At 43.4% G+C, this 1,002,614-nt stretch overlaps 6 protein-coding genes, 3 long non-coding RNA genes, 1 other non-coding gene and 1 pseudogene across 28 annotated transcripts; 5 read left to right on the top strand and 6 right to left on the bottom strand.

Annotated features, from left to right (window-relative positions):
• Positions 1 to 666: 666 nt before the first annotated feature.
• On the bottom strand, positions 667 to 31,778 carry FAN1 (FANCD2 and FANCI associated nuclease 1). Of its 4 annotated transcripts, XM_036076847.2 has the most exons (14): positions 31,692 to 31,778; positions 29,645 to 31,060; positions 27,337 to 27,477; positions 25,000 to 25,201; positions 19,368 to 19,601; positions 14,853 to 14,984; positions 12,965 to 13,073; positions 11,686 to 11,805; positions 8,887 to 9,051; positions 8,224 to 8,374; positions 5,237 to 5,340; positions 4,477 to 4,671; positions 3,690 to 3,818; positions 667 to 921 (listed from the first exon to the last, which is right to left on the bottom strand). In XM_036076847.2, exons 2-14 carry the CDS (start codon positions 30,897 to 30,899, stop codon positions 784 to 786), a joined length of 3,075 nt encoding a protein of 1,024 aa, XP_035932740.2. In that variant the 5' UTR covers positions 30,900 to 31,060; positions 31,692 to 31,778; the 3' UTR covers positions 667 to 783. The 4 variants fall into 4 exon arrangements, with proteins under 4 accessions (XP_035932740.2, XP_035932741.2, XP_077935110.1 ...); XM_036076848.2 differs by lacking the exon at positions 8,224 to 8,374; XM_078078983.1 differs by lacking the exons at positions 667 to 921; positions 3,690 to 3,818 and adding an exon at positions 3,838 to 4,067.
• Positions 31,779 to 36,180: 4,402 nt separating this feature from the next.
• On the bottom strand, positions 36,181 to 60,803 carry MPHOSPH10 (M-phase phosphoprotein 10). The gene is made up of 11 exons (XM_036076854.2): positions 60,668 to 60,803; positions 58,380 to 59,055; positions 57,692 to 57,846; positions 57,045 to 57,216; positions 54,413 to 54,554; positions 52,965 to 53,032; positions 50,560 to 50,697; positions 48,332 to 48,442; positions 42,898 to 43,005; positions 41,587 to 41,817; positions 36,181 to 41,189 (listed from the first exon to the last, which is right to left on the bottom strand). Exons 1-11 carry the CDS (start codon positions 60,754 to 60,756, stop codon positions 41,040 to 41,042), a joined length of 2,040 nt encoding a protein of 679 aa, XP_035932747.2. The 5' UTR covers positions 60,757 to 60,803; the 3' UTR covers positions 36,181 to 41,039.
• MCEE (methylmalonyl-CoA epimerase) lies at positions 60,787 to 96,218 on the top strand. Of its 2 annotated transcripts, none has more exons than XM_078078986.1 (3): positions 60,787 to 60,937; positions 71,478 to 71,815; positions 95,554 to 96,218. In XM_078078986.1, exons 1-3 carry the CDS (start codon positions 60,787 to 60,789, stop codon positions 95,704 to 95,706), a joined length of 642 nt encoding a protein of 213 aa, XP_077935112.1. In that variant the 3' UTR covers positions 95,707 to 96,218. The 2 variants fall into 2 exon arrangements, with proteins under 2 accessions (XP_077935112.1, XP_077935111.1); XM_078078985.1 differs by lacking the exon at positions 60,787 to 60,937 and adding an exon at positions 61,120 to 61,279.
• A 46,911-nt stretch (positions 96,219 to 143,129) lies between these two features.
• Positions 143,130 to 149,107, top strand: LOC118518696 (uncharacterized). The gene is made up of 2 exons (XR_013450314.1): positions 143,130 to 143,435; positions 146,137 to 149,107. It is a non-coding gene; the product is annotated as an uncharacterized LOC118518696 (long non-coding RNA).
• Positions 149,108 to 163,855: 14,748 nt separating this feature from the next.
• On the top strand, positions 163,856 to 409,441 carry APBA2 (amyloid beta precursor protein binding family A member 2). 6 transcript variants are annotated; one of them, XM_078078978.1, is made up of 15 exons: positions 163,856 to 163,997; positions 208,592 to 208,698; positions 283,761 to 283,814; positions 344,609 to 345,614; positions 367,446 to 367,526; positions 368,720 to 368,756; positions 383,596 to 383,741; positions 384,759 to 384,794; positions 387,974 to 388,060; positions 391,762 to 391,947; positions 395,462 to 395,641; positions 396,605 to 396,817; positions 398,098 to 398,217; positions 405,540 to 405,680; positions 408,166 to 409,441. In XM_078078978.1, the coding sequence occupies exons 4-15, from the start codon at positions 344,649 to 344,651 to the stop codon at positions 408,235 to 408,237; spliced, it is 2,265 nt and encodes a 754-aa protein (XP_077935104.1). In that variant the 5' UTR covers positions 163,856 to 163,997; positions 208,592 to 208,698; positions 283,761 to 283,814; positions 344,609 to 344,648; the 3' UTR covers positions 408,238 to 409,441. The 6 variants fall into 6 exon arrangements, with proteins under 6 accessions (XP_077935104.1, XP_077935107.1, XP_077935105.1 ...); XM_078078979.1 differs by lacking the exon at positions 163,856 to 163,997 and adding an exon at positions 164,103 to 164,121; XM_078078977.1 differs by lacking the exon at positions 163,856 to 163,997 and adding an exon at positions 164,408 to 164,557.
• A 1,038-nt stretch (positions 409,442 to 410,479) lies between these two features.
• ENTREP2 (endosomal transmembrane epsin interactor 2) lies at positions 410,480 to 883,894 on the bottom strand. 9 transcript variants are annotated; one of them, XM_078078975.1, is made up of 13 exons: positions 883,442 to 883,577; positions 732,144 to 732,236; positions 698,898 to 698,954; positions 585,265 to 585,404; positions 534,466 to 534,576; positions 479,848 to 479,982; positions 437,984 to 438,091; positions 430,108 to 430,268; positions 429,379 to 429,514; positions 421,873 to 421,948; positions 416,636 to 416,842; positions 414,866 to 414,940; positions 410,480 to 413,839 (listed from the first exon to the last, which is right to left on the bottom strand). In XM_078078975.1, the coding sequence occupies exons 5-13, from the start codon at positions 534,562 to 534,564 to the stop codon at positions 413,517 to 413,519; spliced, it is 1,320 nt and encodes a 439-aa protein (XP_077935101.1). In that variant the 5' UTR covers positions 534,565 to 534,576; positions 585,265 to 585,404; positions 698,898 to 698,954; positions 732,144 to 732,236; positions 883,442 to 883,577; the 3' UTR covers positions 410,480 to 413,516. The 9 variants fall into 9 exon arrangements, with proteins under 9 accessions (XP_077935101.1, XP_035962113.2, XP_077935102.1 ...); XM_036106220.2 differs by lacking the exons at positions 585,265 to 585,404; positions 732,144 to 732,236 and adding an exon at positions 548,186 to 548,404 and having other exon boundaries at positions 883,442 to 883,893; XM_078078976.1 differs by lacking the exon at positions 479,848 to 479,982.
• LOC144382862 (uncharacterized) lies at positions 418,470 to 420,046 on the bottom strand. Its single transcript, XR_013450310.1, has 3 exons — positions 419,468 to 420,046; positions 419,258 to 419,336; positions 418,470 to 418,648 (listed from the first exon to the last, which is right to left on the bottom strand). It is a non-coding gene; the product is annotated as an uncharacterized LOC144382862 (long non-coding RNA).
• On the bottom strand, positions 555,835 to 557,681 carry NSMCE3 (NSE3 component of SMC5/6 complex). The gene has a single exon (XM_036106232.2). It carries the CDS (start codon positions 557,043 to 557,045, stop codon positions 556,191 to 556,193), a length of 855 nt encoding a protein of 284 aa, XP_035962125.1. The 5' UTR covers positions 557,046 to 557,681; the 3' UTR covers positions 555,835 to 556,190.
• Positions 799,311 to 799,448, bottom strand: LOC118544460 (U4 spliceosomal RNA). The gene has a single exon (XR_004921599.1). It is a non-coding gene; the product is annotated as a U4 spliceosomal RNA (small nuclear RNA).
• LOC118544437 (uncharacterized) lies at positions 882,788 to 982,863 on the top strand. Of its 2 annotated transcripts, XR_013450311.1 has the most exons (3): positions 882,788 to 883,270; positions 982,069 to 982,170; positions 982,594 to 982,863. It is a non-coding gene; the product is annotated as an uncharacterized LOC118544437 (long non-coding RNA). The 2 variants fall into 2 exon arrangements; XR_004921589.2 differs by lacking the exons at positions 982,069 to 982,170; positions 982,594 to 982,863 and adding an exon at positions 912,282 to 912,546.
• On the top strand, positions 968,915 to 970,737 carry LOC118530973 (3-oxoacyl-[acyl-carrier-protein] reductase pseudogene; annotated as a pseudogene).
• Positions 982,864 to 1,002,614: the final 19,751 nt, after the last annotated feature.

The raw sequence follows: 1,002,614 nt of genomic DNA, 5'->3' as shown, positions 1-1,002,614 counted from the left end.
CACCAAGCTGGGGAGTAACATTTCCCTAAGAAGGTCTCCGAACTAGTCTGTGGGGACCGGGGTCCCCATCCCGGACTCCTGGTCCTGTAGTTCTGGTTAGTTGCCTTCCTCCCGTACACCTCCCTCAGCCTAGGGCTCTTAGGAACAGCCCTGTTGCAGGTACACCGTCTCTACAGAAAATCGCCCCTCTGGTCATGAGGGAGGGACAGTTGCCTTTGATAAAGACTGGTCATTCCTTTGATGATCTAGGCCCAATTAGTAAGAGCAAGTTAAAAGGTAAGGAATTTAATGAGAATTTGCTTTTCATTCCCAGAGAAAGAATTTCATCTGTTTGTGCCCTTCTTAGATAATCATAAAACAAGAATGTTTAACAGCTGAGTATATCCGGGCAGTATAGAAAACCTTCAATACAGGTCTCTCCACTATACTTAACTAGAGACATTGGGTATGCTACTTTTATAAAAGACCAAAAGCTGTGAAACATCCCATTTGTTTGGATTTTTTCCAGCTGTTTTGCAAGTGTAGCTTAGTAACATAGATGCATCCATTTCCTAAAATGGCCACCAAGGTTATAACCTTCTAGAAAGTTCATTACCTGCTATGTGGAATCAATGAGTACATTCAAGCCAAGACCAAGTTTTATGACACACAGACACTGTACAATGATGAGTCTTAAACTCTCAGGTTTATTACTGACCTAACAAAGTTAAATAAAATGTGATGATGCTTCATGCTTTTGAAAATCAATCCATGTGTCACCAGACACCCCCAACTCGACAGCTCTTAGGTGAGGCTTTTGCTCTTAGCTCCAACAGCAACCACGTGGCAGACTTCTACGTCGGCCCCCAACTTCTGCAGTTCATCCAACCAGAGCATTTGTTTATGTGAAAGACGATCATTGGGGCCTTTAACTTCCACCAGCTGGAATGTAAATTTTAAAGAAGTTATTTAGTATCTTACTGAAACAGAATAGCCAAGGATGCTATAGTAGTTTTCACTGACACTGCTCTACTTACATATATAAAACAAAGATACATGTATGAAGTTCACTTGAGAATTATTCTGTAGAAAGTAGGCAGTTCTTCAGAGAATTAGTAAATTGTTTCTGAATATACAGTTGAAAAATAGTTTCAAAGCATGCACTAGATTGTTGCTCCCCTGCTTAAAACGCTTTGATTACTTTCTGTTATATTTGCAGTTAAATCCAAACTTTTGCCATGACTTACAAAACTATCATCTGGACCCTGCCAACCACTCCAAAGTTCCTGAGAAAGACCAACCTCTTCCCAACCGAAGGGCCCTTCCATACGCTTGCTGTTCCCTCTGCCCAGGACACTTCTTCCTGTTCTTCACATGTCTGACTTCTTACCCTTCAATGCTCAGCTTAAATTCACCTCCTAAAGGTCCAGCACATCTCTAAGCAGGGTCCTGCTATGCTCTTCCTCCACGGCATTTATCAGAAGACAAAACTGTTCATTATGTATCAGCTCCATGAAGGCAGGAACTGTGTCAGTTTTATTCACTGCAGATTACTGAACTTCAAAATGGCAATAAAAACTATCCAGATTTTCCAAATTTGATAGAAACTACAAACCCAAAGATCAATGAACCCTAGGCACAGAAACATAACACTACACAAAGAAACATAATGAAGTTGCATAATTGGTGATAAAGGGAATATTCTAAAAGCAGCTAGAATTTTTTGAAGCCTAAAGGGAAAGACTACACATTTATCATTAAAAAACAATGCAAGCTAGAGGACAATGGACCAGTATTTCAAATTACTGAAAGGAAAAAACTATCAATATAGAATTTTTTCCTCAGAGAAAATATCTTTCAAAAGCAAAGATGAAATGAGGACTTAGACATAGAAAACCTAAATTATTCATTACTAGCAGGCCTCCATTTCAAGAAGTGTTAAATTCTTTAAGCAGGAGGACTACAGTACGTGGAAATCTGGATCTTTACAAAGGAATAACAAGCAGTAAGAATTTCTATCTAGGGGGAGACCTGGATGGCTCAGTCAGTTGAGCATCCGACTCTTGATTTCGGCTCAGGTCATGATCTCAGGGTCCTGGGATCAAGCCCTGCATCGGGCTCCGGGCTCAGCAGAGGACTGAGGATTCTCTCCCTCCCTCTCCCTCTTCCTCTACCTCTCCCACTGCCTGTGTTCTCTCTCTCTCAAACCAATCAATCTTTGGGAAAAAAAAAAAAAAGAATTTGTATCTAGGGGAGGAAAAATAATTTCTATCTATGTGAGTAATTATAAAGATTCTTAAATCAACTGTAGAAAGCAAAAAAATGTAGAATTTAGAACATATAGAAAAATGATGTATGAACAGTACAAAGGCCAAGAGAGTAGATATTAAAACATGTTTTTTATACTATACATATAATAGCATAACATCACTTGAAAGACAGGAAGCTTAAGATCTACACTGGAGCAACCACTTACAAGAATTATAGCTAACAAGTCAACAAAGGACTAGAATACAATCGTTAAAAAAAAAAAAAAGGTAGAAAAAGGTGAGAAAAGGAGAACAAGAGAGCTGAGACAAACAGAAAACAAGTATCAAGATGGTAGCTTTAAAGCCAGTCATTAATAAGCACATCAAATGTAAATGGTCCAAAAACCTAATTAAATGGCAAGAGGTTGTCAAACTGAATTAAAAAGTCAGACCCAGCTATAATGCTGCCTACAAGAAACCCATTAAAGATGAAATAAGTTAAAAGTAAGAGAAAAAGATATGTCCTGTTAGCACTAATCAAAAGAAAGCTGGAGTGGCTATTTATTAGTATCAGTTGATTTCAGAGTGGAGAACACTACCAGAAATAAAGGAGGCTCATTTCACAATGATGAAGAGATCAACTCATCAGGAGGATGTGACGGGCCTTCAAGTTTATACATCTAATCACAGAGCTTCAAAATATACGAAGCAAACTGGACAGAACTGCAAGGAGAAATACACAAGTCCACAGTTCCAGTCCGAGATGTCCCATGACCCCAGAAGTATGATCCACTAAAGAACAGAGAAGTTGGGACTTGGCCAAAATAAAAATTCCTGCTCTTCAATGAAAAGACAAGCCACAGCCTGGGATGAAATATATTTGATACAGGGCTTGTACCCAGAATTTTTTGTTTAATCTCAGCACTCAGTAATGAAAACCAACCTGGGATGGGCAGCCGGGGAAGACCAGGGTGAGGCAAGGTGGCCCTGAGCCGAGAACACATGATGAGAGCTAACTCCTGGGGAGCTCAGAGAATGGCTCCCCGTCATCTCAGCCTCCTGGTGTTCACACCTGCAGAATCCCATCCCTTGCTGGGGGGGTGGGGGGGCGCGCACTGGAATCTGTGACTTGCTCCTAACAGAATAATACGGCCAAAGTGATGGAACGTCCCTTCCGCGATCAGGTCATAAGAGCCCGACTCCCGTCTTGCTCACACTCTGGCTCTTCTCCCCAGCCTGCTCTAATGAATGAGCCACCAAGTGGCGCACTGCACGCTGGAGAGGAGAGGCCCCCACGCCAGGGGCTGCGGAGGAGCCCCCGCCAATAGCCACTGGGGAACCGTGGCCCTCGGTCCCACAGCTTTCGAGGTATTCAATCTTGCCAACAATCACGCAAGAAATGCCTGGATCAGAGCCTTTGATTAAGTTGCTAATGAAACTTTCCATTCTGGCGCAACTCACCTTACAGCGACGACTCCGGGAGTCCCACACCACCAGGTCGGGGAGGCCCCCTCGGCAGTGTCGGAAGTCCGTAGCCAGGCGCCGGCACACGCCGCTGAGGACGGGGCCGCCCAAGCAGGAAACGAGATCCTGAACGCCAAACACAGGGCTGGTTAGCCATGTCTTACGACAGAGATCCTGCAATACTTGCACGGACCACGAGACGCAGAAAACTGTAATTCCACAGAAATGGGTTCCAAGGACACCAGGGGTCATTCTGCTGCTTGGGCCACAGGGCCACTGAGCCAGCGGCCAAAACGCCCACCGGCAAGCTCTGGGAAATCAGGTTTCCTTCGCTCAGTCAGACTCCTGTCGGGTCGGCAAAGCCCTGGGGAACAGCTGAGGAAGAGGGAATTTGGGGTGAATCCTCAGGAAAAGGACAGTGATGAAGGCCAGTAGTTGCAGGGACAGGAACAGCATCCTTCCTGCTGAGGGTCACAGGCCAGGCAAAGGGAAGCTGTCAACTAAGGGGAAGAAGGCATCCCTGGGCTTATTTTGTGCCCTGACCTGGTCCCACCGGTAACAGTGGCATCCGGACTAGGGGCCTATCATCTACATAAATGTATGCATCGCACCATCACATACAGAAATACGTGTGCATATACACACACGTGCACACACGTAGGTGTGGAGACACATATATACGTGCACGCGCACACACACGTACACACACGTGTACAGATCTTGCCAAAGCAGACCCAGCACTGGGAGGGGTTGCTCTCTGACCACCTCCCGCGCGGGGTTTCACCTGAGCTTGCTGAAGAGAAGCAAAGCGATCCCAGCTGACCAGGGAAGCCACTCTGCCCTGCTGGGCCTGCCACGCGGCTGCCACCCAGGCCCGCAGGCTCTCCGCGGGCGCGCTGTGAATCCGCCGCAGCCGGGCCTCCACGGCCGGCCGCCGGCTGCTGCAGAAGCCATCCGTGCACAAGTCCAGCGGGAAGGCCTACGTCACGGGAAACAAGCCTCGTTCGGTGCCTGGACAGAACCGGTTCTTCAGAAGAACATTCCATACCCATAAAATTTGGGAACTGGCCAACCTGATTAAATCGACACATTCTTCTTCTCAGAAGGTAAGTAAAAATTATCTCAGTAATCTAACATAAAAGCAACTCATTGCCCTGGTTTGTCAGCGTCGTAACTGGTGGGAAGAGCTCCCAGGTTACAGCGGTCGTGCCCTCAGCGAGCGCGGGCACCAACACACAGGGGCGCCGGGCCCCACAGGAGGCCGGTCAAGGTCAAAGCTGAAGAAACCTACGCTACAAGTTTCGAGTGGAATGAAGGTAAAGTAGGTTCAAGATGAAAATTTAACAGATTTACATTTTAAAATCTATGAATCCGGATGTAAAATGAAAGACTATTCTAACAGACTCAGCACCACCCCCAAGGCCGTCATTGGCAGGCTTCTGATGGCCGCAGACCCACACGCACACGGGTGGGAATGAGTCACAAAGTGCAGAAGCATCTGCTCGCCTAAAAAGCACCCGCCGGGCACGGCGTAACCTGAGCACCTGGTAGGCGTTTCTGAAGACGTCTGGTATCCCATCCATGAAGATGATATCCCACAGGAGGAGGCCATACAGCGTGCTGAAGGTGGACCCTTCCCCATGAATCCCTAAGACAAAGCCAAAGCACAGGAAAATCAAGTGTTTCTGTTTTTTAAAAACCCCCACCATAACCCACTGCTTACTCAATTTGAAGGAAATAGATTTTAGTTTCAAATGCAAAAGCTGTTTTCTTGCCATTCCTAGCTCATTTGTTTACATTACATTGCTTATATACAGAAGACTCGTTTAAAAGCAAAAATCTTAGTAATTATGGGAAAACTTAAATACACATTTCAGAGCCATAAAGTAGCAGTTCTCTAACTTTAGTGAGAAATGTAAGGAACGCGTTTAAAGATAAGTAAGTAAAAGCAGATTCCCTCCTCAGGCTCCAGGGATTCAGTTTGGTGGGTGTGGGTGGGCCGAGACCCCCGCGGGTCCTCTGGTGTAGGGTCCCTTGGCCACACCCGCAGAAAGGCTTCCCAGAACAGATCTATCGGAGAAACACTAGTACCTTGGAGCCCGCGCCCTCTGACCTGGCAGGTGCTGTCTCCACCCACCTCACTGGACCTTGCGTTCCACTGCTTTGTCCTGGACAAGCGTGCCCAGTGTTTCTGAGATTTGGGCTCTTCTAGAAACCTTCCACCTCCGAGACCACCTAGCTCAGACCCCGGCCTGACACCCCATACAACTGTACTGACTGGGCCACGAGCTCCATCGACCACGCAGGTGTCCTAGCAGAGTTGAGACCAGGGGCTTGATCTCGGCTTAGCACGCAGACCTGTCTCCCAGGCAAGTGCTCTGCACTTCCACACACCTGACCGGGGATGGGGGCCATGTGGGCGCTTCTCTCCCCGCATTATGGCCTTGGCCAAAGGAGGTGCTGACCCCCACGACCCTGTCCCAATAGGCAGGCAGAAGGGCTCTTCTGGCCGGTTGGCCCTGTTCCAGTCTGTGCAAGGGCATGGTGCCGCACAGGCCCCGGAGAGCAGAGACCAGGCTGAGCCTGCACGTGTGTCCCGTACGAAAGTACACAGACCAGAGCCTGTCAGAAGCGGCACGGCCAGGCCCCCTCCGTCCTGCCTCCCTGAGGCTGTGCCTTTCGTCCCGCTCTCAGTTCTAGCCCCTTGTCCTTGCAGTCTGTCTCAGAGATGCAAAAGGACAGAGTGGGAACAACCGGAACTCACTCAGGCCTCTGGGCTGGAGCTGAGCCCTTTTCACCAGCAAGCTTTACACTGGGCTCCCGGGCTCCTGCCCAGCCAGGGGGTACTGCTGGGTCTCAATTTCCAGCCTGCTTCCTGCCCAGGAGGGCACACTGTCCACTGTCCAGGCAGGAACACTGGCAGTCAGAATTCCCGCGCTCCTAAGCGGTCTACACCATGCGTTTGTATCGGAAGTGAAATCATTTTTCGTGAGCTCCTTCTGAGTGACTCTGAAATAAACTTCTCTAAAGGGAGCTTGAGATTGCCCTTAGTCCCAAATCTCCTCTCAAAGAGACTGACAGCAAGGGTTCCACTCATTTTCACTGCATCCATTTTAATAAATGAAGAAAATATTTTATATAAAAATATTTTATACTCTGGAAATGGAATCGTCTGTCCATTTTTCAGGCTCATGGTTAAACCGAAAGCATTCCACTGTGTTCGCCTCACAGCGTGCCCGCCACACGCCCTCATATCCGCGCCCTCCACCCTCGACTGCCCAGTTTACTGTCTCCCAGTTTACTTCTCTGGGGATAGCTGCTCATTCTATTCTTTTATTTCTAACCTTTCAGGTCTGTGCTATCTCTGTCTTCACTGGGGTTTGTACTTCTTCCCTTATAGCATCTCCCTTCCCTGTGAGTAATAAAGATACCACACAGATTAATCTTAGCCGTTCTCATACTCATCGTCGTTTCATGGTCCTCATTAATCTTCTGAACGCTGACATAATACTCAAGAGAAATAATGTCCTGATTTTCACGGATTTGAAGGTATCAGAATGTTTTTAATCCTCGTGACCCTTCGGCCTGGGCAGAGGGGAGTCCTGCCTGGATGGAGGATGGGCGTGGTGGGCCCCTCCGGAGTGAGCACGCGGGCCACTGTCCGGGGTCGGCTTCTGAGGTCTGAGGGTGGGGAGGGTGGAAGGAACGCCACAGCGGGCCAGTACACGGGGCTCACTGCACCTCTCCACTTTTGTACAAAGGCATGTTCGATAGCTTCCCTAATACATAGTTTTTAAAAAGGAAGAATGGCTAGAGTGGGCCTCTCCAGAACTGCCTTGCCCTCCCCCTTCCTCTGTAATTCCTCTCTCACAGCGTTTGATTTTACTTTTTCTAGTCGGTACTACATTTCGCTAAGGACAGACTGACAAGCTCATCAGAAGGCAAATTCCCAACGTCTCCTCTTTTCCTGGGCCTCAGATAAAGCATTCATTCTCTGCAATAAAAAACGCACACAAAAGAAAACAAAAACAAAAACAAAGCACTGCTCTTTCTAGCAATTTCTCTGGTTCCTCTGGTGCTATGCCATCCCAGGACTTGGTCCTTCAATCCCCTTAAAGTTGTTAGCTGACTATGAGGCCCACTCGCTCTTTCCAGAACAGAGTGGCCCAGCTCCACGGCTCCTACCTCCTCTAACGGGCTTTGCTACCAGGCAGCCCTCCTGGGAGTCCTCTGCCCTCCCGAACTCCCAGGCCCAACATAAGCTCTCTGAGAGCAAAGCCAGTTCCACTTGCTTCTAACATCCCACCAGAAAGCGCTGCTCCTCCCAGGCCTTGGGTGGTAGATGCTGCTTCAATGGAACCTGACTACCAATGGCCTTTAGCAACTACCGTGAGTAAAACCCCTTCCCACACCCTCCCAGGTCAGCAGCATCGCCCACCGGGCCGGACGGAGAGACGGCAGCCACCCGCTGCTGCCGAACCATCCCCGGGGGCCCGGGGGCCGGCGGCCCCGGAGAAACGCCGTGCATTACCCTGGTCGAAGCCGCTGCGTCGGTAGTGGGCCAGCGCCACCTCCTCCACAGAGCACAGGACGGCGGCGGGGGCGGCGGGCCCCCCAGCCTCCAGCACAAACACGGCCTTGCCCGTCCCACGCTGCGGGCACAGCCGGCCCGTGATGGTCACCTGACAGCAGCAGGACAACATCCATCAGCCTCCCTCGAGCTGCAGTCCCTGCAAACCTGACTACCACGTCACCTTCCGACGTCCCCCCCCAAGCCACCTATTCTCAGCAGAGCGCGAGGCCACGTGACCCGTGCTCCGTGCCTGCGAGGGTGTGGACCGGCCACTGCCCCGGCCCGGGTGTGTGTGGGGGCGGGGGGGGGACACGGACCCCAAAGCTGCTCTCCAGGTGCCCTGACCAAGCAGGAGACACTGGCGAAGGCTGTGAGCTCCTGACCCAGGAGTTTTACAGGGAGTCACTCAACCCAGCGCACGAGCAGCCCAACCCCCCGGCCAGCCCAGCTTCTGACGTAGGAGGCGCTGGTGTGAAAACGGAGTCCTGTCCTACACGCGCACTAGAGTTTTCTAAGTCTACAAGAAAATGCACACAAAAAACTGTTCTTAGGCTGTTTCCATTCAGGAAGAAAACCAGCATATGCGCTGAAGTCCAAAGTGCCCAAAGGATATTGACTTACATGTTTAACATCATGCACAGTTATTTCTGGTAGCTGATGGAAGAGGTGCCTGTACTTCTGACAGCTCGGAGACTCTCTCAGGCGCAGAGCTCTCTGGTACAGTGAGAGACGGTGTCCTGTTCGGACTTCCGGATCTGCCAGCCCTTCTGTGATGCACTTGATAGCCTAGCGAAGAACACAGCCCCACATCAGCATCCTGAAAGACCTGAGGGCAGCAGCTGCTCACTGAATGTGACAGGAAACCCCTCTGTTAATTATCCAATGTCGCTAACTAGCAAATGGGCAAAGCAATACTTCCAGAGATAAAGGATACTCCTTAGATCTCATGCTGCTACATTTCTCCCTTTCTCTCTCCCTTTCTTTCTCTCTCTCTCTCTCTCTCTCTCTATTTTTAAGTAGGCTCCATACCCAACATGGGCCTTGAACTCCCCATGTGAGATCAAGAGTCGCGTGCTCTACCGACGGAGCCAGCCAGGCTGCCCCGTCATCCTGCTACTTTTAATGCTCAGGTGCACTCAGGAACCACAGAGCTGGCCCAGAGTCCTCACTTACAGGGAGAAGAATCTTGGGTTTGGAGAAGATAAATGCATTTCCTAAGGCTATTCAGAGTTGGACAAAAAAACCCAAAAGTACTGAAAATACCAGAGCATGCCACTTCACGCCTAATAGGATGACTATAATCAGAAACAAGGAAAATAGTAAGTGCTGACAAGGATGTGGGAGAAACTGGAACCCACATGCACTGCTGGCAGGAATGAAAGAATGATTCAACACTGTGAAAGTCAATGTGCGGTTCCTCAAAAAGCTCAACACAGAATTACCGCATGACCCAGCAACGCCAAATCTGGGGACATACCCAAACGAACTGAAAGCAGCGTTTTGAACAGATATTTGTACACCACGTTCATAAGCAGCATTATTCATAATAGCCAAAAGTGGAAGCGAGCCAAGTGTCCATGTTGAGATGACTGGATAGATAAAACGTGGTCTGTCCATACAATGGAATGTTATTCGCCTTGAAGAGGAAGGAAATTCTGATACTTCCTACAACGTGGATGAACCTGGAGAACAAGCTGCTGAGTGAGATAAGCCAGGGACAGGAAAGACCAAATACAGGAAATATCTAGAACAGGCAAATTCAGGCTGTAGGGGGAGGGACCAAGGAGCAATGACTAGCTGGCTACAGAGTTTCTGTTTGGAGTGATGACAAAGTCTAGAAATAGACAGTGGTGATGTTGGCACAAACACTGTGATTATAACTAATGCCACCGAATTGTTATATATTAGTTACTACAATAAGAGAATAAAAAGTAAAAACAAACAAAGAAACAAACAACACCCTGAAAATCAGTGAAAGATCCAGCCATCAAGAGCGGAATGGTCAAAGGAACCAGGAAGGGCGAAGGAGACCCGGCCCCGGCTGCTGAGCACCCTGCTGACAGATTCCTTCACCGGAGACTGATGTAAAGAAATGAACGCAGGCACCTGGGTGGCTCAGTTGGTTAAGCAACTGCCTTCGGCTCAGGTCATGATCCCAGAGTCCTGGGATCGAGTCCCGCATCGGACTCCCTGCTCAGCAGGGAGCCTGCTTCTCCCTCTGACCCTCCCCGCTCTCATGCTGTTTCTCTCTCTCTCTCTCTTTCTCTCAAATAAATAAATAAAATCTTTAAAAAAAGAAAAAGAAATGAATGGGACAGTAACAAAATGATGAAGTCTATGCGTATGGCCAGGAAGATCTTTGAGAAAAGGCTAAAAGGAATGAGGATTTTCTGTCAATCTCAAAAATATCTCAACGGCTCGTCTACCGCTGTGCGCCTGAGTCAATGCTCCTATTAGTGGAACTGTGAACAAGGGGGAAATCCAAACCCTTTCGAACTTCTATTTCAATGAAAGGTAGAGGCAGCATGAACACAGGCTTTCTCTGCGTCCGGCTGTGGGCTACCAGACGCTGTCTCTCGCTATTTCAGCCTGAGTACACACCGAGAGGCAAGGAAGCACCACACCCACCTCCAAGAAAACAGACAGCTTTCACCAGCTTGAAGCACTTTAGGTAACAAGGCACTTTTTCAATTTAAGGTAATAAAAATAGTCTGTCATATTTCCACACCCATGGTCAACTTTTCCACCTCCAAATCACCCTGATTCACTTCATGTTGCCGCTGGAAAAAAACAAAAGCTTCCAGAGCCCCAGTCCCCTGAGTTCAAGGCAAACATAAGGCTGGCAGGGAGGAACCCCAGGCAGCCACACAAAGAGCCACTGTCACCTCTGGGCTCAGCACAAGCGGCCTTCGGAGGCCCCGCCCTGCTCAGCCCTGGTGGCAACCAGGATCCTAGACTCCCAAGATCCCTGCCACGGAGAACACCAGTGCCCAGAGGAGAAGGTGGCCTGCTCAGCATTGGCCAGACAACACACTTCCCAGTGGAAGGAAACATCTTTCATCAGACTTTCTACCTGGAGGCCCCATGCAACAAATGAGTAAAATCACCATTTCCAAAACAAAAAGCACCTTCCTTGAAAGCACCTGCTGAGGACGGGGACCTCTAACTCTCCTGCTCCTGTAATTCCTAAACCCCAACACAGAGCCCACTACCAACCCATCTCCCAAATCAGTGAAAAGTCTCCTGCCCTCGTTGTAATGCTTCTGTTAGCATTTGGGGGGTTGGAAGAACACAGACAAAAGAATGTTAAAAAAAAAAAAAAATTCTCATTATACTTAGGTTTCTAAGGTATTAATAGTTGGCTATGTATTTTCACTTATGCAGAAGTTAAAGGCTCAGGTCTATCTAGTTACTGAATACCGGTTCAAGGCGTTTCAAGTGCTGGTGTAAGTTGAGTGCCAGTCTATCCCACCACCGGCCTCTGCTGTCAGGACAATACACTCTCTGGGACAAGAGGCTTTCAAGCTCCTTGACTGCTTCCTGTTCCAACAACAACAACAACAAAGAAAGTACATTACACTCATACACTCCAAAAAAAGGAACTGCATTTAGTAACCAATAAGGTTGGCAAAGTACATTTAAAAAGCCCATCTGCCATTCTATAAGGAGGCCAAGGACCCCTTTGGGGTCCATCCCTCTGGAGCAGGCCCGAGCCCCTAAGGCATCCCTACTTTTCTCCTGCCAACTGGTGAGTGAGCGTACGGAGCTCTGTGAACACTGCATGATCCTCTCTGCACAGCCAGTCAACGGATGCAGGGCTGCACACAATCAAGTTCTAGGCAGCCAAGCACTGGTCCGGGGCTGCAAGCCCACGTGCTTCTGGGAACACAGCAGGTCACAGGGCCGATGGTGTGAGGAATGGGGTGGGCAGACAGTAATGAGCAGTGTCTTCGTCCAAACACCCCACCTTAACAGGAAGACTTTCTGGTCTAGATTTATACACAAACTGTTCAGTTTTTGTGGTTCATGGATCTCTTTCAACATCTAGTGATTCCCCTCAGAAAGGGCAGCACAAACCCCCGTATACTTGCAACTGTGGGGTTCACAGACTCCCCAAAGCAATCCCATGGATCCTCTTGGGTTTCGTGGGCCCACGTCAAGAAGCCAAGTTCTGTGTATCCTCTTTGTAAAATGGCATTTTTCCATATAGAAATGTTAACATAATAAAAGTTAACTCTAGCAACCACACAATGTTTTGTATAGGGAGGGATGGGACCAAATCTCTGATTTGTGATTTTAAATTATTTCCAGGCAGACCATGCCAGTTGTCGGGCAAACACAAGCAGATGTGAGGTTTCCACCTCAGAGATTTCTGGAGACCTCCCAAGTCACATGTGGAGTCCTGACAGAGACTCAGGCTCAGGCTGCAGAGACTTAGTCTGGGGCTCCCTGCTTGGCTCCGTCCAGGACCCCCAGGCCCTGCTGGTGCATGCACAGCAACTCACGAGCAGATGAGATGGCTGGTCCTCTTCGGCCGTCTCCCCACTAACCCTGGAGACAGCAGCTGCCCACATCAAGCCTGCTTTCGTGACATTACTGTATGCTGACCAAATACGTGGAAAATGCTGATGGGCAGGCTCTCCTGCACAGCTTACCGATGACCTATCAGTAAGCCAGGGGTCGGGGCTTGTGCTCTAACCTCATACATGTGAAGTCGCTGCAATATTTCAACAGTCCGAGACAAAATCCGTGTATAAATCCACCCAACAGTAAAACAGCGCAGAAAGAGTGGTAAATTCTCATGGTATCTAAAATGAAGACGGACACCAGCAGCTTAGCAATCTGATTTATTCGTGGCAAGACAACTATAAAAAGTGACAAAGCAGATCGAATTCGTAGCTTTTAAAAAGATATATTCCAAATACCGTCAGTTGTACACAATTTTCTACACCACAAACCTGCATTCTTCTAGCCAGCCACCATTTCCTAGCGCACTCGCTGGGGTAAAGTAAGAACAACCGGAAATCTTCTAAGCTGGAGGTCAGCAAACCAAGGCCAAATCCTGGGCCCGCCAGCTGATTTTGTATGTCCTGCAGACTAAGCATGGTTTTCGCATTTTGCAATGGTTAAAATAAATGAAAAGGAGAATAACAGTCTGTGGCATGTGAAAATTATATGAAACTCAAATTTCAGTCCATAAATAGTGTTGGCATACTGCCCCTCTGGCTCGTTCACATTCCTCCTGGGGCTGCTTCTGCCCAGGGGCAGCTGAGGTCAGCAGCTGCCACAGAAGCCGACGGACGGACCAGCTGACCTTCTACGAAAGTCGTCTACCAACCTCGGGTCTACAGTCATCTAACCTCCTGGCTATGACTTCTTTTCTTTCTTTGATGAAGAAAATCACCTATTAACTTGTTTTAACCATTTGTCTTGCTGTTTGATGTGAGAAATGTTCATAAATTTACCTAACCTGTCATAAGAAAATCTTCCAGTGTACACGGATATCACAGGAGTAGCGACTCTACATTGGTTATCTCGTTTCTAGAAGGGCTTTTAAGTGAATGGCTCAATTTTCTGTGTGAATTACTGAATACTTCTAAAGGAAATATGGGCAAAATATGCAGTTATTTTTTTTTTTCCCTAACTTTAAAGGTCCTTTTCCCGGAAATGATTTTTAAGTCGTTATCATTTCTGTATGAACTTTAAATCCGAAAGGTTTTTTTGAAAGAACTATTTAATAACACAAATTTTTCTCATCCCTATGTGAAAACAAAGGAATAAAATTTCTTAATACAGAATATATTTAACATTGATCAAGCAAAAAAATAACCATGTGCTGTGTACTTGAACTTTTAAAGAAAATGTTAATTTAGTTTTCTTTTTCAGATTAACACCTACTTGAATTTCCATTGGAAGAACACATCTAGCATGGCTCTCACCACCTCTGTCCTGCTGCTGGGTTTCCCCCACATTTAAATTCAGCTGATCAGTACTCAGAGAAGACAACGTACCAAAAGACGGTGAGTTAAGGGGGTGGGGGGGGCTGCACAAAAAGGGTGAAGGGAATTAAAATGTACGGACTTTCAGTTATAAAATAAGTAAGCCATGGGGATGTAATGTACAGCATGAGGACCATAGTTAATAATACTGTATTGTATAACTGAAATTTGCTGAGAGTAGAAAAAGAATTTGTAACTATGGTGATGGATGTTAACTAGACTTACTGTGATGATCATTTTGCAAGACAGAAATATCAAATCATCATATTGTATACCTGAAACTAATATAATGTTATATGTCAATTATATCTCAATTTTAAAAAAAAAAAAGGCAAGCGAAAAGCCATTTGTCTGCTCCCATGCCTGTTGCACAGCGATCTGAGTTATAGAAAATTCACTTCAGACTTGCAGACATTTCCTTCTATGTCATACAACACTGACTATGCAAAGCAAGTGGGGAATTCAACTGCAGAGCTGATTTGACCACAGCACAAAAGGACTAAGTTCTTCATGAAGAGATTTACCTCAAGTGGTCGAAACAACTTGGTAGGTAAGTAAATTTTGACAGGTACCTGGAAAAGATCTCACCTCAAGGAAGGGTGGCTTTTCAGTTTGTTCCAATCACTTTTTGCGCACTGAGAGAGCTCGTGAGCTTCTTTCCAGTTCCCATTGGCCATCGCGGTAGAAATGTCACTCAGCATGTGTGCGGCGGCTGCGTATCTGGGGGAAAAACCCCACAGCATCTAAGTTTCAAATGTGAATGAACATTCACGTAACAAATACCACATCCTATCCTCGAGATCTACTTCTGAAGGGTGAAAGTAAAAACACAGTACTACTGCCCTGAAGTAGCCTGAAACACTGAATACAGGCCAGCCAGCTAGAAAGATAAAAACCTTCGCACCGTATTATTACATAACATGTTCCATTATATAAATGTAGTATTGACCAGCTCATCAGTTCTGATTCTTGGTACTCATTCGTTCATTCAACAATCTGGCAGCAACCCCAGAAACACGGAACTGACGGCGACATCACATTAGGGCGTAGATCTGGTAACAATCATTTGGTCAGAGAGAGCCCGGCAAATGCTGCCCAAAGAGACACTCTTTGGGAGACAGCAATGCTGAAAGGTTATGAAACCACTTAGCTGAACAAAGACAACTTCTCATTGCATCTTTAGGTACCAAAAACAAAGACATTTGCCCAAGTGACACTTTGAGTGCCTGGTCATTGTATTTTGGGCTCACACCTAAAAGAAAAGCACGAAATATCATTATGGGCAAGTGTGCTCAAAAAAGAATAAAAGAAATTGCCTCTAAATGTAAAAATTTGCTCACTAACTCTTAGATCTAATTATCTTATAAAATGCTACTGGATAATTCTAAGGTTGATAAGAAAATGCAACAGGCAGAATTGTCCGGAGGCTGGCCCAGGCCCGCAGGAGCTCCTCCATGGTCAGGAGCGGCCCCCACGCTCCCAGCCCTGTGGCCCCGACCAAGCCCCACCTTCGAGGGGCCCACTGAGACCAACCCCATCGTGCCTCATCTCCCGGTCCACCTCCAGCACCACTGGAAAGGGTTACCAGCTCTCGTCTCCTCCGCACCTCCCCGGTGCTGCTGGGAACTGCCACTTCAGCAGCCCCCCCAGTCTCCTGCCTCCTCTAAACCCCGGCTGAGAACACGGCTTCCCCCTCCCTGCCGCACCCCCAGCGCTCTCACGTGGGGGATGGCTCTTCTCACAGCCCTCCTACCCGGGGACGGTGGAGACGCCCCTTCCTCCCAGCTGCTTCCAAATCTCACTCTCCCCTTCCTGAAAGCCCCCATTCCTTGGAAGCCGGTGCTCCCTCCTTGCGGGCAGCACCCGCCTCCTGTCTTCTGTCTTGCTCTGCCTCGTGTCTCCAGCCACAAGGGCCCGAGACGTCAACGTCTGAGGATGAAGAGCACGCTCCGCTTCGAGACCTCCTGGCCCATAACCCTTTCTCCACCTCCCTTCTGCTACCCACATGCCCGCGGCCGCTCGGACCCGCTGTCTCCGAGGCACTGCATCACCCTCAAAATCCTCCCTTTGGGCATTTCATTCACTGACCTCCGCCTCCGATCCTTCCGGCTCACTTACGGCCACACTTCTCCAACTCCACCGAGAGCCACCAGCACCCCCTTCTCCAGCCATCGCGCCTCCTGTCCTGCAGGCCTCCGTGCCCTCCCCGGACGTGAATTCGCACTGGACGTCAGGCCCGCGCTCGTCACGGCGTCCATGCCGACCACTTCCTCTGAGCCCGCACCCGGCTCCCTGAACCGCGCGGACGAAAGCAACAGGGCCAGGCCGGTGGGCTTCCAGGCCTCAGGCCAGCCCTGCTCCCCTGGGGAGCCTGCCCAGCTGCCCACCCTGCGGGACCACTGAACCGTCCTTTGCCGGCCCGGCCGCACCCCCCCGCCCCCCCGGGGCAAGCTTCCCCAGCACACCTCGCCCTCTGGGACAGAGGCCACGCGAGGGGCCCTCTCGGCTTCCCGTCACGGCAGCCTCCCGCCAGTGCTCCGGACCCCAGGCCCTCCGGTCTCGCCGCGGCTCGCCCTCCTCTGGCTGTCCCCTCTTCCCTTCGGTCAGGCCCTCCTTTCCCGCCGGCTGTCAGGGCAGAGCGCACATGCACCGCGCCGCCGCCCCCTCAGACAGCAGAACAACACTGCTTGCCTCACGCTCCCCTGCGGCAGCAGCTGATTCAGGGCCAACCCCTGACTCCCCCTCCTCCCAGAACGGCTACTGTCCTCACCGTCCCCCTCCACCAGTTTCCCTGAAGCACCTCTCACCAAATCCAACGGTCTACTTCCGGCCGCACATCTACTCAGCCTCCGAGCGATGGTGGACCAGCGACCACCCCTCCCTGAGCCACTCTCCTATGGCTTCCATGTCGCACGCGCTCCTGGCCACCCCGCACCCAACTTTCCGGGCTGTCCCTGCTCTCTCCCTGACCTCTGAACGCTGGCTGCCACAGCTCAGGCCGCCTCCTCCCCCTCAGGGGTCTCTCCAGTTCCAGGGCTTCCAACACCGTCCACCTGCCGGTGACTCTCTCCAGGCTGGAGCTCCTCCCTGAGCTCCTGCCAGCAGGTCCGGTGCCAGACCTGAACGGCTAGGGGGTATCCCAAACGGCGATCCCCACCCAGTGCCCGTGCCCCTCCCGCCATCCCTCTCCTGATCCCCCGGCTCAGGGATGGTACCACCAGCCCAGTCAGAACACCAGAGCCACCCACGACTCACGCCTGTCCTCCCACTGTATCTAGTCAGAATCATAATCAAGGCTTGTCACTCCTCCTTCCAAAATAGCTCGTACATATTCACCTCGCCGCTGCCACCAGCCGGTCAAGACCTTTGCCTGGGCCACCAAGGTTAGGTCAGCCTTCTTGTGGCTTCCCTTGCTTCCTTTCACCCCCTATTCCATGGGATGCTTTTGGAAAATGTGAAACAGATCACTGGCCTGCCTAAACCTCTTCATCGGCTGCCCATTGCTCAGAGAACACCGAGTCCACTTATGGGGCTTCTGAGGCTGAGCATCCCCGGCCCTGCATTCCTGTCTAACTACTCCCTCTGGGGCTGTGGCCACACGGGTCTTCCGAGTTTCTCCACCTCAGCAAGCTCGCTCCTGCCTCAGCGCCCAGAGGCAGACACCCTACATGGCTAGCTCCCCCTCAATCCTGAGTCTCAATCCAAACGTCACCTCTCCAGGGACACTCTCTACAAAGTGGAACTTGCCCAGCCTGCGCCTCAGTCATACATGCTACAATTCTTCTGTCTTATTTTCTATCTCCCCCAGAAAACATAAACCCATGGTGGCAAAGACCCTCTCTGTTCTTGCTGCAACCCACCACCTAGGCACATAATAGGTTCCCAGCACTCAAATCAGGTATATTGAATAAATGAGGAAAAAGAAAAGACAGGATAAATTATTTCAAGTACCACTGTGGCCAGTAAGAGTTCTCAGACCAGGTATCGTATTATCAGGTATCATATAATTACCATTCTTGAAGTCAGTTAAATCCAATTTCATTTACATGTTAAGGCCCTTTGGGTAACAAAAGGAGTTTTAGTTATTATTTACAGGATACCTACTTTCTCAAAGGAATCTGGCATGGTTTATTTTTTTCTCCTAGCTCCCCACTTTTGAACTTGTCAACCATGGTTTTGTCATTCACAGAACTAAAAAGTAATCTCCCTTAGATATGCCAGTAATCAGGACAATTATAATGCTAACTAAGACATACTAAGCCATCCCCAGGGGCCAGGCTCTAAGCACTTTACATGTATTAACACAGATCTGGAGGAATATACTATTATTCTCCCCCTTCACAGATGAGGAAACTGAGGCCCAGGGTGGTTTCACAGTTCATTAGTACAGAGAGATTGGAACTTGGCTTCAGGGTACACAGTCTCATGAAGGAGAACAGCATAAAGTCACTAAAAATGAAAAGGTAAAAAGATATGAGACAACTCAAAACAGAGTAAGGACATATTCTTATTATTAGAATGTATTCCAATCAGATGGGTTTTTAAAAGAAATCCAAGTATTTTTTTCCTCTAAGACCAAACCATTCTTTACCAAAACCTACTTTTGCCAGTCAAACCAAACATTAACTGAGTCCATATACCAAAACAGACTGGTGACAATCTCTAATCAAGCATGTGCATGATTCGAGTATACACACACAAATTAGTATTAGCTTTATCTGAAGCACTATTGTTAGGAAAACATTCATCTTCAGCCTTGTTCGTGCCAACAACATATTCACAAGGCAGGTTTGTTCAAATGTCTGTATTTACAAAATGTTTCCTGCTAAAGCTATTTGGGAATATGAGCCAGGGAAAATTTTTATAGTTCTAACTCAAAACTCATTGGTTTTGGCAACCTTAATCTAAGCACATTTCTACATTCTCCTTATAGTCTCAAAAACGTATACAAGTAAGGCAGAAAGACAACAAAAAACAAAAAACTTCAAAAACTCCTTTGGCTATGGACTTAGGTTTCTACTGTAACTGGCAAGTAATAATAATGAAACCTTTTACGTACATGTAAAGTGACACAGTTATTATTACGAGCTAATATGATCTTACCTGATGAGATCGTCTCTGTCTTGGAAGATCTGGGTTTTCCGATTGATGGTGTATCTAGGAAACTCCATCCGGCCAAGACTGACCAACAGCACAGGAAAAAGCTGCCCCTGACCACCACAGGCGGCTTCCTCATCTTCCAGCGAGTCCGTCAATGTAAACAGCAGCAAGACCCGGGAGAAAACAGCTCGAGGACCTTTACAGACTCGCAGTGACTGTCCCGCCAAGCCTTTAGCTCTGAAAAATATACAGTAGAGAAATAACTTTCTGGTTTTTTTAAGAAGCATTTGGATGTTAGATTTTACAAATTATTTTCAGAAAAAATAAAGAGAAGTGGCATTCATTATTCTAAGCCTAAAGTAAATCTACCACTTCCAGCTATGTGACCCTGGAGCCTAGCTTAACCTCTTTGGGGCTCAGAGCCCACCTAGGGACATGGTGAAGATTAAATGAAATTCTATCTCCAAATGGTTTCACACATGGTTTGGCTCATAAAAGAGCAACACAGATTTACACCGGTTGTGAATGTGTAAAATACCAGGAAAACTCCCAAAAGTATTACCTGTTTGACATTAGCCATTCTCACCTCTTGACAAGTGACATCCAGATTAAGTAATAGTTCTTTATTTTAAATGTCATTATTTGGGTGCCTGGCTGGCTCAGTCGGCAGTAGAGCATGTAACTCTTGATCTTGGGGTTGTGAGTTTGAGTCCCGTGTTGGACACAGAGATTACGTAATAAAAAATTTTTTTGGAAAATATAAAATAAAACAAAATGTCATTATCAAAAGCTGTTGATCAGGTAGCATGATTTTGTGAACCAAGAAGTGGTACCAAGATTTGGTGCTGTTCTGTGATGTGCAAAGTGGTCCAGAAACATCTCCACTCCAGGGTAACCTCAGAGTAAATTCAGTTTGATTCTGGATGCCTTCGAGGTAGGCCTGGAGGTCTGAATTAAATTCAGGGCCACATGGGCCCTCCGGCTCTTGCAACTTGGATACCATCCAGAACAGGGTTTCTCAAACTTGGCACTATTGACATCCAGGCAGGATAATTCTTTGTGGGGGAGGAGGGTGCTGTCCTGTGCATTACAGGGTATTCGGCAGCATCACTGGCCTCCACTCGCTAAATGCCAGTAGTACCCACCTCCCTCTTCATCATGACAATCCAGGATGCCATGTTCCCTGGAGTGCAAAGTCACCCCCAGTTGAGAACCACTGGCCTAGTGGAAGACCTCTCTTTCCTATCCATCCCCGAAGCTATTAACCCAAAAGCAGTGCTGCATCTCTAGGCTGTTGTAGAAATTAGTGCCACCATCAGATACATGAGGGTGACAGGGGTGAGATTCCTACCACACCACTACTGAATTGAGAACCACTCATGTACAAAGACTGATACAAAGTGTCCACTTCCTCCATCTCCATTCAGAGCCCCAGGGATGCCCCAGATGGCCAAATCTCTGAGTTCAGAAGGAACTATTAAACATGGTAAGATAAACAATGATTACCTACTGGGATTAAGAAAGTATAAATAATGTGCCTTTTTCTGTTTCTTCCTAATAACACAGAGCACGGTAACAACGCACTGCCCTCCTGTGGGGCTGTCAGAGACTCGGGTTCCATTGCTAGGATCTACAACAAAATGAAGAAATAAAGTACAATCTTGAAGGGAAGTGATTTTAGCACGACTAAAATAGCCTTGAGAATCTTATGTTCCTACAAGTCCAAAGTCAGGGATAAAAAAAAAGTTAACCTTATTTCTTTTATTTCTGTTCATATGCTTAGTGCTTATGCTGAGAGAGGGCTGCTAATTTTAATGTTCACTTACTTATAAAATGTTATATAAGGATAACATAAAATACTTAAATACAATTAAAGAAAGGACTTAGACGGGGCGCCTGGGTGGCTCAGTCGTTAAGCGTCTGCCTTCAGCTCAGGTCATGATCCCAGGGTCCTGGCTGGATCAAGCCCCATATCGGGCTCCCTGCTCGACCGGAGCCCTGCTTTTCCCTCTCCCACTCCCCGTGCTTGTGTTCCCTCTCTCGCTCTCTCTCTGTGTCAAATAAATAAATAAAATCTTTTAAAAAAATTAAATAGGGGCGCCTGGGTGGCTCAGTCGGTTAAGCGTCTGCCTTCGGCTCGGGTCGTGGTCCCAGGGTCCTGGGATCGAGCCCCACATCAGGCTCCCTGCTCAGCGGGGAGTCTGCTTCTCCCTCTGCCACTCCCCTCCACTTGTGCTCTCTCTCTGGCTCGCTCTCTCTCTCTCAAATAAATAAAATCTTAAAAATAAAATAAATAAAAATAAATAAATAAAATAAAATAAAGAAAGAAAGGACTTAGAATGCAGGATACAAAATCAACGTACAGAAATCTGTTGCATTTCTATACACCAATAATGAAGCAACAGAAAGATAAATTAAGAAAACAATCTCATTTACAATTGCACCAAAAATAGGGGCGCCTGGGTGGCTCAGTCGTTAGGCATCTGCCTTCAGCTCAGGTCATGATCCCAGGGTCCTGGGATCGAGCCCCACATCGGGCTCCCTGCTCAGCGGGGAGTCCGCTTCTCCCTCTCCCACTCCCCCTGCTTGTGTCCCCTCTCCCGCTGTGTCTCTCTCTGTCAAATAAATAAAATTAAAAAAAAAAAAAAAAAAAAAAAAAAACAATTGCACCAAAAATAGTAAGATACCTAGAAATAAACCTAGGAGCGCCTGGGTGGCTCAGTCGTTAAGCATCTGCCTTCGGCTCAGGTCATGATCCCAGGGTCCTGGGATCGAGCCCCACATCAGGCTCCCTGCTCAGCGGGGAGCCTGCTTCTCCCTCTCCCACTCCCCCTGCTTGTGTTCCCTCTCTCGCTGTGTCTCTGTCAAAATAAATAAATAAAATCTTAAAAAAAAAAAGAAAAGAAAAAAAAAGACATTAAACCTAACCAAAGAGGTGAAAGACCTGTACTCTAAAAACTTAAAACGCTGATAAAAGAAACTAAAGATGACACAAAGAAATGGAAAGACATTCCATCCTCACGGAATGGAAGAACAAATATTGTTAAAATGTCTATACTACCCAAAGCAATCTGCACATTTAATGCAATCCCTGTCAAAATACTAATAGCATTTTTCACAGAACTAGAACAAACAAGCCTAAAATTTGTATGGAACCACAGAAGACCCAAAATAGCCAAGGCACAATTCCAGGCTTCAAGTTGTATTACAAAGCTGTAGTAATCAGTTATCTCTACACCCAACATGGGGCTCGAACTCACGACCCCAAGATCAAGAGTCCCATGCTCTACCAACTGAGCCAGCCAGGCTCCCACAGAGCTGCAGTCATCAAAACTGTATGGTGCTGGCACAAAAATAGACACATAGATCAATGGAACAGAACAGAAATTCCAGAAATGAACCCATAATTATATGGTCAATTAATCTTCAATAAAGTAGGAAAGAATATCCAATGGGAAAAAGTCTCTTCAACAAATGATGTTAGGAAAACTGCACAGCAACTTGCAAAAGAATGAAACTGGACCACTTCCTTACACCATACACAAAAATAAATTCAAAATAGATTCAAGACCTAAATGTGAGTCAGAAAACCATAAAAATCCTAGAGGAGAGCACAGGCAGTAACCTCTTTGACAGCAACTGTAGCGACTTCTTACTAGATATGTCTCCTAAGGCAGGGAAAAAAAAGGAAAAATAAACTATCAGGACATCAAAATAAAGTTTCTGCACAGTGAAGGAAATAATCAACAAAACTAAAAGACAACCTGTGGGATGGGAGAAGATATCTGCAAATAACATATCCAATAAAGGGTTAGTATCCAAAATATATAAAGAACTTACAAAACTCAACACCCAAAAAACAAATAATCCAATTTAAAAAATGGGCAGAAGACATGAACAGACATTTCTCCAAAGAAGACGTAGAAATGGCCAACAGACTCACCAGGAAAAGATACTCATCATCAGGGAAATGCAAATCAAAACTACAATGAGATACCACCTCACAGAATGACTGTCAGAATGACTAAAATCAAAAACATAAGAAACAGGTGTTGGCGAGGATGTGGAGAAAGGGGAAACCTCTTGCACTGTTGGTGGGAATGCAAAGTGGTGCAGCCACTCTGGAAAACAGTATGGAGGTTCCTCAAAAAGTTAAAAATAGAACTATCCTATGATCCAGCAATTGCACTACTAGGTATTTACTCAAAGAATACAAAAATACTAATTCGAAGGTATACATGTACCCTGATGTTTATAACAGCTTTATTTACAATAGCCAACTTATAGAAGCAGCCCAGGTGTCCATTACCATTAACTGATGAATGGATAAAGATGTGGTAGACACACACACACACACTGGAATATTACTCAGCCATAAAAAAGAATGAAATCTTGCCATTTGCAATGACATGGATGGAGCCAGAGAATATTATGCTAAGTGAAATAAGTCAGAGAAAGACGAATTCCGTATGATTTCACTCATGCAGAATTTAAGAAACAAAACAAACAAGCAAAGGGAAAAAAGAGAGAGAGAAACCAAGAAACAGACTTAATTATAGAGAACAAACTGATGGTTACCAGAGGGGAAGGGAGTACGGGGTTGGGTTAAATAGGTGATGGGGAGTAAGGAGTACACTTGTCATGACGAGCAATGGGTGTTGTACAGAAGTGTTGAATCACTATATTATACATCTGAAGCTAATATAATACTGTATACTAACTGACTGGAATTAAAATAAACTTTAAAATAAAAAAATTTAAAAAGAAAGGACTTAGAAAACATTTAACTATAAATAATTAAAACATTTTTAAAAAATCTATGGTATAAACTTTTTGAATGTTAGTGACAATTTTCTTAATAATGCATGCCTTGTTTATACCTATGTTTTATAAAAGATTAGTATTTGGAGTATCTTCCCAATAAAGACGGGCTCTTGGCACGTAACAGCTGAAAGTTCCTTGTGCACATGCACACATATGTCTGTGTGTATATTCAGATATACACATATTAGACAAAATAAATAACACTGATATTGTTTTAAAGTGTTTTCAAAAGCATCACTCACTTCATCCTCAACAACTCCAGAACAGTGGATTCCCAAACTAAAGTTAAGATTGTTGTATTTTATAGATAATGTGAGTAGAAGAAATAAATTCTCGAAGTTTTTATATCTTTCCCCAAATTGAAACAGTTCAAGATCTTCACAAAAGCAAAAGAAACAAACCACAGTTTTTGGTAAATTTTATGTCCTAAACTGAAGAAAAGTTGCATATTAAGACTGACAGATTACACTTCAATAAAATGTTGGCTAAAATAAATATATGACCAAATATATTACCCTTAAATCCTGTAGGAATAGTAATTAAAACTGCATTTTTCTTGAGTAATAAAATATTAGAATTTACCAAATGCCTACTGCCTCCTGATTTTTCTTGGTCCTAGTATAGTATTACAAGAATTATTAATAAAAACCAAAAAGAATCCAGGCTATTGTTATAAGGCTCTTCTGCCTTCTCAATCTAACTGCAAATGAAATAAGCAATTATAATTCAAAAAATGTACCATCTGTTATCATAAATTAATCTGCACTATCAACATTTTATATGTTTTTACTGTAATAATATCCAACAAAACCTTTTTAAAATCACTGCACCGATTCCAGGCTGATTCTTGCCCCACATGCAAACTGAAGGCTGTTTGGCCAATTTGAGAAAGGTGTCCACCAGCCGCTGTTTCTGTCCGTTGGGATTCACCAAGTGGAAGGTCTTCGCCAGGGTTTTTAGTTCAGGAGCAGAAAGCAGTTCAAGCACTTCAGAGAGTTCTTGCAACTCAGACTCTGAAATGGATTTGAAAAAAAACAAAAACAAAAACAAAACCATAGTTTTAAAGATTTTACTATTTTCTAGCTCTATTTAAGAAGAATGAAGCTTATTTAGATGCAAATATAATGAAATTCTACTGTAAAATTGTAATTAGTAGAGGCACCTGGGTGGCTCCATTGTTTAAGCATCCTACTCTTGATTTCTGGCTCTGGTCATGATCTCAGGGTTGTGAGACTGAGCCCCGCATCAGGCTCTGCATTGGGCATGGAGCCTGCTTAAGATTCTCTCTCCCCCTCTCCCACTGCCTCGCCCCCCTCCCTCTCTTAAAAAGACATTGTGATTAGTTTGCCAAACCAATTATTACAGATAATGGAAAATAGGTATCTCATAAAAGTTAGAAAATAGAATTTCCCGCTAAAAAGTAAAGGAAAGTCTGAATAAAATAAAGACACATACGGATAGCTACTATGTTTTGGAAATCCTCCTAAAAAACTCACTGGTGTATTTGCTCTCTGATTACAAGGCCTCCAACCCGATCTCTCCCAAACAGGTCAGAGAGTAAACTTGACCATCAGCTCTCCTCCCTCCCCACAGGCTCCGGCTGGACACCCTTTCATGGGTTCACTCACTCAGCATACATCGACATGTCTGCTATTATGGGAGCCAGACACCATGCTAGACCCGGGATTCAGCTGAGTCAGACCTGGCTGGTGTCTGCCTTCAAGGCATTTACAACTTAGGGCAGCGTCTTTTTCCTCCATTCGGTAACTACTTACTGGGTGCACACTGCATACCAAGTAATGTTCGATGGCCTTGGGCACACTACAATGAACAAACCAAGTCCTGACCCACCAGGAACTCACCTCCTTGCATAACAAGCAAGTCTACGTGTCATGTGCTGGTAACTATTATAAAGAAAGACAAAACTGACGAAGGCAAAGCGAACGTGGTGGGAGGGCTGGCTATGTACGCAGGGCAGTCAGGCAAATCTCTGATGAGCTGACACAGAGCAGAGTGAGATGAAATGAGGGAGCACGTGCAGGGAGCCAGGGAGCGTGGGGCAGCAAGTATGAGGCTCGGAGAGGGGAGTGCACCGAGCACGCTGAGGAACACCAAGGGCTCTGCAGCACTGGTGGAGTGAGCAGGAAGGGCAGCAGAGCCCGGGCCCACGGCTCGTGCACATCGACGACAGGACTTGGACTTGACTGAGTGCAACAATGAGCCACTGGGGTTCTGGTTTTGTTGCTTAAAGGTCATTTAAAGGTAAGTCAAGGCTCCCCTGGGAAGCCTAGCAAACTTGTGAATTTATGAATCTGCATTAAATGCTCCAAGTCAGGTAAGGACAGAAGCTCCCAGGTGACCCTTAGGGCACTGACATGCGGGAAGCAGTGCTCCAAGCAGGGCCCCGTGTCCCGCTGCCTAGTCCCTCACATTTGAACTTCTTCAGGGCACCTCTCTGCTTTGCCCCCAGCCCCACCACCGCACCTAACCTCACCTTACTAACCGCTCTCCTCAACAAACTTCCACACAGACACCACCTGGCTTTTGCCTGATTTGCTTATTTCGGTCTAAACTGTCAGCAATTACGCAAGACTCCCATTCTCCCTCCACCTACGTTTCCAGTACAATACTGCATTCAGTATGGGTAGGTGCTCAAGGACAAGACCAGCAAGGCTACTTAACAGTCTCCTCGGCTTACATCAACGAACTTCGAAACTCTAAGAGCTCTATGTGTGTGCAGGAGGGGGTGGATGAAGCTTGCAGAGGCAGTATTAGCTGCAAGCAAACGAGCTTTATTCTATCACAAAGATGAGGTGTCTGAATGAGTCAGATTCCTGCTGGAAGGTGAGAGCTGAGAAGGAGGAGTTTCTCCGGTGGCCCACAGCCACATAGCTATCCAGAGAGGACTTTATCGTCCTAAACATGAGTCAAGAAAACAACAGTAGTCTTCATCCAGGCTAATAATGGCTTTAACATGAATAATGTGTTGTCCTAAGGTTAAAAACTCAACTAAAACAAAAACAAAAACAATTACTATTTACCAGGCACCAACCGGGAGAGGACACCATACTAGTTATCACCACTGTTCTGCAGGAACTTAGTTCTTCATGTCCTATTTTCATTTTACATTTCCTTTGACTAATCATACCTGTCTGCAGAAAGCCTGCTTGCTGCAATTCTCCAATCACAGGTGTTAGGTCAGAGGCAATCTCTTCGTATTCCAATTTATTCATCTTAATCCAGCCAAATTTACGTTGAAAAAGTCTTACATATAACTTCTGACCACTAGCTGCAATAAAGTTAAGAAAAATAGTGAAAAATCTCTCTTCTCAACACAACCAATATTCACGTTTCAAAACTGAGTTTAAAAATAAAATACATTCTATTAAAAATACACTTATGCTGAGGCACCTGGGTGGTTCAGTCGGTTAAGCATCTGACTCTTGGTTTTGGCTCAGGTCATGATTTCATGGGTCATGAGACCAAGCCCCGCATGGGGCTCCACAGAGAGTCTGCTCGAGAGTCTCTCCCTCTGCCTCTCCCCCCGTCAACACGCACACTTGTGCTCTCTCTTAAAATACATCTTAAAAAAGTAAATAAATACACTCAATGCTTGCTCAAATGATCTTCCAAGAAAATCTTTCTCTTCCTTTGGAAAATATAATTTATTTCAGATAGAAGTCCCCACGGAGACATCTCCTTGCCCTGTGTGCCTGTCACCACAGGACAGGAAGAGCATCCAGGGTGGGAAGCCCCGGGCCAGCTCTGCCACTTCTGAACTATACAAGTCTATGAACCTCACTGAGACTCCATTTTCTCTTCTGTTAAAAAAAAGGGGGGCTGGGGCAATAACACCATCTTCCCAAAGTTGGTGAAAAGATTAAACAAGATGAGGTATTCGATTATTGGTGGATCAACCACTAAAAAGTTCCAATATTGATAGTGGTTATTGGCCATTTCAAAAGTTCAAAGAACCAGGATTCCCATTTTCCAGCCACCACCGTTTTTCCTCCCTTAAAAGAAGCCCTACCCAGAATTCCAGTTATTTTGTTCTCTGCTTTCAGTTTAATATGCATGATTCTATTGTTGGCTGAAAATAATCTGAAAAGATTTTCAAAATACGTGTAGCTTTGGTAAGGCAGCCATCCCTAACTCAGTGATCTTGGTAAAGTTATTTAATTAACCTGATCACAGTTTTCCTGTTATCTGGATTATCTTTAAATTTCTACCAATTCTAAAATGCTGTAATTATACTTCTTAAATCTTCAACTTTTAAAATCCCCCTTTTTTCTTTAAAGAGGCCAACTCGATTAGCACTTATTTTCACACAGAGACATTGCAAATGATATCTGTGGGGAGCCACACACAAGAATCTACAGAACTTGCACTAGGTAAACTATTCATACTTCTCAATTATACAGAAGCACAGAGCCATGTAGTACTCGAATGCTCACACGAATGCAAGCAGCAGCCAACCAAAGATCTGTGACTTCTGTAGTTAGAAGAGTCAATGTGGTGTCATTTATGCCCATGTTCTGGTGAGGACAGCGCAAGTGGAGATGGAGGCTGTGTGGATAATTTATGCAACTGTGCCCAGAGAAGTATCACTCACATGTTAAAAAGTAATACAAAGACTGTAATTCCACTGTGTTTACTTAAAACAAAAACCCTCCTCTTGAACATTACTGGTAATATTTTTTTTTTTTAACTCAAGAGTCAGACCTGACTGCAAACTATGAGAGATCAGCGTAGCCCCCAAGTAAGCTTTTCCTACCTCAGGGGGAACTTGGCTCCATAAAGCCATCATGGCCCGTTGGATTAGCAGTGCAACAAGGGTGGCTTTTGCTCCAAATCTGCACTGTCAGCATAGAACCACCACCGGCTGCCAAGGAACTGAGCATAGACCAATATTTTTAAATGCACCAATTTAGCCTGAAAGTTTCCAATTCCTCCACACCCTGACCTTAAAAGGCAGGGCCCAGAAACCTAAAATATTATCGGAGGAAAAAAATATGCCTTAATATACCTTGGTTTGTTCTTTCCTGTATTTTACTTCATTTTTGAGAAAATGGTATGTGAAAACAATAGAACCTAAGTTAAGCTTGATTACACGCTCAGAATGCAAAGTACCCTTTTCTAAATCACTGTATTTTTTTTAACCTGGAAAAGGCTGTTTTATAACCTTCAAATATACATATAAAGGAAAAACAGCTGCTTCCATTAAAACCAAAGTACAGCTTGTAAGGAGATGATACCACAGAAGCAGACATTACCAGACACAAAATCCTGTCTCTTTTTCAAGCATATTCTTCTCAAACCTTGTAGCTGGCTGATTTCCCTGAGTATTCCCAGAGGACTCACAGAACCACACTGACTCCTTGTGGTCATTAGATTACTGGCCAAATCAGGACAGCAAATGGAAAACAAAAACTTGGAAGCACACAAGGTTAAGATACCTGATAACTGATAAAATTTAGTTACAATTTCCTGCTCATGTTCATCGAAGAGCATCCTATCCTCTTCGTTCTCAAATACAGCTTTCAGCACCACCAGGAAACTCTGAAGGTAGTAAGGATGACTTGGTGGTACTGTAATTGTTCTATCAGGAACATCACAGCTTGACCCCTCCTCCGAAGGAATTCTGCAAGTGATTTCATTCTTTAAGTCACTGTCACTTTCCAGAAGGTCCTGGATGTTACAACCTTTAGAATCATCATGTGTAGAACTATGAGATTTTGCCTCCCAATCTGACAACTGTGTTTTAGCATCTGAAGCAACAGTCATTTTTACTTCTTCACAACTACCTGCCTCACATTTTTCAACATCTTTACCATCTATTCCTGTGATAGTCTCCCACTCAAGACTGTCCTCTGAAGTAGATCTCAATGGATTCCCAGGAGTTAAATTTGGTGAAAATAACACAGAAGCGTTATCTGAGAAGGCAGGGGTGAGGGGTGATCTCCCACATTCCTGGGTAGCCTTTTGGCTTTCAGCTTCCAGTACTTTAGTGCCTTCTACAGTATGTTCAGAAGTTCTCTGTTCCTTAAGAGAGTCACAGGTAAACACGTTTTCCTTTTGAGAACTGTTCTCCAAAATTTGATCCTTGTCCTCAGTCTCTGAACACTTATCAACTGGGCTCCTAACCACTGTGGATGAGGGACTCTGTGGACTCTTACTGGCAAATTCTTCATTCTCCTTACATATTGATCTTTTAGCCTCTATGTATCTTCTGGACAATTTAGATGATAGGCTTCCCAAAGTAATGACTTTCACATTATGATGTCTCAGCTTATCTGGACTTTTGCATGCCAAGTCATTATTATTTTTAAAGTAGGGACTGGTCTGTTTTATGTCCATTTTTGCTGAATCACTTTGGTCAGGGGTTAAACTTGTCTTTGATGGTGACAACTTTTCTGGCGTTACATTTTCTAAGACAGTATTGGTTAAATTTACTGGGGACCCATTTGAATTCTCTAAGCCAACATGCCTCAGATCAACTGGGGTGATGTCATCACTGTTAGCACACTTTTCATCAAGATGCCGGTTTAAGTCGTATCTCGGCACCATTTTACTACAAATGGGGCAGGCAAGTTTAGCAGGTGGGACATTGTTAAAAAACGAAATAATAGAGTTACACTCATTTTTTTTAGTTTTACTGATTGATAAACTTCTACGAGGTTTTTTCTTCACAGGAGATTTCCCTCCGGACATAATGAGTATTAGAAAAATGGGGTGTTTCCAGTAATAAAACCCAGGATATCACTGGGGAAAGACAGCACTAGTATACTTTTACGTCCCTGACTTGAAATAATAGCAAGTGGGATTCTAATTCTATTTGACTTCATGTTTTTCATTTAGTCAATTTCTTCTTCCTACAAAATAAAACACACGTGGATTAAAAACTGTTATGAATTCAACAACGTGGGGGGGGGGGTGTAAAGTAAAACATGCAATGGCAGTATCCCTTGAGATAAGGAGGAAAATCCTGGACTTGGGACAGGGCTCTACTTCCAGGTCTACCTGCAATCTCGGTGTGACCCTTAGCCATAAAACGAGCCCAACCCTGCTCCGCAGGGATAATTTCTGAGACTTCTTACGCTCTAAAATTATCCATTTTTTTTAAAAAGGGAAAATCTAACTACTCTAGATCCCTTTTTAAAACCACTGCATCAGTAACTGTTTCCGGGCGAAGAGAATGCCTATCTATCTGCACGATCCCCAGAGTCCCTTCAGTCTCACAGGCCGGTACAGAGGAACCCTCCAAGTCGCGGGCATCTGTCAACACGCTTGGGGCGCCCAGTGCAGCTTCGGCCACCGAACTTCCGAGGCTCTGGGGAGCACGGCCGGCCCTTCCCCCTGGGGCCGCGTGCGCGCACCTGGGACGCGCACCTGGGACGCGCACCTGGGCTCCGCCACCACGCCCTCCCGTCCGCCCTTCCTCCCCCCTCCCCGTCCGGCCGCCTCTACCCGCCCGCGCGATCCCCTCGAGCCCGCAGCGCCCACCAGAAAGCCAGCCCGCGACCCCAGCGGGCCGCCCCGCGCTTCCCACCGGGCTCCGCGCGCCCAGGCATTCCCAGCCGATCCCCGCGTCTCGGCTCGGCACAGGCTCGGCAAATGGAGGCCCGAGTGATCGATCCTCCTCCCTTCCACAGTAAAGGCTTTCCCCCAGCCAGAGGGGCCGAAGCTGGCCGAGCCGTCCAGGGGGCCCCCGTGCACCCCCTCCTCCACACCTGGAGACCCCTGTACGTGCACTCGGAGGGAACCCCTGTCCCGAGACGGTGGGAAGGTGGCCTGTGGCGGGGCGCACTCAGTGTCACGGCGAAGCGGCCTCCTGCGGGCAGATGCACGCGGGGGCGCCAGTGACCACGCGCCCGCGAGTCCGCGCGGAGGGCTCTGCGCTGCGCTGAACTTTCCCGTGGATGTGCTGCCCGCCGCCTTGCTGCAGAAGATGTGACTAACCTTAGGAGCAAAGGAACAATAAAATGTAGTCAAGGAGTTAGGAGTAGTGAGTGTGGAGTAGTCATTATTCCTGGTTTTCATATGGCTTCATTGTGAAGTTATACAGTTTAGTGTATAATGCTGCTTAACAACGGAAAAATTTACCTGAAACAGAAAGTGTATCACTCAGCTCTTGAGCACTGATACCAGCTGGTTCCAGCATCCCCATGAATGATCCAGAATGCCTGAGCACAGGGGCCCCGTGTTGCCCTTTACCAGTGCTTATATCTGGGGCCAGCACGTGTAATTACTCCGTAAATACGTGTAAGATGAAGGCATGAATAAATGAGCAGGCCAAAGAGAAAAGGGACATGAATAGGGAATTCACCAACAAATATGTATTGAGTGCCTACCTCCTGTCACGTAATGTCCTTGATGCTCGAAATATGGCAGTGAACAGAATGAGGACTGGGAGAAAAATCCCTGCCTCCCCGGAGAATGCATTCTGGTGGAGGAAGACAGAGAAAAAACAAAAAAATCAACGATGTAGACAATTAAAAGACGAATACTTTGAAGAGAAAGCCAGGAACCTCAGGGGGAGGGCAGGGAGGAGGATTACAATGTGAAAGTGGTAAGAAAAGGCTTCGCTGAAGAAGGTAATCTTTGAGCAGACTTGAAGGAGGTAAAGCAGTGAATACTTGAGAGAAGGGAATTGTAAGCAGATGAAACAGCAACAGGTAGTGTTCCCTGAGGTAGAAACTTGCCTAACAAATCTAAAAACACCAAGAAGGCCGAGACAAGTCACTGGAGCAGAAGGGAAGTGAGCGAGGTAGCAGAGGGCAGATCATGTAGGGTACCAAACATTTTCTGTAAAGGGCAGGTAATAAATGTTTTAGGCTTTGCTGGCCATAGGGCCTCTGGTCACACTGCTGTAGTGTGAAAGCAGCCATAGAGGATATGTAATATGAGTGTGACTGTGTTACAATAAAACTTTATTTACAAATAGCTGACCACATTTGGCCTCTGGCTATAGTCTGCTGACATTTGATAAAAGGCCTGGCTGTTCACATGGATTTTAGCATTTACTGTGAGTGATATGGAGGAACCACTCCCCCTGTTAAGCATAGATGATGGGGAGAGATGATAGCGGCTTGGGTCAGAGGGCTAATGTTTTAGTTGTAAGAAATATCCAAGATTCTGGATACATTGAGTAGGTATAACCAACAGAATTTGCTCATGGTAGGGGCGCCTGGGTAGCTCAGTTGGTTGAGCGTCTGCCTTTGGCTCAGGTCATGATCCCAGGGTCCTGGGATGGAGCCCCGCATTGGGCTCCCTGCTCAGCGGGAAGCCTGCTTCTCCCTCTCCCTCTGCTGCTCCCCCTGCTTGTGCTCTCTATCTCTCTGTCAAATAAATAAATAAAATCTTAAAAAAAAAAAAAAAGAATTTGTTTATGGTAAAAGATGTAAGGTATGAGGGAAAGAAAAACTTTGGCCCATCAACTAGAAGGATGGAGGGGAAAAAAAATCATGAGTTCAGTTTCAGACACATGTCAGTCCACTCACAGACTGGATGGCTTACAAATAACAGAAGTTTACTTCTCACATTTCTCTTGGCTAGAAGTCCAAGATCAGGGTGCCAGCATGGTCAGGTGCTTCTTCTGGATCCCAGGCTTCTCGTTGTATCCTCACAGGGTGAAAGGGGCTAGGGAGCCCTGTAAGGTCTGTTTTATAAGAGCACAATTCCCATTCACGAGGGCTCCACTCTCATGACCTAATCACCTCTCAAAGGCCTCACCTCCTAATACCATTACATTGGGGGTTAGCATTTCAACATGAATTTGGGGCAGGAGGGGTGGGGCATACACGAACGTTCAAACCATGGCAACATGTAAGTTTGAAATGCCAATCAGACATTGTTGTGGATGAAGACACTTGAGTTCATTAATTAAATCAGGTCAGGAAATAAAAATTCGGGAATCATCAGGCTTTATATGGTATCAATATATGATACCACGGAGTAACTACAAATAGAGAATTAAAAGGTCAGGAAGACTGGACAGTGCAATAAAAAGAAGGGAGATGAGAGTGAGCCAGCAAACGAGTCTGAGAAGTTACCGGTGAGAAAGAAGGAAAAGAGCTAGCTTCCAGAAACCCAGGTGAATGATGTGTGTTGAGGATTGGGGGGGTGTCAGATGCAGCTGGAATGGACGATGAGCATTGAAGGCAACCATTAGATCTAACAATGTGGAGGGTATTTGGTACCTTTGACAAAAGCTATTGTGGAACAGTGGGATGATTGAATAGGATTCAAGAAAGATGGGGAGACAGGAATTGGAGACAATACAGGGACCCATTCAAAACCCGAGTTGGTATGAAGATTATTTTAAGCTGAAGGCATTTGGGATTCAACAGATACAGAAAGAAGCCTTCCTGGAGCTTCCCTTGTCTGACTAAAAGAAACTTCTAGGAAATCAGGCTGCCATAAATTCCCTCTTTGGGGGGGGGGAGGTGGATGGGGGTGGCTTTTATTACCAGGAAGGAGACCTAGAGAATATCTACCATAAATTCTCTCTCCAGGGAAATCTTATGGCCACAAAAATGGAAAAACTACCCCCACCTGCATGAACAACCATTATCACAAACTTTCTGATCTCCCATTTGTTCTTCTAGAAACTCATGTGCTCTTCCCCAAAGACCTTTTCTAACCCCTTCCTTTCCCTAACTTTAACCATTTATCAAGCTACTTCTTTTGTAAGCTCCCATAAGTATATGAATAATTTTTCCTGTTCATCTTCTTTTGTCAGTTTAATTCACAGGCCCCCAGGCACTAAATCTAAGAGGGCAGAGGAAAAGTTTTTCCTCTCCAACAACAGGAGGTGTAGACTTCAAGAGGTTTTGTAATGAAGGAAAGCAGAGAGGTATAGCAGAGCTAAAAGGGGAGGTGGGGCTAAGAGTTTTGTTTATTTAAGATGGGAAAAAAACCAGTATGTTTATATGCTGATAGGAACATTCAGGTAGAATGAAATCTGAAGCAGGAGAGAGAAAGGAGACTTGCTGGAGTAATATTCTTAGGTAGGTGAGGGGATGGGATACAGTTCACAAGTGAAGGGGTTGGCCAAGTAATGAAATAAATAGCATAGCACAAGAAAATCCCAAACTATTTATGGGAATGCAATAAATCCAGTCCCCAACACAGTAAATGTTGTAGGGTACTGAGGGAAATCTGACTGTTCAATAAATGGCTTTTGAGAATAGGTTACCTATGTGGAAAAATGAAATTGGATCCCTACCTCACACCAAATAAATACAAAGATTAAAAGGCTAACAAGATTAAAGTAACAATTGTGAAAAGCAAATTTCAAAACTTTTAGAATTCAGGCATTCCTCAGAGATATGGGTTTGGTTCCAGAGCACAATAAAGTATCACAATAAAGCAAATCAAATGAATTTTTTGGTTTCTCAGTGCATATAAAAATTATGTTTATACTACACTGCAGTCCATTAAGTGTGCAACAGCACTGTCTAAAAAAAAAAACTATGTATATGCCTTAATTTAAAAATACTTTATTGCTAAAAAATGCTAACCATCATCTGAGCTTTCAGCAAATCACTGATCACAGATCACCATAACAAATACAATAATGAAAAAGTTTGAAATATTGCAAAAATTACCAAAATGCGACCCAGAGACATGAAATGAGCAAATGCTGTTGGAAAAATTGTGCCTATAGACTTGCTCAACATTCACAGGGTTGCCACAAACCTTCAATTTGTAAAAACGCAGTATCCAAACAATGAATCATGGAACACTACATCAAAAACTAATGATGTAATGTATGGTGATTAACATAACATAATAAAATTACATTTAAAAAAAAACGCAGTATCTGCAAAGCACAATAAAGTAAAATACAATAACATGAGATATGCCTGCATAAGAGATAATTTTATTATCTTGAAGGGATTATAGGATTCCTTAAATAAGAGAAAAAGTGCTACCATAAAATAAGAGATTGATAAACACGACTATAGTTAAATTAAAAACTTTCTAGTAATGGCTTTGTAGCTTATATTTTATTGGGCTAAAAATCTTGCATATAACAAGTATAAACAATGTAAAAATTACAAACAATATAAAAATTACAGAAACAAATGTTTCATTACAATTTTAAATTATAAACAATTATAAAGTGTAAAAAAAAAGTCTACTTGAAAACATTGGAGAATGACCAAAAGTAGGCAGAAACTGGAGGGCCAGCAGCAAAAATAGTAACAATGCATCACAGGATTTTAACATACCTAGATGAATTATAGATGACAACAATAGCAAAAAGGATGAGATTGTAAATGTAAATATATCACTATAAAGGTCTTACATCATATATGAAGTGGTAAAATATTAACTCTAAGTAGACTGTTTTAAGTTAAGGATGCATATTGTAATTCCTAAACAACTGAAAATCAATGCAATGTAGAGCTAATACATTAAGAAAGATATTCAAGTAGAATATTAACATATTTTTTTATTTTAAAAACAGAAAAAGAGGAAGAGAAAATAATTAGAACAAAGAGAAAATAAATAGCAAAATGGTAAAACCAAGTACAACCAAACCAATAATTACATTAAATGTGCATGGACTAAAAGCTCCAATTAAAAGATAGAACCAGAGGAATCTGGGTGTCGTTGGTTAGGCATCTGACTTCAGCTCAGGTAGTGATCTCAGGCTCTCTGTTCAGCCGGGAGTCTGCTTGTCCCTCTGTCCCTCCCCCTCCCCCTGCTCGTGCTCGCTCTCTCTCTCTCTCAAATAAATAAAATCTTTAAAAATAAATAAAAGATAGAATGTGTCAGATTAGACTTAAAAAGCAATTCCTAACTATGTGATATATGTAAAAGACACAGGCAATTGGGAAGTAAGAGAATGGAAAATAACATATTATTCAAACAAATATCAAAAGAGCCATAGTATTATATTGAAAATAGACTTCAAGACAGGGAGTACTACCAGAGAAAAAGACATCATTTTACAGTCAAAAGCATCAATTTGTGAGAAAGACATAAAAAACCATAAATGGGTATATACCTGATAATAGGTCTTCAAAATGCATTAAGCAAAAACTGACACAATTATAGGAAGAGAAAAATCCACAATCATAATTAGAGATTTTAGTAAAAAAAATAAAAAATAACATAATTAGAGATTTTATATGCTTCTCTAATTGACAGAACTAAACAAAAAAAATCACTAAGGATACATAATAACTGAACAAAAATATCAAAGCTTTGGACTAACTGAAATATAGAACACTATATTCAACAACAGTAGAACACATATTTTTTCCTTTTCCTAGTGGTATAAGTTTACTAGTTCTAAAAACTACTTGTATATTCTAGGCTTGAGTAAATGAATAAATGTACTAACGATAATGGGAGCAAGATTTCTCACTGTTGGAAAAGGCATTATAAATAAGGAAAGAGTGAATACTAGAATTTAATCTGCAGGGGTATTAGATTAGAATCAGAGGTTTTGGTATGAACTCATATTTGGAATACATGTAACACACACACACCACACAACCACAATTTTCTAGCTCTGGTGAGTGGTGCTGGGGCGAAGTAGCAATGAGCACATCTGTTTGAAAATACCATTCTCCAAGAGGAACCAGGGTTCTGTGGGAAAATGGCCAATTCCAGGGAAAAGACAGGATAAGCCTGGAACATTTATTAGCCCCAGAAAATAAGGAAATGCTCAGAGAATAATGGGAACATATCAGAACTCAGAAATTAGTTTGAAGGGCCTTCCTCTGTACTGGCCCGGAACAACTGGAAAATCAAAATTCATAATAAAAGGATTAAAAAACATTGAATAATATAAAAATCAGTCAATACTGAAATAAATGAGAAGGGAAAACTTTCCTTACAGAATGCCAAGTAATAGATATAGAAGAAATTAAGTTAGAAAATCATCAATGGATGCCAAAACTGGTGAGTTTGTTGAGGAATGGGATATTCAGAGTATCAAAGTATCTCCCTGATTATTAAGTAAAAAGGAAAAGCAGTAACTTTATAGTGGGGAAACCTGGTGGTCATCACTGTAACAAACTCGAAATGTTTTCAGCAGCAGCTTCACAGAAACAAACGGATTATCCTGACCCTCTGTACTGGAGGTACTAAAGACACACCTCTGCTTTGGCTTTCCTGCCAAAAATGTACAACCTCAATCTAATCCTGAGAAAACAGACAAATCCAATTTTGTGAGACGGTCTATATAACTGGCCTGTATGCCTCAAAAATGTTAGTCAAGACAAAGAAAGGCTCAGGAATTGGAAATTCAACAGACATAACACCTAAATACAATGAGGGATCTTAGAATTACTTGATCCTGGACCAGGGGAAAAGAGCTAGAAAGGACATTATTGGGACTATTGACAAAATTTGAATATGGACTACAGATTAATAGCATCATATTGATGCTAAATTTCCTGATTTTGATCATTATACTACAGCTCTATGTTCGTGAATATTCGTATTCTTAGGAAATACATACTGAAGTATTCAGGGGAAAGGGCCACAATGTCTCTTAACTTCCTCTCAAATTGTTCAGAAGAAAACAAGGATAATAAAGCAAATGGAGCTAAATTTCCTGGAATTTTTCTGTAAAAATTATATATTTTTATTTATTTTATATGTATACATATATTTTATGTGAATTTTAAAATATTAAAAAACTAGCTAAAAATGAGACAGAGAACACACAACAAAATGCTCCATCTCATTAGCAGAGAAATATAAATTAATACCACACAGGTACATCATTTTATGTCCAGCAGAAAGGCACATTTTTTAAATCCTGCCAATGCCAAGTCTGACAAAGATATGATTAAGTGCAAGTTTGTACACCTACTTTGAAGAACAAGACAGCCTTAATCTTCTGCATTTTCTACCCAGCAATTCTATTCTAAAAGGCATTAGAGGCTAAAGCATAAGAGTGACAGTGTTTGGGAACAGGATGTTCGAAATGGCATTATTCCATATAAAACGAAACAAGTATCTTCACAAGACAGAGTAAATAAAATCATGATAGATGCATACGATATTATATGGCAGCAAAAACAAATAGCATTTTGGATGAATGAGGGAAATCAAGAGTGAAAAAGCAAGCAATAGGTGAGTGTACAGTGTTCTATTTTCCTAAAATTCAAGTACTAGTAAACAATGCATTGACTAGGGATACATGTGGTCAAATATATATGAATGTAAAGGAATGATGAACACACCGCTCAGAACCATGATTTCCTCTTTACCTCCTTACATAGTCAAGCGAAGCAGATGAAGAGCACCACTGAGTATTGCTTTGTGTTTTTGAAGATTTTTTTTTTAAGTAATCTCTACACCCAATGTAGGGCTCAAATTTAAAACCCTGAGATTTAGAGTTCCATGCTCCACCAACTAAGCCAACCAGGGGCCCTGTTGTGTGTTTTAGATAAAGGATGGTTTCTCCAACGTTACGTGATGTTTCTAATTTATAAAGAAGTAGTAGATAAATATTCCACCAGAATGAACACTTCTTAAGCACAAGAATTATTGTTTTGTTCAGTTATATCCCTGGTACCGACAATACTGCCTGGCACAGAGTAGGTATATAAAAGAATATAATCTTTAGAATGTATAAAATATTACATTAAAAAAGTGAATGAACAGATATGCCTCACCTAAAGGTGGTGGGAAAAATGAAGATAAGAGGGATTCAAACTATGCAGACATCAAACTGCCCTTTGGACAGGTAAAGTGAATCATCACTTCAGGATCAAACATTCTGATCCTGATGACTGATTATGAAAGAAAGACTCAAGGGAAAGAGAACTAAGCTCGCAGTTGAATGGGGACTGGCAAACTGAATTTAACAAGAAAGCAGGAACTCTTAGAGCCATATTAACACTCCCATCACTGTAAGGAAATGACACTTTCACTAAGGCTAGACGGAGACCCGGGGTTGCTCGAACTGTTCAGAAGACAAAGGCAAATAGTGAAGAGAACTCTCCTGAATAAAACTTCCAACAAATGACAATTCAGTACTGACTGGTGCTCCAGCTAGCCCTAGCCAGCCTGGTTCTACCCTGACGTGGCTAGCTTCTGCTTATTAGAAAGCAGAAATGCAGAAAGCACACACCCACGACCTCTTCCTGCCTGCTGACCGACCCCCGTAGATGGAAAACCAGAAGGGCTTTCCCCGCTGCTTCGGGAGAAGCTGCTCTGAGCTGTCTTAGGGCAATTCCATCAAAGCATACTATGAGTTCCTATCAGACAAAAGGCAGTTTTCTCTAGAGGCGGAGGTAGTCATGGAAGGTTCACCACACTGCCAGTCTACCTTCCTTGCTGTGTTCACCTTCTATCACGTCTAGGTTCTGCCTGCCCTCTACGCATCTGACCGTGGGTGGTACCCTAGAGCCTGAACGAAGCCTTCGTTCAGGTGGGTGGGAGATCACCTCCCAAGGGGAAGGACGGAAGGCATGTGCAGTGTTTTGTGAAAGGCTGACAGGGCAGTGGGAGAAGGACATCAGGACTCCAAAGAGTGAGGACCCCTGCTGTAGACAGCTGCCTGTGATGGGGATGGCTGGCTCCTGGGCCCTGGTCAGCCTGCAGGCCAACTCCCGCCCACCGGCCAGTGCCCTGGCTGGCCTTCACCTGCCCCAGCGAGGACACAGTGTGGAAAGGGCCTTGGGAGCTAGGTCCAGCTTCACAGAGGAAGCAGTTCAGGGCTTTCCAATGACAGTTTAGAGTTTGTCTTTTCAAAATGAGGAATTCTCAAATATCTGCCATCTATGCAAGGAAAAGTTCTCAAAAAATTTATTATAAAAGAGAACAATGACAGAATATAAGCTTACACATTAATATTTACATTATATTCAAAATATACTACAGCTTTAATTTATGAACAGAAATATCCTGTCTTTTCTTCTTTTTCTTTTCTGTTTTCTTTGCATCGCTGATTTGCATTTTTACTTGATCTTGTAATTTGGAAAAGAATGCTTGAGATGACTTTAAGGCTTTGTCTTTACCTTCATCCTGCAATTAAAAATAATAACACACTTATGCTATAAAATCTGCTTATGAGTAAAAAAAGCCAAATGATTTCAACAGTGTACAAAGTATAAAAATCCAGAAACTAAGAATAAATTATGAAAAATCACACCAGTTAGCACAGAGGTATTCTATGAGCTCTATGCTGCTGCGATGTTCTTGTAACGTTAAGGGAGGAGGGAGCGGAAGACAAGGGCTGCCAGGCCCCAGGTGCCGTGAGGGCCCAGAGTTCGGGCTGTTACCCCCGCCAGGCGCCAGTGGTCTCGCACCGTCAGGCGGGCGGTGTCGCAGGCTCTGGCCGTGGAGCTGGGTGTCACCCACTGCTTGCCACCGCCTTCCCCACGAGGGCCCCCTGCAGCGGTTTTCTTTCCTGCATCCTTACCTTTAGTAGGGAAGCGCTGCCTGTTTTGGTCAGCTGTTTTAACTTCTCAGAAGCCACTGCCTTCGTGTATTTCTCTACTTGGTCTGGGTGGTTCTTTTCAAGCAGTTTTCTCCGCTTTTCCTTCTCTTTTAGTTTCATATGCTTCTGATACTTCTTTTTCCTCCGTTCTCGTTTCTTGTCTGTAGCTGTTTTTTCAGCAGCTGTTTTTACATCTCCGGCTTTATTTTTTTCCTATTTAAGGTAACCACCAGCATACCACTTAATCCAACTTAACACAACTCGGAAATGGGAGGAGTAGCAATTCCACAGAGCATGGCCAATGGGCTATACCTATCACCAAGAGTTGAGTAAGCAGTACCCATCTGCACCCCATAGAGCTTTGGGAGCTCAGCTCTTTAAGACCTAGAATGCATTCTTTGACAAAGCAGACTCTTACAGTGGCAGTTCAGCTCCCAAACTACATCGCAAAGGCAGCCTGGAGAGCTGGTTTATCCTGCTGACAGTCCCAGAAGCAAGCCCCCTCCAGCACTTAAGACTCCAGATGGGCTTTAGGGACAACCTCGGAGCTAAGCTGCAGAGGACAGCCACTGGCTGGCAGGAGGGGCTCCCAGAAATGGAAGGGAAACATCTATCCAGGAGGATCAATGTCCTCTCTCTTCCCTCCAGCTGCCAGCTTATCCTGCCAGGGCCGTCACCTGCAAAGGCGGCAGAGGTCCTGAAGGGGTGGGTGTGGGTGCAGCAAAGCAAGTGCACAGGGACAAAGAGCTGTGCTGCCAGGCCTGCCGGGAAGATGAGACCTGGCAGAAACCACTGTTTCTGTGTGTAATGCATGAGCTCCAATGTTCATGAGCCAGGGACTGCCTACATTTGGTTACATCCAACTTCTTCTAATAACCCAAATGTTCTATTCTAGACAGTGATTCCATTGTTGATAAGCATTAAACGGATACAACAATGGGGGAAAATGCTGATATTAAAGGACTGCTAGCATATGAGCAACATAAACCATTTATTTTAACCCAACATCACTGCTAGTATTCAAATTGGATTATAACAAGATACAGACATCAGATATTTACAAGAAGCTTTTATAATAATTCTCATACCTGTACCTCATAATATCTGATTACAGAAGACTGATATTTCAATACTGTGTAATACTATTAGTTTGACTATACTTAGAAACTGCTGATACATTAGAATAAAAGCTACAAACTCCAGGATAATGACACTGAATAGAGATCTAGCTATAAACAACTAATTTATATATATATATATATATTGCTAAATGTTTCAACACTGGTTTCTTACCCTGACTTCCTCTGGGGCCAGGAGAGCTGCATCACTCACGCTCACTGGGGCTACCTCCTCCATGGTTATGGCCGGCAGATTTGACACAACTTTAATCTCTGGAACAGGCTAGAAAAGTGACAGTACGTTTAAGAGGAAGTCAGAAATAGTCCTAATATAAAATATTTATATTATGAAACTATTTTTCTTACTATCCTTACTAAAATTGACTTTACTATTATTTTTATGTAGTGGTTCATCACTTACATACAACACCCAGTGCTCATCACAACAAGTACCCTCCTTAATAGCCATCATCTATTTAGCCCACCCCCCATCCACCTCTCCTCCAGAAACCCTCAGTTTGTTCTCTATTGTTAAGGTGTGACCCTATTAATTTAAAGCATAATACATAAAATACTTTATGGAGGGGCGCCTTGGTGGTTCAGTTGGTTAAAAGTCTGACTCAGTTTTGGCTCAGGTCATGATCTCATGAGTCATGAGATTAAGTGCCGTATAGGGCTCCATGCTCCGTAGGGAGTCTGCTTGAAGATTCTCTCTCTCTGCCCCTCCCCCCATTCACTCACTCACTCTCATATAAATAAATCTTTTACAAAAGCTCTCCTAGGTTTAAAAAAAATAAAAGTTTATGGAGATTATTTAAAATGTGAGATGGTTGATAGCAAAAATCTTAAGCTAACTGAAATGATGGCAGTGTTGGTGGGCATTCCTGCTTGAGGAATCTTGGTATCTGAGTACTTGAGGGTCTTCTCTGTCTCACTGCTGCACCAAGAAGACCTATTTCTACACGTTTGCAGGACATTTCTGCCATATTCAAACACCAGTTCTTTCACCTACTGCACTAAACTATTCCCATCTGGCACGGATGTGGACATTTTCCAACAATCCTATCTAATGTTAAATAAATAGATTTTTGTGAATATTATCCTGCCTTTGGTCATAGAAGAAAGGCCAGCTATAAGAAATATATAGAAAAAGATGCAAGGAAAAATGCTTATCAGAAGAGTCAAAAACAGGCTCCTGATAAACAAATTTTCTCATTTTCCAGCTACTGAAAACCTAGCTTTACAAACAAATGTGAGATGATATAGAACTGCTTTGGAAAACTAAAACAGTATTGAAGTATATCAAACCTATTAATTGTAAAAAGGAGAAATGTTATGCAATATTAAGTGAAGAGCCTTTTTTTTTGGAAAGAAATGCCCAGGAAAGACAGAAATTAAAACAAGCTTCATACTGATCATGGTAATAACAGGACACCAGTGATTATTCACCTAACACTTACACTAATGCTCTTTGCATCTAATTCTTGCACATCTCTGAGGAGCACCAGGGGGCAGGGACAGGGGCTCTGTCACTTCAGTGGAGTAAAGGATGGAAGTGTGCCCTGGAAGGAACACAGGACTGAGGAGAGAGGGGCTCTACTGCAGAGTGTCACTGATGCCTTCACACACCCCTTTCCTTACCGCAGTCCTGGCCACATGACAATCAACTAGCAGATGTGTGCCCCAGGAAATTTCAGAGAGAACAACAATAAGTCATTCACGCAACAGGATCCTGGATTCTAACAGAAAAAAATGTCAGAGTCTGAAAGAAATAATTTCTTCCATTGGACCACTGTTTACTTATTTATTAGGAACATTGTATTCCATTCTACAATTCAAAGAGAAATACAAAGAAACTGGGAGATAGCCCAGAAAATAAAAACAACACAAAAAATGATGAATGGTCAACAGGGTTTAAGGACATCATGAAATATGAAACTGAATATGAAAAAAAAAGTTCATATTAAGGGGAACCTGTACCAAAAATTCTATATTTCTGAAGAGGAATGAGAAAGGCTTTCAAACTGGGTCATGTAGGCCCAAATACATTCCCTCCTTCTTCAATTCCCAAGGTTCCAAGGAAGGTCTGAGTACTTCCCCATGTCAGGCTCCGTGTTAGTGTGATGGACACAGCAGGGAAACAGCGGTGAACAAAACACGTTTGTGCTGGCTTGGAAACGAGTAGAGAACGATCGGCAATCGACCAATGGCGATCACAGTGCTGAGGGAAATGAATGCAGGGAGGAGGGAGATGGCATTCAACCTGACACCCCAGAGATAGGAAGGAGCCAGCCATGGAAAGAAGGAAGTACAGCCTACAAGCAGAGGAGAGCCCAGCAGGAAGGTGTGAGGAAGGGGGGCGTCCTGCCCCACTGAAGGCACTGGAAGAAGACCAGTGTGGCTGGGGGCAGAAAGCTGTGGAGACCAGAGGGGTGAGAGGGAGCCAGATCATGTGGGGCCTTGTAAAGCACAGGAAGGGATCATGTTCTTCACATCAATAACTTTTTCACAGTAAGACCTGCTGGCAAGAGGGGTTGAGAATTCCTCTCTTTTCTTCATCTATTACCTAGCCCACACTGGGCGCTTTGGTATCTAAAGATGGCTCCTGCCACCAAAAACTTACTGTCATAAATTACACCTGATTAACCAAAAACAAACAAACAAAAAGCAGGTGATAAATGCTGATTGTCTGAAAAGACAAGATACTCACACATGACAAAACAGCTAACCATCAAAGAATCAGAAGGATTTTGGTGATTACCTTTTCTGTATAGATGAAAAGTGAAGCAATTTGCCTAATTCACAAAGCTAGTTAGGGGCAGAATCAAATTCAGGTTTCTGACTTCTAGACTAGTCCCTGAAATTCATGATACCTCATTTCTAGAAAACACAAGGGACACAAAGGGGCAATAGGTGAGCAAGTACCAAAAGGATGGCACAGCATGTTTTATGGGTTCACAGAGGATAATGAGAAGGAAAGGAAGCTCTAAAAAGTATAGAAACACTGAGCCAAGCGTGGGGGAGTCAGACAGACAGACAAGGAGATCACTGGAGATCTGGGCCTGGTGCGGGGAACATGATGCAACGGGGAGAACACAAACCCAGTTAGATCCAACCCTCCCAATGTCCTAATAAGCCTTGGTTTCCTCATCTGCAAAACAGAAAGACTACTATCTGCCTTAGTGTTTTGTGGATGAAGAGTTAATGGGCACGGCCACTACCATCATCAATCCCAACTTTAGTCCTCCTCACAAGACCAACTAACTAGCAACTATCCATAGATGAGATAGCACTGGGAAAATCCCAGAACCGGAGGGTGAGGCTGAAGCAACCCTCTGGACCACAGAGACTGAGAAGGACTACATTAGAAGGGTAGGAGAGGCTATACTCTCACCATATCATCCCTCTCCCAGGCCGGCACCGTGCCCCATTGAGAGAGACCTGGCCTATGGTTTCTCCAGTGGGAAGGGAGCCCAAGGTGGCATTCCAGCTCCCCACAATTGCAGGACACTTTTGGGCAGGCCCAATCCCGTCTGTGTCACGGGGATCATGGAGGGAATCTCTGGGGCTTGACCACTGAGAATCAGACTGGGATGAAGAACAAGGGCAGGGCTTCTAGCAACTAGTGCTTGGATCTTGGCAGACTGTTGCTCCTCGCAGGAGTGTTCAAGTCGAGATCCCAGCCTGCAGCCTTGCCCATCTATAGAGCCAAGCTGGTGCTCCTGTCTGGCTCAAAGAGATATCTCCACCCCCAAGATCACTGCAGCATTATTTACAACAGCCAAGTCATGAAAACAATAGAAGTGTCCATCAACAGATGAATAAACAAAGATACTATGGTGCATATATAAATACACGCGCAGGCACGCGCAATGGAATACCATTTAGCCATAAAAAGAAGGAAATCCTGCCATTTGTGATAACACTGATGAACCCTGAGGGCATTATGCTAAGTGAGATAAGTCAAACAGAGAAAGACAAATACCGTGTGATCTTGTTAGGCAGGAAACTAGGCACGCGACAGGAGGATGGACCTTAGATGTCCTGCCAGGGCCCTGCCCAGGGACCGCCACATTCTACCCATCTAGCAGTAGATTTAGTCTTTATTTGACCTATGTCTCTAGAATAGAAATAATGTTGTGGTTGCCCACTCTTGCAGGCACTTAGAATACATTTTGGAAAGGACATGAATACCTGGCTAATTATTAATAATCCAGGCCTGTCACTCAAATGTTGCCACCCTAGGACCCTCCCAAAAGAAAAAAATGATGTAAGCCCACACCCCAGAGTTTCTGGGGCCTTTGTCTCTCTTGACTGGCCCGCTCCTCCCTTGGAGTGTATTTTAATAAAACTCTGCTCTGCTTTAAAACAGCAGGGTGACTACAGTTAACAGTATTGTATACTTCAAAGTTGTTAAGAAAGTAGATCTTAAAAGCTCTAATCATAAAAAGAAAACTACAACTATATGGGGTGATGGATATTAACTTTTTTTTTTTTTTAAGATTTTATTTATTTGAGAGAGAGAGAGAGAGAGAGGGAACACAAGCAGGGGGAGTGGGAGAGGGAGAAGCAGGCTTCCCACTGAGCAGGGAGCCCAATGTGGGGCTCAATCCCAGGACCCTGGGATCATGACCTGAGCCGAAGGCAGACACCCAACGAATGAGCCACCCAGGCGCCCCTAACTAAACTTACCGTGGTAATCATTCCCCAATATACACACCCAGGTATGCCATGCCTTTCAAAAGTTCACACTAGGCCACGTTGCTTTCACAAAAAGACCTACATTAGTACCTGTTTTTGCTAACTGACAAATATCTGAAAAGAATTTTCACTTTTATAAAAAAGTGAAAGCAAAAACAGCATTCAGCATCTGTTGTGCAGTGAGCGGCCCTGCCCAGCTCCTTCCTCAGGAACTACACTCAGCAGCTCAGCATCAACCCTCCATAGCTTTAAACAGTGTCTTTGAGCATCTGTGCTTCATCTCAATTTATTTGTGCATCCATTACGAGATTGGTCCTAAAGTATCAGAAAAGCCTAGAACAGGTTATTTTTGGGGTCTGAAAAGCTAAAAAAAAAAAAAAAAAATTCCATTTAATTAATGGTAATTGCTTTTTTGCTCTACCCCATTTAGGTTTGTGAAAGGTTTTATAGGAACATTTTGCTTTCTGGTGGTGGAGGAACCTGTATTATCAAGCCACTGTTGTACATCTTAAACTTACACAGTGTTACATGTCAATTACATCTTAATAAAATTGGGGAAAAGGGGTTAACATACATAAAGAACTTAATATGGCAAATAGCAGGTATTCAGAAAATACCAGGTACAGACATTACAAGTCCCCAGACCAACCACAGGAGGAAAATACAACTGAAGGCTGAACAACAAGAAAAGAGTGAGAAATGAAGAGACCCCGTGGCTGACTTTAGGTCTGGCAAGGGCCCATCTGGAGATCAGGGTGGATCAGAAGAGGAAGCCAGAACTGTCTAGGACTAGAAATTCCTACAGGTTTATATCCTAAAACCAAACAAAGAGCTAGCCTCACAGAAGCTCAAAGAGGAATTAAGGTCATATCTGCTCTGACTACACACAAAATTGTTAACACACTTACTGGTTTAGGGATGAAGTGAAAGTTTGAGAGGGCATCCAATTTTAAGAAGAGGGAATCCATCATCTTCTGAATTTCTTTGTGCTCTGGATTTTCTTCTTCTGCTGTTTTTTGCTTAGGAAATAAGTTCAACAACATCAGACTGAGCAGCTTAATACACACCATAGACAAAACACAAGGGTCAATAAGGGTATGTCCCCACTTCTCATCATCAAGGCTTTGGCTTCAAGACACATTACAAGGCAGAACCAAAGTTATCAATACCATGACAGTGCCAGCACCAGCCAAAGAAGCAATGTGGTGTGCATTTTAGGAGCTGCAGCAGCCCCTCCCTCTGCGATTCAGAACTTACAATTTAATCCCCTTGGTATTTACTTCTGTCAAGAACTAAGCCACTCCCACTCAGACGGCTACCATTAAAAGAAAGGGGAGCTGGGTAACAAGAGTTGGATGTTGAGGAATTGGGAACTGTTGTGCACTGTTGGGGACGATGTGAATGGTGCAGTCACAATGGAAATGAATGAGGCAGCTCCTGAGAAAGTTAAACAGAGAACTGCCATATGACCTGGCAATTCCATCCTTAGGTAAATACCCAAGAGAATTTAAAAAGAGGTTCTCAAACACATGTAAACATCTGTTCAGAGCAACATTATTCCCAACAGCCAAAAGGTAGAAACAACCCAAATGCTCACAATCCCCTTTTCCCTTTGCCCATAATGCTTATTCTAAAAGGCTACGAGTGTTTTTATTTGCTTTTTTATTAAGGCATAACAAAAACAAAACAAACCACACCAGAATGGGGAAGTGACTGGCTCTTTGCCTCCACAACCCTGATGCCAGAGATGCACTGGGGCCTGTTTCCAATGTCTGTCATCAGAGCCCACCTTCAGCCACATCTAAGCACTTGCCAGTGCTTCTTTATTTTAACTTAACTCATTTTTTTATCCTGAACATGTTGTTTGCCTCATCCCAGATAGTAATGGCTGTGAAATCATACACATACAACTAGAAGTTCATTCATGTGCTGCGTACCATCAGCTTGCTTACTACCTCCAGGATGGATACAAAACTTAGGAAAATACTCATCATCATCCCCAGATGAACTCTTAATGGAATGGCTCTAGAATTAGCCTAAATTAAGTCCATGCTCAAAAACTTGTGAACTGGGGGCGCCTGGGTGGCTCAGTTGGTTAAGCGACTGACTTCGGCTCAGGTCATGATCCTGGAGTCCCGGAATCGAGTCCCGCATCGGGCTCCCTGCTCAGCAGGGAGTCTGCTTCTCCCTCTGACCGCCCCCCCCATGCTCTCTATCTCATTCTCTCTCAAATAAATAAATAAAATCTTTAAAAAACAAAAACAAAAAAAACCTTGTGAACTGGCTGCTGAATTCTGAGACATAAATAAAACTAGTATTTACAGGGCTGGTATAGCTGTCGTGTTACATATTTAATTTTTAACTCTCATCGTTACAAAATGCTTTCTGTATTTACTGAACCCTCTCAAAGTAGCCAGGCAATGTTCAATGACATGTTCCTTCAACTACCACTTTGGGTTGCAAAGCAGCCAGGAAGAATTAATTCAAATCTTTCCAGATCTTCAACTTAACAGTGGCATCCAGGGCACTGATGGCTATTGCTGCTAAAGTGACATTAATTAATCAAATCTGGCAGGAATCTTAAATGGCTTTTGCAAATAAAAACGCCATCTCATCCCCAAGCACATACTGACCACATCCTCAATAAATCAAGTGTGAAGAAATAATTCAATCACTATACTGGTAATATAGTATTATTGGAAATACGACTTTGTCCTATTTAACCAGGTATTTTTTAAAGAATCTAAGTAAAAAGAAACAAGAATCAAAAACCAAATAACCCACCAGACCAAAAATCTGAATGAATTTCACAGATAATGTTCTATCAGTAACTTCTAAAGTATTAATAAGAACTGATTTTAAAATTGTAGGACTACTATAATAATTGCTGGAGAGTAATTAGCTGTGGAACAATTAGGTGACCAATGAATAATTGCAAAATAAGCTCTCCTACCCCCTCAAATTCAGTGGCAATATTATAACCCCTCTATCCCTAACATACTGTCTCACATTTAAATGAGGTGAACCAAGAGCTCAAGATTTATTTCATGAATTTCAGCCATCAGGGTGGAACCAGTAGAACTGATTCTCTACTTCTCTTTTTTTAATGATGGCTTTGCCTTCTGGGCTTCCTTACCTGGTTAAGTTTGATGTACTCCTGCTCATAAATTTCAGCGAGGCTCAATTTGCTCTTCTCATGGTCTAACGCTAAACGTTTTTTATATTCATATGCATCCTCTTTAGGTCTTTCTTTACGTACTACATCATCCCAAGCCTGCAATGTACAAGTTGGAAGGCACATAAATTAACAGAATCTATCATTTCATTCTAGGCTCACATAAGACTCTTCCCCTGGAATATTTATGGTCAATCCAGAGTAAGCAAATTATAGCAAAAAGTAATTAATTTCAACCTGCAAAATGACTATTCAAGTCACAAAAAAATAAGTACTAATGAAAAGCAAAGAGAGCATTACTTAAGTTTCCTTTTTGTTTTTGTTTTAAATGCATCTTTCTCCTGGTTACCAACTTTAATTCCCCATTTCCCCATCATGGTTTGTTTAAAAGTCAATACTTTTTGTTTGTCTTGTTGCATTCAAATTTAAGGATAGTCCACATATAGTATCTACCCTTCAAACTCTTCCTATTTGGAGCAAACATACACGTTTTAAAGCCATCCCTTATTGTACATGTCACACACCCTGTTTTATTCTAAGTTCACAAAATAAGATCAATTCTCTCTTTTCCCATGTGATTGATACTTATTGAACACCTCTGTAGCAGAGTGTGTAGATGCCCTGCTTCATATCCCCGGCCCATCTCTGAGTTCACCTTAGCTGCAGGGAAACCACGTCTGTACATGCTGACAGCTTCCCATCTCAAGCTGGGACTCTGCTTATCCTGCGGGTTTCTGGAATGCCAGGGGATCTTGCCTGCCTGTGCTCAAGACAGCTCTGAGGTGTCTAGCACGTAACACCTCCAGAGGCAGCTCCTGACCCGTTAAGGACTGAGTTTAGTGGATAAATATTCCAGCAGATCCATTCCCGGTGGGGTAAATCTGAGACAAATTCTACATAGATCCTCAGGGGTCCCCAGCAGGTTTCATTCCCAGTTGCCCACCATGATGGTTAATTTCACGTGTCAATTTGACCGGGTGAAGGGATGCCTAGATGGTAACACATTATATCTGAGTGTGTCTGTGTGGATGTCTCTGGAAGAGATCAGTATCTGAACTAGTAGACTGAGTAAAGAAGAAGCCTTCACTAATGCAGGTGGACATCATCCAATCTACCGAGGGCCCAAACAGAACAAAAAGTGGGAGGGAGGGTGAATCTGCTCTCTACTTGAGCTGGGACATCCATCTTCTCCAGTCCCTGGACATCACTGCTTCTAGTTTTCAGACCTTTGGACTCGGATTGGAACTTTATCACCAGCTCCCCTGGTCCTCAGGTCTTGGGACGCAGCATTCCTGGTTTTCTGCTTGCGGATGGCAAACCATGGGATTTCTCAACCTCCATCATCACATGCATCCTTTCCTTCCTCATTTGGGGTTATTGAAACACTTTTCAGTATTCGATCTTAATGTATCAATTGTGTTTTTGATTATCTTCCTATACTTTTTAAGTGGTTGCTCTAGGAATCTAAGATCAATCCTTAAACAAAAACTTTGCTAGGTTTTTTTGTTTTTAAGATTTTATTTATTCATTTGACACAGAGAGAGAGAGAGAGAGAGCACAAGCAGGGGGAGCAGCACGCAGAGGGAGAAGCAGACTCCTCGCTGAGCAGGGAGCCCAATGCAGGGCTTGATCCCAGGACCCTGGGATCATGACCTGAGCTGAAGGCAGACGCTTAACCCACTGAGCCACCCAGGTGCCCTTTTGCTAGGTTTTTAACATTTGAAAAAAAAATAAACCCTTTATTTGTCCCAGCAGATACTGTGCCTAGATGAAAGGTCCCAAGTATGACCACATCAGGTCGGAACCAGTCACCATACCTATCATCCTCCACCAGCTTCACCAGGCACCAACAGACAGGTGAACAAGGGGCAAGGAAGATCGGCAGCAGCTCTGGCCGCCCCCTTCTCCTCACGAACAAGTGCCCATCTTTCCAGAGCACTAGTGAAAGGCAGTGTCTCACACAACAAAAGCAACAACAAAAAATGAGGATAGTGTATACTTAGTAGTAGACTTCAGGGTAGATTTAGGGCTTTAAATGAAGAACTGATGGGTGCCTGGGTGGCTCAGATAGTTAAGCGTCTGCCTTTGGCTCAGGTCATGATCCCAGAGTCCTGGGATCGAGTCCCACATCGGGATCCCTGCTCCTTGGGAGCCTGCTTCTCCCTCTGCTTCTCTCTCTCTCTCTCTGTCTCTCATGAATAAATAAATAAAATCTTTAAAAAAAAATAAAAAATAAAAAATAAATGAAGAATTGATACAAACAAAATTTCTATGAAAACAAAGAAGAGTGATGGTCCCAAAAGAGTCTCATACTATTTCTAAAAATTTCAGTGAATTTTAAATTGTTAAGTTTCATTCTTACTGACCTGATCTCTTATCCTCTGCTTAATGATATCTTCCAGTTGTAGGGTGGTTTCCTCTGTGATCACAGGTGCTAAAGGAAATATAACATATACTCATTAGGTAGATATAAACTAGACCAGTGGTTCTCAAAGGGTGGTTCTTGAACCAACAGCATTAACACCTGGAAACTTGTTAGAAATGTGAATTCTTAGGCTCTATTCCACACCTACTGAATCAGAAAGTTGGGGGTGGGGGTGGAGAAGGGCCACCCTATCTGTGTTTAAGTAGCTCTTCTGATGCTCCCTCCAGTTTGAGAACCACCAAACCAGAGAGTATCTGGTAATAAGCACTAATACTTTTAGTCCATGCACCTGGGTACTCTCCCCATCTTTTTTATTCTCTCTAGAAGTGGATAAAATGGAAATTCACTTTGACTTCATAGGTACAAGAAAGAATTTGATGAGATGACCAGGGTTTCTGGTTAGAGTACACAATTTGATCGGCAGACAATGAAAGTAGGCAATGCACACAGATCACTAGCAGAAATCATTATAAATTACACATTAGGTACCCTGTAGGCACTAATTAGCATATTACTAATTGCTGGGTGAATTAATAGTACTGTGGCTATGTAAGAGAATGTCCTATTTCTTAGAAGATACATGTAAAAGTACTTAGAGGAGTGAAGAATCATGATACTGGTAAGTTACTTTCAAGTGATTCAGGGGAGAAAAGTATACACACTCAATCACATACATACCCAAGGCAGGGAAAGCAAATATATCAAAATGTTAACTGGTGAATCCAGCTCAACAGCATCTATATGTCTGCTGTACTGTTTTTTTCAACTTTTCTGTATGCTTACAAGTTTTTTTTACATTTTTTAAATTAATTTTATTATGTTAGTCACCATACATTACATCATTAGTTTTTGATGTAGTGTTCCATGAATCATTGTTTGCATATAATATCCAGTGCTCCATGCAGAACGTGCCCTCTTTAATACCCATCACCAGGCTAACCCATCCTCCCACCCCCTGCCCCTCTAAAACCCTGTTTGTTTCTCAGAGTCCATAATCTCTCATGGTTCGTCTCCCCCTCCAATTTCCCCCCCTTCATTTTTTCCTTCCTACTATCTTTGTTGTTTTTTTTTTTTAACATATAATGTATTATTTGTTTCAGAGGTACAGGTCTGTGATTCATCAGTCTTACACAATTCACAGCACTCACCATAGCACATACCCTCCCAATGTCCATCACCCAGCCACCCCATCCCTCCCACCCCCCACCACTCCAGCAACCCTCAGTTTGTTTCCTGAGATTAAGAATTCCTCATATCAGTGAGATCATATGATACTACAAGTTTTTAAAATGAAAAGTTGGGGGGAAATAAATAAAACTTCTCTATGAAATAGAACCGTAGAAAAAGCGAGTAAACACACACTTGCAGGAGCCCAGTGGGCTCACGTACCCATGCGGACTGCGTGGTCAAAGTGCAGAGTCTCCTCTAGGAGGCTGTTCTCTGGGCGCTTTTGAGCTGTCACTTCCCCTTGAAGCTGCCAAGGTTTTTTTTCCAACAACTCTTTTTCTAAAAATGCAATTTTTTCATTCATCTAAGAAAGAGAAAAAGTTATTACACATTTAGGAAACAAAATCAGGATTATAGCTAAATAAAAGCAACTAACTTTTTTTTTTTTTGACAGAGGGAGAGACAGCGAGAGAGGGAACACAAGCAAGGGGACTGGAAGAGGGAGAGTAGGCTTCCCGCTGAACAGAGAGCCTGATGCAGGGCTCAGTCCCAGGACCCTGGGATCATGACCTGAGCCGAAGGCAGACACTTTTAATGACTGAGCCGCCTAGTGCCCCTCAACTAACATCTTTAAAAGCCCAAAAACAAGAAATGCATTATTCCTCAATACGCTTGTTTTAATCTTGCCACCGTTTTATTACTAAGCCAACAGTGACCTCCTATTCCTGACACTTGAGGTGGGGTAACAAGCTGCAGATGACCCTCCTCTTTCCCTCCCTGATTTGAAATGCCATGTTTATAATATACTGAATTCCCCCAGAAGAATTTGGATAGATTTCTGGGCTCTGTTCTAATCTAATGGTCTATCTATTCACAAGCCACTATCAATTTTAATTATTAGAGCATTACAAGATTAATTTATTAGAACATTAGTAGCTGAAGGAGCCTCTTTTGACCCCACACTCCCAAATCCAAATTATCTCTAACTACTAAAAGACATCTATAATGACTTTATAGTGTACAGAATGCCAGCCTTCTCAGTCACTTTACTGAGTTCTCATATTTTTCCTAATAGCTTTCAATTCATCTGCTTAGGTTTTTCCAGTATCTTTTGCAAATATTAACGCTCACTTTAGTTTTTCTTACCTCTTATCTTTCTCTTTCGTAGTTGCACTAATACTTCTATAAGGATGTTAAAAAACAGTGGTAACGGTAATTGTGGACATTCTTATTCTTCATTTTAAAGGGGTATTTCTAGAATTTCACCACTGAGCATGACAGCACTTTCCGGCTAGATGGGTTTGTATTTCACCACAAGTGAAAATTAGGAATGGATACTGAATTTCATCAAATGTCTTTTTGACATGTAAAAGAACCATATGGTTTTCTCCTTATTCTGTTATTCTGTTAAAACCAAGAATTATAGTAATAGATTTTCTAATCCTGAATCAAGAAAATGAGGCCCATTTAGTTGTGGTGTTGTTAGTCTTTCACTGTGTTATTTTGGATATTTACATCACTATTCATAAATGAAACTGTGTGTGAGTGTTTTAATGTCAGGTTTGGGTATCATGTTATAATAGCTTCACAAAAAAAAAAGTTTGGAAGGTGTACTCTTTATATGTGGGAATTGATCAAACAACATTCAATCATGTATTTCTTGAAAGTCTGATATAATTCTCCAGTAAAACTAAACCTGCTTTTTTTCTTTTTTTTTTTTTTTTTTGAGAAGACACAGGGAGGTTAGGATACTAACTCAATGCAATTTCACATTTTCTTTCCCAATGCTGCCCACCCCCTCTTTTAAATCTTCTCTCTCTTCTAGGAACAATCTGACAATCATGGATTTAACTCATTCTCTTTTTCTAATAATTCTTTTGATATCCATGATATATCTGATTATTTGCCTAGCCTCGTTTCTAATTGTGTGATATAATTTTAATGTGGTTAAATGGCAAAGACAAATAATTGGAGCCAGGCTATATCTATTTTTGCAAATGGCACTTCATTTGTCTGAAATCATTTCATAAGGAAATAATTTTTATCAACTTTGGAAGATGTGTTTGAGATGGAATTAATTAACATTCAGACTTTGTGGAGCCATCTACAAATTATCTCAAAGAAGCAGTATCCTCATGAGCAGTTGAAACAGCTACAAAGAGAGGTTCACAGGACAGCTAATTTAAAAAAAAAAATGCCATTAGTATAAAGAAACCAGGGACAGAGGGAAAAAACAGGTTTTTACACAAATCGAAAGCCACACGTTGGGAAATACAGCACTTTTGCAAATTAGCTACCTTCCACATGGGGATTTTTATACAGTGTCTGGTAGAGAGTAGCACCAAGATTTTTGTTTTTTATTTTTTTTTAAAGATTTTATTTATTTATTTATTTGAGCAAGCAAGAAAGAGAGAGAGAGAGCACATGAGAGGGGGGAGGGTCAGAGGGAGAAGCAGACTCCCTGCTGAGCAGGGAGCCCAATACGGAACTCGATCCCGGGACTCCAGGATCATGACCTGAGCCGAAGGCAGTCGCTTAACCAACTGAGCCACCCAGGCGCCCAGATTTTTGTTTTTTAAGCATCTGCCTTCGGCTCAGGTCATGATCCCCTCCCCCATCCTGGGATCAAGCCCCGCATCGGGGTCCATGCTCAGCAGGAAGCCTGCTTCTCCCTCTGCCTGCCTGTCTGCCTACTTGTGATCTCTCTCTGTCAAATAAATAAAATCTTTTAAAAAATAAATAAATAAATAAAGGATAAGTAAGCATTCCACCAAGAACAAGAGTAGATTAGTTACCTGTGAGTTGCACAGTTCTGGTAAACATATAAAAAATTCCTTAAATTCCCAATTCTTACCTTTTCCTGTCTTTTTTCAAAAGAGGATTTAACTTCATCAGAATCTTTCTGTACATTTAAGATATTTGTATCCTCACTTTCCTCATCATCTGGCAAAGCAAAGGTCACTCTTTTCGAGGTTTCTTTATGTTGTTTACTGTCTTCACTCTCTTCAAGGTCATTATCTTCATCACTATAGTACCAAAACACTTATGAAAGGATAATACACTATTTTTCATTAGGAAAACAAAACCAATTCTCTAGAAAAGATATTCTGTATACCTTATGCAAATAGTCAGAATTCCAGTCATTCAATTAAGGAACAGAAGGTATTATTTAGGTGAAACGGAACAAAAAGTGTGCAATATATAAAAAATAAATTATTCCTCAATTTATAATACAAATGTATCTCACAATAATAACAGTATTTTTATTGGCACAAAAAGCAAACAAAAGCTCCTTGTAATAAAGGTTTGATTGCCACTGCCAGCGATATTTATCTTCATCAGATTATCTCTAAAGCCCCTTTAAACTCAGAGACTTTCTTCTGGCTACCTTGTGACTATCTGATCTTAGAGAATATAACTTCTTAGGACAAACATATTTGACAACTATGAGTACACACATATAATTGGATGGTTCTGGCTTACAGGATTCAAAATACTCACGTTTCAGAAATGCTCCCTTCTCTTTCTTCGTCAGCAATTTCTTCCTCATCTTCATTTGAACCCAGTTCATCATCATGAACACTTGCTAGTTCTTCATCACTTTCAACTGGATCAAAGAAGTCTTTGTATTTCAAGTTTCTGGAACTTTTACCTGACTAAAGTAAAAAGACTTTTCAAACTTTCAATTAAGAACAGAAGAACACATTAAATCATGCATATATGTGTATGCATATTACATACAGGGAACTGGTAACTGACAACACTACCATAAAACTGTAAGAACTACTAGACTTTAACAAACTGGAAGGAAGCATAGATTCATTTGTAACTGGTAAGACAGAGCACAATATTCCTAACTCTAAAGCTTTTAACTATAACTATTTCCAAAATATCCCTGCCTAAAGTATACAAATGCCTTCCTCTCCCTATTATTTTTAGCGTTTGGTGAGAATATGTTTGAGGGAAATTCTGAATACCTCTAACGTGTGATTATGGTTCTTATGCTACAAAACAATGTGGTAAGAAAATGATAGCTTTGGTTTAATTTTTCTAGTCCATTGTTTTCAATTGATCTAAATATTTCATTTACACCCTGGTGAGTTTTGAGGTATTTTAAACCTCTTCTCAAGAAATAGAACAAAATCTAATTTAAGGAGGTAGAAAGTCCTCTCTTCTCCCAAAACTTTACCTTAGGTTTTTGACTTCTAAGCAGTTCTCCCTCATCTTCATCGGAATCAACGTCTTCAAAAAAATCAATGTCTTCCTCTTCCTCATCATCTTTTTGTTCTTCTTCCTTTTCCATGTTTTCTAAAAAGGTCTCCATTTCAGACAGTTTGAAAAACTTATCATCTACTATGGACTTCTCTCTTGGTTTCCTAGGCACTTTGTCTTGCACCTTGCTCTGTTGCTCCAATTTGCTGATATCAAAATCAAGATCAGAATCCTCATCACTGAAAACTGGACTTTTCCTCAGATCAACTTTGCTCAAGTTTTTAGCTCTCTCATCCACTTTAGGATCATCACCACTCAGGTCAGCCACTTCCTCCTCCTCCAGATCTTGTATGAGGGCCTCCTGGCCATCAGACTCCACCTCTGAGCCATCCTCTTCACACTCCTGCTCTTCATTCTCTGGAAGAAGACTGATGTCTTTGTCTTTAATGGTTTTACTAACTGCATTCTGGAAGTACTGTAAAATTGGTTCATTTTGCAATTCTAGTTGTTGCCAAATCTGCTCATCATCAAAATTGTCTATCACCAGTTTTTTTAACGGACTTCCGTGGATCCTGTCATTCTCTAATATTTTATTAAAATCATAAAGTACTTTTGTTAACGAAGTGAAGTTTGATGCCAATTCATCTTGAATCCTATTAAGGGAGCACAAGGAGGAAGTTTAAAGAGATTTATAATTATAGGCAATAATTTCACAGCACTGTGAATTAAAAGGAAAAAGAAGCCCAACTCTTGTGCAAAATCAAACTTGAATGAAATACCAATTTTAAGTATAGATTCTGGCCCCTAAGAGTGTATTATCTTGCTAAGACGCCACACTAATATATAACTAAGTCTGTGATCTGCTATATGGATTTTAGGCAGGCAAACTATTACACACCTCTTTGCTTAAAGATATATAGTGAATCTTAGCCTTAAATGCCCAACTCTGCTATATTATATGCCACTCCATTCAGTCAGCCAATGGTTAACACTTGCTTTGGCAAGAGTGCTCAGAGAATACCTCTGAAGATGTGACATCTGAAATGAGACCTGTATATAAGGAGACAGTCTTACAAAGACCTGGAAACATATATTTCAAGCAGAAAAAACAGTGAGAACAAATTTCCTAAGATAGAAATGAACTTGGTGAGTTTGAGGAACAGAAATGCCAGCATAGCTGGAGTGTGTGAAGGAGGCAGAAGGCCAGGGAGGTAGATGGGAGCTGTATCATGCAGGGCTCAGAGGTAAGAGTTTGCTGTTTTAAATGTAAAGAGAAGCCATCAGATGATTTTAAGCAAAGGAGGAAAATGATGTAATTTACACTTTGGAAAGATGGCCAACTGAGGGAAAGGAACGAAAGTACAGTAATTAGGTTGACACAGCCATCCAGGCAAAGGATGATAAACAACTGTGCAGGGGTTAGAGCAGCAGATACTGTGACAAGCAGTCAAATTTAGAATATAGTTTGAAGATAGAACCAACAAAATTTGCTGATGAATTAGAGGTAGAAATGAGAAAAAGGAAGATATCAAGGAAGCAGCTTAGTTGAATGTCTGAACGACTGAAAAAACAGAGGTGCCAGTTACTCAGGTAGGGAAGGCAGGTGCATGTGGAAAAGATTTCAGGGAGGGCAGAGTATAAGAGAGTAAAACAGAAACAACAGGTCATTTCGGACATAAGAAATTTGAGATGCTGAGAGCGTACATGGCTGTAGCTGCTGTGCGCCTGAAGCTCAAGGGAAAGGTCGGGTATGAAACACAAATCTGAGAGCCACACTTTCATAGATCATACTTAAAGTCCTTCAACAAAATACGAAGAGCTTGTGTTGGGAAGAGAGATGAAAGTCCTAATTCTCAAGAAGCTCATCGTGGGGGGGGGGGGGATAGACAACAAATTTTATACTTTCAATAAAGTATGATGAGTAAGTAAGCACTGGGTGGTTTGGGAGCGTGTTGGAGAAAAGAGCAACCAACCTAGTGCACGCGCACCTGAAGAGTAGGGGGGTGCGTAAGACTCAATGGAAGGCTCGGGGCGTTCCTAATTGAGCTTAGTTTGGTTACTACACGACTGGGAGATCTGCACTGTACAGCATTTAACAATTTAAAATTTTTTGATAGGCTAGGGGAGCGTAACTATCTGAAATCTGAGGGAAACAGATGTACGCTTCCCTTCACCTTCCCCCTACTCCAGAATTTGCTGGGGGCCAGCAGTCCGCGCCCACGTGAGCCCCGGGCCGCACCCCGAGCCCGGATTCCGTTCACTTACGTGAGAAAGCACTCTGGCTGGCCGGTGGCTTTATCAACCTCCTTCAGACACCGCTCCAAGGTCCGTCGACGCCAGACGCGCGGGGCCATTGCTGTCTACAACTCGGGACACAGCGCCGCATGCACAGGAAAAGGGCCGCCCGGAAACCGCGCCACAAAGACGCGCCTCGCGCAACCTGGACCCTGGAGACAAAGGTTCCGCGGCGTACAGGTTCCGGACCCACCCCCTGCCAGGGCCAATGGCAGCGCAAGAACTTTCACTGGGCCATTGGTCAGTTCTAGCGCCTTTCTCTAAACTTTCTGTTTTGTATTCCTGAGGGGCCCACAGGGGTGACGCGTCCTTCGTTTAAGTTTCTGCTTTAGATGCACTGGGTGGCTTCAATACGTAAAATAAGAACAAGCCCACCCGCGGCAGCATAAGAACGCAGGAACGCTCGCCACGCCCCCTAGCCTCGTAGGCCCCGCCCCCGGCCGGTTGACCTGCCCCTCGACTGAGCTCCTTCACCCGGGTGAAGCACCTCGGGCTTCAGTGGGTCACTTCCCAAGATGGCGCGCATGTTGAAGGCGGCGGCGGCGGCGGCGGCGGTGGCGGTGGCGGCCGAGAGCGCAGTAGGTGAATACCCCGCGCGGTCGGGGCTCTTCGGGGGGCGGGGCGCGCGGGACGCGAGGCCTGGAGCTGGAGGAGGCGGCCGGTGGCCAGAGCACCTACGTCCACCGCGCTCTGTCCCCCGGTCAGCACCTTAGGCAGGAGGGATCTCCCAGGAACGCCTCAGGTTAGCGTGAGGGTTCTAGTATTCGATTCTCACAGCCGCCTTAGGAGGTGTGTGCAGTTGACCTTGCCCCTCTATATAGGTGGCCTCAGAGAGGCGAGGGACCTGCCCAAGGGGACAGACAGCAAGGCTGGGACAGAAGTAGATGAAGTAAATGGCAGAGAGACAGTGAGTGTTCATTTCCAGTACACCATAGGAGATGCGAGAAACCAGGAAAAAGGGCAAGTCCTTTAAAAAACGTAAGCTGAACTCCCAAGTACTTCCAGTATCCCTCTGGAAACACTCGGAGGTCAGTTGTGTGAAGAATACCAAGGGAGTGTTGTTTCCCTCCTGCCCTAATATGTTTATTATTCCGTATATAAACAGGAAAGACAAAGGCAGACGGATTTGGAAGGTTCCTTGAGTCCTCTACACCTCCATTAAAAAAAAAAAAAAAAGCTGGATAGACTCAGTAATGACAGAAACTCAAGTTTTCTGACTCTCAAGCCACCCACTTTCTCCTCTTTCTTTTTCCTCTTCTTCATCAGAGGGCCACTATTTCAATTAATCTGAAATTCCCTGTTAGGAAGAGTGCCGGGTGGTAATGTCTCAAGAGTTACTCCTGAACATTTGCCATAAAGCCTTCAGCTTAGAACCTTCAGAAAGTGTTCAGGGATGAACCTTTAATAATGTTAGATCGGCTTGCTAGATAGTGCTCTCTCTATTCCACCCATTCAGATTTACAGTTCTAGCCATCCGTTGAAGTCCCGTCTCCAACTAACCAGTTCTTTATTGATCACTATAGTCTTCCTTACCAGTCACAACATTTCTTATACATTTATCGTTGCAAGTCACCAGGGCTAAGTGATGAGCCACATACGAAGAAGTGCACCATAGTAGTTTTAGTTGTCTCCACACTTTATCAGTTTGAAGAGGTGATATGTATACATGAAAAAATATTAAAACAGGCTGAGCACAGCTTGTTGAAATGAATCTAATAGGTGATTCTCGAGTTTTTATAGTAACACACCCTTCTGGTCCCTCCTTCCTCTCCCTGGTAAGATACACAAGCAGCATCTTAGTTCACACACAGTTGCAAGTAACCCTTTGCAAAAAAACAAAGATAAGAAAAATAAAACAAAGAGTCATCTCTTATTATCTCTTAAAAAGCCATCTGTTAGAATGTAGATATTGTTCATAAAACATACACTGAAGATATTAAAAGTTGAAAATCAAAAGAATGGTAAAAATTTCAGAGGAAAGAGAAGATTCAACATCATGGTTTAATAACATCAACTTTGATGTCAGACAGACCTGGGCTTGAGGCCCAGCTTAGTGTGACCTTGAAGAAATTACTTAATCAGGCCTATTTTCCTTGCCTGCAAATGGGAAAAATAATATTGTCTGATGCACAGAGTTATGGTGAAGATTGAAGTGCTCACTGAACTATTACTGGTATGTCTATTTTATGGCCATGAGAACTAATAAGCAGAGCTACGCTAGCACATGATGTACTCCCACTTGAGAATTCATGATTTCACAGTTTGCTTAGGCAAGATTACAGACTTAGGCAAGCTTACAGGGCAGTATTGTTGCATAACTCTAACAATGAAATAAAGCCATGGGTCTCTACTGGTAATGAGGTCAAATCAACAAGATGGTACATGATGGTATGCCATAGGATTCAATTCTCTACTGTTGGTAAATCCCAGCAGTATGGAGAATGCCTAGAGACTAGGGAGTATCTGCATTGGGGATAATAACTAGCTTATACAGTTCTTGAAAGGCAGAATTGTTACATAGTTTCCACTTCTATATGATATTAAAAGGAGTTCTCAAAGCAATAGTCATGAGCAGTGTGGGTGAATCAGAGGGTTACTATAAACAACTAATTTTAACTTGAAAAAATTGTAAATCACTATTCTTTATCAAAAAGCAAAAGGAGAACTATGCCTATAATACCTTCCAGCAGCATTATTCCACCAGGGTGTTAGTAGTCACTAAATACTGAAATACTACCAAAGATCTTCTAAAATCACAGCCCACACTGTAAGTTTTCCAGAATAAAAGGAGACTAGTCTCCTTGTCATAAAAAGTAGTAAGTTGTGGATTGATGAAATGTTGCAGGGAATACAGAAATACTATGTGTGTCAAAACATTAATACAAGTAATCTTTAGTGTTTGAGAAAGATTTTTAATATAAGTCTGGTATCATATATAGGGTAGGTGCACGGTCAGATTTTTCCTTTAAAAGCGTAAAATATGTTAGAAATCAGAGATGCTTACATTTATAAGCAAGTTATTGATGTAACCTTTCTGTAAGTACTAATAATGATCGTTCTTGGAATTTGTTATGTACTTTGTGCCAGGTACTTTCCTAAACCCTTTATATGTATTATTCATTTTAGTCTCATGACAATTCTATGAGGTAGATATTATCTTCCTATATGAGACAAGAAAGACACAGAGAGGGTACGTAACTAGCCCAAGTTAGAGAACTGATGGTAGGGTCAAGATTTGAACCAGGGCAGCTTAACACTGGAGCCCACATTCTTAACCATAAGGCATGCTGCTTCTCATATGATACTTAGACACAAAACCTGAAAGTGAACATATAAATAATAATTTGAATATTAGAGAAGATACATTTTTATATGTGTATTTTTAGAAATACTTTTATTCAGTAGTTGATGGGGGGAAACCAAGAGGAAGGGAATGTAACTTCCAAAAAGTCATACATTTATTGCAAGAATTGAATGCTAATAAAGATACATTTTTTTTGGTAAATTGTATAGACATCTTGTCATAAGGGAAAAGTAAAATGAAAAAAGTGTATTCTAAAGGCCAGCTCTGATTTATCCTCTTGTTTTAGATGCTTGAACCTTAAATAACCCCACTTTTTCTTTTATTGTGGTTAAATATACATAACATAAAATTTGCCATTTTAACCATATTTAGGTGTACAGTTCAGTGGCATTAAATACAGTTGACCCTTGAACAACACAGGTTTGAACTGCATGGATCCAATTATACTCACAATTTTGCAGTAAAGTACTGTAGATATATTTTCTCTTATGATTTTCTTAACATTTTCTTTTCTGTAGCTTACTTTACTATAAGAATATAGCATATATATTACATATAACGTGCAAAATATGTGTTAATCAACTGTCTATGTTATCAGTAAGACTTCTGGTCAACAGTTAAGATTTTGGGTAGTTATATGTGGATTTTTGACTCTGTTGGGGGTTGGCACTCTTAACCCCCCATTTTGTTCAAGAGTCAACTGTATATTCATATTGCGCAGCCATCACCATCATCCATCTCCAGAACTTTTTCATCATCCCAACCTGAACCTCTGTACCCATTCAACAATAGCCCCCGTTGTCCTCTACCCCCAATCCGTGGTAATCATTATTCTACTTTCTATGAATTTGACTACTCCAGGTGCTGTACATATGTGGAATTATACAGTATTTGTCCTTTTGTGAGTGGCTGTTTCTCTTAGCATGTATTTAAAGTTCATCCATGTTGTACCATGTGTCAGAACTTCATTCCTTTTTAAGGTTGAATAATAGTCCATTGTATGTGTCCACAACATTTTATCTTTTCATCTGTCAGTGGACACTTAAGTTATTCCCAGATTTTGGCTATTGTGAACAATACATCTATGAACATGGATATATAAATATATCCTTGAAGCCCTATTTTCAGTTCTTTTGGCTATATACCCAGAAGTGGTATCGCTGGATAATGTGGTAATCTTATGTTATGACCCCACCTTTAAGGAACATAATACTTTACAGAAAAACAGGAGAAGCTCAGAAAAATGAATTCTATTAAGCACACACAATAAATTCCAATTTGGCTTGCAAAGGATTAACTTCATGAAAAAAGGTAGTTTTGAAAATAGAAGATGATCCTAATAGGAGACAACAGTGGTCAAGTTATAGAACTGTGAGGAGAGATTTACTTTTATAATGGAGTCATATGTAAGTGGGGTAAAAAAAACATGGTCTATTTACTGACTGTGCTGAGTAAAAAGTTATTCCTACCAGAGTTTTAAACAGGTTGAAAATATGTATATGGTGCTGTGAATCCACTGGTTGAATGCTGAAAATATATGGGCTTCTTACCAAACAACTTGAAGGCACTTCTGATGAATGGCTTTCTAAGTATATTATGTCTCCTCAAATAAGGTATACAAAAGTTCAGACTTGAAAACTTATTACATGTTCTAAAATTAGATTATGTAAAATTTCCACAGCTTTGCAAATATATAAGAAAACATTGAATTGTACACTTCAAATGAGGGAACCTTATAGTGTGGAAATTATAGGAAGACCTTATTAAAAGTGACTATTAGACCTGTTAGGAAGACCTTATTACAAGTGACTATTCACAGTTTTGTGGCACCTTATGTACAAATTTAACATAATTTCTTTTAAACAGTAAGTACCCTTAATGCATTTGAGTATAGACCCTTGCAGCTAAGCCTTTAGTTGTTTGGAGCCAGTATTGGAAAGACTGGTCTGAGATAAATACAATCTAGATGGAAGGAAATGCAATGTTATTTTTAAGTCAAGGCACTGAAAGTATTTAGTAAGAGCCAATATTGAGGGAAAGATAGGAATCAGAGTTAACACACACACCAGATTTTGTAACATATCTCTTTCTTATATATCAGATTCCTGATTTGTGGAAGTCATTTGTTTCTTAAATCTGTAGACACTCATCTTTGCAATCCTTTTGTGTTTTACACTCCTGTTTGGTTGTTTTTTGTTTTTTGTTTTTTTAAGATTTATTTATTTATTTGAGAGAGAGAGAGCAGCATGTGCAAGCAGAGAGGAGGGGCAGAGGGAGAGGGAGGGAGGAAATCCCAAGCACACTCCACGCCAAGTGCAGAGCCCACCATGGGGCTTGATCTCACCACCCTGAGATCTTGACCTGAGCCAAAATCAAGTCAGCCGCTTAACTGACTAAGCCACCCAGGCGCTCCAACACTCCTGTTTTTAAATATCTGATACATTTATTCACATATTTATACATTGTAGTTTATTGTGAAGCGATGTGGAATAGTCACAAATTACACATTATGGAGTTCAAAGTAATGTAGTTGTACCTTTCTGAGATGGGAGGCAGAGAAACCTAAAACTAGAATTGTGAATTCCTGCCAGTCAGAGGGCAACCTAATTAAAAATATCTTCTAAAAGTTGCCAAAGTCAAAGGAGAAAGTATAATTTTTTAAATGTTGACAGCAGACTTTTCAGAAATCTTTTTTATTAAGTACCTATAAGGGTCTATATCACAGTACCCCTTTATTCCATGTTTCCTGCCCCAGTTTGCTTGGTCTACAGGATTTCACTTTAGACTTTTTTTTTTTTTTAATATTTTATTTATTTATTTGACAGAGAGAGAGAGAGCAAGAGCAGGAACACAAGCAGGGGTGGGAGAGGGAGAAGCAGGCTTCCAGCGGAGCAGGGAGCCCGATGTGGGGCTCGATCCCAGGACCCTGGGGTCATGACCTGAGCTGAAGGCAGACACTTAACCCACTGAGTCACCCAGGTGCCCCCACTTTAGACTTTTAGCTAAAGTCATCCCATTGTTGTTGTCCTTGTTGTTTTAAGGTAATTCACATAACGTACCATTTTAAAATGTACAATTTAGCAGCATTTGTTACATTCACCATGTTGTGCAACCATAATCTTTATTTAATTGAAAGACTTTTTTTTTTTTTTTTAAAGATTTTATTTGACAGAGAGAGACACAGCGAGAGAGGGAACACAGCAGGGGGAGTGGGAGAGGGAGAAGCAGGCCTCCTGCGGAGCAGGGAGCCCGATGCGGGGCTCAATCCCAGGACCCTGGGATCATGACCTGAGCCGAAGGCAGACGCTTAACCAGCTGAGCCACCCAGGCGCCCCTAATTCCAAGACATTTTCATCACCCCAAAAGGAAATCTCGTGCCAGTTAAGCAGTCAATCCCCATTCCCACCTCCATCCAGCCCTTGGCAACCACTGTCCTGCTTCTTGTCTGTGGACTTACCCATTCTGGATATTTCCTATAAATGGAGTCATATAGCATATGACCTTTTATGTCTGGCTGCTGTCATTTAGCATAATGTTGTCACTTGGTATAGTGTTTTCAAGGTTCATCCATGTTGTATCATTGCTTCAAATCCACTGTATGGATAATATTCCACCGTACGAATATGAATCATTTTCCATGGCTATTGGGAATAGTGCTGTCATAAAAATTTGTGTACAAGTTTTTGTTTAAGTACATGTTTTCAATTATTTTAGGGACCTAGGAGTGGAATTTTTGAGTCACATGCTAATTGTATGTTTAACTTTCTGAGTTTTCCAAACTGTTTCATGGCAGCTCCATCATTTTACATTCTTGCCAGCAATGTACAAGGATTCCAGTTTTTCCACATCCTCATCAACACTTTTAGTTGTGGGTGTGAAGTGGTATCCTGTTGTGTTTTTGATTTGCCTTTCCCTAATGGCTATGATATTGAGTATCTTATATGCTTTTTGGCTATTTTTATCTTCTTAACCCTTTATTTTTTAAGTTTATTTATTCAGGTAATCTCTACACCCAATGGGGACCTCATGACCCCAAGATCAAGAGCCTCATGCTCTACCAACTGAGCCAGCCAGGTGCCCCTCTTAACCCTTCATTTTAAAGAATTATTGAATTCTCACCAGTATCACTGGGTTTATTTTTGTTCTATTCCAAGAGACCGAATAAGACCAATAAAGTGATATTTTTTTCTCAAGCTAGTTTACATTTCTAGAGATAAGATAAACCTGTAACCACAAAGTCTTGATTTTTACATTATATAAAGATGTATTATCTTTCTATTTTCCTAACATATAATGAAGATTTTGTGTTCCATTAAAAAGAAAAAGAACCAGTCATTCTAATAACTCTTTCCTCATGATAAAATGGTTGTGGAGAAAGGTAGACCACAGGGAGGCTTCCAATAGCATGAGTTGCTTGGGCTTCCTTTTCAGTGTCAGAGATTTTGGAATGTCCCCCAACAAACTGGAACAGTATATAAAACTTCACCTTCACTTGGACATCTTGTAATTTCTTCCTTTGATATTTCCATGTGTTCCATTGCTGGTAATAGGATGCCTGCCAAAGAACCACCAGCTAGCTGCCCCAATTCTTATAAAGATAACACTGATAAGGATGGGGCGCCTGGGTGGCTCAGTCATTAAGCGTCTGCCTTCGGCTCAGGTCATGATCTCAGGGTCCTGGGATTGAGCCCTGCATCGGGCTCCCTGCTCGGCAGGAGGCCTGCTTCTCCCTCTCCCACTCCCCCTGCTTGTGTTCCCTCTCTCGCTGTGTCTCTCTCTCTCAAATAAATAGATAAAATCTAAAAAAAAAAACAGAAAACCACTGATAAAGAGAATTCAGAAATACCTAGAATCAATATTTGATACCCTTAAGATTTCACAGAGCAAACGACTTCTTTTGATGTGCATTTTACTCTAAAGATCATTGCCCTTACCTACAATGTTTTTTTTTTTAATACAAATACGTTCTGTATTGAACTTTCATTGCAGATGCACAGATAGTAGAGATGCAAGGGAAGAACAGTTTGTTGGTGGTTAGCATTTTTTTTTTTTTAAGATTTTATTTATTTATTTGACAGAGAGAGAGAGATCACAGTAGGCAGACAGGCAGGTAGGCAGAGGGAGAGGGAGAAGCCGGCTCCCCGCTGAGCAGGGAGCCCGATGCGGGGCTTGATCCCAGGACGCTGGGATCATGACCTGAGCCAAAGGCAGATGCTTAACCGACTGAGCCACCCAGGCACCCCGGTGGTTAGCATTTTTAAAATTCACTGTCACCATGCTCTTGAGATAGTTACTTGGTCTCCACAGATTACCCTGCATACTACTCAGTTAGCAAATGATCATCATGAGAGTGGCCGAATTTATTGTGTACCCATTATGTATGTCTGGCACCATATTATATTTTTATACCAAATATCTAATCTTTACAGCAAACTTAGCAACATAGATATTTAGTGGGTAGTACCAGAATTTTTTTAAAAACTAAAATAAAATACAACAGAGTAGAAAATATCAGAGCACATCACATCTATTGAGGGTTAGGTATGCTTTTCATGAAATTTACTTTCAATTGTACATTTATGTATGTACGTACTAGTTTTGAATACACTTGAATTTCAAAATACAGTGAGTCCATAGAACTGAGCTGTGTCAACCTATTGATAATGACAACCTTTGGGTATTTCCATAATCAGTAATACAGGCTCGAGCATAGCAGAAGACTATCTTAGGCTGAATTTTGCCTTCTACTGACCTATAATGCATCACGTTTGTCAAGCAGTACCATACACTGGTTACCAATCCCAGGGGAGGACTCTAAACACTTCTCCCCGTTGTGTCTTGGTGTCAGTCTTCAAAGAAAACACAAGCAGTAGATGGAACAGTGCTTTACTTACATAGAAAGGAAACAGAGCAAGATTACCTTTAATAGTGGGTGTTGGTCCACCATTGCCAATGAGTTTCTCCCAGTGGCCATGCAGGACAGTTTACCTATGCACACTCCTCTTGTGCTGTCCCCTCTCTGCAGAGGACTGATATAACAGCGAGGACTCATGTAACACATGACGCACACACTTTAAGCTGAGACCAAAGAGCATTCATTGAGCCTGAAAGAGGGAAAGATACTCCCAGGGCAAGATGATAAGCCCTGCACAGGCCATATGGGCTCTTTATCTCTTGGTAAGGAAGTTTTCATCCTTAGGCGGTTGAGTGGGGGTTGAAAGACTACACACATGAGACTGCAGTTCCCCACAAGGTTTGTGGTCTTAAATAGTGTCACTTTAATCTCATTATCAATAATTTCAGTAAAGGGGAATTAATTATTTGTTAGCTGGAGCTCTGTGATACTAAGTACTGTTTAATGTATTTTCCATTAAGAGCTAAATCTAATTGTTTAGAATATGTGTTCTTCAATTTGCTATTTTGTACCTTTTTTTATTTTTTTTTTCAAATTTTTTTTTTTTTTAAGATTTTATTTATTTATTTGACACAGAGAGAGAGAGCCCAAGCAGGCAGAGTGGCAGGCAGAGGGAGAGGGAGAAGCAGGCTTCCCGCAGAGCAGGGAGCCTGATGCAGGGCTCGATCCCAGGACCCCAGGATCATGACCTGAGCCGAAGGCAGCCACTTAACCGACTGAGCCACCCAGGTGCCCCTGTACCTTTTTTTATTAAGTGATGTAGTTTTACAAGATTATTTTTAGACCTCATATATGTATATAGTTTTAGTTCTGGGGAGAATCTGGCTCTTAAAATCCAGTGTGTTGGGGACTGGGGAAGCAGTAATCCACAGGGAGAACACATTACAAGTCTCTTCTGTTTCTAAATGAAAGCGATTTCTTCACATTCAGAAGCAGTTCTGCTTCTAATTCTTCAAAATTACAAAAAGAAACAGTTTTTAAAAATCTGGTTTCAGAGGGAATTCTCACAAGTTTAAGGACAATCTTAATCTTTGCTTGTTTTTCTCCCAACAATGAGATATTTTCCTTAGTAATCATTCAAAAAAAAATCACATTAAAAAGCACTGTAATGGTCATGACTTTAATACGTATTACTATAAGACAAAAAAATTGGTTATAGGTAGGGAAGAAAATTACTTGTTCTCATCATTAAATGTGTGTTGTTTCACTGTCACATTCAAACTTACCTCTTGTGAAATGCAGAGAATAGCAAGTAATTCTTAATGCTGTGCATTTATCCTTTAAGTGTTATCAGTAAATAGAAATTATCATGAAAAATGCCATCTTTGTTTTAAATCTATAAAGCTCAGAATTAATTTTTTGATTCCAGACAGTTGTTTCGGAACAGAGTAATTTTGACATAGTTTTTCCATTTATCTCTCTGATTTAATTTCAGTAATTAAAACCAGAATAGGTATATAAATGATTTTTACATGTATTATGCATTTAGTTTTTTAAAAAATTAATTTTATAAATCCATTAATTCTCAAAAGAAGGATATCAATGGCTGTTCCATTTTTCAGGGCTTTATTCCAGACTTAAGACTCCAGTTCCAAAAGTAAGAACTTTTTCCACATCACAGTCCTCGCTTCAAGTGGCAGGTCCTATGTGGAACCTGGGTCGACTCAATCATGTAGCAATTGCAGTGCCAGACTTGGAAAAAGCCAAGGCATTTTATAAGAATGTTCTGGGGGCCCAGGTAAGTGAGACGGTCCCTATTCCTGAGCACGGAGTATCTGTTGTTTTTGTCAACCTGGGAAACACCAAGATGGAGCTGCTTCATCCGTTGGGAAATGACAGTCCAGTTGCAGCTTTTCTACAGAAAAACAAGGCTGGAGGAATGCATCATATCTGCATTGAGGTATTTTATTTCAATGTTTGGTGTTTCAAATTTCTCTTTTACAAAGTGTCTTTTTTTTTTTTTTTGCATTTTTAAAATTTTATTATGTTATGTTAATCACCATACATTACATCATTAGTTTTTTTAAATTTTTTTTATTGTTATGTTAATCCCCATACATTACATCATTAGTTTTAGATATAGTGTTCCATGATTCATTGTTTGTGCATAACACCCAGTGCTCCATGCAGAACGTGCCCTCCCCAATACCCATCACCAGGCTAACCCATCCTCCCACCCCCCTCCCCTCTAGAACCCTCAGTTTGTTTTTCAGAGTCCATCGTCTCTCATGGTTCTTCTCCCCCTCCGATTTCCCCCCTTTCATTCTTCCCCTCCTGCTCCATTCTTCTTCTTCTTTATTTCTTTCTTAACATATATTGCATTATTTGTTTCAGAGGTACAGATCTGAGATTCAACAGTCTTGCACAGTTCACAGCGCTTACCAGAGCACATACCCTCCCCAGTGTCCATCACCCAGTCACCCCATCCCTCCCACCCCACCCCCCACTCCAGCAACCCTCAGTTTGTTTCCTGAGATTAAGAATTCCTCATATCAGTGAGGTCATATGATACATGTCTTTCTCTGTTTGACTTATTTCGCTCAGCGTAATACCCTCCAGTTCCATCCACGTCGTTGCAAATGGCAAGATCTCATTCCTTTTGATGGCTGCATAATATTCCATTGTATATATATACCACTTCTTCTTTATCCATTCATCTGTCGATGGACATCTTGGCTCTTTCCACAGTTTGGCTATTGTGGACATTGCTGCTATAAACATTGGGATGCACGTACCCTTTCGGATCCCTACTTTTGTATCTTTGGGGTAAATACCCAGTAGTGCAATTGCTGGGTCATAGGGTAGCTCTATTTTCAACTTTTTGAGGAACCTCCATACTGTTTTCCAGAGTGGTTGCACCAGCTTGCATTCCCACCAACAGTGTAGGAGGGTTCCCCTTTCTCCGCATCCCCGCCAACATCTGTCGTTTCCTGACTTGTTAATTTTAGCCATTCTGACTGGTGTGAGGTGGTATCTCATTGAGGTTTTGATTTGGATTTCCCTGATGCCGAGCGATATTGAGCCATTTTTCATGTGTCTATTGGCCATTTGGATGTCTTCTTTGGAAAAATGTCTGTTCATGTCTTCTGCCCATTTCTTGATTGGATTCTTTGTTCTTTGGGTGTTGAGTTTGATGAGTTCTTTATAGATTTTGGATACTAGCCCTTTATCTGATAAGTCATTTGCAAATATCTTCTCCCATTCTGTTCGTTGTCTTTTGGTTTTGTTGACTGTTTCCTTTGCTTTGCAAAAGCTTTTTATCTTGATGAAGTCCCAAGAGTTCATTTTTGCCCTTGCTTCCCTTGCCTTTGGCGATGTTTCTAGGAAGAAGTTGCTGTGGCTGAGGTCGAAGAGGTTGCTGCCTGTGTTCTCCTTTAGGATTTTGATGGACTCCTGTCTCACATTGAGGTCTTTCAACCATTTGGAGTCTATTTTTGTGAGTGGTGTAAGGAAATGGTCCAGTTTCATTCTTCTGCATGTGGCTATCCAATTTTCCCAACACCATTTGTTGAAGAGACTGTCTTTTTACCACTGGACATTCTTTCCTGCTTTGTCAAAGATTAGTTGACCATATAGTTGAGGGTCCATTTCTGGGCTCTCTATTCTGTTCCATTGATCGATGTGTCTGTTTTTGTGCCAGTACCATACTGTCTTGATGATGACAGCTTTGTAGTAGAGCTGGAAGTCCGGAATTGTGATGCCGCCAGCTTTGCTTTTCTTTTTCAACATTCCTCTGGCTATGCGGGGTCTTTTCTGGTTCCATACAAATTTTAGGATTATTTGTTCCATTTCTTTGAAAAAAGTGGATGGTATTTTGATGGGGATTGCATTGAATGTGTAGATTGCTCTAGGTAGCATTGACATCTTCACAATATTTGTTCTTCCAATCCATGAGCATGCAACGTTTTTCCATTTCTTTGTGTCTTCCTCAATTTCTTTCATGAGTATTTTATAGTTTTCTGAGTACAGATCCTTTGCCTCTTTGGTTAGATTTATGCCTAGGTATCTTATGGTTTTGGGTGCAATTGTAAATGGGATCGACTCCTTAATTTCTCTTTCTTCTGTCTTGTTGTTGGTGTATAGGAATGCCACTGACTTCTGTGCATTGATTTTATATCCTGCCACTTTACTGAATTCCTGTATGAGTTCTAGCAGTTTTGGGGTGGAGTCTTTGGGATTTTCCACATAAAGTATCATATCATCTGCAAAGAGTGAGAGTTTGACTTCTTCTTTGCCGATTTGGATGCCTTTGATTTCTTTTTGTTGTCTGATTGCTGTGGCTAGGACTTCCAATACTATGTTGAATAGCAGTGGTGATAGTGGACATCCCTGCCGCATTCCTGACCTTAGTGGGAAAGCTCTCAGTTTTTCCCCATTGAGAATGATATTCGCTGTAGGCTTTTCATAGATGGCTTTTATGATATTGAGGTATGTACCCTCTATGCCTATACTCTGAAGAGTTTTGATCAAGAAAGGATGTTGTACTTTGTCAAATGCTTTTTCTGCATCTATTGAGAGGATCATATGATTCTTTTTCTTTCTTTTGTTAATGTATTGTATCACGTTGATTGATTTGCAGATGTTGAACCAACCTTGCAGCCCAGGGATAAATCCCACTTGGTCGTGGTGAATAATCCTTTTAATGTACTGTTGGATCCTATTGGCTAGTATTTTGGTGAGAATTTTTGCATCCATGTTCATCAGGATATTGGTCTGTAATTCTCCTTTTTGATGGGGTCTTTGTCTGGTTTTGGGATCAAGGTAATGCTGGCCTCATAAAATGAGTTTGGAAGTTTTCCTTCCATTTCTATTTTTTGGAACAGTTTCAGAAGAATAGGTATTAATTCTTCTTGAAATGTTTGGTAGAATTCCCCTGGGAAGCCATCTGGCCCTGGGCTTTTGTGTTTTGGGAGATTTTTGATGACTGCTTCTATTTCCTTAGTGGTTATAGGTCTGTTCAGGTTTTCTATTTCTTCCTGGTTCAGTTTTGGTAGTTGATACATCTCTAGGAATGCATCCATTTCTTCCAGGTTATCTAATTTGCTGGCATAGAGTTGCTCATAATATGTTCTTATAATTGTTTGTATTTCTTTGGTGTTGGTTGTGATTTCTCCTCTTTCATTCATGATTTTGTTGATTTGGGTCATTTCTCTTTTCTTTTTGATAAGTCTGGCCAGGGGTTTATCAATCTTGTTAATTCTTTCAAAGAACCAGCTCCTAGTTTCGTTGATCTGTTCTACTGTTCTTTTGGTTTCGATTTCATTGATTTCTGCTCTGATCTTTATTATTTCTCTTCTCCTGCTGGGTTTAGGCTTTATTTGCTGTTCTTTCTCCAGCTCCTTTAGATGTAGGGTTAGGTTGTGTACTTGAGACCTTTCTTGTTTCTTGAGAAAGGCTTGTATTGCTATATCCTTTCCTCTTAGGACTGCCTTTGCTGTATCCCAAAGATTTTGAATAGTTGTGTTTTCATTTTCATTGATTTCCATGAATTTTTTTAATTCTTCTTTAATTTCCTGGTTGACCCATTCATTCTTCAGTAGGATGCTCTTTAGCCTCCATGTATTTGAGTTCTTTCCGACTTTCCTCTTATGATTGAGTTCTAGTTTCAAAGCATTGTGGTCTGAAAATATGCAGGGAATGATCCCGATCTTTTGGTACCGGTTGAGACCTGATTTATGACCTAGGATGTGATTGATTCTGGAGAATGTTCCATGGGCACTAGAGAAGAATGTGTATTCCGTTGCTTTGGGATGGAATGTTCTGAATATGTCTGTGAAGTCCATTTGGTCCAGTGTGTCATTTAAAGTCTTTATTTCCTTGTTGATCTTTTGCTTAGACGATCTGTCCATTTCAGTGAGGGGGGTGTTAAAGTCCCCCACTATTATTGTATTGTTGTCGATGTGTTTTTTTGCTTTTGTTATTAATTGCCTTATATAATTGGCTGCTGCCATGTTAGGGGCATAGATATTTACAATTGTTAGATCTTCTTGTTGGATAGACCCTTTAAGTAGGATATAGTGTCCTTCCTCATCTCTTATTACAGTCTTTGGTTTAAAATCTAATTTGTCTGATATAAGGATTGCCACCCCAGCTTTCTTTTGGTGTCCATTAGCATGGTAAATGGTTTTCCACCCCCTCACTTTCAATCTGGGGGTGTCTTTGGTTCTAAAATGAGTCTCTTGCAGACAGCATATTGATGGGTCTTGTTTTTTAATCCAATCTGATAGCCTGTGTCTTTTGATTGGGGCATTTAGCCCATTTACATTCAGGGTAACTATTGAAAGATAGGAATTTAGTGCCATTGTATTGCCTGTAAAGTGACTGTTACTGTATATTGTTTGTGTTCCTTTCTGGTCTATGTTGGTTTTAGGCTCTCTCTTTGCTTAGAGGACCCCTTTCAAGATTTCTTGTAGGGCTGGTTTCGTGTTTGCAAATTCCTTTAGTTTTTATTTGTCCTGGAAGCTTTTTATCTCTCCTTCAATTTTCAATGACAGCCTAGCTGGATATAGTATTCTTGGCTGCATATTTTTCTCATTTAGTGCTCTGAATATGTCCTGCCAGTCCTTTCTGGACTGCCAGGTCTCTGTGGATAAGTCTGTTGCCAATCTAATGTTTCTACCATTGTAGGTTACATATCTCTTCTCCCGAGCTGCTTTCAGGATTTTCTCTTTGTCTGTGAGACTCGTAAGTTTTACTATTAGATGTCGGGGTGTTGACCTATTTTTATTGATTTTGATAGGGGTTCTCTGTGCCTCCTGGATTTTGATGCCTGTTTCCTTCCCCAAATTAGGGAAGTTCTCTGCTATAATTTGCTCCATTATACCTTCTTCCCCTCTCTCTCTTTCTTCTTCTTCTGGGATCCCAATTATTCTAATGTTGTTTCGTCTTATGGTATCGTTTATCTCTCGAATTCTGCCCTCGTGATCCAGTAGTTGTTTATCTCTCTTTTTCTCAGCTTCTTTATTTTCCAACATTTGGTCTTCTATCTCACTGATTCTCTCTTCTGCCTCATTTATCCTAGCAGTTAGCGCCCCCATATTTGATTGCACCTCATTAATAGCCTTTTTGATTTCTACTTGGTTAGATTTTAGTTCTTTTACTTCTCCAGAAAGGGTTTCTCTAATAACTTCCATGCTTTTTTCAAGCCCAGCTAGTATCTTTAAAGTGATGATTCTAAACTCTAGATCCAACATTGTACTAATGTCCGTATTGAGTAGGTCCCTGGCAGTCGGTACTACCTCTTGTTCTTTTTGTTGAGGTGATTTTTTCCGTCTTGTCATTTTGTGCAGAGGAGAATAGATTGATGAGAGAACAAAATGCTAGCAGGGTAACAACGTCCCCAGAAAGTATACTCTAAACAAATCAGAAAAGACCTGAAGCAGTGGGAAAAGAAAGGGAAAGAGAGAAAAAAGAAAAAGAAAGAAAAAAAGAAAAAAGAAAAAGATAAAGATAAAAACAAACAAAAACAGAACAAAACAAAACAAAACAAAAACAGAATGTGATCAAATATGATCAGGCTGGTTTATAGATCAGTGCCACACACTAGATTTTGGATGTATTTTGGTCTGTTAAAAGAAAGTGCCTCCCAAAATTTTAAAGAAAGAAAAACTTATATATGTACAAAAATAAGGGTTGATATGATGAAGGGATGGAATATGACTGTAAAGATGGAAATTATAAAAAATTTTATAAAAGGAATTGATAATTTGTTTGAAAAAAGAAAGAAGAGGATTTAAAAAAAAAAAAGAAAAAAGAGAGAGAATGTGATCAGGCAGGGGAGTAGAAAAAAACCATACACTAGAGATTTAGAGTGTATTTTGATCTGTTAGAAGAAACTATCTCAAAATTTTAAAGAGAGAACAACTTATATATATATGCCGAAAATACGGGTAACTACTATGAAGGGATAGAATATGACTCTAAAAATGAAAAATAAAAATGTTTTTTTAAAAAAGGGATTGATAAGATGTTGGTTGAAAAAGGGAAAAAGAAAAATTCGAAAAAAAAAAAAAGACAGTTAAAAAAATAATTAACCTTGAAAGACTAAAGAATCATGGTAAAAAAGCCATGAATTCTGTGTGCAGTATTCCCTTAGCGCAGGAGTTCTGCCGTTCTCACTGATCGGTAACCTTGGTCTTGGCTGGCTGTTCTCGCTGATCTTCTGGAGGAGGGGCCTGTTGCCATGGTTCTCAAATGTCTTTGCCGGAGGCAGAATTGCCCCGCCCTTGCCCGGGTCCGGGCTAAGTAATCTGCTCGGGTTTGCTCTCCGGAGCTTTTGTTCCCTGCAAGCTTTCTGTACAGCTTTGGAGGCGGAGAGTGAAAATGGCGGCCTCCCAGTCTCCGCCCCGGAGGAGCCGAGAACTCGGGGTCCCGTTCCTCAGCGAGCCCCCAGAGAAAAGCCGTCAGTCACTCCCGTCTTCCCGGTCTCCGGCCGCACTCCGTGCTCACCGGGCCTGTGACCGCGCGTTTCTATCTCTGGCACCCGAGCCCAGGTGGAGTCTCCAAACCCAGCAGATCCCTGCGGTGCGCTCCCGCGCCGCTCCTCCCGGGGGAAGAAGGTGAGTCTCCCCGGATCTGCCGCTTGTTGGGTCCCTGCTGGAAGCGCAGTGGCCCGACTGTGCCGCGGATCACGGTTTATGGCAACCCCGAGCTGAGAGCCCGCGCCTGGGCTCCGTCTCTGCAGCTGGCTTCCCTGCTCCGATACCTGGGAGCTCTGCCGCACTCAAGCACCCCCGGTCTTTCTGTGACCCCGAGGGTCCTGAGACCACACTGTACCGCGAGGGTTCCACCCCCACTTAGCCACCAGAGTGACGTCCCTCAGCGGAGCCGACTTCTAAAAGTTCCGATTTTGCGCTCTGTGGCTCTATCACTTGCCAGAAGCGGCCTACGGAGGCCCCTCCCCCGCCGTCTATCCTCCCGAATATCGCCTCGGATTCACTTCTCCGCACGTCCTACCTTCCAGAAAGTGGTCACTTTTCTGTTCAGAGAGTTGTTGCTATTCTTTTCTTCGATCTCCTGTTGAGTTTGTAGGTATTCAGAATGGTTTGATCCCTATCTAGCTGAATTCCTGAGAGGAGACGAAATCCAGGTCACCTACTCCTCCGCCATCTTGCTCCGCCCCTACATCATTAGTTTTTGATGTAGTGTTCCATGATTCATTGTTTGTGTATAACACCCAGTGCTCCATTCAATACGTGCCCTCTTTAATACCCATCACCAGGCTAACCCATCCCCCCAACCTCCTCCCCTCTAGAACCCTCGGTTTGTTTCTCAGAGTCCATAGTCTCTCATGGTTCATCTCCCCCTCCGATTTCCCCCCCTTCATTTTTCCCTTCCTACTATCTTCTTTTTTTTAACATATAATGTATTATTTGTTTCAGAGGTACAGGTCTGTGATTCAACAGTCTCGCACAATTCACAGCACTCACCATAGCACATACCCTCCCCAATGTCTGTCACCCAGCCACCCCATGCCTCCCACCCCCCACCAAACTGTCTTTTACTCTTTAAGACTACATATTGTCACTGTCATCAGAAACTGGTATTAAGTTCTTTAAAGGGAATGGTAATATTGGTCTTACTCAAAGATGGATCCATGGATATATTCTCTTTCCCTCTAGAAAACTAAATAATAATAATAATGTATTTTATTGAAGTCTGGATTTAACAGCCACAACAAAGGCCACCAAAGCTGGCCAAAATAGATTTTCATCTTTATTATAGTATTTATGGATTATACATAACCTCCCATGTAACAGGAATACACTGCTGCTTTCACTCTCACAAGGCAATTAGAAGAAGGTGAAAAGACTTTATAGAGTAAGAATTTCTATATACATGCTAAATTCTTATGATTATTTTCTATCCTTTAAATTCTAATAACTTGTTCCTTATTACAATAGCAATACATTTTCAATTACTGACCGTGATTTTTAAGACCTTTCAATTGCATCTGCTTACAATTCCCAAGGAAAACTTGAAATGTTAGACAAGAACATTCTCATTAGAGAGCCTGTATCTGTAGATACTCATGTTCAGATAACTGCTTTTTGTAATATCAGCAATACTAATTATGCTTCACTTTAAATTATTTTGATAGGACAATTCTTTTGATAGAAAGAATGGCATAATTAATTGGTAGGCCTCATTCCTAATCTAGAAGAGAAGGGGGTTGATTCTAGAGTGAATTCAAGGATTTATTCAGTTCATTTTGCAAATGTATTTGAGAACCTACAATGTGTACTCCACTGAGTAGTGGGATTCAGCAATGAAGAAGAAACGGACCATGCACACAGTGAGGAGGGGGCAGCTATTTAAACAGGCAAGTACACTATCCTCTGATAAAACAGAATTAATATATACGTCTTCTCCGTAACATCAATAAGGGCAGGTTGCTCCCGGCCAGCGGAGGAGGTGAGAGGGTATCACAGGGCATGAGTTGTAATGAATGTGAAGGAATTCCCCAGATCAACAAGAGGAGAAGGGTATTCCATGCAGAGGGACTAGCATATGCAAAGGAACAGTTATACTAACAGCTCCCATTGAATCCTCAGGCAGTATACCAAGTACTCAGTGTGTACTATTTTCTTTAATTTTTACAGCTACTCTATGAGCTATTCTACTCACCTTTGACAGTTAACTTGCCCATAGTCAAATTAGTAGTAAGTGGGAAGGCTGAGAGTCAAACGAGATTTGTTCTGATTCCAGGATCTGCACTATTAGCCATGGTACCACATTGCCTCCATTCTATTGGCTAAGTTTAAAATTTGAGGTGGGGAAGCCATAACATGTTAGTAGATAAACAAGCCTAATATTTAACCTTTACACCTTTTTTAGGAGGTTAATTTTGGCTGCAAGTCTTTATTTCAGTGGACTTGTCTAAGGGTTTGTCTAAGACACCCCCCAGGATGAGAAGCAGGATCATCAACCTTTGAATTGACTCTTCCCTCTCCCACACTACAGTGTCTGTGTTCCACATCAGAGAGTCCAGGCCTTCAAAGGAAGCTGCCATGTGAGTTAGAGTTCAGTTAAGTAAAGAACAGTGGAAGTTCAGTACTGTAACAGCGAATTCAAAAGTACAGATTAAAAGGGGGAAATGAAAATGTATGTCAGTATAAAATGAAGGTGTGCAATAGGAAAAGGTGTGAAAAGTTAGTTGCTAAGTTAGTATGACACCCCCTGACATTGTTCTCTGCTCTCTGTAAAAAATAAAGTGCTTAACTAGGTAGATGGATAGATGGATTTTATTTTTCTCTTCTCAGTCTAAAAGTGAGGTGTCCCAGAGGGGAGGGAAGGCAGAGAGAGCATACAAGGCAAAAGAGAGGATCTAGAAATTACACATATCACTCCTGTTCATGTCCCATTGGCCCGAGCTTCGTCACATGGTACTCTGGGCTGCAAGTGCGGGCTGTAGTCAGGCGGTTAGGTACCCTCCTAAAACTTGCACTATTGCTCTAATTAAAAGGAGGAAAAGGGGAAGGCGTATTGGAGACCGCCCATCTATGCTGCACTTGGTAATTTTGAAAAAATGGTATTGCCAGAATAGCATGACACTTTTTCTGAATGATGATATGCTCTAGGATGGAAACATAGGAGAGTTAGTGTCGCCTGCTGCCGCAGTCTATGAAATGAAGTCGTCATCACATGCAGGGGTTTGATTCCCTGACTCACCAGATAGAGCAGAATTCCTCACCTATCCTTAAACAGGACACACTTCTGTTGAACGAAGCCACTGAGATTTCAGGGTAAATTTTCTTTTTTAATGTAAAGACATATTTAATGATTCTTATAATCACAGATACAGGATTAGGGAAATAGCAAGAAATGCATGGCATATTAAACTGGGTGATTCTAGGAGAGTTTAGTAAGGGAATTCCTTATAAGACATGGGCAAAGTTTAGGTAGTCAATAGTACATGGCACAGTATCCTTAAGGCTAGCTCTGGGTTGGGATGGGGACTGTTAGAACCTCTTAAGTCTGAAGGGGCAAGTGAAGGACCATTACCAGGACCTACTGAGGGAAGTGTACTGAGCAGGTCTCTAAACAAGAATGGTGGCCTTCGTTAGAGGGAGCAAGCCAGGGAAACTGGGCAGGGCGGGGCCAGGGGACTAAATATCCCCACTTCACCCATCCCCCACCCTCCTATCTTCCTGATAGTGGACCCAGAGGAAAAGCAAGTTTTTGAATGCAGATAAACTTCCTGACACACAGAGCGTTATGAAGCAGAGTGGAACACAGCAAAGAGGGAAATCAAAGGGGCGAGTGGAAGATATCTGGCATACCTTCCATCCCATTGACTCTTCAGGGTAAATTATTTGAGCACGGTATAACCTAGTCTGTTCTGGCTAATACCACTTGGGTCTGAAATTGCCTTTTACTGAAGGTACAAAAAGTAATAGAATTGGTCAGAAAAATACTTCCTTGGTCATTACAGTTACTGTTGCCATTGATATGCATTATCCTACAACTTTGGGGTGGCAAACAACAACTATTTGATTTTGCTTAGGATTTTGTGGGCTGGGAGTTTGGGGGAGGGCTCTGCCAGGCACTTCTAACTTGGGATCTCTCATGTGCTTACAGTCAAATGCTGGCTGGGGGTACAGTCATGTGAAGGCTCGCTTCATTTGAGGTGGCGGTTGATTCCAGCCAGCAGATGGGTGCTTGGCCAGGCCTTCCAGTAGGAGCACCTGCATGTAACCTGTTCAGCTTCAACTGCTGATGGTAGTTTTAAGGATAGTTGGACTTCTTACTGGGCAGCTGGCTTCCCCCAGAGTGAGTGTCCCAGGAGAGCCAGGCGGGACCACATGGCCATTTCTGTCCCAGCCTCTGAAGTCCCACACCAGTCTCTTGGTCATACACAAGCTTTTCAGGCAGACCACCTGCAAGAGAAGAGGACATAGACCCTGCCTCTTGATGGGAGGGGCAGCAAAGAATCCATGGACAAGTGTATAGCCATCAATATACTAATGTGTTCTAAGCAAAAGGAAAATGTGGGAAACTTCTAAATGCTATAGAATGATTTTATTTTCAAAGATCCAGAAGTGGGAACCAGCAGCATTCTCATATGCATGAGGAAGTAACCTATCTGGCCTTTGTAAATATAAGGAGATTCGAGATGGGTGCTTGATAAGGTAGAAAATGATAAATATCACCTACACAGTGATATTTAAAAACCAGTGACTTTGGCTTTTCCTGTTTGGGGGATAGGCAACATTCAGAAATGTGTCTTCTGAAAATGCTCACAATCTTCTATAGCTTTATGGCTCTTAGCCACTTATTTCTTAATGCCCTTCCTTCTTTTGAAATGTTAAATACACCCCATCAGAGAAGTGACTTTCTCCTCTGTAATTATCACCAGGATACTTTATATTCTTTCCCACTTGGACCTCATATAAAACCTCTGGTTTAGCAGTGTGCCTGCTATGGGCAGACATCATAGCTTTTAGTTGACTTAACAGATTTTAGACAAAATGTACTTTTTTCTCATACGTGAATTAGTTTCTCACCAACTTATCAACAGCTTTCTGTCAAAGTTGGCTTTTGGTTTCATTTTCATGTACATGCGCACATACACACAATTCATTAACACTTTCAGCAGGGGTCTTCCAGAACTGATCCCCAACAAGTTCCCCTCTATTCTATTTGGTTCGTGTCTTTGTCTGCATTATATTGCTCATTGTTAAGTATTTTCAGTTTCACTCTGATCCTCGCTGCCTTAGGTGCTGGAGATATGTAGCTGAACAAAACACAGAGTCCCTATCTTCCTGGAGTTGTGCGTGCCTCATTTATTCACACAAGCCCTGCATTTTCCACAGAGGATTGGTGGGTGACTGACCAAAATATAGTTTATAAGATATAAAATAATGAACATAAGTAATAGTGCAAATTAGAACAAAAAAGAAGTGTAAGGCAAAATAAAACTAAAGGTAAGATTAGTGTATCTATTTGTTTTGCCCAATATCACTTTGTAGTTTCTAAAACAAGAGGGAAAATAAAGAATATTCAGAATAATTATGGCTCTTTCCCCCTTCCTTCCTTTCTCTTCTTGAACAATTCAGTATTGAAGACTTTAGGTAGGACACAGCAAAATAATTTCCGTGTTTGTGGGGAGAGCTGGAGTAGCCCAGAGCAGGGTATTGGGGCCAGAGTTGGGTAAGAAGAGCATCTGCAAGTGGGAGCTGCCTGCCATGGGAAAGCCAGGGACTGAGTAAAATGCCCATGCATGAGGAGGTCCAGCTCAGGGTGTCAGTATCTGAACAGGATGGGGTCAGGGTGTACCTGCGGGGAGACAGCTCAGCTTCAGATATCAGCATGAGAAGGGCATCAGCATGGAAGGCTAGCCCAGTGCAGGGTGAGGCTAGTGCAGCATGAGGGTGGCATCCATGTGGGTGGGAGGGGGCATCATGGAGTGTAAAAGCCTAAATAGTGTGAGGGAGGTATTAACACTGTGTGTGTGTGGGGGGGGAGGGTACCCTGCATATAGAGTCAGGACCTGAGTCCTGTGAGGAGTGTATCAGTGCAGGAGGAGATGGTGACTCAGAGTGGGGGATTGAAGCCAATGGGATGGGATGGTAAATGTTCTTGCATGAGGTGGCCTGATATGGGGAACCAGGGCCTGAGCAGGGTGAGGCAGATATCCACATGGCGTGGAAACAGGTATAGGGAATCAGAGCCCAAACAGAGCGAGAAGCATGTGTACACCTTGGGACAATTCTGTGCACAAGGTTGGGGCCCAAGCAAGGTGAGGAGGACTATTACACAGGGAGTGCCCGAACCCAAGTGGGTTAGGAGGCCTCCACACGGGGGGCCTGGTGATGTGGGGTAGTGATTGGGAGCTCAGATGGAGGGGGGAGGGGACACACGTGGTGAAGAGTACATTGCTGCGGGAAGGACAGCAGCAGGGATAAGGGCTAATTTCTTAGAGGGTTTAATTAAATAAGTATAGTGAAGATCATGGGAGTCAGGTTTGCCAGTCTGAGAAATGGCATTACAAGTACAGAAAGGATATTCGATTTCATCTAGAGGTAATCCTGCACCAGGCTGATGGGGAAAAGCGCATGATAAAAATGTTATGTAAAAAATAGGATTGGGGTGCCTGGGTGGCTCAGTGGGTTAAGTGTCTGCCTTCAGCTCAGGTCATGATCCCAGGGTCCTAGGATCGAGCTCCACGTCCAGCTCCCTGCTCAGTGGGGAGTCTGCTTGTCCCTCTCCCTCAACCCCACCCAGTTTGTGCTCTCTCTCAAATAAATAAATAAAATCTTTAAAAAATAAAAATAAAAAATAAGATTTAAAAAAGTGTAAAGAAATGCAGCAGTTTTATTTTCTGAGTAGTCCCATAGTAGAGGACTTATTTTTTTGTTTATGGTTTTGTATGTTTTATAGATCTGTTTCCATTGAGCATATATTCTTTATGAAGAAAAATTGTAAGGCTAGTAAGACAACTTATTTTTTGCATACTGGGGAATGTCTATTCTTCAACCAAAAAGGCAGAAAAGTCTGCTTTTTAAAAAGTTCCATTCTCTTTTTGGCTTTATGATAAACCCTAGGGGATAGCTAAGCTCCATGAGTGATCTGTATGTCACCAGTTCCCAAATGTGAGGGTTTCATAGAAAGATAACATTTCCAGAAAACAGAACAAAACAAAAAAAAGTAGACAGCTTAATGAGGTTTTAAACTTTGTGTTAAGGAAAAAAAATCTAAACTTCCAACTACTGCTAACATCATTTTGTAAAAGAAAATGCAAATTTACTCCAAGAAAAAATAAGAAGGAAAAGAAGAGATCCTCTTAGAATAAAAGAATCCTGTCAATTAAACAAATGTGGAAGTTGAGGTGATCTGTGCCCTTCTGACATAATTCTGAAGAATACACAAGAACCCTGTGAACCCCATGCAAAGTAACATTGTTAGGTTTGCATAATTTACTTAGTTTTTAGTTTGGGAGGGGGGGAAGACAGTTGAAACAAATATTTTATCCAGACTTTTCATTTTAACTTTAATGGGTTTATGTCAATTTGAGGATTAAATTTCATTCATTATTGATATCATTTAGGATCATTCTAATATTATATAAAATAAAAAGCCTGTATTTTTGGAAGTAGTCAAAATATGCACCATTGAAAGCACATTATTCTGTACATTACTCAGTGTAGAATTATTGAATCAATATAATTGTATACCTGAAATTAATATGTTGTATGTTAATTATACCTCAATAAAAAAAGTTTAAGTAGCACACTATTGTTCATAAAATTTGGTCACAGAGAATTACATACCTTAAGATTTTTAAAAAGATGTTACTTAGTCCAACTCCTTATCTTCAAACAAGTAAGACTGCATTGACATTTTTTAGATGAGGCAGTTCAGGATCAAAGGAGCATAAGATTTACCTGAGGATTCTGAATTCCGATTGTGACAGTCCAAACATCTTTTATTTGGAGTACTGGCACTCTTAATTTACAAATGACAGGAGAAAATCAAAATAAATTTCCAGACACAAGGTACAACCCCCACAACCACTACCACCAAAAAAAAAAAAAAAAAAAAGAAAGCCGATAAGAAGATGAAATAAATAGCCCAGATTTTCACTTAATGGCATTCAAGGTCATACAGAGCTATAAGATGCATAACTGTAATTGTACAAAGGACTGTAAAATAAAAAATTTGTAGATGGGTTATTATTGACTGTGTTATTTTTATTCCTTAGGGGGAAAGACTTAATTTCCCAAATCAAATTGCTTTGCATTTCTTATAACCTTAAAGTACATAATGCATCTACTTTCAATTCAGAAAATTAAGACAGTTTTCTTTCATTGTTTTTATTACTGCCAAGCAAAATATTAGGAGTACTTCTGAAGAATTGTAAATTTTATAGCAACACTAACAAAAGGATGAATATGGTACAAGATCTTTAAAATCAAAATCAGTAATATAGAAATAGTAACAGAAATAGAAATAGATGCTAGTGCAATGTTAATGTAGGCATCAGAGACACAGGGGTCAACTCAAAGCGCCCTGTTAAGTGTCTGTGTTAGTGTAGGCATTTTTTCAAAATATAAATCTAATTTATTAAGTCTTAGAAGTATTTCTTGAATTAAGAGATACTGAAGAGGCAGTATACTAAAAATGGAGATGCAACATCAGAATTGAAGATACTTGTACTTGGGTAGAATGTTCTGAGAATATCCATGATTATATTTAGAGTAGAAGTTACCAAAAGGGCACTTGGGAAAAAGTCATGATTCTGTTACAAATTTTTTCAAACATATAAGAAGTAGAAAAAAATGATGTAATGAACTCCCATATTCCCATCACACAGATTCAACAATTTTTAAGATCTTGGCACATTTGCTTTATTTTTTTTTTCTTAAAACTATTTAAGAATCACAACATGTCATTTCATCTTTATGTAGTTTGTGTCTCTAAAAAATTAACCATGATGACATTATCATATTGATCAAAATTAAAAATAAATCTTTTCTCACCATCTTATACACAGTACATGAGGCAAATTTATTAGCTTGATTCACAAATGTCTCTAGGTTGACTTATTCTAATCAGGACTCAAACAAGGTCCACTTATTACAAATGGTTGTTAATCTCTTTAGGTCCTTTTTAAAAAAAAAAATTATTAACCTCTTGCTAGTATAGTACATTTGTCACGATTAATGAACCAAGTTGATAAACATTATTATTACCTAAAATCTGTATTTAGATTTTCTTAGTTTTTACCCAGTGTCCTTTTTCTGTTCTAGGATCCCATCTAGGATACCACATTACATTTAGTTATCATGTCTCCTTAAGCTCCTCTTGCCTGTGACACTTTTTCAGAGTTTCCTTGTTTTTGATGACCTTGATATTTTTGAGGATTACCAGTTATTTTGTAAAAAGTCCCTCAATTGAGATTTTTCTCATGATTAGATAGACTAGGGTTATTGATTTTGGGGAGGAAGACCACAGAGGTAAAGTGTCATTCTCATCACATCACATCAAGGATACATATTATCAACATGACTTATTACTATTAATATTGACTTTTATCCCCTACCTGAGGAAATGTCATCATGTTTTTCCACTGTAAAGTTACACTTTTTTCCCCCTTCTCCATAATATAAACTTGGGAAGGAAGTCACTGTATGAGGCCAACACTGAAGGGATGGAGAGAGAGGCTCCATCTCTTTGATAATTCCATAAATTATTTGGAATTTTCCTGAATGGGAGATTTGTCTGTTCTTCCCTGTTTATTTATTTAATTATTCATTATTCAATAAGTTACTTATCCATTAAGACATTTATATCAGTGAAGATTTATAGTTATTTATACTTTGGGCTATAATCCAATACCACTTTATTTTGTTGCTCAAATTGTTCCAGCTTTGTCAAAAGGTCACTTTGGGTTGACTCCTGTGGCTCTGATGTACCCCATCTTTTTGTTTGTTTTCCTCCCACACTTCCTTATTTTCTGGCACTGCAAGATGCTCCAGACTTATTATCTATATTCCCTGCCCTAGCCTAAAACCAGACATTTCTCCAAGGAGCCCTGGTGCATTTTATTGGAGAATGGTATTAGAAACCAAGATCTGGGCTCTGGTATGCTTGTTGTTACTGGGGTGTCTGTCACTGTTAATTGGCCTTTTGAGCTAACAGAGCAAGGACATATATGTGTATATACTAGAGAGATAGATGATAGATAGATAGATAGATAGATAGATAGATAGATAGATATTTATTTATTTACATAACCAGATAGAAATTTTATGTTGTATATATAACATACTCATGAACTCATGAGTTCATACTGGTGTCTCTAACTATAACCCATTACCATGTGAACCCTGGAGCCTTCTTTGATATTCATAACTGCCCATTCCAACAGTGAGAAACTTGACTCCCAGCATCTACCATGCATTTATTTACTTGTTCAATTTCAGTATGGATATATAGTGGTTGTATTTGTTTCCTAGGGATACCGTAATAAATTACCACAAACTTGGTGGCTTAAAACAGCAGAAATTTATCTTCTTAAGTTCTAGAGCCTAGAGTCCAAAATCAAGAGGAAGAAATATGGAGGGTGAAAAAAACCGGAATAGATCATAAGAGAAATGTAGAACATGGTCAATATATATAGTTGTATAGTTGGAATCCCAGAAAAAGAGAAGAGAGAAAATAGAAAAGAAGCAATAATTGAAGAGTCTGCAAGTACACTACCAATCTGAGGTAAGACATCAACCCACAGATTCAAGAAGCTCAGCAATCCCAAGTAGGGCAAATTCAAACAAAACCATACCTAAGCACACCATGGTCAAGCTGAAAGCCAAAGATGAGAAAATCTTAAAAGCAATCAGGAAAAAAAAAAAAAAAGACAACAGAAATTATGAAATAACATAATATGTAATGACATTTTTTTAGATACTGACAAAAAACCCTGCCAATGTGGAATTCTAATTTAGCTGAGATAATGTAACAGAGGCCAGATTTATCCATTTGCCTCAAACAAACAAGCAAAATATCTAAACAAAATATATGGAATGATTTTTGGCATTGGACATCAGACGGCACAACACATTCCTGAAAGAAGGGAAGCAAGATGAGCCCTACTATTTCCCAGCTTACTGGCTGGGGAGAGTTTTGAGGCTGCAGTGCAGGAAGGGGAATCCAAGTGAGAGTTAGCAGTCTCCCTGAGTTGAGGAAATAGAAGTTGGGAGTCTGGGGAGGGCAGGGTGATTGAGTTTGCAGTATAAAGTATGGGAAAGAGAGCTGCATAGAGAGTGTTTTCTAGAGATCTGCAGTACCTCTCAGGTCTTCATCTGAATATTGAGCAATGCATGCATATGAGGAAGCTACTTGAGGTTGGGAATAGAACACTTTGAAAGGATTAGAGGGGACAATCCTTACACCAATTGGAATAGTTTGTGTTCTTACCCACCATAGTGGAAGTCCTTGTGATTTATGGGACATGGGGTAGAGTATTCAGGACTGACTTATCTGTGAGGAGAATCAGTCGTAGATTAAAGGCTGCTCTGATCCTTCAGTAAGGGAATGGGTAAATAAACTAGTACATCCAAACTGGATTATTTTCAACACTGGAAAGAAAGAAGCTATCAAGCCATGAAAAGACATGGATGAATCTTAAATATATATTACTAGTGAAAGAAGCCAGTCTGAAAAGGCTATCTACTATGTGGTTTAACTATATGACATTCTGGAAAAGGCAAAACTATGGAGATGGTAAAAAGATAAGTGGTTACCAGGGGTTGGGGATGGGGGAAAGGATGAATATGGAGAGCACAGAGGATTTTTAGGGTGGTGAAAACACCTTGTGTGATACCATAATGATAAATACATTTGTCCAAACCCATAGAATGTACAACACCAAAATGACCTTAAGGTGAACTGCACTTTGGGTGATAATGCTGTCAGTATAGGTTCATCAGTTGTAACAAATATCACACTTTGATGGGATATGTTGATAATGACAGAAGCTATGCGTTTGTGGGGGCAGGAGTTATATGTATGAAATCTTTGTACCCTTGGTCAATTTTGCTTTGAACCCAAAACTACTCTTACAAAAAGTTTAAAACAAAACAACCCGTCATCCTAGAATTTTGCAATTGATGAAACTGTCCTTCAAAAATCAAAGTGAAATGGAAACATCTTACGTTGAACAAAAATGAGAGTATTCCTGTCCAGTAGACCTGCACTACAAGAAAAACCAAAGAAATATTCAGGATGTCTTTCAGTATTCATCCCTTTAGGATAAAGGGAAATAATACCAAATGAAAACTCAGATCTTTACAAGGAAAGAAGAGCACCAGAAATAGTAAATTTGTAGGTTAAAATAAAATAACTTTCTTCTTACCTTAAATTATGTAAGAGAAAATTGACTTGAAATTTTTAAAATGTAGGGTTTATAACAGAAGAAAAACTTATGATAATAGTACAAATGAGGGGAATTGGGCAAAGGGAAGTATACTGTTGTAAGTTTCTTATATATGAAGTGGTACACTAATAAGATTAAAATGTACATTGTAAACTCTAGAACAATCGTTAAGAAAATTAAGCAAGGGATAACTAAAATATAATTAAGATAAAATTGAATAGTACAAAAATACATGTTTTTTTCCCCAAGGTTTTATTTAAATTCCAGTTAGTTAACATACAATGTAATATTAGTTTCAGGTGTAGAATTTAGTGATTCAACACTTATATACAATACCCAGTGCTCATCCCAACAAGTTGCACTCCTTAATCCCCATCACCTATTTCACCCCTCTGGTAACCATCAATTCTCTATAGTTAAGAATCTGTTTCTTGGTTTTACTCACTCTCTTTTTTTTTCTTCAAAAATACATGGTTAACCAACAGAAGTCAAGAAAGGAAGAATGAAGTATTAATGAGACAAAAAAATAAGATGATACACAAATTCAACTATATGAATGTTAATTAAATGTAAATGGATTAAACAATTAAAATGCAAAGATTATGTATCTGGATTTTTTTTTTAAACCCTCACATCTGAAAATTGAATTAAGAAAGCAATTCCATTTATAATAGCATCAAAAACAGTGAAATATTTAGGAATAAATTGAACAAGAGAACTGCGAAAATTGTACTACAAATCATTGTTGAAAGATTAAAAAGGCCTCAATAAATGGAAAGATATTCTATGTCATGCATCATATAACTATTGTTAAAAATGGCAATATTCCCTAAAATGATCTATGGAGTTAATGCAGTCCCCATCAGATTCTAGCTGGCATCTTTGTAGAAATGGACAAACTAATCCTAAAATTCATATGGAAATGCAAGGGATCCCAAATAGCCAAAGCAATCTTGAAAGAGAATAGCAAAGTTGGAGGATTTACACTTCCTGATTTCAAAACTTTATACAGTGCTACAGTAATCAAAATGGCATGGTACTAGCATAAGGATAGACATAGAAATCAGTTGAACAGAGCTAAGACTCGGACATAAATCCTCATATTTACAGTAAGTTTTCAACAGAGGTAGCAAGACCATCCAATGGGGAAAGACTAGTCTTTTCAACAGATGGCATTGGGACAGCTAGATAGCCACATGCAAAAGAATGCCTCACACCTTATGTTTTATAAGATTTAAAGATTCATTTGATGGTGGGACACAATACAGTGACACTTGGATAGATGAAAAGCAAAACTCTTTGTTCCTTAGAACTCCAAATGAGAAAAAGCTGCCCTGTAGGCCACATGGGATTGCACCTGGGGACAAAGTAACAGCAAACTGGAGCTGTAGGGGGCAGCTTAGTGGGGCAAGTGGGGTGGGGTTAGTTAGGTTTCATAGGCTCCCTTTAGATTGGCTAATTTGAATAATTCTGTGGGCTCTGGGGCATAGGGACTGTACCTGGTTGTCTGGTATCTATCTCTGGGGCAATTAGAGTGGGCACATAATGGCTCAAGAGTGTAAGGCTGATAAGGGAAATGGTTAGGATGTGGACTTTATCAGTTGCTCGAGAAGAACTGACCAGCCTCTAGCCAGGGCCTCAGAACTGGGTCAAGACAGCATTTCACTACAAAGCTGTGGTACACCATATATAAAAATTAACTCAGAATGGGTCAAAGACCTAAATGTAAGAGCTAAAGCTATAAAACTCTTCGAAAAAACAGGCATAAGTTTTCATGACCTTGAATCGAGGAATGGTTTCTTAGATATAACACCAAAAGCACAAGTAATAACACTGGGCTTCATCAGAATTAAAAAGTTTTGCGTAAAGACAGCTCACAGAATGGAAGAGAATATTTGCAAATCACATATCTGATAAGGCACATATATCCAGAGCAGTCAAAGAACTACTACAGCTTGTCTTTATCCTTAATCTTTTGTCTGCTTGATGTATGAGAGACTGAGAAATATGCATGTTCGGTTTGCTTTCTGTTTTTCAAGGCGGTACTATTAGGTACATGCAGAGTCAAGATTGTTTTGTCATCTTGGTGGATTGTTCATTTTATTTTTAGGATATATCTGTTTTTATTTATTTAGCGTATTTCACCTTAAATTTTGAAGACATGGTTGAACTGTCTCCAGATCTACTGATACCATGTGACCCACAGCTCCTACCTTAAATCTCATGGTTTCTGGCATGGCCAGCCCCTACCCTAAGACTTGGGTATGGCCAGCTCTACTTTAAGAATCAATCTGGTCAGCCTCTACCCTAAACAAAGACACTCCCCTCAGGTTACATAGATTATCTCCCAGACATTGAAGCAAGACCTCTCTTTAGACAAAGCCAATTCTTTACTAGTACACATATATGTAAGTTTATAAGTTTATTTCAGGATTTGGAGGAACATGTGCTGAACTGAGGATAATAGTTCCCTCTGGAGAGAAAAGTGATAGTGGTGGTCGTAAATGGGTACTTAACTTTATCTGGATGATTAAATTTTCATGTACTGCATAATTTTTTAATTATTTCAAAATGAAAAGACTAATTAAGACTAACTTTGGGAAAATGGAAAGAGAAGTTACATTCAATAGAATGAAATTCATTAATTATATCCAGATATGGAAAGATAAGCCATCAGGAGGAATTCTACTGTTACGAGAGTAGACCAATTATTTCAAGATACATGAAGTAACCATGATCATAGTCTGGGCATGACTTTGATATAGCTATCAAGTTTAAAATGAAACGTCAGGAATGTACAAATAGGATGTATACTATTTGAAGAAATCGTCATTTATTTATAGTAACATCTAGTATCCTCCTTATCAGTTGTTTGTCAAATTTTAGAATTTAGTTTATAATCCTTGGCTCATTGAAAATCAGATTGTATAAATATGAACAATTGTTTTTGTTTTTTTCAAAGATTTTATTCATTTATTTGACAGAGACACAGCAAGAGAGGGAACACAAGCAGGGGGAGTGGGAGAGGGCGAAGCAGGCTTCCCGCTGAGCAGGGAGCCCAATGCAGGGCTCAATCCCAGGACCCTGGGATCACGACCCGAGCTGAAGGCAGACACTTAATGATTGAGCGACCCAGGTGCCCCAATATGAACAATTGTAAATCTATATGTTGGGTACATGGGTATTATATTCTCTGTGCTTTTTTTTATGTTTAGAATGCCATTAGATTATTAAACTCCAGGGTGATTTATGACTGCCTAGGAATAGGGGATTTCATATAGCTTTCCATCCATTTACTGGGTTCTCAGTCTAAGAAGGATGACTTTTCAAGATAGAGGAGCATCATTCTTTCATCAAGTGTATAGATACAGCCACTCTGGAAAACAGTGTGGAGGTTCCTCAAAAAGTAAAAAATAAAGCTACCCTATGACCCAGCAATTGTACTACTGGACATTTACCCCAAAGATACAGATGTAGCGAAAAGAAGGGCCATATGCACCCCAATGTTCATAGCAGCAATGTCCACAATAGCCAAACTGTGGAAAGAGCCAAGATGCCCTTCAACAGACGAATGGATAAAGATACAATGGAATATTACTCAGCCATCAGAGAGGATGAATACCCAACTTTTGTATCAACATGGATAAGACTAGAGGAGATTATGCTAAGTGAAATAAGTCAAGTAGAGAAAGTCAATTATCATATGGTTTCACTTATTTGTGAAACATAAGGAATAGCATTAGGAGAAGGAAGGGAAAAATGAAGGGGGGGATTCAGAGGGGGAGACGAGCCATGAGAGACTATGTACTCTGGGAAACAAACTGAGGGTCTTAGAGGGGAGGGGGGTGGGGGGATGGGTTAGCCTGGTGATGGGTATTAAGGAGGGAACATATTGCTTGGAGCACTGGGTGTTATACACAATGAATCCTGTAACACTACATCAAAAATTAATGATGTAATGTATGGTGACTAACATAACAAAAAAAATAGATACATATTACAAATACCCATCACCTTTTCACTCTTTTGGGGGGTCTCGGAGGAACAGAAGTTATTAATTTTAATTAAATCAAATTTATCTATCTTTAAAAAAAAGTATATAGAAACACATTTGCTCCTTTCCCAGACTGCCAATAAATATGAAGAAAATAGAAATGATTTAGAAGAGAATTATAAAATTATAAATGTTTGGATTTTTTAGAATGGGAAAAAACATTTTGGTGGCAATTTCATAGTAATTTACATGAAAATATGAAGTTTTAATCTCAAAAGTAATAACTAGGTGGTTTGGCGGGTGGGAGGTTTGGGGATCCAGAGAAGCACTCCTATCTTTTGAATACCTACTATAACCTGTGTCATATGCTGCAAAGAGCTTCTGTTGTCTCATTTATATAGGCCTCATCTCTCTATTATAAATTAGGAACTCAGAGCTCTTAAGAAAAAACAATATGTGTAGTATTGCCAATAGTACAACTAAAAGAAAATATTATAAAGTGTAACAAATTTTTTAGGTTATAAGGAGAAATGTTTACTAATGGTGAAAACTCTTAAGCATTGTGGTTGCTCATCTATGAAAATTTACCAACTTCTTTTCCTTTTCTGGAAGCATTAAGCTTATTTTTGTGATGGTTTAAGAATGATTCTACCCAAAGGCAGAGGAGATGGACCTCATGAGCTTGCAAAGTTTCTTCTAGGTCTTAAGATCTTATAGTTTGGTATTTTTGTGATCTCAAAAGTGTCCTTATTTATTTCCTTTTCTCAAGGTGGATGATATAAATGCAGCTGTGATGGATTTGAAAGAGAAGAAGATTCGTAGTCTAAGTGAAGAGGCCAAAATAGGAGCACATGGAAAGCCAGTGATTTTTCTCCATCCTAAAGACTGTGGTGGTGTTCTTGTGGAATTGGAGCAAGCTTGATTTATATTTGCAAGAAACTTTAAAAATCCCCACCAAAATATACTGAAAATCCCCATTGAATTATACTCCAGCATTGAATCCTGCACTCCTTCCATCACTTAAGAGTTCACAATTAAAGGGGCACCTGACTGGCTCAGTCAGTGACTCTTTATCCCAGGGTTGTGAGTTCAAGCCTCACGTTGGGTGTGGAGATTACTTAAAAATAAAATCTTTTAAAAGAAGTTCAAAATTAAAAACTAAATTACAGGGGTGCCTGGGTGGCTCTGTCGATTAAGTTTCTGCCTTCGGCTCAGGTCATGATCCCAGGGTCCTGGGATCAGGCCCCACGTCAGGCTCCCTGCTCAGCGGGGAGTCTGTTTCTCTCTCTCCCTCTGCCCCTCCGCCCGCTTGTGCTCTCTTTCTCTCTCTCTCTCAAATAAATGGATAAAATCTTTTTTTAAAAAAAGCTAAATTACAGAAAGAGATTTTTAAAATTGTATATATGTATAATAAATATCAATATATATAATTGACATATTTGTTAATTACTTTGGTTTTTTTTCTGATTTGGAGGAATCCTTGATTATTAAATACTTAGGGAATATTATTAAAATCATAGAAATAAATTATTCTTGTCCAAAATGGGGTCATTGACTACAGTATGTTACTGTGTGAAAGAGTGTATCTGCACGCGTGCGCGTGTGTATGTGAGTTGGGGTGGAGTTAGGACAGGGCGCCTGATAGCTGCATAGCTACATATTTGGGACAGAGTGCTTTCTGAGGATGTCATGGAGAGTTTTTTACACCGACTTTAAGGTTAAGGAGTTTTGACCTCAACGTTTTTGCTCTTCTACAACAATTCTTGTTCACAGGTTCCACATGGGCAGGTATTTTGGGTGGTAGTGCTAGATACATGAATAAGAAGTTTTGTGGAAAACTTCATTTATGATCTAGTGAGTGCATAGGTAGCTGAATTTTTTTATTCTTTATTTAAATTCAGTTTAGTTAACATACTGTATTACTAGTTTCAGGGGTAGAATTTAGTGATTCATCAGTTGCATATAACACCCAGTGCTTGTGACATCAAGTGCCCTCCTTAATGCCCACCATCCAGTTACCCCACCCCCCCCAGCCACATTCCCTCCAGCAACACTGTTTGTTTCCTAGAGTTCAGCATCTCTTATGGTTTGCTTCCCTCTCTGTTTTCATCTTATTTTGTTTTTTCTTCACTTCCCATATTTTCATGTTTTGTTTCTTAAATTCCACATATGAGTGAAACCATATGATAATTGTCTTTCTCTGATTGAATTATTTCGCTTAGCATAAAACCCTCCAGTTCCATCCACATCATAGCAAACGTTAAGAGTTCATCTTTTTTGATGGCTGAGTAATATTCCATTGCATATATCTATACCACATCTTCTTTATCTATTCATTTGTTGATGGACATCTGGGCTCTTTCCATACTTTGGCTATTATGGACGTTGCTGCTATAAACATTGGGGTTCAGGTGCCCCTTCAGATCACTGTTTGTATCCTTTGGGTAAATACCTAGTAGTGCAATCGCTGGGTCATAGGGTAGCTCTATTTTTAACTTTTTGAGGAACTTCCACACTGTTTTCCAGAGTGGCTGTACCAGCTTGCATTGCCACCAGCAGTGTAAGAGGGTTCCTCTTTCTTCACATCCTTGCCAACATCTTTTGTTTCCTGAGTTGTCAATTTTAGCCATTCTGACCAGTGTGAGGTGGTATCTTACTGTGGTTTTGAGCTGTATTTCCCTGATACTGAGTGATGTTGAACATTTTTTCATGTGTCTATTGGCCATTTGTATGTCTTCTTTGGAAAAATGTGTTTGTTTCTTCTGCCCATTTCCTGACTGGATTATTTGTTTTTTGGCTGTTGAGTTTGGTAAGTTTTTTAAATAGATTTTGGATACTAAACCCCTTATCAGGTAAGTTATTTGCAAATATCTTCTCCTATTCTGTAGGTTGCCTCTTAGTTTTATTGATTGTTTCCTTTGCTGTGCAGAAGTTTTTTTTTTATCTTGATGAAGTCCCAATAGTTCATTTTTGCTTTTGTTTCCCTTGCCTCCAACGACGTGTCTAGTAAGAAGTTGCTACAGCCGAGGTCAAAGAGGTTGCTGCCTGTGTTCACCTCTAGGGTTTTGATGATTTCTTGTCTCACATTTAGGTCTTTCATCCATTTTTAATTTATTTTTGGTATGGTAAGAAAGTGGTCCAGTTTCATTCTTCTGCATGTGGCTGTCCAATTTTCCCAACACCATTTGTTGAAGAGACTGTCTTTTTCCCACTGGATATTCTTTCCTGCTTTGTTAAAGATTAGTTGACCATAAAATTGAGGGTCCATTTCTGAGTTCTCTGTTCTGTTCCATTGATCTATGTGTCTGTTTTGTGCCAGTACCATACTGTCTTGATGATGACAGCTTTGTAATAGAGCTTGAAGTCTGGAATCATGATGCTTCCAGCTTTGGTTTTCTTTTTCAACATACCTATAGTTATTTGGGGTCTTTTCTGGTTTCATACAAATTTTAGGATTGTTTGTTCCAGTTCTGTGAAAAATGTTGATATTTTGATAGGGATTACATTGAATGTGTAGATTGCTTTGGGTAGTATAGACATTTTAACATTTAACAATGTTTGTTCTTCCAATTCATGAGCATGGATGTTCTTCCAATTCTTTTTGTCCTCTTCAATTTCTTTCATAAGTGTGCTATAGTTCTCAGAGTACAGATCCTTTACCTCTTTGGTTAGGTTTGCTCCTAGGTATCTTATAGTTTCTGGTGCAGTTGTAAACAGGATCGTTTCCTTGATTTCTCTTTCTTCTGCCTCATTGTTAGTGTATAGAAATGCAACAGATCTCTGTACATTGATTTTATATCCTGTGACTTTACTAAATTCCTGTATGAGTTCTAGCAATTTTTGGGTGGAGTCTTTTGGGTTTTCTACATAGAGGATCATGTCATCTGAAAATAGAGTTTGACTTCTTTGCCAATTTGGATGCCTTTTATTTCTTTTTGTTGTCTAATTGCTGAGGCTAGGACTTCTAGTACTATGTTGAACAACAGTGGTGAGAGGAAATCCCTGTCGTGTTCCTGACCTTAGGGGAAAACCTCTCAGTTTTTCCCATTGAGGAAGATATTCGCTGTGGGTTTTTCATATATGGCTTTTGTGATATTGAGGTATGTTCCCTCTATCCCTACATGGCGGGGAGTTTTTATCAAGAAAGGATACTGTAGGGTCACCTGGGTGGCCCAGTTGGTTAAGCATCTGCCTTCAGCTCAGGTCATGATCCCAGGGTCCTGGGATTGAGCCCTGCATCAGGCTCCCTGTTCAATGAGGCGTCTGCTTCTCTTTCTCCCTCTGCCCCTCCCTTCCACTTGTGCTCTCTCTCATGCACTTGCTCTCTCAAATAAATAAATAAAATCTTTTAAAAAAGGAAAGGATGCTGTTATTTTGTTAAATGCTATTTCTACATCTATTGAGAGGCTCATATGGTTCTTGTTCTTTCTTTTATTAATGTGGTGTATCACATTGATTGATTTGTGGATGTTGAACCACCCTTGCAGCCCAGAAATAAATCCCACTTGGTTATGGTGAATAATCCTTTTAATGTACTGTTGGATCCTATTAGCTAATATCTTATTGAGAATTTTTACAACCATGTTCATAAGGGACATTGGTCTGCAATTCTCCTTTTTAGTGGGATCTTTGTCTGGTTTTGGGATCAAGGTAATGCTGGCCTCATAGAATGAGTTTGGAAGTTTTCCTTCCATTTCTATTTTTTGGAACAGTTTCAGAAGAATAGGTATTAATTCTTCTTAAATGTTTGGTAGAATTCCCCTGGGAAGCCATCCTGCCCTGGAATCTTGTTTGTTAGGAGATTTTTTATTACTGCTTTAATTTCTTTGCTGGTTATGGGTCTGTTCAGGTTTTCTATTTCTTCCTGTTTTAATTTGGGTAGTTTATGCATGTCTAGGAAGGCATCCATTTCTTCCAGATTGCCTAATTTGTTGTTATATAATTGCTCATAATATTCTCTTATAACATTTTCTATTTCTTCAGTGTTGGTTGTGATCTCTCCTCTTCGTGATTTTATTTATTTGGGTCCTTTCTCTTTTCTTTTTGTTAAGTCTGGCTAGGGGTTTATAGGTCTTATTAATTCTTTCAAAGAACCAGCTCCTAGTTTCATTGATCTGTTCTATTGGTTTTTAAAATTTCTATATCATTGATTTCTGCTTTAATCTTTATTATTTCTCTTCGGCTGGATTTAGGCTTTATAGCTCCTTTAGGTATAAAGTTTGGTTGTGTATTTGAGACTTTTCTTGTTTCTTAATAAAGGCCTATATTGCAATATACTTCCCTCTTAGGACTGCCTTTGTTGCATCCCAAAGGTTCTGAACTGTCATGTTTTCATTTTCATTCGCTTCCATGTATTTTTAAATTCTTCCTTAATTTCCTGGTTGACCCATTTATTCTTTAGTAGGATGCTCTTTAACCTCCTTCCACATTTTTTCTTGTAGTTGGCTTCAAGTTTCAAAGCATTGTGGTCTGAAAATATGCAGGGAATGATCTCATTCTTTTGGTACCAGTTGAGACCTGATTTGTGACCCAGTATGTGATGTGTTCTGGAGACTGTTCCATGTGCACTCAAGAAGAATATGTATTCTGCTGCTTTAGGATGCAGTGCTCTGAATATATCTGTTAAGTCCATCTGGTCCAGTGTGTCATTCAAAGCCCTTGTTTTCCTTGTTGATCTTCTGCTTAGATGATGTGTCCATTGCTGTGAGTGGGGTGTTAAAGTCCCCTACTCTTATTGTTATCGATGAGTTTTTTAATTTTGTTATTAATTGGTTTATATATTTAGCTGCTCCCAAGTTAGGTGCATAAATATTTACAATTGTTAGATCTTCTTGTTGGAAGACTCTTTTATTATGATATAGTGTCCTTCTTCATTTCTTATTACAGTATTTGGTTTCAAATCTAGTTCGTCTGATACAAGGATTGATACTCTATCTTTCTTTTGATGTCCATTGGCATGATAATGGTTCTCCATCCCCTCACTTTTCAATCTGGAGGTGTCTCTTTGTCTAAAATGAGTCTCTTGTAAAATTGATGTGTCTTGTTTTGCTATCCATTCTGATACCCTCTGTCTTTCGATTGGAGCTTTTAGTTCATTTACATTCAGAGTAATTACTGAAAGATATGAATTTAATGCCATTGTATTACCTGTAAGGTCGCTGTTCCTGTAGATTATCTCTGTTCCTTTCTGGTCTTTGTTACTTTTCATCTCTCTCTTCACTTAAAGGGGATCCTTTAATATTTCTTGCATGGCTCCATTAGTGTTCACAAATTCCTTTAGTTTGTTTTTGTCCTCAAAACTCTTTATCTCTCCTTCTATTCTGAATTACAGCCTTGCTGGATAAAGTATTCCTGGCTGCATATTTTTCCCATTTAGCATGCTGAATATATCATGCCAGTCCTTTCTGACATGCCAGGTCTCTGTGGACAGGTCTGCTGACAGCCTTATGTGTCTACTCTTGTAGGTTAAGGACCTCTTGTCCCGAGCTGCTTTCAGGATTTTCTCTTTATCTTTGAAATTTGCAAGCGTCACTATTATATGTTGAAGTGTTGACCTATTTTTATTGATTTTGAGGGGGGTTCTCTGTGCCTCCTGGACTTGAATGCCTGTTTTCTTCCCCAGATTAGGGAAGTTATCAGTTATAATTCGTTAAAATAGACCTTCTGTCCCTGTCTCCCTCTTCAACTTCTGGGACCCCTATTATCTGGATATTATTTCACTTTATGGAATCGCTAAGTTCTCTAAGTCTCCCTTCATGATCCGGTAGTTTCTCTCTTCCTTTCAGCTTCCGTATTTTCCATCATTTTATCTTTATCACTGACTCTTCTGCCTCATTTATCCTCACTCTTAAAGCCCCATTTGGGACTGCATCTCGGTAATAGCATTTTTAATTTCGGCCTGACTAGATTTTAGTTCTTTTATTTCTACAGTAAGGGATTCTCTAGTGTCTTCTATGCTTTTTTCAACCCCAGCTAGTATCTTTATAATTGTTGTTTTAAATTCTAGCTCAGACATCTTACTTATATCCATATTAATTTTATCCTTGGCAGTGAGTTTCTTTTGGGGTGAATTTCTCTGTTTCATCAATTTGTCCAGAAAAGAATAGAAGAGAGAAAGAGAAAATACAATAACCACAATGACAGCAGAAACAAAACAAAACAAACCAGAAAACAAAACAAAACAAAACAAGAAACAAAACAGAACAAAACAAAAAACTAGATCCTAGGTGTGTTTTGGTCTGCTTGTTAAAAGAAACTAGATCCCAAAATAAGAAAGAAAAACTTATATATATACAAAAATTAAGAAAATAAGATAAAATACAATGAAAGGAAAAATAAAACAATATGTATATATAATGTATATAAAAATAAAATTTCAAAAGAATTGAAAAAATAAGGAAATAACTGAAAAAATAATACTGAAAGACTTAAGAATAAAAAGCCCATGGGTGCTATATACTGTTGTCCCCAAGACCTGAAGCTTTGCAGCTCTCTATTATCAGTATACTTGCTGCGGGCCAGTTGTTCCTGCTGGTCTTCTCAGGGAGGGGCCTGTTGTGCTGATTCTTTGGTGCCCTTGCCCTGGTAGAATTTTGCCTCCCTTGCCGGGGGTGGGGGTGGGGGTGGGGGTGGGGGGGTGAAGAGGACGGGCTCAGTGTAAGCAGCTCCAGATTCTACTATGTGGTGCTCTTTTGCTCCCTGAAGTCTTTCAGCACTGATGGGTGGGATGAAAATGGTGGTGCCCCTGTCTCTAGCCCTGGAGCTGAAAGTTCATGGCCTCCACTCTTCGGGGAACCCTCACAGAAAAGCAGTCAATCACTCTTGTCTCCCTGATTTCCATCTGAACTCTGTGTTCACCCAGGCTGTGACCAAGCATTTTTATCTCGGGCACAAGACTGAGTTTCAAAAACCAAAGTTTACAGACTCCTTTGGCGTGAACCTGAGGTATTCCTCCTGGGGGAGGGAGGGGGGGATCTCACCATGCTTCTGCCTTTTGCTGGGCCCTGGCCAGGAGAGCAGTCGTGTGACCATGCAGTCGTTCACCGTTTATGGCAACACAAAGCAGAAAGCTGGGACCTAGACTTGCTATTTTCAGCCAACTTCCCCTCTCCCATGCCTGGGAACTCTGCTGCACTCAAGCACCCCCATTCTTCTTGTGACCTTGGGAATCCTGAAACAATGCTGTCCCACCTGGGATTCCAACCCACTCCACCACCTGAGCACCTTTAAGCCAGGGACATACCCCACTGTAGCAGACTTCTAAAAGTTTTGATTTTGCACTCCATTGCTTGTAATACTTTGTGGTAACCTTCTTAAGCAGGCTCCCTCCCCTCCACTGTATCCTCCAATATATTACCCTGGATTCAAGTCTCCACACGTCCTACCTTCCAAAAAGTGGTCACTTTTCTATTTGTAGAATTGCAGCATTTCTTTTCTCAGATTTCTGATTGATTTCACAGGTGTTCAGAATAATTTGATAACTATCTACCTATATTTGAGGGACCAGAGAAATTTAAGGTCCCCTACTCCTCTGCCATCTTAACTCCTTCCCCTCTCAATTTTTTTTTTATCAGCAGACACGGAGAGGGCAGTGAATTTGTAGGGTTATCTATCACTTCATGTGGTGGAACACCACAAATCCTAGAGGAAGATACAAAATAAATAGAAACCCATTGCCAAGAAGCTTATGGTCCAGTTGGGAAAACTACTTCATGAAATAAATGTAAATACTTAAAAAGCAACATGAATGAGTTGAAAGGAAAAGAAAAGAGAAAGGAATATAGATCTCAGAGGATGAGCTTAGTGGCATATCAGGTTAAAATATAATAGAAGTAATCAGGAGGAGTTTCAAGAATCATGGATGAGTGAAATGCATAATGTATGGGAATGTGGCTAATGTCTTCAATTCATGGATGATTGGATGTTGAGTAAATGAGTAGTTGTGTACACATTGAGCTTGTTATGGAAGACAAGTACAATCTGATTATACTTGTCACTTAAAAGCAAAAATCATAATATCTGATATGGTTGTATGTATGCAGAGGTAATATTTAAGACAACTGTAACATAAGGGAGGTGGGAAGGATAATGGGACTTAAGTAGTGATTAAGTACCTACATTCCACTTGAAGAGGTAATTGTTGACACTAGTGGACTGTGATAAACTGCATATGTATATTGTAATCCCTAGTGCAGCCACTGAAAATACTATACAAAGAATTACACTAAAATATGTAGATAAATCAAAATGGAATACTAAAGAATGCCCAAATAACCCAGTTGAAGACAGATAAAGAGAAACAGAGAAAGAAAGAAAGAAAGAAAGAAAGAAAGAAAGAAAGAAAGAAAGAAAGAAAGAAAATAATAAAATGATGAACCTACATCCTAATGTATCAATAATTACATTAAATGTAAATGGTCTAAGCATACCAATTAAACGAGATTAAGTAAATGGATAAAATACAAGACCCAGTCATATGCTATGTACAGGAAATTCACTTCAAATATAATGGTAGACAAAAAAATGAAAAATATATATACTCTGCAAATACTAATCTAAAGAAAGCTAGGGTGGCTGTAGACTTCAGAACAAAAGAAAATTGCCAGGAACAAACAGGTACATAGCATATGATAAAAGTGCCAGATCATAAGAAAACATAACAATATATGTATGTGCACCAAACAACAGAGCTGAAAAATAATATGAAGCAAGAATTGAAAACAGGACTGGAAAAAAATAGGTTAATTCACAGTTAAAATTGGGGATTTCATCACCTCTCTTGGTATTGAATAGAACCACCAAAAAAAAGTCAACAAGTACACAGAAGAATTGAACAGTACTATTAACTAATACAGGATACACATTCTTTTCCAGCATGTATGGGACATTCACCAAGATAGACCATATCTTCGGTCATAAAAAGAACATTAACATATTTTTAAAAAGTAAAACCATAAAAAAATATGCTTTGTGATCATAACTGAATTAAACTAGATATCACAGATAACAGGAAAAAATCTCCAGAAATTTGTAAATTTTACAGCAAACTTCTTTTTGTAAATTTAAATTTTAGTTAACATACAGTGCAATGTTGGCTTCAGTAGTAGAATTTAGTGATTCATCTTACCTACAATCCCCAGTGCTCATTGCAAGTGCCATCTTTAATAGCCATTACCCATCTAGCCCATCCCCACCCACCTCCACCCATCAACCCTCAGTTTGTTCTCTATTGTTAAGAGTTTCTTATTTTTTTTCCCTCTCTCCTTTTTTTCTTTTCCCCCTTCCCATATGTTCATCTGTTTTCTTCTTAAATTCCACTGATGAGTGAGATCATACGGTATTTGTCTTTCTCTGACTAACTTATTTCACTTAACATAATGCATTCTAGTTCCATCCAGGTCTTTGCAAATGGCAAGATTTCATTCTATACCACATCTTCTTTACCTATTCGTCAGTAATGAACATTTGGGCTCTCCATAGTTTGGCTATTGTTGATAATGGTCCTATAAACATCAGGATGAATGTATCCCTTCAAATATGTATTTTTGTATCCTTTGGGTAAATACCTAGTAGTGCAATTGCTGGATCATAGGATAGTTCTATTTTTTAACTTTTTGAGGAACCTCCATACCGTTTTTCAGAATGAACACAGCAAACTTCTAAATAATTAATGAGTCAAAGATGAAATCTCAGGGAAGTAAAAAACATTGAGCTAAATGCAAATACATAATCTTTTTAATAAAATTCACTTTGTGAATTTAATTCATCAATTGATAATTTAATACAATTCTGTTTTCATAAGCAGAATAAAATGTGGTAGCAAAAAAATAGTATGTGGCAATAGTTTGATAGCTTCATAGCATCCATTCATCATTTTCTCCCTAATAGAATTCTGACTCTGCTAGGTATCGATGCTTATGTGCACACCCCTCCCTTCCCACACACACACAGATAAGCCTCAGGTAGTCTTGTAGTTGGACTTAAATTACATTCCCCTTGCCAGTGATGGGTTCCATTCCCCTTGCCAATGATGGGTTCTCTAATCTGTAACACCTCATTACGTTTTTCTAAAAATTTTATTTTTTTATATTTTTTAAAGATATGGTAATATTTTATTTTAAAATACAAAAATGCTTAAATTTTCTATAAAATTATAATTGAGACTTTATATATTGGAAATTATTGATATATCTAATTCTTCTGTGTGGAACATATATGTTTTTTCCTTTTAAGGGACTTTCTTTTTAGAGCAGTTTTAGGTTCATAGTAATATTGAGCAGAAAGCACAGAGTACCCATATAACCCCTTCCTCATAAATGCATAGCCTCCCCCCACTATCAACATCTGCATAAGAATGGTACATTTGTTAAAATTAATGAACCTACCTTAACACACCATTATCACTCAAATTTATGAAATTTGTTTCATGATTGAGTTTACCTAAGGGTTTACTCTTGGTGTTAGATCTTATACGGGTTTCGACAAATATATAATGACATGTATCCATCATTATGGTATTATACAGAATACTTTCACTGTCCTGAAAGACCTCTGTGCTGTCTATTCATCCTTCCCTCCCCCCTTTTCCCTGGCAACCACTGATATTTTTTTCCGTCTCCATAGTTTTGCCTTTTTCAGAATGTCATATAAGTGGAATCATTGAGTATTTAGGGTTTTTTATTGCCTTTTTCATTTGACAGCTCATTTCTTTTCAGTGCTGAATAGTATTCCATCATCTGGATGTAATAGAGTGTATATATCCATGCACCTAGTGAAGGATATCTTGGGTACTTCCACATTTTGGAAATTATGAATAAAGCTACTATAAATATCTATGTGTAGGTTTTGGTGTGGACATATTTTTCAGCTCATTTGAGTAAATACAAAGGAACATAATTGCAGAATCTTACAGTAAGAGTACATTTACTTACTCTTAAGTATCTTTCTCTTAAGAAATCACCAAAATGTCTTCCAAAGTGGCTGTACTGGGTCCCTGTGTGGCTCAGTCAATTAAGAGGCTGCCTTCCACTCAGGTCATGATCTCGGGGTCCTGGGATTGAGCCCTGCATTGGGCTCCCTGCTAAGTGGGGAGTCTGCTTCTCCTTCTGCTCCTCCCCTCCTGCTTGTGCTCTTGCTCTCATATAAATAAATAAAATCTTTTAAAAGAACCCTAAAAACAAAGTGGCTGTACCATTTTATGTTACACTACATCCCTACAAGCATTTGGCATTGTCAATGTTCTCAATTTTGGCTATTCTAATAGGTATATAGTGAAATCTTGTTGCTTTAATTTGCATTGCCTTGAGGACATATGATGTGGAGCATCTTTTCATATGCTTATTTCCCATCTATATATTCTTGATGAGGTGTCTGTTCAGGCCTTTCCCCCATTTTCAAATTGGGTTGTTTGTTTTTTTTATTATTGAGTTTTAAGTGCTCTTTGTTTATTTTGGATAATAATCCCCTATGAGATATGCTGTTAACAACTATTTCTTTCCAGTCTGTGACTTGTCTTCTCATTCTCTTGACATTGTCTTTTGCAGAGAAGTTTTGTTTTAATAAAGTCCAGGTAATCAACTTTTCTTCAGCTTATCAATCCTTTTTTTTTTTGATGGGTCATGCCTTTGGTGTTATATCTAAAGAGGCCCCACCATGACCAAGGTCATCTAGGTGTTCTTCTATGTTATCTTTTAGGAATTTTATAGTTTTACATTTTACATTTAGGTCTATGATTCATTTTGAGTTAATTTTTGTGAAGGGTGCAAGGCCTGCACCCAGATTCTTTTTTTTTTTTTTTTGCATGTAGTTGTCCAGTTGCTACAGTTCCAGCCTGCTTTGATGAAGCGATTATCTGCTCCATTGTATCGCTTTTGCTCCTTTGTCAAAAATCATTTGACTATATTTATATCAAATGTATACTTATACATTTGATTATACTTAAGTTCCTGGGCTCTCTATTCTGTTTCGTCTCTTCTTTTACCAATACCACACTGCTTGAGTCCTACAGGTTTATAGTACATCTTAAAATCAGGTAGTGTCAGTCCTCTGGTTTTGTTCTTCAATATTGAGTTCTCTGTACTTACTCTTTTGCCTTGGCATATAAACTTTAGAATCTCTTTATTAATCTCCACAAAATAACTTGCTTGAATTTTGATTGGAATTGAATTTAATCTATAGATCAAGTTAGGAAGAACTAACATCATGACATACTGAGTTTTCTAACCACGAATATGGAATATCTCTCCATTTTTTAGGTCATCTTTAATTTCTTTCATCAGAGCTTTGTAGTTTTTTTATTACATTTTATTATTTATTATTTATTTTTATTTTATTTTACCTGTTGTTCTCTTAGTTTCTCAGATCTATGGTTTGGTGTCTGACATTAATTCAGGGAAATTCCTATAATTGTCACTTTAAATATTGCATCTATTCTATCTTTCTTTTTCTGCTATAGATCTTGTATATTTGGTAGATTTATACCAAAGTATTTCATTTTTGGTGGAGCACTAATGGAAATGGTAATGTGGGGTTTTTTAAAGACTTTATTTATTTATTTGAGAGAGAGATTGAGCATGAGCAGGGGGAAGGGGTAGAGGGAGAAGCAGGCTCCCAGCTGAGCAAGGAGCCCGATTCAGGACTCGATCCCAGGACCCCAAGGATCATGACCTGAGCCAAAGGTAGATGCTTAACTGACTGAGCCACCCAGGCACCCCCCCCATAATGTGTTTTTAATTCCAAATTCCACTTGTTCATTGCTGCTATATAGTAAGGCAATTGGCTTTTGTATATTAACCTTGTATCTTGTAACCTTGCTATAATTACTTGGTAGTTTTAGGAAGAATTCTTTGGATTTTCTACTTGGATGATTATATCATCTGTGAACAAAGACAGTTTTATTTCTTCCTTCTCAATCTGTATACTTTATTTCCTTTTCTTGTCAAATTGCATTAGCTAGAACTTCCAATACAAGTTGAAAAGGAGGGGTGAGAGGGGACATTTTTGCCATGCACCTGATCTTAGCAGGAACGCTTCAAGTTTCTAACCACCAAGTATGATGTTAGTGGTAGGGTTTTCATATTTTTTTTAAATCAATCAATTCTGCTCTCTTCGTAGTTTACCGAGATTTTTTTTTCTCTATCATGGATAGGTGTATTAGGGTTCTCCAGAGAAACAGAATAGAATATATATACATAGAGATAGACAGATAGATTGATGATGATAGATAGATAGATAGATAGATAGATAGATAGATAGATAGATAAAAGATAGATAGATGATAGATAGATAGATGATAGATAGATAGATAGATGATAGATAGATAGATAGATAGATAGATAGATAGATAGATAGATAGATAGATGATAGGAAGATTTATTGTAAGAATTGGCTCATATGGTTATAAAAGTCAAGAAGTACCAAGATCTGGTATCTGCAAGATGGAGAACCTGGAAAGACTGGAGTAATTCAGTCCCAGTCCCAGGCCTGAGAATTGGGAGGCTAATGGTATAAATTCCAGTCTGAATCTAAAAGTCCAAGACCCAGGAGTGCCAATGTCTGAGGGTTTGAGAAGATGGATGCCTCAGCTGAAGCAGAGAGTGAATTTGTCCTTCTTCTACCTTTTTATTCTGTTTGGGCCCTCAGAGGATTAGATAATGCCCACCCACCCAGGGAGAGCCATCTGTTTTATTAAGTTTACCAACCCACACAAATGCTAATCTCTTCCAAAAACACGCTCACAGACACACCCAGAAACAATGTTCATCAGCTATCTTGACTTCCCTTAGCCCAGTCTCGAGTTGACACATAAAATTAACCATCATAATGAGTGTTGGATTTTGTCAAATGCTTTTTTCCATATCTATTGATATGATCATGTGATTTTTCTTCTTTTGCCTGTTGATGTGATAGATTGCATTAATTCATTTTTGAGTATTCCTCCCTCGCATCCCTTATAACATTGCTGTCATTCATTTCATTTATATATAAGCTATAATCATCAAATATATTGTTGTTATTATTATTTTGAATAAATTGTTATCTCTTAGATCAATTAAGAATAAGAAAAATAAAAGTTTTTATTCTTACTTTTCTTATTCCTTCTCTAATACTCTTTCTTTCTTTATGTAGATCTGAGTTTCTGACCTATACAATTTTCCTTCTTTCTAAAGAACTTCTTTTAATGTTTCTTGCAAGACAAGTCAACTGGCTTCAAGTTCCCTCAATTTTTGTTTGAGAAAGCCTTTATTTCTCCTTCACTTTTGCAGGATAATTTGGCAAGCTACCAGATTCTAGTATGGTAGGGTTTTTTTTGTTTGTTTGTTTTTTCTCTTTCTCAACACTTTATATATTTCACTTCACTCTCTTGCATGGTTTCTGGGGAGAAGTCAGTTGTAATTTTTATCTTTGCTCCTTTATAGGTGTTTTTTCCTCTGGCTTCTTTCAAGAATTTTTCTTAATTTTTAATTTTCTGTAGTTTGAACATGATATGCCCAGGTGTAGTTTTTTTATTACATTTTATTATTTATTATTTATTTTTATTTTATTTTACCTGTTGTTCTCTTAGTTTCTCAGATCTATGGTTTGGTGTCTGACATTAATTCAGGGAAATTCCTATAACTGTCACTTTAAATATTGTGTCTATTCTATCTTTCTTTTTCTGTTATTCCAATTACACATATATTCTGTTCTTTTTTTTTTTTCAGTCTTTTTCTTTGCATTTCAGTTTTGGAAGTTTCTATTGATATATCCTCAAACTAAGAGATTATTTCCTCTGCCATGTCTAGTCTACCAATGAGCCATAAAGGCATTTTTTGGGGTGCCTTGGTGGCTCAGTCAGTTAGGTGTCTAACTCTTTTTTTTTTAAGATTGCATTTATTTATTTGAGAGAGAGTGAGCAAGAGAAAAAGAGAGAGAGCAGGCACATGAGAGGGGGAAGGGGCAGATGGAGAGGGAGAAGGAGGCTCCCCGCTGAGCAGGGAGCCCGATGTGGGGCTCAATCCCAGGATCCTGAGATCATGACCTGAGCCAAAGGCAGCTACCTAACTGACTGAGCCACCCAGGTGCCTCAGTTAATTGTCTAACTCTTGATCTCAGCTCAGGTCTTGATCTCAGGATCATGAGTTTGGGCCCCATGTTGGGCTCTATGCTGGATGTGGAACCCACTTTAAAAAGAGAAAAGACATTCTTTATTTCTGTTACAATGTTTTTTTTTTTTAAGATTTTATTTATTTATTTGAATGAGAGAGTGAGATATATAGAGAGAGAGCATGAACAGGGGAGGGGAAGAAGGAGAAGCAAAGCAGACTCCCTGCTGAGCAGGGAGCCTGATGAGGGGCTGGATCCCAGGACCCTGGGATCATGACCTGAGACAAAGGCAGATGCTTAACTGACTGAGGCAAACAGGTGCCTCTATAGTGTTTTTTTTTTTTAATCGCAAACATTTCTTTCTGTTTATTTCTTATAATTTCCATCTCTCTTCTTACATTGCCCATCTGTTCTTGCATGCTGTCTACTTTATTCATTAGAGTGCTTAGCATATTAATCAGAATTGTTTTAAATTCTCAGTCTGAAAATTCCAACATCTCTGACATATTTGAGTCCAGTTCTCCTGCTTGCTGCTTCTTCAAATTGTGCTTTGCCTTTTAGTATGCCTTATAATTTGTTGTTGTTGTTGAAAGCCGATTATGATGCACTGGGTAAAAGAAATTCTAATAAACAGGCCTTGTGGTGGTAAAGTGTGGAAGGAGGGGAAGGGAAGCTTTCAATAGTCCTATAATTAGGTCTTTTAGTGAGCCTGTGCCCCTGGGCTGTGAACTTCACAGTGCCTCTGGGTTCCTCCCTCTTCCCCCTTAAGTGAGACAGAATGGCTGGAGGGGGCTGGAGTTGGGTATTTTCTTTCCCCCAGGTTGGTTAGGGTCTAATAAAATACCAGTAAATTAGGATCTGGCAAAATTGTTTTCTCTTGTTAAAAAGAATAAAATGCCCTGGTGTGTTACAAAATGGGTACTTTCCCACTATCCAGGGCTATTTTTGTTTTCTTATATTCACTGAGAGAACATGGTAGAACTTCTGGAGGTAAAGCGCACAGAAGTGTGGGGTTTTTAACTCATGGACTTGTCCACACTGAGCCTCCAACAATTCATCAATTACAGTTTACATTTTCCCTGGTTCCCACAGTGGTTTCTGACTGTGGATTTCTGCTCTGGTAAGTTGTGGTTCTCAGCATCTGCCTTTCTGGGCCTCCAATTTTGGGGCCCTGGAAATGACCTCACCTCTCTAATGGCTGTAAAAAGAGTTATTAATTTTTTTTGTTTCTTTAGCTTTTCACTTGTTGTGAAGATGGAGTGGTGAATTTCAAGCTCCTTATATGCCAGACCAGAAACTGGAAGTCTACAGTTTTCAAAGACATTTTTAACTGCTGGATTATTCAGTTCTGAAATCACTCTTCTTCCTCTGAACTGCCTTTTATATGAGTTAATTAATATCCTTAGTTTTTAAGCCAGTTTGATTTGAGTTTTTTGCTACTTGTAGCTGAAAGCATCCTACTAAAGTACAATTGACCATAAAAGTGAAACAAACTAAAGCCGCCAGAACTACATGAAGAAGCTCTAATTAGTTTCAAGTATAGAAAAAAAAAGATTAAGTGTTCATAATTCATGTCAAGAATAATCCAAAAGTATATCATTGGGGAGAAAAGCTAATGGTCAAATAGATTTTAAAATATTATATTTTATCTTGTTTAACTATTTTAACAATTAGTTAGTAGTGATTGCATGACCTCGTGAGACGTTGTGAGAATGGTTTAGGGTGTAAGCCGTTTTGCTCACTACTGTGTCCCAGTGCCTCACACAATACTTTGCATTTAGTTGGTGCTCAGTAAATTGTTGAACAAATTACTTTGGTTGGTTTAACCTCTTTAGAAAGCAGTTTAATAAAATATAAAATAAGGGCTTCTTAATCCTGGTAAGTTTCCTTATAGCCCGCATGGGCAACTAAACCACGTCTTTGACCTACTTGAACTTCAAATTAGTGTTGCAGGTGCACACCTTGTTACTGTAAATGAGGGTGATGACACTAATCTCAGAGTGTTACGGTTGCGGAGTTCAGATCAAATAAGGCTCCCAGAAAAGACAAATACTTGTAAGCCGTTCCACTTGACACTTGCTTGATGGCTATCAGACGCTTCACTCTCTAGGGAATACATAAAGGCATGAGGTTTTTGAAGCAGTTTTTTCAAAGGAGTTTCAAAATATCTTGCTCCGGAGTTACTAAAACAATTACCATATCTTTCTTGCCCTTCCATGTTGAGACTTCAGAGAAAGCCAGCTGGATTAAAGATTCATAATAAACAAAATTAAGGGACAAATTAATTAACTAATGGCTCAGGAATAGTGACATGTGAAGAAGCACAAAGCGGTGACTGCCTTCACATTGCTTTCACAATGGATATAAGCCAATACCTATTGGTTTTACCAAATCTAGATGCTTATATATTTGAGTTTTCAAATTTTGCAAAAATTTGGTCACCAAAATCTGAAGAACCTGTGGGGAAGCTGGAGAAGCATTTTTTTAAAAACATTTTATTTATTTATTTATTTTTTTAAGATTTTATTTATTTATTTGAGAGAGAGAGAATGAGAGAGAGAGAGAGAGCATGAGAGAGGGGAGGGTCAGAGGGAGAAGCAGACTTCCCGCTGAGCAGGGAGCCTGATGCGGGACTCCATCCCGGGACTCCAGGATCATGACCTGAGCCGAAGGCAGTCGCTTAACCAACTGAGCCACCCAGGCGCCCTAAAAACATTTTATTTTTTAAAGTTATCTCTGTACCCAATGTGGGACTCAAACCTACAACCCTGAGATTAAGAGTCACTTCCTTCACTGACTGAGCCAGCCAGGCACCCTGGAGAAGCATTTTATTTTTTTTATTTTTATTTTTTTTTACTTTTAAAAAATTCTTTATTGTTATGTTAATCACCATACATTACAGCATTAGTTTTTGATGTAGTGTTCCATGATTCATTGTTTGTGCATAACACCCAGGGCTCCATGCAGAACGTGCCCTCTTTAATACCCATCACCAGGCTAACCCATCCTCCCACCCCCCTCCCCTCTAGAACCCTCAGTAGGTTTTTCAGAGTCCATCATCTCTCATGGTTCGTCTCCCCCTCCGATTTCCCCCCTTTCATTTTTCCCCTCCTGATATCATCTTCTTCTTTTTTTTTTTTCTTAACATATATTGCATTATTTGTTTCAGAGGTACAGATTTGTGATTCAACAGTCTTCCACAATTCACAGCGCTCACCATAGCACATGCCCTGCCCAATGTCTATCACCCAGCCACCCCATCCCTCCCAAACCCCACCACTCCAGCAACCCTCAGTTTGTTTCCTGAGATTAAGAATTCCTCATATCAGTGAGGTCATATGATACATGTCTTTCTCTGTTTGACTTATTTCGCTCAGCATAATACCCTCCAGTTCCATCCACGTCGTTGCAAATGGCAAGATCTCATTCCTTTTGATGGCTGCATAATATTCCAGTGTATATATATACCACTTCTTCTTTATCCATTCATCTGTCGATGGACATCTTGGCTCTTTCCACAGTTTGGCTATTGTGGACATTGCTGCTATAAACATCGGGGTGCATGTACCCTTTCGGATCCCTACTTTTGTATCTTTGGGGTAAATACCCAGTAGTGCAATTGCTGGGTCATAGGGTAGCTCTATTTTCAACTTTTTGAGGAACCTCCATACTGTTTTCCAGAGTGGTTGCACCAGCTTGCATTCCCACCAACAGTGTAGGAGGGTTCCCCTTTCTCCGCATCCCCGCCAACATCTGTCATTTCCTGACTTGTTAATTTTAGCCATTCTGACTGGTGTGAGGTGGTATCTCATTGAGGTTTTGATTTGGATTTCCCTGATGCCGAGCGATGTTGAGCTCTTTTTCATTTGTCTGTTGGCCATTTGGATGTCTTCTTTGGGAAAATATCTGTTCATGTCTTCTGCCCATTTCTTGATTGGATTCTTTGTTCTTTGGGTGTTGAGTTTGATAAGTTCTTTATAGATTTTGGATACTAGCCCTTTATCTGATATGTCATTTGCAAATATCTTCTCCCATTCTGTCAGTTGTCTTTTGGTTTTGTTTTGTTGACTGTTTCCTTTGCTTTGCAAAAGCTTTTTATCTTGATGAAGTCCCAATAGTTCATTTTTGCCCTTGCTTCCCTTGCCTTTGGTGATGTTTCTAGGAAGAAGTTGCTGTGGCTGAGGTCGAAGAGGTTGCTGCCTGTGTTCTCCTTTAGGATTTTGATGGACTCCTGTCTCACATTGAGGTCTTTCAACCATTTGGAGTCTATTTTTGTGTGTGGTGTAAGGAAATGGTCCAGTTGCATTCTTCTGCATGTGGCTATCCAATTTTCCCAACACCATTTGTTGAAGAGACTGTCTTTTTTCCATTGGACATTCTTTCCTGCTTTGTCAAAGATGAGTTGACCATAGAGTTGAGGGTCCATTTCTGGGCTCTCTATTCTGTTCCATTGATCAATGTGTCTGTTTTTGGGCCAGTACCATACTGTCTTGATGATGACAGCTTTGTAATACAGCTGGAAGTCCGGAATTGTGATGCCACCAGCTTTGCTTTTCTTTTCCAACATTCCTCTGGCTATGCGGGGTCTTTTCTGGTTCCATACAAATTTTATTTTATTTTTATTATTTTTTATTTTTTTTTAATTATTTTTTTTAAGATTTTGTTTATTTATTGGACAGAGAGAGACACAGCAAGAGAGGGAATACAAGTAGGGGAAGTGGGAGAGGGAGAAGCAGGCTTCCCACTGAGCAGGGAGCCCGATGCGGGGCTCGATCCCAGGACCCTGGGATCATGACCTGAGCCGAAGGCAGACGCTTAACGACTGAGCCACCCAGGCGCCCCTGGTTCCATACAAATTTTAGGATTATTTGTTCCATTTCTTTGAAAAAAGTGGATGGTATTTTGATGGAGATTGCATTGAATGTATAGATTGCTCTAGGTAGCATTGACATCTTCACAATATTTGTTCTTCCAATCCATGAGCATGGAACGTTTTTCCATTTCTTTGTGTCTTCCTCAATTTCTTTCATGAGTATTTTATAGTTTTCTGAGTACAGATCCTTTGCCTCTTTGGTTAGATTTATGCCTAGGTATCTTATGGTTTTGGGTGCAATTGTAAATGGGATCGACTCCTTAATTTCTCTTCCTTCTGTCTTGTTGTTGGTGTATAGGAGTGCCACTGACTTCTGTGCATTGATTTTCTATCCTGCCACTTGACTGAATTCCTGTATGAGTTCTAGCAGTTTTGGGGTGGAGTCTTTTGGGTTTTCCACATAAAGTATCATATCATCTGCAAAGAGTGAGAGTTTGACTTCTTCTTTGCCGATTTGGATGCCTTTGATTTCTTTTTGTTGTCTGATTGCTGTGGCTAGGACTTCTAATACTATGTTGAATAGCAGTGGTGATAGTGGACATCCCTGCCGTGTTCCTGACCTTAGGAGGAAAGCTCTCAGTTTTTCCCCATTGAGAATGATATTCGCTGTAGGCTTTTCATAGATGGCTTTTATGATATTGAGGTATGTACCCTCTATGCCTATACTCTGAAGAGTTTTGATCAAGAAAGGATGCTGTACTTTGTCAAATGCTTTTTCTGCATCTATTGAGAGGATCATATGATTCTTGTTCTTTCTTTTGTTAATGTATTGTATCACGTTGATTGATTTGCGGATGTTGAACCAACCTTGCAGCCCAGGGATAAATCCCACCTGGTCGTGGTGAATAATCCTTTTAATGTACCGTTGGATCCTATTGGCTAGTATTTTGGTGAGAATTTTTGCATCCATGTTCATCAGGGATAGGTCTGTAATTCTCCTTTTTGATGGGGTCTTTGTCTGGTTTTGGGATCAAGGTAATGGTGGCCTCATAAAATGAGTTTGGAAGTTTTCCTTCCATTTCTATTTTTTGGAACAGTTTCAGAAGAATCGGTATTAATTCTTCTTGAAATGTTTGGTAGAATTCCCCTGGGAAGCCATCTGGCCTGGGCTTTTGCTTGTTGGGAGATTTTGATGACTGCTTCAATTTCCTTAGTGGTTATAGGTCTGTTCAGGTTTTCTATTTCTTCCTGGTTCAGTTTTGGTAGTTGATACATCTCTAGGAATGCATCCATTTCTTCCAGGTTATCTAATTTGCTGGCGTAGAGTTGCTCATAATATGTTCTTAGAATTGTTTGTATTTCTTTGGTGTTGGTTGTGATCTCTCCTCTTTCATTCATGATTTTGTTGATTTGGGTCATTTCTCTTCTCTTTTTGATAAGTCTGGCCAGGGGTTTATCAATCTTGTTAATTCTTTCAAAGAACCAGCTCCTAGTTTTGTTGATCTGTTCTACTGTTCTTTTGGTTTCGATTTCATTGATTTCTGCTCTGATCTTTATTATTTCTCTTCTGCTGGGTTTAGGCTTTATTTGCTGTTCTTTCTCCAGCTCCTTTAGGTGTAGGGTTAGGTTGTGTACTTGAGACCTTTCTTGTTTCTTGAGGAAGGCTTGTATTGCTATATACTTTCCTCTTAGGACTGCCTTTCCTGCATCCCAAGGATTTTGAATAGTTGTGTTTTCATTTTCATTGGTTTCCATGAATTTTTTTAATTCTTCGTTAATTTCCTGGTTGACCCATTCATTCTTTAATAGGATGCTCTTTAGCCTCCATGTATTTGAGTTCTTTCCGACTTTCCTCTTGTGATTGAGTTCTAGTTTTAAAGCATTGTGGTCTGAAAATAGGCAGGGAATGATCCCAATCTTTTGGTACCAGTTGAGACCTGATTTATGACCTAGGATGTGATCGATTCTGGAGAATGTTCCATGGGCACTAGAGAAGAGTGTGTATTCTGTTGCTTTGGGATGGAATGTTCTGAATATGTCTGTGAAGTCCATTTGGTCCAGTGTGTCATTTAAAGTCTTTATTTCCTTGTTGATCTTTTGCTTAGACGATCTGTCCATTTCAGTGAGGGGGGTGTTAAAGTCCCCCACTATTATTGTATTGTTGTCGATGTGTTTCTTTGCTTTTGTTATCAATTGCCTTATATGATTGGCTGCTCCCATGTTAGGGGCATAGATATTTACAATTGTTAGATCTTCTTGTTGGATAGACCCTTTAAGTAGGATAGAGTGTCCTTCCTCATCTCTTATTACAGTCTTTGGTTTAAAATCTAATTTGTCTGATATAAGGATTGCCACCCCAGCTTTCTTTTGGTGTCCATTTGCATGGTAAATGGTTTTCCACCCCCTCACTTTAAATCTGGGGGTGTCTTTGGGTCTAAAATGAGTCTCTTGCAGACAGCATATCGACGGGTCTTGTTTTTTAATCCAATCTGATAGCCTGTGCCTTTTGATTGGGGCATTTAGCCCATTGACATTCAGGGTAACTATTGAAAGATAGGAATTTAGTGCCATTGTATTGCCTGTAAGGTGACTGTTACTGTATATTGTCTGTGTTCCTTTCTGGTCTATGTTGCTTTTAGGTTCTCTCTTTGCTTAAAGGACCCCTTTCAAGATTTCTTGTAGGGCTGGTTTCGTGTTTGCAAATTCCTTTAGTTTTTGTTTGTCCTGAAAGCTTTTTATCTCTCCTTCTATTTTCAATGACAGCCTAGCTGGATATAGTATTCTTGGCTGCATATTTTTCTCATTTAGTGCTCTGAATATATCCTGCCAGTCCTTTCCGGCCTGCCAGGTCTCTGTGGATAGGTCTGTTGCCAATCTAATGTTTCTACTATTGTAGGTTACATATCTCTTCTCCCGAGCTGCTTTCAGGATTTTCTCTTTGTCTCTGAGACTCGTAAGTTTTACTATTAGATGTCGGGGTGTTGACCTATTTTTATTGATTTTTGAGAGGGGTTCTCTGTGCTTCCTGGATTTTGATGCCTGTTTCCTTCCCCAAATTAGGGAAGTTCTCTGCTATAATTTGCTCCATTATACCTTCTGCCCCTCTCTCTCTCTTTCATCTTCTTCTGGGATCCCAATTATTCTAATGTTGTTTCGTCTTATGGTATTGCTTATCTCTCGAATTCTGCCCTCGTGATCCAGTAGTTGTTTATCTCTCTTTTTCTCAGCTTCTTTATTTTCCATCATTTGGTCTTCTATATCACCGATTCTTTCTTCTGCCTCATTTATCCTAGCAGTGAGCGCCCCCATATTTGATTGCACCTCATTAATAGTCTTTTTGATTTCTACTTGGTTAGATTTTAGTTCTTTTACTTCTCCAGAAAGGGTTCCTCTAATAACTTCCATGCTTTTTTCAAGCCCAGCTAGTATCCTTAAAGTGATGATTCTGAACTCTAGATCTGACATCGTAGTAATGTCCATATTGAGTAGGTCCCTGGCAGTCAGTACTACCTCTTGTTCTTTTTGTTGAGGTGATTTTTTCCATCTTGTCATTTTGTCCAGAGGAGAATAGATTAATGGGAGAACAAAATGCTAACAGGGTAACAACATCCCCAGAAAATATACTCTAAACAAATCAGAAAAGACCTGAAGCAGTGGGAAAAGAAAGGGAAAGAGAGAAAAAGAAAAAGAAAAAAAAAAAAGGAAAAGAAAAAGATAAAGATAAAAACAAACAAAAACAGAAAAAAAACAAAAAAAAAACCAGAATGTGATCAAATATGATCAGGCTGGTATATAGATCAGTGCCACACACTAGATTTTGGGTGTATTTGGTCTGTTAGAAGAAAGTGCCTCCCAAAATTTTAAAGAGAGAAAAACTTATATATGTACAAAAATAAGGGTTGATATGATGAAGGGATGGAATATGACTGTAAAGATGGAAATTATAAAAAATTTTATAAAAGGAATTGATAAGAAGTTGTTTGAAAAAAGAAAGAAGAGGATTTAAAAAAAAGAGAAAAAAAGGGAGAGAATGTGATCAGGCAGCGGAGTAGAAAAAAAACATACAATAGAGATTTAGGGTATATTTTGATCTGTTAGAAGAAACTATCTCAAAATTTTAAAGAGAGAACAACTTATATATATATGCCAAAAATACGGGTATACTATGAAGGGATAGAATATGACTCTAAAAATGAAAACTAAAAATGTTTTTTTTTAAAAAAGGGATTGATAAGATGTTGGTTGAAAAAGGGAAAAAGAAAAATTCAAAAAAAAAAAAAGACAGTTTAAAAAAAATTAACTTTGAAAGACTAAAGAATCATGGTAAAAAAGCCATGGATTCTATGTGCAGTATTCCCCTAGCGCTGGAGTTCTGCTGTTCTCATTGATCGGTAAACCTGGTCTTGGCTGGCTGTTCTCGCTGATCTTCCGGGGGAGGGGCCTGTTGCCGTGGTTCCCAAATGTCTTTGCCGGAGGCGGAATTGCCCCGCCCTTGCCGGTCCGGGCTAAGTAATCTGCTCGGGTTTGCTCTCCGGAGCTTTTGTTCCCTGCAAGCTTTCCGTACAGCTTTGGAGGCGGAGAGTGAAAATGGCGGCCTCCCAATCTCCGCCCCAGAGGAGCCGAGAACTCGGGGCCCGCTCCTCAGCGAGCCCCCAGAGAAAAGCCGTCAGTCACTCCTGTCTCCCCGGTCTCCGGCCGCACTCCGTGCTCACCCGGCCTGTGACCGAGCATTTCTATCTCTGGCACCCGACCCCGGGTGGAGTCTCCAAACCCAGCAGATCCCCGCGGTGTGCTCCCGCACCTCTCCTCCCGGGGGAAGAAGGTGAGTCTCCCCGGATCTGCCGCTTGTTGGGTCCCTGCTGGAGGAGCAGTGGCCCGACTGTGCTGCGGATCACGGTTTATAGCAACCCCGAGCTGAGAGCCCGCGCCTTGGCTCCGTCTCTGCAGCTGGCTTCCCCGCTCGGATACCTGGGAGCTCTGCCGCACTCAGGCACCCCCGGTCTTTCTGTGACCCCGAGGGTCCTGAGACCACACTGTCCCACGAGGGTTCCATCCCCCGCTTAGCCACCAGAGCGACGTCCCTCAGCGGAGCAGACTTCTAAAAGTCCCGATTTTGTGCTCCGTGGCTCTATCACTTGCCAGAAGCGGCCGACGGAGGCCCCTCCCCCGCCGTCTATCCTCCCAAATATTGCCTCGGATTCACTTCTCCGCACGTCCTACCTTCCAGAAAGTGGTCGCTTTTCTGTTTAGAGAGTTGTTGCTATTCTTTTCTTCGATCTCCTGTTGAGTTTGTAGGTGTTCAGATTGGTTTGACCCCTATCCAGCCGAATTCCTGAGAGGAGACGAAATCCAGGTCTCCTACTCCTCCGCCATCTTGCTCCGCCTCTCAGTATTTCATTTTTAAATGCTTATTGTATATAGAAAGCTACCTCTGTTTTAGTTCAAATCTTAGTTGTTTAAAAGCCAAAATATAGTCTTCATTTTTATAAATCAAGAGAATTGGCTTTTGAAAATGAGGAAGGCTGCCATGTTTTTACTAAAAGAAGCTCCTTTTGAGAATGAAGAGATAAGGAAAATAGGGTTGACCTTTGCAAGATACACAAACAAAATCCACAGGTAGCGGATATCATTGGCAATCTTTTCCAGAAAACAAACTAAGATACTGTTTTCAGATGTATAATTAAGCAGTTATCCCCGAAACGAATAGAGACTTAAGCTCAGAGTGGAAAACAGGAATGCAAACATAATTTACTAACTAAAATTTTAATTGTTTGTAACAAGGCTATGGACATAACAAGGAAGATTGAGAACAGGGAAAAGGGATGGTCAATGAGCTGGTGATTGGCAGAACCTTTCTAATCATCATCCCAGAGCATACCATCCCAGCTATGTATGCTGGGCCTTAGGGTTTATTTATTGTTGTTTTGGGGCATAAAATTAACTCTCTTGGTTGTCATTCCATGTTCATAAAACATGTCCATGCCAGCATCTAAAGTCTACATGATGAATATATTTTTCACCCATAATTAATAATATGAAGTTCTGACTCACATATCAGTTTCTATTGGTTTGGTTAATGTATGTCTGCCCCTATAAGACAGGTTCATTTAAGTTATGCCCAAATCAATCTTTTGATCTGGGCAGGCTGGGAGACAGACCAAAGTAAATGTCACTTCTAAGCCTCTTGGCAGAGAGCTGGCCTTTCGACATCAGTATCCATTGTTGCAAGATAGCCTGATATGAGCTGCAGCAAAAGACAATGGAAATGAGTTTCAACATTTCATTTGTTTTTGACTTTGAATTCATTTTATGCAATTCATTTGAAAGCAACACTACACACACACACACACACACACCCCCTGCTCCTTCCCCCACTTGTGCACTCTCTCTCTCTTTCAAATAAATAAGTGAAATCTTTTAAAGAATAAAAGTCACAGTAAATGGAAATTTAGGGTATAATAGTAAAATAGTGAAGTAATGCACATCATTAGTTCCTGTGCAATTTCCAGAGGTCAACCACACATTTATTTCTGATTTTCTTAGTAGCCAAACAACACAAGAAAACAACCGTTGCAAATTGCATGGGTTCCAGAAGATAAAACCTCACCCATAATCTAAAACAATCAGGTTTCCTAGTAGTGACACCTGAGAGAAATTTTTCTGTAGGTTCTCATAAAGAAAACACTTGACTTTATGGAAAATGTTCTCAACAGTATCCCCATGATAAATAAGGAGAAAATTTCAAACAACTATTTCCTGTAATGTCTCTCTATGCAGACTAATGGAATAATGCCAGAAGGCAGTCCAGTAAAAAGCAATTAGATGAGAAACTAAGACTCCTTAATCCATATGAAATAAAATGAACTGAGGCCTTCAGTCCTGTTGCTTGTAAACCAAAGAATATTCGTACACTCATATCATTGTGGCATTATTCACAATAGCCAAGATATAGAAACAATGCAAATGTCCATCAGCAGATGAATGGATAAAGTAGATTATATCTATATCTATATATCTTCACAATGAAATATTATTCAGCCATGAGAAAGGAGGAACTCCTGCCATCTGTGACAATATGCATGGATCTTGAGGACATTATGCTAAGTGAAATAAGTCAGACAGAGAAAGACAAATATTGTATTATATGTGGAGTCTTACAAAACTAAACTCAGAAATAGAGAGTAGAATGATGGTTACCAGGGACTGGTGGAGGAGGGAGGTTGTGGAGGAATTGGGGAAATGTTGATTGAAGGACAAACTTGCAACTAAATGATGAATAGGTTCTGGAGATCTAACGCACAGCACAGTGATTATGGTGAACAATACTGTATTACATTCTTCAAAGTTGCTAAGAGACTAGATCTTAAATGTTCTCACCACAGAAAACAAATGATAATTATGTGATGTGATGTGATGTGATAGAGATGTTAACGAATGCTATGGTGGTAAACATATTGCAAATACAAGTGTATCACATCAACACATGGTACCTCTTAAACTTACACAATTATATCTCAATAAACAAAAAGTCCAGGAGAAAATTTTACAATTTTGGGAAGAGTTAAGATGGTGGAGGAGTAGGGGGACCCCATGCTTGCCTCGTCCCTCGAGCACAGACAGATAAATATCAAATCATTCTGAACACCTAAAAAATTGATCTGAAGGACCAAGAGAATACACTGCACATCTGGAGGGAGAAAAATGACCACATCATGGACGATAGGAGCTGCAGAGAGTTGATTTGGGGGAGAAAAGAACTGTGGGTGCTGCAGAGGGAAGGGAGCCCTGATCATGAAGAAAGGAGCAAGAGAGATAGAGAAAGGGAGAGAGGGAGAGAGAGAGAGGGAATGAAAGCAGCATGAAGGGGACTGAACAAGAAAAACTTTTCCCTAAGATCATTGGCTGGGAAAAAGAGAGGGGCTGATTACCACAAGTCTTTATAAGCAGTAGAGCACAGTCTGAAGTTCTAGAATTCTGCACCAAAACCAGGGTTGTGCCTTGTGGGCTTATCAGTGCTCCTGTGGGGAAGGAGGGTGGAGGTCCGGGAGCAGACAATGTGGTTGAAGGATCCCCTGGGTCACACAGGAAGAGATAGTCTCCCTTCTTGGAGTGCATTTGAGGGAGATGGCACTGCCTTTCAGGGGACAAAAGAGCTGGTGGGCACCAACGTGCTGCCCCGCTCATTAGCATAGGAACAGAGACACTTGTTGACGGCAGGAAACCTTGGTGCCAACTTTTAGCTGCACTTTACCACAAACTCCAAACCACTATGTGGTCACACAACTGCTTTTCTAGGACAAACCAGCACTGGCCACAGCCTGGGGAGACCCTGCCCCAGAGGATCAGTGTGGGTCCACACTGTGCCAGGTCCCTAAAATTTGGAGTTTTGAAACCCAGCCATACACTTGAGATAAAACACAGGGGAACTGTGCTGCCTGGCAGGCAGACAGCTTGGACACAGTATAGGCAGGGATCTGATGGAAGCCAGGGACACAAGATGGGAGAATGTTTGCTCGCCCGTGAGGGCTTCCTGAAGAGTGGCAGGCGCAAACTCCCCTGTCCAGGAGGAGAGAGCTGGGTGATTCCACTCCCCTCATCCCACCTCCCCACCCCTCCCACCCCCCTGCCGTCAGTACTGACCAACTTCAGTGAGCAACACAGCACCCCTCAGTGGAAACTGGAGCCACTCACACCAAGCCCCATCCCCTTACACTCTGCAGGTGCATCTCCATTAGGGCAAGTCCAAGTGAGAATCAGGGCAGCAGACCCCTCCCCCAGAAGACTAACACAAACCCCTTGCATGAACCAAGTCTACTGATCATAGAGTGCTGCAAAGCTTCAGCTCTAGGGGAAATAGGATCTAGCTTCTTTTTCTTTTTTTTTTTTTAAATTTTATTTATTTATTTCAGAGCGAGAGAGAGCACGAGGGGGAGGGGCAGAGGGAGAGGGAGAAGCAGGCTCCTCATGGATCGGGGAGCCCAATGCAGGGCTCAATCCCAGGACCCTAGGATCATGACCTGAGCCGAAGGCAGTCGCTTAACTGACTGAGCCACCCAGGGACCCCAGACCTAGCTTCTTTTAACAAGCAGACCAGAATACAGCTAGTTAAAACTTGCCACACGCTGGATAAGGTCCAAACACTCCCCACTGCAGGCAAGAAGAAATTCTGCAGAGTACTGACCTGAGGGAAAGAGCAGCCAAAACAAAACAGCAGAGTGCACACTCTGAAGCACTTCCTGAAGCACCAGGCCCAAAACAGTACAGAACCTCTTCTTAATATAGCCATTACTCTCAGGAGCAGGAATATAACAGGCTATCTTAACACACACACACACACACACACACACACACACACGCACACACAGTGACCTACACAAAATGACAAGACAGAGCACCCCAAAAGAAAGAATAGGAAGAAGTCTCAGCCAAGGATTTAATCAACACAGATATAAGTAAGATGCCTGGACAGAATTTAAAACAATAATCATAAGGATACTAGCTGGACTTGAGGAAAGCATTGAAGACACTAGAGAATCCCTTACTGCAAAGATGAAAGAACTAAACTAGTCAGGCCAAAATAAAAAAAAACGCTATAACTGAGATGCAAAACTGACAAGATGCAATGACAATGAGGATGGATGAAACAGAGGAACAAATCAGTGATATAGAAGATAAAATTATGGAAAATAATGAAACTGAAAATAAGAGGGAAAGAAAAGTATTAGATTACGGATGTAGACTTAGAGAACTCAGTGACTCCTTAAAGCATAATAACATTTGTATCATAGGAGTCAAAGAAGAAGAAGAAGAAGAGAGGGGGAAAAGGGCAGAAGATTTATTTGAGCAAATTATAGCTGAAAACTTCCTAATCTGGGTAAGGAAACAGACACTGAAATCCAAGAAGCACAGAGAACTCCCATCAAAATCAACAAAAGCTGGCCGACACCAAGACATACCATAGTCAAATTCAAAAAATACACAAATAAGGCATGAATCATGAAAGCAGCAAGGGAAAAAAGTCCTTAACCTACAAGGGAAGACAAATCAGGGTTGCAGCAGATCTGTCCACAGAAACTTGGCAGGCCAGAAGAGAGTGACATGATATATTCAACATGCTGAATGAGAAAAATATGCAGCCAAGAATGCTTTATCTAGCAAGGCTGTCATTCAGAATAGAAGGAGAGATAAAGAGTTTCCCAGACAGACAAAAACTAAAGGAGTTCATGACCACTAAACCAGCCATTCAAGAAATATTAAAGGGGACCCTTTTAGTAGGAAAGACCAAAAACAACAAAGACCAGAAAGGAACAGAGAACATCACCAGAAACACCACATTTACAAGTAACACAATGGCACTAAATTCATGTCTATCAATAATCACTCTGAATGTAAATGGACTAAATGCTCCAATCAAAAGACATAGGGTATTAGAATGGTTAAAAAAAAGAACCATTGATATGCTGCTTACAAGAGACTCATTTTTTGACATAAAGACACCTGCAGATTGAAAGTGAGGGGATGGAGAGCCATCTATCATGCTAAGGGACATCAAAAGAAAGCCAGACTAGCCATACTTATATCAGACAAACTAGATTTTAAATAAAAAACTGTAAGAAGAGATGAAGAAGGGCACTATCTCATAATTAAGGGGTCTATCCTCAAGAAGATCTAACAATTTTAAATATTTATACCCCCAACTTGGGAGCACCCAAATATATAAATCAATTAATAACAAACATAAAGAAACTCATTGATAATAATACAATAATAGTAGGGAACTTTAACACCCTACTCACAGCAAATGGATAGATCATCTAAGCAGAAGATCAACAAGGAGACAAGGGTTTTGAAGGACACACTGTACCAGATGGTCTCAACAGATATACTCAGAACATTTCATCCTAAAGAAGCAAAATACACATTCTTTTCAGGTGCACATGGAACATTCTCTAGAATAGATCACATACTGGTCACAGATCAGCCCTCAACAAGTACAAAAAGTTTGAGATCATACCATGCGTATTTTCAGACCACAACACTATAAAACTTGAAGTCAGCCACAAGAAAAAATCTGGAAGGACCACAAATACATGGAAGTTAAGAGTATCCTACTAGGGGTGCCTGGGTGGCTCAGTTAGTTAAGCATCTGCCTTCAGCTCAGGTCACGATCCCAGGGTCCTGGGATCGAGCCCCACATTGGGTCCCTTGCTCAGCGGGGAGTCTGCTTCTCCCTTTCCCTCTGCCTGCTGCTCCCCTTTGCTTGTGAGTGCTCTCTCTCTCTCTGTCAAATAAATAAATAAATAAATAAATCCTAAAAAAAAAAAAAAAGAACATCCTACTAAAGAATGAATGGGTTAACCAGGAAATTAAAGAAGAAATACAAAATACATGGAAGCAAATGAAAATGAAAACATGACAGTCCACAACCTTTGAGATGCAGCAAAGGCGGTCCTAGGAGGGAAGTATATAGCAATACTGGCCAGCCTCAAGAAACAAGAAAAGTCCCAAATACACAACCTAACCTTGCATCTAAAAGAGCTAGAAAAGGAACAGCAAATAAAGCCTAAAGCCAGCAGAAGAAGGGAAATAATAAAGATTAGAGCAGAAATAAATGATATAGAAACCAAAAAATAGAACAGGTCAACAAAAGTAAGAGCTTGTTCTTTGAAAGAACTAATAAAATTGATAAACCCCTAGCCAGACTGATCAAAAAGAAAAGAGAAGGGACCCAAATAAATAAAATCATGAATGAAAGAGGGGACATCACAATCAAAACCATAGAAATACAAAAAATTATAATAAGATTAGTTGACCATATAGTAGTGGGTCCATTTCTGGGTTTTGTATTCTGTTGTACTGATCTGTGCATCGGTTTTTATGCTAGTACCATACTGTCTTGATGACTACAGCTTTATAATATAACTTGAAGTCTGGAATCATGATGCCTCCAGGTTTACTTTTCTTTTTCAGGATTGCTTTGCTATTTAGGGTCTTTTCTAGTTCCATACAAATTTTAGGATTGTTCGTTCTAGCTCTGTGAAAAATGTTGATGGTATTTAGATAGACATTGCATTAAATGTGCAGATTGCTTTGAGTAGTATGGACATTTTAACAATGTTTATTCTTCCAATCAATGAGCATGGAATGTTTTTCCATTTCTTTTTGTCCTCTTCAATTTCTTTCGTAAGTGTGCTATAGTTTTTAGAATACAGATCTTTTACCTCATTTGGTTAGGTTTATTCCTAGGTATCTTATTGTTTTGGGTGCAATTATATATGGGATCAATTCCTTGATTTATTTTTCTGCTGCTTCATTATTGGTGTATAGAAATGCAACAGATTTCTGTACATTGATTTTATATCTTGCAACTTTGCTGAATTCATGTGTTAGTTCTAGCAATTTTTTGGTAGAGTCTTCTGGGTTTTCTACCTAGAGTATCATGTCATCTGCAAATAGTGAAAGTTTGACTTCTTCCTTGATGATTTGGATGCCTTCTATTTCTTTTTGTTGTCTGATTGCTGAGGTGAAGACTTCCAATACTGTGTTAAATAACAAACTCCACTCATATGTGGAATTTAAGAAACAAAACAGATGAACCTATGGGAGGGGGAAAAAAGAGAGAAGCAAACCATAAGAGACTCATAACTATCAAGAACAAACTGAGGATTTATGGAGGGAGGTAGATGGGGGATGGCTAAATGGGTGATGAGTATAAAAGAGAGCACTTGTTATGATGAGCACTGGGTGTTACATGTAAGTGATGAATCACTAAATTCTACTCCTGAAACCAATATTATACTATTTGTTAGCTAATTAGAATTTAGATAAAAATTTGAAATAAAAAAAAGAAAATTTTACAATTAAAAAAAGTCCAGTTGTCTGTGAGGAGCTGAATCCTGCCAATGACCATCTGAGTGAGCTTAAGAAGCAATCCTCCTTCATTTGAGCCTTTAGATGAGACCCTAGCTCCAGCCAGCACCTTGATAGCAGACCTGAGATTACATTCAGATTCCTGACCCACAGAAAATCTGTGATAAGTTTGTTGCTCTAAGCTGCGGTTTTAGGGTAATCCGATACATAGATATAGGAAGCTAAGATGCAAATTAATAGAAATTGAGATGTATCCATTCTTAGGTTGTTATAAGGAATACTACAGTGAGAATCCTTGCATTTATAACATGTTTTTGTGCAAAGTATCTGAGGGTTAACTCCTGGTATTGAAATTGCAGGATCAAATAGAATGTGTAATGCTAAATGAAAAAAAATCAAAACTTGCTTATTATTATGATTATGATGAAGTTAAAATTCAATTATAATAAAAATGTATCACATATGAGGTGAGACCTCTCCACATCTACCCCAGGATAACTACTCAAAAATTTATTGTATATGCCTCCAACTATTTTTTCAAATACACATTTTAAGATATCTTTGTGGGATCTTATTATGTGAGGTTTTTTTTCTCTTAGTTCTATATCTTAAGGAGATTTTTCAATATCAGGACATGTAAAGCTATTGTATTCTTTTAAAAACAGCTTTATTATAATGTATGCAATTAAAATACAATAAATAGCATGTACTTAATTGCAATTGATAAGGTTTTTTCATTCTGGAATCAAGTCCTCCATCAAATATGTGACTTTTAAATATTTGTCTCTTAGTCCTGTGGCTTGTCTTTTGATCTTCTTAACAGTGTCTTCCATAGAGCAGAAGTTTTAAATTTTTATGAAATGCAATTTATCAATTCTTTTTTTTATGGCTCATGATTTTCTTATTAGAAATATTTGCCTAACCGAAGGTCACAAAGATTTTCTCATATGATTTCTTCTAGAATTTCTATATTTTTAAGTTTTACATCTAGGTCTATGACCCATTTGAGCTAATTTTTGTATATGGTGAAAATATGGAGTAAAGTTCATTTTTTAAAACATAGATATCCATTTATTCCAGTATTGTATCTTTTTTCCACTGAATTACCTTTGTACCTTTTTGAAAATTAATTGTCCATATATGTGTGGGCCTACTTTTACACTCTTTATTCAGTTGTATTGATCTTTTTGTCTATACGTCTATATGTTTATATATCTTTATATCTATCTTTTGTCTATAAAACCTGTCTTTTTTGTTGATTTGGTACTAAGTCTCGAAATGAAGTAATACAAAGCCTCCAACTTTATTCTTCTCTTTAAAAGTTGTTTTGACTATTGCAGTACCTTTTCCTAAAGTTTTAGAATCAGCGGTTAATTCCTACCAAAAGCCCGATAGGGCTTTGATTGGTTCATATTGACTCTATATATTAATTTGGGGAGAATCAACAGTATTGTTGACAATACCGAATCTTTTGATCTATGAATGAAGTATATCTCTCTATTTGGGTCTTCATTAATCTCTCTCAGCAATGTTTTTTTGTCAGTGTATATCTTTTATCAGATTTATCCCTAAGTATTTACTATTTTTGGTGCTATGGTACAGGTCTGTTTTATTTCAATTTCTGATTTGTTACAGGGTAATATTTGCTTCATAGAATGTGTTGGTACCCACTGTCTCCTTTTAAACTTTCTGGAAGAGTTCATAATATTTCCTTATTATCCTTTTAATATCTGTAGGACCTGTAATGATGTCACCTCTATCATTCTTGATATTTGTAATATGTGTTTTCTTTTTTCCTCATCAGTCTAATGGTTTATCAATTTTATTGATCTTTTCAAGGAACCAGCTTTGGATTTTATTGATTCTATTATTTTTCTGTTTTCTATTTCACTGACTTTCACTCTGATCATTTATTATTTCCTTGCCTCTTCTTATTTTGGGTTTAATTTGCTCTCCTTTTTCTAGTCTCTTAAGGTGGAAATTGAGTTAATTGATTTGAGACTTTTCAAATATAGGCATTTAGTAATGTACTGCTTTAGTTGTATCCCATGAGGGAAAATTATAAACTATCTAGAAACAATGAAGAGTCAGACATTCCATGCCCAAACCTATGGGACACAGTGAAAGGCTTATGTAAAAGAAACGTTATAAACTTAAATGCCTTAATAATTAAAGATGCTGAAAAATAAATATGTACTCATCTTTAAGATGGAAAACACAAAACTATATATTAATGAGAATAAGAATTAGAAAGAGGACATAATAAAAGTCCAGGGAGAATTTTTTTTTTCTAGCGAAGTATGAATTACCAGAATTAAGAAGTGAAAAACATAAATAGACCAATTTCAAATACAAGAGATTGAAATTGTGATTAAAATTTGACCATTGAAAAGTCACCAAGAACAGATGGGTTCATAACTGAATTTTATATAAACTAAAGAACAGTTAATTAACATGTTATTTAAACAAGTCCAGGAACAAGAAAATGATGAAAAGCTCTCCCAGCTCATTTTACACTGCCCTATAACTTAAATTCAAAACCTAAGAACATTGACAAAAGGAAATTATAAATGTATAAATTCTAAATAAAAAATAAGCACATAAAATCCAGGAATACATCAAAGAAAAACCAGGTGCTCTATCCGCATAATCCATTACATTTAGCATGATTAGGGTTCTGTCCAAGTGCCCCATTAAGACATTACTCCAAAGCATGCTGTGAGAAGAGTCATTAAAACTCTAATTTGATCATTGAGGGTTGGACTTCATTTGTTTTACAATTTTATCACTCTAGATACCAGAAACACAAATTTTCTTTATTGTTACTGGTTGCCCGATCCTACTTTAGTGTGAAACGTCAAAAATATACGTCCCCAAATTAGAAAATGGGCAGTTTGATCCTCCAACTTTATTTACAGCATGTGCGTTCAGTGTGCAAAGTCAGCCCTCCTCCACAATCTGCTTCTAACTTATGTTTGGGGACCACTCATGCTTCCCTGTTAATTGGGCCATCTGGGGGGCAAAGCTTTGTTATTCATTTAATGACCACAGACGATCCCTTATCATCTGTTCTTTTTTTCTTAAGCTTTCTGCTCCTGATTTCCTCTCTCAGAACTGACACAAACATGGTGTTTCTATGACCATGTGACAGAAAACTGCATTCTTTACTTAATTAGTTATTTATTTTTTAAAAACTAGCTGCTTATGTATGTATTCTATCTCCCAAATATATAACCCCACATTGTCCATACCCTCTTGGACCTGGCACCAGGCACTCTTTCACCCTCTCACTGATTCTCTTGTTAGCAAGTTAATAAGCTTTGACATGCGCTCAAGATCAATTTGTTTAAGAAAGTTTGTGACAGAAGATGTGGTAAAAGTGGGTCAAAAATAATTAGACCACACATAGTTTATTTTTTTTTATTTTTTATTTTTATTTTTTTATTGTTATGTTAATCCCCATACATTACATCATTAGTTTTAGATATAGTGTTCCAGGATTCATTGTTTGTGCATAACACCCAGTGCTCCATGCAGAACGTGCCCTCTTTAATACCCATCACCAGGCTAACCCATCCCCCCACCCCCTCCCCTCTAGAACCCTCAGTTTGTTTTTCAGAGTCCATCATCTCTCATGGTTCATCTCCCCCTCCAATTCCCCCCCTTCATTCTTCCCCTCCTGCTATCTTCTTCTTTTTTTTTTTTTTTAACATACACTGTATTATTTGTTTCAGAGGTACAGATCTGTGATTCAACAGTCTTGCACAATTCACAGCACTCACCATAGCACATACCCTCCCCAGTGTCTATCACCCAGCCACCCCATCCCTCCCACCCCAACCCCCACTCCAGCAACCCTCAGTTTGTTTCCTGAGATTAAGAATTCCTCATATCAGTGAGGTCATATGATACATGTCTTTCTCTGATTGACTTATTTCGCTCAGCATAACACCCTCCAGTTCCATCCACGTTGTTGCAAATGGCAAGATCTCATTCCTTTTGATGGCTGCATAATATTCCATTGTATATATATACCACTTCTTTATCCATTCATCTGTCGATGGACATCTTGGCTCTTTCCACAGTTTGGCTATTGTGGACATTGCTGCTATAAACATCGGGGTGCACGTACCCCTTCGGATCCCTACATTTGTATCTTTGGGGTAAATACCCAGTAGTGCAATTGCTGGGTCATAGGGTAGCTCTATTTTCAACTTTTTGAGGAACCTCCATACTGTTTTCCAGAGTGGTTGCACCAGCTTGCATTCCCACCAACAGTGTAGGAGGGTTCCCCTTTCTCTGCATCCCCGCCAACATCTGTCGTTTCCTGACTTGTTAATTTTAGCCATTCTGACTGGTGTGAGGTGGTATCTCATTGAGGTTTTGATTTGGATTTCCCTGATGCCGAGCGATGTTGAGCACTTTTTCATGTGTCTGTTGACCATTTGGATGTCTTCTTTGGAAAAGTGTCTGTTCATGTCTTCTGCCCATTTCTTGATTGGATCATTTGTTCTTTGGGTGTTGAGTTTAAGAAGTTCTTTATAGATTTTGGACACTAGCCCTTTATCTAATATGTCATTTGCAAATATCTTCTCCCATTCTGTCGGTTGTCTTTTGGTTTTGTTGACTCTTTCTTTTGCTGTGCAAAAGCTTTTTATCTTGATGAAGTCCCAATAGTTCATTTTTGCCCTTGCTTCCCTTGCCTTTGACAATGTTTCTAGGAAGAAGTTGCTGCGGCTGAGGTCGAAGAGGTTGCTGCCTGTGTTCTCCCTTAGGATTTTGATGGACTTCTGTCTCACATTGAGGTCTTTCAACCATTTTGAGTCTATTTTTGTGTGTGGTGTAAGGAAATGGTCCGAAATTCTTGTGCATGTGGCTGTCCAATTTTCCCAACACCATTTGTTGAAGAGACTGTCTTTTTGGCCTAAGGTATGTTTAATCAACAGGATTTTCTGGTAGTAGTTTGGGGGGGGGGTCAACAGTCAACAACTTTACTTGAGATTTTCATCATCATATGGGGGGTTCCTTTTGCTTCTCTTTTGTGATGGTCATACTTTAAAAATACTTTATGCTAAATCAGTTGGGAATGATTTGAGCAGCAAGTAAGAGAAAACCTAACTACAGTGGCTTAAATAAATAGAGTAAATTTCTCTGATGTAATTTGAGGTGGACATTTGCAGGCATTGGTTGAGAGGCTCCATAATGTCAGGGTCAACCATCTCTGATTCTTTCAGCCTATTCTGCATGATGAGAAGATGTCTGTGTAGCCATTCCATCTGCATGGAGAGCAGGAAGACAGAAAAAGGGGACACATAAGCAATGTCTTTCTGTTTATTAGGAAAGCCACAGAACAAGCACTCCACACTCAGCAGACCTCCTCTTTTGTCTCATTGGTCACATCTGCATCCCATGGGTCCCCCTAAAAGGAAAGAAGTCTTGGAAAGTTTGCACTCAGCTATTCAGTCTCTATCATGGTAACTCATAGTGTTATGTATTCCCTGAACTGTATTCTAAACCTTTGTGTCTTACACTCCTGTTTTCTCTACCTAGAATACACTTCACCCCATTTTTCTGCCCATAGAAATCCCCAATTGTCCTTCAAGTATTTGCTCAAATTGTATCTCATCATGAAGCTTCTCCTCAATACTCATAGTTAAAATTCATTTCTTCCAACGTACTCACAACGTACCTCTGTAAACAAGACCACTTGGCATACTCTGCTTACTGGTTCACCGTGTCTTAGGTGTTTCCCTATTAAGCAGTTCTGTTATCACCAGTGTTTCATTGTTTCATACAATGCTGCAGAGAACATCTTCTACAAATCTCCTTAGCAATATGTGTGTTTTTCTAGGGTGGACCCCTAGAGATGTCATTACTGACCATGTGAAATGGTCATACCATTTCACATTAATTTTTTTTAAATTTGAGTATAGTTGATACACAATGTTACATTATTTTCAGTGGTACAAGATACTGATTCAACTTTTCTATACATTACACCATGCTCACCACAAGTGTAGCTAACACCTATCACCATACAACACTATTACAATATCATTGACTATATTCCCTATACTGTGCCTTTTATTCCTGTGACTTATTCATCCCTTAATTGGAAGACTGTATCTCCCACTCCCCTTCACTCATTTTGCCCATTCTCCCTCTCCCTTCCCTTCTGGAAATGATCTGTTTATTCTCTGTATTTATAGGCCTGATTCTGCTTTTTGTTTGCTTGTTTATTCATTTGTTTTTGTCTTAGATTCCACTTATGAGTAGAATCTTATAGAATTTGTCTTTCTCAGCCTAATTTATTTCACTTAGCACAGAATTGAGAGCCCTATGAAATAAATCCACACTGATGTGGTCAATTAATCTATGGCAAAGAAGTCAAGAATATACTATGGGGAAAAGACAGTCTCTTCAATGAATGGTGCTGGGAAAACTGCATGTAATTTGAGGTGGACATTGCACGTGTAAAAGAATGAAACTGGACCACTTTCTAACACCATACACAAAAATAAACTCAAATTGAATTAAAGACCTAAATGTGAGACATGAAACCATTAACATCCTAGAGGAGAAGCACAGGCAGTCATTTCTCTGACATTGGCCATAGAAACATTTTTCTAGATATGTCTCCTAACATAAGAGAGACAAAAGCAAAAATAAACTATTGGGACTACATAAAATTAAAAGGTCTTTGCACAGTGAGGGAAACTACCAACAAAACAAAAAGGCAACCTACTGAATGGAAGAAGATATTTGCAAATGCCATATCAATAAGGGGTTAGTACCCAAAATACATAAAGAACTTATACAACTCACACACACACACACAAAACCAATCTGATTGAAAAATGGGCAGAGGACCTGAGTGGACATTTTTTTCAAAGTATTTCACATTTTTATTTTTAACAGATACTACAAAGTGGTCATCCTTACTTTTCCACTAGCCATTTGTAAGGGTAACTGTTTACCCAAAATCTATCAATGCTTAATCTTATCAAACTTAATTATTTTCCAATTTAATGGAGGGGAACAGTATTTATTTTTTTGTTTTAACTTGCATGTCTATGGTTGCTAGTAAGTTTGAATAACTTTCATAAGATTATTGAACACTTCAATTTTTCTTTCATTAATTGCCAGTCATGTCACTCGTCCACTTTTTGTTGGCAGGCCTTCCTTTTCTTATTGATTTGTAGCAGATTTTGTTGTTGTTGTTGTTTTGTTTTCTTCCTTTCTTTTTTCTTTTTTTTTACATGTTTGGAGCACTAATCATTGACCAGTAATGTATGTTGAAAATATTTCTCCCTTTTTTGTGATGTTATTTCCTCCATTGTGTTTTCTGTCATACTGAAGTTTTAAAGATTTTTGTAGTCAGATTTATCAGTCATTTCCTTTAAGTCGTTTTTTCTTTCTTTTTTTTTTCCATTTAGGTGTCTGGTACTAGAGGCATTCTCTTCATTTGAGTTGAATTAAGTGATATCCTTAATAAATTTAAGGGCACTCTCCTATATTTTCTTTTAATAATTTAAAATTATTTTTACTGATTTATTTTCTCTGGATTTTATTTTAAGCTATTTTTTTCTTCTTTTCTTTTAGTTCCCATACAGTTAACATACAGTGTTACAGTAATTTCAGGTGGACAATATATTTTTCCAAATGGGTGGCTAATTTTCCCAGAATCATTTACTAAATAACTAGTCCTCTCTCTACTGAATTAAACTACCCCTTCCATCACATACAAAATTTCCACATAAATGTGTATCTGATCCTGGGCGCTTTATTATTTTTTTTGTTGAACCAGCCTGTCCCAGAGCCAGTTTAACACTGCTTGATTATTCTGACACCAACTGGCAAATTCTCCCACTTTCTTATTCTTTTTCAGAATTATTTTGGTTATTCTTGAAACTGCATTCATACTTCTGAATATTAAGATAATTTGTTTCATGCAAACATCATTAGATTTTAATTGTGATTGCATTGAGTATGTAGGTTAATTTGGGGGTATTGACATCTTAACATAGTAGATGCTTCCCATCCACGAACATGGTACATCTCTCCATTTATTCAGTCATTCTTCCCCTTCATTGTCTTTTTAAAAAAATTTTTCAGTATAGTTGAAACTCAATGTCACATTAGTCTCAGGGGTACAACTTAGTGATTTGTTGCGTTTATACATCATGCTATGCTCACCACAGTGTTGTTACCATCTATCCCACAACATTGCTATTACAATGTCATTGACTATATTCCTTATGTGGTGACTTTTATTCTTGTGACTTATTCATTTCATAACAAGAGGCCTGTATCTCCCACTCCCCTTCACCCATTTTGCCCACTCCCCCACCTTCCGCCTCTCTAGCAGTCATCAGTTTGTTCTCTGTATTTATAGGTCTGATTCTGCTTTTTGTTTGTTTTTTTTTTTTGGATTTCACTTATGAGTGGAATCATATGGTATTTGTCTTGCTCAGTCTGACTTATTTCACTTAGCATAATACCCTTTAGATCCATAGATCCATCCATGTTGTCTCAAATGGCACAGTCTCATCCTTTTTTATGGCTGCATAATATTCCATGATATATCTATATATATCTTTCTCCTTATCCATTTGTCTGTTGATGGACACTTAGGTTGCCTCCATGTCTTGGCTATTGTAAATAATGCTGCAATAAACACAGGATGAATATACCATTTCAAATTAGTGTTTTCATTTTCTCTTTGGGTAAATACCCAATAGTGGAATTATTGTATCATATGGTACTTTTATTTTTAATTTTTTGAGGAACATCCATACTGTTCCCCACAGTGGCTATACCATTTACGTTCCCACCAACAGGACACAAGGGTTTCTTTTTCTCCACCTCCTCACCACCTCCTCACCTCATTATTTCATGTCTTTTTTTTTTTTTAAGATTTTATTTGTTTGATATAGAGAGACACAGCGAGAGAGGGAACACAAGCAGGGGGAGTGGGAGAGGGAGAAGCAGGCTTCCTGCTGAGCAGGGAGCCCGATGTGGGGCTTGATCCCAGGACCCTGGGATCATGACCTGAGCCAAAGACAGATGCTTAACAACTGAGCCACCCAGGCGCCCCTCATGTCATTTTTATTTCAGCCATTCTAACTGCTGTAAGGTGATATCTCATTGTATTTTTGATTTGGATTTCCCTGATGATTAGTGGTGTTGAGCATCTTTTCATGTGTCTGTTGGCCATCTGTATGTCTTCTTTGGAAAAATGCCTATTCAGGTCCTCTATTTTTTAATCAATTGTTTCGGTTTTTCTTTCTTTGTGTGTGTGTGTGTGTGTGTGTGTGTGTGTGTGTGTGTGTGTGTGTGTAGAGTTGCATAAGTTCTTTATATATTTTGGATATTAACTCCTTACCAGATATATCATTTGCAAATATCTTCTCCCATTCACTAGGTTGCCTTTTTGTTTTGTTGGTAGTTTCCTTCACTGTGCAAAACCTTTTATTTTGATGTAGTCCCAATAGTTTATTTTTATTTTTGTTTTCCTTGCCTTAAGAGACATATCTCTAGAAAAATATTTTTATGGCCAATGTCAGAGAAATGACTGCCTGTGCTTCTCCTCTAGGATGTTAATGGTTTCATGTCTCACATTTAGGTCTTTAATTCAATTTGAGTTTGTTTTTGTGTATGGTGTTAGAAAGTGGTCCAGTTTCATTCTTTTACATGTAGCTGTGCAGTTTTCCCAGCACCATTCATTGAAGAGACTATCTTTTCCCTATTGTATATTCTTGTTTTGTCATAGATTAATTGACCATATGAGTATGGTTTATTTCTGGGAGTCTCTAGTCTGTTCCATTGCTCTATTGGTCTATTTTTGTGCCAGTACCATACAGTTTTGATTACTACAGATTTGTACTGTATCTTGAAGTCTGGTATTGTGATACTTCCAGCTTTGTTCTTATTTCTCAGGACTGTTTTGGCTATTCAGTCATTCTTTTATGTCCTTCAATTAAATGTTATATTCTATTATTAATATCACCATCCTTCCTTTTTAGTTTTTTGATTAATTAAAGATGTAATATATGAAAACTTTTGATTTTTATGTTTGGTATTGTATCTGATCACCTTGCTGAATTATTTTAACAGGTTAATAGTTCCTTAGTTGGTTTTCCTAGGATGCTAGGAGGCAACCATATTGTCTGCAAATAATAATTGTTATTCACCTTCCTTTCTAACATTTATATATTATGTATTTTTCTTGTCTGACTTTATCATATAGAATAGTTATACAATGTTACTTAACAGCAGTGAAAAGAGGCATCATTGTATTATTACTAAACTTAATGCTCTTATTATTTGTTTATTAAGCATGATGCTTGCTATAGATTTTTTGTAGAATAATCAGGACAGCATTTAGCTGGATAAAAAAGAAACCTGATTCAATGACTTAAAGAAAGAAATACAGGTTTCATTTTTGTCACCTAAAATGTGCAGAGGAAGGTAGTCCAGGTCTCTTTCCAGCTTCCCAATATCATCTTTACTGTGTGGTTTTTGTTCTTACAGTCACAATATGGCTGCCATTCCTCCAGGCCTTGGGTTGCATTCCAGGTAGGAAAAGTAGGAAGAGCAAAAAGCTAAGTCGTCCTCTTTTTATCTGAAAAACATAGATTTCTCAGAAGTTTCAGGATTAGACTTCCATTTTCATCTTTTTGGCTGCAACTAGGTTATGTCACAATCCTCGGCTGCAAGCAATGAGTATTTATAACTGGGCATGTTGCTACCTCTTCCATTAATAAGGAAAAAGGGGGTAATGGATAACAAGTAAGCAACAAGTAGTATCTTCAATTATGCCCTTACCACGTTAAAAATTTCACTTTTATTCTTACTGGATGAACAGGTATGAAATCCTATTGATTTTATTTAGAGGGGCTCATATGGTTTTTAATCTTTTACTACAATTTTTTTTTAAGATTTTATTTATTTATTTGAGAGAAAGAGAGAGAGTACAAGCTGGGGGAACAGCAGAGGGAGAGGGAGAAGCAGACTCCCCACCGAGGAGGGAGCCTGATGCAGGGCTTGATCCCAGGACCCTGGGATCATGACCTGAGCCGAAGCAGACACTTAACTGACTGAGCCACCCAGGCGTCACTTAGTACAATTTTATAATGTTAAATTATCCTTAAATTTCTGGACTAAACCCTACTCTGTCATCTTATAGTATTGAAATATAATATGCATAAAGAAACATGCATACATCATAAGTTTACACTTTGAGGAACTTCACAAATTGAACTTGCCTCATAACTATCAGCCAGATTTTTTAAAAAGAACTTTATAAACACCCAGCAGACCCAGCAGTCCCTTTCATATCCTTTCCCAATCCTTTTTCCCTTTCTCCACTGCAGAGGTAACCAATACCTTAGTTGCTAATATAGTTTTTCCTAATTTTGTACTTTGTATGACTGAAATTATACAAGATGTATTAATTTGGCTCTGGCTTCTTCTTTTGGTCATAAATATATTCATGGGGTTCATCCATGTTATTGTGTGAAGCTGTAGTTAGTTTTCATACAATGAAACAAACATGCTTTCACTGTATACATATATCAAAATGTATTTATTAGTGCTACCACTGATGGACATTTAGGTTGTTTTCAGATAATGTCTATTACAAATAGTATTACCATAAACATTCTTATATATGTTTTTGGTTTTGAATAATAGGGTATGTGATCCTTCAGCTTTAGTAGGTATTGACAAATAGTTTTCAAAAAAGGCTGTGCAAGCTCATATTCCTGCCAGCAGTGTATGGCAGTTCCATTTGATTCACATCCTGGTCAACAGGTAGTATTGTTTATCTTTTACATTTTAACTGTTCAGATAAGTGAGTGTCGTTGTGGTTTTAATATATACTTTATTTATTTGTAATGAGATTGGAAATATGTTTTTCATATATTTTTAAATTATTTGAATATTCCTTTTGTGATGTGTTTGTTCAAGTCCTTTACCCAGTTTTTCTATTGGGTGTCTGCCTTTTTCTCATTTTAGGAATTCCTTATATATTTATATAATCTGGACATAACTCTTTTGCTAGAAGATATATATATATAATCTTTTCCCACTCTGTGTCTTGCCTTTTCACTTCCTTAATGATTATTTTTTGATAACAGAAGTTCTTAATTTTTAATTATAAGATTTATCTATTGCTTCCTTAATTTATAGTACTTTTTGCATCCTTCTTAAGAATTTTGTCTACCTCAAGGTTGCTGAAGTGGGGGGTGGGGTGGGAGGGATGGGGTGACTGGGTGATGGACACTGGGGAGGGTATGTGCTCTGGTAAGCGCTGTGAATTGTGCAAGACTGTTGAATCTCAGATCTGTACCTCTGAAACAAATAATGCAATAGATGTTAAGAAAGAAAAAAAGAAGAAGAAGAATGTAGCAGGAGGGGAAGAATGAAGGGGGGGGAATCGGAGGGGAAGAAGAACCATGAGAGACGATGGACTCTGAAAAACAAACTGAGGGTTCTAGAGGGGAGGGGGGTGGGAGGATGGGTTAGCCTGGTGATGGGTATTGAGGAGGGCACGTTCTGCATGGAGCACTGGGTGTTATGCACAAACAATGAATCCTGGAACACTATATCTAAAACTAATGATGTAATGTATGGGGATTAACATAACAATAAAAAAATTTAAAAAAAAAAGAATTTTGTCTACCTCAAGATCATGAAGATAACTTTTACAACAGATTCAATTATGGATCCAACTTCTTGTATAACTATGACTCTTCATCTGGGTAAGTTGTGTTTTTCATAGGATTTGTTCATTTTATCAAAAATTTCAAACATCTTTATAATATCCATTTACATTTTTAATGCCCATAATGTCTGCCAGTGATGTGCTCCTTTTCATTCTTCATATTAGAAATGTGTATTTTGTGTCTTTTTTCTTAATCAGTAGTGCTAGGGCTAATCAATTTTTTTAGTGTTTTCAAAAAAGCAAACCTTGACCTTTTAAATATTTTATTTATTTTTTGACAGAGAGAGAGAATACAAGCAGCAGGAGTGGGAGAGGGAGAAGCAGGCTTCCTGCTGAGCAGGGAGCCCAATGCAGGGTCTGATCCCAGGACCCTGGGATCAAGACCTGAGCCAAAGGTAGACAATGACTGAGCCACCCAGGCACCCCCAAACCTTGACCTTTTAAAAAAAAATCTCTTTACCATACTGTATTTTCTATGTTATTAATTTAATTAATATGCTCATGTTGATTCTCTTCTATTTTCTTTGATTTTTATCTGATTTTCAGGCTCTCATTTTTTCTAACATATACATTTAAGACCAAAAATTCACTCTGGTTATGGCTTTAGCTGCATCTCACAAATTATAATGTGTTGTATTTTCATTATTATTGACTACAAAATATTTTGTAATTTACCTTGCATCTTATTTGACAGATAGGTTATTAAAAATTATTTGCTTAATTTCCAAACATTTCATTATTGTGTGACTACATAATGTTTTTATGATTAAAACTCTTTGGAATTTGTCATGATGTGCTTAGTGACCTAGTAGGATATGATTAATTTTTATAAATGTTGCATGTGTACTTGAAAGGAATGTGTGTTCTGGATGTTCAATGTGTACCACGTATTTTAATTAGATCAAATTTGCTAAATGTATTGTTCAAAGATTCTATTACTTTACTGGTATTTTTGTCAGTTTTATCAATTACTGAGAAAGATATATTAAAATTCCCCACAGTTATCATTAATTTACTTCTTTTAGTTTTGTTAATGTTTGCTCTGTGTGTTTTAAGGCCATGTAATTAGGTATAAACAAATTTAGAATTACCATTTCTTACTAGTGGCTTCATCCTTTTATCATTATGAAATACTCTATCTTGAATAGTGATCTTTCATTAAAGATTACTTGATATTAATATAGTTACACCTGTTTTCACTTAGTCTTTGCTTGGTCAATCCAATTATTCTGTATCTGAATTTTTAACATGTCTTTTATAAGCAGAAGGTAAATAAATTTGCTTTTTTTCCTTTAAGTCCAATCCGACAATCATTTTTTAATTTGGAAAATTTATTATATAAATTTAGATAAATATGATATATATATATGTGATATATTTATGCATATATATTCCTATACTGTGGTTGAGGATTGGAGATGTCTCCTTTAGTTGAAATAGCTTTCATATTTCTGTTTCTTGGTGTTTTAATTTTTCAGAGTGATTTATAACAGGAGAAGGAGGCAGATAAATCTTAACCCCCTCCTCTTAAAACCAGCAATAAACCTTTTATGTATTATGACTTAGAGTAGTATCTCTGCAGCCATAGTCTCTCATCCCTTTTTGGCCCTAATGTTGATTTTTCTTATCATACTTGCAAAAGGTTTATTTTATTGTTTCTTTCAAATAGTATTTATAAACTCTTTTCAAATTACCCAGGTTGAGTGGATCATCAAATTCCTGTCAAGTATATAATAATTATATAAATGTATTCTATTGTTAAATTAATATATAAATATATTTTTGAAAACATTCAATATGGGAGTCTTTGTCTTGTAATAGGTGAATTTAATCCATTTATATTTACTATGATTGGACTCTTTTCTGATATCTTATTTTCTGTTTTGTATGTATTATACTTTGCCTATGTTTCTCTTTTTTTAACACTCTTTTCCTGCCCATAGCAGAAAATTGTCATGCTTTTGGGGGCTACTTGACATCTTCTTCTTTTTTTTTTTAAAGATTTTATTTATTTATTCATGAGAGACAGAGAGACAGAGAGAGGCAGAGGGAGAAGCAGGCTCCCAAGGAGCAGGGAGCCCGATGTGGGACTCGATCCCAGGACCCTGGGATCATGACCTGAGCCGAAGGCAGACGCTTAACCATCTGAGCCACCCAGGTGCCCTACTCGACATCTTCTTAAGTTTCTAAGTTTGAAGGAACTTCTTATCTTTTGAGTCCATGTCTCCTCAAGGCAGGAGCCAGAAACTCACATCTCAGCCTCCCTAGCATCCAGGTTACAAGCATGCAATCAGTCAGACTCCTTAAGATTTTATTGAAGGGAGAGAGATCAAGAAGTAAGCATTATGCAGAATCCATTATGGTCTCAGTGGTAGACATCTAGCTTCCAAGGGCTGCAGTGGTAGTAGTATGAACTATGGAGAGTGACTTGCCTATGACTAGGAGAAGTAGAAACAGGCATAGCAAGAATTATCCTGTGGTGTCCTGCAGTATAATCTGAGCACTGTTTCTGCCATCTAGCTCCTGCCATGAGTCTCTGGCCCACCTGCAGATTCTGTGATTTATCTTATGTCATTTAATAGGTTCCTTTTCTACTTCAAGTAACCAGGAGAGGTTCTGTTGTTCCTGCCCAATGAATTTTACTCCCAGCCTGTTGTTCAAAGACATTCTCCCAATTCCATCAGATCAAAATTTATTTAAATTTACTAAAGTGTTTTACTGACTTATGTGCTCACTAATATTTCTGGAATTCTATTACTTCCTCCTGGGTTCCTTTTTTTCCATGCATTATCCTTTAGTAGTTCTTTGTACAAAGATATCTGGATGAAAATTTTTCTTTTCTTTTTTTTTAAGATTTTATTTATTTATTTGACAGAGAGAGACACAGCGAGAGAGGGAATACAAGCAGGGGGAGTGGGAGAGGGAGACGCAGGCTTCCCGCTGAGCAGGGAGCCTGATGTGGGGCTTGATCCCAGGACCCTGGGATCATAACCTGAGCTGAAGGCAGACACTTAACAACTGAGCCACCCAGGCGCCCCTGGGTGGAAAATTTTCTAAGTATGCCTGAAAGTTTGTTTCATTCTCAGTCTGGAAAGATAATTTTCTGGGTTTGGAAGTCTGGGCTCAAAGTTATGCAGGTATTTTCCCTCAGCACTTTGAAACTCTTATTTATCATCTTTGTGTATCAAAGGTTGCTAATAAGAAATCTGATGTTGCCAAATTTTTATTTCTCTATAACAGTTTATAATCTACTTTTTCTCTCTGGAAGTTTTTCTCTTTTTTCTTTATCCTTGATGCGTTGAAGATTCACTGTGTGTGTCTAGGTATGTGTATGTATGTGTATGGCATGATTCTTTTCAAGTTCTGTTCAGCACCTTGCCTGTTCATCCGCTGTATTTAATTGTTAATTTCAGTAATTGCTTTTTTTCTTAATTTCCAAGGATCGAAATTGGTTCTTGTATGAGTTCCTCCTTTATTTCTCTAAGGTATATGTATTTTAAAGTTTTTTTTTTCAGATGCTCTACTATCACTATACCCTTGGTTCTTCCATTAATTGTATTGTTTTGCATTTGTGGTATAAAACTTCCTCGGTATTTGTTAATATTTGGTTCTGCACTTATCTTCTATGAGCAAATTCTCCCCAGTGTGTTCTGAGCTGTGAACGGCTCCTTGCAGGCAGCCAGCTGGAGGCATCTCCGTGCAGCCAGTATCCGTCCTGGCCTCCCGGCTACAGATGGCTACAGCCTCTCCTAGTTCCCATATGCATTTCTTTTCTTTTCTTTTCTTTCTTTCTTTTTTTTTTTTAAGAAAAACTTTACCATTTCAAATCCAAGGAAGTTCCCTCTTTTGATTTCAGTCTTAGCTATGAATTTATTGCTCTGATTTTACATATATTTTCTACCATGTCTAAAGATGTTATGTAGAAGGAAGAAATTTTAGCATGTAGTCAAGCTGCTCCCTTGAGAGTAGACACTCACGTCTAGCCCAATCTGGCACCAGACTGGAGTGGAGGTGGCAGGGGCAGGACAACATCCGGGCCTCATTAGGGGTCCTCTGTCTCATACTGGTAACAGTGTAGTGTCTTCTCTCGTGCCTACTTGGCCCTCCCTGCTGGCATCCACTGAGGTGTCTGCAACTCCTCTCTGGGCCCTGGATTTCTGGTCAAGCTCCATGTCCCAGTTCAATCTGTCATGGGTCAGGGTACCCAGCTGGGTGTGTACCATGCATCCACCAGGCCTCCAGGCCTTGTGGGGAGACATTTGGCTGTTCCCCAGGGAGTTCTGTGAGGCTGCTGCCTTAGACCTCACTGCTCAGGTAACCCCTTTACTGCCTTTAATCCACTCTTCCACATTGTGACCTGGTAACTCTCTCAGCTTGTGGTTCCCAAACTTTACTGTGCATCACAATCACATGGAGGGTGTCAAAAGATAGATTTCTGGGCCCCACACATAAGAGCTTCTGATTTTGTAGGTCTGGGGTGAAGCCCGAGATTTTCATTTCTAACCAGGTGCCAGGGGACGCTAATGCTGCGGGTTGGGAGAGCACAATTTGAGAATCATTGTCCTAGACAGAGTAGCAGAGACCTATTCTTTCTCTCTTATACACAGACCTTGGCTTAGGAAGTAGAAAAGCCAGGAATTTGACTGATGTATTCTCTGATTTTGGTGGCTTGGGGACAACTTTTACAGCTAGGGGTCTGAGCTGCAGGGTTAGGAGAAGGGTGGGGTCATGGGGTAAAAAATGACATGGATTATCATAATATCATCTGTCCAGTGTAGTTGGTATTTTAGATGATAGTCTTTTTTTTTCTCCAAGAAGATATATACATAATTGTAAACAACATTTTTTTGTTTTGGTAGTTAGTCTCTCCTCCACCTGGAATAACACACTCTAAGAACTGGATGACACCTGGAGAACATTAATATTACACACCCTGGATCAGAAGTCTCTTCAGAAGTGAAAAATTGAAGAACTTCAGATACTTCAACTGGCTTCACATGCACAGACAGGAGAAAAGCAATTTCAGGGAGCCCTGTTCACCTGCATCATTTGTCTGAGTTTATATTGAAGCAGCTACGTCCAGCTCTGAACACCGTTCCAAGTGATTCTCAGCCTCCCCCACTTTCTTCCGCACCTGATTCCTCAGCACATGGGAGAAGACCAGAGAAATAATTAACATTTTATAGATGGACTGACATATCTCTTTGCACGTGTGATTTACTCGCTTGGCATTTTAAATATGTTAAATCCAAGATACATGCTGAAATTTAAAACTCCACCAAGGTGTAGGAGTAACTAACTCGTAGCATTTAGTAAAGGAACGGAGTTAGTGGTTCTCATAGCAACAGTGGAAAACGTACTTGATCTTCCCCAACAAACCTGGCCGTCCTTCAGCATTGCCTGCCTCAGTGAAGGGCACCATCTCTGTTCGAGTCGCACAAGCCAGAGACTGAATATAAATCCTGGCACTGCGTGTCCCCAGCCAACCGGCTTCCTAAGTGCGCATGTGCGCGTGCACACACACACCGCTCACAAAGGCCTCTTTATTTAGTCTTTCAAAGAGCTCCGGGTCCATCTGCTGCACTCCCTTCCCCTTTGTTTGGGCTCCTTGCATCAGCTCTGGTCCCGCAGTCTTTCTACACTCTGGTAGCCAGAGTGTTTTTTGTTTGTTTAATTTTATTATTATTGCTATTATTATTATTACAACACACCGGTAATCATGCCCTAGCTTCTAAATGTCAAAAGAGTCTCAACCTCATGCAGAATACAGGAAGGATAACTTCAAGCCTTACTGAGATACCATTTCCCATTGATCAGATGGGCAAAGACAAAAACGTTTGATAACACTGTTGACAACTGTGGGGAAGCAGAAGCTCTTACTGTTACTGATGGCCCGGTACATTAGGAAGCCTCTATCCTGCTTTACCACTGTCGTGGTAGTTTGGCAATATTTATCAAAGTTAGGCATTTGCATACTTTTGTATTCATTTTTACAAATTTACCCTATAGGGGAAAATATTGTATGGTGATCGTTATTTGTTGTACCATTGTTCATAATAGCAAATGATTGGAAATTACCAAAGGGTTTATCAATAGGGGACAGGTTAAGGGGTACATTCGTATAATGGAATTCTATATGGCTGTGAAAAGCAATGAGGCAATTCCCTATGTATAGACATAGAATGTTTCTTAAGATAATGGTTTTGTGGGGAAAAAAACCCCACAAACAAGTTGTAGTATAGTGTTGTGAACCAATGTAGACACTTGAACAATGCCAGGGTTTGGGTGTCAACTCCTTCCTTCCCATGGGGTCAAAAATCTGTGTATAACTTTTGACTCCCCAAAAACCTAACTGCCAGTAGCCTGCTGTGGACCAGAAGCCTTACCAATAGCATAAACAATCGATTAACATATTTTGGATGTATGTATTATATATTGTGTTTTTATAATAAAGTAAGCTAGAGAAAAGGAAATGTTATTGAGGCAATCATAAGGAAAATACATTTACAGTACTGTACTATAAAAATCCACATATAAGTGGATGCATTCAGTTCAAACCCATGTTGTTAAGGGTCAACTGTATATTTGTTTGTACATGCATAAAATCTTTCTGGAAGAGTACACCGGAAACTGATAATATTAAGTAAGCTGTGGTAAAGGAGCTGAGGGTCTGTGGGGAGAGATTTTTCCTTATGTCACCTATTGTTACTTTGGAATTTTTAAAACCATGTTACATTGTTACCTACTCAAAAATTACATAAAAATTTACAAAATGTATCATGTCAGCACTTACAACATGCCTGGTATATAGTACCTCCTCCTTATTTGCTGAATGAATGAAATATACCAGCCCCCTAAGGAATATGCTCTGTATTAATGACTTTTTGCTATGTAACAGATTACCCCAAAACTTGCCCGTATAAAACAACAAACATTTATTATCCCCTGGTTTCTGTGAGTCAGGAACCCGGGCGTGGCTTAGCTGGCTGCCCCTGGTCACGGTCTCTCGTGAGGCTGTAGTTGAGCTACAGTTACCTGAAGGCTCAGCGGGGGCTGGGGCATCTGCTTGCAGGTGCTCACTTGTGGATGTTGGCAATGACCTCACCTGGGCTCCTCACCACATAGCCCACCCATAGGCTGCCTGAGTGTCCTTCCGACATGGCAGCTGGTGAACCAAGAGACAGAAAACAAGAGAAGGCATCCAAAATGGAAGCCCCAGTCTTTTTTGTAAATCAGTCTCAGAAGTGACCTCCCATCACTTCTTCTGTGTTCTGTTCACTAGAAGCAAGCCAGTGAGTCCACCCACACTCAAAGGGAGAGGAATCATAGGACATGAATCTCAAGAGATGTGGATCATCCAGGCTGTCTAAAAAAAGGCCACAGATCACATGCTCTGAGGATGTCTTTACTTATTCTTGATTAGGAAAGACTTTGATGAGGCCTAGTAGGCTTGGCCTCCCACCTACACATACCCTCCTGTCTGTCCTTCCAGCCTCTTCTTATTAAGCCTTTCTTAAATTCCTCAAACATGCTGTGTTTCTGACAGTTCTGAGGCCTTCGCACATGCTGTTCCCACTACCTGGAATGTCGACTCAACTATAAGGGAAAAACACTACCCTCTCCCACTATGAGATTTTGTAACACCATGTGTGTATCCTTCCCTCTTTTTAATTTGTAATTTTCCTTAGTTTGTGTGATTGTTGGACTAATGCCTGTCCCTCCCAGAAAGCTCTGAGAGGGCAGAGAGTGTATCTGGTTTTATTTCAATGGTTTCCCCAGTGCCTAACACTAATTACATGGTAACTACTCAATAAATATTAGGTGAATGAATTAATCCTTGTCCTTAAATTGCTCAGGGTCCCAGTAGGAAAGAGATGGTACCATCAGAAGAAATAAATGAGAAGAATTTAGGGAAAGGACTATCTACAAAGGTGGGGCAAAGGTAAGAGAAATCAACAATGTAGCACTCTGGGGCCGGCAACACTTGGAAGCTCTTAGTGCCCCAGGAGCAAGTTGAGGGATCAGTTATGGCAATCCAGTGAGACCTGCAGTTGTGGGAAAGGCCTGTGAGGTAGGAGATGTGTGGTCTTTGCTAGAAGAACATGGCCAGTTCACGGAGCTCTGGAAGGAAGAGAGCTGGGGGGAATCCACCAACATCACCCTTTTTACTCCCTCCAATGTCCTGCCAGTATCTCCCATTGAACAAACCCAACTGGAAGCTAGGGGGCCAGGGAGCCCATGGACAGCTACAGAGGTCAGCTTCCTGGGCATAGAGCAGGGCAGGAAGAGTACACAGTGAGTCCGGACGGGCAAACAAGGAGCTATCCCATGCAGCCCACTGTTTTCCCCTCCTGTCCTTTGCCTGCATGAAGAAGTCTCATCAGCTACCATATGACTGTAGGACCATGACAACTCAGTCACATTCCCCGTTGGAACCTAAAATGTTAAGCCGTGTTGTTCACGTGGGAAAGTAGAGGGGCGAGGAGAAAAGAAACAGCCGGTTAACCTAAAACATACCAGGTGCCAGGCACTGTGTTGTGCTGCAGTTGGGACACACATCTGGACTATTTCCAGACCACATCGGGGACAGCAACTGCAGGTGGAGTCACCACCAGATGAAATTTATGACAATCCGTGGTCATTTTCCAAGATCCATATGCCATCTACGCAGGCCGAAGAGGCAAATCAAACGGGGCTGTGACAGACCTCCAACCCTGCCCCTTCCAGTCTCTGTTGGTGACTGTGGTCTCTGCAGCTTCCCCGGATGCAGTGCTACTTCTGGTTTGCTATCCCGGGAGGGAAGAGCAGTTCCTTACCCCTTCTTCCTACAGCGGTCCTCATCCCATGGGTCAAGGGAGCCAATCTGGGGACTCTGCAAGGTGCCACGTAGGTCTGTTCCAATGACCTCTTCTGGAACTGGGGGGATAACTACACTGTGGGTCTGCAGGCCTGTTAGGCCCACTCTGAGTCAGACTTGGGCCCAAACTCCATTTAGCTGACCACCACGAACCCCCACTTTGACAGGGAGAGCACAGTGGCACTTTGATTTCCTAAACAATTTTTTATAACATGTCCTCAGAATTAATGTCACTGCAGAGCCAATGTCCAGAAATCTCCAAAAGGTCTTGCATTTCCCTTTTCCCACTGTATACATGACCCTAGTAAATGGCCAAAAGTCGCAGGAGGGAAGAGCATGTATTTTGGGCAATGATGCAGGGTCGTTCCTCCAGATGCTCAGTCTCCCCTTTAATCAAGAGAGTCTGGGTCTGGGAACTGGCTTCAGTCTGGAAATTTGGCTGCTATTAATTTCATTCTCCGGGGTCCATTAGCCACTGTCACGAGTTATGTGGGTCAAAGCATTCTGGTTTCCTCTGTCTTGCTTCTTATTATGACAAATACACACCCTTGTCTTTGGTTTCTTTCACTGTGGAATCCCACCATCACCAAGGACACCAGGGGGACCATCTCAGTAGTGACATTTCCCACCGTCAGACCTGGCCTACAGGAGGCCAAGCACCTTCTCTTTAAGCAAGAGAAGGCTAGTCTCCTTAGACACAAGAGGGCAGGCCCTTTCCACTAGCTGGAAACAGACTTAGACCCAGACAGACTCAAGGTTCAAGATTCTCAACTTCATCTGTGTCTACTGACGTGTTGCCTCCCAAACCTCAAGGCCATACTCCTTCCCGTGTTCGCTTAGATACCTGTCAAGTCTTTGAATTCAACTGACATTGTAATTCTGCAATATTCACATCATCTGTACTTGACTGTAGGCCGAGGTAACTCTCTGGCTATAGCACAGAAAATGGCTGAAGTTCTCTGGTTTCCTGACTGGGACATGAGCTCTAAGTTTCAACTCCAAATTTGTCATTTTCCTTCTGGAGGGGCTCTGGTGTAGTAAGAAGAGCCACCCAGCCCCACATTCCTTGAAGCCATCCTTACCACGGTTAAGGGCAGCGGTCACCTCGTCCCCCAGGGCTCTGGCTTCGGTAAGGACTTCACCCAAAGCAACCACAGGAAGGAATTTGACCAATTGTGTGCCCAGCATGGCATGGATTACTAGCACCATATTTTCCACCATCAAGGAGCTTAGCGCTGTGGTCCACACCTGAGACATGACCAGACTAACCTTAGAATCTGTCAAGGAGTGTCTGTTTCCGGGGAACATGACTAGTACTGACTGTGTTAGGATCCAGGCTAGGAAACAAAACCCACACTGGCTATTTTAAAAGAGAGATTTTATACACAACCCATGAATCATGGAACACTACATCAAAAGCTAATGATGTAATGTATGGTGATTAACATAATAAAATAACATTTTTTTAAAAAAGAGAGATTTTATATAGAATTGTTTAAACAGGTATTGGAGGACTCAGTTAGCCAACTTTAGCTGACTCTTATGTCACTTCAAACTCCAACAGCCAAATCTCAAATGAGGGCATCCATTCCAGCCCCTTCTGCCTGGCCAAGCCTCCTGGTCCATCTTTCTCAGGCTGTACCCTGAGCATCCATGCCCATGCACACTGCCCTGCTGTCTGCTCCCAGCGAGGCCCTTAGTATCAGTGTGCTGGTGGCGGGGCTCAAGCCAGTTTGCTATTGCTACAGTCCAGGCCCCAGGTCAGTGTGCAGCCCAGGAGCATTTTTAATAAATATGATTAATGTTGAACTAAATTCTCACAACCAATTTCTAAAGAAGAAACCATGACTCCGTTTTTTCAGGCGAGGAATCTCAGCCCCACCTGGAACCCCATGAACCTGAAATTTCAGGTGGGAGTTAAAAAAAAAAAATGTCAAGCAGGCAAAAACCCATCATAGGAGGATGTCTTCATTCTACAGCAATGACGATTATAATAATGACCAACGAGAATTGGCCCTTTTTACATGCTAGTCTCTGGGTTAAGAGATGTACATCTGCCACCTATTTTAACTCTTACAACAACCCCCTAAGGCAAATGATGGTATTTCCCCCATTTTACAGCTGTGGAAGCTGAAGCTGTATAGAGGAGAGTCACGTACCCAGGGTCATAGCCCAGGGCTGAGTTTTGGTGGGATCGTGGTTGCTTAACCATGATGCACACTGCTTCCTTTGAAGAGACATTTCCAAACAGTTGTGCAGTGTGGTAGGCAGAACAGTAGCCCCCCAAAAGGTGCCCACATCCTAATCTCTGGACCCTGTGAATATTTACCTTATAGGAAAAAGAGATTTTGCAGATATGGTTAAGGACCTCGAGATGGGGAGATTATCCTGGATAACCTGGGTAAGCAGAATCTAATGACTTGAGTCCTGAAAGCAGAGAACCTCTCCCACCTGTGGTCAGCAAGAGATGCAAAGACAGAAGCAGGGCCAGAGAAATAGGATTTTCTTGCCATGAAGATGGAAGAAGGAGGCTATGAGTGGTCTCTAGAAGCTGCAAAGGCAAGGCATAGATTTTCCCCTGGAGCCTCCAGAAGGAACCAGCCCTGCAAACACCTTGAATGTTAGCCTAGTGAGCTCCGTGAAGGACTTCTAGCTTACAAGATCTGTTAAAATAATCAGTGGTGTTGTTTTAAGCCACTAAGTGTGTGGTAATGTGTTACAGGTGCAATGCAAACTAATACAGGCACCCACCCCTGAAACCAAGTAGATGGCTCCAGGGAGCTTTGCTTCGAATGCTGATGGGATTCTTGTCTTCCTCCCACTGCCACATGCCCAGAAACGGCACACTGGGTATGAGTCTTGAGCAAACTTTCTCTAGAAATGGCTCAGTCATTTCCCCAAATGAGCTCAGATGTTCAGCGACATACAAACATAGATGTCCAGTGATTAAGCAGAGAAGACACCCACAATAACCAATTATTATTGTTGCTATTATTATTATTATACCATTATATACAACAGTCATTGTCTTCAGGCTGCTCTGAGGGTTTATAAAGTCTGGATATGTCCAGCTCTTCACCCACAGCAACTTCAGTAGCCCAAGGGCTGGTCTCTAGAGAGAAGTGTGGTGCAAGTTGCAGCCAGGAGCCCACAATGGTGAAGACAGTGCTAGTGATCCGACAGGAACTCTCACAGTGTCGGCTAAGCCCCGCCCTTGTACCTCTTAGGGCTGCTTGCTTCTCATGGTCAATTCACTTAACTTTGTCCTGGCTTCTTCAGGATCCTGGTTGGTCACATTATCTGAGGGAGATCTTGCCAGGGAGGGTCAACGGGATGAACTTCAGACCCACAGCTGGAGTTGGTCTTGAGGCCATAAATGATATTCAGTATCTCTCTCCATGTTATGGGCTGAACTGTGTCCCCGACCAGCATCCCCACCCTCAACCCCACCCCAAATTCATAGTCCTCAGAATCTCAGACCATGCTGTGTTTGGAGATGGGGTCTTTACAGAGGTGCTCAGGTTAAAATGAGGCTGCTAGGGTGGCCCTCATCCAATATGGCTCCTAGGGTGGGCCTCATCCAATAAGTTGTAAAAGGGGGCAACTTAGAGAGACAGATGTGGGTACGTGGAAGACAGTGTGAAGATACAGGGAGAAGGTGGCCATCTACAAGCCAAGGAGAGAGGCTTGAAACGGATTTTCCCTCATGGCCCTCAGAAAGAGCCCGCCCTACTGACACCTTGATTTTGGACTGCTGGCCTCCAGAGCCGTGAGACATTCCTGTTGTTTAAGCTGTCCAGTCTGTGGTAGTTTGCCATGGGCTCCCCAGGAAACTAGTACACACAGTTACCATTTGTCCTAAACTCCCCTCACGCTTGGCCAGCACTGCTGGCTGGGTGCTGTGCCCAGTGGGATCACCTCTATCTCTGGGGGGCTGAGCCCCTGGTTACCACACTCTCACCAGGTTATGGTGACAGTGCTGTCTAGTTAGGGTTCAAACCAGGCATGGGAGCACCCCCAATTCAAGTACAGTTCTCCTTATTCCTCTCTCAACATGGCAATTAGGGTTAATTCCCTTACAGAATGGCAGCTCTCTTCTTTACCCACTTGTCTCCTGGCACAAGGAACCCCAAATTACCAGGTAGCCCCTGTTGTTGTATGTCCAGTGAGACTGTCCTGGGTCTCCAGTGGAAAATCTCGTCCTCTCTGGCAGTGAGGACCTCTGGACCCTCAGGAGACCCACAGAACCTAAAATGGTGATGGTGGGAAGCACCAATCCCCAATGCAGGTCACTAGGAACGATAATGAGCCGGGTCATTCCTACAAGGGACCGCTGCTGGCTCCTTGGCTTGTGCACCCAGTCATTCTAAACCTGCAGTTGAAGGCGTGGGCCAGTCTGAAGAGCAGTGCCCAACCTTGCAGGATGTATCCCTAAGTTGGCAAATTAGCTGCAATGTCAGGAGGCTATTTCCACGTTCCACCAGGCCAAAAGCATCCAGTTGGTGCAAAATCTTGTAGGAACATGGATCTTATGATCATGTGCTCATTGCTCCCTATACCTCCTTCGCCATAAAGTGGGCCTCTTGGTCCGAGCTGACATGGTGGTTGATCAGAAGACATGAGTACTCAGAGACTGATTCTGATGGGAAATATTAAACCATCCCTGGAAATTATGTGACTGTCCCAATCAGGATGAATTGTTGGAATTTGCGGAACAGAAGGGGTAATCGATTTGTCTCTCTGAGGGGTGGTGACATATTTGGGGCTCGACATGGTCTCTTTTGCTGACAGGGGGACATTCAGCAGTGGCAGGGGCTAGATCAGTCTGGGTGAGAGGGAGTCCAGGCTGTTGGAACATGCATCGCCTCCCTCTCTGCCACCATGGCTGCTCTTCATGGGTCCCTTGTGCCCTCCCTGTGCTGGCTGAGGACAGACACTGGTGGACACCTCTCAGGTGAATCCCCTTGTCTACCTGCTGATGTCATGCTTCCTCTGCACTGGGTGCTGTCAGGTGGGAATTAATGTGCCACACCAAGATCCTTCCACAGCACGCCTACCCCCATAGGTCCATCTACACGTGGCCACCATGACATAGAGCTTCCGCATTTGCTCCTTGGCCCAGACCAACCAGCCAAGCCACTTACTTGTGCCCAAGTCCAACCTTGGGCCATTTCTCTCTCCATTCAAGGTGGGTGACCAGGTATGCTGTCTGAAGTCTGTCTATGGGAGGATTTTCCTTCCCCGCTGGCTTTCAGGGATGCCCTTGGGCAGGGCTTCCCTCCTTGGCTGATGGGGCCATGCCTCTACTCCAGGAGAATTGCTGAGGCTCTGAATGAAGCCATCTCTGAAGTCCTGCTTCTCTTCAAGTGACCTGGGCCAAGTCTCTGATACAGGGGAGGAGGGTTTGCTCAAATGCTGCCACGTGCCTTAACGTGGTAATTGATCAACCTGAGCTGATCGTCTTCCCTCATTTCCCTCTTACCTTTGATCCCCAGGGATTCTGCACCATTAGAGGGTCCCCTTCCACTTGGCTTCCAGTCTGATTCAACACAGGTGAGAATCTCGGGACTGCGATGCTCCAGAAGGGGAGCTGGGGGGGAAGGGCGGTTCTCGGCACTCCACTCACCTCTGCCTGGTGAGTCAGCTGTCTCCAGAGTCCCTTCCTCAGGGGCGGCCTCCTGGGGCCACTTCTGTACCCTTTTTAGGTCTGGAGCCCCAGAAGCAGAGGCTGAGATGGAGGTGCGCGCGGAGGTGACTTCTAGGGAAATGCTCCTAGGAGAGGCCCGTGAGGGGCCCCTGGGAGAAGCTGAGGAAGGACGTGTCTTCAGGTGAGTTCCCAGATCAGCTTGACCCCATGTGGGCCTGGAAGGGTTAAATACCTCTCTGGGGTTGTCCTTTTTGGAGGTAAGAGAGCTTCCATACTCCTGTACCAGTTCCTGCCCTGGAGGATGTTTCCTTCCAGGAAGGTCTAGCTCCCCAGTGGTGCGAAGGGTGGTTCTCCAAGGAGAGCGGAGGGACCCGTCTGGAAGAAAAGCCCATCGAAGCTGGCAGAGGGGCGCACGTGGGACCACGTGGCCAGCTGGGGTTGGCTGCAACATGCCTCGGGAGCATCCTAATTGCAGAGATGTATTGGTTCCCTGGGGCTGCTGTAACAAAAATCCCATGACCTGGGTGCCTTCCACAACAGAATTGCATTATCTTACAGCCCCAGAATCTGGAAGTCTGAAATGAAGGTGTTGGCAAGGGTCGGTTCCCTTTAAGGGCCATGAAGGAGAATCTCTTCCAGGCCTCCGTCCTTGCTGCTGGGGGCCTCAAGCGTGCCTTGGCTTATAGATGGTCTTCTCCCTGTGTCTTCACATCATCTTCCCTCCGTGCATGTCTGACTCTGTCCAAACACCCCCTTTCTAGATGGACATCAGTCATATTGGATTAGGGCCTACCCTAAGGATCTCATCTTCACTTGATCATCTGCCAAAACCCTATTTCCAAATAAGTCACATTCACAGGTACTAGGCGTTAGGACCTTAACATCTTTGGGGGGTGACAATTCAGACCATAATGGCTTCTAAAATATAATGTCCTAAAGTCGATCAACTACGGCCTCCCCTGGGCTCTCCCGAGCTGAGTAGCTGTGGGCATGTATCTTTACCTACTTTGCTGGCCAGGACGTGGCCTCCTAAACCCACGAAATATTCCCAAACATGCTATAGCCCTGTGGTTACCCATTTGACTGAATGGCCACAAGGCAGGCACAGAAGCTGACCCTGAGTGGCCTCATGCATCAGCTGAATGTACAGCCTCCAGTATCCAAGAGAACCGCTAACCGAATGGCCATGCAAATATATAAAGAAGCGCAAGCAGCAACAAAAGCCGTGTAGGAACATGTAGGCAGGCCAAGAAGGCTCTCCTGGAGAAAATGGAACAGCTGTCAGGCAGTGGTGGGGGGCGGCTCGCCTCTGCTGCCTGCCAGGCTCCGGGGGTGGGGGGGCCCTCCCCCCCCCAGCCCTGCACTGCCGGGAAGGCTGGGCTTTCTGCCTGGGGTTTCTTTAACGAGAGCTTCCCTGACAAAGCATCAAAGAGCCCACTCCAGAGAGAAAGGGACCCTGCTGCAAAGGAACAATGCCTCCAAGTCCTTTCTCTGGAAGCTATAAGGAGGCTCCCTGGGGTCAGTGCATTCAGTGTAAAGGGTTCTAGGACTATTTCCAAGACCGGCAGCCAGACCCAAGGAAATAGCAGGGATCCAGCCTAGGGATTGGTGCAGGGCAATGGGGGGAGGTGGAGAGTTAGGGGGATGTGGCAGGGAGGGAACTGGAGTGCAAGGCAGCCCCAAGGAGCATGAAGGTGGGCTCGATGCACTCCTTCCAGGAAGCCCTCCCCACAGCCCTTCTCACCAGGGAACCATCTACCTGTCACCTGGCCCCTAATGCAGGCGTCAAGGTTGTCATCAGGCCTTGCCCCACGAGGCCCTGGGACCTCAACCAGCAGAGCAGGAGCTCAGTCATGCTTGAGGAAGAGGAGCAGGGAGCACGCCTTGAGCCAGTTCCTCCCTCCAGCACTGGGCCTGCATTTGTACCTACATGTGGGATGGGGGGCTCTAGGCCTCTGGCTGGGGGTAGGCGACAGGGAATGGGTAACTTTTACGGATTTATAAGGTTTTTTTTTCATGTAAATAAATGGACACATTAGAAGAGAATATGGCAGGGTTTCTCAATCTCAGCACCATTGACACCTGGGCTTGGGACAAATCATTTCTTCCGTGGGGAGCTGCCCCTGCATCATAGGCTGGTTAGCCGCATCCCTGGTCTCCATCCACTAGAGGCCAGAAGCATCGGCCGCAGCTGTGACAACTCAAAATGTCTCTGGACGCTGCCAGATCATTGCAAAACCACCTGGGTTAGGCTCCCAGTTCTGATGTGGGACGGGGAAACATGGATAACCTCGTATGAACCAAGTACAGCAGGTTCGAAGACAAGGTGATCTCTGAGCCCGGAGTGAGGTCATTCAGCTTGGGGTCCTGCCCCTGGAAAAGCCACATTGTACAGTTGTCCTTGGAGCCCCCACATGGGCTCCTCCGGGCCACCCGGTGAGCCCACGCGATGTGGAAGGTCCCTGCAGAGCCTAGCACCAGTGGCCGCAAGGCCGCGCCTTACAATCACACCCCCCTGTTGACCCCGTGGTGACCCAGCATGGGTCTCTTTCCCCATTTGATAGCGGGTCCAGCCACAGAAGGCAGCTCTCTGACAACCTCCTGGAAGCTCTCCTGCAAGCTTCATGTACCCAGTTTTTAAAGTTCCTTTTAAGACGTGGCTCCAAGGGGCCGGAGGTGCTCCAGTGAGATTGGTTTTGGAACTGAAATAGGCCCTGTGGCAATAAATGCTGCTGTACTTTCCGGAATCTCACGGCTCTGTGTCTTCCTAGTACTTACTGGTACTAGCCGCACCAAATAAGTCTCATGATTCTCGTTGTATCAGACAAGACTCTTCAGGTTACAGGAGACAGAAACTCAACTCAGACTGACTTATATAACTGAGAAGTCTAGCGGCAAGGAGATCAGGCACGGCTGGATCCAGAGCTTCAAATGATGTCATTGTGGCCTACTGCCTCCTTCAGCCCTGCTTTCCTCTGGCTTAGCCTCAGTCTCCAGCAGGTCCCTGCACAGGGGGCCCTGGCGGCTCTAGGCTTGCATTATCCTTACTGCTTACAATCTCCGCGGAGAGGGTGTCTCTTTCACAGTACTTCCAGCAAAAGTCCTGGGATTAAATCTTAGGGAGAATATGGCAGGGTTTCTCTTAGGGACAATATGTGCTTGGGTCACATACCCACCCCTGAGCTAAGCCCTAGAGTCAGGGGGATAGAATATACAGATTTGGCTGGGCCCAACTCATGTGCCCATCCCGATTGTCCATCCCCTGGGAGGGGTGAGTGCGCTGGTGGCGGGCGGGCGGGGGGGGGGGCGCTTCTCCTAAGAGGAGCATAAAGGAAGGGTGGTTCCTCAGAGGAGCATCTCTGTGGCCATTACCAGAACATCTGATGGCCTCTGTGCTCAGGGAAGAGCAGAAAGGGGAGCTCCACAGCTCGGAGTCAAGGGTGTATCATCTTATCACACCACCCACCTCACAAACACCAGTGACAAATCCAGGGTACTGCCGATTTATCTTTTCTTGTTAATTGCTGATGCTCCATCTGCCTATCGGCATCCTCTTTGAGACTGCTCCTTGCTGAGGGGGTTCAGACCCCTTCCAAATGCTCAGCGGCTCCAGAACAGGTGTAGTCAGGCCTTGAAGGCAGAAGCTTTCGATACCAACAGTGAACCTTCAAGGTGGGTCCTGCTGGAGCTCTGGGCCCCTGTGGGCCCCTGCCATGATGAAGTCCCACGGTGAGCTCTGCCCCCAGTCTCTGACTATGCCTGGCCACTGCTCCCCAAACACATGCCCTCTGGACATGCCCAAAGCAGACCTCTCTAGAACTGTTAGGTTGGGTCCTGGGGTCCTGTCTGGATGCCCCTCCAGGCTTTAATCTGGGTCATCCTGGTCCCTCTGTGGCTTCCTTCATGTTGCATCTCAGAGAACAGCAGCTGGAGTCGTAGTCCTTCCCTCCCAAGAGGGCCCACCGCACGCTCAGGTGACTGTCTGCGCTGGACCGTGCTTTGTCCACCCTGCTGTCTCTGTGGCACTACCTACCTGCTGTCTGCACCTACATCCATACCTCATGGCTTCTACCAGCTCTCCTCCGCTATCTACCCTAGACAGTCTCTAGAGTAAAGAAGGTCTGCACTGTGGGCATCACCCAAAACAACAAACCTCTGCTTTTCCCAGACCCATGCCAGCACCCACACCAGGGGTCCCCACTCCAAGGTCCTGCTTGAGGGTAAAGGTCGTGCTCCATGCTCCTGCAGACTGTTCTGTGTGGTTCCCGAGGCCAAGATCTGGAGGCTCAGGAGCCAGGGATTTCATTGTTTATAATCATCTATTTATTGCTATAAAGCCTGAATTTTTTTGCAGAATCTGTGTCCTGAAATCAGTAAAAAAAAAAAAAAAAAAAAAAAATGGTATTTATTTTTTAAGAAGGTACTTTGCTTTCATGGTATTTAAAGGCATGGGGTCTTGAAAAAACCAGAGTGTGACCTGGTTGGTGAATCTTCCCACTGACTTAAATCCTGAAGGTAAGAGCGTCAAGAGATTCTCAAGGGCGGGGTGAGGAGTTAGATGACATTTCTTCTCATACGTCCTGGACCTTGGGGACTTTAGAGGCCAACTTCCTCACCTGAACAGACAAGGAAACTATACAATGGAGGCTTCAGGTGATCTACCCGAGGCCTTGTCCTGGCTGGTGCCTTAGCTGGGATGAGAATAGTGGCCCCCTGGCTCCCAGTTCAAGACACTGACTACACAAGGATGAAGGGGTGAAGAGGTAAGGAAGAAAAGCTCAAGGGCTTGGAATTAACAAGAGAGGTGAGACCCAACTTGGCCTAGCGGTAACTTTATGGGAGATGAGTTGTTCTGCCATCCCCACAGACAGGGGACATGTCCTTATCAGTCAAACCCATTTATATACTCGGCTTCAGAAGAAAAATTAATATTCTGTCATGCAGGAGTTTTATGAGGGAATGTCCTCCCCAGACGTTAAGGCAGAGCATTAGTCTTCTGCCCTATATAAGGAAGGCGTGTGTTATTTTTTAAAACAAAGTTATGGTGAGGGACACCTGGGTGGCCTAGTCAGTTAAGCATCTGCTTTTGGCTCAGGTCATGATCCCAAGGTCCTGGGATTGAGTTCTGCATTGGCTCCTTGCTCAGCAGGGAGCCTGCTTCTCCCTCTCCCTCCGCCTGCCGCTCCCCCTGCTTGATAAAAAATCTTTTAAAAAACAAAACAAAACAAAACTAAGTTATGGTAAGTGCTGAGGAATTGACAAAATTTGGGCTCCATTTTATAAATGCCTGGTAGGAAATCTGTTCTGGTGGGGAGCTTCTCTGGGCTGAAAGGGGTTGGCACCACGCCTGCAATTCATAGATACTACCACTAAGTGGCGATAGGTCGCATGGCCATGTTGTCCAAAGTTGGGGTTACTGCAGTATCCATCTTCGCTTCTGGATCAGAGTGTCTATTGTTTTCCTCCCCAGGGGAAAAGATCAGAGATTTCGGAAGTCTGTTACCCTTTAAAGGGTTAAGAACCGGGGTTATGAATGATAATTTAAGATTTTGTTTTGGGATAAATAATAATACTACTATAGCATAAATTTATATACTTCAAAAAATATATAATGAATGAAAAGTCATCCTGTCCCTCCTGCCCTAGTCACCAGTTTACTTTCCACAGACGACCAATATTTATTAGTTTCAGATGATCCTTCAGGAAAGGCTTTATGATCGTGGGCAGGCATGGCTACACTCCCTCTTTTTTCTTGTTCTCTGTCTTAGGCACACTGACACACTCCACACACCTTCTTCTCTTTGTTCTTTCTTTTAACAGTGTATCTTGCACGTTCCATGTTAATTCATCATGTTTCCTTTTTTCCTCCTCTTCTGGCTGCATATAATCTGAGTGAATGTAGCCTCACGTTTTGAACAGTCTGCTGTTCACGGATATCAAACGACACAATGGATAATTCTCATGCTATTTTTCACGTGTGTAGTATATGTGTATAAAAACGCCTAGAAACGGAATTTTTAGGTCAAAGGGCTTGTGCATTTGTAATTTCACTAGAAGTGATCTAATTTTCCACCATAGAAGTCGTACCAATTTCCACTCCCCCACAGTGTGGGACTCCGAAAGTTTCCCCTTGCCCTTGGGACATATCGTGTGTACGCCTGGGTTTCTGAGAGGTAAAAACCATGGTGTCTAGGTGTAGTTTTAATTTGCATTTCTAATTATGAATAAGGAGGATATCTTTTCAGACGTTCAAAAATCATTTGTGCTTCCTTACCTGTGAACTGTTTCATATCTTGGTCTGTTTTATTTTTTCTTCTATGGAGTTGTTCTCTTTTCTTATCTATTTTTGATAAGTATATATACTTACATATATATATAAGTACATATATATGTACTTATATATATACAAAAATGGAGCCCAAATTTTGTCAATTCCTCAGCACTTACCATAACTAATGGTCCTGAGTTGCAGATATTTTGTTCCTGATTTGTTGTTGATTTTGCTTATGATGATGATTGGCATGCGGGAAGTTTTCTGAAATCAAATTTAGCAATCTTTTATGTTGTGGCTTTTTAAGTTTCGTGGAAGACTTGGGTCTTTCTTGTTCCAAAATTCTTTCAAAACTCTCTGAATAATGACGGTTGGCCAGACTCACCAGATTTAGGAGTCCTGAGGGAGGGGGAGGCAGGCCTGTGCCTTCGACCCTGTGGACCGTGGACCTCAGCCACGACTGCTCCTGTGTGCAGGGATAGGGTCTGACCCCAGTGGTTGGCCCAGAGCTTGCCCATGGCAAGAGTGCTAGGAGAGTCGTGGAAGGGAACAGCGCGGAATTAGCCACCCGTCCATATTCACAGATGCACAAGGCTGTGCAGATCATTTCCAGGCGTAAGTGCCTGCTATCCTAAGGAACCTGACCACACTGGAGCTAGGTAAGATGAAAAGATGAATGCACCTGGATTTCATACTTGACATTTAAGGCTATGGAATTATTTCTTCCCAATTGTTTCTATCCAGTCATTGGCATTTGGGGAAAAGCTGGGGCCCAGAAGGCTAGATGAAGCTGAACTTTTTGTTGGCTAGAGGAACAGAATGCTTAAGTAGGTGGAACACAAACACGGGAGATAAGCTCACCTCCAGGGGCAAGGGGCAGTAGGTCAGGAATCTGCCCCTGGCCCGCTTTTGGGCTCTGCCTTCTCTGCCTTTGCTTGGCACTTGGGCTACAAAGCTGCCCTACTAGGACCAGTTTCCCCCTGACTGGAGGCTCTGGCTTCCTGGGCTGGCAGAGGGGACTGGGGAGTGGGAGGGAGCCCAGGGCCACGGGAAGTCCACCCCAAGTCTGCGGCTGGTGCTAGTCTGGCTCAGGATTTAGCTTTCCCCAGCCCCTTTTCCTCTGGGTCTGGGCTCTGACCCTCAGAGGAGCGGGAGAAGGGGCTCCCCCCGCCCCGGGGCCTCCTCTTTTTCCAGTGGCAATCCTCTTCAGAACTGCCCCCACCACATTTTCACCCTAATCCAGCCAAAGGACAAAAGAAAACAGAAGGCAAATAATCAGGATGTGGGGGAGGAGGCACCTGAGCCCTTGCTCTGAGCCTACAAGGCACCCCGTGCACTCATCCAGATCGAGCCCTCAGGTTACTCCATCTGCCCCAGGACCGCATGAAAGGGCCAGGGGGGTCAAACGTGACACCAGCGTCTTCAGGACAACCTTCAAGGGCTTCAGGGAGGATTATTCACACTGTGTGTGTGTGGGGGGTGTATCACCGAATCTCCTTGGGAGGTGCGTATGTATCTGGAAATGGACGAGCTTAGTTAGGGTCCTCTCCATTCAGGACGGCTAGGAGAGAGCGCGTTCGGGCGGGGCCCCAGGTAGGGGAGGTCAGCAGTGGAGGGCTCAGGTAGCACTGAGTATTAGAAACAAGAGGCTGGAGAAGACCTGGAATACAGCCCGCGACCGGGGAGCCTGCGGTCGCGGAGCCTCCCCTCCCAGATGGCGCTTCCGGAGAGACTGCGATCCCCGAGGGCTGCTCGCCTGGGGCCTCCGCACGCCGCCGCGCGGGGCCGAGCAGGGCGCGGTCGCCGCGGCCCCTCCGCGCCGCACGCGCTCCCGAGGCCGCCAGAGGGCAGCGCGGCGCCCGGGGCAGAGTGCGGCCGCGGTGGAGCTCGCGGTCACCTGTTCGACCCGCCTGAAGACCAGACCCTACGGCTCCCGATCCGGCAGGTCCGGGGCGCGCCCGGGAATCTGTGTGCTCCCCAGGGCCGGGGGCGGTCGGGGCGCCGCGGCGGCCAGAGCCCGGGCTCCGGTCCTTGTCCCCGAGCCCAGCCCCGAAGAACCCGGGCCCCAGGTGCGCCCGCCGACTGTCCAGGCGCCGGGCTCCGGGAGGGGGCTGGGCACCAACGCATCTTTGTCCTCCCTTTCTTCCCGCCGCCCGCTCTCGCCCGCGGGCGAGTTCCGACCGGCGGCTCCCGGGCGGGGGGGCGGGGAGGGGGGGCGAGGCGGGGCGGGGCGGGGGCGCGGGGCTGCCGCCGCAGGCCGGTGCGGAGAGCGCCCGGCAGCCGTGCCGCGTGCGCCCGGCAGAGGCGGCCCTGCGTGCCGTACGCCGCGTCCGGGGCGCGCCCGCCGCTATTCAGCTTCCCGGGCTCATTAGCAGTCTCGGTGTGCGGCTCGGCGCGGGCTCACAAAGAGCTGCGGCTGCGGCCCGGCGCTTGGCCTCGCGGACGGAGCCGGCGGCGGCGGGGCGGGGGCGGCCGTGCACCCGCGCGGCCCCGCGCCCGGGCCAGGTAAGCCGGGGGCCGCGGCCGCAGCCTGGGGGCGTCCGGGCCGGCGCGGAGGGGGCGGGTGGTGCCGGGGCGCGGGGCGGGGCGCAGATACTGCGGCCCGAGCGCTGCCCCCCGGAGCCGCGGTACTGCTGGGTGGCCGGGCGCCGCTGGGGTCTGGGGGCGGGGGTGGGGGACGGACCGGCGCCCCCTCGACCGGCCGGCGGGCGCGGCGAGGCCGAGCCGGAGGCTCGCGCATGCCGGGCGGGAGACGCCGCGGTGAGGGGCGACCCTGCGCGGACGGAGGGCGCTGGCCGGCGGTGGCGGCCCGCTCGGGTCCCGCCGGGCTGGCCGGGCGGCTGGTGCGTTCCGCGGCCCCGCTTGGCGCTGGCAGCAAGTCCCCGTGCAGGGCAAGTCCCGAGTTTGGGGTCGCTTCTGGGGTTCCTGCCTCCCGGGAAGGCGAGTCCCGATCTTCGCCCCCTCCCATTTCTCTTCATAATGAGAAACTCCTCAATTAAAATTTCCACCCCCTGGTTCCCCTGGGCCGCTGGCGCGGGGCTGGGGATGCGGCGCGACCCGCCACTCGCCTCGGCCCCTTCCCCGCGGCGCGCACAGCCTGACCGGGTTGCTGCTGGGGGATTGGGCCACTGATGATCCAGGCGAACATCGAGCCCCCCGCCCCCCGAGCTGGGCGGCGGGCGGCGGGCCTCGCTGTGCCGCGGCTGGGGGCCAACTTGCCCTGGGCCGGGCGCCGAGGAAGGGTCCGGAGGGCGCCGGCGAGGGGCCCGCCCTGTCTGAGCCTCGCCGCGCGTGGAGGCTGAGATTGAGCCTGCTCGTCTTAACTTAGTATTTACTTGCAGGAGGAGGACTTAATTTTTTTCAGATCTGTTCGTTTACTGACTGACAGGGGCCAGTCTCAAATCTGTGGTTAAAAACTCGCGGATGATCATGCGGACGGTGAAGTCCCCCACATTCAGGACTCTCATCCCAGCACTTCTTCCCGTGGGCTGAGTTGTCCCAGGCTTCTTCAACCTCTGGCCCCCTTTCTGGGATTCTCCCCCCCCCCAACCCCCCTCTCTTTGAGAAACCACAGCGGTTTTAGCAATAATGACTTCGGGAGTAGAAGCAGGACAACTTTTCCTAAGGTGCACATTTGAGGTACTCTGTGGCTACCCAGAGCCTCCGGGCTAGACCCTGGTGAGGTGGTGGCAGGGACTTCTCCTCCACCGTGCAGGGCACGTAGTTCTGTTTCTCAGTCCAGAGCTGCCAGGATGTCCTGCGCTGTGTCCTCACTCCAGGCTGGTCGTCTGCAGCCAGGGCTCGCTGTGTCCTCACTCCAGGCTGGTCGTCTGCAGCCGGGGCTCGAGAGGGTCTCCTGACATGGAAGCTGGTGTGACTCTGGGCGGTGTCCAGGGAGTTAGTGGACCAGCTGGAGCTTGCTGGTGGTCCCTGCACTGAGCTGGCCGCCTCTTTAGTGCTGGGGGCGAGACCCCTGGAGTGGTCTCCGGAGCTGGGCTGGGTCTGCTGATATACTAGCGATGGGGCCCTGCCAGGGTCTTCTGTGGGAGGCAGCCTGTGTCTCTCCAGACCTCTTGCCATTTGTTAGGGATCATGGTGGTGCCCCCCCCCCCCCCCCCCGCCGGCCTGCCTTTCCATCTCCAGAGTACTGGGCTTCTGCGTCAGGGAGGAGTGCAGGCTGAACCAGATGGGGTGTGTGTCTGTGTGTCTGTGTGTCTGTGTGTCTGTGTCTGAGGGGGGTAGGCGCCGTCAGGAAAGTGAAGCTGGTGGTGGTCAACTTCTTACTCTCTTCCTCCAGTGTTTCTTTCCTGCAGCACCCAAGGCCCGAGTGTGGCTCATTAATTTGTTTGCATAAGCATCCCCTGAGTGGTTATAACTCCCTCCCCCCCTTTTTATATAAAATATTAGGTTCACAGGAATAATCGGTGGGGATGGATTGTGAAATGGAGGTGTATAAATAATTCAGTCTGCCAACCAAACTAAGAAATGCTGGGTAAAAATAAAAGATAATTGTAAAAGACACCAGTCGCACCCCTGGAAATTGAGAGGGAGCGCTAAGACACCTTGATTTTTCCTAGACACAACTGAGGAACTCAGAGGAAAAACACATTGGATGGGGAGGTTAGCATCAGGCCGGGCTTTGTATGGATTGGGCGCCCTGTGCGTGCGGCCTGTCTTGGGGGAGAGACATACAGGTTCCCTCTGGGTCTCAGCTCCTCCCTGTCCTGGCTCTGTGTGCTTGAGCTGGTGACTCAACAGGTGAGGGCCTCTGGTGACACCGCAGTCTGAACTCTTGGAGAGACCTTTACTGTTAGGGGAGTCAGAGACAGCTAGGGGCAGGTGGGCACAGAGGCCCTGAGAACATCCCCAGCTGGCCTCAAGGGCCTCTGGAACAAGCGGCAGAAACCAGCATGCCTGCCTTGCAGCTTGGTCTTAGAGAAATGGAGAGAGTGTGAGAGAGCCTGGGGTGGTGGTAGCTGGGACCGTGCCAGGTGGCCGTGAGGAATGGGGATGTGTAGACACGGTCAGACAGCTCGAGCCCCAACGTAGGTCCCATCTGATGACTGCTCACCAGAAGGTGGCCCAGGTGCCTGTTGGTGGTTGGACCATGTGCCCGCAGGGAGGATTCTGTGGCTCCATCCCCCTGTCTGTGTCCCCCGCCCACTGCCTGGGTTGGGTCCAGTTCGTGCCTCCGAGGAGCCTGCTGGCAGGGCTGAGTCAGCTGGCGTGGGCTGTCTCCCATCGCCTTTCCTGAAGTCAGTTCATTCCCTCCCTGTCCTCCCCTGGACACATGAGGGAGCCCAGGGAGGACAGTAACCTCAAGTTCACAAAGCCGGGCTCTCTCCGTGGGGCTCACGGTTCCCAGTGTGCTGCGGAGCCCTCCATATTAGGAATTAGGGAATTAGGATCTCCGTGCTGGCTGTGGGGTTCTGTAAGTTGGGCTGCAGGATTTCCTCTCGGCAGGTGGGGCCCAGGCCAGGTCTGGTGTTCCTTGCTCAAGCCCTCCATGGCATCCAATGCTCACTGCACACCCACATTCCTTGGTCTTTCTCAAGTTCCCTTCCTTGCTCCCAACGACGGTCCCTTCAGGCAAACGGGATCACTGCCCAGGCTTGCCCTGGGTTGTTCACACCCTGTCCCCTTGGCCTGGGGCCCTTGTGTCCATCCTTGACGATCCCAGCTAAATGTGAACTCCTTTCCTCTTATCCCCTCATCCTCAAATTTGCCAAGCTTATGCCTGCCTCGGGGCCTTTGCACCTGCCAATCCCTCTCTTTGGCATGGCTTCCTTCCTCCAGATGTCCACCTGGCTTGCTCCCTCACTTACTTCAGTTCTCTGGTTCTGTGCCAGCTCCCTGACCCCCCTATGGTAATTAACATTACTTCCCCCCTTTTTGTTAACCCTGCTTTGTGTTTCTTTTTAGTATTTAATGTTCGAATGTCTCTTTATTGACTCTTACCACTCCAGTGTAAAGACCTTGTTCTCTTCTCTATTCCTGGCAGCTAGAACAGTGCCAGGCACCTCGTTAGACCCTCAGTGCTCCTTGGTGGAGGGATGAATGAATGAGTGAGACCCCACGAGTGGCCTTCTTCCTTTCAGCCTGGCTCCCTGCTCCTCCTTTTCCCAAGCCCCAGGGCTGGAACTAAGCTGGATTCACACTTGTATTCACGGTTGGTTGGATCCTTCCTAGAAGTCAGCACAGAACCTTGTGCTCAGTGGGCAGATAGGAGAGAGCTGTGGAATTTTACAGTGCAGGCGTGTTTTCAGATAGGCCAGGAGACAACATGGTTGGAAAGGTAATCCAGCCCAAAGAGTGGTGTCCTGATTCTTCACAGAAACCCCCTTTTGGATTTTTGGTTTGGATGGCATGTCGTCGGGCTGTCCCTGCTGCCAGAGCCCACTCTGTGTTGTCCCCTCAGTCACCTGGGATATAGAGGCGCTGGGAACGAGGCATCCTCTTGCCCAGGTTCCCTTCTTCCTCCATCTGGATGTTTCTAAACTTGTCTTGTACCTTATGTCAGACCTGGCATCTCGAGGCTCCCAGCCAGTCCACCTGCCCCATGTTTGCCAGCCTCCCGATCCTCCTGTCCGTGCTGTGGTCTCGCCGGGGAAGGCGCGCTGGTGGTATCAGGAGGAAGGCAGCGTGAGGTTGGGAAGGACAGTGGGTTTGGAGGAATGAGAGCTCCATTCAAAGAACCTGGCTCTGCCACTCATCCCTGGGGCCTTGGACAAGTCACTGGCCTTGGGAGTCTTTCTCAGCTTCTGTCCTACTGACATTATATGTCTTGCTTGCCGTTGTTTGGGGGCACATGTAACTATATATACAGTTCCCAGTATCGAACTGATGCACAATGTCATTACCACGCCTAGGGCTTTGCAGGGGGGGCCCGTGTGGCCTCCAGGCCTGTTGTGGTTTCTGCTATTTCCCTGGAAGTTTGAGGGGTCAGGTTTGGTCATTTGAACCACAGCCTTGTAAGAGAACGTAGTGTGGGCGCTTCGTAAACTCTCAAGAGCTGTTCTCATGTCAGGTGCTACATCTGCTGTTTTGTGTCTGAAGGATCAAAATTAAGAAGGGGAAAAAACACGTGGTTGAGTTTCCCGCATCTACTGACTGAGAAAATATTTTCGTCTCGTGGTATTCTGACAACTGAAACGCTCCAACATTTGAAGGTGGTTTTTCATGGAGAAACCAGCCCAGGTCAACGCACGTCGGTGGGCACTTGGGCTGGTTGAGTTCTGGTCCTCTGTGTTTGCTCTTTTAAATAATGTCCCTCGAAGCCCAAGAGGCAGATCGATTGTCTCATCTTGGCAACAAGGGGGCTGCAGCGCAGGTGGCTGGGGCTCCTGGGGCTGGCCCAGGAGCTCCCTGCAGGGCCGCGCTGGGATTTGGGCCTGAGTGGGAGAGAGCACGAGGCCCGTCTGCTCCGCCGGGCCCCCCATCCCCTTGGGGCTTTGTTCATATCATACTTGTTTTTCAACCGGGTAGGCGTGAGTAGGATTCATGACCACTCACCTGATCCACCCAGGTGTTAATTTTCAACATGTGTCTAGAGAATCTGATAGCTGGTGACCAGTGGACCTGAGCGCTGGTTGGCGGTTGGAGAGTAACGGACATGTCACAGGTGACCCAGGGTCCTACACGGGGACAGCGAGAGGGCTGGGAGCGTGCCACCCAGCAGAACAGCTAATACTGTTGGTGGGTCTGTAAAGGTGTTGTCCTTTTTGCACTTGGAGTTCACAGGGATTCCTTGCCCCTCCTGTCCCAAGCATCAGCTTTGCAGAGAGACACTGAGGTCTGAAATGCTCAGGCCCTTGTTCTGAACAAATTTGAATATGTAAATAGGAGTACAGTATTTGTATTTAGAATCCTCGGTTGGGGTATATCTATACATAATGTATACGTATTTCTATATATATAGGTATGTGTCATATGTCTACATCTATCTATTTTTTTTTAATTTGATTGGTTTTGTATTCCTGGAGTTGATTCCCCACCAAGGCAGCTCTAAATATGAATTTTTCTGAATTGTTGTATGCATCGTTAATTTAATAAAAAATATATAGTGTATCGTTTTTCTCAGTTGGTTTGATTATCACTTGTCTTGGAAAAATCCATTGTTTCAATAACAGGAGACCCATTCACTGAGTGAACGCGTGCATTTAGGGATGATGGATTTCTCAGGTCCCTCTGGCAGCAAGTGTGCGCATTGTTCAAATAAAACACAGTTTACGTTTCTCGGTCTTTTGGTGCAGTAAGTGAGCCATGTGCTCTAACATCTGTCCATATTATCCAGAGCTGGTGACAGCTGTTATGGGTGGGGTGGAGTAGGAGTAGGAGTGCGGCCTGTGTTAGGAATCAGAAGCCCGGCTCTGCCTCCCAACACCCAGCGAAGGCCCCTGTTCAGAGTTTGACTTAAAGCCTCCTAAAAGGACACACGTAGGTCTGCGCTTCCTTCCTCACCAGCCTCCTGAGTTACACGGAGTTATGAAGACGAAGCGAGATAAGGTGTGGGCGAGCGTTTTGTTACGATAAAGTGCTCGCTTAACCCAGTCACCAGGGTTAGAGAGAGAGAGAGAGAGAGAGAGAGAGAGAGTGTGTGTGTGTGTGTGTGTTTCTCCCCAGCTTGTCTGATGGGCCTCAGATACCAGGCACACCTTGGGTCCCTGACTGGTGCTGGCTGGTCCCAGCAAAGGCGGGCAGATGACTGATGGATAATTGGTCCTGGCCACGGACGGGTCCCAGCGCTGCGCACTTGGTCTGCCTGCTAGATCACGGGCCCCTGAGGCAGGCCGTGCTTGGTCGTGGCGATGGCTGTTTTCTCCAGAGAATGGTAGTGGGAGAAGCCTGACCCACGGCCCCTCCTCCATGTGACTTCCTTTGTGTACACAGACAGCGAAGATTCTGCTCGTGGCCTTTCTCTGTCCTTCGGGTGCCAGAGAGGAGCCCGCGGATGTATGGCAATGGACAGGCCACCTGCCTTTGGCTCTCACGGGGACATCTCTGAGCTGTTTCTTGGGTTGGAAAGTCGGAGAGCAGAAGCCCCTCCAGACCAAGAACTCCTGACTGTGTCTCTCCTTTGGGCTTTAACAGATTTCAGCTTCTAAATTAATTGCATTTCATTAAGTAATGGTTTTCTTCTTGATCCCAGGCTGCTCTGTGCTTAATCAGCAGTGGTGAGTGGTGCCGCTTGACTTATTGTGATGCCCTCAGACTCCGAGGCACCTCTGGCTCAACATCGACTTCTTGTGGGGAGTTGCCTTGGGGGACCCCTGGATGTGGCAGCCTTCTCCCCCACCCCTGCTAGCTCTGAGAACCCCTGCCTTAACTCTCAGTATGTGTTGCTCTTTTTACCTGTCGCGTAGGATGGCTTATGTACTGACGGACACAGCGGGGTGCTGGGCACCTAAATGGCAGCCCCTCACCCTGCCCCTGTCATTCCCCTGCTGGTCCCTTGATGACTGGGGCCTCTGCAGTGCAGACAGGTGCCTCCACTTTAGATACCCCTCAGCCCTTTGCTGAGAGCTGCATCCATCCGTCCATTCCTCCATCCACTCCACAGGTAGTTTCTGAACCCCTGCTCTGTTCTGTCTTTGCCAAGCCCCGTCTAGAGCTGGGTGAGCTCAGGAGGGAGGGAGCAGAGAGGGGCTGGTGGCGACTGTGGGGTGGCATCAGAGCCCCCGATTCTGGCTCTGGGCCCACAGACTGGAGAAGCAGTCTGGAAGGTGTGAGAAGCCTCGAGAAGCACAGACTGGAAGGTGTGAGAGCCCCAGCGTGGGTCGGGAGAGGGGCTCATGGAGGGCACATGGAGAAGGGGCTTGGGGAAGGGGCGCCGAGAGAATGCTGGGAGGGGTGCATGGGGGGAGGCATATGGGGGGTGCGGGAGCCCATGCACGGCTGAAGAAGGGCAGGGCCCAGCCTTGCACCCCTCAGAGCCATGTGGCTCCAGGGTCCTCGTTCCCTACTGTCTCATGTAGGAGGAGGCTGCTGCTGAGGTCCAGCCTTGCTGGCGCGGATGTTTAATTTTACCCTTTAGAGACTTACAGGCTTTCTAGATTAAATTGCCACTGTTCCTCTACAAAAGTGACAAAATCCGTGGCAAACCATAAATCACGTTACTAATTTGCTCGCACGGAGTTAACTTCTGCAGCTCTGCTGGCTTACTGGAAGGAGAGTCGGGCAAACAGAGGAGCCCATTTCCAGTTGTCAGCGAGCACTGGGAGACCGGGGGGGGGTGGGGGTGGGTGGGACACAGGTCACAACGCCTGGCCGCCCTGCCCGCCACGTGGCCGTCTTTGCCCTGCCTGGGCGGCCTGCTGGTCACGGCAAGGGCTCCTTGAGGCTTCCTGGCCCTCTGCAGGGAGGGGGCTGACCTGTCATGCGGAGGGAACGGGGAAGGAGGGGGAGAGAGCGGCAGCTGCTGGACAGATGTGCCATGGCTAGGCAGCCCGGTTCCAGAGGCCTCTGCAGGCTGGCCAGCTCCGAAGACGCCCTCAGACGCCTCCTGTGTGTGACCCTGACTCCAGGGCACCCACAACCCGTGTCCTCTCTTCCCCTTTTGAGGCTCGAATAGGCTGCAGTGGCTGTTCATCCTCCGGGTTATGGTGGCTCCGAAAACGTCTGTTACGGGTTGCTTTCCTTTCTGGAGAGCGGTCGGCCTGTTTTCTGCTTTGGCGCGGGGTGGGCGTGAGCACCATTCCCTCCCACGAGGCCCGTGGCCTGGCCCTTGTCACACTGACCAGTGGCCCAGGCCTGGGTGCTGGCCCACGCTTCATTCGTCACTTACTGTCAAGTGCCACGTGTGGCTTGCTAGTTGTTGGGCCAATTAGAAGCCGTGACTTGTTGAGAGCAAGCTTCATCTGATGGGGGTGATGTCTGTGTGCCGACCTTGATCCTGCCCTCGGGCCCCACAGCTGCACCAGGCAGGGAGGAGTGGGGAGGGGGGCTCTGAGCATCGCGTGCTGCCAGGACAGGGGGTCTTGGGGCTCACTCTCCTGATGGCTTTATCAAGCACCTAATACTGCACTGCAGGTCACTTTGACTGACTCCCAGAGCTGCTTTCTTCCTTTCCAGTGACAAGCCAGCCGGTGGTGTATTTAATAGCTGAGGTTCACAGTAGAAATCAAGTGGTTCCGCGGTGGCGTGGTAGCCTGTCCATGCTCATGCATGATATCCGCAGCGGGGAACACATGAGTGCCTGAGCCGAGGGACTGGCCATCACTGTCTACGGAATCAGAAGAGTGCTGTGAAATCTACACATATTTGTAGAAGTACAAATAGAGTTTACTTTCTCAGTGGCCACCCTTGAGGTGAAATTAGCTTCGGTTTCAAGGAAGTAAGTGGAGACATAAATCATCAACTTGGGACTGATTTATTTATTATTTTTATCTCACCCACCCCAATTCCCGAGGGTGGTCCTCAGGCTCTCATGCGTATTCCTTGTGGAAACTGACCAAGCTGACCTAGACCTGGAGTCCACGATGGGTGTTCGTTGTCTAGGATTCAGGTCAGCTGATCATTTGGGCACAGCGGGACCTCACATCTCAGGCCCTGATACCAAAACCTTTTTTTTTTTCCCCTCCACACACATGGGCTTAGTGGAATATATTTTAACAAATTACTCATCTTAAGATAATGCACTATATTATTAATAAGAAAAAGGCAGACAACTGGGTAGAGGAAGGGGACAAAAGACACTTCACCTAAAAAAGGTCCAATAAACATATGAAAAGATGCTTGACTCCATTAGTCAACAGGGAGATGTCAGGGGTCTCCAGAGAAACAGAATCAATAGGGTAGGGGTGTGTGTGTGTGTGTGTGTATTTATCATGAAGAATTGGCTGATGTGACGGTGGAGGCTGAGAAGTCCCAGATCTGCAAGCCGGAGCCCCAGCAAAGCTGGTGGTGTAACTCAGTCGGAGTCTCTGAGTCTAAAAGCCTGAGAACCAGGAGAGCCAGTGGTTTAAACCCCAGTGCAAGGGCAGGAGGAGCAATGAGCTGTCCCAGGAGGCAGGACTAGAGGGGTGAATTCCGCCTTCCTCTACCTTTTGCTTTTGTTCAGTCCCTCCGTGGATCAGATGATGCCCACCCATGTTGGGGAAGACCATCTACTTGACTGAGTCCACTGATTCAGATGCTAATCTCATCCAGAAACACCCAGAGACACTGTTCAATCTGGGCGCCCTGTGGGCTCGTCACTTTGACGCATCCAGTTAACCATCATGATGTGATATCATTACACACCTACCGGAATGGCTGAAGTTATCAGGAACTAGCAGGTGTTGGGGAGGATGTGGAGCAATGGGAACTGTCGCTGTTGGTTGGGGTGTCAATTTCTACAACTGGTTTGGGAAGCCGTTTCACGGCACCAACTAAAGCAAAAATTACATATACCCTCTGACCAGCAGTGTCCCTCTGAATGGAGTTGCGGGAAACAGAGCATATGGCCACTGGGCTGAAGAAGTCAGGTCCTAATCCGTGAACGTTACCTTAGATGTTAACTTCTATGCTAACTTATATGCGATTAAGGATTTTGAGATGAGATAATCCTGGGTCCTCTGGATGGGCCCTAAATGCCGACCCACGGGTCCTTCTGCGAGAGAGGCAGGGGAGATAGGAGGCAGAGGAGGAGGCTGGAACCACAGAGGCGGAGATTGGAGCAGTGTGGCCACATGTCAGGGCATGCTGCCAGCCCCAGAAAGTGGAAGAGGAGAGGAATGAGTTCTCTAGAGCCTCTGGAGGGAGCGCGGCTCCTGCCGACACCTTGATTTCTGCCCAGTGAAACTGTTGTCAGCCTTCTAGGTCCTACAATGGTGAGAGAATCAGTGCGTGTTGTTTTAAGCCACGCAGTTGTGTGGTGATTTGTTATAGCGGCCACAGGATGCTGATACAGCCGTTGAGAGGCAGACTCGCCCAGCATGCCCAGGTTTACTCCCACACGGAATGCCACAGAGCACGCCGTGAGTGGACCTTCTGTGAGCGCACGCAACAGCATGGATGAGTCTTGTCACATGCCATTGAGTGAAAAAAACCCCAGACCCCAGAGTCCCTTACTGCATGTTTCCTTCGATAGGAAGGTCAACAGGCAACTTTTATCTCTGCGGCTGGAAGTCAGGTTGCCCTTGGGAGATGGTGATTGGAGAGGGCATGGTCGGGCCTGGCCAGGCTTTTGGAGGCACTCACTGGCAACATCCCCTGTCTTGATCTGGGTGGTGTTTTGCATGGGTGAATTCCAGTTCATGATGCGAAACTCCAGTACATCTACTTCAATAAAAGCTGAAAAAAAAAACCCAAAACCCAAAAAAGAGCAGTACATCATCTTGAAATTTTCAAGGAGAACTTTCAATAGACTGACTCATGGCTTATTTTACTGCTGGAACAATAATATCAAAATCAAGATTACATTTAATGTGAGATAATGAAATTTTGCCATTCCAACAAGTGCTTGTTAATATTTAGATTCGAACTGTGTTTTCCAGATGAAATCAGAGAACGTAAACCCAAGGAGGATGCTAAGATCTATATGCATGTAATTGATAATGGATAAGTTATCTAGATGAAATGAGTTTTAATTCCTGCCTGTGAAGGGAGCTGTGCTCTTAAAACCAGACACGAACAGGCCGGGTATGTAAGGGTCAGATGCTGCGCACTTCCAGGTGAGTGGGAGGGAAACCAAAGAGCTTTGAGAAGCAAGAGTGGAGGGAAGTGGTGTGTATGAACTCTGGGTGAGGCCTGAAATCTGGGTGGAGGTCCCATGACATCGTCTGTCCATGCACCCTCCAGGCCACCTTGCCCAGCACACGGAGGTCCCCAGAAATCTCTGCTGTCTTTGCCCACACCTCTCTCTGGCCTGTTTTTCCTACCCCTTCCACCTGTGAGTTCTCTCTCATCCCTCCCAACCCCGGTCGGGCAGCCCCACAGCTGTGCTGCAAGGCTCTGTCCCTGAGACTGTCTTACACAAGCAGACAGTCTTGGTGGTCTTTTCCATGGTTTCTTCCAGGGATGCAAGGGAGGCAGCTGCTGACACGTGGCTGTGCAACCTCGGAGGTTCCATGCGCGTCCCTGGCTTCACTCTGGTGAACTGTCAGCCTTGACCGGTGCAGGGAGGCATGGTGGCTTCTTCAACATGGCCGTCCGAGGGGTGTCCCCAGACAAGGGAGGGCTGGGGGTCTGTGGGGGCCCTGGGCCCATTGGGAGCCAGCCTGGCGCAGCAGGGCCCCCCAGCACTGGTCCATGCTGATGTGATGTGTTGTGGGGGCGTCACTGAGATTTTCGGAGCAGGTTCTATGTATGTGGTGGCGTAGTTCAGGAATCTAGAAGCTTGGGTTCTGCAAGCCCCCGGCTGAGCGCTCTCTAGCTGCATCTCCTTCATCCCAGAGGGTAAGCTTTGTTCATGAAGCAGGGGAGAGAGCTGGGTGGCCCCGAACCCAACTCCTTCTCACCTCTTCATGCCCCCGTCCCCTCTGTCCTGGACCAGATGAGCTTCCTAACTATCCCTCCTTTTCCTCAGTGCTGCTGCTAAGACCTGTTCTCAGCTCTCCCTGGTATCCCCCTCCTCCCCTCTCCCTTGGTGCTATTTTCCCTCTTGGCACTCACCCTCACCTGGCCTATACTCTGAGTTTGTCTCTCGTTCTTCTGCATGGAGAGCTCCCTGAGGATGGGGGTGCTCCAGTGTCAGGGGGAGGAGCGTGGCTGGAGTTGGGGGTGGGACTGGGCCAGTAGCAGTTTTTGCCCTGGATGATTAGCGAGGGAACTGGACTCTTGCCAGAAGCATGCCCTGCCCGTGTTGGCTCGAGGACTACTCCCGGTGGCCTGGCCACCCTGGGGACAATGGCACAGCTCCGGAGCGAGCATTTCCATGTGCAGTGTGCAAAGCATCATGCTGTCATGCTGGGTTCTGGCGCACACACAAAGGAAACAGTGCCGTGAAGCCTGGGCCCTGCCCTCAGGGGGCTTTGGATTTGGTGAGTTTGTTGGGCGGGGGGGGGGGGGGGGGGGGATGTCATCGTCAATGGATAGAAGAATAAAGGGTCAAAGGGGCTCCTGCAAGGTGTGGCAGCAGGCGGAAGATGCACGCCTGAATGAGGTGGTCATTCTGATGGTGGCTCATAAAAATCAGAGCGTGCTAAGGGGGCGTGTACACCCCAGTCCCCAAGTGTAGACTATACTGGGTGATGTCCTTCCAGAGAGCACAGATGGAAGCGGAGCAGTAACTTGGCAGTGGGAAGGTCAACACCAACAGTGATGAGTCATGTTGAGTGTCAGTGTCCTTGATAGGATGGGATGGAAACGGCACTTTACCTCTGTGCTGTGTCTCCCCCAGACCCATCACTTCAGTCTAATCATTAGGAAAACGGCAGTTAAATTCCAATAGAGGAACATTCTATAAAGTACCTGCCCAGTACTCCTTAACACTGATGAATCCATAGTGTCATACAAAACGGAGACTGTCACAGCCAGGAGGAACCTGAGGAGGCACGATGACAAACTGTGATGTGTCCTGGTGGGGACCCTGGAGTAGAAGAAAGACACTGGGGAAAAACTGAAGGGATATCAAAGTGTGGACTTCAGTTAGCAGCAGTGCATTGATATTGGTTCATTAACTGTAACAAAAATGTAGAATATTAACGTAAGGTGTTCGTGATCTTACATTAATGGGAAACGGGATGTCGGGGTCTATCTATGGAAGATCTGCTAAAAAAAAAAAACCTTTTCTAAAAAGCGAAGTCTGAGCCTCGCTGTCCCTCCTCATCCAGCTCCAGACCCTCTTGGCTTTGTCATGCCTATTGGTCCTCCTCCTTTACTGAAAACTGGAGGAAAGTTCAGTTTAGAATTTGGAATATAGATTTTTGTATGCCTCACATTTCTGGGTGCTTGAAAATCACAGGTTTCTCAGGTGTGGTGGGCGTGGGTGCTGGGGACCACCCCGCGGGAGAGACGAGCCCAGCTGGGACACTCACGGGCACGTGGGCCAGGTTCCCTTGGTCTCGAGACCGCACAGCTGAGCTTCCTTCTGCTTCCTTCTTATGTGTGTGGAAAAGGAAAGCATTGACACCAAAGTGTCAATGTCCTGAGCTGCCTCCTTCCCCTGCTCAGCCCCTGGGTCGCTTATAGTTAGTGACCAGAGACCATTTTGGGGGGGGGGTAACATTGGTTGCAAGAGGCAACGTGGACCCAAGCTGATGTGTGTGCAGTTGAGGGTCCAGTGAGGAGGCAAAAGGGAGCCAAGTGTCTGTGTGGGCTGAGCTGGTGCTAAGGATTCATGGCCAACACTGAGTAGGTGGTAGAAATGGCTTTGTTCCCATAGGAAGGGCCAGCTGGCAAGGATGCTGGAAAACAGCCCCCCCCCCCCCCCCCCGGCAACTAAATGCCTGGTTTTTGGATAATTTCATGGTCCTTAAAGTACATAAGCATCACCTCCTATATTTTTGGGAGAGGCTCAGCAGAAAGTGAAAGGAGGAGCCCCACGGGGGAAGGAGAAGCCCGGTTGGGACCCCTGCTGCCCTGTAAATGGGCCCGGCCAGCCAGGATGCTGTGGTTTTTGGAGAATTGGAAGGGCCTGCCTGGGGCTCAGCCTGCTTGCCGAAGCCGAAGCCTGGCTGGGCAGTGGTGGGCGCGGCTTCCTCCGCTTGCAGCCGGAGCAGACACCTGCTTTGCAAGATGGCATGAGTCGTGAACGAGACCGTGTGTGCCCCACGTCACTGCGGGATCTGGCGCTTGGTGTGGGACAGGCGAGGCTTGGTGCTGCGGCTGGTCGGGGGGAGGGTAACTACACCTCTGGGGACCTTGTACAAGTCACGGCCCCTCACATGTCCCCAAGCCAGTGAGAGGAAGCGATTCCTGCAGGTCTTACAACTCATCTGGATTTTATGACAAGATCAAGGTGTGAACTGCATGAACCTGCTATTTTTGTGAACTCAGAAGTGGTCAAAGGCAAGCAGTTTCCTATGGTTCAGTTCAATAGTTTAGTGTTAAAGCTGTTTTTTGGCAAGAGAGAATACTCTTTATCTTAAAAGCTTTATTTTTACTTATTCCACACCTACGAATTCATTGTGTTAGGAAGTAGAGATAAGCAAACAGAAGAAACTTGAGATGCCCAGGTCTCCTTGCTGGGGGACCGTGGTTCCCTTGGGGTCTTCCCGGCTGCTTGGGCACGTGCTTGGCTGCCGACAAGCCTTCTCCTGGACTGTGTCAGGGTCCCCTTCCCCGGCCATCGGATGTTTGCACAGCATTCATGGACCTGGGCCCCCAGGCTTGGACTTAGGAGTTGTTTAGAATGTTTTTCTGCTGTGAATGATGCTGTAATAAATATTCTTGCAGCTCCTTTTTCTTTTTTTGCAGATACCCTTTTCTTTCCTTACGATACATTTCAGGTAAAAATGCTGGACGAAACGTGAAAGCCTCAGACTGACCTCCAGAAAGGTTCATTGCCCACTGACAGTGTCAGAGGGAGGGGGCTACCTTCCCTCTCTCCTTCCCGCCCATCCTCTCCCCTTTCTGTCTCTCTCTCATCCAATCCTTTCCTCCTCCTCCTTCTCTCCCCCGCTTATTCCATCCTTCCCTCTCTCTCTCCCTCCTCCTCCTTCCCCTCCCCCCATTTGATGGGACCCCATGGCGCAGCAGTCCAGGGGATAGCATTCCAGCTGCCCCTCTAGGGCCTTGTGACCCCCAGGCTCCAGGGTTTGCTTGCGGTATTTTGAGAGGAAACCAATAACTTGGGGGGGGAGCCTATATGGAGAGTTTCAGAGACTTCCTGCCGACACACAGGCGGCCAGTCAGCGTGGGGCTGATGGCTCAGGTGTGGTAGCATTTCTTCCAGGGTAGAGACATCCCTTTCCCGATCGCCCCCACCCCCCACCATGCTGGGGGCATTGGGGTGCTGGCCTCATGGGCCGGACCCAAACCCAGGGCTCACGAGCCATTATTATTTTTAAACTATCTTATTTTTTCTGGTGATTTGGCAAGTGGAGTGATGCCAAGCCCTCTCTTCCTGAACCGCCTGAGCCTGCTCCGGTGCATGTGAGTCAGATGGCTGGTTGCCACTGTGGGACTCTTGGCCTGGTGCCTTGTCCTGGAGCCGTCGGCTGCCCTGAGAATCCAAAGAAAGGCTGCTGAATCCTGCGGCCCCAGGAGGATCTTTGTCCTCCTTTTGCAGAAGCAATTGACTTGTGGATTTGCTCTGTTGAGCTGGAAGGAAGAATTTTTAAATTTCCTCTGGTTGAAGAACCTAAAATGGGACAATCTACATCAGTTCCCCAAAATTGGACTTTTAAGCAAGTTCTTGGAAAAATGGACTATTTTCTATGTGTGGGAGCAAATTCTGTGGGAGCCTTCTGGTAATGAATTTTAAAGTGCATGTCTATTAGTGTCATTCTCAAATACTGAGAGTCTTGAAAACCAGGAGCTGCCCGATCAAGGCCTGGGAGGGAGTACCCCCCGCCTCCAGGAGGGGACAGCTGGGCAAGCCCCCCTTTCTCTGCCCCAGTTCCTCTCTCCCCAGGTCAGCAGCACTGTTTGTAACCAGGGCTAAACACTCCTTCCGCCACCTCCTGAAGATCCTGAAAGACATCAGAAGGGTGAGGTGCAGTGCTGGAATGACCCTGAACTTTTTGGGGGTGTATACTGTCTGGTGGAATGCAGAGTTTGCGTGTAGTTTCATTAGCTAATGGCAAAAGAGCTAATAAGTTAAATAGATATGACATCTCTGTTTTTAAAATAGTGCCTTCTAACAATTCTCTTGTATCTCTAGAGGAGGCGAGAGCCCTTTTCTGGCAGCAGAGTTTGGGGTTGAGAAGGATCCTGGTGTCATTGACAAGGAAGGTGTCTGACGTACTCTAGATCTGGGATTCCTTTGGCATTGGTTTTCCATGAGCACATTTTTTTTTTTTTACTTAATTTTAATTTCCGATTATAAGGCTAACAGACATTCATTATAAAGAGTCAAACTTTACAGAAATACATAATGTAGAACATGAAAGCCCCGCCCCCTCCACTCCACCCCCTGCAAAGACAACCATTGTTAAATTCTGGTGCAAATTCCTCCTGTTTTTTTTTTGTTTTTTGTTTATAGAAATGTTTTACTTAAATCTTACACAAATATGTATATGTTTGTTATTTTTAATATCTTTCAATGAACCGAGATTATATTATCAGTATGATTTGTACTTAGATCTCTCCCTTCAGCAGTGCATCTCAGACATTGTGTGTCTTGTCAGTTGTGCATAATCACATTATTCTAACATTGTACGATAGTTGACTGTTGGAGAGAGAGAGCGTGTGCGCAGGGAGGGGCAGAAGGAGAGGGAGAGAGAACCTTTAGCAGACTTCTTGCTGAGCACAGAGCCTGATGTGGGGCTCGATCCCACGACCCTGAGATCATGACCTGAGCTGAAACCAAGAGTCAGACGCTTAGCCGACTGCGCCACCCGGGCGCCCCTTGACTGTTTACTTATTGACAAACTTTTGGGTTGTTCCCATTGTGCACGCACATTGGTCACACCAGAACGTGGAGTCTCACACATCTCTCCTTGCACATGTGTGAGGCTGTCTTTGTAGCGTGGGTTCCAGAGGTAGCTTTGCAGGGTGGAATGGTTGGAGCATTTCCAGTGTGAATAGGTATCCCAAGGTGCTCTCTAGAGTAGTCCTGACCATTTTAAGGGATGCCGGTCATGTGGGACAGCTGTTTCCCTGTGTCCTCGTCAACGGATGACGTCTTCGTAGTTTCACTTGGTCGTATGGGTATAAAAGTTATCACTTATTTAAAATTATGAATGAGAACAAGCTTCCTCTCGGGTGCTTCATAATAATCTGAATTGCTTCTCTTCATTTTCTTTTTTGCATCCTTGCCTTTCTGTTGACTTGTTCATCTTTTCCTTGCGGATTTATAGGCGTTCCTGGTACAGGAGGGTTATTTCACCTTCACTCTCTATGTTGCAGATACTGTCCCCCTAATGTCTTTTATTCTTCACCTTGTTTTAAAGGCATCCTTGATGGCACAAGAATGTGGACGTTTTATGTTGTCAAATCTATCAAGCTTTTCTGTGATAGCTCCTGAATTTTGTATTTGACTTCGAGAAAGGAATTCTCTGCCCTAAGTGTATATACCTACCTCCTGTATAGAGAGATTTTCTTCTCATATTGATAGTTCAGATCTTTTGACATTTACATCTTTTATTCATCTGGAATTTATTTTTAGGTATGTGAGCTGGAGATGGAAGTTTTCTCATATGCATACGGTTTTCCGACATGATGTATTAATAGCCCATCTTCGTCTCTGTTTTGAGATGAGGGTTTGTTGTGTATGAAGTTGTTGTTGTGTCCTGGGTCGTGGGGCTGTCCCGTATGTCCGGACCATCCATCCTGATTTATTGATATTCTTCTGCCAACATCTACTGTTTAAGTTACTGTGGCTTTTTGTTATGCTCTGTTACCTTAAAGGGCCGCTGCCTCTTCATTAATTCTCCTTTTTTCATGTTTTTCTAACCTTTCTCATACATTTCTTTGACTAGATAAACTTCAGAATAAGCTAAATTCATCCCAAAATCTGATTCGGATTTTGATCGGGATTGCTCTAGAGGTTTATTTGAGGGAGAAGAGACATCTTTATATTTTTTCTCATCTGGATATTTGGATTTATTCAGAAGGCCTTTTATATCCTTCACTAGTGTTTCTTTGCTTTGTTCACGTACATTTGATACATTTCCTGTTAGATGTATTCATAGGTGTTTTGTAGCCCCTGTGGCTGTTGTCAGTGGGGTTAGCCCCTCCTCCGGCCTCATTTCCCAGCTGATTCTGGTGGCTATACGGGGAAACTGTTGACTTCTGAACAGCTAGCCTGTCTACCTGGCCTAAATCTCTCTGTTGGCCTGAATGGTTGGTTAGTTCCTTCTCTTGGATTTTCTCATTGGGGGATCGTTTGCCAATGTTGACCTCTCCTTCCAGATAGACGCCTTTTTATTACTGGCTCGTTGTTGTGGGGAGTCTTGATTAGCTAGCTCTGTGAGCACCTGGGGTCTCACGGCCCCCCCCAGGATGGCCGTCTGCTTCACATCATCAGGTCAGCCCTTTCACGGGGCCCGCATGTGTTCACAGCCCCTCAGGCCACTTGCTGTGCCCTGAAGTGGGGGCAGGCTGATGGGGGATGCTGTGGGGCCCCTCCCTAGAATCGGTGCCCCCCCCCCCCGCAACAGTGGTGGCCCTGTGCATGCACAGGTTGGGGGGGAAGTGGGTGGGGAATGTAGGATATAGCCCGGGTTCTTGAAACTTCCCTCTGCAAGTGGTGGGCCAGCATATGGGAGTCTGAGTCTGGGGGAGCCCGGGGAGGTGGCTCTCAGCAGGGAAGTGTGGGCATTGGCCAAGCCAGCCCAAGGAATACCCTGTCCCAGCTGTGTCAAGAGGTGGTGCCTATGTCACAAAATTCCCACGCAGACCCTCGGGGCAGGCCCTGGAATCTGTGGTGATGGTCACTCAGGGTCACCCTTAGGAAATGAGTCCAGGCAGGGGGGAGGTGGGAGGATGGATGGTGCGAGGGGGAGGAGGTGATGAGTTGAATGCAGGATCCCCTTGGTCAAATCCCTTTGCTCAAGCCATTAAACAAAAACATCCCTTCCTCTTGTTTACACTGTAGCTTTGGCCTGGGGGCATCACTGTCCGATTCTCCGTGCTTCTTTCTGACAAATGGTAGAGAGCTGCCTTTGCAAGTTAAGGTTCCTCATTTCTTTTGCACATCATGGAATTTTTGCATTATTTTCCCCCATTTTCATGTAGAATGTTCGTGAAGGTATTGTAGCTACCAATACTTGTTCATAACATGTTTGGGGTGATGGACATTATTTCCTCGTTTTCTGAGGTAAACCAGCCACCTCGCGCCTTGGGGAGGTGGCGCTGATGCTTGGCACTTTGGGGGTTGGCGGGCACTGTGACGGGTTAAGCCCAGAGGGGACTGAGCTGCAGGGTGCGGTGGTGTGACCCACGCCGTCCTTCGGTGGTGGGCTGGGGGGGGGGCTCTGAGACTTAGGGGACAGGAGGTCCCTGCCCCCGGGGGCAGAAGTCTGCTGGAGAGGAGAGGTGGGGCCTGCCTGGATGGGTGGGCTCCAGACCTGGTGTTTTTGTTTTTTACCATCCCATCTGCCAGCAATCCGTTCTTCTTTCAGGCCCATAGACACCCCATTTCCAGCCTGTTTCTGGCTCATTTCCGCTGCTCACAGGAGGAGGCACAGCAGGAGGCTGCCTGGTTTTCCATGCAGTCTTCAAAGCTGGTGGAGGCAGAGCTAGGCCAGCCGTGTCCCAAGCCACTGGAAGAGCAACCAGCAAGAAGACCGCTCCACCTGTGGTGCGGTAGAAGTTCTGGTTAGAGGGATGGCCAGGAGGAGGGACAGGGGGTCCACTGTGGCGGGAGGGAGCTCTCAGGACATGGGATATGGAGACGCACACACACACAGATGGCAAGTCCAAGGGCCCTGGGTGTGTGACCTCTGGCACCAGGGGCTCGGTGGGTCTCCATTGTATGAGAAGGATGCATTCCCTGCTTGGCCGGACAAGAGTTCTCTTTTGTTTGAGTCCTTCCTTGCAGTTTGGGATGGGTTCTGGAATTTGTATTCTAAGCGATGGAAAAGGGGCAGGCAGCCTTTCATGATGGCGAGGTTAGCTTTGTCAGGTACCCCTGAACTGGAGAGGTGATGGTGTTAAACTCCAGTAACTCAACCCGTGCAATGTTAGTTAGGCCTTGTGTATCTAATTATATCTTGCTTGAAAGTTGGAAATCTGTAGGGTAACTTTTAGGATGCTTGATGGGGCTGAGGGGCAGCTGTGTGCGGGGCCAGGCTTAATACCTGCTTGTGTGCACCTCATTTCCTGGGAATCACTGAGGACCAGCAATTTGATTTTCAATTTTAAGCCCGATCTCCCAACAGTCAGCCTTACAGAGCAGAATGTTGAAGTGGGCTGCGATCATGGTGTTCCTAATCAGGTGGGTTTTATTTTGAAAGAGTGGACGGTGACAGCATTTCACGGTGTTCATATGCCTGCTCACAACAGCCCAGTTTGTCACAATTCTGTCCCCCACGGTGGCCTGGGCGGATCCCAGCTCATCTCTGAGGCCGCCTGCGTGCGCGGTCTCATGGACCAGCCACAGCCAGGAGGGGAGGGCAGCGGAGGGGGGCCCCAGAGCCAACTCAAGGACCCATGCGGCTTTTATTTTGCAGCATCTGGTCCAGCAGCATTTGTATTCAGGGCAGAGTTGTTTTGCTGTCTGCCTTCAGCAGGAGCAAGGCAGAGCAGTAGTACGCGGGCTTACATGATAACCAGGGACATGGGCCGGATGAGGAGGTGGGCAGGAGCCCAGGTGGGATGGAAGCTCAGGTCCCCAGGAGCCTGGCAGGGCCTGGCCCTTCTCCGCACCCAAACTTTGCTTTTGTAGGCATCAGGTCATGCTCTAAAGAGTGGTGCCCCTGCCCTGTCATTCACTTGACTGCCCACTCCCCCTCCCTGGAGCTGCCTCTCGGAACGTTCTGGAGTGAGTGAGTATCTGAGCTGTTCCTCATGGTGCTTAAGCCCCGGGCCATAAAGTCTACCTTTCCCCAGAGGAGCAGATGGCGAAGGTGTGTTTTCTATTTGAACCAACCCTGACGAGGCCTGCGGAAGTGTCAGAAAGAAAATCTCATTCTTGCCATGTGCAGAGGGGAGCCCTTTTATTTCTAAAGTCTGTTGAAAACTCTCAATGTTCTTTAAAAAAATTAACTTTGGCATCGGTAAAAAAATAACCTCTTATGTAGTTTGCAGGTGACACCCCCGACCTCTCTCAGGTGCCCCCTGAGCATGTGGCTGTGCCCCTGGCGTGGCCAGACCCCCCGGATCTTCCATATTTTCACTGGCCCCATGTCTTGCTGTGAACTGCCTGTGCTGGAGAAAAGGCAGCGCTCCCCGATTTTGATAGGAAGGTGCTCTGGGCTTCTCATGGTTCAGGGGTGTGGAGTATCTTCTCTGACTCCTGCCTCATCCTCCTATGGTAAGGCTTGCTCCCGTGTGCTTCCTGGCCAGTCATTCTACCAAGGCGTTTGTTGTTTCTTAGACAGAGGCTTCTCGTTGGGGGACCCCAGGCCTGGGGCTACTCCGCTGGCAGAGGAACATTCTGGGAGAATCAGCTGATGAGGTGCCTGATGCACATCACCCCTCTTCTGTCTTCCAATTTCCAGGATATTATCATTTTTTTTTCTTTTTAGTTTTCTAAATTGTGGTAAAATATACGTAGCACAGTTTACCATTTTAACCATTTTTTAACTGTGGAGTTCAGTGGCATTAGGTACGTCCACATTGCTGTGCACCCATCACCACCATCCGTCTCCAGAACATTTTCATCTTCCCAAATTGAAACTCTGCCCCCATCAAACAGCAACTCTGTTTTCTCCCCCCCGCCCGCCCCCACCCTGCCCCAGTCCCCGGCAACCATCATTCTACTTTCTGTCTCTATGAATGTGACAGCACTAGGAGCCTCATGTAAATGGAATCATACAGTGTGTGTCCTTTTGGGACTAGCTTTTTTTTTTTTTTTTTTTAAGGTTTTATTTATTTATTTGTGAGAGAGAGAAAACACGAATGGGGGAGAGGCAGGGGCAGAGGGAGAGGGAGAAGCAGACTCCCCGCTGAGCAGGGAGCCCAATGTAGGGCTCAATCCCAGGATCCCGGGATCATGACCTGAGCCGAAGGCAGACGCTTCACCAACTGAGCCACCCAGACGCCCCTGGGGCTGGCTTAGCATAATGTCCTCAAGGTTCGTCCATGCTGTAGCATGTGGCACGATTTCCTTCCTTTATTTTTTCCAGCTTTATCAAAGTATGATTAATAAATAAAAATTCTATATATTTGGCTTGTACAATGTGATGTGTTTTTGTGAAGTGTACACCATGATGATTTAATACATGTATGTGCTGTGAAGTGGTCACCTCAATCAAGTTAACACTTCCATCACCTCCTCTGGTTGCCTTTTTTTTTTTTTTTTGGTGATGAGAACACTTAAAGATCTACTCTCTTAGCAAATTTCAAGTATATAATACAGTATTATTAACTATAGTCACCATACTGTACATGAGGTCCCCAGAATTTTTTCATCTTTCTTTTTTTTTTTTTTTTTTTAAGAAAGGGAGAGAGAGCAAGAGAGCAGGGGGGAGCAAGGGGCAGAGGGAGAGGAAGAGAGAGAATCACAAGCAGGCTTCATGCCCAGTGCAGAGCCTGAAGTGAGGCTCGATCTCAAGATCCTGAGATCATGACCTGAGCCAAAATCAAGAGTCAGACACTTAACTGACTGAGCCACCCAGGCGCCCTCAGAATTTATTCATCTTATAACTAAAAGTCTGTGCCCTTTGGCCACCATCTTTCCCATTTCCCCTCTGCCTCCACCCCTGGTAGCCACCATTCTGTTCTTTGGTTCTATTTCAACTTTTTTTGATTCTTTGTGTGAGATCACATAGTATTTGTCTTTCTGTGCCTGGGTTATTTCACTTAGCGTAAAGTCCTCAAGATTCACCAGGTTGTTGCAAATGGCAGCATTTCCTTCTTTTATATGGCTGAGTATTTCATTGTGCATGTGTGCATGCACATGTGTGTGTTTGTGTATATCCGTTCATCCCTTGATGGACACTTAGGTTGTTTCTATATCTTGGCTATTGTGAATAGTGCTATAATGAACCTGTGAGTGCAGATATCTCTTTGAGATACTGATTTCATTTCCTTTGGATATATGCCCAGAAGTGGGACTGTTGAATCATATGGTATAGTTCTATTTGAAATATTTTGAGGAACTTCTATACAGTTTTCCATAGTGGCTGCACCAATTTACATCCCCACCAGTAGTGCACCAGGGTTCTCCTTTCTTCAAACTCTCGCCGACACTCATCTCTCATCTTTTCGGCACTAGCCATTCTAACAGGTGTGAAGTGATAGCTCACTGTGGTTTTGATTTGCATTTCTCTGATGATGAGTGATGTTAGCACCTTTTCATGTGGCTGTTGGTCATCTGTATGTCTTCATCGGAAAAACGGTCCTCTGCCCATTTTTATTTAAATCAGTTTGTTTATTTTTTGGCTGAGTTTTGTGAGTTCCTTATGTACTTAGGATTTCATTCCTTTTTAAGGCTGAGTCATATTCCACTGTAAGTATAGATCATATTTTGTTTACCCATTTATCCATCAGACATCAACAGTATGTCATGTAGCAGAAAGAACCAAAGCAACAAGCGAGGACTTGGTACTTGATTGGCCTCAGCCACTCACACCCTCTGCAGTCGCCAGAGTGTTGGCAGGAACTGGGTTGGCCAAAGTGGAACTTGCTCACTCCTGCACTGAGCAGACAAACATGGTATCCCCGTAGACGTCTGAGCCAGGTTCTGAGTGCGGAGGATGCAGATGTGAGCAGGAGCCAGATCCTGTTCTAAATGATCAGCAGAGACATACCAAATTTTTTTTTTTTTTTTAAAGATTTTATTTATTTATTTGACAGAGAGAGACAGCGAGAGAGGGAACACAAGCAGGGGGAGTGGGAGAGGGAGAAGCAGGCCTCCCGCAGAGCAGGGAGCCCGATGCGGGGCTCGATCCCAGGACCCTGGGATCATGACCTGAGCCGAAGGCAGACGCTTAACGACTGAGCCACCCAGGCGCCCCGAGACATACCAAATTAATGCCACCTCATATCTAGGGCTTTACATTTCTTTTTTTTTTCTTTTTTTGAGAAAAGAACCTACATTCATCCTGAAGGCTGCATGCTTATGGGCCATCTGAAGAATGCTTATCTGTTCCCAGAATTGGGTGGGAGCTTCTTGGAAGGACGTGTTTCTCCCGGAGCTCCTGCTGCAGATGGGAACTCCCATTATGGACTCTGTAGGAGGTACGCTGATCATGGTCAGTTGCACAAGAGCCTGGGAGGTCCTGCAAATGTCACCTCTCATGAAAGGTGTCGATGAATAGTATCTGAAGTCAATAATATATTCAGAAATAGAGTTTAAAACCATTATTTAGAGGGGTGGGAAGAGCCACCGGAAGAATTAGAATTGGAAATGATGAAAAAGGTTGGCAGTGGAGTGGGCAAGTCTGGATCAGGGAATGTGGCTTTTCATTATAAGCCCTGTCCCCATTTGATTAGTTAGTCTGAGTGAAGGAATCCTGTCCTTTCTCTAGAGCCTCGCAGCAGCCAGTGACTGGACCCATCTGTCCCCTTACCTGGTAAGGCTTAGACAGAGGTGTCTGTCCTCAGGTGGGAAGGGCGGGGGTGGGAGCCACAGTGTAAAGCATCCATCAGCACGAGGCAGGCAATGAGAGGGGCTCAGTGATTGTTGGGGTCATAGTACCTGGCACAGTCATTCCTGATGAAACCTCGGTAGTGAGCAATACAGTAAAGTGCTGCCCTGGCCAGATGTTCCTTGCATCTTGAGAGCAGCCTTATCTTGTGTCAAAGGCATGAGGACTGGGGCATTTCTAGTCCATGGAAGAGGTTGGTGAAGGAGTTTTCAATCTGGAGCATCTGGACTTTGCTTCAAGCCTCGTCATCACATCATCGGAGTTAGCTGGGAAAGACAGTGCCTACTATCCTCTTTGTTTTAATAGACTATTTGGGGAGCAGTTGTAAATTCACAGCAAAATCGAGAAAGTACAGAGATTTCCCGTATACCTTCTCTTCCCCACATATGCACAGCCTCTGCCATTGTCAACATCCCCACCGATGTGGTACATTAGTCACAGTTGGTGAACCTACATTGTCACATCATTGTCACCCACAGTCCAGAGTTCACATTGGGGGTCACTTGATGTTGTACATTCTGGGGGTTTGGATAAACGTATCATGATGTATGTCCACCATTAGAGTATCATACAGCCCAACAGAATTTGTTTCACCACCTAAAAATCTGTGTTCCTATTCATTCATCCCCATGCCCCTGTGACTCGTGGCCACCTCGATCTTTCTGCTGTCTCCATAGTTTTGCCTTTCATACAGTGTCATGCAAGTGGAATCCTACAGTATATAGCCCTTTTTGCTTGGCTTCTTTCACTTGGTGGTAGGCATTTAAAGTTCCTTCATGTCTTCTCCTGGCTTGACAGCTCATTTCTTTTTAGTGTTTAATAATACTCCATGGCCTGGGTGTACCAGAATTTATCTGTTCACCTACTGAAGGACATCTTGGTTGCTTCCAAGTTTGTCAGTTATGAAGAACACGGCTGTAAACATGCATGTGCAGGTTTTTGTGTGGTCAGAAATTTTCAACTCCTTTGGGTGAAATGCCAAAGAATGCCATTGCTAGGCCCTATGGTAAGAGTAGTATGTTCATTTTTCTCAAGAAACTGTCCAAAAAAAAAAAAAAGAAAAGAAAAGAAAAAGAAACTGTCACACTGTCTTCCAAAGAGGCTTTCCCATTTTGCAGCCCCACCAGCAATGAATGAGAGTTCCTTTTCTCCACATTCTTGTCAGCCTTTGGCCGTGTTCCAGATTTTGGCCATTCAAATAGGTACGTAGTGGTATCTCACTGTTGTTTTAATTTGCATTTCTCTGGTGACATATGATGTAGAGGATCTTTTCATATGCTTATTGACCATCTGTATATCGCCTTTGGTGAGGTGTCTGTTCACATGTTTGGCCCGTTTTATAATTGGATTGTTTGTTTTCTTATTGTTGAATTTCAAGTGTTCTTTTATATTTTGGATAACAGCCTTTTATCAGATATGTCTCTTGTAAATATTTTCTCTCAGTCTGTGGCTCGTCTTTTCATTCTTTTAACAGTGTCTTTCACAGAGCAGAAACTTTTAATTTTAATGAAGTTCAGCTTATTTATTCTTTCTCGTGTGGATTTTGCCTTTGGTGTTGTATATAAAACAAGTCATTGCCAAACACAAGGTCATCTAGATTTAGATTTTCTCCTATGTTGTCTTCTTAGAGTCTTAAAGTTTTGTGTTTGTCAGTTAGGTCTGTGACACATTTTGAATTCATTTTTATGAGGGAGGTGAAGTCTGTGTTTGGATTCACAGTTTCGCAAGCGTATGTCCAGTTCTAGTGCTATTTGTTGAAAAAACTCTATTGTATTTGCCTTTGCTTTTTTGTCCAAAATCAATTGATGATTATTATGTGGGCCGATTTCTGGGCTCTGTAGTCTGTTCCATTGATCTATTCGTCTATTCTTTTCACCACTACTGTATTGTCTTGATTACTATAGCTTTATAGCAAGTCATGAAGTCCGGTGGTGTCAATCCTCCAACTCTGTTCTTCTTTAATATTGTGTGCACCCATCATTTTCTCTTGTAAAACTTATCTCATTGCACTGCAGTGATTTGCTTTCATAGATGTCAGAACCATGGCTGGTTATTGCAATGAAGCAATTTTTCTCTTTCCATTTTTGTTATGTAGCTGCATCTGTTTGAAATTTTAGTTTTATATCAGTTCTGTCTAATAGTGTATCTGTGGGATGCCTGGGTGGCTCAGTCGGTTAAGCGTCTGCCTTCGGCTCAGGTCATGGTCCCAGGGTCCTGGGATCGAGTCCTACATCGGGCTCCTTGCTCAGCGTGGAGTCTGCTTCTCCCTCTGCCTCCTTCTCCCCCTGCTTCTCCCTCTCCCTCTGTTTGTTCTCACTCTGTCTCTGGCAAATGAATAAATAAAATCTTAAAAAAAAATAATAGTGTATCTGTTTTAGAGATTGTTTGCATTCTATTAACTGGGCTTGATATGAAATTATTTAAAAATTAGAATATTTTGAGTTTCAGGGATCATAAATCTTGATTTGGGGAAATATCCCAGTTTCACAAATGTGATTCTTTTCCAGAAAGGAGGATCACTATATGAATAACTTACATTTGCTGGTTTCCAATAAGAAACAGTGTTTCTGGTTATAAAAATGTTAAACATCTTCTAGGTTTTGCAATAAGAAAACACTGATTAAGTGTGTTAAAAAAAAAACAGCCGTAAGATGTGATTTTGATTTTGACTTCATATAAATACCTTCTGGAACAGAAGGTTCTCTGTTCATGGGTTCTGCATTTTTGGTTTGGAAACTGTGCCGCACTGAGGTCTAATCTACGAGGGAAGAGCCTGTGAGTGAATGGTTTGAGTTCTGCTGGCTGCCTCCCCACTCTTTATCTAGGGAGACTGGATCCCGGAGAAGGACAATAGCAATTAGGTCTTGTTGGGAAGAAAGAACACAGCCACCAGCCCTGGACCATTTTGCTTCCCCTGAACAAATAAGATAGCGTGGTGCTGGTGTTTGGGGCTCGCACGGGGTTGTGCGGCTGCAGCTTGCCTGCTGGCCTGCTTGGTGGAGATAAGATGCCCAGACCTATGCGGGGGTCACAGAGGGGGTTTAATTCACTGCACTTCCCTGCATTTCATTTACAGTTTGGGGGCTAATGATATTCCCTTATTCTGTCAGGAGCTGTGTATGGATTCTTTCTCTTTCTTCAATTTAATAGAGCGTTTAAATCAAAATACATCTTGCTTAAGCCATCCAGAAATGTTTCACGTTTAAAAAAAAACCAAAAAGGCATTTGCTGTGATGCTCCCCTCACCCACCCACCCCCACCCCCACACCGTGGCCGGTGGACAGTCCCCTCGATTGCTCAGAGCCCAGCTGAAAAACGTTTCTGATTATCATCAGAAAGGGAGCTCTAACAGTGCTGATTATAGATTCACTTAGCTTTCGTGATGGAAGGGTGGAAAGAGATGCTTCCTTGTTATTCCCATTCCAAGTACAGTAATGAGGCTGCGTATTTGCAGCTAGCTGCTGAAGCCAGATGTCACCAAAGTCATTTGGATTTGTAGGAAGTTGGACCATACTGCTTTAAAAGAGATTTCAAGAGCATCATCTTTGGAAATCCTATATGGCAATGAAGTGGGGGTTTTTCTTTTTTCAATCTTACTTATATAGCTGTATCTGTTTGAATTTTTCATTCCATATTCATTCTCTCGAGTAGTGTATTTGCCTGAGCTATTTTGAGTTCTATTAAATGGGCTTGATATTAAATTATTTTAAATAATTTTATTGCCACTCAGAAGACACGGAAGTATTTCTAGTGTTCGTATTTGGGTCATGGAGATGCCACTTTGCATCATTTTGTCACATGTAAGAGCCAGGCTATTTCAAGGAAGGGCCAGAGGAGAGACTTTCTATTTCTGAGAATATACTATGGATTAGGAAGCATGGCTTATTCAAAGATTTGTCCTTTTATGCTTTGAAATCTGAAACAGAGAAACTGGGGCTTCAGTGACGTGGAGATTTAGAATCTATGATGGGGTTGATTAGGCTTTTGCCTTCGTTCAGGACTGGCTTCCCCCGCCTGCCCCAGAAACCACATCCAGCCCTAGACAACGCTGTTAAGATGAGGACCTCTCTCTTTCTCTCTCAAATAAATAAGTAACATTGTAAAAATAATAATAATAAAAAAAGGGGCGGCTGGGTGGCTCAGTCGGTTAAGCATCTGCCTTCGGCTCAGGTCATGATCCCAGGGTCCTGCTTAGTGGGGAGCCTGCTTCGCCCTCTCCCGCTCCCCCTGCTTGTACTCTCTCTCTCAAATAAATAAATAAATAAATAAATAAATAAAATCTTTAAAAAAAGGAAAGGTGAAGACCTCATGCAAAGGCCCGAATCCCAAGCTGCTAGCCACTTAACTGGGCAGGAGCAGAGTGAGGGGGCTGGATGGCCGTAGCTCGGCACCCTCCAGGGGCTGCCCCTCTTTCCTCTTCGGATTCCCTAGGGGTGAAAGAAGAGCCGGGCTCATTTCTGCCAGGCACCCTCATCCAGTTATTGGGCAATCCTTTCAAACTGCAGGGATGTCAGAGGACAGACCCCTGGTCCTAATGCCTCCTGATTTTTATCCTTTGTTCCCTGGGCCTTTTACTTGAAGGTATCTTGTGTGTTTATTTACTTTAAAAATACACATTAAAAAACTTGTAAGGAAACGATTTCAAGGACACGTCACATCCATCCATGTATCCACTCATTCATGATCCGGCATATATTTACTGAGCACCTCCTGCCCAGCACCGCGGTGGGCGAGCCGGGGGCTTCCTTGCTCCATGGAGCCTGCACGCTTGTATTTAACACAGCGGCACCGTCTGGGGCAGGGACCCCTGAGTGTTGTCGTGTACCAAGCAGAATGCGTCTGCACCACAGTGTGCGCGTGTTATGTACACGGCCTGAATGCAAGAACTTCTGGGCAGCCAGAGGCTGCCTTGCGAGGCCTGCTCAATAACTGAATTGAAAGCACGGGGGTGCACCCCTCCTCATACAGCCATCCCGTTTGTGTGGGACACCAACACCTTGGCATCTGTCCACCACTTTGTCTTCACAGTAGCCTGAGGTGTGGATAAGACCCACGGTGGAGGCTGGGGACTCAGCTGGGTCAGGTGATGGAGTTACAGAAGCAGATAGCCCCGGGCAGCCCCCTCCAGGTGGGGCTCAAGTCTTTAGAACTTGAGCAGGTATGAAAATTTTAGAAAAAAATGCTACTAGTTGTGGCATAAAATCACTTCTCTTCTTTCAGTGTGTTTTGAAGCTTGGGAACCTTTCCTGCAGATTCTAATCTGGGGATGTGACATCTAGGTAAAGGCGTGGCTGTGCCCATTGGCTTTGGCCTCCTTTGTGGGGAGCCCCCCCTCCACCCTCCGGCCGGGCTTCAGTGACAGGCTGCAGGGCGGTGGGGGTGCACTTGGACCCTTGTAGAACAGAGGGTCTTAAACATCCGTGTGCGCTGGTCCTGCATAATCATGCCAGCTACGTGGTATTCCTTCCCCCGTGTGGAGGTCCTTGAGGAGAGAAACTTGAGAAGAGACTTTTGGTTTTTAGAAAATATTTTAGGTTTCCATTGTGTTTGGCCTGAGAATTACGTATAGGCTTTTTAATGATGTGAGAGTACCTCCTAATGGAGGGTGGAAAATAGTTTCCTGGCTGCCCTTCTGGGTAGCAGTGTGTGGGGTACTGCATATGAGACACAGGTGGAGCTGACAGGCGGCCCCACCGCATCCGGGGCCTCCGTCCCTGCTTTGTTGGTCCACACCCTGCGAAAGCGTCACTTCCAAGCACGATTTGTGTGAGAATGTAATTGTTATTAGGTGGCTTTAAAAGGGAAGCAGGCTTTAAAAGAACTGTTACACGGGAAGAGGTGTATGTTTGCTTTTTTGTCTAGGAAGGATCTGATATTGCCGCAGAAGTTTTCAGCAGGTTGGGGTTTTTGGGCCATCTTGCGGCAGAGTCTCTCCTCGGAGTGCTTTTGTTCTCCTGTGGGCTCCCACAAGACTAGCCCCGCATTGTGGGATTAGCTATTCTGCCCAGATTTCAGAAGGGTGGCTGTTTTGACAAGCTGCTTCTGTTCCCCGGGGCACTTTCACTCAGGGACTCTCCACCACCTGCTCCCCCTCACGGCTCAGTCCTAATGCAGGGCTCTTCCTCTGAGCTTTTGCCTGACCTCTCCCTCCCCAGAGAAGATTAGAGAAAAAAGCCTCCAGAGCACTCGGGGTCTGGCCTGACCCTCGTGAGCCCCTTCGTCAGTGCTGTTTTGGGAGGCAGAGATGCTTCTCATCCTCTCTGCCTAGAGAGTTAGCACGCCCTGAGGCCTGAGCGGGTTGGCCACGGTGTGGGGTAGGGGGTACTGAGCAGCAGCACCCCCTGTTCCCGAGCCCTGCCAGGGCTGAGCTGGTCCCTGCTGCGTGTTCGAGGCTGCCGGCCCGCCTGTCTTTCCCAGTCCTACACAGACACACCAGCCACGCCACCCACCACCCACATCCACACACGTATCGCACATACACCACGTACATACATACACCCCCACTAGCCGTACACACCACAGACGCCACACATACCAGCCATACCACCCCCCCCACACATCCATATACACCCCCCCACACACAGCACGTTAACGCATACACCCGCCACACACACTAGCACGTGAACCACTCAGGGAATGGTGCCAGATTCTCTGCTTTCCCCACAGATTGATACCCCAGCGTCTCCCACCGCTCTGGCCTAGAACATCTTGGTCCCCCAGGTCCCCGAGCCCCTGTGTTCTTCTCTCTTGGGTCACCGCCTCCCCTTGTGGTTTTGTTAACTCTGGGCTTGCCCTATGATGTGTGTGGATGTCCTGATCGTTTGGGAGCTTGGCATCTCTGCTCCGGCAGCTGTCTTCCTGAAGAGACTCAGACTCTCCTGCGCTCTTCCCTGGCATTCAGGAGCAGTGGCTCCTGCGGGAAGTCCCACCCCCTCTCTTCCCGCCCATCCTTCCCCTTCCCCTCGGTCACTTCTCTTACTGCAGACAGCTCCCTCGCTATAATGTGACATCCTGGAAGGCACAGATTGGGGGTTTCATTATGGTGGTGGTGAATAATAAATGTATTTGGGTAAAAGATTCAACCAGCACACACGTATTTAATAAATTAAAAGTGAACACCCCCTTAGCCTGCCCTGTTTCCACTCCCTTCCCCAGAGGAAACTGCTGACAAGCATTTGGTCCTTTCTGGTCTGTTCTGTATGCCTTTGCATCCATACATGAACTTGCAGATATGCATATGTTTTCTAGCTGGCTTGATGGATCTATACACATACGCCCACCCTCTAGCTGTCTTACCATTTCCACTCCACAATAGGCCGTAAGATTTCTCTCTGTCTGTACATATTCATCTACCTCTTTTAGAAAAAAATGCCTTGAAGTATTCCAGCGTGTGGACTCTGCCATAATTTATTTAACTGTTCTTCTCTTTATGGGCACTTAGGTTGTTTCCAGTTTTCAAAATGATGGCTGCAATGAAAAATCCTCATACAGACATCATTTCAGATGTATGTGAGTCCTTCTGGAAATGGCGTTGTTGGATAAAAGGATATGCAGATTTAAATTTTTGATAGGGAATGCTGAATTGCTTTTCTGAAGGGCTTCATTGGGACTCCTTCTAAAGAAATAAATTTTTTAAAAAAGAGAAAAGCAGCCAAAAAAAGTAATTCACCACCAACAGCCAAATAAAGGCGAGAACACTCTCTTAGGCCATGAACTGGGAAATGCAGTAGCCCAGAAGAGGCCAAGAACATGGGCTAAGGTTTGTATCTTTTCTGAGTTTCCTTTGTTGTCCCCACACTCCCTGCCCACCACCCCTTCCTCCCCCCCAAAAAAAGCAGTCTGTAGGGAAAGAAGATGAACAACTGAAACCCTGAGAACTTACTAACATTCCTCAATTTGGAGAGCGGGAAGCTGTGATGGCGGGCTTTGGCAGGGCCAGGGGTTGGGGGTGGGGATGCTCCTGGAGCCTAATGGCCCTCAGCAAAGTCAGGAGAGACCCGGCCTCCTGCAGGGTGCTTCCCAGGTCTGTTTGCATGCATTCTGGGAGAATCCCGGAGCTTTGTCTTCCAGTGTACCCATTAGCTCCTCGGTGGCGTCCATGCTTACATTTAGCCCTCTGAATCTCAACCATTATATTTGGAAAAAAAAAAAAAAAAATCAACAGTCTTCATGCTTTTCAGCAGTTTTAGACTTAAAGAAAAATTGAACAGAAAGTTCAGAGTTTCCATTTTCCTCCTCACTCCCAAACCCCGCTTTCCCCTATTACTCACATCTAGTGTGAATATGGCATATTAATTGGCATTGATGAGCCAATACTGATATATTATCGTTACTATTAACTAAATTCGGGTAAGGTCCCACCGAGGGGGCCTTCGCTCACCCCCAGCTCATGCCTGGCACATAGGTATTGATGAATGAGCTGGTCCCAAACATGGTGTGGGGCTGGTGGGTGAGCTGCAGCTCAAGTCCTCAGACCCTGGTTGAGTGGCCGCTCAGCCCACCTGGCCATTGGTCTCCCTGAATGAGCATCTGTCTGTGTGTGTGTCCTGGGACAGTCCTGATACTGAATCAACAACATTCCGGGGGTCGCCACTGAGCACTGTCGTAGGTGTTGCAGGTAGGGGAATATTTCATGGACCACATAGCAGGTGGGAATTGCAGGGATTTCCACCCCAGTAGGTGAGGTAGATCATGATAGGCACAGGGCAGGACAAGGGATGGGGCCTCGGGGTGAGTGGGACACCATGGAGGTCAGGCCTGGGGTGTCCAGGGAACAGCAAAGAGCCCATGAGGCAGGGGCAGAGCACGTGACCAGGAGGAAGGCCAGAGGGCCTGGAGGTCGTGAGTGGCGGCCTTTCCTGCCATCCTGAGAACTTTTACTTTGAATGGCAGTGGGCTGTTGGAGGAGGAGGTTGAGGAGAGGAGGACATGATCTGACTTATGATTTTAAAAAGTGTATAACAGCTTTACTGAGATATTCCCGTACCATAAAATTCACCCCTTTAAAGTATACGCTACAGAGGTTTTTAACATGCTCACCAGGCAATTGTCACCACCATGTAATCCCAGAACATTTCCATCACCCGTACCCCTTAGCGGGCATCTCCCATTTCCCCCTCCCTACCCCAACCACTTCAGTTTCCTTAAGCGAACATTTTATTGCAGTATAACCATCATACAGGTGTGTGCACACATCCTGGACTGAATGTTTGTGTCCCCCCAAATTTGTAGTTTAACTTAATGCCCCATCCCAGTGTTAGGAGTGGGACCTTTGGGGGTACTTAGGTCATGAGGGTGGGGTCCTCATGATGGGATTAGTGCCCTTATGAGAAGAGGCCACACAGCTCCGTGAGGATATCCACCACATGAGGACATAGCAAAAACTGGGCAGTGTGTAACCCAGAAGGGAATTCTCACTAGAACCCAGCCACACTGGTGCTATGATCTCGGATTTCTAGCCTCCAAAACTGTGAGAAATAAATTTCTGTGGATGCGCCACCCAGTCCATGGTACTCTGTTTTAGTAGCCCAAGCTAACGGAGACCCTGAGTACATAGCTGCTCCGAGTTGTGTCGAAGGACCACGCTCGCCAATAAGGTAGGGTTGAAGCAGGGAGCTCTGTGAGGAGACACAAGATCATGGAGGCCATGGCTGCCTGGGGTGGTGGGGAGGACCAGAGGAGGTGGAGTTCTGGAAGGATCTGAAGCTCAAGCCGATAATGTGTCCTGGTGGCTCACAGGTGGGGTGAGGGAGAAAGGAGTCAAGGGTGACCCCAACTGGGCAGTGAGTTGTAATCAGCTGGGAGTAGGGGAGGCTGTAGGTGGAGCTGGATCTTTTGCAGGGAAAACTTGGCCCCATTTGAACACCGCTGAGCTCAAGGTGCCTGTTAGACACGCATTGGAGGTGCTGAGAGGTGGGCAGTGAGTGTGGACTTCCAGAGAGCTCAGATGGAGTTACACGCTAGGGAGCGGTCAGTTTAGACGGGTCCCAATCCGTGGACCTGTACTAGGTGGCACATCAAAGGACAGCCCACCCAGCCACAGCTGTAAGCTACTAAAATCATGATGGGCCTAGGGTGTGGTCCAGGGGCCTTAGCTTCCTGTGCGGGCGTGGTGACCCAGCCAGAGGCCAGGGAGCAGTTTGGGGGCTCAGTACCTATTTCTAGGATTCACTTGTCTGGGGATCCCCTGGTTGGGGTAGGGAGGGGGAAATGGGAGATGCCCGCTAAGGGGTACGGGTGATGGAAATGTTTTGGGATTACATGGTGGTGATAATTGCATGGTGAGCATGTTAAAAACCTCTGTAGCGTATACTTTAAAGGGGTGAATTTTATGGTACGGGAATATCTCAGTAAAGCTGTTATACACTTTTTAAAATCATAAGTCAGATCATGTCCTCCTCTCCTCAACCTCCTCCTCCAACAGCCCACTGCCATTCAAAGTAAAAGTTCTCAGGATGGAAGTACTCAGGATGGCAATACTTCACATACTATGCAAAATTTTTAGTCCATCTGGAGCATTTTTACACAATTAGTGGCATTTCCATCATCTTACCCCATTCCATCATGCTGAGGAAATTTTTGTGATAGTCGAAGAGAAGGGTCCTTTTGGCATAAAACAAAACGATAACACTCTCAGAAGTTGACAAAGTACAAAAATATACTTAAAAGTGCTTAAATGTGGCCCCATCATCACATCCTGCGTTGAATGCTCCATATGTCCGGTGCCCAGACAGAAGGCAGGACGGGGCAGGAGAACAGAGAGGGTCTTCAGAATGTGGTCACCCCAGGGTTGGGGCCCTGGCTTCTCCCAGGACTTAGCTCTGCCACCTTGAGCAAGTCACTCACCCTTCCTCAGCCTCTCTGCGGGCCTGCTTGGGCAAGATAAGAATAGAATTCCCTCAGGGCTGTTGTGCTAACTCCCCAGGGTGCGGCTGCATACTCACTGGCTTCCCTCCTGCTGGGCACACGGGCCTGGAGTCATTCCTGGAGGGAGGACCTTCCCGGCTGTAGTTTGCTGGACAAGGGGCGGGGGCTCCCATCCGAGGACAAGGACCCTCCACCCTGGGCCAGTGGGTTGGATTGGTCCCCATCCCTCTGCCCTAAACCATTGTGTGCCCCTCTGCTCTCTCTGCGGGGGCCTGGGGCTTGCTGTCCCTCTGCTCCCCCCAGCACCCCTCTCTGAGGCACATGAGCCTTGTGGTCCATGCTTTCCAAAGTCACCATTTTGGTGCCTTTCACAGTGGATGCTGATGTTTTTTACTCCAGACACTTGACTGGGGGGCCCTGCTGCCTTCCGAGCCTGCGGAAGTACCTAATATGGCCTTTGTCACACACGCCAGAGCAGAGCACCTTCCCAGGGACAGATGTTCTTGGAACACACCTCGGTTCCCAGGACCATGTGAAAGGGGGGAGGCCATTGAGGTGGGGTGTGCTGGTGGGTTTGAGTTTTTGTGAAAGAGAGTGGGTCCCCTTCTGCCTTTGTCCTGGTCACGGGCTCCACCTGAGAGCACAGCCCTACGCCACGCCCCCACGTCTGGTCTTGCAGAGGTGGCCAGCCTAGACTTTCCTGCAAGCCAGTGCCCAGTGTGGTCCCCCAAAGCTGGGGGAGCACCCCTTTACCTGGCAGCTTGTAGCTGGGGTGGGCTCCTTCCCTTAGGACCTGTTTCCTCATCTGTATCCTGGGAGGCCCGGCCCTGCAGAGGATTGGAGCATGAGGGCGCAGGCTGGTGCTCATTTCCTAACGCAACTTGCCCCTCCTGGGAAAGGCAGGAGAAGGAGGTGCCTGTCTTTGACTGGGTTTGTCTGTCGTGGGTTCCATCAGGGAGCCTGGCTGACGGGAGTGGGCTCTTGTCATCCAGTCATGGACCTGAGCCAGGAAGGCTGTTCCAGACCCACCATTCCACACTATGATGTGATTAGTTCCTTCCATCATAGGAAGAACATTTTTTTTTTCCCCAGGAAAATTATGGTGAACCTTAGTGTTTCCCGTCTGCAGTGTTCTTCAGAAGACCTCATAGGGCTCACATTAGATCAGTAAGGAGAATTCTCAAAGAGTATTGAGGACAGAGTCATTAGACAGGTGGACTACTAAATTCTATTTCCTTTCATTATTTTGCTTAAAAATCTAGTTCTTTGGGGTGCCTGGGTGGCTCAGTTGTTAAGCGTCTGCCTTCAGCTCAGGTCATGATCCCGGGGTCCTGGGATCGAGCCCCGCATTGGGCTCCCTGCTCGGCGGGAAGCCTGCTTCTCCCTCTCCCACTTCCCCTGCTTGTGTTCCCTCTATCGCTGTGTGTGTCTCTCTGTCTGTCAAATAAATAAATAAAATCTTTAAAAAAAAAAAAAATCTAGTTCCTCTCCATCTTTTCAGGTCTGCCCTTCTCATTTCTCATTGCCCTATGTCCTAGGGCAGCCTTGAGTTGTTGGTGTTGCTTTAGAGGGGTCACGGGGCTTACTCATCCCCAGCTGGCCCTACTCTAGGCAGTTTGGTACATGTTAGTGTTCTTCCTCCTCCCAGAAGCCTGTGGAGATTTCTGAGGTCCCCCATGTTCTAGACAGGACAGGAGAAGCCCGGGGAGTTAAGTAGTTGGCTGGGGTTCTCAGGAAGCAAGCCCGGGCAGTCTGGCTCCAGATGGACTCCTAAGCCCTCCATAGTGGCCTCTGGGGGTGGTTGTGGCCAGCCGGGGGCCCAGGCCCTGTGCCCACTGCTACTGGGGGTGTGGTCAGGGCTACCAACCACAGCAAGACCTAGGGTGCGGTGTGGAGGGTCTGTGTTGCCCTCTGAGCCTCGGCAGGAGGAAAGGCTGGACCTGGTGCTTCCAGTCCTGGGCTCTCAGTAGCACTGTTTGGGGGCTTATTTGGAGGGGACATTTGGACCCAAGAAGGACTTCCTCTTCTTCCCTCTGGGCAGCTCAGAAATGTTGGAGTCTCGCCATCATCACTGTGTGAGGTGGAGAGCGGCGCTGTGTCCCCGTCAGTTTCCTGGGCCACTGGGTGTTGGCTATGGTGTGCCCATGTCCCACTTTCCTCCCGGGTGGAGGATGGACTCATTCATTCACTCCATGCATTTTTTATTGAATGTTGATTGAAAATCCCTGCTCTGATAGAGCTTGCTTTCCAGTGAGGGAAGGCAGGCCATAACCAAGGTAAATGAAAGAAATATACCACATATTACATGGTGGTAATTGCTATGGGGAGGCATAAAGCAGGGGAGGAGGCCAGGGAAGGCGAGGTGGCTGGTATTGTGGTTTTAAGTAGGGTGATCCGGGAGGGTGATATATGAACAGCAGCATGGAGGAGGGGAAGGAGGGAGCCATGTGGACAGTGAGGAGAATGGCCCGTGTAAAGGGCCTGCGGTGACATCTTTCTGGTGTGTTCGAGGAAGAGCAAGGAGGCCAGGTGGCTGGTGCTGAGGGAGCAAAGGCAGAGGTATAGAGCGAGAGGTCATGAGAGGTGGTGGAAGAGATGCATGTCAGATTGTGTAGGGCCTCAGAGACTGGTGAGGACTTACCATTGGGAAGGATCATTTGGGCTGGTGCACCAGGACTAGATTAGAAGGGGCCAGCATAGAGAGAACGAGCTGTTCGGAGCCACTGCAGTCATACAGGGGGTGGAGGCTCAGCCCAGGCATCAGTGGTCTTGGGAGAGCCATGCTAGGAGTCTGGGTTAACGTCCAAGGTGGAGCCATGGTTTCCTGAAGGGTGGGAGGATGAGGGAAGGAGAAGGGCCCAGGATGGCTCTGAGGCTTCAGCCTAAGCATCCTGAAAGAAGTAGCTATCAGTTGAGATGAGAAGGCTTTGGAGGACGATGAGAGCAAGTTCTCCATGTTCCATGCATCAGGGGACCACTCTTGGCTTCCCAGGCAGACATTAAGAGCAGCCCCTGATTCTCTGGCCCTTGGAGGTAGAGGAAACATGAAGGGCTTTTTGGACACTGACTTAGCTGTGCCAGGATACCTGCCAGGGCCGTGTGCCATTTGCCCGAGGGCTGTGAGGAGGGTATGGCTGCCTGGCCAGGTCTGGGCAGGGCAGAGCCTCAGGGCAGGACCTTCTGGCCTGCACATCTGGGGCCCAGCCCCTGGTCTGTACATTCTCATTTCTGTCCTCTCAGACCTAGGTTTTATCTTTTTGCCTTCTCAGATTCATTCTTTTACTTTTTTAAGTTGAGGTATAATTAACACATAACATTATATTACTTTCAGGTGTACAGAGCAATGGTTTGATGTTTGTATATATTGAGAAACCATCACATTAACAGCCATCACCATGCATAATTACAAAATTATTTTTCTTGTGAGGAGAGCTTTTAAGATCTACTCTCTTAGCAACTTTCAAATATGCAGTATAGTGTCATTAATTATAGTCACCATGCTCTTTATTTTACAGCTGGGGGTTTGTACCTTTTGATCCACTTCATGCATTTCCCCCACCCCGCACCCCCCACCTCTGGCATTCTGTTCTCTGCCAGTCTATTCTCTGTATCTCTCAACTCAGGGTTTTTGTTTGTTTCTTTGTTTTTTTTAGAATCCACATATAAGAGATCATATGGTGTTTGTCTTTCTCTGTCTGACTTACTTCACTTAGCATAATGCCATTAAGGTCTATCCATGTTGTTGCAAATGGCAGGATTTCCTTTTTTTTAATGGCTGAATAATAATTCTACTGTGTATATATATGCGTTTCTTTTTTTAACCATATTTTCTTTATCTATTCATCTGTCAGTGGGCATTTAGGTTGTTTCCATATCTTGGCTGTTGTAAATAATGCTGCAATGAACATGGGGGTGCAGATATGTTTTGGAATTAGTGTTTCCATTGGTCAGATAAATACCCAGAAGTGGAATCGCTGGATCTATTTTTACTTTCTTTGAAGAACTTCCCCACTGTTTTCACAGTGGCTGCACCAACTTACTTCCCACCCACAGTGCACGAGGGTTCTCTTTCCTCCACGTCCTCGCCAACACTTGTTATTTCTTGTGTTTTTGATGCTAGTCCTTCTGACAGGTGTGAGGTGATATCTCACTGTGGTTTTGAGTTACATTTCCCTGATGATGAGTGATGTGGAGGGTCTTCTTGTACCAGTTCGTCATCAGTATGTATTCTTTTTTAAATATATATTTGTAAAGATTTTATTTATCTATGTGAGAGAGAGAGTGAGAGAGAGAAAGCACAAGAGGGGTGAGGGTCAGAGGGAGAAGCAGACTCCCCGCTGAGCAGGGAGCCCGATGCGGGACTCGATCCTGGGTCTCCAGGATCATGACCTGAGTCGAAGGCAGATGCTTCGCTTAACTGACTGAGCCACCCAGGCGCCCGCCATCTGTATGCTTTCTGTCTCAGATTCTTTAGGGACCAGGTGGAGAAAGGCCTCGCTGAGCTCACTTGGGTGGTTGAGCCTGGGGAGCAGATGTGGTGGGACATCTTTTCAGTCCTCTGACTGAAAAGACAGTGGGCTGTGTGCGTGCTGGGCTGTGGGAGTGTGAGCAGCGGGCAGAGCAGGGCCGGACGGCCCAGCCCCAGCGCACAGAAGGCCTCAGGCAAGAAGTGACTCTTGCAGGTGACAAAGGTTGGAGCTGCCCCTGACCCTGGGGACAGGCCTGACCCTCTGAGCTCTGCCTTCCAGAGCTTGGCCATTTTTCTGCAGTGCAGGGGCCCAGTGTCAGTGTGGACGTGGTGGAGGTGGGCGTGGCATTGCCAGCACCGTGCCCTCCCAACAGGCCAGGTTGTCCTCTGGCAGTGTCCCCATGCCAGCCCAACCCTGGCTTGGCTGTCACAGCTGGGTCACTTCTTCCCGGTGCCCACCTCCATGCCTCCGCATATTCTTTCTGGGGTTGGGAAGGAGCCGTGGAGGGCGGCAGCTGGGAGCTGTGCATTACTCCCGGTCCATTCATGACTGTGGGGTTTATGAGTTGCTGGAGTGTTTACCACTTCCTTGTGAACCTTTTCTGGGTGAGCCTTGTGAGTGACTGAGTATAGGGTGGTCCGGGGAGGGGGAGAATGGGGAGGGACACAGTGTCACCTGGTTCCTGCCAGGGAGGATCATGGCAGCAGAGACCGGAGGTCCCCACAGATGGCTTCTGAATGGAGGGTGGATGAACAGCCAAGGAAGACTCCCTGGTTCCCAGGCAGCCACACCTCTGCCCCCGTGGAAGGCCTCTGGAGGAGGAGTGCTGCTGAGGAGCTGGCTGTATTTTTAGCCTCGGGGACACGCTGTACGTGGCAGCCTGTGGCCCATGGCAGTTAACAGGCAGGTTGGTTAAAGGCAGTTTTGCAGAGTAATTAGGCAGCTTTGGGGACTGGCAGGAGGCTTTCCATACAGAATGCAGGGCCAGGGGTCGTGGGGAGCAGGGAGAAGCCAGGGAGGAGCTTTTCTGAATAGCTTCATCAACATACCCTTTGCTGGGGGAGCTCAGTAGAGTGTCGAGCCTCTTTCTTCTCCCTGAGGGGCTCTGCATTCCTTCTGGGGGCTCCTGGATGAACCCTGCCCCTCCCAGGTTGTCCTGCACCAAACCGATATGGTAACCCCCCTCCACAGTCAGAAGCTTTTGGTGGCCCCATTTGCCTGGGGTAACACCAGCCTCTGAGCTTGGCGTTGGGCGCTCAGTATGGTTTCAGGAGCCTGTTTCCTACTTCCCTTCTGCTGTGGCCGGCCTCTGTGACCCCAGCTCAGCGCTCCCATTCAGAGTCCTTTCCCAGTCCATGTGGTGCCTTGCGTTTACCCTCCCCTTTCTTTAAGGCTGTGTTTGAGTCCCGTGTCTGTGGTTTGCTGGGTGCGGTGGCATTTGCAGTCTGTGGAACGCTGCCTTCAGGAGGCCGGGGGGGCTTCTAGAGGGAGTGGGGGATAGGGTCGGGAATGAAAGAGTGTGCTTACCGCTGAAGCTCAGGGATGCCTTTCCCAGTTGGGTTTTAAAGAATGAATAGGAGTTTGTCAGTACGATTCTGGAGGAACCAAAAAGGGAATGACTCGAACACTGGCATGAAAGGGGTGAGCTACCAGTGGCAGGGGGGCTTGGGGCGTGATGAGGGCTCAGGCCGGGGAGCCCGGCTGCCTTGCACACCGTGGTCCAGAGTCGGTGACGTGTCATGTAGTACCATGCCTCCACGCGCCTCCTTAGTGTCCCTGGCTGGAGCTGGGGGCTGGCACAGGTGTGGTTCGGCCTGTGTGGTATCTGCATGGACAGTGATGCCCCCGCCGTGGTGTTGGAGTGGGCCCATGGTGAGGGGCGTGGGGTCCGTGTTTGGACTTAGGAGGCCTTCAGCTGGGTGGCCTGTTCCGTGGCCAGGGAACAGAGCAGGTGCCATTAAAGCTTAAGGAACCTTATAAGTCATGGGGCTCAGTGCCTTCATTCAACATGGTCGGGAGACCAAGCTGCTGGTGCTGGAGGTGGGGTCTGACGCCGAATATCTCAGTGCTCCCATCCTCCTCCAAAGTAGGGAAACTGAGGCATAGGTAGGTTCCTTCGTCCTCCCAGGCTGTACGGGGCAGAGTTAGGATGTGAGCCAGGATGTCTCCCTGTAGACCGGTTCCGCGCAGAGATCTGGGCAGTGACCCACGCCGGGGTAGCACTGGTGTGCAGGCCGCAGGCTGAGTGCTGGCGTCCCCGTGTGTCAGGGAGGAAATGACGTCACTTGCACAGGGGATGGCTTGCACTGTGCACCCACGTGTGCACGTGGTCAGCCTTTCTTTAAAAAGGCTTGGTTTAGTGTATTTTGTAGAATTGCCCCATATGTATGTCACACGTGATTTTAAGATGAATAACGCAAATGCCACTGAACTCTGTATCTTGTGTCACATTTTGCTTCTTTGGAAAACAAATTGGGAACCGAACCTTGAAGAATGTGCTTCATTTCCTGTTAGAGCAAGTGAAACCTGCAATATTAATGCCGCTGGGTTTCCTGTATCTTCCTCCAAAAGGGTTAGAGAAATACATTCCCCACTCTCTTCGGCTGAGGCCTGGCTGCTGGTGGCCTCAAATCGTTAGCTCTCTGTGCTTGGTGACCTTGGGGAACGAATAGGAGGGATCACTCGAAAACTTGGAGAGACTCGAGAGACTCATAATCTACTTGCAACTCTTTGATTTTCAGAATGTTTGGCTGTTCTGCAGAACCCCAGAGTTCTGATCCCACAGTTTTGAGCCGCTTTTAACGTTTCGGTGCAGGGAGCTGTTAGCCTCTTTATTTTTTTTATTTATTTTTATTTTTTAAATTTTTTATTGTTATGTTAATCACCATACATCATTAGTTTTTGATGTAGTGTTCCACGATTCATTGTTTGTGCATAACACCCAGTGCTCCATGCAGAACGTGCCCTCTTTAATACCCATCAGCAGGCTAACCCATCCTCTCACCCCCCTCCCCTCTAGAACCCTCAGTTTGTTTTTCAGAGTCCATCATCTCTCATGGTTTGTCTCCCCCTCCGAATTCTCCCCCTTCATTCTTCCCCTCCTGCTATCTTCTTCTTTTTTGTTTTTTCTTAACATATATTGCATTATTTGTTTCAGAGGTACAGATCTGTGATTCAACAGTCTTGCACAATTCACAGTGCTCACCATAGCACATACCCTCCCCAGTGTCTATCACCCAGCCACCCCATCCCTCCCACACCACCCCCCACTCCAGCAACCCTCAGTTTGTTTCCTGAGATTAAGAATTCCTCATATTAGTGAGGTCATATGATACATGTCTTTCTCTGATTGACTTATTTCGCTCAGCATAACACCCTCTAGTTCCATCCACATCATTGCAGATGGCAGGATCTCATTCCTTTTGATGGCTGCATAATATTCCATTGTATATATATATATATATATATATATATATATATATATATATATATATATATACCACATCTTCTTTATCCATTCATCTGTTGATGGACATCTTGGCTCTTTCCACAGTTTGGCTATTGTGGACTATAAACAGGTCATGATCATGACTTGATGCGGGGCTCGATCCCAGGACCCCGGGATCATGACCTGCTATAAACATCGGGGTACACGTACCCCTTCGGATCCCTACATTTGTATCTTTGGGGTAAATACCCAGTAGTGCAATTGCTAGATCGTATGGTAGCTCCATTTTCAACTTTTTGAGGAACCTCCATACTGTTTTCCAGAGTGGTTGCACCAGCTTGCATTCCCACCAACAGTGTTAGCCTCTCTTTTTTTAACATGTGGTCCGTCGCTCAGATAGAACGCCCGTGTGTTCATAAACAAGCGGCTTGCCTGCAGCCCCCTGACACCCTATTTGTGCTCTCTTTCGTTTCAGTCTCCAGAAGATTTACACATTGCTGAATCCCGTGTGGGCACGCCAGCCTCCGAGGCCAGGACCGTCCTGCGGATGGCTGAGAGTCCTCTGGGGCCCGGCGACTCTGAGTGAGTAGGACCTGTGGTTGTCACTGCTGTGCTGTGCCCCACGTGCCATTGGCATAGACACCTCGGCTGAATGGGAGCTGGGAGAACACCAGTGCGTCCTGTTGCCCCCACCTCTCTCTCTAACAGAAGCTTAAATGCAGCTACGCTAAAATTTTTTCATCGTTTTCCTTTTTTTTTTCAAAGTTACCTTCATTTTTTTTTAAACATTTTAAAAAAGATTTTATGTATTTGAGGGAGAGAGAGCGTGAGTGAGAGAGCAGAAGCAGGGGGAGCAGCGGAGGGAGAGGGAGAAGCAGGCTCGATGCGGGGCTCGATCCCAGGACCCCGGGATCATGACCTGAGCTGAAGGCAGACGCTTAACTGAGTGAGCCACCCGGGCGCCCCATAAATTTACCTTCATTTTGTGGAGAGAGACGGGAAGGAGTACAGGATGTCCCTAGAGGACAGGTGGCCACACAGTAGACTATGTTTCCTATGACCCTGTCCATCTCCCCTGTCAGACCCACTGGGTCCCCTTCTGCTGCCCTGGTGTTCTGAGTGGCACTGTGTTGCCTCCTAGGCAGCCCCCCCTTCCTGTCAGGGTGTGGGGGGGCCAGGGGCATCCAGGGGGGTGTCTCTCCCTCGGAGTGCAGCCATCAGGGCCCCAGGATGTGGGCAGGGTCTGCCCTGCTGACCTAGCAATAACAATTCCTAAATTGTTCTGCACCCAGGCCATTGTTCTGACACAGGTGGCCAGCCTGGGGTGCCCCTCCCCAGGGTCAGCAGGTGGGGCAGGGCAGCCTGAGGTTTGGGGACCACTGTGGACAATCCACCCCACCCTCGCCCAAGTGGATTGTGCCGGGCGCCCGGGCTATGACTGAGGCATCAGACAAGGCTGTGCCTGAGGGTGTGGCACCTGCTAGGGAGTGTGTCCCCAGGCCTGTATTAGCTTCTCAGGGCTGCTGTGACAAAGTACCACCGACTGGGGTCTTAAACAACAGAGGCTTATTCTCTCACAGTTCTGGAGGCTGGAAATCCAAGATCGAGGGGGCAGTGGAGATGGCTCCTTCTGGCGACTGTGAGGGGGTTTGGTTCCAGGCCTCTCTCCATCTGCTGGTGGTTTCTGGCGTTCCTTGGCTTCTGGCGCCGTAATTCTAACCACGTGGCCTGCTGCTTGTGTCTATCTCTGAATCCAAATTTCCCCTTTATATAAGGGCACCAGTCATACTGGATTAGGGCCCACTCCAATGACCTCACCTTAACGTGATCATCTGGAGAGACCGTGTTTGCAAATAGAGTCACAAGCACAGGTCCTGAGGGTTAGGACTTGAACATTATCTTGGGGGCCATAATTCAATGCATAACACGTCCCCTTCTAGGGCAGGGCCCATCTTCCAGCTGCCTATGGGGTCTGGTCAAAGGAGCAGCCCAGCCTTCTCCTGCCAAGGGATGGGGGCATCAGCAGCAGCTGTGTAATCATCCCACATGAGCCCTTTTCGTAGCAGGGTGCCTTTGTCACTGTGCCAGGCCCTGTCCTGGGTGCTGGGGAAACTGAGGCAGTTAGGACCCAGCCCTGTGCACAGGCGTGCTTACACAGCATTCTTGGCCAGGTCCTTTCTGGCTGTGACATGACATACATCACCTGCCCTCAGCCCCCTTCACAGCCCTTGGTTCACTCTTTCAAATACTATTTTTATTTTATCAATATAATACCTATACATATTTTGAGAAGTCAAGAGTTCTGTAAGGTTTATGAAGAAAATGATAGACTCTTGGCTTCCGCCCTACTCTCCCCGTGCAACTCCTGCCCTATCCTACTCCCCATAGACGACCACTTCCAGCTTTTAGCTGTTTCTTCTGGGATTTATCTCCGTATTTGTAAAGATTATGTATGTGCTGTTATTTCTGGACTTCCTGTTGTGGTAAAGATGATTTTAACTCATAGTTTTCATTCTGTAGGGCTGCTCTATTTAACCAATATAGTTATTTCATAATTTTGGGTTAAATCCTTATAAAATGTGTATCAGTCAGGATAGACTAGACCAGGAGATAGTAATAAACATCCCCTACATCTGAGAAAATTTGGTTTCTAATTAGCAGGTATAATGTTTATTTTCATTTCCTGTTCTTTTGTTTTTGAGCAATTTCAAGACAAGATGCAGAAAGGTTGTGACCCTGTTTCCTAAAAACCAAGCCTGGGCATTCTTCGGTTTACTCTGGTTGGCTTCCCACCCTCTCTCATCCCACCAAGAATTCTTGTCCAGGTCACCAACACCTGGGATTGACAAATCCAACATGTGATTTTCTGTCATCATCCTAATTGCCCTGCAGCGTTTGGATATTGTTTCTCTCTCTCTCTCTCTGCCTTGATCTCAGTCTTAGGGGGAAAGTCTCCAGTTCTCACCATTAAATATTATGTTATCTGCATTTTTAAAAAATTGAGGTTAAATTCCCATAACATGAAATTAACCATTAACCATCTTAAAGTGTATAATTTAGTAACATTTAATGCCTTCCCAGTGTCGTGCATCCATTATACTTCTACCTTGTTCCAGGACACGTTCATCATTCCAGAAGAAAACACTCATGCTCATTAAGCAGTCTCTCCGCATTCCCTGTCACCCTTCCCCCCACCAATCATCATCCTGTTTTCAGTCTCTATGGATTTCTCTATAGTGGATGTTTCCTATAAAATTAGAAATCATACAGTATGTGATCTTTTGTGTCACAGCCTCTAGAACTGTGTGAAATAAATGTTTATAACCCAGATAGTCTGGGGTATTTTGTTATAGCAGCCCAAATGGCCTTTGATTTGGCATAATGTTTATGAGGTTCATCCGAGTTGTAGCAGGTATCAGAACTTCGTTCCTTTTTTTTTTTTTTTGTTAACATATAATGTATTATTTGTTTCAGGGGTACAGGTCTGTGATTCATCAGTCTTACACAATTCACAGCACTCACCATAGCACATACCCTCCCAATGTCCATCACCCAGCCACCCCATCCCTCCCACCCCCCACCACTCCAGCAACCCTCAGTTTGTTTCCTGAGATTAAGAGTCTCCTATGGTTTGTCTCCCTCTCTGGTTTCTTCTTGTTTCATTGTTCCCTCCCTTCCCCTATGATCCTCCATCTTTTTTCTCAAATTCCTCATATCAGTGAGATCATATGATAATAGTCTTTCTCTGATTGACTTATTTCGCTTAGCATAATACCCTCCAGTTCCATCCACGTCGTTGCAAATGGCAAGATTTCATTTTTTTGATGGCTACGTAATATTCCGTTGTATATATATACCACATCTTCTTTATCCATTCATCTGGTTGATGGGCATCTGGGCTCTTTCCATAGTTTGGCTATTGTGGACATTGCTGCTATAAATATTGGGGTGCATGTGCCCCTTTGGATCACTACATTTGATCTTTGGCGTAAATACCCAGTAATGCAATTGCTGGGTCATATGGTAGCTCTATTTTCAACTTTTTGAGGAACCTCCATACTGTTTTCCAGTGTGGCTGCACCAGCTTGCATTCCTACCAACAGTGTTAGGAGGGTTCCCCTTTCTCTGCATCCTCGTCAAATCTGTCATTTCCTGATGTTAATTTTAACCATTCTGACTGGTGTGAGGTGGTATCTCGTTGAGGTTTTGATTTGTATTTCCCTGATGCCGAGTGATGTTGAGCACTTTTTCATGTGTCTGTTGGCCATTTGTCTGTCTTCTTTGCAGAAATGTCTGTTCATGTCTTCTGCCCATTTCTTGATTGGAAGAACTTATTCCTTTTTAAGACTGAGTACTATTCCATCATATATTTCTGTACCACATCGTGTTTATCCATTCATCCGTCGATGGACATTTGTGTTGTTTTGACCTTTTGGCTATTGTGAATAATGCTGTTATGAATGCATGTGTACAGGTATTTGTTTGAATACATGTTTCCTGTTCTTTTGTGTATATACCTAGGAGTGGAATTGCTGGATGATATGGTAATTTTTGAGGAACCACCAAACTGTTTTCCACAACTACTGTATTGTTTTACATTCTCACCAGCAGTATATAAGGGTTCTGGTTTTCCTCATCCTTACCAACATTTGCTCTTCTCTTTCTTTTTTTTTTAAAGTTATGGCCAGCCATATGGGTGCGAAGTGGTATCTTATTGTGGTTTTGATTTGTATTTCCCTTTGTGAAGCTAAGGATATTTTCCTCTATTATTAATTTAGTGAGTGTTTTTTTTTTTTTAATCAGTAATTGGTGTTGGATTTTGTCAAATGCTTTTTCTGCATCAATTAATATGATCATATATTTTTCTTCTTTAGTCTTGTGTGTGATGGCTTACATTAATTGCTTTTCTCATGTTGAAGCAACATGGCATCACTGGAAGACATGTCACTTGGTTGTGGTGTATAATTCTTCTCATACATTGTTGGATTCTATTTGCTAATATTTTGTTGAGGATTTTTAAGGGTGTTCATGAGAGATACTGGTCTGTAGTTTTCTTATAATTATCTGGTTTTGATGTTAGGGTCATACTGGCTTCATAAAATAATTCAGAAAGTGTTCCTTTCTTTTCTTTTTTTTTAGAGAGAGAGCGAGTGAGCACGCATGTGTGCATGCAAGTTTGGGGGGATGGGGGGCAGAGGGAGAGAATCTCAAGCAGACTCCCCGCAGAGCAAACAGCCTGACACAGGGCTTGATCATACAACCCTGGGATCATGACCTGAGCCAGAACAAAGAGTTGAACACTTACTGACTGAGCTACCCAAGCGCCCCATTCCTTCCTTTTCTAATTTCTTTTTTTTTTTTTTCCTTTTCTAATTTCTGAAATAGATTATATGAGAATTGATATCCTACCTTCCTTAAAGATTTGATAGAATTCATGAGAGAAGTCATCTGGGCCTAGTGATTTTTTGGGGAAGGTTATTAATTATTGATTTAATTTCTTTAATACAGATAACCGTTCACTTTGTCTTTCTCATTGTTTGAGTTTGGTAGTGTATATCTTTTAAGAAATTGGTACATTTTATCTAAATTATCAAATTTGGGGGCATAGAGTTCTCTGTAGTATTCTTTCATTATGCCTTTAATGTCCATGGGATCAGTATTTCTTTCATTTCTGGTATTAGTAATCTGTGTCTTCTCTCCTTTTTCTTCTTTAGCTTGGTCAAAAAAACCCCCAGATTTTTGGTGTGTTGATTTTTTTCTATCATTTTCCTATTTTCAATTTCAGTGATTTATGCTCTTTTGCTATATTTCTTGTGCTTAATTTAGGCTTAAAATTGTTCTTCATCTTGTTTCCTAAGGTAGAAGCTTAGGTTATTGATTTTAAATCTTCTTTTCTAACAGATACGTTTAATGCGATACATATTTCTCTAAACACCGCTTTTGCTACATTCTACAAATTTTGACCAATGGTATTTTTATTTAGTTCAAAAAAATTCTAAAAATTTGTTGACATTTCCTCATTGACCCTTGTATTATTTAGAATTGTGTTGTTAGATTTTGGGTTATTTGGGGATTTCATCTATCGTCCTGTTAATTGATTTTTGGTTTAATTCCATTTTAGTCTAAGAAAATACTTTGTATGATTTCTATTAAAAAAAACTTATTAAGGTGTGTTTTTGGCCCCAAATGTGGTCTATTTCACTGCTATGATCATAATGTTTGTATTCCCCCCTCCCCCAGCCCCCTGCAAATTACTTTGTTGACGTCCTACCTCCCAAGGCTATGGTACTTGGAAGTGGGACCTTGGGAAGGTGATTAGGCAGAGCCTTCCTGATGGTATTAGTACCCTTATGAAAGAGACTTCACAGAGCTCTGCCATATGAGGATACACTGAGAAGTCTGAGCCCCGGAAAGGGACCTGCCCCTGACCATGCTGGCTCCCCGATCTTGGACTTCTAGTTCCTAGAACTGGGAGAAATAAAAGATTGTTGTTTATAAGCCTCCTAGTCTTGGTATTTTGTTATAGCAGCCCAATGGATTAAGACACTTGGGTGAATGTTCCATGCAAGCTTGAGAAGAATGTGTATTTTGCTGTTGTTGGAATATTCTATAAATGTCAATTAGATGCAGTTGATTGATAGTGCTGTTCAAGTGAACTATCCTTGTTGATTTTCTGCCTGCTTGTTATATCAGTTACTGACAGAGGATGGTGAAGTCTCCAATTATAATAGTAGATTTGTCTCTCTTTTCAATTCTATCAGTTTTTGCCTCATATATTTTAATACTCTGTTGTTAGGTGCATAACTGTTTAGGATTGTAATATCTCCGTTTTAAAATTTATATTCAAGTTAGTTAACATATAGTGTAGTATTGGTTTTAGGAGTAGAATTTAGTGATTCATCACTTACATATAACACCCAGTGCTCATCACAACAAGTACCCTCCTTAATGCCCATCATCCATCTAGCCCATCCCCCCCACCTACCTTCCCTCCAGCAACCCTCAGTTTGTTCTCTATACTTGAGTCTCTTACGGTTTGCCTCCCTCTCTGTTTTTATCTTATTTTATTTTAGGATTGTAATATATCCCTGAAGAATTGAATAGAATTATATATCATTATGTAATTGCCCACTCTCTATCCATGATGATTTTCCTTGTTCTAAAGTCTGCTGTGTCTGAAATTAATATCGGTACTCCCGATTTTTTTGATTGGCATTAGCATGGTATATCTTTCTCCATTTCTTTACTTTTAACCTAACAGAGTCTTTATATTTAAAATGGGTTTCTTGTAGACAGCATATTGTTTGGTCTGGTGTTTTTATCCACTCTGACATGGTTTCATGAGAAGTCTGCAGTTAATCTTTTCTTTGTTCCTTTCTAGATAAAATGTTTTCCCACTTCCTTCTGACTTCTTTCATGATTTTCTCTTTCTCTTTGGTTTTTTGCAGTTTGCGTAGGTATTTTTTGGTTTTGTTTTGGTTTTTGTTCTTTTTCTTTTCTTTTTTTTTTTTTTTTTAAGTATTTATTCTGTTCGGTGTTTTTTGAACCTCCTGGATCTGTGGTTTGCTGTTGGTAATTTTGGGAAAATTTTGGCCGTTATTACTGCAAATATTTTTCCTTCTCCATTATTTCTTTTGACTCCTTTTGATATTCCAGTTACATGTATGTTATATCTTGATATTGTCCCACAATTCTTGGATGCTACCCCCAACCCCCATTCTTTTTTTCTCTTTGCATTTCAGTTGGGAAAGTTTCTAATGACCTATCTTCAAGCTCACTGATTTGTTCTTCAGCCATCTTGAATCTACTGATGAGTATTATTCATTTTCAAGGGCATTCTTCATTTCTATTACAGGTTTTTTTTTTTTTTTTTTAAGGATTTTATGTATTTATTTATTTATTTAATAAAATAAAATAAAAATATTTTTATTTATTATTTATTCCAGAGAGAGAGCGAGTAGACTCCCAGCAGAGCGTGGAGCCTGATGCAGGGCTCCATCTCAGGACTCTGAGATCATGACCCAAGCCAAAACCAAGAGTTGGACGCTCAACTGACTGAGCCACCCAGGTGCCCCTATGGGTTCTTTTTAAAAAAAAATTTCTAGCATCAGGGCACCTGGGTGGCTCAGTTGGTTAAGTATCCAGCTCTTGATTTTGGCTCAGGTCATGATCTCAGGGTCGTGAGATCAAGCCCCACTTTGGGCTCTGCACTGGGCATGGAGCCTGCTCAAGATTCTCTATCTCCCTCTCCTCTCTTTCTCTCTCTCCCCGTCTCTAAAAAAACAAAAAAAAAAACCCCAAAAAACTAGCGTCTCTTTTTGATTCTTAGACTTTCCATGCCTCTGTTTACCTTACCAATCTGTTCTTCCCTGTTGTCTGTTTTTCCCATTAGAACCCTTAACATAGTAATCATAGTTATTTTAATTTCCCAGTGTGATAATTCCAAAATCATGTCATATCTGAATTTGGTCATAATGCTTGCTTTGTCTGTTTTAAATGTGGGTTTAAAATATATATATTTACATTCATTTTCATATTTATTTATTTTGTTTTCAATAAGCCATTTGTTGAAAGCCAGACGTATTCTGTTGGAAAACATGAACTGAGGTCATAAGCCTTTCGTGTGAGGGTTTATGTAAATCTCATCAGGGGTCGGGCTGTACGTCATGTCTCCTGTAGCTGTCGGTGCTGGAGGCATCAGAATCCTCCTTGGTTTTGCCTCCCCACCCTCGGCTTTGGCCTTCCCTTGGCACTGCTGGGCAGAGAATCCGCAGCTCTTCGAGCTGTCACCCACTGGTGTCCTGCTGGAGCCTTGTGTGGTGGAGAGGTGTGGGGGAGGGGAAGCATTCTGTAATCCTGGGATGAAATCTCCATCTTTAGGTGGGCCTGGGCTCCTGGGCTGGGACCTTCACCGGGGTTTCCTCTCACTTCGCTCTTCCGACCCCCTCAGGTGAGACAGGGAGGCCAGAGGGGCTGCCGTGGGCGGGCCACCCTTCGCAGGTGGCTCTGAGACAGGTTTTGGCTAAGTCTCTCCCCTTGGACAGCAGACTTTGTTATGGAGAAGGTTCTGGGTGTGTTTCTCCATGTTTACTCCCTCCTCCCTGTGCCAGAGCCAAGAGGTGTTTCTTGGTCCTTCAGATTTCAGGGGGCAGTCTGCAAACTCTGTTCACTGATGGGTCCAGGAAAAGTCACTGGTGTTCCGTTTGTCCAGGTCTTTCTGTTTGTAAGGATGCGGGTGACAACTTCCAAGCTCTGCACATGTTGGAGTGGAAACCCAGCCCTTCCCCGGCTTCCATTTTCCTCATGACTCTTGTCATCACCTGGAATTACATACTTTATTTGATAGTTCACTCATTGTTTTGCCTGTCTTCCTCATTAGAACATAAAACCCAGAAGACTGGAACTTCGTCAGTCTGTTCTCCCTCATCCCCACACCTGGAAGAGTGGCTCTTTCCGATAGCTCTCATGGTGGCGCTGGGAGCGGGCTCCCTGGGCCACAAGATTGGCCCTGCCCACACAGAAGCTGGTGGCTTTTCTCCGGTCACTTCTAAATGGCCGGCTGTTTTGCCCTCTTGCGGTGGGTGAATCTTGCACCCCACCCTTTCCCCTACATTCCCAATACTTTGTTTTGGGGATTGCAATCGTGGGCCCTCTGCACATCAAGAGAAACAAAATTACCCCCGTGCTCCATGTCTCGCTGAGGATCCGGCCGCCAGCGTCGGTTCTCACGAGCAGATTTTTAAACCATCGCCATCTGTTCTGCTCTTCATGACGAATGTAAGAAATATTGTTTTCCTGATTCCATCGGGGCAGGGGGAAAATATGGATTCCTAAAGACCACAGTTCTTGTAGAGGAAGTGTGGATCTGCCACCCACTCACTAACGATACGGTTGTTCCTGCCCCCAGTTGAGGCATTCCAAGTAAAGTTAGTTTACTGAAAGGATCATATTGGCCACTGACTTCTGTATGAAAGGAAGTTAGGAGAAGGGTGGACGTAGGGAAGTTGGTGCTGTCAAAGAACAAAAATCCAGCTGAGTGCATTAGGAAATCTAATTGTCTTCATGAAATGATTCTTGAATCAGGCAGCATGCATCCCATCTAGCAGGTAGAGGGGAGCTCTGAGGAGTTGTACAAAATTCAAGGTTTTTATAGGAAGGGGGGCGGGGCAAGGAAGTTATTAGCAAAATAAAAGAAAGGATTATCTCCGGCCTGGTCACCTTCCCTTAAGAGGAAGAGTAGGGGTTCATGCAGTATGATCTTATTTTCTTTTGGGGGATGGAGAGGGCCCTGTGACAGGTGACCTCACTGATGCTGATCAGAACATTCTTCACGGACTGGGTAGGACTCCCATTTCTGGGGGAGGTAGAAACTGCAGTTAGGTTAGATATTAAGCCCCTGTTTGGTGACTTGGCCTAAGTGATGTCATATTAGGCCTGTGGTTTTCTTTTTTAACAATGCAGAGGCCCAAAGGCTGTGTCCCTCCACCTCTCTAGGGCCTCAGTGCCCTGGGATACAGGGTGGAGATGGACTGGCAGTGAAACATTGTGGCCCCTGCTGCTGTCGGGGAAGTTTCCACAAGAAGGCCAAGTTTGGGGACTGTTTTCTGCCCTCAGAAGCTTGTGAGGTTGGCCCAGGCTGGTGGCAAGCTGGTAGGGCCAACCACAATGCTGTGGCGCTGGGTGGGCCACATCTGTGTCCGTGGCAGACCTGGGCATCCCGCCCCACGTAGGGACAGAGGCAACATTTTCTGCGGTTCTATAGGGGTTTGGGCCGAACACTTCGAAGTGCAGATGCGTACAGCCCGTGTGGAGTTTTGCAGCTGGAGGATACCAGGGAATTTTATTGGAGAAGGGTATGTCAAGTCTCCTACCCAGTGTGTGGTAATGCTGGTGTCCTCCTGAGACATCAGAGCCTGGTGCCACTGTACCCACTGCATTGAATCACCTGCATTGTGTAAGAAACGAGTGAGACATTGCTTTATTTTTACCACCACTGTCCCTCCGAACCTGCGCCATTGAACATTCAGGGAAGTCCTAGAGCTTTCTGTTTTTTCTAAGGCAGTAAGATGTTCCTCTGGTCACTTTCAGTCCCAGGAATCTCATTTCAATCGTCAAACGAGGAATCAGTGAATCTCTGGAGCTTTGTCCACGGGGCTGGAGCCTGACTGTCCTCGGAAGCTAGCAGCGGAAGGAGGGCTGTGTGTGTGTGTCCTCTGCTCTCTTCTCTTGCCTCTGTCCCTGCTAGCCAGGGTTGGGCCCCGAGAGATGGAGTATCTGGGCAGTCTGACCTAAAAGGGGCTGTTTGGCATGTTCGGGGCCCAGCAGATGTTGAGCTCTGGACTGTCCTCTTGAGGGGCACTTGTGTGGGTTTCTCCGAGATGCTCCTGCTGGGAACTTGTAACTCACACCCACAAAGCCTCGTTGGGCTGCTGCCTGTGACTGCTGCAATTGTCCCTTGCATTCGTGCCCCCCACCCCCGCCCCGGCTCCTTGGGCAGTCCTCCTGGGCTGGCCGTGCCCCCCACCCATGAGCAGTTGGCTGCTCTTCCCAGGGCACCTCCTCTTCCTCCCTTAGCGGGGGACAATTCTGGCCATGGCCTCCTGCCTGTGGATTTTCATAAGACCTATGTGCCAGCCCCCCAGATGCTGGGGATGCAGGGCCGTCATCCCAGGACCCCTGCTCCAGAGGTAGACAGAGCCGCCTGCCCCTCCTGACGAGGCACAACCCTCCAATAAAAGCTCCCCCCGCCCCACCACCCCACCTTTCTCCCGGTCTCCTGTGGGCCAGAACATTGGGAAAACTGGCTTGGGGATGTGATGAGGGGGCATCTGTCAATGGTGGATGTGGCCATGCTTGCCACCTCTGCCGGTGCTCCCACAGCTGGTGGCCTCCCAGGACAGACAGCCCCAAGTTGGTCACTCTGGAACTCCTGGACTTTCAAAGGGGGGGCGGCAAATGGGAGGTGACAATGAGGACAGAGAACTAAAGGGCACTGTGAGTCAGAGGGAGTCTCCTGCCTCCACCCAGGAAAGCAGGATGGACAAGGGGTGATCGTGTGTCCTTGTCCCCTGCCCACTGACACCTGGTGCTGCAGCCTTGGGTTCAAGCCATTGCCACACTTTCAACAGGGCGGTGCTGCTCCTTTAGTAGGCGGCTGGAGAAACACTCTCATTTTGCAGAGCTGAAAGAATGTTTCTAGAGCTTGTGCAGGGGGTCCACCTGTTTTAGGAGCGGCTTGACTCTATGAGGGTTCCAGAGGGGTTGTTTCCAGGAGTTGGGCGGCGTCGAAGGGTTAATTGGGATGTTGTTGTCTGCATTTGGCTTGGAGATGGGAAAGCTTTATGTTTATTCAAATAACAGTTAATTTAAAATTACAATTTTAGTCTTAATTGTATGTATTTGGGGATCCCATTTAAGTCTCTGGAAATAATTGCAGAGTAATATTTTGGGAAGTTATATTAAAATATATTAAAATGCACAGATGTTCGAGGAAAGAAAGGTCCCGGTGGGTGAGCCTCAGCCCCAATGGAGAGGATGCCCCGGACAGCTTCCACAGCAGGCGGAGAGGTGACTCCCTACCCCATCCTCGGTCTGGCTCTGGGCAAGGCTGCTGGTGAAGCCCCTTTAAACACAGCATCAGCCAAATCCAGCCCTCCTCCTCCAATTCGGTGCTGTCAGGTTCCAGGAAGGAGAGGCCCAGTCAGTCAGTGTCTCTGCTTCTGGGGAGGCGTCTGTGGGAAGGGAGGGGAACAACCAAGGCGGGGAGAGCAGGAGGGGTAAAAAGTGGGGCAGATCCTTAAAACTCTGAGGCCCTGTGCTTGCTGGCCATGGGGTAGGCATGAGAGGGAGCTGCTCCCATGACCAGAGCGCTGGGGGGCTGCTGACCAAGGGGGAGTGTCCCAAGGGGCCTTTGCGGCTGCCCCGTGGGCCTCTCCCCTCTGTCCTTATTGTCTTCCAGCTGTCGGTCCTGGGGCGGTCCCTGAATGCCCCCATCCTCCTGCCGTCCTACAGAGCATCCGGGCAGGGGCCCATCAGGGAGAAACGAGCCCCTCAGCACGCTCTGCAGGCAGGACCTGCTGGGTACTTCCTGCGTCTCCATGCCCTGGAGGCCTCTCCTGTGAGGGCTTTGGGCTTGACTCACAGTGACACTGGCAAAGACTTGTTTGTGGCACTTGCTGGCACAGAGGATTTTACTCCGTGCATGAATAAACCATACCCCCGAGATCCCATAAACATAAACTGGACGGGTTTCTGCGGCCCCTCAGGAACTTCTCGGCCCCAGGCTGGGCTGGGCTGGGCCACAGCACGGAGCTGTCGTCCAGTGTGCGGAGCCCCGTGAGCCTCGCCGGGCGTGGGGATGAGCCGTGACCGCATTTGGGCAGGAGGCTGCCCTTCTTGCGGGGCTGGGCGTGGGGAGACCCTGCCTCCCTGCCTCCGGCCGGCCGTTGTAAGAGCAGGAAGCCCCCTCGGTGGCAGAGAGCGGGCCTGTGAGGTGAGACCGGCAGGTGCGCTTACTGATCTTACTGTTGGAAGCCAAGTCTGCGAGCCCACAGCTTACTGGTCTGCAGTCAGGGCCGGTGGTGGGGTCTGACAGGCTGCAGGGTCAGCCCCTGGAGCCGCGTTCTCCAGTACACCCTGTCCTCTGTGCCGTGTGCCAGTTCGGCTCTGTGTGGAAGGGGGAATAGGGACAGACACAGTTCCTGCCCCCCACGGAGCCCACAGTCTGGGGTATATGATGCTGGGGCCCAACCAGGGGCGGCCCGTGGTGGGCTGGAGCCAAGGGCAGAGCGGAAGTTTCCAGGAAGATGTGATTATTCGCTGAGGCTGACAGGAGAACACGGGTCCAGGAGGAGGAGAGATGGGGGTGGCTTCCAGGCAGAGAGAGCTGCCCACGTGCAGGGACAAGGCGGAGAGTGCAGGGCTGTTGATGACTGGTCTGTAAATTCGAGGAAAGACAATTCTGGATCAGAGAGACTCGGGCAGAGGTGAGTGGAACAGGCAGCTGGTCAGACCCCTGTGGCCCCAGAAACAGAGTTAAGGAGCTCGGACTGTGCCCTAGGGCAGTGGGACCACTGCAGGCTTTTGAGCAGGGGTGGGGGGGAGACTGGACGGAGCTTGCCCTTTGTGATTCTGAATATGGGAATGGATGTGGCGGTGGCAGGTGCCCCTAGGGGCTGTGCTCACCTTTCCACAGGGGAGGACCAGGGATCAGTAATTGGCTCTGATCATGCAAAACAGGTGCCTGCCTGCTGTGTAGACCTTGTTCACGAGGGCTGGTGGCTAAAATGCTAGTCTTTCTGAGATAACAAAGAGGCAGAGTGAAGGCTGACCAGTGACCGGTGAAGTCCCCGGGGCCCAGGTGGGCGTGGTTTCTCTGGCGCCTGTGCGGGCTCTGCCTTGGCTGTGGGCCTCTTTATTGCTGGGGCTGCTGGTGGCTCAGGGCTGTCACTTGTCAACCTCAGTGCTCTATCCTCAGAGGCATCCCCAGAGCCATGGATGATAATCGTTGTAGAAGGACTACCCGTGGTGTACCTGGTAGCTTGGCTGCCCAGGGCTGTCGGCTTAGAGGTTAACTGTTAGAGAGGCCAGAAAAAGGAAGAACAATGTTAAAGCAAAGTGCACTGACTTGCCAGACCTGCTCTATGAAATAGTAGCTTTATCCTGTAACATCAGTTAGGACTAAGTTTGGCTGCGTAAAGCATAAAAGGCAACGTAATAGTATCTTTAACAAGAAAGAAGTTAATGTTTCTCTCGCTTAAAAGAAGCGCGTAGGTGGGTAGCTTCATGGGGGGGGTGGCTGGCCATGATGGACTCTTACCTCTTTTGGCTCTACTGTCTTCACACATGGCTTTCCCTGCAAAGCATCTTATGGTCCAAGGTGGTTGCAGGAGCTCCAGCCATCAGGTTTGCGTTCCAAGCAGCAGAAGGAGGAAAGGTGAGCAAAAGGGGCCTGCCCCCAAGCTGAGTAAACTGCCTTTTAAGGATCTTTCCTGGGAGTCCCTGTTGCGTTTCTTTATCTTTTTGGCCAGACACTAGTTACATGGCCCCAACTAGCTAAATGGGAGGCTGTGCAGTTCAGCTTAAAATCCAAGTTTTGTTGCCATGGAAGAGAGTGGAAATGGTTGTTGGGGAGGCAGGCAGTCCCCTCAGTCCCAGCCCCTTCCAGAAGCCTCTGCCTTATGGCATGTTCTGCTCCAAAGCCAGCCAGCCTGTTTGCTTGCCTTCTTTCTGCCTTGCCTTTCTCTGCCTCCTCTTGTATTGGCTGGTGCCCACCATGCACTAGGCACTGGGAGTCAAAGATGAATATGACAGAGAGGACTCATGGGCCTCATGGGCTCAGCTTTGGCCTGCCCTGCTGCCTGGATACTGCTCTGATTGGTTCTGCGGGGTGTCCCCAGAACTGGATGGGAGCTGAAGATCTGGACGGAATCCACTCTGTACACCTGACCAGCTCTGTGCTCATAAAGTGAGGGCAGGACTGCTTGGTCCTCCCAGGGCATGGTGAGCCCTGAGCGGATGGCAGTGCACTGTGTCCCGCACGGGTCCTGGCACACTTGATATAGCCATTATTGTTCTTATGAAAGACAAAAGCAGGTGTTTGCCATTTGTCCCCCACAGGCTGAGCTAGAAGTGGGAGAGGCAGTTCTCCTATACCGTATTTCTTTGAATTTTTATTTGGTTGATGCTTCCCTAAATCACAGGTCTCCTTAAGCAGAGCAAGAACCCTGCACAGTGGCGTGAACCCTCAGGACCCCTGCCATTGCCTCGTGGCCCTGCTGTCCTCCGAGCCATGCCTTCCTTTACCTGCCTGCTGCAGCATGAGGAGGGTGTGCAGCTCTGCCCTTTTTGTCATGTCTAACCTGCGCAGTCCTGTGGGAACGGGGAGTTGGAACCTGCAGCGCAGGGTCCAAGTAAGTGGCTTTTAAATGATCCCTGGGGGATTCTAGGGCCAGCAGAGCTGAGGGCCAGAGCATCAGCCCCTCTGGGCACAGGCAGAGGCCGTCCAGGGGTTAGTGCCAGAGGGGGGCAGTGGGGGCAGTGGCCAGTGGGGGCTGAAGTTCAAGGTTGCCGTGCAGATCCTAGTCGGGTGGAGCTCCGGCTGGAGGATTGGAGTAGACGTGGAGGAGTCAGCGGGGCCTTTTCCTCAGCTCTGGAGTCTGTCTGGCTCAGGATAGATGGAGACTCTGCCCGAGGGGCAGCCTGCACAGTGAGACTCAGCTGGTCTCACCGAGCACGCTTGTTCCTGGTGAGGGACCCCTATGTACCCAAGAGAAGAGGGCTGTTGATTTCTGTTTCGCCTAGCGTTGGGCTGTGTGAGTTCACGTTCGTTAACCATTTGTCATTGCTGCAGGGCCCATCGCCCTTAACCGGGGTATGGGACTAGGTGGAACTGCTGTTCCCAAACCTGAACGTGAAACAGACAGTGTGCATTCCGATGAGTTTTTGAGGTCCTGATTTTGTCTTGTTGCCTGCTGATTTGATTCCTTGTAGAGGAATGAAGGTTTTTGGCCTGCTGGAAATTTTTTCCTATGGAGATGTGTTTCAGTCTGGTTGAAAATAGATACAGAATTTGGTTTTGCAGTGATCCTGGCGTCTCCAATAGCTGCAGGGGTGGGTCTGTCAGAGGTGTTGGGAACCTCCCGGTGTATGCGATGTTTGATCATTTTGCATTTGCTCCTCCAGCTTTGCTCCCTGGCTCTCTTTCTGCCAGCCCTCTTATACATTTTAATTTTTGAGGAGGGCGTTTTGAGTAGAAGCTGTTGGGCTCTCAGTCTTCTGTCTGCTGCCCTGTGACCTTCCAAACCAACCCTCCTGGGAGTTGTGGGCCCCCTGCCCACCCCAGGATGCAAACCATTGGCAGGAAAAGCATCCTTGCAGAGCTGCGAGTGGAGTGCCCTGGCCCAGAGCGTGTGTGGGTATGGTGAGTGGCCAGCTCCGTGCAGGAGGCCCGCTTATCCCCCAGGAGTCGCTGACAGCTCCAGCTGAAAGATCATAATGCCCATGCATTAGGCACCAGCTGGGTGCCTGATTTCTCCATGTTCCTCTGCATGGCTCAGCTCCCCCCACAGAGGAGAGAGGGGGCTCAGAGAGTGGGTTGGAAATGGCCGGAGTTCACAGGGCCCCTGGGTGGGACTCCTGGGCTCTCCCACGGGGCTGTGCCACCCAGGGATGGACAGATGGTCCCTGAAGAAAGCAAAAGGGAAGCAGAGGGGCCTGGAAAGGGTGCAAGTTGGGAGATCTAGTGAAGATGGGTGAGAGCAGATGTGGGGGGGGGGGAGACAGGAGCCCTGAGAGAGCAGAGAGAGGACAAAGGGGCCAGAGGCAGAGACGGGCCCTGACTCATCCTTTTGGTGACTGTGGTGCCCCCTGGGAGCACCATGCCTCTTTGAGCCTCAGTTTCCCCTCCTTCCAGTTTGTGAAATGAGCACAATGGAAATTTGTTGATGCAGAAAGAGAAAGCAGTTGACAAACAGCAGAGCACTATCCAGATCTTCCTGGCTCTACGACTCCACGAGCGTGTACCCCTGTTCTTGCAAAAGACCCAGGCCTGCCTTGTCCTAGGGGGGACAGTGTCCTGCCAGCAGGGGTAGCAGAGGCGTTGCCGCAGTGAGGGGACATGGGGGTGGCCTGGGATGCAGGGCATTTCCTGTCTCCTTCCCCATCTGCGTGGGCTTGGGGGTGTCTAAGGGTGTGTGGGGAAGGTCATGTTTTGGTGCCCCCTCCTCTGCGAAAGAGCAACCCCTCCTGGCGATTTTGCCGTGGCTGAATTCACACATCACTGAATGTGTTTGGAGTGTGGCCGTGGTCACAGTTGTCAGGGTCAGATGGAGAGTGGCTGCTCTGGGAGGGCAGGGCCTGGAGGTCGGAGGCCGGCGGGAGAAAGGGCCTGCGGGGGCTGCTCACTGTCTGTCCCCGCTTCCTCCTGGCAGTGTGAAATACCCCTTTTGCCCCTTCCTACAGCACACACAGCCGACTGCTGTTGTTTCTCGTACTTTCTCAGATCTTTTATTGGGAACTTACCCATACATGTATTTCTTGTCTTTGGTTCTGTGCTTTATAAAAGGTGCTTTGGATGTTGTTGTTTTCTGTGATTTTTTTCCATTTTCTTTCTTCTAAGGAGCTGTGTTAGGTGTCCTCTGAGAAGGAGATGCCGAGGCAGGATTAAGTATGTGTGGATTTTATTGGGGGACGTGCCTGTGGGAGCCTGGGTGGGCAGGGGGAGCCATCAGACATGAAGGAGAGGTGGGCGGGTGGAAGCTTCCAGGCGTCAGTCCAAGGAAGGCAGAGCTACCTGGATACTCTTTGCACCGAAAGTGGTGATGTGGGAGTCCCGTGCCTCCCAGGGCGGGGTCTGCATTAGTGTCCCCACTGGGCTCAGCCCCTCGGAGGAGACACCAGTGTGGCATCTCAAGGGGCCAGTCACTGAGACACTGAGGATTTTGATGGATAGTCGTTTTGCTTCGCAGTCGGTTTTACAAGTACACCCTGTGGGCGGCACTGTGGTGCAGTGGTTAGGAGCGGGGGCTCTGAAGCCGCACGGCCGGGGTTCGAATCCTGACGGTGCGCCCCCTACTGGCTGCACCACCACCCCGCGGGCGGCGAGTTACGTGGCTGTGCCGTGCCTCAGTTTCTTCATCTGTAGAATAGACGTGGAGCAGGGACCTGCCCCACGGGACAGGGAGGAACGCAGGCCCGATCACACAGCGCTGCAGTGAGGTGAGTTCCGGAGCGGGGCCCAGGCAGCTGGCATCCCGGGGAGCTCGGGAGTCGTTCATCCGATGCTTTGGTGGTAACGCCTCTTGGCCTTCCCTGTGAGGATTCACGGGGGAGAGCACGTGTAAGTGGTATTGCGTGTGGTGGTGCCCGGTACAGTTTCTTGCCGGCCACCCCAGCCCTGAAGTCAGTCGAGGATTTCCCCATCGGCTTTGTCTCTCTCCCTCCTGCACCCGGTCAGACCCCGTGACACGTGTGGCCCCTGCTCCAATAAGTGACCCGTGAGGTGACCTCACCCCCAAGACCGGAGTGATCTTCCGTTGAACAGACCCGGGTGTGCAGACCAGAAGGACAGGTCCAGGCGGGCGGCCGCTCCCCCTTCCCGCCGGGCTTTCCTTCCGAGGAGAGCGGGAATGCCAGGCTCGGGTCCCCCTCGGCCCAGCCTTCAGCCTCCGTGGGGCCGTCGTGGGGCAGCCCCCGAGCGACCTCGCCGCCATCTGGGGCTTCTGTCGGAGCATGTTGGCGCTGTTTTCAACTGTCTAATTTGTAAATGCTGTGACTCACCCAAAATTACAGAGCCGAGCTAATATGGAATTAAGAATTTATAGATTTCCTTTTCCCTCATGCAGTTCCTTGAGTTTGGGGAAATTTCAGTTCAGAACGAGAGGGTCCTCTAACCAAGGCCTCAGGCGTGTTTGAGGCCTTGCCGATGCCTGGCTGGTCGGGTAGGTGACCTCTCGGGGCCTTACACTGAAGACCTGTCTTCTGCCCCTGTGCCTCAGGTTCCGGGCCCCGCAGCCCCTCCAGCTCCTAGGTGGAGGGGGTCCTAGTGCCACGGTGGTGGGAGCAGCGGACGAGCCTTCTGGAGCTTACTTGCCGCGGTCTGGTCCAGTGACCTCGGGGGGCTGGAAATGTGGGGGCCGCACAGACTATTTGATGAGCAGCCCCTGTTTGTGCACAGCACCTTCGGACTTCCAGAGAGTGCTGGTCTTGCAAACCCTCACAATGAGACCTTCTTGGCACAGGGGGTCTCGTTTGATGGGTGAGGAAGCAGAGGCTCAGCGTGGGGCTTTCAGTGCCACCTTGGGAGGTGAGAGCTCAGAGCTGCAAACATCCCAAGAGCATCCATCTGGACAGAGGTTAGCTTGTCACTTGGCACTCCTGTGAGACCGTGTCCAACCTGAGTCTGAGCTGGGGGCTCCTCTGCGGGGCGCTCGGTTCCTGCCCTGCCTCCTTCACCCCCACCATGGGTGGTGGTGACACCTTGAGCTCCCCCCACCCCTCACTTCCCATTCTAGACCCAAACACTCACAGGCTCTTTATGGGTCCCAGACAGCCCCCTTCTGCCAACCTCAGACGGCTGCTTGGGGGGTCTGGGGTGGCCCCTCATGGTACCCTGCCAGCCCCAATGCATGCTCCCTCAGCTCCCTCCATCTGCAACCAGGGCTCCCCCTCCCCCCAGTCTCCACTGCTTCTCTGGGACGTCCATACCAGCCTCCTATCCCAGCCCTTCCATGCTTCCCGCTCGGACCTACTCTTCACCCTGCAGCCAAGCGATTTTTTCAAGAAGCACAGCTGACCACTGCTCTCAGGATCAAGTGCAAACCCTTTGTCACCCTCCTCCTTCTAGACTTCAGCCCCTGCAGAACGTTTCCTCCGGTCCTCGAATTTCCCTGCAGGCCCTTGCCGGAGCTGTGCCTTCTGCCTGGGATGCCTCCCCATGTCCTCATCGCTGGTCTTTCTCTCCTGCGTGCGGCGTCTACTTCCCTTATTCCCAGGAGGCCTTGCCAGCATTGAGGATTTGGGGGTGCGATATGAAAATTTTACTTGGCAAAATAAAGGGGCAAGTGAAGTTTTCAGTGTGTGTTTATGGACGCCAGTGGCTAGAAATCTTAAAAGTAATGATCTGTACTCATTGATTTCTGTTGTGTTGCTTTCCCAAGAAGATTGATGGAGGCAGAGTGTGCTCAAGAGGGTGGCCCTTTATTTACAGGCCATCTTAAATAGAGTCGTGATAAAGAGAAGGATTCTGGGTCTACGGTGTGAGAGGTGTGAGAGGTTTTCACCTAACAAGGCTGTTGGGCTGTTGTGGCCACACTTGGTGCGATTTGTTGAAGCAGGTGGATAATGAGCTTATCGCTGTGATGCAAATGAAGAGACGCAGTTCACACTCTCCCTGCCCGTGTTTCTGCCTCATGAGCTTTGCTTGTTTAAAAAAAGCCACTGAGGATCTTGGTTTTGTTGCAGATAGGATTCCAGTTGGAAGGGAGTATGCTGGTCCCCCAAAGACGTCTGCACCCTAGCTCGGGGAGCCTGTCCGTCTGTTACTTTACATGGCAAGAGGGACTTCGCAGATGGGACTAAGTCACAGGAATGGAGACGGAGAGATATCCTGGGTTATCCAGGGGGGCCAGACACAATCATGGGGTCCTTATAAGAGAGGCTGGGAGAGTCAGAGGAGAGGTGATGGGATGGTGGAAGCAGGGATTGGGGTGATGGGCTTTGGAGATGGAAGAAGGGGCTATAAGCCAAGGAACGTAGACAGCTTCTAGAAGCTGGAAAAGGCAAGGGAACAGATTCTCCCCTAGAGCTTCCAGCAGGAACCAGCCCAGTCGACACCTGGGCTTCAACCTTGTGAGACCCTTGTGAGACCGTAGATTTGTGTCGTTTTAAGTCACCAAATTTGCGATACTTTGTTCCAGCAGACGTAGGAAACTGAGAGAGACCCACCGGCCGAGCTTTAAAGGGGCATCAAGGTTGGCCAGTTGTCCTGTCCCTACGGTGGGCTCTCATTTTGCTTAAGTCCTGGCAACATTGTCCTGCTTTTTGTAAGTGACCAGAGCTTATTTGGGGCACCAAATCTTCTTTGCCCTGCCTGGGTATACTCATACCTTTTGGGAGGTGAATGTTTTGCCTCCTTCTCTTCTGGAATGACCCACGCTGGGCCATTCGTGGCAAACAGCTGGTGAAACGAAAGGCAGCTCCCCGGGGGGATGATGAGCGGGGACCCGCGGGGGGTCCCTCAGAGCCAGCACCTGAGCTCTGCTTACCTCTGGGAAATATTTGAGGCTTGTGTATCGGCTGCATGCCGGCCACATCCGACTGTCCATCCTCATGGGCATGGCCAGGTGTGTGTGCAGGTGGGCAAGGAGAACCGAGCTGTTCTTGCGGGACAGTGCCTTCTCCCTGCTTATTCCGGAGCCAGGGCTATCAGGACGTGGTCCTCACTCTCCTGTCCTGACCTGCCACCAGCACTGGGTCCCTTGAGCTGCCTCTCAGCCTCGGGGATGCGGTGGCTGCCCTCAGCCTGGGCTCTGCAGGCTTCTTCGTTTCTTCTGACCAGCTCCACGACCGTGGCTGGGGAGTGAGGGGCCTGGTAGCCTGGCCCCTGCCATCGAGGATGGAAAGGCTTGGCTGCATGGCTGCTGTGGGACCAGACCTCCTGGCCCCGTGTCATCATCAAACGAGCCTTAAAACCAGAGCTGCTTTAGCCTCAAACACGCGCCTCCAGAGATTAAGAAAGCTCGGTGGTGAATATTGCTCAGAGCTAATGATGGATTTATTATTCAGTAACTGGGATTATACTCTAGTCTGTTTATGGGTTTTTCCTCTAAATTGCTAATGTTTGAAGTGGAAACGTTCGATGCTGATTAATGCTTCTGCTTCAAGATTTCCTTTCAGGCAACTTATTTATAAATAACGTAGCTTTTCAAGGAACACCCGCAAGTTTCAGGGATAATTAGCATGATGAGATGCACAGCCAAAGCGGGGTGCTGGAGGGCCCCGTTCTCCATGTGGGGGTACGGAAATCTGGGTCTTGCGCCGTTGGGAGAAGGGGCGTTTGCATGTGTGGATTCATTTGATTTTCAGAACAGCCCGTGCAGGAGTAGTTTGTATAGAGGAGCCTAAGGCTTGCAGAGTTCAGAATTTTTGGGGGGACGCCACTCGAAAGAGGGGGCACTGGCACTTGGGCCGAGGCCGACAGCTCTTCCAGCGTGGACGTCTCATTTCTTTGCCATCGTGGCTCCTTTTCCTTCCTCCCATCTCCCCAGCATCCCTGTTCCCTTTGACCCGTGGGGATTCTGAGTAGTTTTGAAAAAAGCATTAACATTCTTGGACCCTGAGATTGAAGACAAGTCCTCTCTCGCTCTCTTTTTCTTTTCGACAAGTTTTGGTGTGACTTTCGAGCTTCCTGCCCGGTGTACCTTCAGAATTGGGCAGATGAGGGAAAACCATCTGTCAGAGAGCAGGGAGGTCCCCGGTTTTGTCCTTCCAGGCTCCTAACTGCCCGCAACCCTGGTTGAATCTGTTTACCAGCAGCCGCTTCCGCCGACGCCTGTGCCCAGTGAGAGTGAATCACCATTTCCCTTTTCTCATTTCTGTCCCGTGTCCCTGTGTCATGGTCCTACTGCACCTGTTCTCTTATTAGAGGTAGGATGTTGTAACGGCTCATACAAGCTGTAGCCTGTGATCTGGGTTCTCAGGGGCTCATGGCACATCTGAGGATGTTCACTTCAAACTGGCAGAGGATGGGATGACGGGGGAATGACCCAAGTTACGGGGAGAATCTCGAGTCCCCTCTGTGTTGTGCAGAACCAGGCACGCAGCAGGTGCTTAGTAAATACTGCGGAGGGTGCGGCTGGGTGGCCGTGAGGTTGGCATGGGCAGGGGCAGATAAGGTCCCAGGCTGCGGAGAGCAGGTGTCACCTGGGGGTAGCCAGCGAGTCCACTTTTTATTTTTTATTTTTTTTTTTAAAGATTTTTTTATTTATTTGACAGAGAGAGGCACAGCAAGAGAGGGAACACAAGCAGGGGGAGTGGGGGAGGGAGAAGCAGGCTTCCCGTCCAGCAGGGAGACCTATGCGGGGCTCGATCCCAGAACCCTGGGATCATGACCTGAGCCGAAGGCAGACGCTTAACGACTGAGCCTCCCAGGCGCCCACGAGTCCACTTTTTAACGCTGGGGCCCAAAGGCTCTGCCTGCGAAATGGCACTTGACTTGGCTTTCGTCCGTCTTGTGTGTTGGGTTTCTTGTTCAGTGAGGAGAACAGAGGGGGAAGGGAGGAGAGGGAGTGGAGGCTGAGCAGCGTGCGGGGTGGTGTGGCCGCGTACAGACTGCCGGGTCCGGGACGCCTCGGTGGAGCTGCCACACCCACAAAGTAGTGTGGGCATGGGGGGTGCGTGCCTGTGTGTGCACGAGTGTGCGCCCGGCACAGAGGAAAGAGAAAGGAACGCTTGCAAGGAGTAGAGCTTCTCGAAGACAAGCATTCGGTGGAGGCAGCCAGTCAGAGCTGGGGCAGCTTCCGGAATAGAAGCCCCCTGAGTTTCCACAGAAGTCTTGGGGGGGCTTTGCCCGGTTTGTGGAAAGTGCGTGTGTGACCCAGCAGTCCGGCTGGGTGGCGCAGGAGAGGTGCCCGCCCTCGGTGAGGAGGCACACCTTTCCCGCTGCTTTTTGTTATTGTTTAACAAGTTTTGACTTTTGGAACAGTTTTCGTTTTATAGAAAAGTTGCACAGATAGTATAGAGTGTACCCAAGTACCCCTTGCCCCACTTCCCTTCTTCTTCTTCTTATTACAGATTTATTTATTTACTTGTTTGTTTTTAAGTAGGCTCCATGCCCACCTGGGGCTTGAACTCACAGCCCTGAGATCAAGAGTCGTAGTTCTACCGACTGAGCCAGCCAGCGCCCCACAGCCTCCCTTCTTGTTCACATCTTGCATCAGTGCAGTCCATTTGGCACATCTAAGGAACCCACACTGGTCCATCACTGCTAACTAATCTCCACAGTTTATTCTGATTTCCTTAGTTTTTACCTAATGTCCTCTTTTTTTTTTTTTTTAAGATTTTTTAATTTATATACTTGAGAGAGAGTGAGCGAGAGAGAGAAGGAGCAAGGGGAGGGCCAGAGGGAGAGGGAGAAGCAGACTCCCCGCTGAGCAGGGAGCCCAACGTGGGGCTTGATCCCACGACCCTGGGATCATGACCTGAGCCGAAGGCAGATGCTTAACCGACTGAGCCACCCAGGTGCCCTGCTGAAGTCCTCTTTGTATTCCAGGATCCCATACAGGATACCACATTATATTTAGTGATTGTGTTTCCTTAGCCTCCTCCGGTCTGTGGCCGTTTTTGGACAGTTTTGAGAAGTACCGGTCTGGTGTTCTGTAGAATGTCACAATTTGGGTTTATCTGATGTTTTTCTCATGCTTAGACTGCATAACGGGTTTTTGGAAGGAAGACCACAGAGGTCAGGTTCCCAACAAATCATCTCAGAGGTGCATCTGTCAACATGATTTATCACCATTGACCTTGGTTGACCTTGCTCACCAGGCTGAGGTGGTCTTTGCTGGGTTTCTCTGCTGTAAGGTCACCCCACCCCCTTTCCGAATTCCTCTTGGGAAGGAAGCCACCATGCACAGTCCACATTTAGGAATCGGGGAGTTAGGAGAATGTCTATGTAAGTTATTTGGAATTTTTGTGTTGGAGACTTGTCTGTTCTCCCCCATTGATTTATTTAAACATTTCTTTATATCAATATGGACTCATGGGTATTTAGATTACAGTCCTACACTATTCTGTTGCTCGGATTATTCCAGCTTTGACCAGTGGTGGCTTTTTCAGGTTGGCTCCTGTCTCCCTGACATGTCCCTATCCTTTCATTTTATGAGTTCTTCCTTCCTGCCTCAACACAATGCTCCAGGCTCATCTTGCATTTTCTGTGCCCTGGCCCTAGAATCAGCTGTTTCTCCAAGGGTCCCTGGTTCCTTTTGTTAGTTCCTTTTATGGGAGAATGTTATTAGAAACCAAGGTCTGAGTGTCGAGAGGGCTTGTTTCTACTGAGGTGCCATTGCTTCGAGCTCCTCTTATTGCACAGAGGTAGGAAATAGAGTGTGTATACTAACCTGTGTACAGCTACGTGTCTCCCCTTGCTTTTTGAATGCATTGCCAAGCCCTGGACCCGGCGTCCCGATCACCTATGAGAGCCATCCTTACATATCCCAGAGCGGAAAGGAAACGCCTAGACACGTGGCTGAATAGAGCAGGAACAAAAGGTCTACAAAAGATACAGAGAATAGTAAGAGGAACATCTGGGCACTTTCCACCCAGTGTAAGAAATAAGGTATGTGCAGTTTAAGCTGCCGTGAATGCCCCTCCCCAGTCACTCCCCCCCGGGAAACCTACAAAAGCAAAGCTACTATTTAGTATCTTGGGGCACGTTTTTATATTTTTACTCTGTATGTATGCCTAAATGATATATCTTATTGTTATGTATGTTATCAAACTCCATAAAGATGTAATTTTACTGTTTTCCTGCAACTTGAATTTTCATTAACTGAGAACTTTTATACATATTTTTCTTCTGAGCAGTCCTGAGAAACACAAGAGTAAGTGTCTCCGTGGTTCTGACAGAGAAATAGAACTTACGGCAATGATACGATTTTTTTTTGCCAACTTCAAGCAGCTAATAAAAATGGGCTCAAATTTTTATCTTCAGAGACCAAAAGTCTGTGCTCTTTGTGCTACGGAACTGTTGAAGCTCATCAGGGAGGGAAGACGAAACTGGTCTCTATGGTCACTTGGTGACTGGACGACCGAACATCTCCCTTTACCTGGAATCCCAACCTCCCTCTGGGTTTTGCAGGCTCCAGAATTTTTGATAAAATGAGGACTCGTATGGTTGGTTCAGACCCCCACCCCCTCATCACATACTTCCCTGCCAGCATCTGTGCCCGTCTCCTTCGCGTTCCTCCTGAGACTGGAAATAATATATCCGGCTCAAAGCCACCCCCTCTTTATGTTCGCGCCAGATGCCGCCCCTGGAACTTCTCTCTGCCCCCCAGCACCGTTCCCTGCTCTCTGTTGGATCCTTCTCTGCACATTCACACATGCCGCTTCTCTCTCCCATCTGAGAAAAGAGAAAAAAATTCTCTCGCTCCCACTTCCTCCTCCCGCTACTGTCCTATTTTTCTGCTTTGTTTTGCTGTAGAACTTCTGGAAAGAGTTGTCTCTGCTGGCTTTCTGCAGTTCCTCCTCTCCCATTCTCTGTTAAACCCAGTCGGGTCAGATGTTTGCCCCTTCTGCCAATACTTTTACCAACCCTACCAAAACTGTGCCCATCCAGGTCACTAAGCACCTCCCAAGTCGCCACGTCCAGCGATTACTTCTCCGTCCTTCTCTTACTTGTCCTGTCACAGCATCTGTCCTCTCCCTTCCCCAAGAAATGCTTCTCTCCTTGCCTTTCAGGGTGCCCCGTGCCTGGGATTCTTCTCACTTCACTCGGTCCCCTTACTGACCTCTGAGGGTTGGGGTATCCCTGGGACCCACCCATAGACCTCTTTCCTGCTTGATCCATACTCATACCCTTCTTGGTCTCATCCAGTCTTGTCACATTAAATCCATCCATATGCTGAAGAATTCCAAATTTGTATCTTAGCTCCAACTTTTCTCCTGAGTGCCAGACTCACATACCCAGGCCCACGCAGCGCTTCCCCTTGGAGGTCTAACGGACATCCCAGCAGAACAGGTGCCATCTGTCCCCCATCGTCCCTCCCAACACTTTCCCATCTCAGCAAATGGCACCTCCATCCTTCCAGATGCTTGGACCACAGACTCTGAGTCGACCTTGACTCCCATGTTCCTCTCAAGTAGTACATCTTAAGCTGTTCCAGAATTCCATCCCCAGGCACCACCTCCACTGCCCCAGTCATCTCCCGGCTGGATTGTGGCACTAGCCTCTAGTTTTTTCTTTCTGCCCTGTCCACACGGCTTTCTGGCCAGGTCCGTCTCTACACTGCAGCTTTGAAACTGAAATCAGGGTGATGGCTTTAAACCTTAAATCAGGTCATGACACTCCTCAATCCAGAACCCTCCAAATGCCCTGTCTCACTCAGAGTGAAAGCTGATGGCCCCCCTCAGCTGTTTCCTCTTGACTTATTTACTAAAACTCTTCCCTGCAAAAACCTAGCTGGTTAACTTTATCACCTTCTTCACATGCTGGGTCAAACATTTTCTTCTCCGTGAGGCCTCTGCAGACCACCCTGTTTAGTGCTGGTCGCCCCCTCACCAGGCGTGAGCACCTTCCATGTTAGCTCTGTAACTTCTTGGTTATTGTCTGCACCCCCTCCAGAGCAGGAGTCTGGAAGCTCAGGGGCTTGGCTGGCCTCATTTCGCCCCGGGTCCCCGGGCCTGACACACGATGTAAGAGGCAGTTGCCAGCAGGCTGCTTCAGTGACAGTCTACACTCAAGAGCAAGGGCCTGCTTCAGCCTTACAATCTGGGCCCCTCCCTTGCCTCACCCTAGTCCTGACCCTACCTGCAGCAAAGTCAGGCAACTTCGTGCCCCATCTGCCCCAGCGTCCTCAAAACCCCAGAACCAACCTTTCTTGGCTGCTTGGCCTCTGTGAGTGTCCATCCAGGGAGGGTCCCTCACCCTGGCCACCAGGGTGGCATCCGTGTGGACACTGACTGGTGGGCTTGGTTTCCTCCAGAGAGGACCAGGCCAGAGGCACAACCACTCCACTCTCCATGCTTGTCATCCACGGGGTGACTCAGTCCCTGGGCCTTCCCAGCAATACTTCTCTGTATTTGTTGCACTGAATAGCACTAGAATTGTAGGTCTTTTTCAGATATTTTTATTTTATTTTACTTTTAAGAATTTTATTTATTTGAGAGAGAGGGAATGAGAGAGAGAGCACATGAGCAGGGGGAGGGGCAGAGGGAGAGGGAGAAGCGGACTCCCCACTCAGCGGGGAGCCCGACGTGGGGCTTGATCCCGGGACCCTGGGATCATGACCTGAGCCAAAGCAGACGCTTAACTGACTGAGCCACCCAGGCGCCCCCAGACATTTTTATTTTAAATCAAATTCATTAAAATACACTTTATTTCACCACCTAGGACATCTGTACATTATAGATCTCAAAGAGAAGTTTCAGGAAACAATTTTTTACACTCATTAGAGGTGATGTATTCTGTCTAGTATTCTACTTTGTTTTGAAAATCCCCAGCAGTCTGTAAGCCAAGGCTATTTCCACCATGCTCATCATCTTACAGATGACATATCTCAGCCCTAAAGAGCTACGGGTCTAGCAAAGTTCACATCCTTTAATTTGCCAAACAGCCAAGACTAGAACCCCATCCTCAGATTCCCACCCTGTGGCTTTTTAAGGCTCTTATAATTAATTTTAATGATTGTGCCATTGTGGCTTATTTAAATTACTCCAGGAGGGAACATCAGCTCTATTAAAGAAATTTTATTGTAGCTGCCCACCTGCTCTATTCAGGGAAATGGCATCTATTGTGGGATTTCTTCTGGGTAATTAAGAGAGTCTAAGAAGCTGGTTTTATAGTCATTGATTTAACTGTAGATAACAATGAAGTTAAACAATAAAGTTGGTTTCATCTACAGGAACATATGAATGATTTGAATTAGAAAGGGTATTCACCAAAAACACTGCTCAGGCGCCTGGGGAGGCATGCCAGCCCTTGCAGGACTCTGGACAGCTCCCACATGGTGTCCCTGGGTGCGGCTGTGATGTTGGGTAGGGGTCACAGTCCCATTCCACTAGGTGTCCTTGGGACAGAAACTGGTCCCTGGGTGTAGGTGTTGATGTTGACTTTTGGCTGTTTTTGGCTATTAGACCCAGCCAGGAGCTTTGAGAAATACAGTCTTGGGCTCCACCCCAGCTCTGTTGACTCAGAGTCTACGTGTCTTAATTCAAGATACTTGGACTCCATCCACTGGGTCATGGGAGCCACTGTTTCAAATTTCTATAAATTGTAGTACAACTTAGTCCCCTTGAGCTGCTCTAACAAAATATCATAGATTGAGTGACTTATGAAAAACAAACATTTATTTCTTATGCTTGTGGAGGTTGGGAATCAGGATCATGGTGCCAGCCGACTTGGTGTTTAGTGAGGGCTTCCTGGTTCATAGACGGTGCCTTCTTGCTGTGTCGTCACATGGTGGAAGGGTGAGGGAGCTCTCTGGGGGCTCTTTTCTAAGGACCCAAATCCCATTCATGAGAGCTCCACCCTCATGACCTAATCACCTCTCAGAAGTTCCCCACTTCCTAATACTATTGTATTGGGGATTAGATTTTTCAAACATAAGAAGTTTGGGGGACACAAACCTTCAGACCATATCATATGGTCAAATATATGAAACATAAAATGTACCATTTCAGCCACTTTCAAGTATATAGTGAGTTCAGCAGCATTAATCACATTCACGTTGTTGTGTTATCATCCCCACCATCCAGCTCCAGAACTCTTTTCCTTTGCAAAACTGGAGCTCTGTGCCCATTACAAAAGAATTCCCCATTCCCTGCCTTCCCCAGCCCCTGGCAGCCACTACTGTGCGCTTTGTCCCTATGAATTTCACTATTTTAGGTACTTCATTTAAGTGGAATCACACAATTATCTTTCTGTGACTTAATTTGGTATGACGTCCTCCAGGCTCATCCATGTTATAGCATGTGTCAGAATTTCCCTCCTTTTTAAGGCTGCATAATATGCCATTTTATGAATACACCACGTTTTGTTTATCAATTCAACTGTCAGTGGACACTTGGGTTGCTTCACCCTTTTGGCTATTGTGAATAATGCTACAGTGAACAGGAGTGTACAAATATCTCTTCAGGGTCCTGCTTTTAATTCTTTTGGGTAAATACTCAGAAGAGGAGTTGCTTTTAATTTCTTGAGGAATTTCTATATGGTTTGCCATCGGTTTTACCATTTTACATTTCCAAAGTGCACAAGGGTTCCAACTTCTCCACATCCTTGCCAACACTTACTGTTTTCTGTTTTTTTGTTTCTTTGTTTTTGATGGTAGCCATTCTAGTAGGAGTGAAGTGATATCTCAGTGTGGTTTTGATTGCATTTTCCTGATGATCAGCGATGTGGAGCGTCCTCTTACATGTGGGAGCACTGTGGGGACTTTGAGCAGTTCCGTGGTGGGGAGGTGTGGAGTGCAGGTGATACTGGCCCCCCCTTGCACCCACACATCAAGCTTCCTACATGCCACTTGCGTGGATTCTGTGGGAACATGGTGTGTCCAGGATGCTGTCCCCAAGCCAGGAGGGAGCATTGTTTGTTTGTTTATGTATTTTATTATTTTTAAAGATTTATTTATTTGAGAGAGAGAGAGCATGCGAGTGGGTGGGGAGGGGCACAGGGAGAGGGAGAGAGAGAATCTCAAGCGGACTCCACACTGAGCATGGAGCCTGACATGGGGCTCGATCTCGCCACCCTGAGACCACGACCTGAGCCGAAACCGAGAGTCAGACACCTAACGGACTGTGCCATCCAGGCGCCCTGGGAGGATTGTTTATTTTGACAGGTGGTCTGCACCAAACCCACTACGTTTGCTGCAGGACTGTGTTCTCACTATTACTGGGATGAAGGCAGAGGGGCTGAGGCAGGCGGCAGAGCATTTGAAAGCCATGTCTGTGGCTGTGGGTGCCTTTGTGGGAGCGGTGGGCTTTAGTGCCCCATACTGTCTGGTATTTTCACTGCTCCTCCTCCTGGGTGCGTGGGAGGATTGTGCTTCTCCACTTCCTCAGAGTCAGAGATAACCATGTGACTTGCTTCGGCCAAGGAAATTGGAGCAGAAGTGATGGGCAGGTAGTTGCTTTAAGAGACTTTCCATGCTCTCTCTTCCTCAGTCACATCAGTCCTAGAAGCTTATGTTGAGAAAGCCTTGCCATAATGTGGTCTCTGCCCTGGAGTGGAAACCAGACCCACAGCAGAGGTTGAATGAGCCAGATAGAAGCCATTACTAAGCTTCAGCACTGTGATTTAGGAGCTCTTTGTTATAGCAGCACAGCCTAGCCTGTGCTGACTAATCGAGGAGGAACCTGCAAAGTGTTTTACATGCAAAAGTAGGTTAAGATGAAAATGTAGCCTTTGGGGTAACTCCATATGCTTCTTAGTACCCCGAGGTAATGAACCCCTCAGATGTAGCAGAGGTTTTGAGACCGCTAATGGGCCGCAGTTTCCTGTAGGTAAGTCTCTTGCTGAAGAGTTCTTTACCGGACATGAATGGTTTCATTTTGTCAGCAGCACACAGCTCTGGCTCCCAGGTGGGGCTGGGAGCTGATGGGAGCTCACTTGGGAGCAGCTCCACCTGTGTTAATGACTTCTGTGTTTTCTGGTGCTTAGCAAATCCAGAGCCAATTTTGATTTTAGGAGACAACCCCAAACTCTGTGGACCTCATTATACTTCCAAAGCAGGAGGGTCATTCTTTTTAGTAATTATTCCCACCTGTTTTTGAAAGTGGGAATGCCTTTTTAATACCAAAACATTTCCCAGACCTCTCCTCCTTGGCCACAGTCATGTTTTTAGTACCATTTTGGTCATTCAGTAACTATTCATTGAATGAATCTTTTTAAGTTTAACTTTCCATTATAGAACTTTTCAAATAGCCACAAAAGCAGAGAGAATTATATCATCAGTTCCTGTTATGTGATGAATTGTGTCCCCTCTCCCCACCCTCCAAATTCGTATGTTGAAGTCCTATCCCCCACTACCTCAGAATGTGACTGTATTGGGAGACAGGGTCTTTAAAGAGGTATGTATGTCACTATGAGGTTATTAGAATGGGCCCCAATCCAATCTGACAGGTGTCCTTATAAGAAGAGGAGATAAAGACACAGACACTCACAGAAGGAAGATGGTAACAAGACACAGGGAGAAGGTGGCCATCCACAAGCTGAGGAGAGAGGCCTCAGAAGAGACAAGCCTTGCCGACACCTTGATCTGAAACTTCCAGCCTCCGGAATTGTGAGAAAATAAATTTCTGTTGTCTAAGCCACCCAGACTTGCAATGGCAGCCTTAGCAGACTACTGCAGTCCCCACGCAACATCCTCCAGCTTCAGCATTTTCAATAAATTATCTTCCTGGGTTGCCTCTGCTGTGTCCGGAGCATGGGGCATACAGCCCAGAGTTGGAGATAGCGTCTACTCTTGTGAAGCTTACTACCTATAGGAACTGGAAAAATTCACGAGGAAAAACTGTAACTAAGAGCACTTAGAATTTTCATAACTACACAACATCTGTATACCTCAGAAACCATTGCCGGAACGGAGTACAGCCAGTCTTCAGCAGCGCTGAGGATGCAGATGAATTCTCGGAGCCTTTCAACCGTTGCGCATTCGTGGGGTCAACATTTAGGGACCAAGGCTTCAGATATTAGATGGGTTTATGGTGTAAATTGAACGAAAATGGAGGAAGTATGGTCCAAGCAGCTTTGCCCTGTCAAGCCAAACCTGTCATAGGCCACTTCTGGGAGGAAGCTGGCCCCAAGAGAAGCCAAGATGCAAACACCATTCTTATACAATAAATGAGAGGATGAGGAGTCACATTGAGAAGTGATTCACTGCTTACAGATGGATTCATCCAGCATTCCTTTAAATACCAAATCCCCTTGTACATTTAAAAATACCCAAGTTCACTGAAAAACATTATGCTGAGTGAAAGATGCCAGACACAAAAGTCTACGTATTGCACAGTTCCATTTATACGATGCTTCTAGAAGAGGCCTAATTATAGGGAAAGAAGATTGGTGGTTGCCTAGGCCTGGGGATGTAGGTGGGATTGGCTGCAGTCAGACATGGGGGTGGTGGGAACATTCTAAAACTGCATTGTGATAGTTGTGCAACTGAATACATCCACTAAAATCATTACCGCTTATAACAGGTGAATTGTGTAGTATACAAATTATACGTCCATGAAACTGTAAAAAAATAACAGTTCAGCTCTGTGGAAAATCAAGGGAGTCTTCTCGGAGGAAGTAGGCTCTGAGCTGGATGTGAAGTACTGAGTGTCTTTAAGTGAGGAAGGATGGCTGGAGGGGATTCCAGATGGAGGAGCACCATCCTGGGGGAGATGACAAGCCAATGACTGGGGTGGAAGGGAGGAGAAGCTTGTTGCAGGTGAGAACATCAGGGAATCGAAGGGATACTCAGAAATCTCAACTCTGGTTGCACATTCCAGCCACATTCCAGCCACCTGGAAAGCACAGTCGCCTGGGCCCCATTCCTGGGGGATTTGGATCTAGTTGGTCTGGGATAGATCTTAGACATTAGTTTTTTTGTGTGTTTTTTTTTTTCCAGATGTTAGTATTTAAAAAATATTTTTTGAATAAAATAATATTCTGATTATATCATTTCTTTTTCATATATTAGCCGGAATGATTTTGTAGACACCTCTCTCTCACCTCTGCACTTACCCAGGGAGACAATTCATAGAGAAAAGGCAGGGTGAACACATGATTCTTTCACTTCATTTACCAGTTTCAAAGATGATGAATGTGTTTCCCATAATCTTCCAAAGGTGATCAGTTAGTTTTTTAAAACTATCATTATGAACTCATGGACTTGAACATATTTGTAGGTTTCAAACCATTGCACTCATTAATCCTTATTGAAATTCAAATTGTTCTATCTTTAACCAATGGAGCATCTTCAACTTGGCCCTTGAGACCTTTTGATACAATCCCAGTCATTCTTGATAGCTTCCTCGCCTTTTTTTTTTTTTTTTTAATGGAGTAGTTTTATTTTTACATCCTCTCCCACCAGCTTCTTAGGTATGCATTCCTTGAATGTTCTTTTAGTGGTTGTCCTAGAGATTATGACATGCAGCCTTACTTCTAGACTATAGTGATTACAGAGTCTTCTTTTAATGAGTACTTTACTTCCTGGACAGTACAAAGACTTTTCATACAGACATCAGTATTTTTTGAGAGCTGTGCAGATCTCTGTGGCATCCAGGGTTGAATGGGTGGGATGTTAGATGGGCATTAGGTGTATTGAGGAAGTCGACAGCATGTAGGGGTAGAGAAGTCGACAGCATGTAGGGGTAGAGAAGAAGATAGGACTGAAAGTCTTCAATGAATAAGTACCAGTATGAATTTCCTAATTGGTTATCAGGTTCATATATTAAGAAATGTTTTTCTATTTTGTTTGGTGTAGCCTGATATGATGATGTGCCATTTTCAATATATAGGGCTGAGAAAGAGGAATACCCTATTGTTAGAGATGTTCCTGTCATTCAGGCACTATAGGGAGTGAAATTAAAATTATACAGCCCAGGGCTGGCAGGGGGTTTGCATTTAAGATTCTCAGCATGAGACTTTGAATGCTCACAGGCACCAGCTCTTCCCTAGATGAGGGGTCTTCCTCTGTGCCTGATGCATTATTGAGGGCCTTACCTGTGAGGTCAGTTAGTTCTTTCAGAATCTGACAGATGAGGACGTGGGGGCTTCACAAGAGCCTCCCAGGCATGTACTCAAAGCCACACAGGGGCAGGTGGCACAGCTGGGATGTGAACTTAGGTCTGTCCAACTTCTGTTTCCAACTGAAAGGGACGAGAAAGCCTGCTTCCACTTCCAAGGGTCTGGCTGAGACCAAGTTTTCACTGACAACACATTCTAACCAAATAGGCTTGTTTTAGAATATAACTTGGAAGGAAGCATTGTCTTTATTGTTATTCCTATTTTGGGAGTGCATTGATATACTTCACTTACTTTTTTATTTTGAAATAATTTTAGATTTATAGGAAGGTGCAAAGAAGTGTTCAGGGAGGTCCCACACACCCTTCACCTAATCCTCCCCAGTGTTGACATCTTGTATAAACTATAGCACAATAATAGCAAAACCAGGAAATTGACATTGGTATAAGCAATAGAACTTATTCAGAATTCACTAGTTATACATGCACAAATGTATGTGTGTGTGTGTACGTGCATAGTTTGATGCAACCACACGTGTAGCTAGCTTCTTGTGACCACCACCACAATCAAGATATTTAACTGTGTCATCACCCAAAGACTCCATCCTGCAACTCCTTTGTAGCCACACACACACACACACACACACACACACACACACACACACACACACTTGTATCATTCCTAACCCCTGGCAACCCCTAATCTGCTCTGTCCTTCATATCTGTATTATTTCATGAATGTCATGTAAAAGGAATCTTGAAGTATGTATATCTTTTTGAGATGGACTTTTAGCCCTTGGCGTAATTTCTTTGAGGTTTATCCATGTTGTTGCATGTGTCAATAGTTCATTCCTTTTTATTGCTGAGTAGTAGTCTGTGGTATGGGTGTGTCATAGTTTAACTGTTCAACCATCAAAGGACATTTAGGAGGTTTCCAGTTTGGGGCTATTATGAATAAAGCTGTGAGCATTCATGTAAAATTTCTGTATGAAATTAAGTTTTCTTTTTGAGATAAATGCCCAAGTATCTGCAATTGCTGAGTCATATGGTAAGTCTACTTTTAGTTTTAAAGGAGTTGCCAAACTATTTTCCAGAGTGGCTGTACCATTTTATATTTCCAACAGCAATGTATGAATGATCCAATTTCTCAGCATCCTTGCCAGGTGTTGTTACTGTTTTTTATTTTAGCCATTTGGATACGTGTGTAGTGCTATCTCATTGTGTTTTCTTTACATTTTTCTAATGGCTAATAATGTTGGACTTTTTTTCATGTGATTATTTGCCATCTGTTTATCTTCTTAGGTGAAGTGCCTTTCATGTCTTTTGCCCATTTTCTAATTATATTTTTCTGTTGAGTTTTGAGGGTTCTTCATATATTTTAGATTCAAGTCCTTTATTGGATATATGCTTTACATATGTTTTCTCCCAGGCTGTAATTTGTCTTTTCATTGTCTTAACATGACCTTTGGCAGGCAGAAGTTTTAAATTTTGATGAGGTCCAGTTGATCAGCTTTCCTCTTATGGATACTGCCTTTGGTATCAAGTCTAAGAATTCTTTGCCAAATCTTAGGTCTCACAGTTCTCTCCTGTGGTTTTCTTTCTAGAAGTTTTTTGGTTTATGTTTTAGATTTAAGTCCACAACACATTGTGAGTTGATTTTTGTATAATCTGTGAGGTGTAGATAAAAAAATTTTTTGGACATTTCTACATGTCCAAGCGCTCCAGCACCATTTATTGAAAAGGCTCTCTCTCATCCACTGAATTGCTTTCACTCTTTTTTCAAAAATTAGTTGTGCATATTGGAGTGGATCATTTTTTTCTGGGTTCTATATTCAGTTCTATTGATTTATTTGTCTATCCCTCTGCCAATAGCAAACAGTTATAGCTCTACAGTAAGCCTTAATATTGAGTAGAGTGATTTCTCCCACTCCATTCTTCTTTTTTCAAGAATATTTAGCTATTCTAGGGCCTTTTCCTTTCCAAATAAGTTTTAGAATAAGTTTATCTGTATCAACAAAAAACCATGCTGAGATTTTCATAGGACTTTTGCTAAACCTATAGACCAGTTTAGGACAGAGTTGACATTTTTTTTTTTTTTTTTTAATGTTGAGTTTTCCAATCCATGAACATAGTATATCTCTCCCAAGTATTTAGATCTTCCCTGATTTCTTTTTCACCAGCATTTTTAAAGTTTCATCATACACATCCTGTACATTTTAAAACATTCATTCATAGATATCTCATTATCTTTGGAGCAATTGTAAGTGGTATTGCATTTAAAAATTTTGATTTCTGTTTGTTGTCATTATATAGACATAAAATTGATGTTCATGTATTGCTCTTGTATCTTGCAGCCTCTTAGTGAATATGTTTTTCTCTCAGCACTGTGGGCTGTATCCCATAAATTTGGTATGTTGTGGGTTTTTTAAAATCCATTTCTGTGTGATTTAAATTTTCCTTTGAGATTTCCACTTTGGCCTGTGGATTATTTAGAAGTGTGTTATTTAGTTTCCAAGTATTTGGAGATTTTTCTGTAGTCTTTCTGCTACTGATTTCTAGTTTGATTCCGTTTTGGTCAGAGAAGATATTCTGCTTAATTTCAATTCCTTTGAATTTATTAAGGTTTATTTTGTGATCTAGGATATGGTCTGTCTTAGTGCATGTTTCATAGCCCTTGAAAAGAATGTGTACCATGCTGTTGTTGGGTAGAGTGGTCTGTACATGTCAATTAGATCCTAATGGTTGATGGTGTTGTTCAGTTCTTCTATATCCTTGCTGATTTCCTGTCTAGTAGTTCTTTCAGTTTCTGAGAGTTGAGATACTGAAGTTCCCAAATATCATTGTAAATTTGTCTTTTTCCTTTTGGCTAGATCAGTTTTTTCTTCATATATTTTTGAGGCTCTGCTATTTGATAAGTATACATTTAGGGATTGCTTTATGTTCTTGATAGTTGATACTTTTAATTATGTAATATACTTTTTTTTTTTTGAAATGTTGCTCATTCTTTAATGAGTAAATGTGTAAAATGAAGATTAAAACAATAATGCAGTATCACTGTTTGGCCAAAAGGTAAGAGATAAATAATATTCTACAAAAATTAAAGATGATAAGTAATGTCCTGCCTTATACAAAATGGATGGAAATAGGTACTTTTCATAAATAGGTAATAGAAGTGTACTTCTGTAAAGATTGTTGGAAGCGTAAATGGTAGTACCTAAACAATCGTAAATGTGTACTTTATTTTTACTTTTTAGTGTACATACCTTTTAAAAAATTTTTTTATTGTTATGTTAATCACCATACATTACATCATTAGTTTTTGATGTAGTGTTCCATGATTCATTGTTTGTGCATAACACCCAGTGCTCCATGCAATACGTGCCCTCTTTAATACCAATCACCAGGCTAACCCATCCTCCCACCCCCCTCCCCTCTAGAACCCTCAGTTTGTTTTTCAGAGTCCATCGTCTTTCATGGTTCGTCTCCCCCTCCGATTTCCCCCCCTTCATTCTTCCCCTCCTGCTACATTCTTCTTCTTCTTTTTTTTTTTTTTTTACATATATTGTATTTGTTTCAGAGGTACAGATCTGTGATTCAACGGTCTTGCACAATTCACAGCGCTCACCATAGCACATGCACTCCCCAATGTCTATCACCCAGCCACCCCATCCCTCCCACCACCCCCCACTCCAGCAACCCTCAGTTTGTTTCCTGAGATTAAGAATTCCTCCTATCAGTGAGGTCATATGATACATGATTCTCTGATTGACTTATTTCGCTCAGCATAACATCCTCCAGTTCGATCCACGTCGTTGCAAATGGCAAGATCTCATTCCTTTTGATGGCTGAATAATATTCCATTGTATATATGTACCACATCTTCTTTATCCATTCATCTGTCAGTGGACATCTTGGCTCTTCCTGCAGTTTGGATATTGTGGATATTGCTGCTATAAACATCGGGGTGCACGTACCCCTTCAGATCCCTACATTTCTATCTTTGGGGTAAATACCCAGTAGTGCAATTGCTGGATCATATGGTAGCTCTATTTTCAACTTTTTGAGGAACCTCCATACCATTTTCCAGAGTGGCTGCACCAGCTTGCATTCTCACCAATAGTGTAGGAGGGTTCCCCTTTCTCCGCATCCCCGCCAACATCTGTCGTTTCCTGACTTGTTAATTTTAGCCATTCTGACTGGTGTGAGGTGGTATCTCATTGAGGTTTTGATTTGGATTTCCCTGATGCCGAGCGATGTTGAGCACTTTTTCATGTGTCTGTTGACCATTTGGATGTCTTCTCTGGAAAAATGTCTGTTCATGTCTTCTGCCCATTTCTTGATTGGATCATTTGTTTTGTGGGTGTTGAGTTTAAGAAGTTCTTTATAGATTTTGGATACTAGCCCTTTATCTGATATGTCATTTGCAAATATCTTCTCCTATTCTGTCGGTTGTCTTTTGGTTTTGTTGACTGTTTCTTTTGCCGTGCAAAAGCTTTTTATCTTGATGAAGTCCCAATAGTTCATTTTTGCCCTTGCTTCCCTTGCCTTTGGCGATGGTTCTAGGAAGAAGTTGCTGCGGCTGAGGTCGAAGAGGTTGCTGCCTGTGTTCTCCCTTAGGATTTTGATGGACTCCTGTCTCACATTGAGGTCTTTCAACCATTTGGAGTCTATTTTTGTGTGTGGTGTAAAGAAATGGTCGTTTCATTCTTATGCATGTGGCTGTCCAATTTTCCCAACACCATTTGTTGAAGAGACTGTCCTTTTTCCATTGGACATTCTTTCCTGCTTTGTCAAAGATTAGTTGACCATAGAGTTGAGGGTCCATTTCTGGGCTCTCTATTCTGTTCCATTGTCTGTTTTTGTGCCAGTACCATACTGTCTTGATGATGACAGCTTTGTAATAGAGCTGGAAGTCTGGAATTGTGATGCCGCCAGCTTTGCTTTTCTTTTTCAACATTCCTCTGGCTATTCAGGGTCTTTTATGGTTCCATACAAATTTTAGGATTCTTTGTTCCATTTCTTTGAAAAAAGTGGATGGTATTTTGATGGGGATTGCATTGAATATGTAGATGGCTCTAGGTAGCATTGACATCTTCACAATATTTGTTCTTCCAATCCATGAGCATGGAACGTTTTTCCATTTCTTTGTGTCTTCCTCAATTTCTTTCATGAGTATTTTATACTTTCCTGAGTACAGATCCTTTGCCTCTTTGGTTAGATTTATTCCCAGGTATACTTATGGTTTTGGGTGCAATTGTAAATGGGATCAACTCCTTAATTTCTCTTTCTTCTGTCTCATTGTTGGTGTATAGGAATGCCACTGATTTCTGTGCATTGATTTTATATCCTGCCACTTTCCTGAATTCCTGTATGAGTTCTAGCAGTTTTGGGGTGGAGTCTTTTGGGTTTCCACATAAAGTATCATATCATCTGCAAAGAGTGAGAGTTTGACTTCTTCTTTGCCGATTTGGATGCCTGTGATTTCTTTTTGTTGTCTGATTGCTGTGGCTAGGACTTCTAATATTATGTTGAATAGCAGTGGTGATAGTGGAATCCCTGCCGTGTTCCTGACCTTAGTGGGAAAGGTCTCAGTTTTTCCCCATTGAGAATGATATTCGCTGTAGGTTTTTCATAGATGGCTTTTATGATATTGAGGTATGTACCCTCTATCTCTCTACTCTGAAGAGTTTTGATCAAGAAAGGATGCTGTACTTTGTCAAATGCTTTTTCTGCATCTATTCAGAGGATCATATGATTCTTGTTCTTTCTTTTGTTAACGTATTGTATCACGTTGATTGATTTGCGGATGTTGAACCAACCTTGCAGCCCAGGGATAAATCCCACAGGGTCATGGTGAATAATCCTTTGAATGTACTGTTGGATCCTATTGGCTGGTATTTTGGTGAGAATTTTTGCATCCATGTTCATCAAGGATATTGGTCTGTAGTTCTCCTTTTTGATGGGGTCTTTGGTTTGGGGATCAAGGTAATGGTGGTCTCATAAAACGAGTTTGGAAGTTTTCCTTCCATTTCTATTTTTTGGAACAGTTTCAGAATAGGTACTAATTCTTCTTGAAATGTTTGGTAGAATTCCCCTAGGAAGCCGTCTGGCCCTGGGCTTTTGTTTGTTGGGAGATTTTTGATGACTGCTTCAATTTCCTTAGTAGTTATCGGTCTGTTCAGGTTTTCTATTTCTTCCTGGTTCAGTTTTGGTAGTTGATACATCTCTAGGAATGGATCCATTTCTTCCAGGTTATCTAATTTGCTGGCATATAGTTGCTCATAATATGTTCTTAAAATTATTTGTATTTCTTTGGTGTTGGTTGTGATCTCTCCTCTTTCATTCATGATTTTGTTGATTTGGGTCATTTCTCTTTTCTTTTTGATAAGTCTGGCCAGGGGTTTACCAATCTTGTTAATTCTTTCGAAGAACCAGCTCCTAGTTTCGTTGATCTGTTCTACTGTTCTTTTGGTTTCTATTTCATTGATTTCTGCTCTGATCTTTATTATTCCTCTTCTCCTGCTGGGTTTAGGCTTTATTTGCTGTTCTCTCTCCAGCTCCTTTAGGTGTAGGGTTAGGTTGTATATTTGAGACCTTTCTTGTTTCTTGAGAAAGGCTTGTGTTGCTATATACTTTCCTCTTAGGACTGCCTTTGCTGTATCCCAAAGATTTTGAACAGTTGTGTTTTCATTTTCATTTGTTTTCCATGAATTTTTTTAATTCTTCTTTAATTTCCTGGTTGACCCATTCATTCTTTAATAGGATGCTCTTTAGCCTCCATGTATTTGAGTTCTTTCCGACTTTCCTCTTGTGATTGAGTTCTAGTTTCAAAGCATTGTGGTCTGAAAAGAGGCAGGGAATGATCCCAATCTTTTGGTACCGGTTGAGACCTGATTTGTGACCTAGGATGTGATCTATTCTGGAGAATGTTCCATGGGCACTAGAGAAGAATGTGTATTCTGTTGCTTTGGGATGGAATGTTCTTATATATCTGTGAAGTCCATTTGGTCCAGTGTGTCATTTAAAGTCTTTATTTCCTTGTTGATCTTTTGCTTAGATGACCTGTCCATTTCAGTGAGGGGGTTGTTAAAGTCCCCCAGTATTATTGTATTGTTGTCAATGTGTTTCTTTGCTTTTGTTATTAAATGCCTTATATAATTGGCTGCTCCCATGTTAGGGGCATAGATATTTACAATTGTTAGATCTTCTTGTTGGATAGACCCTTTAAGTAGGATTTAGTGTCCTTCCTCATCTCTTATTATAGTCTTTGGTTTAAAATCTAATTTGTCTGATACAAAGATTGCCACCCCAGCTTTCTTTTCGTGTCCATTAGCATGGTAAATGGTTTTCCACCCCCTCACTTTCAATCTGGGGGTGTCTTTGGGTCTAAAATGAGTCTCTTGCAGATAGCATATCTGGGTCTTGTTTTTTAATCCAATCTGATAGCCTGTGTCTTTTGATTGGGGCATTTAGCCCATTTACATTCAGGGTAACTATTGAAAGATATGAATTTTGCCATTGTATTGCCTGTAAGGTGACTGTTACTATATATTGTCTGTGTTCCTTTCTGGTCTATGTTGCTTTTAGGCTCTCTCTTTGCTTAGAGGACTCCTTTCAATATTTCTTGTAGGGCTGGTTCCGTGGTTGCAAATTCCTTTAGTTTTTGTTTGTCTTCTTTTTATCTCTCCTTCAATTGTCAATGACAGCCTAGCTGGATATAGTATTCTTGGCTGCATATTTTTCTCATTTAGTGCTCTGAATATATCCTGCCAATCCTTTCTGGCCTGCCAGGTCTCTATGGATAGGCCTGTTGCCAATCTAATGTTTCTACCATTGTAGGTTACATATCTCTTCTCCCGAGCTGCTTTCAGGATTTTCTCTTTATCTCTGAGACTCGTAAGTTTTACTATTAGATGTCGGGGTGTTGACCTATTTTTATTGATTTTGAGAGGGGTTCTCTGTGCCTCCTGGATTTTGATGCCTGTCTCCTTCCCCAAATTAGGGAAGTTCTCTGCTATAATTTGCTCCAATATACCTTCTGCCCCTCTCTCTCTTTCTTCTTCTTCTGGGATCCCAATTATTCTAACGTTGTTTCGTCTTATGATATCACTTATCTCTCGAATTCTGCACTTGTGATCCAGTAGTTGTTTATCTCTCTTTTTCTCAGCTTCTTTATTTTCCATCATTTGGTCTTCTATATCACTGATTCTTTCTTCTGCCTCATTTATCCTAGCAGTTAGAGCCTCCGTTTTTTATTGCACCTCATTAATAGCCTTTTTGATTTCGACTTGGTTAGGTTTTAGTTCTTTTATTTCTCCAGAAAGGGTTTCTCTAATAACTTCCATGCTTTTTTCAAGCCCAGCTAGTATCTTCAAAATCATCATTCTGAACTGAAGTTCTGACATCGTACTAATGTCCGTATTGAATAGGTCCCTGGCAGTCGGTACTGCCTCTTGTTCTTTTTGTTGAGGTGACTTTTTCCATCTTCTCATTTTGTCCAGAGGAGAATAGATTAATGAGAGAGCAAAATGGTAACAGGGTAACAACATCCCCAGAAAATATACTCTAAACAAATCAGAAAAGACCTGAAACCGGGGGAAAAGAAAGGGAAAGAAAGAAAAAAGGAAAAGAAAAAAAAAGAAAAAGAAAAAGATAAAAACAAAAACAGAACAAAACAAAAAAAACCAGAATATGATCAAATATGATCAGGCTGGTACATAGATCAGTGCCACACACTAGATTTTGGGCATATTTTGGTCTGTTAGAAGAAAGTGCCTCCCAAAATTTTAAAGAAAGAAAAACTTATATATGTACAAAAATAAGGGTTAATATGATGAAGGGATGGAATATGAATGTAAAGATGAAAATTATAAAAAAATTTATAAAAGGAATTGATAAGAAGTTGTTTGAAAAAAGAAAGAAGAGGATTTAAAAAAAAAAGGGAGAGAGTGTGATCAGGCAGGAGACTAGAACAAAGGCGAGATTTATGGTATATTTTGGTCTGTTATAAGAAACTGTGTCTCCAAATTTTAAAGAGAGAACAACTTATATATATATACCAAAAATAAGGTTAACTACAATGAAGGGATAGAATATGACTCTAAAAATGAAAAATAAAAAAGATTTTTAAAAAAGGGATTGATGTTGGTTGAAAAAGGGAAAAAGAAAAATTCAAAAAAAAATAGAAAAAGAAAAAAAAGACAGTTAAAAAAAATTAACTTTAAAGACTAAAGAATCATGGTAAAAAAGCCATGGTTTCCATGTGCAGTAGTCCCCTAGCGCTGGAGTTCTGCCGTTCTCATTGATGGGTAAACTTGGTCTTGGCTGGCTGTCCTTGCTGATCTTCTGGGGGAGGGGCCTGTTGCCATGGTTCCCAAATGTCTTTGCCGGAGGTGGAATTGCCCCGCCCTTGCCGGGTCCGGGCTAAGTAATCTGCTCGGGTTTGCTCTCGGGAGCTTTTGTTCCCTGCAAGCTTTCCGTACAGCTTTGGAGGCCGAGAGTGAAAATGGCGGCCCCCCAGTCTCTGCCCCGGAGGAGCCGAGAACTCGGGTCCCTGCTCCTCAGTGCGCCCCCAGAGAAAAGCAGTCAGTCACTCCCGTCTGCCCGGTCTCCGGCCGCACTCCGTGCTCACCCGGCCTGTGACTGCGCGTTTCTATCTCTGGCACCCGACCCCGGGTGGAGTCTCCAAACCCAGCAGATCCCTGCGGTGCACTCCCGTGCCGCTCCTCCCGGGGGAGGAAGGGGAGTCTCCCTGGTTCTGCCGCTTGTTGGGTCCCTGCTGGAGGAGCAGGGGCCCCGACTGTGCTGCGGATTACGGTTTATGGCAACCCCGAGCTGAGAGCCCGCGCCTTGGCTCCGTCTCTGCAGCCGGCTTCCCTGCTCTGATATTTGGGAGCTCCGCTGCACTCAGGCACCCCCGGTCTTTCTGTGACCCCGGGGGTCCTGAGACCACACTGTCCCATGAGGGTTCCACCCCCCGCTTAGCCACTGGAGTGACGTCCCTCAGCGGAGCCGACTTCTAAAAGTTCCAATTTTGTGCTCCGCTGCTCTATCACTTGCCAGAAGTGGCCGACGGAGGCCCCTCTCCCGCCATCGATCCTCCCAAATATCTCCTCGGATTCACTTCTCCGCACGTCCTACCTTCCAGAAAGTGGTCGCTTTTCTGTTCAGAGAGTTGTTGCTATTCTTTTCTTCGATCTCCTGTTGAGTTCGTAGGTGTTCAGAATGGTTTGATCTCTATCCAGCTGAATTCCTGAGACCAGACGAGACCCAGGTCTCCTACTCCTCCGCCATCTTGCTCCGCCGATCTGTAATATACTTCTTTGTCTTTATTAATTTTCTTTACTCAGAAGTCTATTTTTACGTGATATTATTGTAGCCACTTTCGCTTTCTCATGGCTAATGTTTGCATGGCATATCTTTTTACCATCTCTTTACTTTCAGTCTACCAGTGTTGTATATTTGAAGTAAATTTCTTGTAGATAGCATGAGTGCGTTAGGTTTTTTAAAATCACACTGCCATTGACTTTTTTTTATTTGGTATATTTAGGCCATTTGTATTTGAAGTAATTCTTGATAGGTTAGGGCTTATGTCTGTATTTTACAATTTGTTTTTTGTTTGTTCCCTCTTTTTATTCCTTTGTTTCATTTTCCTTCCCTTCCTATGGGTTACCTAAATATATTTTAGCATCCCATTGGCCATATTTATAACGTATTGTTATACTGCCATATTTATGACACATGTATTGTCAGGACTGCTGCCATGAACCTGGGTGTTCAAATATCTCTTTGAGACCCTGCTTTCAATTCTTTTGGGTATATACTCAGAAGTGGGATTGCTGGATGATATGGTAATTCTATTTTTAATATTTTGAGGAATTGCCATAGTATCTGTCCTCTTTTCCTTACAAAATATCTATTGAAGATTCTGGGATATTTGACCTATAGACTGTCCCACAGTCTTATTTTGGATGAGGCAATTCACTGTGTTCCTTCATCTTCTTTCTTCTGCTCATTGGCAGCTGGATTCAGTGCCTATGTCAGACTTAGATTTTACCTCTTTGACAAGGTTAGGGGAAGCGCATAATGTCTGTGAGTGTAGCAACTGTTGGTGCTCAACACCACTGTTACAGGATGATTTTAGCTCCCTAAAATCCATATGTTGAAGTCCTAACCCTCGGTTTCTCAGAATGTGGCTTTATTTGGATGAACAGTCTTTACGGAGGTAATCAAGGGTGAGCCCCAAATCCAATGCAACGGTGTCCTTAAAAGAAGAAGAAATTTGGACACAGACATATACAGAAGGAAGATGATGTGAAGATACAAGAATGCCATATGAGGATGAAGATGGCCATCTCCAAGCCAGGGAGAGGGGCCTGGAGCAAATCCTTCCCTCACGGCCTTCAGAAGGAACCAGCCCTGCCAGCACCTTGATCTCGGACTTTTAGCCTCCAGAACTGTAAGGCAATACATTTCTGTTGTTTAAGCCACTTAGTTTTTGGTACTTTGTTATGGCAGCTCCAGCAAACTAATATAGTCACTGGTTCTTATGTCAGTGCCTTGCTGGTCATTTTGGTTTTCTGATGCTTGCATTCCAGTAGGTCAGGAAGACCTCATGGGATGGAAATCCTCATGTCTTTGCATTTTGGTATCAGTTTGCTTATGCCTTCATACTTGAAAGGCAGTTTTTCCTGGATAGTAGATCCTTGAGTATCGTAAATATTCTGGAAGTAATTAATCATAGTTGTCAAAAAGTCTGATAATTAGGTGTCTAGGTGGCTCAGTCAGTTAAGTGTCTGCTTTCAGCTCAGGTCATGATCTTGGAGTCCTGGGATCGAGCCCCACATCGGGCTCCCTGCTCAGTGGGAAGTCTGCTTCTCCCCCTCCCTCTGCTGCTCCCCCTGCTTCTGCTCTCTCACTCTCTCTCAAATAAATAAAATAAAATCTTTAAAAAAAAAGTCTGATAATTATCTAATTTAGTTTCTCTTATGTGTCCTCATTTATTTTTATATGCTCAATGGATATTTTTTCTGTGTGTGTGTGTAGTAATTTTATTAGAGTATCTCTTGATGTTGGTCATGCTGGATCAGCATTCTCAAGTACATGGTGGGCTTTCTCAATATGTAATTTCACTTTTTTAAAAGATTTTTTATTTTTTTTGAGAGCGAGAACAGAGCAAGAGAGAGCATGAGCAGTGGAGAGGAGCAGAGGGAGAGGGAGAAGCAGGTTTCCTGCTGAGCAGGGAGCCCCATGCGGGGTTCGATCCCAGGACCCTGGGATCATGACCTGAGCTGGAGGGAAACGCTTGACTGATTGAGCCACCTAGGCACCCCACTCTTTGTTTTAAATTCCAAGAAAGTTTCCAATATTTGTTTTTTTTTCCCTTGCTTTAGTTTTTTCTTTATGAACTCTGGTTGTGGATGTGCTAGATCTTCTTTGCTTGTCTTCGGTAGCTGTCGCTTGCTCTGGAATTCTTTTTTACCTCATTTTTGGCTTTTAATACTTTCTTCCTCTTCATCTTCTATTTTGTTATGGAATTTTCTGTTCTGTTTATTTGTTCTTGCATTCCTTCTAGTGTAGTCTTAGTTTCTGAAATAATTGCTTTCTTTTAAGAGTGAAAACATGTCTAATTCTTTCTTGAGCCCTGACATCTGATTTCTGAGTATTTCTAATTTTGATTCATATTGTTTCATGTTTTTTCTTAATTTCTTTCAGTTCAGTTTGGAACAAAGTTTATGTTTTTGATCTATGTGGCATATATTTTTGGCATGCTTTTATTGCCTGAAGGGATGTTATTTTGCTCCTTGTTCTCTCCCCCTCACTTCTTTTTTTCTTATCAGGCTCTCATGTAATGGTATTTGATCATGATTTTGTTGTTGTTGTTGTTCTTTTTATGTGAAATTAGTTTTCCAGAACTAAGGAAGTAATCGAGGAGATGTGGTTCAGGAGAGCTTTTCTGTGCACATACAGCTTTGTCTTCTGTTATTTATACGCAGTGTTACATAAAAGTATGACTTCCTGAGACTCACTATTTCCTTTCCCCACTTGTACCTGGACCTTCTCTTTTCTTCGTCTCTGCGGTCTCTGTCCTGTTTAATTTTGATGCCACTCCCAGTGGGCGTCCTCCATGTGGGTCCTGAGTTGGAAGGGAGCCCTGGTTGCCTTTTGGAGAGCTCAGAGCACCTTGGTACCCACTGTGAACTCTTTATCCCTCTACCGCTGTGGACAAACACCCTTCCCAGATTCTCTGTTGGGTTTCCCTGTGAATGTCTGTTGGCTCTTCCCAGGCTCCCCTGTTGTCAGGTTTCTTAGACACCCTGCTGCTTTACTGGTTGCTTCTGCTGATGTCAAGACCCACACAGGTCTTGAGGCTGTTGGTAGTCTGTTCCCACCTGCTTGTATTTTGGGGTTTGTAGGGAAACATTGTCACCTAGTTGTGTTGTAAATGTTGTCTGTGGTTTTGGGGTTTTAATCTACAGTTGCTACATTTGTTTTACGTGGGCATTTCAGGAAATTTCAAAACCATGCTGCCGACAACACTGCCACCTCCCCATGCCCTGCTTCTAGATTTTGCTTATTGCCTGGGCTCTTGATATGATGCCGCTGAATATCTGAGCCCTTGGAGCACATCTGTTCTTTTCTGTGGTTCTGCCAATGCACTAGTTCAGATCCAAACAGCACCAGAAGGTAAATTTGGAAGGGAAGTGTGGCCCTGTCAGTTGCTGGTGGGAGAACACCTTGTGGGGGGCAAGATCCTGCAACTTTCCTTTATTTGTGTCACAGAGAAATATGATTTGGGCAAAAAAAAAAAAAAAGCAGGGGGAGAAGAGTGAGCAACATTTATGTCTACGTGGAGTGTGCGGTTCAGATGCCAAATGGCCAGTTTAGACACCATAGCAAAGGAGAGGCTGTGATGGGATGCTGGGGGGCACGGGCCCTGGGAATCTCGTCTACCCTTGTTCTAGCCAATCCCATGAATTCCTAGAGGTAACCTTGGTGAGTGGTGGTGTGGACTCCCCTGTCACCAGGCTCTGCCATGTGGCTCTGGGCAGTGCTGAATGTCTTCTTCAGCAGGTCGGTCGGGTGGGTGAATGACCCACCTGAGACTTACTCACTCTCCTGGTGGCGGCCATCCTGAGGACTATTAGTTTCTGGTTGGCCCCTTTCATTAGGTCTTTATCTCCAACAGACTTTCACATATGAGATGGAAATAGACACAGAGAGCTACAGAATGGCACTCTATTAGTCGGCCATGGCTGCTGTCACAAAGTACCACAGACCAGGGGGCTTGAACAACAGAAATGTATTGTCGTACGGTTCTGGAGTCTGGACGTCTAAGAACTTCACACAGTAAAGGAGCATAGGATACGGGGGAGGTCTGCATGGGATGGAGTTTGGTCAACATGGGTGCTGCGGGGTGAACTCCTGACAGTTCCTCACAGACCTGGGGGCTAGACTGGGTCTGAAGCATGAATGGAGAGTTGTGACTGGGACCAGGGAGTGTCTGCTGGTCGAGGAGGTGGGCACCTGTCACCTGTGTGGGGGTCTGAGCCCAGCTGTTGGTGACTCCATGTTGGCCTTGGAACACGGGTAGCCTAGTAGTATGGCAGTGACCAAGGATGAGTGTGTGTTTGTGTGCACACGGGCACATGTGTTCACACACACATGTAGTGGTGACAGGCAAAAGAAATAAGACAAGGTCATTTAAGCTTGGGTTCTGTCCTCCTAGGGAATGGGAAAACTTGGAAGGTTTGTGTACCTAGGCCTCGTATGGTAAGATTGATTTTAGGAAAGTGTCTGGAGAGCTGTGGTATTCATATCGAATCTACCTATGTTCTGATTAGTTCTGATGAGGCCTGATGAGTGGATGGATAGCCCCCTGGTGCTCCCTTAGATGGTCCTGATTATACCAAGTCAGTCCTGACTGGCAAGCTGGACCAGATCGAATCGAAGCAGGTTTTTAGTCAGTAAAGCAATTTTGACTTCATTTAAAAAATAAAAACGAAATAACTGAATATTCTTGGTGGGCCCTGAGTGTAGAGACAGAAGGAAACACAGAGTAGGGTTTGAAACCTTTACATCACAGATCAGTCTACATTCTGGCAAGCAAGGTACCAGTCATTAGTCTCCTGAGCCATGGGCTGTCCAGAAAGGGATTTCAGTGGGGAGTCCAGAGAAGGAAGGTGACCCCTAGTTTACACACCACCCAATGGGTAGATTTCCCATGTGACTGAAATGAAAAGACTAAAAATGGAAAGGAATGAACAGAGCCAAAGCTTACAAAATTCCAGGTGGGGACGGTGATGAACGCCAGTCTGAATCATTTTGTAGTTCCTGGAATGTTCCCACGTAGGTGTCTAAGCCAGAATCGGAGAGAGTGCCGCACTTCCTCACAAATCCTGTCTGAGGTGTTGCGTCTGCCAAGGAAACACCAGCATCTCTCAAGTGAGGCAAGAGTTGAGGAACCTCCTGACGGCCTGCCCAACTTTGAAAATTCGTGTGTCTCAGAAACGCACTAGAGCTTTTCCCTGCTTGTTAGAGTTGAAATGTGATTTTTGAGACCAGGTGACTTTGCCTCTTGTCTCTTCTCACGTTTTCCTGTATGTGGCAGAATAATATGAAACCCTTCCCATTATTCTGCAAAAATCAGAATCCTCCAACGCACACTACCCAGCCTGGTATGAAACAACCACAAACGCACATGCCAGTGGTTTTGAAAGTAATCCCCAGAGACACATTTTCTGATCACTGTTATTATTAGCACTACTAGTAGTTTTAAAGGAACATTTTGGAAGCACAACTTCGCTTTTTCTGTGTAGCAAAGTCTAAGCCTACAGCTTGTCGTATTTAAAGTATCTTGTAAAATCCATCCTAATGTCTTGTAATTCGCAGTTGTCAGGAAGCCTACGTCCAGAAAACTTCATACAGGATGAGGGAGAGAGAGAATGCCCTATCCTCAGTGGGGAAATGCCAAGAGTAGGTCTGACCTAGTAACTTAAGTATTGGCTGTTGAGGAAGTGAAAAAGAGGGGCTTGGAAAGTGCATGAGGTCAGAGGTTCTTCTTCTGGGAGAGGGATACATCTTGGGAAGCACAGTGCCTCCTGGAAGTGTAAAAGGAAGAAGGAATCAGCTGGAGGTAAGGAATTTAGTGAAACAACAAAGCATCAAGGAATGAAACTGAGAAAGACCAAAGAGTGGAGGGGAAGAGGGGGCAGAGGAGGAGGAGGGAAGGTAGGGAAGGAGGAGGAGAGGAGGGGGAGGGAGGGGGGAGGAGAAGGAGGAAGAGAGGGAGAGGGGAGGGAAGAGGAAAGGAGGGAGAGGGAAGGAGGGAGAGAAGGAAAACCTCTATTATTTATTAAAGAAACTATACTTCAGAGTTGTAAGAAATGAGGATATAGCTAAGCCAAGTTCTTTTTTTTTTTTCTTTTTAAAGATTTTATTTATTTGACAGAGAGAGACAGCAAGAGAGGGAACACAAGTAGGGGGAGTGGGAGAGGGAGAAGCAGGCTTCCCACTGAGCAGGGAGCCTGATGCAGGGCTCGATGCGGGGCTCGATGCGGGGCTCGATCCCAGGACCCTGGGATCATGACCTGAGCCGAAGGCAGACGCTTAACGACTGAGCCACCCAGGTGCCCCTAAGCTAAGTTCTTAAGCAAGCCACACAAATCCCTCTTACTTCCTGCACCCAACTCCCTCCCCCGCCCAGCCCATCTCCTGCTGTTGCTGGTCCAGGCAAACTGGAGAGACTAAGGAAAATAAATAAAAATTTAAACAAACCTAGAATCCATACAATGTTACTGTAAGAAAAAAAAAGAAATGAGTCACAAAATATTTAGGCATATGAAGAGTCAAGAAGTAAAGAGACGAATGCAATATAATTAACAAGCAATTGCAAATGTTAAAAACACCATGAGTCAAGAAATTCAAAAAATTAGACTGGAAATGGATAAACACCAGGGGGATATGAAGTGGGAGTTTATAAAACTAAGGAAAGGAATTTTTCTTTCTTTCTTTTTTTTTTTTCCCTAAGGAAAGGAACGGAAGAAAAAAATAAAGTTATCTCTGAAATGCGTAGTAAATTATAAGGTGTCCAAGGGGACAGGAAGTTGCCACTGAAAGTACAGTAAGCAGAGAAATGAATAGAATCAAGAAAATGACACAAATAAAGAAAGAGATGGAATACTGACCATTGGAAAAAGATCCAGCATACCTATAGTTGGAGACCCTGAGGAAGAAAAGAGAAGCAATGGAACAGAACTAAAATTAAAGCTGTAATTCAAGAAAAAATTCCTGAAACAAAATATCTGAATCTGCTTGGAAATACAGCTGGCCCTTGAACCACATGGGTTTGAACTGCATGGGTCCGCTTCTTTGTGGACTTTTTTTTTTTAAGAGAAGTACAGTACAGTACTATAAATATTAAAATTTAAAATTTTAACATTTTCTTTTCTCTGCTATGTTGTAAGAATACAGTAGATAATACAGAGAACGTACAGAATATGTGTTAATCTAAACTGCTTATGTTATCGTAAGGCTTTCCATCGGCAGTAGGCTGTTAGTCGTTTAGTTTTTGGGGAGTTAGACGTTGCATGTGGGTTTTTAGCTGTGTGGGGATCAGCACCCCTAATCTCTGCATTGTTCAGGGACCACCTGTAGTCTGCTATCATTCTGAGAATGGTCAACTCAAAATTATGCTCTAAAGCTATTAGACTTTAAAGATACATGTACCGTAAATATAAATAAAGATAAATGTGCCATCAGCTGGGCCTCCAGGCAAAACGACCAAGTAACATGACATTTTCAAGAAACTCAAGGAAGAAAATATGAGCTAAGGGTTTTATATCCAGTCAACTGTCCTTGAAGCATCAAGGTTTTAGAAAAATAGTTAAAAGATGAAAGAAGTAGAAGAATACTGTACCCACCAGCCCTATTTAAAGAATCTACCAGAATTTGTGGTGTGCTGGGGGTGGTAGAAGCGGTCTGCCCTGGATGCAGGCAATAGGAGTTGCTTCATCTGCAGATAATTTAAAAGCAATGACAAAACTGACTAAAAGCTGGTCTGCTTTTTATTATCACCATGTTCCAGCACTGTTAAAGAATGTCAGTTGAGAAATGCCCCTCCTGAAAAAAAAAATCTCTTTTTGGTCTAATGTCTACGCAATTTTTCCTGTTACTGGCATTTTAGTAATGTGCACAGGCTTCAAATGAGCACATCCGTGTTAGTTATGGTTTAATAAACATTGCTTTCTACATGGCACTGAATTTAGAGAACTCCCCCTTAGTCATCCTCTGACATACGTAGACTCAGGTACGCATGGATATTTTGAGAGTTAAGTTATAACCATTCAGAATCACTCAAGTTCCTTTCATGTACAGGCTTCTCCTGTGGGACTAGATATTCCTGCATTTAAATAGTAGATTTAGAAATAAACAATACTAGCACAGTAATAGTGAAGACAAAGAAACAGAATTTGAGTTTCTTCAATTCTGTCATTTTGTGTGACCATGTGACATCTTTATTTTGTGTTTAAAGTTGAAACAGTAAAACAGAGCATAAACTGTGAAGTGTAATACTTTCGTTTGTTAACAAAATAGTTGACACAGGAAATACTGTACTGAATTTGAATTGTAAAATGGAAATTAAAAAAAATTGTTATAAGTTAGAGATCAAGTCAAGCAAATAATGACCATTACTAGTTATTATTTGATAACTCCTACAAATATTTTTGTCGTATCGAGGGTGGAGGTGTTAAAAACGACCCCACTCTGGGTGTCAAATATATGTATGCCATGCAGTATAGGACAGATTTCATTCAGTGAAAAGATGTTTGGGGCAACTTTGGCAAAAGGACTGGTAGTGGGTATTAATATGGTTTTTAATTGCATATGTAACTGCTAAAAGGTAGGGGTAGATGTGGAAGAGTAGATATAAATGTATGTAAATTGACAAAATGGAAATAATCAGTAACAGTAATAGGTGAACGAGGGAGAAAGAAAGAAGAAAGTAGAATAAGCTCATGGATTGTCCTGCAGGTAGGAAAGTCAAAATATAGACTTTCCTAAATACCCAAAGTGGGGGAAAAACCTAAGGGAATGAAGAAAATAGACTACAAAGTGAAATACACATGGTAATTACAACACACAAAAAAATGAGAGCTGAAATTGAACACACCAGCCACACTGAGAAATTGAAGTGGATTTATTTTTTTAAATCTATTTAAAGAGTATTTACATATTTATTTATTTTTGATTCTACTTATGAGTTTATTAACACATCTTTTTTTTTTAAGTTTCAATTTAAACTCCAGTTAGTTAACATACAGTGTAATACTAGTTTCAGGTGTATGTATAGTGATTCAACACTTCCATACATCACTCGGTGCTCATCACAACAAATGCCCTCCTTACTCCCCATCACCTAGTTAACCCATCCCCCCACCGACTTCCCCTCTGGTAACCATCAGTTTGTTCTCTATAGTTAAGAGTCTGTTTCTTGGTTTGCCTCTGTCTCTCTCTTTTATCCCCTTTGCTCATGTTTTGTTTCTTAAATTCCACATAAGTCAGTCAGATGGTATTTGTCTTTATCTGACTGACTTATTTCACTTAGCATAATACTCTCTAGCTCCATCCACGTTACTGCAAATAGCAAGATTTTATTCCTTTTGATGCCTGAGTACCACCTCTTCTTTATCCATTTATCAGTTGATGGACATTTGGGCTCTTTCCATAATTTGGCTACTGTTGATAATGCTGCTATAAACATTGGGGTGCATGTATCCCTTTAGACTAGTATTTTTGTATCTTTTGGGTGAATACCTGGTAGTTGCTGGATCAGAGGGCAGATCTATTTTTAACTTTTTGAGGAACCACCATACTGTTTTCCAGAGTGGCTGTACCAGCTTGGCCTTCCCACCAACAGTGCAAGAGGGTTCCCCTTTCTCTGTATCCTCACCAACACCTGTTGTTTCTTGTGGTTTTGATTTAGCCATTTTGACTTATGTGAGGTGGTATCTCATTGTAGTTTTGATTGGCATTTCCCTGATGGTATGTGATGATGAGCATCTTTTCATGTGTCTGTTGGCCATCTGGAAGTCTTCTTTGGAGAAATATCTTTTCATGTTTTCTGCCCATTTTTTAACTGGATTACTTGTTTTTTTGCATGTTGAGTTTTATAAGTTCTTTATATATTTTGGATACCAACCCTTTATCAGATATGTCATTTGCAAATATCTTCTCCCATTCAGTAGGGTACCTTTCAGTTTTGTTGATCGTTTCCTTCACTGTGTAAGTAGATTTAATCCACCGAATAAAAGACTTTCAGATTGGTTCACACAGTGGTGCCCAGCTCTGCTGTTTAAGAAAGTCATGCCTAAAACAAAGTAATTACAAAGGCTGGAAAGGATGGGAGGTGTACAGAAACAAAGCCAGTAGAAAGAAAAAGAAATCAGGGGTTTTAATTCTGATTTCAACTGTGAAAATAAATTAAAGGAAACCTCATTAAAAATAATCTCAGGAAACAAACTGAGGGTTGCTGGAGTGGTGCGGGGGGGGCGGTGGCCGGAGGGATGGGGTGGCTGGGTGATAGACATTGGGGAGGGTATGTGCTATGGTGAGCTCTGTGAATTGTGTAAGACTGATGAATCACATACCTGTACCTCTGAAACAAATAATACATTATATGTTTAAAAAAAAAAAGACAATAGCAGGAAAGGAAAAATGAAGGGGGGGAAATCGGAGGGGGAGACGAATCATGAGAGACTATGGACTCTGAGAAACAAACTGAAGGTTCTAGAGGGGAGGGGGGTGGGGGGATGGGTTAGCCTGGTAATGGGTATTAAAGAGGGCACGTTCTGCATGGAGCACTGGGTGTTATATGCAAACAATGAATCATGGAACACTACATCAAAAACTAATGATGTAATGTATGGTGATTAACATAACATAATAAAATAAAGAATTAAATTTATTTAAAAAAGTTAGAAATTTGATTCTAAGACCTCCTTTAGGTACACCTAATATATCTGATACATTTGCAATACTTAGTTCAAAACATTTTTTCCTTTTAACATTGAGGAACCTCCTTGAAGTTGTGAAGCAGGAGATATGGACAGAAGCATACTCATTCTGGAGACCATGACAGCCCCATGTGAAGGAGACAAAGGACTATGCCCCCAACATACCAGACTTTGTACCATGATAATAGAGAATACAACTTTGTTTCCAGAATACATGGAACATTTGTGAAAGTTGACATGTATTAGGTTACAAAGAAAACTTCAGTAAGTTCTTGTAACATGGAAATGATTCAAACAAAGTTTTGTCATCACAATGCAATAAAACTAGAGGTTAACCATAAGATAAAAAACAAAAGGGCCTTTCAACTTGGAAAATCATAAGATTAAACTCTATAAATTCATCAATCTATGGGATGCACATAAAGCTGTGCCTTAAAATAAAAAAATAAATGTATGAATTAAACATCCAACTCAAAATGTTAGATAAAGCTACCAAATAATCAGAGTGAGAGCAGAATGGCAAATAAGAGTAAAGTTGGAAACTGAAAAACAAAGAAGTAATAAACAACAAAATGCTGATTTTTAGGGAAGAAAATCAAGTAGACAAACCACTATCTAACCTAATTATGGGTGGGGGGCACAAATACACAAAATAAGAAATGACTGTAGGGAAATAGTCTACAAAATAGAGCATGTAAAAAAAAATCATTAGAAGTTACTTTTTGTAATACTGTGCAAATAAATGTGAAGACCTAGATGAAAAGAGTACTTCTCTAGGAAAATGGAATTACCCAAATGGACCCCAGTAGACACATAACATTTAAACAAACCGATTTTCCTTGAAAAAAAAATAGAAAAACCTCCAAACCTATATAGCATCACAAGAGAATTCTATCAAATCTTCAAATAATGGATAATCTTAATGCTACTTAAATCATCCTAGAGCATAGGAAAAAAATGGAAACCTCAAGATCATTTGATAAAAGAAGCCAGCACACCAGTCTCACTTAGAAATCATGATGTAACATTCCTAAATAAAATGTTAGCAGAGCGAACCTTTTAAAAAATGGTTTTGGGGTGACTGGATTGCTGAATGGGGAAAATTCAGTCTTTTCTCCTGAGTATGAAAAAACCCAGCCCCCTCCTCCCCATCCCCTCCTTGTGTTCCCTTTATAGTCACACTTCTGACACCAGATGTGTGGGGTTGTTCTATACCAAGCAACTCTCTATAACACCAGCTGTGTGTCCTACACTTTAACTTCGTTCTGACACTCTCTTCCTGGAGGTCGTGTCGATCCCACAGGTTAGCAGCCCAGTCCTGAGACTTTTCCCACTCCCCTTCAGATGCCAGATATAAGTCCAGGTTATCACCTGTGCTTCTGATCCATTGGCTGTAAATCTGAGGTTCCTCTGACCTCCTCCTTGGATTAATTCATTAATCAGTTAATTTGCTAGAGTGGCTCAGAGAACTCAGGGAAATACTCATGTTTACCAGTTTATTACAGGGTATGATAAAGGATACAGATGTACATAGGGCAAGGTCTGGCAGGGTCCCGAGTCCAGGAACTTCTGTCCTCATGGAGTTGGGGTGTGTCATCCTACTGGTGTAGATGTGTTTACTGACATGGAGGCTCTCTGAACCCCATACTTTTAGGATTTTAAGGAGGCTTCCTCATGTGAACATGATGAATCATTAATTCCATCTCTAGCCCCTCTCCCTTCTCAAGAGAATGAAAATCATGCCTTATACTCTTTTGGTGACCAGCCCCCCCATCCAAGAGCCATCCAGGAACCCACCAAGAGTTCCTTCATTAGAACAAAGACACTCCTGTCACCCAGGAAATTACAAGGGTTTCAGGAGCCCTGTGTCAGAAACTGAGGTCAGAGATCAAAAGAGAACAAAAGATGTTCCTAGCACTCCTATCACTTGGGAAATGAGAAAGGTTTTAGGAGCCCCTAAGCCAGGAAACTGGGGCAGAGACCAATACATATTTTCATTATCTAACAGTAGCTATTTGGATAAAGATAAAACTTAATTGACATCTTTTATCATCTACCAGCATATATTTCAAATGGCTCTAGATAGATAGTTACCACAAGTACTGGAAGAAAATACAGATAAATTCTTTTATACATGCAGGTGAAGGAAATTATGATTCAAAATCCAAAAACAACATAAAAAAAAAGATTGATAAATTCAGTTGCATTAGGGAAAAAAAGTACTTTTCCGATGAGGGAAACACCGTAAGCAAAGTGAAAAACCAAATAATAAGCCAGGAAAAGAAAATTGCAACTTAGATCACGAACAGAACTTATTTCCCTAAAATAGAAGGAATTAATAAAAATTAAAAGGAATAGACCAAAAACCTAATTAGAAAATAGGTATACGATGTGAACAGATGGTTTACAGAGAAATAAATGCAAATGGTCTTTTAAGTGTATGGAAAGATGTTCAGCTTCTCCTGTAAGAGAAATGTAAATTAAAATTAGCCTGAGATACCATTTCTCACTGCTAAGATTGGCAAAAATCCAAGTTTGACAGCTCTGTCTGTTGGTGAGGTTGTGGAGAAGTACAAAGTGCTCCAGCCCCCAAGGGGACGGACATCCTGGACCCCAGTGGATCTGCCTTGACCCTGACTCAGCCATCCCTCCTTCATGAATTTATTTGGAAGACAACACCCCAAATAAAAATACATACTCATAGCATATGGAGACATGATATTAATAGGTCTTATTTTATGTCTTTCAATAAATTAAGAGGTATTTACTTTAAAGGTGTTGTATTTTTACGTTTGATTTGTTCCTAGGTTTCTATTTTTGGCTACTGTCTAGGTGGCGTCTCTTTGGAAATGACCTTTTGTCATAGTCGTTGAGTTGGTGTGTTGATCTGCTGTTCAGCAACCTTGCTGAGTCATTTGTAGACTCTTGGATTTTCTCCATGGACAGCATGCCCCCCCCCCAAATAATTCCAGGTGGATCTCATCCAATCCAATCCTCATTCTTTGAATTTTTTTTTTTTTCCTTATTTCTTTGGTTAGGAGTGGTGGGACATTGTTAAGCAGATGCAGTGATGCTGTGAATTTTTGTCTTACTCCTTATTCCTGTGGGGCCTTATCTAATGATCCACCATTAAATAGGGCGTTTGCTGTGGGCTAGGTGCACACTCTATTCAAGAACACCCCTTCTGCTCCTCATTTGCTAAGAGTTTTTTTTCCCTCTTTAATTATGAATGTGTGTTGAATTTTATGAAATGGTTTTTCTGCACGACTGAGATGATCTTTTCATGTGATGACTTATGTGATTGCATTAACAGCTTTTCTAATATTACAGTGACTTGGCATTCCTGGGATAAACCTTTATTTTATCATGATGTGTTTGTTTGCTTAGAAATTGCTGGGTGCACTCGGCTAATGTTTCATTTCGGAGTTTTGCATCTATGTTTATAAGTCAGTTTGGCCAAAATTTACCATTCTCATTCTGTCTCCCTTTGGCTTTAGTACAGAGGTTATTTTGGACCAATAATGTTCTGTTTTCTGGAAAGTGGTTCAGATAAGACAGATGATCTGTTCCTTGATGGTCTTGTTAAACTCACATGTAACACCTTCTTGTAGCCCTGGTGGGTTACTACTGGGTAGGTTTCTGACTTTAATAAAGTCTATTCGGAATGCAGAAGTAAACCTTGCCTCATTGGTCGGTTTCCTCTGAAACTACTGTTTTTCTTCTTCTTTGTTAGTGTGTGAGGCCACCTCAGGATTCTCCCTAACTGAATGAAGAGTCCTCTGTCACCTTGCTCCCTGTGTTGGATGCTCAAAGTGGGAGCTTCCTGATTCCATCCACTGGGATTCAGCCTCCTGCTATCCTGTGAAGGAGGTGAATGCAGGAGACGCTGGTTCATTCAGAAAACAATCACAGGGCATGCTCAGCTGCCAGGGTGCTGGGGGCTGCCTCCAGGTGCTCTGGGTGGCTTCCATCCAGCACATTGGCCCCCTGAAGCGTTCTGGAATTGGGGAAAGTGAAGCATCTTCCAGACATGCGCCTGTTCCAGCTTCCTTTCTGCTCTTGTATGTGTCAGGAACATACCCTTTTTAGAAGATGCCTTGATGTCTAGCACAGAAATGCCAAGTGGCACACAGGAAGGAGAACATTACTGACTGGCTGCCACGTGACTCTCAAACGGTCAAAAGTTGGGGCAGTTTGACCCACTTACCCATCTGTCCCGTCCTCAGTCAAGAGGCAGTAAGAACAGCTTGGGCTGTGGTCTCAGGAAGACTGTGGTTCAAATCCCAGCTCTGACACTCAGGGGCTAGGTAACTGCTCTGAGCCACATTGTCCAAAGCTGACACATAAGGAAAACAAAACAAAACAGGTCTGTCTCAAAAGGACGTGGTGAGGCCAAGCTGTGGAGGTTTTATGAAGGGCTGGTGTGCCCTGGCTCGGTGGGTTATCATCTTTCTCCCTCCCTTGGCCCCCCCTTCCCTCTCACTCAAAGGGGAGGATCCTGTCCCTCTTGAGTGTTTGCCGAGGGAAGGGGCAGGTATGCCACCCGCTTGTGCATGCCACTAACCCAGCTTGTGTTTGCCATGCTGCAGGGTGGGAGTTGTAAGCAGCGTTCACCTTCGCTGTCACAGAGAACAAGAAGACATCTGTGACTGCCTTTGTTCAGGCTGGCCTCGGGTTCTGAGCTCTGGAGTTTTCTGAAACACGACGGAGTGTCTGAACTGTGGGGAAGGGGATGCCATCCAAAGTTAATGGGGCCGGGGACAGCCATGGGGCTTCCTGCACGCCCTGGGCAGGTGGCACTCACTCCCTGGGAGTGTGCTTGGAGTATTTTAATGATGGGCCCCTCCGGCCCAGCTCTTGGGCCATGAAGCCCATTCTGAGCCCACACAAGGAAGCCATGATTGCTAATGTTCGATAAGGGAGATTCTGTCTTCCCACCTTCCTTTAAATCATAAAAGTTATTTTGGCAGCTTGTGAGATGTAACAGCATCAGCCGTGAGGATCTCTGTGGTCTCCACGTGAGGTTCGTGTCCCTTTATGAGGGTCGGCAGGCCTGTCCCATGGAATGGAGTGGCCTGTGCTTTCCTTCTCTACAACCTGAAATGTAGCAGGTGGTCGAGAGGTTTCTGCTCCCAGTAGGAGTTGGATGGCAAACACCTTGAGCCTCAGGCCTGAACTGCGTAATGGTCCAGAGTATTCGATGAGAGCAAAGGGGTGTTCACCTGACACATCAGGGGACGTTAAGATCTTAAAATCCTACAGGTCTGACCCCTTCCACCCACTGTGGCTTCACTGTGTCTGGGGCGGTAGCAGTAGTTGCAGCTTGCTAAGTTTCTAGAAGTTCGAGAGGAAAGCTCTGAGCACCTGCCAGGGTGCACTGCCCTCAACTTCCCATCCACACCTCCTGCCTGGCCCTGGGACCCCCCATTTTCAGACCAGGTCTCTGACTCCCCTCACACCTCCCTCCCCTCTCCCGATCACTTCTTGGCTCTTCCTCGGTGGGTCCTGCCCGGGCCCCAGTTTTCCTTCCACTGGCCCTCTTCTGTCATTGGCCATTCTGCTCTGCCCCCCACCCCTTATCCCTCAGCAGCAAGTGGCCCTCCCGAGCCCTGGTCCATTCCTCTCGACGGTGAGAACAAACGGTGTCTAAAGGAATTTCCTTTGGGCCTTTGTTGTGTTTGGAGTCCGTCGGCCCCTACCTCGCCAGGCGCGTGATCTTCCCGACATCATTAGATGTGCCCACCTGGTACTTTGCAGCCCGCCCGGGGGTTACAGGGCCCTGCAGCTTTGTGGGACCACCAGCCATTCTCAGGGAAGCATGGCTTCTCTGGGAGTGCAGAATGGGAAATTGAGGGGGGACTCTTCTCCTGTGGGGGAGCCCAGTATTTCTTCTTCCCGAATCCTCCTGACACCCCCTCCCGTCCCTGTGGGCAGATGACGGCGTCAAGTGTTGGTCCTCCCTTGGCGGTCTTGGGCACAATCCTGCCTTACCCCGTGAGCCCTTCCCGGGATGTCCTCTTGGAGCAGGCCTTGTGTTGTTGGTTCTGTGCATTTTTCCATCGAACACTAGTGGGTGGGTACACTCTGTGTGTCAGGGTGGCCGAGCCCACCCTCACCCCCACCCTCACGCCCAGACCCCTGGTGCCCACAGTCATGCCACCTGAGGGCCACTACACTGTCTCAGTGGCCGGGGGCCTGGGCTGGGCTCACGTGTGGCACAAGCAGGCGAGACCTGGGCAGGGCTCCCCTTCGCTCTTCAGGGTGGTGAGAGGTTTGCTCTTCATTGGCGGGGGTGGGGGGGGGCCCACCTGCTGCTTCGGCGGCCAGCATCACCTTGTGACACAGCCAAGAAAGGCAGAAAGCGAGTGGCCTGTTTGTCTCAGAAATAGGACGAGCGTGTCGCCAAGGCCTCACCCGGGAAAAGCTGGGACGCGGAAGGGGGAGACATACCCTCTCCGTGTGCTCCTCCCCTCAGGGTTTGGAGGAGCTGCACGTGGTGCTAATGTGCTGCAGAGCCGCGGGAGCAGTGGGTGACTGTCCTGGGTGACCCAGGACGGGGGGCACTGGCTGCGGTGGCGGGGTGGGCCGGGCTGGGGCCAGAGGTGGGCCAGACTCCACCAGCCCGTTTGGACACGTGGACGGGCTAGTGAGGTATAGGGACCAACTGGGTGGGGGGAGGTCTGAGGGCAGAGAGCAGGCAAGGCACTCTGATGGAGGGCAGGCAGACTCCAGAGACTTCGGGGCACAGCTCCCCAAGGTTGCTCGTGACTCTTGTGGGTTTCCAGAACCTTCAGCCTTGCTGCTGGTGGGCTTTTCCTGTGGGGCCATTGCGAAGCAGAAAGCTCTTCTGGAGCACGTTTCTCGTCCCCTGGCACTGCTCGTGCCCCAGGTGTGGGCTCCTCTCCATGTGGACGGCTGCTCTGTGGAGGCCTGTGGGGGTCACGGGCAGCTAGAAGCTGGCATCATCCAGGTCCTGGGCAGAGGCCAGACTTGCCTCTGGTCACCAGGCTTGGCTGAGCAGATGGCGTTCTTTGTGGTACAGTTTCTGGGGAGGGAGGCTCCGTGTAGGGTGAAATGAACCCAGGGTCCTCTGACCTTGTACGTTTGGCCCCAGGCTGTGACTCTGAGAAAGTCACCCACCTCTGGACTCTCGGGTCTAAAATACACAGACAGTGGGGTTGAGACATGATTTTGCTGATCCTTCCTTGGAACTTTGTATCAGAAACAAAGAAAAAGAACAGGAGAGAGAGAGACAGAAGAAGAAAGGAAGGAAGGGAAGGAAGGAAGGAAAGAAGGAAGGAAGGAAGGAAGGAAGGCAGGCAGGCAGGCAGGCAAACCAACACAGACGTAGCCAGCTGATCACCAGAGCAGTGCCTACTTATGAGGCTAATTAAGAGAACATTTCTGTCTGAAAACCGCCTTGACGTTTTCTGTAAGCACAAAAGTGTGAGCCAGGGTCAGAGCTATCTTTGAGAGAGGGAGATGGTGCAGGAATGTTAGATGTAAATTGTGCTGTTTATATTGTATGTTCGGTAGAATCCCCACTGACTGATTAGCTTGTCCTGTTGCTTTTGGAGAAGGTACAAAAGGTCTGGTTGAGTTAAATGTAGTTCCTGCTAGATTTTGATTGTGTAAGGCTTGGATATCTGACCTGTCTTCACATTTGTAAAGAATTAAGGATTTTGGGTAAATCACAATGAACACAGCCTAGGATTTTGACACAAGGCAGGACTTAATGCGGCATAACCGAGCTTTCATTCTCTTGTTCTCTGGGCTGGCAGAGTCACGTTACCTCCCTGGGCCTCAGTTTCCTCATCCATGAAGACACTTGACCTAACAGAAAACCCATCTCACGGTAATACAAACTTTTTCTCGTGTAGTTGGAACGCATGGTTTCAGGCAAGGCTTGATCTAGCAGCTTGGCCTTGTTATCGTGAGTCCAGTTTCTTTCTCACAACCCTCTCTTCTGTTATATCAGCTTCATCTCAAGGGGTTAGTAAGAATATTCTGATTGTGTATATTCCTGCTTTGGCAGTAGAGGATTTATATTTGGTTCTCCCAGTAGTCCTGTCTTAAAGAACAGTCTTGAGAAAATAAATTGATAAGGTTGGACCTAAACAAAACAGCAAATTACTATGATAAAGTGAGACTAGCAAGAGGCTTCTGACAACCACCGCCATCTGAAGGACACACTGATGATGTATTGAGAGCAAGCTTCTTTACCAGGCTGCTTGGGAACATTGCATGCCTGTCTGGGGCCAGTATCCAGCCTCCCCATAGAAGCAGAATGAGAGACCTCGGTAATCCACCGGCCTCGGTGATGAGTCCAGGTTGTAGTAATCATTAGGTAAAAATGAAATGCATCATTAAACCAAACGTGGCCTTGTATGTGGTTAAGATCCTGACATCTCAAGGTCATGGGTTTATCGGAGTTGGAGGGAAGCTGGTAAAACAGCAAGTCATTGCGTGTCGCCCACCCACGTCTCCACTCTGCAAGCTGTCTGGGGATTCGCTGGTATGGACCCTGGGGTGACCACGCTGCTTCCCACTTCCAGTGGGCTTGGGTTACCTGCCAGAGGTCTGAGGTTTGGTGGGTGTAAACATTTCTGCAGACATTTCCAGCCCAGCCACCATCTCTCTGTGTGTTTCCTTTAGCTCCTGCGTGCGGAGGGATACGCAGGGCGATCCTTGCTTGAGGAGAGCCCTGTTTTGAAAGTGAAAATCATTTCCTTGCCTTTCTTTTCTAGATGAGAGGCTATTTATTGGTGGTGTATGTGTGGGGAGTAATTGGTTTCAGTGTTGACACGGATGACACTGTTAAGGATTCCTGTCTGATACTCAGTTTGGGGGCCCATGCCTGGCAATTTTGGTTCCTTTCACCTTCTGCTGATACATTATTTTTGAGAGTCTTTTCTAGAAAACTTAAAAAATCCAAACTCACCTTTGACTTTTGTCATAGAGGCTGGTGTGTCATAGATATGGAAACCCCCTGGGTATGTGGTACTGTGAATTGGTGACCTCCAGGAGAAGTATTACCTCAGGGACTCCCTCCCCACCAGCAGCAAGTGAGGGAGCAAGCCAGGATGGGTTGGAGGGGCCGGGCCTAGGGGCAGCTCTGAGGAGGAGGTGGAGGACCCCCTCCAGGCCCCCCAAGACAGATTCCTGTCTTCTGGGACACCCGTGACTGGGGAGGGTGCAGGCCCAGGGAACGTGTAGGAAGGGGTTTCAGAGTAGTTCAGAGGGACTTTGTGATCCAAAGCACCCAAGTCATTCTGCAGCCAGCACCCCTGGGCCAGGGTCCTGCTGAGGTATAAGTGGTGCTAGGAGCCCCTTGACCTGCCCCAGGCCCCTGCCTCCCTCTGGGTTAGTGAGCTTTGTCTCTGAAAATGCCACATCCTAGGAGGGCACCCAGACTCTCATGCTCTGGTGTGAGGTGCGCTGCCGGCTCTGAAAGAATATCTGCTGGGGGCTGTGGAGGTGGCCTGGGTGGGGGTTCTGGAATCAGGGAGTGGGACCTTTCCTGTGTGCCGGGTGCTATGAATGCTGACCTGGGTCTGGGGTCCCCCCTCTGAGGGGCTCAACATGGGCGCTAAACAAGTACCTGATATGTTCCTTCTTGGGGCGCTGGGGGATGGATGGGAGAGAGAGTGGGGCCGGCCCCAGGGCAGCAGGAATTGAATGGCTTTATGACAAGAGTTGGCGTGTATTTCTCACTGAGTACCTGCTGGTACCTCATGTCAGCCTCATGGCAATCCTGTGATGGAGGTTTATGGGAGACTCTTATTATCCCCATTTCACAGCAGAGGACACTGAGGCTCAGGATCACTGAGCTATTGAGTCCTGCACCAGCACTCATCCCTAGTTCCCCTGAGTTGGCCTCTGTCTTGATTTCCTCCCAGTGAGGGCTGAGTGTTGTCCTGAAGGCCAAGGAGGGACTGAGGGAGCTTTAGGATCCTGTGAGACCTGCTCTGTTTCTTTTTCCTTTTCAGATTTTATTTTTTTATTTATGAGAGAGAGAGCGCCCAAGCAGCGAGGAGCAGCAGAGGGAGAGGGAGAAGCAGACTCCTTGCTGAGCAGGGAAGCCAGACGGACGTGGATGTGGGGGGGATCCCAGGACCTTGGGATCATGGCCTGAGCCGAACGCAGACACCTAACCGACTGAGCCACCCAGGCGCCCCCCTTCCCCCTCTCGCCTTCTCTGTGTCTGATGCAGGGCCCGAGTCTCAGAGCAGTGGGGGGAACATGCTGTGGTCACAGTTCCTAAGCAGAGGCGGGACCTGAAGTTGGGCCTTGGACTCAGGAGCCTGGCTGTCTCCCTGTCTCCTGCTGGCTCTGGCTGGGATGCCGTGTGGCCCTGGCTCTGCCGTCTCGGTAGCCGTCATCCCTGATGCTTTCCCCCGCACCACCAGCACGGCCCACGTTTCCCCTCACCCCTTCCCGTTCTCACCACGTCTTCTTCCTCCCTTTGTCGGCCAGGACCAGCCACAGAGAGGCGAGGAACGAGAACAAGCACAGGTACATCCGGATTCTCAGTGGCCACTTCCCCAAGTCAGACTCAAAAAGACGGCACTACAAGCATGGCTTGCACGCTTCTGTCCTCTCGACAGTGTTTTCTTTCCTTTTTCTTTCTTTTTTTTTAAAAAGCAGGCAAGCATGGAATATATTAAGCGTTATTGTTGCTTCAGCTGTCACTTCATAGTGAGAAAAGTGGTTGTTTCAATTAAAATGGATTTTGGACGTAGTTCTTTGAATGAGTAAATTGCAGAACATAGCACCAGTTGTGAGACGGTGGATTTAGGCTCTTAAAGAGGATTGACAATAAGTGGTCTGGAATGGTTCCGGTGGTTCTCTGGGAATCCTGATACAGCTTGGGTCTGCCAGATTTACCGGGTTCTCACTGCTTCTCCTGGATCAGTTGACCCTGACCAGCTCAGTGACTTCCAAGGAATGTACATTTGCTTTATCTGGAACCTGAAGGAGAGAGGGAGACAGACAGAGAGAGAGAGAGACGTGATGATGTCCAGATCCTGGCTTCTGGGCAACCCCGCCCTTCTCTGATGGCCTCAAGACCCGGGAGGAGTCGTTGAGGAAGAGGGCCACCCTGGGTGCTGACAGGCATCCCCCTCTCCCTGCCGGTCAGCGTCTCAGGCTCAGACACACTCTCTTAGCCTAAAAGGACTCCCTGTTTTAAATATGTTAATAGGACAAATCCTTCTGCTTCCTCTTCTCCTGCCCACATGGGGCTTTTCTACGTTCCTTATGCCCCTGAGGAGAGAAGCCATTCTCTGATCACCCAGAAGGATGAAGCCCCTTCCTATTATGTTTCCCTGTCTTCTGCTATCCACTGTTTCCAACTGTTAACCTATGTGGACCTAACTCAAGTCTTTTGGATTAAATTTTTATTATAAAATATTCGACATACAAAAAGGTAACAAGAATAATGTGCTGAACACCTGTGTGCCCACAACCCACTTAAAGTAGAGAATACTACTATGTCGGTTATCACCTTCTGTGTAACCAATTATGCCAAAACTCAGTGGCATACCTCATTATTACCTCACACATGGAGTCCGTGGGTCAGAATCTGGGAGCAGCTCGGCTGAATGATTCTGTCTCAGGGTCCACATGTGGGCGAGGGCCATAGTCATCTGAAGGCTTAACTGGGGCTGGAGGATCCACGTCCGAGATGACTTCATGTGGCTGTGGGCGGGAGACCTCAGTTCTTTTGCATGGAGCCTCTCCACAGTGCTGCTTGAGTGTCCTCACAACATGGCGGCAGCTTCCCGCAGAGTGAGTGATCCAAGAGAGAGTCTTGAGAACACTGCAGTGCCTTTTATGATCTAGTCTCCTTAGCCACACATCGTCACCTCTGCCTTACTCTGTTCACTAGACCCACGTTACTAAGCCCAGCCCACTTTCAGGGAGAGGGGAATTAGGCTCCACCTTTTGAAGGGAGTAGAAAAGAATCAGTGGACGTATTTTAAACCATCATCATTAACCAGTATAGCTGGGGCCCCTCCCTGACTGCATCCCCCCGTTTCCCATGCAGAGGTAACTACTATTAGAGTTTGGTGCGTGTTTTAATTTTCTGCATTAGTCAATATACCTATGATTTCTGCATGTCTCTAAGCATTGTGTAAATGATATCAAATTGTATGTTTTTCTTTCTGTAGCTTGCCTTTGTTTTGCCTCACTTTATATCTGCCCGTTGCATCCATGTGAAAACGTGGAGCTGTCCTTTATACCTTTTCGCTGCTGTGTGGCATTTATTGTATCTGTTCTTCATTGGCAGGTGTTCAGATGGTTTCCAGTTTCTTGCTGCTACAGACAAGGCTGTTATGAATACTCGTGTGTGTGTCTCTATGTGACCATGAGCTAGATTTGATTAGACTACTTAGCAAGAATTGGAATTGCTGTGGGATAAATGTATGAATCTTTACATTTTCTAGAAGCGGCCGAGTTGTTTTCCCAAGTGGGTCTACTAATGAATGTTTCCACCAGTGGCATGGGGGTTCCCCTTCCCCTTTTTTCCCTGATACCACTTGGTGTTGTCAGATGTTTTTAATTTTTGTTAGTCTGATTGGGTGAAAGTGGTCTCTATGGAGGGGGGGTGTCTTAATTTGCATTTCTCTGCCTGCCAGTAAGGTTGAACATCTTTTCATGTATTTATTTTCATATATTTATGTATATTTATTTTATGTATTGATTATTTTGTGAATACTGAATAATTATGCAGTATAAAGGTGTAAAATATAAAGTATAATTATTCAGCAAAAGGTTCATACCTTTTGCTCCTTGTTTTGAATTTTCTTATCGATCATTTAATCCTTCATCTGATTTATATATTATAAGTATCTTTCTCCATTTTTTCCTCCCAATGAAATTTCTTGGGCCACACTGCCAGGATTAAGTCCCAGCTCCAGAACTTCCTTATTTTTTTTTTTTTTTTAAGATTTTATTGATTTATATTTAGAGAGAGAGAGAGCACACCAGCAGGGGGAGGGGCAGAGGGAGAGGGACAAGCAGACTCCCCGCTGAGCAGGGAGCCCCACGTGGGGCTCGATCCCAGGATGCTGGGATCATGACCTGAGCCGAAGGCAGACGTTTAACTGCCCGAGCCACCCAGGTGCCCCCACCTCCAGAACTTCTTGTGTGGCCTCAGGCACACCACTTAATAACTTTTGTGTGCCTCAGTTTCCTCATCTGTAAAATGGGGGTGACAACAACCTCGCTACCTCACAGCACTGCTGTGAGGATTAAAAGGTGCACCTCTGTGAAATAGTTAGTGCCTGTCACAGTAAGCGTGACATGGGCCAGAAAGACCCTGATGTGCCCTGCATGGTCATATCAGACCGTGCACATGCATCATCACTTTGCCCAGAGCTTTCTTGAGCACCGTGTCCTCATTTGATAAGATTGGCAGGCACTGCTTCTCTCTGGCTCTCAGCCATCTAGATGACCCTCCCTTCCGCATCCCTGAGCTGCCTGAAGAGAACATGAAATCCCCGCCTCCCTCCAGGGGACGCAGCGGGGAATTGGAAGGCAGCAGACTCCTCGCAGCAAAAATAGAAGCCTCATTTGCCTGGGAGAGAATAACAATGAGGTGAGCCTGGCAGATGCAGGCTTGGAAGGCTCCTCTGAACCCTCCCCTCCATCCCTGGGGTCAGCGTAGACCTGCCTGAGCCCGCCCCACCAGCCCTTCCTTTGCCCTTCACCCTTGCCTCTTAAGACACCACTTCTGGCTGTAACGGGGACAGTCCTGGCACCGCGTTCTGATTTTCATCCCTCAGCGTTACACTGTCCTCTTGTTCCCCAGAGCCAGGCGAGAACTCCAAACAAACACAAGACTGGTTTAATATGGAGAATCATCAGAGAAATATGTCAGATGTTACAGTGTAAACACCTCGGCTAAGAAGATCCCTGGGAGCCGTGATTCTGTCCACGGAGCGCTCAAGGACAGATCTATTGAGATTACAGCGCGGCTGGATCAGGGCACCTTTAGTTTCAACCCCAACATTAATAAATTAGCTCAACACTGCTGTAAGGAACTCTCGGGTTCACTTGGTAGAGCCTCAGATGATTTTACATAAAAGCAAATGCAGAAAAAGTAAGTTGGCGATAGTGGACGTTAGAGCCAGTTTGGGTTCAAATTTTTAGGTTTTGAAATGGATCGAAATGATCCATGTCTCTACCCCCAAATCTGCCATCAGTGTGGCCTCATAGGCCCCATGGACAGGAAACAAATAATCACCTTCAAAGAACAGTCCCCATTCAGGAAACTGATCAGGGATAAATAGTCTCTGCATTGGAATCTGGAGCAGGGAGTGAGGGTCTTCCCCAACCAAGGAGTCTGGTGGTAGAATGTGACGCTTCCTCCGTGGCTGGTCACCTCCAGACTTTGAAAGATAAGCTTCCAAGAATGGAGAGTTTTGACCATTTCATTGGTAGCAGTTTGTGTGTTTCTCTTAATAATGATGTATTTTTAATAGCGTTTTTAGAAGTCCCCTTCTCAAACGAAACAGTTTTTGAAACTTTGAGACCTTTGAAGATGGATTTTTAAATCCAGTTTGTTCCCAAAACATTTGCTAAAAAGAAAGTTTCACGGTTTGAGCTCTTTATTCTAAAGATGCAGCTTTCTTCCCAGAAGGAGAAGAATAATACATACTGGTGTTTATAAATAGAGTTATTAGTGTTTGAAGACTTTACCCAGCTAGCTAGGGGACTGAGTTTTTCAGAATTTTAAGATTTTTACTTGTAAACAGCCCATTGGTGTCTACTCAAGCTGGAAGATCCCCCAACTTTCCCATCACTGCTCCCCTGGCCCCTTCCCCCATAACCTGGGCTGCATCCTTTCTGTTTATATGGCTCTGAGGACCTGGAGCCCCTCTCTGAGCCCAACCCCTGTTTCCCTACTATAATTGGTCTGTGACCAGTACTTGAAATGTTTCCTAAGGGCCCTCTTTCTTTCCCTTGGAATGACCCTGCTGTGCCCAACTGAGCACTGTCCCGGTGAGTCCTTCCCATCAGGAAACAGCAGAACCCCTGCCCCAGCCCCACGGTAAACCTGGGGGATCCACACCCCCACAAAATCCTACCGTGTGGTTCCAGCCATACCTGTGGGGACGCTGGGCTACTGATGCTGCATCCCCCAGGGGCAGCTTGGCGGAGCTATAGTACCAGGTCCCAGGAGGCCTTTTCCTGCGGCAGCTTCTCTGCCAGATGCTGACCTCTGCTGGCTGCCTGTTCCCCTCTGGGAGGCAGCGCAGTGCAGATGAGCTCCATGGCCCCCTGGGCTGGCCCATGAAGGCCACGGGAGTGTGAACTCCTATTCCAAGCTCTCCATCACGCAGAGGTACTGACAGCCCCGTGAGCGCCTGGCTTTCGGTGCCGGCTGCAGCCACCGGGCTGGTACTAGAAAGAACCACGCCCGAGCTGGGTACACGGTGCATCATTCTGGCCATGGTGCTCTGCGCAGACCCTTCCTAGCCCTATCCCAGACCCTCTGCTCAGTGTGGCCCGAGTCTTCCATCGGCAAGCATTTCACTGAATCTGGGTCCTTATTGCTCATCAAATTCTACTTATTCTACGATCCAGCCACAGCCCCAAACCCATGTGCCCAGGGCCCAGCCTCTTATAAAGCACAGGGTTGCCTATTTGCTTCCAGGAAACGTGCTTCCGCCGTGCAGGTCCCTGACCACTTGGTTAGCCTGTGAGATCAGCCTTCTGGCCTCCAGGCACACTTCCTGCCTCGGCCCTGGACACGTCCACCTCTGTCTGCCTCAGGGCCAGGCTTCCTCCCAGGGCAGCTTCCAGGCCTGGGAGCCCATCTGACTGTGAGTGTTGCCTTCGCTTTGCCAAGAAAAAGTGCTTATAAAGTCTGGTTGTGACCTGCGTGTCCCCTGGCCCAGCACCGTCCGTGCTGCAGGGCCCATCTCTTCAGCTCTGGGTGGAGGCTTGCTTGAGCTACTCTCTCAAGGCCCGTGGAAGTTCTCTTCGCCTCAGGGGCTTCCTGCCTCGGGGGCCCCCTCCCCAACCATGCAGGCCGCTAGTGGGCCCCGAGGGTGGCTTGTGGAGTTGGGGCCTCCCACCGCCTCCCCTGGCCTAATATCAAAGGTGAGCAGCAGATTTATGAACCGTCCACTCGAAGCCATGTTTCGGATTTCTGTTTGCCTCCCAAGAGCCTTTCAAAGGCTCGGTGTGATCAGAGCTCCAGTTGATTGCCAGAGATGTGCATGTTGAATAACAGAGAACCGACAGCGGCAGTTGTGGTGGGCATCCTGTGAGAAAGCTAATTAATCCTGACACCGAGTACCAGCCGCCTGCCTCGGCAACAGTAGTCGTAGGAGAGCCGAGCCGCATGGTATTTTCAAGTCAGGCAGCTGGAGGGCTGGGGGAGCAGTGTTCTCTGTGCCTGAATTCTGCTGTGGATTCAGTGGCCCAGGCGAGGGCCCGCCTTCCCTTCTGTACTGGTTCCAAGGGCCTGGGGTCTCTGGACCCCGGAGAATCCGGTCGTCAGCATGTGGACAGAAGGAGCCTTCGTGGAATCTCCCAGGTTCCTATGGCTTTGTATTTCCTGCCTCCCCTGGGAAGCTGGAATACAGGATAAGCCACCCTCCTACTCCCCCCAAATAACTTGTGGGTGGGCCAGCAACTTGGAAAGTGGAGTGTTTACATCTTATGGGGAGACCTGTGGACTTCATTGCCAGCCTGGGGCTTGATAAGGATGAGGAGATTATTCCAAAAATGGCTGTGCATTACCAGAAGAAGAGCAGGTTCTGGGATTTCTGTCCGATCACTAGTAGCCAAGAGAAACAGGGGAAGGGACCTGGCGGCCCTTGATGCCTCCAGAGAGGCTAGAAAGAGGATGGGGACGTGTGTTTGGTAGAAGTAGGAACGGCCAGGCCGTACATGGCCGAGAAGAGAAGACTGGGTTGTTCCGAAGTGTCGGTGCTTCTCTGTGTTCATTCTGGCTGCTGGAACGGGAGCAGGCTCTCCCTGGGTATCCCTGGCCAGGTGGGGGACTCAGGGCCAGCAGGGACCAGCTGACCCCCAAGGGCCTTCCCAGGGCTCTGCGCTCATGACTTTGTTGGTGTTTTGAAGGTGAACCGTCTGTCCAGAAACACAGTTCACTAAGAATAACACAACCCTGCTTTTGCCAACGCAAGCGAGGGACCCCGAGAGGGCGGGGAGAGGGCACTGCTGCATGGCCAAGAAAATTCATATTTTTCTTTGGAGGAAATGGAAAGTGGTGCTGGGTCCAAGTGGTAGGTGACCTTGCTATTGAGTTAAAATGCTGCTGGGGAAATTAGAGAAGACAAACATGAAAAGAATGCTAATGAGTAGTGGTGGACCAGAGCCCAGAGCCCTGATTCCTCCACCATCCACAAGGGGTACTTGTGTGATGCCTATAAATAGACGCTTAAAAACCGATTCTAAATTGAGTTAAGATGTGGGCCTGTTTCCTCCTATGGAAAAGCGTTATGTAAAGTGCACAGCTCTGCCCTTTTTTCCAAGGCAGCTTGAGGATTCTATGCCTTTGTGGGGAATCTGTGTGGAGCTTCTGGGGGATGCTCAGGCTACAGATGAATGAGACTCTTGTCCTTTTGAGAGACTCGCAGGCTGAGGGCAGGCAGAGGAAGAACTGTGGCTCCTTCCTCCAGGTAGAGCAATGGGGCAGGCCTCACCTCCAAGGCCGGAAAGCCCAGACTAGCTCTGAGTTTCCCCGAGGTGCTTCTGGGATGGGAGGAAATGGGTGGGCACGTGGTCATTTCCATAGGCCCACCGTGGCTCTGGGCAATGCAGGTGGCTGTGGGCCTGAGAAGGGGAGGTGAGAACATGGGGGACATGTGGGGAGAATTCTAGCCTGTGTTGGTAGTCCAGGGCTTCTGGGCTTTTCCCTGCAGTCCTCGTGGTCAAAATTGCCCAGAGCTGGAGTAGGGGATTCTGGAAGAGGACAGAGGTCTTTCTCACTGACCTGCTTGGGTCCATAGAGCCAACTTGTAACAGAGTAAGGAATTGAGGCCCTGTCTTAGGACCACTAGGGAAGTGTTCTTGCCTCTGGATGCAGCATTTAGTGTGTGCACTGACCCTGACATCACTTCTTTTTGGAGGTCCTGGGATGGTGGGGTTTGGGGGTAAAGAAGGAAATACTGTTCGATGCTAATGGGTTCCCAGGCAGTGTTTTGGGGTATTTGTGGCATTCACCTTCCCAGCCACCTTTGAGATTGATCTTACTGTCCATGCTTTACATGTGATGAAACGGGCCGATGGTGTAAAGGCATTGGAAAGGCAAGAGAAGCACCATACCTTTGGAAGAAATTGGACAACTGTGTGGATGCTGAGTTCCCCCTGAGCAGAGGCAAGCAGATTACAGATATACAAATGGCTTGGTCAGAATGAAAGCATCTTCAGCCTTCTAAGGGAGAGCCAATCCTTTTTTTAAATGTCTGGACTAGAGGCTTCTGCAGTGGGTCAGTTTGGGGTGGCAGGGAACTCCCCCAAATTCCCTGATTAAAACCCACGGTTAGAAATGTCTGTCTAGGGAAATGAGAGTGACTCTCATTAAAAGAAAGTCAACACTGGGTCCAGGTTAGACTTTTGTGATAAAGTAGAAGGCTTTGTCTGCCTGTGCCAAGAGCCAAGCCCCTAGTACCTTCCCCGAAGAATGATGTCATCCCTGTGACTTCAGACCCTGGGACCAGACTGAAGGTGAACTGTCCAGCCAGCACGGCTATTCATGAAATGCTCTTAGACCTTCTGTTCCCAGCCGATAAGGCCCCAGGGAGGAGGCTGCCATTGGTGTGGTTTTGAAAGGAACAAAGACATTCCTTTATAATGCCTTGTGTCTTTAGCCAAATTGGAGGAAGAAGAGCATTTTTCTTTTTAATTTAAATTCCAGTATAGTTAACATGCTGTTTTATATTGGGAAAAAGAGGAATTCGGATGTGATGTTTCAGACCAAGAAATCCCCCTCCTCTTGCACCACCCCAGGCTTCCCGCTCTCTGACCATCTGCTGCCCCCACCTTGAATTCCTGATCCAACCCAGGGCCTCACCTTGAGCCATGGAACACAGAATATATCAGACTTCGTCTTGAGCTTTCATCTGCAAAGCTTTCGCTGTCCAAGAGGAGTGTGAAACCTGATGGCCTCTTTTCTGTTCTCTTTGTGAACCCCCCCTTGCCCAAGAGGAAGGGTGAGGGCTGTGGACTTGGGCAGAGGAAATGCACGGTGGCCCGCTTTTCTTTCTCTTTGCTTTAATCTCTCTTCACCCCCCTCCAGCTCCCATAGGCACACCCACCTCCCTCTGAAAGTGTCCCAGAATACCGGCTCTGCACACTCGTGGGGTCAAGCTTTGTTGTGGGGAAATACATATTCATGAGGGCTTTGAGGCACTTCATTAAAATGCGGATAGTCTCTCCTTCCAGAGTGATACACAAACCATTGCTTTATTTGCCCAACACGACGTTCTTAAGGCAATAATTATGTGAGGAATGGCTAACGAAACATTTTAATTATTTGTTTCTGGTAATTTGTGATCATCTCATTAGAATTATAATCGGGTCACTTTTACAGGTAATTCAAAACCTCTCACTCATTCAAATGTCTATGCTTGGAAGGGCTCTGTATGAACACCCGTGTCTTTTTGGAAACCCAAGTAACTTCCTCTATTTCCTTCTGTTTTATTCCAGAAAGATTTCGTCACCAGAAGGTTTTGGGGGCCATTACCAAACCACTTGTTTTCGGTAAGAAATATGAGGTCGCCTTGCATGGAGTGAGGTTTTGCTTCGGACATGTGTGAAATGGAATTGTTTTACTCGAGGGATGCTACATTTCAGGTGGAACTGGGCATTTGCCACAGTTCTTTATTTCCTGGGAAGCTGTGGATGTGTGATTCAGTGGTAGTCTGTACACAGGGAGTGTGAGGCTGGGGCTTGATTCACAACCAAGGAGCCCGTGGGCACTGGGCTCTCTGCGGGGCACTAATGTTGCCTGGAATGGACCCTTCTTCCCGCCACCCCCAAAACAACAGCAACACCCCCCCCCCGAGTCCCCTCCTCACTATACTAGTGCTTCTGAAAACCATAGTTGTCACTGGATTCAGGCATTTCTTTGTGTACCTCCTACCTCGATTCCAATTTATATCAAAAATAGCTAGATAAACACTATGTACAACCTTTCACTATCAAACTCGGGCAACGTTGCGAGTCTAACTAGAAATGCACCCCCGTGAAATATCAGGACACTGAGAGGAAGAATCTAACTTGGATCAGAAAGAGCCCTTCTAAGCTGCTCAGGGATGAGGGACGGCCCGTGTTGATGTTGCCCCGCGGGTGAAGCTAGGTTGTCCTGATCCCACTGGCCCACGGTTGACACTTGGCTCGCTCTTGTCGGTAGGACCTACAGCAGCAGATTTGCACATGTCTTTGTAGCCCAGGTGCCCCCTGAGTGCCTAGTACATGGGACACTTGTAGGAGATATGTTCTGACTGAAGATGCGTAGGTGCTCTTTCTCCTGGACCAAAGATTCCCCAGTGGCTCCGTTGTGGGGATGCTGGTGTAGGAGATGGGGTATATTTGGAGAGCAGCGTGGAGAGAAGACTGTTGTTGGAGGTGAGGAAGCCGAGCCAGGAGTGGTCTCTGTGTCTTGATGCCAGAGCCAGTCTGAGCTTCTGATGGATTCTGTGGGTTTTTATGCATCCGTGGGACGGAGCACTGCTGGGCTTGGATAGGGCAGCGCCCGTGGTCAGCAATCCAGAGCGTCATATGCAGGGGAGTGTAGTGGCCTGGGGACTTCCAAAGGAGAGGAAGATTTGGGGTATCCCAGTGGGGAAGCTCTGTGCCAATTCTGAGGATAAAGATGAAGACCAGCAGGGGCAGGGTTGGGACACCGGAGCATCAAGACCTGGGTCTCAAACCACTGTCTTGCCTCTCGGATGGTAGAAGGACGCAGGGACTGCTGTTTAGGGTTACTGAAAGAGCCTTCTTTTGTAAGTCAAGGCAGCTGCGTTTATTTCAATTTCTAATGCAGCCTCTGTCCTTGGCGTAGGTAGCCCCCCACGAGCCCTGTGTTGTGCACAGGTAGAATTCACCTCCTATCGTATTGGGGGGTGTTCTTGTCATAGATGTCCTGGATGGATTCTGCGGTGGCTTTGGGGGTCGGGAGGGGGGCACATTCATAAGACATTTAAGAGTTAGAACAATTGACCCCTATCCAAGGAAGCAGAGGGTGAAATGTCAGAGGAACTGCTTGACTTGTAATACGTTTGGGCATAAGAATAAATGAGCATTTTTCTGAACTTGACCTCAGTTGTTGGTCTTTAAAGTTTATGAATTTACTTCTGTGCTCTCAGCGAGGCCTTTTCCATCCCGAGGCCTTTTGATTTTAGACTCGTAAACATTTGTCAGCCTCAAATACAGGAGGTGCGTCACCTGCCCTCAGCTGTGACAATGCTGAAGAGTTTTGGGGGAGTCTGGGAAGGGAGAAGATTTCGTGTGTAACTGGCAGCAGGGATAGCTTGTAAAGAGAGAGGTTCTTATGGGGAAGGGGTCTCATAAACTGCAGTGAAATTCTGTTTTTCTGGGAGCCCAGGTCAAAGAGCCAGTGCGGTCCATCGGTCCTCGAGGAACTGTCCACCGTGAAATTGGCTTCTTGAAGTTTATCTGAATGAAATTGGGGTTGTCATTGTCTTCTGATGGAGCCGCAGGGTAATTCTATGTGTGCCTCTAAGATATAAGGTATTTTTTTCTCCTGAGCCCAAAAAAGACCTAGTGGGATCTTTATGTATCCTGAAATCCTATTAGAGTATCAAAATCAGCTGCAATAGACAGGCCGTCTCGCTCTCTTTCAATTGCACTCACCCATCTGTGGTGTAATGGGACTGCCATTTAAGTGAATATGCTCATCACAATTCTCTACAGCTTCCCCGCAGAAAAGCATATTTCTTCTGTGAGAGAAAAGTGGCAATGAGATGGATATTTTTAAATGTCAATTATGCTAGAATGAATCTCTGTGAGGAGAGCTGCAGAGAGAAGAGACCCATGTTTATTTATTTTTTTCTACTGCAAATGAACCCTTCTGTAACACCAGAATACTAATACCCAGAGTTTGTGCCTGGCATCTCCTCACAGAATAGCTTGGTGAATATGCTTCCACTTACTGTAAAAGTTTGGGGCTGTGTTCTAATTTCCCCCCCCGGGAGAATGAAATCCTTGGCTTCACTGTCCTATGATATCAACCCTACAGGATGTGTGACTTGTAATCACAGTGGACCCTTGAATAATGGGAGGTTAGGGGTACCGACCCTCGCATAGGTGAAAATCTGCGTATAACTTTTGACTCCCTAGAAACTTAACTACTAATCACCCACTGTTGACTGGAAGCCTTACTGATAACATAAACATTTGATTAATACATATTTTTATGTTATATGTGCTATATATTGTATTCTTATAATAAGCTAGATTAAAAAAAATGTTTTTAAGAATATCATAAGGAAGAGAAACTACATTTACAGTACTGTAGTGTATTTATTTAAAAAAAATCCACATATAAGTGGACCCACACAGTTCAAACCCATGTTGTTCAAGGGCCAACTGTATATAAATTCAACTAGTGATTTCCTGAAGAAATGGTGGGAGAATTAATAAGCTATGTTTAAATCATGGGAAGTCTCAGAAAATCTGTGAAGTTAGAAGATGTTGCGTTTGTGAAAATGGTTCCCTGCCATGATGTCTGCATGCTCTTGCACGTAAAAGTGCTATGCAAAATCTGACTAAGAATGATTCTAAAGTATAAGCTCCAAAGAAGGCAGTGAAATTCCCAGCTACTAGACCTTAAAAGAAAACACAATGCTGGAATGTTAGGGGAAGCTGGCATAAGGGTGAGGTGGTAAGATTCCTGATGGAACGTTATGGTTAAGATTGTGTGATATTTGTGTAGGGAGGATGGGACAGGATAGTGAGCCTGATAGCAAACTCTCACATGCACAGGAACCCAGGAGGTGGCAGAGATATGTTATTGATCAGGTGGGAAGTGATGTAGGGCAACTGGTTGTCCACGTGGGAAAAGATAAAATGAGATCCCTACCTCACATCATACACACAAGTAGACGCCAACAGAATTAACGACAATGAAGGGAAAGGTATTAAAATGTATAGAAGAGATTTTCTGTATGCCCTTGAGGTAGGACAAGGTAAGACACACACACAGCCACAGAAAAAACTGATTAATTAAACACCAATATTAGCAACTTCTTTAAGAGCAGAGACACTATATAAAGTTTAAAGCAAATTACTACCTAGAATAAATATCTGAGATGCATTTACTGTAAGGGATTAGCATTCTGTCTGTATAAGGAACTCTTTCAAATCAATTAGGAAAAAGACAACGCAATTGAAAAAACGAGCAAATAATATGAAGAAGAAGGAAGTGGGGATGATAATGTTGGGGAAGCCTGAAGGGTGTACTCATGGATGTTTGTTATGTTACTCTCTACACTTACTCCTGCGCATTTGAGAAAGTTGATAAAAGAAGAGGGTCTATGCCACACCTCGCTGTATGCCCACACAAACCTCTCTGCTCTTGTGTTGTGTGTCCCTCTGGCAGGGTGATCTTGCTCCTACTTACTAGCTAATCCTCTAACTCAGCTGGAACTCCTGGCTTCCGACGCTCACCTTTTTATAAGTGGTTCTGCATTCGTCTCATCATTGAAATGGTTAGGACTTTTTTTTTTTTTCTTCCCAGCATTATTGAGGTATAACTGGTAAACAAAAAACAAACAAACAAACTGCACATCATGTATACAGTTTGGTGAATTTGGACATATGCATACACTCATGTTACTGTCACCACGATTCAGGTAATGAACTCATCACCTCCCCAAAGTTTCCTTGTGTCCCTTTGTTTTTTGTTTGGTTTGTAGTAAGAACACCTAACCTGAGATTACCTTCTTAAACATTTTTTGAAGTACACAGTACTTTACTGTTAACTGTGGGTGTTATGGTTCCTAGCGGTTCTCTAGAACTTAGTCGTCTTGCATAACTGAGACTTTCCACCTATTCAGCAGCTCCCCATTTCCCTCTCCCCTCAGCCCCTGGCAACCACCATTCTACTGTCTACTTCTGTACCTTTGAGGACTTTAGATATGAGAGGAATCATGCAGTATTTGTCCTTCTGTGACTGCCTTACTTCACTTGGCATAATATCCTCCATGTCCATCTGTGGTGTTGCAAATGGAAGGATTTCCTTCATTTTAAAGGCTGAATACTATTTCCTTGTACATATATACCTCATTTTCTTGATCAGTTCATCTGTTGATGGACATTTGGGTTGTTTCTGTATCTTGGCTGAACAAGCCAGGCTTTTGCACACTGCTCTGCCCTGTTGTTTCAACAGCAGCGTCTCCATGGGTCCTTTTTTTGGCTCTGTGTAGCCGATTTCTCTTCTGTGTGCTTCTCCCCATCTTGACAGACAAGGCTCATGGGCCACCCTTTCTGGGGCCTTGGTTGGACCTTTAAACCCCATGTGAGCCTGCTCGGTGCTTTCCTGCCTCGCTGCTGATCTCTCTGTGGACCTGCAAGCCCACTTGTTCTGCACCCATCACAATGTCCAGCCCAGTGCCTTGTGGATAGTAGATGTTCCAGAAGGCTGTGATCATCATGTAGCTCTGGTTTCTTGAACTTCCAGAAGCTCATTGTCCTTATCTGTAAATGGGGACTCATGGTTTTTGGGGGTGGTTGTGAGGATGAACCACATCATGGATGGAGAGTACGTGACATGTAATAATAGCTCCCCAATATTATTGGTGTCCTTCCCTGGAGAGGCACAGGGAGGTGGAGCTGGCCATTATGATTTGCTTTCAGCCTTGGTATGTGTGTCTTCAAATACTTGAAAATGCCTGCTCTGACACCTAACTTTTTTTTTTTTTTAAGTTGCACGTTAAGAGAGAAAAAATTTCATCAACACCTTTTTTAAAAGATGAAAAATGTGTTAAGAAAATAGCACGATGAGCTGCTACTAGGTTGAGCCCAACATAATTAGTGTGATTAAATTGAAGGAAGTTAGCCGTTACTGTATGTAACTTGTTATTAATGATATTCAGATCTAATTAATTAGACCCAGTTCTAATTAATTACATGAGCGTGTAAGCTGGCATTCTCAAACTGTGTTCTCTGGAGTCCCAGGAGATGTTCCTGAAAATAGTAATCCGCATTCAGAACAGGCTGGGGACACGCTGTGCGTACTGCCCCCTCTTGGAAAGTCCCAAAGCACCATAGTAAAGGCCTTTTGAAGTCCTGCAAGAAAATAACTTACTTAATTCTGTTTAACTCATCATTTTCCAAATTGATTTGGACCACATGTGCTTCTAGATACACCAGGAAATGCTAATGGGAGTCAGAACAATTTTTATACCGTAGCTCGTGCTTGGACTGGTTGACAAACAACATCTATGTTTATGGAACCGTTCCTTAAGTCTTCCAGAGGAACCCTGCGGGGGTCTCCTCTATTGTGGCAGAGCACGAGTTTTGCTTTCATGGAATCTGGAGCCGCCATAGATTCATCTCCTTTCTTGGACAAATCACTTAATGTCCTTGGGTCAGTCTGCAGGGGAAAATGGTGGTGGCCCACCGGCCCTTCATGGTGGCTCTCAAGGTGAAAGTTAGCACTTAGAAGTGCCTGGCTCGGCTCCTGGGCTGTGGAAGGGCTCCTGTGGTTGTTACCAGCCGTGGCAGAGACCCTTATTTACAAGGAAGGCCATGTCATTGACCGTATCCTGGCCTCAGGGGTCAGGGAGGGAGCACTACCCACCTCCTGGCAAGGTCTTTCTAGGAGGTGTGAAAGCGTTCACTTTCACACATCCCCGCCTGCCCCGTGTGGTTGAAAATCTGTGTATAACTTTTGACTCCCCCAAAACTTAACTACTAATAGCCTCCTGTTGACTAGAAGCCTTACCAGTAACATAAATAGTTGATTAACACATATTCTGTATGTTCTAGGTATTACATACTGTGTTCTTACAGTAAAGTAAGCTAGAGAAAAGAAGAGGTTATTAAAAAGTCCTAAAGAAGAGAAAGTACGTTTATAGTACTGTACTGTGTTTATTGAAAAAAATCTGCCTATAAATGGACCCATTCAGTTCAAACCCATGTTGTTCAAGGGCCAGCTGCAGTTGGACTGGCTTGACGGAGGAACCAGAGGATGAGGTCGCAGAGGCCAGGCTGTCCTGTGCAGTTGGCCACAGAGAATCCTGACAGGGCTTCAGCAGAGGGCTGACGCATAGGTGTCTGTGGAAAGCAGGTGGGAGGGCAAAGGCCCAGGCGCTGGAGGCTCCTCATACGGTTCCTGGGGAGAGACGACTTGTCTTGAGTAAAAGGCTGGGAGGGTCGGCGGACAAGGTGCCAGAGCCATGTGGAGGGAGCAGGAGGTGGGAGCTCAGAGGGAGAGAAGACCCTGTTTGAGGTGGAAAAAGAATGGTCCAATTCCTACTTCATGAAGGGCCACGGAGCTTTTGAGGGGGTGGAGGGTGAGGCTGAGGGGTCCGTCCCTTAGCCAGGCTGGCTGAGGCCACGGGTGGGGGTGATCTCCGGACTGCATAGGGGAGCCTGAGGAGAATGGCGGCAAAGTGGGCGGGAACCAGGAGGGAAGGGGGCTGAGGATTTTCAGTGACCAGGTGGGAGGGAGTCGCTGGAAGACCGTAAAGGATTTTTTTTAAAAGGCAGAGAAAGTGGCTGTGGGATTTTTCTTTTGCATGAACACTGACTAAGAAGGGGAGAAGAGAAAGGGGTGGGCACAGAAGGGAACAAGGTATTTTTCTGTGGAGGTGGAAAATCGATTTGTTGAGTGTAGTTCACAGATGAGGAGAGAACAGACACGGCATGTAACAGACGCAGCGAGGAGGGAAAATGGAGCCTGGGTGCCAATGAAGAGAGCTGCTTGTTTTCTGGAGGGAGCGATGGAGGAGAAGGCTCTGAGGCCTTTCTGGCCGTGACCCCTGTTCTCTCTGGGAGGCAGGAGTCAAGTCTGTGAAGAGCAGAAAGGAGTCACCACGATGGATGTACATTCAGCACCTGCATTCGTCTTTTGAACAAATGTCTCCAGTAGGTGGCAAGTGTACTTTAGGAGGGTGGATTTGACTCACCCAGCTTCTGAAAGTAGCTCCCAAAGACGACCGATCTCCACCACCATTTTGAGCCCTGAAAACGTGGAATATCTGTGTGGCCTCCCCAGGCCCTGCCTGAGGAAAACGACACTCATCGGGGTGTTTGTCTGGCTTTTTGTCTATACTCAGTCTTGACAGTCTTGACTTCGGGTCCTGTAGCAAAGTGGGGACATCGTGTGACAGGAGCGCTGGGATGTTGTTCCAGGCAGAGAGACTTGTCAGTTGCCAAGGCAAATTAGCTCCTGTGTGCGACAAAGTGAGATTTCACATCAGAAAATCCATCAGCTTCGGGGAGCAATTAGCTTAGAGATAAATCATAGCTTCTCTGTGGGGGTGGGGTGGGGTGCAAGCTGGAGTTCACACCACCCATGAAACCAAGGATTCTGTCAGGCTCTGAAAGCACCTGGTTGCCTCTGTTTTCTCTGTGAGGTGCTGTGTAGGCACTGGGCAGCCGCCTGGGTGGAAGGTACCTTGCAGATGATTTCACTTCTTCTCTCAGCACACTCCTTCCCCGCATACCTCAGATCCAGAGGCAACAGGAGTGTTCTGTGATTGAACACAGAGGTGTGCCAGACATAGGTAGGATCAGGTTTCATCAGAGCTCCTTAACCCACGTAAGTGGATGTGGTGATTTCTGTCTTACAGAGAAGATAGGCTTCTAGGCACGGTGTCGTGGGGAGGGCTGGTGGGGGAGTGTAATGGGCAGAGAGCTCAGTTTTGCCAGAGAAAAGAGTTCTGGGGATGGACGGTAGTGCTGGGCACACAACAGTGCGAATGTGCTTAATGCCACTGAACCGTACACCTAAAAACGGGCTAGATGGCAATTTGATGTTCTGTTTATTTTACCACATTTAAAAAAACAGAAGGAACACAGCACCGTATTCTTGAATGTTACTATTAAAAGCACAGGGCCGGTCACAGAGACTCTTTTTTTTTTTTTTTTTTTTTTTTTTTTTAAGATTTTATTTATTTATTTGACAGAGAGAGACACAGCGAGAGAGGGAACACAAGCAGGGGAGTGGGAGAGGGAGAAGCAGGCTTCCCGCGGAGCAGGGAGCCCGATGCGGGGCTCGATCCCAGGACCCTGGGATCATGACCTGAGCCGAAGGCAGACGCTTAACGACTGAGCCACCCAGGCGCCCCGGTCACAGAGACTCTTAACACATGTAGGTTCTACCTACGGTTATTCCTCACACCCCTGAGTTTCTGTCTTCCCGTTGTTCCGGGACTTGGTTTCCAGTCTCTCCTCTCTCCTGTTACGCTGCTCCAAATGTCCTCAAGACCGTGTCTCTGTCCTTCTCCGCTGGTCTGGCCCGGGTGGGAAGCTGTTCTCTCCGATGCTTTTATCAGGATAGAGTGTGTGTGAGAATGTGTGTGAGAGAGAGCGTGTGAGTGTATATGAGTCTTTGTGTGAGTGTATGTGTCTGTGTGTGTGTGTTTATGTGAGTGAGTCTCTGTGTGTGTGTATGTGAGTGAGTCTCTAAAAGTGTGTGTGAGTGTGTATGAGTCCAATTATGTGTCTATGTCTGAGTGTATTTGAGTGAGTGTGAGTCTGTATGAGTCTGTGAGTGTGAGTCTGTGTGTGTATGTATGTTGAGTGTGAGTCTGTGTGTGTATAAGTCTGTGTGAGTATGTGTGTGTATGTGAGTGAGTCTAAGTGTGTGTGAGTGTGTATGAGTCCGATTATGTGTCTGAGTGTACGTGAGTGTGAGTCTCTGTGTGAGTGTGTATGAGTCTGTGAGTGTGTGTGTGCATGTATGTGAGTGTGAGTCTCTGGGGGGGGTGTGTATGTCTGTGTGTGCAGGGGAAGCAGGCTGGAGCCTCCTCCCGGGTGCTGGCCATCAGAAGTGAGCCTAGCCTGGGGGCCCTCCCCAGGTGGCCTTACCCCTGTGGCATCATAGGGGAATCAGGAAGCCTGACTCACAGAAATGAGGGCAGTGTTTATAATGCCTTGACAACAAGCACTAGTGACTCAGAATGGAATCTGAAGGAAAACTTTAAAAGATGAGCCCCTGCGCATTAATATGGTGGCTTCTCTAGTCTCATCTGAATTGCATTCCTCTTCCTTCCCTATAACGGTCCACACCCCGTAATGACCACTTGGACTTCCTAACAAAGTTGACTGAAAGCGGGAGGAGGCTCTGGAGACTCACCTTTTCAGAGCCTCTGTTGTTAATTGCATAGTGTGCAGGACTGACCAGCAATATGGACCATATTATTTTTTTTCAAATAACTTTTTTATCTTGGAGTTAAACGAACAGAAAGTATAAAAATCCTAAGTGTTTATTGCCATGAATTTTCTCAAAGTGAACATGTCTGTGAAACTATCACCCCACGAAGAAAGGAGGCATCTCTAGAACCCAAGAATCCCCCCTCGCCTTCTCTCCCAGCCACATCCTCCCTTACCCAAAAGTAACCGGAATCTTATCACCAAATACTATTTTTGCTAATTCTTGAATTTTTTAATAAATGAATTTCTACAGCTTGTACTCTTGTAGCTTCTTTCACTCAATGAGGATCATTCGTGGTGTGGAGTGGGCAGTGGTTGATTGGTCTTCATTGTTATGTAGTTGTATAGTGTATAAATATACTAGAATTTACCCATTCTACTTTTGATGGAAATGTGGATCTTTTCCAGTTTTTGGTCATTACTGCTGCCGGGAACATTGATCCAGTGCACACGGTGCACATGTGATTGCATTTCTGTTGCTCTCCTTAGGGATGGAGTTGGTGGACCAGAGGGCATGGGTATGTTTATATTTTAGTGAACATTACCCATCAATTTTCTGAAGTGGTTATAACAAATTCCACCCACACCTGTAAGTGTAAGAGTTTTAGTTGTCCCACACCCCCATGTGTTGCCATTTTGATGTTGATTCTGATGGCTATAGAGTGGGATCCTGTGGTTCTAATTTGCATTTCACTGAAAACTAATGATGTGGAGTATCTTTTTTTTTAAAAAATATTTTCATTGTCCTTTTGGGTATCTTCTTTTGTCAAGTTCCTGTGTGAGTCTTTTGCTCATTTTTCTGTTGGGTTTTCTTTCTCTTTTTGCTTTGTAGGATTTCTTTTTTTCTTTTTTTAAATTTTTTATTGTTATGTTATGTAGGATTTCTTTACATGCTCAGTGCCTGATAACTTTGTTCAAGGCCAGCATTCCATATATTTTCTTAGTCTTCCTTTCTCACTTTTAGTGGTATCTTTTGGTGAAGAGAAGCCTAGTTTATGAATTGTTTCCTTTGAGATAATTGCTTCTTGTGCCCTGTTTAGGAAGTTCATGCATACCCAAGAACATGCAAACATTCTCTTTCTCCTTCTAGAAGCTTTATTGTTTGAACTTTCACTTTAAATCTACAGTCCACTTGGAGTTGATTTTTTTAATATGGCGTGAGGTAGATATCAAGATTTATTTTTCTTCCAGTGGAATAAAGCTCTGATTCCATTTTTTGGTGTTTGATGGCTGGCTGCTTTCAAACCCTGCCTCCTGCTTTTCTTTCTGCCCCACATCTGGGACAGCTGATAAGAAAGCTTGCATATAACCTTGAGTGGTAGTGCTGGGAAGTTTAAACATCATCCTCAGCCGCTGCATGCACACTCGTCTGTGGCCTCATATCCTAACCACCATGGCCACTAAGGCATTTTTGGACTGGCTTTTGTGCCTGCCATGTTCTCCCCAGAAAGACCGATGTGTGAGTAATTAATCTCTTCATACCCTCTTGATAACTGGTGCATTTACCAGTCTCAACATCCAAACCAATTTTATGTGGGGAGGTAGATCCCATCATCCATGGCATGACCACAACACACCATAATGTTCGAAATTACTGTATGTGTGTGACTCTGTTCAATTCTGCAGATTTGTTGGTCTATCCTTGTACCAATACCACCACCACCACAATGTGTTAATTACTGTGATTTTATAATAAGTATTTACTTCTGCTTGTTTTAAGTCCTTCAGTTTTATTCTTCAAGATTATCTTGCTGTATTTGGCCCTTTGTTTTCCCATATAAAATTTAGAATCATTCCGTTAATTTCTGTACAGACGCTTGCTCATAAAATCCTACTGACATTTTGATGTGAGTCCTTTGAATTATAGATTCATTAAGAGGGAGTTGATATCCTTATAATATTGTCTTCCAATCTACGAATCTGTCATTTATTTCTCTTTGAGTTTAAGTTTTCCTGATACATTTTGTAGTTTTGTATATACAACATCTTCTGTTAGATTTCTTCCAAGGTATTTGGGTATTGTTTTGTTTGCTGTTGTTATTGCTGTCATAAGTGGTTGTTTTTTTTTTTTTTTTTAATTCTGTATTATAATTGCTTTTCACGGGTATTTATAAATGTGATTGTTTCTTATATGTTTCCCTTGTATTTAGCAACTTTGTTAAATTCATTTATTACTTGTAATAATTTATTTGTAAGTTCTTTTAGATTTTCTACATGTAGAATCATGTTGCCTATGAATAATGAGAGTTTTTTTTTTTCCTTTTTGCACTGATTGCAAGCCCCAGTTCAATAATTCCCCTCTTGGGGGGAAAATCTTTCAGTATTTCACTTTGAATTAAGCTGGTTACTCTCAATTTTTTTTGTAAATAGTATTTATAAGAGTAAGAAAGTTCCCTTTTATTTCTAGTTTGCTACAGATTTATCATAAATGGGGTTTGAATTTTATCAAATACTTTTTCTGCATCTAATAAAATAATCTTTGAATATTTTCCCTTTAATTAATGTGAATTATCTGATTGATTTTTGAATATTAAACCAACCTTGCATTTCTGGACTAAATCCAACTGATTTCTGATGTGATATAATTTTTATGTATAACTCCTTTTGATTTAATAATTTTTAATAGTTTTTTTGCAACTGTGTTTAACAGTGATTTACCTGTAATTTTATTTTCCTGTAATGTCAAGGTCAGGTTTTGGTATCAAGGTAATGATGACTTTATGAAGTGATTTGGGCATTATTTCCTCTTTTTATGTTCCCTGGAAGATTTGGGGCAATACTGGTGTTTTCCTTCTTTTTTTTTTTTTTTTTAAGATTTTTTAATTTATTCATTTGAGAGAGAGAGCGCTCAAGAGCACAAGCAGGGGAAAGGGTCAGAGGGAGAGGGAGAAGCAGACTTCCCTCCAAGCAGGGAGCCCCACATCGGCTCTGATCCCAGGACTCTGATAGCATCACCTGAGCTGAAGGCAGACACCCAAATGACTGAGCCACCCAGGGGCCCTCCTTTTATCTTTTCCTTCCTTCCTTCCTTCCTCCCTCCCTTCCTCCCTCCCTTCCTCCCTCCCTTCCTTCCTTTAATGTTTAGAATAGTTCAATTGGGAAGCCAGAGGGGTTGGAAATTATTTCAGAAGTTTAATTACAGATTCAGTTTCTTTAGTAGATACAGGACCATTTGGATTTTTTTTCTTCTAGTGTCAGTTTTGCTAAGTTGTGTTTCAGGAAGCTGTGCATTTCATAAACATTGTCACAATTATTTGTGTTATTTATAATGTCCATCATTGTCTTTTATAAGTGATATCTACCTTTTCATTTCTGATACTGTAATTTTGCATGCTTCCTCTTCCTACTTCTCACTTCCACTTTTATCAGTCTTGCTAGGGATTCATAAATTTAATATTCCCGTGGGACGCCTGGGTGGCTCAGTTGGTTGAGTGCCCAACTCTTGGTCTTGGCTCAGGTCTTGATCTCAGGGTCATGAGATTGAGCCCCGCCTCAGTGAGGAGACTGCTTGAGATTCTCTTTCTCCCTCTCCCTCTGTCCCTCCCACTAAAGAGAGAGCTTGCTCTCGAATAAATAATTCTTTTTTTTTTAAAAGAAAGTAAGTGGGTATCTAGATTATTTATTTTTGCAGCCTTTTTCATTTTCTAATAAAAGAATTGAAAGTTATAAATTTCCCTGTATACCTGCTTTAGCTGTAATCTACTACTTTTAATTATTATGGTTAAAAAACACATAACAAAGAATTTGTCATTTTTAAGTGTATAGTTTAATAGTGTTAACTCTATATTCACATTGTTGTGAAACATACCCCTGAGGACTTTTTTTATCCCTCAAATCTGAAATTTTACACCCATTAAACAGTAACTTCTCTTTTCCCCTTGTCCCCAGCCCCTGGCAACCCCCATTCTACTTTCTGTCTCTCTGAATTTTACTATTCTAGGTGCCCAATGTAAGTGGGAATCATACAGTATTTGTCTTTATGACTGGCTTTTTTTAGCTTAGCATAACGTCTTCACATTTCATACATGCTGTACCATATGTCAGAATTTCCTTCCACTTTAAGGCTGAATAATATTCCATTGTATGTATATGTCACATTTTTTAAAAAAGATTTATTTATTTATTTGACAGAGAGAGATAGAGCAGGAATACAAGCAGGGGGAGTGGGAGAGGGAGAAGCAGGCTTCCCGCCTAGCAGGGAGCCCGACATGGGAGTCGATCCCAGGACCCTGGGATCATGACCTGAGCTGAAGGCAGATGCTTAACAACTGAGCCACCCAGGTGCCCCTGTGTCACATTTTCTTTATCCATTCATCCATTGATGGACATTTGGATTGCCTCCACCTTTTGGTTATTATGAAAAGTGCAGCTATGAATATGAGTATGTAACACTATTTTTTGATACGTTGTATTTTCATTAATCTGTTCAAATGTTTTTAATTTTTTTTAAAGATTCTATTTATTTATTAGAGAGTGAGAGAGCATGAGGCGGGGGGCTGGGAGTGGCAGGGGGAAAGGGAGAAGTAGGCTCCCCACTGAGCCAGGAGCCTGATGGCGGGGCTCGATCCCAGGACCCTGGGATCATGACCTGAGCTGAAGGCAGATGCTTAACTGGCTGAACCACCCAGGTGCCCCTAAATGTTTTTAATTTTTATAACTGTTTTCTTCTTTGATATGTGAGTTATTTCAAAGTGGTTAATTTCCAAATGTCTGCATATTTTCTAGGCACATTTTTGTTGTTTATTTCTTGCTTAATTATACTGTAGTTGTAAACATATCCTTTATGATTTTTAACATTTAAAAATTTGCTTAGACTCATTTTAGATTTGCCCACCATATGATTAATTTTGATAAAATTTTCTCTGTGCACTTCTGTGTAGTTTCTTGGTGCAGTAATTTACATGTATCAACAAGGAAAATTTTGGTAATTATGGTGTTCATGTCTATTTCCATTCTGACTCTTTTCTGCTTGTTATATCATTTATGAGAGAAGTGTGTTAAAGTATCCCACTGTGATTTTAGATTTGTCTTTTTATAGTTCTGTCAATTTTCCCCTTTATACATTTTGAGAGCATATGATTAAATACATATAAATTTAGAATTTAAATTTGGAATTTATGCCTAGCAGGTTGCCCTATGTTTTATTATGAATTACTTCTTTTTTCCCTTAGAAATGCCTCTTTTCCTAAAGTCTACTTTGTCTATCACTGTAACCACACCAACTTTCTTTAAACTTTTTTTTTACTTTAGAATAGTTTTAGATTTACAGAGAAGTTGAATAGATAGTAGAGAGAGAGTTCTCATGTATCCTATACCCACTCTTTCCTATTGTTAACATCTTATATTAACATGGTCCATGGCAAGCAATAAACCAGTATTAATACATTATTATTAACTACAGTTTGTCCTTCATTCAGGTTTTCTTAGTTTTTACCTAACATCCTTTTTCTGTTCCAGGCATTCCATGTAGGATACCACATTGAATTTATTTTTTTTTATTTTTTTATTTTTTTAAAGATTTTATTTACTTATTTGACAGAGTGAGAGATAGCGAGAGCAGGAACACAAGCAGGGGGAGTGGGAGAGGGAGAAGCAGGCCTCCCGCCGAGCAGGGAGCCCGATGTGGGACTCGATCCCAAGACCCTGGGATCATGACCTGAGCCGAAGGCAGACGCTTAACGACTGAGCCACCCAGGCGCCCCTACCACATTGAATTTAATCTTCATGTCTCTTAAGGCACTTTTAGATTGTGATAGCTTCTTAGACTTGCCTTGTTTAGGATGACTTTCACAGCTTTGAGGAGTACTAGTCAGGTATTTTATAGAATATGCTGCAATTTTGTCTGATATTTTTCTAATGGTTATATAGGAGTTATGGGCTGTTGGTCAAAAGATTGCCTAGGGAAAAGCACCCTTCTCATCATATCAAATCAAGGGTACATAATGTATCACTGTTATTAACCTTGATCACCTGGAAGTTATGTTGCATCTCTATGAGGGGCAGTAGCTAAGAAATTATATGGAATTATTGCACACAGATTTGTCTCTTCTCCCTCATTTATTGATATGCTCATTTATTTAATTTATGTCTGTATGGACTTGTGGATATTTATTTTATACTTCGGGTTATAATCCAGTACTATGTTATTTTGTTGTTCAGATTATTCCACCTTTCACTCTTTCCTAACATATCCAAATAATCAGACTCATGTTTCTTTTCTCCCTTCTCTCCAGGAGTTTGGCTCCTCAGGTCCTCATTGCATTAGTAGCCCTAAACTACAATGTCTTGTGTCCCCAACCTCATAAGACTGCCCAAAGTTCTGTTTAGTCCTGTCGCTTTTTTTTGTAATTGTTTATTTTTACTATCATTATTATTTTTTTCATCCTGTCGCTTCTTAACCACCACTTCCCACTTGGTTTTAAGCTTCTTGGCTCCTACTGGTTATGAATCCACAAAAATGCCTTGGTGAGAAAAGCTGCACAAAATGCTGAGATTATTTCAGTTATATTTTCTTGCTTGTCATGGGGCACCTGGGTGGCTCATTCGGTTAAGCGGCTGACCCTTGATCTCAGCTCAGGTCTTGATCTCAGGGCTGTGAGTTCAAGCCCTGCATTGGACTCCACGTTGGGCATGGAGCCTACTTAAAAAAGTTTTTTTTTTTTTCTTGCTTGTCAGGATCTCAGCCCCCCCAAGTCCTGGTTGTCTTGGCAGCTCTCTGATGTTTCCATAGAGATTTTTTTAAAATGTCATCAAGAGTTTCTGGTTGTTCTTGGTGAGTGGATTAGTCTGGCACAAGCTGGTGCGTCATAGCCAGAAGTAAGACTGATCAGGCATAATGTTTTTTGCTTTCTCCACTATGTCATGGTTAATGGTGCCCCATAATATTTGAAGACCTGGTGCTTTGCTCCCAGTCATCAAATATCCTAAGTAATGCAGATTTTATATGTCACGTAGGAAAATGAATCATTCTGTACATATCCTTTATCTATATCCTTAGTCACAAGGGCTATCAAAAAGGATGTCTGCTGACTTCTCTTCAAGGTAAGGGAAAAAAAATAATGATCTTGGAAGAAGATCGCCTTCATCATAGAAGTTTTCAATGAAAGGAACAGATGGGGAGAGCTGTGTAAAATGGGCTTTTCAGTCTTGGGGACCTAGCAACAGTGCAATTACTGATGTAGATTTTTGGTGTGATCTTAAAGAAATTAAGCCTCTCTGTATGGTTAAGAATGGATTAGTGTGAGGACATCACTTCTGAGAAGTCTGTGCCTCCCATTAGGGTATCTGGCAGTGAAAGTGTACCTTCCACTAGATCGAGTTGGATATGTAAGATCTTCCATGCATGGTCTTGCTAAACCTTGCCTCTGTCACCCCTGCACTTGGGCTGGATATTTTCCCACCCCTCCAGTTTTGTGTATCCTGTGGTTCTCCCATCCACGTGCTAACCAGGCCCGACCCTGCTTAGCTTCTGAGATCAGATGAGATCAGGCGCATTCAGGGTGGTATGGCCGTAGACTATCCTGTGGTTCTGAAGAGCAGCTGTCTTCCTTATTATCACCCACGATGGAACACAACCAAATCATTGAAAAAGTCCGCACAGATTGAGTTATCCACGAATTGATGCCATTTTAGTACGATCATTCAATTAGGCACAAATCCATCTCACTCTGTCACATCCAATTTAACATAGTTCAGTTTGACCCACAAGAACGTTGGGAAGGACGTACCATGTATCTTGCTGAAATCCGGTGCATTCTCTTTTCCGGATCTCCTTTGTGTACCTCTCTACATACCTTATCCGAGAGAGAAATGGGAGTTATTTCACAAGCAAATGGTTAGCTCTCACAATGGCTACTTTTCTTAAAGGTGATCACAAACCAACACCTTAATAAGTGCATTTTAGAACTTCGCTGTCCAGAATGGCAGCCACTAGCCACATGTGGCTATTTCTATTTAATTTAAATTAATTAAAATGAAGCATCAGTTAAAATAAAACATCAGTTTCTCAACAAACTAGCCACATTTCAGGTGCTCAAAGCCTGCTGTATTGGGCAGCACAGATAAAACACTTCTATCATTGCAGAAAGTTTTATTGAACAGCTGTTCTAAAATCTTGGTTCTAGAATCGGATTCAAGCCCACCAGTCTGCAGACTGCCCTGTCATCCTTTGACTGTTTTACAAACATCTCCATGGTGCTTTCCTGTAGACAGTCTCTCTCACCTGTCTTCTTTCTCACATTTCCTCCAAAATCGCCATCAGAAGTGACTGCTCCTCTGTTGCCCAGATCCATCTAGAAGGCGGGCCTTGGATAGCTATGGAGCACCTTTTTGGCTTTCAAGGAAGTTGCATAAAAAAATGAAACTAAGTCACGTCCAGTATTCAAGGATTTGTGCCTGATTTGTGTCTTGGTGGTGTTTATGTGACTGTCACTCTTGTTAAGATCTATATATTGCTTGTCCAGGATGCCTGTTTCTAATCAGAGAGAGGGGAGAGGCATGCTCTTGGAGAATCAGGCAAGTCATCTTATTCCTTAAGTAGATGCCATCGGGGCAGTTACAGTGAGTGAAGACCCTGTAAAGTGAGTGTCTGGGGTTCCTCATTTATGTTTTCTACAGCAACTTTAGTAGAAGAGATTTTCCTGTTTTAAAAGACAAAATGTCCCCAGCTGTCCTGGGGTGATGACCTCAACCACTAGTGGGTAGCACCTCTCCCGTCCTGTGCCTGGCTGCCGCCCCAGGATCTGCACTCACCAGTTTGGTTTGCTGGTGGATCGTAAGGAGGAGAGGGGCGGATGGAAATATCTTAGGACCCAGATCCTGGACAGCATTGTTAGTGGTAGAGCTTATTATCATATAAGGACGAAAAACTTTCTTAGTTGAGAGAAAACATTTTTTTTTTTTTTTTAAAGGAGTCATCAGGCAAGCTCAGGAAGATCCGCCCACTGTTTGGAATACTTGCTTGCTCAGTGATGTCTGCACCCAAGTAGCAGATCGTGAGTCAGGGATGTGAGGGGACAAGGGTGTAGGAAGAACTGGAAGCAGGAGCTCTGGGCTGGGAGGCAAGGACACCTGTGGTGTGACCTTAGGTCATTGCAGTACAGAGTCTTGGTTTCCTCCCCTGCCCCTTCTACTTTCATGGAATTATTGTGACGACCAGAAGCATTTATGTGCCAGAAGCTGTGTTAGACATTTTGCACGTATCTCTTTGATCCTCAGAGTACCAATGTAAGCTGGCGTTAGCCTTCATTCTAGACAAGGCGCCTGGAGCATAAAAAGCATGACTGTCGGCATGAGTGCTTAGTAAATGTTCACGCCTGTTCTTTTTTTATGGGACGATGCCTTGGTTCCTGGGTCCAGACTTTTCCTCCATAGGATCTTAGATGGGTGGGGAAGGTCTCTTAGCCTTTAGCACCTCCTAGTGATGTGGAGATGGCAATACAGCTTCTAACCTGAAGGTGGTGCATGAGAACGTGCTGCCAGTGGCCATGGGCCGTACAAAGGACTGGTTGGACTATTATGATCTAAGCTTCAAGAAAAGTGTCAATGGAGAACTGGGAACCACTGAAATGCATTTCAGAAAGAACAGTGACTCTGCGGTGCACACTGTAGCTCAGGTAATAGGCTTGGTGGGCAGAGAGAAGTGGCTCTTCTTTCTGTCCATGGGGTACCCATCCCCGATGTGCTGTTGGCTTTCAGTGTCTCCTCTTACCCTCTCTGGGCTTCTGTCTCTCCTCCCTTTCCTCTTTGCCTGTTTCTCCTCGCTCTCTGTCTCTGTTTCTCTCTCCCTGCATTCCATCTCCTAGTCTTTCTCCCACTTCCTTCACCCTTCAGACTTTAACAGGTTCTTTCTCCAGGTTATGCTTATTAAATAAATCCACAAAGAAAAAAAAATAAACAAAATAGTAATGCCATTAACAAATATAAGAAGATACTGCTCCCCAAAAATGAAAGTGGGGTGCTCCAAAAAAGAAATGATGACAGAGCAGAAAGACCTCTTGGAAATTAGAAGTAGAAGAAAGTATAAAAATATCATTATAGGAATTTAAAGATAAAGCCAGAAATATCCCAAAAAGCAGAACAGAAAGGAGATGGAAAACTACAAAAGACAAAGACGTATAGGATGAAATTAAGAGGTCCAACATCAGCTAAATGGGAATTCCAGAAAGGGAGAAAAGAAAGAGGGAAATTATCAAGGAGAAAATAAAAGGAAGTTTCTCAAAACCGAACAGAGTGCTGGGTGAATCTGCCCTGGGCTCTGATTCTCTTTCCAGCACGGTCACTGAGATGTGCCAGCTCAGGAAGCCAGAGCATCAAACTCCAAACTTTCTCACTTGTATGTAGGTAACACACCACGCTGTGCAAACACACCACAGAAACAGTTTACTCCGGGACCCAACCCCCCTTCCTCAAAAGTGCTGTGTGCCTGCTTCATTATCATCTTCTTTTGGTCAGAATGTACAGTCCTTTAGATTGGCTTTCTTGGAAAAAAACATAAGCCTGCACATTCATCAGCCAGGGAGCATTAAAAAGCACCAGTCCTGGGGGTCTGTCCCAGGCCAGTCGGATCCAGATCTCATGGAGTGGGGCCTGGGTATTGGTAGACTGATAGATAGAGACATAGATTTTAGTTCACCAGGCATTCTGATGTTCAGCCAGAGTCAAGAACCACTACTTAGCTGGGTACCATTTGGGGTGACAGTGCTGGTTCTTTCAAGAGTTGGCCTACTTACCACTTGTTGAAACCGCTCTAGAGCTTTTTAATGCACTGGGTGCTAGGGGACTCTGATCGCATTCATATGATTTTCTGTCTTTCTGCACCTTTGGCAGATTGCAGAGTGGGACTGTTGTGCTTTAAGTTTCAGGGACCAATGGGCAGGAAGGATGAGCTCCCATGTCGGGGGTGGGGGCAGGCAGTCCATCTGCCAGAGGCGTCTGTACAGCTGCAATAGGAAATACGGGAAGGAAGCAGGTCAGTCCCTCTGTGAAGAGTGGGATCCAGGAGGGGCGATCTGAGGCCGATGTAGCCAGTGAGCAGTCCCTGGCTGGGGGATGGACCGGGATCTGTGAGAGAAGCTTCAACAGAGGCCAGGAAGTTTGGTCTTTGGGCTCTGGTGAGGCCAGTCCTCCCTCTCCTTAGTGCTGGGAGAAGAGTGGAGGCCAGGAGTGGCAGGATATAGTATATCAATGGCAATATATCTACATCAATAGTAAAAAGAAGCCGTGGTTTGAGAGCAAAGAGACAGTGGGGAAGACTGGACGGCAGAGGAATGGTGAGACAGGTGGCCAGGGTCTGGGCCACCATCCGTCACTGCCTTGGGACCTGGCCTCAGCCACACCTCCTCTTGGAGCCTTGCCTTCTTCAACTGGGAAAAGAGGATCCTGACGGTCCCTGCCTAGCAAGAGCATAAATGGGCTGCTGCGTGTTGGGGGATGGGGCTACAGAGGCTGGAGCACAAGAGGCCAATTTGGTGGGTTTTTTTATCTTAGTGTTTATGGTATAACCTTCCCCCATGCAGTAGAGGTCAAGTTTGCTCTTGAACTTGCAGACTGGATAAGGCATGAAGATGGAGGGGAGAAGGAATAAGCAGAAGACCAGGGCACTCTCAAGGCTGCCCTCTTACTCACAGTGAATTGGGCAGAGAGATGCTAGGCTCTTGGTGAGAGGGCCCCAGGGTATCCCCTGCCTTATCCTCACCTCTCCCTTTACCCATCCTGTTCCCCTGGGGGCAGGGGTTATGTCGTTCTCTAAAGAAGAAGGTGGCCTTCTGCATTCCATTTTGGCTCAGGATAGTTTATTTTTGGTTAAGGATATTATAGAAAGGCCAAAATTGTTTGTATTTTCTTTGTAAAACACTTGAAGATCTGCACAACACACATGTACGTTCTTTAACAAAATTGAGATGTCACAGATAAAGCCAGGCGTTGCCTTGACCACCAACGATAGCATTCTTCTACTTCCAGAAAGAGCCACTCTTATGGGTTTAGAATGTCTCCGCCTGGATCTGTTATTGCACACTTACATAAGCATATGTGTATTTGTACAAGCATGGGGCTGTATTTTGTTTTTACATGAATGGAGGGTATCTCAGAGTTCGTGCATTGTTCTGCTACTTGAATGTCTCACTGCACCATATTTCAGAGAACTTACATACAGCACTCCCCAGGAGAGCCACCTCCTTTAGTTTAACTGCTGTGTAGGTTTCCAGTGACTACATGTACTGCATAGTGTTGCATGATCACTCTCCTGTGATGAACGTTTGGGTCGTTTTCTAACATTTGCTCTACAAGCGGTAATGTTCATGGGCTCATGTTTCTCTAGAGTGCATAGCAAGAAGTGGGATTGCAGGGTAATAGATACTATCAGGTTTCTTTCCAAAGGCTATAGAGTGGTTTTGTCCCTACAGTGAAACCAGCCCTTGATATTGTAATTTTGCAGATATAATGGGAGAAAGATCACAGTATTACTTTGTCATTTCCATGATGATTTGTGAGGTTAAGAATATTTGTATTGTCCCATGGGTCAATTCCCATTTGTCATTTTTGCTCTTTGTCTCCTACTGGGTTGTCTTTTTCCTGTCGATACGTAGGATGTGAGTGTTTGGGTCTGTGGTGTACAAGCAAACGTAACACATCCTATATATGAGTCTTTTGTCTCATATACTCCCACTATTTGTTCCAGTCTGTTAATTTGTCTTCTTTGTTTTAGGTAATTTTTTTTCTCATGCAGGTTTAAAATTCTGATATAGGAAATTTATTAGTCTTGATGATTTTTTGTTATGTTTTATTTAAGAAGGCCTTCCCTGCATGGACTGTCTTCTATTGTAGAGTCATCTCCTTTATACTGAGATCATGAGTCCATCTAGAATTTATTTGCATAAGGGGTGTGAGGCAGGGATGTCTTTTTTCCTAAATGGGTTGCAGTGATTATAGCCCATTTCCCCCCCAACGATTTGAAATGTTTCCTTTATTGCTTATTATGTCATCATAGATGTTGGGTTGTTCGAAACACTCATCGTTCCTGTTGGTTCATTTATATATTCCTATGCCAATAAAAAAAATCGTTATTTTTTTTTATATCTTTCATTGTTCTATAGTGTTTCTACAGTTGCTTCCTCTGCCACCTGGATTTTATTATTCTTATTGAGGTTCTGCTGGAATTGTGTAGATTTTATAAATTGATTTGGAGCAAATAAAAATATTTGTAACATTATTATAATATATAATTATCATTATAACATATATACATATGCTTATATATTTATATGTCTATGCTATATATAATTATATATTATTATATTATCATATTTACAATCTTATCTGTTATCTCCATAATGTATGTTTTTCATAAAAGTTTTGTACATTTTTGTTACGTTCTTTTCCTAGATGCTTTACTTTCATTGCTCTTGTGTCTGAAATCTTTTTCATTATTACATTTTCTCAGTGGTTATTGCTAATGCTTAGGAAAGCCATTGAATTTTATATGTTGAACTTGCGCCTAGCTACCCCACTAACCTTTCTTTTTAGTTCTAGTAATTGGTCAGTTGATTCTCTTGCTTTTCTCCAAAGAAAACCATATTGTCAGCAAAAAATGCCTCTTCTCAGCTTCCCACCTGTTAAGACTTTTCCTTGTGTTTGTAGCTCTGTCTGGGATTATCAGTGCAAGATGGAATAGTGACAGTGAAAGCAGACGTCCTCATCTTGTTCCTCAGGTGGGAGGGAGTGCTTTTGTTTTTTTTGTCATCAAATGTTTGCTGCTATACTTCCTTTATCAAGTTAAGGAAGTCTGCTTCTTCATCTGCTTCTTAAGGTGATTTTCAATCAAGAATGATTCATCGGATTTCATCAAGCTCTTTTTCTTTTCTTTTCTTTTTTTGGTCATGATCATATGGCATCATCTGGCATTGATAGATTTGGGGAGGAAGTGATGGTAGTGGTGAGAAGTTTTAGCTGACTGTCATAATACATTTTTACTGAACTAAAGATTTTCTAATTCACAGGAGAAGAGGAAAAAAACTATAATAAACAGGAATATTCATTGCCATATTTGCTTAGTTTTTGTTGTTGAGATTGGTCACATTTGTTCTCTCTTTTTTGCTGAAGCTTTTAAAGTAAATTATAGCCATTATTATTTGCCCATAAAAAGTCAGTATGCACTTTAAAAATAAGCACATCTTGGGTGCCTGGGTGGCTCAGTTGGTTAAGCAACTGCCTTCGGCTCAGGTCATGATCCTGGAGTCCCAGGATCGAGTCCCGCATCGGGCTCCCTGCTCAGCGGGGAGTCTGCTTCTCCCTCTGACCCTCCCCCATCTTGTGCTCTCTCTCTCTTTCATTCTCTCTCTCAAATAAATAAATAAAATCTTAAAAAAAAATAAAAATAAAAATAAGCACATCTTCCTACCTTCCATAATACCATTATCATGCTAACAAAGTTAGCATTAATTCCTTAATACCATCTCAGACTCCATCTATATTGAACATTCAGTCATCCCCAGAATGTCTTCTAGAGCTGATCTCTTTACCAGGACCCAGTCAAGGACCAGACAGCCCTTTGGGTTGTAAAGTCTCTTAAATCTTCTCTTTTAACTAGGATGCTCTCCCTGCTTTTTTTTTTTATTATTATTATTATATTTACCGATTGTAAAGACTGAACTGGACCAGTTGCTGTATATCAAGTCCCATCTTCAGCCTTTGATTGCTTTCTTGTCGTATCATTTAACTTTCTCTCCATCTCTTGTGGTTCTTGTACACTGGAACTTAGGTCCAAAAACTGGTTTATTAGTTGGTTTGTGCTGCATAACAACAGCGACAGAATCTAATTGACATGTAACAGTGAGCATTTTCTTTATGTTCACAGGCTGTGGGGCAGCTATGGCAGGTACAGGTTAAAGATCTGCTGAGGTAGCTCTGTCTTTCATCTGCTTATGCTGACACCCAAGCTGGTCTGAGACAGCCTGGTTATTCTGAGACCCAGCCCCAGGGGCTGCCTAGGGCATGCAGGGCTCATGGTGGATCCTAGGAACACAAGAACAGTAAGTGGAAAGATGAGATGGCCCTCAAGGCATAGTCTTGGAACTTGCATATTGTCACTTTGTCCACATTCCATTGGCAAGTCATATTGCCAAGCCCAATATCAATGGAGTGGGGGGTATCCTTCTGTCAGAGAGGAAGTGGTAGATGTTCATTGATAAATCTAATCTACCAAAGCATGTTTAGATTCAGATGAAAATTTCTTGGCAAGAATATTTTATAAGTGATGCTGTGTGTTTCATATTGCAACATATCACAATTCACACCTGGTATTTGGCTGTCTCACGTTGCTAATTCATCTGACTAGTTATGATTAATCACTGGGTTAAGGATGGCAGCTTGGTCTTCTGTTGCAAAGTTGTTTATTCCTCTTGAGACTTACAAGTGACCTATGAGTAGCTCTTTGGTACTGTATATATTGGGTGCTCAGTTAACCTTGCCTTACCACATGGATGATCCTGGCCTGGATCAATTAATCTGTTGGTTGCTATAAATAGGATTTCATAATTCTCTCATACCAATTTGTGTTTATTACCTGGCATTCTTCTGTAAAAATATAGATTTCTCCCATCAACTGGACCACCCTGTAATATAATTTCATTGTTTTTTAAATTATTTATTTATTTATTTTTATTTAGAGAGAGAGAGAGCACACACTAGTAATGGGGAGGGACAGAGTGAGAGGGAGAGAGAGAATTGTAAGCAGGCTCCACGATACAGGGCTTGATCTCCCTACTCCAAGATCATAACCTGAGCCCAAACCAAGAGTTGACACTTAACCGACTGAGCCACCCAGGCACTCCTTTGATAAAGTCAAAGCAGAATAAATGCTTGACTATATTCCCTTCAATTATTAATTTTCAGAACAAGAGGTTGGTATAATAGCCAATTTTATTGGGATGGTAGATTTTCTGAGGTTGAACCATCTTCCCTTTTATGATATAAACCATTTTTGGACATTGTATATTAGTCTTTTAATACTCATATTGAACATATTTGTTAAAGTTTTATTTAGAGTTTTTGTGTCTCTCTTCGTATTGGAGACTGGATTGGTTTTCCTAAAATGAGTTGCTTTAGGGATGCCTGGGTGGCTCAGTCAGTTAAGCGTCTGCCTTTGGCTCAGGTCATGATCCTGAGGTCCTGGGATCGAGTCCCACATCGGGCTCCCTGCTCAGCAGGGAGTCTGTCTCTCCCTCTGCCTGCCGCTCCCCCCCTGCTTGTGCTCTCTCTCTCTCTGACAAATAAATAAAATCTTTTAAAAAAATGAGTTTCTTTAGCTTTCTTTTTCTGGGATCTGTCTGACATGATGATCTGTTCCTTAAAAATTTATAATAAATCTCACTTTGTAAATTTATCTGGATCTGGTGCCTTTATTAAATTACACCTGTTATTTATTTTAAAATATCTTATATGGTTATTCGTGTTTTATACTTATTCAGCTAGTTGTAATTTTTGTTTTAAAGAAAATCTTCCTTTTCATTCAGTTAGATTTGTAAGTTTATCAATATAAAATTCTAAAAAGTATTTCCTTATAATTTTAAAACTTTTCTACATTTGTAATTATGGCCACCTTTTCAGTTATATTTGTTCCTTTTTTTCCTTGATCATGTTTGCTTTTGTATATATTCTTTTTATATTAAGCCAACTTTTGATGAATTTTGTCGTTTAAAATTTTTTTCTTATATTTTACTAATTTCTGCTTTCTAATCTTAAATTTTCACTTTTCCTTTCTTTAGGCTTTTTTAAAAATACTTTTGACCATCTTTCTACTTAAAAAAAAAGCAACTTTCTAGTAATTGTGTATATTTCCTATTGAGTACTAATGCGGCCACATTCCTTAACTGTGACTTCCAGTTTTTTTATTCATTTCTAAAAATGTATAATTTACCTTTTGAATAATTTTTAAACCTAAGGCATATAGTCATTGTTTTTATTGTTCTTAACTGTCCCTGTAGCAGCCTGCATCCAAACAGGAGATAGAAATCATGCCGTAGGTTAAATAGGGGGATCTTACTGTAAAGAATGATTAAGTCTTTTAAAAGAGTAACTATAAGATATTGGAAACCCTCTCTGGTACCCTAGGGTTGGGGGAGAGCACCCAAAGAAGGATAAACATGGAAGAGATCTGAGGAGGACATGCTCTCGGTGGATTAGCCACCAGGGAGCAGGGAAGCTTGTAGGCCACCCTCAAGGTGCAGGCAGGAGCAGGTGATGGGCAGCTGGTGGTGTGGGCCCACCGTGGGAGCTCAGATGCTGGCAAGGGCAGAAGGCATGTGGGGCATGCAGAAGTAATGAGTGCTTGGTGTGGGACCCTCCTGGCTCCAGGTGGCTGCATGCAGGCTGTCAGGGGCTTGCCAGCAGAGCCCATACAGGTGGCCGTGCATAGGGTCTGCAGGGGTGCTTGCTGAGGGGCACACACAGGCAGCTCTATGCACCAGGCTACACCAGGGCTTGCCAGCGTGGTCTGGCAGGTGTCTGGCTCTGTGGGGTTCTGTGTTCTGTGTGGAAAGAATAGCCAGACCACGTGTATGGGGTTCTTCCTCATGAGGACACAGCCTCTTCTTCAATCAAGGGGCCCTGTGTGTGTGAGTTGACTTACTTCAGAAATTTGAGTTTGAAACCATGATTTTCTACTTTGGCAACTCAGCTCACATATCTTGAATTCTTCCTATCATATAGATGAAGCAGTACTCCAGAAGGCTGCCTATCTGTTTCATTCCTTAGAGACACCATGACCAGTCAACCACCACCAAAGATCTTTGCAGGCCAAAGCATTCTGATTACTGACACTCTCCTGCTTTTCCTTATGGCCAACATGCCCACCTTTGCCACTTGGCCTTGGCTACTCATCATCCCCATTGCATCAGGGAGTTCATCTTGGTGGTAGCATCCCCTAGAGTCACACTGCAATCTGAGTCACATTTAATCATCATCCCCATATTAAAAACTCCTATTGGAGGAGAGGTCAATGGACATAGTAATGTACAATTCCACTAACTCTCCTAAAAAAAGGGGGGGTGTGTGAGTACTCCCTTCACTAATGTATTTATCAGTACTCTGGTGAATGGAGTATTTTCTGGGCCTTCTCATGGAACCTAGTGGAAGGGTTGAATGTGCAGGTCACACATGATAAGTCCAGTCCAACATTCCTATCCCTCTGAGGCTTTGGATTACCTCCTCCACGTCATGTTGGGGAAGCTCTGACATTTCAACTTCAGTAAATGTAGACCACCTTTGTGTCCAAGTTTCAACCAACCAAGTAAGCTGTCAGAGCCTCATCCAACTGCATGAGCTTATACATTAAATCCGGAATCCCTAGCAAGTGCCCCCGTCAGTGAATTGGACTTATTTAATGTTATATTCCACCTTCCTTTGTCTAACACCTTCAGGATTCATTCCCATACATGTTCCCCAGGTATCTGCCTATCTGTATTAGCCAGGTCTTACAATGCTTTTGGTATGAAAGCTGTTTCCTCCTAGATAGTGTGCACCTGTCCCCTGGAAGATGTTGAGATTTGTCACTAGTTATAGGTGTCATGGCAGTATGGGGGTGGTTGTGGTGAGGAGAATGAGCATCCCCTTTTGAGGCATCTACCCCAAGTAAAGCTATCATAGGTTTCCAAGTTGAGAAAGGCTGTCTCCTCGGACACCAGAGGCAAGCTACTTCTGCTGATAAGAGACCCTCAGAATAGCATTTCAAGATTGTCTGTTTCATCTAAATCCAACCAGATGTTCCCACCCAGGTCTCGGGATCTCATCCTTTCCCAATGACTGCCCTGCATGGCCCATGAGAACTTGGCAAGATTGTGAATACGGTTGTGGTTATCATTTTCAGCAGGTGCACAATTACACTTGTGTGTGATTTCTGCCAATAATAGTAATATTCCTGTGGCTACCAAAGTGAGTTCTTACAGGGCTGTCAGGGAGGCTGAGTTTCAGAGCACAACGGGCGAGAGTTACCAGACCTCAGTTTGGTATTTTCTGTCTGTAGGCAGTCAAGGGCACTCGGAAGGACCCATCCCCCATCACAGCCCGAATGGTTGTCCTTACTGCCGCCAGAGTCAAGTGTGGCAGCCACTCGAGTTCCCAAAGTACATGCTTCTGTTGCCACTTCATCTGTCAACAACCATTCTTACCTTGATTAATTGTGATGCTGCTGTAATCCATGGGTTGCTAGCATCCTACTTCCCACCAGTGGCAAGGAGTTCAGCATTGTACTCAAGGTGAAGGGCATCACCAAACCAATCCCCAAATCCCATCTTTAGGGGTCTACCTCCTGGGACCACTCCTAGGACCCATTCTGTCACAGTCTAGGTCTAATCAAGAGATAGAAACGACACATTAGGTAAAACAGGGAAAATCTAGTAAAAGGAATTACTATGTTAAAATATTAACTGTGAGATATTAGGAAACTCTGTGTGGTACCTTAGGGCTGAGCAAGAGTACTCAAGGAGGACAGTCTTGGAAGAGCTTCAGACTTTATTGGAGAAGGTGTGATTCAGCCAGCAGATAGCAGAGAAGTTCATGGGTTTAGGCAGGCCAGAGCTGGTTTGCAGTTACTGTCAAAAACAACAGGTTACCCTCTAGAGTGCATGCAGGGAGCGGGCAATCAGCAGCTGGTGGTGTGGGTGTGCAGGCCCCAGCAAGCAGGGGCAGAAGGCCTGCAGAGCGTGCAGCTCAGTATATGACCCTCCGGACGCTGAGGGAGTCCTGTAGGGGCCTGGCTGTGTAAGTCTCTGGTTTCCACATGGAAAGGGTGGCCGGACCAAGGCTGCCAGGTTACAGAAGAACTGGAGTCTGGGCCTGTGTCCTGAGCTGGAAATTGCAGAAAGCCCCATTCTTCCCGCAGGGTCCCTCCAACACCCTCCACCCAGAACGCTTACTGCTGTGCTCACTTTCAAGGAGACAAACTTGAGCGAATTCTGTTGTCCCTAACGCAGCACAGAGTGACATGTATCATTCACACGTGTCACGGTGTGTTCAGGGCTGAGAGGCAATACGCTGACAACTGACACAGGCTTTTTGTCCTGATTTCTAATTTTATCACATTGTATTCAGGGAGTAGAGGCAGTAGAAATTCTCCTTTATAGCATGTAAGACTTCCTTTGTGGCCTCATACTAACTACATAGTTTTTATTAAAACACAGTATATCTTTTTTTTTCCCCTAAACTCTGCTTTCTCTACAAAATTCTAAGTAAATCTCTGTCAAGATTGTTAATTTGTATTTAAATCTTTATGTCCATATGTCCTTTATATCCTTATGTCCTTTATATCCTAATGTTTATATCCTTACGTTCAGTTATTTTTACCTCTGTTAAGGTCTCCCAATATGAGCACGACTATTAATTTCACCTTTTATTGTAATTAGTTCCTTTGTTTATATTTTGAAGGAATGTTGTTAAGTTGATATAGGTGGGTAATGCTCTTGGTGAATTATTCCTCATTAATAAGAATTTTTCTTTTTATCCCTTTCCGTACTTTGCCGTTCATATTTATTTTGCTCGATTAATATTGCCATACCTACTTTCTTCTTGTTGGCATTCGTCTGGTGTATCTTGTGATCCACTTTTTATTTTGAGCGGTCTCGCATCGTTTTGTTTTCGGTATATTGGCGCAAGAGACGGTAAACAACTCAATGCTGTGGTCTGAATGTTTGTGTCCCCCCAAATTCAGATGTTGAAATCCCAACCCCAAATGCGATGGTGGGAGGGGGTGGGGCCTTTGGCAGGTGATTAGGTCCTGAGGGTGGAGCCCCCATGAGGGATTAGTGCCCTCAGAAAGGAGATGCCAGAGCTCCTTCACCCCGTCTGCCAGGGGAGGACACAGCGAGAAGGCACAGCCGCCTATGTGCGAACCAGGTTCTCACCAGACAGGCTGCAGGTGCCTTGATCTTCGACTTTCTAGACTCCAGAACTGTGAAAAATAAATGTTTGTAAGCCACCAGGCTATTGTATTTATGTCATAGCAGCCCGAGTGGATGAAGACATCATAGTTGGATTTTCTCAGATTATCGGAAAATCTATCTTTTTCAAACAGATGGACTAAAAGAGCGTATAAAGAGCACTCCATGAAATGCCCAGGGCTGTTGTAATAAAGTACCACGGAAGTCCAAGATCAAGGGGCTGCCGGCAGGGTTGGTTTCTTCTGAGAGCTCTTTGGTTTGCAGATGGCTGTCCCCTTCTGTCCCGTCCCGTGGCCGTACCTCTGTGCCTGTGCACGCCTGGTGTCTCTCTGGGTGTCCAGATTTATCTTCTTATGAAGACGCCGGTCACATTGGATTAGGGCCCACCCTGATGGCCCCATTTTGACTTAATTATCTCTTTAAAGGCCTTATCTCCAAATAAGATCATATTCTGAGGTGCTGAGGGTTAGAACGTCAACATACGAATTTTGGGGATACATGATTTCAGCCCAAACAAGCACATAACTAAATTTTGTGTTGCTTTTGCAGACTAATCTGAAAATTTTTTTTATTAGGTGAATTTAATCCGATGATACTGACATGTTCGGACTCTTCTTGACATTGTAGTTTGTTAATATTTTCTTATTGCTTCTGTTTTGTCTCTTTTCTACCTTTGGTTGAGTGGATTCAGGTTTCTGAGTTCCCTTTGTTTTCCCCTAATGGTTTAGAAATTATGCATTCTGTTTTTCTTAGAGATCAAAGAGAAACTTGCATTTTTGTGTTGCCATCCAGAGTTAAGGAATATGTCCTCCTGTCTAATAAAAACGACGTGGATGGAACTAGAGGGTATTATGCTGAGCAAAATAAGTCTGTCAGAGAAAGACAGTTATATGATTTCACTCATGTGGAATTTAAGAAACAAAACAGAGGAGCATAGGGGAAGGGAGGGAAAAATAAAATAAGATGAAATCAGGGAGGGAGACAAACCATAAGAGACTCTTAACTATAGGAAACAAACTAAGGGTTGCTGGAGGGGAGGGGGTTGGGGGATGGGGTAACTGGGTGATGGATATTAAGGAGGGCACGTGATGTAATGAGCACTGGGTGTTATATGCAACTGATGAATACCTGAACTCTGCATCTGAAATTAATGATACACTATATGTTAATTAATTGAATTTAAATAAAATAAATTAAAAAACATACTGGCATCCTCCTACTTCCCTCTGCTTGTCCCCTACCCTCTCCTCCTGTGTGGATATAATTCCTGATTTTAGTTCTAGAATGCCAGATTACTGAACTATTTCACAATCATCAGTTATTTATGATGAATAATTTTTCACCATCCCCCTCCCCATCACTGTGGTTCCTCTTGTACTTGTCTTTCCTCTTTGTGACAGTACTGTCAGGAATTCATATTCTGTTTGCATGCTGGATTTGTCTGCATCTTAACCTCTCATGTGAATGATAGTTTGGCCGGGTATAAATTCTGACCAATTTTCTGTTACTCACACCTTTAGAGATATTTTTCTGTTGTCTTCTTGCATTCAGTGTTGCTGATGAAAAGTCTGCTATCAATCCGATAAGCTGGCTTTTGCTTCTTTGTATGTCATCCCCACTGCTGCCTTTTGAAGCTTTTAGGATTTGTTCTTGTTCTTGCTGCCCTGAAAGTTCACCATGATGTGTGCAGCAGAACTGTTGGTTGGTCTGACATCCGTTCCCTCCACCCTTTTTCTTCCTTGCTGCCTGGCCCTAGAGATGGAGGCATGGGTAGGGTTGACTAACACTGACCTTATTCTAGTAATTCCACCTAATCACCCTGGTTTGCTCAAGGCCCCTGCTGCTGCTCAGTCTGCCACATTAGAGCAATGTAGGAGTCTTATTCACTTTTCCCAGAACTTCCTCTTTGGTGCATATATTTTGGCACACATTTCTGTCTACTTCTGAGTTATTTTAAGAAAAAGTAGTTTAGTTGCTATGGGAAGATAGGGAACTCCACAGGGCTTGGGATAGATGGAAAAGACCCAGAGATGTATATCCAAAAGTCAATATATGATACATATTACAATTTTATTTTTATAATTATGAGACTGAACCCCCAAATTATGTAGTATGGTCCTTTGAATTTTCTGGTGAATTAGTCTTAGTATATGCATGGCAAGAATTTCTGAGTTTACTAGAAGAGAGGATGAGAACCTTGATTTCTGGTAAAGACCCCTGGTTTGGTTTTGGGAAGGTCCTCCAGGAAATATCTGAAGGAGGGACCCTGTTCCTTAGAGGTGTGCCTGACATCCAAGCTTGGGGTAGCAAAGATGCTTATGACTCTGCTAGCCAGGCTACATTATTCCTGAGTTCTGAATCCCACCCAGGATGTCCACAACTACCCCAGGGGAGGTTGTAGGTAGAGGGTCTGCCATGATCAGGATGCTGTCTTGATACTGAGCAAAGGAAGTAGTGTTAACAGGAGGAGATCATGGGTAGGGGCCATCAGTATGTGGCAGAGAAGACTCTCTTTGGAAGGGCCATAGCGAGGAAGAGTGTCTAACTCCTGACAGAACAAGAAGAGGTGACACCTCCATGAGAAAAGGGGCCTTGTCTTGTTTGCTTCTGTTTGCCTAGTACTGGTGGTGGATGTGTGTTGAACAGAGTAATACTTGGGCAGTCATGATGGTTAATTTTATGTGTCACGTTGGCTAGGCTATGGTGCCCACTTGCTTGGTCAAACACCGATCTGTTGCTGTGAAAGTTTTTTTTTGTTTTGTTTTTTAACTTGTGATTAACATTTAAATCAGTAGACTTTGAAATCAGATTACTCTCCATAATGTGGGTGGGCCTCATCCAATCAGTGGAAGGCCTTAGGGTTAAAGACTGACTTGCCCTGAAGAGGATGTACTTCTGCCTCCAAACTGCCTTCAGACCCAAGACTGTACATCAACTCCTGTCAGAATTTCCAGGCTGCTGGCCTGCCCTCTACATTTCAGACTTGCCAGAATTCTGTGAGCCAGTTCCTTGAAATAAATCTCTCTCTCTGTATATATATATCCTATTGGTTCTCTTTTTCTGGAGAACCCTGACTGATGCAGCAGTTTTTTCATTTGGGGATCCATCTGGCCCTCTTACTAACTTCTGACTTGGGACAGCCTCAGATTCAGAGACAAGCCGTCTGTCTCTTGGACTCTCCATCCCCAGTGGTGGTATTGCCCATCCCCCCCAATTCTGCCTTCTACTTAGTAGTACTGACTGGCCCAGTTCTGTCCTCTGTGCTCAGTTCATACAGGACCAGGGTTCAGCAGTTGACCTCATGTGGTGCTGGGCAGTGTTCTGTGTCATTTCTATGAATCTTCCCTCTGACACCAGATCCAGAGCCCTGAGGTCGGGGAGCCTTTCTCTGTAGGCTGCTCCACCCTGCAGTGGGAATCACACAAAAGACGGGCAATACATACAGACCAATCAGAAAGACATATGCACTGAAGGTCCGGTCATAGCGTGGGCAGCATCACTCCATGGGCTGCTAGGACAAGATGGGTCAGCAAGAAGGCTGGCCTTCCTGTCCACTGTGGATTGGGAGCATTTTCCATCCTTACCCAAGCTGTACCACTTGGGGCTGGCCCCTCCTCCAAGACCATGCTGTGGGTCCCACCCCAATCTCTTAGAGTCAGCATAGCACCATGTCCGGGTGGTTGGTGCGCTTTACAGGTTGAGAAGCTCTTTGCTGGAAAACCTGCAGAAGGATGACCTGTGACCAAGGGCTTGACAAGACCTACACCTGCTGCTTGGCCCTCTCCTATTTCACAACCTTCCTGACCCGATGTTGCTGCTCCATGGTCTCTTTCCTTGATTTATGTGGTAAGACCTCTCTCCCAGCATCAGGAATGGTCTTATCAGTCTTCTTCACCTCTTTCCCTGCCCCTAAATCCATGGTTCTCAACCTGCATGAGCTTTGGATGATTGGGTGATTGGGGATGCTGGAACTTTCTAATAAATCAGAGTGTTCAGGGCCAGTGATATATATCCCTGCTGGATATATGATCTCAGTGCCTAGCCTTGATCTAGAACCGTCCTCTTCATTGTCGGTGTCACTGGCAAACCAGCTCAGCCTTCTTACCTCTTGCTGCCCACACGCTCCCTTTCAAGTGCCACCTCTGTGGAGAGGGCTGCCCCACCTGTCGTGCTGTGCCTGGGACGCCTGTCTTTCTGGGAACACCAGTGCCTGTGGGCTTGTTTCAGACCCATTACTGCCCGGGCATGCCTCAGAATGGGCATTCCTAAGGGCAAGGATTCCATCCCCAGAGCAGTTGGCCTGGGTGCCTGGCACAGGAAGTGCTGAATCCGAATTAGCAAAAGAATCAATAAATCGTTCAAGAAACCCTTTACATCATTGCCTTAGGAGATTCATTTTGTCCCAATTACATAAGTATTACAGAGAAACAGAGCTCCTAGGACACACACACACACACACACACACACAGAAGTTCCGTGATCCTCCATCTGCAAGCTGGAGACCCAGGAAGGCCAGTAGGGTAGGTTGAAGGTCTGAGAGCCAGAGACACAATGGTACAGATTCCAGCCCAAGTCTGAAGGTTTGAAGGTTTGAGAGTCAGGAGCACTGAGGGCAGAAAAAGATCCGTGTCCCAGCTCAGCGGTCAGGCAGAGAGCCAGTCCAACGTTCCTCTGCTTTTTTGTTCTGTTCAGACCTTCAATGAATGGAATGATGCCCACCCACGCTGGGGAGGGCAGTTTACCCAGTTCACCAGTTCAGATGCTAATCTCTTCTGGAAACGTCTTCACAGACATACTCAGAGAAAATGTTTACCCAGATAACTGGGCGTCCCATGGCCCAGTCAAGTTGATACAGAAAATTAACCATCACAGTGTGTTTATCGTCAGACATTTGGAAGATGCAGAAAAGCACAAAGAAGAGAATAGACTCAGTGATCATCCCAAGCTGCTTTTGAGGGAGGCCGGCAGGGGGTGGGGGAAGAGAAAGAGAGGGAGAGGAGAGCCGTATCCTATACAGTGTTCCTCCCTCTCCCCACCCTTTTTTTTTCTAGTTGACAGTTAAATCAGACACTCTGACTGCGGGGCCCTGGGTATTGGCTCATTTTATTTTATTTTATTTTTTATTTATTTGAGAGAGAGCGACAGAGCTAGTGAGAAAGCACAAGCAGGGAAGAGAGGGAGAAGCAAGCTCCCTGCTAAGCAGGGAGCTGGATGTGAGGCTCGATCCCAGGACCCCGGGATCATGACCTGAGCCGAAGGCAGACGCCCAACCGACGGAGCCACCCAGGCACCCCGGTATTGGCCCATTTAAAAAACACTACCTAGAGAACCCTAAAGTGCATCTGGGCCTGAGATCTTCTACCACTTTAAATAGCTGCACATGATCCACTGCATGGATATAACTGTTTACTTAACCCATTTGCAAATGTTTAGGATTTTTGGATGTTGTTTTGTTCTTGTTTGTTTGTTTTCCCTCCTCCTCCTGTCCTATCTCCCACGGTTAAGCTGGAAGCTCCTTGGGGGCCATGGCCTTGCCTGATGCCTGTTCTTGTTCTGTAAATGCTCTGTACAGACGGAGCTGCTTAACCAGCCACCCAGAGTTAGCCACATTCGGTGACCCTCAGGTGCCCAGGGCCACTCTCGCTTCTTTTTTTTTTCTCTTCTTTTTTTTATTGTTATGTTAATCCCCATACATTACATCATTAGTTTTAGATGTAGTGTTCCATGATTCATTGTTTGTGCATAACACCCAGTGCTCCATGCAGAACGTGCCCTCTTTAATACCCATCACCAGGCTAACCCATCCTCCCACCCCCCTCCCCTCTAGAACCCTCAGTTTGTTTTTCAGAGTCCATCATCTCTCATGGTTCGTCTACCGCTCCGATTTCCCCCCCTTCATTCTTCCCCTCCTGCTATCTTCTTCTTTTTTTTTTCTTAACATATATTGCATTATTTGTTTCAGAGGTACAGATCTGAGATTCAGCAGTCTTGCACAATTCACAGCGCTTACCATAGCACATACCCTCCCCAGTGTCTATCACCCAGCCACCCCATCCCTCCCACCCCACCCCCCACTCCAGCAACCCTCAGTTTGTTTCCTGAGATTAAGAATTCCTCATATCAGTGAGGTCATATGATACATGTCTTTCTCTGTTTGACTTATTTCGCTCAACATAATACCTTCCAGTTCCATCCATGTAGTTGCAAATAGCAAGATCTCATTCCTTTTGATGGCTGCATAATATTCCATTGTATATATATACCACCTCTTCTTTATCCATTCATCTGTTGATGGACATCTTGGCTCTTTCCACAGTTTGGGTATTGTGGACATTGCTGCTATAAACATTGGGGTGCACGTACCCTTTCGGATCCCTACTTTTGTATCTTTGGGGTAAATACCCAGTAGTGCAATTGCTGGATCATATGGTAGCTCTATTTTCAACTTTTTGAGGAACCTCCATACTGTTTTCCAGAGTGGCTGCACCAGCTTGCATTCCCACCAACAGTGTAGGAGGGTTCCCCTTTCTCCGCATCCCCGCCAACATCTGTCATTTCCTGACTTGTTAATTTTAGCCATTCTGACTGGTGTGAGGTGGTATCTCATTGAGGTTTTGATTTGGATTTCCCTGATGCCGAGCGATATTGAGCCATTTTTCATGTGTCTGTTGGCCATTTGGATGTCTTCTTTGGAAAAATGTCTGTTCATGTCTTCTGCCCATTTCTTGATTGGATTCTTTGTTCTTTGGGTGTTGAGTTTGATAAGTTCTTTATAGATTTTGGATACTAGCCCTTTATCTGATATATCATTTGCAAATATCTTCTCCCATTCTGTCGGTTGTCTTTTGGTTTTGTTGACTGTTTCCTTTGCTTTGCAAAAGCTTTTTATCTTGATGAAGTCCCAATAGTTCATTTTTGCCCTTGCTTCCCTTGCCTTTGGCGATGTTTCTAGGAAGAAGTTGCTGCGGCTGAGGTCGAAGAGGTTGCTGCCTGTGTTCTCCTTTAGGATTTGGATGGACTCCTGTCTCACATTGAGGTCTTTCAACCATTTGGAGTCTATTTTTGTGTGTGGTGTAAGGAAATGGTCCAGTTTCATTCTTCTGCATGTGGCTATCCAATTTTCCCAACACCATTTGTTGAAGAGACTGTCTTTTTTCCATTGGACATTCTTTCCTGCTTTGTCAAAGATGAGTTGACCATAGAGTTGAGGGTCCATTTCTGGGCTCTCTATTCTGTTCCACTGATCTATGTGTCTGTTTTTGTGCCAGTACCATACTGTCTTGATGATGACAGCTTTGTAATAGAGCTGGAAGTCTGGAATTGTGATGCCGCCAGCTTTGCTTTTCTTTTTCAACATTCCTCTGGCTATTCAGGGTCTTTTCTGGTTCCATACGAATTTTAGGATTATTTGTTCCATTTCTTTGAAAAAAGTGGATGGTATTTTGATGGGGATTGCATTGAATGTGTAGGTTGCTCTAGGTAGCATTGACATCTTCACAATATTTGTTCTTCCAATCCACGAGCATGGAACGTTTTTCCATTTCTTTGTGTCTTCCTCAATTTCTTTCATGAGATTTTATGGTTTTCTGAGTACAGATCCTTTGCCTCTTTGGTTAGATTTATGCCTAGGTATCTTATGGTTTTGGGTGCAATTGTAAATGGGATCGACTCCTTAATTTCTCTTTCTTCTGTCTTGTTGTTGGTGTATAGGAATGCCACTGACTTCTGTGCATTGATTTTATATCCTGCCACTTTACTGAATTCCTGTATGAGTTCTAGCAGTTTTGGGGTGGAGTCGTTGGGGTTTTCCACAGAAAGTATCATATCATCTGCAAAGAGTGAGAGTTTGACTTCTTCTTTGCCAATTTGGATGCCTTTGATTTCTTTTTGTTGTCTGATTGCTGTGGCTAGGACTTCTAATACTATGTTGAATAGCCGTGGTGATAGTGGACATCCCTGCCGCGTTCCTGACCTTAGGGGGAAAGCTCTCAGTTTTTCCCCATTGAGAATGATATTCGCTGTAGGTTTTTCATAGATGGCTTTTATGATATTGAGGTATGTACCCTCTATGCCTATACTCTGAAGAGTTTTGATCAAGAAAGGATGCTGTACTTTGTCAAATGCTTTTTCTGCATCTATTGAGAGGATCATATGATTCTGTTCTTTCTTTTATTAATGTATTGTATCCCGTTGATTGATTTGCAGATGATGAACCAACCTTGCAGCCCAGGGATAAATCCCACTTGGTTGTGGTGAATAATCCTTTTAATGTACTGTTGGATCCTATTGGCTAGTATTTTGGTGAGAATTTTTGCATCCATGTTCATCAGGGATATTGGTCTGTAGTTCTCCTTTTTGATGGGGTCTTTGTCTAGTTTTGGGATCAAGGTAATGGTGGCCTCATAAAATGAGTTTGGAAGTTTTCCTTCCATTTCTATTTTTTGGAACAGTTTCAGAAGAATAGGTATTAATTCTTCTTGAAATGTTTGGTAGAATTCCCCTGGGAAGCCATCTGGCCCTGGGCTTTTGTTTGTTGGGAGATTTTTGATGACTGCTTCAATTTCCTTAGTGGTTATAGGTCTGTTCAGGTTTTCTATTTCTTCCTGGTTCAGTTTTGGTAGTTGATACATCTCTAGGAATGCATCCATTTCTTCCAGGTTATCTAATTTGCTGGCATAGAGTTGCTCATAATATGTTCTTTTTTTTTTTTTTTTTAAAGATTTTATTTATTTATTTGACAGAGAGAGAGATAGCAAGAGCAGGAACACAAGCAGGGGGAGAGGGAGAGGGAGAAGCAGGCTTCTTGCCGAGCAGGGCGCCCGATGTGGGACTCGATCCCAGGACCCTGGGATCATGACCTGAGCTGAAGGCAGACACTTAACGACTGAGCCACCCAGGTACCCGCTCATAATATGTTCTTATAATTATTTGTATTTCTTTGGTGTTGGTTGTGATCTCTCCTCTTTCATTCATGATTTTGTTGATTTGGGTCATTTCTCTTTTCTTTTTGATAAGTCTGGCCAGGGGTTTATCAAACAGCCAGGGGTTTATCAACAGCCAGGGGCTGTTACTGTATATCCTAGTTTCATTGATCTGTTCTCCTGTTCTTTTAGTTTCTATTTCATTGATTTCTGCTCTGATCTTTATTATTTCTCTTCTCCTGCTGGGTTTAGGCTTTATTTGCTGTTCTTTCTCCAGCTCCTTTAGGTGTAGGGTTAGGTTGTGTATTTGAGACATTTCTTGTTTCTTTAGAAAGGCTTGCATTGCTATATACTTTCCTCTTAGGACTGCCTTTGCTGTATCCCAAAGATTTTGAACAGTTTTTTCATTTTCATTGGTTTCCATGAATTTTTTTAATTCTTCTTTAATTTCCTGGTTGACCCATTCATTCTTTAGTAGGGTGCTCTTTAGCCTCGATGTATTTGAGTTCTTTCTGACTTTCCTCTTGTGATTGAGTTCTAGTTTCAAAGCATTGTGGTCTGAAAATAGGCAGGGAATGATCCCAGTCTTTTGGTACCAGTTGAGACCTGATTTATGACCTAGGATGTGATGTATTCTGGAGAATGTTCCATGGGCGCTAGAGAAGAATGTGTATTCTGTTGCTTTGGGATGGAATGTTCTGAATATGTCTGTGAAGTCCATTTGGTCCAGTGTGTCATTTAAAGTCTTTATTTCCTTGTTGATCTTTTGCTTAGACGATCTGTCCATTTCAGTGAGGGGGTGTTAAAGTCCCCCACTATTATTGTATTGTTGTCGATGTGTTTCTTTGCTTTTGTTATTAATTGCCTTATATAATTGGCTGCTCCCATGTTAGGGGCATAGATATTTACAATTGTTAGATCTTCTTGTTGGATAGACCCTTTAAGTAGGATATAATATGTGTCCTTCCTCATCTCTTATTGCAGTCTTTGGTTTAAAATCTAATTTGTCTGATATAGGATTGCCACCCCAGCTTTCTTTTGGTGTCCATTAGCATGGTAAATGGTTTTCCACCCCCTCACTTTCAATCTGGGGGTGTCTTTGGGTCTAAAATGAGTCTCTTGCAGACAGCATATCGATGGGTCTTGTTTTTTAATCCAATCTGATAGCCTGTGTCTTTTGATTGGGGCATTTAGCCCATTTACATTCAGGGTAACTATTGAAAGATAGGAATTTAGTGCCATTGTATTGCCTGTAAGGTGACTGTTACTGTATATTGTCTGTGTTCTTTTCTGGTCTATGTTGCTTTTAGGCTCTCTCTTTGCTTAGAGGACCCCTTTCAAGATTTCTTGTAGGGCTGGTTTCATGTTTGCAAATTCCTTTAGTTTTTGTTTGTCCTGGAAGCTTTTTATCTCTCCTTCTATTTTTAATGACAGCCTAGCTGGATATAATATTCTTGGCTGCATATTTTTCTCATTTAGTGCTCTGAATATATCCTGCCAGTCCTTTTTGGCCTGCCAGGTCTCTGTGGATAGGTCTGTTGCCAATCTAATGTTTCTACCATTGTAGGTTACAGATCTCTTCTCCCGAGTTGCTTTCAGGATTTTCTCTTTGTCTCTGAGACTCGTAAGTTTTACTATTAGATGTCGGGGTGTTGACCTATTTTTATTGATTTTTGAGAGGGGTTCTCTGTGCTTCCTGGATTTTGATGCCTGTTTCCTTCCCCAAATTAGGGAAGTTCTCTGCTATAATTTGCTCCATTATACCTTCTGCCCCTCTCTCTCTTTCTTCTTCTTCTGGGATCCCAATTATTCTAATGCTGTTTCATCTTATGGTATTGCTTATCTCTCGAATTCTGCCTTCGTGATCCAGTAGTTGTTTATCTCTCTTTTTCTCAGCTTCTTTATTTTCCATCATTTGGTCTTCTATCTCACTGATTCTCTCTTCTGCCTCATTTATCCTAGCAGTTAGCGCCCCCATATTTGATTGCACCTCTTTAATAGCCTTTTTGATTTCGACTTGGTTAGATTTTAGTTCTTTTACTTCTCCAGAAAGGGTTTCTCTAATAACTTCCATGCTTTTTTCAAGCCCAGCTAGTATCTTTAAAGTGATGATTCTGAATTCTAGATCTGACATCGTACTAATGTCCGTATTGAGTAGGTCCCTGGCAGTCGGTACTACCTCTTGTTCTTTTTGTTGAGGTGATTTTTTCCGTCTTGTTATTTTGTCCAGAGGACAATAGATTAATGAGAGAACAAAATGCTAACAGGGTAACAACGTTCCCAGAAAATATACTGTAAACAAATCAGAGAAGACCTGAAGCAGTGGGAAAAGAAAGGGAAAGAGAGAAAAAAGAAAAAGAAAAAAAAAGGAAAAGAAAAAGATAAAGATAAAAACAAACAAAAACAGAACAAAACAAAACAAAAAAACAGAATGTGATCAAATATGATCAGGCTGGTATATAGATCAGTGCCACACACTAGATTTTGGGTGTATTTGGTCTGTTAGAAGAAAGTGCCTCCCAAAATTTTAAAGAAAGAAAAACTTATATATGTACAAAAATAAGGGTTGATATGATGAAAGGATGGAATATGACTGTAAAGATGGAAATTATAAAAAATTTTGTAAAAGGAATTGATAAGAAGTTGTTTGAAAAAAGAAAGAAGAGGATTTAAAAAAAGAGAAGAAAAAAGGGGAGAGAATGTGATTAGGCAGGGGAGTAGAAAAAAACCATACAATAGAGATTTAGGGTATATTTTGATCTGTTAGAAGAAACTATCTCAAAATTTGAAAGAGAGAACAACATATATATATATATGCCAAAAATACGGGTTACTACTATGAAGGGATAGAGCATGACTCTAAAAATGAAAAATAAAAATGTTTTTTTTAAAAAAGGGATTGTTAAGATGTTGGTTGAAAAAGGGAAAAAGAAAAATTCAAAAAAAAAAAAAAGACAGTTAAAAAAAAATTAACTTTGAAAGACTAAAGAATCACGGTGAAAAAGCCATGGATTCCATGTGCAGTATTCCCCTAGCGCTGGAGTTCTGCCGTTCTCACTGATCGGTAAACCTGGTCTTGGCTGGCTGTTCTCGCGGATCTTCTGGGGGAGGGGCCTGTTGCCATGGTTCCCAAATGTCTTTGCCGGAGGTGGAATTGCCCCGCCCTTGCCCAGTCCAGGCTAAGTAATCTGCTCGGGTTTGCTCTCGGGAGCTTTTGTTCCCTGCAAGCTTTCCGTACAACTTTGGAGGCGGAGAGTGAAAATGGCGGCCTCCCAGTCTCCGCCCCGGAGGAGCCGAGAACTCGGGTCCCCGCTCCTCAGTGAGCCCCCAGAGAAAAGCATTCAGTCACTCCCGTCTCCCCGGTCTCTGGCCGCACTCTGTGTTCACCCGGCCTGTGACTGATCATTTCTATCTCTGGCACCCGACCCCGTGTGGAGTCTCCAAACCCCGCAGATCCCTGCGGTGCGCTCCCGCACCTCTCCTCCCGGGGGAGGAAGGGGAGTCTCCCCGGATCTGCCGCTTGTTGGGTCCCTGCTGGAGGAGCAGTGGCCCAGCTGTGCCGCGGATCACGGTTTATGGCAACCCTGAGCTGAGAGCCCGCTCCTCGGCTCCGTCTCTGCAGCCGGCTTCCCCGCTCCGATACCTGGGAGCTCCGCCGCACTCAGGCACCCCCGGTCTTTCTGTGACCCTGAGGGTCTTGAGACCACACTGTCCCGCGAGGGTTCCACCCCCCACTTCGCCACCAGAGTGACGTCCCTCAGCAGAGCAGACTTCTAAAAGTCCCGATTTTGTGCTCCGCGGCTCTATCACTTGCCAGAAGCGGCCGACGGAGGCCCCTCCCCCGCCGTCTATCCTCCCGAATATCGCCTCGGATTCACTTCTCCGCACGTCCTACCTTCCAGAAAGTGGTCGCTTTTCTGTTCAGAGAGTCGTTGCTCTTCTTTTCTTCAGTCTCCTGTTGAGTTCGTAGGTGTTCAGAATGGTTTGATCCCTGTCCAGCTGAATTCCTGAGTCCAGACGAAATCCAGGTCTCCTACTGCTCCGCCATCTTGCTCCGCCCCCCCCACTCTCGCTTCTTACCAGTTGACTACAACATTGGGGGGTTCCCAGGACCCCATTAGGTTTGGGAAGTTGCTAGAATGACTCACACAACTCAGGAAAGCATTGTGCTTAACAATGACAGTTTTATTATAGCAAAAGGATGCAAGTCCAAAGCAGCCAAGGGACACACACGGGGCAAAGTCTGGGAGGGTTCCAAAACAGGTCGTGTGCTCCTCCCAGCATGGAAGTGTGGCAGTCATCACATGGTACTGCCAACAGGGGAAGCTCACCTGATAAGCTGAGGAATCCCAAGTGTTTAGAGGCTTCTTCCTGGTTACCAGGGACGCGGGCCAGCCAAGTTCTTTTATTACACACCCACTGATTGGTATCATGCTTAGCAGTTAACAGAGAATGGCTCAGGGTTCCTTTATTTAAATTTTTTATTGTTATGTTAATCCCCATACATTACATCATTAGTTTTAGATATAGTGTTCCATGATTCATTGTTTGTGCATAACACCCAGTGCTCCATGCAGAACGTGCCCTCCTCAATACCCATCACCAGGCTAACCCATCCTCCCAGCCCCCTCCCCTCTAGAACCCTCAGTTTGTTTTTCAGAGTCCATTGTCTCTCATGGTTCTTCTCACCCTCCGATCAGGGTTCCTTTAGATCTCAGGCCAGACCCAACCGCTGTGATGAAGATGATATGAAAAAAAAAAAAGCATTAAGAAGGATGTATGCATGCCATTTGTCTACCTTGAAGAGTGAAGCCTAATTAGAACTAATGCTGGTTGTGTAGGCGGCCCCTATGAACTCTTGGGGCCCAGAAGCATGAAGTCCACGTTCACAGTAATGAGGGGTGGTGGTTATCAGGAGGGCTTGGGGAGACCCAGCTTGCTGGGCACCACCCTGAGTTTCAGTCCATCTGGGGCCAAGAGGTTTCATCTCTGACAGATTCCTAGGTGATGCCCACAATGCTGGTCCAGGAGCCACACTTAGAGAACCACTGAAGTGGACCCTCTGCTGGATTTTTGCTTTGGATACTTGGCCATTGTTTTTAAACTGCAGCGACAGAATGGAAAATGTGGCTGGCATAGAGGTCGCTCCCAAGGAGGTTCTTCCTGCCCTGGTGCCTCTGCCCAGCCGCCGGCTGCATTCAGACCCTGGATCTTATGACTGGGTTGGCTTTAATGGAAACTTCTGGACTCAGGTAGAAGTTCCTGTGTGGACTGTGGCCTCAGATTGCTGAGGGTGGCAATGGGTGTTCACCTCTGGATAGGGGTGTCAGTAAAGTGTAGTTCTGGAGCCCCTGACTTCCAGGAGGGCATCTGACCCCTGTCCTGCTCTTAAAGCTTATTGTGAGGCCCCAGGCTGCCTCAGCTTGGGTGGTTAGGCGTCGCCACCTGGGGACACTGACCTTCCCTCACTGGTAGGAGCCCATGAGCCAGACAAGCAGAGCTGTGAGGGCTTGCCAGTGAAGTAGTGAACATTTTAATGGGTTGCTCTTGAGGGCTAATTAGAATAATTTTAGTAAATAGCCATCAGGTGTTGAAAAATAGGTTCATCAACAGCCCGGGAGGGCAGTTAGGTGTATTTGCCCAGATTTTGGAGGGAAAGTGTGAATCTGCTATTATCTCCAACAGGGGCCAGTTAAATGGGCGAGTGTGGCCTTGAAATCCTGTTTTCTTTTTCATGCTTAGTGAGGGAGGTGGAACTGGGGGGCGGAGAGTCCTCAGGGGCCTACTGTGATGATTGCATTAGTCCCTCTCAGATCTGGAACCTGCTAAGCTATTTTTCCTGGAAGTGATCGTGGGATCTTTACTATTGATTCCAAAGAGGTGGCCGCTGGAGGGTGGGCAGGGGACCTGGCATCTCATCAAATGTGGTGCCCCGCATTTCGTCCCAGACCAGCCGCAGCATCCTCACCTGGTGCCTGCTAGAAATGCACATTCTCAGTCCTCCCCCAGGTCTCCTGAATCGGAAGCACTGAGAGTGGGGCCCAGCACTCTGCATTTTCACAAGCCCCTATGGTAACCCCAGTGCCCTAAAGTGTGAGGCCCACTCTGCAAGGGGACTGTTGGGAAGCAAAACAGGCCAGAGATGCCATAAGAGAAGAAAAGAGGCAGGGCCTTGGAGCCCCCAAACCCAGGGCAGCTCTGGGGTATTTGTCCCCAGTTGGAGGCCAGGGCCCAGAGGCTTCTCCAGCGTTCCCCTGCCCACTTGCCCCAGCTGCACTGTCTGGGGCAGGCAAAGGGCCCCAGGAGGCTGGAGAAGTGCCCGGGGTCATTGCCAGAGGCCGCCCTGCCCCTCACTCCTGAGGCCTGACAGGTGAGCCTCTGCCCCCAGACTTCTGCATTCCCTGCCAGCCGCACATCTCTGCTTGGCCTCAGTCTCAACGACCACTGGGTATTGTTTTTTTATTTTTGTCTTGAAAAGCCACAGCCAGGGCCCTAATTTGAAAGCACCCACTGCCTCTCCCCTTACCACCCTTTTCTAGGGGAAGAAAAAGTTACTTAGGAGATAAAGGCAGCCCAGGTCTCCTGTGACAGGGATGAAAATCATCCCGCTGACTTGCTAGGAGGATGGATAAGAGCTGAGCCCAGGGGTGGTGGGGCGCTGCTCTGGAGGAATCTGGTGGGCTGCCTGTCAGCAGACCCCAGGAACTGGAGTATGAGGTGGAGCTGCCTTTTCCCCAGCAAAGGATGAGGGGCCTCCCCACTTGAAGTAGAGAGCCTGGGGGGTGGGGAGGGGGCATGGGGGTGTGGAGACCACAATGCCCTCCAGAGGAGGGGCGGCCACAGGCCCGCAGTGACCGAGCATCTTCTCTTTTGCAACACCTTCCTACTCCTGCCAAGTACTCCAGAGTTCCCTGCTTCCCACAGTGGAAACATCTGTAAAAGAGTTACACATAAATAAAGCTAAGTCATTTTAAATGAGCCAGGAGAAGCTGGCTATTTAAAGAAATCCTGTGGGAGATCTTTTATTCAGAAGATAATCATTTGACAGAGTGATTGAGTAGCCGACAATTTATATCCATTTCCGGAGCTCCGTCTCCACAGCTGGGTTTCATTTACACCCTTCCAGCCACTCTCACTGAGCCCCTTTTTCTAGGCACTGGAGGACCCCCAAACACAAGACCCAGCCCCTACCTCCACTGGCTTATGAACCGGGTGGGTGGGTAGGCACCATCTGCAGAGAGTTAAAGAATGTTCCAGAAGACCAAGCAGATGGCTTGGGGTGACTTGCCAGAAGGATGAAGCAAATGAACGATAGTGTGAGATAGTGCCTCTGAGGGGGCGGGGGGGGCGGGGTTGTTAGGACTGGGGTGGAAGCAGCGTGGGAGAGGAGGGTCTGTAGGCATCCCTTGTGGGTGAGGGCCCAGGGCAGGCAGGGAGAGGCACCTCTCTGGCCTGGTTATTTCCTGCCTGAGTTAGCTGGGACTGGGGAGGAATCAGTGCCAGAGTCAGTGGGACCCTTGACTCTCCCTGTTGGGGGACCTGTCCTTCCCCATGGATCCCCGGCTCCTACATCCTGGGTCGGGTCCGAGCTCCAGCTGCCATCTCTGGGCCAGCGGCTGAGACTCTGTGCTTTGGTCTGGGCTCCTGGCACTGTGATGGCTGGCTCTGTGCTTTCACAGCTTCTGCTCACTGCTTTCTGACCCCCTAGGACCCCCTACGTTTTGGTAGTGGTGAACTGTGGCTTCCCACAGAGCTCTTCTCTGGGCACTGCCCCCCTCAGCAGCCCTGGGGAGCTCCCTTTTCCAGCGCCAGGTGACCCAAGTTTCAGAGGGATACTTGAGAACTCACAGGGCCCCAGCTGTGGAGGAGTGCAGAGGTAGAGGAATCTAAACCACAGGTCACCCTCGCATGGTTAGCTTTGGGAAATGACTACATCTTCCCCTGATGTAGGTTAGTTTCCTATCCTGTTTACACAATGCTGAACCAAGTCAGCAAAGCTGTACTTTGAAACTTTGACAGTCCGGCATCTCAGTCCTGCGATTAGAGCCCCCAAGCCAGTGCTAAGGTATTACGTTAAATGTGGGGAAGGGAGCCCTGGACCCCCATCTGGTAGAGGGGCCTTAGAGGACACATGCACACCTGTGTGCACTTCCTAGAAGGACCTGGAGATGATCGTACCATTACTGATCAAGGTAGAGGGTGGAGGCAGGCAGATGCCCAGTCTTAAAAGTGTCTTTTGAGCATATCACCTTATTCCTTATTTCAGCTTCATGCCAGGGTGTAAAAGAAGAGAAGGCCACTATGTGTGTGTCAGGGCCTGTGCCAAAGGGCAGCATCACTTCCCTGAGGCCCAAGGGGAAGATTGCTATGAAGGACCAGGATCAGGAGAGCCCTAGAGGTTTCATGTGTTGTTAGACAAAGACGCCAAAGACGTCAGATGCTTGCAGGGGTGGGTGGTGGAGGAGAGGCTGCTTGGCCAACGCTCCAGCAACGTGAAGCTCCCATTCCCTGCACAGTTGCCCCTTTTTCTCCTGGCCCAGAGCTGCTTATCTGGAGACCGTGAAGCTTGGGGGATTATAGGATCTTCCTTGAAGGGCCATAGACCATATTTTCATTACATCCAGTTCAGTGGCTCTCAGCCTTGGCTGTATTTCGGAGTCACTGGGACAGTTCAAAATACTGATATCAGGGCCCCACCCAGAAATTCTGACCTCGTGGGACTGGGACAGGCCCAGGAACGATAGTTTTTAAAAGCTCCCCGGGGGTGATTGTAACATGCAGCTGGGCCTGAGGACCCTGGGACTGGTAGGAATTTTCAGTTTGCCTCCAGCATAACTTCTCTGCTGCTGCTGCTGCTGATAGCAGGCTGAGCCAGAATCATCGATGGCAGTTCTGTGTGTTTGATGAACAAAATAAAAATAAATAGGTTTTTACTTAATGTATCTTTCAAAATCTATGAACAGATCAATGGAGGACATTCGGGGCTGGCCAGGATTAAGTAAGCCCACTAGAGCCTACCTCTCTCATTCATTAAAACTAAAAACTCTGGACAGAATAAAAAGCAAAACCTTTGGGAGGGAGGTCAAACCTTGGATGTCAGGTAATTTGACATAATTATGAACATAGAGGTAAAAAAAGCCTCAGTAATATCTTAGCAAGGCAAATCCAGCAATACCTAAAGACAGTACATTATGGCCAAGTAGGGTTATCCCAGGAATACAAGGTTGTTTAAAAAGTCAAGCATTAGTCAATGTGTTACACAGAGTAGAGAAGAAAAACCACATGAGCATCTCAGTAGGGGTAGGAAAAGCATTTGGCGAAATTCAACATTCATTCATGATTTTGGAAAAAAAAAAAAAAGAACAGCACACAGGAATAGACGTCTTCAGTCTGAAAGAGGACATCTACAAAATATTTACAGCAAAGATCATACTGAAAGACTGAATGTTTTGCACCTGAGATCAGGAACAAGGCAAGGTCTGGTGGCTGTGGTCACTCCTAGTCAGCATTATACAGGACATCCTCACCAGTGTGGTAAGGCAAAGAAAAGAAATAAAAGGCATATAGATTGCAAAAGTGGACCTAAAACAACTCTTTTTTTAAAAGATATATTTATTTGAGAGAGAGAGAGAGAGAGAGCATGAGCAGGGGGAGGGGCAGAGGAAGAGGGAAGGAGAGAGAGAAGCAGACTCCCCGCTGAGCATGGAGCCCAACACTGGGTTTGATCTCAGACCCTGAGATCATGACCTGAGCTGAAATCAAGAGTTGGATGCTCAACCAACTCAGCCACCCAGGTGCCCCTAAAACCAACTCTTATTTGCAGACTTCATTGTTCTCTGCAAAATCCCAATGGCATCTACAAAAAGCTCCTAGAATTAATAAATGAATTTAGCAAGGTCACTATACAACAGTTATATTTCTATACTACATCAATAAAGCAATTGTGAGGAAAAAAGGACATTTACAATGCAGCAAAAAAAGAAAAATATATATAATTCTGACAAAGCATGTGCAAGATCTGTAGGCTGAAAACTGTAAATACTGATAAGAGAAATCAAAGAAGACCTAAGTAAATGGAAAGATGTATCATATTTATGCATTGGAAAATTCAGTGAAGTTCAGATGTTAATTCTCCCCAAATTGATCTATATATTAGATGCACTCCCAATCAAATTGCCAGCAAGATTTTTAAAAATAGCTATCGACAAGATGATTCTAAAATGTATATGGTGGAAAGGCAAGGAGACTTGAATAACCAACACGACAGTCAGAGTCAAGTTGGAAACACACCCCCCTGATTGCATGCTGTAGAATTCTCCAGAAGATTAAAAACAAAGGAACTCCCTTGAGTAAAGTACACATAGTCCTTAGGGATTGTATTAGTTTGCTAGGGCTGCTGTAACAAAGTAGCCCAAACTGGGTGGCATAAACAACAGAAATGTATTGTCTCAGGGGCTCCTGGGTGGCTCAGTCCTTTAAGCAGAGTTGGTTTCAGCTCAAGTCATGATCTCAGGGTGGTGAGATCAAGCCCCTGATTCTGGCTCTGTGCTCAGTGGGGAATCTGCTTCTCCCTCTGCCCCTCTCCCCACTTGCACACACTCTCTCTCTCTCAAATAAATAAATCTTAAAAAAAAAAAAAAAAAAAAAGAACTGTATTGTCTCACAGTTCTGGAGGCCAGAAGTCTGAGATTGAGGTGTTAGTGGGATTGGTTCCTTCTGGGGGCTGTGAGGGAGAATCTGTTCTGTGTTTCTCTTGTTGCTTCCGGTGCTCATCATCTTAGCATTCCCTACCTCGTAGAGCCCTGCTTTCATCTTCACATGGTGTTTTCCCTGTGTGTGCTGTCTTCAAATTTCCTCTTTTTATAAGGACATCAGTCATATTGAATTAGGGCCCACCCTAATGATCTTATTGTAATTAATTACACCTGCAATGTCAATTTCCAAACGAGGCCACATTCTGAGCCACTGGGGGTGAGGACATCAACATTTAATTTGGAAAGGGAGGGGACACAATTCAGCCCATAATGGTTTCTTTTATATCTGCACAGGGAGTGATGCATGTCTTTGGAAGTGATTAGAAAAATATGAAAACAGCTGAACAGCCAGCACAAATGAATCCATTTTTCCATCTGTATCTTGTGGTTGCTTTCTCTGGGGTGACCAATTCCTTTGTCTCAGAGGATGGATTTGGTAAAGAATGTGTTTAGAGCATCCTTCCTGGCACAAGGCCTTGGCAAATGCAGATGTTGTGCCTTTTTCTCAAGCATGTTGAGAAAAAGGTCAGTGCCAATAATTTTGTGTTGTTTAATTGCCTTCTTATCTGGACCTTTGATTTCTTTTTTTATATCTTATTTTATTAAAATTCAGTTAATTAACATATAGTATATCATTAATTTCAGATGTAGAGTTCAGGTATTCATCAGTTGTATGTAACACCCGGAGCTCATTACGACACATACCCTCCACAATGCCCATCACTCAGTTACCCCATCCCCCCACCCACCTCCCCACCAGCAACCCTCAGTTTGTTTCCTAAGTTAAGAGTCTGTTACGGTTTTTCTCCCTCTCTGATTTTGTCTTATTTTACTTTTCCCTCCCTTCCCCTATGATCCTCTATTTTGTTTCCACATATTTAAATTCCACATATGAGTGAAACCATATGATAATTGTCTTTCTCTGACTGACTTATTTCGCTTAGCATAAAACCCTCCAGTTCCATCCACATCGTTGCAAATGTTAAGATTTCATCCTTTTTGATGGCTGAGTAATATTCCAGTGTGTGTGTGTGTGTGTGTGTGTGTGTGTGTGTGTGTGTGTGTGTATACACCACATCTTCTTTATCCATTCATCTATTGATGGACAATTTGGGCTCTTTCCATAGTTTGGCTATTGTGGACATTGCTGCTATAAACATTGGGGTGTAGGTGCCCCTTCAATCACAACATTTGTATCCTTTGGGTAAATACCTGGTAGTGCAATTGCTGGGTCGTAAGGCAGCTCTATTTTTAACTTCTTGAACTCCATACTGTTTTCCCGAGTGGATGTACTAGCTTAAATTCCCACCAACAGTGTAAGAGGGTTCACCTTTCCCTGCATCCTCGTCAAAATTTGTTGTTTCCTGACTTGTTAATTTTAGCCATTCTGACTGGTGTGAGGTGGTATCTCATTGTGGCTTTGATTTGTATTTCCCTGATGCTGAGTGATGTGGAGCATTTTTTCATGTGTCTGTTGGCCATTTGCATGTCTTCTTTGGAGAAATGTCTGTTCATGTCTTCTGCCTATTTCTTGACTGGATTATTTGATTTTTGGGTGTTGAGTTTGATAAGTTCTTTATAGATCTTGGATTCTAGCCCTTTATCTGATATGTCATTTGCAAATATCTTCTCCCATTCCATAGGTTGTTTTTTGGTTTTATCAACTGTTTCCTTTGCTGTGCAAAAGTTTTTTATCTTGAAGTCCCAATAGTTCATTTTTGCTTTTGTTTCCCTTCGGAGATGTGTCTAGTAAGAATTTGCTGTGGCGAAGGTCAAAGAGGTTACTGCCTATGTTCTCCTCTAGGATTTTGATGGACTCCTGTCTCACATTTATGTCTTTCATCCATTTTGAGTCTATTTTTGTGTGTGGTGTAAGAAAATGGTCCAGTTTCATTCTTCTGCATGTGGCTGTCCAATTTTCCCAACACCATTTGTTGAAGAGACTGTCTTTTTTCCATTGGACATTCTTTCCTGCTTTGTCAAAGATGAGTTGACCATAGAGTTGAGGGTCCATTTCTGGGCTCTCTGTTCTGTTCCACTGATCTATGTGTCTGTTTTTGTGCCAGTACCATGCTGTCTTGATCACAGCTTTGTAATGTAGCTTGAAGTCAGGCATTGTGATGCCACCCGCTTTGGTTTTCTTTTTCAACTTTCCTTTGGCTATTTGGGGTCTTTTCTAGTTCCATACAAATTTAAGATTATTTATCCCAACTCTGTGAAAAATATTGATGGTATTTTGAGAGGGATTGCATTGTGGACCCTTGATTTCCTCCTGAAGGCAAGTAGGAAAAGGCGCCAACTTTGGTAAGCCACCACTATTTCCAGGAGTTCTTGTGAGTGAAAGTTCACTTCTTACAGTTAGGGGTGACTATTAAAAACAGCAAGTAGCTGCTGGCCCACAAGTAAAATATTGCCATTCATTACGACATGAATGCTGGTTTCAGGTGTAGATGCCATTGTGGGATACAAATACCAGTTCCTGGGACTTGCTGTTGGTGAAGGGCTGGCAGCATTTTTATATTGTATCTAAGGGTCAGATCATTCCCTTTTGCTCATTCTGAGATGAAGATGCAGTGGGGCAGATATGCTGGCATATTGAAAGCCCAGATGGAACAAATCATGTCCCAGGACCCCTTCAAGGGATGCTGAGACCTATGTCCTTTCTATGCAGAAATGTCCCTGGGCAGGTGTGGCTGCAGAGGGCTTGGCACTTGTCTTTTTATATGTTACTTGTCTATAGAAGTATCGTACTCAAAAATGAAGAAGGAAGAGAAGTAAATAGCATTATTGTCACTCAAAGGAAACCCTTGCTGGTGTTTTAATGTAGTTCTTCACAGTTTCTTCTATGTTTATTTGGTGGTGAATAAATTATAACAATGCATTTTATGTGATAAACTCTTTATAAATATTTTAATCGCTGCATAATTGTCTTGTGGATGTGTTGATTCTGGCTCAACTAAGACCCTGTTATGGAAGGCTTGGAGTGTGCTCAACATTTTTGCCTTTTTTTCTGCCATTTTTCAAAGAGAAGCATATCCCTCTGTGAGCTAAGCTAGGTTGTAGTGTGTTGTGTGATAATGTTGGAACTCAGCCTGGTTTTTGGAAGATTATTAATGTCCCTTCAGAGCCTGTGGTTGTCTGATCTTGCAGCAAGATACTTAATGACTTCTGTCTGGGATGCTTGGGCTGACTCTACAGTGAACTCTAGGACTGTGGAAGCCCAAATTGTGTGTGCTCAAAGCACCTACATTATATTTGAAAGAAAAAAAAAGAGTATTATCTTTACAACAGAGACCAAACTGGGATACAAGATCATGGGCCACGGCAATTTGGTTGAGTACATACCTCATTTGTATGATGACATTTTTACCTAGCCTGTAGTATGGCCACCGAATCTTTCCTTTTCATCTTGGTCTGTGTATTACTCGTGCTTCTGAGAGCTAGCTAATGCTGTTTTCCCATGCAGAAGAAAAATGTGGTTTAGAAAAAGGACACTGGGGCTCTTGATTGTTGACAATGAGCCTTTATTTCCCACATCTCATTAGGATGTTTCAGGAGCAGAGTGGTGAGCCCCGAGTCAGGGGCTGCATTTTCTATTGATTTATGTGCTGTTCTAGAATTAATTGAGTCTGGACACAGGGTCTCATTTTCAGTTTCTTGGACGCATAGCAGGTAATCGTGTTTCTTCTGTACATTTGAATTACTTTCCAGGTGGTCTGTTGTGAGGGATTTATCTTTAATATGATTAATCAGAAATAGTGAACCTCAGTATGTTTGCTCACAGGTTCGCATGCAAAGCCTCCCAGGTGCCCCCTGGGAGGGGGTGGTTAACTCTCTCTTGGCCACGGCCCTCCTGGGGCTTTTCTGAGCACCTGGACCTTGGATTGAAAGAAAGTTTAAAGGGTCCTGGATAAAAGCCCTGGAAGGGGGTAGAAGGCCTAGAGTAGATCCCCAGGGAAGCATCAGAACATTATTTATTGTACAAAAATAGGACACAATCCCCGTGTCAATAGGGAAGAGTTAGATTATGTCTATTGGGCCAGGAAATACTATGTAGCCATTAAAATCATAATTATAGAGTGTTCCTACTGCTTATTCTATTATGTTAAGAGAAAAGAGGAGAACATGGCACTGTGTTTACAGCAAGACCTCACCCATGCAAAAGAGATGTATAGAGGAGAACGGACAGAAATAGATCACAAAATAACAGTAGCCATCTGTGGACAGAATAGCTATGAGGGGGTGTCTCTTTTCTGTATCCCCTGTTAAATACACAGCAAAACAGATCATAATCCTTACCCCTGGGACGTCTTGTGTCCTCGGAAGCAGTCACCCCTCGGGTACAAAAATCTGCCCGCATTCGCTTAACAAATGATGTGCTAAGATAAGTCACGTGTCCTGCCCTCTCCAAAGGCTGGGAGTGAAGTTCTTCACAGCCTCCTACAGGGCAGCTGTCCCCTTGTCACAGCTGCACCCCCAGAAGGAGGACGCGCTGAAGTCACTGCAGATCTTCCCAGGAGATGCTGCCTGCAAGCCTTGCAGCCGGGGAAGGTGAGATTTGGCAGCTGTGTGTGGGACCTCCCTGCAGACACGAAGGGCACCGCAAAAGCTGCTTATAACTGAGGTGTTGTAAGTAAAATCCTTTATCATCAGGTGTGTTAGGGCCTTATGCTTTCAAATGCACCTTTATTGAGCTACACTGGACATTATAAACTCAGAACTCTTTCTTGGCAGGAACCACTTGGCTCCACCAATATTTTGCCCCACCTTTCCTTCTCCCCGCCCTTTGACCTCACCACACCTTCCTGGTCTGGGAAGGGTCTCCTGTTCTCTGACTAGCCCTTGTGTGCTCAGGACACCCACCTATGTCCTGCTGGCAGGGACTATAGGTGACCCAGGAGCTGGATCTTGGAAAGCGATAGGGAGAGAAGGCGGAACACGATGGCCTGGGCATCTAGGGAAGGGTCTTGTGTTTCTTGGCAAGGAGGTCACACCCATTCTGTAGTTAGTGGAAAGCCCCCGGAGGCCCTCCGAGCATCTATTTAGGGCAGGGTTTCAAGTGCAGTCCTAGAGCCTCTGACATCAGAATCACCTGCAGCTCTAGGCCTGGCTTTTGGCTCACCCTCTTGAAATCTTGGGCCCATGACTGCATGCTCCCCAGGTGGGCCTTGTATCCATCAAAATGAGTGAACCACTGCTTTGGGGGAGTAACTCTTGGCTTTCCCCAAGACCTCACCCTTCCCTGCAGTCCCACCTGGATGCACCCCTATCCCATTGCAGAGAGGCACATTATGTCCCTGGCCAGGGTCACTGTCTACCTGTGTTGGCAGAGTTCCCATATAAGGGAACATAGATTCCCCATCTAAGACATGCACCTAGTCAGGTATTCTCTCCCTTTGAATTTCATTTAAAATTTTCCTCAACTCCCTATATGTAGTAGAAAAAAACAAACGTTATAGAGTTGAGGTCTGTGTGGGTTTTTCTCCTATTTAACCCATGTCAAGCCCTGAAGGCAGGTGCTATCATTTCCAATTTACCAAGGGCAGAAGGGCATCCTTCTGTTAAATATCTTGCCCAAAGCCCGACAGTAAATGGAGGTCTGAATTGAAACAGGACCTTCTGTCTTCATCTTTAATAGGAGGGTTCTTTCTCTTATACCCAGAGTGCCCCTATAGGTTAAAGGTAATTCTGCAAACATTCAAAGACGCGGCTGCCTGCCGCCCAGGGTTCTGCTGTGGGTCCCTTCCCATCTATATCCACGGAAAAGAGAACCGAATCGGAAGGTCCGCACTATTAAACTGTAGAAAAGCCAACAATTAGCATGGTATTTAATGGTGAAAACCTTTTTAAAAATAAGATCATTCACAATGTCCAGCCAGAGCCCTATGGGAACCCGAGGCAAAAAGAAAAATCAATAATACTGATCTTGTCTTTATTTAAAGCTTCGATATTTTGTTTACCATCTATTCTTGCATTGATTTTTATTTTTTAAAGTGTTGCATTAAAACATTTGCTCTTTGGGGGGCGCCTGGGTGGCTCAGTCGGTTAAGTGTCTGACTCTTGATTTTGGCTCAGGTCAGGATCTCAGGGTAGTGAGATTGAGCCCCGTGTCGGGCTCCGCACTGGGTGTGGAGCCTGCTTAAGATTCTCTCTCTTCCTCTGCCCCTCTCCCCATCTCTCTCTTAAAAAAAAAAAAAATTCTGTTTTGATTCCTGAGTTTTTTGGTGCCTTGTTAAATTTTGTGACTGAGGTGAGTGCCATCCATGCTTCACCCTGGACCAGCCCTGGTAAGAAGTAAAGACATTTTCATTGCCATTAGGAATAAGTCAAGGATGCCCCTTTAATCACTTAACTGTGTAGTAGAAGCCCAGGGCAATGCAGCCAGACGAGGTGATCAAATGCTGAAAAGGAAAAGAACAAAATTTATCAACTAAAATCTATTAGAATTTAAAAATGGACTTTTACAAGCTCAGTATGGATTTTTTTCTATGTACCAGCAATAGCCAGGTAAATATATAATGGGAGACACACAGCCACAAAAAAAAGTAATATAATCTAAGAATAAACTCGCTATGAAGAATCCCGTAATGCTGTTGTGAAACATTTAAGACTTGAATAAATGGGGAGATATTTCTTAAGTGAGAAGACCCAGTGTTGTACATACAAAAATTTCTCATTGTAGGGGCTAGAAGGTACGGGGCGAGAATGATTTTCTGGTGAGTTGGCAGCAACTGGGTTGACCATCTAGACCTCATGGTTGACATGTGAGAAGAGAGGCTCCTCTATTTTTTTTTAAAAGATTATTTATTTATTTATTAGAGAGCACGAGAGCACAAGCAGGGGTAATGGCAGGCAGAGGAAGAAGCAGGCTCCCCACTGAGAAGGGAACCTGACTTGGGGCTCGATCCCAGGACCCTAGGATCATGACCTGAGCCAAAGGCAGATGCTTCACTGACTGAGCCACCCCTCTGTTGTCTCCCGGGTGCTCCCAGGACTCCTCTATTTTTAAAGTATGGACAGAAATGGGCTGAATCTGCTGCTTCAAGGGAAAATGTCCACACCTCCTGGAACCACAGGACTTATCATAAGTGCTTCCTCTGACACGCCCTGGGTCTGTGAGCTGCACCCCATCTCTGATACCATGAGTTCCAGATTTCCCAGGGGAGGGGCCGTTTTCCCTTTACGCAAGCAAATCTAGCCATCCTCTGGAAACCTTGATTCTTTACATTTAAAAATCTACTCTATCTGAAGAGTATATCCCTATAAGGTAGGAAGCAACTTTGTTTTCCCCTAAATGTTTAGCCCAGTGGGTTTCAAATTTTGCTCCACATTAAAAATCTTGATGCCAAGTCATGCCTCATACCAGTGAACTCGGAATGCTAGGCATTGGCCCTTGTAAAAGTCCCCCAGGTGATTGCAATGTGCAGCGAAGTTTTAGAACCACTAGGTCACCCAAGGATCCCCATACCTGCCACTGAATAGAATTTTTTTTTCCCACCTGCCTTAGGGTGACCACCCATTCTGGTTTTAGCACTAAAAGTTCTGTGTGTCGGGAAACTCCTCACTCCCAGGTGAACTACATTTTATAGATAAAACTAAGTAAACATAGATCTGTTTCTGGGCTTTCTCGTCTGTACCATTGCTGTCTGTCCAGCAACGATACCATGGCATTTTAATTACCATGACTTCAGAGTATATATATATATATATATATATATGCTTGATAAGGCAAGTTCTTCTTCATTAACTCACATTTTTAGATCTTTCTCAGCTATTTTTCACATGTGTGTTCTTCCAAGTGAACTTAGGAATTATCGGGTCAAAGTTTCCCCTATATTCTGCTGGGATTTTGGCTGGGCTAGGCTTACATTATAGATTGTTTTGGGTGACTCATTTATAGGATCAGGGACTATTCCATGTTACCGTCATGTATGTACTTTAGTCCTTGAGTCTAAGATTGGCCTAGAGGGCGTTATGTGTAGATATGGGCATACATGTGTCCATGCATGTAGATTTTGTCCCCCAAATGACAGAATTTGAATTTAAGCTGGAATTTGAAGTTAAGAGGTACTGTGTACCTGAGTTTGTTCTTTAACAAGCCTGTGGAAACCTGCAGTGTGCATGGCCTGAGGAAGTACAGAGATGCTGTAGTGTCAATGCATGTTTCGGGACTATTTTGGGGAATGTCGTTACTAGAGATTGTGTCCACAAGAAGGTGACTGCCAGGTTCCGTCAGTCAGTGTCCCGGGCATTAGCTGTCCTCTGTAAAAGTAAGAGATCTGTTGTAAAATTGTAAGTGGCTGTGGGGCAGGTCAGGGCCTTCGGTGCTTCCTCTGGGCACCTGTGTTTTAGTGAACACTGAGCACCTTGATCCCTACCTGGGAACAAATCTCTGCAATTATCCCATCAGTTTTGGGGTTTAGGGACAGGGTAACTTGTGAGGGCATTCAGCCTCTACAGGGTCCATCTCAGTGATAATATTACTGGTGTGGGGTATCTTTCTAGTCTGTGGGCTGCTCTGGAGAAGAAGCACAGTGCATCTTTCAGCATGTAGTGGTGCTATCAAGCCACAGCCGTCCATGAGCCCCTTGTAATAGGAAACTTCCTTGGACTGAATTCACATGTTGGAAGCATGTGGCTCAGCCAGTAATGGTGCTCATGAGTGTCTGGACAAATGAAATAATTATCTCCTCCATTCTTTTGGGAATATTCATAATGCTGTGACTGGCCATCTGGTAAACCCAATGTCATAGCAAAATGCGTTTTGGGCACCGCTACAAGCAAAATGCTGTGTGGGTGCTCTGGGGAGTACGGAGTACAAAGGGTTTTTAGTTTAGGACTTTTCTGGGGAGATAAGGCGGAAGAAAGAAAATGTAGAGCCTGGGCCAGACCCGCCATGAGAGCCCCTATCTCCGCTCTCCACTCTCTACTGCTGAGCCCAGATCCCATTGCTTCCACTGCCTGAATACTCCCTGAGTCACGTCTCCTCTCTCATTTCCACTGCTTTAGTTTAAGCGGTCATTTCTTTAAAAAAACTTTTTAAATTGTGATAAAACGTATGTATCGTGAAATTTACCCTTGTGACCATTTTCATGGATACAGGCTCTCACTTCTTCTCTCTCGACACAGGAATACGTTTTTAAAAATAAATGAACTATGATGCAAACAAAAACAAGACGTATGTAATGTGAAAGTACAGTTTAAAGAATAAAGCGAATAGGGGCACCTGGGTGGCTCAGTGGATTAAGTGTCTGCCTTTGGCTCAGGTCATGATCTCAGGGTTCTGGGATCGAGCCCTGCACTGACTCCCTGCTCAGTGGGGAGTCTACTTCTCCTTCTGACCCTCCCCCTTCTTGTACTTCCTCTCTCTCTCAAATAAATAAAGTCTTAAAAAAAAAAAAAAGATTAAAGCAAACACCTGGGTAAGCACTCAGCTGAAGAAATAAAACATTAACCATCTGTTTGGATATCCTCTGTGCCTCTTCCCTGATGCCAGCCCCTCACTTGCCCTAGAGCACAGGAATAGACTTTTCACTGGTCTCCCTTCCCCCAGCATCTCTTCTACGCTGGGCTCAGACAGATGAGGCTAAAAGAGAAATCCTGTGTGTCCTGCACCTGCTGAAAGTTGCCCGATGACTCTGCATGGTTTGTGGGATAAAATGCAGAGTCCTGGGTGGTGGGGGAAGGACTTCCCCAGTTTGGATGCACAGGATCTTCGCGGTGCCCCGTGATACCACGACCCACCTTCCACAAGCTGTAGCCACACCCTCTGCCCTCTCCTGAGTGCTCCCCTTCTCTCTGCGGCCAGGCAGCACTGTCCTCCCTCTGGTGTCCCCCCCTTCTCCGGTGCCCTCAGCCTGCTGAGCCTGTGAGGCTAGGGCTCAGGTTCAGCTTCTCTCTATGGTGCTCGGCCTGGACAATTCCCTGCAGAGGTGGTCACTGGGGGAATGTGGTTTGAGAGGGAGGAGGAAGGAGAGGCTTCTGTGCGCTGGGGAGGGCGAGACAAGCTGATAGGGGAGGGAACTTGAGTGGGCCTTTGGGGAACAGTGAGGATTTAGACTTGGAAGGTAGTGTACCTCCTCATCAGACCTCATCATGTCTTCTGAATGTAAGCTTCTCTCTCTCTCTCTCTCGCTTTTTTTTTTTTGAGAGCAAATAACTTGATCTGATGACTCTTTGTCTTGTTACCTTGGCTACCCAAACTGGTGAGCGTTTTTAAGAAGTCCTTAATGAGCTGGTGAGATTCTGGGAGAGAGGCAGTCATCCTGGTGAATGGCAGGTGCCTCGCCTCTGCCCCTTTCCCTCCAGCCCCGCGTGTCCTCTCTTCTCTTTGACATGGGCGTGCATGATTCACAACACGTGAGGCAGCTGCAGTGGGGATGTCGCATTGTTGGAACAGATGTGCATTACCATTGCCCTGAGACAACATGGTGGTGAAACAGTCCAGAGGGTCCCGCGGCTGGCAGCCCGTGGCCCGGCACGATTCTTGGGGTGGCCATGCTTGGCGGGGTTCTGACTGTCCTCTCCAACGTTCCTCCCCACAGTGGCTGCCTGCAGGTGACCATGGCCGTGTGAGCGTCCGCCATGGCCAACCGGAAGCGTCAGAGCACGGCGAGCAGCATGCTGGACCACAGGGCGAGGCCGGGCCCCATGCCCCATGGCCAGGAGCCCGAGAGCGAGGACACAGAGCTGCCCCTGGAGGAGTACGTGCCCAAGGGCCTGGAGCTGGCCACCCTGCGGCCCGAGAGCCCCACGCCCCCGGACCAGGGGTGCCACGACCACAGCCCTGATGGGGACTCCAGCTCTGACTACGTGAACAACACCTCCGAGGAGGAGGATTACGATGAGGGCCTCCCCGAGGAGGAGGAGGGCATCACCTACTACATCCGCTATTGCCCCGAGGACGACAGCTACCTGGAGGGCATGGACTGCAACGGGGAGGGGTACCTGGCCCACGGCACACGCCACCTGGAGACGGACGAGTGCCAGGAGGCGGTGGAGGAGTGGACAGACTCAGCAGGCCCCCACCCACACAGCCACGGGGACGAAGGCAGCCCGGACTACCGGGACGGCCACCTCCCCATCCCAGAGGATGAGGCCTCCGTCCTGGAGGCCCAGGACCAGGAAGAAGGTGTCCACTACTGCCCCAGTGAAGAGGGCTACCAGGACTACTACCCCACGGAGGCCAACGGGAACACGGGCAACGCCTCCCCCTATCGCCCGAGGCGTGGGGACGGGGACCTGGAGGACCAGGAGGAGGACATCGACCAGATCGTGGCCGAGATCAAGATGAGCCTGAGCATGACCAGCATCACTAGCGCTGGTGAGACCAGCCCTGAACATGCCCTGGTGCGGGGGCCCGAGCCGGGGCCCGGGGACTCCACGGAGGCCTGCCTGCCCGGTGAGGCCAGCCACGGCCCTAGCAGACACGAGGGAAGGCCCAAGTCACTGAACCTCCCTCCTGAGGCCAAGCACTCCGGAGACCCCCAGAGAGGCTTCAAGACCAAGTGCAGGACTCCAGAGGAGAGGCCGAAGTGGCCCCAAGAGCAGGTAGGACTCTGGCTGTCCCCGGGGAAGGGGGGATGGAGGGGCCCAGAGAGCAAAGGCATGCTCTGGTGTCACCCGTGCAGATACCAAAGCCCATAGCTCAAGTGTGCGTTTAGCTCTTCCTCTGTTCAGTTACGTAGCAGGTGTGTGGATGTTCTGGTGCCATCCAGAAGACAGCCCCCTCCCACCTCAGAGAGATTTGGTCTCTAGCCCGCTTGCCCTGGATCTGCTCATGGTTGGGGGTGGTTCTTGAGACTACCATCCCCCACTAGCTGGTTTCTTCAGGCCGACAGGACATTGGCAAGGATGTGGGGTTGCTGGGTCGTGTATAATGCTGCAGCCAGTCGTTGGATGCCCCAGTGACAAGGGACAGTGACCTGAGCACATTTCACAGGGGCCACTGTATCCCGGTGACACTCTTCTGAAAGCTCAGGGGCTGGGCATTATGGGCAATTAGCTGTAAGTAATTATTTTGAAAATAATTATTTGAAGGTTTGACAAAGTGTTGGAGAAGAAATGCATGCTAATGAGGACAGTGGATTTAAGCATAACTATATTTCCTTTTAATTATATCAAAGTGAGCATGTATTCTAATAGCTACATTTGAAAAGCTGCTTTTCAAAAAAAAAAAAAAAAGCCCCTCTGTGAATATGTAAAGAAGATGTGATTATTACACTTGCGTAAAGGAACTTCTATTTGGCCAATTCTCTGGGCAAATGAGAATGAAACACTTTTATATTTTTAAAGCCTTAATTATTATTTTTTCCCCAGAAGAGTCCTTGAGTTTAACAAATATATACATATGCTAAGAACGTGTCTTTGGGACATAAGTCATATTCACTCGCTGCTAGATTTCTGGCACTTGCTTGTTGATACCTTTTGTTCCATTTTAAAGATTATTAAATGTAAGTTGGCTTCATTTTGAGGGTGTTCCTGGCATTCGGGGCAGCTGTGCATATACACCAGGGGCTTTGGGATGTAGAGAAACCGCTGTTGCCTAGTGGATGTGGGGAGCTCCCCCCAAGGGCAGGAGGCTGTGGACCTAAGGTCTGGGCTCTAGGCCAAAGCGCTGCTGGCCCTCTTCACTTTGGCCGAGTTGGACTCATGGCCCAAGAGTGCCACAGGGGACTGATGGGGGCTGCACGGGGTGGGCGACATACTGTACCTGTTTATAGCAAATGACTCCCCTCACGAGGTTCTTGTCAAGAGAACATAATCGTTAGAGCATGAAGGGGAGGGGCCACCGAGGGGAAGGGCGGGTATCTCCTCGAAGCAAACGCTCTTATCCAAGACACTGGAAAAGCTCATTTATTTTTATTTTATTTTATTTTTTTAAAGGTTTTATTTATTTATTAGAGAGAGACAGCGAGAGAGGGAACATAAGCAGGGGGAGTGGGAGAGGGAGAAGCAGGCTTCCCGCTGAACAGGGAGCCCGATGCGGGGCTCCATCCCAGGACCCTGAGATCATGACCTGAGCTGAAGGCAGTCGCTTAACCAACTGAGCCACCCAGGCGCCCCTGGAAAAGCTCATTTAAACTGGTTAATTATTGCATAGCTTTTTTGGTTTACTCATCATTCATTTGCAAACTACTTCCCTCAAGGGGAAAGCCTGGTGATTCCCAGCTCAGGGCTGACAAGGGTTCTGGATGAACATGGGACCCGAGGACTCTGCCATGTCTGAGTGGATGTGACCTGGATCTTTACATCTCATAGACCCAAGTGACCCATTCTCCAGATGAGGAACCTTTTGAAATTTGAACCAAAAGAGCCACTATGATAGGATCATGTTGAAAGGAAGATTGTGTGAAGGAGGTGCGGTGGGAAATGGGGTAACTCCTTGCTTCAGATCACAGCCTGCCTTCCTCAAAGGAATCCCTTACTCCCCCCACCCCCACCCTACTGCCCCTGTGGGGGACAGCCAGACTATGTGGGAGCCAACAAAAGAGCGGCCTCAAATAGGCTTCCAGGGTGGATGAGTCTCTTGCTGACCTTTACCTGGGCCATCCGTGGTTAGTGTGGCATAGCCGGGGGTTAAGGCTACAGTAAAATAAAACAAAAAAAACTAAAGGAGAAAGGCCAGTACTAGCTACCTAGAGACTCCTTTCTGAAGCGCGGTCTGTGGGCCAGCAGCCTTGGCCCGACTGGATGGCCCCGCCGCAAGACCACTGAATCGACAGTCAGTAAGATGCCCCATTCACATTTGAGAGGGGATACCGCGGGAGGCTTCTGCTGGGGGAAGAATTGCATGGCATCCCTCTCCTCTCTGACACTCCTTTTAAAGCTGGAAGAGTTATGTCGTGGCCACTTGGAAGAGTATCGTGTACATTCTATTTCATCCTTGCATGAACGACGATCTCACAATGGAATCAGAAATGGGAATATGGGGAAAGTATCCGCCATGGCTCCCACGGCCCTCACAGATGAGCTCTTTTGGTGTCGCCGTGTTCCCCTTCAGACTCCAGCACTGACCATGAATAATGTATGTGGCTGTCATGGTGGTCCAGACGTAATTTTGCCATCCACCTTTTAGAACCTGACACGTTGCAAATGTTTCTCCGTGTCACCGTGTAATTTTCGTGATCATTTTTACTGGCCTTTGCATGTTCCATTCAGGCCACGTGCCATCTCATTCATTCGTCTGCACAGACCCTGCCACGGAGCGTGCAGGTTGCACGTGGCATTGTCTTTTACGCCTCAGGCCGGCATGGACATCTCTGTCCAAGTTTTCCTTCTTCTGGTTTATCACTCGAGGATAAATTCCTGTAGTGGGCATGAACGTTGACCATCTCCCCATGTTTATCTTGCCTACTTGTTTCTCCTTTTCTATGAGTGGCTGATGTGTGCCCTTTATCTTGTGGGGCCTGGATGCTTTTCTATTTCCTAGGAGCACTTGTATGCTCTAGATGTTACTTGTGGCTACAGATATTTCCTTCGCCACATTTCCTTTTGAAAAGACTCCAGTTTGCAGGTGGACCTCTCACCTGCATGAAGCTGGGGAGACCAAGAGGTCTGCACTGGGTGAGGGGAGGGCAGGATGCGAGAGAACCCAAAGGAGATAGGCTCAAGTTGCAGGAAGACGGGATGGGATGGGGGGGAACAGAGATCTGTGCATGAGTGTTTTTTAGAGAAGAACGAACTGTTTTCAAAGCAGTGCATGTTTATTGAGGGAAATTTGGAAAACAGAAGCAAAAAAAAAAAAATATATATATATATATATTTTGCCACGTGGCAGTGCCGAATTCTATCGCGGGGAGTTTTCAAATCAAAGAGGCGAGCTACCTGACAGGATTTCCCAAAGCATCCTGTTAGATGTGTTCTGTAAACAAAGCCTGGCTGATCCTTGTTATTCATGGATTCCATTATCTGTGGCTCGGCCCACTCGCTAACATTTATGTGTAAGCTTAAAATCAATACTCGTGGCAATTTTGCAAGCATTAGTGGGCATGCACAGAGAGGCAGAAACGTGAGTCACTCAACGTGCATGATCCCAGTGGAGTTCGAACAAGGAGACACACTGCCTTCTTGTCTCAGCTCTCATCTCTCATACTGCAAGCAGGCGTCCTTTGCATGATCCTTTTAGTGCCATGTTTTTTGCATTTTTGTGCTCTTTGTGGGGTGATAAAATGACCCCCAAGTGCAGTGCTGGAGTGCTGTCTAATGTTTCTAAGCACGAGAAGGCTGTGATGTGCCGTATGGAGAAAATACACTGTTAGATATTTCGTGTAGGTGTGAGTTATAGAGCTGTTGGCCATGAGTCAACAATATGGTACAGCCAGAGAGAGGAAGAGGAAATTCACCAATCTGTACACAAGGTTGCTCTGGAAAGTGCTAAAGTAATATGTGTAGTGTATGAGGAAGCATTGGAAAAGTGGCTAACTGTGGATTCACGAGATGACCTGCTAATAAAAAGAGCACAGTGAAGGCACTGTGATGAGGCTGAGAGCCCAAGAAATTTACGGTCTTATTATCCAAGGTCAGGGAAATGTGAGACTCTTTCTCAACTGGTTTTATTATAAAGAAATACTGGCTGTAATTACTTGTGAGGAATGCACATTAAATAAGGTGTCTAAATAGAAAGCACACATAAAACAATGTGATGTATTGATTGTTCAACAAAAATGATGGCCAGAGGCTTTGCAGGAACCTTATCCTGTATTTCTCCTGGGAGGTGGTTCAGTATTCATACACGTGGAGTTCACAGCCGGTTTATGGACTAGAAGTCCCACGAGCAAGGAGAACTGGCTGCATCTGATAGACAGATGAGTTTGAGAAACTTTACTGCAAAGGTTTCCCATCTCCTTGGTTGTGCATATGCCCTGGGGCGAAGTCCCATACTCTACAACAAAGACGCTTCCAGCCCTGCTTGGCCGGTGTTGCCCCTAAAATCTGGATTATCAGGCCCTTTACTCTCCATGCAGGGCCTATCAGGACAATAGACCACAGTTGCACATCTTCAGGGACAGAGGGCCGGATCACACAACTTCCTGAGGTCTCTCCCTTCACGACTCTATCCCAGGATGATTCAACATCAACCCAAAATGCTGAGGAAAGAAAAGGTGTCGCTTTTGTCACTGTTGGGATCCTGGGCTTCTGAGGAGTTAATGTTTCTTTTTCTACCATTTGTGGGAAGTCCCTGGGTGATGGCAGAGGTGACGCTGGTGTTGGTGGTCATGGCCGGAACGGTGCTCAGGCCCTCATGTGTACAATCTCAGTGAATGCTAGAACATTCGGAAGTGATAGGCACTAGGGTTACTCCCATTTCACAGATGAGGCCGTTGAGACTTACGTGGGGTAAGTACCACCCCCATGGTCAGACAGCTCAAGCAGTAAACAGTTTGTGTTGCACCAAAATTCATGCCTCTCACCACCGCCCTCTGCAGTTCTTGAAGGGCTTCTAGAAGAGCTAACGCGGACTTCCGTGGCAGGGAGTGTTTGAGTCCGCCCTCTGGTGAGTGAGGCGCTGTGTGTGAATCGGGCGGTATTCCTCCCGAGAGTGGCCATCCCTACTACTCTGTCCTCATTGACTTGGTAACCACAAGGCCTTGACGTGCTCCATGGTTCGTGGTACGTATGTCCTGACACCTGTGAGGTGACCAGTGTCCACAAGACCTCCGCGCTGTAGAATCGTCCCAACATCCTGGCTTCATGAGATCTCAGGCTGTGGATCAAAGTAGTCAAGTAGAGATGATCCACGGGCCACTTTCCATAATTTTATTGAGCTTTGTTGATGGGAAATATTTTATTTTTTACATACAGTGATGAAGAATATGTGAGTTGCATCCAGCCTAGTTCGTACTGAATATCCAGATTGCCGTTTCGGCTTCCACGTCTGCTGTGAGTGGAGGGAGGACCTCTGCGGGACTCTGGTCCCACAGCTCAGGGGTGGCAAGTCATTGGTACACCTCCTCTGAAGAGGGGCTTGCTGATCAGTGCTCCCCTGGGGTTGCTCCTCCATGTTCCTGTAAGAGCATGTTTGTTTGGCCCCCGAGATAGTGCTGCAGATCTGCGGGGTGGCCTGCGAGGGTGGGTTCTCGTACTCTCTGGGTGATGCACTGTGCATCTGGGTTTGACAAGGATGGGGTTTGATTTGGACTGATTCTTTTGGGCTCCCCATCTTTTTCATGTGTTACCATGTGACATCTCACTCGAGAAGAGGTACTCTGAAAATATCTGCTCTGTGCCCAAGAGTCCTCCTTCGCAGACATATTCCTTTGGGCTCTGGAGGTTTCTGGGGCTGCAGGCATTCCCGGTCCTGTTCCATGGCCTCTGTGGGCTGGGCGCATGTCAGGACTTCCATGGCCATCTAGTTCAAGGTGTTGGATTTCTGGTGGCCGCTATGCCCAGAACAGCTCTGCACGCTGGGACAGCACACCCAACCCCTGTTTGGATTATTGGGGGTTTTCGAAGTTTCTGTTTATCATCGGTCCAGCCAGTGCTTTCTAAAAAGAGCCCTCTGAGGGAGATGAACCATGAGGGACTATGGACTCTGAAAAACAAACTGAGGATTCTAGAGGGGAGGGGGGTGGGAGGATGGGTTAGCCTGGTGATGGGTATTAAAGCGGGCACGTTCTGCATGGAGCACTGGGTGTTATACACAAACAATGAATCGTGGAAGACTACATCAAAAACTAATGATGTAATGTATGGTGATTAACATAACATAATAAAAAATAAAAATTAAAAAAAAAAGAGCCCTCTGACAATAGAAAAAAAAAAGGAAAATCAACATATCATAGCCAACTTAATACAACAGTTAAATCGAGGCATGATACCGAGCCCAGAGACCACGTCAGACGTCCAGATGTTTATCATTGCTCCTTGTGGCGATGGCTTTGCTGTGATCTGGCATTCAGTGGAGGCTTGCTTTGTGAAGAACCTTTCGAGACTGTTATAGGAATGCTGGCACCGCATACAGAGGGAGGATGCTCAGTGCGTGGGTGACCCCGGCCCGCCTGGCTCTGTGGGCACCTGCTCGGGGCCGGCGCCTCTCACGCGGGTCCTGTTCAGCGGCATAGGAGGTGGGTATGGGTACCTGCTTTACAGTAGAGGGTACCACGCCCTGAGGGGCTGAGAGGAGTATCCTGGGATTGTTGGTTCCCGGGTAACCTCGGTCGACGTGCCGCGGGGCAGCAGGTGCTCAAAGGGATCTGCTGCTTGCACCGTGCCCGGGAGGGAGCATTCTGTCCCAACCTGGCCCTAGCTAGGACAGAGCTGGAGAAAGCCTGTGGGCAGGAGCTGAGGGCAGGAGTTCTGGGGAGACACAAGGGCATGGCCCGGTCAGGGGAAGGTCCTCACCCACCCCATGCTTCTATGGAGTGTAGGTGGCCTCTTTCTTCCCACAGCCCTGCCCCCAATTCTGCAGGCACCCCCACTCCTCTGCCCACCTGTGACATCGGGTCCTGCCTTTCTTGTGCACATGGGGAGGTGGCACGGGAGAGTTCCCAGGGACTCCTGTGCCCCTCCCCAGCCTTCTCTGTTCCCAGTGCCTTGATGGGCAGCCGTAGCACCTGCTGTAACAGATTCCTGGGGCCACCCTGAGAATCAAAATCCAGGCTGGTACGGCCTTGGCATTCTCAGCCCCTCACTTGATCTGCTCAGGCTTCCAAACTTGATTTCTCTGCGCCTGTTTGTCGAGTCAGCACAATGACCTTATTTGATTTTTATGAAGCCTCTTGAAGACATATGACCAGGGCTGGCTGTTGTTGTCATAGAGAAGCTTATTTAGCAGGAATCTGGGATTGCTTCAGCGCTTTTAAAATCTAGTTAAAGCCAGGGTCTCTAAAACACGGTTTTATTGTCCAAGAAAATCATGGAGAGCCCTTCCACTAACAATAATCTAGACAGAAATGTCCCCACCTCTAGTCCTTGAAGAGAGAGTAAGGTGCAGTGCTTAAGAGAACAGGTGCCAGAGCCGGGAAGCCTGGACCCCGTCCTGCAGACCCAGCTCCCAGTTCTGGAACATTCTGGACACGTTGTATGCACCAACAACCACCTATCCCCTGGGGCTTTGGGGAGCGGAGTTGGCATGGATCAGAGTCTGTGGTGGATGTAAGAGGCATGGAACACTCGCCCTGATGGTGATAGTGATGATTTCAAGTCTGAGGAGCCTCTTTCAGGATGTGGGGGAGGCTGCAAACAGTTTGGTCCAGGGCCAAGCTGTGCAGGGCTGGGGACACCACTGAGCAGGTTGGCATCGCTGCCTTCTGGAATGCCATCAAGGGAGGGCTGAAGCCATGAGGCAGGGTGGGAGGAGGACCAGGATGGCCAGGGACACACTGGAGACAGGGGATTGTGCGTGCAGCCCAAGTGAGACCTGACAGGGCAGGGGTGCCCTGGTTTTTCCACACTGTGTTCCTAATAGGAAATTAACCAAGAACCCCACTTTCTGGGCAGGTGAGCTGGGCTCTGGGCCACTGGTCTCTCACGAATTCCAAATGGCCATCCGAGGCACTCTCCTTAACCTGGAGTTTGTGCACATAACGCCCACCGTCCTTCAAAGCCGACTGTCCCCAGCCAGGAGGCTCAGATTCCCTAGGCTGCTGGCGTCTGCCTTCCTTCCCCAGCAGCCCATACATCTTGGCACCTGCGACGTGCCAGGCACTGGGGGTGCAAAGATTAAAAATGACATAAGCCCCCATTGCAAACCTGATTCTAGAGGGAGATAGACACACAGAGACTCCCCAGTCCAGGTGGGGCTGGGTGCCCAGGAGAGGGACTGGCTGCAGCAGGGGTGATAAGCCGAGAGGCTCTGGGACTTTGGGGGGAGGGGAGGCTTTGGGAAGTCAGGGGAGGCTGAACGTGTTGGTGCATGGGGGCTGGGATTGTGATGGGGGCTGAGAGCCCTGAAAGAGAGCAAGGGGGAGGGAGGAACATGGGATGATGATGGTGACAAGAGAGGGAGGAGGGCCATTGGTTGGGAGGGGGAAGCCAGGAGGGAGCTTAGGAGCAGGGGCATCTGGAAGGCCAAATACAGCAGGGCAGTTAGGGGAGACCTTGCTGGGAAGCCCCCGTGCAGCTCTGATGGATTGTAAGGGGAGAGGTTGACATGTGGGAACCGAAGGAGGTAAATGGGCAGTGTCTATAAGGACAAGGAGGGAGGGGCCCGAGGAGGTGCCAGCAGGAATGGAGCTTGGATACATGCAGGATGCCCAGCACGGGTGGAGCTTGAGTTGAATTGCATTGTCCTGAGTCGCACCCATTTGCCAGCGGTGTGTGTCTCGGGCAGATCTGGGGGAACAGGAGGGGTGGGTATGGGACTGAGGTGGGGAGTTGGCCCACATGTGGCTCCCATCCTCGGGGCCCCTGCAGCACCTCCCACGGTCCCTTACATGTTCCAGGGGCTTGAGACGCATCCAGCTGACGAAACTGCTCCGTCACGTGACATTGCCTAGGACGTGCAAGGCTCCGTGGAGGAATTTTTAGAAACATCTTCTGTTCAGGAAGAAAGGCCACATTACTGAACACAAGACTCAGAGATGTATAATGTCACGCATGGGGCCCTCTCCTGAGATATGACAGCATGGCAGTGGCCGCCATGGGATTGTCAACCCAAAGCCTTCAGATTGCAACCAAGGCTAATCAGTTACTTAAAAGGTCATGGGACAATCATAACAGGAGGCAAACAAAGAATACCTCCCAATCCTATATGGATAACACCACAGGCAATTCAGGAACACTAAGCACATCTCAGAAACTTCGAGAAAGGAAGTGTGGGACACAATGGCGCCCCCAGGGCTGCTGGTGGATTCCAGAACGTGCCAGGTCCAGGTCTGTTTGCTGATTCCATGGTCACACCAGAGAAGCTGGTCTCTGTCCACCTGAGACCAAGCCAAGGCCCAAACTGTTGGAGCTGAAGGATGTTTGGAACTGGGCTTACAGAATCTCATTGTTTGGCTCCTCTGGTTTCTTTTTTTTTTTTTAAAGATTTTATTTATTTATTTGAGAGAGAGAGAATGAGAGACAGAGAGCATAAGAGGGAGGAGGGCAGAGGGAGAAGCAGACTCCCCGCTGAGCAGGGAGCCCGATGCGGGACTCGATCCCGGGACTCCAGGATCATGACCTGAGCCGAAGGCAGTTGCCTAACCAACTGAGCCACCCAGGCGCCCCGCTCCTCTGGTTTCAATGAGGAACCCGTGGCCCAGGCTTGCGTCTGGTTCCTGTCTCCATTTAAGAGACATTGACTGAGATGGCCGTATGCTGTCTTCGGTGCTGATGCACTGCTGGATCTGCCCCCATGGCTGGCCGCCTTATCCTGCTGTGAGAGCAATCAGGCCATAGAGGTCAGCGAGCCTGAACTAGACTCCGGATGTGGGGTTGCTGCTCAGGAGAGAAGCTTGGGCACGTGGTAAGGTTGGAGGGATGTTGCTGTTTGGGGAGATTGCGCATTCACCCTCCTTGGTCAGCCTTCCTCTTCCTTGGTCCAGACACTTGCAAGTGGCCTCTGATTTGAGACCTGTTTGCCCTCTCTGATTTCTGATGCAGCCCTACCCCTTCCCCAACACTCCCCACTCAGCCTTTGAGTCTCTGGCTTCCCCTCAGATCAGCCCTTGGTGCCAGCAGGGAGATATCTGTTCCTAACTTTCCTTCCCAGAGCCTCTGGGTCTGCTGGCTTTGACCATTTTGCACACTGACATAGACTCACCTGTCTCAGTGTCTTTGTCAGACAGGCTTAGCCCTGGACCATGCCACACCCACGCCAGTTGTCTGGGGGTGCTTTTCGGGTCTTTTGATCACTCCTGCTGCTGCTTCCTTCTTTTTTTTTTTTTTTTTAAGATTTGTTTATCTTAGAGGAAGAGAGAGCCAGGGGGAAGGGCAGAGGGAGAGGGAGAGAGAGAATCCCAAGCATACTCCACACTGAATGCAGAGCCCAAGGCAGGACTCGATCTCACAACCTTGAGATCATGACCTGACCCGAAACCAAGAGTCATATGCTCAACCAACTGAGCCACCCAGGCGCCCCTGCTTCCTTTTTTCCTAGGTATCGAAAATAGAAGCTCTTCTCTGCTGCTTCATTCATTCATTCATTGGGACCTAAGTATATAAAGATAGCACACTAGTCCCTTAAAGAAGTATGAATGCTAAGGAGGGCACGTGTGGTGATGAGCGCAACTACTGAATCGTTGAACACCGCATCAGAAAGTCATGATGTACTATGTGCTGGCTAACTGAACATAATAAAAAAATAAAAATGGTTCAATGTGAAGATTAAAAAAAAAGAAATATGAATGTTAATCTTCAATAGAAGAGGGGAGATCTAGCCACTCGCCAGGCCTCAAAACCTGCTCCAGAAACAAGACCAATGGCAGGTCGGGGTTCTTTTTGCTGAATTGAATTGCAAATTATGAGAGACGTTGTGGAGTGAAATTGCTGCCCAGGGTTTTTCTTGCCTAATATCTCGTTAATATTTAATCTCCAGGCCTCTTTTAAATGCCAAGAAGAATGAAACATAATGAATGAACCCAAAGAATTCCAAGTCACCTAAACTATGGGCAGTTTGGCCCATATTCAGAGATCATGGCGTGGTGATTTTTTTGGTATTTGTAGGAGGATTGTTTTCTCTTCTGTGCCACAGTTATAGTGATAAAGTACAAAAGAAAAGACTTTTGGGGCACCTGGTCAGTTAACTCAGTCAAACGTCTGCTTTTGGCTCAGGTCATGATCCAGGGGTCCTGGGATCGAGCCCCACATCGGGCTCTTTGCTCAGTGGGGAGTCTGCTTCTCCCTCTCCTTCTGCCCCCTCCCCCCATCCCCCCACTCTCTCGCTCACACTCTCTCTCTCTCTCAAATAAATAAATAAAATCTTCAAAAAAATAAAAAGAGGGCTCACTTCGGCAGCACATATACAAAAAAATAAAAAGAAAAGGCTTTTACATGCTGTGGATTATTACTCAGCCTGAAAAAGGAAGGAAATCCTGACGCCTGCTACATCATGGATGCACCTTGAGGACACTACACTTCGTGAAATAAGCCAGTCCCAAAAAGACAAATCCTGTATGATTCCACTTAATATGGGTTCCTAGAGTAATTAAATTCATAGAGACAGAGAGTGGAATGCTGGCTGCCAGGGGCTGGGGAAGCGGGAATGGGGAATTAGTGTTTAATGGGTGCAGAGTTTCTGTTAGGGAAGATGAAAAGTTCTGTGGATGGATGGTGATAACGGTTGCACAACAGTGTGAATGCATTTCATGCCACTTAAACGTCCACTTAAAAAGGGTTGAAATAATAAATTTTATTTTATGTATATTTATGACAATAAGAAAAAAGAAAAGAGAAAAGGCTCTTGGCCCATTTATTGGCCTGAGCCAATTTGAATCATCTAAAATCAAGTTGAGCCAATCTGAACCCGTGTAACCAGTATCAGACAAACACACACATACATTCTGGGCCAGTCAAAACCGGTTTGGTGTAGTCACAGTAGAGATAAGCGGACCGCACTCATTTGGCCCTGTGGTCACTGGTGTGTGTGGTTACAAGGCAGTGAGTCTGCTCATCTTTAAGTAAGATAGTTGAGGTCCTACTTCGTTGGTAGCATTCAAATAAAAATGTACTGTCAAATATATCATTAAAATAACAGCTAGTTCTGGGGTGCCTGGGTGGCTCAGTTGGTTGAGCGGTTGGCTCTTGATTTCAGCTCTTGGGGTCTTGGGATGGAGCCCCATGTTGGGCTCCCCGCTCAGCGGGGAGTCTGCTTGTCCCTCTGCCCCTCCCCCTGCTTGTGCTCTCTCTCTCTCAAATAAATATATAAAAATCTTTAAAAAAAATAATAGCTAGTTCTACTCTCTGTCCTTCTCCTCAGTGTTAGGAAAACCAAATATTCTACATTATATAATCATAGAAGTTGAACAAGTGGATTTAGTAGAAGCTAACTGGGTCATTGGTATCTTCTTTACGTATTAGCTGGTTAAATGTATTTTTCAAATTATGAATCATAGGACTTTGTTTTAGTGTTTGCAGGCTTAGGCAGTTCCATTGAGTTGTTCATTACTTAGGACTAATAATATTGACTGAAACAGAGAAGTCCTCACGTTAGGAGCTGGTCATAGCAGTTCCATGTTGGGAACAGTGGCCTGTTTAGACGAGTACAAGTCCAGTATAGAAAATGCCTCTGGAAATGGAATTCTAACACTGACTTAGTATTGGTCAGTTGATTTCCTTTTGACTTATGTGCATTTGTTTCCTTCATTTTTCAGATGTCAAGCTAGCTTTCGAAGAATGTGAGTGCAGGGCTCTAGGCTGGGTGTGGGAGAGGCCTCAGGTCTCCCAGGAGAATGCAAGAGCCTGCCATAAGGCCAAGAGACTGTTCTGCTCTGGAGGGTTGCTGTCATTTAAACTCTGCTCACACGGGGCTCCTCACCTTTAAATCAGCAGGGTGGGAAAGGATGCCGGTGTTCACAGCCAACTCGTAGAACCTGTGGGAGAAGGAGCCATGTTGGCCCCCCAGCCACAGTTTTAGAAAGGGGCGGTGTAGGTTTTCTCTTTGAGAATTGAATGAAACCAAATGGAAGACTCCCTAGTTCCACAGCATGCTTTGCTTTAAGAGGTGGAACCCCCTTCTTTTCCACAATTGAATCCAAGTGTGACATCCTGGTGTGTGAGGCAGGTGACCGGGAGGGAAGAGTCTCCGTGCCATCTGGACAGCCCACCTACTTCCTTTGGCCTTTGTGTCCAAGGGGAGTGTTAGTCCTGCACAAGCTGGTGGGTGACCTTCAGCTAAACTAAAGTGAGTGTCACAGGCAGCGGTAGTATGTCTTAGATCCTTAAAGGGCTCTGGTTATTCTTTCTTTCCACATTATTTAAAAATAATTTTTAAAGATTTATTTATTAGAGAGAGAGAGCAGGGGTAGGGGCAGAGGGAGAGCGAGAGAAATCCTTAAGTGGACTCCATGTTGAGTGCAGAGCCCAACACTGGGCTCGATCCCAGGACCCTGAGATCAAGACCTGAGCTGAAGTCAAGAGTTGGATGCTTAACTGACTGAGCCACCCGGGTGCCCCATCCACATTATTGTTAAATTGTAGTGATACACACATAAAATAAAATTTACTGTGTTGACTGTTTTAATGTGTATGGTTTGGCGGCATTTGGTGCATTGTTGTGCAACCACCACTGCTTGGTTCCAGAACATTTTCATCACCCTAAAGGAAGAACCCATACTTATTAATAAACAGTCACTCCCCATTCTCCAGCCTGTGCCAAAGACAAATCTGCTTTCTCTAGATACAGATTTGCCTGTTTCTGGACATTTCCATCTAAATGGAATCATGCATTATGTGACCTTTTATGTCTGGCTTCTTTCACTTAGCATGTTGTTTTCAGGATTCACCCATGTTCTAGCATGTATCAGGACCTCATTCCTTTTCCTGGCTGAGTGATACTCCATCGAAGGGATACACCATCCTTTGTTTAGCCATTCATTTGTTAACAGACACTCAGGTTGTTTCTTCCTTTTGACTGTTATGAATAATGCTGCCATGAACGTTCGGGTACAAGATTTTGTGTAGACAGCTGTTTTCAGCTCTTTTTGGAGTGGCATTCCTGGATCACATAGGCATTCAGTGTGGAACTTCCTGAGGACTCACATACTGTTTTCCATGATGGCTCAACATTTTACATTTCCTCCAGAAATGCACTAGGGTCCTGGTTGCACTCAAATGAAAAAGATTTAACTGCCCTCAGCCTTTAATGGTTCAGCCTTGGGGCTCCCCTCTTCAGCCCCTCAGGCCGGATCACACAGGAACTGCCGTTGTTCATATGTGTATTTGATCGTTCTCTGGCTTGCCCCACCAAGGGTCTGAAGGTAGCAGGACTGCTGAACTGTGCCATGCTGGATGGGAAGCTGTCCCAGGTCAAGATCTTTGTTGTATGTGTCTTTGGGCCTCAAATGTAAGGTGCCCAGTGCCATGCAGGACACCCAGTAGATGCTTGCTTGGGACTGGTCATGTGGATGCAGCCTTTATGTGTGTGTGTGTGTGTGTGTGTGTGTGTTTGTGTGTGTGTGTGTGTGTGTTAAAGATTTTATTTATTTATTTGACAGAGAGAGACACAGCGAGAGAGGGAACACAAGCAGGGGGAGTGGGAGAGGGAGAAGTAGGCTCCCCACCGAGTAGGGAGCCCGATGTGGGGCTCGATCCCAGGACCCTGGCATCATGCCCTGAGCCGAAGGCAGGCGCTTAACAACTGAGCCACCCAGGTGCTCCTTTTGTGTGTTTTTTAATACATTTTTAAAAAATTTATTTGAGAGAGAGATTGAGAGAACGAGTGGGAGGACGGGCAGAGGGAGAAACAGACTCCCTGCAGAGCAGGGAGCCCGACGTGGGACTCGATCCAGGACCCTAGGATCATGACCTGAGCCAAAGGCAGACACTTAACTGACTGAGCCACCCGGGCACCCTGGACGCAGCCTTTGGACAGTGCTTCATAAAGGGTTGAAATGCAAAGGCCAGTTTAGGAAAATTCGCTTCTGCTCTGAAATGCTGGGCCAAGCACCCCAGGCACCAGTGAAGGACAAAGTCAAGGACATGCCAGGCAGTCCTGGTGATCAGTGGTAGGGGAGGTTTTAGCAAACCAGGTGCAGAGAACAAAGCCAGGCCCCGAGTGTGCCCCGGGGGGCTCAGTGGACGTGGCAGCATGTCAGGCCCCAGGTAGGGCTGCCAGATTTAGTAAATAACAAGAGGACACGCAGTTAAGCTTGAACTTTGGACAGATGATGCAAAATTGTTTAGTATAGATATGTTCCATGAAATATCTGGATGGTGGGTGGAGGGAATGTGGGGATAGACTCTCCTTCCCCCTCCTGTTTGCAGGCCCGCCTGGAGATGTTAAAAGATAGACTGGCTGGCTGGTTTCCCTAATGGACCTTGTCATGATTCTTTGAAGCCACAGATTGGCTTCAAAAAGATATGATCACCCCCATGGGGATGACTATTATAAGAATAAATACTTCATCCCCAAGCTCTCATTCTCCTCCAGACAAATGTCATGGGAGTGATCAGAATTCTAAGAGGGACAGAAGAAAAAGAACAATATTGTCATTTTTTTTTTTTTTTTTTAGATTTTATTTATTTATTTGACAGAGACAGACACAGCGAGAGAGGGAACACAAGCAGGGGGAGTGGGAGAGGGAGAAGCAGGCTTCCCACCGAGCAGGGAGCCCGATGCAGGGCTCGATCCCAGGACCCTGGGATCATGACCTGAGCCGAAGGCAGACGCTTAACGACTGAGCCACCCAGGCGCCCCCAATATTGTCATTTTTCTGAGCCACCTGCCTGTCAGGAGACAGGTTGAAGGGCTTGTGAAACATGTTCAGGGTGCAAGGGCAGACCTTCAGTCAGACCACGGGGGCTGATCCTCTCAGCGTGGCCACCTGTGAGCACCCGGCAGGCAGTGGGTCCCAGCTGACCCCTGCTGTGTGGGACAGAGGAAGGCATCTCTGCTGGATGACCGAAGTCTGTGGAAACGGGGCAGGAAGTGATTCCCAGAGAAGGCTGTCACCTACCTGAGTCATCTGTAAGCCTGGGATGTCTCTGACAAGGAGTCACGAATGAGGGGAGACAGCACAGTTCAGTGGGAAGGTTGTGGCTTGCCTGGCTTTGAGCTGACACTCTCCCTCCATGTGTCGCTAACATGCTTGTCATTCAGGAGAATGCTCCAGAATGTTTGGTTTTTATTACAGATGGCGTGAGTGCGGGCATGCTAGTTTGCTTTGGTTTCACGTCAAGCCATGTGGGTTATGTTGCTGTATTTTCCATTTAATCAAGCACACAAAATCCGAATTGACACTGAAAAAAAAAAAAAAAATCCTAGCTTTAGTTTCACCAACTGGAGGCAAGATCCTTATTAGAGCAATTTATTCAAATGAATATATTTTTATTGCAGGCAAATCATCCCTAGGCCTGAGCAGCTCTCTCTGGTCCTGGCATGTCGTGACCCATCTGTGCCACACATTTGTGTTCTGTTCTCAGGGCGCTGGAGAGGGGGTCCTGCCACATTTCATCCCGCCAGGTTTCACTTCACACGTCTCACTCAGCGTCTTCTCTCAGGGGATGGTTGGTGCGGCTTCCAGCCCGTGGCGCCGAGAACACCCCTCGGCACTCACCTGCTTCCCTGTTGGCTGTATCCCTGGCTGGTCTCTCTTTCTGAGGGGCAGCTGGCTACTGTACTTTGGGGAGTGCACAGAAGGATGAAATAGCATCTTCATCTCAGATACTGGGAGCCCCAAGTCCACGTGGGCCTCTACGATGTTAATTTCAGATGCTGCACCCCATGCTGCCAAGCGCACCCCCGCCTTGCCCTTGAGATGAAAATTAGAGTGCCAGATGGGCTCTCCCAAGCCCACCTCTCTGAAAACAACCCCGGCTGTTGATTATGAGACATGGTTGTCATGGTGATGAGTGGAGAAAATGCTGACACGGAGGAAAGGGTCTAGCCTGTAGAAGCTTTGGGGAGAAATTGTCATTATAAGTGGATCTGAGGCCCTGTATTGCCCATGGGGCCCCGTGCCCCGCATTCCAAGGACGGGCATGGGGGCACAGAATCCAGCCTATGCCCCCTGGCCAAGCCCTCACCCCGTGGGGGCTGCATCCCCCAGAGGGGCACCTCTTCCATTTGCCAAAGGCACCCAGTGTATGACGAGCAGCAGTCCCGACATTGCCTTTTCCCACAGTGCATCTGGCACCCTGATGAGAGTCTGTTGCCCTACATTCATGGCAGAAAATTTAGATTCCACCCCAAGCTGTAACATTTGTAGAAGCGGTGTTATCTTAGTCCGTTTGGGCTGCTATAACAAAAATACCATAGACGGGGTGGCTTATAAACAACAGACATTTATTTCTCACAGTTGTGGAGGCAGGAAGTCCAAGATCAAGGCCCCAGCAGATCTGGTGTCTGGTGAGGGGCCACTTCCTGGTTCATAGCCAGAGCCTTCTGGCTGTGTCCTCACATGGTGGAGGGGGTGAGGGAGCTCTCTGGGGTCTCTTTTGTAAGGACAGTAATCCTATTCATGAGGGTTGTATCATTACGAGCTCATCTAATCCTAATTATATCCCAAATGTCCCATCTCCTTGGAGGTTAGGCTTTGGTATATGAAATTGGTGGGAACATATCCAGTCTATAATAGGTGTCGTTGACCCGTTTTCATCTGTCGGTTGGTTGGTTTGTTTCTTTAGGGTTTTTGGAGATGACTGTTGTCCGTCTAGCTTCTAGTAAGGCAGTGCAGGCCTTCAGGAAATGAAGTCTGTGAACTCAGCCTAGGAAAAGTCACCAGACTAGAGCTCTTTCAAACAAGAGGGAAAACACATGTGCTCTAAGCAGACCTCGAAGTAACCAAGAATACAAGACAACAGAAGGTTTTCTGGGAGGACGTCGCAAATTTGGGTTTTACTTAAGGTGGATAGGAACAGCATTTGAGGTGAGAGTTCCCATTGTACTCTTTGGGAGATTTTGCCTGGTCTACCTTGGCCACAAAGGGAGGTGCAGAACCAGTGAAACAGAGGGAAGACTTAACTAGGAGGCTGGGAAAAAAACCTGGCTCCAGGAGGACCCTGGCAGGAGTCATCCCCAAGTCAGGCTCAGCCCTACAAGAAGGGGCACCGTCCGCTCACCTTGGTCAGCACGGGGTCTACTGGGATGGAGACCCCGGGTGGAACACAGTCCTCTCATCTAGGGCAGGATGGGTTCAGCTCCCAGAAGGAGGTCTAGGAAGGGCGGAGGAGCATGCTAGCAGTCCCAGACCTGCCCAAGCCCCAGAGCCCCACCTTGGAACTTACTGGGGCAGCAGGATGAAGCCAGGGCCCATGTGCATTATCTGAGAGCTCACAGGGCTTGGGGGTAGGACAGTTCTTCGGGCTTCCAGCAAAGGAAGCAGGGACCAACCAGACATCAGACCCTCCTGGGCCCCAGCGGCACCTCTGCATCCCCTCCATTCCAGGAAAGCCTCATTTCTTCTTGTAGCTTGAGTTCTGATTTCTCTTGGGAGATGGTGATGCCCTCCTTTCTTCCTCTTTGCACAATCTTCCCCATGCTTGAAGCGCAGCCCCACTTTTCCCACCTCCTTCTGAGCCATCCCTGCCCTCCCAACCCCCCCCCCCCCACTGCCTCTGAGGTGCACTAGTGTTTGTAGTCATGGAGGGGACACTCAGCTAGGAATCCTTGGTCTGCTTGGTGTCATCAGTGCCAGGAGGGTGGGCCCATGTCTCTTCATTCTTCTCTAGCCCTCCCAGAGAGATTGAAGGACATCAAGGAATACAACAGTAACAGTCTAGCCAGGGAAGAAGACCAGCAGCGACATCTTGCTATGCCACCTAGACCTGTGGGAACCAATCCGTTATTGCCAACACCTGGAGCCTCAGTCTTGTCAACTGTAAAGCAGGAGTGGAAAGAGTATAACTTACTTATTTCTAAAGAAACACGAGTGTGGTAGATATTTGTATTTATTTGTAAGTATGACTTTTCATTAATGTCATCATTATCATCATCATCATTATATTGTTACTGCTTGATAATTTATTTCCAAAAGTTCTGAAACTTCACATGATGGCTTACTTTGGGATTTGTAGAGTGATTTATCTTCTATCCTTCTATTTATCCTCTATCTTCTGGATGGCACAAGGCACCAAATAGAGATAGCTAAACTTTAAATTTTGTTAATTAAAATTTTGGTTTGATGTCCACTTTAAGAGAAGACTTGTGATGTGTCCTTGGAACATTTTGTTTTTTCTAGTAGTAGATTGACTAATTTGCATTAAACTAAGAATTCAGGTTTTTTAGAAATATGATTTTGGACATTGTTGCTGGGAATGTAAAATGGTACAGTGGCTGGAAAACAATATGGGGGTTCCTTAAAAATTAAAAATAAAATTACAGTATAATCCTGCAATTCCACTTAAGGGTGTATACCCAGAGAATTGAAACAGGAACTCTAAGAAATATTTGTACCCATGTTCAGAGCAGCATTATTCACAATAGCCAAAGGAGGAAGCAACCCAAATGTCCATCGATAGATGAATAGATAAATAAAATGTGGTATATACAAACAGTAGCATATTACTCAGTCTTAAAAAGGCAGGAAATTATGACACATGTTACAACATGGATGAACATTGAGGGCATCATGCTAAGTGAAACAAGCCAGTCACAAAAAGGTAAGATTCTACTCATATGAGGTTCCTAGAGTTGTTAAATTAACAGAGACAACCAGGGTCTGGGGGGAGAGGGTAATGGGGAATTTTGTTTAATGTTAATGTTTAATGCATACATAATTTCAGATGAGCAAGATGAAAAGAATTCTGGAGAGGGATGGTGGTGATAGTTGCAGAATGTTAATGTTCTTAATGCCACCAAACTATACACTTAAAGTGGATAAGATGGTAAATTTAATGTTATGTGTGTTTTACCACAATTAAAAAATATTAAATAATAAAATTAGAAAATCTGATTCAGAATATGAAGATGACACAAATGGTAAGACATATCATACTCATAGAATGGAAATTGATGTTGTTAAAGTGTCCATCCTACACAAAGCAATCTACAGATTCAGTGCAATCCCTATCAAAATACCAATAGCATTTTTCACAGAGCTAGAACAAATAATCCTAAAATTTGTACGTAAACACAAAAGATCCCAAATAGCCAAAGCAGTCTTGAGAAAGAAGAACAAAGCTGAGGTATCACAATCCCAGTGATCAAGATACACTACAAGGCAGTAGTAATCAAAACAGTATGGTACTGGCACAAAAATAGACACGCAGATCAATGAAACAGAATAGAAAGTCAAGAAATAAGCCCATGCTTATATGGTCAAGTAATCTATAATATAGGAGCCAAGAATATACAATGGGAGAAAGATAGTCTCTTCAGTAATGGTGCTGGGAAAACTGGATGGCTGACTATGCAAAAAAAGTGAAACTGGACCATTTTCTTATGCCATACACAAAAATAAACTCAAAATGAATTAAAGACCTAAATGTGAGACCTGGAGCCATAAAAATTCTAGAGGAGAACACAGGCAGTAATTTCTTTGGCATTGGTCATAGCAACATTTTTCCAGATACGTCTTCTGAGGCAAGGGAAACAAAAGCAAAAATAAACTGTTGGGACTTCATCAAAATGAAAAGCTTTTGCCCAGCAAAGGAAACCATCAACAAAACAAAAAGACAACCTACTGAATAGCAGAAGGTATTTACAAATGACATACGCAATAAGGAGTTAATATCTAAAATATATATAAAATTATGCAACTCAACACCAAAAGAAAAACCATATTAAAAAATGGGCAGAGACATGAATAGACACTTTTCCAAAGAAGGGCATACAGGTGGCCAACAGACACATGAAAAAATGTCCACTATCACTCAGCATCAGGGAAATACAAATCAAAACTACAATGGGAGGTATCACCTCACATGTGTCAGAATGGCTAAAGTAAAAAAGATAAGAAATAACAAGCATTGGTGAGGATGTGGAGAAAGGGAATTCTTTTGCACTGATGGTGGAAATGTAAATTGGTGCAGCCACTGTGGAAAACAGTATGGGGGGGTTCCTCAAAAAATTAAAAAATAGAACTACCATATAATTCAGTAATTCCACTGCTGGGTGTTTACCCAAAGAAAACAAAAACACTAATTTGAAAAGATATATGCACCCCCATGTTTATTGTAGCATTATTTGCAATAGCCAAGATACAGAAGCAGACCAAGTGTCCATTAATAGAAAAATGGAGAAAGAAGATGTGGCATATACACACACACACACAATGGAACATAGCTCAGCCATAAAAAAAGTATGAGATCTTGCCATTTACAACAACATGGATGGACCTGGAGGGTATTATGCTAAGTGAAATAAGCCAGACAGAGAAAGACAAATACCATATGGTTTCACTTATATGTGCAATCTAAAAGAATAGACGAACAAACAAACAAACAAAAAAACAGACTCATAAATACAGAGAACAAACTGGTGGTTTCCAGAGGGTAATGGGGGGGGTGATGGGCAAAGTAGGGGAAGGAGATTAAGGGGTACAAACATCCAGTTATAAAATAAGTCACAGAGTTGAAAAGTACAGCACAGGAATATAGTCAATAATATTGTAATAATGTTATGTGGTGACAGATGGTAAAAAAAAGAGAAAATACGACTTAAAAACATTTTATAAATATAAAAGAATACATGTTAATTGCAGAAGAGTTTAAATTATGTCTGTATGTGCACACACACATATATATACACACACATACTTACGTACACATGCATTTCATAAAATTGTATCATATTGTATCTTGGTTTATTTCTCTAACATATAAAAGCACCATCTTCATCTTTCACTTCCTGGTTTCCAGGTGTGCAATGGCTTGGAGCAGCCGAGGAAGCAGCAACGCTCTGATCTCAATGGACCCGTGGACAATAACAACACCCCAGAGGTAATTTTTTCCAAGGATAAGAGTTGTGGCCTAAGGTCCTAGTATTGGGGCTATCATGTCATCATGGCCTGCTCACCCTTTCTGCCATGTTCTCATCCCAGCCAGTGCCTTGGAAGTGGGGATTCAGTCAAGCAAAGTTGGGTGTCCCTGTAGGAGAAGGAAGAAAAGGTTCTTTCCTGCTGATTCAGGCTTATACCACTGTGTGTTCATGTGTTTCCAGTGGCGTGTGTGTGGGGTTCATTTGTGCTCCCTGGTTTGACAGAAACTCATTCTACTCCATTATCTGACAGTTATATTCTAAGTTAGGGTTACTCAACAATGGCAGCATTGACATTTGGGCCAGAACATTCTTTGTTGTGAAGGGCTGTCTTTTCCACTAAAGGATGTTTAGAAGCATCTCTTTAAGGTCGGGGACTCAGTTTCCTCTCAGCCTCCCAGCTCTCCCATGATCCTGCTGGTTTTTAAAGTTCCAGGCTTTAAGTACTGCTGGTTGTAAGAACTCATGAAATAGGTCCCTCTGGTTTTCAAAGCCGAATGTTATGGGGATTTGTCTTCCCCGTGCAGGCTCACTGGTGTGAAAATCTGTTTCTCTCCCCTCTCCAAGCACATGGCATTCCCCCTCCCTCAGACAGTTCCACAGGTCCATTTAGCTCTTGACCATGTATCTGCCCTTCCTGTCCTCTTCAGTGTGTCCTCTTGTCTGTATTTAGCTGTGGAGTTTGTTGTGCCAGTCTTGGGTGGTTTCCTGGATTACACACACTAATGTGGCTGTTATCTAGTTGTAGGCCAGAGCTGTGCCACATGACCAGTGCCCTGGACTTCAGGGTTGGCTGGAGGATCAAGTATTTGGCTTTCCAGGAAGGCAGGGGAGAATCATTGGTTGTATGGTCTCTAGGCTCCCTTCTAGGAGACATGCAAATCTTGGGGTCCCTATGTTTTAGATGATGGCCTTTTGTACCCCAAGTTTTCCCATGGGAATGGATTCCATGTGTCCTGCCTAAACACCATGGTGCCTGAATGCCATTGGTTTGCTTTCTGGAGCTGACTTCTTAGGAACATCAGACACTCAGTGGGGTTTAGCTTTTCACATACGGTACTCTTCTTAGTCTAGATGTTTCAGGCCATCTACTTACAACTGTCATGTGTTTGTTTTGTTTTCTTTTTTTTTTTTTTTTTTTCATATTTCCTAACAGACGAAGAAGGTGGCATCATTTCCAAGTTTTGTGGCTGGTAAGTGACCTTGAATTTTCTCTTAGAGAACAGTTGCATTTTTCTCTCGAAGCAAATGGTATTTTTACTTTTGGTTTTCTCCTGCAAAGCTTGTGTAGAAAGCACACCTTCGAGGTAAAAACAGTGTTACGATAAGCAAAGGTGCTCAGGCATTTGGTTGTTGGAACACTTTGTAAGCGCATATTGGTATGGAGGGGGGTGGTTCAGTTGATTATTGATCGGGTTAAAAATTGAAATGTGTGTATAAGCAACTGATTATGATCTAACACTTTTGATTAGGGTGGATATAATTGCATCCAAATACAGGCTGTTACTCCTTTATCAGACTTCATTTCCCTCCATTCTCCTGTCTTTTTTGAGGGGGTTAATATTGGATTTCAGCATTCAGTGTTGAGCCAACTTTGCACCATCTGACTAGCCTCAGGGAAGCTTGGGCTGCTCCTTTCCAAGGTCCTCCAACAACACCATAAAGAGCCTCTTAAATAGGATCTTTCTTTAGCCAGGAGGCTGTTTCCTGCTGTTGCTAGTGTTACAATAAAAAGTGTGGATTTTATTACTTCTTTCAGTAAGCTGGTAATTAATTTTTATGAGTATTTATGGGAGTAAGGTAAATCAGTCATCAGAGATAAATAACTTTACAGCCTTTCCTACCCTGGTTTTCCTTTTTAGTAAAGAGCTGACATCTAGGAAACCGAGGCCCCCAAATATCCTTTCAAGGGACTAGTTTGAATCAGGCTAACCCAATTCAAACTGGTTGAAAATGAATTGAGTGGCTCAACACAGTTTCGGCAGGTTCAACATTATATTGGCTCAGTGTTGCTCAAACTAGATTAAAAACAGTTTTGAACTGTTGGAATCCATGTTATACTGTTCAAATACACTTGAGTCCATTTTGACCAACTCAAGCAGGCTCAAATGGGTTTTGCCCAGCTGTTTACATGTGGTGCTTAATGGTTAAAACTGGATCAAACTGGTTTTCATCAGGTCACAATAGGTTATAATAATTCCAATCCAACTGGCTAGGTTTAGTTTTTTTTCAGGACCTAATGATTGGCCGGAAGAGACAGCACCCACTCCATGCCCCCATGGTAGGGTTGATTAGGTTCCTGATTCAGAGGACTCGACATCTCATAAATAGGGAAGATGCACCACTTTCCTGGGTGGTCAGAATGTCAGGATGGCGTGTACCAGTCACACCGTTCCAGTGAGGTGGGCTCTTGTGGATCCAAGCAGCTCACTTTTCAAAGTATCATGGTGTGATGTGGGTAGAACTCCCTCAAACTGCCTAGGGGAATGATTTGGACATTAGACTCCCCTGGCTCTTGAGTCAGCCCCCTAACTGGAGGGGAGGGCCATGGAGAAGGACCAGGAAGGAGTATCCATGCCTAGGTGCTCTGAGAAGTACCTCTCACTTGCAGCATTCCAGAAGACTCACTTCTCTGAACCAGCTTAGACTGTTCTAAACCAAATCAAAACAATGTCGGATGCCTCAAACCAGTTCTGATGGGTTGACCCTTGGTTTCAGCTCAGGTCATGGTTTCAGGGGCCTGGGATCGAGCCCCATGTCTGGCTTCACGCTCAGCAGGGAGTCTGCTTGAGACGCTCTCTCTTCCTCTGCCCGTCCCCCGGCTGGCTGTCTCTCTTTCTAAAAGCAATGAATAAATCTTTAAAAAAAAAAAAGAATCTCCTGTTAGGCACACCCATGGAGTGCCTAGCATTATACTCTCTAGCTCCATCTACGTCCTTGCAAATGACAAGATTTCATTCTTTATTATGGCTGAATAATATTCCTGTGTGTATATGTGTGTGTGTGTGTGTGCGTGCACTTCCTCTTCTTTATCCATTCATCAGTTGATGGACATAGTTTGGCTATTATAGATAATGCTGCTACAAACATTGGGGTACATGTATCCCCTTGAATTAGTATTTTTGTATTCTTTATGTCGGTACCCAGTAGTGCAATTGCTGGGTTGTAGAATAGTTCCATTTTTAACTTTTTGAGGAACTTCCATATTTTTCCTTTGCTAAAAAATACATTTTATTTTATTATTATTATTTTTTAGAGAATGTGAGAATGAGCACGAGTTGGGGGGAGGGACAAAAGGAGAATGAGAGAGAATCTTAAGCAGGCTCCATGCTCAGCGCAGAGCCCCACGTGGGGCTTAATCTCATGACCTGAGCCAAAATCAAGAGTCGGTCACTCAACCAACTGAGCCACCTGGGTGCCCCTCCATATTTTTACTTTGCTGAATATTTTATGTAGTCAACTGTATTCATCTTTTTCCTTTGAAATTACTAGGTTTTTGAGATTAGTATGACCTTTACACTCTTTTTTTTTTTTAAGATTTTATTTGTATATTTAGAGAGAGCATGCGGGAGTGGGGGGAGGGGCAGAGGGAGAGGGAGAGACAGCACCTCAAGCGGACTCCATGCTGAGCACGGAGCCAGTTTCAGGGCTCGATCCCATGACCCCGAGACAACGATCTGAGCTGAAATCAAGATTTGGACACTCAACCAACTGAGTCACCCAGGCACCCCAACCTTGACACTCTTACCATTATTTTTTTTCCTTCTAGAACTTTTATGATTTTATTCGATTGAGTTCCATATTTAATTTATCTGGAATTTATGTTGGTATATGGGTCCAGAAAGAATTACATTTTAAGCATTTTCTTCCAAACAGCTAACCATTTGTGCCAAAACTATTCCATGAATTCTTCCCTCTCTGATTTGAAATGCTGCCTTTATCACATAATACATTGTCATTTACACCTAGGTCTGTTTCTGGGTCTCCATTGAGGTTCCAGAACCAAGCTGCTTTATGTAACTGGGGATTTATAGTGCATTTTACTACTGGGAAGGCTAATGTCTGCCTTCTGTCACCGTCATTCCTGTTCAGAACTTCCCTGGATCCTCTTACGTATTTATTTTTCCATAGAACCTTTAGAATTAGCTTATCAGTTACACAATAAAAATTCCTATTGGCATTTTTATTTGACATGCATTACATTTATCTTTATGTTAGTGTATGGAATGGAAGAAGCCTCTATTTGAAACCCCGGTTGGGAAATCTAGGCCCTGCTAGATCTCTCTGTCTCTGGCCAACAGCCTCATAAGTGAACTTGGAAGTGGAGCCTCCCCTGTTCTAAATGGCTGCAGCCTTGGGAGAGTCCCTTGAGCCAGAAGCGCTCAGCTCAGCTGCACCTGGATCCCCCTGCCCACAGACACTGATAAATATTTCTCGTTTTCAGCTGTGAAGTTTTGGGATAATTTGTTATGCATGTATGTAGATAACTAATATCCTGTATGTTTTTAAGATAAAGCGTGTCATGATTCATACTGATTTTAAGATAAAATGCATCACGATTCATATTGTCAGGACTATAGGGTTTTTACATTCGTACCTTTTTCCTATGCTCCAAATCCCCATCCTCAAGGACACCAACGTAATTCTGCATTTGTTTTATTCCATCAATCATACAATAGTCTCAGAATAACAAGACCAAAATTACCAAGGACATATGATTATTACAGATACAATTCAAGATTCATTTGCATTGACTTTGGTCTTCAGAGGATAACCCAGGAGGGATGGACTGTCAAATTACTGTGTTTTAAAATCGTTCAGAATAGTTCTCTTCATTACCATATCACAACTGCATACACGTTTAGATGCATTTTTTTTCTTTAGGAATTTGCTTTTTCATTGAATTTTGTTTTATAATTATATAAAATACTTACATGGTTCTGAAGCCAAGTATAGAAAACAGGGTGTATGCAAAGGCGTCTAATATCTTACCCCGTTACCCCGCCTCCCAAATCCTTTCCTCCTGCTAGAGATAACCAGTTTTAACATTTCACATATTTTTAGTATCTTAGGTGAATCTTCCCCTTTTTTAGATAAATGGTAATGAGTTAAAACCCTTTTCTCCATCTTCCTTTTTTAAAAAAAGATTTTATTTATTTATTTGACACAGAGAGAGAGAGCACAAGCAGGGGGACGGTAGCAGAGGGAGAGGGAGAAACAGGTTCCCCACCAAGCAGGGAGCCCAATACTATATGGGGCTCGATCCCAGGACCCTGGTTCATGACCCGAGCCGAAGGCAGATGCTTAACCCACTGAGCCACCCAGGCGCCCTCCATCTTCCTTTTTACACTTAACACTAACCCCTGGAGATTATGCCAGCATTCTACACAATGCAGGGCAGTATGTGGAGGTGCTCTGTGCTGTTCGGACGCCCGCTGTGTAGTTGGATGTCCTCTGTGCAGGAACATTTGGATGGTTTCCAGGGTTTTGCTCTTAGAAATAGTGCTGCAGTGAGCAGCTTTATGCCTGTGCCTTTTCCTATTTTTGGCCAGTTTTTGTATTCATTCTGCTCTTTCTCCCAGGTCCAAGGTTATGCTTAGGACCTGCCTTGGGCAAATCTGTCCACTGTACTGAGCTTGGCATTGACCTTCCTTGACTCTTTCTCTTCCTCCCAGCAGCCGGTGACTTTATCTTGCTTGTTGGGTGTCTAATATTCCACACTGTGGAACTTTCAGATCCTTTCCTTCAGTGATGACCCAACCTGTCCTGCACCCCCCGGCAGGGCCTCTCCCCAGTCAATGTTCTGAGGCTCTGGTTTCTCAGACAGCATCTTCTCTTCTACAGCAGCCTCCTTATTAGGGTCGCCTTTAACAGGGGCTTCCTGGAGGCACGGCTCAGCCCACGGCAGCGTCAGCCGCCTGGCTCGGGGACAGGCTGGTGTGGTGGCCGTGGGGGGTGGCATTCAGGGCAGCTGGAGCCCTGCCAGAGCCCAGAGACCACACCCCAGATCTGCTGGTCGAAGGTCTGACCTGAGGTCCAATTTCACGACTCAGATTCATCTCCTCCTGCTTCCTCACCTACTCTTGACACACCTTCCCTTCCCTGCGCTCATTTCGGTGGCTTGCCTGGCGCGTGGCCTCGGCACTCTGCCTGCTCTGAACCCTTGCTCCCTGTCCTGTCCCCTCAGAGCTGTGGCCCCTTCTCCCAGCTGAGACCAGGTCCCGCTCTGCACTTTTGAACCTCACCCGCACTGGTGTGTGTGTTTTCTCTCCTGTATCTTCTGCTGGCTTCTGAGAGCATCTGTCCCAGCCTGCATGTGTCCATCACATGCAGCCAGCTCTCTGCTTTCCTCTTCTAAACCAGACTTTGGGAACGGTCGCTTCATTCCACGCACCTCCCCTACACGCCAAAGCCCTCTGGCTGGCTCTCTGGGATCACTGCTGGCTTCCTGGTCGCTGTGCGCCAGGAATGTGAGGGCTCCTTTCTCCTCCTGCCAGCATGGGCACCCCCTGGGCACAGGGTGCTGCAGCTCAGCAGAGCTGGGTCCTGGGACCCCTCCCCACCCAGCCGCCCCGCCCCCCCCCCCGATGATTCTTCTATGTCTGCAGCTTCACCTGGCACCGACGCATGCTTTATCAGGACCCCTGAGTCCAGCTGCCTCCTGAACTCCTTTGGAAGTCTCCCAGGTTCCTGCATCTAGACTCGCCCAGAATCCCCATCCTCAAGGCCAGCCCCCTCCCAACGTCCCCTCCCCATAGCTGCAGCTTTGTCCGTCCAGTGGTACAACCTGCTTTCCAGCACTCCTCCTGTGGAATTGAAGCTCCAGAGTGGATGGATCCAGTCTGTCGGTGTCTCTCGGGTACCATCATTGCCCTGGTCCACACCATCACCACCACCACCACCACCACCGCCACCACATCATCACTCACTCACTCACTCACTTGCTAGGATATCTGCAGTAGCCTCCCAGATGCTCTCCCTTCTTCCCCTCTGTGGTTTGCCTCTCTGCGGCCAGAGTTGCTTTCTAAAGACAGGTCGGGCCACTTCCCTGACCACTACCCTGCAATGACAGTCCATGGTGTAGCCCCAGGAGCCTCCCCTCTGACCAGCACTGTCTCTGTGGCCTCAGCTTGTTCCAAACGCTGGCCCACCCCATGCACCTGGGCAGTTTGCACATTTTGGAGCTTTTGAAAGGTGCTGTACTCTGTCACCCCAGGGCCTTTGCACCTGCTCTTGCCTGAGCCTGGAAAGCTCTCTTCTCCTTTCCCCCTGTGGTTTTTTGATTCCTTTGCATCCTTTGGTCCTCAGCTCAGAGAGCAGCTGCCCCCAGATTCTTCTCAAGGGCTGACTCCCCTGTTGCTTCTTCACTGGCGCAGTATCCTTCCTTCATGGCATTCACCATGTGCCATCCTGATGCATTTATTTGGGGACTGTGGGACTAATGTCAGCCTGTGAGCTCCATGTTTTCTGTCCTCGTGTGAGGGCTCAAAAATCCTTATTAGTACCTGAATCAGTGGCGGTGGTCTTGTGCAAAGTCATTTGACCCCATGGGAACTGTCCTTATTTATAAAATTGGATCATTGAGATCTGCTTCACGAGGTGGTTGAGGACCGAGTAGAACTAGACCTTTGTTACATGCAGAGGTCTGGTGTGTCAGGGCTGGGGGCTGTACTCAGCGACCTCTCGGATGCACACTCATACGCCCGTCTCAGCTGTGCTCTGGCTCCACCCAGCCGTCTCCCCCCGCCCCCACCACCACACAAGACATGGAGAAGCAGGCACATGTCTTGGAATTAATGAGATCACCTGGATCCAGACCACTTGTGGGAAGCCTCTGTCCACCACCCACCTTTAGGATAATTCCCCCAAAGGTGTCAGGGACAGGGGCTCCAAGGGATGACTCTGTGGGGCCTCCCACCCCTTCCCTGCTCAGAGAGGTCCGCAGGGCTGAGACTTTCTGACAGACGTTTCAAATGGAGGCTTCCTCCCGGAGGAAGGAGACTGGCGCACCCTATTCTTCATGTCCGAACTGTGCAGATACATTCTGCATGCACTGATGTTTGTACGATCTATATCACAACAAGAAAACAAAAAGGAGAGATCACTCTCTGCGGACGTAGGATCGCCTTTAAACCTGTCTTTATTCTTTTGTCGTTCTGTCTCCCTCTGGTGGTCTTGGCATAAGGTTAGTTCAAGAGTTGAGCCAAATAAGAACAGTTTATGCCCAGACATGGAGGACCAGCTGCTGTAGTATTGTCATGAAGCCGTTAGATTTTTGGTTCTGAATTTCATGATTGGAGTCGAGCGCGGTGTCTGTGAGCCTGAAATACCCGCCTCCCCACACCGACCACTCTTCTCTGCTTCCTAATAAGTGTGCAGGTGGGAGTGGGTTTGACAGGCAGGCAGGATGCTGGAGGTACCGTTTTTGTTTTGTATTGTTTCCTTTTTGAGAAAAAGAACAAGGCGGGAATGACAAGAACCTCTGGCAGAGATGGGCGGCCGAGGTGGGCATCTTTTGGAGTTGTAACAAAGACCAAATCTTCCACTGGCCTCTTCCAGGGAGCAGGCGTCCATGGGTGCTGGTGGTGGGCCCCACTGCCTGGGATGGGGTGCCCTTCACACACAGGAGTCTGTGCCCCCAGATCTGGTGGGGCTCACTCCGGGGGAGGGGGGAGTTGGGGCCAGCTTTTAATATATCTACTCAGGGACATAGATTGAAACAGGATACGAATTTCAGAAAGGTCTGGCGAGCTGCCCAAGGTCACCCTGGGAAGTGGCAAGGAGAAAGGCAAAGGACAGTGGCCTCAGAGGGTAGGAATCCATTCAAAAGGCAAGGCCTAACCTCCCACCCCCAGGGACGGGTTCCACGGACTGCCGTTCGACTCCTACCCCACAGTTAGGGTGTGAGGACCCTTGGCCGGGCCCAGGCCGTGGGTGCTGGCTGAGGGTGTGGGCGGTGTGGGCAAGCAGTTACCCAGGGCGCCTGGGACCACCCGGACTTTCCTGCAGAACACAGCGGCACCATCTACTGGTCAGTAATGGTCACTGCAGGGAGGACGGGCGGCTGTGGCCCTGCTGTGGGGTGACAATCAGCAAATCATAGGCACTTGGAACCACACTCACTGGAGAGAATGAGGCCTGAGGGGAAGATGGTGGAAGATAGTGAAAATGGACACACTTCAGTCAGAAGCCCTGAGGGGCAGGGTGGCACCTGCCTTCCCCTAGCTGGTGACAGGTGCCAGGGGGCCCGCTGTGCACACCTGGGCTGCTGATGGATGGGCAGGGAGGGGATCCTCCCTCCACGCCCCTCCCCATTCTGCAGCCATCCCCCTCCCATCCGCTACTCCCCTCCTTTGGTGCCGCCAGCCCTGGCCAGCTGGAGGGGGGTTGACCTCTCCAGAGCGAGGACAAAGGTGCCTGAGATGGAAGGGGCAGCCAGGAGTCTTGCCCTTGGGACGTGGGGCTTTGTAAAGAGCCAGCTCCGCCTGAGAAAACAGGCACTGGCCTGGCCTCTCAGCGGGCTTTGCTCCTAAGATGACAGGGGAGGGGGAAGTGCTTGTGCGCCGGAGATCAGGTTTGTCCAGAGGGGTGCTCTTCAGGTGACTGGGGTGTGTGTGTGATGCAGATTCCCAGAAGCCACTCCGGGTCCACTGAGGCAGAATTTCTCCGATGGGATTGGGGCCTCTGCAGGCTCCTTGGGCTCTGAACACGATTCCAGACACAGAGGAGCTGCTTGGGATCTTCTGTCCCTCCTTCCCTGACTTCAGCCTCAGGTGTTTTAAATGACCTGCTACCTCCCACTGCCCCACCGGGTACTGGGTTTGGAAGAGGTTTGCACCACTTTGTGCCTGCAGTGGGGGGAGTCCTCACATCGGTGATGGTGGAGGCCACCATCCAGGATGTGGCTGCCTTTGGGTCTGGTCCCTGCTTTGTCCCTTAATACCAGCATGACCGTGGCATCTCTTTGTCATCCGAGTCTCAGTGAGCTATCACGCTGCATGCCCACAGGCCATGTGAGTGCACTCACCCGCCTCGGACCGGGCTGGGACAGGACTGGGACTAAGGCAAGGAGGTGCCCTCTCTCTAAAATACTCATGAGTATTTTAATATTGCAACAAGCATTTGGGGTATCTGTGAGGGGTGGAGGGGGGAAGGGACTGTCCCTCCCAATTCTGTACTTTATATGCTTTTAGCATTTATGAAGCTCATCCTATTAATCTTAGCTTTGCGAAAACCCTGTGGAGATAGAAATCAGGAGTTCCTCTTCACCCCATTTCGCTGGTGAGTAAATTGAGGCCCCCCCCCAAAAAAGAGAGAGAAATGACTGTCCCAAGCGCACAAACCCTTTTCGAGCAGGGCAGGTGGAAGAGCTCAGACTCTGGCCATGTCCCTGGATCCCTGGGCAGGCTTTGTGGGACCCCGGAGGGCTGTCCCCACCTCCCTTCAGACATTCGGGACCCTGAGAGGGTCCCAAAAAATACACTCCTTTTCAGGTATCTCCCTTTGCATTATTTGGGTCTGTGCTCACCTTGGCTTCTGAGAGCAGCCTTCCCTTTGCATTATTTGGGTCTGTGCTCACCTTGGCTTCTGAGAGCAGCCTTCCCCTTCCTCGTCAGATCCGAATGCGTCCCTGTCCCCCTCACAGCAGGTTTGCTTCCTGCCTCTTAGTTCTCATTGTCTGAAAAGACCTTGTTGGCTTTGTTTACCCAACTCTCTGAGAGAGGGCACCTCCTTGCCGTAGTCCCAGGCCTGTCCCAGCCCCCACGGACTGTCCCTCAACATTGATGGGTGGGAGGGGGAGGGGCAGGTGCCTTCCCTCTCTACATAATTGGGAGGGACAGTCCGTTCCCCCCTCCGCCCCTCACAGATACCCCAAATGCTTGTTGCAATATTAAAATACTCATGACAGTAGTAACATGGCTTGCTGAGCCCTTCTCCGTGCCTGGTCCACTGCTAAGCTCTGGCCCTGCCCTGACTGCATCCTGCGTGGGCCCTGGGGTGAGCGGTCCCAGGGTCAGAGGCCTGGGGAGTTGCAGGCTCTGAAGTGGGGCCCCTCTCCTGGTCGGCACTTCTTGTCTTCGGTCCTCTGAGAGGCCTGCCTGCAGTCGCTCCCCCCCACGAGGGTGCAGAAGCTGGTCACAGAGCAGGGCCACACTCCGGGGGTGCACGGTGCCGGGCCCCCTGCTGCCAGGATGACCTTCCTCTGGGGTCTCAGCACGGGCTTCGGAACTCCTCTTTCTCTTGTGTTTGGGCTTGTGGTAATAGAGGGGCTCTATTCCCGTGATAATGTGAAGTGCTTGCCCGCGGAAAGCACCTCACTGTATCTGCAGGCCCTGGTGCCGTGGTGGGCACTCCGTCTCGAATCCCCAGTCGGGGCACAGGCCCAGTTCGGAGGTGTGGCTCTGTGGGGTCGGGGCCACGACCGCTGCCCCTGTGTGAGAAGCTCTGCGGACACTCACGTGTACCTACATGGGTGTGTGTGCTTGAGCATGCGTGTACGTGTGTGTGGGGGGTGAGGGCTTGTGGACCCGTGATGGACTCGGTGAGGTGAGAGGCTCTGGGAGGAGCCCTCAGAGTCTACGGCACTGAGGTCCCACCACCCCGGTACCTGCGGGTCCCACCAGAGCCAGCGCTGACTGGAGGCCAGACTGAGTGGCCTGGGAGGCTGGGTAGGCCGGGCTACAAGAGAAGGCCCCGTTATCCCACACGGCCGCTTGCTCGGACCTTTGGGGAAGGTGGCGGGGACAATGAGATGAGGAACGCTTGATCTGAACATGCATTGGAGTCATTGTGCTTTTCTGGGATGTCTTTTAAACACTGGAAGGGTGAGCTTATAAACCTGCCAGAAGCTAGGGTACCCCTGGGCCCTCCAGCCCACCTGGCCCCAGCCCCCAACCTCCACCCCCAATCCCTCCCACCACCAGCCCTCAAGCCCAAAGTTTACCCCCCACCAAGGCCCTCATGCCCCCTTCTCAAGGCCGCCTGTACCCGTCCCCTCCCTTGGCCTTCACTGAGCCCCGAGGCTGTAGAGCCCTTTGACCGCCACCCCTCTTCTGTCCCAGGCAGCCTCCTCCAGATCCAGCAATGTCAGCCGGGTGGGAAGAGCTTTCCCAGAGAAATGGATGTGGTGGGGAGACCACGCAGAGGGGCAGCTCTCCCCCTCCAGACCTAGGCCCTACTTCCTCATGTCTCTCCTCCCCAACCCAAGGCTCTTGAAAGGACCCCTTCACTTGGTTCTGGAGCAGAAGATGCTTCTTTCTTCCAGACACAGATGACAGAGTTGGGGCTGAGTGAGGGGCTTCAGACTTGGGGAAAGGCTTTGCCAGCAGACTTGGAAGTCATGGGGGTATCCATCTATGGGGGAGGGCCAGGGAGGCCCTGAGGCATCAGTGGCTTCTCGGACAGGGCTGGGGGGCTGAGGGATGGGGCCTTGGGCTTGGTTCCCTGAAGGTTTGGGAGAGGCTTCCAAAAGTGTCATCCAAGATCCCTGGAGCAAACCACCTGAGCACCCAGGAGGAAGGGGTACATCCTCTGGGTGCTGCTGGGGAGGCTGTCAGCGTCGGTGGGGAGAAAGAGGGGGGTCCCCAGGGCAGTGGTGTCATGATGGGAGGACCCCTACACCTTCCGTGGGGCATGACCTGGGGCATTCCTAAGTTGGGACCTGCCGGGGCCCGTTACTACTAACGGATTCCTTTCAAACCTCAGAATACTTGACTTTGTTCTGAAGCACTTTATAAAATTGGCTTTAGTGTAGGAGCCGTGGTGCTGGGGTGAAAGAGACGGGAGTAGACCCCGGGTGCAAGTCTGACGTGTGAGCCCCTGGGGAGGGGTCTTCAGGCAGACAGCTGAGGCTAATGGGACACACGCTATGACCAATTTCGGAGCTTTAGTGGAAAGCGCGCAGAGCTGAGGCTTGTTCCTGTGAAAGCCTAATGCACAGGTCCCCTCCCAGGCATCTCACCTTGGGCCATTTGAAGAGAGTTTGAAGAGAACTAAAGTTTCAGAGAGTAATTTAGAAAACCTGCCTCGGATCCAGGGGCGGCCAGGTGTCAGGGAAGCTGCGTGTTCACTTCTTGGGGTGACAGTCTGCTCACGGTGGGCCCCTCACTGAGCCCCCAGTGCCCGAGCAGCCTTGGGTGGGCATGTGGGCCGGAGCTGGGGCCCCAATCCCTGGGGGTCTGCTGACGTCGGGATGACAGAGCCCAGCAAAACTGCCCTTGTCCCCTCACATGTGCGTACCTCTGAACGGGAACACTGTGTTTGGGGGCTCGGGGACTCCTGCCTCTCTCCTGAAGGAATGAGAGGCCCCATGCCGTTTAGAGCAGGGGAGGCAAAAAGATCAGATTTCTGGAAGGACCCTCTCGTGGCAGCATGGGGAGTGGTCTGTGCGTAGAAGGTTCAGGTCTTAGTCTTGTTGCTCTAACAAAGCACCAGAGGCTGTGGGGTGTATAAACAGCGGAGGATGGAAGCCCCAGATCAGGGTACCCACGTGGTCGAGTTCTGGTGCGAGCCCCCTTCCGGGTGACAGACGGCCGCCGTCTCTGTGTCCACATGTGACAGAAAGCAGGCAAGGGTGCTCTCCGGGGCCCTTTTATGAGGGCACAGATCCCATTCCTGAGGGCTCTACCCCCTGACCTCCCAGCTCACCTCCCAGAGGTCATACTTCTAATACCATCCCATGGGGGGTTAGGGCTTCCGCATAGGGATTTTGGAGGGACCCAGACAGTCCATTGCAGTTCACACGGGCTAGGCGAATGCCATCCTCGGGTCCAGGATGGAAGGAGGCGGGGGTGGTGGCAGAACTGGACAGAGACACACTTGGGATAGGTTTGGTGGCAAAGCGGAGGGACAGCCCTCGGGGATGGGCTGGATACGGGGGTGAAAGCCTGTGTAGCTGGGATGGGGGTGGGGTCTGAGATGAGAAACTGGGCTCAGTGCCTGGATGGAGCTTTGCTTTGGGCATGTCGAGAGGGGGCCATCCCAGGGAGCCAGCAAGTAGGCTGTTGAGTATGTGGGGTTGGGGTTCAGAGAGCCACGGTGTCCTTTGCCAGCACCGAGTCCGCAGGATGCCCGCATTCCATGGCCTCATGGAGGAGGATGAGCCTGCAGGGAGCTGAGAAGGAACAGCCAGAAAGGGAGGAGGAGATGATGACCATAGGCCCCCCGACGTGAGGGTATGGAGGTCGCGCGTAGCGTTCGCTTCGGTGGTGTTGGAGCGGGGAGGTAGCGGCCAGGCGGGGACATGCTGAGGAAGGGGTGCAAGCCAAACAGGCAGTTCTTTCTAGACATGTGTCCTCCAGAGGGAGGAGGGAGGGGGTCCACGGGAGGCGGGGATGTGGGGAGGGAGGGGGGCTTTTGAACCCGCCTGGGGACACGGGAGGATATTTAAAAGCTGTAGGAAGACCCAGCTGATATAGGACTTGGTTCAGAGAGGGATGGGGTCGCAGGTGACCCTCCATCCCCAGCAGGGACCCACCACACGGTGAGCGGAGGTGATGCTCTGTTGAGTACAGCCAAGGGAGGGGCAGCTGGAGGTTCGAGGAGATGGGGGAAGGTATGAAATGGTGCTTGCCCAGAGGGAGAGGGGGCACTTCTCAGGGGCATCTTTCGAGGTCACCAGCAAGTTTTGAGGGCATTTTGGTCCTTGAATTTGGAATGGAACCAGTCTGCCTTGTTGGGCGGCTCTGGCTCTTTCCAGCTGCAGGCCCGCAGGTAGCAGGTGGTTGGAGTTGTGCCGAGGCCCTGGGGCCGACAGGTGGGGCGGGGAGTCGAGGGTGTTGGGCAGATGTTATGGGACTGGTGGAGAGCGGCATCCAGACTAGGCAGGTTGATGCCTTTAGCAGCAGAGTGGGTCAGAGGGGAGAACACGGAACAGCTAGATGGGGGGGGGCAGAGGGGACTGCTGGTCATGGGGACTGGGAAGCCACAGGACAGCCAGCCCTGTGGACCCTGGAGTGAGGGGGAGCCTGAGAGCCAGAGCCAAGGTCCCTCAGAAGGAAGGGTCTGGCCGAGGGGCGGGCAGGGAGAGGGAAGAAGGCAGTGACACGGAAAGGAAGGCCGAGCGATGGTCTACAGGTTCCAGACTGTGGACCCAGGGCCAAATTCTCCCAGCCACCCGGGTCCGTGCATGAGGTTTTCCCGGAGCACAGCCGTGCCTGCTCGTAGACAGATGGCCTGGGCCTGCTTTTGTCTTCTGGATGCAGAGGTGACTGGTTGCACACAGACCACAAAGCCTAAGATATTTTCCGTCTAGCTCCTCGAGGAAAGGGTTTGCTGACCTTACCTACAGCTGCCTGTCCAGGACAGGAGCCACTAACCACATGTGGCTATTTCTATGTAAATTAATTAGATTGCATAAAATTTTAAAAACTTCCTCTTGCAGTAGGCCCAGTTCAAGTACTCCAAAGCCGCACGTGGCTAGTGGTTCCCGTATTAAACCGCACCAAGCTAGAACATTCTACATCGTGGCAGAAAGTTCCACTGACAGCACTGGTCTAGAGGCAGCAGGGGAAGCAAGGACCATGTTACCCAGTGGTGTATGGGATGAGGGTATATGGGATGTGTATGGGATGTGGGGGCCCACCCAGGCGGGCATGTGACAGGACCAGAGCCCTACAGTGCAGAAATGGAAGAGAAGGCCCCAGAAGAACTAGAGGGTAGTGGGCAGTTTCTGCTCCCTGCCCTGAGTCCCAGAGGGCTCTGGGGCAGGCATGGAAATGCTGTACGGTTTGGGAAAGTGCGTCTCTGGGATTGCAGCATGTGGTTTTCACCTTGGAGGCTGAGGTGCCCTGAGTGACAATTGCCCGAGGCCCTGGAACTGTCCTCCTGAGCCATGCACGTGGACTTTTCTGGCCTGGGTGTTGATTTTGCATAGTTCCTCGCACCGCACACCGTGCGGGATGAGGGAAGGAGACTGGCCTCCTCCCTCTGCAGGCTGCAGATGGGCGATGGGTCGGCCCTTCGCCTTTGTCCCCTGTCCCCGCGGCCTTGTTCCTTTGTCCTCTGGGAGGATGCTAACTGTGCCCTCATCAGTTCCAGGGCCCTGTGAACCAGAAGACCTCATTGATGGGATCATCTTTGCTGCCAACTACCTGGGGTCCACCCAGCTGCTCTCAGAACGTAACCCTTCCAAAAACATCAGAATGATGCAGGCGCAGGAAGCTGTCAGCCGGGTCAAGGTACTGGTGGGCGTAGCACTTGGGGGAGGGGGCACTGGAGTGGGGGTGGGTGACCCGCAGCCCTCAGCACGGAGAGCAGGAAGACCTGAGGTGCCTGGCGAGGCCAAGGGCCACTTTGGCCTGTCTGGAAGAATGCTGGGGTCGGGGGCAGGGGCGGTTGGCTCGTTCACGAGGAACCACCACCCGGCCACTGGGAGTATGATTTTTAAAGGCGATTGGTCCACAGCATTCCACTCATAAAACATATTGGGATGGAGCCTCAAGTCCCATTTTGATGGTATGTGTGTCTTTGGCACCAAAGTGCTTGCAGAATGGGAAACAAATCGCACGTGTCAATTAAATTCATGACCTCAAGAAACACTCTGACGTGCTTGCTGCGCTGGGTACACACGGAATCGCCTGGTTGTGAACAGTGGGTGCAGCCGGGCAGGGGGAGGATGAGGCCAAGTCGGCAAAGCTAATGGGGTCCAGCGAGAAGGGCAGGGTGGTCCGCGGAGGTGCCCCCTCTGGGCAGGAGGGGGTCTGTGGATGCTGCCAGCCCCTGGGGCTGAGAAACCATGTCAGGCCCCTCCTCTGTCCTCATCGTGCACTGACCTCCTTTATGGAGGCACAGGGGCCTGGGGCACGAGCCCGTGGCGGCCAGGAGAAGAGAAGCGCAGAGCCCAGGGCCCTCCTGCCCCACACCCAGTCCTGCTCCTCTGCCTGAAAGCCCGGTTCTCCTCTGCAGGCCGGTGGCATCGCTCCGTCCGTCTGTCCCCAGTCTCGCCCTCGCAGATCTGGGGGGTGGTTGGTGATTCCCAGTGCTCGAGGGACGTGTGGGGGGGCTTCTTGTGGTCAGTGTGTGCTCGCTGACATGGCAGCCACCCACCCATCCTGCCCCTGCAGGGGGGCTTCCCCTGAGCACAAGGTCGGAGTCCCAGGGTGTTGACCACAAGACCAAAATAACTTGGCCGCCCTTCCTTCTCTTCCTTTCTTTCTTCCTTTATCCGTTTTTCTTTTCTCTTACATGCTGCTCAGAGGATGCAAAAGGCTGCTAAAATCAAGAAAAAAGCGGTGTGTAGGGCTGAGGGGTTTGCCTGGGTTTCTGGGCCTCGTCCTGTGCAGTTTGGTGGGGGGGCGGTCCCGTTTGTAGGAACATACATCATGTGGCAAACAGCTTTTTCCTCTTCCCTTGGTAGATAGACTTCTGAACAAAACCACAGACAAGTCTTTAAATTTTTAACCACCCACTTACAGAAGAATCTCATCATTGCCCTTTTTATAAATTTCTTGTTTAGTGTCTCCTGTGCTAGAACGTGGTTAATGCCGCGATATCACTGTTTCACGCAGACGTTTTTACGGGTGACATTTGATATGATCATGTGACACATTTAGCGCTTAGGCCTCTTGTACAAAATTAAACTGTTCTGATATTTAAAGACTCATTAAGCTTAATTTACTAAATCAGGATGATGGTGAGAAGGTCAGTTTGCCCAGGAGATGCGTTTCCCCACTGGAAAGAGTTGCTGCAGGGCGTCTGGGTGGCTCAGTCGGTTAAGCATCCGACTCTTTTTTTTTTTTTAAGATTTTTTTATTTATTTTTTGACAGAGAAAGAGACAGCAAGAGAGGGAACACAAGCATGGGGAGTGGGAGTGGGAGAGGGAGAAGCAGGCTTCTCGCTGAGCAGGGAGCCCGATGCGGGGCTCGATCACAGGACCCTAGGATCACGATCTGAGCCGAAGGCAGACGCTTAACGACTGAGCCACCCAGGCGCCCCAAGCATCTGATTCTTGATCTCAGCTCAAGTCTTGCTCTCAGGCTTGTGAGTTGAGGCCCTGCATTGGGCTCCACGCCCAGTGTGGAGCATACTTTAAAAAAAAAAAAAAAAAAGGGCAGGGGAAAGTTTCTGCAGCATGAGCCAACATTAAAAAAAAAAAATCAAGTTGACTTCCAGTCATTTATTTGTAAACCTGGTCATTTAGTAAATGCTGGGTCCTCACAATACAGGAAATCTCAAATGCTCGGGGTCAGAAGGCACTGATTTGGTGCACGCTTGTTGCTTAAACGGCAGGAGATTTAGTCCTCCATTCCCCACCTAGAACACCGTTTTCTGTCTGCGTGGCCACAGGAGCTTGTCTGGGCGCTCCCTTCCTCCTGCGGTGACACTTCTGTCCCTGTGATATTTGCTCTTTGCCCAGTGGTGTCTCCTTGGATTCCTTGAGCTGTAGGAGAGGAAGGAACTCACCCATCTCCCTCTGCCCAGTGAGCTTTCTGCTCGGCGCCTCCAGGCAGCGTAGATGGGCCTGGCTTTGCAGAGCTGTAGTTGGGGTAGGCTTCCCCCCAAGGGAGAGGGGCGCCTAGCCTGCAGTTTGCCCAGGGCACCCCTGGGCTGCCCAAGCACCGGGCAGCTGGAGCGGGGCTCTGTTGTACGCCGCAGCCCGGTCCTCAGTCTGCCATCCGGGGAGCCCAGAGGGGCCTGGAGCAGGTGCATCCAGCTCGGAACAGCCTCTGCAGCCTGCTGTAAACCTGGAGAGCTGTTCTTCCCTGCAGGCAAGGAGATGTTCGGGATCGTTGCTGAGGGCCCCCTTTCTGGTCTGCTCACATCTGGCCAGGCAAGTGCTGAGAGGAGGGTGCTTCACGAGTCTGGGACCAGGAGGAAGCAGTGTCCCCCGCACAGCTAACCTGCTGGTGACTATGGGGTCATGGCCCCCCCCATCCACAGACATGCCCACCCTCTTGCCTGGTGGCCCTCTGTTGGATTCCTGCTATTGACACTCCCCCTTTCCTCTAGCAGAGCGTATCACGGGGCAAGCTTTGCTATTCCCTGTTGCCGATCAGGTTTTGGCTTCATCTGTTCACCCCCAGTTTGAGCCCGCTCAGCTTCACGTTTGTCACTCTTCTCTCATTAAGTGCACAGGACTCGAGTTTCCTCCAGAAACTGTCACGAAAACCAAGTCCACCTGCAACTTACTTTCTTTTTTTTTTTTGCTTCTGGCCCAACCTACTTTCTCAAGCAAGAGGGTTTTGAGGAACAATCCTGTAATATATAACGTTTAAAAGCTTGTGGGCATACACTATAATCCGGTTTTTCAGATCAGAGAAAAAGTAGTTCCTCTACATTCCTGCAGACTGTTTTCAACTGGGTAATTTTGAACTCTCTTCTCTTTTAAAATCAGTTAAAAACAGTGTCACCTCATGGTGGGCTGGAAGCCCCAAAGACCTTTTCTCTTGAAAACTGAGCTGCAATACAAATTTATCAATATTATACAGGGTCTCTCTGTGACTCCGATTTCTTGAGGAATTTGTCAGCAGGGGGATTTTAGATTTCGGATTTTTTAGTGAGGAATTAAATCACAGTTTCTGCTCTTTTGAAGTGGAAGATATGCCATTGTGGGCCCCCAGTGACCATAAAGAATTTCTTACCTCAGTGGGTAAACCGGAAGAGTTTGTATCTCATTACCACTGTGCAGTAGTAATTAGGATTCCCATGGTTGTAAAAAGCAATGAAAAGCTGTCCTGGTTTAGAGCAGACCCTGAATACATAGTCCACTCAGCTTCTAGAACATTCCGTGGACACATAAGTAATGGCCATGGGATGAACACACTCCAGGAGCTGACAAAACAGGGGCGTTTGTGTGACAGCTTCTTCTGGTTTTTCCCATGTTGCTGGGAGGGCAGCACTGAGTCCTGTTGGGGTCTTGCTTCCCTTAGGGTTTTTGGAAGATCAGCATTAAGCCTGCTCGGGGGTTGACATAACTAGGACTCTTTAAATCAGAAGAAGATGCTGACGATCTAATCCATCGTCTTTGAAAATTCCTTCCCCATTTCCTGGGGATATTTGGAATCCCAAATCCCGGAAATGTATGTAGCCCGAGTACACAGACCCTGTGCCTTTGCCGAGTTTGATAAGGGTTGGCAGGCAGGCTTACTTTTTAGGGAGTGGAGGGGCTGCGCTTTGGATGCTGGGACCCAAGACCCCAGGCGTCTGGCCCCCCTCCATGCTCAGGCTTCCGGAAGCTGTCTCCTCCCTCCTTCTTCACGCCCTGTGCTAACTGCCTTTAGAACTCACTTCGCTACGGATTGTGCTGGAAGGCGGCATGCAATTTAGATTTCCCTTGGCTGCTGCAAGCTGGAGTAGCGTTTCCCTCTAGGGGCGCTCAGGGTCATTAGTAAAATTGTCAGGCCTTTGTTCAAGTTAGTTTTTTTGTTTTTTGTTTTTTTATTTGTAACAGTATCCACTGTCCTTTCTTAGAATTCGGAGGGGGATGCCCAGACTCTGACCGAAGTGGATCTCTTCATCTCCACCCAGAGGATCAAGGTGTTAAATGCGGACACACAGGTAAGCGTTTTAAAGACCGTTGTTTAAAATCATGTACTTAAGCCCCTAACTTCCCACCTCAGGGACTAGAGGAGAACGAGGTCTAGCTGCGGGAGAACTTTCCCTCTGGGAATGAGCTGAAGGGCTGTCCCCCAGGACAGTTGCTCCGGACCCCGGGTCTTGAATGAGTTGTGGTTGTAGAATCTAGAGCGAGCTGCAGGGGGCCGAGGAGCACCAGGCTGGGAAGAGAAAAGCCCGTGGTGTAGGTTTGCTGCAGCTGGGATTAAGTAGGCAAAATGAAGGGGAAGGAGCGGGGAGTCGGAAGCTGTGTGCTCACCATCAGGATTCTAGAAGGGCCTTCCTGAAACCTGTGCATGCCAGGCCTGGGGAATCGAGCGGGAGGGTGGAAATGCCGTGTGAGCCCTCGGCCCTCTGAGTGGGTGGTCTTCCAGCAGGGCTGGGGCTGTCTTAAGATTTTCTACCTGTGAACCCTGTGCTGTGGTCAGGTTCTACTCATTTTTCCTGGGCCTTCATCACTGCTGTTGGTGGAGAAGACAGATCTGTGAGGAACAAGTGAGCCGAGGAGAAGGAGGGAGGAGGCCAGGGGCATGGGCCAGAGGGAGGGAGGGGTCGGGAAGGCCTCAGGCAGTGCTGTGTCCTTGAGGTTTGCTGAGGGAGAGGGAGGCCCCACTGTCCCTGGGGTCAGACCTCCATTCCTGGGCCCGTTGGAGGACAGAGGACGGCCAGATGCCGGAGTAATGACCCCTTTGCTTCTTTGTCATCAGCAAGTAATCTGTGTGCTGACACTCCGGATGTGTGGGGACCCTATTCCCCAGTACCCATTTTGCCTGCAGGTTTTGGCACCCAGTGATCATCTTGCTTGAGTTGGTTCCAACACCGGAAGTAAAAAAATGGTGCATTTCCTAATTATCTCATGCTCTCCACTTTTATTATCAGACCTTGCCCCGTGCAGAAGACTTATTGTTTCTTTCTCTCTCTCTTCACTGTGGACCGATGAATTTTTTTTTTAACTTGTGTTTTAATTATTATCCTCATAATTCTTTTTGGCGCTCTGGTGATCCCCAGTTCGGCCAGAGACCTTTAAACTGGGTCCTGTGTGGCTTTGACATCTTCCCTTTAGTCGCTGATCACGTCCTTGCTTTCCGAGGTCGTGAGGCATTCCGAGCTCCCCTTACGCTTTCCCTGCCCCAGACCTGGAATCAGCCATTTCTTCGAGGAGCTACACACAGTTCCTTTTCGTGGGGAACAATATTACAGAAACAAAGACCTGGGTGCTGGCCATGTTCACCGTCGCAGGGGTCTCCTTGTTCCTGGGCCCTTGCAACGAACAGAGCTAGACAGTAAATGTGTTTTATTTATTTATTTATTTTTAATTTTATTGTTATGTTAATCACCATACATTACATCATTAGTTTTTGATGTAGTGTTCCATGATTCATTGTTTGTGCATAACACCCAGTGCTCCACGCAATACGTGCCCTCTTTAATACCCATCACCAGGCTAACCCATCCTCCCACCCCCCTCCCCTCTAGAACCCTCAGTTTGTTTTTCAGAGTCCATCGTCTCTCATGGTTCGTCTCCCCCTCCGATTTCCCCCCCTTCATTCTTCCCCTCCTGCTATCTTCTTCTTTTTTTTTTTTCTTAACATATATTGCATTATTTGTTTCAGAGGTACAGATCTGAGATTCAACAGTCTTGCACAATTCACAGCGCTTACCAGAACACATACCCTCCCCAGTGTCTATCACCCAGTCACCCCATCCCTCCCACCCCACCCCCCACTCCAGCAACCCTCAGTTTGTTTCCTGAGATTAAGAATTCCTCATATCAGTGAGGTCATATGATACATGTCTTTCTCTGTTTGACTTATTTCACTCAGCATAACACCCTCCAGTTCCATCCACATTGTTGCAAATGGCAAGATCTCATTCCTTTTGATGGCTGCATGATATTCCATTGTGTATATATACCACTTCTTCTTTATCCATTCATCTGTCGATGGACATCTTGGCTCTTTCCACAGTTTGGCTATTGTGGACATTGCTGCTATAAACATCAGGGTGCACGTACCCCTTCGGATCCCTACATTTGTATCTTTGGGGTAAATACCCAGTAGTGCAATTGCTGGATCATATGGTAGCTCTATTTTCAACTTTTTGAGGAACCTCCATACTGTTTTCCAGAGTGGTTGCACCAGCTTGCATTCCCACCAACAGTGTAGGAGGGTTCCCCTTTCTCTGCATCCCCGCCAACATCTGTCATTTCCTGACTTGTTAATTTTAGTCATTCTGACTAGTGTGAGGTGGTATCTCACTGAGGTTTTGATTTGGATTTCCCTGATGCCGAGCGATGTTGAGCACTTTTTCGTGTGTCTGTTGGCCATTTGGACGTCTTCTTTGGAAAAATGTCTGTTCATGTCTTCTGCCCATTTCTTGATTGGATTCTTTGTTCTTTGGGTGTTGAGTTTGATGAGTTCTTTATAGATTTTGGATACTAGCCCTTTATCTGATAAGTCATTTGCAAATATCTTCTCCCATTCTGTCAGTTGTCTTTTGGTTTTGTTAGTAAATGTGTTTTAAAATAAAGCCCAGAGTTCATACTTGTACCTCTGTCTGCAAGGAAGATGGCTGTGCCAAGGGCATGTGGCCAGAAATCAGGAAATGCCGAAGAGCCATCCTCGACGGTTCCCTGTCTGGTCCCCCATCCTGAAAAGTGGCTCTTGTGGTTTGAAACCACCCCCCTAACCTTGGCCAGGAAACAAATCAGCTCCTGGAAGACAGACGTGGGGTAATATCTGCTGTAAAAATGGATTCTGTGAGGAAGAAAAGGGGCTTCCGAGGTTGCAGAAGCAGCCAATTTTTCTTTTGTGGAAAAAGCACAAAGGCAATAAAAGACCCAACTGATGAGTTTCTCAGAGCCTTTGTGTGCAGCCTCGTTAGGTAGGGGTCATGTGCACGACGCTCTGTGGAGATTCCTGTCAGATGACAAAAGCCATCAAGAGTAATGGACCTGCCAGGAGCCGAGGGAATTGAAAGGCCACAGAGACCCATCCGTCAGTCAGGGGAGCTGCCTCAGTGTCCCCTGACCGGGGCCTGCACTGCTTGGGCTCCCTGGGAAGAACTCATCTGTGGAAAACATTGGCCTCGGAGCCTTCCTCATCTGCTAGGGAAAAGCATGTGCCTTGCAGGGAAGGGACCCTTCTCCAGAGCCACAGACCACCTCTGATCAGGTGGGAACAGGCTTCACCTGCTGACAGCCTCCCCACTCTTCCTCCAGCAGAAACCAAGAGCTCCCCCTGACGTCGTGCCTCCAAGAAGCAGCGGGAGGGTGCTGTGGGGCGAAGGTAGATTCACCTTGACTGTGCATCACTGCCCTCAAACGCTCTGTTCCCTAGAGCAGTGATTCTCAACCAGGGTAATGTTGTTCCCCATGAGGACATTTGGCAAAGGCTGGAAATACTTTTGGTGGTCACAACTTGGGAACGGGGTGATGGCTACTGACACCTACTGGCTTGAGGCCAGGGATGCCGCTAACCATCCTACAGTGTACGGAACAGCCCCTCACAAGAAAGAAAGACCCCCCCACCCCCCACCAAAGGTCATTAGTGTCAAGGCCAAGAAATCCCGGACTTGAGTGTTTTTTTGATGGCTTGTTCTCCCTAATGTTTCCTAACCTGGATCCCCCCCCCCACTCCTGACAGGAGACCATGATGGACCACGCCTTGCGCACCATCTCCTACATCGCGGACATTGGGAACATCGTAGTGCTGATGGCCAGGCGCCGCATGCCCCGGTCGGCCTCTCAGGACTGCATCGAGACCACCCCTGGGGCCCAAGAGGGAAAGAAGCAGTACAAGATGATCTGCCACGTGTTTGAGTCCGAGGACGTAAGTAACCGCGCAGGCCTGCCGCGCCCCTCCCAACGGCCCCGACTTCACCAGGGCCCCGGCGGCATCCCAGGCTCTTTGGAAGCCATGTCTCAGGTAGAAATCCTGCGCACCAACATGGATGTTTCCGGTGGAATCAGTGGGGTTTTCTTCTAACACTCGGGTTTGCAGAGATAGGGAACATAGTTTTACTTCACTTTATGAAATACGTCCTTCAGGGCTGTTCATAAATTGAACCGTAGTTAAATAGGCCAGGGGCGCTATCTGAAGAAATCCTTTAACACAATCTTTTTCTCCTAGAACAAATTACTCCCTGACTTTTCTGTGGTCAAGATGCACATTTTCACACGCCAGGCTTGCGCACAAGGAGGCAACTGTGCCCGAGGAACAGCTCTGCTTTTGCTCATGGCCATTTTCATGTTGGCATTTAAATACTCCAGACTTGCTGAGAGGCCATGAGCCCTTTGACTCTTTCCTTCAGTGGGATGAGAGCATCTTTCTGAGCCTGGAATTGGGAGAAGGGGACCAGAGAAGGGAGCAGGGGGCTGAATGGTGAGCAAAGGGGACAGTGGGCCAGGTCTCTCTGCTGCCCCCTGGTGGGCAGATCCTGCGGGTGTTGCCAAAGTAGAATTTTGAAAAGCCATCGCTTCTCCGTGAATACTTGGAAAGGGGCATTCTTGTTCACATATGGACTTGCAGGGCAGGGACCTGAAGCAGAAGGGAATGATCCCCAGATTTTTATATTTGAAGGCAGGGCTGAGGGATGGAGGTAGTCATCCTCTTGCTAAGAAGTTGAAGTCATCTAGAAGTGCTTTGAAGCGATGGTATATTGATGGGAGAAGAGAGTGTGTGCTGTGCACACACACATTCTTTTCCCCACGATCCAGATCTCCGTGGGCACCCGGATGGGCACTTCTGTGTGACTCAGGGCATGAGGATGACTTAGAGACCTGGCAGGGGGAGATGGGCCCTCGGGAATGGCTGTGAGTGATGGGCAGGGTAAGGCCAGTGGCAAAGGGTACTAGCCCCTGTGGATGGCTGCGGGCCGAGGGCTAGAGTCAGGGGTGCCGCTGTCTGGGGGTGCTGCTGCGGCCCCCCTGTTCTCCGTGCAGGGGGAGATAAGGCTGAGGGCCAGCGGAGGTGGGCGTGGGTGGGACTCTGAGTGGCCCTTGAACGAGTGAGGGAAGGACCCACCCGGTGGGGTACGGAGGGGTGGACCCTCAGAAGCTGCCCAGAGCATAGGACCTGGATGGTGGCTCCGTCCGGGGGGGCTGCTGGGGACGAGTAAGGGATCCGAGGGTCTGGTGACAGCAGACGGAACACCCGGAGAAAATGGAAGGTGGCATTAAGGATAGCAGTGGCTCTTTCTGAGACTCAGTTTCCCCCTATAAAATGGAGCTCAGGCACAGCCAGGCTGAGGCCAGCGTAGATGAGCCACACGGGCGAAAGTGCTGAGGCAAAGCAGTGCTGGGGTATGGCAGCTGCCTTTCCCCCGCCTCACCTCGTGCAGGAGGCCACCTCCGAGGGCCAAGCTGCCAATGCCCGCCCCTCTCCGAGCCCCCTGCGCTCCCCACTGCTTGCGCGGGGCTTCTGGCCTCACAGCACTGAGCACCCACAGCCCTGGCTGTGAGCTGGGGGGCAGGGGAGCCCCCTTGTCTGCAGGGCTGCCAGTGTGTGTCCCCCAGGCCAGCTGGAAGGGACACCGGGACAGAGGGTGGATGGGGAAATGGGAGACTGTCACCAGCAGTTGGGGGGGAGATGCCAAGGGCTCCTGGATTGCACCCCAAGGAACCCAAGCATGAATGGCCTCACTGTCCCCAGGAGCTCCTATGGGTTGGGGTGGGGCGCCCAGGCAGAACCCCAGGCAGAGTCCCAGGGCATCGGGCAGTGCTGCCAGGCTATCTGTGCAGGGGTGAAGGGAGCGATGCTCTCAGAACTCCTCCCTGTCAGGGGACCACAGTCAGCTGGGGACAGACCCGGCGACCTGGGGACAGCCGGCAGCAAGCTTTGGGACCACAGTGGGGCAGGGCAGGTCCTGGGGTCCCGTCCCCTGCCCCCTCCCTCTTCCGGCGTCTTCCCAAGGCCTGACTCCCAGCTTTAGCCAGGGCCCTGGCTACTGCTCCGCTGCTCCTCGGTGCACCACCTGGGCTCCCCACCCTCCAGTCCACACGTGTCCAGGCCGGGGTGTCTCCCGGTGGCCTCCGGGCACCGCAGCTCTGGCCAATCCGCCCTAAGCGGCGCGGCCAAAATGCCAAAATGCTGGTCTTGGGAGTGAGCAGGGCTTATTCCTGCCAAGTGAACATCGGCCTGTCCTTCCTGTAAACTCTTCCGGGCCCAGTGTGGGAGGGCAGTTCAATCAGACTCCATACCTATTTTGGGAAAGCCTTCCATGCTCCGGCTCTGCCTTTATCATCCAGCCCAGCCCGCTTTGGTACAGAGACATACTCATTTGTAGCACTTAAAGCATGCAGTGTGTAGAGGGAGGAAGGGATTTAGGCATTTAGGTCAAATCCTTGGTTTTACCATTTTCTGCTCCTGAGGTTTGCAGGGGGCGCCCATGCAGAAGGCCCCTTTGATGGCTGTTGGGAGGCAGGTGGCGGCAGGGGGTAGAGCAGCCCCGGGGCTCCCGCAGTCAGGGCTGGGTGGGGAGGAGGCCCTGCTGGGGGCCAGGCCCCTGGGAGCCCTGTTGCTCTCCAGGGCCACATGCTTGCCAGAGTGCTTGGCGTCCTTCCGGGAGCTCGGGACTTTAGCTCTTGCCCCTCAACCGTCCCCTGTCTGCACACTGGCTGGTGACAGGTGAAGCCTGGCAGTGACTTTCCAATGTCCAGGACCCTGCAGTGTCGGAGATTCAGTAATGTGCACACAAGTGGTTCCCTGTAGTGGAAAGAGGTGCTGTGCTCTGTGGGGTCTGTGCTGGTGTCTCCAGGTCTTGTGCTTCTCATCAGCCTCAGCCTGGAACAGCCACCCTCCCCCCACAAAAACAGCTGGACACACATGCTGCCTCCCCGGTTGACACTGGGTTCTAAGGAGACATAAATGTTGGGGAGACAACTAAGAGTCTCTGTGACCCTCCTCCAAGAACACACCTCAAGTCTACTTTTGGAGTAAGATGGGTGGAAAGAAAATACAGTAGTCACCAATTAAAACAACAAAGATAGGCTATTTAGCAAACAATTCATAATTTTCCCAGACTTTATTTGAAACTGTGCTTTGTCCTGGATGGTTGGGGATGGAAACGGCTCTGGCGGGAGCAGTCAGGACCAGGCCCTGCTGGGTACAAAGCAGCAGAGAGGCTCACCCCATGGCGGCCGACCGTGGGGTGTTGGCGGGAGGACAGCTATCACCAGAGGAGAGCCTACAGTTTCTCTCTTGTTCCTTTAAGCCCGGGCAAGGGCCCACTGCAGACTTAACGTGTGCACCCTGCGCCCAGCCCGGCCATGGCCCCTCCTCTCTGCACTGCGTGGCACGCCTGTGGTTTTGTGCTGGTCACGAGTGGGCTTCTCCCTGCCCACAGGCCCAGCTGATCGCACAGTCCATCGGCCAGGCCTTCAGCGTGGCCTACCAGGAGTTCCTGCGTGCCAACGGCATCAACCCCGAAGACCTGAGCCAGAAGGAGTACAGCGACATCATCAACACCCAGGAGATGTACAACGACGACCTCATCCACTTCTCCAACTCCGAGAACTGCAAGGAGGTGAGCCACGCGCACCGTGGGCGGGCCACGGGATGCCACGCTGCAGTGGCCTCTGCCGCCCACGCTGAGCCCCTGCAGACCGGAGCTGCCCCGCGATGCCCCAGAGCAGCTCCCTGCGAGAGGACACGAGAGCGAGCCCTCGAAGGGCCCTCATGCAGATCCCCATCCTCACAGCAGAGTGACGTGCTGCCCAGAATGTACATTTGCTCCTGCCTTCGGAGCTGAGCACTTGGGTGTGAAATGAGGTGGTGTTGTAACAAAGGAGCTGATTACAATCAGTCTTAATGACCTTGAAAATGTGCCTTTTAATGCCACTGTTATCATCTACTGGAGCTCAGCACCCAGGAGGTGTTTCTGAGAGGCATTTGAGAAGGGTCTTCAAACGGGGGACTTGGGTGTGCTGCCCAGGGGAGTTCCAAAGCTCCCAGAGGTGGAGGCCTGAGCACGGCCCAGTGTGTGCTGCTCAGGGATCTGCAGAAAGTCCTCCTAAGATACGGGAGCAGATACCCTGCAGACGACCCATACCCTGACTGCTTGTAAAGAAGTGAATGAAGGAATAATCAGACTGCTTGTTTAATGAATGAATGAATGAATGAATGAATGAATGAATGAATATGCCTGGCTTCTTGCTGAATGAATGACAGGCAGCTTTCTGAGAGAGTGACCCTTGGGGTGGATAGAAGGTAGGACTCTTCTAGATAAGAGCAAAAGCTGGGGGCAGATGTGAGCCCTGGAGTCTAACATTCTTCTCGCTTCCATGGGTTTGTGGGAGGTGAGAACAGCAGGAGCTAGGACGATGGAGCCGCTGTGCTGGGGCCTGGAGGGGTCCATGCTGGGCACGGGCGGGAGGGAGTCTGTGGTCCTGGTTCCAGCTTGGGAGCCAGAGCTGGGCGAGGCCAGGGGCTAGGCGCGCAGGCCCCTGGCCCCCATCACGGGCCCCTCTCACTGCTCATTTCCTTACAGCTGCAGCTGGAGAAGCACAAGGGCGAGATCCTGGGCGTGGTGGTGGTGGAGTCAGGCTGGGGCTCCATCCTGCCCACGGTGATCCTGGCGAATATGATGAATGGCGGCCCGGCGGCCCGCTCGGGGAAGCTGAGCATCGGGGACCAGATCATGTCCATCAACGGCACCAGCCTGGTGGGGCTGCCCCTTGCCACCTGCCAGGGCATCATCAAGGTGCACACACGGGGCCCCTGCCTTGTTTAATTCTCGCTGCCTTGTCCTTTCCCCCTTGACACGTGAGGAAACAGGTCCAGAGAGACCCAAGACCATACCATAGCACTGAAATCAGAGAAGGACCCGGGCTGCCCTTGGGGGTGAGAAGGGGACGTTTGGTTTCACTGATGCCAGTTCTGAGTGACATGGACCCCAGGCAAGGGCTGAGGACCCCCAGATGTAGGGTGACCCGGTGTGCATGGGAATTTCACAGGTTAGCACCGAGAGTCCCGTTTCCTGGGCACACGGGGAGGGGTGGGCCCCTGCATGGGTCTGAGAGCAGAGAGGCCGCTCTGACCATCTGGCCTGTGAGCTTGCAGCTTCGGGAGATGCTGAGCTGCCGGTCCCTGCTGGGGGTTCTTCACGCCTGGTTGCCCCAGCTCTAGAAGAGCCTCAGGGCAGAAAGCTCAGAGAGGCCGCTCCAAGAGGCCTAGCACAACTGTGCCTTTGCTCTGTCCAGGGTCTCCAGACAGTGGGCTCTGCCTGCTTGGGGGCCGCCCCGGGGCCTTCTGTCTGCATCCTGCCCCCAGCCCCCTGTGGCTTGTTCCCCCCTCCCCCGCTGTGGTCTTGGTGCTGGAGGACACGCCTGTCAGCCTGACAGATGAAGGGCATTCTCGGGGCCAGAGCCGGCCCAGCAGAGCATCTGCCTGACAGGTGACCGCCTGGGAAGCTGGACGGTAGACACGACAAAGGCCTCAGCCCGCGGTGCCAGAGGTTTGGTCTGCCTGGACCTCACCTCACAACCGTGGCCTGGGGCGCCCGCTGACAGTCACAGGTCGCCCTGAGGTCGCCGTTGGCTCCAGTTGGCCCAGGCTCGCTGTGGACTCTAGATCCTCTTGCTTACAGATTTTCACTGCGCCCCTCGCTCCCCGTCCCCACCCCTGCCATTAGCACGTTTTATTTTGAGGAAGGCTCCCAGCGTGGGGAGGGCCCCTCCCATGACCCTCTGAGGGCGACCCTGGTGCTGTCCCGTTGGTCACGCACCGTGTGCACAGGGCCCGGCCTCTGGCTGTGCGTGGTTCTACCTGGCTCAGACGGCACCCACCCACCGGGGTAGCCAGCCACCCGCACACGGGTCGCACGGAGGGACGTGGAGGCCGAGAGGTGGCTGACCCACCGGAGTCGTTCCCCGGCACCCAGGGCCCCTGCCCTGCCAGCTGACTCAGCCTCAGTCTGGGCCTGTGAGCTTGTGCTCGTGGGTGGCATCCAAGGCTCCCTGTGATGCCTGCCCCGTCCTGCAGGGTCTGAAGAACCAGACGCAGGTGAAGCTCAACATTGTCAGCTGTCCGCCGGTCACCACGGTCCTCATCAAGCGGCCGGACCTCAAGTACCAGCTGGGCTTCAGCGTGCAGAACGGGATCGTGAGTCTGCCCTCTCCTCCTCAGCCACCTCCACCGCGCATGTGTGGGCCTGGATGCAGGGGGCTGGCGAGGTGGGGGGGTGCTCTCCACCCCCCTGCCCCTGCAGCCGCTTCTGTCTGACGGCACAGGCCCTGGCGGGTGGGCACAGCTGGGCAGGAGCTTTGAGCATTTCCCGGGGCAGGCCTGGCCAGGGAGGGAGGGCTGGTGTGTGGCCAAGGAATGGGTCCCTCCAGCCCTGCTCGAAGCACCCTTGTCCCCGTGACGGCTGTTCCAACCACTGCAGTCTGGACACATCTGGCCAATGGCAACATCCGACTCTATGTTCAACAGATATTCACTCATTCACTCATTCATTCACCCATTCAGAGCCATCCGTGAGGTGCCTGCACTGTGTAGGCACTGAGGAAGCAGGAGGGCTTCCAGGAGGAGGTGATTCTGGGCTCGAGTGAGTGTTGGTCTGCCCAAACATCTGTGCCCGTTCCTCAGGCCAAAGCTCTCAGTTCAGAGTTCCTGCCTTTTCTTTGACCCGTGTTTAGCTGGAGTGAATCTGTTTCCTTGGTCATCCCCCGTGCAAAGGTCCCAGTGGGCAAAGACGTGGCCACGGATGGAGGACAGAAGAGGCGAGGCCAGTCACTTCCAGATTGCTTAAGCCAGCTTTGAGTATTAAAGAACTGAGGAAGAGGTTCAGTAGGTGGGAGTCGTGTCAGGGGAGGGGGGATATGGATGTCTGCCCATGAGCACAGAAGAGACACAATGGGAGAACATTCTAGAAAGACAACTGTAAATGAGTCAAAATTTTCCATGTTGCTATCTGGTACAGAAGTGTGGAGAAGTATGTGGAGCTGGGGAGAGTCCCAGGGCCATTTCTGTCCCTTCTGGGTTAGTGCGCCCTTGCCGCTTTAACAAGTGTTCTCCAAATCTCAGCATGTTAAGAGTTGGTTTCTCACTCGGGTCACAGTCCACTGGGGAGGGGTCTTTGCTCCACAGAACCACTCAGGGGCCCCGTCGTGCCCTCACCTGGCTTTTGGAGGCCCCCACTAGCTGCTCTGTGACTGGCTGGCAGCTACAGTGAGATAGGGACCCAGGTGTGGCCCTTGCCATTTCTGGCCACAGCTCACTCGCCCGCACAGGACTCAGTCCCACGCCCCACAAAACATAGGGCAGGCTGGGAAGGTGGCCATCTGGTGCCTGTGACAAAGAGGGAAAGGGTGTGGGGGCATCTAGCCAGCGTTGGCCAAACCTTCCTAGCTGTGTGACCCTGGGTGGGTCACTTCACCTCTCTGGGCTCTCCTCAAAATGTGGTTGTGAAGATTAACAGAGAAAATCCATAAAGTACATGGAGACATTTAAAGAAGGCCCCCCGGGCCTGGATTCTGCAGAGGAGAAAGGCCCTTTGGCACTTACACCCGGGCATGGGGGCCCAGCTAGGTTGTCTGCATCCCCTGGGGGACTTCTGTCCAGGTCAGTGCATCTGTCCCAGGAGCTGGCCAGGTGGTGGTGTGGCCTGGCCCTGCCCTGCCCAGCCCGTCTGCGTACGCACGTGCCCGGGGCACAAGTAGCTGCCCTAGGGGCTCTGCAAAAATAAATTGCCCGGGGTCTCTGGCTGCAGCAGCTGTGAGCACTGTGGAATGCGCACGGGCCCCATGCTCAGGGAGGCGCTAGGAGGGGCCTTCTGACCTGCCTCCTACGTGCTAAGCCCTCCCCCAGGGCCTGCCTGGGAGCCATGCTGCTCCTTCAGAAGTGCCGCCCTCCCAGGCTCCCGTGTGGGACCGTGAGCCCAGGACAAGCCCGATGCCACCCCCTCCCCAAACCCCTGCCTCTCTTCGGCTTGTCTAATTACAAGGGCCCAAGGAGGAGCGTGGCTACTCGTGAGGAGGCGACTGCCACACACAGAGGTTCAGTAACTCGCCCCGGGGCCCACAGCCAGGGAGGCCATCTGGGACTGGGGGAGAGAAGGCGGGGGACAGCGACAAGGAAGGAGCGGGGCTAAGTTAAGGCAAGCAGGAGAGGATGGGGATGCCGTCCCTGGGGAAGCAGCGGTGCAGGACAGGTGCAGGGGGTCTGAGGGGACACGTGAGCCTTCCTCGTCAGAGGCAGCGGGAAGAAGGCAGGGTGGCTGACGAGGGGGCTCTCCTGGGGAGGTGAGGGGGGGTGGCCTCTGCAGGTGGGGACGAGCACGCCGGTCCACATCAGTGGCTGCGAGGCTGAGGGCAGTGAGGAGGGCAGAGGCGCTTCTCGGAAGGTTTGGCAGGTGTGGGGATAAAGGCAGCAGCAGATCTAGGCTTTGGGGGTCTCGGAGCTGGGGGGAAATGATACCCGGTTCTGCAGACAGCATCGCCTGGGCCGTGCCTCCCGGCTCTCAGACGCCCCGACAAGAGCCCTGAGGCAGAGTGCTGGTCACTTCTTGGTGCCTCCGCCACGGGTCCAGGGTGTGTGTGCAGCTTGGAGCCTGGGGGCGACACTGGATGAGAGGCAGCGGGGGTGGGGGGCGGTCGCAGAGAGGTGGGGACTGCGGTGGTTCTTGGGACGTCTTCCCCAGTATGTGGCAGCTGGCCCCGAGAGCGCCAGGGAGGGTTTTAGATAAAGCAAGCGAATCTGCGTGGGTTCTCCTGCTGGGACGCATCCCCCCCGTGGCCCAGAAAACGGCGCAGGCGGCTGCACCGATCAGGCCCCCGGGGAGCTCGGAGGCCCTGGTCCCAGGCAGCTGCGCCCACAGCCGCTGCTCAGGCTGTGTCCCAGCAGCTTTGGGTGGCTGATGAAGGCCACAGGCTCCATCGCTCAGCGGGGGCCTCGTGGCAGTGGCAGGAGTGTGTTTGGGAGAACGTTCAGGAGGCCGGAGGGTGCTGGCTCTTCCTGACCGAGGGCTGGCTCTGGGGACACAAGAGCTAGGCTTCGCGCCTCACAGCGTGCTCAGGTCCGACCTCGGCTTCCAGCCCACTCAGCCTCCCCAGAGGGGCCTGGCCTGGTAACCGTCCCCTCCCCTGTGGTCCCCTGCCGCCTGCAATAGTGGAGTGTCCCCTGGCTGGCACCTCACTCATGACCACGGGCCTCCTTGTCCCCAGTGCCCGTGAGGCTCTCAGAGGTCCCCTTCGACCCTTGCCGAGCCCCACGTGGAGTCCTGGCTCCCGGGAGCCCCTCCACCCCGCCTGAGCAGAGCAGGGCCGGAGGGTGGCAGGTCGCCTGGCTAGGAGATGGCATTCGTTAGCTCCTGGGCACAGCCCCCGTGGTTTTCTGCCTGATCGCTGCAGAAGCTTTTCCCGTGGCAGGTGGCCGGCATCCGTGTGCAGGGTGAGTGGTCCCAGCACGGGGGCGTCTGCGGAAATCTGGGTGCTGTCACGTGAGAGGAGAGAGGGAGGGTCCTCTGCACAGCTGTTAGTGTGCACACACGTGTATGTGTGTACGTACGGGGGTGTGCACGTGCGTGTGCGCGTATTGCATACCTGTGTGTGCACACACCTGTGTGTGTGGGGGAGGTGCTAGCCGGGGCACCGGCCTCCTCCTGGAGCTTAGCGCGGCCTGTCTTTTCTCCAGAACGACAGGCCGGCGTGGCTAAGAAGCTGTGTTACGGTTTGGAATCGGCCACACTCCCTTTTCTTTCAGGCCCAGCTCTCTCCTGGGACATCTGTTTCTTCTTTTGTCTGTTTCAGTTGTGGTAAAATGAATTAACATTTACCATCTTAACCATTTTCAAGCGTCCAGTATGTTGTGCAGCCCTCTCGAGAAGTCTTCATCGTGCAAAAGGGAAACTCTGCGCCCATCAAACACCGACTCCCCATTCGTCTCTCCCAAGCCCCGTTTCTGGCAGCCACCATTGTACCTTCTGTCTCTCTGAACTTGACCACTCTAGGTGCCTCATAGACATAAGTGGAATCAGACAGTACTTGCCCTTTGGAGACTGGCCTTATTTAACTCCCAGCATAATGCTCTCAAGGTCCATCCACCTTGTAGCCCATGTCAGAATTTCATTCCTTTTCAGGGCTGACTAATATTCCCGTGTGTGACTAGACCACACTTCATTTGTCCATTCATCCATCAGTGGACATTGGGTTGCCCCCGCCTCTTGATGGTGGTGAATCATGCTGCAGTAAACATGGTGTGCAGGACTTCTGTTCTTCCAGTCTGTCTAGTTTCATCGTTGCAAATACTCCTAGGCCCCCTGGTCCATCTGTCTGGGGTGTCAGTCCATCGATCAGTTCTAGGAACCAGGAAATGAAGGCCGCCCCATGGGGAAGCTCTTCCCACAAGCTTCGGGCATCCCTGGGCAGCTGGTGTCTGCAAGGCTGGTCCAGTTAGGGAATAGCATTTTCTGTTACCATTTCAGAGAGGACGAAGGAACAGGGAGGTCAAGGAACTTGCCCCAAGGCTCCCAGCTGGGAAGCGGCAGAGCAGGGATTGGGCCTGAGGCCAGCCGTTGTGAAGAGCATGCTCACACTCCCATGGCCCATCATCAGACGCTTGTACAAGGGGCCAGGGGCCAGGGGGCGAGCGTGTGCACAGACTTCGCAGCACTTGTGAGCGGTGCAGAGGCCGATACGTTTGTATCTAAGGCCCAGGGTGTTAGTGACCAACATAAGTGTACACGGGGCCCTGCTTATGGCCTCGGTGGTGGGCCCGCTCGTCTCTCCTCTCACTAAGACTGCAGGGACTGCTGTGCCTCCCGACAATGTGGTGCCACACGGCCAAGTTCCCCTGAGTCCCTTGGAAAAGTTTGCTGACATCTGAGTTAGTCTTGCACAAGTGCTTTTTCCATTTTCAGCTCCATTACACCCAAAGTACAATGCATTAGTTTGCAGACAGGCCCCGGATGACCCAGTTAGCGCTGTTTCTAAACGGATCCTTCCTCTCTTTCCAAAACACCACCATTCAAGAAATCAAGACGTCTCCCGCGGGGAGACACCAGCCTTCTCCCCCGCAGAAGTGCACCCCGTGAGGTTGGAATGCACCCTGGTTCCTGTGGGCATGCCTCATTCAGGAAGGCCAGGACCCGTGTGTGTGTGTGTGTGTGTGTGTGTGTGCGCGTGCACACAGCCTTCTCCTCAGCATGTCCTGCTCCCCTTCTGTCCTCTCCCCCGGCCTGCCCCCCAGATTCCAGCTGGGGTCACTGCCAGGGTCCAGGTCCATCCTCCTGGTCATTCCCTCTAAAGGGGCAAAGCCGCATGTCCTGCTCCCTCTTCACTTTATTTCCCCGACTCTCGATGACTAGGGAGGAGGCTGCCAGCAGGGGTGTAACCAAGCCTGCACCTTCTGCGGACTGTCCCAGCTTCTTTGCCTGGGAGCACGCGGGGCCCTGCCTGACACTTGGGAAGGCCGGGAAGCGAGCCTGGTCACCCTGAAGCAGCTTCCTCGGGACCTTCAAAGAGCCAGTTACAGTGGGCACAAAATACCCTTAAATCGTTTGGGGGGCAGACAAGGAATAGGTTACTCCTTCCTTCTCGGATGGAGAACTGGGGCAGTCAGGTAGGCCACCGTGCTTCTCTCTGCCGGCCCCTGGTGAGCCCGTCTGAGCCGAGTGCCCGGGCTCCAGGACTGTGACCCGCTGCGCGGCAGGAGTCTGCTTGGCTGGGCGGTCGTGGCCTGGGACTGTGACCTCAGGCCGCACATATGTCTCCTACCGGGAAGACAGAGACCCCGAGGGCCGGGAGGGACCCACACGGTTGGTTGAGAAAGGCCTGTGGCATCAGTGACAAGGCAAAAATCCACAAAACAAAGGACAGATGGGAATCCTGCATATGGTGCCAGGGTCAGCCTGCGGGCAGTGGCCTTCTGAGCCTGTCTTGGCTTCAAAAGGTCCAGGTCCTGAGGGAGGGAAGGGGGGGTAGGCGAGGGGGGAGAGCCGTCCTGTCTAAGGGGAGCGTCATCCCCCAGCAGCCTTGGAAATCAGAGGCCCCGGCTGAATGAGCAGGCCTGGCCAGGGCCTGGATGTGAGGTGGCTCTGACACTGGCAGGAGTCCCGTGGGTGCAGCCGGGGGGTGTTCGCCACGAGGCACAGAGGCGGGTCCCCTTCCGTGGAATGAGAAGAGCAGTGAGGTGCACAGAAGGGCTCGGCTGTCCTGCCTGCATCGAACACCACCTGGGGCTGGGCCTCCTGCCGGCGGCCGACCCTTGACCTCTTAGGGTGCTGACCCGACTCACCCTTCCTGATTCTGGCTTGGGGTCCCCTGCCTTTTCCAGTATGAAGATGCCTTAAAAAGTGACCAAATCCTCAATGAGACAAGAGCCATAATCGCAGTGTTTTCAAATTAAGGAAACCGTAAGGACAAAGGCACCATGAATTCGGCGAGGCCTTTAGATGATGTGGGGTGGCCCCCAGGCACTCAGGGGACAGGGTCCAGCCAGCCTAGGCCACTCCTGCCTGGCTCTGGGCTGGGCCTTCCTCATTCTCCAGCATGGCTGGTGGGGTGCAGCCCTCCAGGGCTGCTGAGCTAATGCTGGGGAAGGGGCCACCGGGGTCTGGCCAGTGCTTGCCGAGGTGCCCGGGGTCAGGTGCTGGGGCAGAGTGCACCGGAGAGACCTCCGGCAGTGGGTGGGCCTTCAGAAAGCCTCACCCCCAGGGTTCCTGCTGTTGGACCTGCTTCTGCCCTTGCACTGGGTTGTTGGAAGCAGCGTGGTGGGGAGGGACGTGGCGTCCTCTCTGTTCGCTCCCACCACTGCATCTCCAGGACTTCAGCATCCCTCCTACAGAGCCATCGGGGTGCAGCCGGCCCACCTTCTCCCCTGAGCCAGCAAGTCTCGTCCTCTAGGGTCTGCCGCCATCTCCCCGTTGTGGTGGGAGAAAGGTGGGCGGGTGTCCACACCTTTCTGATGTCATGATCTTTAGTGAATTCCACACGCAGGTGGATTTCACAAACTCGGGGCCTTCATCATCATTTTCCCAAACTCTTTGTGGTTGTTGGCTCGTGAATTCATCACCTCCTTGTGAGATGGGAACAGTGACTTCTTCGCTTGTAAGAGGAGCAGATGGGGCTGGTGGAGAATCTTCCAGAATGTGCTTCCACTGTGCACACCACCAGCCCTCTCCACTCCCCTGACGCAGGAACAGAGGCTCTGGGATGGCTGGAGGCGGGGTGGGGAGGCGCAGGGAGCAGATCCCCGGAGGGCCTGCAAGGTTCTCCCACAGGCCATGCTGTTGACTTGTGTTTTTTAACCTAGTCCAAATCATGAACGTCCCCATTGGTGAGTCAGCAGATTGCATGTAGAAGCATTTGTCCCGTGGGCTTCTCCCTCTGCGTGATTCATGTCCCTGCTTCCCGCCTGGGGACTGTGGTGAGCTCCCGGCGGGTGTGGCGGGGACTTGTGTGCTGACCTGACACGTGTCTGCCTAGATCTGCAGCCTCATGCGAGGGGGCATCGCAGAGCGAGGAGGCGTCCGAGTCGGCCACCGCATCATTGAGATCAACGGGCAGAGTGTGGTGGCCACGGCCCATGAGAAGATAGTCCAGGCTCTTTCTAACTCGGTCGGAGAGGTAAGGCCGCGCCCCGTCGTCACCCTGCTGGAGTCCGACCCGGAGTCTAGGGCCCTCTGAGCCCTACATTTCCGTGCCCAACATCCGTGCCCCCGAGGGGGCTTCTAGGAGGTGCTCGGGAAAGCCACCGGCCCCTTCCCAGAAAAACCTTCCTTCTCGGGAGAGCCCGCCCTTGCTGGGACCTTGGAGCATGCCTGTGCTGGTCATGTGCTCCCACCTTGACCTCGGCCCGTCACTCCCTCTCCAAGGGGCGCTGGGCATCAGCCGAGCCGGCGGGGCTGTGTCTCTCGCCCAGGGAGTGCCGGGGACAAGGATGAGCAGAGCGGCGGGCGGCCTTTGCCTGTTCACTCGGGCTCTGTGCGGCGGACAGGAGGGCGAAGGTGGTGGCCGCCGTTTCTGGAACTGGGTCTTGCGTGCTCCTTGTGGCAGCCCTGCCCGCTGCAGGCCTCGCCCCCCAGGGCACAAGGCTCTGGGCTGGGGTTCGCCCCTCTGCCTGCTTCCTGCCATCTTCTTGCCCACGGAGCTGCTTCACCCTTTCCTGCACCGCTGGCTTTAAACTTCCTGCTTTTCTAGTTCTTTCTGGCATCCCTGCGATGCCAGCTTGAGGTGGACGAGGGTCAGAGCGGGGGGGCACAGGTTTCCCCAAGGAACTCACAAGTGAACAGGGTCATTCGGGGTGAGAAGTAAGGTGCTCAGAGTCTGCGGAACCGGGGTCCGGAAGGAGGCCTCCCCCAGTGCCAGTGTGTGTGGGTGTTAGCGGCAGTGGGGGCGTGTGAAGGGGGAGTCAGAACGAATGGGGTGAGGGTCCCCCCGGGACAAGTGCAGGAGGCTGAGGCCGCTGCAGAGGTGGGTCGGCCGAGGGGCCAGTTGCAAAGGGCATGGGTGCCCGGTGTGGGGGGGAGTCCACATTTGATTCTCGGGGCTGTGGAGGGCCCCGGGGGGCTGAGCAGAGCAGTGGCAGGCTCAGGCTCTGTGGCGGTGGGAGAGAGGGTGTGGCTTCCATCTTGTAGCCACTGCGGGTGAGCTTGGCCCCTGGGTGAGTGGGTGGGTGCTGTTTCCCAGGCGGCTTCTGGCCACATTTGCTGGGGGCCTACTCTGTGTTTTGTGAAACTGCCAGGCTGGGGGAGGAGGCCTGTTTTTCTGGAGATTGGTGGTGGCAGATGGCTGGCTCTCAAGAGGGAAGAGGGGGGCCAGGTAGGCGCCATTAGCCTCCTTTTACAAATGGCTTCAAAGAAAGGAAAATCCAATTTTCCTAAGTGGATGTTTGAAACGGCCACCCCACTGGGGTGATCAGCCTCACACCTACAAAGAAAGCAATCAGGTGGAGGAGAAATGTTTCCAAGTCTTCAGACCTGAGACGAATTGGTACTCGAAGAGACACAGAGGCAGCCGAGGGTGTGGCTGGGGGATGGAAGTGTCTGCCTGCCATCTTCCAGCATCCCTGAGCGCATGTGGGAAATCAGTCCCTGGTAGCAAGATGTGAGGCTTGGGTGGGTTTCAGATTGAGGAATGACACAGAATGTTCTCCTGATGGAAGAAGCCATGCTTCTTCACCATGGATGATGGTGGCATTAAAATCTAAATTGATCACGTAGATCCTGGTGGGGGGGGCGGCGAGCCGGGAGCATGTGACACTGTGAAAACCATCTGCACGATCGGCCCCTCTCTGGGTTGGTCAGACGGGGGCTGAGACCTGCTTGCTGGAGGAGGGGTGGCCACACCATGCCCGCCACCGCCGCCTCTTGCTGGGCACTGGGAGGGTGAGGCCCGCCGCACGCATGCCATCCAGACCTCCCAGAGCCACAAGGCCTGAGCCTGGCATAGTCCTGGGAGCAGGGTACTAAGAAGAGATCAGAGCAGCAGAAGCAGAGCCCAGCTCCTGTGCTTCCACTGGTTTAACTCTTCCTCCCAGAGCCGTCACAGGGCTGGTGGGGGGGGGGCGGAAGGCACACAAGGTCACTCTCCCTGGGGAGCCATTTTGAGCCTCACTGCTTGTGTACCCAGCCCGTTGGAGCCAGAGAGTGAGGCCAGGCTCCGAAGGCTCATTTGCTGACCCCCAAAGAATGGGGGGGGCAAGTTCTCGGACCCCAGAACACTCACGTTCCCTGGCTTCCTGGGAAGGGTTTCAGAGGCCTAGGCACCCTCAGCCTGCTCCCAGATGAGTGGGCAAACCGTAGTCACAATTAAAAGTCTGGTTTTTTGCCCCTCTGCTGTCAGCTTGAGCTGAGGGGAAAACTAGCACTTGAACGTGTGTGCAAAACCCTCTGGAGAGACGGTTGGAGAGGCCAGCTAGGAGTCTGCCGTGCCAGGAAACGCTTTCTAAACCTCCATCGAGGTGGTCATTCCTCCCTCACTGGGCAGAAAACCCTCAGGGGGGTCGCGAAGCGAGCTGGCTGCCGGAGTGTTGGATTTGCGTTGGTGGCATCAACGGGCCGCGGGAGGCCAGCGCGGGAGAGCTGGTTCAGCCCCTGTCTCTCGTTGACAGATCCACATGAAGACCATGCCTGCCGCCATGTTCAGGCTCCTCACGGGCCAGGAGACCCCGCTGTACATCTAGGCCCACCCAGCCTGCACCGCCCAGCCCGCCTGGGTTCAGAGGAGCCCGAAAGGCTGGACCCAGGACCTGACCCCTGACCCCACAGCCCGCCCAAGGACACTGGCTCCTCCGAAGGGCGTGCCCTCACCACCCACTTTTTTTTTTTTTTGGACAAAAAGGGGGGATGTCTTCATCAAAGGAGAGTCACAGGAAGCATCTCTGTAGAACAGTCACGTGTTTTGCCCATTTTGACCTGTCTTCTCGTTGCGACGGACAAGGCTGTTTCTCTGTAGCTGTGTGTGGTGTGGAGTGTGTCTTTCCTCCCTGAAGCCGTGGAGAGCGGACGTGAAGGGAGCCCCGCCAGGACAGCAAGCTCCTTCCCGGGACGGGGGGCCCTCGGGGTGCTTCGGGGGAGGGCGATCGCGCTGCTGCAGCTGCCCGGATCCCGGGGTGTGACTTGTAAGTGAAGTCCGGGAACATGTGATTGTACTGAACCAGAAGGGAGACGGTCCTGAGTTAAATAAAAGATGATGGCCACAACATGGAAACTCCATATTTATTTAGACACTATCACGGTTTTGACTTTCACTTTGACAAGCCATTCTTCAGACTTTAGGGTTTCCGGGTGACCCGCCCGCGCACCTACCGCTCCTGTCCTCACCCGAGGCTCCGAGGCTCCGAGGCTCCGCGGACTTGCGTGGGCACGCCCCCTGCTGGCCGCCTCTCCCCGCCCCCCGGGGGCGGGGCCCGCTGGCTCCTCCTCCCAGGGACACGGGGCGCAGTAGCCGCCCTCTGTTTCCAGCCTCTATACACACACACACACACACACGAGCTCCACACACACACACACACACACACACGAGCTCCCCCACCCCCCAAACGCCGAACCCACCCTGGCAGACTCTGCCACTCCGGGGGCCGCCGGTGGCGAGAGCAGGTCACTGGGCGAGCCGGGCGTCGCCGCGAGCAGTATTCGAGCGTGTAGATAAAGTGAAACGTAGTCTAGTTCGGTTCATTAGAGGTCATTGTTAACTGACGTCCTTTTGTCTGGAAGTCTCTTTTTTTGGCCCCGGCCTTGAAGAATACACTGTGACTTAAGAAGCCTTACCATGCAGTAACTAAAGCTTTAGGATTACTGTATTCAAGGAGTGACCTGTGTGTTGCATGCAGCCGACCTTAGGAAGACTCGCTAATAGCACTAATAAAGCTGAAGTCCTGACGAAAAGCGGTTTGTGTGGCTGGTTTGTTAGCGGAGGAATGGATGCCCGACTTCCCTCCACCTCGAGGCCTTACACCTGCCTCTGCAATGGTGCTGTGTTTGCTGAGAGCATCCCCTTCGGGTCTGGGGCCTTGGGGGGGCTCTTCCCGGGGAGGTCGGAGGGGTGGGTGCTCCAGCACTGGGTGTCAGGCCCGCACCCGCCCCCCCCCAGTCCCAAGGAGGAGATAGGCTGCTAACTGAATAAGGGAGAGAAGGAGCCTTGCCATTCTCCTGGTTTAAATTTCGGTGATTCCAGGAGAGGTGAGTTATATGCGTATCTGTAAAACAAAGTTGGACCATACATCCCAGTGGTGTCTGCTTACCTGGAAGGTCCTTTGTGGACTGTCACCTGGCATAGGGAGGTGGGGTGAATGTGGGCTTTGATCAGAAGGCCGGGGGTGGGGTTTGCCTCCCCCCGCGTTGGTCCGGGGAGCTTAGCCTGGTAGGACCCACCTCTGGTCTGCCCACAATCCATCTGCGCTCCAAGCTATGAGCTACTGACAAGGCCCTTCGCAGCTAGCCCGAGATGGCCCACACCCTTGGGTGACGAAAGGGAATGTCACCTGAATACAAGCTGGAGGGAAAGGGCGACAGCTCCAGAGAGCCAAGGGGTATGTCCCTGCATTGCCCAAGAGAGGGCAAGTGAACAGGCTCCGGAGACAAAAGCCATGGCTAGCAAATGACACGGGGTGCGGGGGGGGGGGTCCTACCAAATGATTCACAGAAAAAATCCAAATGAAAGACCGCTCTGAGCCAGTGGCCTGCATTCCTCCGGGAAGCCTCGGATGTCACATGCTTGGAGGGGGGCAGCTGTGGGTCAGCCCCAGCGGGCACCCGCCCTCTACCTCCCAGCCCCCAGGCCCTGCCCTTTTCTGGAACGATGTTCGGAGACACGGCTGGCCAGCCACAGGTGTCTCACTCCCTGGCGGCCGCCTGAGACCCTGGTCTTCAGAGGCACACACGGGCTCTCTGCCTCTCTGTCCCAATTAGACCCGGAGACACAGAGGCCAGAAATAGTTTTTATTAAAACACGGATCATTATGAAAACACCTTGAGGTACATTAAATAAATACAACCTTCAAGTTGTACAAACAGGTCTCCTGTGGCTTGAAAACAATTTCCTATAAATTCTGCCTAATAGCAGCATCTGTGAATCAATACAGCTGAGGGCGGCGGGGTGGGAAACATCCATTTGAAAGCAGCTTTCTGTTACATGGTTTGTTACAAGCATTCAAGCTGCGTTGTTGTCACCAGCTGAAGGAGACCTTGTGAAGGATGAGTCCCCCGCTTGTTCGCCATAGAGATGGGGTCCAGAGCTCACCCACCTCAGCGTTCTTTTGCCCCCCATGCAACTGGCAGCGTCTGGACAGGCTCTGGCCCTCACGCCGAGCTGACCCCATTTGGGTGGTGGGGAAAAGGCAGGGAGAGTGCCCAGGACCCAGGCGTGTGCAGATGGGGGGGGGGTCCCTGCAGGTGGGGGTCCCGTGCCTTAGCTTCCTGGGGCAGCCCGTGAGGCTCTGCCCTGGCCTGCTGATGCTTTATCGGGACGAGAGCAGGGAGGCGGTGCACCAGCAAGGGGGACCACATGGTCTGGGCTTGGGGTGCTTGCTGCTGGGCAGAGCAGGGTCTCGGGTACTAGAACTGGCTTGTTGCTAGCGGCTCTAACTGGCACTTCTCTCTTCCCGGGACCTTTCCCGGAAGCCGGGACCCTGGGCCCTGCTGGAGCCCACATGGGCCACCTGGGGCCCCGAGCACATGGGCAGAACGTTCTAGCTCAGTGGTATAAAACTGGGTACAGTCTCCTCACCTGCAAGATAGAGTTGCTCTGAGAGCAAATGCACAACTGAGCGTGGAAGGTGCGTGAAGGGCAGGGCTCTTGAGAACATCCAGGACTCTGGGCTTCGGTCAGAGCACCCGCTTGTACCCAGGTGGAGGCCCAGGCTGCCGCAGGAGCCCACGATGGCAGAAGAAACACTGTCCCGCTGCAGGGAGGAGAAGTGAAGGGCACAGAGCGCCAGGGCGGGCTCCCAGTGGCCGCTGTCCCCGGCTGCACAATAAAAACACTGATGGCCGAGCTCTACCCCAGAGCTGCGAGTGCGAGGGTGACGGGCTGGCCTCACTCAAATTGCAGCCACGTCGGAGAGTGCAGGCTTAGCTCCGGGGCTCGGCCCAGGGACGCTGCTATGTGCGCCCCCAAGCCCGAGTGTGGGCCCCCCACATACAGGCGAAAACCCCTGCAGCTTGCTAAGCTCTGGTTCCCACCCCAGGGATACTGAAAATGCCCGGATTCAGAAGCCATGAATGCTGTGCTGATGGGCTCAGGGGAGGCTGCTTGGAAAAACCATCAATTAACTGTACCAGCGAAGGGATTTGCTTTGGGCACGGGGAGGGATTTCAAAAGCCCTCGGCTGAGAAAAATGAGACAAGAGATTTCCCATTTTGTAGTCTGGATAAAGTGCTCATAATTCATCTCTGGGATTCTCCCGTGGAAAAGTTCTGGTTGGCATCAGAAGGCCTGATGGGTATTCTTCCAGTTGTGTCACCTCAGCCAGAGGCGAGGGGGCAATGACCAAGAACATTTACTGAAGCCAAGTGTTCAAAGCTGACCGTCACTGCAGGCTCCCCGCACCTCCGTTGCTGGGGGCTCCAGGCGTCCGGACCGCAGACCCTCCCCACCAGCCCCTTCCCAGTGCCAACGACACGACGTCCCCAGCACGTTGGCTACGGTGGGGCACAGAGCGGAGGGCAGGGCAGCCCACGGCCCCTAGACGCTGGACGCCAAGCAAGAGTGGGCAGCGGTCGGCTCCTCTCCTCGCGCTCCCCATGCCAGGCCCCTGGGCTCTCGGTTGACAGCTGTGGGTTCTGGGCTGCCCTGTTCAAGGCAGGGCCACGGCACAGGCGCTGGTGGCCACTGCTATGGATGGCAGAAGGACAGGCGTTCCCACGGCTGCAGAAAGTTCTGGAGGACCGTGCTGCTCCAGGGCCGCTGTGGGAAGTGGCTGGTGTTAATGTTGCCAGAACATGAGGGCCGGTGGGGAGGGGGTGGGGGGCCCAAGAAAGGCAAAGGCCCAAGCTGCCGCTGCAGGGAGGCGGGGCCGGCCTGCTTCCACGTACCCAGCTCGGCGGGTGCTGTGTGGAAGGATGATTTACAACCTGCGTCTTCTGCTGCCTGGCTGGGAAGGGGATGCTCTGGGTCATCAGCGACCTGCTTTCTGAGGAGGCGCGCAGATCCTGGGGTACGGGCCTCTTCCCCCAGACCTCCACCCGTCCAGGCCGTCCTGGGGAGGGCAGACACAGGGAGAACCCCCCAAAGGGGCTCCCCAAGAGTGTCTGCAGAGGAGGAGACAGCCAGAGAGACAGTGGGGAGGGTACCCCATGGAGAGGTGGCGGGGAGGGGAGGCCCAGGGGACCAGGGGACCTGGGTGGGGTGGGGGTGTCCAGCAAAGCTCCCTGCCACACCAGCTTGCTTCCCGGAGGCGGCCAGGCCACGCTGAGGTCCCCTAATGTGATTCGTAGGCACGACAGCCCTGCATCCTGCGGGCGGAGAGCTGGGCCCGGGCTGCCCTTCGTGCCAGAATTACCCATTTTCTTTCCAGGCAGCACACGATAAAGGGTAGATTATTGAGTGATACAAACCATAGAAGAAAATGGTCTCATTTTACTCGATATCCTCCTCTATCCACTAAACACTCAACTGAATCGCAGGTGGGGGACAGTCTTGCTTTTTGACGCCCTGATTTTGAAGATACTTAGCGTCTCTAGTGTCACCTGCCACTGTGTACCCAGAACGCGGGGTAGGTGCTACATGCCTGACAAAACCAAAGAGTTCGCGGTGGCCACGAGAGTCATTTTTCTCTATTAGCAGAATAGGTAGGAAGTGTCATCCCCAAGACAACTGACCGGATCCTCCTGAAGAGCGGGACGGCAGCTCGCGGCCTGGGCCACCCCGAGATCTGGGCCGCAGGCCCCTCCCCGCCAGCACAGTGGCCTCCAGCAAGGACGCACGGGCCCAGGCCCATCCGGGTCAGAACCCGTGGCCTGGTCACACCTGGTCCCGAACGCCGGCGCTGAACACGGCCTCCTCCCCGTGGGGCTCCTCAGGGGGGCCGGCCGGGCGGAAGGTGCCCACCACGTGCCGCACCTCGGGAGGGAGGGCACAGTTCGAGTGTTCCAGAAACTTAGCCACCAACACCCTGGCGTCTGCGTGGCCCTTGCTGTCCACTAGAGAGTGTGGCCGCTCTTTGCAGACCGTCTGTAAGGTCTCTGGCTTTCCCCGCGGGGTGCCTTTCCGGGGATCCGGTGGCCCAGGGGGCGAGAGCGGGCGCCGACCTGCACAGGCAGCCGCGACAGAGTGAGCTCGGGGAACTAAAAATCAAGGGAAAAGATAACATCTGAAAACAACCAAAACAAGACAAAAAGCAGCCGTTAAGTGAGTTCTTGACAAAGCAAACGCAAGCCTGCTTGGGACACACTTTCGGCTGGCATTTCCACGTCCCTGGGCTGGCGCGCTGGCGTGTCCCCGCTTCCTGGGTCCCTTCATCCCCAGTGTGGCCCGGCCCCTGTCAGCCCTGAGTTGAGCTGGGGTTATAACCTAGAGGGGCCACAGCCCCCCGGCGCTGAAGGGCTGGAGATCCGAGGGCAAAATGCGAAGCGGGTGGGGCAAGAGGGGCAGGTGCAGGTGGGGATCCCCCTTGCATTCGTCTCTCCGCTGGGGGGGGGCTTCTCGGCCTTGCTTGGCTCAGTGACCGTTGCCCTTGTGGGTCTGATGGCCTCTAGAGATGGGTCTGCCTGAAGGCCAGAGCTGGGGGTGACAGAGGGGCAATGAGGGCGCCCCCACCACATGCAGGGCTGACAGCAGCCACTGCTCACTGGCACCAGAGCTCAGAGCACCTGGGCCCTGCAGGCCAAGGCCAGGGGCACCGGCTCCCAACAGGGCCCACGGCTGCTCCGGATGACCCGAGGCACAAGCCATGGTCTGACGGTGCCGTCTCCCCAGGGACCAGATTAAGGCCTGACTTGCCCACAGCGCGTTTCCCGGTGGCCTGGCATCGTTCTGGGGGCGGTGGGGCAAGGCTGACAATTCAGCACGAGGAACTGTAAGAACCTCACACGTGAGGCCCATCTCCCCCCCCCCCCGCCCCACAGAGCGTCTCAGAAATTCGGTGAAACAAGCAGCCCCGAGCCTGTTACAGCCGCTGTCGCCTCTAACGCGTTCCCCGGAGCCAGAAGGGAAGGCAAGGCCGTTCTCTGAAAGCCCGCAGAGCTGGGGAGCCCGTGCTCCTGGCTGACACCCCGAGGCAGCCAAGGAGCGCGAGTCACCCCCGCCCCCCCACCCCCACCCCCGCCGTCTCGCAGCAGGTGTCAAAGTGCTTCAGAAAAGGAGTGTCTCACCGGTCCCCAGAGCAGCCCCGGACAGTCCTGCTTCCAGGTCCTGGCTGCAGGACGGGGTGTGTGACGAGGCATGGCCTTAATCAGAGAGAGAATCCAGTTAACAGGCGGCAGGGAAAACGGAGCTCCTGACGACAAGATCATCACCCTCCCGTGGCCGAGAACTATCTTTTTGATGCGGGGGACCCGCAGGGGGAGGCTCCTGCACTCACCCCGAGCCGAGCCGTGCGCCGTCGCACAGGGCAGTCCCAGAGCTGGCGCCCCCCACGGGGCAGGCGGCATCCCCGGGCTGGGCACAGCGCGGCGGGCCAGTGCCCCAAGGAACCCCAGTGCCCTTGGAATGCCCATCCGCCCCGAGGGTCCCCAGAGACCCCCGGGGAGGCACATGCGGGACAGTAACTGCCTCGTCTAGCTGAGGAGAGGCTGTGCCCACGGCGTGGTGCAGGGACGCAGAGAAGGCCCTGTGACAACCTGTAATCAAACCGCCGCTTCTCCTCATCCCCACCCCCAAAATGTCACGGTTTGCAGAGCCCGACTTTCCCTGCAGGGGGCAGAGGAGGCCATCAGGGGCCACAGAGCAGACACGCCTGGTGCATGGGATCGTCCCCCAGACTTGAACGGGTAATAGCCCTCACGGGGAGGACAGAAGGGCTGAGTGTGGAATCCTCCAGCACGGGTGGGGGGGCGGGTGCAGAGGAGGGTCTGAGGGAGTCCTGTCTAGTCAGCTGGCAGCTGGACGTGGGAGGGGAGGGCGGCGGGACAGAGGGATGCAGGCCAAGGAGCCCGCAGGGCCAAATCTGGCTTTTCCACCAGGAGGGCCCTTGTAGGCAATGACCTTGGCGGGTTCCTGGTTCTTTCCCGGGATACAGTTCTCCTGGGGCACGGATCCTGTGTATTTGGGGTTCAGCCAGACAAGACCACTGAGTCCAGGCCCCCAGCGGGCCTCTTCCGGGCTCTTTGGGTTCCACTGTAGGAAGTGTACACTCCGATGGCCCTGCAGGCCTAAGTGCCACCCGACCTTACAGGCAGAGACACTGCATCCTCCTCCCTCGAAACGAGCACCAGCTTCAGGGCACACAAGGCTCCCCGGGGGGCTGGCGTGAAGGGCAAGTCCCGGGCTGCTGGGCACCGCGACTGTGACGCCAGGCCCGACAGCCCAGGGAGGGCGCCGCCCCCTCCGAGTCACGTGCGGCGATCGGGACCCAAGCTCCAGGCCACACAGGGAGGGCTGCCAAGGGGGCCCGCGAGGTGCTGCTGGAAACACACCTGGGTCTGCCTGGGGCTGCTCGGCTGGAGGACACCCCGCCAACCCAGCGCTGCCACTGAGGCACAGCCATGCCTTACGTGGCCCTGGGTCCCAGCAGGCCACGAAGCAGGCACCGGCACTTCCCCCAAGTGTGGAGCCCACGCTAGTCCTGGGGAGTGAGCCACCCGCCCGACCTGAGTCCCCACGTGGGCCCCAGAGCTGGTGTGCCACCGGCAGGCTGATGTCAGGGGCTGGCCGCCCCCGGGTGGGCTCTCATCACCCCAAACCTTCCATCCCTCCTCCCCGTACTCCCCAGCCAGAAAGTAGGAAGCCTGGTGGGTGCTCAGCAGGGGCCCCTGACTGTCCACCCCTCCCTAGGGCCCTCGGGCATTAAGGCCACATTCCCAAAGTGGCCCCTGAGCACAGGTCCCAAGGCCTGGCCTTGACTCTCAGCTCACTGAGGCCTGCAGTGTCCAGGGCAGAGCAGGGCACACGCTGAGGACACGGGGGGGCTGGACCAGTCATACCTGCTACACTGGATGAGCAAGAAGTGGGGTCGCTGGTGGAGCGGGCCACACGCCTGGGTCCTGGCACCGCCCATGTGCCCTGGTCAGGGCCCTCCGGGGACTCGAGGCCAGGTGGCAGGGGCTGCGAGGCACCCACGGGGCCTTCGGGGCTCAGGCCTGGCGCAGTGGCACCCTCGGATGCCAGGAGGCTTGAACTATCTGCGGGCTCTGCAAGGCAAGGGACAGTCTTAGCACTGGTGCTGGGGCCACCGCAGAGCCACCCAAGACGGGCCCGGTGCCTGCCCGAGGGTGAGTCTCAGCCTCCTGGAGCCCTCCCAGGGGGCCCGAGCCGTCTGCCCTTCAACACCCAGTCTAGACCAACCTGTAATCCTGAGGGCATGGAAACATGGAGCACGCTTTATGGTGTAGGAGGGTTTGGGTGGACGCCAGATGATCTCCCAAGAATCATTCCAGGGGGCGTATGGGGTGCGGGGCACTTACACTCTTCACACTCCATGAGAGATTAAAAGTCAGAACCCAGCCCCATCTCCCATCCAGGGCAGGCCTTGGGGGGGTTGACGTCCAGGAAGGGGGAGGTCACAGGATGCTCGATGCCCACACAGCACACAGCCCACGCAGAGAAGGGTGCGGCTCAGAGGGGCGGTAGGGCATCCTAGCCGGGGCCTCCTGGGCCCGAGAACCTGCCTGCCACACACAGAGGGTATGGCCCAGGGCCTGGAGTGCAAGCCCTGCCCTGGTCAGGCAGGGGCGGGAGCCCGCCCGGGAGGCCTGCCTGGTTGTCCAAGCGTGGGCCAGGCCGGCAGCATCAGCACTGCCCGGGGAGTGTGTAGGCGTTCAGACCCACTGCACCAGAAACTCGGGAGTGGGAACGAGCCCCCAGGGGATTCTGCTCCCCCCCCCCCACCAAGTGTACGACCCACTGCTCTATCCCTGTGATGCTGGTCAGGTCGGGCTCCAGCCCCTCACCACTCCAAGGCTGGCCCCCTGGGGGGACGGGATCGGAATCTGTCTTAACAAGATCGCAGGGGATCTGTGTGCACGGTATTAAGGCTCAAGAACCAGTGCTCCCTCCGCTCTTTTATCCCATCACCAGACAAGGTCAGAGCTGCCTTCCATGAGGCTCCTCACCCATCAGGGGCAGATTTTTGAGGCGAAAGGCTCACCCTTTGTAAGAACCACAGCAGCCTGAACAACTCCGGGTGGGAAGCTTTGGGGTCTGTCCCTTCCATCCCTTTCCGTGGATCCTGTGGGAGGCCTCTTTGCTTCCCTCATATCTGTGTGCTTGCACTACACCGAGGGCTTTACCGGTGACCTCCCACTTAATCCTCTCGGCTCTCCCAGGCTACCACTCAGGAAACACGGCTGAGAGGCCTCAGGGGGAGAGGAGCTCGAGGCCACGGAGTGGTGGAGCCAGGTGGAAGCAGCCCACTTCTAGAGCACTCCGGCTTCAGCAGCCCTCCACTATCACCCCTGCCCTCTCCACAGACACCATGAGACAATTAGCAGTCCATCTGGATGAACCGAACCTCACGAATCACAGCAAAAAAAAAAAAAAAGAAAAATTCAGGATGATTGATCTTTTTTTTTCTTTTTTTTTTAGAGAGCGGGGAGGTAGGGGGAGGTAGGGGGAGGTAGGGAGAGGGGCAGAGGGAGAGGGAGAGAGAGAATCCTAAGCAGGCTCCACACTCAGTGCACAGCCCAACTCGGGGCTCGATCTCCCAGCCCTGAGATCATGACCTGAGCTGAAATCAAGAGTCCCAGGAGCCCCAATCCTTTTCTTTTTTAAGATACTGGAAGAATAGGCGTAGAAAATATAGGAGAATAAATCTACAACTTTGGAGTGAAGAAAGACTTTGTAAACATGACAGACACCAGAGAGGAAAAGCTTGATAAATCTGACAATAAGAAAAATCGTAAAAAACAAAAACAAACAAAAAAACACAAATTGTAAAAATTGTATGGCAAAGGCATTATTAACAGGGAGGAAGCCGAGCACAAACTGGGAAGGCGTCCCTGCAGTGGACAGAAAAGGGAGAAAATGTCTCTATTTAACAAATATTTTTCTTATAAATTCACACACACACAAAAAAAACACCCCACAAAACACTGCAAAAATGTGGGCCCCAAACTGACCTACAAGTAGGTAATAAACGTGTAAAAAGGTGCTCACACTCTATCGTGTGTGTATCGTTCACCTGCAGGGGTGATAAAGATCATCAGGAACAATGGTGTCTTGGGGTGTCATAAACACCGTTGGTGGGTACGGACACTAGCAATAAAACCCTTCCAGAACGCCATGTGGCCAACACGCCAAAACCTAAGATACCCATTTCCTTGGACTCTGCAATTTCACCCATAGGAATTGATTCTAAGGGAACGATTGGGCAAGCACTCAAAGCTGAATGCATCCATGTAGAAAAGAAACACTTCCCTGCATCCTTAGAAAACCTCAAACCAGCAAGTGGAATTATTAACTGTATCAAAATCACACAGCGGCATATTAAAATTATTCTGAATCCTATTCATCCCTGCTGATTCCTCTTGATCTCCGTTTTCTCTCTTTTTTACAGCTTTATTGCAGTATAACTGATACACAAAACCCCGCACATTTTTAATATGTACCATTTGATGAGATTGGACATAAGCATATATCCTTGATCCCAATTTGCTTAATGTCAGTGATAATCCAATGGCTGAGTTCCTCAGGGAAACAGAGTCACAGAGAGAGAAATGTGACTTAGTTCCAAATAGCTATCATTAACGGAAACTTATATAATTAGGGTAACACAACAGGGAAAGCTCATAGGCCAAGACATTCTTGTACCCCCTCACCGGCTTTTGTTGTCTGTTTACACAGCACTGATCATCCTAGTGGACTTCCAGCTTTTCACCTAACGATCACAAGCATTTTTCCTAATCAATGTAAAATGACATATTTAGCATATGTATCATATTTTCCTTGACTCTTATCAATGGACATCATTGTCCCTGTAAGTTTTTGCTCTTATGAAAAATGCAAGTTATTTTTATGCCTACGGTTTTTTTTTTTTTTTTTTTTTTTGCATTACCCCCCTAGGGCGGTTCCAGAAGTATGATCACCACATCTAACAGCATAAACATTTTTTATGGCTCTTTATCAAGATGCTTTGCCAAAGGGGTGGGTTGATTTACAAGCCGCCAGTCAGGGCTGGGTGTAGCGCCTTCCCTCTGGCCTTGCCAGCCTCCATGTCCTCATTACTATTTTATTTCAGTAACTGAAAAACAATACCAGCATCTATCCCCTTCCGGGCACCCCCCTCCCAATTCTAGAGCTCATACATGAGTCTGACAAGGTTGCAGGATACCAGATCACCCCGTACCACCGTCGGTCACGCGTACTAACAAGTGTGCAGAAACCCAAAGTAAAAACAACGCCACTTACAGCTGCTCCAAAGAAAACGAAGCTCCCAAGTATACACCTAACAAAACGTGTTCAGGATCTGTATTCTGAAAATGACAAAATGCTGATGAAAGAAGTCAAAGAAGATCCAAATCCACGGGGAGACAGACCCTCTGCAGGCTTAATGCCATTCCTGCTAAATTTCCAGCTCGAGTATTTGTGGGCACAGACAAGTGGGTTCTAAAAGGGATATGGAAACACACAGGCCATAGATGACCTAGAACAATCCTGATGAAGAGGAGCAGAAGGGAGGTGTGGCTTGCTGATGGGAAGGCTTAGCGCCGAGCGACCGGTCATCAGCACAGAGGGACTGACACGCAGACGAATGCCATGGAATACAGGGCCCAAAACTACCCCCAGGCCATTATGCCCAGCTGACTTTTGTCAAAGGTACACAAGCAACAAACAATCTGGAGCAGTTGGATATGCATAGACCAAAAAAATGACAGGGACCTCAACCTCACCCCATCCAGAAATTACCTCATGGGAGCCATCTTTTCTAAAGTGAAACCTGCTTGGCCTGCTGTCCCATGAGTGTGTCTGTCCGTTCCTCTCCATATAATCCTGCCCACTTCCAGCCTGGCCCCTCTACCCAGAGTCGGTGCTGGAAGCAGCCCTGAGCTTCCCAGTCGAGCCCAGTTAATTGCCTGGATCCTGGGCAGTGAGGAAGGCCCCTCCCGCCTGCAAGAATTCCTGACTCCCCTGTCCATCTCTACCTGCCCTGGGCTCTGGGAGCCACCAGGCTGCTTGGCCTTGCCGACCATGCTTTCCTCCAGAACGTGCGTTTTTGGGAGTGATGTGGCTGGAATGAGGAAAGGGGGCCCCATCGGCGCAAAGTCTATCATGCACTGGGTGGGTGTGGTCACCTGTGGTGGGGGACCGAGACACGCTGTGCCCTGCAGCAGTCTCTGGGAAGGCCACAGGATACCACAGCTTTTGATGGCTGCTAGGAGCCACCAAGTGAAGGACAAAGTCACTTCCAAATCGTAGAACGGCAGAGCCCAGACTCCTACAACCCAGAGGCGTCCAAGTAGGATGGCCCCTTCTTATTTCTTAGATGTTAACTAGAGTTGGGGTTGAGCCCTGGGACTGTAATGGTGGTCCTTTCTGGGACCCTTAGTTATCTCACGAGTTAGCTGACTTCCATCTCTGAATAAGCCCACCCACGTGAGTCCACCCAAGGACCCAGCCCCTACCCATTTGCTCCCTCTGTGACTAGGGGTTGTCCGCTTTCCTGACACCTCAGACGACCTCCCCACCTCTGGCTTCGTACAGCGGCTCCCACCTCACATCTGAGAGGAGACCTTCTACATTTTTCCTTCAATGTCCACCAGGATACAACTTCCAGCATCCTTCCCCCGGCCTCTCCCCCCAAAGCCAGTGGGCACAGAGGCCCGGCCTGGCTCCCTCCTGAGGCAGAAGCCCAGTGGACATGAACCTGCTACAGTTTTAGCTCCAGAAAGGGTCCATCCCAGATCGAGTCAAGCGTGTCTTCAAACCCATACCCCTCAAGTGGAGAAGAAAGGGCGCTGGGGGAGGGGGCAAGCCCCCCCGAGAGAAAGCATGAGGCCCCCCAGGTGTACTGACTTACTTGTTACTGCATGCCCCTAAGGGAGGAACTCTGGAGAACGTCTATGGTACTGAACAGCAAAGGCTATAGCAAATTCCATCCCCTTAAAGAGCAAGCAATGGAAGGAGGGCAAGGAGCAGGGAGGAGGAGAGAAGGAAATAGGAGAGGAAAGGGGACATGCTTTGGAAAATACAGACTTATTTCAAATGCCGAAAGGGGTAAGATTACCTTGTGTGCCGAAGCCAGCCGTGGCATCTGGATCCCTGGGGCTGGACTCGGTCGCCTGCTGATCCACACTCGTAAGCTACGGCAAGAAACGAGCATCGGATGGGTCATCTGTAGTTTGGAGGGGACATCACAACAGGCTCCAGAAATCAAGGCTCATGTCAGAGCTCATCTTCTAGGAAGACATGTATGTACATTTCTGCGTTTCTCCTCTAAATTTATGGGGTCAGGCTGTGAGGATGCCAAGGCCAAAGGATCACTGCCAAGGCCTAAGCCCGTCTCTCTGACCTTCTGAAAGCAGAGTGCCCAGCACTCCCCAAGAGCCCACCAGGGCCAGGAGCCAGCGACCCCGAACCCACTCACCTTCCACTTCCGGGGGCACTGCTGGGGACCAACAAAGGCCACACAGACTCCTCCAGAGTCACTGTAGGAGGTAGGACAGCCTCTGGCCTCGCTTCCAACCCCCTCCTCCCAACTGCTCTCTTCCCTGTTTCCACAGCAGGAAGAATAAAGCCACATGGAACAGACAGTCATGAGACCTGTAATGCTTTGGGCCCGCACAGCTTGCACACGGGGTGGACGTTTAAGAAACAATCTTGGCCTCCGTGAGCTCCCAGACTCCCCCAGAGCTTGCATTTGCTCCTCTTCCCTTTTGCCTTCTGCAGATGGAAGCAAGAGGTTGCTCCCAACGCTGACCTCCCTGCCTGAGCTCTGGCTCAGGGTCCATGTCCACTCGGGCCATGTGCTCGGTTGAACGTGGGCCCCATGACTCCGGGTGCACTGTCCCGTCCTGGTGCAGGGGGTAGCCATGACCACTGCATCGTGTTTGGAAGTCAGCATGCTCTTGCAGATTTCTTCTTGAATGGATCATTCTGCCCAGAGAGGCCTTTGGGAACATGGGGGCGGGGGGGGGGGGGTGGTAACACCAGACCTCCTCTGCTGGGCGGGGATGGGGTGCCTCTGCTCTCCTGCCCTGTCTCCCCCTCCCATCCTCTGCTCGCACACTCGGTTCCACCCCGGGTGACCACATCTGCTCCACTGCTCCTTTTAGGGGACAATGGCCCCACATGGGGTTCATGAATGTCATGAACACCGTACATGTGTGCCCCTGTGCTGACTCAAAAAACGATTTTTGAGTCCTTGTGTCATTTCAGAATTGCTTTGGGGACCTGCTTGCAAATAATGAGCTCTGGGGGAGGGCCGGGAAGGTGAGGCGGGCCCCTGCGGCTCGGTTCGATTCCAGCTCAGGTAATTCCATCCCTGCCTCCCTTGTCTCCCGTCACCTCACTCGGAGAGCTGATAGTCTTCTCCTCTTTCCACCAGGCTGGAGCCGTGGCAGGTTCTGGGCTGTAGCCCTCCCACCAACACACAGCGGGGGAAAGCATGCCCTCGGCGGGGACCCGCGACACGGTCTGGGGGCAAGAACGGCACCTGCGGCGAAGACCCAGAGCCGCCTAACCGTTCCCTTTGATCCCACTTATGTGTAATACTGCACACGCTATGTGCCTTCCTCAGTGCACCTGCTCCACTGCGGAGGGAACCGGGGGAGGGAGAGTCCCATGGCCACCAACGCTCACCTGCTTTTTCACTGAAATCGCTATCTGCCTACAACTGATGCTGGAAATCTGTCGAGAATATTCTGCTAAATCACACAAAAAAGAACAATGCCCTCAAGGTTCATTCCCTTCCAACACTCTTCCTGACCCTTTAAACATTTATTTATTTATTTATTTATTTTTTATTTTGCAGGCATGGGTGGCCACTTGGACACTCGAGGCCTGAAGACAAGCTCCTGGTAATAAAGAAATATAAATAAAACAAGAGAAATAAAAGGCACAGTGGGACAAGGTCAGGAGGAAATTGGATTCATTTCGTATTTTGCAGTGGTGACATTGGCTTCCCCCTGGCTCCTGGTCAAATCTGGGTTTGAGAAGAGACAGCCTCCTGGCAGCACATCCATCACATCTCGTAAGCGGGGTGGCAAGGGTTTAATTTGAATTTGGCCTTCCCTGATGGCCAAGGCCACCCTGCCACCCGAAAGCCGGGGAGGGAATAGCTGTGAGGTTCGCACGGCATTTTTGATTCCATATAAAGGCAGCGGAGAAGAGGGGAGAAGACATGTATTTGTGGCACAGAATCTAAGTTGAAATTTGAGTTTAGCAATGAAGGCTTGTAACAGCTCTTGCAGGAGAGGGCTGCTGAGAGGTGAGGCTGTGCATACGGTTTCGCGTGGGACATCCAGAGGCTGCATTTACTTAGTCCCAGACACGCTCTATTGACCAGGTGTTGTAATTAAAAAGTCCGTTGGGGGGCGCCTGGGTGGCTCAGTTGGTTAAGCGTCTGGCTCTTGATTTCGGCTCAGGTCGGGATCTCAGGGTTGTGAGATGGAGCTCCGCTTTGGGCACACTGGGCATGGTGCCTGCTTGAGATTCTCTCTCTCCTTCTCCCTCTCCCACTCCCCTGCTCGCATGCATGCACGCGCATGCTCTCTCTCAAAAAAATAAAAATAAAAAAAGTCCAGCTGGCATTGGGCAAATAATTTCCTCGTCTCCCTTTCTCTTAGGAAGCTCTGTGGCTAAGACACCCATGAAAATTCTGCCCTATTTCTGCAGTAAATTTCCCACTCCTGGGTTGGGTCAACCAGCGAGTATCAGATTTATATCAGATTGTCTTTGGGGGTAATTGTCTGCAATCCCAGATAATGTGAATTAAGATCTTAGGCTAATGCCCCAAGGCAATCTTTGAAGTGGCTTTGCTTTCCAGATTTTTAAATGTAAAGGTGATTTCATTTGAAACTATAAATTTTAACCTTGAGGACTTACGGTTGGCTGCACTTCTACCATGTCCCCTGCCTTTCTCACAATTTCTAGTCTCCTACCTCAGGCTTCCCGCCAGACAGCCACCAAATTAAAATTCCTGAGGTACCGCTGGATCATGTCAACTCCAAATGCCAAACTCTTCAAAGGCACTGCTGTAGTCCGACATCCAAGGTCATAAAATCTGTATCCAAATTATTTCCGTGAATTTCCTTCATTACCTTCAGCTCCCCAACCAGGCTCCACGCTGTCCCACCACCGCGTCTTTGCCCAGGCTGTCCCTTGATGAACTTCCCCGTTGTTCACATGCCCTCCCACTCAAACTGCCAAGGTTGAGCCCCAGAGAAGTTTCTTTGAGTCTGTCCTGTCACCATGCCAGACTGTTAGTTCCTCGAGGAGGTGACTCTGCTCAGCTCATGGTTCCGTATCCCACAGAACACGGCACAGTCTTCTGTGGTCCCTGGAACGTAAGCCTGTCATCCCCACAGGAAGATCACACTGGCAAATTCCCAGGAACTTTCTTGCTATAGAAAGGAATGCACCCCTTTCGATCCTGCCCTCCAGTTATGGTCTTGAGCCATGGGAAAGAGAAGGACGTCGCAAACGAAGTCTCCAATCCGGGAGAGTGAATGGGTCAAAGTGAATGTGCTCGGTCAAGGGGTGCTTTTTCTTCCTGCATTAAAAATCTCCCGCAGATGAGCGGCCTCCTGCCCCTGGGCCCACACAACGCATGCTCTGCTTTCCCATCAGTCTGTCTTCCTCTCTTTATCCAGGCAAGTCCTGATAGGCAATTTACATGCCTTTTGTCCACAAGGTGAAGTAATTAACCTCCCCCTCCCCCTGGGAGGAAGGATGGTGCTGTAAAGGGGGGCAGCTCCTTGCCATCTGCAGGTGGGAGGGCTGCCCCAGGGGGAGGGGGCAGCTGGCCGGTGCAGCCTTCCCTCTGTGGACGGGAATGGGTTTCATTGACTTCCAGACTCCCAGAGGTGTCTGTGGGATTGAAAAGCGCTGCCAGACGACCGGGTCAAAGAGAATGGGCCCAGCAAGGCACCAGGCCTCCCCTCCAGGGGAGAATGGAGGCAGCCCCTTCATCACCAGCTTATCCCCCTCCCAGTGGGGCCGGCCCAGAGAAAGGCCAGGTGGACCCACACTTCTTCCGCAGATCATGTTTGTCGAGGCCCTCGCAAGCCGGCCGTTTTCTGGGCCAACGCAATATGAGATGGGCTTTCTCAGCACATTTCAGGTGGGCTGGGCTAAGCTATGATGGTCGGTAGGTTAGGGGTGTTAAGGATATTTTCAAATTATGAGGGTTTCTCAGGTTTAACCCCATCATAAATCGAGGAAGATCTGTATTCCATGCTCCAGAAGAAAAGAGTTAAGCCAGCGATAAAACACTCATCAGTATCCTGGTGTGTGAGTGTGGGGTGGTGCATCCCATGTCACACCCAAATCCAGAGGCCCCTTTCCAGCATTCAGGGTCCTTGATAGGCTGGAGGGGGGCGTTCCCCATTCCCATCATCAGGACTGCTGTTGGGGGTTCTCGCCATCAGGATTGAGAAGCAAAGGGCTCTGAGAAGTCCTGCGGCTCTCCACAGGGTGGTGGAGCCAGAATCACGCATCTTCCCAGGGCATTCTCCCTTCTGGAAATGGGAGTGACGGCTCACCAAGAGAGGACAGAGAGGCAGGCCAGAGTTGGTCCCCAGCATGGAGCTGAATTCCTGTGATGGCAATTAGCAGCAGGTGGAGGAGGGGTGACAGCAGAACTCTTTCTTTTCCCCAAGGTAGCCGTGGAGAATCACACACTTCTGGGCTTGCTGGAGTCTCCAGGCCCATGTACTGCCCTGCCTCGTGCCCCTGCTGGTTACAGGGCAGAGCTGACCATCTGAGGCTGGGTCAGCCTCCCCCTCCTGCCTCCTATGGACTTCTGTCCCCGACCCTGGCTCAGCTGCTCCCCACCCCCCGGGCCCTTCCACAGCTCCTTGGTAACCCTCACGCCCCAGGCCCACAGTTCTACTAACTACCGCCTATCTTCTCTCCTCTTGGCCAAGTGTCTCACAAGAGTGATCTACTCCAGTGCCCAGTGTGTCCCTGGACCAGCAGCCCAGCAACAGCGGGAGCTGGGGCTTAGGTAGGGATGCAAATTCTCAGCAGGATCCCCCTCCCCAACTACTGACTCAGAAACTCTGGGGGGGGGGGCGCGGCTCAGCCATCTGTATCTGATCAACAAGCCCGGGATGCCCACCGGAGTCCAAAAACTGCTCACTCACACCCCTCATGTCCCATCCCCTCCTCTGGCCCATGCCGGCACCTACCCCATTGCCCCCTTGTAGCCACTCCTGCCAAGGTCAGCAGCAGTCTCTGGATGATGAGCCAAGGGGACCAGGGTCAGCCCCTCACAGCCTCTGGGCAGCGCTGGACCTATCTCTTCCCTCCCGAACCACTGTGTCTGTGAGTCCAGGCCCCCTAGGAGCCCCTTTGTGCTCTGCTCTGCAGCCTGTCCAGTTCCTCTAGCACCCCGAAGTATTGCCTCCTACCCCCTCCCGGTTCCCCAGAATTTGGTGACCACGACTGCGGCTAACCTGGATCTCTCCAAGGCCCCAAGCTATAGAAGCTGCGGATGTTCTGATGACCCTAGATTCCAATAAGCCGAGCAGGTCACCCTCTACCCATGTCATACTCCTTACAGACTCACCCTGAGCGGCTTTCTGTTTGAGGGTGTGCATGCTGCGCTGTGCCTTCTGAGCCCTGCCACTGCCACCCACTCAGCCTGAGCCCTCAGCTCACAGAGGCTCCTTGGACACCCCCAAATATGGCCTGGATGCCTCTGCCCAGTACCCTCCAGCAGGGCACAGGGCTCCCCTCAGAGTACTTATGACTCCCTTCACAGTTTCCATTCATAATACTGATTTGAGTGATTTTTATCATAAAGAGGAAAAGAAATCACTTCAGAAAGGCAGAATTCTCCACTCCGCTTTTTACAAAATTCAAGAGTAATTCAATTATTATAAGTTTAGAAATAAGATTTCAGTCACGCTTTGCCCCTCCACTAATGAATCCCACCCCCATGCCAACCCCAGGCAGCTCCCACAAGTCTGCTTCTACTGTGGACAGAAAAAAGGCCAAGAGTCCTTGGCCGAGTCCATCTGCTGTCTGCAGCCTGATAAGCTGGTCCAGGACGTTTCAGGGCAAGAGTAGGCGGAGAAGAAGGCCCAGAGGTTCAGGTGGCCAGCACCAGGGTGGGCTGGGGTGGGCCTGAGCAGTCCCGCCCAGGTGACCCTCAAGGAGAATCCTTCTTGTAAAAAACGTGTGGCCAACGTCCCACTAAGCACAGAGGTAGGCACCTCTTGCCTTTTCTTCCTGTCCCACAACCATCCGACCTGCAGAATGTGATCTCCCTTGTGGATGGGATTGTCTCCAGAGGCTTGTGGAAGCTGAGTCTGAAGAGCCATTGTGCAAAACCACTTCTCCACCCACAGAGGTCCCTTAGGGCCAGGAGCTCCTCGGTGGGTGGCCAGGAAAAGGACGGCACTGCCTCCTGGCCTTCTCATCATGTGGACCCGAGATCTCAAAGGGGCAGCGAGGACATCAGAAGGTCTGGGCCAGGTCTGAGGCCTGCACCCCTTCCTAGCAGGTGACTTGGGACGCCTATCCAAAGGTTCCATGCTGCTGAGAAGCCCAAAGGGATGTGGGTCCAGATGGGCTCGGGAGAGCACAGCGGTGCCCTTTGGATGCTCCTGGTCCTGGTTTTGCAGACTCTCCTCTGCCTAGGGCTCAGCGCCCAGAACTGGCTGCAGCCCTCATTCCTGGCAGGAATTTTTAGCTCCCCTGCATGTGCCCCTTCTCTGCTTGACTGCTGTGCTCCCCACATGTGCCCCCAGCCCTGCGACCTCACCGTAACCTGTCCTGCACTCGGGTGCTGCATGAACTTTTGAGTGTTCACACCTCTCTGCCCTGGCTTGTGGCCTTTGATATTCAGGAGTGACAACTGTGATGTTGACAACGAAGATGACAATACCATAAAAAGGGCAACTGACGTTTGCTGAATCAGAACCTACTCTGTGTCAAGTACTGTGCTGGGCCCATTCCACACATCCCATTCCATCCTGTGTGTTGGTACTATTATGATCCCCATTTTACAGATGAGGAAACCGAGAATTCACCAACGTATCCCCAGTGCATGCCCACTGTGGGTCAGGCACCCCGAGGCTGTGGGAGTGCCTGGCTCATCTGGCTCAGAGGAAGCCGGCTACACCCACCTGGTGGCTCAGGCACTTCCCTGGCCTATGGCTGCCCAGCCTCATGCAGGACCAGGGATCCAGGACTGCTCTCTCACCTCCCCAGTAGACAATGACAGAGGCATGTCACTGAAGCAGGCCAGAGTCCCCCCGGTACTCGGTTCACAGCCTGAGCTCTATCCTTGAGGGTCTCTGCTCATGGCTTTGAACCTGTACCAGCTCCTTCTGCACTGTGTCCCCAGACACACCTGCTAGCCATCAGCTCAGGTGCATCTGAGAGAAGCCAAGGGAGAGAAGCACAAACATTGGGACTGGCATCCTAGGGCCTGGGGTGGGATCTCTGCAGGTTCTACTCTCTGAGCCTGCTGCCTCCTCTCCACAAGACCAGAGAAAGAAATACAAATGCAAGGAGTGTGCCTAAGTACAGGAAACTGGCTTGTCTGGCGCCCAGGTCTCACCTGGCTGGTAGTGGTTGGGCCCACCACGGCCTCGTAGGGCGGGGGGAGTTCGGCAGGGTAGAGCAGGCCAGGACTGTTGATGGCAACATCATACAAAGTGCTGAATGGAGAGGGAGCAAAGTCCAAGTGGAGGCCCCTGAAAAGGCAGAACCATCGCATTGTCACTCCTGGGGTGGGGGAGGGGAGCCTGAACTGCTGACCTTTCTCTTAAAGGCGATCAGAAGATCATTTGTCAGGGTTTTCCCTGGTCAAATACTCATTGTGTTTGTGAAATAAAAGGCTCATTCGCTAGGCAGTTTTACCTTTTTTTGTTTTTTGTTTTTTTTCTGGAGAGATGTCGACATTTTCACTAAACTCTATGGCCCTGTCCATTAAAATTAAAATAATCATAGAGCCGATTAAATCTTTAAATTTTACAGGTCATGTTAATGACCATAACTCAGTGGCAGTTTTGCGTTTCATGAGAACATAATGGAGCCACTCTTGTGGTTTGCTTTTGTTGTTGCACGGCGGCAATACCAAGAGAAATGTTCTTTCTCTAAGCCAATGTTCTCTTTTCACTGTTCACGCTCTGCTCTCTAATCAAACATGCTCTCATGTGTTCGCTCTCCTCCGCTCAGCTGCCCCACTGAAAACGAGCGTGGCCGTTGCAAGTTCCACCTCCCCCACTGCTCCTATCTTCCATGGTGTCCATGCCAGTCACTGCCACCATAACCAGAAAAGACCCACCTGTGGGCCTCAGCTGTGGGCGTGCAGGTGTACTCTGGTGGGTAATAGGGTGGAGGTGGGAGTGGGGGGATGAATTCATCGAAATCCAGGGTCTGGTGGAGCACGGTGCCATGGGGGGTCACGCAGGCTGGGCTCGCAGAATGCGCCCTTTGTGGAAGGAACTGGAAAACAGAGAGATTCAGAGTTATTTGGGACATCTTGTGTGGCTTGTGTCTAATTAAGCTAATTACACATAAGCTTTAATGATCCATTTGGAACTTATGTAATTTAAACTGTCGGACTGTGACAGCAAAACACACACTTCAAGATGATGGCTCCATGAGGAATGCCTTGCCCCCAAAGCTTCTTTGTTAGGCTTTGTTTCTCACACTGCTACGCAGAATGCCTCCATCCTAAGGAGAAATAAAGTCTGGGAAGTCTTTAGTTCTATCCCCACCCCTAAATCTTTCTCTTCAGATTATACTACTCAAAGCCTGTGGGTCAAAAGGGTGCCTGATGTCCATGACTTAAGACTGCACTTCTGGAAGTATGTTCATGAGAAAACACCAGACCCTCAAGATGTTCCTCTCTACCCCCTCCCAAATTCCTACAGGGAAATAAATTTGGGAAATGCTACCTATTGTACTCCCTTCTTGGAGCCCTGTAATGCATGTTTGTGTGTTAAAATTCCTGAGAAGGTCTGCACCAAAAAAAAAAAATGTTTAATCCGTTAATGGAACATTTCTCATATATTTCATTATAGGTCCCTTTGGACAAATAGTATCTATACTTCTCAGTCCTAGGAAATTCATAAACTTTGTAAAACACTGCTCTGAGGGAAAAGAATCATGAGCTCCAGAACATTCTGTGGGGCAACCTTAAAACCAAGATGCTGCCTGAGCAAACTGAGGTAAAATCGTTTAAACAAAAAGAACTCTGCTTCTGCCTAGCTTTCCATTTCTGCCCATAGGAAGCACTGGCCAATAACTTCCCATCCTCTGGTCACTGCTCCCCAGAGGTTACCTGTGGCATGGAGATGTCTGAGCCATTGCTCCAGTTCCAATCAACACCTCACTGTGAGTGCCTGCAGGTGCAAGAAGAGTGTGCTACTCGAATGCTATGCTCTGGGATGCCCCACCGCATGAAGGGTGAGACAATCAACTATATACGGCAAAGCAAGGACAGTTCCACTAGTAAACAATCTCTCCAAGCACTGTGTGGGGACCTGGAGTCTACAAAGGGTTAATGAAGATGACATGTGAATGGGTCTGAAATTGGTAGGTAGGCTTGCAAGAAGGTGCTCCAGGCTCAAGAAGAACAGGTGAGCTAGTGAAAGATGTGTTTAAGAAAAGCCAATTTATATAATACTCTAGAAGTTAATTCTTAATTCTGGAGGCACTGGGGAGCTAGTGAGGGTGCTAGAGCTGGGAAGCAGTGCTATTAAAGATGTGTGGTAGGACGTACCTTCTGGCAGCTGTGCTTAGGGTAGTCTGGACTTGATAAGAGGCTGGGATGGTAGGACATTTTTGCATGAGTAAGGGTGAGGTCACGATTCTGAATATGGTCAAATGCCATGAAATCAGCATGCTCTAGACTCACAGAGAAAGAATAGTGACCATGTCTACACATGTAACACATCAGACTGAAATTGTCTCATGTGGGTTTTCTTAACACACAGAGCACGTTCCTTGCCTTTCCAGTAGGTCTGAGCCATGGCTTTGTTTAATTGTCTGAAATAGAGGTGAGTCAGTGGCTATGAGGAGGTCGAATGTGTGTCTGTCGTCCTCTGCCTTAGAAAGCTGTCAGCCCCGATGCGTATTGCACAAAGCTAAGCAGTTAGGACAAGGCCAGATGTCCTTGAGGTCTAATAGGGACATATTTTGAATGAGTCTCTTTCGGAAATTAGAAAAATCAATAACACACTCAAGCATGAAATGCAAAAGTCAAAATGCTTTCCTAGTAAATGTACAATCCCGCCAGGAATGGGAACAACAAGCATTTTCAACGAGAGAGGCGAGGCACTCCAGATGATCCTATTAGCAGGTTTAAATGCATAGATGCTGCCATACACCAGAGGTTTTTAAAAAGCTAAATGACAGCTTTAACCACTTCTGCTCTAAATGCCAGATCACCTTTCCAGTGGTGTGTTGGCTCCATCTTTAGGGAAGCAAGTCAGACTCAACTTGTTGCAAACTGAGCTTTATACCTAGGTTCCTCAGCCTTCCCAGGCAGAAGCCTGCAAGTGACACTTGACATACACCCTCCTCCCCCAGTGAGGTGGGGTCTGTCTCCAAGCCCAAGGTCACCTGCTTGGGACTCTGTTCTGAGATGCTAGGGCTGGAAGTCTGCAAACCTTGTTTCCCAGACTCCCTTGTCGGTTGGCTTCCTATTGGGCTCTGCCAACAGGGGGCGCTAGAGGGAGTCTGGAAGAAGAGAGCTACCATTCTGCTCCTTCCCCGCTCCTACTCTTGTGTTCCACCCTAAGGGGTGGAAGCTGCCTCCATGGTTGCTTATCTCTGTGTCTGTTCTCTCTTCCCAGATCCCCACTTCCCTTTCACCTGGCAACCTCCTAGTCATCCTTCAGGACCGGCAGGAATGCCTCTTGGCCAGCCCACACCCTGCCACGCTGCCTGCTCTCACGTCTGCAAATTAGTGGCCAGGCGCAAAGCCTGGGCCTGCATTGGGGTATGGTGGGTAGAAAACCGGCTCTGAATTGTCACTTCTTCCCCAGGTGGACCTCCTTGCTCTGGGCCAGTTTAGTTACGACCGTAATTCATGATGAACTATGAATGCAGGCAGGAAAACTTGCTTGTTCTATGAGAACCAAGTTGAATGCTTTGGAAAGACCTGACAAGGGAGAGCAGCTGAGCAGAAAGTTCTGCCAAGCCACGTCCTGGCAAGGCAGCTGTAAGGGAGTGGAGATGAGTCATAAAACATCCAGGGGAGCTCTGCATTCTGCTCGCTTTGCATGTCTCACTCCAATTTAAAGGAACTGAATCTGGAAACTACAGATGGTGCGATTTTCAATGAAGTTTATACAAGAAATACAACTCGGTACACTAATACGTAGACCCCCAGTCGAACAGAAGGTCTTGGCCCCAAATCAAAACCCTGGTGGACAAATGTTCATTTGCATATTTAAAGTCACAATGTTTGCAGCATATACATTTCACTGTTAGGACTGTCTGTTGTAACTAGCTTTTTAAGATTAATCAGGGGGCTGCCTGGGTGGCTCAGTCAGTTAAGCATCCATTTTCAATTTTGGCTCAGGTAAAGATCTCAAGGTTGTGAGATCCAGCCCTGCGTCAGGCTCCACGCTCAGCGTGGGTCTGCTTAAGACTTTAAAAATAAATAAATAAAATCTAAAAAAAAAGAAAAAAAAATCAGACACCCTTCGGTCCTAGTCTGATAGATAAGTAGCACCTACCACCCAGAGCTATTTCTGGTAAACCCAGACCTCAAGGAAGGTCACTGTGGGTCCAAGGAGGGACCAGCCTCTGTGAGGCGCTGGTGGGAACTGGGGTGAGCTGGAGAGGTGAAGATACTGGTGAACTTGAGTGATTCTGGGAATTCCGGGGTGGCGGGTGTTACAACCATCCCTGACCGTGGCACCCCTTGCTAGCTCCATGGATGAGCCCACCGTTAGCACATCTGTGAAAGGCTCGGCACTCCGTCTGCACTTTCTGAAGGTGTTCTACTTTACAGGGCACACGACTGGTGTTGAGAACATAAATGACAATAAAAGATGAAGTTCACAAGCAAGTGCCTAATGGAGACACATGTAATAGCAGATGATGTCCCTTAGGCTAAAGTGGCTGGCAATAAAGTTCATGGGAAGGAAAAGAGCTGAATGGAGAAATGGGGAAGATGAGATTATGCTCAAGAAATAAAACTAAAAGTGTGAGATTAGAGATACTTTGGAGGTAAAAGCTTTCTCCATTAAACTGTATCAATAAACTGAATTTTTTATGGGGATTAACATAACAATAAAAAAATTAAAAAAAAACTGAATTTTATTATCAGTTGCCTTTTGCCACTATTTCCAAAACATATTAGAGTACTCCAGCTGTATAAATTCTGATGCTAGGCATAAAGCTTTGCATCTCATGTATACATGCATTCGTGATATGAGTTCCAAAAATGGTTAATTATCCCAAGATGCCAATCCCCAGAAGGAAGGAAGGAATTGTGGGTTCCCTCCATGCCAGGCTAAGGCCCTTGCTGTGAGTCAGTCCGTGGTCTAGGGTGCCCCGTGGTCTTTGGTGCATAAATGACACCAAGAGAATTATCTTGCTTCCCGTTTCTGTGTTTTTGGAGCAGAGCTGGAACTTAAAGGTACTTGTGAAACGATGTGTGTGCAGACACCTCCTAAATTTTTAAAAATTTGTATCCCAATCCCTTATGATTGTCTCACCCACACTGAAATTGAGAGCAATATATCTAGGCACCCTCTTTCACTGAATCTTTCCAAAGCATTCATTTTTTTTATAATAGAAACAATGATCTTTTTTGCACTCATATTTCACTGGCTTCTGTAACAGTACAATATGCACTTACAAGGCAAATACCACTGGCCTAAGACTGTTTGGGGGACAGCTACAACTGTCCCTTAGGCAGCTTGTGACCCAACTGCTGGGAGCAGAGATGGCATGTGGGTGAACCACAGAGGTGGCTATGCTGTGGAGAGCAGGCAGCGCATCTTACGGGTGGGATGGAGGACCGTGGCTCTCTAGCCAGTGGGTTCAGCACAGGGGGACTAAGAGAGCTATAACTGTATGTGCAAGGAGCCTTACGTAGCGCCGTCTGCACGGGCCTAACAAAACCAAAATCAAAACCAAGAACGACTCAAGCATCCACACAGAGAAATGGCTGATGGACGTTACATTCACAGTATGGATCAGTGTAGACATGAGACATTTCTGTGTATATTGACCTAGAGGAATGTCCATGATCGTTGCAGGTTATAAAATCAAGTTGCAGAATGATATGAATGGTGTGATCCCATTTGGTTAAAAGGAAGACATAACACGGGGTGCCTGGGTGGTTCAGTTGCTTGAAGTTCAGGTCATGATCCCAGGGTCCTGGGATTGAGTCCCACATCGGGCTTCCCGCTCAGCAGCAAGTCTGCTTCTCCCTCTCCCTCTGCTCATGCTCTCTCTCTCTCAGATAAATAAATAAAATCTTTAAAACCAAAAAAGGAAGACATAGCAGAAGGAAGAAGAGAGGGAAGAATGGAGAGAAGGGAGGAAGGAGGAACAGGGAAAATAGACTATCTGTATGTGTTAATATAAACACTAAGAAATCAAGAAAGAAATGGAAGGATTCATTGCAAAGTTTCCTCAGGAGAATGAGGAGGGAGAAGGTAGCTTATTAACTTTATCTTTAAATATCTCTGTATTTTACTTGTTTCAGTGATCATATATTACTTCTTTAATTCAACAATCTAATGAAATGAAGTAAGAAAATTAAAGTCAATTACACCTGAAGAAAGCTGGAATAAAGGAAGACTTTTCTTAAAAATTAAAAAGAGCTTCTGAGGCATGCTCATGAATAAGTTGATTCCAGGTTCCATCCCTCAGGGTGAACCATGAGCCCCTGGGTCTCCCACTTCTCCTTTTCTAGGGTGCAGCCTGTGTGGCCAGCCTCATCCAGCCTCTCACCCATGTGGTAAAAGCCAACCTCCTCCACGTGGGCCACCAGGGTTTTTCAAAGCCCACGCACATGCATTATCTGATTCTTCTCTCAGCGGCCCTGTGAGGATGGCAGAGCATGAACAGTCTTGTAAAGAGCAGAGGAAACTGGGACAAATAAGCAGTGATGTGCCCAAGGTTACGCAGGGGTCCCACAAGGCGCCATGGTCATATGCCCCCAGTTCCTTTTTGGCTCCCGAGATGCTGCACGTCAGCAGCACAGCAAGGGACTTATAAGGAGAGTAGAGCCTTGTCTGGTCCCATAGCCCATGGTCACAAAGGGAAAAGGACTCGCCAGCAGGAATTTAACCGATTTCTACTTCCACACCGGGGGTTAGAAGCAAACTTACCCACAAATATTCAGCGATGGAAAAACCATGGGTTCTGATGGCGGCTATTGTCATTGTGACCACACCTTACCTCCCTATGGTGTTTTGCAGTTGACAGAGGACATCAAGGACCACGGCATGCTTGGTCATGGCTGCAGGACATTCCCAATCACAAACTAATACTCCCCCTGCATTTAAGAGTCGAATAGGTCACACTTCTTGAATGTTCACCGGGTATGCCATTCGGTCCATTTCGGAGGTGAGGAAACTGAGGCTCAGGCGGGTTCGGTGACACATCCAGAGTCACTCGCTTCATACGCAGAAGAGGTGGGACTCAGATGCAGACACGGCCAACGCCAGGCCCAGGATGGCGGGCCCGCTCGCGTGCCACACAGCGGAATGATAGCGTGAGCCTGCATCGATGTGATCATGACCGCACACACCATCACAGCTACCCTACACTGTATTCGGGTTTAGTTGCTAATTTTCATTTTAATGCTTCAAACCAGGGAATGCAAACTTTTATATTTATAGCCCCTTGGTTCTGTTAGTTTTGTCAAATTGGTATGATATTTACAGATCAATAGTAAGATCTGCAGAGGTGAGTAGAACCCCACGGTACTTAACCTTTCCTTTATACAACATGCCGGAGAAAATCACCAACATGAGGCCTCGGTGAGCGAGGCCAAAAGTTCATCACTGCTGAATAACTGCTTAATTAAATCCCTTTCAGAAAACTGCCACCTCTCCGAAAGGTCAGCCCCGGCTGTGACAGCTGTGTAGATATACACTGGGACAAAGAGGCGGGCGTTGCATATGATTAGAACCAATGAATTTTTAACATCTTGGTAATGATGCTCTCTGGCCCTGTAACTTGATGAACTGATGTATTGCCATGGGGTGGATGAGAAAGAGCAAATAAAACAGCCTACTACAGGAATAGCTTGCTTTTGCTTTCATGAGATGCATAAAACATTGAGGGGGAGGCAGGGCAGGTCTCGAAGAAGCAAAAAGAGAGACAGAGACAGAGGCAGAGACAGACAGATACACATGAAGAAGCAAAAAGAGACAGAGACAGACAGACAGACACACACACACACACACACAGATGATTCCTACCCTTAGCACTGGAGAACCATATCTTCCCATCAGTTTCTCTTTATCGTACTGACTTCAGTGGTAACATACTGAACAGTGGGCTGTGTTTCATTCACGTTGAATAATGAAGAGCCTTCATTATTTATTAAGCATGTACTTATAAACGTGTATTAATAAGTGTGTGACCCTTGCTCCTATTCTCATTTCTCCCCCTTGGGAGCGGAAGTTCTTCAACTGTAAGACTCTGGCCTGGGTGCGAGACGGGGGGAGGGGTGATCAAATGATGGCCAGCCAGTGACTCCGCCACTAGATTATGAGCTCAGGGTTAATTAGCAAATCTAAAAAGCACAGATGACCAGTTTTTCAATTTGAAAAGGACTCATTTTCTAAAAAATCTTCCTTTATTAAAAGAGAATTCTGAAGCTGGAGGAAAGCTCCTTGCCCTGGAGGTCCTGGGCCCAGAGGATGTCTAGGGCTATAGGATTGTCACTAAAATTATTCAAGAGCACACACGGGCCCATCTAGAGGGGCATGAGGGTGGCAGGACTCTGTTAACACTCAGCTCTGACAAATACCTGAAATAAATACATTAATGACACCAAATGTACAGGGCAGCATGAGGGGACTGCCAAGCACCATGGACTCTCAGGGCCTATCATCCTTGGGGCTTCTGGTTGGAAGCTAGAAGAGTCCACTCTCCATTGGTTTCAAAGTGGCTGGAGGAGAAAGGGGTCAGGCTCACCATTCTGAGTGTGCTTGGGAAGGCAGGGGCCCACTTACCATCTGCAGGACATCAGAAGAGACCATCTGCATGCAGCACATGGCTGTGGCCAACGCACACACAATGGTGGAGAGGACGTTGAGGGCACACACACTGAAGAGGAGATCCTGTGAGAGAAAAATGCAGCAGAATGTCAGTCTCATCTCGACAACCCAGATGGCAGATCCTTAGCATTTCCATCAAGGTCCAGAACGAGTGTGACCAATTGCCTTCCACTTCATGGAGGGTTTCTTTTGTAGTTTTTTGTTTGTTTGTTTTAATAATCAAAACTGGCGTTTAATATAGACACATTTGTTTATTCTTCTACAGTGCTGATCGAATTATTCTTAGATACTGAATGATGTATTTCACACTTTTGATCACTATTAGGCACTCACTGTCTAAGAAAATCTTGAAATCACTGACATTTAAGTAGGTGGGCATTCTTTATCAATTATAAAATGTAACTGAAAATTTTGAAGACTTTAGTAAAATGCCAAGTTTTTAAATTAAACTTTTTACCTTGAGGTAATGATAGATTCACAAGCAGGTGTAAGAAATAATACAGAGAAGTCCTGCAGACCCTTTGCTCAGTTTCCTCCATCTTGCAAAACTATAGTGAAATATCACGACCAGGAATGACAGTGATGCAGTCAAGATATAGAACATTTCAATCACCACAAGGATCCCCACCCCACGTTGACCTTTCAGAGACACACATACCTCTCTCCCGCCTGCTCCAGCTCAATCTCCCATTCCCAATCCCTATCAACCATTAGCCTGGTCTCCATTTTAATAATTTTGTCCTTTCAAGAACGGTATACAAGTGGTGTCATATAGCATCTAACCTTTCAAAATTGGCTTTTTTCACTCAGCGTGATTCCTTCAAGATTCATCCACACTGTTGCATGTGTCAGCAGATCATTCCTTTTTATTGTTGAGCAGTATTCCATGGTGAATGTACCACAGTTTGCTTAATCAGGCACCAGATGAGAAATATCTGGGTGGTTTTCAGTTTGGGGCTATTATAAATAAAGCTGCCATGAATGTCTGTGTTTGTGTATGGGTCTTTGTGTGAACATAAGTTTTTACTTCCCTGGGAAGAATATCCAAGAGTACAATTGCTGGGTCATATGGTAATTAAATGTTTAGTTTTATAAGAAAACTGCCACATTGTTTTTCAGAGTGGCTGAACCATTTTATGTTCCCACCAGAAATGTATGAATGATCCAGTTTCCCTGCTTCCTTGCCCACATTTGGTATCACTATTTTTATTTTAGCCATTCTGATAGGTATGTAATGATATACCAATATGGTTTTAATTTGCATTTCTTTGATGGCTAGTGCTGCTGAACATCTATTTGTGTGCTCATTTGATCTGTATATCCTCTTTGGTGAAGTGTCTGTTTGTATCTTTTGTCCATTTTCCAATAGAATCGTTCTCTTTTTTATGGAATTTTGAGAGTCCTTTATGCATTTTAGATCCTAGTCTTTTGTCAGATGTGTGATTTGCAAATATTTTCCCCCAGTCCATAGCTTGTCTTTTCATCCTCTTCACATAAGTTTTCACAGAACAAAAGTTTCGTGTTCATAAGGTCCAGCTTACCAATTTTTGCTTTTATGAATCATGCTTTGGTGTCAGGATTTTCTCTTATATTTTTTTCTAAAGTTTTTATAGTTTTATATTTTACATTTAAGTGTGTGATTCATTTTGAGGTAATTTTTGAATAAAGTGAGAGTTAGGTTGAGGTTTATTTTTGTGTTTCTAATTTCAATATTGACATGTTCGTTGCTAGATATAGAAATGTGGTTTATATTTGCATATTTATCTGGTATCTTATGACCTTGGGATTTATGTAGACAATAAGGCCATATGCAAATGTTTTATTTCTTCTTTTCCAATTTGTATGCCTTTATTTCTTTTTCTTGCCTTATAGCACTAGCTAGAATTTCAAGTATTATGAATAAGAATAAGATGAATAAGATGGTGAGAGCAGATATCTTTGGCTTGTGCTCTATCTCAGAGGGTACACTTCGTGGAGTTTTAACTGTCCAAGTACAATTCATTCCTCTTTAGGAAACTCACTCTCAAATCCATAAATAGAAAAAAATAACCATGATTCACAAAAATGACCAAAGATTTAGTATACAGGAATACCTTGGAGATATTGGAGGTTGAGTTCCAGATCATTGCAATAAAACAAATATTGCGGTAAAGTGAATCAAATGCATTTTTTTGGTTTCCCTGTGCATACAGAAGTTATGTTTGCACTATACTATAGTTTATTAAGTATGCAATAGCATTATATCTAAAAAAATGTACATACCTTAATTTTAAAATGCTGTATTGCTAAAAAGTGCTAAACATCATCTGTAATGATTTTGTAATCATTTTACTGGTGGAGGGTTTTGCCTCCCTGTTGATGTCTGATGACTAATAAGGGTGATGGTTGCTGAAAGCTGGGGTGGCTGAGGCAATTTCTTAAAATGAGACAACCAAGTACGCTGCATTGATTGATCCTTCCTTTCGTGAAAGACTTCTCTGTAGCATGTGATGCTGTTTGACAGCATTTTACCCACAGAACTTCTTTCAAAATTGGAGTCAATCAATCCTCTCAAACTCTGCCACTGCTTTATCAACTAAGTTGATGTACTATTCTAAATCCTTTGTTATCATTTCAACAATCTTCACAGCATCTTCTCTAGGAGTAGGTTCCATCTCGAGAAATCCTTTCTTTGTTCAGCCATAAAAAGCAACTCCTCCTTCATTCAAGTTTTTTCATGAGAGTGCAGCAATTCAGTCCCATCTTCAGGCTCCACTTCTAATTCTAGTTCTGTGGCTGTTTCTACCACATCTGCAGTTAGTTTCTCCACTAAGGACCTGAACCCCTCGAAGTCATCCAGGAGGGCTAAATCAGTTTCTTCCAAACTCCTGTTTATATTGATATTTTGACTTCTTCTTGTGAGTTACGAATGTTCTTAATGGCATCTAGAATGGTGAATTCTTTACAGAAGGTTTTCAATCGACTTTGTGCAGATCCATTAGAGGAATCACAATCTATGGCAGCTACATATAAGCTTATGAAATGTATTTTTTTTTTTGACTGTTCTGAAAAATACTTTTTTGTTTTATTTATTTTTTATTGTAATTCTAGTATAGTTAACATACAGTGTTATTAATTTCAGGTGTACAACACAGTGATTCAACAATTCGATACACCACCCAGTGCTTATCACGACAAGTGTCCACCTTAACCCCCATCACCTATTTCACCCATCCTCCCACCCACCACCCCTATGGTAATCATCAGTTTGTTCTCTAGAATTAAGAGTCTGTTTCTTGGTTTGTCTCTCTCTCTCTTTTTCCTTTGCTCATTTGCTTTGTTTCTTAAATTCCACATAGGAGTGAAATCACATAGCATTTGTCTTTCTCTGACTGACTCTTTTTGCTTAGCATTATACTCGTTAGCTCCATCCATGCCATCACAAATGGCAAGATTTCATTCTTTTTTATGGCTGAATAATATTCCATTGCAGATACACACACCACATCTTCTTTATCTATTCATCTATCAATGGACATTTGGGCTGCTTCCATAATTTGGCTATTGCAAATAATGCTGCTATAAACATAGGGGTAAACATAACCCTTTGTATTAGTGTTTTTGTATTTTTTGGGTAAATACCCAGTAGTGGAATTACTGGATCATTAGGTAGTTCTATTTTTAACCTTATGAGGAACCTCCATACTGTCTTCCAGAGTGGCTGCACCAGTTTGCATTCCCACCAAACGTGCAAGAGGGTTCCTTTTTCTCCACATCCTTGCCAACACTTATTGTTTCTTGTGTTTTTTATTTTAGCCATTCTGACAGGTGTGGGGTGGTACCTCACTGTGGTTTTGATTTGCATGAAATGTATTTCTTAAATAACAAGACTTGAAAGGCAAAATTACTCCTTGACTGTAGGCTGCAGGATGGATGTTGTGTTGACAGGCATGAAAACAACATTAATTTCATTGTACATCTCTATCAGAGTCAGTCTGTCTTTTGAATCTTTGAAGCCAGGCATAGACTTTTTCTCTCTAGCTATAAAAGTCCCAGATGGCATCTTCTTCCACTAGGAGGCTGTTTTGCCTATATTGAAAATCTACTGTTGAGTGTAGCCACCTTCATGAATTATCTGAGCTAGATCTTCTGGATAACTGGCTGCAGCTTCTACATCAGCACTTGCTGCTTCACTTTATACTTTTATGTTATGGAGATGGCTTCTTTCCTTAAACCTCACGAAGCAACTGCTGCTGGCTTCGAACTTTCTTTCTGCAGCTTCCTCACCTCTCTCAACCTTTGCAGAATTAAAGAGAGTTAGGGCCTGGCTCTGGATTAGGCTTTTGCTTAAGGGAATGTTATGGATGGTTTGCTGGTTTGATCTTCTATCCAGACCTCTGAAACATTCACCGTATCAGCAATAAGGCTGTTTTGCTTTCCGATCATTCGTGTGTTCACTGGAGTAGCACTTTTAATTTCCTTCAAGAACTTCTCCTTTGTATTCACAAATTGGATAACTAGTGCAAGAGGCCTAGCTTCTGGCCTATCTCAGCTTTCAACATGCCCTTTTCACTAAGCTTAATCATCTCTAGCTTTTGGGTTAAAGTGAGAGACATGCAACTTTTCCTTTACTTGAACACTTAGAGGCTGTTGTAGGGTTATTAATTGGCCTAATTTTAACATTGTTATGTCTTGGGAAACAAGGAGGTCCAAGGAGAGAAAGCCAGGGAATGGCTGGTCAGTGGAGCAGTCAGAATACATATAATATTTATCAAATAAGTTCACCCTCTTATATATGGGCATGGTTTGTGATGCCCCCAAACAATCATAATAGTAACATCAGAGATCATTGCTCACAGATCACCATAATAAATACAATAATGATGAAAGTTTGAAAGATTGTGAGGATTGCCAAAATGTGACAGAGACATGAAGTGAGCAAATGCTCTTGGAAAAATGTTGCCAATAGACTAGCTCAATGCAGGGTTGCCACAAACCTTCAATTTGTAAAAAACACAGTATCTGAGAAGTGCAATAAAATGAAGCACAATAAAACAAGGTATGCCTATAATGATATGTCCTCCAATTCAATCTTATTCATACAATCTTATTCATATAAACATGTACAAAATATTGTACATACTGAAAAAGCTATCAGGAAAAATGTATCTTTCACCTAAAGACTGTGGTACTAAAGAGGCTAGTTTTGATAATCTAATCAAGGGGTTGACAAATCCTCAAGAGGAGGTGGGAAATACTCATTTTATTTCCTCATTGAATGCTTCATATATGCATTAGGTATGTGTCCAAATGACTTTCTTATCTGGGAGCATCCCCAGTGGTTTGCTCATATATACATGAACCCATGTATTCTGATCTATACCATGCTTTAAGAAAGTTCCCCAATCTCCTGTAAATTATTGTGATCACAAAGTCTTTGTACAATCCCTTTCGCTGCTCATTTGTTCTTAAAGCTTCCTTGTAAAATAGCCAATTAGGGTGATTATGATAATATTATAGGGGACAAAGTTAACATACCGTGTTTAAACACATCCCCAAGGTTAAATCGTTCAATGACAATGTGAAGACAGAGAAGAGTCTTGTTTATAAGATTTTTTGGCAGAACTGAGCAGGGTTCAGTCTAGGGCTAATTATTCCCCACTCCTGAGGTAAGAGTGTTGTGGGCACTCTGAACAATGTGGAAACAGGTGCTACTCTCAGACCTGCACCAGACACTGTTTCTAAACCTTTTTCTGTGGTTCTTTTCTAAGACTCCAACAGTTTCTTCGTGTGCATGGGCTAATCAATATCCAGCTGAATACTCCAGGGGGATCCTCTGAGGATCCTAGAGTTCTCTCCCCTCTACTACTCTGTCCGGGAACTCTAGTCCCCAGGCTTTAGTCTCCCTAGGACTCTTAGCTCTGGGTCCCCAACTCTGGGAGTCTGCAAGGATCCTCCTGAGTTCCCCTTCCCTGCTCTGTGACCTGGAGGCTTTCAAAGCTGTAAGCTGGGGCCGCTACAGGGCTCACCTCATTTGTTGACCATATCTCAGGATCACTGTCCTTATTGCCTGATGTGTCTTCTTATTTTGTCTGTTTTGGTTTTTCTTGGCTGGGAGAGTGGGGAGTTGTTTCAGGTGGGAGACTAAATCCAGTTCCTATAATTCCATCTTGGCCAAAAGGTCTTGGTAGCTTTTTTGTTTCCATTTCCTAAGTGGTTGTAGCAGGGCTTAGACAACTGCCTTACGTATTCTGTGCAACAACATTACTGCGGCCATCTCAAGTGTCCTCCCTGCTCCTGCAGCCACTAAGGATGGAGCAGGATGGGAGCTCAATTGCGTTAAAGCACATGCACAGATGTGGTTGGAACGAGCCTAAGGAGCTTGGCTTTTATTCTCTAAGTGATGAGATACCTCTGAAGATGTGTTGATGTTGGGAAAGAGATAATGCAGCCTATTTTCACAAATGATTGAGAGAGACACCCTTTGTAGGGCCGAGCACAGAGGCCAGGATGTAACAGGTGCTCAGTAAACATGTATTGAAATGAGAGACTGGAAACATGGGGGTTACCATCTTGCCACTCCTGCAGAGGGGTGAAACCAGACACATGGAGGAAGCATGGAGACTGGGAGTCTGAGAGTGACTTTGAAGCTGAAACTAGCAGGGCATGGCCACTGGTTGGGCACAGATGGGGTTGAGGGAGAAGAATAGGTAGGAAATGATTCTGAGGCATACGTTGTGAGTGGGAGCATGATGTCAGCAATGTGCGAGGGGCCTGAGGGAAAGGGGCAGTCTTCAAAGGAGAACAACCAATGTGGTCTGGGACACGTAAAGCTGGTTGCCAGGGACCTGCCCACAGAGATGTTCATGATCAGTTGGAAAGGTGTGTCTGGAGCTCATGATGGAGGTCAGGATGGGAGATGCAGACCAGGTGTCATCCCTACAGAATCAAGATGTGCCTTCCCCTGTGGGTGCCCCTGATAAATCTGATGGCCTGGGGTTCGCTCATTTCCTTCTCCAGACCCACCAGACTGCAGGGGATTAGGGTGCTTTAGACTCCCTAAAGAGGGACTTCTTGGATGAAATTACCATTCTCACCTTAAAGATACATCAGAGAATAACCTAAGATAGTATGTACAAATCATATATATATATATATAATCTCTCAGGGGGCAATTCAAAACTAGAACCAATATAGTGACATCTCTTAATGTACCATAACCAAAAATATAATCGATACCTTAATTTTGTCCTCAATCTAAAAATTTCTATTGACCACATATTCCACTGTCATTAAAATGAATGCCCTTCCGAAAAGAACATTAATTTTGTATATACTCTCATTTGCAACCTAATAAAACTACTCACAAAAAAACAAACACAAATCACAACCTTTCTTTTGACTACGTATCATGAGGCAAATACTGTTTTATGTCTCATGGAGTGTATTCATTTGAAACACACACCAAAAAGACTTTTTTCCCTTCTTCTTCTTCCAGCTGTTTAAATGCTTGGCTTTTTTTTTTTTTTTCTAGAAATGGCACACCACCTGAAATTATGCTTATGTGTTTCTTTGGAATTCTCTTTCTGGCTTAAATAATGCCTTTACTTCTGCCCTTTGACAGCTTTATCAGAGAATCCTCCGCAAGCACTGAAATCCATGTTCTATAAAATATTTTTATAAGGTCATTCAAAATGGCAAGTGTGAAAACAAGGCAGGTCTTCACTGTGGATGCTAAGTTTTGCTGCCAGCCTTCGGGGATAGTTACTCTAATAAAATTTACCATTGTCCACAGGACATTCTATTAGTTCATTGACCAGTTTGTTTTTTTTTTTTCCTACATGTTTTTTTTCTTTCCTTGAATAAAGAAAGAGATCCCACAGGAGACCATTATCAGTCAAGGTGTAATGATGGAAGGTGAGGAAAGTCTCATAGCACAAAAACTAAGTGATGAGACCATAGCCAACAGTAATTTTGTGTGTTGTAATTCAGGGATGGGAGTTAGGCTTTATCAGAATTATCCTATTGAAACTTATTAATTACTCAATGCAGGGATGTCTGTCTTAGTGGGTCTTTCATGGCAGGAATGGGACTCAAATGTGGAAAAACAGGATGTTAGAAAAGGTGGGTGAAAGTGGTCAGGAGTATGACAAGAGAAACTATGCTTGTGGCCATCCAGCTCTGTGTTCCAGGTGGGTAGGGCCAAGCTCGGTGACTTCTGGAGCTTAGAACCTCCTGCATTAAAAACAAGGTACACTCACAATTGGATTGTTCTGCTCTGAGCATGAAGCAATTATATGAAGATTTCAAAATTCTGGACAGGTAGTTCTCATGTCACCAGCCTGAACTGAAGCATCCTCTGTAGGTCTTTTCCATCTGTCCCTCCTCTCCCAAATCCAGTGCCTGTCCAACTCAGGCCTTCGTTAACACATATGTTCCTGGACAACTTATCCCAGCTTCCCAACCACTGGCTCTCTGATCCACCCTACCTAGGGGGAGTATTTAAAAGGCTTCTCTAATTACAATTCTTTCTTATGCTTCTTTGCCTCTTGGATCCAAATGTGACTCCACTTTCAAGGTCCAGGTTGAATCTCATTTCCTTGGGTGACTTCTCCAACAGCTGATACCCCAAGGAATTTTTCCTCCTTTGAACCCACAGGGCGACCTGCACTATATATTCTTTATTGCACTGTGATGTTAGACCCTGGTCATGGACTGTTACCTGATATTTAATGCAGATCTATGTTGGGAGAGGCAATCTGCCATAGGCCCTTAACATGCCTGCAAGTTCCTGCTGGGCATGCCAAGAAGATAAGCCTTGATTGCTCTTTACTCCACCCATTTCCCAGTGTTTTGTTTGCAACGAGCAACCTTGAAGAAGAAGGTAGCATTGCCCCTAGACAAAGCATAGGCTTATTACAAATGCAGCGCATTCCCCAGGCTCAGCACTTCTCTCCCGTAATGTGGCCCACTGCATGTGCAGGCATCCATGATGGGCCTTTGGCATTGTCCCAAGAGACCTGAGGGGCACAAGGAACTGACACAAACCAACATGAAGCTCTGGCAATCGCTTTTGCCATGAGTAATAATGTCCTTTCTCTCTGAACCACGGGTCTCATGTCTTCTGCCAGAGAAGTAACAGTAAACTCTAACAGGCCACTTTGTTACCTTGAAGGCTGGTAAAAACCTTAGACCCTGCACAGTTCCTGACAATATATTTCCACCTTCATTTTGAGAGGGCAGCAAGAACAGAGCACCAGTCTTCTGTTATTGTCTATAATAGAATACCTCGTTCAAAATAAGTGACTGGTAAGCATTTGTCTGAAAATGTAGGGGATATTTCATTGTTCTCTTCTGAATTTTAGGGTTCAGACTGGAAGGAAATGATATGCTGACTTTCCAAATTTCCAACCACACACAGAGAAAAATTCACCATCACCCAAATAAATTAATGGATAAGCAAGACTCTGTACAAGAACTCTTGATGGGGGGCACCTGGGTGGCTCAGTCGGTTGAACATCTGCCTTCAGCTCAGGTCATGATCCCAGAGTCCTGGGATCAAGCGCCATGTCGGGCTCCCTGTTCAGTGGGGAGTCTGTTTCTCCCTCTCCAGCTCCCCCTGCTTGTGCACTCTCTCTCTTTGGCAAATAAATAAATAAAATCTTTAAAAAAAAGAACTTTTGATGGTAGTATGATCTGTGTGTGTGTGTGTGTGTGTGTGTGTAAAATTTGTGACTTTTATTTTCCATAAAATTTCTCAAGTGACGAGCACATCCTGGAACAGATGTCAGGCCATTTAATTTGTCTCTGTAGAAAGTAATTCTTGCAGACAGAGGTCTTCGTGGCTCACTTGAATACTGATCTTACAAAAGGAGCTAAAATTAGGCTGTCATATGGAGAAAGTAAGTGATTCATGGAGGAATGTGTGAAAGTTATTATTTCAAGATGCAAACATTCTACTTAGGATCCCTACAAATTTAAGTGAATTTTGGCCTTGCTTTGGTCTCTCAGGCACCATCAATAACACAATGCTACTAGAAAAGGACAGGTTTGCTTCTCATACAATATGTGCTGTTTGTTCAATGGCACTTTTAACTTTGAGCAAGGACTCATGAGGAGATTTACACTCTCCACGATGGTACAGAACTGCACCTTATTTGGTAATTCAAAACCTTCCTCTGCCCTCTGAAGCAACTGTTTTTAGTTTCTAGTTGGTGGATATAAATTGCTTAGCTAACTATATAAATAAATGTAATTCACAGACTAATTATTTTCTTACAATTCTATCAAATTTTAAGATCAAGGAAACAATTTGCCATGTTCCTGAAATTCAAGAAAGGGTAATCAGGTAAAAAATAAGTTTCTCTATCTGTGTGTGCATGTGTGTGTTGTGTGTGTGTGTGTGTATCACATATATGTATCTTTGTATATATATATTAATTTTTTCAAAATTTCCTTCTGATTTTCTCCTTGACCCAGTGGTTAAGAGCATGTTAGTTTCACATATTTGTGAATTTTCCTGTTTTCCTGCTGTTACTGATTTCTAATTTCATTTTATCATGGTCAGAAAAGATACTTGGTAGGATTTCAACCTTCTTAAATTTGTTAAGACTTGTTTTGTGCCCTAACATGTAATCTATCCTAGAGAATGTCCCGTGTATTCTTGTGCTGATGAATGAAAAGCTCTGTATGTGTCTATTAGGTCTATTTTGTTCAAGTCCACAGCTTCTTTATTGATTTTCTGTCTGGATGTTCTATTCATTCTTGAAAGTGGCATATTGAAGTCTACTATTATTGTTTTGCTGATTTCTCCTTTCAAATATGTCAATATTAGTTTATATACATAGGTGCTGTGATGTTGCATATATATTTACAATTGCTATATCTTCCTGTTGAATTGAACTTTATGAATGATCTTTGTCTATAAACAGTTTCTGACTTAAAGTCTACCTTGTCTCATGTAAGTATAGCCACCCCTGTTTTCTTTGGTAACCAAAGAAAACCATTTGCATGGAATATCCTTTTCCATCCCTTCACTTTGAGCCTATGTGTGTTCTTGAATCTAAAGTGAGTTTCTCATAGGCAGCACAGAGATGGATACTGGTTTTTTTATCCATTCAGCCACTCTGTATCTTTTCATTGGGGATTTAGTCCATTTAGATTTAAAGTAATTATTGATAGGAAAAGATTTACTAATGCCATTTTGTTAACTGTGTTCTGTTTGTCTTGTAGGCCTTTGTTCCTTTCTCCCTCTCATGCCATCTTCTTTTGTGTTCCAGTCTTCTGTTTTTTGTAGTGATAGGTCTTGATTCCTTTCTCTTTTTCTTTTGTTTAACTTTTATAGGTATTTTCTTTGTGGTTACTAAGAGGCTTACATAAAGTATAGTTCTAACAGTATGTATATATTTTATAAAATATATCTTTCCTATATATTCCTTTATAACATATATTTTTCCTATAAATTCTGAATTTCTAAAAACTCACTGTGATTCTAATTAGCCTCTAGCTTTAAAACAATGTCAAACAAAACATTACCTTATATTTATATGACAGAAAAAATAAGCAAGTGTTGTCAAGAAATCTTTGGAAAAGAAGAAGGGCTTTGCACATCTCAAAACGTACCATACATCTACAATCACAGAATAGTGTGGTACTGATAAGGGAACAGGAGAGCCCAGATACAGATCCTTATCAAAATGATGGCACATTATATAACTTGTGTTGGGATAATTGGCTAAAAAAAAAGAAAAAACAAGAAAAATCTGGATATGAAAAGAACAAGACAGGAAAATTCTTCCTTGTGAACCTAAATATAAAAATGCTAAGCAAATTACTGAAAAACTAAATCCAATAGCATATTAAAAAATGCATTATGAGGGGCACCTGGGTGGCTCAGTCAGGTGAGTGTCTGACTCCTGATCTCAGAGCAGGTCTTGATCTCAGAGTCATGAGATCAAGCTCTGCATTGGGCTCCACACTGGGCATGAAGCCTACTTAAAAAAAAAAAAAAAAAAAAAGGCATTATGACCAAGTTTGTTTTATTCCTCTATTATAAGGATGTTTTAACATAAGACAATCTATTAATGGAATTCACCACATTAAATGAGAAAAACCATATTTAATCTCAATAGATGCAAAACAGCAGTTGCTATTTCAACACTACTTTAAAAGCTCCTAATAAACTACAAATAGATGAATGCTCCCTTAAGTTAAGAAGCCCTACAGCAAATATCAGGAAGGAGATGGGGAAGGCTACCATTATCACTTCTATTCAACACCATATAGCAGATCTCAACCATTAGAATAAGACGCTAAAAAGAAGTAAATTGTATACAATTAGAAAAGAAGAACTGCTACTATTTCCATATGATATGATTATTTACATATAAAACTCAACAACATTTTCAAATATTTAAATTAAGTAAGATCGTTGAGCAATGATGCTGGATATAAGATCAATATGCACAGTTAATTGCATTCTCATACACCAGCAACAAAAAGGAAGAATAATTTTTTTAAAAGATATGATTTTAGGGGCACCTGGGTGGCTCAGTCAGTTGAGCATCTGACTCTTTGATTTTAGCTCAGGTCATGGTCTCAGGGTCCTGAGATTGAGCCCTGTGTCCGGCTCCGTGCTCAGCAGAGAGCCTGCTTGAGATTCTCTCTCTCCCTCTCCTTCTGCCCCGCCCCCTGCTCATGCTCTCTCTCTCTTGCTCTCTAAAAGTACCAATTAAATAAATCTTTAAAAAGAAGTATGATTTTACAATAGCAACAAAAAAATACTCAAGAATATAGAAAAATGGATGAAATGATAAATAATATGTTGAGAACTAATAAATGATGAGATAGGAAGACTCAATCTCATTAACATGTTAATTCTCTACAAATTAATTTATAAACCTAATGGAATCTCAGTAAATATTGCAACAAGGTTCTGTGTATGTATGCATAGACTGACAGGATGACTCTAAAATCCAGATGGCCTTAGAACATAAGGCCAAGAATCGCCATGGCAGACTTCCACTTAAGGTAGTGTGGTTAGCAGATTTCCTGAGATGGGGCCCTCCTGCTGCAGAACAGATTCCAAATAATGTATGGTTCTTGATGCATTGCTGACCTTGAAGAAAATAGAGGCAATCTCCAAAGACCTCATCTCCACTCCTCCTTCCAAATATAAGGACCAACTTATGAACCAAAACTGGAGCTGGAAAATGTGAGCAGAGAGCAAGGATAGGAACAGGATTGTCCTGAAGGTAACTGCTGACACCAGCACTGGGATTTGGTTCTTTGGGCTAGCAGTAAAAAGGGTCAATTGAATAGAAACTCCAGAATTAAGCTCAGACACTTGAAAGACACTAATGTGTGCAGTAGTTCCTGGCTTCTAGGAGAGGCAAAGATGAATTGTTTTTGGAGGATACAGTCCTCAATTTAGGTCCAAGGATTCCTATGCATTAAGATCAAGCAGATAGGAGTTCTCAGTCAGAAATCATCCTATATATGAGGACATGAGCCACCCACCAGTGGGAGGCATCAGAAAGAATAAACTACAAGATTTAGATTCTAAAGGACTTCAAATACCCAGAATTGTTAGAGACATGGAGTACAGAACAGCTATGTATATGTTTAAGGAAATATTAAGAAATGGAAGCACAATGAATAAAGATGACCAGAATGAACAGTAGATCTTTTTCTTTTTTGTTTTGCAGCTGGAGGTCAGCTCTTGGTTGCCTAAGCCATCTCTCCTGAGTAACAATTCTTATAAAGGTACACCTGAAACGAATTTGGACTTTATTTCTTTTATCTCCCCTTGTATGCAAAAACAGCATAATTAATCTATCATTGACTTGGAGTATGCTGATTCTTTATTAGTTTATTAAGAGTCATTATCCAGTATGCCATTGGCTTGTGAAATTCATATTATTAAACCTGCATTAAATAATTGTGCAAAGACCTGCATTAAATAATTATGCAAAAAAATGAATAGGTAGATCTAAAAATTATTTAAAAGGTTCAACAAATTTCCTTAGTTTCGGTAGGTTAAGGCAGAGGGAGGTGGATATCAAATGTAAGGACTACATATTAGCACTCATGGGAGGGAACAATAGCTTTACTTTGGGGTATATTTATAAGTTTAAATTCCTACCGGCTATCAAGACTTACTATGAAACTATAGTCATTAAGATAGTGTGGTACAAACAGAGAAAAAAAAGATTAATTCATATAAACAAAATAGTGAGCCTGGAAAAAGATGCAAGTAAATATTAGAATTTGATGCATGACAGATGGAGCAAAGAAGATTTCTGTGAAAAGAATGAACTATTCAATAACCAATGTTAAAATAATTGGCTATTCATACATCATACTCAAAAATCAATTCCATATGAATGAAGGACACAAATATGAAAGGAAAAATTAAGTAAAATAAATATATGAGAATAGCTTTATGTCTTCAAATAGGGATGGGTTTCTAAAACAAGACAAAAAACAAACCTCATACAAATCAATTAAAAAGACAAATAACCATTAGAGAAATAGGCAATAGACATGAGAGATAATTCTCAAAAAAGGAAACATAAATGATAACTATCTAAAAACATGATCTATTTCAGTAATAGCTGAGAAATCCAAATTGAGATCATAAAATACCTTTTGTATGCCTGCTAGATTGGCAAAATATATTTAAAAATGCCAAATGCTGGTGATGTGGATCAAATAAGTCTCTAACAAATTTCTGATAGGAGTAAAAACTGATACAATCACTTTGGCAAATAATTTGGCATCATCTCCTAAAGTTGAATATTTGCAACAATCCTATTCCTGAGACTATTGTAAGAAGCTCTTACCACGTGTACCATGGGATATATGCACTAGTGTTACTGACAGCAAACTGGGACCCACTCAGTGTCCTTCCACAGGGGCAGTGATGAATACATTGTGTTATGTTCACAGATAGAATGTTCCACAGCCATGAGAATGAGTGAATTACAACTACACACAACAACATGGATTAATTTTAGGAAAAAAAGTAGTAAATGCTTATACAATATGTCACCTATAAAGCTAAAGAAAAAGCAAAAACTAAACAATATTGTATATAGGCATATGTGCCTATGTGATTAAACTATAAAAAACAACAAAAGAACAAAAAGTATAAAATTCAAGATGGTAGTTCCCTTTCCTGGAGAAGGTCACAGGTAGATGCCAAGGATTGGTGATATTCTAGAGTCCCAGGTGTTCATTTTATTATTATGCATTATAATCTAAAGAATACTTACTCTATTGTTGTATCCATTATTTTTTACAATATTTTATTTATTTATTTATTTATTTATTTATTTATTTATTTGAGAGAGAGTGTGAGCAAGAGCACATGAGTGGGGGGGAGGGGCAGAGGGAGAAGCAGACTCCCCGCTGAGCAGGGAACCCGAAAGAGGGCTCGATCCCAGGACCCTGAGATCATGACCTGAGCCAAAGGTACATGCTTAACCAACTGAGCCACCCAGGCACCTCTATCGTTATCTATTATTGCATTAAAAGATACTAAATGGAAATTAAAGAAAACAAGGTGAAAGAATCTGCCCCACAAAATATCAAGCCCTCTCATAAAAGCAGAGTGATAAAAAGCAGAAAAATAGACTAAGGCTGCAGAAGAGTTCACAAAAAGAACCACATGTATATGGAAAATTGACATATGACAAATCAGTAGGAAAAGGAAAGCGTGATAAATGGTACTAGGATAATTGTTTAACCATACAGAACATTACTTACACAACCATTCCCCAATGGGAATTTAAAAAATCTAAAAAACAGAACTCTACAACAATTAGAAGAAAATGGAAGAGACTATCTTTATAACTTTGGGGAAGGAAAGTATAGTCAATCCTCATTATTTGTAAATTCTACATCTGCAAATTCATGTACTTGCTAAAATTTATTTGTAACCCCTCCAAATCACGTGCAGTGCTTTCCTGGTCATTTGAGGACATGCACATAGTGGCAAAAAAATTCAAGTTGCCTGATGAGCATGCTTCCCAGCTGAAGTTGACCAAGGACATGTTTTGCCTTCTTGTTTCAGCTCTCAACACCATAAACAAGTATCCTTTTCATGACCTACTTAGTGCCACATTTTTTGTTCATGCTTTTTGTGGGCACTTTTGCTATTTAAAATGGCCCCAAGCCTGGTGCTAGAGTGCTATCTGGCGTTTCTAAAGTGCAGCAAGGCTGTGATGTGCCTTATGGAGAAGATACGAGTGCTGGATGAGCTTCAATCAGGCATGACTTCTAGAGCTGTTGGCCTTGAGTTCAAGGTCAATGAATCCATAATATATATTAAATAGGGTGTCTTTAAACAGAAAGACAGATACAGCAGGGTTCTGTGTTGATGGGTTGATGAAAATGTTGTGACCAGAGACTCACAGGAACCTAAACCTGTATTTCCTCTAGGAGTGATGGTTCAGTATTCACTCATTCAGTGTCGAAATTACTTTATAGAATATCAGTACTGTGAATAACGAGAATCAACAGTATTTGCTAAACAAGATATAAAACGCACAATCCAGAAGGAAAAGATTGATACATATCAACTGTATTGAAATGGTAAAACTTCTATATGACAAATGACACCATTAAAAAGATTTTAAAAAAATACACACACAGAATGGGAGGATATACTTACAATACATACAAGAAAGGATCAGTATTTGGAATATGTAAGAAACTTCTAAAATGAAAGACAACTTAATATAAAAGCAACAAAAGATATGAACAAGCATGGATGAGGCAACAGGAGGGCCCTTAGCATGTGAATGTCTCACCTCCCTGCAGTCAGAAAAATGCACATGACACAGTGAGATACTGGGTTCCTCTTCATGATGGCCAAAGTAGAAGTCTTGGCGAGGACATAGAGAAATGGGGATCCTGATAGAGCACTGGTGGGAGTGCACATTAGCACGACCTAAGGTCCAGGACCCAGCAATGCCACCCCGAGGAACCCAGTATCTCATTAATAGATGCTCACACAGGAGCCCAGGGGCACATGCTTTAGGTGCATAGAGCAATGTTTTTTTAATGAAAGCATCTTTGAAAGAGGCCAAATTTCCATCAACAAGAGAAAAGATAAATAAATGTCGGTAGATCCATGTAATAGAAGACAGTAGAGCAGCAAAAATAGAGTCCTACACACCAACATGGATGCCTTTCACAAACAACATTCCACATAAGCTAAAGGTGACTGCAAAGAGAATAAACACGACTTACGTGACTCTAAAAACATGGGAGAACTAAGAGCACTGTTTAGGGACACAAATACATGCAGAACTATGATGAACTTGAACAGAGGGATGGGGGAAATGAGATGCAATTGTGGAGAGGTGCTTTTACTGAGCTGGTAACCCCTTCTTTTCTAACACATAGGACTGGCATAAGGGAATGAACTGCATCATTTTCTAGACCACTGTGTGTATCTTAACTATTGCCTAGTAAATAAAAATGTCAATAAGAAGCCCATACACTGTAGGATTACAAAGAATGAGGTCCACCTGCACACATATCTGCGTAGGCATCCATCCGTCTCTGTCAATCAGGCTCCCGGCGGTACACAGCTGGTAGAATTGAGTACTGAGTATTGAGACTAACTGAAGAAAATTTCATGAATGATCTCTGCAAACAGGTTGAGCGAACAATGAATGGCAAACCATCCAGCAACAAGCAACAACAGGGAGCTCTTAGCATCCCAGGCTGAGGATACAAAGGAAGGGAGCCATGTTAGCAGGACCCAGCAAAAGTATAGCCAAGAGAGGGGGCCCCTCCACATGAGCTGGGACTCAGGTAAAAGCCCACAGTCTGTGAGAAGGGGAGGCTGGAAACAGATGTCCTGATTTCTCTTCCTACCCTCCAATCTACTGCTGGTGCCTCTCACTAGGAAAACCCAACTAGATGCCAGAGGGATGGAGTCTGAGTGATTCGGTATATAGGGATCAGCCTTGAGCTGATAATGGAGGGAGTGGCTGGGGTAAAGAGACCAATAATCAATAACTAGCCTATCTATTATCTATTTATGTGGTATATTAATTGAAAAAAGCAAAGTGGCTAATACTATTAAGACAGCTCCTGCTCTATGTTAAAATAAATATATTTTATATATTTATAAATGAGTGTTGTGCAGAAAAAAGTGTAAAATAGAAGATAACCATTTTGATTTGTAGTTCCCTGATGCCGACTGATGTTGAGCACTTTGTTTCTCAAAAAGTTGAAAATAGAGCTACCCCATGACCCAGCAATTGCACTACTAGTATTTACCCCAAAGATAGAAATGTAGAGATCCAAAGAGGCACCTGCACCCCAGTGTTTATAGCAGCAATGTCCACAGTAGCCAAACTATGGAAAGAGCCCAGATGTCCATCAACAGATGAATGGATAAAGAAGATGTGGTATATATATATAGGATAGGGAATCTTAAAATAGATGTGTTCTTTTTTTATTAACATATAATGTATTATTTGTTTCAGAGGTACAGGTCTGTGATTCATCAGTCTTACACAGTTCACAGCGCTCACCATAGCCCTTACTCTCCCCAGTGTCCATCACCCAGCCACCCCATCCCTCCCACCCCCCACCACTCCAGCAAAGATAGAGTCCTACACACCAACATGGATGACTTTCACAAACAATATTCCACATAAGCTAAAGGTGACTACAAAGAGAATAAACACCATACACACACACACACACACACACACACACACACACACACACACACACACAGAGGAATATTATGCAGCCATCAAAAATGAAATCTTGCCATTGCAATGACGTGGATGGAACTAGAGGGTATTATGCTAACCGAAATAAGTCAATCAGAGAAAGACTATTATCATATGATCTCACTGATAGGAGGAATTTGAGAAACAAGACAGAGGATCATAGGAGAAGGGAGGGAAAAATGAAACAAGACAAAACCAGAGAGGGAGACAAACCATAAGAGACTCTTAATCTCAGGAAACAAACTGAGGGTTCCTGGAGTGGTGGGGGGTGGGAGGGATGGGGTGGCTGGGTGATAGACACTGAGGAGGGTATGTGCTATGGTGAGCGCTATGAATTGTGTAAGACTGATGAATCACAGACCTGTACCTCTGAAACAAATAATACATTATATGTTAATAAAAAAAAGAACATATCTATTTTAAGATTATCTATCTATCTATCTACCATCTATCATTCATCTATCTGTCTAGTTTTTAAAAACTTTCACAATGGTCAAATATTGCTTTTATAATAAGAAATATTCAGAGGCGCCTGGGGGGCTCAGTCGTTAAGTGTCTGCCTTCGGCTCAGGTCATGATCCCAGGGTCCTGGGATCAAGCCCCACATCAGGCTCCCTGCTTGGTGGAGCGGAGGGGAGTCTGAGTCTGCTTCTCCCTCTCTCTCTGCCCCTCCCCCCCCAGCTTGTGCTCTCTCTCTCTCACTCTTTCTCTCTCAAATAAATAAAAAAAATCTTTAAAAAAAGAGAAATATTCAGTGAGGTTCTTCTTTTAAATCAATAGAGTATTGAGGAAAAGCCCTAAAATTTACCATATAAAATTCCTCTCAGAATAATTTTGGGGGTCTGTCTTAATGCTCCACATTCAGGAGACTGCATCCAGTCAGTCCAAACGCTCTAAGTTTTCTCAAAGAAATGCCAAAGTAACAGCAAAATAGTTGACAGGGAAAAGAAAAACCAACAGATGACAAATGTTTTAAGCCAATCTTCCAGGCAATAGAAGTTTTAGTGGCAACGGTCAGTTCTAGATGTTTCATCCGCCAATATAACAACTTCAGAACAAATGCTTTGCGAAGAAAAGCAGAGGCCCTGGTAGCCGATGGCTGGTCGCTGTCTTCCTCGGACACACAGCCTCGGGCTGAGCCAAAGTTTAAAAAATGAGCGTCTGTCAAATCTGTTTGGTGGTGCCGGAAGCCTCGCTTATCCTCACATCACGTCCAGTTCTGAAGAGATTCCACTGGCAACACGAAGGTGCAAAGCCAGCGCCCAGGGGCAGGCCAATTCTTCCACGCGGGGCAGGGATGCAGCCACTCTGGGGGCACGTCCTGCGTGTGGAACCCAGTGTCCCCTCGCGGCTCCTGGTAAGCCACAGAGCAAGGGGGGTGCAGGCGGAGGCACGGACTGCCGCCATGATGAGAGAAAGCATGGCTGACCGTCTGAATAAGGGGTAAAATGGAAGCCACGGGAAACCAACCACACACGTCGTCTACACAGAGGCCACCACAGGAGCCGAGGAATCAGCCTGATCAAGGGCAGGCACGGCAGGTCCCCCCTGACAGAAGAAGAGCAAGGCCGCTTCCTTCACCCCTTCCCCTGCCAGTGCCCCGGAGGGAGTAGGACCCCAGGAGGACGGGATGGAGGTGTCCCAGGCCTCACCCCACCACTGTGAGCGTGGAGAGAGTCGAGAGAAACCAGAGAAGGGGGCACCTGACCTGCATGTGGAGTGAAGCTCTGAAGGAGACCAAACTCAATGTCAAGAGCTGAAGGTGACCAGAGGTGAGAGGAGCTGCCCAAGCACGTCACGTCAGAGAGTCCATGAGGCTGGACGCACTGATGGGTGCCCACACCCCAGCGCTCCGTCACGTGAGGGAGCTCCGCAGGGCATGGAAGCCAATGCCCTCGAAGGCGGCGCAAGGGGCGGCTCGGAGGGGGTGATTAGGTACTTACAAAATGTCTCAAGTAAAACGACAATGCGCCATGAGGTGTTTTCTGTTTTCACGTAAAATGATTTGCAAGGGAAATCTTAGAAAAGAAAAAGACCAACAACACTGCGGCTTCAGACACTACATGGTAAGCTCATCAGAAAGCCATTTAGAATCTTCTTTTGTGTGAAACCACTCCTGTGGCCTATAACCCTGACTGTGAAGGTCTGGAAGCCAATACTGACCAAGTGTACGAAAGGCCCCTGGCGCGGTGCTGCGCGGCACATTTTGGTTAACCTTGATTGACTTCCATTACCGTGCCTCATCTCCTACCGCAAAATAATTCTCCAAGGAGACAAAGAGCAGTGGAGGGTTTTCGCTCACAAAAGTACCCTTAATGCACCTCTTTTGCTTCGGAACTGAAGACCAATTAGATTTGAGCCTGCTTAAAAGAAAATCTTTTAGGAATCAATTAGTTGGCCCTATAAATCCACATAAGCACAAGGCCAGGGACCAATCTGGACTTTAGGAATTGGATCAAAACGGCAAACTGTTACTCCGTCGTTATTTACTAATTTAGTTTTGATTATGAAGGACAGAAACTGATTGAGCCATTTATTATCTGGGTGAGCACCAGACTAATCCAGCATGTGCTTGGTACCCCGCTTGTTAAAGTCCAAGGAGAGTGGCTTAACAGCCATCTGGAGGGGGTCTAGCTGAAGGGGGAGGTCAGCAATTGGGGAGATTTGGACACATAAGGACCCAGACTATGGTACTTGTTCAGAGGTCTACACCCTTGAGGAAGGGCAATGAGGTCACAACTGGTATGGGCCAGTGGAGAAGGAGAGAGAAAACAAGTGAGCGCCCCATTACCAAGGCATGACGAGCAGAGTCTGTGGGGGAAGGAAGACGGAGTGTGGAGAGGATCCTAGGAACAGGATCCTCTTGCCTTTCTACAACGTCCCTTATTCTTGCTTATCCAAAACGCCATATGCATAGTTCGTGGAGCCCAAATCCTAGCGTCATCCTTGATTCCACCTGTCCTGCACACCCAATGTCCAAACCTTCCGTGGTAGCTGGCAATACAAGGTCTACAGAAATCTGTTCTCTGCTTGTCTCCCAGCAGAGGCTTTGTCCTCCCCTCAGACTGGTGTGTGGGGGGAGCAGGGGGGATCTCCCTATTCCCCAGGGTCTGTTCCTGCTCCATGCAGTGCCCCTCCAAGAGCCTCTAGGGAACCTGCTTCCAGTCCCTCCCAGCTTAAAGTCCACGAAGGATGCCTGCCACAGCTGGACAAAATCTACGCTGCTTCCCCGGCCTGTCGCTCTCTCCATCCCCCTTTCTGCCTCACCGCCATGGCGGCGTCTTCCCGTTCCCTCCACCAGCCAGCTCCTAGGTAGCCACGACCGAAGTAAGTGAGCCAGTCATCTGTAAACATTGTGAAGCATTTCCAGGTAGTTAACACTTATAATTACCTGTATTCACGTGACTTTCTAACGTTAATTAAATTTTTAGTTGCTTTAAAATGTTCTAGAATCTCTTTTTTAGCAAGTACAGAAGCAATTGATTTTAACTATTTGTCAGTGAAAACTCTATAGTTAAAATTAATCTCTTGATAGCTGAAAGAAAAAGAAAGAAAGAAAGAAAGAAAGAAAGAAAGAAAGAAAGAAAGAAAGAAAGAAAGAAAGAAAAAGAAAGAAAGAAAGAAAAAGAAATTAAGTTCGTTCCACTCATTTAGGTGAATGGGGACATATTTAGGATTCAGAAAATATAGCAGACCTTATTTCGGGCATTATTTTAAAAGGAAAATAAGATAATCATAACCCTCAAAGAAAAACTTGCAAATGAGGGCTTGTTAAGATGGCAATTTCCTGAATAAAGACATCTACAGATATGACTTGGTTATAGGCACTGCCCCTGAGTTCTGGGATGTGTCCTCACTCCCTAGGAGAATCCCACGGGTCACTCATCACCTGTGTGTCAATGTTGATTTCGTGGAGGATGACACATCATTTCCACCCCATGTATCAAAATGACAATTCATTCCTTGCATGACAGGAGAATGGAACTGCAAGGTAACGTCACTGACATTTTATTCAGCTGGTAAGGAAGGGACAAACTGCCTTTCCCAGGAGTCTGTGGAAAACCAGAAACACCTCATACCCTGGGCCCTAAAGCTTTGCTTTGTAAACCAAGAACTTCTCTTCACAGCGTAGTTCAGAGACAGCATGTGCAACACGCTAAGGCCTTTCGCCTGGCCTGCTTGGTAAAGGGAGCTTAGGCAACACAGAATATTCTGTTCGGGGAGTATTAGCCCATATGTAAAACATGAATTTGTGGTTTATCAATTTTCACAGAATTTTTTTGAAGGCACCGAACATAAATCAGAGTGAGCAGAGTTTAGTTTTTGGTAATTTAGAAAGCAATTGGGTTTCTGGGGTGCCTGGGTGGGTCAGTCGGTTAAGCGTGCCACTCTTGATTTTGGCTCAGATTGTGATCTCGGGGTCGTGAGATCAAGCCCTGTGTCAGGCCTCATGCTAGGTGTGGAGTCTGCTTGAGATTCTCTCTCTTCCCCTCCTTCTGCCCCTCCCCCCTCAAATAAATAAATACATCTAAAAAAAAAAAAAGAAGAAAGAAATTGGTTTCTTGCTGAAGCTTGTTCTGAGCATGAGTGTTCACTGTCCCGTGGCTAAGCCACGGTCCTGGGTAGCAGATCTACCTGTCCCCTGCAGGTGGCGGTGAGAGCCAAGTGTCCAGAGCTGACTGCCTGGCCGGGAATCCTTTACGATCTGCATGACCTTGGGAAGTTGTTTCATTTCGTTGTGCCTCAGTGTCCTCATCTGTAAAATGGGAATAATGATACCCACACCTCACAGGGCTATTGTGAAGGTTAAATGAGTTCATAAATGCCAAGTGCTGAGAGCAATGCCTGGCACACAGCAAGGTTCAGTCAACACTGGCTATGATTTTTACACATGGCTGGTCACCTGAGTGCCTCCATCTGATTAAAAACACAGGTACCAGAGGATAAATTCAGCAGAGGACTTCTAGGCCTTGTCCATGAAAGCTTCAGAAAAATAGCACCAAGAATTATTAGATGGCTACCCAAGAAGACACTTCTACATTCTAAACTGATCCTATACCATTGTTCTTTTTGCTCAGTCGATGGGAAAGAATTCTGATGTTTGTCCACTTTTCATCGTTCTGCTATTTTTCTGTGTCCTGAAAATTCTGTCCCATGGCTGCTTCTTTGCCGCCCCGCCTCCCCCAGCCCTCAGCCTCGAGGTTAAGTGTGAGAGAAAGCAGTCTGATTAGAGCCCAGGCAGATCAAGATGAAGTTAAAAGGAATGGAGAGACTCGTGGGAAATACTGAATAACACGCAGAAGTAATTTAAATGATCTCATTAGCCTTTGCCTCTTGTGTACTTGGAACTATTTATAACCAGAAGTAACATTTCTGATCTGTACCTACCTGATATTCTGATATTTCTTTAAAGGTGTAGGCATGCCTCTTTTCCTATCTGGCCAGACTAGACACTTTTCCTTAAATGCCAGAAGCGTGTTTGGATTAGAACCAAGAATCACATCCTAATTCTGGAGGAGGAAGAGGACTCCATCAAGATGGGAATGACCAGGAAAACCAAGAGTAGCCGGGAGTATGAGTGGACAAATCCACCGTTGCTGTGGAGGTTTTAACACACCTGTCTCGACATGTCCAGCAGACAATTAGTGAAGACAGAGAAGAGCCAAACATGCCAGATCTAATACACCTACCAGAACCCTGTTCCCAACACAATAGGTGGGACTTTTTACAAAGATTCACCACAAACTTGGGCACAAAGCGAAGTTCAGCCAACGAACACCAAAGACACAGGCTCATCGGTTACCTGACTACAGTGCAGTTACATTTGCTATTGATTACAGAAGAGAAGCAAGAAAACCTTCCATATGTCTGCACAATTCAAAATATACTGCTAAGCCACTCAGGGATTGAAAAATAAATCAAGCATCTGCCTTCGGCTCAGGTCATGATCCTGGGGTCCTGGGATCGAGTTCCGCATCGGGCTCCCTGCTCGGCAAGAAGCCTGCTTCTCCCTCTCCTTCTGCCCCTCCCCACTGCTTGTTCTCATTCTCTCTCTCTCTCAAATAAATAAAATCTTAAAAGAAGAAAAATAAAAGAAAAATAAATCATAATGAAAATCAGAGAATCCTGGGAACTGAAGAAAAAACAATGCCGAGACATCAAAACTTGGGGTGTGCAGGTAGAGACATTAAAATCTTATGTCCTTATAGGAGAAAAGAAGACTGAAATTTATTAACAAAGCACACAACCTGGGAAGGGAACAAAAGGGAAAGGAATTTGGAAGGAAGGAATCAATGAAGATGAGAGCAGAAATGATGGAAATGTGAAAAAAGCAACAATAGGATCAATAAAACTAAAGCTTGTTCTTTGAAAAAAAAAAAACTAATAAAATGGGCAAATCTCTGGGAAGGCTGAATAACAAAAGGAAGAAAAGGAACAAATTACAAACACCAGAAATTAAGAGACATAATTATAGGCACAGTACACATGTGTCTATGACTTGAAAACCTAAACAAAATGGACAATTCTTCCAGAAAAATAAAATATACTAAGACTATCTCAAGAAGAAGGAGGAAGATGATATGAATAATAACGAAAAATCCTTAATAAAATATAAGCAAAGTGGGTTTTCATAATCACATGAAAACACTGTGACTGAGTTTTATCCCAGAAATATAAGAATTCATTAATGTAATTCACTATATCAACAGAATAAAGTTATATGTGTGACTACATATACATTCACATATATATTTATCAAATACATTAAATATATTAAAGAGTTTTAAGTCTTAGCAAACACTGAGCTTTATATCATATTGAGATAAATATGCATATATGTGTTTGTATATTCAAATGTGTATGTATGTATATAAAAACACACACATACATACTTATCTCTAGAGATGTAGCACTTGCTAAATTTTAAAACTCTTTAATGGTAAACTCTTCGCAAACTGGTAATAACCTTAACCTGGCAAACACTATTTAGTACCAGACATTTTCAACAAACATTACTGAATATATTATTGTTAATTATTGAATATATTTCCCCTAAAATCAGGAAGAAGAAAAGGATGCCTACTGCCTCAGTCTCCCCTCAACAATGTACTAGAACACAACACAGCAGTAAGAAAAAGGATGAGAACCATAAGATAATTTCAATACATGCAGAAAAAGCATTTGACAAAGTACAACATCCATTCATGATAAAAGCCCTCAACAAAGTGGATATAGAGGGAACATGCTTCAACATGACAAAGGCCATCTATGAAAAACCCACAGCTAATATCATCCTCAACGGGTTAAAACTGAGAGCTTTTCCCCTAAGGTCAGGAACAAGACAAGGATGTCCACGGTCACCATTTTTATTCAACATAGTATGGGAAGTCCGAGCTGCAGTAATCAGACAAAAAAAAGAAATAAAAAGCATCGAAGTCAGTAAGGAAGAAAGTAAAACTTTCACTGTTTGGACATGACATGATACTCTACATAGAAAACCCAGGGGCGCCTGGGTGGCTCAGTCGTTACGCGTCTGCCTTCAGCTCAGGTCATGATCTCAGGGTCCTGGGTTCAGTCCCAGGACCCCTTTGGGCTTCCTGCTCAGTGGGGAGTCTGCCTCTCTCTCTGTTCCCCCCGCCCCCTGCTCGTGTGTTCACTCTCTCTCTCTCTCTCAAGTAAATAATAAAATCTTAAGAAAAAAAAGAAAGAAAACCCAAAAGAAAACCCAAAACCAAAAAACTGCTGGAACTGATAAAAGAATTCAGTCAAGTTGCAGGATACAAAATCAATGTACAGAAATCTGTATGTTGCATTTCTATACACCAATTATAAAGCAGCAGAAAGAGAAATTAGGAAAACAATTCCATTTACAATTGCACTAAAAATAATAAGATCCCTAGGAATAAACCTAACCAAAGAGGTGAAAGATAAGTACTCTGAAAACTATGAAAACACTGATGAAAGAAATTGAAGACAACACCAAGAAATGGAAAGACATTCCATGCTCATGGATTAGAAGAACAAATATTGTTAAAATGTCTATACTACCCAAAGCAATCTACACATTTCATGCAATCCCTATCAAAATACCAACAGCATTTTTCACAGAACGAGGAAAAAAATTCCAAAATTTGTATGGAAGCACAAAAGACCCCAAACAGCCAAAGCAATCTTGAAAAAGAAAAGCAAAGCTGGAGGCATCACAATTCTGGACTTCAAGTTATATTATAAAGCTGTAGTAATCAAAACAGTATGATACTGGCACAAAAATAGACACATAGACCAATAGAACAGAATAGAAAATGCAGAAATAAACCCACAATTATATGGTCAATTAATCTTCAACAAAGCAGGAAAGAATATCCAATGGGAAAAAGTCTCTTCAACAAATGGTGCTGCGAAAACTGGACAGAAACATGCAGAAGAATGAAACTGGACCACTTCCTTACACCACACACAAAAATAAATTCAAAATGGATTAAAGACCTAAATGTGAGACCTGACCCCATAAAACGTCCTAGAAGAGAGCAGAGGCAGTAATGTCTCTGACATCGGCTATAGCAACATTTTTCTAGATATGTCTCCTGAGGCAAGGGAAACAAAAGCAAAAATAAACTATTGGGACTACATCAAAATAAAAAGCTTTTGCACAGCGAAGGAAATCATCAACAAAACTAAAATAAAACCTACTGAATGAGAGAAGACATTTGCAAATGACATATCTGATAAAGGGTTAGTATCCAAAATACATAAAGAACTTATAAAACCCAATAAACAAATAATCCAAATAAAAAATGGAAGGAAGACATGAATAGACATTTTTCTAAGGAAGACATCCAGATGGCCAACAGACAAATGAAAAGATGCTCATCATCACTCATCATCAGGGAAATGCAAATCAAAACTACAATGAGCTATCACCTCACAGAATGACTGTCAGAATGACTAAAATAAAAAAAACAAGAAACAACAGGTGTTGGCGAGGATGGGGAGAAAGGGGAACCCTCTCGCACTGCTGTTGGGAATGCAAACTGGTGCAGCCACTCTGGAGAACAGTATGGAGGTTCCTCATAAAGTTAAAAATAGAACTACACTATGATCAAAATCGTATTTACCCAAAGAATACAAAAACACTAATTCAAAGGGATACATGCACCCTTACGTTTACAGCAGCATTTTTTACAATAGCCAAGATAAAGAAGTAGCCAAGTGTCCCTCAGCTGATGAATGGATATAGAAGATGTGGTGTATATATACAATGGAATATTGCTAAGCCATCAAAAAGAACAAAATACACAGCGGAAGGATAAATAAATGGAGATATATACATAAAATGACCATTCTCACCAAATTTACCTAAAAATGCAATGCAGTTATGAACAATGTGTGTGTTGTGTGTGTGCGCGTGCGCGCAGGTGGTGAGTGAGGGGGAAGGCAAGGGGAGGCAGACAAAGGACCAAAAGGAGCCAAGACAATTATGAAGAAAAAGTGGGGGGGCTTATCCTACCAAATACAAGACTAATAAAGAAATAGCATTTAATACAATGTGGTATTGACAAGGAAATCAAGCCATACACCAATTAAAAAGAAAAGAAACCTCAGAAATAGATGTCTTCAAATATAGAAACTTGATATATGGCCATACAAATAAATGGCCACAGACTGGTACGGTTATAACTGATGATTATATGTAAAAAAATAAAATAAAATTAGATCCATATCTCATACCAAATGCATAATTAAACCCCAGGTGGATTCATGAACTAAATGTGAAAAGCCAAAGATTTCAAACTTACAGAAAAAAGATACAGGGTATTTATATGACCTCCAGAGAGGAAAACAGTTCTTAAATGCAACACAAAAAGGACACATCATTCTGGAAAATGATTTGACTGCATTAAAACTGCAAACTTCTCTCTGACAAATGCCATCCAAAACGTAACGAAATGACAAGTCACAGACTGCGTGCAAGATGTTTATGACTAAGGGTATCATTTAGAACAAAGAATAAATTGCCCAACAGGTAAACAGACAAAACAGGCAGTTCGCTGGTGAGAAACCCAAAAAGGCAATAATCATATGAAAAGTCTGAACATCAAGGATTCTTGGCAAACAGTGGATGGAGCAAGGGCACCCCTCCCATCGGCAGTAAGAGCGGGCAGGTGCAATTTCTTTGTAGAGAAGTAGGAAATGTCCTATAAAAGTGCAGGTGCACACCCCTTCCACCCTTACAGTCTGCATGCTAGCAAAAATCCAGCACATGTGCACACGTCGATCGATGAGCGCATGACTATCTCTTACTGTTTTGATAGCACCAAACTGAAAACACATTAGCGTCCATGAACATGAGACAGAGAAGCGAGATGCAGATTGTTCGGATTTTATAAACCTATGCAGAAGATTAAAAGACGGAATTTAAGCTACCTATATCCACTATCCACGTGGACAAACAGCATGATGGTGGGTGAAGATAGAAGACAGCTTGTCAAATTTAAATAAAATTTTAGTGAAGTATGGGAACATATACGACAAAACTAATCTCGGGATAGTGGCTGCCCCTGGGCACCTTCTAATTTCAGACAGAGAGAGGGGGAGCCATGCTGGGAGTTCAGCTGGGTTTATAATAATATACAATAACGTATTTCAATATATATATATATATACATATTATATATATACTATATATATACACAATATATACTATATATATACACAATATATACTATATATACAATATATATTTTATATATATACAATATTTATATACAATATTATATTGTATACAATTATATGCAATAATATATATAATTATAGTAATATACAAATAATATAATAAAATATTATAAATCTAGTAAGATTGAGCCAATCTGGGTGGCATTCACCACATTATTTTTAGACGTTTCGGTACCTTGAACTAGACTAACTTTTGCAGGGTGGAGGGGCCAACTCCCACATAAGCCAGTAGATGAACAGGACAAGGGCCTGCCTAGGACATCACTGTTTGGACAGAAATCACCCCGCGCCTGTCGCTGCCTCCTCCTAAGTGGAAAATGGTGGTGGTGGAGGAAGCACCAGATTTGGCATTAAAGACAAAATCTTGATCCACCACCGGGTAGGAGACCACAGCTCAGTCCCTGCCTGCTCTGACATGTACCTGATAAAGTCGGCCTCTCAGACCTCACTGGGGCCGGACGAAGGGTGATGGATCTAAACAGGCTGGCAAAGTGGTTCACAAAGGAGGGCTACCCAGAAGACCCCAACCAGGGCCAAATGTAAAAAGGAACACTATCACACGTTATTCCTCTGCTGGATGGTATCCTTCTCCATATGTTCTGTCCCAAGCCAAAGGCGCTCTGTCCTGGGACCCCTTCTCATCGTGCCCATCTCCATTACGGCTCCAAACGATTTTGCTCAGCCCTGCCATGATCACATTATTCCAAGTTTCTGCAACCAGTCGTCTATTGATTTCTGGATCAAATCAAATGCCCTAAACTCATCTCTGAATTCCTGCATCTTCCCATCTCTAGCTTCCCTGTCTTTGTTTTAATCCCTTTCTTCTGTCACAAAGACGTTTAACAGATGTATTGAGGTGCAACTGACATACGACAAAGCGCACATACAGTTTGATGAGTTCTGACACATGTACACACCCGTGGAGCCAGAACCACAATCGAGACAGTGAATTTATCTCCCGACCTCAAAGGTTGCCTCTGGCTTCTTCGTTATAAGTACTTTTGTGCTTTCATGTTCCCTTCGGCCATTTCTTTGTGTTCGTTCAAACGGCCTCATCATTGAATTATATTGAAAAATTTCCCATACTGCATATTTCCCTCTTCACACCCTCCTCCTCCCAGCATCCCTATATTAATTTAGAGCCCTGAAAATAACTAAAGGCTTTAGAAATAACCTCTCATCAGCGGTGGTCCCCATGCTGTCTCTTCCAGTTCTTTTATATAAATCCTGAGCGTTTCCACCAGTTTGTCCCCAGACAAGGCAATGGTGCTCCTCCTGGTGTCCCTGATTTTGTTTGGACACCAGAGTGGGACACTCTCAAGAGTGAAAATGTTGTCTATTATTACTTATTCTGCGATCGTCCCAGACAAACCAGTGTGTTGCTAGCCCTAGTCAGAACGCTGCCCTCAGATCTTGAAATCCAGGCTGGGCGACCTTCGCAGAGATCCTGCAGCCTGAGGGAGGAAGGAATTGGGCCAATATCTCTTTGTGGTGCCTTATCTGAATGTGCCGAAGACTGTGGGTCCCAGCGGGGGGGGGGGGGGGGCAGGTGCAGAGGCATCCACCTGCGTGGCACAGGACCCTGGTCCTGGAGTCTCCCTGAGAAGCTGCCTGTAATCCTGCTTACATCACAGCCGCCAAAGGACCCCAAAGGACACCATATCCCTTGGTGATGGCTCTAGAATGTCTAGGAGGCTCCAGGGCAGCAAGCTAGGTGGAACCGGAGTCGGGGGCGTGGAGTGGATCCTGATGCTGTGTTTACAAAGCACATTGCATCAGACCTTAAACATGTCTGCTGTCCATTTCAAAGAATGGGAGTGTAGCCCATAGAGATGATGGGGGTCGAAAATACCCCTTGGCACCACAACTGATTCCACATCTGCCCCACCAACCACCTCACCTTGCTCTTCAAAATTAGGGCACATTCCTAAGGTGGAGGATTGGCTTCCAGTGACTTCCCAGAAGACCACATGGAGATGATTTGTAAGCTCAGTTGTAAGCTTCGCCCCTCTATCTGTCTTTGTTTGGGCCTTACACCAAACAATTCTGAAACTTTCTAGAAAGGATGGGTTGATACCCTTCCTTAACGTCCAGTGTGATACAGGCTTTTCCCTACTGTGATGGTTAATTTTATGTGCCAGCTTGACTGGGTTAAGGCACGCCCTGAAGGCTGGTAAAACAAGGTGTGTCTGGGAGAGCGTATCCAGAAGAGATTAGCATTTGAATCAGTGGACTGAGTAAAGATGATCATCCTCACCAGCGTGGGTGGGCATCATGCAGGTCACTGAGAGCCTGAATAGAACACAACTGGGGAGGAAGGAGGAATTCGCTCTCTCTGCTTTAACCAGGACGTCAGCTTCTCCTGCCCCTGTCTGCCTCTTGAGCTTTCAAGCTCAGACCACAGCTCACACCATCGCCGCCCCAGCCCCCACCTCCCACCGAGTCTCAGGCCTTTGGACTTGGACTGAATTGTACCACGGGCTTCCCTGGCTCTCTGGCTTGCAGATGACAGACTATGGGGTAATAGATCTCCATCTCTCTGTATTTACGTCTGTATCTACGTCTCTATGCTACTGGTTCCGTCTCTCTGGAGAACTAGTACAATCTATGACTATAGGTCTTCAGTCATTTCTGTTAGGATTAGGTGGGGTATGTGTGTGGCCAAGCAGCTGTGCTCACATGATCACTGCATCCAGAGTGCTGTGTATTTGGAATTATTCAGCAAAAGAATCCGAAATATTTGTTCTCTCTTCTCACTCCGTCAGTTTCTTAGATGTCACCAATTCTGTCCTTAGAGCTAACCCACCCCCATCACATGCGTGTACCTAAAACTTTATCCATCACGCCACTCAGCAAAATAATGGCTCTCCCTTAGGACGGAGTGGAGGATTGAAAATTCTTCTATAATTTAATATTTTTATTTCCTCTCACAGTGGAAATAATAGCGTGCACTGGGAAATTGCTGTTCTGCTTGTGATTTTTCCCCACTAGATCCGGTGGGAAGAGTCTGTCTTTTATTTCCGTACATCCAGTGTCCAACTCAGGCATGAAAAAAAGAAAGGTGCTCAAAAAACTTCCTGAAGGAATGAATTCAAAACTCACTGATTTCAGAAACATTTACAGAGTATCGGTCATGCTGTGCCCTTCCCTGGAAGTCACAGTAAGCCAAAGATACCATTCTGCCTTTACTGAGCTTACTGTCTTGGGGGGGGGGGTGCAAGAATTAATAAAAAAGTTACACAAAGGCATAGTCACAATTTGTGATAGCTGTCATGTGAAGATGAAGTACAAGGAGTTATGAGAATTTAGCACAAGGGTGGCCTGGTCTAGTCTGAGGGGAAAGGCGAATGCTGCAGGGTGGGAGGAATAAGCTCATGGAAATGGGAAGGAGGAATGTTCTGGACACAGAGAGCATCGTGCACCAAGACTATGGTGCAGTGCAGAGACCCCTGTAGAGTGTCCTGGAGGCTAAAGGAGGCCCGTGTGACTGCCAGGAAGGGGAGAAGCAAGAATGTCAGAACCTGAGGCCAGAGAGAAAATAAGGACTCTGTAAGACACGCTCAAGATTGAGGTCTTTGCCCTAAAAGCAAGCGGTGACCCAATCAGTTGTGCAATTTTAACATCAGTATGTGGTGGTGTGATGCAGGGGGCAGAAAATGCACCAGGACCAGGGTGGAGAGGCATGTGATAGTTAATTTTATGCATCCACTTGGCTGACGTGGTGCTTGCAAATGGGGTCAAATACATTCTGGATGTTTCTAAGAGGGTGTTCTTGGATGAGACTAACATTTAAGTCAGTGGACTCAGAGTAAAGCAGATTGCCTTCCAAAATGTTGGTGGGCCTCATCTAATCAGGTGAAGGCCGACTGGAACAAAAGACTGACCTGCCCAGAGCAAGAAGAAATTCTGCCAGCTGATGGCCTTCAGACTTGAACTGTAACAATGGCCCTTCCCAGGGTCCCCAGCCTGCTGGCTCAGCCTGCAGATTTGGACTTGTTGGCCTCCACAGTCACCTGAGCCAATTCCTTAAGATCTCTCTCCCTCTCTGTATATATAAATTGTCTGTGTGTGTGTGTGTGTGTGTGTGTATGCATTGCTACACACATCTTGTGGTTCTGTTTCTTTGGCGCAGCCTGACGAATACTGGGGAGATTTCAGAGTTGAGGAATGAGATGGCCAGAGGAGGAAGGCTGGAGGAGTGCCGAGCAGCACAGACCAGCAGGTGAGGCTGCTGACCCTGAGTATAAGGCCTAAGCCCCAGGCCTCATGGCAAGGTCTGCTGGTCTCGTTGGTCAGGGTGCAGGCAATGAGAGAGTGCACATCACCCAGAGAGTGTGTGCCAGCCGGCCAGAGAGGTGCTAGGAAAAGACAGACAGTGCAGGAGCTCTGGGGCCCTGGTCCCTGCATCGGTGACGTGGTGGATACGGCTCAAGGACAGGGAGAAGGGCGGTATCGTGCAGTAGAGTCCAGCTGAGACTGGACAGCAGGCCCGGTGGGAGGGGAAGGTAGACAAGCTGAAGGCAACAAGGACGAGGCCGGAGAACTGGGGTGCCCTGTCAAGCCATCCTGGAAGCGGCAGGGCTCAGGGAAAAGCCCAGATCGTGTGGTGACCTTGGAGGGTGCTACTGGGCCAGCGCTGAGAAGGTGGGTTTGGAAGAAGGGGTGTTAAGAGCGTGAGATGCCAAGGTTGGGACTGCTATGAACATATCATTGAAAATACTTCTACCTCAATGTCTGAGTATCTTGGACCCTGTTTCAAATCAGCAGGGGTGGATGAGTCACTGCCCTCTTGGGTAGAATTTCTAATCTAGATGATTATTCCAGAGGCTGTTTAGTTGAACTGATGCTACACAGATCTGTGTAGACATGCCACCAAACTCAGTATTACAACCATGCAGAGGGAGTGAGACCCCTAGAATCAGAGGGTGGCAAGGCAGGCTTTCAGAGGTGTTGGAAACCAGGAGCAGACATGCCACTCAGGGACATGGTGGGCATCCCCTTCTCCATCATGAAGGGGCAGCCCTGCCAGATGTAAGTTGTGTTCAATGGCCAGGAGAACTCACTATTTTTAGACATTCCCTTACATGGGTCCCACGGTTGCTAGTGTACGTGGGATAGCACAGAGGATCCCACCTGGCCAGAGGGGCCATTAGTTCCGCTTAAGAATCCAGGGGTGAGAAGAAAGCTGTACAGAGATAGAGACATCTGTCTTACTCTGTGTAGCTGCCCACTTCCGAAGATGTCAAGGTCACGTCTAGCAGGTGCGTGTGTATGCGCACGCACGGTGCTGCACGTTGCCAGTCTGGGCTAGGAGGTTTTTGGTTTTTTTTTAAGATTTTGTTTTATTTTTTTTGACAGAGAAAAAGAGACAGCTAGAGAGGGAACACAAGCAGGGGGAGTGGGAGAGGGAGAAGCAGGCTCCAGGCTGAGCAGTGAGCCCGATGGCGGGGCTCGATCCCAGGACCCTGGGATCATGACCTGAGCCGAAGGCAGATGCTTAACGACTGAGCCACCCAGGCACCCCTGGGCTGGGAGTTTTGTCACAAAATGTTGACTCTTCACTTATGATCAGAATCATTTTTATTTCTTTAGCATGGCGAAGAACATACGGAAGAACAAAGGTTAAATGATGAGTTCATTTTCCAACTCCCTAGGTTTTTTAGGAAATGATCTTGCCTTTTTTTTTTTTTTTTAAGAGGCAAAACATCTGTAAGATAAGACAAGAAAGCACATAAACTCGGTAACTGATTTCTTGGGAAACTTTTATCTCCTTGTCCATTGATAATATTTCTTTGGGTAATTCGGTTTCCTATGGCTCAATAAATTAAATCCAGATAGATGAAGCAAGAAATAGACTTTTAACTCTGTTCTGAATTAGAATTGCATCATTATAATAAAACCATCAGGACATTCTGGGATCTAGCAAAGAATTAAAGCTGGGATGGATATCATATCAGCATATGATGAAGCATATTCCACCAGTTAATAATTCTGAGTTTTGTAACCTTTTAAAAATTCTGTTAATACTGTTCGGAAAATATGTCACAATCTTGTGCTGGGTTTGACTTGGCACAGGCGACCATTCAACTACCCAAACATCTTTTTATCATTTATTTGATGGTTTTATCTTATAAAAGCCTAGACATTATTTTATCAGGAGAGGGGATCTGTAGACTTGCTCTTTTGGTAAAAATTGCCCACCATTGTCTAATGCTTTGGAAGAGCAGATGCTGAAATCCTAAAGTTTTAGACCCTATTTACAGATCATTCATAATGGGATGCCCACAGTCAGGTCCCACCATCAGGGAGCAGAAACTGGAATCTTGGAGAACCAGACCCTCCGAGGCGCCCTGCCCACTGCTGGACTTGCTTAGGGACCAGCGAGAAGCCATCTGACCCCACTCTACCTACAGAATAGGCTGTGGGAAAACAGGACGCTCCATCCCTCTGGCTCTGCAATCCTGGGATCCCGCCATGGCACGATGGAGTTCTAGATCCCCTCTCTGTGCCCTCTGCCCCGCCCTTACCCCTGTCACGGTGGAGTAGGGAACTTTGGCAGGACGTGAGGCATCATGCTTAAGTGGCAATCAATACCCTTAAAAGAGAGGCCTGTCTGCCCCCAGGGGTTCTCTGGCTGTAGAACAAGAGAATCCAGGAGTGGGGCTGGCTGGGAAGGACAGAAAAGAGACCAAGGGAGAGGGGGCTTCCAGGCCCCCAAGCCATGGAAAACAAACTTAGGGCTGAGTAAAGCAGTGTCTGCATCATTTTCTGGATTCCAAATATATTCTTCATTAGCCAGGAAAAAGATTGGTTTCTGCTTGTTTTCCCTAATGACAGATTGTGCGTGTACAACCTTCCAGGATTAGGTGGGTAGTGGGGTAGGGGGAGGAGGGTGGCATAATGGTAAATGAGTAGTTAGACCAATCTCATTAAGTCACTATCAGTTAACTCAAACACAACTAAAATGAAAGAAGCTTTGATTCCTAAACCAATTACATGAGATTTCCCCAGCACAAACTAAGTTCATTAGATACAAAGTATGGATAATCCATAATTTAATATAGAAATTTAGGCATGGAGTATTACTAATCAGATAACTAGAGCCTCGAATCAGATTATTAAGAGACCCAGTGAACCTGCTCTAATTGCTGACCAAAAAAGAACAAGCAAGGGAAATGAATGAAAACAACATTCCCCTTTGCGCCTCCCTTGGCTAAGGTTGAGAACATCTGCAAGCTATAGGAAGGGACTCCCATGGAAATAGGCTCCATTTTACAAGAGCACCTCCCCTTCCTACCACCCATGTGTGTTCTGAGAGGTTATTTTTTTTTTTTAAGAGCTTATTTATTTATTTGAGATTGAGAGAGGGTGTGAGAGCACGAGCAGGGGGGAGGAGCAGAGGGAGAGGGAGAAGCGGACTCCCTGCAGAGCAAGGAGCCTGATGCAGGATTCGATCCCAGGACCCGGAGATCATGACCTGAGCCGAAAGCAGACGCTTAACCGACTGAGCCACCCAAGTGCCCCTGTTTGGAGAGTTTTAACGTCGAGAAACACCAGGTCCCTGCTGCAGAGCCTTTTACTGCGGGAATGTCACCAAGCACAGCCTGGCTCGAATGACTTTAAGAGTAATGAGCACATTAAAAATGACCGCACCACTAATTATAAGAAAACTAGAGAATGTGGCACTTAGACCTATATGAATCTCAGAGGAAGCAGTACCTCTCTTTATGAGAAGGAAGTATAAATTCTTAATTATGCTAAAGCCTATTTAGGTAGAGCACAACACTTAATACAGGTTAGGAATTGGCTTTTGCGCTTTGAAGTATCCATATGAGTCAGAAAAGATCTAAGAAAGATATGAAATACACTGAAAACGCCACTGTAGTTAACCAGCTAGAGACAGCTGTGGTGACAACTGGGAGCAGACAGAGAAGGTTGCTGTAATCCAGGGGCTAAAAGCAGAGACACAAGGGCTCAGGGAATAAGTGATAGAGAAGCAGAGACTTGCAAAGGAACCTGCCAAAGCTCAAGATCACATCAAAAGCAGAGCACAGAGATAACACTGCAGAAAACAGGGTAGGAACAGAGCCTTAACAGAAACTTCAGAGCAAAATAAGATGGAAAAGGAAGAGTTTAAACAATTAGAGAAAGAAAATGATAGTTATAAAAGATGGGTATAAGTGGTCCAAGAAGACTGAGGAATCACTGAACTCTACCTCTGAAACTAATGATACACTCTATGTTAATTAATTGAATTTAAATTAAAAAAAAAAATCGGTCCAAGAAATGCAGTTATCTTAAAACAAAGAGAAAAGGAAAAAAAAATCAGATTTCTAGTTCAAGGAAACTTTGCTGAAATAAAGTCAAGATGCAAACTCACTGGGCAAAAGTTTACCATGGGAAATTTGAGAAAGGTCGATCAATATCAAGATGCATCACAGTGAAGAAAATACACTTGATAATTTAAAAATATTATTGAGACCTGAACCTAAGAAACCTGTTGCCTTGCATCAGATAGAATGGGCGAGGTTAAGGTGGTAACAAGTATCCCCCAAATCTCAGTGGATTAAGACAACAAGAGTTTATTTTTCACTCATGCTACACTGCCCAGTGTGGGTGAGTTATGGGGGCTCTACCCATCATAGTCACCCAGACTGATGGTGCAGCCCCCATCTACAACTTGCAATTACCATGCCAGAAGGAACAAGAGCTCTGCACAATCTCACACTGCAGGTACTATTCAGGCTTGGAAGTGATACACATAAGTTTTGCTCACATGGCCCTAAACAACCACAAGGAGACTAGGAAGTATAACCTTACCACATAAAGGGAAGTTGGAGAGCTAGAAATATTTTTAAGCAGCACTAATGACCGCCACATATCAAAAAGGGAGAAAGCATTAGGCTGACTTTAGGTCTTTCTCTACAGCAATATTCAATATTCAATTATGGATAATGATGCAGAAAGCTAAAAAGAGCTCTGCCCCTACCATTTCAACAACCAAAACGTTGGACACTGCAAATTCACAACTTAATTTGAACCCATCAGACAGCTGAGGTCACAAGGCAACAAACCCACCGAAATTCGAAGGACACGAGAATTTCCATGTTGAGAAGCATGAGCACCTGTTCACCTGGGCAGATGGTTTAGTGGAAAAAGGTGAACAGTGTGCCAGGTCACATAGGTAATTCAGCAGAGAGAGGGAAGCTATATGGAAGAATCAGATGGCAAGACACAGTCACAGAAATGAAGGATGTCTTTGGGGCATCAGCAGGCTCAGCAGAACTGAGGGAGAAATGACCAAGTGCAGTTTATGTTGGGAATGCAAGGCTGGTTCACCATTCAAAAGTCAGTCATTGTTATTTACCATCTTAGCAAACTAAAGAAGAAAAGGTAGATGAACATCTAAGTCAATGTGGAAAAAGACTGACAAATTCAACATCCATCCATGATTAAAAAAAAAAAAAACTCTCAGAAAACAAGGAGGGGGGGGGTACTTCCATAACCTGATAATGGGCATCTATGGAAAACTTAGAGCTAACATTGTATTTAATCCCTAAAATCAGAAACAAGGCAAGGATGTATGCTCTCAGCATGTCTATCCAACATTGTACTGGAGGTTCTAGTCAGTGCAATAAGGCAGGAAAGAAAGAAAAGAAAAGAAAGAAAGAAAGAGAAAGGGAGAAAGAGGCAGGGAGGGAGGGAGGGAGGGAGGGAGGGAGGAAGGAAGGAAGGAAGGGAGAAGAGAGAGAGAGAAGAAAAGAATTAAGAGGTACCAGACTAGAAAGGAAGATATATAACTGCCTCTCTTGCATTTCACCTGACTGCCTACATAGAAAATCCAAAAGAATCTACAAAAGAGCTCCCAGAACTATTGAGTTTAACAAGATCACAGGATACAGTAACAAAAACCAAATTTCTATATATTAGCAATGAACAAGAAACAATTAAAAACTCTTAAGTACCATTAAAATAGCACCAAAAAACATGAAATACTATAAGCATAAATATTATAAAATATGTTAAACATTGTACAACACTGACGGAATATAAAAAGGCTCAAGTAAATGGAGGGCTATACCATGGATATGCCAATTCTCTCCAAATTGAGATATAGAGTCAGGGCAATCCCAGTCAAAATCCCAGCAGGATTTCTGGAGAAACTGATAAGCTGATTCCAAAATCTACATAGAAATGCAGAGGAACTAGGTTAGCCAAAACAATTTGGGAAAATAACAAACTTGGAGGTTGGCAGTAAACAGACTCTCACTTCCAATGGTCTCTCATCCTCCTGATCCCACATGAAACTCAGCTCCCCAGCCCATACACACAAGGCCATTGCTCTCCTCACAGGCCCTCAGCCGGGGAGGGGGAGAGGGGGCAGGCTGCTCACCTCACTGCTGCCACTTCCAGACGACTGGCCTCCTACCTCAATCATGAATCCTTCCTCATCTGACCCTCATGCCACCAGCTCTGACTGTGCAGAACTCTACTTAAGTTTTTTAAATAAATTCATTCAGAAGTTTGGTGTAGTCTTTCTTCTGCCTTCAACTCTTACCACCATCTTGGGCACTTCGAACATCCATGGGGACGAGCCATTTCGAGGAGACTCCCCAGCATTGACTTGAACTCTTTAAGTATCCTTCGCCTCCTTCCATTTTAGCTAGCCTCTCCCAAGTGGTTTCCTTGTCAGGGCACTAGAGCAGTGGGTCAGGAGGGACCACAAGCTCGCCAGCTCAACCTACACCTTCTTAGAGGGAGCACTGTTGTTCCAACACCACCTTCCCAGCCATAGCCACCTCCTCAGGGGACAGTCAAGCAGGTCCTGGGAGGGTCTCACTGAATGCCGGTGTGTCAAAAAGGACCCCAAGGCCTTGGGACAGCAGGTCAAATACCTCCAACCCATCAACTGAGTGAGATATGACTTAGCTGCTTAACTGCATCCACGTACTCATGCGGCCTCCAGAACTACAAGATTACCCAGGGATTTGTCCACTCTCCCAGGGGTAGTGGTTGCACTGTGATTTAATTATGATTACCTATTGCTTGTTATGTTTTTTAAACATGGAAAGAAAAGGGATCCAGATTGAAACAGTGATTTAAGAGTTGTCACAATGAGATCTCAGAGTGAGCACCGCTCACCCCTGCCCCAGGAGGGCTGTAAAAGGCCATGGCGGACCCTGAGCATGCCCCGTGACACTGTAAGAGAGAAATCATGGTTGTATGCAACATGAGGCAGCAAGACACACCTTGCAGGTAAGGGGATAGGCCCTTGAGTGCTACGATCTGGGCTCCTCGGAGCCTGCTGGATCTGTCACTCCGGAGGGCTGCTGGGACCGCTGAACTTGGCCCATTCCTCCCTGCAAAACGAGGCAGGTGCTAGGGCGCTGGGCTCAGTCCCACCTTGTACTTTAGGTGTTTTTATCTTGTATCTCTGTATGTCATTGCTTATTTGCCACTGGGTTTCACAGTGCCCTGGACCACCAGCGAGCTCACCCAGACTGAGCCGTCATTCTGGCCAGCATTTGAAAGGACACTCAGGGAGGACTAATCCCAGGAACCCAGTTCCAGAGGGCAACACTTTCCCCCTTTCTCGCCAGATTCCAGGGTGGATCTCCAGAGTCTCCAGTTCCCCACATACTATGTTCCCAAAGCACATTCTCTAGAGCTCCCTATACCATGTAAATAACAATTTTACCACCCACCAAGGATTCCTTTCACCTTGCTCGCATCCTTTTGGAAAAGTTTTCGTACACCTTTGTCCAGGGAAAAGAGAAGAACTGGGTTCATCGTTCATATGCATTTTTAAGCAGCCAATTTTGGTTTTCAGGAGTTAAAAAAAAAAAAAAACACTTGTTGGAAGAAAAAGCAAGGAACAATATAAACAACTTTCCATGTCACTTTAAAAGAAATCAGATGCTGTACACGAGAATAGATTGCCGTGGGAAATTGGAAAATGTCTTTCTCCAAATATCTTTAAAAAGGCAAAATAAATACCCATCTGTTCCCCGATGACAGAACGGCAAAAATGTTAGAAAAGCTGTAGAATGCATCACAGCCACATTTGTAAAGACCTCTTTCAACCATGCATATCCTCCTTCACATATGTCAGAGGTGGGAAAGTGGGATGGTAAAAATGGAAAAGGGGATCCAGGAAGCAACACCTTTAAAGGGAAAATCTATAATCCTATAAAACATTCTCCGGAAAGACAGTCCCTCTTGCACTGAACCTAACCAGAGGTGAGTTAAGGAGCGGAAAGACTATATGCATGAATAAAGTCACCGGAAAACGTCTGTAAATGCATGGGATGGAATGCGTGAATCAGGAGTGCCCTTGGCCGTCACCTTCAGCGTGAGCCTCACAGCGTTGCAGTCCTCCTGCAGTGGGTTCAGCTTCAGCGTCTCCCCAAGGTTGCTGCAGCCCGACGGCTGGTGCTGCCTTTCGCAGCAGACACACACCTCGACACTGTCAAACTTAATCTAGACAGAGGAACACAGACAGATCTCACAATTAAAACGGCATCCTGCCCCGGCGGGTACACTTGAGCTACACAATTCAGATCGCGTAAAAACGCACCCCGCTTCTGTTTTCTTTAAGTAATCAAGCCGAAATGATTTTTTGTGGACAAAAGCCAGGGGAAAAAAACAAAAAACAAACACACCCCAGGAGGAATAACTTCACATTCCGATTTTAAAAGCGATGAATTAAAAGGAATACATGTGGAGTGACAGGTAATTTTGGATGAGTCACAGAAGGAGATTAGAGGAAAGGAAAACTGCTCATGCTGAGGTATACATGGAGATGGGTTCTCACGGCTCTGTGCCCTGGTATGTACTGCTCCCGCGGTCAGCAGTTTCCTGACTCACTTCCTGGCCTACCAAACTCCTACTCATCCATCAGGGCCCAACTCCAGCGTCACCCTGGAAGCCTTGTCTGGTTTTCCCTCTCCGGAGCTGCTTGCCCCTCCCCTGGGCAGCGCACTCCCACCCCAGGTCTGCTGAAGACTTTTTTTTTTAATTTTTATTTTTTTAAAGATTTTATTTATTTGTCAGAGAGCGAGAGATAGGGGGAGAGAGAGAGAGAGCACAAGCAGGGGAAGCAGCAGGCAGAGGGAGAAGCAGTCTCTGTGCTGAGCAGGGAGCCCGACGCGGGGCTCGATCCCAGGACCCTGGGATCATGACCTGAGCTGAAGGCAGACGCTTAACTGACTGAGCCATCCAGGCATCCCTGCTGGACACTTCTTTTGTCCAGCTACAGTTGTGTCCTGTGTGCCCCCCGAGGACAGCCACCACAAGTCACCGTCATAGTACTGACAATGCGATGAGATGTGGCATTTCAATAAACACTGAATAAATAAAAATGTCTTGGACAATTAAAAACCATGGGAAGAAAAAAGGGAAAGTCGAGTATTTTAAAAAGCCTGGAGCCCAGGAGGAGACCTTCAGAGCGCGTGGGTCCTCCTCCCCCCACAGCCTGAAATGAAACGGTTCAGCCAGGCTGCAGAAATGAGAAATTCTGCATCCTGCCACTCACTCGGCCCTGCGCGCCCACCCTCATTTCCTCGTTCCCATTCCTAGCTGAGTCCTCCTCTGTGGCTAATTGCTATCGCATATGCACCCAACTGCTCACAAACACAGACTTCCAGAAAGAAAAAGGGACAGCCACAGGTCAAGGGCATGGTCCATGGCCAAATTTTCATCTATTTTAAACCTCTGGATAGTTTATCCCTTACCTACTTTATACTTCAATTTGCTCTTTTAATTCGATCTTCTAATGTAATGAGTGACAGGCTGGAGGAGGAGAACTGAGGGCTGGAGGCCAGCAGCAGGACGAGAGAGACGTACGACCACTGCCCCGGGCCTCGGCCACCCCACCTACGGGAGGGGGCCTGTAAAAGTCACCTTTGCCTTTCATGCTTTTAGCAATGTCTCCAGTCTCCAGAGCTGAAGTCCACAGTGAGCATGGAGCCCAGCTCAGGGGGGCCTAACAACACCCCCGTAACAACACTCCCCAGAGAAGGTGCAGGCGGCACCCACCCTGGGCGTCTGCAGGGCCAGGCTGCTCAGTACAAGTCCCTCCCACGGCTCCCCTCCTTTGCACAAGGCAGCCATGCCTGCAGACCCACAGGACACACAGAACTCGGAGCCCCAAGTGGGACAGCTGGGACTGGGCCCCTTAAGCCCGCACAACCAGATGTGTGTTCTGGGCAAGGCCCTTTCCTGCTGGCTGGCCAGGGCTGCGCTGTAGGGACACTGTTCTAGAACAGACCCCTCGGACTGCAGGTTCTTCTCCAACTAGAGATGCCATGAAATGAAGAAGTACAGGGGCGCCTGGGTGGCTCAGTTGGTTAAGTCATGATCCCAGAGTCCCGGGATCGAGCCCCGCATCGGGCTCCCGGCTCATCGGGGAGTCTGCTTCTCCCTTTGAACCTCTCCCCTCTCATGTGCTCTCTGTCTCAAAATAAATAATAAATAAAATCTTAAAAAAAAAAAAAAGAAAAGAAAAGAAGAAGTACATTTGCAAAGTACAACAGCCATTCCTCTTGTCTGGGAAACTGTTTTATGTTGGTCTCAGTCTATTGATAGTGATGCTATGGGCTAGGAATGCCTGGGGGCATTCACCTGGGCCCGTATTACCTGTGATGAGCCCCCACAGACATTATTACCCCGACTGGAGCTAAAGTTGTAGCTAATGTTGTGGTTCTTAAAATGACTGCAAGACCCTCCTCAGCAACAACCATCAGGGAACTTGGATAAAACAAAGCATATTAGTTAAAGTTCCTGGAGGGTACACAGTACACCCAGGGCCACTCAGGGATGCCACGATGGGGGGCAGTGGGGGGAGAGGCCACCTGGGGCTTTGCCTTTACTGTAGTTCAGGGTGGGTTAGGTGCCTAGGATTTCATAGGTTCATTCTTAAACCATAAGAGCAGGAATTAATTAGAGCATGGGAAGGGAAAAGCAGGGTCACACAAGAGGTCAGTTATTTGGGTCACCCAGGGCTTTCTAAGAGGGAATCTTCATGGCTGGAGTGGCCTGGCTCCTCATCTAATTTTGTGGCTTGTAACTGTAGGCAATGTGTTTATTAGAGATGGATGGCTTTGAGATGAACGCCCTGACGATCAAAAGCTTAATGTCAGGCACTTACAACTAGAGACTCTTTCCCCAGAGCCCATCCCCCCCCATCCCTCCCCACCCCCACCCCCAGTGTCCCACCTTTGCCAGGGCTCAGCTGCTCAGGGAAGCCTCCTGACAACCTCCTTAGTGCCTTCCGCCTTCCTCTGTTCTCTCCTTCCCTCGGCCCCACTCCTGGTCCCCCTCACTCTCTTCTGCTTTCTCCTCTGACCACGGCATTGACCACCTCCACACATGCCCTAGTTTATCTTTTGTTCCACCCATCAAGAGTATAAGGCAAGGAGTTGGGTCTGTCTTATTCACAGGTGCATGAAAGAACGTACAACAGCGCTGGCTGGGAGTGGCTTTCTCTCCCGATCTCTCCACCACCTGCCTGCTACCCCGGCTGGAACAATATGAGGGGTAGCCTGGTTGGCATCTTCATGAAAAGATCCCTGCTTGAAAGGAGCATCACATCGCACTGTCTACTAGCCACACTGGTCTAATTAGCTTATCATGTCACACTCTTGACTGTGAGCATAAAATAGCCTGATGCTGGAAGAGGAAGGAGGAGATAATTTGGGGGGAGCAGGCAAGGCTAGGTAAGTCTTCAATGGAGCAGAAAGGCCTCAAAAAAGATTCTCAAGGCACCCACGGCCAAGTCTGCATAAGTTTGAAATGGTGTCTCTTGTTAGATACTTAAAGTATGCCCACTCTGAGTTCAAAGCCACAGCCCAACACTTTCTTCAGAGCACACATACATTTTTCCAACTGAAGAATTAAGATTCTACAATCAGGGGAAATCTATTTAAACTACAGGAAGTACCTAGTACCTCGGGGAATGCTCAAGACCAGTCATCACCCACGTGAGTAAATGCACAGCCCAGCACTTTACTGAGACCAATACTGTCGTGGTGTGGCTGGGATTTAGTTTAATTCCAATGTAATTTAATTTTAATTCAATTTAAATGTAAAAAAAAACCAAACCCTACACAACCTTTAGAAAAAAAATACTGGGGAAAATCTTTAGGATCTAAGGCTAGGCAAAGAGTTCTTGAAGTGACACCAAAAGTGTAAGAGCAAAAATTGACTTTTGTGCTACAACTGACCCATTACGAGGATGAAAGACAAACTACAGACTATAAGAAAATATTTGCAAACCACCATATTCAACAAAACCATAGACCATGGGCGCCTGGGTGGTTCAGTAGTTAAGTGTCTGCCTTTGGCTCAGGTCATGATCCCAGGGTCCTGGGATCGAGCCCTGCATCGGGCTCCCTGCTCGGTGGGAAGCCTGCTTCTCCCTCTCCCACTCCCCCTGCTTGCGTTCCCTCTCTCTCTGTGTCTGTCAAATAAATAAATAAAATCTTAAAAAAAAACAAAACAACCCATAGACTATATATGATTTTTGTCTTTTATACTCAAAATTTTAACTGTTCTGTTTTATTGCTTGCTTAGTGTCCTATGTGCCCATCTCTAATTCACCCTCAATCTTGCCAAGAGAACTGAAAATATCCCCTGAGTATGATCCTACTCATCAGATGTTCTGTCAGCTTTATTTTCTTCTTAGAGACCATTTCATTGAGCCCCTATCTCCTGCTTCAATCTGGACTAGTCGATCTATAGGCAGTCCGGACACGCGGGTCATGTACATTCTGGGAAATCCTTCTCCCCTCATCTCAAAAGTCTCTCCCTTTCCTGGGTTAGATCCCCTCTTCTCCTGTTTCTTGACTTACTGTCTCACTGTGGGAAAGTAAGCTCCTTCAGAACTTTCCTGGCTAAAATTTAAAAGACTGAAAATCCCCGGTTTAAGCCAGGATGGGGAGCACTGGGGACCCTCATAGAAGTCTAGTGGATGTGTAAACTGACACAACCACTTTGGAGAATGGCTAGACATTATCCACTTTGTAGTAAGAAACTAAGGATGAGGTTGATATTTCTACCAACAGATACCTAATTGCTCCAATACCATTTGTTGAAAAGGCTATCTTTTCTCCATTGCTTTTGACCTTTGTCAAAAATTGACTGGGTCTATTTCTGGGTTCTCTATTTTGTTCCATTTGTCTATTTGTCTCTCTCTCTGCCTTATTACTGTGGCTATAAGACTCGAAATCAAATAAGCTGATTCCTGCCCTTCATTCTTTTTCAGAATCGTTTCTTTGCCTGGGGCAACTGGGTGGCTCAGTCAGTTAGGACCTCGGTCTCTGTGGGGCGTGGAACCTGCTTAAGACTCTCTCTCTCCCTCTCCCCCTCCCCCCACCACCCATGTTCTCTCTTTCTCTCTCTCTAAAAAAAAATTGTTCTTTTGCCTTTCCATATACATTTTAGTATAAGATTGTCTATGTCTACAAAGAAACTTGCTGGGGTTTTGATAGGAACTGCATTAAACCTGCGTATCAATTTGGGGAGAATTGGTATCTTTACTATGTTGTGTCTTCCAATTCATGAATGCAGTATGTCTCTCCATTTATTTAGAATTTGTTGATTTATTTCATCATCATTATGTAGTTTTCAGTGTATATGTTCTGTACATATTTTGTTAGATTTACATCTATGCATCTTTTAAAGATTTATTTATTTATTTGAGAGAGAGAGAGGAGGAGGAGCTCAGGGAGAGGGGGAGAGAGAGAGAATCTCAAGCAGACTCCGCACTCAGTGTGGAGCTTGAGGAGGCGCTTGATCTCACAACCCTGACATCACGACCTGAGCTGAAATCAAGACTTGATGCTTAACTGACTGAGCCACCCAGGTGCCCCTCCCTTATTATCTTTTTGATGTCTGCAGAGTCTGAAGTTATATCCCCATTTGATTTCAAACATTGGTAATCTGTGTCTTCTATCTTTTTTCCTTAGGGGAGGTTTGTCAATTTTATTGGTCTTATCAAAGTATCAGCTCCTTTTTTCATTGATCTCATCTGTTTTCCTTTTTTCAATTTCACTGAGTTGTGCCCTTATTTTTTTTTATTTCCTACTTGCTTTGGGTTGATTTTGTCCTCCTTTTCTAGTTTCTTGAGGTAGGAAATTAGGTTACTGATTTGAGACTTCTCTTTGCTTCTTATGTAAGCATCTAGTGCAACAAACTTCCCTCTCAGTATTACTTTAGCTGCATCCCACATATTTTGATATATCATGCTTTATTTTCATTCCTTTCTAAATATATTTGAATACTCCCTTGAGACTTCTTCTTTGATCCATGGATTATTTAGAAGTGTGTTGTTTAACTTCCACATGTTTAGAAATATTCCTCATAATCGTAAAGAAAACTTATAATATGGCCAGAAGTTCCATGCTAAATATGAGTAAGATGAAAAGATAACATATGGCAACCACACAAATATAGCATGAAAAGGGAAAGGGAATGAGGAAATAAAGAATCATAGCCTATAAACAGGACACCTCACTATTATAATGGTTTTAGAAAACAGAAAATCTTTTCTTCCTAATTGTTTTTTTTTTTCCCCTATAGGTAAATTATCCCATTTTTCTATGGCTGCTTCAAGATTTTTTCTTTGTCTTTAGTTTTCTTAAGTTTGACTATGATGTGTCTTGGTGCAGATTTCTTTGGGAGTATTCTGTTTGGATTTGCTCAGCTTCCTGAATTTTTTTAATGTCTTTTGCCAAATTTAGGGAGTTGTCAGCCATTATTTCTTCAAGTATTTTTCAGCCTTGCTTTTTTAATCCTTTCTTTCTGTAACTCTAATGACATGAATGTTAGACCATAAGCCACTGAGGCTCTGTTCATTTCTGTTTCCAGTTGATTTCCTCTCTGGTGTTCAATTTGGGTAATTTCTATTGTTCCATCTTCCTGTTCACTGATTCATTTCTCTTTCCCCTTATTTCTGCCACTGAGCCCAGCCACTGAGCTTTTTATTTCATTCATTTTGAATTCTAAACCTTCCCTTTGGTTCTTCTACATATCTTCTACCTCTTTGCTGAGGCTTCTTATTTATTTATTTCAGAAATGTTCATAATTCCTCATAGAGGCATTTTTATCATGTACTATAGATGAACATATGAAAGTCAAAACAATAAAACAGTGAGAAGATAAGAAAGGAGAACACCTTCATGTCCTTGGAGTAGGAAAACACTTCTTAAACATGGCTCAAAATGTGTTAATCATAAACAGATGACTGATGTATCTGACTATTTAAAATGAAGAACTTCTTTTCATCAAACAATACCCATACGAGAGTAAAAGCAGGAGATTTTTGCATCACATGTAAGTACAGAGGACTTATATCCAAAACAAACAAACAAACATAAAAAACCTCTCTAAACATTAAGAAAAAGACAAACTACCCAGTGTGAAGATGTGATAAGGAGCCCCACTGCAACAGTAATCTGAGAAACATAAATCAAAATTACAATTAGATGTCAGTTACTCCCTCACCAGAATGGCTAAAATGGAAAAATAATTACAATAGACAATACCAAGTGATAATAAGGATGTGAAACAACAGGAACTCTTGTACACTGCTGATGGGGGTGTGAAATGGGACAACTTTGGAAAACAGCTTGGTGTTACCTACTTACATTAAAGATTACTACCCAATCTCATGTGATATCCAAAAGATATTCTAATTCTAGGAACACATCCCAAAAATGCATGCAATGGTAACAAAAATCAGGAGCTAGAAAGTTCAGAGCAACATTATGCAAAATAGCCTCACACAGAAAAGTGACTGAGGTCCACCAACAGTGGAACAGACAAATGAATTATATTACACTCAAACCATGCAATATTATAAAGCAGTGAACTGCAGCTATATACCACATGAATAAATTACACAACATAAAGTTGAATGTAAGAAGCCAGACACAAAAGAAGAAATATGAAATGTTTTTGTTTAGATGAAGTCCCAAGAAACAAGTAAAATTACACTATGGTGTTCAGAGGTTCTTGCATAGTTGGTACAACTGTAAAGAAAATAAAAGATGTGAATATCCTAAAACTTAAGATGGTGATTACCCTCAGTGGAAATGGAAAGGAAGTGAATTGGGAGTGCATAAGGAGGGCCTTGGGTTATTGGGGAAGCTCTATTGCCAGATTTTAGTGGAGGTCACATGGATATTTGCCTCATGATAAACGGCTGAGCTTTATATTTTTGTTTTGTGCACTTTCTTAAATATGTTTTATATTCTCAGTGGAAAAGGTTAAAAACAAATGACTTGCTTGAAAACAAAGAAAATGCAAAACTTAAATTAGGAAAAGAACAAAACCAAATTAACAGAAAATAGGAAAAAGGAATTTAACATAAAAAGTGAAACTAATGGAATGGAAATAAAGATATTAGGATAAAGCCTAAAGATGGCTCTTGAATAGACAAAAAAACAGAAACAAAAACAAGAACAAACCCTCAAAAAAACCTCAGACAAATGCCTCATAGGATTAAAAACAAACAAAAGCCAAAGCAAACAACATTAGAAATGAGAAAGGAGCTTTAACTATAGACATGCTGGAGATTTAAAGAATATGGGAGCCTCTACAGCTGTAAATCCAAAAATCTAGAGGACATGGATGATTTCCTAGCGAAATATAAAGTACTGCACTGAGTCCAAGAGATGCAGTAAACCCAAAGTCCAATAACCATAAAAGATACTGGAAAGTCCAAAATGGTATTTCAGGCTCAGTTCATTCCAACCTTTAGTGAAAAGATAATTCCTATGTTTTAGCTAATGCTATTGATACATAAGAAAAATTGTAAACTGTGTAAATATTGGAAAGGACAGCACTGTCTTTCTCTCCAAATGATATGATTGAATATCTAAAAAAACCCTAAGAGAACATACTTAAAAACAACTGGAATTAAGATTATTTGCTACATTGAGTATAATAAATATGATACTAATAACAACAAAATAAAAATAAAAATGGCGGGGCACCTGACTGGTTTAAATAGAGGAGCATGCCATTTTTGATCTCGGGGTTGTGAGTTTGAGCCCCACGTTGGGTGTAGAGGTACTAAAAAAACAATAAATAAAACTTAAAAAAAAATAAAAATGGCAAGCATTGTACTCAAAGTTAATAGTAACAAATGCAAAATGCCTAGAAATGCATTAAACACGAAATAAATTAAACATGGAAATTAAATGACCAACGTGAAGCTATGCATAAAATGTTATTAAATAGCAAAAACTCAGGTAGAGTAGATCTGGGTCATTCTATGCAGCCACCCACCGCCATTAAGCCTTCCTCCTCGGTTTGGGGAATCCTCACGTTAGGAGTCTTCTACCTTCTCCAGAAAGGCTTTCCAGGCCTGCCTTGCTGAGAGGGAGCCCTTGAGGGAGGGCTCCACCCATGAGACACTCCTGCACAAGGCTTTGGGTGGGAGCTTGGGACACAGAGATAGGTGCTGAACTGACTCCATTCTGAAACAGGGGGCAGCACACACACACACAGAGCTTCCAGAGGAGGCAGGAGCTGAGGTTCTGGAGACAGTACCCAAAGCCTAGGATCAGCAGGGTCAGTAACATGCTACTGGTGGGGTCACAGCCCAGTGGTGATGGAGTCTTCCTCAAAGCATTCCGTAGTATAATTTGGAGCGTCGTTCCTTTCCTGGCCTTATAGCCTCCAAACTTGGTTTCTGGCCATCCTGGGGTCTCTGTGAACTCTTTGGGTTCCTTCTGGGTGAAAACTAGTTTGAGCTGGTTTCTTCCCAACTGAAAACCCTGCCTGACACATACGGCGTGACTCAGTGAAGGTACACAGCCTGCTCTTAAACGGAAAGACGCAATCTCCTAAAAACTGCCAGTTCCTTCCCAAGGAATGCACAACACATGTGCGGGCATGCCAACCAGAATCCCAGCGGAGTGGATGGAAGTGGACAAAATCATTTTCAAGATTTATAGAATAACAAATGTGTAAGAATTATCCAAAAATTTTTTTGAAAAAAAAAAGTGATAAAGGGAGGCGTGGATGTCTTGACAGATATTAGTGTTTTAATCAACACACTAAGGTCATGGCTTAAAAAGAGATAGAGAGTTCATATCTGTTGGAACTGTATGGAACAGTTTCAGAAATCACAATGATCATTTACAGGAACTTAGTATGTGGAAAACATGGCATTTCAATTCAGTAGGAAAAAGATAGTTTGCTTAATAATGGGTGCTTGCATAATAAGCTATTTATCTATAATTTTCTCAAAACAAATAAAAAGAAAATATATTTGACTAAGAATCTAAATTAAAAAAATAAAAACCCAGGAAAATGTAAAAGAATGGTTGCATAAACATGGAGTGTAGAGTCCTCTGAAAAGCAAACCAAGAATCTCAGGAAGCTATGAAATTCTCAAAATAAAAGACAGACGAGGACAAAGTCTCTGGCCAGCCAGGCCTAGAGTAGAGCAATCAATACACACACATTTTCCGCCAAGACTGCTAACCTACTAGGTTATGGGTCTGGAGCTCCCGGATACGTTTTCAGGAGGTGGGCAAAGAGTTAATAGCCCTAACAGCTTTAGGAATGAGAAAGGGAACATAAATACAAATGCAGAGGGGACTAGAAATGAGAAGGAAATGCGAAGAATAACTATGTGCCAGTAAATTTGAAAATCTAGAAAAAATAGACGATGTTCTATGAAAACGGCAATTAATAAAATTGGCAATGTGAAAAGCAAAACAAAATGGAACAACCAGGTTTACAAAAACATGGACCGACTACGAACCATAGAAGGAATCTTACAAGGTGGCACCTGAGGACATCTACGTGGCCTAAAATATGTGCCATCTTCTTTAGATGCATGGCAGGGATGAAGTCCCTCATTTCCCTGACCTGTCGATGACTCTACTAACGATTCCTAGTTCTGGAGAATTCCGGCGGGAACAGCTTGGTTCACAGGCCTGCCTTGGGGCTGAGTGAGTGCGGGGCACCAAGAATGCGCATAATGGGGAGATGTGCTGCCCGAAAGAAAGCAGGCCAAATGGCCCTCCAAAAAGGCTCATCTGGTTTGGAGTCTAATCAACTCACAAAAAGAAACCGTAAGAAATGCACCAAATGGTTGTTTCCCTTTTCTTCTTCCCACGGAACTGTATTAATGCACAGGGGTCAAGTTACACTCTGGCAAGTTCTCATCATGCCATGACCACTGGCAGGCAGGCATAACTGGGGATTCACCACTTCTGGATCTGGGAGCATTGCCTTTGGCTTTGGTGTGTCCTTCTGCTCTGATCAACTGGACAAAGTGTCCAGAGTTCTGATCTGGTCTGCTCTCCCACATCTCAAAACCCTGCAAGGAATTTGTTCACATGATCATGCCCCTACCTTGGCACAAGGACAGAAGGAGCTGATGTAAATGGCAAGACTGTTTCCTCAGGGAGAAATAGAAAGGGAGAGACGGGGCTTGGCTGGGAAGCAGAGTTTATCACGTTAAATAACCCTTCCGTGACCCCAAGGAATAGACATCAAAATAAATCTTTTCCATTGGTTGTTTCACTGAGTTTGTGATTAATCCTAAGAAAAATTCTGGAAACCTCCTGATTAGTTCTCTGACCTCAACATCATGTGTGGAAGGCTGACAGATTTATTTCGGGAGTGCCCCTCCGTGTTCGGGTCACTGGGAGCGATGCAGCCGAGGCTTTGCAAATGAAGCTGCAGTAATTTTTCATGAATCTCTTTGGAGCATTCACCAGCCAGCCGGCCCCCTTATTTATGGTCCATCAGCCTTTCAGGGAGAGAAAAGGACTTACACAACAGAGAGGGATGCCCCTGTGATTCTTTTAAGAAGCACAAATGAGACAGCTATGTGACCTTCAGACACTCCCAAAAGGAACGCAGCAGGGAAGGCTGAACCTGGTGGGGGTGGGGTGGGCGGCAGCCCACAGATCCCGGAGATGCTCAGTGGGCAGACCGTCCTTGAAGGTGACAAGCCTACTGAGACCCAGAGAAAGCAAAGCATGCAGGACAGAGTCAGACCCACTTGGGGTCCTTTCTGCTAAGGAGTGACGCAGGGCAAGCCACAGAACCTGAGCTTCCCGTTCCTGGGGTAAAAGTGCAAAGTGCAAATATTGCTAGTTGTTGTTGTTATTCATTGTATTACTTTAATTGGAGAATAGGTTTGCAAAAACCCACCCTAGTTCTGCATACTTCTAGCATTCCACCATTTTCACAGACATCCTTGTTAATATGCCAAACTCACTAACTTGGCTCACCTAGTCCTGGCCCTGCTTATTCTGAGTGACCCCTCTGTCCTGCCACATTCCTGCTGTTGGCAGTGTGGGGTTCCTAAAACACAGGCCCTGTTGATGTGAGACTAGAGAACTCTCACGCTGGTGGACACTCAGGACACTGAATGACGCGGGTCAGACCCCAGAAACGACAGGAATCATGCTACAACAATGATAAACCCTGAAAACATTATGCTGACTGAAAGAAGTCAGACACAAAAAGGCCACACAATATAGGATTCCATGAAATGGGATGTCCTCATGAAATGTCCAGCCCAGGAAAATCTAGAGAGAGATTAGTGGTTGTTTGGCACTGGGGGTGAAGGTGGGAATAAGGGTGTAAGGGGAGGGGGTGATAGCTAAAGGGTATGGGATTTTTTTTTTGTTTTTTAAGGTGATGAAAATGTTCTAAAATTGACTGTGGTGGGGCACCTGGGTGGCTCAGTTGGTTGAATGTCCGGCTCTTGGTTTCGGCTCAGGTCGTGATCTCAGGGTTGTGAGATCGAGCCCCATGTCAGGCTCTGTGCTCAACATGGGAGTCTGCTTGAGATTCTCTCTCTCCCTCTGCCTCTGCCCCTCCCTCCTGCTCTCTCTCTCTCCCAAAATAAATTTTAAAAATCATTAAAAAAATATAATTGACTGTGGTAATGGTTACACATATTGGTGGATATACCAGAAACTATTAAATTGTACACTTTAAATAAGTAAATAGTATGGTGTATGAATTATATCCCAATAAAGGGGGTTAAAAAGAGAAACAATTATCCTCACTGACTTAGCTTCAACATCCTGCCAACATGTTTAATATTCACAAGTGTGCCATGAACATAGAAAGCTTAAGACCAATAAACTCTACCTTCTCCATCACGATCTCCCCAGTGTGACGCTGCTGGGAGCTCGGCCTTAGCCAGACTCTCTGGGCTGCAGAGAGCAGACCACCCCCTTCCTTCCCAAGTATCTGAATCCATTTGCCAAAAGCAGCCCTTGCGGCCAGCACCCTTTCCCGGCCTCTTAGGCTCTTCCTTGCTCTGGAGGCTTTAGGGACTGGGACACCTGTTCCTGCCAGAGAGGCAGTGGGTTCCTGCCAGGCTTGGGGATGCAGCCAGCCAGTCACTGGGAGGGCAGGGCACCCCAGCTTCCCTTCCAAGCCAGTGACACAACCCCACTGTGCTAGCCTCTCCCAGCCTGGTCTCCCCCCAGGGGCCTACAGCCCCAGAAGGAATATTCCAGGCAAGCTGTTCCTCGGCAGGGATGGGGGTGAGAGGGGTTGGGGAAGCCTGTCCTTGCAATCATGGCTTGACATGTGACTCTGACCTTGAAAATACAGAAGCAGCTAAGTCTTCGCTGTATTTCTTTCTTTTTTTTTTTTTTTTTAAAGATTTTTATTTACTTATTTATTTGAGAGAGAGAATGAGAGAGAGAGAGAGAGAGCACATGAGAGGGGTTAGGGTCAGAAGGAGAAGCAGACTCCCTGCTGAGCAGGGAGCCCGATGTGGGACTCGATCCCGGGACTCCAAGATCATGACCTGAGCCGAAGGCAGTTGCTTAACCAACTGAGCCACCCAGGCGCCCAAGTCTTCGCTGTATTTCTTAAAATGGAAATACATTTGACATATAACAGTGTGTAAATGTAAGGTGTACAACATTGCAGCAGTAGTTTGGGTGTATCTATGACTCTGCCGCAGCAGGTCACCCACCCCGGGGAAGAGAGAAGTAAGAGATTCTGCAGATTCTTGCCAGCCAAGCAGGGAGTGCGGACAACAGCCTCATGAGACGAAGTTCCGACACGCTGTCCCATGCAGAGAAGCCAGGAAGGACCCCAGGTCTAACGCGCAGACCTGGGTACTACGGCTTGTCTGGGAATTTAAAAAGCCAGTTTCTTCCATTCTCATCAGCTTGTAAGGACTCAGACAAAAAAAGTAACAAAATCTCTGAGACCATGAACCTGGAGGAGATGCCGCAGCACACAGAACTGTGGTCCCCTCCGCAGCCCCCCACCCACATTCCAGCTGTGGACGGCTTCAGCTTTCTTGTGATTGGCTAATTTTTTTTTTTCCCAAGAGAAAAGGATCCTTTTAAAACGTATCCACATCACTTAACAATTGTTTTAGAACGTTTTTGCCGAGAGAGCAGTAAGTAATGACAATAACTATTAGTAATTAGTTATAGATTATCTTACCACTTTTTATTTCTTGGTAAATGTTTGGGATTTTAAAAATTTCACAGTCTGAATCTTGAATATTTTGAAGGAAATATGCAAAAAAAAAAAAGTCAAATAAATAGGTAGAGACATATAGATGAATTTACTCTACCCCACCTTAAGACTTTGAAAGGGGAAACACCTTTTTCATTAGTGAAGTTAATGCTTAAACCAATTTAGATCCTGTGATATACTGTAAAGATGGATTTATCCTTAGAAAAACTTTTCAAGCACGTTTTTCAAATAACCTAAAAATATGATCAGGTTAGAAATCCCTAGATTCTTAAGAAATATAAAGTGAAATTACCTGTGACCCCTACAGGCTTTAAAAACGAAAAATACAGACCAAAATGGATAGGAAAAAAAATGATTTGGGTTCATCACTAAAATAAACATTATTCTAAAGTGAAATTTTCCAATTGCTGTATCTGCTGATATATACACATGTATAATTACATTTAACTATAAGCGGACATAAAATCACTGCTTTGTGATGAATAATTGGGACTGCTACTAAGACGTGACAGTTATCCAAGTCTGTGTGAGCCAGAACTGTGTTAAGAACTTTCCGTCTCTATTATCTTTACAAATAAGGAAACTGAGGCTCAGAGAGGTTAAGTGACTTGCCTGAGGTCACAGAGCTGGTCTGGAGCCAGGACTGAATCCAGAACTTGTATTCAGAAGTCAGTACCACCCTTTCTCCACTTCCCCCGTGTCTCAGACATGCCAAATTGCTTACATTCCCGGGACAAGCTGAGACCTTTCCACTCTCGCCTTTATTACTAGTGTTCCCTCCCTGGACTGTCCCCTTCAACCAACCCCTTCCAGGAATCACATTACTCAAGGCTCAGCTCCACTGCCCTCCTTTGTGTAAACTTTCCTGATCTCGACAGTGAGATTTAAAACCTTTGTCCTCTCTTCTCCCATTTCTTAATGATAGCACTCAGTTTATTATGCTTCATGATGATAATTTAACTCTATCCTTTTTTTTCTTCCTAAAAAGCTATTGTAGAATTCTTGAGAACTGGGACTTACTTTTGTGTCCCCCCCAGAAGGGATGGCAAACACAAGACACACATCCCTTCATTTCCCTTTCTTTTGCTCTTGGAGTCCAGACACAGCCTCAGAATCCTACTTTACACACTGCTCTCAGCATTTACTACCAGATGATAGAAATTGGCACCCCAGGTGAAACCTACTTGCCATGGTAGATATGACTACAAAATAACCCAAACAAACAAACAAAAAAACCACATGCTTCCAACTGAATGTACATAAGGACACCATAAAATGTTGATGCTTAACTAAGGGAGAATTAGCTTATTCCTTAAACATGTATAGTCTACTTTGAAATGATTAAGAAATGTTGGCATATAAGGAGGCTTCCCAGTGCTCTCCTTGCCTCTGCCCAGCAGCTGGGAGAAGTGATTCTCCCCTCTGCCCCAAATTACAGTCTGGGTTTGGGGGAGGCACCAGCACACAACAGAGGTCAGATTCCTAAGCAAGTGGGACATGCATACACTCCTGGTGCAAGTGAAGATCAGCCCAAACCACTCTGGAAAACTGTTTGTCAACATCCACCAAAGCCAAACACATGTGTACCCTAGGACCCAGAAATTGCGCTTGACCAACAGACAGGCATAGGGATATTCATCAGAAGATGTGCACTGCGATATCCACAGCACCACCATCCTCAATAGCCTCTCTGGGAAGAACCCAACGTCCATCAGAAGGAGGGGAAAATAAACTGGGGTGTGTTCATACAGCGAGAAGCCAGGACTACTTGCAGTGACGTGACTGACTCCAGCAGACACATAGGATGAAAACACACTGTTCTAATGTGTGATTCTATTTATAACATGTTGAAAGCCAGGAGGCTGATGGAGGTTAAGTCAGTGGCTGCTCTTGGGGAGGGTGAGCCTCCCGAAGAAGGAAAGATGGGGACTCCTGGAGATGCTGGCCATGTCCTCTCTGCATCTGGTGCTGGTTCCCCAGGTTTGTGAAAAGTCACTGATCTGCACACGTTTGCAGTGTATCGGGGGACAGCCGCAGGGGATGGTGGGAAACCAGAAAGGAAGTTGCACCTTGACACTGTTTCCTCGGCCGGGAATATACCCGACTCCCACTATTGCCATTACTCAAACGTGAAGAATACAAAGAAAGGATCATGTGTTCCAAGTCTTGGCCAAAGCATCTCCCCAGTGGGACCGAGTACCCTGAGGCTTGAGTTCCCTGCCCCCCATGTGCAAGCATCTCTCAGGGCATCGGGCACACACTACCCACTGACACCCCATCAGGTGAAAAGCGCCCCAGGACGGCGCTGCCTCCTCCGTCCCAGAGCCACACGGGGCCCAGCACTGCCAATCTGCCCTGAACGCACGTATGCGGAGTCAGCACACAAGAAAGGTGGATGCAAAGTGTCGTTTAGGTTAATTCGGTCAGATTTTAGAGGCTTCGAAGAGGTTTTCTACTACTTATGTTTTTTATGTTTTGCACTTTCTGAGGCTCTGACATCTCGGGATCTTGTTGATCCTAGAGAGACAGCTGTTCCCAGGGCCAGCTGATACCTGAAGGAAGAGTAAACAACTTGCTTGTGAATCTGCCTTTCATATGCGAAGCAGCCACTCCGGAGCGCACACCCCCAAGCACCCTGCATCTACAGCTCACACTCCAGGCCAACATCCCTCCTGCCCTAAGTCACTCCGGGGACCACCCCCATGACCCAGAGCCTGCTGGCAAGCCCCAAGGCCGAGGCTTGACCAGTTTTCATCTAGCACCTCGAAGGTTCCCATTCGGCTTGTTCTCAGTCCCTCCAAGCTCATTAGAATTTAAATTTCCACCTTTACACTGACAGAGGTTTTTTGGTCCCTACACTGCTTTTATTAGGACATTTTACACCATCAAAGAAGCTTGGCAGTTATGGACAGATCAGTGTTTCCAAATCCCACTTTTCATATAATTAAAGTACATTAGAACACGGACACGTGGTAGAGAAAGTGCACTCAGGCTGCTGAAGGCAAAGAGCTGCCACGTTCTCGGTTTTTAACTGTGCTTTGGAACAAGCATCAAAGGGACAATGAGACAACATTAAAAAATATTCTTTTCAAACCTCAAAGCTGATGAGAATCTAGGTGGTTTTTTTAATGTGTGTGTGTGTGTGTGTGTGTGTACGTGTGTATGTGTATATAAAACATTTAAGGAAAAAGTTATCTAATTCCAGAAGATAGGACTTTTATTGTAGCTTGCATTACATTGTTAGAAAGAAAACCACAGACCCCAAATGGTGTTACTTAGGTTAATGCCCCAAGTCAATAAATCAGGGCTTCATATCTAACCTAAGGGCGGTTTCAACCTTCCCCAGAAATGGAGTTTTATTACCCAGTCAGTCCGGGAATGTTCTGGTCAGTACCAATGAGGTAACTGTCACAGGGTCCTCTCCATCCCTGCTCCCCATCCCCAAAGGAAGAGGAGGTAATCGGCATGATAAGACCCTATGCTCTTCCCCCCCAACCAAGAAAGAGAGAGTGACCACACCTGGAACAATCCTTTCTTTTCTTTTGTTATGAACTCCTCCTCCCGTTCTCCTTCCTATAAAAACCTTCCTGTTTGTACCACTCCTCAGACCCCTCCCCTCTACTTGCCAGATGGGATGATGCCCGATGATTCAAGTCAAGAATCACGTAATAAAACCAATTAGATCTTCAAATGGACTCAGCTGGATTTTGTTTTTTAACAGTCTAAATCATACAATGAAGCCTTATAACCTTCCCGGACCTTTTCGGAGGGGAGTGGGGAACCCCTCCTTGTCATTTATATCATCCGCTATGTTACCTTTATTTCAGTCTTCAGTTGTATTCTATCTATTCAAATTTTTCATCACGTGTGTGCCATCCTGATGAGAGACAGAATCAGGGAGTGTGGGAATTGGAAGGTGCCAATTGCAACCTTCCTGCCAGCCAGCAATTGTCAAACGAGAACACCACGCCAGACTCACAGTCCTCTTTGAAGGTTACCTTCATAGGACATGGCAACAATTTCTACAGTCTTGGGGATTTTTACAAGACCTTTTTGTTCAAATGACACTTTCAAGGACAGCGTCAGGTGGAAAGCTATGAATGTCTCACACTGGCCCCCCTGGGAATAGGAAAACGAGCCTGCTCTCCCTGACACGTTCTCATCACTCGAGAAGCGTGCAACTAGTCAGACACAGAGAGTCCTCCTCTGGGCGCCTCTGGTTAATTACGTAGACTTGCGTTTTCAGTCCGGTCTCGGAAATTTCATTAGTTAGCACCGCAATTAAAGCAGAGCTCCACGTGGCTGGCAGGAATGGAGAAAGGGCTGGAACAATTGGGCTGGTTAACAGGAAAATGAGGAGCATTTAGCGCTTTTCTTCCAGAGAGACCCAGACAAGAATGTTTGCAGCAGCGGTGTTTGGAATAACAGAAAAATTGGAAAGAAGCTCAATGAGGCTCTGTGGTCAAATTAACTCTGGAAATAGTGTTTTAAAGAATTAAACGGGACTCTCTCTATGCATGGCTTCCCAGAGTTTTAATAATCTAGGGTGTGTAGTGCTTTGTGTCTTCATGCAGAGAACTGCACAGAGTTGACCACATCCCTCCCCTCCTCCTTCTCCCCTGACCCCCCCCATCCATTCACATCTCAGTGACTCATGCTCAGGAGTGGCCAGGGGGCCTGCTTCCCCCCCCCCCAGGCTCCCCTGCTTTAGGGGGGCAAGTGCAGGGCCATGCGGGCTCCTTCCTGCTCCTCCCATTTGGAATCACTATTTACAGACACAAATGCCTGTCGACTAGCCTTTGTTCATTCCTAGAAGGTAACATAAGTAGCAGCCAATAAAGAACATTTTTATTAGTTTTAAATTTTTTCTGGCCTCTAACCTAATGGGGTGTGATATTCTCTTGACTTTCAGAGTCAAGTCATACATGAAAATACATCGCTCACACCGTGTGGTGTTTCTAGGTAAAACTGAAAAGACTACTACAGCACTAGACCTCAAGTTGGCTCTTAACAAATTATGCTCTGGTCGCCAATTTCAGTGGTGTGAGCCTATCCAATGGTGGGGGGCGGGTATTGGGGAAGAACCAAGGGAAGAAGGATGTGGGCAGGCTGTGGATTAGTCACCCTCGGGGCAATGGACAGTGATTTTTTTTTTTTTTTTACTTTCTTTTATTCTTGGGAGAACTCGCATAGTGTTTGAGGGCAAAATTGGGGAACTTTACATAAACATCTTATTTTCAGCTTTTCTTGAAAAGTTTCCAGTTCCAGGCTCACTGGGCCTTTGGTGGGAGCTGCTCCCTCAAGACAAGGCTCCAGGCTGGAGTGAGTCTGCATCTGGCTTCGCCCTCAGCAGCCTGTGAGTTTCTGTTTTCTCCTCTCTGGGAAGTAAGGTCCCCTCCTCCACCTGCCTTCCCTCTTCCACAATGTGTACTCCCCCTCCCACTGTCATTTCTGCCCCCATTCCCTTTGTCCTTTATGAGTGTGTTCCTTTTTTCTAACGCTTTACTGACGTGCTGGTGAGCTTCTAGAGGAAGCAGACGCAAGCCCATGGGCTGAGTAAGCTGTGTGCATGCAGTTGGGGGCTCCAAGCATGTTAGCTACCTTGAGAAAGAGCTGATTTTAATCACCATTTTTCTCCTCTAGAGCCCACGCTTCTAGTAGATATTAAAGGCCTGCTAAATACGACATTGGACCAGTACACCAGGAGGTGGAAGGGGACAGAAGGATCCCCTGAAAAGCTGGTTCTGAAGCACCTGGACCTCCAGCTCGGTCCCCAGCCCCTGCAGGGTGGCCTCAACCCTCCACACCTTGGACATCTCAGCAGAATGAAGACCCTTCTCCAGAGAAGGCACAGATGACAGAGGACCAGGGAGGGTGAAGAAGTCCCAAAGAGGATTAAGTCAAGTCTGAAGCTGCCCACTCCATCTCCCTTCCTCAAACACAGGCAGCCCCAACTGTTCACTCAGAGAACTAGTGGGGCCCAGGCCCGAGAGAAAACACCACACACGTTGACATTTGGGGGTCTCCTAAGGAGTGCTAGATGTTATATCAGAGTCCACACTGTTGGGATAGACCATGGTTAACCTTCAAGCTCTCGTTACATTTCCATGAATTATGGGAGGTAGGGCAGTGAGTCAATCCCACCCACAGCTTACCTGTATCCAGGTACAGGGATGAGGAAACATCCTAACAGGTGGCAGGAGACTGGAGAGGCGGTAGTAAGGTCACAAAGGGCCCCAGCCATGAAGTCACAGAAACAAAACCCCCAGAGGACAGGACAGTGATCTTACTACGAGGTAGGGATCAAGTCCGGTGGAGAGAAGTCTTAGGGCCCGAGCACTACGAGGTCCATGGGACACACAGCGAGGGCTGAGTTGTAAGTTCGGGGAGCCTCAGGTCCCCGTGCCTCTCTCAACCCACGAGGCTCCAGCTGCATGGCCTCCTTCCTGTTCTTCAAACTCATCTGGTCAGCCTCAGGGCCTCCTCCCTGCTGCGTGCTCCCTCTCCTGAAACCCTCCTCCCTCTGTTCCTCACTCCCATGCATTGCTCAGGCCCCAGGTCACATGTCCCATGCTCAGAGAAGCTCAGAGCTGCCTCTTCACACCTCCCCGCCTGTTTCCTTATAGCGTTTCTGTTGTTGGAAATTTCCCTGCCTATTTCCTCACAACCCTTTGTTTGATGTGTCATCCACCTGTCCTCTTGGAAGGAATGCTGCACACACGGAGGATACAGAGTCGGGACTTGTCTGTGTCATCACTGATCTGTCCCCAGCACCCAGAACGTGCCAGACACGTGGCTCAGCCTCCATAAAAATGTACTGATCCAATGGATGAAAGAGTCAATGAATGAACATGGGACAGATAAATATTTGTATGGACCCACTGCTGGCCCACGTTACACCTGTCCATTTTTATTTTGCTGAGAATGTTTTCTTTGCTAGAAAACTTCGGGGTTTGGGATCAACTTTCAAACTGCTGCTTTAGCTGGGATAAGGGCAAATTCGCCTGAAGACAAGTTAGAGCAGAATTACGTGGCTACAAGGGAAAGATACTGTGTGATCATGACACACCGCAAAGAGCCATCAAATGCTAAATTTCTTCTGAAGCTGAGAGAGGCCACGACCATTCTTGACCCCTGATTAGTAGAATAAAAGCTGCGCCTTTTGGCAATAGAGGAAACTATGAAGGAGCCCAGGCCGACAAGACCTCGAGAGGGGCTCTGTACTTTCAGCAAGTTTCCCTTCATCTTTAAAGCCAGGCATTTCCAACAGCCCCCGCCTCAGGCCCTGTCCTGTCGTAATTTATTATTCATCACGATGAAGCTAAATCAGGGTTGCCCTGGTTACTGTGGGGCTCTTCTGAGGGCTGTGGCTACATAATTGGTGTTGGCTTGGTTACTGGATGCTTTCAATTTTGAGACTTGAGTGGTGGTAATAAATGTAGCTATAAGCCTCAAGAAAAAACTCTTAACAGACTCTGGAAAGCATGAGATCATCACAGAATTAAGGTTCCAGTCCAAAATGTGCCACTGAGGGTCTCCACCCGTGGTCCTGAGAAACCCAGTGATAAAACATAAAATAACTGGCCCATAAAAATTATCAATGACTTTTTAAAAACAATAACAGACTGAATCAGGAAACTATTAATTCGATTATTTTGGCTAAGTGAATCGGGCTGTCACACACAGGATGTGAGGTTTGCTCTGAAGACCCTGCTCAGACCAGCATTCAGGGAATGTTTCCTGAGCCTGGTACTGGATCCCTTTCAAAAGAAGGAAGAGTTTTGGGGAGCAGCAGTGTGGAGGATGAACTAGAGGGAAGGTGACCTAGGAATGTGGCCTAGGGGTAGAGTTTCCAAGAAGAAAGACAATAATGCCTTGACCAGCCAGGAAAAGGACTGGAAGGTCAGAATTCACCCGCGGTCCCTTCTCAGAGGCCCAGCACCTTCGTACCTCTAACATCAGCCTGAGAATAAGGGAGAAGGATTACTAGCCTATAGAAGTCCTAAATGTGTTTGTGAGCATCTGGGGATCAGTGTCCTTTTGTCTGGAACTTGGTCTCTAAGCTGGAGCCAGCCTGGAGCAGCTGCAAGGCAGTAGAAGTAAAGGAGTGGCATATTTAGGGTGAGAGGGTCTGAGATGTTGCCCCTCAAACCTACACTCATAAGGGACACGTGGACATGAGGGGTCCCAGAATTCCTTTGTGCCCCAGGTGGTCCTGAGAAGAGATCCCTAGCAGAGGCCAGCACAGACCCTCCAGCTGGATGGGCCACGGGTCATCGTCTGTGCACCAGAAAGGGCTCGGAGGACACAAAAACGGGTGCCACTTGGCCCACCCCCACTGCTGTGGTGCTAAATCCACTCCCCCCACACCTAGATAAGACAAAAAAGGAGAAGATGAAGAGGGAAGAAGTGCCGGAGGGCTGAATACTTTCTCGAAAGCGAGTTAATCTTGGAGAGACTGTTTTAAACTGATAAAGATGAAATCACTTTGCAGGGATAAGAGTCAAATTTATTTTTCCCAAATCAGTAGACACATGCCAAGCTGAGATGCATTACAGACAATGAGGCATGCATTTTGCAGTTCTGAGGCATACTGTCAAAATTTAAACACACCACATATAATACAAGTCAATAGGAATGAGACCAAAACTCTCTCGTAAATATAAATGCACATAAATAGGCTAAGCTTGCAGTTAAGGAAAAAAAAAAACCTTGAAAATATTATGCCGAGTGAAATAAGCCAGAAACAAAAAGACAAATATTGTATGATTTAATACTAGGTACCCAGAGTAGACAAAACTGCAGAGACAGAAAGTAGAATAAGTTGGTGGCCAGACACTGCGGGAGGAAGGAACAGAGGGTTAGTGTTTAATGGGCACAGAGTTTCTGTTCAGGAGGATGAAAAAGTTCTAGAGATGGATGGTAGTGATGGTTGCACAACAATGTTAATGTATTTAATGCCCCTGAGTTATACAATTTAAAGTAATTAAAATGGCAAATTTTATGTTGTGTATTTTACTACAATAGAAAAAAAGGAGAAAGAAGACTCTCACCTTTATAAGCAAATTAATATACCATTTAGTGATTAACTCATAAGTGCAACCAAGAAGAAAAGCAAGATGCCTAAATTAGCAATGATATAGGTAAAACCTTGCACACAGAGGAACATAAGATATAAAAATATATAAAATACTATAAAATATTTATAAAATAATATTATAAACTGTTTATATTCATGACTTAAAAAATGATTCAAAGCCCAAATAGATCACAAATATGAAAAAAATACAAAAATTGACAAATAACTATCCTTCAAGTGCCACCACTCTCAGACAGTTTGGGGAATTGGTTCTTTGACAAGAGCAACAAAACTGACAAATCTCTAACAAGAAAAAAGATAAAAGGCACATATTGACATATGAAATGAAAATGGAGATATCACTACAGCCCTGCAGACATTAAAATAATGATTAGGGAATAATATGAGCTCTACATATGTAAATTTCACAATTCAAATGAAAAGAATCAACTCCTTTAAAACTGCAAACTACCACAACCGAACCAATATGATAACTTTAATAGCTTTAAACTCATAATTTTAAATCTTCCCAAAAAGAAGTCTCTAGGCCTAGATGGACCCACTGAAAAATTCTATCAAACACTTTAAGAAAAATGAACACCAATTCTACACAATCTCTTCCAGAAAAGAGAAGGGAAAACTTTGCAACTCATTTTATAGGGTCATTATTACCCTGATACCAAAACCAGGCAAAAACAACAAAACAAACAAACAAAAAGACCAATATTTCTCATGAACTTAGATGTAAAATATCCTCAACAAAACACTAGCAGACTAAATCCAAAAACTGTATGAGAATGATTATACACCATACCCAAGAAATATTTATTCTAGGTATGTAAAACTGGTTAGTATTAGAAAATCAATCAATGGGGGTGCCTGGGTGGCTCAGTCAGTTAAGTGTCTGCCTTCAGCTCAGGTCATGATCTCAGGGTCCTGAGATCAAAACCCGATTTGGGCTCCCTGCTCAGCGGGGAGTCTCCTTCTCCCTCTGTCTCTCCCCCAACTTATGCTCTCTCTCACTCTCACTCTCTCTCTCTCTCAAATAAATAAATAAAATCTCTAAGAAAAAGAAGAAAATCAATCAATGTAATCTACCATATTGATAAACTAAATAAGAAAAATCATGTGATCATATTAATTGATAAAAAAATCTGACAAAATTCAACACCTATTCATTTAAAAATCTTTCAGCAAGTTAGGAATAGAAGGAAATGATCTCACTCTAAAACACACATACACACACACACACACACACATATAAAAAAAATGTATACAAAACCCCTATAACTAACATCACATTAATGGTGGAAGGCTGAATGCTTTCCCCCTCTAAGATTGTGAACAAAGCAAATATGTCCATTCTTACCACATTTATTCCACGTAATACTAGAAATTTTAGCCAGTGCAAACAGGCAAGATAAAATGCACACAAATTGGAAGCAAATCCCAGAAAATCAAAAAAACTCCTAGAACTAAAAAATGAATTCAGCGAGGTCACAGAATATAAAATCAACACATAAAAACCAATCACAATTCCATATAGTAACAATAAATGTGCAGAACTTAAATTAAAAGCAAATGTCATTTACTAGCAATCCAAAGAGAACAAGACATTTAAATATACATTTAACAAATATACAGAGGATCTGTATGCTGAAAATTATGAAATTCTGTTGAAAAAAATCAAGAAAGGTGTAAATAAATGGAGAGATATACCACATTCATGGATTGTTAGACTCAACACAGAAAGATGTCAATTCTCTCCAAACTGCTATATAAAATTAATATAATTCCTATTAAAATCTCAGTAATATTTTTTGGAGACAGAGACAGCACATCCTAAAATTTACATGTAAATCACTGCCTATGGAGTAGCTAAAACAAAGAATAAAGAGGGAAGAATCACTCTACCCAATGTTTTTTTTTTTTTTAATTTTATTTATTTATTTGCCAGAGAGAAAGCGAGAGAGAGAAAGAGAAAGCACAAGCAGGGGGAGTGGCAGGCAGAGGGAGAAGCAGACTCCCTGCTGAGCAGGGAGCCCGATGTGGGGCTCAATCCCAGGACTCTGGGATCATGTGCTGAGCTGAAGACAGACACTTAACCGACTGAGCCACCCAGGTACCCCACACTCTACCAATGTTAAAGCTTGTTATATAGCTACAGTAACCAAGACTGTGATATTAGCAGGCAGTGTGCCCAGTGACACATAGATCAATGAGACAGAACAGAAAACATAGACATAAACCCACACAAATATTCTCAACTGATTTTTTCACATAGGTGCAAAAGCAATTTGGTGGAGGAAGGATAGTCTTTTCAATAAATGGTCTGGAGCAATCAATCATGGGCAAAATAATGAACCTTGACCTAAATTTCATACCTTATACAAAAATTGACTCAAATGGGACAATTTTTAAATTTAAAGTGTAAAAGTATAAAACTCAGGAAAGATATCGGAGAAAAGTGTTCAGACTAGTTCTTAGTCTTGACACCAAAATCATCATCTATGAAAGGAAAAAATGAACAAATTAGATCTTATAAAAATATAAACTTTTGTTCTCTAAAGAGGTTGAAGAGCCAAGTTATAGACTGGGAGAAAATATTTGCAAGCCACATATTTGGCAAAGGACTAATGTCTAAAGTATATGAGGAACTTTCAAAATTCAATAGTAAAACACAAAGAAACCAATTAGACAAAACACAAGAACATTTATTTCACTAAACCACATATAGAAATGTCAGTGAAGCACATGAAAAAATGTTCGACATCATTAGCCATCAAGGAAATGAAAAATAAGATGACAACATATCACTACATACTTACAAAAATGACTAAAAGCAAAGACAAAATTGACAACACTAAAAGCTGATGATGATGTGGAGAGACTGGATCACTCATACATTTTTGATGGGAATGTAAAATGATACAGCCACACAGGAAAACAGTTGATAGTTTCTTATAAAACTAAAAATATAATTATCACATGATACAGCAATTGCATCTTAGATATTCATCCCAGAGAAATAAAACTTATGATAGCACAAAAACGGGTATACGAATGTTCATTGCTGCTTTATTTTTTTTTAAATATTTTATTTATTTATTTGAGAGAGAGAGAATGAGAGACAGAGAGCATGAGAGGGAAGAGGGTCAGAGGGAGAAGCAGACCCCCTGCTGAGCAGGGAGCCCGATGCGGGACTCGATCCCGGGATTCCAGGATCATGACCTGAGCCGAAGGCAGTCGCTTAACCAACTGAGCCACCCAGGCGCCCTGCTGCTTTATTTATAGTAGCCAAAATCTGGAGTTAGCTCAGATGTCCTTCAACAGACAATGGTTTAACAGTCATACATATATACCATGGACTACTACCCAACAATGAAAAGAAACAGACTATTGATACACATGATAACTTGGATGAATCTCCATGGAATTGTGCTGAATTCCACACAGTATTATACTATCATTCCATTTATATAACATCTTGGAAATGACAACATTTTGGAAATAGTGGACAGACTAGTGGCTACCAGGATGGGGTGGAAAGGAAGTAGGTATGGTTATAAAGACTAGTATGAGGAATCCTTGTGGTGTTTAAATATGTGGTTCAGTATCTCGACCGTGGTGTGGATATACAAACATACACAGGTGACAAAAATGCATAAAACTTAATACACATACTCTAACACCCATACATATAGAATAATGAATACAAATAAAAATGGGGAAATTTGAATAAGATGAATTGATTCTATCAATGTCAGTATTGCTGTTGTGATATTGTTACCATTGGGGGAAACCAGAAAAAGTGTACAGACGATTTCTCTGTTATTTCTAACAACTTCATGTGAATCTACAAATTTCTTAGTAAAAATTTCAGTGGAAAAAATTGTATACTGACAATCCTAACCCTCCTCTATTTCCATTCTCGAAAGGGCATTTGCAGGTGACATTATATAGATGCTCATTGTGGAGTAGCATTAAATACAAAACAAGTCTTTGTACCCATTTTCACAGGGTTCTTGAGATTTTTCAGATGCAATATCTATAGGGAGTAAAACAAAGGATTTGTGGCTATTCTGTTTTATAGAAGTTATCTGATCAATACAGATAGACCTATTCTGCTTTCCCATTTCTAAAATGAGAGGATTAACCATGGACAATGTCTAATTTCATTCTTGCTGTATAATTCTGTGTTCATTTGACTCAATTTCCAATTTACTTGTTTACATGAAAAGTATTAATGTAGAAAAAGAAACAAGAGGAAGTTGATTTGTAATTTGCTCCTTTCTCCACACTAGCATGTATTATTTTGCTCTAAGTCTGAATGCGTTTTTAAATCCTTAACAACAAGATTTAGCCACACTTTAAAACAAAACATTTCATTTCTTTTACTATGCCCCAAAAATGCTTTGTAACAATTTAGGAGATGACTGGGTCAGGCATGGAATGAAAACATGGGTAACTGCATAACCCTTTTTGAATTACAAATGCCTACAAATAATGTTTGAGTAAGGTGCAGTACACTTTGGTATTTATTCATGGAAGAAAAGATCTGCTTTGTTTTCCACATTAATTAACTTTTTTTCTTCCCTCCTTCCCTCCCTTCCTGCTTTCCTTTTTTCCTTCCCTTCTCTTTCCTTTCTTTCTCTTTTTGGTGCCAGAATTTAGGACAAAGGAACATGAACAAAAGGGTAAATAAAATAGCTAGGCTAGAGTGGGATGTAGTAAACAGGGTGGGAGGGTGGGGGAAACAAACAAAAAAAGGTATTCGGGTAAAGAAGAAATTGTATGCTAATGAGGGGAGCAAGAAGAAAATGAATCAAATGCGAGAACTCCAGCAGAAGTGTGCTAGTAAATGTTCAACAACTGACTCTTCAGAACTGCATACATATATACACTAATTACAAATTTTAATAACACAAAGGATTTGTAACAAGCAATTTACAATAAAAATACAAAAATCCAAGGGGTGGAGCAAGATGGCGGAGGAGTAGGAGACCTGGATTTTGTCTGGTCTCAGGAATTCAGCTGGTTAGGGATCAAACCATTCTGAACACCTACGAACTCAACGGGAGATCGAAGAAAAGAATAGCAGCAACTCTGAACAGAAAAGCGACCACTTTCTGGAAGGTAGCACGTGTGGAGAAGTGAATCCGAGGCAATATTCGATATTCCGGAGGATAGACGGCGGGGGAGGGGCCTCCGTTGGCCGCTTCTGGCAAGTGATAGAGCAGCGGAGCACAAAATCGGAACTTTTAGAACTGTCTGCTCCGCTGAGGGACGTCGCTCCAGTGGCTGAGCAGGGGGTGGAACCCTCACGGGACAGTGTGGTCTCAGGACCCTCAGGGTCACAGAAAGACTGGGGGTGCCTGAGTGCGGCAGAGTTCCCAGGGATCGGAGCGGGGAAGCCGGCTGCAGAGACGGAGGCGAGGTGCGGGCTCTCAGCTCGGGGTTGCCATAGACCGTGATCCGCGGCACAGTCGGGCCACTGCTCCTCCAGCAGGGACCCAACAAGCGGCAGATCTGGGGAGACTCCCCTTACTCCCCCGGGAGGAGCGGCGCGGGAGCGCACCGCAGGGATCTGCTGGGTTTGGAGACTCCACCCGGGGTCGGGTGCCAGATAGAAAGGCGCGGTCACAGGCCGGGTGAGCACGGAGTACGGCCAGAGACCGGGGAGACAGGAGTGACTGGCGGCTTTTCTCTGGGGGCGCGCTGAGGAGCGGGACCCCGAGTTCTCGGCTCCTCCGGGGCGGAGACTGGGAGGCCGCCATTTTCACTCTCCTCCTCCAAAGCTGTACAGAAAGCTTGCAGGGAACAAAAGCTCTGGATAGCAAACCCGAGCAGATTACTTAGCCTGGATCCGGCAAGGGCGGGGCAATTCCGCCTCCGGCAAAGACATTTGGGAACCATGGCAACACGCCCCTCCCCCAGAAGATCAGCGAGAAGAGCCAGCCAAGACGAAGTTTACCGATCAATGAGAAGGGCAGAAGTCCAGTGCTAGGGGAATACAGCACATAGAATCCATGGCTTTTTCACCATGATTCTTTAGTCTTTCAAAGTTAATTTTTTTAACTCTTTTTTTTTTTTGAATTTTTCTTTTTCCCTTTTTACACCAACATCTTATCAATCCCTTTTTTAAAAAACATTTTTATTTTGCATTTTTAGAGTCATATTCTATCCCTTCATAGTAGTTACCCTTATTTTTGGCATATATATAGAAGTTGTTTTCTCTTTAAAATTTTGAGATACAGTTTCTTCTGACAGATCAAAATATACCCTAAATCTCTAGTGTATGGTTTTGTTCTACTCTCCTGCCTGATCACATTCTCTCCCTTTTTTTCTTTTTTTTTTTAATCCTCTTCTTTCTTTTTTCAAATAACTTCTTATCAATTCCTTTTATAAAATTTTTTATAATTTTCATCTTTACAGTCATATTCCATCCCTTCATCGTAATAACCCTTATTTTTGTACATATATAAGTTTTTCTTTCTTTAAAATTTTGGGAGGCACTTTCTTCTAACAGACCAAAATACACCCAAAATCTAGTGTGTGGCACTGATCTATGCACCAGCCTGATAATATTTGATCATATTCTGGTTTTTTTGTTTTGTTCTGTTTTTGTTTGTTTTTCTCTTTTTCTTTTTCTTTTTTTCTCTTTTTCTTTTTTCTTTCTTTCCCTTTCTTTTCCCCCGGCTTCAGGTCTTTTCTTATTTTTTAGAGTATATTTTCTGGGGACATTGTTACCCTGTTAGCATTTTGTTCTCTCATTAATCTATTCTCCTCTGGACAAAATGACACAATGGAAAAAGTCACCTCAACAAAAAGAACAAGAGGTAGTACAGCCAGGGACCTACTCAATACGGACATTAGTACGAAGTCAGATCTAGAGTTCAGAATCATCACTTTAAGATACTAGCTGCGCTTGAAAAAAGCATGGAAGTTATTAGAGAAACCCTTTCTGGAGAAATAAAAGAACTAAAATCTAACCAAGTCGAAATCAAAAAGGCCCTTAATGAGGTGCAATCAAAAATGGGGGCGCTAACTGCTAGGATAAATGAGGCAGAAGAGAGAATCAGTGAGATAGAAGACCAAATGATGGAAAATAAAGAAGCTGAGAAAAAGAGAGATAAACAACTACTGGATCACGAGGGCAGAATTCGAGAGATAAACAATACCATAAGACGAAACAACATTAGAATAATTGGGATCCCAGAAGAAGAAGAAAGAGAGAGAGGGGCAGAAGGTATAATGGAGCAAATTAGAGCAGAGAACTTCCCTAATTTGGGGAAGGAAACAGGCATCAAAATCCAGGAGGCACAGAGAACCCCTCTCAAAATCAATAAAATAGGTCAACACCCCGACATCTAATAGTAAAACTTACGAGTCTCAGAGACAAAGAGAAAATCCTGAAAGCAGCTCGGGAGAAGAGATCTGTAACCTACAATGGTAGAAACATTAGATTGGCAATGGACCTATCCACAGAGACCTGGCAGGCCAGAAAGGACTGGGAGGATATATTCAGAGCACTAAATGAGAAAAATATGCAGCCAAGAATACTATGTCAGCTAGGCTGTCATTGAAAATAGAAGGAGAGATAAAAAGCTTCCAGGACAATCAAAAACTAAAGGAATTTGCAAACACGAAACCAGCCCTACAAGAAATCTTGAAAGGGGTCCTCTAAGCAAAGAGAGAGCCTAAAAGCAACATAGACCAGAAAGGAACACAGACAATATACAGTAACAGTCACCTTACAGGAAATACAGTGGCACTAAATTCCTATCTTTCTTTTCTTTTTTTTAAAGATTTTTTTTTTTTTTTGACAGAGAGAGACATAGCGAGAGCAGGAACACAAGCAGGGGGAGTGGGAGAGGGAGAAGCAGGCTTCCCGCAGAGCAGGGAGCCCAATGTGGGACTCGATCCCAGGACCCTGGGATCATGACCTGAGCTGAAGGCAGACCTTAACGACTGAGCCACCCAGGCGCCCATAAATTCATATCTTTCAATAGTTACCCTGAATGTAAATGGGCTAAATGCCCCAATCAAAAGACACAGGCTATCAGATTGGATTAAAAAACAAGACCCATCGATATGCTGTCTGCAAGAGACTCATTTTAGACCCAAAGACACCTTCAGATTGAGAGTGAGGGGGTGGAAAACCATTTACCATGCTAATGGACACCAAAAGAAAGCTGGGGTGGCAATCCTTATATCAAACAAATTAGATTTTAAACCAAAGACTGTAATAAGAGATGAGGAAGGACACTATATCCTACTTAAAGGGTCCATCCAACAAGAATATCTAACAATTGTAAATATCTATGCCCCTAATATGGGAGCAGCCAATTATATAAGGCAATTAATAACAAAAGCAAAGAAACACATTGACAACAATACAATAATACTGGGGGACTTTAACACCCCCCTCACTGAAATGGACAGATCATCTAAGCAAAAGATCAACAAGGAAATAAAGACTTTAAATGACACACTGGACCAAATGGACTTCACAGACATATTCAGAACATTCCATCCCAAAGCAGCAGAATACACATTCTTCTCTAGCGCCCATGGAACATTCTCCAGAATCAATTCACATCCTAGGTCATAAGTCAGGTCTCAACTGGTACCAAAAGACTGGGATCTTTCCCTGCCTATTTTCAGACCACAATGCTTTGAAACTAGAACTCAATCACAAGAGGAAAGTCAGAAAGAACTCAAATACATGGAGGCTAAAGAGCATCCTACTAAAGAATGAATGGGTCAACCAGGAAATTAAAGAAGAATTAAAAAAAATTCATGGAAACCAATGAAAATGAAAACAAAACTGTTCAAAATCTTTGGGATGCAGCAAAAGCAGTCCTAAGAGGCAAGTATATAGCAATGCAAGCCTTTCTCAAGAAACAAGAAAGGTCTCAAGTACACAACCTAACCCTACACCTAAAGGAGCTGGAGAAAGAACAGCAAATAAAGCCTAAATCCAGCAGGAGAAGAGAAATAATAAAGATCAGAGCAGAAATCAATGAAATAGAAACCAAAAGAACAGTAGAACAGATGAATGAAACAAGGAGCTGTTTCTTTGAAAGAATTAACAAGATTGATAAACCCCTGGCCAGACTTATCAAAAAGAAAAGAGAAATGACCCAATCAACAAAATCATGAATGAAAGAGGAGAGATCACAACCAACACCAAAGAAATACAAACAATTATAAGAACATATTATGAGCAACTCTATGCCAGCAAATTAGATAATCTGGAAGAAATGGATGCATTCCTAGAGATGTATCAACTACCAAAACTGAACCAGGAAGAAATAGAAAACCTGAACAGACCTACAACCACTATGGAAATTGAAGCAGTCATCAAAAATCTCCCAAAAAACAAAAGCCCGGGCCAGATGGCTTCCCAGGGGAATTCTACCAAACATTTAAAGAAGAATTAATACCTATTCTTCTGAAACTGTTCCAAAAAATAGAAATGGAAGGAAAACTTCCAAACTCATTTTATGAGGCCACCATTACCTTGATCCCCAAACCAGACAAAGACCCCATCAAAGGGGAGAATTACAGACCAATATCCTTGATGAACATGGATCCAAAAAGTCTCACCAAAATACTAGCCAATAGGATCCAACAGTCCATTAAAAGGATTATTCACCACAACCACGTGGGATTTATCCCTGGGCTGCAAGGTTGGTTCAACATCCACAAATCAATCAACGTGATACAATACATTAACAAAAGAAAGAACAAGAATCATATGATCCTCTCAATAGATGCAGAAAAAGCATTTGACAAAGTATAGCATCCTTTCTTGATCAAAACTCTTCAGAGTATAGGCATAGAGGGCACATACCTCAATATCATAAAAGCCATCTATGAAAAACCTATAGTGAATATCATTCTCAATGGGGAAAAACTGAGAGCTTTCCCCCTAAGGTCAGGAACGCGGCAGGGATGTCCACTATCACCACTGCTATTCAACATAGTATTAGAAGTCCTAGCCACAGCAATCAGACAACAAAAAGAAATCAAAGGCATCCAAATCGGCAAAGAAGAAGTCAAACTCTCACTCTTTGCAGATGATATGATACTTTCTGTGGAAAACCCCAAAGACTCCACCCCAAAACTGCTAGAACTCATACAGGAATTCAGTAAATTGGCAGGATATAAAATCAATGCACAGAAGTCAGTGGCATTCCTATACACCAACAACAAGACAGAAGAAAGAGAAATTAAGGAGTCGATCCCATTTACAATTGAACCCAAAACCATTAAGATACCTGGGAATAAATCTGACGAGATCGGGCGCATTCAGGGTGGTATGGCTGTAGACCCTAGGAATAAATCTAACCAAAGAGGCAAAGAATCTGTACTCAGAAAACTATAAAATACTCATGAGAGAAATTGAGGAAGACCCAAAGAAATGGAAAAACGTTCCATGCTCATGGATTGGAAGAACAAATATTGTGAAGATATCAATGCTACCGAGAGCAATCTACACATTCAATGCAATCCCCATCAAAATACCATCCACTTCTTTCAAAGAAATGGAACAAATAATCCTAAAATTTGTACGGAACCAGAAAAGACTCTGAATAGCCAGAGTAATGTTGAAAAAGAAAAGCAAAGCTGGTGGCATCACAATTCCGGACTTCCAGCTCTATTACAAAGCTGTCATCATCAAGACAGTATGGTACTGGCAGAAAAATAGACACATAGATCAGTGGAACAGAATACAGAGCCCAGAAATGGACCCTCAACTCTATGGTCAACTAATCTTTGACAAAGCAGGAAAGAATGTCCAATGGAAAAAAGACAGTCTCTTCAACAAATGGTGTTGGGAAAATTGGACAGCCACATGCACAAGAATGAAACTGGACCGTTTCCTTACACCACACACAAAAATAGACTCAAAATGGTTAAAAGACCTAAATGTGAGACAGGAGTCCATCCAAATCCTAGAGGAGAACACAGGCAGCAACCTCCTCGACCTCAGCTGCAGCAACTTCTTCCTAGAAACATCGCCAAAGGCAAGGGAAGCAAGGGCAAAAATGAAGTATTGGGACTTGATCAAGATAAAAAGCTTTTGCACAGCAAAAGAAACAGTCAACAAAACCAAAAGACTACTGATAGAATGGGAGAAGAGATTTGCAAACGACATATCAGATAAAGGGCTAGTATCCAAAATCTATAAAGAACTTATCAAACTCAACACCCAAAAAACAAATAATCCAATCAAGAAATGGGCAGAAGACATGAACAGACAATTTTTCAAAGAAGACATCCAAATGGCCAACAGACACATGAAAAATGGCTCAACATCGCTCGGCATCAGGGTAATCCAAATCAAAACCTCAGTGAGATACCACCTCACACCAGTCAGAATGGCTAAAATTAACAAGTCAGGAAACGACAGATGTTGGCGGGGATGCGGAGAAAGGGGAACCCTCCTACACTGTTGGTGGGAATGCAAGCTGGTACAACCACTCTGGAAAACAGTATGGAGGTTCCTCAAAAAGTTGAAAATAGAGCTACCATACGATCCAGCAATTGCACTACTGGGTATTTACCCCAAAGATACAAATGTAGGGATCCGAAGGGGTATGTGCACCCTGATGTTTATAGCAGCAATGTCCACAATAGCCAAACTGTGGAAAGAGCCAAGATGTCCATCGACAGAAGAATGGATAAAGAAGATGTGGTATATATATATATATATATATATATATATATATATATACACAATGGAATATTATGCAGCCATCAAAAGGAATGAGATCTTGCCATTTGCAATGACGTGGATGGAACTGGAGGGTGTTATGCTGAGCGAAATAAGTCAATCAGAGAAAGACATGTATCATATGACCTCACTGATATGAGGAATTCTTAATCTCAGGAAACAAACTGAGGGTTGCTGGAGTTGGGGGTGGTGTGGGAGGGATGGGGTGGCTGGGTGATAGACACTGGGGAGGGTATGTGCTATGGTGAACGCTGTGAAGTGTTGAAGACTGTTGAATCACAGATCTGTACCTCTGAAACAAATAATGCAATATATGTTAAAAAAAGAAGAAGAAGAAGATAGCAGGAGGGGAAGAATGAAGGGGGGGAAATCGGAGGGGGAGACAAACCATGAGACAATGCACTCTGAAAAAGAAACTGAGGGTTCTAGAGGGCAGGCGGGTGGGAGGATGGGTTAGCCTGGTGGTGGGTATTAAACAGGGAACGTTCTGCATGGAGCAGTGGGTGTCATGCACAAACAATGAATCATGGAACACTACATCAAAAACTAATGATGTAATGTATGGTGATTAACATAACAATAAAAAATAAAAAAAAAGCACTGTACATTAAAAAAACACAAAAATCTACATACTATACATAACTTTAAGTATACTCTGCATACTTATATAACTATGAATTATACACCTATAACTTCAGTTTGACTTGTTATTTCTTTTTTAAAAACAGCTATCCTGAGATGTAAGTCCAATTTACCCATGTAAAGTGTACAATTCAGTGGTTTTTAGTTTATTCACAGATATGTGCAACCATCATCAGGGTCAATTTTAGATAGTTCTCATCACCACAAAAGGAAACCCTATACCCTTTAACTATCACCCTTCTTCTCCCTTACTCCAGCCCAAGGCAACCATTAATATACTGTGTCTCTATAGAGTTTCTCTCTCTCTCTCTTTTTTTTTTTTTTTTAAGATTTATTTATTTATTTGAGGGGGGAAGAGGCAGAGGTAGAAGGAAAGAGAGAATCTTAAGCAGGCTCCATACTGAGCGTGGAGCTCAATGTGGGGGCTTGATCTCATGACCCGAGATCATGACCTGAGCCAAAATCGAGAGTTGGATGCTTAACCAATTGAGCCACCCAGGTGCCCTCTATAGTTTTCTATTCTGACTTTCATAGGAGAGGAATCATACAATATGTGGTTTTGTGTGACTGGTTTCTTTTACTTAACATAATGTTTTCAAGGTCCATACATGCTAGAGCATGTTTCAGTACTTCATTCCTTTTTTATGTCTGAATAATATTCCATGCTACGGATATACCACTTTTTGTTTACCCATCTGTCTGTTGATGGACACTGCGGTTATTTTCACATTTTAGCTATTATGAACAAATGCTGCTATAAATATTTATGTACAAGTCTTTGTGTGGACATATGTTTTCATCTCTCTTAGGTATGTACCTAGGAAGGAAACTGCTAGGTCATATAGTAACTTTATGTTAATCATTTGACTCTAGGTCATATAGTAACTCTATGTTTAATCAGATTCTTTTCCAAAGCAGCTGCCTACCAACAGCATTCTCACCAGCAATGCACAATGCTTCCAATTTCCAATGAGTTCATAAGCATTCCTTCCTTTTCTATTTTTTGGAAGAGATTGTGAAGAATTGCTATTAACTCTTCTGCAAATGTTTGGTAGAAATCATCAGTGAAGCCACCTGAGCCTCTGCTACTCTTGGTGGGTAGTTTATGCTCTTCGCTTGTTATAGGTCTACTCAGATTGTCTATTTCTTCTTGATTCAATTTAGGTAGTTTGTGTGTTTCTAAAATTTGTCCATTTCATCTAAGCTATCTGATTTGTTGGTATATAATTGCTCATAGTATTCCTTTATAATCCTTATTGTGTGATAAGCTTGGTAGTTCCCCCCTTTCATTTCTGATTCTGATTCTATTAATTTAAGTCTTTTTTATTTTTTCCCCAGTCAAGTTATCTAAAGGTTTGTCAATTTTGTTCATCTTTTCAGAGAACAAACATTTGGTTTTGTTGATTTTCTCTACTGATTTCCATTTTCTTTTTCATAAATTTCTGCTCTAATCTTTATTACTTCCTTACTTCAGCTTGCTTTAGGTTTCATTTCTCCTTCTTTTTCCAGTGTTTTAATATGTAAAATTAGGTATTTATTTGGTGTCTTTCTTCTAAACATTTACGACTATAAATTTCCCTCTAAGCACTGCTTTAGCTGCATCCCCTAAGTTTTGGTATGTTATTTATTCATTTTCATTCATCCTCAAGGTTTTTCTGATTTCCCTGCTGATTTCTTCTTTTACCCAATTATAAGGAGTGTTATTTAATTTCCACATCTTTGTGAGTCTTCTTTTTTTTTTCTTTTTTGGACTATTGGTTTCTAATTTCACTCCACTGTAGTCAGAGAACATACCTTATATTATTCTGTTCTTTTAAATTTACTTAGTTTATGGTCTAGCATATGGTCTATCCCGGAGAATGTTCCATATGCAATTGAGAAGAATATAGAGTCCATTGTTGTGAGGTACAGTGTGCTATAAATATCTGTAAGGTCTATAGTGTTGTTAAATTTTCTTCTTCCTTGTTGATATTCTGTCTAGTTGTCCTATCCATCATTGAAAGGATGATATTGAAGCTTCCAACTATTATTGTTGAATCAACTGTTTCATTATGTCAGTTTTTGCTTCATGTATTTTAGTGTTCTGATACTTGGCACATACATGTTTACAACTGTCATATCTTCCTGTTGTGTAGATATTTTAATCATTATAAATTGTCCCTCTTATCTGTAGCAATTTTTGACTTGCTGTTTATTGCAAAATTCATTATCCATTTTTGTTATTCAAATAAATCAGTTTATGAATAAATGCTTGATTGGCATTTTTGTATAAGTTAACAAATACGGTGAAAGTGAAATAACAAAGACTTTTGGAACTTTACCTGAAATGAACAACTTCTTTGCTGAATCGTATAAATACTTTTGGATGTAGAAGAATATGTCATCAACCTTTTGTGCTACATTCAATGTAATGGCTATAGACAGACACAATACACTTTTATGTTAATCTGCACTACTAACGTTTTTTCCACTACCTTCTTAAATCTATACCCAGAGTTGGCAAACTATGGTCCATGGGCCAAATCCAGCCCATGGCCTGGTTTAACAGGCATGCCCATTCATTGACTTATAGTCTGTGACTGATTTTAGGTTACAATAGCAGAGCTGAATAGTTGCAATAGATACCATCTGCCCTGCAAAGTCTGAAATATTTACTATTTGTCCTTTTACCAAAAAAAAAAAAAAATCCCACAAATTAAAAAAAAACAAACAAACCTATACCTGACATAGACAATTAACAAGCTAATAAAGCCCTGATTTTTAGTCTTTGCTGATTTCCAAGATGTACCTTACTCAAATTAACACTAAAGTGCTAAATAAAATTAGCAAGAACTAAGATATTCTGATAATCTTTCTGTGTCTGATAAACTACAAATAATTACGACTTTAAAACTATGAAAGTTCAAACACATGGATGTTTAACATTCTAAATAAGCATTCCAAGAAAGAGAATTCAATGTTTTAGTAAAAGCAACATGATTAAAAAAAAAAATCTACTCCCTTCATGGCCAGTTTCCACTACCAACAAGACATCAGTGGAAGCAGAGTCCTGAGGAGAAGCACAGTAGCACATAGGATGGTTAATTTTACACATCAACTCTAGGTGCCCAGATTAAACATTATTTCTGGGTCCGTGAGGGTATTTCTGGATAGGATTAGCATTTGAATGAGGGACTCAGTAGACTGCCCTCCCCGAAGTGTGTGGACAAAGTCCAATCCACTGAAGGCCCGAATAGAACAAAAGGTGGAAGAAGGAGGAATTCGTCTCTTTCTCCCTGCCTCATTGTTGAGCTGGGACATCCTACCTCACCTTCTCTGGTCCTTGGACTTGGGGTTTACCCTGTAGGATCCCCTGCTTCTCAGGTCTTTGGACTCAGACTAAATTATACCACTGGCTTTCCTGGGTCTCCGGCTTGCAGACAATAGATCATGGGACTTCCCAGCCTCCACAATCACGTGAGCCAATTCCTCGTAACAAGTCTCTTCATATATAATAAATTTCACATATATAACAAATTAATCTCTCTTTCTGTATGCGTATGTATGTATGTATGTGTTGACCTTGAATAATGCAGGGGTTACAGGCGCCGACCCCCTGCACAGTTAGAAATCTGCATGTAACTTTTGACTCCCCCAAAACTTAACTATTAATAGCCTACCGTGGACTAAAAGACTTACCAATAACATGAACAGCTGATTAACACATATTTTGTATGTCATATGTATTATATTCTTACAATAAAGTAAGACAGAGAAAAGAAAACGTTATCATGAAAGTTTTAAGGAAGAGAGAATACATTTACAGTACTGTACTATATGAAAAAAAAAAAATCCATGTATAAATGGACCCAGGCAGTTCAAATCTGTGTGGTCTGGGGTCGACTCTATATCTCTTACTGGTTCTGCTTCTCTGGAGAAACCCATTAACATAACACATAATATAGTATTTCTACCTTAAGGATATAATGGATGTAAATAACTTTAAGATCATGCAAAGAAGAGTGTATTTATAAAAAAAGTAAGCGGTGTTTTGAGTAGAATGTACTTCATTGTGATTTATATTAGTTAATTTTTAATAATGGCTATAACCAGATCACAAAATCTGATCATTTAATAAGCCATTCTTCCAAATCAATATGAGCCCGCTCCAGCACACCCTTCCTTCAGGAGCTACTTCTGCACCCAGATGAAGGAAACAGTGCCCGACAAAATCATCATCCCTTCCGCATCTCTTAGGTGGACTTGGAAACAGGACAAGGTGCAAGTTATAATTCCCAAGTACATCATGCCTTCTTCCTTTGCTACCAAATGCTTTTCTTTCATCGCCTGCTCTCCTGGGTTCTGTGAAATATTCTTTGCTCATTACTTTAAGGAAAAGAGGCTGTCCTCTGGCTTCACCTAGCAGAAATCATGCATCATACCTGGGAGGCACTCACAGGGGAGAGGCTGAACTCAAGCTCTCCAAACAGAAATACAAACAAACAAGAAAGAAGACGGTAGTAATCTGCTTCCCATCAAAACGCTTGCCCAGGTGTCATATCTCCTGAGGCCACCTTTTATTCTGTTCTTGGGGTTATAGGTACATAACAGAAAACCTGAGCAGACACTAGAGATGTCCAATTAGTGTGCAGATAACAGGCACAGCGGGATCAGGGATAGCCAGGCTCTCCAGCTGACAAGAGTATATCGCACTGTCCCTGCGGTGTGATGAATCTAATTAAAAAGGACTTAGGGTCAGAAAAACCGTGGTGTGGTCATGGGTAAACACCACATACTCATGTTACTGTTTACTTACAGGGAAAGATACTTCTTTCAGTTACATGCTTGATGTGGCTGGAGAAGAGCTCCCATTTCTTACAAAACTACACACTGTTTTCACTTATCTTTGCTGTGACATATAAGCTATGGTTTAGGTTCCTTGAAATTCTTCTCTATACAGGAAAGGATTTCCCATGTTTTCAATGATTGACTTTGACCAAAAATAAAGGAGACATATTCTTTACCTCTACTGTCTGATGCTTTTTATCTTCTCCTTCTTTTTTAACTATAAGTATCATTCTAAAGTTAAAATGCTATGTAAAACAGAACTGTATGATTTGCCAGTGGTTACAAGTGTAGGATGACCGATTTCAGCACCTGCTAACGCTATGACTTAACTCCCAAGGTCTCAATTTCTTTACCTGTAAAGTGGAGATAAAATAGTACCTGTGACCTATTCATAGTTGTCAGGAGAAAATGAATGAACATATATAATGTGCTCAGAGCAGTGCCTTCAACATAGCAAGTGCTCAAGAAACTTAGCAATCATCACGTAGCAATTAGTACTAGCTTTGCTTTAAAATATCAAGGAACACATTTCAAGCTTATATCTAAATATATATTAAAATGAGTTAAATATATACCTTTTATGAAATTTTCCACCTAAATTTCTAGTTTCTGTGGCAATACTGAATAGGACAAATATTTTTAATCTACTCCGTACTACAGTGATGGAGATTCTGTTTGTTTTCTTCTTAAAAAAATTTGTACCTGACTACGTTTAAATTGACCAAAAACAAGGACAAAAATGCATGTTGACTCTGGTCATGTCTGTGATAGCAAAACAGTGGACATGAACTCACTGCCTCTAAGCACAGTTAAACATGGCGCACTACGGGGGAGTGCACACAGTTGCCTTTAAAAGAATGAGGGACGCCCTTCATATAGTTGACCAACATGGGGGTTACGGGTGCCAACACCTCCAACGTAGTCCAAAATCCCCAAAACGGGGAACTTTTGACTTCCCCAAAACTTCACTAGTAGGCCTACTGTTGACTGGAAGTCCTACCAATAATAGGAACAGTTGATTAACACATATTTTGCATATTATATGAATTATATATTCTGTTCTTATAATAAAATAAGCTAGAGAAAAGAAAATGTTATTAAGAAAATAATAAGGAAGAGAGTACATTTACAGTACTATATCTATTGAATAAAATCCATGTATAAGCAAACCTATTGCTGTTCAAGGGTCAATTGTGTACTTCCACAGTAATGTGTGAAATAATATCAGTGAGCAGGGAAAATGTCTAAAGTAATATCATCGAGTAGGGAAATGAGACAAAAGTAGTAAGTTTATTTAAAAAAACTAGATGAGGGGGTGCCTGGGTGGCTCAGTCGGTTAAGCGTCTGCCTTCGGCTCAGGTCATGATCTCAGGGTCCTGGGATCGAGCCCTGTAGTGAGCTCCCTACTCAATGGGGACTCTGCTTCTTCCTCTCCCTTTGCTCCTCCCCCTCCCCGCTCCTGCTCTCTCTCTCTCTCTCTCTCAACTAAATGTTTCAAAAAAACCATATGAAAAAAACTGTGCATATACATGTACACATAGATGATACATAAATATACATGCACACAAAGAGACTTGGATGCATCATAAAGTAATCACACAGGGTGGCAGGGAGTGGGAGGCAGAAAGTGAGAGGAACTTTCATTTTTATTCTAATTTATGTATTGCTTGCATCGTTTATAATAAGAACTATTAATATTTTATTTCACATTTAAAAAGGAAAACAGCATCTTCTCATTTAAGACAAAATACTTATCAACACACATAATGCATCACATTATAATGATCTGCGTTTGAAGAGCATTCTGTTATGCTTTCGTTTAAAAGCAATGTAAGAAACAACATACAGAGCTGTCAGTCTCTACGCTGTACGCTTGAAACCAATGTAACATTGTGGGCAACTACACTTCAATACAAAAGTACATTTCCTCAAAAAGCAAGAAAAGTATGAAACGAAATCCAGAACTTTTGCAGGATGAACCGAAAAAAAAAGGTCACAGGAAAAGATTTTTAAACAAAAGTCTGATGCTGTCATAATTCATTGTACAAGCAGCCTCAAATGAAACGACCGTGATGAGGCATTTTAAAAGGCTTTTGAAAGCCAACAATGCTTTTTCTTGTAATTAACCTAAAACAGCATGTTACTTAAAATCCCAAAATGATTTTTTACTTTCCTCGGGCGCTCTTAGGAAAAGAGCAACTGGGAGACATTCACTTTTTGACGACTCACTGACACACGCTCTGGGCCAGGATTGGCACCAGGCCCTGGACCCATGATAAGGCACAACCCGGATGTGGCCTTTCCCTTCTGCTGTTTGCCAAGTAGGAAATGATGGGGGAGAGGCCAGTCTCTGGAGGAAAAGGACTGCCTCTCGGATAGGGTGATCCAGGAAGGCCCCTCCGCAGATATACCACCTACCCCGGAATCTAGAGGATAAGAAGGAACCTCCCACGCAGAGGACGCAGCTCATAGGAGCAGCCCCAGGTGAGAAAGAGCCTGGAACTCCCTTGGCTGGAACAGAGTGGGGTTGGGGGACAAGGAGCACCCCAGGAAAGCTGGGGGAGGAGAGGGAGATGCCGAGGGACAGCACTGGAAGTTTGTGGGGGGAAGCGGTCGGGGAGGGAGTCATACCAGGGTAAACTCTAAGGGAGGGTGAGGGGATGTTAAGGACCATCACAGGAAGCTGTAGGAGGACACAGAAATGGGGGAGGCCTAGGGGAAGAGGGGGAAGCTGGGGCAGGGCATCACAAGAAGCTGGATGGAGGAGGAGGGAGCAGGAGGGCTCCAAAGGAACAGGAAGCAGGAAGGGCCAGATGAAAGAACTCACAGGTCACAAGGAGCGTTCTCTGCACAGCATTCCATGTGCAATGGAAAGCATATGATTGAATTTATATTTTAAGAAGCTCTTCACACAAAAATTTGTGAATGGATTTGAACCCAACACACTGAGGAAACACACACACACATGCATACATACATATACATATATATGTAGAAGACACATGCTCTCATGCAATAGTATTAGAAATAAAAAAAAATTAGTAAAAGGATAGCAAACAAAGAAAAAGAAAACCCAAAAGTCTAGGTATCTAGAAAGTTAAGAACATAAATTTAATGAGTGCTTAAACAGCAAAGCCAAAATGAAATTCTAATTTCATTGTAATTCAGTGAAACTCAATGACAGCACTGTGGACCTCTGTGACTCAACTATGACAGGTGGCAAATAAACAAATTATTCCTTGGGAAAGTAGAGGGGTTAATAAAAGAAAGCACGGTCAACGAAACAACAACTCAAAGAGTAATCTTGATTAACAAAACTAGCAGCTGGTTCTTTGAGGGAAAACAATTTTAAAAAAGATAAACTTTGAATCAAGGGAGAGGAAACATAATTTAGCATTAGAAATCAGAGAAGACATCAACCAAAGGCCTTTGAAAATAACAACAGCCTGACTGGGGTAGAAATCACGTACAATCCACCTAAGTAAAGTTGACAATTCATTGGTGGTTAGTATCTTGACAGACCTGTAGAGACACAGTCTATTTTAGGACATTTTTATCACTCCAAAAATAAATCTTTTTTTTTTTTTAAAGATTTTATTTATTTATTTGACAGAGAGAGAGATAGCGAGAGCAGGAACACAAGCGGGGGGAATGGGAGAGGAAGAAGCAGGCTTCTTGCCGAGCAGGGAGCCCGATGTGGGGCTCGATCCCAGGACCCTGGGACCAGGACCTGAGCCAAAGGCAGACGCTTAACGACTGAGCGCCACCCAGGCGCCCTCCAAAAATAAATCTTAAACTCTGCCCAAACTCCCCATTTTCCTTCATGCCCCCCAGCCCTAGGCAACCAAGAATCTACTTTCTATGTCCATATATTTGCTAAACACTTATTTTTTAATTAGAAAAGAAGATGACCTGTAGCATTATAACAATACAACAGATGAAATACACAATTTTAGAAAGATACGTACTAACAAAAATTACCCCAAACAACATAAATAACACAATGAGCCCATAAAAAAATTTAAAAGCGGCCAGATCAACTCCCCAAAATGTAACAAACTGGAGTAATTCCTAGGCTATTTCAACTGTTTCAGAAAACAGATGGAACCACATGCTTCTAAGTTCATCCCAGGCTGGCAGCATAATTCAAGTACAAAAACTGGACAAGGCTGCGAGTAAAGGTAAACTGTGGATCAATCTCATGTATGAATTTAGGCATACAACTCTTAAATAAAATATTAGCAATTTGAATGCAGAGTAATATGTATGCCTCAAAAGTACCTGGACCGAGGGAGGGCCTATTTCCATAATGCAAAGCTGGTTCAGCATTAGGAAATCTATTAATGCAAATCACTACATTAATAAACTAAAAGGGGAAAGTTGTATGATCAGCTTCACAGATGTTGAAAGACGATGATAAAATTTACATGCATTCTTGATTAAAATAAAAATCTTCGAGAGCCAGGCCAGATGGAAGCGCCGTGAGTTATTAAGGGCACCGTTCTCATAAGCTGACCGCAAACATTAGGCTAAATGGTAACTCCTCGGGTCAATCCCCTTTCACTTTCAGCCCCTTGAAAGTCAGCCATAAAACACGGTATTAAAAAGGTCTCTTATGAGTCAAACTTTTTCCCTCGTAAATCCTCATTGGGAATAACAGGTGACACAGGGTTTGGGCTGATCCAGATTGACTTGAGAAAGTGGCCTATAAAATCTGACTTCTTGGGTCCCTGCTTCCTTGGACACTACAGATCAGCGTGGAAATGCTCTGTCTGCCTCGGTCGCTCGGCAGGAGTCCACCTGATTGGGAAAGCTCTGCGTTGGCAGGCAGGCCTTGCGCCTCTGACTACGAACATGCTATACAAACTGTTGGAAAACAGGCTGTGGCTTCTCAGAGTCAGTACGTAGCCTGTGTGTCCTTGAACTTCTTCTGTGAGAGCAGTACACAGCCTGGGAGATGATGCGCAAGGGAAGCTGCTGGGCTTCCTGATGATGGGAAGATGCTCTCCCTCCCTTCTGCCCTGTCTCCTCCCCTGTGTCTTTCTACGAAGCTCAGTGGTTAGATTACAAGCCTATTTCATTGCGGGCTACTGAATGCCAACTTAAAACTGTATCACTGTAAAAAGCCAAGAAAAAATATACAAGCTATAAATATGCACATATAGGGACAACACCCTTACTTTCACAGCTATAGGGCAGTCCACCTGGACACGAAAAGGTATCTCGTAAAAATTTTAGAGTGAATAAAAAAGTTCTAGAAAACAAACAAAAATCAATGGCATTTTTGCTTCTGGAAAGATAGAGATGAACCTTTCCCTATTCCTCTAAGTACAACTAGAAAAACCCTGGACATTATGTATCAAATGTGTATTAACAGACTGGAAAGTATAAAGACAGACTGGTTAGGGACCTCAGGACCCAGGGAAGGGAACAGCAATGAGTTTCCTGGGCTTTCTTTTTGCCTCATAGATCCTATAGCTGGAGATGAAGACAGAGGACCCCCCCATCCCATCCCCCCAACTCCCACAGTGTTGAGGGAGACCACATGGAGAGCGTGGGCTTCTACCTCATCCAGCAATAGGAGGTGCCATCCCTCCTCCCCCAGGTTAAGTGGACACCACACAGCAATCATGAGGCCACCTTCCCACCCCATCTCAATATAATCCACCTGGGGAGCAGTGACGAGGCATTCCACCCTTCCTTCCCAGCCAGGCAGGTATCAGTGGAGGCCTACTGGGGAAATGACAACTCTTGTCCCCACCTAGGAGAAAATCATTAGTAGGATCTAGGGATAGGTAATTCTTACACTTAACACCCAAAGCATGATCCAAAAAAGCAAAAATGGATAAATTAGACTTCATCAAAATTTAAAGCTTTTGCTCTGTCAAAGACCCCATTAAGAAGATGAAAAGGTAAACTATAGACTGGGATTAAACATTTGCAAAGCTCATCTTCAACAAAGGACTAGTATCTAGAACATAAAGAACTCTCAAAACTCAACAGTATTAAAAAATGGGCAAAAGATGAGATATGACCAGACACTACACCAAAGAGGATATGCAGATGGCAGTGAAGCACAGTAAAGGCTGCTTGTCATCATTATTCATCAGGGAAGCACAAATTAAAACCACGAGATATCACTCCAAAGCATGAGAATGGCTCAAGTAAAAAAAAGTGCCAACCCCCCAATGCTGACGAAGATGCAGAGAAACTGGGGCTCTTGTACACTGTTGGTGGGAATGTAAAATGATATTGACATTCTGGAAAACAGCATGGCAGTGTCTCGAAAAAACTAAACACAAGCCTGTCATGCAACCCTGCAATTGTACTCCTGGACATTTATGGTGGTAGGAATGTTCTGCATCTTGACTGTTCATCAGTGTAAAGTAAACCCCATAAGCCGCTATCAATGTGGGGAAACTGGGAAAAGCTACATAGATTTCTCTGTATAATTTCTTGCAACTGTTTGCAAAGCCACCATTATCTCAAAATGAAAAGTTTAATTTAAAAAATCAATAGCTTTCCTATATTATAGCAATAAGCAATTATAAAAAATAATAAAGAAAAATACCCTTGACATTAGCATCAAAAACTGCAGACAAACTAGAAATAAAGTTAATACAAAATGTTTAAGCACTTTATGAAGAAAGTTTTAAGACTTCTTTCAAGGCATGAAAGACCTGAAAATAGGAGAGAGAGAATCCATTTCTGGATAAAAAGACTTGACCTTCATAGATCTCAATTCTTTCCCAAGGTACCTACGTTCAATTCTGCTTCTATGAAAAAAAGCTCAACCTCCCTGATGACCAGCATATGCAAATTAAAATAATGAGATTTCATTCTTCATCCTTCAGACTGGCAAACATTTTCAACATTGGTAATATCTAACGCTGGCCTGGGAGTGGGACATGCTCATTTCCACAGACTGCAGGTGGAAGTGTGTATGAATATAGCCCTTTCTGGAAGGCGGTATCTACCAAAAATTTTAATGCATTTACCCTTTGGGCCATCAATCCAAATTTGAGGAAATGTCCTACATAAATACACACAGACTTGTCCACAGATTTATTTATAAGACAATGAGCTCTAGCATTATTTATGACATTACAAGTTAGAGACCATGTAAGTGCCCTGAAGTTGGGGGCCTGTTAAATAATGTATACAGCTTGCATCCATAGAATCTAATGCAGACAGACTAGATCTGAGGCTATTTCTCAATATTACATACAGAAATTTCCATAAGGGTACATGCCAACCTGAGGTATTAAAGAGGACTTTTTATACTTCTGTAGTTTTGAAATTTTTCAATGGATATATTTCTTTGGTAGTTTGAATCATCAAATAAATAAAATAGATACATTTCTGGAAAAATATAATAAGAAAGGAAGAGAAATAGAAAATATAAAGCACTATGAATACAAATAAAAGAAATAAGAACATAATGTTACCATAGGTATTTTTAAGACTATTCAAGGCATTACTTCATATTAATAAATATGGAAAGGCCAATACAATGAAAAAAATGTTAATAATACAGACATTGTCAAAAGTTTAGAAAGAAATAGAAAAAAACTGGAATAGAAAATTATGTCAAATAATTATTTCATAAAATAGTGCTGGACCCAGAGAATTATACATTTAAGTGTCATTATCCATCAAGGAAAAGAAAATTCTTTAGATTTCATTTATTCAATTAAACGAAATTGGTTGAATTTCATAAATGAAATTATGAAAATTTGAAATTGAGAAATGAAATTATGAAATTACTATACTCATGAAACAAAGTATGGAAGGGTAGGAGAAAAATGAAAACTATAAAATTAATTGCATTTATGAATATGAAAAATCATAAATAAAATATCAGCAGATAGAATCCAGTAATATTTTCAAAGACTAAGGGGATTTCATGCTAATTATGTTCCATGTTGCTTAATCTTGAGAATCTATTAATATAATCTATCATACCAATGGATCAAAATAAAAAATATATAATCTTAATAGATGTCCAAAAAAACTTGATAAAATTTAACTTCCATTTTATTTTTAAAAGACTCTTAGTTAAATATGAATATCACCTTAACGTTACAAAATGGCTATTTGAAACCATCGCTCACCATATGTTTAAAGTAAATCATGATATTCAGGAACAAAAAGTAGACAATGAAACACCATCACTATCTAATGTTATTTTGATAATCTAAGACAAAATAACTAGATGGGATAACAAGTACAAACACTGGAAAGCAGAGACAATATTTCTTCTGACAGACTATGGATCAAAGACTCAACTGTACATTCAATGGCATATTTTATTAAATATAAATAATAAAAAATCACTGAAAGTCGTATATATATCACTAGGGGCCTCTTGCAATATAAAATAATAATTTTTGAAAATGCACCCACCAGAGCAACAAGTTATTTAAAATATCTAGCACTAAACTTAAAAGAAATATGTACGGTCCACAAGTGTATTTTTTAAAACTGTAAAAACATAATGATATTTATAGCAAAATAAACACAAGATCTATGAAATATATAAATATTAAAAAAATGAAACCCTAAAATTCTGGGAGGAAAATGGGAAAACTTTTTATAATTTTGGAGGGGGAAATGCTTTTCTAGGCAAAACATATAAGCCAGAAATCATAAGGGTAAAAATATATAAATGAATAAAAGCAATTTGAGTATATGAAATTTTCACACAAGAAAGAATACCAAAAAAGTCAAAAAATGAATGACAAACTATGAAAAAAATAAGTATCTGCCACACATATGACAATGGGCAGTTTCCTTAATATAGGAAGTATGTTTATAAATCAATTATGAATAGCAACAACCTCACAGAAAAATGGGCAGCAAAAATGAACTGGCAGTCAGCAAATAAAGAAATCACTTCTAAACAAATGTACAAGATGCTCAACTTCACTTTTAATTAAAGAAATGCAAGTTACAAATTAAGATCTAACACTTTCGTCAGATTGGCAAAGACCAAAAAAAATTCTGATGACGCACAGAAGTTTGCGTGCGTCTGGGTAACCGGGCACTGGTCTGGATAATCATGTACTGTTGGCAAGAGTCTCGTGTCCCATCTTTGGAGGTTAATTTAGGAATAACATTCTAAATGTAAAGTGCACTCTGATGCTTTGACTGAAAAGACACTCTTAGCAATTTCTTCTCACGATCTACTTGTACATTCCTCTCTGGTTGGCCCCTGTACCCTTTACAACAGGCCGGTTCCCACTGCTGCAGCCACAGCTACTCTATTTGTCGAGTAATGAACGTGCACAAAGGGTAATCTTCTCTGCCATGTTTGTTTTAGCAGAGCACTAGAAACATCCCTAACCTGTCCTTCATTAAGTGGTGGTTAAATAAATTATCCTGCATCCATCTATCCAGTGGAATTCTCTGCTGCTCTCTATTTAACAGCTGGGCAGATCTCCAAGTGCTGTTATATAAATGTCGCCAAGTTACATGGCTGGCTGACAAGAGCGATGTGAATAATGGTGTGTAGAATAGACTCCCCATGTGTGTAAAAATAATAATACACAAAATAAGCATACAAAATGTCTGGCTACCAAAAACTTTCTGGAAGGGGGTGGGAGTTTGGAATAGAAAAAAAAATATATATGCAGAGAATATGAGTTCATTTTTAATTATGTGTAGGAAAAAGAGAAACACACATACAGATACGGAAATGCACTAGATACCCTAAAGGAAAACAAAAATTGCACTTAAGGATTTATAAAAACAATTTGGAGAAACCAAAACAGACAATGCTCCTGAATGGGAAAACATGGTATTGTTAACACATCAATTCTCTCCCAAGGCAATCTATAATTTTAATGTGATTTCACTTCAATTCTCAAATCTATTCCTTTTGAGTCCTGACTCCCAAAATTTTAAACTATTCTGGAAGACTAAACTTCTAAGAATATTTTTAAAAAGTAGATTAAAGTCTGGAATAGGGGGGAGCGCCTGGTGGCTCAGTCGGTGAAGCTTCTGACTCTTGGTTTCAGCTCAGGTCATGATCTCGTGGTTGTGGGATTAAGCCTGGTGTGGGGCTCTGTGCTCAATGTGGAGTCTGCTTCAGATTCGCTCTCCCTCTCCTTCCCACTCACTCCCTCTCTCTCTCAAATAAATAAACTCTTCAAAAAACAAGTCTGGAATGGGGTGGGGGATAGGGCTTGCCCTTCCATTGTAAAATATATATATTATATGTATCTATGTCTATGTATATATAAATATACATACATATAGACTCTCTATATATAAATATATATATATAAAGTTTCTCTCTCTCTCTCTCTCTCTATATATATATATAAAGTTAAAGTAATTAAGGTAATACTGCTCTGGAATATAAATAAATAAACCTAGGAGGAGGGAGAATGAAAAGTTCAGTCATAGGCAAATAGACATAAGTATCCGTGTGTATGTGTACATACATATGATAATGTGTTGGAGTAGATATTGGTTGTTTTTTGATCATACATTTTTGCCTCCTCCTACTTCAACCCGTCCTAATAATACCTAACTTCGTTTTTGAGAATTACCTCTTGAATCACCTTGGATTCAGTGTGGCGCAACAGTTGAGATTTCTGTCTTGCCCTGACCAATCAAATATTCTCTCTCTGCGTTCTGACTCTAGAGCAAATGGACGGAGATTAAAAACCACTGGAATTGTTCACTTCTGCAGAACAATACCCTGGGGAGTTCAGGGTTCCTGCAGCAGGCCCCCACTCTGGGACAGGCTTCTGCATCTATAGGAGCCTCTCTGGCACCAAGCCGAATCTTCAGACTTCTTGCTTACTCTATAGACCCTACCGTCTTTGCAATAAATGGCCTATGGCTTTGTCAGTTTTTGTAACTTGCCATCAAAGGACTCTTAGGATTCAGGTGGCATTTCAAATCATTGGTGAAATATAAGGTTACTCAGGGAATTGTTTTAGGTAAGCTAGCTACTCATTTTGGGGAACACTTAAATTCTTTAAATGAATTCCAGAATATGAAAGAGTTAACTATATAAAAAAAGGGGAGGTAACTTGATCTTGGAAAGAATGTCTTTTTACTGGTTTCAAGATAAGGCCACAAAGGAAAACGTTCATAGATTTAAATGCACTAAAACTAAAAGGCAAATAATAATCCAGGAAGTATTTTCGACCAATACAAGCTATAGGACTCAAAACCATAAAATGTAAAGATCTCTTAAAAGTCAGTAAGATAGTTAAACCTAAAAATGTGTAAAGGCCCCAATCAATTCATAGAGGAAATATAAATTTTATACATATATATATATAGCATGTATGTATATGCACATATAAACTTATGTATGTGTAATTATAAATAAATTATATAATTGCATATATAAAGAGTTCTTACATGGGGCGCCTGGGTGGCTCAGTCGTTAAGCATCTGCCTTCAGCTCAGGTCATGATCCCAGGGTCCTGGGATGGAGCCCCGCATCGGGCTCCCTGCTCCGCGGGAAGCCTGCTTCTCCCTCTCCCACTCCCCTTGCTTGTGTTCCTGCTCTATCTCTCTGTGTCAAATAAATAAATAAAATCTTGAAAAAAAAAAAAGAGTTCTTACAAATTACTAAGATAAATACTTCTAAAAATGGGTAAAGGTTATAGTCAACTCACTGAAGAAGAAATATAAATGGTATATATATACACACACATATGATTGCATATATATGTATATATGCATGTACATATATAAACTTATGTACACACAGTTATAAATAAAGATCATTCTTGCTAATACTCAAAGAAGTTCAAATTAAAGCAATGATGTCATTTTACACCTTTCAAATTAGCATAAAATTTTAAAAGTAAGGATTTACAGTGCTGGCAAAGGGTGTAGGAAAAAAATCATTCTCATATATTGGGATTATAAATTGGTAAACTCTTTTGGAAGGCAGTATGTCAATATGTATCAAGTGCTTTAAAGATGTGGATTCCTTATGATCAAGCAAGTCTACTTTTAAGAGCTGTAAAAAGATTTTGTGTAGGGATGATGGCAACCTTCATACATGCAAAAAACAGAGATTGGTTAAATAAATAATGCTATATTCATTCATACAGAGCAGCCACTACAAATAAAGTTGTAGAAAAGAATTTAAAGCATGAAACAATGTTCACAACCAATAAAAAATTAAATCACAAACCTGCATGAAGAGTATAGCACATTTAAATGTATGTCAAATACACACATGTTTTGTATACACACATACATACATACACATCCATACCTATTATGCACAGAGAATACTGGAAGGACATAATAAGCATAATAATAAAGTGTATTTTGTTTTTTTTATTTTTCTATAGTAATTACATAACTTTTATAACAGGAAAGGAGTATACTTCTTGTGCATTTTATGAATCCTATCTTATTAAGTATCTTAGCAAAAGCTCAGGGCAGGTAATACCCACCCTTAATAGGAAAGAGAAGTAAAGCTGAGACAGGGAAGGTGATTTGTCCTAAGTCATTTAACTAGTCGGTTATAAAGTCATGACTTTGATCCTCGTTTCCTGATTCCAAATCCACAACTCTCTCTACTATTCATACTCCACCTCAACAAGTGAGTACACTGATCTCACTCGGAAATTACTGACCAAGTATGAGCCAGGGCAGAGAGATGCTTAGGATTAAGCTCTAAAGTCAGATAAATATGGATGAGTCCACGGTCCTCTATAACCAAGACGTATATGAGTGTACATGTGTACATGATGTTTGTTTAATTTACTGGTGGGGGGGGGGGCTCCTGAAGGCAGAAAGAATAAAGGAAATCATATCTACCTGTTCTATCCTTTCACAATGCTATGATCTAGGAAAACAGAGTCTGAGATTAAGACCTGGAGGGGTCAGCCTTTCGATGTGGGGCACTAGGTGTGGGCCTTCTGCTTCATCTGGACCTCCACGCACTGTCACTTCTCATCACCCCAAACACTCTCTCCCACACACAAGGCCTTGCATTGAAAAAATGGGGGTCAGAGGAAAAAATGGCCAGTCCCCTGTTGGTTGCCAGATGTTATGATATTCACAGCACCTAGTATTTAGGAATAAAGAGGCTGACTCAGTTATGGATACAAGTTGGCAAGCCACCCTCTCTGATGGTGGTGGGGCTCCAGGGTGTAGCAATTCTTAGCAGTCAGGAGCAATACTGCACCATACCCCGGATACTCTGTACATCATACAGGGATGAAGTCTGATCAATGTGGTCTAGGCCAGCAAGCTGAAGCTCTCACAGTTAGTTTCTGGAACTCAGTAGGTGTCTCTGCATTGAAACTGTGCCAACTGACACTAGTCCTTCTAGCCTGCTTAGAATCAAACTGTAGAAAGCCTCAGGCTTCCCAACAGCTGCTCTTCTGAACCCAAACGGCATGGCCACAAGAAAAGTAAGCATGGCTCTGCTACGGAGAAGCTTCAGGTAATTCAGGATAGCCCCTTGACCTCTCAGAAATAACAGCCCCAGGCCCAGCAAGTGCACAGGCAGCTCTGGAGGAGAATGGCTCTACAAGGTAGCCCTGCGTAGTCTCCAAGATAAACCAACAAATGCCAGGGTCTCACATCCAGCAGCCATGGTCCTATCGGAGGTCAAACTGTACGCCCCTTACCAAATGTGACTGCCCCACCCGGAAGCACGTATTACGGTCCCAGGAGCTAAGTCATGATAGGGAATGAAGCTTCTATCCAACAAACCACTTATTGATCCCCTACAATGTACACAGCACCCTGTCTACCATTCTCCTAGATCTAAAAGACAATCCACTTTTTGAATTGAAAAAAATGTGAACTAAATTGTTTTGATGCACCCATTATCAAGCTTGTATGTATCATGGCACTTACAATCGACTTACACAATTGATTTTTAAAAATTCAGTGGCGAGAAAAATCAATGCAACAAATGCCAAAATATAATCATTACCAAAGATATTTCCTCTAAAACAGCACTATACCGTGATCCTTAGAAATATACTTTTAGTAACTGACTTACAAGTAGGATGAGTTTTAATTTGAGATAATGCTTAGAAATGAACCAACTTAAATTCCTTATACAATTATAAAACACAAGACTAAATCCAAGGTTATAATAAAATTTATTTTTAAAATTACTTTCAGGCAAAATCAAAGCCTGTGACCTTTTTCAAAAGGTTTGCATTTCATTACTCACCAACTGACAGCCTTCTAGGGAGTTGACTAGCTGAGCATTCTGACAGGAGAGAATTGAACCAGCCAAATTCAGCATTACGCACACTGCAGAGAGCAGCATGAAAAAGGTTATCTGGAAACAAACCAAACAAAAAATGGATTATTCACTTGGAGAAGTTTGAAGGCAAAGTGATTTGGCTTTAAAAAAGCTTTCAGTTGATCAAATAATTATATGAGTAACAGTTGTATTTTTTTAAAGGATGGTATTATTTCTCAAAATTTGATTGTAAAATATTTTAGAGGCTAAACTTGAAAATACTATACATTATATACTCTCAAAATAGTTTTATATAGCCTCAAAAATAACATGTTAGAAATGACTAAAGAAAACCAACAGAAAGAAGCTTATTTATTAGAAGGCCTTTATATTTATTTTCTTATGGAAAATTTCATACCTATGCAAAACCAGAGAAGATAGTTTAATGAAGCCCCACGTACCTACCACCCAGACTCAACAACTAACTAACTCATGGGCTGTGGTGCTTCATTTATACCTTCTAGATTATTTTGCAGTATCAGACATGATATTTCATCCTTTCAGTGTATATTTCTAAAATAAGACTGTTTTTGAAAACACAACCAAAATAATGTCATCATCTCTAGAGTAATCATACACTAATATCAAATGTTCAGAGTTCACGTTTCCTTAATAATCTCAAAATTTTTTTTGTTTTTTTTATTATGTTATGTTAATCCCCATACATCATTAGTTTTTGATGTAGTGTTCCATGATTCATTATTTGCATATAACACCCAGTGCTCCATGCAGAATGTGCCCTCTTTAATACCCATCACCAGGCTAACCCATCCTCCTACTCCCCTCCCCTCTAGAACCCTCAGTTTGTTTTTCAGAGTCCATAGTCTCTCATGGTTCGTCTCGCCCTCTGATTTCCCTCCCTTCACTCTTCCCCTCCTGCTATCTTCTTCTTCTTCTTCTTTTTTTTTAAATATATAATGTATTATTTGCTTCAGAGGTACAGATCTGTGATTCAACAGTCTTGCACACTTCACAGCGCTCAACATAGCACATAACCTCCCCAATGTCTATCACCCAGTCACCCCATCCCTCCCGACCCTCACCACTCCAGCAGCCCTCCATTTGTTTCCTGAGATTAAGAATTCCTCATATCAGTGAGGTCATATGATACATGTCTTTCTCTGATTGACTTATTTCGCTCAGCATAACACCCTCTGGTTCCATCTACGTTGTTGCAAATGGCAAGATCTCATTCCTTTTGATGGCTGCATAATATTCCATTGTATATATATATATATATATATATATATATACCACTTCTTTATCCATTCATCTGTCGATGGACATCTTGGCTCTTTCCATAGTTTGGCTATTGTGAACATTGCTGCTATAAACATCGGGGTGCATGTACCCCTTTGGATCCCTACATTTGTATTTTTGGGGTAAATATCCAGTAGTGCAATTGCTGGATCGTATGGCAGCTCTATTTTCAACTTTTTGAGGAACCTCCATACTGTTTTCCAGAGTGGCTGCACCAGCTTGCATTCCCACCAACAGTGTAGGAGGGTTCCCCTTTCTCCACATCCTCACCAACATCTGTCGTTTCCTGACTTGTTAATTTTAGCCATTCTGACTGGTGTGAGGTGATATCTCATTGAGGTTTTGACTTGGATTTCCCTGATGCCAAGCGATGTTGAGCATTTTTTCATGTGTCTGTTGGCCATTTGGATGTCTTCTTTGGAAAAATGTCTGTTCATGTCTTCTGCCCATTTCTTGATTGGATCATTTGTTCTTTGGGTGTTGAGTTTGATAAGTTCTTTATAGATTTTGGATACTAGCCCTTTATCTGATACGTCATTTGCAAATATCTTCTCCCATTCTGTCGGTTGTCTTTGGTTTTGTTGACTGTTTCTTCTGCTGTGCAAAAGCTTTTTATCTTGATGAGGTCCCAATAGTTCATTTTTGCCCTTGCTTCCCTTGCCTTTGGCGATGTTTCTAGGAAGAAGTTGCTGCGGCTGAGGTCGAAGAGGTTGCTGCCTGTGTTCTCCTTTAGGATTTGGATGGATATCTGTCTCACATTTAGGTCCTTCAACCATTTTGAGTCTATTTTTGTGTATGGTGTAAGGAAATGGTCCAGTTTCATTCTTGTGCATGTGGTTGTCCAGTTTTCCCAACACCATTTGTTGAAGAGACTGTCTTTTCTCCACTGGATATTCTTTCCTGCTTTCTTGAAGATTAGTTGACCATAGAGTTGAGGGTCCATTTCTGGGCTCTCTATTCGGTTCCATTGTCTATTTTTGTGCCAGTACCATACTGTCTTGATGATGACAGCTTTGTAATAGAGCTGGAAGTCCGGAATTGTGATGCCACCAGCTTTGCTTTTCTTTTTCAACATTCCTCTGGCTATTTGGGGTCTTTTCTGGTTCCATACAAATTTTAGGATTCTTTGTTCCATTTCTTTGAAAAAAGTGGATGGCATTTTGATGGGGATTGATTTGAATGTGTAGATTGCTCTAGGTAGCATTGACATGTTCACAATATTTATTTTTCCAATCCATGAGCATGGAACGTTTTGCCATTTCTTTGTGTCTTCCTCAATTTCTTCCATGAGTATTTTATAGTTTTCTGAGTACAGATCCTTTGCCTCTTTGGTTAGATTTATTCCTAGGTATCTTATGGTTGTGGGTGCAATTGTAAATGGGATCGACTCCTTCATTTCTCTTTCTTCTGTCTTCTTGTTGGTGTATAGGAGTGCCAATGATTTCTGTGCATTGATTTTATATCCTGCCACTTTACTGAATTCCTGTATGAGTTCTAGGAGTTTGGGGGTGGAGTCTTTTGGGTTTTCCACATAAAGTATCATATCATCTGCAAAGAGTGTGAGTTTGACTTCTTCTTTGCCGATTTGGATGCCTTTTATTTCTTTTTGTTGTCTGATTGCTGTGGCTAGGACTTCTAATACTATGTTGAATAGCAGTGCTGATAGTGGACATCCCTGCCATGTTCCTCACCTTAGGGGGAAAGCGCTCAGTTTTTCCCCATTGAGAATAATATTCGCTGTGGGTTTTTCATAGATGGCTTTTATGATATTGAGGTATGTACCCTCTATGCCTATACTCTGAAGAGTTTTGATCAAGAAAGGATGCTGTGCTTTGTCAAATGCTTCTTCTGCATCTATTTTGAAGATCATATGTTTCTTGTGCTTTCTTTTAATAATGTATTGTATCACATTGATTGATTTGCGGATGTTGAACCAACCTTGCAGCCCAGGGATAAATCCCACTTGGTCGTGGTGAATAATCCATTTAATGTACTTTTGGATCCTATTGGCTAGTATTTTGGGGAGAATTTTTGCATCCATGTTCATCAAGGATATTGGTCTGTCATTCTCCATTTTAATGGGGTCTTTGTCTGGTTTGGGGATCAAGGTAATGGTGGCCTCATAAAAAGAGTTTGGAAGTTTTCCTTCCATTTCTATTTTTTGGAACAGTTTCAGAAGAATAGGTATTAATTCTTCTTGAAATGTTTGGTAGAATTCCCTTGGGAAGCCATCTGGCCCTGGGCTTTTGTTTGTTGGGAGATTTTTTGATTACTGCTTCAATTTCCTTGGTGGTTATAGGTCTGTTCAGGTTTTCTATTTCTTCCTGGTTCAGTTTTGGTAGTTGATACATCTCTAGGAATGCATCCCTTTCTTCCGGGTTATCTAATTTGCTGGCATAGAGTTGCTCATAATATGTTCTTATAATTGTTCGTATTTCTTTGGTGTTGGTTGTGATCTCTCCTCTTTCATTCATGATTTTGTTGATTTGGGTCATTTTTCTTTTTGATAAGTCTTGCCAGGGGTTTATCAATCTTGTTAATTCTTTCAAAGAACCAGCTCCTAGTTTCGTTCATCTGTTCTACTGTTCTTTTGGTTTCTATTTCATTGATTTCTGCTCTGATCTTTATTATTTCTCTTCTCCTGCTGGGTTTAGGCTTTATTTGCTGTTCTTTCTCCAGCTCCTTTAGGTGTAGGGTTAGGTTGTGTACTTGAGACCTTTCTTGTTTCTTGAGAAAGGCTTGTATTGCTATATACTTTCCTCTTAGGACTGCCTTTGCTGTATCCCAAAGATTTTGAACAGTTTTTTCGTTTTCATTTGTTTCCATGAATTTTTTTAATTCTTCTTTAATTTCCTGGTTGACCCATTCATTCTTTAGTAGGATGCTCTTTAGCCTCCATGTATTTGAGTTCTTTCCGACTTTCCTCTTGTGATTGAGTTCTAGTTTCAAAGCATTGTGGTCTGAAAATAGGCAGGGAATGATCCCAGTCTTTTGGTACTGGTTGAGACCTGATTTGTGACCTAGGATGTGATCAATTCTGGAGAATGTTCCATGGGCACTAGAGAAGAATGTGTATTCTGCTGCTTTGAGATGGAATTTTCTGAATATATCTGTGAAGTCCATTTGGTCCAGTGTGTCATTTGAAGTCTTTATTTCCTTGTTGATCTTTCACTTAGATGATCTGTCCATTTCAGTGAGGGGGCTGTTAAAGTCCCCCACTATTATTGTATTGTTGTCGATGTGTTTCTTTGCTTTTGTTATCAATTGCCTTATATAATTGGCTGCTCCCATGTTAGGGGCACAGATATTTACAATTGTTAGATCTTCTTGTCGGATAGACCCTTTAAGTAGGATATACTGTCCTTCCTCATCTCTTACCACAGTCTTTGGTTTAAAATCTAATTTGTCTGATATAAGGATTGCCACCCAGCTTTCTTTTGGTGTCCATTAGCATGGTAAATGGTTTTCCACCCCCTCACTCTCAATCTGAAGGTGTCTTTGGGTCTAAAATGAGTCTCTTGCAGACAGCATATCAATGGGTCTTGTTTTTTTATCCAATCTGATAGCCTGTGCCTTTTGATTGGGGCATTTAGCCTATTTATGTTCAGGGTAACTACTGAAAGATATGAATTTAGTGCCATTGTATTCCCTTAAGGTGGCAGTTACTGTATATCGTCTGTGCTCCTTTCTGATCTATGTTTCTTTTAGGCTCTCTCTTGGCTTAGAGGACCCCTTTCAATATTTCTTGTAGGGCTGGTTTCGTGTTTGCAAATTCCTTTAGTTTTTGTTTGTCCTGGAAGCTTTTTATCTCTCCTTCAATTTTCAATGACAGCCTAGCTGGATATAGTATTCTTGGCTGCATATTTTTCTCATTTAGTGCTCTGAATATGTCCTGCCAGTCCTTTCTGGCCTGCCAGGTCTCTGTGGATAGGTCTGTTGCCAATCTAATGTTTCTACCATTGTAGGTTACAGATCTCTTCTCCCGAACTGCTTTCAGGATTTTCTCTTTGTCTCTGAGACTTGTCAGTTTTACTATTAGATGTCGGGGTGTTGACCTATTTTTATTGATTTTGAGAGAGGTTCTCTGTGCCTCCTGGATTTTGATGCCTGTTTCCTTCCCCAAATTAGGGAAGTTCTCTGCTATAATTTGCTCCAATATACCTTCTGCCCTCCTCTCTCTTTCTTCTTCTTCTAGGATCCCAATTATTCTAATGTTGTTTCGTCTTATGGTATTGCTTATCTCTCGAATTCTGCCCTCGTGATTCAGTAGTTGTTTATCTCTCTTTTTCTCAGCTTCTTTATTTTCCAACATTTGGTCTTCTATATTGCTAATTCTCTCTTCTGCCTCATTTATCCTAGCAGTTAGCGCCCCCATTTTTATTGTACCTCATTAATAGCCTTTTTGATTTCCACTTGGTTAGGTTTTAGTTCTTTTATTTCTCCAGAAAGGGTTTCTCTAATAACTTCCATGCTTTTTTCAAGCCCAGCTAATATCTTTAAAATCATCATTCTGAACTCTAGTTCTGACATCGTACTAATGTCCGTATTGAGTAGGTCCCTGGCAGTCAGTACTGCCTCTTGTTCTTTTTGTTGAGGTGATATTTTCCGTCTTGTCATTTTGTCCAGAGGAGAAGAGATGAATGAGAGAACAAAATGCTAACAGGGTAACAACATCCCCAGAAAATATACTCTAAACAAATCAGAAAAGACCTGAAACTGGGGGAAAAGAAAGGGAAAGAAAGAAAAAAGAAAAAGAGAAAAAAAGAAAAAGAAAAAGATAAAAACAAACAAAAACAGAACAAAACAAACAAGCAGAATATGATCAAATATGATCAGACTGGTGAATAGATCAGTGCCACACACTAGATTTTGGGTGTATTTTGGTCTGTTAGAAGAAAGTGCCTCCCAAAATTTTAAAGAAAGAAAAACTTATATATGTACAAAAATAAGGGTTATTATGATGAAGGGATGGAATATGACTGTAAAGAGGAAAATTATAAAAGATTTTATAAAAGGAATTGATAAGTTGTTTGAAAAAAGAAAGAAGAGGATAAAAAAAAAGAAAAAAGGGGAGAGAATGTGATCAGGCAGGAGAGTAGAACAAAGCCATACACTAGAGATTTAGGGTATATTTTGATCTGTCAGAAGAAACTGTATCTCAAAATTTTAAAGAGAGAACAACTTATATATATATGCCAAAAATACAGGTAACTACTATGAAGGGATAGAATATGACTCTAAAAATGCAAAATAAAAATGTTTTTTACCAAAAGGATTGATAAGATGTTGGTTGAAAAAGGGAAAAAGAAAAACTCAAAAAAAAAAAAAAAGACAGTTAAAAAAATTAACTTTGAAAGACTAAAGAATCATGGGAAAAAAGCCATGGATTCTATGTGCAGTATTCCCCTAGCACTGCAGTTCTGCCATTCTCATTGATCGGTGAACTTGGTCTTGGCTGGCTGTTCTCGCTGATCTTCTGGGGGAGGGGCCTGTTGCCGTGGTTCCCAAATGTCTTTGCCGGAGGCGGAATTGCCCCGCCCTTGCCCGATCTGGACTAAGTAATCCGCTCGGGTTTGCTCTCAGGAGCTTTTGTTCCCTGCAAGCTTTCCTTTTGGAGGACGAGAGTGAAAATGGCGGCCCCCCAATCTCTGACCCAGAAGAGCCGAGAACTCGGGTCCCGCTCCTCAGTGAGCCCCTAGAGAAAAGCAGTCAGTCACTCCCGTCTCCCCGGTCTCTGGCCGCACTCCGTGCTCACCCGGTCTGTGACCGCGCCTTTCTATCTCTGGCACCCGACCCCGGGTGGAGTCTCCAAACCCAGCAGATCCCCGCGGTGTGCTCCCGCGCCGCTCCTCCTGGGGGAGGAAGGGGAGTCTCCCCGGATCTGCCGCTTGTTGGGTCCCTGCTGGAGGAGCAGTGGCCCGACTGTGCCGCGGATCACGGTTTATGGCAACCCCGAGCTGAGAGCCCGCACCTGGGCTCTGTCTCTGCAGCCGGCTTCCCTGCTCCGATCCCTGGGAGCTCTGCCGCACTCAGGCACCCCCGGTCTTCCTGTGACCCCGAGGGTCCTGAGACCACACTGTCCCGCGAGGGTTCCACCCCCCACTTCGCCACCAGAGTGACGTCCCTCAGCGGAGCAGACTTCTAAAAGTTCCGATTTTGTGCTCCGCGGCTCTATCACTTGCCAGAAGCGGCCGACGGAGGCCCCTCCCCCGCCGCCTATCCTCCCGAATATCGCCTCGGATTCACTTCTCCGCACGTCCTACCTTCCAGAAAGTGGTTGCTTTTCTGTTCAGAGAGTTGCTGCTATTCTTTTCTTCGATCTCCTGTTGAGTTCGTAGGTGTTCAGAATGGTTTGATCCCTAACCAGCTGAATTCCTGAGACCAGACGAAATCCAGGTCTCCTACTCCTCCGCCATCTTGCTCCGCCCCCTCTCAAAATTTTTTTGAATCAGTTTACACAGGATACAAAGGAGTTCCATATAGTGCAACTGATTATTTGCATCTTGGGTATTTTTTAGTTTATGGGTTTTCCCATCCATTGTAATTTTTCTTCCATGAAATTTATTGAAGAGTCCTGTTAATTTGTCCTTTACAGTTTTCTACAGTCTAAACTTTGCTGTCTCCTCCTATTAGTTAACATTTCCTCAGTCTCTAGATTTCTTGTAATATGGTGTTTACACAAAGAGGTTTGATCAAATTCAGACTAATAGAAGGCAAATAATATCTATGATGTTGGCAGCCATTTTTAATGATTGCTTAGACCATTAATTTGTTAGGGATTCCAAAATTGTTCTAGTATAACACCATCATTTCTTCTTCATTCTTTATTCCCAGGGATCAGTATATAGAACGCTTTTCCTCATCAACTGTTCTTTTTTATTTAAATTCAATTAATTAACATATATGTATTTTTGTTTCAGGGGTACAGGTCTGTGATTCATCAGTCTTATATAATACCCAGTGCTCATTACAACACATACCCTCCCCAATGTACATCACCCAGGTACCCCATCCCTCACACTCCCCTCCCTTCCAGCAACCCTCAGTTTGTTTCCTAAGATTAAGAGTCTCTTATGGTTTGTCTCCCTCTCTGGTTTTGACTTGTTTCATTTTTGGCTCTCTCTTCCCTTATGGTCCTCTGCCTTCATTAACTGTTTTTTCACCCTAGGGTCCAGTTCATATAGGAAAATCAGAATATGTGTTTGTTTCTTTGCTTATTTTCCAAATTTCAAAATAATTAGTTGACATGGTGCTAGATTTACCAAATAAACTCAGGCCTATATAGTTAGTTAATACTCTTGCTGCACCTGTATAAATAATCAGGCTAAATCTAATGAAACAAAACTTTTTCTTTTTTTTTAAAAAGAAATTTAAAAAAAGATTTTATTAATTTGAGAGAGAGAGAGCGAGAGAGACAGAGAGAGCACAAGCAGGGGAAGAGGCAGAGGAGGAGGGAGGAGACTCCCCGCTGAGCTGGGAGCCCAACATGAGGCTCGATCCCAGAACCTGGAGATCAGGACCTGAGCTGAAGGCAGATGCTTAACCATCTGAGCCACCCAGGTGCCCCGAAACAAAACTTCTTGTGATCAAGAATAATCTTTAATCCCCTCCAGTTCCATCCACGTAGATGCAAATGGTGGGTATTCATCCTTTCTGATGGCTGAGTAATATTCCATTGTATATATGAACGACATCTTTATCCATTCATCTGTTGAAGGGCATCTCAGTTCTTTCCACAGTTTGGCTATTGCGGACATTGCTGCTGTGAACATTGGGGTGCATATGGCCCTTCTTTTCACTACATCTGTATCTTTGGGTTAAATACCCAGTAGTGTAATTGCTGGGTCATAAGGCAGCTCTATTTTTAACTTTTTGAGGAACCTCCATAATGTTTTCCAAAGTGGCTGTACCAACTTGCATTCCCACCAACAGTGTAAGACGGTTCCCCTTTCTCCACAACCTCTCCAACATTTGTTGTTTCCTGACTTGTTAATTTTTGCCATTCTAACTGGTGTAGGATGGTATCTCAATGTGATTTTGATTTGAATTTCCCTGATAGCTAATGACGTTGAACATTTTTCCATGTGTCTGTTAGCCATTTGTATGTCTTCTTTGGAGAAGTGTCTGTTCATGTCTTCTGCCCATTTTTTGACTTGATTATTTGGTTTTTGGGTGTTGAGTTTGAGAAGTTCTTTATAGATCTTGGATGCCAGTGCTTTATCTGTAATGTCATTTGCAGATATCTTCTCCCATTCTGTGAGTTGCCTCTTTGTTTTGTTGACTGTTTCCTTTGCTGTGCAGAAGCTTTTTATCTTGATGAAGTCCCAAAAGTTCATTTTTGCTTTTGTTTCCCTTGCCTTTGGAAACGTGTTATGAAAGAAGTTGCTGTGGCCGATGTCGAAGAGGTTACTGCCTATGTTCTCCTCTAGGAGTTTGATGGATTCCTGTCGCACAATGAGGTCTTTCATCCATTTTCGGTTTATCTTTGTGTATGGTGTAAGAGAATGGTCGAGTTTCATTCTTCTGTATATAGCTGTCCAATTTTCCCAGCACCATTTATTGAAGAGACTTTTTTCCATTGGATATTTTTTCCTGATTTGTCAAAATAAGTCAAGTGGAGAAAGTTTTCATATGTTTCACTCATATGTGGAACATAAGGAATAGCACAGAGGACATTACAGGAAGGAAGGGAAAACTGAATGGGGGGAAATCAGAGGGAAAGACGAACCATGAGAGACTCTGGACTCTAGGAAATAATCTGAGAGTTTCAGAGGGGAGGGCGGTGGGGGAGATGGGTAGCCCGGTGATGGGCATTAAGGAGGGCAAGTGTTGTAATGAGCACTGGGTGTTATACGCAAATAATGAATCATGGATCACTACATCAAAAACTAATGATGTACTGTATGGTGATAACATAACATAATAAAAATAAATAGATAAAAGAATAATCTTTAAGATAATATGATCAAGAGGGGAGAGAGCGTCATAAAAACTTGTTAAAGACTTTCAAACAGGAAAAAAAAACCACTGGATATCCTGCCTAGTGTACCCAGGCGCCCCTGTAACTTATTTTTGATAATAGAAACATAAATGAATTTTGTTTGGTGCAATGCAATGGTTGCCACCCTATGGATGCTGACCACTTTTATATCTATTGGTAAATTTATTTCAGCATTTCTGATGACCTATGTGTGAACATTGCTTGAATTCTCCTTTGAACTGGTTGTACCATTTTACTGGTTCCCTCATTAAATAATGAGTCAAATATAATCTTTGACAGATGTTTATTAAAAAAAAAGTAGTTGGTGGGTGCCTGGATGGCTCAGTCGTTAAGCGTCTGCCTTCAGCTCGGGTCATGATCCCAGGGTCCTGGGACCAAGCCCCACATCAGGCTCCCTGCTCAGCGGGAAGCCTGCTTCTCCCTCTCCCACTCCCCCTGCTTGTGTTCCCTCTCTCGCTGTGTCTCTCTCTGTCAAATAAATAAATAAAATCTTAAAAAAAAAAAAATTAGTTGGGTCCCTAGCATCCTCCAAAGGTACTGTTTGTTTAGTGTGTGTGTGTGTGTGTGTGTGTGTGTGTGTGTGTGTGTGTGTGTTTGATTCATTATGAGCCACAAACTTAAACAAATTCCATATGTTTCAATCACTGGAGTCATTAGCAAGAGAGAGTCAATTCAAGTTGACACAACTCTAGTAGACTCTGAAAGCTTTCTTGCTTTCTAGTATGACAAGATGTTCCAAGATTGTCACACACATTCCCTGCCCCAGACCTGGAATCAGCCATTTCTCCAGTACAGCCTGGTTCCTTTCAATGAGAATGGTATTTTAGATACCACACTTTTCATGCCAAAGGTGCCCTTGCTACTTGGTCATTGTTTTCAGTACTTTCAGTTGTTAGATACAATATATCATAACATATTGATGTCTCTGATTCAAATTCAAATTCAAATTCAAAACTACAGGGTTTTTACTTAATCACCTCAACCTTATGTCCCTATTTCCTTCCAACCATGCCAGAAACCTTATTTCTCATTGCAATTATCCATCTGATTTAATCTCATGATAGCCACACAATAGTCTCAAAATAACAATACTAATACTAGCATCAAAAACATGATTATTGAAAATAGTTTAAGATTTTTATATTTCTTTCTATCCTTAGAGTACATTCTACCAAGAAAAAGTGGTCAAATTACGGTGTTTTAGGGTCACCAGGGTTCCTTTATGCATGGCTATGCTCCTGACTGGGAACCCAGATTCATTTGTTTTATTTTTTATTGTTAGGGATATTTTTTTAAATTTAGTCTTGTTTGGAATTGTGCCTATAGCCACCTTTACTTGTTTTCTAGGCATATATCTTAGATTTGCTTTATATATATATATATACATTTACTCCCATCACGTTTCTCTTTCTCTCTCAACTTGATTGTGTACTTTTGGTCTTCATGCTTTTGGTGGACAGACCACATTTAAACTTTTTTCTCTCATCTTGTCCTTTTAAAAATATTGGACATCCAACCCCTAGTTAAACCTTTATCCTAAACCACTGTAATACATTCATACATTTTGACAACGGGGGTGACAACTATACCATGGATTTGATCTTTGCCCCAAGAATGTGGCTTAATTTGCCTTTGTCTCTCCATTTTATTTTTCACTGGTTGGGGATTCAGAAGCACTTGCATATCCATACACTTCTGGATTCTCTCTATTCTATTTATCCCTGAACACATACCAGCCAAGTGTTTTCCAATTTTGTCTCTTTCCTCAAATTTTTGCTAGATGCAGCCACAGGCACCAACATTCATGCTACCAGTGTTCTGTTTTCTAACTTTAGAGTTATAGGTTCATTAGGTGTATGATCTGCTTCTTCAAGTTACCACAAAAGTCACTTTTACCAAATGCCTTTCCATTACATAACACGTTAGTTATCTTTCCAACCTCCTCTGTATCAGGGTAGGATTTCTGGATCAATTTCTGGACCAATGAGGATAGGAGAGGCTAAAAGTAACTCTAAAATCTCAGAGGCCTAACACAACAGAAGTGTATTTTTTGCTTCTGTTACATGGCCAAAACAAGTCAAGTGGGTTTTGCCCTAGGTTCACTTAGGCACTCAAGCCAATGGAAGGCTTCACTTCAGTGCTGCTCCTATCATCATCTCAGCCATGGAACTTAAAGCTCCTGCTGGAGATGTCACATGAAATATCTGTTCACATTTCATCTGCCAAAGAGGCCACATGGCCACACTCAACATCCAAAGGGATGAAGAAGTACAGTCCTACCAAATGCCCCGAAAAGGAAGAACCTGATGCACAGACCTGTACCCCTGAAACAAATAATACATTATATGTTAATAAAAAATAATATCTACCAAAAAATAAAATGAATAAATACATAAAAAAAAAGAAAGAACCTGATGATTTGTGAACATCTCTAATAGCCACAACATCCATATACTATTGCTCGTATACTATAAATCCCCTCTGTGTTACCTTATCTAAGAACATGACATATGGCTCCATTTATGTTCATGACTCTTATTTTTGTCTCCCTCCTAGACCTATTCTACCATATATGAACAACTGTCTGCTCGACATGTCCACCTGGACAGCTCAGAGGCTTCTCATACTCACTTAGCATAGAAAATCGAAATCAGGAAAATCTTCCTGAAATGCTGTCCGACTACTGGCATCACCATCCTCCTTAATTTCCCACGTTCGGGGTATGAGGTGTTTTTGACTCACTCTCCCTTACTCTGACTGCACCTAACAAATCAGCAAGTCCTGTTAATTCTATATAGAAAATCTCGCCATCCCCACTGGTGCCATTCTACAGTTTCAATGATCATCACCTGAGTCTCCATGGATGGCTTTTCTTTGTTCTTCCTGCCTCCAGTCTTGACTTCCTTGACTCTGGGACCAGAATAATCTTACTAAAATATAAATGGATTATCATGAGCAGGGATCTCTGTTTTATTCACTGATGACCAAGAGCCTAGCTAGGCAATTGATCCATATTTGTTGAATGAGTGAATGAATGAATGAATGAATGAAAGATGTCACTCCTCTGCTCAAAACTCTTCAGTAGCATCTCCTTGCCTTAATAAAACTCCTTGGTTTGAATTTTCAAGGCCCAACAAACCTTGTAAATTGCTGACCTGGTCTTTGCCTATTTCCTCAGCCTGTTTCCAGCTGTGTCTCCTGCCACACCCTCTACCATCTAGCTTCCAACTGTGTCTCCTGCCACACCCTCTACCATCTAGCCATAGTGAGTATCTTTTAATTCCTGGAATCCAAGGTTCTGTTCTATTATTTTCTTTTCCCAAAACATGCTGCTTTACCCCCTTGGTTCCTTTGCCTGATTCTTGCTCATCCCTAAGCCATCACCTGATATTGAGACCTCTTCTGAGATGCCTTCATTGACGCCTGTGGATGAGGCTGGATTCTCTGCTGTTGAAGCAGAGATTGTGTGTATCTTGGCCACAACTGCATTCTCAGCAAGTGGTCTACAGGAGGTGTTGAAAAAATGTTTACTGAATGAATATGAGGTTGTGGGGAGAAATCCATAAGCAGCAGCTGCACCATGATCAAAATGGAAATGAGTATCTGCAAGAAGCAAGGCGGAGGAAGAAACAATGTCACTGAAGATCAGCTTGACAGTTCATCAAACACTTCCTGCATATGTGCCAAGCAGAGGACAAGATGACTAAATGTCAGCTCTTATTAATAGGACTGTGCAAGTAGGGACTAATGGACCATTCATTCATTAACTCACTCAGCATATCTTGAGCCTATACCAGGAGCCAGACGCTGTAAAAAGTGGTGTGGATGCCAAAACAAATAGATGCAGACTCTCCTCTCTGGTCAAGGTCCAGTAAAATCACCCAGACTCTACTCCGACTGCCCACAATCTGGTGTATTTTAGGGAATGACTTTGACCTGGGAAAGGTCCTTTGCCTTTACATCTTCAGATATCAGTACTGCTGCAGTGTCTCTCCTAGGCCCAATTCCAAGTGTTAGCACAGAACCAAATTAGTTTGGGGACGTGGACATCAAGATACGATTCTAGTCCATAGAAAACTCTTCTACTTAGATTTCCAAAACTTTCAGATCAATCCCAAGTAAGCAATGAACACACATTCTTGGTGACTACAGAGCTTTGATATTTTGTGGTAGAATCATTTAAATTCCACTTTGATTCCATGAACTTTGGTCCTAGAATAAGGGAAAACTATTTTGAACATCTGAGACCAAGACAGAAAAATTAAGTTGTTAAACACGGATCTGTGTATTCAGGCACATTATCGGTCTAACAGTGAAAATTTTTTGAAACCAGAAAAGCTAACCAGTCCTTTAAAGTGTATCTTGTGAAACAAAATACATCACGTATTAGTAAATGAGATATTAAAGGGGTCTGAATATATAATGGGCTAAATGCAAATGCAGGGCAACACAGGGGTAAAAAAATCCAACAAATGATGGCTAGAGTTGTCATAAACTCAGTAATTTCTCATAGGAATTGGAGCCTAGGAATCAATGTCTGCTGCCTCCACACATTCCAAAACACAGTTGATCACATTTAACTACAATATATCCTATATAAGGGCAAGAAACAATGACACATTTGTTACTTTAAAAAAAATGCCTAAAATGAGAATCTAAATTGCCAAATAAGTCTTAGAGGGTACTTGTGTGGGCCTGCTATTTCCCTGTGAGAAAAACAGAAAAGCTCACAAAAGGGTACAAAATGAGACAACTACCATGAAAAGAAAAGGTTCACCAATAAACACAGTCATTGTGTTCTTCTGTTCCCATGAAAGGCCAGCTTTTTCCTTTAAGTTTCACTTCCAGCTCATCTTTAGAAATTAACCTGTTTTGCAGTCTTCAAGCTGTGTCATTATACTACTTCTAGATGGTTTGTATGTCCTTTCTTCATATGGCATAACACTTAAACCCTTTTCAAATCTGCTTCTTCCCATATAAAACAAATAAAACAGACCTAGAAATGTGTATGGAAGCTCACTATATCCCCCCTGACTACCCTTAGGGCTTGACAATTTATAACCAGAGAACAGGATTCTGATATTCAGAAACTTTGGAGTATCCCAAGGCTGGATAAACTACAACAGAGCTCCAAAATAGCCAGTCAATTTAATATCTGCTCTGTTAAATAAATGGGAAGGAAATAATGAAAAATCCCATTTTTCTCATCATGTTTTCATAATAATAGGATCCTTGCAACACTGACAATTCTCTATATAGTTATGGAATAAATGACAATGTTTTACTTACATGCTAAAAGTAAAGCTATGTGCCGATATAAACCAAGAATTTGTATTATATTAAAAACACCTAGATTCATATGAAATCTCAATGGACCCCAAATAACCAAAACTCCTGGCAAAACTGGCTCTAGGGGGATAATAAAAAAAAAAAAAAAAAGAGTGAAAGCAAAAATAGTGCTGAGAATGCAAAGGTGGATGTAAGTGAAGATGTTTATTTTTATTTATTTATTTTAAAGATTTTATTTATTTATCTAACAGAGAGATAGAGAGCACAAGTAGGCAGAGTGGCAGACAGAGGGAGAGGGAGAAGCAGGCTCTCTGCAGAGCAGGGACCCGACGCTGGCCTCGATCCCAGGACTCTGGGATCACGACCTGAGCCGAAGGCAGCCGCTTAACAACTGAGCCATCCAGGTGCCCCAAGATGTTTATTTTTAATTATGTTTAAATCAAAGGAAAATACTAAGAAAACTTGGTTAATACATCAGAAAATAGATGAAAACACTTTCTAGAAAATACAAGTAACTGAAAGTAATTTGAAGAGAAAATTCGAACATCCCATTAATGAAATAAAATCAGGAGTTAAAAACCTACCCACCAAAAATACCAGGCCCACAGCCTTTTACAGGTGGATTTCTTCAAAACCTTCAAAAACATGTAATCTTATAATATGGCAAAAGAAAAGCAACCCAACTCAGTTATGAGAATAGAACAATGTTTTCTATTTCCTGGGCAATTCAGTGCTAAAGCCATGAAGTGGAACAGAGCAAGATACATGTGGGAGGGGAGTGAAAGGCAAGGGGCCCAGGAGGGAGCTGGAGGCCCAGACATTGAAAGGTGGGTGTATCCTCAGAGAAGGGCAGTTCCTGTGGGATGTCAGCTCAGCACCGGGGAGCAAAGGGCATCCCCATGTGGGAGGGTGTAGCAGCCTCAAAAGGAGACGGGTTACTTACAGGGGGATTGATCAAATCAACATTGTAAGGATAATAGGATCTGAGTTACTCATTGTTGGAGAGAAGATAGGTACAAATATAGAGAGGGGCAGAACTAGAAGAACTGTGTGGTGTTAGAATGGAAATGATGTTATCAATGTAATCTCAGAGTTTTCAGTAGATAATAGACAGATCCAGAAAGTAAGGAAGTGCTCAGAATGATGGGGGCATGCTGAAGACACACAAGTCAGCTTAAAAAGGTTCCCACTGGCCAAATCAGGGATGATTTGAGTATCAAAAGACATAATGATAGTAAAAGATTATAACCCATGAGTCTACACAGACAAAAACAGACAATGAATAAATTGAAAATTTGGTGAGGAATATTTACAAAGTCTCAAAGTATCTCCACATAACTTATTCATTTATTACAAAGGGACTCAGACAATTTCACAGAGGAGGGGAATGGTAAAAAACAAAAACAAAACCTCTTTAGGCAAAGCGATCAAAATCACCAAACAACAGGACAAATTGAAATTTTGTGCCACTGATAGGATCCAAAAGAGAAAAACACAGCATCACTTCTATGGTATTCCTGCTGAGATGCATAACTTGAATCTGATCATGAAGCAACAGCAGACAAATTCCAACTGCAGATGTTCTACAAAATAACAGCCTGTAGTCCTCAAGTGTCGAGATCATAAAAGTCAAAGAAGGACTAAGGAACTGTTTGCAGACTGAAGGAGAATAAAGAAACATGATAACTAATGCACTCAAATAGCTCCGGGGGATAAAATTCCTTGCACTGTGCTTGCAACTTTTCTGTAAGTATGGGTATAAATAAAAAAATAAGTGTAATCTCAAAGCCAATAATGCAATACAATATAGGAAAATTAGAGGCTAATTCCCCTTATGACCAAAACCAAAATTTATAAATTTTTAGCAAATAAAAAAACAAATTGTTTTAAAATGTATCATCCACAAGAAGGATTTGCCCCAGGATTGTTAGATATCAGAAAAACCTATCAGTGTTACTAAACTTCATTAAAAAGTATACTGAATTTACAGAGCAAAAACAAAAATTTAATCACATTAGCATATTAATAAAGAACATGTTACAAATTTTAAAAAACTCTTATAATTTTTCTAAATATCTCTAAGCAAGCTAGAAACGGGGGAAATTTAAAAATACAAGTAAAGATATTTATGGGGGAAAAAAACTAAAAGCAAACATAGTTGATACAAAACCTTAAAAATGATTCCCTTTAAAATCAGGAACATCCTTGAGGCCTAGTGTGCCACTTAAAAAAAAAGAATGTATTGCAGTTCTAAGCCAATGCAAAAAGTCAAGACCAAAATAAAAGCTGTAAGAATTGAAAAGGAGAAAAACCCCTTATATTATGATGCTATAGAATTAGAATAGCATGGTATTGGCAAAGGAATAGGAAATCATATAAATCGATTTAGTCCCAGCCAAAATTCATTTATATGGGAGATGTTGTATATAATAGAGAGCATATTATAAATCACTGTGGATAAACTATGAGAAGTTGGTGCTAGGCAATCCATATAGGAAAAAAATGAAAATTATATCCATACCTCATATCATATACAAAGACGTATTAAAAACATAAATGTGAGAATCAAAAATTTTTAACACTTACTAGGATCAGGGAGACTTTTTTTTAAAGCACTACACAAAAAACATAGCCCTTAAAAATAAAACACTGATGATTTTGACACATTAAAACCAAATCATCTGTATGACCAAAAAAAAAAAAAAAAGTGATATGTGACAAGCTGTTTGCACTAGATATGACAATGGATTAATATGCAGAATATATAAAGAAATCTTACAAATCAATAAAAAATAGAAAAAGTCTAACAGATATAAAACTTGATGGCAAAAAAACCCCAAAAGATACTTAAAGTCACTAGTAAACTAGAGGTGCAAGTTAATACTACAATAAATTATCACTACATACCCACAGTAGGGCTGGAAGGGCTAATTTTTATAAGGGGGGCCAGTGAAAAAGAACTCTAAAATATTTGTAGATTGTAATTTAACACAAACTCAAGAGCAATTTGGCAATGCCCCATGATTGCTCTATTTATTTCTGACTAGAGAAACTCACATGTGCCTAAGGAAGCACTATACACTGCAGGCAAATTGCAAAAAATTGGAAAGAACCTGTCCAACCATTAGGAAATAGATAAACAAACTTACTTTTTCTCCACATGAAAGAACAACTATAAACAATAAATCAGACCTTTGTGGCTAAATGTCAGATACAAGGTGAGTTAAAACAGCAAGTGGCAAGAGTATAGTATAATGCGCCCTGTATGTCATAAAAGCTCATAAAATGCTACTATATATTGTTCATGTGTGTGTGTGTGTGTGTGTGTGTGTGTGTGTGTGTGTGTGGGAGGGGGTAAAAGCATTATATCATACAATGGAATGATATCCACAAACTTTTGACACCTCTGGGAAGGGTAAAAAGACACAGGGCTTCATCTGGCCTGTAATGTTTTACATTTTACATTTTAAAATCTTAGTAGGGGGGATGCCTGGGTGGCTCAGTTATTATGCATCTGCCTTCTGCTCAGGTCACGATCCCAGGGTCCTGGGATCGAGCCCAGCGTCCTGGGATCGAGCCCAGCATTGGGCTCCCTGCTCCACGGGAAGCCTGCTTCTCCCTCTCCTACTCCCCCTGCTTATGTTCCCTCTTTCCCTGTCTCTCTCTAATAAATAAGTAAAATCTTAAAAAAAAAAATCTCTTAGTAGGAAGAGGATGTGATTCTTGATCTCAGCATGGTGAGTACAAACCCCATGTTGGATGTAGAGATTGCTTAAAATAAATAAAAATTTTAAATAAGTAAAAAATAAAATCTGAAACAAAATGGTAATTCATTAAAGGTAAACTGTTAACATCTCTATGGAAAAGTGTGGGAGTGGGAGAAGAGATCTGCCTCAGACAACTGATCGTGGGTTCTGGGTAATGATAGTTTTCACCATACAGATGAAAATACCAGTGCTAAAACACTCCAGAAGGGAAAGCAGTTAGTGAAGTAAGGGACCAGTAAGCAGGATGCTCAATCACAAGGTAATTTATACACTGAAATAAAATGCAAACCAAGAAGCAATGCCTTCGAGGACCAATTATATCCCATTGATGAAATAAATGCAAATTCCGATTCAAGAGAATGAAATAAAACACAGTAACCTGGGGTGCCTGGGTGGCTCAGTAGGTTAAGCATCTGTCTTCAGATCGAGCCCCACATCGAGCCCCACATCAGGCTCCCTGCTCGGCGGGAGGCCTGCTTCTCCCTCTCCCACACCCCCTGCTTGTGTTCCCTCTCTGTCTCTGTCAAATAAATAAAATTAAAAAACAAAACAAAACACAGTAACCTATCACATTCTTCCATACCACTACAAACCCACCATAGACTCTTCTAGATGGCATTTAGTCCAGGGTTGATCAAATCCACATTTTTTTTTAGCTAAATTATCTCATTTAGGGTTAATTTGTAGTACCTTCTCAAACAATTATACTTATTCACCCCCTGAATAATTATTTGTTGAGTCTCTGAATATAAGCAGCATTTTGCCAGAGGCTATGGAGGAATACAATGGGAAGAGATTGGAAGCTCTTTTCTTCAGACTCATTTAATCCATGCAAAAAACTACGATATAGTTAGTTTTTCCCATCTTACAGGTAAATTGAGATTCAGAGAATTTAAAATGTACCCCAAATCACCATGCTGACATAGCATGAGCCCTAATTCAAATTCCGTTTGTCAGACAACCTCAAAACCCATACCTTTTCACTATACAGTTAGCTCTCAAGCCCAGGGGAGATCTTTTGTCTCACTGTCCTGCTCTACTTTATATGGACTATACTCACAATATACCACGAGTTACGTTTTTCCAAGCACCACACAAGAGAGTCAGGCTAGAAGACTGACATAAGTTTTGAACCAGTAACTCCTACTCTGTGATTTAGAAGTTAATGAGAGAAAACCTGAAAAAACCCCCAATACAAACTTTACGCCAGACCAAGATTAAAAAACAAATTTAAAAAGTTAAGGAACAAAGTGAACAACTAAAATCCTCCACACCAGGCATTGTACCAAGAACTTTACATATACTTCCAAAATCTAATTACCACATTATCACACATAGCATGAGTATCATCAGCTCCTTTTACAGGTGAGGAAACACCTGTATACAAATAACCTGCCTAAATTCATACAGCTAGTTACGTGAAGCGAGGATCTGAACCAGGCAGTCTGATTCCCAGGGAGGCATGGTTAATCACTAACAGTTTTATCCACTTTTTGGACCCAGTGAGAAATTTATTTTCTATTTTAGATCATGATCCAATATACACACACACATATAAAAGCAAGCCAACGTCTACAAAACACTATTTACCTTAATAATACGTAGCAAGAAAAAAATGCTTTTAAGATGCTGGTTTTGGATCATGAAATTAGTATCTCATGAACCATGACTGAAAAATGCACAATGCCTAATTGCCTCAAAGATACAGTATTTATTACAATTATAGCCACAAAAAAAGAAAGAAAAAAAAGAAAAAGCCATATGGCACTAAATGGTCACAGAGCTGAGTGATAATTATTGCTATTCGGAGAAAATACAATATGTACATTATTACTTAGACCATGCATAATGCTTATATACATGGGAAATATATAAATATAAAATAGCTGTCTTAAGGTAAAAAAGGATATGGACAATTACATTTTTTTTAATTTATAAGGTTTTTATTTTAACTTACAAACTATTAAAGAGACCAGGTAATAACCACTTCGCTTTTATTTTCTTGGCGCCAAAGCAATTTACTGATGTGTTCTTTTTTAAACACCTGTTCCAGATCACGGTACAAAGTTTTTCAATCAGTTGTATAATGGTAGCAAAATTTTTACGCCAAAATATACAACGATAAAACAAATCAAACCAACATCCCCTCCTAATATTTTTAAAAGTGAAAAGTTGGAACCAAATAACTTACATTAAAAGAGAACGTATGTTTGCAAACACATCCTAAAGCCACACACATTTAAGCGTTACGGAAATATGCTCCCTCCCACCCCTAACCCTTCACCCAGTGCCTTTGACCTTCCCCAGAAGTCCCTCTGAATCTGTCTCAGACTTCAAGAGGAGGGGGCTGGGCCACCTGTCTCCGGTCTGGCTCTGGCCTCCTCATCTGCCAAAGCCTCACAGTACTGTGCTGGCCAGTCCTTGGGGTCTTGATTATGGACTTTGGCCACAAACTTAAGAACTTTCATCTTGCTGGTTTCCAGGTTGGTTCGGGGGCCCCACTGTAATTCATAGTCTACAGGATCAGTGTGGGGTATCCGCCGGTACTCCAGGTAACGCTGCCGCACGAATTCTTCGGTAATAAGTTTCTTTGGGTCCCCAAAAACTAAATGCTTCTTTGTGGGGTACACCCCTAAGCGACGCAGGAAGTCCCAGACCTCCGTTTCCTTGATGGTATTGCCCTTCATAAAGATGAGACCTAAAACAATCATCAGGAGGCCGGTGGTGGGCGTGCCCTGATCGCCTCTCACCTCGGCATCCTCCTCCACCGGTTCCAGGGTGTTGATCAGGATGTAGGTGTTGCTTTTGGGTTCCAGTTCCACCAGCTTGTAGCCGAAGACGTACTCGAGGCGCTCGGCAGCCAGTTTAAGGAGGTCAGGGAAGATGTCCTTGTAGTCCCCGATGACGTGCTTCAGTATGTCAGTGCGCTTGATCGGGATCTTCTTCTGGTCCTTAATCAGCAAGAACTGCACCAGCTCGGCCACCTTCAGCTCCAGCTGCTGCTGGGACCTGGGCCCCACCTCCGGGGAGGCCGCGGCCCGGCGGGCGCCCTGCGACGATGCGCTCCGGGCCTCCCGGGAGCTGCCCGCCCCGCGGGAGGTGCTCGGGGCCTCCTCGGCCGCGCCGCGGCCCCAGTCCCTCTCCGCCTGGGAGCTAGGCCGGCCCCGGCTCCTCGGTTTCTGCAACATGTCCCCGGCTGCGGGAGCCCTAACGGGCGGCGGCAGCGGCGGCAGCGGCGGCGGGATCGGAGCGCGCAGCGGGAATTGTGGGTTGGCGCGCGGCACGTTTGGGCGGCCTTGGGCGGGGCCAGAGGGGGCGCGCGTTGCATCACGGAGACCGCGCCTGCGTCGGCAGAGACTGCGCGTTGCGTCGGGGGCGTCTCCCTGGCCGCGGCGCGTTGGCGGAAAGCCGCGGAGTCTTAGCGGTGGTTCTCGTTGGAACCTAAGGTGTTGTCCTCACCAAACCACCCAGACAGGGAACAGGAACCAAAACTCCTAAGCAAGTGTGCGGCTAAGCTCAGGACCACAAGGGCTCAGGCAAGTACTGCAGAAAATGAGTATTAAGAGTTCTAAAATCGCGAATATTTTTTAGATGGAGGAAACTCAAAGTCTGAATGTGGGAGAACAGTAAGGTGAGGAGGAAGGTAAGAGCGTGAAAGTGAAGTAAAAGCATTTCCTTCTACACAAAACGACGTAAAAAGAATAAAAGACCCAGATGATTTCCTAACTACGTTTGCCTTCGCCACGCCCTCCCCTCGGCTCAGGTTCAAACCCTCATAACCATTTACCACCAGTTACTTTCTCTAATGCCCCTGAGAGTTTATTAAAAACGAATGTTTGGGGGGCGCCTGGGTGGCTCAGTCGTTAAGCGTCTGCCTTCAGCTCAGGTCATGATCCCAGGGTCCTGGGATCGAGCCCCACATCGGGCTCCCTGCTCCGCGGGAAGCCTGCTTCTCCCTCTCCTACTCCCCCTGCTTGTGTTCCCTCTCTCGCTGTGTCTCTCTCTGTCAAATAAATAAATAAAATCTTTAAAAAAAAAAAAAACGAATGTTTGGTAAAAGCAACGTTGCCTTGCAAGCAAGACTCTTAACCGCGTTTTCATTCTTTCAGTATTTATCGCCTATGCATTAAACTCCCTCTGCTAGACAACCAGGACAAAACCACCACATAAAACACGTTACAGTGAGGTCTTCTTCTACCTTTCGGAAAGCACTTGCTCATGTAAACTGCCTTGGGCCCACAACCACAATTTTAGCAGAAATGGCTAAGAAGAATGCTACAAAACAGACACGTGCTCTCTCAAGAGATTCCCATCTAATTTTGGGCATCACTGATCAAGAACTGCAATAATGTGAATCTCTTAAATTTCTTAATTTTTAATATCTTAGCCTTAGGGCTCAAGAGAAAGAAAGGAGAACGCAGGGATGTCAGTCCTCATAATCTGTGATGTGTGCACTTTGTATATATATTTTTAATTGGGCAGCTCTAATAGCCAACATGAGTCATTTCATTAACTCGAACCATCTGCAGTCTGCTGCCATTACTTCTGCAGATCTTAGCAAATGCGTTCCTTTTCTATTTACTGACTTGCAGAGAAGAAACTGAATTTCCTACTTTGTCTTTTTAAAGCTGCCCAGAAAGTGGGAAAACTTCAAAGAACCAAATCAAATCGAGTTCCTCTTTAATGCAAATATAGTCAAAGGAAAGCAATTCAAAACACATTATTTGAATAATAGCATCAAAACACAACCTTATTAAAATTTCATTAAGTGCTAGTAACATGAAATTTTTGTTTGTAATTCAATATGAAAATGCAATCTGATAATGGCCCTGGAACTGCAAATCTAAATGTAAAATGATATTCCATGTTGTGATGCAAGTACGCTGAGATCTGGTACACTATGAGTAATAACTCTCTGTTCCACACAAGATCTAACAATATATCCTCAAGCATCCATCTTAATGACAGAAGCCTACTAAGAAAAACAAATAAATCATCAAGGCATTCATTTTTTTTTAACAATGAGAAAATTCATCTGCTTCATTTTCCTTACAAATTTGGACTTATGTTAAACCTCCTGCAATCAAGAATTCTGCAAAAGGTCCCTCCAGAAGGATCAGTTGTACCCTGAGTTTAAAAAAAGAAAGAAAAAGAAAGAAAAAATCAGCAACCAACAGATAACAGAGAAATGGAAAATGAGATGAAAACCATTGTCAATAATTAGGCTGCATTTTCAGTATAAATCTGCAGTGTCCTTCAGCAGCATCTTAATTCAGCAGATTGTCATACTCAAAATAGGTCAGAAAAGATACTGGTTAAAACCAGTATCTCTATACTGTGTCCAGGAGAATTCAGGTATGAAAATACAGACATAAAATAATAGTATTAGAATGAACTTTAGGCATCGTATGAAGTCATCCAGACCACCCTCCATTTTAGAATGACATGGAAAGCCATGGATGTTTGGGGAAAAACTGTCGTGATGGTGATGATGGTAATAACAACACTAACAATAATAATACATAGAAACAACAGCTGACAGTTATTACAAAGGTAACTGTGGGTCAGACTCTGTTCTAAGTGGTCTACATGGATTACTTTATTTAATCACCACGACAACCCTATGAGACCTGTTTATTAGGTTTCTCTTGTCAAAAGGAAGAAACTGAGGCACAGAGGAAAATATTAACTGTTTTGGGGTCCTTTAGCAAATAAGTGATGGATCTGGTTCTGAATTAAGATATTGTGCCTCCAGACACTGCTCTTAACCATATGTTGAAGCAGAGAGAACATAAATATGTCCTTGAAAAAGCAAAGGTATGGAGTTAGATGGACCTAGATTAGAAATCTGTGTAACATCAGGGGAGCTACTGATGCTCCTTTCTGTTTCCAGATCAACAAAATGAGATTACCGTAATCTCTCCTTATCCAGAGGGAGTACGTTCCAAGACCCTCAGTGGATGCCTAAAACTGCAGATAGACCTGAATCCTATATATACTATGTTTTTTCCTATACATGCATATATACCTATGATAAAGTTGATCAGTTAGGCATAGTCAGAGATTAAAAACAATAACCAATAATAAAGTAGCACAATTATAACAATATATGTAATGTAAAGTTATGTAAATATGGTCTTTCTCAAAATGTCACCCTTCTTATGATGTGAGATGATAAAATGCCTGCATGATGAGATAAAGTGAGGTGAATGACACAGGCACTGTGATGTAGCATTAGGCTATTATTGACCTGAGAATATGTCCGAAGGAGGATCATCTGCTTGCAGACCACGGCTGACCAAGAGTAACCGAAAGAGCAAAAAGCGAAACCACAGATAAGGGGGGACTACTATCATAACCCAGACATCAGGGAACTAATGAGATAGGTTTGCCAAGTACCTAGCACAAGGCTGGGACCGGGTAGTTGATAACAGTTTGCTTCTTTCCACAGGGTTTATGTTAAGGAAACTATCTGAGGACTCTACAAAGCTCTATGTAGAAAGATGTTTACTGAAGTGAAACATTTGTACACACAAAAATGAGAAAAAGGTCTGGAAAGAAACATATTAAGGTGCTATTAAAATTATTTTCTTTTAAAAATGAAATTCAGTGTTGATTGTCTTGCTTGGGAGATAAGTGAGAAATATATTCTCAATGATTTTAACGTCCTAGTAACACCACGCCCTAGCAGTCATACACATTCAAATTTTCAGTAAATTCAGTGTGACTTGAATATGACATTTGTGACTTTGTTCAGCCAGTGAAGTAATAAAGACAAGTGGTTTAAAAAGAAAGACATTTTCAGTTTATGTTAATGATTAATACTTTTATTACTAGACCCAAAAGAAAAAGAAGGAAAAATTCTTTGAGGCAAAATTAAGCTAGCTAGGATTTCAAATGCATTAAACAAAGAAATGCCTACCAGTTAGCACTTGCTCTTTAGATGTCTCTGAGTAATTAATTGCTTTATTTCATCTCCTTGGTAGCACATGACTGCCAACAAGCTCTAATCATCTTTATTATCTACTGGATTCTCCTCTTCATTCACTGGTATTTCTTGCAGAACCAGAGAAAGTTTTAAATTTTCTCAGCAACCTAGTGCAAAAAGCAGGTAAGGGCTTTCTGGGGGAGAAAAGCAATGATAAAAGCATGCAGCCACCATATATGAACAGCTTCACTGCCTTTTCCAGTGAAAGAAAGTGGGACAGTGTGTAGCATGTGAGCAAAGGAGCTGGAGCCGGGAAGGCAGATACTATTTTGGTGAGTAGATAGGAGGAAGAAGATTCCAGATACTTTAATGGTTGCACTAAAATCCCTTGTGTCCACTCATTCGTAACAAAGATCCATACAGGTTAAAAGACACAATAGGACTACTCGATAACACTTTGTCCCTCATGGAAGAATACTTTAAATGGCAACAGAGCTTTCCTTGGCTGGTGGAAGGGGGTAGAGAGATGCAGCTTGATGAGAGAGCTCTTCCCAAGCACTGCAGCTATTTGGCCCAGAAACACCTTCTTAGACTCTTTTCAAGAAATACAAACCTTCCAGTTATGCAGGGCCTTTTACTTATGAAAATCATTAAAATCTATTGAGTTATAAAATTACAAACACATAAGGTCTCAATAGTGGCCAATAAATTTCTTGTTTGCTTGTTTTTCCCTCTTGTTCTGCATCTTTTCCTTTTAGGAACTGCTTCTTCCAATCTCTAGGAGACCTTGGTAAGGCTCTACCTTTCTGTCCTGAGTGCATGAGATGCAGGCCAGCCACAGCAACTGGTTCAAAGTCCAGTCCACATCCTTTCAGAGGTTCACATAGGTTCTCTTTCTCCAAGCCGACAAGCTGGGTGGTGATGTAAGCCTAGCCACCTTTGCCTTTGCTTGGACATAGCCTGCCTCATGGTGAAGCCAACTCAAAGATCTAAGAGAGAAATAGTCTTAATGCTGCCATCTGAATTTCTGGATCCTGAGTTCAAGGTCAAACTCTGGGGTAAGTACTTATTGAAGCAAGTCAAATCTCCTTTTGCTTTACCTGCTTTCAGTTTGTTCTCCTTACTTGAAACTGGAAAAATTCTGGCTAAACAGTATCCAAACCCAATTAAGCAGGAGAATAAAGGGTCTAAGGAATGAGACTTGGTTTAAAGAGAATGGAGCTAGACAAAGTTAATATTACCTATAAGGTTATTGAATGTAATGAGAGGCGATCTGAATACAATTTGACATTTTTATTATTTCTTGGCATGTTCTGTGGTTGAGGAATGCACTTTTGATTTTAATTGCTGGCAATAAGGCCAAAGTAGAAATCATGAAAGACAGACTGTTCTTCCATGTGAAATGTACATATGAGCTAATCTGGTGATTTACCTCTGCAAAAAGTTTCAGACAACCTAGAACGTATTTTAAAGTATTTGTTATTCTAGAGTAGCTATGTTCTCCATATTTAACACAAAGCATTTCCCCACAGGCCACACCGTTAAAGGTGACAGAAGCCTCATTCTTTTTTTCTAGGTTTCACTTTAGCCTAGAACAGAGGTATACTCACAGGGCAAGGGCACCAAGGAGGAGAATTGACAAGGCTAATACTCAGGGGCAAGACAGATAAGTTGTTTTGAGAAAACTGAACAAACTGAAATGGATTAAGAATAAAAGAATGAGAAAGAAGTATGAAAATACTGAAGGCAGACAAGAAAAACCTTACATATATGCGTAAGTGGTGGTCCTGAAGGAGACAACAATTATAAACACAAAACCAGAAATAATACTCAGAGGTACTCTAGCGATGGCTGTAGGAATCCTGGCCAGATGGTGGGTATGCACAGACCCCATGTCTCTGATCCCCTCTCCTTCCTGGTTCCCTCCCTTGAGCTAACTCAACACCTAAGGAAGGCATGCATTCAAGGTTGGAGAGTGCACAAAGGCTATGGGTTCTCCAGAATCTGCAAAGGAGAGTGTACAAGGCTGCTTCTCCCTGAGATGCAAGTGAGAGCTTAGGTACCTGGTAAGGAGAAAGCCTGCCCCTTCCCAAGGCCTGGGAAGACCCAGGATCATGTGGTACTTGTGGGTATTCAGCTGGCAGAAACCCATGTCTCCCTTCTGAGAGAGCCTACAGCTGTCTTCTTTCTGAGGGTAATCCTTCAAGAGCCTGTCCAGGCTGCTGACTAATTGCCCTCAGAGGAAGCCTTTCCGGCAGGTCAAATGCTATCAGGCCTTGATGTTGGGAGAGGCCTTGAGCAGTTTCAACCCCTTTGAGCCTGAATTCCAAGAGGCTGCTTCATGGTGCCTCAGGAGACATGTAAACAGTGTGTTCTTTGATTCACAGTGGCTCATAAAAGCAAAGTCCGCTGTGCCAGACACTTCTGGGCCTCTCGCCACTTGCCAGCCTACTTGCCAGCAACTCTAGCAGCATGATCTGTAGAGGAAAGAAAGAAGTGCAGAACCTGGCACAGGTGAAATAAAACAGCTCATTAAAGATGATCCAAGAATTTAAAGAAGCAGTAAAATTGACAAAGAGCTACAGTGACCAAGAAAGAACACCCAAATTAATAAAATCAGGAACAAAGGAGAGGATATCACTACCAATCTTAAAAAAAATTGTAAAAGAATGCCATGAGCAATAAACAACTATGTAACAACAGATTAGATAAGTTTGGTGAAATGGAAAAGTTCCTAGAAAGTCACAGATTTCAAGAAGAAATAGAAAATATAAATAGGCCTACAATAAAGAAAGATTGAATTAGTAGTTTATAAACTTCCCACAAAGAAAAATCCAGATCCAGGTGGTTTCATTGGTGAATTCTACCAAAATTCTTTTAAAAGGAATTAAAACCAACTCTTTCAGAAAACTGAAGAACCAATTCCCAACCCATTCTGAGTCCAGTATTATCTTGATACCAAAACCAGACGATCCATTATAAGAAAACTACCAACCAACATCCCTTATGAATATTGATGCAAAAATCCTTATCAAAATAGTAGCAAATGAAATCTAACAATATGTAAAACGGATTGAAGACAATCCTTACCAAAATTCCAGCTGCATCTTTTACAGAAATTAACAGGCTGATCCTAAAATTCGTAAGGAAATTCAAGGGACCCAGAATAGCTAAAACACTTAAAAAAGAACAAAGAACTCACATTTCCTCACACTTCTACAATATGTCAAAACTGACTACAACACTAGGGTAATCAAAGCTCTGTGGTACTGTCACAAGCCCAGACCTATTGTTAGGGGCTGAATTGTGTCTCCCGCCTCCTCCTCAAATTCATAAATTTAAGTCCCAATTCCTAGGACCTCAGAATGTGACTGAATTTGGAAATAAGCTCTTTAAATGGATTAAGTTAGAATGAGGCCATTAGGGTAGGCTGCTAATCCAGTAAGACTGATGCCCTCAGAAGGACACCATCCTTCATCCCTGGAAGAAATACCAGGGACGTGTGCACGCAGAGAGAAGGCCATATGAGGACACAGTGAAAAGGCAGCTGTCTGCAAGTTAAGAAGAGAGGCTCAGGAGAAACCACACTTACCAACAGTTTGATCTTGGACTTCTAGCCTCCAGATTGTTAGAAAATAAATTTCTGTTGTTTAAGCCACCCAGTCTGTGGTATTTTGTTATGGCAGCCCTCGTAAACTGATACACATATAGAGCAATGGAGCAGAAGGGACAGTGCAAAATTAAATCCATACATCTATGGTTAACAGATTTTTTTAAAAAAGGGACCAAGATAATTCAATGGGGGTAACAACAGATGGTGCTGGATATCCACACGCAAAAGAATGGATTGAACCCTGACCTCACACCACATACAAAATTAACTCAAAGTGGATCATGGACCTAAATGTAAGAATTAAAACTATAAAACTCTTTTATTTTAAAGATTTTATTTATTTATTTGACAGAGAAAGACACAGCGATGGGAATATAAGCAGGGGGAGTGGGAGAGGGAGAAGCAGGCTCCCCACGGAGCAGGGAGCCTGACGAGGGGCACGATCCCAGGACCCTGGGATCATGACCTGAGCCGAAGGCAGATGCTTCACGACTGAGCCACCCAGGCACCCTAAAACTATAAAACTCTTAAAATGAAACATAGGAGCAAATTTCATGACCTTGGGTTTGTCAATGACCTCTTAGATAAGAGACTAAAAGCAGAGATGATAAACAAGAAGACTGATAAGTTGTACTTCATCAAAGTTAAAAACATGTGTGTGTCCAAGGATACTCAAGAAAGTGAGAAGGCAATCTACACATTCTGGGGGAAATTATTTGCAAATCATGTATCTAATAAGGGACACATATGCAGAAAATATAAACAACTCTTGGAACTTAAGAAGAAGACAAAAATCCAATTGTAAAACTGGGCAAAGGATTTGAATAGACATGTCTCCAAAGATGTAAGAATGGCTAATCACATGAAAAAATGTTGAACATAATTAGTCGTTAGGGAAATGCAAATCAAAACCATAATGATATACTACTTCAGGCTCCAGAATGGCTATAAACAAAAAAGGCAGATAATATCAAGTGTTAGCAAGGAGGCAGAGGAATTGGAAACCTCAAATATTGCTGGTGGGAATGTAAAATGGTACAGCTTCTATGGAACACAGTTTTATTGTGGGGAATGGGGAGTGACTGCTAAAGCCTATGAGATTTCTTTTTGGGGTGATTCAAAATGTGATAAAATTAGATAATGATGGTTGCATAACTCTGAAGTATGCTAAAAAACATTGTATACTTTAAACAAGTGAATTTTATGATATGTTAATTATGTATTAATAAACCTGTTTTAAAAAGAACCTGAAGAAGGCCAAGCTGAAGTCTTGAATAAGTTGCTCCTTCTGAAGTGTAATGAGATGAAACAGAAAAGAAGACTTAAGAAAACAGTAATGAAAACCATCAAATGGATGCAGTTAGGGCACCCAGACTTTCTGGATCAACAGCCACAGAAAGAATTTTTTTTTTTTTTAATTTTATTATGTTATGTTAGTCACCATACAATACATCATTAGTTTTTGATGTAGTGATCCACGATCCATTGTTTTCGTATAACACCCAGTGCTCCATGCAGTACGTGCCCTCCTTAATACCCATCACCAGGCTAACCAATCCCCCCTCCCCCCTCCCCTCTAAAACCCTGTTTGTTTCTCAGGTCCATAGTCTCTCATGGTTCATCTCTCCCTCCAATTCCCCCCGCCCATTTTTCCCTGCCTTCTCTTAATCTCCTCCATGCTATTCCTTATGTTCCACAAATAAGTGAAACCATATGATAATTGACTTTCTCTGCTTGACTTATTTCACTTAGCCTAATCTCCAGTCCCATCCATGTTGATGTAAAAGTTGGGTATTCATCTTTTCTGATGGCTGAGTAATATTCTATTGTATATATGGACCACATCTTCTTTATCCATTCATCTGTTGAAGGGCATCTCAGCTCTTTCCACAGTTTGGCTATTGCAGACATTGCTGCTATGAACATTGGGTGCATATGGCCCTTCTTTTCACTACATCTGTGTCTTTGGGGTAAATACCCAGTAGTGCAATTGCTGGGTCATAGGGTAGCTCTATTTTTAAATTTTTGAGGAACCTCCACACTGTTTTCCAAAGTGGCTGTACCAACTTGCATTCCCACCAACAGTGTAAGAGGGTTCCCCTTTCTCCACAACCTCTCCAACATTTCTTGTTTCTTTCCCTGTCCATTTTTGCCATTCTAACTGGTATAAGGTGATATCTCACTGTGGTTTTGATTTGGATTTCCCTGATGGCTAATGATGATGAACATTTTTTCATGTGTCTGTTAGCCATTTGTATATCTTCTTCAGAGAAGTGTCTGTTCATCTCCTCTGCCCACTTTTTGACTTGATTATTTGTTTTTTGGGTGTTGAGTTTGAGAAGTTCTTTATAGATTTTGGATAGCAGCCCTTTATCTGTAGTGTCATTTGCAAGTATCTTCTCCCATTCTGTGGGTTGCCTCTTTGCTTTGTTGACTGTTTCCTTTGCTGTGCAGAAGCTTTTTATCTTGATGAAGTCCCAAAAGTTCATTTTTGCTTTTGTTTCACTAGCTTTTGGAGATGTATCTTGAAAGAAGTTGCTGTGGCCGATGTCAAAGAGGTTACTGCCTATGTTCTCCTCTAGGATTTTGATGGATTCCTGTCTCACATTGAGGTCTTTCATCCACTTTGAGTTTATCTTTGTGAATGGTGTTAGAGAATGGTCGAGTTTCATTCTTCTGCATGTGACTGTCCAATTTTCCCAGCACCATTTATTGAAGAGACTGTCTTTTTTCCATTGCATGTTTTTTCCTGCTTTGTCAAAGATTATTTGACCATAGAGTTGAGAGTCCATATCTGGGTTCTCTATTCTGTTCCATTGGTCTACATGTCTGTTTTTGTGCCAGTACCATGCTGTCTTGGTGATCACAGCTTTGTAATACAGCTTGAAATGGGGGCAACGTGATGCCCCCAGCTTTGTTTTTCTTTTTCAACATCTCCTTGGCGATTCGGGGTCTTTTCTGATTCCATACAAATTTTAGGATTGTTTGTTCCAGCACTTTGAAAAATGTCATTGGAATTTTGATTGGGATGGCATGGAAGGTATAGATTGCTCTGGCTAGCATAGACATTTTAACAATGTTTATTCTTCCGATCCATGAGCATGGAATATTTTTCCATCTTTTTGTGTCTTCTTCAATTTCTTCCATGAGTGTTTTGTAGTTCCTAGAGTATAGATCCTTTACCTCTTTGGTTAGGTTTATTCCGAGGCATCTTATGGTTTTTGGTGCTATTGTAAATGGAATCGTTTCTCTAATTTCTCTTTCAACAGTTGCGTTGTTAGTGTATAAGAAAGCAACTGATTTCTGTGCATTGATTTTGTATCCTGCCACATTACTGAATTGCTGGATGAGTTCTAGTAATTTGGGGCTGGAGTCTTTTGGGTTTTCCACATAAAGTATCATGTCGTCTGCGAAAAGAGAGAGTTTGACTTCTTCTTTGCCAATTTGAATACCTTTTATTTCTTTTTGTTGTCTGATTGCTGTTGCTAGGACTTCTAGTACTATGTTGAACAATAGTGGCGAGAGTGGGCATCCTTGACGTGTTCCTGATCTTAAGGGAAAGGCTCTCAGCTTTTCCCCATTGAGGATGATATTCGCTGTGGGTTTTTCATAGATGGGTTTTATGAACTTGAGGAATGTTCCCTCTATCCCTATACTCTGAAGAGTTTTAATCAGGAAAAGATGTTGTATTTTGTCGAATGCTTTTTCTGCATCAATTGAGAGGACCATATGGTTCTTCTCCCTCCTCTTATTAATGTGTTCTATCACATTGATTGATTTGCGAATGCTGAACCACCCTTGCATCACGGGGATAAATCCCACTTGGTCGTGGTGGATGATCCTTTTAATGTATTGTTGGATCCTATTAGCTAGGATTTTGTTGAGGATTTTGGAATCCATATTCATCAGGGATATCGGTCTGAAATTCTCCTTTTTGATGGGGTCTTTGCCTGGTTGGGGGATTAAGGTAATGCTGGCCTCATAGAATGAGTTTGGAAGTTTTCCTTCTGTTTCTATTTTTTGAAACAGCTTCAGTAGAATAGGTATTATTTCTTCTTTGAATGTTTGGTAGAATTCCCCAGGGAATCCATCAGGCCCTGGACTCTTGTTTCTTGGGAGGTTTTTGATCACTGCTTCAATCTCGTTACTGGTTATTGGCCTATTCAGGTTGTCAATTTCTTCCTGTTTCAGTCTTGGCAGCTTATAGGTTTCCAGGAAGGCCTCCATTTCATCCAGATTGCTCAGTTTATTGGCATATAGTTGTAGATAAGAATTTCTAAGAATTGTTTCTATTTCCTTGGTGTTGGTCGTGATCTATCCCCTTTCATTCATAATTTTATTAATTTGGGTCCTTTCTCTCTTCTTTGGATAAGTGGTTTATCAATCTTATTAATTCTTTCAAAGAACCAACTTCTAGTTTCATTGATCTGATCTTCTGTGTTTCTGGTTTCTAATTCATTGATTTCTGCTCTAATTTTAATTATTTCTCTTCTAATGCATGGCTTAGGCGTCGTTTGTTGCTTTTTCTCTAGTTCTTTAAGGTGTAGAGTTAGTTGGTGAATTCGGGATTTTTCTATTTTTTTGAGTGAGGCTTGGATGGCTATGTATTTCCCCCTTAGGACCGCCTTTGCAGTATCCCATAGGTTTTGGACCAATGTATTTTCGTTCTCATTGATTTCCATGAATTGTTTAAGTTCTTCTTTGATTTCTTGGTTGACCCAAACATTCTTGAGCAGAGTGGTCTTTAGCTTCCAAGTGTTTGAATTTCTGCCAAATTTTTTCTTGTGATTGAGTTCCAGTTTTAAAGCACTGTGGTCTGAGAATATGCAGGGAATAATCTCAATCTTTTGGTATCAGTTGAGACCTGATTTGTGACCCAGTATATGGTCTGTTCTGGAGAAAGTTCCATGTGCGCTCGAGAAGAATGAGTATTCTGTTGTTTTAGGGTGGAATGTTCTGTAAATATCTATGAGGTCCATCTGGTCCAATGTATCATTCAAAGCTCTTGTTTCCTTGTTGATTTTGTGCTTAGATGATCTGTCCATTGCTGAGAGTGGAGTATTGAGGTCTCCTACAATTAACGTATTGTTATCAATATGACTCTTTATTTTGGTTAACAGTTGGCTTATGTAGATGGCTGCTCCCATGTTGGGGGCATAGATATTTACAATTGTTAGATCTTCTTGTTGGATACAGCCTTTAAGAATGATATAGTGTCCTTCTGTGTCTCTTATTACAGACTTTAGTTTAAAATCTAATTTGTCTGATATAAGAATTGCTACCCCAGGTTTCTTTCGAGGTCCGCTGGCATGGAAGGTGGATCTCCATCCCTTCACTTTCAGTCTGGATGTATCTTTAGGTTCAAAATGAGTCTCTTTAAGACAGCATATGGATGGGTCCTGTCTTTTTATCCAGTCTGCAACCCTGTGCCATTTTATGGGAGCGTTTAGGCCATTCACGTTGAGAGTAATTATTGAAAGATATGAATTAATTGTCATCATGTTGCCTGTGAAGACGTTGTTTTTATAGATTGTCCCTGTAAATTTCTGTTGTATATCACTCTTGGGGTCTTTCTCCTTTTATAGAACCCCCGTTAATATTTCTTGCAGGGCCAGCTTAGTGGTCACATATTCTTTCAACTTCTGCCGGTCGTGGAAGCTCTGCATCTCTCCATCCATTCTAAATGAAAGCCTTGCCGGATAAAGTATTCTTGGCTGCATGTTCTTCTCATTTAGTACCCTGAATATGTCTTGCCAGGCCTTTCTGGCTTGCCAGGTCTCTGTGGATAGGTCTGACGTTATTCTGATTTTCCTCCCTCTGTATGTAAGGAATCTCTTCCCCCTAACTGCCCTTAAGATGGTTTCCTTGGTTCTAAGATTTGCAAGTTTTACTATTACATGCCGGGGTGTTGGCCTGTTTTCCTTGATCTTGGGAGGGGTCCTCTCTACCTCTAGGACTCGAATGTTTGTTTCATTCCCCAGATTACGGAAGTTCTCAGCTACAATTTGCTCAAATACATCTTCTAGCCCTCTCTCTCTCTCCACTCCCTCCGGAATTCCAATGATTCTGACACTGGAATGCCTCATGGTGTCACTTATTTCTCTGATTCTATTTTCATGGATTCTGAGTTGTTTTTCCCTGGCCTCCTCTTTTCCCTTTTTATCTAGTATACTGTCTTCCAGATCGCTTATTCTCTCTTCTGTCTCAGTAACCTAGCTGTTAGATTATCTAGATTGGATTGGATCTCATTGATAGCATTTTTAAGTTCTGCCAATTCACCTTTCATTTCTGCCCTTAGAGACTCTATGTTGCCATTAATTGATTTCTCCATTCTAGCCGTTGTCTTCACAATTGCTAGCCTGAATTCCCCCCTCGACATCTTGGTTATATCTGCATCCATTTGTAAATCTGCAGCATAAGTCATAATCTCTGAGTCTTTTCTGTTTTGGGGGCTCCTCCTCCTAGTCATTCTGTTGATGGGTGTTTGAGAGAATGTATAGAGTCCAAATTATTGACCAGAACCCAAGCAAGATGCACCTGTTTTCTTAGGACCTTAGGGTTGCTGGCCTCTTGTTTTCCCAGCCTGTCTTCTGCGGGAGGGGCCTGCCGCGCTGTTACTCAGGCAACCCTGTTTGGGCAGAGTTGCCCTGCGCCCCTATGGAGGGGGATGGGCTCAGTGGGAATCAGTTTTGGGGGCTTTTGTTCTCTGGCGCCTTTCCCTGGTGGCTTTCCACGTCTCTTCCGTGAGTCAGAGCAGAAGAGACCATTTCCAACCCTCTGCCTCAGAGCAGAGAGACCTCAGTCTGTTCTTCAGTGAGCTCTCCAGGCCACACCATCTCCGTTTCTGTCCGTGCTGCTATAAACTGCAGCGTCCTGGGTTGTGTGCCCCTCCGCAGCGCTCCCAGTCCTGCCTCCAGGTCGGGGCACGTCTCTGCCCTTTGTGCTTCTAAAACCGCCAGCCGCTCCCAGTTCGCACACGCGACTCCGCCGCTTGGGGTCCTGTCCCGGGGACTGCAGTTCGCGTGCACGCGACTCCGCCACTTGGGGTTCTGTCCTGGGGACTGCAGTTCGCGTGTGCACAACTCCGCCGCTTGGGCTCCTGTCCCGAGGACTGCAGTTCCCGTGCGCGTGACTCCGCCGCTAGGGGTTTCCGTCTGGGAGGCTGCAGCTCGCCTGCGTGACCGTCGCTCCGGTTTCTGTGCGGGGGGCTGCGGTTCGCGTGCGCGCGACCCCGCCGGTCTGGTCCTCCACCCCGGGGGCTGCCCTAAAGTCCTTTCCCGACGCTACCGGTCTGCGAGTCTGTGCCCGTCCGCAGCGCAGGAGGCTGTCGCTCACCGGCGGTGTAGGATCCCCACGGCCAGGCACCCTCCCGCCGCCGTTTGTCCTCCGATATCTGCCCGCAGAATCACGGCTCTCCGCTTCGTACCTCAAAACCAACCACCTGCAATACTCTGTTTGTAGAGATCCAGATCTTCTTACATCTCAGGCTGGTTTCGTGGGTGCTCAGAGTGGTCTGGTAGATATCCAGCTCAATTCCGGGGACCAGTTGAAATAGGGTCCCCTACTCCTCCGCCATCTTTCCCCCCTCCCCAACAGAAAGAATTTTTAACTAAAAACTTAAACTAAAATGGAGCAGAGTCTACTGTAGAAATAATGATTTTTGCCATTATCACAAAGATGTTTGTATTTTAGGCAGTTAACAAACATCTTTATGCTACATGGTTTATGGAACACAGTTTCATCTTTCCTCTGCCACCAATTTCCTCTGGGTCCTGGAAGACCTCTCAGCCTCTTCACCCGCAGATACGCAGGGCTGAGTTAGGCAAACTCTTTCAGCTGTAAAATACTATTAATATATGAAAGAATTTTAGGGGTGCCTGGGTGGCTCAGTCAGTTGAGCATCCAACTCTTAATGTGGGCTCAGGTCATGATCTCAGGTTTGTGAGATCATGCCCCGCATCAGGCTCTGCACTGGGTGTGGTTCCTGCTTAAGATTCTCTCCCTGTCCCTTTGCACCCCCCCCCCAATAAAATACACACACACACACATACACACATACACACACACACACGAAAGAATCGTAAATCAGAAATCATAAACACATGTTGAAAAGGAAATAGAAAGCCCCTCCTGAAAATAACATTTAAAGAAACACCTGGTTCCTCATTATTAGATGTCAGTATGCTGGAGCATCCTGAGTTTCCCAGAGCATCTGCTGGTAAAACAATAAATTTCCCATCTTGGCTCTATTTTTCTTCAAGTGACACAATTCTGTGACTTCCAGGACAAGTGGAGGTCTCCATTTAAAACTACTCTGTGGGAATAGATCTTTAACGGCAGCCAAGTATCTTGAGGAAATGGGGGCTCTGCTTGTTCCTACTGCTTCCTGCCATCCATAACAGAGACCAGACAAAGGGAGGCTTCGGGGGGTTGCCTTGGCCCTTGGATATTCCTGAGAGGAGGGTAAAATCAAAAATAGGTCATAAAGTCCACTGTGCATGAATGGTGATCCAATGCTTTCAGAACTCTATCTTCCCACTCATGAGCAAGAACAAGTCCCCGTTATCTCAAAATATACCAACCTTACTGTGAAAATGGCTTCTGAATTAATCGTAGTACAATATGTATAACTTAATGCAGGATATTCACAAAAATGCAAAATCAGGTAACATCTGCAAAAGTATGTATAGGTATATTTATGATATATGACTTTAAACTAAATTCTTCTTTGTTTTACAGGCTCATTTTTTATTTCCTCATACAACCCTGAACTGAAGGCAAGATCTACTGCAATAAAAAATAAAGCAACACCCCCCTCCCCGAAAAAAAGCTGTTCAGACACATACAATGGATTAATAAGCAAGTCATATACAATGTTAGGTACACATCTGCTCCTGATTGGGCCCAACTTTGACATGGTCTCTCTTACCCTGATGTCATCGCTTTACTAAGCTATATTCCACTAAGTAAATTGAATTTAGTTCCCACAATTTCTTAATTATGACAACTAGGAACAATGAGGTTATATACAAGAACTATATAAGGATCATGAAACTTAATAAAATTTAGAGGGAAAAAATAATCTCTAGAAATGTGAGCATGATTCAGGTGAAACATATCACCTCATTGATCTTGGGGTTCTGTCCACTCATTTGGCTGACCAGATTTCCAAGTACCCCTTCTGAAAGGCTGCCCATCTGGTAGAAAAACATAATCTTACTGTAGAAGAAGAACACGAAGAACAGTGACAATAGTTTTTTCAGTTAATATAGACAAGTGAGTATTTTCAAATACTCAAGAATTGATGTAAATTATCTTTCTACCTAGAGGGAACAAGAAAGTCAGATGCTCTGTCCTTTGTACATGGGCAACCCTTTCTCTTACCCGGACTCTCTCTCACTCACCTGGACAAAAAGGTATGATCGTTGCCTTTCTTAGTATGAAAACTGTTCATGAGCAAAGCCTGTGCTCAACCAGAACTCTCACTTCTGTTCACTTGTCTCAGAGCATTAAAAGACTGATCGCTACTCTATTTCCATGAAAACTTATAAATCATTTAGGGCATATGTGACAACCCTGCTAAATAGAGAATTTGGCCACCTCGTTTGTTACAAAGTCCCTAGTTCTCTAAGAAGGTACCCTCGAAACTCAAATATGGAGGAAACTTGATATTAAAGGAAACCTCAGTCCCCTATCCTCTAAGCCCTTTCCTTGCGTGTACATGAGATGATTTGGCTGCTATGTGGAGCTTTCAGAAGCCTTGAACAAAAAAAAAAAAAGGCATTCCAGGCAATAAACAAGTTTAATTTCAATTGGACAAAAGGTACAAATAAGGCCTAGGGAAGGAAAAAACAGAGAATGGGTAAGACAGAACACACCTTTTTTATAAATACAAATATGTTAAACAGCAAACATCTATCAGTGCTGTGGTTGAGAAAGTGATTCAAGGAAGAGACAAAGCCCCCCACATAAGTGAGAATCACATGCATCTGGGAAGGAAGAACGAGCAGAGGGGAGCGTGCTGCCTACTTACATGTCCGACCCAGCTGGCTTGGCTGCAATGTTGCTTCCCGCAACCAGGAAGCCACTGTGGGAAGGACAGCCCTAAATGCATGAGAGGCAGAGGAGCTCGGTTTTCTGAAGGATTCCTGCCTCTCGAAACTGGCAACAACATCCCGTAATCTGGCTGGATAAACCAGGGCGTCTTTCTTGAGAAGCATGACTTTTTTTTTTTTTAATTCAGATTTTATTAATCCCACAGGTTTGAGAGAGGCGGTGTGGCAAAAGCAAATGTTAGCTAATTAACCGCTTCCTAGGATCCAATCAGTCATTAAAAATGTGCTTGTGAAATTTTCTTGAGTTGCTCAATTGTTTATAATTATCCAAGTGGTTCATACTACTCATGGATGTTTTCTTTTCTTTTCACATTTATTTCTAAGCAAATTACCTAATTCAGTGTGTTATAACTCTGGACATTTAAAAACTATATTGGGAAATTTCAGGCAGTAATTAATGTGGATATATCTGTTATGCTTATGCTTAATCCTTTGTGCCCAGGTGTGATTATTAGGTGCAAATTACAGAAATTCAGCCCCACTCAATTGCCACTTAATATTAACATCCATTCACATGTTCATTTGATTAATCTTACTCAAGGGTGATATTTTCTAAATTTATAAATAAATAATACAACCCACATAACAAGTGTCAAGAGTGGACATGTGACCCAGTTCTGGCCAATGAGATACTGAATATTTTGGTGGTATTGGGGGCGGTGCATCTGAGAAATGTTTACTTGCTCTCAAAAAGAGGTTCACAGGAAAAAAATTCCTCTTCTACTAGACATTTTATATCTGCATGTAATGCCTCAAGCAGTCATCTTGTGACCATGAGTAGAACTAAGCTGACACATCAAAATATTGAAACTGGTAGAATGAAAAGCTGGAGAGAATCTGGATCTTGGATGACTTCTCTAGGCTGCTGAACCAACTAACTCTGGAGCAGCCCACCTCTGAACTTGTTATTTGAGATAATTTATGTCCTTTGTCACTGAAGGTTTTGTGAATTGGGTTTTATATCACTTACAGCCCAAAGTATCCCAGCTGACATCTGTAGCCAAGAGAATCCCAACAAAGGGAATATATAGGTTGGTTGTTTAGACTTTACCTGGTGAAGCCAGGGCTCCCAGTCAGCGGCCATGTGCCAACCCCCTCCACCTAGCTCCGAGATCTATAGACATTTGAATATCAGCTTGAAATGCTGCTTAAGGTAGTGGTACAAGACTGCAAGTTGGCAGTCAGCCTCCCTCTCTATGGCAAAAAGACATTTAGATTTTATCTAGGACCTGCAAAGGGGGAGGATCTATGATTTGCCCAGATATCTAGAGTCTGTAAGTTATAAAGGCAAAATTTTCTTGGAAGTCCTGTAGATGCATCCTCATATTTCATGGATATCACCCTAGCTTGAGTGATGTCCATCAACCAGTGGTTCCTTGTGTGAGTACCCACTGAGGAGTTTACCCCCACTATACACTAGAACCTCAAAGGATATCACAAAGTTCCCACTGCTCAATTCACTCTTTCCAGCAAGGTCATTTCTCTACCTGCCTGATGGACTTGGCATTTTAGCTTCCCAAGGCCATCCTCCAGAGGACTGAATCTTCTTCAGTTCTCTGCCACTTGGCCCACTTGACCCCTAACACCCTACTCTATGTTACAAACTTGGTCCCCAGTTTTCTTGGAAAGAGAAGACAGGAAGTTATAGTCTGAGGCTCTGGAGGTTTTCAGGAGTGCCAATCTGTCCTGGTTGCCTAGACTCATACAGCACCCCCAAGTCTAGCCTTGTTTCCTATGTATAACTGTCCCTAATATGAAGATGATCTGAAGACAGCTGAGCTCTGAGAGCCCCAGGCCAGCCAGCCAGCCACATGTTCTCCTGTCTCCTGTATCCTGCTACTGATGATGCCTAGGGTGGGGGTTTGTCCAGAGGTTGACCTACTGTTGCTCCCCATGGCCTTTGATAATGGTGCATGCTTAGCACAGAAAGCCCAAATCAGTAAGACTCTATAGACCAAAGGTCAGGTAGTATGGAGAAAGGCTGCATCTCTGGAAGAGCTCAGAGTGAGAAGCAGCCATCCCAAGCCAGAGAGAGACAACCCAGGGGACCTCTGAGCAGGAGAGAGGGAGCCTGTATGGCTTACCTGAGATATTGCCCAGCTGTCTCCATTGAAAGAGAAGTTGTAGGGTGGGCCTGAAGACAATCTATCTCTATCTGATTCTGAAAATGGACACCATCCCTATACCCACCCCTCCCCCTGCCATATCTAAAGTGAGACAATGTAGTTTGCCTACCCAACTGCCCCTTCCCCAAGAGGGAAAACAGTCCCACCCTATCTGCCTCCGTTTCTTCCTATTATTCTACCATAGTCTTAAAAGGGATCCTGTCACAGCCACCAGCTGAGCCCAAACCAGCACTGGGGGACATTCTAGCAAAATGATCAGGCAAAGCAAACTCACATGCACACCTATAAGCATAGTGGTTTAAAGGAAGGAGAATGCCAAATTCCAGAACAGATGGCTACTATGGAGCAGAACTAATAGAAGAAACAGAAATAGACTATCAAATAAAAACATAATGAAAACACATAAGGAGATATTATTAGAGCACAATAAAATGCTTCTAGAATAGAATAATTCTTGTTTTTTAAATTTAAAATTCTAGCAGAAGTACTGTAAAAGAGAATGGTCCCCACTGAAGACCAAATCACTATTTTAGAAGGTTCAAGTGAAAGATGTGTCACACAGTACAGGACAAAAGTTAATGGAATAAAAATCAATCACAAGGGAAATATCAAGATATGAAGGGCAGAGCAGGAGGCAATATTATATAAATCACAGAAGTTTGGGGGAAACAAAACATATGACAGAGAATAAGCAAAGAAACTGTATCAAAGGAAATGCAACTCAAGTCTTCAGATTTGAAAGGGCTCTGGAAAGGCAGAAGTTAGACCCATCCTGCTAAAATTCTGAATTTCAAGAATAGAAAAATCGTACAAGCTTCCAGACAAAAAGAGTTAAGTTGTTTCTAGAAACAGTCAGTCTAATATCCCATTTCTCACTTGTAATCCAAAAATTCTCTACCCAGGCAAGCTATTATTACATGAATACAAAGGAGTAGATTATGGGACTTGCAGAGTGGGAAGCAGGTGTCCCAGGTGTCCTCTCTGAGACTACTCCAGTATACTCTCACCAAAGAACCAAATCAAACAAGGACCCATGGGAGGTGAGGACAGTTTAATAAGCAATAGGACAAATCTTGTAATATTTATTTTAAAATCTTAATAGACAATGATAATGTGAATGTAAATTGTACTACAGTTGTTCATAAGGATTCTTGAAGTAGAAGAAGGAAGATTTTGGTAAGAGCCTGGACCCAAACAATCTCAGCATATCCCAGGAATAAGAAGAGGCAGGAGATGGAGTGTAAAGAAAAATGATTCTAAGGGTCTCCTCCAGGTGGAATGAGGTCAAGAGGATACTGAAGATATTTTAGTGGGAGGGTGTGCTATTTATTAAGCTAATGATCTCTGTTCCAAATCCACTGCTCTCTTACGCTGGGTTTGGATCTCTGAAAGTTACGTTTTTCTTCTGTTAGATGGCTTCTTGTTGGGTTCTTCTAATAAGGGGCAATGGGGTAGCCTAAAAAGTGGGGCAAGGGGTAGGACCTGCTTCTTCCTGTTTGCTTGCTCTTCTGGTCAGTAAGGTACTAGCAATACCCCCTGCCCTGGCAGCAGCAATTGGTTCCAACCTCTTTCAACACTCCCCAAACCAGCTTCATTGTGCTCTCACACAGGTATGACCAACAGCAGGGTACATCCCTGTAGATATTAGAAGGATACAAGAATATTAATTACAATGTTCACCAATACATTTGAAAACAGATGAAATGGGCAAATTCCTAGGAAAACAACTAAACAAAACCTATACAAGAAAAATGCACAAAGTTTTAATAGTCCTGGGAACTACTGAATCTGTAATTCCAAATTTTCCCTCAAAAAAACCCCCCAAAAAACCCAACCTAGGAGACTTCACTAGTGAAATCTACTGAACACTTAAATGAGGGATAACATCAGTCTTAAATAACTGCTTCCAGAAAAGAAAAAGCGGAACTACTCCCATTGTGTTTTATAAAGAAATCATAACCTTAATATAAAAATATAAAAAATATAAAAATCTGACAAGGACATTTTGAAAAATGAAGATAAAAGGCCAATCTCCCTCACAAATATATAATCAAAAGCCCCGAACAAAACATTGACAAACAAAATCAAGAGATTCAGCATTGAGAAAGCTGAATCTACCAAAGCAAATTGGCTGAACATTCAAAAGTCAATCAAGGTGATTCACCTTATTAACAGGATAAAGGAGATCTTTCATATGGTCATCTCAAAAAAAGAAAGAAAAATCAAGGGAGAAAACTCAATATCTATTCATGATCTTATAAAATACTAACAAAACAAGAAATTCAGTAATCTGGAAATAGAAGGGAATTTATCACTACAATAATCTGCATTAAACATCCCTCTTTATTGTGAAATATTGAAAATGTTCCTTTGAGATGAGGAATAAAAGTTGTACAGATTGGAAAAAAACAAAATTGTCTTTTCTTTTTCAAATGACATGATTCTATATGTAGAAAAGTCAAAAAAATGTACAGATAAACCATTAGAATTAATAAATTATCAAAGTGGTTGGAGATAAGATTAATATGCATAAATCAGTTTCATTTCCATTTTTCAATGACAAACAGAAAATGGAATTAAAATAAATGCCATATGTGACACATTTTCCCAAAGATGGATCCCACATGCCCTTTTGTACTGTAACGTGGGTGGCTGCTTATTCCATCAAGACGTGGGGATAATTTTTCCACCCCCTCACACGTGGGCTAACTCTGTGGCTTGCTTTGAACAACAAGAGTGTGGCAGAAGTTGCAACGTGTGGATTTTGGAGCCCACGCCCGAAGAGGCCTCTTCTGCTTTTGTCCTCTTGGGGTACTCCCTTTCATAGTGCTCTCTTTGCCGTGGACAGATGCCCCACCTAGAGTAATGAATGATGACAGGAGAGGCCCAACTTCAGTGGCATCAAAGCTCTGAATATGTAAGTGAGGCCATTGGGACCGCCAAGCATCTTCCAGCCATAATCTGAACACCATCACAGGAGGGACTCCAGGCCAGACCAGCAGAATACCCATAGAGTCGTCAAGGATAATAAACTGTAGATATCTAAGCCATGACATTTTGAGGTGGTTTGTGGCACAGCAATAGATAACTGATCACTATGCATAACACTGCCAAAAAAATAAAGATAGATAAATAGATAGGATTTATAGCTAATGAAAAATATATAATACCTCTACTCAGAAATTTATAAAACAAAATATTATTGAAAGAAATTAAAGATGATCCAAATAAATATTCATAGGATGGAAAACACACTGTGGTAAAGATGTCAATTGTCTCCATATTGATTTACAGATCCACTATAATCCTATCAAAAATTCTGGCAGGGTTTCTTTGTAGAATTTGACAAGCTGACTACAAAATTTATACAAGAATGCAAAGGACTATGAATAGCCAAACAATCTTAAAGAACAACAAAGCGCTTACTTTATTGGATACCGAGATTTACTTACAAAGTTTTAGTTATTTAAGACAATGTACAGTATAGACAAAAAGACCAAAAGATCAAACAGAGAATCTAGGAAGTGACCCATAGATACAAGAACACTTCTACATCACAGGGATGATACTGCACAGCAATGAAGAAAGGACTGTCTTTTGAATAATTGGGTCTAGGTCAACAGGATTTTCATGTGGAAAAATGAAACTATATTTTTGGATTATAAAAAAATTAACTCTCAGTAAATTATAGTTCTAAATGCAAAAGGAAAAATAATAAAACTATTTAAAGATAACACAGGAAAAAATCTTTATGACCTTGAGGTAGGAACATTTTATTTTAATCTAGATACCAAAAAGATCATTATGAGATGAAAAGGCAAGGCCCTGAATGGAAGAAGATAATATGTGTGTGTATACCTATATTTGTGTGTGTATATATATCTATCTGACAAATTACAAACCTTGACAAAGGGCCTATTTCTGGAACATATATAAAGGACTCTTTAAAACAAATAAGTACCTATGACACGATGGAAAATGGGTAAGAGCTTTTATAGGTACTTCACAAAGGAGGGTATCCAAATGTCTAATAAACATATGAAAAAGCATTCAGCCTCATTAATAATTAAGGAGATGCAGAATAAAACTACAGCGAGACACCATGATTCACCCACCATATGGCTCAAAGGAAAATCACTGGCAACACCAAGTATTGCTGATAATGGTGAAAAATGGAACACTCATACTCTGCTGGGGATAATGTAAACTGGAACAACCACTGTGGAAAATTATGTGGCATTATCTACTAAAGCTGAACCCAGGCACCCCAGAATTTCACTTCTGGGTAGTGCACAAAAAGATACTTAAGTGAATGTTCATCGCAGCATTATTTACAATAGTCACCAAATTGAAATAATCTAACTGTCCATCCACAATAAAATACATAAATAAAATGTGGGACATACACACAGTGGAACACAATGCAGCAACAAGAATTAAAGAACCACATCTAAATGCACCAACATGAATCAATCTCATTCCTTCTTCATTGCTTTTGTGCCCTGCCCTCCCAGGATACAGGTACCAGAGGGACCCTCTTAAAAGCCCCTCCTCTGCTCACCATTACAGAGGTCCCGACCTTACTTAGGGTAGAAGGCAAAGTCCTTTAAATCATCCAGCAGTCTCCACACAAGCTAAACCCGCAGCTGCACGTCTAACTTCAATGCCTTTTACTTTCCCCTCATACACTCCCCTTCGGCCACACCTCTCCTTGCTGTTCCCAGAGTATGCCAAGCACGCTTCCACCTGGGGGCTTCTGTACTGGCTACTCCCTCTGCCTGGAAAGTTCTCCAACCCCTCCCCCTCCCAGGCCATGATCACACAGCTGACTCTCACCTTCAGGTCTCCAGCAACAGGAGCGCGCCTCTCAGCACTCTATTAAATAGCCCCCCATTCCTCGTATTCCTTACGTGCTTCCCGGTTTTCCTTTTTCACTCTAACACTTACCTGTTAGTGTTACCTATCATGTGACATATGATTTATTTACCTGTTTTTCCATCTCCCTGAACTAGAATAAAGCTTCATGAGAATGGGAATTTTGTCTATTTTTTTCATTGCTCTATCCCCAGCATCCAGAACATTTCCTGGCACACAGAGGTGCTCAATAAAATCCTGCTTAAGAGTGACCACACAAAAGGCGCTAAAATATTAAGTGAAGCTCTCTATGCTCAGCAGGAGCTTGTCTACCAGTGGGCCTCACTAATGGGTTCCCCTACCTCCCCAGACCTGTGATTTTCTTCTCCCCTTGGACAGTGGAGTTCTATGGAAAGGAATCCTCGTGCTTCAGCCTGAGGATGGTTGAGACTAGCAGTCAGCCCTCTGGGCGTTGCAAAGAGGGAGTCTGAGATGACAGATGGAAGTGCAGCCTCACCCTTCTCCCCCAGACCCTCACTTAATCCTATGCGACAGAGACAGTTGTGTCCCCAGAACATCCATGTGGGCAGCAGGAGCTCCAGCCTCCCTCACAGACGGGAGGAATCGTCATGTGGCCAAGTCTGGAGCAGCAGGGTTGTGTCATATCTAGTCTGAGGCACTCAACGGTCAGGGGACCGCCCTGCCTTTCTTCTCCCTAGGCAGCTATGTGGGGATCATTCATGGATGAGATGGCACAGATACAAAACAGAAGCAGTCTCAATACCTCCCTAACCGCACAGAAGAAAGCTGCCCTGAAGAGTTGCCCGGCCTGTATGAGACATTTTGTGAGCAAGAAACAAACCTTTGCTATGTTGAGCCATTGAAATTTCAAGGTCTTTTTTTGTTTGTTTGTTTTGTTACTGCAGCATAGACTAGCTCCTCCTGACTCGTTCCCATGAGGCATCGCACTCCCGCCTTAGCTGTACCTGTCACCTCTCCAGCTCTCCCTAATGTCTCTCTGGTTCAACCTCTGTCTACTCTTGGAGAGGGACAATTTCACAGCTATACAGTCTCAGCTTGGGACTCGGGGGTGGGGTGGGGTCTAACTGCTTATCATACAGATTAAACCAATCCTCCAAACACATCCCGGCCTTCAGAAACACCCACTACCTCTAATTCCTGAGACTTCAAGGCCATAAGGCACAAATTGATTCTTCCTGGCTCCACCCTCCCCCCCCCCCCCCCCCCCCCCCGGCACTCGGCAGAGTGCAGAAATGCAGAAACCGAAGCCGGTCACCATGCAACGATATGCTTTTCATCCTTGCAAAACTCTGCTGGCTTTTCCCATCTGCCTATTTCTTCTTTGTGAGTCTTTTTAAATTTTTTTAATTCCTCTCTTTTTTAAAATTTTTTTTAAGATTTTATTTATTTGAGAGACCGAGCCAGCAAGAGAGAGAGCATGAGCAGGGAGGGGAGAGGCAGGGGAGAGGGAGAGAAACAGGCTCCCCACTGAGCAGGGAGCCGAACGCAGGGCTCGATCCCAGGACGCTGGAATCATGACCTGAGCCGAAGGCAGACGCTTAACTGACTGAGTCACCCAGGAACCCCAATTTCTTCATTTTCATTTTATTGGTATTTGAGGAGGAATGTTAATAAACAATATTTATTGAATATTTACTTTGAATATTGTAGTCATTGTTAATAATAACAAAACATTTAGATTCACATAGAATTTTTTTTCTTCCCAGAAGTTCAAAGTCTTTTTAAAATGTCAGCTAAAAGAACAAAAGGAAATGTTACTATTATCTTTTGAAAACTAGACAGAGTGTAGCCCTGAGGTCTTAGAAACTATCTACCACCTAAACACTGGAACACAATCTAAGCGCCCATCCCGTGGTTTTCTGATTTTCTACTACTAGACATTACCTTGAGTGCTATAACTTATATCCCATTTTCCCCACCTTCAATAAAAAGCTCATTTGTATCACTCAAAAAATACCTAGCTGAGGCCTGACTGCAATTTTATTAGTACTTTGAGGACCTTAACAAGTTACTTCACCAATATATGAATACCAACCATCACAGGCTTTGGTTTCTAATTTCATATATGACTTTTAACATGATTAAATCACAAAACACAAAAATGTATCATAACATAATGGAGAGATATGTTTGGGGATTGGAAACTGCAGAGGTTCACCATTGTGTAGCTGGACATCTTGGTTTAAAAAGAAACAGAGTGAGGGAGGATAATGCTTCTTTCATTTCTCACTTCTCTTCCACTCTTATGTATTCTCTAGAATACATGATTATAAAAAATGCCAGATGCAGGTCAAATCCATTTGCCATGGAATACAAGATAAAAAGCAAAGTTTCCTGCTTCTCAGAACTACTTAGTATTAAAACACAATGATGATGCTTTTTCTACTGCAGTGATGCACACAGACAGAATCTGAGAGACCAGGTCTCAATGATGCTGTCACAAAACACACCAGCAGGCTGGTCTATATGATTCCCAGCACAACCACCATTGCTTATCATGATGCTTTTTCTCGATTAAGATCCTCATAAGGGGCAAACATTATTGAAGAGGACAGAAAATGGAGGTGGACATATGTATTAGGGAGGTAGGCCGTTGGGTTGTAAGTGATAGAAACCCATCTCTCCGTCCTTGGCTTTACTCTCTCCCTGGAGCGTGGCTTTCATCACACATTGGGAAGCACAAAAGTGGGCAGTGTTGAGCAGCACATTCCAAACTCTGCCAGTGGGGACAGACTGACTGTGGGACCCCCTGAGCTAAGTCCGGATATTCTGAGGAGTGGGATTCTCCAGTCTACCAGGGGCTAGTTGCCACGTCCAAATCAATACATCCATGCTGTCCTGACAGGGAGCTCTTGCAGTAACTGCAGGACAGGAAAGAGATGCTGGGTGGGAGATCTCACTGTTCCCTACAGCCTGATCTCCAGTCCCTGCCCTCCTTCATATGGTCACCAGGGAGCCCCCGCAGCCCAAGACCTCAGGCAAAAGCCTCTAGCCCAGGTGCCTGAGCCAAAGAGGATGTGCTGAATCACAGTGGAATGAGAGCCTTCTGGCGGGACAGTCAATGCAAGGAGACCAGAGCTCAGAGCCTCGGGAGCGAGGAGTAAGGACCAGGAATGAAGAAACAGGTGGAAACAGGAAGGGCAAAGCAAGACTGGCAAATCCTGGAAGCAGGTGATTGCCAGGGTTCTGGAAGTTCAAAGATGCATGTGGAATGTGGGTGCAGGCCCTAACATTTAGTGGCCAGAGCCAAGAATGAACCAACTCTGCCTTCAACCACAGCCCACACCCTGCTAATAAAGGGCAAGTATACTGAGCTGGGGTGGGGGGGAGGGGAGGAAGCCCAAGCACATAACTGTACTTGTCCTGGTGCAGCTACAGGTCAACGGTGGGAAGGAACCTGCTCTGGGCACCCACAGTGGAGAAAGGAGAACACACGTCTCTTCTGATGTGGGGACCAAGTTCACAGTACTTCAAAGGTTTGGTTGACAAATAAGGAGACTTCCACAAAACATTTCCTAGATGCAGATCCTGTCACTGTTATTTGTTACCTGGGAAACTGAACAACCACATATAAATGATTAAGGGCCAGATCTCAGAAATAAAACTTCCTTAAGTACAAAATTATATTAAAATGCTGTGACTTTTTGAAAAGGGTTCCAACAAAGTGATTGATGGAAAACATTACGCTTTTTTTTTTTTTCCCACAAGGAGACTGAATGTCTTATTTACAATTACTCAGGAAACAGCAAATGTGCCAGGGCCTTCCTATTCTTGGGGCACAGGTCAGAGCTGGCTGAGGGACGATTTCTCATCCGTGGGAGAGGAAGTCCTTCGTAACGTGGCAGCCAGCCTTCCTGCAGCTCTGGGACCTGTGAGGAAAGCAGAGAGCTGCTCAGCGGCAGGCTTCAGGCCCGCCACTCTCCCTCTCCCAAAAGTGGAGGAATGCATGGTGCCCGCCAGGTTGGAGGGGGTGGTGTATCGGCCCCCAGGTGCTGAGAGAAGGTTGCTAGAGCCAGACCCCCAGAAGGGAAAAGAGAGGGACAAGACGACAAAGCCAGTACATGAAGATCCTCAGACTTAGCTTTCATTCCCAAAGCAATGAAAAACCAACAAGGGCTCAGCCTCTATCTCGCCGGAAAAGTCAGATCGCTCAGAGTGTTAAGCTGGAGTCTCACAAGGACACTGGGGAGCAACTGGTGCTGGGATGGGACAGGGAAAGTGGCAGGGCCTCATAGAGGCTGCATTCCCCAAGACTGGGAAGATGCCAGAGAGGTGAGATCCCCAAATGGCAGAGGCCTGCAACCGTCTCCCGCCCGGCATCCTTGGAAGGAGCTGAGTACAAAGGTCAAGAACTGGACCACCAGGGGCTACAGCCTTGAGAGAGGGGCAGTCACAAACACAAGGGGCTCCCGGCAGCCCCCTCAAAGCCCCATAGGCAGCAGTGAACACCTCCCAGCCACAGCGCCCCCTCGTGGGAGCAACAGGCTGATGGTGAGGTCCACCGAGTAGGAGGAGGTGCCAGAGCCAGAAATAATTTGAGTTTAAAAAAATGTAAGAAAAGGCATATATCCAAAGGAAACAAAGTCACAATCTTGAAAAGATATCTGTATTCCCATGTTCACAGCAGTATTATTCTAAATAGCCAAGATATGTGAACAACCTAAGTGTCCACTGAGGAATGAATGGATAAAGAAATTGTGTATGTATGTATGTGTCTATGTATGTATACATAGATAATAATATTCCACAGACACAATAATATGTGTCTATGTATACATACATAGACACATACATACATACATACATATATATATAATATAAATATGCATTTATAATGGAATATTATTGAGGCATATGAAAGAAGGAAACTCCGCCATTTGGAACAACACAGATGGACCTTCAGGGCATTATGCTAAGTAAAGTAAGTAAGAAAAAGACAAACACTCACTTATATGTGGAATCTAAAAAAAAACCAAATTCATACATACAGAGAACATGTTGATGATTATCAGAGGTGGTAGAGAAGTGGGCAAAATGGGTGGAGATGGTCAAAAGGTACAAACTTCCAATTATAAGAGAAGTCAGTCTTACGGACGTAATGTAGAGCATGGTGACTCTAGGTAACAATACTGTGATGTATATTTGAAAGATGATAACAAAGTAAATCTTAAAAGTTCTCATCATAAGAAAAGAAAACCTTTTTAACTGTGTGATGGATGTTAACTAAACTTGTGGTGATCATCTCACAATATATACATACATCAAATCATCATGTTGTACATCTACAATTAACACAATGTTATACGGCAGTTATATCTCAATAAAATTGGGGGAATTTTTTTAAATTAAGGACTGTTTTAAGATGACTTTCATGGTGGAATATGTACTCAAGACAAGAGGTTTTGAATAAGGAAATATCATGAGAAGAATCTATATATATCTCATATATAAAGAACATACTGTTTATCCTACAGTAACTAATGAGCCAACCAATAGGTCTAAAGCTGGAGCTCATTCTGGGTTTTTTGCAACAGAAATCTGGTTTTATTAAAGTTATACTTCAAAATTTGTGTCCATAATGTATGTAATTATACTTAGTCAGAAAACAAAAGGCAAATACAAATTGTTGTTCCAGGTTGTATATAATCATTTTTCTACATGATATCATGATTCATATTCTCCAATTTCCTTGATTCAGTCACCATGCTAAGAAATCATTACTTTCTTAAAAGGAACTTAATATACAAAACATAAAATTTACCTCCTGTCTGTGCTCTGTCCTGTGACCCCAGCCTCCGCTTTGCCCATTCTCACTTTATACTTTTATGGTTACTCGTATTTGTTTTTTTCTCTAAAACAAGAGCCCATATTCCAAGGGGTGGGCAAGACGGTGCAGCTCCTGAGAAGAGGGCTGGGTGGGTTCAGGAGTCTCTCAGAGCTTTAGCGTGGAGTAGGGGCAAAATGGGTCCAGGTAGAAGCAAGTCCTCCCTTCTCCCTTGGTCCCTCCAAGCCTGGTCAGACTGGTCTCCTCCTCCCCAGGATAACCCAGAATCCGCTCAGCTGGGGTCACTGGGATCAGCCTCAGTTTGTAAAACAAATCCAGGATCTTCAGCAGACAGTTGCAAACCATAAAAAGGAACTCCTAATGTGATGCCAGACTTCCATAATTATGGAATTTGGAAATAAATGTTGTGTAGTTGACTTGGAGGAAAAACGATATGTATACAAATAAACATAAAAACAGGGAACATTCTAAGACAGAGTGTTCCAGAATTGACAAGACTTAAAAGTTGCTCAAAGATTCCAAAACCTTTCTTCTTTCTTGTAAGGAAAGACCCAATTTGCACCAACTCCTTTTTCCCATTTCCTGTGAAAGGCATTAAGATGGTTGGCAGGGAAAAAATGGGACGTAATTATTTTTGGCAAGCAAGATAAGGTTATAAATATGCCCATTCTGAAGCTATTGTAAGAGCTCTTCATTAATTTTTCATTCATTTGAAAATCTAATATAAAGTAGTCTGGCTGCTGATGGACTTAAACTTTATCAAGTTCCAGTGGAATTAATTCCTATTTGCCTTGAGTGCAAGCGAACTCACAGCCCCATTAAAACACGAGGGTCTGCGCTTCTCCGAGCCAGCATTTCCATACTTAAAAAAAAGTCGGTGACTGGGGGCTTTATATTTCACATTCTAAGATGGAAAAGACAGATGAAAAGCTCATCATGATAAATGAAATTGTGCGTGTGTGTGTGTGTGTGCGCGCGCGTGTGTGTCTTGGTCATCAAATGCATTTCTTAAAATGGCTTTCCTCAATTTCCAAAAAAACCACGATTTTTGTCTTTTCTTTCTCCTCTTGGGATTTTTCTGGAAAAGAAGTCTCCAGCAAACGCTGTATTATATCAGATATGTGTAGTGTGAGGATGAAGAGTGAGAACATGCACAAACTGAGCCAACATCAAAAGTGAAAAAGCACAGAGAAAATGGACAGAGGTTTATAGCTTAACTACACAAAGTTGGACACAAAGATCCCAGGGTTTCAAAAGTCCTGCTCTCCTGGAGAACTCCAGGGAGCTATAGTTTAATTGACAACCATGGCATCTTTGGCAACACCTGGAGCCACGGACTCAGACATGAAACTTAGTATAAAATGTTTAAAACTTGCCCATTTGCTAAGGGCCTGTCAATCTACTGCGAATTCGAATAACATTACAGAAAAGCAGACAGCATAGGAACAAAGCGCTCTGATGATCTGAAATTTTTGTTGATGAAAACATTAAGGACATAAGTAAAAGTCTTCTGCCTTAGCAAACAGGAAATCCTGAATGCCATCTAATCTTTATTTGATGCACCAAGACCTCACCATACTGCAAAGAAGTCCCAAAAGATTAGCAATGCTTTTCATGAATTTTGTTAAATGAAATTACTTGTTATTTTTTTATTTTTATAACAATTATTTATTATTTTAGCAATGAGCACTGCAAAGAAAAACTCCTTCACCACCAAGAAACCCTCTTGTGATGTTCTGAAGCGAAAATACGAAGAGCATGGTTAGATAATTCAAAACTCTGCAGAAAAATACTAAAAGAGAAGGTAAGATCTGCAGTGTTACCTGTGTTCCAGTCCCTCTCCCTAACACTCCCATTAGGAACAGTATCTTTTGACTCCTTCCAGAAAACTCATGATTGTATGTCTATACATATTCATGTATCCAGAAATTTATTTTTTAAATGGACAGAAACAGGGCATATTAGACTTTGTCCTGTATGTTGCTTCTTTCTTATAATAAGTCTGGGTAATTGTTCACAACAAAACATAGAGTTTTAACTTATCCTTCCCAATAATCACAGCATAATATTCCAGTTATGCTCTTTTTACCTGGTGATTCCCCACCATTGTGATTCCATGCCTCATATCCATCCATCTATCCATCCATCCATCCATCCATCCATGTGGTCAACAGATAAGATTTCTTAAGTGACTTATGATATGCCAGACTGTAGTCTAGGCTCAGGGGACACAGCAGTGAACAAAACAGACAAAATATATCTACTATCACGAAGCTTACATTCTGGTGAGAAAAGATGACAAAGAATAAAAGTAGAGTTGAGTAAGTTAATTATATAGTATATCAGAAAGTGATAAACAAAGCTGCAAAGGTAGTTAGTATCGGAGGGTACCGGGAGGGGATTCCCACTTTACAGAGGGAGGCCAGGAAAAGCCTCAAGGAGAAGACAACTGAGAAAGGTGAGTGTCCTAACCCGGTGGATATCTGGGTTATGAGGGCTCTGGCAGACGTATAAAGGCTGTGAGGCAGGAGCCTGCCTGGTGTGTTGAAGGAACAGCCAAGAAGCCAATGCGGCTGCAGCCCAATGATCCTGGAGGTGAGTGGTAGGAAGTGATACTGAAGAGGTAGCACATCCCTCCAGCCACCGAGTCTTCCCAGCAGAGGCCCCAGACATCACAGCGCAGAGACAAGTTATCCCTACTCTGTGCCCTGAGAATTCCTGACCCACAGAACCCATGAGCAGAGGAAAGTGGTCTTCCTGTTAAGGCTGGAAGAGTTTGTGTGTACCAGTAAGTAGTAGCCAAGACACCTGTACCAAGTAGGCTAACTTTTATCAGGAGTACTTGCTGAACTTTCATCACCTAATTTCCTTCATCTGTTAAGGAATCAAAAAATATTTCTTCCGTCTGTCATGGGTATAAGTCAAGTTTGCAATCCTGGGTCCAACCTTTCATGGTCATGATGTGCCATCTTTTTTGTGTGTCTCTAAGAATTTGCTTCCATGAATAAGTCTTTTCCTTTGATTTTTCCTCCTTCATTTTAGAGTTATGTTTATTAAAAATTTTAAAGGATTTTTACACTTATATTCAAGAGACAAGTGGTCCTGTAATTTTCGTTTATCATAAGGCCCTTGTTAGGTTTGGTACCAAGGTTATGCTGCCTTCATAAATGCAATGGAAAATAATCCCTCTTTTTCTATTCTTTGGAAGAGTTTGTGTACAACTGACTGAATGTCATCCTTATGTGTTGAGTAGAATTAACCCGTGAAGTCTTCTGGGCCTGAGGTTTTCTTTCAGGGAAGGTATTTAATTATGGGTTCAACTTACTTAACAGTTAATTCAAATTTTGTATTTCTTCTTGTGTCAGTTTTGGTAGGTTGTATTTTTCTAAGCATCCCTCGTTTTATCTAAAGTTTCAAATGTATTGTCATAAATTTGTTGACAATATCCTCTCATTGTCTTTTTAATGTCTGTAGGATCTTAAGCGATACCTCCTTTTCATTTCTGATATTAGTGATTTATGCCTTTGGTTTGCTTTCTTCATCAGTCTTGCCAAGGATCTACCAATTTTATGAGCGAGCAACAAATCCTCTTTTGGCCTTTATTCAGCCTTTTTACAGTATGTTGAAATTTTATTTTGTTGCTTTCTATATACTTACCTTTACTATTTCTTTATTATTTCTGCCTTACTAAATTTCCATTTTATTTGCAGTTCTTTTTCTAAATTCTTGAGAGGAATACCTAGGTCATTAATTTGCAGCATTGCTTCTTCTCTAATATATGCTTCCAAGGCTATAAATTCCCTCTAAACACAGCATTACTTCTATCTCCTTAGTTTTGATATGGTCGTTCAGTTCAAAACATTTTCTAATACTGATTATGATTTCTTCTTTGATCCACAAGCTATTCAGAAGTATAGTACTTAATTTCCAAATATACACAGCTTTTCTCGTTAGCTTTTTGTTACGTAGTTCTAGCTCAATTATATTGTTCTCAGAGACCACACTCTCAGTGTTTCTAACCTTTGACATTTGGTAAAGCTTACTTTATTGCCCTGTGTGTGGCTGATGTTCATAAATATTCTACATCTTCTGGAACCATGTGTATTCTGCTGCTGCATTCTTTTATTGTTTCAACACTGAATGTACATCCTAAGACACTACAGTTTAGTCTGTTCATTTTAAAAACTGTTACGTCTGTAGTTTCGGGTTAATTCCTTATACAGCAATAATAAAGAGGATATGACCATGCATTGGGGGAGGGGTCACAAAAGACTTCCTGGAGATGGTACCTGGGCAGTGATGTGCTCTCCACCAATGACATTATAGCAAATGTCCCTCTCTGTATTGCTTCTCCAACCCCCCTGACACACTCTCTCCTTTCGACCTCACCTCTCTACCCTCCTGTCCTTATCCTTCTTCCCCTCTCCATTCTCTCTCTCTCCCCTTTTCTCTTCCCAATCAGATAGCAATGGGAAGGGTTGTATAAACCACTCTGGATCTTTGGTAAGAAAAAAACACCTTTGATGATTACATATTACGCCCTCTGAGAAATACTCACTTCCATGGTACAGATTTATATGTGATAGACAGATATTCCCTCCCTCCTCCCAATCCTCCTAAAATGTATACTCATTTTGCGCTCATTGTGGATGGGCACCACAGGATTTCAAATGAATTCTTTAGGAAATAGCTATTTTATTTATAGCTCAGGGAACATTTAAAATCAACTACAATATAAAAACAGTGATTCTAAATAGTCTAATTGATACCTGTTTTTTATTGATGAACAGAACTAAAAGAATGGATCAACAGCCCTAAATATCTTTTGCCAAGAAGAAAATTTGCTGACAGAGACAGGTTGAACAGCTGAAAACACAGAAGTAAAGTCTATTTGTCCCACTCTTCAGAAAGTTTGCATTTTGAGATTTGGGTAAAATTGCTTATAGAACTGTCCATTCTACTTAGAATTCTTTTGGCCTCAGTTGTTCGCCAAGTGGGCCTCTCCATGGGCTGCTTGGATGTCCTCGTGACATGGCAGCAGGATTCACCTGGAGGATTCTCTCTCCGAGAGAGCAATAGTTATAAAAGACAGGATGTAGTTTGTAGTTTAAGTCATAATCAGATTTTCAATTTGTTTATTTACTCCTGTCACACAGATAAAGCATTTTAATTGAAAAAAAAAAAAAAAAAAAACAAACCTGTTATGTCTTTTTGTCTCTTTTAATCTCAATCTTCCCTTTTGGTGCAGTTCAAAATGTTCACTTCTTGCATGTTTGTCTTGTAAATAAGCAACAACAACAAAAAATAAGCAACAGGATTTAGAGACTTGATTGGACTCAGGTTCTTTCTCTTTGGTAAGATAACAGGTCATACTGTGTTCATTCATAAGAAGGCATGCCAAGTCTGGCTGCCAATGCCTAGATGCATTACTACACTGGAGGTTGCAAAGTGATGCTATTCTAATTATATTATTTCTTTCTCATTTATTAGTCTGAATTCTTTCATATGGAGATGGAACCACTTATCTACTATGATCTTTCCCTTTATTTAGTCTTCAAGAGAATAAATTGGTTCTCTAGTATCCTCTGAGAGTAGCAATTCATTTTTTTGTAAAGATCATTATAAACTCATAGACCAAAACATATTTAATATGTTTCACTCCTCTGCAATCTTACTCTTTTTGCTGTACATATTGTCCTGATTTTGGCCAGTAAAAGCTTTCCAGTTGTCTTTTGTCAATGTCTTGGGTCATTTTGGTTGTCTGAAACTTGTTCTCTCATGAATTCATCTAGTGAGTTTTGAATGTATGCTAGAAATTATCGATGTGCTACTGTTGAGAATCTGGATTTTAGTTTCTTTCTTCAGAGAGTGCTAAATTTTGTTCTAGCAGGCAGTTCATTTATTGGTGGATCAGCTCAATCCTTTTGAGCTTGTTCTTAAGATTGATTATAATGGGTCTAGAGCAGGGATTGGCAAACTTTTCCTCTATAGTAAATATTTTACACATTGTGGGTCATGTATATTCTCTGTTGCATATATTTCTTCATTGTTATTTTTTAAAAATATAATACTTTAAAATGTAAAAATTGGGTGCCTGGGTGGTTCAGTTAAGCTTCTGCCTTTGGCTCAGGTCATGATCTCAGGGTCCTGGGATCCATCCCCGTGTCAGGCTCCCTGCTCAGCAGGGAATCTGCTTCTCCCTCTTCCTCTGCCCTTCCTCCCTGCTCATTCTCTCTCTCTTTCTCTCAAATAAATAAATAAATAAAATATTTTAAAAAATAAGAAAATTAAAATGTAAAAATCATTCTTAGCTCATGGGTTGTACAAGAGGCCAAAAGACCATATTTTGCCCATGAACCATAGATTTCCAACCCATGGTCTAGAGTAGCCCTTTCTCTAGAGCTGAGGTAGACCTACTCTGAAGCCATGGCTTTTCTAGGCTGTGAGCTCAGTGCCCAGGCTGTTCAATGATGTTTGCCCATGGTTGGAACTCTTTGCCATATTGTGCAACTTCTAGAATCTGTTTAGCTCATAGCCCTCCAGCAGTTCTTCTCTGGCAGGCCTTGCAGAATCTCACCCAAGCTTAATTATTTGGCTAAATAACTGGGGACTTTTATGAAGATCTCTGGATCTCCTTCTCTGTACAGCTCTCTTCTCTCCAATATGCTGCCCTACAAACTCCTTTCATGTTAGCAGCTCTACACTCTAGTCTCTGTCCCCCAAACTCAGTGTGTGCTCTGCTTAAGCTCCATCTCTTTACACTATAGTGTGGAAAGTGCCCTGAGGCAGAAAACTAGGATGACTATAGAACTCATTTATGAATTTCTCCTTTCCAAAGGACTGTAGTTTTGTACTACTTATTATCTAATATCAGAAAACAATCACCTCATTTACCTTGTTCAGGTTTATAATTGTTTGTAGTGGAAGGATTAATTCAGTACCAGTTATTCCATCTGGTGGGAAGCAGAAGTCTTTGAGAAGACTTTTAAAGTAATGAGTTCTGAGGGGGGGGAAGATGGAGGAGGAATAGGGGACCCTATTTCAACTGGTCCCCAGAATTGAGCTGGATATCTACCAGACCACTCTGAGCACCCACAAAACCAGCCTGAGATGTAAGAAGATCTGGATCTCTACAAACAGAATATCGCAGGTGGTTGGTTTTGAGGTACAAAGTGGGGAGGTGTGATTCTGGATATCGGAGGCAGATATCGGAGGATAAATGGCAGCGGGAGGGTGCCTGGCCGTGGGGATCCTACACCGCCGGTGAGTGACAGCCTCGCGCGCTGGGGACCGGGCACAGACTCGCAGACCGGTAGCAGCGGGGAAAGGACTTTAGGGCAGCCCCCGGGGTGGAAACCCGGAGCGGCGGGGTCGCGCAGGCGAACTGGGAGCGGCTGGCGGTTTTAGAAGCACAAAGGGCAGAGACGTGCCCTGACCTGGAGGCAGGACTAGGGGCGCTGCGGAGGGGCGCACAACCCAGGACGCTGCAGTTTATAGCAGCACGGACAGAAACAGAGACAGTGTAGCCTGGAGAGCTCACTGAAGAACAGACTGCGGTCTCTCTGCTCTGAGGCAGAGGGTTGGAAACGGTCTCTTCTGCTCTGACTCGCAGAAGAGACGCGGAAAGCCGCCAGGGAAAGCCGCCAGAGAACAAAAGCCCCCAAAACTGATTCCCGCTGAGCCCATCCACCTCCACAGGGGTGCAGGGCAACTCCGCCTGAATAGGGTTGCCTGAGTAACAGCGCGGCAGGCCCCTCCCCCAGAAGACAGGCTGGGAAAACAAGAGGCCAGCAACCCTAAGGTCCCAAGAAAACAGGTGCATCTTGCTTGGGTTCTGGTCAATAATTTGGACTCTATACATTCCTTCAAACACCCATCAACAGAATGACTAGGAGGAGAAGCCCCCAAAATAGAAAAGACTCAAAGATTATGACTTATGCTGCAGATTTACAAATGGATGCAGATATAACCAAGATGTCAGAGATGGAATTCAGGCTAGCAATTGTGAAGACAATGGCTAGAATGGAGAAGTCAATTAATGGCAACATAGAGTCTCTAAGGGCAGAAATAAAAGGGGAATTGGCAGAACTTAAAAATGCTATCAATGAGATCCAATCCAATCTAGATAATCTAACACTAGGGTAACTGAGGCAGAAGAGTGAATAAGCGACCTGGAAGACAATATACTAGATAAAAAGGGAAAAGAGGAGGCCAGAGAAAAACAACTCAGAATCCATAAAAATAGAATCAGAGAAATAAGTGACACCATGAAGCATTCCAGTGTCAGAATCATTGGAATCCCGGAGGGAGTGGAGAGAGAGAGAGGGCTAGAAGATGTATTTGAGCAAATTGTAGCTGAGAACTTCCGTAATCTGGGGAATGAAACAAACATTCACATCCTAGAGGCAGAGAGGACCCCTCCCAAGATCAAGAAAAACAGGCCAACACCCCGGCATGTAATAGTAAAACTTGCAAATCTTAGAACCAAGGAAACCATCTTAAGGGCAGTTAGGGGGAAGAGATTCCTTACATACAGAGGGAGGAACATCAGAATAACGTCAGACCTATCCACAGAGACCTGGCAAGCCAGAAAGGCCTGGCAAGACATATTCAGGGTACTGAAGGAGAAGAACATGCACACAAGAATACTTTATCCGGCAAGGCTGTCATTTAGATGGATGGAGAGATGCAGAGCTTCCATGACCGGCAGAAACTGAAAGAATATGTGACCACTAAGCCATCCCTGCAAGAAATATTAAGGGGGGTTCTATAAAAGGAGAAAGAGTGATCTACAACAGATATTTACAGGGACAATCTATAAAAACAATGTCTTCACAGGCAACATGATGACAATTAATTCATATCTTTCAATAATCACTCTCAACGTGAATGGCCTAAACGCTCCCATAAAACGGCACAGGGTTGCAGATTGGATAAAAAGACAGGACCCATCCATATACTGTCTACAAGAGACTCATTTTCAACCTAAAGACACATCTAGACTGAAAGTGAAGGGACGGAGATCCACCTTCCATGCCAGCAGACCTCAAAAGAAAGCTGGGGTAGCAATTCTTATATCAGACAAATTAGATTTTAAACTAAAGTCTGTAATAAGAGACACAGAAGGACACCATATCATTCTTAAAGGGTGTATCCAACAAGAAGATCTAACAATTGTAAATATCTATGCCCCCAACATGGGAGCAGCCATCTACATAAGCCAACTGTTAACCAAAATAAAGAGTCATATTGATAACAATACGTTAATTGTAGGAGACCTCAATACTCCACTCTCAGCAATGGACAGATCATCTAAGCAGAAAATCAACAAGGAAACAAGAGCTTTGAATGATACATTGGACCAGATGGACCTCATAGATATTTACAGAACATTCCACCCTAAAACAACAGAATAGTCCTTCTTCTCGAGCGCGCATGGAACTTTCTCCAGAACAGACCACATACTGGGTCACAGATCAGGTCTCAACTGATACCAAAAGATTGAGATTATTCCCTGCATATTCTCAGACCACAATGCTTTAAAACTGGAACTCAATCAAAGAAAAAATTTGGCAGAAATTCAAACACTTGGAAGCTAAAGACCACTCTGCTCAAGAATGTTTGGGTCAACCTGGAAATCAAAGAAGAACTTAAACAATTCATGGAAATCAATGAGAACAAAAACACATCGGTTCACAACCTATGGGATACTGCAAAGGCAGTCCTAAGTGGGAAACACATAGCCGTCCAAGCCTCACTCAAAAAACAGAAAAATCCCAAATTCACCAACTAACTCTACACCTTAAAGAACTAGAGAAAAAGCAACAAACATTGCCTAAGCCACACATTAGAAGAGAAATAATTAAAATTAGAGCAGAAATCAATGAATTAGAAACCAGAAACACAGTAGATCAGATCAACGAAACTAGAAGTTGGTTCTTTGAAAGAATTAGTAAGATCGATACACCACTGGCCAGCCTTATCCAAAGAAAAGAGAAAGGACCCAAATTAATAAAATTATGAATGAAAGGGGAGAGATCACGACCAACACCAAGGAAATAGAAACAATTCTTAGAAATTCTTATCAACAACTATATGCCAATAAACTGAGCAATCTGGATGAAATGGAGGCCTTCCTGGAAACCTATAAGCTGCCAAGACTGAAACAGGAAGAAATTGACAACCTGAATAGGCCAATAACCAGTAACGAGATTGAAGCAGTGATCAAAAACCTCCCAAGAAACAAGAGTCCAGGGCCTGATGGATTCCCTGGGGAATTCTACCAAACATTCAAAGAAGAAATAATACCTATTCTACTGAAGCTGTTTCAAAAAATAGGAACAGAAGGAAAACTTCCAAACTCATTCTATGAGGCCAGCATTACCTTAATCCCCCAACCAGGCAAAGACCCCATCAAAAAGGAGAATTTCAGACCGATATCCCTGATGAATATGGATTCCAAAATCCTCAACAAAATCCTAGCTAATAGGATCCAACAATACATTAAAAGGATCATCCACCACGACCAAGTGGGATTTATCCCCGGGATGCAAGGGTGGTTCAACATTCGCAAATCAATCAATGTGATAGAACACATTAATAAGAGGAGGGAGAAGAACCATACGGTCCTCTCAATTGATGCAGAAAAAGCATTTGACAAAATACAACATCCTTTCCTGATTAAAACTCTCCAGAGTATAGGGATAGAGGGAACATTCCTCAAGTTCATAAAACCCATCTATGAAAAACCCACAGCGAATATCATCCTCAATGGGGAAAAGCTGAGAGCCTTTCCCTTAAGATCAGGAACACGTCAAGGATGCCCACTCTCGCCACTATTGTTCAACATAGTACTAGAAGTCCTAGCAACAGCAATCAGACAACAAAAAGAAATAAAAGGTATTCAAATTGGCAAAGAAGAAGTCAAACTCTCTCTTTTCGCAGACGACATGATACTTTATGTGGAAAACCCAAAAGACTCCACCCCCAAATTACTAGAACTCATCCAGCAATTCAGTAATGTGGCAGGATACAAAATCAATGCACAGAAATCAGTTGCTTTCTTATACACTAACAACGCAACTGTTGAAAGAGAAATTAGAGAAACGATTCCATTTACAATAGCACCAAAAACCATAAGATGCCTCGGAATAAACCTAACCAAAGAGGTAAAGGATCTATACTCTAGGAACTACAAAACACTCATGAAAGAAATTAAAGAAGACACAAAAAGATGGAAAAATATTCCATGCTCATGGATTGGAAGAATAAACATTGTTAAAATGTCTATGCTACCCAGAGCAATCTATACCTTCAATGCCATCCCGATCAAAATTCCAATGACATTTTTCAAAGTGCTGGAACAAACAATCCTAAAATTTGCCTGGGATCAGAAAAGACCGCGAATTGCCAAGGAAATGTTGAAAAAGAAAAACAAAGCTGGGGGCATCATGTTGCCCAGTTTCAAGCTATATTACAAAGCAGTGATCACCAAGACAGCATGGTACTGGCACAAAAACAGACATGTAGACCAATGGAACAGAATAGAGAACCCTCAACTCTATGGTCAAATAATCTTCGACAAAGCAGGAAAAAACATGCAGTGGAAAAAAGACAGTCTCTTCAATAAATGGTGCTGGGAAAATTGGACAGTCACATGCAGAAGAATGAAACTCGACCATTCTCTAACACCATTCACAAAGATAAACTCAAAGTGGATGAAAGACCTCAATGTGAGACAGGAATCCATCAAAATCCTAGAGGAGAACATAGGCAGTAACCTCTTTGACATCGGCCACAGCAACTTCTTTCAAGATACATCTCCAAAAGCTAGTGAAACAAAAGCAAAAATGAACTTTTGGGACTTCATCAAGATAAAAAGCTTCTGCACAGCAAAGGAAACAGTCAACAAAGCAAAGAGGCAACCCACAGAATGGGAGAAGGTACTTGCAAATGACACTACAGATAAAGGGCTGGTATCCAAGATCTATAAAGAACTTCTCAAACTCACACCCCAAAAACAAATAATCAAGGCAAAAAGTGGGCAGAAGATATGAAAAGACACTTCTCTGAAGAAGACATACAAATGGCTAACAGACACATGAAAAACTGTTCATCATCATTAGCCATCAGGGAAATCCAAATCAAAACCACATTGAGATACCACCTTACATCTAGTTAGAAGGGCAAAAATGGACAGGAAAAGAAACAAGAAATGTTGGAGAGGTTGTGGAGAAAGGGGAACCCTCTTACACTGTTGGTGGGAATGCAAGTTGGTACAGCCACTTTGGAAAACAGTGTGGAGGTTCCTCAGAAAGTTAAAAATAGAGCTACCCTATGATTCAGCAATTGCACTCCTGGGTTTTTACCCCAAAGACACAGATGTAGTGAAAAGAAGGGCCATATGCACCCCAATGTTCATAGCAGCAATGTCTGCAATAGCCAAACTGTGGAAAGAGCCAAGATGCCCTTCAGCAGATGAATGGATAAAGAAGATGTGGTCCATATATACAGTGGAATATTACTCAGCCATCAGAAAGGATGAATACCCAACTTTTACATCAACATGGATGGGACTGGAGGAGATTAGGCTAAGTGAAATAAGTCAAGCAGAGAAAGTCAATTATCATGGTTTCACTTATTTGTGGAACATAAAGAATAGCATGGAGGACATTAGGAGAAGAAAGGGAAAAGTGGGGGGGGGGAATTGGAGGGAGAGATGAACCATGAGAAACTATGGACTCTGAGAAACAAACAGGGTTTTAGAGGGGAGGGGGGAGGGGGGATTGGTTAGCCCGGTGATGGGTATTAAGGAGGGCACATACTGGAGCACTGGGTGTTATACGAAAACAATGGATCGTGGATCACCACATCAAAAACCAATGATGTATTGTATGGTGACTAACATAACATAATAAAATTTTTAAAAAATGAAGTAATGAGTTCTTTAAATTTTTGATAGTCTTATTTGTGAGAAATATACAGGTAGGTGATAAAAAAAAACCAATATTTTCAGCCACACAACTTTACAAATGAAGTTATACTTAAAGAATTGAACACTGCTTTTTTCCTCGATAAATGTAATACTGAAATGTCTTTTAATAATGCAAGTGGATTTCAAATCTTTTCAGAATTATTCATCTTTCCACATGATCATGGTACTGTAATTTGCAGAATGTGCTTGCCCTATGGGAGTATTTGCCCTATGGTTAGTATAGACAGCAATGAAAGGACAAATTAGCTCAAATAGCTAGAAGTATATGATACAGATGAAGACAGAATTTTGATGCTACCAACTATAGCTATACCATCCAGGAACTTGGCCTTCCTGCAACCCCACCCACCCCAAACCTTGGGACAACTGGGACACAAACTCTTCCTTCAGTTCCATGGGCCCTACACCCTCAATGAGTAGCACTGGTTCAGAGTATCATGATGGTAGAGGGAATGCTAGATGTTGTTCCTTGCAAAGACCGTGGCATGCACCTTTAGAACCAGCTTCTTCTGAGGCACCTTCAAGGAACCTAAGATATGGGAATCCACCACTCCACCCGAAGACACCTGTAACCCATTTGTGGGGCATCAGGGTTCCAAAGTATACCAGCTGTGAAAGTAGATTTGACCAATTCTCTACTAATGGATGCTTTGTTGTTTTAAGCCACCCAGTTTGTGGTACTTTATTATAGCAGACCTAGGAAACTAATACATACCCCAATCTAGTTGTTATTTTAACTGGGATTAATTACATTTATACGTTATTCTAGTGAAAACTGGTATCTTTATAGTATTGGGTATTTGTCTATTATTTAATTTTTTAAAAATCATGTTTTATGATTTTCTGTAGAGTTTCAGAGTTTTTATTTTCCTACAGGTTCATAATATTTCTTGTTAATTTTAGAACTAGGTATTTTACAGCTTTGTAAATATGTTTAAAGAGGATCTTTTTTCCCCAATATATGTTCTAAAGAGTTTGTTTTTTAAATTAAGTATCACCCTGCTTTCTACAGCATTCTCACATTTGTCATTCTGTTGAAATTGTACAGAACCTCTGAGTCACCTTTAACCTTTCTGTTTTTCTCAATCCCATATCCAAACTTTCAGGAAGTTACGCAAATCACCCTAAATCTAATGATTTCTCATCAGCCCAACTGCTACCCCGACCTGATTCAATCCACCATCATTTTGTATCTGGATTACTGTTTGTATTAACCAGAGTTCTCCAGAGAAACTGAACCAACAGGGTGTGTGTGTGTGTGTGTGTGTGTGTGTGTGTGTGTATACACAGAGAGAGACGGGGGTGTGTATACACACACACATACACACACACAGTCCAAAGGCAGTCTGCTGACAGAATTCTTTCCTGCTCAGGGGAGGTCCGTCCTTGTTCTAGTAGGGTCTTCAACTCATTGGATGAGGTCCATCACATTATGGAGGGGAATTTGCTTTACTCAAAGCCCACCAATTTAAATGTTAGTCTCTTCCAAAAAACACCTTCACAGAAACATCCAGAAAAATGTTTGACCAAATATCGGCATACCTTTGGCCCAGCCAAGTTGACACATAAATTAGCCATCGCACTGTTATTGCCTCCTCACTGGTCTTCCTTCTCCCATGCCTCCCCTGCAGCTCATCTCTACTCAGCAGCCAGAATGATCCTTTAGAAAGTTAAATCAGACCATGTCATTATCTGCTTGCACACACACCTCTCTCTCTCTCTCTCTCTCTCTGTGTATATACCTTCTAGTGGCTCCCCATTTCACACAAAGTCAAAGTCCTTCAACTTACTTAGAAGGACCTACATTTTCTTTTCTGCTCCTTTCCTCCATGACCTCATCTTCTATTCTTCCTCCCTTGCTCACTTCCTTCTCACCACAATGGACTTCTGGCTGTTTTTAGAACCTGTCACTCCCAAGGGCCTTTGCACTGACTACTCCTTCTGCCTCAGATATCCACATGGCTAACACCTTCACTTCCTCATTCCCTCACTTGGTCCAAGTATCATCTATCAGTGAGTCCTGCTGTCACCATATTAAAATACCAACCTCTCAGGGCACTTGGGTGGCTCAGTTGATTAAGCTTCTGACTCTTGATTTCGGCTCATGTCATGATCTCAGGGTCATGAGATTGAGCCCTGTGTTGAGCTCTGCACTGGGTGTGGAGCTTGCTTAAGATTCTCTCTCTCCTTCTCCCTCTGCCCCTCCCCATCCCCCTCTTTCTCTAAAAAAATAAAATAGCAACCTCTCCCCTTATCACTCTCTCAGTACTCAGTACTGTATTCTACCTATTCCTTTTTCCCTAGCATGTATCACCTAACATACAGCATTATCCTTCTGATTACTTGATACCTTCATTAGGATATCAGCTCTCTATCTGATTTGTTCACTGATGTATCTCACATGCTCAGAACAGTGTTAGTAGTTAGAAGGTACTCAATAAACAGTGGTTGAATGAATGAATAAATGAATGACATATAAAATGCAAAGATAATTTTTTTTATTAAAATTCTCTACCAGAGTTTTTGGTTCTAGTTAAGATGGGACAAGCACATTCCACCTCCTCTCTCCAACTGATTATAACTCAAAACCCTGCACAGAATATACAAAGCAACTATATTAGGACTCTAAAAAGTTAATAAGAGCAGGCAGAAGGGTAAGGAAACAGAAACTCAAAGAACCATATGGTGATGGGGTTCCCTCGTTTTTTTGTTTGTGTTTAGTTTTTATTTTTCCCCTCAGTATCCTCTGGCTTAGATTCTTCTACGTACAGACATAAAAGTTCCAAGAAAAAACTCACTCTACCTGTTCAGAGTCCTTTGGAAAGGGGCAAGGAGGGGCGACCGTTAGACAAAGTTATTTTGATTCTCCCAGGCTTTCCTGAGGACAGCGTTATGAGGAAGCTGCAGTAAGGGAGCAGGTGCTGGGGCGGTGGGCAGCGGGGAAGGTGGCAATGCTGGTCACCCTTGCAGGTGCTTCCTTCTCATCACATTGCTCTGAGGCAAATGCCGTAATGGGAAGTACATTAGAATATGGGAGGCAAAAGCCGACATTTTATAGTCAGATCACTGAAAAAAGGTGCCCTAAGAAACAGGAGAAAGCTCAAATAGCTGAAACAATTTTGAAAAAGAACAACATTATAGAGCTCAAACCACATGATCTAAAGTCTTACCATAAAGCATACAGTAATCGATACAGTGTGGGACAGCCAAAGGGTAGACACACAGATCAATGGAACAGAACAGAGAGCTCAGATATCCTTTTACACAAATGTGGACAACTGTACTCTGACAAAGGCACAGTGGCAATTCAATGGAGAAGGGTAGTCTTTTCCAAAAATGGTGCTGGGAAAATTGGGTACCTGTATGTCAAAAGATATAAACTTCAAGGTACACCTCACATCATATAAAAACTAACTCAAACTGGATCATACACTTAAATGTAATATATAAAACTAAAAACCTCTTAGAAGAAAACATAGAAGGAAATCTTAGAACCTTGGGTTAGGTAATGATCCTTAGATATAACACCAAAAGCATGATCCCTGAAAGAAAAAGTATTGACCAACTGGAAGAGAAATAACTGATAAATAAACTTTTACTCAGAGGAAGATACTGTTAAAAAAATGAAAAGACAAGCCATAGATTTGAAGGAAACACTTTCAAATCATATATCTGACAAATGACTCGCATCTAGAATATGTAAAGAAACTCCAAACACCTCACATAAAAATGAAAAAAAGTGCAGACAGTCATTTCTATGTGAAAAGATATACAGATGGCAAATAAGCACATGAAAAGATGCTGGACATCACTGGTTATTATGGAAAATGCAAATGAAAATGTATTACTACATGCACACCTACTAGAATGGCAGAACAAAGTAAATGGACTAGGCAAGTACGAGTAAGGATGCAGAGCACCTGGACTGTCACATAAGCTAGAGGGAATGCAAAATGGCACAGCCACCCTGAGAAAACAGTTTGACCATGTCTTACAAAGTTGAGCTCACCTCTGCGTATGACCCAGCAGTCCTACTCCATTGAAAGATACTAAAATGTACGTCCATACAAAAACCATAAATGAAGCTTTATTCATTATCACCAAAATGTAGAAATAATACAGTTCTTTTTAATGGGTTAAGGGATAAAGCAGCTGTGTTACATCCAGATGAATGAACAGTGCCCAATGATAAAAAGGAACAAAATTATTTATATATAACAACAGCCCGGATGAATTTGGTTTGCTGGTTTGCTGTCACATGTCAGTTCTTTTGAGATGTGGTGCAGTGAGTGCCCAGCCTGGGGCAAGTGGAGTGAGTACAGGCCAGTCATGAGAGATCCAGTGCTCAGGGTCTGAGCATTCAGCAGGCAGGAAACTGGAGTCAGGGTGACCAGGAAAATCTCTAGGACCAAGCATAGCCATCCTTGGGGAAAGAGAAGAGGGACAGAGCATGCTGGGTTTCCCAAATACAGGGCACCGGAGTGTGAACAGGTTCACTTGAATATTAAAGGAGATGGTGATCCTGTATGGCTGGAAGATTTAAGACACCAGGATAGTTCCATTTACAGAGAAGAAAGAGGTATCTTTTTTCAAGGGAAAAGTTAAATATAAGAAATTTAGAGTACCATGTGACAATGTCTTAGCTTTAATTAACTTTCAGAATTCAGCACATTTCTAAAAAGATAGACTTTCCTTTCTAATCACACTGAGCCAGTTTTTTATACTTGTCTCATATTTTTTTTCCCAAGAGCAAGTTATATCAAGGTACCTACGACCCACAGGAAAAAACTGGCAATATTCTTTTTTCTTTTTAAGTTCATCTGCCAAGAACCCAACTGTTTAAAGCAGCAGTTCTCTCTAGTTTTCTGTAACTAAATAAGAACATTAAGTTCCGAATGTATCTCTCTACTAAAACCACACAGAGCACCCTATCCTCTCTCTTATATAAAAAACACAGGATGATGACCTGATCTGGTAGAATGAAAATTTGAACAGCCACCTGTGAAGAGAGATTCAAAATGAAATAACGTTGTTAAGAGAGTCACTCAAAATAGAGTCAAAAAGAGGTTGAGGAAGTAGAGCCTATGCACCTCTCCTGTTTCAATTTCCGGAACACCGTGAACTTTTTACTTTAATCAGTTGCAACTCCACCACTTCTTGGAACACATCCTTCTACTTTGGACTGAACTAGAGATAATGTAACACCTGTTAGTTTAAACTCTGCCAGCATGGATCTTAATTCTTTCAAAACAAGTTATGTAACTTGGCGGTTTTTGCCTTTATAAACCTGCACTTCCTGCTAGCAATTTGGGCCACACTTCCGATTTCAGTGGACTTGGTGTCTCCAGGACTGTAATCCCCAAAACCCCAAATGAACACTTTGGTTGCTTTACAGCCTCCTCTCGATTGACACACCATTCAAACCAAAACCACATTGAGATACCACCCTACACCAGTTAGAATGGCAAAAGTTAACAAGGCAGGCAACAACAAATGTTGGCGAGGATGTGGAGAAAGGGGAACCCTCTTGCACTGTTGGTGGGAATGCAAGCTGGTACAGCCACTTTGGAAAACAGTATGGAGGTTCCTCAAAAAGTTAAAAATAGAGCTACCCTATGACCCAGCAATTGCACTACTAGGTATTTTTCCCAAAGATACAGATGTAGTGAAAAGAAGGGCCACATACACCCCAATGTTCATAGCAGCAATGTCCATAATAGCTAAACTGTGGAAGGAGCTGAGATGCCCTTCAACAGATGAATGGATAAAGAAGATGTGGTCTATATATACAATGGAATATTACTCAGCCACCAGAAAGGATGAATATCCACCATTTGCATCAACATAGATGTAACTGGAGGGTATTATGCTAAGTGAAATAAGCCAAGCAGAGAAAGACAGTTATCATATGGTTTCATCATATGTCAAACATAAGGAATAGCATGGAGGACAATAGGGGAAGGAAGGGAAAACCTAAGGGGGGGGGGGAATCAGAGAGGGAGACAAACCATGAGAGACTCTAGACTCCGGGAAACAAACTGAGGGTTTCAGAGGGGAGTGGGGTGGAGGGATGGGGTAACTAGGTGATGGGCATTAAGGAGGGCACATGTTGTAATGAGTACTGGGTGTTATACACAACTAATGAATCATGGAACACTACATCAAACACTAATGATGTACTGTATGGTGGCTAACTTAACACAATAAAAAATAAATAAAATTAATTAATTAATTTAAAAAATAAGTCGGGCAAAAAAGAGTTGATTTAATGTTATTTTTCAGCTACCATATCAAATCAAAATCTACTCAAATTTTTAAATAATCTGAACATACTGATCACTCTCATTACCTTCTATGATAATTATCACTTGACAGTAAAAAAAAATTAAGAATAATGTGCTGGGTGGTTCAGAGATCAGACATTTAGACACAGATCCTTCCCACTGGTGTTTATAATCCAGCTGCAAAATTGGATGAAATATAAATACAGCAAAAAAAAAAAAAAAATCAAAGGGAGAAATGAGATTTAGAAAAACAAAAACAACTTCCCTATTGCTAAAGACTGAATTGTGTCCTCCCGAAATTCCTATGTTGAAGTTCTAACCCCCCAATGTGACTGTATCTGGAGGTAGGCTTTTAGGAGATCATTAAGGTTAGGTGAGTCCTAAGGACAGGGTTCTAACCTGATAGGACTGGTGGTCTTTATAGGAAAGAGAGTGAGATCACTCTTTCTCCATATGCGTACACCAAAGAATGGCCATGTAGAGACCCAGCAAGAAGCCAGCCATCTCAAGTCAGGAAGCAGAACCCAACCAGGACTTAGAGAAAATAAATTTCAGTTGTTACATCACCCAGTCCAGTCTATGGTATTTTGTTACGGCAGCCTGAGAGCTGACTAAGATCCCTGACATTAAGAAGATTTTACTTTTATTTTTTACTTTTTTATTTTAGAAGAGAAACAATATGTTGGGTTAAATATCAACTAATGAGTAACAGTGTTTGCACATACTTCTATTATTTTTTCTGGAAGGCAAACAGTTGAAAATTAAGTAAATTTCTTCCCCCAAGATTCCTGCCTCCAGATCACATCTTTCATACACTGCCACCCCAACGATTTCCCCTAACAGGCATATGGATACTTCTGATGCTTGTTTGAAAGTGTGGGGACTTGTTGGGGTGCCTGGATAGCACAGCTGGTTAAGGGTCCAACTCTTGGTGTCAGCTCAGGTCATGATTTCAGGGTCATGAGATCGAGCCCCACATCCAGCTCTGTGCTCGGTGTGGAGTCTGCTTGAGATTTTCTCTCCCTCTCCCTCTGCCCCTCCCGCTTGTGCTCACTGTCTCTCTGTAAAATAAGTAAATAAACCTTTTTAAAAAAAGGTGTGGGGACTTGTCTTGGCATTTTCATTAGAGATGGTAAAGACTGGTCACAGGCAAAGCAGAGAGCTCTTCAAAACTCACTGTCAAAAGCTTGATGACCTAACCCCAGGCAGTAGAACATCATTCAAAGAGCACGGCCTCGGGGGCCATGTGGACCTAGCCGTGAATCCAGCTACTGTCCCTCACTAGCTGGGTGATCCTGTGCACTCACCTCATTTTTCTCTGACCCCCTCGTTCTTCATCAGTAACACAAAGGCCAGAGCCTCCTGCAGGACGGTGGGAAGGGTGAAAGACGGACGTTCATAAAGCAGCTGGGGCAGTTCCTGGCACCTAAGAGGAAGCTATTTCTACAACGACTGAATTGCGGTGGAAGACATACACTCAGAAGTCATTGATTTGAGAGTGGTAACAATGATGGTGCCCAGGGTAATTTCTTTAACAAATCTTTTCAGTTCCTATAACCCCAGTGGCTGCTCACAGGCTGTGCACTCGCCAACACTCTTCCAGCAACTGGCTTCCACGCCACAGGGTTCCCTCATTTGCTTTCACACAGAGGTGGCATCGTGCAAAAAAAACTTCAGGCTCCAGACCAGGACTCTCTGGGTGCAGATCAAGGGGATGTTGCTTGACTTCTCTGTGCCGCAGTTTCCTTGTCTAGAAACATGGTTAGTAGTAATGCCTTTCACAAAGGACAATTGTAAAGATTAAAACAGCCATACAGGTCGAGCCCGCGGTGTAAAGTGCCGGCACTCAGCGGCCCCCCATAAATGTCCACCCTGGTCTCAGCAGGTGACGGAGGGGTAGGCTGGGAGCTCACCTCAATACCCATGGGAGGCAACATCCTAGGCCCCTCATGAAATGCACAAGACAAACATTTTAAGAAATTCACCAGCACAATCCAAAAAAGGGAAGAAAAAGGCACAACATTGTATCTGAACTGGAGAGGGGCCTGGGAGACAGAAATAAGGGAAGAAACAGGAGGTTCCAAAGGCATTTGATTCCTGCCCCACCTTCAAAAGTCACCATGAGCACAGAAGGTAAATCGAGTCTTGAGCATTCTCAGTAACACCTGCAAGTCGGAAGTGACACTAACAGCACTCCAACCCCCCTGCAGTGTGAACCTGCTTCAAGCTTACGCCCTCCCGGCCGGCCGACCTAAGTCCCTTGATCTGTTGCAGAACTAACTTACTTTCCTGGAGATTTGAAGGCCACTGGCCTTGAGGAGGGAAGGACTGGACTTTCCCAGAAGATAAGATCTGACTACATTCAAGAACAGCTCCCACTGATGCCAGCAGGTCTGTTCAGCGTCATGTCGACAGACGACTCACCGCCTGGGCACCTGCTTCTCCTGCACGCAGCCCCCCTCCCTTTTCCCATGCCTTCCCCTTTAAAGGCCTCCAGCTTCCCCTACACAGGGAAGATGGTGTTTAAGACATCAGTCCAGAATCTTCCCAGGTGGTCAGCTGCCTGAAGAAAGCAATCTTTCCTTTCCCATCATCACTCGTCTCTGGAGTATTGACTTTCAAGTGGGGGGCAGCTGAACTTGAGTTCAGAACTGGTTCTCTGTTCGGTAATAATGTGAACAGAGTTGGGGGTAGGTGGCTCTAGGAAATAGCATTTTAAAATCCCTCTGGAATAGAAGCTCATACGGTGCAGCTCATGGCTCAACAAAGGAAGAAAGGGCCAAGATTGAGGGGATGGGTCAATGCACACAGGAGTGGGACCCGCCCAGGGCTCAGCCAAGGGGACATTTGATGGGGTTTCAGAAGGAAACTCAAGACTCCAGGGTCTTTGCAAGGGCAGCGCTCAGCCTGCATGGGCTCTCCCCATCCTCTCCTGGAGGCTCGGAAAAAGGCTGGCAGTCAACATCTATCTCTGACAGGGGACAATAAACCGGGGTGAAGGCTATGGGAGAGGAGTCACACACATGGGGGCCAAGGAACACAGGGACAGAGCCAATGGCATCACACGTGAGCGAGACAGAGTGTGGGCAGGTGTGTGTGCAAACAAACATCTCCAGCTACAGCAAGCAGGTAAACAAACAGAGGCAGAAGGACTGAGAAAACAGAGCCTGACAACCAGGAGGAAAACATAAACCAAGAAACAGAAGCTCCCCGCAAGTACTTCATGGAACCTAAGATCCTAATAAGAATATAAATCCAACACCAGAAGCACTCGAGGTGATAAACAGAGAGAGTGCGATTACAGGACACTGGAGACAGAACTGAGGAAACCAATTACAAAGTGAGAATTAAACCCTCACCATGGCACACCTAATAAATAATTTGAAAACAGCGAGGAACAGAGTAGACGTGAGTGAAAATCACAGTACTGGCATGGGGGGACGCGTGAGATTGCCACAGTAATTTTGTGGAGGAGGAAAGTGATATGTGATTAATTACAACGAAGGGGATCTGAATGGCATGGCGCCTGGGAGGTTGTTGTTTTTCTTTTTTTTTCCTTAACTCTAGAAACGAATGTGTCTTACCATGAAGGAGCACCGGTCTGAAGTTTAGAATTAACTTTAATCTCGCTTCAGTGTGTCTTCTGTTAATTTCAAATAAAAACAATTGTTTAAAACACACATAGTGTTATTTCCTTGTAGCTCATATCTTTTATTGCTATATGCGTGGAGAGTTTCTGAATTTATGAAATTCTAATATGAAATTTATGAAATCCTAATATGAAAAATAGATCATTTCTGGATGGTATAACTCTGTTAATGTATTGCTTTTGCTGTTATACTTTTCTGTGTTGCGTAGTTTGTTAGAAATATGCATTACTTTTGTTGTTAAAACTATAATCATTACTGTAAAAGGAAGAAAATCGTTCAACATTCCTTAGATAAGTATATATACATATACATACATATATATGTACACATACTATAGATATATATTGTTTAAGGCACTGAAGATACAAGTCAGACCAAGATCTTGCCCGGCTACAGGTAAAATCAGGGAAATCTGCAGATTCAGGAAGACACAGATTAATCCAAATGCAGCTCATTCCAGAAACATAAGAGTGATTTCACAGTAGGAAATACAGTTCCTCATGTTAATAGAGCTAAGGAGAAAAATCATACAATCATCTCTAGGATATAGCACAGATATGTAACAACAACTCAGCATCCGTTCATATGAAAAACATTCCAAAAAACCAAGAATTGAGGGAGATGATAAAGTCACACCCCAACATAATAGAAAACATATAAAATACAACATATACCTCACCTCAAAAGCCAGCATATGAATGTATGGAAGATAATTAGAGGCTTTTCTGCTAAAGTCGGCAACAGGAAAAGGGTACCTGCCATGTCCACTACTTTTTAACACTGAGTTCAAGGGATTAGCCCATTAGTTAGGCAAGAAAAATAAACTGGAGCCATAAAGTTTGTGAAAGAAGAGGTTAAAATATCTTTATTTGCAGAACATGTGATTATATATGTGGAAAACTAAAAGAATCCATGCAAAACAAGCACACCCACACAAAGAAAACTCAGTAAAAAAAAAAAAAAAAAAAAGATTGTAAAATATACAAAAATCAGTAATGTTCATTCACTCCAAAGACAAGTCAGAAAATATAATAGAGGGAAAGACCACATTTACAATAGTAAAATAGATAAAGAAGTACCATCACTGTCAACTTGACAAGAACTGTCTAAAGAAAATTGCAAAACACTCATAAAAGAAAAAAGTACTTTGAATAAATGAAAGATGTGTCGTGTTCTTGGACAAGAAGAGTCAACAGCAGAGATGTCAGTTTTCCCAAAGTTAATCTATAAATTTAATGCCATCTCAATAAAAACATCCCATCATTGTTTCCTAAAAGCCAGGCAGATTGATTATACAGTTCATTTGGAAGAACAACCAAGCAAGAATCGTTAAAGAAACCTTAGAAACGAATCAATGAGGAAGGCTAACCTACCAGATATTAAAATGTATTATAAAGCCTCTATTATCAAAACAGGCATAGTATCGGTGTGCGAATTGACAGACCAATGGAATAGAACTGAAATATCTGGAAATAGGCCTGTCTGTGGGAAACTAGGGTATGATAAAGGTGTGGTTTAAAACCACTGGGGGTAAAATGGACTTTCCAATAAGTAGTATTGATATAACCAGACAGTCATATGGAAAAGGGAAAATATATATCTGTTTCACACAAACTATATCAGGATTAATTCTAAATTGATCAGATGCTTAAGTGGAAAAGGAGAGAGAGAGAGAGAGAGGGAAGAAAGGAGAGGGAGCTTCCATTTAAGCATTAGAAAAAAATAGGGAGTTTGTTTATAAGCTACAACCCAAGAAATACTTCCTAAAAATCCAAAGCAGTAAGGGAAAAGACTAAGAAATTTAACTACATAAAAATTAAAGTCTTGGGGTGCCTGGGTGGTTCGGTCAGTTAAGCATCTGCCTTCAGCTCAGGTCATGATCTCAGGACGATCAAGCCCCTGCGTCGGGCTCCCTGCTCAGCAGGAAGTCTGCTTCTGCCTCTCCCTCTCCCTCTGCCCCTAACCCTGCTCGTGCTCTCTCTTACTCTCTCAAAAAAATAAATAAATTTAATTAAAGTCTTTACATATTAAAAAAAGCACTAGAACTAAATAAAAAAGAAAAATGATGAAAACTAGGGGAGACAGGGTAACTTGTATCATAGACAAGGGTTAAGATCCCTCACTTATCCAGCTGCAGTAACTACGCAGCTATGAAAGGCATGAGAAATACCGCTATCTTATGCTAGAGACTTATCCCCAGGATATATCATTAAGTTACAAACCAAGAGCTAAGACGGTGTTTCTGGTATGCAAATATACATGCAGGATGTGTTTAGAGTATACACACATGCATATAATTTTTAGATGAAAGTATAAAGCAAAAACCCGTAAGACTGGTTGCTATGGGGGTGGAGGTGACGTGGTGGGAGAGGAAAGAAATAGAAACTGGATAAAGGGGACAGGATGACAACTAGAATTCTCCAAAAATCCTTTCTTGTATAGATTTGACTTTGTAACAGTAAATGTTCTGTATGATCATGACACAAAATTAAATCAGAACTTAAGAAATAAATCCCTAAAATCAAAAGCAAAAGGAAATTAATCAGTATATTGGATTATATATTGTATATATCAGTATATTGGTGGCTCAACCACCACAGAGAGTGGTTTTAAAGTGGCCTTAAAATAAGTAATTTCACTGTGTCTCTCTAGTGGTATATATCCTAAGGGATAACAAGGGCTACGTGGGCTCTAGCAACCCCCTCATCAGGTCCAGCAAAAAAATAAAAGAGAAAGAGACTTAAGAGACGCAGACAGATACAGTGTGAGAAATCTGAATGTGGGATATTTTACGATAAAACAAATTACTAGTATTTATTAGGTGTGGCAATGGCTCTGTGACTTTATCATTTTGTAAAAGGAATCCTTTTCCTTTACAGATACATACATCAGTATTTTGAAATAATACGATGTCTCAGATTTGCTTTAATAATCCAGGGGACAAATGGTAGAAGCCGTCAGTAAAACAAGAATGGCCAGGGGTTGTTATAGCTGACTGATGCGTGCAAAGGGACCGATACATTATTTTCTCTACCTTTGCATATATTTGAAATTATCCACAATTAAAAGTAAAAAAGAAAAAAAAAGATGTAGGTTCAGATCCTAGCTCTTAGTCATGCAGCCAAGATTTTAAAATCTTCCTATGTTTGGGGAACCTCAGTTCCTTCATTTTTAAAAGAGGACACAAACACCTAAGTCCTAAGGCAAATTAATGGCATAATAAAGGTCTGTCATGTAGCAGGACTGAACAAAGGTTGGTTATTTTTAATATTACATAAAGATAAAACAAATAAATATGTAAGTATGACTCTGCCAAATTACTAAAAGTATTTTATTAAACACAAAATCAAAGCAGTATTGCAAAAGAATCTTCAAAAGAGAAATAAAGAATTAAACTATTTCTGTTCGATAATTACACAAAACAGCCCCTTTTTTGGTCTGTTTTTTTCTAGAATAGAATTAAATTGATGCCCGAATGTATACTCAATATTACCAAACTCAAATCCCAGGTACATACAATGGAGTTATTCTCAGTAACTAATCCAAAAAACTACATATAGCTATTGCCATAAATGATATTTAATGTGTAGGACCACAGATGCCATGCTAAGCCTGCTGTTCCTAAAACTTTGCTGACATATTTTTGCCCATTGTCCCATTAAAAAAACCACAGTAATCTGATTAGGTTAATTATAAAGCCACAGGCAAAATACTGCCCCTTTTTAAAATACCCTGGTAAATACAATAATTTAAAATGAGGAAATATTTTAATAAAAATAGGCAGGGACAGACCTCAAAGCATTAAGGAACTAGATCTGTACACTCTAGGGATTCACATTCAAAGACTCAATCAAATTTAAAGTCATCACTTATGCAAACTAGAACACGAATCTCCCATTAAAATGATCATAACTGCTGGTTTGTTAAAATGCTCAAACGCATTAGATATACCAGAGGAAAATTCAATATTAGATAATTCCAATAATGCTTCTATACTAACCCAGAAAACATGGGGTTTGACCATAAAGCAATGAGAGATGCTACAGACCCATACAAAATTTCTTACTGCTTTAGAGACTGACCCACTCAAAGAGACAGAAAGTGCCACAGCAACCAAGTCCAAAAAAGGCACACATGGGCCCAGAAAAGACATACATGGGATGGAGAGAAGAATCTTCAGCCCCGATCCACAGAAAAATATATGAGGTTGAGGTCAGATGAATACACTGGAGACCGAACCAGGTATCGTCTCCAGGATGATGCCCTGTGTGTGGCTTTTTCACTGTGGCAGTGCAAGTAATTCTGGAACCAGGTGAATTCACTAAACAGCTGGCTGCTTTTGAAAAACAGTACTGGCTGAGTTTACTGAAGGCCCACCCAAACTTGGCCCTCCAGTTAACAAGCAGCTCCTGATTCGAGGTGTAAGCGTTCTTGTTTCCAGTCAGTGGTCCGTATGTTGATGACAATTTCTCAACCACTCGTCATCTTGTTTTCCTATCAGCTGGCTTAGTGAAACAGAGGCAAACTAGTGAAAATTAGGTGAAAACCAAAGTCTGCAAATGGAATGTACTGTTTTGCCAGGGATATCTACCGTCCCACAGAGCTTTCCTCTATAAAACTGTTACCTAAGAGAAGCCAGCTTGCTAAAAATCACCTGTAAAACTAAATCCTAAAATTTAACTGTATGCCACCTGAAGTACCTATTCAATTTTTTTTTAAAGCTATGGGAAGTAAGAATACCTCATTTCTACATCTGCGCCACGTTCTCAAGCTGAGCGAGAGTTCTGCAAGGAGGGGCCGGGAAGCATTGCATTGCTCCCGTGTACACTGAAGACACTTCTCGAAAATAGTAAAAACCGCCTACCTGTCCTTTCATTTCATATGAATGGATACATGAGGTTGTGTGAGGTTTTCTCCAATTCTCAGACATCAATCGGGTATCTAACAATTCAAGTCCATTCTGACACTAACCACAGTGTAGACCCTACAGGTTCAGGACTCAGTCCTACACCACTGCCCCCACTTCAGAAGCTAGTCACAAGTCCTGGGGCCACCTGGACTTCTGGCCAGCTGGCTATAAGTCAGAGGTTCCCATAATCCCCTCCTCAGGTTCAACAATTTGCTAGGATGGCTCACAGAACCACGAAGACACTAGATATCTTCATTGCCTCACGATAAAGGATAAAACTCAGAACAGCTAAATGGAAGAAATTCATAGGGCAAATTTGGAGAGGGTGCCGGCGGGGGTAGGGAATGCGGAGCTTCCATGCCCTCTGCAGGCATACCACCTTCCCAGCATTTCCACATGTTCACCAAACCAGAAGCCTTCCAAATCCCATTATTTAGGGGTTTTAAATGAACGCACAATTAATTCAGTCATTGGTCACTGGTGACTGAACCCAATCTTCAACCGCTCGGTGCTGTCCCAAGAGGTTGGGGGAGGGTGGGGCTGAAAGTTCCAATCCTCTAATAACAGTTTGGCCTTTCTGGAGACCACCCCCACTCCTGAAGCTATCTAGAGGTCCCCAGCCAAGAGTCATCCCATCAGCATACAAAAGATACTCCTGTTACTCAGGGAATTGGAAAGGTTTTAGGTACTCGGTGCCAGGAATCAGAAACAAAGAAGAAGGGGCACCTGGGTGGCTCAGTCCGTTAAGCGGCTGCCTTCGGCTCAGGTCATGATCCCTGGGTCCTGGGATCGAGCCCCACATCGGGCTCCCTGCTCGGTGGAGAGTCTGCTTCTCCCTCTCCCTCTGCCTGCCTCTCTGCCTACTTGTGCTCTCTATCTCTCTGTCAAATAAATAAATAAAATCTAAAAAAAAAAAAAAAAAGAAACAAAGAAGAAATGCATATAGTGATTATACCACACAGATCTTCTAAGTTCTATTAACACACAGGTTTTTTCATTACAGACTAGTAAAAAAGAGTCTGGGAAAGCCTGAGCTAGACCCCTAATTTAAAGACTAACTAGTTATTTTGAACAAGAAGCTCAGACAGCCCCAGTTTCCTCTGCAGTAACACAAGGATGTTTAGATTGAATGAACTATAAGATTGCCAATTGGTGAAAAACCCTCTGAATCCCCAACTATCCAAACTAATTACTGCCATCCATTTGACAGTGGAACATGAGTTCTCCTTCACTAATTCACCTGTACCCACAAACAAGCCACTGTTAAGGAATTCATTTGGAGTAACAAAGTTCTCTTTAATTACCCAAACAGAGATGTCCAATTTCAGCTCTGACATGTAGAGCTTGAAAGTCATCACTCTCATCCTTACAACCAGAAGAAAACATAACATCTGAATATCAACAACTTTTCTTAAGCCCCTTGGGAACTTAAGGTTTCAGGACAAACTGCAACCCAGAAATCTGGAAGGTATAGTTGGAACCAGAGAGTCACAGAGGAGAACTGCTCATCTGGAGAAGCTGCTGGAGCCAGAAATGGGTAGGAACACTTAAAATGTTGATTATGACAATTGTTGGAGGCCAAGTATGATCTAGCTTGAGCATGGGGCTACAGTGTTTGGGGACCCCCACATTTTTGTGTGTTTTGCATCTAAGAACACTACCAGGTTCTCATGGTGAAGAGCCTAGAAAGTTTCCTTGTTGGTAGTGGCAGGGGGAGGGAGAGACTAATCCCTTAGTAGGTCTATCAATCATAGTGAGATATGAACAGAACCTTCTCTATAAGAAAGGACTACTCTCAGGGGTAAAAAGACTTTACCACCTGTGGGAAGGGCATTTCCTGACTCCATGCCCCTCTAGCATCCTGTTTCACCTAAAGGATGATTAAAAGTCTAAGAAACACTTAGAAAAGCCATAGCACAGGGACACTAGCCCACTAGGACACTGAAATTATTGAATATTTCCCCCCATATAAACCTTCCCATCATATGAGGAGGGTTCCAGTGTAATTACAATGGATTACAGCTAAAAGAGCTGCAAGACACAAAAAGCAGTTTTTAGGAAAGTCCAAAGAAAACAGATGAGACAAACAAAGGAGAATAGATGAATTTGAGGCCTCCGGGACCTCCAGAGAGAACAAACATTAAACAGGGCCCAAATCTCAGCCATAGGAAGATAAAATCTCACTTAAGGTCTACTTACCTCAGTTTTTATTACCCATTACAACACATTGAGCTTTCAGCAAAAAATTACACAGCATGTTAAAAGGCAAGAAAAAAAAAACAGTCTGAAGAGACAGAGAAAATAACAGAACCAGATTCCAAAATGGGAAAGATTCTGGAATTAGTAGATGGGCTAATTTAAATAACTATAACTAATATGCTAAGGGCTCCAATGGAAAAAGTGGACAACATGCAAGAACAGATGGGTAATGTAAGCAGAGAGATGGAAACTCTAAGAATCAAAGGAAATACTAGAAATCAAAAACACTGTAACAGGAATGGAGAATGCCTTTGATGGACTCATTAAAATTAGTGAGCCTGAAGATAGGTCAATAGAAATGCCTCTGATGGACTCATTAGAATTAGTGAGCCTGAAGATAAGTCAATAGAAATGTCCCAAACTGAAGTAAAAAAACAAAACCCCCAGTCCATCCTCCCCGAACAACAACAACAACAACAGCAACAACAAAAACCACAGAAAACAGAAAATCCAAGAACCATGGGACAATTTCAAAAGGTATAATATATGCAGAATACTAAAAGGAGAAGAGAGAAAGAAACATAAAAATCATCTAAAGTAATAGTGACTAAGAACTTTCAAATTTAATGACAGACCCCAAACCACAAATAAAGAAAGCTCAGAGAAGACCAAGCAGAATAAATACCAAAAAAATCTATACTTAGGCATATCATAATGAAACTGCAGAAAAACCAAAAAGAGAGAGAAAATTTTGAAAGAAGCCAGAGAAAAAATAACACCGTACCCAAAGAGGAACAAAGATGAGAATTACAGTGTACTTCCCCATCAGGACAGCAAGCATGAACAGAATGAATATTTAAAGTGGTAAAAAAACAAACAAACAAACAAAACAAAACAAAAACACCATCCTAGAATTCTTTTTTTTTTTTTTTAAGATTTTATTTATTTATTTGACAGAGAGAGACACAGCGAGAGAGGGAACACAAGCGGGGGGAGTGGGAGAAGGAGAAGCAGGCTTCCCGCAGAGCAGGGAGCCCGATGTGGGGCTCGATCCCAGGAACCTAGGATCATGACCTGAGCCGAAGGCAGACGCTTAATGACTGAGCCACCCAGGTGCCCCCATCCTAGAATTCTGCATCCAGTAAAATTATCCTTCAAAATTGAAGAAGAAATAAAGACTTTCTCTGAGAAACAAAAATGGAGAAAATTACCACCAGCAGACATACCCTAAAAAAAAAACGTTAAAAAAAGTTCTTTAGAGAGAAGGAAAATGAAATAGGTCAGCAACTCAGATTTACATAAAGAAAAGATGAACACTGAAGAAGGAATAAATGAAGGTAAAATAATTTTTTTTATTTTTCATATTCTTAATTGATCAAGAATGTAATTCCTTAAATAATAGTAACAATGTGGTGGGTGATTAAAGAGCTTGGATAAATGCAATGGCTAACAGCAAAGTCATAAAGGATGAGACAGAGAAATTGGGAACACTGTTAATAAGATATTTATGCTACGTGTGAATCAGTATAGTGTTATTTGAAGGTAGGTTTAAATTAGTTAAAAATGTATATTGAAAACTCTAGGGCAATCACTACAACAAAAATGTAAAAGAAGTATAATTAATGTACTAAAAGAGGAGATAAAATGGAACCACAAAAATATGCTTGATTAAAACCATAAGAAAAAAACAAAAAGAATAAAAATAGAAAATGTACAAACATGCTAGATATGTATTTAACTGTATTAATCCAATTATATCAGTAATCACTTTAAATGTGGATGACCCAAATACCCCAATTAAAAGACAGAGACTGTCAGAGTGGATAAAAAAGAGTCAACTATATGTTGTCTATAAAACCCACTCTCATGTTAAATGTAAAGACTCATATAGGTTATGAGAAAAAGGATGGAGAAATTTATATCATGCTATGATAATAAAAAGAAAGCTATAGTGTCAATAATAATTTCTAAGAAAACAGACTTCAGAACAGGGACAACTATCAGGGAAAAAGAGGGGCATTACCTAACAAACCAAAGGTGAATTCTGTAAGAAGACTTCACCATCTTTAATGTGTCTTCACCTAACAACATAGTGTCAGAATATAGGAGGCAAAAACTGATAGAACTGAGAGAAGAAACAGACAAACCCACTGTTGTAGTTCAAGACTTCAACACCCTCTTTTAGTAATTGATAAATCAAGCCAGCAGATAATCAGTTAAGGATATGGAAGATGTGATCCATATATACAATGGAATATTACTCAGCCATCAGAAAGGATGAAACCCAACTTTTATATCAACATGGATGGGACTGGAGGAGATTATGCTAAGTGAAATAAGTCAAGCAGAGAAAGTCAATTATCATATGGTTTCACTTATTTGTGGAACATAAGGAATAGCATGGAGGACATTAGGAGAAGGAAGGGAAAAATGAAGTGGGGGAAATCAGAGGGGGAGACGAACCATGAGAGGCTATGGACTCTGAGAAACAAACTGGGGGTTTTAGAGGGGAGGGAGGTGGGGGGATGGGTTAGCCCGGTGATGGGTATTAAGGAGGGCACATACTGCGTGGAGCACTCGGTGTTATACGAAAACAATGAATAATGGAACACTACATCAAAAACTAATGATGTACTGTATAGTGACTAACATAACGTAATAAAAAATAAAATTTTTTTAAAAAGGATGCAGTTGAACTGAACAGCACTAACAATCAATTTGATCTAAATGACATCTATAGACAACTCCACCCAACGACAACAAAATACACATTTTTTAAAAATTTTTTATTTAAACTCAATTTAATTAACATATACTATATTATTAGTTTCAGAGGTAGAATTTAGTGATTAATCAGTTGCATGTAATACCCAGTGCTCATTACTTCAAGTGCCCTCCTTAATGCCCATCACCCAATTACCCCACCTCCCCTCCAGCAACCCTCAGCTTGTTTCCTATAAAGCCTCTTATGATCTGCCTCCCTGTTTTCATCTTATTTTATTTTTCCTTCCCTTCCCCTATGTTCATCTGTTTTGTTTCTTAAATTCCACATATGAGTGAAATCATAAGTCTGACTGACTTATTTCACTTAGCATAATACCCTCTAGTTCCATCCACATTGTTGCAAATGGCAAGATTTCTTTTTGATGGCTGAGTAATATTCCATTGTATATATACCCCACATCTTCTTTATCCATTCATCTGTCAATGGACATCTGGGCTCTTTCCATATTTTGGCTACTGTGGACATTGCTGCTATAAATGTTGGGGTGCATGTGTCCCTTCGAATCACTATGTTTGTATCCTTTGGATAAATACCTAGCAGTGCAATTGCTGGGTTATAGGATAGCTCTATTTTTAACTTTTTGAGGAAGCTCCATACTGTTTTCCAGAGTGGCTGCACCAGTTTGCATTCCCACCAACAGAAGATACACATTCTTTTTAAGCTCACATGGAACATCCATCAATAAAGACCACACTGCTGGCTAAAGAACACACCTTGATAAATTTAAAAGGATAGAAATCATATAAAGTATGTCCTCAGATCACAATGGAATTAAACTAGAAATCAATAACAGAAAAATAGCTGAAAATTTATTAAATATATAGATACTTAAAACACAGTTCTAAATAATACATGGTTTAAAGAAGTCTCAAATCCTGTCATTGCAACATGGATGGACCTAGAGGGTATTATGCTAAGTGAAATACGTCAGACAGAAAAAGAAAAATACCATATGATTTCACTTATATGTAGAACCTAAAAAAAATGAACAAACAAAAACACAGAAACAGAGTCATAAAGACAGAGAACAGATTGGTAGCTGCCAGAAGAGAGGGAGATAGGGGGATGGGTGAAATGAATAAAGGGGATTAAGAAGTACAAACTTCCAGTTATAAAATAAATGTCACAGAGATGAGAAGTATAGCATAGGAAACATAGAGATACTGTAATAAAATTATATAGTGACAAATGCTAACTACACTTACTATCATGGATATTTTGTAATGTACAAAATTATTGAATCAATTTGTTGTACAATTGAAACTAATATAACATGCTATGTCAACTACAATGAAAAGACTCAATTGAAATGAAAATATATTTTGAAATAAACAAAAATGAAAATACAACTTATCAAAATCTGTCTATGTGCAGTAAAAGCAGTGTTTATGGGGAATTTATAGCATTAAGTGACTATATCAGAAAAGAAGAATGATCTAAAATCAGTAAGTTTACACCTTAAGAAATTGGAGAAAAGAGCAATTTAAGCCTAAAGCACACAGAAGAAAGGAAATAATAAAAATTAGGGTATAAATCAATGAAACTGAAAATAAGAAAACAATAGAGAAAACAGGCTGATTAAAAAAGAGAAAGAGAAGACAAAAATTACTAATATCAGAAATAAGTTAGGGGTCTCATCACTACTGATCCCATGAACATTAAACAATAATTAAAGGAATATTATGAACAATTGTATACTTACAAATCTGAGAACTTAGATGAAATTGACCAATTACTTTAAAAACACAAATTACTGGGCACCTGGGTGGCTCAGTTGATTAAGCGACTGCCTTCGGCTCAGGTCATGATCCTGGAGTCCCGGGATCGAGTCCCGCATTGGTCTCCCTTCTCAGCAGGGAGTCTGCTTCTCCCTCTGACCCTTCCCCCCTCTCATGTGCTCTCTCTCTCTCATTCTCGCTCTCTCAAATAAACAAATAAAATCTTAAAAAAAGAAACGCAAATTACCAAAACTCATACAAGAAGAAATAGACCAATCTACTAGAATAGACCTGTATCTACTAAAGAAATTGAATCAATAATTAATAATCTTACCAAGCAAGAAAGCACAAGACCCAGATGACTGCACTGGTGAATCCTATCAAACATTTAAGAAAGAAATTATATCAATTTTCTGTAATCCCTTCCACAAAATAGAAGGAGAGAAAATACTTCCTTTCAGATTCTATGAGAATTCTATGAAACCACCATTATCCTAATAACACCAGATAAACATAGTAAAGAAAGAAAAAATACAGGTCCACATCACTCATGAACATAAGTGTAAAAATTCTCAACAAAATATTAGCAAATTGAATTCAACAATGTATAAAAAGAATTATATATCTTAACCAAGGGTATTTATTTTAGGTATATGAGGCTGGTACAATATTTGAAAATCAATCAATGTAATGCACCACATCAACAGGTTAATGATGAAAAATCATATCATCATATCAATTGATGCACAAAATGCATTTGACAAAATATAAGACCCATTGACTAAAAAAAAATCTGTACAAACTAGGAATAGAAATGAACTTCTTCAACTTGATAAAGAACATCTACAAAAAATCTACAGCTAACATCATACCTAATGGTGAGAAACTCTGGACACTCTCCCCCTAAGAAAAGGAACAAAGCAAGAATAGTTTCTTTCACCACTCCTATTCAACATCATAACATAGTGATTCATCAGTAATGCAATAAGACAAAACAAAGATTAGGAAGGAAGGTCTTTTTTCGTAAATGATATGATTGTCTATGTAGAAAATCCCAAAGAGTTAAAAAAAAAAAAAAAAAAAACCCCAAAACACAAAAAAAAAACCCTCCTGAACTAATAAGTGAATATAGCAAGGTTGCTGGATACAATGTTAATGTATAAATCATCTGCTTTCCTATCTACCAGCAATGAACAACCAGAATTTGAAATTTTAAAAACTACCACTTACTATAGCACCAAAAACGGAAATACTTCAGTATAAATCTAACAAAATATGTACAAGAACTATATGCAGAAAACTAGAAAACTGATGAAGGAAGTTCAAAAATGCTCTAATTAAATGGAAAGATATTCTGTGTTGACTTGAAAACATTATTAAGATGTCAATTATTTCCAACTATATCCATAAATTCAATGCAATCCCAATTAAAATCCCAGAAAACTATTTTTTTAGGTATCAACAAACTGATACTAAAGTTTACAAGAAGGCAAAAAATCTAGAATAGCCAACACAATACTGAAGAGGAAAAAAGAAGGAAGTTGGAGGACTCACGCTACCCAAGTGATACATTTATAGTAAAGTGATCAAGACAACATGGCATTGGCAAGAGAATAGACAAATAGATGAATTTAATGCAATTGAGAGCCCAGAAATAGACCTACACAATATGGTCAACTGATTTCTGAAAACAAGCAAACGCAACTTTTGCTTGTTTTACGACTTACACCTTACACAAAAATTAAATCAAAATGGATCAGAGACCTAAATGAAAAATGCAAAACTACAAAATTCCTTTAAGAATACATGGGAGAATATCTAGGAAATCTTGGGTTTGAGGATGAGTTTTTAGATAGAACACCCAAAAGCATGATCTCCATTAAGAAAAAAAAAAAAGCTAAGTTGAACTTTAGTAAAATTTAAAACTTCTGCTCTGCAAAAGACACTGTTAAGAGAAGGAAAAGACAAGCCACAGACGGAAAGAAAATATTTACAAGACACATGTCTCTTAAAGGGCTTGTATCCAAAATGCATAAAGAAATTTAAAATGCAACAATGAGAAAACAAACAAAAAAAGACCTCAAGTTTTAAAAATGGGAAAATATCTGAACAAATACATCACCAAAGAAGATGTACAGACAGCAGATAATCATATGAAATAATGCTTAACATCATCTGTCATTAGGGAATTGCAAATTAAAATAACAATAAGATAGCACTGCACACCTATAACAATGGTTAAAATCCCCAAACTGACAATAGGAGCTCTCTCCCATTGTTGGTGGGAATGCAAAATGGTACAGCCACTTGGCGGGGAGGGAGGGGGGGTGGGATTTTAGAAGTTTCTTACAAAACTAGACATAGTCTTACCATATGATCCAGCAATCACACTCCTAGATACATGCCCAACTCATTTGAAAATATCTGCACATGAATGTTTATAGCAGCTTTATTCATAATTGCCCAAAACTGGCAGCAACCAAGATATCCTTCAGTAGGTGAACGGATAAACAAACTGGTACATCTGCACAGTGGAATATTACTTGGCAATAAAATAAATGAGCAATCAAGCCACAAAAAGATACGGATGAATCTTAAATACATATTGCTAAGTGAAAGAAGCCAGCTACTTACCATATGCTATGGTCTGAATGTTTGTTTTCCTGCAAACTCATGTTGAAATCCTAACCCCCAAAGGTGATGGTATTAGTAGATGGGGTCTTTGGGAGGTGCTTACATCATGGAAGTACAGCCCTCGTGAATGGGATTAGTACCTCATAAAGGAGGCTCCAGACAGATTCCTGGCCCTTGGGCCATGTGAGAATGAGAAGTCTGTGATCCCTGCACCAGGATCCCAGACTTCCAGCCTCTAGACTGTGAGAAATAAATTTCTGTCGTCATAAGCTACTCGGTCGGCGGTATTTTGTTATAGCAGCCTGAAAAGACTCAAACACTCCAGGATTCCAATTACACAACATTCTGGAAAAGGCAAACCTGTAGCAACAGTAAAAAGATAAGTAACTGCCAGGAGTTCAGAAGGACCAGAGACGATTGAATACATGAAGCACAGGGGACTTTTTAGGGTGGTGAAACTATTCTTAGGATACTGTAATTGTGAATACTACATACACATTTGTCAAAGTCCACCGACTGGTATAGTACAGAGAGCAAACCTTAATGTATGCAATTTTAAAAGAAGTATTTAGGAGGTTGGAAGATCCAAGGATGGAATGCAGAATGTAGCAAAACAATCTGTTTTACAAAAATACGAAACAATCTCACCAAAAGGGGTAGAGGGGAAAAGGGCTAACCTAATTCACTCTGGAAATGAGTGGGGTCTGTAAAACTAAAGGCAAAAGAGACTGTCATGTGTCTGTTGGCCATTTGTATGTCTTCTTTAGAGAAATGTCTGTTCATGTCTTCCACCCATTTCTTGACTGGATTATTTGTTTTTTGGGTGTTGAGTTTGAGAAGTTCTTTATAGATCTTGGATACTAGCCCTTTATCTGATATGTTGTTTGCAAATATCTTCTCCCATTCCGTGGGTTCCCTTTTAGTTTTGTGGACTGTTTCCTTTGCTGTGCGTTGATGAAGTCCCAATAGTTCATTTTTGCTTTTGTTTCCCTTGCCTTTAGAGACATGTCTTGCAAGAAGTTGCTGTAGCCAGTGTCGAAGAGGTTACTGCCTATGTTCCCCTCTAGGGGATTTTGATGGATTCCTGTCTCACATTGAGGTCTTTCATCCAGTTTGAGTTTTGTGTATGGTGTAAGAGAATGGTCCAATTTCATTCTTCTGCACGTGGCTGTCCAATTTTCCCAGCACCATTTACTGAAGAGACTGTCTTTTATTTCCACTGGATATTCTTTCCTGATTTGTTGAAGATTAGTTGACCATAGAGTTGAGGGTCCATTTCTGGGCACTCTCTTCTGTTCCATTGATCTATGTGTCTGTTTTTGTGCCAGTACCATGTTGTCTTGATGATCACAGCTTTGTAATATAGCTTGAAGTCAGGCATTCGGATGCCCCCAGCTTTGGTTCTCTTTTTCAACATTCCCCTGGTGATTTGGGGTCTTTTCTGGTTCCATACAAATTTTACTATTGTTTGTTCCATCTCTCTAGCCATCAGGGAAATACATATCAAAACCACAATGAGATACCACCTTACACCAGTTAGAATGGCTAAAATTAATAAGACAGGGAACAACAAATGTTGGCGAGGATGCAGAGAAAGGGGAACCCTCTTACATTGTTGGTGGGAATGCAAACTTGGACAACCACTCTGGGAAACAGTATGGAGGTTCCTCAGGAAATTAAAAATAGAGCTACCCTATGACCCAGCAATTGCATTACTAGGTATTTACCCCAAAGATACATATGGAGTGAAAAGAAGGGACACATGCACCCCAAAGTTCAAAGCAGCAATGTCCACAATAGCTAAACTATGGAAGGAGCCAAAATGTCCTTCAAAAGATGAATGGATAAAGAAGATGTGGTTCATATATACTCAGCTACCAGAAAGGATGAATACCTACCATCTGCATCATCATGAATGGAATTGGAGGGTATTATGCTGAGCAAAATAAGTCAGTCAGAGAAAGACAATTATCATATGGTTTCACTCATATGTGGAATATAAGAAACAACACAGAGAATCATAGGGGAAGGGAGGGAAAACAGAATGGGAAGAAGTCAGAGAGGGAGATAAACAATGAGAGACTCTGGACTACAGAGACTCTGTAACCCTACTAACAAACTGAGGGTTACAGAAGGGAGGGGGGTGTGGGGATGGGGTAACCGAGTGATGGGTACTAAGGAGGGCACATGTTGTGATGGGTGTTATATGCAACCAGTGAATCGCTGAACACTACATCAAAAACTAACGATGTACTCTATGTTGGCTAACTGAACATAAAGAAAGAAAGAAACTATCAGCACAGAACTCTAGTTGATAGAACTGTTTCTTGTGGGGGTACTGGTTAACAGTTTTGATACCTCTACACAAGTATACTGGAATTGAGCAATAAGTAAATAAATGGTAGATGGTGAGTGCCAGGTTTCTCACTGCTGGAGTGGGGGTAAAGGGAGGAGACTAGAAGTGAAACTAAAATATTAACAAAGGCTTGACTGTTGTACCCTAAGAAAGTTCTGCTAACCCGACTTATTTATGAGCCAATTTTGCAAAAGTGGACCAACCACTGATAAGACCAGCTGAGACTGGAGCGAACTGGGAACAATTCTTGCAGTTCACACAAAAGCGACCCAAAGTGAATCAAAGTAAGCTCTGTGAAGGCACACCTTGAGACCTACCCCTCCCCCATGCTCATCACGCTAATGCTGCCAATTTTTTTTGTACATATGATGTATGTATAAGTATGTCACTGGATGGTGCAGTGATCCCTTTCCTCTTACCTCACTTTTTTTCCAACCTCCAACCACCTGCATCCACCCTCAAGAACCACCCCTCCATGGTAAAATCCCATAAATACTCAGCTCCCCTTTTCCTCAGGGAGGGGGATTCAGGAAATTTCCTCCCATCTCCTTGTTTGGCACCCTGCAATAAAAACAATTTTCTCTTCAAAAGCTGGTATCAATGTCAAACTCACTACACATCTGGCAATGAAATCTTGTCCAGTAACAGAAGGATTCACATGGTAATGGATTAAAGTTGGAGTGGTCACTATGCACTCATGTTCAGCTTGATATAGATACCAGTGGTTACATATTGTGACATAATAATATATATTTAATCTTCATGCCAGGTCCTGGTATAGAGCTCCTAAGACTCCTATAGTGTCCTAAGTGATTACAGTGACAGGGGCATCTTTTGTTATAACATTTGGTCTCTGTCCCCAGCTCCTGAAATAGTTATATAGCATAAAGGTGAATGCGGCATTTCAATCCCTTGAGTTTTTGTCAATGAGGTGACTTTTGGGAAGCCCCTAAGAATGGGGGCTGGTTGCCAGGGCAACTGACCATGTGATTAAAGGGTTGGAACTTTCAGCCCCACCCCTGACTTCCAGAGAAGGGAAAGGGACCTGGAGGTCTAGTTCATCACTAATGGCCAATGATTTAACCAATCATGCTTAAGTAATGAAGCCTCCATAAAAAAAAATTAAACCAAAAGGATTTGGAGGGCTTCCAGGTTGCTAAATATATAGAAGTGCTGGGAGGGTGGTGTGCCTGGAGAACGCACAGAAGCTCTGTGCCCCTTACCACCTTGCCTATGCATCTCTTCCATCGGGTTGTTCCTGAGTTCTATCCCTTTATAATAAACTGGTAATCTAGTAGGTAAGATATTTTCCTGAGTTCTGTGAGCCATTCTAGCAAATTACCAGACCTGAGGAGGGGAACACGGAAGCCCTGATTTTTAGGCAGATCAGACATAAGTTGTGGGTAACCTAAGGATTCATTACTTGCAATTGGCATCTGAAGTGGGGGGTGAGATGGGGGCAGTCTTGTAGAACTGAGTCCTTGACATGTGAAATCTGCACTAACCCCAGATAATGTCAGAACTGAACTGAGGCATAGGACACCCAGTGGTGTCTGGACTGCTGGAGAATTGGTTGCTATGGGAAAACCCCACACACATTTAGTGACCAAAAGTCAAGGATTGAGAGTAAAGTGAAGAGAAACAAAAGAATATTCCTTTCACATATAGAAATATGTATAGTATGAATATACATGGGTGTTAGTATATGTCTATATATTTCTGGCTGAGAAGACCTAGACACAAAGACTCTCAGGATCAGCGAGCACATCTTACACCCTAATTTTGGTTTCTAAGACCATTCTCCAATAAAAGGGACCAGTGCTCCTTGGAGAAATAGTTGATTCTAGGCCTGGGGCAAGAAACATATAAGATGAGCCTGGAGTAATTTGTAGTGCCAGTGTATTACTTCTTTCTTACTTCCTGGCACTACTAATAATTTATATAATAATATATAACATATATATATATAATAAACTATATCTAATAATAACCTCACAATGATGTAGATGTGACAGAGAGACACAGGAACCAACTGGAACAATTTTAGCAACATAATAAACTAGCATTGGTTGATAACCCAAAGCATAAAATAAATATCTATGAATTCATGCTGATATAAGTAAAAAACCAACCAAACAAATAAATAAATATATGGGAGAAAAAAGACAAATATCCTATGCAGAAAAATTCCAAATAATTTATGTAGACAGTCCGCCCTCAAGGGCAAGGAATATCTATCCCCTCCTCAAGTGTGGGCTGTACATTGTGAGGTCCTGCCAAAGAGGACAGTATAAAAATGGAGAAAGAAAAGGATAACTTTACATGGAGAAACCTGACAATCACTCCCTCAGCCAGGTGATCAAGGTCAACACCAACAGTGATGAATCATGTTGACACAGTGTGCCCTTAATAGGATATATTGAGAACGGCATTTTCCCTCTGTGGGCTTCCTCTCCAAAGCCCATAACCCCAGTCTAACCATGAGAAAAAACATCAGACAAATCCCAATGAAGGGTCATCCTTCAAAACACCTGATGGGTATGCCTCAAAACTGTCAAGGTCATTAGAACCCAGGCAAGCCTGAGAAACTCTCAGAGCCAAGAGGCACCTAAGCAGACAGGATGACTAAATGTTATATGGTATCCTGAATGGATCCTGGAGAAGAAAAAAGGACATTAGATAAAAAGGATAGAAATCTGATGAACTGTGGACTTTAATAATAATGTGTCAATACTAGCTCATTAATCATAAAAAAAAAAAGTACACTACTAATGTCAGGTGTTACTAACGGGAAACTATGGGAATTTTTTTTTTATTTTTTTATTGTTATGTTAATCCCCATACATTACATCATTAGTTTTAGATATAGTGTTCCATGATTCATTGTTTGTGCATAACACCCAGTGCTCCATGCAGAACGAGCCCTCCTCAATACCCATCACCAGGCTAACCCATCCTCCCAACCCCCTCCCCTCTAGAACCCTCAGTTTGTTTTTCAGAGTCCATTATCTCTCATGGTTCTTCTCCCCCTCCGATTTCCCCCCCTTCATTCTTCCCCTCCTGCTACATTCTTCTTCTTCTTTTTTTCTTTCTTAACATATATTGCATTATTTGTTTCAGAGGTACAGATCTGAGATTCAACAGTCTTGCACAATTCACAGCGCTTACCAGAACACATACCCTCCCCAGTGTCCATCACCCAGTCACCCCATCCCTCCCACCCCACCCCCCACTCCAGCAACCCTCAGTTTGTTTCCTGAGATTAAGAATTCCTCATATCAGTGAGGTCATATGATACATGTCTTTCTCTGTTTGACTTATTTCGCTCAGCATAATACCCTCCAGTTCCATCCACGTCGTTGCAAATGGCAAGATCTTATTCCTTTTGATGGCTGCATAATATTCCATTGTATATATATATCACTTCTTCTTTATCCATTCATCTGTTGATGGACATCTTGGCTCTTTCCACAGTTTGGCTATTGTGGACATTGCTGCTATAAACATCGGGGTGCACGTACCCTTTCGGGTCCCTACTTTTGTATCTTTGGGGTAAATACCCAGTTGTGCAATTGCTGGATCATATGGTAGCTCTATTTTCAACTTTTTGAGGAACCTCCATACTGTTTTCCAGAGTGGCTGCACCAGCTTGCACTCCCACCAACAGTGTAGGAGGGTTCCCCTTTCTCCACATCCCCGCCAACATCTGTCATTTCCTGACTTGTTAATTTTAGCCATTCTGACTGGTGTGAGGTGGTATCTCACTGAGGTTTTGATTTGGATTTCCCTGATGCCGAGCGATATTGAACACTTTTTCATGTGTCTGTTAGCCATTTGGATGTCTTCTTTGGAAAAATGTCTGTTCATGTCTTCTGCCCATTTCTTGATTGGATTCTTTGTTCTTTGGGTGTTGAGTTTGATGAGTTCTTTATAGATTTTGGATACTAGCCCTTTATCTGATATGTCATTTGCAAATATCTTCTCCCATTCTGTCGGTTGTCTTTTGGTTTTGTTGACTGTTTCCTTTGCTTTGCAAAAGCTTTTTATCTTGATGAAGTCCCAATAGTTCATTTTTGCCCTTGCTTCCCTTGCCTTTGGCGATGTTTCTAGGAAGAAGTTGCTGCGGCTGAGGTCGAAGAGGTTGCTGCCTGTGTTCTCCTTTAGGATTTTGATGGACTCCTGTCTCACATTGAGGTCTTTCAACCATTTGGAGTCTATTTTTGTGTGTGGTGTAAGGAAATGATCCAGTTTCATTCTTGTGCATGTGGCTGTCCAATTTTCCCAACACCATTTGTTGAAGAGACTGTCTTTTTGCCATTGGACATTCTTTCCTGCTTTGTCAAAGATTAGTTGACCATAGAGTTGAGGGTCCATTTCTGGGCTCTCTATTCTGTTCCATTGATCTATGTGTCTGTTTTTGTGCCAGTACCATACTGTCTTGATGATGACAGCTTTGTAGTAGAGCTGGAAGTCTGGAATTGTGATGCCGCCAGCTTTGCTTTTCTTTTTCAACATTCCTCTGGCTATGCGGGGTCTTTTCTGGTTCCATACAAATTTTAGGATTATTTGTTCCATTTCTTTGAAGAAAGTGGATGGTATTTTGATGGGGATTGCATTGAATGTGTAGATTGCTCTAGGTAGGATTGACATCTTCACAATATTTGTTCTTCCAATCCATGAGCATGGAACGTTTTTCCATTTCTTTGTGTCTTCCTCAATTTCTTTCATGAGTATTTTATAGTTTTCTGAGTACAGATCCTTTGCCTCTTTGGTTAGATTTATTCCTAGGTATCTTATGGTTTTGGGTGCGATTGTAAATGGGATCGACTCCTTAATTTCTCTTTCTTCTGACTTGTTGTTGGTGTATAGGAGTGCCACTGACTTCTGTGCATTGATTTTATATCCTGCCACTTCGCTGAATTCCTCTATGAGTTCTAGCAGTTTTGGGGTGGAGTCTTTGGGATTTTCCACATAAAGTATCATATCATCTGCAAAGAGTGAGAGTTTGACTTCTTCTTTGCCAATTTGGATGCCTTTGATTTCTTTTTGTTGTCTGATTGCTGTGGCTAGGACTTCCAATACTATGTTGAATAGCAGTGGTGATAGTGGACATCCCTGCCGCGTTCCTGACCTTAGGGGGAAAGCTCTCAGTTTTTCCCCATTGAGAATGATATTCGCTGTAGGTTTTTCATAGATGGCTTTTATGATATTGAGGTATGTACCCTCTATCCCTATACTCTGAAGAGTTTTGATCAAGAAAGGATGCTGTACTTTGTCAAATGCTTTTTCTGCATCTATTGAGAGGATCATATGATTCTTGTTCTTTCTTTTGTTAATGTATTGTATCACGTTGATTGATTTGTGGATGTTGAACCAACCTTGCAGCCCAGGGATAAATCCGACTTGGTCGTGGTGAATAATCCTTTTAATGTACTGTTGGATCCTATTGGCTAGTATTTTGGTGAGAATTTTTGCATCCATGTTCATCAGGGATATTGGTCTGTAATTCTCCTTTTTGATGGGGTCTTTGTCTGGTTTGGGGATCAAGGTCATGCTGGCCTCATAAAATGAGTTTGGAAGTTTTCCTTCCATTTCTATTTTTTGGAACAGTTTCAGAAGGATAGGTATTAATTCTTCTTGAAATGTTTGGTAGAATTCCCCTGGGAAGCCATCTGGCCCTGGGCTTTTGTGTTTTGGGAGATTTTTGATGACTGCTTCTATTTCCTTAGTGGTTATAGGTCTGTTCAGGTTTTCTATTTCTTCCTGGTTCAGTTTTGGTAGTTGATACATCTCTAGGAATGCATCCATTACTTCCAGGTTATCTAATTTGCTGTCATATAGTTGCTCATAATGTGTTCTTAGAATTGTTTGTATTTCTTTGGTGTTGGTTGTGATCTCTCCTCTTTCATTCATGATTTTGTTGATTTGGGTCATTTCTCTTTTCTTTTTAATAAGTCTGGCCAGGGGCTTATCAATCTTGTTAATTCTTTCAAAGAACCAGCTCCTAGTTTCGTTCATCTGTTCTACTGTTCTTTTGGTTTCTATTTCATTGATTTCTGCTCTGATCTTTATTATTTCTCTTCTCCTGCTGGGTTTAGGCTTTATTTGCTGTTCTTTCTCCAGCTCCTTTAGGTGTAGGGTTAGGTTGTGTACTTGAGACCTTTCTTGTTTCTTGAGAAAGGCTTGTATTGCTATACACTTTCCTCTTAGGACTGCCTTTGCTGTATCCCAAAGATTTTGAATAGTTGTGTTTTCATTTTCATTGGTTTCCATGAATTTTTTAAATTCTTCTTTAATTTCCTGGTTGACCCATTCATTCTTCAGTAGGATGCTCTTTAGCCTCCATGTATTTGAGTTCTTTCCGACTTTCCTCTTGTGATTGAGTTCTAGTTTCAAAGCATTGTGGTCTGAAAATAGGCAGGGGATGATCCCAATCTTCTGGTACTGGTTGAGACCTGATTTATGACCTAGGATGTGATCTATTCTGGAGAATGTTCCATGGGCACTAGAGAAGAATGTGTATTCCGTTGCTTTGGGATGGAATGTTCTGAATATGTCTGTGAAGTCCATTTGGTCCAGTGTGTCATTTGAAGTCTTTATTTCCTTGTTGATCTTTTGCTTAGACGATCTGTCCATTTCAGTGAGGGGGGTGTTAAAGTCCCCCACTATTATTGTATTGTTGTCGATGTGTTTCTTTGCTTTTGTTATCAATTGCCTTATATAATTGGCTGCTCCCATGTTAGGGGCATAGATATTTACAATTGTTAGATCTTCTTGTTGGATAGACCCTTTAAGTAGGATATAGTGTCCTTCCTCATCTCTTATTACAGTCTTTGGTTTAAAATCTAATTTGTCTGATATAAGGATTGCCACCCCAGCTTTCTTTTGGTGTCCATTAGCATGGTAAATGGTTTTCCACCCCCTCACTTTCAATCTGGGGGTGTCTTTGGGTCTAAAATGAGTCTCTTGCAGACAGCATATCGATGGGTCTTGTTTTTTAATCCAATCTGATAGCCTGTGTCTTTTGATTGGGGCATTTAGCCCATTTACATTCAGGGTAACTATTGAAAAATAGGAATTCAGTGCCATTGTATTGCCTGTAAAGTGACTGTTACTGTATATTGTTTGTGTTCCTTTCTGGTCTATGTTGCTTTTAGGCTCTCTCTTTGCTTAGAGGACCCCTTTCAAGATTTCTTGTAGGGCTGGTTTCGTGTTTGCAAATTCCTTTAGTTTTTATTTGTCCTGGAAGCTTTTTATCTCTCCTTCAATTTTCAATGACAGCCTAGCTGGATATAGTATTCTTGGCTGCATACAGATCTCTTCTCCCGAGCTGCTTTCAGGATTTTCTCTTTGTCTCTGAGACTTGTCAGTTTTACTATTAGATGTCGGGGTGTTGACCTATTTTTATTGATTTGAGAGGGGTTCTCTGTGCCTCCTGGATTTTGATGCCTGTTTCCTTTTTTAAAAAAGGGATTGATAAGATGTTGGTTGAAAAAGGGAAAAAGAAAAACTCAAAAAAAAAAAAAGACAGTTAAAAAAATTAACTTTGAAAGACTAAAGAATCAAGGTAAAAAAGCCATGAATTCTATGTGCAGTATTCCCCTAGCGCTGGAGTTCTGCCGTTCTCATTGATCGGTAAACTTGGTCTTGGCTGGCTGTTCTCGCTGATCTTCTGGGGGAGGGGCCTGTTGCCGTGGTTCCCAAATGTCTTTGCTGGAGGCAAAATTGCCCCGCCCTTGCCGGTCCGGGCTAAGTAATCTGCTCGGGTTTGCTCTCCGGAGCTTTTGTTCCCTGCAAGCTTTCCGTACAGCTTTGGAGGAGGAGAGTGAAAATGGCGGCCTCCCAGTCTCCGCCCCGGCGGAGCCGAGAACTTGGGGTCCCGCTCCTCAGCGAGCCCCCAGAGAAAAGCAGTCAGTCACTCCCGTCTCCCCAGTCTCCGGCCACACTCCGCGCTCACCCGGCCTGTGACCGCGCCTTTCTATCTGGCACCCGACCCCGGGTGGAGTCTCCAAACCCAGCAGATCCCCGCGGTGCGCTCCCGCACCTCTCCTCCCGGGGGAAGAAGGTGAGTCTCCCCGGATCTGCCGCTTGTTGGGTCCCTGCTGGAGGAGCAGTGGCCCGACTGTGCCGCGGATCACGGTTTATAGCAACCCCGAGCTGAGAGCCCGCGCCTGGGCTCCGTCTCTGCAGCCGGCTTCCCTGCTCCGATACCTGGGAGCTCTGCCGCACTCAGGCACCCCCGGTCTTTCTGTGACCCCGAGGGTCCTGAGACCACACTGTCCCGCGAGGGTTCCACCCCCCACTTCGCCACCAGAGTGACATCCCTCAGCAGAGCAGACTTCTAAAAGTTCCGATTTTGTGCTCCATGGCTCTATCACTTGCCAGAAGCGGCCGACGGAGGCCCCTCCCCCGCTGTCTATCCTCCCGAATAACGCCTGGGATTCACTTCTCCGCACGTCCTACCTTCCAGAAAGTGGTCGCTTTTCTGTTCAGAGAGTTGTTGCTATTCTTTTCTTCGATCTCCTGTTGAGTTTGTAGGTGTTCAGAATGGTTTGATCCCTATCCAGCTGAATTCCTGAGAGGAGACGAAATCCAGGTCTCCTACTCCTCCGCCATCTTGCTCCGCCCCCCTCGAAACTATGGGAATTTTTATACAACCTCTGCAATTTTTCTGTAACTCTAAAATTGTTCTAAAAGATGAAGTTTATTTAAAAAATCCAGACAGCAATCATGTATCACAAAGATCTCAGTCAGCCATATCCCACTTCACTGCAGGTTGCTTTCATGAACAAACAGATGCTAGTTGCTCCAGAATCCCCAAGGGCTGGGCCCAGGGGCTGTGTCCTCACAATACACAGGGCAGGCCCGTGAGCTGTCTGCCCCGGATTCAATCCCTGAATCAAATTAATGTGCACGTGATGTGAGTTTTAGACTGTGGAAAGGGGGGTTTAACACTTCCGTGTTTGATGTAGGGACAAATAACCTTAGAGCATGATTTTCAGAAGGGCAAGGGAGGGCTTTTCAATCAGCAGCAGGTAGCCTAATGATCACCACCCCACCCCTGTGTGCCGGACAATGGGAATTCCAGGAGGAGAGAAAAGCACAAGGATACACAGGAGAGAGACCTACGAGAACTGCCAGATGGGCTGGAATGGTCCCTTGTCATGAAGGCCACAGCGCAATCCAGCAGGAGCCAGGGATTTGAGTCAGAAAAGCTGCCTGGGTTCCTGTCACGAGTCACTAGGAAGAGCAGGTGCCATCAGTGCTGGTGCTCAAGACTTGAGCTTCTGCACCATTTCATTTACACTTCTGGAAATAAACTCACCAAATGTAGCTTAAAAAGGGAGAGTCTCATCTCCCTACGTACAACTGACATAATCAGAGGGTTCCCTTGTGACATTTCAACATGTCCCATGAAGCAAGCATGCTTAATGTAAACATTGGTGCACCTACACTCAGCGATGGCATGACTGTTAATATGACAAGAATGCAAGCTGAGCTGCCAGACAGGCCACCTAGTTTTAGAGGCTCCACCTTCCCACACAAGCCAAGAAAATAAAAGCACTAGAGCTTTGAGACCCCCATGGCTGACAGTTCAGGTTCCTCGGGAGAAAGGTAGGGACCCAGCCAAGAATCTGGCTTTCCTAACCATCACACCTGTGGCATTCATTTACCTGTACAGCTGAGATCTTTGCACTGGGGAACGTCTAAGGGTAGAGAGTCTGTATTACCACCCAATACCACAATGAAATATTCTCGAAGAACTTCTCCAATGCTGTCATCTCTATTCTTCTGTAATGATTAGGTTAATATAAAAAACTAATTTGCATTTTGGAAAAATCTACTATAAAAATAAATACATATCATTCATATCTAATCACTAAAGTGTCAATCATATATGTCAATAATTTAGACATACAAGGAGATACAGTTTACTGCTCATGAGGGCAAAACTCCTGACCAAAAAAAAATGTACCTTAATAAAATTTACACCAACGCCAGCTAATGTAAGAGGTCAAAGAAAGCTGTCGGATTTCTCAGGCCATCCTCAAAGGAAAAATTGGAAGTAAACAGGAATTGTAAAAGGAAGGTGGTATAAAAATTCAGAGAATGAGGGCACCTGGGTGGCTCAGTCAGTTAAGTGGCTGCCTTCGGCTCAGGTCAGGGATCAAGTCCCACATCGGGCTCCCTGCTCAGCAGGGAGCCTGCTTCTCCCTCTGCCTGCCGCTCCCCCTGCTTGTACTCTTTCTCTCTCTGTCAAATAAATAAATAAAATCTTAAAAAAAAAATTCAGAGAATGAAATATGAAATCATGACTCCAGTGTAATTCTATAGCCATAATTTTACATGTAAACACTGAATTTAAAATGGAAAATTTGTGGTAACCTCTAGATCACTGACACTCAATTATTCATACTGGTTATTTATGGGTAGCTTCTAATGGAAGTCAATATTGGATATTTTTAAATAGGAAAACAAAAACCAGGGAATAAATTCTCATTTGGCCGGAGAGCTCTGAGAGAGTGTTTCCTGAAGGGAGGACAATGGGTTAGGTGGTCTCTCGAGTTCCCTTTCAGCCTGCGATGCTGTGACAAATGAATAGAAGTGGTAAGAAGCAAGGCTGAGTGCAGCCAAACCACACACAATAATGCTACACTTACCTAAAAACCTAATACTTGGATTTTAAGCACAAGTCTTTGCAAAATGCATTCTAATAGTGCACACAGGGAGGTAGGGTTCAGTTGGAAATGGGAGAGAAGTTCCAAAACCGCCCCTCTCAGAAAACAACCCCAATAAGCAGTCAGCCTGATGAGACTGGCAGGGGGCCAGTCACAGTGAACTGCCTCCTTAAAGGACATCACACTCCACATATAAGTGAAATCATAAGGTGTTTGGTTTTCTCTGTCTGACTTATTTCACCTAGCACAATACCCTCTAGGTCCTGCATGGAATCTAAAACAAAACAAAACAAACAAAGAAAGATAGAAATAGACCCACAGATACAGAAAACGAGGAGAGGGGGATGGGTGAAAGAGGGGAAGGGCATTAAGACTGGTACAACCTTCCAGTCATAAAATAAATAAGTCACAGGGATGAAAAGTACAATGTAAGGAACATTGTCAATAATATTATAATAACACTGTATGATGACAGATGGTGACTACACTTATCATGGTGAGCACTGAGTAATATACAGAATTATCAATTTAGTAAGTTGTACACCTTAAACTAATGTAACATTGTATGTCAACTATACTTCAGTAATACAAATATAAAGAAAAAAAGAACACCTTACTTTCTGTGCTGACACCACGTGGATGTGCAGGGCACCTGTCCTGGAGGGGAACAGTGGGGGGGACAGGGCACAGGTGCAGCCAATAGGCACTCATGTCCCACTCCTTCTAGCAGTGATGTCCCTCTTTCCTGATTTCTCTTACTTTTTAGGGATAACATTTTCCCCAAAGCTTTATCTATTTTCTCTTATTCCCAAGGACACGTAATCAAAATTATTAGTTTCTGAGGCTGTCCTACGTTATGGGTTGAATTGTGTCCCCCTAAAATTCTTGTTGACATCCTAACCTCTAATCCCTCAGGATGTGACCTTGTTTGGAAACAGGGTCATTGCAGATGTTGTGAACTCAGATGAGGGACACTAAAGTAGGATGGGCCCTAATCCTATTATGACTGGTGTCCTTACGAAAAGGGGAAATTTGGACATGGAGACAGAGGGACAATGTCATGTGAACAAGCAGCCAGATATTGGAGGGATGTGTCTACAAACCAAGGAGCACCAAAGATGGTCAGGAAACCACCAGAAGTTAGGAAAGAGGCCTGGAACACATTCTCCTTCATGACCCTGAAAAGTATCAACCCTGGGGCACCTAGGTGGCTCAGGCAGTTAAGCATCATGTCATGATCTCAGGGTCCTGGGATGGAGCCCCATGTCCAGCTCCCCGCTCAGTGGGGAGTCTGCTTCTCCCTCCCCCTCCACCTCTCCCCCCTACTCGTGGCTCACTCGCTCTCTCTCTCTCTCTCTCCCAAATAAATAAATAAAATCTTAAAAAAAAAAAAAAAAAGTATCAACCCTGCTGACACCTTGCTCTGGGTCTCCAGAGCTGTGAGATACTACATTTCTGCTGTCTAAGCCCCCTGACTCGTGGTACTTTGTTACGGGAGCCCTCCCTAGCAAAAAAATACAGACCATAACGTTAACTTTACACAGGCTGTAACGTAAGCTTTACACAGATGTTCTCACAACTTCCCTGGGATATGATAACCCAGAAAACAAGTGAAGAAGGCCCTGGGGAGACCCTATCATTGTCCTACTTCAAGGTGCCTGCACATTCCTCATGGGAGGCCCCCAGGCCCTCAACCAGAAACTAAATGACTCTCCCTAACACCTCAGAGATGTACACTGTCCACTGCAAACAGAATACGCTTTATCCTGAACGTGCATCTGAGTTTTTCAAGACGGTAAGAATTGTATAGCAGTTTCCTTTCTCACATCAATCAATTCTAAGAGGCCTGTTTCTGTCGTTAGAGGATTCTGTGGGTAAGATCATAGAGTCTCTGCTATTATGTTAAGCATTTGAACAAAATATTCAATATTAAACTAGGACTTTAAGTTGAATTTCACTTTAATTTATTAAAACACTTCAATGTTGAAATTTACACCACTTCTTCCATTCAGTAGTGGAGTGTAATTCTGGTCCCCCTGCATATGGGTGAGACTTGGTGACCTCCTTGATCATGAAACATGACAGAGGTGACATTCTGAGACACAGGAGCCTGAATCATAAGAAGCCTGGCAGCTTGCACCCAAGTCTCCTAGAAAGTTCACTGTGGGAGAAGCCAGCTACCACGTAATCAGTACAACTACCATGAGATCACCATGCTCTAAGGAAGCCCAAAGGAGCCACATGGACCACGTGAAGAGACAGGGGTGTCAGGCCAGCCCCCCTGCTCCAGCCATCCCAGCTCAGGCACCGTGCATGTATATGAGCGAAGGAGCCTTTTGAATAGTCCAGTTCCAGCAGACAGGACATGAAAAAGAATCAGGGAACCCAGCTGATAGCCAGAACCTAGTCCCCAGACCTTATGGCCCCAGTACAGCCATCCCAGCCATGTCCAGCCATGGTAAGGCTCCAGTCACTGGTAAGACAGCCCGCGGTGCCCTGCCTAAATTCCTCACTCACGCAATGGTGAACATAAGAAAAGGGTGGTTGTTTAACGCTGCTAAATTTCAAGGTGGTTTATTATGCAGTAATATTGATAACTGGGATACCCTTTCTGTGAAGTATTTTTTTCCTTTAGAACCTCTAACTGAGTTAGGTGGGTTTATCTGGAAGCTGTAGTATAACTGAAATTCCATTAAAGATGCTTTTTAATAAACAAGCGAGACTCATACGTCTTCCTATTACAGAGGACTGCACTGTCTTTGTCAAACCACACCTTATACTGTGAAGTTACCTGGTAAAACGTGTATCTCATGTTTATACCCCCCAAGAGCTGCCCGACTGAAATGGAGACTAAGACAGGATAGAAGAAGAGCCATTACAGCAACGCTTATAAGCAAAGTGTGATTCAACTTCAACGTTATAGAAATTGCAATTAAAGTGAACTTGAGGGGTCACTTACATGCTTCACACCTCTCATTTCAAGAAGACATCAGACGTGCCAAAGACAGTCTGGCCAGAGATCATGGAAAACGGGCCACAGGTCACCCACCCAGGCATTGCCTCCAGACAAGGCAGCCCCACATGACCTGAGAGATGTCTCCCCATGGTGTCTCTTCAGAGACACAGCCCCAACCCCTCTCTGCTGGTTGTCTGCCCCAGCTTTAGAGGCAAAACATCCCGCTCAGGTCTTATAAAAATATTCCTTGTTGGCACAACATAAACCCTTTTCCTATTGCCACATTCGTCTCAACTCAGACTTTCCAACCAATGATAACTGAAGTGTGGTATCTGCTTTATAGAAAACCTGCACCACACGACTTTCAACTGAACAATGAAAACCAACACTGTTTTAAAATCAAAAGTAAACAATCAATGCTCCTAGCAACTGGAATTTGCCGGCACTTTCAGGAATACTCTTCTCAAATACACAGCTACACGGTCTCCTCAGAGCCTCAGGTCAAGCCTGTGTCAGCCCCATTCCCACAGCTGGTTCCTACTGGAGCATTCTTCATATCCAGGTCTACCAGATGCCAGAGCCTGCAAGGAAAAGGTCTGGGTGGTACCAGCCTAATGCCACCCTTCCAGCAAGGCCCAGGTCCTCCCATCTGGGCAGTGCACACATCTACACGTTTCTCATCCCAACTCCACCCCAACATCTAGTTGGGCAACCTAGAGATCTCTTCCCCAGATCCTCAGGTCTGAGGCTATTTCTATAAAGCACAGTGAGGTTTCAGTTACCCTGCTGTTAGGGAAAAATGGTTTTTAAATTATGTAAGGCACGCAAAATTAGGGATTATGAATTTCCTGCAGCCTTCAAAGAGGGTATTATGTAGCTGTTAAAAAGCAAAATCAGCTGGGGCTGATTTTTCTGACCTGAAGGAACGTGCCAATGCTAAGTGGAAAGTAGAAAGCTGATGGAAACTGTGTATCATGTAAATCCATTTCCCATTAAAACAAAATCAGAGAACAGAAAACCCTCTTTGCATACCTAGGTGTAGGAAGGAGCAGAATGGTGTGGGTGGAGACTCGCAAACCTCCAACTTAGGTCAGCAAGGGAGGGTGGGTCAGAGCAAGGGGGCCTACCTGCCTCCTTGTGTAGACATTCCCCTACTGTTTGGCTGGTCACAAGGAGACTGTACTGTGCTGGTAATTTTGGAGTGTAGGGCAGAAATTGCAGAGAAATAAATAGCTATGTAGAGCAAGCAAAGAGGACCGATATATCACCTGTGGCTGAGCATCCAGACTTTGAGATTAACCCCAGGGGAGAGTAATTTAAAATCAGAGACTAGTAGTAGTTTAGATCATTGAGGGCCTTAGTTGAGCTCTTTACATACACTGTCATTCATTTTTTTTTCTTCTAAAATGTATTGCCTTAACTATTTCTAGGTGTACAGTTAAGTGGTATAAATACATTCACATTGTTGTGCAACCATCACCACCATCCATCCCCATAACTCTTTTATAAATCTTGTAAAACTGAAACCTTGTACCTATTAAATAATAACTCCCCATTCTCCCTCCCCCAGCCCCTAGCAATCATCATTCTGCTTTCTATCTTTATGGTTTTGACTACTCTAAGGACCTTATGTAAGTGGAATCATACAGTATTTGACTTTTTGTAACTGGTTCATTTTACTTAGCGTAATGTCCTCAAGGTTCATCCATGTTGTAGCAAGTGCCAGAATTTCCTTCCTTTTTAGGGCTGAGTAGTAGTCCATTGTATGTATAGATCACATTTTGCTTCTGTTCATCCACAGAAGGACACTTGGGTTGCTTTGATGTTTTAGCTATTGTGAATAAAGCTGTTAAGAAAATAGGTGTACAAATATCTCTTTGAGAACCCCACTTTCAATTCTTCAATTCTCTCAGAAGTGAGAATGCTAGATGATATGATAATTCTATATTTAATTTTTTGAGTCACCTCCATACTGTTTTCCATGGCAGCTGCACTATTTTATATTCCTACCAACAGTGCACAAGGGTTCCAATTTCTCCACATCCTGACCAACACTTGCTGTTTTCTGGGGGTTTGATAGTAGCCATCTTACTGGGTGTGAGATGGTATCTCATTGTAGTTTTGATTTGTATCTCCCTAATGATTAATGACATTGAGCATCTCTTCGTGGGCTTATTGGTCATGTGTAGATCTTCTTTGGAGAAGTGTCTATTCAGGTATTTTGCCCATTTTTGAATCAGGTTGTTGTTGTTATTGAGTTTAAGGAGTTTTCTATATATTCTGGATAGTAGTCTTTTATCAGATATATCATTTGCAAATACTTTCTCCCATCCTGTGGGTTGCCTTTTCACTCTTTGGGTAGTGTCTTTTGACATACAAAAATTCTAAATTTTCCTGGAGTCCAATTTGTCTATTTTTCTTCTGTTACCTGCGCCTTTGGTGTCGTATCTAAGAAATCATTGCCAAATCCAATGTGGTGAAGCTTTTGTCCTATGCTTTCTTTTAAGGGTTTTACATTATTTTGGTCTTACAGTTAGGTCTTTGAACCATTTTCAATTAATTTTTATATCTGGGGCAATTCCATTCTTCTGCACATGGACATGCTGTTTTCCCAGCACCATTTGTTGCAAGCTATCATTCAATTTTGACAAACACCCCATGAGGTAGGACCTAGCGCTATCCCATGTTACAGATGAGAAACCGAGGCACAGAAAGAGCAGTAATTTCCCTTAGATCCCAAGTCAATGGTAGAGCTGGGATTCTGACCCGGGCAGCCCACACCCTATGCTTTCACATAGTATGTTGTGGCACTTAATAGTTGTGTTGACTTCAAGTAAATCATTCAATGCTTTTGAGGGTCATTTTCCTCAAGTGTCAAAGGAGGATGCTAATACCCACCTCTCTGCAAGGACTCCCTGAAGTGTTACATATACAAAAACAAGGCATCTCGCCAGGTGCCTGAACAGAGGAGGTAAGGCAGAATCCCTGTTGCCACCATGTCTGTGGCTGTCATCACCCTCAGTGCAGCCTGAATCCCACGGAGACGGGACCAGCACTGCGGGCTGTGGGCAAGGGGACTGTGCGAGAGTCACAGCCCCTGTGGATCTAAAGAGTACAGAGAAGGAGGTTACGAGATGGGAAAGGGCTTAGAATGGGAGACAAGGCCAAGAAACTCGGCTGGCAGAAACTGACCACCACGATAGGGCCCGGCTGGTGAGGGCCCTGGCTCCCAGCTCAGGACGAAGAGCACAAATAAGGGACGTAGAGGCAGGACAGCCAGTGACATTTTCTTTGTGCAGGAAACGGGCGCCTCTATCTGAGAAGCCATCCAGGAGGTCTGGCTGACTCACAGCCCAGCATTCTGCTGAGCATTTGGCCCAAATGCTCCAACTGATGATGTCCTTTAATATCTGTTCAACACTTACGCAGAACAGGAAGAAACTACTTCCCTTTTAATAAAAAATGTTATGCCCTCTTGTATAATTGTCAAATAAGTTTTTTTAAAATACCATTCTCCAAATAAAACAACTCTAAGAGGCATAGTAAATGCTTAAAATTTAGATCATAAAATGAATTACTGATTCCCAGCCAACAACGCTCTCCCACTCAGTTTCAAATCATTAGCGGATTCTAACTGGGCCTCGGAGCCTGTCTCCAGCCCCGTCCTCCACATTTGGGACTTGGCCCAGGCAGGTCTTTACGTGAACATTCTGTGTCCTCAAGGGGACTGCCAACCTCAGCAGGACTGGGCCAATTCCTAATTCACCAGCTTTAGCGTGAATCCAGCACCAGCCGAAGTCTCCGTGACCAGGGCTGCATTTCTGAATTACTCCAGTGAGGTTGGGGCCTGGCACTAGATGAGGCCCCTGGCGGCTGCCCATTGTGCCCACTCCTCAATCCAGCTCCGATGTAGATGAGAGGGGGCCAGTGAGTATCGAGACCTGTGGCACCAGGCTCTCTGAGATGTTACAAGCATGAGAGCGAAGGGGGACAGTAAAGAGAAAACCAGAAGGAAAAATAAGAATGGGTTCTAATGTCTAGGGAAATGGAGATGAAACAAGTAAACAGGACTTAATGGGGACAGAGTGGGGAGTGGCAGGGGAGAGCCCCTCCAAGAGCAGGTGCTGCACAGGGACAGGCCCGCCTGTGGCTTTGGAATGTGGGGCGATCTTTGAAGTGAAGGCATAAAGGGAACCTGCGCTCTGTAACATGCGCGGCCCTTCCCCACCATATGTCGTAATAATACTTCAATCATTAGATCTGAACTAAATACAGATTTAATTTACCAAATAATATTTTAATGACAACAGCAGGAGCCCCCAGCCGTGCTCCAATTTATGCATAACTTCAAGATAAATTACATCTTTTGACTTGCAGAGAAAGACGCCTAATTAGGAAGATTTTCAAATATAAAGAACTGTCACTGTAAGGCATGTAATCTCATCACTCCGAAGTCATTCATTAACATATGAAAATGTTACCATTGCACAAACTGGCTATGGAAAACTCGGTCCTGGTATTGCCTCCAAGGTGGACCACGACAGCAAAGGTGCTGGCTTAGCCCTCTCCTAATGTCATTGGCCATGGCCATCCATCCCTTCCTTTTAGATGTAGCCACATGATGCGTATGGTTTGCCATAAAAGATTCTTTATTTCCTGTTATTATATCCTGATTTTCTAGCTGGGTATAGGTCTGAATTAGAATTGTATTGAGAGATTTAAGATTCTCTTTAAGCACTGGGGTTTAACAGGTTTTCTTAAGGGTTGCTTCAAAGTTATGGCAAGATGAAATTATTAAGAAGTCTGTCAATCAACTGCAATCATGGGGGTCCAGAGAAAGACAGTAAAATGGCCATTAATTCTTCAACCTTGCCCCAAATGAAGGCAGAATCGTGCTGTATCCAATTCAGTACATACGCCAGGTTTTGCGGTGGCATAAAGAAATACTTCATATGAAGTCAGCCTGGAGGGTCAGGAATGATGCCTCCGTGGGTTCTGTTGGATGAATAGGAGCTTGCCAACTGGACTGACTCCAGGAAAGCATTTCAGGAAGAGGTTAGCATGGGTAATACGTGGAGCCTTGAGACAAAAACACCACAAGAGGGTACTGCAGCCTGGTCAGGTGTCTGTTTGCTAATAAATTTGGTATTTTCTTCTACAGACAGTGGGGGTGGGGCACAGAAGGGCATTGAGCAGGGTGGCAAAGTGACTACGACAGTGAGGAGGATGGATCTGGAGCCAGGCAGGGGTGGTCAGAAGGCCAGTGATGGGGAGAGACTACGGAGAAGCATGCTATGTTTTCTGATCAAACGTGTTTGCAGTCTCACCGGGAAAGCTCACTCAGATCAGCTCACCCAAAACTAACCGGGACAACAGCCGTTCTAATAAAGCTAAGCCTAAGTGGGGCTTTGAGGACAACACCACACATAGAGCTGTACGATTTCTGATGGTTCTAAAACTTTTTCTTTTCTTTTTTTTTTTTTTAACAGAAAACCAGTTATTATCCTGGGAAAGCTACTATCATCCCCCGGCCCTACGTTTGTTACCTGGAATGTTGCTAATCTGATTTTTAAAATAGAAATACAAAAGCCACAGTGACGATCTGCAGTGTGGCTGCGGAAATCACATGTGCGAAGCTCCGCCGATGCACAAGTCCCAAACCCCTGCAAGGATCAGCAGCCCTGCTTCCAGATTTCCACAGTGTCAGAGCCACGGACTGTCTACTCCTATTCCTCTACATCCCCCTGCGTTTTCTTTTGACTCTATTTTTCCCTTTCCAATTAAATGCTTCCTTTCTTCATTACTCAGACTCGCCAGGCACCGTGCTGGTACGGAGCAGGTATGTGGCCACGAGCCAGCCGGAACCAGCTTCCACACCTGGGGCTGACGTTCCCGTGAAGCTGTCAGCGCCCACACATCTGGTTAGCAAGCACAGCTGGGCGGAACACTCCCAAGGAGAGGTCAAGGTGCCTTTCGCAGCCCAGGCAGTAGACCCATCTCACTCAAGCACACCTCCCTAGCTGCGGCAAAGCTGCAGCTGAAATCTAGAATTCCTCATTTCCAGCCTGGCACTTTTTCTAGCGCATTCTCTCTGCTCATTCATCTGTCTGTACGTCTGTGCCCTTGTCCATTCATTCTTTTAGCATTCGGCCAGTTATTCATCCATCAAATATACCCACAGCAGGCACTGAAGACGCGGGCCTCCTGTCCAGCTGAGCTGCAAGGTGCTGAGGCGTGAGGCATTACAGCAGGCTGATGGGTGCTGCAGTCCACCGCGAGCGCCTTGGGTGCACCTGCTGGTGAAAGCTGAGTGAGCCTGGAAGGCTCAGCGAAGGCTTCACGGAAGTGGCCCCGACCGAACTAGAGAATGAGCAGGAGTTGTCCCTTCTGCAACACGCAGTGCGGGCGGACCTGCGCCAGGCACTACACAGACCCTAGGCCTGCCCTCCCAGAAGTCACAGTCAGGAGGCAGGGAGGTGGGAAGCAAAGACGCTGCACCCTGGGACGAGGGCTCTGGAGGAAATAAACAGGCTACATGATGGGGAGGGGGCCTTCTGTGGAGGAGGTGGTAGCTCCTGGGCCCAGGGCCTGCATGAAAGGAGCCCGGGGAAGAGCATTCCAAACATAAAGAAAAACCTGGGGCGTTCCAGAACCTGGCAGGAGGCCAGCGAGGCTGGTGCACAGGGCACTGCTGGATGCAGTCAGCAGCTTGGGCAAAGCACTGCAGGCCAAGGGGAAAAGTTTGATTTTTTTTTTCTATGTGTGATGAGAAGCCACTGAAAGGTCTGAGAAGACTCACTGACAGGTTCCCATGTGTATCTTTACGGAAGCAGACTGGTCAGGCCCCCAAGCCCACAGGGGGGTTTTCCAGGTAGAAAAGGCTGCCCCTCCCTCTAGATGATGCAGCAGGTCCCAGCCTTCACCTCGTGGCCAGGGCCCTCGTGCAAGGCAGAGGGTTCCCTAATTCTGACCTCTGCATAGATTAAGGGGTGGTGACAGGAGATGAGAGCTGGAACACAAGAGAGGGCTATAAAGACCGAGATGAGAAAATGGACCACAGGTAACTTTTGAAGGAAAACCTGGCAGGATTGGATGTGCACTTGTGTGGGACGGCGAGGCAAACGATTGTTAAGTATTCCTTGCATCTTAGTTATATATTATTTTTAAGGCCCTATTAAAAGCTTTCAGTGTTACAGAAATGCTTCAGAACTGCAGGTTTTTCATCGTGCGCGTGCCCTCGTTTATCAACCTGCTCCGCTATGGAGGGACTCTTGGTTGTTTTCGGTCTTCTGCATCGCGTACAGCGTTGCCCTGAGGTACCACTTCAGGGTCCCTGATCTGGGATTCCTGATGGCAAGAGTGAATTCACCTCTGGTCGTTTAACACCGCCAAGAATTCCTTCTGGGGGCTGTACCATTTTACACTCCTATTAGCACAGTATGAGAGGACCAGTTTCCCCACAGCCTCATCAAGATTGTGGGTTTCTGCCCAATTTGAGAGGTGAAACATGCATCTCAGTGTTGTTTTAATTAGACTTTCTGTTGTCACCAGTGACGTTCACAGTATTTCCATGGGAGTAAGGTCACTTGATTCTCTCTTTTTTTTTTAATGAACTCTCTCTCCATGTCCATTTTTCTCTTGGATATCTAGTCTTTCTCTTATCAGTTTCCACAAAGAAGGAACTGTTGGTGATCTGAGTTGGAAATATTTTTCCCGGTTTGATATTTTGCTTTTGAATGTACTTGCTTTTTTATTGTTATTTATTTATTTTTAATGTAGTTGACACCCAATGTTACATCCGTTTCAGGTGTACAAGTCAGTGATTTGACAAGCTGATACATGGGGCTGTGTTCACCGCAAGCGTAGCTGCCCTCTGTCCTCTAACATCCTTATTACAATATTGTTGACCGTACTCCTTACACTCTGCCTTTTATTTCAGTGACTTACTCATTCCATAGCTGGAGGCTTGCATCTCCCTCTCCCCTTCCCCCATTTTTCCCAACCCCCCACCCCTCTCCCCTCTGGCAACCATCAGTTTGTTCTCTGTATTTGTAGGTCTGATTCTTTTTGTTTATTTGGTTTTTTTAGATTCCCTTTATGAATGGAATCATCTGGTATTTGTCTTTCTCAGTCTTTTTTTTTTTTTCACTTAGCATAATACCCTCTAGGTCTATTGTCTCAAATAGCATGATCTCATCCATTTTTATCACTGTGTAATATTCCATTGTAGATATATACCACTTCTTCTTTATCCATTCACCTATTGATGGACACTTACATTGCTTCAACATCATGCTGCAAAAAACATAGGGGTGCATATATCTTTTTGAGTTAGTATTTTTGTTTTCTCTGGGTAAATATCCTATAGGGAAATTATTGGGCCATATGGTATTTCTATTTTTAATTTTTTGAGGAACTTCCATGTTGTCTTCCAGTGGCTGCACCAATTTATGTTCCCACCAACATTGCACAAGGGTTTTTCTCCAGAACCTTGTCAACACTTGTTTCTTGTCTCCTTGATTTCAGCCATTCTAACAGGTGTGACTTCATATCTCATTGTGGTTTGGTTCGCATTTCCCTGATGATTAGCGATGTTGAGAATCTTTCCTGTGTCTGTTGGCCAACTATATATCTAAGAATAAACTTAATCAAGAAGTGAAAGACCTGTCCTCTGGAAACTATAAAACAGTAATGAAAGAAACTAAAGATGATAAAAACAAATGGAAAGATATTCCATGCTCATGGACTGGAAGAACAAGTATTGTTCAAATGTCTATACTACCCAGAGCCATCTACATATTTTATGCAGTCCCTATCAAAATACCAACGCATTTGTCACAGAACTAGAACAAATAATCCTAAAATTTATATGGAACCATAAAAGACCCCAAATAGTCAAAGTAATACTGAGAAAGAAGAACAAAGCTGAAGGTATGACAATTATGGACCTCAAGTTACATTACAAAACTGTAGTGATCAAAACAGTACGGTGCTGGCATGAAAATAGATACATAGATCAATAGAACAGAATAGAGAACCCAATAATAAACCCACAATGATGTGGTCAATTAATCTTTGACAAAGGAGGCAAGAATATGCAAACGGGAAAAAGTCTTTTCAATACATGGTGCTGGGAAAACTGGACTGCTACATGCAAAAGAATGGAACCAGACTGCTTTCTAACACCATACACAAAAATAAACTCAAAATGGATTAAAGACCTAAATGTGAGACGTGAAACCATAAAAATCCTAGAAGAGAACACAGGCAGTAATTTCTCTGACATTGGCCATAAAAACATCTTTCTAGATACATCTCCTGAGGCAAGGGAAACAAAAGCAAAAATAAACTATTGGGACTACATCAGAATAAAAAGCTTCTGCACAACAAAGCAAACAATAAAAAAAAAAAAAGACAACCTACTGAATGGCAGAAGATATGTGCAAATGATATATCCAATAATGGGTTCATATCCGAAATATATAAGAACTTATACAACTGAACACAAACAATTTGTTTAAAAAATGGGCAGAGGACCTAAATAGACATTTTCCCAAAGAAGATGTACTTGCTTTTTTGAGTCATTAATTATTTTGCCATGCAAAAGCTTGGTACTTTTATGTGGTCACATTTATATTTTAAATTTACAACATTCACATTTAAAAAATTTTATAGCTGCACAGAACACTGAGCTGGTAAAAAAGGAATGGGGAAGCTACTTGGCCCAGATTTAGAAAGATCTAAAAGTAATGTTAATCTAAATGTAATGTCAAGTGGGAATAGCAAGTGGGTATAGAGTATGCTCTGAACACGCCCGATCTCATCTGATCTCGGAAGCTAAGCAGGGTCAGGCCTGGTTAGTACTTGGATGGGAGAAAGAAGGGACAGTGTGAATCTATGTTCTTATTTGCTTATATTTTCACACAGGAATTGTGCCAGTTAATTTTACTCAGCTTGGTTAGGCTATAGCATCCCACTGTTTGGCCAAACACCAGTCTAAATGTTGTTGTGAAGGTATTATTTAGATATCATTAACATTTAAATCAGTAGGCTTTGCGTAAAGCAGATTACCCACCATAGTGTGGGTGGGCCTCATCCAATCAGCTGAAGGCCTTCAGAACAAAAACTGTGGTTCCCTGAAGTAATCCTTCTCAAGACTGCAAGATAGAAACCCTGCCTCAGTTTCCAGCCTGTTGCCTTGTGTGATTTGGTCTCAAGACTGCAACATCAACATTTAGCTGACTCTCCAGCCTGCTGATTTGTCTTCCAGATTTCAGATTTGCCAGCCCCTATAATTGCCTAAGCCAACTTCTTAAAATAAATCTCTCTCCCTCTCTCTCTCCCCCTCTCCTTATAAATATATACATACATATATATGTATATATGCATATGTGTGTGCACACACAGACACACAGACACACACTCACACACATACACAATGGTTCTGCTTCTCCAGGGAACCCTGATCATAAAGGAACACTAGCAGGTTTCCACAAGAAATGAATAAAATAATTGGGCATAGGAGGGATAGGGGAAGGGTAGACTGGAACAGGATGGAAATAGGAATCCTCAACTTAGACTTTGTTACGCTCAGGAATTCTAAACTATATAAATATATTACCTATTCAAAATAGAAAATGAAGTTTAGGACAAAATCAACTTTTGGATATAAACTAAAACAAATGCCATATAAATTAAGGGATACGTGTTATTTGCTTTGTATACATTTAAGACACACACACAAAAAGGAATTACCCAGTTTTATTCAGAAGATGAATTCCTGGGGTGCCTTGGTGGCTCAGTCGGTTAAGCATCTGCCTTTGGCTCAGGTCATGATCCCGGGGTCCTGGGATCGAGTTCTGCTTCTCCCTCTGCCCCTCCCCCTGCTCATGTTCTCTCTCTCTCATTCAAATAAATAAATAAAATATTTTTTAAAAAATAAATAAATAGAAGATGAATTCCTGAGGAAGAAGGCACTTTTTAAAGCACCAAGATATAATTCTTTTAAACGTAATGCTACATATCATATTTAAAAATACACAATATTCTAATATCTGAGAGAAGAACATGAGGTTGAGAAAGCATTGCACTTGGGGTGGGCAGACAGGGTTGCCCAGGGCTGACAGCAGCCCAGCTCAGGTCCACCATGTGTCTCTGCTTTCTGCAGGAGGGTCCCCTCTACCATGCAAGCATATGTGGCCTCCTCAAACACAAGAGAGTCGACACTCCTGGGCATAACACTCAGTGGCATCAGTTCTGAGCTCATCCTGGACAATCAAGCCCCAACTGCCCACAGTGCCAACCTTGCTACACTCTGGTAGGGATTCTTCATCCTGTCCCGCTCACTCTCCCAGCCCCTCAGGCCTGTTCCCTTGTCTTGGGCTCTGCTTTAGGGTAACCTAGAAACAATTCCAATGTGGAGAGTTCTTTGCATTCCAAGAAGATACCAAGGACCTGAGGTCCCTACTCACATGTACCCCCAGGCATGCATGCTTATTATGTCCATGTCCTGTCCAAATCCTTCAGTTGAGGCCACTGCCCATAAAACACATTCCCTAGTGAGGCAAAATAATGGTGAAAATTGACATTGATTCCTTGCCAGATATTGATCCAAGCACCTTATTAACCATTTTAATTCTCAAATTGGGAAACGGAAGCACAGAGAAAGTAACTCAGTTTCCATGGTTACCCAGCTTCTAAGCCTCAGAGTCTAGGTTCGAAATTGGGCAGGCGAGCTCTAGAGTTAGTTGGTCTTCAGGCAGAAGCTGTCCCATGGAATACCAAGATGAGAGGTGCCCCAGGCACACAGAAATCAGGAGAGAAAAGAACAGCCAGCAAAGGCAGGGAAGAAGCCAAAAGCAGAGAACGAAACCAGGCGGAAGACAAGAAAAGGAGCCAAGAGTAAAAGGTAAACAGTAAAGACAGCATGATCACCAATTCCTGATAAAACACACCAAGGGAGGGGGTCTCAGAATTGTCACCTGCTGGGCCCCTGTCAGGGTCTAGGAAAGTGCCTGGAGCTGAAGTCCAGGCTGGGCTCTGCTGCCTCCACCAGGTGCCCTGGCTTGTTCTCCCTCGCTCCTCCATGCCTCATAGAGCAGACAGAGAGAGCGACGGAGGTCAATGGGTGAGGTCTTTGGTTTCCGTTTTCTCCATAAATTAATCCTATTAAAGTCAAATAATTATATTAACTAAATTCTTTATTTTATAGAATAGTTCCACAAAAGGCATTTTTATTTAGCTTCAAACAGTCCTTTCCAGCTGACTTCCAAATTCACTATTTCACTTTCCTATTATCTTTATCATCTTCTGTATAGACCAAGATTTATGTGGCCATTATTTAGGTGTTTTGTTTTTTTTTTCCTCAAAAGATGATGTAAACTTCAGAAAATGCTCCAATTTAGTTCCATGTTAAGGATTGTTGGCCACAAATGAAAGCTAAGGCCAAACTCCAAAAGGGACCACTCATGTCTTAAAGGCAAGTTCTGGAGATGCCTGGGTGGTGCAGTCATTTGAGCATCTGATTCTTGGTTTCGGCTCAGGTCACGATCTCAGGGTCATGAGATCAAGCCCCACATCGGGCTTTGTGCTCAGTGCAGAGTCTACTGGAGATTCTCTCTCCCTCTGCCCCTCACTCTTCCTGCTTGTACACACTCTCTCTTTCAAATAAACAAATAAATCTTTTTTTTTTTTTTTTTAAGGCAAGTTCTGATGAAATCTAGTCTTTCCCCAGCTTATTAGGGCATAAATTGAAATTTTAGGCATAGGCCAAGAATTAAAACTACAGCTTCTGATTTGCTTCTAATTTGATCTCTAGTTATTTATAGGTATTTATTTATTTTGGGGGGGGTTTCTTTTGCTTTTTATATTATTATTTTTTAAATTTTATTTTATTTTATTATGTTATGTTAGTCACCATACAGTACATCATTATTTTTGATGTAGTGTTCCATAATTCACTGTTTTCGTATAACACCCAGTGCTCCATGCAGTACGTATTTAGAGACCACAGAAAAGTTTGGATTCACTTCAGAATGGCCTCTCACACACCATCATCTGAAATGCTCTTGAAAGACTCCATTTAAATACAACCTGGAATGGATCTTCCTTTGTTCTCAGACTTCTAAAAGAAGGAATCATTTCTCATCTTACATCTTACATATGGGTTCTTAATTTTGAAATTTAGATCTTTTTCACTTTTTTTCTACAGAGGGCATTGTTTTATTTTACACGCATATAAGGAAACACAAAGAGACTTAGGACTTCATCTCAAACTGAATGAGAAAAAGAAAACATCTCTGCTACAATAGAATAATTTTTACCTGAAAAATCATGGAGAAAGGAAAGTGCCAGAAGATGGACAAATTTTCAGTCACAGTGACTGAAAAAAAGGTTAAGGGCTAACTAGAACAAAGCTTCCACGTAAAGTTTGTCAACACCTAGAGGGGAGGGAAGGGGTGGCTGGGTGATAGACATTGGTGGGGAGGGTATGTGCTATGGTGAGCGCTGTGAATTGTGCAAGACTGTTGAATCTCAGATCTGTACCTCTGAAACAAATAATACATTATATGTTAAAAAAAAAAAAGAAGAAGAAGAAGAATGTAGCAGGAGGGGAAGAATGAAGGGGGGGAAATTGGAGGGGGAGATGAACCATGAGAGACGATGGACTCTGAGAAACAAACTGAGGGTTCTAGAGGAGAGGGTGGTGGGGGGATGGATTAGCCTGGTGATGGGTATTAAAGAGGGCACGTACTGCATGGAGCACCGGGTGTTATACGCAAACAATGAATCATGGAACACTACATCAAAAACTAGTGATGTAATGTATGGTGATTAACATAACATAATAAAAAAAAGTCAATGCTGGTTGATGAAGAGTAGCGTAGACTGCATGATGCACAGTTCTTTCCCTGATAGGACCTAAGTAATGCAGACAATGCATCTGGGTGGCAAAGATCAGTTGGATTTCGCATTTCTTTCTTGCAGTACAGAGCCTTGACCAAAGAATTCTATCTAGAGACCAACCTTCCTTTTACCATCACCAGTGCCTATGGGAGGCATGGAGAGTCCAGTTTAACAAATTTACAGAGAACACAACCTGAGACAAATGGGGAGTATCGTTTTATTACTGAATCAGGGTCTGAGAGGTTAATAGGCTTCACGGACTGAGAAGGAATTTATACAGGATGAAGAGCCTATCTTGTACTTGGGTTCCAAAAAAATCAACTTTAAGTTTCTGAATTCTGAATTCACTGATTCATTCCAAAAATATTGCCATGTGTCTTCAACATGCCAGGCACTGTTTTCAGTACGGAGATGCATCAGTGAATAAAACCAAAAAGTAAACTTCATGCAGTGAGAGGACAAGAAACGAAATAAATCATATAGACTATTAAAAGGTGGTAAGGGGGCGGACTGAAACACGGGAAGGGGCTAGAAGGTGGAGCAGCAATTTTAAATGGGGTTGGCCACACTGAAATAGACCAGCAGCGCTGCCACTCTCTAGGGTCAGAATGTTCTAGACTCAGGAAACAGTGAGAAAGAGTGTGGCCAGAGCTGAGTGAGCAAGGGGAGTCCAGAAAAGGGACTCAGGAGTGGGAGAGGAAGGTAGCCACAGATGTGGGGAGCTCTGGCTTCTATTCTGAGGAAATGGGGACTCTGGAGAGTTTCCAATATGAGAGCGACAGGTTTGACAGAAGGTTTGGAAGAATCCTTGTAGCTCATAAGAGTAGCTCAGTGGAAACAAGTTTCTGTGGCTTCCTTAACGTGACCCGTGACTTTACACAACCTTAAGAAAAATCCAGCCCCAACAGAAAAACCACCACAGGTCATACAGTATCCACACAAGAAGAATTCACACAACTACCAGAAGCTAGGGGAGAGACAAGAAAGGAAGGGTCCTCCCTCAGAACCTCTGGAAGGACCCAATCCTGCTCTTGGACTTCTGGCCTCCACAACTGTGAGAGAATAAATTTCTATTGTTTAAGCCACCAAGTCCGTGGTAATTTGTTATGGCCACCTTGGGAAACAAGTATAGTTTCTGTGTGGAAAAAGCAGTGTCCTGCATTATGGTTTTCCTTCCACATGAAACCTGATTTCAGGTTCTGCTTCCTGACCCAACCTTTGCTGCTAGGAAGACTCGGGCTTCTTAGGATCCCACTCCCCACAGCTACGCAGTCTCTCATCTGCCTGGAAAGAGGAAAAATTTTGTTTTAAAAAAATGTTTCCTTGAGGATTTCACAGAAAAATAAAGCAGTCAGAGTGTGAGAGAAAATTTATAACTCCCAAGGGGCCCACACATGCTTCCAGAAGGAGGAAGAAGCAGGTGACGCCACGGCCTCTGGCCTGGAAAGTGTAGCATGGGGTGAGGACAGGTATAAAGAAAAAGAGACATAGAGGCATGAAGCGGTAAGCCAGTGGGTGCAGAGGTCAGATGGAGGAAAAGATCTTAGCCGCTTACAATGGGCATAAAATTTTGGGAAAGAGGAGAGAGACTCAAACTGCATCTTTATGATTCTTTTTATGTGATGGCCTGTGTGGCCCATCGCCCACCCCAGGGACGGCCACTTTAAGGAGACTCACGATTATGATCTAATGCCATAGTCTTCATTCAAGGTTGCCACGGAGCCACCCCAAGGTTGGGCCACAAGGGACCCCAGTGATGACAGAGTGACATTTTGGAAGCTATTATCAGGAAGGGTGGGAACCTCAATCTAAAACCATCACCCTAGGTCTGAGTGAAGAGTCCATTTTCAAGGCCCACCTAATAAATTTATGTTGCAAAAGAGTGACAGCCCCGCAGACCCAAGCCATCCTGGTTATAACAAAACTGCAAAGGAAAAGAGACATCACAGGGAACACACCAATTTTGCAACCGTTTATAGGAAATTTTCAAGTGGATAAAGAGATTTTTTTTTTTTAATTTTATTATGTTATGTTAGTCACCATACAATACATCATTGGTTTTTGATGTGGTGATCCACGATCCATTGTTTTCGTATAACCCCCAGTGCTCCATGCAGTACGTGCCCTCCTTAATACCCATCACTGGGCTAACCCATCCCCCCTCCCCCGTCCCCTCTAAAACCCTGTTTGTTTCTCAGAGTCCATAGTCTCTCATGGTTCATCTCTCCCTCCAATTCCCCCCCGCCTCATTTTTCCCTTTCTTCTCCTAATGTCCTCCATGCTATTCCTTATGTTCCACAAATAAGTGAAACCATATGATAATTGACTTTCTCTGCTTGACTTATTTCACTCAGCATAATCTCCTCCAGTCCCATCCATGTTGATGTAAAAGTTGGGTATTCATCCTTTCTGATGGCTGAGTAATATTCCATTGTATATATGGACCACATCTTCTTTATCCATTCATCTGTTGAAGGGCATCTCGGCTCCTTCCACAGTTTGGCTATTGCGGACATTGCTGCTATGAACATTGGGGTGCATATGGCCCTTCTTTTCACTACATCTGTGTCTTTGGGGTAAATACCCAGGAGTGCAATTGCTGGGTCATAGAGTAGCTCTATTTTTAAATTTTTGAGGAACCTCCACACTGTTTTCCAAAGTGGCTGTACCAACTTGCATTCCCACCAACAGCTTTGTAAGAGGGTTCCCCTTTCTCCACAACCTCTCCAACATTTCTTGTTTCTTTCCCTGTCCATTTTTGCCATTCTAACTGGTGTAAGGTGGTATCTCAATGTGGTTTTGATTTGGATTTCCCTGATGGCTAATGATGATGAACATTTTTTCATGTGTCTGTTAGCCATTTGTATGTCTTCTTCAGAGAAGTGTCTTTTCATATCTTCTGCCCACTTTTTGACTTGATTATTTGTTTTTGGGGTGTTGAGTTTGAGAAGTTCTTTATAGATCTTGGATACTAGCCCTTTATCTGTAGTGTCATTTACAAATATCTTCACCCATTCTGTGGGTTGCCTCTTTGCTTTGTTGACTGTTTCCTTTGCTGTGCAGAAGCTTTTTATCTTGATGAAGTCCCAAAAGTTCATTTTTGCTTTTGTTTCACTAGCTTTTGGAGATGTATCTTGAAAGAAGTTGCTGTGGCCAATGGCAAAGAGGTTACTGCCTATGTTCTCCTCTAGGATTTTGATGGATTCCTGTCTCACATTGAGGTCTTTCATCCACTTTGAGTTTATCTTTGTGAATGGTGTTAGAGAATGGTCGAGTTTCGTTCTTCTGCATGTGGCTGTCCAATTTTCCCAGCACCATTTACTGAAGAGACTGTCTTTTTTCCATTGCATGTTTTTTCCTGCTTTGTCAAAGATTATTTGACCATAGAGTTGAGGGTCTATATCTGGGTTCTCTATTCTGTTCCATTGGTCTATATGTCTGTTTTTGTGCCAGTACCATGCTGTCTTGGTGATCACAGCTTTGTAATATAGCTTGAAATCGGGCAACGTGATGCCCCCAGCTTTGTTTTTCTTTTTCAACATTTCCTTGGTGATTCAGGGTCTTTTCTGATCCCATACAAATTTTAGGATTGTTTGTTCCAGCACTTTGAAAAATGTCATTGGAATTTTGATCGGGATGGCACTGAAGGTATAGATTGCTCTGGCTAGCATAGACATTTTAACAATGTTTATTCTTCCGATCCATGAGCATGGAATATTTTTCCATCTTTTTGTGTCTTCTGCAATTTCTTTCATGAGTGTTTTGTAGTTCCTAGAGTATAGATCCTTTACCTCTTTGGTTAGGTTTATTCCGAGGCATCTTATGGTTTTTGGTGCTATTGTAAATGGAATCGTTTCTCTAATTTCTCTTTCAACAGTTGCGTTGTTAGTGTATAAGAAAGCAACTGATTTCTGTGCATTGATTTTGTATCCTGCCACATTACTGAATTGCTGGATGAGTTCTAGTAATTTGGGGCTGGAGTCTTTTGGGTTTTCCACATAAAGTATCATGTCGTCTGCGAAAAGAGAGAGTTTGACTTCTTCTTTGCCAATTTGAATACCTTTTATTTCTTTTTGTTGTCTGATTGCTGTTGCTAGGACTTCTAGTACTATGTTGAACAATAGTGGCGAGAGTGGGCATCCTTGACGTGTTCCTGATCTTAAGGGAAAGGCTCTCAGCTTTTCCCCATTGAGGATGATATTCGCTGTGGGTTTTTCATAGATGGGTTTTATGAACTTGAGGAATGTTCCCTCTATCCCTATACTCTGAAGAGTTTTAATCAGGAAAAGATGTTGTATTTTGTCGAATGCTTTTTCTGCATCAATTGAGAGGACCATATGGTTCTTCTCCCTCCTCTTATTAATGTGTTCTATCACATTGATTGATTTGCGAATGCTGAACCACCCTTGCATCACGGGGATAAATCCCACTTGGTCGTGGTGGATGATCCTTTTAATGTATTGTTGGATCCTATTAGCTAGGATTTTGTTGAGGATTTTGGAATCCATATTCATCAGGGATATCGGTCTGAAATTCTCCTTTTTGATGGGGTCTTTGCCTGGTTGGGGGATTAAGGTAATGCTGGCCTCATAGAATGAGTTTGGAAGTTTTCCTTCTGTTTCTATTTTTTGAAACAGCTTCAGTAGAATAGGTATTATTTCTTCTTTGAATGTTTGGTAGAATTCCCCAGGGAATCCATCAGGCCCTGGACTCTTGTTTCTTGGGAGGTTTTTGATCACTGCTTCAATCTCGTTACTGGTTATTGGCCTATTCAGGTTGTCAATTTCTTCCTGTTTCAGGCTTGGCAGCTTATAGGTTTCCAGGAAGGCCTCCATTTCATCCAGATTGCTCAGTTTATTGGCATATAGTTGTTGATAATAATTTCTAATCATCGTTTCTATTTCCTTGGTGTTAGTCGTGATCTCTCCCCTTTCATTCATAATTTTATTAATTTGGGTCCTTTCTCTTTTCTTTTGGATAAGGCTGGCCAGTGGTGTATCGATCTTATTAATTCTTTCAAAGAACCAACTTCTAGTTTCGTTGATCTGATCTACTGTGTTTCTGGTTTCTAATTCATTGATTTCTGCTCTAATTTTAATTATTTATCTTCTGATGCGTGGCTTAGGCATCGTTTGTTGCTTTTTCTCTAGTTCTTTAAGGTGTAGAGTTAGTTGGTGAATTTGGGATTTTTCTATTTTTTGAGTGAGGCTTGGATGGCTATGTATTTCCCCCTTAGGACCGCCTTTGCCGTATCCCATAGGTTTTGGACCAATGTGTTTTTGTTCTCATTGATATCCATGAATTGTTTAAGTTCTTCTTTGATTTCCTGGTTGACCCAAACATTTTTTTTTTTAAAGATTTTATTTATTTATTTGACAGAGAGAGACACAGCGAGAGAGGGAACACAAGCAGGGGGAGTGGGAGAGGGAGAAGCAGGCTTCCCGCGGAGCAGGGAGCCTGATGCGGGGCTTGATCCCAGGACCCTGGGATCATGACCTGAGCCGAAGGCAGACGCTTAACGACTGAGCCACCCAGGCGCCCCATAACCCAAACATTCTTGAGCAGAGTGGTCTTTAGCTTCCAAGTGTTTGAATTTCTGCCAAATTTTTTCTTGTGATTGAGTTCCAGTTTTAGAGCATTGTGGTCTGAGAATATGCAGGGAATAATCTCAATCATTTGGTATTGGTTGAGACCTGATCTGTGACCCAGTATGTGGTCTATTCTGGAGAAAGTTCCATGCACGCTCGAGAAGAAGGACTATTCTGTTGTTTTAGGGTGGTATGTTCTGTAAATATCTATGAGGTCCATCTGGTCCAGTGTGTCATTCAAAGCTCTTGTTTCCTTGTTGATTTTCTGCTTAGATGATCTGTCCATTGCTGAGAGTGGAGTATTGAGGTCTCCTACAATTAACGTATTGTTATCAATATGACTCTTTATTTTGGTTAACAGTTGGCTTATGTAGATGGCTGCTCCCATGTTGGGGGCATAGATATTTACAATTGTTAGATCTTCTTGCTGGATACACCCTTTAAGAATGATATAGTGTCCTTCTGTGTCTCTAATTACAGACTTTAGTTTAAAATCTAATTTGTCTGATATAAGAATTGCTACCCCAGCTTTCTTTTGAGGTCCGCTGGCATGGAAGGTGGATCTCCATCCCTTCACTTTCAGTGTGGATGTATCTTTAGGTTCAAAATGAGTCTCTTGTAGGCAGCATATGGATGGGTCCTGTCTTTTTATCCAATCTGCAACCCTGTGCCGTTTTATGGGAGCCTTTAGGCCATTCATGTTGAGAGTGATTATTGAAAGATATGAATTAACTGTCATCATGTTGCCTGTGAAGACATTGTTTTTATAGATTGTCCCTGTAAATTTCTGTTGTATATCGCTCTTGGGGTCTTTCTCCTTTTATAGAACCCCCCTTAATATTTCTTGCAGGGATGGCTTAGTGGTCACATGTTCTTTCAGTTTCTGCCGGTCATGGAAGCTCTGCATCTCTCCATCCATCTAAATGACAGCCTTGCCAGATAAAGTATTCTTGTGTGCATGTTCTTCTCATTCAGTACCCTGAATATGTCTTGCCAGGCCTTTCTGGCTTGCCAGGTCTCTGTGGATAGGTCTGACGTTCTTCTGATGTTCCTCCCTTTGTACGTAAGGAATCTCTTCCCCCTAACTGCCCTTAAGATGGTTTCCTTGGTTCTAAGATTTGCAAGTTTTACTATTACATGCCAGGGTGTTGGCCTGTTTTCCTTGATCTTGGGAGGGGTCCTCTCTGCCTCTAGGACACGAATATTTGTTTCATTCCCCAGATTAGGGAAGTTCTCAGCTACGATTTGCTCAAATACATCTTCTAGTCCTCTCTCTCTCTCCACGCCCTCCGGGATTCCAATGATTCTGACATTGGAACGCCTCATGGTGTCACTTATTTCTCTGATTCTATTTTCATGGATTCTGAGTTGTTTTTCCCTGGTCTTCTCTTTTCCCTTTTTATCTATTATATTGTCTTCCAGGTCGCTTATTCATTCTTCTGCCTCACTTACCCTAGCTGTTAGATTATCTAGATTGGATTGGATCTCACGGATAGCATTTTTAAGTTCTGCCAATTCACCTTTCATTTCTGCCCTTAGAGACTCTATGTTGTCATTAATTGATTTCTCCATTCTAGCCATTGTCTTCACAATTGCTAGCCTGAATTCCATCTCTGACATCTTGGTTACATCTGCATCCATTTGTAAATCTACAGCATAAGTCATAATCTCTGAGTCTTTTCTATTTTGGGGGCTTCTCCTCCTAGTCATTCTGTTGATGGGTATTTGAGGGAATGTATAGAGTCTAAATTATTGACCAGAACCCAAGCAAGATGCACCTGTTTTCTTGGGACCTTAGGGTTGCTGGCCTCTTGTTTTCCCAGCCTGTCTTCTGCGGGAGGGGCCTGCCGCGCTGTTACTCAGGCAACCCTGTTCCGGCGGAGTTGCCCTGCGCCCCTGTGGCGGGGGATGGGCTCAGTGGGAATCCGTTTTGGGGGCTTTTGTTCTCTGGCGGCTCTCCCTGGCGGCTTTCTGCGTCTCTTCCGCGAGTCAGAGCAGAAGAGACCGTTTCCAACCCTCTGCCTCAGAGCAGAGAGACCGCAGTCTGTTCTTCAGTGAGCTCTCCAGGCCACACCGTCTCCGTTTCTGTCCGTGCTGCTATAAACTGCAGCGTCCTGGGTTGTGCGCCCCTCCGCAGCGCTCCCAGTCCTGCCTCCAGGTCGGGGCCTGTCTCTGCCCTTTGTGCTTCTTAAACCGCCAGCCGCCCCCAGATCTCATGGGCGACCCCGCTGCTCCAGGTTTCCGCCCCGGGGGCTGCCCTAAAGACCTTTCCCTGCCGTTACTGGTCTGAGAGTCTGTGCCTGTCCCCAGCGCGCGAGGCTGTCGCTCACCAGCGGTGTAGGATCCCCACGGCCAGGCACCCTCCCGCTGCCGTTTATCCTCTGATATCTGCCCGCAGAATCACAGCTCCCCGCTTCGTACCTCAAAACCAACCACCTGCGATGTTCTGTTTGTAGAGATCCAGATCTTCTTACATCTCAGGCTGGTTTCGTGGGTGCTCAGAGTGGTCTGGTAGATACCCAGCTCAATTCCGGGGACCAGCTGAAATAGGGTCCCCTACTCCTCCGCCATCCTTCCTTCTGGATAAAGAGATTTTCATGACACTCTGAAAGAAGAGTTAGTTGAGGACATCCACAGTGGTTATTTTTATACTCTCCTGCATGGAAACCCATTTTGTTTGTAATTTATGACTTCTGATTAGAATTACAATTTGTCTGTCTGATCCTTCCTAACAGACTGTAAGCTGCTTGATGCTGGGACTTCACTTAACTCATGTTTGAACCCAAGCAATGAGTAACACAGACTTTACAAGGGCTGTGATAGCGACACATCCACCCATGGTACCTGTACACCAATCAGCGGATTGCGATTAGGTTACAGGCCAGGAACAGAAATATGAGGATTAGCGTCGGGAGTCAGAGTTCTAGAAAACCAGGTCTGACACCCAGAACATCAGGAAGAGGTGCTATTAACAAAGGGGTACCAGAACCAGGGAACTGAGCCAAGATCTGGGGGCCGGCAGGAAGGATAGACTGGGGGTGGTGGTAACACTAAGTTCTATTGTTACCTAGAACAGTTCAGGGCAGAGAGCAGCTAGAAAAGTCCATGGATGCACCTTTTGCAGTTCTTTAAAACACAACCAGCTGTTGTCATCTTGGCTTTTTTGCCTCTGCCACTGGGCATTCTATGGTGTCACGACACCCCACTTGGCTGCCTCTGAGCACTCTTGACGCTTGGAATTATTTACTTGTTGCCGTTCTTGTTCAGCAGACCACTAGCTCCAGACTCTCATTTGTCCTTGCATCCTTAACACCCGCGTTCTCGCTCAGAGGCTCCTTCAAGTGAAAACACGGGTTGGGTGAATGAACAAACCAGATCCTTTTCACAGGCAAACCCCTGCACACCTACCCTGCCTCACCTGATACATAAACCCACTTCCTGGTGATACTGAGTGCAACTGGGCAGGGAAAATAATACAATTATATATAAATCTAAAGACAAGCTGGAAGGGATGCCTGGGTGGCTCAGTCAGTTAAGCGTCTGCCTTCGGCTCAGGTCATGATCCTGGGGTCCTGGGATCAAGTCCTGCATCGGGGGGTCCTTGCTCATTGGGGAGCCTGCTTCTCCCTCTGCCTGCCATTCCCCCTGCTTGTTCTCTCTCTCTCTCTCTGACAAATAAATAAAATAAAATATTTAAAGACAAGCTGGAAAACAAATGCCTCCTGAAATTTAAATGGTATAAATGAAAATAGCCCACTTTTTTTCTGTTTAATTGTGAACTAATATCTGAATTCCGATCAAATATTTTAAGGTTAGCAAACAAGATCATTCAGAAACTTAGACATAATTTGAAAGCTTTGGCTCAAATGTCTTATCAACTGCAGTTGCAATGAGCAAAAATTCATGTTGGAGTAGCGGGGCCCATGTGATGGGATAATGCGCAGCAGATCCGACTGCTCAGAGTTCTTCCCACCTGTCACAGGCAAAGCTGATGCCCCTTCGGAACCAGGCAGACTGGCTGGGGCTGCTATCTCGACTGGACCGCACTGTTTCCTTTTTCCAGACCCTTCTGAACATTCATCAGGCTTTCACATTTGGTCAGCACTACTCCTTCTGCCCTGCAAAACCTGCTTCCACCAGGAAATGCCACAGGGTGTGCTCCTTCCCACAGGGTACACAAAAAAAACCAAAATCCTATCATAATATCGCCATAGTAAATGAAGTCAACTCACTTTTATGGCCACACAATTGCAAAGACAAAACGCAAGTCAAACTGTGAAATCCAGATTAACATAGCCATTGAAAATACACAGAACAGTTTAATCAGGAAAGTATACAAACTTATATCGCAGACAAATTGGCATCAGTCATGAATACGTGAATTTTGGCTCTTTTTAAATTTCGTGCATGGGACTTATTTACATGCACACTGGCAAACCAGAATGTAAACTAACAATACAAAAGATAACACAAATTAGAAACATCCCAAGCTGCCGGATACAGGAAGAAGGCAATGTTTTTAGCTTCCTACAGTATGAAAAACTTACAGTGATAACATAATTAATTCACAGCAAGGCAAGGGGGGAGGAAATAGCACAGTAACCTAGAATAAATTACCATGAACTGTTTCCATTTTCTGCAAACACTCAAATGCGTCTTATTCCTGACCAAAGACATCTCCGTTGAATACTTCCCCACATTTGGGGATACAAACGCTGCCAACCAAGCAATAATTTATTATTTTACACAATTTTTCAAATTAAGAGACCAAACTAATTCACTCACTTTACAATATTAGGTGTGAAGATATAATGCCTGTAGTTGATGGATTAATAAATTGAGATTTAAGTATAGTATTCATGTTACAGAGGTAACCAACAGTGAAAGTAAAGACAACATACGGTCTATCATCTAGCAAACAGAAAGTCAAGGATAAATGAGCAAGAGGATACATCAAGAAATGGTAATACAGTCCTATTGCTTGGTGACATGGATGTAACCACCAGAAAAATTAAAATCAAATTATTAAAACTTCAGCCTCTGAGGAATGGAGGTAGCAGAGGCAGGGAAGAAAGGGGCAGAAGAAAGTGACCTTGCTATTAGCTTCCCTGGACCAGATTCTTTGCCTATTTTCCTACTGAATACTCTGCCTCTTATTTATTATCCTGTAGCTATTCATAATATTCTGTACAGTAACCCTTGCTTGATCACACACTTGGTATGTATCTTTACCCAGCCAGTGGCTCATCTTTTATGTTTTGTCTTTGCAATTGTGTGGCCATAAAAGTGAGTTGACTTCATTTACTATGGGGATATTATGTAAAAGTATTTTGCTGATGCACAGACCTTTTTAGTTTTAATATTTTCCTTAATGGTCTATATTTTCTTTATGTTTTTTGTCATTCTACTTTTCAAATTTAAGTCTCAAGTCTATATGGAATTTGCTTTCAGACCTTGTATGAGGCAGGGTCTCATACCGTTCCTCATCTTTTTTCACACGGACGTCCAGTGGTACATGTAGCTTTTATTGAATAGTTGTTCATCCTTGTCCAGCCAATTTAAATAACATCATTTCTGTGATAAATCAACTTCCAATATTCATGGGTCTGTTTCTGGGCTTATTATTCTGTTCCCCTGATGTATTTGATTATCTCTATACTAATACCACACCACTTTATTTTTTTTTTAGATTTTATTTAAATTCAAGTTAGTTAACATATAGTGTATTATTAGTTTACCACACTACTTTAATTATTATGGTTTCAAAATTAATCTCAATATCTGGTAGATCCACTTGCTAGATCCACTCCAAAATTCACTTGGCTATTTTGGGATCTTTACTGTTCTATATGAATTATGGGAGCAGCTTAGTTTTAAAAAAAGCTCTCTGAGATTCTGATAGGAACTGCACCTAATTTATGGGTTGATTTTAGAAGGTCTGCCATCTTTAGGACACCAAACTTCCCTGCCTGTCACATGTTCTTTCTTCATTTAATTAGGTAATTCATAGTAAATGAAGTCAACTCACTTTTATGGCCACACAATTGCAAAGACAAAACGCAAGTCAGACTGTGAAATCCAGATTAACATAGCCATTGAAAATACACAGAACAGTTTAATCAGGAAAGTATACAAACTTATATCGCAGACAAATTGGCATCAGTCATGAATACGTGAATTTTGGCTCTTTTTACATTTCGTGCATGGGACTTATTTACATGCACACTGGCAAACCAGAATGTAAACTAACAATACAAAAGATAACACAAATTAGAAACATCCCAAGCTGTTCTTGATCATCCCAAGATCATATCTTACCTTCTTATTGGTTCTAACAGTTTGTACATTTTCTACGCAGACAAACAAGCTGTGAATAAAGATAATTATGTTTTTTTCTTCCTTTCTTATTCCTATACTTCTGATTTATTCTTTTCTTGCCTAATTGCATTGGCTAGAGGTGCCAGAACAAAACTGAATAACAGTGATGACAGCAGGCTTCCTGTATTGTTCCCAACTTAATTTCAAACATTTAAAAAATTTAATATGACATATACTATAGGTTATACAGCATATAGGTAGATCTATGCTAGATTAGATTAAAGGAGTTCCACTCTATCCTAGTTTTCTGTTTCTATAATAAGATTTTGATTAAAAGTTTTTGCAACTTTTATTGAGAAAAATCATATGGCTTGTCATCCTTAATTTTTAAAATTAAATAAATTGGTAGATTTTAAAAGTTAATCCAATCTTTCTTCGCTAAAATAAGCTGTGTTTAAGTTATACTGCATTTTAATATAAATTCCTAGAATCAATTTGCTATGGTTTTTTTTTTCATTTTTGCTCACTAGTGAAACTGGCTTATAATTTTCTTTTCCTCTACTTTCCTTGTCCAAGTTTTGCTATTGTTTTAAGCCAGATTAATAAAATAAGTTGAGTTATTTTCCCTCCTTTTCCTATTATGGTTTTTTTTTTAGAGTTTGCTAAAATTCACCTGTATAACCATCTAAGCCTAGTGTCCATCAGGGAAAAGGGAGATTTTGGACTCTATTTCAAGTTCTTAATAGTTATTGCTCTATTTGGTTTTTTTATTCTTTTTACATTAATTTTGGTTCTTTATATTATTTATGAAGACCATCCATTTAATTTATATTTTCAAATTATGTGTATAAGGTTGCTAATTATCATATAAAGTCTAAAATTCCTTCTTTTACATTGCTATCTTCCTTTTTTGGTTCTCTATGTTCCTTCTCTGTTTTTATCTAAATCTATAATAACAGGGATTTGTGTACTTATAACTATTTTCAAAGCATTTTGAGTTTTTTGACTGTCTCTATTGTTTCTTGGATTTCAATTTCATTACTTTTCTTTTAATCTTGAATTATTCTTTTTGTGGATTTATGCATTTACTTTGATTAATAATTACAAACAGGAATTTAAATTTATCTCTGGTGTTTATAAAGTTTGAAAACTAAACTCTGAAAAAAAATCCTAGAAGCCTCTCTTCCTCAAAAAAGGTTTGTAATACTTATTAATATACAGTAAGAGATGAGGCAACACATCAGTATTTTATTTATTTGGCTGATGTGGGAGTCTTTAGGGAGATCCATATGCTAAACTAGGCACTGAGGATATGTAAGATGAAAGTTTCACTCCAAAAAGGAAACAAAAAATTAATAGTAGTAATAACATTAACAATATCAACAGCAACTAACAGTAGTTTCATTATTTCTTATGCGCAAGGTACCGTTCTAAGTATTTCATATGAAATTAATCCTCAAATGACCCTATACGAAAGGATGAAAGGTACTATACTATTATTCCCATTTTACAGATGAAAATCCCCAGGAGTGGATAGGGTAACAACTAGCGAGTGATGGTTGTATAACACAAATGATTGTTAATAACCATGAGCACATTCAATAGAGTCTTAGTGTCTTCAATGGAAGTTGTTATGTTTTTAACAGTCATCAAAACAGATCAGGTACGTGATTAATTGCATGACATTTTTCCTGCTTATGATATCACATGTTAATGTCGTTTGGTTTTAGGAATGCAGACTTTCTCCTTCCCCTTGCTGTCTCTGCTGACTACCTTTTTCACATGGCCTCTCCTCTGTCATCCATCCAATGTATACTGTCAGCTCATTCATCATCTGACAGATTTACTAACTCACTCATCATTTTGCCATTTATGAGCCCGTCCTTTGGTGCATTCATCCTCCACACCTCGGCTGCCTCTCATTCTGACATGCCGACCGCCTGTCACTGTTCGCCAGCCAAACCAGTACTTTTCCTTGTAACCGCTATTATCTCATTTGTCAGATTATTTTATTCCTTTTTTCATATTAACTTGACTTTGAATATTTCCTAGATTTTTTTCTTTCTGTTCCTCCAGGCCAACCATTTGGTTCATTTGCTTATTATCATATGATATTACCCATCCCTTGTCATTTGACAGCTTTTTAGATTCCATTTCTCATGATACATAAACATTTAAATTCCAGCTCTTGTTTCTATTAGATGAAATCAATACAGGTTTTGCTCCGTGTAAAGTGACTTAGAATTTGCATGAGGATGACATTTATTTTTTTAATTTAATTTTATTATGTTATGTTAATCACCATACATTACATCATTAGTTTTAGATGTAGTGTTCCATGATTCATTGTTTGCATATAACACCCAGTGTTCCATGCAGTACGTGCCCTCTTTAATACCAATCACCAGACTAACCTATCCCCCCACCCCTTCCCCCCTAGAACCCTCAGTTTGTTTCTCAGAGTCCATAGTCGGATGACATTTAAATTAGCATGTATTCACAATGGCATCTGAAATCTGGAATAAAATGCCCATTTCCCTTCTATAGGAAGGAAAACCCAGGATAATCAGCAGCATTTTACAAAATACCATGCAGAAGCATTTTTAAAAATGTATTAAAATACATAATTTATTCCCCTCATTGTATAAAAATGGCAATATGCTCTCTCCTGAGAATTGAAAAAGATTCTCTATTTAATCTCCTTTGAATTGGTGCATTTGATGGTATGTACTTCAGAAAAAAAGATGGGACTAAGTATTGCCCACACAAGAGAACTAGTCATGAAGAACACATGCATACTGGACATGAGCTCCAGATGCCTGCAAACTAATGAGAGGAGCTCCTGAAGGGTCCTGCCTGGACAGACTATTTGTCTATGTTTGTATGTATGCATGCATGCATGCATGGATATATGTGTATGTGTCTGTATGTGTACATGTGTGTAATTATGTACTGTGTAGGCACATATATAAGTATGCATGGGAACACGTGTCATGTGTATGTATGCAAGCATGTGTGGGGGTTCATATGTATGTAAGCAAGTGAACGCCTACTGTGCTTCCCATGTGGAAGCCTCTGTAGTAAGTGCAGTATCTAGTACCCAGACGAAGTTTCTCATTTGGTTATTACTACAACCCTTGTAATCTAAATACCAAAGGCCGCCACATGGTCACTGGTTACTGTGTGCCTTGATGCTCACCATGAGGCAGGTTCTATCATTTTCCCCATTTGCACAATTGAGTGAGCTGAGCCTGCATGGAGAGGGAGTCATTCACCCAAGACAGGAAATCCTACTATTCCAATGGTATCAGTGGGGAGACTGAAACATAGAGGTTCAGAAACTTGCTGAAGGTCATACTGGGAATAAGAAATGGAACGTGTGCTCTTAACCATGTAATACTGCTTCCCAGTAGGAAAGATCACCTTCCTTTCAAGAATGTATAAAAAGATACACATATGTATATGCACACATGTATACAACTTAAATAAGGCCTTCCCATCAGAAGAGAATGAGGGCATGTACCAAGATACCAGGGGGGAAAGGCTAATTCTTAAATAAATATTTTAATAAAAGCAGAGAAATTCTTGGAAATTTTTTTCTTTTTTTTTAAGATTTTATTTATTTGAGAGAGAGAGAGAGAACGAGCAGGGGGAGGGAGAGGGAGAAGCAGACTCCCTGCTGAGGGGGGGCTAGATCCCAGGACCCTAAGATCATGACCTGAGCCAAAGGCAGATGCTTAACCAACTGAGCCACCCAAGCATCCCAGAAATTTTCTATAAATCTCACAACAATAAAAAGACATTGCCTCTGTGAAACACAAGCAGTTTGCACTGACAAAAAAGGAAGAGATGAGAATAGCTGGTGGCCAAAAGGAAATAAACCAAGACAAGAAGAAGCTGCACACACACACACACACACACACACACGACAGAAAAAGAGACATGCCAATTTAAACTCTGCATGGGAAACAGTAAAGAGCAGGCTGGATACTGCAAAAAAAAAAAAAAAAAAAATCAAAGTTGTTAAAAATATTTGCCATAGAGTAGCATTTAATTTTTTTTCCAATTTCGCTAGATTTTTCTGCTTGCCTCTGGATCCACTGTACACCCTGTGCTGCTACCTGGAGGTTGACCTTGATGGGCTACGTGAGCTGGGCTCCCCTGTTCTCCCAGGAGTTCAGCTATGTGAGGCACTGAGACTATAGTGAGGAGGGGAGAAAGGCTGGGGTATTTAGTCCCTCTCTGCTGGACCATTGTATCACTGACTGCATCCTTCTACCAAAGGCCACATCTCTTCTCAGGGGGTCCTTTCCCATGAATTTGCTCTTTCCAGGCTCTGGTGCTACTCCTTCCCTGTGCCCTTTGGGCCTAGGGGCAGCTATACCAGCTCTCAGCATCCCCTGATGGCTTCCCTTAGCTCTCCCCCACCTTTGTAAATAGTCTCTCATTAAATTCTACCTTACCTCATTCGACTATGTCATCTGTTTCCTGCTGGACCCTGAAGGATACTGAGTATGCAGAGCTCCAGGCATGTCCCAAAAAAGCCCCTTTATCTCTTTTATAAACTTTTGTTCTAGACAATAAATTGAGTTTTAAAGCATTCTAATTGCTTTTTTAAAAAACAGTTCAGAAACAACTGGTGAAAATAAACTTGAGAAGCACTCATGAGAATGCCAAAAAAGAAACAGACAGATAAAAATAAAGAGAGAAAAATCCCTTACTTGGAGGATATTAAAATGACCAGTAATATAAAATTCCAGAGAAGAACCCAAAACACATAATTATGTTCTCACTACAGAATGAAACTAACATTGGCTTCGGAACTTTCCTCAAATTGCTAGTGCCAGAAAAAATGATTACTCAAGAATTCTGAATCTAACCCAACTGTTCCTGTGTTGAAAGTAACAGATGGCTACTTTCGTTTATACATGGCCTGGGGGAAATATATCCCCATGTACCCAATCCAAAGAGAAGAAAGAAAATTCAGAGTACAAGAGTGCTTAAGTCAGTCATTCTATAGCCGACATGGGAGTGAAACCACTAGTTTCAATAAAGGGGTTCCCATAAAGAGAAGGCTTTACAACCTGAAGTCTAAATACAAAACGAAAATGAGAGGGGGTTTTAGATACACAAAATCAAAAATGCTAACATGCATTTTCCAAAAGGAGAAGATTTTAAAATACAGCTTCTTTGGGGGTATAATTTCTGTACAATGAAATGTTCTCTAGTTTCACAATGGTGATGGTCACCCAGGCGTTTATTTTTCTTGAAACACAAAGAACTTTGTGCTTAAAACAAGTACAAACTGTTCTATGTGAAGAGGAGATTTTATCTTTGATTTTGGTAATTTGGTAAATGTAGGATTGAGGACACTTTCACAAAATCAAAAAGTGGTCCAGAAATGAAAAGGTGAAATGTATTTTTTAAATGATATCATTTACATAGACATTTAAAAAAGTAAGGTACCAAGGATAAGTGCATCAAAAGATATCAAAGTCCCCTACAGAGAAAAATCACAGAACCCAGTTCAAAATACTTTGTAAAAGGCCTAAACAAATGGAAAGATATTGTATTTCATGGTCAGGACCACTCAATATCATAAAGATGTGCATTCTCCTTAAAATGATATACAGATATAATAAAATTCCAATAAAAATCCCAAAAAAGATACTCATGAAACTTCACCAGCTGATTCTAAAATCTCCGTGGAAGAGCAAAGGGCCAAGAACAGTCAAGATATTCCTGGAGAAATGAAGAAAGCAGAGGATCATTCCTTCTCAAAGGTACGTTATAATAGAGGAACAACAAAATGAACCAAAGGAACAGAATGGACTGCCCAGAAAACAGGACATAGAGAGAGATGGAAACATTTATGAAAAAGTTTACCAGTTCCCTGGGTAAAGAATAGGCTATGATGCTAATATACTCAGTTATCTACATTAAAAAGAGAAAGGAAAGAGAATTCCTACCTTAAAGCATACACAAAATTCAATTCCAAGTGGAATAAATGCTTGAATGTGAAAAGTAAAACTTGAGATTTTGAAGAAAAAAAATATTTATATGATCTCAAAGGTAGGAAAGGGTTTTCTTTTGTCCACCAACTTTATTGAGTTATAATGTACATAACATTGTGTAAGTTTAAGGTATGCAACATGATGATTTGATACACGTATGTACTGCAAAATGATTCCTACAACAAGCTTAGTTAACACATCCATCATCCCACATAATTACTTTTTTTGTATGTGTGTGGTAAGAACATTTAAGATCTACTCTCCTAGCAACTTTCAAATATGCAATGCAGTATTGTTGAATATGGGAATGATGCTATACATTAATTCCCCAAAACTCATTCATCTTATAACTGAAAGTTAGTACCCTTTGACCAACATCTCTTCATTTCCCCCGCATCCAGCCCTTGGCAACCATCAACCTACCCTGTTTCTATGAGTTCAGCTTTTGTAGATTCCACACATAAGTGAGATCATGCAGTGTTTGTCTCTCTCTGTATGACTTAGTTCACTTATCACAATGCCCTCAAGATTCAGCCATGTTGTCACAAATGACAGGATTTCCTTCTTTTTTATGGCTGAATAATATTCCTCTCCATGTATGCGTAAGCTATCTCTATGATATCATCCATTCATGCACACATAGATTGTTTCCACATCTTGGCTATTGTGAATAATGCTGTAGTGAAACTGGGAATACAGATAACCCTTCAAGATAGTGATTTCATTTCCTTTGGATATATATCCAGAAGAGGGATTGCTGGATCATACGGTAGTTCCATTTTTAACTTTTTAAAGAATTTTCATACTGTTTTCCATAGTGGCTGCACCAATTTACATCCCCACAGTAGTGCACAAGGGTTCCCTTTTCTCCACATCCTTACCAATACTTATCTCTTGTCTCTTTGATAACAGCCATTCTAACAGGTATGAGGTGATATCTCCTAATAGTTTTGGTTTGCATTTGCCTGATGATAATTGATGTTGAAAACATTTTCATGTACCTGTTGGCCATTTGTGTATATTCTTTGAAAAATGTCTGTTCAGGTCCTTTGTCCATTTTTAATTATATCATCTGTTTTGATTTTGAGCTATATGGGTTGCCTCTATATTTTGAATATTAACTCCTTATTAGATATACGGTTTGCTAATGTTTTCCCCCATTCCATAGGTTGTCTTTTCATTTTTTTAATTTTTTAACTGTTCATAAGCTTTTTATTTAGATGTTGCCACTTGTTTATTTTTTATTTTATTGTTTGTGTTTTTGGTCTCATATCCAAAAACTCATTGCCAAGACAATGATCTTTCTTTGTAACTATTCTACTAGGAGTTTTAAAGTTTCAGGTCTTACATTTAAGTCTTTAATCCATTTTGAGTTAATTTTCTCTTTTTTATTGAAATATAGTTAACATACAGTGTTGTATTAGTTTAGGTGTACAATATAATGATTCAACAATTCTGTACATTACTCAGTGCTCATCAAAATAAGTGTACTCTTAATACTCATTATTTCACCCATACACCCACATACCTCCCCTTTGGCAATCACCAGTTTTTCTCTGTATTTAAGAGTCTGTTTTGTTGTTGTTGTTGTTGTTGTTGATTTGTTTTGTTTCTTAAATTCCACATATAAGTGAAATCATATAGTATTTGTCTTTCTCAGCCGGACTTATTTCACTTAGCATTATATGCTCTAGGTCCATTCATGTTGTTGCAAATGGCAAGATCTCCTTCATTTTTATAGCTGAGTAATACTTATTTGTGTATATATATATATATATATATATATATACCACATTTTCTTTGTCCATTCATCTATTGATGGACACTCGGGTTGCTTCCATATCTTGGCTATTGTAAATAATGCTGCAATAAACACAAGGTGCATATATCTTTTGGAGTTACTGTTTTTGTTTTCTCTAGGTAATACCCAATAGTGAAATTATTGGATCATATAGTACTTCTATTTTTAATTTTTTGAGAATCCCCCATATTGTTTTCCACCAATGGAAAATTGGTTGCCCCAATTTGTATTCCCACCAACAATACATGAGAGTTCCCTTTTCTCCACATCCAACACTTTTTATTTCTTGTCTTTTTAATTCTAGCCATCCTGACAGGTATAAGGTGATATCTCATTGTAGTTTTGATTTGCATTTCCCTGATGATTAGTGATATTGAGCATCTTTTCATGTGTCTGTTCGCCATTTGTATGTCTTCTTTGAAGAAATATTCGTTTATGTCCTCTGCCCATTTTTTAATCAGATTATTTGTTTTTTGGTGTTGACATTTTGAGTTAATTTTCTGAGTGGTATAAGATAAAGGACCAATTTATTTCTTTTGCATGTAAATATGCAGTTCTCCCAAACCATTTATTAAAGAGACTGTCCTTTCTTCAGTGAACATTCTTGGTTCTTCTGTCAAATATTAGTTGACCATATATTCATGGGTTTATTTCTGGGCTCTCAACTCTGTTCTATTGGTCTGTGTCTATTTTTATGACAATACCATACTGTTCTGATTACTATAGTTTTGTAATGTAGTTTGAAATCAGGAAGTATAAGGCCTCCAGCTTTGTTCCTTCTCAGGATTGCTTTCGTTATTCAGGGTCTTTTGTGGTTTCACACAAATTTTAGGAATGTATTTTCTGTCTGTGAGAAAAACCATTGGAATTTTCATAGGGATTTCAATGAATCTCTAGATGGCTTTGGGTAGTATGGCCATTTTAATATTTATTCTTCTAATGAACATGGGATATCTTTCTACTTCTTCAATTTTTTTCATCAATGTCTTCTAGTTTTCAGTGTACAAATCTTTCACCTCCTTAAATAGATTCCTAAATATTTTATTATTTTTGATGTTACCATAAATGAGATTGTCTTCTTTATTTCTTTTTCAAATAGGTCATCATTAGTGTATACAAACAACTGACTTTTATATGTTGATTTTGTGTTGTGAAACTTTACTGGATTTATTTTTTAGTTCTAACAGTATTTTGATGGAGTCATTTGAACCTTCTACATAAAAGATCATGTCATCTGCAAACAGATACAATTGTACATCTTCCTTTCTGATTTGGATGCCTTTTATTTCTTTTTCTTGTGTAATTACTCTGGCTAACACTTCTAGTCCTATGCCCAATAGAAGTGGTGAGAGTGGGTACTCTTGCCTTGTTCCTGATCACAGAGGAAAAGTTTCCAACCTTTTATCACTGAGTATGTTAGCTGTGGGCTTGTCATATATGGCATTTATTATGTTGGGATACAGTCCTTCTATTTCCAATTTGTTTATCATGAAAGGATATTGAATTTTGTCAAATGTATTTTCTGCATCTATTGGGATGATCACATGATATTTACCTTGCATTCTGTTAATTTGGTGTATCACATTTATTCATCTGCTTATGTTGAACCATCCTTGTATTCCAGGGATAAATCCCACTTGATCATGGTGTATGATACTTTTTTTTTATTACTCCAATTTTACAATTCATTTATTCAATCAGAAAACTGAGGGGGCACAGAGGTAAAGAATTTGCCTGAGGTCCCACAGCTTGCAGATAGAGGGAAAAATTCATACTTTTAATGTGCTGTTGAATTTGGTTTGCTAGATTTTATTAAGAATTTTTACATCTATATGGATCAGGAACACTGACATGTTTTTTCTTACAGTGTCCTTATGTTGCTTTAGTATCAGGGTAATGCTGGCCTTGTAAAATCAGTTTGGGAGTGTTCCCTCCTTCAATTTTTTGGAAAGAGTTTGGGAAGGATCAGCATTAGTTCTTCTTAAATGTTTGGTAGTATTCACCAGGGAAACCATCTGGCCCTGGGTTTTTCTTTGTTGAGAAATTTTTCATAAATGATTCAATCTCCTTACTTGTTAATCTCTGTTCAGATTTTGCTTTTTGTCATGATGCAATCTTGATAGGTTGTATGTTTCTAAAATTTTATACATTTCTTCTAGGTTATTCAATTTGCTGACAGATAATTGTTCATAGTATTCTCTTAAGATCCTTTGTATTTCTGTGGTATCAGTTGTAATGTCTCCTTATTCATTTCTGATTTCATTTATTCTCACTTTTTTCTCAGTTTGTCTAGCTAAAGATTTGTCAATTTTATTTATCTTTTCAAAAAAGCTCTTACCTTCACTGATTTTTTCTAATGTTTCCTTGTCTCTATTTCATTTATTTCTGCTCTGATCTTTCTTATTTCCCTCCTTCTGTAAACTTTGGGTTTATTTTGTTCTTTTTTTAGTTCCTTATGGTGTAAAGTTAGGTTATTTATTTGAGATATTTCCTTTTTTTCATGTAGGGTATTATCACTATAAACTTCCCACCTGGAACTGCTTTTTTTAATTTCCCACAAGTTTTTACATGTTGTGTTTCCATTTTCATTTATTTCAAGATTTTTTTGATATCCTGTGTGAGTTTTCTTTTGACCCACTGATTGTTCAGGAATGTGTTGTTTAATTTCCACATACTTATGAATTTTCCAGTTTTCCTCCTGCTATTAATTTCTAGTTTCATGCTATGGTGATCAGAAAAAATATATGGTATAATTTCAATCTTCTGAAATTTGCAAAGACTTGTTTTGTGACCTTATATATGGTCTATCTTGGATAATATTCCCCTATGCACTTAGTAGAATGTGAATTCTGTTGCTGTTGGATGAAATATTCTGTATATGTCTTTAGGTCCATTTGGTCTAAAGTATAGTTCAAGTCCAGTGCTTCCTTATTGATTTTCTGTCTGAATGATCTATCCGTTGTTGAAATTTAGGTACTGAAATCCCCCACTATATCTGTATTATTTTCTATTTCTTCCTTTAGACCTGTAGACTTAGTATTTGCTTTATATATATGCTCTAATGATGGGTACATATATATTTACAATTGTTATATCTTAATGAGTTGACCCCTTTTTTTATATAATGACCTTCTTTGTCTCCTGTGACAGTTTTTGACTTAAAGTCTACTTTGTCTGCTGCAAGTATAGCTACCTCTGCTCCCTTGGTTTCCAGTTGCATGAAATATCACTTTCCATCCCTTCATTTTCAGCCTATGTGTATCTTTAATCCTAAAATGAGTTTCTTATACGCAGCATAAAGTGGAGTTTTGCTTTTTTATCCATTAACCACTCTATGCCTTTTAATTGGAGATTTTAATATATTTAAAGTAATTATTCATAGGTAAGAATTTACTAATGCCAACTTACTGTTTTTTGGCTGTTTTGTAGTTCCTTTGTTCCTTTTTTCCTGTCTTGTCTTCCTTTGTGAACTGATGATTTTCCATAGTGGTATGCTTTGATCCCTTTGATCTCTCTCTTTTTTAAAAGATTTGTTTATTCATTTTAGAGAGAGAGTGAGTGCGTAAGAGCAGGGGAAGGGGGAGAGAGAGAGGGAGAGAAGCAAACTCCCCACTGAGTGTGGAGCCCAACACAGGGCTCAATCTCACAACCCTGAGATTATGACCTGAGCCAAAATCAAGTGTAGTACACTTATCCAACTGAGCCACCCAGGTGCTCCTGATGCCCTTCTCTTTACCTTTTTTTGTATCTACTGTAGGTTTTTGCTTTGTGGTTACCACGAGGCTTAATAAAACATTTTATAGATATAACAGTGTGTTTTAAGCTGATAACTTAATCACATACAAAAATTCTACCCTTTTACTCCCCCCTAACATTTTATTTTTGATGTCTTTGTTTTTGATATATAACTTTTTATATTGTGTATATATTAAGAAACTGTACATACATTTATTTTTAATACTTTTGTCCTTTAACCTTTATACCAGAGTTAAGTGATTAATATTACAGTTTGGGGTACTATAAATCTGACTATATAACTGCTTTTGCCAGTGGGTTTTATACTTTCCCATGTTTTTATGTTACTAATTATTGTCCTTTCATTTCAATTTGAATAACTTCTTTCAGCATTTCATGGAAGGCAGGTCTAGAGAGAGTGAATTTCCACAAGTTTCGTTTGTCTGAGAAAGTCTTTATCTCTCCATTTCTGAGGCAAAACATTGTCAGGTAAAGTTTTCTTAGTTGGCAGTTCTCACTTTGAATATATCATCCCACTCTCTCCTGGCCTGCAAGGTTTCTGTTGAGAAATCCATTGATACAGCCTAAAGGAGGTTTCCTTGTATATGAGGAATTTTTTTCTCACTGCTTTTTAAATTCTTTGTCTTTAATTTTAGACAGTTTTATTAAAATATGCCTCAGTGAATTCTTCTTTGGATTGAAACTTTTTGGGGACTTATGGGCTTCATAAACTTGGATGTTGAAATATTTCCCCATATTTGGGAAGTTCTCAGCCATTATTTCTTTTAAAAATCTTTCTGCCTCTTTCTTCCTCTGTTTTCCTCCTGGAACCTCAAAATACATAGATTTTTCAATGGTATTCTATAATTTAAGTAGGTTATCTCCACTCTTTTTCATCCCTTTTTCTTTGTTCTCCTCTGACTGGGTAATTTCAAATGACCCATCTTCAGTTTTATAGATTCTTTCTTCTACATTATCAAGTCTGATGGTCATGCTCTCTACTGTATTTTTTTTCCATTTCATCCATACTATCCTTCAGCACTCGTATTTCTGTTTGGTTCTTTTAAAAATTATTTGTATGGGGCGTCTGGGGGCTCAGTTGTTAAGCGTCTGCCTTTGGCTCAGGTCATGATCTCAGGGTCCTGGGATTGAGTCCTGCATCGGGCTCCCTGCTGCATCTCCCTCTCCCACTCCCCCTGCTTGTGTTCCCTCTCTTGCTGTCTTGTCTCTCTCTCTCTCTGTCAAATAAATAAAATAAAATCTTTAAATAATAAATAAATTAATTAATTAATAAAAGTTATTTGTATCTGTTAAATTTCTCATTTTTTCATTGTTTTCCTGATTCTGTTAAATTATCTTTCTGTGTTATAGCTCACTGAACTTCTTAAAACAACTATTTTGGACTCTTCATCAGGCAAATCAGATCTCCATTTCTTTAAGGTCAGTTACTATAAAACTGCTGTGCTCCTTTGGTGGTGTAATGTTTCCTTGATTTTTTCATATTCTTTAAAGTCTTGAATTGCTGTCTTCATGTTTGAAGAAGCCATCACATCCTCTAGTCTTTACTGACTGGCTTCAGCAGAGAAATACCTTGTCATCCTAGAGATCCTGCGGCTTTCTCAGACCTCCTCTATGGATACACCTGTTCCAGACTTTTTGTTCCCTCTTGGAATGGGGAAAGGTAGAATTCTTGAGACTGTTTGCTTTCTCTCAATCTTGTCAAGCCAATCCAAGTGCAGAGAGCCTCCTATTTGTTTTCCCTAGGGCAGTGCTGAATGCTTAAATTTATGTGCTTTCTCCCAATCCTGGAGAGCTGGGCTGGATTTCTGCATGTACTCACTAGCTGTATGCAAAGGCTTGTACTCACCACCATGGAGGCACAGGCAGGGAGCCAGCCACAAGATGAGGGAGTTTGTAGGTGAGGCATGCAGAGTGGTGGGGGTGCCTGTAGGCCACTTTGGTGGGCTAGCTGGGGGGATCACAGGCAAGGCATCCCCTGTGGCTTGTGGGCAGTCTACGTCTATGACACAGGCAATAGGATACGTGTCCCATCGATGCCTTCTGAGAGCCCTGGCTGCTGGTCTCCCAGCCCCTTCTACCCTCCAGTCATTAGCACACCTCAGTATTCTGAGTGCGCCAGAAATAAACAGGTCTCTTTGACAGCATCCCACACAGCTGGGGATGCCAGTAGCATTCACTCACACACAGTCTCACTTTTCTCCTTGGGAGAAACCACCGGCTGAGAAAATTCTCTTGGCCCTGAGCTGTGCTGCCTTGGGGGAGGGGTGAAGCAGTTAACTTATAACCGTTCCTCTTACCCTCTTTATCACATCTAATCTTGGATAGTTTTTGCTCCAACAGTGTGCTGGAACTTCTCTGCTGGAGTCCCAGACTTCCGCAAAGGCACTCCCATCTGTGGCTGATCCTCAAAATCAGTGTTCTTTGTGGGAGAAAATGGTGGAAAACTCCTCTTCCTCCGTATTGATGATATCACTCCAGGAAAGATTTCTTAACAAATATTCCACACACATGCACAAAAATTAACCATAGTGAAAGAGATTGATAAATATAGAAAACCGTAACGAAAGTGAAATGATAAGTCAAAACCTAAACACAGATAGTTTCATACATTTAACAAAGAAATAGCCTCCAGAAGATATAATGTAAATAACTTCTAGAAATAAGTAAGAGAAAGATGAACAAAAATAAGTAAAGCACAAACTCACCTATTATAGAAGAGGAAACCCAGGGACCAATAAAGACATAAAAGTTGGCTGATTTCATCAGAAATAAGATAAATGCAAACTGAGACCATGAGATACTATGTTAAATGCACCAGACTGGCAAACTTTTTGAGTCAAGCCCTATGAAGTTCTTAAAAAAAAAAAAGTGGGACACTACTAGGTGTCTATATTGGCTGGTTTGGGAAAACCATGTGACATTATTCCATGAAAGTGAAGATATGCATTCCCCATGACCCTGTGACTCCACATCCAGGTGCATATGTCAGAGGAACTCTCAGGTATGTGAAGAGGCAGGTATTAAAATATTCACAGTAGCTCAGTTCATAATAGCAAAAAAAAAATTACATAAATAGCCCACTTGTTCCACTCCAGGAGAATAGACAAATATATTGTGATTATTCACATGATGGAATATTATACCAGCATTAAAAGTAATTGATCTAAGCTACACACACAAACATGGATGAATCCACTGATATTACGTTGAAATGAAAAAAAAAAAAAAACCCAAGTCATAGAGAGTAGGGTGTGATTCTATTTATATAAAGTTCAAAAACAATAAAAATAGTATATTATTTAGGGAAATGTACATATGTGGTAAATGAATGGCAACCCTCAAACCCCTCCTCTGAATCAGAGAGAAGGGGATGAGATGGAGAAGGTCCCGTAAGCAAGCCCCAGGGTGGGTAAATTTATGTTTCTTATGTTGACTGGTGGGGGGGGGAGTCTCTGTTGTTTGCTTCAAGGTTATACTTCATAATTTACATACACTCTGTTGTAGGTGCATATATTTTGTTCTACTAATAAATATTTCACAATTTAAAATGGAAAAGATGAGCTATATTTTAAAATGTAACTGCCAGCAGAATAAGAAACTAGCTGCTTGCCTTTTAAATGTCTGCATAGAGTAAAGCACACTGAATGGAGTGCTTTGAGAAAGAACAATAAAAATCAGAAGGATCAGGGTGCCTGGGTGGCTCAGTCGTTAAGCGTCTGCCTTCGGCTCAGTGGTCTCAGGGTCCTGGGACCGAGCCCCGCATCAGGCTCCCTGATCAGCGGGAAGCCTGCTTCTCCCTCTCCCACTCCCCCTGCTTGTTTTCCCTCTCTTATGTCTCTCTCTCTCATTCTGTCAAATAAATAAAATGTTTAAAAAAAAAATCAGAAGGACCGATGAAAAACACGTAAAAGCAGAAAGATAAAAAGAATAACTTGAAATCATTCACATATACAGAGGAGATTTCACAAGAAACAGTCACCCTGGTTTAAGCAAATTGATTTGTATTAAGAGACATACTGGAATAAAATATCACAGAGAAGTAAAATAAAAATGAGAGGCAAAGATAGCAGGCAAATCTGAACAAAAGAGAAATGAGGGTCGTGCTCTAATTTTAGACAAAGCGGAATTCAAAGGTCATAAAACATTCAATTGGGCAAGACAACTTTATATTAATAAGTGACATAATCCACAAATAATGAACACTAATATACTTAAGAACATAAAACCCAAATAGAGCAAACAGTGGTGGAAGCAAGAAATTGGCAAAAACAGAGCTCCAGTGCAAGACACTAATCTGGATCGTGGAGCAAATGGTGTTTGTGGGAAAAGAGGAGATGAGGCTAACAGCGGCTGCGAGCAGGGGCAGAACCCTGTAGTTGTCTTCTCAGTTGTGTCCCTGAATTTTCCAGGTTTTCTAGAACATGTAGCTAATACTCACATAGCATGGGGAAAAAAACTTCATCAAGATCTCTGTTTGGGAGGCGCCTGGGTGGCCTCAGTCAATTGAGCGTCTGACTCTTGATTTCGGCTCGGGTCATGATCTCAGGGTCCTGGGATCCACCTCTGCATCCAGCTCTGTGCTCAGCATGGAGTCTGCTTGGGATTCTCTTTCCCCCCTCCCTCTGCCCCTCCCTTCACTCGTGCTCTTTACCTCTCTCTGAAATAAATAAATAAAATCTTAAAAAAAGACCTGTGTTTGGTAATACCACACAATAAGAAAGGCAGGTAATGTCTTTCTTCCTCCTAAAGTCAATCTGCAAATAATCAGTGTGACTGATTTTAAAAGCTTTTGTTAGTCATTAGATAATACTGCTTATCTACAGTGCAACTTCAATTTCAATTTTTCTATCAATAGTTGAACCACACAAGATAGCAGAACCATCAAATCTGAAACCTTTGAGTTTTCTTTTCATCCCTAATCAGAATTTTTGTATTTTAATAAGAATTGGAACCTACAGAAATTTGATTTCAATGCACATACAAATCAGGGTAAAATATGTATGTTCCAATATTACTGTTACTTATTGTACAGCAAAAAAAAATTATTCAGGAATCAAAGATAAGGTCCGTGAGTAATATTCTTCATTAAGAGAGGTTGGACATTTGAAAGAAAATCTGATAACTAATAGCCTATAAGTTACAATTTTTTTTAGAGCTGGATAAGTAGAGACAGTTCCTCAGAATTGCATATTAAATTCACTTTCAATTAATATGGTTCAGCATTTTAGTCTTATGATTTGTATGCTTGGTAATACTTCCAAAATTAACTGTGCCACAGACAGACATACCACATACTTCTCAGCTGCAATAATTTTTCTAATGCTATATCTTTATAACAGTAATTGCCTTCTTTCTGAAAGACTATGCAGTTTGAATCTAGTGACACTTCATTTATTACTTTTCTTATATTAGAGCTACCTCAGCATATTAGACTTTTTTTTTTTCCTTAACGACGTTTTTCTATTAGAAGACCATGAGAGACGATGGACTCCGAAAAACAAACTGAGGGTTCTAGAGGGGAGGGGGGTGGGAGGATGGGTTAGCCTGGTGATGGGTATTAAAGAGGGCACGTTCTGCATGGAGCACTGGGTGTTATGCACAAACAATGAATCATGGAACACTATATCTAAAACTAATGATGTAATGTATGGGGATTAACATAACAATAAAAAAATTAAAAACAAAAAAAAAGAAGAAGACCATGAAGACCCCAGGGCAAAGGAAGTGCATTAGGAAAGAGAGGCATTTTAGAGGCAGCAAGAATTTCTAAGGTGGACATCAGACAATTCTTTTTTTTTTTTTTTTAAGATTTATTTATTTATTTGAGAGAGGGAGAGCACAAGTAGGGGGAGCAGCAAGCAGAGGGAGAAGCAGGCTCCCTGCTGAGCAAGGAGCCTGATGCGGGGCTCAATCCCAGGACCCTGACGCTTAACCGACTGAGCCACCCAGGCATCCCAACATCAGACAATTCTTATCAAAAACAGACCGTACAGGAGACTCTCCATTTCCTTTAACTATAGATGCTTTTGGCAAATGTCTATATACAAAAGGCTATGAAATTTGCAGGACTCATCATTAATACAGTGAGTTAAATCGCCGGCACCGCAAAACACACATTAAGTATGTTACAGGCCATGCCACTGCCACTCTCAGTTGAGGGGTCACCCTGCACCTGCTCCCTGGTCAGTTAGGACCCATCACAACACTTGGATCAGGAGACAGAGCTCCTCTTGCCCTGACAGCAGACTCTTATCTTTTCCAGACCATAAGCATCAGGTGATTGGGTCGGTATTGGAGCAAAACGAGTCAAGAGCCAGTTACTAAAGTATGACCAGGAAGCACGTCTAAGAGGCTACTCCATGGACTGGCAAGTTTGGGCAGTCATCTATCTCTAATGCTGGAAGTGCTCAAGCACAGGCTGAGGACAACTCTGAAAGCTAGAGAGATTTGAGAACCAGCTGGTGGTTCAACCACAGCCATCCCTTTCTCCCGAAAGTTTCTGCAGTTGAATTTCTCCTGGACTCTTAGGCCTTGTGCTCTTCCTGCTTCTTGGATTTTGGTGATGTTGTTCTGCTGGCTTGGCAAGGATTCCACTCTCCAATCCAGCTGCACAAATGTCACCTGTCTAATAAAGGTTGAATCCCATTCTCCCTGTAAGATGCAGTCTGATTCAACCCTAGTGGAAGCAATAGGACATAATGAAAAGAGCAGACCCTTTAGAAGTAGATGGACCTAGATTTCTCTAACCAAACTTTGGCAAGTTCTCTATCCAAACCTGTGACCTTGGCCAATTACACATTACTTTTGGAAGGAGTGTGTTCTTCACTTGTAATAGTGAACACTTGTCTTGGAGGGCTGTTATGAGCTGATACACAAAAAGCACCAGCAAAGCATCATCTCCTTTCATCTTTTGAAATAAAAATTATGTGTAATTCATTTCTTGATTAAGTTCTAACTTACAACTATTTCCTATTATCTTCTATTAAAATTTTAATACCTTTATTGCTGTTTATATTTTTCCAGCTCATACCATTTCCTCATCTAGAATCTAAACTTTTGAAGGCAAGACCATATCTTATGCTTCCTTGTTCCCAACTCAACTCACAGCTCTGCACCTTGCACAGTGTATTTTGTTATCTGGAGGACTCCTATGGCACCACTGACTCTGAGCCCCATCACTTGACAGTTCTGAAAATTACTGCTTGCTGACCATGTCCTTCATGTGTCCAGGACACACAGGATAAAGAGCTGGCTGTAAGACAGAATCAGCCCAGGGTCATACACGTGAAGGTCATCTCCTGACACACACTGGGAAACACGTAACCAAGCTTCAGTAATCAGCAGGGCAAACTCTTCTCTTCTGGAAACATCCTGAACTTTGCTGATGCCCACAACTGGGGGATACTAGATACTGGGTTTATCAACATCAAGAAATTGATCAGGGTCTGGGGAATTCAGCTATATGCAACCCATCTCACAGCATATTAACCAGTGGACATGGACTACAAGTAAACCACTCAAGCCATCGATAGACAGATATATAGAGAGAGTCTAGGACGCCATGCAGAGGCACATACTCGGACATCTGCAGCATGGAAGTATGCATGCTCCATAAGGCTCCTGAGCTCCCAAAGACCACCGCCTGTCCTCAGTACTATTCCTATGGGCCTTATGGCTCTCCAGTCTCTGCCCTCGGAGGGAGAGAGCAAAATTCCCCAGACTGGCCTGCGGACACAATTCCATCTCTCTAAAAAGATTCTCAACAGCCAGTCAGAAGCAACAACTAGGGGAAAGTCTATTACAGTTGTTTCCAGGCACAATTCAAAATGATGCATTTAATTCGTTATGCTTTTAGGCACATGACTACCTTATTAGATATCTTTGTCTACCTTGTTTTTAATTTTCCTATCCAAGCTCATTGTCTCTTGTAGAGAGTAAGTTTTATTACATTTTCAATTAAAAATGTGCCTGATGGATCAAAACAAAAGAATTTATACTGAGAAGTAAATGACTCAAGCAAATATTAAAAAAAAAAGTCATGTTTTAATAAAATTGGGTATTTTACCAATGACCGTTTTTAATTTCACTTGGCCTTGAGTGGTTTTCTTACGCTCTATTTTAATTAGTCTGTGTCAGTCTTGGTTTTCTGGTGAGACTATCTCTCCCTAATGAAATTTAATACTGTTGTAAATTTAAAGACGAGCGTATTAGTCTATCTTCATAAACAAGATAGAAGGTTTTAGGTACTTAAGCAGCTTTATTAGCAGAGTAAGAGTCTGCATTGTTTCAAAGACCTGTACAAATTTGTGCACATCTTACTTCCTTCTCCTCTTCAGCACTTAAGGAATGAAGGCTTCATCTTTAATGTAATCAAGCAAAATACATTCTCTGGAAGAGAGGTCATGATCTTGACTGTAAGAAATCCCCAAAGTGGATTTATAACGAATTTTCTGAATAAATAATGACTCCAAATACATTTACATTAAATATATTAACCTTTAGCTCACCTATATTTTTAAATAGCATATTAAAGTTATATTTGAGCTCAATTCATGAGCTTGAAAGAAAGCCCTACAGGCTTTCTATAAATCATATTAAAGGTTAAAGTGATTAAAACATTTTTTTCCACAAAATATCGCCAAACATACAAACCCATAGTGAAACTAAAGCTGAATTTCTGATGGGCACAGCAGGAAACATTTCCATTGGTACAAAAATTCAAAGACACTTTTAAAAAGAAGTTAATATATGCAGCATAAGATTTTAAGCTTTCTTATATTGGAAAATGATCGCCATAGCAATGAAAAGAGAGGGAAAAAAAAACCCACCCTAATCCAGGTTGAAGTTCATTCATCATACATTTCCAATTCCTTAGCATTTGCATGTTTCATTAAATACCACAGTTGAGAAAAAAAACAATAACAGAATTCAAGCTGAATGGAAGGGCAATGAAAGCTATTTTTTTCATCATTTATCTGTAGGTTTCCAATAAATCTGGCACTGTAAGAATCAGTCATTTATACTTGGGTATAAATATATAGGGCTGGTTTCTCTAAACTTCAGAGGAATTTTTTTTTTTTTTTTTTTAAGGAAAGCTATTTGGGTTTTTTTTAAAGATTTACTGGGGGGGGTGGGGAGGGGCAGAGGAAGATAGAGAATCTCCAGAAACTCCCCACTGAACGCGGAGCCCTACGCGGGGCTCAATCCCACGACCCTGAGATCATGACCTTAGCCAAAATCAAGAGTTGGATGCTCAATTGGATAAACCATCCAGGCACCCCTAAACTTGGGAGTAACATCTAGTAAACATCTATTAGTACCACTTCTGGGGAAGCTCCAATGAATTAAGCTCCAACAGACTGAAGATGTTCTGGCCACTGCCCAGCATAGTGGGAGAGCTAATCCCAGCTCTTGGTGCCACATATTTGGGTTTCTCAGCACTGGAATGCTCCCTGCAGCTTAAGAACCACCCAAACACCTGCTGGAATGAATGCAAAACTATGGGAGCTGGCTTTTTCGAGAAAAGAAAATATGAAAGAAAAAAAGATCTTCCTCTCTCTGGCAGCTTCTAATGAAAAGGAAATCATGAAATAATGAATTGGACATAAAAGCATTTTATTTAGTCTGATGCTGTGCTGCAGTTAAGTCTTAGCCTGACGTGCTAAGGGAGCTGAATTTATGCTTCAGTAAGCTAAAGAAAGAGGGTTTTTGTTGTTGCTAAATTTAAAGATCTCAAGTAAGCCAGCATAGCACAGTGATTAGGAGCAGATCCTCTAGGGCCCCATCGGCCTGAGCTGGTGTCCAGTCTAATGTTTACTCCCCACTCCCGTCCTGTGCCTCAGTTCCTCCTTTGGGTGGGATGGTAACAGAGGTGCCCCACTGGGGTGTCACGAGAACCAAGTGGTCAGGATACTTGAAGAGCGCCCGGTCCATAGAATATTTTACAACCATGCTCATTAGTATGGAAGCTAAACGGAAATGATGCCATGGGTCTGGACTAGTGTTTTTTTTTAAGTGCCTCAGGAGGCTCTGTTGTGCAGGCAGGGTGGAGGCTGGCCTAGAGGTTAAGAGCATGGGCATATTCCCCGGGTTTAAACCTGACCTCTGCCCCTCACGAGCTTCAAAACCTTGGGCACAACTAAACCTTGTACTCACTTCATAGAATGGTCCTTAGATGAGTGTCTGGAACATGGAGAATGACTGATAACTGTTAGTAATTACTGTTGTCATCATCATCACCATCAGCCCAGGACAAGCCTGGCCTGAGGCACCTCTGAACCTTCACAATGGATACTGAAGTTGGAAAAGCAGTTCTGCCTGGTGGAAAATCAACTTTAGTGCTCCTCTGTGAGCTCGCTGCCTCTCACAGGAGGCCTGACATAGATCCCGCCAGTCCCCACGGACCTCCTGCTTTCACAGATCCCAAAGATGGCCCTCCCATCCCAGGGCAGGTTTACACAGGTGGGGGAGGCAGGAACTATGAAGGGCTGCATGCCACCCCAGCAAGGAAACAGAAGACACCAAGCAACCAACCATACCACCGACCTACCCACATCAACACAGTCCTGCCTTTGTACATATGAACATGATAACCAAGGATGGGCTGACATTTGAGTAAAACAAATTTCCTGAAAAGCTAAGTGAGTAAAGAGGCCACCTGACCTGTGGCGGGGGGGGCGGGTAGGTGAGAATACAGAGGAGTGAGGAAACCTGATAAATAAAATTCTAAATTAATACCCCTGAAGGAGACAGCACCCATACAATGGGTGCTTCATGAAATGTGAACTTATTGCTATGAAAAAGAAGCAATTAGAGAACAAGAAGAGTTCTCTGAAAATAACATGCTGTCAAAATGAAACATTCAGCAGAAGGGTCAAATAGTAGAATGAAGGTGGCTGAGGCCCAAATTAATTATCCAGAAAATAAAACAGAGGAAATAACCCAGAAAGTAAGAAAGAAAAAGGAAAATATTAAAAAATGTAAAGAATTATTTGGCGTCAATTTAGCAGACAGAATATCCTTCTACCTACACCAAGTAGGTTAAATTCTAGAAGGCAGAGAAATATGAGAAGAGATAGAATCAAAAACTTAATGGAAGAAATTTCCCCAGAAAATTTCCCTTGAAATATCCAACAGACAACTAATCAGGTCCAGAACAATAGGTCACTATGGTGTGTTGTAACCAGATATAAGATCAACACACAATAAATCAAACAGTATCATTGTTCCAGAAATTACAACAGAAAATATATCCCCATCTCTCAAAAATATAGATATTACTTGTCCAGAATATATAAAACCAATGTAGTCACAACCAAATTCAAATCATTATCAGTATAAAACTTTACAAAGTGATTCAAAAGTTTACTGAAGAGAAAATACATGTAAGTAGCAAAATATATGAAAAAATAAAAGAGTGACTTATCATAAAGCTAGACTAATTAAAACATTGTACTGGCTTAAAAATGGACCAACAGACTCATAAAACAGAATAGAGATTAATAAACAGACCCATGTCCAGAGCAGTAGGAAGGAGGAGGACACACTTCACTTGTGAGGAGAAATATTAAACATTCAAAAATTGCTGCTGGAGAAATAATTATTCATTTGGAAAAAGTAAAGTTAGAGCTTTACGCTTCATACCACATTTTAAAGTAAGTTTGGGATCAATTACTTAAACATAAAAAGTAAAACTATAAATGTTTTGGAAATACACAGGAAAATAATTTCAGAATTGTGGGGCAAGAACAATCTTTTAAAGTAAGAAACCTTAGACACCACATAAGAAAACAAGAACAACAGAGTTTGCAAGATAAAAAGCTAACAAGTCTATATTTTTTAAAAAAGACACTTCATTAAAACTAAAAAGGCAAAGACAAACAACAGACTGGAATAAAATATTAGCCATTTAAAGCAGAAAAGAATTACTATATGAAGAAATCCCACATACCAAGGAACCAGTCTTACAGAAAATAGACAAAACAAATGAACAAGCAATTCACAAAAGAAATTCAAATGAGTAATAAAGTCCTGCTATTTGTTGGCTTTATGTCTCATCTATTCTCTGTTCCCCTTTTCTTTTTTTTTTTCTGCCTTCTTTTGGATAATTGGGTATTTTGCATGACTCCATTTTATTTCCTTTGTTGGCTTATTACCCAACTCTTCATTTTTTTTTTATTTTAGTGGTTGCTTTAGAGTTTATAGTATACATTTTAGCATATAGCACTTTGCCTTCAAGTGACAGACTTCTTCACATATCTTTTTTTTTTCTTTAAGATTTTATTTATTTATTTGACAGAGAGAGACACAGTGAGAGAGGGAACACAAGCAGGGGGAGTGGGAGAGGGAGAAGCAGACCTCCCGCGGAGCAGGGAGCCCGATGCGGGGCTCGATCCCAAGGCCCTGGGATCATGACCTGAGCCGAAGGCAGACGCTTAACAACTGAGCCACCCAGGCGCCCCTTCACATATCTTTTAAGAGCCTTACATTGTATACCTCCCCCCCCCACCTTTACACTATTTTCTTCATACATATGTTAAAAATCCCACAAAATGCTGGTGTGTTTTTCTTCATATTTCCTGTCCTGTGTGTGCATTGAGCTTCTCAGATCTGTGGGTTTATAGTTTTTATCTAATTTTCAAGATAAAATTGGCTATTATTTTTTTTTGAACTGAGATTCAACTGACATATAACATTATATATTTTTTATAAAGATTTATTTATTTATTTCAGAGAGAGAAGTGAATGAGAGAGAGAGAGGAGAGAGAGGTCACAAGGGTGGGGGTAGGAGCAGAGGGAAAGAGAAACCCAAGCGGACTCCACATTGAGCACAGAGCCTGACTCAGGGCTTGATCTCATGACCCATGAAATCATGACCTGAGCCCAAACCAAGAGTCAAACATTTAACCAATTGTGCTACCCAGGCACCCCAACATATATTATATTAGTTTCAGAGGTACAACATAATGACTTGATACAAAATGATCGCCACAATAAGTCTATTTAACGTCCATCACCACACCTTGTCACAAAACATTTTTTCTTGTGATAAGAACTTTTAAGATCTACTTTCTTATTTTTTAATATTTTTTCTGTTCATCCCCCCTCCTTTAGGGACCCCCATTCCACACAGAGGCTTCTTGAAAATCTCCCCTATAGCTCACTAATGCTCCTTTCATTTTTCACAAAATTTTTTTCTCCATCTTCTACATTTGGATAACGTCTATTGCAATGTCTTGAGTTCACTAATCTTCCCTTCTCTCTTACTTTTTTAAAAATTTATTTATTTGGGGGGGGGCGGCCTTAAGCAGACTCTCCACTGAGCATGAAGCCCAAAGCAGGGCTCATTCCCACAACCCTGAGATAATGACCTGAGCAGAAACCAAGTGTCAGATGCTTAACTGACTGAGGCACCCAGGCACCCCTCTTCTCTCTTATTGAATCTGCCATTAATCTCATCCAGTGAATCTTTTCTCTCTTATATTGAATTTTTCATCACTCAGAGTTCAAACAGGTATTTTTTTATACCTTCCTGTCTCTAGTTAACTTTTTGAACATCTGGAATACAGTTATAACTGTTTTAATGTCCCTGTCGCTCCTTCTAACATGTGGATAAGTTTTATATCAGTTTAAATTGGTTTCTTTTTCTCCTCATTTCAGGTTGTATTTTCTTGTTTCTTGGCATGCCTAGTAATCTTTGATTGAATGCCAGACATTGTGATTATTATCTTGTTGGTGCTGGATATTTTTGTACTCCTATGAACATTCTTGGACTTTATCCTAGGACACAATTAAATTAGTTGGAAATGGTCTGATTCCTTTGGATCTTGCTTTTAAGATTTGTCACTGTGCTCGCTTCAGCAGTACATATATTAAGATTTGTCACAAAGGACTGGAGTGACATGTACTCTGGGGTTAATTATTCCCCATTACTGAGGCAAGATTCTTCTAAAAGTATTCTACTCCACTGCCCGAGCAAATCATGAGGTTTTCCAGTCTGGATGGTAGGAAAGCCCTGCTTTTTTGCCTGTACTGTTCCCTCTAATGCACTCAGATGATTCTTTCCTGACCTCGGGCAGTTTCCTCATATGAAAAAGCTGATCAATATCAGCTGAATCCTCACAGGGGATCCTCTAAAGACCTCCAGAACTCTCTGTTTGTGGAGGTCTCCCCTCTTTGTCCTGTGAACTCTAGCCTCCTTTAAATCCCCAGACCTTCACCTTCTTCTGCTTAACTCAGTGAGTGTGCCAAGCTCTTCCCATGTTTCCCTTACCTGTGCTGCAGCCTGGAAACTGCCTCACAGCTGGAGGCTGGGTACAATCTTAGGACTTACTATTAATGGTAGAGGATCAAGGTAGAAGGAATATAGAGTAGAATCAGGTGAGATTTATTGCTATCCGCTAAGCAGAGATCCTGGCATTCAATGTTTAGCTGGAGGAGTTAAGAAAAGCTCAGTTTGTTCAGTTTGCTAACATATGAATCCAAAGGTGGGCTACTCCAAATGAAGTTGAAATGCCAGACTTCCTTGGTATACCGTAAGAGGAAGAGATCTAAAGGCTTAGGGAGACTGGAATAAGAATGCATTGATCCTGTAAGACTTGCTCACCTGCCCTGGAGGATCCAGGGAACACACTTCTCACCACAACTATAAGAAATCTGTGAGAGGAACTCTAACATCCTTGAAGTGCATTGTGGTAACTCTTCTCTGCAGGTCAGAAATTAGAGTGGGAATGTCTATGCTACCATCAAACTAGGTTCCCTAAATGCAATAAGGATTATGGAATTTCAGGGTGGCAGGGACCAAGTGACAGCACTTAGTCACCAAAGACCATGTGGGTATGGTTACTGAGTGGACAGTGGGGCCAAAGCAGTACTCAGAAGAGTCTGACTCACAGAGGTGCTGGTGTTGACTCCTAGAGGTTCTATTTCTTTAATTAAACCTTCACTGATACACATTCCCATCTTGGTTGATAAAATTTTGCAATAAAAGTAAACCAAAAAGCCAGACTCCTCAAATAAAAGTAAACCAAAAACCAGATTCCTCAAACAGTATAATATAAAATACAAACAGTACTTCACTCAAATTTTTTTAAAAAAAATTATACTACCTGTGATTATGTGTGAGACTAGTTCCATTATTGATAAATAAGCAATCACAAGATGTTACATTGAATCTTTCAAAAATTATTTAAATCAGAGCTATATAATCTGATTCCTAATCGTAATCCAGCATAATGTAGAACCTTTTATAGTTTAATGTAAGGAAGACGATTATCTCAATCACAGGAGACACTTCTCAAACTAGTACAAAAAAACAGAAGAGGAAGAAAAGCTTCCAAAGTCATTCTGAGGCCAGCATTACCCAGACACCAAAACCAGACAAAGACACTACAAAAAAAAAAAGAAAACTACAGGCCGATATCTCTGATGAACATAAATACAAATATCCTCAACAAATAAATACAGCAAACAGAAGCCAACAATATATTAAAAAATTATTTATCATAAAAAGGTAAGATTTATTCCAGGGATGCAAAGGTGGTTCACTATTCACAAATCAATCAATGTGATACATCACATTAACAAGAGAAAGGATAAAAACCATATAGTCATCTCAATAGATGCAGAAAAAGCATGTGAAAAAGTACAACATCCACTCATGTTAAAAACTCTCAACAAAGTAGGTTTAGAGGGAACATACCTCAACATAATAAAGGCCCTATATGAAAAACCAACAGCTAACATCATACTCAATGGTGAAAAACTAAGAGCTTTCCCTCTAATGTCAGGAACAAGACAAGGATGTCCACTCTCACCACTTTTATTCAGCATGGTACTAGAAGTCCTACCTGCAGCGATCAGACAAGAAAAAGAAATAAATGGCATCTAAATTAGTAAGGAAGAAGTAAAACTTTCACTATTTGCAGATGACATGATACTGTACGTAGAAAACCCTAAAGACTCCACCAAAAAACTACTAGAAGTGATAAATGAATTCAGTAAAGTTGTAGAATACAAATTCAATATACAGAAATATGTTGCATTTCTATATAGCAATAATGAAGTAGCAGAAAGAGAAATTAAGAAAACAAGCCCATTTACAACTGCACCAAAAATAATAAAATACCATAACCAAGGAGGTGAAAGACCTCTACTCTGAAAACTATAAAACACTGATGAAAGAAACTGAAGATGACACAAATGGGAAGTTACTCCATGCTCATGGATGAGAAAAACCAATACTGTCAAAATGTCCAGACTACCCAAAGCAATCTACAGATTTGATGCAATCTCTATCAGAATACCAACAACATTTTCACAGACCTACAACAAATAATCCTATAATTTGTATAGAACCCCAAAAGACTCCAAATAGCCAAAGGAATCCTGAGAAAGAAGAACAAAGCTGAGGTATCACAATCCCAGATTTCAAGATATACTACATAGCTGTAGTAATCAAAAGTAAAGTATGGTATGGCATAAAAATAGACACATAGATCAATGGAACAGAATAGAGAGCCCAGAAATAAACCCATGATTATATGGCCAATTAATTTGTGACAAAGGAGGTAAGAACATACAACAGGGAAAAGACAGCTTCTTCAACAAATAATGCTGAGAAAACTGCACAGCTACATACAAAAGAATGAAACTGGACTACTTTCTTATCCATACACAAAAATAAACTCAAAATGGATTAAAGACCTAACTGTGAGACCTGAAACCATAAAACTCCTCGAAGAAATCATAGTAATTTCTTTGCCATCAGCCACAGAAACATTTTTCTAGATATGTGTCCCCAGGCCATGGAAACAAGAGCAAAATTGTCTAATTTTTATTGGGACTACATCAAAATGAAAAGCTTTTGCACACTGAAGGAAATCATCAACAAAATGACAAGGCAACCTACCGAATGGGAGAAGATATTTGCAAATGATATACCTGATAAGGGGTTAATATTCAAAATATATAAAAAACTTATACATACAATTCCATAAAACTAAATAATCTGATTTAAAAATAGGCAGAGGACCAGAGAATAGAATTTTTCCAAAGAAGATATACAGACGACCAACAGACATGTGAAAAGATGCTAAACATCACTAATCATCAGGGAAATGCAAACCAAAATCACAATGAGATATCACCTTACACCCATCAGAATGGCTAGAATCAAAAAGACAAGAGATAACAAGTGTTGGGGAGGATGTACAGAAAAAGGAGCCCTTGTGCACTGTTGGTAGGAATGTAAATTGGTGCAACCACTGTGGAAAACAGTATGGATGCTCCTTAAAAAATTAAAAATAGAGTTACCATATGATCCAGTAATTCCACTACTGGGTATTTACCCAAAGGAAAAGACATATGCATCCCGATGTTTACTGCAGCATTATTTACAATAGCCAAGCTATGGAAGCTACCCAAGTGTCCATCCACAGATGAATGGATAAAGAAAAAGTTGTATATATGCACAAAGGACTATTACTCAGCCATGAAAAAGGCTGAGATCTTGCCATTTGCAACAACATGAATGGACCTTGAGCATATAATGCTAAGTGAAGTAAGTCACACTGAGAAAGACAAATGCCATATGATTTCACTCATATGTGGAATTTAAGAAACAAAACAAATGAGCAAACAAAGGGGAAAAAGACACACAAAAAACAAGACTCTTAAATATAGAGAACTGGTGGTTAGCAGAGGGGAGGTGGGGGGGTGGCTGAAACAGGTAATGGGGACTAAGACTACACTTACCATGAGCACTGAATAATGTACACAACTGTTGAATCACTCTATTGTACATCTGGAACTAATATTATATTATATAACAATTATAAATTAATATAACAATATAACCTGAAACTATATAACTAATACAAGTATAGATTAATTACACTTCAATAAAAAAAGAAAAAAAGAACCACAGTAATGCAAAAATACCTATTCTCCACTGAAATAGCTATCACCACTTTCCAGCATTATGAAAGGCTCTTATAAAATAGCAGGGCAAAAAAGTCACAGTATTTTTCTCCTCGTTCTCCCTCTGGCATCACATTCACCAGTCTGGAAGGGGCAATCTCCCTCCCCGTCCTCTCAGACATCATGCTGCCCCCTCTCCCTTGCTTTTTCCTAACAGAGGCTCCCCTCCAACATATCAATCACTCTAGGCAAAATGTATACCCCTCCTCATCCCATTCTGTCTTACAAGATCGGACTGATGAAAAGAAAGGAGATGTAGCAGAGACTAGGACAGGCCCCCACGCACCAGGCCTCCAGAGGAAAGATATTGTCAATAGGCCAGTGACAGCACCAAAACCCTGCCTTCAGCATGCCCACGCATGGCTGTCCTCACCCACCAGCCCCCCGCAGGGCGTCGGGCATGGCCATGCAGGCCCTGGATCAGCAGGGCCCAACACTGCCTCTTTCAACCACCCCAAGGGACAGACACTTTCCTTCAGAGAGAGCAACTCACTCTGGCAGGGGAGGGGTCCTTCGTGGGGACAGGGGGCTGCGGTGAGTCCCCTGGAAATGAATCAGAATAGTCACAGTGATTCCTTCAGTTTTCTACATCCAGGAAGAAGGAGACACTAACACTAAGGTAGAGGATAGAAGCAGGAGCTTGGGATAAAAGAATTATTTAAGCCAAGACTTCAAGCCATCCTAGCTGAGTCTAGAGAGTGAGTTTTTACTAACAAATCAAAAGGCTGTACTGTCACAACTGATACATTATTAAACACTACATCTGAAACTAATGATGTATTCTATGTTGGCTAACTGAATTTAAATAAAGAAAAAAGACTGTATCGTCCTGGTCAACACAAAAGAATGTTCTTATGGTAGAGACGAACAACTGTCTACCAAAATTCCTGCCCACCTCTTCATAGTATGGAGCTGCCCCTGGGAAGTGCCTGTCCAGGAAGGGACTAACTTTTCCAGCTTCCTTCCCAGCCCAATAGGGCCACATGACAGGCTCTCCCCAATGGTTTGACGTGTGAGTGATGAGGGTCACCTTTAGACCCATCCCCATTGCCTTTCCCCTTCCATTGAAATACAATGGACTCCACAGGCCTGGGGAACTGTAGAGCCCCTTCTAGAAGGAAGCAACCAGAGTCTCTGGACCTCCTGTGATGGGGAGCAGCCCATTGCCTGGAGTGCCCACTCTAGAAGAATCATGTCCTTTGGCTGTGCTTTTGGGTTCTTACCTCATGTCGTGTTAAGTCACTGAAAGTCTGGGGTTTATTACAGCACCTAGTGTTATCCTAACCCATCCCCTTACCTCCCTAAGTAAGGAAAGTGGTCAGCCGAGCTTGGGGAACCCCTTCTCTTCTACCTGGGGCTTGGGCAGAAATAAATCAATGGGAGAAAATGCTCACCACTGCCCAGAGAGTGGCCGGTCCCACACCGATGGACGGGGACTAGGGAGCAGACACTCCGAACGTTCTGCTATAGCAGCTCCAGCTGGTGCTTTATCCCTCTTTCTAGGGTGAGGCCCTAGAACACCCCATCCTACTGCTCTGACTTCCCCAGGACACACCTGAGCCACGTCCACAAGGAGTCCTGACTCCTTGTCAGCTAGAAGCTGCATAGCGTCCTTCACAGTAAAATGCCCAGCGCTGCGAGAATCTCCATCCGGGGACCAGGACCGGGGGTGGGCATGAAGAGTGGCTGGGGGATCACGGACGCCATTCCTCTCATCTTTTCACCACACACCCACCCAAACACCCACCCAAAGGAGTTGTGGCTTTTCCTTGTTCGGCAGCCAGCGTCAGAGGCCTTCCTTGGCCTATACCATGAGGGCAGGTGAGGAGGAATGGAACAGGCTGGCCCCATGTCCCCAAAGGGAACCCAAAAGCACAGCCAAAGGACATCGGACCCCACAGCTGGCGTGTCCACCACCATTTCCCTCTGCACAAAGGAGTCAGCTTCTTGACACACTAGCTGTGATTTACTTTAAAATACTCCAGCAAGGGGCTTGGATCAAACAAGACAGGCCAATGTTGATATTTGCAGAAGACAGATGGAGGGTCTACGGGGATTCATTATACTAGCGTCCCTCTTGACTTCTGTGCGTGTTGGAAACTTTCTACACAAAAAAAACATTTCTTTTTTTTTTTTTTTGCAAAGGAAATTTCTCGACAAGTCATAGGAGAAGAGGCTCACTGAATTAATGCCACTCTCTTCCCGATGCCTCCTCAGGATGCTGTGGTTACTCTCATGAGGAGGATGTGTTTACAACAGGCAGATTTGTGGGATTTTTCTACTCCCATTAATATTTAGTACATGTCATTATCTCCAAACCTAATCACTAAAGAAGAGATCTTTAAATAATTGATGCCTACAAAAGAGAAGAAAAGCCACACCATGTTTTTTTTCATTATCCATCAAAACCCAGAAAACCTCTTCGTCTGGCCCTGACATGGACACATAAATATATTAATGGACACACTGAGAGAAACACGCATACAAATCAATAGACATGAATCTGCTCGGGTACTTTCCCGATGGGAAAACTATCCTCTCTTTTCCATCTCCCATGTGGCCTGCTCCTCCCTGGCACGGGGCCACGGCAATGGGAGAAGGGGTTCCAGCGGCACCCCTGTGCTCTTCTATTCAAATAAACATCCTCCTCTGAAACTCCGAGTATCAGTCCCCAAAACACACACGCAGCTAACCTTTCTTGAACTCTGATGAAGTAGGCGCTGCTCGTGTGCTCGTGTTTACACGCCTAGCACCTATACTTACTAAAATGTCTTTGTTCCCAGCACGTCCACAGAGGACAGCGCCCAAACAGAACAAAGGAAGAGGACGCTACATGAGCATCTCCGACGGGCACTCTCCGAAGCGGAGAAGGTAGGATGCGCAGTGGTTGTTACCTATGAGCCCCTCTGCACTGGGAGGTTCCGCTTCTATAAAGGTCTGTGCCCCGCTTTCTGCAAAGAAGCCAGAATTCTCTCTGCCAGCACCTTTAAAGCACTCACACCCCCGCAGGGACCCTGCTCCCAGGCGGCCGTGGGGACAGGTGCAGACTTACCACAAGGGAGAGAGGCCTCTTCCAGGAGACCACACCGATGAGCCCCGAGAGCAGCACCTGCAAGGACAAATGGTGCGGGAAGGTAAGACTCTTTGGAAACCTTTAACGGACAATCAACATGGTCCTGCCGTCTCACCTTGAAAAAGGACTACTTCTAGAATCCGGCCCACATGCATGAGCTGGGGAGGGGGGGACACACAATGAGGCTTGTTGTGCGCCCGGACGCTCATAGCCTGCAGCGCTATGGACAGCACGCAGGCCTCCGAGACCACCAGGAGCTCCTGTGAGGTCACTTATGCTCTGCATGCATGGGCCCAGGAACAGATGCACCTGCTGAAAGAGCCTCCACTGGGCACTCCCTCCACTCTGGTCCCGTGAGTTATTTGGTTGTGTGACTTAAAAATCACAGAGAGGACTGCAAACACTACTTTGGGGAAAAGTGGAGCTCCCCCTCCCTTGCAGGTCACCTGGCCACCTGCCTTCTGCGCATGGGTGCTGGGCATGGCCGACCTGGCAGGCCCCCCTCTCTCCTTTCCCACACTTGGTCCCCCAGCCAGCTTCCCATGTCCCCAGGAGGCGGTGCCACCAGGTGAGGCCCCCAGCTTCCCACACACTGACACTGAGCTGCCGGCTCCTTTCCCAGGCCGGCCCCTGGCCTCCGCGGCCCCAGGTCCCACTGAGCATGGCCCCTCCAGGACCTCTTCTAGCAGCCACCTCCCCTCCCCCAGCTCTTCCCTGTTGCCCTAACCCCATGAGCACCCTTGTGTCTTCTGTCTCAGGAGAACCACCCCTCAGGTCCTGGCCCACAATCCCTGAGGCACACGCTGGCCACGGATCCAGACATTCCCAGTCTCCTTGGGTCCAGGCAGGGCTGACAGATCAGGGAGACACAGCTGCTCCCTCCCCACTACAATCTGGCTTCGGCCCTCACCACTTGCACACACACTTCCCAAGGTCACCGGAGGGGTCGCTGAGTGCAACACACAAGTGCAGTGATCAGTTTGAAGACCTGAGGTTAACCACATCCTCCTGTGGGAGGCCCCTCTCCACTCGGCTTTGCGTCACTCCCCAGACGTCCTCCCACCTCGCCCTTCCCTTCCGCGCCCCAAGACCTCTCCTCAGACCTTTGGCTCCTCCACCCAGTGGCTCCACTGGAGATCCATCTATCATTCGGGGTCCTCTAACATGCGCTGATTCACACGGTCCACTGGGCACCGCTCCTGGTGTCACTCTCCACCTCAACATGTCCCAAAATGCACCTGCGGTCTCTACCTCCCCAACCCAGTCTCTCTCATCACCTCTGCCTCCTACAATGGCACCCCTCCTCCCGGTCACTCAAATCCAGATCCGAGATGGTCCCGTCTCTCTCACCCCCAGCATCCAACCAGACACAGAGAGGAGGAGGCTGCAGCTGCCCTTCTGCCAGGGCAATATTCTGGGAGGCCCCACTATAATAAGTAAGGTATTTTCATAAGAGGTCTGCTGTAAAGATAAATCACCCCAACTTTCTGCTGTGCGCACGGGCCAGGCTGTCAGGTCCTGGGCTGGAGCGCTTTGGTTCATTTCCTCTGGGATTCCAAAAGGACTTGCCCAGGCCTGGGAGAAGAGTATCCTACTGAACAGACTCCCAAGGCCCCCCTGGCAACAGACTCCAGTTAACCCTCAAACACTTCTGCAGACTTAGACCCAATAGTCTCTATCAACCCGTACATCATGTTAGTCTCAGGTGGATTTCCAAACACACGTGGACCAGAGGTTCGTATAAAAGACTTCTGAACCTCATTCACACACACACACTAAAGAAACAAAATGAACCAAAGAGAGCTCAACAGGGCTCTGCTCCCAAGCATGTCACATATATATTCTTTCTTCAATGCACACATCTTGCAAACACAGTCAATATCGACAAATAGTATTTACGAACGCTTTCCCATACCCCAAATCTCTCTTCATGATGCCACCCAGCTGCAACCTGTATGGAAATCCTTGACTACTGTTCTCCTGTGTCTCTCTGCGCCCCAGTCCCTCGCGTTCTTCATCCACAATGTCTATAACCTCTCTCTTCCCTTCTATACCCAACCCACTCTCCCTCTTGTCATCTCTCCTCCCACAATGGCACCCCTCCTCCTGATCACTCAAATCCAAATTCTGGAGATGTCCCCAGCCCAGCTGGCTCTGACCCTGCCATCTCCTTAGGATATGACTTCCAAAGAGTGTCCTCTGTTTTCCCTTGACGCCAACACCAGCCTGACCCAAATAAAGCCTGGACAGAGGATGGGAAGGTACACCTCCCAGAATACATCCATTTATACTCTGCCTTCTACTTTCCCATAAAAAATTTTACCTATTCTTCAAGACATGGCCCAATGCCTTCTCATTCAGGAAGGGCCTATGAATTCATGAGTACATGGGGCCCCACTAAATCCCTAAACTACCACCAGACCTCTCGAGGCATGTTTAATGAGCTCAGACAGAACTCCTTGATCTTTTCTTCTAAGCTGAAGTTTATAAAACTATCAAATGTCTACAGTGACCAAGTTGCTTGTAACAGAAATATTACTGGAAACCCACAAACCTTCAGAGAGCAGGCATTTAAAAAACACAAAGTTAGTTAATATCACTTAAATTAGGCTACAGTAAAAATTCTTAACTTTCCTTGCCTCCATCCTACAGTTATCATTCCATGAATCCCCTCAAATAATTTTACCTCCAATAATATGGACAGTTGGCTTTACTGAAGAAAATGTTACATTTCTAAATATCATTAATAACTGTAATTACAGATGGATCCAATTCCCCAACACAAAGGAAAAAAAAAATAAAACCATCGAACTCAGTGTGGCATGCAAATCCTAAAATAATCCCTGATGACCCATGGCCTTGTCTAAAGCCCTTCCCTTGATTATCAATATGATGGGTTATCACTCCTGTGATCCTACTCAGTGACACTTACAAAGATGTTGCCCCAGGAACACTTTGCAGCCTTGTAAGACCCGGCCAGTTGACTCAGCTAGGCCATGTCCAGACTCCTGACCTAAGAAAACTCTGAATGGTGATGTGTTAAGCTATAAAGTCTGTGGTACTTTGCGACACAGCAGTAGAAAACTATTTACTGTGGACTAAATGTTTGTGTCCAGCCCAAATCCTAACCCCCAGTGTGATGGTATTTGGAGGTAAGACCTTAGGAGGTAATTAGGGTTAGATTAGGTTGTAAGGGTAGGGCCCTCATGATGGGATGAGAGGATGACAGGATAAGAAAGATCTCTCTCCATCTCTCTGTCTCTCTCCCCACATGTGCACATCATGGAAAGGCCACATGAGGACACAGTGAGGTTTTGACAGCCTGAAAGACAGGAAAGGGGTCCTCACCAGAACCCAACTCTGATCTCAAACTTCCGGCCTCCAGAACTATGAGAAAATAAATTCCTATCGGTCAAACCACTAAGTCTATGGTATTTCATTATGGCCACCCGAGCTTATTAGTACACTAATACTAATAATTAAGAGTGGAATATTGTATTCTTGTCTTCAAATGTCAACTCTCTCCCCAAGTCTCCCCAGAAGAAGCAGACTTCCCTGCCCCTCGATCTAGAAAACCAGAACACCAGAAAACCAGAAGAGGCCTCCTCTGGTCCACTTGGCACCAGAGAAGAAAGGAGAATAGACTTGCTCAGAAATGACTGGGTCTTAGTTTGAACTATTTTTTTTTTTTTTTTTTGCTCAATTCCAGCTACCGGTGAGAATTATGTTGCATGTTCTGCCACCTCAGTAATTCTGCAGGTTTATTTTGTACCACTTTGGTGAGGGACAGGGTCATGGAGCTAGTTAGCCATGAAATTACTGCATCTTATGAAACCTTTGTCCGATTTAATTTGCCAGTATCATTATTCAAAGTCCACAGTTTACACAAGAATATGAAGAAATTGAAGAGGGTCAGAGAAGAGTAACATGTAATTAAGTAGCTATGAAAGAAAAGCCAAAAAAGAATGTGAAAGTCATGATATTGCTCAGAAAGAGAGGCTTAACTTTTCGAGCACCTGCAAGTTGTTAAAAGAACACCAACCCACTTTTTTTCCTCCACTTCCCGCCCAGCCTAAATAGAGGCAAGTGATAATATTAAAAATGAGACAGAATTTCCTGCTGTTGAGGGTGATGAACGGGGACAACAGACTGCCAGGAAGTACTGGCACCTTTAGAGCCAAAGGGCTTCCTGTGTGATTGGTACTGCCGCCTGAACACAGAGGCCCGGAAGAAACTAGCTCTTTAAATCCTGTCCTCTAAGATCGAAAAGTCCTTTCATTGCCCCAAATCAAGAATTTTCTTCAGAGCTTCACTTCTGGTTCAAAGGCAAATGGTAATGCGACATTTTAGATAGGGAAGCCAGTCCTTCTAGAACACAGACTTGAAAGCCAATTCAATTATTTCACAAAACATATGGCAGGTGGGCCTAATAGCTACCGTGGTATCAATTTACCGCTAAGAAGCGAGACCTCACAACTGTCTGGAGAAAGAACTGTTGTTGCAAAAATGGAGCAAATAATATTCTGAGCTGCCTGGAATGAAGGAAGTCTGCAGAGCCCATCTCTCCAAACTTTTCAGACTCTAAACCTGTGCTATGCAAAATTCTTCCTTCTGCTTCATGGAGTAGCTGAACCTCCGACTTTATCCGACTGACATTTTCTTTTCTTTCTGGGTGGTTTTCTGTGTCTGGGTCTCCCTGGGGCCACATGGCAGGGCTGACTCCGTTATGCAAACCCTCAGCCTTCTGTGTCTATCTCAGCTCCCTTCTGGGAGACATACATGCCTTCCCATCCACCCCCCCTCCATGGCTTCTGCCTCCTTCTCTCAGAACAAGCCCTAACCCACCATTCTCTCTCCCAACCATTCACCCCCATCTGCAGTCCTGACTTTCTCCACTTCCTGCTGGAGGCTTCATCAATACATCAAACTCAAAACGTCCACAAGGAAAGCAAGCCACTCTCCTTCTCAACCTACTTCCTCCACGATAGAAAAGAATTCTGTAGCTTTCATTCTCTCATTGTATAGGAGCAAAACTAGATATTGATGGGAAACAGAGCCCCATGAAAGAAAAAAGAAGAAAACAGTAAAATGCTTTAGGATATTCCAAATAACCCATGAGTCAAAAGAAAATCCAAGTAAAATACAACACAGTCTGTTCTGAAGTGAATGTTTCTTTGATGCAAATTACTTCATATATGCTTGGTACCAAACTCATTCGTCCTGGCTCTGCCCTGTGCGATGCAGCCTTCCACCAGGGCTGTTTACTCTGAAGTTTACTCAAAATCAGCAACTGGACTTTGTTATTTAATGAGTTAATAAAGCAGCATATGTATTATTATAACACATTTTTAACATATTTTGATTTTAAATGATTTCAAACCAACTGGTTTCCTCTGTAATCCTATCTATTTCATTCTATGCATTCAAAAGCTTTATTCTGAAATGGACTCCCCAGGTTTCCCTAGACGGCTATGAACCCTTGATGTAGACGTTCCTTTAGTGCAGATATTTTAGTGGTCAACTACAATTTTTTTTTTTATCTGGAAATGTCTTACTTCACCTTCATGCTTGAAAAGTAGTTTTGCTGGGTACACGGTTCTAAGTTGATGGTTTCTCCTCTGAACCGGCTTAAAATACTATGCCACCATCATCCGGCTCCTGCTGTTGCCATCAGGAAGTTGGCTGTCCTTTTAACTGCTGCTCCTTGAGGCAGGAAGCTGTCCTTATTTCTTCATTTTTTTAAAAGATTTTTTTTTGTTTCAGAGAGAGAGTGAGCAAGAGAGAGAGAATGAGCAGGGGGAGAGGGAGAAGCAGGCTCCCCACTGAGGAGGGAGCCCAACACGGGGCTCGATCCCAGGACCCTGGGATCATGACCTGAGCCAAAGACAGATGCTTACCAACTGAGCCACCCAGGTGTCCCTGTCCTCACTCTTTAAAGACTTTTAAGACTGTCTCCTTGCCTTTAGTGTTCTGAGGTTTTTGCATGATATGTCTAAGTGTGGATTTCTCTTTATTTATCCTTTTTAGCATGTACTGTGCTTCTGACATGATGAATTTATATTTTTCATTAATTCTGGAAATTGTATAGCCAATATCTTTTCAAATATTGCCTGACATTCTCTCCGTCAGGGACTCCAGCAGCCACATGCTGACCCTTCATATTCCATCCTCCAAATCTCTTAGTTCTGCTTTTATATATTCCATACCCATGTCATTCAGTATTTCATTTTTGAAAAACTTCCTTAGGTTTACCTTCCAGGTGACTAATTTTCCCTGAACTACGTTTAACCAGCTGTTGAACACTTGCATTTGTTTAGAGAATTTAAATGGTTATAGTTTATGTATTTACAAGTTCTGCTTTTATCTTTTCCCAAATATGGTGATTTGTTTTAGATAGTTTCTTGTTGCATGTTCATCTGTACAACTGCTTAAAATATTTCATATGCAGATGTTCTTGAGTCCAAGATGTGTAGTGAAAGTTAGGTATCTGAGTCTGTTGTATCGCTTGTTGTTTCTGTTGACTCTTGCTTATTGCAGTGCACTTTCTTTTTTCTTTTTTTTCTTTTTTTAAGATTTTATTTATTTATTTGACAGAGAAAGAGATAGCGAGAGCAGGAACACAAGCAGGGGGAGTGGGAGAGGGAGAAGCAGGCCTCCCGCAGAGCAGGGAGCCCGATGCAGGGCTCCATCCCAGGACCCTGGGATCATGACCTGAGCTGAAGGCAGACACTTAATGACTGAGCCACCCAGGCGCCCCTTGCAGTGCACTTTCTTTGATGTTTGTAGGCTTGGAAGTCTTTTGTTGTGAACACGTTGCTTGCTCTTAATCAGTGAGGTTCTGTGGAACCAAAATGGAGAAATTTTCCCCAAGACAGGTATACTTCTGCCAATAACCAGGAAGCACCCAAGATCTAGAAATGCTGTGATCTCCAAGGGGCTCAACTCATGGCTCAACATGGAAATCTCAGTCTGAGCCGTCCCCACCCCACCTCACTGCACAGTGGACATTCATGCCCAGGGCACCTGCCTGCTCCAGCCACGTACTGCTCTGACCCTGCACCCTGCCTCTCAGACTCCAGCCACCTGCCACTCTGGCCTTGGATCATTGTGTGGTGTTTGTTTGGGGGTGGGTGGTGGACCCCAGAGACCTGCAATGCCTCTAGGTGCATGTCCTTTGTTTAGGATCAGGGTGCCAGCAGATTCAGTATCTGGTGAGGGCTCACTTCCTGGTTCACAGACGGCAACCTTCTTATATGTCCTCACATGGTGGAAGGGGCAAGAGAGCTCTCTGGAGTCTCTCTTATAAGGGCAATAATCCCATTCTGAGGGTTCCACTCTTGTGACCTAAACACCTGGCTCCTAATCACTGATTCCCCCTCCAAATACCATCACACTGGGGATAAGGATTTGACATGTGAATTTTAGGGAGACATAAACATTCAGTCTATAACAATCAGGATATCATAGATGATTTTCTAGGAAAATATAAGTTACTACAACTGAGTCCCTCTAAAATCAAAAAACTAAATGTACCTATAAACACCAAGAAATTGGGAAAGTGGTCAAACAGCCACAGGCAAATTCTTCAAAAGCTTCAAAGTATACAGATTTCCAACACAATTTAATTTTTTTCTGAGCACAGAGGGAAAAAAACAAGGTAACTTTCCAAATTCTTTTTACAAAGGTCAGCATAACAGTTACAACCCTGTAAAATATCACAAGAAAACAGACCAATTTTACTTATAAACAGAGGTATACAATTTTTAAATAAAATGTTAAAAAATAGACTTCAGCAGTACATTTAGAAGAATAAAGAGCAAGGCAGGGGGTTCATGTCAGGAATGAAAAAATGGCTCAGTAAGAGGAAACACAGTAATAAAATTAATCATATTAATAGGACAAAAATGAAAAATATCATTCAGAAGATGTATAAAAGACAATGGATAAAATTCAATCACTATTCTTTATGAAAAAATCTTAGTTTAATAGGACAAAATAAAGATGCCCCAAATTGCCACCTCTATTTAAAATTAATCTGAAAATACCAGTGTGGTGTGCAGAATTATGCAATGGTCCCCAATAACCCCACCCCTCGGTGTACACCTCCTATAAAATCCCCTCTTCTTGAGTGCGGGTGGGATTGTGAATATGATGAATTTCAGTCCTGTGGTGAGGTTACACTATATGACATAGGTGAAAGGATTTTGCAGTACACTCAGGTCCCAAATAAGTTTGGTTTTGAGTACATCAAAAGTAAGATAATCCTGGGTGGGCCTGACCTCATCAGGCAAACACTTTGGGTCTGGGCCCTTTGTAAAGTCAAAGATTTGAAGCACCAGGGAGATTCTGCTGCTGCCTGAAGAAGTCAGCTGCTGTGTCCTGAGAGGGACTCTAACAGCTGGATCCTCTCCAGCTGACACCTGGCAAGAAAATAGGGACCTCAATCATACAACTGTAAAAATGAACCCTACCAATAACCTGAGGGACTATGGAAATAGATCTTTCCCTCCTCAAGCCTCTGGATGAAAATGCATTTGGCCTCACTTTGACTTCAGCCTTCAGCCCTTGAGCAGAAAGCCCAAGCATTCCAGACTCCGGACCCATGAAAACTGTGAGATCATACTTCTGTGCTGTTCTAAGCCACTGTGCTTGTGGTAATTTGTTATAGAGCAACAGAAAACTAATACAGCTAGCTAATAAAACAAAAGAAGAATAAAAAGTTATAAATTTGGAAAAAGGGGGCAAAATGATTACTACTTGAAAATGATACACTTATCTAACTAGAACACTAAAGGAAACTGATCAACAAGAATAAGAAACCAATTACAAGGATTCAGTAAATCAAATGGTTAGAAAATTAGTATATTTAAAAATTATGATACTAGTTATATTTAGTGAGCACTGACTGTATGACATATACCTACTAAGGTTTTATACTTTAACTCTTTATATCTTGACAACTGTAAAAGGCTTGTGTGATTTTTGCACCCTACTGCACAGATGAGAAAATTAAAGCACTCACCCACATTACAGTATTAGGATATAAGCTCATAAACTATGAAAAAAAAATAGCTTTCCTATACGCATGCAAGCAAAGACTGGTTAGAAAAAGAGTGAAATTAAATATTCCATTTATAACAAAAAATTCCATTTATAACAAAAAGGCAGAATGACTTAGAACATACAGACCAATATGAAATGAGGAAGAACAATATCAAAAAAATCTTAAACATCTACTGAGAACACAAAAGTCCTCATATTAGAGGCAAAAAAAAAAAAATCTTTTTTTTAAAGAGAAGGACCAAAGAATGCATGAAATTCCATGAAATTCTAATTAAAATACTATTAAGGGAAAAACAAAATCAATTCAATAAAAAGCATTGGGACAACAGGTTAGCCACTTGGAAAGAAGGAAAACTTATTTTCTATCTTACTCTTTAGACCAAAATAAATTCCAGAGTAATCAAGGAGTAAATCATAAATTAAAACCTGATAGTCCTAGAGGAACATGGGAGCATTTTTTAAAACAATCTCGAAAGGAATTCAGTGTTTGGAGGCAGGACACAAAATCAAGAGTCTAATAGGAAAGATTAATACATTTTAAATGTTTATGTTTAAAAAACAACACCTGTGGTTTAGTTACACTATAGGACAAAGGTGAAAGGGGTGGATCTTTGCTCCCAATTCCAGGGCCTCCTCATATTAGAAGTCCAAGTCCATGCTTCTGACAAGTAACGTGGAAGCCTCCCAAGAGAGTGTGTAGAGTACCCATCCTCACCCGATGTTGGGCCTGGTCATGGGACTTGCTTGGCCACAGTGGATGGAGGTGGCCCCCACCCCCAAGACCTCCAGGGCATCTCATGATGCCACCCAACATTGCATGTTGCCTGTCATCCTCTCTACACCTGCTCCTGGATGCAAGAGGGACACAGCCCAGACAGCCACAGCCCCTTCTGCCTGGGCCCCAGAATGGACAGACAGCACAGACCCAAACCCAACCAAGCCTCAGTCCAAGGTGGGGCCACCTCAGCTGACCTGCAAACCAGAGCAGAAAACAGACTGGGCTGCTGCCAACCACTGAGCTTCAGGGTGCTTCTTTATGCAGCCTTATCACGGCAAGAGCCAACAAACATATTTGTGGTTTAAAAAGAACACATAAAATGGAAGACCAATTCCAAAGGGGAAAAATACTTATAATATACACAACAGACAAAAGGTTGATTGTCTTAATTTACAAAGAGTTCATATCAATTAATAAGAAAAGGGAACCACTCAATAGAAAAAATGGCCAAGGATGTTCACATTTTTAATGGATGGTAAACATATAAAGGGATGCTTCAACCTCCTTCAGTTTTGTAAAAGCAAGCCAAAACAACGACAAATATTTTGTATCAGGCTGCCAACTTTCTGGTGAAGTTTGATAAAACCCAGTAGTGGCAAGGACAGAGGAGAAAGAAGTTCCTCTTTAACACGATTGGTGTTGGCATAAAATGATGTACCCCTCCTTGGGAGCAATTTCATAAACCTCTCAAAATAGTAAGGGCACATACTTATACTGAATGATTTCACTACCGGGAACATAGCCTATGGAAACAGTATCAGAGGCATGCCAAGTCACTTATACAAGGATATTTACCGCAAAAACCTGTAACAAGTGGCTAACAATAAAGGGCTAGTTAAATAAACTTTGATATTTACATTAACACGAATAGATGCATTATGAAAGTTGAGGTAGGTCTGTTTATGCCGATATGGAACAATGTCAAACACAAACAACTGACAAACAAGACACAGCCCAGCGTGCCGAGAATGATCCCGTTTGTGTATATAGAGATAAATGGATGGATGCTGGTACATACATAAACGTTTTTCCCCAGAAGGACACACAAGAAACTTACCAATGGGAAACTGGATGAGGGAGGAAGGGAAGGGACACTTGCTATTAAATGTGTAACTTTCTGAAATACCAGCCTTTAATCTGTGCACGTATTATGGCATGAGTATTTTAAACTAGGCATACCACTAGAACTGGTAATTCCACTCCTAAGAATTCCAGGTATTATTAATCAAAGTGTTCTTTATAATCTTGCAAATTGGAAATGATCTGAGTGTTTAGCAAGAGAGAACTGCTTACATTTGTTGGGTCTTTCCCACCTGCTGCCATTAAATCATGTTGTGTTAGAATATTTAGTACTGCATGGAAATGCTCGTGCCGCATAAAAGAAAAAAAAGAAAAGAAAAGAAAAATGGTTTGGAGGGGAAATAATTTCCCTTGTATTAAGTAAATAAATACAAATGCCAACACACAAAATACAGAAAGAAACCTGCACCAAATCCCAAAGACAGCCATGGATCATCTCTGGAGAGTGGGACTTTGACTTCCTCCTTGTACTTTGTTTTTTTAAAGATTTTATTTATTTGACACAGAGAGACAGCAAGAGAGGGAACACAAGCAGGGGGAGTAGGAGAGGGAGAAGCAGGCTCCCCACCAAGCAGGGAGCCCAATGCGGGGCTCGATCCCAGGACCCCGGGATCATGACCTGAGCCGAAGGCAGACGCTTAACGACTGAGCCACCCAGGCGCCCGTCTCCTTGTACTTTTCAAGTTCCCATGTTTTATGGGTAATAGAGAAAACATTTGATTGAAACACAAGCTAATAACAGCTGGTTCTGCCTTCTAAGGGAGGTGGGTATACCCAAGCAAGGGAGACATAACTCCTTCTGATGCTCCCTTCCACTGGTGGGAGAGGTGGATGGGGCCACGCAAATTCCAAACTTGCACCGAAAGGCCCTTTGCAGAACAGATGTCGAGGGTCTCTGCATTCTTACGGCCTGAGGACTGAGAATAGAGGCAAGAAACCAGAATCCCAAGCACTGTGATGAGGGTCCAGAAGGTGGAAGGGGTCCAAGGTGTCTATGGGGAGGGCCCGGCCTGCCAGGAAAGGTGCCCGCCAGGTACAATGGGCAATTCCATGTAGGCTGCTATTCTCTAATGGAGAATAATAAGAACTTAAGACATAAATGCAAGTTTCAAAGATGAATTCCAACTAGCACCCCAATGTGTGTAAGAGCCTCCTGCCCCCCTCTTCCCTCACCCAACATGGGGAAGAAACTATGAAACGGGCAGGTATACTGCCCATTTGGGAAAGAATATTATGTAAACCCATGTGCAAATCATTTTGAGTCTCTTCTTTTAGAAGTTTCCTCTTTGCACAACAATAAAAACAATGTATTTGTTGATACAGAACATTAATTCCATTAAAATCACATTACGTGTAATGAAAAGCTATCAGAGTATAATTATGCTAGCAAATTCACAGACCCACATCTACTTTAAAGTCCACTGGAATTACAATAGGAACTGAACCTGCCTGGTAGACAAATTGCCCCTTCATTTCCAAATGATGATGAATAAAGGCTCACTGTACTAATGTTATAAACGACACACTATTTCTGCAAACTCCAAAATCTAGGACTGTTCCTTAAAGATGCCTTTGCCTGGGTTTTCCCAGAGCCATCCTGTTCTCAGGGCCAAAGGTTATGCTCCTGAACCCTGAGTCTCCTGAGTTGATCTTGCACCAAGGCACACTCCCTTCTCAGAATTCCTGCCCCTTGAGCCAGTAGATTGGACCCTCCAGGGTGCGCTGAATTCCTATACATTCACAGTGACCCCTTGGAGTATCCTCTGCAGTTTAGACCGGGGCCAGATGCTCCCCCCCACCCCCCACCAGGTGCTCCTCCATCCTGGCACCAGCCCTGGTTTCCTCAGCCATCCAGGCCACACACACAGACTTGGGTGCAGAGCGAGTCTTCAATCTGGAACTTAGTGAGGTGCCCGGAGGAGGCAGAGGGTTGGGAGAACAAGGGAGGCGGGGTAGGGGGACTTGATTCCTGCGAGAGGGTACCAGGAACACTTCTGCACTGCTGAGCATCCCATGGGAGTAAGGACCACTCCTGCTGATGGCCTTCCAGTTGCAGTGGCTTGCTCGGGGACACTGGGATTCCACCCTGGCCCATCCCTCACTCATGGTCTATGACCACTCACAGGTTTAGATCCTACGAGGATCCCCAAACAGAGGCTGGGGAACCTGGATGACTGTGCCATGCTGGCAGCATGCAAGGAATCTCCCCCAAGTGGCCCTGGATGGATGCGGTGGCCTCCCCCAAGAGCGGGCAGTAGGGGCCAGCACCCCTGTAACTAATGGCTGGACTCTATTCTCCAGTCCTGTTCCCCTTTCCTAATGACGGGTCCCTGCAGCCACCCCTCCCTAGAAGACCCCCTGCCCATCTCCTCATCCCTTCTCCTCCCCTCCACACGCGATCTGTCCTGGAAGAGTTCATACCAGCTGCTGCTCCATCCTTCAGGGAGGGTCTAACCCCTTCTCGCAGCCTCTCTGCCTTCCAGGTCCTTGTGTATACCCACAGGCCTCGTGGAAACCTGCTGGACGCCTCATCGGCAGGTCTGACTCAACGGCACCAACTGTGCCATCATGCCTCCCCCCCTGCTGGGACATTCTCTACCCCCATCCGACGCCTGTCATTCACACAGGTGCACCTGTCAGAAATCTGGTTACCCCACTACCTTCCCTGATACCCCCTCATGCTCAAACCCCATCCAAAGCAGGGACCTCCCACCACCCAGCTCACCCTGGATGCGGCCCCCTGCCCATCCCTCCACTCACATGTAGCCACCTGGCTGTCACCTCACCCCCTGAACAGCTCGACGATGGGTCTTCCTGCCCCCGCTCCTGACTGCCCCTCTAACCAACTCTCCAGGCTGCAGAATCATCATGTTATAGTGCAGACATGACCACGTCCCTCTCCCCTTCTGACATTCTTCCTTTCTTCTGCTTTCAGGGTAAGTTCCAAATCTTCAGGCTCAGGGAGTCCCTGCCCATCCAGCCAGCCTCATCCAGGCCCTTCCACCACAATGAACCACTTGCGCCTCCCCCCTTCCCACAGAGTTGATCACCAGAACGCGCATCCCCCTCAGGAAAGAGCTATGGGACCATGGCACTAGGACACCAGGGCCCACACTCCTACCCACGTGCCCTTCTTCCTGCCATGCGGCAAGTCCTGGGGACAGAGGGCATGCTGTTTTCATGTGGGCAGTCCCCACGCTGAGCCAGGGGCCTGGGTATAAGTGATGTTCCCGAAGGCTCTCGGTGTGCGGATGCTCAGCCTCCCAGGACCACCAGCCTCCTCACCTGCACACCTGGCCACTTCTGCAGGCACACTGAGGTAGCAGAGCCCCGAGGGGCAGTGTTCTCATTTTTACCTTTTTTTTAATAACAAAAGCAATGCAAGTTCAATATATAAAAATATATAGGGCTTTCAGGAAAGCCCTACAAGCTAAAGGAAGAAAAGGAAACCATCTCTCTCTCACCACTTCTGTAACTTCTGCTATAGATTGGACTCTATTGAATTCTATTTAACTAGATTTTTAAAAATTGGATCATAGCGTTGCCAATGCTCTTCTCTCATTACCATATAACGTATCATGATCACGACATCACACCCTTTAAGTATTCATTTGCATCACCTCAATGGCTGAGCGATATTCCATTGTATGAAAATATCATTACTTATTTAAAGTCATCTCCCACTAGTCTATAAACACTTGAAATCACAAACATAAGTAAAATAGTTTTGAACAAGCTTATATAGATAAGAACACTTAATTTTTTCTGATCTAAGTGATTCTTTTACATGATTTGAAAAGTCAAACTGTCCCCTAAAGAGGCTGCCACTTAAAATTGTTTTGCCGGTCTCTTCTAGTATCCACTTTCAAATTTCTCAGCATGATGCTCTGGCTGCCTTCTAACGAGGAAAGCTGAGGATTTTAACTTTCCCAGCAATCTACACATACCCCACACGTAGCCAAATCCACACTCTCACTTGTGCCCAATTCCAACAGAGCAGCAGCCCGTTTGTCTGGTTTGAAATGTTCGTAGTGCAAACATCATGATGACATGTAAGTATTATCCATAACTGGACCATTAGAAGTACTATAATTACAGTGCTTTTTAAAAAATCACATGACAATATTTAATTGGGGCTAATTGTTCCATTTTTCACTTCCGTCTTCTGTGCATCTATCACAAATTCATCCCCAGTCTTCTACAGACCTGACAGTCTCCTCTCACTCTGAGCATATTAGGTGCTCCTTCCACTTTGGTTTTCTTAGATGTGTCCCTCTTGCAGTCCTTCCTCGCCTGCTCCTCCTCACCCAGCTGTCCCCTTGGCCTGGTGCACAGCTCCCAGGGACTCCCCTTCATCTCTGTCCTGTGGGGGAGCCACTGTTTCTTGATCCCATGTCTTTTTTTGTCTCCTTTTTTTTAACAAGGTAAGTTTTACTCCACTTACATTGCATCAGGATCACTGAAATATTTGGATTTGTTTCTATCTTTTTTATTTTTTTAATTACTTACCTCACTTTTTCTATGCTTTTCACCTCCTCTCTTGCTTTTATTTTTTAATTGAAATTTTTTTATTACATTTTTCTCTCTCTACTAATTGAGAATAAAGAATCTGTTTCTTTTCCTTTTCCTTTTTTTTTTTTTTTTTTTTAGTGATTTCACCCTGAGATTGTACCACTCATATATATTTAACAAGGCCCAAAATTTAACAACAAATTAATGACCTCCTCCAGTTTCTGGAAGCCATGTTTTCTTCCAGATTATTGAAAATACCAATTTCCCAAAATTCCCACCTGGATGATCCACTACAGGTCTTGAGTCATCTAGATGCTGTTCCCTTTTCCCTCTTCTGCAATATATTTGGAGACCACATTTCTCATATTTATTAATAAGATGAAAAGTGAATGAATTTATGAGTCCACTGACCTTGGTCCTGCTTTTTGTTTACTTATCTGGTAGTTATATCCCTTTCTTGGATCTATTATTTCAGTATAGGTTTCCATCCATAGCTCTCAGCTAATTCAGTTTCTCAAAGGTGTAGCAGATTATTTTTCAAGTGGTATCTCTCTCTCATCCCAGTGTCTGTTTCTCTGGATTTTTGATCCAAAACACTACACAAGAATTTACAATTTCCAAAATACATTGTAACCAGGGTTCACCAGTCACAGCCCCTACATTCAATACATTGCTCATGAACCATTTCTTCCCTTCCTCCTACCAAACTTTGTTACAGCTTTTAAAGCTTTACCTACACTGCCTAAAGTGGTGGCCCAGGGAAATGTGGAAGGGTAGAGAGATGGAGAGCACTTGGTTAGCTTCAAAGAGTAGAACCCAAGGAACAACTCTTGATGAAGACTTTCACAATGGGTACCTCATTAAGTATCAACTCTGAGTGTCTTATTGTCTCCCTTCTTACAGACAAAGAAACCAAGTCTCCAACATGTGAAATAACCTGTTCAAGGAAACATATCTAGTAAATTGCAAAGTCAACAATGAGAAGCCTAACCAATTCCACAAAAAAAGTCAATACTTGCAAAGAGCAAAGATATACATACCATAGAAGCAATTCCACACTTAAGAAAGACTGTTTTAACTCTCTAGTCCCATGTGCAATAATCTAAGTACAAAAAGAAACTTTTGTGTGGGCAAAATATATAAGTAGCATATATTATCTTGCAAATATAATTCATGGCTATTTTCCATATAAATCATCTCAAATCAAGATTTGATTTTCTCTAATAGCTCTAGTCTGAAAAGAATAGTTATGAACAGGAGTGGAAAGACACATGCATTCATTGCTCCTTTAATTGCATTTTCTGCAAAACTCTGCAGCACTATTTTTAATATCTGATTACGCCATCAATAGAGCTATATTCCACAAAAGCAATTATGTTTTGCTCAGCAAAAAATCAGAATGGAATAACATGTGGCATACTAACAACTGTAAGAATAGAAGCAAGTTAGAACATTTTAGAATAATGATTGGGATCATTTATTCAGAATTTACAGCAAACATATTTTAAAGACACACTATCATGAAGTCTACTGCAAAGTTTAAGTTATGCACTACACAAATGAAAAATGCACAGGGAGCTCAGTATTTTATCAAAACATTAATAACAGCGCTCTAAGAACCTAAGCTTTTATCAAACACTTCCTCCTCACCAGCTCTCTCCAGTGTAAAAGCAGCATTTAACTTAATGTGCTTTCATTTTCTTTAAGAGCTTTGTCCAAATGTCTGTCAAGTACTGAAGTGGAATCTTTCAACAGGAAAGGCAAACAGGGGGCAACTGCCTCCCATGACCAAGAGAGACAGTGCTCATCTATCACAGCACCACTCCTCGCCAAGTGCAGATGGGACACCGTATTCCAGGCACCATTACTTAAAATTTGTGTTGCTGTGTCATATCTTACCTACATAAAGGTCCTACTGAACAGGTCAGGGCAGTTAGAGAGATGCAATTATTTATGCACAAGAGAAGCTTGATTTATGCTTCTAAAAGGCAGTTCATAATTAATTGTTCAACTCTTCCACTTCTAGGCAGACTGGAGTAGTTACCAGCCTATCAGTGTTCCCATCAAGAACAATTGAAAAAGCTAGATAAAATATGGAAATCAACTCTTTGCAAGCAGCAGAGAGTAATGAAATTCAGAGCAACTGCAATGAGGAGGAAGCCTTCCTCCTGGAGGGGAGCTGAACTTTGTAACGTCCTTTTTCCTAGAGGCACTGGCCAATTTGTGGCACAAACAGAAGCCTGAGAACACTGGCTTGACTTGAGGGAGACTTGGGATCCAAGCACAGGGTTGGCATACGACCTTGGGACATTTTTCAAAATCTTAGGGTAAGACACATAAATCTTAACAAACAGCCACTGAAAAGCAGGGTGAAGATAAAAGATTATATTTCAGAAACCCCAGAGTGAGGGTCTGTGAAAAATACGAAAGAGTCTCATTTGAAAACCCTACAAGGCCAGAGCTAACCAGAACAAGACTGCAGCTCACCTGGGCTGCAAACCAGCTCTGACCCAACAAACAGTACCAGCTGGCATAAGGGCATGGCCACCAGCTAATCCAAATAATGAAGTTAGCTGACCAGCTTCAGAACGATTATGTCCAAGAAAACAAAACAAAGGATGAACAAAACACATGAAAAGAAGAACTTCAGCAGATATTTAAAAGCTTTAATAATTATCAAAGACTAAAAGTATAGAACTAAAAAGAAATACCCAAAATTTATAATTCAATGGATGGGTTTAACAGCAAAAGATAAAGAGAAAAAAGAGAAAGGGAAAAAGAGAAAAAGAGAAAAGATAAAATCATAACAGAAAAAAGTCAAAAATAATATTAGAGAGGTATAAGACATAATGAAAAGGCCTGACATGTGTAATTCGAGTCCTAGTGAGAAAAAAGAGAAGAGGATGAAAGACATATAGCCAAGGATTTTCCAAAACAAATAAAATATCAAATCACAAATTATTCAGTAAGTCCTAGAAAGCCAGACTGGCTAGTTACAAAAGGAGAGAGAAAATCACAGGAAAGGGAAAATCTTAAAAGCTGTAAAGGGATGGAATTGGACACATACACATTACCTTCAAAGAAGTAACAAAAGAACTGAAAGTCAGTATCTCACAGGAATCATGGAAACCACCTGTAACATCCTTAAAGAAAATAACTGGCAACCTAGAATTCTATAACCAAGAAAACATCCTTCAAAAAACAAAAGTGAAATAAAGACTTTTTCAGACAATCAAAGCAGAATTTGTCACCAGCAAAGCTGCACTAAGAAAAGCAGGAGGAAAATGACCCAGAGAGAAGCCCAGATAAACAGGAAGGAATGAAGGCTGATGGAAGAGATAGATAAATATTGACTCCAAACAAACTTTGGAAGCTATGAAAAAGATAGACAGGTGGCATTGATTTGGCAGAACTGAGTAAGCTGAATTCCAAAGCAGCAGAAAACAGAACAACCCAGTATACACCTCAGAATTCCCAAAAGGTTCAGGCACAGGCCTCACTAGACATCTCTGGAACCAGAGCTGAATTAATGTAGATTTAAGGGATTTGGGGGCTGATCAAGGAAAAAGGTCAAAAAAGGCAGTAACCCACAATAAGCTTTGTCAGGTGATGCCCAGTTGCATAAGAGGGCAAGTCCCTTATAACATGATACTGTCCAGGGGCCCAAGGCCCGACAGCCACCATCCAGAAGGGAAGGAGAGCAAGGGCAGTCCCAGAGTAGAGGTAGAAGAGCATCAGAGAGGAGCTTATATGTCTAGGTGATGTCACTCAGCAGCACAGTGAGAACTCTCTGGGTCAGAGAGCTTGAGGAGAAGCAGCAGCTTGGGGCCGCTACCTCCAAGGCTTGATCTCATCAACAGCCAGTAGATGCTGAGGGAGGTCTTCCAAGGTATGCAAAACAAGGCTCTAAATGCCAAACAAAACAAAACAAAACTGCTTATTCATGCTATTCTTTAAAATGATTGGATATGTAAAACTTCCAAGTTTGGCGCCTGCAAGCTTTTGAGCTAACAGGTCTCAAACTGTTGTGAAGAAATAAACAACCTAAGGGCCAGTACACAAAAGAGAGTGAGACCACTGTTTGCCATTTATATAACAATTGGGAAGGAGGAACTAAAAATAAGGAAAAAGAATTGGGAAGGCCAATTGAAAACAGATCCCTAAATTCCCCTCCCCTTACCCTAGCAGAATTCTGCAGGTGTATTCCCTGTAAAGGTTAAAAGAAAAGGTCTGTGGTGTAGGGATGGACCAGCACTAGTCCACACACTGCAGCAGTGTGAGCCAAGAGAAGGTATGCTGAAGCCATGCAGCATCTTTTTAGATGAAACTGATGTAGGATGTGCTTCAACAAAAAAAAAGAGAGAGAGAGAGCAAAGCCAGAATGAGGAAGACCTAAGATCCAGAAAATGGGTAAATAGAATTCGAAAAATGACAGCAAAGGGAGATTCCAGGATGACAGCTATACAGCAGGCCTAGAGAGCCATCAACCCAAGATAAGCTAATGAGGTATCCAAAAAGAAAAAGGGAATAGGAAGATTACTTGTGGGACCTGAGTTTGTGTAAAACTGTATTGAGAGCTACAGAAAGGGGAGGTATTGAATGATTAAGCAAATGAAAAAGCAAGGCAAATATCAACTTGAGGAAAACAAAAGGTAAGTTAGGCAACAATCATAATTCACTACATGGCTCTGGCACGACTAATATTTGCATACACATGGTAATGTAAACCCAAATATTGACTTAACTAAACTTACAATACATCCACTCTGGAAGGTAAGAAAAAGAAGGCAGAAGGGACAGTGAGGTTAAAAAGCTAAATCCTCGCTGCCATAATAAGAAATCTAAAATGATGCCTAAAACTGATTAATCAAAGAGAGCAAGACCGTCATCCTATTCAGAAATGTGCAAATGTAGTAAGTGTTTAGGAAAAAAAAAACTAAGAATCAAAAGTAATTGTCTCTGGACAAGTTAGGGCAGAGAACTATTAGGTATTCCTGTTTGCTATTTGACTTTTTAAACTATGTCCTCATTTTATTAGAGGACATAAAAATTAATTTTAAAAAGAGGTAAACATGAATATTTTTCTATTTAGCAACATAAAATTGGAAATGCTCAAGCCACCTAAGTAACAGCAGCATCTGTTGAAAAAACAGCTGATCATTTTACATTTAAATTTTTTTAATTTAAAAGAGTTGAAACTTTCCTAAATTATACCAAAGCTCCCAAATTGCCCCATTTTTCATGGTACCATGGGGAAAAGTAAATCTGGCATTTCTGCCCACAAAGCACCAAAAGGATTAAGATCAGTTAATTTCTTCAATTACTATTTCATGAGCAATGGGCCCTAAGTACTGGACAGCAGCCAACATCATTCCAGATGCTGAAGATGGCATGGTGAAGCCCTGAAAAAGAAATCAAGAAGACACACCAGCTGAATGGCACTGAACAAGTGACTTCCCATCTAGGATAAGAACCCCATAGACCTATTAACTGCTCTCCTGCCTCTTGGTAAGTTGTTTAACAACCCTGTGACAGTTTCAGAGAGGCTGTCGGGGCTGAGTAAAAAGTCCCTGAATTATAGTGGGGAAAGAAATGTTTAATTCTTGGATTTGAAAAGAAGGGACAACAGGATAAACTCTAGGAGTTTGGAGGAGAAGGGTCAGCATTTGTACACTAAATAAGAGAAGAATAATAGAGAAAGATCCTTGGTGGCTGTTAAGGCCAAAGAACTCTGGATATCTGCAAATGTTGAAAGTTTTGGCACTCAGCTGTACAAGGGAAATCTCCCACCCCTACCAGCTCCCTGACAAAATCATCAGTAAGTTTTTTTAAGGTGCTTCAGAAAAGATGACCTTGTATGGGTAGACCAAGGTGGAGGGAAGGTGACAAAAACTCACAAAGGTTTTTTGACTGTCAAATTTGGATAAGACAGGGCAGTGCCAAAATAGCCCCGGAACTAGAGATTCCAGAGAACGGAGCACATAATCCGTGGGAATGAGAAGAAAGCATGGGGACTGCTTGGGACATCCTGACTAAGGTAACCAGGCAGGTCCCAGCCGATTACACCAGACCTCAAAGGGCAAGGGGGAGCCTTCATGGAATCTGAGACACATGGTCAAATGAATAATTTGAGGATAAATGAGTGTGTCTTAGAGTGTTTCCCACAGAATACTAGTTTCACAAGGAACACATGTAAAAAAAATTTCCATAGTCAATGAGGTCTGAAAACATGATACAGTATATCCCTTTCACAAAGAGTGACAGTGCACATCAGAATAACAAATGTTCTGGAAGTTACTTTTTTTTTAAGATATTATTTATTTGAGAAAGAGAACATGAGCCAGGGGAGGGGCAGAGGAAGGAAGCAGGCTCCCCACGGAGCAGGGAGTCCGACAAGGGGCTTGATCCCAGGACCCTGGGATCGTGACCTAAGCTAAAGGCAGATGCTTAACCAACTGAGCCACCCAAAAAACAAAACAAAAACAGAAAAAACAAACAAACAAACAAACAAACAAAACATTTCAACCGTGAATAACGAGGCCTTCTCCAAATGTGACCTTAGAATCTTTTTTTTTTAAATTCAAAATACATATTTAACATTTTGCATAAGCAATCCTTCCCTGCACTGTTATAGGAAATGCTGGCATGGGAAATTATAGTGGATTCAGAGAGAGATAAGGTAGGGTACCTTTTTCTCAAAATGGAAATAGCTTTTTCTGACTACATAAATAATACATACTCACACTGCTAAATTTAGAGACTATTAAAAATTATAGAGAAGATAGTAAAATTTACCCATACTTCCACATGCAGAGACAAACCAATGGCAATATTTGAGTGTATTTATATCTAGCTTTTTTCTATTAAGTTAATTTGATATTTTTTGTAAAAGCTAGGCTCACAGTACAGTGTTTCATTTAAAAATGTATTGTGGGGACGCGGGGATGGCGTTAGGCGTCCAACTCTTGATTTCAGCTCAGGTCGTGATCTCAGCATCATGAGACTGAGCCTCTCCTCGGGCTCCAGGCTCAGTGGGGAGTCTGCTTGACATTCTCTCTCTCTCCCTCTGCCCCTCTCTCTGCTCACTTGCGTGCTCTCTCTACCTCTCTCTCTAATTAAATAAATCTTTAAAAAAAATGTATTGTGGACATCTGTGGACACCAATCCTCCAATAATGGACACTTAGACTGTCTCATGATTTTCTCTGTAATGAAAAAGGATGAGGTTAATGTCATTGTTGACCCTCTTCTACGCTTTCTGGGCAGGCTCTACCCTCTCAGGTAAAGGGAATGAGAGAGGCTGCAGGCTGCCTGCACCATTTGTAACCCAAGATAGCACTGATAGCAGTGAGAAGAAGCAAGGACAGTGGCTCTGTGAACTCTGGGTTTCTTTACTCTGGTCTTAACTGTCAGGCAGAAATAACAGGCAGAACCCCAACCCCAGGCTTTCTCAAGCTCACAGTCTCAATACATGTCCTTTTACTTATAACTCAAGCCTTTCTGAAAGTAGTGCTCTGGAAAAATTCCTACCACATCCCTCCCAGTACTTCCCTCACTGGTGGTCACCAAAACATCAAGTCTTTATCATGTCTGTGTCTACAAGTATCGTGATCTTGTCAACCAAGTCATGTTCCACTAATTCTTACTGACTTAGTACATTCTATTTCTGTCATCAAAACCCATAAGACATTGTGTCTCCAAACATCTTTGATGATGATTATAGTTTATTAAGAGTTTTAAAGCCTCTTTACTCTGTGTACAGTTATTTTTGTATTACATTCTTTTTGATCGTATATTGATAGCCCTACTCTCCTTTCTTTGGCCCTTGCCAGATATCTCTTTGCCTTGGGTCTTTTATTTTAAGCACATTTTTTGGTTAATAGCATCTACCAAATTTCTGCTTTTTGTTTATATATATAGATATATATATATACATACACATATATACATATAAAACATATGTATATAACATATATATGTGTGTGCATTACATACAGAAGTAGAAAAGAATTATGCAACCAGGATTAAACATGGGGGCTTTGACTTATCATTGTGTGTTCAAATAAGTGATGAGGGAAGGCCAAAGAAACCCGTAGGCATGTGGGTTTCCAAAAGAGATGGCGGATGGACTCTTATATCTCAGCAGTGCTTTCTTTTTGTTCTTTAACCCTATGTGATTTATTTGTTTATATTTAAAGCAAACTAGAAATTTCTGTTGTTTAATTATAAGTATCTACATGTCTTTATAAACACTATGTGCACTGTTGTTGTCCTTATGTTTCTATTCTCAAAGCTTTCCAGGCCTAAATCATTACCCTGCTGCTACTTTCAAATAAATGTGAGTGAATGACTTCCCCTACTCCACAGTTCATAAGAATCCAATAGTGTGTGTGTGTGTGTGTGTGTGTGTGTGTGTGTGTCTGTGTGTGTGATATGGGGAAACAGAAAGGCAAACCGCCTGAGTCTCTATTCCCAGACTGTCCAACTTGGGATGTGGCCAGTCTATTCATTTTCTATGGCTGAGGTAACCAATTACTACAAACTTAGTAGTTTAAAACACATAAACCTATTATCTTACATTCCTGGAGGTCTGAAGTCCAAAATGGGTTGGTAGAGCTTCATTCCTTCTAGCTCCAAAAGGAGAATCTTCTCTCTTGCCTCTTCCAGCTTCTAGAGACTACCGAAATTCCTTGGTTTGTAGTCCAGCACTACTCTGAGCTTTGCTCCCATCCTCACACCTCCTTCTCTGACTCCCCGTCCCCCCCTTTCCTTTCTGAGGACCCCTGTGATGACACTGGGTCCTCCCAGATAATCTAGGAAAATCTCCCCACTTCAAAATCCTTAATCACATCTGCAAAGTCCCTTTTGCCAGATAAAGTAACACATTTACATGTTCGGGGGGATTAGGACATGGACATCTTGGAGGCAGAAGCATTATTCTATCTACACACCCAGGAATCTGCACTTTTAACCAGAAACAACAGAATACACATTGAGAATACCAAACTACAGGTCATCGCATGGTCACTGGAATTTGGACATTCTCTAAGTCCTCTTTACTTTAAAAGTACAACGACTGACACAGAGATGAACAAATTGATCAAAATATAAATAGAACACTCCAAAATATAAATAGAACACAAAATATAAATAGAACACTCCCCATTTATTAAGATAAAATATTGTGACATGTACTCAACCTACTTATTATAATTATTAATTTTTAAATGGGATATCAAATGAGACAACAGACATGTTTAAGAGTCAGTAGAGTAAAATAACAATCAAACCAAAACCTTGGGGGTGCCTGGGTGGCTCAGCTGGTTAAGCATCCAACTCTTGATTTCGGCCCAGGTCATGATCTCAGGGTCATGAGATTGAGCCCCACATGGGGCTCTGCACTCAGCATGGAGCCTGCTTAAGATTCTCTCTCTCCTTCCCTGCCCCCGCTCATGTGAGCACACCCTCTCTCAAAACAAAAAACAAAAAAACACAACAACAACAACAAACAAACAAACAAAAAAAAACCCACCACCACCACCAACAAAAAAAACCCTCACCAACAAAAACCTGGGATGTAATGTTTGTGGAATCACTAGAAGTGATTCTAGTGATTTCCACAACTAAATCAAGAAGAGCCCCTGTGGTTAGCCTTATAAATTCCTTATCAGTTCTTTCACACTAAGCTTTTGGACAGCTAGACTCTCATACACTAAAAAAGGTACACTATCATTTTTTAAAGCTTCACTTTTCTAATTTTTCTCTAGCTATTTTACCAAAAGAAAAAAAATAGTTTCTGAATTGTTTAAATAATTATGAAACAGAATTTAAAATGACCAGTGTTCTTAGTACATGCCCACCCATATTTCCAAATGTGTCACTATTTATATTATAAATAGCACCCAGAATTGACAGATTTCATAATGTGGGAGTTTCCTGAGCTGTCATTCACCAGCTGATATAAAAGTTAGTATAATGAAAATGTCAAGAAATAGCGTCACATTTAGAAACCATGAAACACAAAAATGGAGCTATCAGTCATCCCTAATGCTTGCCAAATAAAAAGTTTTAAATATAGTCATGGGTCACCAGAATTATAAGCAACAACTTTCACTGCACAGAGATGTACCAGGATTATTAAAAGAATCTAAGACTGGTCAGGTAGGTGACCACGTTGGCTCACACTGAACTTGCTCTTAATGGAGGCACCTAGATTGTTTTCACATTAACTGCCAAAATAATGGTCTTCTCTTATACTGACACTGTTAATATTTACTTGGTTGGATTTGGATACCCCATGTTCAAGCTGAGATTTTATGTTTATGTGTATACTCTAAATCACATTTAACCCATTAAAAATATCACCTTCTTTGTTGGTTTCAGGCCTTCCTCCTCTCTGTCCTGATTCTGACAAGATCAAGTGGGAGTGACAAATCAGATGGTGGTTGAAACCTACAGATAGCAATGATCTGAAACTGGATTTCCCATGGTTCTCAGAGAAGTAACCAGGTAATCAGCTTTAGAATGCCAACATGACTAAGCAATACCCAATCCCAGCCAGACTGAGGACACCTCCATGATTAGAGGTGACAGGGGAAGGAAGAGATCAGTTAAAGTAGCTAAAATGACAGGTCACCCTAACCAAACAGGCTGCTTTCATCATCCATGCCTGACATAAGGCCATGAACACTTACCTGCCCAATAGGAGCTGGACACAGACTTTCTAATCTTATTTAACCTGTACTTTCTCTGACTCACAGAAGCTGGTGTCACAGACCACAACCACCATGGATACACTGTCTCTAAGGAAAAATCAATTCTGAGGAAAAGGACTAGGAAACACAGAAGTACAGACTTCTGCTGACCACTCTACCCAAGCCCCAAGCCTGCTCAGGAGTTGGCAAGGAGTCCATGGAAATTCACAGAGATGGATGTGGCACCCCAGGCCACGGTGGGAGCAGACACAGGTCAAGGCCAGGCAACACTGCTCCTGATGTTCCTAGATCCAAGTGACGATGAGGCAAAACCAACAGCAATGTGAAATTAAACTTACAGATGATTTCATCAACACAGAAGTAAGGAGAGGCATTGAGTTTTTTCTCTTTCAGAGGGTAAGTTAGAGATAATGGCTGCCTCTCCCCATTGATAGAAGGCTCTTCCCATAGCTGGCCCCATCCATCATGCAGATCTCAGTTCAAATGTCACCTGCTCAGAGAGAGGCCTTCACTGAGTTCCCCCATCCAAAACAGAGCCCTGACCCCTATCTGTTGCATTGCAGTTTTATTTCTTTTTCAACACATATCTCCATATGAAATAGTTTACTTATTTATTGCGTGTCCCCCTGCTCCAAAATGTAAGCTCACCAGGCAAAGGCCTGGTCCATCCTACCCAATACTGTACCTCCAGCTCCTAGCATGGGACTTGGCACACAGCAGGAACTCAAATAACTATGGATGGATGGATGGATGGATGGATGGATGGTGGATGGCTGGATGACTAGATGAATGGGCAGATGGAAGAGGGAGGGAGAGAGGGAGAGAAGGAAGGGAGTGAAAGAGGAAGAAGCAAGGATAGAAGGATCACCTTCTCACAAAGCCGGATCTAATCTAGCTTTAATTTTCCTAGAGACCACCACCTTCTTCAAAATAGCCAAGGACACCATTCTGAATCTTGGGTGAACTGACAAAACGACAGAAGAAAAAACAAAATGGATAGTATCTGATGAAACTGACCTAGACATCATCAGGGTTGCCCCATTCTTGGTCTTACTGACACTGTGCTATGACCTCCTACCCTCCCCAATGACCTTCCACTAATCTTTTTGCTTGTTAGCCAAAATTGGCTTCTGCTGCTTGCCCCAAGTACCCTCCACCTCAGAAGTGTAAATTATAGCTAAGGGTTCCTGATGTATACCATATACCAAAACTGTTCTTCGCGCTTCATGTGCATCTCTATGTCCACCTACTCCACTTGTTTTACACTCGCAAGGATCTAAAGAGGGAGGTACTGTTAAGATCTGATATTCTAAAGAAGAAAAACAGGTCTGAGTGGCCAGGAAACCCACGTGAGGCCACACTGGTGGTAATGGGAGAGCTAGGCTGTGAACCCAGGCCATCCAGCTCTAGCACCTATGTTCTAGACCAGTTGACCCTTGAACAACAAAGGTTTGAACTGCACGGGCCCACTTACATGTAGACTTTTTCCATAACTACAGAATGGATTATGATTTTCTTAATAACATTTTCTTTTCTCCAGCTGACTTGACGGTAAGAATGCAGTATATAATACACATAACATAGAAAATATGTGTTAACAGACTCTTTATGTTATGGGTAAAGCTTCCAGTCAACAGCAGGCTACTAGTAGTTAAGATTTGTTAAATAGTTAATTTGCAAACATTATACATGGATTTTCAGCAGCGGGGTCGGTCCCCCTAACCACCATGTGGTTCAAAGGTCACCTCTACTTCTTCCCACTGTGCCCCTCTGGCCCCTGCAGGTATGGTTTTATTGTGATGAACCAGTGTTCCATTCATAAAGAATTCCACACTACTTACCTTTTTTATGAATCTAAATGTTTATGAAACAGGTCTCGGGGTGGGGGGGGTCCATCTATATGTCATTCTGAATGTTTTACAACGGCTACACGATGCTTGGGATCCTTCTCCTGACAATATCATTTTAGAACCTGCCCCCAGAGAGATCTTACAGGCATGCTTTCAACAAAAATAGAACCTACGAAGTAAAATTTATCTTGTGGAAGCCTCTCCCCAAATTTATATAATATATATAACCATTTCTGTTAAGGTTATTTTTAGACCCAAGCGGTGGTAAACTCATTAGCCTGATTGTAATCTTATAATCCCTGGCATCTCCAGGCACAGAACATATAGAGCACAGCCTGGGGAAAATCAGTAAATAAATTAAAAAGTCAAATAAATCTTATAAGCCTATTTTCCCACAAAAAAAAATTTTTTAATTGCAATTTTTATGAGGACAAGGGGTGGGAGGTGGTAGCAACGAGATCGATCCATTCTCCTCTCACTCCAGGTCTAAAAATCCTCATTTTCTATTCTTCAAATTAATGAAACGAACACAAGACCACTCTGATTAGGAAGTCTGAAAATAATGGAAGTGCCGACACATTTGCATTTTCTTTCAATGTGAACAGGCTATTTTGATAGTTAGAAAAACCATGACAAATTGCAGAAGATTTCATCCTTTGTTGCTCTAAAATGGCTCTCTGGCCATAATATGCCATATCATTGCAAAACGCACTTACCTTCAAATGAAGAGGCAAAGTGGACGTGTTAAATATGAAATTAGTGACATGTTTTCTCAACGCATCTGCTCTAATTCTAAATTAAATGACTTTCATAAGCTCAAGGTAACTCCGGCACATTCTTGTTTATAACCTCAATTGGAATGTTTTGCAATTAGAATAAAACCTGCCTCCTGGCAGGCCTCAGTTCTCCCCACCGGTCCCCTCATGCACTTGGCCCCGCCACCCCAGTCCTCTGCCTGTCCCATAAACACCAAGCATACCAGAGGTCCTGCATGTTTTTGTTTTGCATTTTGGTTTGCTTATCTGTCCTGCCTAGAATGCTCTTCACTGCTCTGGTCTCCGCTCAAATCTCACCTCCTCCAGGCAGTCCTCCCTGAAGAACTGCTCCAGTGTCATTACCTTTGCAAATGCACTACATTACATTATCTTCCTCACACCTTTATGAGCTGTCTCCAGTTGGACCCTCTCCCTGATACTGTAAAATCCACTGGAGCCGGGACTCTGTGTCCCCAGCACACATAGCACGCCTCCAGGGACAGCTAATGACCAAGACTGTGGGGGTCACACACAGGATGGCACCCCTGAAAATGGACTGGAAACAGCACACCAGCTCACACCTACAGGGGCCCAGTGGGCCCTGCTCCATCCTGGCTTCGCCATCAGCCCCTGACTCCCAGTTGCAAACTCAGACCCTGGGACCCACACTGCTGGGAGAAGCCCTCGCTATCTGATCCACAGGCCTAAAATCAGGCCAATGGACTGCTGGTCCAGCCCTGACCTCTGGCCTCCTGCATCACACCTGCCCCAGCCCAACCCTCCCAGGGTAACCCAGGTGTATTCACCTGTCCTCTACCTGTTCACTGCACTCCCAGGCAGGCTTCCATCATTATGTGGGAACATCTATCCTTCACTGACTGATGCTCCTCATGCACAGAGATCACGTCTTATTTATGACTGAATCCCCAGCATCAGCGAAGCTCAGTCACACCCACAACTCCCCATGCCTGGTCCTCTCATAACCTGAGGTGCCCACATGGCCCTCTGGGATGCTTCTTCCTCAGGGTCCTGGCACTCTGTGCCCGGGAACCATTAGAACCACCCCCAGCACCAGTGTCTGTGATCGCATTCCCCCCCTCACATCATTTGGGCAGGTGTCTAGCCCAGGATGGTATGTTCCAACCTACCCCAGTGAGCTGGGCCTTTGGGTTGCATTTTTATTACAGTGACTAACCAGAATCTGGTCATGAAATTAAAAGCCATGCTCTGCCTCGAAAGGATCACAGATGCCTCCTTCCTTTCTGATTCGCCTTTCTTTTTTGAACTAATGGTCAAAAATCTCCTTGGCCCTTAGAAATCCTAAACTCCAATGGCGATTTATCTACATTTTTTTTTCTTAAGGCTGCTGATATGAATTCACATATCCACAAGAGAAAGGCCAATTTATTTAACAGTATAAATCTTACTTCCCATCACATAACATAGTTAAAAACGCATTCTTTGGGGTGCCTGGGTGGCTCAGATGGTTAAGCGTCTGCCTTCGGCTCAGGTCATGATCCCAGGTCCTGGGATCAAGCCCCGCATCGGGCTCCTGGCTCAGCAGGGAGCCTGCTTCTCCCTCTCCCTCTGCCTCTCCCCCTGCTCATGCTCTCTCTCTCTGTATCTCTGTGTCTCAAATGAATAATAAAAAAAAAAACAAAAAACGCATTCTTTTGAATCAAGATAAAATGATTCCCAGAGAGTTCCTTTTCTTCCAGTTTGGCTCTGGATGAACTCAAGAAGGAATTCCCCCCATCACAGGCCTCAGAAGCTGGCCCCACAGCCCATCCTGGCAGCTGGTAGAGGGTCCCAGGAGGGAAGCCTGCAACAGTGCCCTTGTCTTCCACTGACTATCTCTCAGCAGGAGACCTCAAAGACCCCAAAGGAAGTTTTTAACAGACAAATCTGAGGACCCCTACACAGAAAAAGCTATAGCTACCTTTTGACCCTAAGGCCCCTATATCCTTCTTACCTAAACTGAACCACCCTCACCTTTGCATAAAGCATACATAGGCCATCCATTTACCTAATGACTGAGAGCCACCAACCTGTCACTCTAGCCCCACACCTGCCTTATATGTCATCACAAGACTGATTACGACCAGGCTTTATATTGCAGATTTATTTGTCTGTCTACTCTGTCTCTGCTAGAGCCTGGGAGCTTTGTACATCTGTACCTAGAAACAGATGACCAATAAAATTTGCTGAATGAGCTAATGATCATATGTTTGCTGTAGCTCTGGCATATGTCTTGATTTTCAGGCATTCAAGAATTCCCTGCAATCTTTCAAAGAGGTCATTTGGGCTTCCATGATGGCAGAAACCAGAAATCCACGAGTGAAGATCTAGGTACTTCACTGTTTCCACCTTGGAGGAGACCGGTGATATCAGATAGGTCTGGTATTCATGAAGGCTTTTATTTTTTTTAATTTTTTAAAAAGATCTTATTTATTTATTTGACAGAGAGATAGAGAGCACAAGTAGGCAGAGCGGCAGGCAGAGGGAGAGGGAGAAGCAGGATCTCACTGAGCAGGAGCCCGACACAGGGCTCGATCCCAGGACCCTGGGATCATGACCTGAGCCGAAGGCAGCTGCTTAACCGACTGAGCCACCCAGGCGCCCCTCACGAAGGCTTTTTAAAAGATGTGTTGCCCTGGTGCAGAGGTCCCCACAGTGTGTTGTCTCCTTGGCCTTCCAAAGCAAGAGTCATGTAAGCAGCTTTATGATTACTGGATATTTGTGTGATTAAACCCACATTCGTGCCTTTCACCCATATCCCGTCACCGGTGTCTCACACTCATCCACAGCTGTACAACGGGATGTACGTAAGATTTGAAGTCCCTGAAAGGATCGTGTGCTACAAATTACAGAATACCCAAATGCACGCAAGATACATCCATATATTGCCAAGCAAAGACCTAAAGAGAAAAAAGAGTCTGGCTCCAGCAGCTTCAGCCGGAAGCATAGTGACCATACTTCTGCAGGAAGGAAACATTACAACTCATCCCATGATGGTCAAGCCGAGGTCTGAGGACATCCCACTGGTGGCAAAGCAAGGCCTTACATGTAAGAAACGACGTCTCACATGGTGAAAAAGGCTTGTGCTGCCAATGGACATTTCAAAGTAGAATTCTGGTAAAAGAATCAGCAAGAGAGCACAGCAGACACAAGCCAAGAGTTATGGGACCCCAACACTGCGTTTCTCAAATGGGGGCTTGTGGCTTCCGGGGAACCTCAGCTGGGAGCAAGCTTGAGAAACTGCTCTCAACTCGGTGATGCTTATTTCCTGCAGCCATTTCGTTGTGGCCTGTGTCAAAGGGAACTGAACGGCCTGGTTGTACGCTTCCCAATTTTCTCCCTCTTCCAGCCACTCTCCCATAGTCCCCCACTTACTCTGCCTGACTTGACAAACAGGTGTTTACTTGCAGGGATTTCCTGCATTTTCCTTTCTGGGGAGTCTGCCTTTGTTTGGCATTTGCATTTTGCTTGTTTATTTGTTCATCTTAATGTATACTTATCAGCAATTCCATTCCTAAGTATGCACCCTCGATAAATGGGAACATATTTGCAGAAAAACATATACACTGAAGTATATAGTAGCAATTCCATTCATAGTCGCCCAAAAGAAGCTTGGAAACAACCCAAATGTCCTGCAATGCATGAGTGGACAAACTGTGGTACATTCCTAGAAAGGAATACTACTCAGCAATGAAAAGAAAGGAACTATTTATGCAATAACAATTTGGATATATCTCTAAGGCGTTAATTATGCTGAGCAAAAGAACCCAATCTCAACAGGTTACATGCTGTATGATTCCATTCACATGACTATCAGTAAAAGACAAAATTATAGTGATGGAAAGCTGATCAGTGGTTGCCAGCAGTTAAGGGTGAGGGTGGGGGTACATTTGTCTATAAAGGGCTAGCTCCAGGGAGTTTTCTGGACATGATAGAACAATTCTGTATTCTGAAACATATAAAATGTACATGTGTTAAAATTCACAGAACTGTGCCCCCAAAGAGGCCATTTTACTGTACAGTAATTTAAAAAATAAAAGTAACTTAAAAATCAAAGATTTTTCCCTTCTTCAGGAAAGAAAAAAGGATCTCTGAATACAACCTTTTAAAAAAAAGAGTCCATGGAATCTAATTAAGCAAGGAGACATAATTCCATTAGCATTTATGTTAATAAGCCAGCAAAACCGTGAACTCAGAGATCTCTAGCTTCTCAAATTGTTCCAAGGTGGAAATGGACTTTCCAATCTGCAAAGAGAAAGAAATAATGCCAATTTCAGAGGAGGAAAGCCCCCAGCTCCTCAACGAGTTGTAGATGAAGCTAGACCCAGATTTGGGTACACGTACTTGGTACTCCCTGGAACAAGCAAATATTTTACCAAGATAATGCATCCTGGATGGGGCTTGGGACAAGTTTTCAGTACTGCTTGTTTAACTTTTAACATTCATTAATATTACCTCTCTCTTATTAGATGATAAAAATGACCCAAGTCCTCAAAGCATCTTTGTGGTGTCGTTTTGGAAACTGTCCTTTGGTTCTGGTCAAGCTGCCTTATGGGGGGAAAAAAAAGGAAAAGCAGACATAAAAATAGGAGCAGACTATAAAAATAAGGCTCTTAGCTTCTTTCAAAATCATGTTGCCAAAAGAAAATACAAAAATGTAAATGTCACTACAAAAATGCTGTGTCCCAGTTTGCCTGGCACTTCCTGGATTTTAGCACCGGAAGTCCTATATCCTGGGAACCTCTTCAGTTCTGTTTGGCCAGCCTAATTATACCCAACATGACAGCACAGCATATGTGTCTATTGGGAGAACCATAAAACCCTTGGCTATTGACAAGGCAAGCAACGTACTAGAGAGGCCAGTGGTGACAGAGCTAGATATGGGATCTGGGCTAGGAAGAACCCTTGTGCCCATGGATGATGTCATTCACAGGGTGAGAGCCCATGAAACTCCCACCAATCAATCCAGCAAGAGTTCAGATACCGCAAATTTTGCCATTTGTCATTTTCTGTTCATGCACAGGAATTACATTGTAAAACACCTAACATTCACCTAGAGAGAAAAATGTACTTGATTCTTTTGCAACATACTCAAATTATCTTTCATATGTCAGCAATATTCCACAGGTCTTATCAAAGCACATCTACATGTGCAAAGAGCCGTGGATTTTATTCCTGAGCAAGTGCCTATAATACAGCCACCAGGGGACACGACTTTGGGTCAACAGTTTTTAAACTTTAAGACAACTTTTATTCCCCGAAGAAATTCCTAAAGCAACAGACAAAAGTAGTGCTTTGTCATCAGAGATTTATCTTAAAATTTCAAATTTAAAATATTTATCACAGATTTAGTCAAAAGCACATGAAAGTTGGAAATTGGTATTACACAGGACAGCTGAAGTCACAACACTGCCTATGAAGATGATTTACTTCTAAATTCAATCTCGGTTGCTCACTATAGAGAAAATTTTGAAAACAGATGAGTTTGATTTTACAATTTTTATAGACTCTTAAATGAATCCAGAGGCTTCAAGCAAAATACAAGGGAATGAATGATTTCAATGTTCAATCATTAAAATGAACCAAGGCCTGGCGTACCCACCAGTTTAAATATTAATTACTCAGTAGAAAGTATTTTTCATATATATCTATAACATTATGGGATTTCCAACAATGTTATATTTTAAAACATGCTATTTTGGTACATATCGAATCTTTAGACAAAATTTCAATTAAATTTACTTTGTTCTTTCCAAGGACTCATAAGGCCCAAAAGAAGGAAACTCACAGGAACTGGGGCCAGGCAAACAAAAATGTCACTAAAACCTTGCTGTAGGGGCGCCTGGGTGGCTCAGTCCCTTAAGCGTCTGCCTTCGGCTCAGGTCATGATCCCAGGGTCCTGGGATCGAGCCCCGCATCGGGCTCCCTCCCTGTTCCGCAGGGAGCCTGCTTCTCCCTCTCCCTCTGCCTGCCGCTCCCTCGGCTTATGCTCTCTCTCTCTGTCAAATAAATAAATAAAATCTTTAAAAAAAATAAAAATAAAAAATAAAACCTTGCTGTAATCTTAACTTGTCTTTTATACTCGACCTCTGCTAACCAACCAAACCTGAAGCCGAGGATCCCTGGTTTATCATAACTGCAACTTCTCAGCATCTCTGATCCATGCAAAAGACCAATGGAAAATCAGCTGATTAAAAAGAATTAGTGGTTCTTTCCAGCACATAATGATTTCTCAAAACCTAAAATCTGTGGTAGACTATACAGCTTTCTTTATTGAGTACATGAGCCAAAAGGTCTATAAAGAAGAAAAAAAAACATAACTGTAATGTTTTTGCAACTAACTGAAGAATATAAAAATTAAGTAAATGTTTAAATTACTAACTTAAGCTGATTATCTGGATTCTAAAAGGAGATTCATATCCAGTTCTAAGTACAAAAATAAATAAATGCGACAGGATGAACCTAAAAACTGAGTCTTCTGTATCAAGTGGCCTGCTTAAAAAGTAACGGAACAATTTATATAATATTCCAACTCTAATTTCTATTATTATTCACAATTCTGAAACTAGATTTCGAGTTTGGATAATTAATAAAATCACCCCTTCCACTCACTCTTGATTATAATTCATCAGGGTCATGTTTGTACTTCGCTTGCCAATTGTAATCATTTATTTGAACCAGTGTCTCTGTGGTTCATCAGCTCTTCATTAGTGCCTGTAGGTTGGATAAAATGTGCTTGAATTTCCAAAGTAAATGCAAATCGCATTGGTATTTGCAGCAAAGATGTGAATTCCTAGAATACTTTCAAGTAAGACAGTTCCCCTGAAGAGCTGGCTCTTTAGTGGAAAAAAAAAAGCAATGCTTCTCCCCCCCGCCGCCGCTGAATGCAGAGAACTCATGCTCCCCTCCAGGCCTGAACATCCATCCTAAAAGCCCTTCAGTGGCCACAATATCAGGCTTGTTTTAGACCTGACCTCAACAAGTAGGAAAATGTGTTGTTAACTTAAGTAGGAACAAGGAGTAAAAGTCCGAAGGGTTCAATACAAATTTTAAAAGCCGAAGAACCACCTAGCCAGCAAATTAAAAATATAATTGCCAGAGCCCGGTCCTGGAGAGCCAAATTTCCCAGCCCTGGGAGCAGAGCTGGGCACTGGGATCAGCACGGCCTTGAACGCAACAGGCCTGGATCCAAATCCTGGTTCTGGCCCTGGGCAGCTGCATACACATGCACATCATAAGCTAAATTTGGTGTTTCCGTCTTTAAAAGAAGATGGTCAGCCCAGTCCTTCAGAGGGCCGTGGAGATTACAGATATAATGAAGAGGAAGTGCCTCACACAGTCCCTGGCACAAAAAAGGCCCCCGCCATGGCTACTCTTTCAAAGATCAGAGGGCCAATTTCCCTAGCAAAACAAAGTGGAATCGGAGGACTGAACTGCATGCCATGAGACAGAAGAACAGGTCAGACAGCACCGTGAGGAGGTAACAGGTCACACCCAGAATGTGGGACATTCTACAGGACAACGGACCTCTTCAATAAGTCATTATTAAAATAAAACCCGGGGGATTTTACTCGATTAAAAGGGATTTAATGGAGCCAGAGAAAAAAGTTACAATAAGCACGGGGGAGGGGACTGAAGCAGACACTGAACCCAGCGGTGCTGGGTTAGAGTTGGAAATACCAATACACACTCATGGTTAGCTTCAGTGAAAGAGAGATAAACCCAGAAATGCAGGTATGTGTGTATCCCTGGGTTTGTGTACATACAGACCACCCTCATTACTCACAGCTTCCGTATTTGCAAATTCATCTACTCACTAAAATGTATGGGTAACCCCGGAATCAATGCTCCTGGTGCTTTTACAGTCATTTGCAAACATGCGCATGTGCAGAATGGCCAATAATTTGAGGCACATGTTCCTGAGGTTTCCAGCTGAAATCAAACAAGGCGACCCTCTATCTTCTTGTTTCAACTCTCATACTATAAACAAATATAGTTTTAATGGTCTATTTAGTGCCACGTTTTTCATACAAGTCAGCCTATAATATCATATAATGCTGTATAATAGGCTTTTTATCATTGCATGTGAGATAACCACATAAGTAGGTTGAGATATATATATACACATATATACACATATATACATACACACACATATATATACCCATATACACATATACACCCACATGTGTGTATATATACATATACATACACACATATACATATATATACATGCATATACATATACACACATATACATATACATACACACATATACATACATATACACGCATATACATATACACACATATACATATACATACACACACACATATATACACATATACACATATACACCCACATGTGTGTATATATACATATACATACACACATATACATATATATACACGCATATACATATACACACATATACATATACATACACACACATATATATACTCATATACACATATACACCCACATGTGTGTATATACATATACATACACACATATACATATATATACACGCATATACATATACACACATATACATATACATATACACACATATATATACTCATATACACATATACACCCACATGTGTGTATATATACATACACACATATACATATATATACACGCATATACATATACACACATATACATATACATACACACACATATATATACTCATATACACATATACACCCACATGTGTGTATATATACATATACATACACACATATACATATACATACACGCATATACATATACACACATATACATACACACACATATATATACTCATATACACATATACACCCACATGTGTGTATATATACATATACATACACACATATACATATACATACACACACATATATATACTCATATACACATATACACCCACATGTGTGTATATATACATATACATACACACATATACATATATATACACGTATATACATATACACACATATATATGTACACACATATATATAACACCTTTTCCCACCTCAGCTCAGAAATTAACTTCCAAGGTCCTGTTTGATGTCATATATTACTAACCCTGAAGTCAGGAGATTTCCAGAGAATTTTTACCTTGCAGGCAGTTTAGGTTTTGTGACTATGACATCTTTTAAACATCATCATTCTCATTTCTGTGAGTGGGTCTCAATCCCCACAATGTACCGTAACACTACGGGATTGTTTGATGCCACAATTTTTTTTCCTGCGGTAAAATGTACATACAGTGAAATTCGTAGGCTGTAAATGCGCAGTTCTGTGAGTTTTGACAAATACATACACCTTATCTAGCATCCCAATCAAGATATGGAATATTTCCACCACCCCAAAAAGCTCTCCTGTACCCCCTTCAGCTGTCCCCACCTCCACAGGCAACCACTATTACTAGAATTTCCATCATCCATTGATGAGTTTTGCTTGTTTTTGAACTTCCTATAAATGGAATCATAAAACACTAGAGTCCTTAAAAAAGTGATTTCGGAACAAACCCCACCCCCCCCGAGTCAAGTAATTATTACAGCAGTGACCTAATTTCCTTTTCTTTTTTTAATGCCTAGTGCCAGCTCATGTGTATGTCACTTTGCATAGAACACCATATGTAAAGAAAACATTTTTATTCTGCCTATAATAGAACAGTATGCATTAATTATAAAATTTTCTGCAGTAACCTTGAGTTAACATCACATTTACAAAATTACAACCTCCACTCATTTCCAACATTAACATATGGGAAATGTTCACCCCCAAGTTTCCAAGTCTTACTGGAGAAAAACAGGGACACTGATGTTGCCAGAAGTATCCAGTTTTCAACTTTAGCTCAGCTGCCATATTGTGAGCCCCTGTGCCCCAGCCATAGGGTTCAGCCATGCTGACTGCCTTGCCTCATACTACGGGGGCCTGGATGACAAGCAGCTCTCCCTGCCACCTCTCCCCACCCTCCTCTGCCTCAGAACCACTAATACTCTCTCTCTTCTCTCTCCCAAATCCCACACCCCTCTCCCTCCAGGCTCTGCTCCATGGGTCGTGCCTTTAGTCTCTACACCTGAGTCCTTCCACCACCATCAGCAAACATCCCCTGTCTCCTCATCCTAAAAGTGAACCTTCCCTTTGTTCATCAAAAAATTAAACATAGAATTACCCTGTGACCCCACAATTCCACTCCTAGGTATAGACCCAAAAGAACTGAAAGCACAGACTTGAACAAATATTTCTACATCCATTCACAATAGCCAAAAGGTGGAAGCAACCCAAGTGTCCACTGACGAATGAATGGGTAAACAAAATGTGGTCCATACATACAATGGAATATTAATCAGCCTTAAAATGGAAGGAAATCCTGACACCTGCTACAACACAGATGAACCTTGAGGACATTTTCTAAGTAAAATATGCCAATCATAAAAGGACAAATACTGTATGATTCCATTTATATGAGGTCCTCAGACCTGTCAAATTCACAGCCACAGACAGAATGGTACTTGCCAGGTGCTGCAGGGAGGGGGAATGAAGAGTTAGTGTTTAATGTGTGCAAAGTTTCAGTTTGGGAAGATGGAAAAAGTTCCATCCATGGATGGATGGTGGTGGCCTACATACTAAAGTGCCTCATAACCACACACACCCCCAACAGCCTAATCAATGGGCCATTTGTAAGTACATTCCAACCCACTCCTTTAAGGGCTAACTTGCTTCAAGCTTATGCCCTCCTTGCTTGCTGACCTAAGTTTATAGCAGAACTAATCTACTTCCCTTGAGATCCTGCAGACTGCTGGCCTTGAGGAGCAAAGGACCAGACTTTCTGGAAGATAAAGCTGGACTGCCCTCGAAAAGAGCCACCACCGACCATGGTGTCCTCAGTAAGAGCCGCCTGGGAGCCTTGATTCCTGGTACAGGGGGAGGAGTCCGGACTGCCTTGCTCAGACGCACCTTGCTACGCTACAGGGAGGGGTATCCTTCCCTGAGAGACACCTGGGAGCCTTGGGAATTGGCATAGCAGAGCAATCTGGAAGCCCTGCAAGGACAAACGATTAACTAACTGCCGAGCACCAGCTTCTCCTGCACTTAGTCCCCATCACCATTTCCTGCATCTTCCCCTTTAAAAACCTCCTGCATCGCCTGGAAGGGGAAAGATGGTCTTTGGGACCTTAATCCTCCATCTTCCCAGGCTGCCTGCTTCCTGAATAAAGCAACCTTGCCTTTCCCAATGCTTGTCTCTTGAGTATTGGCTTTGGAGCAGCAAGCAGCCGAACCCCAGTTCTGAATGGGTCCTTTTTCTGGTAACACATCCTCAGAAATCGATAGGATTGGATGCTGCTAACCAAGTTGTACAGGTATAAGCCCGCTGCTGCCCTAGATCTTACCCGTATTCACCGAGGGACAGGTGTATGTGGGGATGGCTGGGGGGATGTGGATCTGACTCTATATTATAAATAATGCTGGGCATGCATTTATGTCCACATATGCATGAATCCTCCATTTGTATAGTTCCATTTATTGAACATTTACTATTCCTGCCAGGCACCATGCGGGTGTTCACATATATCATTTCATATAACTAACTCAAATTATCCTATGTTGCTTCCTGACCCTCCACTAGCACTTCCGATGACTCCTACTTGGTTTCTTTTCTGGCACTCTCATATGGTGAATTCTTTGGGATTCTGTCCCTTGTTCTGTGAGCAGGTGAGCTGGTGCATTCTGGTGGCGCACCACCCGGTTCCACGGCAATGGCTCTGAGTCTTCTCCAGACCAGGCCTCTCTGGTGAGCTCGACACTCACACCATGTGCTCACCCAACATCTGCATCTGGACACCCCAACAGCCTCTCAAACTCAAAGCCCCATCTTCTCAGATCCGCTCCAATATCCATGTTCCTTGTTTTAGAAACCTCTACTGTCTCGTGGTTGCTCATTTGACTCAGTTGTGAATGACTCCAAAATCTTAGCAGTTTAAAACAATAACACTTTATTTCCCATCCATCTGATCAGTCCATAGGTAACCTGCTGCGGCTAGGGTCATGCTATCTCCCAGAACCAGGCTGATGGAGTAGCCACTCCTGCAATGTGGCTAATCGTGAAGCAAAGGGCAAAAGAGGGTGAGCCAGGTGCTCTCCTGCAATGTGGCTAATCGTGAAGCAAAGGGCAAAAGAGGGTGAGCCAGGTGCTCCTTCCAGCACCTGGCTCACAAGGCTTCCACTCAGAAATGATGTACATTCCTCCTCGGAGAGCCAGCCCACCCTCGCCCTCCTGGGGAGGCATCCTCAACTCCTCCAGGCATGAGGTGCTCCACATCGTGCCCACAGTAAAGCCTTCTTGCTTACCTGTGGAAAGACCTCACTGGTGTTGTATAAAGACAAGGCCACCACCAGGAGTCTCTCAATCTGATCATGTTGGCCTCAAATTCCATTCATTCATGCATATTTATTGAGACTCAACCAAGCAGAGTTCCAGGTGCTTGGAACACATGAATGGAAATGACAAAACTCCCTGTCCGTATAGAGCTTACATTTGAGCAAGAAGAGACAAAGCAATAAATGTAATAAACTATAAGGTATGTTAGAAGGTAACAGATGCTACAGGAAAAGAGAATAAAACAGAGGACGGTAAGAGGGATTGGAACACCTGTGGCATGAGGGTGGCCGGGCAGTATTAACAGGTGGTCAGGGTACAGCTCCACAAGGAGGTACCAGATGAGCAAAGACTTGGAGGCATGGAGGCAAAGTCAGGTGGGTGGTGTTAAAAAGAAAACTGCAGGCCCCGAACGGAGTCACTTGTGTTAAGGCCCCACATCAACAAACCAAGACTTACTACCTAATGGCAGTTTCAACCCCCTCCCCCAGGTATGTAACCTTTAACCAGTCAACATGGAGTTTCCTGGTCAGCATTAAGAAATTTACTGGTAGACCCCTTCCGTTCCCCTTAGGAGGACGACCTGGGCTAAAGCAATGGATTCTTTGCTAATAATTTCCTTTTCTCCACTCCTTGTCCACCTTTAAAAAAGCTTTCCTTTTCTGCAGCTCAATGGAGTTCCTTTCTATTTGCTAGATGGATGCTGCCTAATTCATGAATTGTTTAAGGAAGTCAATTCAATCTTCAAATTTACTCACTTGAATTTTGTTGTTTAACAGATTGGTGGCAGTAATGGAATCCAAAGTAAACTTCTGGTGGCATATGGGGACAAGAAACACAGGTGTGTACCCTGTGAACCCTCTCAAGTCACTTTCTTGACATTTCCGTGGGCTATAGGTAAGTTCCTTTCAATTCTGACCTCTGCTCTCTTTGCATTGAATTCCCAGTCTAACTGGCTTTGCAAAGTTCCCTATTTTGAGTGGAAAACCCCAATCCTTTCCTGAGTCCCCAGACTACATATGGAGAGCTTTGGTAGTTACTGGCCAGAGTCGGACTGGGTCTGACTTGAACATGAGACTGGTACCAGAATCAGACTGGGTCTGGGATCGGACTATCCCAATTTAAGCTGGCCTGGGTCGAGGGCAAAGCCTCAGGTGAACAAAATTTTATTTTAAACAAAGGTCAGTGCTAATGGGAATTTCGAAAGTTTGAAAAAAAAAAAAAGGCCATAAACACGGTGGGCATGGGTCAAGCATTTAAAAGTTGTTAGCTCACCACCTCAAGACTCCCGTGATAAAATAACTTGGTCACAGAACGGGTTAGATAGACACTGGGTCACCAACCAACCTCAAGAAAATTTCCTTGTAACAAGGCATACTATAAAACATCCCACAATTCCCAGACCCATGGCATCTACCTCTTGGATGTTAGCTTGGTTCTGAGAAACCCAAAGGCCTAGTAGCTAAAAGAAATGGGATCCTCTAAATCCAAAGGGTTGAGCACACCACATTCCAGCACACCTGCTTGTTTTATGTCTAAAAACTGCAGTCCTAAAAGCTACAGATACGTAACAAAGATAGCAGAATCTTACTAAGCTTGTTCTGTGTCCCAAAGAACTTGACTTGGCAACCATCAGTTTGGGGGCCACAAAGTAAGGCCAGATGGAAGTGTGAGTTGCACCCCATGTGCAGCTAGATGTGGGTTAAACTCCATTTGTGGCTAGGGTCCTACCAAACTGCAGCCAGCCCCCAGGGGAATCACCACCTAGAATTACAATGGTCATTATGAGGAATGTTCCAATTCGATAAGGCTATTTAAGAAGTTCACTTAAAAGCAAAGGCCTCCAAATTCCAAATATAGCTTCATTGGAAGTCTTGTTGCAAAAAGCCGATAAAAACTTAAAAAGACACAAGAGGTACCGAAGACAAAAACTATAAAAATGACATAATTCTGACTGCTTTCCTATGTCCTCCTTCATTTGAATGTTCATTCTAGTTATTCTCTATCAGACAAGCCTTTCCGTGACTGACAACAAAGTCTAATGACCTTACAGAAACCTCCATATCGACCTTCAAGGAAGAGCCCCCTATGTGTCCCTCCCAGAGTTGACAAGACTCTGAGGGATTTTCTTTTCTTTCTTTTTTTTTTTTTTTTTTAAGATTTTATTTATTTATTTGAGAGGGAGAACGAAGGAGTGCAGGGAGGGCCAGAGGGAGACGCAGACTCCCTGCAGAACTGGGAGCCCCACACGGGACTCGATCCCAGGACTCCAGGATCATGACCTGAGCCGAAGGCAGACGTTTAACCGACTGAGCCAACCAAGCGCCCTTTGAGGGATTTTCTGATAAACTGCTACCTTATTCCCTTCAACAGACAAGGGAAAACTAAAAGAAAAAAAAAATTTAATTCCAACCTAGGTGGGTAGATAGGTCAGTTCTTTAACATCCAGGCTACAACCCAATTCTTTGAAAAATTAAAAGCAACTTTCCTTATCTTACAAAATCTTTACAAAACTAGAAATGCAGCTTTAGAGGCAATTCAAAATTCACCTATTCTTTTTAGTACTTCTAAAACCTCCCCTATTTACCTCAAAAGGTTTGTAAATTATTGGCCTTAAGAAACCAAAGTTCTTCTTGGAGAAACTTGCGTCCTTTCCCTGTGCCTTCGAGATGAAAATATGAAAAGTACAAACCTCAGAGAGGTAATTCTTACCAGAAGTGGAACAAAAAGGGGGATTAGTCATTTGAAATTGAGACTAATGAAAAATCTTAAATGTCTTCTCCACAAATATTAGGAAAAAAATGTCAGCCATCTGGGCTTAAGTTAGTCCACCTGCCAGAAAAACAGCCTGCATCCAACTGTTCTTTCACAAACGAGTGAGTTTTGCATTATCATACCCAACTCATGGCTAGAAAATTTAAGACAATAGCTATAAAGTCTCTGTTTTTAGGTTTATGTGTGTCTGTTGAAGATGTGTGACATTTCTTACCTCCAGATGGTATTGCTAAAATTAATTTGTAAAGAACTCTAATTGGCCTAAAAATTAGCATTTATAAACTAAGCATTTCTAAATCTCAGATATCTATAATAGAAACGAACGCAAATGTTTTAAAGATTCACGTGATCTGGAGAAAATATTCAGTATTAAAGCTAATTTAAGGGGTGCCTGGGTGGCTCAGTCTGTTAAGCATCTGCCTTCAGCTCAGGTCATGATCCCAGAATCATGGGATCAAGCCCTTCATCAGGCTCGCTGCTCAGTGGGGAGTCTGCTTCTTCCTCTTTCTCTCCCTCTCCCCCTGCTTGTGCTCTCTCTCTCTCAAATAAATAAATCTTTTTAAAAAAATAAAGCCAATTTAAGTTGGTTTAGTTAAAACAGACATGTCATTAGGGTGATCAATATGAAGCATACTTTTTATTCTACTTAGGTTTACCAATCAAATAAGTTCATGCTTTATCTCTTACAAAATTCATCCACAAGACAAATGATGGCTGATTTTGCCTAATGTCTCATGAAGTTTTTGTGGGTAATCAAAACATAGTTGTTGGGAGCAAATGATTTAGAATAGATGTGAGGTCAGTTTTTAGGCAAACTTTTTTGGAAAAATTATGTTTTATGGTATGTGTATGAAAAAATAAATTTCCAAAACCTTTTTGATAACCTGAAACTTTACAGTTTTTGCTAAGTTACATTAAATAATGAGTTAAGTTAAAAATCACTGAATATCCAGGTCATTTCCAAATTAAGATAAAATACTGAAACATTAATTGCTAAACCAAGTTTGTTTACCTACTTTTGTCTTTTATTACAGTGAAACTAAAGATGTTTGGGTCTGTTAGTAAATGTGTTTTATGCCACACTGAGAAATTTTCTATGAAAAAAAAAGCACATATCTCAAGAAATCATAAAAAGTGTAAGTTTGCCAACTGACAGAATGCTAATATAAAAAGACAGTTCACAACTAAGTTAACTTCTCAGTTAAGGTTCCTAAAGGTTAAGAATTCCAATTAATATATACGGTTAAAGCTACTAAAAATGATAAGAGAAACTTCTCCATATAAAAAAAAAAAAGTAGAATGTGTGCTTTTGGTAAAAGAAGGTATGAAGAATGGAAATGTATTTTTGTTAAGGGAGAAGAAAGTAACTTTGCCCTAACGTGAGGCCAGTTATTTAAAGAGGAAAAATATAGGACAAAGTCTGAATGTAAAAAAGAAAGTTGTATAAGGTCTGTGGAAAAGGCATCTGGCTAAGATTAAAATGAATTTATTTTAAAATGAGTTTTAATATAAAAAATACACTGGTACAAAATTAGAGTTTGGTTTTTCTCTCTGTTAAAAGAACAAAGGTTTCTCAGATTATTGGTCTGCCCTTAATAAGAAATTGTAGACAAAGTCTTTTCTTTAATGCAGTCTGCTTAGAAAAACAAAGATTCTCTGTTTTATCTTTATCAGATTATTTAAGTAAACCCACTCTTAGTAACAGAAGAGCTAAATTTTGCCTAGAACTAGATTATTTTCTGTATTTGCCTATGAAATCTTTAAGTATGACTTTGGTTAAATATACAACAGAATTGCTTCATAGTGATCTATGATCCTACTTGACCAAGTGTCCAAACCTTTTGATATTTTTGACAGAATTCTCCAAAATCAAATTCTAAATGCTGTCTTTTTGACCTTGACTGACTTTGAAATGTTCTAGAGGAATCTTGGGACATCTCAAAGGATTTGTCCTCTCTCCTTATAAAAAGGGAGACGCTAATCTAATAGGATTATTTGCTATGTCAAATTACATAGGAAGCATTATCGAGTAAAAAGTAATACTAAGCCTTCTTTATGCTGTGTGGGTATGGAAGTGTTCCAGAAATTATGTGAAATTTCTGGAAATCTGATATAGTCCTGGCATAATGTTATCAAAATTCCAGTTATTATCTTAAAATGTTGTATGTCACAGAAATAACCAAATTTCATTGTCAATTGCATCATAATGAACTCGAATCAGACCTTTAACCATGCCATTTTAAGTTTTGTCAGTTACAGACAGTTACTGCTTTACTCAGATGCTTTTACAAAAGCTTCCTGCAAATTCATGGCAAGGAATCTGACAAGTACTCTAGGAGACAGGTTTCTGATAACTTTCAGATCATACATCTCAACTGGGTAAGAATTTCTGGAACTAGTAGGAAAACTGGATTCAAGCAGAATAAGAATCAATAATGGGAATAAATGAACTTTGGGAAAGATGATTATATTTATGACTCTTATTTAAAACATCGCTGGGTCTCTAATATCTTGCTTTTTTAGATTTTAGGAAAACCTTTTTCTCTTTTCTCTTAAGCTATTAACAATTTGGTAAGATATACCTCTGTGAACAAAGATGAAACATGTACTTTTTTCTTCCTACCTGATCCCTCCAAAATTCAGAAATTCTTGAGTATCCTTTTCATGGCAAAAGAGTTACTTACATATAAGTTCAGTGAGAAATCTGTTCTCCTTGTATCAGGACATAATTGGAAAAACTGGCCATATTACCACGGCTTTGACTGGATTGTCATGTTTGAGAAAAACGTAAAAATCGGCTTGGTAACTTGCTTGCAAGGTTCCAGCAAAGCACTCTTTAAAAGAGCTTATGTGGTCAATCACTTATATTGCTACAATTATATAAATAACAGGCAAAGTTTGATGCATTTTACTATACAAAATGGGGGTAATTATAGAGAGAAAAATTATGTTGAGAGCTTTATCTATAGCAGATTCTAAGCCTGTCAACTGTATTTATGTCTCTTTTATATACCTATAAATTGGACAGAATCCTGAATTCTTCTAGTTTCCTCAAAATCTAGCTATGGCTCTCCAAACTAACGTTTCCAGTTTTCTCCTACCCTTCTGATTTTGTATCTGGGAAAAGAGACTTCCCTTGAATCTCCTTGGAAGGGACTATACCAGGTCTTCCTTACTGTCCAGATGGCAGCCAAGGTTCAGGGACTTGAACCTAGATATGCATCTCATAACTAAAGAAGGCTCCACCTGACATCTGATCCCATATGGGTGCTGGAAACCTCCAAATCACATTGCCAAAGAAGAGAAGTAGCCAACATCGAGGAGGATTGCTTCCTCCCAAGATGCTGGATCAAGACTTCATACTTTAAACATGAAACCCTCTCTTCTTCCCTTTCTTTCCTTTACTCTGGCCCTGGTCTGAGAAGATAATGCCATCATCCCTATCTCCCAAGCCATTGCTGGGGCCGGGGGCGGGGCGGGGGGGGAGGTGGGGGTAAGCTTTGCTTTTCAGATGGTTGGATTTGTCATCAAAACTCCTGTCTGTCCCTTAACAGTGCCACCCTAGTAAAAGTGGTTTGTGCCCTGGCAGGATTTGTCTTCGTCTGTGGTAGTTACCATTCTCCTTGGGCCCACGAAGGTCTAGATGGCTGGAGTATAACCAGGCAAAGCCTCCTAGGTTACCTACCTGTGCCCCTAACTGTTGCACCTCATTGGTTGACTCCCCTCCCTGGACTTACATCACTGAGCTAGAAAGGAATTGCGAAGAGGCATTCACGACTCAGGATTCACTTCCTTGGACAGGGTCATACTCTCCCAGTTAGGAATAAATATAAATAAGAATATGATCAGAAACCTCTCCTTAACTCTTGAAGATATTGTGGAATGTGTTGCTAAGACAACAGCTGCCCAACAAAGATCCTTTGTCCTCTAGCCAGAGCCGTCCTTGATAACAGGACAGCTCCTGATTATCTTTTAGCCGAGCAGAGAGGTGTCTGTGCTCTGGCCAACGCCAGATTAACTCTGGTTAATCCAACGTTGGATTAACACTTCTGGGGAAGTTGAAACTCAATTACATAAAATCACTAAGCAAGCCACTTGGCTTCAAAAGGTGACTCCTTCAGCAGGGTCTTTCCTTGACTTCTTTGATGACTGGTTTGGGTCTTGGGGACCGTAGCTCTGAAATGCACTCCAAACATGGGGAATTGTCCTGCTCATAAAATCATAATCATCTCCCTGATGCATTGTATTCTCTCAAAAGCTTTGAGTGTGTGTTCTTATCGGCTAACCACCAAACAAATGATCTCCCTGAGACTGGAACAGCAGAGAAGGAACAAAGACAATGACTGATTTAAAAACTGTGCACATGAGGTTGTAACTCATGAATGTCACAATGATTATGCAGAAACCTCATGACCTGTGACTACCACATGGAGGACCAACAAAGGCTGTAGGACTACTGAGCAGTAACTACAAGTGCACTGAAGCCTGGAATTTTGATCACATGTTTAGGTTCAGTTGAAAGTCCAATCAAAAAGAGGGAATTGTTAAAACACACACACACACACACACACACACACACACACACACACACACACACACACACGTACAGGCCCAAAACACAGTCACTTATGTTAAGGGCCCCACATCAGCAAACAGAGACTTAATAGCTAACCTAACTGCAGTTTCAACCCCTCCTTCAGCCACCCGCCACCTTTTTTTTTTTTTTAATTTTATTATGTTATGTTAGTCACCATACAATACCTCATTAGTTTTTGATGTAGTGATCCATGATTCATTATTTTTGTTAATACCCAGTGCTCCATGCAGTACGTGCTCCCCTTAATACCCATCACCAGGCTAACCCATCCTCCCAGCCCCCACCCCTCTAACACCCTCAGTTTGTTTCTTAGAGTCCATAGTCTCTCATGGTTCATCTCTCCCTCCGATTTCCCCCCCTTCATTTTGCCCTTCCTTCTCCTAATGTCCTCCATGCTATTCCTTATGTTCCACAAATAAGTGAAACCATATGATAATTGACTTTCTCTGCTTGACTTATTTCACATAGCATAATGTCCTCCAGTCCCATCCAACCCGCCACCTTTTAACCAGTCAACATGGAATTTCCTGGTCAGCACTAGGGAATTTACTGCTAGGCCCCTTCCGTTCCCCTGTGGAGGCAACCTTGCCTAAAACAATGGATTCTTTGCTAATAGTTTCCTTTTATCCACTCCCTCTCTACCTTGAAAAGCCTTTCCCAAACACCAGAAATCCAGGGAAAAGGCTGATCCTTGGGAAGGAGTGGGTGGCTCAGTTGGTTAAGCAACTGCCTTTGGCTCAGCTCGTGATCCTGGAGTCCCGGGATCGAGTCCCGCATCGGCTCTCTGCTCAGCGGGGAGTCTTCTTCTTCCTCTGGCCCTCCCCCCTCTCATGTGCGCTCTCTCTCTCTCTCTCTCTCTCTCATTCTCTCTCTCTCAAATAAATAAAATTAAAAAAAAAAAAAAACAGACTGGGGCATCAACTAAGCTGAAAGTAATGGGATGACCACAACTCTGATGGGTGTTCCTCACACAATGAGGGCTGGATAACCAGTCTTGAACACATGACCTAATGGGCACACCCCTAGATAAAGACGGCTGGAGAGGCAACGGTCTCTAAAAATGCCCCTAACGTGATTGTCCACTGACCACTCTGAGACTCTGACTCTAGAAAAGGAAGAAACTATAGGCATCAATAAGGTTGAAGCATGGATACATCAGACGTTGGACAAAGACTACAAAGGACAGAGTTGCAGATCAGTGCTGATATCCTCCATCCTCACGGAAGAAGCCATTTGCGGGGGTACCGATGTGCCCAGCTAACACTGCTTTCCCACACGGCCTTCGCTTAGCAGCGGCCACATGACCCGATTCTGGCTAAAGAGATGTGTGTGGAATTCTCCTCCAGGGTTCTTGGAAGACTTTCTCTTTCCTGAAACACGTGCCATCCCTTTCTGTTTCCAATTCTGACTGCCTGGAAGACAGACTTGTTACATGGGCAGCCCTATGGTGACCCTGAGGCAAGAAACATGGGGCAGAGCCGACATGCTGAAGATGGCAAGCAGAAAAGAAAAGGAGCCTGGGTCCCAGGAGCACCTTCGGGTGGGGAATGGGATAGGATTGGCTTTTTCTTTATAGTTCGTATTGTTTTGCTCCTGTATTTGTTTTCTATGGCTGTTGTAACAAATTACCACAAAAGTTAGCAGCTTGACACAACACAAATCTGTCATAGTCCAACAGAGGTCTTACTAGACTAAAATCAAGGTGTCAATAGGGCTACGTTCCTTTCCGGAGACTCTGGGGGCGAATCCATTTATCTGCCTTTTCCAGCTTCTGGAGTGTTCCATTCTTCCATAGCCCTTCCACTTAGAAGGACCCTGGGCTCATCCAGATAATCCAGAATAATCTCCCTTTTCCCCCAGGCCGGCATATGAGCAACTTTAACTCCTCCCTCCACACCCCCTCTGTCGGTACTGTATGGTGACCAACATAACATAATAAAATAAAATTTAAAAAAATTAAAAATTAAAAAAATAAATCATAGGCAATGTCCAATTATTTTAAGTTCCGAATTTAATAAACCTAACAAGATCTTTCTCCTTTCTAATTAAAGCTACCAGGTATGCTTCTTAAAAAAAAAAAAACAAGAAAAAACAACAAACAAAAAAAAACTCGCCTGCAGGTGGATCATCTTTCTGTCGAGACACAAGCTCTCCCTGAAACAGCACAAAGGGAGGGAACAGCATCTCACGGATAGTGGGGTTTTGTGGATTGAAAGGAAGACATATAGCAGATGTTCAAGACTCCCCATGGCTGGCATCTGACCATCATTCAGCCCTCACAGACATCTTCCCAACACGGACTTCTCCTACTTCTGGAACTTGAGGATGGGCACACGGGCAGTGAGCAGGACAGGTGATTGCCTGCGATGTGAAATCTAGCCCAGGTCACAAAATCCACTCCGTACTGTACCCTAAATGCATTTAATGACTCCTTCCTCCTTTATCCCGGCACTGAGCGTTGACACCAACCGATGTAATTGTACGTGTGATGCTCACAGTTAAAGAAACCATCAACAAATGATGATGTTCATGTCAAGAACAGACCAGGATGAACAAAGACTGCAGAGGCTTATTACTTTGCATCAGTAATGATATCATCCACATGCAAACTTCTATAAATTCTTCCACATGATCAGCGCTACATCACATCAGTAAAGATAAAAAGGAGACTGCTCAACCAGGTGATTCAATTTTTTTAAACTGTAATTCTTTTTTATTTCAACTTTACTCAACTGGATGGGACACCACTTCGACATGTGTTATAATAAACCTTATTTTTTAGAGCACTTTTAAGTTCTTAGCAAAACTGAGTGAAAGGTTCGGAGAGTTCCCATTTTTCCCCTGCCCCCCCCAACCCCAGCCTCCCCTACTGTCTAAATCCCCCACCAGAGTGGTACATTTTTACAATTGATAAATCCACGCCAATACATCATAATCACCCCAAAACTCCCTTAGGAGCAGGAGATGTGGTCCCATTCCACAGATGAGAGCCTTCAAGTTCAAAAGGGCCAGATCAGAGGCTCGTATCTCTGCCTAGAGAGACTGGGTCTTTCTCTGCTGCACTACATTGTCTTGTGAGTTGGGTATTGTCCCCATTATGTAGAAAGGGGGACAAGGCTCAGTGTTAACTGTCATCCAGCAAGTGAGCGGCTGAGCTGAATTCTAATCCAACAGGTGATTCAAGTTTATTCTAGCTTTTTCCATCCTGTTCCCCAGGTATCTTGCCTTACTTGAAATCAGCTTTGGAAAAAACAATGTAAAAACAACTTTGAAATATAAAATACACAAATACAATCTAAGTTTTCCAGAGAAGATGGTCTAAGGACACTTAACTCCAAGAACACCGCTCTCTTGATGCTCTTCCCCGCCCGAGGGGTCCTCAAGGCCCCCAGCAGACAACATTCCTCCCCCTGACCACTAAAGGAGGGGCTGACAAGGACACAGGCATCCCCCCTCCCCTTTACTGCCCCCGAAACCTGTCCATTTAGTCTTCAATTTGAAAAAGCGCTCGATTGATTGAACAAGGCCTGCTGGAAATTTGAGGAAAGCTCTCCTTCATGAAAAACAAACACTGTTCACCTATGAAACCGTTCAGGAGAGAAGACAGGATATTGCAATCATGGCAGAATGAACCAGAAGCAAAAGAGCATCAGCCATGAAAACCGTAAATGCCAAACTTGGCTTTTCCTTTATCTAGGAAACCAACCTAAGAGAACCAGAGGAGTCAGACTGAAGAGGAGAGAGAAGTCAGTCCAGGATGGAATGAGGGAGGGCAGTGTTCACAGACAGCTGAAGTCACATGGGACATCTACATCAGGGCTGTGGGGGAGGGAGGGGGCAGCCGGAGTTAGGAGCCAGCAGTGGTGATGTGGACACCCGGGGAGGCCCGGGGAAGGGGGAACATTCCTCAGAAAGATGGAGGACTTCATCACTGTCTGAATAAGGGAGAAGGGAGAGGAAGGAGCTTGGCAGATGAAATGTAAACACAAATAACTATCGTTCTCTACATTCCTATGTGCTGAATGTGAATAATTACCCTTTATTTATTCCATGGGACTGAAACTCAGCAGAATTAATCAGCGCCACATCAGTCATGCTCAAGCACCACACTAAAGCTGAGAAGACTACTCACGGTTAAGATAAAAGGTGACAAAAATGTAATATTACAGAAGAAAATGGATCTTATGATACCAACAGTTACACTTCAAAGATTTTATTTATCTACTTGAAAGAGAGAGAGTGAGAACGAGCAGGGGAACAGCAGGTAGAGGGAGAGGGAGAAGCAGGCTCCCCACTGAGCAGGGAGCCTGATGTAGGACTCGATCCCAGGACCCCCAGGATCATGACCTGAGTTGAAGGCAGACGCTTAACGACTGAGCCACCCAGGCGCCCCCCAACAGTTACACTTCAAACCCACTACTGGAACAATGTGCTGACTTAAGGCTCAAGCCTTTTATTATTTTTGCCATCCTCAAAGACCCTAGATTACTTTATGGTTTTAATTAGCCAAGCATTCTGTAGAGTATTACAAATAAGGGAGATGATTCTTTATCTTTCAAATATACTTTCAACTCTGGTGAAATCTTTCATACTTAGGAGTGTTGACCCAGCTCCGAATAGATACAAGAAACTGTCAGCACACGCCCAAATGCCCACTCCCTCCGAGCCGTTCCCACGGAGCCCCAGTGGCCATGTGCCAATCCCCACGGGACCTGGAAAGAGCACAAGGGTCTCCCAGACGCAGGGCTGAAGTGCACATGATATGGAGGTTACAGGTCCCCTCCCTATCCCCAAACTCTCTGCCCTGGTATGGACATGGGGTTTTGCCACATTCCCCCTGACCCCTGTGCCCTTTCCCCCAAAAGTCTACAGGACCACACCAGCAACTGGCTCTATTTACTTAGAGCAGAGCCTCTTGCAAACATAGCATACAGACTCAGAGTCACCAGGAGACCTCAAACACAGGAAGCTATGTGGGGGTTATGGGGGGCCATGGGAGCTGGTAAAAAGCCAGGCAGGTCCAAACAAAGAGGCAAAGCAGGGGCCAGGGCCGCTGTGAACGACTCAGGGTGTAACTGAGTAGAAAGGATGGTTTAGGAACAACCCAGCAGATGCCCCCTGCCCACCGTGGGAGGGTCCTCACTGTCAGTGAGGAATGGAGAGTGCTGGCTGGTGGAGACCCCTCCCCACCCGGACTCTGCAGGGTTCCCTGGAGGGGCCGCCCTCCCGCCCATCCCAATGTCTTGATGAGGTCCTGCTCCCCTGGCAGTCCTGCTCACTGGAATGCTGGCTCGGAGGCAGTGCTAAAAAACACAATATAAGGCTTAGTCCTCAGTGAAGAGTTTCAAAAAACGCTCCCTGAAAAGTTCAAACGCGAAAGGCCTGTTTTCTGTATTGCTACCCTGGCTCCTATGAATGGAAAATGCGTGCTTTCTAGCTTCATCTTGTCGATTTTCTCTATAGACAACTCTCAATTAATTCCCTAAATCCAAACTAGACATGTTTCACGCATACTTCATTCACACCGAGGCGTAAATGACTAGTAGCCTACCCAGCTGCTTGCTTTTTGCAACACTCAAAGTCAGAAGCTGACAAACCCACACACCCACATGCCCTGCTCAGCTCCCACCTCCACACAGGCAGTCTGGAGGAGTTGATCATGGGAATCCCAGGGAACAGGGATTTTGAGTAAGAAGTGATCGGAGAAGGCAACCCAAGGCCCTTCCCCGCCAGAAGCCTCGGAAATATCAAGGAGAGGTCCACCTGCTACACTGTGTGGAACTGGGCTCAATGAACTCTGTTAGGCTAATAAGGAGAACGTGGCCCCAGAACACGGGTTACCATGATGCGTTACCTGCTTCCTATTCCTGAGTAGTATCTGGCATATCAGAGAGGCTTATCCTGCTCCAGCTTAACAGTCCTATCTGCCTCTGACTTCAGAGAGCAGATTCTCAAGAGGGAATGGTGTCTGAGGGACTGGTGTTACTCTGTCCCTCCAGACTCCAGTGGCGTTCCCGAAAGAATGCTGTCCATCTCCACATGTCTTATTCTGTTCGACGTTTTCCTGCCTCACATCTTTAAAATACAGACTGTATTTCTTAGATTTGAAGGAATATCTTTAACTGGTATCTCCACATAACACTTAAAAGCAAACCCTTAAAGCATGAGGGGGGATGGGAAGGAAGGGGCAGTCCTATCCCAGGGGAAGGGGAGGTGGGGGCAGGAGGAAAGACGGAGCAGGAAATGAAGCCAGAAGTCTGGCCAGGCTGGGCAGCAGGAAGCGCAGGAAAGGGGAGCAGAAATGAATGGAAAAGCAGAGAAGGGCCGAGAGGAAATTAAACTGGAGGAGTAAGAAGCAAATAATGCGACCCCATGAAAGGAAATGTCTCCCTGCTTCCTGCCCCTTCTAAAACAATCACACGGGGTTATTGACCACACATGGGCTTTTATGACAACAAAGGGATCCCGATTTTTAAATGACATATAAACGTTCTACCAAGCCATCCCCAAGAAGACAGCCACAGTCACCAGCCACGGAGAGAAAACTGAATAACTTGCCCAAAAAGCAGAGATTGCGGGGTTTTAGTCTCGAGGCAACAACTTCAGAACCACGTCCTCAAAGGCCAGGGGAGAATGTTATTCGACTTTGACGAGCTGCTTTACCAACCTCATCTTTTTTGGGAGGGATTAAAAACACACATTTACCTAACTGAAATGTTATCCATGGTTTTTGCCCCTGATTTTAAAATACAGGAAATGGTCACTGCTGGGCAGAATCTTTGCAGGGGTCTGTGGACTCCCCCTCGTCACAGACCCCGCTGGGCAGCCTGGAGGTGAGGATGCCCAGGGAGGGGACTGGCCGGCTTTGTCCCCAGGGAATACACAGAGGGATACACCTGCTGGTCCATGAGCCTCTGAGGCCTGGTCTGGATGCTTCAGGCTGCCTTTGTGTCCAGTTCTGACAGTAACACATGACTGAGGAAGGAAGTGAAGAACACAGTAAAGAATTAAAGAAATAATACACATAACCACCCGTGATAACCGCTATTCATATCATGACCTGTCTCCATTCGGTATTTCTTCCCCTGCACACATATTGTACAAAATTGGAATTCTACTGTACAGCAAGGATCTTGCTGTGTCCATTTCACATGACATGCGGATTTCCACAGGCCACTGGATATTCTTTGAAAATAGGGTTTTAATGACCATATAATCTAAGAATGGCATAATGTAACCATCCTGCCATTGCTTGAGATTCAGGGGGCTTCCAATTTCCAACTGAGATAAATAAAGCCACAGTGAGGATCTTCACACATAAATTATATTGATATCTCTAATTTTAGTAGAAACCCTTTGCAGTAAGATGACTGAGTCAAAGGAGATAAACATTTGTTTTCCGCAAGGTTATGCCCACTGACATTTCCTCCAGTGGGGTATGAGAGTATTTACCTATCCTCCTATATTGTCACCCACACTGAGAATTAATATTTAAAAGACTCTTTACCAGTCTGGTGGACAAAAAGAAAAAAAAAAAGAGAAGAATTATTTTAATTCCCATTTCTCTGATTAGTTGTGAGGTTCAGCAACTCTCTGTTTACTTGCCTTTCATATGTCTTCAGTGACTTGCCAGTGAGAGTCTGTGCAGACTTTTTCCATCTGATATTAATGTTTTCCTATTGATTTATGACTGCTTTTAGTATAATAGGGACGGACTGGCAGGCAGATAGTGTTATGTCCTGACTTGCCAATTCTGGTGATGATGCTTGACACACATGGAACACTAATGGATTTGTGGTCAATTGTACCAATCTTGCCCCCTTATTATACCTCCCACTGCAAATAGAGTGTCATGGTCCTTCAGCCTGGGATCCAACCCCAGCTTCCCCACACGCTACCCAGATGATTTTCGCTTTGCCTTGATTTCCTTGATTGGAAATGAAGGATAATGGAGTGCATTTACTACATAAGGTTAGTATGCAGCAGACAGCCTCCCAGCTGGCCCCCAATGACCCCGCCTCCTGGTGTCCACGTGGAACCCTCTCAGGCCCAGCCAGCAAGGACCAGGGACCTGTCCACAGCCACGGAGTGAGCTGAGAATATAGTCCTCCCCACTGACACCTTCACCGCAGCCTTTTAAGACCCTGACCAGAGGACCCAGACAAACTGTGCCAAGGCTCCTGGCTCACAGAAACTGTGAAGTATAAGCTTTTGCTGTTCTAAGCTGTTAGGTTTAGGGGTGATTTGTTATGCAGCAGGAGATAACTAATACATAATATATGTAAAGTACTTCAAATAGTGCCTATGGTAAATTGCAAAAAAGTAGCCTAATCCTTTGCCACTCCTCCCATGAAAAGATGGAATCCTTTGTCATGCCTTGACTCTGCTTGATTCTGTGACTTAATTCAACCAAGGAAACAGAGGCACATGCGATGCAGAAATCTGAAAGGCACCTGCACAGATGCCTTCCCTCTTGCTACTCTTGGAGCTGTGCTGCTGCCGTGTGAATAAGCCCGGTCTGCTGGAGCCTACCGTACCTGCTATCCCTGTCGCACCCCGGTGCATAGCCCTCCACTACAGATGTGTGAGGGAGGCCATTAACTGCAGACTCATAAGTGAGCCCAGCTACAAGAAGCACCCGCCATGCCCAGCCTAAATTTCCAACACAACTCATATGCAGAATAAGTGGGTGTTGGGAAGGTCTGGGGTGGTTTGTTACACAGCATGTGAGAGCTGACACAGCTGCCATTCTTAGTGTTACTATCATTATTATCTTGGGATCAATTAAATGCTCACACATAGTTCATAATAGGGCATTTCCTTTTTACATTTAACCAATCTACCGAAAACTTATTTTGGTATATGATGTTAGGTGAGGATCTAACTTAACATTTTGCCATATAGCCAATTCTCCCTTCTCCATAAAACTGCAAAACCTTGTTTTTGTATTTTGGAATCGAGAGGGATGCCTAGGTGGCTCAGTCGGTTAAGCGTCTGCCTTTGGCTCAGGTCATGATCTCAGGGTCCTGGGATCGAGCCCCGCACTGGGCTCCCTGCTCAGCAGGGAGTCTGCTTCTCCCTCTCCCTCTCCCCCTCCCCACCCCTGCTTGTGCTCTCTCTCTCTCTCTCTCAAATAAATAAAATCTTTTAAAAAAAAGAATCTAGAGTGTTTTAGGATATCATTTCCACTGATCATTTCTATCAGTATATTAGCAAATCTTAAATCAATACCATAATCGTTTTATTTTAATTTGGGCCAGGATAATATTAAATGTGCTTCTACTGGGACATGCCAGGAGAAAGAGGCATGAATCAGACTGCAGGGAAGAAGCAGTGAGGTTGCTAGGGAAGGTGCCGGAGAAGAGGGAGAATGACAACAGCAACCTAGGACAAGTAGGTAGAAGAGGCAGAGAGAGTTATCGTTACCACAGGGATGGCTCCAAGGCCATTTTTCCTCTGAAATCAGAACTAAACCTGGCCCAAAGGTCTAAGTCAGTCAGTGGTAGAATTCCACAAGCTCTTTCTGAGTGTAGTGCTAGGCACTGCGAGGGATGGGCAGGGTGTAAACAGAGATGATTCGATGCCTGCTCTCTAGGTGCTCACAGCCTCAGTGGGGAGATAGTCCTACATACAGAATCTCTGTAGATCAGATTTACAAATCCACAGAAATACAAACTGATAAATAAAACACCATATAATGGTTAAGGGGAGGAGCACCTGGGTGGCTCAGTCGGTTGAGCGTAAGCCTTCAGCTCAGGTCAAGATCTCGCGGTCCTAGGACTGAGTCCCATGTTGGGCTCCCTGCTCAGCGGGGAGTCTGCTTCTTCCTCTGCCCCTCCCCTCTGCTCATGCTCTCTCCCTCCCTCTCTCAAAATAAATAAAATCTTAAAAAAAAATAATAATGGTTAAGGGGCACTTAGAAGCCCCTGAGGGCAATCATGGAAGACTTCCTGGAGGAAAGTTTTCAGATTTTGAGGAATAAGCTTTAGCAAAGAGAGAGTATGTGTAAAGGCAGGAAGCAGGAACAAGGCATTCACGTAGAGTAGCAGATTTACTCGGTGAGAGTAGGAAATCCACACAGGTACACTACGAAGTGAGTCTGATGAACAAGTAAGGATCTATTTGACGAAAGATCCTTCAGTGTCAGTCTTCAGAGCAAATGAGCAAACAGTATTTCCTGAAGTAAGGAGAGTAAGAGACCATAGGCTGAGGACCAATCCCTCTGCTCTTGAAACAGTTTTGTAATGTACCCAGCAACCAGGAGCTACTTCAAGACCTGCCTGTCCCAGGAACTCTCAGTAAGTGGTGAGAGGGGCATGACTCGCAAAGACAGAGCAATGTTGAAGCCAGGACAACTCCTAATGGAGGAGGTCCAAAAGGTTAGCCGGACCCCAGCTCTCTCACACACCCATCAAGATGTCCCTGCCCCCCATTAATTCTTGGTAGAGAGCAGGCATGAGTATATTAAGAAAATGATTTATTTTTTTTAATGAAGATTTTGTTTATTTATTTGAGAGAGAGAAAGAGCACAAGCCGGGGAGGGGGGAAGCAGCAGAGGGAGAGGACCCTGAGATCATGAGCTGAGCCAAAGGCAGACACTTAACCAACTGAGCCACCCAGGCGCCTCTTTGTTTATTTTTAAATTGTACTGAGTATCAGCTTTGATCCTAAAAGTTCAGAAATTAAAACATGAGAATGAATGGAGCCCTGAGCTACAGGACCTCCTTGTGGCCCTGAGGTCGGCAAGGGCACAAACCTGTCCCTGGTCACTGGCAGATGTCACACAGTGGGAAGCAGCAGGCACACAGGGCAGAGACTCGGCAGAGGTCACGGCCAGCCCAGGGCCTCGACTGGTGCCCGTCCTGCTGCTGCCGACACCTGTTGCCAGGGCCCAGGCCGGCTGACGCGTGCCTCACCGCAGAAGCTCCTGCATGCTCCCCTGGCCGTGTTCCTGAAGGCCTCTTTCACAACACACATTGTTCTAGCCAAGGTCTCCTTCTTCCCTCTTCACGTCCCATGGACCCTTGGTCACTCATCCCCAGTCAGCATGAGGCCACTGGTGTTTCCAGTACAGGTCAGACAGAAGTGTCACATCTGACAGGCACACTTGAGAGTTGCTCCAGCTGGTCCCCAGACCCCACACCTGCAATTGGTTTCCCACCAGCATGGACCATACAAATCCCAGACTCTATGTGATGAGGTTACAGCCAGGTCATATAACCTGTCACCTGTAACCTGCAGAATAGGCGTGGCTTCCCCACACCTGAAGGAAGAGGGTGTTGGTTCTCAGCCTCAAAGCCCAGGCCCGAGCCTGGAGTGGGGAGCCTGGTGCACCATGCAGAAGGAAAGCAATCAGGAGCCCACCCACAGCTCCCTGCCCAGCCTCGGAAGTGTCCCCAGGAATGGTGCACTTGATGAGATGAGCCAAAGTCATGGTCACGTCTCCTCTGGAGGCCAAGTCAGTCCAACTTCTCCCAGTACCATCATGTTTAAACAACCAAAGCTAGAAACACATTTTACTATAAAAAGGGGAAATTCTCTATTGAGAGTAACAAACTGTTTAATATAGTTTTGTTTTTTTTTTTCTGGGTCATACTCTTGTTCACTCTCAGAGAAATGTCTTTCCTCTGATTCTTCAGGAAAACATTCCCTTTCTTTTATGCAGTAGTTATTTTCTTCTTCAGAGACCTGGTAATGCTTTTCTTCAGTTTGCTCTTCCTCAAATGAAGAAAACTGACCCAGACCCTAAGCTTGCTAACAGATGGGATATGTGGATTTCCAAAGGCGTCTGGTGCTTATTCTCACATTTTCCCAGGTGCAAGGCTAGTGGACCCAATCCCAAAGCTAGAGGACCTTCCCAGCATGAGACAGCTTCCCCCCAACCAGCTGCCATGCAGGGCTGAAATGGGGTTATTCTACACCCTCTGCCTCTCTCTCTGATATAGTCAATCAACAGGGTTCCCAAGAAACTACGATCCCCTTCGTGTACTACCATAGGGCTCGGACAACCTCTCCATGTTTCCCCAGCCAAAAAAAAACCAAAAAAACAGCCCTCATCCTTCTGGTCAACCCAGCCATTTTTAAGAATGTAGTCTCAAAACAGACTAGAAAGCTGGGGAGGGAAGGACAGGGCAGCAGCCCTATAAAATTATTAGTGTAACATTCCCTGGGAGAGGACTGTGAGTCCCAGCAGTCTCCCTGAGGCCAGACACTCTGTGAAGGGAGTGTGCCAGTTCCACCAGCATTATAAGATATTGTTCACTGTTGCTATAAGATAGCCTCATTTCTTGAGGTTTCTTAGGTACAATATTTTAATCAAACTAGAAGTTGTCCACTAGGTGATGGGAGGATTATCATGAAGACCAAGGAGTTCTCATCCCTAGCCCCTAGGGACTGGCATGCAGACTTGGGCATGCAAGGCCAGGAGGTAGAGACCTCAGGGGTTCCACAGAGGCCTGGCTTTCTCCAGTGAGCCCCCATGCAAGGCCCTGGGCCCAGGAAGCCCCCCCCTCCCCCCGCCCATGCTCTGTGCTGGGGAATCTGACCTTTGTGCACTGACTATCCCATCAACACTACTCGTGATTCATTACTTGACTGGATAAATCCATTCCGTCTGTTAATATAAATGCCATTACCTAGAACTACATTAATATAACCACACTTCATTAAAAGATGCAAAGTGATCAGAGCGCCTGGGTGGCTCAGTCCATTAAGCGTCCAACTCTTGATTCAGCTCAGGTCACGATCTCGGGGTCATGGGACTGAGCCCCACGTCCAGCTCCATGCTCAGCCTGGAGGCTGCTTGAGCTTCTCTCTCTCCCTCTGCCTCTCCCCCTGCTCACACACACTCTCTCTCTCTCTCTCAAAATAAAATAATAATAATTCTAAAAAGCTGCAAAGTGATCTTTCTAATCTTAAATATAAACACCTAAAGACAATGTTTTCAGACTAAACATTTAATTCCAAAAATACGAAACAATCCGTATTTCAGCTGCAATTCTTAAATTTCATGTTGAACTAGGCTCAAGGCATTAACATACTTGACCAACTTAACAATTGTAAAAGATTATGAGGATTCTTTTAAGCTAACAAGTCTAGATACTCACAGAAAAACTAAAGACTCTGGCTGACACCATTAATCCAAGTCACTGTCCCCTTTTCCAATTAATACGCAGTTGGTGGTGAATAAAACCTAGAAGTCAGCCTTGTGTGAACTCTGAATTGACAAGAAAAAAAAAGCTATCCAGCTTTTCAGTTACTTTCTGATCTCTTTCGAGTTTTCATCTAATGGAAAACTTGTCAAGTTACAACTTTTTCATGTGCCTCGCTACAGAGCATTTATTGTCTGCAAATGGGATTTTCTCAAGACAATAACTATACTGACAACACTAGGCTGATTGCAAGAAATCTATTTTTACCTATTTTCATGGGTGTTGGACATGCCTGACGCTACCCTCTTTTGTAAATTTATTGCCTTGTTCTGTGTGATCTTCGTGATAAATGTATTGTCACAGAGCACCCCGCTATCTCCTTTATTTCCCTTCATTTTATAAATGCCGTTTATTTAACACCTACTGTCACATAAGTTTGTCAGCCAAATATAATAGTTAAGACTGTGTTCTAAGCCAAGGCGTATATTAATAACAATAAATCAGAAAACATGAGTTGGTTCTCAACAGATTTTTTGATGATCCAAAAATATCCCAATGTTTTATCCCAAAAGGGGCTAATTATTCATTTGGAGTACTTTAAAATTGTGGTTAAATACGTATAATATAAAATTTGCTATCTTAACCATTTTTTAGTATACACTTCAGTAGTGTTAACTATGCTCACATTGTAGTACAACCAATCTCCAGAACGCTTTTCATCTTGCAAAACTGGAAATCCATACCCATAAAATGACCCCCGTCTCCCTCCTTCCCCCAGCCCCTGGCAACCACCGCTCTACTTTCTGTCTCCATAAATTTGACTCCTCGAGGTACCTCATATAAGTGGAATCATACGGTATTTGTCCTTTTGCTAATTTCAGTTAGCTTAAGGTTCTCCAGGCTCACTGATGTTGTAACACGTCAGAATTTCTTTCCTTTTTAAGGCTGAATAATATTCCATTGTTTGTATATTCTACATTTTGGTTATCCATTCATCTGTTGATGGACACTTGGGTTGCTTCTGCCTTTTGGCTGCTGTGAACGTGGGCAGACAAATTCGTATCTCTCTGGGTCTCTGCTTTCAATTCTTTTGGGTATGTGCTCAGAATTGGATTACTGGATCATATGGTAATTCTGTTTAATGTTTTAAGAAATCGCCATGCTGTTTTTCATTTGGTGTTTTTGTAAGAATACCATTAGACAGTTTGAGAGGGCAAGTAATGGTCGAGAGAGAGAGAGAGAGAAAGACACACAGAAGTAATCAAAATACCAAGATACCATCAACTGACAAATTTTCAATTTTTTTTTCCTGTTACCCAGCAGAATAGGAGTCTGAGAACAAGATAATGTCAGTTATAAAAATCAAGGAATGATAACCACAGATGATCCAGCAATTCCACTTCCGGGTATAACACCAAAAAGAATTGAAAGCAGGGACTGGAACAGGTATTTGTACACCCGTGTTCATAGCAACACTGTTCACAAAAACTGAAAGCTAGAAACAATCCAAATGTCCATCAACTGATTAATGGATAATCAAAACGTGGTCTAGACCCACAATGGAATACTACTCAGCCTTAAAAAATTAAAAAGCAAGGGAACTCTGACACGTCCTACAACATGGATGAACCTTGAGGACAGTATGCTGAGTGAAAGAAGCCGGTCAGTCACCAAAGGACTAATACTGTATGATTCTACTGGAATGAGGTTCCTATAGTTGTAAAATTCACAGAGACGGGAAGTAGAATGTGGTTCCCGGGGGTTAGGGGACGGCAGAATGAGGCGTTAGTGTTTAAGGGGCGCAGAGTGTGTCAGTTCTGCAAGATGAGAAAGTCCTGGAAATGAGTGCAGGTGGTGATGGGTGCACAATAACGTGGATGGACCTAGCGCCATGGAAGTGTGCGCAGAAAAAATGGTTAAGATGGTAAATTTTATGTTACGGGCATTTTTACCTAAATAAATAAAATTAATAAATAATTTCATTTTTTCACCAAAAAAAGAAGAGAATCAAAGCGAACAAGGCTAGCTAAGAGACTAGTGAGCGGCTGTCCCCGGGGCTGAGGTTAGGGTGCCTGTGTGCCGGGTGGAGCAGCGACTGCTATTCTGATGACCAGCTTCTCAACTTTCACTCTGTTGTGCACTGGGTGGGTTTGACTTTCACTCTGTTGTGCACTGGGTGGGTTTTTTAATATTAATTTTAAGCCATCATGGGGGAGCAATGGAGGTGCAAAGAAAAGCAAACTGAGGAAGGTCACAGCAATAAGCCCAATGTCAATCCCAGGCCAGATCAGAGGGGGGATTATATGAGCAGAAGGCTCATGAGTACTCAGGAAGGAAGTGCCAGGCCAAATTCATCTCATTTTCTCTTTTAATAAGGTTACGAGATTGACATATCAGAGAAATGCTAAGCAGAGGAGTACCTTTATTTCGGCAAGATGTTAACACACTGGGGCCGGCACGGCCGCCCACTGCCTGGCCTCGAGAGATGCAGGCGGGGATCCAGGGCACCAAGCCCTGGCCTGGCCTGGATGAAGGACGGGTACCAGCTGAACACCATGGGGATTATGACATCAGGCTTGTGTCCTCGGCCCTGAGACACCAAATTGAGATCAGATCATCTCAACAGGCTGGAACGCTAACTTGCAAAGAAAACAGATGAATTTATCAGTGTTACAAACATTTCACATCTTGGTACCAAACTTCATCAAATGCCATGATTAGCAGACCAGTGGGCTGGGGGGGGGGGCGGGGAGGAAGAAAGCACAGGGTTTTAAGTCACCACCATCGTGACCTATGGCAGAAGGCTCTGGGGCCGGAAGCTGCCCAGATCACAGGGGAAACAGTCCACCTCCTGTGCCCCCCACCCTGTTCGGTGCTTGTCCAGAAGGACAAGACACCCAGAAACCACCAGATGAAAGCTGGACGACAAGCCTCTGAGTGTGTGAGTAGAACACAGAGCTATGCAGGGAACAGGCTGCAGCTGTGGTCTCCCACATGAAGGACATCCGTGTGGGAAGGGGAGTAAGGACTTTTCCCCATTCTGCAGGAAGAGCCAGAGAAGTCGAATCAGTGTGCAAAATTAGATTTGGCTCCGTCCATCCTGACGATGAAGCCTGTGACGTGGCAAGCTCCCCATCACTGGCTCCAGGAGAACGAGGACCCATGCATCAGAAATACCACTGCAGGAAGCCTTCCTTCTGCAGAGAGCTGACTTAAAACGAACTACAAACACCTTCTGCTACCATACATTGTAAGAATGACAGCGACACCGAAAAGACCATCTGACACAGCTGGGCAATGCTGGGGGTTCTTTAAATGCATCTTTACTCAGTAATTCCGTGATTCCTGAACTTTATGGTCCATTATAAGTATAATCAGCAAACCAAAAAATAAAGATATTTGATATAAATCATGAGTTCTTTAGGATGACAATCCTATCTAAATGATTTTCAAAATTCTATAAATTTTTTTTAAAGATTTATTTATTTATTTATTTGACAGAGAGAGAGAGAGCACAAGCAGGGGGAGCAGCAGGCGGAGGGAGAGGGAGAAGCAGGCTGCCCCACGGAGCAGGGAGCCCGATGTAGGGCTCGATCCCAGGATCCTGGGATCATGACCTGAGCCAAAGGCAGATGCTCAAGGACTGAGCCACCCAGGCGCCCTCAAAATTCTGTAAATTTAAAAGGAAAATTTTAACAGTTTAAATGCAAAAACAAGGGACATCTAGTTGGCTCAGTTGGTGAAGCGTCTGCCTTCGGCTCAGGTCGTGATCCCAGGGTCCTGGGATCGAGTCCTGCGTTGGGCTCCTTGCTCGGCAGGAAGCCTGCTTCTCCCTCTGTTTGCTGTGCTTGTGCTCTTTCTCTCTTGCTTTCTCTCTGGCAAATAAATAAATAAAATCTTTAAAAAAAAATAAAAAGATAAATGCAAAACAAACTGCCTAATACTAACACCTAATTAATATGAACACCCCTCAGGCTCCTTCTTTTAGAGACAAGTGATATACTTAACAATTTTCAGAGTCAGTAGGTCCCCATATAAGTGATATTTCCTTTGTTTGTTTGTGCCTTGGGATCTTGGATAATTGAAGCTAGATTAGGCCAGGCCTTGTTTCACCCAATACTGATGAACTGCTATGTTCATTCATTTATCCAACAAACATTTACGGAGTGCCAGCTAAGTGGCAGGCATTGTTCTATGTGCTGGCGAGTCAGCTGTAAACAAGACAGATGCTGTGTGGTCACCAAGAAACTAGGAGAAACAGGTACTAGACAATACAGGAGGGAACAGACAAGCCAGATGACAGAATGACAAATGGAGCACAGGGGGCAGTGGCTGAGGGCTCCTTTAGCCTGGGTGTGCAGGAAGGGGAGCTCTGAGAAGGAACAGGCGTGGGAGTGGGGGGTGGGGGGAAGACCACCGGAGGGATGCACCCACAGGCTGTGTGAGGTTCTGGCGCTGGAGATGGAGAGGGCATCGACTTCTGGAGGAAGGAAAATCTAGTTTGAGGATCAGGAAAAACAACACGAGAAAGGGAAAGACATAGGAGGGCCAGCTACATCCAGATGGAAAGAAAAAGGGAGGAGAGAGGAAAGGAGAGAAAGCACTGAGAGTCTACACAGGGGAATGATGAGGTCTGATTTATGTGTTTGTAACAACTACTCTGGCAGCTGGATAGAGATGGTCAGTGGACAGGCCGGGGAGACAGTGAAGGGACCAGCGAGGAAGATGTAATGACCCCCAGGTGAGCCACAGATGAGCCCCTAGGTAAGAAGGAGGGGCTCAGGGCACCTGGGTGGCTCAGGTGGTGAAGCGTCTGCCTTCCACTTGGGTCATGATCCTGAGGTCTTGGGATCGAGTCCAGTGTCGGGCTCCCTGTTCAGCAGGGAGCCTGCTTCTCCCTCTCCCTCAGTTCCTCCCCCCATTTGTGCTCTCTCTCTCACTCTTTCTCTCAAATAAATAATTTTAAAAATGTTAAAAAAAAAAGAAGAAGCAGGTGGTCAGGGCAGAGGAGCAGCAACAGGATGGGGAAGAGGTAGCAGACATGGGTGTGTCCCAAAAGCAGAGGCTAGGAGCAAGGGTGAAAGAAAAGAGGGATCCAGATACCTCTTAGGTTTCTGACATGAATGACGGCCAGGTAGAGAAGCTGCTTTTGGGAGATGGCGCCCCACTAGCGTCCCAGCCAAAGCAGCTGCCAACCCCGTAACTGCCAGACCTGTGATCTGTGCATCCCCCACTAAACAAGGATGGATAATGGCAGAACATCACTCCCCTGTGGAGACTGATGTCCAGAATAAAGTATGATCCCGCGTGCAGGGCGGCAGCGCCACAAAAATGCTAAGAAAAAGACCACCTGAGCATTCAATGGGAGCACAGTGTGACATGCAGGTTAACAAGGACGCTTTTGAAGGCTGCGGCGCTTTTGTGGTTGGTCTGTCCCAGTTACAGGCACTTCCTGAGGCTGTGTCAGAGGGATTAAATGCGGGGACAACACAGTGAAATGACCAGTGTCCTGCTGTCATAACGTCACTCCTTATGGGACCACACATGTTACCCTGAAGATTTAAAGTTGGACATCCGTAGCCCAGATGATGACCACCCACAGCCGGGCACGGAAGGAACTGTCCAGCTCTGCTCTCCTTCCAGACTTCAGCGTGACTCATTAGCCGTCAAATACACTCTGCCTGTTTCTGCCCCCCCGACTGAAGTTGGGGTACCCACACCCCACTGCCCTTCTCCACACTACACTGCACAAACCCCATCCACCCACCATTCCTAGGTCCAGCTCTCTTCCTCCCTGAAGCCTCTCCTGATTGCCCCTGCCTCCAAAACATTTACCTGCATCCAGATACTAATCCAACCACTGCCCAAAGACCCTAGAGACTGTTCACTGCTCCTTCTCCTGGGCACAGACAGCACATGCTGGACGGAATGCAAGTTCTTTGTTTTCTTTGTTTTTATTTTATTTTATTTTATTTTATTTCATTGTTATGTTAGCCACCATACATTACATCATTAGTTTTTGATGTAGTGTTCCATGATTCATTGTTTGCGTATAACACCCAGTGCTCCATGCAGAACATGCCCTCTTTAATACCCATCACCGGGCTAACCCATCCCCCCACCTCCCCTCCCCTCTAGAACCCTCAGTTTGTTTCTCAGAGTCCATAGTCTCTCATGGTTCATCTCCCCCTCCGATTTCCCCTCCTTCATTTTTCCCTTCTGTCTCCTAATGTCCTCCATGCTATTCCTTATGTTCCACAAATAAGTGAAACCATATGATAATTGACTTTCTCTGCTTGACTTATTTCACTTAGCATAATCTCCTCCAGTCCCATCCATGTTGATGTAAAAGTTGGGTATTCATCCTTTCTGATGGCTGAGTAATATGCCATTGTATATATGGACCACATCTTCTTTATCCATTCATCTGTTGAAGGGCATCTCGGCTCTTTCCACAGTTTGGCTATTGCGGACATTGCTGCTATGAACATTGGGGTGCATATGGCCCTTCTTTTCACTACATCTGTGTCTTTGGGGTAAATACCCAGGAGTGCAATTCCTGGGTCATAGGGTAGCTCTATTTTTAATTTTTTGAGGCACCTCCACACTGTTTTCCAAAGTGGCTGTACCAACTTGCATTCCCACCAACAGTGTAAGAGGGTTCCCCTTTCTCCACAACCTCTCCAACATTTGTTGTTTCTTGCCTTGTCAAGCAAAGGAAACAGTCAACAAAACAGAGGCAACCCACAGAATGGGAGAAGATATCTGCACATGACACTACAGATAAAGGGCTGGTATCCAAGATCTATAAAGAACTTCTCAAACTCAACACCCAAAAAACAAATAATCAAGTCAAAAAATGGGCAGAAGACATGAAAATACACTTCTCCGAAGAAGACATACAAATGGCTAAAAGACGCATGAAAAAATGTTCATCATCATTAGCCATCAGGGAAATTCAAATCAAAACCACATTGAGATACCACCTTACACCAGTTAGAATGGCAAAAAAAGAATGCAAGTTCTTTGAAAGCAGAGACCAGCGCTGTGTTGCTTTAACTGCCTCCAAAGAACCCAAAACAGTGCTTCTAGTCCTGGGGGCATCCTGTGGGGTCACATACACACACTCACGATACTGATTAACTGGTGGAGGTTTACTAAGTTGTGAAGCCATAAATATTTCTAAATGTATATTGAATATAATTCATAAATTCCAATCTGGCAAATATTCACTTTACAAGGTGGCCCTTGAGGTAGGATCTCATTTGCAGTGCTGGGCCACCAGTCGTGGTCAAAAGTGAGCAATTAATAAAAGGGAAGACAGATAAATAACCCAAACGGAAGTTTGCAGAGTTGATTAAACTCTTCAGTAAAGCTTCAATCGTGTCTTAAGGTTTTTCTTGATTATTTTTTGGATTCGTTTTTATTAAGCTTCTGAATATCATTTTAAAATACAACCCTAATCATCAGGTGACAAATACATTATTTTTAAAATAACTTTATGATGATGAAATCTGTTTTGAAACTGTTGAATGTGTAAAGAGTTTCTTACATAACCCCAGTTTGGAGGGGAGGGGGCTACAGCAAATGTTAAGCTATGCAAAAAAAAGTGTAAATATCATTTTTTTTTTCAGTTCTTCTCATTTAATGTAACACTTTTCATAGAACCAGCACAAAGGCTTTTTGAGCAATCCTGCACGGCCAAATGCTGGGAGACATTTCTTCCCCTGAGGCTCAAGGCTCAGGGGTGAGGCAGGCACTCGGGGTGGGTGAAAGAAGAGCATCTACAGCAGCCCAGCCCCACCCGGTTGCAACAGTCTCCCTTCCAGAAATTCTGACAGCTGTTACAAGGTGGACAAACCTTGAGGACATCATGCTAAGTGAAACCAGTCAGTCACAAAGTGGCAAATACAGTATGACTCCCCTTACATGAGGTTCGGAGAGTCGTCAGATTCTTAGAGACAGAAAGTAGGATGGTGGTGGCCGGGGGCTGGGGGAGGGCCAATGGGGAGCTACTGTTTAATGGGGACAGAGTTCAGTTTGGGAAAAATGAAGAGAGTTCTGGAGGTGGATGGCGGTGATAGTTGCACGACCATGTGAATGTACTTGAACTTAATGCACTGAACTGTACACTTAAAAAAACAATTAAAATGCTTTAAAAATTAAAAAAGCGGTCTCCCTTCCAGCCCCAAAGGCGGCCTTCAACACATACCTCCCAGAAGGTACCCAGCAAGGCCCTTCCTGAGACCCCAGCTGCAATCAGGAATTCTCGTAGAAAAACTGGCGCCTCCGTATCTCTCGCTACAGTTAAGTTCCCTTTACCACCATAGACGTCCTTTGCTCTCCTTTCCCAAAATCGATGCCCGTAGGTACTCAGAAGTAAGAGCTAAAACCACAGATTTCCTGCAAGCAGCAGGGATATGATATTATGTACACTCAACACAGCTTTAAAAACCATAGAATGGATTTCTTTCAATCACGAGGAAGAGCCTAAGACAAGATCAAAGAATGGATGCTGAATTAAATAAACCTGCACAAACGTACCACAGAAAATGACAACATGCCCATGAACTCTGGCAGGATAGGGCAAAGCCGAGTGGGCGGGGGCGGGGTTGCCAGGGGCCACCACAATTGTCAACGTTTGCCGCTTTCTGCCGCACCCAATTCACAATGGACACGGCCTGTCCTGGGGTCTGCGTGTGCTTTTCCCAAGCTGCATCTCACTCGTGAGCAGAGATGTGTGTTCTCAGGCTTCCCCTCAGGACACCTGCCCACCAGCAACTTTGCACACTTCCTCTCAACTCTCTGCCACCCTCTCACACACTCCCTCCCTCCTCCTGCAGGTCAACCCAGGGGTATCAAACACCTGTCACTACGGCCACAGGCCCCTTTCCCTCAGCCATGGCCGACACTGCCAACAGGGCCACCTGGAAGGCCAGACGCACCTCGGAATCCTTCTCCAACCTGCCAGAAACTGCTGGAAGACGCAATCAAATGATAAGCATTGGCAGACAAGGTGACTGATGCCAAAAAATCCCTTCCTTTGATCCTCTTTTTAGATTAATTCATTGCTTGATTGCTAGTTAGTGTTTATTTTTGGTGCCAAGTTACCATTAAAAATCGTTCTAGCTCATATAGTCATTTGACAAACATCATACCTTGTTTTACATTAGCAACCACTGTCGGGTGTGTTCTTATAATGTCCTAAAATACCGGCTACTGTTCTTTGGCCCCCAGTGACTGCCTGCTGAAAGTAAGCCAAGCGGGGAGTATGGAATTACTCTACCTCTTCCTGCTGACTCCTCAGTTTTGCAGGCAGAGCTCAGCCCAACGCAGTGGATCTCAAAGGGCAATGCACAGAGCCCAAGAGGATCTAGAAGGGGGCTCGGGGTCCTCCCAGGAGGGGGTGTTGCCAAGGGGAGAGGGGATGAGTCCCATGGCCCCCACCCTCATCCAGATCAACTCCATATTCACATTTCACAAAAGCATACTATTTTGAGACTTTCATGGGAAGAAAAGGCTTTGTTGTCAACGGGGAAAGATCATTTCCCAGCTCTTTGGTAGAGCATTATACATAGAGAGTACAAACTGATGTGAAAAGCTCCAGCAAGCATTGCTCCTGACTGCCCAGGGGCCTCTGCAGCTGCCCGAGGAACCAGAAGGACCTACTGTGTGCTGCTCGGATCCCAGGGTTTGAGCTGTGCCGGGGACGAGCCGAAGGGACTGGAAGGTTGTGCTGAACCAAGAAGGCAGAGATCCTGGGGGCAGAGCCATCTTGACCGCACTGCCGAGGAGCTGGTCTTCTGCTAAAGGAAGGGAAACCGCACCCACGAATGACAGTGGATTTGGAGAACAGCAGTGACAGAATGATATACTGTGCAGGGGAGACAAGAGGGAGAGAGGGAGCCGAGGCAGACAGAAGTGAAAGCATGGGCTGGTGAGCGGGGTGAGCACCAGGGAGGCCAGAGAGAAAGGCAAGGGGCAGAGAGCCGAGACACACAGGGAGCAAAGAAGAGGGAGCTTCAGAGAAACAGCTAGAAGGACTGGCAGTTTGCTAGTAATGAAGGAAGGACCAGACCTCTGCTGGCCAGTGCCTGTCTGCCCAGCATACCCTGCCCAGCAGCAAGGTAGCCAAGAGCCCCTAGGGTCAACACAGACACAAGAGAGCAAGACGGAAGGCCCTCCCAGAGGGACTGCGCACCTTGGGCGCAATGGCCCCGTGTGCTGTTCTGTGAACGCAAGTCACGTTCGTCCACAGCACGGTGCTTCCACCCAATGCCTCCTTCTGCAAAAAGAGCTCCTACACATCTGCACACACAGTTGCACGTGCAGAGTCAGGTGCGCTGCTCCAGGCCGCAAGGTGAGAACTAGGGGCCCCAGGCCGTTGGCACGACATTCTGTCTGGTTGGGGGCAATTCCAGTGGTGGGTCACCGAGGCTGAGAAGCCCTAGAGAGGCCACTTCAAAGCAGTGATAGAGCCGATACAGCATAAAGGGCAGCCCCGAGCAGCACAAGACGGGAGTCTTGGAGGGCTGGGATGGGTGAGGATGCTCGGCGGGCTGCAGAAATGAGACACGGGCAACCAGAGGGGCAAGGAGCACCCTGTAACAAAAGCAGGTCCTCAGGAGGGTGGGGAGTGCAGCTGGAGCAGAGCAGAGCGGTTCCCCAAGAACTCAAAACAGGAGATCATCGTGAGGAATCCTGATGTTGACATTTTATAGAACAATGCTCTTCTGATGGCATCGGCCGCATTACCTTGTCCCCATCTCTGGGGACAGCTCCGCGGCTGGAGCCGTGCCCCGTAATCTAATTCTTCCAGTGTCAGCGGTGACAATTCAGCAGAGGATAGGAGGAGAGAACCACGTCTGGAAGGGCAGGTGTTGAATACCCAAAGCCACCTTGAAAATGTCACCAAATGACAAGTGCTTTCCACAAGGCAGCTCTGGCTTCAGAGTATACACACACACACACACACACACACACACAGACGTATGCACACATAGACACGCCCATACATACACGCAAATACACACATACACACATATGCATACATAAATATACACACATATACACACAAATACATACACATATACACATACAATTACACACACACATATACACATATAAGGCACGCATATATACAAATACACCACATACATACACACAAATACACCCATATATACACATACAAGTACACACCTACACTCATATACATACATACACATACACACGCATAAGAATCCCCTTTTCTCTATTTTCGGAGATTCCAGGGTTAAGCTTACAAGCACTTACACGTGATTACTGGAAAGGAAATAAAAACGCAATATCAATATTGGTTGAAGGATGACAAGGTCCCTGAGAGGCCGGGCAGGAAGGGGGTTCAGCAAGCAGGCAGGGGAAGGGCATCGAAACCATGGCTGTGCGTGCGGAGTAGAGAGCACACCGACCGCAAGGACGCAGCACTGAGGGGCGCAGCCCCTCTCAGACAGGAGGTTCTGGAGCCGTCGCCCGCTGGGACGAAGAAGTGCCTTCAAAGACGAGGCCACCGAGGGGGCCCACGGCCACCAGGAGCTTCCCTCCCCACCCCCCTGGAATGAAGGCGCCGGCCATCCTCCGCTCAGCTGCCCTGCGGGAATCCACCCCCGGTAGGAATCCACCCCCGTGGGGCCAGATCTTCCAATTTGGCCGAAGATTTCAAATCCATATTTTACTGTGAACTCTCCCACGTTTTAAGTGTTGGGAAATAATGAAACATTTTTAAACACTGCGTGAGCTAAACAAAACACATCTGGGGGTGGCAGATGGCCACTTGGAGGCCTTGGTTTTATGAACCAGAAGATATCCTTCTGTGTTCAGGGTGAACAGGAAAATACATGTTAAAAAAGAAAGAAAAAAAGAACTGTCAGAAAGACATCCATATTGATTTATGCTGTCAGTACCAGGCAAGGACGCAAGAGCAGGAAATGTTAATTCCCACCCCCACCTCCCCCACCCCCGCCCCGAGGCTCACGGCTGACAGAGCCCAGGACGCAGGCCGAGCCCCCAGCTCTCATCTCCCTGGGTGAGTGCTGGTACTCTAGTGTGCATTCGGGAGGATCAGAACATCGCAAGGCCAGGAGGGCCTGACAGGCTCTGGGAAGCCCTGAGAATGGTGACCGGGTCACAGCTTCCAACCGCTTCTGAAAGGGGCCCCAGACCTTGAGAGGGCTATGCCCTACTGCCCTCATCGGCCCCCTCATCCAACACGCAGATGACAAAACCCAAGACCTCCCAGCACGGAGAACGGTCAGGACCAAACACGGGGCTCCCACGTTCAAGGCTGGGTCTCTTGGATGACCATACTGAAAACCTTTAAACATCCCCCTGGAGCATGGGCAGCATTAGGGCCTTAAAGAAAACCGCTCAAGTCCACAAAAGCTCACTTCTCTCCCATCTGCCCTAAAGAAGGGCATGCTCCAAAAAAAAAAAAAAAAAAAAAAAAAAAGCAATTGGCTTATTAAAAAAAGAAGGGCATGCTCCAGCTATTACAGAAATCAGGGCAAAGGCCCGCATCATATAAAGACCAGTCCTCACCCCACTCCCTCGCTGAAACTTTCAAGAAAAGTCCAAATCACCAAGCTCAGAGCTGGTGGGTAGGTAAGGAGGTTACCCATGATTCCGGGAAGCTGGCAAGGACAAACCATCCACGTGTTTCCCTTTAAGTGGGAGCTTGGGGTCACGGTCACCAGAGTCCTCAAAGCAGCAAAACCAGGGCTGCATGGGGTTCGGCGTCCTAAAGCTCGGATGGAAAGGGCTGGTTGGCTGTGGCCACCAGCACTAGAGCTGGCCATGGTCCTTGTCCTGCAGGGCTCCCACCCCTCAGCAGCCCGCAGATGGTTGGGACCCTCGTGGCTGCAGGTTCTGAGAACATGCCCCACCCCTGCCCAGACACAGATGGCCCAGCCTGTGGGTCTAGGTCCACCACACCACAGACCACCACCTTCAGCAGGCACCACCCTCAAAAACCAGTCAGCACCAAGCTTGGCCACCCCCAATGCGATCAGCAGGCCACAGCCACCCTCACTTTTCCCCATCTCCTTGTCATGCATTCACTCCTTCCCTGCAACCTGGCTTCTGCCCACCAACTAACCAAGACGTCCCCCTCCCCAAAGGGATGTCACCTAGTCCGCAAGCTGCCCCTTCCCATCCAGTCACCACTTCCTGCTGGCTCTTCCTTCAAAATTCCACAAGAGACTGATTCATCAACCAGTATGCCCACCAGCTGGTTAGCAGGAGAGGGGAAGTGCCCGGCAGCCCGGCTGCTCAGCACCGTTGGACACAACCCTATGGGGAAAAGCACATGGAACAGTAACCAGGAGGCCGCCTGGAAAGCACAGGATTGAGCACCAGGACAAGCCAGGCCATCTTAATGCTGCCAGATCTGGCTTGGCAAGTGCGGTGCTCTATCATCCAGAAAGGCTATGGGGCACCAGAAAGAGCCGACAGACATTAGCCCTTCAGCACACACAAACATTTTCTCCAACAAATGGTTACATTTCAGCTTCCTGGTTATATCCAATCTTTGGGGTCCTCCCTACCCCCAAAAATCAATCTATGTATGTCCTCGTCACCCAATGTGGACTTGGGTGTCCCTAAACCTCCTTGACCATACAAAGTCATCTCTCAGGGGGATGAGTTCTCTAGGCGCCTGGTCCCATTCATTACACGTTGATTTTTCCTCTTTTACTTTGGAAGGAAACCTGTTTTCCCATCATAGAGGGACCTCACTGTTATTACCCTGCAGAATCCTGTGGGCCTTCACTTGTATAATCTAGAACAGAATCTGACCCCACAAAGAGCACGGGTTCATGCCGAAATACACCAAAATACATGTAGCATTTAACAGAGGCAGTGTGGGGGTGGGGGTGACAAGTACGGTCTGGGGGCCAGTCTGTGCCTCCAGTCCTCAGGTGCATGATGCCAGTAATAAATACTGCTTCCCAAGGACCATGCTGGGGACTGATGAGGCTCTTACACCAGCACCAGGCTCACAGTGGGCAAGCTCTATGTAGTAGTATTATTACCACTGTGCTGAGCAGAAAAGCCCCCCCCCCATGGCTCTCCTGCCCAGGGCTAGGTTCACGGGGCTGCTGGGAAATGGGGCGCACTCCCCTCGGCTCCCTGGGCAAGCACCTGCAGTCCCAAACTTGGACCAGGATTTGGAGGGCCTGTCCGCTCCAGGCTCAGCGGAACACGATTCACTTTCAAGAGGTCTGAAGCTGACTCTCACCAAGGCAGACAGAAGGCACAGCCGGGGCAGAGAGAGGGGACTCCAAGGCAAGATGCAGCTCTAGATGTGCAGAGAGAAATGAAGAGGCAGGTCTTCCAGTCTCCAGGAAAACCAGGTCCAACAGAGAGCTGGACTGACCCACGGTGACAGGTCTCCTATTTCACTTCTCAGTGATGTCCCTGCCCAACGGTGGGCATCTGTATCCTGTTCACATTAATTTCCATCCATGAGATAATAGTCTATTAAGAAATACTCACAGACAAGATAATCATATTTAGGGAAAATGGGACAGATCTGCAAATGAAAATAAATGCAAACTTACAAAATGTCAAGGGACAATTGTCTGAAATCCAGAGGCATAATACTTACATATAAATTTTAGACAGCAAATTATACTGTTCAAGATGAAACTTTAGCTCTGTACTTTTTACAACTAAAATCTACAATTCTTCTACTTCTAAAAATAATGTTTTAAAATGAAACTGGTTATTTACATAATGGGTGAATATTTGGAAAAAAGCATTTTGTGTATTTTAGTATATGCTTACAGTTTCAGAAACCACTGTAATGTTCATCTCTCACTACCCCACAACCCCCAAAAAGGAAAAAAAGTCTATGTTCACATCTGTTAGGATTCACAGGGGAGCAGTTAGATGACCTTTCCTCATTTTCAGAAGGCTTTCTGAGCTAAAACCCCCAGAGAAAATGACATTAGAACCCTATTCACGAAACAGCTCCTGAGTGCCCTGTCCCAGGGCACCAAGGAAATCAGCACAGGGTCTACAAAGAGGAAGGTCATGTCTGGCCTCGTGGGCTGGCCATACCAGCCATCCGGGCAGGGCTGCTGGACATGTGGCCCTACTCTCCTACCTCTGCCCCTGACCACCTTCCAATTCCCCAGCCAGATTCTGGGCCTTGGCTGTTTCCATCAGAAGCCACAGGGCACTTGCTTCTTACACGGGCTGTGGCCTGCCCTGCCTCAGGCCTGTCCTTCTGCAGGTCCAGCCTGAGCTTGGCTGCTCACAGCCTCCCCTACCCACCCGGCACCCCCAAGCTTCCAGAAACAGGCCAGGAAGCCCACTCAGGTCCAGCCACCTGGGGTCCAGCATGGCCATCTCGGCCTGCTGTCCCCATGACCTCCCTCTGTGCCTTCAAAACCAGGAAGTGCTGTGTTATGTCAGCTCCTCTCTTGGGCACTTTGCTGCTTAATGCTACTTCGGTAGGGACAGGGAGAGGAGTGAGGCTGCTAAGCACGCTTCCCGTGTGCTGGGGAGCAAGCCTCGAGGCCAACACCCCTGGTGCACCAGGGACGTGGGCTGCTTCTGCTTCTTCATTGCATTTCACAGTAATACGTTCACTGCGGAAAATATGAAAACCTCAGTAAGAAAAATAACCAGTCACAGACTACACTGTTAATTTCTTGATGTACACTCTTAGAGACTTTGTCCATACATGCCCATAAATGTATACGGACCAAAAAGGGGGTCACCTTCTATTTATTCATTTGAGAGAAAGAGAGCAGGGGGAGGAGCAGAGGGAGAGGAACAAGCAGACTCCATGCTGAACGTGGAGTCCCATGCAGGGCTTGATCCCATGACCCTGAGATCATGACCTGAGCCGAAATAGTCAGATGCTCAACTGACTAAGCCACCCAGGTGCCCCTCCTGTGTATAGTTTTTTATGAACTTTTACGAATTATTCATTCTACTTACTATGTCATAAACACTTTTCACCTTAACAAATATGCTTTTACAAAATAATATGTAATGACCATGTGGGATTTCACAGCATAGGTAGAGAGCGTCCTTCAGGTGTCAGCTGGTCATTCCAGGACTGGGGAATGTTACCGGTATTGGGGGGATAGGCCCAGGCAGGGGAACCACCCTGCTGTGCATGGCTCTCGTGAGCACGCACCAGCCCAAAATGCTAACAGCATCCTCCGTGGGAATACTGACTTAGCTAATCCCCTTGAGGAGGACATTTATGTTCCCATTATATTGCTGTTATATGCATATTTTTGCTTTCATGATGGGCCGTTCCCTCAAGATGAATTTCAAGAAATGGAACTGCTGAGTCAAATAGGCACATTCTTTAAGGCTTTGGAATTATACTGCCAATGACCCTCAAAGACTTAGCAGCATTCCCTGCAGCTTGTTCAGAAAAAAATACTACCTGTGACAGGCCAGGCGCTCTGCTAGATCCTGGGGATGTGACAATAAACAGGCCAGACACTGGCCCTGATCTCTGAGAGCATGTTTAGGGCAAGGGGCCTGTGTATGAGAGCCCCTGTTTCTTCATATCTTCACCAGCAATGGGTTTTACCAATCTTCAAATCTTTTTTCTTTATTGACATAACATACCAGTAAAAACAGTAACACAGAGAGCTACTATTAACAGCTTATCACGGTCCAGGCATAGCAGTATTAAAAAGTTTTGCATAAATTACCCCGTTTAACCTTTACAACCATCCAAAGACTCAGGAATGATTATGCCTACTTTATTTTTGTTTTGCTTTGGTGTTTTGTTTTGTTTTAAAGTAATCTCCACGCCCAACACAGGGTTCAAACTCAGGACCAGGAGATCAAGAATCACATGCTCCACCAACCAAGCCAGCCAGGGGCCCCTATTATGCCTATTTTATAGGTGAGAAAATGGAGGCTTTAAAGCAAATTAAAGCAGCAGGCCCTAAATCACACGCTGAAGATTGCTGGGGAGGATGCAAGCCTGAGTACCAAAGTCCAAAGTCCAGATCCCCTGCAAAACAAAAGCATCATCTTGTCAGCAATCCCACTGCTATAATTACTCGTGAGGTTTATCAGGACTCCAACCATGCTCCTTATGTTAAATGGCTGTTGTTTTTTTAAACTTCTCATTATCTTTGTACTGATTTTCTCCTGGAATATTCCTTTCTTCTCTTATCGATTTGTTAGATTTGACACATCAAATATTTTAATACATTTCCCACCACAGGCAAACTTTTTTTCTGAGCTTTCTGTTTTCCTTTAATTTTAATTGAAGTACCAGTAATAACGTTTTAATAGCTAGCTGGAAACATCTCCTCTCATTTCTGTTCCTTTATAAAAATTTCCTTGAATGTTGTTTTTCTATTTCTTCCTTGGACACTAGCCCATTTGGGGTTTTGCTGCTTCTTGAGAAAATGTGATGATATCTTTTCCTAGAAGAACATTTATTTCAATAAGGTTTTCAAATATATTAGACTTGCACAAACACTGTATTTAAATGCTTATCTCTGCATTACATGCTTGTTTTGTTCAATATATCTTCTTTGTTTTTCTGCTTTTGGAAGATTATTCATATCACATGATTTGTTTATCTTATTCGGCTTTTCCAAGAACGAGCTCTTAGGTTTATTCATCAATTCTCCTATTTTTCTCTTTCCTAATTTTTCATCTCCAATTTTATCTTTCTTCCCTCCTCCTACTTTTAGTTGGATGTGGATTATTGTGGGTTTTTTCTAGTCTATTCAAATGGTGCATTCAGTTCATCTTTAAAAAATTTTTTCTTAACAATAAAAGCACTGAAACTATACATTTTCCTGTGCAAACATGTACAGAAGTTTGATTGAAAGTATTTTTTTTAGTTTTCATTCAGTATTTGGTGTCATTTCTGTGCATTTTATACTTACAAAGCAAATGAAGCCTCCCTAAAATGATATTGTTTTGTGTATCTTAAAATTTCATATAAATGGTATACTATTTGGGCTTTTTTAAAAGAGCCTGACATTTCAGTTTTGATTTCTCCTTTGATTCAAAGGTTATGGACTTAGTGGCTGTGTTTATTTATTCACCTTTATTTGCTCATCTTTTTAAAAATGACAACTGGTTATCTTATCTATATATCCTTATTAAATTCTAAATTATAACATGGTGGTCATAGACATATATATAATTTCTATGTTTTGGGATAAGCTGATGTTTTCCTTGAAATCTAGAGTATAATCAATTTTTTAAATGGTTCATCAGTATTTGAATTAAATGTGTGTTTTCTGCTGGAAGAACAGAATATTGGTATAGAGCTACTAAATTGTCCTTTTATATTATTAAATTGTTTCATATCTTTATTCATTTTATCTTATCTGTCAAAGAAATCAGCAACTTACAGACTACAACTATAATTTTGTCAATTTCTCACTGCATTTTTTAAATAGTTTTTATTTTATGTATTTTGAGGGTATATGTTTTTTGTACAGGATCAACAATTTCAACTCAACTGCAGAATCTACCTTTTTTTTTTTACCATAAAATAACCTTACTCATTCTTTCTGATGCCTTCTGCTTTGATTTAATATTGCTTCTTTTCATCTGTACCTGTCTTGTGTATCTTTGTCCATTATTTTTAACCTTTCTTGGTTTGCCCATGTGGCTTTTTGGAGATTCATGGCTAAATTTTATTCTCTGACCACATCTACTTTAATGAGGACTTTAAGCTGTTAACTGTAGGGACATCTATATCTACTTGTCTTCCTTTTGCATATCTCATTTTTTCATTTCCCTAGATGTGCTATTTGCAACATATTACTGCCCTTCCTGTGTTTACCTCACCCTGACTCACAATAGTGTTGGTGTATATTGGGTGTGAAAGTCCTGAGAATGGGTGTATCATCCCTGCCACACTCTCTGGACTTCCAATCTCGAGCAGAGTGGCATGAGGATGGACTGAGTGGGAGAGATCCGTGCATCCCAGTGGCGTTCCAGCACAATGGAGTAGTGCCTGAGTCCTACCCAGGCTCGAAGCATCTCCAGCCTGGGTGGTCAGGGTGGGGTGGAGGGCAACGAGAATCCCTCTCCTCGGAGCTGGGAACCTAGAGGCACAACCACTATTGCCCTTGTCCCCTGTTTTATTCTGGGGCTCACCCACGAGCTTATGAGGCTGTAACATGGGACACAATAGGATAAATTCTGCATGTTGGCCTTCATGTGCTACATCCTGTGACCCTCAAAGCATTTCAGGATGAAACTGGACTACCAGCACGAAGAGAAAGAGGAGAAAAGAGCCTGGCTGAGAAAGGCCCATTCAGCAGGGAGCCTGGAATCCAATGTGCTTAAGAATCCAGCAATCTTAAATTCCTAAAACTGGATAATCCGACCGCTCACCCTGATCTAAAACCCGTACAAACCATGGCAGCGAAGGAGACCTGGAGTTGGGACCACAAGGAGGAAGATGATGCCTGAAGCCCCTCCCAAGCAAACCCTGTTACTCAGCCCCTGCCTGCGTGGAGATGCTTCTGGCAAGAAGGATGGGGCAGAAATGACTTGGGGAGGGGCAAGGGGCAGGTGAGTGTCTCATTCGTCCCTGGGGCAGGAGCAACGCAAGGACCTCTGCAGTGAGGGCCAAGAAGTACCAGCAAGGAACGACCAGAGGTCTCAGCCACCCCTGGAGGGAGTGGACACCAGGACACCAGCCTGGGAAGCTGGAGTAACTACTGTGGTTGCACGTATATGCGTACCCTATACCCAGCATAGGGTTCCCACGCCCATCCCGATGGAGCCTGTGTTCACCAAAGGCCACATACAAGAATGCATCCAGCAGCATTGACCCTACTAGCCAAATGGGAAGCCACCCAAATGCACATCAACAGCAGAACTGATAAACACATAGGATATATTCACCCACTAGAGCACTCCACAACCGTGAACACCAATGAACCACAGCTCCACTCAGCAGTATGCATGGCATCTCACAAACGCTGCTGAGGGCAAGAAATCAGACGCTATGGGGCGCCTGGGTGGCTCAGTCGTTAAGCGTCTGCCTTCGGCTCAGGTCATGACCCAGGGTCCTGGGATCAGTGGGAAGCCTGCTTCTCCCTCTCCCACTCCCCCTGCTTGTGTTCCCTCTCTCGCTGTCTCTCTGTCAAATAAATAAATAAAATCTTAAAAAAAAAAAAAGAAATCAGATGCTAAATAACACCTACTGCATGATTCCATTTATGTGAAGTTCAAATAATAAGCAAAATTTTTAAAAAGATTTTATTTATTTATTTGACAGAAAGAAAGAACGCATGCATGCTCGAGCAGAGGGAGAGGCAGAAGGAAGCTCTCTGCTGAGCAAGGAGCCCGAAGCAGGACTCGATCCCAGGACCCTGGGAACATGACCTGAGCCGAAGGTAAATGCTTAACCAACTGAGCCACCGAGGCTCCCCAACAATAAGCAAAATTAATATATAAGGCTAAAAATCAGAATTAGAGTTAACCGTGGGGAGGCTAGCAACTGGAAGGGGGCACAAGGGGGCTCTTGGGGGTACAGGCGAGGTTCTGCGTCTTGATCTGGGTGCTGGTTACTCAGAAATGTTCATTTTGTTTAAAAAAAAAACACATTGAGCTGTGCACTCAACAATTCGTGCAATTCTCTGCATGTATGGTAGCCTTCAACAAAAAGTTCAAATAAATAAATAAATAAATAAATAAATAAAGGCTGGGGGAGAGAATCTGTTGCTAGGAGACAAAGAAACCAGAATCCTGGCTTTGGTTATTAGCCCTTAGAGCTCAGAGAACAGATACACACTAACGCCTATGAAACGTTTCAGGGAATTTTAGTACCAGAGGAACACCAAGCCTGGCCAGCCACCAGATTGCCAGCCCCCGGGCCACAGGATGTGGTGGTCAAAGAGCTGCAGCCCCAGCAGGGACACCCTGCCCCTCTCAGACATGGTGGGGGACAGCGGTCCAGGGTGGTCTTGCAGACTGGACCAAGGGGCCTGTGAATCCTGTCCAGACCCTGAGCTGTGTGAGATTCAAGGCTGCAGGCTCTTGTGGAGGAGGTGAATGCACTTAAGGGCATTCTTTTTTTTTCTTTTTTTATTGATATATAATGGACATAGTATTATATTAGTTTCTCAACATAGTGATTCAACAATTCTGTACATTACTCAGTGCTCATCATGATGAGTGTACTTTTATTCCCCTTTGTTTGTCTCCCCCATCCCTCACCCACCTCCCCTCTGGCAATCACCAGTAAGTTCTCTGTGTTTAAGAGTCTGGTTTTTTGTTTGCCTCTTTTTTCTTTGTTCGTTCATTTGTTTCTTAAATTCTACATCTGAGTGAAATCCTATGGTATTCATCTTTCTCTGACTGACTTACTTCACTTAGCATGATACCCTCTAGATCCACCCATGTTGTTGCAAATGGCAAGACCTCATTCTTTTTTTTAAATTTTTTATTGTTATGTTAATCACCATACATTACATAAGACCTCATTCTTTTTTATTTTTTTTACCTCATTCTTTTTTAATGGCTGAATAATATTCCATTGTGTGTGTATTTGTGTGTGTGTGTGTGTGTATACCCCACATCTTAATCCATTCATCTATGAATAGACACTTGACACTTGGGTTTTTTTCCATTTCTTGGCTATTATAAATAATGCTGCAATAAACACAGGGATGCATACATCTTTTCAAATTAGTGTTTTCATTTTATTTGTGGAAAACAGTATGGAGGTTCCTCAAAAAATAAAATAATAGAATTACCATATGACATAGTAATTCCACTTAAAGGTATTCTTAAGGTGCACAGCCGGAAGAATGGACTGCGTAGACCCTGGGTGTCTGAAAGGTATGACCTTTCTGAAACACTTTTTCTACTACATTGGACAATGACTCTTCTGTGGATCACATTCTGCTTGCCTCCAGGCAGCCCTGCTCAACAGAAACATACTCCAAGCTTTGGGTGGAATTTAAAATCCCCTAGGAGCCACATTAAAAAAATAAAAAGAAATTAATAATGTATTTCCCCAAACCAACACGTCAAAAATACTATCATTTCAACCTGTAAAAAAATCAAGAAATGATTAAGGAGAGTGTTACATACACTCCTTTATGTACACCATGTCTCTGAAATCTTATCGTGTTTTACATATACAGCCCATCTCAAGCTGCACTGGCTACAATTTCACTTTTAAGGGTTCATCCCAAGGAAATAAGCAGACAAGTATCCAAAAATGTATATACAAAGAATGTTCACTAGGGGGCGCCTGGGTGGCTCAGTCGGTAAAGCGTCTGCCTTTGGCTCAGATCACGATCCCGGGCTCCTGGGATCGAGCCCCGCATCGGACTCCCTGCTCATCAGGGAGACTGCTTCTCCCTCTCCCTCTGCCCCTCTTCCCCGCTCATGCTCTGTCTCTCTCTCAAATAAATAAAATCTTTTTAAAAAATGTTCACAACAATACAAAGGCAGAAACATAAACACACACCAAGAAGTAGCTGGGTGTCCAGCCCTAAAGGGGATCACTGGGGCACCTGCTCATAGTGTTCTTTCCTCTCGCAGTGGCCAGCCCCTCGGCTGGGGCAGGGAGACCACACGGCTGGCCGGGCTACAGTCAGAGGAGGGCATGAGGCAGAGAAGGGGGTTTGGTGGATGGGGGTGGGTGCGGGTGTGCAGGGGAGTTAGGGAAGACTTAGAGAAAAAGCCTGCGTCCCGGTCTCCCATCTCCCGGCAGAAGGGAGGAGTGTCCAGGAAGGAAGGGGCCTGACGGCAGAGCCACACCAACCTGGACTGGACACGGTGGAGCAAGCCTGGCAGGCATGGGGGGCACTAAATGTTCCACTACCCAAGGAGGGTAAGTGGGACCCAGAAAATCCCACGGCCACAAAGTAGGGGTATGAGGGGGAGGCTAGGGAACTTGGACGGGAAACAAACAACCTGGGTCCACAATGGCAAGATGAGGTGACCCTAAAGGTATGATGGGAACATGTCAAATGCTCAGGGGGCCCATGAGGAATCAGGCTGAACCGAGTCAGTGAGAGAGGACCCCCACACCATACCCGGGCACAAGAAACCAGCTGACACTCTGCTGGCCCAGACTTGAGCCGTGGACTGCAGGTAGCAGGACTGCAGCCAGCACGGGGAGAAGGGCTGCTGCCTTCAGGGGCGCCTGCGTGGCTCAGTCGGTGAAATGTCTGCCTTTGGCTCAGGTCATGATCCCAGGGTCCTGGGATCGAGTCCCGCATCGGGCTCCCTGCTCAGCGGGGAGCCTGCTTCTCCTTCTGCCCCTCCCTCCCCCTGCTCCTGCGCTCTCTCCCTCTCTCTCTCTCAAAAATAAATAAATAAAACCTTAAAAAAAAAGAAGAAGAAGGGATGCTGCCTTGGGGTCCTATGCACCAAAGAAGTTGGTACCCAGGATCCCTGCTCCTCACCTCCAGGACGTCAGAGAGCCACAGCATGCCTACAACCTGCTGCCATTCTGGAAAGGAGCCTACAGGGAGGCGGAAGGCTGAGAACTCAGAGATGCTCAGCAGTACCTACAGGGTGCTTTTCAAACCAAACAGTGCATAGGAATCCCCTGGGGAAACGCAAGTCCTGATTCAGCACATCTGGGGTGGGGCCTGGGGTCCTGCCTTTCCAGCAGGTTCCCACGAAATGCAGACACTCCCAGTTTGTGGGCCACACAGCAAGTGGTAAGGGTCTATGGAATCTGAATTAAACAGGATTAATTAATTTAAAAACACTGATAAGGCAAAAAGATTAAAAATATTAAATTACATGCTTAATATATTCTGACTTTCAAGCAGATGCCAGATTCACATAAAAGAGACCAGTTATACAAAGAAATAAGGAAACCGCACATTCCCTCTACACCTGAGCTTAGTGTGAATAAACTCTGCAACAACACCATACGTACTTATAATCTAATGAAAATTCTGAAGTAAACACTTATGCAGCATAAAGATGAAAAATGTTAAATGATATGCCTAACATATCCTGGTTCAGCACATGCTGGGGATTCTCTTAAAGGAGCAGCGCCTTAATCTTCCTTTATAAATCACAGAGCCCGGTCCCAGCCATTTTCCTTGGTCGGAGTTCTCCCGTTCTCCTCTGACTTGATGAATGAGCAGGTCCTACCTTCTGGCCCCAAACACTGCTGAGCACTGCATTTTAAAATGTTAGTTCATTAGTAGACTTTGCTATTTAGAGCAGTTTTGGGTTCACAGCAAAAAATCGAGCAGAGAGTACAAAGTTCCCACACATCCCCTCCCCGCACACACTTGGTCTCCCCCATCCTCAAGGTCCCCAACAGAGTGACACATTGCTACAACGGATGAACCTACACTGACACATCATTATCACTCCAAGTCCACAGTTCACTTTAGGGTTCTCTCTTGGTGTTCTACGGTCTATGGGTCTCAACAAGTAAATACTGACATGTATCCACAATTATACTACACGGAGTAGTTTCCCTGCACTAAAAGTCCCCTGTACTCCACGTATTCTTTCCTCCCTTCCTTCCAGCCCCTGGAAACCACTGATCTTTTTATTTTCTCTATAGTTTTGCTTGTTCTGGAATGTCATATCTTCGGAGTCATGCGGTATGGAGATTTTCACGTGGCCTTCCTCAACATAGTAATATGTATTTAAAATTCCATTTAAGGTTCCAAGTCTTTTCCTGGCTTGATATCTTGTTTCTTTCTAGTGCTAAATCATATTCCATTGTCTGGATGTAGCACAGCTGTTTATCCTTTCACCTACTGAAGGACATCTTGGTTGCGTCCACGTTTTGCTAATTATGAGGAAAGCTGTGAGGAACATTTGTGTGCAGGTTTTTGTGTGAATAAAAGTTTTTGGTTCATTTAGTTAATAGCAAGGAGCATGGGTGCTGGATCAAACACTAAGAGAATGTTAAGTTGTATGAAAGACTGCCAAACTGTCTTCCAAAGAGGCTGTACCATCTTGCATTCCCACAAGCAATGAACGAGAGTTCCTGTTGCTCCACATCCTTGTAAACATTTGGTGTTGTCAGTATTTTGGATTTTGGTCATTCTGATAGGTATGTAACAGTGTATCACTGTTGTTTTAATTTAAAATTCCTTAGTGATATGTGATGTTGAAACATCTTTTCATATTCTTACTTGCCACCTGTATATCTTCTTTGATGAGGTGTCTGTTCAGATAGTTTGCCCATTTTTTAATCAGGTTGTTCATTTTCTTAGTGTTAAGAGTTCCTTGCATATTTTGGATAACAGTCCTTTATGAGGCATGACATTTGCAAATATTTTCTCACGTCTGTGGCTTGTCTTCTCATCTTCTTGACACTGTCTGTTGCAGACAGAATAGAAAATTTATTAATTTTAATAAAGTCCATTTTTTCACGGATCACACCTTTGGTGTTGTATTTAGGGTCATGGCCAAACCCAATGTCATTTAGATTTTCTCCTTTGTTATCTACTACAAATTTTGTAATTTTATGTCTTACATTACATTTAGGTCCATAATCCATTTTTAGTTTTGTGAAGAGTCGGCATGTGGATATCCAGTTGTTCCAGCACCATTTGCTAAAAACAATATCCTTTCTCCAATGAATTGGCTTTGTTCCATCGTCAAAGATCAGCTGACTATATTTGTGTGTCTATTTCTGGGATTTCTATTCTGTTTCATTGATGTATTAGTATATTATTTTGCCTTAACCACAATATCTTGATTACTAGAGCTTTACAGTAAGTCCTGAAGTCAGGTAACATCAGTCCTCCAACTTGGTTGGTTGTTTTTCTTTATTCTTATGTTGGCTACTCTAGGTCTTTTGCCTCTCCATATAAACTTTAGAGTAAGTTTATTAATACCCACAAAATAACTGGCTGGGGGATTGCTGATCATTATAAATTTTTTATTTTTATTTATTTTTAATTTTATTTTATTATGTTATGTTAGTCACCATAAAATACATCATTAATTTTTGATGTGGTGATCCACGATTCATTGTTTTCGTATAACACCCAGTGCTCCATGCAGTACGTGCCCTCCGTAATACCCATCACCAGGCTAACTCATCCTCCCATCCCCCTCCCCTCTAACACCCTAGGTTTGTTTCTCAGAGTCCATAGTCTCTCGTGGTTCATCTTTCCCTCTGATTCCCCTCCTTCATTTTTCCCTTCCTTCTCCTAATGTCCTCCATGCTATTCCTTATGTTCCACAAATAAGTGAAACCATATGATAATTGACTTTCCCTGCTTGTCTTATTTCACATAGCATAATTTCCTCCAGTGCCATCCATATTGATGTAAAAGTTGGGTATTCATCCTTTCCGATGGCTGAGTAATATTCCATTGTATTTATGGACCACATCTTCTTTATCCATTCATCTGTTGAAGGGCATCTCGGCTCTTTCCACAGTTTGGCTATTGCGGACATTGCTGCTATGAACATTGGGGTGCATATGGCCCTTCTTTTCACTACATCTGTGTCTTTTGGGTAAATACCCAAGACTGCAATTGCTGGGTCATAGGGTAGCTCTGTTTTTAATTTTTTGAGGCACCTCCATGCTGTTTTCCGAAGTGGCTGTACCAACTTGCATTCCCACCGACAGTGTAAGAGGGTTCCCCTTTCTCCACAACCTCTCCAACACTTGTTGTTTCTTGCCTTGTCAATTTTTGCCATACTAACTGGTGTAAAGTGGTATCTCAATGTGGGTTTGTTTTTTTGTTTTTTTGTTTTTTTGAGTGACAGATGCTTTTTTTTTATGTTAATCACCATACATTACATCATTAGTTTTTGATGTAGTGTTCCATGATTCATTGTTTGCATATAACACCCAGTGCTCCATGCAGTACGTGCCCTCTTTAATACCCATCACCAGGCTAACCCATCCTCCCACCCCACTCCCCTCTGGAACCCTCAGTTTGTTTCTCAGAGTCCATAGTCTCTCATGGTTCATCTCCTCCTCCGATTCCCCCCCTTCATTTTTCCTTTCCTGCTATCTTCTTCTTCTTTTTTTTTAAACATATACTGTATTATTTGTTTCAGAGGTACAGGCCTGTGATTCAACAGTCTTACAAAATTCACAGTGCTCACCATAGCACATACCCTCCCCAATGTCTATCACCCAGCCACCCCATCCCTCCCACCCCCCTGCCGACTCCAGCAACCCTCAGTTTGTTTCCTGAGATTAAGAATTCCTCGTATCAGTGAGGTCATATGATACATGTCTTTCTCTGATTGACTTATTTTCCCTCAGCATAATACCCTCCAGTTCCATCCATGTCATTGCAAATGGCGAGATTTCATTCCTTTTGATGGCTGTATAAAATTCCTTTGTATATATATACAACTTCTTTATCCATTCATCTGTCGATGGACATCTTGGCTCTTCCCATAGTTTGGCTATTGTGGACATTGCTGCTATAAACATCAGGGTGCAAGTACCCCTTCAGATCCCTACATTTGTATCTTTGGGGTAAATACCCAGTAGTGCAATTGCTCGGTTATATGGTAACTCTATTTTCAACTTTTGGAGGAACCTCCATACTGTTTTCCAGAGTGGCTGCACCAGCGTGCATTCCCACCAACAGTGTAGGAGGGTTCCCCTTTCTCCACATCCCTGCCAACATCTGTCATTTCCTGACTTGTTATTTTTAGCCATTCTGACTGGTATGAGGTGGTATCTCACTGAGGTTTTGATTTGGATTTCCCTGATGCCGAGGGTTGTTGAGCACTTTTTCATGTGTCTGTTGACCATTTGGATGTCTTCTTTGGAAAAATATCTATTCATGTCTTCTGCCCATTTCTTGATTGGATCATTTGTTCTTTGGGTGTTGAGTTTGATAAGTTCTTTATAGATTTTGGATACTAGCCCTTTATCTGATATGTCATTTGCAAATATCTTCTCCCATTCTGTTGGTTGTCTTTTGGTTTTGTTGACTGTTTCTTTTGCTGTACAAAAAGCTTCTTATCTTGATGAAGTCCCAATAGTTCATTTTTGCCCTTGCTTCCCTTGCCTTTGGCGATGTTTCTAGGAAGAAGTTGCTGTGGCTGAGGTCGAAGAGGTTCCTGCCTGTGTTCTCCTTTAGGATTTGGATGGATTCCTGTCTCACATTGAGGTCTTTCAACCATTTGGAGTCTATTTTTGTGTGTGGTGTAAGGAAATGGTCCAGTTTCATTCTTCTGCATGTGGCTGTCCAATTTGCCCAACACCATTTGTTGAAGAGACTGTCTTTTTTCCATTGGACATCCTTTCCTGCTTTGTCAAAGATTAGTTGGCCATAGAGTTGAGGGTCCATTTCTGGGCTCTCGATTCTGTTCCATTGATCTATGTGTCTGTTTTTGTGCCAGTACCATACTGTCTTGATGATTCCAGCTTTGTAATAGAGCTTGAAGTCCAGAATTGTGATGCCACCAGCTTTGCTTTTCTTTTTCAACATTCCTCTGGCTATGCGGGGTCTTTTCTGGTTCCATACAAATTTTAAGATTATTTGTTCCATTTCTTTGAAAAAAGTGGATGGTATTTTGATAGGGATTGCATTGAATGTGTAGATTGCTCTAGGTAGCATTGACATCTTCACAATGTTTGTTCTTCCAATCCACAAGCATGGAACGTTTTTCCATTTCTTTGTGTCTTCCTCAATTTCTTTCATGAGTATTTTATAGTTTTCTGAGTACAGATTCTTTGCCTCTTTGGTTAGATTTATTCCTAGGTATCTTATGGTTTGGGGAGCAATTGTAAATGGGATCGACTCCTTAATTTCTCTTTCTTCTGTCTTGTTGTTGGTGTATAGGAATGCCACTGATTTCTGTGCATTGATTTTATATCCTGCCACTTCGCTGAATTCCTCTATGAGTTCTAGCAGTTTTGGGGTGGAGTCTTTTGGGTTTTTCATATAAAGTATCATATCATCTGCAAAGAGTGAGAGTTTGACTTCTTCTTTGCGGATTTGGATGCCTTTAATTTCTTTTTGTTGTCTGATTGCTGTGGCTAGGACTTCTAATACTATGTTGAATATCAGTGGTGATAGTGGACATCCCTGCCGTGTTCCTGACCTTAGGGGGAAAGCTCTCAGTTTTTCCCCATTGAGAATGATATTCGCTGTGGGTTTTTCATAGATGGCTTTTATGATATTGAGGTATGTACCCTCTATCCCTATACTCTGAAGAGTTTTGATCAAGAAAGGATGCTGTACTTTGTCAAGTGCTTTTTCTGCAACTATTGAGAGGACCATATGGTTCTTGTTCTTTCTTTTATTAATGTATGGTATCACATTGATTGATCTGTGGATGTTGAGCCAACCTTGCAGCCCAGGGATAAATCCTACTTGACGTGGTGAATAATCCTTCTAATGTACTGTTGGATCCTATTGGCTAGTATTTTGGTGAGAATTTTTGCATCCATGTTCATCAGGGATATTGGTCTGTAATTCTCCTTTTGGATGGGGTCTTTGTCTGGTTTGGGGATCAAGGTAATGGTGGCCTCATAAAACAAGTTTGGAAGTTTTCCTTCCATTTCTATTTTTTGGAACAGTTTCAGAAGAATAGGTATTAATTCTTCTTTAAATGTTTGGTAGAATTCCCCTGGGAAGCCATCTGGCCCTGGGCTTTTGTTCGTTGGGAGATTTTTGATGACTGCTTCAATTTCCTTAGTGGTTATAGGTCTGTTCAGGTTTTCTATTTCTTCCTGGTTCAGTTTTGGGAGTTGATACATCTCTAGGAATGCATCCATTCCTTCCAGATTATCTAATTTGCTGGCATATAGTTGCTCATAATATGTTCTTATAATTGTTTGTATTTCTTTGGTGTTGGTTGTGATCTCTCCTCTTTCATTCATGATTTTGTTGATTTGGGTCATTTCTCTTTTCTTTTTGATAAGTCTGGCCAGGAGTTTTTCAATCTTGTTAATTCTTGCAAAGAACCAGCTCCTAGTTTCGTTGATCTGTTCTACTGTTCTTTTGGTTTCGATTTCATTGACTTCTGCTCTGATCTTTATTATTTCTCTTCTCCTGCTGGGTTTAGGCTTTATTTGCTGTTCTTTCTCCAGCTCCTTTAGGTGTAGGGTTAAGTTGTGTACTTGAGACCTTTCTTGTTTCCTGAGAAAGGCTCGTATTGCTATATACTTTCCTCTTAGGACTGCCTTTGCTGCATCCCAAAGATTTTGAACAGTTGTGTTTTCATTTTCATTGGTTTCCATGAATTTTTTAAATTCTTCTGTAATTTCCTGGTTGATCCATTCATTCTTTAGTAGGATGCTCTTTAGCCTCCATGTATTTGAGTTCTTTCTGACTTTCCTCTTGTGATTGAGTTCTAGTTTGAAAGCATCGTGGTCTGAACATATGCAGGGAATAATCCCAATCTTTTGGTACCGGTTGAGACCTGATTTGTGACCTAGGGTGTGATCTATTCTGGAGAATGTTCCATGGGCACTAGAGAAGAATGTGTATTCTGTTGCTTTGGGATGGAATGTTCTGAATATATCTGTAAAGTCCATTTGGTCCAGCGTGTCATTTAAAGTCTTTATTTCCTTGTTGATCTTTTGCTTAGATGATCTGTCCATTTCAGTGAGGGGGGTGTTAAAGTCCCCCAGTATTATTGTATTGTTGTCAATGTGTTTCTTTGCTTTTGTTATTAATTGCCTTATATAACTGGCTGCTCCCATGTTAGGGGCATAGATATTTACAATTGTTAGATCTTCTTGTTGGATAGACCCTTTAAGTAGGATACAGTGTCCTTCCTCATCTCTTATTATAGTCTTTGGTTTAAAATCTAATTTGTCTGATATAAGGATTGCCACCTCAGCTTTCTTTTGGTGTCCATTAGCATGGTAAATGGTTTTCCACCCCCTCACTCTCAATCTGGGGGTGTCTTTGGGTCTAAAATGAGTCTCTTGCAGACAGCATATAGATAGGTCTTGTTTTTGTATCCAGTCTGATAGCCTGTGTCTTTTGATTGGGGCATTTAACCCATTTACGTTCAGGGTAACTATTGAAAGATAGGAATTTAGTGCCATTGTACTGCCTGTAAGGTGACTGTTACTGTATATTGTCTGTGTTCCTTTCTGGTCTATGCTGCTTTTAGGCTCTCTCTTTGCTTAGAGGACCCCTTTCAAGATTTCTTGTAGGGCTGGTTTCGTGTTTGCAAATTCCTTTAGTTTTTGTTTGTCCTGAAGCTTTTTATCTCTCCTTCTATTTTCAATGACAGCCTAGCTGGATATAGTATTCTTGGCTGCATATTTTTCTCATTTAGTGCTCTGAATATATCCTGCCAGTCCTTTCTGGCCTGCCAGGTCTCTTGGATAGGTCTGTTGCCAGTCTAATGTTTCTACCATTGTAGGTTACAGATCTCTTCTCCCGAACTGCTTTCAGAATTTTCTCTTCGTCTCTGAGACTCGTAAGTTTTACTATTAGATGTTGGCGTGTTGACCTATTTTTATTGATTTTGAGGGGGTTCTCTGTGCCTCCTGGATTTTGATGCCTGTTTCCTTCCCCAAATTAGGGAAGTTCTCTGCTATAATTTGCTCCAATATACCTTCTGCCCCTCTCTCTCTTTTCTTCTTCTTCTGGGATCCCAATTATTCTAATATTGTTTCATCTTATGGTATCACTTATCTCTCGAATTCTGCCCTCGTGATCCAGTAGTAGTTTATCTCTCTTTTTCTTAGATTCTTTATTTTCCATCATTTGGTCTTCTATGTCACTAATTCTCTCTTCTGCCTCATTTATCTTAGCAGTTAGAGCCTCCATTTTTGATTGCAGCTCATTAATAGCCTTTTTGATTTCCACTTGGTTAGATTTTAGTTCTTTTATTTCTCCAGAAAGGGTTTCTCTAATATCTTCCATGCTGTTATCAAGCCCAGTCATCCAGGAATTGTGTGTCCTATAAAACTATCCTTCAAAAATGAAGGAGAAATTAAGAGCCACAAAGTATATGGCCCCAATTATCTGCAATATCCAGAGTAGGTACACAGAGACAGAAAGCAGATTGGTGGCTTCCACAGGCTGGGGAATGGGGAAAGAAGATAAACCTATTAATGTGAATGGACTTTCCTGTTAGAGCGATACAAATGTTCTGGACCCAAGTAGAAATGGTGGCTGCACAGCAATGTGAATGTCCTAAATGCCAATGAACTGTTCACTTTAAAATGACTGATTTTATGTTACACGTAAATTTCACCTCAATAAACTGAAAATTGAAAATTGCAGAAAGTTCTGGTTTCTGACAAACTGGCAGAAGGGCTGAATCACCATTAGCAGCAGAAGCAGCACTGACTGCCCTCTGCTCACTTTCCTCCTTAGTTACCTGACTGGCTCCACGGGCATCTGAGAGGGGGTCCTTAGTTTAAGGGTAATATGCTAATCATGCTTTTTAGAAATACCAAAAAGCAACACGATATAGACTGCACCTTATGGAGCTAAGAGCTATCTAGCATAATTATTAAGTTATTATTCTAAGTAAAACCCTACCCTTGGGCAAGAACAGGCAACATAGAGAGGGCAACTTTTATTGGCAGCCAGCAACACAATAGAATTTCACATACAAGGGCTGCCTTACATTTCACTGTTTCTTTGGTTTTGTGTGTGGATATTTCAAAGGGCTGGAAAAGCAGTTAAAAAATGCTTTAACCAATTTTATTCTATAAATGTACGTAAGTGCAGCCCCTGTGCCAATTACTGGTATCAATTCTGATTCAGTGAATGAGAACATTAGTATTTCACACAGAAAACCTTACATCTGTCTAGATATCCTGTATGCAGCCTAAATAGTAGCCCTCCATCAGTGTCTGTGGTTCTCTGAAAGAGAACTTATATCATCACTCCACATAGGTCAATGACTAGAAATGAGGTTTCTCATTTTGGTCATACCCTGGCTCACATCATATAACAAAGCAAAGGTAGAGAGTTTACAACAACAGTCTGTTGGACACTAGCATATCAATCTCCTCTTTCAACTGGAAAAAAAAATGTTGAAATCATCTAGTTCTTTTCTTGCACTACTTAATCAAAGAATCAAAAACTCAGGATTTCAAACTTACATTTTTTTAGTATCAAATAGCAAGACTAAACCTGTTACAGGGTGCTAGCCATCTGGCACAATACTTTTATTTCTACTGTTGCTTTGAATTTTGTTTAGTTTGTGGGTTTCTGGGTGGGCAGGGGCAGCTAAAATTCTCAGGCAGGAAAAAACAATCTCAAGCAGAGCCTACACCAAACCCACATTTACCACATGTAACTTACTTAATTCCTCAAAGTTTTCATTTAATCACCTGCAAAATGGGAGAAATAATACCCAGATTGCAAAGTTGTTGTGAAGTCTAACAGTAACAAGAGTAAAACCTCAGTGTATGATAAGGATTTACTGATTACTGACTGTTAGTAATCAGATTTAATATTCATAGTTCACACCTGATAGTGGGAAGCACCTTGGTCTAACATACTCTGGTTCCAGTTATGACTTCACAATTTCCATATGATGAAGAGCAAGTCCCAATTACCCTCTATGTGAAAGAAGAGGACGACTGTGTCCTAGATCAGGCTGTCGAAGTGTTTTATGGAATTCTAAAGACCAAGAGAGATACTTTGAAGGCCACAGAGGGTAGGGAGGGAGGCCTGCTAAAATTTTACCATCTGACTGTGTGTTATGACTTCAAGTTTTTGAAAAATTAATACATGGTATAGCTTCCTGATGGGAAGAAAAGGCAATGATAATTTTCTACACGCTATCAAACATACCACCCACTGTTAAAATAGTATTTTTAGTTTATGTAGAAATAAGTTATTTTAAATGACAGCAAATTCAATTAAAGTCAAAATTAATGAACCTACTAACAATTCAGCAACAAGTGTTTCCCATGCTTCCCTGACAACTCGCTTCAACTGAGAACCTTGCAAATCGTGATGCAAGCATCACACTTAATGCTGAATATTTAAAAGTATTACCAGTAGAGACAAGGAATTTGAAAAAGAAACAATAATAAAGAGTAATAAGAAAGAGATGTTATCATTACTTACTAATGGAATGATTATCCACATATAGCATTCAAAGGTTACACTAACCTAGTAAGAAGCCTAAACATACCATAATCAAACTGGCAAAAACCAAAGAGGGAATCTTGAAAGCAGCAAAAGTGAAGCAGCTCATCACATACAAGGAATCCTCAACAAGACTAAGGGCTAATATCTCATCAAAAACCATGGAGACCATAAGGCAATGGGACGACATATTCAAAGTGCTGAAATTAAGAAGAACAGCTGTTGAGGAATAATTCTCTATCCAGCAAAAATAGTCCTTCAAAAATGAAGACACTAAGACATTTCCAGATAAACAAAAACTGAGGGTTCATAGTTGCCCTACAAGAAATGTCAAAAAGAGTTCTTCAGGCAGAAGTGATGGGACACTAACTAGTAACCTGAATCCATGCAGAGAAATAGAGAACACCACTAAGGGCAATACATGGCTATATATAAAACACAATATAAATGCATTTCTGTTTGTTTGTAACTCCTTTCTTTTTATCTTAATACACATCTGTGTGAAGTGATGATTATGGGTCTATGTTGATGGGCAAACAACGTATGAAGATACACTTTATAACAATAACAGCAGAAAGAAAGAGGAGAATGGAGCAAAGTTTTTGTATACAAATGAAATTAAGTTGGTATGAATAATAACTATATTGTTACAACTTAAAATGTTAATTGCAATCTCCAGGGCAACCACTAAGTAAATAACTCAAAATATACAGCAAAGAAAACAACAAAGGAATGAAAATAGTATACTATAAAAAATTTATTATAAAGAAGATGCGGTCCATATATATAATGGAATATTACTCAGCCATCGGAAAGGATGAATACCCAACTTTTACATCAACATGGATGGCACTGGAGGAGATTATGCTAAGCGAAATAAGTCAAGCAGAGAAAGTCAATTATCATATGGTTTCACTTATTTGTGGAACATAAGGAATAGCATGGAGGACATTAGGAGAAGGAAGGGGAAAAATGAAGGGGGAAATCGGAGGGAAAGATGAACCATGAGAGACTATGGACTCTGAGAAACAAACTGAGGGTTTTAGAGGGGAGGATGGTGGGGGATGGGTTAGCCTGGTGATGGGTATTAAGGAGGGCACGTGCTGCATGGAGCACTGGGTGTTATATGAAAACAATGAATTGTGGATCACTACATCAAAAACTAATGATGTATTGTATGCTGACTAACATAACAATAAAATTAAATTAAATTTAAAAAAATTTATTTAACACAAAACATGACAGTAATTGAAGAAATAAGAAACAAAAAAGACATAAAATGTATAGAAAACAAACAGCAAAACAGCATAAGTTCTTCCTTATTGGTAATTACATACTATGAAAATGGATTAAATGCAACCCCCAAAAACAGGGATTAGCAGAATGGATTTGAAAACATGATCAAACTATATGCTGCCTACAAGAGACTCACTTTGGATTAAAAGACAAATTGAAAGTAAAAGGACAGAATTAGATATTCCACACAAAGAGGAACAAAAAGAGAGCTAGAGCATCAGACCAAACAGACTTTAAGACAAAAACTGCTACTAGAGACAAAGAAGAACATTATATAATAATAAAAAGTTTAATCTATCATGAAGATGTAACAGCTATAAATACAGATATACCCAACAATAGAGCCCTAAAAATATATGAAGCAAAAACTGACAGAATCAAAGAAAGAAAGAAACAATTCAAGAATAATAGTTTGAGACTTCAATATCTCAGTTTCAATAATAGAACAACTAGACAGAATACCAGCAAGGAAAGAGAATATCTGAACAGCACCATAAACCAACTAGACTAAACAAACTACTAGAGAATATCCAACCCCAAAACAGCAGAATATATATTCTTCTCAAGTGCATATAGAACATTCTCCAGGATAGAACATATGTTAAGCTACAAAACAAGTCTCTATAAATTTTAAAACATTCAAATCATGCAAAGTATGTTCTCTGACCATAATAAGTTAAAAAAATAGAAGGAAATTTGGAAATATCCAAAATATGTGCAAATTAAACAACACACTCTTACATAACCAACCAATGGGTCAAAGAAATTGCACGGGAAATTAGAAAGTACTTTGAGATAAATAAAAAACAAACACAACATACCAAAATTTAATCATTCATAAGAGTTTACTCCCTCTAAATGAAAGTAATGTTCAGAAAGAAATTTTTACCTGAAAACTCCTATGCTAAAAAAGAAAAAATATCTCGAATCAATAACCTTCTTCTTCTAATCTTCTACCATAAAAAAACAGGGAAAAAAAGAGTAAACTAAACCCAAGTCAAACAGAAGAAAAAGAGAATAATGGAAAAAATGAAATAGAGAAGAAAAAATAAAGAAAATCAACAAAACCAAAAGTTGGTTATTTGAAAAGATCAACCAAATTGACAAACTTCAGCTAGACTGACCAACGGAAAAATAGCAGAGAAAATCAATACCAAATTTACATAAAATCAATAGAATTCTAAGGAAATACTATGAAAAACTGATGCCAAAAAAAAATCACATAACCTAGATGAAATACACTAATTACCAGAAACACACAAGTTATCAAAACTGACTCAAGAAGAAACAGAAAACATGAATAGACTAGTAACAAATAAAGAGAATCAGTCAGTGCTATGGATTGAATGTGTCTCCTCCAAATTCATATATTGAAGCCCCAATCCCAAAGTGATGGTATGACTTAGGGTGTGAGAGTGGAGCCCACATGAATGAGATTAGTGCCTTTATAAGAAGGGACATGAAAGAAATTATTTCTCTCCCTCAGCCATGTGAGGATAGCAGTAAGAAGGCAGTCATCTGCAAGACAGCACCGGTTTACCAGAAACCAAATCAGCTAGCACTTTGATTCTGGACTTCGCAGCTTCCAGAACTGTGACAAATAAATGTTTGTTGTTTAAGCCAACCCAGTCTATGGTATTTGTCACAGCAGCCCAAACTGGCTAAGATAGTCAGGAATCAAAAAACTTCCAACAAGAAAAGCCCGAAACCAGATAGATGGCTTCACTGGTAAATTCTACAAAACCTTTAAAGAAGTACTAACAATAATCTTTCTCAAATTCCTCCAAAAATAGAAGAGGAGTGAACACTTCCTAATTTATTCTATGAGGCCAGTATAACCATGATACCTAAGCCAGACAAAGACATCAGAAGAAAACTTCAGACTAATATCCCTTGTGAATATACATGCAAAAATCCTCAACAAAATATTAGCAAATTGAATCCAACAGCATATAGAAAGGGTCATTCACCTTAACCAAGTGGGATTTGTCCAAGAAATATGAGGTTGGTCTAATATATGAAAATCAATCAAAATAATATACCATAGTAATAGAATAAAGCACAAAACCTACATGATCAATAGATGCAGAAAAAGCATCTGCTAAATTCCAACATCCTTTCATGATAAAAATGCTCAACAAACTAGAAATAAAGAGGAACTTCCTCAGTCTGATAAAAGGTATCTATGAAAAACTGACAGCTAACATCATACTCTTTTATTATTTAAGTATAGTTGACATACAATGTTATATTAGTTTCAGGTATACAACATAGTGAATTCACAATTCTCTACATTATGCAATCAATGCTCACCATAATAAGTGTAGTTACCACCTGTCACCATACAATGGTATTACATAATATTGACAATATTTCCTATGCTATACTTTTCATCTCCATGACTTACTGATTTTATACCTGGAAGTTTGTACCTCTTAATCTCCATCACCCATTTTGCCCATCCCCCTACGCTTCTTCCTTCTGGCAACCACCAGTTTGTTCTCTGTATTTATTAGTCTACTTCAGTTTCTGTTTCTTTGTTTGTTCATTTGTTTTGTTTTTCATATTCCATATATAAGTAAAATCATATGGTATTTGTGTTCCTCTGTCTGATTTATTTCAGTTACCATGATACCCTCTAGGTCCACCCATGTTGTTGCAAATAACAAGATTTCATTCTCTCTTATGACTAATATTCCATTGTATATATACATACCACATCCTTTTTTATCCATTCATCTACAAATGGGCACTTAGATTGCTTCTATGTCATGACTATTTTAATAAAGTTGCAATAAACATAGGGGTGCATGTATCTTTTTGAATTAGTGTTTTCATTTTCTTTGGATAAATACCCAGCATGGAACTACTGGACTGTATGGTATTTCTATTTTTAATTTTTTGAGGAACCTCCATATTGTTTTCCAGAGTGGCTGCACCAGTTTGCATTCCCACCAACAGTGCATGAGCGTTCTCTTTTCTCCACATCCTTGCCAACACTTGTTATTTCTTATCTTTTTTATACAAGTCACTGTGACTGGTGTGAGCTGGTATCTCATCGTGATTTTGATTTGCATTTTCCTGATGGTGAGTGATGTTGAGCATCTTTTTGTGTGTCTGTAGACCATCTGTATATCTTTGGAAAAATGTCTATTTAGGTCCTCTTCACTAACATCACACTTAATGAGGAAAGACTGAAAGCTTTTCCCTACAATTAGGAAGAAGACAAGGATGTCCACTTCTATTCAACATTGTACTGAGGATTCTAGCCAGGGCAAGGAAGTTGTAAGCAATAAAATTATATAAAATGCATGCAATTTGGACAAAAGAGGCAAAACTATCTCTATTGTCACATGACATGATCTTATATATAGAAAATCTTAAAGAATACACACACACAAAAAAAACTACTAAAGCTAATAAACAAGTTCAGCAAGGTGACAGGACACAAGTTCAACATACAAAAATCAGTTGTATTTCCATATACTAACAATGAATAATTTAATTAGCAATAATCGCGCCTCGGATAAACCTCATTGGCTACGACACTGCCACTGCACAAAGCTAACAATGAATAATTTAAAGTGAAATCAATAAAACAATTCCATTAACAATAGTAGCAAAAAGAACAAATTTAACCAAAGATGTGCAAGACTTGTAGACTGAAAACTATAAAACATTGTTAAATAAAATTAAAGAAGACTTAAATAAATGGAAAGACAGCCAGTGTTCACTAGCAGATTCAAAGCAATCTGTATCTCAATCCCAGCTAGATATTTTGCAAAAATTGACAAACTAATTCTATAACTGATATGGAAGTGCTAGGGGCCCAAACTAGCCAATCTTGAAAAGGAACTACAAAGTTGGAGGACTCACAGTATCTGATTTCAAAATCTACTATGATGCTACAGTAATCAAGAGAATGTAGTACTGCATAAGGATAGCTGAATAGATCAAGAGAATAGAACTGAGAGTCCAGAAATAAACCCATAGATCTATGCATATTGGTTTTCAACAAGCGTGCTAAGACCATTCAATGGGGAAAGAATAATCTTTTCAAAAAAAAAGATGTGGTTTATATATACAATGGAATATTACTCAGCCGCCAGAAGGATGAATACCTACAATTTACATCAACGTGAATGGAACTGGAGGGTATTATGTTAAGCGAAATAAGTTAATCAGAGAAACACAATTATCATATGGTTTCACTCATATGTGGAATATAAGAAATAGTGCAGAGGTTCATAGGGGAAGGGAGGGAAAACTGAATAGGAAGAAATCAGAGAGGGAGATAAACCATGAGAAACTCTTAACTCTGGGAAACAAACTGAGGGTTGAGGAAGGGGAGGTGGGTAGGGGGATGGGGAACTGGGTGATGGGCATTAAAGAGGGCATGTGATGTGATGAGCACCAGGTGTTATATGCAACTGATGATCACTGAACACCATATCTGAAACTAATAATGTACTATATGTTGGTTAATTGAATTTAAATTTTAAAAAATGGTACTAGGACAACTAGATATCTACATGCAAAGGAATGAAGTTGAACCCTCATCTTACACCATTCATAAAAATTAACTCCAAATGGATCAAAAGCCTAAATGTAAGAGCTATAACTATGAAATTCCTGGAAGAAAACAGGTATAAATCTGCACGACTTTGAGTTAAACAACAGTTTCTTGGATAAGACACCAAACGCACACAGAAGCAAAGAAAAAATAACCTGGACCTCATCAAAATTTAAAACTTTTGTGCATCAAAGGATAATATTTAGAAAGTAAAAAGACAACAGACTGAATTAAAGGTATTTATATTTGCAAATTAATAGAGGTATAATATCCAGAATATATAAAAAGCTGCTACAAAACTCAATAATAAGAAGACAAATAGCCCAACTAGTAAATGAGCAAAGAATCTGACTAGAAATTTCTCCAAAGAAGATATACAAGTGGACAATAAGCACATGAAAGGATGCTCACCATCATCAATCATTAGGGAAATGCAGATCAAAACTATGAGATACCAATTCACACAAACAAACCAAAAAAAAAGGAAAATAACAAGTGTTGGGAGAGGCAACAGAGACTCTGGAACTGCCGTATTTTTCTGGTGGGAATGAGAAATGGTGCATGAGAAATGCTGCTTTGAAAAAAGTCTGGCAGTTCCTCAAAATGTTAAACACAGAATTACTATTTAACTCAGCAATTCTCCTCCTAGGTATATACCTAAGATAATGGAAAAGATATATTCACACAAAAGCCTGTATGCTAATGTTCACAGCAACATTATTCATAAGAGGCAAAAAGTGGACATAACTAACTGTCCATCAGCTGATAAACTGTTAAACAAAATGTGGTATATCCATATAATGGAAATCATTTGCCATTAAAAGGAAGTACTGTTTCATGCTATAATATGGATGAACCTCAAAACATGCATAGGAACAGAAACCAGACATAGAAGGTATATATTATATGATTCATGTTATATGAAATGTCCAGAACAGGCAAAACCATAGAAACAGAAAGTCGATTAGTGGTCATCAGTGGCTAGGGGTAAGGGGAAATTGGAGGTAATTGCTAATGGGTACGGAATTTCTTTGGGGGGGTCATGGAAATGTTCTGGAATTAAAAGTAGTAAGGACTGGGGCACCTGGGTGGCTCAGTCTGTTAAGCGTCTGCCTTCAGCTCAGGTCATGATCCCAGGGTCCTGAGATCGAACCCCACGTCGGGCTCTCTGCTCAGTGGGGAGTCTGCTTCTCCCTTTCCCTCTGCTGCTCTCCCTGCTTGTGCGCCCTCTCTGTCAAATAAATAAATATTTTTTTAAAAAGTAGTAATGACAGCACAACAGTGGAATCTACTGAAAATCACTAAATTGTACACTTTAGAATGGTGAATTTTGTTATGCGACTATCTCAATAATAAAACATAAAAATAACAGAATCATTTTAATCAGCCATACTAGCGAAAAACAACTAAATATCTTTTGAGAATCTAGAGAAAAGGAAATTACAAAATCATTGCCATCGGAATAGGCAGTCAAAGAATATGTGGCAACATAATATAGAAGAAAAAGTATTACAGAGGTGTGCCATGCAATCCGCAAATTTTTTCAAATGTTATTTCTCTGGATCGTGTGATATATTTGGTACATTTCAAAGCATTTGTTAAATTTATAACTTGTTGTGATTTATTTTCTCATTCTAAGTAAATGCCTACTTTCATGACTAAATTTGTACTTATAAGGTTGTTTTCTTTCTGTTAAAAGAACTATAAAGGTCAGGTCCCACAAAATCTATAGAGGAAACAGAAAAACAGTAACTCTTCCTGGCCTCTTGTAGGAGTACGAATTGATCTAAATGACTGGAAGAGCAATCTGGTACTTTTAGGGTCCTTAAGATGCCCATTCCCCATGACCCAGAAATCCCACTTCTAGGGATGGGCTCTGCCAGTGTGTTTGTATCTCAGCATGGGGGACGCATGAGAGGACATTCCCGGGAGCCTGCTTGTAAAGGCAGAGCATCAGAAACAAGCTGAATGGTCATCAGAGCACAATGCAGATGACCGGGATATATTCTCACAAAGGAATTCTAAACAGGTGGTAAACGAATCCATAAAACCTGGATGGATATGGAAAACAACACAAAATGCTACAAGCAAGTTTCAGAACGATACACGCAGTTAATACCGCTTGTGTGATTTTTTTTTTAAGATTTTATTTATTTATTTATTTGAGAGACAGGTAGTGAGAGAGAGCACAAGCCGTGGGGAGAGGGAGAAGCAGACCAGCAGGCCTGGATCCCAGGACTCTGAGCAAGGAGACCCATGCAGTACTCGATCCCAGGACTCTGGGATCATGACCTGAGCTGAAGGCAGACGCTTAACCGACAGCCACCAGGTGCCCCAGTGTGTGATTTTTTTTTTTTTAAACCACATGTACGGGTACTACATGTTTGTTCTGCAGACAGAAATGAAATGAAAAAGGAAGGTTCTCTTTAGTTTTGAAAGGAACAGACAGGCTGGGGGAGGATACAAAAGAGATTATCACTGGATCTGTCATGTTTTCATTCTTTAAAAATATTGTGAGGAACTGACGCAAATATTTCCAAGTTCTGGCATCTAAATTCTGCATTGAGCATATATGCTTATACTTAGGATCGCTCTCTTACCTTTTTTTCTCTGAAGCTGGGCTAACAATATTTACCTGAATGGAAGAAATACTTGAATGTTTAAAAACAAAACACATTTTTGGAGGGGTAAAAACAAGAGCAAATCAGGAAATGCTAATAATAATGTGTTAACAGCTTTTATCTACTGAATTGGAAGCTTTGGCATCGCCCCACCCCCACACCTGGCCCCCAGAGCGGTAGCCCAGGCTGACAAAGGTTCGGGGACAGCATGGAAAACATGTATCTCCCTTGGCTGGAACAGTATCTCCCTTGGCTGGAACAGTTCTCACCTGGCAATTTATCCTAATGAGATTCTCCTGAAGTTGTGCAGACTTTGACACAAAGATGTACAGTGCCAAGTCACCTTGTAGATAAAAAAGGAAACAACCCGAATGCCCAACAACGGATGGGTAAATGGGGATTTGTAAAATAAACCATGACTCTCGAGCATGCATGCAGACCCTCGGAAGGATGTGAGTACTTAAAAAACGCTTTCACGGGGCACCTGGCTGACTCAGTCAGTAGAGCATGTGACTCTTGATCTCATGGTTGTGAGTTCAAGCCCCACACTGGGTATAGAGATTATATTTAAAAAAAATTTTTTTTCACATGTGGCAGGTGGATTTCCTGAAGAAGTAGGGAGATGGGCTCATTTCTTCATGGGGGCTCTACAGCAGCCTCGCCAGGGTGTCGGGGATTTTTTCAAACTTCTCCCAAGTACCTGGCCATGGCCTCCGGACCTGGAATCTCGCACGCCTCTCCCGAAGGATCTGTGAACTGACCTGTGCCGGCAAATCACCAAGCACAAGCACGGTGCTAATGCCCGGCAGTTTCATTCAATCCCCTCAAAACCCGGTGAGGTAAAGCACTCTAATTGCAGTGTCACAGGCTGGGAGGGGCGTAGAGGGTGCCCACCCACGGGCACACGACAGTAAGCAGGGGGACACGGTTCCCACTCTGTCACCCCGCACCGCTGATACTGGTCCTCCCCATCACCTCCAACCTGGGGGGATGCTCACAGAGTTTAGTATCCAGGTGATGACAAACCCCTTATTCTAGCATTGTCTAAGATGCCAACAAGACCAGTCATGCCGCAGAAGAAAAGGCATGCCACCGAAAAATGCTGACACACTGGGTATTGTGAAGCGCCATCCAGGCTCTGGAAGGGTTCAGATGTGAAAATCTGCACATCCTGCAATCAACATACCTGATGCATAATAAAATATGAACAGTGATTATTTGAGAGTTAGGACATTAGCGCAGGTGTTTTTGGCCCATCTGTATTTTCTAAATTTTCTACAGTGAACCATATTACTGCTAAGATTAGCAAAAAATGATAAGTAAACATTATTTCAAAAGGAAAAAAAAATGAGACAATTGGATTTACTGTGAAACTAAAGAAGTTTAAGCTTCAGGGCCTCCTACACACCAGGTTGGGAGAGACCCTAGCTTGTTTGTATTGGTGGTTTTGTATTATTTGGGATAAAGAGGTCCCCAAACTGTACGTGCTTCAGGCCCCATAAAACTATGATCTGCCTTACAACCAGCACACATGGCGCATCCAACAAGTCTGTGCTTCCTGCTTTAAAAGAGAGAGATGGAAACATTTTCAACTTTGGTGAGGACCAAAGCGAGCCTAGATCATCACACCCAGGCAATAAAATCAGTATTCTCCCTCTACTTTTCATAATTATCAACCCTGCTGTTCCGCCCACAAAATTCAAACCTAGAAGCCCTAAGCCCACTTGCCATGGTACTGGGAGGTGGGGTCTTTGGGAGGAGAAGAAGGCTAGGTGAGATCATGAGGGGAGAGCCCCTATGATGGGATTCATGCCTTTATAAGAAGAGGAAGAGAGAGTGCTCCCTCTCTACCAAGTGAGCACCAAGCAAGAAGGTGGCCATCTGAGAGCCAGGAAGAGAGTCTCATCAGGAAATGACTCTGCTGGCACCTTGATCTTGGCCTTTCAGCCTCCAGAAATGTGTGGTATTTTGCTATGGCCGCCCAAGCTAATAATACCCCTGCCGCCCCTCTAATGATCATACCAGGTCATGCACTCACCCCACTGATGAACTCAGCAATTTAAGCCACTGTCTGTCTCTGTACCACTGAAGTTTTATACATAAATGGTGAGCTCCACTGTTTTATAAATGTTACAGGAATATGCACCCAAGGATTCTCTTTTCTCTGGAATCTGTCAGGTTCTTTAGAGAGTCAGCCTCTTTTCATCTGCAATGAGATTTTCTTTTTAAATCCCTCTTTAAACATTTCCTTTTGTGCGATGTCTTAGCCTTAAGTACTGAACCTTAAAGAAAAGTTGTTTTCCATTCACTGCCTTGTTTTAGATATGCACTCCTTGCTCTTTGAAAATGGCAAAAGAAAGGATCTCAGGGCCACCTGCTTTGAACTACCCAGCGGTAGAGGGGCTAACTGACAAACCCAGTTAGAATCCTGGTCCCAAGGACCTTAAAGCCATACGCAGCAGAACTCTCTGCCAGATAAACCATTAGGCTGAACATCAAAATGTAAAGCCACTAAAAGTTAAAGTGCTCTCTTTGAAAAGGAATAACAAAACCCTAAGGTTCCTCCAAACCTAGTTTGAAAACCACTGATCTACATTACTGTCAAGCAAGAAGCAAAGAAAATGTAGGATTTTTCCCTCTGCAAAAGCCGGGTCTCCTCTACCTTGTCCACAAGAGGAGGGCGAAATACACCTGGCGTGATGCATACACCCTGCCATCTACAGGGAAACTGCATGACACACAGCTAGAGACATGTGGGAAGAACCTGCAATTCTCATTTTAGCAACACCTGTACCATAGTCATTCAGAAACGGTGAATATTTGCTCCAGTTTAAAAACACGCAGCATACCTTCTAGACCATGCCTGTCGGTCCCTATTCCGCAAGGAGCATTCCTACCTGAGCACAAATCCTCAGCTTACCGGGCACACACTCACCACCGGGAGCACCCCCGAGTCCATGTCCTAGTCTCTGAGGTCTGGCTGAGCCAAGATTTGGGGCACATTCATGTGATCGACACATATTTATGAAGTGCCTGAAGAGTGCCTGGATTTTGTCTTAGACGGTCAGTGAATAAAACAAATGACAAGCTCACCTTTGTGGGGTTTATGTTCTAGAGGGAAGACGTCCTAAGTAAGTAATTTAAGCAAGCACATGAGAGAGTGATAAGTGCTCCAGGGGGGAAAAGAGAGCACTAAATGGGGGAACGGGGAGTGACAGGGAAGGCCTAGATTTTTATTTCTGCTTTTTTATAGTGGTATAGAACACATAATATAAAATTTACCATCTTAACCATTTTTAAGGGTACAGTTCAGTAGTGTTAGCTCTGGGCATCATTGTACAACAGAAATTCTACCCACTAAACAGGGGTGCCTGGGTGGCTCAGTTGGTTAAGCGACTGCCTTCAGCCCAGGTCATGATCCTGGAGTCCCGGAATCGAGTCCCGCATCAGGCTCCCTGCTCGGCGGGGAGTTTGCTTCTCCCTCTGACCGTACCCCCTCTTGTGCTCTCTCTTTCACTCTCTCTCTCTCCAATAAATAAGATAAAATCTTTAAAAAAAAAAAGAAAAAAAAATTCTACCCACTAAACAACTGCCCACTGCCCCTCCCCCAGCCCTAGGGATCTCATATCCGTGTAATCATAGAGTATTTGGCCTTTTGTGACTGTTTATTTTACTCAGTCTAATATCCCCAAGGTTCATCCACGTTGTAGCATATGACAGGATTGTCTTCCTTTTTGAGGCTGCATAGTATTCCACCACATAGGTATAACACGTTTCTCTATCTTTCTCTACCAGTGGACACTTAGGTTGCTTCCACATCCTGGCTATTGTGAATGATGCAATTAACATGGAAGCACAGGCATCTCCTCAAGATCCTCTCATCGGGGAAGGCCTAGTTTTAAACGGAGTGGTCAAGGTGGTTCTCACTGAGAAGCTGGCATCTGAGGGAAACTGAAGGTGGTGAGAGAGAGAGAGGGAGCCATGAGAACATCTGGGGGCAGGGGGAGTGGGACAGGCCAGGGCCAAGGGGCTGAGCTGGGAGCCTCCGGGTGCAGCGGGAAGACCAGCAGGAAGCCTGAGAGGCTGTGGGGTGGGGGGAGCCAGGCCAAGAGTGTCAGGGGAAGAGGAGACCTGAGGTCAGAGGGGGCAGACCATGCAAAGGAAACAAGGCAGGAGCTCTGCAGGATCCTGAGCAGAGGCGTGACACGCCGATCTCCACATTAAAGGAGCTGAGTGGGGAGCTGCGAGGAGGTGCCGTCCCCAGAAGAAGACGACAGTGGCTTGGACTCGCTGTGGCAGTGGAAGAGAGAGGCAACGGTCACATTCTGACAGACCTGATACTCCCATTAAAGGGGTCGATGGAGGGTGTGGACACAGTGAGGGAGGACCCCAAGCGTGCCGCCTGAGCAGAGAGGTGCTGCCATCACCGGGAGGAGGAAGGCTTCAGGGGAGCAGGTCAGGGTGGACACAAGCACAGGGTCGGAGATGCCCAGTGACATGCACCTCACAGACCCCCCCCCTTCCCTCCTGCCTCCGCGGGAGTCCCACGACTTCTTGCCTCAGCACGGTCTCCACCTTCTGGGCAGGGGAAAATTCCCAATTTTAATCGAATTCCTGTCACTCGGGGTGCCTGGGCGGCTCAGTTGGTTAAGCGTCTGCCTTCGACTCAGGTCACGATCCCAGGGTCCTGGGATCGAGCCCTGCATCAGGCTCCCTGCTCAGCAGAAAGCCTGCTTCTCTCTCTCCCTCTACTGCCCCCCCTGCTTGTGTTCTCTCTCTCTCTCTCAAATAAATAAATAAATAAATAATCTTAAAAAAATAATAATAATAATTCCTGTCACCCTTTGATCGGTAGCTACGCAAGGCATCCCTGCCTATTCAGAACAACCCCACAGACTTCTATGAACTCAATATCACCTATTTTCTGAAGATAGATTTCTTCAAAGCATAGTGCTGTTTGGGCCAACATGCACTAAGAGTAGAACACGGAGAATGCAAAATAACTTACGGACACAGGCACCTGGCACAACATTGTCACAGACACTTTCGGTTCCCCCACAATATAGTCCCTCCTCGTTTCCATCAACCAGACCGAACAGACAGCACAACGTCACCCATGACCTCGACAAGGGTCCTGCTGTCCTTATTTTCTACAACAGAATGACCCCTCGATAGAAGTGCAGGGTCATGGGGCACCTGGGTGGCTCCGTCAGTTGAATGTCCCATTCTTGGTTTCGGCTCAGGTCGTGATCTCAGGGTTGTGAGATCGAGCCCCGTGGTGGGCTCCACGCTCAGCAGGGAGTCTGCTTGAGATTCTCCCTCTCACTCTGCCCCTCCCCCCACTCCTGCTCTCTCTCACTCTCTCTCGCTCTCTCTCTAAAATGAATGAATGAATGAATGAATGAATTGCAGGGTCAGCAGGAAAACTCACTTTAAAGGATCCCTTCAGAATTGTGAAAAGTTCTGACACCTGATTAAGGAACCCTAAGAATTCATCATGATTAAGAAAAGACTTCCTGAAATTCTTGGATAATCAAGACACAATCCACGCAACCAGCCCACAGATCCTGACGGGGTGGCAGGACACCCAGCCACGCAGTGCAGGGAGCTCAGCCAGGATGGGTCACACCTGAGTGCTGACCGGCAGCCCGCACCTTCTGGCAGTAAACAAGAGATCCTGTATATGGACACGAGACTCGCGGTGGGGTCCATATATCATGAATTTTAACAACGAATGCTTAAAACTGTGCATAGTATATACTCGTCAGCAGCAATAACCCTGAAATACACAGTAGACAACAGCAATCTAGTGAAGTAATGAGCCCCCAGCAAAGAAGACACTAAGACTGATGCTTGGGTCACAGGAAAGAGGAATGTGATGTGTGTGTTCACGGTCCCAAGAAGGGCAGCAGAGCCGAGAAAGGACACCCCACAATTTCACAGAAGACTCGCGCCCCGCAGGACAGGTGTGCACAGGTGAGCGTGAGAGCACGGGGAGACATCACAGAGTGACACGGGCTCATCCCTCCACCAAAAGCAAACCCGTCCTGGGTCTGCCAACCGGTGACTTACAAAACCTATTAGGAATGAAAAAACTAGGACGCAGAGAGGCCCGGGCCAGCTTCTCGGGCAGCCTATGAAAAAGCTGTGAAAATAAAACACTTGCATGCTAACAGTTACAGTGACACCACGGCCGATGAGCCCTGAGGCCTCTCTGGCAGCTCTTATAGCCCTCCATTTGGTTAGGGAGGGCATCCACGAAAAGAAGCGACTGGAATGAGTTAGCTGCCTGATCTGTGAAGGTGGCCGCGTGCCTGGGTGAAACCTGAAATCAATAAACCCGCCAAGGGTTTCAAATTCCAGAAGACCTCTTCCCTACGGGCTCGCATTTCAAAAGTTTTATATATTTTTTTTTATTTGACTCCAATATTAAAGTTTACCTTGAAGGCACCCTGCTTGAAGGAGTTCATCAAAAGACTGTCCTCCTCTCTCCCTCCCCTCCCCTTTCCCTGTGAAGGGAGGGGACAGAGCAGGTGGCCTGTAGCTGCCCCCATCCACCCCCATCACAGAACAGAGGTTTGGTGGGGCAGGGAAGTGAGTGTGTGGAGGGGCGGGAAGTGGTTCAAAACCCAGGGCGCCAAGCTATGGGGTCCAGTACCCTTGGCTTCCCAGTTGGTATTATTTATTACTGACTGGCATTCAAGCTATTTTTACATATTGTACTAGTAATCTGAGAAGGAGAATAACAAAATACCTGGTTTAACTTAGTTTAACTGGAGAAATTTAATCATTCTTCATTAATAAGCATAAATCGTAAGAGTAAATATGTTTCCCATTCCACATCAGATTAAATCTCATCAGGTTCTATTTCAGCACTAAATCTCCTCTCACATATGCCTTCCTTTCCTCACTATCGATTTACTGAGCACCTACTTTGTGCCAACCACTGTTCTAAGCACTGGAGATACGGCACTGAACAAAGCAGACAAGAATCCCTGCCTTTGTAGAGGAAGGGCAGACAACAAACAAAGAACAAAAACAATAAACAATAACTACAGCAAACAAGTGAATGTTCCAGAATGCTAAACAGGGATGAGCAGTGGGAGGGAAAGAGAGCAGGTTGTGGGGATAAGAAGTGGGGAGGGACACTTAAATGGAGTGGTCAAGGTAGGCCTCCTGAGGAAACATCTGAACAGTGAGCGATGCTAATATCTGGGGGGAAAGCATTCCCAGCAGAGGGAACAGTCCCAGTAAGGGCCCTGAGGCAGGAGCTTGCCTCGTGAGCACCAGTCAACGGAGCAGCGGTCAGCGTAGCTGCAGAAGGCAGGGAGGCAAGAAGGAGATGAGTCAGAGGGGCAGGAGGTGGCTGGGTGGCTGGGTAGGTCATCTAGGGCCCTGGAAGCCACTGCAGAGTATTGGGCTTGGACACAGAGAGAAGCAGGGAGTCCCTGGAAGGGACTAAGCAGGGAGGGATGTGGTCCTCCTATGCTTTGATGGGGATCTCACGCTGCAAATAGCATGTTGGGGGACCAGGGTAGAAGCAGGAGACCTGCAGAAAGGCCTCCCCAATGACCCCTCAAGAGACTGGGGCTGGAACCAGGGGGACAGTAGGGATGGTGTGGAGACATAGCTGCATTCTGGATATATTTTGAAAGTAGAGTCGACAGTATTTGCCAATGGACTAGTCAGAGAGAGAAAAAATGGAAACCAAGGATACCTCCCAGCCCTTTGGCCTGCTAATCTGGAAGGACAGAGCTGCCACGAGCTGCGGTGGCGGGGACATTAGGAGGAGAAGGTACGGGAAGACCAGGAGTTTACTCTGGGGATGTTGAGTTTTTAGAATGTCAACCAGACAGCCAATCACATTGGTCAGGCAGGCGACCGGATGCAAAAGGCTGGAAGCTCAGGGGAGGGACCTGAGCTGGAGCCAGAATTTGGGAGATATCAATTAAACCTTATATCACATGGCATCCACCATAAAGTTAAAAAACATGAGAAAGATTCCCGTTTTCACAAAGCAGGCCCGATAACAGCCTCTCCTACATTCCTCTGAAGTATCGGTGAAGAAGACAGAGAAAAAGATGAGAACCAGAGCACCACATCAATGTCTGACTCGGGGAAGCAGGTAGCTAACTGCTCATGAGGTCATGAGGCAGGTGGCCCTGGGCTGATGAGCACCTGGCCGGACTGAGCTTTGGAAAATGGCAGGAGGGAGCTGTGGTCTTCTCCTGTTGATCCTAGATGCTAGCCCGTGATGCTGACCCACAGCAGCCTCATCGCCGTCCCATCCCTCCCCCCACCAGCACTTACACACCCACCCCTACCATTTCCCAGCTCCCCAAAGACTGGCAGGAAACCCTAGCCCCATAGTGGACTACCTTTTGAGACATGCAGCTCCCCCTTGAACTGGACAGGTGGGAACAGGACCCCAATGTCAGTACCTGGGCTGACTGTGTTGTTTTCTTCATTCTCCATCATCACAGAAGGGGCAAGACCTCTGGAAGAGAGCCTGCCAGAAGCTGGGAATTCACACCCAAACCAAGCCACCCCTCCACTACCCACTGCTGAGGTGGTACCACGTGGCCCGTGGCCCACGTGAGCCCTCTCAGGCCCTGCTGACTGATAAGCCCCGGGTCTAGCCTGAGCTCACAGCTGGTTCAAAGAGAAAGAGACAGCACTCTAGAGATAAAGATAGTAATGGTGAGGTCATTTGTACCCAAAGCCCAGCCCCAAACGCCACCCAAAACAAGAGAGTGAGAGAGAGAGAAGTGTGGGGTCAGGAAACAAGGCTACTGAGCAGGTCCAAAGCACGTGAGGCAGAATCCCTGCCAAGCATGGGAGGTGCTGGGGCAAATATATCCCCTCTTCCTGAACTGCCATCAGGTCCTTGGGAGGACAGAGTCAGGGTGTGGCCTAGCACAGGGCTGGGAGTCGGAGAGATCCGGATGTCAGCTCAGTCCAGCGCAGCAGCAGGGCAGGGAGTGGGAGGGGGACAGATGGTGTCAGCCAGCACCCGAAACCTTGCCCTGAGCCAAGAGTCGGGCCCCGGGTGGGGGTGCAGAGTTGGGGGACAGGGAAGGACTAAGGCCCAAGATGGCGGAGCTCAGAGACAGACACCTTAGGCCACTCGATGGTGAGACAGATCCACACACCACACTCAGTGGAAGCCATGTCTGCCCCAACGCTCTGCCTCTCGTCTTCCCAGGACAGACCCACGCCCCTAAGCAAGAAACTGGCCCATTCAAAGGAAAACAACCAGCAAGGAATGGAAGCACAGAAGTGTCCACGCATCACAGATAGGCAGATGATATATCCCAGACAGTTTGCTAGAGCTGCTGAAGAACCACAGACTGAGGGCTTCAACAACAAAGCTCTGGAGGCTGGAAGTCCGAGATCAAGGTGTCTTTGGGGATGGTTCGTCTTGAGGACTATGAGGGAGAATCTGTTCCACGTCTCTCTCTGTGCCTTACAGATGGCTGTCTTTTCCCTGTGCCTTCACACCATCTTCCCCGTGTCCCTGTCTGTGTCCACATTCCCCCTTTAATATAGATGCCAATCAAAGTGGATTAGAGCCCACTCTAAAGATCTCGCTTTACCTCAATTACCTCTGTAAAGACCCCATCTCCAAGTAAGGCCATGGTCTAAGGTACTGGGGGTTAGGACTTCAACATACAAACTGGGGGTGTGTTGGAGTGAGGAAACACAATTCAACCCTAACAACAGGAAACAAAAATTACCCTAAGACAGAAGTATTCAGGAGGGCTATGGACACTGTCGTCACTTACCCAGCACCCGTTCCCTCCTCCCTACAGTGTAAGAGGCTGTACTGAGAACAGACCCCCACAGGTGCAAGCCAATCACACAGTCTCTCCTGCCTCGCCAGATTCACCGATGTCGGATGAGCATACTCTAGGGCCTGAACAAAGGTGGGTACAGGGCGGTCCTTGGCCACAGTGATGGGTCAAGGAGTAGGCCTTGGCCGAAGCAGGTCCCTTTAGCAGAAAGTCCAAAACACGTGCTCAGACAAGGCCATGTGTGGGCATGAGGTCTAAAACTACTATAGCCATTTTGCCACTGTGGGGCCAAAGATGAGCCACAGAAGAGGACAGAGAACCAAGAGAATAGCAGAAAAAATCTAATCTCTAATTACTAGACCCACCTGAAGCTCATCCTAACTGCAGCGATCCACAAATCCCGTGGGATAGCAATGCCAAGAAAATCTAACATAAAACTATCAGTGCAAAGCATGTCCTGGTAAACTTGATCATTTTTAAGAATGGAGAACTCATCACTCTCACTAGTAATCAGGGGGTCGCTCTGTCTCCTCACATTGGCAAAAATGTTAAAGAGTAACAATACTAAGTGATTGTGAGCATATGCATAAAAAGGAACTCTCAAATGCTGGAGTGGACATGTAAATTTGGATGGCCTCTAGAAAAATCCCCCCCATCCCATCAGGCCCCCTCCATCCCCTGCCTCCCCTGAAGATGCCTACATCCAAATGCCCTTCGACTACGCCAAAGAGAGTGTGCAGAGGTGAGGAAGGTTAAGGATCCTGAGATGGGGCGATCACCCTGGGTTATATGGGCGGTGGGTCGATGTAATCACATGAGCTGCCTGAGCCCTTACGAGTAGAGAGCCTTTCCTGGGTGTGCTCAAGAGACAGGAGGCAGAAGAGATCCAAGAAAGGCTCCAGCCACTGTTGCTGGCCTTGAAGATAGAGTTGGGACCTCCAGCTAAGGAATGCAGTGGCCTCCAGAGGCTGACAATGACCCTCACTGACAGCCACAGCAGGTAGAAAAGGATCTCAGTCCTATAGACACAAGAAACTGATTTTTGCTAAAAATCAGAAGCAGCAAGGAAATGGATTCCCCCCACGAGCCTCCAGGAAGGAGTGCAGCCTGTCCAGACCTTGGCTGTAACCCAGGGAGACCTGTGCTGGACGGCTGCAGAACTGTAAGACAATAAATCTGCGCTGTTTTAAGGCACTAAACATGTGGCAATTTGTTATAGCAGCGGTAAAAAACAGACAGCTGCTTTAAAAAGAAGCACAGCCATGGCTCACACAGCCGACGAGGCCCGTGCCCCCTGGACAGCACACTTATACACACCCTAGAAAGAACAGTGCTGTCCAACAGAACTCTCTGCAGCAGCGGGGATGTCCCACAGCTGGCTGGCCACTGCGCTAGCCACTAGCCACTTGGGGCTACCAGGCCCTTGACAGGTGGCTGGTGCAAGTGAGGAACTCTATTTTTAATATCTTTAATCCTAACTAACTTAAATTGGAATAGTCACACATGATCTGTGGACAGCAGTGTCTAAAGCAGAGGTTGTCAGGGCACCTGGGTGGCTCAGTCAGTTAAGCGTCTGCCTTCGGCTCAGGTCATGATCCCAGGGTCCTGGGATCGAGCCCCGAATCAGGCTCCCTGCTCAGCGGGGAGTCTGCCTCTCCCTCTGCCCCTCCCCCCACTCAAGCTCCAGTCTCCTTCTCTCTCTCTCTCTCTCTCTCTCTCTCTCAAATAAATAAATTAAATATTTAAAACAAATAAAACAGAGGTTTTTCAAACACCGCTGCACGTCAGAATTTTCCTGGAGAGATTTTTAAAATGCTGATGCCCAGGCTGCCTCTCAGACCAACTAAATCAGAATACCCCGGGGGTGGGACCCAGACATCAGCATTTTTTTTCTTAACTCTCCAGGGGATTCCAAATGTGCAGGCGAGTTTGAGACTCAGTGCCCCCGGGAAATGGCCACACAAAAGCACTCACAGGCAGATACAGGAACCATAGCTGAATCCCCCACTTGGAACACTGAGCCATGGAAAACTCTGAGGTTTCCATTCATGCAACAAAATGTTACATATGCAAGTTAAGTAAAAGACACGGTCTACACCTATCAACATGGGTAAGTATGCAAAACACAGCACTGAGTAAAAGAAGACAGCCCCGATGACTGACGACACGATACCGTTTGCGTGCATTTTCAAATACACCAAACAATGCTCTGTGTTGATTACAGACACACACGCATCTAGTAGGAAGTATAAAAGTGTGGGCGCGGAGGACACACACAGACTGCAAGATGGTGGCTACCCGCTGGAAAGGGAGTAAAGACGATGCTGTGGGGGTGGGGGCTCTGGGGGACCTGTACCAAGAGAGCTTCAATTGTACACAGCAATTTCTTTCCTTTAGAAAGAGTTGAAGCAATTATGGCAAAATATTAGTGTCTGTTATATGTGAATGCTCTGACACAGTGTATGTTGTAGATACTTTTCTCTATACTTTTCTGGGTGCATTAAATTTTTCGTCATAACAAGAGACCAACATATGAATCTCTAGGCAGAATGCGTAGATCCCACAGAGGGCAGCACAGGGGAGAGTGTCTCTCGGGGGGCTGGCTGGACTATATTGTCTTGAGTGAAAGAAACTTATTCCTAGGTAGGTTTTCCTTCGAGTGAGGAGCCAATTCTCTTCAAGAATTTAAGGAATGGGGCACCTGGTTGGCTCAGTCAGTGGAGCATGCGATTCTTGATCTCAGGGTCATGAGTTTGAGCCCCACACTGGATGTAGAGATTACTTTAAGAAAAAAAAAAGATTCTAAGGGGTAAACCAATTATGAGCCCTTCTAAAAACAAACAAACAAACAACAACAATAAAAAAAAACCCACAACTACTGGATGACAAAATCTGGCCATGCATGAATCAACCAAATGAGGAAGTAGGCATGCCCTTTAGTAAAGGAAGCAGCTTAGGAGAATGTGGTGCCAGGGACGCTGGTGTGCACCGAATGCACCTAAATATGGAACAAAGGTGAAATACTGCAGGAAGTAGGGCAGCGGAGAATACAAATGCTACTAACTTGCCCTATGAACTTAACAGTCTAACTAGAAAAAAAAAAAAAAGAGGGAGAGAGAGAGGTAAAATAATGAGATTAATGTGCCAGACACTGCCCTAAGTGCCTTAAATTACAAATAATAATAACAACTCACTTAATGTTCACAACAACCCTATGAGAAAGATACTATTATTGCTTCTATCATATCAAGAAGGGAAACTAAATCACAGTGAGGCTCCCTGATTTGCCCAAGGTCAAGCGGCAGAGCTGGGATTTGAACCCAGGCTGTCTGAGTGCCAGGGGTTAACCCCCATGCTATACTGTTTTCTGTGAAATGAAGTATGTGTCTGCTAATTTCCACTGCACTGGTAACAGGCATTCAAGAGACACTTTGTACAACTGAAGAGTTTTTGAAAAAAAAGACTCCAACCACTTAAAAATTTTTATAACATTTTCTACTGGACTGTGAGGCATATTCATATTCTGTTTCTTATTAAACTATAACAAAAAATAAATTTAAATTTTAGTACTTATCCTTACAGTAAAATGTATATATAATTCTCTATACACATACTCTCTATTTATATCCATAAACACAGGGATGCCTGAAATGCTGTTCACCAGATGGCACATTGATGGGTATTTGCTGGAGGTGGCATTTTGTATGCTTGGTTTTTCTCCTTTATTTTTTTATACCTATCTGTATTGCTTGAATGTTTGTAGTGGTATTCATTATTTTTCACTACAAAGTTATTCTAAACAAAATGTCCACGTAATGATATTTTGATAAGGCTAAGTAAGAAATAAAATGCCAATCAAAGAACCTCGCATAGAAACATTGGGAAAAGGAGGAGCATAAGGACATTAAGAGGTAGAACATATCTGTAAAAATGATGTGTAGGATCAGAAATGTCTTTTGAAGACTGCATCCTGGGTGGACTGCCAGCAGACAGAGCCTCCGTGAGCCAAGGGCAGAGAGCTCAGGAGAGAGCAGGCTGTGCTCGGAAGGGACAGGATGAAAGGCAATGCACTTGGAGCTAGAAGGAATGCCATGGAGACTAAAAATGTAAGTACAGAAGAGGAGTTCATACTGAAGGAAGTAAAGATCAGAACTTATACCCTGGAAAACCAAACTAGTGATAGAGGGAAAAGCTTCAGAGATTCTATCAGAATGCAAAAACATAAAAGAACACCACTTGACAAAGTCTACTATAGTGAGAAAAAAAAGGAGAGGTCACGGGATATGAGGACAACATATATAGATAAAAGGTGCTTCAAGATGAACTGGTAACTATTTTCCAAAGAAATACATACACCACTGTGGTACAAAAGCATACACTTATTGTATCGGATAAAATATTTCTCTACCAATAAGCGCTCCAGATACTGCCTGAAATGCTCTCTGAGCTGTATATAGTAGAGGGACCAATTTGTTTTACCACATCAGAAAAACAAAGCCTGTTTATTTATTTGGAACACCAAATTCTTTGGTATTCTAAGATAATATACACCTCTCTCTCTGTTTCTCTTTCTCACACACACCTACTCTCACACTCATTAGATAAGAAGTTCCTTTAAGCTAAATTAAAGTATAATTTGAGGTATAATTTGTATCAATAAAGTATAATTTGAATCAATAAATATAATTATGTCACATGAACAAAAATTAATATCTTTAAAAGAAACATGGCGAAGTGAGGTCAGCAAGATGGTAAAATGGTTTTCTACTGTCATCCGCCACAGAACCCATGGACAAGAGTATCTTTGTGGGAGTCCAGGAGTCCAGCAGAGAAGTTTCAACAATTGAAGCAAAAAAATCCAAGAACAGAGGCACCTAAGAGAGTAAGAGAAGCAATTTCACTATGCCTGCATCAGCCCTCCCACAAGGCAGCACAGCTCAGTGCCAAGAGAGACCCCTCAGCCTGTGATGTCTCCCGTGGGGAAAAATGAAAACACGTAAGAGGTTTGCCCAGGTTCCCTAGCTGTGTGAGACACTGCCCAAAAGGCCTACTTCTTTCTTGCTCCACCGAGAATAATGAGGGGATCTATACAGCTCTCAGTACCTGCCCTGGCTTTGCGGGCTTGAAAAAAAGCATATGATCTTAAGAACTACCCCTCCAAGAAAAAAATTAAAAAGTAGGCAGCAGGCACACACATAAAAGTTCTGAGAAAGCCTCAGAATCCCTAGTCAGATTGACTGTTGAAGATATTTCCTCCAAAGCCAGTCAATAAAGACCAGAGGAGGTGACTGCTTCTTCAAATGCAAGAATAAAAAAAAAAAAAAAAAGGTGCCCACTCTCACCACTTTTATTCAACATAGTACTGGAAGTCCTAGCCAGAGCAATTAGGCAACAAAAGACATAAAAGGCATTCATGACAGAAAAGAAGTAAAACAGTATCTGTTTGCAGATGATATGATCTTACATATAAAAATTCTGAAGATTCCATGCACACAAAAAAAACTGTTGGAACTAATAAACAAATTCAGTGAAGTTGCAGAATACAAACTCAACATACAAAAATCAGTTGTGTTTCTATACACTAACAGTGAATTATCTGAAAGAGAAATTGAGAAAACAATCATTTATAATAGCATCAAAGGGTGTCTGGGTGGCTCAGTTGGTTGAGTATCCAACTCTTGGTTTCAGCTCAGGTCATGATCTCAGGGTCATGAGATGGAGCCACGCATCGGGGTCCACACTTAGTGGGGAGTCTGCTTTAGATTCTCCCCCTCTCTCTCTCCCTCTGCCCCTGCTTGCTCGCTCATGCACTCTCTCAAAGATAAATAAATCTTTAAAAAAATCATCAAAAACAATATAATACTTAGGGGTAAATTTAACCAAGTTGGTGAAAGACTTGCACAATGAAAATTAACATTGATGAAAGCAACTGAAGATGGCTCACATAAATTCAAAGATATCCCATGTTCATGGACTGGAAGAATTAATATTGTTAAAATGTCCATACTGAGCAAAGTGATTTACAAATTTAATGCAATCCCTATCAAAACCCCAATGGCATTTTTCACAAAAATAGATAAAACAATCCTAAAATTTGTGTGAGACCACAAAAGACCCTGAATAGCCAAATAAATCCTGAGAAAGAAGAACGAAACTAGAGACATCACACTGCCTGATTTCAAACTCTATTACAAAGCTACAGTAATCAAAACAATCTGGTACAGGCATAAAAACAGACACACAGACCAAAAGAACAAACTCGAGAACCCAGAAACAAACCCACATATATATGGTCAAGTAACAAGATGCCAAGAACACACAAGGGAGAAGGGGCAGTCTCTTCAACAACTGATGCTAGGAAAACTGAATATCCACATGCAAAAGAATGAAACTGGACCCTTATCTTATACCACTCACAAAAATTAACTTGAAATGGGTTAAAAAATATAAATAGAAGACCTAAACCGTAAAATTTCTAGAAGAAATTATAAGAAAAACTCCTTGACACTAGTCTTGGCAATGATTTTTTAGTAATGACATTAAAAGCACTGGAAACAAAGGCAAATATAGACAAGTGGAACTATATAAAACTAAAAAGCTTCTATACAAAAAAAAAAAGAAACAACAAAATGAAAAAGCAAACCATTTGCAAACCACATATCACATAAGGGATTGATATCTAAAATATATAAGGAACTCATATAATTCAACAGCAAAAGAAAAAAAACAAAACAAAACCACCATAAATGATCTAATTAAAAATGAACAAGAGACTGAATAGACATTTTCCTAAGGAAGACATAAAAATGGCCAACAAGTACATGAAAAGGTACTGAACATCACTCCTCATCAGGGAAATTCAAGCCAAAGCCACAATGAGATGTCACTTCACATCTTTTAGAATGGTTGTCATCAAAAGACAAGAAATAATAAGTGTTAGCAAGGATGTGGGGAAAAGAGAATCTTTGTAGATTATTTTTTTAAAGATTTTTTTTATTTATTCATTTGAGAGAGAGAGAAAGAGAGCACAAGCAAGGGGAGAGGCAGAGGGAGAGGGAGAAGCAGACTCCCTGCTGAGCCAGGAGCCAGACCTGGCGCTCAATCCCAGAACCTGGAGATCATGACCCAGGCTGAAGGCAGACACCCAACCATCTGAGCCACACAGGAGCTCCACCCTTGTAGATTATTGGTAAAAATGTAAATTAGTATAGCCATCATGGAAAACAGTATGGAGGTTCCTCAAAAAATTAAAACTACAACTACCATACAATCCAGCAATCCCACTTCTGGGTATTTATCTAAAGGAAACAAAATTAGTATCTCAAAGGGATATTTGTACTCCCATGTTCATTGCAGCATTACTCACAATAGCCACAATATGGAAACTACCTATGTGTCCATCAACAAATGAATAAAAAAATATGTGTGTGTGTATGTGCCCACGCATGCATATACATACACGTACACACACATGCACACAAGAATATTATTCAGCCATAAAAAAGAAGAAAATGCTGTCATTGCAACAACAGAGATGAAACTGTGGGACATTATACTATGTGAAAATTATACTATGTGAAATAAGCCATATATAGAAAGAAAACTACTGTATGATCTCACTTACATGACATGGAATGTAAGGCTATTTTTAAAAAATTGTTCATAGAAACACAGAGAATGGTAATTGTGTGGGTCTATAAGGTGGAAATGAGAAGATGTTGGTCAAAGTGTACAAACTTTCTGTTGTAAGATAAATAAGTTCTGGAGATCTAATGTACAAAATGGTGACTTGTTAATAATACCGTATGTGTACTTTAAATTTACTAAGAGAGTAAATCTTGAGCATTCTCACCACAAAAAAAGGTAACCATGTAAGGTGATGGTTTGCTCATTTAATTGTGATAATCACTTCACAGTGTACAGTTGACCCTTGAACAACATGAGAGTCGGGGTACCAACACCCTGCACAGTTGAGAACCCACATGTAACTGTTGACTCCCCAAAAACTTAATTACTCATAGCCTACTGTTGATGGGAAGCCTTACAGATAACCTAAACAGTGGATTAACACATATTTTGTAGGTGCTATGTATTATATACTATATTCTTACAATAAAGTAGGCTAGGAAAAAGGAAAAAATTAAGAAAGTCATAAGGAAGAGAAAATGTATTTGCAGTACTGTAAAAAAATCCATGTAGAAGTGCACCTGCACAGTTCAAATCCATGTTGTTCAAGGGCCAAATGAATATGTATATCAAATTATCACATAATACACTTTAAATATATACAACTTTGTCATTTATACCTCAATAAAGGTGAAAAAAAATACAAAGCAGCAACAAGTCCAAAACCTATAAAGTGAAGAACAATTCTGGCTTTCTCTGAAATACTACTAAAGAATAAAAATGACCTTCTCAAAAAAACATGGCAAACAGATACACACTTTACAAGTATCAATTAAAGGAGATGAAAGTAAACAATCTTTTATTTGGGTGATCAGAGAGCAAAATGACCAACAAACATTCATTTAACTCTCATAATATAAGCTATGAATTCACTTTCCACCTTCATCCTTCCAGAATTATTTAGATTACTAACAATACTATAATAACCCCTACATCCACTGCAGCATTATTTACAATAGGGAAGATAAGAAAACAATGTAAGTGTCCATCAAGAGATGAATGGACATACACATATGATGGAATATTAGTTGGCCATAAAAAAGGATGAAATCTTGCCTTCTGCAACAACATGGATGGATCTCGAGGGTACTATGCTAAGTGCAGTAAGTCACAGAAAGACAAATACCAGATGATTTCACTTATATGTGAAATCTACAAACTAACTAACTAACAAAACAAAACAGAAACAGACTCATAAATACAGAGAACAAACTGGTGGCCAGAGAGTAAGGTGGGGGACGGGGATGATGGGACAGGGAAAACAGGTGAAGAGGATTAAGAGATATAAGCTCCCAGCTATAAAATAAATAAGTCATGGGGATATAAAGTACAGCATAAGGAACACAGTCAATAATATTGTAATAACTTTGGTGACAATAACTAGACTTATTGTGATGATCATTTTGTAATGTTTATAAACATCAAATCACTACGTTGTACACCTGAAACCGGTATAATATTGTATTTCAATTATACGTCAATTTAAAAAATACTATAGTAGTCACCAAAAAAAAAAAAAATGGAATTCCACATCTGGCAATCTGACCCTGTATTAAGTTGCACCCACCAACTCTACAGAACACCTCCCATGTTTCCTATGAAAAAAGCAATTGGAAAACTAAACTAAACTAAACCTAAAAAGCAGCACTGAAATAAAAAACAAAATTGTAAAGTCTTTAGTAAAAACCTACAAGAATTAAGTGAGTTTAGCAGCATTGCAGAATACAAGATTGATAACCAAGATGTAACTGAATTTCTAGATACTAGTAACAAGTAATTAGAAAATTAACTTTTAAACAATACCATTTACGATAGCATTAAACATGAAAAGACACGAAATAAATAAGGGTTAAGGCTGACAAAAGATGTGTAAGACCTAACACTTGAAAACTAAAAACCGCTGCTGAAAGAAATTAAAGACCTAAATTAAAGACCTAAATAAATGGAGAACTATAATGTGTTCGTAGGGCATAAAACTCAATATTGTTACAACATCAATTCTCTCCAAATTGATCTACATTAGTGATTTTTCAACTAGGGGTGACTTTGTCCCCCCAGGGGATTTTTGCAATGTCTGGAAGCATTATTAGTTGTTGTAACTTGTGAGCAGGGAATAATTCTGCTGTCTAGTGGGTAAAGGCCAGGGATGATACTAAACATCCTACAGTGCAGAGAACAGCCCCCATAACATAGGATTATCCAGCCTGAAATGTCAACAAAGCCAGTGACAAGGTTGAGAAATACTGATCTATAGATAAATGCAATTCCAGTAAAAATCCCAGCAGGTTTCATTGTAAAACTGAAACACTAATTCTAAAATTTACATGAAAATTCAAAGGATATAGAATAGCCAAGACAACTTTGAAAAATAAGATCACAGTTGGAGGTCTAACACAACCTGATTTCAAGGTTTAGTATAAAAGTTACATATGCTGAGAGAGAATTCTCCATGTATTTCTGCATAGTCTGGGCTTTCTTAGCAAGCAGCACTGGAATACGTAGTTAAAGGGTGATTTGAATGCCCTGAAAGGTAGAAAGAATGAATTGCTCAGGAGAGACCTTAGAGACTTATCTCGTGTATAGCCAATTTCTTATATTCCAGTGTATTGAACCTAGCACAGTTTCCTTTCCTTTGCAGGGATTTGTTTACATTGTAGAGTAAGGGTCTGCCCTTCTCTCTCTCTCTCCTCTCTCTCTCTGAAGAAAAAAAGGGCAGAGGTGCCAACCATTCTATTTGAATTCACAGTTCCTCCCCAGTGGGGCAATCCACTGCACCCACAGGTGAACAACTGGCACTCACCATGTTTCCCCTAAGGGAACTGATACAAGATGCACTGTGAGCAATAAAATGTTTGTTCTCTGATACAGAGACCTCATTTCCTGTCAGAACACACACACACACACACACACACACACACACACAGAGGTTTTTAGCATATTAACCAAGACAGTGTGGTAGTGGCATCAAGGTAAACAAATAGACCAATGGAGCGTTGCAGAAATAGCCCCACATATATATAGGCACAAAAAACTTTTGACAATTGTACAAAGGCAATTCCACAGAGAAAGGATAGTTTTTTCAACAAATGCTGCTGGAAAAACTAGATATCCATATGCACAAAATGAAATAAACTTTAATCCATATCTCAAACTACATACAAGAGTTAGTTTCAAGTGAATCACAGACCTAAATATAAAACTGAAAACTGTAAAATTTGCAGGAAAAAAAAGAGAGAAAAATCTTTGTGACGTCGGATCTGGCAAAGGTTTCTTTTTTTTTTTTTATAATTAAGAGGTTTAATAAAGTAAGAAGATGCTTATAACATGACGTTAAATGAAGAAAACAAAGAGGCAAAACTGCATGCATAGCATGAACCAGTTATGTTACAAGTATAAAGGGCAACAGTAAACTCTTAATAGTGTTTTTGAGAGAAATGGGTGACTTAGATAAAACACCAGAAGCACAATCTATAAAATTAAAAAAAAAAAATTGAGAGACCCAGACTTCATAAAAACTGTACACCTCTTGGGGCGCCTGGGTGGCTCAGTCAGTTAAGCATCTGCCTTTGGCTCAGGTCATGATCCTGGGGTCCTGGGATCGAGTCCCAAATCGGGCTCCCTGCTCAGTGGTGAGACTGCTTCTCCCTCTGCCACTCCCCCTGCTTGTGCTCTCTCACTCTCTGTCCAATAAATAAATAAACCTTTTAAAAAATTTTACACCTCTTATCTTTTTAAAAACACCAAGACATCATTAAAAGAATGAAAAGCCAAGCAATATAATGGGAGAAGGTATTTGCAAAGCATATATTTCATACAGGATTTGTACCTAGAATATATAAAGAACCCTCAAAATATAATAAAAACAGTGATGTCAGCAAAAAAATGGCAGAGTAAGGACCAATGAATATTCTCTCTGCCATAAAAGAAATGAGAAACTTGGCCCCCAAAAAGTCAAAATCGACTTTTTTCAGAACTCAGAAATAAACAAAAGGCTTGCAGCAATCTAATTAGAGTGTTTATTAAATAAAAATGGCTGTATCTCAGTAAGAACAGAGAGCCCTGTGGCATTTTAGTTTGCCCTATTCCCATGCCACTTTCCATTTTCTGCTGCAGCCTTGAAAACCAACAGCCCACAGTCATGATGCATACCAGCAGCCTGACAAAACACAGTTGAAGTTCCTTCAAAGTCCCATTCTGGGAGAACTGCCATTATTTGACCTGTCTGGTAGTTCTCTGAAAGAGCTCACTCAAAAGACTGTCTTTATTTGACCTGACTCAGAGTTTGCTTAATATGAAGTCTTTTTCCTGGGGATATTTGTGGAAAACAATTGACAACAATGGTTAATAATCACAGCTACTAGAAGCGATGGATAACAAAGGGGCAAAAAATAGGCTGACCAAAACGCTTAAAGGAAAAAGCCATGAAAAAAAAAAAAGAAAGAAAGAAAAGAAAAAGCCATGAAACATGAGGGATCTATAGGGCCTTTGAAAAGCTCCAACATACTTCTGAAAATCCAGAAGATCATGAGCATGCAAAAGGGTATGCACATGCCAAGGACTGTGTGCATGCTCAGGAAAGGCCTGAGAAAGTCCTAAGCTCTCATCTCTGACTGAATCTTGAGATTCTGTGCAAGCAGAAAGTGAAGGCTACGTCATTAGTTTTTGATGTAGTGTTCAATGATTCAAATGATGTACTATACAGTGGCTAACTGAAGTGACTAACCAACCACCTAAATAAATAAATAAATAAATAAATAAATAAATAAATAAGACATCTGCACTCCCCCCCCCCAACAAAAAAAAGAAAGAAAGTGAAGGCTAAGGAGGAATTGTAAACTAACTGGCTGAGTGTTGAAAGCATGCCCCAAAATGTGCACACACAGCCTTTCATAAAGACTTCCAAAAGTCTAATTGATTCTAGGCATTAGGAAATTTCTGTCTGATCATTAGTTGACCTCTAAACTAGCCGTGCAGAGAATTCAGTAGCCACACATGACAAAAATATACAAACTTTACAGAATTAATTTATAAGAGGCATTAAACAAGCAACAACAAATACAATAATATCAAACACTGGGGAAAGGGAATAATCAAATTTCCAGAGTGGCCACATTTTATTACTTAAAATATCTGATTTTCAACAAAAGATTATGAGGCATCCAAGGAAGCAAGAAAATATGGTCCATATAGAGAAGGGAAAGAAAGCTATCAAAAGAAACTTGCTAGGAAGCTTGGATGTTCAGACATACCAGATTAAGACTTCAAATAAGGTACTTCAAATATGCCCAAAAAATGCTGTCTCACCAAACAGAGGATCAAATAAAGAGACAGACATTATTTTTAAGTGAAAATTCTGTAGTTAGAAAAAGTATAGTAATGAAAATAAAACACTTATATAGGAGCTCAACTGCAGATCTGAGCAGGTAAAAGAAACAATGAGTGAACTTAGAGATAGGTTAAAGATCATGCAGTCTGAGGAACAGAAGAAAAAAGGATGAAAAATATAAACAGAGCCTCAGCCTCAAAAATCTGTAAGACCCTACAAAACATACCAAGATACACATAATGGGAGCCTCAGAAGGAAAGGAGAGAGAAAGAGAGAGAAAGAATATTTGAGGAACTAATGGTGAAAACTTTCATGAAAAGCATTAAATATGAGGTGTAGCATCTAAGAAGTTTAACAAATTCCAATTAGGATGAACTCAAATACATGTACACCCAGACAAAGTATAAAAAATTGTTGAAAGGGCGCCTGGGTGGCTCAGATGGTTAAGCGTCTACCTTCGGCTCAGGTCATGATCCCAAGGTCCTGGGATCGAGTACCGCATCGGGGTCCCTGCTCAGCGGGGAACCTGCTTCTCCCTCTGCCTCTTTCTCTCTGTCTCTTATGAATAAATAAATAAAATCTTTAAAAAAAAAACTGTTGAAAGACAAAAAGAATCTTGAAAGCAGCAAGAGAGAAGCTATTCAACATGTACAACGGATCCTCAATAAGACTAACAGTTGATTTGCCATCAGAAGGCAGTGGAAAGAAAAATTCAAAGTGCTGAAAGAAAGACTCTCAACCAAGAATTTTATATCCAAAAAATTATCCTTCAAAAAGGAGATATTAAGATGCTCCCAGGTAAACTAAAACTGAGATAATTCATCACTAGCAGACTTGCCCTGCAAGATATACTGAAAGGAATCTGTTAGGTTGAAATGAAAGAATACTAGGTAACTGAAATCCACATGAAGAAAAAACAGAGCACCAAGAAGGTAAATATAAAAGATGATATAAACGTATTTTTTGGCCCGGAATTCTTTTCTTCTACCATCTGATTTAAAAGACATCTACATAAAAAAAAAAATAAATAAGTATCTGTGTTGATCAAGAACACAATGTTTGAAGACATAAGTTATATGATAATATCAGCACAAATGATGGGTAAGGAATGGAGATATACATAAGCAAAATTTTTGCATACTTTTGCAATTAAGTTGGTTTTAATTTGAAGTATTTTTTATAAATTCATACATTAATTTTATTTATTTTTTTTAAAGATTTTATTTATTTGACAGAGACACAGTGAGAGAGGAAACACAAGCAGGGGGAGTGGGAGAGGGAGAAGCAGGCTTCCCGCTGAACAGGGAGCCCAATGCGGGGCTCGATCCCAGGACCCTGGGATCATGACCTGAGCCGAAGGCAGACGCTTAACGACTGAGCCACCCGGGCACCCCCATACATTAATTTTAATCTCCAGGGCAACCACTGTACAGTAACTCAAAAATGTAGTAAAAGAAAAGACAAGGGAATAAAATGATATACTGGAAAATATGTACTTAACACAAAGAAGGCAGTAATGCATGAATAGAGAAAGAAGACATAAGACATACAGAAAACAAATAGAAAAATGGCAGACATAAATCCTGCCTCACTGGTAATTATATTAAATGTCCATGGATTAAACACTGGCATTCAGTGTTTACTCGAATTTTAAAAGGCAGAGATTTACAGAATGCATTTTTTAAAAATAACATGATCTGACTATATGCTGTCTACAAGGCACACACTTTACACTCAAACACACATGCAGACTGAAAGTAAAAGGATGGGAAAAAATACACCATGCAGACAGTAACCAAAAGAGAGCTGAAATGGCTATACTAACATCAGACAAAATAGATTTTGAGATAAAAACTATTACTGGAGACAAGATTAATAATGATAAAAACATCACAACAATTATAAATATATGCACACCTAATAACAGAGCCCCAAAATACCTGAGCAAAAGCAGGAAGAATTTAATACAGAAATAGGCAATTCAACAATAATAGTTCCAGAGTTCAATAACCCACTTTCAAAATGGACAGAATATTTAGACAAAAGATGCAGAAGGAAATACAAAACTTGAACAACACTATAAACCAACTCAACCTAAGAGACATCTATAGAAACTCCACTCATTTGACAGCAAAATATATATTCTTCTGAAGGACACATGGAACATTCTCAGTATAGATCATATGCCAGGCCATAAAACAATAATAAATTTGAAACAACTGAAATCCATATAGTAGAGTATGTTCTCTGACCACAGTGAAATGAAATTAGAAATCAATAATGGAAGGAAATCCGTAAAATTCACAAATATGTGGATATTAAACATCCCACCACTAAATAACCAGTGCGTCAAATAAGAAACACAGGGAAATTGGAAAATACTTCGATATGAATGAAAACAAAAACACAGCATACCAAAATTTAAGAGATGTAGCAAAAGAGTGTTCAGAGGGAAAACTATAGCTTTAAGTGCCTATATTTAAAAAGGAGAAAGATCTCAAATCTACTTTAAGAAACTAGAAAAAGAAGATCAAGCTAAGGCAAACAGAACAAAATAAATAGTAAAGATTAGAGTGAAAATAAACAAAAGAGAGAAATTTTTAAAATAAAGAAAATCACTAAAGCCAGAAGTTGACTCTAAGAACAAATTTTAAAATTGACAAACCTTTAGCTATACTGACTTAACAGAGAGTATGAGGGAGGGAGAGAAGGAGGGCAAGGGACAGACAGAAAAAGAGAAAGGGAAGGAGAGAAAGGATTCAAATTACTAATATCAGGAATGAAAGTGAGGATATTACTACTAATATTATAGAAATGAGAGAATTACAAGGGAATACGATGAACAACTGAATGCCAGCAAGTTAAACAACATAGATAAAATGGACAAATTTCTATGAAGAAAAATAGAGACTTTGAATAGACCTATAATAAGATAAGAGGTTGACTTAGTATTCAAAAAGCTTCTAAAAAAAAAAAAGAAGAAGAAAGAAAGGCCCTAGGCCTAGATGGCTTCACTGGAGACTTCTACTAAACATTAAAGAGGAATCAACACCTATCCTTGACAAACTCCCCAAAACAGGAGAGGGGATAGTTTTCAACTCATTCTGTAAAAGTAGTATTACTCTGATACCAAAATCCACAAAGACACCACAAGAAAACTACAGAACAATACTCCTTATAAATAAGACTGAAACACTCTTAACAAAATATTAGCATACCATATCTAGCAACATATAAAAAAGGATTGCACAGCATGACCAACAGGAATTTATCCTAGGAATGCAAAGGTGATTCAACATAGAAAAATCAGTCAATATAATAGAAAATATCAATTAAAAAAAACAGGAGGAGCAAACCATGTCTCGATAGACACAGTAAAAGCATTTAAAAACTCCAACACCCCTTCATTATTATAAAAAAATAAATAAACCTCAAATAAAAAGGAATAGAAAAGCCACTCAGAAATGAAAAGAAACTTCTTCAACTTAATACAGGGCATCTACAAAGAACATACAGCTTACTGAAAGCTTTCTGCCTTAAGATCAAGAACAAAACAAGAATACCTGCTCTCATCACTTACTTCTTTTCATTCAACATTATACTGGCAGTTCTAGCCAGAACAATTAGGCAGAAAAATGAAATAAAAGGCATCCAGATTGGAAAAGAAGAATTAAAACTCTATTTGCGGATGACATGATCTTCTAGATATAAAATCCTAAGTAATCCACAAAAATACTATTAGAGCTAATAAATAAGGTCAGCCAGGTTTCAAGATACAAAATCGATATTAAAAATTGATAATATTTGTGTAAATGTACAATAAACAATTCAAAAATAAGTTTAAGAAAACTCCATTTACAATCGAATAAAAATAAAATAGGAATAAATTTAACAAAAGAGATACAAGACTTGTATGCTGAAAACTATAAAACATCATTGTTTTATTGTTTTACACAATAAATTTATTGTCTATAATACATATACATGTATATTATATTATATACTATATATTATACATATTATTAATTTATAATTAATTCATTAATTATAATTATATATAATATATGATAAATTAATACATAATTTACTGTTTTATACAAATTAAGACAAATTAAAGAAAACTCAAATAAATGGAAAGATATCCCAGGTTTCTGGACTAAAGGATTTAATACTGTTTAGATGGCAACATTCCCCAAATCGATCTACAAATTCAACATAATCTCAACAAGATTTTCTATAAAAGTGGACAGCATGGATTCTACAATTTATATAGAAATGCTAGGGACCAGAATAGCAAGATTCCCATTTTCTGATTACAAAACTTACTATAAAGCTACAGTAATCAACAGGGTGGTTCTGGCATAAGGGCAGATACACAGAATAATGGAAAAGAACTAAGAGTCCAAAACTAATATTTATGGTCAACTGATTTCCAACAGGAGTGCCAAGAAAATTCAATGTGGAAAAATAGTCTTTTCAAGAAACAATGCTGGGATAACTGGACAGTCACATGCAAAAGAATTTAAAACTGAACCTCTATCTGACACCATATACAAAACTTAAGTCAAAATGGATCCAAGACCTAAATATAAGAGCTGAAACTATAAAACTCTTAGAAGAAAACAAAGATGAAAATCTTTTCTCTTCATGATCGTGGATTAAAAGCAAAGGTTTCTTATATGTGACACCAAAAGTACAAGCAACCAAAGGAAAAAAAACCAGATAAATTGGATGTCATCAAAATTTAAAACTTTTGTTCTTCAATGGATACCATTAAGAAAGTGAAAAGACAATGCACAGAATTAGAGAAAATATTTGCAAAGCATATTTCTGACAAGGAACTAGTATCCAGAATATAGAGTGAACTCTTATAACTCAGTAATAAAAAGACAAATAGCCCAGTTGAAAAATGAGTGAAGTATTTGAATAGATGTTTCCCCAAAGAAGATATTCAGATAACAAAAAGCACACAAAAACATTCTCAACATCTTTAGTCATTGAGGAAAAGCAAATCAAAACCACAATGAGATATCACTTCACAACCACTAGGATAGCTATAATCAAAAAACTGAAAAATATAAGTGCTGGTGAGGATGTGGAGAGACTCGAGCCCAAAACACTGCTGGTGGGAATGCAAAACAATGCAACCACTTTGGGAAACAGTGTGGCAGTTCCTCAAAATATTAAACAGAATTATACATGACCCAGTAATTCCACTCCTAGGCTCATACCCAGAAGAACAGAAAACGTATGTTCATTCTAAATCTTGCACATGAATATTCACAGCATTAGTCATAGTAGCCAAAAAGTGGAAACCCAAATGTCCATCAAGTGATGAATGGATACACAAATGTGGTATATCTATACAATGGAATATTATGCAGCCATAAAATGGAATGAAGTATTGTTGTATGCTACAACATGTTGCTAAGTGTAAGAGGCCAGATACAAAAGGCCAACACTAAGATGGCCTTTAATAGGTAAATAAATAACAAACTGTGATGAATATATCCAATGGAATACCACTAGGCAATAATTAAAACAGATCAACAAATGACACATGCAACAATATGGATGAATCTCAAAGGCATTGCTGGGTAAAAGAAGCTAGACTCAAAAAATTACATACTATATGATTCCGTGTACATGACATTCTCAAAAAACCAAAACTATAGTGATGGAAAACAGATCAGTAGTTGGCAGGGGTTGGAGGGGAATGACTATCAGGGGGTAGCATGTAAAAAGGGAGTTTTTTTAAGGTAATGGAACTATTCTCTATCTGATCTTGGTGGTGGTTACAGGAATCTACGCACATTCATAGGACCATGCACCCAGAAAACAGAAACAAAAACCTAACCACAAACAGAAAGAAACAAAAATAAGTCCCTCCTCTCCTAACAAGCACATTTTTTAAGTAATTAATTAGAAAAGCTTTGCAACTCAAAAAAAAACTTAACTGAGACTTATTTCAAAAATGAGTTAATTCTGTATTTATTAAACCCAAATGTTTCCAATGGGAATATTTAATATGCTATACCAGGGAGAGGTGCATTTTATATACTGAAGTACAAGAATTAATTATTCAAGCTTGGATGCAAAAAGTGCAAAAAGTAAAATTAAAATTCCATGTGTATGATATAACGTCAAGCTTGGAGGAAAAAAGCATTCCTGTAGATTGAATTGAAAGGCCCTTGCAAACATTTCAATCACCTGATAAAAGGAAAAATAAAAGAGAAAAAATAGGGTCACAATTCCATTCTATCACAATGAAAATGTCCCTCTTTCAAAAACTAAATGCTCCCCCTCCAACTTCTAGGAGATGGTGGTTCTATCTTAGCCCCTCCGAACCATTCCCCACAACCCCCACTAACAAATTCCTGGCTTCAAGACAAGCCCCAGCCTACCACCTCTACCTGCCTCCTGAAGAGAAACTTGAGAACAGCCAGTTAGCAAGCACCCCTCTCTCCTGGACATTCCAGCATGTGAGCCCCACACCCTTCCAGCGCCTCCCCATTTTTCTATCCTTGCCAGCCTAACACCTCCAGAGAACCATGTCTGCTCCCACATTTCCACTCTCTCTTCCATTACCCCATCTGACTTTGTCACCCATCTTCCACAAAACCTATCCTGCAATGGTCACCAACAACCTCCACATGGTGGAATCCAAAGGATGCAATGTGTTCTTTTGTTTAACTTCTCAGATGTCATCAACCAAGTTGGACACATGCTCTCCTTCTGTTCATATTTTCCACTCTCAAATTCCTTAACTATACATTCTCCTGGTTTCTCCTGATCTGCCCACATTTTGTTGGTTTTCTTTTCTGTCTCTGTCTGCTCTCCTGGGCTTCTATATAGAATTCCTCAGAGTCCAGGTGGAGCCCCTAATTTCTCCACGTTGCCCCCCTTTGCAGTCCATTTCTCCTCCTGTTCCCAGTGCCATCTGTATGCACCTACTCACCTTGTTTCACCAATCCAATCTCTTCTGGGTTTCAGGATACTTTCTAATTGGTCGATGAGATGTGAGTTAACATTGCACTAAAAAAGTTTCCGTGGGGAGACAAGCTTGAGAAACATGAGCCTGTCCTCAACTTAGGAGTAGAAAGACAAGTATGTCTAAAACATTCTTAGAAAAAATAAACCAGTCAACTAGTTCTCTTCCCTATTTTCACCCCAGTTATTTTTTTATTAAATTTTTTACTTAAATTCAATTTAATGCACATATACTGTATTATTAGTTTCAGAGGCAGAATTCAGTGATTCACTCCAGTTTTCTAATAAGACTTGTAGCACCTTCTGCTCTTCCTCCCTTACTGAAACTTAGTCCCGGCTGATATGAAACACAGAATTTACAGCTTTACTCCTAGGTAATTCCCAAGAATGCCTGTCTCATTTCCTTACCAGGGTGCAGAATCAGAGAAGCAACAACAGAAGGAGTCTGCAGGCCCACTAGTCTTGCAACCTCAGTTCTTCAGGGGCCATGGAGACACTGATGAAAGATGGAATCCCCTCCTCAGAAAAATGAACACATGCACAAGACCCAAGCTTCTGTGTAAAATTTCAAGGGTCCAACCCCTCAAGCTCATTCCCTAGCCCATGGACTCAAGCTAAGCCCCCTATACTGATTCTTGGTGGGGGGCGGGGGATCCTCCTGATTTACAGAGACCTCCATTCTTGGGGCACCTGGGTGGCTCAGTCGTTAAGCGTCTGCCTTCAGCTCAGGTCATGGTCCCAGGGTCCTGGGATCAAGCCCCACATCGGGCTCCCTGCTCAGTGGGAGGCCTGCTTCTCCCTCTCCCACTCCCCCTGCTTGTTCTCCCTCTCCTACTCCCCCTGCTTGTGCTCCCTCTCTTGCTGTGTCTCTGTCAAATAAATAAATAAAATCTTTAAAAAAAAAAAAAAAAGACCCAAGCTTCTGTGTAAAATTTCAAGGGTCCAACCCCTCAAGCTCATTCCCTAGCCCATGGACTCAAGCTAAGCCCCCTATACTGATTCTTGGTGGGGCGCGGGGGATCCTCCTGATTTACAGAGACCTCCATTTTCTCAGGCTTCCCAGGTTTGCCTCCCAACAAAGTAGGCCCAATGAGAATAACAGTGCACACCATAACTGAGACCTCTCAGCCCAGGGATCAGCCCTGCAGAAACCACAGACCCATTCATTTAACAAAGATTTCCTGAGCTCATCCTACATTCTAGGTGCTATTATACTTGGAGAAGACAGACTCAATGATCCCTTCCCTCTGGAGGTAGGTATCCTAGTGAATGGATATCGTTGATATTGGGTCATCAGTAGTATCATTTTATAGCATTTGAGACTCCATTCCATAAAAATCCCATCAAGATTTATAAAGCACCTCTTACAGTCTTTGAAATTAGAAGCTACAGTGTCAATGTGAGGGCTGACCAAAAAAAAAAAAAAAAAAAAGGAGGATGAGCTGAAAGAACAGCCACATGTCCTTCTAAACGAATGAAAGGATGCTCATCCTCTTGGCTCACCACTCCCAGAAGAAATCAAGCCTCTATTACCCAAGTGAGAGTCACACATTCCTGCCCAGCATGCCTATAGTCACAGCCATCTGGTACAATGGCCTTGTGCCCACTCAAAAGATAACAAGCCAGTTTCAAATGGTAAAGAAACCCAAAAATAAAGATGTAAAAACAGAGCCCCTAAACTGAGCCAAATTATACTTCCTCAGAAAATTCATCCTCTGATGGTAAATCAAGTCCAAAGTCTCATTACAAAGAATTATAATTCTAGGTAGTAGGAGGATTAGTTCCACGATGAAAGCCTATATGCCAAAGCTGTTTTGTAATTCACTTAATTACAGATATCTACTCTTGAAAATTACATTTTTGTGTTTCAAATAGAAAAAGAAAAAAATTAAAAAGCTGCCTAAGCTCTATCAATAGGAAAATGGTTAAATAGATTATGTTCGTAAAATAGAGTAATATGCAGCCATTAAAAATAACTAGATAAAACTATATATATTACTCAAGGGATATGTGTTGTTTTATCTGCCTAAAACTCCATTTTTCTTATAAATTCTCCTTCATGCCATGTGACTCTATTTGGAACTTCTAATCATACTCTTTCTACATGCTCCCACACCCCAGCCACTGTGATTTTTCCAGGGATAGGAACCATAACATGAAATAAATCTATTAGAGTCTCCCCTAGGATTTTCCAACCTGGAAAGCAAAAGCTTCTCACATGCCCAGTTAAGAGGCTGTAAGCACATGAGGTCCCAAGAGCTTCAAGTAGCAAAAGTCCACATAAAAGTGCAGTGTGGGGGGGGGGGGGTGGAGAGATGGGGTGGGGGGGGTGTGAGTGTGCGCGTGCACATGCACATGGCTGTCCCAGTATAGACATAGGAAGGCTATAGTTCACACAGTTTATAATAGGGTGAAAGGCAAAGAGAGAGGAAATTCTACTTTATGAAATTCAAAGAAAGTTTTAGGATTATTGGTGATATTTTTCTTTCACTTTAATATGTTTCAAATTAAAGGAAAGGTACCATAGTTTATCACTGACAATACCCCAAGTTGCATTCCATAACTCTGCTTATGAGTCAGTTATTTGGAACTAGAAACATATTTTTCCAAAGAAACCATGCTATAAATAGCTGAGGTTAGATCCCAAGCCAAACCCATAAATGCTTATTTAAACTATAATTTACTGTAGGGAAACTACATTTTTTTTTAAAGTCCTGCCTATGTGCCAGACATTATGTCTTCTAAAAACATTAACTCACTTATTTCTCAAAACAATCCCTGACGGGGTTTGATTTCCTAAAATAGGCAGCTGTAAGGCTTGTGATAACCTGCCACCTAGAGTTTCAGGGTAGGTTTCTCCCATCACCATAAACTTACCTACAACTATGACATTCCCAACTTAAAGAGTTCGAAGGGGGAGAAAAAGCAGAGCTCTCTTTGAACAGAGACAAGTCTCTCAATGTGCATTCTGGATCCTGGTTCTCCACCGGCTTCTTCACTATCCTTCTCTCTCAACTATCTTTACAAACCCACACGACACGATTAAACCCCATCATGCCTCTCCCTCAAGCCAGCCTCACCTGCTTGTCTCCCATCTTCCCACCCCTCTCCACCTCTTCATTCCCCCTTACACCATCCAGCTTCTGCCCCCACTGCTCTAGACAATTTGCCCTTGATCCTTTCCTTGCCAAACCTAATTAGGACCATTTCAGTCCTTACATGGTCGGACCTCTGTGCAGTGTAGGACACTGCTGGCCACGCCCTCCCCTGGTTCCTGTGACACTTCTCTCTTCTCGTTCTCCTCACACTTCTTGAACCATTCCTCCATCTCCTATTCTCATCTTCTCTTCCAGTTTTCCTTAAAACACCATAGTTCTCTGGAGTTCTGTCCTCAGCCGTGAGTTCTTCCCATCATACGTGCTTTTCTTGAGTAACTGTGTCTACTTCCATAGCCTGAGCCACCACCACGGAGCAAAGATTCCTAAATCTTTACCTAGAGGACCTACCAAGAATTACCCAGGTGTTCACCTCAGGAGCCTCAGGTGCCTCAGTTCTAACAATCTCAAAATGAACTCAAGATCCATTCTCAACCTCTCCTCCTGGCTCTGTTCCCAACCCATTTTAGAAAGGCCACATGATTATCATCAGACCGGTCTTCAGACTTCCAAGTGCTCTCATGTTCATTCTTCTCCTTAATCCTCACTGAAAACCTCTGCACAGGCATGAATAGATGCCGTGTTTGAAGAGTACCAAAGATTTGTTTTGATCAGGTATGGTTAGACATGCAGACACAAAATGCCCTTCATGAAGGAAGAAGTTTTACTCACAGTTGCCTAGAAACAAGAGGCACAGCACACCACAGAGCCACATGATGAAGCACCGGGTTCAGTCAGGGGGGCAGAGGGAGAGGGAGACACGTGGGTGAGAGCCTTTGCTGTGATTTCCATGGGAAGGATCAGGTGAGGCAGAGTAAACAGACTTAAGAATAGCTAGTTTGAATGATTTCAGGGGTGCTGGGTGTAGGAGCTGTCCCTAGTTGTCTGGTAACTGACCCTGGGGTGGATAAAGCAAGTGGACAGATAAGAGAGTGGCCCACAGTGTGGGAGCCAAATAGAACAGGTGCTTGAGGATATGCACTCTGGATTGGTTAGTTTGTACTTGAGAGGCATGCTTGCAGGCAAGTCATTTGCTAACTCTAGGAGTTAGCTAGCACTGGGAGGGGCATCTCTCCAGGGTCGGCAAGGTCCCAAAAGTCAAAGCCTTAAAATATAGAAAATAAAAAGACATGACGAATACACACTGACTCCCTGTCTTCACCGATTTGACTAAGTTCCAATGGGCTAATAGAAATTCTACCTTGGAGTTTACACAGCATTTACATACATCACCTCATTTCAGATCTCACAAGAACTCTGAAGCATAGTAGCTTTATGCCCATTCTGCATCTGCGGAAAATGGAAGTTCAGAGAGGCTGAAGAGTTTTCTTTAAATCACCTAACTAAAGACAGGCAGAGCTACAAGTAAGCCAGACCCTCTCTGCCAGCCCTTTGCCTGAGTGCTTTACCACACGTCCTCTATAGACCTCGGTCCCCACTGGAAAAGTTCATATGGTATATGAGGCCTCTGGGTATAGGAGGCCCCTCTCGGTTGTAAGAGTCCGGGCTGGGGCTGCCCTTCCTGCTCATGCCTCCAACACTCAGATATGCTGAAGACACCTCAGGGGGGAGGAGGTGCTCCAGAACATACATTTTTATTCCAGAAGAAGCCTTCAGATTCAGTCTTGAGCCGTCTTCTCACACCAAGGAACAGGACTAAATAAGTTCCCTGAGCCTAGCTCTACAGCTGTAGATCTCAAGGCTCTTGTGAGCACTCTGGGTTATCATATGGCTGTGTCATTCCTGGCATTTGAGGAACGGTGGCCAGGCCAGGAATGGTAGCCATCTTCAATACAAGAGGTGCTAACCTTGAAACATTAATGTGGCTGCATCACCCGTGTATATAATAATCTCAGCCTAAAACTCTCTTCCATGCTTAAACCCAAGATGTTTCTCCATTGTTCTGATACATACTGAGTGACCCAGCACTGCAACCACCAGGTCAACTGTGGGAACTTTAGTGTGTCCAAACCTTTACCCGGAGCTGGTCATCATTTGGGAAAATCATGCCCCTGATGAAAAGGCCACTCCAGCACAGTATTATATCCCGGCCACAGAGGCAGCTGTCATGTCCATGGTGATGGTAGGCAGAAGTGCAAGTATCTGGTCATTCATTACGTATCTTAGGGGGAGACCTTCCTAAGCAACAAAATACATATTATTTTATTGAAAATTACTTTCATTTATTTTTTTTAATTTTTTTATTGTTATGTTAATCCCCATACATTACATCATTAGTTTTAGACGTAGTGTACCATGATTCATTGTTTGTGCATAACACCCAGTGCTCCATGCAGAACGTGCCCTCTTTAATACCCACCACCAGGCTAACCCATCCTCCCGCCCCCCTCCCCTCTAGAACCCTCAGTTTGTTTTTCAGAGTCCATTGTCTCTCATGGTTCATCTCCCCCTCCGATTTCCCCCCCTTCATTCTTCCCCTCCTGCTATCTTCTTCTTCTTTTTTTTTTCTTAACATATATTGCATTATTTGTTTCAGAGGTACAGATCTGAGATTCAACAGTCTTGCACAATTCACAGCGCTTACCAGAGCACATACCCTCCCCAGTGTCTATCACCCAGTCACCCCATCCCTCCCACCCCACCCCCCACTCCAGCAACCCTCAGTTTGTTTCCTGAGATTACTTTCATTTATTTTTTAGACTACATTCAGGGCTTTATATTTTTTTCTTGGATTGCCTTTTTTTTTAATTTAATTTTATTATGTTATGTTAGTCACCATAAAATACATCATTAGTTTTTGATGTGGTGATCCACGATTCATTGTTTTCCTATAACACCCAGTGCTCCATGCAGTACATGCCCTCCTTAATACCCATCACTGGGCTAACCCATCCCCCCACCCCCCTCCCCTCTAAACCCTCAGTTTATTTCTCAGAGTCCATAGTCTCTCATGGTTCATCTCTCCCTCTGATTTCCCCCCCTTCATTTTCCCCTTCCTTCTCCTAGTGTCCTCCATGCCATTCCTTATGCTCCACAAATAAGTGAAACCATATGATAATTGACTTTCTCTGCTTGACTTATTTCACTTAGCATAATCTCCTCTAGTCCCATCCATGTTGATGTAAAAGTTGGGTATTCATCCTTTCTGATGGCTGAGTAATATTCCATTGTATATATGGACCACATCTTCTTTATCCATTCATCTGTTGAAGGGCATCTCGGCTCTTTCCACAGTTTGGCTATTGTGGACATTGCCGCTATGAACACTGGGGTGCATACGGCCCTTCTTTTCACTACATCTGTGTCTTTGGGGTAAATACCCAGGAGTGCAATTGCTGGGTCAGAGGGTAGCTCTATTTTTAATTTTTTGAGGCACCCCCACACTGTTTTCCAAAGTGGCTGTACCAACTTGCATTCCCACCAACAATGTAAGAGGGTTCCCCTTTCTCCACAACCTCTCCAACATTTGTTTCTTGCCCTGTCAATTTTTGCCATTCTAACTGGTGTAAGGTGGTATATCTCAGTGTGGTTTTGATTTGAATTTCCCTGATGGCTAATGATGATGAACATTTTTTCATGTGTCTGTTAGCCATTTGTATGTCTTCTTTGGAGAAGTGTCTGTTCATGTCTTCTGCCCATTTCTTGACTTGATTATTTGTTTCTGGGGTGTTGAGTTTGAGAAGTTCTTTATAGATCTTGGATACCAGCCCTTTATCTGTAGTGTCATTTGCAAATACCTTCTCCCATTCTGTGGGTTGCATCTTTGTTTTGTTGGCTGTTTCCTTTGCTGTGCAGAAGCTTTTTATCTTGATGAAATCCCAGAAGTTCATTTTTGCTTTTGTTTCACTAGCCTTTGGAGATGTGTCTTGAAAGAAGTTGCTGTGGCCGATGTCAAAGAGGTTATCGCCTATGTTCTCCTCTAGGATTTTGATGGACTCCTGTCTCACACTGAGGTCTTTCATCCATTTTGAGTTTATCTTTGTGTATGGTGTTAGAGAATGGTCAAGTTTCATTCTTCTGCACGTGGCTGTCCAATTTTCCCAGCACCATTTATTAAAGAGACTGTCTTTTTTCCATTGCGTTTTTCCTGCTTTGTTGAAGATTATTTGACCATAGAGTTGAGGGTCCATATCTGGGCTCTCTATTCTGTTCCATTGGTCTGTATGTCTGTTTTTCTGCCAGTACCATGCGGTCTTGGTGATCACTGCTTTGTAAAACAGCTTGAAACTGGGCAACATTCAGGGCTTTATAATGCTTCTTGAAATCCTACCTGAGAGTATACTGGACTTTCTAGGACTTTTTATTTTGGGATACAATAAAAATATTGTTGTAACCAAGGGCTGTGGGTTTGGCCACAAACCCAGAGCAGGCTCTGGCCAAATACCTCCTGCAGCCTTTCCTCTGGGCCCTGTCCTAGATCCTGTCAGTATTTCAGAGCTCACATGTAGACCCATCTCCAAAATGGCTCCCCCAATAAGCCTGGGATCATGGATAAAGAAAGAACAGAGAAGAAAAGAGAGAAGCGCATTGCTTTATTCTTCCTCTTAGTATCTGCAACCATAGATGGAGAAGTGGATGCCCCAGGGTGGTTGTGTCATACCTTCTGATGTTTTCTTCTTACCTACAATGGCTCTTTATCACTCCTGCCTTTTGCAAATTCCTTATGCATGGCTTTCCTTGAGACAGGGAGTTAGCGGGGGAAGGGAGCAGGCAATTTTGTCTACCAAAGATTCATTCAACAAACGTATTTTAAATGCCTCCTATCTTTTTCACCAGGACTCCTCACAGACATTCCAAACTTTGAAACTAACCATGAAACTTAAAGTAATTCAGAATTTCACATTAGAAGCATTTACTTCTTGGCAAGTGGGCCATTGTGGGGTATAGCATCTTCTACCTTGACTAGAGCCTAGGAGATCAAGCAGACTCCTGGTTCAGAGGTCTGGAACTTGAAAGAAAAAAAGCAGGGCCCAACTGGGGAGAGCCAAACATGGGAGTAGGGAGGGCCAGGGGATCAAAGGGTTGTCTGAAATGTACCATTTTTAATGTTTATCCCATATTGAGGAGCACGGTCTTAAATTTATTTCACTACACTGTGATTGAGAGAAAATATTTTCTTCAGAAAACATCACTGGTAAACAAAAAGCTCAAGAAGTGATCTGTGTTTACTAAAACTTTCAAGTACATTTTAATATATTCTGCAAGGATAAAATGTCGTTATGCAAGAAGGAGACAGTGGTTTCTAACTTGTGGTATTCATAGCCCAGATACACTACGAAAAAATTCTCTTGATGATTTAGGCATCTATTCAGAATCGTAGGCAGAAAACATGGTCATACCTTCCTGCTGGCAGTCACACAAAACTGATACATCCCACACACTTGTTTTAGTAGCTCCAACACCAGCTGTTCTAGCAACTTCTGAGAGAATATGCAATCACAGACTGACTGTTGGTCACTGATGTGCCAAACAGCATCATCTTCTAACCTAAAACTAAAATCTCACTTTGACAAATGGGCTGACCAAATTAAGTTAGCCAAACCAATGCTTAAGCCTGAGTTTTGATTTTGAAAACTTTCCGTATAGGCTGTAACAGCAAATAAGGATTTATATTGTTTTAACAAAAGAGCAGAGACCGCCCATAGGATTTACCTCTACTAGATTTTAAAACCTACAAAATCCAAGGTCTTCCCAAGAATTAAAAGTAATTTTCAGATTGAAATACTTAATAAAAATACATAAATTCCACTAGCATTTCACACACACACACACAAAGAATAAAAGGCATTAAATAGAACGACCAAGATTACAGCCAGTTATGTATTTACCATCCAAAGACAGCAGACCCTTCCATGCTACTCTGACCTTTGTAGGTGCAAGGCAAGATTAACATGCATTGAGTACATGTTCTACGTACTGTATACAGACCATTTCAGTTAATTCTCTCTGACTGTGGATTTCCCACAGATAGGCTCCTTATCACCACTCCACAGTTGCACAAATGGAGGCTCAGCAACACACCCAAGGCTGCACAGGCAGGAAGCGCCAGGCGGGTCTAAAAAGGCCTCCATTCTCTTTGGGTGTATCATACCTATCTGCTCCCAAATCCACAGCACACCAAACTTCAACTCTCCAAAAATGTTTCCAACAACCTATGTTTTTCTTATATCATAAAAAGTGCGCATTTTGGTAGCAGTAAGCCGTGGTCACTTTAAATATATCAGACATCGGGACCATAAAGAGCTGCTCCAGACTGCTGATGGAGTGGTAACCAGAGGGGGAAGGAGAAGCAGTAGCTGGAGGAGTGACTGGGGACACAGTCACTGGACTAGACTCAGGGACAAGAAATACCTCTGTAAGTTTTTCTGCAAGAAATACTTCTAAGCCTCCTCTGTCCCCCTGGCAAGAAATTCAATTTCACCATGGAGTATAAGAATCCCAAGCAGTTTATGCAGCCCAGAAAGTCTGGGGAAAGGTCCGTCATGGTCACCATTGAGCCTCTTGTATCCCCGGTCCAGATGGTCCATTCCAAAGGGACTGTGGCAGAGATTCTGTCTTCCCACATCTATGGTCATCTTCACCATGGAATCCCCCCTTTTCAAATGAGCTGATCTGACACCCCAGTAAAAAAACAAGAGGCTGACTCTGGAAAACAGTATGGAGGCTCCTCAAAAAGTTGAAAATAGAGCTACCATACGATCCAGCAATTGCACTACTGGGTATTTACCCCAAAGATACAAATGTAGGGATCCGAAGGGGTACGTGCACCCCAATGTTTATAGCAGCAATGTCCACAATAGCCAAACTGTGGAAAGAGCCAAGATGTCCATCGACAGATGAATGGATAAAAAAGATGTGGTATATATATATACAATGGAATATTATGCAGCCATCAAAAGGAATGAGATCTTGCCATTTGCAACGACGTGGATGGAACTGGAGGGTATTATGCTGAGCAAAATAAGTCAATCAGAGAAAGACATGTATCATATGACCTCACTGATATGAGGAATTCTTAATCTCAGGAAACAAACTGAGGGTTGCTGGAGTGGGGGGTGGGGTGGGAGGAATGGGGTGACTGGGTGATAGACACTGGGGAGGGTATGTGCTCTGGTAAGCGCTGTGAATTGTGCAAGACTGTTGAATCTCAGATCTGTGCCTCTGAAACAAATAATGAAATATATGTTAAGAAAAAAAAAAAAGAAGAAGATAGCAGGACGGGAAGAATGAAGGGGGGGAAATCGGAGGGGGAGACGAACCATGAGAGACGATGGACTCTGAAAAACAAACTGAGGGTTCTAGAGGGGAGGGGGGTGGGAGGATGGGTTAGCCTGGTGGTGGGTATTAAAGAGGGCACGTTCTGCATGGAGCACTGGGTGTTATGCACAAACAATGAATCATGGAACTACATCTAAAACTAATGATGTAATGTATGGTGATTAACACAACAATAAAAAAATTAAAAAAAAAAAAAAAAACAGGAGGCTGGCATTTCACCCCTATAGCAAGGGAACCTCCCACTTGGGCAGACCACAGCTCTGTGCTCCCTTTGGGGGAAAAAGAAAGGAAATTTCTTTTTCCAACTTTTCCAACTTCCTCTCCTTCCTCAGCAATGAGCCATCTTCCTCAGCAAAGAGCCACCAGCAGACCACAGTGGGCCCAAGCAATGAGAAACAGGACAGCATTTGGGTCTGTTTTCTATCTCTTCAGTTGTGCTATGCCAGGGTCCCAGGACTCTCCATGCATGACTCTGGAACTTCAGAAGATGCATTAGGTTGGACTGTATGCTACTGCCCAAATTGGACCATATGTGACCCACAAAAATGGCGACTTTGTACATTCAACCAAAGCCCACACTAATGCTGGTACCCCTTGGTAAAAAAGGGAGGATGGGCTTTCATGGGAATGTTTGAGCCATCCAAACTCTGGTTCCAATCCTCCTGTTACAATCCTAAATACTGGGAACTGATTTCTGCATTGGAGTCTTTAAGACAATGGATTTTCACCTAACTAAAAAAGGGTTTCATGGCAATACCGGGTTAGACTTTGTAAATGTGGCTCATGAATTCTAAAACCTAAAATGGAAAACTGAGCTTCCAGGGTATTATGATTATTGGTTTGTACTTCACTATTTTATTTATATCCCTCCTTGCACTGAAAAATATTCAAGGGTTTTTATTTCACCATGAATAAAAGGGATGCTTTAGCAACAGAAAAGAAGTAAAAGATAAAGAACTATACTTCTTCAATGTCTATAAATGACCCAGACTAGGTGTCCAAGTTTGGAAAATACTTAATCTCTTTCAGCAATGAAATGCCAAAATTCTTTTAAAGGCTGAAAGCTTATTTACTGTAAGTAGGAGATGAGTTAAACCTCTGGCAGCCCAGTCCACTGGAGATGCCCCTACAAGGAATGTGGTAAGCACCCTGCAAGGCATCATGGAGAAGGAACCTTAACTGCACCTCAGTGGTAGGTAAGTTCTTAGGCATGGTTACCACCACACTAAGGCCAGAGTCGAAGTTTTCACTGGTCCAGAGAAAAGGATAAAAATAAAGGCAATTCTCAGGGGAAAAAATAAAGGCAATTTCTCAGGAGAAAAAAAATACCAGTAAGTATCTGTAGCCTGATGGAAAGAATAAATGAATGCACACTGTCCACTTTTCCAAAGAGATGACTTTATTACATGTAAAGAACTATCTTTAAAAAAAAGAAGCTAACCTTTAACCTGAGTGTCCTGTATAACTTTCTCTTATTAAAATATCCTTTTTTTTATTTGATGTAATGAAATGCTGTGACAGAAGATCACAGTTTCACTCTGAAAAAACAAAGTTAGCAGCCTTACGTTGGACACTAAAATATTCTTGAAATTTTACCAGATGACAAATTTGACAATCGGGGAGCCACTGCTTTGGAGCACTGATTATGACCCTTATAAGGGGAGCTGGAATCAGAGACCCATGGTTTGGCCAGAAAACATCCCCTGAGGGTTGTAGACCCAGTAGACAACCTGCCCAACAGCCATGTTTCCTTCATCCTCATGGGCAGATTCCCAGCTTTGTCTCAGTTGTCCATCCTTTTCCCATGCGACTCAAGCTCAACTAAATCTACCTCCAGCTCCGGGGAAGGGTTACTAAGTAGCCCATTCCCCTTGCCTATGATTGGTTTAAGGATGAGCATGTGACCAATGAGACATGAGGGGAAATCTGATGAAAGACCCCGGGGAAAGATTTCTTTGCCATTAAGAAGAGACACAGAAATGAGCAATCCCTCTCCTGTTGGACACTGTCCTCGCTGACCGCAATGCCTAGAGCTACAGCAGCCATCCAGCCTGAAGTCAAGCCAAGACATTCTTAACAGCAGAGCAGAAAGATGGAAGGAACCTGGGTCCTTGATGATGTCACTCAGGTACTAAATCAACAACCTGGAAATCTTCTGTTGGGAGACTGTGTTCTCCAAAAAAGATAGATTGAAGTCCTTACCCCCAGTACCTTAGAATGTGACTGTATTTGGAAAGAGGGCCTTCACAGATTTAACCAAGCTAAAATGAGGTCATTAGATTGGGCTCTAATCCAGTACGACTGGTATCCTTGTAAAAAGGGGAAATTTGGTTGCAGACACACATAAAGGGAAGATGATATGAAGACGCACACGGAGAAGGCCATGTGAAGATGGAGGCTGAGACCACAGACTTGCAGCTGCAAGCCAAGGAAGACCAAGGACTGACAGCCAGCACCAGAAATGGGGAGGATACGAGGAAGGGTTCTCCCCAGAGTCTCAGGAAGCATGGCCTGCTCATACCTCGATTTCAGACTTCTAGCCCCCAGGACTGCGAGAGAATAAATCTGTCTTGTTTTAAGCCACCCAGTTAGTGATACTTTGTTAGCGCAGCCCTCGGAAACAAATAGAACTTCCTTTTCCTACACTTCTGACTCTGTGAAATAACACATTTTCCTTCTGCTTCAGCCATTTGGAGCTGAAGATGCCTATACTTGCAACCGAAAGCAAGCTGACAAATATGAGTTCTTAGCTTACTACTGGCCCCAAGAAGAAGGGGCCCATCCAACAGAGAAAGCATCCATGAGAAGCAAATGCCCTCTACAGTCCACCTGTGTGACCACCCAGCATCAACAGTCTCCCTTCTTCCCAACCTCACACTTCCAAACACACAGGCAGCTTTGCTCCACACATCATGCCATGATCTTTCTGCCACCTAAAGCACTCCTAGTCCAAGTGCCGGGTCTCATATAACATCTATCTCTCCTTCGGTTTCCTCCTGATTCCTCTTTTAGACTAATTTAGAGATTAACTATAAAACTGAGGACCATTTTACAAAATATATGCAAAATCCAAGTACTTTTCCTCAAGCCCAAGCCACCATCATCTCTTGTTGGATCACTGCAATAGCCTCCTAACTGGTCCCCCTGCTTCCCCTCCTTCAAAGTATTCACAATAGAGCCCCCAGAATGGTCCTGTTAGAATCTAAGTGAGGTCAGGCTGCTCCTCTGCTCAGAAACCTCAAGTAGCTCCCATTTCATTCAGAGAAAAAAGCCCAAATCCTCCCAATGATTTATAAGGCCCCAGATGATCAGGGGCCTGATCATTGTTTCCAACTGTTCTCCCTCTTCTTCACTCCACTATTGCCACACTGTCCTTTGAGCATACCAAGGAGGTTCCAACCTCAAGGCCTTTGCACTTTTTCTGCCCACTGGCTGAAATGCCCTTCCCCAGATATCTGCCTAGCTCATTCCTTCACTTCTTCAGGTCTCTACTAAAAAATCACCTCATCAATGAGGCCTTCCCAATCCCTTCCCCATTACCCTTCAGACCCCCTCCCCTGGCTTTATTTCTTCTTCTTAACACTTATCATTATGCATTTTACCTATTTTTCATGTTTATTGTCTATCCTCCACTAACATGTATGCTCCATGAGGGCAGGGATTTTTGTCTACCCTGCTATATCCCACAGCAGTGTCTGGGAGAGGGTCTACCGCATATGTGAATGAGGGAAAGAACACAAGGTCATGAATGTGGTCATTTAGACCACTTAGCATGGTCTCATGTTTTGTACCAGCCATATATAGCTGGGCAGATCCATGCATGGAGTAAGCAGAGTTGGATCCAACAGGGTTGGGGTTTTGCCAAATGTGTATAATGAAGTAAGAGAAGAGGAAGGGAGGTAAAGGGGCAAACAATGCAGGTATGATAATGATTGACCTCAGAAAGTAAGTTGGAAGAAATTAGTTGGGTAAGGAAGGAGGTGAGGATATGAGGGAACAAAGGACATGGAAAGATAAAGAATCAATGGTTTAAAGATGAATGTGGGATTTAAGCTCTTTTTGGAGGAAGTACACCCACACTGATAAATTTGGCGTAACCTAAAATTATGTCTGTCCCTCCCTGCTTTAGCACCCTTGGCTTCCACTCATGCATACATTAGCCAAATTTGCATCTATGTAAATCAGCAAAATTCAACTTCAATTGGTATATAAGCTTTCTCCTTGTGAACTCTGTAACAGCAGCTACACTAACCTACCTTGCTGGGCTCTGACTCAAGTCTGGATATGATAAGGGGTGGTGGGATATAAACATGAGGAAACTGGCTTCCCAGGTGAGGTGTTTGAGTGAGAGGGATTGGGACCTGCTTTGGTTGGTAAAGACAGCTGAGTGGGGACTGACCATGGGTCTGTCTTCCAAATCTTCTTCCACATTCCATCACAGTCTTCCTCAATCAAGAGCCAGGCAAGACTATGAACACACCTGCTGGTGTAATCAGCAACCAGAGGGGTCACACTTTGAATCTCCCTGCTCCTCTGTTTTAGCACACACAGGCACAGTCCCCTTGTTTCAGTGCAATCATAGAAAATTCTTCATGATCAGGCCATGGTGAAAGCAGAAAATTGAAGACCTTGGGCTCATCCTCCTTGTTCTCTAAACTGACAAACCATTAGAAGCAACAAGCTCCCTCTTCCCCAGTCACTGACTTCCTCAGACACCTCTTCCTCTTCCATTCCCCAAGGTTGCCTTCAGTGTCTTCAGGTTCACCTCTTGCTTTGGGTGATCAGAGGGAACAATCTCAATAGCTGGCACCCCTCCACTTTCCACAGACTGTCAGAAACCCATCACTTGATCTCAGCTGAACTGCCCAGCCTTCTACCCTCACCTGGGTGAATTCTCAGACCCAGATGCCCTGTCCCCATGGCCCAGATTGTGGATTCCCTGTGTCCACTTCTTACTGCAACCTGGTATTATTCTGGGCTTTTGTTTGCAACCAACAGAACACAGGTGGGCTGAGCAAAGTGGAAAATGTAACTTACCTAAAGAATATTGGGTGACTTACAAAATCTCTAGGAAGGCAAAAGGAAATCCTGAGGGCTACAGAGCCAAGCACGATGCCCACAATCCTGCCCAGAGAAGGAGGAGATTCAGTGCTGGCTCTAGACAACAGATGGCACTCCCACAGCTGGATGCAGGCACGCTGTCGTGCCATCACAGTACTTACTGCCTGGGAAGCCCCCCATGCTGCCGATGCTTGCTGCCACCGCTGTTCTCATCCTGCCCTGAGTCACTGGCTCCCAAGACAAGGTCTAGGCAAGTGTGTCCAGTGTAGGCCAGTCGGTCAAGTGCTCTGTGGCCTCAAGGGGACTCCTTTGTCTAAGTCACACCTGACAGCGAAAGCCCACAGCCCATTCCTGACACCCCACCCCACCTTTCCTGACACCCCAACTTTTCTGGGAGCCATACCCACAGTCTTCCAGTTTCGATGGAAAAAAAGAGACCTCCAAGAGGCCACTGGAGGGCATTCAAATGCAAACCTGTCAACTCTGTTTTTACCCACCAGGGCTCGATGAAATTGTTTCCAGACACCAGCCAAGAGAGAGGGGAAACATCACGTTCACAGGGGGAAACCAAGCCAAGACAGGTAGATGTGTGTCTACTTTTATGGTAATATGGCCATCTTAAAATAATACATCAAGAGTTACAACACATCAGGAGAGAAAAGCCTAAGACTTTGCTTGCCACCTATAATTACCTGATATCATAAAAGTAATTGCCAACTCTCCCTTCGGCTTGTTCTTAAGCATTTATAAAGTGATGTAACCCTACAAACTGCACATGTGATCTCCCCTAAAGAGTGTGTTTGAGAAAGTGCTAAAGCCAGCCAGGGCTCAGAGACATGCTATCACTGGACTTTTTAACTGTTTTCTCTAAACACAAGTATAAAAAAGCAATCTTTAAAGTAAGTGAAAGGTAGACAACAAAGTAGTCCTCTAGCCTTGAATAGTTATCCTAATAATATTCCGAGACCACCGGACTAGACATAGAATCTGTCTGAGGATGTGAGGAAAATATTTTTTAAAATAACAAAGCCCATTAAAAAGAATCCAGCTGGCCTCTCAAAATGACAAAGCCAGAGCAATTCTTGGGTATCTACATGACTCCTGGCCTGATGATCACAAACCACCAGGTATTCACAGACCTCTACTGACTATAAAAGGCATCACAAACTGACAAAGACCCACCGGACCCACCGGACCCACCTCTGGAAATCAGACAGTGGACGCAGAGTAGTACGCCTGCAGGAATCAAGGCTCATTTCATCTGTTCATTGGCTTATTCTGTAAATCCCTACTGAGCACCTGCCGTGGGCCAAGCCTGGTCCTAGAGGCAGCGTGGATACACCTATCCAGACCCCTGCCTCAGGGAGCCTATGCTCCAGTGGGGAAAAGACAAAGAAATCAGGGGAATTGGATTTCAGATAGTGAAAGGAGTTTAACAGAAGAGAAAGCTAGGAGAGAGGACAGTGCAGGAGAACAGGCCTGGGTGGGCCAAGGAATGGGATGGAGGGAGGGCCGGGGTTCTTACAGCAAGAGGAGGGGTCAGGGGTCAAGGAGAGCCCTCTGTGAAAGCAACTAAAAGATAAGACATGAAGCATAAAAAGGAGTTATGAGAACTTGGAATCCAGCTTCAGAGAAGAATTATATACCTCAGTCTTAGAAAAAAAGAAACAATGTTTTCTAGACAGATGGAAGAAGAGGCACAAATGTCCTGTAACTGGAGGGAACAAGCAGGGTTTGGGGGGCATCGAGAGGCCACTGTAGCTGTCATGCAGATGCTGCACAGGATGGTCTGAGGGGTCGGCCGCAGAGCCAGATGAGAGGGGCCTCGCAGGCCAGCTAAAGAGCAGGCTTATCCAGGAACAGCAGGAAATGAGAGAAGTGGGTCTTACATTGCTGACTAGGGCTGACACAGTCAGAATTATTACACATACATGAAAGCAAAATAGGCCTTAAAAAAAAAAATTCATCTTTTACTCTTCTATAGTTTCCTGAATTAGGTGGTTCTCCTGCTTTTGGTTTTAATTGGTGAGGTGCACTGTATTTTTATCTCATTCAAATAATGTTCCTAACTTCTTGGGTTTTTTTTTTAATTATTATTAATTTTTTGAATTTTTTAAAATTTAATTTAAAAAAATTTTAAACATACAGTTCTGTGTCATTAAGTATATTGACACTGTTGTGCAACCATCACCACCATCCATCCACGGAACTCTTTTCATCTTGCAAAACTGAAACTCTGAACCCTTCAGACATTAACGCCCCAAAGTCCCCTCTCTCCACAGGCCCCAACTTTCTATCTCTATGAATCTGACAACTCCAGCAACCTCATATAAGTGGAATCATACACTATCTGGCTTATTTCACCCAGCATAATGTCCTCTAGGTTCATCAACGCTGTAGCAGGTGTCAGAATTTCCTTCTGTTTTAAGGCTGAATAATATTCCATTATATGGACAGACCACATTTGTTAGCCATTCATCCATCAGTGGACACTTGGGTTGCTTCCACCTTGGCTACTGGGAATAATGCTACTATGAACAGCAGGTACAAAGACCCCTTCAAGTTCCTGTCTTTAATTCTTTGGGCTATATACCCAGAGTAACTTCTTACTTTCAAAGATACTCTCTACACTTGCTTATATGTGGCTTACAATAGGAGCTGGGTGCAGGCTGAGCAAACCATGCCTGTCCGCTAAAGCTGCATAAACCAGAGGACTCCCACCGTGCCTGTGAACCAGAAGTAGACCCCTGCTCCCGGGACACACCTCCAGAGGCTCACACTGCTTCTGACACAGGTCATGGCCTTGATTCTAATATGTGACATAGTTGGTTTTGGGAACCTGATGAGGCGATAGTTTCCATTTTCCCTTCAAAGTTATCTAGTGGAGAGAAAAAAAAATGCTGTTTGACTTTTTCAAAGAATTTAAAATTTAGCTTCAGAAACCCATTACACATCTTAGAAAAAAAAGCAAAAAATTCCCCCCTCCAATTTTTTTTTCAAATCTGCAAGCTGTCTAAATTTCATAATGAAGGTGACCAACAAGGTTGTCTTAATTCTATTACCATAAAACAGTCTCAAATTTCTATTCCCTTTCTTTGTTCTTTATTCATTATTATTACTCCTACTTTCTATGAAAGGGGGTTAATTTATTAGAGGTGTTCACAAAACACATTCTATTAAAGATAACTGTTAAATATTTTATTGTATTTCATATATTTTATACGAATTTATATTTACCTTATTAAAATATCTTTATTCTGAATGATTTTATTCAGTACAATTAAATATTAAAAATTGATACATGGCCCTTTAAGGAACCTATCAGTTTTGCAAAACACAGTAATATTGCAGAAGGAAGAATCAGAACACTCTCCAAGCCAGATAAACAGATATTGGAGAAAGGACACTTGCACATTAAGTATTAATTGACACATGGAACAAAATAATTCATGGTTAGCAATCAAATTCATACAGACAGAAAGTAGGATGGTGAATGCCAGGGGCTGGGGGAAGGAAGAAAAAGGAGTTGTTGCTTAATGGGTATGGAGTTTCACTTTTGCAAGATGCAAAGAGTTCTGGAGGTAGATTTCACAACAGTGTGAATGTGTACTTAACACCAAACTGTACACTTAAATGGCTAAGATGGTAAATTTTATGTCATGTATATTTTACCACAATTTTTAAATTTCTTTTAATTTTTCACATAAAAAAAATATACATGTTTTTTGAGTAACTAATGCTAGCCAGGACTGGCCACCAGTCAGCAGGAAAAGACTGCTCCAGAGTCAGCTCAGGTTATGGAAACCTTCACTACAATTACTCACAGTTCCCCAGGAAAATCAGCAGAAGAGATCTTTACGGAACTAAGGTGTTACGTCTGCTTCAGAGCAGAGGGGTGACAGCACTGGATTTCCCTAAGTCTAACCCCAACATTTCTTCAGCTGATGTTGAGGTGCCTCATCCAATCTCTCTCAAAAGAAATCTGCTACCCGCCAAGCAGAGGTATAAGCTGACAAGCAGGTGTGACTGCCTGTGTAGGTATAAACTTAACCAGGCATAAAAGGTATTGGTTCTTTGTGACACATATCTGCATTGGTGGTACCAGGTGGTTGAATGTGAACTTCAAACTTGAATACCTAATGTCCCAACAAATGTCTTCAAAAAGATTACACATACAGAACTAAAACTAAACATTATTGTGTGGACAGAAAGTTGCCTTTCACATGGCTAAGCTATACAATTAAAATAAACAACAACTGCCAAATCTTTTGGGTACATCATAAAATGCTCAAAGTCAGGACAGGTTGATGGGACTGACTGATGCACTGTGATATTTCTCTGTCCAAAGTTCCAGCTGACTTTCCAGAACAGCTGTTTAATTTCCACAGATACATAATACAATTATGGAAAAAGTAAAATTCAGGGCTTAACCAAAGAGGAAATGCAGACATCTGGTAGTTTTCAATATGCCTTAAAATTATGCTGTCCACCCCAGAAGGGTACAAGAGGTCAAGAACATGAGCATGGAGGAAGAAAAGCATATTGATAAAGGCTGCCAATACAACCATCAATGGCCAAAGAGGTAACAAAAGATTATACTGTGAATGAGAAGAGAGCTTACAACTTAAACTTTGTGATACTGAAGACGAAACAGTATGACGTTGGGGATAAATGTTGGGGATATCTACTAATGGTTAGATATCCTACGGGAACTACATTTATTATAGTATTGCTTTTTTCTAAAAAGATGCTGCTTAATAAAGAGTGGTCTTTGTAACAGAAGGTTTATCATAGGTTTTATGCTACAGTAATTTATTACATGATGAACCAAGTCATTTTTGCCACATTGAAGGTACTGGCCAAAGGCCACCTTGTCTCTCACAGCTTATTATTAACCCACTGTAAACTCTTCTGATGGAGGTAGAATACAGATTTTTTAAGTCATATATGGGTACTGTAAATTCAACCTCCCACTAATAAACAATGGAAAATAGCTTCTGATGTCAATCCTAAGTATATCCAAGCATCATTTAACATGTTTAAGATTGGTGTCCTTGACTGTGCTCACCTGAGAAAAAAATGCATTCAACCTCGGGAAACACTGAAAGTGTATGTAATAATTCTACTTCATCACCAGACAGTGATATTTCACAAACAGAATCAACAACTTGATGAGACTACTGCTGCCTTCACCACAGACCCATGCTGTCTCCACAATGAAATTTAGATACTTCTGATATGACAAACTGTGGGATCACTTGATATGGGAAATTCAAACCATAACGCCTGAAATGGTACCAAAATTAACAACTCTAATACCCAATGGAAAGCCCTAGCCCATGACACTGCAAAAGGAAAGGAAGCATCTTCTTTAAGATAAAAGTAATGTAAGGTGTAAGGCAGTGGAAGAAAAGCAATAAAACATTTGAAGACCCTAGAAACCAGAAAACTCCAAAATCACCAACAGATAGTAACTGGGAAGTGCTAGGGCCAGTATAAGAACAACAGTGACGGGCGCCTGGGTGGCTCAGTCGTTAAGCGTCTGCCTTCGGCTCAGGTCATGATCCCAGGGTCCTGGAATCGAGCCCCGCATCGGGCTCCCTGCTCTGCAGGAAGCCTGCTTCTCCCTCTCCCACTCCCCCTGCTTGTGTTCTTGCTCTCGCTATGTTTCTCTCTGTCAAAAAAATAAATAAAATCTTTAAAAAAAAAAAGAAAAAAAGAACAACAGTGACACTGCAGGGATTCTTCAGACTCCGATTTACAAGACAAAACTACTGGGAGTAGAAACCAAATTGGAAGTATGAATAATAGGGGCAAAGGAAGGAGAAGGACCAGATACAAGTGGTGGACTAGAGAAGAGGAGGCAAATCTCACCAAATACATGGCCAAAGTGTTTGTCGCCATGTGAAAACCACAGAAGGAATGCCAGAGTGATGAACCTAGAAACCTATCCTACCTATAAACACGGGTAATAATGAAATTAGGAAATGGAAAAGAGGAAAATTTAATAATAAAAAGGAAATGAAAGAGATAAAGATAGAAAGCCATAGAGAAGATAGGCAAAGAGGGTCCAACGTAAGTATGATAGGAGTCCGGGGGGGCGGGGGATGGAGGGACCAGAAAAACTACCAAAAACTATAATCCATGCAGACATTCCCAAAGGTTAAAAAAGAAAAAGAAAATACCTAAAACTATATATTGACCCAGTTTTTAAAATAAGCAAAGGACTTGAATAGATATTTCTCCAAAAAGATCTACAAATTGCCAATAAACACAAGAAAAGATGGTCAACATCCCAACCATCAGAGAAATGCAAATTGAAGCCACAATGAGGTATCACCTCACACCCATCAGAATGACTACCACCAATCAATCAATCAATCAATCACAAATGTTTGCAAGAACATGGAGACATTGGAACCCTGTGCACTGTTGGTGGGAATGTAAAATGGCGCAGCCATTGTGGAAAACACTAGGCTGTTTCTCACAAAAATTAAAACTAGAATTACCATATGACCCAGCAATTTCACTTCTGAGTATGTACACAAAAGAAGTAAAAAGAGGAACTCAAACATACCTGTACATTCATGTTCACAGCAGCATTATTCTCAACAGCTAAAAGTGTCCATCAGTGGATAAATGAATAAACACAATGCAATACATCTATACAATGGAATATTATTCAGGCTTAGAAATGAAGGAAAGTCTGACAGATGCTCAACATGGATGAACCTTGAGGACATTATGCTAAGGGTAATACATCAGTCACAAAAAGACAAATATGTATGATTCCACTTATATGAGGTACTTAGAGTAGTCAAATTCAGAGACGAAAAGTAGAACAGTGGTTGCCAGAGACTGAGGGGTGGGTGGTATGGAGCTGTACACCAAAAATGGTTAAAATGGTAAATTTTATGTTATGGGTATTTAATCACAATTTTTAACAATTAAATTAAATTAACTACTATATTGAAAGGGCACACTATATTGCTGTAAAGCAGGGGGGGGAGGGGGGAACCACCACATATTCTGGCAAAATTATTAAAGGAGAAAGGATAATAGCACTACATATCTCCCTCAACTTACAGTGGTGTTATGTCCCAATAAACCTATTGTAACTTGAAAATATTGTTAAGTCAAAATGCATTTAATAAATCTAACCTACCAAACATCATAGCTTAGCCTAGCCCACCTTAAATGTGCTCAGAACACTTATTTTAGCCTACAGTTGGGCAAAATCATCTAACACAAAGCCTATATTCTAATAAAGTGTTGACTATCCCATGTAGTTACTGAATACTGTACTGAAAGTGAAGAACAGAGTGGTCATATGGATGCAGAATGGTAGATAAATGTGCCTGTTGTTTACCCTCGGGATCGCCTGGCTGACTGGGAGCTGTGGCTAGCTGCCACATATTGGCAGCTATGACATATTGTTAGCCTGGGAAAAGATCAAAATTCAAAGTACAGTTTCTATTAAATGCATATCACTTTCACATCGTAAAGTTGAAACACTGTAAGTCAACCATCTTAAGTTGGAGGCTGTCTGAACAGAAGAATCAGAAGGTACTTCCAACACTATTTGCTACGCTTTAGCTGTCTGGGAAAAAACTGCACTTTGATACAAGTAAAAAAAAGAGTTATACTTTTCATTATAAAAGATGGGAATTTGTTGTATTACCCTCTTCACTTGTCTGCATGCTGCTTGAAATATTCAATCACACATTCACACATAAAATAAAGAGAACGTACTAGCTCCCATAACTGAAGAGTTCAATGATTACTGTGGTCTTCAGGGCATGCTTAAACCAAGAACTCAATGTCACTAGAGTCCCAAGTCTTTTCTACCTTCTGCTCTGCTTCTGGGGCATCAGCTTCATCCTTGGGGTTCACACAAAAACCCTCAGGCTTCCCTCTTATGATTAAATGTCTGTGGTGGTCTCCAGTCTCCTCACTTCATATTAGGAGAAGCAAGAGCATTTCTTCTGGAAAATTCCATTCAGGTCCTGGAATTCACTCTCTCACAGTGACTGAAACTGGGTGTTCATTCCTTTAACAGTTGGTATGGCAAGATAGTGGGATACAATGATTAGGTCAAACTTAGCAGGAGTTAGGGGTAGAGTCAATCCTAAGAACAGAGAAGAGAAATGGAGGTAAGAAAGGAGAAATGGATTCTGTGAGGCACCTACAGCAGAGATCATAGTCCTGTGGTTGCTTCTCAGCCCTACAGACACATCTAGATTTGCTATGAGGACATAGCTCGACCCTTCTTCTGCTATATATACCTAACAACTTTTATGTAGAAATCACAAGGTCCTTTAGAGATAGGACAACTTTTATAATACTCATTGGAGGAAGACAGAACAAATTAGAAATAATCTGCCCTCACTTTCTCCTAATCTTAACCAAGGAAAACAAAATTAAGGGAAAGCCAGCCAACTCAATAATTAAAATTGAGTTGATAGTCAATGAGGAAATCCTACCAAAGATGATGGAGAGGCTAAGTTCCTCTGGGTACTCACTCAATAAATACCATTTATTCCATCTACTGCAAAAGCAAGTATTATAAATAATTTAATAATTTAACTCACTTAGGAAAGGATCTTTCCCATTATTTTATCTGGATGTTATTGTATCTTGAAGTCTGACAGTTACCAAAGCACATAAAAATTCTAATGTTCTAAATGCTAAGATAATCATTAATAATTCATTTTCATTGAAGCTTTCTTGATAACTTTTTGCTTCCTTGTTCTTGCCATAAATTAACTTTAAAAGAAAAAAAAGGCTAAAATCTGAAGAATTTCTAGGACTTTCAAACCACTCTAATTTAAAACAAAATTCATAACCAAAAGTTAACCCACCTAATCCCAATGTCTCTTTGTGCTCATTTATCTTTCTCCAAGGCCATCCGATAACAGACTCATTCATTCATGCATGCATGCAGCAAAGATTTACAAAGTGTCTTACACATGCTGGAAGGGATATGAAACACTACACTTCCTAAGCCCTTTTTTTACAGATGAGGAACTTGAGGTCAAAGAGAGTAAATTTTCTGCTCACAGCCACAGAGCTAATAAATATGAGAAATCATGGGAGCAATCAAGCTTCCTCAACTCCAGCCTGATGCATTCTCCTTCCTGGCATGCTCCCTCCCCTGTGACTACAGAGAACACAACTGTAGTAGTAGTTTTTGTTAAATTTGTGGCCACCTAGCATCATTTGAACACCCTTCCTACATCTGGAGAATGTCCCCAAGGTAGAGGTAAGACCTCATCCAGCCCTCCTGGAAGCGAGGCCTCAGGCTCGTGTCTGGGCTTTGCTGATAGGCGAGCGGTATGAGACAATGGGCACAAAAGGAGGAGGGAAGGAGACAGAAGTGGCAGAGCTGCTAACATTTGATCCCAGCAAACTGGGGTGTCTGTGCTAAGTAGTGGTTGCAAGGCTGTCTTCACTTGTCCTAGCCCAGTGCTTTGGTCTTGGCACTGGTCCTCGCTACATGTAGTTCTCTGAAACTGGCTAAAATGGACTCTGCTTTTTGCAACTAAGAATCCTGACACATATCCCACCTATGCACTTTATTATCCACACGCTTAGCAGATACTCCTAGGAGCTATATTCAGAATAAAGAGACCTTCTGCATGAAACTTCACTATGAATCATAGGATACAGTTCTTATCTATCTATTTAAGTCTTAATTTTTTTTTAATCTAAGTGGTTCTTTTCTATTAAAAAGACAATGATGGGACTCCTGCACTTAAAGCAATATGTACTGAATTGTCAAAAGCCTCTTTACAGAAAAAAATAAGAAGATGGCAAAGTGAAAAGCAGTACCAAAATATCCTTTCCCCAAAATCTAACAACGGAGCAAAGCTGCTGCCAGACCTGTGTACTACACAGCAGGTCCTCGTAGCCCCCAGCTCTACCCGCCTTGGAAGCAGGAAGCAAGGGAGAAACAAGTAAATAAAATCCTGAACAATCTCACTAACAGCCACCAACTTAGAGAGGAACAGAAGGGAAATAGCTGAAGGTAACTTCCAGAGACTAAATAGAATTTTCCCTAACACCTCCATGTCATCCCAGAGATTAAAAAAATGCTGTGACTCCTGCAGAGGGGAAAGTAAAAAACTCTTTTTCCTATGGTTACAGATGGGAAATGTTTAAACATGACAATGTAAAAGCAGTCTTCTGAATTGGACAGGATGGAGTGGGAAATGGGAAGATGGACAAATGCATTCATTTCCTCACGTGTCTTAGAGGGGAGTCACTAAGATAGGGCCCAACATTGGTAAACCTAGAAATAAGAGCTTTCAGATTGGTCTGTAAAGATAAAATATAACAACAGCAAACAAACAAACAAAAAACTAAAAATAAGAATATGAGAAATAAAACTCAGGAGATAGAAGGGAAAATGTGGGGGGTTTTTTTCTTAAGATTTTATCCATTCATTTGTCAGAGAGAGAGAGAGAGAGAGAGAGAGAGCACAAGCAGGGGGAGCAGCAGAAGCAGAGGGAGAAGCACGCTCCCCACCGAGGAGGGAGCCCTACACAGGGCTCGATCCCAGGACCCCGGGATCATGACCCAAACAGAAGGCGGATGCTTAACCAACTGAGCCACCCAGGTGTCCCTTTTTTTCACTTTCATAAATGATGGATACAATTTAAGAATTGTTAAACTAAGGAATAGAACGTTGTATATAATAAATACATAGGCTTAGATGAGTAACCATGGGAAAAACTAAAAGCAGACTCTTAATAATCCAATGTACCAGAAGGGAAACACCACACAGACACACCCAAATTAACAAAAAAGAAAAAAGAAAAAGAAAGACAGGAAAAATGCACTTAAAAAGATAAACCATCCAGGGTGATAAAATTAGGACCCAATATATCTGTGATAGCAAGTGCAGATGACACAACATTAGTGTTATTGGCAAATGACAGGATACACCCAGAAAGTACAAGAGAATCCAATTTAAAAAACTATTAGAAATAGAGTATTTAGCAAATTGACAACTTGCAAAATGTAAAAATATCTTCTCTTCCTATAAACAAACAAAAACAGACAACACGGGCTGAAAAGAGCTCACTGACAATAACGCCTGGATAGAATGGCACAGCGGGGAAATGACGTAAGCAGACTGGGCTGACCGTCTATGCAGAAAACGTGACAGTAACACAGAAAGGAAAGGAAATCCTTGCACAGGAAGATCCAATACTGTAAAGTTATTAATTAATTCTCCCAAAATTAATTCATAAATTCACTGCAAACGTGTAAAAATACCAAGAGGCTCTGGGACTTGTTTTGGAACTTGACAAAATGATGCCAATGGTAAATCTGAAAAAACATACATGTGACAATTACCAGGTATGGCAGCTTGTGTTTTCTTATGACAATGCCTAGAACATTGCCAAACCCACCTGCTTTTTTATAGCATGACCTGGCCTCCCCTCCCATCCAGACTCAGGGGCTCTGTCCCTCCCCCCTTGAATGCAGGCAGGCTTGTAACTGCTTTGACCAATAGCATACAGAGGAAATGACACCATGGGACTTCTGAGACTAGGCTAGAAAAAGCCATCAGCTTCCACCTGGTGCTCTTGGGACACTTACTCTGAGGGGAGAGCCATAATGTAGGAAGTACAACCACAAGACCACAAGGCTGAAGAGGCCACAAGTAGGCCCGTGGCTGGGCTCCCAGCTGCCAGGAACAATGGCCAACATGTGAGTGAGCACATCCAGCCCAGTCGAGCCTTCAGATGACTCCAGTCCCAGCGGACATTTGACACAATCACATGGGACAAGAATCACCCCGCAGAACCTGTCCAACTTCCTCACTGAAAAACTCATGAGCAAAATAAAGTACCTGTTTTCAGCTGCTAGCTTTGGGGATAATTTGTTATGCAGCAAGAGTAACTGGGAATTACAAGTAAATTCTGTGAAAAAGAACAAGAAAAAAAAAGAAAGAACCAAGGAGGGAGCAGCCCTATCGCATTTTAAAACATAATGAATCAAAGTCATTCATTAATTCATTTAACAAATGTATAGTGAGTGCCTACAGGTCCACTGCCGACCAGGCTTTACAGACACAATGGTATACAAAACCCTTATCTTTATGGGGTTTAGATTTTAGTGACACAGACAGACAAATTTAATTTCAGTTCATACTGGGTACTTTGAAGGAAAAGAAAAATCGAGATAACAGAGTAGGAAACACTCTTAGAATAGGGTGGTCAGCACAGGCCTCTCCAAGGACCTTACAATGGAGCAGAGACCACTGAAGGGTTTGGGGCTTTCTCACTTTCTGATGCCGGGTTTGCAAACTGTGCTGCCTATTTTGGGGGGCAATTCACAAAATATACGTCAATCTAAAATGCATGTACCCCTCAACCTAGAAATTTGTTGGCTAGGAAATGCCCTGCAAAGATTCTTCCTCAAGCCAGCATACACTTTCAAGTATGTTTTCACAGAAATGAAAATCACCACAGGGTGGGATCAATAGGAGCTTATGAAATAAATTATGTTGCAGTCATTCAATAGGGCACCATGAAGATTTCAGAAAAAGCAGATGAGCCATATACACAAAGAGCCATGAGATACATGACAATAAAAAAGAGAACAGTACACACAGCATCTCTCCCTCTGACTCACCCTCGGTCTGAAAGAAACCCTCTTTCCTCAGGGACACCTGTGGGGAGAGGAGGAAGGCTGTGACTTCTCATTCTGTAGCTCTTTGAATCACTTTTTCCAACCAGCGCCTGTACAAGTTTCCCTTTTGTCTGATAAACGCCCACAGGGTTTCTCTGGGCTATGACAGGTTCTCTCCAAAGAAAGAACCAAGGTTGCCAGGACGGTTTGTTTTCTCTATGGGTAGTCTCTGTATTTTCAAAAACTAACCCCATGGGTTTTAAATTAAAAAAAAAAAAAAAAATTTAAGAAGAAAAGCTCTAACAACAAAATATGAAACTGCGTTCGCACACGTTCTATGTATTGTTAAGTATAGGAAAATCTACAAAACCCCACTGCGGACACCACCAGGATGAGTAATGTGCTGCACACACTTCCAGGCCAGAGGGACACCACTGCGGTTACCCGGAACCACACTGGTCATCTGGTTCTCCACCCATTCTCAGATCCCCTACTCCAGCCAAGCTCGCACTTGCCCAATCAGCTCAGAATAGGAGAAGAAAAGATGCGCACCAGCCCTCCTGATCTACCCCCCTGAGGGCAGCCCACTTGTCCAACGTTTCCTCTTTCCAGAGCTCAGATGATGTGGGTGGCCCTGAGTGGGTCAGGCACACCCCTGGCCACAAATGGAACAATTCGTTCTTCACCCCCGCCTTTGCCCTCACTCCCCTTCACAGCGCCCCCAGATCTCTGGCATGCACATGATGGCTTCCCCCCCCAAAAAAGAAACTGCTTTTGCCAGGAGTAATAAAAACATTTACTCTGAGCCTTTCTTGCAAGATCCTTCAGGGTGCCCACCAGGCTGACTCCTACACATTTCCGGCTCCCCCACCTTCTCCAATTTTCCTGTCGCTATCACCGTGTCTTCTTCCATTCAAGGCTCTGTCGTCTGACGTTCTCTCTCCCCTGGCTTCAGCCCTACACAGGCGGTTCCCCAGTCCCACACCTGGATGTTAGCTCCCCACATGGAGTGCTGTGAACATTCACTCTTGTCAGCCACTCCCAGCGTGACTCGGGAAGCCATGCCATCATAGGGCACAAACCGGGACACCCGGCTCAGGCCCCAAAGCCCTCCATCCCACAACCAAAGGGCTGGTTGCTCGCCCCTGAACAGCTGGGAGTGCATCACACACAGTGTCTTCCTTCCTCTGAGCTTACAAGTTTGCCTGCAAATAACCTACCAGTTCCTCACCATGAGCAAGCCAGCCATCAAGTGCTTTTTCTTCACTTATTTATAAAGAACACAAATGTAAAAGATTAGTCTCTGCCAGGAAGCTCCTCGTTACCACACCCGCGGGCACCAGCCCCACACCCCTCCCCACTCCCACCCACCACCCTCCCCGTAGGTCCCCATATTAAGGCTTCCTGTAGAGTGAGCTCCCAGTGGGCTTCCCAGAGCTCTTTAAGGCCAGCAGACTTAGATCAACACCACCCTAAGTGACCCTAACTGTGACTCTCAGGGAGCAAGGGTGGGGTTTTGGTTTCTTTCCCTAAAAGCCCGGAGCCCCATACAAACGGATCTTCCCCATTCCCAGCAACCAGTTTCACAGTCAAGGGTCACGAGGAGCAAAGCAGAAATGGAGCCAGACACACTTCCCATCACTGGCCCCTCTCCCAGTGTTCCCAAAGCCACCCCCATCCTTGCATCTAGGTAATTAAGACAGCTCATTCCAGAGACTGCGGGTGGAATAAAGCTGCCCCTCAGGATCCAGGGTCTCCATGTGACACCCAGGACAGAACTACTTTATATCCACACCCACTTAACGTTCACCTCGACGGGCAGTGTGTAGCACTCACTGGGGGCCGAAGGGGAATAAATCACAATTCGTTTACTGGTTCTGCAATGTAAGTATACCTCGTTCCACTGCTTGGACCGTTTGACAAGAGCCCATTCCCTCTTCATGCGCCACCCAAACAACCAAGTTCCTACCGCTCCCCCCTTACCTGAGAACCCAGAAATCACGGCCCAGCCCTGCCGTGCCTAGAAATCTGTGCCCACTGCTTTTGTGTATTTTAGAATGTTGAATGTTATGCTGTTATACACTTGGATCATCTGAATAGGTAAAATGACGACTTTCTACATTTTTACTTGTCCGTAGCGCAGTCTGGTTTAGAAACAGAACTCGGCTTCGAGCCCCACTTTCCACAGATGATAAAAATCAGTCTCAGAAAAGGCATTCTTTGGGTCATGCCACACTTTTCTTGAACACCCACCTGTGCCAGGTGGTGAATGGTCCTTGTAAACTCACCCATCCCCGAAAGGTGGGTGCAGAGGCTTCTTGCAAGAGGAGCAGAGGAGAGAGGAGAGGGAGTGTGGGGCAGGGGGAGATACTCAGAGGACAGCAGGCTGCCACCTGTGTGATTCGTCTCTCCCTGCTCAGCAGCCTGCCGAAGCCATCCCACTGGGAGAACGGTTCTGTGGTGTCCCATGCCTGGGGACTGCTGCTCCTGCCCTGGCATCCAGGTCCACCGGGTAGAACGGGCAAAGCACCAAGGATCTCCAAACACATTCAGTCCATGCCACGGGAGAGGGCGCAGGCCCATGGGACCAATGCCACTCCCCAGGGCCCGGGCTCGCTACATGCCCTCTCCCTTATGCACAAGACCAACCTCGCCCACCACCCCACTTCCATCCTCTGCAGCACATCCCGCCCAACCTTCCCCCCAGGCGGAGCTTCTTAGACCATCTCCAATCTACAAAAGGGGAAAAGAGACCACTCACTCCTCATGGGATGGCTGCAAGGTGTAAATGAGTTAATGTGTAAAACCTGAAGGATAGCGTCTGGCAAAAAAAGCAAGCATTCAACACGTGTTAGCTCTTTTTTTTTCCTTCAGGATTTTATTCATCTATTTGACGGAGAGAGAGAGAGAAAGAACAAGCAGGCAAAGCAGCAAGCAGAGGGAGAGGGAGAAGCAGACTCCCCGAGGAGCAGGGAGCCCTACGAGGGGCTCCATCCCAGGACCCTGGGATCATGACCTGAGCCAAAGGCAGACGCTCAACCAAGTAATCCACCCAGGCGCCCTCACATGTTAGCTCTTGAGGTTGTTCTCATTAGAGTTTCCATAATGCAGGCACAGCGGGGCCCATTCTATGGGCACTCACCTGAGAAGGGGTCCTCAGAACTGGAAAATGGGGGCTGTGCCACTCTACTGGGCAGACCTGTATTCTGTCTGGCTGAAGACCGGCTGTATATGTGCGGCTCGTCATCCTCAGCCCATCAGAATATAAACAATCTTCATCCCTCTGTTTCTGCGGCTACCCAGACCCCCTCCAGATTTCTCCACTGTATTCGCCTCCCGCTGCTGTTGTAACAAGTTACCGCAAACTCAGTGACTGGCACAAGAGTATTATCTTTCAGATCCAGAGGTCAGAAGCACAAAATCACTCTCACTGAGCTGAAGTCAAGGTGTCCACTGGCTTTGTTCCTTCTGGAGGCTCGAGAAGAGACTCCATTTCCTTGCCTTTTCGGCTTTCAGAGGACGCCAGCATTCCTCAGCTCATGGTCCTTTCCCACATCATCACTCCACCATCTTGCTTCCATCATCACCTCTCCTCATACTGACTCAGACTTCCTTCTTCCTCTGATAAGGACCCCTGCGATTATGTCAGGCCCACCCAGATGACCCAGGATAAGGTCCTCATCTCAAGCCCCTTAACTTAATCACAGCTACAAAGCCCCTTTTACCACATCAGGCACATATCCACAGGCTCCAGGGATTAGGACCTGGACATCTTTGGGGGACCATCTATTAGCCAGCCACACTGGCCTAACACATTTGTCATATCCAGCTGTTCTCGTTCTGAATAGTGGGGTTGGTCCAAATTGCCTAATCCACCATACTGGAACTCAGTATGACATTGCATATTCACACTTTTAAAGATAACTCTGGCCCATGTGTGAAGGACAGACTTGGGGTGGGGGAACCAAAGTAGAAGTGGAGAAGCCAGTTAGGGAGCCACAGAAATATTCTGGGTAAGAGATACATACAGTAAGCTGAAGAATCAACAGGACTCTGTGACCACCAAGATGCTGAGTTAACTGGTTTGAGGAACTGAGTGAGAACAGAGGAAGGGAAATGTGTGTGGAGGGGACGATGAGGAACTTTGGGTTGGGACATCCTGAATTTGAGGTGCCTGTGACATGTCCAAGTGCAGACGGGAAGGTGGCAGTGGGCTCTTTGGGGAGGCGGGAGGTAACGGTGTCAAGCATGAAGAACTCTGGGAGGGACAGAAGGGCCCCTAGTGCAGGGACAGGGAGCCTGGGCCAAGTAATGACTTGCTGTGAAAGGGGGCTCATTCTGCCCCTTCCCCCATCTTTTGGTGTCAGCCCTGCCCTCAGTGCATCCCCTGCAGAGATGTCCCTCACAGGGCAATGCGACATGATCACTCCCAGGGAGAGTGGCCTTGCCCCTCACCGCCTCAGCCCCCACCTCACCTCAGTTCTGGGTGATGCTGAGGCTCCTGATACTGGGCTATGGTCTTCACAGGCCCCAGCTACGGACAGTCTGTCTATCCTATAGCCTCATCAGAGGAATATCTTTGCCCACCACTGAGGCACCCTGATTCTCTCTCCTAGCTCCCTTTAACATGTCTCACTCACATCCACATGGAACCTTCCAGAGGTCTTTATTCCACACACAAGCCATGGAAAATCCCAAGCCTAATCCTCTAGAGCAGAGGTCCGAAAACTATGGCCCTTGGGCCAAATCTGGTCTGCTTTGTTTCTGTGATCAAATTTTTGTTAGAACACGGCTATGCCCATTCATTTATGAATTGTCTAGGGCTGCTCTGGTGGGAGAATGGCAGAGCTGAGTACCTACAACATAGACTATCTGGCCCACAAATCCCTGGTGTAGACATTTCCTTCTCCCTTCTTCATAAGTGCTACCTAATGGGACCTGCACCAGGCTGGAGGATGTGGAAGGTAATGGGACCGCAAGCCTGAGTGCTCATGTTTTTACTCACCCATCTGGCTTCTACCATGTGGAGTGGGCTGTTTTCATGTTAGGCCCCTTCTCAGCGACTCAAGAAGGTTCTCCTTGGGGACTCCCGACTCCTGCAAGCTCTTCCTTCCAGCCCCAGCAGGCTTTCTGCTTCTCCTTCTGTCCTGCTTCCTGTTGGGTGGGAACTTCCCTTCCATCATCCCCTCTGTCCTACCAACATGGAGCATGAGAGTCAAAGAATTTCCAGGCCTTTAAGCTTTGTTCTCAGTGTATAAAGGAAGGCTCCTGGAATTTAGAGATTCCTTTTCACTTGCAACAAAGCGTGGTTTTCATGACTATAGTCTCTCTAGAGACTCAGCAAAGTGTTGGGACTCAAAGCTCAGTCATGAGTGTTTTGTTCTAGGGAGAGTACCTGCTATTCCCCCAAAGCAATAAATGTTCTTGAATGAATGGGTGAGAGAGCTGCAGGATAACATGATTTACGGGAAGTTAAAAAATGGGCCAATTTAAATTCTCAAAAACATTATTCTTGCAATAACTCGAGTGAGGCCCAGAAAGTTTATACCAAGTGGTAGGAAGAGGGGTATGGAACAGGACTTGGAAAATGGGGTCAGGACTCAAGGCGAACCAGCAGGACTTCGGCTCTGTTATCCAGTCTCAGACTATGTGACCTGCCCTCTGGCGTTCTCCTGCCAATGCATTTAGTTTGGGTGGGAGAGGAGAAAGAGAAGACCATTTACAGTAATGGAAAAAAAGTTAAGATCAGTTACTGGCAGAGGAACCAGAGGGAAGGGTCTCCAATCCAGGGATCCAGGAGAAAAGGCCTGAGAGAGAGATAAGCTCATCTGCATGATGAGCCCCCAGACCACAGGTCCCAAGAGGAAAAGCAAGAAATGGGACTTTACTAAAGCAGGTAACTCAAGGCCATCTGCAGAACTACACATGGAACGTCAGGCCCCCAGACCCCCATGCCCTCACCCCAGCGCTTCCAGCACTGGTGTGTGTTTGCAGGCAGAAACCAAAAGAATGCTGTATGCACCAAAGAAGTGAGCTTTCTGCCTCGTCCATCTCCAAAGAGAGAAGTCATGCCCCAGAGCCGAAGCTCTTCAGAGTAGCCCAAGATAAGGAGGAGAGGCCGCTAGCCTCTTCACAGCCCAAGTGCTCAAAGGAATAGCCTCCAGGTGATATATATGCCTTGTCCACGTCCAGAGAGAGCGAAGTCAGGCCTTCATTTGACGGGAGGACAGGAAAAGAGATGAAAACATGCCAAGCACCTCTTTTAACCAACTTTCACATTCCTTACATTATAAACACCAAAGGACAACCAAGAACCACCACACCAATAAGAAAACTCAAACACGCAAAAATAGGCAGATTTAGAAAAATAAACAGACTGACCCTAGAGCCAAGAGAACTCAAGGATAAGAAGAAAACTGATTTTACTTAATTCCAACGAGTACCCTGAAATAGAAATGAAAAACCAGAAAGGAAGACCAATGCTAAGAAAAATCAGCGGAAAAGATGAAAGAGATGATCACAATTTTCATTATGATGGCTGGGTAAGTACAGAGTTAATCTCACCCGGTCTGTTGCAACCTCCACTAGTCTCCAGAGGGACCTGGAACCACAGGCGCAGTTAGCCAAACCAGAATGAAATGCACCAACTGGCAATTAATGTCAACCTCTGCTAGGGTCCCAGGCTGACCCGGGCAACCCGCACCAACTCATCAGACTGTTTATACAAAATGTTCAGACTGATGATTTGCACTTGGCTTCTCTAGAGTTTTCTCTTTTGAACCTGGCTGTGTAGCCTGGCTTTGGCTACGTGACCGGAAAGGGTAGAAAAGATGCACTTTCAGGTAAGACTGTTGCTCTCAAATATCATGACAGTTCACAAAAGCACATCCTGTGCTACAGAGTAAGGACCCCGGGAGCTGCCCCCGGGGTGGCCCAGAGCTCCCTGATATTTGCTCATGCTTCTTTCTCCTGCTGCACTGAACTCTCCCTTCATTAAAGCCTACCCAGGTACACCCTGCAGTCTCGAGAATCCTTTCAATTGTCCAGCCCTGGGTCAATGGCTGCAATTACTTCTTAAAATTTCCATAGATGATCCAGAAGCTGAAGCTGAAGAAATCTCTCAGATGACAAAGCGAAGGGCAAAGACATCTAAAACAAAGGGAGGACAAGCTGAGGAGCCTAGAAGATCAACACAGGTCAAACATCCAGTGAACCGGAGTTCCATAAAAGAACACAAAAAAACTGAGATGCAGAAATAATCAAAGAACCAGATTTCCAGCATTAAAGAAGGGACACATTGAATGGCTGAGACCCTTCACTAAATACTGCAGAGTTATCAGAACACCCAAGAACAAAGAGTAGACCCTAGAAGCTCCCAGAAGGGAAAAACTGGGTATACTGCCAACAAAAGAAAATAAGCCAGATAGGCATTGGACCTCTGTCCATTGACATGAGACAGGAAGACAACTGTGTGCTTGCCACCAAAGAAATAACAGAAAGGTTGAAAATATTTAACTTTGAGGAATGGGGAAGGCAGGAGCTGAGGGATGGGTTTTTTTGCATTTCAGTCTGTACCCTTCCATGCTATTTGAATGGTAATTTCCACAAAATCAGATAGCTAATACTTTTGTCATCACCATCAGAATCGCCATCACCATCATAAAACATAGAGGAATGTGTGCTTTCAAGAGAACCTGCGCCTCCAGGGCTGTTTCTCCACACTGAAACACTGTTTCTCTTTCTCCTAAACTCTGATTCCATTCCCCTCACCTGAGAGGTGCCATCTGGATTACGCTTAACCACCGCTGGTGGAACTCTTGAAGTCCCTGGGCAGTGCCTTGCTCAAGGGGGTTCCCGGCTCTTTGTTTTCTTTTGTTTGTTGTTGTTGCTGCCGTTGTTGATTATATAGCAACAAAAAATAAAAAGTATCATGGACTATATATTTTTTCAAAGAGAAAGTCAATCTTGGAAGAAGCTATTTACCACCAGTTACGACATACCTAAGCCTCCATTAATCCACTTCTTAGGTGTTATTTCCTGTCAAGAAAAAGAGTGCACACTGAGCCTCACCCCTTTCTTGTGGCACCAAAAGGCAATGGAGGGCATAGAGAGAAGACATGGGGGACACCGATGCTGAATCTGATAAATTGGCAGGTGAAAAGCAGATGCTGTGTTCCTTTGTCCTTCTCTGAGTCTGGGTCAAAAATCAGCGTCCAAACAGGTAGTGGGTGTCCCTTTGTGAATAGCTGAAAAGAACTCTGTGGGAAATAACTGGAAAAAAAGTATGTTTTTTTCTTAAATCAGGTGATTCTGATGAGTATATGCTCTTTGTGACTAAGTAGCTTATTAACATGTTAAGTAGGTGTCATTATCACAGTACTTTCAAATTTTGCTGAGGGTTCCAAATCTCCATTTTAAAATCACCAACCAAGTTCACCATCAAAGCCATTATCTATAACTTCTCATCATGGATGAGAAGCCAACACTTCACTTATAATTAGATAACTTCAGTATTTTTCAAATAAAAATTTACTTTTTCATGAATTTCAAATTTTCTATATTTTCTCTATAAAAGAATGTGCTTAAATTTTAAGGACTTATTTTAGAACAATTAAATTGCATGCTTAGGTGGTAGATAATTGAGTCATAGTCTCTAGTAGCTGCTGACACAAAAGAAGTGATTTGTTTACATTTGCCATGCCCTGAATACTTGACTGAACATCCCCCCCGCCTCCAAAAATGCCAGTGTCCTCAATTCCTATAGGCTCCTTAAGTCACCGTTCACTTCACTATACTGTACCCGTTAAGGAAAATACAATGTTTTTGTCAACAGTTAGATGTCGAGGAGATAAAAGCAGGCCATGATTACAAATTGAAACTATAATTCCAAAACATGATATCAATGTCAGGTCAGTTAAAGTGCCTAAATGCAGAAACAGAATTCGGGTTGCCTGAACCTAGCCTGAACCTAGACATGGTGGCGACGGTGGGCCTGAAAATCAGGCCTTCACTAGAAATCACACCTGGTGTCTCAAAGAAAGGGCCCAGGGCGACCCCAGATGGTCACATGGGCAGACACTCCTATAGAGCCTCCAGAAAAGCTAATAGGAGCCATTACATATACTGCTCCAGTGAGAAAGGCAAAGTGGTTTCTCCAAGGACGGAGGGGGTCCTCCCTTCATCAGGCAATGTTCTCAGTGCCTGTGGAGAACCAAGGAGGGTGGGTGCTGGGGCCAAGAGGAAGCCCTACCCTAGCTTTTGCTGTGTCTATCAACATCTCTCCTTCTGTTGCTGTCACCCTGACACCAGCTCTGTGAGGATCAAGCACCTCACACATGGTTAGAATTCATCAACAAATACAGCAACAATATCAAGTAGTCTAAGAAACCATCATGGGCTTTATTACATTTTCTTTACTCTTCAATAAAACCACAGGATACGGCACTTTTTGACCTTTTCAAGATTCAAATTCAAAATTCCCCAGTAAAAGACTGAACTACGAAGCAAAAAAATATTCTCCCTCATGCATTCAAAGTATATATACTATATAATGTTCAAAATCTATTTCCTTTTGAACTAGCCTTTCAAATTGAGCCAGGGACAGAGAAAGGTTCCAGAGATTTCTTCCTGAGGGGCTGCTGGGCAGGGGGTAGGAGCTGGTGGAACTGAGGGGTAGGAAGGGGTGAAGAAACCATTTGGCTTGAATGAAAGGATAGTAATCATATCAATCATTTAATTTGGTATGCTATTAGAGAATTCAGATTGGGGGCGCCTGGGTAGCATAGTTGATTAAGCATCTGACTCTTGGCTTTGGGTCAGATTGTGGGGTCAGGTCATGACGTCAGGGTGATGGGATCGAGCCCCGCATTGGGCTCCATGCTCAGCACAGAGTCTGCTTGAGTTTCTCTCTCCCTCTCCCTCTGGCCCTCCCCTGCCTCTCTCTCTCTCTAATAAATAAATATTTTTTTAAAAAAATTCAGACTGATGGGGCACCTGGCTGGCTCAGTCAGTAGAGCATACAACTCTTGATCTCAGGGTTGTGAGTTCGAGCCCCACATTAGGTGTAGATAATACTTAAAAAAAAGTTAAATCTTTAAAAAAAAGAAAGAAAATTCAGATTGAAATAGATTGTCCAAGATGAAAATATAACCACCAAAAGAAGGGAGAATATGGTACATATATACAACAGAATATTATTCAGCCTTAAAAAGAAAGGAGGGGCACCTGGGTGGCTCAGTCGTTAAGCGTCTGCCTTCGGCTCAGGTCATGATCCCAGGGTCCTGGGATCGAGCCCCGCATCGGGCTCCCTGCTCCGCGGGAAGCCTGCTTCTCCCTCTCCCCCTCCCCCTGCTTGTGTTCCCTCTCTCGCTATCTCTCTCTCTCTGTCAAATAAATAAATAAAATCTTTAAAAAAAAAAAAAAAAGAAAGTAAATTCTGTCACATGCCACAACGTATATGAACCTTGTGGACATTATGCTGAGTAGAATAAGCCAGTCAGAAAAAAGATAAATATTACATGATTCCACAACATGAGGCAAAATGTTTCCTACTGAGTGCAGCTGAGGTAAAGGTTGCGGGGTGGCAGCTATGATGGTCAGGGGCTTAGCTAATGTCCAAGCTGGAAGGAAAGTCAGGATCTCTGGTCCACAAGAGGTAGGGAAAGCCGGAACTGAAATCAAAGTATAAAGCTACCACCCTCAAAGAATGAGCATTCAATAAATTTCTGGCATGCACATGATGTAGAAACTCTCAAGCAAGTAAATTAACAGAAAATTTGGTCCTGGAAAATTTGGTTTTGAAAAAAAAAAAAAAATTTTTGCAAAGCCTCTCCAAAGGAACAAAAAAAAGCTCATCTGACTACATGAGGATTCCACAGCAGAAGAGCACTAAAGATGAGCTCAACCCCTCTCCCCCTAAAAAACACTATCACAAAATATATAAGGAAACCAGATCACCCACCCATGAGCAGACAACACACAGGAGTAGTCTCCAGAACTTCTAGTAAGGGAAACACCAAATGCCAAGGTATATAAAACCATTTTTGCTTAAATTTACTAAAGACATAAAAGAGAGAATCAAGACCTTAAGAAAAAGACAAAGTACTATGACAGAAGAAGAAAAGGCAGATTTAGGAAACACCAAAATAGAACCTTCAGAAATACAGTCATTGAGATCAGAATCTCAAAGGACAGGTTCAATAGCTGATAAGAAACAGGTAAAAACAGGGCCTGTGAAATGGAAGAAACATAAGGAAGTTATTCAGACTGTGGCACATAAAGACAGAGTTAGACAATCTGAACAAAAGGAAAAGGGACAGGCAAGATAGAAGGAAGTCCAAGATACATATAGAAAGAAATGATCAATCTTCTGACTCAAATAGCTTAACTCCAGAACAGGATTCATGACATAAATCCACATTTGCTGGAAGTGCAGACCATCAAGTCAAAAAGATAACCTTTAAAGCAACCCAGGAAAAGGCAGATTTCTCACAAGCAGACTCAGCAAAATTTCTACAAAACCAGAGGCCAGAAGACATCCTCAAAATACTGAGGAAAAATAACCATCAACTTAGAATTCTACACCCAGATCAACAATCCTTCCAAAAGATAGAGTGAAACAGAGAATTTTTTCAGACAAATAGGCATTCACAAACCTTCACTGAAAGAATTACTAAAGACACCTTTGACTAAAGAAGAAATTTAAACCCCAAGGAAGTAACAGGATATAAGAAGCAATGACAAGCAAAGAAACTGATAAATATATGACTCAATCAAGAAAAGGTGTTGACTAGGGATGCCTGGGTGGCTCAGTCGTTAAGCATCTGCCTTCGGCTCAGGTCATGATCCCAGGGTCCTGGGATTGAGCCCTGCATCGGGCTCCCTGCTCTGCGGGAGGCCTGCTTCTCTGTCTCCCACTCCCCCTCCTTCTGTTCCCTCTCTCACAGTGTCTCTCTCTGTCAAATAAATAAATAAAATCTTTAAAATAAAAAAAAGGTGTTGACTATAAAAATTACAAGGATAATGAAAGTCTCTAAGGTTGTTGCAATTTTTTTTAAAAAGGCAGGTGTGATGACACTAATATCAAAGTGGGATCCAATACCAATAGCTCAGAACAGAACAAAGATGTACACTATGTTATGAAAAAAGATATCATCAATAAATAAGGTGTAGTCATAAACACTTACACAAAAATGACATCAAGGTAAAAAACATAGAGCAAAGTCACAGAAACACAAGAATGTAAAACATAAAACAGAGGGGATGACTTTAACATACCTGTGAAACAATGCAACATATCACACAGACAACAACAACAAAAAGATTTAACTTTGAAAAAATTAACAATGTACTGATGATTTTTTAAAACTGCTAAATTACAAAAAGAAACTTTGCAAGCCGCATTGACTATCATTAGGTAAAACAAGAAATCAGTAACAATGATATCCAACTTCCACCTCTCAAAAAAGGCTATCTGCAAGGCACCTAGGTGGATCAGTTGGATAAGTGTCTGCCTTTGGCTCAGGTCATGATCCTGGAGTCCCAGGATCGAGTCCTGCATTGGGCTCCTCATTCAGCGGGGAATCTGCTTCTCCCTCTGACCTTCCCCGCCTCGTGTTCTCTCTCTCTCACTCTCTCTCAAATAAATAAATAAAATCTTTTAGAAAAAAGACTATCTGCTAATTAAGAAAAATAATTTTACAGAAGCCCAGGATCAAAGAAAAATCAAAATTAAAATTATAAACATCTAAAAATTAATGTAAATGGGAGAACTCTCTATTGAAATCGATGTGCTACAAATATACCTAAACTCAATAAAATTTTAACTGTAATTGCTTTTATTATAAAAAAATGAATATGTCAAATATGCAACTGACATATCAGTTACATATCACAAATCTACCAAACTAAGAAAATAAAACAGAGGAGGAATGTATAAGGATAAAAAGTGGAAAGTGATGAACTAGAAATGATTATAATAGCCAGTGACAATTCTTAGTAGAAAAAAAAAAAAAACCAAAAGCCAAAATTCGCTGAAGAAGACAACTTGAATAGCCCAATATGTAAGACAATTAAGTTATTGAGAATCTATCACTTAAAAAAAAATCTATCATTTAAAATAGGTACTTTATAGACTTTACAGATGAGCTAACTTACAAAGATCTTTCCCATGCTAATCTACAGAAAAATATGGAAAGCTCACCATAGCTAGCACAACTCAGCAAAACTAAAAATAGTGTATGCTAGTGTACATGCATGAACAAACTCCAGACCAACTTTATATATGATTATAGAAGCAAAAATCTTAATATATTAGCACATGGATTCCAACACTATAGTAAGTGAATAAGTGATAAGGTTTATTCCAGAAATCCAAGGATAATTCAATGTTAGGAAATCTATCAACATACTTCAGTATATCAATTACTGAAAGAGAAAAACCAAGGGACTATATAAATATACGACTGAGGGGCGCCTGGGTGGCTCAGTCGTTAAGTGCCTGCCTTCGGCTCAGGTCATGATCCCAGGGTCCTGGGATCGAGCCCCGCATCGGGCTCCCTGCTCAGCGGGAAGCCTGCTTCTCTGTCTCCCACTCCCCCTGCTTGTGTTCCTGCTGTCGCTATCTCTCTGTCAAATAAATAAATAAAATCTTTAAAAAAATAAATAAATAAATATACGACTGAAAACATCTGAAAAATTTATCAGTCATCCTTTAAAAGAATTCTAAACAGAAGTTAACTACCTAAGTATGACTTTTAAATTCCTACCTTGAATACTAGATTGGAGAGTAGGCAGGGAGGAATATTTATAAGGAACATTTTGGGCACAATTGGCAAAAGTTGAATTTGGACCATAGATAACAGTGTTGTGTCAATATTAATTTCCCAACTTTTATTATTGCCCTGTGTTTATGTCATGCCCTTACAAGGAAATATACACTGAAGTATTCAGGGGCAAAGGGGCATGAGGTCTGCAATTTACTTGCAAGTGACTCAGAAACAGGATGTAGATGGATGCATTACGGATGGATCAGTTGGTCAATCAGAAGTTTGGGGGTCTGGAAATGATAAAGCAAATAAGGCAAAAAAAATGTTAATAATTGGTGAATTATTAACATACCCTAGGTTAAGGGTATGGGATTCTTTGGACTTTTCTTGTAACTTCTCCACATGCTTGATAGTGTAGCAAATTTTAAGTAATCAAAATTACCTATCTACTAAGAAATAAAAGCAAACCTCGGACAAGACATGAATGTTTCCTTTCATACTCTCCTTTGACATTACTAAGGTTTCAATCAGTGCAATAAGTAAAAGAAATAAACAGTAGAACACAAATACTGAAACATGAAGAATACTGAATATGAAGAAACAAAATTATTTACAGGTGATATGAATATAGATATGGAAAGCCCAAAGTTACTTAAAAATAGAGTAAGTTGGAAAATTTCTAAATAAGAGAATAAACAGTTTCTCTTTAGAGGAGTAGCAAGCACTGTTAAAATGTTAATCAGGAGAAGCAAAATATGAAGACAGCATTATACTATATCATGAACAAGCAGCAATATATGAATTCCACCTTGTCTGTCCACCTGCTTTCCCTTTATTTGAAGTCACCTGGTATATCTTTTCCAGTCTTTTTTTATTTTTAGCTTTTCCAGCATTTTTTATTTTTAGGTCTATCTCTGGATCTTGCTTTGTTAGTCAACCTGAAAAAGTTTTTTAACTAGGTTAATTAAGCCCATTTACATATATTAATACAGTCTATATATTTGGCATCAGCTTTGGCAGATTTTTTAACCTTACATTTAAAACACCTACACGAATACACGAAGTCTTTTGGTATGTGGGCTGCAGTCTCTGCTTGCTTGTTCTCTCTCTCTGCATTTCTTTAGGTATGCAAGAAGGATCTGGGTTCTAGTTACTACTTTTCTATTAGTACCTTGTATAACCCCCTTGGTAACATCTTCTTTTGGATAGTATCACCTCACAACTATGAGCAATAATGCAAGTAGCTAGTAAATGCTTCTTCCTCTCTCCCTTGCTCTTCTCAAACCATCAATTTGAGTCCCTAGTATTCATTTGATGCTAATATTTATAGTTCTTAAAAAACCTAAATAAACTTAACCTTCTCCTCGTTGCTTTGTCAGCTTCAAGAGACATTTTTTACATCTAGCTAATTTAACCAATGTGACAAGGAGCTTATTCTGCTTCCCCCTTACTCTTCCCTCATCTCCTGCCATTTATTTTTTTAGCCGTATAATTCTATATAATCAGAGCACATAACGCTTACATATTAATTTGCCCCCCTACTGTCATGTTCTAGTTTTATAGTTAAAAACAGTCAATGTTCACCCCTAGAATTTATGAAAATCGTTGCCAATCATCTTATAGTTTTCTGAAGTTTATTCTCTAGTAGACTCCTCATAGGTACATATTCCCAGAGTTCTTGCAAATTCAAAACTATGCGTCTGTGGTCTTTGTACTTAAAGGACAATTATCTAAATATAGGATGTCTGACTCCCACAGTGAGCATATTAAAAACACTGAGGTTCCAGTTCCAGGTAGAGTAAGCAAGCATACCTTACCCTGTGTCTCCCACCGACTGCAGCTATTAAGACCCAACAGAATGCATAGAATAAACAGCTTGAAAACTCTAAAAAGTGAAATAGCAGTTAGACCGAGGAAGAACAATATAATTCAAAGTACCACCAAATAGGCAGTAGTTTATCATTTTTCCCTCCACAGTGTCCCCCAGCCAAAACTCAACATAGCCTGAAACCCAAAATGGAGCTCTCATGCAGACAGAAAAAGCCCAGAAGCCCTCTAGTTCTGGCTCAAGGATTTGTAACTAGGTTTCCTGGTGCCAAAAGACAGTAAGGCAATCCCCGTTGTTTTCTCGTTTGGATTTCTTTCTCTTCTTTCTCTCACACCGCAGCCCCCCCAAGCAATACCACAGCAGCGAAAGGAGCAGGCAAGGCATAGAAGAGTCTTCCTCTCTGATGGCAGGAACTCGGTCCCAAGATAGGGCAAAGCCTTGTTGCTGACTCCCTATCTGTCCTCCTCCTGCATGGCCTCGACCCAAATGTAGACACAGGAAGGAGGCAGCAAAGCAAAGTAAAGCTCTAGCCCTCTGGGAGGACTGGATAAGGGAAGCCCCAGGGCAACAGAAAACATCCAGGTCACAGGGAGGGAGGAGCGAGGGAAAGAGATGCCCAGCACGTATTTATGAACTCATGGCTCATCCCCAAGGTGTGCAGGTGTATGTACTACCTACCCTAAACAGAAAACACAAACTTTGGGAACAGACCTACAGGATAGATCACTGTCCTAGAGCCAGATTGGCCACTGAGTGGCCCGCGTGCAGGACAGATGTGAACAGGACAGCAGAGACTTTGAAAACTGAGCTGACATCAGAATCACCACCCACAGTAGGCTGGTCACAAGCTGTGATGTACACTCAAGAGGATGGCTTGCCTACTAAAACAAAAACATCAACATTCTCCCTGAGATTCAAACAATACCCAGAGACTCACAACATAGTATTCAATATGTCTAGGACACAATCCCAAATTACTCAGCATGCCAAGATTCAGGAAAATGTCAACTTCCATGGGAAAACGATGACAGATTTTGGAATTCTCAAACAAAAAGACTTTAAAGCAACAATGATAAAAATGCTCCAAGAAGTAAGGGTCACTATTTTGGAAATGAATGAAAAACTATAACCAAAAAGTAAGGAGGATAAATAGGAGATATGAAGAAGAACCAAATGGGATTCTTTTTAAATGAGAAGATAATAAATATAATAAAAAACTCACTGGACAAGTTTAATGGCAGAATGAAGATGACAAGAGCAAATGTCAGTCACCTTCTCTGGCAACAATTTAAATCACCATGGATTTCCACCAGAAAACATGGAGGATGGCTGGAATTGGAATATTTTTCAAGGCTGAAAGGAAAGAATTGCCAACCCAGAATTATATATCTAATGAAAATGCCCTTCAGGAACAGATGTGAAATAAAGGCATCCTAAGGTAAAGAACAACTAGACACAGACTTTTTTTTTTTTTAAAGATTTTATTTATTTATTTGATAGAGAATGAGAGACAGAGAGCATGAGAGGGAGGAGGGTCAGAGGGAGAAGCAGACTCCCTGCCGAGCAGGGAGCCCGACGCGGGACTCGATCCCGGGACTCCAGGATCATGACCTGAGCCGAAGGCAGTTGCTCAACCAACCGAGCCACCCAGGCGCCCCTAGACACAGACTTTTTAAAGTTCATATGGAAGAAGGGCCAAGGCACTTTTGAAACAGCAAAGAGTGTGGAGGGGCATGCCTTACCAGATAGCGAAACTCACCATGAAGTTACTATCACCAAAATAATGTGGTATTGGCTCTGTGATAGACAATTAAGAGAGTAAAACTGAAGAGAGCCCCAAAACTGAACCACACAAGAAATTTGTCTGAAAGCCAATCAAGTTAGCCCCTTTTTCCATACCAAATGTAAAATCAATTCTGGATAAGATAAAATTTGAATGGAAAAAATAAAATGAAAACATTAGAAGGAAGTTTAAAAAAATATTTGTGTGACCTCTGTAATGATAACCCTCTTAAACTCAGAGAAAAGGACCCAGAAACTGTAAAAGAGAAAAAGAATAGATTTGACTACATAAAAAGTCCTTAAATCTTTTATATGGCAAAAGACGCCAAAATTTAAGCCATATGAGAAGCAAGGATATTGCAAGAAAATACTTGCAACATATAATAAAGTAACCATGGAAATGCAGATCAAAGGAAAACAAGGAAATATCTTTTTTTTCCTCCCATCCTGTGCATAAAAATGTTAAGGACTGCTAACATCCTGTGCTGGTAAGAAGGTGGCAAAAGGGCACGCTTATGAAATGCTTCTGTGGGTAGGAATGATCTTCTGAGGAAATCAATCTAGCAATACCCAACAAAATTCTAAATTTGAATACCCTTTGACCAGCAATTCCACCTTGGGGAATCTATGCTCAAAAAAAAAAAAACAAAAAACAAAAAACCAAGTACTAGCATCTAAGGTTAGAAAAACAGCAATGTTTGTAGAGACAAAGAACTGATAAAACCAGAATATTCCCAACAGGAGAATAACTGAATAAATTATAATACTTCATACTATGGACTCTAACACAGTCATTACAAATAATGGGGGTGATAATAATAATGGGTTATGGCTGGGAATATTTATTATATACCAAACTTACAAAGTCACAGAGTATGGTATGTGGTATAATCTTTTGTAAATTTTTTTAAAAGAAAAGAAACATATTCCACACATACACATAAATTCTAATGCTTTTGTGATTTGTACAGGAAAGCATGGAAGGATCCCATTACCCAACACTGGTACAGTGGGTCGGGAATTGGGATAGAAGGAGGCATTGTTATTATGTTTTCTTTGTTACACTTCTATGTTTCAGTTATTGCAACAAGTATATATTGTTTTTGAAGTATGAAAAAATCCAACAGTGTTGCTTTTACAGAAAAAAAAAAAACATATACACACATACATACCCAGTCATGCAGTCGGCTCCCAATGACTATGTCTTTATCAATGTACGTCACTGGTCAGGTGGATAATTCACAATGTGAATTTGTCTCTGATGTCCTGGGCCTTACAAAATTTTCAAAGAAACATAACGAAGCTGCTCTGCTAAAGGACAACTATTCAAGACCTAGCTCCATGAGGCTCTTAAACTGTTCATACAGATCATCATCTCTCAAAATGGGCCAGGCATTCATCCATGAGGGAGACGACCTACCTCCCAACTCCTAGCTGGGTGGCAAGGACCCGGGGCAGCAACACCATTTGAAGGTGGTCCCCAGATGGCTGAAATAGCAACTGCTCCCTCTGGCCAGACCTGCTGCCCCCCAACCCCCTCGCACCCCCTCTACCCCATCCCTCCACCCCCTGCCTATCTCCAGCTTCGCCAAGGTGCTCCCTGAACCTTACATATCCTTCCCGAATGCAATGCCTCTCCACATTTTTCTCGAATGTTCACCTCTGCATGCATGTTTTGTGTTTTTCCTAAGAAACGGGTACGACCTCCTTGAGGAGCTTTACCTTTGACTCTTTACCATGGTGCTTCATTCTATCCTCTCTGCCTCTGCCTAAGGGGGACAATTTAAGTCTAAGGGCTAGAAGTATGGCCTCTAACATCAGAGCAACCAAGTTCAACCCTGACGGTGGCCACTTAGCTGGGTAACCTTGAGCAGGTGTGATGGTTAATTTTATGTGTCCACTTGACTGGGCTAGAGGATGCCCAGATAGCTGGTAAAACATAGTTTCTGGGTGTGTCTGGGAGGGTGTCTCTGGAGGAGATTAGCATTTGAATCAGTAAACTGAATAAAGAAGATTGCCCTCACCAAGGAGGGCAAGCATCATCCAATCCTTTGAGGACCTGACTGAACAAAAAGGCAGAGGAAAGGTGAATTCGCACCTTCGGGTCTGGGTGAGCTGGGACATCCATCCTCTCCTGCCTTTAGATACCAGCACTCCTGGTTCTCAGACTTTCATTCTCCCACAGGAATTACACCATTTGCCCCCTGGTTCTTGGCCCTTTGCATTCAGACTGAATTACACCACCAGCTTCCCTGGTTTCTCCAGCTTGGAGATGGCAAGATCATGGGATTTCTTGGCTTCCATGTCAGCCAGTTCCTCAAGTGAATGGATGGATGGATAGATGGATGGATGAGCAAGCTACTGGTTCTTTCTCTGGAGAACACTGACTAATAAAGCAAGTTACTGACTCCCCCTCCATCTCAGTGTCCCTAGCAGAAGCTGCCAAGACTTCTTAGGGCTTAGGCCCAGCCCTGAGGCTGCCTCTGTCTTCAGGATTCTACTGGCCAAGGCAAGTCGGAAGTCTAGTCCAAATTCAAGTGAAGGGATCTGCACAAGAGTGTGAGCACCAAGGGCCACAGATGAAATGTGCTATCACACCATATAAAACACTCAGCTTAACGTCTGGCACATAGTACGTGCTCAAAAAATGTGAGCTCTTTTTCGTATGTATTATTTTCTCTTAAATAGAGGCAAGTTATTTTTACAGTGATTCTTTACCATGTACAAACCACAAAGAAGGCCTAGAAATCTAGAGATTTCTACATAGCCCTCACATTTCATTACAGAAGATGCAGAAGAGCCAGAGTGCAGCCCTAACCCCACAGGGCAAATTTCAGAATAAAGCCAGACACCTTAGTCACCATTCTTAAATGAAAAATATCCTTGCAGGGCAGTCTCCAGGTCTCGGAGGACATATATATATATATGGTTAGGGGCCAACGTTACCACTCACAGCCAAGCTAACGTGCAAACCTGTCCCAACATAACTGGAACCAACCACCATTTCTGCAAAGGGCAGAGACAAAATGTGAAAAATGGTATATAGTCTGTATTAGAAGAATCTTAAAGGTGCTTGTGGCAGATTAAATTTGAAGAAAGAAAACAAGGCAATGAGAGAGCGGAAGTAAGGGGGTAGAGTAAGAAACAGAGGATTGAAGTTACCTCAAAATCTCAAAAATATAAGCAGAATTTGTTGTGTTCATTGTCGTCCCCAGAGCCTAGAGAAATGCCTACACATAGCAGATATTTGCAGAATTACTCTGAATTGGGGGAAGTTAAAACAAATAGGTTAAACTTGTTGAAAGGAATAACACTGGAAATGCAAAGCGAATTGTTTTACAATTTGCCCCTTCAAACTAAAATGGAGTGAATGTACATTTTTCACACAGTTTTTCTACTGTGTCCAGGTAATGTTTTCCCTTTTAGGGTTTATCGTTAAAAGGCAGCTATTTTTCAATGCCCTTTGGGAGTACCAAAAATCATAGCTATGGCTAAATGGGAGAAAGGGAGGCTCAGGGAGGAGCCAGGAAGTGAAGCTAATTTACCAGTCTGCCACCTGTAGGCTGGTTCCAGCAGACATAAACATCAGTGCCCACAAAACAGAGGACATGAAAATAATGCATATTAAATAATGCTAAAAACTGAGCAACAGATGTGTGAAAACTATATATAGTGATCCATTTGAATCATGGCTACCCCGTTCCTGCCTCCAACGTCCTCTCTCTGATTTAAACACCCTGAGCTGTGGCCACACATACTGTTGTTCCTAATCAGCTCTCCAAGACTTACCCGTGGTCTGAAATAAGCTTTGAAAATTAATACCCCCATTAGGATGAAGGACCACACCTGTATCGATCAGGGTGTCACAGAGTCAGTTTTACTCAGATCTCATTTCAAAAGCCATGCAATGGGCTTGGAGAACAGAGGCCATTACAAAAGAACAACATGAAAAAGCAAAGCTGGGCAGAATTGCTAAATTTCAACATTCAAGAACAAACAGCAAACATTCATTACAAAGGCTTAGTTTGGATTTCTGGAGAAGGAATTAAAACATACTGAGTTTACAGTTTAAGCCTGTAAGATGTACTTCGGCACCATAAACCAAATGTAGTTACAGATGTCAAGACTTCTCAGAACAAGTGCTTCTCTTTATAAATGTCTGCTCTCCATGTATTTTTTCCGTTTCCATATGTCCACTCTTTATCAATATATAGAAAACACAACTTTCATCAAAAGGCTATAAAAAATCCCCCCCCCAAAATTAACTCTTGGGGACAGTCGCTTCCTTATAATAGAGATCTCCTGGTGGCTTTCTCCTATGGAGGCTTGTTAGTCCCTGGCTTCTCTAATTTGGGGGTCAACAGCCTGAAAATCGGGTCACCGTCGAGGTGTGGAGCTCAGAAAAACACGCCCCCGGACGCGGGTTTCGGGTCGCCGGCCCAGTCCCGCCGCCCACACAGCGTTCCGGACGCACGCGGGAAACGCCAAGTCCCTGAAGCCAAGTCTGGAAGTGGCCGCAGGGGGGGCCAGCCGGTTTCCGAAAGCCCCGACTGACCCGCAGCCTGACCGGACGCGTCCCGTGCCCCCAGCCCCTATTCCCGCCGCCGCGCAGGCGAGACGCGCGCGCCGAGTGGCAGCCCCGCACCCGGTTCGGACCCCACCTCCCCGCCTCGGTCAGGGCCTCCTGGCTGCTGGGTCTGCACCGGGTCCGGCCAGGGCGAGTCGCGGGTCCCCAGCGCGCAGAGCCCCCGAGGGCCCAGTGCAGACCCCGCGGCCGGACGCGCGCCGGCTGCCCACCCCTCACCCGGCGGTCCCCGGGGCCGCTGCAGGCTCGGCGGAGGGCGGGCGCCTGGCTTCCGTTTTCTCCAAGAAAAGTAACTCGGGGATCAGCGCTATAGGAAAGGGAAAGCGATGCTCCGAGAGCGGTGAGTAAGGTCCCCGGAGTTATTCAGCCCGGAGTTTTCTGAACTGCACCCCGCGCTGCAGCAGCTCGGCCCCGGGCGTTCGCGCCCCGAACTTGGAGCCCGCGGTGCCGTCCCGGGCGGGCTGCAGCCCTGGGGCCCGGAGCACCTCCCCGCCCGGCCGCAGACACTCACCGAGAAGCCGGCCCAGAAGGGGCAGGAGTGGCGGACGCGGGCCGAGGTGGTGAGCGCCAGCGCGGCGAAGCTGACCGCCACGATGAGGCATCCGAGCGCCATCTGCGTGGCCCCGAGCGCCAGCACGATGCGGGAGCGGCCCGGGCACTCGCGCAGGCGGGACAGGCTGCGGGGCAGCGCGGCGGGGCGCGGCGCGCGGGGACCGCCGGCCCGAGGCATCGCGCCGAGCGCCCGCACGCCTCGCCCCGCTCCCGCCCGGCCCCGGCGCGCGCCGCCGCCGCCGCCGCCGCCGCCTCTCCTCACAGAGGGTCCGAGGCAAGTTGCGCCGGGCGAGGGGACCGCCTTCCCGCGGGCCGCGGGGGCTGCGGCGGCCGCGCGCCGGGAGCGGGCCGGGCCGGGCGGGAAGCCGGACGCCGGCTGCCCCTGCCCGTGCCCGCGCCCATGTCCCCGCCGCTGCCGCTCCGCAGGGCCGCCCGCCCGCCCGCCGGCCGCGCAGCGCTGCGCCCTCTCCCGCCCGCCCCGCGCGTTCCCCGCCCGAGCGCGGGCGCGAGCTGCCGCGTGCCGGGGGCGAGCTGCCGCCGTCCCCGGGCGCGAGCCCCGCCGCCGCGCGCTGGGCCGGGGCCCGGGCCGGGGCGGGAGCAGGGAGCGGGTGGGCGCAGGTGCGGTCCCCGCGGCCCGGCCTCGGCAGCTCTCGCCTCCCGTGCGGGACGTTAGTAGGGACCGCAGGCGCCTCAAGGTCGAGGGCAGCAGCCTCCGCGGCTGAACCGTCAGTCGGCGGGAGCCGGGGCCCGCGGGCGGGCCGAGCCGCAGGGAACGAGCCGGCGGCCGAGCCTGGGGCCAGCCCGGGATAGGCGCTTTCCGCGGCGGAGGTGGGGCCGGGGGACACTGAGCGGCCAGGCGGGGAGCCAAGAGGAGGTGAAATCCAAGTGCGCTGCCCCAGGTGTGACGCGCAGCAGCCTCTACCGAATGCGGAATTCCAAGATCCAAGCTGCCGCTTTTCTGCAGTTCCGCAATTTCCCAAGCCATCCGCTGAGAACTGGGCCCGGGAGGGCTCGGCATTTAAAACATTCCCGGTTCACAAACGGATGTCTCTTACCCACCTTTAGTTTGCAGGGCTTTTGATACAAGTGAAAAGTTTGGGCTTAAAACAAATTGCACCAAACGAATTTAAATGAACGATGTTATTAAGGACCTATTAAATCATTCCTACTCCCTTTAGCCAATATAAGGTTTTAAACTGATTATCGGCTTCTTTGAGGTACCAAGAAAACTTGGAAGTTTTTATTGTCACAATTCTCTTTGTGGCCCTGTTGATGTGACAACTTGAAGACCACTGGTGTTGAAAAAGACTGTTATTAAGAGACCCACGAGTGTTGGGAAATCTGAAGGGATTGGGCATAAAAAGGCAACGTTCATGGTAATAAAGGGCAATGGTAGGTCATTCCCCCAGGCCATTTTCCCACTGTCGCTCGGTGGAACTGAAGGAATCCCCTGCTGGATCCGAAACACTGGAGAGTAGCGCCCCAGAACATCTCAGTTGCTGGTGCTTGAAATTTCACCATTAGAGATATTGATTCCTTTGGGGCTTGACGAGCCTCTATTAAAATGCAAATTCCTCTTGAAGGGGCAATAGCTCAAGCCTTTATCAGCCAACACCTTAGCAGGGATGGGATTTATTTTCCAATTTAAAGGGATGGCCAAGGGATGAACTGGGGGTGGGGAATTCCACAGATAAAGTAGCTGACCTCAAAATGTTGGCCTGTGGCCAGACTCTGCCTTTTCCTCCAGTTTTTATCTATAGCATGGCTGAGCCTCAGGATGGCATCGTTCAGAGTACCGGAGTACAAATTCAAATTTCCTGGAGACATTCTCTATCTAGAAATTCTCAGGCAGCACTTTTTAAGGGCTTGGAACAATACCAAAGCAAGATCCTGGACTGCAAGGAGGTTAGGTTCTCAATGGAGTCACCTCCCTCCCTCCTTCGTTCAGTTATTCATTCCCCACAATAGTTTACAAAGGACTCTCTAAGCACCAGGCACTCTTAGGCTCTTAGAGTAAGTCCGTAAGTGAACAAAACAGACAAAACCCATGTGTTCTCGGTAGAAGTAGAGAAACAGTACAATAAGCAGAATAAGTAAATTACATAGAGTTTATTGACATTATGTAGTATTCAAAAAATATGTTAAGCACCCACTATGTGCCAGACACCGAAGATGTAAGGATTAGCAAAAGCAAACAAGCTAGAGAATGTTCAGTCTGGTGGTTAGATTGACAACACACAGATAATTACTCAAAGGCCAATTGTGGCCAGGTGCACTGTGATGGAAAATTCTACATGGTGCCAAAAATCAGATAATAAGGAGCTTTGGAAATACCTTTCTGACCACAATATAGAAAATGGTCCTGTCTAAATGGGGTATCTGTCTGATCGGTTGGGGGCCCCCAAATGTGGAGCAACAATTGGGTGGAAGCCGAAAGAACTCGCTTGAGGCAGAACAAAGGAGGTAGAAGCTTATTGAATACAAGGCAAGGGAGTGGTGGGCAGGACCACAGAGGTGAGGCTGTCTGCAAGGAGGCAGTGGGAGGGAGCTGCTTTTAAGGAAGGAAGGCGAGGAGGCATGGCGATGTGTGGAATTTTCCCTTTTTTGGTAACTGTGCCTAGTTGTATGTAGTCCATTGGTCATTTAGGGCTTATGGATATTTTGGGGTGGGTCCCCTGATGGGTCTGTATGTATTCAGCCGGGTGGTCACTGTGGACCTTTTCCATTCCTCAAGCCATTTCTGCCTAAAAGCATCCTCTACAGAAAATGGATTGAGGGATGCCCAAGAGAATGTAGAGCTCTCATGTTATTGCTGTCATCCAGGCAAGAAATGACAGTATTTGGGATGAAGGTAGAGGTGGTGGCGATACCCAGAACTGAATAGATTTGAGATGTTTGGGAGCTGTCAGCAATGAATTAAATGTGGATTAAATATAGGGTGCTGCCAGTTGAGGCATCCTGGGGAAAGTACCGAATGGTAGAAACCTCCCGTGAACTCCCACGTATGTATTAGATGCGCTTCCAAAATATATGTGAATCAATTCCTTCTATTTATAAATGGCATGGAAAGAGAACTCCAGGCAGCACAGCAGAGGATTTGGGTGTAGGTGGATTAGAAGAGGGATCTACTTTCTCTGCGAAATTTGATTTGGGGCCAGAGGGAAAGCCTGATCCAGAAATTACAGTAATTTAGCCATTTTAAAAATCATTTCGGTATTTTAGAGAATTTTAAAATTCAGTTGTATTAAATGTAACATCCGACATTCTCTTGATAAACAATTGCAATTTGGAGATATAAATAAAGTGAGTCAATTTCACAGAAGTGAATCATAAAGAAAGGAAGGATGGAAGGAAGGAGGGAGGGAGCTGGCTTAGCCCTAGCTCTGATCTTAACAACTCATTGACCCTCTTTGCTCCTCAGTGTTTTTCTCTTTAAAAAGGCTGCATTAGCAGTGCTTGGGTGGCTCAGTCGGTTGAGGGTCTGACTCTTGATTTCAGCTCAGGTGAAGATCTCAGAGTCTTGGGATCAAGCCCCACATCCAGCTCTTCACTCAGGGGGCAGTCTGCTTGGGATTCTCTCTCTCCCTCTGCCCCTCCCCCCTAAAATAAATAAACAAACAAATAAATAAATCTTTTTTAAAAAAATAAATAAAAGGCTGCCATAATACATGTCCTAGTATTATGAGAGATTCTTGGAGACCCCGGGGACCAACTTATAGCAACTTTTTCTTCTTCCTAGATCAGATGACACTAATAGACTGAGACCACTGTTCTTTATTTTTAAAAGATTTTATTTATTTATATGACAGAGAGTGACACAGCAAGAGAGGGAACACAAGCAGGGGAAGTGGGAGAGGGAGAAGCAGGCTTCCCGCAGAGCAGGGAGCCCGATGCAGGGCTCGATCCCAGGACCCTGGGATCATGACCTGAGCCCAAGGCAGACACCTAATGACTGAGCCACCCAGGCACCCCAAGACCATTGTTCTTAAGCATAGCATGACAAGGTGACTGAGCTTTTACTGAAAGGTAGGCTGTATGCCTGTTTGCACCAACAGGAAGATGAATAACACAAATGCCTCACTTACAGTGACCTTCTTCAGATTCTTGCTCTTTTCAACATACCTCTCCATAGATGGATGAAAAACAAATTTGTCCCTTCATACGATAAGGCAGAAGAAAGTTCTACTTGGATTTCACAATCTCCAACTCTGGAAGAGTAATAATCAGCAGAGAACCACCATTTCCAAGAACATCAGGCTTGCAAATTCTCCTGCTAAAGACAACTAAGAAGCCAGATGAAATTTTTTTTTTAAATATCTTCTTAGAAGTATCAAAGAGTTATAGAGATAATGCGGAAACACTAGGCCAAGGTTCAAGAGGAGAAGGAATCAGAGGTGTGTGCACCCCATCGGAATCTCCTGCCCTGGTCACTTGCATTTCTGGCTTTAGCAGACAAACAGGGTTAGAAAGATAAATTTTGAGTCCAGGGCCCTCAAGAATAAGGACCCAGTACACCAGTCCCCTGCTTTGTGATGGAACCCCAGATAACTGCACCCAGGGAGTAAGGAATAAGCTAGCCTTTCCTCTAATTGCAGAAGCCCAGAAATCCCAAACCCTGAATTTGACTTAAAGTAATCCTTCATTGCTTAGGCCATAAGGAGCTAGCAAAAGCAATAGCAAATCACCTCTGGAGAATGATAACCTTATCCCAGGCCTCACATTATTTCTATGAATAGCATCTTAAAAATTCACTTTAACTTCCTCAACATGATAAAGGGCATTTGTGAAAAACCCATAGCTAACACCATACTCAATGGTGAAAGACTGAAAGCTTTCCCCCAAGATCAGGAATGAGATAAGGATGTCTACATTCAACATTCCTATTCAACATTGTACTAGAAATTCTAGCCAGAGCAATTATGTAAGAAAAAGAAATAAAAGGCATCCAAACTGGAAAGGAAGAATTAAAACTATCTCTATTTGCAGAATGATATGATCCTATATTTATAGAAAATCCCAAAGAATCCACAAGAAAGCTACTAGCAGTAATAAATTCAGCAAAGTTGTAGGATATAAAATCAACACACTAAAATCATTTGTGTTTCTATAGACCAGCAACGAACAGTCTGAAAAACAAGAAAGCAATTCCATTTACAATAGCATCTAAAAGAATAACACACCTGGGAAATTTAAGGAGATGAAAGACTTGTACACTGAAAAGCACAAAACATTACTGAAAGAAATTAAAGACCTAAATAAATGGAAAGACACTGTGTTCATGGATAGGAAGACTTTATACTAAGATGTCAATACCCAAAGTGTTCTACAGATACAATGCAATCCATATCAAAATTCCAATAGACTTTTTTTGCAGAAATGGAAAAGCCAATCCTCAAATTCAGATGGAATTGCAATGGCCCCAAATAGCCAGTCTTGAAAAAAGAAGAAACAGGTGGAAAGACTCACACTTCCAGATTTAAAAACTTACTACAAAGGTATAATAATCAAAACAGTATGGTACAGACATACGGATGGATAGATCATTAGAATAGAATTGAGGGTCCAGAAATAAATCCATCTATCTTAGGTCAACTGAGTTTTCATATGGGTGCCAAGTCTATTCAATGGAGAAAGAATAGTCTCTTCAACAGGTAGGGCTGGGACAACTGTATTTTCACATGCAAAAGAAAGAAGTTGGACCCCAACCTCACACTGTGTACAAAAATTAACTCAAAATGGATCAAAGATCTAGATATGAGGGCAAAAACCATAAAACTTTTAGAAAACAACGTAGGTGTATATCTTCATGACTTTGGATTTGGCTATGGAATCTTAGATATGACACCAAAACCATGAGCTACAAAGAAAGAATAGACAATCTGTACATCAAAATTAAAAATTTTTTGTGCATCAAAGAATGCTATCAAGTAAGTAACAAGACAAGCTATAGAATGAGAAGAAATATTTGCAAATTATGTATCTGACAAGGATTCAATATCCAGAATATATAAACAACTCCCACAACTGAAAAACAAAGAGATAAACATGGGGCACCTGGGTGGATCAGTGGGTTAAGCGTCTGCCTTCAGGTCAGGTCATGATCCCAGGGTCGTAGGATCGAGCCCCACATCAGGCTCCCTGCTCAGTGGGTCCCTGCTCAGTGGGGAGTCTGCTTCTCCCTCTCCCTCTGCCTGCTCTTTCCCCTGCTGTCCTCTCTCTCTCTGTCAATTAAATAAAAAAATCTTTAAAACACACACACACGCACACACACACACACACACAGACAAACGACCCAATTTAACATGGGCAAATGACTTGAGTGGACATTTCTCCAAAGAAGATATACAAATGGCCCATACGCACATGAAGGGGCGCCTGGGTGGCTCAGTTGGTTAAGCAACTGCCTTCGGCTCAGGTCATGATCCTGGAGTCCCGGGATCGAGTCCCGCATCGGGCTCCCTGCTCGGCAGGGAGTCTGCTTCTCCCTCTGACCCTCCTCCCTCTCATGCTCTCTGTCTCTCATTCTCTCTCTCTCAAATAAATAAAAAAAATAAAAAATAAAAAAAATAAAAAAAAAAAATGGCCCATACGCACATGAAAAGATGCTCAACATTGCTGATTAGGGAAATGAAAATGAAAACCACAATGTGATACCACTTGGCATCCATTAGGGTGGCTGTTTTAAAAAATAATTAATTGGGGTGCCTGAGTGGTTTAGTCAGTTAAGTGTCCAACTCTTGGTTTTGGCTCAGGTCGTGATCTCATAGGTTGTCAGATCAAGCCCTGTGTCCAGCTCTGCACTCAGCAGGGAGTCTGCTTGAAGAGTCTCTCCCTCTGCCCCTCCCCTGACTCTCTCTCTCTCTCTAAAATAAATATTTTTTAAATAAAAATTAATTAATTTAAAAAACAGAAAATAGCAAGTGTTGGTGAGAATACAGAGAAATTGGAACTCTTGCACACTGCTGGTGAGAATGTAAAATAGTGCAGCCATTATGGAAAATAGCATGGAAGTGCCTCCAAAAATTAAACACAGAATTACCATTTAAGGGATGCCTGGGTGGCTCAGTCAGTTAAACATCTGCCTTCGGCTTAGGTCATGAACCCAGGGTCCTGGGATTGAGTCCCACATCAGGTTCTTTGCTCAGCAGGGAGCCTGCTTCTCCCTCTGCCTGCTGTTCCCCCTGCTTGTGCTGTCTGTCTGTCTCTCTCTCTGACAAATAAATAAATAAAATCTTAAAAAAACCCTACCATTTAATCCAGCAATTCTACTTCTGAGTATATATCCAAAAGGATTAAAAACAAGGATTTAGAGAGATTTCTGCCCTTCCACGATTATAGCAGTGTTATTCACAATAGCCAAATGCAGAAACAACTCAGGTGTCCATCAAAGGACAAATGGATAAGCAAAATGTGGCACATATATACAATGGAATATTATTCAGTCTTAAAAAGGAAGGAAATTCTAACACATGCTACAACATGGATGAAACTTGAGCACATTACACTGAGTGAAATAAGACAGTCACAAAAGGGCAAGCATTGTATGAATCCACTTATGTAGTAGTCATGTTCATAGAGACAGAAAGTAGAACGGTGGTTGCCAAGGAGGAGGGGAAAATGGGGAATTAGTGTTTAACGAGGACAGAGTTTCAATTGAAGATGAAAAAGTTCTAGAGATGGATGTGGCAATGATTGCACAACAATGTGAATGTAGTTAATGCCACCAAATTATACACTTAAAAATGGTTAAAATGGCCAATTTTACATTATATATATTTTACCACAATGAGCAAAAAATACAATAAAATACCACTTCACATCCACTAGGATGACTATCATGGTAATAAAAAAAATCCTGCAAATAACAAATGTTGGAAAGGATGTAGAGAAATTGGAACCCTTGTTCATTGCTAGTGGTAATGTAAAATGGTGCAGATAGAAAACATTCTGGCAGTTCCTCGAAGCTAAACATAGAATTATCACATGACCAGTAATTCCTATTCTATGTACAGAATTGAAAATCAGTAACTTTAACTTGTTCTCCTGTGTCCTCTGGTCATCACCAGCTCTGGAGCAGATTTGTTTAGATAATTATAACTGCAGTGTTGGATGCCAGTGTGGGCAACTCTGGAGTTTAACAGACAATAATGCATGTATGAAAACTTTGACTTGTCTCTGTTCATTGGGTTATAAAATGTCTATCTCATTGCTATCTAAGAATAAATTTAACAGAGGTGAAAATTCTACAGAGGTACACTGAAAATTCTACAAACCTTTCAGCTCAGAATATTGCTGAAAGAAATCAAAGAAAGCCTAAATAAATGGAAAGGCACTGTGTTCATGGATAAGAAGACAACATTAAGATGTCAATACCCAAAGTGTTCTACAGTTAATAAACTAATTAAAGGACAATTTAGTACATGGAGGGAAGAGATCTAATTTTGACAGATCTTGAAACACTTATGATACCTCATAGGCTCTGTGATGAGATTTAAATTAGATCGTGAATATATAAAAGTATTTTGCAAACATTAAAGCACTTTATGAATGCTGGGTGACATTATTCCATTAGTAATGAGTTCCTTACAGACAGAAACACAGTTTCATTCATGCTTGCAATCCCCTAATGCACCTGGCATAGTCCTTAGCAGATAGTGGTATTAGATTACCATTTATTCAATTGAATTCTATATCCTACACTTTGTGTTAAAATTGAAGTTTTTAATACTTCTGAGCTACTGACTAGAATTTTATGAGAAGCCCCGGAGAAATAAATGGTGCTGGATTAGTCAGGGAGTACAAAGAGGCTAAGAAGTAAGTTCCACTTAAATTAACCCAACTAGCACTATTAAATCAGGTTATTAGAACAAATATTGTAATGATTTCATTAGAATAAGCAGTTACTCATATTCATACGTACTGACTCAAACAAAATTATACATGAAAGTAATGTTTTGCCTTTGGGGAAAATGTATCAGAATTATGAGTCAAGCCACATGAAACTTAAGAATTCTCATCCGTCAACTGAACAGGAAATAATGAAGTAAAATTTGTCATTTGGTTTTGAAGTATGAGAGTCACCTTCAACCAGAACTACTTGAATAGCTTTTTTTTTTTTTTAAGTAGGAAACAAATATGAAACACTTTGTTGAATAAATGGGAAGTCTTTGGGAAAATAAACATTAGGAGTCACTAATCTTTGGTGTCAATTACATGATTGGGCCCACTTTTCACAGCAACAGTACATTGCTGAGATGTAATTCTTCAGGGATTTGTTGGCCTTTTTCATGCAACTAAGCTGTATCCTGCATGCAAGTAAGTCTAAGTTGCAGCCCAGACCATCCAGCAAACCCAACTTCTCTCTCTGCCCTCCCCAACATGTTTCCCTATCCTTTTGCTCTTGCAAGGCACTGGCCTTTCCTTTTTTACCTTCTGGACATTAGTAAGCCATTCCTGCTGAGAATGACCTACTTCATCATCTATGCAAACTTTATCTCTCCTCTAGGTCTTTTCTCACATCTCAAAGGCAGATCCAAAACCATTTTCTAGGAGGTTCCAGACTTGATTATAATGATCCCCTACCCTGGAAAGGATGTGAAAGTCCCTTTCCTACTCTTTTCTCATAGGGATGGATGAGATAGGAATTAGATTCTTAAAGAGGATATTCAAAAAAGAGAATAAGGAGCAGAATAACATCCCTATAAACAGTAAAAGCATACCTACAGATATAACCACAAAATAGATCAAAATAGTAACTTACTATTTGAAAACAAGGTGATAGACATTTAAAAACAATGCAAGAAAAACATAAATCAAAATTACAAAATACAGAAAAGAAGGAACAGAACCCAGAAAAGATGGAAATAAAAAGAAAACTCTGCTTGATAAGACCATCTACAAAAAAACCTAAAGGTTAACATCATACTTAATGATGGAAGACTGAGTGCTTTCCTTCAAAGATCAGGAATAAAGGAAGGATATCCATTCTCACTGTATTCAACATGATTTGCAGGAGGTTCTGACCACGGCAATATGGCAAGAAAAAGAAATAAAAGACATATAAACTGGAAAGGAATAAATAAATTTGTTCTTATTTGCAGATGATAGGGTTGCCAATGTAGAAAATCCCAAGGAATCTACCCAGAAAACTCATAGCAAGTTCAGCAAGTCCACAGACTGCAAGATCAACACACAGAAATCAACTGCATTTCTATAACACATAGAAACTGAAATTAAGGGCGCCTGGGTGGCTCAGTCATTGGGCATCTGCCTTTGGCTCGGGTCATGGTCCCGGAGTCCTGGGATCGAGCCTCACATCGGGCTCCCTGCTCGGTGGGGAGCCTGCTTCTCCCTCTCCTGCTCCCCCTGCTTGTGTTCCTTCTCTTGCTGTGTCTCTCTCTGTCAAATAAATGAATAAAATCTTTAAAAAAAACCTGAAATTAAAAACAGAATACACAATATCATTTATAATAACTCCAAAGAAAATGAAGTACTTAAGTATACATTTAACAAAAAAGATAAAGGATCTGAAAGTAATATAACACTGTGTATTAATTATACTTACAAAAAGGCAGGGGCGCCTGGGTGGCTCAGTCAGTTAAGTGTCTGCCTTTGGCTCAGATCATGATCCCAGGGTCCTGGGATCGAGCCCCACATTGGGCTCCCTACTCAGCGGGGAGTCTGCTTCACCCTCTCCCTCTGCAGCTCCCCCAGCTTGTGTGCACTCTCTCTGTCAAATAAATAAATAAAACCCTTTAAAAAAAAAAAGGTAAAAAAATCTGTATGCCGAAAATTACAAAATGATGATTGTATAAATCAGAGTTCTCCAGAGAAACAGAACTAATAGGAGGTATACAGAGAGAGAGAGATTTGTTTAAAAAAATTGGCTCACACATTGTGGAGGATTTGGTAAGTCCAAAATCTGCAGGGTAAGCTAGCAGGCTGGAGACCCAGGGAAGAGTTGTAATTTGAGTCCAAAGGCTATCAGCTGGCAGAATTCCTTCTTGCTCAGGAAAGTCAGCCTTTGTTCTACCAAGACCTTCAACTGATTGGATGAAGCCCACCCACATTATGAAGGGGTAATCTGCTTTACTCAAAGTCCACGGATTTAAATGTTAATATCATTCATTTCCGGGCTTTTTGTTCTGCTCCAACGATCTATGTGTCTATTTTTGTGCCGGCACCATACTGTTTTGACTACTACAAATTTTTTTTTTTTATTAAAGATTTTATTTATTTATTTGACAGAGAGAGACACAGCGAGAGAGGAAACATAAGCAGGGAGAGTGGGAGAGGGAGAAGCAGGCGCCCCGTGGAGCAGGGAGCCCGATGCGGGCTCGATCCCAGGACCCTGGGATCATGACCTGAGCCGAAGGCAGACGCTTAATGACTGAGCCACCCAGGCGCCCTGTGACTACTACAAATTTGTAGCACATCTTGAAATCAGGAATTGCGATAACTCCAGCTTTGTTCTTCTTTCTCAAGATTGCGTTGGCTATTCAGGGTCTTTTGTGGTTCCACAAATTTTAGAATTACTTATTCCAGTTCTGCGAAGAATGCAGTTGGTATTTTGATAGGGATTGCATTGAATCTGTAGATTGCTTTGGGTAATATAGACATTTTAACAATATTAATTCTTCCATTCCATGAGCACGGAATATCTTTCCACTTGTTTGTGTCATCTTCAATTTCTTTCATCAATGTTTTATAGTTTTCAGAATACAGGCCTTTCACCTCCTTGGTTAAATTCAATTTAATAATTTTAATAATTTTTATTCTTTTTGGTGCAATTGTAAATGGAATTACTTCCTTATTTTCTCATTATGAAATATGACTCAGCCATAAAAAGAGAATGAAATCTTGCCATTTGCAATAACATGGATGGACCTAGAAGGTGTTATGCTAAGTGTCAGAGAAAGACAAATACCATATGATTTCACTTATTCGTGGGATCTAAAAAACAAAACAAATAAAAGCAAGCAAACAAAAAGCAGAAACAGACCCATAAATACAGAGAACAAACTGATAGTTGCCAGAGAGGAGGAGGATGAGCGGATGTGCAAAATGAGTGAAGGGGAGTGGGAGATACAGGCTTATAGTTATGGAATGAATAAGTCACAGGAATAAAAGGTACAGCATTTAAAAAATGGATGCAAAATTTCTCAACAAGATACTAGCTAATCAAATCCAACAGTACATTACAAAGATGATCAAGTGGTATTTATTCCTAGGCTGAAGGGGTGGTTCAGTATCTGCAAATCAATCAACATGATAAACCACATTAATAAAAGAAAGGATAAGAACCATATGATCCTCTCAATAGATGCAGAAAAAGCATTTGACAAAATACAGCATCCTCTCTTGATAAAAACCCTCTAGAAAGTAGGGTTAGAAGGAACATACCTCAACTTCATAAAGGCCATATATGGAAGACCTATAGCTAACATCATCCTCAATGGGGATGTACTAGATATGTACAATGGGGATGTACAATAGTACTAGAAATCCTAGCCTCAGCAATCAGACAACAAAAAGAAATAAGTCATCCAAATCAGCAAGGAAGATGTCAAACATTCACTCTTTGCAGAAAACATGATACTCTAAGTAGAAAACCCAAAAGACACCACAAAAAAATTGCTAGAACTGATACAAGAATTCAGCAAAGTTGGAGGATATAAAATCAACATACAGAAATCTGTTGCATTTCTATACACCAATAATGAAGCAGCAGAAAGAGAAATAAAGCTGTATTACAAAACTGTAATCATCAAGACAGTATGGTACTGGCACAAAAAGAGACACACAGATCAATGGAACAGAATAGATAACCCAGAAATGGACCCACAACTATATGGTGAACTAATCTTCAATAAAGCAGGAAAGAATATCCAATGGAAAAAAGAATCTTCAACAAATGGTGTAGGGAAAATTGGACAGCAACATGCAGAAGAATGAAACTGGACCACTTTCTTATACTATACACAAAGATAAACTCAAAATGGATGAAAGACCTAAATGAGAGACAGGAACCCATCAAAATCCTAGAGGAGAACACAGGCAGCAACCTCTTTGACCTCAGCCATAGCAACTTCTTGCTAGGGAGGCAAGGGAAACAAAAGCAAAAGTGAACTATTGGGACTTCAACAAGATAAAAAGCTTCTGCACAGCAAAGGAAATAGTCAACAAAACTAAAAGGCAACCTATAGAATGGGAAAAGATATTTGCAAATGATATATCAGATAAAGGGCTAGTATCCAAAACCTATAAAGAACCTATCAAACTCAACACCCAGAAAATAAATAATCCAGTTAAGAAAGAACAGAAGACATGAGAAGACATTTCTCCAAAGAAGACATACAAATGGCTAACAGACGCATGAAAAAATGCTTAACATTGTTCATCATCAAGGAAATACAAATTAAAAACCATGATGAGATACCACCTCACACTGGTCAGAATGGCTAAAATTAACAACTCGGGAAATAACAGATATTGGCAAGGATGTGGGGAAAGAGGAACCCCCTTACACTGTTGGTGAGAAAGCAAACTGGGGCAGCCACTCTGGAAAACAGTAAGGAGGTTCCTCAAAAGTTAAAAATAGAGCTACCCTATGACCCAGCCACTGCACTACTAGGTATTTATCTAAAGGATACAAAAATACTGATTCAAAGGGGCACATGCACTCCAATGTTAATAGCAGCTTTATCAACAATAGCCAAATTATGGAAGGAGCCAAAATGTCCATCCATCAACTGATGAATGGATAAAGAAGATGTGGTATATACATACAACGGAATATTACTTAGCTATCAAAAAGAATGGAATTTTGCCACGTGCAATGATGTGGCTGGAACTAAAGGGTATTATGCTAAGAGAAATAAGTCAGAGAAAGACAAATACCATATGATTTCAGTCATATGTGGAATTTAAGAAACAAAACAGATGAACATAGGGGAAGGGAAGGAAAAATAGAATAAGATAAAAACAGAGGGAGGCAAAGTATAAGAGACCCTTACCTATAGAGAACAAACTGAGGGTTGCTGGAGGGGAGGTGGGTAAGGGGATGGTTTAAATGGGTGATGGGCATTAAGGAGGGCACTTGATGTAATGAGCACTGGGTGTTATATGTAAGTGATGAATCATTAATTCTACTTCTGAAACTAATACTATACTATATGTTAACTAACTTGAATTTAAATAAAATCTTGGGAGAAAAAAAGAGATATTGCGGTTTTGGCAGAGGGATAAACACATAGATCAGTGGAACTAAATAGAGAACTCAGAATAAACTGCAAAAATATGTGCAACTGATTTTTGAGAAAGATGTACAAGCAATTCAATGAAGAAGGAAGGATAGCCTTTTCAACACATGATATTGGAACAATTGGACATCTATAAGCAAAAAAAAAAGATGGACTTCAACTTTTTGCAAAAATTAACTAAAAATGGATTATGGACTTAAATGTAAAACAGAGAAGGAAGAAAGGGTTTCAGTAATAGAGGCTAAACTATAAGTAGAAAAGTGAATAAACACAATTGATAATAAGCTAAGAGTAATAAAAAGGGAAAAGGAATTTTTAAAATTATACATAAAAGAGTTTAAAAAGATTTATGAACAGTAGCTTATATTGAGGAGTATTAAAGAAGATCCAACATATGGCTAAAAGGAGTTCCTAAATAAAGGAAACTAAAGCGAGGGAACAAAACAAATATTAAAAACTATAATTCAATAAAGTAATCCTGAAAATTTTTAAAGGCTTGAAATTGCATGTTGAAGGATCATATCCTTCATAATACTGGAAAATGTCACACCAGAATGGTCATGACCAAGATAAACTGTATTAAAATTACTGTACTCTAAAGAAAAAGAAGAAATCCTTCGGGTATTGAAGCCAAAAAAACAAGTGGCTCATAAGGGAAATAAAATATTTGGCATTAATTCATTGTGCCAAAAAAATAATAGAAGCAATTTTGAGATAATCAGAAAAGGAAATGTCACCCAAGGATTTTATATCTAATAAAACTGAACAAACTATCATCAGTGTGCAAAAACTCAGGGAATATCATTTCCATGAGCCCTTCCTGAAGAAACTTATTAATTCATGAACTTCAAAGAACCAAAATAACTAGAGAGACATTAACATAAGTACAGGTAATGAGCATTAAATATATAGTTCCTCTTAGAACTAAGACTAAATGAGGACCCTTATCTCATACCATATATAAAACATAACTCAAAAATGCATCAAAGGGGCAACAGTTTGCATTCCCACCAACAGTGCATGAGGGTTCCTTTTTTAGCATGTCCTCACCAACACTTGTGGAAAACAGTATGGAGGTTCCTCAAAAAATTGAAAATAGAACTACCGTATGATCCAGTAATCACACTAATGAGTATTTACCCAAAGAATACAAAAACACTAATTCAAAAGGATACATGCACCCCTTTTTCTATTGAAGTATTATTTACAATAGTCAAATTATGGAAGCAGCTCAAGTGTCCATCAATAGATAAATGGATAAAGATGTGGTATATATATACAATGGAATATTATTCAGCCATAAAAAGAATGAAATCTTGCCATTTGCAACAGCATGGATGGAGCTAGAGAGTATGCTAGGTGAAATAAATCAGTCAGAGAAAGACAAATGCCACATGATTTCACTCATGTGTAGAATTTAAAAAACAAAACAAATGAACAAATGGAAAAAAAGAGACAAACCAAGAAACAGACTCTTGACTATAGAGAACAGATGGTTAGCAGAGGGGAGGTGGGTGAGGGGTGAAATAGGTGATGGAGATTAAGAGTACACTTACCATGATGAGCACTGAGTAATATATGGAATTGTTGAATCACTATATTGTATACCCGAAACTAATATAAGACTGTATGTTAAAAAATAAAAATAAAGCTCTCTAGCTGTGAAAAAAATGCATCAAAGGCCTAAATATAAAAACTAAAACTATGAAATGCTTTGAGAAATCATAGCTATCCATCTATATGACCTTGAATGAGGCAATGATTTCTTAGCAATGACATCTAAAGCACAAGCACCAAAGAAAGCATAGATACATTGGACACCATCAAAATTTAAAATTGTTCAAAAGACAGATCAAGAAAATGAAAAGACAATCCACAGAAAGAGGAAAAGGGTTTATAAATCATATATCTGGTAAGAGTCTAATGCCCAGAATACATATATGCTTTTAAAACTCTTGCAACTCAACAATAACAAAACAACCCAATTGAAAAAGGAGCAAAGGGTCTGAACTGAAATTTCTCCAGAGAACATATAGAGGTGACCAATAAGTGCATGAAAAGATGTTCAACATCATCAGAAGTTAGGGAAATGCAAATCAAAGCCACAATGAGATACCACTTTGTAACCACTAAAAAGGCTATTATCAAACTGGCGGACAGTAACAGCTCTCGGCAAGGTTATGGAGAAATGGAAGCATTGTCCAGGCAGGTGGGAATATAAATGGTGCAGCCACTCTGGAAAACCACTTGCCAGTTTCTCAACATGTTCAGCTTAAAGTTACCATATGACTCAGCAATTCCACTCATAAGTATATACCCAAGAGAAACCAAAAACGTATTTTTTACACAAAAACTTGTACATGAACATTGATAGCAGTGTTGTTATGCACCATTACCAAAAAATGGCAACAACCTAAAAAGCCCCATCTGATGACTGCACAAACAAAATGTGGTATATCCAAACAGTGACATCATTTTTAGCCATAAAAAGGAATGTTGTACTGGTAAGTGCTACAGTAGAGAGGAACTTTGAAAACATTATGCTATGTGAAACAAGCCAATCAAAAAAGATCACGTATTGTATCATTCCACTGATACAAAATGTCCAGAAGAGGCAAATCCATTGAAACAGACAATAGCTTAGTGGTTGCCAAGGGCTGGGGGAAAGGAGAAATGGGAGTTTCTGCTAATGGGTACAGGTTTCTTTTTCAGTTGATGAAAATGTACTAAAATTCGTTAAAGGTGGTTGCATACCTTTATGAGCACATTAAAAACTACTGCATTGCATACTTTAAAAGGGTACCAATGAAATGTGGATCACCACAAAACCAATGATGTATTGTATGGTGACTAACATAACATAATAAAATTTAAAAAAATAAAAAATAAAATTACATGAATTATGTTTCAATTAAGCTGTTATATTTTAAAAGACCAAATGAGTGTTAAAAAGAGTACTGGTTTTATGCTCTGTTACAGACTGAATGTTTATATCCCTCCAAAAGTCATATTGCTGAAACCTAATCCCCAATGTGATGATATTTGGAGATGAGTGCCTGTGGGACGCCTCTGCCCGCATGAGTGGAATTAGTACCCTTCTAAAAGAGACCCCAGAGAGCTCCCCTTCTGCTATGTGAGGACACAGCAAGAAAATAACCATCTATGAACTAGGTAGCAAGCCCTCACCAGGCACTGATCTGCTGGTGCCTTGATCTTGGAATTCCAAACTCCAGAACTGTGAGAAATAAATGTCTGTTGTTTATAAGGCACTCAGTCTATGGTATTCCCCTACAGCAGCCTAAATGAAAACATGACAATGTAGATATAATACAGCTATTTAAAAAAAAAAAAACAAAACTGGGGTTGAATGGGGAAAGCAAATGCAAAAATTTTAGCTACTCTCAATAATTAATTGGTTGTGGTAGTATTCACATTATTATGATGAGACCTTTTGCTGCATAATTCTGGATTAAGTAAATGAGGAATTATGGGTTATTCTAGTTATACCATCCCTTGTGTCCTTTCCTAGAGAAAAGAAGTTAGAGATATAATATAGGCTAAGTTACATAAAATTCCTATAGTCCTGAATCTGAATGGGAAATAGCAGTAGGAATTCATGAGATATCTTGTTTATGTGTGTAGCTATGTGAGTGTGTGTGTGTGAGTTACTTAACTCTGTCCACTAAAAATCATAGAAACAATGACCAACCCAGTAGCAATAAACATCCCTAGGACCCTGATTATTGTCTTGAAATACCATTTCTCAATTTAAAAAAATGGCTGATCCCAGGCTTGGGATCATATCAGATAGCAAAAACACTAGGAAATACTAGTAGAGCAATGCCAAAAGGATTCAGGAGTTGATTTTAGATGTTCCTACTTGGTAAAGATGGGGAAATTTGAATGTCAATAAGGATACTCACTGAAATGCATTAAAAACCATCAAATATGTTTAAAATCCATAGTTCATAATGGTATCTTTAAAATCAACTCATTGGTTGTTAGAGATGAAAGGGACAAAACATCTTAAAAACTGGCAAAGAACAAGAAAATAATTAGGCATTTGTTCCTCCTTTCCTATATGAAATGTCCTATTGGGCAACCAGATAATAGATGAGGAGAAGTATCATTTTATAAAAATATCCCAATCAATAGTTGAAAAAGAAATACTGGATTAAAACATCACCTTTTTGCAACTCACAATGTGTAAATATACTCAGGGAACACTAACAGCTGCTGACATAAAAAAAGAGTGAAACCCAGACATGATGTGCCTCCTGATGAAAGAACACATCAACTATGTCCTGAGATAGGGTTGAGCCTGACTCCAATCCAGTCTCTGGGTCCAGCTGCCAATTTGCAGGAAACCCAGAAGGCAGAGTAACATGGTTGAACTGCACCACGAGAATGCAGGAGTTGGCATTCTCAGTAAAACCTGGACTGCCAGACAGCCTGAGTTCTTCAACAGATAAATTGTAGAGAAAGGAAAAAGATGGAGGGGAAACCTATAGATTAAAAGAGATTTGACAGACATATTAAATTTTCTTAAATGGGCAAGAATAAACTGTAGTGTCTAGGGATAGATACTTGCTTGGAGGAGAAGGAAGGGGCTGCCATTAGGATAGGGCACATGGAGGGAATTCTGAGATAGCTGGCAGTTTAATTTCTTGACCTGGGGAGGGGGTTACAAGGCTACTCACCTTAAAATAATTTATCTAACCCTCCACTTGATTTGTGTGGATTTCTAGATCTGTTTCACTGTGCCATAAAAAGGTTTTTAAAATCCGCCCCCCCCCACCAGAAGCATGTTTATTTACAATTTCAGGTGAAAACCTCGCATTCTTGGCTTGTCCAAGTTCATCACGACTCCTATTCCATGACTTTTGTGCCTGTATTTGAGAGTAAGTTTTTAAACAACTCAATTTTGCATCTGACATCACGGAACAAAGATGTATGTCCTGTTCTTCTGGAATATGCCTCTGTGCATCTTGATTCATCTTGGATAAGTGGCTGCATATCATCTTCCAGATGGTGCTTGACAAGCAAACCCTTTGTATAATGAAAGGAAACTGTGGTACCGAACACCTCATTCAGGTTTCTCTCACCACCACTGCACCTTTTAGATACTAGAATAGACTGTCTGCCCCACTGCGGATTTATCACTATTTGGATGTCAACTCTTTATTCCTCCCAGACTTAATCTGCAGCAGATTACTCAAAACAGGCAGCTGTGATACAGAGAGTGAAAAAAACAGCAGGCTTGGAACGAATACCCCTGGCTCAACCAGCGACTCTTTGTAGCTATGTGATCAGGGGCAGGCCGCTTGATATTCCTGCACCTGTTGCCTCATCTGGAAAGTGGGGGTGATCCACGGCGTCTCATGAAGCTTCAGTAAGGTGATGAATAGAAAAGCAGCTTGTGGACTCTACAACTCAATGGTGCCTTCATCACTCCTACACAGCTCACTTGCAATGAATTTCTTTCTCTCTGTCATCACCTATGACCCTATAATGGGTCACATTATGACTCTGCCCCATCAGATACAAAATAATGACCGAAAGGCTCAGAGCCTCCAGGAAGCCAAGGATCGGAGACATAGAGTCTTGGAATGTGAAGGCCTCAGGGGGTCTCAGAGCCATCTGACCCTAAGTGGCATGTTGTGTCCCTTCTAAGGAGCCCCAGGATTCCACAGCCAACTTCAATGGCTGCTTTAGGGCCCAGAAGAAGGAGAAGCCCACAAGACTCTGACTGCCACTGCTACTTCCTTCTGAGCAGTTCTACATCATCAAATCTATTCCTTGGTGCTCTATGTAAGAGTTCATTTTACAGGTTCTGAAAAACAATAAAACAACAACAGAAATGTATCTGTTCTAATTCTCATTTTGCAAATAAGAATAAAGACCTAGAAAAGGTAAGAGACTCATTCAGCATCTTTTTTTTAAGTTTTTATTTTAATTCCAGTTAGTTAACAGTGTTATATTAGTTTCAGGTGTACAATATAGTGATTCAATAATTCCATGTGTCACCCTGTGCTCATCACAAGTGCACTCTTTATGCCCATCACTTACTTCACCCATGCCCCCAACCATCTCCCCTCTGATAACCATCAGTTTGTTCTCTATAGTTAAGAGTCTGTTTCTTGGTTTGCCTCCCTCCCTCTCTCTCTCTTTTTTATTTTCCTTTGTTCATTTGTTTTGTTTCTTAAATTCCACATATGGGTGAAATCATATGGTATCTGTCTTTCTCTGACTGACTGATTTCATTTAACATTATACTCTCTTAACATTATATTCTCTATCCACGTGGTTGCAAATGGCAAGCTTTCATCCTTTTTTATGGCTGAGCAACATTCCATTGTGTATATATATATATATATATATATATATATATATATATATATATTATACATATCTTCTTTATCCATTCATCAATCGATGGACAGTTGGGCAGCTTCCATATCTTGGCTACTGTGAATAATGCTGCTATAAACACAGGGATGCACGTATCACTTTCAATTAGTGTCTTTGTATTTTTTGGGTAAATAGCCAGTATTGCGATTGTTGAATTGTAGGGTGGCTCTATTTTTTAACTTTTTGAGGAATCTCCATACTGTTTTCCACAGTAGCTGTACTAGTTTGCATTCCCACCACCGGTGCACAAGTGTTCCTTTTTCTCCACATACTCACCAACACTTGTTTCTTGGTTTGTTGATTTTAGCCATTCTGACAGGTGTGAGGTACTATCTCATTGTAGTTTTGATTTGCATTTCCCTGACAGTGAGTGATGATGAACATCTTTTCATATTTCTGTTGGCTATCTGTATGTCTTCTTTGGAGAAATGTCTATTTGTGTCTTCTGCCTATTTTTAATTGGATTTTTTGTTTCTTGGGTGTTGAGTTTATAAGTTCTTTAAAAGCATTTTTTAAAATAATTTATTTATTTATTTGAGAGAGAGAGTGCACGTGCAAGTGGGGGCAGGGGGAGAGGGAGAAGGAGAAGCAGACTCCCCACTGAGCAGGGAGCCCGACTCAGGCTCAATCCCAGGATCCCGAGATCATGACCTGAGCTGAAGGCAGACCCTTAACAGACTGAGCCACCCAGGCACCCTGAGTTTTAAAAGTTCTTTATATATTTTAGATACTAACCCTTTATCAGATATGTCATTTGCAAATATCTTCTCCCATTCTGTAGGTTGCCTTTTAGTTTTGTTGATTATTTCCTTCGCTGTGCAGAAGCTTTTTATTTTGATGTACTCCCAATAGTTTATTTTTGCTTATTTCCCTTGCCTCAGAAGACATATCTAGAAAAAGTTGTTATGGCTGATGTTAAAGAAGTTACTGCCTGTGTTGTCTTCAAGGATTTTTATGATTTCAGGTCTCACATTTAGATATTTATTCCATTTTAAATTTATTGTTGTGTATGGTGTAAGGAAATAGTCCAGTTTCATTCTTTTGCATGTTGCTGTCCAGTTTCCCCAACACCTTTTGTTGAAGAGACTTTTTCCCATTAGATATTCTTTCCTGCTTTATCAAGGATAAATTGGCCATATAGTTGTGGATTTATTTCTGGGTTTCCTATTCTATTGCATTGATCTATGTGATTATTTTTGTGCCAGCACCATACTGTTTTGATTACTACAGCTTTGTACTTTGTAATATACCTTAAAGTCTGTAATTGTGATGCCTCCAGCTTTGCTTTTCTTTTTCAAGTTTGCTTTGGTTATTCAAGGTCTTTTGTGCTTCTGTAAATTTTAGGATTGTTTGTTCTAGTTCTGTGAAAAATGCTGGTCGTATTTTGATAGGGACTGCATCAGATTTGTAGAATGCTTTGGGTAGTATAGATATTTTAACAATATTTGTTCTTCCAATCCATGAGCATGGAATGTCTTTCCATTCCTTTGTGTCATTTTCAATTTCTTCCATCAGGATTTTTATAGTTTTCAGAGTACAGGTTTTTCACCTCTTTGGGTGAGTTTATTCCTAGGTATCTTATTATTTTTGTTACAATTGTAAATAAGATTGTTTTCTTTATTTCTCTTTCTGTTGCTTCATTATTGAGGTATAGAAATGCAACACATTTCTGTATGTTGATTTTGTGTCCTGAGACTTTACTGAATTTGTTTATCAGTTCTAGTAGCTTTTTGGTCAGGTCTTTGGGTTTTCTATATCATGTCATCTGAAAATAGTGAAGGTTTAACCTCTTCCTTATTGATTTGGGTGCCCTTTATTTCTTTTTGTTGTCTGCTGTGGCTGGACTTCTAGTACTTTGTTGAATAAAAGTGGTAAGAGTAGACATCCTTGACTTGTTTCTGACCTTAGGGGAAAAGCTCTGTTTTTTCCCCATTGAGGATGATACTAGCTGTGGGTCTTTCATATATGGCCTTTATTATGTTGAGGTATGTTTCCTCTAAACCTATTTTCTTGAGGGTTTTTATCATGAATGGATGTTGTGCTTTGTCAAATGCTTTTTCTGCATCTATTGAAATTATCATATCGTTCTTATCCTTTCTCTTACTGATGTGATGTATCACTTTGATTGATGTGCAAATATTGAACCACCCTGGCAACCCAAGAATAAATCCCACTTAATCATGGTGAGTGATTTTTTTCATGTATTGTGGATTTGGTTTCCTAGTATTTTGTTGTGAATTTTTGCATCTATGTTCATCAGAGATATTGGCCTGTAGTTCTCTTTTTTAGTTGTGTCTTTATCTAGTTTTGGTATAAGGTAATGCTGGCCTCATAGAATGAATTTGCAAGTTTTTCATTCTTCTTCTATTTTTTGGAATATTTTGAGAAGGATAGGTATTAAATCTTATTAAATGTTTGGTAGGATTCGTCTGTGAAACCATCTCGTCTTGGACTCTTGTTTGATGGAAGATTTTTGATTACTAATTAATTTCTTAGTTGGTTATTGGTGTATTCAAATATTTTATTTCTTCTTGTTTCAGTTTTGTAGTTTATATGTTTCTAGGAATTTATCCATTTCTTCTAAGTTGTCCAATTTATTAGCATATAGTTTTTCATAATATTCTCTTATAATTGCATTTCTGTGTTGTTGGTTGTTATTTCTCCTCTCTCATTTGTAATTTTATTTATTTGAGTCCTTTCTTTTTTTTTCTTGATAAGTCTGGCTAGACGTTTACCAATTTTATTGATTTTTTTCAGTGAACCAGCTCCTGGTTTCATTTACCTGTTCTATCGGGTTTTTTTAGTTTCTGTACCATTTATTTCTGCTCTAATCTTTACTATCTCCTTCCTTCTGCTGGTTTAAGGCTTTGTTTGTTCTTTTTCTAGCTCCTTTAGGTGTAAGATAAGGTGGTTTATTTGAGCTTTTTCTTGCTTCTTTAAGTAGGCCAGTATTGCTATAAACTTCCCTCTTAGAACATCCCATAGGTTTTGGACCATCGTATTTTCATTTTCATGTGTTTCCATGTACTTTTTAAATTTCTTCTTTTATTTCCTGGTTGAATCACTCATTGTTTAGTAGCATTTTATTTAACCTCCATATATTTGTGGTCTTTCAAGATTTTTTCTTGTGGTTGACTTCTAGTTTCATAGCATTGTGATCAGAAAAGATGCATGGTATGACTTCAGTCTTCTTGAATTTGTTGAGGATTATTCTGTGGCCTAACATGTGATCTGTTCTGGAGAATGTTGCATGTGTACTTGAAAAGATTATGTATTTTGCTGTTTTAGGATGGAATGTTCTGAATATAACTGTTAAATCCGTCTAGTCCTGTGTGTCATTCAGAGCCATTGTTTCCTTATTGATTTTCTATTTAGATGATCCATCCATTAATGTAAGTAGGGTGTTAAAGTCTCCTACTATTATTATATTATTATTTATTAGTTCTTTTATGTTTGTTATTAACTGTTTTATGTATTTAGGTGCTCCTGTGTTAGGTGCATAAATATTTACAATTGTTTTATCTTCTTGTTGGATTGTCCTCTTTATTATTGTATAGTGTCCTTCTTTGTCTCTTAGTACAATCTTTGTTTTAAAGTCTATTTTGTCTGATATAAGTATTGCTACCCTGGCTTTCTTTTAACATACATTTGCATGATAGATGTTTCTCCAACACCTCACTTTCAATCTGCAGGTGTCTTTTGGTCTAAAGTGAGTCTTTTGTAGGCAGCATATAGATGAATCTTTGAATCCATTTGCATTCAAAGTAATTACTGATAGATATGGGAGTGCCTGGGTGGCTCAGTCAGTTAAGTGTCCAACTCTTGATTTCGGCTCAGGTCATGATGTCAGGGCCTGGGATCAAACCCCACATTGGGCTCCATGCTCAGAGGGGAGTCTGCTTGAGATACTCTTTCTTCCCCTCCTTCTGCCCCTCTCTCCACCCATGTGCGCTCTCTCTTTTTCTCTCTCTCTCAAATAAGTGGACAAATCTTTCTTTAAAAAAAAGTAATCACTGATAGATATGTATTTATTGTCATTTTATTATTTTTATGGTTGTTTCTGACTATTTTCTCTGTTCCTTTCTTGTCTTTCTCTCTTTCATGGTTTGTTGACTTTCTTTAGTGATGTATTTGGATTTCTTTCTCTTTATTCTTTGCATATTTATTAGTGGTTTTTAATATATGGTTACTGTTAGGTTTGTGTATAACACAACCTGCATATAGCAGTCTGTATTACGTTGATGGTTTAAGTTTGAACCATTCTTTTCTCCTCTCTTCCCATGTTTTAGGTACATATTGTCATATTTTACATCCTTTTATTTTGTGAATTCTTGGACTGATTTTTTACAGAAATATTCATTTTTACTGCTTTTCTGTTTCCTACCTTCATACTGCCACTTTAGGTTTCTCCTTTCCACTCAAAGAGTCCTCTTTAATATGTCTTGCAAGGCTGGTTTAGTGGTCATGAATTCCTTTAGTTTTTGTTTGTCTGGGGAAACTCTTTATCTCTCCTTCTATTCTGAATGATAGCCTTGCCAGATAGGGTGTCCTTGGCTGCAGATTTTTCCCATTCAGCATTTTTAATATATCATGCCACTCTCTTGGGCTTACAAAGTTTCTGCTGAAAAATCCCCAACTAGCCTTATGGGGGTTCCCTTATATGTTACTGTCTTCTTTTGTCTTCATGCTTTTAATTTTTTTGTTTTTGTTTATCACTATATTTTGCCAATTCAATTGCAATATGTCTTGGTGTGGATCTACTTTTGTTGATTTTGTTGTGAGCTCTCTGTACCTCCTAGATCTAGATATCATTTTCTTTTCCCAGATTAGGGAAATTTTCAACTATTATTTCTTCAAATAAAATTTCTCCCCCTTTTCTCTCTTTTCTTCTCCTGGGACTCCTAGAATACAACTATTATTATATTTGATGGAGTCACTGAGTCCCCTAAGTTTATTCTCATGTTGTATAATAATTCTTTTTCTTTTCATTCAGCTTCATTACTATCCATTACTCTGTCTTCTAGGTCATTCATTCATTCTTCTGCTTCTTCCAGCCTGCTGTTCATTCCATCCAGCATGTTTCTTATTTCATTTATTGGGCTCTTTATCTCTGCTATGTTATTCCTTAGCTCTGTGTTAAAGGTCTCACTCAGGTCTTCCACTCTTTTCTCTTGAAGTTCAGTGAGTATCTTTACGATTACTACTTTAAATACTCTATCAGGCATGTTACTTATGTCTGTTTTGCTTAGATCTCTGGCTGTGGCCTTGTCCTGTTCTTTCATTTGGGATAAATTCCTATCTTCTCATTTTGTCTAAGTCTCTGTGCCTATTTCTGTGTGTTAGGGAAATCAGATACATCTTTTATTCTTAAGGGTAATGGCCTTATGAAGAAGAGGTCCTGTAGTGCCCTCCCATGTAGTGTTCCCTATTCCCCATGGCCCGACACTTCTGTGAGTGTCTCCAATGTGTGTTGCATGTACTCTCCTGTTTTGTCCTGGCCACTTTATCCTTAAGGCCAGTCATCTGCAGAGGCTCTCTTTGCCTATTGTGGGCAGGGTTTGGTCCCTGGGCTGAATGTGGTGCATTTTCACTAGGTGTGCTCTGCTCTGCTTATGAAATAAGAACTGTCACCACTACCACCAGAACTGAGGTTCTGCAGAACTTCTGAGTGGGGAGATGAGGTGTGAGCCAGGGTTTGGCCAGTCTCCTGGAGGGGGTCTGCTGTGCTGGGACTGAGCCAAGCCTGACTTGGAGGAGCATTTCCACCAGAGTGTGGGGAGTAGGGCTTGGGGCAAGCAAGGTACATAGCAAGTGAGCGCCACATTGGTTCCTGCAGGAAGGCCTGTGCTTATGCTGGGAAGTAGGGGAAGGAAATGGCACTGGCCAGTTTCTTTGTTCTTGGAGTGGTCTGTCTGTAAATGCTGTCTCTCCAGGACACACTCTGAGATGAGTGAATTACCTCCCCACTACGTGCCCCAAGTGCTCTTCAGACTGCTGTTTCCATGTTGTACGTCCACTGGTTGTTTGCCTGCCTTCTCTCCAAGAGCAGCACTATGCCTTCTGGGCTTTAACGCAGCCAACCCTGCTGACCTTTAAAACTCCAGGCTTTAAGCCCTGCTGGTTGCCAGAAGTCACAAAATTTATCCCCTTTCACTTTCCAAGCCAGTTACTGTGGGGATTCCATTTCCCTGGGAGCTGTCTTGTGTGCTAGTCTGTCTCTTGCCCTTCTCCATAACCATGGCTCCCTCTCCATTACAGCAGCCATGATCCATTTCTCTCCCAAACCATGTCTCCATACTTCCTGCCTTCTTCTATGTAGCCTCTTCTCTCCCTTTAGTTATGGAGTCTGTTCTGCCAGTCTTAAGGTCAATTTCTGGAGTATTTAGGATGATTTGATAGTCTATCTAGTTATATTCATGACAAGAGGTGAGCCTCCTACTCTGCTGCCATCTTCCAACTTCTCTCATCCAGCCTTTCAACTAGTGACAGGAAGAACTGTGGCCAGAATGTAGTTCTTCTGGATTCTATGCCAGCATCCATTCCACCAAGTCTCTCTCTGTGGTGCCTCCAGGGTTCCGTATTGGCCTTATGGATAAGAAACAGAACTAGCAGCTGGGCAACCAACTACAGTTGTGCCCTGCGCAAGGACAGCCCATCGAGGCCGGGCACCCTGTACTGGTGCTTGTTCCTTTGGTATTTTCTGCTTAGTATGACTGTGCTATGTGAGCTGGCTTTAACTCTGGCCAACGGTATGTCCAACTTTGTGTGCCAAGGCTCCCCTGTTTGTTCTCTCTTCTGAATCCTTTCAAGGTGTCCTCCCAATTCAGCCTCATCTGAGCTCTGTTGTGTACAGTGAAGACCAGTGAGTTTTTGATGAAGCACATCCATAGAATTGTGAAGATTGATGGTTTTTCCGATAGTCTGTGTCCTCAAAGTAAGTTAGATACGACTGGAAACTGTAATTGCTTGTCCAAGCCACTAGGGTACCATTTAGGAAATTACTTCCTCAGTAAAATTTAGTAAATTACAGTTGTAATTTAGTAAAACTAGGCTACTCTTTGGTAAATTAGTGTTTCAGGGCAGTTGCAATCATGTACTGCACAGAACTTAGTGAATGGTATCCCAGTGACCTAAAATCCTTAATGCCCCTTCTAGGTGGGCCTGTGCAAAGGGGAAAGTTTCTGTGTCATGGGAAAAATGTCCAGTTTATTATAATTCATGAGAAGAGAGAGACCAAGAGTCCTTAGGAGGTCAGAGGTTCCTCCCTGCATTTGTTACGGAAAATTTCTCAAACAGCACATGTAAATAGCTCCCAAATGTATACAAGATTCAGAGCATTTCATAGCTTTCAGGGACAATCAATTTGAAAGGAGGAAAGAAGGAAGGAAGAAAAATTTTCATGATTGATAGAATGGGATGTTTAAAGATGCAACCAAAACGTTTTTAATGGATCCAAATATTCATAAACACATGGTAAGAATGATGGTGCTTTATAAATGCTCTAACATAAAGTCTTGATAATATACAAATAATGCCCCAGGGGACCTATAATGTGCTTCTCCTCAGAAGCTCAACAAACTGCTGTGTAAATTATTAGCGATTAATACTTTCTACATTAATCTTATACATACATTTAATCTTAAACATTACTGCTGGCTCTTTTGCCAATCTCCCTTCAGTCATTATTAAATAAAATTTCTCATTTCTTTCTTCCTACAAACATCCCTTTTTTCTTAAATCTTTCAGAATTTCTGGAACATACCAAAAGATTTGAGAAAAATCTGTCTTTGCTAGAAGATACTCTGGCAAGTCAATCCTTCTGAAAGAATTAATTTTTTTGAAATCAGTGCCTAATTAGTTTTGCAATCTTCTTTTAAAGAATGCACTCCATTTTAGAAGACTTTTGTTAAGGGGAACTTATTCCTCATCTCATGCCCCAGAAGTTTTCTCTGCCCCTAGCTTGCTCCTCCCTGTAAAGGAGTGACTTATTTGATCAATGTTTGGACCACATTACTTGGAGGGCATTGATGCCCATCTCAGCTGCTATGGGTTGAATTGTGTCTCCTAAAAAAATACGTTGACGTCCTAACCCCTAACATTTGTGAATGTGACCTTATTTTGAAATAGGGCTTTGCAGACGTACTCAAGTTAAGACAAGGTCATTAGAATGGGACCCTAATCCAATATGACTTGTGTTCTCACAAGAAGAGAAGAAACACAGATGCATCTACAAGCTGAGAATGCCAAGGACTGCTAGCAAACACCAGAAGCTAGGAGAGGCAAGGAAGGATTCTTCCCTACAAGTTTCAGAGGAAGCATGGCCCTGCTGACACACTGGTTTTGGACTTCTTGCCTCTGGAACTGTGAGAGAATAAAGGTCTGTTTTCAGCCACGAGTTTGTGGTACTTTGTTGCAGCAATCCTATAAAACCAGTACACCACCGTTGCTCTCTCTGCCTCTTCTATCTGCCTCTTGTACCCATGCATGGTGAGGGTCTGTTCTGGCCAAGTCTCATCCTTCAATTCCGGCTCTCACCTGTGGCAAAACCAGGCAAATCAGAGTCACGAAAAGTCCTAAAGATTTAGGTTGTGGAAGGGAGATCCCTCTGTTCTCTCTCATCCAAATCTGCCACTTACTAAAGCTGCCCCAGAACTTTGCTTCATTGTGTTCCTGTGTCTATTTGAAGATAGTTATAATGTGGAGGCTCCTACCATTTAGTTATAACACACTGTTCCACCTATGTCACCTGTTCACCCCCTATGCTGGTTAACAAGCTAGTGTTGGCTACAAATCTACCCTTGTATTCTCTCTACTTCATGTGGCTGGTGCCTGCCATTCATTCCTGTCTGCTTCTCTATTTAAACATTGCCATTATCCTGAGTAACTTCAACATCCTCATGACAACCCACCCAGCAGCCTTGGCCTATCAGCTCCTGCAAAACCTCTCCGCTATGTCCTGCTTCACTGCATCTGGCTTGATCACTCAACTATGACTACCTTTGACCATCATTTATCCTCTTGACTAATATTTGTCCTTGCCCCCCCCCCCCACTCCACTCCCCACAGCAGAAACAAGGAACACTTTTCACATTTGGTCAGGTCACTCTGAGCATGTCAACCTTCTTCCTAAAAAATAATTCATAAATAAAATATATAGAGATATAGAACAGAATAATGGTTGCCAGGAGGGAAGGGGGTTGGTGGGTGTGGCTATATAGGGATAGTGTGAGGGAACCTGGTGGTGATGGGACAGTATCTTGATTGCAGTTGTCATGTGAGTCTACACATGTGATAAAATTGCACAGAACTGTGCACACACACAAATGAGTGCATATAAAACTGCGACTATCTGAACAAGCTCTCTGGATTGAATCAGTATTAATTTCTTGCTTTTGATATTGTACTATAGTTAAAGAAGATGTTATGTTGGGGGAAAATGAATGGAGGGTACACTGGACTTTCTTGTACTTTTTTTTTTTTTTTGCAACTTCTTGTAAATCTATAATTATATCCCCAAAATAGATTTTTTTTAAATTTATTTTTAAGATTTTATTTTTTTATTTTTTGACAGAGGGAGAGACAGCGAGAGAGGGAACACAGGCAGGGAGAGTGGGAGAGGGAGAAGCAGGCTTTCTGCGGAGCAAGGAGCCCAACGTGGGGCTCGATCCCAGGACCCTGGGATCATGACCTGAGCTGAAGGCAGACGCTTAACCAACTGAGCCACCCAGGCGCTCCCAAAATAGATTTTTTAAAAAGGGAAATCAAGTTACCATTCCTGGCATTGTGTTAAATGCTGAAGACAGAGTCAAGAGCAAAACAGACGGTGTATCTTACCTCATATCGTTGAGAAAGACCAATGGGGGTTTACCGCGGTTCCCATCACTCGTGGAACAAGCCAGAATCCTGAACAAGGCCTTGTAGGCTCCCTGATGGGCCCTGCCAACCCTGGAAGCCTATCCTCTCACCATCCCTTGCCTCCATTCTCTGCCCTCCAGCCATGCTGGCCTCCCCAGATGCCCTAGCTTGCATCAGGCTTTCTCCACGACAGGCCCTCCCACCCTTCCACCTCTGAGTAGTCTCCCCTGAGTCCTAGACCTCATCAGGCCCCCTGTTACAGGCTCTCCTACCACCTTGAACCTTTTCTCCAGAGGTGCAATGGATCTAAACTTCCCTATTAAATTATAAGAGTGAATGATTTCTCTACTCATGATTAAATTCTCAGCACCTCATACAGTGGCTGGAAATTAGGAGTCTCTCAGTCTGAACTTTTTGAATGAGCAAATGACTAGAAGGGCTTTAAGAAGAGGAAGGAAATAGTCTGATTTACCTTTGTTAAAATAATTTTTTTATATTTTAGAACAACTATAGAATTACAGAATAATTACAAAGGTAGTACAGAGTTTTCATACACTCCATATACAGTTTCCCTATTGTTAACATCTTATATTAGTATGGTAGATTTGTCACAATGAAGCAATATTGATACATTATCATTAACTAAAGTCAATATTTTATTCAGATTTCCTCGGTTTTTCTCCCTAGTGTCCTTTTCTGTTCTAAGAGCCCTTCCAGGGCACAACATTAACAACTAGTTGTCATGTCTCTTTAGACTCCTCTTGTTTGTGACAGTTTCTCAGACATTCTTTGTTTTTGATGTCTTCAACAGTTCTGAGGATTGTTGGTCAGATATTTTGCAGAATTTTCCTCAACTGGGATTTTTTTTTTTATATTTCTCTCATAGTTAGACTGGGGTAATATAGTTTGGGGGGAGGAAGATCACAGACGTAAAACACATTCTCAGCACATCACATCAAGGGTACCTGTATCAACATGACTTATCACTGTTGATGTGACCTTGATCATCTGGTCTCAGGGAGTGTTTGTCAGGTTTCTCTACTGTAAGGTTACTCCCTGCACTTTCCACTCTGTGCTTTTAGGGAGACAATCACTATGTGCAGCCCACACATAGGGAGTGAAATGTTATGCTCCCTCTCCTTAAGAGTAAAGTTATCTCTATAAATTACTTGGAACGCTTCCGCTTAGGAGATTTATATCTTCTCCACTATTCACTTACTTATATATTCAGTCATTTATTTGTATAAATATGGACTTGTGGGTATTTATGTTTTGGGTTATATATGACTTTGCTTTTTTGCTCAAATAATTCCAGCTTTGACCATTGGGAGCTCTTTCAGTTAGCTTTTGTATCTCTTTGACATACCTCCATTATTGTGGAGAATTTTTTTTTTTTTTTGAGCACTTCCTTACCTTCTGGCACTACAAGATGCTCCAGGCTCATTGGTATATTTCCAACCTGAGTCCTAGATTCAGCCATTCTCCATGGATACCTGGTTCCTTCTACTGAAGAATGATATTAGACACCAAAATCCAGACAGTGGGTGTGCTCATTGTCACTGGGAGCTGTTGCTGAGAGGCCTTCTCAGATGACGGGCAAAGGAAATACATGTGTGTACACTAACCTGTGTACATCTCATATCTATAGATATTTCTATATGTAACAGTATACTAAGATAAACATGAGTTCATACTGGGGTCTCCAATTCTAATCCATTACCATGTAGATGCTTCTAGCTTCCTCATCTTGCTTACCTATAACCTCCCACTCCTACAGTGAGAAACCTAACTTCCACCATTTACTTGTTTAATTCCCTTATACATGTAGAGTGGTTTCAGACTTGTTAACCCATGCTCCCTGAGAAACAACTTTATCCACTAGAATATGGTGCTTATTCTCAATTCTTTGGGCCTTTAGTGTGTTTAGACACACACTGTGACATCAGTGATTTGTCAGGAAACCTGCTTGAAGAAGAATAAGTTCCACAGCCAAACCCTTCTCCTTGCTGACATTATTCCTATAGTAATAATATTGCCTGGGCTGCTATGTTATTCTGTACACACCTTCCCACTTGTCTGGAATGCCACCTTTCTTTCTCTGGATTTGTCCAAATTGGAAATTCCAAAGCCCATCTCAGGGCTTCCATCATCATTGGGGTCATCGTCATCATCATCATCATCATCATCCCAGCCTGGAGAGATCTCTCTCTCCTTTGGTTTTTTGGGGAAATCAATAACTGTAGAAATTAGTTGGCAATTGATCATGTGTTGTTTTGACACCTGTTGTATCACGATGTTTTACTAAATAATCTAAAATTTTATTATTCATGTACAGGCAGTCCTCACTTTGCATGGTAGTGTGGGACAGTAAAAATGACCATGTGACCTGAAACCATGCAGAGCAATCTTAATGATCAATGGGAAAAATATGATTTTTCAACGGCATTAAATAATACCCGTCAAAACATTTAAAATCTTCTTATTGTCAGTGGCAAATATATAGGAAAAGAAAGAAATAGTAAAACTAAGTATTTAATTAGCATGCTATAATGTAAAACACTAGAAACATTGATAATTAAAGTGTTTTGTTTCTTTTTTAAAAAAACTTATCAAGAGTAGTTTGAACAGTACTTTCTTTCTCGTCTAGAACTGATGATGTGGAGCAAGCAACTTTTCTATGCCTGATGAATTGTCTCCTCCTTTCTAAGTTTGGGTCACTTTCAACATTTTCCCCTTATTCTTTCAAATGTCATAAAATATATCTGAGAGTTCCTTTAACTTGAAGTGGTTTTTTGCTGGTGTTACTTCCTTTGGGACACCATTTTTTTTTATCATGACCACTTTCTTCATTTATGTCTGTAATTTTGCCTTCAGTAAGTTCATCTGACTGCACATCTGCAGTCTTTCCAAAGGTGGCAGTGTCAACATTCCCATGGTCAGCTCTTTCTTCCACGAGGTCATTTATGTCCAATTGAAATTTTATTTTCATCTTTATCACTTTTTTTCCTTTGATGCACCTTTATCTCTGTTGGCCAATTCTTCCTTTTGGTTATGCATTTTTATAAAATGCTTATCACTGAGGGAAAAGGAGGCTGTGCAACTTACTAAGAGAGGCACACTGACCAATCACTACAGACTTTGAAAGAAGTGCGTGAGTGGTCACTGATCATGCTGCATGTGTTATTTACACAGTTATTTGTGGACTGGAGAGCTAGTAGCAGAGTTTATACTTAAGTAACAGACAGTTACCATACCATGATATGGTAACTGAAATTTGAACCACGTTGTTGGGGGCGTGGTGTTATTTAACTGAACCTTGCTAACTGAGATTCATGCATATCAGAACCATGAAAAGTGAGAACTGCCTGTATTTTTACTTTGTCTCAAGTCCAGCATGAGCCCCATGAGGTAGGACCCATGACTCAGGGAGTAATCTGCGCAAATCCCCCACCCTAACCCTAACCACCTGCCATAGCATATAAAAAACACTTTAATGTTTATTGAATTTGATTTTCTTCACTAGAGAAAGACCATGTAAATATATCTTAGTGTTAGAAGTTAGGGGACCTCGGGGCACCTGGGTGGCTCAGTTGGTTAAGCGACTGCCTTTGGCTCAGGTCATGATCCTGGAGTCCCTGGATCGAGTCCCGCATTGGGCTCCCTGCTCGGCAGGGAGTCTGCTTCTCCCCCTGACCCTCCCCCCTCTCATGTGCTCTCTCTCTCTCTCTCTCATTCTCTCTCTCTCAAATAAATAAATAAAATCTTTAAAAAAAAATAGAAGTTAGGGGACCTCAATTCTGAGTCTGGGTCTGCCAGTGTGAATCGTTTTTAGACTCTTCATCCAAACAAATGTATTATAACCATATTTTCTACTTGTTACCTAAGGATATAATCAAAATTCTACCAATTATTGTGTACTAGTCACATTCAAATGGAAAAAATAGAGCCCTCTTTCTCAGTTTATTCTGCAGTTAGAACTTTGAAAGGTGCATCCAAATTGTCAGCACCATCCACCCTGGTGCAATTCCTTTCTTTTTTGCATGCTCATTTGTGCAAACCTGAGCTTTGGAAAAGGTATAATTTGGCCCCTTTCCATTCTCCATTGATTCTATATCACTCACCTAGTCTCTCACTCCCCACACCTTTAACCATATCACATGTCACTCTATTTCCCCAAGTACAGAAGGAAAGGAGTTCTGTTCAAAAGAGTTCAGTCTAGAGCCTTGACATTCACAAGGCACATAGCTTGAGACCTTTACAAATCTCCAGTTTTGTGCCCAAAATGACACTAATACATAAAATCGACCCCCAAAATGTTAAAATTATAACTAGAATTTTTAAGGGATTCTTTCAGACCCTTAGTGAGTCTCTAAATATGGGAATAAATTTTTTTATATTTTTATAAAGCAACTGAAATATTCTGCTAATAAAACAAACCTATGCTATATCACCACTGAGTAATATTAATTATTAATTTACCTGATGGCCAAAATAAAGTAAAAATGATGATGATGCTTTTCTCCTTCACATAAAGCATGTGGTAAGTTCATTCATTTTATAAATGGTTAATTTATCTAAAACTCCCATATTCTAACTATAGACTTTTAGACTCTTCATATTCTCTTCACTTTCATCACCATTATTATAAAATGCCCTTTTTTGGGGAGGCCATTTTTTCTTAAAGAAAAGGATGTACTGCTTCTGGCAGTGTTCCTAGGAGCTCCTTAATGAGTCAAAAACACAAAATCATTTTGACACGTGGATGTTAGCAGTCATGTGGGTTCATTAAGAGCTAAGTGATCTGATCCAAATAGCAGCCTAACTGTAAATGTAGTTCAAATTTACATCTCATCAAAATGACCAAACACTATTGTGAAGGGCAAGAGAAGAGGATTCTAAGCACAGAGAACAGCATGTGCAAAGGCCCTGGAGCAAGAAAGAACATGGCATTACCCAGCTACCGAAGGTCACTGTGCCAAAGAGCAGAGAGCATAGAAAGATGTGGAGAGTAGCGCAAGATGGTCCAAAGACCACAGGGAAAGAGTTGTAAGGAAGAGAATACCATGATCCAATTTTGAAATCCCTCTGGCTGCAATGTGGCAAGTGGATAGAAAGAGAGTCATAATGGATATGGGAGAAGAAGCCATGGCAAGAGCCCAGAAGAGAGATGATGGGACTTGACCCCTTGGTGGAACCGATGAATACAGGGACAAGTGAATAGAAATACAAATTTGCAGGTCCACCACAGACCTGCTGAGTTGGAATCTCTGGGCCCTAGCGATCAGGGTTTTCATAAGCCCTCTGGGAGATTTTGACTCTCATTCAAGTATGAGATCTATCAGACTAGGTAATAGAACAGAGAGAAGAAACTATAAAGGCAACATATGAGCAAGTTTGGCTCTTGCTCAGGGCCTGGGTGGTGGTTATTGCTCTGTCAGGGCTGGATTCAAAACAAACAACAACAACAACAAAACCCTACCAAACACTAAGCAAAAAGACAGCAAAAGCCCTTCTTAAATTTTAATTAATGTGAAACTCTGTTCAAAGGACACATATGACAACCAAAAATTAAGTATTTCTATGTAGCAAGATTTCTCACCCAAAATTAAGATGAATAACAGAGGGAGAGAAGATACATGTAATATTTATAATAGGAGGGAAAAGGTCACTATCCCTAGTACGCAAAGAACTCAATGAGAAAACTCAGTCGAAACTGGATAAAGGATATGAATGGGAATTTCACAAAAAGAAGAAACACTGGCTAATAATGAATGAAAAGATAATCAGTCATGTTACTAATCAAAGAAATGTGATAATGACAATGGGATCAGCCTTCTTGCTTGTCAGAAGGGCAAAAGAATTTTTTTAGGACTGATAACATCCAATATTAGAGTTTCAGGAAATGGGCAAATGGATCACAGTCTACACTGTTAGTGAGAATATAAACTGGTACGATCTTTGGTTATGGTAATTTGATAGCATCTTTTAAAACTTAAAAATGCACATTCTCTGTGAACCAGGAAAAAAAAATTCCTGTGAGTTACATGCCAGAATAATTTTTGAAAGAAATAAACTATAAGACAGTTTAATTTCTATGTAGATAACTTCTTATTCATAATGTATGATATCAAGTGATTCTCGATTTACTTTCAGAGTAATTATGTTATAAATCCCTGAGGTCATTATACATCTCACCCAAAATTATAATATCTAGCAATAACAACAACAAAAAAATTCAAAAGCAGTAACTGACTCCAAACATTTCAAATATTTTATTTTGAATTTCAGTGTGGAATTTCAACTGAGCATTTTTATTTCTCTTGGTAAAGCATTTCAACAGAGAGCTCTTTCACCAGGAAAAAAAAAAGCTTTCATTCCCTATGAAATCCAGTCCATTCTAAAAGAAGCTGATTAGGGAGGAGAAATGATGCCATGGATACAGTAGAGGGTGGTCCTGCAGTGGAGGACCTAACAAGCACCAAGCCTAAGACGCAGGTAAGAAGGGCTGGTACTCTGAGGGCCCTACCCGGGTGACACATACTTATAGGGTATTCAAATGCAGGCCAACCTCAAACCCTGTCAGCTAACAAATGTACAGATAAGAGATAATGTTTAAATTGAGGAAAAGCCCTGCAACTTATATAAAGCCTGACTATCACTGAAGCAGTGTCACTCCCTGGCCCACCCACCAGTCAGCATGTGTACCCTCCTCAGTGAATAATCAGAGACCAAAATGAGATGACAGAAAATCAGAGGAAAGAGATGTTCAGATCCTTTGGGAATAATACTTTCCTTTAAAAAAGATAGTTAATTGCTTTTTTGAATGATAAGCATGGACATAGCCAATGTTCAAGAGGTATATAGTGGAAGTTAAGTCTGCTTCTCAGCCCCTGCCCCCCCCACCGCCCAGTTCCTGAGTGTCCTCCCAGGATAGTCTATGCGCATACAAATATTGCCCAGACACGTAAATGTATGGATCATATTATGCACACTCTTCTATTTTAGCTTATTTCACTTGACCATATGTTTTGGAAATTGATCCAGATATCCTGAAATCTGGACCCATTTCAGTATATCTGGATCTCACTCATTAAAAAAAGAAAAAACTTTAATGTGTAAAAAAATCTTCACGTGCCAAACAGAGCCTATATATTACTGAATATTAACTTAGTTCACAAAATATTCACTTTAATTGGGTAATTCCCCCATAGCTTTTATGTTAGCTCTCACTCATTTTTATAATTATTTTATTTTAAATAAAATACAAATACAGAAAACTACATAAATCAGACATGTTGGCTTAATGAATTATTATGAAGCAAACACTAGGGCAAGAGATAAAATTTTTCCAGCTTCCCCAGAAGCCCCTCCATAGACCCCACACTAATCACTGTCTCCTTCCTCCCACCATAAGTACCATTAATCTGACTTTCATAGTAATGCTTTCCTTTTGTTTTTCTTTTTATAGTTTTATCACCCATATGTGCTTTCACAAACCCTATTCTTCAATCCTATGTATTAAAAAATGTTTTGAGGGGCGCCTGGGTGGCTCAGTCGTTAAGCGTCTGCCTTCAGCTCAGGTCATGATCCCAGGGTCCTGGGATCGAGCCCCACATTGGGCTCCTGGCTCAGCGGGAAGCCTGCTTCTCCCTCTTCCACTCCCCCTGCTTGTGTTCCCTCTCTCGCTGTCTCTCTGTCAAATAAATAAATAACATCTTTAAAAATAAATAAATAAATAAATAAATAATGTTTTGATATGTCTTTTAAATCTCTTTTAATCTATATTTTTCTCCTCTGTCCCTTTCATTCCTTTACAATTTATCTGTTGAAGAATCTGGGCTCTTTGATAAGTAGAATTTCCCCTAATCTGGCTTTTTTTTTTTTATAAAGATTCACTTTCTATCATCTACTATCTAGTTACCCAGTGATGTGGCTCATATATGAAGGACATGAAAATTCTGGATTCTTTCCTTTTACTGCCCAGTTTTCAAGATAAAGAGTTGGTGCCTTCACATCTTCTGAAGGTGATTAATTCTTTTTGTTTTAATGTTGCTATTAATTCATGGATTTAACTTATTTGATGGATTTCAACACATTTCAATTATTATCCTTAGTGAAATTCAAATTGTTCAATCTTGGGTCAATATGAGCCTCTTCAAGTTGGCTCCTGGGTCCTTTTGATCTGACTCTAGTAGTCCTTGAGAGCTTCTTTGCCATCTGGTGTGACAAGATATTCCAGGCTCATTTTGTACATTTCCTGCTCCAGGCCTCAAATCAATCATTTTGAAGCCCTTATTTCTTTTGCAAAGAAGTAGTATTTCAGTGCCATTGAGTAGATCATTGTTTCTAGGCCTTTTTGATGGACCAAGTTAGAAAAACAAACAAACATACATACAAAATATATAAATAAGATACCTCTGAGTTTATATTTGTTTAGTCAGTGTTCTCCAAAAAAACAGATCGATAGGAAAGATAGATAGAGATAGAGAAGGAGAGAGAGAGATGATAGTTAGATGATAAATAGATAGATAGATAGATAGATAAATGATACATAGATGATAGATGATAGATAGATGATAGATAGATAGATAAATAGATAGATAGATAGATGATCGATAGAGATAGAGATTAAATGTTTATGGGTATGTAGATAGATAAATAGAGATAGATAGATAATAAGGAATTGGTTCACATCATTAGGGAGGCTGAGAAGTTCCAAGCTCTGCAGTCAAGCAAGCTGGAGACCCAGGAGAGCTGATACTATAGTTCCAGTCTGAGTTCAAAAGCCTGAGAAGTAGGAGAGCTGATGGTGTAAGTTCCAGCTAGAGTCTGGAAGCAGGGAATGTCCCAGCTCAAAGACAGGCAGAGAGAGCGAATTCTCCCTTACTACTCTTTTTTGTTCTATTCAGGCCTTCAACTGATTTGAAGACGTTAGAGAGGACATGTGCTTTACTCAGAGTGAATTAATTTTACTCATTAGATTAAAATTAGAGAGGACAATGTGCTTTACTCAGTCTACCAATTCATATGTGTTTTTTTTTATTATGTTATGTTAGTCACCATAGAGTACATCATTAGTTTTTGATGTGGTGATCCACGATCCATTGTTTTCATATAACACCCAGTGCTCCATGCAGTACATGCCCTCCTTAATACCCATCACTGGGCTAACCCTTCCCCCCACACCCCTCCCCTCTAAAACCCTGTTTGTTTCTCAGAGTCCATAGTCTCTCATGGTTCGTCTCTCCCTCTGATTCCCCTCCTTCATTTTTCCCTTCCTTCTCCTAATGTCCTCCATGCTATTCCTTATGTTCCACAAATAAGTGAAACCATATGATAATTGACTTTCTCTGCTCGACTTATTTCACTTAGCAATATGTTAATCTCACCCAGAAACACCCTCACAAACATATCTAGAATAATGTTTAATCAGATATCTGGGCATCCCATGGCCCAAACTGATGGTTAATATTAACCATCACAGGGTGCCTGGGTGGCTCAGTCGTTAAGCGTCTGCCTTCGTCTCAGGTCATGATCCCAGGGTCCTGGGATCAAGTCCCACGTCGGGCTCCCTGCTCGGCAGGAAGCCTGCTTCTCCCTCTCCCACTCCCCCTGCTTGTGTTCCTACTCTCGCTATCTCTCTGTCAAATAAATAAATAAAATCTTTAAAAAAAAAATAATAACCATCACAATATTGGTATTTCCCATTTAAATTTGAGACCACAAGGCATTCACAAAACTTTCTCTCTCTTACCTCTGTATGTCTTTCCTTTCATCTAGAAAATCCTAATTCTCAAGGACACAAGTGATGGTAGAATTAGAACGTCCCAAGTCATTTGTTTTAGCTCACATCACACACATAACATGCTCAGAATAAGAGAATAACGATACCAATAATATGATTAACTGAAAATATTAAAGAATTTTGCTCATAGGCTTTCTTCATTCTCACTTCATTTTATAATGGTTGTATTATATCCTCATTGTCAGAGCATATGGCTATTGCTTTCTATTCTTTCCCTCTCAGACTTCATTTACTCTTAGTTCTACAGGTTCTCTATATATATTTTGGTGTATTTATTTATTTATTTTAGAGAGAGCACATGTGCATGGGGGGAGGGGCAGGAGGAGAGAGAATCCTCAAGTAGACTCCTGCACGCTGAGTGCAGAGCCTGACGTGGGGCTCGATCCCAGGACCCTGAGATCATGACCTGAGCCAAAATCAAGAGTCTGCTGCTTAACTGACTGAGCCACCAGACGCCTCCTAATGCTCAACTCCAGTATTCATGATGATGCCTCTCTGACCCTTTTAGTTTCTGAGACTTGTTATTCAGAAGATTCCTCAGGAAGAGCCAATGGGAACAATATTCCACGAGTTCTTTCATGTTGGTAAAAGTCTGCTGTGTCCTTTATAGTTGAAGGTCAGTTTTTCTGGGTATAAAATCCTCAGCTCATACTTTCTTTTCTTGACCATCTTAATATGTTAATCCATTCTCTTCTGGCATAAAGTGTTACTGCCAAAAAAAAAAAAAAAAAAATCTGGTCATAGTCTATTTTTCTTTTCCTTATAAGTCACATTCTCTCTTTTTCTAGATGTCCAAAAGATTTTTTTTTTCTTTTTCTTTATACCATAGTCATTTTACAAGCTTATGTCTCGATGTTGGTCATTCTGGGCCAATATTGTCAAGTATGCATTGTACTAATCAAATACAGAGTTTCAGATCTTTTATCTCAGAGAGGTTTTCTTGGATTAAGGCTCTTGCTTTGGTTTTCTTCTTGAAGAGTATCTCTTATCCTATGTTCAGTACACTTTGGTGTTCAGTACTTTCTCTTAAATCCTTTTTATCTCTTTATTTCATTTTTGTTTTTTTTCCTCTTTTTCACTTTGTATTTCTCTTGAGACAATATCTGTTGTGTTTATTTGCTCTCATATTCCTTGTAGCTTAGGTTTCCTTCCTGGGTGAATTTTTCTTTTAGTTCTATTTTTTCCCAAGTTTGGTTACTTCATTTCTGAGTTTTTCTAATCCTGATTGACACTGTTCTTTTATGTCTATCATTTGATTAATGGGTTTTTTTTCTGAAATAGATCAAAACTGACGCTTGATGTCTTATGACTATGTCTCTCGAGTGCGACTTTATGGTTGGCTGCAGTGGCTCGGCTCTTCTTTTTTTTTCTGATAACTTTGTATAGGATTGACCTTGATACTATTTTGTTGCTTGTTTTTTCATGTGAAATCTGTTTTCCTGAACTTTTATAAAGAGGCAAGGCTTAGGAAACTCTTCAAACTTCACAGGGCACCTATTTCTGTGTAAAAAAATATGGCCATCTGCTTTCCAGGACCTCCTGGCTGTTCCCTTCCCCCAGTTCAGAGTGAAACTTCTTTTTCCTTCCTTTTTCTCATCCTGTTCAATTTTGATTCCTCTCTCAGCACTTCTTCCCAAGCATGAGGCTCTGTCTTGGTCAGCCTTAAGTGTTCCTCAGGGCCTGACTACTCCAAGCTGCTCTCACCTTCCTACTGTGAGCCCTCTCCTGTGCTGGAGAGTTCACTGTCCTGATGCCACCTGTATTTCTTAGATTGGCTCACAGTGCTTTCAAGTGAATACCTAGTCTATTTTGGGGTTCTTCTGTTCTCAGATCCCTCATGCACAACACCCCTTTCTTCCTAACTTCTTTCAACCATTCATACTTGGTACTGTACGGGTCTTGAGGCTATTGGTGGCTTACATATGTTGGGATTAGTGGGGATCATCTGACACCTAGTTTTGTTGTAAATACTGTCTGTGGGTTTTGGATTTTGTTATGTAGTTTCTTTGTGTCTTTGTGGGGACTGGGAGAAATTGAAAAATGATGCCCCTTGCATAGGATCTGCTTGCTTCATTCTCTGTAACAGGGCACTGTGTTTATTTAGCCAGCCCCCTACTAATGGAGAAGCACAGTGTTTCTGAATTTGGCTATCACAATCAATACACTCTTTGCACACATTTGATGCATAAGTACAGGCATATCTGTAGGATAAATTTCTAGAGAAGGAACAGTTAAATCAAAGGAGCAAACACAATAGGTGCTCAAAATATTTGTTGATTGAATACATTTGTTGAAATATATTCACCACAATAGTAAAAAAGATCTGTTCTAGTCTATAGCTCAGGTAGAGTCTTATTGTGAGAAATGTACTTAAAACAGACTACTAAGTACAATTCTGGGATTCCTTGAGTAGAAGAAAGAGGGAAACAGAAAAGATATTGATTCATTCTTCCAGTTAGCAATTACATATTGGCTGTTAGCAATTACGTATTGACCGCATATGCACTAGACCGTGATGGGGCCTGGAGATATAGCAGAGGTCTGCTCTGCCCTAGAAGAGCTCACTGTTGAAAGGGGAGATGCCTTCCTTATTTCAGCACAACTTTGATAGTGAAATGAAGGCTATCCCTCATACTCACAGTCAGGCAACACTGCATAAAACACACCATCCAGCCTTTGTCTGCACTTAGAAAACTGCAGAGTAAACCCCAGTGCAGAAGGAAGACGAGAAAAACTATCTGTCCACTGTCTATTTGGTCATGTTATTTCTAGGAGTTAATCTACAACTCCTTTTTAAATTTTTTAAAGAAGATTTTATTTTTTAGAGCAGTTTAGATTCACAGCAAATTAAGAGGAAGGTACCAGAGAGGTTCCATTTACCCCTGCCCACACACATGCCAGCCTTCTCCAATATTAACATCCTTCACCACAGTAGTACATTTGCTACAATAAGTGAACCTATATTGACACATCATTATCACCCAAAGTACACAGTTTACCTTAGAGTTCACTCTTGGTGTTGCACATTCTATGGGTTGGAACACATGTATAATGACATATATCCGCACTACTGTATTATACAGAATAATTTCACTGTCCTCAAACTCCTATGGATTCTGCCTATATGTCCCCCCCTCCTCCCCTTCTGCCTCTGGAAACTACTAATTTTTGTACTGTCTGCATAGATTTGCTTTTTCCAGAATAACATATAATTGGATTCATGTAGTATGTAACCTTCTTAGATTGGCTTCTTTTACTTAGTAATCGGCATTTAAGATTCCTCCTTGTCTTTTCATGGCTTAATACCTTATTTCTTTTTAGCACTGAATAACATTCCATTGTCAGTTTATTAATTCATACACCTACTGAGGGACATCTTGGTTGCTTCTAAGTTTTGGCAATTATGAATAAAGCTTCTATAAACATCCATGTGCAGGTTTTGTGTAGACATAAATTTCCAGCTCCTCTGGGTAAATACCAAGGAGCACAATTGCTGGATTGTATGGTCAGCATGTTTAGACTTGTAAGAATACAACTTCCCCTTTGAAGGCACCCAGAGTTTTCTGTAAGTGGATGAGCCTGCTTCAAGGGGACACTGTGATGCTTAGGTCCCTGCTGGCACTGGGATACAAATGTGGTAACTTTACAACGCATTGGCTAAGGTTAGAAATGCAAAATAGTAAAAACAGCAGACTTTGCTCGAGCTTCATCCAAGCTCATTCTCCTTCCCAGAATACCAGCTTCCATGTTGATGTCCTTAATGTTGCCAATGATGCCATCCTTCTCCAAGTCCAGGGTCAACAAATGCAGGGCAAACTCCTCAGCTCATGCACACATCTCCACCCGCCACTCACACTCTTTCCACACTTGCTTTTGCAATCTTTCTCACCAGGGTGCTCTGGGCAATCTCTGCAGATTGACAGGAGAAGCCATCCAAATTGAGCCTTATTTCCCATCCTCTATGGGACTACTCCATACTGAAATCTTGGGCTCTTCATTCGGACTCCTCTGCAGGCAATCAATTCCCAAGCTCCACTGTATTGCCACCATTCCTTGATAATCTCTATACTTCCTCTACTCTTTCTGATCATCTTCCATAAGTTCTGCTTCCAGGTTTATCTGTCACCCCTTTGAAGCCTGATTCATGTGGGCTGCGCTCACACTAAAGGCATATTCAAAGAAATGCAGTCCAGCAGACACTTGTAATTTTCAAAATCACTCAGGTTCTTTATTTGTGTTTCCTCAGCACCATGAAGGGGACACAGTGCCCACAGAAACATTTCTCAAAATTCCTACTTGTCTATCCCCCACTCTTGTCACTTCCTGGAGCTTCTCCAGTGATCTTTTGCTTCCAAACTCCCCCAGCCCCCAGTTCTGGACTCAGACTCTTCCAAGCCTCACCTGTCTCTGAACTTTGCATCACAAAAGCCCAAAGAGTCAGCATGGAAATGACCCAACCCTCCTTGGAGACCTGGAGGAGGAGAAAAAAACCCAGTGGAGGAACCCTGATAAAGAGGAGGTATCTTAGATGGAGGTACTTTAGAACTCATAAAATAAAAAATCTTGTAAAAAAGAATACCACTTTGATGTTTTCTTGCTCCTTGATATAGACTTCCCCATAATTTCCTAGTGTCAAGTGGCTAGAGTCCATACCCTTGGGCCAAGGAGTGAAGACAACTCCAAGTATGGCCTCAATCCACATCTCAAGCTTATCTTCTGACCCTCATTCTGCCCTTCCCAGCCACTTTCTCTGCTGTTCCTGAACATGCCACCAACATCCCAGCATGCTGGCTCCTCTCCACTTGTCTATTTCCTGTTTTTCCTTCCGTGTTCAGCCCCAGTGTCCTGGACCCAGTGCTTTGACATTTTTTTGCTGCTTTCAAACCTTTCCAAGATCTCACACTGTATGTAAATGTTTGTCGAATGGGTGAATAGTTGAATTTCTTCTTCCTTGTCCTTCTCTGGCATGGAAATCTCATTATTCAGGAAACATCTTTGAGCAACTCCGAAGGTTTCCTTAGTTTATTTTGTTTCTTTTTTTTTTTTAGATTTATTAAATATTTTTTAAAACAAGGATGCGATTTCTGTCACCATCATACACCTCCACCCTTTCAAGCTTCTATTCATGAGCTCTGTTCTCTAATTTTGTTTGGACAATTAAATTCCCAAAATATGTGTAAAAGAGAAGATTGCATTCTTATTTTGCAAACATGGTTGCTCTGTGGAATTTTTAAATAGATGCGAGATTTTCTGCACACCTGTGATTTTTCTTCTCCTTAAGAGTCAATTGACATGGTCTTTTACTTCATGTCATTGACCATGATCCTTGACTTCTGACATTTTTTGCCATCCATTTCACATGCAGTTCACACTCATAATACTTTGTACTCTCAATTTTTATTACATGAGGCTTTGTTATAGGAATATTTTGTGGGTTTATCAGCTCTAATAAAATTCTAAGCAGTTTCCTTGGAGCTCACTACCAGGGGGAAGCTGCTCAGATGGGTCTGTGATCAGCTAGCAAAGAGATAGCATGGGTGTAGTTCTGAGCTTCCATTTCTTGTTTCAACATTCCAGTTTGCAGAAAACTATAAGACCTTGATGAAAGATATTGAGGAAGATAAAAACAAATGGAAAGGATGTGTGTGCATGGATTGAAGGAATTAATATCATTAAAATGTCCATGCTACCCACTGATCTACAGATTCAGTGCAATCCCTATCAAGATTGCATTGTTATTTCTCACAGAAATAGAAAAAAAAAATCAATCCTAGAATTCATATGGAACCACAAAAGCAAAAGTAATTTGAGAAAAAAGAACAAAGCTGGAGTGTGATCACTTCTTGATTTCAAACTATACAAATACTATACTAATACACAGCTATAGTAATCAAAACAGCATGGTACTAGCATAAAGACAGACACACAGACCAATGAAACAGAATAGGGAAACAAACCCATGCATATGCAGTCAACCAAACTTTGATAAGGGCACCAAGAACACACAATGGGAAAAGGGTAGTGTCTTCAGTAAATGGTGCTGGAAAGACTGGGTATCCACAAGCAAAAGAATGTTCAACATTACTAATCATCAGGGAAATGCAAATCAAAACCACACTATCACCCCACACCTCTTATGATGACTTTCATCAAAAAGACAAGTGATAACAAGTATTGGCAAGGATGTAGACAAAGGAACCCTAGTATACTGTTGGTGGGAATGTAAATTGGTACATCCACTATGGAAAACATTATAGCATTTCTTCAAAAAATTAAAAATAGAATTACCATGAGATCCAGCAATCCCACTTCTAGGTATGTGTGTATGTATGTAGGGGTGTGTGTGTGTGTGTGTGTGTGTGTGATGAAATCAGTATTTCAGAGATATCTGCACTCCCATACATTTCATGGCATTCACAATTGCCAAGCTAAGCATCTGTTGATGGATGCATAGATAAAGATGATGATACACACACACACACACACACACACACAATATGTGTGAACACAGACACATGCAATGAAATATTATTCAGCCATGAGAAAGATGGAAATCCTGCCATTTGTAACGACATGAATGCACCTTGAGGATATTACGCTAAGTGAAATAAGACAAATACTATATAATCTCACTCATATGTGAAATCTAACAAAAAAAAGTTGAACACATAGAAACAGGGTAGAATGGTGGTACCAGGGTTAGAAGGTGGGGGAGATGCTGCTCAAAGAGTACAAGACTTCAATAATAAGATGAATAAGTTCTAGGGCTCTAATGTACAGTATGGTGACTGTAATTAGTAATACTGCATTACATACTTGAAATTTGCTAAAAGAGTAGATCTTAAGCATTCTCACCACACAAAAAACAAGGTAACTGTGTAATGTGATGGATGTGTGAATTAACTCGATTTTGCTAATCAATTCACAAAGCATAGCTATACCAAATCATCATGTTGTACACTTTAAATATATACAATTTTATTTGTGAGTTATAAAGCTGGTGGGAAAAAAAAATTCCAGTGTGCAAAGATTGTCCTTCTGATCTATCTACTGGTGTGACACATGGAACCAGAGTTCAATGCTGCCTTTGTTAATGGCCCAGAAGCCTGAAGAACAGGTCCCCAGAGAGTTAGCCTCCTTCATTTGCCCTATCACCTGAGCCCAGGAGTGGGAAGGCAGCTCCCACCACAGCCCAAAGAACAGCTGCCATCCCATAGGTTTCCTTGAATCCCACAGGTTGCAGCATCTGTTGGAGGATTAAACATATTTTGTTGCTAGACCGTGTACCTCAAACCACAGAAATATCCAGTCGTATATTTCCCTCCAGAGCAGGGAAGTCATTTTTAATGTTTATCCCTCCGTTTGGAATAAATCCTTTGTGAAGCAGAGCTTTTCCTTAGTTATTCACAAAAAGCTCCTTTTAAAGGAGTATCTTTGGACAAATTAACAGAGAGTACCACGCCTAGGTCGGACTCTTTTACTAGCATGTGGCAGAAGTTAGCCTGCCGTGTGAGAAAGTGAAGGCTCTCATACCAGATGAGGCTATGATAGACCAACATCTCTGTACTCAGATGCAAGGTTCTTTTCTCAATACCCCTGCTCTGTGAGACAGTCACGATGTCAAATTAAAAAAAAAGAAAGAAAGAAACATATGGAAGCTTTTTAAAATTTGCTTTACAAAATGTTAATTTGGTTGCATTTTTTATTATTATTTATTTTTCTCTTTATCTATATGCTTTTATTTATTCATTTAACAAATATTACCTGAGAGCCTACTATGTACCTGGAATTATTTGAACAATGATCAAAGACTTTCTGTCATATGGAATATGGTATCATAAAAAAGCCAGCACAACTCTTGGTACATAGTTATTTATGTTTAATAAGTGTACAGACACTAAATATTTTAGGACCAGAGTGGTCATTTGTAGAAACACTGGTCATTGCTTATGGTGTTACTACGTACAGGACATTGAGAATGCCGTTTAGCCAAAAGTAGAACATCCATTTTTTTTTACTGCAACTCTACAATTAATAGTTCATTTTCTGACATTCAATTAACTTCTTGAGAGCAAAGACCATGACATTCATGCTTGTATCCCTAGAATGGAGCACAGAGGCTAGAAAGAAGGGTATTTGTATTGAGTGGAATAGAGTGGACATTGCCAAAGGGAAATAGTGGATAAAAATGCAGTCTGTTCATTGGTAATATTGGCTACTTGAGGAATCATAAAGAAATCTCAAAGATCTACCAGGCACAAAGAAAATTATCTTAACAAAAAAAGACACAGAGCTTGCCTATAAGAGTTTATAGCATAAGTTCGGGTAGAATAGATTAAATGTAACTAATCTTCCAGTAAGGAAGCTCATTTGGGCACAAATAAAACATGAATCAATTTTCTATTTAAGGAATGTTTCAGGGGTCCCTTTTATAGAGACACAAATTCCTTCCTGTGATATTTCACGCACAACCCCTCCCCCCATTTGCTCACATATGAGTTGCCATTACTCTATAGTTTGGGGAGGAAATCATGAAATTATTACCAAAATAAAATCTTGAATTTTTTTCTTCAGAAATGAAAAAGGATGAACGTATAATGTTCTTGAGCCTGCTTAAAAGATCATCATCAGTGAACAAAACTTACACTTTCTTTGGGGAAGTATCAGTATCCTCTCTTGAATAGGGCTGGTCCAGTCCCAAATAACCATTTTCCTCATATGCTATGCATAGATTAAGAGTCCACTCAATTAATAAGTCCTATATTCCACCACCAAGTATGTCTTTTTTGTTAGTCACCTCACAGATGCCACGTTTTGAAAGATTCTAGACATCAAATTGCCTTTGTTATTATCATTATTGTTTGTCCTTTTGAATGAATCAGAGACCTTTCAGTAAGAGCTTCTCAGTAGCATGAAATAACCATGTTGTCACCCTAAGTTGCTGTTAGTCCTGAGCAATGCAACAAATGTTAACGTGGTAGGCTAGGCAAACTTGTAAAAAGTAATTGAAATTATTAACATTATTAACGTAATGAAAATAGACTAGGATTTCCACTGCTTCCCTAGAAAGCACTAAAATTTCAGGAACCCCCAAAACTTTATCAGAATGTAAATTATTTCCCTAACTATAACTGATCCTTTTGTTTACCTCTTTTTAAATACTTTTTTTTCTATTTTTGCAGAGTGGGGGAGCCAAAGTTCAAAAGTATAAATCGATCACAACACATGGCTTCATTTTTCTGGACATGCCTGAGATAGATTCTTTTTTTTTTTCATTTTATTATGTTATGTTAGTCACCATACAATACATCATTAGTTTTTGATGTAGTGATCCACGATCCATTGTTTTCATATAACACCCAGTGCTCCATGCAGTACGTGCCCTCCTTAATACCCATCACTGGGCTAACCAATCCCCCCCCCCAAAACCCTGTTTGTTTCTCAGGTCCATAGTCTCTTATGGTTCATCTCTCCCTCCAATTCCCCCCGCCCATTTTTCCCTTCCTTCTCCTAATGTCCTCCATGTTATTCCTTATGTTCCACAAATAAGTGAAACCATATGATAATTGACTTTCTCTGCTTGACTTATTTCACTTAGCATAATCTCCTCCAGTCGCATCCATGTTGATGTAAAAGTTGGGTATTCATCTTTTCTGATGGCTGAGTAATATTCCATTGTATATATGGACCACATCTTCTTTATCCATTCATCTGTTGAAGGGCATCTCGGCTCTTTCCACAGTTTGGCTATTGAGGACTTTGCTGCTATGAACATTGGGGTGCATATGGCCCTTCTTTTCACTACATCTGTGTCTTTGGGGTAAATACCCAGGAGTGCAATTGCTGGATCATAGGGTAGCTCTATTTTTAAATTTTTGAGGAACCTCCACACTGTTTTCCAAAGTCGCTGTACCAACTTGCATTCCCACCAACAGTGTAAGAGGGTTCCCCTTTCTCCACAACCTCTCCAACATTTCTTGTTTCTTTCCCTGTCCATTTTTGCCATTCTAACTGGTGTAAGGTGGTATCTCAGTGTGGTTTTGATTTGAATTTCCCTGATGCCTAATGATGATGAACATTTTTTCATGTGTCTGTTAGCCATTTGTTTGTCTTCTTCAGAGAAGTGTCTGTTCATCTCTTCTGCCCACTTTTGACTTGATTATTTGTTTTTTGGGTGTTGAGTTTGAGAAGTTCTTTATAGATCTTGGATACCAGCCCTTTATCTGTAGTGTCATTTGCAAATATCTTCTCCCATTCTGTGGGTTGCCTCTTTGTTTTGTTGGCTGTTTCCTTTGCTGTGCAGAAGCTTTTTATCTTGATGAAGTCCCAAAAGTTCATTTTTGCTTTTGTTTCACTAGCTTTTGGAGATGTATCTTGAAAGAAGTTGCTGTGGCCGATGTCAAAGAGGTTACTGCCTATGTTCTCCTCTAGGATTTTGATGGATTCCTGTCTCACATTGAGGTCTTTCATCCACTTTGAGTTTATCTTTGTGAATGGTGTTAGAGAATGATCGAGTTTCATTCTTCTGCATGTGGCTGTCCAATTTTCCCAGCACCATTTATTGAAGAGACTGTCTTTTTTCCATTGCATGTTTTTTCCTCCTTTGTTGAAGATTATTTGACCATAGAGTTGAGGGTCCATATCTGGGTTCTCTATTCTGTTCCATTGGTCTATATGTCTGTTTTTGTGCCAGTACCATGCTGTCTTGGTGATCACAGCTTTGTAATATAGCTTGAAATCGGGCAACGTGATGCCCCCAGCTTTGTTTTTCTTTTTCAACATCTCCTTGGCGATTCGGGGTCTTTTCTGATTCCATACAAATTTTAGGATTGTTTGTTCCAGCACTTTGAAAAATGTCATTGGAATTTTGATCGGGATGGTATTGAAGGTATAGATTGCTCTGGGTAGCATAGACATTATAACAATGTTTATTCTTCTGATCCATGAGCATGGAATACTTTTCCATCTTTCTGTGTCTTCTTCAATTTCTTTCATGAGTGTTTTGTAGTTCCTAGAGTATAGATCCTTTACCTCTTTGGTTAGGTTTATTCTGAGGCATCTTATGGTTTTTGGTGCTATTGTAAATGGAATCGTTTCTCTAATTTCTCTTTCTACAGTTGCGTTGTTAGTGTATAAGAAAGCAACTGATTTCTGTGCATTGATTTTGTATCCTGCCACATTACTGAATTGCTGGATGAGTTCTAGTAATTTGGGGCTGGAGTCTTTTGGGTTTTCCACATAAAGTATCATGTCATCTGCGAAAAGAGAGAGTTTGACTTCTTCTTTGCCAATTTGAATACCTTTTATTTATTTTTGTTGTCTGATTGCTGTTGCTAGGACTTCTAGTACTATGTTGAACAACAGTGGTGAGAGTGGGCACCCTTGACGTGTTCCTGATCTTAAGGGAAAGGCTCTCAGCTTTTCCCCATTGAGGATGATATTCACTGTGGGTTTTTCATAGACGGATTTTATGAGCTTGAGGAATGTTCCCTCTACCCCTATACTCTGGAGAGTTTTAATCAGGAAAGGATGTTGTATTTTGTCAAATGCTTTTTCTGCATCAATTGAGAGGACCGTATGGTTCTTCTCCCTCCTCTTATTAATGTGTTCTATCACATTGATTGATTTGCGAATGTTGAACCACCCTTGCATCCCGGGGATAAATCCCACTTGGTCGTGGTGGATGATCCTTTTAATGTATTGTTGGATCCTATTAGCTAGGATTTTGTTGAGGATTTTGGAATCCATATTCATCAGGGATATCGGTCTGAAATTCTCCTTTTTGATGGGGTCTTTGCCTGGTTTGGGGATTAAGGTAATGCTGGCTTCATAGAATGAGTTTGGAAGTTTTCCTTCTGTTTCTATTTTTTGAAACAGCTTCAGTAGAATAGGTATTATTTCTTCTTTGAATGTTTGGTAGAATTCCCCAGGGAATCCATCAGGCCCTGGACTCTTGTTTCTTGGGAGGTTTTTGATCACTGCTTCAATCTCGTTACTGGTTATTGGCCTATTCAGGTTGTCAATTTCTTCCTGTTTCAGTCTTGGCAGCTTATAGGTTTCCAGGAAGGCCTCCATTTCATCCAGATTGCTCAGTTTATTGGCATATAGTTGTTGATAATAATTTCTAGTAATTGTTTCTATTTCCTTGGTGTTAGTCGTGATCTCTCCCCTTTCATTCATAAAATTAATTTGGGTCCTTTCTCTTTTCTTTTGGATAAGTCTGGCCAGTGGTGTATCAATCTTATTAATTCTTTCAAAGAACCAACTTCTAGTTTCATTGATCTGATCTACTGTGTTTCTGGTTTCTAATTCATTGATTTCTGCTCTAATTTTAATTATTTCTCTTCTAATGTGTGGCTTAGGCGTCGTTTGTTGCTTTTTCTCTAGTTCTTTAAGGTGTAGAGTTAGTTGGTGAATTCGGGATTTTTCTATTTTTTTGAGTGAGGCTTGGATGGCTATGTATTTCCCCCTTAGGACCGCCTTTGCCGTATCCCATAGGTTTTGGACCGATGTGTTTTCGTTCTCATTGATTTCCATGAATTGTTTAAGTTCTTCTTTGATTTCTTGGTTGACCCAAACATTCTTGAGCAGATTGGTCTTTAGCTTCCAAGTGTTTGAATTTCTGCCAAATTTTTTCTTGTGATTGAGTTCCAGTTTTAGAGAATTGTGGTCTGAGAATATGCAGGGAATAATCTCAATCTTTTGGTATCGGTTGAGACCTGATTTGTGACCCAGTATATGGTCTATTTTGGAGAAAGTTCCATGTGCGCTCAAGAAGAATGAGTATTCTGTTGTTTTAGGGTGGAATGTTCTGTAAATATCTATGAGGTCCATCTGGTCCAATGTATCATTCAAAGCTCTTGTTTCCTTGTTGATTTTGTGCTTAGATGATCTGTCCATTGCTGAGAGTGGAGTATTGAGGTCTCCTACAATTAACGTATTGTTATCAACATGACTCTTTATTTTGGTTAACAATCGGCTTATGTAGATGGCTGCTCCCATGTTGGGGGCATAGATATTTACAATTGTTAGATCTTCTTGTTGGATACACCCTTTAAGAATGATATAGTGTCCTTCTGTGTCTCTAATTACAGACTTTAGTTTAAAATCTAATTTGTCTGATATAAGAATTGCTACCCCAGCTTTCTTTTGAGGTCCGCTGGCATGGAAGATAGATCTCCATCCCTTCACTTTCAGTCTGGATGTATCTTTAGGTTCAAAATGAGTCTCTTGTAGGCAGCATATGGATGGGTCCTGTCTTTTTATCTAATCTGCAACCCTGTGCCATTTTATGGGAGTGTTTAGGCCATTCACGTTGAGAGTGATTATTGAAAGATATGAATTAATTGTCATCATGTTGCCTGTGAAGACGTTGTTTTTATAGATTGTCCCTGTAAATTTCTGTTGTAGATCACTCTTGGGGTCTTTCTCCTTTTATAGAACCCCCCCTTAATATTTCTTGCAGGGCCGGCTTAGTGGTCATATATTCTTTCAATTCTGCCGGTCGTGGAAGCTCTGCATCTCTCCATCCATTCTAAATGAAAGCTTTGCCGGATAAAGTATTCTTGGCTGCATGTTCTTCTCATTTAGTACCCTGAATATGTCTTGCCAGGCCTTTCTGGCTTGCCAGGTCCCTGTGGATAGGTCTGACATTATTCTGATGTTCCTCCCTCTGTACGTAAGGAATCTCTTCCCCCTAACTGCCCTTAAGATGGTTTCCTTGGTTCTAAGATTTGCAAGTTTTACTATTACATGCCGGGGTGTTGGCCTGTTTTCCTTGATCTTAGGAGGGGTCCCCTTTGCCTCTAGGACTCGAATGTTTGTTTCATTCCCAGATTAGGGAAGTTCTCAGCTACGATTTGCTCAAATACATCTTCTAGTCCTCTCTCTCTCTCCACTCCCTCCGGGATTCCAATTATTCTGACATTGGAATGCCTCATGGTGTCACTTATTTCTCTGATTCTATTTTCATGGATTCTGAGTTGTTTTTCCCTGGCCTCCTCTTTTCCCTTTTTATCTATTATATTGTCTTCCAGATCATTTATTCTTTCTTCTGTCTCAGTTACCTTAGCTGTTAGATTATCTAGATTGGATTGGATCTCACGGATAGCATTTTTAAGTTCTGCCAATTCACCTTTTATTTCTGCCCTTACAGACTCTATGTTGCCATTAATTGACTTCTCCATTCTAGCCGTTGTCTTCACAATTGCTAGCCTGAATTCCATCTCCGACATCTTGGTTATATCTGCATCCATTTGTAAATCTGCAGCATAAGTCATAATCTCTGAGTCTTTTCTGTTTTGGGGGTTCCTCCTCCTAGTCATTCTGTTGATGGGTGTTTGAGGGAATGTATAGAGTCGAAATTATTGACCAGAACCCAAGCAAGATGCACCTGTTTTCTTGGGACCTTAGGGTTGCTGGCCTCTTGTTTTCCCAGCCTGTCTTCTGCGGGAGGGGCCTGCCGCGCTGTTACTCAGGCAACCCTGTTTGGGCGGAGTTGCCCTGCGCCCCTGTGGCGGGGGATGGGCTCAGCGGGAATCAGTCTTTGGGGCTTTTGTTCTCTGGCGGCTTTCCCTGGCGGCTTTCCGCATCTCTTCCACGAGTCAGAGCAGAAGAGACCGTTTACAACCCTCTGCCTCAGAGCAGAGAGACCTCAGTCTATTCTTCAGTGAGCTCTCCAGGCCACACTGTCTCCGTTTCTGTCCGTGCTGCTATAAACTGCAGCGTCCTGGGTTGTGCGCCCCTCCGCAGCGCTCCCAGTCCTGCCTCCAGGTCAGGGCACGTCTCTGCCCTTTGCGCTTCTAAAACCGCCAGCTGCTCCCAGTTCGCGTGTGTGCGACTCCGCCTCTTGGGGTTTCCACCCCCTGGGGTTGCAGTTCACCTGCGTGACCCCGGCGCACGAGGTTTCCGTCTTGGAGGCTGCAGTTCGCGTGCGCGCGACCGTTGCTCCGGTTTCTGTCTGGGGGCCTGCGGTTCGCGTGCGCGTGACCCCGCCGGTCTGGTCCTCCACCCCGGGGGCTGCCCTAAAGTCCTTTCCCCGCCGCTACCGGTCTGCGAGTCTGTGCCCCATCCGCAGCGCGCGAGGCTGTCACTCACCGGCGGTGTAGGATCCCCAAGGCCAGGCACCCTCCCGCCGCCGTTTATCCTCCGATATCTGCCCGCAGAATCACGGCTCCCCACTTCGTACCTCAAAACCAACTGCCTGCGATACTCTGTTTGTAGAGATCCAGATCTTCTTACATCTCAGGCTGGTTTCGTGGGTGCTCAGAGTGGTCTGGTAGATATCCAGCTCAATTCCGGGGACCAGTTGAAATAGGGTCCCCTACTCCTCTGCCATCTTTCCCCCTCCTCCTTTTTTTTCCATTTTTATTGCAATAAAATTGACACATAACATTAAGTTTAGGGTGTTCAGAGTGTTGATTTGATGCATTCCTAGGTTGCAATATGATTATCCACATAGCATTAGCTAAGTCTTTATCATATCACATAATTACCATTTATTTTTTGTGGTGAGAACTTTTAAAATCTAGTTTCTTGGCATCTTTGAAGTATATAATACAGCAAAGTTGACTATAATCACAGTGCTGTGCATTAGATCTCCAGAACTTATCCATATTCTAGCTGCAAGTTTGTACCCTTTGACATTTTTTAAAAATTGTATTTTTTTATGAGAGAGAGAGATTGAGAGAACAAGTGGGAGGAGGGACAGAGTCCCTGCAGAGCAGGAAACCCCACATGGGACTCAATTCCGGGACCTTGGGATCATGACCTGCATTGAAGGCAAATGCTTAACCGACTGAGCCACCCAGGCACCCCTGTTTGACATTTTTATTGTCATTTTTAAAAGTAATTAATTTTTATTGAAATATAATTAACATACAGTGTTAATCAGTTTCAGGTATACAATATAATGATTCAATAATTCTATACCTTAGTCAATGCTCATCAAGATAAGTATACTCTGGATCCCCTTTATCTGTTTCACTCATTTCCCCACCCACCTCCTCTCTGGCAACCACCAGTTTGTTCTCTGTGGTTGTCTGTTTTCCTGTTTGTCTCTTTTTGTTTGTTTGTTTCTTCATTTGTTTTGTCTCTTGAATTCCACATATGAGTGAAATCATATGGTATTTGTTTTTCTTTGACTGACTTACTTCACTTAACATTATACTCTCTAGGTCCATCCACATTGTTGCAAATGGCAAGATCTCATTCTTTTTTTGTGGCTGAGTAATAGTCTATCACATATCTATACCACTTCTTTATCCATTCATTTATGGATGGATGCTTAGGTTGCTTCCATATCTTGGCTATTGTAAATAAGGCTGCAATAAACATAGGGATGCAGATATCTTTTCAAATTAGAGTTTTTGTTTTCTTTGGATAAATATTTAGCACTGGAATTACTGGATCATATGGTAATCTTATTTTTAATTTTTTGACAAACCTCCATTCTGTTTTCCACAGTGGCCATGCCAGTTTGCAGTCCCACCAAGAGTGTATGAAGGGTTCCTTTTTCTCCACATTCTCACTAACACTTGCCATTTCTTGTGTTTTTTATTTCAGCCACTCTGACAGGTGGAAGGTGATATCTCATTGTGGTTGTGATTTACATTTTTCTGATGATTAGTGATGGTGAGCATCTTTACATGCGTCTGTTGGCCATCTGTATGTCTTCTTCGGAAAAATGTCTATTCAGGTTCTCTGCCCATTTTAATCTGATTATTGTGGGGGGTGCTGCATGTATAAATTCTTTATATATTTTGGATATTAACCCCTTATCAAATATATCATTTGCAAATATCTTCTCCCATTCAGTAGGTTGCCTTTTTGTTTTTCTGATGGTTTCCTTCACTGTGCAAAAGTTTCTTATTTTGGTATAGTTCCAATAATTTAATTTTCTTTCATTTTTCTTGCCTCAGGAGCCATCTAGAAAAATGTTGCTATGGCAGATGTCAGAGAAATTACTACCTGTGTATTTTTATAAGAGTTTTATGATTTCAGGCCTCACATTTAGGTATTTAATCCATTTTGTGTTTATTTTTGTGTATGGTGTAAGAAAATGGTCCAGTTTCATTCTTTTGCATGTTGCTGTCCAGTTTTCCCAGCACCTTTTATTGAAAAGACTGTCTTTTCCTCATTGTATATTCTTGCCTCCTTTGTTGTAGATTAATTGACCATATAAGGATGAGTTTATTTCTGGGTTTTCTATTCTGTTCCATTGATCTAAGTGTCTATTTCTGTGCCAGTATTACACCATTTTTGACTACTACAACTTTATAGTATATCTTGAAATCTGGGATTGTGATATGTGATACCTCAGGTTTGTTTTTCTTTCTCAAGATTGCTTTGGCTATTTGGGGTCTTTTTTATTTCATACAAATTTTACAATTATTTGTTCTAGTTCTGTGAAAAACATTGTTGGTATCTTGATAGCGACTGCACTGAATCTTTAGATTCCTTTGTGTGGTGTGGATATTTTAACAGGATTGGGTCTTTCCATTTGCTTGTGTCATCTTCAATTCCTTTCATCAATGTTTTATAGTTTTCATAGAATAAATCTTTCACCTCTTTGGTTAAGGTTATTGCTAGATGTTTTATTATGTTTTGGTGCAGCTGTAAATGGGATTATTTTCTTAATTTCTCTTTCTGTTACTTCATTATTGGTGTATAGAAATGCAACAGATTTCTGTACATTGATTTTGTATCCTATGACTTTACTGAATTCACTTATTAGTTCTAGTTGTTTTTTGGTAAAGTCTTCAGGGTTTTCTATATATACTATCATGTCACCTGCAAATAGTGAAAGTTTTATTTCTTCCTTACCAATTTGGATGCCTTTTATTTCTTTTGGTTGTCCAATTGCTGTGGTTAGGACTTCCAGTACTATGTTGAATAAAAGTGGTGAGAGTAGACATCCTTGCCTTATTCCTGATCTTAGGGGAAAAGCTCTCAGTTTTTCATCATTGAGTGTGATGTTAGCTGTGTGTTTTTCATCTATTGTTTTTATTGTGTTGAGGTATGTTCTCTCTAAACCTACTTCGTTAAGAGTTTTGAACATGAATGGGTGTTGTACTTTTTAAAATGCTTTTTCTGCATCTATTGAGATGACCATATGGTTTTTATCCTTTCTCTTGTTAATGTGATGTATTATGTTGATCAATTTGCAAATATTGAACCACCCTTCCATCCGTGGAATGAATCCCACTTAATAGAGGGGAATGATTTTTTTTAATGTACTGTTGGATTCAGTTTGCTAATATTTTGTTGAGGATTTTTGCATCTATGTTCATCAGAGATATTGGCCTGCAGTTTTCTTTTTGTGTGTCTTTATGTAGTTTTGGTATTGGGGTAATGCTGGACTCATAGAATGAATTTGGAAGCTTTCCTTCCTCTTCTATTTCTTGGAATCATTTGAAAATATAGAAAAGACCTGAGATAGATTATTACATTTGCTCCCCTCTGTGTGTATGTTTGTGAAATAGAAAAAGACATTGTTTCAGATTCACAAATGATTCAATTTAGCTAATGCAATTATACTATACTAAATGGGTATATTAATATGGTAGTATCTAAAAGCATACCAAATTTTGAGTACAACTCATTAGGAAGAACAGATGGTACCCATTTTATAAGATAATTATCCATTTTGTCTATATTTTTGTGTTGCCACATAATTTATCTGATAATACCAGTTTAGATTTCTGTGACTGTGCTCATTTATGAACATTTCTTTCTTTTTAAATGTTCTAATCTTCTTGTAATAAAAACACGTAATATAAGATGTATCTTATTAACATTTTTTAAATTAAGTAGGCTCCATGCCCAGTGCAGGGAGCTCAACGCCAGGCCCGAACCCACAACCCTGAGATCAAGATCTGAGATGAGATCAACAGTCAGACGCTTAATCTACTGAGCCACACAGGCACCCCTCCTGTTAGTAAATTTTTAAGTGTACAATATATTATTGGCTATAGGTACAATGCTGTACAGTAGATCTCTAAAGTTTATTTATTTGGCTTGACTGAAACTTTATGCCCATTGATTAGTAACTCCTCATTTCCCCCTGTCCTCAGGCCTTGGTAACCACCATTCCACTCTTTGATTCTAAGAATTTGATTATTTTAGGTACTGCATATGAGTGGAATCATGGGGTATCTACCTTCCTATAACTGGTTTGTTTCACTTAGCGTAATGTCCTCAAGTTTCATCTGTGTTGTTGCATTTTGGAAGATTTCCTTTTCAAGGACTGAATAGTATTCCATTGTTGTATCTATCAATGTTCTTTATCCACTCATCCACTGATGGACACTTGGATTGTTTCCATATTTTGGCTATTGGGAATAATGCTGCAATGAACATAAGAGTACTATCTGTTTAGGGTCCTGATTTCAATTCTTTTGGATAAATACCCATAAGTGGACTGATGAGACGGATATAGTTTTGGGGCATCCCCAGAAAAGTTAAGATATGGAATACACAGATCAACTCTTTCCCTCTCCGGGGGCGGGGGAAGCAGGGGGAGCTGGGAGCTGGGATTTTTCATCAGTTCAATCTGTGCTAAGCAGGAGGGAGAATCAATGGAGAATACCAGCCTAAGCTGCCACCTGTGCTCTCCCCAGGTGCCTGGATTGTGCTGGACCCATCAGAGCTGTAAGACCCGTAAGAGAGAATCCAGTCCTCTGTGGAGCCCCCCTGAAAATTTGGGGCACTAGACACATGAACCAAACCCTTCTCTCCACTGAGTGAACCTGGAAGCTAAGGGGTCTCTTCCTGATTGTTGGCATTGTGCCAAGGACAAGGTCTCTGGCGACAAGGTGTCCCAAATCTCACTGCCATATTCATGGAGCCTGATTTTATATTCTCCAAGGATGTAAGAGCCTTTCAATTAATTTATTTCTCACAAAGAAAAGTGGCCCATGAATTGTTGCTGAATCAGTGTGTTTGTGGGGAGAAGGAGAATGTGGGGCTTCCTACTCCACCATCTTGCTGAGTTCCTTACTCCTGAATATTCATTTTTCATTTTGTGTTTCTTGTGCTACGTGAAGTGTAACAAAAAGGGAAAGAAAACTTCTGAAATATTTTGGACCTCATCTCCCCTTTACAAATAAATAGTTTGCTTTCTATGATTCAACACTTTGTCACATCATACCTGATACATTAATAACACTGGGTGTTATACGAAAACAATGAAGCGGGGATCACTACATCAAAAACTAATGATGTATGGTGACTAACATAACATAATAAAATAAAATTAAAAAAAAACACTGACTGAATCCTTCAAAGCAAATCAGCATAATTCATCTACACAGGTGCATTTTAGTTGAAAAAAGAAGCTTTTGGGGAAAGATACTGAAACTGCCAAGACCCACTAGTCACTAAATGTAGGACTGCAGATCAGTGAAGTAGATGCTCAGTAGGAAACACTGTGGTGTGGCATCCCTCAGAGAAGCTTGCAGCAGCTTGTCAGTTGGGAGCTGCATGAGGGTAGGAACCAAGTAAGCCTGAGGCCCTGGGTTCTCTGACACACATCTGGGTTTTCAGCCTATCCGATCGGAGATGAAAGACAAGCACCTCGATGTCTTCATTTCCAGAGCTCTTTGCACTGATTCCCTGAGCCTCACATCTGGGTCTCTGTTCTCTAACCAACTGTTTCTTGTCAGTTCAGGCTTGGATTTCTTCTACCTCTCTTTCCCTTTTTTACTTTTTGAGGACTCCCTCCCTCTTTCCTGGATTTTAATTTTTTTTTAATTTTATTAAGTTTTTTATTTTAACTCCAGTATTGTTATCATACAGTGTTGTGTTAGTTTCAGATGTACAATATAATGATTCAACAATTCTGTACATCACCCAGTGCTCATCACAGCAAGTGCACTCCTTAATCCCCATCACCTGTTTCACCCGTCCCCCACCCAACGCCCCTCTCGTAACCATCAGTTTGTTCTCTATAGAGAGCCTATAGAGTCTATGGAGAGTCAAGAGTCTGTTTCTTGGTTTCTCTCTCTCTCTCTCTCCTCTCTCTCTCTTTTCCTTTCTTCATTTGTTTTGTTTCTTAAATTCCACATATGAGTGAAATAATTATGGTATTTGTCTTTCTCTGACTTACTTCTCTTAGCATTATATTCTAGCTCCACCCATGTTGCTGCAATTGGCAAGATTTCATTCTTTTTATGGCTGAATAATATTCCATTGTATTTATATACTACATCTTCTTTATCCATTTATCTTATCAGTGGACACTTGGGCTGTTTCCATGATTTGGCTGTTATAAATAATGCTCCAATAAACATAGGGGTGCTTATATCCTTTTGGATTAGTGTTTTCATATACTTTGGGTAAATACCCAGTAGAGCAATTACTAGATCATAGGGTAGCTCTATTTTTAACTTTTTGAGGAAACTCCATACTGTTTTCCACAGTGGCTACACCAGCTTGCATTCCCGTCAATAGCAACAGGGTTCCCCTTTCTCCACATCCTAGACATAACAGTTAGTTCATGTGTCTGTAGCTATAGTGGTATGGTTTTGTTTTTAATTATTTTTTTCATAGGTGACCCAGGAAACCCTCTGTGAAGGAAATCTAAACCTGTTTTTCCCTGTGTTATAATAGAGAAATACAGAAATCAGTGAGAAGACCTTTGTTACCATAGTCTTTCAATAAAAACTACATACATGAGCCAGGTAAAGTAAGCTTACATTACTTCCTAATGAACACGAATACAATTCTTACCTGAAACACAGTCTAGAAAACCCAGGTCCCCAGAGATTGCCCTAATGGATGGTGGCTGCAGGCAGGGTCCCCTGAAGACAGAACTCTCCCTTCTGGTCCACTCTCATGGCACTCACACCAGGGTGGCAGTCCCCATGGACTTAATGGGGGCCTGTCTTGTTCAGGGATTTACATGGTGTCAGGAAAAACACAGAAGAGCGTGGCTTAGCCCAGCACTCAAGAAAGAACTTTTGTTGATAAATATCTTTGTTGATAAAGCAGAGAATCAGCTAAGACAGCCCTTTTAGAAACTAAGGAAAGAAAGTTACGTGTAGGAGACGGATCCTGAATGGATGAGAATTGGGAAAGATTCCCACGGCTGGTACAGGAAAAAGACCACATACCTAGTCGTGAGGCAACAAGCAGGAGCCCATCTGAATTTTAAAGCTGAATCACACTTTTCTGAGCACTCACTATGTGTCAGGCATGTGCTGAGTGTTTGATATTACACATTCACAACAAGTTCATGATGTAGATATCTTTATCTACAGATGGGGAAACCGAGGCACAAAGGATTAAATAGCTTCTGGAGATCACACTTCTGTTCATGGTGCAGCTGGGACACACACCAACCTGGACGTGTCAATTCCAGGACCCACACACTTACCCCACCAAGCACACTGCTCCCTGAGGGACAAGAACACAATATTGAACAGTGCCTGCAAAGGGCAAGGTGTCCTCTCTCTCATTGCAATAGTGACAAGTGGAGCTCTGATTGCTCAGGAAAGAAGAGGTCAGTTCTCTCTGAGCTCCTTTTGATCATCACAGGACAGACACCAAAGATTCCCTGATACCCACCCTCCTGGCTCTTCTCCCACCTCACAGTCATCCCTTTGCCAGAATTGTCCTCCTCCGTGTACTGGGAGGCCCTCCTGTCTCTGTTCCAGGTGGCTTTTCTGATCCCTGGGCCATCTTCTGTGGATTCCTCTGTCTTCCCACGATGCACAGTTTGGTCCTGCAGTGCAAAGATCCACAGGAAACTCAAACCCTCAGACTGTAGCTGGAAGACTGATCCTGGCTTCCCCCACATCCTCAGTCCTAGTGAGTGGGTCTGTGTTAGCCAGGGTTCCATCAAGGAAGCAGAACCATAAGGTATGATACAGAATGTAGGATTTACTGTGGGGATTTGACCTCACACATCTGTGGGAAGTGGTTAAAGGGTTCATGTAGAGCTGCTGCTTCCATCTGGTGCTGGACTTGAAGTCTGCTGCTGGGCTAGCCCTGAAGGACAGATGGACATGAAATGGGGAGAACAAGGAACCCTGGCTAGAACCCTCAAAGATAACCTCTTGGCTTCTCCCCATCTCCAAACCTCCACCTGCAGAAACCATCACTATGGACATGAGCAAACTCCTGACCCAACGGTCGAAGAGGCTAGAGCAGGGGAATTGGTGGGGCTGACTGCTGCAGGCCTGGCTGCTGTCCCATGCCAACGAGGTGACACAAAGCATCTGGGACAGTGTGCCTGAGCTGCAAAGCTCCTGCACCAAGCATAAACATGATGCAACTGCTACTTCCTTTCCACTTGCAGATCTTGACAATGGGTCTGCTCAGCTCTTGCCCACAGTGGCTGATAAGACCCAAACACCTGGTTTGGAGGAGTCCTTGAAACCTACCCAGCTGTCTCTGGGATACTGTGCCTGTTATGGGGTCTTCCCTTGGGCAGACAGGGGCTTCCTGAGAGGTCAGGAAAGGGATAAGAAGGGAGGCAGGAACAATGAATGAATCCCTCTCATTCAACCAGTTCACCATTAATGGGATATTTCTTGTAGAGGCTGAGAATAAAGAAATGTAAAAGATACATCCTGTCCTCACAAGGTAGACGGTATAGCAGGAACACAGCAAGTAAATAGATGATCCCAGGTCTCATCATGCTGCCCCACGTCGTCTTACCTAAGGACCCGCCCTTACTACACTTGAAGAATGGTCATGGCAATACTTACTCCTGCTTTAAATGTAAGGAGGCATCTCCCACCATTAAGATGGCTACCGTCAAAAACAGAAAAACCAAGTGCTGGCCAGGATGTGGAGAAACTGGAACCCTCGTGCACTATTGGTGGGAATGTAAATTGATGCAGCCACTGCAGAAAACAGTATGGACGTTCCTCAAAAAATTAAAAATAGAGATGCCATATGATCTAGAAATTACACAGATGCATATTTACAAAAATAATTGAAAGTAAGGACTCAAAGAAATATTTGTGCCCATGTTCATAGCAGCGTTATTCACAATAGCCAAAAGGTAGAAGCAACTCAAGTGTTCATTGACAAATGAATGGATAAGCAAAATGTGGTCTATAGAAACAATGAAATATTATTCAATCTTAAAAAGGAAGGAGATTCTGACACTTGCTACAACAATGAAACTTGAGGACATAATCTTAAATGAAATAAGCCAGGCACAAAAAGACAAATACTGTATGATCCCACTTACATGAGGCACCTGGAGTAGTCAACTTCATAGAGGCAGAACGTAGGATGGGGGTTGCCAGCGGCTGGGGAGGAGGGAGGAATGGGGAGTTAGTATTTAATGGGTTTTGCAAAACGAAAAGAATTCTGGGGATGGTAGGTGGTGTGGTTGCACAACAGTGTGAATATACTTACCACTACTGACCTGTACAGTTAAAAGTGGTTAAGATGGTAACTTTTATGTGGTGTGTATTTTACCACAATTTTTTAAATGTAAGGAAGAATGTTGAAAGAGGGAGGTGTTTATTGAAAATACTAATTTCATCAACGAAAACATCTTTACCCTCTTTGATAAATTGGAGCAGCAGAGAGAGGCTGCCCTGGCCTCCAGTCTCCCTTTCCTATCTCAAGGTTCATGTCTGGAAAACTAAAATGGAAATTTACTTACACCCCAGTGTGTGCTTTCTTTTGTTCTAAGTGTGTAACGAGGCACCCACTGTCTTCGTTAGTTCTGCTGGGTCAGCCTTGGAACCGGCATGGTGACCCTGGAGGTGACCAAGTCTTTCCAAATGGGAGAGAACGGTGTGAGGCTGAGGCTGGTCACAGTGATGAAGAATGTCCCTGAACTTTGAAGTTCAATGAGCACTTCCCTTGGGGAGCTGGTTACCTGTCTGTGAACACTCCCACCCCAATTGGTATTGTTGGCGGCTTTATGACAATGTTTGTGATTCTATTCCAACAGTTAAAATTTATAAACTTACTTTCAGTATTTGTATCGCTGCTTTATCCTTTGTTAAATTATCTTTGGACAAAGTGTTATGAGAGAAGGTGAGGAAGGAAGGGTCATTTCTGAAACACAGTGAAAACAGGTGCACCTGCTGTTCCTCAGGAGCCCTGGGGCCATCCTCCCCTGAGCTTGCACTCAGCACCGAAGCACGGGTGCCCTTGCAGAGCCAGCATCTGAACAAGGAATGGCCTGGCACCCCTTGCCCTCGTGGGTCCAAGTGTGGGGTTCTGAAGCCATGGTACTCAAGCTAAGGGCGAAGTTTAGGATGTCGCAATAGCAAACTGTGATCCAATCCAGCTTCATCCTTACAAACTTGAAGAAGTCAAGACTGTAATTCTCTCCATTTCCAGCTGGAGAACTAAGGCTTCAAAACAACAAAATCAGTTTTGTTCAAGGGTCATAGCCAGTGAATGGGAGACAAGAGGCTTGCACCCAGGTGGTCGGGCCTAGGGTTCGCAGGCTTCCCTGCCACACAGCCTGGGTTTTGGTTGGACGAAGAGTCAACCACAAACACCACAGTGCAGAGCTCTGAAAATCGGGATTCCAGACGGGAGGTCAAGGATGCCTTGGTGCCTGAACAGATGACTGCTTTGGGTTTTAAATCTAGAAGGTGTTGAAAGGAAAGAATCAGGTGGTTGGAAAGAAAGTCAATACAGGCTAGAATGTGTGTGTGCGTGTGCATGTGCGTGTGCGTGTGCATGTGTGTGTGTGTGTGTGTGTGTAGGGAAGGGTCTCTGTCTGAGCTCCCTCACCTCACCACATCCCTCTTCCTGTTTGTCTTTGCACCTGTGGCCTGAGAATTATTTCTTTCCTTCCTTCCCTCCCTTCTTTCCTTCCTTCCTTCCTTCCACATTCCTGTATTTCTTTCCTTCTTCTTTTCACCTGTAGTTATAATTGTTATTTTTGTACCAGTTATAAACCATGAAATATATGGGATATGAGTTCCCTTTGCCTGTCAGCACTTCTACTTATTATTCACCTTTTGATGGGTTTTCATTGTCTTGGTCCACGTTCCACAGTGATGTTCTTCAAAGATTCACATGATATCCATTCTCTCATTTCTCATTATCAAATACAATTTTAACCATTTCTAGCTTTGCTATAACAGAAAAGATGCAAGAGTTTATCTCTTCTATTTCCCGATAAAGTTTGCACACATGCACACACATATAGACAATGTAGTATCTAGAAAACAATCTAACTCAAATTTCTGGCCATAAATGAAATGTGTGGGTGGTGTAACCATGCATTTTCTAGGCCTTGGGCTATGTGTAAGGCAACAAGTCTCCACCTGATCAGGGTTGTGTTCCCACAAAATGTTAGATTTGTTTAAATGCTGTTCTGTCTCCAACCAGAACAGCACAGGATTTTACTGTAGCTTAGTGATGTTATTTTGGAGAACTGAATGAGATCTAACTATAGAATCTAAGAAAATCTGTATTAAAGGGAAAAAAACAAGCATCAATATTCGCTGCTTTTTTAACCGTTTATTTGGAAATGATTGTAGACTCACAGGAAGTTGTAAAAATAGTACATAGAGTTTCTTGAGCCCTCCAATGGTGACATGGCCATAGCACAATCCCAAAACCAAGAAATTAACATTTGGCACACACTATTAACTAGACGACAGACCTTACTCAGTTTTACCTTTTTCTAACCTGCATTTGTGTGTGTGTGTGTGTGTGTGTGTGTGTGTGTGTGGTTTTTTGCAGTTTTCCTTTGTATATAGATTCATGTAACACCATGTTCTGGACACAGAACTGTTCCATCATTGTCGATGAACTTTCTACCATCTCTCTGTAATCTCACCCATCTGCCCAACTCTTGAATCAGTTCATTACAACTCCTAACCTATTCTCCAACTTTATAGTCTTGTCATTTTGAAGGTGCTTTAAGTTGACTCACCATATGAAACCATTTCAGATTGGTTTTTTTCACTAAACATCCTGCTCTTAAGATCTACCAAGCTGTTGTGTATATCAAAAGTTTGTTCCTTTTATTGCTGAGTATTATTCCATTTTGTAGGTGTACCAGGGTCTGTTCCACCTTGCACACTTTGAAGGACTTCTGGGCTGTTTTCACTTTTTCATTAACATGAATAAAGCTGCTATCAACATTCATATACACATTTTTGTGTGAACATAACTTTTCATTTCATTGCAGTATCATATGGTTAGTGCACATTTAGTTCTCTAAGAAACAGCCAAACTACTTTCAAGAGTGACCATATCATTTTTACATTTCCACCAACAATGTACTAAAGTTTCAGTTTCTTGACATCCTTGCCATGTTTGGTGTTATCTTTATTATTATTTTAGTCATTCTAATAAGCATGTGGTGATATCCCATTGTGGTTTAAATTTGCATTTCTCTAATAGCTAATGATGTTGCATATTTTCTCATGTACTTATGTGCCTTCTGTATCTCCTTTCGGTGAAAAGTTTTTTTGTTCATGTATTTTGCCCATTTGTCTAATTGGGCTTTTTTGTGTGATTTTGTTTTTGTTTTTATCATTACTGTTTTTACTGTTGCATCTTGAGTATTCTTTATGTATACTACATACAAGTCCTTTGCCAGGTATGTGGTTTGCAAATATCTTCTCCTTGCCCATGGCTTGTCTTTTCATCGTCTTACAAGGATCTTTGACAAGCAAAAGTTTTCATTTTGATGAAGTCCAATATATTACTTTTTTATTTATGGATTGTGGTTTGGGAGTGAAGTCTAAGAACTCTGCTTAACTCTACATCCCAAAGATTTCCTCCTCCATTTTCTTCTAAAAGTTTTATAGTTTTGTTTTACATTTAAGTCTATGACCCATTTTGAGTTAATTGTATAAGGTGTGAGATTTAGGTTGCAATTCTTTTTTTCCCCTATCGATGTTCAACTGCTGTAATATCTTTTGTCCAAAGGTTATCTTTCTTACATATAATTGCTTTTACACATTTGTCAAAAATCAGTTGAGCATATTTGTGTGAGTTGATTTCTGGGTTCTCCGTCCTGTTCCAGTGATCTATATCTCTCCCTCTGCCAATACCACATTGTCTTAATTACAGTAACTCTTAAAGTAAGACTTAATATCTGCTAGAGTGATTCCTCGCATTTTATTCTTCTTTCTTAACATATGCCTTTCCATATAAACTTTAAAATAGGCTTGTCTATGTAAAAAAGACTTGCTGGAAATTTGATATATGTTGCATTAAGATTATGGAATAGTTTGGGAGAGAATTGACACATTCACTATGTTGAGTCTTCTTATCCAAGAACACAGTACATCTCCATTTGTTTAGATCTTCTTTGATTTTATTCATCAGTATTTTCTAATTTTGGCACACAGATTCTGGACATGTTCTATTAGATTTATATCTAAATATTTCTCTCTTCTTTTGAAAATTGCAAATACTATTGTATTTCTACATTTTGGTTTCTGTATGTTGTTGCTTATAAAAATACAATCTATTTTTATGTGTTGATCTTGTATCCCACAACCTTACTATACTCGCTTATTAGTTCTAAGACGTTTTTTTCTAGATATCTTGGGATTGTCTACATAAAGAACCACGCCATGTGCAAACAGGGCCAGTTTTATTTCTTCTTTTTTGTTTTGCATCTTTTAAAAAAATTTTTCTTGCCTTTTGGAGCTAAGAATTTCAGTACTATACTGAGTAAGAGTGGTGAGAGCAGACATTTTATCTTGCTCCACATCTTAGAGGAAAGAAATTTGTCTTCCATCATTGAGTATTCTGTATGCAGTAGGTTGTTTGTAGATGCTCTTAATCAAGTTTAAGAAGTTTTCTTCAATTCCTAGTTTGCTGAGTTTTTCATAAAATGCTGTTGAATTTTGTCCATAACCATATCAATTTTGACCATATCAAAAATAATCATCTCCAATAGCCAAATCATCTTGCTCCATTCTTGAGTAAGAAGAACAAAGCTGGAGGTATCACAATCCCAGATTTCAAATGTATGATAAAGCTATAATAATCAAAAAAATATAGTACTGGCACAAAAATGGACACATAGATCAATGGAACAAAATACAGAGCTCAGAAATAAGCCCATCCTTATATGGTCAATTAATCCACCACAAAAGAAGTAAGAATAGACAATGAAGAGAAGATAGTCCTTTCATTATTTATTTATTTATTTATTTATTTATTTATTATTAACATATAATGTATTATCTGTTTCAGGGGTACAGGTCTGTGATTCATCAGTCTTACACAATTCACAGTGCTCATCATAGCACATGCCCTCCCCAATGTCCATCACCCAGCCACCCCATCCCCCCCACCCCCCTCCACTCCAGCAACTCTCAGTTTGTTTCCTGAGATTAAGAGTCTCTTATGGTTTGTTTCCCTCTCTGTTTTCATCTTTTTCATTTTTCCCTCCTTTCCCCTATGATTCTCTGTCTTGCTTCTCAAATTCCTCATGTCAGTGAGATCATATGATACTTGTCTTTCTCTGACTGACTTATTTCCCTTAGCATAATACCCTCTAGTTCCATCCATGTCGTTGCAAATGGCAAGATTTCATTTTTTATGGCTGCATAATATTCCATATATACCACATCTCCTTTATCCATTCATCTATTGGTGGACATCTAGGCTCTTTCCATAGTTTGGGTATTGTGGACATTGCTGCTATAAACATTGGGGTGCATGTGCCCCTTCGGATCACTACATTTGTATCTTTGGGGTAAATACCCAGTAGTGCAAATGCTGGGTCATAGGGTAAAGTCCTATTTTCAACTTTTTAAAGAACCTCCAGACTGTTTTCCAGAGTAGTTGCACCAGCTTGCATTCCACCAACAGTGTAGGAGGGTTCTCCTTTCTCCGCATCCTCATCAACATCAAGACTATGTTTTCAATAAATGGTTCTGGGAACACTGGACAGCTACATGCAAAAGAATGAAACTGGACCATTTTCTTACACCAAACACACAAAAAACTCAAACTGGATTACAGACCTAGATGTGGGACCTGAAACATAAAACTCCTAAATGAAAACGTAGGCAATAATTTCTTGGACATTAGCCTTAGCAACATATTTATGGATATATCTCCTCAGGCAAGGGAAACATAAGCAAAATTAAACTATTGGGACTATGCCAAAGTAAAAAGTCTTTGCATAGCAAAGAAACCATCAACAAAACCTACTGAATGGGAGAAGATATTTGCAAATGATATATCCGACAAGGGGTTAATATCCAAAATATATACAGAATTTATATAACTCCACACCAAAAACCAAGCTAATTAAAAAATGGGTGGAGACTCTATTCAGACATTTTCCCAAGAAGACATACAGATGGCCAACAGACTCATGAAAAGATGCTCAACATCACTAATCATCAGGGAAATGCAAATCAAAACCACAATGATACATCACCTCACACCTGTCAGGGTGATTAGAATCAAAAAGACAAGAAATGACAAGTGTTGGCGAGGATGTCAAGAAAAAGGAACTCTTGTGCACTGTTGGTGGGAATGCAAGCTGGTGCAGCCACTGTGGAAAACAGTATGGAGGCTCCTCAAAAAATTAAAAGTGAAAATATCATATGCTCCAGTCATTCCACTACTGGGTACTCACCCAAAGAAAATGAAAACACTAATTTGAAAAGATACATGCATCCCTATGTTTACTGCAACATTACTTACAATAGCCAAGATATGGAAGCAATATAAGTGTCTGTCCATAGATGAATGGGTAAAGAATTATCTCGAGGGCTTTTAGTTGTTCTTAACAGAAAGGAGCTGAGAGAAGTGAATCTCCATAGGCTTGTCTACAACCAGAGGCCTGACTGTTTTTTTATGCTAAAGGTTTTTCCCTCTTGTACTTTGTAGCTAGAAATTCCTGGAATTTTTTAAAGAATATTGGAATAAATAACTTTTTTTTTCAAACTTATAAATGTCTTGTAACATGCTTATTAATATGTGATCAAGTACAGCATAGGAAATATATTCAATAATACTGTAATAACTTCATGGTGACAGATGATATCTATACTTATCATGGCAAACATCTCATAATGTATATAAATGTATATAAATATGTTGTACAACTTGAAACTAATATAATATCGTATGTCAACTATATGTCAGTTAAAATTGTTAAAAGTACACAGTTTGCATTAGTCAACATAAGATGTATAAAAAAAAATGGGGCGCCTAGGTGGCTCAGTTGATTAAGCGTTTGCTTTTGGCTGGGGTCATGATCCCAGGGTTCTGGGATTGAGTCCTACATGGGGATATATATATATATGTATATATGTAATTATTTTAGCAACTTAATGTGAGCACTTTGTACAAAGCAAACTTTTTACTGCACTCTCCTTTTTTTAAAAAAAGATTTTATTTATTTATTTGAGAAAGTGAGCGAGAGAGAGAGAACACAAGTGGAGAGGGGCAGAGGGAGAGGGAGAAGCAGAGAACTAGATGTAGGGTTTGATCCTGGGACTCTAGGATCATGACCTGAGCTGAAGGCAGATGCTTAACTGACTGAGCCACCCAGGCGCCCCTGCATTCTCCTTTTTAATATCATCAATTTGTTTCCTTTCATTATGCCTAAATAATCATGGAGTCTGAAAAAAAAGTGACATAGAATTAGGTTAACAGAGAACATTTTATTTTAGTTGAAAATACATTGTGATTTCTGTGCCAAAGAAATCATGCATTTGTGTGTTAAGTGACAGGGTCATCGAAGGAAAGATTTCTTTGGTTTGTCTCTTAACTTCTTGCAATATTGAAAAGAGAGTTTGGGCTCCCCTGCGGACAGGTGTGTCCGTGGGCACCATCATCCCGAATCAAGACCCATCTCACTCTCCTTTACCTATGACAAATGATACTGCCAAGAGTACCCCCAAGTGTTTGCTATTACAGACCACCTGTCACAAGTCTACCTGCCCGTGAGCCACCGTCACAGAGGAGCAGGCCCCGGGACGGTGCCACAAGAGGGGCTGGAAGGAATTGGGCAAGAGAAACACGAAATCCCCTGGCTTAAATCAGGCACTGTCTTTCCATAATCATCTCCAATATAAATACAGTGCATTTGCCATTTGCCAATAGTCATCCAAGAGTCCAGCCCAACCATTTCTTTGCTCATCCTGTGTATAAAAGCTATGTGCTCCCTAAGATATGACTTACCTGCCTCGTTTTCAGAAGGCCCGCAGCCCTCTGACCCTGCCCATGCAGATTGAACATGGGCTTAGCAACTTTTACATCAGCAGCCTCTGTCCACAGCCTCTTGCAGCCATGGCCGCTGTGGGCAGGCCCCAAGAGCAAGCTGCAGATGTTGCAAGCCGTCCTGGGCACCTGGTCTGAATTTCCTTGTGCCGCTTCTATCTGTCGCTTCTACCTCTGCTTTTTCCTGCCTGGTGTCTGCTTTTTCCACCTGTCCTTCAGGATTGGCATCCTGGTACCCATGACACTCAGGTGGGAGATCCCCGTGGGAAGCCCAGTCTTACAGGGGACACGGGTGACTTGGATGTGACGCAGAAAGACTAACTGTTCTGCACTCGGCCCATCTGGCCATCAGGAGGTCAGCTACATGGAGATGAGACTTGACATACCTGGCCTGCTTTACTCCAGGCTCCTGATTCAGGGACAGTGTCAGATGTAAGACAAACATTGGCATGAGGATTGCATACGACATGAATGAATTCTGATTGCCGAATAAGTATACTTCCAGTTGGAGGAACACTGCAATGACAAACTCCCATGGAAGTAAGTTCTCCGGAAAATTGCCTTCGGGGTACCCCAGGATTCTGTGACTGTGCAGAGACTGGAATCACCAACTGTCAGCTCTTCTCCAGGTCTGGATGACAGTGCATTTCAAGTCCCACTGGAGGACCCAGCAGGCTGACTAAGCACAAGGACCAACTTTCCAAGGGCCTGCAGTCTGAGCAGGGAGTGACAGGGGAGAGTACTGATTCCAACTTTTGAAAGAAAACACAGGATGAACATTAACTTTAGTTAAATATCTGTAAGATATATTTTTAATGTCAAATAGTCAATTATAATTCAACTGATATATAGTGAGATAAAAATTGCATTTGATTTTGGAGGTGGGGACATTTTGATGTGTTTGGTATGATGGGGTGGGGGTGGGGGAGCTTCGGTGTTTTAAAAAGAACCCAAAGCAAACTAGGAAAGCAGGACACAAAGATAGAAGGGTGCAGAAGGAAAACCACAACCTCAATAAGCTTATGCAAAATTCTGCAATCAGAAATTTCAGAAGGCAGCCATTTTCATGTCTGTTTTGTTAAATGGGGTGGGTGTTCCATTATGGACTCGGTGGTCAGGGTCTAACCTGGGCCCTCCCAGTTGCATGGAGGGCAACTTTCTGCCCCTGGCTGCCCCAGGCTGACCATACCCAGCACCTCTGGTGCTGTGAGTGCTGATGCCCCCAAAGATGTGGTCTCCAGGAGCCCCTTCATGTGCAACAGATGTAAGTGCCCACCACAGGGGAGGGAGGAGGCCCCCAGGGCCACCCTGGAAGAGGCTTGGCCAGTTTTCCAGACTGGTGGGAGCTCAGCTCTGCCTGGAAGGCTAACGTGTAGGAACTGCCATCATTCGATGCTGGCTGTTATATCTGGGATAAGGCCAGGACTCCACTCTATTTGTCCCTGAGCAGGCCAGGCCCCCTACCTGGTGCTGCTGGGGCCTAAACCTGCAACCCACAGCCAGCTCTGCCCACCTCTTCCCACTAACACCTTCCCCATGTTTGGAACTATCCATGGGGGTCTGTGAGCCTGGGACACCAGCCTCATCCATATGTGTTCAGGAGTCCTGTGCATGGAATGGGAACACAGATTATAGGGAGGAAGTTGGAAGAGCTCCAGGGCTGTACCATGTCCACATAGCCTCCTGCCACTGGGGAATAACAAGAGAGGAGGCTACCCTGAGAAGTGAAGCCAGAAGCACACCCTGGTGGGGTCCACAAGACAGAGCACTATGGGGGAAGGCCCTCCCACTGTGTGTTCAGGGTCACACTGTGCTGCTCCCTTTGGAGGGTGGTCATTCACCGTGAAACTGACTTATCAAGTCTTAGCTGAGCCCTTTTGATGAGCCCACAATGTAATGAGGAATCAAAAAAGAGAAGTCTGCTCCAGGCAAGTGTGATTTATGGACATTAATTGCAACCACGCTCATTTCCTATAAAGTCGGGATGAAGCTGCTATTGCTGATGCAAGGAAAAGATGTGTCTAAAATATTGGCTGGTGTTGTCAATACTGGGAGCTCTTGGGCCAGGTCCCTTCTGCGTTGTGATGAGGTAAGGCTATTTGGGAAGGAAAATGCCTCCAGAACATAAATCTATTTGACACCAGATGTCTACGTCCCATGGGGAGCCAGACTCTACTATGAAGGAAGCCAGAGATGCAGACATGGAAAAAATAGAGCTGATCCGTACTTCAAGGAGAGAAAGGATCAAAAACTGCCTTGGGTTAAGGCAGGCCCTTTGCTGGAGGTCGTTACAAGCTCAAACCCTGCTCCCACATCTCTCACCAAAACTATAGCTCTTAACAGCGATGTAAAAACAATATTGTCATCTGTGGTCATTTGGATCATGAGCAAAGGCAAAGGCTTTGAATGAGCTTCTGCAGTTTGGCTCAGCACATGGGTTCTGGCCATTCAGCATGAGAATATGTCCCAGGCACTGCTGGTCAGATAAGAGGCCTTGGAGCATGTCAGAGCCCAGTCAAGCCCCGCCTAGATCAGCCAAGCCCAGTGGACCCACAGAGTCGTGCATTAAGAATCAATGCTTACTGCTGCAAGCCACTGAAACTTTGAAATTATTTATTCCACAGCATTATTGTGTCCATCACCAAACCCAGGACTTTAGAGAAGTAATGCTTCTGCCACTGTCTCAGAATTATTTTATGAACCCAAACACCGGCATAGTTTGCTTTCTCTCGTGTCTTCAAATATTACATTACTCTCCAGTCTGACTCAGGGGTTATTTTATTTTTCAAGCTACCTCCTCAGTATATATAATTTGGCCCTAATTTTGTAAAGCATGAATATATATACAATCTCCAGAGATGAGATTGAAGTGTTAAAGTTGGTGTCAGTGGTATTTCTGGGTTGAGGGGTCTAGAGTGACTTGTGTATCACCTTAAAAATTTTCTGTGTTTTCCAAATTTTCTATCATAAATAATTATTTTAGAATCAGATCTATCTGCCTGATTTTTAAACAGATAAAGTTTAACATAAATATATTTTAAACATGAAGCTTACTTCCTCAGAAACTTTGTGTGTCTGTCAAAAGCACAAACAAGGAAGATGAGTAAATCCTCACCCACTGCAGTCACTGCTCACCTTTTTACAAAAGAGGAAACTGGCCGGAAATCTCAACAAAAAGATTTTCAAGTGTGGTGGGCCTCTTATGCTTAGGATTTGATGGAAGAAAAAATTGTCCTTGAGATCAGATCTTGATTAAATACAATTATGCTTTGGTGTAATGCCAGTAAATCATTGCAAAAATCCCATTTGGACATTTACAGTGAGCAGGGAAACAGTGAGCAAGCCTTCCTAGATCCATTTCTCAGAAGTACATCAGGTAGCCCACTTTCTCTCCAGAAATGGAAAGTAAAATCAGATTTATCTAAAAGTCACCTTTTCCATGAATGTGCCTAAATGGGTATGTGAGGTTATGAATAATACCTTTCTGTTTTAGAACCTGCCCAAATCAGAGTGATTGTCCTTCCTGGATTAGACTAGACTCTCTTTCTCTGAAGTGCAATAAAAGATGGAAATTTCATAATATCAAGAGACAGAGACCACTGTCCATTGCAAGGCTGAGGAATACCCTGATACATCCTTTAGTCTTTGTCAGGGAAACAGAACCACTGGGATGAGGGATCTATGATGGGAACAAGACCTTACCAGCTACCAGAGGAACCAGAGAACTGAAGGTCTGAGAGGGGAAGTTGGAGGATCAGAGGGCTGACCAATAAGCCAGCCTGACCAATAAGTCAAGCACATGCCACCACCAACATCCATGAAGGGGGAGAAGGAGTCTACGGGAAGCTGTTCCTTGTGTGGGTTTTCAACCAAGCATCTGGAGGTGGTCTGGGGCTGCTGTTGGGAGCAAGAGATGGACGTGTGGCAGAGGCAAGCGAGGATGAGCAGGATCCTGCTGAGCCACTCCATGTGCATCTGTTCCCATATCTAACCATGTCAACCTTCAGAGAGTAATGGTGGCTGCCCATTGGCCAGAAGTGGCTCAGTCCATGCTGTAATGAAAGATGGGGAGGTGAAAGGAAATCTGGCTCTGTCAGTGAAGAAGAGTGGCTATTAGACAGGCAGCCAAGAGTGCCTGTGACAGAACCAGATAATTTAATTAATTCAAATAATTCATGGTTGTGGGGGACTGATGTGGGTTAGCACCATCCCTGGCCTTTCCCCACAAGATGCCAAGAGCACACCCTTTCTCCCAGTGGTGACAACCAAAAATGTGTCCAGACATTGCCAAATGCCCCTGGGGTGGTGGCAGGCAAAGTCATTCCAGTTGAGAAACTTCTGCATCACAAAGGATTGAACCAAAATTTTAGAAGGTAGTAATGTTTATTCAATCATATTGGTCTAACCAGAAACAAGAACAACAACTTGGTTTTTAATAATTTTTAATGAGAATGAAGGTGCTTCTGTGCAATTAATAAACAACAAAGAGACTTTTAAAAATATTTTATTTGATCTTTATCTTTAAAAAAATTTTTATTGAAATAAAGCATATATAGAGAAAAAAGTATAAATCATGATAGTCTTCTGTTCAATGGGTCATCACTTAGAGGACACTCTAAGTTAAAACTATGCTTTTTACATCTGTTTCAAATGTGTCAAAATGGAAAGCTGTATTTCAACCATAAGTGGTTCAAACCAGCCAACGCTGATAAATGTCTAAGAATCCTAATGTGCCAGACTCTTACTGGACCTGAAGACCTGAAAGAGAAGACTCGTTCCTGACCAATGACAAGAGGGACCTGTGTTTTAAGCCTTGTATGGACTTATGGACTCAAGCCACCTATTCCATTGTACAAGCTTTAATTCTTGATTAGTATAATCACAATGAACTGACCTTTTAGCAAAAAAAAAGCCCTAACATTTTCCTTCAAAGAGCCACTCAGTGGCTGTCCCCACGGGTGAATATACTATTGCTTGGCAAGTAGATAAATCCAAGATTCTATTTTCTCAGTCACTGGGGAGCTCATTTCTTTCTTTTAACAATCCTGAAGGTTCCACCAATATTGCATTGTAGATTCTGCTCATCTGGAGCAGCAGATAGCCCAATGCAGGGAGTGTGCCCATAGTCAGGGAATCTGCTGCTTTTTTGGTAGTGAATCACTCAACAGCAGTAATATCTTTCCTTCTTAGTCATCACGAGTCCTGGTCAGCAATATTCATCGCATGACACATGGTATGAGATTTTATTGTGATGCTGAAGTGTTGATTGAGTCTCCAACTTTAACTTGTAATCTCTTAACTATCTGCTGGAAGAAACGTTCATCACTGGGCCTGAGAACAAGAAGTTAATTGAGCTACTGAACATCCGGTCCAAACTCTATCTGCAGACTCTCCGTAGATCTAAATCTTGTGTATTCTAATTATTGACTGTATCTTCTCATTCAAAAACACATCAACTCATAAAAACCAATGCTGGCCAGAATACTGGACCACTTTTGACTCAGAAAGTCTGTGTCATTTGTTACACTTACCACAGTTGTCTGTGATTTGTCTCTCTGGGTGTTGTTCTAAAAATTCTGCAGAGAGTTTGTGGTTGGGCTGTGCCTCACTCCACACCCACTCAGGGACCAGTGGCTACCAAAATGCTGAACTTACCTTGACCATTCAGTTGAGAAAGCACCGTGTTATATACTTCAACACTTAAAAGTCCTGCCTTCTGACTAGAGAAGGAATCCCTTCTGTTGTGGTTCTTTTTTAAACATTGGGCTTATGAACTGAAAACAAATAGCACTTCCCCCTGGGGGTCTCTGGATTCTTATATGTATACTCATGATAATGCTAATTCTTTTGTTTACTTGGTAAAGTGGAGGGCTTTTGCCAAGGATAATTCAGTGATATAATGATCATTATGAGGGATATTTGATTTTGTAAGATTTTATATCCATGAGGAGCACTGGAAATAAGACAGGATGAGATGCCAAGTATACAACAACCATTTTTTAAATGGTATTCAAACATTTATAAATGCTGAAATGATCCAAATTGGACTTTTTGAAAGGTCCTTTAGCAGGAGTAAGGAGAAAGTTGATCAGGAATTTCTCTGATCCCTCACATACTCCAGCAGCTCCCCAAAGTCATGGAGTCTCTGTCATCCTGCTTCTCCGTTATTTCTCCCCACTTCACTTCTCTTCCTCCTACTCCCCTGACACCTCTTGTGAGGAAGATAGCTTATGCCATACCAAATCCCTTGTTCTGTGGGTGGGTGGAGGGGACCTCCCCAATCTGACTCAAACTCTGAGATATCTTATCCTCCTATCCTGGCAACCATACTTGCAGGGCACATGATGTCATGACTCAGTTTCCCTTCAAATCTTTATTGCACCTGTCTAACAGTGTTTATGCAGTAGTATTTAAACCTTGGACCAGAGTATAGTTTAGAGCTATAATAAATGAATTCCCAAATCCCACTGTGGGAAAAAAGTTACTGAATAATTTAGATGTTTATTAGATACCTACACTCTAGGCCTTAACTTCAGCTGATTAGGCTAATTGTCATTACTTTGGAAGGAAAATCACAGTTAGATAAGGCAAGATGTAATCCTAAGGACTCTCCAAAGGTTATAATGCCTTTGGTATTTAGAAAGCCTAAAGTGTGCTAAAGAAATTGATAGGAAACTGCTCCAGGATTTACATGAAGTTATCTTGGTTAAAATAGATTGGATCCAAATTTCAATCCATTCAGAAAATATTGGAGATGTAAGATATAGGTTAACTTTTCAGTTATTTATGCAAGAGTTGTGTATAACACTTAACATGGTTAAAAAGATAAGTGTTATGTATACTTTACTACCATAAAAAATAAATAAAATTTAGGCTGCATAAACTTTAAAAAAGTCAGGCATATACTTATAAGGTGCAACTATATCGGTGCTTAGAGGAAAATTTAAAGTTGTAAACACCTATGTTAGAAAAGAAAAAAATCTCAAATCAATAACCCTAAACTTCCACTTGAAGACAGTGGAAAAGAAGAGCAAAATAACCCAAAACAAGCAGAAGGAAGGAAAGAATAAGAATTGGAGAGGAATTTGATGAAATAGAGAACAGAAAAACTCTAGAGAAAATCAATACAACCAAAAGTGAGTTCTTTCACAAGATCAACAAAATTGACCAACCTTTAGCTAGATTGTCCCAGAATAAAAGAGAATAGAATTACTAAAATCAGAAATGAAATCTTTACTACCGTTGTACAGAAATAAAAAAAAATCATGAGGCCATACTATTAAAAACTTGTGTGCCAACAACTTAGATAACTTAGATGAAATGGAAAAATTCCTATAAATACCCAGACTATCAAAACTGACTCAAGGAAAAAAAAAAAAATATATATATATATATATAAAATCTAAAAATACATATATAAAATCTAAAAATACATATATAAAAAAAGAGATTGAATTAATAACTGAGAAAAACAAATACTTCCCACAGAGAAAAGCCCAGGACCAGATGGCTTCACTAGTGAATTCTATCATTTAATGAGGTCTGATCTTTCATACATCTTCTAAAAAATAGAAGAGGAGGATAAGCTTCCCAACTCATTCTATGAGGTCAGTATTAGCCAAAGCTATCACAAGAAAAGAAAACTACAGACCAATATCTTTTATTAATACACATGCAAAAATCCTCAACAAATTACTAGTAAATGGAATCAAGCAATGTATAGAAAGGATTACACATCATTACCAAGCAGGATTTATCCCCGAAATGTGATGTTGATTTAATATCCAACGATTAATCATTGTGATATAACACATCAGTAGAATAAATGATAAAACATATGATAATGGTAATAGATGTAGAAAAAGCATTCAGCAGGATTCAACACCCTTTCATGATTTAAAAGAAGATAATGCTCTAAGAACTAGGAATGGAAGGGAACTTCCTAAACCTCATAAAGGGCATCTATGAAAATCTTTCAAACTAATATCATACTAAGTGGGAAGAGACTGAATGCTTTCTCCCTAAGATCAGGAATAAGATAAAATGTCTGTTCTTGTCACTTCTATTCAACCTTGTACTGCAGTTCTAGCCAAGGCAATTAGGCAAGAAAATGAAATAAAAGGCATCAAAATTAAAAAGAAGAAATGAAACTATTTATAGATGATATGATCTTGTATACAGAAAATACTAAGGAGTTCATGAAAAAATTAATATTATTAACATTAGAACTAATAATAAATGACTTCAGCAAAGTTTCAAGACACAAGATCAATATGCAAAAATCAACTGTATTTCTATTGATCAATGAGCAATCCAAAAATGAAATTAGGAAAACAATTCCATCTATAAGAGCATCAAAAGTTATAAAAAATAGTTAGGAATACATTTAGCTAAAAAATGCATAACTTGTAATCTGGAAAACTATAAAACATTGTTGAAAGAAATCAAAGACTACCTAGAAAAATGGAAAGACTTCCCATGTTCATGGATTGAAAGACTTAATATTGTTAACATGGCAATCCCCAGATTGATCTGTAGAATCAGTGCAATCCCTAGCAAAAGCTCAGCTGACTTATTTTCAGAAATTACAAACTGATTCTAAAATTCTTAAGGAAATTCAAGAGACTGAAAATAATCAAAAAATTCTTGAAAAAGATCAGAATTGGAAGATTCACAATTCTCAATTTCATTACTTAACACAATACTGGTAAGAATGTAAACTAGTGCAGCCACTTTGGAGAACAGTCTGGCAGTTCCCTAGATAGTTGCTGTACCCTAGAGAAATAAAAACATATGTCTACACAAATACTTGTTCACTGATATTCATAGCAGCATTATTCAGAATAGCCAAAAAGTGGAAACAACTTAAATGTCTGCCAGTTGTTGAATGGACAAATGAAATGTGGTAAATTTGTACAATGGAATATTTTTTGGCAAGAAGAATAAATGAAGCACTGATACATACTACAACATGGATGAGCCTTGACAACATTATGCCAAGTAAAAGAAGCCAGTCACAAAGGACCACACATTGTATGATTTTATTTATATGAAATGTCCAGAATAGGCCAATCTTTATAGATAGAAAGTAGGTTAGTGGTTGCTGAGGGCTGCAGGAGGGATAATGCCTAAGGGGTGCAGTTTCTTTTTGAGACAATGAAAACGTTCTAAAATGGATTGTGGTGATAAATGCAAAATTCTGTGAATATACTAACACACCTTTAATAATGCACTTTAAATGGATAGATTGTCTCGTATATGAATTATATTTCAGTAAAGCTACTTACAAAGAGTTGGATATAGACAGGGAAGCAAACCACCAAAGGGCTCTATCTGAACAAGTCATGATAGCATTGAGTCCCCAAGTTGCTGAATCGGTAAGAAGAAATTGGGCACACTGCAATCTTAGAGGACCTGCAAAATAGAGCAGGTTGTTATCAGAGAACACTTAGAGATGAAGAATATGGAAAAGGAAAGAAATCCAGGGCCCTCCAATTTAGGGAGCTCATACCAAACCTGAACCCCAGGGATGATAAAACATGCAAGAATTCTGGTTCTCAGTTAACCCAGAATAAAGTCTAAAATGGTGAGAAAAAAAAAAAATAGAAATACTGCCAACGGCAGGGACTTTGAAAAAAAATAATATGTCCAGTATCAAAGGAAGACTCAAAGGCAAAAGTATCTGGGAAAGAGAAGGCCAAGTTTATGGGCCAAGAGCAAGGGGGTCAGATTTTAGAAGCATTTACTCTTTTAATATAAAGCACAAGTGTTTAAAAGAATGACAACAAGAACCACACACACGCGCGCACACACACACACACACACAACTCTTGCAATATTGCCAAGGTTGGCACATACACTATAGTCTGTTTCTAGTGAGAAATCAGTAATTTGCTCACATGTTTCTCACTGTCATATTCATAAACACCCCAATAGTTTTGTGGGAAATGCTTGCTATTTTATTTATTTGGGGGGACTAGAATAAGATGTGGAGACCCTGCTTTTTTTGGTTTATCTCAGCATGAATTATGTGGGGTTCTTCTTGACTGTGACTTGTCATAGTGGAGGTGGGACAAAATATCAGGTTTATGCTTCCACACCAGTCTCATCTTGAAAGCAAAAGTGCTAATTTTAGCCAAAAGAGCTTCAGGGACTTAATTCCAAAGCCATAAAAGTGCAGAGCTATGCTCCCTGTTTCCTCTTTCAGAAAAAAGAGAAATTATTTTATTAATTTCCTTTTGATGCCTAAAAATTTAGCAGCTTAAAACAACACCCATTTATTATTCCACAGTTCTGTAGGTCAGAAGGCAGTTGGCTCAGCTGGGCTCTTGTCTCAGGATCTCACAAAGCTGAAACCAAGATGAAGGCCAGGCTGGGTTTTTAGCTGAAGGCTCAGGGGAAAAATCCACTTTGGGAGCTTGTTCAGGAAGCTGACAGAATTCAGTTCTATGCAGTCATGGGAAACTGAGGTCCTGGTTTCCTGTCTGATTGTCAGCCAGGTGCCAGGGGCCAGGGACCAGGGACCAGGGGCTGTCACATTCCTTCACATGTGGCCTCTCCTTCCCACCCACAATGGCACCTGGATTCTTTCTCATTCTTGGAATTTCTCTGACTTCCCTTTTTACCTTCCTCTTCTACCTTCCTCCTCTCCCATCAGCCGGAAAAAGTCCTCTGCTTTTAAGGACTCATGATTAGATTAGGTGCACAGAGAGAATCTCTGAATCCTAATGTCACCTGACTTGGAACTTTCATTACAACCACAAAATCCCAGGCAGCACCTAGATTCATGTTTGACTGAATAACCACTGACAGGACTCCTGGGGCATGAGGGCATTATTAGGACCCTGCCTACCACATCTGTAAACATAAAAGAGACAAAAAGGCCAATTCCTAGTTGACACAAGGGTTACCCTTTCTATCCTGAGCCCCACTGTAATAAAACAACCAGTCACTCAGAGAAATTGATGTGTTACAGTAGGTATTCCAACCCACTTCCTTTTCTACACATACTGAGCCTTTGACTACCACATTAGGACCAACAGAAGAACAACACTGATTACTCCTTCGTGCTTCCATGCCTGTCAGCTACCTGGCAGAAGCCTTTTATATAAATGTGGCTGTCAGATTAAGTGCTCACCAGAAAGATTATTCTTAGAAAATAAAAAACCACTAGAAACACCATTTCACAGCATATTATTTCTGCACTTGACTTTCTTAAACTGGCCTAGACAATGACTCTTGGAACTTTAGATCCCTTACTCCAACTGGCACATGATAATTTATGAACAAAAGCTCTACTGATGGAAGGAATATGATGGGGACAGGTAGATCACTGTCTCGATCACTGTCTATGCCATTTTAATATCCTCTGAAATCAGAAGTTATTCAAGGAATAAACCGTCATAGATCCTCAGAACAACCACAACAAATTCCTCGTACAAGTCTAAGCACAGCCTCCTTACAAACCTAGTGGAAAGGGATATTAGTTTGTGCAAGACTTCAGAGCCATTCATGGAGTTATTCCCAGGTTTCCAGAAGTGCGTAATGTTCTTCTCTTACCACTTCCACTTACAAGAAAATAGTTCACAGTACTGGCCTCGCTCACCGTCATTAACATTTCTGTAAATAGAGACAGTTGATAGGTTTTCCTTTATTTGGAATGACTAACAATATTTTTGGTCAGTAATGCCCCGGGGATTTACACAGGCCCCTTTATATTCCTTCCAGCCTTTAAGTAATAATTTAAAAAAGGTAACACTCCTAAAAGGTTAAGATTTCATTCAGTATAGAAGACCTTACCTCATATTTACCTTTCCTGGAAAACAAGGATTCCATTTACCTCTTGGAAGAGCAAGTCGCTGAATATGGTAAAGCCTGAAGGAAAAGTTACAATTTTGCCAAGAGGTGGTATATTAGTTAGGAGGTGACCTCTCCACCAAAGAGAATACTCTACCCCCAAATTGGATTACATGGATCCAGCAATATCTAAACCCAACAACTAGATGGGAATTGATAGGATTTGCAGAACTTAAGAGGTATTATAGGCAATGGGTTCCCAACTTTTCCAGACTAACTCAACTCCTTCAAGAACTTACCAAAAACAGGTAACCAGAATTTACTTGAGAAGCTGCAACTGGCTTTGTCACTTCGAAATCTAAATTATAGGTGACCTCAGGGCACCTGGGTGGCTCAATCGTTAAGTGTCTGCCTTCGGCTCAGGTCATGATCCTGGGGTCCTGGGATCGAGGCCCACATCGGGCTCCCTGCTGGGTGGGGGGCCTGCTCCTCCCTCTCCTTCTGTCTGCCGCTCCCCCTGCTTGTACTCTCTCTCTCTCTCTCTCACTAATAAAAAATAAAAAATCTTTAAAAAAAAAAATACATTATAGGTGACCTCAATCCCAGGTCTACCAGAAAAAAAAAATAAATGAATAATCAGAACCTTATGTCCTTTCAGTACATTTCCTTGTGCTGAAGCAAAAAAAAAAAAAAAAATAGGGTGTCAGGAGGGTACCAATGATAGAGGCTTTGGCTCAACAACATGGGAAACACCACCTCCTATTTAGGTATTTCTCTAGATTCAGTGGCTAGTGTCTTCCTCCCTATTATGTGCCATGACTGTGGTTACAAGACTGGTAGATGCTCCTGTGGATGTCACCCTTGCCACAGCACTAATTCTACAGCATGTGGATGCTGTTCAATCCTGACTACTAGCTAGCAACATGCAGCATTGCTCAGTAGGCAGATTAACCATGACGGCTATTGCTGGTCTCTTGTATGACCATTTGTCACTGATACAATCTCAAACCTGCAGTGCTCCTTCCACCACTTGATGAAGGAGAGCCTCATGCTTCTATAACAGCAACTGTAAAACTGAGTGTCCAAGAGGAAGGTCAAGTTGATGTTTCCCTAGGGAATGTGGAACAAATGTTCTTTCTAAAAGATCAACATCGATACCATGGAGGGTAGGCAGAGACTATGTAAAACTGGGTAAGAGGATAACCTTCCACCCAAAGCTGGGTCAGCCCAAGTTTTGAAACTAATAGTCTTGACCAGAGCAGGTGTCCAAAGAGTACAAGCTAAGGCATGTAGTGAGAGCAGTGGTAAAGAAGGTGAAGGGAGTGCACCAGTAGATCATTAAACAAAATAAGTGGCACTATTGTCCTTGCTGATAGGACTTATTTCTGATGAGACAAATATAAGAAAATGAATATATTTATACATAAAATCTGTTCCAGACGTAGGATATTCAGCCTCAGGTTCAGAAAAAAAAAAAAACATTTGCTAAAATCAAGTTGTTCTGTCAATTTCAATGGGTCCTAAGGCAGCTAAGATGGCCCTTTGGTTGCACCCCAAAAATGAGGTAAAATTTGACCAAAAAGTAATAACACTGCTTTCACTATGAATAAGCATTTATGGGGGAAATTTCTCCTTGGTCACTAGAGATGTGGAGGGCTTATGCCGAATCTGTACCATCATACCCCAGAAAAAAAAAAACCCACAACTGTGAAGGTGGGATACATATGGGTCTGAGCCACGTCCCAGAGGAGTTTCAAGCACGTAAAGATGGGCTTCATCCAATTACCCAAGTCACAAGGTTATGAATATGTGCTCGGGATCACTTAAAAATTCTCTGGATGGTGAAGACTTCTCAAGCAGAAAAGCCATGCAAGGACTGCCATATCTACACATATTGTTAGACAATGTTTTTTCCCACCTGGGGGATACTATCCCTACTCCCTAGTGTGAAAGGTACTGGGACAGTCATGAAGGAACTTGGTAAGGTGTTCTCGTTTAATCAAAATCTTATTGCCCCTACTCACCACCGTTTCCAGGAAAAGTAGAGGTACCAATGAACTCTCAAAAACTTTCAGCTGGGGCTGCAGGAGCAGGAAGGGTACAGTGGTACATCTTTGTGGCAGTCTGGCTTTTTTTCATTTCAGCTGCGGCGGTTTAAAAGCTGAGGGGATATGGAAAAGAACTGCCACTTCTAGCCCTCTTTCTCCTGAGTTTGTGACTCTGAGGTCCAAGATGGGCAGTCTGCTCTGTTTTGGGGAGGCTCCCAGGGCATTGGCAGGGCAGTGGCCCAATGAATGGCCCAGAGAGGCTACTGATTGGCCATCATCCCCAGAAGTCTGGAAGTGGCCAAAGCCACTGGCGCTGGTGACCTTGGTGGAGATCATTTGGCATTTAGCTATGATGCTGCCAAAGAACATAAGGCTCAAAATACATTTGAAGACATGGAGAAAAATTTAGGTGGAGTTTATCTCTTGGTAAATGCAGCTGGAATTAACAGGGATAGCCTTTTAGTAAGAACAAAAGCTGAAGGTATGATATCTCAGCACATTCTAATCTCTTGGGTTCCGTGCTGACTTGGAAAGCTGCCAGGAAGACTATGATTCAACATCAAAAAGGGTCTATTATTACTGTAGGCAATTCTGGCCAGTCTGTGTACAGCTCCAGTAAAGGAAGATCTTGCACATACTCCTGCTAAAGGAGTAACAAGAAAGAAAATTACAGTGAATGTAGTTGCGCCAGGATTTGTTCACACAGATAGGATGAAAGACTTGAACATTTAAAGAATAACACCTCTCTTGGTAGGTTTGGAGTACCTATTAATGTGCACAGGACATTAATAGGTTTTAGAATCACCATACATGGCACTTGGGTTGTGCACCATGTATGGTCATGCCTGGTTGATTTCAGGGTCATGAGTTAGAATCACCATATGTTACAGGGCATGTGCTGGTAGTGGAAGGGGGATTACAACTCATGATATAATTTATACAGTATTAAGTTATAATAAAGATTAGAATCAAGGGCACACTTCTGTTTGACTCTTGATTTGACAGTCATACCTACATGGGTGACATTTGCTACAAATGTTCATTTCCATTTTTATATGAATGTGTGTGAATATGAAAAGAAATATTCATGAAATATTTCATGAATATGAAAAGAACAACGTGTGACCAATTGTGTTTTCTAAAAGGTATGTACCAATTGAACATAATAATAAAAAATAAAATAAATAAAAGGTATGTACCTTATAGTCTGTAGCAGTTTTAATAGACAGACATTTTGCAAATGATATAAACAGGTATTATCTTAATTTATATATTTTCTCTCAAAATTATATAGTCTGCTTGTTTTGAGTTTTTTCATTGTATCAGATTAAATTCTCTAGAAGTTAGCCCTACGGGCCATTGCCAAAATATAAGTATTTACAAGGCACTGGTTGGTTATCAATACTTTAGCAATTCTGCTAAAGTTAAGTATTGTATTCCTTTTCCATATACCTTGGAAGATCAATTGTCATGCAGGTTAAAAAAAAAAGTATCAGTAGCAGTTAGGTACAGACATGAATTTAGAGTCTGGTTTCTTTGAGTGGCATTACTTCTGACTGAGCAGCTGGGCAAAATAATCTACAAATATAAGTGTGGTACAATTGACCCCTATAAAAAATTCTCAAAGATAATGAGGATTAACCTTTGAGGTTTTACTATCTGGTACAATAATAAGCTACATAGATCTCATCAACTTAGGAAATAGAAGTTTGTTTTTTTTTAAACCACTAAACACTCAGTAGGGCAAACTACTTAAAAACAGTCTAAGAAGAATGCCTGGGTGGAACAGTCAGTTGAGCATCCAACTGTTGGTTTTGGCTTGGGTGGTGATCTCGGGGTCATGGAATTAAGTCCCTCATGAGTCCCACACCCAGCGGGGTGTCTGCTTCTCCTCTCCCTCTCCCTCTGCCCCCTCCCCACTCACACACTCTCTCTCGAATAAATACATAAATCTTTAAAAAAACTCATTATAAGAAATAATGACATTTTTAAAATTAAGAGTATTTTGCATTAATAAATATAATAATGATTCCTAACCTAAAATTTCAGAAGGATAATAGCTAATTACTTACGATCAGTCATAAATGATAATGTAAATAAATATGCAATAACAATAATTAAATGTCTTTACAAGGAACAGGTAAAGCATTGGTCTTAAAAGAAAATATTTCCCGAGAATAAAAGATAAAGACAAACTGAATATAAAATATCAGCAACATCTATTTTGCATTGAACTCTTTGATGGTGAATAGTGTGATATTTAAATGTCATTGGATTCATGTTGATTTTTATTATTTATCATTTTTAAAATGCTTTTTCAAAATTTTATTTAAATTCTAGTTAACATATAGTATAATATTGGTTTCAGGAGTAGAATTTAGTGATTCATCACTTACATACAATACTCAGTGCTCATCACAACAAGTGCCCTCCTTAATACCCATCACCCGTCAAGCCTATCCCCTGCTCACCTCTCCCCCATCAATCCTCAGTTTGTTCTCTATTAAGAGTTTCTTATGGTTTGCTTCTGTCTCTGTCTTTCTCTCTCTCTCTCTTTTTTTTTTTTGCTATTCCCTATGTTCATCTGTTTTGTTTCTTAAATTCTACATATGAATGAAATCATATGGTATTTGTCTTTCTCTGACTTAATTTGCTTAGCATAATACATTCCAGCTCCATCCACATCATTGCAAATGGCAAAATTTCATTCTTTTTGATGGCTGAGTAATATTCCTGTGTGTGTGTGTGTGTGTGTACCACATCTTCTTTATCCATTCATCAGTGGATAGCCATTTGGGCTCTTTCCATAATTTGGCTATTGTTGATAATGCTGCTATAAACATTGGAGTGCATGTGCCCCTTCAAATCAGTATTTTTGTATCCTTTGGGTAAATATCTAGTAGTGCAATGGTTGGGTTGTAGGGTAGCTCTATTTTCAACTTTTTGAGGAACCTCCATACTGTTTTCCAGAGTGGCTGTGCCAGTTTACATTCCCACCAACAGTGTAAGAGGGTTCCCCATTCTCCACATCCTCGCCAACATCTGATGTTTCCTGTGTTGATAGTCTTAGCCATTCTGACCAGTGTGAGGTGGTATCTCATCATGGTTTTGATTTGTATATCCCTGATAATGAGTGATGTTGAGCATTTTTTCATGTGTCTGTTGGCCATCTGGATGTCTTCTGTGGAAAAAAGTCTATTCATGTCTTCTGCCCATTTCTTAACTGGATTATTTGTTTTTTGGGTGTTGAGTTTGGTAAGTTCTTTATAGATTTGGTATGAGCCCTTTATCAGATATGTCATTTGCAAATATCTTCTCCCATTCTGTCAGTTGTTTTTTGGTTTTGTTGACTGTATCCTTCACTGTGCAGAAGCTTTTTATCCTGATGAAATCTCAGTAGTTCATTTTTGCTTTTGTTTCCCTTGCCTCCAAAGGCTTGTCTAGTAAGTTGCTACGGCCAAGGTCAAAGAGGTTGTACCTGTCTTCTCCTCTAGGAATCTGATGGTTTAAATGTTTTAAATATTTACTGCATTTTTATATATTTATTGGAGCTGAACATTATTTTAAAATATTTTATTTATTTATTTGACAGAGAGAGACACAGTGAGAAAGGGAACACAAGCAGGGGGAGTGGGAGAGGGAGAAGCAGGCTTCCCGCAGAGCAGGGAGCCCAATGCGGGGCTCAATCCCAGGACCCTGGGATCATGACCTGAGCCGAAGGCAGACGCTTAATGACTGAGCCACCCAGGCGCCCCTGAACATTATTTTATATAAACATTTAATTTTATAATGCAAGTCAATGTAAAAGTATGAATAGGATATACTAAATCAATACAATATAAGTAATAAAAATAAAAAGTAATAAGTCAAGTCTAAGCTCTAAATTAAGAAAAAAAAAACTTAAGTTGGTCATGTTCTCTGAAACTCTTGGACATCCCTGGCTAAGAATTTTACTCCTAATGGCCATCAGGTCAGTCCATTCTGGAACTCATAGACTATAAACTTATGAGAATAACTAGAAGACCATGCACCTGCAAGTCTTAGCACCCATCACTGATTTGACTTTGCATCATACAGAACTAGCTAAGTGTTGTCAAAAGGAAATTCAATATTACTCTTATCTTCCAGGGGTGCAAGCTGGATTTCAAAAACTTTCACCTTTAGAACCTCTTCACTCCTTCAACCTAGATACTAAGTATTCTGGAAATGGCACCAATTGGAAATCTTCTGTGGTGTAATGCTGGAAATGATCCTATGAAGGCATTTTAACAGATATTGTCATGAAACTACAAAGAGTTTATTCTTGGATCCATGTATCTATCTCCTACGCAAAAGAAGGCCATAGAAATTGATTTGATAGTAGAGGACAACTGGGAATATATATAATTAGGTATCTCAAAATGAGCCTTATAAATACATCCAGATGAAGTAAACTACCTGATGACTGACAGCTGCTACCCAAGTAATTTGAACCAAGCTGATGAATACTTGAAGTAGAGAGCTTCTACCCAAGATTACCAGAACAAGGCCCATTGCCTAAATAATTTTCTTTATTCCCTTCCTTCTTTCTTTTTAAATTCTTTTTCTTTCTGCTTTCTACTTCTGTCTCTAGTTCTTATAGATACTGACTCCTTTTTGTTGACTTAACCTTCCTGATACTTCATATACTAACTATGAATTATTTTATGTTTTTTAATCTCTTTAAGGCATGTACCCATGGAGGTCTTATGCTCAGCATGACCTTTTTTCCCTTTCTAAGAGTGGAAATCCTCCAGGAAATCTGACAAATTGCTGGATTTTTCATCTATCACCAACCTCTGGTGTATCCCATGTAATTAGATATCAGGCATTTCATATTTCTGCTCAAGATGTCCAACCTTATGATGTTAACATGTCTTATTCAAACACATGGATTAAACACGTGTCTTCATTTGTAGGCCCTGGTACCAGTTGCTATAGTTATACTTATCCTGAATATTTGACTCATCCTGGACCTGAAATCTTTTCCAAATGTTGAACTAAAAACTGAGTAGGTTTTTTCTGATTATTCTTGATGTTCCTACCCAAATTTTTGTAAATGTATACTAAATTCCATGACTAATGTAAAAATTGTTTCCTCAAGCAGTAGCATATGTGTCATGGAAAATCTCATCAAACCCCAATCAAAACTAAAAACTAAAATTTGGACCAAGAAACAACCTTTGTGCTAACACTACGTAGAGGAATGTAAATATATTTGTGCAGTTGGAGAATTCAACTATATCAAGCAATTAACATTCGTAGTATACTAAAGGTGGAACATAAACTTTGACCAGAAGACTTTATATAAAAGCTGTGCTGACTGGTAAATTCTTAATTTGTGGAAATCAAGAAATGCATTAATAAAAAGGTTCAAAGATTTTAAATCCCCCATATCTTTCAGGTACCCTTTAACACCCACCTGATGCTTCCAATGAAATGCAAATCTATCTGGAGGAATTAGAGATGGTGGGATTCATATCTTTAAGAAGGTATACAAAATTTCTATTATGGTAATCATTACAAATAAAATTGTGCACTACAGGCTTGAAAATGAACCTGGACTTTCTTGATGAAGAGGTACTAGATACAGAATTGCTTTATATATTATATAATATATATAAATTATATATATTGCTTTTCAGAACAAGGCAATATCTGTGTGCTGGCTAAACCTCCTGTTAAAACCGGATAAATGAGAGTTCCTTCCATAAAATTCAAGAACAAGCCAACTGGTTATCCAAATTATGACAACATGCACCATAGGATCTCTTCATGCAGCTTGGGTTTGGCAAAAGGAAGAGTACTTTGTAAATATTAGTTATACTGTTTCTAGCTTTGTTTCTAATCAACACAGTTGTCAAATTATTTATAAACAGGTTCTAAAATGCTGTTGCATACTTACTATCTCATCAAATATCAGATGGTCCTAAACAAAAAAGATTCTAAAGCAACTCTAATGAACACAATTTCTGAGAGATTGGCACCTATGATAGAGTGTGGTAATGGCCCCAATTCTTCATGCCTCTTGGTGTCCTTAGCTTCTTCCATGTGCCTTCTCTCTTTGAGGCATGGGCTCATAGGAAAAGCATAAAGCCGAGAATATAACAGGAACATGAGAAAAACTCTGCTCACAGCCCCAATCTATGCACAAGGTAAAACTAGAGGATTTTGAAGCCAGGGGTGCACTGAGAGTAACCATAACAACAAGATAACCCAAACCCAGCTCAACTACTGCTTATCTTGACTAAACTTCCCACCTTAAAATCTAGTAGAAGATGTTCCCATGCCCATCTCAGTGCAAAATACCACTTACTTCAGCCTTTACTGAGCAACACACCACATCTGGCTTTCAACCAGAAATTACAAGACATATAAAAAGGGAAGAAAGAGCAAACTCTTTTCAGGAGACAGAGCAATGAACAGAAGCAGATTTAGATATGACTGGAGGTTGGGAGTACAGACAGGAAATTTTAAATGACTACCATTAATATGTTAAAGATTTATGGAAAAGTTGACAATATGCATGAAGAGATGAGGAATTTCAGCAATGAAATAAAAACTATAAGGCAGAATCAAATAGAATGCCAGAATAGAGCAAACTTGGTCAAAACAAATGACGAATGCCTGAATGGGCTCGTTAAGACTTGACATCGCCGAGGAAAGGATCAGTCAACTGGAAGAGAGGTCAATAGAAATTACCCAAACCAAAACACAAACAAGAAAAAAAAAAAATGAAAAGAGAATCCAAAAGCTGTGAGACAATATCAAACAGTCTAATATTGTACAATATGAATCTCAGAAGGAGAAGAGAGTGAGAAAGGGACAGAAAAAATATTTGAAGGGATAGTGGCTGAGATTTTTTACAGAAATAGTGAAAGAAATGAACCATAGACTCAAGAGGCTTGGTGAATACTAATCAAGATAAATACTGCCCTACCTCAAAGCCATCCACCTAAACACATCATATTCAAATAGTCAAATTCAAAAAGAGTGAGAGAGGGAGAAAGAGAGAATCTTGGAGGACAGAAGGAAAAAAAAAATACACAAGATAAAGAGGAAAATAAATAAGAATTACAGTAGATTGTCATCAGAAACTACGCAGGCCAAGAGACAATGGAACATTTTTAAAGTGCAGAAAACAGAACTCTCACCTCTGAATGCTATACCCAATGAAAATATCTTGCAAAAATTAAGAAGAAATAGACTTTTGCAGACAAACAAAAACTAGGGAATTCATTACGAGCACATCTACATTATAAGAAATATTAAAGGAAGTTTTTAAGGTAGAAGAATTCTGATAGCAAATAGAAACTTGGATCAATACAAAAAATGGAAAGATGCTGAACATTATTTGTCACTGGAGAAAATCAAACAAAACCACAATGAGATACCACTACACACCTATTAGAATGGCTAAAATTTTAAGAATTGGACCATACCAACAGTGAGGATGCAGAGCAACAATTACTCTCATATATTGCTGGTGGGAAAGAAAAATGGTGCAGTCATTTGCAGAAAGAGTTTCTCCATTTCTTATAAACACATACTAAATGACCCAATAATCTTACTCATAGGTATCACCCAAATGAAATGAAAACTTACCTTATTACCAAAATCTGTATGCAAATGATTAAAGCTGCTTTATTCATAATCACCAAATACTAGACATATCCTAATTGTCCAAGAACTAGGGTGAATTGAGAACCACATTGTGGCACATGAATACAGTGGAATACAACTCAGCTATCAAAAGGAATGAACTACTGGGGCGCCTGGGTGGCTCAGACGGTTAAGCATCTGCTTTCAGCTCGGGTCATGATCTCAGGGTCCTGGGATCGAGCCCACATCGGGCTCCCTGCTGGGTGGGGAGCCTGCTTCTCCCTCTGCCTCTGCCTGCTGCTTCCCCTGCTTGTACACTCTCTCTCTGTCAAAAATAAATTAAAAATCTTAAAAAAAAAAAAAAAAGGAATGAACTACTGATACACACAACAACAGGGATGAATCTCAGATGCCTTATGCTATATGCAAGAAGCCAGATTCAAAAGGCATATGACATGCTAGAATGGGCAAAATTAAAGGGAAATAAAATAAGTCTTGGGTTGCAATGGCTTGGCATTAGGAGTGGGGGTGATTTTTAGGGGTGAGGGGATCTTCATGTATCTTCATTGTGTGGGTGGTGGTAGCACTGGTTACACAACTACGTGTGTTGTCAAATCTCAGAGAACTGTATACTAATAGGAGAGAATTGTCCTGTGTATATACCACACTTTATTAAATGTAAAATAAATAAACAAAAAAAGTCTACTTGATACAGCACTCAAAACTGATCTGAATCTAACCTGGATCTGAAAGCTTGATAATTTTCTTATCTTTTGTGTTCAACCTTTCATCCCTGACTAGGGCAGGGCCAGGAGAAAGTCCTGTGGAAGAACAATTACAATCATCGCAACACTTGCCTGGCACTTACCATAATTGAATGCTGTTCTAACCCGCCCAAGCTGATAAGTGACTCCGATAAATAAGCTCTTAAGTAGACTTTGAGCAGCACACTAGCAAAGCTGATGACCAACCAAGAGTCTGAACAACCTCCGTTAGGCTCACTCAAAAATTCTTTCCCAACTACAGAAAGAGACGGGCTTCACACAACCATGTACATCCATATGGACGCCTCCAGCCCGATGCAGAGTACAAGCTGCAATCTTTAATTGGAAAAACCACGACGAACCTCTCTTTTTCTAGCACATGAAATCTGTGATTTTTTTCCCTTTGGGGAACCATTCAGTGAAATATATAAATGCAGCGCTCACATTTTCAGTCATGGAGTAGTCCCTCTTCCTTTAACGACATAGTGGGATAACCACCACCCAGGTCAGGAAATAGGGCATAGCTAACACCCCAGAAGTGATGCTTTTTCCCGAACACTGTCCTGTCCCTCCTCCCCAAAAGTAACCACTATCATACGTCTATTATTTTTAAGATTTTATTTATTTATTTGAGAGAGAGAGAAAAAGAGAGAGAGAACACGAGCAGGGGGAGGGGCAGAGGAAGAAGCAGACTCCCCACTGAGCAGGGAGCCCGACGCGCCCGATCCCAGGACCCTGGGATCATGACCTGAGCCAAAGGCAGCCATTCAACAGACTGAGCCCCCCAGGTGTCCCAATCGCTATCGTATTTCTAACACCATGGGTTAGTTTTGCCTTTTTTGGAACTTTACAGAAATGAGATCATACCAAATCAACCAGATAATTTTATGCCTGGTTTCTTTTCCTCCACATTCCACTTGCAGAAATCCACATTGCCGCATGAGTAAGCCGTTCATTTTTATTGCTGTATGATATTCCACTGCATGAATATATCACACTACCATTATTTATGTGCTTATTGTTGGACATTTGGATTGTTTCAGCTTCAAGGTATTACAAATAATGCTGTAAGGAGCATTCCATTATATGCCTTTTAGATAAATACCTTTTGGGGTTTTTTTAAATTTAATTTTATTATGTTGTGTTAGTCACCATACAATACATCATTAGTTTTTGATGTAGTGTTCCATGATTCATTGTTTTTGTATAACACCCAGTGCTCCATTCAATACGTGCCCTCCTTAATACCCATCACCAGGCTAACCCATCCCCTCACCTCCCCTCCCCTCTAGAACCCTCAGTTTGTTTCTCAGAGTCCATAGTCTCTCATGGTTCGTCTCCCCCTCCGATTTCCCCCGTTCATTTTTCCCTTCCTTCTCCTAATGTCCTCCATGCTATTCCTTATGTTTCTCAAATAAGTGAAACCATATGATAATTGACTTTCTCTGCTTGACTTATTTCACTTAGCATAATCTCCTCCAGCTCCATCCATGTTGATGTAAATGTTGGGTATTCATCCTTTCTGATGGCTGAGTAATATTCTATTGTATATATGGACCACATCTTCTTTATCCATTCATCTGTTGAAGGGCATCTCGGCTCTTTCCACAGTTTGGCTATTGCAGACATTGCTGCTATGAACATTGGGGTGCATATGGCCCTTCTTTTCACTACATCTGTGTCTTTGGGGTAAATACCCAGGGTTTTGAACTATGGAGTGCATTCCTAATTTAAAACCAAATTAAAATTTGAAGAAATGAACAAATTCAATCAGTATTTCTTTAGATTTCTTGCTGACAAATAGTACAAGTACATGCTTGCATATAAAAGTTTGTGTTTTTTTTTTGAGGGGAAGGGTACAGAGGGAGACGGAAAGAATCAGTTTTTTTTATGTTATGTTAATCACCATACATTACATCATTAGTTTTTTTTTTTTTCTTAAAGATTTTATTTATTTATTTGACAGAGAGAGACACAGCAAGAGAGGGAATACAAGCAGTGGGAGTGGGAGAGGGAGAAGCAGGAAGCCCGATGCGGGGCTCGATCCCAGGACCTGGAATCATGGCCTGAGCTGAAGGCAGACGCTTAACGACTGAGCCACCCAGGTGCCCCACATCATTAGTTTTTGGTGTAGTGATCCATGATTCATTGTTTGCATATAATACCCAGAGCTCCATTCTGTACATGCCCTGTTTAATACCCATCACCGGGCTAACTCATTCCCCCATCCCCCTCCCCTCTAGAACCCTCAGTTTGTTTCTCAGAGTCCATAGTCTCTCATGGTTCGTCTCCCCCTCTGATTTCCCCCCCTTCATTTTTGAGGGAAAGAATCTTAAGTAGGCTCCATGCCCAGTGCAAGCTGGTCATGGAGGCTCAATCTCATGACCCTGAGATCATGACCTAAGCCGAAATCAAGAGTTGGAGGCTTATCCAGCTGAGCCACCCAGGCGCCTGGTGTATAAGTTTTTAATGTTTATTTATTTCTGTCCTTTGCCATTAGAATGCATTTATTAAAACTATTCTGAAACATTAATGATATTCAGGTGAATTAAGAGTATTGAACTGTGGCATTCTTTCCTTTCCTTTCCTTTCTCTTTTTTTTTTTTGCTGATTTGTAAGAATTCTTTTTTTAACATAAATTGCAAACAAGGCCAAAAATGTTCTTTAGTGTTTTAATTGAGAAAGGAAATTAAAATTCCATTCAGAAGAACACAGAGAATTATATCCTTTGAGAAGAAGAAACTATATGATAGAATTCAGACGCCCTCCCTGTGTTTTAATTTAGCTGACCTAATTTGTCTCTGAGATTTTACTTTAAAACCTGAGTATACACAACAAGGGCCACATAATATTAGGTGGAATATTACAATTCGGTAGAATATTTAATAAGCTGTGCACATATACACAAATTTACAAGTACCCATGGCTGTAATACACAGAGGTCATAAAACTATTAATGGCTCGCAGTCTCCTTTTCACTATTAATGGTTACTCTCAGCGCCATTATTAAACTAGTGTAAAAAGTATTGCCCATTCTTGTCCATTTGAATACAAATGTGAGCAGTGACACACTCCTTAACCTTTAAAACACAGATGCTTTTTCCACGCCCAAATCTACTTAAGAGACCAGAACGCTATTTACCTAATATAGATGCCTGATAAAATGCTCACAAAGCTACTCTACTTTGGGTTACTACGGGAATATGGAGCCTCTAGAGGAATCAGAAGGGTCGAAAAGACAACTGAGTCATAGTTTTGGTTTTGCGGCTGTCTTATTGTGTGTGCTTTTTGAAAATCAGATTTGTGAGGATTTTTCCCAAAATAAAAACAGTTTTTTTATAATAGGGTAATATATGGCCCTGGCATAGTGATGTTCATGGGCCATTGTCTTCACGGCGTTGTCTGGGCTTGGTGACGTTTGTGACAGGTCCACTTTTGCTGGCTTAGGCCCTGCTGCCTGGCCTGACAGAGGGGAGTATAGCTTCTTCTCATGGGGGGCACCCCACCCCAGCCTGCGGGCACATTTCTCTCTGCCTGACCTCAGGCACAGCTCAGTGGAGCCCTGAAACCCCCCGGGGCACTGGGTCTGAGTCCCAGCTGCTCCGAACCTCAGCCTCTCCGTCTGTCACACACACGTACAGTGTGCTTCACAGGGAAACAGGAAGAATGAGAGGGAGTCATTTCTAAGAGTCATTTTTTAGTAACCACACTGGATGCCGGGTGTAGCCTTACATTTTGCCAATCAATGCCTATTGACATAAAGTAAGTCATGAAAGTATACTAAAATCTGAAGAATTCTTAAATGTGAATTCATTTATGCTCTAAAAGTCAAGTGCCATGTTTTCTCAATGCTGTGACCTTCTTTTTTTTTTTTTAAGTAGGCTCCACGCCCAGCATGGAGCCCAACGCGGAGCTCGAATTCACGACCCTGAGATCAAGAGTTGGACGCCTAACTGACTGAGCCACCCCGGCGCCCCAATGCTGTGAGCTTTTAATTTGGTGGTACGGTCTGTGCCTGGGACTAAGGACAACTGTGTTAATGTACACATGGTCGTTCTGCATCGTAGATGTGGGGGGCAGACCTCGGTTTGTGGCTGCAGCCATGGCGCCAATGACTTTACCTCTATTTTGCATCTGCCAAAGCCTACTTCGTGGCTTCTCAGTATCTTTGAACTTCCCTGCACCAAACTGGGAAATCCTGTGTCCCAGCAGACCTGGGCAGCATTGAGGTTGGTCTTCGAACCTTCGAATATTTTTCTCTAGTGGAAAGAGAGTCTTTTTCTTCTAACTCCCATGGGGCCTCCTCACTCCCCTGTCTCCCCTTGTACCATTTGGATTCCATGGTCAAGCTCATCAGCTAGCTGGGACTGAAGCTGATGGCTAAATCTGTCTCCCCCTTTTCCCAGCATACAGCTACAATTTCCCAGGATCCCTTGCTGCTAGAGGAGGTCATGCTGGTGCCACTTCTGTCTGATCCAGCTAAAATTACGGGACGCCTGGTGGCTCAGTCATTTCAGCGTCTGCCTTCGGCTCAGGTCATGATATCAGGGTCCTGGGATTGAGCCCCACATCGGGCTCCCTGCTCAGCGTGGAGTCTGCTTCTCCCTCTCCCTCTCCCCCTGCTTGTGTTCCCTCTCTCTGTCTCTCTCTCCGTCAAAAAATAAATAAAATCTTAAAAAAAAAAACAAAAAACGGGCATTTTGATGATTAGAACAGCCTACACTCACTAGCTCCTCAACCAGTCTTGTAGTCTCCTTGCCAACATTTGGAACTCCCTTGTCCACTTGTCCCTTTATCCTTTTATACTTATCTGGGCAAACTTGGCCCAAATGGATGAGCGTTCTGCCTCTCTTGCTTATGTGTGGGCACCATGGGGCACAGCCAGAGAGGAATCTCAGTCAGGCATTTCCTCCGTGGGGGGTGCCCACTTGCCCCGCAACCCTGGCATGTCCCCAAATCAGCTCTCTCTCTACCACCTTCTGTGGTGACGATTTCAAGTCTTTGGTTTTCTGAAGCCCTTGATTCTCATGCTCCCTCCCTCCTTCAAAGAGAAAGTTGCAATCGTTGGTTGGGAATGTGCCACAAGTGCACCATTCCGAATACTCCTTGCCCCACTGGTGAGTCACCACTAGCCCTTCCCAGGGCACTGGATCCCAGCCCCTGACCTCGGCAGGGACACTCATGCTCTCTCTCTCCTGACACTCATGCTCTCTCTCTCCTGCATCTTTTGCTCTCTTAGTGCATTGCTTTGGCGCATTGGACTCCATATGCGGAATTCTCTACACGCTGAGCCTAGTTCAATAGTAAAAACACACACAGCAGCTTTAATGCCTCAAACACCACTTACCGAGCAGCTGCTGAGGACTTTCAATCTAGCCAACATGCAAATAGTGCTTGGCTCTCCTGGTCTCTCTCTCTCTTAACCACTGTACTCCCCCTAGATAAAACGGTTCTTTCCAAAAGGGGTGGCACAGATCATTTGCTGTGGGGAGCACAAAACATCACTTGCTTTTTTGCTGGGGATAATGGAGACCCTCCAGGGAACACTTACACCCCTCCAGCTCCCTCCTCATGGGAGGAAACTGGGTTGTGCTAAAAAACCTGCCATGAAAGGCCTACAGTATTTGGAGAAGTGCACTCACAAGCCACGGGAGTGCTTGGCCGGATGAGCCAGCTGAGTTCTGTCTTCCCAGGCAGCACCCCGCCCACCAAGCAGCCAGGCCTGACCCCCACGTCCTCCTCTCCTTTGACTAACATGATGGCTGAGCGTATTTAGAGGACCTGTTTTGAACGTCTGAATGTTCCAGAGATGACCCATCTGCATTATGCAAAGTATAGGGCGTGTGCACTTAAGAAATGCTGGGCACGTGTTTAAATCCTCTTTTGAGAGAAAACAGAAGTTGTTTATACACTTGGATGTCTAATCAGCATCTCAAACTTCACATGTCTAAAATGGAATTCGCATTCTCCTTCCTCCTCAGCCACCTCCATCTCTCCTGGGGTGTCCGGGGTGTAGGCGGAAAATCTAGCAAAGAGCTTTGACCCCTCTAATTCTCGCTCACCCAACATCCCACCCATGCACAATATTGTTGGCTTGACTTTCCAGTTATGCCCGCACCGCCTCTGCCCTGCCCGTCCCCACCAGGGCCCAGAGTGCCACCATCTGTCCTGGACAGTTTCGATGGCTTCCCCGGGTCATCTTGTTCCCACTCTTGTCTCATCAATGCTGTTCTCCATAGAAAAGCTAGAAGCGGGGGTGAGGCGCCTGGGTGGCTCAGTCGGCTGAGCCTCCCACTCTTGGTTTTGACTCAGGTGATGAGCTCAGTGTCGTGGGATCGAGCCCTGTGTTGGGCTCCATGCTCAGCAGGGAGTCTGCCTCAGATTCTCTCTCCCCCTCCCTCCACCCCTCCAGCTCATGCTCTCTCTCTAAAATAAAATGAATAAATCTTTTTTTTTTTTAATGTTTTATTCACTCATTCATGAAAGTCAGAGAGAGAGAGAGAGAGGCAGAGGCAGAGGGAGAAGCAGGCTCCCCACCTAGCAGGGAGCCCGATGCGGGACTCAATCCCAGGACCCTGGGATCATGACCTGAGCCGAAGGCAGACACTTAACCATCTGAGCCACCCAGGCGCCCCAATAAATCTTTTAAAAAAGAAAATCTAGATGGTTTTCATCATGAAAATCTGATTGCACTGTTCCCTGCTGAAAACGGCCTCTACCCCTTATGGAATCAGATCCGAAGTCCCCAAGGTCCCCGTACAAGCTGGTGGTCAGATGCTGCTCCCCCTCACCGTCTGCTCCTGGTAAGTACTGCCTCCAGCTTCCCTGAACCTTGCTGCTCCCCTCCCCAGCTTTATTGTGACCTCACTAATGTATAACAATGTGCAAACTCACGGTGTACAACATGATGACTTTGATTCAGGTATATATTGAGAAATGACGGCCACAGTAAGGTTAGTTAGGTCTCACCTCGCACTCCTTGCTGCTTCATGAGGCTGCCAGGCCAACTCCCGCCTTACAACTTGCGAACCTGCTCTGCCCTCAGCCAGGAAAGCTCTTCCCTGGGACGTGAGCCCGTCAAGTGGCCTGCCTTGATGTCTGTACTCGTTTGCCAGGGCTGCTGGAAGCACAAGCGGGGTGGTTTAAAACTGCATGGCTCTGTGAAAGAAATCCATGCACTCAGAGTTCTGGAGCCAGAAGCCCAAAATCAAGGGGTCAAGCCAGGCCATGCTGTCTCTCAAGGCTCCAGGGAAGAATCTGTTCTACACTTTCCCTTAGCTTCTGGGCGTTTCTGAAAATCCTTCATGTCCCTTGGCTTGTAGGTGGGTCCCCCAATCTCTGTCTCCACTGTCACCTGGAATTCCCCCTCTATGTATGTGTGTCGTTCCCTCTTCTTATAAGGACACCAGTCATGTTGGATTAGAGCCCCCCTACTTCAGTAATGACCTCATCTTAACTTGACTACATCTACACAGACCCTATTTCCAAATAAAGTCACACTCACAGGCACTGGGGGTTAGGATGCCAACACATCTTTTTAAGGGACACAGGTTAACTCATAACTACCTCCTGTCTGTGCAGAATCCTGATCTGCTCTATCATCTCCGCCTGCTTTTTTCCCTATGGCAGTTTCCACTATCTGAAAATAAGCCTTTGGCTATCCCAAAGGATGATGGCAGCTATTGAAATTAGATTCACTCCACCCTGTTCCTAAAAATTGTACAGATAAGCAAGGAGGGAAAACCGAACCGCACACCTAAGAGGCAGAGAGAGAAAAAAATAGCTAAAAGTGAGGGCCCGGCCCCAGCAAGATTGCCCCATCCTGAAACGTGGCAAAAGAAGATGGCGCCATTTATGAAAGAAAGCACCGTTCACTCTGACAACAGAAGAGTGAGCAGTTGATCTGCAAAACCAGGTCGACCGCGCAGACCCCTGCCCCGTCTCCATTGCACCATCCCCTCTTGCCAGGCCAGGAAATTGCAACGTCAATAATCCAGAAAAAGAGCCAAAGGAACCTAACAGCCATACAGAGTTACGGTAAGAATACAACCGAAAATGAGAACCAAAACTTTGATCACTTTGGTGAACAGTTTGGCAGTTGCTCAAAAAGTTAAACAGAATCACCACCTGACCCAGCCATTCCATTCCTAGGTAGAGACTGGAAAGAAATGAAATCATACGTCCCCACAAAAACTGGTACATGAATGTTCATAGCAGACTTACTTTGTAATACCCCCCACAGTGGAAACGACTTACATGTCCATCAAGTGCCGAGTGGATAAGCAACATGGGGCATACCCATGCATGGAAGACTATGGGGCAGTCAACAGGAAGGAAATACTGATTCATACTTCAACATGGAGGGACTGGGAGAACCCCATGCCAGGTGAGAAAAGCCAGTCACAAAGGACCACATAGTGTATGCTCCCATTCATAGGAAATCTCTAGAAGAGGCAACTCAGGTGGTTGCCAGGGGCTGGGCTGGAAGGGGAATGGGTAGCAACCTTTAATGGGTGTAGGTTTATTTTGAGCGGGAAGAAAATGTTCTGGAATCAAATAGTGGTAAAAGTTGCACAACTCCATGATTATACCAAAACCCACTGAATAGTGTACCCTAAAAGTGAATTTTAGGGTATGTGACTTTTTATCTTAATCAATAGCGGACAAGAAGAAACATGGAAAAAAAGTTCTAATTATCAATAATAATAAATAAATAATAACAAATAATTAATAAAAAGTAAATAAATAATAAAAAGCTGGGGCAGATAGATAAAAACCCACCCACACAAATGCAGTTGTTGTGCCAATTACGAGGTGATTGCCTCTCAGTTTCAAACTTGCTTCTTCTACTCTGTTTTACTATTTATTTTTAGAGAGAGAGCATGTGAGCCATGGGGGGGAGGGGCAGAGAGATGGAGAGAAAGAATCTCCACCAGACTCCACACTCGGTGCAGAGCCCGACATGGGGCTCGATCTCACAACCCCGAGATCATGACCTGAGCTGAAATCAAGAGTCAGGCACTTCACTGACTGAGCCACCCAGGCGCCCCTTCTACTCGGCTTTCCGATGAGACCCTGTCTCTGGACCTGAGGTGCAGGACAAATAGGATGACATGGCGATTTTTGTGGTAGCAAAAGTTTATATAGTGGGTCAAGTACCTGTTTCACTCATCTTTTATCCTTCACATTTCCAGGAACCAAAACTCTTAAATGGTTATAGTTTTGCCCCAGTACTTTAATTTCTAGGAATTTATTTCAAGAACGTACAGGAGACACTTTTTGTAAACCTGAAAAAATGGGGGCGCCTCCGTGGCTCAGTCAGTTAAGCATCTGCCTCCGGCTCAGGTCATGATCTCGGGGTCCTGAGATCGAGCCCCGGGTCAGGGACCACCCTCAGCACAGAATCTGCTGGAGGTTCTCTCTCCCTCTGCCCTTCCCGCTGGTGTGCGCACACGCTCTCTAGCTCTCAAATAAATAAATACATAAGTCTTTTTAAAAAACATGTTGCCCAGTATACTTGGGCGGATTTCAGGACGAAGTGGCTGGAATCAGGATGCCAGGTGCCAGGCTGCTGGGCACGCTGGGGGCTCCGGCCCCGGGGGGGTCAGGCCCCCAGCTCTCCCGTCAATGAAACACACACACACACACACACACACGTTACATACACTTTCTCTTATACACACATATACACACGTTCTCTTATACATACAACTCCTATCTTTCTGTCACAGGCACACACACTTCTGCACGCTCACACACACTTCCTCTCACACACCACGCACATAATTCACACCCTCTCTTACACACTCATACTCCCATGTTCTCTCCTACTTTCACACAGACACACTCACACATTCACACTTCTACGCAAACACGTGCACACTCACGCTGTCCCCCACACCCAGGCTCACACCCAAGCCGCACCCCTGCAGGGGGCCACCCAGCGCTTTTTCCCGGGGGCCGGAAGCAGGGTCGGGGTGCCTCCGAACAAACAAGCCTTGAGGCTCCAGGGCGCTTTTCACTAGAACTACTTGGGGAGGAAAACTTGCTCCTGGTGCGCAAGGCTGGCCCAGAGGCCATGCTTGTCCGGTTCCCCGGAGGCCTCCGAGGAGGGGATGAGTGCTCACTGCCCTGCTCAGCCCACGGTGGGGGGGGTTGAGGGGGGCAGGACCCAGCCTGTTGGCCTGTTGCGTCTCCCTCCCCCAGAAGGGCCTCCCCCACATGCATCTTATTTGTAACGAGGTGCTGATCTCAGTGATCCGCATCATGCACCCCTACCCCCCCAGTGCCTGCAGAGGTAAGGGGCTGACCCCTGGGCTGCCTGACCGGCCGCTGGCTGGGCTCGCGGGTGACCCTCCCGCCCATCCAGGGTTCACCGCCCACTCTCACCACATCGAGTCAGAGCTTCCAGATGCCACTAACTGCAAAGCCCCGTCAGCTCTGCCGTCAAGATAAAGGAGTTGATTGCATCTCTTATTTGCGACAAAACTTGAGTGACACGCAGATTTTGAATATCTTATTTTGCAGCAATTTTAATCTGGGTAACATGCAGCCTGTCAAATTCACCTTCCAGACAGAGCCATGGTGGGGGCTGGGGGCTGCGGGGCCAGGACGGCTGTGGGACTGGCGGGCAGGGGAGAGGGGATGCAGGGGACAGGGACAGGGTGCTGAGTCCCTGGACAGGGGACCCAGAGCCAGACTTGCGCACCGGCCCTGGAGTGGGGGGCACAGAACGGGGGTTCCAGCGTCCATTCCCAGACAAACTGAGTCAAGTCACCGGAGGATTCAGGTCTCCAGGGACCGAAGGACACGGGCCGGCCCTTCGAGGCTGCATATACCCCTGGCCCACACCACTACCACTGCTTCATGAGGTTGCCGGACTGAATCACTACTCCCAAATCACAAATCCCAAGAGGATTTGTGGGACTCAGAGGTTTTGGGACTAGGGAGCACTTTCTAAGAAAAATACAAAATGATGGCTCGGAATTGCTAGGGCCCCTCTCAGGGGCCCAAGGAAGGGGCGCAGACCCCTGGTAGAGAGACACACCTTTTAACATAAAAATTGGCTCCAGATATGAGTCCCTTGGTCCCCCGTGGGGTCCTCATGGGCTCTCTGTTTGGACGGGAAATCCCAACAAGCCTCCCAGCTCCAGAGGCCATGAGGCTGTGACCCCCATCAAAGGCAGCACTTGGTGTCCCAGAGGATCCCCCCCTTCCTCAAATGCCCCCCACAGTGGCATCAGCTTTGACAGTGGCCACGGCAGGCCCCCCATGGCTTCGTGAGGTTGGGAGGTGACCTCCCCACAGGGTCTGCACACCCTCACAGTGGCAGGCTCAGGTTTTTCTGTGAAGGTCCCGCTTTTCTGAGGAAGTCGGTCATAAGCCTTCCAAAGGGGCCCTTGACCACCCCACAAGGTGCAAAGATTTCCAGGTGAAAATTTAAGAAAAACACTGCTACGTTCTTCTTCTTCTTCTTTTTTTTCCTCTTAAAAATCAAATGAAATATGGAAAATTCCAGTTATCCAGAATGACTGGGGTTTTTCTGGCTCCTGGGACACTGAGGTTGACCGGAAGTTACCACACAGGGCCCACGGGTGCCATTTTGTGAAGACTTATCATTAAATGCACGCTTGCTCTTCACAGGCTGAGTTTGGGATGGGTTGACCTGCAGGTCTGTCCGATGTTCTGGGCATGGGGACCCAGGCCCAGTTGCTGTGTGTGTTCAGAGAATTCTGGTTGTGACTGTTTGCTCTATGGAACCTGGAAAAGCCAGTATGCATGGCCACTTCCCCCACTCCCCTGCCGGCCAGGCAGAAGGCTCACTTAGGAAAGGGTAAAGGGTGTCATGGGTCCCTGCGGGCCTTGCTGGCTCTGTGAGGCCCTCCCTGGCCCTCAGAGGTGCTGCCCTGGGCTGTAAGCTGCCTGGGTGTCAGCTCTGGGCAAAAAGCATGGAGGTTGAAGGAGAAACCAGTGCTAGTGGGCCTGGGACACTGGATAACACCAAGGGGGCCAGGAAAGCCCTCTCCTCACCCACCCGCCCCCACCCCAGGGTGAGCAAATGCTCCCCTGTCCCCCTGGCTGGCCTGAGCAGATTTTTGTTGTTGTTGTTGTTGTTTTAAGATTTACTTATGTATTTGAGAGAGAGACAGAGCATGTGTAAGCAGGGGGAGGAGGAGAGGGAGAGAGAATCTCAAGCAGACTTCCCACTGAGCATGGAGCCAGATGGGGGGCTCAATCTCACGGCCCTGAGATCATGAGCCGAAATCAAGAGTCGGTCACTTAACTGACTGAGCCACCCAGGCGCCCCTGGCCTGAGCAGAGTTTTAATCAGATTTTTCTTTCTTCTAAGTCCCCATGAGATAAACTGCTTTGAGGGATTAGGAATTTTGAGGAGTGGAAGGAAGAATAAAAGAAGGGACAATTTTTCTTCTCATCATAGAAATATATGTAAATCTTTCAAATGAGAAACAGGAACCCTGGCCGGGGAGGCGTGGGGAGAGGGAGGGGGAGAGGGAGGGGGAGAGGAAAGGGGAGTATTTCACCAGATCTGCTTTCCTTCCTTGCACCTCCTGCCCCTTCCCTGCCCCTCACAGAACCCCCCGCTAATGGCCTCCAACCGGCCAGATCTGAGGCCAAGCCCCCTGCCACTCCTGTCCCCTGCTCTGCTGGCCTCCTCCATGGCTGTCACCTCCTCCGTGCTCCTCCTCCTCCTCGCTAGTTGGAGGCTCTTCCTCAGCTGCTCTGGGCTCACTCAACCCAGTGAGGTGATGTGGTCTGTCCAGAAGATGTCCAAACTCTCATCTCCACCCTGCCATGGGGCCTTCAGTCCCCCTCCACTCCAGCATCCCCTCCTTCTCCCCCAGGCCCTTCTCTGATGACCGGAAGTGTGTCTCAGGGTCTCCAGCCCCATCACGCCAAGGCTCGCACCACACATGGCCCAGGAGCTCTTGACAACTCCCCATTCTCAGTGTGTCCTCAGTCTCCCCTCCCTGCACCCCTCCGAGGGTCTGTCTCCTGGTCGTTGGCCCCCCTCCCGCCAGCCCCCTCTACAGATATCTGTGCTCCCTTACTACTAAGCCCTGTGGGTTCTGCCCCCAGCAGCTTGCCCTTCATTCCCCACTCATGCCCCCTGCGTGTCCTGACCTGGCAGCTGGCGTTGGGTGGCTCTGTGGACAGCTCTGAGCCTGGCTCCGTCCGATGTGGACGCAGCCACGGTGGAGAGATTTTCCCATCCCATCCAGCAGGCGGAGGGCTCCTGGCTGTCACAGCCCCCCATGCTGTGCATGCGTACCGACCAGATCCCAAAGGGCACTGCTGGGCCGCCGCTGTGTGCTTTGTAATTTTGCCAGATTTTGCCAGATGGCCCTCAGATGTGGTGGTGCTCCGTAGGCTCTTCTCCCTAGAAGAGGGTCTTTCAGTACAGCAAATAGTAAGTCCTCTTTCTCAAACAGGTGAAGATCATCATGCACACGGAAAATGTCAAAGGCCTGGTGACTGAGCTATTTGTGTTAGGACAAGCCCTGCCCCTTCATCTAGGTGTTAAAACTTGAGATGTTCTGGCCCAGAAGCCACAAGCCAGGTTATATAGTGTTTGATCATGGGGGGCTTCATGGAGGCGAAATTCAGGTGAAATTCAGGAGGCAGGGAGGGTGGCAGGGGAAGATGAGGACAAAGGGGAGGGGTGATTCAGGCTGCAGACACATTGCAGAGGGCCTGAAATAATGGCCACTGGGAATTGGGTCCAGGAAGTGCTGGTCCTGGCCCTGTCCTGAGCTGTTCCAAGGAAAGAGCTCTTAGAGGAGGAGAGTGGGGAGGAGAAGAGTACAGGGGGAGGGAGGAGGAGGAGAAAGGAGAGGGGCAAAGGGAGAGGGGAAAGGGGAGGGGGAAAGATGAAGGGAGGGAGGAGAGAGGGGGAAGTTAAGGGGAGAGGGAGGGGAGGTAGTAGGAAAGGGGAGAGGGGAGGGGGTGAAAGCTAACGAAATCTACAGGCCCAGTTGTGCTGTGAGAACAAAACTTATATTCTCACTCTTTTAGAAGGAAAAACGAGGAATCCGAAACCTGGAGTTTCTCCTTTGAGACTAAAAGCCAGCTTTCACCAGTAAATCGGGACGCTAGCTAGATGTGTTGGACAAACAAAAGAATCATTTTTAATTGTGAGAAAATACATTTCTCCCTCTCAACATTGAACTTACTGTTTTGTAACTTGCTGTTAGGCAGGAAGGAAAAAACCCTCCTTGTTCCTGAAAATGGTGAGTTCCCACATCTCGTCTTCATTCGTGACAGAGTGAGGACCGTAAGTCCCACTCACCAAAGGCCAGGCTGTGCGCGTGCCCCAGGCGCAGGGAGCCCCCCTTCCAGTTCGGGGACACCCCTATGTCGCACTCCTTGAAGCCTGGTGAATTGCACGCTTGCTTCCAGGAGAATTTCTGGGGGCGACGTCGTGACAGGTTTTGCCCAGGGAAAACCTATAATTCTTGGGCAGTTGGGGGCCTGGATGGTCCCTCCCCAGAACCCAGGGATGCCGCCCAGTTCCGGATGCCTGGCCCTGGCAAGCTGCTGGGGAGACTGGTGCCTGAGGCCCTTTGTGTGAGTATCTCTAGAGACAGGCCAGCAGACACGGGGTCCCCAAGCAGCATGATCACTAATATGGAAGTGAGGTCTTTGGGTGGAAATCAGGGTCATGGACTGCGGGTATGTGTCCCCCTAAATTCATATGCAGAAGCTCATCACCACCACTCTGATGGAACAAGGAGGTGGGGCTCGGGGGAGGTGATTAGGTCATGAGCGTGGAGCTCTCATGAATGGGATTAGGGTCCTTCCAGGAGACCCCAGGGAGCCCTCTCAGCCCTCCCCTGTGTGAGGCTACAGCAAAAAGATGCCTCTGTCCGTCGAGAAGCAGGCTCTCCTCAGAACCCGACCACACTGCAGCCCTGATCTTGGACTTGCAGCCTCCGGAACCGTGAGAAACATTCCTGTGGTTTAAAGCCCCCCAAGTCTGTGATACTTTGTTACAATAGCCCAGCAAAGACAGCCAGGTGTTTCCCGAGGCCCTTGCTCTTTTTATCCTTCCTCCCAATTATAAAAATAAACCCTCCTTGTTAGGGAAATATGTAAAGTGTAGAGCCATTTATTAAGAGCCCCCATAATATCTGCCCCCTCTCCAGCCGCAGAGATGAGCTTCGGTGACGGTTTGACATACATTCCTCGAGAATGTTTTCTGTGCCCGTATACAGATGCGTCACAGGTAGATATGGCCATTTAACCATCTGGACTTGAGGATGGTAAATTTAATGTCAGGTGTTTTTTACCAGGAAAAAAAAAAAAAGATCAGATCAGTCGTAAAGAAATAAAGACACTACATTTTCTTGCCAAACAAAACAAACAGATCTACTGTAACGCTAATATTTGCTGGAGACTGACTACGTGCTTTCTGTGGATTTACTCACTTAAACAGTAGCGATCCTTGGGACCCCTGGGTGGCTCGTTAAGTGTCTGCCTTTGGCTCAGGTCATGATCCCGGGGTCCTGGGTTCGAGCCCCGCATCAGGCTCCCTGATCAGCGGGGAGTCTGCTTCTCCCTCTCCCCCACCCTGGCTTGTGCTCTCACTCTTGCTCACTCTCTCTCTCTCTCTCAAATAAATAAAGTCTTAAAAAAAAACCAAACAGTAGTGATCCCACTGGCTCTGTCTGAGCTCGGGCGGTCACAGCACAGTGCCACAGGCTGTGGGCTTAACCAACAGAGATGTATTGCTCTGGAGGCAGCTCTGGAGGCTGGGGGTCCGAGTCAAGGCGGCTGCAGGGTTGGATGCTGGGGAGGTCTCCCTTTGGGTTGCTGACAGCCACGTTCTCCCCAGTGCTCACATGACCTCTCCCCCTTTATGTCAGCACGCTGGGGGACCGGAAGGGAGAGAGCTCGGGAGAGCCTGAACACACCACAGCCAATATCCGTGTAGACCTGACTTGTTTTTCTGTGAGATAAATGTTTAGCAGCCGAACTGCTGGGTCCAAAGGATTTGGAAGTTTTACATTCAAGGTCTCTTGCTCAGTCGTCCTCGGAGATGGGGGGAACCACTGTCCTGTGTGAGCATGTGTTTCCCGAGGCTGAGTCCCGCTCCGAGTGTCCTTTCTCTTTTTAGTCTTCGCCACGCTGATGAGACTCAAGGGGAACATGAGACCTTGGTATTGTCGTTGACATTTCTCGAGTGGTGGTCGCAGTTGAGTGTGTTTTCCTTTTTCTTGGCTATTAGACTTCCAGGAACTGCCAATTACTGAGCTCTGCTCTTGGATTTGTCTTCTTTTTAAAACTGAGCTGCGGAACCTCTTTGTGTATGAAGAGAAGGAGCTTTGCTACGAGGTGTTGTGAATATTTTCTTCTGCCATGAGAGAAAAGATTTACAATCTACGTTGTTTGATGTGGTAGCCACTGACCATGCGAGACTGTAAAATATTTGAATTGTGGCTAGAGAGAATGCACTGAATTTTTTCATTGATTTAATTGTATGTGGTTGATATTTAAATAGTCACGTGACTAGGTGAAAATTTGTCGTTTGACTTCTGATTTGCTGTCCATGGTTTTTCTTATTCTTTTTAAGTCAGCTCATGAGGCCTACTTTAGACATTTGCTTTTCTGTTGTCATATTTCTTTCTCTCTTTTCCTTCATGGCTTTTGAGTTTTAGAAAGGCCTTTTGGGGGGCGCCAGGGTGGCTCAGTCGGGTAAGCATTGGACTCTTGATTTTGGCTTGGGTCATTATCTCAGGGTCATGGGATCAAGCCCTGTGTTGGGCTCTGTGCTGAGCGTGGTCTGCTTGAGATCCTCTCTCCATCTCCCTCTGCTCCTCCCCCCACTTGCACAGGTGCACACTCTCCCTTGCCCTCTCTCTCAAATAAATAAATAAAATCTTTAAAAAGGCCTTTCTTGCCCCAAATTATTAAAATATTCACCCATACTCTCCTCTAATACTTACAGGATTTCATTTTTTCAGATTAAAATTTTTGTTTTGTCTGAAATTTGTTTCAGCCAAAGATTGCAGTGGGGCACAACGCCCCCCAAGGGGCTGGCCGGCTGTCCCAGTATCGTTTATTCAAGAGTCCATCTTTCCTTGTTCATCTGAAATGCCACCTTTGTCATGATGTCTCCAATGATAGGGCAACAAACATATTTGTAGAGTGTGTGTGCGTGTGTGTGTGTAGATTGAGATAAAGCAAACATGGAGAAAAGTTAGCATAGCAATTGTTGAATCAAGACAGTCTATAGATCATTACCCTATTCTGACTTTTCTGTATGCCTAAACTTTTCATAATAAAATTGTGTTTAAAATATCTAAAAGCCACATATAAGTGCAATCGTATGGAATGTCTTTCTCTTATTTCACTTAGCATGATACCCTCTAGGTCCATCCATGTTGTCATGAATGGCAAGATCTCATTCTTTTTTGTGGTTGATGTTCCACTTTGTGTGTGTGTGTGTGTGTGTATGAGTGTGCACACACATCTTCTTTATCCATTCATCTATGGATGGGCGTCTACGGTTACCTCCATTATCTCAGGTCTTGTAAAAAGTGCTGCTGAGGGGCGCCTGGGTGGCTCAGTCGGTTAAGTGTCTGCCTTCAGCTCAGGTCATGATCCCAGGGTCCGGGATCGAGCCCTGCATTGGGCTCCATGCTCAGCAGGAAGCCTGCTGCTCCCTCTCCCACTCCCCCTGCTTGTGTTCCCTCTCTCGGTGTGTCTCTCTCTGTCAAATAAATAAAAAAAAAAAAGTGCTGCTGAGAAGCACAGCATAGGGGACGTGGTCAGTCATATCACACCACACTGATCGAGGTGAGCACTGAGTAACGAACAGGCTCCTCGAATCACTATGTTGTACACCCGACACCAGCATAATATTGTATGACAACCGTGTTTCAATTAAAAAAAGAAAATCTGAAAGAAACGCGAGACCAGAGATGAAGTCCCCCCTTCCCAAATGAGCGGCTGAGCAGGAGTTAACTTCCCGCAGGTGAGCCCGGGTTCGGCCAGGAGGAGGCCGAGCTGAGCCGGGCAGTGGGCGCCCACGGGGGCGGGCCTCAGACAATGGACGGGGCGAGGAGGGAGCTTGAGGGGCTGCGGGCTGGGGCTGCAATGTAGAAAAGTGCTGGGGCTCGTGCGGAACCGGAGCGGGGAGGCCGCCGAGCCACAAGGCACGAAGAGCAGCGCCTGGGGTAGCGGGCTGGCCCGCACTGGGGAAGGAGCTGTGCCTTCGGGGGAGGGCGGGGGCGGTGCAAGCAGGACACTGGACGCTGCAGGAGTGGGCGTCTGTGGACATGGCTCCCCTCTCCCTGCGGGGGCTGCGTGTCACTCGCCGTGGCCTCTCCCGTCAGGCCACACCAGGCCCCTGCCCGTGGTCTGCAGCGTGGGTTTAACCCAACTCCCTTGCCCTGAGGGCGGAGGACGTTTGTTCATCTCCTCAGGAAGCCTGTCATGTAGGGAAGGTGAAGAGAAGGTGAAGGGAAGGAAGTAAAGAAGCTGAAGAAGAAGAAAGGAGAAAGAAGAGGTGGAGGAAGAGAGGCCAGACCCGGAGGCGGAAGGGCGGAGGCCCTGCCTGGCCAGGGACGACCTCTGTCCTCCTGGGGCCCTGCTGCCTCCGCAGCGCGGCTGGTGACCCCTTTTTCTTTCCAGCGCATTTCGAACTTGGAAAGTGTTCAGTAGGTAACAAGTCTGGGGTTTTTATCGCTTTCTTCCGAACTGCAAGGCTCATGAGATCAGTAGCGGGCGCCATCTGTACTGTATTCATCATCCTGCCGCAGTGGGGGGAAGTGAGTAATTTTAGCATAAAATGTAGAACTGCCATGAAATTCAAATTGCAGTAAGTTGACAAGAATTATAACGTTTGCGGAAAAGCTCGTGGAGGAGGCCGAAGTCATCACGTGGAAAGCAACAGCCTCCCCACCCGGGGCACGTGCCGTCGCCCGTCCTGCCCAGGGCGGCAGCACGATCGTCCCTGTGGCCTCCTGCTCTCGAACATACCGTGAGACAGAGGAAACAGGAAGGTGGGCAGCGCTCCTGCAAATGAAAGAGTTACGATTCCACAGACTGTCGGCTGAGTAGGCAGAATGCTTGCCCAATCAGTTACGCATCAGAGGGGACGTCTCATTGCCTTCTGGAAACAGGGCTGTTTTCTGAAAGGGGTCGCCTCTAACACCCACGAACAACAAACCTGGCCTCCAGCCTGCAATCTAGTCACAGATCCGGGGACAGAGATCCAGCAGGAGGAAAGGAATGTTCCCCAGGATCCCAGTTGTTCACATCAGAGCAAAGGCAAACGAGAAATGCGGCTGGACAACTGCCCTACACACTCACTTTGGTTCTGGTAGCTTGTAAGTCGCTCCTTGCCCTTGAAAGCAAAAACCATTTAGGCTTTAAATTCTTTGTGCAAAGGCGGAGCATGGGTACATCTCTTACACTGTCCTCTCTTTCCGTGGCAGAGGGCCCAGACCTTTCTGTCATCACCACCACCAGAATTAGCACCTCCTGCGGCCTGTGGACACAGCGGTGCCTAAATTTAACACGCGGCCACTTTCACAAAGGCTGGCTGGTCCTGCGTGACTTTCCCCCAAATACTGCGGTGGAGCTGGGATGTGATTTCGTGTCCCCCGTGCAACACGGATGCTCCAGCTCCTCCCCAACGCCGCCACCCTAATCAGCGCAGGGCCGGCAGCCACACACACTGGAGGCCTTTCCCTCCGCACCGCGGTGGCCGCCGCCTGGGTGAGCCGCTGACACCCATCTGCCAATTTCCCCAAGTGAGAGTTGCAGTGCGGCCAAGGGTCACCGGGAGAGGAGTGCTGACATTCCAACCTGCCCTTGATAAGACCGGATCGCGGGGTGGAACCGGCAGATAGGTTTTACTGGGTGGGGCTGGGACTAGTGTGTTGCCAGGTGTTGACCGGGCACGTGCCCCGCATGCGCTTCTGTGCTGCACTCGTTCTCTGCAGCGTCCCAGACCGTTCCCCAGGGCGGGCCCTGCGGAGGAAACTCCAGTTCGGGGCCATCGGCTATGCGCCAGGACAGACTCCCTGCTGCAGCAAGCTGCCCCGCTGAGCAGTCACTCTCCGCCCCAGGTGGGGACTACCGTTGGGAAAAGAGCAGGGAGGACAACGAGAGGGGCTTTCTCCCGGCTGGGCTGAGAGTGTGGCACATTCAGGGCTGACAAAGGTCACTAAGAGCAAGAGAGAGGAGGACGGTGTCTGGCTGAGTGCCAGGACCAAGAGGAGGCCAGGGCACTGCGAGAATGGCATCCTCGACCGCTGGGTAATTTCTCTGAAGGTAAACAAGTCAAAGTGCTGGAACCTTCCGTAACTATCACCCACACTTACCGATGCTAGCTAGCATGTTCCCGGGGATCCGAGTGTTCTCTCCTGAGACATAATGCAGTTTGTGCTTCCTCTAAATTCTAATCAAGATGATTTAGAAGAAATTTGTGTGTAAGAAACAGGAGTGCACTTGAAAGAGGAACTAAGTGCCATCTGGGGGGTTGTTCCTGCAGGCAAGAGGGTGGCTCAGTTTTCCAAGATAATGGCCACATGCCTTCATTAACCCTGCTTGCCCCAGAGCAGAACATTCCCAGCACTGCTCTGTCAACTTGTGACCCTGCGGGTGAGGGCCTTGACCTTCTGGTCTCGCTTCTTGTGGAAGACATTCATACAAACTCGAGGGGCGCTGCGTGTTTCTGGGGCTTGAGGCCTGCCTGTGAGGAGGACTGGTGTGACCTTGTTGGTTTCCACTTGCTCTCAGGACTGCCCTGTGTCCCCACAGCATCTGCACACAAGCCAGGGGAGACAGGCTCCGACATCTGGGGGGGGGGTGGGGAAGGACACGCACTCCGATGCTTCCCCACGCTACGTGCTGTCACAAATGGGGTGTGTTAACACTTGCTACAATTGGGGGACAGGTCCCTGAGGCCTGACAGAACACCTCAACTATGTTTACTTGAATATTCAAAAGCGAGAAGGGAAAAAGAAAAACCTGTCCTGTAGGGGAAGAGGTGTGAAGGCGTGGGTGGGAGGCCCCAGGTCCACGGGGTACTGGTCCCACTTGGGGAGCCTCCGTTTGCACCTCCACCCTCCTCTCTGGCTCTCTTGAGATGAACCCAATGAAACCCCGGGACTACTGCATTACACTAGTAACTACCAGTCTGCTAAGTCAATTTTGCTCTAAATTAACTTGGCTTCAAGGAGTTCTGAAACCCTATGGATGGCTCCCCACTCAGGACTCCATTTCCGCCTGGTGGGCACCAAGACTGGGGTTCCTTAGGCCTCAAGCTTTGCCTTCTGCTTGGCTTCCCTCTCACCTTCAAGTTGTCCCCATACATGGAAGGGACACATTCTTACAGATACTCTGGGAAACGCCATGTCCTGAAAGTCCCCTCCAAGAAGCCCTAACACCGAGGTTCTGGCTAATGGAACCCTCTGCCCTCTGATTTGAAGCTTATTTCTGCCACAAACCAGTTGCCAAGCACTGAACAGTTTTAAGTGAGAATACTGTGCTTTTCTCCCCAACATTTAGATAATAGCAAATTGCTTCCATGTCTGTTTTCACATTTTCCTTGTATCTCAGGTTCTAGTAAAAACAAAAACAAAAACAAGAGGAGGACATCTGTGGATAAAATTTTTTTTCTCAAAAAAAAAAAAAAAATTGTGGGGTGCCTGGGTGGCTCAGTCAGTTAAGCGTGTGCCTTTAGCTCAGGTCATCATCTTGGGGTCCTGGGCCCGAGCCCTGTGTCAGGCTCCCTGCTCAGCGGGGAGTCTGCTTCTCCCTCTCCCTCTGCCCTGCCCCCCCGCCCACATTTGTGCTCTCAAATAAAATCCTAAAAAAATAATTTGTGACCTCAAGCTTCACACAAATACACCAGCATTAAGGCCTCCGCACCCCCGTGTGTGTGATCTGCCCCGCACGGCACGGAGCAGGGCAGCACGACGCAGGGCCAGCTTCTGCAGTCCGTTCGCTGCACTTGTCAGGTGTGAAAGCCGGCTTCCTACTCCCTGCCTGGCATCCTTCCAGTAGGGAAAACACTCGGTGGTAACAGAACTCAATTTTTAGTCTTCATAGGTATGTGGTTTCTAAGACAACTGGAGACACAGTTCACTGGAAACAGCCTGACCTGCAAAGGGGGAGCGGAGACAGAGGGCTCCTGCCAGTCACGCGGTTCTGCAGGGAGCACCTTCTGAGCCAACTTCCGGCCAACCCGAGTGCTCACCGTGCGCTGGACAAGACGAGCTCTAGCGTGCACCGTTTGTAAAGCCATGGTTTCCTACAAGACAGGACTGGAACAAGTTTAACCTATACCTTCTCTGTGAATTCTGAAAACACTAGATTTTCTACCCTTGGGGAGTTGTCCCTTCACTGTCAAGTGATTTGAAAGGAAAGCACACTGAGAAGTTAAAAATGCCATTAACTGAGCCTACTTTCACTGTGACCACATTTATTGAGGTGACCACATGGGGCTGTCAGCCTGCACATTACAGGTTTCCCCAGCCAAGAACAGAGTCATCCTCAGTGACCCAACTTGGGACATCTCTGTACCCAGTCATTTCTGCAACAACAGGAGCCAGCCTCTTAACCAGCAAGTGATTCTCAAACTGCCAGTCAAGGCAAACGACACTTTGTCCCCCTTTTGCCTGCATCTCCTGCCACCTCCCCGACTGGCCGGCCCACTGTGTCCCCACCTAGGCTGGACAGCCACTGTGTCCAGATCCGCGTCCCATCGCCTGGGTCTCCACCTGTGTGATGCCTGATGCGCGCTGCACCAAGGGAAAATGCGCTAAGTCAAAAGGAGGAGGTACTGCGGCGCCTGGGTGGCTCAGTCGTTAAGCGTCTGCCTTCGGCTCAGGTCATGATCCCAGGGTCCTGGGATCAAGCCCAGCATCGGGCTCCCTGCTCAGCGGGAAGCCTCCTTCTCCCTCTCCCACTCCCCCTGCTTGTGTTCCCTCTCTCGCTGTGTCTCTGTCAAATAAATAAAATCTTTAAAAACAAAAAAACAAAAAAACGAGGAGGTACTGACTCAAGTCCCACTGGTGGACGGACATTCTCGAGGTGTTCTAGTACAAGAACATTAGTCATACGGCAAAGGGCAGAAACAGCCTTCCGACACCAGAACTTGACTCTCTTTGAGTCATTTCAGGGTCCCATGCTCAGCACTCCAGGAAGATGGTCTGAGGGAACAAAATGCCCTTATTGCTGTAAACATTACGAAGCACCAGGTCTACAAACCTTGCCCGGCATTCACGCAGGACAGTAAAGGCCAGTTACGGAGGTACAAACAACAGACTTGCAGATTACGTCCCCTCCACGAACTAATACAGACAGGCACCTGGAGTCTTGTGGAGGCCCCGTGTATGTGGGTCTGTGTCACAAGGACACATTCAAAGCACCACAGACTAGTGCACCTGGACAGCCAAGGTAGCAGTGTGCCAACTACCAGTGAAATAAAAATAAGAGGACAGACTAAATGGAACAAAACATGTATCTCACACTATGTATAAAATTAACTCAAAATGGATCACAGACATAAATATAAAACCTAAAACTGAAACACTTTTGAAACAGAAAAATCTTTGTGCTTTGATTTAGGCAAAGGTTTCTCAGATATGACACTAAAAGCATGATCTATAAAAGAAACGATGGACTTTGTCAAAATTAGTAACTTAGACTCTTCAGAAGACACTATTAAGAAAACAGACTGAGAAAATATATTTGCAAATCACACATGTGATAATGAATCTGCATGCAGGTTATATGAAGAACTCTCAAAACAGTATGGAAACGACACAATTTACAAAAATGAGAAAAGATCCAGGGGCACCTGGGTGGCTCAGTCGTTAAGCGTCTGCCTTCGGCTCGGGTCATGGTCCCAGGGTCCTGGGATCGAGCCCCGCATCGGGCTCCCTGCTCCGCGGGGAGCCCGCTTCTCCCTCTCCCACTGCCCCTGCTTGTGTTCCCTCTATTGCTGTGTGTCCATCAAATAAATAAAATCTTAAAAAAAAAATGAGAAAAGATCTGAACAGATGCCTCACCAACGAATGCATGGCAGATAAATGAAATGATGCTCAACCTCACGAGTCATCAGGGAGACGCAAATCAAACCCACAAGGAGACAGCTCATTAGAACAGCTGAAATAGAACTATGAGAACGGCGACTGCCGGTGAGGGCCTGGGGCTGCCAGCCGCTCCGACACGGCTGCGGGATGCACACAGGGTGGCACCCCAGCAGGCGGGGTGGCAGTTTCTTAGAAAGTTCAACCTATACTTCAATATGAGCCAGTGATCCCACTCTTAGGGGCTTCAATCAACTGAAAGAATTTATGTTAACACAAGAACCTATATGCAAATGTTTGTAGCATTTGTAGGTATTTTATTCATCATCTCCAAACCTGGAAACCAGCCCCAAGTGCAC

This window comes from Halichoerus grypus, chromosome 8 (genome assembly GCF_964656455.1).
Source record: "Halichoerus grypus chromosome 8, mHalGry1.hap1.1, whole genome shotgun sequence".
Taxonomy (NCBI): domain Eukaryota; kingdom Metazoa; phylum Chordata; class Mammalia; order Carnivora; family Phocidae; genus Halichoerus; species Halichoerus grypus.
The sequence above is the reverse complement of the archived record's forward strand: the minus strand, read 5'-3'. Positions and strand labels throughout refer to the sequence as shown.

Bases quoted from the DNA above. Each gene is read 5' to 3' on its own strand.
- FAN1 (XM_036076847.2), bottom strand. From the start codon at position 30,899: ATGTCCGGAGGGAAATCTCCTGTGAAGAAAAAACCTCGTAGAAGTTTA. The intron at 27,478-29,644 runs GTATCTTAACCT...ACTTTATTGCAG, and splicing joins TAAATTTTATCAGTTATCAG to CTAGTGGTCAGAAGTTATAT. The intron at 922-3,689 runs GTGAGTTGCGCC...TTTACATTCCAG, and splicing joins CCCGGAGTCGTCGCTGTAAG to CTGGTGGAAGTTAAAGGCCC.
- MPHOSPH10 (XM_036076854.2), bottom strand. From the start codon at position 60,756: ATGGCCCCGCGCGTCTGGCGTCGACGGACCTTGGAGCGGTGTCTGAAG. The intron at 50,698-52,964 runs GTCAGTAAGAAT...TGTACATTGCAG, and splicing joins AGCAGAGGATAAGAGATCAG to GCTTGGGATGATGTAGTACG. The intron at 48,443-50,559 runs GTAAGGAAGCCC...TTATTTCCTAAG, and splicing joins AGTACATCAAACTTAACCAG to CAAAAAACAGCAGAAGAAGA.
- MCEE (XM_078078986.1), top strand. From the start codon at position 60,787: ATGCACAGGAAAAGGGCCGCCCGGAAACCGCGCCACAAAGACGCGCCT. The intron at 60,938-71,477 runs GTCAGTTCTAGC...TCCATTTTTCAG, and splicing joins GAACTTTCACTGGGCCATTG to GGCTTTATTCCAGACTTAAG. The intron at 71,816-95,553 runs GTATTTTATTTC...CCTTTTCTCAAG, and splicing joins TGCATCATATCTGCATTGAG to GTGGATGATATAAATGCAGC.
- APBA2 (XM_078078981.1), top strand. From the start codon at position 344,649: ATGGCCAACCGGAAGCGTCAGAGCACGGCGAGCAGCATGCTGGACCAC. The intron at 345,615-367,445 runs GTAGGACTCTGG...CCTGGTTTCCAG, and splicing joins CGAAGTGGCCCCAAGAGCAG to GTGTGCAATGGCTTGGAGCA. The intron at 396,818-398,097 runs GTGCACACACGG...CCCGTCCTGCAG, and splicing joins CCTGCCAGGGCATCATCAAG to GGTCTGAAGAACCAGACGCA.
- NSMCE3 (XM_036106232.2), bottom strand. From the start codon at position 557,045: ATGTTGCAGAAACCGAGGAGCCGGGGCCGGCCTAGCTCCCAGGCGGAG.
- ENTREP2 (XM_036106220.2), bottom strand. From the start codon at position 883,660: ATGCCTCGGGCCGGCGGTCCCCGCGCGCCGCGCCCCGCCGCGCTGCCC. The intron at 414,941-416,635 runs GTATGACTGGTC...TCTCTGATTAAG, and splicing joins TTGCTCATCCAGTGTAGCAG to GCCATGCCTCGTCACACACC. The intron at 413,840-414,865 runs GTGAGACACTCC...CTTGATTTTTAG, and splicing joins CGGGGCTGCTCTGGGGACCG to TTCCCCGAGCTCACTCTGTC.